At 45.7% G+C, this 915809-nt stretch overlaps 5 protein-coding genes and 1 long non-coding RNA gene across 36 annotated transcripts in view; 2 read left to right on the forward strand and 4 right to left on the reverse strand.

Moving 5' to 3' along the window:
- LOC119973445 (reelin-like) overlaps nt 1-98056 on the reverse strand; it is a 415628-nt gene extending 317572 nt beyond the window's left edge. Inside the window, 3 exon segments of the mRNA XM_038811578.1 lie at nt 9929-10064; nt 52428-52538; nt 97492-98056. Coding sequence (XP_038667506.1) covers nt 9929-10064; nt 52428-52538; nt 97492-97744 — 500 coding nt within the window. The 5' untranslated portion in view covers nt 97745-98056.
- A 19992-nt stretch (nt 98057-118048) lies between these two features.
- On the reverse strand, nt 118049-250829 carry orc5 (origin recognition complex, subunit 5). 10 transcript variants are annotated; one of them, XR_005462314.1, is made up of 18 exons: nt 250591-250829; nt 241979-242118; nt 237499-237591; nt 233385-233588; nt 232537-232611; nt 219653-219764; nt 215895-216025; nt 205487-205535; nt 202952-203042; nt 198687-198739; nt 197019-197131; nt 192006-192053; nt 184310-184420; nt 180986-181128; nt 157568-157750; nt 135131-135220; nt 132438-132550; nt 118049-118688 (listed from the first exon to the last, which is right to left on the reverse strand). XR_005462314.1 is itself a non-coding variant. In XM_038811592.1 (15 exons), the coding sequence occupies exons 2-15, from the start codon at nt 242087-242089 to the stop codon at nt 118643-118645; spliced, it is 1350 nt and encodes a 449-aa protein (XP_038667520.1). In that variant the 5' UTR covers nt 242090-242118; nt 250339-250566; the 3' UTR covers nt 118049-118642. The 10 variants fall into 10 exon arrangements, 5 of the variants coding, with proteins under 5 accessions (XP_038667520.1, XP_038667521.1, XP_038667519.1 ...); XR_005462316.1 differs by lacking the exon at nt 180986-181128; XR_005462315.1 differs by lacking the exon at nt 135131-135220.
- A 32471-nt stretch (nt 250830-283300) lies between these two features.
- lhfpl3 (LHFPL tetraspan subfamily member 3) lies at nt 283301-635507 on the forward strand. 3 transcript variants are annotated; one of them, XM_038811597.1, is made up of 4 exons: nt 283301-284146; nt 560190-560426; nt 620422-620448; nt 632613-635507. In XM_038811597.1, exons 1-3 carry the CDS (start codon nt 283744-283746, stop codon nt 620436-620438), a joined length of 657 nt encoding a protein of 218 aa, XP_038667525.1. In that variant the 5' UTR covers nt 283301-283743; the 3' UTR covers nt 620439-620448; nt 632613-635507. The 3 variants fall into 3 exon arrangements, 2 of the variants coding, with proteins under 2 accessions (XP_038667525.1, XP_038667526.1); XM_038811598.1 differs by having other exon boundaries at nt 632829-635507; XR_005462319.1 differs by lacking the exons at nt 283301-284146; nt 560190-560426 and adding an exon at nt 618485-618794.
- Nucleotides 633521-655508, reverse strand: LOC119973449. 2 transcript variants are annotated; one of them, XR_005462321.1, is made up of 5 exons: nt 655287-655491; nt 651379-652626; nt 641006-641125; nt 640773-640877; nt 633521-638765 (listed from the first exon to the last, which is right to left on the reverse strand). It is a non-coding gene; the product is annotated as an uncharacterized LOC119973449 (long non-coding RNA). The 2 variants fall into 2 exon arrangements; XR_005462320.1 differs by lacking the exons at nt 633521-638765; nt 640773-640877; nt 641006-641125 and having other exon boundaries at nt 650679-652626; nt 655287-655508.
- Nucleotides 655509-655529: 21 nt separating this feature from the next.
- On the forward strand, nt 655530-820194 carry kmt2e (lysine (K)-specific methyltransferase 2E). Of its 11 annotated transcripts, XR_005462313.1 has the most exons (28): nt 685370-685557; nt 712932-713136; nt 717425-717539; nt 726392-726621; nt 727713-727793; nt 727886-727944; nt 743339-743407; nt 744757-744929; nt 763464-763502; nt 765834-766073; nt 768154-768284; nt 769744-769861; nt 774372-774481; nt 777616-777880; nt 778031-778129; nt 781968-782129; nt 787031-787402; nt 787798-788043; nt 788635-788788; nt 790490-790743; nt 796290-796346; nt 803759-804322; nt 805264-805577; nt 814023-814111; nt 815185-815328; nt 815868-815952; nt 816763-816863; nt 817056-817119. XR_005462313.1 is itself a non-coding variant. In XM_038811581.1 (27 exons), exons 2-27 carry the CDS (start codon nt 685487-685489, stop codon nt 818871-818873), a joined length of 6075 nt encoding a protein of 2024 aa, XP_038667509.1. In that variant the 5' UTR covers nt 655530-655853; nt 685373-685486. The 11 variants fall into 11 exon arrangements, 10 of the variants coding, with proteins under 10 accessions (XP_038667509.1, XP_038667513.1, XP_038667517.1 ...); XM_038811581.1 differs by lacking the exons at nt 712932-713136; nt 815868-815952 and adding an exon at nt 655530-655853 and having other exon boundaries at nt 685373-685557; nt 817056-818873; XM_038811580.1 differs by lacking the exon at nt 815868-815952 and having other exon boundaries at nt 817056-820194.
- Nucleotides 820195-851541: 31347 nt separating this feature from the next.
- Nucleotides 851542-915809, reverse strand: part of srpk2 (SRSF protein kinase 2) — a 291904-nt gene continuing 227636 nt past the window's right edge. For 7 of the 9 annotated variants that reach the window (XM_038811602.1, XM_038811605.1, XM_038811603.1 and 4 more), the window contains 8 exons: nt 898086-898323; nt 895592-896077; nt 885952-886052; nt 883569-883676; nt 871452-871521; nt 867466-867558; nt 866777-866869; nt 851542-853368 (listed from right to left, as the gene is read on the reverse strand). In XM_038811602.1, the coding sequence (XP_038667530.1) occupies nt 853184-853368; nt 866777-866869; nt 867466-867558; nt 871452-871521; nt 883569-883676; nt 885952-886052; nt 895592-896077; nt 898086-898323 (1374 nt within the window). In that variant the 3' untranslated portion in view covers nt 851542-853183. The remainder of the gene's footprint in view (nt 853369-866776; nt 866870-867465; nt 867559-871451; nt 871522-883568; nt 883677-885951; nt 886053-895591; nt 896078-898085; nt 898324-915809) is intronic. The other 2 variants (XM_038811607.1, XM_038811608.1) reach the window with 2 other exon arrangements.

A 915809-nucleotide genomic window follows, 5' to 3' on the forward strand; every position in this document is an offset into this window, starting at 1 on the left:
GGTGACTGGTGGAGGGGTTGCTGATATCGGTGAGGCTGGGGGGGGTTGCTGATATCGGTGACTGGGGGGGGTTTGCTGTATGCGGGTAGCATGTGGGGGAGGGGTTGCTGATATCGGTGACTGGGGGGGGGGGGTTTGCTGATTATCGGGGGACTGGGGGGGGGTTGCTGAATATCGGTGACTGGGGAGAGGTTTGCTGATATCGGTGACTGGGGGGGGTTGCTGATATCGGTTGATTGGGGGGGGTTGCTGATATCGGTGGACTGGGGGGGGGTTGCTGATATCCCTGGTGACTTGGGGGGTGGCTGGATATCGGTGGACTCGGGGGGGGGTTGCTGATATCGGTGACTGGGGGGGGGGTTGCTGATATCGGTGCTGGGGGGGGGGGTTGCTGATATCGGTGACTGGGGGGGGTTGCTGCTATCGGTTGACTGGGGGGTTGTGATATCGGTGACTGGGGGTTGCTGATATCGGTGACTGGGGGGGGTTGCTGATATCGGTGACTGGGGGGGGTTGCTGATATCGGTGACTGGGGGGGTTGCTGATATCGGTGACTGGGGGTTGCTGATGATATCGGTGACTGGGGGGGGGTTGCTGATATCGGTGACTGGGGGGGTTGCTGATATCGGTGACTGGGGGGGGGTTGCTGATATCGGTGACGGGGGGGGGGTTGCTGATATCGGTGACTGGGGGGGGGTTTGCTGATATCGGTTTGGACTGGGGGGGTTGCTGATAATCGGTGCCTGGGGGGACGGGTTGCTGATATCGTGTTGGATCTGGGGAGGGGCGATTGCTGATTATTTCGGTTGACTGGTGGGGAGGGGTTGCTGATATCTGGTGACTGGGGGAGGGGTTGCTGATATCGGTTGCACTGGGGGAGGGGTGGCTGATATTCATGGTGACTGGGGGGCGGGGTTGCTGATATCCCGGTGACATGGGGGGGAGCGTGCTGATATCGGTGACTGGGGGGAGGGGGACTTGCTGATATCGGGACTGGGGGGGGGTTGCTGATATCGGTGCTGGGGGAGGGTGTTGCTGATATCGGGACTGGGGGGGGTTGCTGAATCGGTGACTGGGGGAGCTGCTGATGATACGGTGGACTGGGGTGGGGTTGTTGATTATCGGTGACTGGGCGGGTTGCTGATTCGGTGGATCTGGGGGGGTTGCTGATATCGGTGACTGGGGGAGGGGTTGTCTGATATCGGTGACTGGGGGGGGTTGCTGATATCGGTGATTGGGGGGGGTTGCTGATATCGGTGACTGGGGGGGGGGTTGCTGATATCGGTGACTGGGGGGGGGGGTTGCTGATATCGGTGACTGGGGGGGGGTTGCTGATATCGGTGACTGGGGGAGGGGTTGCTGATATCGGTGACTGGGGGGGGTTGCTGATATCGGTGACTGGGGGGGGTTGCTGATATCGGTGACTGGGGTGGGTTGCTGATATCGGTGACTGGGGGGGGGGGGTTGCTGATATCGGTGACTGGGGGGGGGGTTGCTGATATCGGTGACTGGGGGAGGGTTTGCTGATATCGGTGACTGGGGGGGGTGCTGATATCGGTGATTGGGGGGGGTTGCTGATATCGGTGACTGGGGGGGGGTTGCTGATATCGGTGACTGGGGGGGGTTGCTGATATCGGTGACTGGGGGGGGGGGTTGCTGATATCGGTGACTGGTGGGGGCTGCTGATATCGGTGACTGGGGGGGGTTGCTGATATCGGTGACTGGGGGGGGTTGCTGATACTAGCGAGACGGGGGCATCTGAAGGGAGACCCATTGGGAGGATCCGATGCCTATCAGTCTCGGGGTGGGGGTGTGCAGGCGGTTGATGCCAGAGGATGGTTGGGGGAGGGGGGCACTGAAGCCCTAATGCCGGCGATGTTATGGAGGGGTGTGGTGAATGTGATTCACACCGGATTATAATCTGTATATACATGTGTCTATATTGTAAGTGCAGTTACACTACCTATCCTCCAGGGGGGAGTAGCTCTGGGAATGCTCGAGTTGTACGGGGCTTCTCCCTTGGCTCTGCCCAGGACTCCCCCACGGAAGCTGCTGTATAAAGATCAGTACCACATGGTCAGCCCGGCCAGTTCACCGAAAGTTCAATGGCTAATAGGCTGGCTCTGTTGTGAGTATATTAAAACCGCTATTCTAATCCTACAAGCACGTGTCCGTAGAATTGTTGGTTCCAACAAGGGGGAGGCCTTTAATGTCACTTTGAGGTCATGGCACATTTTACAAATGGTACCCCAAGGCGAGATTCTCTCATGCCGCGGCAGAGTGTCCGCGACGGCGTTTTACGACGGCGTCAACAACCCGACCCGTCGACTAATTCTGGCCTGGAAAAGGGGCCAGCACGGGCACGACAAGAAGCGTGGGGGGCGTGGTGTCATACCGGCGTCATTCACGTGACGCCCCGATGATGCGGCACTGCATCGCATAAAATGTGCGCGAGCAACGCAAAGTCCTGAGATCGGCGAGATGGACGCCCTCCGCCGCGCCGCCCCGAGGTTCCGTGACCGTGACCTTGAGACCCCGCTGGACGCGATCGAAGAGAGGAGGGCGATCCTGTGCAGTAAGACGTGGCCACCGGCACCCTGCCAGTACAGTGCAGAGGAATTGGCGTGAGGTGGGCGTTGCGGTGAGCGCGGCGGGGCAAACCCCACGGACGGCCGAGCAGTGCCGCAAGAAGATGCACAAACTGACGAGGGCAGCCAGGGTGAGTACACCGAGACGCGCCCCTGGTACCACCCTACCCCTACCAGCTACACATGTGACAGTAACCCCCTCCCCCAGGAGGGGTGCCAACCCCCCACTTGACCCTCATGGTTGCCCACCCTGAGAGCCGCCGTGGCCTGGTGCCCAGTGCTCCCATGCCATCATATCGGCGGCACCTGCGCTGGATGCTGGTACCACTAACTCTGATCTTTCCTGCCCCCCGCCCCAGAGAAGACCACCCACACCACAGGGAGCGTGCGAGAACTGGAAGGGGGGGTCACCTGTACTGCACCGATTCACAGTACACCAGCAGAGGGCGCTGGACCTTGTTGGCAGTGGCGGGGACAGGGAGATTGCCCCTTGCCAGATCGGAGGCGCACCAGCAAGTGAGAGTCCCCTGCCTGCCTACACCCCCTCCCCATTCCCCCAGTACACCCCCTCACCCCATCCCCCCAGTACACCCCCTCACCCATTCCCCCCAGTACACACCCTCCCCCATCCCCCCAGTACACCCCTCCCCCCATCCCCCCAGTACACCCCCTCTCCCCATTCCCCCAGTACACACCCACACCCCACACCCCTAGTACACCTCCTCTCCCCATCCCCCAGTACACACTCTCCCCATCCCCCAGTACACCCCCTCACCCCATTCCCCCCCCAGTACACACCCTCACCCCATTCCCCCAGTACACACCCTCACCCCATTCCCCCCCAGTACACACCCTCACCCCATTCCCCCCAGTACACATCCTCCCCATCCCTCCAGTACACCCCTCCCCCATTCCCCAGTACACCCCCTCTCCCCATCCCCCAGTACACACCCTCGCCCCACCCCCCCCCCCCCAGTACACACCCTCGCCCCATCCCCCCTAGTACACACCCTCACCCCATTCCTCCCCAGTACACATCCTCCCCATCCCTCCCCCCGTACACACCCTCTCCCCATTCCCCCCCCAGTACACACCCTCGGCCCATTCCCCTGCCTGCCGACACCCCCTCACCCCAGTCCGCGTGTGTAACGATACATGCTGCGTTGTGTGTTGGAGGACCTGCCGCCGATCGTTCTGGATCATCTGCCGCTGCTTGGCCCCAACAAGTGCCACGTCCAGATGCCCCCAGGGACGCACGCCATGGCGGGGAGGGCAGACAGCAAGGACGGCCTTCCTCCGTCACTGTGACACAGGAATCGGACCCACAGAGGACTGAGACCCAGGACAGCGACAGCCCTGAGTGGGGACGATGGACACTGACGCACACGACAGTCAGGACAGTGACACACAGATGGGTGGGGTGACAGAAAGAACACCGGCCCCGGGCTCAACGCAGGAACCCCCAGACTTTGGGTCCGATGGTGACCCAGAGTTGGTGTCACTGCACTCACTCCCCACCCCCATCGCAGAGACTCTCACCTCGGTTGGGCAATTTAGTGATGAGGCTTCTGGGACACTAACTGGTGCGCACCACACAGCCGTACTGGTACAGCAGGTGGAGGTAGGAGCAGCCGAGGGGCCGGACAGCCAGAGGGCAGCCCAGCAACCAGCTGCCGCCCAGACGGTTACCGGGTTCCTGGACTTTCCAGTCCCACCCATAGACCCGATCCAGTTAGAAACCAGTAACTAGACAACGGGATGACGGCCAGCTTCCATCAACTGCAGACACGGGTGGAGGAGTTCATCCGCGTCCAGGAGCAGGGAGTGGTGCCGGTCATGGCTGTCACCCAGGCCGACACCGCACGGACGGCATCCGCAGTGTAGGCAATAGGGGCAACGGTGTCGGCCATGGGTCAGGTTATGCAAGGCATGGGGCTTCATGCGCATACGTCATCCATGGCCCAGGACAGGGCTGCCCTGTGCCAGAGCCAACTGGACATCTTAGCCGCGCTCCGCAGTCTGGCCGAGTCTCAGCAGGCCGTCGCTGAGAGCATCGGTGGCATTGCCCAGGCGATGGCTCAGTCTCAGCAGGCCATCGCTGAGAGCATCGGCGGCATTGCCCAGGCAATGGCTCAGTCTCAGCAGGCCATCGCTGAGAGCATCGGCGGCATTGCCCAGGCAATGGCTCAGTCTCAGCAGACCATCGCTGAGAGCATCGGTGGCATTGCCCAGGCAATGGCTCAGTCTCAGCAGGCCATCGCTGAGAGCATCGGCGGCATTGCCCAGGTGATGGCCCAGTCTCAGCAGGCCATCGCTGGGAGCATCGGCGGCATTGCCCAGATGATGGCTCAGTCTCAGCAGGCCATCGCTGACAGCATTGGTGGCATTGCCCAGGTGATGGCTCAGTCTCAGCAGGCCATCGCTGATGGCATCGGTGGCATTGCCCAGGCAATGGCTCAGTCTCAGCAGGCCATCGCTGAGAGCATCGGCGGCATTGCCCAGGTGATGGCTGAGTCTCAGCAGGCCATCGCTGAGAGCATCGGCGGCATTGCCCAGGCAATGGCTCAGTCTCAGCAGACCATCGCTGAGAGCATCGGTGGCATTGCCCAGGCGATGGCCCAGTCTCAGCAGGCCATCGCTGAGAGCATCGGCGGCATTGCCCAGGCAATGGCTCAGTCTCAGCAGGCCATCGCTGAGAGCATCGGCAGCATTGCCCAGGCAATGGCTCAGTCTCAGCAGGCCATCGCTGAGAGCATCGGTGGCCTCGCCCAGATGCTGGATGACAGTCCCAGACAGGGATGGCCCACTCCCTGAGCTCGGGTGGTGTGGGAGGTGAGGGTGCTGGTTGGTGCTGGTTGGTGAGGTGGGGCGGTACAGTGGTGCCAGTGCCCCTGCTCAGAGAGCCCCTACCACCCCTAATTGGTGAAACGTGCGGCTATTAACGCCTCACATTCTCGCTGGCCAAGCCGGTGGCGTTGTGCAGCCACCCATCCATATCCAGCCCCCATGGGCTGGTTTAGCTCACTGGGATAAATCGCTGGCTTTTAAAGCAGACCAAGCAGGCCAGCAGCACGTATCGATTCCCGTACCAGCCTCCCCGAACAGGCGCCGGAATATGGCGACTAGGGGCTTTTCACAGTAACTTCATTGAAGCCTACTCGTGACAATAAGCGATTTTCATTTCATTTAATTCATGTCGCGTCTGTTGCCCCCCCTCCTCCTCATCTGAAGAGGAGTCCCCTCCCACGGCCTCCCCCTCTGCCCACTCCTTCTCCTCCAGCACATCGCCCCTCTGCTGGGCAATATTGTGGTGGACGCAGCTGAAATCAATGATATGGCCGACCTCCGAATGGTACTGGAGGGCCCCTCCAGAGCGGTCCAGGCACCTGAAACGCATCTTCAACAGGCCGAAGCACCACTCAACAACACCCCTGGTTGCTGCATGGACCTCATTGTATCGGGTCTCCGCATTGGTCTGTGGCCTCCATATAGGCATCATCAGCCATGACCGCAATGGGTAATCCATGTCACCCAGCAACCAGCCCCGCAGGCAGGGGGTGGGGGGGCGTTCCTCGAACATGGCGGGGAAGAACGATTGTGCCAGGATAACCGCATTATGCACACTGCCCGGGTACTGTGCGCAGACATGCATTATCTTCATGCGGTGGTCACAGACCACCTGAATGTTCATGGAGTAGGACCCCTTCCTGTTCATGAAGACATCCCTGTTCTCCACTGGTGGCCGCACGGTGACGTGCACCCTAACAATCGCCCCGTGTACCATGGGTATCCTAGCAACGGCAGTGAAACCCGCTGCATCGGTATTCTGGTGGGCACAGCCCACTGGGAATTGTATGCAGCGATCCGCGATGTCATACAGGGCATCAGTCACTGCACGGAGGCACCTGTGCACCGATGGCTGGGAGATGCTGGAGTGGTCCCCACTCGAAGACTGGAACGACGCTGTCGCACAGACGTTAAGGGCCACCGTTACCTTGACGGCCACTGGGAGAGCATGCCCTCCCCTCGTCCCACGCGGTGCCAGGTGTGCCATCAGGTGGCAGATATGTGCGACCGTTTCCCGACTCATCCTGAGTCTCCTCCTGCCTGCCCTGTCCAGTAGGTCCTCGAAGGATATGCGGCGCCGGTAGACACGTGGCCTCAGTGGGCGCCTCTGGCGCCTTGGCACACCACCACCTGCTCCCCCTGCTCCTCATCCACATCGGTATCATCATCCTGTGCATCCCTCTCGTTGTTCTGGTCGTCATCTGCCTCGGCCTCCTCCTGCGCCCGTCGGGCAGGCGGTCCTGTAGCCTGAGCGGGTGCCACCTGGCCTGCTGCAGCCCGTCCCTCTGCTGCAGCCGCTGCTGCCGCAGCCGCTCTGGGCCGCATGCGCCAACGCTGCCACAGGGCCACATGCAGGGCAGCGGCTCCCACCACGGCAGCCAAGATTGCTAGCTGGCGCCCAAACATTATGATCTGCAGGGGATGAGGGTTATACAACATGTTTAATGATGGCGCATGGCCCCCTCTATAGCCATTTGCCCCGGGCTACATGTCTGCCCTGGTTTGCTGATTGCGCCACTGCCATGCCCTCCGTGCTCCACCCAGTACTGCCAGTCCCCCCTGATAGCACCATCGTTGGATGGCTATGCCCTCACTGGGGGCTGCCATGGGTGCGGACCCACCCCTTCCCGCCGATGGATGCCGGCTGCTGGAAGATCTGCCCCTGGGGGGTGCCGCACCCATGGGCAAGGCCCGAGGCCGTGCGGGCAGGCAGCGCCCGGGGCCAGTGCCCATCAGCCTGGCCGTCGTACTGGCGGCAGTGGCTCTGGCAACGTCCTGCCCTGGCATGGCGGCTGGCATGTCGTCCCAACGCCACCCCCCCTCCCGAATATGGAAGACCCGCCCCAGCAACATAGAGGCCCAGCCCTCCCCCACCCCCCCGAACATGAAGGCCCCGCCCTTGCCCCGTGCGTGTCCGTCCCGAGAGCGACTGGCTGACGATTTTATTTGCAGGTGTGAACGGCGGCAGCGTGACCTGGGATCATGCCGTCGGGACTTCAGCCCATCCGGGCCGCAGAATCCACGGGACACCGGAGAATCACAGGACTTGCCCCCATTCACGGGGCTGTTCACGCCAGGTGGGAGAATGGCGGAACGGCGTTGGACCGGCGGCGCGTAAGAAATCGGCGCGATCGCCGATTCTCTGAGCCGGCGTGGTCTGAGAGAATCCCGCTCCCAATCTCTGTGAAGCCAGTGACTTTAGGCCCCGCCTCTCTCAGTGCCAGTGCAAATCACACCCCCCCCTCCATGAAAATGACCAAGTGCCGGAAGATGGTGAGCAGATTGTGTCAGAGGAGCCACCACGATTCGCACTGATTTTCTCACCCAAAATTATACTTAGCCATGTTTTTGGGAGAATTCTGCCCTTTGTACCCATCCACTGTTACCCCCAACATCCGGTAGGCCCAAGTTCAGCCAAGCCTCACTTTGGCTGACAAGTCGTGCTTGCAGTTGCTTCCATCTCTCAGTGCAGGTTGCGACAGCAGCTACTCACAAATGTGAAAACCTGATTGAACTATTGTGGTTCTTCAGAAGCAGCCCAACTATAGTATGCCATACTTTCTATGTTACTACATGGAGGAAGGCATATCATCAGGTAACAAAACCTGATAGGCCGACATTGGCCAAAAATCCATCAACTTTTATTCCAGGTATTGTTGCCCTGGCACTGGCTCTGGAGATTATTTTCCAGTGTTTGGAGCAGTAGAGAGCCAGATTCAGAGTTTTGCCATCTGTTGAGGACACGTGCTGCTAGAATGCACCATAGGGCTGGCTGAGCAAATAACAGAATCAATCTGCTGCAGTCACAAGCCTGTACAACAGGCTTCTATTGCCCCCTTTTCTGACTGTCACATTTCTTACTCCTTTGCCTTTTTGTCTTGGCAAAGACTGTTAATGGGTTGAAATGTCTTTCGAACCTTTATAAAAGCTTTCAGAACTTCTCTCTTCCCATTATGATTCTCCCCTTTAATTGTCTTTGTCATTTTGAATTTCACATACTCAAGACACTCGGGGCAACAGGACATCTCTCCTGGCCCCCACCACGTCTATGAGCCTCCCCAGGTCTGCTTGCCCGAATCTTGGGGTCAGCCTCCTCGGCGCCATTGTTACGCGCTGACTGGGGTTGGCTGAGCAAGTGCTGCTCGACCATGTTAGCGGGGGACTGGCGAGCGCGGTGCCATCCAATTGGCTGGCAAGCCTTCATTTGCGGTGAGAAGCCCATGGGGCCTTATTAAGTGGTCGAATTAACATTGAATAGCGTGGCCAGCGTCACTGGGCCGAGGCTCGGGGAGCTCGCGGCAATTCCCGTTCGCTATCACACTTAGAAATCTTTCCGGAGAATCCTTAGTGATTGTTTAGGAGAATTTCACCCAGAGTGTCTAAACAGCAGTAAGAAGTGTTTTTGATATGTTAATGAACCCAGAGGAACTTTAATAATAATTTACATAAGGCAATGAAAGAAGTCATTTTGAAGTGGGTTGTTTCAGTTCAAAGAGGGACATTTACTAATAATATTTATCAAGGAGAAATGATTTCACTTTAGATTTGAACAAAAGTTTTGTTAAACTGGTTTGTATGTCCACGGATATTGAATTCACATCCAGGCCAATGCGTCTTATTGACTTATGCACCACAGCAGTTATTGGACGAACCAAATGTACATTACATGAATTTCTTTTAGGAGTTGTGAATGGCAGAATTCCATTGAAATATTTTGTTGAAGAAAGATAGAAATTGGTTGGTATGGAATCAAAACAGAATGAGTACATTTTGTAAAAAAAAAAGCACATCTTCAACTTTCAAAGTCTTAAAAGCGAATCAATAAGAGACAGTTTAGACAAAGTAGGCAGCGGCCGCACAAATTCATTTCGCTTTCTTTTGTATTGGAGGATTGGATGGGTTCAACTTCCAACTGTGTTCTTTTTAATCAATGTCTTTATGAACAGGGCTGGTTTAATGGGGGCTGGTTTAGCACAGGGCTAAATCGCTGGCTTTGACAGCAGCCCAAGGCAGGCCAGCAGCACGGTTCAATTCCCGGACCAGCCTCCCCGAACAGGCGCCAGAATGTGGCGACTAGGGGCTTTTCACAGTAACTTCATTTGAAGCCTACTTGTGACAATAAGCGATTTTCATTTTTCAGATTCTGAAATACAACTAACTAAATTCATGCCGATAACAAGAGTTTCAAATAAGGCCCCAATCTAATATCCAATTCAGTACATGGAGTGGCTGTCTACATTCACTGTCACTCCTCACAGTATATTTTTACTCACATAAAATTCACGCAGCCTGTTCCTGCAGGTGGAGCGATCCAGATAAAGCTGAGATTTGTCTGTGGAAGGTGACTTACATGAGATGCTACAACACTGCACATGAACTGGGATCCGAAAGGCTGATCTGACATGAATCCTGCAACAATACAAAGAAGAGCATCAGACACTGGAAGCCAATAGTAAGGCTCATTTGCATAATTGGTCTTTTGTGTGGTTGCTCTTTGGAACAGATTTGTGACTGCTGGAAGTCCTACACAAAGATCAACTTCAGTCGCAATAACCAGGTTGGGTTAAGAGACCATGGGACCACTCCATCACATATGTCTTTCATCTGAAATGAAGTCAACAGTTGGCAAAGTGTGACATTTATTACTTGAGGGGTTGATACAGACTGGTTCCAGGTGATTTTTGTACCATTGCATTAACCTCTCGATTTAATGTTTAGTCTGGCAGTGTCGATCAGGAAGGTAATTACATTTGTTAACACAGGAAAACTGACCCTAGTAATGTACAAGACGGTCTTTTGAAGCCAAGATGGAGGAGAAGGTACTGCGTGCAGTCTGGACTACACCTGCTTGATCCTAAGTAATGTCAAAAAACTGGTTAAAACATTCAACTGAGCTCAGCACTGACAACTCTCCAGTGACGAAGAGAGATGGACCGAAAATGGCGCTATTTAACGCTACTTGTCCAATGCTTCGTGTGGCACCTCACTCCGACACTTCAATCTGCCTGCCTCTGATACCAATCTCCAACAGAAAAGTTCTTGATGCAGATCTGTTGTCTCAATGCAGCCAAAAAATGTTTCCGTGCTCAACAGCATGCCACCATATGCTTTGGTGTCATTGTTGTTTGTGAATGAAGTGCAGCGCGAGGCTTCATGTTCCAAGAAAGTGTCTTAAGTAACACATTTTCAAATGAGCTGACTGACTTCTACAGTATGTCACCCATATGCTTAAGTGTTTCTGTGGATAATATATGCAGTGTAGTACGGGACGTTGAATCAGACAGTGTTTCTCGATATATCTACATGAAAACAAGAACTACAACAGGTGTGTAATCTGAAGAGTGAATTCTTTCCCTCACTCCCTCGCTATCACTCACACACTCACACACACTTGCAGATTTTCCTCCACCGCATGTCAGTTGCAGCCCACAGCCTTCTCGCATCACAAACCACATTCCATTCAAAAGAAAATAACGGTGGAGAAAGAGGCAAAACAAAAGTTCAGGGAGAAGAAACAGAAGGGAAGAGATAGAAACAGGAAAGTGCAGCAACACGAAGTTTGGAGGAATGTCTTTGTGCACAGTCTGTTGTGTGGCGTGGCTTGCCGTAGTTATGTACCTTCTGAGTCAGTGATCTCTGATGTAATTCCATTCTGAGTAAAAGATGTTCTAACTGGACAGGAAGATCTCAGAATGGAACCCTGGCTCAAAAGACCGTAACTTGTACTTTAAAAAAAAACACGGAGGAACAAAGTCACAGGACAGCTAATTCGTTTTAACAACAAGAAAAAAAACTTAATAAACATTAAAAAATTGGATTACGCCTTTACCCCCCTTACCTTAACAATTACACACAGGTTTTAGGATTAACATGGATTACAAAGTACATCTTAATCTATAATGGTCTCATTAACACAAAGTCCCTTTTAAGCACACAGGATGACTGTGGGTAGATACAATCTCCACCCTGAACCCTAAACGAATGTTTGTGGCTGTCTCCTCAGAAACCTCCCCCCCCCCTCCCCCGATGGTCTGATGACTGATGGTCATTCTGCTCTTTGCTCATTTGGTAAACTCAACTCTTCAGCTATCTGCTGTACAGAAGCAGCTTATGCTGGATCGACTTGATTTTGGGATGATCGCTTTGTCAATTTTTACCGCTACCTCAAAAGCTCCCCCGATTCTGCCACCCCCCCCCCCACCCCCCCCCCCCCCACCCCCCCCCCCCCCCCCACCCCCCCCACCACCACCCCCCATGGGGCAGCGGCAAAACTTGACAAAGCAATCATCCCAAAATCAAGTCGATCCAGCACAAATGTGTACAGGGTGATCTTCGAGTGGGGAAACAAATCTGAAGGCATGGAAAGTAGGTCAGTCGAGTGACTAATGTCATAGCACGCCCAGACTACCTTTCCAATAGCTAAAAAACTACAAAAGCCAGATGTAGTAACAGGAGTCAAATAATAGAAGGCAAATTTTACGATATTAAAGCAGCCAAATCATTGCCAGGTTTGGGAGATGGAGACCCATTCAGCATGTGAACATTGTTACCAAAGGCCAACAGAAGCCATTTGGCATCGTTGAACCCGTATAAAGCAACTGCCAACTCGTCTGTACATGGTGAAAGTGAACAACCGGATATATTGTTGCAACTGCAATGCGTGCATACGGGCAACTGGGGAAGCTGCTTCTGTACAGCAGATAGCTGAAGAGTTGAGTTTACTAAGTGAACAAAGAACAGAATAACCATCAGTCCCAGAGGTCAACTATTCCCCAACAAATGCACTCGATCAGCAGCAACAACATTCCCATGAGAGGCAAAGTCACCCCAGCCACCAGCAGACATCAGTTGAACAACATGTACCATTAGAAGACCTGAATGCTTTACAGATGTGGCTGCGATCTACCAGCCACTCTGTGCCTGAAACGCAGTGCGCCGTGGTGCAACGTGGTCGGTAAACCGCCCGAGATCCCGCTCCTGGGATCTACCCGGCTAGCCACGCCTCCAGAGATCTAACACAATCTCGTCAGTCGTCACGATGTGAAGCCCTCCCATTGTGGGCGGGATACTTTTTAGAAAATCTGCATATTAGAGTGAGACAGCTAGTCTCTAATGTGCATTACCGAGGTCTAACCAAGGTGTGGATCTATCCGCTTCCCCTGGAGGCCTTGAATGAGTACCGTTCAGTACTGCTCTCTACAAATAGGGACCAGACAAGGAGATCTCCCAGGGGATCAGAGACCCCCAGGTGCTTGTCCTCTTGGCAGGGTGGTACCCTGGCACTTCTGGTGCCACCTGGGCACCTTGGCAATGCCAGCCTGGCAGTGCCAATTGCGCCCTATGTGTGCAATGCATGTGTAGAGACAGAAGAAAATAAGAGAGATTAGGATGAAATATTTTCAGTTTGCTTGTGATGATTTTATTTATAAATGGTGTGTGTTGGTAACTTGCAACTATAGTGCATGCAATGTGTTTTTTCCTCTTTTTATGAAAAGGGGATGAATGTTTGAAAGAATGAGTTCGTGAATGGCCTGTTATGTACTGTAGCTTTGCCAAAGCCATGTGACCAGTCATGTGATCTCTGGGTCACTGTCCGTGTGGAGTTTACACATTCTCCCCATGTTTGCGTGGGTTTCACCCCCACAACCCAAAGATGTACAGGGTAGGTGGATTGAACACACTAAATTGCCCCTTAATTGGAAAAAATGAATTGGGTACTCTAAATTCATATTTAAAATGTTTTTAAAAAAAGAAACTTAGTACTGGTTTGTTACTGTAAAAATGTTTTTAAAAGTTTGTAAGATCAAAGCAAAATACTACGGATGTGGAAATCTGAAACAAAAACAAAGAATTCTGGAAAAACTCAACCCGTCTGGCAGCATCTGTAGGGAGAGAAAACAGAATTAACGTTTCAAGTCCGTTTGACTTTTCTTAAGAACTAAAGAGCGGGAAACGTGTGCTGGATTATACACTGTGTAAGAGGGGACGTAACAGCTGGAACAGTGATTAATGGGAGCTGGGAGAGATTGCAACAAAGATGTTGCAAAACTTAAGAACAAGTGTCAAATGGCCTGGTGGGGGAGGCGGAGGGAGGGTTTTTGCATAAGAACAAAACTCTTTGGCCTCTAAAAAGATGTTAAGATGAAGGAGAACAGTCACAGTCTAAAGATATTGAACTCAGTGTTGACTACCGAGGACTGTAAGGTGCCTAAACGGAAGATGAGATGCTGCTCCTCCAGTTTACTTTGGGCTTCACTACCTTTTGTAAGAGGTTGACTACTTTTTGTAAGAGGTTTTTGCCACTTTTGCCTTTTGTTCATTTGCAGTGCCCCTGAAACTGGATCCCATTGAAGGTTTGTTTCTTTGAGAAGAAAGAGGTTTGAGTTCATGTGACTTCCCAACGCTATTCACCATCAACTCCAGTTATTACGTTCACTTTATTGGAATATTAAGGCCAACAAACCCATTTACAATGGGTAAGAAAAACACTACAGTATTGATTTTTATTCTTCTTCTATAACTATGGCGGACAGTTTCCAGGAACTTATTTCGGATGAGACACTTACCAAAGTCTGCCTTCTCAGGTGGATTATGAAAAGTCCCACGGCACTATTTGAAGAACGAGGGAACTTTGGTGTTTTGACTTAAAGCTATCCCTCAACCAACGTTTGTAAAATTACAGATTACCCTGACATTATCTCACTGCTATTTATAGGAATTTGCAGTATGCTCTTACTTTACAAACATACGAGCAAGGAGTGGGAGTAGGCCATTCAGCCCCTTGAGGCTGCTCCACTATTCAATAAGATCATAGCTAATCTGGTAGGAACCTCAAATCTGCTCTCTGCTTACTCCTGGTAATTTATCGCCCCTTGCTTACCAAGAATCTATCCGCCTCTGCCTTAAAAATATTCAAAGACTCTGCTTGCACAACCTTATCAGGAAGACAACTTGAAAGGTTCATGATGCTCTGAGTGAAACACTTTTGCCTCATCTCTGTTTTAATTGGGTGACCCCTTATTTTTAAACAGTGACCCCCTAGTTCTAGATTCTCCCACAAGGGGAAACATCCTCTCCACATCTGCCCTGTCAAGACCCCCTCGGGATCTTGTATCTTTTAATCAAACCTTCTTCTAAACTCCAGCAGATACAAGCCTAGCCTATCCAAACTTTCCTCATGAGCCAACTCACCCATTCCTGGTATTAATCTGGTAAACTCCCTGAACTGCTTCCAAAGCATATACATCTTTCCTAAAATAAGGTGAGCAATACTATAGCCAGTACTCTGTGATCTCGCCAGTGCCCTGTGCAGCTGAAGCATAACCTCCCTACATTTACATTAAATCCCCCTTACAATAAATTATAAAATAAATTTCAGTAGATTTTCTAATTACTTGCTGTACTTGCTTACCAGCCTTTTGTAATTAATGCATTAGGACTCTCAGATCCCTCGGCACCTCAGAGCTCTTACAATCTCTCACCATCTAGATAATAAGCTTCTTTTTCATTCTTTCTGCCCAAATGGACAATTTCACATTTTCCCAGGTTATACTCCATTTGCTAGATCTTTGCCCACTCAAATAACCTATCTATATCTTTTGTAGCCCCCTTAAGTACTCTTCACAACATACTTTCCTACCTATAGTTGAGTCATCAGCAAATGTAGCAACTATTTCAGCCATCCCTTCATCCAAGTCATTAAATTGTGAGCAGTTATGGTCTCGGCACTGATCCCTGTGTCTACCTGAAAAAGACCCCTAATGTCTACTCTCTGCTTCCTGTTAACCAACCATTCTTCTGTCCATGTCAATGTTACCGCTCGATACCACAAGCTTTTATTTTCCACAATAATCTTTGATGTGACACTTTATCAAAAATCATTACAACAATGTCTACACTTCAAAAGTGGTGAATTGGGTGCCAAGTGCTTTGGGACGTCCTAAGGATATGAAAAGCACAGCAGAAATGCTGGTTCATTGTCTTTCTCATTGCTGCTTATTAATATAGGATAGAAATCTCACATTAATACGATTAACATCTAGTGTCCTGCATGCCAGAGCAATAGCAAGTCTTGCACAGGCCATCTTAACTCAAACTAATATTCCAATTCAAATGTTTGACTTCCTATGGTTGAATAAGGAGATTCGAGCAGCAAGTGGAAAAGGTGTGAAAGTGGAGATCCAACGTAAAAGGTCTCTGTCTCCGTTAGCAACATGAGGTTGGGCAGAAAATCCAGTCTTTGATATCCTGGTAGTTCCCACTCTGTATTCTGCTTATGCAACATGCAAAAACAAATATCAGAGAATAACAATTCCTGTCATCATTTGGTTTACACGGGATGTTGGAACTGGCAAGAACTAGACTCAGGAGACATGTAATGGATAATTCCAGTTGATAAGCATTTTGTGGTAATTAAATAACATTTGTATTTTGTGGTGTTGCAGTTCATAAGTACACTATAAATCATATCAATGTGCAGTTAAAAATAAGTGGAGGAAACATGCTTTACTAGAATTGGTTCTGACTTAACTTCAGCGACACCAGCACGCATGAGAGAGCCCTAAAAATGCAACCTGTGGAAATTCTCCGTTATTTATCTCATGCGCTGGCACAGTGATAACATATGCAGAACACTTCCCTATCCTTGTTGTAACCCCTAATTGGAATTTTAGAGTTTAATTACCAAGTTAACAAACTAAACATTTTTATCACTGCGTGCATAAACAATAAACATTTCAAAACTTTTGCTTCCCTATCTAAACAAGTTCTCTTTTAAAAATGCTTTGTCACGCCTCCACAATCAACAAAGATAGATTTGCCTGAACCTTGTGTTATAACAGGACTGGCTCTAAACTACTGATGTACCCTGAACTGTGGGAAAGAGCTGAAATACTCTGTAAATAATTAAACATATGGAATTTATCACTGGGGAGATCCTGTCAGCACTTGGGGAAGCACAACCATCATAAGATTTATCTGCTTGTGTGACTTTAACAGATTTAATATTATAGTTTATACAAATATGCAATTTCTAATAACTACCCCCTGTATATACCTTCCCATTACAAAGATCAGAAGAGAATTGGATTGTTCAGTATAAAACCAAGAGCAACAATCCGATTTAAACACACAATCTTCTCTACAATACAGGTGCAGATTACTTGCCTACTTATTAAAAACAAATTGTTTTTCCAATATTTTGCATTCCTCTCCTGAAGGTGGGAACTCATTTTACGATACATTCTTTTGGGCAGTGGTTGCCTCTGGTACTTCTGAAAGTAACCCTGGGTGAGATTCTTCAATAATGGGGCTATGTCCCCAGTCCTATGAAAAAACACGCGTGAATCACTCTGGACTTAACTGAAGTATGTCCAGGGTGATTCTGCGATTTGCAGGGGGCTTGCAGGGCCCCGGAGTGCTCCTCGCAGCTCGGGCTGCCGATACGCGGTCCTGCACTTCCAGTTGGGGGTCCGCGCATAGGCAAGACGCTGGCCTGTGTCGGCTGCCCCACTCAACATGGCCGACCCACTCCGCGGACCATCACCAAGAAGATAGGGCCCCCCCCCCAAGATCACGCGCACCCACAGATCGGTGGCCCCCAATCGGAACCCTGGCCGTCCTGGCCCCCCCCCCCCCCCCCCCCCCCCCCCCCCCCCCGCCCCGGTGACTGAGTCCGCAGCCGCCATGCCTATTGCCCGCCGGGTGGAAACCATGAGAGAACCATGCTGGCGGAAACTCGGCCAGCTGCAATTGGAAAATCGCCGTAGGGCCTCTTTCAATGGCCCCCAACCGGCGCCGCATTGACCGCGTGCGCCCGATTGGTGGCGACCCTCCGGGGACCGATCTCAGGTCTGACGCCCATTCTCCGTCCCCGCGCCGAGTGCGACTCCGCCGTGGATGCCGGAGAATCCCGTCCCCTATTTCAGATTTGAGCCGAAGAGTGCAGAGAAGCTGTTTGTCACATGTCACATCACATAAGGTACCTAATTATATCCGGGTTTGGATAAGTTCAATAGACATTGTTCTGGAGATGGTGGTGGTGGTGGTGCAGTACAGGTAGTTCAGGAAGTCTGGGTTGCTGTGGCAACATGCATTTTGGCATGCATATGGCAGTCTAGAATTATGGATAGTGATGGTAGAGGATTCAACTTTCTGTCCATCACATGGCTGATCAGGACTCGCCCCCGCTCTTACCCACTGCCATTGTGAGTGTTGGAAAGGTTTTCCAGTTAAAACTCAACCTGTTTGGCCACGTTATGAATGCACATTCCTTGGCCTGCAAGTCCCGGGGTGGGACTCAAACATGGATCTTCTGGCTCAGACGCTACTCCCTGTGGCAGATGGCCTACTCTCTGGAGAGGTAACCCTTCTTAATTTTACCCCAACTTGAGGACACCAAGCCCAATTATAACACACCCCCCCCCCATGTTATGATCAGCAAATGTCAGGAAGTGGATGTTCAAACATTTTGGGAGCTTTTGTCATGACACCCCAGGTTAGTCCGCGGCCAATTTCAGCCCCACTTGACCCGGAATCGCAACACAAGTGAAATTAGATGTTATTTAAAAATATCTGAGGACCTTGGCTGAGCCCAATTAACTGCAGTCACCCGGTTTGTAACTTAAATAACCTTTTATTATGTACACTATTATGATTAAACCGATAGAAAATATGCAACTGACTATCTAGTGCTCATTTCCTAACCCTTCCCCCCTTTCTAACTACACACACTCTCTATACACACACACACACAAAACACAAGAGGGGAAAGCGTGGTTGAGTGATAAATAAATTAATAAAAAATAATAGGATAAAGGATCTTTGATGTACTGGGATGACTTTTAGTTTGTGACTTTCTGAGGTTCCGTTTTCGTTTCAGTACTTCTTCTTTCTAGGCTTGAGACGTTCCTCTGGCAAGATTGCCTGCTTCCTCTGTAGATTCAAGTTTACAGCCAGGCATCACTGGTTTTAGAACAATAAGGTAGTTATTTACTTCAGCAGCGAGAGCGAGAGAGGGGGGGGGGGGGGGGGAGGAGAGAGACTGTTCCTTTCACTCCCATGGTCTAATCACTTCTACCCAGCTCCCTCAGAAAGCATCACACAGGAACCAATCACTGGCTGTTGTCAGGCAAAACACTGTTTCTGACCACCCCACAGGTTGTCAGCCAGTCAATCAAACCAACTTTCTCCAAAATTGGCTTCAAAGATTCACTCGGCGCCAACGGGTCTGTTTCTCATCTCCAAAATACAAAACCTAGGAACACAATGTCCTAACGAGCAAGCTGCTTCAGCTTGAGTCCTCTGCTTAAAGGCACGTTCCAAATATGGTTCCACGGACCAAAAATAATAAAAGCAAATGGAAACAAAGGAAATAAACAGGAAGGACTCTTATACTTTCAAAATGGCACTCGTGATGATGTGTCCGTCGACTGACACCTCCAGGTGGTGCTGCAATTTTCAACGTGGGAGATGGGGAGGAACCTGTATGTCTCCAATTAACGGCCCATTAAGCTTGTTGAAGAGCTTGCTGATGGAATGAGAGGGCCAGAAGGAAGTTTTCAAAGTGACAAATGTAAAAGGTGAACAGTCTGAGACATGTTAGTGCACATCTGTTTTTCGCCTGCCTCCCAAAGGTTTATTGCATTTTTATAAAAGTTAATACCTTGTTTCTGATGGTATTCATCTGGAAATCAGACATCTAAAGTCCAGAAATGTACGTATCGATTAAATGTGTTGTATGTAGTGCTGGTCCGGCTTTATACAAATGTTTCCAACACTGTGGTTAGCACTGTTGCTTCACAGCACCAGGGTCCCAGGTTCGATTCCCTCTTGGGTCACTGTCTGTGCGGAGTCTGCACGTTCTCCCCGTGTCTGCGTGGGTTTCCTCCGGGTGCTCCGGTTTCCTCCCACAGTCCAAAGACGTGCAGGTTAGGTGGATTGGCCATGCTAAAATTGTCCCTTAGTGACCAAAAAGGTTAGGTGGGGTTACTGGGTTATGGGGATAGGGTGCAGGTGTGGGCTTAGGTAGGGTGTCCTTTCCAAGGGCCGGAGCAGACTCGATGGGCCCAATGGCCTCCTTCTGCACTGTAAATGCTATGATTCTACAGAGCTGAAGTAATATCCTTGGTTGTCATCTAAACAGTTAAGCCACCTGAGAGGTACAACATTAACATTATTGCAGGTCAGGTTCCGTAGCTTGGGTTCTGACAATAAGCTAAATTAAGTCATTACGCTCCTCTATGTTGGCAAAATAAACAAGTAAAGACAAGATTAACAACTGTTTCATGAAGCAGAAAACATCTCTTTCTCCATTTCCTATCCCACAGCCTGCATCAGCACTGGTCCCAAAAAAATTATCGGCACTTGATGCACAAACAGTAATATTTTAAAACTCTACAGAAAAGGAGAGGAAAATAAATTGTAATTCTCAGAGCTCCGAAAGGATGGAAAGTACGGCTTGAATTATTGAACGTGCTTGGGCTAGAGGCAATTTACCTTCGGATTTGCTGCAGTAATTGACCATTGGCATTAAAGCCGGTTGTAAGCATCTCTGTTATGCTGCCCTAATCTCTCCCAGAACAACCATCCCAGTGTGTAGCTGCTGCGTATGATAAGTGTGCACAGATCCTCTTATCAATGGAATGCAGATTCAAAACAAGAACTGACTGGACCCATGCTGAAAATTATTCAAAACGTTAGTGCGAACAGGCACATTTGTAGAAAGATGAATTTACAGAGGAATGAGAGAAAGGGTTTGAGAGGACTGTGGTGCAGTGGTTAGCACTGCTGCCTCACGGCGCCAAGGACTTGGATTCGATCCTGGCCCCGGGCTACAGTCCGTGCGGAGTTTACGCATTCTCCCCGTGTCTGGGTGGGTCTCACCCCCGCAACCTAAAGATGTTCAGGGTAGGTGGATTGGCAATGCTAAATTGTCCCTTAATTAGAATTTTTAAAATTTTTTTAAAGGGTTTGCAGCCAAAAGGTGCGAATCGCTAAACAACCTTGCTTGGCATTTCAGTTGCATTCATTCCTTCTCTCATACCCACCCTGGTTCTTGCTCTATTTAGAAAATCGTTCACAAAGTCAGTTATCTTACGAGAAGGAATACAGGCGAAATAATCAGATGTTAAAGATGAGACTGTACTACATAATTATCTGGAACGGAAAAGGGAACAGATCTCTTACTGACAGGGTGCATGACTTGTAAGTAACAGTCAGGTCACACTGATTGCAAGATCCATACCAGACTCCCTGGCTTTTCTTGTGACAGACTCCCAAAACATTACAGAAAGGATTTTGCTGAATATCTCACGTTTCATTTGCCTGCATATATTGGCCGGAATTCTCCCGTCATTGTGATTCATTTTTCCTGCCGCCAGTGTACGTCCGCCCACAGGTTTCCCGGTGGGGTGGGATGGGTACAATGGGAAATCAGTGGCGGGAAGATAGAATCCCGCCTCCGTGAAAGCGCGCGGAAGAGAAATCCGCGGCTGGTTTATTTTGATTTCTAAACACTTTCATTGTTGGGAAAAGTTCAGAAGGCTGCTGCCTCAATGTTGTCATCAATTCAGACGTGTTGAATTTCCAGGACAGTGCACTCTGCCAATGTTTTAGAGAATAAGCTCCCATTGTAGAAAATATTCTCTATAATTAAAATCTGATCTTCTGCAACATTACCAAGATACCAAAGAGAAAGGCAAACCACAGCAGTTGAATTTATACAGCACCTTTCGCAAGTTTGCCCACACATACTTCAAGTCTTTATCTTCGAGGCTGAATTAGATTTTTGATAGAGAAGGGAGTCAACGGTTACGGGGAGCAGACAGCTGAGACCACAACGAGAACATAGGGCCATAAGATATAGGAGTAGAATTTGTCCCATCGCGTCTGCTCTCCATTTGTTTATGGCTGATATGATCCTCATCCCCATTCTCCTGCCTTCTCCCCATAACCCCTGATCTCCATATTAATGAAGAAATCTCCTTATTAATCAAGAACACCAGATTTGTGTTTGAGGTGCTGTTACCTACAGGGCTACAGACCAAGAGCTGGATGGTGAAATCAGACAGAATAGTTCTTTCTTAGAACATCAGAACTAGGAGCAGGAGCAGACAATTTAGCCTCTCGAGCCAGATCCACCGTTCAATACTATCATGGCTCATCTCACCCTGGCCTCAACTCCACTGACCTATCTGTCCTCCATAATCTTGGTAAGAAGTCTTACAACACCAGGTTAAAGTCCAACAGGTTTGTTTCAAACACGAGCTTTCGGAGCACGGCTCCTTCTGTTGTTGTAAGACTTCTTACTGTGCTCACCCCAGTCCAACGCCGGCATCTCCACATCATGGCTCCATAATCTTGTAACCCATTACCAATTAAAAATCTGTCTAGCTCCTCCTTAAATTTACTCACTGTCCCAGCATCCACCGCACTCTGGGGGATCAGCTGTGATCTTTTTGAATGGTGGAGCTGTCTTGAAGGGTCGCCTGGCCTACTTCTGCTCGTTCATCCTATGTTTCCGTACTTAAAAAATAATTGCCGTCCTAAAGAATATAGAAGAATATAGAATTGCTACAGTGCAGAAGGAAACCATTCAGACCGTCGAGTCCGCACCGACCCTCCGATAGAGCCCCATCTCCATAACCCCTTAACTCCACCCAACCTGCACAACCCTGGACACTCAGGGGCAATTGACCAATCCACCTAACCTGCACATTTTTGGACTGTGGGAGGAAGCCGGAGCATCCGGAAATAACACACACTGACACGGGGAAGTCAGTCACCCAAGTCACCCAGGGCTGTGGCGCTGTGAGGCAGCAGTGCTAACCAAATGAACTACTCCTTTGAACACAAATCACTGACTCTGACTAGAATGTACACGTGTGAATATTGGCTGAGGACAAGATTGGGTTTTAATCCTGTCCCACAGAAGAGTCTGGTGACATTGGCTTCCAATACAGGAAGCTGAATCAGCAGCTCTATGAATGATCGAAGGGGATAAAGGCCACTCACTGACTCTTCCTCTTCTGTAATAGTGACCTGGGTGGCTCGAGACATATGCTAGAGGTTTCCAGTGGTTAACATGAAAACAAAGACAGTTAAGTAGCAGGGACAGTACACTATACAACAGGTCTCAACACTTCAATTCCCTGTCCACACTGCCTGGAGTCCTACTCCAAGGGCCTCGCGCAACGCCCCATTGGCTGGGGTTTGGGTGCTCCTGCGCGATTACCCCATAGCCGGTCACATGGTCCGTGGAGCCCACCCCCTTAAAGAGGCCATGCTACCACATCCCTCCCCTCTTAACAATTACCCCAAAACCTATATACAGAAGTTACAATGTTAACAGAGACAATAGGGTCTCTGTCAGGGAGACAACAGACAACGGAGAGTCCATTAAAAGGTCATTAGTTCTGAAGACCTCTGGATCCTCCCAGGTCTCTGTAGCCCGACCACAGGTTCAGCATTCTGTTGGGCGATCGAGTGGCCAACTATCAGTGCCACCCCAGGAGGTACCACATCAATGACAGGTTAACAGGCCTCACTAGCCTCAACAAGCACAACTGGTTGACCGGAAATGGGGATCCCTGGATCCCCTCAGCTGGACAGGGTTACAGGAGTGTTCACAATGCCAGCTGGACTTGTTGACTCCAAGTTGGGGATCGCCACCCCTTAACTCCTCAAGTAGTCGACATGCTTTATGGTCTTCCCGTTAACCTTGGCCATACAAGACACCGGCCCTGACTGGACCACAGCCCATCCTTCGACCCCAAGGCAAACCTGAAGTGAAATTACAGACCAAAACCTGGTCTCCCATCCGGAACGACCTGTCACCCCTCAGCTCTGACCACTGACTCTTCTGGGAGGTCTGGCGTGCCTCCACCCTCATCGCCAAATTTGGAAACTCAGGCCAGTATTCTACGACTGTTCACTGGCAGCAGACATCTCCATTCGGCCGGCAGAGCACCCCTGCCCTTGGGTTTCCAGGCGGAGTGGGGCGGCTTCAATGTGAATTCCCATTGACAGTGGTGGGACCAGAGAATTCCGAAGCCAGTGAATGGCGTTCCGCCAGGAAACACGCAGCTGGGAGGCCAAAGAATCCCGCCCACAAGATCCAAACGGGTTCTCAACCGACGGCCTATGAGCAGCTCACTGATGCAAACTCCATGGTTGAATGAGGGGTTGAGTTGTACAACAAAAAATTAGTCAACCCTTGGCGAAGTAATTTATCAGATTGCGTTTTCATGGTATTCTTGAAAGTTTGAACGGCCCTCTCAGCCTCACCGCTCGATGCTGGATGATACGAGGCTGCCCTCGTGTGTTGCATGCCATTCGCTAGCACAAAATCCTGGAAATCATTGCCAGTGCAGGGTGTGCGCCATAGTCCAGAACAATTGGCTTTGGAAGCCCATGAATGGCAAACACTCGGTGCAAGGCATCTACTGTGGCCACCAGGGTAGTGGTCCCCATCTCTTGAACCGATAGCCACTTAGAGTGGGCCTCCACCAGCACCAAAAACATCTTACCTAAAAATAGGGCCGCATAATCATAGGACTTACAGTGTAGAAAGAGGCCATTCAGCCCATCTGGTCTGCACCGACCCTTTGACCCCACTTGCACCCGACTTAAGCCCACACTTCCACCCTATACCCGTAACCCCACCTAACCTTTTTTTTGGACACTAAGGGCAATTTAGCATGGCCAATCCACCTAATTTGCACATCTTTGGACTGTGGGTGGAAATCGGAACACCTGGAGGAAACCCACGCAGACACGGGGAGAACGTGCAGACTCCACACAGACAGTGACCCAAGCCAGGAATCGAACCTGAGACTCTGGAGCTGTGAATCAACAGTGCTATCCGCTGTGCTACTGTGCTACCCGGGTAATCACCGGGGACCCTGGTCCTTGGACGGCCTGGCCATTCCCAAGGGTGAAAAGTGGCGGAAGGCGGCAAAGATTGCTGCAGTTGACAAGGGTAGAACTGTTATACTAGTTCTTCAATGGCTTTATCTATGCCTGGCTACCAGACATAACTTCGCACCAACATCTTAATCTTTGTCTATCCTGAGTGATGCTATGTAACTCTTGAAGGAGGGGCCCCATGGCCTGAGGTGGAATTGTGATTCTCATAGAATAAGGCTGTCTTCACATGCCAACTTGTCCGGATGACTAAGTAGGGCTTCAGCTTTCCGACTTATCATATCGCCAGCCAGACAGGATGATTAATTTAACGTTTGAAAGAATAGGGTCTCTTAGGGTCCAGTTGCGAATGTGCCTCACAGAGACTAGCAGAGTGTTGGAGGAAGTTTAAAGCTAGAATCATCTCCTGAGGTACAGATGGTGGCGGAATGCTCTCAGGTAGGGGCAGGCAACTTAATACACCCGTATTAGTGATTCGCGCTCCTGACCGATGCTAAAAAGCATAGTTGTCAGCCGCCAACAGCAAGGCCCAACACTGCACCGCCGGGGCTATGGGCCGTATGGGCTTATCTCCCTTAAAAGACCCAGTAATGGCTTGTGGTCAATCACCATGTCCAACCGTCGACCGTACAAATGCTGGTGGTATTTCTCAACATAGTCGCTAATCCCTCCTCAACTGGGCATAGTTTTCTTCTGTTTCCGAAAGGGTACTTCAGGCAAAGGTGTTAGGGCGCTCTGAACTATCCCCCATGTTGTGGGATAAAACTGCTCCGATACCGTAAGGGCACACATCACATGCCAGCACGATTGGTTTTCCCAGGTCAACATGCATCAAGCGGTTTGAAGACTAAAATGTTGGCTTAGCAGCTCAGAAGATTTTCTCTTGTGGCTTTTTCCATTGCCACTACCGATTCTTCCTTCACAGCTGGTGTAATGGTGCCAATGTTGTAGCTAAATTCAAAATAAACCTTGCATAATAATTGACGATACCGAGGAAGGATTTAAGCTCACTGACATTTTTGGGTGCAGGGCCTTCTTGTATGGCTTTCCCTTTCCTTCCAAGAGGTGGAATCTTGTCACATCATGCAAAATCCTCGGTACGTCACTTCTGAGGTCAGAAAATTGCATTTTCTGCATTTTAGGCATTTCCCTGCATCACAAAACCTCTTTAATACATCCTCTAGGTGTAGTGACAGTCACTAGCCTGTCATCAAGGTAAACCATCACCAAGGGAATTCCATGGAGGATATTTTCCATTGTGCACTGTAAGATAGCTCTGGCTGAAGCAATTCCGAACAGCAGCTTATTCTCTTGGAAGAGGCCTTTGTGGGAATATTCATTGTAGCAAGTTTCTGAGACTTTTCAGCCAACTCTAGTTGCAGATAGGAGTGACAGAAGCCCGGATTTTGAATAGGTAAGGCCCCCCACCATCTTAGCTCGGCGGTCCTCTCTTCAGGGAATAAGATTCCGATCAATCTGGGCAGCCTGATTTATGGGCATCTTATAGTCCTCACAAGTCCTTATTGAACAGTCAAGTTTAAAGACAGGGACAATCGGTGCCGTCCACTCTGAAAACTAAACCAAAGGGCAGCACGGTGGCACAGTGATTAGCACTGCTGCCTCACAGCTCCAGGTACCTCGAGTGATTGTCTGTGTGGAGTTTGCACTTTCGCCCCGTGTCTACGTGGGTTTCCCCAGGGTGCTCCGGTTTCCTCCCACAGTCCAAAGACGTGCAGTTCAGGTGGTTTGCCTATGCTAAATTGCCCCTGCGTGTCCAATAGGTTCGGTGGACTTACGGGGGGATAGGTTGGAGGCGTGGGCTAAAGTAGGGTGCTCTGTCCCCACGGCCAGTGCAGACTTAATGAGCCGAATGGCCTCCTACTGCACAGTGATTCTATGATTCGAAACTGGTTTGATTAAACCCAGCTTTTACAATCTAGCTCAGCTTCAATCTTCTGATGTAATGTGTACGGTTCTGGTCTGGCTCTAAAGAGCTCGGGTGTCAAATCTAGATTGACATATATCTTAGTTTTTACATCCTTAAAGTGGCCCAGTTCCTTGTGGGAGACGTCTTCATATCTCCTTAAGATGTCTCGGAGGATGGCGTTAGATGTTTTGAAGATTTCCAGGCAGTTGAGCCTAATCTTTTGTAACCAGCCTCTTCCCAACAGACTGGGTCTATGTCCTTCCACAACAACCCAAGGCAGATTTGGCCTCCTGCCCTCTTTAGGCCACTGGGGAATTGGCTACTCCAAGGATCTTCAAAATTTCCCCGGTGCATGTTGATAGCTTGGCTGTAGTACACTTCAAGCTTAAAGACAGTTTTCCTACACGAAGATATTAGAAAGTCTGCTCACCCACGACCATCACCAAAGCCCCAGTGTCAACTTCCATTTTTAAGGGGTCCACCATTTATCCTTAAGACAATTTCAATTGGAGCTGTCTTATTCAATTGGACTGCTTACAACCGATGCGTTGCACGCTCTTCTTCAGAGCTGTTCTCCACTATGTTCAGTGGCATTGTGGACTGCTGCTGCTGCTGTTGTTTTGTTCACATTGGCACGGCAACATTTTTGAATATGCCCCCTTCAGTTGTATCGGAAGCACACAAACTCCCAAACATAGCAGATCTCCCGAGGATGGTGTCCCCAACAATGACAATAGTCCATTTCAGATTTGGGCTCACGCCCAGACTCCTTCCTGCTTCTTGGTCCCAGTCGTGTTCCGAGGACCGTGTCTGATTCTGCCTGCGCTGTGCCTGTTGATCCCGCCACAGACCTCACAGCCGTACCAGCCAATAGTTGGTTACCCTCCCCTCCAGTCACGCTTTCAAGCTCACTGGTGCCTTTTATGGTCCACTCTGTCGCCTGATCTATCTCTATCGCTTTTTCCAACATAATTCTCTGCCAGAAGCTTCTTCTGGATACTAAGGTCATGGATCCCACAAACCAGCTGATTGTGCAACATGTCACTAAGCACGGGTCCCAAACTCACAGTCACAGTGCTCAGCAATCTGACAAAGCCTGGCTATGAAGGCTGAGACAAACTCTTCATGGTCCCTCACTTATAACATTGGAGAATAATCAAGAGTATTAGGTTGAAATGTTCTTTAACCTATTTCACTATCAGGTCAGTGTTCGGATCAGCGTTCTTCGAGTCGGGTGCTTCCAGGGACTTGAGGTTCCCTTAAAGGGATCTCTCTACCACATGACCACACAGAAAGGCACACCCATTCTTTTAACTAGAGAGGAATATATAGTAGTACTATCTGCAAGAGAAATAAAACGGGGGGCATGGGCTACTTTACAGATCAATCAATAGCTATAGAGATGTAGACTACAGATATGCTGACAATTACACTGCACTTTTTTAAAGTAGAGAAATTAAGTTTAACTTGTCTGTCAGTGAAGCAAAGGATCAAATGATGAGTAAATTAAATTGAGTGTTTGTGTCCCAGTGGTATTTCTTTGCTAAGTAAGTGTTTGCAAACTCCAACAGTTCCCGGAGATGGGCAAATGATAAAAACACAGCTTACGTTTTACTTTCTTGTACTCTGAGTAACATATTTTTGTTGGTAAGTGTAATTACCACACACTGCGTGTTCCTGGAATATTTGCCTGTGTTCTGAGTTTGTAACAAATACATCAGCAATCCACATGAGTGTTGAAATCACAAGTGGCAGCGAAGTGTGATTTGCGGTGCAGAAATTGTAAACCTTTTGCAGAAAATAAATTGTGGCACCATTGATTGTAATCGGTTGGTTATCTGAGCTCCACAAAACACACCTTATGCTATAATCAGGTGTCATTGAATTTCAACACAGTCTACAAGGGAGAAACGGGATGTAGCAAAAAGGATAAATTGTCACTTAATGTCTACAAAAATGTGGAGTAAACTTAATATTTTTCAATGAAATGAATAGTAGTATCATAGATTAATTCTGTGGCAATATATTTAACTGGTAAGTAGCTGTGGTTTCCTTCAATGTTGTCCATCTTTGGTTCACATCATTGTCTTCGGTTTAACTTAATTTTAGTTATATGAAATACAATATTCCTACTGACTGAATATTACATATTAAATTTAATATAGTGGCTGGCCCTAAATCATCTCTCATCATGGGCTGCAACGCAAACTGCACGCCAATTGATAGAGTATACAATAGAGTGAAACTGAAATCGGCAGGTTTCAATGCATACTCAATCTAGCCTTTGAAAGATTGCTACGCAATTTAAAATGATAGGGATACAAGGTAAAACCTGGAAATGGACAGGAACTTGGGAGAGATAAGAAGCAGCTGGCACTGGCTAGAGATTAATGGGGACATTGGGATGGGGACAGGAGTACGAACTGGGATGATTAGCAATTAATGCTGTGTTTAAATAACTACATATGAATTTGAAACAGATTTTGGCGGGTGGATTTCATTCACTTGTTGCTATACATTTCCATTGAGTGCAAAGCAGCATATTGTAAAAAAAAAATTGAGGTTGAATTACATAACCAAAACTAGGATACAAGTAAAACTCCATGATGCCTCTGCTGAGTATATACCTTGCATAGAATCCCATTCGGCCCATCAACTCTGAAAGGGCACCTTACACAGGTCCACTCCACTGCTCTATCCCTGTAGCCCCACCTAACTAACACATGCTTGGACTGTTGGAGGAAACTGGAGCACCCAGAGAAAACCCACACAGACACGGGGAAAACGTGCAAACTCCACACGGAGTTACTCAAGGCTGGAATTGAACCCAGGTCCCTTGCACTGTGAGGTAGCAGTGCTAACCACTGTGCCACATATTGGGCTGGATTCTCTGCAGCACTGCGCCGAAATTTCATTTGGCGCGGGGGCGGAGAATCAATGTTCCTGACCCAAATGGCTCATCCGCGAAATGCGCCGTGCGTCCGATCCCGACCTGACGAGTTCCCAACAGCGTGGAACTAATGTGGTGTGGCCGGTCGGGATTCTCGCGCAACAGTGGCTGCGGACTCAGTCTGCAGCTGTCCTGTTGGGCGGGGGGGGGGGGGGGGGGGGGGGGGATCAAGCACTGGTAGGGGGCTTTATGGGCATCCAGGGCAGCGATCGGGCCAGTCTGATGCAGCATTGCGTGGCCGATTGGGAGGGCCTAGATTGTGCATGTTGGTCCGCAGTCCGAGTCCGCTATCGTGCTCGGCGCGGCTGCTGGAGGCCGCCTGCGCTGACTCAGAACCGGAAGTGCGGGGGCCCATATCCGCAGCCAAAGCTGCGTGAAGGCCCCAGAAGGTAAGTGAATCAACCTTTATTCTTTGCAGAAAACTGGGGAGTTAAACGCCAGCATTTTGACGCCTGCGTGGGGATATAACCCCATTTTTGGAGATTCCAGCCCCTTGTGGCCACTTCTGATCACTGAGTCACAATGGTTCTATTCAAGCACAGAAGGTGGTAAAAGCCCAAGGTATGGTCCCCAGAATCAGAATAAGAGAAAGGTTTGGCTTGTTGCCTTTTACTTGCACGGTCTTCTGGCTGGATGAGGTTTCTCTGAACTCTAAGTGACTAGGAGATAGTCAGTCTGAAGATTTTCTTGAAACTATTTATTTACAACTACTTACATTCAAGATCTCATTGTCAGTGCATTATTCTTTGGACTTATGGGTCTTATTCCCTTGGAGTCTCTTGGCCTTCTGACCTGCTGTCACACTTGTATCATCACTCATATCAATGTTGAATTAATATAACCATTAACTCTTTACTTTACAGGGAACACTTGCAATTTTCAATCTCAAAATGAGGCAATAATAAACAGTTTGGAAAGCGGAGCAAGATTTTCCATTGGTGTTACAGCAGATCCTGAGTGTACCTCTGGTGGAATATGAAGGAAACTTCTTCAGGATCCAGTCCAGCAGCCGCATACGTGCATTCACTATTTGGAAGTGATATCAGATATATAATACATCTGTCCAAATATATCACACAATGTATTCCTATCATTTGCCCTCATTGTCACTTCCGACACTTCTGACAATGTAATACTTCTCCGTACTGTCATCTAGATCATGTGCTCAAATGCTGGAGCGCAAGTTGAAACCACCATTTTGTCTCAAAGGTGCTTTGAAATAAGCCAAACTGACATATTGCATGATCGTGGTGTACATCTACAAGCTGCACTGCAGAAACTCACCAAGGTTCCTCAGGCAGCACCTTACAAACCCACAACCAATACCATCTAGAAGGACAAGAGCAGCTGATACCTGGAACCCCACCACCTGGAGGTTCCCCACCAAGTTCCCCGACTTGGAAATGTATCGGCTGCCGTTCACTGTCTCCAAGTCAAAATCCAGGAACTTCCTCCTTAGTGGGTGTGCCTATACCTCAGGGACTGCAGCAGTTATAGAAGGCAGCTCACCACCACCTTCAAGGGCAACTAGGGATGGGCAATAAATGCTGGCCTAACCAGCGACGCCCACATCCCGTAAATGAATGGGGGGAAAAAATCAGAACATTGAATGGAGTTCCAACTTTGATCCAATTGCAAACGGTTGGTGTGGGTGGGGTCTAACCTCTTTCTAGATGCATGAGGTGAAGCATGTCAACTGACCTCCTGCTCACTGTCCGATTTGTAATCTAGCTCTGTCCTTCAGTAATTCTTCTTTTCCTTAGTTCCCTGGTAGACTACATGCACTCATCCATTATTGCCTTAATGTGACAGTTATGAATTTAAACCAGGAGAGCTTTCAATCCTCTTCCCAGTTATTTTTTTTCCAACAATGATTAAGTATCATTAGTCTAAATCACTGGAGCATGAGCAACATTTTGTTAATGGTGACAACTTTAATGAGTACATTTGAGTAATGGCTGTACTACTGTTTCACGGAGGAACTGTTTTCTAAAGTTTTGAAGTTCTTTTGTGCCCTATTTCATATCAATCAAACCAACACAGCAAACTCCCCCAGATTAATAGTACCCATTCCGTTTCCATCTGATGAAGAAAACGCCTTGGGGATAGGAATTAGCCTGAAAAAAATCCTCTTGTCTCATTCAAACGTCTCACTCAAACATAATAACATAATTTTTCTTGACCATTAAGGACGTGCATTTAGGACAGGTAATGACGATAATAGCTTTACAAAACTGTGATATGCTGTTAATTCATCTGAAGTACCACTAATTTTATCATTTTTAGTGCTCCTGTGTTGGCCACTGATGGAGCATTTTAGTATCAAGTTGATGCCCTTTTTGCACTCTCTTTCCACATATATAATGTCGGCACTTTTTCTTGCACACCCATAAAATAATGTATCTGGCTGTCTATGGTACAGAAATGAATTCAGTAATCTTTAGTCAAAATCTGATCAAATAATTATTCACAAGATTCAATTCAGCATACTATCACCTATTAGACCCATTACTCTATTGTTCCTGAGTTACTGAGAGCACCCTTGATTGGATTTCAACAAGTAAGCTTGTGCTCAGATATGGTACTCAGATTTAGTCAGTTAAGAAGTAAATCTTCCATTAAAGCACAGAGCCCAATGCTGTCAATGTCTCAAATTCTAGGTCTTACTCCATCATTGCCCCAGGGCTGATCCCCTGGCTTGATGGTAATGGTGGAGTGGAGGCTATGCTGGGCCAGGAGGTTACAGATTGTTGTTGTATACAATTCTGCTGCCGCTGCTGACTGTCCACAGTGCCTCATGGATACCCAGTTTTCAGTTGCTAGAATTGTTTAAAATCTTTCTCATTTCTCATGATGGTAGTGCCACACAACATGATGAAGGGTATCCTCAATGTAAAGATGGGGCATTGTCTCTACAAGGACTGTGCGGTGGTCACTCCTACCAATACGGTCATGGACAGATGCATCCATGACAGGTAAACTGGTGGGAACGAAGTCAAGTAGGTTTTTCCCTCACCACCTGCCAAAGACTCAGCCCAACAGGGGGGGGGGGGGGGGGGGGGGGGGGCAATATTTGACTTGACCTGATGCCATCAGACATCATGTGGTCCAGAGTAGATGTTGATGACTTTCAGGGCAACTCCCTTCCAACTGTATATCACTCTGCTGCTACCTCTGGTGAATCTGCCCTATTGGTAGTGTAGGACATATCCAGGACTGTTGATGGTGGTGTCAGGGACATTGCCTGTAATGTATGATCCATGAGTATGCATATGTCACGCTCAACTGGTCTGTGGGACAGCTCCACCAATTTTGCCAGATGTTTGCAAGGAGGACTTTGACATTACCACTACACCACCCCTACCTTAGAATGTTGTCACATCTTTATCAGAAGCAGCAGTTCTAGGATTTCTTCATGACTAAGGTGATGGAGCAATGATTGCCAAATAAAGAGTATGATTTCATAAACTAATCTTTACGTCATTGGATATGCTTTACTCATTTTTGGCTGCAACACCAGTTAATACCGCAACCATGCAATTCAAGGGAAAGAAGTAATTGCTGGCACACCATCACAGGACAACATCATTTTGGAGCAGCACTGAGGGGTTATAGACACTGCCAGTGTTCAGAAGTTCCCAACCTTCTGGCCACAATGAAGGTGCAGAGGAGAAGGCCACTGGAAGGAACAGTACCTCAAAATTGGGAGAAGTGGGCTGAATTTATTTTCCCAAGACGGGTACCAAGTCAAACATCTCCTTATTACCAATGACAGCAGTGTGTGTTGATGCCTCAGCAGTTCATATTGCTGGACAGCACGGCAGCACAAATGGATAGCACTGTGGCTTCACAGCGCCAGGGTCACAGGTTCGATTTCCCACTGGGACACTGTCTGTGCTGAGTTTGCACGTTCACCCCGAGTCTGCGTGGGTTTCCTCCGGGTGCTCCGGTTTCCTCCACAGTCCAAAGATGTGCAGGTTAGGTGGATTGGCCATGATAAATTGCCCATAGTGTCCAAAAAGGATAGGAGGAGTTATTGGGTTACGGGGATAGGGTGGAAGTGAGGGCTTAAGTGGGTCGGTGCAGACTCAATGGGCCGAATGGCCTCCTTCTGCACTGTATGTTCTATGTTCTATACACAGTGGCATTTTTTATAATAAATCTGCCCAGTTAGTAAGAATTTTATATTGCAAACAATTGTTAAGCTCTGCAGCATTTTAGCTTCCTTCCAAATCTCCCTCTGACACGTACTATTTAAATATTTCAGTTGAATTGCTAATTTGGCCGGACAAACTTCATTATTTGAAGCTTAATTGAAGACATGCTCATGTTGTACTAACAAACCAATTACTACGCTTCCAAGTACTTTAAACCATTAATGCATTAGATCGTGACCTTCGGCCTAACTATTTATATTTCCCCCCTCGACAATTTCTAGCATATTTGAAGATACTGTACTGCATTATACAGCATTAATAATGCTAAAGCTGTGAGACTGACACACCTAAGATTTATTGGTACGATGAATCATTACATGAGGAGCTCTCAATTCAAGTCTAAATTATTGGAGGAGGATATAATTAGAGGGATGAAAATTCTGCTGAGCTCCTAATTATCCAAGTGGAATTATTAGCTATTTTTGTTGAGACTGAAGGGAAAGATCAAAATATTTTTCAAACCTGAAAATCAACTTGCACTTGAAAATTTGCAACTAAAGCTAATGAGCTGTGATAAGCCCACCATAGGCATGATTCACAGAGTTTCATCCAAACTTTCTGAATGTATGGAGAGATGTAAATCTGTAGAATTACACCACGATACCATTTGTATCTGGCAATTAAATGAATGTAGAAGAATCCCTTTTAGACATTGTGGTGAATGTAATATATGAATGTATATATACTAATTCACACTGTTATTGTAAGCGCAGTAGCGCCATCCTACCACTAGGGGGAGCAGCGCTGGGAGCACTTAGGAACTTGTACTGGGCTCCACCCTTGATTCCGCCCACGACTCCTCCCCCTAGTGCAGCTGTATAAGTATCCATGTCCAGAATCAGCCTGGGTCACTACGAGTTCATTGACAGGTAACAGGCTGGCTCTGAAGTAAGTCGATTAAAGCCTAGATTCACATCGGAAACACGTGTCTGGTGAATTGATGGTTCCATCAGACATGGTGGGTTTTAAAAAAGAGCAAAAATTTGGAGATAATTAATTTATTGTCAAGACACAATAATTCCACAGTAGTTGAGAAATATATTCACCAAAAGTGGCTTCCGATTTTCATCAACTGGGAAGCTGGCATCCTGTTGTATTTTTGTGTTGAATTGAATTTTTCTCTTTAAGTTCACAGTTTATAAATTGAAATTCAGAATTCCAGATCAGTGGACTCAGTATCTCAGTTGGAGAAATTGCAAAGCCACAAAGAACATGAATTTAAAATAGAAAAATGCAAAATATACTAAAAATAAGTTATTTCTGGTACATTAAAATTACTGTTATTTAATAGAATTTACAGTGCAGAAGGAGGCCATTCGACCCATCGAGTCTGCATCTGCTCTTGGAAAGAGCACCCCACCCAAGCCCACACCTCCCCGTAACCCCACCTATCCTTTTTTTGGGCACTCGGGGCAATTTATCATGGTCAATCCACCCAACCTGCACATCTTTGGACTGTGGGAGGAAACCGGAGCACCCGGAGGAAACCCACGCAGACACGGGGAGAATGTGCAGACTCCGCACAGACAGTGACCCAAGCTGGGAATCGAACCTGGGACCTTGGAGCTGTGAAGCAACAGTGCTAACCACTTTGCTACCATGGCACTCATATTTGGCAATGTACCAAGCAGCACGGTCTAGTTACCGGATTTTGTTTTTTTACTGGAGATGTTTCTCATCCCTGACACTAACATTTGTTGCTGAGTAGTTATGTTCACTGCTTTCCATCAGTCCCACTCTCACCCAACCACCAATAATTGTGGACATCATCGGTTGTTGTTATCCGCAGCCAACTCTCATTCTTGTCTCTTACCCTTACTGTTCTGCAGCACTGCGTTCCCTTGGCACTACTCACTCAATTTGTACGCTCATGCCCCTCTCAGCTCAACACTCAAAGCTGTCTGCTTGGATGAAAACACAGAACTCAAATTATATTTTAGTTAACCAACATTTTTGATTAACTGACACCTCCCATGCTTGGAGCATAGCCGATAACAGATATTTTTACTGTAGTAGGAATATTGGAAAAAATTCTATTAATCCCATCAATTGTTCAACTTCAAAACAATTCTGCTACATTTCTCTTTTGTTTCTCCTATTACTGTTAACTTGGCTATTCATTAAATGTATCCTTATTAAGAATTTGGGGAGTTTTCCAAGGCAGACATATTCAAAAGAGCTACTAATGCTGTAACTTAACGGAGTTGAGGGGCACAGAAAGGTCTTCCCTGCTTCCTGACGCTGACTAAACTAATTGTCTAAAAGAAACCTACCTTTAAACATAACTCAAGACTGGCCTGAAGGAAGGCTGGACTGAAGGAAGGAAGGCAGACAGGCAGCTGGGCAGGGAAGGATAGAACAAAGATGTACCAAAGTGTTTCACATTAACTCGAACGTGAAGTGTAGTCACTGCTGTAATGTAAACAAGCACAACAGCCAAGCAGAACACAGCAAGATTCCACAAATAGCATTTAATTAAATGGCCAATCTTTCTTTTTGAGGCTAATGCCAGTTGAAGGAAGGAGTGTGGCCAGCACATGAAGAGCTTCCTTAAGGTTTACATTAGGGAGGGGAGCAAGTGAGGCCTTGGATCAACATCTCATCCAAAAGATGACACTTCAACAATGCAGCACATTCCCAGCAACGCACTGAAGTGTCAACCTAGATTGTGAGCTCAAATGCCTGGAATGGGGATTGAACAGACTCAGTGAGCCAAGGCTAATACCTCAGTCAGAATTTCCTAGTCAGGAAGCCACATCTGCATTACAGGTGGTTAAAAGATCCCATGGAATTATTCAAAGAGCAGGGTGTTGATCCTTCAACCAATGTCCTTAATACAGATTACCTGACTATTTACAGTTTGTAGGGCCTAGCTGTGCACAAATTAGCTGCTGCATTTTCTTTAAAACAACAGTCTACACAATACAAGTAACTGATTAAATTTTAGAGGTGTGATAAGTGCTAAATAAATTAAAGTTCTCTTCCAGCATTGATGTATTTAGACCAATTAAAATCTAACAAACATTGCACTAAAATGATTTAACAATGTTAAAGAAGTGTTTGCCCTGCTGAGCGTTACCCTTGAATTTTGATGGCACTATTTCTATGATAATATTTTAAGAGCTGGATGTATAATCTTGAGCAAGGATATAAACTGAGAGGGGCAAATAAACCAAGCAAGTGTTTGAAGTCAGACCACATATACCAGATGTGGTAAGAATGTTTGAAATGTTAGCACACGGTCTTTTTACGTTATTTCAAGGCTATACAATTGGTAATCATTCAGTGTTTTTAATTCTGGCCAAGCTTTGCAGGAATCAATCATGAAGTCACATTTAATAGTTTCTCCCCAGTACGAGTCAAAATCTCATGTGGATGTATGTCTTTCTTCACAGGAAGTATTACTGATGTTTGTTTAAAATTCTTAAAAAGTATTTGCACAATTTCAAAAAGGCCATGAAAGTGAAAAGTATACTCTGAACTACTGTCAAAGAGTGATTGTGTGACAAGAATGAGAAATCAGAAAATATTCAGAGGACCAGATAAGAATTTAATGATAATCATAAGATTCCGGGTCATTTTAATACTGCATCAAAAGAGGTCATCTTCTGTAAAGATTCTATAAAGGAAACATCTGTACTTTGGCAATATTTGTACACACCAAAGGTTACCCAAACACTATTGACCTATGCCATCAAGTCCAGAGTTCACCTGCGCTACTACAAACCTGATTCTCCGCTCCCCACGCCGGGTGGGAGAATTGCGGGAGGGCCGGGCGACTTATTTCACGCCCCCCCTGGCGCCCCCGCAATTCTCTCAGCCCCCACTCAGAAGAATCGCCGCTCGCGTTTTTCACGGCGACCGGCGATTCTCCGACCCGGATGGGCCAAGCGGCCTGCCGTTCGCGACCGTTTCACGACGGCGGCAACCACACCTGGTCGCTGCCGTCGTGAACATGGGCGCCAAAGGCCCGTTTGAAGCTTGTGGGGGGGGGGCGGAGAGGGGAGTGAGCACCACGGCCATGCTCGGGAGGGGACTGGCCCGCGATCGGTGCCCACCGATCGTCGGGCCGGCGTCTCAAAGCGGCGCACTCTTTCCCCTCCGCCGCCCCGCAAGATCAAGCCGCCACGTCTTGCGGGGCAGCGGAGGGGAAGACGGCCACCGCGCATGCGCGGGTTTGAGCCGTCAGCCATCATGACGTCAGCCGCGCATGTCACATAGGCGCCGCCGTCGCGTCATTCTCGGCGCGCCGCCTTGATACAAGCGTTAAGGCCCGGCCGCCGAGAATAACGGAGCGCCACTCCTAGCCCCCCGGGTGGGAGTGAATACGGTGAGAGGAACGGCCTCCGAGGCCGTCGTGAAACCCGGCCGAGTTCACGATGGCCTTCCCGATTTTTCCCGGGAGCGGAGAATTCCGCCCCAGGTGTTTGTCACGCACAACTAGCTTCTTATGACCCAAAAAAATAATTTTAAGATCTGTGCCCAAACATTCACATTTCTCCATCGCATTTTGCACATTAATTTTGTGGTCAACTTCAACGTACATCCCTATATACACCTGCTATTCATTTGGTTTGTTAGGAAATCACGATAAAATTGAAAGCATGGAAATCCAGTAATTGGGAATGTGTTCTATGATTGTATGTTTAAAAAAACAAACTATTTAAAAACGGAAACCGTAATAGAGACAGATTAGCTGAGTTGGTAGAATGATTGTTTTGATATGTTGATATGCCTAGCAACACTGTAAACAGATATTTAGGGAAGGCAAGTTGGTAACAATGGAGGATAGAATGTCAAAGGTGTAAGTAAAGATGTTTGACATTCAAAGGGAAGTGATGAGGTACGAATTTCACAATTACATTCTAAAAGGTGAACTCGTGAAATGAGGTAATTCAGGGTTAATTCAGATAAAGGAAGATCAAAAGGGAAAAACAATATATCAAGGGCATGTTCACCCTATGCAAGCTAGCTGTTTTTGAGAACACAGCCCACAGCAGAAAGCGGTGTCAACTCCCAACATGTTGTGCTTGGAGAAAAACCAGAATGAGAAAACAGTTATTCTATCCCAAGTCAGAAGCAACCCAAAATATATCGGTGCCTGGTGTGGTAACCATTGCAGGATTTTGTCGAACGTTTTTGAAACCCATGAGATATTCTTTGGGGAGGTTTAACTCTGACATCAGGAAAATAGAGGGATTTAGAACTGAGTAAATTTAAGGATACTGGGTGGGATTTTCTACACCCCCTGCAGTGTGTTTTGCGATGGCAGAGGAGGTCTGCCATTGGCCAACCGTGGGATCTTCCGGTCCCTCTGCTGTCAATGGGGTTTCCCATTGTTCGCACCTGTTGACGGGGAGGCTGACCTTTAGAGGCAGGGGAAGATCCTGCCAGTGGGAACTGCCAAAAACTTATGGCCACTGTGTATAGCCATTAAAATACTTAAATGTATTTCCAATTGACTATCTTGTTGTGTGTTTTGTTCAAAAACATCACAAAAACATCTGGGGCATCCTTTACTGGTCTTCACATCGTTCCTCCCATTATACAAAATTGCGAAATAAGTTGAGAGCAGACATTCCAAGTTTCCCTTCTGGGATTTGGAATGTCCTAGCATTTAACATCAGCTGTGCTCGCAACCAGTTGGTCTTCAGCCATTACAACGTTGTCTTGTGTAGCCCCTTCAGTCTCATCAACTCCCTTTCTTTTTTCAAAAGTCATTGAAAAATCCATCCTTTTTGACTCTGCTTGTAGCTCTGCCACTTAACCATTTTCTGATACCATTCTACTCAACATCCAGTTATCCCTCTGCTTGGTAAAATGAACTAAGGTGCCCTTCAGTATGTGAGGAATTCTGGAGGAATGCTAGTTGCGGTATTCTTTGTGACATTATCACTTCTAGCGGGAATGGGGATGAATTTCCTTGTTGGCTGAATTTGTAACAAATAAATCAGGTTACAATTTTGCAACACTACAGCTCTCAGCAAAAACCTGGAGGCTGATCAAGAGCTGCAAACTGGACCTTTCTCCCTACAATTTGTATATTTTGTAAACTGTGTATCTGTGGGGTTAACAAGCAATCCCTCCAGTGCAGAAGGAGGTCATTCGGCCGATCGAGTCTGCACTGACCCTCTGAAAGAGCTTCCTACCTAGGCCCACTCCCCTGCCCTATCCCTGTAACCCTTCCTAACCGGGACACAAAGGGATAATCTTATGGCCAATCCACCTTATCTGCACATCTGGACTGTGGGAGGAAACCGGAGCACCTGGAGGAAACCCATGCAGACACGGGAAGAAAGTGCAAACTCCACACAGTCACCCGAGGTCAGAATTGAACCTGGGTCCCTGGCGCTGTGAGACAGCAGTGCTAACCACTGTGCCACAGTGCCCGCATAATCTACTTACTGAATGCAATATTGTGTTTCACTATCCTTCTTATCAATGCAAATCACACAAATGAAAGGTTAACAGGCTGAAGTGACTAATATATTTAATTAGAATTAAGAACCAACAAGAAGCACAAAAATCAGCAAATACTAGAGGGCTACAGGACATTGAAAGCACAAGGTGCAATATTCTTCCTCTTCAAAAATAACTCAGGCATAAGCAGTAAATAATGCCTATGGATGCTACCATGCGAATGCACCAAACTGGCTCAATTAATGTGTTTAGATAACAAGGCAGAAGTGGAAATTCTGGCTACAGATAGGGAGGCCCAGCTAAAATTGGATACTAATTGCCAGCTTTTTAATCTTTTGTATTCCTTTCTCAGAGTTGCAAAGCTAATGTGCAGAATGGATCGGGCAAGTCCCTCATCCATCACCTTGCTCGCTCCAAAAACCAATTCAAATTCGACATGAATCCAAATCATGGTCCCCTCAAAAGAGACACACGACATTCAAGCTGACATGAACAGACATTACAGCTGACCTCATGCTTGATCCTACACTTGGGGCGAGATTCTCCGCAAATGCGGAGAATCGTAAAGGCTGCCGTGGGACAGGCCGTGACCCACGGCAGCCTTCACGCCCACTTCCAGGGCCGATTCTCACTCCCGGGCAGGGCTAGGAGCGCGGCCCCGTGCGTCACAGCAGCGCGGCCTTGATGACGGTCGTCAAGGCCGCACTTCAAGCGATGACATCGGCCGCGCATGCGCAGGTTGGACAATGCCAACCCGCGCATGCGCAGTTGGCGTTGTCCAACCTGCGCATGCGCGGCCGATGTCATCGCTTGAAGTGCGGCCTTGACGACCATCATCAAGGCCGCGCTGCTGTGATGCACGGGGCCGCACTCCTAGACCCACGCATGCGCAGTTGGCGTCTTTTCCCTCAGCCGCCCCGCAAGGGAAAAGAGTGCATCCACCGATCGCGGGCCTATGCCCCCTTGGCACGGCCATGGTACAGCCGTGCCAATCGGGCCCCCAGACGCCCCAAACGGGCATCTGCCGCCCGTTTCACGACAGCAGCAAGCAGGTGTGTTTGCTGCCGTGTTGAAACGGGCTTGAAGGCCCGGCTGCTCGGCCCATCGGCCTCGGAGAATCGCGAGTGGCGATTCGTGGCGTGGGTCGGGCGTGGGGGCGGGGGGGAGAATAGCGGGAGGGCGTGAAAAATGTCGGGAGGCCCTCCCGCTATTCTCCCACCCGGCTTGGAGAATCGCGCCCTTGATCTTGTGGTGATATTCAGTTATCAATATACATGATCAATGTATGTAAATGTAGTACAGTCATTTCAACTCTAGGGGCAGCACTCGCTAACCACCTGCCGGGCGGAGAATCGCCAGGGGGCAGCGTGAGTCCCGCCCCCGCCGGCTGCTGAATTCTCTGCCGATTCTCCGGCCAGCAATGGGCCGAGCCGCCGTCCGTTTTCGGTGGGTCCTGGCTCCGCGAGTGGACTCCGGAGTCCTCGGGGGCGGGCGGGGGGACCTGGCCCCCGGGGGGGGGCGGGGGGTGCGGGGAGACCGGGCCCCGGGGGGTGCCCCATGGTGGCCTGGCCCGTGATCGGAGCCCACCGATCCATGGGCGGGCCTGTGCTGTGGGAGCACGCTATTCCTCTGTGCCGACTGGTGTAACAGTCCACGATGGCCTGCGCGGAGATGAACCCCCCATGCGCATGTGCTGGGATGACGCCAGCACACGCTGGCGCTCCCGCGCATGCGCCAACTCGCACCGGCTGGCAGAGGCCTTTCGCCGCCGGTTGGCGTGGCGCCAAACCCTTCCGCGCCGGCCGGTGCAGCGCAAACCACTCTGGCACCAGCCTAGCCCCTGAAGGTGCGGAGGATTCCGGGGCGGCCCAACATCGGAGTGGTTCACGTCACTCCTTCGCGCCAGACTTGCCCACTCCACCGGTTTCCGAAGAATCCCACCCTAGATGTCTCTAAGTCAGGTACCATAAGAACCGGATTCCCGCTCTTTTTAGTTAGTTAGAGAGTGTGATCCAGAACAGTGAACAAGCGAGACATAGAATAGCTAGAGTGAGAGAAGTTAGAACTAGTTTGTTATAATAGTGTATCGTTACATAGTTATCTGTATTGTACTTTATTTCTTTATAGTTAGTTTAGTATTGAGTAAAAGGACTCACAGTTTATTATTTTATTACTCATTAAATAGTTCATCTTTCAACAAGAAGTCTATTGGTCATTCTATCATCCTGGTGGTTTCAAGAGTAATATATATATTTTAGATAAGTCATTATTTCAAATATAACAGATCTTAGCCAAAAAGGTGAGAAGCAAAATCAGTTGCCATCAACTGAAAGGGAGGAAGCTTCCACTGCACAGAGTGCCACTGATTTGTGTGGGATCTGCACATCACAATTTAGCAGCACTACATTAATGTAAAAAGTGCCTCCATTTGGAATAAGCAACACATTTCAGAGGAACTGTTATCGTGTTTCAAACTCCTGTTTTTAACTTCTCAAGTGTCAAAACCAACACTTCTATTAAATCCTGCAATGTAGAAATTCTCAGAGAAACTCAAAAATATTTTATTCGGAGAAGCAATTAACAAGAAAACAGGCGTTTATGATTTCTGCTCGGGAAAATATGAAATGCTGTCGGTCATAGAATGAAATAAAACCAGAGCCCTGTCATCAGAGGAACAATCAATGAAATGGATCACTTTGATAGTACAATAAAAACAGCCAATGCGGCAAGAGACTGGAGGAAAGGGCAGCACGGTGGCACAGTGGTTAGCATTGCTGCCTACGGCGCAGAGGACCCGGGTTCGAATCCCGGCCCTGGGTCACTGTTCGTGTGGAGTTTGCACATTCTCCCCATGTCTGGGTGGGTTTCGCCCCCACAACCCAAAGATGTGCAGGGTAGGTGAATTGGCTACGCTAAATTGCCCCTTAATTGGAAAAAATTATTGGGTACTCTAAATTTTAAAAAAAAAGAGACTGGAGGAAACCTGCAGAAATGTATAGACTCCTCCCCTTCAGGAGAGAGAACAAATAGATGAGAGGCATTACATCAGAATTTATCGCGTCTCCAAATGTTTATTATTGGTAATCTGAAATGAACATAAAGTATAAATCCCATGTTAACTGATGCAATTTGCCAGACAAAAGAAAAATGTTAAAATATCTCGAACCAACCAAATTAATGGAGGTGAGGTATTAGAGAGAAAATTCCAAACATTTTGGTGCATTATCTTCCTTTACATGTGATAAGAGTTTGTGTTTTAAGTTCAATTACTTACACTGAACCCCGAAGAGAATAAACTATCAGTACTGTCAAGCAGATCTGTCTCATGTTTCTAAAAGCAACAGCAGTTTAAAGTGTACTAATTACTAGTGCAAGATACATCATCGCCTGGGTGAATTCTGCATGATAATTCATTTTTAAATATACATGCTGGTTGCTGACTTGCAAAATAATGCATTGGTTCAAAGGGTATTTGATACAGACAAGGCAGAGAAAGGCCTATTAAAAACACACCAACTGTTATAATGAGGATGTAGAGAGCTAGGCCTTGATAGACAACCATCTGTTTGTTTTCAGGCATGAATGTCTTGTGGGAATCTCAGATACACCTCCCCCGACCGCACCCCACCGTCATCACCGCCACATCATCACCATCACTATCTAAAAATGTCTCACAGCAATTTTGAGCAAATCGTGTGTGTGCAGAAACCATGAACTTAGTCAGGAAATGTTAATGTAATGCAGTATTACAATTAAAGTCAGGAAGGGACAAATTTACCTCAGATGGTTGGTTCTGAGAGTGAATTACCAATTTTATTTCTGTAATAGCGCATAGCATGAAGCAATGTGGTTTCATTAATTTTGCGTACAACCTTCGAAGAATGTGTTATAATGTAACGCACATAAAGAAATGTAGATCAGGTTCCTGCCACAAAGCCTTGCCTCAAGTCCAGAACATTGGGGGGAGCATTCCCAAACAAAGGCAGGTTTGAGTGTGTCCATGATGTGGGGAGTTAAATCCTTCAAGGTGACGTTGGGTCGGGATCCTGACATCATTCTGCCAATTCTGGGTTTACTGGGCGGGTTGAGGGGATGTTGAAGGAGAACCGGGAAGCTCATTGGATCTGTTGAGAGGCCAGGTTAGGAACTTAAAAAGTCCGTTTTAAATCCTCAGTTCTGGATATCCCAGACAAGGTATCCATCTCTCAGCAGCACTAGCTGCCTGCTGCTCCATCGGGCAGAGAGGATGGACACCATGATCCAGCCAGAAGGCGGTGAGGGGAGCAAGCGGATACGGTTTATTTGAACTTTCAGAAGGCCTTTGATTAAGTCCCACATAGGAGATTAGTGTGTAAAATTAAAGCACATGGGGTAATGTATTGAGGGATAGCGAACTGGTCGGCAGACAGGAAACAAAGAGAAGGTATAAATGGGTATTTTCCCAAATGGCAGACAGTGCCGAGTGCGGTACCTTCGGGATTGGTCCTGACTCCCCAGCTATTCACAATCTATATTAATGATTTAGATGAGGGAACTAAATGCAATATCTCCAGATTTGCAGATGACACAAAGCTTGGTGGGTGAGCTGTGAGGAGGCTGCAGAGATATTTCAGTTTGATTTGGACAAGCTCAGTGAGCAAATGCATGCAAGATGTAGTATAACATGGATAAATGTGAGGTTATCCATTTTGTAGCAAAAACAGGAAAAATTGAATTAAAAGAGAAGGATATTGATCGTCTCACCTTCCTAATTTGCTGTCTGTGAGAATACTTCAGTGTGATTGGCTGCTTAGAAACATAGACATTGAAAATAAGAGCAGGAGTAGGCATTTGGCTCTTTGAGCCTGCTCCACCATTCATCATGATCATGGCTGATCATCCAACTCCGTAACCTGTTCCTAATAATCTGATTATTATCTGAATGGCTATAGATTGAGAGAGAGGAATGTGCAATGAGACTTGGGTGTCCTTGTACACCAATTGCTGGATGCAGGTGCAGCAGGTGGTAAAGAAGGCAAATGTATGTGGTCTTCATAGCAAGAGGATTCAAGCACTGGAGCAGGGATGTTATGCTGCAATTATACAGGGCCTTGGTGAGGCCACAGCTGGAATATTGTGTGCAGTTTTGGTCTCTTTATCTGAGAAAGGATGTTCTTGCTAATGAGGGAGTGCAGCAAAGGTTTCCCAGACTGGTTTCTGGGTTGGTGGGGCTGACCTATGAGGAGAAATTGAGTCGGTTAGGATTATAGTTGCTGGAGTTTTGAAGAATTAGGGGGATCTCATAGAAATCTATAAAATTCTAACAAGACTAGATAAGGTAGATGAAGGAAGGATGTTCCCCATGGTGGGGGAGTCCAGAACCAGCGGTCATAGTCTTAGGATATGGAGTAATCATTTAGGACTGAGATGAGGAGAATTGTCTTCAACCAGAGAGTGGTGAGCCTGTGGAATTCGTTACCATAGAAAGCAGTTGAGGCAAAAACATGTTTTCAGGGAGGTGTTAGATATAGCTCTTGGGGCTAGGGGAATCAAAGGATGTGGGGGGAAACTAGGAACAGGTTACGGAGTTGGATGATCAGCCATGATCATGATGAATGGTGGAGCAGGCTCAAAGAGCCAAATGCCTACTCCAGCTCCTATTTTCAATGTCCATGTTTCTAAGCAGCCAATCACACTGAAGTATTCTCACAGACAGCAAATTAGGAAGTAGAGACGACCAATATCCTTCACTTTTAATTCAATTTTACAGAAAGAAAAATAAACATTTGAGCTATATACATGGTATTAAGATAGAAACTGAAATATCAAATAAATGCCACAATTATCAGGAAATTTGACATCTCACAAGTATAAAATTAGTTTTCTAAGGCAGAGAAGGTGTTTAACAATGATACTCCTCATTCAACAAGGTGTAACATTTTCAAGGGCTTTTACAACAAGACTAATAATGTAAAAGGGCAAACTCTCATCAGTTCTGGATTCTAAAATTGATTGCAGTCTGGAAGTCCTTTAAAAGAGTGCCAAGGATTTCTATATTCAACTGGACATGTATGGACTCAGACATTGTTATCGGTTTCAGAGGAGTAAAGATGGCGAACACGGACAGTTTTGCCATCAGAGCTATGCCAAAATCAAATCACTGAAAATGCGTTTATGCTTTGGAACGATAAAATAAAACTTTTTTTAAAAGATCGACATGAAAGTTAATGAACTCAATTATTAAATCTTCAAGTGTTAAATATTCTCTATCAATTTCAATATTAGACTCTGGTACCTGCAAAAATTATTTTGACACTACATAAGTTGTTAGTAGTAAATATTTAATTAAGTCGGAGAATGTGTGGAGCCAGTGAGAAATCCTTTTAAAAGCAGAATTCTCAAGAAGAAAAAAAAATGTTTTATTTAGGTACTCTGGTGTAAAATTCTCCAATAGTTTTTAAAGTGTTTTTGTAAAGCGAGAGTGCTGCATATATTAACATTTAACAATCTGTTTGACAAATACTCTGAGCATAAACCAAAAACCCCCCAGGAATAATAAGTAAAGGATGGAGTGAAATAGATGTATCCATCTCTGCAGGCAAGATCAACTGTGCTATCACTCTTAGAACTGGATTTGGGGTTTTAAAAGTGTTCTACTCTTACTTTGCATTTCTGATTTAATATTGAGTGAGAAGTGACATCTGAACTGCATCAAACCAGTTCATTATATAGTATACTACTGGGGAAAAAATTCTGAAATTTTAGGTCACTTAAACAATCTGGATGACATTAACCAAAGGTAACTAATATACAACATGGTGCAGACCGCATGCAGTATGTACTCTGTTCACATATGGGGCTGGATTCTCCCCTACCCGGCGTGACAGAGGGACCCGGCGTAGGGGAGTGGCGCCAACCACTCAGGGGTCGGGCCTCCCCAAAGGTGGGGAATTCTCCCCACCTTTGGGTGCCAGCCCCGCGCCGGAGTGGTTGGCACCAGAATACTGGCGCAAAAAACTGGCGCCCCCGGCAGCGGGGCTGGCCGAAAGGCTTTCGCCGGTCGGCGCATGCGCCAGCAGTGACATTAGCGGCAGCTGGCCGCTGATGTCACTGCCGGTGCATGCGCGATGTGGGGTTCTCTTCCGCTTCTGCCATGGCGGAGGCTGTGGCGGCCGTGGAGGAGAAATAGTACACCCAGGGCACTGGCCCGGAGTCTGAGCGGGGGGCCCCGATCGCGGGCCAGGCCACCATGGGGGCACACACCGGGGTTCGATCGCCCCCCACCCCCCCCACCCCCAGGACCCCGGGGCCCGCTCGCGCCGCTGATCCCGCCGTTACAGAGGTGGTTCAAACCTCGGCGGCGGGAGAGGCCTCCCAGCGGCGGGACTTCGGCCCATCCGACCGGAGAATCACCGCAGGGGCCTCGCCGATCGGAGTGGCGAGATTCCCGCCACCGCCACTTCCCGGGTGGCGGAGAATCTCTGCCACGGCGGGGGCGGGATTTTCGGCGGCCCCAGGCGATTCTCCGACCCTGCTGGGGGTCGGAGAATTTTGCCCATGATCTGCGACCATCCACAGTCCATTTCATCAGTTACGGGTATGTTTAACCCTCCTTAAAAATCCAGCCCTCTGTAATTTATTGGTGATGCTGGTTACAATTTATTACATTTCAATCATTTCTACAATGTCCTTAAAGTGCATTTGAGATGTGTAGTGTGGAATTATTTGAATTAAATACACATTATTTACATTCGGTTCTGTTGGAGATTGGCTACTAATGCTGAGAGGGTTTCATTCCCGTAAAGATATCATTTCCATCACCTCAGTTTATGTCCTTGGACATTGGCCGTTGTTAGTCTGTTGACAGGAAATATGTTATGTAGTGCTCACAAATACTAACAGCCAAATTAAGTAAAGCAGGTTTGCGGTGTATTTCAGTCATACAGTTTCACTTTTTAAAAAAAAAACACTGGATTTCTGAAACGAAAGAGAAAATGCTGGAAAATCTCAGCAGGTCTGGCAGCATCTGTAAGGAGAGAAAAGAGCTAACGTTTCGAGTCCGATGGCTCTTTGTCAAATCCATTCGCACCAACTTGCTATTAACACTGGATTTCTTCCACGTGTGATGATTTAAATTGGACTTTGACTAATTAAGGACATTAAAGTATAAATATTCCTGTAATGTTCATGTTCCTGTACTTAGTTATTGCTTCTGTCTTTAATCAGCTTTGTCCTCAATTCCAGCATATAACAGATGGAGATTACTTTATCACCATTGTATATACAAGATAAGGTTCTCACAGGAATAAAGTGCATCTGTGGCACCAGTTTTATAAACAATACAACTAATTGCATCACATAGGCTTGTAGTCTTTCACTCCGGACATTCATTCACAAACATCTCAGGTAGCTCTTCTTACTCTTAGTTCTGAATTTGCAACTCCTGCAAATAGCTTCAGAAGTTTGTTTTTCTCCAGTGCACGTAAATAGACACCAACATTCAATTAAGTGCAAGGATATTTTTTATTAACACACCTAAGAGCTATAATTCATTTTGGCTGAACTTTGTTTTGGCAGATTACCGCTCCTGTGACGTACCTCACAATGTTCTTCTATGTTAGAGGTGCTAAATAAGAGCAAATTGTTGACGTACACGACTAACCTCCTTAAACCAATCAGTTTTAAGTAAATAAAGCATTATAGTATTTCTCTTTATACGGATTAACAACTGCCGCAAAGTAATTTCAAAGTATGGATGTCAAAAAATGTTGTCAGCACAAACCGGTTGAGTTTGACAGAGTAAGTTAAAGATTAAATTATGGAAGGATCAAGCTTGCTGGATTTAATTCCCCTTTTTGTGTGATTTAATTTCCAAGGTTTGGGAAGTGCAGGAAATCAAATGAACAATGTGCATATTGATGCAGTCCAGATGTTACAGTTTCCTATGCCATTAGTGGAGACAAATTAACAAAAAGAAAAAATCCATTACAAACAATAAAACCAAAATCGCAGATATTTTGCAGCTAATCAACACTATCTTCCTGGAAGATTTCGCCAGCACATGCTCGGGATATTTTCCATTCCTTTTTATGAAAGTAATAGAGTCATGTTAATCAGTCGTTCTGCACTGCAGTGTTAGTAACATGCAGAAAAATGTTGCAATTGAACATTGAGCAGTGGTAATATTAGTTGTGAAGACCTGAGACTTTTCTGGAATCAATAACCACAGTTCAGTACTTGGGTAACCAAATAGACATCTTTGAAGTGCACACTTAATTAAAAGGGGGCTGTCAGCTATGATTGATTTTAGTGCAGGAATGAATTGTGGTTCCCAAGCACATTTGCCTGAATGAATGATTGGGATGTACAGCAAGCACATAATTACGGAAATACTAATGCGTACAACCAAATTCAATCATCTTTGAAAGGGGACTGATTTTTATAGTGTATATATAACCATTTATTTCCTGAAAAGCTTGGCAATACTTAATACAAAAAAGCAGGTCGAGCACAATATATGTTAGCAGCTAGGACTTTTTTTTTATGGGTCACAGATTAAAGAACTAAAGTAATTATGATGCTTCCATGCAGTGCAGGAATAGCAAACCTGCATCGCTGTTGTACCACATACAGACACTACATGCCAAATCGTTTCAAGTGTCACACTTGCATGCTCTGTAAAGATAATTTTTTTAATGAACCAACTACCTTCCTTGCACAGAAATTGGCCAGTTGTCTCTATGTATTCATTCGCAGCTATCCTAGCCCTTGGCTAGTAAATTTCTCGCTGAGAGAAGGAAGCTGGCAGCATGAGACACATACTCCCTGTGGCAAGGTGTTTTCAAACATATTAACTATGAAAATGAGTTACTGTAAATAAACAATCATTGGCATTCAGATGGGAATACCAGGCAGCCAGTATTTTGTCTTTGCAATTTTTCTTTTACCTTGCCCTCTCACTGGCCCCAAGATGGTAATCTACACTAAATCTAATTCCTTATTTCAAAGACGTATGTATTGAATTGCTTACCTTGTGTCATGCCTGGAATTGTTGTCCATCCCTGCTTCCCTCCACCCCCGACCCCAACATTATGCCACATTAAGATTTAAACAATTTTAACTCAGCCCTCCTGAAGCACTTGACTTACAGGCACCTTTCATCACTGTAATGCAAGGAAGAAATTTCATTTCTCCGGTCATCATTAGATGTGTTATGACAAAGTGTTAGGCAAAGTAAGGATTATGAATTTCATACTTTTAAATGAAACATCAAAACTACGTAAATCAACCATTGTTCGAGGGGGGCGACACACCACGCGCCCATGTTCTGGTTGTGCTTAAAGCGTGTGGGCTTCTGGAGGTCATTTTTTGAGACCATATCGGCAATTCTGAACATTGGGTTGGAGCCTTGCCTACTGGTCGCAATTTTGGGGGTTTTGGATGTGCCGGAGCGCCGGACGGGGACAGGGGCAGGCGTTCTGGCCTTTACCTCACTTGCGGCAAGGAGGCGGATCCCCTTAGGCTGGAGGTGATGACACCGCTAAGCATCTTGGCGTGATTAGGTGGCCTGATGGAGTTTTTGCACCTCGAGAAGGTCAGGTTCACTGTGACTCGGTCGGTGGAAGGGTGTTACCCTAGATGGCGGCCATTTATAATGTACTTTAAAGAGTTGGTCCTTGTTAGTTGTTGGGGGGGTGGGATAGGGTGGGTGGGGGTTTTAGTTTATATTATTGTGGGGGAGGGGGTATTACTGTTAGTATGTGTTATTATTTGGTTTTTGTAAACTTTGTATAAAAATTGACAAAATTTCAATTAAAATATTTTTTTAAAAAACAAACAAAAGAAAAGATTTAAAATATTGCACACTTGATACTTGACAATAAAAAATAAAAATTAATCCATTCTGCTGTCATGTATAGATCTGATTGGCTTAATCTTTCCAAAGGGAAGATTTAAAAATGTTTTCCCTCCCACTTGCCCATCTGCAGTCTCCCTACATTAGCTGGTTTAGCTCAGTGGGCTAGACAGCTGGTTTGTGATGCTGGACAAGACCAGCAGCGCGGGTTCAATTCCCATACCGGCTGAGAATTCTGAATTCTCCCTCAGTGTACCCGAACAGGCGCCGGAATGTGGCGACTAGGGGCTTTTCACAGTAACTTCATTGTAGTCTTAATGTAAGCCTACTTGTGACAATAAAATATTATTTATTTATTTATTGTACACCACCTCCAATAGAAAAAGGTCACATGAAAGCACCCTCCAAACCAACCTCTTCCCGTCCTCTGCCCCCGCCCCATTAGGAAGTTCTCCATTTTTATTGTATCATTTCTGAGATCAATAACTCCATCCATGGAAGGTCACTGTTCCCCATTGGTGATTTACATCTATTTTTCTACCACAAGACTGGCAACTTTAAAAGCAATTTGCGTAATTAATACATTTTCATTGGATATGAAAATTTTAAAGTTAGATGCTTGGACTTAGAAAGGCGAATCAGTGTGCCTCCCATAGAAAAGTGGAATACTGCAGGTGCGGGTAAGTGGATAGGAACAGAAAATGCTGAAAATGCTCAGCAATTAAAGCAGCATCTGTGGAGACAGAAACTGGTTGGTGACCTCTTGATCAGGACAATTCTAGTTTTAGCATTTTCTGTTTTTGTTCCACACATCCATGTTATTCATTCCAGTCAGAGAAAAGTGGGACAATGCAGACTATGGATAACTCAACAAACATAGTCAATGTCTCTAGCTGGCTGAAATTTGACAAGGTAGAGCAAAGCCCTGCTTTCCCTCTCGTATGTATACAGCTGACTGTGGCAAGAGTCACCAATGAAGAATCCAGAGAGTGAATAACAGATGAAACTTCACCTTCTAATCAACAGTCCCAATTTTTAACATTATAACAATTGGGCAGCATTGAGAGCAAAGTAGTATTACTGGTTTATTTAAAGCTATGATACTCATTTCCATATATGAGCTGATCTGTGCCTAGGTTACATAATGTCATATATTATCAATACCCCCAATATTGAAATAGGATTTCAGCAAGGAGCTTGCCATTGTGGAACCAGGTTGTAATTTTGACCTGAGGAGTAAGGCAGCCAGTTCTTTATTATAGCTCAGTGCTCTTCTGTGCAAAAGAAATTAGCAAATTGCTCTCTCTTGTACTTTGAGGTTGAATTGTATTGGGAAATAATTACTGTGATATCCAGTTGCAAACACAGCTACAGGGTGCAAACCATTTTGCACCAGATTCCAAATCTTTGAATTGCCTCCTCATTTATGAAAATTTTAATTAAAGTTTATTTTTGATATTTAATGAGAGATTATTTTTGTTTAATGGGTGTAAGGACTTACCAAGACCAAATGAGCCAGGACCACTGACACTTTGTGGGGCTTGAATGCTTGTTGATGTGTAGAGGCCAGTCACCAGTAAGCCATCAAAGTATGTGCTGGTGGAAATAGTCACTGAAAAACATTAAAATAAAGGTTTGCTCTATTAATGATTGTGAAATCAGATAAGACGCACACAATGTAAATCATTCGTAGCGTATTTTGAGATGTCTCATCAGTCACAATAGTTGTTCAGTATAACAGCTGATTAGGTTCCAATTCAACAAGGTGTCAAGATATATGATTATCATGCGTTGTAACATCAGCTCCAAGTCACTATGTGCGCTGACCCAAGATTATCAGATTAGTTGGACAGTGATAAGTGATAAAAAATAATTCTGTTGAAGCTTTTCAAACAATGCTTGGCAGTTAACTGTCAGTGACCATCAACTGGTGTGTTCTCCATGGCAAATCCTCTACCAATCACTGGCCAACAATTACCATCTTCTTCTCATCCAGTATAAAATTGTTGTTTCCCCTGACATTGGTATTCTTGCAATTGTTCTGATGTGCAAGACAAAAAGCTTCAACAAAATGTATTTTTTCAGCAGTACTCAAGTTCTGTACGACCAAATGATTAACAATGAAATATTTATTAGATAGTACAATTTTTATGAGGAATAATATAAAACACAATTAAAGTCAGCAAAATAGGCTGATTAAAATAGTACCTGTTTGATCAACTATTTAGTCTGTAGAGCAATTTTGTTAGCCAACCAAGATCTGTTACATGATTTCATTGATACTTCTTTTGCTGTTTTTGTCTGTTTAAATTTTTTTCCCCCTTTCCCAACCCATTTTTCTGCCCCTAGCAATATGTTCAGTCTTTTAAAAAAATATTTTATCAGTTCTAAGAAATTGTTGACAATCCTTTTGCCACGTGTCAACTGATCCGTTTAGCCTTCTTTTTTCTTTTACTGTTTTTGTTTAAAACCCTTGGCATTTTCAATAGTTGCTTTTTAAATTCTTGAGCAGGTGTTCACACAGCATGTATGTTCCTGGAACTGGGAGTGGCAGCAGTTGGCGGCACGGTAGCACAGTGGTTACCACTGCTGCTTCACAACGCCAGGGTCCCAAGTTCAATTCCCAGTTTGGCTCACTGTCTGTGCGGAGTCTGCACGTTCTCTCTGCGTGGGTTTCCTCCGGCTGCTGCGGTTTCCTCCCACAAGTCCCGAAAGACGTGCTGTTAGGTGAATTGGACATTCTGAATTCTCCCTCTGTGTACCTGAACAGGCGCCAGAGTGTGGCGACTAGGGGATTGTCGCAGCAACTTCATTGCAGTTAATGTAAGCCTACTTGTGACAATAATAAAGATTATTATTATTATCATAGTGATGAACCTAGTAAGGCGTGCACCTTTATTTAGCTCACTGGGCTAAATCACTGGCTTTTAAAGCAGACCAAGCAGGCCAGCAGCATGGTTCGATTCCCGTAACAGCCTCCCTGAACAGGCGCCGGAATGTGGCGACTAGGGACTTTTCACAGTAACTTCATTTGAAGCCGACTCGTGACAATAAGCGATTTTCATTTTTTTCATGCTTTTTATGAATGAGCTATGGGGCTCATGGGAGAGATCTAACTGGGAAGGAGGAAACTCTTGTTTATATTTTGCTAACACATATTTCCTACTGAAATGACCCAAGTATTTGAGTTTCACCAAGGCTTCATTCCCTTGCTATGACTCTAACTTTATTGTATAAATGCTGTTCACGATGTAGAGATGCCGGCGTTGCACTGGGGTGGACACAGTAAGAAGTCTTACGACACCAGGTTAAAGTCCAACAGTTTGTTTTGGATCACCAGCTTTCGGAGCACTGCTCCTTCCTCAGGTGAGACTGCGCTCCGAAAGCTAGTGATTCGAAACAAACCTGCTGGACTTTAACCTGGTGTCGTAAGACTTCTTACTATAAATGCTGTTGACTGTGGAAGACTGGAGGGGATCATAGGAATAGAAAGATTGGGCAGCTGATGCAATTCAATATTGATAAATTGATATATCAGAAAATGGAGCAGGTGCAGGCCATTGACCCCTTGAGCTTTCCCACCATTCAATACGGCCATGGTTGATCTGATTTTGACCTTAACGCCACATTCCTGCTGGTCCCCCACCCACAACTCTTTTGTAGATCAAAAATCTGTCTGTGTTAGCCTTGAATTTATATAAAGCCCCAGCCTCCATTACTCTCTGGGATAGGGAGCTCCAAAGATTCACGGCCCTCAGTGAAGAAATTCCTCATCTCTGCCTTAATTGGAAGACATGTAATTTTGAAACTGCACCCCCCCCCCCCCCCCCCCCCCCCTCACTGTACTATAATATATATTGCAAATAAAATGAGAAGGAAGTAAAGTGGCCAGATTTTAAAGTAAATAGACAAACAGAAGGACTTAGGAGTACAGATACAAAAGGCATGAATTATAGCAACAAAGTTAGATAAGGCTATTAAAAAGCAAAATCCTTGGTTTTCTATCTAGACATATACAACTTAGCTGAATTTAGCTGAAGTTTGCTGAGTTGAACTTTACACTCCATCAACTTCAGCTCATCCAAAACTGCCCAAATCCTATCCAACAACAGTAACATTCACCTGTCACTAATCTCCAAATGGCTTTTTGTCCCTCAGATCTCAAATTCTAAATTCTCATCCTCATGTTTAAATCCCTTCTTTGTTCACTCCTTCTGTAGGTTCCTGGCAAGCGACCACAGGAAACGATATTAGATGTGGAACAAAAAGGTTTACCACACAATTACACAATTAAGTTTTTCTTTAAATCCACCCGGCTCCATGTATCTTTCATCTTTTGTACCTGGTGCTTCTCCCCTCACCCACTTCTGGCTATGCCTTAAGATGCCTCGGCACAATGGTCTGGAAATTCTGCCCTAAATACCTCCATCATGTCCTCCTCCTTACAACATAGCTCTTAGCCGAGGTATTCATTACTCCTCCATACATCTCCTTCTTTGCTTGATGCCCCTTTTTTGATAATGCCTCTGCAAAGTTCTCTGAGATGTTGTTCTATATTTAAGGTGCTGCATAAAATTGTATTTGTCGTCAGTGGCAAAGCAGGAAATATATTGAGGCTTTTGTGGATGAGAGCTGGAAAGATCTATTTTCCAATTCGGGATTTCATAATGAGATTCAAATAGAAAAAAGTGTTAGTTCTATGAATACAAATGCAGAAAAAGCAAAAGACAGTTCTTTCAGACTAAGTTATAAAACACAAAGACCCAAGTGCTAATTATGTATTGCTAGTTGATCAATAACATTGCTAATACTCAGTAGGGATGCAAGTCTCCTAATTGGTTTTCACTTGTCAAATTGAGGAACTGATTAGCTCCAGAAGAACATCTATTATTTGTGTTCTTTAAATTGATGTGAGGCATGTTCTTTCAGAAGAAAGAGTGATCCTCGAGTTTTGAGGGTTATCAGAACACCCAGAACATGCCCCAAACCTGCATCTGTAATTGGAGAAGATGTTTTACAATATTGCTGGGGATGAGGAGCTATAATTATGAAGATTGACATGAGAAATTAGCTCCTTTTTTCACTGATGGTAAGAAGAAGGTTAAGGTACAGACTCATAGAGATACCCCAGATTACGAGAAATACGAGTGATGTAAATAGCCAAAGATTGTTTCCATTAATTGACAAGACAATTTTAATAATTGCTTGAAAAAGCAGCGCATTAAAAGGTTTGGGGAGGAGAGGCACAATGGTTAGCTCTGGTGCCTACAGCGCCAGGGACCTGGGTTCAATTCCGGCCTTGGGTGACTGTGCGGAGTCTACACGTTCTCCCGTTGTCTGCGTGGGTTTCCTCTGGGTGTTCCGGTTTCCTCCCACAGTCCACAAATGTGCAGATTAGGTAGATTGGCCACACTAAATTGCCCCTTAAGTTAGGTGAATTGTACATTCTGAATTCTCCCTCAGTGTACCCGAACAGGCGCCATAGTGTGGGGACTAGGGGATTTTCACAGTTGAGGTTGTGAGGTTAGGGCTTGAGAGGGGGTCTAGGGAGGGTGATCTTTCACAGGATCTGTGCAGACTCGATGGACTGAATGGTCTCCTGCACTGTAGGGATTCTATGAGAAAGCAGAAGATTCACGCAGGTTTTAAGTGGAGAGAAACATCTGTGCAGGTTTGATGGGCAAAATGGCTCTTAAAATGCTGCAATATTGTTACAACACCTTGGGCAAGTGCATGGTCAATTCCAGCCCCACTCTTCCAGCAGTCACAATACAAGTGAATTAACAAATAATTCTTATAAAAATCTTTGGTCCTTGGCTGCCCAACACTTGAAGTCACCAGGTTTGTAAGTTTTTTTTATTTTATAAATTTAGAGTACCCAATTCATTTTTTCCAATTAAGGGGTAATTTAGCATGGCCAATCCACCTACCTTGCACATTTTTGGGTTGCGGGGATGAAACCCACGCAAACACGGGGAGTATGTGCAAACTCCATACGGACAGTGACCCAGAGCCGGGACCGAACCTGGGACCCTGGCGCTGTGAGGCAACAGAGCTAACCCACTGTGCCACTGTACCCCACTGGTTGGGGGCTGTTGGCAGTGGCCCTCCCCAGCGATTCTCCGGTCCCCGTTGGGTTGAGCAGCCGCCCGTTTTTGGCCAGTCCAGCCAACGTGGACTCAGCTCATACCTCAGCTCAAGGTATGCCTTCAGGCCTATATTTGTTTGGAGAGACACTTTATTTCACAACAAATCTTGCTTTCAGCTCATGGGTTGACTTCAGGCCTCTACAGTCTCAAGAGAATGGCACCCAAACTTACTGGAGAGTGAGCTTTCACAGTGGCCTTCTGGAGAGAGTTAGTTAGACCTCTTCACTCAGGCTGCCAGAATCAAAACTGAAACTGGAACCTCGGCACTCTGAAAACCCTTTCAGTGGAATAATATCCAATCACCGCCTGTTACCGGGCAGTACACAGCCTTTTGGGCCAATTCATTGACCACCAGCCAAATCAATCAAACCGAGTCATCACTGATGCTGGCCAGTCTGCAGTCATCAGCCTAAACTAACACAGCCTTCCGTGTCCTTCGGTTTGAATTCTTTCTGCTTGAATTAAAGATACAAGCTGCCTTAAAGACACATGTCCATGGATCAAAATGTAATGGCAAAAATGTTTTAAAAAGGGGAAATAAAGGAATAAACGGGAAGGACTCTTACAATATGCAATTGGAGTTTATAGTGACTACATGTGATTAATATCAATAGGAATAAAAATCAGAAAGGCATAAAACATATTGCCAACTTCTATCACCCATTTTACACTATTGCGCAAAGTCAAGATCTACCCCTGTATATCCACAAACACAGCAATTTAATTGCTCAGTGTCACTTAGTAGCTAACAGGAAGAGTGTGAATATAAAGTGAAAGATCGTTAATATTCCAGGTATGTGAGAAAGTGATACTTCAGAAGTGCAAGCAGCATGGTTTGAGATTAGCATAATTGCTGGAAATCTGTCTGCTGTTCTTCATGTATTATGCATTTGCTCACAGTAGAATGACAGAGCATTTTCAGATGTTTAGACTTTCACAATAACACATACTGACACTTGTTCCTGTGACCTGGGTGAGGCAGCAGAAAGTGTAGGAGTGCAGTCTTCTCGGCATCATGTTACCCAACTAAAGTTAACAAACTAGATTGGAATTCAATTTTACTATTAACTAGGCTGACTATTCAGGCAACAGGTTCTACCGTAGAGATTGATGAAATTGCGAATCAGACATTGGAAGAAGGCATATGAAATGAACCATGCATCATCAATTCAATAACCCTTAACATAACGTTTCTCAAAACTGGTGCTGTTTTTAAAAAATTAGTTCATGGGATGTGGGCGTCACAGGCTGTGCCAGCATTTATTGTCCATCCCCGATTACCCTTGAGGGGGCAATTAAGAGTCAACCACATTGCTGTGGGTCTGGAGTCACATGTAGGCCAGACCAAGTAAGGACATTCATGAACCAGGTGGGTTTTTAACGACAGTCCACAATGGTTTCATGGTCATCATTAGACTTTTAATTTCAGATTTTTATTGAATTCAAATTTCACCATCTGCCATGGTGGGATTTGAACCTGGGTCTCTGATTTACTAGTCCAGAGACAATGCCACCATGCCACTTCCCCACCTTTTATGCAAATTTATGGAAGTGACAATCAGGGATTATTCTTCATTTAATGAATTTGCCCTTCAATCAACTATGCTAATAGAATCATTTGTTATAACATAACTTCTGTTCCAATTATTGCACAAAATCAATCATTACACAGAATCAAAGGTTGCACAAATCCAGCCGAGATCACACTTGGCATGAGAGTGGTGTCGGACTGTTCCCTGCACGCTGTTAGTTGCATCACTCACTCATGCCAATACCAAGTATTGTTCAAACAGCTTTTATGTGGCCCCATTATTTGGTCTTTCTTTGAAAACCACAGCAATCCAACTTGTACTGGGATGTCAACTTTTGATTGACCTGTAGACAGGTGGGTAGGCAAGGTAGCTATTCCACTTGCCCAGCACCTGCAGCAGCAGGCCCGAGTCATTTTAGCAATTGAGCCCCATTAAATTTAAAGTGAGATGCCAGTAGGAGATGAGTGCCAAGAGGCAGTTTCCTGATTGGAGGACGTGGGAAATTATGGTAAATAAAGACTATATTATGTGATCAGTCAGGGAGGTGGGATTGGGGCCAGCGATTCAGTTTTTATGTGCCCAGTAATATCATGCTTACCTGAATTGGCCTCCTTAAAGGACCATTCGTTAAACTGGTTCCTGTCAAGTAGCAGTGAGTGGAGCATGCCTGACAAACGCGGTGTCCCTTGAAACTGCAAAATTAATTGCATTGAGTTCCTAGAGACATCATAAGGCTTTGAATTACATAAACAAATAAGGTGCCTCCCTATTTCCACCAGGCGCCTGGGCTGCCTCTTTCAAAATGGCACCAGATGAAGCAGCAGCAAGATCAAGGCCTTTATACCTTGCGCCGTTTTCATTGCATTCCCATCCTGTTTCTACCCACTGGTGAAGGCAAATATCAGCCCTCTGAAAATTAATTGAAAGTTAATTCACCACACTTTCAAACAATTTTCTTCTGCTTGCTTTCAGCATTCTTTCTGGAATGCTGGGGAAAAAACCTGAGCTTGCGCCAGGCATTCAAGTGCAGTTGTGAAATGAATCCTGGAGCAAAAGGCTTGTTTTGCCATTTGGCTTCAATCCAATCCCTAAGTGATGTTTCAAAAAGAAGTGTAGCCTATTGCAGTCTCAGAGTGGGATCTAGTTATTTGAGGGCATTCCATAGTCTCTTTGCTTGATTCTACTCTCTTGTTTGCTGAACAGTGTTAGTCAGATCTATTGCATATTTCCACAAAATGCTCCATCAAACATCTCGGTATAGATTATGCTCCACGGCAGCTCTGCGTATTAAGAGATGACACTTTGCACCTGCGACTAGAAACTGGCAAATGTTAAAAAAAATGACAATATTGGAATTAGATTGCCTAATCTACAATTCAACAACCAATACTTTTGATAATCATAAGCATTCTGAACTGCTAGTTTTTTCTCGATGTTAAAAGGAAAATAAAAAGAACCCCATTTAGTTATATTGGCAAATAGTTGAAACCAACATAACAAATGGAGATAATAACCTCGAGTACAAGATGGTGGGAGGGGTGGGCAGACGTCATGGTGCATTGGTGGTTTCACTGCCAGCAGTGGACTGCTTTTTGGGCCATGGAAAATCCATCAAGGAGGACCTTCCTTCAGGAACCCGCTGGGAGTACGCCAAGATTTACCCCAATGCAGCGAAGCCCACGAGGCAGGAAGTGGCCCATGATTTGCTACTTAAGTGGTTCAGTTAGCTACTTGCCAATGAGCCAGGAAATTTCAGCTCATAATGTCACCTGAACCCTGCTTGTTGCTATAGCTGGCTTTCTCTGCTATTTGTTAACCATCACTACTGGTTACCTGCACCTGCTATCCCCTTAATAATGTTTCTTTTTAATGTAAAACTACACAGTTGTGATCTTAAAAAAACAATCTCCCAAACAATTTCCAAGTATAACATAATAAAAATCTGGAAGCTCGGAGACTCTTTTTCTGAGATTAAGGTGCTGATGGACTGAACAAGATGATGAGTTTGAACAATCCAGTTTAAGTGTGTTACTGTGATCAAGGGAGGGATGGAGTCAGTGGCAAGGGCCCTGGTACAGCATGGTAGCATTGTGGATAGCACAATTGCTTCACCGCTCCAGGGTTCCAGGTTCGATTCCCGGCTTGGGTGACTGTGCGGAGTCTGCACATCCTCCCCGTGTCTGCGTGGGTTTCCTCCGGGTGCTCCACAGTCCAAAGATGTGCAGGTTAGGTAAATTGGCCATGATAAATTGCCCTTAGTGTCCAAAATTGACCTTAGTGTTGGGTGGGGTTACTGGGTCATGGGGATAGGGTGGAGGTGTTGACCTTGGGTGGGGTGCTCTTTCCAAGAGCCGGTGCAGACTCGATGGGCTGAATGACCTCCTTCTGAACTGTAAATTCTATGAAAGACGATAGTTTAAACAGATGGAGGAGGAATTTAAGAGGTGGGACATGGTACCGTTGTCGCTGGCGGGGAGGGTGCAGTCAATCAAAATGACGGTCCTCCCAAGGTTCTTGTTTTTATTTCAGTGCTTGCCCATCTTCCTCCCTAGGGCCTTCTTCAAAAAGGTGACGAGTAGCATCATGAGCTACGTGTGGGCGCATGGCACCCCAAGGGTGAGGAGGGTCTTTTTGGAGCGGAGTAGGGACAGTGGAGGGCTGGCACTGCCCAATCTCTCGGGGTACTACTGGGCGGCAAATGTGTCAATGGTGCGCAAGTGGATGATGGAAGGGGAGGGGGCAGCTTGGAAACGAATGGAGAGGGCGTCCTGTGGCAACACAAGCCTGGGGGCCCTAGTAACGGCACCATGGCCGCCCCCCCCACGAGGTACACCACGAGCCCGGTGGTGGCGGCCACCCTCAAGATATGGGGGCAGTGGAGGCGACATAGGGGGGAAATGGGAGGTCTGTTGGCGGCGCCAATAAGAGGGAACCATAGATTCATCCCGGGGAACATCGACGGGGGATTTCAGAGCTGGTACAGGGTGGGCATACGGCAGCTGAAGGACCTGTTTATAGAGGGGAGGTTTGCGAGCCTGGGAGGGCTGGAGGAGAAGTTTGAGCTCCCCCCGGGAAACATGTTCAGATATTTACAAGTGAAGGCATTTGCTAGGCGGCAGGTGGAGGGGTTTCCCCTGCTCCCCAGTAAGGGGGCGAGTGATAGGGTGCTCTCGGGGGTCTGGGTCGGAGGGGGGAAGATATCAGACATCTACAAGATAATGCAGGAGGCGGAAGCAGCATCAGGGGAGGAGCTGAAAGCCAAGTGGGAAGGGGAGCTGGGAGAGCAGATAGAAGACGGGACGTGGGCGGATGCACTGGAGAAGGTCAACTCTTCCTCCTCGTGTGCGAGACTGAGCCTCATTCAATTTAAGGTGCTGCATAGAGCTCACATGACGGGGACAAGGATGAGCCGGTTCTTTGGGGGTGAGGACAGGTGTGTCAGATGTCTGGGAAGCCCAGCGAACCATGTGCATATGTTCTGGGCATGTCCGGTGCTGGAAGGGTTCTGGAAGGGGGTGGCAAGGACGGTGTCGAAGGTGGTGGGGTCCAGGGTCAAACCAGGATGGGGGCTTGCGATCTTTGGGGTCGGGGTAGAACCGGGGGTACAGGAGGCTAGGGAGGCCGGAATACTGGCCTTTGCGTCCCTAGTGGCTCGACGAAGGATATTAATTCAATGGAAGGACGCGAGGCCTCCAAGCGTTGAAACTTGGATTAACGATATGGCTAGCTATATTCAGCTAGAAAGGATCAAATTTGCCCTGAGAGGGTCGGTACAGGGATTCGCCAGGCGGGTGGCAACCTTTCCTTGACTTTTTAGATCAGAGATAGACGTTCGGGGTCGTGGCAGCAGCAACCCGGGGGGGGGGGGAGGGGGGGGGGAGGGAGGGGGGGGGAGGGGGGGGGGGAGGGGGGGGGAGGGAGGGGGGGGGAGGGGGGGAGGGGGGGGGAGGGGAGGGGGGGCAGCAAGGGTCGTGGGGGGACATGCACGACTGTAACGCGGGCAAGTCTGCTCGATGCTCATGTCTGAAACTGTAGGCTGCCTTGTTTGTTAAGGTTGCCTGGGGGGGGGGGGGGGGGGGGGGGAGGACTGGTTGCGCGCGAGAGGGCGGGCGAGGAGGGACATTTGCCTAGAGGGATTGTGTTGTAAATAATTTAAAAATTAGTAGGGGTAAATGTTTGTATGGAAAAACTCTTTCAATAAAAATTATTTAAAAAAAAAAAAAAAGAAAGACGATAGTTTAGGTCTGATCTGCTGCTAGCTGGAGGAAGTTACACCTTATCCAAAACCGAATGTCAAATAGTCTCATAGTTCAGCGCAGTGGAAGTTTTAAGAGACAATTAAGAGGTAGAGCTGGGTGTCACAAAGTGCACAGGTGGAGGAGCTGGCATCATAGCTGGGGGTGATATTAACAAGGACTTGTTATTAGATGAGAAAGCAGAGGAATACTGATGTTCATTGGGTGGCCTCAGATGTAACCATGTGGAGGTTGGAATAGAAGCAATTACTAAAGATACCATGTGATCAGACTGGTAAGACTGGAACAGGGCGAGGAAAGTCCCATGAGATTGGACAATATAGGAGAATAGTGTAAGGATGCTGAGGAGGGTAGTCTCAGTTTAATACTGTTGACAGAGAGTTTATATCCAATGCTTACTCAATAAATGAACATCTTAGATTGTATTTTTAGCAAAACATTGTGGTTCCCATTGTTAACAATGCAAATTAGTTGCTTTGGGATTAAACTGTTACTCACAAAACTGAAAATAAAACACTATTCAAAAAGATTAAGAGTGAAAAGCAATTTATTCACTCTTCACTGGAATATTACAGATATAGGGCGAGGTCTACTGGCCATGTTGCAGCCAAAAGGCAGAGCGCTACAGCTGGTAGATGCTGAGAGATCTCACTTCCGGGATCTACCCAGCTCGCCACGCCTAACACGATCTTGCAAGACATTGTGATGTGAATCCTCCCCATTGTGGGTGGATCACATTCTGGAATATCTGCATATTAGAGTGAGACAGCTAGTCTCATATGGCTTGCTGAGAACTAACCAAGGAATGGCATCTAACCCCCTTGCCTTGGAGACATCAGGTGAGCACCATTCAATGCTGGTCTTCACAAATGGGGACCAGATGGAACGGCACTTGTGGGGGTCTCCCAGGCAATTTGAGGCACCCAGGTGCTTTCTGTTTGGGAATGGTGGAACCCTGGCACTGCAGGTGCAATCCAGGCACTGCCAGCCTGGCACTGCCACCTGGGTGCTAGACTAGCATTGCCAAGGTGCCCAGTGGTGCTACCAGGGTGCCAAGTTGCCACTGCCAAGGTAACAAGCTGGCATTTTTCAAGTGACAGGGATCGGGCCCTCGGGTGCCCTGCATTAGTGTGGACAGGGCCAAGGACCCCCTGATAGGCAGGTTTGGGCTTGGGGAGGGATTTGGGGGTCGCAAGATCAGGACGCAATCTCTCGTAGCACTGCGTTCCGGCGAGCGGATTTCCTCAGTGCAGAAAACAGGGCTAAGTGCTGCCTTGGCTGCGCATTCCCCATTGAGGCCCCTGATCTACCCAAATGGCTGTTCGATAGCGTGGTGTTTCTTGCCCTTCCAAGCGCCAGGAAACACTCGGCCAATTGTGCGCTAAAGGAATCTGCTCCCATTCTGATAGATAATGTCCATAATTGACATTTTGCAATTCTTTTTGCTTTTTGGGTACTGTTCATACAACTACAGTGCATACCTTGTGTAGTTTTTCAAACAGATGCAATAAGCTCCAAGGTAATAGATTCAGGATATGCTCTAGAATAACAGCAGCACTCAATCAGCTGAACAATATTAAACATTGCTGATTTTTGATTAAGTGAAATTGCCCCTGGCAGATCCTGTCAAAAGCTAATAAAACTCTTCACAGAAAAGTTGTTCTCAACACACTAATCATATCAAGTCCTGCAATTAGTATGGTAGACCTTGTCAATTTGATGAAACTCAAATTTTTGTGTGTCTTTAATAAATGTAATTTCTTGAAATTGTAAAGGTTAATTATTCTTGAGGGATTCTAACTTATTGGAATTCTTAAATAATAAAATGAATGAATTATGTTATGAACAAATTAAAATCAAACCAGCTTATTTTTAATTTAGATACGGTTATGCAGGCTCTTGCAATCGAGATATATAGAGTACCGACAAATTACTCGGCTGTCAGCTTATTGAGGGGCCTTTTAACTGGGCAGAAGTAAGTCATAAAAACGTAAGTGAAGACAGTGTAGCTGTGCTCACGTCCCCTTCTCCATGAAACGTTTTGGAAATCAAATCTACTGTCGCTATCCTACAATGGATCTGATTTTCAAAGGAGTTGCTCTTCAGCGTATCGAAGTAGAAATGGGCACTTTGTAAACTTCAAAGTAATATGGAGGACTGGTATGGTGTGGTAGGTTCATGTACCAGTTTGCCGAGCCACAGGACAGGATCCAGCACCCACCTGTGCTGGGATGGTCCGGGCCCGCCGAGAGTCAATGGTATTTTGGCTGAGCCACCGAATTTACCACAGTGGGTCCTGCCACGACGGGGCCGGAAAACCCCAGCCACACTTTGAACTCAGTCTGTCCATGCGCTCTGAGTAGCTATTTGCAAAATGGCGTTGGGCCTTGAGCGTCCTGTCCTGTCAGGGGCTATACACAGAAATGAGCTGAGCAAGCCTTTCTAATGCTAATATTATTTTAAAAAGGTTATTTGGTTGAAATATGGTCAACAGAATTCAACTGCAAACCTGTTAGAAATCAAATAAATCGATGATGACATTTTAAAAGAAAAGGCTGTCTGTCAAAGGGGAAATCTCACATGCCAGTGGACTGCTGGATCATCAAGGGCATGGAAACCTGCTTGTCATTCATCCCCTTTTCTTAGAAACAAACAATAGATAGAGGATGGTGGAGTATGCCACTGGGCTAGTATAGAGGATGGTGGAGTATGCCACTGGGCTAGTAATCATGGGACACAGGGTAATGCTCTGGGGACCTGGGTTCAAAACCCACCACGGCAGATGGTGAAATCGGAATTCAATAAAAATCTGGAATTAGAAGTCTCATGATTATCGTTAAAAACCCAGCTGGTTCACTAATTTCCTTTAGGAAAGGAAATCTGCCATCCTTACCTGATCTGACCTACATGTGACTCCAGACCCACAAGGGGTTGACTATTAAATACTCTCTGAAATGGTCTGACAAGCCACTCAGTTGTATCAAACCATTAAAAAGTCTAATAGAAATGAACCAGATGGACCACAAGGCATCGAACTAGGCACTGGAAATGACAACTGCAAACCCAACCCTGTCGGCCCCACAAAGTCCTCCTGGCAAACATTTCAGAGTCTGCGCCAAAACTGGGAGAGCCATCTCACAGACCAATCAAGCAACAGCCCAACATATTCATAGACACCAAATCACTACTTACAGACAATATCCCAGACACCACCATCCCTGGTAGGTCCTGACCCACCGGCAGGGCAGACCCAGCTGGGATAGTGGCGCAGTGGTATATAGTCAGGAGGGAGTTGTCCTGGGAGTCCCCAACATCGACTCTGGGCCCTATAAGGTCTCATGGCATCAGGTCAAACATGGGCAAGGAAACCTCCCGCTGATTACTGAGGATCGCTCCCCACGCAGCTGATGAATCAGTAATCGTCCATGTTGCAAATCACTTGGAGGAAACACTGAAGGTGACGAGAACGCAAGTTGTATTCTGGGTGGGGCACTTCAATGTCCATCACCAAGAATGGCTTTGTAGCAGCATATAGATCAAGCTGGCCAAGTCCTAAAGGACATAGCTGCTAGACTGAGTCTGTAGGTGGTAGTGAGGGAACCAACAGGAGGAAAAAACATACTTGACCTCATCCTCACAAACCTGCCTGCTGCAGATGCATCTGTCCAAGACAGAATTGGTGGAGTGACCACTGCACAGTCCTAGTGCAGACAAAGTCCTGTCTTCACATTGAGGATCCCCTCCATCGTGTTGTGTGTCACTACCACCATATTAGATTTTTGAACAGATCTAGCAATTCTAGACTGGGCATCTATGAGACACTGTGGGCGATCAGCAGCAGCAGAATTGTACTCAACCACAATCTATAACCTCATGACCCAGCATATCCCCCCCCCCCCCCCCCCCCCCCCCCCACTCTACCATTACCATCAAGCCAAGGAATCAATCCTCTTTCAATGAAGTGTGAAGAAGGGCATGCCAGGAGTAGCATCAGGCGTGCCTAAAAAGGAGGTGTCAACCCAGTGAAGCTACAACACAGGACTATCTGCATGCCAAACACATAAGCAGCAAGTGACAGAGTTAAGCGATCCATGACCAATGGATCAGAACTAAGCTCTGCAGTACATAAAAGCAGGACAAATTCGGCCTGGCCAATAACTGCCCCATCAGTCTAGTCTCGATCAACAGTAAAGTGATGGAAGGGGTAATTAGCAGTGATATCAAGTGACATTTACTCAGCAAAAAGCTACTCAGCTATAAGTTACTCACACTCAGTTTGAATTCCGCCAGGGTCATTCAGCTCCTGACCTCATTAACGCCTTAGTTCAAACACAGGCAAAAGAGCTGAACTTCAGAGGTGATGTGAGGGTGCCTGCCTTTGACATCAAGGCAGCATTTGACTGAGTATGGCATCAAGGAGCCCGAGTAAAACTGGAGTCAATGGGAATCAAAGGGGAAACTCTTAGCTGTTTGGAATCATACCTGGCACAAAGGAAGATGGTTGTAGTTGTTGTAGCCAGTCCTCTCAGTCCTGGGACATTACTGCGGGAATTCCTCAGATTAGTGTCGATTAAGAGGGAAGGCCCGCCCCCAATGACCGGGGGAGTTCATACTCGTTATGAGTTAGTTAACGGGAATCGGATGGTGCACGCTCCCTGAATTCCCAGGGGGTCATAACAACCACCACCTTCTCAAGGGCAATTAAGGATGGGCAACAAATACTGGCCTATCAAGTGATGCCCACATCCCGTAAATATGAATTTAAAAAAACAAAACAAAACCCTGCAATTGGGGACGTTTTCTTCATTACAGTCACAAAAATTTTTTTTTTTTTTTTACAGTGTTTGGAGGTAATTTGCTCTGTCGCCACTTGGGCAATAACCTTACTCACGATCGAATCCACCTGATTTACATGTGTGACAGGAACAAGGTCCTCGTTCAGGTGTTAGAATCTAACTTTTAGTTTGGGAATTAGATTTTTCAACCAATGTGAATAAAGAAAAGCTTCAATATGAAACTGGTAATAACCCGGATATAAATGCAAATCAAACAAGCTTGAGTTGATTACATCTAAAAGGTAACTTGTGTTTATTCAACAAGGACAGTAGTAGAGGTGTGAAAACAATAAACAATTGTGGGGTTTCTTTTAGTCTTGTAATGGAGCCAGATGGTCTATCCTTACTTCAAAGGAAGATTCAATTTATTTCTGTAGTTCCTAGATGAAGGAAGCTAAAAGCTAGAAATCCTGAGGGAAAGGGTCATATTCAATTGGGTCACAGAATCAAAGAGTTGCACTGAAGGTAAAATAATTAGTTCACATTTCTGTTTGAAACATCCCGAAGCATGCTATGTTGTCATGGAGATGGGCTGTGAGAGTTAGCAGGGTATTTCGGTTAGTTTATCTGGGTGTTTCCATCAGAAGGCAGTTGCAGTTTTGGTATTGTGTCGGCTGCAGCTCACCGAGTTGAGAATAATCAAGATGTCAGTCAGGCCTGCTTCTTGAGCAGAGAAAATATGATCTTTATCGTTCACCATGCGGAATGCAGATGAGGGGCTCAGTTCCGATTGGAATTTGTGAAGTCGGGGGGGGGGGGGGGGGGGGGGGGGAGGGAAAGAAGCTGGAAGTTAGAGGAAGAAATCAAGTGGTAATCACAGTGAAATGCAGTTAGCTTAGAAATGCAGTCAAGCCTAAGTTTGAGCTAAGAAGTGAAAGGTTGTGAGGTTCTGAAGAGATATTGGAGAAAAGCTAAAGGAGGGATCCCCTTGAAAGTTGATACCTCGGAGAAAGCTGCAATGCTGAGCAGAATTAAAGTGAATTTTGGAGGACCTTCGAGTTGCTCCCAGTAAAAGTGAACAAATCTTCAAGATTCTTGTAATTATCAGGAGACTCTTGGGAATTTGTTTATGTGAACATGCGGGATTAAGTCTGGGGTTAGGTGGGAGGATGGGATCGTTGTTATTGATATGGGGATTGACATTACATTCGTTACTGATTATTGTTTATCGTTGGGTGTAAATTTGGGAGAAAATGTGAAAAAGGAGGAGAATAAAAAATATATATTTTTTAAAGTTGCTGATTGCTTTGTTTAATTTCTATTTATATACAGTTATATTTGTTTATATATAAAAACGTGAAAACTTGTGGCAGAATTTCTTCAGTTAATTGCTGGATGTTTAGAATTCTCTTTAAATGTTAACAGTTTCAAACAGATCCATAACAATAATGGGGATATAAGGCTGATATAAATTTTCCCAGATAGGCTGGTGCAAGACCGTGGAAGGCTTTAAACATGGATTAGGCCTCTGAAATCAATTTGCTCGACACCATGAACCAGTGGAATTTGGCAAAGGATGGGGGTCGGGTGGGAGTGGATAAGATTGGCTTGCAAGAGTTTTTGAAGCCGAGGAACTGGCTGCAGAATTCGGGATTAGCTGAACCTTGTGAAGGAAAGGAGAGAGAGATTGGTGAGAGGAAAACAAAATTAAAAACCTGCAATTATATAGCTCTTTTATATACCTCATGATGTCCCAAAGTGCTTTACATTGAAGCGTAGTCGCTGTTATAATGCAGGAAACACAGCACCCAACTTGCACACGGCCACAAAGTCCGACAAACAGCAATCACGTGACCAAATCATTTGTTTTAGGTGGAGATTGTCATCATACTGGGTGGACTACCCTGGTATTTTTCAAATCGCGCCACAAGATCTTTCACACCCATTGGAAAGGGTAGACAGGGGCTCCATTTAACATTTCATCTGAAAGAATGGCCCCCCCAGACAATGCAGCAATCCCACAGCACTGCATTGAAATGCCAGCCTAGATTATGTGATCATGGCCGGGATTTTCTGACCCGCAGCCTGTGGAGCATGAACATCAACCAACAAATTCTGAGTTAGAAGCAAGAGAGATACCTCTGAGCCAAAGCCGACACCCTGAAGTTTGAGAATTTTATGTGATAAAGGTAAAGCTTCAGGGGCTGTCAGTTAAGGGAAGGGAGTAATTGGGCAATGCTCAGGTGTTTGAAGAAGGCAGTCTTCGTAAAGGGCTAGACTAAATGTACAGCTTAAGCTTGAATTTAAAATAAAACAAACCGTGCACCAACGGGCTTAACATGAGTGAAAAGCCAGGGAGGTTGACAGTCAAAACCAATGGTGACCAGGTAATGGTTGAATACAGGTTTGATGCTGTTGATATGGTGAGTTAATTTTTGTTTTCGTTATGTCCTACTTTCCCCCTCTTTAGCAACTGTGCTCTTTCCAAGGGCCGGTGCAGACTCGATGGGCCGAATGGCCTCCTTCTGAATTATAAATTCTATGATATTAAACTGTAGGAAATTTGATTTCACTCAAAGCTATTGGACAGGAAAGTGAATAGCGCTGGAACAATACTAAACAATGGTGATGGCAGGGAGGTAAAGGTTAGGTGTCATTGGCATTCAACTAGAATCTGCTTGCAGATGATGTCACCATGGGACAGCACAGAGATGATATGCAGGAGAGGAAGAGGGATGTTGCTTTGGGGCACACCAGGAGGTGGCCCTAAGCATAAAGATAGAAAAAGAGTCAAAGATAAAGTGAATACACTGGGACAAGTGAGAGTGAGGTTGAGAGGTATGGTAGCTGGAATTTCTACTTCTTTCAGTGGTGTCCAAGGATGCTATTCCAACAAAAATCTGGCCACAACCACATTTGTAGCCCCTGAAGAAAACTCTGATGGTAAGAGTCTGCTCTTGATCTACACGTTGCACCAAACCCGGTGCCATTCAGTAAAGAAGCTTCATCTGTCTCGTAACACAGATGGCTGCCAATTTACTGAGTGAGGGCAGTAAATGTGACATTTCTTAAAAGACTTGAAGGGGAGATTTGGAAAAAAAATTGTTGGCAAGAAGGTAGTTAGAATGTAACATTCTTGCAATAGAAAAGGGTATGGCAAGCAAGGAGGAGAGAGATTATACTCGGTGGCTCATGAGGAGGAAATCACTGGCACACACCTGAATTGTATGGCCTGTTTCTGGGCTGTACCATTCTATAATTTGAAGTCTGCATTACTATGCAATCAGAAGGCTCAAATCTTACAGTTGCATTTGTTCTCATAGCTGCATCACGGACCCTCTTGAAGATCAGCAGTTGTTGGCCTTGTGACCCATTATCCAGATTTAAAACATCTAACTCTGTCCCTGTTCATGTGTGTTCTCCTTGACTGTGTCCTTGACTGTGTCCCTATCGGCTCACAGTTGGTTCGGTAAGTATCTTAGCAACTGGACAGTTCGAATGCTCAGCTTCCCTCCCAGTTGAATGTCTTGCTGTTCCAATCAAAAAAAAAATAGTCTCAGATCATTTGCAACTGCTTCCAAAAACTTCAACATAAATTGGTGTGGTCCCTCAATATCAATTACCATTCCTCAACTAACCACAACTTCTGAATAGCCTGTAGCTCTCTGCCTAATTTTCTACAAGTCCCATTTGGAGTTTCTGTAGTTATTTAATTCTTCACCTCAGGCATTAAACCAGTAAGAGCAGCACATGTTACCATTTCTCTGGATTCACTTGTGAGAAACCCATGAGCCCTTTACTGCAAAGCAATAGTACAAGCCAGCCTGCCAAACCATTTATATTCCAGTTATAATGGCTTGCTAATAAATCAAACACCCATCATTTATTTTTTAACAACGATTTAAGTCATCTCCTTAAAAATGTATTGTGGGCTAGTTCGACTCTACCCCTGTATATCAGAATTGATGATGATATGCATTTCTCCACCAGCTCGACTGTGCATCAATGCATCTTCTCTTACATTCGGCCTCCAATTTGTACCAGCACCCTTCTCATCAGCCCTGAATTGAAGCCATCATTCTTCTCCTCGTACTTGCACGGTTTCCTTTCCCTCAAGCTTTTCCTTTCCAGTCCCCCACAATAGCATTTTTAGTAGGTACACTTTTACCTTGTTATTTACTTCCTCTGCACGCTATCCCAAGCTCTCTTTCCAAGTTGTTCTGAAGCATTGTATTCATTTTTTTAAAACCGCCATGTGCCACTGTTCAGTTAATTTTAAAATGAAATAAATTGAATAGACTTTTAGGTGTCAGAAACACTGAATCTCACAGCATTGGACATTCTCCTCAAGTTCTATCCCACTAGCTGCTCCCATACGTGGATCTCACGTCTCCTGTGAGTTCGCCTGCCCTACATTTAGATAAATGTGGCAAGGCAAAGCAGACAGAACCTTTACTCCTATTCTCTGGAATCTATCAGGCAATCTCCTTGACATCAGAAGATGGAATACGATCACACTGCAACCTAAGGCTTGAAAGCAAAGTTCATTTCACATTATGTATAGTTTATTGAACATTAAACAGGCTGTTCCAGCACAGCTCCAATACTGGCATCTACCTATCAATGTGGAAAATTGTCCAGGTGTGTCCTGTCCACTAAAAAGCAGGACAAATTCAATTACTGCCCTCTCGTCTACTCGATCATCAGCAAAGTGATTGAAGAGGCCATTGACAGCGCCATCAAGCAGCCCTTATTCAGAAACAATCTGTTCACTGATGCACAGTTTGGGTTCCACTTGGGGCACTCTCTCTTGACCTCATTACAGTCTTCATTCAAACGTGGACAACAGAGTTGAACTCAAGAGCAGAGGTGAGAGTGACTGCCCTCAACATCAAGGCAGCATTTGACCAAGTTTGGCATCAAGGAGTCCGAGGAAAACTGGAGTAAATGGGAATGGAGGGGTAACCCACTCGCTGGTTAGGGTCATACGTAGCACAAAGGGAGATGGCTGTTGTTGTTGGAGGTCAATTATCTCAGTCCCAGGATATCATTGCAGGGTGGGACTCTATCTAAGATTTGGAGGTCAGGCCGGATCCAATGGTGGCGATCTTTGGAGCATTGGAAATGCCGGGGCTGCTGGATGGGAAGGGAGCCGATGTTGTGGCCTTTGCCTCTCTGATTGCCTGGCGAAGGATCTTGCTAAATTCAAGGTGGGATATGTCACCGGGGGTGGTGGCCTGGCTGGGACTTGTACGACTTTCTCCGGTTGGAAAAGATTAAATTTGAGTTGAGGGGGTCAGCGGAGGGCTTCGAGATATGGTGGGGGCTGTTCATGACAATGTTTGAGGAACTGTTTGTTGCGGGGGAAAGGGAGGACAGGGAGGGGGTAAAAGGAGTAAAATTATCCAAACTGTGAACTTGTGTTTGTGGAATGTATTTTTGTATATGTTGTTGTTTCTTTACCCATGTTTGGAATGAAATCCATTTTGTATAAAAAGAATAATACTGCAGGAGTTCCTCAGTATAACATTTTAGGCCAGTGTTTTCAAACAGTTTTTCCCGGGATTCACTTTTGCCAACCAGCCGATATTCGTGATCCACGCTGGCCGGCCTTTGCGAGTCTGTTTGGTCCTCACAATCTCACTTGAATCAGGTTCAATGGAGGGGAGGGCAATGTGCATATCAGGTACAGACTTCAGCCAGTTCCTTTGTGCCATCTCCATCTTTAGGAAAACAGAAAAAAACAACCTCGCAGGTCGTCATGTGGGGCAATAGCATCGAAATGCTTGTTTTACTCAGCACTGGATACTCCTGGGAGATACTACTCCAGAATGCTAACAGTCTGATGTACTTTTGGTATGTTTTTAATGTGGTGTCACAGGTCAGCTACAGCAGTGTGGTCTTTTAATTTGGAGACAGCTGTAAGTTGATAACTGACTCTGGGGTCTCAACCTCCAAAGAAGTTTTTCACTGACCACTTCTCTTTCAAAATCTGAAACTGCTCCTCTCATTTGCCAGTACTTCCTTACATATTACACACATGGCTTTGAATCCATATTTGTGACGGCACAATTGACAAAACCGTACCTCAGGAAATTGTTTTTATACTGCTTTATTTCCGAGTTAAGTTTCTTCTTTGAAGGTTGCTAACCAGAGGCCCTGGAGGTGTGTATAGAGTGGACATGAGCACTGCACTGTGTCTTGTCCTGTACTCTCCTGGTCAGCTCTCTCCAGCAGATTCTGATGTGAGATCCTGTCCAGTAAGTACACTGCCTATGAGAGCCTCTGGCCATCTCATACTTTTAAGAAAACGATTCATCTACACAGTCCTCTTGCCAGCAATTGGAAATCAGTTTTGGTGATTTTTGGTGGCAGTAACACGCACAAGGCACTTGACTTACTTGCAGAGCGCATGACCTGCTCTCTGCTGGTGCTTCTGACGGAAGACTCCACACAACTTCATTTATTTTAATTTAAAGGGCGGCAACCATTCTCAATGTAAAAGCCGGTAGCGGTCATTGAGCGCTTCTCCCGCGATCGGGGCCATCCGATTGCTCCGCCACCCTCGCAACACCTGTCTGTGGGTCACAAACCACACTTTGAAAACCCCTGTCCTAGGTACAGCCATCTTCAACTGCTTCATCAATCACTTCCGCTCCATGAAAAGATCAGAATTGGGGATGTTCAGTGATGATTGCACAATGCCCAGCACCATTCGCGCCTCCTCAGATACTGAAGCAGTCTATTGCCATATGCAGCAAGACCTGGACAACATTCAGGCTTGAGCTGACAAGTGGGCAATGTAACATTCACACCACAAAAGCGCAAAGCAGTGACCAGCTCCAGTAGCAAAGAATCCAATCACATGCCTTTGACGTTCAATGGCATTGCCTTCACTGAATCCACCACTATCAACAACCGAGAGGTTACCATTGACCAGAAACTGAACTGGACTTTTCACTTCAATATTGTGGCTCGAAGAACAGGTCAGAGACTGGGGATTCTGCAGTGAGTAACTCACCTCCTGACTTGCCAAAGCCTGTCCATCATCCACAAGGCACAAGTCAGGATATAATGGAACACTCTCCACTTGCCTGGATGATTGCAGCCCATCAACACTCAAGAAGCTCAACAACATCCTGAACAAAGCAGCCTGCTTGATTGGCACCCCATCCACCACCTCCAATATCCCCTGCCTCCACCAGTGATACACTGAAGCAGCAGTGTGTATCAAAGGTGCAATGCAGCAAGTTGCCAACGTTCCTTCAACAGCACCTTCAAAACCCATGAATCTACTACCTAGAAGGACAATGACAGCAGATGCACGGGAACACTACAACCTGTCAGTTCCCCTCCAAGCCACACACCTTTCTGAATTGGAACTATATCAACTTCACTGTTGCTGGGTCAGAATCGTGGCACCCCCCCCCCCCACAAAAAGCATGGTGGATATACCTACACTACATGGAGTGCAGTGGTCCAAGAAGAGGGTTCACCAACACCCTCTCAAGGGCATTTAAGGATGGGCAGTTAAAAAAATGCTAGCCTCACCAGCGACGCCCATCTCCCAGGAAAGAATAGAAAATACAAGTAGCTGAACAATATTCAGTACGATCAGTCACGAGAAACGTTACTATTGCTCTTGATATATCAAAACACCAAAGGCGCTTCTTCTAAACTGTTTCTCAACATGAAATTGATCCTTGAACTGTTCCTGCTTCTTACGTGGTGAAACACAACCATGAAACCTTTCAGCAGCTTTCATGTAAAGAGGAATTTCGCACCCTCTTTTTTCAATTATATTAGATGATAGGTTGTCAAATAGATCAAATGTTGGAATTGATTGGAATGGCTTGGTCCATTAACCTCTGTCAAATAATGTGACTGGCCAGTCTAGTGGATTCCCATCAAGTATAATGGCAGCAATAAAACCATGGAGACTATAGTTTTTCTAGGCAAGCCATGTCTCTGCTTTTTCCTAAAGTACAGAAATTAACTAGACTGTAATATATATTTTGTCCAAATTGCAGAAATGCATAGCACTAATAGATCCTAACCTTTGCACTGTATGACCAACATAAAATTATCTAACAGTCAAAAATTCTTCAATTTTGTGGAACTCGAACACGTCCAAATTATTAGGTTGCTCTCCATGCTGGACAATGTGAGTACCAACAGAGTCATGAAGAGAAACCTTTTAAATTAGGACAGCTTTGACACAAGTGGACAATTGTGGTTAATTTGATTGAGCTGCTTGTTCAAGTAATGGCCGAGTTAAATTTAATTTTAGTTTGGAAGTGGAACCCATCATTTTTGTGAGGCGCCTCTCAACATCAATTACTGTGATACTGGCAGTTCCGAACCATTTCCAGGTACGCACTGCTTCTGTTCCCACTCTCCTGCCCAAGAGAAAATCAAGAGATTTGCTAAAATTAACAACCCATTGCAACATTATTAAAACAATCTCAAACTCCTATGGGCAAAAATGTTGCCACCGACTTTAGGGCTCAGATTCAGGATATTAATAAGTCCTGTTTGCTCATATGGTTTACGCTGGCACCTAAACTCTGACTGAATCCAACTTCCTCTCAGGAATGTGTGCTAAAGAATTTTTCATTGCAATGATAGTTCAGGCAAACCAATAAATAATATTTGACAAGAATATGTAGTTAGCATAATTTAGAAAATTACGTACAGCAATTCCTTAAAAAAGGGAAAAATATATGCAATGCCTTGCCCTGTGCAGAATTTGATTTGATTTCTTTTGCCATTCATATCTAAAGGCGCTTACTGACCACAAACTCAGCTCTTTGGACACTATACTGAAATGTTCTTTGTTATAAAATAAAATGGAAACTTGAAATAAAGCAGTGCTCGCTTGTTCATTGTGCTGTAGCAGCATTTTGAACATTCCTGTAAATGTTTCCTCGCAGTTTATAGAAGCCTTGTTATATGAAGCACTCCACTCTCCTGGAAGTCGCTTTGCATCTTTCTGACAAACTTGCTGGTATTGTCATTGATTCAGAGGGACAGGAGACTGAATATCTAGGACTCATGAAAACAACATCAGTTTGGTTCACACAGACTTCTGAGGTTTTACATTCACTAAAACAGTGAAACGAACTGACAAGCTTCGCAAATTGCTGAAGATGTGAACATTGATCGTGCTGACAGTCACTGTGCATGTACATCAGCATTTTAAAATTAAAAGGAGTTAATGTTGCTTCAGGGTCACCAATCTTCTGTTAATGACCAACTGGAATATTGTAATTGATGCATAAATGCACAAAACAAAGCACCACCAGAAAAAAGGATGGCAACGATGGATTGTTAAAACCAAATTCATGCAGACACCCACTTATTTAAAACATACATAGAAAATGCAGCAACGGAAAATCTTTGTTTCAAATTTCCAGTTTTAATTTGTTTTTCTATTTGTGCAGCAATGAAAAGAAATGCTGAATGCATTCTGTTATCCAAGTATTCTGCACCAAATTTCCAGTGTTTATCCATTTGAATGGAAGAGAAGATTAAATGTATGGTAACTCTGCGAGCTTCACATTAATTACAATCTATCTGAGCTATGATATATTAACATTTACAGAGTGGTTGTCAAAAATGAATTTCCAACAAAATTGCGGAGAAGGTAGAAGTGGAAACCTAAATCTGCCTCTACCTGCAAATATTGGTGAAGATTTATCTAACCGGAGCCTGATGAGCAATAAGTCAAATATCAATCTTAACTGAGTAATTAATTTTCAAAGAATATTATATTTTTAAAATGGTACAGAGAAAACTATTTCACGTAGTGATAGATAAGGGGCTGGTTTAGCACAGAGCTAAATCGCTGGCTTTTAAAGCAGACCAAGGCAGGTCAGCAGCACGGGTGCAATTCCCGTATCAGCCTCCCTGAACAGGCGCCGGAATATGGCGACTAGGGGCTTTTCACAGTAACTTAATTTGAAGCCTACTTGTGACAATAAGTGATTTTCATTTCATTTCATAAGAGCTAGAACATGAATTTGCAGATTTTCATCATTCTAATATTATGTTAAATGATAAGTCATAGAGGTTTACAGCATGGAAACAGGCCCTTCGGCCCAACTTGTCCATGCCGCCCAGTTTTTAAACCACTAATTGCCCACCTTTGGCCCCTATCCCTCTATACCCATCTTACCCATATAACTATGTAAATGCTTTTTAAAAAGACAAAAATTGTATCCGCCTCTACTACTGTCTCTGGCAGCTCGTTCCAGACGCTCCACCCTCGGTGTGAAATAATTGCCCCTCGGACCCTTTTGTGTCTCTCCACTCTCACCTATGCCCTCCAGTTATAGACTCCCCTACCTTTGGGAAAAGATGTCAACTATTTACCTTATCTATGCTCCTCATTATTTTATAGATCTCTATAAGGTCACCCTAAGCCTCCTACGCTCCAGGGAACAAAGCCTCAGTCTATCCAGCCTCTCCTTATAACTCAAACCATCAAGTTCCGGTGGCATCCTAGTAAATCTTGTCTGCACTCTTTCTAGTTTAATAATAGGGTGACCAGAACTGTACACAGTATTCCAAGTGTGGCCATCCTAATGCCTTGTACAACTTCACCAAGATGTCCCAACTCCTGTATTTAATGTACTGACCAATGAAACCAAGCATGCTGAATGCCTTCTTCACCACCCTGTCCACCTGTGACTCCACTTTCAAGGAGCTATGAACCTGTACTCCTAGATCTCTTTGTTCTGTAACTCTCCCCAACTCCCTACCATTAACTGAGTAGGTCCTGCCCTGATTCGAACTACCAAAATGCATAAGCTTGAAGTGGTTGATACTATTTCATTTCATTTTATTTTGTAAAGGAAAACAAACAATTTTTCAACACTCATGCAGAAGTACTATTTCTGGAACATAAACAAAGCAAGGAAGAACACCAATCATGTTCTTCCTCAGATTATGGTGGCACACAGCACAGTGGTTAGCACTGTTGCTTCACAGCGCCAGGGACCCGGGTTCGATTCCCGGCTTAGGTCATTGGCTGTGTGGAGTCTGCACGTTCTCCCCGTGTCTGCGTGGGTTTCCTCCGGGTCCTCTGGTTTCCTCCCGAAAGACGTGCCGTTTGGTGAATTGGGCATTCTGAATTCTCCCTCAGTGCACGCGAACAGGCGCCGGAGTGTGGCGACGAGGGGATTTTCACAGTAACTTCATTACTTATGACACTAATAATGATTATTATTATTAAAAGTCATTCTGTCAGTGACTCCATCCAATGTGTCAAATTTCCCAAACAACGATTCTCAAAAGCTTCACTCTGCCCCTCAGAAAAGGCAAATTCACTAACCTTGCAGAATATTGGTATCCATCAGTTCAGGAACCATTATATTCCACACTGCATTCAATTACTTCTTTCTAACATCTCAGGTGCAAATATGTTGAGCGGATAATTATAATTTTTTTTTCAAAGTGTTGCCTTGGGTGGGAAAAGTGAAGGGTGGCCCACTGGCTGCCTTGGGAGATTTTACCACCAGATTTTCAAGCACTTTGAATAGAAAATGGGACGCACAACAAGCCCATCCCGAAAGCAACCGCAGACCCTGACTGATTGGGGTGCCGATCTGAAAACAATATTACCTCAGGGAAATGGAGGGGGACCCCATTACATCATTGGCGGGGACAATGTCAACGGGAAATCCCACCAGTGCAAAAGCCATTTGGGGACTCCCGATGGAGTCACCGTCTCCACTGGCTTTCCTTTCCACCCAACGTAAATGGGGGTGGAAAGTTCAACCCTCTCACCCCCAGTTATCTTTCACACCCTTTATCTCACTTACATATTGAAATTGAATTTCCCTCCCGTTTAATTATCTGGTCTAAAAGGATTCATCCAACCTACCAAGCACAAGTTTTTGATGCTAAACGCACGCTCAATATTCCTCATGACTTCTGTGAGCAAACATTATTATCCCTAAAATTGTTCTCAAGTGATAGATTGGTCAATTTTGCTGCAAGTTACCAGCCCGTGGACTCTTCCAATACTCATTTTTCATCCAAATGACCCCAAATGTTTTTGCTCATACATTTTTAAAAGGGGCATCAGGTTACCTTTGACCTTTCAGCTATATTTGTGGCCACTGAAATTTCCCAGGTAACTAGAATTCTTTGTAAACCTCGCAATCCCATGAAGTATTAAAATTTCAAGCTCTGAGAAAAAAATGTAAAAGTCTTGTGTTCAACCTGAAAAGAGTACCAGCACAGTAAGAATGCAATCCAGTCATGTATCGTAAGAGTCTTTTCTCATTAACCCCCATTAATAAAATGCCATGTCTGCAATACTGTATGGTTAATGTAATTTTGATTGAGCTAGTAATGTTTCAAGTTAATCTATGTTACCATCTGACACCACAGAACAATCTGATCCCCAAAGAAACACTTCTCCTACATTTTAAAAATAATTTCTAACTTTCTTTGTGTTTGTTCTCCGCTGCACTATTCCCAGCTGCTCAGCCTTTCTGATTTTCCCAACCCAACCTCGTGTCTCAGCCAGACTCTGCTTCTTGCCAAGCCTTGTTCAATCTGTGTCACATTTGCATTTTCTGCTTGACTGAACTCCATTCAGGCCTCTTCTTGACCAAGCAACCAAACCTGGCCTGCCCAAAGTCATACTCACAGAAAGAGGCCCAAACCTGGCACCTGCCTGCCCAAAGTCATACTCACAGAAAGCGGCCCAAACCTGGCAACTGCCTGCCCAAAGTCATACTCACAGAAAGCGGCCCAAACCTGGCAACTGCCTGCCCAAAGTCATACTCACAGAAAGCGGCCCAAACCTGGCAACTGCCTGCCCAAAGTCATACTCACAGAAAGAGGCCCAAACCTGGCACCTGCCTGCCCAAAGTCATACTCACAGAAATAGGTCATTACAGAGTACAAAAAGAACCAGAATAGATTGAAAACAAAGACACAAGGTAAACAGAAAAGAAAACAAAATGCATTGAGTGACGCTGTTTTTTTTTACAACAATGGAGGCAGCTAAGGTAGAGAGGTCATCTTGTGCCTTTCTGGTACAGAAAGGAAAGGAATCCCCATGGAACCGGACAGGTTGAACAAAGAACAAAGAAAAGTACAGCACAGGAACAGGCCCTTCGGCCCTCAAAGTCTGCGCCGACCATGCTACCCGTCTAAACTAAAATCTTCTACACTTCCGAGGTCCATATCCCTATATTTCCTTTTGTGGTAAACCACTGTAGAATATAATATGTGTATTGTGGTAAACTGCTTCTGTATTACATGTAATGTGGTAAACCACTGCCTGATGGCTCCGCCTCCCCTCGGGCTCGGTATAAAGGTGGCTGGTCTCCGCCTCTGACCCAGTTCAGGTTCAGAGGCCAGGGGGCCTTCTTTTTAGCTTATTAAAGCCTCAGTTACGTTCACTACTCGTCTTGTGTTCATTGAAGGTACATCACCTTCCTATTCATGTATTTGTCAAGACGACCCTTAAACGTCACAATCGTCCCTGCTTCCACCACCTCCTCCGGCAGCAAGTTCCAGACACCCACTACCCTCTGTGCAAAAAACTTGCCTTGTACATCTCCTGTAAACCTTGCCCCTCGCACCTTAAACCTATGCCCCCTAGTAATTGATCCTTCTACCCTGGGAAAAAGCCTCTGACTATCCACTCTGTCTATGCCCCTCATAATTTTGTAGACCTCTATCAGGTCGCCCCTCAACCTCCTTTGTTCCAATGAGAACAAACCAAGTTTATTCAACTTCCCCTCATAGCTAATGCCCTCCATACCAGGCAGCATCCTGGTAAATCTCTTCTGCACCCTCTCTAAAACCTCCACATCCTTCTGGTAGTGTGGAGACCAGAATTGAACACTATACTCCAAGTGTGGCCTAACTAAGGTTCTATACAGCTGCAACATGACTTGCCAATTTTTAGACTCAATGCCCCGGCCAATGAGGGTAAGCATGCTGTATGCCTTCTTGACTACCTTCTCCACCTGTGTTGCCCCTTTCAGTGACCTGTGGACCTGTACACCTAGATCCCACTGGCTGTCAATACTCTTGAGGGTTCTACCATTCACTGTATAGTCCCTACCTGTATTAGACCTTCCAAAATGATTTACCTCACATTTGTCCGGATTAATCTCCATCTGCCATCTCTCGGCCCAAGTCTCCAAACAATCTAAATCCTGCTGTATCCTCTGACAGTCCTCATCGCTATCCACAATTTCACCAACTTTTGTGTTGTCCGCAAACTTACTAATCAGAGCAGTTATATTTTCCTCCAAATCATTTATATATACTACAAACAGCAAAGGTCCCAGCACTGATCCCTGTGAAACACCACCACAGCCCTCCAATCAGAAAAGCACCCTTCCATTGCTACCCTCTGCCTTCTGTGATGTAGCCAGTTCTGTATCCATCTTGCCAGCTCAGCTCTGATCCCATGTGACTTCACCTTTTGTACCAGTCAGCCATGAGGGACCTGGTCAAAGACCTTATTGAAGTCCATAGAGACAACATCCACTGCCCTACTTGTATCAATCACCTTTGTGACCTCCTCGAAAAACTCTATCAAGTTAGTGCGACACGACCACCCCTTCACAAAACCGTGCTGCCTCTCGCTGATACATCCACTTGCTTCCAAATGGGAGTAGATCCTGTCTCGAACAATTCTCCCCAGTAATTTCCCTACCACTGACTTAAGGCTCACTGGCCTGTAGTTCCCTGGATTATCCTTACTACCCTTTTAAACAAAGGAACAACATTGGCTATTCTCCAATCCTCCGGAACATCACCTGAAGACAGTGAGGATCCAAAGATTTCTGTCAAGGCCTCAGCAATTTCCTCTCTTGCCTCCTTTAGTATTCTAAGTATTGAGTTGAAGGGAAAAGGTTTAATGGAACAGAACAAGAGTACAGAGCAGTTACTCTGCAACAGGAGTCAACTCACAATTCATGGCCCTCCGGTTTTATGCAGGATGTAGAAGGGGCACCCCACCCTCAGTGAGGGGTCCTTTGGGAATATCAATCCCCTATCTCATGTGTCCCTTAAGGTTCCATTAGTGTTCCATGAACTGCTTAACCCCAGGTTATGACAGGAACTATTGAGATGGCGATTGGCTTTGAACAGTATATAAGTTAAATACATTGTCAGTGGTTATCGGATTTCCAGGAAACCTATTAATTACAATAAAGCATCAGCATTTTGCATCTAACATTTTTATTTGCACAAAAAGAAAACTAATTTTAGAGTACCAAACTGTAACCAACACCTGACAACACTGTCCAGTATTTGTTCTTGGATACTTTAACAGGGGCTATATAAATAATATTTAATTTTGCTAACTAAATTGCTAAGAATGTGCATTTTCATCCTTATTGTAAACTCAGTAATATTTGATGGGTTTGGTTTTACTTCTGGCACTAACTTTGAATCCAATCAGACAAATGAATTTAAAGTCTCCATACCATACCCTTATAACAGTTCATGTGAAATGTATCTGGGCAGTCTCAGGTCAGTTTCTATCAATTGCAGTTCGCACAGCACAAAATTTGGAATTTTACTCCGACAGGCTGCAAGGGTAGCCGATGGGGAAGAGCAAAGGCTCACATTTTCACAGTGAAGATACAAGCCAAGATTTTCCTAATAGTTAGCAGGCATGCAGTTGGAAGTAAGTGAAGAGATCATGCTCACCCATTATGCAACTTATTATTTTTCTTGGGAAAAGAAGCTCTCATCAAAAACTGGCAAAATGGTAATTGAAAGATAACAAGAATTAAATATTCTGTACGTTCATTAGCGCATGCATGACTCATGCAAGAAACGTGACTTGCTGATCTGCATATAAAATGGGCGTTCAAGGTTAAAGGTGGACAGAATGTCAACATTTAAAGGGCAACATTAATAGTTTGATGTGTTTGGAGAAAAGTATTGTAAATGTTTTTGAACTCACTTTATTTTCATAGTAGTTATTCGGTAGTACTGGTATTGCTGAAAAAATACATTTAGTCAAAGCTTTTTGTTGCGCACTCATCAGAACAAAAGAATACCAATGTCATGGGAAACAACAACATTATACCATATGAAAAGAGCTACTGATAACACTTCTGGTGATGGGGATGTGCTGAGCGGATGCAGAAAAGGTGGCTCTCTTCCTGGAAACTTGAAATTAGCCCAAATACCGACTGCTAAACCCAGGGGGAAAAAAACACCCTCGTCCAACACCACCACAATGAACGAGGCATGCCAAGCAACAATCTGAGAGCCCAAAGATCGGCAGAATCAGCAAAAGTCTGAAAAGGAAGATTGAGGCGATGATGGACACGCTGGGAGACAAGGATTTGGCTGCGCCCAAACAGGATATATGCCGGCTACCCCCCGATAATTGAATGGAGGGATCTCCTAACACAGGAGCTCCAATTGCTCAGAGACACCATCAAGCGAGATATGATGGCGATGGTGAAGGCGGCAGTAGCAGAGGCACTGGTCCCCTTTCAAGTGGTGCAAGAAAAGACAGAGTGGTGACTGGAGACACAGGAGGTGATGATCAGAGAGTTGGAGAAGGCTGCGACTGACGAGAGCAACTGAATCACCTCACTGGAGATAGAGATGGCGAGGTTGGTGGCGACACAAGGAACGCAAAGAGGAAGGTCGAAGACCAAGAGAACCGATCATGCCGTCAAAACCTCCGCATAAACAGGCAGCACGGTAGGACCGTAGTTAGCACTGTTGCTTCACAGCTCCAGGGTTCCAGGATCGATTTCCAGCTTGGGTCACTGTCTGTGTGGAGTCTGCATGTTCTCTCCGTGTCTGCGTGGGTTTCCTCCCGGTGCTCCGGTTTCCTCCCATAAGTTCCGAAAGATGTGCTGTTAAGTAATCTGGACATTCTGAATTCTCCCTCTGTGTACCTGAACAGGCGCCGGAATGTGGTGACTAGGGGCTTTTCACAGTAATTTCATTGCAGTGTTAATATAAGCCTACTCGTGACAATAAAAATTATTAATAATTGTGGGCCTACCGGAGAGTACCCAGGTGCAGGAACCTGACGGAGTAAATGGCTCAAAGACAGGAAGGAGAGGGCGGCTAGTCAACAGCTAGTTGACTCCATACCGGAGGTGGATTGGTGGCAATCGTCAACCCTGAGTATGGAACTACTAGCGGAGAGGAAAAAGCACCAGATGGACCTTGACCTAGTCTTCACTGGGAAAGCAATGCACCAGCTCTGTGTGACATGAGGGACCTTTTACGAACATGAGGACAAAGCCAGCTGATTCACCAGCTGAGAAAGCAGGCAGCCATGAAGGAAATAGCTCAGGTCAAAGATAGAAACGGGAAGTTAGTCGATATGCCAGAAAAGATCAACATAGCCTTCGCAACCTTTCACCAAGGACTGTACACCTCTGAGCTCCTGGAGAGGGCCTCAAAGATGAAGCAGTTCCTTGATGGACTAGACATGCCAATTGTGGGGAGAGATAAGAGATGGGGCCTGGCTGTACCATTAGAATTGGGGAGGTCACGGAGAGTATCAGTTCCCGGAGGACTTCTACTAAAAATTCACGCCAGTCTGTTCGCAGACTCGTTGGTAGGGGCACCCTGCCGCCAACACTGCACAAGCCTCAATATCACTGATATCCGAAAAGGACAAAGACCCGAATGAGGAGGGTGGGGGGGGGGGGTTTCTGCAGGCCCATCTCACTACTCAACGCAAACGCAAAGTTCCTGCGAAGGCCTTGGTGAGGTAGCTGGAGAGTTGTGTGCTGGAGGTAGTCGTGGTGGACCAGACGGGCTTTGTCAAGGGCAGGCAGCTAACATCGAACATCAGGCGCACTTCGTAGTGAGGGAGCAGAGAATCCAGCTAAGAAGGTTGTGCAGTGCTGGTCCGAGGAGACAGAAGAGCTCTTACGTGACTGCTTAGAGACAGTGGATTGGTTCATATTTAAGAACTCAGCGACTAACTTAAATGAGTATGCCACCACCGTCACAGACTTCATCAGCAAATGTGTGGACGACTGCGTGCCAAAGAAAGCAGTATGTACGTTCCCCAACCAGAAGCCATGGCTCAACCACGAGATTGACTCCCTACTGAAGGACAGATCTGAGGCGTTCAAGGCAGACGACCCTGTCCTATACAAGAAATCCAGGTACGACCTCCGCAAAGCCATCCGAGATGCCAAGAGAGAATATCAAACTAAACTAGAGTCACAGACAGACTCTCGGCGGTTGTGGCAAGGACTAAACAACATAACGGGCTACAAAGCGAAGCCGAGCAGTATCTCTGGCAGCAGCGCACCCCTCCCCGAAGAACTTAATGCATTCTATGCTCGGTTTGAGCAGGTAACCAACAATCCGCTGTCGAGTGCCCCAGCAGCCCATAATTCACCCATACCCACCATCACAGTTTCCGAAGTCAGATCGGCCTTCGTGAAAGTGAACCCACGGAAGGCGATGGGCTCGGATGGGATCCCTGGTCGTGCACTCAGAGCCTGCGCATACCAGCTGGCAGAGGTATTCACAGACATCTTTAACCTATTCCTACTCCACTCCGAGGTCCCTACCTGCTTCAAGAAGACCACCATCATACCGGTATCAAAGAAGAACCAGGCAACGTGCCTCAATGACTACCGCCCGGTGGCCCTGATGGCAGTTGTAATGAAGTGCTTCGAGAGGCTGATCATGAAGCGCATCACCTCCATACTCCCGGAACGCCTTGACCCACTTCAATTCGCATACCGTCGCAACCAGTCCACATCAGACGCCATTTCCCTGGCCCTACACTCATCCCTAGAGCATCTCGAAAACAAGGACTCCTGCATCAGACTCCTATTTATTGACTACAGCTCCGCCTTCAACACGATAATCCCAGCCAAGCTCATATCAAAGCTCCAAAACCTAGGACTTGGCTCTCCACTCTGCAACTGGATCCTTGACTTTCTGACCAACAGACCACAGTCAGTAAGAATGAACACCAACACCTCCTCCACAATAGTCCTCAATACCGGGGCCCCGCAAGGCTGCATACTTAGCCCCCTACTCTACTCCCTGTACACACACGACTGCGTGGCAAAACTTGGTTCCAACTCCATCTACAAGTTTGCTGACGATACGACCATAGTGGGCCGGATCTCGAATAACGACGAGTCCGAATTCAGGAGGGAGATAGAGAACCTAGTGGAGTGGTGTAACGACAACAATCTCTCCCGCAATGCCAGCAAAACTAAAGAGCTGGTCATCGACTTCAGGAAGCAAAGTACTGTACACACCCCTGTCAGCATCAACGGAGCCGAGGTGGAGATGGTTAGCAGTTTCAAATTCCTAGGGGTGCACATCACCAAAAATCTATCCTGGTCCACTCACGTCGACGCTATCACCAAGAAAGCACAACAGCGCCTATACTTCCTCAGGAAACTAAGGAAATTCGGCATGTCCACATTAACCCTTACCAACTTTTACAGATGCACTATAGAAAGCATCCTATCGGGCTGCATCACAGCCTGGTATGGCAACTGCTCGGCCCAGGACCGCAAGGAACTTCAGAGAGTCGTGAATACCGCCCAGTCCATCACACAAACCTGCCTCCCATCCATTGATTCCATCTACACCTCCCGCTGCCGGGGGAAAGCGGGCAGCATAATCAAGGATCCCTCCCACCCGGCTTACTCACTTTTCCAACTTCTTCCATCGGGCAGGAGATACAGAAGTCTGAGAACACGCACAAACAGACTCAAAAACAGCTTCTTCCCCACCGTCACCAGACTCCTAAATGACTCTCTTATTTACTGACCTCATTAACACTACACCCTGTATGCTTCAACCGATGCCAATGCTTATGTAGTTACATTGTATATCTTGTGTTGCCTATTATGTATTCTCATGTATTTTCTTGAATTTTGTTTAATTCCCTTTTCTAATGATCTGTTGAGCTGCGTGCAGAAAAATACTTTTCACTGTACCTCGGTACACGTGACAATAAACAAATCCAATCCAATCAAAATGAACATACTGCTCAGGTTCCTCTTCCTGTTTAGATCCTCTTGATCTACATCCCCAATGCCTTTTTCAACACTGTCGACAAACTAATCATGGATTTTTGTGAGGGGGGCGGGCGTGGGTGGAGAGCCTGAGGATCCAAAAGAAGGTCCTGAAAAGGAAAAGAACCATGGGTGGCCTGGCACTCCCAAACCTACAGTTCTACCCCTGGCCGGCCACCATAGAAAGAGTGAGGGGATGGGTGAAGGAACTGGGAGCAGAGTGGGTGAAGATGGAGGAAAGTTCCTGAATAGGGACATCCCTACGAGCCCTAGCCACAGCCGCTTTCCAGCCTCTGGCCAAATACTCAAGGAGCCGAGTGGTAGTAGCCACACTCTGGAATTGGTACTAAATGAGGCAACACTTTGCTTTAACCAAAATGTCTACCATGGCTGGACCCCATCTACAACAACCACAGGTTCACTCTCGCTATCATGGACACCACCTTCAAAGGGTGGAGACAGGACGAGGAACTCTGACGGTTAGGGATATGTACAAGGACGATAGAGTAGCGACCCTGGGGGAACTCACAGAGTGTTTCCAGCTGCCAGGAGGAAATGACCAGAGATACAATCAGGTTAAAAACTTTCTCCACAAGGAAACAACGATGTATCCCCAGACACTCATCAATAGGAGAACTGTTGGATGCGGACAACCTAGGGAAGGGAAACTGTACAGACTTGTATGGGCAACTGTTGGAGGAGGAACACTCCCCCCGAATGAGACAAGGAAAAAATGGAAGGAGGAACTGGGCATAGAGATAGGGGGAGGACTCTGGATCGAAGTACTACACAGGCGGACTTCACCTCCACGTGCGCAGGGCTGAGCATAATGTAGCTAAAGGTGGTGCACAGAGCGCACCTAACCAGAACCCAAATGAGGAAGTTATTTCCAGAAGTGGAGAACAAATGTGAACTGTGCCAGGGAGGCCCGGCGAACCACATCCACATGTTCTGGGCTTTACCACACTTGGTGGGTACTGGACGACCTTCTTTGAGGGAATGTTCAGGATTGTTGGAGTGAGATTGGAGCCTGCCCAAAAGATGCGGCCTTCGGGGTTTCAGATCAGTCCGAACTCTTCATGGGGAGGGAGGCCCGACGTCCTCGCCTTTGCCTCCCTGATCACCCGCCAGAGAATCCAGCTCAGCTGGCGATTGGCAGCACCACCCAAAGCTGCAGACTGGCTGACTGACCTGGCGGAACTTCCCACACTGGAGAAAATAAAATTTGCCGTCTGGGGGTCGGAAGACGGTTTCCACAGGATCTGGAAGCTGTTCACCAACTTGTTCCAAGACCTGTTGATAGCCAGCAACCAATAGAGTGGGTGGGTGGAGGGGTGGGGGTGGAGAGACACGAACGAGCCAGTGGACAAAGAGGAAATGGATAAAGGGTGGAGAAAGAGGGTAGCGAAGGCACGCAAAAAGAACAAGAGGGACGAAGCCACAGGGGACTGGTCCAAGGGCAAGCTGAAGCCCAAACCAAACTGTAAATAGACACTTGTGAATTTACAGTCCGGTGTGGACTCGATGGGCCGGGTGGCCTCCTTCTGCACTGTATGTTCTCTGTTCTATGTAATACGTGCTCTGGTCATACTGGGGATTGTAACATATTTATGCCGGCTAAAGGGGGTCATGGCCAAAGCATGAGGGAAGACAATTGCTTGTAAATATATGTGTTAATTTCTGTATTTCTTTTCCCTGTTGACGCAGTTTTGTAATATATAACTTATGAACTGTTAAATATAAGATGTGAAAATCCAATTAAAACAATTTTTCAAAAAGAGGATACTGATTGGTGGGAAAGTATACTGTGGTTGGTAGAGGCATTGCCATAGAGAATGCACCAGTGACTGACAGTTAACTGCCCAGCAATGCTTGAAATGTAAAGGCTTGATTAGGGCTCCTATTTCCTATGGTGTATCAGAACAATGAATGCTTTAGCACAAGAAGCTTTTAGGGTGCAGATTATAGCATCATTTAAAATTAAAGTGGATAATGATTTGAAAGGTAAAGGGAGATGGGAAAGGGCAGGAAATAAAGATAGAACGGTAGCTCAAGTTGAGGAGATGCATAGGGCTGCATGATCTCATTTTATGGTGCAATTTCTTCGAATAAGGTGTAGATTCAGACATGCTTAGGGAGCACACTAGTGGTTGGAGCAGAAAATTGCATCTAACGATAACAGGTTGAAGGGAGCGTCATTATAACCTTAACTGTCAAGATCTAGCCACCCTGGGCACAAAACCAGAAGGTAGTGAATAGTGTGCAGAATTGACCCATGACAAATTAGTATTTAAATATAGGACCAGCATGTTTGAGGTAGGTCCTTCTATCATAGCTGGACCTATCTACTGGAAAATGCATTGGAATACAAGCAGACTGATCCAATAGAAATAACGTCCCGCATACTTTCCAATACCAGCCTTCTTATGTGGTGTTTTGTTCCTGCTACCAAAGTATTTATGTTTCTTCCCTGAACAAGTTTGAAACCTGTTAACAACACTAGTAATCCAACATCAATCCAAGATTTACGAGGCCCAAACTATTTACAGGTATACAAAGCATAGTAAAGTTTTGGTAATGTGTGATTTCTGAACCCGCGTTGATCCAGTGAGGAGAACATAAGGCTCCCATCATCATGTTTCAAAGCAAATTTCAATTGTTAAATCTCATTCTGAAACCACCTGGTTGGTTTTATAATCTAACACTTTCATTACTGTACACATTTGAAATTAGAATAAAATCTGAACTTTTGCAATTCCAATAGAAGATGAGTCGTTATTTTAAACAATATGATATTGGGACACAGTCAGGTGTACAGTTTGCTTTAGGGAATTAAGAAGCCTTCTGCACAAAACTTTCACCATGTCACATCTGTCAGGCCAGTTCTAGAGGTGAAACACTTTGGGACATTATAGGACACATTAATTAATCATATGCGAGAAACTTCTTTTTTAAAAATATTTTTATTCGCCATAAATTTCATCATTTTCACCATACAAAGAAAGAAAACAAAACAGAACCCCAACAATATAAAACCTAAAACATGGGCAGCACGGTAGCATGGTGGTTAGCATAAATGCTTCACAGCTCCAGGGTCCCAGGTTCGATTCCCGGCTGGGTCACTGTCTGTGTGGAGTCTGCACGTCCTCCCCGTGTGTGTGGGTTTCCTCCGGGTGCTCCGGTTTCCTCCCACAGTCCAAAGATGTGCGGGTTAGGTGGATTGGCCATGATAAATTGCCCGTAGTGTCCTAATAGTAAGGTTAAGGGGAGGGGAGTTGTTGGGTTACGGGTATAGGGTGGATACGTGGGTTTGAGCAGGGTGATCATTGCTCGGCACAACATCGAGGGCCGAAGGGCCTGTTCTGTGCTGTACTGTTCTATCTATCTAAACTCATAAAACAGAAGTGAAACAAACCCCCCCTTCCCCGCCTTAGCATTCAACAGCAACCAACTCCCGAAAGTGCATAATAAACAATCCCCAAGAATTGTAGAACCCGTCCTTCACCCCCTGAACTCAAACTTCACCTTCTCCAGGGTCAAAATCTACAGCAGCCCCCCCCCCCCCCCCCCCCCCCCCCCCATGCCGAGTGCAGGGCAGAGAAGCTGACCACAAACTCAACAGGACCCGCCTATGAGCGATCAGCGAGGCAAAGGTTAAAATGTCTGCCCCGCGCCCGCCTGCAACTCGGGCCGGTCCGACACCCCGAATATGGCTTCTACAGGACCAGGCTCCACATCCATATGTAAAAACCCGTGAGATAATGCTAAATACCTTTCCAACTTTGGGCAGGACAAAACATATGCAGATGATTTGCGGGACCCCTCCCACATCACTTACAGACAGCCTCCACCCCCTCAAACAACTGGCTCAGCTTTGATTTTGTGAGATGTGCGCTATACACAACCTTCAATTGTATCAGCCCCAGCCTGTTCCAATGCCCCCCAGCTCTTCTCCCCACTTCAACTTAACCCCTTCCATGAGCACCTTGTCCTCCTCCAGGATCATCCTGTAGATTGCCGACACAATCCTCTTCTCCAACCTCCCCGCTGACAATACCAACTCCAGCAAGGTGGAAGCCAGCGCTATCGGGAAAATCGGGAAGACCTTTCTTGCAAAATCTCGAACCTGTAGGTATCTAAAACCCTGTGCCAACCGGTACTTGTCTGTCAACTCCCCAATCTCACGAATCATCCCCCAAGAAACAGATCCTTAATCTCCTTAATCCCCCTCTCAACCCATCTCCTCGCATCCATCTTGCCCGGCTCGAACACATGATTCCCCCTAATTGGCATCCTCCTGACCTGGCCCACAGCTTAAACTGTTGCCTGTACTGCCTCCAGATCTTCAAAGTGGCCATCACCACCAGACTCACCGAGTACTTACCCAGTGCCATCGGAAGTGGCGCCCTCAACCTCAATCTCTTACACGAGCCCTCCTCCATCTTAACCCATCAGGTCTCCCCTGCCTTAACCCAGCCCCGCACCTTCGCCGTCCAGTAATAGTACAGTAGGTTTGGGAGGCCTAGCCTGTCACCCTTTCTGCAAAACAACGCTCCTAATCATGGCCACCTTCATCCTCCCAAATAAACGAGGCGATCAATCTGTCCACCTCCTTGAAGAATTTTGGTAGGAAGACCGGCAGGCTCTGAAATAGGAACAGAAATCTCAGTAACACAATTCCAAGAACCAGAGTCTCGAGCAGGAGCCACCCAACGTGTGATTTCCACCTAAATGCCGCCACTGGAAGTCTTGAGAGAAGATTTTCTTTTGCAAATACATTTGACAAGACCTAAGTTTCCCATTTAATAAGCTTTTTCAGGCAGTGATGTTAAGAAGAACAGTATTTTTTCCATCAATTACAGATTTTCGATGAATATAAGCAGAAATAGCCAATTCATATCATAAGATACTGGTAGTCATAACATCAAGACTACATTAGAGGAAGTGTTTGAAATCTTTTGCTACACCATGCAATCTTTGCTTTTTCACTCTAATTGTTGCTTTTATTCAATAAACAAATAGTATTCATTTGACTTTATTGTAAGCTCATCATATATATTTTCATTGAGTAGGTACTGATTTGATAAAGTAAAGATAACAGCGTAAGTCAATGATAGTGAATGCGGGTCAGCAATAAGTTTCCATTCATTTCAGCTTTCATAATCTTTATTTCACAAGAAGGTTTACATTAACACTGCAATGAAGTTACTATGAAAAGCCCCTAGTCGCCATACTCAGGCGCATTTGCAGGTACACAGAGGCAGAATTCAGAATGTCCAATTCACCTAACAACACGTCTTTCACGACTTGTGGGAGGAAACGGAGCACCCAGAGGAAACCCACACAGAGAGAATGTGCAGACTCCGCACAGACAGTGACCCAAGCCAGGAATCGAAGCTGGAACCCTGGAGCTGTGAAGCAACAGTGTGAACCACTTCATGTTTCTTAACTGTGAAACATCAATCTTAAATTCCGTACCAAGTGTTCGCCCCGTGGTCAGCAAAGTTACTGATCACACTTGCAGAACAAAATATCCAACAATCAACTGTTTGGTTAAAAATGTTAAACAAGTGGCAGAGTGGTTAGCACTGCTACCTCTCAGTGCCAGGGACCTGGGTTCAATACCAGACTTGGGTGTCTGTGTGGAATTTGCACTTTTCCCCATGTCAGCATGGGTTTCCTCCAAGTGCTTTGGTTTCCAAGGTAGCCATCTCAGATGGCCACCTGCAAAGGACCATGGGAATTATGGCCAACCCAGGAGTCAGACACACTCAGAGCGTGTGTGTGTATTTGCAACTCAGATAGCTAGACGCGATCGAAACCCCTACTCGTTTGCATTCTAATGGCTCATTTCCCCAGAACAAAAGGACTGTACTCAGGTAACCGATACAGATGCAGACTAACCGGTGCCACTCCTTTGCTAAGAAAGCCCAAACAGCCAAGGTCAATGACCGCTCAGGACATGCCCCAGCCATCAAGGCACCCACCCCTTTATTGGCCAAAATCGAAGGCAGTGATAGAAGCCTGTCGAATTATTGGGTCCAAAGCTAAGGACTACCCCAAAGAGCGCGAAATTCCAGAGGGATAAAAAGAGACACAGTCATGTGTTCGGTCTCTCTTGGCCCCAGCCTATGCCTAAAACCAAGTGTAGCATTACGACCAGAAGACAAGTTCAAGACCAACGATCGCTACCAGATGGATGAGCCCAGCAGAAATGAAGCCACTTCTTCTACCCAGCCACGCAAGATCCAAACAAAGGCCTTGTTCATCTGCAAAGAGCCGGTTGCCCTGAAGTTAAGTATAGGTTATTGTAGTTGTTAGGTGTAGTTTAACTTGTAGTGTTTTATGTTGCATGTCAAAGTAATCCTTGCGTATAAATAAACTATCTTTGAACTTGAACTGACTAACTGGTTGTTTGGTCCTTTAATTGATATCCGGTAAAGCCTTGTGGTGGTATCATTTGATACCTGGCGACTCTGAAAAGCAATATTATCATTAATAACTGCCATATCTAGTTAATTTGGCAAATTATTGGTGACGCTGGTGGGATAGTATTCCACTCATTAAAAAGAGCATCATTATTAATTGACAACATTACTCCGGTGCCGAAAGAGTAACACCTCCCTCAGTCCAAAGATTTGAAGGTTAGGTGGGGTTAGGGGGATAGGGTCTAGATAAGGTGCTCTTTCAGAGGGTCGGTGCAGACTCAATGGGCCGAATGGGTTCCTTCTGCATTGTAGGAATTCTATGATACTATAAGTGACCTGACCTCATGGGCTCTGGGGAACTGATCACAAGATGATTATTTATCTACAACAGTGACCACACTTCAAAACTACGTCACTGGCTGGAAAGTGCATTGAAACATCTGGTGGTTGTGAACGATGAATTATAAATGCATGTCTTCCTTTATGATCTGTAATCATGTTTATACTGTTATATATAAAACAGCAGTTTATGTTCAGTTCTTATGACAGTTATCATGGATTTTTGCCAAGGCAGAGTGGTAAAGTCAGCCAGTGGAATGGAAGTTGTTAAGTACAATGGGTCCTATGATCATCAGCAGTAAAAACATTTTGATACTCTATGCGGCCAAACCCACGGAAAATAGTCAGGTCCAAACCAGTTGTCTGGCTTTGGTTTATTTAAGATCTGAGAACAGTATCGCTGCTTCCTACTCTCAAGTAGTTCATGCTGTAAGGATTGTATTACAGAATATGTAGAATTTGAACGCAATATCTTCCTCTGTTTTCAAATTTTTACTCTCCTTCAATGCCCACTCACATTCATCTGTGGCTGAGATACAGAGCTGAAAATACTGTGCTCCCAGACATTACAATTTCATTTCTAGTTGATTGTCATAGTTCCTTTATTAAGTGGCTTATGCATATACCTTCCCTCCTATGTCAGGCTTTCCCAACAAAGCAACACCTGACCGCCATTGCCATTCACTTTATATGACATAATTCAGAGCTGGAACTCGATGGATTGGCAACTCAAATATGCATTACACATTACGGTGTGTTAATATTAAAACAAGCTATTTTCTAAAACTGGTCAGAATTTTGGTTAAGAATATGCAGATGAAAAGTAGGCTGTTTGATTTATTTCCTTTGTGTGACATGTCATGCACAAATCATTATAAAATTGAGATTTTGAAAGAGCATTAGGATAAGACAATGTAAGGAGTACATTTCTGAACTATCTTGTTCTCCCTCCCATTTCCCAGATAGTTAGCTCTCTATCTCAGTCAGGATGAGGAAGATATTGAATGGAATTAATCTGCTTCTGGGGAAATATGGAAAACATTAGGAGATTCCAATTCGTACACATGTCCAACTCAAGCCATTGGTAAAGGTTTGCATTAGTAGATGATTAGTGTTTTTGGTTGAAGGACGCCATGTATGCAACTCCAACTTTTGCTGAAATTTTTGAATGCCAATATAGTTGGAGCATAACTACCGATCTAACGCGAGGAGAACAAATGAAAGTAATTCTCTTAAACATTTGTTAACTACGATGTTTGGAAATAACATTGTTGAATCTGCTTTATTTCTGAATTTCGCTGGCTTAATCCCAGAAGCACAAACGTTTCAAAGACAAAATGGTTTAATTATTAAGTTGATTCCTTAATCACATGGCACAGCAGAGACAATTATAGGCAGCAACATGTTAAATCTAATTATTGAATTCAAGTCTTATTGGCTGCCACCCCAGCATTGACAAAACAGTAGCTAACATGCCTATTATATGTTTAGATGAGCTTCGGTGTTAAGAAGTCAATTTGTTTCTATTGCTATATTTGCCCACTATGACTGCATAGGGTTGGTTGCCTTTTGCAGCGTCAAAGTAGACATCTGACTTGGCTCTATCTTGAAAAAGGACAGGTTTCCTTGCCCACATCAATATCATGAAATAATCCGGCGAAGGTGAACCAAAAGCTATAGCACTTATAACTTTCATTTAAAAAGTTTGCACCGAGCCAATCTCTCTTAACTTTACAGTAGCACATTTTGTGGATGTAAATCAACCTGAATCTGGGTTACTTTGGAATGAACTTCACTACGTAGCTATAGATTGGATGATTTGTAATAGCACATTTACCCTCATCAACTATATCCAACTAAAAGGCAATTCAGTTTATCATTATCATTTGTTCTCCAAGTGAAGATTCTACAATCATCCGTAATGCTGTCCATGCTTTGTTTATCTTTTCCTTGTACTGAAAAAGTAATAGAGTAAGGAACTAAACATGCCTGAAGTTATACAATAGTGCAACCTTCCAGGAAAATTGCACTCTATTCATCTTATAGTTGTTTCCCACTAATTAGTCCCAAAAGGTGAACAATTGCCAGTACTTGAACTGAATTGTTTAAATATCATGTTTAAATACAAATAGATCATCCATCATATCAGGGCAACCATTATGGAATGAAAGGGGCAGTTCTTTTGCAAGATTACACTTTGAAAATTGAAGCACTGTGATTTCCTCTTTCAGTAAAATTATTTCAAAGTGCTTCGTATAATTATTTATTTTTCCTTTTGGAGATTGCAGGAACCTCCTGTGCTGATACAAGATTGACACTTTTGCTTCCTACTGCTTAAGTCAAGCTGTTTTTTTCCATGTTAATTCAACCCCATGCACAGTTGACCTGAACTCTCACTTTTGGCTTACAGGGAACAGTCTGTTGCCATTCACACATGTACAGTGGAGATACTGCATCGGGCTTTACGCTATCTTCAGACCGATCATGAAGACAGTCTGCAGGATAGAAATGACCCGCAAGTGCATTGTATGGTCTCACATTGGAAATGTATCCACTTTATTTTAAAATTAGACTGGCTTGGGACTGACAGCTGTCCCAGCAAAAGGTTTTTACACTTGAGTTGAGCCCACACACAAAGCCCCCTCAGACCTGCCAGCATAGTTTAATACATCCAAGTACAGGCTCTTTGAAGGACAGAGATTTAGGAACAGAAAGGGAATGGTTCGCAACAAAGGAGGAAACCCCAAAGGATTAATTTGTCTTCATAACTCATATCAGCAAGCTTGCTGATGGTCAAATAAATCATGTTAATATGATTCCATTTTTAACCTTGCTCTTCTTATAACATAAACATTAAAATATTAAACACTCCAGTGGCTCTGAAAACAAAGAACTGCTTATTTTAAATATGCAGACATTAACCAGATGCACGCCAATGTTATTATACATTATGTGAAAAACCTTACTTGTATCACCCAGGAAATAGCTGTTATATTGTTATGTTAAACTGGACACTAAAACCCATGAGCAACATCCAGTTAATTATAAAAGTGACCTACCATGATATTCTTGACCAGGCACATAATATTCTGGGTTTCCCACAATATGAAGTGACATCAACACCTCTCCCTGTTCTCCATCGCCCTCCAGCTCTCCATGGTGGGTACAAAGGAAAAAGAATGGGGCAAACCTTGGATAAAACCCCACTGATCCATATACGAAATCTGGCAAGAATATTCCAACCAGAAATAGCAAAGTCCAAGATTTAAAGCGTTGCGGTTTATCCATATCTCTGTTCTCTTCGTATTCCATTCCGCTGGAAACCCGGTTCTTGCGAACGAAAGGTTTTCTTTTGCTGTATTAAAGAGATTTCAAGTTTAATATCAGGGAGCTTCTGTTGGGAAAGTCATAAGCCAGGAACTGTAGGAACTGCCAGCTGTCAGCTGTTTCTACTGCATTCTAATACATCAGCTTCATAAGCTGCAATACAGCTTTCCAACGCGTCCTCCTCAGAGCATATTGTATTCCACTTTCCAGCCCCCTCCCACGTGCCTCAAGGCGCGTTTTTTTGTCAACTTTGTTTTAGGAGAGCAAACGCCTTCCCTTCAGTTAGAACACCGACTAAAACTGGAAGCTGATCAGGCATAAAATGCAGTCACTGGAAATAATTTATTTCCCCTGCCGTTTTTACTGGAGTGCTGGAAAACTCCACCTTCTCAGATTAACATCAGACAGAGGAAGCCATTCCTCACTCATTCTCTCTGCCTGTCCAAAGCTGGAAATCTCTTATTTACTCCTTGTCTTGTTACTAAACAGACAAATGGTTAAATCCGAAGAGCAAACACCAAACATTGTTAGTCCAATGGCATACATTGAGAGGTAGCTTAAATGCTATTTCAGTTCTAAAGTGCTGACCACCAAAGACCTTCATTAATGTAATTAATGGTTTAATTTGACTTTTGTAAAAAGTCTGCAGTGTGCTTGACGCACAATGGTCAAAAAGCTCTTGAAAATCGGGTTTTGCACAGGGCACTTAAAACAGATTAAACTATTAACTGTGGTAGCAATTGCCGGCATATAAAAAAAACTACCTTCTTTTGTTCTTTGATCTTTTGTAGATTAAATACTAAATTGCCAAAATAATCATAAAATTATGCAAAGATTAACCCTTCCTGAACTATTACAAAAGCAGTACAATTATATAAAATTGTGATAATTAAGTTGTTTTATTACCTTTATAAAGACCTTGAATTCAACTCCTATTGTCTGTCTCAGCATCAACTCAGAAAATAGAACAAATCAATACACCGGGCATTTGGAAAGGAATTCTGATCGAGCCAGCACAATATTTTGGATAATATAAGGCCATGAATTAAAACATTCACGCTCTATGTAGACATATCCAGTGGATTACAAGCCCTATGGCAGCTCAAATTAAACTACTTAATATGTTTCTGATTTAAAAATTAGGTTCAGCTCTTATTTAGATTTGTCAGAGCTAGGTTTACTATAAGTACCTGCTGAGGAAAAGTTTACATTTTTGTAATGCGTGAGCTCAAAATAGCAGGCTGAAACAAAAGTTGACAAATGGATTTGAAGTTCAGCTACTCTGACACATTCCATGGGAGGGGGGGAGGGGGAGGGGGGCGGTGGTTAATGTTATAATTATTAATGCCATGTCAACAGAACTTTAACCTCAGCAAATAAGTTTACACAAGTATCAGTGACATTTGACAGTGACATTTCATAGTCAACTATTTAGAATAGTTGAATTACTCATAACAGCTTCCTTAAAAAAAGGTTTCTGTTAATTTCTGTCATAACTTTTAAACTGGACAGACAGCTCCTACATACATGGTAGTTAACTTCAGATTACCTTTCGAATAAATAGACAAAAGTACCTTTAAGGTTGTTTGCAAGAGTGTTCTTTGTTTGAATGTTTAATCCACGTAACTAATTCAAAGATATCTAACCATTTAATCGGTTCAACATTCCCATCCGCCTACACTGTGGAAGGTCCAAAATGAGGTTGATGCTGCAGAATGTGCTGACATTTAACCAGTGTAAGGCCAATTAACTGAATGTTTATATTAACTATTATCAACAGTAAAGGGGCAATAATTGCACTGGGTAAAATTAATTCTTAATTCAATTGTCTAATATAGGTGGTTTGTTTGTTTCTATTCATGTGTTCATGGTTACAAACCAGCTGACAACTCTTAGGCTATATTTTATAATTCTGTGTAATTTAAAGAAAAATTATTTTACTGAACTATTAGAAGTTACTTGAAAAAATAATTTTAACTTTTTTAGCGTATGCAGTAATCACCAAGCAAAGCAATAGCTTCTGCAGTGGCTAAATGAAGCTCTCTGTGCCCTCCGTTGAGTTAGATCAGGGGGCAGTATTTAATGATGTGAGTCACTGATTGAGGTGCACCATAGCTGCAGTCTGGGTTCCAGGCAAGGCCCCACTTGCGCCAATTTGCTGCACAAAGGCCTTGGCCAGTGCTGAAACGGTTGAGGAGTGCCCAATGTTGGTGTGGCAGGTTTAAGCTAGGTGACGCAGGCTGTGGGATCTGTGTTGAGGAAGTGGTTTATAATGTTGGCGCACTGGTTCTATTCGTGCTGCCATTGTGCCTCTGCTATTATTCCTTGGTAAGGTGGCCTTAGCCATACAGGCTGGCATGATGGGAGGCGAGCAGCAGGTGGATTGGTAAGGTTCTTACCAATGGGTTGATGTAAACCTTCTTGTTTTCTTGTTGCAATCTCCCTCCTAGTGTGAGGGGATGGGATATTGCTCAGGACTGGGAGGTTGGGAAGTTGAGTTGATCTGAAGGTACTCGAGATGATACGCATTGCTGAGTTGAGTATCTCTCCAAGACTGCTATGGGATGAGTTGTCCTCCAGGTCCTCCAGTAATAGTTCGGCGGCATCAGTAAGACACAAGGGAGATTTTTTAAAAAAAGTCTTTTTATTAGGATTTTCAAATTTTACAAAGAGGTCGCAACAAGTAAACAAAACGAAAGCAGAAAGATAGAAATGTACAACAGATACAGCGCAAAATAATAACTATTAACATAATTGGGAACAAATAAAACCGAGCGATTCAGGGACAGAATCCCCAAAGTTAGTTGCCTGGATAAATGACCTGCCTGCAGCCAACCAGGATACGACCAACGTTATAGACCTACATCTCACCCATAGCCACAAAACAAAATGACAGATTTAAAAAAGCAATATCCCAAGAATCCTAGTGGTAAGAGGAATTGACTAACTCCAAACAGAGGAGCTTAAACTCTTCCCCAGATCCAGATTGCAACAGGCAGCCATCCTACACCTTTGAGACGGTAAAATAACAAAAGCAGACAAAGAGAGGACCGAGCACAACCAAGCCTTAATACCCAGCCTGGGGTCTTCCAGAGAAGAAGTAAAAAAAGAGCAAGCACAGGAGCAAGAATCTGAACTCCCACAATGCCCTCTCCATCCTCAGATTAAAGGACAAAACAGATCACTGAACCACCATCACCAGTACCAATAGGAAAACAGGATATATCAGGACCAAGAACCAAAAGGAAAATAAACTGATCCCAATCGGAGGACAGGGGGAGACCCAAGCCATGATGGGAGTGCCATCAGAGTGACTCCCAAACTGGGGTGTGCACTGGAACAGAGGACCAACCCCCCCCCCCCCCCCCCCCATCCCACTGGTACCGCGTGACTCCCCACCACAATTAGGACCACTCCAAAAAAACAGGATTAGGCCCCCCCAAAGGAAAGCATAGATCAGTAACTGAATGTTACCAAGGTTTAACATCCAGCCCTCACAGGCACCACCACTACAAAGAGAGAAGTTGAAGCAATGCCCCCCAAAATTCTCAAAGTCAGAGGAAAAGTGAAGAAGAATCAGAATGGTCAGAACTAACCCCTCGAATCCGCAAACCGCCTCCTAAGATATCACTTCTAGGTGAGACCTTGAAATTAACTGCCCAGTGGTCCCCATCCAACTCCCTGTTTTGTTACCTGTGTGGTAGGTAACATGTGCTACTCAAACCTTGGTTAGTGATGAGGTCTTCTGAATCTCGATGAAGGAGACTCAAACTCATCCAGTAGTAACAAAAGGTTTATTGAGTAACTATAACAATAATTGCATGAGTTCTTCACTTTAACTTTGATACTAGTGATAAGGTTAACAAGATCTAACTATGGTAACTATACGTAACTCCACTAGCCATCTGAACTAGTCTGCCATTGCCCTGGTCACAGTGCACCCAAGAGAGACCCAGAGACCCAATGTGATTGCCTTTTATACCCCTGTTGGTCCGGCCCTCTAGTGATCATGTGGTGCTACTGATTACACATTAACCCCTTGTGTACATGCACATATGGAGATCACTACATCCCCCTTTTTTCATGTTTCATATTATCTGTATTTTGTAAAGAAAACTGAACAAACATAATGGATGCAGTTTGCAAATGCATTACATAAAATCAATGAGTTAGTCCGTCAAATGTGAATACATTTAGTCTCTAAGGTTTTGTCGCTTGCGTGAAATAGTTAGACAAATGATGTTATGTACAAGTTGTGATGATCTTGATGATTATACAAAAGCAATTAATATTTATGAGTCCAATCTTAATTTAAAAAATTTGTGAGTCCAAACTTTATGAATTTGTTCGGTTGAGTTGCTTTTGTCTTCTGTTGTTGAAGTGGTGATGCTGATGTTATTTCTTTGTGAACGTCGTCAGTGTTCTTGTGTTTAAGTGACCATCAAGTCATCATGAGGTGTTCGAAAGGTCGAATCATTTTGTTCTCTGATTTAGACTTTCTTTTTTTTCTGTACTTCTGGTAGCGATTCTGTGTTACACCTTTGTCTGACCTGGACTTTTTTCTGCGCTTGCGGTATTGATTCTGTATGTCATCTTTGTCATCTGACCTGGACTTTTTCCTGTGCTTGGAGTATTGATCTAATGTGTCTTCTACCTTGAAAGCTGGTGTGCTGGCTTATTCTGGAGCAGATGTGAATTCATGAGATTCTTTGTCATGCCTTGGCATGTTTGTAGTCTTGTCAATGTTTTGCAGTGTGCTGTGGCTTTGTCCTTCATGTGCAGAGTTGTACCATGTTGTACAGGTCATTGTTTCATTGTTATTGTTTCTGTCGTTTCTGTGTTTGTCGTTTTCGTTGTCGTTGTTTTTGTTGTGCTTGTTGTTTCTGTTTTTGTTGTTTGTGCTGTTGTGCTTGTTGTTTTTCTTGTCATACTTGTTGTTTCTATTTTTGTTGTTTTCGTCGCTGTTCTTGTCGTTTTTCTTGTCGTGCTTGTTGTTTCTGTTATGCTTCTTGTTGTCTTTGTTGTTCTTGTTGTGCTGCATGTTGTTTTTGTTGTTGCTGTTGTTGTTCTTGTTTCTGCTGTGCGTCTTGCAGTGTTTGTTGTTCTTGTTGTGCTCAATGAGTGTTCCGTGTGGATGATTTGAGTAATTGTCACAGTTATTGGTGTCAGTGTCCATTGTGGTATCTGTTACATTGAGCGTTTCCTCTTGAGAATTGTGAGAATGATCTGATGTTGCATTGATGTTGGTGACTTCAATCATTTGTGGTAGATTTTATTCCTCTTCTTTGCTTCCTTGGTACTCTTCTTCTAGTGTCATTTCTGGTTCGCTTGAAGCATCATTAATTTCTTTGCGCTCCTCTTCTGGAGTTATTTCTGGTTCATTTGAATCACCTTTGGTTTCTTGGTGCTCCTCTTCTGGAGTCAAAATCTTCAAGATTTCAATTGACGTAGTCTCTCTGGATTCATGGTGCCCCTCTTCTGGAGTCAAAATCTTCAAGGTTTCAATTGACGTGGTCTCCCTTGACTCATGAGTAGTCCTCCTCTGATTGTTGAGTGCTTCTGTGCAGATGAGCTGAGATCTGTCAGTCTCGCTGTGATCCTGCACATCCTGTATGGGAATGGTGATTTCTTTGTCACTTGTCTCACATACAGTGGGTAGAAATTCAGTGTCTTCTTGTTGGTTAAATGAGCTGGGTAGACTTTCATAGTCTTCTTCTGGTGGCTCAAATAAGCTGGGTAGATGTCTTCTTGTTGGTTAAATGAGCTGGGTTCTGGTGGCTCAAATAAGCTGGGTAGACTGTCATAGTCTTTTTGTTGTTCACATGAGCTTGGTAGACTTTCATAGTCTTGTTCATGCATGGCGTTCGCTATGGAGTGTTTGCTTGCTTCCATTTTTGAGCCTGTCACCGAGCTGTCTGTGGAGGCTTGTGTCGCTCTCTTTGTGGAGGCTTGTGTCGCTCTCTCTGTGGAGTCTTTCATCGCTCTCTCTGTGGAGTCTTTCATCACTCTCTCTGTGGAATCTTTCATCGCTCTCTCTGTGGAGTCCTTCATCGCCCTCTCTATGGAGTCTTTCATCGCTCTCTCAGTAGAGTCCGTCATCGCTCTCTATGGAGTCTTTCATCGCTCTCTCTGTGGAGTCTTTCATCGCTCTCTGTGTGGAGTCCTTCATCGCTCTCTGTGGAGTCTTTTATCGCTCTCTCTGTGGAGTCCTTCATCGCTCTCTCTGTGGAGTCATGCAGTGTTCTCGCTGTAGAGTCAATCTGTGCTCTCTATGTGGCGTCGTCTTCTTCTTGGGTATTGCTGTCATCCAATGTATCGACGATCTGCTATGACATCATGGTATTGATTAGCATATCCGAATAACTCAGCCATGTCTGAGTAGTATTGTGTGTATCGTTCGGTAGAGAAATCATCTCTTTTTGTTTCGGAGTTGTTATCGTTCTCTTCATGTTCAATGAACAAATCATCTTCTTGGGTTTCGAATTTGTCAATGTGCTCTTCACTTTGGGTGGTGCAGACTGCTTGTTCCAGGGTGTTGTAAAAGTTATTTTTAACTGCTGGTGGAAGTTCGGGCATTGTTCTGTCTTTTGAGGTAAGCAAATTGGGTTTTGCCACTTTACATTTCCTTTTGTTAATTTCCATGCATTTCCCTTTTAAGTGGGTCCGGGTCCTCTGACGTCATGACGCTTGTGACGCCATGCGTAGGAATCGATTACGCATGCACAATTTGAATTTCCTTTACTGTGCGCTCATTTTGCAACTGCGCATGCGCGGCTTCTCGAGTGTATTTTGCCGTTTTCCTTCTTTTTGAGAAGTGCGCATGTGCGTACTGACTGGAAGGCTCTCGCTCAAGATGGCTGCCAAAACAAAAGTGCTGTTGCATCGAGTGAGATCCTGTCTCTGCCTCGTGGTGAGTGTTTGTGCCATTTTTACCGACTTTGTTTTATAGATACTGATTCTGTGTTTGTAAAGACTCACGGTATTGATTTTGTTTTTGTTCATAAGCAAGGCATTTTTGTAGAGCAGTTTCTAGAGTTAGATACCTATCTTGTGAAAGTTCTTCCTTCAGCATAATTACAGCCTTGTAGTATTAACTTGAGATTTGTAATAAAATCAGTGATGGGCCCTCCATTTCTCTGGCATTTATGACAAGAGTTAAATCTTTCCAGCATTCACCAGACTGACTCTTACAGTGTTCATCAAATTTTTTTGAGTATTACTTCTAATTTGGTGTTGTCTTCACCTTCTAAGTAATTAAAGCAATTATAGATTTCTCTAGCTTCATGCCTTCCTATTCAGAGTAGTAGTACCATGTTCCTTTCGTCAGTTGTTTCAAGCAGCCCTAGAGGTCCAATGAGTCCCATAGTTAGTCGTCGAAGATCCATTTGCTGCGAAGTCTTCCACAGTTGAATATCCGCATGAGTTCTTCACTTTAACTTTGATACTAGTGATAAGGTTAACAAGATCTAACTACGGTAACTATACGTAACTCCACTAGCCATCTGAACTAGTCTGCTATTGCCCTGGTCACAGTGCACTCAAGAGAGACCCAGAGACCCAATGTGGTTGCCTTTTATATCCCTGTTGGTCCGGCCCTCTAGTGATCATGTCGTGCTACTGATTACACATTAACCCCTTGTGTACATGCACATACAGAGATCACTACACTCCCCAGACAAATAAGGATAATTACTGGGCACAACCTTCGGACCCTTCCCCAACCTTCACCTCTCTGGATATGAACCTATCCATACCGGGCTCCACCACTACACCCCAAAGGGAAGAACCCCCATCAAAGGAGCAACAGAATACTAACCATGATGCTGAGCCTGGTCTAGTCCAACACCGTCACAGAGAAAAAAAGATGGGAGTGTTGGCTCCAAGGTCCAATAGTTAGTCATCGACCAGAGACGGTGCTCTCTCTGCAATCAGAACCTTCTTGTACGCCATCACCACATCCATAAAGACATCTCGCAAATCCTGAATTGGGTTTTAACATCCTGCAAGACTATCAGCCAGATCACCTTCATCGCATGCAGCCCTAACCTGTCATTGTGAACCGTATTGTCAGGGCGGGAAATCTCTTGCGGCAGCTTCGCCAAAAGCTAGGCCCCACCACAACTACCTCTAGCTGCCATGAATCAACAAGCATTAAAGCATATCGTCTCGGCTCAAAAGTGCTGAAACACTGACCAACAAACCTTGGTACATAGGAAAAGCCATCTAAACCGAAAGAAGAAATTAAATGAAAATCGCTTATTGTCATGACTAGGCTTCAATTAAGTTACTGTGAAAAGCCCCTAGTCGCCACATTCCGGCGCCTGTCCGGGGAGGCTGGTACGGGAATCGAACCGTGCTGCTGGCCTGCTTTAAAAGCCAGCGATTTAGCCTGGTGAGCTAAACAAGACATACAAGAGATGTGTGCAAGGGGAAAAACAAGATTGAAAGACGAGAAGAGCCGGAGCTCCCGAAAATGCAACCGCCCTCACATGATGGGACCCCCACTCTTGAGATTTTGATAAGGGGACCAGTGTGCCAGACCATGCTGCAGTGAGATCTCCCATGAGAACACCTCGGAGAGCTCCGAGGATGCCACAATCGATGCATCACAGCTGTCATCCCCACTCTCCACGAGCGCTAGACACGCACCTTGGTGGTGGTGTTAGTGGACAGGCTTCTCGAGCACCACACAGTCGCGGATGTACATCAGCTGGAGGCAGGAACACCCAGTCGAAACAGCAGTCGGAGGCCTGCTGGATCCCAGGTCCAGCTGGGTCCCAGCCAAATGCTGAGCCTATGGATCATGCTATCCTGGAGCTGATGGAGACGTTAGGGAGCGGCCAGGACATTCAGAGGGAGATGTCAGCGATACAACAGGTCCATAGCCAATTGGAGGAGTCCCAGAGGCTTTGGGTGCAGGAAATGGTGCCAGTAATGTGGCACCGAGGCCAACACTGCTAGGGTAGCAACTGCAGTGGACAGCCTGGTGCACGACGTCAGTAGCATTAGTGGCGGTGACCAAATGTGGCACAGTGGGTGACGGCCATGATTGAGGTCCTCGGCAGAATGTCCGACTCAGTGGGGGCATGACCCAGTACCAGGTTGATCTCAGTGAGACGCTGAGGGACATCTCCCGCTCTCAGATGGAAATGGCTGAGGCAATGCGGAGCTTGTCCCAGGTCGCATTGCAGAGCATGGCCCAATCACTGAGGAGCATCGCCGACACCATGGTGTAGACAAGGGGGAGCCACCAGGCCTGGCAGAGCCAGATGACACAGGGGCAGCCAGTTTAGGGGCTGGTTTAGCTCACAAGGCTAAATCGCTGGCTTATAAAGCACACCAAGCAGGCCAGCAGCACGGTTCGATTCCCGTACCAGCCTCCCCGGACAGGCGCCGGAATGTGGCGACTAGGGGCTTTTCACAGTAACTTCATTGAAGCCTACTCGTGACAATAAGCGATTTTCATTTTCAGTGCTCAATCCAGTTGCCCCTCCGTCCTGAAATAAACCCCAGGGCACTGTGAGCACCGAGCGGGAGGTGGGGGCGCAGTGGCAACCCAGACCCATCCAATGGACAGGCGACGGTGGCCACCAGCTCCACCGTGTTTCATCTCTCTGCTGAGGCCGCGTCTTGCAGCCAGCACCTGGAACAGGGCGGCACGACTGTACATATGCTGCCAAGTGCGCCGGGCCTTCCACGTCGAGAATCACTGAGCGGGCACTGGGGTAGATGGGAGGGTAAGGAGTGGAGTGTTTGGTAGGGGGGGGGAAGGAAGAGGGTAGGGATAGTGGGGCAGTGGTGGACACTTGCACAAGGAACATTAAAATACACTCAACACAACCAATATTACTCCTCCGGCTCTTTGTTCCACGATGCAGACCGAAAACCAGTCCATTGCCCACCCCTCCAGACATGCCCCCCGCACCCAACACGCCCTGCCCATACACACCCAGCCACAGACATGTGCCCGAGAATGGGGCCCATCCCTTGGGTGATGGAAGGTTGGACACTGTGTCTGTGGTGCTGCCTCCTGCAAGCTTCAAGCAGTGTCCATGCATCAAGGTGTGATTGCGGCACCGGGCAATGAGCACCACATGCTACATGGCCCACCCACCCACGGGGAATTCACTTGGGATGTGTGAAGTGCTCACTTACCACATTTGCCAATTCCCATTCGCAATAGCCATCAGCCGCACGGCCCGTTATGGGTGATCGTTGGGCAAACAGGAAGGCACTAGGGTTACCTCCGGATCGGGAACACACGGTCCAGAGGTTGGCATGGATGAGCCGCGCAGCTGCCCCCCCCCCCCTCCCCATCGAGTGCCCCGTGCTCACTGCCTGTGAGCAAAGATGGCTGCTCATCTCCTCAGTTCCCTGCAGCAGCCCATCTGCCAAGTTCATGTTTTTCAAAAGAAATACTAATCGGCGCCAATGTGACCGCTTGCTGGGGAGGCCGCTGGATTACGGCAGGCTGTTGGATATGGGGTGGCTCTCGTTAAATTGTATGAAAATAGGGCTTAAGTAGTGACAATTGGTTTCTTGCCATGCTATGGTGGGATCCCAATTTCCTATGGTCGCAGGCTGGTTGCATCGCAAACAGTTTGGCGCCTGGCGTGGTTCTCATTTTTGGCCTCTCCCGCTACTCACCTGCCTCGTTGCACTCTCGCTCGAGTGAAACGAGGCCAGAGAATTACGTCCATTGGTTCAGCTACTATCAAAAATCAATCTTAACACTGCTTGGCTTTTCTAACTTTATCTTTGTCTGCTCCCCGGAGATCCTTTTCTGCACTACTTCTTCACCAGCTCACTGCCAAGAATAAAAAAGTTTTAAAATCTTTACAACTTTGTACACAAATCAACTACAGATGATGTAAAAATGGAGGTAAATGGTTAAAGCAATGGAAGAAATATTGGAGGCGGACATCCCATTTTAGTGAGGAATTTGCACGACAAGGCTTTGAGGAAAAGCAGCTCAGAATTTATGTTTCTCATAGCCCATTTGACATGCACATATTTTTCAAATAAACACAGGACAAATAGAAACTATTCTGTATTGCCAGTGTGATTTGTTCATTAAGCCAAGCATTGCCAGGACCAAAACAAAATTGGGAACTGCATTTATGCTTCTCACAAGCACTGTTCAAATTACAATCTTTCCAAAGCAAGAATGATCAACATTTATCACAAAATAGTTGTCAATTACAGGAATTCACATGTAAGATTTATGATGGTTTAAAACTTATTTTTAGGACCCACACTGGGTTCAGCACTGAAGGGTGCTCTGGCTCACAAGCATTGGGATCTACTGAATTTGGAGGGAAAAAAATAACTAATTCAACTGTTCCTCTCATGAGGCAGTGTTGACAACACACATTTTCTTATTAACTATTATATTGTATGACTTGAAATGACAGTCCCATTGCTGAGCATTTTTGACATGTTGAAAAATAATTAAATACCCAAAGAGCACTGATTAACTCACTTTAATTAAATTATTTGAATGGGCTATTATCTGGTATTGAGGCAAAGTGCCTACATATGCTGAAAATGATGCAAGTTTTAAACTGGACTATGATCTAGAATTGATGCTGCCATGTAAAAATAATCTGAATATACTAAATGCACTGAATATATTTAACATTTGCATTTAGTAAAGAGATATTACATTTTTAATGAACAAATATGTTGAGCAAATATGGATAATCCCTTACTTGCTTTTTTAACCAAATATTTGATATTAAATTTTTCTAACGGGCAGCCGACAATTCAAACAAGGTCGGGATATTTTTCAGCACCTACCTCTTCCCTAGGACACTATCAGAAATTTGAGATCAACCAAGTTACTTGCTAGGAACAGTTAAGAGTTCAATATTAGCAATATTAGTATATTTCCCCCCAAAATATACTTTATTAATAACATTTATAAAAGTACATTACATGACCATTAATTATGTAAGGTGCAAACCAAATCAGTTTCTTCCAATACTCACTACATTTATTACAAGATTCATTACATGTCAAACACACGGTCAGTTTCCAGCTCCTCAGTGTACTATGGCTCAAATGATGGTGGCCTTTTCCTATTGTGCCTTTGCTGCGATTGCTTCAAGCTCTAGTGCGTCCCTCAGCTAGTCTTGGGTCTTGACATGTGCCAAGTGCAACACTTGGTCGTGGACAAATCTGCACAAGAAGACAAGCAGGTTTTGGGCAGATCAAGTTGATTATCCTCCAGCAGCAATTGATGTCAATCTCATTGTGTATCCTGGCGAACAAGAGTCCTGTGTGATGGGACTGCTTGGAATGAACCATGACAAAAACCACTGCATCATTTTAGAGGCGATAAAGAAGGTAGACAAGGGAAGGATGCCATATTAACATAGGATGCCATATTTCCTTCCCTAAAGGACATTAGTGAACCAGTTGGGTTTTAATGACAATCTAACAGCTTCAAATTCATGATTATTGATGCCAGCATTTATTTCCCAATCAAAATTTGTAACCCATTTATGTCCAAAAACATTAACAATGATTCATTCAAATACTACTAATAAAAGGAATGTTGTACTTATTTTTAACAATGCTCAATTTTAAATTACTAATTAATGTAAATATTCACTTGCTACATAGTGCTGAGCATTAGCAGACTCTGTACTGAGAGCAGTTCAAAGACATGTAACTCAATCTCAGGTTGCACATAAGAACAAGCTGAAGTCCCAAAGGACATGTTGCTCAATTCAATCACAGCGGCTTTTTAATCTGCACAGTAGGCAGTCATACAACATGCATTTTGTTAAATTTTCATAGGCTATAAAACTAGCAGGCTGAATAAAAAACATTGTTACTGAGCTATGTTTCCAAATCATTAGCGTATAAGTTACATAGAAATGAATGCTCTGATCAGGTCACATATTGATTATTCTGAGCTTGGTCACCAAGATGCAAAATAAACACTGGAGTCCTGAATGTGGTGTACAAAGGACTATTAGTTTACCATCAGATAAAAGGGCTGAATGAAAAGGACAGACTAAAGAAACAGACTGGGGCAGCACGGTGGTTAGCACTCACAGCGCCAGGGATCCAGATTTTGATCCTGAACTTGGATGACTGTCTGTGTGGCGTTTGCACATTCTCCCCGTGTTTGCATGGGTTTCCTCCGGGTACTCCGGTTTCCTCCCAGTCACAAAGGTGTGCAGGTTAGGTGGATTGGCCACACCCTTTAGATTCTAAAGGCTAGGTAGGGTAGCAGGGATAAGGTGGGGGAGTGGGCCGAGGTAAGGTTCTCTTTCACAGCGTCGGTGCAGACTCGATGGGTCAAGTGGCCTTGTTCTGCACTGTAGGGATTCTATGAATACCACTACTATCCTTAAAGCACATGACAGAAGTACAAGCTGAAGAAGAATGGTAAGTTGGAGCAATATTTTAAATTAAGATACTGCCAACAGGACATAAATAAAAGCAAGTGCATGACTGACATCAGAAAGCCATCTCATAATGTGTAAGAGAGGTATTGCAAGAATGCACTGATGAAGCCGTTAAGGTTATAGGTGTAATCTACGACTATTTTAATAATTGTTCAATGCGAGTGAGCCTGCTAGTTCATTTATCACCTTCCCTTTCCCTGGTTTCAAATTGTTTTTGTAATGGAATCTGACTTAACAGGACATTGCTAGCTACGCAATGAAACAGGGTCATCATTGTATCAAAATGTGTATCAATGCTGGAGTATAGAAGCATATACCATACTAATAAGCCAACAAGTACAGGAGAAATGCAGACTTAAGACCGATCCAGAGAGCCCATTTTGACAACGTGGCCAAGAGTCTGTTTTGGGAACATCTGGTGATCTGTATGTAAAGTTCACTCATTCTGAAAAGTGTTTCTTTTCCTCTCAAGTATCTGTTCAAACAGATTTGCATAGCACTGACAAAAAAAATGAGTGATCAATGCCTGGAATGGTCAAGTAGGATTCAGGTAATGATGGTAAAAATGATGGAAACATCCAAGGAACAATTAGTTACTGCGATGGAGAGACTATAAATTTCTAAGAAAGGCATGGTAGATTGATTAAACTGCCTATCTTAACTGTCTGCCTATTTTTACAGGAGCAACAAAGATGAAGGTTAAAAGGTAAAATAGTCTTTTGTTGATAAACAGGAATAGTGAAAACCCAAGCCATCCATTAGCTTGCACCCCCCTCAACTCTGATCTGTAAGTTTAACCAGAGGAAGAAATGAAATAGACGTAAAAAGATACGTGCACTCTATTTGCGCTTTACAATAAGAAATGTGGTTCCCCATGTAAAGCATTAAACTTTTGAAGGCTTAAGTTCACTTAGCATCAGCATACAGTTTGATTCGTCTTGCGAATGATTCTTCACAGATGAGACATTTTATTGAAAATAATGACGTAGATTTCCAGCATCACTGTGTCACTTAAATTCCTTCATACTGATAGCAGCTTTTCTGTTGCATTCAAACTCAATAAGACACAAATGTGCTGGTGATAGCCAAAAACACAAGCCAAGAACACAGAAGAAACCTCAGCCACTGAACTGAAATACCAATGCTATGACCAGCACGGAGACATTTTCCTGACAGGACAGATTTATTTTTTAAAAATAATTTTATTGAAACATTTTGTATTTAAACAACAACATTGAACCATAATAAAATACCAACAATAACAATGCACCTTGGCATCCACATTAAGGAGAGATATGGGCCTGTATGAACCACACTGCTGGGGGTCCTTGTCCCTCTTTAAGATTAACGAAATCAGCGCCCGCGACATCATCGGGGGCAAAGTCCCCCCTTCCCACGCTTCATTAAGTGTCCGCACCAGCAAGGGGCCCACTAGGTCCACAAACTTTTTATAAAATTCCACCGGGAACCCATCCGGCCCCAGCGCCTACCCTGACTGCATCTGCCCGATCCCCTTAACTAGCTCCTCTAGCTCAATCGGCGCCCTCAACCCCTCCACCTGCACCCCCAACCCCTCCTGCACCTTCGGGAAAGATAGCCCGTCGAGAAACCTCTCCATTCCCCTCCTCTCCACCGTTGGCTCTGACCGGTACAGTTCCCTATAAAAGTCCTTGAAGACCTCATTCACCTCTACCCCCTTCCGCACCACATTCCCACTCTTGTCTCTCACTCCAGCAATTTCCTTAGCCGCATCCCGCTTGCGGAGCTGATGAGCCAGCATCCTACTCGCCTTTTCACCATGTTCGTACACTGCCCCCTGTGCCTTCCTCCACTGTGCCTCCGCCTTTCTAGTGATCAGCAAATCAAATTTAGCCTGTAGGCTGCGCCTCTCCCCCAACAGTGCCTCCTCTGGTGCCTCCACATACCTCCTATCTACCTCCAGCATCTTCCCCACCAGTCTATCCCTCTCACTCCTCTCCCTGTGTGCCTGGATGGATATCAGCTCCCCACGAATCACTGCCTTCAGGCCTTCCCAGACCACCCCCACCTGAACCTCCCTCATATCATTCACCTTGAGGTACCCCTCAATACTTGCCCGGACCCTCCTACACACCTCCTCCTCCGCCAACAACCCCACATCCAACCGCCACAACGGGCGCTGGTCCCGCACCTCCCCCATCTCCAACTCCATCCAATGCGGAGCGTGGTCGGAGATTGCAATAGCCGAATATTCTGCCTCCTCCACTCTCGGAATCAGTCCCCTACTCACCACAAAGAAGTCTATCAGGGAATAAACCCTATGTACGTGGGAGAAGAAAGAGTACTCCTGTGCCCTCGGCCTCACAAACCTCCATGGATCCACCCCTCCCATCTGGTCCCTAAACCCTCAGTATTTGACCGCCGCCGGCCTCCTACCCGTCCTTGAAATGGACCGATCCAGTGAAGGATCCAACACCGTATTGAAGTTCCCCCCCCATAATCAGACCTCCCGCCTCTAGATCCGGGACCCATCCCAGCATACGCCTCATAAAGCCCGCATCGTCCCAATTTGGGGCATACACACTAGCAAGTACCACCTTCTCTCCCTGTAGCCTGCCCCTAACCATAACATACCTACCCCCCTTATCCGCCACCACCTCAGATGCCTCAAACAACACATTTTTCCCCACCAGAATCGCCACTCCCCGGTTCTTCACATCCAACCCAGAGTGGAAAACCTGCCCCATCCACCCCTTCCTCAGACGGACCTGGTCCGCCACCTTCAGGTGGGTCTCCTGAAGCATTGCCACATCTGCCTTTAGCCCCCTCAGATGAGCAAGTACCCTCGACCGCTTCACCGGCCCATTCAATCCTCTCGCATTCCAGGTGACCAACCGGATCAGAGGGCGTCCCGCCCCCCTCGACTAGCCATAGCCCATCGGCTGCCCGCCCCAGGCCAGCACCTCCCGCCCGACCCAGTCCCCACAGCGACAACACCTCACCTCTGTCCCCTAGCCCACACCAGCTCCTTCCTGACCCTGCCAGCAGCAACCCGGTATTCCCCTTTCCCCCCCTCCCTCCCCCCCAGGCTAGGAACCCTCCTAGCCGCAAACCGTCCTCCATTGTACTTCCGTGGGTCAGCTAACTTCTGCTGACCCCGGAAACTCCTGCCAAAAACCTGACCCCTCCCAAAGTGGATCATCCCCCATCCTGTCCCTCCTCTAGGCACCGCTCCAGCGCGGGGAAGAACCAGTTAAGGCCCCGCCCCCCCCATCATCGTCTCCACCCCCAGCCCCGCAACGCGGGAAACCAGAGGAAAGCCCGCGCTTTCGCACTGCCCCACCACACCCTTCTGACTCAGCTCCCAAATACCAGCCCCACTCCATACCCCCAACCTGATATAGAATACAACAAACCCCCCCAACCCTCCCCGCAAGATACAAAACTCAAACATTGCCCAACAAAAAACAGAACACCCCAATAAATAACCATATCAAAATTACAAAAGTACAGAAAAAGAGAACACAGCAACAGCAGAAACCAACAATAAAGCATTACAACCGACCCCGCAACCCCTAGTTCGAGTCCAGTTTCTCCGTCCGCACGAAGGCCCACGCCTCCTCCGGGGAATCAAAATAATAATGCCGGTCCAAATAAGTTACCCACAGGCGCGCACAGGCTGCAACATTCCAAACTTTATCTTCTTCTTGTAGAGCACCTCTTTCGTCTGATTAAACCCGGACCACCGCTTAGCCACCTCCGCACTCCAATCCTGGTAGATCCGTACTACCCCATTCTCCCAATTGCTGCTCTTCACCTTCTTGGCCCAGCGCAGCACACACTCCCGATCACTGAACCGGTGGAACCTCACCAGCACCGCATGCGGGGATTCGTTCTCCTTAGGCCTCCTGGCCAGTACCCTGTGGGCTTCCTCCAGCTCCAGGGGCAGATGGAAAGACCCGGCCCCCACTAGCGAGTTCAGCATCGTGGCCATGTAGGTTGTCAGATCCGACCCCTCCACAAGGCCCAAGATCCTCAGATTTCTCCGCTTCATGCGGTGATCAAGCTCCTCAAAGCGGTCTTGCCACTTCTTGTGGAGTGCCTCGTGCCCCTCCACCTTACTCACGAGGACCACGGCCTCCTCCTCTCGTTCAGTGGCCTGCGCTTGCAACGCCTGGATGGCAGCACCCTGGGTCGTCTGATTCTCCGAGAGCCTTTTGTTCGTTTCCTGCAGAGAGCTCAGTACCTCAGCCTTGAAATCTGCAAAACAGCGCAGGAGAGCAGCTTGTTGCTCCAGGGCCCACTGCTTCCACTCCTCTGGAGCTCCGCCGGCCGCCATCTTGTAATCCTTCCCCCGTTTTTTATGGGGAGCTGCTGCCGCTTTTTCCCCCTTTCCACTCTGAGTTTGAGTCATGAAATGCGGAGAAAGTCGATCAGCACACCTTCTCCCACCGGGAGACGTCGAAAAAATTCCGTTTTGGGCTCTAAAAAGAGCCGAAAAGTCAGTTTGAATCGAGAGCTCCCAAATGTGCGGCTTCCTACGTCATCGCCGCCTGACAGGACAGATTTCTTAATGGACATTCTACCTGAATACTCATTAGAGTATAAGAAATAAGAGTAGAGCACAGCACATGGCCCCGAGTCTGTTTTGCCGACCAATGCGATCATGGTTGATCTTCTGCCACTTTCCAGCCTGCACCCCTATCGCTTGATTTTTTGAGATTAAAAGAAAATCGCAGCCTTGAATATATTCAATGATGGAGCATTCACAACCCTCTGGGCTAGGAGATTCTTATGATTCACAACCCTTTCAGTGAGGAAATTTATTCTCATCTCAGCCCTAAATGATAAACCTCTTATCCTGTGGCTATGTCCGTATTCTAGATTTTCGAGACAGAAAAATCAAGCACCTTCAGAATATTGTATATTTCAATGAGATAACGCCTCATTCTTCAAAACTCCAGAGAGTGAGCCCAATTTATTCATCCTCTCATCGTAGGACAACCCTTTCATCCCAGGAACCAATTAGTGCACATTTGCTGTGCCACCTCCAAGGGAAGTATATGCTTCTTTGGATATAGAGACTGAGGGATTATATTTTCCCATCGAAGCTGAATTGCTTCTGGTTTGCATTGGCACTAGGAGTGGCTCTCAGAAGCGATTCATTTTCCACAGCCATGCAAATTTATGCATGGCAGGGATCTCAAGGATTCAGTTGAGAATTCTGTTATTGGCTATTTTGAGCAGGCAGCCCAATAGCGAGGTACGGCAGCAGTCATCCCCCCTCCCCCCCGACAAATAGGGGCATCCTCTCTCCCCCCACATAAGAAACTCACGAGGGTGATCCAACACCCTCTACCAGAGACCCCCCCCCTCCAATAACAGAGGCTTTCTTGTACTCCAGTCCTCTTCCAACAAAAGCAAAGTCACTTTCCTTCCTAATTGCTTGCTGTGCCTGCAGATTGAGTTCCTCGTAAAAGAATCAACGGTGACAGGATATTTTTAATCGGTATGTTGTTAGGATCTGGAACGCACTGCCTGAAAGTGCGGTGGAGGCATATTTAATTGCGCCTTTCAAATGGGAATAAGCATCAGGAGAGAAACAATTTACAGGGTTGCAGGATAGAGCAAAGGAATGGAACTGGCCGAGTTGTTCTAGGAGAGAACCGGCACAGGCACGGTGGGCTGAATTGCCTCCTTCTGTATTGTGACCATTCTACAGCGTAATGAATCTACATGGTTCTTCTTAAGAGTTATGCTCAATCAGAATACCCAGATTCTGACCTGTTCCGGCAGCCACAGTACTTGTAAGAGTGGTCCATATATTTCTATTATTTTTTTAATTAAATTAAGTCTATGATCAATTGGTAATTCAGGATGTTAATGGAGGTGGACTCAGTAATTGTAATGCCAGCTAATGACAAGGGGAGTTGATTAGATTTTCTTGAAGATGGTTATTGCAATGCAGTTCAGAGACGCTCATGTTATTTGCCACTTATCAGTGCAAGGTTGAAGGTTGTTCAAGACTTGCTGCATTTGGGCACAGATTGCTCCAGTACCTGAGGAGTTGCAAGTTGAATTGAACACCTTTTTGCCACATCCCCTCTTCTGACCTTATGATGAAAGGCAACTCATTGAAGAAATAATTAAAAATATTTGAGCCTAAGTCACTACCCTGTCTGAACTCCAACAACAGTATCCTGGAGCTGAGGTGATTGGTCTCCAACCACCACAACCATTTTTCTTTTGTACTAAATATGACTGCAGCTGGTGGAGAGTCTGCCATTTGATTCACATTGATTTCAACTTCACTTGGACTCCTTAATGCCACAAATTGAGCAAATTCTGTTTTGATGTCAAGGGCAGCACGTCACCTCAAATAAAAGCAACATACGGTGTATGCTGGCAATCTGAAATAAAAATTGAAAGTGCTGGATAGACTCAGTCTGGCAGCATCTGTGGAGAGGAACAGAGATCATGTTTTGATCTCAATGATTGTCGATCCTTCTACAGTTGTGCAGAAGGATAATTTAGATCCAAAATGTTAACTATTTCTCTCTGCTACCAGACCTGCTCAGCTTATCCACCATTTTCATTTTTTATTTACCTCACCTCTGGGGCTCAACACTTTTGTCCAAGTTTGGTCTAGGGTTATAATGAAGTCTGGAGCCGAAAGATCCTGGTTACCCTAATCGTGTGAGGCTATTGCTATTAGCAGAGAGCATTTCCTGAGCAGTTTTCCCACACAGTTGGGTAGATGCTAGTGCTGCAGCTTTACTAGAAAAGTTTGGCCGTGTGCAGCCAGTGCTGGAGCATAAGCACAGCTGGGAAATTGTCAGCGCCCATAGCTTTACTCTATCCTCAACATGTATTTAAATGACTGAAACACAGATATGAATTCGTTTTACTGTCTCCAACAGATGCAAAAAGATACATCACGGATAAATATTTCTCTTCAAAGGCTTAATAAATTGAACAGCAACAATGATTGCATCACATTTGTGTATTTTACAGGCTAAATAGAAGATTTTTTTCCAGAATGAATAACCACAAAATCTCTCAAAGAAGCGATATTACAGCAGACAACTCAACAAAAAAAAAATGAAAGACCCATTACAAATAAATAGCTGCCACACCACATTCTGAGAAAAGGACACTTCACAAAGGAAAAGAATTGCAAGTAAATACATTTCAGGTGGCATTTGCACTAATACAATATTGTGTTGAACAGATTGTGCTGAATTCCTGCTGCTAATAATTAACACTTAGCTCCAAAATACTGAAGAGTCCCTGGTAAATAGTTCATTCTAAAGATCCATTCTGACCAATCAAGATATTTTCATCAGATCCCATACAGTGCTAACACCTGCTTGGACAAATCCAATGCAGTCAAAATGCCTCTGTCACTTATCAACGGAGTAGATGGATCGGTACAAAAGCATTGATCATTGCTTGCAGTATCCATATGGCTGTGCATCTGGTCTCACAAGAAATCATACAGGTATCTCACTATGTCAAAATTCACAGTCCTAGAAGAAAAAGAATGAAACAATAGGTTATTAATCACCTCACTGGGTTTGACCAGTTAATATTGAAATTAATTTAGATCTTACCTACATTAGAAATTCATCTTGTGCATGGTATAAACCTACCAGCTGTCACTTGTTCCAGTTACGTTGGCACGATTCAAGTAAATGGGAACAAAATCCCATACCGAGCGCATTTAGCCGCGTGTTTCCTGGCGCTCGTAGTGCCAAAAAACACAAACGCCACTCGCGTTAAATAAGGTTGAGCGGCTGCATATTGCCCCTTTTTCTACACCAAGGAGCTCCTCTCACCAGAACTCCTCAGTATAGCGAGAGATTGGGACACCATTTTTAAATGGCATCCTGATCTCCAAGGCTCCCGTTGTGACCCCCGACCCCTCAACGTACTATGGGAAGATTCCCGCACACCCCAACACCCACGCAGGGCACCCCCAGCCCAATCGCCAGCACATAAAATGCCAGCTTGGCATTACCAGGCTGGCATCCAGGTGGCACCACCAATGCACCAGCAATGCCAGGATACCACCCTGTCCACAGGGCATGCATCTGGGGGCCTCCGATACCCTGGAGACCCCCACGAGTGCCGTTCCCTCTGGTCCCCGTTTGTGGGGATGCTGAATGCTGCTCGCCTGAGGTTTCCAAGGTGAAGGGGACAGATCCCAAAGACTCGGGTACCTAGGGAAACTGCATATTAGAGTGAGACTAGCTGTCTCGCTCTAATATGCAGATTTGCTCAAAAGTGATCACAATGGGCGGGATTTACATCGCAACATCTTGCGAGATCACATTAGATCTCGCAAGGCGTTGTGAGCTAGGTAGATCCCGGCAGCGGGGTGTCCCGGCTTCTATCGGCCACGCTGCGCTGTTGTGAACTGCTTTTCGAGCGCAGCGTGGCTGTTGGAACGCACCCATGGCACCTTCTTCTGTAGTCTTAACAGTGAATGCATATTATTTGTTGGTCACATATATTAGTGGTTTTGATGAAGAAAAACAAAGCATTTAGAATTAAATATTTTAACCAGAGCCTGATCCACATGCCCCTGGTAACCCTCCTAACACAGAAAGACAGATTGAAGTTGGCCACCTCCTGACACCCAGGCCAAGTGTGCAGCTGATGTTCTGGTGATGAAGGAGTATCAAAGTAAAAAAAATCTGGGGAGTGCCAAGGTTGAATCCAGGACAAGAGGCCTAAATTTCCCTGTCAGGCCTGCCTGAAGAAGTACTTAGTTTGTACAAAGAATAGGTTGCCCTGGGCTAAATTCCTTTGCAGGTTCAGCATTTTGATGAACTGCATCATCCAACTGCCAACACAAGCCACTCTGATGTTCTGTTATTAAGGTCTGTTTGCGACCACAAGGATGTGATCTGTTTCAAATATTTCAGAATTCAGCAAGGCTGCCAGCTGAATTTGCTTCTGGTTGTCCAAATTCACCATGAAATCTCCACGATTTGAAACATTTTGGGATGGGTAATTCAGTTTGCCGCATCCAGAACCATTATCTCACGAATCAGATATCAGGCATGTTCATCCTTGTCCACCTTGGTTTAAAAAAATACTCAAATTGCTGAGGGCAGTGTGTTGCGTTCTGAGCATCTTGACTGAACTGATGAAAGTCCGTTCACAGAAAGCCATTTTACAATGAAACATTTTAACAGCTACAGTTCTGTCCCACGTTTTTTTTATTGCCCCCCCCCCCCCCCCCACCACTTCCATATGGGGAAGTGCTGAGCCACATTGAAAGCAGAGCATAGAACTGTAACAATAATAGTAAATGTTGTCTAATGTGAGATAATAGATCTGTCTTTGATTAATAGTAAATAATGTACTGGTATGGCCCATATACTGAATTTCTTGGGAGGCCATGTACTAAAAATGCTTCCCCTCTTGAGGTGATGTTATGGTTCATTGGAAAGTAGAGATTGAATGAATGAGGAAAAATGTAACATTTGATTAAATCACTAAATTAAAGACCTGTTCAAATGTAAGTTGCTTGCTTAAATATTTCCTCAAGAGTTAATACCTCAACGTCCAGAATTCCTCCACAGTTCAATTTGAAATTCAATTACAAGGGTTGACAGAATCACATTTTTTTAAAGCGATAAAACAAGAAGTTTAGCATATCTCTTCATGCCATGACTACCTAATGAGACTTAGCAGTATTATTACAGAAAATTTGAACTAAGCTCATAATTGGGTATTATGCAAATGCAATTTGCATTCCATCTGTTTGCAAGACAAGTCCAAGCAAATATTTAGAAGTTCTCTTGACTTCCGGTTGCGGCTATGACCAGCTAAGTCGCACATTTGGCAGCTCCTGCGACAAAGGTGTTTAAGGGCCGATTGGAGGGCCCCGACGGTACTGTAAGACGAATCCCGGTGGGGGAAGGCTCCCTGAGGAGAGTGAGACCAACTTTATGGTCGGTACTCGGAGTGGGGCGACAAAAAAAGCGGCAGCAGCTCCCCGAAAAAAGCGGGGGAAGAGGACCAAAATGGCGGCCGGTGGCGCACTAGAAGATTGGAGAAAATGGGCGGAGGAGCAGCAGGCCGCTCTCCTCCGGTGTTTTACGGAGCTGAAAGTGGAACTCTTAGAGTCTATGAACGCGACGACCACAAGGCTGATGGGGGCCCAGGCGACCCAAGAGGCGTCGATAAGAGAGCTGCAGCAGGAGATGACTGCAAGGGAGGAGGAGGCCACGGTCCTCGTGGGAAAGGTGGAGGTGCACGAGGCACTCCACCTGAAATGGCAGAGCCGCTTTGAGGAGCTGGACACTCGAATGAGGCGGAAGAACTTGAGGATCCTGGGCCTAGCAGAAGGCCTGGAGGGGCCTGATCTCCCGAAATATGTAGCGGAGATGCTGAGCTCCCTGATGGGAGAGGGGGCCGGTCCATCGCCCCTGGAGCTGGAAGAAGCATATCGGGTCATGGCTAGGCGGCCTAGGGCGAACGAGCCCCCGAGGGCGGTGCTGGTGCGATTCCAGCGTTTCTGTGATCGGGAGAAAGTGCTGAGGTGGGCCAAGAGGGAGAAAAGCAGCAAATGGGAGAATTCGACGGTGCGGATATATCAGGACTGGAGTGCGGAGGTGGCAAAGCGGCGGGCCCGGTTTAACCGGACGAAGGCGGTGCTGTACGCAAAGAGGATCAAGTTCGGAATGCTGCAGCCAGCGCGCTTGTGGGTCACCTACAAGGACCAGCACCATTACTTTGAGACCCCAGAGGAGGCATGGACTTTTGTTCGGGAGGAAAAGCTGGACCTGAACTAGAACTTGGGAACGCCGGCGGTCGAGGCCGCCCGAGTACCCTTGACTGATCAAGTGGCCCATGTCTTTCTTAGGCCAGGTCGGAACTTGGTTAAAGTTGATGGATCGTTTGGTTTCTTTGAAACTTGTGTTATGGGGGGTTTCTTTGTTCCTTTTTGTGTGTCTCTTCCCGTTGCCAACTTCCCTTAATTATTATTGTTGTTGTAGGGGGGGCTTTTTTACTGTTTTTTGATCTGTTCTTTAAGGGTTATGGTTACTGTTCTGTTCGATGGAGGGTGATGGTTAAATACGTTATTATTGGGTAGTTATTTAGTTATGCAGGCATAGTTATGTATTTATGTATTTATTTGAGATTTGTTATTTATATTGTTATATTGTTAAGTTGGGGAGGCGGGACGGAGGGGGTGCAAGTTGGTTATGCGTGTTTTCTTTTTCTCTTTTTTCTTCCTCTCGTTTTAAGGGGGCTTTTTTAGGGGCTTGGATGGGGACGGGGGTGGAATTGAAGATGGCGGGGTAGAGTGTGGCCGGGCGAAAGCGCGGGCTTTCCCCTGTTTCCCGCGCGCGGGACGGAGGAAGGGGGAGGAGAGAAGAGTGGGGTGTGGCCAGCAATGGCGGCTTTTCCCGCGCTGAAGCGGGGTCAGAGAGGGATGGCAAGGGGGGGGGGGGAGGCCCCTCCCCCCCCACATCGGGAGGAGTCGGAGTGTGGCAGGGGCAGCCGGGTCAGCGAAAACCAGCTGACTCTCGGGAGTACGATGGTGGATACACCGCGGCTAGGAGGGGTCCTAGCCAGGGGGGGGGGTGGGGGGAAGGGGGGTTAGGGGGGGATACCGGGTTGCTGCTGGAAAGGCCGAGGACGGGAAGGGAAGAACGGGAGGAGAGAGGGGGGGGGGGCCATCGCCATGGGGAACGGGTCAGAAGGGGAGGGTCGGCCCGGGGCGAACAGGGGACAGGACATGGCTAATAGACAGGGGAAAGGGACGGGTCGCTCCGCGACCCGGTTGATTACTTGGAACGTGAGGGGGCTGAATGGGCCGGTCAAGAGATCAAGGGTTTTTTCACACCTAAAGGGACTGCAGGCGGATGTGGCAATGTTGCAGGAGACTCACTTGAGAGTAGTAGACCAGGTACGCCTGAGAAGGGGGTGGGTGGGACAGGTGTTCCACTCAGGCTTGGACGTAAAGAACCGGGGGGTGGCGATTTTGGTGGGAAAGAGGGTGTCGTTCGTGGCGGCGCAGGTGGTAGCAGATAAGGAGGGTAGGTACGTGATGGTGAAGGGTAGGCTGCAGGGAGAGAATGTGGTGCTGGTGAATGTGTATGCCCCGAATTGGGATGACGCGGGTTTTATGAGGCGCCTGTTGGGCCTCATTCCGGGTCTGGAGGCAGGGGGCCTGATCATGGGGGGGAACTTCAATACAGTGCTCGACCCTGGGCTGGACAGATCGAGTTCCAGGACGAATAGGAGGCCGGCAGCGGCAGAGGTGCTAAGGGGGTTCATGGAGCAGATGGGGGGGGTAGACCCTTGGAGATTTGGCAGGCCAAGGGCGAGGGAGTATTCTTTTTTCTCCCACGTCCACAGGGTGTACTCCAGAATAGACTTTTTTGTACTGAGCAGGGGGCTGATTTCGAGAGTGCAGGACACGGAGTACTCGGCCATTGCGATTTCGGACCATGCACCACACTGGGTAGAGGTAGAACTGGGGGAAGCACGGGACCAGCGCCCGTTGTGGCGCCTGGATGTGGGGCTGCTGGCGGACGATGAGGTGTGCGGAAGGGTCCGGAAGGGCATTGAGAGATATCTGGGCACGAACGACACGGGCGAGGTGAAGGTGGGGGTAGTCTGGGAGGCCCTGAAAGCAGTGATCAGAGGAGAGCTGATCTCCATAAGGGCACACAGAGAAAGGAAGGAGAGGCAGGAGAGGGAGAGACTGGTGGGGGAACTTATAGAAGTGGACAGGAGATATGCGGAGACACCAGAGGAGGGGCTGTTGAGGGAGCGGCGCAGTTTACAGGCCCAGTTTGACCTACTGACCACTAGGAAGGCGGAGACGCAATGGAGAAGGGCACAGGGCGCGGTCTATGAGTACGGGGAAAAGGCGAGCAGGATGCTAGCACACCAGCTGCGCAAGCGAGATGCAGCCAGAGAGATTGGGGGAGTGAGAGAGAAGGGAGGGAACGTAGTGCAGAAGGGGCAAGAGGTGAACGGGGTCTTCAGGGATTTCTACAGGGAATTGTACCGGTCTGAGCCGCCCAGGAGGAGGGGGGGAATGGAGAACTTCCTCGATAGATTGAGGTTCCCAAAGGTCCAGGAGGAACGGGTGGAGGGGCTGGGGGCGCCGATAGAGCTGCAGGAGCTAGTTAAAGGGATAGGCCAGATGCAGGCGGGGAAGGCGCCGGGGCCGGATGGGTTCCCGGTGGAATTTTATAAGAAGTATGTGGACTTGGTGGGTCCAGTGCTGGTGCGAGCCTTCAATGAGGCGCGAGAGGGGGGGGTTCTGCCCCCGACAATGTCACAGGCCCTGATCTCCTTGATCCTGAAGCGGGACAAAGACCCTGTACAGTGCGGGTCCTACAGGCCCATCTCCCTCTTGAATGTAGATGCCAAACTGTTGGCAAAGGTCCTGGCAACCAGAATAGAGGATTGTGTGCCAGGGGTAATCCATGAGGACCAGACGGGGTTCGTAAAGGGACGACAACTTAACACAAATGTCCGGAGACTGTTGAATGTGATTATGATGCCAGCAGTGGAGGGGGAGGCTGAGATAGTGGTAGCACTGGATGCGGAGAAGGCATTCGATAGGGTGGAGTGGGAATACCTGTGGGAGACGCTGGAACGGTTTGGGTTTGGGGAGGGATTTATCAAGTGGGTGAAGCTGTTGTATTCGGCCCCGATGGCGAGTGTGGTTACAAACGGGAGGAGGTCAGAGTACTTTGGGCTCCATCGAGGTACCAGGCAGGGATGCCCCCTATCCCCCTTACTATTTGCATTAGCGATCGAACCGTTGGCGATGGCACTGAGGGGTTCAGGGGGGTGGAGAGGACTGACAAGGGGAGGGGAGGAACATCGGGTATCACTCTATGCGGATGATTTGTTGTTATATGTGGCGGACCCGGAAGGGGGAATGCCGGAGGTAATGGAAATACTAGCGGAGTTTGGGGACTTTTCGGGATATAAATTAAATGTGGGTAAAAGTGAGGTCTTTGTGATACACCCAGGAGATCAGGGGGAGGGAATTGGGCGGCTCCCCTTTAAGAGAGCAGTAAAGAGCTTCAGGTACTTGGGGGTGCAGGTGGCAAGGAACTGGGGGACCCTCCACAAGCTGAACTTTTCAAGGCTGGTGGAGCAGATGGAGGAGGAGTTCAAGAGGTGGGACATGGTACCGCTGTCGCTAGCAGGGAGGGTGCAGTCAGTCAAAATGACGGTCCTCCCGAGGTTCTTGTTTCTGTTCCAGTGCTTGCCCATCTTTCTCCCCAGGGCCTTCTTCAAGAAGGTAACTAGCAGCATTATGGGCTATGTGTGGGCACATGGCACCCCTAGAGTGAGAAGGATTTTCTTGGAACGGAGTAGGGACAGTGGAGGATTAGCGCTACCCAATCTTTCCGGATACTACTGGGCGGCGAACGCATCGATGGTGCGCAAGTGGGTGATGGAGGGGGAGGGGGCAGCTTGGAAACGTATGGAGAGGGCGTCCTGCGGCAATACAAGCCTGGGGGCGCTAGTAACGGCACCATGGCCGCTCCCCCCCACAAGGTATACCACGAGTCCGGTAGTGGCGGCCACCCTTAAAATCTGGGGGCAGTGGAGGCGACACAGGGGGGAAGTGGGGGGTCTGATGGCGGCGCCACTGAGAGGGAACCACAGATTTGTCCCGGGGAACACTGGCGGGGGATTCCAGAGCTGGCACAGGGCGGGCATCAGGCAACTGAGGGACATGTTCATAGAGGGGAGGTTTGCGAGCCTGGGGGAGCTGGAGGAGAAATTTGAGCTCCCCCCGGGGAACACGTTTAGATACCTGCAGGTGAAGGCATTTGCCAGACGACAGGTGGAAGGATTTCCCTTGCTTCCCGATAGAGGGGCGAGTGATAGGGTGCTGTCAGGGGCCTGGGTCGGAGAAGGGAAGGTCTCGGACATCTACAGAATAATGCAGGAGGTGGAGGAGGTACCGATAGAGGAGCTGAAAGACAAGTGGGAAGCGGAGCTGGGAGAGCAGATAGAGGATGGGACATGGGCGGATGCCCTAGAGAGGGTCAATTCGTCGTCGTCGTGCGCAAGGTTGGGCCTCATCCAATTTAAGGTGCTGCACAGAGCCCATATGACGGGGACTAGGATGAGTCGGTTCTTCGGGGGTGAGGACAGGTGTGTCAGGTGTTCGGGAAGCCCTGCGAACCATGCACATATGTTCTGGATGTGTCCGGCACTGGAGGAGTTCTGGGAGGGGGTGGCGGGGACGGTATCGAGAGTGGTGGGAACCAGGGTCAAACCAGGGTGGGGGCTAGCGATTTTTGGGGTTGGGGTGGAGCCAGGAGTACAGGAGGCAAGGGAGGCCGGAATATTGGCCTTTGCGTCCTTGGTAGCTCGGAGAAGGATCTTGATTCAGTGGAGGGACACAAGGCCACCAAGTGTTAACACCTGGTTAAACGACATGGCAAGCTTCATCCAATTGGAAAGAATCAAATTCGCCCTGAGAGGGTCGGTACAGGGGTTCTTCCGGCGGTGGCAGCCCTTCCTTGACTTTCTGGATCAGAGATAGGAACTGGAGGCCGAAACAGCAGCAACCCGGGGAGAAAGGGGGGGGGGGGGGAGAAGGGAGGGGGGGGGGGGGGGGATAGCAACGAAGGGAGCACGTCAGCGGGGGGGTCGCGGGCAATGGCTGCCCGAGGCCATCGGCAGAAAGGGAAAAACGGTTTGGTTGCTAGACTGGTAGCGCGGGGGGGGGGGGGGGGGGGGGGGGGGGGAGAGAGGGTGGGGGGGTGCGCGCGGGGGAGGGCGTGGGGAGGATTTTCCAGGGGGATTTGTTGTGTTATAATTTAAAATGTAGTAGGGGTAAATGTTTGTATCGAAAAATTTCAATAAAAATTATTTTAAAAAAAAAGAAGTTCTCTTGAGGCATGATCTGTACCTGGTATCAGCCAACCAGCTTCCTACTTAGCACTGAAATCTTTCACACAAGTTGGCATACCTAACATCAACGGGCCAGATTTCACGGTCAATGGAGAAATAATGCCACCTGGCGTACATTACACGTTCCCACAGACTTTGCATGGTATTTTCACTGGAATTTGTGATGAGAGTCGTTTCAGCACAGCATCCTCTACAGGAGGTTTATGACCTGTGAGAACAGAGCAAGCAGCTATCTCCTTACCCATTCAGATCAAAAGAAAAGTGTTATTTAGCAGCCAGATTCCAAATAGGAAGTATAAATTAGAATATTTAATTTGATATCAAATCATGCAGCATTGTAGCACAAGTAATGAGCACTGTGACTTTACAGCGCCAGGGTCCCAGGTTCAATTCCCCGCTGGGTCACTGTCTGTGCGGAGTCTGCACGTTCTCCCAGTGTCTGCGTGGGTTTCCTCCGGGTGCTCCGGTTTCCTCCCACATCCCAAAGACATGCAGGTAGGTGGACTGGCCACGATAAATTGCCCTCAGTGGCCAAAAAAGGTTAGAAGGGGTTATTGGGTTACGGGGATAGAATGGAAGTGAGGGCTTAAGTGGATCGGTGCAGACTCGATGGGCCGAGTGGCCTCCTTCTGCATTGTATGTTCTATGTTCTTGTACGGAAAACAAAACAGGTAAAAGAACAATGGTATTAAAGAGATAAAAGAGGAGTATTAAAAAAAACATCAACTGTTACTTTCTAAATTCTCTAACAATAATTAAACTCTGAAAGGAAGAGTTGTCATAATTGCTTTGTAGGAATTAAAACTTCTCATGCCATTGAACATTTATGTACACTGAAGTGCACATTATCTACATATTTAGTATTTACCTACCACCTGCATCCAATGACATCCCACCATTCCGGATGCTTCAATGCAGAATCGTTCAGCAAGATACTGCTGTAGGACAGTTTCTGGAGAAGCCCAGCAACTTGAACAGCAACTTCTGGTTAGCTGGTCAACAGTCGTGGAATGTTTTCTGTCTGATTTCGTCTTCAATAGCAATGAGCGCCAATAGTCTAACTGCTACTTAACTGCAAAATACAAGCTGCTTTTCCTGTTCGAACACTGAAATTCTTCCTTAACTTCTGGAAAAATCACAGAGGATTGGCAAACTGCTCATGTAACACCCTTATTCAGAAAGGGAGGAAGACAAAAACAGGTAACTATAGGCCAGTTAGCTTAACATCTGTCATTGGGGAAATGTTAAAGAGTCCATTATAGGGAATACAGTAGCAGAACTTTTAGAAATAGATAATGGGTGTGGTTTTTCATGCAACCCACCGAGGTGACCCACCATTGGCCGGCAGTGGGATGTTCTGCTCCTGCCATTGTCAACGGGGTTTCCCGTTAATGTACCCCTCGCTGTCAGGAAACCTGTGGCGGGGGTTGCGTCATCAGCGGGGCCTGAAGATCTCACTGGGGTGGACAGCTGGAAAATTCCGACCAATATAATCAAGCAGAATCAGCCTGGCTACATGGAGGGGAAAATCAGGCCTGACAAATTTATTAGAATTCTTTGAGTTGGTAACGAGTAGGATAGATTAAAGGGACCTAGTAGATGTAATATACTTGGATTTCCAAAAAGAGTTGGATAAGGTACCACACAAAAGGCTACTTAAAAGATAAGAGACCATGGTGTTTGGGACAGTACATTAGCATGGATAGAGGATTAGCAACTAAAAGATAACAGACAGTGGGATATTCTGGGCATTTTCAGAATGGCAACCTGTAACTATTGAAGTGCCACAGGGATCAATACTGGGATTGGAGGTAGTCCAGAGAAAGTTCATGATTATTTACAATATATATTAATGACTTGGACGAGGGAAGTGAATGCACAATTGTCAAGTTTGCAGATAACACAAAAATAAGTGGGAAGGCAAGTGGTGAGGATGACACAAAGAGTCTACAGAGGGATATAGGCAGGTTAGATGGATGAAAAAAAACTTGGAAGATGGAATGTAGTATAGGAAAATGTGAAATTATGCGCTTGTAGGAAGAATAAATGAAGACTGCAGAAAATTGCAGCAGAGATAAATTTAGGGGTCCTCACGCATAAATCAAAAAAAGCTCAGCAGGTAATGTACGGCAAGGTAGCACAGGGGTTAGCACAGCTGCTTCACAGCGACTGGGGTTCGATTCCAGGCTTGGTCACTATGCGGAGTCTGCACATTCTCCCCGCATCTGTGTGGGTTTTCTCTGTGTGCTCCAGTTTCCTCCCACAAGTCCTGAAAGACGTGCTTGTTAGGTGAATTGGATATTCTGAATTCTCCCTTAGTGTACCAAACAAGCGCTGGAGTGTGGTGACGAGGGGACTTTCACAGTAATTTCATTGCAGTGTTAATGTAAGCCTACTTGTGGCATAAAGATTAATAGGGAAGGAAAATAGAATGTTGTCCTTTATTACAAAGAGAATAGAGAACAAAAATGGGGACGTCTTGCTAAAACTATACAAAGCACTAGTTAGACCACACCTGGAATATTGTGACCAGTTTTGGTCCCTTTATCTGGGGAAAAATATACTGGGATTGGAGGCAGTCCAAAGAAGATTCACTAGATTGATTCCAGCTATGGAAGGATTTTTTTTTAATGAGGAAAGATCGAGTAGGTTGGACCTGTACTCTTTGGGGATGAGAAGAATGAGAGGGCAGCATGGTGGTTAGCACTGCTGCCTCACAGCTCCAGGGAACCGGGTTCAATTCCGGCCTCGGGTGACTGTCTGCGTGGAGTTTGCACTTCCTCCCCGTGTCTACGTGGGTTTCCTCTAGGGGCTCTGGTTTCCTCCCACAGTCCAGAGATGTGCAGGTTAGATAGATTGGCATTGGTAAATTGCCCTTTTGTGGCAAAAAGGTTAGGTGGGTTTACTGGGTTATGGGGATAGGGTAGAGGTGTGGGCTTAAGTAGGGTGCTCTTTCGAAGAGCCGCTGCACTCAATGGGCCGAATGGCCATCTTCTGCATGGTAAATTCTATAATATTATGACCATACTGAGACACATAGGATTCTTAGGGATTGACAGAGTACATGCTGAGCGGTTGTTTCCCCTTAGAACATAGAACAGTACAGCACAGAACAGGCCCTTCGGCCCTCGATGTTGTGCCGAGCAATGATCACCCTACTCAAACCCACGTATCCACCCTATACCCGTAACCCAACAACCCCCCCCCCCCCCCCCCCCCCCCCCCCCCCCCCAACCTTACTTTTTAGGACACTACGGGCAATTTAGCATGGCCAATCCACCTAACCCGCACATCTTTGGACTGTGGGAGGAAACCGGAGCACCCGGAGGAAACCCACGCACACACGGGGAGGACGTGCAGACTCCGCACAGACAGTGACCCAGCCGGGAACCGAACCTGGGACCCTGGAGCTGTGAAGCATTTATGCTAACCACCATGCTACAGTGCTGCCCTTGTGGAGGCTCTAGGACCAGAGGCATAACCTCAGAGTAAGGGGTCACCCACAGAGGTGAGGAGGAATTTTTTCTCTCAGAGTAGTGAATCTGTAGAATTCTTTACCGCAGAAAGCTGCAGAGGCTGGGCCATCAAGACAGATTTCTAATCAGTAAGGGAATCAAGGGTGATGGGGATAAGGCAGAGAAATTGATTTGATGATTACAAGTTCTGTATTCATCTTGCCCGTTCACCTCATGTCACAGAGGATCAGAGGTGAGCTGGCAAGATGGATACAGCACTGGCTCTGTCATAGAAGACAGAGGAGAGGGTAGCAGTGGAGGGGTGCTTTTCTGAATGGAGGGCTGTGATCAGAAATGTTCCGCAGGGATCAGTGCTGGGACCGTTACTGTTTGTAGTATATATAACTGATTTGGAGGAAAATGTAACTAGTCTGATTAGTAAGTTTGCGGACGACACGAAGGTTGGTGGAATTGCGGATAGCTATTGTCAGAGGATACAGCAGGATATAGATTCGTTGGAGACTTGGAGGAGAGACGGCAGATGGGAGTTTAATCCAATCAAATGTGAGGTAATGCATTTTGGATAGGTGGGAAGTATACAGTTAATTGCAGAACCTTAAAGAGTATCGACAGGCAGAGGAATTTGGATGTACAGGTCCACAGGTCACTGAAAGAGGCAATGCAGGTGGAGAAGGTAGTCAAGAAGGCATATGGCATGCTTGCCTTCATCAGCCGGGGCACTGAGCATACAAATTGGCAGCCGTAAAGAACCTTACTTAGACCATACTTGGAATAGAGTGTTCAATTCTGGTCGCCACACTACCAGAAGGATGTTTAGGCTTTGGAGCGGATACAGAAGAGGTTTAGAATAATAATAATAATCGCTTATTGTCACAAGTAGGCTTCAATGAAGTTACTGTGAAAAGCCCCTAGTCGCCACATTCCGGCACCTGTTTGGGGAGGCCAGTACGGGAATTGAACCGTGCTGCTGGTCTTGTTCAGCATGACAACCCAGCTCTTTAGCCCACTGTGCTAAACAGCCCCGTACCAGGGTGTTGCCTGGTATTGAGGGCATTAGCTATGTGAAAAGGTTGGATAAACTCAGTTTGTTCTCACTGGAATGATGGAGGTTGAGGGGAGACCTGATAGAGGTCTACAAAATTATGAGGGACATGGACAGAGTGGATAGTCAGAAGCTTTTTCCCAGGGTGGAAGAGTTAATTACTAGGGGACATAGGTTTAAGGTGCGAGGGGCAAAGTTTAGAGGGGATGTACGAGGGAAGTTTTTTTTTTCTTACACAGAGGGTAGAAGGTGTCTGGAACTCGCTGCCAGAGGTGGTGGTGGAAGCAGGTACGATAGTGACGTTTAAGGGCGTCTTGACAAATACATGCATAGGATGGGAATAGAGGGATACGGACCCCGGACGTGTAGAAGGCTTTAGGTTAGACGGGTAGCATGGTAGATACAGGCTTGGAGGGTCGAAGGGCCTGTTCCTGTGCTGTACTTTTCTTTTTATTTCAGATCAGCCGTGATCTTATTGAATGCCGATCAGGTTCGATGGGATGAATGGCCTACTTCTGCTCCTACGTCTTACGGCCCAGGGTTGTCCAGCTCAAGGACCGAACACTCAAAATCATGTGTCTGATTTCAGTTAAACCATTTTCAGAAATATTGGGCGCGATTCAGCAGATTTGTCAGGTGAATTTAGCAGGGTGTTTCTCTGTAGCTGCAGCGCTGCGAAACATCCACTATCCAATGCACTTTGCCATTTCTTTTGGCCTCAGGTAGTTTCTCTTCACAGACCTAGTGCCCCTATAGTCCAAAAGGATAACTTGATAATTTCACTCATACACCTCAGTTCAAATATTTACAATCCAGCAGAAAACATTGTTGTATACCTGGCAATTGCTCTGATGAAATCCAGATTTGCTGTGCATTTATACTTTGGCCCATCCAATTGATCATCATGGCCAACATGGGTTAATAGTTGAAGTGCCACCAGGGAAGTGATCTGAAGAGGTAAATAAAAATAAGGATAATATCATGATTGCATTCCATATTGTTCCATAAATATTAGTTCGATTGATAAACAAAAGGAAACTCACAAGAGCTTTGATCGTATGTGCAAAGTTTTGATTTATCTTAAACAGTGCCAGTCAGGAGCAGCAACGAGGGTGCTGAAATATACGCAGACAATCACAGCCTTGCATGATAGCAGTTGCAATTAAGAAATGGAAGACACACAAACAATATACAGGATCACCCACTCAAGAAATGAGGAAGGCCATTGTCACATGGTCTCAAAGCACATCAGTCCCCACTCCGTAAACCTGTTATGCAGAATACACACACACTTTACCATCTCTGAAAAGACAATGCCAAGTCTCTGCATTGCAATTACTGTACAGGAACACAATTAAATACAAATGATGGAGTCTTCCCACCAGAAGTGTCAGCAGAGTGCAGGTCACTCTCTGGTTTGTTTTGGGCACACAATCACAGAGGGGAAGTTCCTCCATTTTGTAGTTGAAGAACTAAAGATGGGCCATTTTGTAAGAAGGGAGTGCCAGAGACACAAACAGGCCAGGATCTCACAACTGAATCTGCTGGAGAGAGCTTAGCAGGAGAGTCCACGGCAGGAAAAAGCAGTGCTGTTGTGAGCTGTATGCAGAGCTCCAAGGCCTTTGGTGAACAGCCAAAGAAGAAACTGAAATTGGGAACAAAGCATGCATGGGTCGCGAAGGTTGGCCGGCGTGAGCTATGAAGGTTGGCCAGTTGGTAAAAGTGGATGCCGGGAAAAGAAGTTTGAAAAACACTGTCCTGGTTAATCCCGTTTCCTGCTCCTTTGATTCTCTGCAGTTTTTTTGCAAATCTTTGCTATGTTAATTAATCAGCTTTGAACAGACTAAAAGTTGTTTTTATAATTACCTTTCAAATAGGAATTCAAATATAAGGTTTTGCTCAATGCAAAACCTTTTAGAAGAACTTACATTGTCACCACCTCGCAACAAACAAATGATCATAAAGTACTTCATTGGCAACAATGCGCCACTCAGGGTTTTTCAAAGTGCAGGTTGCAACCCATGGGTGGGTCACAGAGCGTATCGGTCGCAGCTTTCCCACAGTGGTCCCGATCACGGGAGAAGCGGCCAGCCGCCATTACTGCCATATTTATTGAAAATGGCCTGAGCTGCACTGTTCAAGCCAGGGTCGGTCTTCAGTCTCATCACTCTCCTGATCACAAGCACAGGTTAATGTCTTGAAGCAATTACTGTTCTTTTACATTCTGAATTCAAAAGATGACGGTAGTGATGGAGGCTCAATTCAGCAAGTACCAGGGGAAGACAGTTTCCTGGCATCGCTAAAGCAAGGGACAGATGGGCCTCTGGACCATGCAGCATATTGTCAATGATCTGACAACGTTCTGCAGCATCAGGTAGAATTAGCCAATGGGGCTAAGCAAAGAATCAAAAGCTCGAGCAAGTGTTAATGAAAGGGCTAAACTTATCCGTCACTTTACGCTGGAGGCAGCTCACATAACACAACTGAAGAGCATGGCCCAGACTCTACAACGGATGATGGTGGAGAAAGGTTCTATGATACCCCAGAAGATCATGCAGGTGAACATAGGTCACAGGGGAACGGCCCAACTCCCAATAGAGATGATACGTCAAAGTCACAAGCATGCGTGTCAGGAGGTGGAGTTAGGATATTACAGTCAGCAGACCCTTGAATCAGCAGCATCACATGAGCAAATGGGACACAGTTAATGTGGTCTGTTTAGATTAGATGCAGAATCAAGCCAGACTGTTTTGGAACAAGGATGCTTGGATCTAATCCCTCAAAAGCTCCAACTAACTCTACACTTTGGAGATACTTGTGGAACCAAATGTTGATTCTGTAAATAGGACTGGGTTCTGTACCATTTTTGGGTCGGTTCAGCCGGTTACTGGTGAGTCCTGATTGCTGATTAATCCTGCTGGTGACCAGCGTATCCGGAACAGTTGATATAATTGCCTCCCCTTGTGTACGCGCACAATTGTCCAGAAAATTAAACTGACCTCCCTTACCACATCCCCAAAAACCAAATGTACAGAAATTCGGCACAAACTCAGTTTAGAGTTTGAAGAAATTGAGATGTATTTATTTCTATCCATTTGCTATGATAAATGCAATATTTCTGCCATAATTTTTATTTTTGTAATCTGCATTGAGCCGATTAACAAAGACCGAAATCTAGTCTGTAGTGATCTGCATATCTGTGTATATATACACAAGTGGTCAATGTAAATGCAATACAATTAAGCAATCACTAAAGGGAGCACGGGAGATGTATAATTACAGACAAACAGGAAGTCAGAGACTCTTCACAGGAACGGCAGCTGGTGAGCAGGACACAGACAGGCAGCTCAGATGTAACACAGTATAAACGCTGGAGAGAGAACAGCCTCAAAGTAAAACATCTACTTCAACTGTAAGACTACGAGCTTTATTCAGACACAAGGAATAACACAGGGGACTTCAGAATGTTTACTACAAGATTACACAAGATGCAGACAAAGAAAGAACGAAATTACAAGAAAACTCGTACCGGACATTCGATGTGGGAAGACTTCGCTGATTTAATGGAATTTGTTGGAACTCCACCGCAGCTGAACTCAACCGGTAATTTAAGTCATAGCTGGAAAAGTTTTAAACAAATGTTCGAAATATATATTATAGCTTATGATTTGAAAGCAGCCTCAGAAGAAATGAAAATAGCACTGCTCCTCGCAGGACATGAAGCTAGAGAAATATATAACGGCTTTAAATACTTGAAAGGTGAAGGCAACACCAAATTAGAAGTAATACTGAAAAAATTTGAAAGGTACTGTAACACCAGTAACAATGCTGCTTTAAGACATTCAATGCTTGGAGACAAATTGCACAGGGAATGAGTGATGCGAAACTCAACCAATCATTACCAGAACAGAAAGGTTTAGCGCTGGAAATCGCAATTGACAAGTGCAGATCACAAGAAAAAAGTTACTATAAGTGCTTACCTAGAAAAAAACGACGATAAAGTTCTTTTCCAAGGGTCTAAAGCAGTTAAAATGGCATCCGAGCACAATTTAACTGCCCGGGGAACAAAAGGCGCAAATCTGGGTCTGCGTATGCGCAGGCAACCGTAGCTGCGCATGTGCAGTTGAAATCGGCCATTTTGCGCGAAGACCGCTCTGCGTGCAGAACATCGAACACCGTTCACCGATCGATTCACGCATGCGCAGTTTATAAAAATGTGCACAGTAAAGGAAAATCGAATTGCGCATACGCAATCGATTCCTACGCTTTACGTAACGGGCGCATGACGTCATCGGACATAGACCATGCCCACTTAAAGGGGAAATGCCCAAAATCACAAACAAGACTTTTAAAGGCACAAAACCACCAAATTCAACCTCAAATGGCACAACATTGCCTGAACTTGTACCTGCAGTTGAAAATAACTTCTGCACCACCCAAAGTGTAGAGCGCAATGACAAATCGAAAACCAAAGAAGATGATTTCTTCATTGAACATGAAGAGAATGATAACAAATCCGATAGAAAAAAAGATGATTTGTTTATTGAACAATACTACTCAGACATGGCTGAGTTATTCGGATATGCTGATCACAGCATCAGCAACACGGTTGCAAAGCTCAACACGACTATACTCATGTAGATGAATCCAATACCATGATGCAATGGCAGATCGTCGATACATTGGATGACAGCAACCTGTCAAGGGGCTGGTTTAGCTCACAGGGCTAATCGCTGGCTTTTAAAGCAGACCAAGCAGGCCAGCAGCACGGTTCGATTCCCGTACCAGCCTCCCCGGACAGGCGCCGGAATGTGGCGACTAGGGGCTTTTCACAGTAACTTCATTGAAGCCTACTCGTGACAATAAGCGATTTTCATTTCATTTCAAATACCCAAGAAGAAAACGACGCCACACAGAGAGTACTGACCGACTCAGTTGAGAGAGCACAGATCGACTCCACAGAGAGAACACTGAAGACTCCACAGAGAGTGACGCAAGCCTCCACAGACAGCTCGTTGACAGACTCCAAAATGGAAGCAAACACTCCATAGCGAACACCATGCATGATCAAGACCACGAAGGTCTACCCACCATATCTGAGCAACCAGCAGAAGACAATGTACGTTTACCCACTGTATGTGAAAACAGTGACAATGTGATCACAATCGACAGACAGGATGTGCAGGATCACAGCGAGACTGACAGGTCTCAGCTCGCCTGTACAGAAGCACAGAGTAGAGCTACTCACGAGTCCAGAGAGACCACGCCAATTGAAACCTCATCCACTCTAAACTACCCACAAGAAAATGAAATCGTGAAGATTTTGACTCTAGGAGCACCAAGAAACCAAAGGTGATTCAAATGAACCAGAAATGACTCCAGAAGAGGAGCACCAAGGAAGCATAGAAGAGGAATCAAATCCGCCACAAATGACTGATTTCACCAAGACCAATGCAACATCAGATCATTCTCACAATCCTCAAGAAGAAACGCTCAATGAAACAGCAGATACCACAGAGGACACTGATGCCAATAACTTTCAGAATGACTCAAATTATCCACACGGAACAGTCATTGAACGCAACGAGAACAACAAAAATCACAAGAATCACAGCAGAAACAGGAATTACAGCAACAAAACCAACAAGAAGCACAACAAGAAAAACAAAAACCACAAGTACAGCAGAAACAAGAACAACAGCTGAACACCCACACCATATTGCGTCGGGGCAGGCGCGCGTAAGAAGTTCCCCGCGCATGTGCAGGATGGCATGGCCCAACTGTGCATGCGCAGGATTGAGCTGCCCCAACTGCGCATGTGCGGGTTGGCGCGGCGCCCATATTGGCCCCAATAGGCGGGATTTTCCGTTGCCCGACGCCAAACCACGATCGGCGATACAGAAATTGGAGCCGGCGCTGGTTTGATGCCGGTCAGCCATGCTCTGCCCCATCCGAAATGGCGTCATCGTGTCATGTGCCGTTGCAACAGCTTTGGTGAGTCATTGGCCGGCACTCCCGCGATACTCTGCTTGGATGGGCCGAGATCATACGGTGTGGGACACATGTGGTCTCAGACGTGCGGGAACCCGGCATGGTGGCTGCGGACTACGTCCAGCACTGCCACACTTGGCCGGCTTCCAATGATGCTGGCCGGGGGGGGGGGGGGGGGGGGGGGGGAATTAGTGGGGGGTGGGTTGTGGGGTCGCGGATGGCGGTTCGGGTCCACGCATGCCTGGCGCCAGGCTGTACGGCGCGACCCGGGACCCGGCCATTCTCAGCGCAGGAGGCGGGAGTTTCACCCGCCACAGGTGCCAGCCCCTCACCAGTCCCGGAATCAGTGAGGGGTCAGTTGTCACTGATTTTTTTGGTCTTAAAAGATCACACATGCTCCGCTGGTGCTGGCACTTAGCCTCTGAAACGGAGAATTCAGCCTATTATGTTACTTGAAAAATATACAGTTCTGTTTTGGGATCTGGGTTTTCAAGAAAGTTTCATTATAATGTTACAATATAATTAAGATTGTAGCAGTAAAATAAATGGCGACCACTGCCATCTTTTAAATAAAAAGGAAATGAGGCTGTGTGCAGTTTTCAGGCCAGAAGGGACAGCAGTGAGCAGGTCATAACCCTGCACGTTCACTTGGCGTCAAGCACCCTCTATGTATGTGCTTTTGGTGCCAAATTACTGTGGAGAGCTGCTCCCATTTTCTAGTTGCTGGGGAAGGGAAATCATTTTCTTCCAAATAAGAGACACAAATAGGCAATGTATCTTCTGGCCAGTATCTCACAACTGAATCTGCTGGAGACATTGCTCAGAAGAGTCCACAACAGGACAGAGTAGTGCTACGGTTAGCTCTGTACAGAGTTCCAAGGCCTCCGCGGAGTTAACAGCCTGCAAAGAAAATAACAACTTGGGAACAAAGCTGTTTAAAGAGGATTACTTGGGGTATGGTTTTGACAATTGTGCCAATGAAAATAAGGATGCAAAACCCATGTGTGTAATAAGCAGGAAAGTACTGGCAAATGAAAGAAGTTTCAGATTTTGAAAGAGAAGTGGTGGATGGAAAATTGCTTTTGAGGTTGGGACATCAGACTCAGTTATTAACAGGACAGAGAAGTGCTAGTTACCTCTGTACAGAGTTTCAGGGTCTCTGGTCAACAGTCTACAAAGAAGAAACTTGAATTGGGATCAAAACAGTATAAAGAGGATTTCTTGAGATACGGTTTTGTCAATTATGCCAATGCAAGTAAGGATGCAAAGCCCATGTGTGTTATAAGCAGGGAAGTACTTGCAAATAAGAGAAGTTTCAGATTTTGAAAGAGAAATGGTTGGGTGAAAAATTCCTTTTTCAGGTTGAGACCCACGAGTCAGTTGTTACCTTAACAGCTCACTCCAAATGAAAAGACTACACTGCTACACCTGACCTGTGATAGCACATTAAAAACATCAAAATCCCATGAGGCTGTCACCATTCTGGAGTGACATCTCCAGGAGTATCCAGTACTGAGTGAAACAAGCATTGTGTTGCTATTGCTTTCATGAAGACCTATATGCGCGAGGATGGATCGTCTGTTCTCAAAGACAAAGACGGCACAAAGTCTGTAACTGATATGCTCATTGCCCTCTCCTCCTCTGAACCTCATCAGAGTAAGATCATAAGGACAAGCAGGCTCCTCTTTCGCACTAAAGGTGAACAAATGCACCGTGTGTCGCAAAGGTCGACTGGTTGGTAAAAGTGGTTTCCGGGAAAAACGTTTGAAAAATGTTGCTTTAAGCGAGTAGTCTCTGTTGGGGAAATGCAATCGCCAATTTGGTCACAGGATGATACTGCAAACAATGCAATAACCAACAAGATAATCTGTTTTAGTGTTGCTGGGTTAAGGATAAATATTGATCGTGGGAAACCCCACACTCCTCTTCATTTAAGAGGGGAACACTGTTGAATGCGAGGGTTGGGAATTCCTGTGAGAGTGCCAAAACGTGATTTACGCCAGCAAGATTGTGTGCTCCAACTGTCCCTGCCGCCTGCCAATGTTGTTGAACATTGAGATCCCCATTTGAATATATTTATCAGGCCTTTATAGAATCATTGAATTTACAGTGCAGAATGAGGCCATTCAGCCCACCGAGTCTGCACCGGCCTTTGGAAAGAGCACCCTACCTAAGGCTACACCCCCCACCCTATCCACGTAACCCCACATTAATATTTGGACACTACTGGGCAATTTACCATGACCAATCAACCTAACCTACACATCTTTGGACTGTGGGAGGAAACTGGAGCACCTAGAGGAAACCCACATAGACATGGGGAGAACGTGCAGACTCCACACAGACAGTGAACCGAGGTGGAATTTGAACCCATGCTACTGTGCTGCTCCATAGTTTCGCTCTCACCCTACTCTCTGCTGCATGCTTTTTTTTTTCTATTATTAATTTTCTCTATCAGGGCACCCTTTCCCCCTGATCTTTGAGGCCGCCTCGCCAATATGGCATTGTGGGACCCAGACCTTGGAATTTATTTTTAATGTGCCCAACCATGCGGTGGTGCCAGCGGCTTCCACGCTGTTTTTCCCATATGCTGTCACACTCTGCAAAAATTAGAAAATTCCGCCCAGTGGATGTAGCTGAAGGCGAGTGACTAAGTACCTGGAGACTGAGCCGGAAAAACACAAATGGACTCTCTCACTTTAGATACACATTTTAAATGATGTAGTGCGGCTGATGATGTGTATATATAGACTTTCAAAAGATGAAGACAAACTGTTTGCAAAATTGAAACCATGGGACAAAAGGGAAAGTGGCAGTGGGGACATGAAATCAGCTAAGAGACAAAAACAGAGTTGTAGTGAACGGGTGCTTTAAAGATTGAATTAATTAGACTGCTTTTTTCAAGGGTCAGCATTAGAACCATTGCTCTTTTTAATATATCTTAGTGATTTTGAAATTAATTTCAAAGTTTTCAGATGACATGAAACCCAAATGTAGTAAAGGAAAGACATCTGGAGGACAGTCTGACTGATAAAACATAGAGACACAAGACAAATTCAAGTGCCAATAAGTGCCTAGTGATGCATTTTGAGGGAACAATGAGAGGATATATAAACTAATCAATGCACCCTTAAAAGCGATGCTGGATCAGAAAGGAGGGGTGCAGGAACAGATAGGCATAGGGACGCATACACACAAATGTGTGAAGCTGAAGGAGAAGTTGAGAAGGCCGTAAAAAAGCATGCAGGATTCTTGGCTTCATTTGTATAGGAATAGCATAAACAAAGCAAAATACTACATGCGCTGGAAATCGGAAATACACCCAGAAAATGCTAGTCTGGCAGAAAAATGAAGAGTTAATGTTTTAGGTTGATGACCTTTCATTGGACCGACTGGACTATTGTGCACTAAACTTTAGGAAAGATGTCAAGTCCTTAGGGTGTCGGAAATTTACTAGAATGGTAGCAAGAGTGAAGGGCTTTAGTATGTGGAATGATTAGAGTAGTTGGGACTTATTCTTCCTACAGGGGAGGGTAAGAGAACATTTGATGGAAAATTTCAAAATTATGAGCAGCTTTGATGGAATAAATAAGGAGAAACGGTTTCCAGTGGCGGATAATTAGTAACCAGAGGACACAGATTTAAGGTAATTGCAAAAAAAGGCGACATGAGGAAATGTTTATGGAGCAAGTTGCAATGATTTGAAATGTGCTACCTGATAGGGTGGTTGAAGCAAATTCAATAGTAACTTTTACAAAGAATTTGAGTAAATATTTGAAGGGAAAACTTAACAAGGCTATGGGAAAAATCCAGTGGATTAGCTGGATAACTCTTAACAAAGAGCTAGCACAGGCTCAACAGACCAAATGACCCCTGTTAGCACCGTATCATTCTAAAGACCAAAAGATGAAACAAAAGATTTTAAATGCCAAGGGCATGTGTTTACCAGTTGAGACCATAACTTTTAAAAGTCGCATCCTTAAATTTATCCTTTGCTTTTTTCCATTCTTTAGTGACGTGTATTCATCGGGTTAACACATTTTCCAGATGGTCTCGGTTTGCAAATACAACAGCGTGCAAACATTTTGCAGACATTTCATCACTACTATCCTCAATGGAAGGTAGATAAAGCTTCTTTTACAATGTTTCGACCAAGAGCACAAAACATCAAGCACTACAAACACTATGTTCTCATAACTATTTGAAATGCCTACAATTGAACACCAAGAAACAAAACTAACAATTGTCAGCAGACCCCAAAGTACACAGCATTCTTTCAAGTCTACATTCCAACGCGTTTCCATAAATTTGAAGTGTTTATTTATTTAAAAAGAGTACTGCAATGCAATACTCTGGCTCACTATATAAGATACAAGATTTGGATAACAGAAGAATAAAGTGCAATGTTTTAAATATGAAAAAATACAGGGAGTAAAAAAAAACTTGCATTGATATAGCAACTTTGCGCGTGCCCCAAGGCACATTAGTCAATTAATCACTTTTGAAGCATAGTGTTGTGACGTAGGCAAACATTGCAGTTAATTTTGCACACAGCAAGGTCACACAAACTGCAATGAGTGTGAGCAGATCATGTTTTTCTACAGTTATGTTAATTAGAGATAAACAATAGCTGCTCCTTTTATTGCATGAGAGAAGATATGCTGACTTTTTATGTACCATGGCAAATCATTGACTATCATCCCTTGCTACATGGCACTCGGGTTTGCCTTGGTGCAAACTTGCTCCAGAATGATGAGGAGTTGCATGGAATGGGAAATGAAAATGACCTGGGCCCATAGTGAGGACAGGACAGATGTTATGCACTGTGTCCCACCCAGAACCTGGTCAAAGGGAACACCTAAAAAATGGTGTTCATTTCCGAATTCTGTCAACTACAAATTCACTGTTAAATGACAATGAAATGAAATGCATAGTGTGTGGCTGATGAATGAAAATATTACCAAACATGATCATCACATTTAACTAAATAAATATGTTGCATAAGGAGCTTTGAACATAATGCAATTGTTGACTTTTCTCTCTCTGGTTTTGTTGGTCATATTGAAAGGTCAATACATATATACTTACACAGATATTAAACAATTTTCTTCACTAAAATTCTCCTCTTCCCTCTATGGGAGCTGGTATTTCTTAATTAGTATTTGAGTCCAGCCTCAACAGTGAGTGTCAGTTGGCTATTCTGGCGTGGAAAATCATGGTCTAGCCAGTAATAACACTTTCACTGCTGTTCTGGCTGAAATTACTTGGCACAGAATAGAAGCTGGGCCCTTCTTGGATCCATCAGGGGAATCCATAATGTCGCCATAAATCCAGAGAATTTCATGCCCTTTATACAAGCCTCTAATAATTATTATGCTACTTTACGGAGTCTTGATTGCAAAATAATAGAACACACTTTAATTTTTAAAAAGGCTATCAATGTCTCTAAAAATAGAGATTTATCATCCAACAAACCCACACTAGAGATTCTGATGTGTTCAAATGTTGAAACTGAAATAATTTCCCAAAAATTATATTCGAAATCACTATGAATCATCATCTTTGCAAAAACAGATATAACCCATCTCAGCTAAGTCACTGTACTGAAAAGTTTTTTTTTAAATGGATTTTATTCCAAACGTATTCAAATGGCATGGCGGCACAGTAGCACAGTGGTTAGCACTGTTGGTTCACAGCTCCAGGGTCCTAGGTTCGATTCCTGGCTTGGGTCACCGTCTGTGCAGTCTGCATGTTCTCGCCATGTCTGCGTGGGTTTCCTCCGGGTATTCCGGTTTCCTCCCACAGCCCAAAGATGTGCAGATTAGGTGGATTGGCAATGCTAAATTGCCCTTAGTGTCCAAAAAGGGTAGGTGGAGTTACTGGGTTACAGGGATAAGGTGGAGGTGTGGCCTTTAAGTAGGGTGCTCTGTACAAGGGCCAGCGCAGACTCGATGGGCCGAATGGCCTCCTGCATTGTAAAGTCTATGATTTTATGAAACACTTACAAAACATAAATTGTTTGGGAACACACTCCCCAACTCAGATTTACAGTCTGTACAAGTTTCCCCCCTCTTTTAACCCCCCCCCCCCCCCAGACAGCTTCTCAAACGTTACCATGAACAGTTCCCACTGTGCCTCAAAGCCCTCCGCTGAAGCCCTTAGTTCAAACTTAATTTTCTCCAACCGGAGGAATAATATAGATCCCCTAGCCAGGCTGCTACCCTCGGTGGCGCTGCCGACTGCCAATCCAGTAAAATTTTCTGCCAGGCAATGAGAGGAGAAGGCACGACATCAGCCTTCCTCTCCTCCATCAGCTCCGGCTTCTCCGATATCCCGAAAATCACCACCATAGAGTCTGGTCTGACCTCCACCCCCACAATCTTTGCTAGCGTCCTGAACAATCCTACCCAGTATCTCTCTAGCTTCTCACAGCCCCAGAACATATGCACATAGTTTGCTGGTCCCCGGCCACATTTCTCGCACTCGTCTGCCATTCCCTGGAAGAACCCACTCATCCTCTCCTGAGTCATGTGCACCATGTGTACCACCTTAAACTTGATCAAGCTCATCCTCACACACGAGGAGGTCAAATTCATCCTACGCAGTGAGTGCCTCACTCCACAACTTATCTCCCCCTCAACTCCTCCCCCATTTCACCTTGATCCTCACAACCTGCACACCCCCTTGCTCTCCCTGTCATCCATATATATCCCAATCCTACCCTCCCCTTCACATCCGGAAGCAACAACCGTTCCATACAGCATACCCTGACAGCCTGGGAAATCCTTTCCACATCTTCCGTGCAAAGTTCCTTACTTGTAAATACCTAAATTCACTTTCCCACGGGAGCTCTACCCTCTACCTCAGCTCCTCTCTGATTGCAAACCTCTCTTCCAGATACAAATCAATCATCCTCACCAGCCCCACCTCTTTCCACTTTCGGTTCTCACGTAACAGCATGAACACCAACATCCCTTTTCTCCCAAAAATGTCTCCTCAGCTGGTTCCACACCTTAATCGTGGACTGTACAACGGGAATCTCCTTGGTGCCAGCAGTAGCGCTGTCAACAGGGCCCTCAGGCTGGACCGCCTACAGGACTCCTCCTCCATCCGAACCCATTCTACACCTTCTACTTCCCACCACCGCCTCACCTTTTCCACATTCACCGTCCAATAGTAATGCAGCAAGTTTGGTAGCACCAGCCCCCCCCTTTCTGCTTCTGCAGTAGGTCCCTCTTCACTCTTGGCACCTTCCCCACCCATACAAATTCTGAAATGACTGTATCCAACTTCCGGAAAAAAGCCTTTGGAATAAAAATCAGAAGCTTCTGAGATATAAATAAGAACCTTGACAGGACATTCATTTTCACCACCTGAACCTCCGCTACCAGCGTCAGATGCAGTGTATCCCATTTCCTAAAGTCCTCCGTTATCTCCTCCATCAACTTTGTTAAGTCCCACTTATGCAGCATCACCCACTCTACCGTCACCTGGATCCCCAAATACCCAAACCTATCCCTGGCTAGCCTAAATGGTAGCCCCCCCCAAACTGGATCTCCGACTTGACTCGTTCACCGGAACACCTCACTTTTCCCCACATTCAATTTATAACCTGAGAAGGCCCCAAAACTCTCTAATAGGCCCATAATCCTCATGCTCTCCAGCGGGTCTGACACATATAATAGGTCATCTAACAGTGACACCCGGTGCTCCCCCTCATAATCCCTGCCACCCTGCTGATCTCCTAAGGACCATCGCCAAGGGCTCTGTAGCCAGCTAAAATAATAGCGGCGACAGGGGACACCTGTCATCCCTAATCCTACCCTCCCCATCCAAGTTTGGAAGCAACAACCGTTCCATACGGCATACTCTGACAGCCTGGGAAATCCTTTCCACATCCTCTGTGCAAAGTTCCTTACTTGTAAATACCTAAATTCACTTTCCCGCGTGAATTTCCTCATTTCCCTGTGCAACCCAAAATTCCATGAGTTCATCTCATTAGTCCGTAATCTCGCCATAACAGATGCACCCATGCCACAAACATTAGCCCAAACCTTCTCAGGACCTCGAACAGGTATCGCCACTCCATCCGATCATATGACTTCTCCGATTCCATGGACACCACTTCCTCTGGTACCCGATCACTCTACGGGGGTCATGATCACATTCAATAAACGACTTACATTGCTTGAGAGTTGCCTGCCCTTTACGAAGTCCATTTGATCCTATGCAACCACCCCTGGGACGCATCCTTCCATCCTCCCTGGCACTAACTTAGCCAGCACTTTTACGTCAGTGTTTAACATTGATATGGGCCTTTATGACCCACACTCTGGCAGGTCCTTCCCTTTCTTTGGCATAAGCGTAATCATCGCCTTTTTCATTGTCTTCGGCAGCACCCCTTCTCCAGTGCCTTGCCAAATGCTCCCAGTAGGTATGGTGCCAATTCTGCCGCAAACTCCTTATAGAATTTCGCCGGGTAACCATCCGGTCCTGGGGCCTCCCTGACTTCATCCCTTGTATACTCTCCATTATCTCCCCAGCCCTAAAGATTCCACTAGCGCCAGTCTCTGCTCATCCAGTCGTGGAAATTCCAGCCCTTCAAAGAACCATCCCATATCCCCCTTTTCACCCCCAGGTCTGCCCTATACAGTTCCTCGTAATATCCCCTGAACGCCTCGTTTATCTCCCTGGCTTCGGCACCACCTCCCCCATCCCTGTCCGTACCCTCAAGATTTTCCTGGAATGCTTGCCTCCATAGCTGATGAGCCGCCATTTGGATTGGATTTGTTTATTGTCACGTGTACAGTAAAAAGTATTGTTCTGCATATAGTCCAGACAGATCATTCCATACATGAAAAAAACATAGGACAAACATAAATACACAATGTAAATACATAGACACAGGCATTGGGTGAAGCATACAGGAGTATAGTACTACTCAATTGAGAAGATGTGTGCAGAGATCAGTTCAGTCCATAAGATGGTAATTTATGAATCTGGTAACAGTAGGGAAGAAGCTGTTTATGAATCCGTTAGTTCTCAGACTTTTGTATCTCCTGCCCGCTGGAAGAAGTTGGAAGAGTGAATAAGCAGGGTGGGAGGGTCTTGGATTATGCTGCCTGCTTTCCCAAGGCAGCGGGAGGTGTAGACAAGAGTCAACGGATGGAAGGCAGGTTCACGTGATGGATTGGGCTATGCTCACGATTCTCTTTAATTTCTTATGACCTTGGCCGAGCCGTTGCCATACCAGACTGTGATGCAGCCAGATAGGGTGCTTTCTATGGTGCACCTGTAAAAGTCGGTAAGAGTCAATATGAATAGACATGCTGAATTTCCTTAGTTTCCTGAGAATGTATAGGTGCTGTTGTGTTTTATTGATCGTAGTGTCAATGTGGGTGGACCAGGACATATTGTTGGTGATGTGCACACCTAGGAATTTGAAGCTGTCAACCATCGCCACCTCGGCACCATTAATGCAGACAGGGGCATGTACGATGCTATGCTTCAGTTTTGTGTGCCGTACCTTACAAAGGTCGTGAATATATTGCAGATAGTGCAGAAAAGATTCACAAAAAATGGTTTCAGGGACGAATAATTCAGTTATGAAGATAGATTGGAAAAGTTGGGGCTGTTTTCCTTGAGAAACAGCAGCAAAGAGGAGATTTGATGGAGAAATTCAAACACATGAGGGGTCAGGACAGAGTAGATGGGAGAAACCGTTCCCACTCGTCAAAGGATTGAGAATGAGAGAGCACATATTTAAAGTAAGTGGCAAAAGAAGCAAAAACAATAGGAGAAAATACATATCAAGTGGTTAAGCTCTATTTTGCATTATGATAAAAGTGCAATGGAGGGGGATTCAATCAAGGCATTTAAAAAGGAATCTGAAAAGGACATGCGTGCATGGTTATGCGGCGAAGGTGGGAGAATAGCACTAAGTAAACAGCTCGGGCGCGATTCTCCGCTCCCCAGGCCGGGTGGGAGAATCGCGGGAGGGCCGCTCTGGCACCCCCCGCGGTTCTCTTTCCCCCCCCCCCCCCCCCAAAATGCGACACGCCGCTCCGAGAATCGCGGCCAGGATGTTCACAGTTCTCCACTTACAGATATAGATTATTCATATGAGTCTCAGAATTAAAGGGTGCTTTGGAGGTAAAGATGATTTGTTTACATTTCTGTTTGAATATTCCAAGTGGCCACATTACTATGGAAATAGGCCATGCAGGGAAGTAGCCTCTTGTTTTGGGTTTTATCCACGTTTTTGTCACAGAAACAAGCAGTCAGTTTGGCTGCAGATAGGTTCACTGCAGAGAGAGATAGGAAGAGCACAAGATCACGAGTGCACGAATCTTGTGGTAGCTATGAAACAGCTGTTGAACCAGAGAAGAGGGCTATTAGAAACCAAAAGTGATTCTGTTTTGAAGCTACCAAGCACGAATGCAGTGAGGTCCATGCTTGAGCTGGAGAGTAGAGTACATAACTGTGAAGTATTGAAGGAGTGTTGGTGGATCAGTCAGCTGAATAGTAGTGGAAGAAGTTCAAGAGATCCAGTACCTCAGAAAATAGTTGGAACACTCAGGAAAACCCAAAATTAATTCCTGATAGTTATGGCATACCTTGGTTTGGTCCCAGAAGTGAATGAATCTTTGAGATCCTGTAAAGCATTGGGGAAATCTTGAGTGGAAGTACATTGAAACGGGTTAAAGGATCAGTATTTATGTTTTGTTTAGAAGTACTTACAAAACAGTGTTAATTTTGTGCTTTTGTGTTAATACAGAAGGAAAAGAAAAGAATTTGGATGATGCAAATGTTTAATTTCTTCAGTTAATAACTGCAAGTTTGAATTTTAAAAAAAATAATAGTCTCCACTGGAATCATAATATAAATCCAAAACATTTGCTTCTATTGAATTTAGAATTTTAAAATCATGTATATTCCTAAAAATGTAAAGCTAAAAACATTAATTAGGAAATGGAATGCATGATTAAGTTGTTTTCTCCTTCTTTTGACTCTTTTATAAATTAAATATGAAGTTACATGGTATATTTATCATGCCCCTGCATATTTTGAAGACATCCATATATGATGGTGACAGGATATTTTTTTCCGTGTCTTTTTTGAAGGCTCAATGCCAAGGATTATCCACACTCTTCCAATTCTGCATTTGATCATAGTTCACAGGCACAATGTGCCTGGCTATTGCACAGTGCCCTGGTGATCAAGTTATTAAAGCACTGCCAAAAAATTAATCAGATTATGCTAAATCTCAAGTCTATGAAAATCTAGTTTGATGAGTATTGGGAGGTTGTGGAGGAAAGCAAAAGAGTTGATATTTGAAAATTGTAGCAAAGGCATTATACTTAAAGACATTTTACTTCTAATTAGAATTAAAATGAAAGCCTGTATTACTGAATTTTGCTGACTGCAGCATAAGTGACATTTCCAGAAGTGTGCAAATGCTTTAATAACCATAAATCTCTGTTAAAGGCATAGACTTTGACCGTAATTGAAAATGGGATGTTTCAACAAAATGACTGCACCAATCCTTCAAATTATTCGTCTATGTGGCATTTGAGCGAGAATACAGGTGTAGTTGGATTCCCTAATACATACTTTGAAAGTACAGAGCTCTCCTTCAATGCAATTCCTGTCTTAAGTAACAAAGGGAAATAACATTGCACTGACGGCAGTGTAAAATATATAATATTGAGTAAAGAATAGCACTGCAGTAAAGGGACCACTGTACATGATATTCTTAAACCAGTCTAGGAATCATTTCCCGTTTCTTTAATCAGAACAGAAAAGTGAAAACAGACTGTAGTTTTTGTCAATTACCCAGAACTCAAAGAACAAGAACATTCTCTTTACCCGAATGTTTTCTCAAAATAAGCTGTGGTTATCTAGTATTACTGACACAGTAGGAATGATAGGCATTATTAGTAGCACCACTTCAGATGTAAAGTTTAGATAAAGATAGTTGAAGCTCCAGCAGCATATTTAAATATCAGGTAGCGACCAGTTCCCTCAAACTGTAGAATGTGAAACATCAATTATGGTCTGCTATTACATGCTGTCACTGAACACAAATTAGCATTAATTGTTTATGAACAATACAGTGGCACCAATAGTACTTTAAGGATGAATATCTGAATGTTTTGTTAAGTAGGATTAACTGCTGTTCAACTACAGGAACCAAACACAGTAAAAATATGTACTTGAATTTTGGCAACCAAATGAAAATAGTACCATATGAAAACATCTGTTGTGCCAAGAGATAGTATTCCGATCCCAGAACAGACCCCAACAGTGGCTGGGATCTGGACCAAAACCCCATATTTTAGTTTATTTTAAGACTGTGCGGAAGGAATGATTTGCTCCAGGAGTGATTGCATGAAAAACAATAGCGCGTTGGTATTTCTAAAACAAAACTTTCTCTTCTGTGTAACCATCATTGATAGCTTCTGCTTGATGAGGCTCCAATGCTAGCAGTTCTTCATTAACTCTGTCAAGGACTTTGGTTTATGTAAATCAGCCATCTCAGTTTGTACATGCTAACTTTAGTGGATTGAGCCTGTATGGATATTGTTCAATGGCAATAGCATTTCCTATATCTACATCATGCATAATTACGTTAGTACTTCCCAATTTATTCCCACATACAGTTCTATGTGACTATAATAACCCTTTTAGATCATTTGGAATTAAGGCATCTCAATAATTTATGCCAACTTTTTATCACTTCTTCATTATTCAATTTAATTTGAGGAATGTCAAATTCAGAATTGTCTGTATTTATCTCTTCTCCCTGAGTTACAACAACTAACGCTTACTCCTTCTTTCCTTCTCTATCAAAATACCTTATTAGCATAGTAACATGAAACTCTCAGTTTTCCTTCTGTCTGGCTTTCTTATCAAATAATTCACCTCACTTAATTTCCTTTCAATTTGATAAGGCCCACTAAATCTTGCTTTTAATGGTTCACGTATCATTGGTAACAATACTAGTACTTTCTCCCCACAAACAAAACTACGAATTTTTGATTTCTTATCCGCCTCTTTTTCATTATCTGTTGTGACAATTGTAAATGTTTCCTCGCCAACTCTCCAGCCCTAGTTGATTTCTCCCTAAAGTTTGACACATAGACCAACAATGTCGTCTCCGAACGCTGACTCACCAATTTCTCTGTGATCAATTTAAGTGGTCCTCTCATCTCAAGACCAAAAATCAATTTGAATGGTTTGAATTTAGTTGATTCAATATAATAATAATAGTAATCATTTGTTGTCACAAGTAGGCTTCAATGAAGTTACTGTGAAAAGCCCCTAGTCGCCACATTCCGACGCCTGTTCGGGGAAGCCGGTACGGGAATTGATACCACGCTGCTGCCTTGTTCTGCATTACAAGCCAGCAGTTTAGCCCACTATGCTAAACCAGCCCCTATGTGCATCCTTAATTGCAAATAGTACAAATGGAATTCCTTTGTATCCCAATTCTCTGGATAATCTGGACTATAGACCATAAGACATAGGAGCCGAATTAGGCCAGTTGGCCCATCGAGTCTGCTCCGCCACTCAATCATGGCTGATATTTTCTCATCCCCATTCTCCTGCCTTCTCCCCATAACCCCTGATCCCCTTATTAATCAAGAACCTATCTATCTCTGTCTTAAAGACACTCAATGATTTGGCCTCCACAGCCTTCTGCGGCAAAGAGTTCCGCAGATTCACCACCCTCTGGCTGAAGAAATTCGTCCTCATCTCTGTTTTAAAGGATCGTCCCTTTAATCTGAGATGGTGTTTTCTGATTCTAGTTTTTCCTACAAGTGGAAAAATCTTTGGAAAAGAAGTCCCATGTAGGGACTATAGGCCCTCAACATGTTTTTAGAGTTTGATGCCATCTCTTTAATGGCCCTTGTGATTCCGGATGGTATGCCGTTGAGTTAAATTGCTTTATTCCTAAGCTATTCATAACTTCAACATAAAATTGGATCCTTGATCTGATTTAATTTTTTTTCGTAGTCCATATCTAGTTTTAAAAATTGGTTCACTCCTCTACAAACCTCTTAGATGTAATGTTTCTTAATGGAATTACCTCAGGAAGTCTAGTAGCCACATCCCTTATGGTCAAGTGATTCCCACTATTCGTTTTAGGCAGGGGTCATACGCAATCAATTAAGACCCTAGTAAAAGGTTCTTCAAATGCTGGAATGGGTATTAAATGTGCTGGTTTGATTACCGATTGAGGTTTCCCTATTATCTGATATGTGTGACATGTACAGCAAGCAAGTAGTAAAGAAAATGGCATGTTGGCCTTTTTTGCAAGGGAACCGAGTACAAGAATAAGACGTCTTGCTACAATTGTACAGGGCTTTGCTGAGACCATTCCTGGAATAGTGTGTGCAGTTTGGTCTTCATATTTAAGGATGGTTATACTCACATTGCTGGACGTTCAAGAAAGTGTCAGTAGATTAGTCCCTGAGCTGAGGTTTATCCTATGATAAGAGGATAAGTAAATGAATTGAGTCTATATTCTCTGGAGTACAGAAGAAAGAGAGGTGACCGCATTGAAACATTCAAGATTATGAGGGGGCTTGATAGGGTAGACAGAGAGGTTGTTTTCACTGGCTGGGGAATCTAGAACACAGAGGAATAGTCTCAGAATAAGGGGCCAATCATTTAAAACGGAGATGAGGAAAACAATTATTCACTCAAAAGGGTTGTGAATCTTTGGAATGCTCTGTCCTAGAGGATTGTGGATGTATCATCATTGAATATATTTAAAACTGACATAGACAGAATTTTGGTCTCTGGAAATAAAGGGATCTGGGGAGCTAGCACAAAGTGCGATTGAGGCCAAAGAATAGTCAAAATCATATCAAATGGTGGGGCAAGCTTGACGGACTGGATGATACTCTCTTGCCCCTCCTATTTCTTACGCTCTTAAGAAATCAATTTTACTCCTTGTGGTAACACAAAATCAACCAGATGAAAATTGTGCAGATTCTAAAATGGGCAAGTGATCTATTCCGATGGATTTCACCCATGTAGTGAATTTGGAATTTCCTTCCACTGTGCTAGAGGCCCTGTGTTCATTTATTATAAATTATCCATGGATGCACTGCCAACAGTCTTTGTAATTTTAAACAGCCTTTCTATGAACCATTTTGGTTTTAAAATTTAGCAAATAATTTATGCACATAATTTAAAAGATTTTCAATAGAGTACATCATTGGGAAGCATAGATTCAGTTTGTGACTTGTACAGTATGCCAACATAGGTAATTTCAGGCAGTATCCTTTGCATTCCTTAAAAGCATCCATGTTCCATAACATTATTCTCCTTCATAGCTTCTGCAATATAATCTGACCAAGCTAACACATCCTATGTACAAGAATATTTCAATTTTTTTGAAGCTTGTGCATCAAATGCAGCCCTTTCATTGCAAATATGAGAAGTAAACTAGGCTCCAATCCTTTTCCATTTTCTTTCATCTCTGATAGCCGATTTATCCCAATTTTGTACAGAATACCCATCAGATAACTTTCTTATGCTGTATAGTCTTGCTTGGGGCTGTTTAGCACAGAGCTAAATCGCTGGCTTTGAAAGCAGACCAAGGCAGGCCAGCAGCACGGTTCAATTCCCGTAACAGCCTCCCCGAACAGGCGCCGGAATGTGGCGACTAGGGGCTTTTCATGGTTACTTCATTTGAAGCCTACTTGTGACAATAAGCGATTTTCATTTCATTTCTTAATTTCATTTCATTTTTGTTTGTCTTTATCTTTTGGTCGATCAACTGATAGCATTCCCAAAAATCAAGTAATCAGTATCAAAATAATTTAGTCCATGTAAAATAATGAAACTACACATGACTTTTATGCATTCTGATCACTATTTTAGTACTAATCTCTGTCCCTGACATTCAGTTTCCCTGAATTTGGTGTTCCACATTGAAGTTGATAAAAACTTAAAATAATTACTGCACCTGCCCCAGTAAACAAACAAAATCTGGTAAACCACACCATTTGAAATACATTTTCCTTGTTCTAATGCTGAAATCCAAAACAGAGCAGCTCAACTATTCTTCACTAGGTCACTGATTATTACATTCATCGCTTACCTCCCCTCCCATAACAATATTTTTCAAGTATAAACGGTGGTGGTAGTGGGGGAAGACAAGTGGTAGTGGGGGAAGACATCTTGGAAGACAGGTTACAGTATAACACATTTCTAAAATCTAACATTACTAACACATCCATGGTCAACGCAGATGCTCTCATCATTTTCTACAAGTATAATTATCTTGCACCCTCCTCCCTGTAGTTCAACTTGTACCCCCCCCCCCCCCCCCCCCTCCCCCCTTAACCTTTAACAACCAAATCTGTGGATGGGCAGAATCTAGAATCATTCTGCCATTTTACCTTAGCTACACTGCCAAAACATAACAATCTGTATTTGTAATAAAGGTCAAAAGTGGATATGTTCGTTGACGATTGCATAGCGTGCAGCAAGACCTTGACAATATTCACACTTGTGCGGTGAGTGACAGTTAACATTTGCACTACAAGTGCCAGGCAATGCCCATTTCCAACAAGAGAATCTAAACATCTCTTGACATCCAATGGCATTGACATCTCTGAATCCCTCAACATCAGCAATCTGAGAGTTACCACTGACCAGAAACTGAACGAGGCACACAAATACTGTGACTACAAGAGCAGATCAAAGATTGAGAATTCTGCAGTGAGTAACTCACTTCTTAAATCCCTATAACTTGTCCACCATCGATAAGACACATGACAGGAAAGACAATTGTTATCTAATGTGCGGTGCCTGTTGAATGTGGTGCTTTATTCGGCTGAAGGGAAGGAGGTAGTGGTATTGAATGCAGAGAAGGTATTTGACTGCGTGGAGCTATTTGTTTGCGGTATTGGATAGGTTTGGGATTGGGACGAGGTTTGTGGCGTGGGTGAGGTTGTTGTTCAAGGACCCGAGGGCGAATGTGCACACGAGCGAGATGAACTCAGGGTACTTTTCTTTCAATAGAGGAATGAGGCAGGGATGCCCAATGCCCCCACTTCTGTTTGCGCTGACTATAGAGCCCTTGGCCATAGTGCTGAGTTGCTCTGAGAAATGGAAAGGGATTTGGGGGAGGGGGGGGAGAAACAAAGGGTGTCTCTGTATGCGGATGATTTGCTGCTGTATATTTCCAATTTGGGTGCTTCAGTGGGGGACATAATGGGTTGCTTAAGAGATTCAAGGCTTTTTCAAGGTGCAAGCTAAATTTGCGGAAAGGTGAGCATTTTCAACTGTCTCCTCCAGGGGCGGGGGGTTGCCATTTCGGGTGGCACCAACCCACTTTAGGTATTTGGGAGTGCAGGTGACATGGGACTCGGCTTGGCTCCGCAGGCTGAACTTTATATGTTTAGTGAGCAGGTTTAAGGAGGATTTGCTGAGGTGGGATAGACTTCCCCTCTCGTTGGCTGGCTGGGTACAGGCAGTCAAGATGAACATTTTGCCATGGTCCTTATTCTTGTTCCAAAATCATTTATTACGGGGCTGGAAAGGCTGATTTTGTCATTTATGTGGGCGGATAAAGCGGCAAGGATTAGGGGGATGGTGCTCCAGAGAGGGCGACAGTCGAGAGGTTTAGCCTTTTTGAACTTGCTTTAATATTATTGGGCGGCAAATGCTGAGAAGGTGCGGGGTTGGAGTAGGGAGTCGAGACATTGTGGGTGAAGTTGGAGGCTGGTTTCTTGCAAGAGGTCAGGGTTGCGGGCACTGGCAACGACGCCACCCTCGTTTACCTCAAGGAGGTAAACAGGAAGCCCGGTGGTGGTGGCCACGTTGAGAATTTGGAGGCAGTTTCGGCAGCACTTTAAATTGTTGGCACTGGTTGAAAATGATGCCGATCCGATGAACCCATGCGTTTGATCCTGGGAGGATGGATGTGAGGTTCGGGGTTGGGAGGAACAAGGGCTGGCAGAAGTGAAGCATCTGTTTTTAGAAGGTCCTCCTTTGGAGTTGGAGACCAAGTAAAGGGTCCCCTCGGGGAGGGGTTTAGGTATATGCCGGTTGCAGGATTTTGTAAAAAAGGTCTGCCTGACCTTCTTAGTGGCACCACCCTCCTCATTGTTGTCTCGGCAATTTATGGGAGGATATTGGAGGACAGGATGCCTCTGGAGGAGGGTCAAAGCCAAGTGGGAGGAGTTGGGGATGGAGGGATTGTGGTATGAGGTGTTCGAGGGTGAATACCTCAACCTAGTGTGCGAGGTTGGGGTTGGTTCAGTTAAAAGTGGTACTTAGAGCGTACCTAACAAAGTCAAGGATGAGCCAATTGTTTGAAGGGGTGCAGGATGGGTGTGAGCTGTGCGGCAGGGGCCCAGCCAATCATGGGCATATCTTCGGATCCTGCCCGAAGTTGGGGATGTTTCAGCACCATGTTGATGATCTTACATGTAGGCTTGGAGCCCAATCCCCTGGGGGCCATATTCGGGGTGTCGGACTTGTAGATGGTTGTGGGGTCAGATGTGTTAGTCTTCGCCTCGTTGATCACTCGCAGATGGGTCCTATTGGGGTGGAGATCAGTTTCTCCACCCTCTGCCTAGGCGTAGCGGGGGGGTTTAATGGGAGTTCCGGTGTTTGGAGAAGGTGAAATTTGCCTTGAGGGCGACGAGTGAGGGATTCCACAAGAGATGGGGTCTGTTTATATCACATTTTGGAGAGCTAGTTGTCGAGGGGAGTGGGGTGGGGGGGAAAGTGTGGGGGGAGAGAGGGGGGAGAAGAGAGACGCATTGTGGGATTGCTTCATGGATTTTTCAGTTGGAAATGTGTTGTGTGATTGTTAAAATTTGAATTAAAATATTTTTAAAAAAGATATGTCAGGAGTGTGATAGAATATAGTTCAGTTACCTGGTTGAATGCAGTTCCAACAACACAAAGGAGACTCAGCATCAAAGTTCAAGGAGCCCACTTGATTGACATTTCACTCAACACCAACATTCATTCCCGCTACCATTAGCACACAATGGCAGCAGTGTGTGTACCAGCTACAAGACGAACTGCAGCAACTCAACAACACACCTTCAACAGTATATTCTAAACCTGCAACCTCTGCCACCTAGAAGAACAAGGGAATCAGATGCGAGTGAATGCCACCACCTGCAACTTCCCCTCCAAGTCACACACCATCCTGATTTGGAACTATAATCAATGTTCCTTCACTATTGCTGGATCAAAATCTTGCAATGCCCTCCTCAATAGAGCTGTGAATCCACTTACACATTTTGACTGTAGCAGTTCAAGATGGCTCGATTTTGGGTGGACATTAAATGCTGCGCTAGCCAGTGACACTCATGTTACAAGAGCAAGAATAAAGACGTTTTTGTGTACAGAAAATAAGGAGGATGAAAATTTGACCGAATATGAAGCAAGACACGGCAGTAAAATGAAACATGGAGATGCAAAGAAGGAAGAAGCTGCCAAACTAAGGAATTTAGAGTGAACAGATAAACAAGGAATCCATTGCATTACTGAGTGTATAGACTGCTAAATATCAGAAGGGAAATGGAGGGTGATGTTCACAAAAAGAGAGCCATGCATTCACATAAAAAGTTATAATTGTAGGAAATTTGAATTATACAAACATATAATGTGATAGAAAAATATTTGTGAAGTTTTTTTCTTGCATTGTGTTCAGGACTGTTTTCACAATCCATTTCTTTCTCTGTTTGCCATTCAAGAGTTTGGCAACAGCGGGGAGGAAGCCGCTTTTGAATCTATTGGTGCGTCTTCTCAAACTTTTATATCTTCTGCCCAATGGAAAGAGGTTGGAAGAGAGAATAAACCAAGTGGGAAGGGTCTTTGATTAGCAAGATTAGATTCTATGGGAATGCACAGCAACAACTTGCTCAGGTTTCTTTGACAGCACCATCTAGATGGATAAGGGCAGCAGATGCCTGGGAAAGCTGTCACTTACCAATCTGACTTGGATTTTGTTGTAGTCTTATTATGCATCTTCTTATTTAATTCCATTGCTGATGCCATCAGTAAGTGCTGCGACAACATTAACTGTTGTTGTTACCTGTGCATATTCATATTTAACTGCCACTTGTTCGGATTCTTTTCAGTTACTGTTATTTCGATGTTTAGCTAGCTGCTCCTGTTTTTCCAAGAAAATAGCATGATAAAATAAGGGCTTTTTGAGTCCATCCTGTATTTTGAACTTAGTTAATTTTATATGTTAAAGATGATTAACTTTCACAATGCACTTCGAATACCTTTTTGTGGTCAAGTTACCACATCTTTATGGCGACAAGGATGAGATAAAATATTAGAGTTTCAGCAAGTTCAACATGAAGTGTGTTCAACACAAAGTTTTGCTAAGTTTATCAATAGAGGACAAGTAAGCAGCACCATGACTATTCTTGGGTCTATCAGTGAGCTTTTGGAAGAGAACCGGTAATGGACTTAATGTATGGAAAGGTTGAAACATTTTCTTGGCAAATGGGAGGTTGGAACACTTCCCTGACAAATGGGATCACAGACGAGGCTAGAGTTACACTCGTTCAGAATCACCACAATCCTAAATTCATTGTCATTTTCGGAAGATGGGACAGTCTGTTGCCAACATTGTTGCTGAATTACATCAGCTCCCTGAACATTGAGAGTTTGTGGCTCTTTTGGAAGGCATGCTACAGGACAGACCAGTTTGTGGCATTAAGAAGGATAGTATTTAACTGTGTTTGCTGGGAGAAGGCACAATTACTTTTAAAGCTCTTGAAATTTCTCAGGGAATGGAAATGGCTGCCAGTAATGAAAAAGATATTCAGACGCAAGTGCACTGCATTAATTAGAAAAAGAAGCTGCAAGTAAAAAAGGTGAAGACGGTGGAGTGTTTTAGGTGTGGAGCATCACACTATGCGAATCATTGTAAGTTTATGGATGCTGTTTGTCACCAGTGGCACAAGAGGGGGCATTTAGTGAAGAAGTGCTGGGGTGCTAAGAGCAAGTCTAAGCAGAGAACTTCAAACACAAGGAAGCCCCAGTTGATTATGATACAGTGAAGGTCGATGGGACAGAAAATCAAGATGGAGGTGGACACAGAAGCCTCTGCATTGGTAATCAGTGAGGAGACCTTCAGGAAGAGTTTGGGCTCTAAGCAGGCACCAGCCCATACTCAGGCCAGAGTCCACCTTTGGACGTACACTGACGATACTATACAATTGTTTGGAGCGTTAGAGGTGAACATTGCATAGAAAAGCCAAGAAGCAAGAGCATGACCCCTGGTGGTAATTGGACATGGGCCTAGTCTACTCAGGCATGACTGGCTCAGGATAATTCAGTCGAACAGGGGTGAGATAAAGTACACAAAAGAGAGAGGATGTCATCAGAAATATCCTGGAGGTTTTCAAAAATAATCAGGGTTCATTGCTGGGCACAACAGTTAAATTGTTCATAGATCCTCAGGCTGCTCAATCCTTTTCAAACCAAGGACAGTGCCCCAAAGGCAAAGTGGAGGAAAAGTTGACGGAGTCTTACTACGCAGGACATGGTCGCAAATCTCCTGAAGAGTGACATATTAGTTTCAATGTATTTGTGCCTTTAAGAGGGATTAAAATTTAAGGCAGGGAAGAAGTGTTGTTTTTAATTTGTTCTTAAGACATGGGCGTCACAGGCTGTGCCAGCATTTATTGCTCTTGAGGGGGCAGTTAAGAGTCAACCAGTCTGGAGTCAACCAGTTAAGAGTCAACCAGACTCTTAAGAGTCTGGAGTCACACGTAGGCCAGACCAGGTAAGGATGACAGATTTCCTTCCCTCAAGGACATTAGGGAACCAGATGGGTTTTTACAACAATCGACAATGTTTTCATGGTCATTAGATTTTTAATTCCAGATTATTTTTAATGAATTCAAATTTTACCATCTGCAGTGGTGGGATTTGAACCTGGGTCCCCAGAGCATTACTCTGAGTCTCTGGTTTACCAGTCCAGTGACAATGCCACCACGTCACCCTCTCCACTGCTGATGTGATCATAAGTGATGTGGCATCATTAATTGTTGTTACCGTGTACATTTGTAATTAACTGCCGTTCTGATTTTTTCAGGTTAGTATTATTTCAATATTTAGCCAGTTGCTCCCATTTAAGTTCATATGGTATTTTAAACCTCATTATTTTACATTAAAATATATTAACTTTCACAACGCGTTTCGATTACTTTTTTGTGGTCAAGTTACCACAGAACATATATTCTCATTCTGACATTATCACAGGGTCAAAATCCTGAAATATTCACCTAACAGCAATGGAGGGGCACATTCACCACATTGACTGCAGCTGTCCACTCCATGTTCTCAGGAAAACAGAGTCGAGCAATAAATTCCAGTTTTCAAACAAATCTCACATTCCAATGAATAACATATTGGTAGGAAGAGGAGTGTCAAATAGGGGTAAGTCCCCGGTGAAAGGTTGCTGACCTTTGGTGGAGCAGATTGCAGATGGTCTTGTGGGACAATTATGAACAGCTTTTAACCTAGAAGGTCCAGGTCTGGACTGCATCATATCAACATGGGTGGCAGCAGTCTGGATAGGCTGGCTGACAGACAACAGCCCTAGTGGAGTGCAGGGGATGGGAGGATGAATGCAGCCATCTAGAGAGAGGCCAGCAGGTTCATGCTCCCTGTGGCACTCTTGAAGGATGGTGTCTCAGCAATCCTACTGAACTGTTTAAGGACAAACTACTGTTCCACCTGACAAGCCTTCTAATCACTAATACTTGATCATCATGACATCAGTCTGAACTTCCACTGGAGCACTCCGCTAGGGGCAGTTGATGTTTCTGTTACAATGGTAGTTGTGATGTCAGCCACGAAGATGCATTATGGTGGAGTTCACAAGTGTTAACACAATAAACTAGAAGGTAGTGGGTACCTGGAACAGGTTGCCAGAGAAGGTGGCGGAAACAGGTACGATAGTGATGTTTAAGGGGCGTCTTAACAAATATATGAATAGGATGGGAATAGAGGGTTATGGACCCCAAAAGTGTACAAGGTTTTAGGTTAGACAGGCAGCACGGTCGGCACAGGCTTAGAGGGCTGAAGGGCCTGTTTCTGTGCTGTACGTTTCTTTGTACATACTGGAAAGAATGGGTTCCAAGTTCTCCTCAAAGTGCTTTGCCAAATTGACGCTGGATTCCTCTTAGCTGCTTGACATTGAACCCAGGCTTTCTGGAAGCTTCCCAATGCGTATTCAACAACATCGTTCTATAGGCTGCATCATTGATGCCCTTGCCCGAGTCTTCTACTGTCATCTGCACTATTCTTCCGTGCTGCAGCAAACTCATTCCTAGTGTCTAACCACATGCACATTCCACCTCTAATTTATCTTCACAAAAATGTACAATGTTACTATCTGAGCTAGTGAGTACGAAATTGTGATGGCGCTGTGACTGCATAATCACTTTTTTTGGTGTTCTTCAACTGGCTAATCAAGTTGCTCCTTTTCAGATCTGAAATGAGAAAGGCACAAATACAAGGCTATGGTGAAAGGGACAGAAGTTGAACTGCATGCTGTGGTGGATTCAAGAAAGAATACGTGGACCTTGGAAGATTCAACAATAATGTAGAGCTTTATTGAGAAGATGGTAACACTACAGGCTACGAATTTAGACTGTCTGAGCATTGTTTGTGTTTTAAACCTGTTGCAGCTGGTTTCACATGCTAAACTGGACTTAAACTGGGTCTTTTGTGCCTGAAAATTAAGTGGTCAGTGGTGGGAAACCTTCCAGGAAATGTGGCTTAATGTCCAGTGGAAACAGCCTCTTCTTCAGTGAAGAGGGACTACGCACGTTAATGACCGTGGATATGGATTTGTCACATGCAAGGTATTTGGAACACATTGGGCCTTTCTTCTTCTCTTGATCACCAATCACTTTAAGCTTTTTGTAAAGGGACCTCTCCTTGTCCGGATGAGTGCAGCTCCAACAACACTGAAGAAGCTTGACACCATGCAGGACAAAGCAGCCCGCTTGATTGGCAAAAACCTCACTCCCCCTCAGGAGTTGGTACTTTTCCTTCAACCCTCCAGTCCTGCGTACCTATCCACCACAGATTCCTAATCCTGGTGTGTCTATCCCAGTGCAAATCTATGGTTTCCACAGACTGACGACAATATCGTCATGCCCAATCTGCAATGCCACCTAAGCTGATTCCAAATTTTAAGCGATGCCACCACGACCGGGCCCGTTGTATACGTGGCCGGGAAAAACGGGAAAGGGGCAGTGACCAATGCTTTAAACAAGCCCCAACACAGGAGGTCTCCTCCATTACCCACCACCCTATCCTCTGCTCCCCCCACCACCACACAGCTTGAACGGCAGAGTTCCCAAGTCTGCTCTCCTACCCAGGGAATTTACTGGAAATACTTCACTACTGGTCACTTGGCTTGTACCCGGGGAAGGATCCAAACTTCCTTAACAGCCCTATTGCCTTCCTCATACATGATAGAGAGCCCAGCAACAGGTTGTCCGTATAAAGGGATACCCAATGCTCCTTACCCCCACCCTCTCAATATCCCTCCATTCATGTCACGACCTAAGTGCGATGGTCAGGGGCTTAATAGCGAGCGCAAACGACAGGGATAAAGGACATCCATGCCTCGTGCACCTGTACAGCTAGAAATATCCTGAGCTCAACGCTCACGGACATGTTCAAAAGTCGGGATGGGGGGGGGGGGGGGTGGGGGGGCAGCCCAAGTGATGACGATTAAGTGTAAATGGGAGGGGATTGGGGTCTGTGGTGCGAGGCTATGCGCAGGGTGAATGCTACTTCTTCCTGCACGCGGATGAGTCTGATTCAGCTTAAGACTGTGCACAGAGTGCACATGACTCGGGCACGGATGAGCAGGTTCTTTCGTGGGGTGGCTGACACGCAAGAAGTGCGGGCGAGGGCCGGCAAACCACATGCACATGTTGTGGGGATGAGAGCAGCTGCTACCGTACTGGGAGGTGGTTTTTGGGATGTTATCCAAAATTATAGGGGTAGAGGGCAGGCCGGACCCACTGGTAGCGATCTTTGGGGTATTGGAAGTGCCGGAACTGATGGAGAGAAGCGAAGCCGAAGTTGTGGCCTTCACCTCTCTAATTGCCCGGCAGAGGATTGTTAAACTGGAGGGCTAATACGCCACTGGGGGTGGCAGCTTGGCTGGGGGACATGTATGACGTTCTATGATTGGAAAAGATCAAATCTGAGCCGAGGGGGTCGGAGGAGGAATTTGAGGCACGGTGGGATTCATGACAATGTTTGAGGAATTGTTCGTCGTCGGGGAGGATAATGGGTTAAACGGCATTATTGAATGTGTTGTTGTATTTGTTACTGTTCTTGTTTATACATGTTTGTAACAAAATACATTTTGAAAATAATACATCCCAATAAAATGTGGTGCTAGTGATGCTGCAAATTGCTTATAAAATTCCACTGGGAAACCATCTGGTCCCGGTGCCTTCCCAGATTGCATAGAACCAATCCACTCCAATATCTCCTCCAGTCTCAAAGGCACTTCCAACCACTGCCCCCTCCCCACCACCGGGAAAGTCCAGTCGCTCTAAAATTGTTCCATCTCCGAGGCCACTGCCGCGGGCTCGGACTATACAACCCCGATGAAATGCCTCAAATGCACCATTGATTTTGTCCGAAGCCGTCACCAGCTCTCCCTCCTCATCCCTAACTTGGGCTATCTCTTGAGCAGCTGCCAGTCTTTTCAACAGTCCGTGGCACCAGCAAAATGGCTGTCCCAGTGTCCACCTCCATCTTCACCAGCTGACTGCCCAGTAATGGAGTGACGCAATATCGGTTTGTTGCACAACAATAGCAAGTGCATTTAAAGATAGTTCATCTTCGAACTTATTCCAACTGCCTTTGACCATATGTCTGAAAAGGTATCAGTATCCTACTACTTTTCTATCTCGACAATTAAGACCTTGAGCAGAGCATCTGAAAACCTTGGCATCTGCTCTCTCATATTCTGTCATTCTTGACCATCTCCCAGGTCAAATTCATTAGGTTTGTGGAACTCCTGCTGTTGCATGCAGCCGATGAATGTGTGGCTATTACTGGCTGCATGTAAAAATCATTACGCACAAGCAGCATGAAGTACTGCCTGCGCTTCAATTGACGGGCATCAATTAATTGTGCATTGTCATTCCCATGCCTGTTCTCGGGCTCTCCAATTTAACAGCGAGACTTTTAAAGTCATGTTAATTATTGGGCCGAGTTATATTACAATTGGGAAATCTCCCAAGTATTTGAATTGACATAATTTGCAGCATCAACTCTTATTTTTGGTGGGATACTTACATTTCTTTGCAACATTAGTGAATATTTTTTATGGCCATACCGTCATTTTAAAGGCAGTTCAAGGACAGTATTTATTTGTCAATACAGACTGATCCAAAAGTAAGCTGTCTTTGGAATGCTGTGAGACAGGTAAGCCTGCCACGTGGCCATGTGGGGCTCTTTGGAAGAGCGTGTTATTCCGCAATTGGCTTTCAAAGATATAGCATATATCTCTTGAAATGCTCCAAATTTTGTTGAGAGTCCCAGTGTACACCACATGTTAAATAAAAGAGGCAGTCTTCTGCACAAAAGAGCTCATCAGATTCATCTGAAAACTTTACAACAAAACATTTGACAAATAAAAAAGCTTTGCTGTGGAACATGCTACTACTTTAAATCTTTCACAATATGCAAAATATTCTCTACGAGTAGAAACGCATTACTTTTCATGAAGGCTTGGGTTCTCCTGCACATTGGCAAAATCTGAAGCTGTACAAGTAAACACACACCGGCCAAAGCATAAGGGACTATTTAAGCTTTAATGCCAGAGGTTCTTACATTAAAAAAAACTATTTTCTCTGACAAAGGAGCATATGTTGTCTCAGACTAATTCCAAACTTGTACTGAAGGTACCATCAGCACAAGTTTGGAATAGGTTGGAGGCAACATATGCACCTTTGCCCCACAGGACTTTGAAACAGATGGCCTGCTTTTCCACAGATCACTGACCATGCATAGCCAATGCCCAATTCTACTGGCATATTAGGGAGGAGCTTAAGGTTGATTACCTATTCTTTCAGCCAAATATGGAGAGATTTGCATTAAACGGAAAAGAGAGACGCTCAGGAGAAATTATATATTTAGCCATTCCCTTCTTAACTAGAATTCCAGATGGTTATTTTGTAACCTCAAAAGAGAAAGCATTCTGAATAAGCATATGTTCACTGGGGCTGCCATGGAACAGTGGGTTCTTAGATACCAGATTATATGAGAGATTTAGGGCAGAGTGTAGAAAAACTTATTTTTAATATAAAGAGGATTGTGAAACTGTGGAACGCACTGCTGGAATTAGTGATTAAAGCCGAGATCATATCAATTTTTTAAAATAGTTTGGATAGCTGGTTGAAGAAAAGGCATTTGAAAAGGACACCGGGCAGGCACATTTGGGCGACTGGTGGATAAACATGCATCAAATGCTTCCATGTCATAATTTCTATCTACTTAATTTCAATCTCTCATTGTTAGTTAGCTGACAGTGCATTTCCACGTAAGATTAAGGTAAAAATAATAAATGCTGGTATAAATTTAAACTTAGAAGTTGAGATCCAACTTTAAAGTAATTAGCCTTTTTGAAATGGCATAAATCTGGTTTTACTGAAATTTCATGTCTGTACCAATGGTGGGATTTAGAATAATCATTCCAGATGGTACATTGTTTGTCACCAGAAAGCTGGATCTCATTCCAGCTCAAAGAGTTTATAAATTATAAGGTTTTAGATTTAGCAGAGTCTTTCATAAGTTAACAGCTTATTTTATTTGCAGAAAGTAAACTAGGAACAAAAGTTTCCTTCAGCAAGGAAAGAGTTTCAGTAAAAATGATGGATTTGATGGTCTGGGTTAAAAAGCCAAAATGTTTGTTTTAAAGTGTCCAATTTGAATAAATTTAAAAATTACACATCATTTGGTTATTGAGTGATATGCAAGGTAATGCCTTGATCATAGCGGTCAAATCTGGAAACCAGCTATCAAATCTACCGATGAAATCACACTTGACAATTAGAGAGCTATAATATAAATGGAAATTGATACCTATTCAAGCTTCGAGGCATTTTGCTAAATTGCTCAAAATCTTGGAATTCATTAAATTTATAACGCTGATGGAATTTATAGCACTAAAACCAGATTTTTATATATTTTTTACAGTGAGTGCAGCATGGAAGTGGAGGAAAAGTAGAAGAAACAAGCTTCCCATCAGTTGGTCTCATTTACAATAAAATGCCTCAAGAATTTGCAGTACACCGTGTCAATTTATGAGTGTCTCTGGTATTTTGGAAGCAGCCAATAATAATAAATATGAAACTGGTAATTTCACAACTGAAGGTGGTAATGTTTAGAAAATAAAATGGGGCAAGATAAAACGGGCTGGCACAGTGGTTAGCATGCTGCCTCTCCGCGCCAGGGACTCGAGGTAGATTCCGATCTCGATGACCGTGTGAAGTTTGCACCTTCTCCCTATGTAGGCATGGATTTTCTCCGGGTGCTTCGATTTCCTCCCACAGTCAAAGGTGTGCAGGTTAAGTGGATTGGCTATGCTAAATTGGCCCTCGGTGGAGTTATGGAGATAGTGTAGAGTTTGGATCTAGGTAGCTGTTTCAGAGGGCTGGTGCAGACTCGATGGGCCCAATGGCTCCCTTCTGCACTGTAGGGATTCTATTCTAGATAGGAAAACACATTTTAAAAATCTTAGTAATTTGTTTTTCTTCACAACTATCCTAGTAATGTATGTAAAACAATTTCCAAGATGCTAACAGGAAATCAGAAATATTTGTGTATCAGGCACCATGTCCAATTATCAATTTTATTTCAATAAACTAGAAGTAAATCAAAATTTTTAAAAACTTAATCTGCTAACCTTGCTGTCAAAATATATTCATTATCTCAAAATAAACTCTCAAAAAGGTTCAGTTCTGCAAAATGCAAATTTTGATTAACAAAACAAATTAGGCTTCAATGTGTTAACTGCATTTTAAACATGAAATTAATCTTTTAAATCTCTACCCTCGTGACTATCGTGATATTCTTGCATTAATGATCAACAGTAACAGGGCCATGTTTTTGGCTATTCAACCTACTTAACCATGGGAGAAGACTGGGGAGGTGATTGGTGAGCCGCAGGGGGCAATCAGTTCCCAAATAAATTTTAATGCCAATCTAAAACAGCACATATAAAGTAGAAGGGATTGGGGAGGTGAAGCGATTAGGGAAGCAATCAGTTCCCAATAAATGTTAATGCAAATCTAAAACAGCACAGAAAAAGTAGTAAACTCATTCTTAATAATTGTTTGAAAGATTCTTTTAACGTATCAAATGCACTGCAGTGGTTCAAGAATGCGGATCACCAACTCTTTCGATAATTAGGGATGGGCAATTGTCCAACTGAATTTGTTGAAAGGTTCAAGGTGCTTTTGCACCTGTGTGGATGAAGAGAAGAACTGCCAGGTGGATAAGTGGACTGGCCATTGCACCATTGTGATATATGCCATTCAAGTGGGTGCAGCAAAGAGGTATGTATGTGATAGTGATAGGAGACGTTGCAATCAAGGGAATAGATACTCTTCTCTGTAACCACAACAGCAAGTTCCGAAGGTTGCGTTGCCTGCCCAATGCCAGGGTTAAGGACATATGCTTATGACTGGAGAGAAACTTGCAATGGGAGGGATAGTATACAGTTGTTGTGGTCCTCGTGAGAACCAATGACATAGCAGAACATCAGTCCTGGTTCTACCCAAAAAAAATGAGGTAGTACAGCCCAATTAATAATGCAGATCAATAGTAATCATTGCTAGATTATTACCCGAGTCACATATCAATTGGCATGGGGTTAAACTGATTACAGAATTAAACTTGAGGCTCAAAACATGGGGCACCGCACCTGTACTCAGAAGAGCGAGTTATTTCATTGGAATGGGCTCCACTTGAACTACCTGGAACCAGTGACCTGGTCAATTGTACAACTAAGACTGTGGATAGCCCTTTAAACTACCAGCTGGGCTTTGCTGGTTCGGGTGAAGGAAAACTTAGAAATCCCAAAAGGTCGAGATATTGGAACAGTACAATGATGTGAGTAAAGACAAGCAGGACAGGAGGGGGACAGAGTTTAACCAAAGTTGTACATCAGCGAATAAGATCATTGCAGGGAATGGAAATAAAACAAAATTAAAGGTTCTTTAACTGAAATATCTGCAATAGATAAATGAATTAGTGGGACAAATAAAAGGTAAGTGATTAGATCTAATCGACATTACAGAAACATTGGTTGCAAGATGATCAAGTTTGGAAAATAAATATACCAGGGTACACATTTCAGACAGACAGAATAGCAAAGGAGGTGGGATAGCCTTTATAGTAAAGGATGACACAAATACATTAGAAAGAAAGGATCTGGCTTCTGAAGTTCATGAAGTAGAATCAGCCTGGAAGGAAAATTGGAAAAGCAAGAGTCAGAAAACTCTAGCGGGAGTATAAGCCCCTTAACAATAGTTATGATGTTGCGCAATGAATGAAACAAGAAATGATGGGAACCTGTCAGAAAGGAAATGTAATGTCAGGAACTTAATCTTCATATAGTCAGTGACTAGGGAGAAAGCTATCTTAGAGCTAGTGCTGTGTAATAAAGCATGGTTAACTAGAACATGGTTAACTAGAAATGTAAGAGATCCACTTCAAAAAAATTACCATAATACTATTCAATTCCATTTTAAGTTTGAAAGTGACTTATTCCGACTTCCAGTTGCGGTGATGCGGAGCTAAGCCACACGTTCGGCAGCTCCCGCTATCAAAGGACTTTCGGGCCTGTTTTAGGGCCCCAAACGGCACTGTTTCGACGATTCCCGGTGGGTGAAGGTGCTTGGAGGAACATTCCCCGAAATTTATGGTGCGCACCAGGAGTGGGACAAAGGAAAAGGCTGCAGCAGCACCCCAGAAAAAGCGGGGGAAGGAGGACAAAATGGCGGCCGGCGGAGCACCCGAGGATTGGTGAAAGTGGGCGCAGGAGCAGCAAGCTGCTCTTCTGCGCTGTTTTGCGGAGCTGAAGGCTGAGTTGCTGGACTCCTTGAATGCGACTACCAACAAGCTGCTTGAGACCCAGGCAGCCCAGGGGGCAGCCATTCAGGAGTTGCAACGGCAGGCCGCTGATCAGGAGGAGGAGGCCATGGTCCTCGTGGGGAAGGTGGAGATGGACGAGGCACTTCACAAAAAGTGGCAAGACCGCTTGGAGGAGCTGGGCTTTCGCACGAGACAAAAGAATTTGAGGATCCTGGGCCTGGCGGAGGGGCTGGAAGGGTCGGATCTTCCGTCCTATGTGGCCACGATGCTGAATTTGTTGATGGGGGCGGGGTCCTTCCATTTGCCCCTGGAGCTCAAGGGAGCCCACAGAGTGCTGGTCAGGAGGCCCAAGACGAATGAACCCCCGCGGGCAGTGCTGGTACGGTTCCATCGGTTCAGTGACCGGGAGTGTGTGCTGCGCTGGGCCAAGAAGGAGAGGAGCAGCAAGTGGGAGAACTCGGTAGTGCGAATCTACCAGGACTGGAGTGCGGAGGTGGCTAAGCGGCGGGCCGAGTTTAACCGGACGAAGGCGGTGCTGCATGCCAAGCAGGTCAAATTGGGAATACTGCAGCCTGCGCGTCTGTGGGTAACATACAAGGACCGATGTCGGGAAGGGCCAGGTTTTGGCGGGAGTTGCCGGGGTCAGCAGAAGTCAGCTGACTCACGGAAGTACCATGGAGGGTGCGTCGCAGCTAGGAGGGGGGGGGGGGGGGGGGGGGGGGGGGATACCGGGTTGCTGCTGGAATGGCCAGGAAGGAGCTGATGTGGGCCGTGGGGGTAGAGGAGAGGCGGTATCGTCATGGGGAACGGGTCGCGCGGGGTGTGCTGGCGTGGGGCGAGCAGTCGATGAGCTATGGCTAGTCGGCAGGGGAGGGGGGCGGGGTGCCCTCTGATCCGGCTGATCACCTGGAACGTGAGGGGGCTGAATGGGCCGGTTAAGCGGGCTTGGGTATTTTCTCATTTGAAGGGGCTGAAGGAGACCCACTTGAAGGTGGCGGACCAGGTTCGTCTGAGGAAGGGGTGGGTGGGGCAGGTTTTCCACTCAGGATTAGACGCGAAGAACCGGGGGGTGGCGATTTTGGTGGGGAAGAGGGTGGCGTTCGAGGCGTCTGAGGTGGTGGCGGACAAGGAGGGCAGGTTTGTTATGGTGAAGGGTAGGCTGCAGGGAGAGAAGGTGGTGCTGGTAAACGTGTATGCCCCGAATTGGGATGATGCTGGCTTTATGAGGCGTATGTTGGGCCGCATTCCGGACCTGGAGGCAGGGGGCCTGATCATGGGGGGAGACTTTAACATGGTGCTGGATCCCCCACTAGACCGGTCCAGTTCAAGGACGGGGAGGAGGCCGGCAGCGGCCAAGGTGCTGAGGGGGTTTATGGACCAGATGGGAGGGGTGGATCCCTGGAGGTTTGGGAGGCTGAGGGCGCGGGAGTACTCCTTTTTCTCCCATGTGCATAGGGTTTACTCCCAAATAGATTTTTTCGTCCTGAGCAGGGGATTGATCCCGAGGGTGCAGGATGCCGAGTATTCGGCCATAGCAATTTCAGACCATGCTCCACACTGGGTCGATCTGGAGACGCGGGACCAGCGCCCGCTGTGGCGTCTGGACATGGGGTTGCTGGCTGATGAGGTGTGTAGGAGGGTCCGGGGAAGTATTGAGGGGTATCTTGAGACTAACGACACGGGGGAGGTCCGGGTGAGGATGGTTTGGGAGACTCTGAAGGCAGTGATCCGGGGGGAGCTGATTTTCATCCGGGCCCATAGGGAAAGGAGGGAGAGGGAGAGACTGGTGGGGGAGCTCTTGGATGTGTATAGGAGGTACGCGGAGGAGGGATTGCTGGGGGAACGGCGTAGCTTGCAGGACAAGTTCGACTTGCTGACCACCAGAAAGGCGGAGACACAGTGGAGGAAGGCGCAAGGCGCAGTTTATGAGTATGGGGAGAAGGCGAGCAGGATGCTAGCGCATCAGCTCCGCAGGCGAGATGCGGCTAGGGAAATTGGTGGAGTGATGGATAAGGGTGGGAATGTGGTGCGGAAGGGGGCAGAGGTGAACGGGGTCTTTAGGGACTTTTACGAGGAACTGTACTGGTCGGAGCCACCGGTGGGAGGGGGATATGGAGAGCTTCACGAACAGGCTACGTTTCCCAAAGGTGCAGGAGGAGCTGGTGGAGGGGCTGGGGGCGCCGATCGAGTTGGAGGAGCTAGTCAAGGGGATTGGTCAAATGCAGTCAGGAAAGGTGCCGGGGCCGGATGGGTTCCCGGTGGAATTTTATACAAAGTATGCGGACCTGGTGGGCCCCCTGTTGGTGCGAGCCTTCAATGAGGCATGGGAGGGGGGGGGGGGGGGGGGGGGGGGGGGGGGCTTTGCCCCCGACGATGTCACGGGCGCTGATTTATTTGATCCTGAAGCGGGATAAGGACCCCTTGCAGTGTGGATCATACAGGCCAATCTCGCTCCTCAATGTGGATGCTAAGTTGCTGGCGAAGATCCTGGCCACCAGGATAGAGGACTCTGTGCCAGGGGTGATACACGAGGATCAGACAGGATTTGTCAAGGGAAGACAGCTTAACACGAATGTGCGGAGATTGTTAAATGTTATTATGATGCCGGCAGTGGAGGGGGAGGCGGAGATAGTGGTGGCGCTAAATGCAGAGAAGGCGTTTGATAGAGTTGAGTGGGGGTACCTGTGGGAGGTGCTGGAGCGGTTCGGATTTGGGGAGGGGTTCATCAAATGGGTGAGGTTGCTGTATGAGGCCCCGATGGCGAGTGTAGTTATTAATGGAAGGAGATCAGAGTACTTCGGGCTCTACCGTGGGACCAGGCAGGGGTGCCCCCTGTCCCCCTTGCTTTTTGCACTGGCGATTGAACCTCTGGCTTTGGCGTTGAGGGAGTCGGGGAGGTGGAGGAGTCTGGTGCGGGGTGGGGAGGAACATCGGGTATCACTGTATGCGGACGACCTGCTGCTGTATGTGGCGGACGCAGAGGGGGGAATGCCTGGGGTGTTGGAGCTGTCGGCTGAGTTTGGGAGCTTTTCGGGCTATAAGCTGAATCTGGGCAAGAGCGAGGTATTTGTAGTGCACCCGGGTGATCAGGAGGAGGGAATTGTGAGGCTCCCGTTTAAGAGGGCAGTAAAGAGTTTTAGGTACCTGGGGGTGCAGGTGGCCAGGAGTTGGGGGACTCTCCACAAGCTTAATTTTACCAGGCTTGTGGAGCAGATGGAGGAGGAATTTAAAAGGTGGGACATGGTGCCGCTATCGCTGGCGGGTAGAGTGCAGTCCGTCAAAATGACGGTACTCCCGAGGTTCTTGTTCCTTTTTCAGTGTTTGCCCATCTTTCTCCCTCGGGCCTTTTTTAGGAGGGTGACTAGCAGTATCATGAGCTTTGTTTGGGCGCATGGGACTCCGAGGGTGAAGAGGGTCTTCTTGGAGCGGAGTATAGATGGTGGGGGCTGGCGCTACCCAATCTCTCGGGGTATTATTGGGCGGCCAATGTATCGATGGTGCGCAAGTGGGTGGTGGAGGGGGAGGGGGCAGCTTGGAAACGGTTGGAGGTGGCGTCCTGTGGAGGCACAAGCCTGGGGGCCCTGGTAACGCCGCCGTTGCCGCTCTCTCCTACGAGGTATACCACGAGTCCGGTGATAGCGGCTACCCTCAAGATTTGGGGGCAGTGGAGGCGACATGGGGGGGGGGGGGGGGGGGGGGGGGGGAAGTGGGGGGCTCGATGGAGGTTCCGCTAAGGGGGAACCATCGGTTCGTCCCGGGGAATATTGATGGGGGGGTTCCATGGTTGGCACAGACCGGGCATCAGACAGCTGAGGGACCTGTTCATTGATGGGAGGTTTGCGAGCCTGGGGGAGTTGGATGAGAAATTTGAGCTCACCTCGGGGAACATGTTCAGGTACCTGCAGGTAAAGGCGTTTGCTAGGCGGCGGGTGGAGGGATTCCCTTTGCTTCCCGCGATGGGGGCGAGTGATAGGGTGCTTTCGGGGGTCTGGGTCGGGGATGGGAAGATATCTGATATCTACAAGGTAATGCAGGAGGTGGAGGAGGCGTCAGTAGAGGAGCTAAAGGCTAAGTGGGAGGGGGAACTGGGGGAACAGATCGAAGATGGGAAAGGGTTAACTCTTCCTCCTTATGTGCGCGGCTTAGCCTCATCCAATTCAAGGTGCTGCACCGGGCCCACATGTCCGGGTCTAGGATGAGTAGGTTCTTTGGGGGCGAAGACAGGTGTGTCAGGTGTTCGGGGAGTCCAGCGAACCATGCCCATATGTTCTGGGCATGCCCAGCACTGGAGGAGTTCTGGAAGGGGGTGGCGAGGACGGTGTCGAGGGTGGTAGGATCCAGGGTCAAGCCAGGCTGGGGACTCGCGATTTTTGGGGTTGCGGTGGAGCCGGGAGTGCAGCAGGCGAGAGAGGCCAGTATTTTGGCCTTTGCGTCCCTAGTAGCCCGGCGGAGGATCTTGCTGCAGTGGAAGGATGCGAGGCCCCCAAGCGTGGAGACCTGGATCAATGACATGGCGGGATTTATTAAGCTGGAGAAGGTCAAATTCGCCCTGAGAGGATCGGTACAAGGGTTCTTCAGGCGGTGGCAGCCTTTCCTTGACTTTCTGGCTCAGCGATAGGGTACTGGGTCAGCAGCAGCAGCAGCAACCCGGCGGGGAAAAGGGGGGGGGGGGGCGTTGACTGTTTATTTAATTTAAATTTATTTTTAAGTTATAGAACATAGAACATAGAACAGTACAGCACAGAACAGGCCCTTCGGCCCTCAATGTCTTGTTGTTTAATGGGTTTAGGGGGGTGGGGGTGTGTGATACATGCGTTGCTACGGTCTTGGGGGTGTTATACTTATTATGTTGTTTTATTGTTGCTTGCTATTGTTTGTTATATTTTCTGTAAAAAATTTCAATAAAAATTATTTTTTTTAAAAAGTGACTTATTCCAATCGCAAACAAAAATCTTAAACTTCAACAAAGCCAATTACCTAGGTTTTGAGGGGAGAATTGGCTACATGTAATTGGTCAAATAAACTGAAACATGTGGAGCTAAATGAACAGTGGGAAACGTTTAAAGAAACAATTGAAAATGTTCAACAAAAATACATTTGAAGAACAAAAACCCAGCAAGTAGCACTGTGGTGAATGTAGGAATTGCAGAGAAATGGGGCTGGATTCTCCAGCCCGCTGTGCCACATTTCTGCCCCGACCCCACCGGTGGGATTCTCTGTTATGCCAGCCAGTCTATGGGGTTTTCCATTGTGGCGCAGTCCCACGCCATATGGAAATCCCCGGGCGCCAGCAAAACGGAGAATCCCGCCCATGGATATGCAGTTGGTGCAGCATGTGACTGCTGCAGACATGTTTTTAAAAATCCTGGTTTGAAAGGCAACTAGACTTTTTGGAGTCAGATGCAATTAAAGGATCGTAAAAGATCATAATTCAGTCCAGGCAGGGATATTGTTTGCTGAAGTTGGGCTAATGGATATTAAGAGGGAGGAGATAATTAGAGACAGTGGGCGCGATTCTCCACCCCCCATGCCGTGTGGGAGAATAGCGGGAGGGCCTCCCAACATTTTTCACGCCCTCCCGCTATCCTCCCCCCCCATGCCCGACCCACGCCACGAATTGCCGCTCGCCTTTTTTACGGCGAGCGGCGATTCTCCGAGGCCGACGGGCCGAGCCTTCGCGCCCGTTCACCTGCTTGCTGCCGTCATGAAACGGGCGCCAGATGCCCGTTTGGGGCATCTGGGGGTCCGATTGGCACGGCAGTACCACGGCCGTGCCAAGGGGGGCATAGGCCCGCGATCGGTGGGCACCGATCGTGGGCCGTGCGTCCGTAACGGATGCACTTTTCCCTCCGCTGCCCCGCAAGATCAAGCCGCCACGTCTTGTGGGGCGGCTGAGGGAAAAGACGGCAACCGCGCAAGCGCGGGTTGGCGTTGTCCAACCTGCGCATGCATGGCTGATGTCATCAGCCGCGTCAGCCAGCGTGACGCTTGGCGTGCGGCCTTGACGACCGTTGTTAAGGCCGCGCCGCAGTGACGCATGGGGCCGCGCTCCTAGCCCCGACCGGGGGGGGGGGGGGGGGGGAAATCGGCCCCGGAAGTGGGCGTGAAGGCAGCCGTGGTCACGGCCTGTCCCACGGCAGCCTTTACGATTCTCCGCATTTGCGGAGAATCTCGCCCAGTGTGTTTAGTTTTAGTAAAATGATGTAGTTAATGGGAGGACCCAGGGGCTAAAACAGTCAGGGGGATTGGGATGCGAACAGACAAGAAAACAATTCAGTGAACATATTAAAAGCCTGTTCCAGAAAGCTGCCACAAAAGCCACAATAAAGGGGTTTTAAAGGATGATTTATGAAAATAAAACTTGGGAAGGTTGGGTGCCACATTGTGGTGTAAAGGAATATGGCATGTTTTGTCACATAAATAGAGAACTAATTTGAAAATTCACATTCACAGAGGATGCAAAAAGATATACACAGTTTAAGTGAATAATAACAATGCAGATGGAATATAATAAGATTATTCATTTTGGTGGTAAGAATAGAAAAATGTTTTTGTTCCCCCAAGCGCGAAACTTGTAAATGCTGATGTTGAGGGAAACTTTGTATTCCTTTTAGGAGTATTTGCAAGACTTGGCTCACAGAAACATCACAGCACAGGAGGTCATCTAGTCCATTGAGTTCCTGCCCGATGTACTCTTACAGGTAACAGAAAGTTAGCATGCAGGTATAGCAAGCAATTAGCAAGGTCAATGGCACATTGGCTTTCCAAGGGAATTTGAGTACAAGAATAAATAAGTCTTGCACCAATTATATAGGGCTTTTGGCAAGCTCACACCTGGAATATATACTGTACAATTTTTGTCTCCTGATCTAAGGATGCCATTGCTTGCCTTGAAGGCAGCACAGTGACAGTTTGCTTGAATAATTCCTGGGGTGCGAGGCTTGGCCTAGAATGAGAGGCTGGGTAAATTGGGTCTACATTCACTGCAGTTTAGAAAAATGAAGTGATCTCATTGAAACATACAAGATTCTGAAAGGGCTTGACAGGGTAGACAATTCCCTAGCTAGGGACTATTTTTTAAAAATCACTCACGAGGTGTGAGCGTTGCTGGCAAGGTCATTACTTCTTGGCTGCAATCCCTAAACCACATCCTTGGTCTAAGGGATTTAGAACCAAAATCAGAAGAAATTTAGACAATTGTGATTTTTTGGGAATTTTCGACTCCAGAGGATTGTAGATGGTCCATTGTTGACTATATTCAGTGTTAAGAGAGATTTTGATCTCTCTAGGATCAAGGAATAGGGGACTTCCGGTTGCGGCTATGCGGAGCTAAGCTGTACGTTCGGCAGCTCCCGCTACTTAAGGACTTTTGGGCCGATTTGAGGGCCCCAAACGGCGCTGTTTCGACGAATCCCGGTGGGGGAAGGTGTCTAGAGGAGCATTCCTCATAATTTATGGTGCTCACCCGGAGTGGGCCAAAGGAAAAAGCTGCAGCAGCTCCCCAAGAAAAGCGGGGGAAGAAGGAAAAAATGGCGGCCGAGGACTGGTGGAAGTGGGCGCAGGAGCAGCAGGCCTCTTTTCTGCGCTGTTTTGCAGAGCTGAAGGCTGAGTTGCTGGACTCCCTGAATGCGACTACCAACAAGCTGCTTGGGACCCAGGCGGCCCAGGAGGCGTCCATTCGGGAGTTGCAGCAGCAGGCCGCTGAGCAGGAGGAGGAGGCCGTGGTCCTTGTGGAGAAAGTGGAGTTGCACGAGGCACTTCACAAAAAGTGGCAAGACCGCTTGGAGGAGCTAGACGTTCGCACGAGGCGAAAGAATTTGAGGATCCTGGGCCTGGCGGAAGGGCTGGAGGGGTCGGATCTCCCGTCGTATGTGACCACGATGTTGAGCTCGTTGATGGGGGCGGGGTCCTTCCATTTGCCCCTGGAGCTTGAGGGAGCTCACAGAGTGCTGGCCAGGAGGCCTAAGGCAAATGAACCCCCGAGGGCGGTGCTGGTGCGGTTCCATCGGTTTAGTGACCGGGAGTGTGTGCTGCGCTGGGCCAAGAAAGAGAGGAGCAGCAAGTGGGAGAATTCGGTAGTGCGAATCTACCAGGACTGGAGTGCGGAGGTGGCTAAGCGGCGGGCCGGGTTCAACCGGACGAAGGCGGTGCTGCATGCCAAGCAGGTCAGATTTGGAATGCTGCAGCCTGCGCGCCTGTGGGTGACATACAAGGACCGGCACCACTACTTCGAGTCCCCGGAGGAGGCGTGGGCCTTTGTACAGGCGGAGAAGCTGGACTCGAACTAGGGTCTGGGGACACACTATGGCCGTTGCTGTTTTCGCTGTTGCTGTTCTTCAACTTTGACATGTGTGTTTTTTATGCTGGTTTTCTTTTTGCTCTGTTTCCGGGTGGGTCTGTCTATTGGGTATGGGTGTGGGGTATGTGGGGAATGTTGGGGGTTTGTGTTTTATATGTTCTCTTCTGTACGGGGCTGGGGGTTGGGGTGAAACTGGATTTTGAGGAGCTGCGTCAGAAGGGTGGGGTGTAGCAGTGTGAAAGCACGGGCTTTCCTCTGGTTTCCCGCGCTGCGGGGCAGGGGGGGCGGAGCTGGCGTGGCCTCTACTGGTTTTCTTTCCCGGGTTGAAGCGGTGCTAAGAAGGTGTGGTAAGAAGAGGATGACCCCATGCCGGAAGGGGATGGGTTCTGGCGGGAGCTGCCGGGGTCAGCAGAAGTCAGCTGACTTACGGAAGTACCATGGAGGGTGCGTCGCGTCTAGGAGGGGTCCTAGCCTTGGCGGCCAAAGTGCTGAGGGGATTCATGGACCAGATGGGAGGGGTGGGTCCCTGGAGGTTTGGGAGACCGAGCGCGGCAGTATTCCTTTTTCTCTCATGTCCATAGGGTTTATTCCCGAATAGATTTTTTCGTCCTGAGCAGGGGATTGATCCCGAGGGTGCAGGATGCCGAGTATTCGGCCATAGCGATTTCAGACCATGCTCCGCACTGGGTTGATCTGGAGATGGGGGAGGCACGGGACCAGCGCCCGCTCTGGCGCCTTGATGTGGGGATGCTGGCTGATGAGGAGGTGTGTAGGAGGGTCCGGGGAAGTATTGAGGGGTATCTTGATACCAATGACACGGGGGAGGTCCGGGTGGGGATGGTTTGGGAGGCTCTGAAAGCAGTGATCCAGGGGGAGCTGATCTCCATCCGGGCCCATAGGGAAAGGAGGGAGAGGAAGGAGAGGGAGAGACTGGTGGGGGAGCTCCTGGATGTGGACAGGAGATACGCTGAGGCACCGGAGGAGGGGTTGCTGGGGGAACGGCGTAGTTTGCAGGCCAAATTTGACTTGTTGACCACCAGAAAGGTGGAAACACAGTGGAGGAGGGCGCAGGGCGCGGTATATGAGTATGGGGAGAAGGCGAGCAGGATGTTGGCGCATCAGCTCCGAAGGCGAGATGCGGCTAGGGAAATTGGTGGAGTGACGGATAAGGGTGGGAATGTAGTGCAGAAGGGGACAGAAGTAAATGGGGTCTTTAGGGACTTCTACGAGGAACTGTACCGGTCGGAAACTCCGATGGGGAGAGGGGGGATGGAGAGCTTCATGAACAGGCTATGTTTCCCAAGGGTTCAAGAGGAGCTGGTAGAGGGGCTGGGGGCGCCGATAGAGTTGGAGGAGCTAGTCAAGGGGATTGGACAAATGCAGTCAGGTAAGGCCCCGGGGCCAGACGGGTTCCCGGTGGAATTTTATAAAAAGTATGCGGATCTGGTGGGCCCCCTGTTGGTGCGAGCCTTCAATGAGGCATGGGAGGGGGGGGCTTTGCCCCCGACGATGTCGCGGGCACTGATCTCTCTGATCCTGAAGCAGGATAAGGACCCCTTGCAGTGTGGATCATACAGGCCAATCTCGCTCCTCAATGTTGACGCTAAGTTGCTGGCGAAGATCCTTGCCACCAGGATGGAGGACTGTGTGCCAGGGGTGATACACGAAGACCAGACAGGATTTGTCAAGGGACGGCAGCTCAACACGAATGTGCGGAGACTGCTAAATGTTATCATGATGCCGGCAGTGGAGGGGAAGGCGGAGATAGTGGTGGCGCTGGATGCAGAGAAAGCGTTTGATAGAGTTGAGTGGGGGTACCTGTGGGAGGTGCTGGAGCGGTTCGGATTTGGGGAGGGATTCATCAAATGGGTGAGGCTGCTCTACGTGGCTCCGATGGCGAGTGTAGTTACCAATGGAAGGAGATCGGAGTACTTTAGGCTCTACCGTGGGACCAGGCAGGGGTGCCCCCTGTCCCCCTTGCTCTTTGCACTGGCGATTGAACCTTTGGCTATGGCGCTGAGAGAGTCAGGGAGATGGAGGGGTCTGGTGCGGGGTGGGGAGGAACATCGGGTATCGCTGTATGCGGACGACCTGCTGTTGTATGTGGCGGACCCAGAAGGGGGAATGCCGGGGGTGATGGAGCTGTTAGCGGAATTTGGGGGCTGCTCGGGCTATAAGTTAAATTTAGGCAAGAGCGAGGTATTTGTAGTACACCCGGGTGATCAGGAGGAGGGAATTGGGAGGCTCCCGTTTAAGAGGGCAGTGAAGAGTTTCAGATACCTGGGGGTGCAGGTGGCCAGGGGTTGGGGGACTCTCCATAAGCTTAATTTTACCAGGCTGGTGGAGCAGATGGAGGAGGAATTTAAAAGGTGGGACATGGTGCCGTTATCGTTGGCGGGTAGAGTGCAGTCATCAAAATGACGGTTCTCCCGAGGTGGGGGTGGAGCCGGGAGTGCAGGAGGCGAAAGAGGCCGGTGTGCTGGCCTTTGCGTCCCTAGTAGCCCGGAGAAGGATCTTGCTACAATGGAAGGATGCGAGGCCCCCAAGCGTGGAGACCTGGATCAATGACATGGCGGGTTTTATTCGGTACAAGGGTTCTTTAGGCGGTGGCAACCTTTCCTCGACTTTCTGGCTCAACGATAGGGTACGGGGACAGTAGCAGCAGCAACCCGGGGGGGGGGGACGGCCATGACTTTTGTTTATTTAATTTTAATTTATTCTTAAGTTCTCTTGTTGTTTATTGGGGTTGGGGTGGTGGGGTGGATATGATACATGCGTTGATACGATCTGGGGGGTATTACAGTTATTATGGGTTATTTTGTTGCATTTCAATGTTTGTCGTTATATTTTATATTTTCTGTAAAAAATTCCAATAAAAATTATTTTTTAAAAAAAGGATCAAGGAATATGGTGACACGTAGGATAGAGGTTTTACAGAATGATGAAGCGGGCTCAAAGGAACCAAATGCTCTATTACAAAGAACAAAAACAATACAGCAGAGGAACAGGCCTTTCGGCCCTCCAAGCCTGTACCGGTCATGATACCACCCTTGGCCCATCCCTCAGCACTTCCTAGTGCCTTATACCTCTATACTCATCCTACCCTGTATTTGTCGAGATGCCTTTTGAACGCCGTTAATGTATCTGCTCCCTCAACCTCCCCTGGCAACGTGTTCCAGGCACTCACCACCCTCTGTGTAGAAAACCTGCCTTGCACATCTCCTCTAAACTTTGCCCCATGGACCTTAAACCTATGCCCACTGGTGACTGACCCCTCCATCCTGGGACAGAATGCCTGCCCATCCACTCTATCCATGCCTCATAATCTTGTAGTCCTAGATCAGGTCACCCTCCAACCTCCGTCATTCTAATGAAAACAGTCCGAGTCTATTCAGTCTTTCCGCATAGCTAATACCCTCTAGGTCAGGCAACATCCTGGTAAACCTCCTCTGCACCTTCTCAAAAACCTGCACATCCTTCTTGTAGTACTCCTTATATTCTTCCAAGATCAGTTTTTTAAAATTCTTTACTTCAAGAGCTTTTGGCATAATTGACTTTCTGTTTGATGTCCTAACAGAGCCAATTTGAGTAAAACCTAGTTTGCCTAGTCCGGTGTGGATCAGATTAGGCTATTTGCTCGAATTGGTTAGGAAAACCAGAAGAAGGATGATAATATTGTGGTAGCGTTAAAGAACCATGCCAAAACCCGCTCCACAAAACCACTGCCGACTTTCCTTGCTTAATGAGTTTTCAGAAGTTAATATTCTGCTTCTTCACTGTATCTACAAACAGAGGAGCTGAGGAAGGGGGCGGGGAAGGAGAAGACAGTCATCACCTCTAATCCAAGCGCTTCTGCTGGGCTTTCTGGAGTATAATATATATGGCGGGTACCTTTGATGACAGGTTACCTAGAGAGCTACTAACTGATTTTGGAAAACTCACATGGATCAGTGGTGTAGGCTCCCAGTTGGCACAACTCCAAAATCATTGCCTGGATTGGTGGCCCATAAATTTCCTTTCCACATGTCATTTGGAGACTATTACTTTGCAAATCTCAGCACAATGCTGCCACCCAGTGTTGGTATCTGTTAAATGCACCAGTATAAAATGGAGAAAAAATGATCAAAAATAGGTCAACTCCAGGCCTGAATTCAGCCTGCTTTCCTATTTCTAAAAGATGAAAGAATTCATGATTTTAAAGAAAAGTTGCTTGTAGAAATAGCTTATTTTCCATTCACGAAAGAATGGACCAAGTCATTTAATTGAGTGTACAGGAAAATCACTCTTGGCTGAGACTTTCCCTCTATACTCATCCTACCCATGTATTTGTCGAGATGCCTTTTGAACGCCGTTAATGTATCTGCTCCCTCAACCTCCCCTGGCAACGCGTTCCACTCAACACTGCTGATTGCCTAGGAATGACTTCCAGAGAACAAGGCTCTATATAATAAGATAGTTCCACCACATGAAGGAAATCCATTATTGCAGAAAGATATATCTTGCATTGCTATATTTTTGCCCAAACCCTAAAGGACTAGATTCTGGTTTCTGCCAAACTGTTTCTCTGAGTTAGAGGGTGGTAACAGTGAGTGCTTTTCGTTCATTGTTGTCATCTCACTGTGGCAAGAAATGATGAGAAGCTCAGAGTAATCTTCAGAGTGATGGGTTTGTTGGCTTTGTATGGAATACTCTTCCACCGTATGCTTCTAGTCTTTCAAGTTCTACTGTGGCTCTTTCCCACCAGTGGTTACAAAGTGTTAAAACACAAGAATATGAAAGAGGAAGTGAAGTAGGGGGGGGGGGGAGCAATAAAGGCGTGGGTGCAAAGAAATATGCATATGGACGCTCACATAAAGAATGAATAAAGGCATTAAAATAAGGTATATACTTTACAAATAAAGTTAAACAGTTAAAACAGAAATAGACCAGACAACAAAAAGGGGAGACTGTGGGTATTTGAATTTAAAATTATTACAGTAATAAGACAATTCCTGACACCTGAAATGTTTTATGACTAATATTATTGTTTTTGTGACAGTACGTTGGCTGAAAATGTAAAAACTGGTAGCCAAGAGGGACCTGGAATTCCCTCAGGTTGCTAGCAGGTTTGTGTAGTGCAATCATTACAAGCTAATTGGGTTAGGATTAGATTACAAACTAATTGCACCAATAATCGTGATCTCAGTGTCCTCCTTACTGAACAGTTTTTTTTCTTTTTCCATAGGATACCGTGCTTGAAAACTTCTTTAATTTAAGCACTCCCTTTATTGAGTGTATGCACCCATGGCTTCCAATTAGTCTCGACAAACAAAGTTAAGAAAAGTATATACATTCAGGCAAAAGGGAGTAGTTTGTCCATTAATTTTGAAGCTAAAATGATCTTACTTTAAACACAATTTAATGATACAACTGGTCAGAAACTTGGGAGTAATCAGGTACATAAACTTATCAAAACATTAGATTTCCTGTCATGTGTATCATTAAGGATTACCCTCTTCAATCTGAAGTACATTAATTCACCATGTGCAATTTATGAAGCACAAAAAGATAATTGGGCCTGAACCTCCGCTCGGATTTCCACTCCCCTCCTACCTTGAAATCCAGGCAATCCTTTCTTGCCCATTCTTCCAACTCAGACTGAACGATAACTATGTAGGGGCAGCACAGCATGTTCCTGAGGCCTTCAGTCAAGGGCCGTGCAGTCAAAGATAGGGAGACCATGCCACTCCCTTTTTGCAGCCATAAATTAGGTTAAGTCGAATGGTTCAACTACTTTAAAGCCAGTGAGAAGGTAGGTTTGCAAGTTCATAGAATCAGTAGTGCAGAAGATTTGGCCCATCGAGTCTGCACCGACACTCTGAAAGTGTAGCCTCGCTGGGGTCAGACCTCCACCCTATCGCCTTAACCCAGTAATCCCACCTATCCTAACCTCTAACCTTTTGGACACTAAGGGGCAATTGATTGTGGCCAATCCATCTAACCTGCACATCTTTGGACTGTGGGAGGAAACCGGAGCACCCGGAAAAAACCCTGACGTGGGAGAAAGTACAAACTGCACACAGACCAGAATTAAACACAGGTCCTTGGAGCTGTGAGGCAGCAGTGCTAACCACTGTGCCACCCAAGTTAAGTGGATAGGATTTGGGATGGGGCAGGGGGTGGCTGTAGTGGGAATTAACCGAGTTAGAATCGGTTTTCATTCCAACTTCTCCTGGATAACTACTACTACTACTTCGGAACCATCCGAAGTTTGCAATTCAACTCATACTTTTGGTTGATTCACTGCAGGGCAATTGACCAACAGATGTTTGAATTTCCTGGCAATCATAGATTACATAGAATTTACAGTGCAGAAGGAGGCCATTCGGCCCATCGAGTCTGCATCGGCTCTTGGAAAGAACACCCTAATACTGAGTAACCCCACCCAACACTAAGGGCAATTTTGGACACTAAGGGCAATTTATCATGGCCAATCCACCTAACCCGCACATCTTTGGTCTTTGGACTGTGGGAGGAAACCGGAGCACCCGGAGGAAACCTACGCACACACGGGGAGGATGTGCAGACTCCGCACAGACAGTGACCCAAGCCGGAATCGAACCTGGGACCCTGGAGCTGTGAAGCGATTGTGCTATCCACAATGCTACCAAACTGCCCTTACCTGGGGACATCCAGGTGATTCCCCGAAGCAGCTTCCCCCCCCCCCCCCCCCCAATTACGTCTCCCAGAAGCTTGGGAGTTACAGGAATATGTTTCCATTTGTTATACTGATGCATGGCTGTATTATTGATACATTTTGGAAAGAGGAACATTGAATCCAGAAAATTGCCTCTATTTGTCAAACATCGATTCCATTAATATGCACCCAGACATCTTCAATATAAACTAGTACACTATATTGACATAACAACTCTACAGATTGCAAAGATATTTAGAGTTATAAGAGAGAGAAAGAATGTGCAATATAAGCACTACTTCTATGGATTCGACAGATATGGAGCCTGGAATAATGCAGACCGCAAGAAAAGTTTCATTATCAGATTCAAACAATAAATGTATTGCAATACATTTTCACAACATTAGCATTACAACTTTTTAATTCAGCATTCAAAGTGTTGTCAAGGATTATGAAAATGGATTACATAAACACCTTAGTCCAATTCATTTCACATTCCTGGAGTGGTGCAACCTTTTCATCTCTGAAACTGTAACCTTTTCAAGCTTTTCCTGGTGGAATCAGTTAACATTGATATATTCCAAACTCACCTGAGAGAAAATATTTGCAGTGGGAGTCACTCTGCTGTCAACAATGCTGTAGAAAATTGCCAACAATCTATCCAGTGGGAATGGTTTGGGGCCAAGGAGGTGATTGCTGGTCTGTAAGAAACAAGGTTAATTAGATTGATCTGTCTTAGTAATAGTGTATCAAGGCACATTAGATGCTGTTAAACCAATTAAGTGAACAACCACTTGTTTATGTAATTCATATTTTAAAGCTGCTGTGTATCATGTTTTCAAAAAATAACTTGCCATTAATTAATGAGATGGATGTTGCAATAGTTGGGAAGAGTGGCTGAAGGTTTGTAGTCAACAGTGACAACATGGTGACAGCATATTATCAATGTTCCGATCTGCACTGGTTTCATAAAGCAACCTAAAAATGTCAATGAAAACCCATGCATTAAAATAAAAACTCGATGGGGGGGGGGGGGGGTTGCCATTCCGTAGGTTAGGGACTCACATTAGATACCTGGGGGGTGCAGGTACAACATTTATAATTTGGGCGGGGGGGGGGGTGATCTGGCAAGGTTGGATGGTCTCCTTCCATCGCTGGCGGGTCGGGTACAGGCGGTTAAAATGAATGCGTTGCCGCGATTCTTGTTTATTTTCTAATGGCTGCCAATCTTCCTGCCAATGGCATTTTTTTTTTTTAAAAGAGAGAGTGAAGGGATGATTACCTCATTCATATGGGGAGGGAAGGTGGCCAGAATTAGAAAGGTACTACTACAGAGGTTTGGGTCTTCCGAACCTGATGTATAATTATGGGCGTCGAATGTGGAGAATGTACGGAGCTGGGTCAGAGGGGTTGATTCTCAGTGGGTCAGAATGCAGGAGAGTTTGTGTAGGGGGGGTCGGGATTGAAGGCGCTAGCAACAGCGCTGCTCCAGATAGCCCCTGGGAAATACTCAGGAGCCCGGTAGCAATAGCTTTGTTGAGAATTTGGAATCAGTTTCTCCAGCACTTCGGGTTGGAGGCAGGGTCAAGGGAAATGCTGATTCGGGGGATAGATTTGAGCAAGGGAAGTGGGATGGGATGGGAGGAGAAAGGAATTAGGACACTAAAAGATTTGTTTCTTGGGGGTCACTTTGCAGGATTTTTTTTTTTTTTTTTATAAATTTAGATTACCCAATTATTTTTTCCAATTAAGGGGCAATTTAGCGTGGCCAATCCACCTACCCTGCACATTTTTGGGTTGTGGGGGCGAAACCCACGCAGACACGGGGAGAATGTGCAAACTCCACACGGACAGTGACCCAGAGCCGGGATCGAACCTGGGACCTCAGCGCCGTGAGGCGGTTGTGCTAACCACTAGGCCACCGTGCTGCCCTAGTTTGCAGGATTGAAGGAGTTGGACGCAAAGTATGGGCTGGAGCAGGGGGAAATGTTTAGATACATGCAGGTTCAAGACTTTGCCAGAAAGAAGATACAGAGCTTCCCGGTAGAGCCGGCTTCCACATTACTGGAGAAGGGGGTAGCGTCAGCGGTTTCCAGGGCTATTTTGGAAGAGGAGAAGGCACCGCTAGAAGGGAACAAGGCAAAGTGGGCAGAAGAGTTGGGAGAGGGTATGGAGGAGAGGTTCTCGTGTGAAGTGCTCCGGAGGGTGAACGCCTTCACCTCATACGGGAGGTTGGGGTCTGATACAGCTGAAGGCGGTAGATAGAGCACACCTCACAAGGGCGAGGATGAGCCGGCTCTTTGAGGGGGTAGAAGATGTGTGTGAACGATGCGGGATGGGGGGCCCCGCAAAACACGTTCATATGTTTTGCGCTTGTCCAAAGCTGGAGGATTACTGGAAGGAGATTGTTAGGGTAATCTCTAAAGTGGTGCATGTGAAACTGGACCCGGGCCCACAGGAGGCCATATTCGGGGTGTCGGACCATCCGGGGTTGGAAACGGGCGCGGAGGCAGATGTTGTCGCCTTCGCCTCGTTGATCGCCCAAAGGCGGATCCTGTTGGGGGTGGGGATCAACCTCTCCACCCTCTGCCTTGGCGTGACGGGGGGGGACCTGCTGGAATTCTTCACTCTTAAGAAGGTCAAATTTGAACTGAGGGGAAGGATGGAGGGGTTCCACAATTCATGGGCGTTATTCATTGTGCACTTTCGAGAATTGGATTACATTGAACATGGAGGGGTGCGGGGAACTGTATGTGTTAATGGTGACTAGGGGTGATTCCTGATTCCTTTTTTTTTAATTTGTTTATGTTAACATGCGGGCTATTGTTTTGGGGTTTGGTGGGAGGATGGGATTGTTATTTTTGATATAGGGATTGACATTACAATTGTTACTGATTATTGTTTGGTGTAAATCTGGGAGAAAATGCGAAAAAGGAAAATAAAAATATATATTTTTTTTAAATTAAAAGAAAAAACTAGTCCCCTATTTTCCAGTGACTGCGTCCATCTTTTCCATTGTAATTGACAATTTAAATCTTTGGGCATCAAAGTTTGCTTACATTAATAACCAGATGTTGCAGAGCATTTTTACTTTTCTCAGCTCTGACTTGCAACCATAAAGGCTAGTTGCTAAGCTTAGCTTTTCATTGTGCATTTTAAAATTTCCAGTTATCCCAGAGTTTTAAAAAACCGCAGGACAACTCTCATCGTGCATCTTACCTGCTCCCCAACTAATATGAAATTCCTAACACTTATGGCTGAATTTTCTTACGAACCTCATGACAAACCAGAAATCCCGACAGCGTATTTGTCAACAATACAACAAGCTTGGTAATATTTCCAGAGGCCACCGAATAAGCTCATCGCCATAGGCAGCTTCCGGTGCTGTTGACCCAATCACAGGGCCAGCAAATCTGAAGCTTCAGCCTTGTCATTAGAAGGGAGCATTATTGAGGTAGGTCAAGAATGGAGAGGGTATCACAACATGGGGCCACCTCTTGTAGAGGCAAGTTTAAAATTTAAAGGCAAAGCAGGCACATCCCTCTTATGTGAAGATGACTCCGTTTCAGACCATTCTATTAATAATTGAACAAACCATGCATGCAAACAAATCTGTAATAATCTACGGGTTACGCATTAACACTTCTCACCAGGCTGGCGTGCAGCACACACATAACAAATCTGCACACTGGCAATTCTATCTGCCATTTCCTGAATAAACCAGAAAAACTAGTGAATTTTCCTCTCCTTGACAACCAGTCAGCTCTCACCATTGTCAGATTTTGAGCAGTATAAATTGAAAAAAATGAAATGAAAATCACGTATTGTCACAAGTAGGCTTCAAATTTACTGTGAAAAGCCCCTAGTCGCCACATTCTAGCCCCGGTACGAGAATTGAACCGTGCTGCTGGCCTGCCTGGGTCTGCTTTCAAAGCCAGCGATTTAGCCCTGTGCTAAACCAGCCCCGTGAGAGAGAGATTACAATGATTCTAGGTTTTTGCAGAAGGCTTATAAAAAAACGAGACTTATTGGTAATTTTACGACCCATCTGGTCTTACTCCAATTATAGGAACACAAATCATGCTGTGCATCTTTTGTCATCACTCATCATTTCTCAAGAATCCATAATGCAAACCTCACATTCTGCAGTGCAAATAATTTCTGTTTGGGAAACAGCCAAATATATCGCAATGAAGTTTGATTTATTCGTACAGAGTTAAAGACGACATCTACAAATACTATATTGGAAAACACCCACCACAAGTGCAGCTATCTTTAAAACTCTCGGCTTGGAGATATCCGGTGACGAAATGTTGGAGAGCAAGTCACACAAAAGGTAGTTCCTGCCAATATCCTTATATTTTGATACCTTTTGCCCGATTTTTCCAGATTTTGGGTTTATCCCAGTAATTTGATGTGGAGAACAGAAAGGGGACAGAGGAATATCAAATGCTGTGACGAAAAAGGCCATGGGAACCAAACCCCCGGCTGACAGCCCGACAACCGGATCTGGGCGAGAGAAGATGGCAGAGGTGGCCACACTCCTTAGAGATTCTGGCAGGGATGATGGCGCAGGAGTTGAAGAAATTTGACAGACAGATGGATGGTCAATTTGAGTGACAAGGAAAGGAGATTAGAGTCGTTCAAAGCCACCAGAGGTGGTTTTAGGCTCGATATGGGCAAGACGGTCAAAGGTATCAAAACATAAGGATACTGCAGGAGCTACCTTTGTGCGACTTGTTCTCTCACATGTCGTCACTGGATGTCTATGAAAGAACATGGGGAGACGCTGAAGGACGTGGAAGAGGCCTTGTCGAGGCATACAGATCAGCTTGCCTGGCGGACAGGAATAGAGCCTGAAGGCCAAAGTTGAAGATCTGGAGTAGGTCGAGGCACCTGAATTTCCTCCCAGAGGCCCGAGACCAACTGAATATTTTTCAGATATGTTCTCTCGATTGATGGGAGGGAATGAAGTGTTCTCCGTTCCGGAATTGGACAGGGCACATCGGGCTCTGTGGCAGAAGCCGTGGCTGAACCAGTAGCCAGGACGGTGATCGTCCAAGTTCACAGTTACCAGAGGAAGGAGCCAGTCCTGGAGTGTGCCAAGAAGAATCAACCATGGTATATAGTGCATGGGCAGCACGGTAGCATAGTGGTTAACACAATGGCTTCACAGCGCCAGGGTCCCATGTTCGATTCCCGGCTTGGGTCACTGTCTTTGCGGAGTCTGCACGTTCTCCCCGTGTCTGTGTGGGTTTCCTCCGGTTTCCTCCCACAGTCCAAAGATAGAACATAGAACGATACAGCGCAGTACAGGCCCTTCGGCCCTCGATGTTGCACCGACATGGAAAAAAACTAAAGGCCATCTAACCTACACTATGCCCTTATCATCCATATGCTTATCCAATAAACTTTTAAATGCCCTCAATGTTGGCGAGTTCACTACTGTTGCAGGTAGGGCATTCCACGGCCTCACCACTCTTTGCGTAAAAAAACCCACCTCTGACCTCTGTCCTATATCTATTACCCCTCAATTTAAGGCTATGTCCCCTCGTGCTAGCCACCTCCATCCGCGGGAGAAGGCTCTCGCTGTCCACCCTATCTAACCCTCTGATCATTTTGTATGCCTCTATTAGGTCACCTCTTAACCTTCTTCTCTCTAACGAAAACAATCTCAAGTCCATCAGCCTTTCCTCATAAGATTTTCCCTCCATACCAGGCAACATCCTGGTAAATCTCCTCTGCACCCCACCAGATGTGCAGGGTTAGGTGGATTGGCCATGATAAATTGCCCTTAGCGTCCAAACAAATAAGGTAAGGTGGGGTTACGGGGACAACAAGAAGTGTGGGGAGGGGTGTGGGTGGGGTGCTCTTTCCAGGAGCCGGTGCAGACTCGATGGGCCGAATGGCCTCCTTCTGCACTGTGAATTCTGTGAATATCAACCAGGATATTGGTACCAAACTGGTGAAGCGGCAGGCAGCCTTCAATAAGGCAATGTACTGTACAGGATGTGCAGTTCCAGGTGGTGTATCCAGCGATGTGAGAGTCATGCGGGACTCTAAGGATCACTATTTTGGCACGCCGGAGTAGTACAATATAGTTCCAAGTCAGGATGGCATGTGGGTTGGAGGGAAACATGCAAGTGATGGTCCTCCCATGTATCTGCTTGTTCTAGTCCTTCAAGCTGGTAGATGTCATGCATTTGGAAGCTGCTGTTGAAGGAGGCGCGATGAGCTGCTGCAGTGCATCTTGTAGGCGGTATGTATTACATCACTGTGCATTGCTGGTGGCGGGAGCGAATATTGAAGGTGATGGGATCGGGTGCCAATCAACTGGCCTGCCTTGCCCTGGATGGTGTTGAGTTTCGTACGTGTTGTTAGAGCTGGACTCATCCAGACAACTGGAGGGAATTCCATTATACTCCTAACTTGTGCCTTGTAACTGGTAGACCGGTTTTATGGAGTCAGGAGCCGAGTTACTCTCTGCAGAATTCCCAGACTCTGACCCACTCTTGTAGCCAATCTTAATATGGCTGGTCCAATCAGTTTAGAATTTTTGTCTATGTTTTGGAAACTAAATCCGTAATGGAAAGCCTTTGAATTTGACAAGCATGAAACACTTCAGTAACCCACACTTAAAAGATGGTCATTTAAATCAAATTCCAGCCCCATTAATCACTCGTGCAACTTAAAAAATAAAGTGGTCAAAAAATACAAAGCAACAAGGAAAATAGATCTGTTTGAATTTCGGCTGCACAGAAGAAAATAATTAAATTGCAAACATATGGGGCACCGAAAAATATTTGCTCTCATCTAATCAGTCTCAATTGTGTCTGGTCCGGTAATTTTCCAAAAAGTTTCAGAACTTTGAAGAGTCATACATACACTAACTTTGTTTCGCTCTCTCAATGCTGTCACAGCAGCTGAGATTTTCCCCAGTGCTTTTTGTTTGTATTTCAGATTTTCAGCACGGCAATATTTTTTTTTAATAAGGGTTGTACCTATTATATCATGCAGTAAATGTTACAAACAAACATAAGAGTTCATTAGGTAATGCACCATCTGGATTTGCATTGAACTACATAGACCAGTTCGTTACTATGCCTATTCTCAGCCAACCATGATAATGCAAGTTTTTTCGATCTCATTCTTTACAGGCCAACTAACAGTGTGGTTTAAAAGGTCCCGCCAATAAATATGTTGTTTTTTAAAAATATAAATTCAAAGTACCCAAATATTTGTTTTCCCCCAATTAAGGGGAAATTTAGCATGGCCAATTCACCTACCCTGCACATCCTTTTGATTTGTGGGGAAGAGACCCACACAGACAGGGGAGAATGTGCAAACTCCACATGGACAATGCCCCGGGGCTGAGATCGAACCCGGGTCCTCAGCGCTAACTATTGCAACAACATGCCGTCCTAATAAATATGTAATTAACAAATGCAGAACAGTGATGTGCACCATCCACTTCAAAGCTAGAAATGCACCAGCCAGGTCCCCTTCTCAGAAACTCACATGAAATTCACCCTCAAAAAACATCATGGGCTCAATTCTCCCAAAGGGAGACAAACAGCCGACGCTGGAGTGAAACCCAGAGTGTTCTCGCCCCCCTGCGGTGTGGCAGGCTGCTCGGCTCATCCGGGCCAGCGAATCGCCGGTCACCGTGAAAAACAGCGAGCGGCGATTCTCCGAGCGGCCTGTCGCAAAACGGGACATGCCATTTTGGGGAGGGGGGGGGAGAGGAGAGAATCGCGGCGTGGCGCGATTCTCCCACCCGGCGTGGGGGTGCGGAGAATCGCGCCCCATATCTCTCCCTGAAGGGGACACGTCACTATGAAAAGGGAAGAGAGACAAACAGCTCCTTATCACAAGCACTGAAAAGAATGGCACTGAAACAGAAAGTATGGAAGAATCCAACCATCCTTTTAATTCTACTGCAAATAATAAAGCTTGTTGATAAAACTCATAGCACTCTCTAAATAAAACCATGCTGTGGTCCAATGAATTTTCCAGCAGCAATTGTAAAACACGAAACAACTCGATCAGTAGAATAACCAATAACAGAGAAACAACTTGCAGTTTCATCATGGAAGAACTGATTAGCTTTCTTGAAAATGAAGCATGATTTCTCAGGATGTTATGATTCTGTAGACGTACTAAATTTGAATTAAGCCACATCAGATGATAAACTCCGGCACCTGTAAAACTGGTCATTTGAGTAATAAAAGTTGCAGCACAGGTGCTGGTCCAATCCAGTTTAAATATAACACTATTAATAATCACCTTTTCATGTTTCTTCAAAAATGAGGTTTTCTTAATTTTCCCATGATGCTGGATATGAAACAAAGGAGAAAGAAAAGTTAAACCCTTAAAGCAATTATATATCTACAGTAAAAATGGTTTACTGCTTCTCAAATTGCAAAACTATTTTACACTTGAACCCAAATAGGAGATTATAACGGCTCTGGAGTAAATCCAAAATAGTTGCTTAATACAACAGCTACGCTCAAGCTAAATAAAACGTCTAACAAGATTTTATTACTGAGTGTTAAGCACCAATGGTAACTCTATAATAAGAACTAGGAAGCAAGTGCCGACTTCTTCGACTCCAAATTTATTGTGGTCAGTAATCAATTCAACAACAAACCTGTGCCACCTGTATCTCCTTTAGAGATTGGTACACAATAAGTGCAATCTGTCAAACGATGAAAACCCCAATCTCAATTTAAGTACCAAGGAATATTAACTATGCTAACATTAAGTACTTGTTGGCCACCAGAACAATTGTTTTCCAGTAAACTGAAGGACTAATCCTGTAGACCAGTGTTTTTCCAAAGTGGGGGTTGTGACCTGCGTGTGGGTCAAGGGTGTTGAAAAAAAGGTCGGCAAAAATAATCTCCAAAGATTGACCAATCCTTTTTTCCATTTTCTCCCTGAATGAATTATTGCTGTCCTGATCTTGTTCAAAAACACACATTCAGAAGGTTAAATTTAATACCTAGCCAATACACAAACATAATGTTTCATTATGAAATTTAATATTTGGAACAGCTATGGGATCAACACTGGTGCAGTGTTACATATAGGTCTGGTTCTGTTCAGTTTATCACACCTATTTTGTTGAAGGCGGTATTACAATGAGAACCTCACCGAAAATGGCATAGCCAGTGTGAGAGTTTTGATGTGGGAGGGAAAGCATAGTATTGCCTCATACAATTCAAGTTACGTGCACTTTATGAAAAGAAAAGGGAGAGAGGTGTAATTTTAAAAGTACAGTGAACCCCGTTTAAATTGCGACAGTAGTAGCAGTACTGCAGCTTGTCTCGTCAGTGGCCTCTGCCTGTATCTCGAATTTCCCGCCATGAAGGCAGGCTATGGCTTCAGAGTTTGTCAAGTATTGTTATTATCTCACAATCCAACTCATTATTATACCCTGTGTGCACGGAAATATTTTGCTGCAGAATCAATTTCAAATGAGATGATGTCTGAAAAATGGGGATGGCTGAGTAAACGAGCATATTGTCTGATTTTGGACATTGATTTTGAATTTATAGGTTGACAAGAGGAATAAGATTTAACGTACTTCTTTAAAGCTAAATTCACGTATCTATGCTGATACAGAGCTACCAGATCAGCGAATGTGTTTGGGGGGAATGGTACTCACGGTGTTAAATCCTCAGATCGATTAAGCAGCCTTTTTGGAGTTCAGCTTTAAATCTCGGGTTCGAGTTGTAAATGTGCAGTTGGACAAAACCAGTGATTTTAGTGTCAGAGATGGAAAACAAATTGACAAAGATATAGACAAAATAAAAACTTGGCCCATCTATTCCCTGTTCCTAGTTGTCCTTTGACACACTGCTTACCGTTGCTCTGTCATTAACACATTCTGATCTCTTCATGTGCCACTATCAGCACCCTTCGTAGCCTTGATCATCACCATTTACATTCCCTTTGTGCTTCCACAACATCTTTGTCAATTACCACCTATCCCTGGCCCTGTATCCAGCCCTACTGCTCCATGCCACCCCTACAACTGTATTAATCTGATCCTATTTCCAGTTCTCTCCAGCTTTGACAAAGAGTCATCCAGACTCAAAACGTTAGCTCCCTTCTCTCTCCACAGACGCTGTCTGACCTGTCATGATTGGCAAGTATTTTCTGTTTTTTCAGCATCTGCAGCAATTTGCTTTTATCTTAATGTAAAACTGTTTGTTGGTAAGTGAAATTTGCAATATACAAGGTGGAATTATTTTGTTGCCATGCAACATCTTGGCTTTAAGTAGGCAGAACTGAATGCAATTTACCGCAAGGAAGATCAATTATATTAACTTTAAAGGCATAAAAGTGAGGACAGGTTCACCCAAGTAGTAAGTGAACATGGTGTGGGTTGCGAGGGCCAACCATTTGGTAAAAGTGGGTCACCAGAAAAAAGTTTGAAAAACACTAGTATAGACTACGTCATCCTTCACAAACAAACCATACTATTACTAGGTAGCATTGTGGTTAGCACAATTGCTTCACAGCTCCAGGGTCCCAGGTTCGATTCTGGCTTGGGTCACTGTCTGTGCGGAGTCTGCATGTTCTCCCCATGTGTGCGTGGGTTTCCTCCGGGTGCTCCGGTTTCCTCCCACAGTCCAAAGATGTGCAGGTTAGGTGGATTGGCCATGCTAAATTGCCCTTTGTGTCCAAAATTGCCCTTAGTGTTGGGTGGGGTTACTGGGTTATGGGGATAGGGTGGAGGTGTTGACCTTGGGTGGGGTGCTCTTTCCAAGAGCCGGTGCAGACTCGATGGGCCGAATGGCCTCCTTCTGCACTGTTAATTCTATGATAATCTATGATTAATCTTAGGACAAAGGTTCGGCACAACATCGTGGGCTGAAGGGCCTGTTCTGTGCTGTATTGTTCTATGTTGTAAAGAAATAAACGTTTTTTTTTAAATCAAGTTTTTACCTGACGGGACATTCTATTCCAACACTATTCTCATCTTAATAAGATACCGATGCTAATTCTGTCATTTACAACATGTAAACAGGAGACTAATTTTGTATTTACATTGGCTGGCTCCTCTTTAAGAAATATTTCAATTTGAGCTTCTCAATCTTGTTTTCAAATCCTTCCATGGCCTTGCACTGTCCATCTCTAGCCTCCTCCAGTGTTAAACGTCAAGATAACTGCCCTCTATTTATGGCCTCTTGAGCATCCATATTTTAAACATTCAGCAGTGGTAGCCATGCCTTAATTCACCAAGATCCTTCCTAAATCTATCTGTGTACATAGAAAATAGGAGTACGCCATTTGGCCCTTTGAGCCTGCTCTGCCATTCATTATGATCATGGTTGATCATAGAGTTCAATACCTTGATCCCGCCTTCCCCCCATATCCCTTGATCCCTTTAGCCCCAAGAGCCAGATCTAATTCCTTCTTGAAATTACATAATGTTTTCACCTCAATTACGTTTCGTGGTAATGAATTCTGCAGATTCACCACTCTCTGGATGCAGAAATTTCTCCTCATCTCCCCTTATCCTCAAACTATGACCCCTAGTTCCCACCATCGGGAACATTCTGTCTGAATCTACCCTATGTAATCCTGTTAGAATTTTATGTTTCTAGGAGATCTCCCCCTCACTCTTAAAACCTACATCCTTCTGGTCGTCTGCCCTAATTTTGCATGGTTCAGTGTCAAGTTTTGTTTTATCACAATCCCATGAAGTGCCTTGGGGCATTTTAATGTGGCGTGATGCGAATAGAAGCAGTTGTTGCCGGACACCATGATAGCCAACCTTGCATTCCTGGACAACCCATCCCCATCACAGGACAGGGGCTCATGGGAGAGTTGAGTTTCAGGATTGCTGTGGGTGGGTGAGAAAGAAGCAGTGCTATTCAAGACTTGGTTGGGTAATTTAGTGTTGTCTACTTTGAGTGTATAAAGTATTTCTAACAAATTCAGTGATTTATTTTGCAAGTTATTCCAGTTGGGGATGCATGGTGTTGCATATGTATAGTATTTCAACTTGCACATTCCTATGAGAACCCATGAATCACTTTAAGTCGATATTTTCAAGACCATAACCACAACTTTAGGTGATGACTGACTGTATGCAATATGATTTGTTTAAATGAAGATTTCTGAAAATACTTTAGCATCTCCAAAGGAGATTCCAGCAGTTACTCCTGATGTTTTGCTACCATGCTACAGTAATTAAAAATGAATGTTTCTGAAGTTAGAAACAATCAATAAATGCAATAAACAGGGCCATCAACTATGCTGTTACCAAAATATAATGCACTGTAACATGCATTTGGTAGGACACAATAGTAAAGAAGATACTTCCAACCAACAGCAAAATCTCAAATGCCAAAGCTGACATATTTCAGAATGTACAACTTGCAGAACAACTGAAGTCTCGAGAGCGACATTTAAGAGGCATCTTGACAAATACATGAACAGGATGGGAATAGAGGGATATGGACCCCAGAAGTGCAGAAGATTTTAGTTTAGTTTTAGTTTAAACAGGCATCATGATCGACACAGGCTTGGAGTGCCCAAAAGGGCCTGTTCCTGTGCTGTTCTTTCTTAAAACACTGTATTCCTGCTCCTTGCTACTATACTGCCCTCTCGATCACAGTTAATCACTCCATCACAACCTGTATATTTAATCATCCATAGCACGAAACATAACATTCAGATATTATTAATTTGATTCACTAGATTAATCACTGCAATAGCAGGATTGTTTTATAACAAGAGATTGGGGATACTGGGTCTGTATTCCTTAGAATTTTGAGGAATGAAAGATGATCACATTTAAATTTACACAATTCTTACAGGGCATGACTGGGTGGGTGTAGATAGTTCCCTTGGCTGGTGAGTCTAAACCAAAGGGTCATAATCTCAGGATAAGGGGTAGGTCATTTAAGACTGAGATGAGGAGAAATTTTTTCACCGAATCTTTGGAATTCTCTACCCCAGAGAGCTGTGGAAGCTCATGGAGCATGTTCCAAGCACGTGAAAAATTACATCAAGGGATATGGAAGTGGCATGGGAAAGTGGTACTGAGGTAGATGATCAGCCATGATCTAATTCAATGGCTGAGCAGACCCGACAGGTTGAATGGACTATTCGTGTTCTGTTCCTCTGTTCCCATGCTCCATTATACACAGGGATAAAAGGTCAAAGGCCTGAAACAGATGCTACCAGACCTGCTGACTGTTTTAAGCACTTTTTCTTTTTTTATTCCATTCTATGTGCATAAATTAAGGGTCAAGATTAAGAAAATATATGAAATGACTGCACCTTCATGAAAAACCGTTTGTCTGTTCTAGAAGGATTATATGACGAGAGGTAGGCAGCAATCAGCAGAAATTTGGAGTAATACGGAAGTTCAACATGTGCGTGAGCAGAAATTCCTGAGGATTCAAAAAAATAATAATTAAAAGTCTGCAAAGTTATTGGAATACAGAACTTGACTTCCTGAGCAACATGTAGAGCAGTCGCACAGGAGATGGCTCCTGCCAGAGCACTTTAATTTAAGCCCTTCTCACCTGGTTTTCGGAGGAGATTTGGGGAGGAATTTGGTCAGCTTGACGGGATGAGAATCACACGTCAAGATAATGAAGACCAGTTATCCACCCCAAATGAACTGTACACAAAGAAAAACCACTTTCCTCCTGCGCCAACCACCCTTTACCAATTTCTCAGATGTATCATAGAAAGCATCCTATCTGGCTGCATCACAACTTGGGCATGGCAACTGCTCAGCGCAAGATCGCAAGAAACTAGTCGTGAACACAGCTCAGTTTTTCATGCGAGCCCGGCTCCCAACCATTGATTCTGTCCACACCTCCCGCTGCCTTGGGAAAGCAGGCAGCATAATCAAAGACCCCTCCTACCCAGGTTATTTTCTCTCCCAATCTCTTCCATCGGGCAGAAAATGCAAATGTTTGAGAACATTGACCATAGATTCAAAAACAGCTTCTTCCCCGCTGTTACCAGAATCCTGAAATGACTTTCTTCAGGGTCTGAACTGATATTCCTACACAGTTGTACCACTATATACCATATACTTCACTCGCTGTCTGTGTTTATGTATCCTCATGTATTTATCATATGTTCTATGTTTTCATGTATGGAGCAATCTGCCTGCATTGTAAGCAGAACAATACTTTTCACTGTACCTTGGTACACATGACAATAAAAATAAATCTAAATCGAGTTTAAGGTGCAAAAACAGTTCGCCAAGAGATGCTGCAAAAGTAGGCCAAGTTAAGAGGGCAGTAAAGGAGTGGCGACTCTGTGGCCATGATGAAACAATGGGTTGAAATTCATTGTGCAAGTAAGAGAATTAGGATGAACCTTGGCATAACCATGCGATGACCGGAGTGTGGATCCACAAGAGTATGAACACTTAGTGGAAATCGATTTTGGTATTTGGGAAAAGGAGAACCCCCCCGCCTCAAGCCACTTGGAATAAAGCAACAGGCTGGAGCTTCAAGCATGCAAGAGAGAAACATACAGGCCAGATGAGCATTCATGCAGTCTAGCACATGCTCAAGGTGGGCACATAAATCAGTGCACAAAAATGATCTCAGATGGGAAGGAATTCTCCACAGTCCAGTCTGTTCCGACTTATCATTTTTGCTCTCTTGCCTCCTGTAGTTTCTGCCTCAAACTGTCTGCTCTCGCCACTTTCTGCTCAATCTGGGCTATGGAAACTTGGCAATTCTTTTATCCATTAGAATTGCTTAAGGATTGGATGCAAAATGGCAATGTGCCTCATTGCTCATTATAAGGAGCACAGAATGAGAGTGTATTAATGTTGTATAGTATCCTTAAAATAGTTAGGATTATAAATTTTAATTTAATTGTATGATTTAAGGTTGCAATCTACACTCATCTACAAAATATTGTAATCTGATCAAAGGACCAAGATTCTTACGGTCAACTAAATCAGAGATGGTTCACCTTTCACATGTCCATCTTCTTTATCATCTTGCTGCAGTCTCTCCCACTGAGAGCTGAAAGGTAAGATAACATAATTCACAAAATTATATTTTTGTGCACAGAAGTACGGAAATCAAGTCTATAGTTTTCCATTCTCTAAAAGAGCATTATATTTAAAACAAGTTCTACATCAATCTCAAAACAATTAAACAAATACTCCAACTTCTCAACTAATGGACTACTCCCCCCATTAAATAAACCATTTTAGTTACATAGAAAAACATTTTAGTTACAACGGAATAACATTTGCGCTTTGTAATGTTTACAATTTGTGGACCTGTAAGTTTGGAAAAGGTTGTTAGCGCTGTTGCTCTAATGAATAAATCCTAAATAAGAAAACTAAGATTGGTTTTATTTGCAGCTTGAGACCTATGAAAATAACAGGAAAAAAAAGTAAACTTTATATGTGGCCCACCTCTACTTTAAAGAGACAAGTCAAGTTACTAGCTAAACATCGACATCATGCTCCAGACTCCACATGTAAAGCCATGGTGATTAATCCTTTTCTCAGTTGGTTTAACAATTCCAAATCTGGCTCAGATGTCAAATCCAAGCCACATATTAAGAGTGCTGCCTCAATATAAAGGTGACCCTCTACTAGCACTGACTCGCTGCGTGATCTGCGTGGGGCCGACATTAAATCAAGGCTCCTTCGAAAAGTTTCAATAGTCAAGATGGACATAAGGATCTCGCAGCCTAAGCACAGGCTGTCTCCCAATGACTAAGCCAACATTACTTCATCAACTAATGTTAGGAAAGAATTTTTTGCCCCATCTGCATTACCTCCACAATAGCATCATGTGGCGTGCAAGGTGCTGCCTTATTTGCCTACTGAATTCACAGCGTTTAAAAGTTTATTTTGTTGGAGGAAGGGTTCTTGAACATTATTGAAGACGGCATAGTGCTATTAAAATACAAATCTTCACATTGTAGTGTGAGGAACTAAGATCTCGCCCTGCACATTTTTATAGTAATGGGCAGAGGTGAGGGGGGACTTTAAACCCCATTTTTGGCAGGCAGGCAAGTGTGTGGGGTGGGGGGGGGGATTTCGCATTGAGATTGTCCCCACCCCACCAATTACATAATAGAGTTCCCACCATGAAAGGTCAGGAGCCCCATTGGCATACATTTACATGACATTAGTGGACCTCCCCACTGTATCATCCCTCCAAGCAAGGATTTCACATGCTTCCGCAGACGTGACGCCATGTCAGCAGGATTTACAACAGGTGTTCACAAACGGGGACCTGGTGAACAGAACCTGCTGGGCCGCACAGTTAAGTACAGCCCTCAGAGGGAAGGGGGCCGTGGCTGGGCAGTATCAAGGGAGGGGTGCACCCTTTTGGTGTAAAGGTTTCTGAGGGGTGGGTTCTGACATCATGGGACTGCCCCTTCCATTTTATTTCTCTAAGTGTTCAAAAATATAGTGGGAAAACCCAGCAAGGTAACTGGCAGGCTGCCCTCCACTTTTCCCACCAGAAACACTTTGAAGAAAACAAGACGTGCCAGCCATGATTATTGCTATTTTTAAAAGTTTAAAACTGAAAAAAGACCTTTAAAGTGTCTGACGCTGTGTCGGTTTGTGACCCCAGAACAAAAGTCCAAAGATGTGCAATAATAATAATAGCTTATTGTCACGAGTAGGCTTCAATGAAGTTACTGTGTTAAGCCCCTAGTCGCCACATTCCGGCGCCTGTTCGGGGAGGCCAGTACAAGAATTGAACCCACGCTGCTGGCATTGTTCTGCATTGCAAGCCAGCTATTTAGCATACTGTGCTAAACCAGTCCCTGGTGCAGGTTAGGAATGTGCAGGTTAAGTTACAGGGATAGAGCCGGTGGGTGGGGGAGTGGCCCTGGGTAGAGTGCTCTTTTGGAGAGTCGGTGCAGACTCCTTGGGCCAAATGGCCTCCTTCTGCACTGTAGGGATTCTATGATTCTACGAAAAGAAGCCACAGCTCGTTCTCTCTAAGAAGCCACTAATGACGCTCCAAGGATTGTACAGCCCAACTTCAAAGAGAGCTATACAAAGGCCATCTGCATTTAATTACTGAGGTGGAGATGAATCTTCTGCTAGTACAAAGGCCCCACAACCTCCCTTTCAATTCCGATGGTTGAGACATTTTTTTTTTTTTTTTTAAATCACCTCTTTATTTATAAACTACAGCAATGAGATTAAAAACAATGCTGGAAACAGTTATTTCAATTTGAAGATTAAATCATATTTGTGGAATTTTTTAAAAAAAGTTTATCTTCTATGTACTTGTAAGGTAAACATACTGCATATCTAGGGATAGAACTGCAACCTAGGGATAGAACAATCTCAGGAGGTGGTGCAGACTCTTTTGCAGTCTCAAAACAACTCTGCTAACTTGGTTCTGCGTCGATCATAACTTTTACATTGAAAAAGTCAAATTCCTGACTAAATTATGAAGAGAATTATGGTATCATGGTAGAGTTGACGTCTGTAACTACAAAATTTAAATATTTGCTATGAGGATAGCAAATGTTGTCCCCTTGTTCAAGAAGGCGAGTAGAGACAACCCTGGTAATTATAGACCTGTGAGCCTTACTTCGGTTGTGGGTAAAATGTTGGAAAAGGTTTTGTGAAGGGTACGTCATGCCTCACAAACCTTATTGAGTTTTTTGAGAAGGTGACCAAACAGGTGGATCAGGGTAAAGTGGTTGATGTGGTGTATATGGATTTCAGTAAGGCGTTTGATAAGGTTCCCCACGGTAGGCTATTGCAGAAAATAAGGAAGTATGGGATTGAAGGTGATTTAGCGGTTTGGATCAGTAATTGGCTAGCTGAAAGAAGACAGAGGGTGGTGGTTGATGGCAAATGTTCATCCTGGAGTTCAGTTACTAGTGGTGTACCGCAAGGATCTGTTTTGGGGCCACTGCTGTTTGTCATTTTTATAAATGACCTGGAAGAGGGTGTAGAAGGATGGGTTAGTAAATGACACGAAGGTCGGTGGAGTTGTGAATAGTGCTGAAGGATGTTATAGGATACAGAGGGACATAGATAAGCTGCAGAGCTGGGCTGAGAGATGGCAGTTGAGTTTAATGCGGAAAAGTGTGAGGTGGTTCACTTTGGAAGGAGTAACAGGAATGCAGAATACTGGACTAATGGCAAGATTCTTGGTAGTGTAGATGAACAGAGAGATCTCGGCATCCAGGTACATAAATCCCTGAAAGTTGCCACCCAGGTTAATAGGGCTGTTAAGAAGGCATATGGTGTGCTAGCCTTTATCAGCAGGGGGATTGAGTTTCGGAGCCACAAGGTCATGCTGCAGCTGTACATAACTCTGGTGCGGCCGCACCTGGAGTACTGCGTGCAGTTCTGGTCACCACATTATAGGAAGGATGTGGAAGCTTTGGAAAGGGTTCAGAGGAGATTTACTAGGATGTTGCCTGGTATGGATGGAAGGTCTTACGAGGAAAGGCTCAGGGACTTGAGGTTGTTTTCGTTAGAGAGGAGAAGGCTGAGAGGTGACTTAATAGAGACATATAAGATAGTCAGAGGGTTAGATAGGGTGGACAGTGAGAGTCTTTTTCCTCGGATGGTGATGACCAACACGAGGGGACATAGCTTTAAATTGAGGGGTGATAGATATAGGACAGATGTCAGAGGCAGTTTCTTTACTCAGAGAGTAGTAGGGGTGTGGAACGCCCTGCCTGCAACAGTAGTAGACTCGCCAACTTTAAGGGCATTTAAGTGGTCACTGAATAGACATATGGATGAAAATGGAATAGTGTAGGTCAGATAGGCTTCAGATGGTTTCACAGGTCGGCGCAACATCGAGGGCCGAAGGGCCCGTACTGCGCTGTAGTGTTCTATGATCTATTTGTCTTAATATTCCAAAAATATTTTATTAAAGTAACTAGAACTGTATATATGTGCGATGCAAAATGAGCCAAGGTCTGTGACTGGGAGACAAACTATTTTGTAATTTGATGCTGAGTGAACTTTTTTACTCAACATTACAGTCACGAGCATTCTGCTCCTAGCAAGGTCGTGGAATCTTGGTAGTTGGTCTTCATCTTTGTTACCCTGGTCATGTCCGACTTGGACTGTGCTATGTAAAACCAACTGTAAAGTATTTTCCGTCTGTGAAAAATAATTAATTCCAGCTATGCTGTTCACAAATTCAAGAGCCATAACTTTTGACAATATTCTGGGATGCTGATATTCACTTTGGCTGTACTTTTATTCATTAGATGATTACCTTGAGATTTCTCGTAGATAAACTGTTTGCATTGCTTTTTTCAGGTGTGGTTCAATGTTTTTCCACAGCCGATGAGCATCCTCTTCTTTGGCTTGAAGAAAACATGAGTTTTTTTCAATCATTGTATCTGCATTTCCTTTCTGTTCTCTATATTATGCTAATTGCATTCCACAAAGTCAGCAATATTCCAATGACATTCAAGCAACAAGCAAAATCAAAAATATGGGGCTGGATTCTCCGCTGTCGGGATTCTCCATTGTGCTGGCAGCCCAGGGATTTCCCGTCAGCGTGGGGCTGCCCACAATGGGATACCCCATTGGCCGTCTGGCGAGGCGGTGAATCCGGGGGGGTGAATCCGGCGGTGAATCCGGGCACCAGAAATCTGGTCCGGTGGGACAGAGAATCCCGCCCAAGAAGTCTAACATGCTTCTTCATTCCTTCAGCACCCATATACAAATAGATTATGCCAAAACTGGAAACAAAGCTCAGGTTAAACAGAATTTCAAACAAGGTAAAAACAAATTATTTTTCAGACTGAAATGTTACTGTGCCATGTAGTTGCTTTGCTGTCATGCTGAGATACAATGTACACATGCAATGCTAAGGTATTCACTTGAAAGTCACAAACCTCAAGTAAATTGCTTCAGGATTGCTCTTATAAATACACTGAAAAGCAACTTAAGCAAGACTTTACTTATTTGCCTTATCTCATTCTTTTTTGGAGACTTTTCTTTAGATGCATGACTTGGAAAAAGTCCTGACTTCCAATTCCCATTTGGAAGAAAAAAAAACAGTAACCACATTATATTTGTGACCTAGCAACCAATCAACGTTGGGGAGCAGAGCTGCAAAATGAGCTCTAGATTTAGTACGTTTGGCATTCTTGAAGTTTCAAAAAATTTCCATGTTTGGCCTTGTGATTCAAACTCTAGTTTTCAGAGAAGACGACTTTAAAAGACAGAATAAGAAGCATTTTTACAAATAATGTAGTCATGGTGAGCAGAGCTTGATAATATAGCAAAATATGAGGTGGTCAAATGATGGCAATGAAGCAAATTCAATGTAGAAGATATCCAGCCTGACGCAATTTAAGCAAATCTTCTCTGAAGACTCATTTTTATAGTTCCAAAAAGCTGGACAATGCAGGAAAAAAATGTAAAACTAAGGAAAATTATTTAGCACTTCAACAAATTAAAATTTCTATCTATAGTTCACCTTTCTTTTATTTCACATTTGCACCTGTCGAACAATGTAGGCATTCATACATTTTTCACCATAATCAGAACTTAATTTCTCATTACCAACAACTGCGAATGGCAGAAACGAAAAAAGTACCTTAATACACCAAATCCATGACTGACCAGACAACATACACACATTAGTGTTATTGCTTAGATATACATCAAGGAGTTCATGGTGGGCCGAAGGGCCTCTTTTTGTGTTGTAAAACCACGTTACAGAGTTTGGTATCGAATTTTAGCATGTCAGATTCAGAAATAAATTTCTACGTGCTCAGAACAGTAACAAATTAAAATTGGAATGAACAGTCTAAAGTAGGGTAGAGAGACGGTAATCATTGCAACTGATATTTGTATGAGTGGTGCCAAAATATATTTGTACAAAGTTGAAATGGATCTATAGGTATAGTGCACTTCATTTTAAATGTGCCAATTTGCAGCAGCAGCAAAAAAAAAAAAGAGATATTCCACTGTGTTTACAATTGGATATCTCAGGTCTGGACATTAAGATACAAGGGCAGTATGGCCCCGAGGGGGTGCAAAGTTCAGCAGCTTTTAAGAGGGAAGACTGGAAAAGCTTTGAATGCTGGTGAATACAAGGTAGTGAACGGATACAAAAGGTAAATTCCAGACCATCACTTGAACAATCAGAGATAATTTGTAAATGTCAAATTTAGGATGGAGAGTGATCCAAATATATGGACACGAGTGCAGTAAAATACCAGGATTCATTAAATAAAACAGCTAGTTACCATGCTTTAGATGGGGGGGCCAGGAGGAAAGTTTTTTTTAAAAACTTCATTTGCGATGGATGACTGGTCTTCATTAAGTTTATCTTTTTTACAAATGTGTGACATTTTGAACGATTTTCTTCAGTTTGCTGTTATCGGAATTGTTATATGGCTCCCTGTGTAGCTGCAGATTGCTACACCAACTTTATTTTGCAAAGCAGCATTTCTTGTCAGCTAGTCATTAAATGGCAGCATCTGTAGTCTGTCATACCCCGCTAATTTTAGAGAAAACACACTGATTGATAGCAACCCAAAATTAATTTTAACTACCAATATTATTTTTTTAAATTAAGCTATTACAAGATATTAGTTACATTTTCTTTCAGCTCCTTTACGTTATTATAGCATCTCAGCATAACAGAGCAAGGTTTATATTTATATAGACTCTTTACCGTTTCAAATCAAATAATCTTACCATGGCAAGGACCAATTTAATAATTAAAACTTTTTTTTTAATGGAGGGTATTATTTTAAAAGAAAGTATGTCCCCCTTCTCCAAGGCTTACCATCTCCTCTTTGTACAGGCTCACAGAACTTGGGAAAATTTAGTGCAGCCTGAAAAAGAACAAATGAGAACGTCTGTAAAAATGTTAATTCAATTAATTGCCATTAATTGTTAAATCAAACCTCATTGTCTGCTAGAGTGCGCAAGAAAAGTAGACGTTTTTAGTTTTAAATGAATCACGTTCGGGCAGCCACTCCAATTCATTGATAACTTAACAATGTGATTCCAAGTGATCAGAGGAAAATTGGTGGAAGAAATGCACAACAGTGCAGGAGAGATTGCTCTAAGATTTGAGAACAAGGCATGCTACTGTAGGAGGGCATTGGTGCCAAAATACATAAAAACATGATATGTATCTCCTGGTGCTGCTTGATGCTACCAATTAGGCACATCATTTCAAAAAATGGATAATATTCCATTCCCCAATATTAACAATCAATTGTAATAAATTGAAAATAACCTTAAAATGAATACGTTAATCACATTGCCACGGTGCCAAAGAAGAACCAGGCAACATGCCTCAATCTATCATTAAGAAGTGCTTTGAGAGGTTGGTCATGAGGCAGATCAACTCCATACTCCCAGAATGCCTTGATCCACTGCAATTCGCATATCGCCACAACCGGTCCACAGCAGATGCCATCTCCCCTGCCTTACACTCATCGCTGGAGCATCTCGACACCAAGGACTCCCACGTCAGACTCCACTTCATTGACTACAGCTCCGCCTTCAATACCAGAACCCCAGCCAAGCTCATATCAAAACTCCAAAAGCTAGGATGTGGCTCCTCTCTCTGCAACCGAATCCCTAACCTCCTGACCTATGGATAAACAACAACACCTCCTCCACGATACTCCTCAATATTGGGGCCACACAAGGCTGTGTACTTAGCCCCCTACTATACTCCCTATACACACACATGACAGTGTGATAAAATTTGTCTCCAACAAGTTTGCTGATGACATGACTGTAGTTGGCCAGATCTCGAACAACGATGGGTCAGAGTTCAGGAGGAAGTTGACAATCTCTCCCTCAACATCAGCAAAATTAAGGAGCTGATCATTGACTTCAGGAAGCAAAGTATCATACACATCGTTGTCTGCATCAATGGAGCTGAGGTAGAGACGGTTGACAGCTTCAAATTCCTAGGTGTGCACATCACCAACAATCTATTCTGGTCCACCCATGTCGACACTATGACCAAGAAAGCACAACAGCTTCCTCAGAAAACTAAGGAAATTCGGCAATGTCCACATTGACTCTTACCAATTTTTGCAGATGCACTATAAAAAGCATCCCATCTAGCTGCATCACAGCCTGGTATGGCAGCTGCTCGGCCCAAGACCGTAAGAAACTAGGGAGAGTTGTGAACACAGCCCCGTCCATCACGCAAAACCGCCTCCCAGCCATTAACTCTATCGGCAACTCCCACTGCCTTGGGAAAGCAGGCAGCATAATCATATCCCTGCCCGTCCAGTTATTCCCTCTTCCAAATTCTTCCATCGGCAAGAGATACAAAGGTTTGAGAAGAAGCACTAATTGGTTAAAAACAGCATTTTCCTCTGCTGCCATACTCCTGAATGACCCTCGGAACTGATTTCTTCACACATCTTCTTTACTGAGTAGTTCTACGCTCCCATATGCTCACCCGATGCCTGTGCCTTTGTATTTACATTGTGTATTTATGCATGTCCATGTCTTTTTTCATGTATGGAATGATTTGCCCGATCTGCACGCAGAACAATACTTTTCACTGTACCTCAGTACACGTGACAATAAATCAAATCCAATCCAATCAAAACCATTGGTGATTCAATGAAACCTACCGATGCTGGAGACATCAAGGCATATATAAATGATTAAGTGGTTCATTATTAAAAGCACTATAATTTAATCTTAAAATAATCTAAATGCTGACACAAAGAAGTTTTACATATTGCCAATACATATGACCAACGTAGTCCAATTGTGTCATTTGTGGACTCCTGTACCTCAGACACTGGCTGCACCAAATTCCATGGAGATTATCATAGATTATCATAGAATTTACAGTGCAGAAGGAGGCCATTTGGCCCATCGAGTCTGCACCAGCTCCTGGAAAGAGCACCCTACCCAAGGGCAACACCTCCACCTTATCCCCATAACCCAGTAACCCCACCCAACACTATGGGCAATTTATCATGACCAATCCACCTAACCTGCACATCTTTGGACTGTGGGAGGAAACCGGAGCACCCGGAGGAAACCCACGCACACATGGGGAAGATGTGCAGACTCCGCACAGACAGTGACCCAAGCTGGAATCGAACCTGGGAACCTGGAGCTGTGAAGCAATTGTGCTATCCACAATGTTACCGTGCTGCCCTACCCAAGATGACTTTATTGTTCTGATAAAAGGCAACAGATTTTTTCTTGAGTTCATAGAAAATTTATGTGTCAAACCATTTTCTAGTCCCAATCCTGCACCAGTCTGCTATGCGTCCTCTGGTATGATCTTATTGGGAAGCAGCTTCCTAATTGGTCACCTCCATCATCTGAGTTCTGTCTTGTTGCCTCAGAATACAGCTGGAGTTTGGTGAAAGATGGAGTTAGGTAAAAGAGGGAAATGATCAGACCCGTCTTTTCTCTGACTGGCGAGTAAAATTAGTGAGTACTTCTGCTCTTTCAAATAACGGGAAAGAGGGACTTTAAGTAACTCTTGCAATACAGAACACTGGAGGTCAGAGAGAGAGCTAATCTTGGGCGCAGCAGCTGAGCTGCGCAGCGGGAAAATTTAGGAGCAGCCCAGCATACCTTCACTCAATCCAGAGGCAGAGCTCCTGAAGTGAAGTCAGGATTAGAAAGTGGAAGCTGCTGATGGGGGGGAGTGCCAACGGTGAATATTTATACTATTATAATCGCTTGTAGTTTGTAAAGTCTTGATTTTGTGGTTTATAGTTTGTACAGGCTATATTCTGTATAACGAGGTCAAGGGGAGAAGGGCCCTAAAGTACTTGATATTATATGATTTCAGTCCTTAATCTAAGGTTTAATCTAACAGGGTAAATCATGGCAGGACAGCTCAAAGCCATAGTTTGCTCTCCTACTCCATGTGGGAAGCCGGGCACATTTCCAGTGACCGGGGCCAGCATGTGTGTGCAGTAAGTGTCTCCAGCTCCCGGAAGCCCTGGCTTCAGAGCTGGAGTGGCAGCTGGGGACACTGGAGCATCCACAAAGTGGATAGTATCATGGATAGCATGTATAGAGGGGTGGTCAAACCAAAGGCTAAGAGTCCACAGGCAGGAAGGGAATGGGTGAATACCAGGGAGAGCAAGAGGATGAGGCAGGCAGTGCAGGAAACCCCTCTGATTATTTCCGTGCAAAACAGATATACCACTTTGAGGGAATGGCCTCTCAGTGATAAGCAGTGACAGCCAATTGGCTTTGCTAAAGAGGGGAGGAACCAAAGTGTTGCAATGCAATAGTTGTAAGGGATTCAATTGCACGGAGAATGAGACTCATTTGGCCACAAATGAGACTCCAGGTTGCTTTTTGCTTCCCGGGTGCTAGGGTCAAGGATGTCTCAGAGCGGCTACAGGACATTCTGAAAGGTGAACAGCCAGTGGTCGTGGTGCACATCGGTACCAATAACATAGATTCTAAAAAAGGGACAAGGTCCTAATATAGGGAGTCAAGAAGTTGAAAGGTAGGACCTCAAAGGTAGTGGTCTCAGGATTACTACCAGAGCCACATGCAAGTCAGAGTAGAAACAGCAGGATATATTGGATGAATACGTGGCTGGAAAGATGGTGCAAGGGGAAAGGTTTTAGATTCCTGGGACATTGGGACAGGTTCTAGGGGAGGTGGGATCAGTACAAACTGGGCGGGTTACACCTGGGCAGAATCAAAACTGATGTCCTGGGGCGGGTGTTTGCCAGCATGGTTGGGGAAGGTTTAAACGAGAATGACAGGGTGATGGGAAACTAAACAAGGTGACAAAGGGAAGAGAAACAAGAACAGTAATAAAAGAACAGTAAAATGCAAAAAAAGGACAGGATAATCAAGGGTGAGACACAAATAGAGCCACAGTACAAAGAAAAGTTAGAATGATTAAAAATGGTAAAAAGGCAAGCCTAAAAGCATTGTATCTTAATGCATGAAGCTTTCAGAATAAGGTATACGCACTGACAATACAAATCGAAGTAAATGAATTTGATCTCATAGCCATTACAGAAACAGGTTACAAGATCATCAAAACTGGGAACTCCATATTATTTCAGGGATATTTGACCTTGTGAAAAGACAGGAGAGAAGGACAAGGTGGTGGGGTAGCACTTTTAAGAGATGAATCGAGAACATTTGTGAGGCATGATCTAGACTCGAATGATGTAGAATCCATTTGGGTGGAGGTAAAAATAGCAAGGGAAAGAAGACATTGGTATAAGTAGTGTATAGACCCCCAAATAGTAGCCACTGTAGGAAAGGGTACAAATCGACAAATATTAGGAGCATGTAAAAATAATGGAGCAATAATTATGGGTGACTTTAATCTTCATGTTGATTGGGTTAATCAAGTTGGAACAGGCAACTACAAGCAATATGTCATGGAGCCAACCAGGGAACAGGCTATCTTGAATCTGGGTAGTAGGGCAGGTTTAATAAATTACCTCAGATGAAAGGAAGTAGTGATACTGTAATAACATGATAGAATTTAATATTCAGTTTGAAAGAGAAACTTATGTTGGAAAACAACTGTGTTTAACTTGAACAAAGGGAAATACAATGAAACAAGGATAGAGTTAGATAAAGTGGACTTGGCGGATAGATGAGCAGGATAGACAGTAAACACATGCAGTAACAGATATTTAAGGAGGTAATTCATGACCCTCAGCAAAAGCTTATCCCGGTAAGGAGGAAAGAGAGGGACCAACCAACCACGGTAAACAAGAAGTTAAGGAAAGTATTAAGTTGAAAGAAAAAGCATATATAGAGGCAAAAGTCAGTGATACTCCCCAGCAAAGGAGGACTAAAAAGATAATCAAGAGAAAGAAAATAAACGATTGCAAACTAGCGAGGAATATAAAAACTGACAATAAGTGCTTCTTTAAATATATAAAAAGGAAGAGAGAAGTCAAAGTGAGCACAGGCCCTTGACGAGCCAGGTATGAAACAAATGAAAATCACTTGCCACAAGTAGGCTTCAAATGAAGTTACTGTGAGAAGCCTCTCGTCGCCACATTGCGGCGCCTGTTCGGGGAGGCTGGTACGGGAATTGAACCTGCGCTGCTGGCCTTGGTCTGCTTTACAAGCCAGCTATTTAGCCCACTGTGCTAAACCAGACCCTAATATCAGCCACCAAGGGACCTCCAATCACCTGGGGAGAGCCACCCCCCCCCCCCCCCCCCCCCCCCCCCAAAATTCCACTCAATTGTGGGGACCAGTGCTGAACAACACCCGGCCAGGATCTCCTCAGCGGCATCGATAGATTCCTGGAGCCAGCTCCATCTGGCATCGGCAGTGTTAAGTGAATTTTGAAACTCACTTAACACCAAATCTGGGTCCCGCCCATTGTGGGCAGGGACCAGATCACAATGCCTCGCAAGATCTCGTGAGGCATAATGACTGTCAGGAATCTCCCGGGATCTACCAGCCACATTCCTCTCAGATACCGGCGGGACGCAGCCGGGAAATCGCACCCATAAGATTCTTATGGGGCTTGATAGGGTAAATGCTGGGAGGATGTTTCCCCTCATGGGAGTGTCTAGGATCAGAGGGCGGCACGGTAGAACAGCGGTTAGCACTGTTGCTTCACAGCTTCAGGGTCCCAGGTTCGATTCCCGGCTTGGGTCACCGTGTGCGGAGTCTGTACGTTCTCCCCATGTCTGCATTGGTTTCCCCAGGTGCTCTGGCTTCCTTCCACAGTCCAAAGATGTGCAGGTTAGGTGGATTGGTCATGCTAAATTGCCATAAGTGTCCAAAAAGGTTAGGTGTTTTCACTGTACTTCGGTACATGTGACAATAGATCAATCAATCAATCAATCAATCAAGGTGGGGTTACTGGGTTACGGGGACAGGGTGGAGGTGTGGGCTGAAGTGAGATGCTCTTTCCAGGGGCCAATGCAAACTCGATGGCCTCCTTCTACATTGTAAATTCTATGAATTGTCTCAGAACAAAGGGTGCCAATTTAAGACTGAGATAAGGAGGAATTTCTTCTCTCAGAGGGTTGAAATTCCTTGCCACAGAGGGTTATGGGGCAGAGATCTTGCGTATATTTCACGATGAGACAGATAGCTTCTTGATCAGTAAGGAAATCAAGAGTTACAGGGAAAGGGCCGAAAGTGGATGTGAGGAATGTTAGATCAGCTATGATCTGATTGAATGGCGGAGCAGGCTCAAGGGGTTAAATGGCCTACTCCATTCCTATTTCCAAAAAAATCTAATTAAGGATAGTCAGGGATTCCAGAGAGCCCCCAGCTTCGGGCGGCTGGCAGTCCCAATGGGAGTGTATATACAATTTCAAAAATAAAGAAGTCCCAAGCCAGGAGGGTCATCAGACTAAAGAGAAACCCCACTCGGGGATTCATTTGGGCAGCAGATGCGGCCTTTCATACCCATGGCCCCATCATTGAGGGATGGAGGCCACAGCTCCACTGGTCATCTGGCCTACTGCCAAGAGGTCATTTTCATGGAACTACCTGGTTCCACACAGTAGGAATCTATCACCAGCAGGATTCTGATGAACACTGCCCACCCCCTCATCAATGCCTTAATTGATACATATACATAGATACATAGAAGATAGCAGCAGGAGGAAGCCTTTTGGCCCTTCGAGCCTGCTCCGCCATTCATCACGATCATGGCTGATCATCCAACTCAATAGTCTAATCCTGCTTTCTCCCCATAGCCTTTGATCCCATTCTCCCCAAATGCTATATCCAGCTGCCTCTTGAATATATTCAAAGTTTTAGCATCAACTACTTCCTGTGGCAATGAATTCCACAGGCTCACCACTCTTTGGGTGAAGAAATGTTTCCTTATCTCTGTCCAAAATGGTTTACCCTGAATCCTCAGACTGTGACCCCTGGTTCTGGATACACCTATCATTGGTAACATCTTCCCTGTCTAGTCCTGTTAGAATGTTACAAGTCTCTATGAGATTCCCCCCTCATTCTTCTGAACTCCAGTGAGAACAATTCCAACCTAGTCAATCTCTCCTCATATGACAGTCCCGCCATCCCTGGAATCAGCCTGGTAAACCTTCACTGCACTCCCTCGAGAGCAAGAACATTCTTCCTCAGAGAAGGAGATCAAAACTGCACACAATATTCCAGATGTGGCCTCACCAAGACCCTGTACAATTGCAGCAACACATCCCTGCTTCTGTACTCAAAACCTCTCACAATGAAGGCCAACATACCTTTAGCCTTTTTTACCGCCTGCTGCACCTGCATGCTTACCTTCAGCGAATGGTGCACAAACACACCCAGGTCCACGCTGCACACTCCCCTCTCCCAATTTACGACCATTCCAGTAGTAATCTGCCTTCCTGTTTTTGCTTCCAAAGAGAATAACCTCACACTTTTCCAAATGATACTGCATCTGCCATTGATTTGCCCACTCGCCTAACCTGTTGGATCCGTGCATCCTCATCACAATTCACCCCTCCACCTAACTTGGTGTCATCTGCAAACTTTGAGATGTTACATTTCGTTCCCTCATTCAAATCATCAATGTATATTGTGAATAGCTGGGGTCCCAGCACCGATCCCTGGTGTACCCCACTAGTTACTGCCTGCCAATTTGAAAAGGACCCATTAATCCCTACTCTTTGTTTCCTCTCTGCCACCCAGTTTTCTATCCATCTCAATACATTTCTCCCAATCCCATGCGCTTTAATTTTGCACAATAATCTTATGCGGGACTTTATCAAACGCCTTCTGAAAGTCCAAATATACCACATCAACTGGCTCCCCCTTGTCGACTGTATTGGTTACATCTCCAAAGAATTCCATCTTGACTTCTTGCTGCTGCTACGTTGGTAGTTACTCCTGATATTCATCTGCCTCTGCCAAGATTGCTAGAAGGAGGAATGATGCCCTATTTCCAAACTTACTCCCAAATGCCTTCAAACTAACCTCTGCAGGGCCTTCACAGATGCTGCCTAACCTGCTTTCCAGCATTTTCTACTTTTATTTCAGTATTTTGCTTTTGGTTTGAGAAAATAACGCAAGGTCAACTCATTGAAACATTATTGTGGTATTCTTGGCACTTCAGGCATTCCTAGCACTTCAGCAAAATCTGCTCACCATTTATTTATGAAAATAAATATATGTGACCTTGCATGAGACATGATACAAAGATCACGGAATATAAAACACCTTATCTAAACACTAATGGAACCTCGAGCAGTAGACTACATTTACCTGTCTCTGTCATCAAGACGAAATAAACTGTTCTGGCATAACTTTGATTTAGCATTCAGAAGCCTGCCAGGCCCATATACCGGTGATGAGGGTGGTAAACACTATGAGACATAACCCATTAATATCAAACTCCTCTTTGCTTTTAATGCCAGATTGCTTAATGTTTGCTGACACCATCCTTCGATTTATGCCAGGTTTTATTTCAGAGATGAATAATGTCCACAATGCAGTAATCTTTGCATATTCCTATGGTTTCAACTAGTTGTCTCTTTTTACGCATACCTTTTTTTTTTTAAAAACAGCTGGTGAAGTATGAGCTAGCTAATTGAGGAGTACAACCTGCAGTTTCAACAGCAATGATTGCAGTTCGACCATTAAACATTGCTCCTAGTGTAGAAACAGTTATGGTGATGCAACTACTCAACCCAAGATAAAAATAATATGCTCATACACTTCTAAACTACAAAATCTTACTTGCTGTAGTCAGGCTTTTGTCATACTGGGTCAACTTTATCTGTATAATGTTGTGCACTTCCTGTCCACAAACCCTTTGTCTACCAAAGCTTTTGTAAATGTAAACCTGCAGGTCTTACCAAATATATATATTGGACCCAAATCTTCCATTCAGAATTGGAACCTCTATTTCCAACCTGATCAGACAAAATAATACTTAGCTTTTTCTGATTTTTCAGGGTAATCTTCATTTGGAGGATCCTACAGAACTTAGTGCAGGAAACCTCGGAGGGAGCAGAGGTGAGAACCCATTCGGAAACCATGCCCCTTTTTATGGCACTAGGTTCCATATTCTGGTAGGTTTAAATTTCCCAAAGTTTCCCTGAAAAACTACAGAGAGATGACGAGTTAGGGGAGGGTAGGGTGGCAGGTGGTTTGGGTGAGAGGTCAGAGGATGGGTAAAGGGGTAGGGTAGTGTGTTGGTGGTCAGGAAGTGTGATTTGAGTGGGGGGGGGGGGTGAGTTCTGTAGTTACCCAGGTGTTAGACTAGGTTTTAATCCGTCTTTCCTGGGTAACTATCCAGGTAAGTAATCAGAACTGCCACAAAATAAAAAAAGTGTCCCAGAGAAATTGCTCTTCTGAAGTTAAAACTTCACCAGCAATTCCCACGGAGCAATTCTGTTGGGACTTCAGAGGGGATCCATAGCATATGTTGGGAGATACATCCGGTCTCCGACTATCCAGAGACTGGAAGATTTGGGCCAATTTACGAATATTTTCTTTGGAATTTCAATGTCACTTATCTGTAACAATTAACTGTCATAACATTGTTGACTTTGTACAGCTTCCTCAGTTACTTGCACAACTACAGTACCTCTACTTCCGAAGCCCACATTTACTTTGCACTTGTGTATGTTGAAAATAAAATATTTGTTGCATATAGACCCAAAATTAAATTTATTTTTATTTCTGACCACTCCAAGCTGTTGCCACACAGCCATTCCAGGCCAGTCAAGAATCCTGTCCCAGGAATTTTCTTTAAATAACCTTTGGCGCCCTCCACCTTGGTTCCCCGCTCTTTGGTCGCGTGTCCCACTCACTGATTTGTTGTTTTTTTTAAGTCACAGCTCCACTTTTCCCCCTCAGCTTCTTCCCAACCCAATACTTCAGCTTCTTAGAAAGGTCCCACAGCCACCAAATATAGAACAGTACAGCACAGAACAGGCCCTTCGGCCCTCGATGTTGTGCCGAGCCATGATCACCCTACTCAAACCCACCTATCCACCCTATACCCGTAACCCAACAACCTCCCCCCCCCTTAACCTTACTTTTTAGGACACTACGGGCAATTTAGCATGGCCAATTCACCTAACCCGCACATCTTTGGACTGTGGGAGGAAACCGGAGCACCCGGAGGAAACCCACGCACACACGGGGAGGACGTGCAGACTCCGCACAGACAGTGACCCAGCCGGGAATCGAACCTGGGACCCTGGAGCTTGGGGGGGGGGGGGGGGGGGGGGGGAGGAGGACAGAAAGTAGTAAAAACTTACCAGATGTCGCAGCTCTTTTAAATCTCGACAGACAGTGTAGAACACTCCAAGTAGAATGTTAATATAAGAGGCATAAAACTCTGCAGAGAATTCTGAAGGATGATCATTTGAAAGAATTCTTTGGAGGTCAGCTGAAGTTAAAAATATATAATAATAATCTTTATTAGTGTCACAAGTAGGCATACATTAAGACTGCAATGAACTTACTGTGACAATCTAGTCGCCACACTACAATGCCTGTTCAGGTACACCAAGGGAGAATTCAGAACGTCCAATTTACCTAACAAGCACGTCTTTCAGGGCTTGTGGGGGGAAACCGAAGCACCCAGAGGAAACCCACGCAGACACAGGGAGACCAGTAATGATAATTGTCATTACATATATTAATTTACTTCAGGCATTATTCTACATATTCCCATCATCATGAGGTCAAAGGTGGGGATGCTCACTGATGATTGCACAATGTTCAGTACACTTTACGACATTGAAGAAGACAGTGCCCACATGCAGCGAGACCCGGACAGCATTCAGATTTGGGCTGACAAGTGGCAAGTAACATTCACTTCACACAAGTGCCAGGCAATGACCATCTCCAACAAAAGAAAATCCAACCATCTTCCCTGACATTACCATTGCTGAATCCCCCATCAACATACTGGGAGTTATCATTAACCAGAAACTGAACCGGACCAGCCATATAAATACTGATGCTACAAGTGCAGGTCAGAGACTGGGAATTCAGCAGAGAGCAACTCACCTCTTGACTCTCCAAAGCCTGTCCATCTTCAAGGCACAAGTAAAGAGCATAATGGGATACTTTCCACATATCTGGATGAGTGCAGTTCAGGCAACACTCAAAACGCTCCAGATCATCCAGGATAAAACAGCCCACCCACAGCTTTCAACATCCAATCCCGCCACCACCGGAGGTACTGTGGCAGCATCGTGTACTATTTACGACAGTGTTTTTCAAATGTTTCCCTCCGGGATCCACTAACCCACGGGTGCCTTCTTGGTACACACAAACTTACTCCAATCAGGTTTACAGGAAGAAAGAGCAATGCGGATATCAGGAGCAGACTTCAGCCAGTTCTTTTGTGCCATCTTCTTCATTGTGAAAATGGAAAATCTAAGTTCGCACAAGTAGATCATTGTGAAGGGCAATAGCAACAAAATGCTCATTTTACTCAACACTGGATACTCCTGGGAGATGCTGTTCTAGAAGGCCGACAGCCTCATGGGCTTTTGGTTTGTTTTTAATGTGGTGTCACAATTCAGGTACAGCAGTGTAGTCTTTTCATTTGGAGTGAGCTGTTAAGGTAACAACTGACTTGTGGGTCTCAACCTGAAAAAGGAATTTTTCACCCAACCATTTCAAAATCTGAAACTTCTCTTATTTGCCAGTACTTCCCTGCTTATAACACACATGGGCTTTGCATCCTTACTTGCATTGGCACAATTGACAAAACCGTATCTCAAGAAATCCTCTTTATACTGTTTTGATCCCAATTCAAGTTTCTTCTTTGTAGACCGTTGACCAGAGACCCTGAAGCTCTGTACAGAGGTAACTAGCACTGCTCTGTCCTGCCCTGGACTCTGCAGCAGATTCAGTTGCGAGTTCCTGTCCAGTATGTACACTGCCCATGTGTGTCTCTGGCCGTCTCTTATTTGTAAGAAAATTATTCATTGTCACAGTCCTCTTGCCTTGCTTGGTAGCGGCTAGAAAACGGAAGAAGCTCTCCTCCATGATTTGGTGCCAAAATCACGTACGTACAGGGCGCTTGACATCATGTGTACATGCCGGGTGCGTGACCTGCTCACTGCTGTCACTTCTGGCCAAAAGACTGCACACAGCCTTGTTTCTTCTCATTTAAAAAGGTGGTAGTGGGCCATTCTCAATAAAAATGCTTGTAGCGGCCTTTGGACGCTTCTCCTGAAATCGGGATCACCGCAGGAATATCACAACCCATCGCTCTACGACCCTCCCCACACCCGCCTGCGGCCCACCTGCAGATCACGACCTGCACTTTGAAAAACCCTGATCTACCAAAGCTCCTTCAACAGCACCTTCCAAACCTGTGACCTCTACCATTTAGAAGGACAAGGAACACCAGGAATTGCAAGTTCCCCACCAAGTCACATGCCATCCTGATCTGGAAGTATATCACTGTTCCTTCACTGTTGCTGGGTCAAAATCCTGGAACTCCCTTTTTAACAGCACAGCAGGTGTAACTACACCACATGGACTGCAGGTGTTCAAGGAGGCAATTCACTACCACTTTTTAAAGGGCAATTAAAAATGAGAAATAAAATTGCTGGTCTAGCCAGCAATGTCACTATTCCGTGAAAGAATAAAAATATAGGCCATAGAGTCCCACCAGTGCAGATGGAGGCCATTCGGCCCATTGAGTCTGCACTGCCCCCCCCTCCCCGAAAAGAGCACCCTACCTAGTCCCACTCCTCCACCCTATTCCTGTAACCCTACCTAACCTGCACATCTTCGAACACCAACGGGCAATTTAGCTTGGCCAATCCACCTAAACTGCACATCATATGCCTAGATCATTGTTCTGCTCGTTATTTTAGGCATGTAACCAAAGGTTTCAGCTGGAAGCTGATTGTGTCCTTATCAAAGGGCACAGGAAGAAATCAAACAATGTGGCCAAAAACACATATACAGAAATATATGCAAGTTGGAAACAAGCCAGATTCTGCCCAATCAGTTGATACTCCCCATGAATGAACAGCCCTAATCACATTTACCACTTTGCTCCCATTACTTCAACAACGTATAATTGTCTGCCTACATTTGCAGCATTGAAAGTTTCTTGCTCTAAGGAGCTTCTCTACTCTACTGTAAATGGATACACTTTGGGAAACATCTGCCACACCCTGCATAATTGGCGATCCCTCATTGCTCAAAAAGGCAATGATTTTGGCATTAACAACCCTTTGAAACCTACAATAACTGGTCCAAGATCCATGGTTGCGTGCTATTTCTAAAGTGCTGCTACAATGTCCATTCAAGGTATTCTGAAGACTAAACATCCCACCTGCTTAGACGGGTGCTAATGTGAAAGATCAATTCCTACCCATTCACTCATCACATTTTAATATGTGGACCAAAATAACTGCTGCTATTCACTAAGGCTAAGAACAAAAGAAATATTAGAGTAAAAAAGATAACCGGGACTCAACAGTGTCAGTTTGGGGAAAAACATCTATGTAGAATTTCAATTCATTAAACTGCAGTGATTGACAGCAAACAATTAAACTTTGATTTTTAAAAAATAAAATATGTAAACATGTGTTAATGTGCATCAGCTGTGGTTCTATTGGTTGCAGACTCAAACTCAACTCTCTGACATTGATGCAGATTCCACTCCAGAGACTTTATTAGGGAAATCTAGGCCGAGACTCCAGTGCCGTTCTGACGAGTGTCACACTTAGAGGTATCATCTTCCAGGTGACCCATTGACCCAAAACCCCGTTAGCCTTTGCAGGGGGACATAAAAGATCCTATGGTACTATGAAGTTATCCCTAGTGTCCTGGTCATTATTTATCCCTCAGTGTCGCAAAAAAAAAAACCTGATTTATCTAGTCATTAACATTGTTATTTGTGGGGGTTTTCTGTGTGCATAATAGCTCCCCTGTTTCCAATACATTTCAAAAGTATATCAAGTCTTTTTTATATTTTCAATAATGTTACCGTATATTACTAATCAAATAATGAAAGTTATCAATATTGTTGTTTTACCTTTGCTGTAGTCAGGAAAATGCAAGATCAAAGGCTCAAAACAGCCTGTATTTGGTCGGAATTTTTCCCAAACAATCTCACTGAGGAAGATAACCGTTGCTTTTACTTCAGCCTGTGAATGAGGCAAATTAAAATCCACATTTAGTTTTGAAAATCTAGGCATAGCACAGCTTGTTCCTAAAGAGGAACAAGTAGGAAAAAACATGTAGGAAACATTTTGTCCCATTATCATGCCAAGTTCTTTATATTAATTCTAACATCAACCTGCAGATGTTACAAGAAGGTGTCACAAAAGAACTAGATGTTGGACTATAGACAACCTGGAGGGCTACTGTGAGGTAATTTGACTCCCAGAAAAGAAAACTAGGATTAAGGAAGCCGTGGCTGATTCTGGAAAACATTACAAAGACCTGAGGAGTGTTCTAAACTGATCTGCAGCCTTAACCACGTTTTTCCATGGGATATATGTGGTTCCTCAATTTTGATCACCAGAGCATCCTAGAAGGGAGAGATGACCTACTTAAGCATGTTCATATCAGTGCCACAATTGAAGTTCTTTTTAATATAAAAGTGTTGTCTAAAAGACCACACCTTGAAAAAAAATCATTAGTTTCCTTCCGCCTCGTCATAAATATCGTGATACATATAGTAATTAAAGTAAATGCGACAAACCAGTTAAACTCTTAATAGTTGATATAGAAGCTACTGGAGTGGAAATATAGTCTCATAGCATTTAACTTCATGTTTATTGGGTTAGTTGGGTTCCTTGACCTACCCAGAATCAATACAGTACAACAGAAACCCCTAAATGGTATGGTAGTACATATTTAAAGACTCTATCCTACCCGCACCCCCCCCCCCCCCCCAAATCCTTTTAGACGTTTTGTCTACCTTGTTTTTCTTTGATCTGTCTATGTTGCAGACCTCCTCTGGGTGAGAAGGCGAAGAAACAAATTACTCTCATCAACCAGACATTAGGTTTGAAAAAAAGCTAAAATCTGCAGATGCTGGATATTGGAAACAATAAGACAGTGCTGGAAACACAACAGCGCAGTTAGCACCTGGAGACTACAGATAACTTCTCTTCTGCAGGCTTATCAGAACTTTAGAAATTACAGAAAATTTCAAGGATCAAAAGGGGAAAAGCGAAAATTGCAAAAAAAATAAATACAAAGAAGCAAAATTGAAATGAAATGAAAACCATAAGACCATAAGACATAGGAGCGGAAGTAAGGCCATTCGGCCCATCGAGTCCACTCCACCATTCAATCATGGTTGATTTCAACTCCATTTACCCGCTCTCTCCCCATAGCCCTTAATTCCTCGAGAAATCAAGAATTTATCCATTTCTGTCTTAAAGACACTCAACAACCCGGCCTCCACCGCCCTCTGTGGCAATGAATTCCACAGACCTACCACTCTCTGGCTGAAGAAATTTATCCTCATCTCTGTTCTAAAGTGACTCCCTTTTATTCTAAGGCTGTGCCCCCGCGTCCTAGTCTCCCCTGCTAATGGAAACAACTTCCCTACGTCCATCCTATCCAAGCCATTCATTATCTTGTAAGTTTCTATTAGATCTCCCCTCAACCTCCTAAACTCCAATGAATATAATCCCACGATCCTCAGACGTTCATCGTACGTTAGGCCTACCATTCCTGGGATCATCCGTGTGAATCTCCGCTGGACCCGCTCCAGTGCCAGTATGTCCTTCCTGAGGTGTGGGGCCCAAAATTGCTCACAGTATTCTAAATGGGGCCTAACTAGTGCTTTATAAAGCCTCAGAAGTACATCCCTGCTTTTATATTCCAAGCCTCTTGAGATAAATGACAACATTACATTTGCTTTCTTAATTACGGACTCAACCTGCAAGTTTACCTTTAGAGAATCCTGGACTAGGACTCCCAAGTCCCTTTGCACTTTAGCATTATGAATTTTGTCACCGTTTAGAAAATAGTCCATGCCTCTATTCTTTTTTCCAAAGTGCAAGACCTCGCACTTGCCCACGTTGAATTTCATCAGCCACTTCTTGGACCATTCTCCTAAACTGTCTAAATCTTTCTGCAGCCTCCCCACCTCCTCAATACTACCTGCCCCTCCACCTATCTTTGTATCATCGGCAAACTTGGCCAGAATGCCCCCAGTCCCGTCATCTAGATCGTTAATATATAAAGAGAACAGCTGTGGCCCCAACACTGAACCCTGCGGGACACCACTTGTCACCGGTTGCCATTCCGAAAAAGAACCTTTTATCCCAACTCTCTGCCTTCTGTCTGACAGCCAATCGTCAATCCATGTTAGTACCTTGTAAAAACCACTTATTGTTACAAGTAGGCTCCAAATGAAGTTATTGTGAAAAGCCCCTAGTCGCCACATTCCGGCGCCTGTTCAGGGAGGATGGTACGGGAATTGAACCGTGCTGCTGGCCTGCCTTGGTCTGGTTTAAAAGCCAGCTGTTTAGCCCAGTGTGCTAAACCAGCTGTCAAAACTCTTAATCTAAAAGTTTTACTGTAAAATTCAATCAATAAGTCCATAAAACCCATTGGTATTGTCCAGTACATTCTTGTCATCTCCAATTCAAACCATTGCATGCTAAAAAAAAACATTTTTTAAAAATGCTATGGTAAATTTTGATTACCTAGTAACAATTAGGGGCAGCACGGTAGCATGGTGGTTAGCATAAATGCTTCACAGCTCCAGGGTCCCAGGTTCGATTCCCGGCTGGGTCACTGTCTGTGTGGAGTCTGCACGTCCTCCCCGTGTGTGCATGGGTTTCCTCCGGGTGCTCCAGTTTCCTCCCACAGTCCAAAGATGTGCGGGTTAGGTGGATTGGCCATGCTAAATTGCCCGTAGTGTAAGGTTAATGGGGGGATTGTTGGGTTACGGGTATAGTGTGGATACGTGGGTTTGAGTAGGGTGATCATTGCTCGGCACAACATAGAGGGCCGAAGGGCCTGTTCTGTGCTGTTTCTATGTTCTATGTTCTAATTCCTTTATTTTAAAAGTCACATTGCTTTGAGATGGTTGGAAAATTAATCTTATTGGACCATGTAATCTATCAAGCTTTTAAAAAGGCGCTGGCTGCTATACAGTTTATGTAGATTAGTATTCCACTTTCACCATACATGTTGACTGATAACAGCAAACAGAAATGAGAGGGGCCATATATCATAAGCTGCACAATGGTATCATCAATGTCCAGTGAAATGAAAAATATTCAGCTGCTTTTCAAAAGTCATCAAAAATTAGTTAAATCACATCAGTGATAAAAACTTCAGAATATTAAGAAATTATATCAAGTTATTTTTCAAGCTATTTGAAGAGCCTAACCATTAGCACATGTAATTGATAATATGGAAAGATGTGTCATTTGAAACATGGAGGTCTGGCAATATCTGGTCTGAGAGAAACATGAGAGGATACAGGGAAAGATCCCACGAAGGGTTAACAGCAGCTGCAAAGAGCAAGATTGTAAAATGCAGATAGCCTTAGTCAAGCAGGCATAGCAAACACACAGGATTTTTGTATGAAGCTAAAAACAATGGTTCACATTTTCATTGAAATTAACTATCTTAGTAAGCATCTGGAAAAGCATGGATGAGGGTTTCAGTTGAGCTAGGTGATAAATGTAAACCTTTCAAGTTAGAACCAAGTAGAATTTTAGCATTACGCTAAAAGCAATGATTCACCCTTCATTGAAGTAAAATCAGCAGATAGAAAAGAATGACTAGGGGGGCAAATATATAGGTGTGAAATTCTGCTAACATCAGGTAAATTAAAAGAAAATTGGAGACTATCAGTCTACGAGAAACATAATTTAAAGCTAAAATCAAAGTCAAAATTATGAGCTGGAGACACAATTGGAAAATAAAACTATAGAAATGACAGGAACCAAGATTCACACCCCTTTTGAAATCAAAGCATTCTGAACATCACAAAGGACAATGTAATCAGATGAGGGCTGAGGCCATGCCCAAAATGAATACTTAGTCGTGTTAGAAACATTTAGATTAAAGGTACCTTTTTCAATCCAAGTGAAATAAAAGTTACTTTACAATAAAGTCATAAAAACTTAATAACTGTTAGAAAGATAATATAAACCCAGAGACCAGAGCTACCAGAACTCAGAGAGGCAGAGAAGGAACAAACAGCTCAGAGTCAGCTTACAGTCAGCTCGGTCATGGGAAAGGGACAGAGCCAAGTAGCCGAGCTAAAACATACATCTTAGTAAGACCAGAATTTAAAGAGAAGGCAGAGTCAGCTCAGAGACAGCCAGCAGAGCCAGCTCTCATAGCTCAGTACATGGGATCGACAAGACATAGCAACCGAGCTAACTAGCGAATACATCTAAAGAAGACCAGACTTTAAAGAAGATTGATTGTCAAGGTGGGCCTGAAGGTCCCTTCAACCAACCAGAAGGATCCAGAAGCAAGATCTTTTTACCTTTCTGTAAAGACAGTATTTAAAAGAAAAAATATATACTAACAAAATAACTTAAAAGTTTTAACCTGAAACAGGAGTTATTCCTAAGTCTACTTTACTTACTTAGCAATGTGGGACCCAGGATCGATGCTACTAAGTGGTAAGTAGATGAAATCTTCTGTGAAGGTATGGGTTATACCGGGGGATAACTTGAAAACATAGTTTGACCTGAATAGCACCCACCGAAGCCTACATAGGAGTATGGGAGTGAGAATCCCTGTTCACCATTTCGAATGTCGGCCCTTTTTGGTATAGGGGGACTTCTAAGAATAGTGGTGAGTTTTCAACAACACACAAAGGACAATTATGAAGTCCTAAATAACAATGCACGATGCTGCGTTTACTCACTTAAATGGAAAACTGACAGCCGATTACTGGGATCATTGACAACAGTTAGTTATATTTTACACGCAGGATCAGGTACCGATAAAAGCAAAGTTTCCCGGTGAATGAGCTGGGACGGCAGGCAAATTTAGGGGGTTGCGAAGGATAGGTTTAGGTATTTGGGGATTCAGTTAGCGAGCGAATGGACGGGGCTCCATAGGTGGAATTTAACAAAGCTGGTGGAGGAAGCCAGGGAGGATCTTAAGAGGTGGGATACACCGCAGTGGACGTTGGTGGGGAGGGTCCAAGTGATGAAAGTGAATGTTCTGCCGAGGTTCTTGTTTATTTTACAGGCTCTCCCGATCTTTTTTCTCGGAAAGTGCCATTTAGGACTTTGTATGGGCTGGAAAGGTGCTGGGGGTTGGGAGGACCCGCTACAGAGGCTTGGGGGGGGGGGGGGGGGGGGGGGGGGGTGTAGTATAATTAGGAAGTGGAGGGAAGTGGGGTTGCCGAAGGTGAGGGATCTGTATTTGGAGGAAGGGTCCGCCAGTCAGGAGGAGCTAAGGGAGAGGGTAGAGCTGCCGAGGGGATGTGAGATTAGGTATCTGCAGGTTAGGGAGTTGCGCGAAAGGTCTGGAGCAGGTTCCCTAGGTTGCCGGGGTGCACCCTCCTGGAGCGACTCCTGCTTCTCGATGTGGAAGGGGAGGGAAGAATTGGGGATACATACACAAGTGGCTGGGGGAGCAGGCAGGCGAGTGGGTGGTGAAGGTCAAGGAGAAATGGGAAGGGGAGATCAATTGGGGAATATGGAGTGAGGCGCATAGGGTAAACGGGACTTCCTCCTGTGTAAGGATGAGCCTTATACAGTTTAAGGTGGAGCACAGGTGCATATGACTCGGGTGAGAATGAGTGGGTTCTTTCAGGGGGTAGCAGATCAGTGTGAGAGATGTGGGCGGGGGTCAGCGAATTACTCACAAATGTTTTGGGGTTGTGAAAAATTGGGAAGATTGGGAAAGATTGTGGGCGGGAGTGCTCGCTGTCTTAGCCAGGATAGTGGAGGAGGAGGTGGACCCGACGAACCCTTTGGTGGCGCGATTTGGGGTTTCAGAGAAGCTGGAGCTCATAGAGAGGAGGAAGGCCCAAGTCGTGGCCTTCACCTCTCTGATTGCACAGCGGCGAATTTTACTGAAGTGGCGGTCGGCATCGCCACCAGAGGTAGCGGCTTGGTTGGGCGACCTATACAACTTCCTGTGGTTGGAGAAGAAAATTTGTACAGACTGTACAGTTGATTGCTGGGAATTTTATTTCCCAGAGTGTTTATGTGTTGTAACCTGTTTGGATACATATTGGTAATAAAATAATATTTTTTTAAAAGGATCAGATACCAATTAAGTATAAAATTAAGCAATTTATCAATACTACGCCATACATTTCTTATCCACCGTGCAGCAAGTACTCGCCTTTTGTTAACACCTCTGAAATTCAAGAGCTGAAACTGAGAAACAAACTTAAAAGGAAAGCACATACCATAAAAACATCGTCAAGAGCACTTAGTTATTACAGATAAGGGTATGGTATATCTTGATTGCCTGCAATAGATTCACCACCTCAGTATTAGTGTGGCAGACTAAATGCTTGACCGTACACAAAAAAGCTACTTGTTGCTCCTCCTGTGACCCTAGTCTTCCTCATATAATTTAATCATTTTCTGCAAATATATTAGATCACCCCTTAGATGTCTCCTTTCATGGTTGAGAAGTCCAAATTTATTCAATCTTTCTTCATAATCCAGGCCTTGACAGAATCAGTCTGGTGATTTTGCAATGCATTCCTCCAATGCATGAATGTCTCCCTTGTTTCTCAAATGCCAGTACTAAACACAGTCAGATTATATAGTCTCATCAGAGCACTGTACAGTTTGATTATGATGTCCTCACTTGCATTACATTTTTTGGGATAATTCAATGTTTTTATTGATCGTTTCTCTGTATTAGTAGAACGTGATAAAACTACTAAGTCTCTTACTCAAGATTAAAATTGAAAGATCCCAACTTGAACAAAATCCAGGGAGTCTCGTCCATTTTTCTGCATGTGGTATCGCACATCGCTCTGCACAAAATGTCACATGACAATGTCCTATTTACATATTTTATCTAACTTTACAGAGTCATAGAATGGTACAGCACAGGAAGAGGCCACTTGATCCACTGTGCCTGTGGTAGCTGCTCGACAAACCTTCTTGTAGGTTCTTTCCCCATGGCCTTGTAAACTTTTCCCTGCAGCAATTGGCGAAAGAAGCAACAGTGACAGGAGGAAAAACTTATTTCTGCAGCGAGTCATTAGGGTCTGGAATGCACTGCCCCAGTGTGTGATGGAGGAAGGTTCAATCCTAGCTTTCAAGGGAGATACAGATCATTATCTGAAGACAAAAAATTTGAAGGGCTCAGGTGAAAGGTAAGGTATTGGCATTAGGTGCACTGTTGCTGCAAGTTGAATGCCCACTTTCTGTGCTGTCACCATTCTATGCCTCTAATTATTTACCTAATTCTCTTTTGAAGTTACCAAATCTGTTTCCACTACCCTTTTCAGGCAGTATAATTCAAATCATAACTCTAGCCATCACAGAAACAGTTTCATCGTATTTACTCTCATCAAAACACTTCATGATTTTGACACCCGTAGTGGCGTGGGGTCACATTTTAAGACAAAAAAATTTGACCAACCCAAGACATAGTGGTCTGCTGGACTGCTTCTTCATAAATGCCTTGAATGTTTGCACAGCTCTCTCCACTAACCTGTTTGAGGCAGGGTGATAAGGGGCTGTTCTGATATGGTGAATACCATTCGCTCTGACAAAACGCCGAAAGTCCTCACCAGTGATAAGTACCGTTGCCAGACACCATTACCTGGGGGAGGTCATGCGTGGCAAACGTCCGCCGCAAGACCTCTGCTGTGGCCGCTGAGGTCTATGTTCCCATTTCCGAGTGGGCCAAAACCAGGAACATCTTGCCAGGAAGGGACCAGCAAAGTCCACATGTCCCCTCATGCATGGGCATCCAGGCCACTCCCAAGGATGGAGGTTGGCTGATGGGGACAGTCTCTGCTGAGTCTGGCAAGGGTGCACAGACACACCATATTTTCAATGTCCTTGTCTTTGCCAGGCCCCCAAATGTAATTATGAGTGGGCATTTGCATTTTTGTCTGGCCCAGATGGGCACTATTATATTTTTGCAACAATGTCGCTCGGTCTGGGGTGCCACTACCACTCGGGATCCCCAGAGTGTGACTCCATCCTCACAACTGAGTTCATCCTTACAAGTAAGATACACAGTCTTAATTGGTCAAATTTATCGTGGTGCCACCCGGTTAAGATCATACGTTTCACTTTGGACAGGGCTGAGTCCAATTATTTATGTGGCCGGCTGAAACTGACAGGGTGTCCAAGCAGTTAAAGATGATTTTTTTTGGGAGGTACCGGCGTGGGTGCCAGGTTCTTTGAAAGTGGGCGCAAACTCAAATGCATCAGCATTCAAAATCGGTGTACCTGCCCAACACTGAAAGACGTACTTTTATGCGGCCAGCAACAAGTTGTACTCCGGCAAAGGTGATTGGTGGTATCGGCTTAGCTTCACGAAGGAGCTCCAACAGGGGCCTGTGGATCAATATTATTGTGAAACGCTACCCGCAAACATCCTGCCAAATTTCTTGACACTGCAGATTACGGCAAGGCCTTTCTCCTAATTTTGCACGTATTTACGCTCAGATAGGATGGAGGTGTGGGCTTAAGTAGAGTGCTCTTTTCAAGGGCTGGTGCTTGATGGGCTGAATGGCCTCCTTCTGCACTGTAAATTCTATGATTCTAATCCCATAGGCGATGAATCGCATGGGTTTTCTCGGGTCAAAATGAACCAGTAGACTCGATGACTAAGAACTGCTTAACGTTTTGGAAGGCTTGCTCCTGTGGTTCCTTTTAATGCCAACGCTGGGGTTTTCTCAAGAGCATGCGCAGTGGCATCAATGCCATTGCTAGGTTGGGAATAAAACAAACATAATAGTTTACCGTCCTTAAGGACGTTCATTCTGCCATGTTATTAGGTGTCGGGACTTTTCTTATGGCTATCACCTGGTCTTCAAGTTGGTGCAGGCCTTTTTGAGTCTATTTTGAACCGTAGTAAGTGACTTCACAAGCTCAAAGTGCACATTTTGCATTTGCGTTGGACTCCTACATTTCTGAATCTTCTCAACACCTCTTCTAAGTTTGTCAGGAGTTCATGTGATGTCATCCAGGTAGTCGACAACCTTTGGAATTGTTTTTTTATTCATTTTTACAAGATGTGAGCTTCGCTGACTAAGCCATCATTTGTTGCCCACCCCTAATTGCCATTTACAAAAGTGGTGATGAGCTGCCTTCTTGAACCGCTGTAGTCCATGTGGTATAGGTACACCCACTATGCTATTAGGGAGGAAGTTCCAGGGTTTTGACCCAGCGACACTGAAGGAACGGTGATATATTTCCATGTCAGGCTTGGAAGCAATTCTCCATTGTGCACTGGAATATCTCAGGCCGAGGAGAAGCAAAAAGGTAAATTGGGTGTATTGAAACAGGCGTTTAGGAGTGTTAATCCCGCAAATCTTCAGGAATCTTCATTTAGCTCTAGCTGCAAGTAAACATGCCAGAGGTCGGGTTTGGTGTATGTGAACCCTCCCCCGCCCATCCTGCCAACTTTGCATAAACGGGTATTTATCTACTTGGGCTGCCTGGTTGATTGCAAACGTGTCGTCCCCGCATATCCTAACGGAATGATCCAGCTTTAATACAGGGACTATGGGGGCTACCCATTCTGAAAACTGCTGGGGCCTGATAATTCCCAGTTCTTCCAGAATATGTTCGACTTCCACTTTTTGGTGCAAAGTGCAAATCTTGCTCTGAAAAACCTTGGTGTTGTCCAAAGATGTGCAGGTTAGGTGGATTGGCCATGATAAATTGCCCTTAGTGTCCAAAATTGCCCTTAGTGTTGGGTGGGGTTACTGAGTTATGGGGATAGGGTGGAGGTGTTAACCTTGGATAGGGTGCTCTTTCCAGGAGCTGGTGCAGACTCGATGGGCCGAATGGCCTCCTTCTGCACTGTAAATTCTATGTAAAAAGTTGAGTCTGGATGGACATAAATATTGGCTTTTACTCGCTTTATTCAACCCAACTCATTCTGGAACAGATCCTTGTAGATGTAGAAGGCATCCTGAAAGACGCTGAAATTTAAACATTTTTCAACTATTTCAACTTGATTTGGCGCAACTAAACCCACCCCATCATTTAGTCAATGTCCCTCGACAATGATCATGGGTAACTGGGCATCTTGTTGCTGATACGTCATGGTTGTTCAAAGTTTTTAAGAGTCACCCCCGTATATGTCACCAACTTGGCTGTTGTCTCACTCAAGTCTAAAGGCTATGTGGTATAGGTACACCCACTGTGCTATTAGGGAGGAAAATCCAGGGTTTGACTCAGCGACACTGAAGGGACGGTGACATATTTCCAAGTCAGGCTCTAAGATAGTTAAACATTTGTTTACCCACAACTATGGCCGAAGCCCCAGTGTCGACCACCATCTTGAGTGGTCTTCCATTTACTGTGAGGACTATGTCAATTGGGGCTGTTTGGCTCAGTCATGTATGTTTCAGGTTCTTCATCTGAATTCCTCGCCACTTTGTTCACTGGAGCTAGTTTGCTGCTTTTTTTGAATTGGCACGTTCTGATGGGTGCAGCAATGTATCTGAATATGGCCCTCCCCATTGCACCCAAAACAAATAAACTCTCGGAAGTGGCATGATTCCTGGGAGTGATCTCCCCTTAACTGGTAACAGTCATCTTGATTCCTGGGCTCAAATTTTTTTAAAATAAAAGCAAATTACTGCGGATGCTGGAATCTGAAACCAAAGAGAAAATGCTGGAAAATCTCAGCAGATCTGTCAGCACCTGTAGGGAGCGAAAAGAGCTAATGTTTCGAGTCCAGATGACCCTTTGTCAAACCCCAAGTTTTTTTCCTGCCCACTGACTTCAGCCCTGTTCCTGGGATCGTGGCTAAACTTCCTCTGTGCTTGTTGACCTGTCTGCACACCTTGCAGCCATACCACCCTACAAGTGGTTCAGCTCACTCTCTTGCATGCTTTGAAGCTCTGATGCACCCCTCTCAGTACATTTGGTTGCCTGGGCGATCTCAATCGCCCTGTCCAGGTTAATCTAGGTTTCAGCCAGAAACTTTCTTTGCACTTATTTGTTAATACCGCATACTAAAACGATCACACAGAATGCCACCAAGTGCTGCACTGATCTCACATTGTTCGCCATTTACCAGTCTGGCAATGAAGGTGGAGATAATTTCTCCTGGATCCCTGACAACCGTAATTGAACAGATGATTGAGGGTCATGGGTGGAAATGCTCCCTGACCAGCTTCCCTGACCAGCTTCACCAACTGGTTAAATAACTTCATGTCAGTAGTCTCCAGATACGTCAAATTTCATATAAGGTTGTAGGTTATTGACCCACAAACTGTTAATAGGATAACTTTGTTTATCCTCCCGTTATCTCATTTGCCGTGAAGTAGTAATGGAGCCGCTCAATATATGCCCAAATGGGCATTAGCGAGCCCAATTTCACACACAAGAAGTTTAGAATGCCTTTCCTAAACGTCACGGCGTAGACAAGTGAAGGCACAGACACTAGCACTGAAGTGAAGAAAACTGGAGTTGTGTAAAGGCTGGAACTGGAAGAGCGCAGAGATCAGAGTTCTAGGGCTGAAAAGGATTGCAGGGATAGGACGGATGTAGCCATAGAAAGAGTTGAAAACAAGGATAAGAACATTAATATAGACACCTTGCTGGACTAGGGATTAATGTAGGTCAGTAAGCACAAGGACAAAGTATGAACTGGAACAGGTGCCAGTTAAGTGAGGTGCTGAATGAGTTCATGTTCATGCAAGAAGGTGGGAAACCAGTAAGAAAAACAATGAAATAGTCAAACGTAGGAGGTAAAAGGCATGGATGAGGATTTCAGCGGCATACACCTTGAGACAGCGCAAAGACAGCTGATGTTGTGCTAGCAGCCGTCTTGTTGATGGGAGAGGATTTGCGATTGTAAGTGCAACGCAGGCTCAAACTGGCGGGTGTGAACAATCTGAATCAGCCTTGGACAACGACCAGGGGAAGAGAAAACACAAAAGTAATTGGCTAAGGAACGGAATTTATGGTGAAGATCAAAGACAATGGTTTCAATCTTCCCAAAAGACTTTAATATAACCTAACCAATTGTGGATTCAACGCTATCAACACAGCGTCTTATGAAAAATATTCAGTCCATTTCTCAAAAGTAATTAAGTAAATTTCCAGAATATCTAGCAATCCTCCCTAATCCTCTTAGCACCGCTGCAATTATTCTCCAAAGTTGCAGTAACTCTGAAGCAATTATTCTTCATGGCAGTTGCTGTTTCATGGTCCCAACTGCACAAATCTTTTCTTACTTGAACAAATAGGACGAGGATATAATTCTGTAGTTTGTAGAAATATACTGTTTAGAAAAGTGCCAAAGGTGCCAGGATTTGCAAGAAAGAACTTATGTTGCCAAGCTAGCACTGTATTAATGGATGCACGTCAACTGTGCAGTTAGGGCGGCATGTGGCACAGTGGTTAGCACTGCTGTCTTCGACGATGAGGGCTCGGGTTTGAATCCTGGCCCTGGGTCACTGTCCGCGTGGGGTTTGCACATTCTCCCCGTTTCTGCGTCTCTTTCACCCCCACAACCCAAAGATGTGCAAATTAGGTGGATTTACCATGTTAAATTGCTCTTTAATTGGAACAGTCAGCTATTGATGTGAAGTTTTCTCAACGCAAGGGAATGTACTTCGCTCAGCAGCAGCAACCTTCCATCTAACATAGCCAGTTCAAACCAGTCACTTTTTTTTTTAAACTGTACCGTTAGTTTCACTAAGGATATTTTAAGACTTTGAAATAATACTTTAAGAAATTAAAATAGTAGTGGTGCATGTTTAAGAAAGTTACAATAACTATTAAGCGGCTAGCTACATACCAGTTCTTGGAACCTCAGGAATCCCGGCAGCAGGTTTGAATCCATTTCCCTCAACTCTTCTGCTTTATCCAATACCTTGAATTAAAGATATTTAATTATTTCATATAGCACTTACAAAAGACAGTTCTCTTCATCACTAATAATCCCCTAAATGCATCTTCCACCCTGCCAAAGTATGCAGTTGCCTGCAGGCCCGTTTCCTCTCACTCGAGTTTTGGTGGAGCTGCCAGTTCAGGAATGCCTTGCGTCTGCAGTCATGAGATATGAAAGCAAGGGACACCCAAAGGAAGACAGCAATTATGAAACTCCTCAATGATTTAGTAATTAGCTGAGCCATACAAATGAGGAAAGTTCCCAATTCAGTTTCTCGTATCTGTACTGAGTTAGCTCTCTCAGATAGTAGCAGTACCTTCATTGGCTTAGGCAAGAATGATTAGGCGGGAAGAAAAAGTAAATCCAAAGCTTTTACTCATCATTCATATTTCAGATCCGTCTTATAATTAAATGCGTGGACATTGAGCGAGATAAAATTTAAACCTGGCTGCGATTAACTCCACGATATAAATCACCAGCAATATTAGGAAAACACAAGAAATGTACACAGACCATGCTGATAGAGGGGGGAAATGGGTGGAAAAGGAACACTTTTTTTCATGATTTAGTAGGTTTAATTCACAACCAAACCAACCTCAGAACAGTACAGTGCAGAAGCAGGTCATTCAGTCCAATGTGCCTGTGCCAATTCTTTGGAAGAGTTTCCAATTAATCCCACTCTATTGCTCTTTCCCCACAAACCCGAGATGCCAATTTCCAAAAAAGCCAGTATAAAATCATAATCATTTACTTACAATGTTGACAGTTTGATTGTTCAAATTCTGCTCATGGACCACTTGTTTAAACAGTAGAACAAACTCATTGAATGTGTGACACTGTAAATAGGAAGAATATTCATTCTCGGCAGACAGCGAATGGCCCTGCAGCTGATTAAGTATTTGTTCAAAAAGCATCCTCGAGGAAAAGCATTCCACACAGTTCACAATTACATGAGGAAACTGCAAAGAGACAAAGACTGTATATTAATCACAATACCAGCAGAACATATAAAACTACATGCATCATCCTATATATCATCATGATACAGCAGAATGTACCACACTTCAGCTACGAATAGACTAATAATACTGCTTTCAACTCTTTGCTCGGATTTCCCTTTACTTGCCGTTACAAGTTCACCCTTAGCCCTAACTGAACTTCCTGGGTCAGGGGTCATTATGGCACCACTGCATTTAGTAAGTAAGCAATCTGGGCATAAGGAAGGGAAAGGGCTGATATGAAGCCCTTTCCTCCATTTACAATATTTGGGTCCACTGTCATTGCTAATCCAAGTCTAACACCACCTTTCAACTGGCAGACCCAGGTGAGGTTGGTGAAATGGTAATAGGCTGGGAAACTAGGCATCATGCTCCCCACCCTATCACCTGCATTAGCAATGCAGTAGCCAGCAGCTATTCTGGGCAACTATCTGTTGGTTCAGACAAAGAGTATGAGCCTTTCTACTGAGTTTATCCACTGACACACTCATTTAAGAGCAGAATAGTGAAGGAAATTCCAATCTTGTGTATAATGCTTAATGATCCGTCCCTCTTGATTTCCAGAAGTAAAACATCTGCAGCTAGACCACCAACCAGTCACTGTGATGTTCTCTGTTGGGTCTATCAGGATGCTTTGAGAACATAATGTTAACAAAGAACATCAAGCCGAGTTATTGAACAAAGCTGATTTATTTACACCATTAAATTAAAGATTCTAACCAGTCAACAAGGAATACGTTATTAAATAAAACAGTATGATATCTCTTACAACAAAACTGTGCTAGAACAGGCGCCGTAGTGTGGTGACTAGGGGATTTTCACAATAACACCATTGCAGTGTTAATGTAAGCCTACTTGTGACACTATAATAAAGATGATTAGTATTAATTGGTTCTATTCAAATGGATTGATTGTTGTGGATTGCCCAGATGAAGCCAGACCTCCTGGCACCTAGATTTTTCGCCACTACCAAATTGGATATACGGTTACGTACGGACAATGCACCCCTGGGGGTAGGTTCCAGGTCCTACAGAGTTGCAATTGGCGACTCCATTGGGTGTTATGACCCCTGCCCCGAGACTTCATTGGCCAAGGGCCAGAGAAGCTTCTGGAAGCGTACGAAGAGGAAGAGGCATCCAGAGACCCTCCCCAGCGAAGACTTGATGGATCGGTAGACTCGATGCAGAGGCACGGAGAAGACTCAATGGTGGACCAGAGGACAGAAGGAAGCAGCATGCGAGACCCACCTTCGCAGATGAAGGTCCTGAAACGATCGAGGCTCAAGGGGATTGGACCCACAGCTCAATCCATCAATCCAGTTCATCGGCACGGGTAGTTATTAAGAATCTTAGGCAGATTCTAGTTGGGATAATTTGGGGGGAATAACTGTTTTATTGTGTTTGAAAATAAACTTGGATTGAATTGTCAACTTGTATCTATCCTTTGTTCATCTTCAAATGGTATGTTGGCCTTCATTGCGAGAGGATTCGAGTACAGACGCAGGGATGTCTTGCTGCAATTATACAGGACCTTGGTGATGAATACTCACCTGGAATATTGTGTGCAGTTCTGGTCTTCTTATCCGAGGAAGGATGTTCTAGCTATAGAGGGAGTGCAGAGAAGGTTTACCAGATTCCTGGGATGGCAGGACTGACAAAAGATTGTATTCGCTGGAGTTCAGAAGAATGAGGGGGATCTCATAGAAACCTATAAAATTCTAACAGGCCTGGATAGGGTAGATGCAGGAAGGATGTTTCCGATGGTGGGTGTGTCCAGAACTAGGGGCACAGTCTGAGGATACAGGGTGAGGATAAATTTCTTCACCCAGAGAGTGGTGAACCTGTGGAATTCGTTACCACAGGAAGTAATCGAGTCCAAAACATTGTATGATTTCAAGAAGCAGTTAGATATAGAACTTAAGGCGGAGGGGATCAAAGGATATTGGGGGGAAAGTGGGATTAAGCTATTGAGTTGGATGACCAGCCATGATCATAGTGAATGGCGTAGCAGGCTTGAAGGGCCGAATGGCCCCCTCCTGCTCCTATTTTTTTATGTTTCTATCTCGTAAATAAGGGCACCTGGGTAAAATGTTTGAATAATAATCTGGTCGAAGAGTCTGAATTTTACAGACAAACATCTGTGACTCTATTACGATTTTGGCTTTTAAAAAGCAGTTAGATGGGCAGGGTCGGTATAGAGGGATATGGGCCAAATGTGGGCAAGTGGGACTAGCTTAGTGATAGAAACTGAGCAGCATGGACAAGCTGGGCTGTAGGGCCTGTTTCCATGCTGTAAACAACTGTGACTCTAACAGCATATTTGGAAATTTGCCATCTGCTTTGGATTTGTGGTTAATTAACTAAATAAAATTGGCAGAATAATACAAATCTTTTAGGGGTAAATGCTTAAATTATTAAACTTTTAATTATGCACTTGTCTCCCTTGGGTATTCTTGCAAGGCCCACTTAAAAGAAATGTCCGGTTTTCGGATAGCTGGATTTCAGATACTGTACCTGTACTACCAAAATGGCCAATGGTCAGATGTCTGCTCCAGGAAAGCAGTAACTTTATTTTAACTACCACATTTCGAAAACTACTTGAAATCTGTAGCCATATCAAAAATTCCTCATGGTAATTCTTATTTATCAGAAAACTTATATCTTTCTGACCTTAGATTGCAGAGTATAAAAATTGACTTGACCATTTTGCAGTAAATTTCAAAAATCAAATCACATGATATGGTGATGCTCATTTTCCAAATATCTTACATTAACTTTCCTTTACCAGATGAATTACAATTGATGTTGTGATTTCAATAAGTACAACATATTCCAACCTTTAAAGGTAAAAAAAAAGATCAAACTGACTCCAACATCACATTTCCACACTAAAATAGTGGCAGAAGTTTGCAATTGAAGAAAAAATGCTAAATAGGTTATAAAGAAAGATCAAGCAAGCATGCACCACTGGATGTAGCCCAATCTCATTCAATTATTTAGTTTAGTAGTCATCTGTACAGGGTACACAATCATTTTTTATTTCCTGGAAAATACACTTTGAACTCACAACAAATGTCATTTTTAACCTCAACTACTCAATAAATCCCACATATACCTAAGACTTTAATGCTGTTTTGGGCTGGCAGGCTTTGTCGCTCTCTTGCACCAGTTAACAAGAGTCCTAAGGAAATCTGACAAGTGATACTTCTATCATTTCCAACTTCCAACCTTTCTCTAGCCATTGCAATCTTTTGTATCTCTATTTGTCTTGCTCATTCCTCCCAAACTCACAATTACATTATTACTGCGTGCAAATAGAGATTTGATATACTGCCTCATATTCAATTAATTTTTGAGGACCTGGAAAATACTCATGAAAAGCCTTGTCCATGTCATACGTCTTTAGCATTAAGTAATTGCACGTTGTTGGAAATCCCCGATACCTATCTAATAATCTTTATTGTCACAATGAATGAAATGAAAATCGCTTATTGTCACAAGTAGGCTTCAAATGAAGTTATTGTGAAAAGCCCCTAGTCGCCACATTCCAGCGCCTGCTCGGGGCGGCTGGTACAGGAATTAAACCGTGCTGCTGGCCTGCCTTCAAAGCCAGCAATTTAGCCCTGTGCTAAACCAGCCCCAGTAGGCTTACATTAACAGTGCAATGAAGTTACTGTGAAAAGCCCCTAGTCGGCACGTTCCGGCGCCTGTTCGGGTACACTGAGGGAGAATTCAAAATGTTCAAATTACCTAACAGCACATCTTTCGGGACGTGTGGGAGGAAACCGGAGCACCCGGAGGAAACCCACACAGACACGGAGAGAATGTGCAGACTCGCCTGTTTGAGAAATGGAGTTCTCTTTTCATCTTACCTTCAATGTCTTCAACAGTGTTTGTACCACATACGTTTTTCCTGTGGCAGTATGTCCATACACGAAAATAGATGGGTAACTATAATGATGAGACTGGAAGGACAAGAAATATTGCCAAAATTAATAAAACATCGAGAGGTAGAGGTATGTTTTTCTCAAAGTATCTCCAGGTGTTAGCAGTTCAGGAGAGACAGGGAGACAACTGTGACTGTGTGCACCAGCGGAACGTTGATGGCACATGGTCCTCCAGTCGAAAAGTAGAAACTGACAAGAATTCAAGAACTCTGAAAGACTGGTCTTGGCATGACCGGGGGACGGGGGGGGGACTTTAGATTACAGCACAAACTAGAGGACTCTCCACAGAATTGAAATGTGTGGCAATCAGTTGCATTAAGACAATCGTAAGGCATATCCTTTTGGTGCTTACTTAGTAAGAATCAAGACTCTAATGTTTAGACCATGCTACTTTTCTTAAAAACAGTAAAAGTCTTAAAGTTTGAAATCTTGTGCAATTCCCAAATACCATAGAATCTCTACAGCGGAGGCGGCCATTTGGCCCCATCAAGTCCCTGCTAACTAGGGAGTTACTTAATGGGAGTGGTGTACTGCAGCTCAGTAAAAGTCGTTTTTTAGAAAATAAGCTTAGAGTCTGTTTGATTTTGTTAAATGTAAGTTTTAGTATGTCTTGGATTGCCTCGCTTTTATTTGCTTTTGGGTGTGGTCACATTCAATGAAGATGGCGTTTTTGGGAGGGGGAGGGAGGTAGTTTGCTGGTTTTCCTTTGTCCAGTCTTCGGACTTGGCTTGGTGGCCATCTTGGGTGGATCTTTCTGCTTTACCTTTTCACTGTCCCTTGGTTGATCTCTCTTGGTTGTGTTCTTATTGCCTTCGATTAGATTGGAGGTTCTCTGCTACAGATTTAAGAGGTGATGGAAGACCTTCAATTAATTTGGTCACCTGGAACGTTAAAGGTTTGAAGGACCTAGCGAAGCGGTCGAGGGCATTTGCCCATCTCAAGAAACTCTGATGTTGCATTATTGTTGGAGATCCATTTGCATGTCAAGGATCAGATGAGGCTGCGCATAGGATAGGTTGGGCAGGTTTTTCATTCCAGTTAAGATAGTAGGGCCAGGGGTACAACGATTCAATTTTCCCCCTCGCAGATTGTATCTGACCTCAATGGTCGATGTGTTATTGTTTGTGGCTCCCTGTTGAACACCTTGGTTGTCATGGTCAACATTTATGCCCCCAACTGGAATGATACTAATTTTAGTAACTCCCTGCTGGCCTCCCTCCACAACCTCGACACACTTCAGCTTATTTTAGATGGGGACATGAACTGTGTTTTTGGCCAGATTGGATCGTTCCAAACCTAAATCTCTTTTTCCATCTTGGATGGCCAAGGGCGGGGAGATCCTTAGTACTCGTTGCACCTGAACGGTAGAGCCTTTGATTCCCTCCCCCACCGTGCCCCCCGCCTCCCCGCTGGCGTTGCCCAACCTCTGTGGGTACTATTGGGCTGCCAACGCAGCGATGGTGCGTAAGTGGGTAATGGACGAGGAGGGGGCAGCATGGAAGAGGATGGAGGCGGCGTCTTGTGTGGGCACGAGCTTGGAGGCGCTAGTAACGGCGCCGTTGCCGCTCCCTTCAAAGAGGTATACCACGAGCCCGGTGGTGGCGGCTACCCTCAAAATTTGGGGGCAATGGAGACGGCACAGGGGAGAAATGGGGGGCTCGATGGAGGCCCCGATACGGGGGAACCACCGGTTTGTCCCAGGGAGCATTGATGGCGGATTTCTGGGCTGGCACAGGGCAGGGGTTAGGAGGTTGAGGGACCTGTTTGTGGAGGGGAGGTTCGCGAGCTTGGGGGAGTTAGAGGGGAAGTTTGGGCTCCCCCCGGGGAACATGTTTCGGTACATGAAGGTTAGGGCGTTTGCCAGGCGGCAGATGGAGGGGTTCCCCTTGTTGCCCCCACGTGGGGTACGGGACAGGGTGCTCTCGGGGGTGCGGGTTGGAGGAGGGAGGATTTCGGACATATACCGGGTAATGCAGGAGGTAGACGAGGCCTCAGTGGAGGAACTGAAGGGTAAATGGGAAGAGCGGCTGGGTGAGGAGATTGAGGAGGGGACGTGGGCGGATGCCCTGGAGAGAGTGAATTCCTCCTTTTACTGTGCCAGGATTAGCCTCATACAATTCAAGGTGCTGCATAGGGCCCACATGACTGGGTCGAGGATGAGTAGGTTTTTCGGGGGCGAGGACAGGTGTGCTAGGTGCTCGGGGAGCCCAGCGAACCACACCCATATGTTTTGGGCGTGCCCAGCGTTGGCGGAGTTTTGGAAGGGGGTAGCAACGACGGTGTCGAGGGTGGTGGGATCCAGGGTCGAGCCAGGCTGGGGACTCGCAATTTTTGGGGTTGCAGTGGAGCCGGGAGTGCAGGAGGCGATAAGAGGCCGGTGTTCTGGCCTTTGCGTCCCTAGTAGCCCGGCGGAGGATCTTGCTCCAATGGAAGGATGCGAGGCCCCCAAGCGTGGAGGCCTGGATCAATGATATGGCGGGGTTCATTAAATTGGAGAGGGTGAAATTTGCCCTGAGAGGATCAGTACAAGGGTTTTTCAGGCGGTGGCAGCCTTTCCTGGATTTCCTGGCGGAACGGTAGGGAAATAGGCCAACAGCAGCAGCGGGGGGGGGGGGGGGGGGGGGTTTGGATTGGGGGGAGGGAGAACTGTGTACATGGGTCTGTGGGATGTGGCGGGTGCTATCTCTTTCCCTTTTGTTGTTTGGGTGCTCTTTTGTTTTTTTTCTTTTTCCTTTTGTTTGAAGTTGCTCTTGAAGTTGGGGGGGTATTGTTCTTGGGGTGTTACCGCGGTTGTTTGTTAATAGAGTTGAGATGTTTATATTTTGTAAAAATTTCAATAAAAATTTTTTTTTTTTTTTTAAATGTTGATGATCGATGTGATTGCTGTTCTCTTTGACTGGCTAGCCACACTCATGTGTTCTGATCCTGCACCAACTTATGTTGCCTTCTGGGCTTCATTCTTTAATACCATGTCAAAGATACTCCATGTGAATTTATACCTATGTTCGCTGGTGGCATATTTTGGGTGTCGGATTCGCTGGTGATTCAGTCTGGGGTAGAAGCCTTTGCCTCGCTGATAGTCCAGAGGCAAATATTGCATGGTTGGGTGTCTCCCACTCCGTCCAGTACCTCTGCTTGGTTGTGTGTCTTAATGTCATTCATACACTTGGCAAAAGTCAAATTCAAATTCACCATCAGTGGATCGATGGAGAGGTTCTACCCAAGATGGCAACCATTTATTTCCTTTTTTAAGGATTTAGTCACCGTCAATTGTTAGGGGGTATAGGTTAGTCGTTAGTTTTAGTACTTAAGTTAATTAATTATATGTAGTTTTTTTATTATTTGCTTGTGCTATTTATTTGCATTTTTTGTTCTGGTTTGTGTTGATTATGAAAAGAATTCTAAAAAACATACTAACATTAATTTTTTTTAAACTTCTACATGCCAGCAAACGAGACTATAACCAAGGTCGGTGAAAATAAACACCCTCGTAAAGACGACTAACCACGAGAAGATGTAGTTCATCGTGGTTCCATCACATTGGCCGGATGGCACAAAAATAAAACTGATGGTGATATTTAAGCGCAGAGCTCAATCACAAAGAGAAACTTCAGAAGCCAGTGTCACCAGTGTTCAGGGGATGAAGCTGCTTCCAAAAAATGGTTCAAAGAAGCGGTGAATTTGAGACCAGGAAGAATACACAAAGAAAATATCTGGGATAGGTTCAAATCCCATTTTGTTAGTGATATATCCCATCTTGTGACATCAACATGCAGTTATTCTCGGCGGTCATGCAAGTGCTGTTCAGCTTTTTGGATACTTATATAAATAACCCTCAAGGGCAGTAATCAATAGGATGTTGGAATGTGAAAAAACATTGGGTAACTGCAGAAATATGTATGTAAATGGGTCACAGATGTGTGGAATTACCTTGATCACAACATCATCAAAATATAATTTCCAAAACGTGGAACATCAAACACTGAACAGTTCTGAGGGTGATTACTTGTTGAATGATGAGTGAAGTTACTGGAAAGAACAATGATCATGATGATGAAGGTGAGGAAGATCCATGTAATGCAACCAGGCTATTGGGATAAATTGCTTGGTAATTCAGATAGTTGAACAGAGTGATTTTGAAGGATTTCAATGAGAAGTGTTGTAGATAATTCATTGCAGTTTATAATATCGTGTTTGCATAAAATGTTTATAGTTTGTAATGTTCAAATGTTCAGCGAATTAGTGTTGTTCGTTTTTACTTTCTTCCATTGCAACAGTCTTTGTGCCCAAATCACACATGCATGCCAGCCCTGCAAAAACATTATCTCTAATAGTCAACCTCATGATTATTGGTCTAAAAATTTGCTTTAAAAAATTCAACAAATTATTTTAAAATAAAAATTACCTCTCCTAGTATTGATAGCAGAGTAAAAACCTGAGTTTCCCGACAAATCAGTTTCTCTTTCAGGCAAAGGATTCTGTCTTCTGGATATCTGCAGTAATCAGGGACAGACATCTTTACACACCTTCCGTAACAAAGATCTCCTGCAGGCCAAAAAATAAAAGCCAAGAGTGAAACCTGATTATCTTATGATACATATTTTGTATATGTATCAACTAACTTTAGCAATGAATAATCTTTTGAAAACGGTGATATTGTGTTCACTTACACAACATATATTACAAATAATTTCTCAATTATAGGAAATAGTCCTACCACATTTGGAAGAAATGGATAATGGAGCCTCCATTATCTAGCATAATGGAAGGCTTCCCTTATTGGATTTAAAAATTATGTTGCAGGACATGGCAGGAATAATTGACACTCCAAATTTTGGTCTTATACATACGGTACAAAAATACCTCAATGACTGAAAGGAAGTCAAACATATTACCAATTACATAAATATACGTGACTCTTTCCAGAGCTATAATGCCCAGTCAGGAGATAGGTGTCTACGAATGTAAGTGAGAACATCGATATTCTTAAATTAATCATGCTGCCTAGTTTCATATGGCACCATTTAATTTCTAGATTTTTGGGGGATCTGCAGTCCAGTTACTCTCTGCTGCATAATTACAACTATTTGCATTCATAGATTACCTTGAACATAGGAAAACAACCTAAGGTGCTCCCAGAGAAGCATAATCAGTAAAAATAAATCAATACTCGGTCAATATAGAGAGCTGCATGAAAGGTAATGTGGAAGGTTTAAGATGTATCCCAAAAAGAGGGCTGAGGTTAAAGGAGGGATTTCCAGAGCTTGGAACTGAAGGCCAAATAGTTTGGCTGAGGGAAGTGACTGCACAAGCATCCGTAGTGGGAAAAACACAGAAGGTGGAGCAAGGGCATTAAGGGATTCAAACACAAAAAATGAGAATTTTTAATTGGAAGCACTAGGAGCCAATTTAATTCAGCCATGGGTGATTGGGGCATAGCGCACTTGTAGTTTACCTTTGTGTTAGAGAGGATACAGGATCAAAAGCTTAGCCAAACTCACATTTCAACAATATTCAATTACTGGGGAGTACGATGGAATTGAAATTGAAAATTGAAATTGAAAATCGCTTATTGTCACGAGTAGGCTTCAATGAAGTTACTGTGAAAAGCCCCTAGTCGCCACATTCCGGCGCCTGTTCGGGTATAAAGTTTGTGGAAGAAATTGAAGACAGCGGTCTTCCCTATGTTTAACTGGAAAAAACACTAGACGAATTGGATGTCAGATAAGCAATCTGACAACACAGTAGCAGTGGATAGGTCAAAATAGAGGTATACAATGATTTCCGGTGGCGGCGATGAGTGAGTAAGCCGCGAATTCGGTGGCTCTCACTCCGACGGGAGTTGTGGACCTGGTTCCCCGGTTTTTTCGGGACTGCTGAGCACTGGAAAGACGGCCACAGAGGGGCTGAGTAACGGGCAGAGCTGCATGGAACCACTGGAGAGCAGGAAGCAGCGAAAACGGGAGAGAAAAGGACAAAGGCAAAGTGCAGTGAAAGCTGACCCAGGAGCAAAGATAGCGGACCTACGGGCCTCGGACTCGGCGATCCAGCAAGTGCTGGAAAACATGCTGCAGGTGATTAAGAGCAGTTTTGAAGAGTTGAAGCGGGATAACTTGGACCCACTTCAGAAGGCAGTGGATCAATTGAACCAGAGATTGGATGCCCAGGACAAAAAAGTTAAGGAGCTGGGGGAAGCGGTGGAGGAGCAGGCCGACACGCGGATGGTTGCGGCACTAGAAGTCAATGGGTTGGAGAGGCAGAGGAAACTGCTGGACAGAGTAGAGGAGCTGGAAAACAGAGGCCGCAGACAAAATTTGAGGATCATTGGCCTCCCGGAGGGAGCTGAGGGTGATAATGCCACAGCGTTTGTGGCTGACCTGCTGCTGCAGCTGATGGGGACTGACGGCTTTCCGCGACCGCTGGAGCTGGAGGGGGCACATAGAGTACAGGCGAGGTAGATGCATCCAGGGATCCCCCCCCGTCCAATGGTGATCAGGTTCCACAAGTTCACGGATAAGGAGCGGGTGTTGCAATGGGCAAAGAGCGCTAGGAGCATCTATCAGGACCTAAGCCAGGAGGTGGCCAGGCGTCGAGCAGCCTTTAAACAAGTTAAGGAGGCTTTGTTTAAAAAGCATGTGAAGTTTGGTCTGCTCTTCGCGGCTCGTCTTTGGGTCACGCATCAGGGTCAACACCACTACTTCTCCGATCCCGAAGAAGCGATGGACTTCGCAAGGGATCGGGGCTGGTCCCGCAAAATGGACCCACGGGCTCAAGCTAGAGTCCGAGAGTTATTGTCTGGGGGGATGCCTACTGTGCCTGGACTGACGGTCGACTGTTTACTGCTTTAAAGGTGCCTTGTGGTGTATTTTTGGCAGCTTTTGCCTACGGGGTGTGGAGGAGATCCCCCTCTTGCTTTCTTTTACCTTTTGTCGTGCTCTTTTTGTTTGTTGGAGCCTTTACTGTAACATAAAGGTGGCCGGTAAGCAATGGGGATTAAAGTTTTTGGTTGTGGGTTTTTATTTTGTTTTGGGTGGGTGTTATACAGGTACTATGTTGTTACTTTATTAATGCTCAGAAAAGGACGTGTGTTAACACTCATCTGTTTACACAAGTGGAACTGTATTACACCTGGAGCAGCTTCACTTTGCTGTTTGATGTCCCCCATCTCGTTTGATCTTTCCCATTTTAGTGTGACTGCTCCAGTAGGTCAGAACGGGGGGTGGTGTGTTGATGAGTGGGGGGATGAGTCGGGGAAACAATGAGAGTGAGACAAGTGAGCGCCGGAAGGATGAGTCATCGGGCTGGCAGATTGGCTAGTCAAGGGAGTCAGGTGGGGGGTGTCTATACAGCCAGTATTTGGCAGGGGTGGCGTTATCGGGAGATGTTGCTGGGGAGGGGGGGTTATTCTGCTGATGTGGGAGGGGTCTGAAGTAGGTATTGGAGAGGAGGTTGGGGGTGGAAACTGCCAAGAGGCGAACCAAGAGAGGCGCGGCACTTGGGCCGGGAGCGGGCCCAAGAAGGGTTATGATTGACCAGCGCGGGGGGGGGGAACCAGGCTGATCACCTGGAATGTCAGAGGACTACACGGGCCAGTCAAAAGGGCACGTGTGTTCGCACACTTGCGGGCTCTAAAGGCGGACGTAATTATGTTGCAGGAGACACATTTGAAAGTGTCTGACCAGATTAGACTAAGGAAGAGCTGGATCAGCCAGGTCTTCCACTCGGGCTTGGACTTGTATCATAGCAATTATGATCAATAAGCGGGTTAAATTTGAGGTGGAGGGCGTAGTCGCAGACGGCGGGGACAGATTCCTTATGGTCAGGGGCAAGCTGGAGGAGAGGAGAGTGGTGCTGGTGAATATATATGCTCCGAATTGGGACGACGCTGACTTTATTAAAGGAGTGCTGGGGAAAATCCCAGACCTAGACTCACGCAAGTTGATAATGTGGGGGGGGGGGGGGGGGGGGGGGGGACTTCAATACGGTCCTCAACCCGGGTCTAGACCAGTCATGTCCCAGAACGGGTAGGCTCCCAGCAATGGCAAGGGAGCTGAAAGGGTTCATGGAGCAAATGGGGGCAGTAGACCCATGGAGAGCCAGACGGCCGACGGGAAGGGGATATTCGTTTTACTCGCATGTTCACATGTTTACTCGAGGATCAATTTTTTTATCATGAACAGGGACTGTTTAGGGGAGGTAAAAAAATACGGAATACTCGGCGATCACTATTTCGGACCATGCCCCACATTGGGTGGACCTGCAGGGAGAATTATCAACGTCTGCAATGGAGGTTAGACGTAGGATTGCTGTCGGAGGAGGGGCTAGGTGAGAGATTGCAGAAGTGTATGCAAAATGACCTGCATGTGAACGATACGGGGAGGTTTCAGCAGCGACCCAGTGGGAGGTGCTGAAGGCAGTAGTGAGGGGGGAGCTGATCTTAATTCAGGCTCAGAGATAGGACGGACAGAGCAGAAATGGATAGATTGGTTAAGGAGATCCACCGGATAGACGAGGAGCATGCGGGGTCCCCGGGGGAGCACCTACTCAGGGAGAGACGGAGACTGCAGGCAGAAATGGGAGTGCTATCTACGAGTAGAGCCGTGGGACAACTTAGGAAGGCAAGGGGAGTGGTGTATGAGCCTGGGGAGAAGGCTAGCAGATTGCTGGCGCAGCGACTCAGGAGGAGGGAGGCGGCCAGGGAAATAAGTAGGGTGGTGGACGGGAAGGGGAGCAGAGTGGAGGACCCGCCAGGACTGAATAAGGTATTTCGGGACTTTTATAGTAAGCTCTACACTTCAGAACCCCCGGAGGAGATGAAACAGTTCCTGGACGGACTAACCTTCCCAAAAAGTGGGCAGGGGACTAGTGGATGGGCTGGGGGCCCCGATTAGAGCGAAGGAGGTACTGGGGGGCCTAAAGGCCATGCAGTCTGGTAAAGTCCCGGGACCGGATGGATACCCGGTAGAGTTCTACAAAAAGTTCTTGGAGATAGTGGGGCTGGTGCTGACCAGGATTTTTAATGAGGCGAGGGACAGAGGGACCCTACCTCCGATGATGTCGCAGGCCACCATCTCGCTGATATTAAAGCGGGACAAGGACCCGGAATCCTGCGGGTCATACAGGCCAATCTCCCTGATTAATGTGGAAGCCAAGCTCCTGCCGATTAGAATTGAGGACTGTGTACCGTAGGTGATTGGGGACAACCAAACAGGGTTTGTTAAAGGCAGACAGCTGACAGCCAACTTGAGAAGATTGCTCAATGTGATTATGATGCCCCCAACGGGCAAGGAGGTGGAGGTAGTGGTGGCAATAGACGCTGAGAAGGTCTTTGACCGGGTGGAGTGGGACTATTTGTGGGAGGTACTCGGACGGTTTGGGTTCGGGGAGGGACTGGTTAATTGGGTCAGACTATTGTAGCAGACCCCAAAAGCTAGTGTAAGGACAAACAGGACGACGTCAGATTATTTCAGACTACATCACGGGACCAGACAGGGATGCCCACTTGCTCCGTTGCTGTTCGCGCTGGCCATAGAACCATTGGCGATTGCGCCGAGAGCTGCAAAGGGGTGGAAGGGAATGACTACGGGGGGCAGGGGGGGCCACAAGGTCTCTCTCTATGCGGATTACCTGCTCCTGTACGTATCGGACCCACTGGCCAGGATGGACAATATACTGGAAACACTGAGAAAGTTTGGCCAGTTCTCAGGGTACAAATTAAATATGACCAAGAGTGAGATATTTGTAGTGCAGGCAAGGGGCCAGGAGAATAGGCTGAAGGAGCTGCCATTTAGGCTGGTTTAGACTGGGAAAGTTTCCGATACTTGGGGATACAGGTGGCACGAGACTGGGGCAGGTTACACAAGTTAAATTTGACTAGAGTTGTGGAACAAATGAAGAGGGAGTTTCAGAGATGGGATGCACTCCCGTTATCACTTGTGGGGAGGGTGCAGACGGTAAAGATGACAATCCTCCTAAGATTTCTGTTCATTTTTCAGTGCCTCCTGATCTTTATCCCACGGTCCTTCTTCAAAAGGACCAGCAAAATCAGTATGAGCTTTGTCTGGGCGGGAAAATCCCCGCGGGTGAGGAAGGCGATGCTGGAAAGGAACCGCAGCGAAGGGGGACTGGTGTTGCCGAATCTGATCGACTATTACTGGGCGGCTAACATAGCCATGATAAGGAAATGGATGGTGGGTACGGGTCTATTTGAGAGCGGGTGGAGGTGGCTTCGTGCAGGGGCACCAGCTTGGCAGTCCCGGTCACGGCTCCCCTACTGCTTTTGCCGGCCAGGTACTCCCACCAAGCCGGTAGTGGGGGGCGGCCCTGCGGATATGGGGCCAGTGGAGGACACATGTAGGGGACGTGGGTGCATCGGTCTGGGCTCCAATATGTGATAACCATCGATTCGCCCCCGGGAACATGGAGGGTGGGTTTCGAACATGGCGGTGGCCGGGGTGAGGAGGGTGGGCGATATGTTCCTGGAGGGGAGCTTTGCGAGCTTGAGGGCGTTGGAGAAATTTGGGCTGGTATGGGGAAATGGCTTTAGGTACTTACAAGTGTGGGACTTTATACGCAGACAAGTCCCATCCTTCCCACGCCTCCCGCCAATAGGGATCCAGGACAGAATAGTCTCTCGAGAAGAAGGAGGCAAGTGTAGAGTCTCGGATATCTACAAAGTGCTCATGAAGGGGGAAAGAGTCCCAGATGGAGGAACTGAAACTCAAATGGGAGGAGGAACACGGTGGGGAGATGGAGGACTGGGTATGGACGGAAGCCCTGGGTAGGGTAAACTCAACCGCAACAAGTGCCAGGCTCAGCCTGATTCAGTTTAAGGTCGTACACGGGGCCCACATGACGGTGGCTCGGATGAGCAAATTATTTGGGGTTGAGGACAAGTGCGCTAGATGCGCGGGAGGACCAGCGAACCACGTACACATGTTTTGGGCATGCCCTAAGCTTAGGTAGGGGGTACTGGGAAGGATTTGCGGGTGTCATGTCCCGGGTACTGAAAACAAGGGTGGTGATGAGTCCAGAGGTGGCAATTTTCAGGGTTTCAGGAGACCCGGGAGTCCAGGAGGAGAAAGAGGCCAATGTTCTGGCCTTTGCTTCCCTGATAGCCCGGCGACGAACACTGCTGGCATGGAGGGACTCAAAGCCCCCAAAGACCGAACTATGGCTTTCGGACATGTCGAGTTTTTTGGGTATGGAAAAAATCAAGTTCGCCTTGAGGGGATCTGTACTAGGGTTCGCCCGAAGGTGGCAACCATTCATCGCCTTCTTCGCGGGAGATTGAACGTCAGCAGGGTGGTGGGGGGGTTAGAGTACAGTAGGAGGGATAATTAGGCAGGTAGTGTTTATTGGAGAGGAGCGGTTATGTGCACTATGGTTTGGTTGAAGTGTTGGTTTTCCGTTGTTGTTTGCATATTTCTGTAATCTGTAACGGTTTACAATGCCAAAAAATACCTCAATAAAATTGTTTGTTTAAAAAAAATAGAGGTATACAGCTGGGTGTCATCAGGATACATAAGACACTTAGGGATAATTGCTGGGGGAATCCGGAGGTAAAAACACATGCAAAACTAGTGGAACAATTATGTTAGGAATCATTTATTCTAACAATATAATAAATTTGAAATGGATGCAACTGTTGGCTACGTGGTTCTGTGATCGAACAGGTAGGTCGTGTTTATGTCACAGGGTACGGTGTGTTTCTGCAACATGGTTATTCAAGAGCAGAATTCAGAACACAAGTAGGCAACTGGCACGTATCAGTGCCTTGGGCATGCAACTAATCAGGCATCAAGAATGGTAAATATACAACATTTTATTTAACTATTTTATCTGCCAAAATTTCCATTGTAATTTAAACCACAACATGGCTCATCATCTGTAGAAGTGGGGTTGGTGGATCAAATTACTATTTTCATTCAAGCAAAATAATAGGGGCTGGTTTAGCACAGTGGGCTAATGCAGAACAAGGCAGCAGCGCGGGTTCAATTCCCGTACCAGCCTCCCCGAACAAGTGCCGGAACGTGGCAACTAGGGGCTTTTCACAGTAACTTCATTGAAGCCTACTTGTGACAATAAGCAATTATTATTGTTACAGATGCCAGAAAAATAAATAAAAACAGAAAATGGTGGTAATATTCAGGTCTGACTGTATCTGTGGAGAAAGAAAAAGAGTTAACATTTCAGGGCTGTGACCGCTCATGAGGAGAGGAGAAAAGTTTGAAATTTAATGAGTTTTGGGTAAGCGAAAGATGGGAAGGTCTGTGGTAAGGTGGAGGGCAGGAGACACAATGTGGGGGGGGGGGGGGGGGGGGTGGAATAGTAAGCCATGAACAAGGTAGAGGAGACAAATGGGAATTGCGTTCGGGAGAAAGGCAAAACATCTTCAAGGTGGGCATTCCTGGAAGAACACAAAGTTTTCTCAATTCCGATGAAAGATCACAGGTCCAAAAAAGTTAGCAGTTTATCCCTCCACAAATCCTGCACGCCTGCTGAGCATTTCCAACGTTTTCTGTTTTTTTTAATGTGTCCATGCATCGAAATCACTATTCGAGACACCCAGAGTCCATTCCCAGAAACTGAAATGAAGTTTTGTTTGAGAACCCAGGTTTTGCTGAAAGCTTCCTTTAAAAGGTCGAACAGGTGACAGGAAACACATCAGTGATGCCTGCCCCATCAATGCAGCCTTTACTTGCTCGTTTACCTCACTTGCACAAGGCATCTTTAGTTCAAATGTCATCTTATTAAAAAACGCACCTCGCACTCTTAAAACCGAGCCACAGCCGAATCATTCGGGCGCTTTTTAAACCTTAAAAAAGTCGGTCGGCCGCCGGATTCAATAAGTGGATGAAACAAAAACTTCGCTTCAGTTTGCACACATTTTTTTGTTTTGGGGATTTGTTCCAAAAACCACATGCCTTCTGTCCCTCGCTCACTAGGGGGAAAGCCGTCAAACACCCGACTAACTCAATGTCTCCGGCTCCGCCGCCCTAATCCCATTGTTTTTACCGTTGATCTCTCCCAGGCCGCCGGGCACCGTTACCACGTTCACCCTTTCCGGTCCACTCGCTCGCGCGCCAAATCCTCCTTGGGTGAACTTCAACCCCGCGGCGGGGCGCGGTGCACGGCGGGGGTTGTAGTTCCCACATTGAAGAACTTGCCCTGAGAGGACACGCTGAAAAAAAAGAGCAGAAACAAGAAAATGCTGGAAATATTCGGCAGGTCTGGCAGCATCTGTGGAGAGAGGAGCAGAGTTAATGTTTCAGGTCAATGACCTTTCATCAGAGCTGGGGAAAGTTGGAAATGTAATAGGTTTTGAGCAAGGTGTGCGTTTGAGAAGAGGGATAAAAGGAAGGTTTGTGATGGGGGAAGGCAAGAGAGATTGAATGACAGAAGAACTACAACTCTATGTATACATAGATATAGGGGCTGGTTTAGCTCACTGAGCTAAATCGCTGGCTTTTAAAGCAGGCCAGCAGCACGGTTCGATTCCCATACCAGCCTCCCCGAACAGGCGCCGGAATGTGGCGACTAGGGGCTTTTCACAGTAACTTCATTGAAGCCTACTCGTGACAATAAGCGATTTTCATATATATATATATCAAGAGTATTGAAAGTCAGAGAGATCTAAGTGTACAGGTCCACAGGTCACTGAAAGGGGCAACACAGGTGGAGAAGGTAGTCAAGAAGGCATACGGCATGCTTGCCTCCATTGGCCGGGGCATTGTGTATAAGAATTGGCAAGTCATGTTGCAGCTGTATAGAACCTTAGTTAGGCCACATTTGGAGTATAGTGTTCAATTCTGATCGCCATACTACAAGAAGGATGTGGAGGTTTTAGAGAGGGTGCAGAAGAGATTTACCAGGATGTTGCCTGGTATGGAGGGCATTAGCTATGAGGAGTGGTTTAATAAACTCAGTTTGTTCTCACTGGAACAATGGAGGTTGAGGGGCGACCTGATAGAGGTCTACAAAATTATGAGGGGCATAGACAGAGTGGATAGTCAGAGGCTTTTCCCCAGGGTAGAGGGTTAATTACTAGGGGGCATAAGTTTAAGGTGTGAGGGGCAAGGTTTAGAGGAGATGTATGAGGCGAGTTTTTTTACACAGAGGGTAGTGGGTGCCTGGAACTCGCTGCCGGAGGAGGTGGTGGAAGCAGGGACGATAGTGACATTTAAGGGGCATCTTGACAAATACATGAATAGGATGGGAATAGAGGGATACGGACCCAGGAAGTGTAGAAGATTTTAGTTTAGACGGGCAGCATGATCGGCACGGGCTTGGAGGGCCGAAGGGCCTGTTCGTGTGCTGTACTTTTCTTTGTTCTTTGTTCACATGACTTCCTTGAGACAATCTTTAGAAATGTCTAAATTAATCAGTTTTAAATACATCCCACTGGTGTTTGACTTTTCTAACGATGTGTACTTTTTAAACCCCTATGCTTTAATGTTATTCTTCCTTTTATTATGCTTTTTAGGCAGTTCCTTGGGGTCAAGGATCACGTGCTTCCATTCCAGCTTGATGGGTTCTGAAATGGCTGCTAAGTCCACTGTATGATCTGCAGACTCTGACACATATGGGGCAGGTTGTGGAGGATCAGGTAGATAGATTGTTGGGAGGTGTGTGCGCCTCAATGTTGCCTATGTTTGTTCCCAAAAAAGTCTCTCAATGAGCTCAGTGCCTTCCTGAATGAACCTTCTCCATTTTGGTAGGTCACAAACCAGGGACTCCCATAAGTTGACAGGGATGTTCAGCCTCTATAGGGCTGCTTTGAGGACATGCCCAAAATGTCTCTTGTCCTTGATGTGTTATCTGTGTTGGATTAACATGGACTGCAACAGTATCACTTGAAAACAGGCTTCCAACGCTGTAGATGGTTCAGCACTGCTTTATTGAACTTGCCGAGTAATGTACATAGTTCGCTGTGAGTCCACACTCTATTAATCTAAGCTTGATAACCTTGGTCTAGCTTGCCCAGACTTGCCCTGTGCCATGTGTAGTAGGTGCTGACTGTACACTGCACCCTGACTGCTGCTACAGCTATCACCATTACGAAGATGCCGAGCCTTCCTGCCTCGTGTGTTTTATACAGGTAATGTACCCTGTAGTGTCCTGCCTGGTGATTGGTTGTTCTGTATTCTATGTGGTGATTGGTTCCTGTGTGTGTCCATCACAGCCTGTCTGTATCTCATTATGAACATGAGTGCATATTATGACATCTCCCCTTTTTAAATAAAGTTTGGATGCTTGTGGCTGTGTGCTTATATTTACATGTGTGACTGTGAAAAATGGTGAGTGAGTGAACATATATACATGGGAAGGTGTCTATCGTGCATAGACAGAACAAGGTGAACAAAATTTACACAGTTAAAGTCTATAAGTCCAGTCTTTGTGGTGGACGGCGGATTTGTGTCAACTGCCTCAGAGGTGGCAGGGGTACGCCGGCGTCTCGACAGGCGGGATTACTGCCAGATTGGCGGGCTCGTAGTTTGAAATGTCCGGAGGAGGCGCCTCGACATACGGAGGGGTGTGGTCAGGTGGTGGTGGGCAGGCAACTTTGCGCAGTGCCCTTCTGTTGCGCCTGAGAATGGAGCCATCAGCCATGCGAACAACGAAAGACCTGGGGGCAGCGTCTCCTAGAACAACAGCTGGGGCTGACCAACCTCCCTCAGGCAGCTTGATGCGAACAACATCTTCTGGAGCCAGCACAGGCAAATCAGTGGCATGAGCATCATACGTGCTCTTCTGCTGGTCCCTGAGTCGCTGCACTTTTCTTAGCACCGGGAGGTGATCAAGGTCTGGAACGTGGATGGCTGGAACAGTTGTCCACAGGTTGCGATTCACGAGTAGTTGAGCCAGAGACAGACCCGTCGACAGAGGGGGTTGCCCTTTATGCCAAAAGTGCAAGGTGGAAATCAGATGCAGAGTCTGCAGCCTTGTGGAGCAGCTGCTTGACAATGTGGACCCCTTTTTCCACCTTCCCGTTTGACTGCGGGTAGTGGGGACTGGATGTGACATGTTTGAAGTGGTAGGATTGTGCAAAGTTGGACCACTCTTGGCTGTGGAAACATGGACCGTTATCGCTCATCACTGTGAGTGGTATACGTCTCCTCGCAGGCCTTGATGACAGATTTTGACGTGAGGTCCGACAGCGTCACAACTTCTGGGTAGTTTGAAAAATAATCGATCAGAAGTACATAGTTACGCCCATTTGTGTGAAAGAGGCCTATTCCCACCTTGGACCACGGAGAGGTCACAAGCTCATGTTGTTGGAGCATCTCCTTGGGCTGAGATGGTTGGAATCTCTGGCATGTGGTGCAATGAAGGACCATATTGGAGATGTCCTGGCTGATCCCAGGGCAGTAATCTGCCTGCCGAGCTCTGCGTCAGCATTTCTCGACTCCAAGGTGACCCTCATGGATCTACTTTTTAAAAATAAATTTAGAGTATCCAATTCATTTTTTTCCAATTAAGGGGCAATTTAGTGTGGCCAATTTACCTAGCCTGCACATTTTTTGGGTTGTGGGGGCGAAACCCACGCAAACACGGGGAGAATGTGCAAACTCCACACAGACAGTGACCCAGAGCCAGGATCGAAGCTGGGACCTCGGCGCCGTGAGGCTGCAGGGCTAACCCACTGCGCCACCGTGCTGCCCCTCATGGATCTACTTGAGCACCATGGCCTGCATGCTGCGGAGGATAACAATTCAATCCAGTTTCAGAATGATCCCTTCAACAACCGTCAAATCATCCTTGACATAAAAAAACTGGGGCATTGCTCCTTACACCACCCATTAGCGAGGTGATGCATTACCCTTTGCAGCAGAGGGTCTCTGGCAGTTTCTGCTCGTATCTGGACGACACGTTCATCAGTGGCCGGGAAGTTGCTGGCGCACATCTGCACCTGTGCCTCGATTTGGCGAATTAAGTCTACATGTTCGCAGGGCGTGGTGATGGATCTAGATAGGGCATCCACGATTATCAGCTCCTTGCCCAGTGTGTAGACGAGGTCGAAATCATATCGGCGGAGTCGCAGAAGAATGTGCTGTAGTCATGTCGTTTAAGTCCTTTTGGATAATGTGGACTAAGGGTCAGTGGTCTGTTTCCACCGTGAACTTTGGCAGATCGTATACGTAATCGTGGAATTTAATGATTCCTGGTAGGAGACCCAGGCACTCCTTCTCAATCTGTGCGTACCTTTGCTCGGTCGGAGTCATGGCCCTGGATGAATATGCCACTGGAGCCCAGGACGAGGAGTCATCTTTCTGGAGGAGCACCGGACCAATGCCATCCTGGCTTGCGTCCATAGATATTTTCCTTTCCTTGGTCGGGTCAAAGAACGCCAGGACTGGGGCCGTGGTGAGCTTTGCCTTGAGCTCCATCCACTCCGCTTGATGTGTTGGTGTCCACTGGAATACTGTACTGGAATACTTTTTTACTTGATGCCGGAGGGCTGTGGTGTGGGATGCCATGTTAGGAATGAGTTTTCCCAGAAAATTCACCATCCCCAGGAAGCGTAGTACCGCCTTTTTGTCCTCTGGGGTCTTCATCGCATTGATTGCCGTTACTTTGTCGGAATCAGGTTGCACACCCTGTTGGGATATTTGGTTGCCCAAGAATTTGATTGAAGACAGACCAAATGAGCATTTGGCCCTGTTTAGCTGAGGCCATTCTCGTGGACCCTTTTAAAGACCTGTTTGAGCCGATCTATGTGCTCCTCAGGGGTCGTGGACCAGATTTTCACATCATCCACATAGACTCGCACACCCTCGATGCCCGCCATCATTTGCTTCATTATGCGGTGAAAGACCTCGGAGGCTGAAATGATACCGAAAGTCATGCGGTTGTAACAGTACCTGCCGAATGGAGTGTTAAACGTGCAGAGATTCCTGCTGGAGTCGTCCAGTTGTATCTGCCAGAATCCACGTGAGGCGTCCAGCTTGGTAAAGAATTTGGCGTGTGCCATCTCAGAGGTTAATTTTTCCCGCTTCAGGATCGGGTAGTGCTCCCTCATGATGTTGCGATTGAGGTCATTGGGATCGATACAGATTCGTATTTCGCCTGAGGGCTTCTTCACGCAGACCATGGAGCTGACCTAGTCTGTTGGTTCCGTGACCCTTGAGATTATACCCTGGCTTTGGAGCTCTTGCAGCTGAGCTTTTAAGTGATCCTTTAGAGGAGCCGGCACCCGGCGTGGTGCATGAATGACTGGGGTGGCATCTGTCTTGAGTAGTATTTTGTAGCAATACGAGAGCGTGCCTATCCCATCGAACACATCGGGATATTGCGTGAGGATGTCATCTATGTCAGCCTGTAGATTCACATGAGATGAGGCAGTCGGAGGTGCAGAGGACATGGCATGGATTCGCTGTACCAGATTAAGGAGTTTACATGCACGGGCACCGAGCAGGGATGCCTTGTCAGACCTGACAATCTCGAATCTCAACGTTGCCGTGATTGCCTTGTGGAATACAACTAGATGACATAGTCCACTAGCAGCTATGGCATTGCCATTGTAATCAAGGAGCTGGCAGGCTGGTGGAAGAATTTTGGGTTGGTCTCGGATGCTGCTGAGGTCTGCCCGGGATATGAGGTTTGCAGACACGCCAGTGTCCAGTTTGAATTGGATTATGCACTAATTCACTTTAACGACAGCGCGCCATTTGTCATCAGAATCCACACTTAGGATTGGGAGGAGACATTCTCATGTGTGGTGATAATGCCCACCTGATATGGAGACTCGAGGCAGTCACCATTTGGGTCCGTTGGGCTTTTGGGATCAGAGTCCTGCATGCCTTGCTTTATCCAGTGGACAGGTCTGCGTTGCTGCTGGCATTGCTGGCTTTTGACCAGAGGAGCAGACCTACATAAGGCCGCATAATGGTCAGGCTTTCCACATTGGAGACATTGCCTTCCTTTGGCTGGGCATTGCCGCTTTAAGTGGGTGGAGCCACAACTTCGGCACGTCATGACGCTGATGTCAGTGCATTCCGTGCGCCTTCATGCATGCGCAGTGCGGTCGGCCGACGTTTGGACATGCGCAGTAGGGTTTTCGGCCGCATTGTCCTCCCAGTCGCGGTGCGCCTGCGCGGGGCCCTGTGGAAAGCCTGCGAAACGGCCACTGAATCCCACGAAACGGCCACTCTCTTCAATGTTCAGGCCCTGCAGCCTAGCGATGGCCTGTACAGTTACTGCCTCGTGGGAGGCTAGTTTTGCCGTTTCTACTGCCTTGATTTGGGAGTAGCAATTTCTGGCATGTTCATGAGCAACGCACGTTTCAATGGCGATTGGAAGGGTAATACGTTTTATTTTAAGGAGCTGCTCCCGCAGGGAGTCGGAATGGACCCTGAAAACGATCTGATCCCAGATCATGGAGTCAACAGTCGAGTCATAGTTACTTGACTGCGCTAAGATGCGGAGATGGGTCAAAAAGGAGTGAAAAGGTTCGTCCTTACCCTGAAGCCTCTGTTGGAAGATGTACCGTTCAAAGCTCTCATTCACCTCAACTTCACATGTCGCTGTTGAATTTTTGCAGAATGGTCTGGAACTTTGCTTTATCTTCTCCTTGGGCAAATGTGAGCGAGTTAAAGATCTGGATGGCATGATACCCCACCGTCGCCAGGAGCAGCGAGATTTTCCTGGCATCTGATGCTTCCTCAAGGTCAGATGCTGTGAGGTGTAGGAGGAACTTCTGTCTGAAGACCTAAGGTTGCCGGAAATCCGGAGCTGCATCTTTTCCATACCGCTGGCTGTTTGCTACTTGCTTTTCCGGGTGTTTCATATTTACATAGAACATAGAACATTACAGCGCAGTACAGGCCCTTCGGTCCTCGATGTTGTGAAACCCCTCTAAAGTCCCTCTACACTATTCCCTTATCGTCCATATGCCTATCCAATGACGTTTAGTGTTGGCGAGTCCACTACTGTTGCAGGCAGGGCATTCCACACCATTACTACTCTCTGAGTAAAGAACCTACCTCTGACATCTGTCCTATATCAATCTCCCCTCAATTTAAAGCTATGTCCCCTCGGACTGGACATCACCATCCAAGGTAAAAGGCTCTCACTGTCCACCCTATCTAATCCTCTGATCATCTTGTATGCCTCAATTAAGTCACCTCTTAACCTTCTTCTCTCTAACGAAAACAGCCTCAAGTCCTTCAGCCTTTCCTCATAAGATCTTCCCTCCATACCAGGCAACATCCTTGTAAATCTCCTCTGTACCCTTCCCAATGCGTCCACATCCTTCCTATAATGTGGCGACCAGAACTGCACGCAATACTCCAAATGCGGCCGCACCAGAGTTTTGTACAACAGCAACATGACCTCATGGCTCCGAAACTCAATTCCTCTACCAATAAAAGCTAACACACCGTACGCCTTCTTAACAACCCTCTCAACCTGGGTGGCAACTTTCAGGGATCTATGGGCATGGACACCGAGATCTCTCTGCTCGTCCACACTACCAAGAATCTTACCATTAGCCCAGTACTCTGTCTTCCTGTTATTCCTTCCAAAATGAATCACCTCACACTTTTCTGCATTAAACTCCATTTGCCACCTGTCAGCCCAGCTCTGCAGCTTATGTCCTTCTGTAACTTGTAACATCCTTCTGCACTGTCCACAACTCCACCGACTTTAGTGTCATCTGCAAATTTACTCACCCATCCTTCTACGCCCTCCTCCAGGTCATTTATAAAAATGACAAACAGCAGCAGCCCCAAAACAGATCCTTGTGGTACACCACTAGTAACTGGACACCAGTCAGAACATTTCCCATCAACCACCACCCGTTGTCTTCTATCAGCTAGCCAATTTCTGATCCAAACTGCTAAATCACCCTGAATCCCATGCCTCCATATTTTCTGCAATAGCCTACCGTGGGAACCTTATCAAACGCTTTACTGAAATCCATATACACCACATCAACTGCTTTACCCTCATCCACCTTGTAGTGATTGTATATCTGTGTAGATGCAATACAACTGAGCAAGCACTAGAGGGAGCACGGGAGAGATATAAATACAGACAAACAGGAAGTCAGGGGACACTTCACAGAACGGGAACTGGTAGCAAGACATAGACAAGCAGCATCGATGTAACTTTAAGTTAAGCACTGAAGAGAGAACGAACTTCAATAAAGCATCTACTTCAACTTTATGTCTACGAGCTTTATTAAGACACAAGGAACAACACATGGTACCAAGAGTGGCTTCAGACGCTTACTACAAGATTACACAAGCTGCAGACACAGAAAGACCAAAATGGCAAGGAAAACTCCTATCGGACATTCGACTTGGGAAGACTTCGCTAATTCGATGATATTGGTTGGAACCCCACCTCAGCTGAACATAATCGGTAATTTAAGTAATGCCTGGAGAAGATTTAAACAAATGTTCGATTTATATATCATAGCTAATGATTTAGAAGCAGCCTCAGACGAAATGAAAATAGCACTGCTCATCGCAGGACATGAAGCTAGAGAAACATATAATTGCTTTAAATACTTGAAAGATGAAGAGAGCACCAAATTAGAAATAATACTAAAAAAAAATTTGAAGAGCACTGTATGAAATTTGAACAGTACCCTATGCTCAAAGACCAAACTGCACAGGGACTGAGTTATGCAAAACTCAAACAATCACTATCAGAATAGAAAGGGTTCAGTCTAGAAATCGTGAGTGAAAAGTCCAGATCGAAAGGAAAAAGTAACTTGAACTTCTCACAAAGACAAAACGCTGAAATCCAGTCCAGATCGAAAGGAAAAAGTAACTTGAACTTTTTAGAAAGAAAAAACGCTGAAACCACTGTAAAATGGCATCTGAGCACATTTCACAGTCTCTGGGGAACAAAGGACGAAAATCTGCGTCTGCGCATGCGCAGGAAACAGAAGCCGCGCATGCGCAGTTAAAATCAGCCGCTTTGCGTTCTGCGCATGCGCAAGCCGATTTGCGCATGCGCAATCGATTCCTAAGCATGACGTCACAAGCGTCATTACCTCTGAGGACCCAGACCACGCCTACTTAAAAGGGAAATGCCCGAAAATTAAAAACAAGAAACTTAAAGCTGTAAAACCCAATTTTCTTACCTCAAAAGACAGAAAAACGCCTGAACTTACACCAGCAGTTGCAAATAACTCTCACAACACCCTGGAACAAACAGTTTGCACCACCCAAAGTGAAGAGAGCAAAAACAATTCCGAAACAAAAACTGACAATGTGATCACACTCAACATACAGGAGGTGCAGGATCACAGCGAGACTGACAGATCTCAGCTCATCTGTACAGAAGCACAGAGTATGGCCACTCATGAGTCCAGAGAGACCACGTCAATTGAAATCTTGAAGATTTTGACTCCAGAAGCGGAGCACCAAGAGTCCAGAGAGACCACGTCAATAGAAATCATGAAGATTTTGACTCCAGAAGAGGAGCACCAAGACCAACAAGAAAATGAAATCGTGAAGAATTTGACTCCAGAAGAGGAGCACCAAGAAAGCAAAGAAGAGGAATCAAATCCTCCACAAATGACTGATGTCACCAGCATCAATGCAACATCAGATCATTCTCACCATTCTCTAGACGAAACGTTCAATGTAACAGATACCACAAAGGACACTCGCACCAGTAACTGTGACAATGACTCAAATTATCCAAATTATCCTTGACTAACAATGCCACCCCTCCCCCTCTCTTACCACCTTCCCTGAGCTTACTGAAATATCTAAACCGCGGCACCTGCAACAACCATTCCTCGCCCTGCTCTATCCATGTCTCCGAAATGGCCACAACATCGAAGTCCCAGGTACCAACCCATGCCACAAGCTCACCCACCTTATTCTGGATGCTCCTGGCATTGAAGTAGACGCACTTTACACCACCTTCCTTCCTGCCGGTACACTCCTGCAACTTTGAAACCTTACTCATGACCTCACTACTCTCAGCTTCTTGTGTTCTGGAGCTACAATTCAGGTTCCCAATCCCCTGCTGAACTAGTTTAAACCCTCCCGAAGAGCATTAGCAAACCTCCCCCCCAGGATATTAGTACCCCTCTGGTCTAGGTGTAGACCATCCCGTTTGTAGAGGTCCCACCTACCCCAGAATGAGCTCCAATTGTCCAGGAATCTGGAACCCTCCCTCCTGCACCATCCCTGCAGCCACGTGTTCAATTGCTCTCTCTCCCTATTCCTCGATTCGCTAGCACGTGGTACGGGTAACAACCCAGAGATAATAACTCTGTTTGTCCTGGATCTAAATTTCCACCCTAGCTCCCTGAATTCCTGCCTTACATCCCTATCCCTTTTCCTACCTATGTCGTTGGTACCTATGTGGACCACGACTTGGGGCTGCTCCCCCTCCCAAGATATTTATTCAAGATAGGTCCGTTAGAGTTGATAGTTTCCTGGTACCATGATGTGTTATCTGTGTTGGATTAACATGGACTGCAACTCGATGCAGTATCACTTGAAAACAGGCTTCCAACGCTGTAGATGATTCAACACTGCTTTATTGAACTTGTCGAGTAATGTACATAGTTCGCTGTGAGTCCACACTCTATCAACTTAAGCTTTCTAACCTTGGTCTGGCTTGCCCAGACTTGCCCTGTGTCATGTGTAGTAGGTGCTGATTGTACATTGCACCCTGACTGCTGCTACAGCTATCACGAGGCCGAGCCTTCCTGCCTCGTCTGTTTTAACTGGTAATGTACCCTGTAGTGTCCTGCCTGGTGATTGGTTGTTCTGTATTCTGTGTTGTGATTGGTTCCTGTGTGTGTCCATCACTGCCCGTCTGTATCTCATTATGAATATGAGTGCATATTATGACAATCCTGAGAGACTCCTATCACTAGTGGGTTCCGAGTAGAATAGCGCCTCAGGAGTCTGGTGTCCGACATATGAAAGACATGTTCTGCCCAACTCAGCTAGTTATGAATGATTGGTGCCTCGATACTGGACATGTTGGCTTGGGAGAGACTGCTGCAGTCGAACCTTTCATATCATTGGATTTGGAGGATATTGTAAAGGCACCGTGGGTAGTACTGCTTCAGTGCCTCCTGCGGTGGTTTCCACAGCAGTGCGAGGGTCACTGCTGTCTAGTAAACCATGACCTTGGTCACATGTTTGCCACCCTAGTTCTCAAAATATCTTTTCCTCAGTGGAAATATTGAAGGCGATAATACATTTCATTGTCTATATGTCTGCATTTGTCAAGAGGAAACTCCCAAGATATGTAAAATGATCCACATTTTCCAGGATCTCACTGTTGATCTTAATCTTATGCCATGGCAGCTGGATGGAAGGAGACCTTAGTTTTCTGGGTGTTGAGTGTTAGAATATTTAGTGTGAAAATGTTAGAGTTACAATTTCAGTCAGTTGCAGCATTTGTGCTCATTTTCCTTAGCTACATCCAACCTTTGGTTCATCATCAAGGATCAGCACTACATACTTCATCCAACTTTACATTATCCCGACATTGCATAAGCACTGGATGTGTTTGCCGCGTAATAATACAAGAACACGGCCAGAATTTTCCGACTGTTCGCTGGCAGTGGGATTTTCTGGTCGGCGGCTTAAATGGGAAGTCTCATTGACAGAAGCAGAGAATCCTACTGCCAGCAAACGACAAGCAAAGAAACACGTGGCTGGTGACCCAAACCCCCCCCCCCCCCCCCCCCACAGACTCACCAGCATCGGGACAGTCCCCCTCATCACTAGCCCCCTTCCTCATCACAGGCACCAAGCTGCCCCTCTATCCCCCTTCAGGCTTGATCCCAAACTGCTCCCCCCACAAGCAGTGGAGAGAGCCCCCTCCCTCCAGGATCAGAGCACCGCCCCCTTCACAGGCACCAGGCCACCCCCACCCCAATGCAGAGGCACCATGTCCCCCGTCATCAGGCTCTCACCCATATATAAGGGGAATCCCAACCCCAATGGGGCTCCCCAGAGGACACATCCTCGGCACTTCCAGGTTGGCACTGCCTAGCCATGCCCTGCACCACCCAGGGGCTATACCTCACCTTGCCCTCCTGACATGGTCACAACTGATTTTGAAAGCCTGTAGTCATTTGCGCTGGCCTGATGTCACGCCAGATAGGTGGGAACATACAGTGAGGGCAGTAGTTACGACGTTAAGCCTGCTAATCAAATTTTAATTTATTATTAAATATGGTCATCAGGTTCACTTTCTTCATGGGTGTGAACCTGATCGCATCATTGGTTGGGGGGGGGGGGGGGAGATCACACTAGGGATTCACGCCAGTGAAAATCCCATTTTTGGCCTCTCGTGAGATTTATTGGCCATTATAAGATTTGCGAATGGGGCTAGTGCTACTGCTAAATTGTGGCCTAATATCTTCTTTTAACTTGGGAGAAATCATTTTTGATTTTACCGTCCTTCGTTTTTTCATCTTAGTAACTCTTATTTTTGTATTGCTTTTCATTTTCACATTGATTTTATTTCCACTTTCACCAACTTAAATTCTCCCTGGGAAGTTGCAATAATCGCTGTAGTGGCAGATTGTTGCCACTGAATGGCAGCGTAGCCAAGCTTCTATGTTATGCAGCAGAGTATGTCGAGTTCTTAGTATTTCCATAACACCATACGGTGGTTACAGTGTCACGGTAATACAAAATAATCTTTCCTTTTCAGTTAATGTGTAGGATTGCTGATGTTTTGGACTAAAATAGGAAATAACAGATCTAGCACCCGAATGGAATTCTTTAACATAGTATGTTTTACTTTTAATTTCCATAATCAAAATTGCTTTATATATTCTGATTAGATCCTAAGTGGAATCATTTATTTAACAGGACAAGCATTTTAATTTTGACCTCAAATTATGACAAAATACAGATATTAAATTATTGGCCTTTAAGTACTGTGGATGTACCTACACCACATGGACTGTAGCAGTTCAAGATGGCAAATTATTACACCCACCTTCCCAAGGGTAATTGGGCTGTAAATGATGGCCTTGCCAGTGAAGCACACATCCCAAAAACATTTTTTGTGAAAAACGTCGGACCTATATAGCTGCACCCAGATGAAATGAAATGAAAATCGCTTATTGTCACAAGTAGGCTTCAATGAAGTTACTGTGAAAAGCCCCTAGTCGCCACATTCCGGCTCCTGTCCGGGGAGGCTGGTACGGGAATCGAACCGTGCTGCTGGCCTGCTTGGTCTGCTTTAAAAGCCAGCGATTTAGCCCAGTGAGATTACTACCTTTTCCATTCCCCGCTTTTTTCTTTCCCCCTCGTGCTTCACAATCTCCATATCCCTTTTCTTCTTATTGTGGAATATTTCCCTCTACGTCATTTTTACTAGGTCAATTCTGGATGCTGGCTGCCAGGCAGCACCCAACAGTTTAATAAGATCATTAAATCGATCTGTGCTGCTAAGTTTTTCTCCTTTGCTCAGAATTAAGTTGCAGATCTTGGTGGTGTAGCTTTCTATGACTCTGATGAAGAGCGATGCTTTCCAATTTTCCTCAATGCATTTGTTTTTCATTATTTATAATCTGCACTGCATCAAAAACAGGAACATTGATAATTGTATGATGCTGGGTAATATGTGACAATGATCCTTTTATTATTATACATAAATAGGAAAGGATGAGCTCCTGGGCAATCACTGAATCAAGAATTCAAGTTAACAACATAAATTCTAAAAGTGAGGCTTAGTTCATAGCATGGTTGAAATTACAGCAATTTTTGAAATTAACCTTATTTTATGAAATCTGAAAATGATAACACCAGACAGCAACGGTTGGACCACAGCAGCTAGGGCACTAGGCCACCAAGCAACGCAGAGACATCTTTACTCAATTGCAAGGGACTGAACACAGCCACAAGATTGTGCAAAATATCAACCTGCCAAAGTCTAGACCAGCTAAAATCAGCTGTCATTATCAGGGATTAAAATAGATAACTGAGAATTTCATACTGCTCACTGGACTGATAGGCCGGGAACCTTCGGGTCCGCTCGCCAGATGCAGGATTTGTGATGTCCCGCAGAATCCCACATCAGGCCAAAATCAGGATTAGTGTCGGGCAGCATCAGCCATTGTCTCAGGGGAGCAGGTGTACCTAGGAAGTGCAGGGACAGCCCCCACAGCTAAACTTTCTGGGGCGCACTTGAGAACAAAGACTAATAAAAAAAGCTGCCGTTAGGAAAACACCTGCTCCGCTGGATCCCTGCAGAACACCAAAAATAAAGAGTCTGATTCTCCCCTTTGAAACTGCTGACCTGTCAAGAAGCTTTCAGCAGACAATTGAGTGTGAAATTGAATGTAAACAATTCAGTTCAACCTTTCCGCGTTCTAGTCATACACACAGACTTCTATACTTTAAAGGGCAATGAAATTGACTGTGAAAACCACTTCCAAGGTTTCTTCCACTTAAAAGGGGATGACTTTTGCCTTCATCTCACAGAGCTTTAAACTTGGCATAGTGGCAGACTTTTTAAAGGGTCGAGGGGTACAAATGAGAACGTTTTCACTTTATTATAAGAAAACTTGAACTTTTACATTCTGACTGACTGATTAATTGATTTAAAGGCTGCTGTTAGAGAGAGCAGTTCAATGACTCCCATCCCAGGGTGGACCCCAGACCTGAGCCCCTCCAACCCACGCCCGTCTTCCATGAAGGACCCCCACCCCCGTACCACCCTGGCAGGAATTGTTAGGAGGGTACTTACACTTTGCCATCCCTTAGATGGCAAGGTACCAGGTTGGCACTGCCAAGAGGTAGGGGATACAGGCGGGGATTGAGGAGGGGCGCTGAAGGGTGGGGTTTGGAAGCGGGCTGAAGGGGAGGACTGGGTGGGTAAGGAGGGGTGCTGAAGAGGGGTTCGGGGGGGGGGGGGGTGTTTCCAGAGATAAGGGTGGCAGGATGTGCCCTTCCAGTGATTGGGGGGGGGGGTGTTGCAGCAGCTATTTGAGATCGCAGTGTCCTTTAAAAAAGGCCTTTTGATCTCAGAGGTGCAGGACCGCTCAGAGAGATTAGGTCCCTCCCCTGTCAATTGCAGCACAGATCCAGTTGTGCCATGGAATGACACGGAAACGCTGATTCTGCAAAGAACAAATTGGCAAGTGCCATAGCATGGCATGTCAGGGTCGCCCCTCGCACCAGCGAGAATCACTCTGGTTTTCCCACTAATGGGAGCATTTAGTTGCACCTCGGGAGAATCGCGCCCTTAGTTTTTTTTAAGTTTCCAAGCAGACTGACAGAACCTTTGGATCAAGTGATTCAATGAGTTAGACCATCATGTTGAAATAGTGCCCTATAAATTGCCCAAAATATGCAGGTGGAAGACGTTACATAAACGTGTCTTGAATGGAGATTTAACTAGAAAGCTGACCACGCACAATCAAGTTCAGATATTCAATTCAATGCTGAGAAAATAAATTTCATCTTGCGCAAATTAAGGTAACCATAATCTAGGCTTTAGACAATGGTTCTTCCTAAATGGCCAGATCCTCTTTTTACACATCTTATAATCATACAAAGAACAAAGAAAAGTACAGCACAGGAACAGGCCCCTTTGGCCCTCCAATTCTCCGCCGACCATGCTGCCCGTCTAAACTAAAATCTTCTACACTTCCGGGGTCCGTATCCCTCTATTCTCATCCTATTCATGTATTGTCAAGATGCCCCTTAAATGTCACTATCGTCCCTGCTTCCACCACCTCCTCCGGCAGTGAGTTCCAGGCACCCACTACCCTCTGTGTAAAAAACTTGCCTCGTACATCTACTCTAAACCTTGCCCCTCACACCTTAAACCTATGCCCCCTAATAATTGACCCCTGTACCTTGGGAAAAAGTCTCTGACTATCCACTCTGACTATGCCCCTCATAGTTTTGTAGACCTCTATTAGGTCGCCCCTCAACCTTGTTCGCTCCAGTGAGAACAAACCAAGTTTATTCAACCTCTCTAAAGGAGGGGTTCAGCGATGATACCTCTTAAAACTAAATAGTTAGCATGCCACTAGAGTAGTTTTACACAAGTTACTTTATTAAGGATTGAGATGAATTATAGGAAGAGTACTGAGTAATCATTATTAACTATTAAACATGTATTTTTAGAACATAGCTGTAATAAGTAATCAATAGTGAAACAATCCAGGGTGCTGGTTCTGGTGTTCTGTTTCTCACAAACAAACAGCACAGGATGTTGAGATTGTACATAGCTGTCAGGATGAGGTTCCTGGCATCAATCATGGATTGCTTGCGATTCCATTGGATGAAGTTTAAACATTGCTTGCAATTCTATTGAGTGAAGTTTAAACATTGCTTGTGATTCTATTGGTTAAGTTTAAACATAGCAGCTTCAGGGATTGGATCACATCCAACTGGGGAGGGCTATTGATTTCTGAATGTTGTATATGTGCTGTGTTTGTGTCATTGATCTGTAGAAGGACCTTGGCAGCTTTCCAGGTCTTATCTCTCATGTACATGAAAGCAAGCTTGTAGAATATTAAACCGTCTTCAGATTGTTGATGTGTCTGCTGTTCTTTGTACTGAGTTGAGCCACAGGAGAAAAGCTCACGTGGAAGCCAATTCAATACACAGGCCTTGAAACCGCTCCTGCACACTCCTCGTAGCTAATCCCCTCCATACCAGGCAACATCCTGATAAATCTCTTCTGCACCCTCTCTAAAGCCTCCACATCCTTCTGGTAGTGTGGCGACCAGAATTGAACACTATACTCCAAGTGTGGTCTAACTAAGGTTCTATACAGCTGCAACATGATTTGCCAATTTTTATACTCAATGCCCTAGCCAATGAAGGCAAGCATGCCATATGCCTTTTTGACTATCTTCTCCACTGGGTTGCCCCTTTCAGTGACCTGTGGACCTGTACACCTAGATCTCTCCGAGTGTCAATACTCTTGAGGGTTCTACCATTCACTGTATGTTCCCTACCTGTATTAGACCTTCCAAAATGCATTACCTCACATTTGTCGGGATTAAACTCCATCTGCCATCTCTCCGCCCAAGTCTCCAAACGATCTAAATCCTGCTGTATCCTCTGACAGTCGTCATCGCTATCTGCAATTCCACCAACCTTTGTGTCGTCCGCAAACTTACGATTAAGACCAGTTACATTTTCATCCAAATCATTTATATATACTACGAACAGCAAAGGTCCTAGCACTGAACCCTGCGGAACACCACTAGTCACAGCCCTCCAATCAGAAAAGCACCCTTCCATTGCTACTAACTGCCTTCTATGACGTAGCAGTTCTGTATCCATCTTGCCTCCTTCGGTATTCTGGGGTAGATCCCATCAGGCCCTGGGGACTTATCCACCTTAATATTTTTCAAGATGCCCAACACCTCGTCTTTTTGGATCTCAATGTGACCCAGGCTAACTACACACCCTTCTTCAGACTCAACATCCACTAATTCCTTCTCTTTGGTGAATATTGATGCAAAATATTCATTTAGGAGCTCCACATCCTTCTGGTAGTGTGGCGACCAGAATTTCCTCTGGCTCCACACATAGATTCCCTCCGTTGTCCTTCAGTGGGCCAACCCTTTCCCTGGCTACCCTCTTGCTTTTATGTACGTGTAAAAAGCCTTGGGATTTTCCTTAACCCTATTTGCCAATTACTTTTCCTGACCCCTTTTAGCCCTCCTGACTCCTTGCTTAAGTTCCTTCCTACTTTCCTTATATTCCACACAGGCTTCATCTTTTCCCAGCCTTCTAGCCCTGACAAATGCCTCCTTTTTCTTTTTGACGAGGCCTACAATATCTTTCGTTATCCAAGATTCCTGAAATTTGTCATATTTCTCCTTCTTCCTCATAGGAACATGCCGGTCCTGAATTCCTTTCAACTGACTTTTGAAAGCCTCCCAGATGTCAGATGTTGATTTATCCTCAAACATCCGCCCCCAATCTAGATTCTTTAGTTCGTACCTAATATTGTTATAATTTGCCTTCCCCCAATTTAGCACATTCACCCGAGGACCACTCTTATCTTTGTCCACCAGCACTTTAAAACTTACTGAATTGTGGTCACTGTTCCTGAAATGCTGGACTATCTACATATTGTTTTAAGAAGCCCTTCTGGATGCTCCTTACAAACTCTGCCCCATCCAAACTCCTAGCACTAAGTGAGTCCCAGTCAATATTGGGGAAGTTAAAGTCTCCCATCAGAACAACCCTGTTGCTTTTACTCCTTTCCAAAATCTGTCTACCTATCTGTTCCTCTATCTCCCGCAGGCTGTTGGGAGGCCTGTAGAAACCCCCAACATTGTGACTGCACCCTTCTTATTCCTGATCTCTACCCATATAGCCTCGCTACCCTCTGAGGTGTCCTGCCGCAGTGCAGCTGTGATATTCTCCCTAACCAGTAGCGCAACTCCTCCACCCCTTTTACATCTCCCTCTATTCCTCCTGAAACATCTAAATCCTGGTACGTTTAGCTACCAATCCTGTCCTTCCCTCAACCAGGACTCTGTAATGGCAACAACATCATAGTTCCAAGTATTAATCCAGCTCTAAATTCATCGCCGTTACCTGTTATACTTCTTGCATTAAAACATATGGGGCGCGATTCTCCGCTGCCCACGACGGGTCAGAGAATAGCGGGAGGGCCTTCCCGACATTTTTCCCGACCTCCCGCTATTCTCCACCCCCCCCCCCCCCCCCACGGCTGCCCCACGACACGAATCGCTGCTCGCCGTTTTTTTGTGGCGAACAGCGATTCTCCCCTAGCTGATGGGGCCGAGTTCCCAGGCCTTTACGGCCGTTTTCACGAACGCAAACACACCTGCTCTCACCGTTCGTGAAAACGGCCTCAAAGTGCCGTTCCCGACAACCATAGCACCGATTGGCACGGCCGTGCCAAGGGTGGCATGGGCCACCGATCGTGGTGGGCACCGATCGCGGGCAGCGGGTCCGAAACCCGCGCACTCTTTGTTTCTCTGCTGCCCCGCAGGATCAGTCCGCGGGGCGGCTGAGGGGCATGACGGTCCGCGCATGCGTGGGTTTGACGCATATGCGTGATGACGTCATCTGCGCATGCGCGGGTTGGAGCCGTCCAATCCGCGCATGCGCGGCTGACGTCATCGTGCGCGTCAGCCGCCGTGACCCTTGGCGCGCGGGCTTAGCGACGGTTGCTAAGCCCGCGATCCTGTGCTTCGCGGGGCTGCGCTGCTAGCCCCGACCGGGGGGGGAGAATCGGGTCCCGGAAGGGGGCACGGAGGCTGCCGTGAAACACGGCCAGTTTCACGGCAGCCTTTACGACTCTCCGCATTTGCGGAGAATCGCGCCCATGGACTTCAGGCCAAGTCCCGCTGTTTTCAGCAACATCTCCCTGTCTGCTCTTCCTCAGAGCCATACTGGCCCTATTTCCTAGTTCTCCCTCAATCTTTTCACCTTCTGACCTATTGCTCCAGTACTAATCTTTTAAAATTTAATTCTAAGACTAACATTATTACTAACCTTTCTCTTTTATCTGTGTAGTTACATTGTGTACCTTGTGTTGCCCTATTATGTATTTTCTTTTCTTTTCATGTACTTAATGATCTGTTGAGCTGCTCACAGAAAAATACTTTCCACTGTACCTCGGTACATGTGACAATAAACAAATCCATTAAAACAAACATATAAGCTAATGGGCAAAAAAGAATTACGGTCATTAAAGGATTTAGATAATTATCCCAGAAAGGATCATGTTTCTACTAGAGGGATTCATTACTGTTATGAGACTTCATTATTGCTAACACAAACCACTGAGTTAATACTTAGTGGAATATAAATATATCATCTTTCCACATTTGTATGAAAAAGCTCAAGAAATGCAAAGGGTGGGAACTCTAAAAAACAAACGTCTAAGATAAAAACCATGGGCGGGATTCTCCGATCCTCCGCGCCAAAATCGCGCTCAGCGCGGGGGCGGCGAATTACCCAAAATAGGCTCCCACGCCGGCATGCGATTCTCCGGCGACCAGAGAATCGCCGCCATCCGTTCGCGCGCAATCGACGCAGCGCCAGCCGGGGCCATTGGAAAAGCCCCCCCCCCCCCCCGGGCGATTCTCCATGCTCGAAGGGCCGAATCCTACTGGTGTGGTTCTAATGTGGTTCCACCTGGCAGGAACTCAGAGACGCGGCTGATGTGGGCTTTATGGTGGGGGAGGCGTGGGGATCGGACACCGGGGGGGGGGGGGGGGGGGGGGGCTTGACGACAGGCAGGCCTGCGATTGGGGGCCACCGATCAGCGGGCTAACGTGATCTGGGAGCGACCTATCTTCCTCCGTGCTGGCCCGCTTTGTGGCTCTGCCATGTCAGCGGCGCCCGCGCCGAGGTTGGCCGCCATGCACATGCCCGGCCGAGCGTCTGTACAGCAGGGCCCCGCTGGCAACCAGAGCTGTGGGACGCATGCCGGGGTCCTCCTAGCTCCCTGGAAAACGGGGAATCACCCCGAACTTTCGAGGAAAAAGTCCGGAGTGATTCTCGTCCGTTTTCCGGCGGGCGTGGGGTCTTAGTTCCCCCATAGGGAGAATCCCGCCGATTCAATGTCATTTATAGGATCCACGTTTGTTACATCTTATTGGAGAAGTAGTGTGGAGGGGTGGGAGCGGCATGAAGTTCTGGTATAAGTGTTCCCTGATTGTTTAAGTGTATTTGGGGTGGTCTCACTTTAAAATAAAGTTATAGAAATAAAAGGTTTGCAACCTTCCGGTTCATTAGTAGACAATCTGTAGTAATATTTTTTCAAAATGACAAGCTTTTGTCTTTGTAGCTGTCTCTCTGTTAGTTTGCATGAGTTTTATTTCGCCTGTTCCAGCAAATGCAAGCTTCTTAACGTGATGGTGAGTGAAATACTAAGCCAATTTGTTAGGCTCCACAGTCATTTGTAGAAGAAACAGGTATCCATTAAGAATTCAAGATCAGAGCAAGGTGAGAGTGAAGCCAGTTCACTTATCGTCGCTTTGACCCCATTACAAATGGGTTCATCAACTCAACATTACTAACAGTTGTATCCCAGAAAATAAAAAAAATGGCACCATGCCGCTCATGAGGATTCAGCCATATACTTTCTTGACGTTGTCAATAAATGTGGTCCTGAGCTATTTGGTTGACAATCAAAAGCTGTCAGCTATTTAAGGAATTACCTTGGTAACCGTACCAAGTTATAACATCAGATTCTGGTCATTGCTACAGTTATGTTCAGTGCCCATTAGTGCTGACTTACATAAACAGATCAACCATGATCTCAATAATAATCTTTATTAGTGTCACAAGTAGGCTTACATTAACACTGCAATGAAGTTACTGTGCTAAGGTCACTGTCTGTGCAGAGTCTGCACGTTCTCCGTGTGTATGCGTGGCTTTCCTCTGGGCGCTCTGGTTTCCTCTCACAAGTCCCGAAAGATGTGGGGTGGGATTCGCCGACCCCCCCCCCCCCCCCCCCCCCCCCCCCCCCCCCCGCCGGCCAGAGAATTGCCGAGGGGGCGGCGTGAATCCTGCCCCGACGCCGGCTGCCGAATTCTCCTGCGCCGGCTTTTTGGCGGGGGCGGGAATTGCGCCGCGCCGGTCGGGGGCCATTGGCAGCGGCCCCCTGGTGATTCACCGCTCCGCGATGGGCTGAGCGGCTACCCGTTTTTGGCCAGTCTCGCCGGCCAAAATTACACAAGATTTGTACCCCACTGGACTTGGCTCTGTGGGCGGCCTGCAGAGTCCTCGGGGGGGGGGGGGGGGGAGGGGGGGGATCTGGCCCCGGGGTGAGCCCCCACGGTGGCCTGGCCCGCGAACGGGGCCCACTGAACTGCGGGCTGGCCTGGGCCGTGATGGCACTCTTTCCCTCCGCGCCGGCCATGACCGGCGCGGAGAAGAAACCCCCTGCGCATGCGCAGGAATCACGGCAGCGGTTCTGGGAACCCGCTGGCGCTCCTGCGTATGCGCCAACTAGCGCCGGCCAGCGGAGGCCCTTCGGCGCCGGTTAGCACAGCGCCAATCACTCCAGCGCCGGCCTAGCCCCCGAAGGTGCGGAGAACTCCGCACCTTCCGGGCGGCCTGGCACCAGAGTGGTTCACGCCACTCTTTGACGCTGGTACTGCCTGCCCGCCGGATACCGGAGAATCCCGCCTGTGCTGTTCAGTAATTTGGACATTCTGAATTCTCCCACCGTGTACCCGAACAGGTGCCGGAATGTGCCGATTTGGGACTTCTCACAGTAACTTCATTGCAGTGTTAATGTAAGCCTACTTATGACAATAAAGATTATTATTGTTAAAATCCCCTCGTCGCCACACTATGACGCCTATTCGGGTACATTGAGGGAGAATTCAGAATGTCCAATTCACCTAACAAGCACGTCTTTCAGGATTTGGGGGAAGAAACCACAGCACCCGGAGGAAACCCACACAGACGAAGAGAGAACATGCAGACTCTGCACAGACAGTGACCCAAGCTGGGAATCGAACCTGGGACCCTAGTGCTGTGAAGCAACCATGCTAACCACTGTGCTTATTGAATGACGGAGCTGGGCCGAATGGCCTACTTCTGCTTCTAGTTTGTACATACGTAGTACAAGGAATTTCTGTGTAACATTTGCTACCTGGTTTCAATAACTATGTCCATTACTGATTTTCTATTCAATTGTTGGATAGCTCTGGTTGCATTTATGCACATCTATTAGACGTTCAAATACCCTAAGCTGCAATTTGAAACCAATATTGTTTCGTGCTTGACTTATGGGTTGACTTCTTGCTGATTTGGCAAGAAATAGTTTATTCACTCACTCAGCAGCTTCAGAGAGGTAAGACAATTATGATTCAAATTGGGTTAAATGTATGAGTTCAATGAGTGGCACTGAGGCATCATTTATCTTGAGATCTCCACTGGAAGATAAAACCCCAAATGGTTTCTTGGCAAATTAAAGAAGGGAATTAAAGATTTGTCTGGTTCCCCAGTACGTATTTATCCTCACTGTGTCTACATTTGCATGTTGCTGCATAAATGCAAAACTATTGTTGCACAATGAAGTGGTATAACTACAGGTGTAACTGAAGACAACTCTGATAAAAACAGATGTCCCGTGAAATTGAGCATAGCAGTTAACATGAGCACAAAATGCTTGAAAGTTTGTGCCAGGATGTTAATAGACAAACCAAAGCACTTTTGTTGCTTATTGCATGCTCAAAGACTGATTCAGTGGATAATAGTCTAATTTTGCAGTTGAACTCCTGCTTGAACTCTGGATGGACTACACCCCAGGGTCCTAAAAGAGATAGCTAAGGAAATTGTGGAGGCATTATGATGATCTTTCAGGAATCACTGGAGGCAGGAAGAGTCCAAATGGACTGGAAGGTGGCTAATGTAACACCACTGTTTAAGAAGGGAGGGAGGCAGAAGGCAGGAAATTATAAGCCGGTGATGCTGACTTCGGTCATTGGTAAGATTTTAGAGTCCGTTATTAAAGCTGAGATCGCGAAGCACTTGGAAGTGCATGGTAAAATCGGACTGAGTCAGCACGGCTTTGTCAGGGAGGTCGGGTCTGACAAATCTGTTATAGTTCTTTGAGGAGGTAACGAGCAAGTTAGACAAAGGAGAACCAGTGGACGTGATTTATTTAGATTTTCAGAAGGCCTTTGATAAGGTGCCGCATAGGAGACTGTTAAATAAGTTCAGAGCTCATGGTATTCAGGGTAATATCCTGGTATGGATAGGGGATTGGCTGAATAGCAGAAGGGAGAGAATGGGGATAAAGGGGTCTTTTTCAGGATGGCAGTCGGTGGACTAGTGGTGTGCCTCAGGGGTCTGTGCTGGGACCACAACTTTTTACAATATACATTAATAATTTGGAAGAAGGTACTGAAGGCACCGTTGCTAAGTTTGCAGATGATACAAAGATCTGTAGAGGGACAGGTGGTATTGAGGAAGCAAGGGGGCTGCAGAAGGACTTGGAGAAGCTAGGAGAGTGGGCAATGAAGTGGCAAATGAAATACAATGTGGAAAAGTGTGAGGTTATGCACTTTGGAAGGAGGAATTTAGGCATAGACTATTTTCTAAATGGGGAAATGCTTCGGAAAGCATAAGCACAAAGGGACATGGGAGTCCGTGTTCACGATTCTCTTAAGGTTACTGTGCAGATTCAGTCGGCAGTTAAGAAGGCAAATACAATGTTAGCATCCGTGTCGAGAGGGCTAGAATACAAGACCAGGGATGTACTTCTGAGGCTGTAAAAGGCTTTGGTCAGACCCCATTTGGATCATTGTGAGCAGTTTTGGACCCCATATCTAAGGAAGGATGTGCTGGCCTTGGAAAGTGTCCAGAGGAGGTTCACAAGAATGATCCTTGGAATGAAGAACTTGTCGTATGAGGAACATTTGAGGACTCTGGGTCTGTACTCGTTGGAGTTTAGAAGGATGAAAGGGGATCTTATTGAAACTTACAAGATACTGCAAGGCCTGGATAGAGTGGATGTGGAGAGGATGTTTCCACTTGTAGGAAAAACTAGAACCAGAGGACACCATCTCAGACTAAAGGGACGATCCTTTGGAACAGAGGTGAGGAGGAATTTCTTCAGCCAGAGGGTGGTGAATCTGTGGAACTCTTTGCCGCAGAAGGCTGTGGAGGCCAATTCACTGAGTGTCTTTAAGACAGAGATACATATGTTCTTGATTAATAAGGGGATCAGGGGTTATGGGGAGAAGGCAGGAGAATGGGGATGAGAAAATATCAGCCATGATTGAATGGCGGAACAGACTCGATGGGCCAAGTGGCCTAATTCTGCACCTATGTCTGATGGTCTTAGGTCTTCGTGTAACAGGATGTTTGGCGATCTGTAGTTATTCATTCTAACTTTGATTCCATCTTGTAGAGACTTGCTGTTTCATTCTTAAAGTGATTCAAGGCTTGACAGTTAACATAGATGAACCTAGAGAACAGTCATTTCTTACTTAAGAACATAAGAAATAGGAGCAGGAATAAGATATTCAGCCCATCAAGCCTATGATCAACATCTCTCCACTACATTCATGTCTGGAACTACTCCCTTCTTCAACCTGCTCTAGTGTCTCTGCTTTAACATCCAGTATTTTAAGTCAAAATGTTCTCTCTCCTTTTCTCTTTCTGCCATTGCTAACTTCTCGATTTCCAACTCCCTCTGAAAAGCTGGCTCTTTGTCCCTTTCCTCTTTTTCCCTTTCTTTTCGTTTTTACTGTGTCTCTAGTTCAAGTTATTTCCTTTCTATTTATTTTTCCTTTTCTTTATTCTGCATTCCTAATTGTTTCAACTGGGCAGCACGGTAGCATTGTGGATAGCACAATTGCTTCACAGCTCCAGGGTCCCGGGTTCTATTCCGGCTTGGGTCACTGTCTGTGCGGAGTCTGCACATCCTCCCCGTGTGTGCGTGGGTTTCCTCCGGGTGCTCCGGTTTCCTCCCACAGTCCAAAGATGTGCAGGTTAGGTGGATTGGCCATGATAAATTGCCCTTAGTGTCCAAAATTGCCCTTAGTGTTGGGTGGGGGTACTGGGTTTTGGGGATAGGGTGGAGGTGTTGACCTTGGGTAGGGTGCTCTTTCCAAGAGCCGGTGCAGACTCGATGGGCCGAATGGCCTCCTTCTGCACTGTAAATCCTATGAATTTGTAATTTAACCTTAGCTAATTCAATTGCCTCGCTTTTTAGATAGCTTGATCTATCTGACATAGAATCATAGGACCCCTACAGTGCAGAAGGAAGCCATTCCACCCATTGGATCTGCACCAACCCTTTGAAAGACCACGATACCTCGGCCCAATTCCATGCCCTATTCCTGCAACCCCACCTTAAGGAGTAATTTAGAATGGCTAATCCACCTAACCTGCACATCTTTGGACTGTGGGAAGAAATTGGAGCACCCAGAGGAAACCCACGCAGACACGGGGAGAGTGCAAACTCCACACAGTCACCCGAGATCGGAATGGAACCCGGGTCCCTGGGGCTGTGAGGCAGTAGTGCTAACCACTGTGCCACCATGCCACCCCAATCACTTATACATTTAAATGCTTTACTATTCTTTCCACTCCAACAACTTTCTTAGCCCCTGTAGATAATCTTAATTGTAACATATTCACCAATTCCATCAATTTAGCTTGAGGTACACTTTTCAAACTTTCCAAGGTCTACTCCTAAACAAGCCTTAGCCATTGAAGAGTCATGTTCCAGTGACCTTATTATAAATCATAAACCTCTTCACTCGTTTCCACACTTTCCTCCCTCGTGTTACATCTAAAAGTCACAAATTCCCCTATGCGTAAGGAATTATCTTTTTCAAAATCCAGCCAAAAGAGCCATCAATTTTGTTAAGAAACCCGCTGATGCTAAATGCAAGGCTAACCCAAAACCCAGAAGGCAAACTTGGAATACCAGTTCTTAGTGGTGTGTATTTTCAATTTGGTATATTGTAAGAAAAGATATGCAATCCAGGGAGGAATAGAACATAGAACAGTACAGCACAGAACAGGCCCTTCGGCCCTCGATGTTGTGCCGAGCAATGATCACCCTACTCAATCCCACGTATCCACCCTATACCCAACAACCCCCCCCCCTTAACCTTACTTTTAGGACACTACGGGCAATTTAGCATGGCCAATCCACCTAACCCGCACATCTTTGGACTGTGGGAGGAAACCGGAGCACCCGGAGGAAACCCACGCACACACGGGGAGGACGTGCAGACTCCGCACAAACAGTGACCCAGCCGGGAACCGAACGTTTGTGTGGTATCTGCTGGATTTAGTTCATAGAGTTATATAATATTGGATGTTGTTTGGGAAAAGGGGTATCTCAGAGTTCAGGACATGTAGGTACTTGAGAACAAAAGGGTAATTTCATTGAGATACACTGTGTATAACAGTATAGTCCAGTCACTTGTGATAAATTAATAAAGAATTTTTATTAACTTAACAGAAAAACTCAATAATAATAATCTTTATTAGTGTCACAGGTAGGCCTTACATTAACATTTCAATGAAGCAACTGTGAAAATCCCCTATTTGCCACAACACAATGCCTGTTCGGGAGAATTCAGAATGTCCAATTTACCTAACAATCACGTCTTTCGGGACTTGTCGGAGAAAACCAGAGCACCCAGAGGAAACCTATGCAGACATGGGGAAAACGTCCAGACTCCGCACAGACAGTAACCCAAGCCGGGAATCAAACCTGGGTCCCTGGCGTTGTGAAGCAACAGCGCTAACTACTGTGCTACCGTGACAAGAAGGACTATAATACACTATGACAGTACACTTAACTGTACTTTTTGTTTTGTAAATTTAGAGTACCCAATTCCATTTTTCCAATTAAGGGGCAATTTAGCATGGCCAATCCACCTACCCTGCACATTTTTGGGTTGTGGGGGCGAAACCCACGCAAACACGGGGAGAATGTGCAAACTCCACATGGACAGTGACCCAGAGCCGGGATCGAACCTGGGACCTCGGCGCCATGAGGCACCACTGCGCCACCATGTTGCCCACACTTAACTATACTGTTATACACAGTGTATCTCAATGAAATTACCCTTTTGTTCTCAAGTACCTATATGTCCTGAACTCTGAGATACCCCTTTTCCCAAACAACATCCAATATTATATAACTCTATGAACTAAATCCAGCAGATACCACACAAAGGTTATTTGTCCACGTTCGGAAAATTTCAGTTTTAGCGATGGCATAATCTTCTTAGTTCGAGTTTTGGATTTTAACCAGTCACCCTTTTAGCATTGACTTGTTTTCAGGGGAGACTGTTGTCTGCAGCTGGATGTGGCTGTGATGGTCGCTGCTGCTATTGTGTGCCTTTCTCCAGTTATTATGCTACGCATATACCATTCTTCTCCTTTGATGTTACCCGTCCTATGGACCCAGCTTTTAACAGATAAATACCGATTTCCCCATCTCTCCACTTTGAAGTCCCTTCTTCCACACTCCATTGTTTTCCCCTCATCACATAGTAAACACTTGATCTTCTCACTGGTATGCTAATTTGCATATCAAAACATCCCTTCAGACAGTTGCGATTATCAATTCCGCTTTTTATTTTATCCCAATTTCATTTTTTAATCTTAATTTTCCCCAATTCTTAACAGAGTACAATCGCCTCAGCCTAGAAATCAATTTAGTTTACCTTTCATTGCACTCCACCTAATGCAAATATATATTTTCTTAAGTATAAAATCAAAACTGTACATAGTATTGCTAGTGTGGAACTCCAGCACTCCTCTGAGAACCCAGGAGCTATGTTGTTACTGACGCCATGAAAAATCTTAGCCTGAAAACACTCTTTGAACTATAGATGGTACATATTTCAGGAGCTTATCTTTTTTTTACCTATTGGGACTTACTTTACTGAACTTATTTTCTACTGACAAGCATGTACAAAAACACTCCCTCCAGACATTTATTTTTTGCTGCTATCCAGCAGAACATGGTAATGCAGCTTTTCTGCTAAGACTGCCGTAATTTTTTGCCAAAACAATTAATGCTAAAGTTGTAATGTTATTGACAACATATTCACAGAGAAGCTTCTGCAAGGTTCCCCCCGCCCCACACCTTCAATCTCATTGCTTCAGTAGATGGTAGGCTCTGTGTGCACTCTGCTGCCGAATGCTTCTCTGCCTCATGGTCCTGCAGCTGCCACATAAAGATTATGGACATGTCGCTAAATGGCACCATGAGAACACTATCAGTGATGTCCACATCCATTCCAACTGATTGCCTCCCGGTGCCATTCAATATTGCCCCATATGCCAGTCGCTGCAATGCTATCATGCTCCATGAGATGGGAATAGCCACAAATAGCACAGACCTTCCCATTCACAAATCTGGAAAACCCATTTGTAAATCACAACCTTTCTTTTTGTAAGTTAAAACCAAAATGGTTGGCAAAAGGACATGTACATCGTGTTTCCCACACTTTTATATTGGCCAATCAGGATCATGTAGGGAACTTATCCAACTTTTCTTTAGCTCATTAAGTGTCTGATTATTAGCTTAACACACAGCTCTGTATTGAATGCCCATCCTACTGGCTTCTCAGTTGTGTTTTTACTGGGATGGATCCGATTTACAGAGCTTGTAATGAATAAAGCAGTGCACATCTATTGGGGTGCTACAAATAATGGTAAAAATAATTCTTTTTAAAAAAAAATCATTTTAGTGATGTGGACGGCGCTGTTAGGCCAGCATTTATTGCCCATACTAATTTCCCTTGTGAGATGGTGGTGAGCTATCTTCTTGAACTGCTGCCATCCCTGTGGTGTTAGGAATGACATTCCAGGATTTTGACCCAGTGACAGCCATGTATTTCCAAGTTAGGAGAGGCTTGAAGAGGAACTTACCATGTGTCTTCTGCCCTTGTCCTTCTAGATGGTAGCAGTTGTGGGTTTGGAAAGTGCCTTGGTGATTTCTTGCAATGCATCTTGTAGATGGTACACATTGCTGCCACTGTGTGCTGGTAGTGGAGGGTGTGAATGTTCAAGGATAGGATGGTAATCAAGCAGGCTGCTTTGTAATGGATGGTGTTGAGTTTCTTCAGTGTTGTTGGATTTGCACTCATCCAGGTAAGTGAAGAATATTCCTGACTTGTGCCTTATAGATGGTGGAAATGTGAATTACTCCCCACAGGATTCCTAGTCTCTGACCTGTTCTTATAGCCACAGTATTTATATGGTTGATGCAGTTCAGTTTCTGGCCAATGGTAACGCCAGGATGTTGATAGTAGGGGACTCAGTGATGATAATGCCACTGAATGTCAAGGGGAGATGGATAGACTCATTCTTAGTGGTGATGGTCATTGTCTGCCACTTGTGTGGTGCAAATGTTCTTTGCCACTTGTCAGCCCAAGCCTGGATATTGATTTGCTTCATTTGGACATGGACTGCTTCAGTATCTGAGGAGTTGCAAATGGTGCTGAACATTGTACAATCACCAGTGGACGTCCCCACTTCTTACGATGGAAGGAAGCTCATTGGTGAAGCAACGGAAGATGGTTAGGCCCCGGATACCACATTTTGTGTCTTTAATTTTTATACCATGACCTTGACATTTTGACCTTGACTGTTCCCTTAATTCAACTTCACCCCTTCTCGTAGCACAAGCCATCTCTGAACTATATAACAATGAAAATTCTTTAGAACCACTTAAATTCATTGTCTTTCTTTTTAAATAGCCTTCATTTGTGAGAACTCCAGCAAACTAAAAACATTTTTAGATCTGAGATTAGAAAAATTGTCCAGCTGCAAATTATCTGGCAGAAGCCATAAAGGCCTTTATCTTGCACTAGCTAATGGTACCACAACTCTTTGAAGATGCAGGATGAATGTCTGCTATACAACCAAGAATATCCCTTGCTGCCATGGTTATTGCTACTATCCTGCAATTGCTATTTCAACATGGAAAGAGATAGTTTGAAGCTCATACCACCACTTGAATGCTCACAGCACATATTATCAACTTGTTGTAGCTTCTAATGTCTGGACAGATCAGATAGGATCCCAGAAAGAATTAAAGATCATTTGCATAATTTTACCATTAGAAGAGGGAACCTATGCAACCATAAAGAGTGGAAATCTGGACTACATATCACTCAGAGAGACTAGGGTTAATAAGATGAATAAGCGGTGAGTTGGGCTGATGCATGTCCAGGAAGACTATTGTGACAAACATTGATTGACCATATTTTAGTTAAAAACAGCCTTGTCGGTCCAACATAAAGAGCAATTTTGTACTCCGCTTGTTGGGTCAAATCCTCTATTCACTGCCAACCCTATTCTAACCATCGTGTATTTCTCTGGTCAACAAATCACCAGTAAACATTCTAAAGAAGGGACAATTAATCAATATTTCCATTCCCTGTCCCTCCTCCTGAGATGTTTGCATCCTCTGGGTTTTTCTTGTTGGAAGTGTTGTGTTATTTACTTCCTGAACTGATATTTTAAGTGTTATTTCAGTTGGAAGATCGAGTGCTTCTGCTTCTCAGTGGGAATCCATGACTCATCTACAAAAATGATTGGGTGCTTATGTGATGAGGATGCTCCATGCTTCTCCCATGGTGTCAGCTTCCTGTGGTGAGATCTTCACAGATCAAGAAAGGGAATTGTTAGGATGGGTTTTGCAGCCAATGGTTATGCACACAACAACTTGTGCGTATATATATATAGCACTTTTAACATGGTAAAATACCCCAAGGCACTTCACAGGAACATAGCTAACAAAATTTGACACTGAGTCACAAAAAGAGATATTGGTGATGATGACCAAAAGTCAAAGAGGTAGGTTTAAAAGGAGGGAAGAGAGGAAGAGATCTGAGATATTTAGGGAGGGAATACCAGTGCTTAGAGCCTTGGCATCAATGATTGAATGATTAAAATCAGGGCTGCACAAGAGACCACATGAGGAGATGAGCAGATATCTCAGAGGCTTGTCAAGTTGGAGGGGATTAGAGACATATGGAGGGGTGAGGCCACAGAATGATTTGAAAAAAAATGAGAATTGTAAGATTAAGGCATTGTTTAACTCGGCAAAAATATGACCAGTGACCACAAGGCTGAATTAGAATATTAAAGACTCATTTTGAAGATGTTTTATCAATGCAAGTTGTTGTTGAGGCAGTTGCATTTATCTTTATTATACATCATTATACTGTGATCCATACTGCTGTTTGATAGCATTACTTCCAGCATTGACTATTTTAATGCTGTCTTGGTCAATCTCATACATTTCACTCTCCATATGTTTGAGCTAATCAAAAGTTCCCATGCCCATATCCTAACTTGTACCAAGTCCAATTCACTCCTCACCCTGTGCTCGTTGATTTACATTTGCTATTAGACAGCCTTGCTCTCACCGATCACTGTAGCCGTTTCGGGCCCTACAACTTTGAGTTCTACATATTTTTCTAATTCTAGGCCCTCTGGAACTTTGATTTTCTTTGGTTCACCTTCAGCCCTAGAATTTCCTCCCTAAACCATTTTGCCCCTCCACTTTCAATCATTCCTTAAAATTGAGCTCTTTTGTCTAAACGTTTTGTCACCAGTCCTTAACTTGGTGAGATATTTTGCAGGATAGAACAACTTGCATTTGTTCCCTGCCTTTTGCACAGTAATACTCCCAAGACACTTCACCAGAGGGTTATCAAACAACACCTCTGTGAACTGCCTTAGGACATTCTTTTTACTATGTTAAAGGTGCTGAATAAATGCAAGTTGTACCACTTTCCAGTGAAATACAGCCATGTGGCCTCTTGAAGCAGCTGATTAAGAGTATGTTATTCCAATACTAGATTAGGTCAAGTCGCCATAGTCCCAGATGACGCTTGAGGGGGAAAGCTGACAGGTGGTGATTTAACCTGTGAATCACCACACCTCAGGCGAGGGGAAAGGTTGAGAAGGTGGGCCTTCATGAATAACCTCAGTACCATGCCAATACTATGGCCCCTGTAGGTGTCAATATACATGGTAAAGAGCCTTGCATTTACACAATAGGTAAAGGCAAGTATATTCTGCATATTCAGAATTAATAAATTAACATTTAGAAATTGAATTGGATAGAACGGTTACTGTTCATTTTTGAAGTATATTTGTACATATTCGTTTGCAGTGACTTCCAGTGATCGCATTATTTTAGTTTGGCAAGAACTACACGCCCCGACATACCGTGCGCTTGGCAGTTCGTGTCTGTGGGCTGTGCTGTGTTCGAGGTGTCGTCTTCAGACCGTCCTTGGTGGAAGGAAGGGGCTTTGCAGCTCACAAGCCAGCCGCTGCTCTGCCATCCTCCAATAATTCTTCAGCACCAGAGCCTGGAGTCGGGAGCTGCCCAGCGTGAGCTCTGCGTCGCTGATCAACGCACTTTGCACAAGAGACGACAGATACCTTGTGAGGTGGGGGGGCCCCGGGAGGGGGTGAAGAAAATCCTTCAGATGAAAGGAGGTAAGAGTCACAGCTCGGAATCCTTAACTCCAGCCATAAAGGCATAATGTCAAATTGGCAACGCGGCCAGGCGATTTGTTTATTTTTTTTGCACCAGAAGGTAACCTTCTTTGGGGAAGACTGAAGATCATCTGTGGCGAGTTGGCGGGCTGTTTATCGCCAGGTCCAGTGTGACCCAGAAAATCAAACATCTGCCGGCACCACAAAGTGTCTCCCGCGGATCGGGGAAGGTTTGCAAACACCGGCGATGTTGCCAGCTCAGGAGGCGGCCAAAATTTATCACACCAATTACGTGAGGAACTCGAGGGCGATCGGTGTACTCTGGGCGATTTTCACCATTTGTTTCGCGATCGTGAACGTGGTGTGCTTCATCCAGCCTTACTGGATCGGCGATGGGGTGGACACCCCGCAAGCCGGCTACTTCGGGCTCTTCCACTACTGCATCGGCAACGGCCTCTCCCGGGAGCTGACCTGTCGCGGCAGCTTCACCGACTTCTCCAGCATCGCGTCCGGGGCTTTCAAAGCCGCCTCTTTCTTCATCGCCATGTCCATGGCGCTCATCATGGGCTGCATCGCCTGCTTCGTCCTCTTCTTCTTCTGTAACACGGCCACCGTCTACAAAATCTGCGGCTGGGTGCAACTTTCATCTGGTGAGTCAACAGTGGGGGGGGGGGGGGGGGGATCAGCACTCTCTCTCTCCATCACTGCCCACCCCTTTAACAAAAAATAGCCTTCGACTCAATGCATTTATTAAGGTCAACTTTTTTCCAGGGACTACGAGTTTCTGCAGGGATAAGAGAGCAATCCCCTCGAATGTCTGAGAGGTTCGAGTTAATCTCAGCAGGTCTTTTGACGGTGTGGTCAAACTTTGATGGTGTCTGTTTCCCAGATAGGTGGGGAAGAGAGAGAGAGAGGAAAGTGATACCTTCAACAAAACAACACGTTTAAAAGTGTTCATAGAGCAGGGACTCATTTCAGGGATCACAGTAATACATCCGAGTATATCAACTGCCAAACGTATTGACCTGTGAGATTCTGAAATGAAGCTGAGTTTATTATGGTTAGTGTACATCTGGCCAGCTGCGGCTCTGCGCCTCCATCACCTCGGTAACCATCCAGCGGGCATCGCTGAAGCAACCAGTTGGAGACTGTCGAAGCCCCCCCCCCCCCACCACCGCCGCATTATTCATTTTGGGTTACTGTACATTAACAACAGAAATAATGGAACTCCTTTCTGTGATAATGTACCGGACAGAATGGACAGTTTTGATCAATTGAGTGATTGCCCATTTGTAAATCTTTCTGGATCAAATTTGGACCATTTCATGTGACTTGTGCCACGAATGGCACTCTTTTTCTGAGAACTATGTTTTTTAATACAGCTAAAGTTCGGGCAGCTTTAACAACGCGGGTCCCATGTACTGATGTGTGGAGAGGGTTTTAAGCAGCCATGTAACCCGACCAGGTGTCGGCTACAGCTCAAGCCTTTGCAGGGGTAGATCTAACTGTGTTAGGAGTGGGAAATGGCTCGAATTCAAACCACAGTTTTCAACCCTTTCATCATGACTTTCTTGAACATGGGTCCATTCGTATTACCTAAGTATAACTATGTAAAGTAACGTAACCCTAAGGGAAAACAACATTTATATTACGTGGCAGCTATTGCTACTTTCAATGAAACGATTGGTACTTTAATTTAAACTTGATTGTGTTCTGATTCACTGCTCTATATTTGGAATTTGTTTTTGTGTCAGATATTAAAAATAAATAATCCACTTTCAGGCTTCATTTAATTTACACGTTTTACTGTAATGGGAGTGCAGTCTAGCACATGGAAAGACATGAGCTGCTGCTGCTCCAACACCATCTCAAGTGGCGGCTCTTGTGAAATAAAAACAGAAAATGCTGGGAATACTCAGCAAGTCTGGCAGCATCAATGGGAGAGAAACAGGAGGTCCATTATTTCTTGGTCATGGTGTCAAAAAGTCTGAGGAAAGGTCATCAACCTGAAACGTTTGTTTCTCCCTCCACAGATGCTTCTAGACCTAGTGAGTATTTGCATAAATTTTCATTTTTATTTCAGATTTCCAACATCCACGGCATTTTACTTTTGCTATTGGTGGCTCTTATCTGTTGATTACTGAATAATAATGACGAGACTGCATTTAGTTCATAATCCCAAATGCACAATGGGATGCTGTAGTCTGGAATTTGCACAAACCCTTTTGAAAAGTAACTCATTTAACGCTGGAGAATACAGAGACTCAGCTCATAATTTTTGAGGAAAATAATAATTAGTAGATAGTAACTATTACTGTGTTACGATGTCTCCATTGTGGCTGTTCCATGGTGGTGTGTCTGTAATAGTATTTAAAAGTTAAAACAGTAAAGATTAAACGATTACAGAGAAAGGGTGTCTTGTAAATAATTTAATAACTTTGGGCAGCACGCTAGCATTGGGGATAGCACAATTGCTTCACAGCTCCAAGGTCCCTGGTTCGATTCCGGCTTGGGTCACTGTCTGTGCGGAGTCTGCACATCCTCCCCGTGTGTGCGTGGGTTTCCTCCGGGTGCTCCGGTTTCCTCCCACAGTCCAAAGATGTGCAGGTTAGGTGGATTGGCCATGATAAATTGTCCTTAGTGTCCAAAATTGCCCTTAGTGTTGGGTGGGGTTACTGGGTTATGGGGATAGGGTGGAGGTGTTGACCTTGGGTAGGGTGCTTTTTCCAGGAGCCGGTGCAGACTCAGTGGGCCGCATTGCCTCCTTCTGCACTGTAAATTCTATGATAATAAGAAGTTATTAAAATTCTGGGGTATATACTGATCTAATCAAAATATACCATAGTGCAATGTTGAGTATTGGTCTATTTATTACGATAACATTTATCCAGCATGAGTGCTTAAGTAATAGCTGTACTTTATTCCAATATATTATTCTTTAGTATCCCAGAATATTTAATGAATGCTTGACAAAGCTATGATCATCAGCATTCTGGTGACCAGTGAAATTATAATTGTTATCATGTGAACAAAAGATTAAGGCAGCACAGTGGCGCAGTGGTTAGCACTGCTGCCTCATGGCACCGAGGTCCCAGGTTCGATCCCGACCCTGAGTCACTGTCCGTGTGGAGTTTGCACATTCGCCCCATGTTTGCGTGAGTTGCAACCCCACAATCCAAAGATGTGCAGAATAGGTCGATTGGCCACGCTAAATTGCCCCTTAATTGGAAAAATGTATTGGGTACTCTAAATTTTAAAAAAATGTGGACAAAAGATTAAAGTAAAATATATATGCTATTGAAGGCCATTTCTGTGTTTGTCATCTTTGAGGAAGATAGTTTTTAACCTAATTTGACTTCAGACTTCTGTCTCATTCTAATTTTATTGTCATTAGTTTTGCCCACATGAAATAGTTGCATTTAGAAAAAAGTACCCCACAAGAAAAGATATAAAAGGATTACATTGCATAACAAATGAAAAGCAAGGATCAATTGCTCTTGCTTCTGAAACCAAAGGTAAAATGCTGGAAAATCTCAGCAAGTCTGGCAGCATCTGTAGAGAGAGAAAAGAGCTAACGTTTTGAATCCTGATGACCCTTTGTCTCTAGCTTCTGTGTCACTGTTTACTTGAAAGGGCATTGTTTTATAAATACAAACTGAAAATGAAACCGTGCATGTCTCTTCAGAATAGTGTGAAATAATGTGATCAGTTTGCATCATCGATATATCATATGCCAAGCAGTATTATATTGTGTATAGGAGGCATCATATGAATGAGACAAAAACTTAATTGATTCCCTCCATTTCAACTATGCTGTCTCCTTTGGTTGATCCTCCTTACAGAGTGCTATATCAACGACTTTTGTTAAATATCTAAAGAGATTGATGATGACAGCTGGGTCCGATTATCGCCGAAGGGAATGAGATCACTTTAGCAGCATTCAGTAACTCATAGGAAAATCTTGCAACATAATATCTTGCTGAAAATTAAAATTAAGTTGCCATTTGGCAAGTTAATATTTGCCATTTGAAATTTGGTAACACCAGTTTATTTTATTGATTAATATAAACCTTACACTCTTTTGGAGCACAAATATTTAGACAAATGATCCGTTTAGGTAAAAATAGAAGGCATTGGGCTTGGATGTCTAGGATTTTCAGAAGGCTGACATCATTTTTGAAAAATATTTTTATTGGGATTTTAACATTTAGTAAAAAGATTTATATATATAACAAAACAAAAAAGCGCCATTGGCAAATACATAAATGAAGAAACTAGGTGACGATAATTGCATAAACATCTGTACAAATGTTGGCTGTGAAAAAGGTTCCCGTGCTTGCATTCTGTTATTTGCATTCATATGTACAGTCCTGCCAGACCTCTTGACTTTCTATATATGTGCACTCGTTCTTAGCAATGTTTTAGCAATGAACAAGAGGGAGTTGCAAATAGGAAAGGGAGACAGAAAGGGAGAGAAGGGTAGGAAGGGAGGGGAGGGAGCAGGAGCATGCCAGGCAGAAGCATGCTCGTGTGCAACAGATGAGAGATGGGGAAGGACACCATTAGCTTGAGGGGGGGGGGGGGGCTAAGCTAATGGTGTCCTTCCCCATATTTCATCTGTTGCACACGAGCTTGCTTCTGCCCTGGCATGCTCCCTCCCCTCCCTTCCTACCCCCCTCTCCCTTTCTGCCCCCCTTTCCTGTTTGCAACTCCCTCTTGTTCATTACTAGTTGTGAATAGGTCCTCAGAGAGAATTGTGACTTCTTCTAAGTTGCGAAATTTCCCCTCGGACCCCCTAATTTCAGGAACTGGGCCAGGTCTGAGAGCCACTCCGAGGCCCAGGTGGCGCTGCCAACGTCCAGTCTGGCAGCACCGTTAGGAAATCTGCGGGGTCGACCCTCGCCGGTTCTGTGCCTCAATGTGTGCTTCCCTGTTCCGAGGCTGAAGTGTCCTTCCCCTCGTCTCTGCTAGCCTTTCAGCTAGGCAGCTGGTTAATTCCCATTTTAGATATGATGTGGAGATGCCGGCGTTGGACTGGGGTGAGCACAGTAGGAAGTCTTACAACACCAGGTTAAAGTCCAACAGGTTTGTTTCAAACACGAGCTTTCGGAGCACGGCTCCTTCTTCAGAAGAAGGAGCCGTGCTCCGAAAGCTCGTGTTTGAAACAAACCTGTTGGACTTTAACCTGGTGTTGTAAGACTTCTTACTGTGCCCATTTTAGATGGCAGTGCAGTCGATGGAAGTTAATGGGGGGATTTTCTATACTTTTGGTACGCGTTTGTTAGGGTTAATAGGCCTTAGTCAATATTCTTAGATGAGAGCCATTTTTCACATGACTGCTCAACGCATAGTCGCCAGCAGAACAAGTCCTCCTCTTTCATCAGGTGGCTGACATTTTGCAAGCTTCCATATAGGTCCTTCCATCAAGCTGAAGGCAGATGTCCTTCATGCAGCTTACATATAAAATTAGAGGAGGGGATGATATCTGCTGAAAGGGTATATGAATACTCAGCCATACATCTGGAATTATTGTGAGTCAAAAGATAGGTTTGCCCCTTCAAGTGTCAGCAATAGCCAGGCTGATTAGTTAATCACCTGAAAAGCCCTGGATGATTGTGAACCTGTCTGACTGACAGGGTTTTCACTGAGTGAGTTCTAATCGCCCGCCAAGTGTTCGAGATCTCAAAAATGTCTGTCACATAATTTATGAGCGTAAGTTCATCTGTGTTTGTTCCCTTCATTCTTTGAGCTCTCTTGCAGATGACCCTGAAGGTACCACTTATTGCTGTTGGGCTCTGCATTTGATTTAAATCATTCATGCATGACTGCATAGAGGTGCTCTATCAGCTGCTGTAGGCTATTTATAGTAACCTCAAATGATAACATAAAGGTCTTCAGCTCTTCTGTTAACTCTTGTCTGAAGGTAGGTCTAATAGCAAACTAATAACCAGTAAGCAGATATACAACACAAAATATAATAGATATATGAAATAAACACATGGACTTACATGAATTTATTGCTGCCTGATATGACAGGCTGGGTTGAAAATAGCAGTGATGATGTGGGAGATACCATGAAGATTGTTCTTGTACAGATCACTCATCATCCAGCTGTGTTTCGCAGCAACATTGGTTTTATATCAGTTTGTTGCCTTCCAAGACTTCTAAACAAATTATATAGTTAGGTTCAAGGGATAATAATATGTACTGCTCGCGAAAGAAGAAATCGAGGTCTATGAGAATCTTGGTATATGATGAAGAACATCATTTGTTGTGAGGACAACAAAGTCTCTCAGCTTAAGGAGACTGAATTTTGAGGAGACGAGGAGAAAAATAAGAGAGCCAGCCTGTAAAGGAATGTTTTTAATGGCTACATTACCGAGATCACAAAATTACCATATTCCACTGGGGAAAAAGTAGAAGCAGGAAACTGACATGAGCAACAAATGAAGTTATGTGGCAAATAATGGGGTTAAAAAAAGACTTTCTCAAATTGAAATTTCCGGGCAGATTATAGTACACAGACAAATCTAATGATAAAGTGGAGGAATTAGCAAACTGGTCAGAAGTGAAAAAATAGAAAACAATACTAATTGTTAGGGACAGGAGGAGGACAGTTCAAGCAGTACAGATTTTCCTCTTACTGCCTACTCATAAACAGAAGGTGTTTTGAATTTGTTTCTGTTAAAGAATAAGCGGTGGTGTATTTTTTTCCCCAACTGCTCAGTTTTTGTGTTAAACAAGTTTTACTAATAATCCACAGCAAACTTGAGTTAGGATTAACTCAAATGGGTAGTTCGTACCACTAATTCAAAGTTTGCAAAAGGAGTGTCAACAACATCCCACTTCGCATTCACAGAGTAAAGGGGAGGATAGAGAAACGGAGGTTTGCAGTACAAGGACCACGGAAAAACTGAATATGGGTTCACGTGAGTTCCAAAGTCCCAAAGGCAGGCTCCAATGAGGAATTCTTTCATACAGATGTTTCAAGTCTGGCTGGTTGGTGCTATTGATGTTGCAAGGTGAGGAAGGCATGCAGAGATTGAGTTGGTTCCGTAGGAAATGATACAAAATCTTCCAACAGAGTCAGGTTAGATGGACCAGTTGTCCTGCATGGACAGAGTCAGCTTCTTTGTTGCTTGCTAGTCGGATGTAAGACAGCAAACTAGGAGTTTATCCAGCATTTTCTATTTTTATTATCTGTTACTTGCTCCTTGGACATAATGAGGTGTGACATTCCTGAAACGGAGAGAATTATTTTGTTCAGGAAACTACTGGGGAATAACTCCAAGACAGAGGGTTAACCATCTTAATTGTCTTTGTTCAACAGAAAAGTCCAGTTTGAAAATAAGAAAGTGCACTAAGGGGAAAGTTTTAAATATATACAACTTTGGATTTTTGTTCCATGTTGGTGGAAACCAACACAGGATTGTGCGAAATATAAAGTCACAATTTTAAGCCTGAAGAATTTTATAAATATATTTTAATTTGTAATAGGTAGTAAAGCAGTTAGTTAGAGTCCCGAAGCTTTGCATGGATGGTTGCCTGCCCAGGATGGGTGTTTTTACTTTTCCACAGGTGTCTGTCCCATTCATAGTGCCAATGGAGAAACTGCCTTAGCTGTGGGTGGAAATTTACTATGACACCTTGTCACAGTTTAAGTGAGGGAAGTGCCAAGAAGGAGCTAAATTTAAAAATGTTAAATCTTTCACTGGAAGCCAGTTTAACCACAGCTTTTGGGGAAATTAGCCTTAAAAATTTTAAATGCTTCCAAAACAATTCGCATCGCTGAATTCCAGGCTGCACTGGCTTCCCTCGCATCTAAATACAAATATCTTGAGCCCCTGGTTAAGGACAGGACCAAACATTTTGATATAACATCACATTCGGATTAGTTCACAAGATTACCAGGTACAGAATAGACAAGAACCTTCTTTAGTGAGCAGAAATTGGCTCAAATCAGCAGAAGCAAAATAATGCTGCACCAGAATGGAAGAGCGAGTGGTGTCTCAGAGGTTAATAAAAAATAGGAGCCGGAGGAGGCCATTCAGCCCTTTGAGCTTTGTCCACCATTCATTATGATCATGGCTGATCATCCAACTCAGTAGCCTGTTCCTGCTTTCCCCTCATATCCTTGGATTCCTGTAGCCCCAAGAGCTATATCTAATGATGAAAACATACAGTGTTTTGTCCTCAACTGTTTTCTGTGGCAGTGAATTTTACAGACTCACCACGCTCTGAGTAAATAGATTTCTCCTTATTTTAGTCCTCGTATCCTTACCCCATATCCTTTGACTGTGACCTCTGATTCTTCACTCCCCTGTCATCGGGAACATCCTTCCTGCGTCTACCTAATCAATCAATTTTTTGATACAAGCTGAAGGATAAACAACAGCTTTTTTAAAGCTTTGACACAAGACAGATGGACTGCAATGGACTTCCTAACCTTGGACATTCTTATAGTGAGAAAATGAGCTTGTGGTTGGCCCGGTGAGGCATGATTCTTGGTCTTATCCTAGGTGTTCCATGTTTTTAATAAGTACAATTTTATCAGTGTAATGATAAATGATTGCTGTAATTAAAGGAGAAATCCTGGAAATAGATAGCATCTTACAAATGGTTAATGTTTTGGATTTAAACCCTCATCTGAACAGTGCTCACAAAGGACCGATACTGAAACAGTACCATTTTAGATGCTGGCTCGCCTGTGTACTTCCACGTTTTCTGTTTTTATGCCAGACTTCCAGCATTTGTCAGGAGCATAAAGAGTCTGCCATACATCAGTTTTATTTAAGACAAGATCAAGATCAAAGGCTGCTTCTGAGGATGCCTGTTCACTATAAGCTGCGCTGAATATGTGTGCTTCTATGAGTCTATTCCCAACATGATGAAGTGTCTTTGCAACCTGCTTAAGCAGCAAAATATTCTATAACATAAATAATCATGCTATTTAAAATGCATATTGTAATTCATTCTCCCAGAGCTTCTGTCATAAAATGCAAGTTAGTCTTCCTCTGCCTTAAAAAGGTTTACACTTCAAAAAATAAACAAACTAGTCATTATCTCTTTCCATTATAACCAATGCTTGAGATCTGTGAGAAGTATTAAATATAGTTGTACTAGACTAATTAGGTCTATGCAACAATATGAGTGAAGTGTGCTATCTGAAACTTAAAAAAGGGGAACAAGATCTTTATTGTCACTTTTTATTACAGGATAAAGTAATCCTTTTCTCATGAGAAAACCAAGTGGAGAAATCACATCAATCTGCTGGTTTTATTTGAGCTCGCACATGGTTGTTATTTTAGAATGTGAAGGTTGACTCCCACTAGAAGTTCATCTGTTTAAAATATTAGTACTGCTGTGACCCCATAGCCTGGACAATTTGTCAAATTACTTGCTTACAAGCACTTGGAAGAGCTCAGGCAGAAAGCCCTTGGCTGCTGTCTGAAGTTGGTGTAGATTACTCACAGAGTTGGCATCTATTGAAATAGGCCACTAAATAGAACAGATACAACAATGACATACCTGTGGTTTATGGTGGCTCTAGTGTAAGTGTTTACATATAAGATGGCATTGTTTATCAAATTTATTATTCAATCAGAAGCAACCTCCGTATGGTATGAATGATCATAAGTGTAACATTTAAGACTGGCACGCGTCCTGGAATATGAGGGTTATATTTCAGGAATGAGATATTTATACGGTACCCATTTTAAACAAAAAAATACTTCTTTTTGTTTCCAGAGTATTAAAAAAAATGGGATATTAGAAAAAGAGAGTCAAGCATAATATAATTGAGGAATAAATTGCCAGAGAAGGCAATTGAAGCAGAGAATATAAATGGGTTCAAGAGACAGGAGCAATTCTGAAGAGAACAGAGCTGGAAGGGTTTTATGAAAAAGTATGGAAGTAGAGATGAGACCTATCAAAATTGGAGAGGCTGGTTCAGTCAAAAGTCATTTTCTGATTTTTGATGAATGTTAATATCTATGCTCTGGTTCTTTTATGTCTGAGGAGAAAGATGTGTTTGCTATAACATGAAAGTGATTAAAGGAGGAACAGAAGTTTCTTTGAAGCGGCACAATAAAAGACCAAACTTTGCACTGAATTTTGAAGTCAGGAATAATTTTCATCTTCATCCCCCACCTCCCCTCCCCTCCCTATAACCAAACAAAGAACCAATCTATTCCCCTCTCCCCCACACCCTCCTCCTGACAATCCCCCAGTTTACACCCGTTAACTAGCTGCCCCCAAACAACAAACATACAAGGAAAAATGAGATACACTCACCCTCCACTCCCATCACCATAGCCTTTGCCAATCCACCCATCCAGGGTGTTCCCACATTTTATACATAGCACAACTCTTAAATGCAGTGTCCTCCCAGTCCTTAGTCTCTCATAAAGTCCTTCACCTTCTCCGGCGAGTCAAAATAAAGCTCTTGGTTCTGGTGCGAGACCCACAGACGAACGGGGTGCAGAACATAGAACACAGAACATACAGTGCAGAAGAAGGCCATTTGGACCATCGAGTCTGCACCAACCCACTTAAGCCCTCACTTCCACCCTATCCCCGTAACCCAATAACTCATTCTAACCTTTTTGGACACTAAGCGCAATTTATCATGGCCAAACCACCTAACCTGCACATCTTTGGACTGTGGGAGGAAACCGGAGCACCCAGAGGAAACACACGCAGACACGGGGAGAATGTGCAGACTCTGCACAGACAGTGACCCAGCGGGGAATCAAACCTGGGACTCTGGCGCTGTGAAGCCACAGTGCTTTCCACTTGTGCTATCGTGCTGCCCTAAACGCCAACCTTCATCCTCTACTTGTAGAGGGCAGCCTTGATCCGATTGTACCCTGCCCTCGACCTGGCCAGCTCCGCTCCCAGGTCCTGATAAATAAACAACTTGTTCTCCTCCCAGGTGCATTTCTTTGAATGCCACACCCACCTCATAATCTTCTTGTCGAGGCAACGATGCAGGGTCGCCATCAGCTTCCTCGACGGTTCCCCTGCTTGCAGCCTCCTCAGTGCCCTGTGCACTCAATTCATCTCGAGAGCACAGTCAAAAAGCCCATCCCCCATCAGATTCTCCAACATGTTTGCTACATACGCAGCAGCCTATGCTCCTTCAATACCCTCTGGCATCCCCACGATCTGGACATTTTGCCTCCAGGAGCAGTTCTCAAGATCCTCCAACTTCTCCCACAGCCTATTTTAGCTGCTCACCACCACCCCGATCTCCTCCTCCAGCGAGGTCAACCAATCCTCGAGCTCCCCCATTGACTCCTCATCTTCTGGATTACCAGGCCCTGTGTCTTCTGCATCTGCTCAATAGCTGCCCTAAACGGCTCCACCACCTTAGCTAGGTCCTCTGAGGCCTCCTTCACTTGCTGCTGGAACTTGTTGTTGAGAAAGTTCACCAGCTGCTCTGTAGATCACTGGGCGGGCAGCGCTGCCCCCCACACTCTCTAAAATCTTTTCCTATGTCGCATCTCATTAATGTCTCGGTCAGGTTGCTTGCCCCTTGCTCGTCACACTCCTCGTCCGATAAGCCATAAACCGATTCCACCAGAGGAGTGTTACATTCCCTCAGCACTCATGCACCTTTTGCCATCAAACACCCCTTGGATTGGGTGGGGAAGGACTAAAAACTTCCACCTTGAGCGGGAGCCACCAAATGTGCGGCCACTCGCTCCGTGGGCACCACCGGAAACCCGGCTCTGATTCTTCACTGGTGGGGGCACTTAGTCTGCAAATGGGATAATTGCATCCTAGATATTTGTAACAACTGTGGGAGTAACTTCGATACATGGACTGTGATGGTTTGAGAAGGCAGCTCACCACCACCTTCTCGAGGGCAATACATTTAGTCTGCCAGTGACGCTCGCATCTCCGAATGAAGACATTCTGTTCAGAATCTTTCAATTAAAATATTCTGCGACTTTAATTACTCTACAGATGGAAGAATAAGTTCCTGGTTTTCTGTGTGCAAATGCAACCTGTTTTTTTTGACCATTCTGCTATGAACTTCCTTTATCTGCACATTTTTCAGATTGATCATCTAATTCAGACATGTCTTTGTACAAATATTTTCAGATTGTTTCAGATATCTGCTTTTAACCTTTTAGGTGTTTCTCGTTATTTTCTCAAAGCAAATAAGAAAATGCAACATCCTAATTCGTCTTACTATGCAGCTTTTCGAACAAAGAATAATTTCTGCTTAAATTTAATTAAATATACGAGAGCAATCGACATACAAAACATTTGCTGAGTATTTGAGATTTTCACAATGAAAGAACAAGTTATTTTAATCGATAAGAGTATCTGTAGTTTAAGTCTACAAAACGTTATTGGCGATTGAAGCCTTAATTTAACACTAAAAGCAAGGAGATGGAGCAATTTGATCTCCTGATCAATAGATACAATTTATTCTCCAATCAGGTGCCTTACCCCCAACCTTAAAAGAGCAACCATTACTTCACCAGTGAGAATTTTCCATTTCCCGTGGCTGCTATTATTGAAGTGCCAGTTCATGGCCAAATTACAGAACCAGGTTCAGACTGAACAAATAATGTCTCCTGCAATTTTCTGATTAATCACAGGAGATTGCTGGCAAATGCTTTCTCAAGCAGCAAGACGGGCCATTCACAGAGTGGATAGGGTAAAGCTCATTTCACTTAAGGGCCTGATAGCGTGTGGAATGACTTTCATTCTTTCAGCCTTGGTGGAATTGAAATTCGGGTTTCAGAGGTTAGGAAATGCAGTTAACCCACTATATCATACTGCTTCTTTGACATTAAGTATAAGAGAAATTAATTAACTCAAATGAAGATAGGTTTATTTTGAATGAATGTGCTTTTACTGAACAATTCTGTCGCAGTAATATGCGATAATAGCTTATGACTCCACTTTGAAACACATTTTATTCTTCAGCTGAGGGCCACACTGACTGAACACCTTTTAATGCTGTTACTGAAAAACGCAACATAATAAAAAAAAGCTGCACCATGTTCCAGCGAAAAGTACCACGTTCGAAGTATAAAGGCTAAATGTGGGGTGCCATTTTCCCACTGCGTTGCATCCAGCATCGACCCCGGTGCGCTGGGAGAATCGCAGGAGAAGTCCAAAACGGTCTTCGCGCTGGGCGCCGAATCGTACACAAGTCACCTGACCCATGGCACCCGCTGCCATCAGGCCCACACTGGCCATGATCCAGGTAATCATATTTAGGCTAGTTTAAATATCCATGGCCTATTTGAGACAGCATTATCCCGGGGGGGGGGGTTGCTCAGAGGCCATTGGAGCCATCTGGGTGATCGGGCACATGGCAGGCACCCAGACACCCTGGAAGTTCTAACTTGGCACCCTGACAGTGCCTGGTTGGTGACAGGTACTCATGCTAACTTTTATTGATGGGCGGGAGGTTTCTCCTTGGTGGTCAACATTTGGGGGTGTTGCCCATTTCTGCAGGAGGTCACATTGTCCAATAGTGGGGGGTGCAGGTGACCCTCAGGCTCACTCTGAGATTTGGGCACCATTTCAAAATGGCCCCCGATCACTGAGGAGCCAGTTTGGCCGGCGAGGTTAGTTTCGCACTGCAGGAAGATTTCTAAGTATGAGATTGACCGATGAGAAACTCCCCAAGCCTCAAAAAAATGACTAAGTATGCATGAATAAGGTCAGGATCTCACCCAAAAGGCCTGCAGGAAACACCTTGCCAAATCCGCCAAAAATGACACGTAGGGCTCGATTCCCCGGAAAGATTTCTAAGTGTGGAAGTGAGCGGGAACTCACGTGAACTTCCCAGCGCGAGGCCGGTAATGTTGCTAAATGTTAATTGGTCCACTTAACGAAGCCCCCTGGGCTTCACACCGCTAATGAAGGCTTCTCGCTGATTCGCACCCCCCCCCCCCCACTAACGAGGTCGAGTAGCACTTAAAACAGCACTTGCACAGCCACCCTCAGCTCGCAGCCATGGTGCCGAGACGCCGGCCCCACGATTCAGGAATGCCGACCTGTGGAGGCTCCTAGATGCATTGGAGGGCAGGAGTGATGTCCTGTTCCCCTGAGGGACCCGGAAGGTGCCCACAGGGCAGCCAGTTCCGCATGGAATGAAGTGGCAGCAGTCGTAAATCAGGCAGCGTGGAGATCTGGCCTCCAGTGCCACAAGAAAATCAACGACAGCAGTGACACATCAACCTCAACCGGACAGCACGAGTGAATTGACATCACCAACACCCCTACACCTCCCTCACGGAACCTTCCAACCCCCCCCAACGCGACCAGCAACCCCCCCAACCCTCCATCTGCCCCTCCTCCCAACCCACCCTTCACACCCCCTCCCTTCACCTCAGCCGACCCTTCACACCCCCCTCCCTTCACCTCAGCCCACCCTTCACACACCCTCGGCACTGTTGAACAACGCGTGCGGTTAATGATGCCCTCTCTGTGTCTCCATAGGAAAAGCACTCCCACAATTGTCGGGAGTGGGCCCAGATTGGCAGAGGGATACCGGACATTAGAATCCTCACCTCCTTCAAGGAACGGGCCCTGGAGGTGATGAGGGTGGCCTAGGCAGAGCGGTCACAAATGTAGAGGTTGGCACACTCTGCAGAGGTGAGGATCCACTGGGCTCCACCCGAATGGACTGTCGCATGTGAGTTCTGGACATGATGGAGATGTCAGGGTGCGCCTGGGACATTCAGAAGGAGATGTCAGTGACACTCCAGCAGATCCATATCTGATTGAAGAAGTCCCAGAGGCAACGGGTGCAGGAGGAGTCGCCAGCAATGTGTGGCACCAAGGCCAATACATGGTGGTGACCCCAATGGAGAGCCTGGTGCACGACATCGGCAGCATTAGTGAAGGTGTCCAAGGCATTGCGCAGTCAGTGTTGGCCATGGCTGAGAGCCAGACTGCCTGACTCGATGGGGGATGCCACCCAGTCCCAGGCTGTCCTTGATGACGTGCTGCGGGACATGTCCCGTTCTCAGGTGGGAATGGCTGAGGCACTGCAGATGGGCATTGCCGGGTTACTGCAGAGCATGTCCCAATCACTGAGGAACATCGCCAAGTTGTCAACATGATGGTGCAGACATTTGGGAGCTGCCAGGGCTGGTAGAGAGAGATGATGGACCAGCTGCCCCTCCATCCTGAGGTGGTCCCCGGGGCCCTATGGGCACCGACTGGGAGCAGGGGTTGCTCGGTGGCAACCCGGACCCATCCTACGGACAGGCGACAGTGGCCACCAGCTTCCACCCCTCCCCCCCCCTCTGATGAGGCTGCATCTCGCAGCCAGCACCCAGAACAGGGCAGCACGACAATTGCACCATGCCCCCAGAGGATTCCCGGCAGGGGCATTGAAGGCCACGGGACATAGTAAGCAGCTGGCTGCCTCCACCTCTGATGTACATTGTGGAGATAAACCGAGATGTAACATTGAACAAGGAAGACCAAGCACGTTGAAGGTCACAGAGGGCATTGGGGAGGGGGATGGGAGAGGGATGCACCGGGGGGGGGGGGGGGGGGGGAGGGGGATGGTAGGTGAAGGATAAGGAGTTGAGTGTACATGGGAGGGGGCTTTGTGGGGGGAGGGAGGGGATAGTGGGGCGGCACCATCGGGATAGTGGGGCACTGGTGTACACTTGTACGAGGACCATTAACATACCCTCTTCGCAACCAATATGAAACCTCTGGCTCTTTGTTTCGCGATGCAGGCCGACCACCTATCCCATGCCCACACCCCCAAGCATTCCACCCACCACCCCCCATGCACACTCGGCCGCAGACATGGGTCCTGGGCTGGGCCCCACCCCTGGGTGTTCGGAGGTTAGCCTCCAGCAGTGTTCAAACACGGTGTCCATGCATCAAGGTGTGATTTAGATACAAGCAATGAGGCCCATATGCTAATGGCCCACCCACTTACGGGGATCCCCTTGAGATGTGTGAAGCGCTTACTTAGCTATGATTGCCAATTCCCTATTAGCAATAGCCTTCAACCCCACGGCCAGAGGCCTCCGCGGTCACTGGAAGTTATGGGTGGTTAGTGGAGCAGACAGTCAGGGGCTAGGGTTGTCCCCAGTACGGGAACATGCGGTACAGTAATTGGCATGGTGGACCCGCGCACATCCCCCCTCCCCCCCACCCTAGCCCACCGCCCTTCAGGGTGCCCTCCAGCCCCGACACACCCAGCCCCCCATGACAGCTCACCCCCAACCGGGGCACCCCCCTGTTTCCCTCCCCAAGTAGGGGGGCAACATGCCCAGTGCCCCCGAGCTCACTGCCTGTGGGCGAAGATGGCCACTCACCTCCCCGCAGCAGCCCATCCGCCAGGTTCACATTTTTCAAAAGGAGTCCTAACTAACGCCAGTGTGACCACTTGCTGGGGAGGCCGCTGAATCATGGGAGGCCGTTGGATATTGGGTAGCTCACTTTAATTGTATGGAAATAGGGCTTAAGTAGTGCTAATTGGCGTCTCACCAAGCAACGGTGAGATCCCGAGTTTGCCTAAGGGAGCGGGCCGGTTGCATCGCAAACGGTTTGGCACCCGTTGAGGTTCTTGTTTTTTGCCATTCCGGCTATTCACCGGCCTCATCTCGTTCAAGCGAGAGGGCAGCGAGGCCGGAGAATCGCTCCCTTAGTCATTTTTGGGTGAATTGAGCCCCTGATTTATTAACATGGGTGAGGTTTGTATTCAGAAGCCTTTCGGCCAGCCCCGACGCCGGGCTGCGAGCGACAAAGGACGTTGGCGCTGGTTTTGGCGCCAGTCGGCATGGCAGCAATCACTCTGGCGCGGGCCTAGCCCCCTTCTCAGCACCTTTGGGGAGGCCCAACGTCGGAGTGGTTGACGCCACTCCGCTACGCCGGGACCCCCGCCCCACCGGGTAGGGGAGAATCCTGGCCCTGGTTCTAAATACAGCGGTCAATATGGTCGCCTTCCTTAATCCTAATTATGTTTGCTCTAGAGTCGTCAGGTATCTTTCGATACCGCCACAAGGTTCAAACCCGAATACTGATCAAAGAACCAATGCACCAGTTAGTTAGTTCAAAGCCAATACCATTTATTTACACACACAGTAATATCTACTCATGCGCAAAATACCACAAACTAAACTACCTCTAACGATAACGCCTATACTTAACTTCGGGTGCCCACTCAGTCAGAGGAACAATGACCGTTGTTCGGATTTGAGGCTGTTGGGTTCGAAGATGTAACAGGAGAACAGCTAAGGCCGTCCGTCTGATGGCGTGCGTTGACCTTGGACTTACCTGCGTCTGGTGCAGCTGGTGGACGGGTGTCTCCGCTTCGAGAGCCGAATCCAAGAGAGCGATTCTCTCTCGGGGCCTTCTTCTTATACCCAAAGGGGCTTTGCGCGCTTTTGGGCGGGCCTTGAACTTGGCCCCAATTAATTGGGCCGTGTCTTGATCACTCGTATTGATCTTCACCAATAAAGGGGTGGGTGCCCTGAGGGCTGGGCGTGTCTTTGGTGGCCATTGGCCTTGCTTTGTTTGTGTCTTTCTGGCGCCAGGGTGTCTGCTATAGTATCAGTTACTTGAATGTCATTCCTTTGTTCCCGGAGATGGGCCATCAATATGCTAATCGCCTTACAGTTTCAGTCTAGTCTGGGAGTTGCCTTCTCAATACACATCCAGGCTCTGTGCCTGCCTGTTTTCTTAGCATTGTCCATAGTTCCCTATAGTCTTTGCAAACATCCATTTTGTATTCTGGAAGTGGCCATCCCAGATGGCTACACGGTGAAGATGTGCATTACCTTTTTTTTGTTTCTGCTTCAATTCCTGAAGGCAAGATGTGAGTGTACAGATCATCACTTTTATCCACAGAGAATAGGTGACAAAAACAACCACGTCAGCATCTTGACAAAAGCAAAAATCCATCAATAAACTATTCCTGTCAAAACTACAGCAGTGTCAGGTTGCAGCTTTAGACACATTCTCATCTTTTATTTCCTGTTGAGAGTTCAATATTATGTCAACAAGTCAAGCACCGTTTCTCTTTTGTGACATTGTTAAACAATAATTTTGAAAGGTCAGAGAGACCCTTATCTGTAATCCCCTGCCTAGCAATTGTAATTATTTAATCTAAAGAAATATTACTTCAGTTCTGAATGTAAACTCTCAAATGCTGCATTGCAGACGATGGATTACACTCCACTGTTCCAACAATGCATGTTGTTAGTTTGCTTTTAAATGAAATATTGCAATAATTTTCAAGTAGGGCACTAGTCGTAAATCATGAGGGAGTTCGAATTGGATATTAAAGGTGAACTTTTAAGGATGTCTAATTAGCTTCTAATTTTATGTTCTGCTCTCATCAGTTTATTTATTCAGAGTGAATATTGACACCATTGTGTCAGCCAACGAGCTGGAGTCAGGGTGGGACATGTAATTTTTATTTACTGAGTTGCTGAACTCATGATCAGAATTACAGCAGCACTGTCACATCAGTGACAGAATTATTTCTTCAGGAAAATGCAGTGATGGAAGATATACCTGACAATAACATGCATCTATTCTAGATAGTGCCTTTACACAGTAAAATGTCCCAGGAGGCTTCACAGAGCATTATCAGGCAGAATTTGACAGGAAATATTGGAACAAAGATATAGGTTTAAGGAGCATCTTAAAGGAGATGAGAGAACAGAGAGGTTTAGGGGGAATTACGAAGCTTAGGGACTAGGTAGTCAATGGCATGAAGCAATTGTGGAGCAATTCAAATCGACAGAGTAAACGCCCAGAATTGCAGGAGTGCGGAGATCTCAGGGGGTTGGAGGAGATTAGAGTGATAAAAAGGGAAAATGGCAAGATTTGAAAACAAGGGGCACAATTCTTCTTTAAAAATGACTGAGTGGGAAACGCGGTCGGTGGGTTGGCGTGGTCCCGATCACAATCCACCCCCATGTAGCCATTTTTTGGAGAGGAGTGTGTTTTGCACCGGCTTTAAGAGGAGCGGAGCCTAAAGACGGCAGCAGGTCAGACATAAAGAGACCCCAACCTCTTTTTTTATTAAGGGGCAATTTAGCGTGGCCAATTCACCTACCCTGCACATCTTTGGGTTGTGGGGGTGAGACCCACGCAGACACAGGGAGAATGTGCAAACTCCACACAGACAGTGACCTGGGGCCAGGATCGAACCCGGGTCCTCAGCCCAGTGAGGCAGCAATGCTAACCACTGCGCCACCGTGCCACCCAATCTCAAAGTAAAATGGCAGCCCCTCTACCCCCCCCCCCATGGACATTGTGACCCCCCCCCCCCCCCCCGGCGCAGACCAGGGAACACCTTCCCAACCCTTGATTGCAAAGGGATAACCTCCCCCCCCCCCCCATCACTAAATGCTTGGGTCATTCCCCCAACACCATGCAGGCACAGGTATACCCTCCCACAGCATTCTCACAGGCATCTGTCCCCCCAACCTCCACATCCTCACCCCAAGTGAGCGGCACTCCGCTATGGGATCGGCAAAGGACCTGTCCCATTCAGGCCCATCTTCTGGCCCTGACAGCTCCAACCTGGCAGTGCCAACCTGACAGTGTCTAGCGGCAGGGCCAGGGCATTGTCCAGCCATGTCCCTGAACACCTGAGGGTTACAAGGCCTTTGAATCGCCTGGCGTTGTCATCAAGTCTATCCAAAGAATGCAGCGTTGGCTGCGAGAAGGTCCTTCTTGAGGAACCCTTGGACTTTAATGTCTGAGTCGCGCCAGCTGCTTCTATGGCGGGAAACTACCTCCAGTACAGGCATGCTGTTCAGGCATAAAAGGTTGAAAGAATACAGTTTGGCACACACTTGCTCTTTCTAGGAAGCACTTCAGGCTTGGAAAAAAAACCTCCATGAGAAAGATGCAGTCAGACAGAGCACCTTCTCAAAAGAGGAAACACTTCAGAGTTAATGGACGGTGAAGTGTTATGAAAACAAGCAAAGCCATCCCTCCTTTGAAAGAGCCGTCTGAGACAAGACTACCAGAGTCTTATAAAAAAATGAGAAAATGCTGGAAAATCTCAGCAGGTCCGTCAGCATCAGTCTTATAAAAGCCAGTGGGCTGTAAAATGGAATATAAACAAGCAAGTGCAAAGGGATAAAAGCAGGCACACTACAACAGTGAAACTGCAGAGGCTTGTAAAAGTCAATGGATCGTCAAATGGAATATAAAGAAACAAGTAAAAAGGAAAAAACAGACATACTGCAACAGGGAAATCGCAGAGCCCATTGAAATTTCAAGGAGAGTGAAATACTGAAGACATCACCGTAGTGCGTCGGATATCGAACAACGATGAGTCAGAATACAGGAGGGAGATAGAGAACCTAGTGGAGTGGTGTAACTACAACAATCTCTCCCTCAACGTCAGCAAAACTAAGGAGCTAGTCATTGACTTCAGGAAGTGATTTACCGTACACACCCCTGTCAGCATCAACAAGGCTGAGGTGGAGATGGTTGACAGCTTCAAAATGCTAGGTGTGCACATCACCAACAATCTGTCCTGGTATACCCACATCGACGCTACAACCAAGAAAACAATTGCGCCTATACTTTCGCAGGAAACTAATGAATTTCGGCTTGTCCACATTAACTCTTACCAACTTTTAAAGATGCACGATAGAAAGCATCCCATCTGGCTGCAACACAGCTTGGTATGGCAACTGCTCTGCCCAAGGCTGTAAGAAACTACAGAGAATCGTGAACACCGCGAGTCCATCACACGAACCTGCCTCCCATCCACTGACTCCATCTACAACTCCCGCTGCCTTGTGAAAGCGGGCAGCATAATCAAAGACTTTCCCACCCGGCTTATTCACTCTTCCAACTTCTTCCATCAGGCAGGAGATACAGAAGTCTGAGAACACGCATGAACAGACTCAAAAACAGCTTCTTCCTCGTTGTTACCAGACTCTTAAATGACCTTCTTCTGGACTGATCTGACCTCTTCACAAATCTTCTCTACTGAGCAGTACTACACTCCGTATGCTCCACCCGATGCCTGTGTCGATGTATTTGCATTGTGTATTTTATGTTTGCCCTATGTATTTTTTTTCATGTACGGAATGATCTGTCTGAACTGTATGCAGGACAATACTTTCATTGTACTTAGGTACACATGACAATAAACAAATCCAATCCAATGCTTCTCCAGGAGACAAGCATGGCTCTGTCCTAGGAGAGGATTTTAGGACAAACTGGTTGCAGTTGTGCTTTGCCCTCCCTGTTGTGGGATGTTAAACATGAAAGTAAATAGTTTCCAAGGCTTCACAGACCCAAAGTGAACCCTATCCCAGGGGAGACCCCCAACCTGGTCCCCTCCAACCCAGCTTTGGCTCCCCAACCCTCATTTCCCTTGAAGGACATCCCACAGCATCTGGCCATCGCATGCTGTGCCCTTGTACTTCCTGAAGGTAAGTGGACGGGGGCACTCACATCCATGCTTCTCCTCGGAGTCTGTGGGTCGACCTGCTTTTAAGATCCTGAAGTGATTTGCGCCCGAGTGACTTCCTGTTTGGGAGGGGGGGGGGGGGGGGGGGGTGGAGAAGAATGCTGGGAGGTTGCTGCATTCGACTTTACTCTCACAAATGATATTAAAGTGAATGCAAAAAAGCTCTGCAAGAGCCAGATAGAGTGGGCTGAGAGCAACATAAATGCTTGCCGCAAATTCAATTTCGGGCTTCTTCCAGAATTCTCCTGACATAGGGGGATTTGCACTGGGCGTAACGCAATCGGAGAATCACTCCCAAGGATGGCAATTTCAAAATCAAAGCTTTGTCAGACTGGGAGTCAATATAGGGAGGAGAGCAGGTAATTGTAGTTTTTTTTCATTCTTTCATAGGTCGTGAGCATTGCTGGCAAGGCCAGCAATTGTTCCTCACCCCTAATTACCCCATGAGAAATGAATCTCAGTTAATTACAGCAGGGAGATCCCCAGAGCTGATTAATGTGGCAAATACCCAATCATTTCCATTTCAGCCGGGAGTTGATCAATTCGGGATCAAGAACTGAATATGGGGCTAGTTCCAGGTTCCAAGACACCAACTGCGAAGTTAAATAGTTCAGTCAATGAAAGACCAAGGGGAGGCTCACCATCCAATCAGGAATGGTGGGTGGTCTCCCGACATTGGTAGTCAGTGGGAGGACCTCCGGCACTCGCCGATTGACAGACCCTCCAGCTGAGGAAGGAGCTGCTGATGTATGGATGGAGACAGTGAGGAACAAAGGCAGGTACAATTATTTTTTTTTTTTTAAATGCCACAGCTGCCTGGCTATGATCCAGGAGGAGGAGCCCCTCCAGGAGGATGGCCAGCAGCTGCAACCTGTTGGCCATAATGGCTGGGGAGGAAGGTGATGAAGAGTTTCCCTCACTTGAATCATTATGCCCGCCTCTTCTCCCTTCCTGTTCTGAGTGTGCTACATTGGCCTGGAAATGTGTCAGGCCAAGGCGGACTGCTGGCAAGGCTGGCGCTGCTGACTGGAAATCCCATTTGGTGTGGCAATGTGATCTTTACAGGCCCTTTAATTAAATGTCATGAATCCTCCATCGTGCCCTCCTTAATCACAGCTGTGATATCATCTCTGACGAGTAATGCAACTTCTCCACCCCTTCTACCTCCCTCTCTATCCCTCCTGAAGCATCTATACCCAGGGATATTCAGTTGCCAGTCCTGCCCTTTCCTCAACCAAGTCTCAGTAATACCAATAACATCATATTCCCAGGTACTGATCCAAGCCCTAAGTTAATCTGCCTTAGCTGCTACACTTCTCGCATTAAAACAAATGCACCTCAGACCACCTTTGCGTTCATCATCTCTTCCCTGTCTACTCTTCCCCTTAGTCACATTGAGTTTATTGTCTTGTACCTTACTGGCTTTAGTTGCTGCTTCTTTACTGACCTCTAACTTCCTAATCTGGTTCCCATCCCCCTGCCACATTAGTTTAAAACCTCCCCAACAGTGTTAGCAAAAGCACCCCCTAGGACATTGGTTCCAGTCCTGCCCAGGTGTAGTTTGTAATGGTCTCACCGCCCCCAGAACCGGTTCCAATGTCCCAAAAATCTGAACCCCTCCCTCCTGCACCATCTCTCAAGCCACGTATTCATTCTGACTATTCTTGAATTTCTACTCTGACTGTCCCGTGGCACTGGTAGCAATCCTGAGATTACTACCTTTGAGGTCCTACTTTTTAACTTATCTCCTAACTCCCTAAATTCTGATTGTTTGACCTCATCCCTTTTTTTACCTATATCGTTGGTGCCTATATGCACCACGACAACTGGCTGTTCACCCTCCCCCTTCAGTATGTCCTGCAGCCGATCGGAGACATCCCTGACCCGAGCACCCGGGAGGCAACATACCATTCGGGAGTCTCGTTTTCGACCACAGAAACGCCTGTCTACTCCCCTTACAATTGAATCCCCTATGACTATAGCCCTGCCAGTCTTTTTCCCGCTCTTCTGTGCAGAAGAGCTAGCCACGATGCCATGAGCCTGGCTACTACTGCCTTCCCCTGGTGAGTCATCTCCCCCAACAGTATCCAAAACGGTATACCTGTTTTGGAGGGAGATGACCGCAGGGGACACCTGCACTGCCCTCCTGCTCTTTCTCTGCCTTTTGGTCACCCATTCGCTGTCTCCGTCACCAATCCTAATCTGCGGTGTGACCAACTCACTGAACGTGCTATCCACGACCTCCTCAGCATCACGGATGCTCCAATGTGAGTCCATCCGCAGCTCCAGAGCCGTCATGCGGTCTAACAGGAGCTGCAGCTGGACACACTTCCCGCACATGAAGGAGTCAGGGGCATCGACCACGTCCCTGAACTCCCAAAATTGCACACGAGGAGCATAACACGGGTCTGGGATCTCCTGCCATTTTTACCCTTTACCTTAACTGATTACAAATATAGTATCAAATAATTATTAAGTGAAATGAATAAAGATTTTACTTACCAATCACAATACTCACCAACACACAAAGAGTTAAATTTCTCCCAGCAACTGCTAATTGGAGCACTTTCCTTGCCAGCCAATCAGGTCACTGCTTTGTTGTGATGTCACCCTTCAAGGTAAGTTTTTAAAGAGATAAACTTACCTTCCCGACAACCACGGTTGTTTTTTTTGGTTAGAGGAGAGGGTAGGGAGGGAAACACTGAGGAAGTGTTTCAGGTTTAATTATCACTTGACAACAGCCCTTTCACAAACCACCTTCAAATTAGGCTGACCGCACTGCACGTATGCAAATCTCGCCGGAACAGCCATTCAGTAGCTCTGCTCTGCTGCCCTCTGCGGTCCGGGTCAGGCCCCAGGACCCCATTTTCCACGGCGTAGCCGAGGATGGCTAGCCTGGTTGTGCATTTCTCCTTGTTGTATGTGAGGTTGAGTTTTTGGGCGGTTTGGAGAAATCGGTGTAGGTTGGCGTCGTGGTCCTGCTGGTCATGGCCGCAGATGGTGACGTTATCCAAGTACGGAAACGTGGCCCGGAGCCCGTACTGGTCCACCATTCAGTCCATTGCTCATTGGAACACCGAGACCCCATTCGTGACACCAAAGGGGACCCGGAGGAAATGGAAGAGGCGGCCATCTGCCTCGAACGCCGTGTAGTGGCGGTCCTCCGGGCGGTTTGGGAGCTGGTGGTATGCAGATTTCAGATCCACCGTGGAGAGGATGCGGTACTGGCCGATCTTGTTGACCATGTCTGCAATCCGGGGGAGGGGGTACGCATCGAGGGGCGTGAACCGGTTAATGGTCTGGCAGTAATCAACCACCATCCGGAACGTTTCCCCGTTCTTGACGACCACCACCTGAGCTCTCCAGGGGCTATTACTGGCCTCTATGACTCCCTCACGTAGGAGCCACTGGACTTCGGCTCTAATAAATACCCTGTCCTGCAGGCTATACCTCCTGCTGCGAGTGGCTACGGGTTTGCAGTTAGCGGTGAGATTAGCGAAGAGTGGAGGGGGTTCGATTTTTAGAGTCGCTAAGCTGCATATAGTGAGGGGGGGGCAGGGGTCTGCCGAAGCTGAGTGTTAGGCTTCTAAGATTGCATTGAAAATCGAGCCTGAGTAGGAGAGGGGCGCAGAGGTCTGGGAGTACATACAACTGGAAGTTGGAGTAGTTGGCGCCCTGTATCGTTAATGTCGCAATGGTGCGCCCTTGTATTTGGACCGAGTGCAGCCCCGAGGCGAGGGAGATAGTTTGCCGTGCTGGGAAGATAGGGAGCGAACAGCGTCTTACCAGGTCTGGTTGAACGAAGCTCTTGGTGCTCCCGGAGTTGAAGAGGCGTCGGTGTCTTGTATCCGTTGACCTGAACGGACATCATTGAGCTTTTGAGGTGCTTTCGCCGCCACTGGTCCAAAGTGACTGCGTTGAGTTGCGGGTAGTCGGTGGCTTGATCAGCGGTGCTGGTGCGGCCCCGTGATGACCGTCCGCGGAGGTCGTAGTCGTCGATGTGCACATCGGGTGATGGCCAAGATGGTGGCCCCCGTTGCTCGCACGTGGCGGGCGATGAGGACGATGGCGTCCAAGATGGCCACCCCCGTGGATCGCACGTGGTGGGCGGCGAGGAAGATGGCGCCCAAGATGGCAGCCCCCATGACTCGCACATGGCTGGCCGCGTGGGGGAGGATTGCCAAGATGGCGGCCCCCAGGAGTCGCACATGTCGTGCGGAGTCGGCAGACACGCAGCAACATTGTGGGGTCTGCGGGCCTGCGAGTTGGAGGGGCGATTGCTCTTGATAGCGGTAGAGTTTGAGGGTTTAATTTTAGACAGGCATACCTTTGCAAAATGTCCTTTTCGACTGCAGCTGCTGCAGGTCGCGTTGCGGGCCGGACAGTGCTGCCGTGGGTGTTGTGTCTGACCGCAGAAATGTCACGATGGTGCTCCGTGGTGGGCGGGCGGCTGCGCAGCGCACACCTGGGGCAGTCTCTGGTCGGGGTTCCACGATGGGGTTGCGTGGTCGGCTGGGAACGAGTTCAAACTTTGGAACGTGAACTCCAGCGAGGTTGCTAGCGTTACTGTGTCCTCCAGGTTCTGCGTCCCTTTTTCGAGGAGACGCTGGCGCACGTAGTTGGACCGGACCCCTGCAACATACACATCATGGACAGCGCGTTCCATATGCTGGGAGGCAGTTACAGCCTGAAAGTTACATCCCGTGCAAGAGCTTTTAGATCGCGCAGGTAGTCCTCTAGCGACTCTGCGAGGCACAGGCGGCGGGTAGTGAAAATGTGCCGCGCGTAAACTTCATTTACAGGCCGCATGTATAGGCGGTCGAGTATAGCGAGGGCTTCGGTCTACGAGCCGGTACTATCGAGTTGAATAGAAATGCGATGGCTCACCCGTGCGTGTAGGAGACTGAGTTTCTGCTCTTCAGTAACAGCGGATGTAGTCGACGCAGCCTGGTAGGCCTTGAAGCACCGAAGCCAATGTAGAAAGATTTCGTGGCCTGCGGGTCGAGTTCCAGTCGATCAAGTTTGAGGGCTGATTCCATGGTGGTTTTTTAAGTCGATTAAATTGATGCGACTATCAATTCACTCAAGACACGAGTGGAAGTAAACTGTGGCTTTAATCGATTTACAACTGAGCCTGCCTGCGACCAGAAGAACTGAGGGCAGATTCACAAGACCGCAGCACATTATACTTCCGGTAGTGGGAGGAGCCATGGGCGGAGCCAAGGGTGGAGCCCTGTACAAGCTCCTCATCTCCCCCTGTGGGCAGAGCCGCGCAACGGCTCACAGATGGAGCCCACAGGGACACAGTGATACACAGTGTGAATTATATGCATTATACATTCACCACAGAACTTAAATTGGCCACTTGCTGGCTGGCAGCCGATTCAGCCCCAAACCTGCCCTTTTCAAAATGTCATGGAATCGAGATTGTGGTGGAGACTGGCACAGAGGCCGGTCGCACTAAATTGTGGACCCCCCCCCACCTCTGATCCCAACCCCAATGTGTAAAATCCAAGCTATGAAGTCATAATATACAACTTTATTCTTTGTGAATCTCTATTTGGATGCTGTTGATCAAACTGTGATTATTTGCTTTCTGCGTCCTCGCAAATTAACTCTCAACCTTCTTTAGGATGGCCGACTACTGCATACTTACCGGATAATCAGAGATTAGCGTTGATAATTGCCAGCAGCATAAGCAGATTTTGTTAATAGCATTCTTTCCTGCTTGGCTAATGATTTAAGGCTAGTCCGAGAAGCCCAAGACGAGAGTAGCCTCTAAAACAAAATTAATCAATGTGTATTTGCTTAAATTTACACGGGTGCCAAATTGCAGCCACGGGGAACGAACAAAAACTGGTTCATCCACACCAAAGAAATACAATTTGCCGTCTTGAAAAGTGATGTAGATATTTTATACTGTGTGAGGGTTGTCTAACCTAGAACTATTTGCTTTTTACTGAGAGTAACAGGGAAGCAAAATAATGGATACCTGGAAGGATTTGACCCACTGTGTTGCGGTGTATTATTTGTCTTGTTTTAGATGGACACTGAATAGTAATTGTTATTGGAATTTAGTAAGGGACCTCACCTGAATAATTAATCCATGCTTGTCAAGAATGCAATCCGCTTTTGCCCACCACGTAGATTAATGCAAAGCAACTTTGCATAGAAATAATCAGTTCATAGAATCATTACTTGATTATATTAACTGTGCAAGTGAATACAACAACTTTTGTCATCATTGCCTTGTTTTAAAGATTCACTGGCATAATAGCCAATTTTTATATCCTGTGTTCTGAATAGCTTTGATGAATAAAGTAGTGATCCTGAAATTTCTGAAGAATTGCTTGGGAATCGGGCAGACACATGGCAAATGGTATTCACTGTATAGAAATGCAAATTACTTCATCTGAAGCCAAAAACATCCGGGAAGAGACTATTACTTTAATGGAAAGCAAATAATGTCCATGAGAAATGAAAGAGGTCTGGGAACCCTGGTTGAGAATAAATTGAAGCAATCACAACAATACTTGGTGGTTGTGAGCAAAGTAAATTAGATGTTGGGATGTATTAGGTGGTCCATATTGAACTGAAATAGTGAGGTAGTCTTCGATAACTTTATTGTGTGACTGCACTTAGAATACTGTGCACAGTTCTGACTATGACTGTACCAAAAGGACATTGCAGCTATTGAAAGAATACTGGGTGTTTGAAGAGATGGAGGAATTGGATTTTAAGGAGTTAAATAGATTGTATTGTTTTCGTGCTTTCTTTAGAATTAAAAATACTTGTAATTGTTGAAATACTTAATGAAATAAAAATACAGTCTTAGGAACTTCTTTTAAACAACACCCAGTAGAATTTTTTCCTCTTTGCTTGTGTATTTTTTATTGTTTTATTGCAATAGTACATCGTATTTTGAAGGTTTATCATTTATTTTTCGGGAAACCTATTAACTGCAGTCAAATATGTGTCAATTTGGTTTGTGGGTGTGCGATAATCTCACCTTCCTTTCCACTGCCACATTAATTAATCAATTATTTAAATGTAAACAATGTAAAAATGGACAAAATATAGATGGTTTTTGTGTTGGAGGATAGATTCCAAAGAGTCTGAAGTTGAACTTCAGTCTCCATTAGTCATTTGAACCTTCTCTACCATCCTTGAGATAGTGACATGAGTAATGAGCCTCTATCAGTCAAACTACCTCCTGAATTCTCGCCTCTTGTTTAAATTCACCTTTCATGCGGGTAACTGTCACTGGACTGGCTCACTTAGTTAGCACATCCCTCAACCTCAATGGATAAATCTGCTTACCTATGCATAGGTTAGCATAGTTTGCCTACCTATATAATCTTAATTTCTAAGCCTTTCTTATTTTCCAGAGATACCCTTCAACATGTACTGGAACTAGAACTAAACTAAGAACAAAGGTTTGAAGACTGAGAACTGAGCCTGAACATTAGTATCAAAAACAGAGCAAAACGTTCACTTCAACTGCCCAGGTGGTAAACTGTAGCAACTCACCACATTGTAAGACCACCTGATTATCATCACATTGAAGTCAACAAGATAAAAGTGGTAAATTACACAAATTGGATGATTCATTCTGCCAGACTACTGCCCAAGAGTTAAAGGTTCAAATCTTGGGATGAATTCTCTGTCTCGGGATGCCCGAAGTGCGTTTCTCGATGGGATAGAGAATCGAAAAATTGGGATCGCGCCGGGCGTCAGTCTGAATACGATGCTCTGACCTCCCACTGGCGGTGGGATCAAGGTTCACACCCGCGCACCAGCGGCAGGATGCAAATTATTGCAAATTGGTCTTAATGAGCAATTTGCATCCATTTAGCAGTCCCGGCACCCTAAACTCTGGCCTTCCGATTCGCCAGTCCCCTCATACTACAACACGAATTGCCCCAGCGGAACTGCTAATGGTCTGGCGGCTTCGTACAATATTAAGCCTACTATTCTGAACCTGGCGGGGAGGGTGGAGTCTCCACAGGAGAACCAGAAAATAAATTTAGTCTGAGATATCCGAAAGAATGTTCAAGACCGGTGACCTGGTCTATGTGAGGAACTTCAGAGATGGCTCCAGCTGGGTTTCTGGAGCCATATTGGAGAAAGCCGGACCTGTATCCTACAAAGTGAAGGTCAATGTGAACATAAGTGAGGAAAACACCTGGATCAGCTCAGAAGTAAGATGTCCATCCCCATACAAGCCTCACTACCGGTCACAGAGTTGGCCGCTGCTGGTACAGGGCAACAGCCCAAAGAGAACCCTGTGTAGAGACTGGTATCTCTACGTCCCTGGGCTTGGTCTTGAGTGTTGTAAGCCTTGGAAGGGGTTCTTTTCATTACTGCAATAAAGGGATTTGTTAATGGAAGACTGGCCTTGGCGAAGTTATTACAGGCATAGAAGCGTGCTGCATTGTGAAAGTGCTGTAAAGGTTCTTCTTAATAACCTTATTACATGCACAGTCGACTGTGACATTATTCCCCACTTAAAAGAATAGTACTGAAGTAAGTATGTGCTTTGCAAAAGCTTTAAAAGAGAAAAAAAACAGTAATTACAAAATACAGTAGCTGTGGTAAAATGGATGAGCAATTATATTAAGAAGATGCTGGCAGGATGTAATTTATTTCAATTTCCATATAAATGTCAGTGGGAAAGAGTTTTCAAGCAATTCTTTTGCGAGTATTTCATTGAGCATGTTCAAATTGTGTGTTTTCAAATGGAAATTGAGTAACTTGTAAATTACTGGGTAAATAAAAAAAAACAGCATTGTACAGAAATTCTGAAATGTTACCTGTTAAACGCATACATGACTTTTAATACAATTTTAATCTATTGTTTGCTTGAAAAAGCAGTTAGAGCTGATGCCATTTGCTTCCCTCAATAATTCACATCTAGTTAATAATAAACTATTCTTTCATCATTAATTTGGTTTGAAAAAGATAAATTGGATTTGTCCAATACAGATTCACTGAACTATATAAAGCAGCAGCTTCAGAATTTTCGTACTATAATTTTATAAACAAAAGAAGGAATGATGATTAATCAGCGATCCAGCCAACTGTCTGCAAATCAATAAATCAGGATTTGGCCCTTTTTCAAAAGTAAATTGTAATTACTCAATCAGCTAGGTAACAACCCTTACATATAAAGTAGAGATATCTTAATGCGTGGAAGAGACAGCCAGGATAAGTGGGAACAAACTTCATTCGGATTGATTAATAAACCAATAATGTTGAAAGGTCCAAAGTAGGGCATTGTGGTGGCTTCAGATATTGGATTGTGTGTATAGCACAAATGTACTTTTAAAAAATATTTATTTCTTGAGCATTGCTGGTGAAGCCAGCATTTATTGCCCATCCTTATCTGGCCTTGATCAGGTGGTGGCAAGCTGCCTTTTTTAGCCACTGAAATCCCCGTGGTGTCGGTACACCCATAGAGCTATTAGGGAGGCATTCCCAGGATCATGGCTCAATATCAGCGAAGGATTGATGCTGTATTTCCAAGTCAGAATGGTGCGTGATTAAGAGGATAACTTGTAGGTGGTGGTGTTCCCATGCGACTGCTGTCCTTGTTCTGGAAACAAATGTTTCTAACCTAAAACCACAATCAAACCGCTTACTTAACAGGCATCCCGCTGTGTTGGTGTTAGGTTGTAAAATCAATTATGCAGAACAAACCCAACAATGATAACCCTCACCAGAGCGTCAACAAAAAAAATTTAAAGCCCAAATTTAAATCTTAGACAACATTGACGGTTCCAATGAGCCTTGATAATTCCAATGAGTTTTAACAGTTCTTTGACAGCTTCAACAGTTCCAATGCATTTGTGGACTTTTTAAACATAATAATGTCTACTTTTAACAATCTCAAAGGGCACTTAACTGAATTCAAGGGAACCTTACCTCTGCCAAAAGGTACTTACCTCCTCAAATGAGCACCTGACCTCTCCCAAAGGTGTCCCAGGACCATATCCAAAAGGGTACTTTACTTCTCTAAAGCGGAGAGTAGCTATACAAACAAATCTCCCACCAGGTCTAATCTGCAGGGTTATTGGCTGGACGGGCATGTTCCTGACCTGGAAGACCATTAAATTGCGCACGATGACTTTGGGCACGCATCCTAATGCCATCGCACACTATCACAATATTTTGGTCAGTGGGTTCAGGTGCTGATTGGCAGCATGCCCACCAACAATAATGGAGGTAGTTAAGCGGATTAAAAGCCCAATTGACCACAATTTAATGTTGTCCGTGCGATTTAAACTTGACACATGGGCAACACAAACTGGCAGACCAGTCGAATTTTGATCATTTTTCATGCAAGGGCTGGAGAAGAGGGCCTTGCTGCAAACACTGGCTGAGGAGTTGGCCATTTCCAGGAGTGAGGTGAGGTGGTTTTTCGGAGTGTTGATAGCGTGTTTTCTGTCTTTGGGTTCACCACTGTGTGGAGTTCACAGGACAATTCTGGCCACCGGCACTGGAGGTTTGAGTCCCTCTGTCACCCTTTGTGCATGGGTAAGCCCCATTTGCAAACTTGCAGAGGGGTATTGCTTGCTCAGCAGGGAGCAACTCCTCCTCCTCTGAGGTGGCTTGGTAGTCGCAGGCATCCGCCTCAAGCAGAGGTGCAGGCACAGGTTGATCAGGACCAGCAGAGAGGGCAACTTGACTGCCCCTGCAAAAGGCGCCACTACGTACAAGCAGTGATCAAACTACTGGGGGGTTGGAGAAACAAGTGCAATTCCACCCAGGTTTCAGGAGCCAACCGTACCAAAATCACATGAGTGGAGGCAGCTGCTGATTGATAAGGGAAGTTGCTCCATGATGTGATGGGTGATTTATAATGCCAACCCCCCCCCCCCCCCCCCCCCCCCATGAAAATGGCAGAGGCCAAGTTCGGGGTTGGAATTCCATATATGGGCCCGTGCCATTGTTGGAATTACCACAGTTTATTTATAAACCATAATTTGTACCTTATCTATAATCTTAATTCAAAAGCCTTGATTTCTTGAGGCTATCTGCAACCCAGACTAACTTTCAGCAGACCAACAAATATTACAAATAATTGAAGAGATTGGGTAATAATTGAGGATCGTGAACATGCTCTGGTCAGAAAGTTTAGCTTTATTCCCAAAAGGACTTGATAGCATTACTTTGATCTTTATTCTACTGATCCCACAATGCATGGTTTTGACAATAGGTTTTACACTACATCTGTGTAAACTTCTGATTGATACCTGAAATAAAAATTATTGACTACAATTTCAATTTCCCCCTTGGCACAGGGGGCCATGATACATTTTTGTATTGTATCTGGGAATACATTCTTGCTGGTTCTGTGTCATATGAGGTGTAGTGATGTCAGCAGAGTGTCTGTGTGGGCTTTGAGCAGATCAGGATCTTGGTTGCATGAGGAACACCCTTAATAAACCTCTCATCGTGTTGTATAAGAATCCAGAGTGTGGGCACCTCCATACCTTTTCTCTTCACAGCAACAAAGAAATATAACAGCAGCGAAAACTAGTGACGAGTATAGAGGCCGACAAATTGCGAGAAAAAAGATTTTGTTGACTAATTGTAGGAAAGCATTGGGAACCACGGAAGATTTACAGGGCCTGACTCACACACAGATGTAGGGCAAAGCACTGCTGCCAATGTGAAGGTTCAACAAAACCTTTCGACTGCAACTGTGAGTAAGACCCACAGTCATGATTATCAAGAGAAGGAAAAGGAGCCTTCCGGTGGCGGCTATGAGTTGAGTGGTTGCACGAAAGGTGGCTGTCTCTTGGGAATATCAGCTTAGGCCCTTTTGACCCATCAATTGGGTAGCACAGTGGTTAGTACTGTTGCTTCACAGCGGCAGGGTCCCAAGTTCGATTCCCGATTTGGGTCACTGTCTGTGTGGAGTCTGGGTTTCCTCCGGGTGCTCCGGTTTTCTCCCACAAGTCCTAAAAGGCGAACTGTTAGGTAATTTGGACATTCTGAATTCTCCCTCTGTGTACCCGAACAGGCGTCGGAATGTGGTGACTAGGGGCTTTTCACAGTAACTTCATTGCAGTGTTATAAGCCTACTTATGAGAATAAAGATTAATATTATAAAAATGTTTCAAAACACCCTCACCCCAAATTAACAACCAACCAAGAAATGCTGTTAAACCAGCCACAGGACAGGAAAAGTAGTAAATGTCAGGAGAGAAGGACCCCAACCTTGGTATAGACATGGGTACAGTACTGGTATAGAGAAATACAGCACAGAACAGGCCCTTCGGCCCACGATGTTGTGTCAAACTTTTGTCCTAGGTTAATCATAGATCATAGAATTTTGGACACTAAGGGCAATTTATCATGGCCAATCCACCCAACCTGCACATCTTTGGACTGTGGGAAGAAACCGGAGCACCCGGAGGAAATCCACACACACACGGGGAGGATGTGCAGACTCCACACAGACAGTGACCCAAGCCGAAATCAAACCTGGGACCCTGGAGCTGTGAAGCGATTGTGCTATCCACAATGCTACCGTGCTGCCCTTAAGAACAAATTAATCTATACTCCATTATTCTGCCATAATCCATGTACCTATCCAATAGCCACTTGAATGTCCCTAACGTTTCGGACTCAACTACTTCCACAGGCAGTGCATTCCATGCCCCCACTACTCTCTGGGTAAAGAACTTACCTATGACATCCCCCCTATATCTTCCACCATTTACCTTAAATTTATGTCCCCTTGTAATGGTTTGTTCCACCCGGGGAAAAAGTCTCTGACTGTCTACTCTATCTATTCCTCTGATCATCTTATAAACCTATATCAAGTCGCCCCTCATCCTTCTCCGTTCTAATGAGAAAAGGCCTAGCACCCTCAGCCTTTCCTCGTAAGACCTACTCTCCATTCCAGGCAACATCGTGGTAAATCTCCTTTGAACCTTTTCCAAAGTTTCCATATCCTTCCTAAAATGAGGTGACCAGAACTGCACACAGTACTCCAAATGTGACCTTACCAAGGTTTTGTACAGCTGCATCATCACCTCACGGCTCTTAAATTCAATCCCTCTGCTAATGAATGATAGCACACCATAGGCCTTTTTCACAGCTCTATCCACTTGAGTGGCAACTTTCAAAGATCTATGAACATAGACCCCAAGATCACTCTGCTCCTCTACATTGCCAAGAACCCTACCGTTAATCCTGTATTCCGCATTCATATTTGTCCTTCCAAAATGGACAACCTCACACTTGTCAGGGTTAAACTCCATCTGCCACTTCTCAGCCCAGCTCTGCATCCTATCTATGTCTCTTTGCAGCCAACAGCAGCCCTCCTCACTATCCACAACTCCACCAATCTTCGTATCATCTGCAAATTTACTGATCCACCCTTCAACTCCCTCATCCAAGTCATTAATGAAAATCACAAACAGCAGAGGACCCAGAACGGAATATTTGCCATCCACCACCACTCTCTGACTTCTATCGGTTAGCCAGTTCGTTATCCAACTGGCCAAATTTCCCACTATCCCATGCCTCCTTACTTTCTGCATAAGCCTACCATGGGGAACCTTATCAAATGCCTTACTAAAATCCATTTACACTACATCCACTGCTTTACCTTCATCCACATGCTTGATCACCTCCTCAAAGAAGTCAATAAGACTTGTAAGGCAAGACCTACCCCTCACAAGTCCGTGCTGACTATCCCTAATCAAGCAGTGTCTTTCCAGATGCTCAGAAATCCTATCCCTCAGTACCCTTTCCATTACTTTGCCTACCACCGAAGTAAGACTAACTGGCCTGTAATTCCTAGGGTTATCCCTATTCCCTTTTTTGAACAGGGGCACGACATTCGCCACTCTCCAATCCCCTGGTACCACCCCTGTTGACAGTGAGGACGAAAAGATCATTGCCAACGGCTCTGCAATTTCAATTCTTGCTTCCCATAGAATCCTTGGATATATCCCGTCAGGCCCGGGGGACTTGTCTATCCTCAAGTTTTTAAAAACGCCCAACACATCTTCCTTCCTAACAAGTATCTCCTCGAGCTTACCAGTCTGTTTCACACTGTCCTCTCCAACAATATGGCCCCTCTCGTTTGTAAATACTGAAGAAAAGTACTCGTTCAAGACCTCTCCTATCTCTTCAGACTCAATACACAATCTCCCGCTACTGTCCTTGATCGGACCCACCCTTGCTCTAGTCATTCTCATATTTCTCACATAGTGTAAAAGGCCTTGGGGTTTTCCCTGATCCTACCCACCAAAGATTTTTCATGCCCTCTCTTAGCTCTCCTAATCCCTTTCTTCAGTTCCCTCCTGGCTATCTTGTATCCCTCCAGCGCCCTGTCTGAACCTTGTTTCCTCAGCCTTACATAAGTCTCCTTCTTCCTCTTAACAAGACATTCAACCTCTCTTGTCAACCATAGTTCCCTCACTCGACCATCTCTTCCCTGCCTGACAGGGGCAGGGATACGCGGAGCGAGGTGGAGCGGAGCATGGCAGACCGAGCATGTTGTACCCGACGAGACTTTGGGTAGCTTACGACAACATGAGAACTGGGGGAAGTCATGGAGAGCATTAACTCCATCCAGCACTGGCCCTGCACCTGCAGGAGATGTTCAAATAACTCCCTGTCGATAGGGACCCTGGCACAGGTCTTGATATCGCTGACCCCTTAAAATGACAAAGACCGACAAAGTGCGGGTCATACAGAACAATCTCACTCCTGAACACCAACATCCAAGTCCTGGCGCAGGCCCTGGTGAGGCGACTGGAGAGCTACGTGCCGGAGGTAGTTGCGGAAGATCAGACAGGCATTGTCAAGGGCAGACAGCTAACGATGAACATCAGATGCCTGCTGAGTGTGATTATGACCCCACCTGGGGAGGGGACACCAGAAGTGATGATCCCCCTAGACACAGAAGGCCTTTGATAGAGTTTTTTTAAATAAATTTTTAAGAGTACCCAATTCATCTTTTTCAATTAAGGGGCAATTTAGCGTGGCCAATCCACCTACCCTGCACATCTATGGATTGTGGGGGCGAAACCCACGCAGACATGAGGAGAATGTGCAAAATCCACACGGACAGTGACCCAGAGCCAGGATCGGACCTGGGACCTCGGCCCCATGAGGCAACAATGCTAACCACTGCGCCACCGTGCTGCCCTTGCCTTTGATAGAGTTGAATGGAGATACCTCATTGAGGTACTGGAATGGTTTGGATCTGGGCCAGGGTTCACCTCATGGGTACAGCACACCCATGCGAGCATGGACAAACATCACCAGCTCTAAATACTTCCGGTTACACTGAGGCACGAGGAAGGGATCCCCTTTATTCTGACTGCTTTTGCCCTGGCAATCAAGCCACTGGCTATCATGCCAGATCTGGGGAAACGGCTCGTTCAAGTTGTCCTCAACCAAATTCCGACACCTGGGGATCCAAACAGCCCACAACTGGGCATAGATCCATAAGTGGAACCCATCAAGTTCGGTAGAAGAAGTAAAGGGAGACCTGCAGAAGTGGGGCTAGCTCCAGCTTTCCCTGGCAGGGAGAGTGCAGACAATCAAAATGAATGTACTGCTAAGATTCCTCTTCCGGTACAGATCCCTCCTGATCTTCATCCCCAAGGGCCTCTTCACCAAAGTAGACAAATTAATAATGATGTTTGTGTGTGTATGTGTTGGAAGAACCTTAGGATCCGTAAAAGCGTATTACAAAGAAGGAGGAATATGGGAGGCCTGGCTTTTATGAACCTCCTATTCTACAACTGGGCAGCGAATGCAGAAAGGTACGGGGTGGATCAAAGATCTGGAGGCGGAACGGGTGAGAATGGAGGAGGCCTATAGCACAGGGTCATCCCTCTGAGCACTGACCATGGCTCACTCTCATTCCCCACAAATAAGTGGTGGTGGCCACGCTAAGGACGTGGAATCAACTCAGGCACCACTTCAATCTGGGTGCAATGTCCACTATGGCCCTCATAAATTCACCCCTGCAACAATGGACACTTCCTTTAAAAGGTGGACACAGGACGAGGGGGCACTGACGGTAGGTGATCTGTACCTAGATGCAGAGTCGTGACCCTGGGGGAACTAACGGACAAGCTCCAGCTCCCAAAAGGGAACAAACTCCAGAATATGCAATGAAGGAACTTCCTCCACAAGGAGACTGTAACGTTCTTCCCGGACACACCCTACCAGATAGACTTCTAACATCGGATGAACTAGGGAACGGTAACTGCGCAGGCATGTAGGAATGACTGCTGGAGGAGGTAAGGGCCCCGCTGGACGAGACGGAAAAATGGGAGGAGGAGCTGCGCATAGCGATAGGGGGAGGACTCTGGATCAAAGCACTGCATAGGGTGAACTCCACTTCTTCATGTGAGTAAACGTAGTGCACAGGGCGCACTTGACCAGAACACGCATGAGCGAGTTCTTCCTGGAGGTGGAGGACAAATGTGAACGGTGTCACGGAGGCCCAGCCAACCACACCTATGGGCTGTGGTCCTGTCCCCGACTTGACGGGTACTGGACCACCTTTTTCAAAGCCATACGGGGTGAGGCTGGAGCCATGCCCACTAGTGGTGGTCTTCGGGGTTTTGGAACGGCCAGAGTTCTTTCCAGGGAGAGGGGCAGACACCCTCGCCTTTGTCTCCCTGATCGCCTGCCAGAGATTCCTACTCGCCTACTCGGTTGGAGATCAGCAGTGCCACCCAAGGCACCCCGCCCCGTGCCCCCCCCCCCCCCCCCCCCCCCCCAAACAGCTAACAGTGACCAGTTCTTTAGAATACATAACAAATGGTTGGCACCTTATATAGAACCTCCCAATCGACTCCCTCAACGTGTTTCGCTTTCTCCAAATACAAAAATTACAGGAGGTCCCCAGCCACACCGAGGCACTGGTATGGAGAAGCTGACCTCTACTCCAGCAGAGCTCACCTCGAGCAATCAGCGAGGCGAAGGCTAAAACACCTACCCCCGTTCCTGCCTGAAACTCCGGCAGCTCGGACACCCTGGATATGGCCTCTAGGGGGCACGGCTCCAGCTCCCTGCCTAAGAAGGCCGTCACGGTGCTGAAGAAAGAGCCCCAAAGGTTTGCTAGCTTAGGACATGCCCAGAACATATGTATGTGATTTGCTGGGCACTCCCACATTGCTCGCACTTATCTTCTGCCCCCTCAAACAGCCAACGCATCCTTGCCCTTGTTAAGTGTGCCGGATACACCACCTTCATTTGTATGTGCCCACGCCTCGCACACGACGGTGTGGCATTTACCCTCCGTAAGGCCTCACACCACATCCCATCCTCCTCTTCGCCCCATAGCTTTTCCCCACATTGTGCCTTAATCCCCTCCAACAAAGCCCCGGCCTCCCCAGCAGCCTTCCATAGATACCTGAAGTTTAATCCTCCTCCAACCCAGCCAGCGACAGTACCCTCTCCACCAACGACATGGGCGGTACAACTGGAAAACTCAAATAAACCTTCCTGCCAAATTCCGATCTTGCAAATACCTGAATGCCTCAGACTGCACGCGGTGTACTTCTCGACTAACTCCCCAAACTTGCATTTACCTCCATTACTGCCACCCCCTTATCCTCCCACCCCCTAAACCTGACGTCCACCCGAGCGGCTCAAACATGTGGTTGTCCCTGATTGATGTCATCCTCGACCCTGCCCCTGCTTTAAAGTGCTGCTGTAATTGCCTCCACATTTTTATCGTAGCTGCCACCACTGGGTTCCACAAAAACATCCTCTGGGAGAGCACGAGCGGAGCCATTACCAGTGCCCACAATCCCATCCCCTGATATGACCTAGCCCCCATCTTTACCTGAACTGACTCCTGATTCCCCCCAACATTGGCGCCAATGGTGATTCCCACCCCAGGTATCTATATATATGTTTCCTATGTATTCATGCCTGTTTATTTCGTCCCTTTTAACATTTTTTCTGACAATGTGGTTATTAATGAATGCAAAACCAATACAAATATTTACAAAAAAAGATGACCGACTGTCCCAGAAGTCTTGCTGGTGTTGAAGTGAGTGGGGTCTTGGCTCGATTCCGGTCACTATCCATGTGGAGTTTGTACATTCTCCCCCTATCTGTGTGGGTCTCACCCCACAACCTAAAAAAAATGTGCAGGGTAGGTTGGTTAATCAAGCTAAATTGTCTCTTAATTGGGAAAGAAAATAATTGGGTACTCTAAATTGTACAAAAAAAAAATTATTACAGAAAGGTTTAGGTTCCACTGCCATAGTCAGGAAGAAGATGAAAGTTTATAGGACTTTCAGAAGATTATCTAGATATTGTGAATTTGATACACCACTTGATGATGCTCTTTGAGGCAGGGTGGTTTGTGGATTAGGCAGTGAAGCTATTCCGTGGAAGCTGAAGTGATTTAACTCTAAACACTGCTGTTAAAGTTGGCATATCTATGGAGCTTGTAACAAGAGACATTTCACAGATAGGGGCTGGAGCGAAGATCCACAAAATAGATACCTCAAGGAACAGGACTGCAAAGGTGCTTAGTGGGAGAATGCTGGAGTAAATCAAATGTATGCAAGAACTGTGGCAAGCTGGGTCACATTGCCAAGATGTGTTGGGCTCAGAGAACCTCTACCCCAAGAAAGTGCAAGAAAAAAATATAAGTAGCCAATCTAATTGTGTCTACAAATTAGTGGACCAAGGTCAAGATCATTCAAGATAAAGTGAAACCGAACTACTTCAAGATCTAAAGCTAGGTATTTTGTCAATGCATGGCAATCAACAATGTTTTTGGGCGTATCCAAAACTTGATGGTCAAGAAATTAAAATGGAAGAGGATATAGGCGTTGCAGTATCGCTAATACCGGAGGCAACTTCTCATCAAAAGCTGAAGCATTTGCCTTTAAAACTGTCAAATGTGATCCAAAGGATGTTCACTGAAGAGGTCGTACCATCAAAAGATGCAGTATGGTGAAAGTAGAAGCAAATGGCAGTCAGCGAAGTTGCCTCTTCATGTTGTTTGTGGAAATTTTTCTGTTCTATTTGGCAGAGCATAGTTGGCCAAGATTAGGCTTATTTGGGAAACAGGCAATCAATTAGTGGATTCAAAGAGCAATTTGCAATAACTTCTGAAGAAGTATGAGAATGTGTTTGAAGATTCACTAGGATCTATGATTTGAGTTGAACTGCATCTAAAAATTAATCCAGTCAGCACACCCAAATGTCTCAAAGCTAGAACTGTACCATGCGCCATCACCTAGGTTGAAGAAGAACTAGAGAGATTAGTAAGGACAGGACTCATCGAACCTGTTGCTACAAGTGACAGGGTAACACTCATCGTTCCTGAATTAAAACAGGATGGTTCAGTGAGAATTTATGGAGATTTTAAAACTACTATTGACCCAGTTTTGTGCGTAGATCATTATCCACTGCCGTTGATTGAAGACGGTTTTGCTGGACTTTCTGGAGAATAGAAATTTAGCATTTGCCTCATGCACTCTTACTGGCACAGAAATTAATTACGCTCAGCTAGAAAAAGAAGCTTTGAGCATCAGTTTTAGTTTTAAGAAGTTTCCACCATTACCTTTACAGGTCTCATTTTACCCTTTTTATGGATCATTGACCCTTGACCGCAATCTTTGGGCCATATAAAGTTATACCTTCTTTGACAGCTTGTAGATTACAAAGATAGTCATTGATGTTGTCAGCACACGCCTATGTCACGACATCCTGGGGTCACACCAGGATGTACTTCATGCAGTTGGTCAAGGACTCTTCCATGTAGCTGTTACAAGTCAAGCATGACCCAGAAGAAAATTTTGTCACTATTTTGCATTTGTCACTTGTGGATAGTGTACCTGTGACTTTATCTCAGGTTCAAATATATACAAGGACTGATCCAGTGATGGCGAAGGTGATGAAGATGGTCCAAAAACGAACGCTGTCAGATGTTCATAGGAAAAATCAAGCCCGACATCATACAACGACTTGAGTTGACAGTACAGAATACAGAGAGCTGTACTTTGGGATGGAGATCAGAGACAGTGACGAGTTCAGTTTCTGTTTCTGAGGACTTTTCAATGCCTCTAGTGACAGACACTGAAACAACTACTCAAAAAGTTACCATCTACAGAAAGGAACGAGGACACTCCTGAGGTCATAAGTTGCCAAGTTGAAGAACGCTGAATTCTACCAAGGAGGAATTATCGTCCACCACACAGACTGTTATATTGAATTGTATATATGTATAGAAATAACATGTCAGGGTATCTGTTGTTTAAATGTTATTGTTGTCAGTGCACTAATGAAGTAAAGAGGGAAGGGTGTTGTATCTGGGATTACATTCTTGTTAGTTCTGCGCCACGTGATCTGTAATGATGTCAGCAGAGCGTATGCGTGGGCTTTGGGCTGATCACGATCTTGATTGTACGAGCAACACCCTTAATAAACCTCTCATTGTGTTTTACAAGAATCCAGAGCTTTCACACCTCCATATCTTTTCTCTTTGCAGCAACAAAGAAATGCAACAATATTATACTCACACCCATTCAGATTAAAGTGGGTAAGATATAAAATTGGTCTACCCACTTCATCTGCATTATATCAGCAGCGTTTAGCCTCTGCTGCTTGCCTCCTCTTCTCAATGTTACCAACAAGTGCGGCACTCAGCATGGGGCAATGGCAGTTTTGTTTGCCAATCACGTGGTACAGGCTGGCTTCTTTTTCTTAAAGTTAGGCTTCTTCTTAAAGGAAAGGTGGGAAGAATTACTGAAATGAATGTTCTTGCCACGTGAACGCAAGCGCACACAGACTGATGGATGTGTGCTGGACACATTAGTGCTGCAGGTGAGCAGGAGGAAATATGTGTGTGGCCAAGAAACTCTCAAGGCCCATCCCCAGAAAGGAGTGGGAGCATGTACCCAGTTAAGACAACTCCTGAGGCTGAATTTCCATTTTGAACATGGGAAACAGGAGTTGGGACTTCTTCCAGATCCTGAATCCAAAACTTTAAGCGAGAAACAGTGGTGTTGGGATTTTGACTGGGGCGCCCTCTTAACTGAGATGGAGACAGGTTCCCTGTCCAATTAAGGTTGATGGGCCGGCTGTCAAAACTGGAGAGGCCTTTCATCTTCATGGAAGCACCCAACTGCAGTAAAGGTCAACAGGAAGGTGCCCTCTTGCAACTTTTTAAAAAATTGACCACCACCATGGGGTGTATAAATTCATGTACATGGCTACCTTTGACTGCATCCACACCCAGGAATGTAGGGAGGGTTTGTAGGCGCGCCTGAATAGCTGGATCTCTGGGCCTGCTGCTGGTGTCCACCTCCAGGCCATTGATCTGTCCCATAGAAGCGCCAGAAAGGTGGAGACAGTCTGGGAAATCCCAGCTGAATTGACCTGATTGCCGTAATGAGCCTAAATGGCTGCTCACCTTTGTGTATGTGTGTGGAGAGGTGGTGTGGGGAGAGGGGGGGGGGGGGGGGGGGGGGGGGTGCAGCCTGGTCATACCCTAAACCTGTCTCCCCTAAAATGTCTGGCTCGGGAAATGATGTTGGGAAACTGGAACATCAGCTGGTGCCACGATTTTCAGGCTTCATCCTGACCTCGGGGGCCTGAATATCCTGCCCCTGGAATCATGACCCTGGGACCTGGCAGTAGTGCCAGAAGAAGTCTAATGATCTAATGCAGATGGCCACGGTCAGTGAATGCATCTTCACATTAGAACTTCTACCCACCACAACATCACTTCTGATGATGCTCTTCACTCAACCAGCAGCACTCCTCGACACTCTGGACTCAGGCCTACGTCCAGATATTCCACCTCACCCTCACACCTTACAAAGCTGTCAGCCTCACACTCAGCTCTCGCTGTCTCCACATACATCCAGCTATGTAGTTTTGCCAAGCATCCAAGCACAGTGCTGTGCACCCAATGATATTCTGCCCTCTCTGGTAGGACAAAGTGGCAGAGGTGGAAGGAAGCAGAGCTGAGCTGGTGGGGGGTAGGGACACTGTCATGTGAGGGTACCTTTTAAGAAATGGGGGTTTATCAAATAGCTGTAATGGGTGTTCAAGAAATGGGTGTTTATTAGAGAGCTGCAGTGATTCAGAGAGTGGGTGGAGCTGGGCTGTCTGTCTGCTTTACTTTTGTTTCAGGCTATTTGCTACAGGGTGCAGTTAGTTTCGTTTTTGAGTGTTGGAGCTACAGCCAGCCAAATGTTGGAACCAACAATTCTACGGACACGTGCTTGTAGGATTAGAATAGCGGTTTTAATATACTCACAACAGAGCCAGCCGGTTAGCCATTGAACTTTCGGTGAACTGGCCGGCTGACCATGTGGCACTGAGCTTTTATACAGGAGCTTCCGGGGGAGGAGTCCTGGGCAGAGCCAAGGGAGAAGCCCCATACAACTCGAGCATTCCCAGAGCTACTCCCCCTGGAGGACAGGTAGTGCAACTGCACTTACAATACAGACACATGTATATACAGATTACAATCCGGTGTGAATCACATTCACCACACCAAAGAAGGTGTAATTTGGATCTCTCTGCAAACTAAAGACTGTCTTCAAATTAATTGGGTGATTTCAAAGTGCTGACTGCTCTCAATAGTGAATTTAAACCTGATCTCTCTGTTAAAAAGGGTCTTTTATCTTCCGGATGATGGGCGGAATTCTCCGCTCCCGGGAAAAATCGGGAGGGCCGTCGTGAACTCGGCCGAGTTCACGACGGCCTCAGAGGCCGCTCCTCGCCCCCTATTCTCTCCTCCTGGCGGGGCTAGGAGTGGCGCTCCGTAAATCTTGGCTGCGGGGGCGTTGTGCCGAGAATGACGTGGCCAGTGCGCCTAATGACGTCAGCTGCGCATGCGCAGGTTGGCCGGCTACAAACCGCGCATGCGCGGCTAACGTCACGACGCTGACATCGCGAACCCACACATGCGCGGTGGCCGTCATTCCCCTCAGCCGCCCCGCAAGACCTGGCGGCTTGATCTTGCGGGGCGGCGGAGGGGAAATAGTGCGTCCGATTGAGACGCCGGCCCGACGATCAGTGGGCACCGCTCGCGGGCCTGTCCCCTCCCGAGCACAGTCGTGGTGCTCTTTCCCCTGTACTCCCCCCACAAGCCCCAAACGGGCATATCTCACCCGTTTCACAATGGCAGTGACCAGGTGTGGTTGCCGCCGTCGTGAAACGGTCGCGAACGGCAGGCCGCTCGGCCCATCCGGGTCGGAGAATCGCGCCCGATGTTTGGGACTTTATTAAGGGTTATCTTTATTAAGGGTTATCTATCGAGTATTGTATTCTTTGGGGATTTTTTGGTGTTGATAGTTGTTAAGATGTTTACTGTGGGTTTATAAAGTGTTAACTGGTTTCATAAATAAACATTGTTTTAATTTAAAATTATTGTAACGCTCTGTAGCACCACACCTGTAGAGTGGACCGAGTGCTCCCCATACCACAATCTAGTAAAAGTTGTGGGTCAGGTGAACTCCATGATACACTTTGGGGTTCTCTAAACCCTGGCCCATAACAACACCTAAATCTGCTGAGCCATCGGGGGAACATTGTACTCTGCAACATGGTGCGGGCTGCCAAGGGGCCCAGCGTATGCACCTTATCTGAGGAAATAGAGGAGGATAGTGTCTTCCAGTCTGATGCTCCTTCTCAACCCCAAGCTCATCCTGTTATCTGATAAGCTGCTGATGGCATAAATATTGACCTTTTGCGTCCCATGCCAACCCTACTCCCTCATACCAACCTTCTCCTACTGAGCTCCTTGTTTCAGACCCAAGAAGTGCTGCTTGCCCAGTCATTGGCGCCTTGGAGGAAGAGGGAAACCGCACACCAATCAATGAAGCTAATCTGAAACTTACAGCCAACAGCTGAGACGGTTGTAATGCATTTATCTTGGAGGTTGGCTTTGAGTTGGGATCAGCACATGGTGAGTTCTCGGCACAGGTGAGCTGGAAACTGGCCAGAGTGAAAGCATGATTCATTCGCCAGCGCAACAATGTATGAGGTGGAAGGTAAGTACTGCAACACAGGATTCAGATGAGGAATTAGATGGGATGGCATGCAGAAGACCGTTGAATGGGATGCATACCAAAATTCTGGGTGCAATGGCTGGCCTGCCAGACAGCCACCTGTCACTGGTAAAAAGCATGGAGGAGCGAAGCTTGGCAGAGGTCATGGTGCAGAGATTATCCTCACTGTATCCTCCGCCCAATCTGTCTGCCATGCTGGTAATTCAGAGACGTTGTCACTGCTATCCCCGACCTACTGCAAGCGTTATGTACACACATCACCTATTCTCCTGCCATCCCCATGGGGATGTGGCCACGTTCTCTGGGGAATGCACCAAAACACTTCAGCAAATACTCCCGAGAACTTTCAGGCACTTTCCAATGTAAAATCAGGGTTCCTGCAATCAGGGTTCCTGGCCCCATAAAGAAAACACTGCAGGGCCCACTAGGTTATTTCATCTTTCTTCTTTTAAGTGTGGACAGCGCAGGCATTGCAGGACCCTCATTGACTATTTTTGATGTCCGAGCTTCAAATCAGCCATTTGGTCTATGTGACATCAGGATGTTGCCATTTCCTTGTGTTTGGGAACACATTGGGGACATAGCTGCATGCACCCACATCAAAGATGAAGATTGTTGGGGATGCAGAGGTAATAGACCATGTGTCCTGGGGCCACGTGAAAAGCCTGCATAACTACACAAATATATTTGTGACCGATAAACTCAACAGTTATTGTTTTATTCTAACACGCAGTCGCAGAGGGCGTGATTCAGCGGCTTCATCACCCCCGATTTGGTGTCAGAATGCGTGAGAGGCCTCTTGCGAGATTTGCAACGCTTGACATGCCCCGCGAGCATTAATGGGTGCCCAGGTGCCATGTTGCACTGCCAGGGATCGGGCCCGGGGGTGGGGATGGACTTACCAGGGGGAAGAGGTGAGGGGGTGTTTCCCGGGGGGGCCTGCCCGAGGTTAGAGGGGTGGTCAAAGCATAGGGGGGGGGGACGAGGGATTGAAAGGGTGGAGGGGGGTGGAAGATCAAGGCAGCCAGTCAAAATGGTGCCCTGTTCTGTTCGGAACCTTTTCTGCTGGGCTCGCCAGTAAAAAATGATACAGTTGTGGCCTCGGCAGAGAGAAACTCCTTGTGGCCCAAAAAAACCGGCAAAATGCCGTTGAATAGTGGGTTGTTTCTCAGCTCTGCAGCTGCATACAAACACCCCACCAAATGTGCCCAAAACCAGATGTAGATTTTTTTTCCATTGAATCCCTCCCAAAATGTGTATATATATATAGAAAACCCAAAACAATATGAAGGAAAGTGTGTTTCTTACTGATGGTGTAAATTTTACACCTTTTTTCATTCGTGAGATTGGAACTTTATTGCCACCATCAAGATTATGCCAAACGACAATTTAGAAAAATTGCTGCTTTAACCCTCTTTCCTAAGTTTGCTAATGTTGTTCAATGCCCATTCTTGTGACATTCAACTATGTTAAAGGTGCTTTATAAGTAGATGGCGTTGTTGTTTCTGTGGTTATTTGGCTGTGGAGGAAAGAGTGACTGAGTGAGAAGGAGAAACCTGATTCTGGATTCTCCGTACGCCATCGTGAAAACTTGTCTTTTCCGCCAGGAAAACTGCCGTCAAAACGCCACGGATTCCCCGTTTTGCTGGGGGCTAACAGGGGACCATCGTAGAGCTCGCAGCTCCAGCTGCCGATACGGCCCCCTGCACCTCCGGGTCAGAGCCCACACAAGCGCACGGCGGCAGCCTGCGGCAGCCACACCGTACTCCATGGCAGACTCAGCCCGTGGACCTGGACCGCCAAAGTAGTGCCCCGCATCGGACGCTTGCGCACCCCGGACCACCGGCCCACATTGCCCCCAGCATTGAATGAAGCTCCCCCTGCTCGCCGATTGGCCCTCTCCCGCCTGTGGCGGCCCCGGACTGAGTCTGCAGCTGCCAAGCGAGGATCCTGGACAGTGTCAGCACACGTAAGCCACGCCGTCGGGAATTCGGCCGGTCGGCAACAGATCATCACGGGGCGGGCCTCAGGCAATGGCCTGAGGCGGTGGATACTCAGCGCGGCATATTCTCAGGGGGCAAAGAATTGAAAAACCGGCGCCCTCCCGATTTCACCGCCAAAACGGATTCTCCGCCCGTCACCGAACGCAATTTCGGCGTCGGGGAGCGGAGAATCCAGCCCCATAAGTGGCTTCACCTTCCCCTAATACCTCCTTTATTATCCGTTGGAATATTCATGATGGCCACCTTCGAGAGAATCAAAGCTTGTGATTATTAAGTTTCCCTTCAGTTCAAGTAGGTTTCCTGTATATATGCTTTTATTGTGTAATTAGTATAATCTTGAAGTATAGATATATAGTAAAAGTGCCCAACCTACGCCATCAGTAACCGCCCATGCAACGTGCAGCTATACCGTGTTACACTGATTTAAAGTTTGAAGCGCTTTGAAGCTGTCAGTGAGCGCAAAGGCTTTTAGTTTGTCGCAGTGTGAAAGTTCCCAGAACCAGCAGATAGGATACACAACCTGGATCCTGGTTGCTTTCTCCTGCCAGGCATGTTGCTCTGTTGACCTCTGGAGAAGGTGCTCTGAAGTACCAAACAGAATGACTTGCCTCGAACCTGTCTCATGCAGTGCTATCACCGTGTTGCCACACATAGACTAGGGACTTTGGATGCTGTGAAACTCTATCAGCTGTCGATGGACTTTGTTTCTTGCCTCCATGTTTGATTTGTTACAAGTTTGCATTAACTACATCTATGGTCCATTAATTGTTAATACACATGACAACTCAAAAGATAATTCTGACCTCCGATCCATGTGGCCCTGATGGTGTGCCTCATTTCCTTCATTTCTCCGTTCAGCATGTTCTCTACAATAGGATCAATCCAGGCCAGGAGCCCACTGTGCTAAGATCACAGAATCAGAACTGTTCTCTGTGCCATGGATCAGTGAAGGAGGAAAGAATTGAAGAGGAAAGAGAATAATATTATTCAGATGATTTACCAGGCATTAAATACACAAATCAACAGTTGATGCACGCAGCATATTGTGCCAGTGGCGCCCTCATTGACCTGTGCTACATGCTCATTGAATACAATCGCCATCCCTAATTGCTAATGCCTCACCAATTAGAGTCAAGATTACAGATGTAATCAGCTTTAATGCCTGATATTTTGCTGTCAACAGGAATGGATTTTGTGGTATAGCTCATTATGTCAACATTTTTACACCATCATTGGATTTTATAATGTCCTTGGAGTGATAGACTGCATGCAGATGAAAGTCAAGGCCTAAGACACAATTCTTCAGCCTACACTATCTGTAAAGGACAATTCTCTCAATATCCAGTTTGTCAGCATTGTAAGATCTAACTTACAGACATTTGCTAATGCTTTGTCCCAAATCATGACACTATTTTTTTGAATAATTTCATTTTGCAGAAGGCCTTTTAATAAGGAGACTGAATAACTCATTTTAGAAACAGCAGCTGTGGTTTGAAATCAAGGTTTGTAATACCTCCTCATCACCTCAAAGCCGCAAAAGAACTTCATGCCGCAAAAGAAGTGTACATCTTACCGCACTAAATGTAATTGAAATAAATTTTGGTAACTTTAAACAAAGGTAGTGTTCAGAATACTCCAGACATACCCTCACAACATATTTTTTGCATGCTTCATGCTTTCACAGTCTCACTGCGTAGCGGGGCAGAAAAATCAAAGTCTCTGAGGAAAGGATGTACTTTTGATGTAAACTTGGAAATTCAGCAACTACAGATACGAGGTGATGATCTGGAAGCAACAAGGGAAACAAAGATCTTCGAAATACACTGGAAAAGAACGCTTTTTAATCCCTTCTGGACTTATTGTATCTTTATAGTTTAACACAGTATAGTTTTAGCTTCTTGCTTGTCTAGCTGCTTTGTTATAATACTTAACTTGCAAATAAATCGCACTATCATTTTTAGCTCAGGCACATCATCACTTTAATAGGTAGGAACCACAGTGGCCCAAGCCAGGAATCGAACCTGGGACCCTGGAGCTGTGAAGCAACTGTGCTAACCACAGTTCTACTGCCTATCCTGGGCACTATGATGATCATAACTTCATCAGCAAAAGTTTTGGGGGAAACTAAATGATAGCACTAATTATTGGTATTCTTTTCAGCATCCTGCCCATTGGCTGCAGCTTCCAACTGGGTTGCGTTAGTCAGTGAGAATTTTAGATAAATCAATGGAAATATATTCTGTTTCGTTTCCTTAATTTACCATGCAGGAATGTGAATAATAATGTTTTTATGGGACAATAGTTTAAAAAGTCAATGTACAAGATGAATGATATTAAATTTAACAAAAACGATGAAAATGCCTATAAAAATGAATTTATGATCATCATATGTGTGTTGCAGTCTTTCAGCTGAGTTATTTAGTTCATTCATTGCATAGTTAACAGGAAATCAAGTCAGTTTTGTCTTTTTATAAAACATTCTTGATTAGTTTATTGTATCCATCAGGTTTGGAATAATAATTGATTTATTATGAGGTTAAAAAAAAATCTTGCATCAGTATACTGCTTTATTATTTCTCATAAATAGAATCATAGAATCCATACAGGGCAGAAGGAGGCCATTCAGCCCATCGAGTCTGCACCAACCCTCTGAAAGAGCACCCTACCTAGGCTCACGCCCTGTCCCTACAACCTCACCTGACCGTTGGACACTAAGGGGCAATTCAGCATGGCCAATCCACCTAACCTGCACATCTTTGGACCGTGGGAGGAAACCAGAGCACCCGGAGGAAACCCACGCAGACATGGGGAGAAAATGCAAACTCCACACAGTCACTGCAATACGATTTCTGAAATACTGTGACTATCTTTATTTAGGAACATGTATAAACATACAAATTAGGAACAAGAGTAGGCCACTCAGCCTCTCAAGCCCGTTCTGCCATTTGATAAGATCATGGCTGATCTGAATGCAGTCTCAACTCTATTTACGTGTCTGCCTTCCATGATAGTTGACTCTCGTGAAAGTCAAGAATCTGTAGACGTCAGCCTTGAATATATTCAATGATCCAGCTTCTACTGCTTTCTGAGGAAACAAATTCCACAGATTAATGACCTTCATTCTCCTAACAAATTCTTAAATGAAAACATGTTGGCCCCTTACTTTTAAACTGCATGCCCACGTTCTAGTCTCATCCCCAAGTGGAAACGTTCTCCCAGCATTCATCTTATAAAGTTCCTTCAGAATCTGATATGTTTCAATAAGATCACCTCTCATGTGGTCACAGAAGTATCAGTGAGCAGAATGACCAGTTTATCAGTTATTTTGATGTTATTTAAGTGCTAACTTTGGTTTGAAGAATGGAAGAACTTCGTTTTCTTGGATTTACACCATGAGCAGGGTAGATGCTGGGGTTTTCTTCCCCACCATCTGAATTGACAGCGAGGAATGCAACCCTGCCGATACCGACTGCCTCACAGCCATTTAATGCTGCAAGGAAAGTTAAGAAAGTTAATTGGCTGGAGGTGGGACTTCTGCCCCACACTTGGGAGGAAATCCCACCTCAGGGAGCGGCCGGCCAATCAGATTGACATGCTCTGTGGTCCCAGCAGTGCCAGTAGAAGCAGTGGCCAGGACAGGGACTGCAAGCAGTCCCCAGATTCAATGTTCAGCAGTCCAGGACCAGGCAAGTACTGGTGGAATCATGGCGAGGTGGGAGATGAGGCCTGGGGAGGGAGGACTGGGGATCATGGTGGAGAGGGAGCACCCATGGGTGGCAGACCTTGTGGGTGGGGGAGCCTGATATGGAAAGGAGGCACCTGTAAGATTTTGATAATCCTTCTAATTTTTAATATTTCATGTTGGTTTGAAGTTACATTTTAGGATTTTACCGTACTCATTTTTTAAATGAGCTTTGACAAAGAGTCATTGGACTCGGAGCATTAGCTCTTTTCTCTCCCTACAGATGCTGCCAGACCTGCTGAGAATTTCCAGCATTTTCTCTTTCATTTTTTAAATAGTTCAGTTTAAATTCCTGTCTACAACGATTAAACAGTTACAAGCAAGCTATGAAGAATCTGCTCTTCCTGATAATCTAATGACTCTAAAAGGAAACCTCAAATCTTAAAGAGATAGAACATAGAACAGTACAGCACAGAACAGGCCCTTCGGCCCTCGATGTTGTGCCGAGCATTGTCCGAAACGAAGATCAAGCAATCCCACTTCCTGTCATTCTGGTATGCTCCCTGTGCCTATCCAATAACCGCTTGAAAGTTCCTAAAGTGTCCGACTCCACTATCACAGCAGGCAGTCTATTCCACACCCTAACCACTCTCCGAGTAAAGAACCTACCTCGGACATCTCTCCTATATCTCCCAACCTGAACCTTATAGTTATGCTCCCTTGTAACAGCTACATCCACCCGAGGAAATAGTCTCTGAACGTCCACTCTATCTATCCCCCTCATCATCTTATAAACCTCTATTAAGTCGCCTCTCATCCTTTTCCGCTCCAAAGAGAAAAGCCCTAGCTCCCTCAACCTTTCCTCATAAGATCTAACCTGCAAACCAGGCAGCATCCTGGTAAATCTCCCTTGCACCCTTTCCAATGCTTCCACATTCTTCCTATAGTGAGGTGACCAAAACTGCACACAATACTCCAAATGTGGTCTCACCAGGGTCATGTACAGTTGCAGCATAACCCCGCGGCTCTTAAACTCAAGCCCCCTGTTAATAAACGCTAACACACTATAGGCCTTCTTCACGGCTCTATCCACTTGAGTAGCAACCTTCAGAGCTCTGTGGACATGAACCCCAAGACCTCTCTGTTCCTCCACATTCTTCAGAACCCTGCCGTTGACCCTGTAATCGCATTCAAATCTTTTCTACCAAAATTAATCACCTCGCACTTATCAGGGTTAAACTCCATCTGCCATTTTTCTGCCCAGCTCTGCATCCTATCAATGTCTCTTTGCAGCCAACAACAGCCCTCATCCACTACTCCACCAATCTTGGTGTCATCAGCAAATTTACTGACCCAGCCTTCAGCCCCCTCCTCCAAGTCATTGATAAAAGTCACAAATAGCAGAGGACCCAGCACTGATCCCTGTGGTACACTGCTGGTAACTGGTCTCCAGTCTGAAAATTTTCCATCCACCACCACCCTCTGCCTTCTATGTGATAGCCAGTTACTTATCCAATTGGCCAAATTTCCCTCTATCCCACACCTCCTTACTTTCTTCATAAACCATCCATGGGGAACTAAAATCCATGTATACAACATCAACTGCTCTACCTTCATCTACACACTTAGTTAACTCCTCAAAGAATTCAATCAAATTTGTGAGGCAAGAATTACCCTTCACGAATCCGTGTTGACTATCCCGGATTAAGCTGCATCTTTCCAAATCATCATAAATCCTATCCTTCTGGACCTTTTCCATTAACTTACCGACCACTGAAGTAAGACTAACCGGTCTATAATTACCAGGGTCATTCCTATTCCCTTTCTTGAATAGAGGAACAACATTCACCACTCTCCAGTCCTCTGGCACTATCCCTGTGGACAGTGAGGACCCAAAGATCAAAGCCAAAGGCTCTGCAATCTCATCACTTGCCTCCCAAAGAATCCTTGGATATATCCCATCTGGCCCAGGGGACTTGTCGACCGTCAGGTTTTTCAAAATTGCTAATACGCTAATACATCCTCAGAACATCTACCTCCTCCAGCCTACCCACCTGTATCACACTCTCATCCTCAAAACCAAGGTCCCTCTCCTTGGTGAACACTGAAGAAAAGTATTCATTCAATGCCTCCTATTTCTTCTGACTCCATGCACAGGTTCCCGCTACTGTCCTTGACCGGCCCGAATCTCACCCTGGTCATTCTTTTATTTCCCACATAAGAGTAAAAAGGTTTTCCTTGATCCGACCCGCCAACGACTTCTCAGGCCCTCTCCTAGCTCTCCTAAGCCCTTTTTTTTAAGCTCATTCCTTGCTGCCTTGTAACCTCAAGCGACCCAACTGAACCTTGTTTTCTCATCCTTACATACGCTTCCTTTTTCCTCTTGACAAGACATTCAACCTCTTTTGTGAACCATGGTTCTCTCACATGGCCATTTCCTTCCTGCCTGACAGGGACATACCTATCAAGGACACGCAGTATTTGTTTCTTGAACAAGCTCCACTTTTCATTTGTGCCTTTCCCTGACAGTTTCTGTTCCCATCTTATGCTCCCTAATTCTTGTCTAATCGCATCATAATTACCCCTCCCCCAATTATAAACCTTGCCCTGCCGTATGGACCTATCCCTCTCCATTGCAATAGTGAAAGACACCGAATTGTGGTCACTATCTCCAAAGTGCTGTCCCACAAACAAATCTAACACTTGGCCCAGTTCATTACCCAGTACCAAATCCAATGTGGCCCCCCCTCTTGTCGGCCTATCCACATATTGTGTCAGGAAACCCTCCTGCACACACTGTACCAAAACTGCCCCATCCGAACTGTTCGACCTACAGAGGAGCACGTATTGGTCAATAGATGGAACTCAACGTGGCATTTTTCATCTTGATATTTGTTAAACAAGAACCAATATCTTTGAATTAGGCTTAGGTTTGCTAATGCCTTCTGTTAATTGTATAGCATAAGCGGGAAGTCTTGTGGCGTACTGGTGGCATCCCTACCTCTGGGCCAGAAGTTCCTGATGCTGTGGAAGGTGCTTTCATAATGTGGCCAAAGAGGTTGATTATCTGCCTGTAGATCCTTCCAATATGCCTGGTGGCAGGTGGTAAGAGTTGGGGAGTTTCATAGTCAGCCATGTTGCAGAAGGCAGCAGCAAGCCACTGTAATACTTTGCCAATTGTAATCATGGACCAATCCATTGGGAGTTCATGGTTGCCCAGGCCCTCTTGGGCATGATACCTGGAAGAAATTAGCATAAAAACTCCAATGTGAATTGTCAACAACAGTTTCTATTATTCATAAGATGATGCAGCATTTTTATTACAACTGCAATCTACCTAAAGGATGCAACATTTGTTCACAATATAACCTAACCTCCTGGAGCCCAGGGATAAGAGATGCACATTTATCTCAACCTAGTGACTCTAATTACAGATAGGTGGGGTAACACTGGATGACCCTCACCCATAGCCAATTAACCCACAGTTAATTTGGACTATGAACATAGAACAGGGCAGATGGAGGCCATTCGGCCCATCGAGTCTGCATCAACCCACTTAAAAACCCACTTAAACCCTCATTTCCACCCTATCCCCGTAACCCAATAACCCCTCCTAACCTTTTTAGTCACCAAGTGCAATATATCATGGCCAATCCACCTAACCTGCACGTCTTTGGACTGTGGGAGGAAACCGGAACACCCGGAGGAAACCCACGCAGACACGGGGAGAACGTGCAGACTCCGCACAAACAGTGACCCAGCGGGGAATCGAACCTGGGACACTGGCGCTATGAAGCCTCAGTCCTATCCACTTGTGCTACCTTACTGTCCTAATAAGGGAATCAGAGATAGTCAGATTTAAGGGGAAAAGTTGAAAACTCTCAGCTTTCCTTGGCACAGCTCCACCATTGCGTCGGTGGTGTAATTCATCTGTTCCACACCACTTCAGATAGAAGAATAAATACTTGGGCTGTGCTGTCAGTACTCATCAAACCTAAGCCTCGAGGGATAAGACATTTCCATGTTGTCTTACCATGAAACCATTGCCGATTGTCATGAAAACCCATCTGGTTTTAGGGAAGGAGATCTGCCTTCCTCACCTGGTCTGGCCTACATGTGACTCCAGATCCATAGCAAAGTGGTTGACTCTTAAATGCCCTCAGGCATAGGAAACAAATGCTAGCCCAGCCAGCAACGCCCACATCCCATATACGAAGAAAGGGGGAAAAAAAGGTTGAATGGGTTACTTTTACAGGTCCCTCTCCACCTGCAAATCTGCCAGTGAAGGACCATGAATTTCTGTGGCATGTATTTTTAACACCTTCATGTGCAGAAGGAAGAATCTTTATCTCAGAACAGCACTTCTCACAAGGCTGCGTTCCTTCCATACTCAGAATTCAAAGTGTTTCTATTCCGATTTCTTGCATTTAGTCTATGGGCAAAGCCAACATTTACACAACCTCCTTTGATGAAGCAAAATTTCTCAGACAATCTTATCAATATTTCAAGTATATGTAGAGTTGTTTGTGGCAAACAGATGTCAGGAATAAAGTGAATCATACTCCAGGTAGAAATTTCCACTTTGTAGATCTGCGTTGAGAATTCAAAACTGACACATTGGGTGGGATTTTCCTCAAAAATGGCAACCTGTCAGATTCTGACTGAAAACCAGTGGGATTTAACAATAATCGCTTATTGTCACAAGTAGGCTTCAATGAAGTTACTATGAAAAGCCCCTAGTTGCCACATTCCGGTACCTGTTCGGGGAGGCTGGTACAGGAATGGCTGCTGGCCTTGTGCTGCATTACAAGCCAGATCTTCAGCCCACTGTGCTACAGATGTTCTGACACTTCACCAAAATAAGTGTGGGGGCAGGACAGGAACTCGTAGAGCTTGCAGACCCAGCTCCACAGAGGTCAGGCATCATTTTTAAAGGGTGCCCCAATCTCAAAATGCAAGTAATTGCCCTCACAACACAATTCCTGACATTGGGGCTTAGTGGGAACCCACCCATCACCGACATCTGGGCTTAGTAGGAATACTCCCTCTCCCACATGGGGTTCCATGGAGCCCCTGGCTCCTCCTCCTGATCCCATCCCTGTCACTGCCTACCTGGCACTGTCAGGTTGGCATAGCCAGGGCCACATATTCCTGGTCATCTGAGGGATACACTGGCTCCATGCCCTGGTGTAGGAAGATGCAATGTCATTTAAATGTATTCAAATCGATAGTAATCTGATTCCGCATTGCCTGGGGGGTGGGGGCAGGAATCATTCTGAGATCTCTCCCAGCGCAAATCCCATTATGGCCCTCTCGCGAGTGTTAAAGCCGCCCCAATCCATCCCAACTCCCTTCCTTCCTCCAAATGAATAACCAATAACAGTCCAATTTTAATATAGTTCCAAAGCAATACCTTGATTTAACTCAGGCTGCAACAACAGATGGGATGTGTGTTGCAGGTCAGATTTTCAATTCAACTGGATATCAAAAAGGACAAATGATGCCTGCATTTAGAAAACCAGAAAATAGATTATTAGTTTATTCACAGATACATGAGCTGTTTCTGTGTGATCATTTGGTGCAGCAATTTTAGAATATAGTATTTACAGAACTCTGTCAATTGCCACATTCATATATTAAATGAAATACAAGGTTTCGTGATTTTGTAATAAACCATGTTTTTTTGATAAATACACGTTTAGCACAGCGGGCTGCTAAAGCTGTTACAATGTGATGTAAGCATCATATCTGTAGAAACATAGGTCTTTACCAGTAGCAAAACTGTCATGTGGGGTGAGATTATCAGCCCTGCCTGTGATGGACATGATCTCCCTCCAAATTTCCCCACACTGCCCAGGATGATGCCCGCCACTGGTGGGAGTGGAAAATCCCACCCATTTGCTTTTTGTTTTACTGATCAGATAGATTATTGTTTGATGCCCATTAATTAATGATGTTGAATTGGCCACATGTCATTTGTCTTGGAGATAAAAGGGGCAAAGAAACTGTAAATGCTGGAAATGAAAAGCTAAAAGCCACTGGACATCACAGCCTGTACCCCAGACACCTTTCAATGTTATATGAACTGTGCACTGGTCCCCTCCCGGTACACTCACCCACCCTCCAGCTACCGAAATGCCCCCTGTGCTGGGGCCCAGCCCCTGGGTCTTCGGTTGTTGCCATGCGTCCGTGGTGTTGCTTGCTGCAGTGTTCAGGCATCATAAGACTAGGCAATAGCCCTCACATGCTACATGGCAACCAACCCACGGGAATCTACTTGGAATGTGTGAAGTTCTCACTGAACTATGATTCCCAGTTAGCAATTCGCAATAGCCTTCAGTCACACAGCCAGAGGCTCCACGGTCAGTGGAGTTACGGGTAGTCAGTTGGGCAGGCAGGCTGGGGTTGCTCCTGGAATGGGACCATGCAATCCAGGGATTGGCAAGGTGGACCTGTGGGTGCTGAGACACCCAGCCACCCCCCCCCCCCCGCCTTTAGTCGAGGCCATGGGCAGCACCCTCCTGCTCCGTCCCCCACAACCCGATGGCTGATCCACCCCAACCGACGTGACCCCCCACCCCCTGACCCTGGGGCAGCAAATCCATTGCCCCTGCAGACTTTGCCTGTGAGTGAAGATGGCTACTCACCTCGGGTACACGCAGTAGCCCTTCCGCCAGCTTCATGTTTTTAAAAAGGAGTACTAATTTCCACCCATGTGACCACTTGCTGTGGAAGCCGTTGGATCACGGGGGGCGGGGGGGGGGGGGGGGGGGGGGGGTTCTCTCCCGTTAATTGTATGGAGTTTGGGCTTAAGTAGTGATTATTGGTTTCTCACCATGCCACGGGATCCTGATTTTGCCCACGGGAGCCGGACGGTTAGATCGCAAACAGATCAGCGCCCGGCTCAGTTCTTGTTTTTGGCCTCCCATGATTTAATGGTCGCGTTGTGCTCTTGCTTAAGTGCGACGTGGCCATTTTATTGCACCCCATATCATCTAGGAAACTATAGACCTGCCCTGAAAGAGACTGAAATAATCCCACGTTGTAACTCTTGTTTTTTCTTCAACTATACCTAAACTTTGTGCCAATGTTAGCACCTGAGGCATTGAATTTTTAAACCTCCAGGGTAAGTGTGAGATGATAAACTTAGAAAAAGGCTTGCTGCTGGAATTATTTAAAGTGGGACAACCACTCTGAGGGTTGGAAAGCACGTGCACCTCACAGACAACACACTTTGGTCATTGATAATACTAAAACACACAATCTAACAAATGTTGAACTGGAAAAGAGGGACAGAGTTTACAAAGAGCAAGGCCTAGTATATTTTGCGTTTATTCATCTATAGGCAGTGGGCCTCACTGCCATTTATTGCCCATCCACAGTTGCCGTTCAGAAGGGTAGTTTTACTATTAATCACAACATAAATCTTGAATTTGTAGGTTCTGATTGTTTTAGAGAGTGGCTTTACATCGCCACTGTAATAAGTCCATGGAGGCAGAGGTCCCTTCACCAGAATTCCTTTTATTTACAAAACCAACAGCAGAACAACCGTGCCCATTCAGTCTGCTGTCTCCACTGGGAGTGCAGAGGATCTGACTATACAGAGAAAGGGATTTCCTGATTGGGCCACTAATCAGGGAGCTAGTATTCTAATTGGCCAATCTCAAAGGCCTGGCCTGTCAATACACCCCCCCCCCCTAAATTACGAGGAGCACCCGTGGTCCTCGTGAATCAACGGGTCTCCTGCTTCGTTTCTGCGCTGGGTCCGGATCCTCCATTTCGGCCTCCGACGTAGGGGGGGTATAATGGCTAGGCGCCCGTCTTTTCTAATGAGAGCGCCTGAGGAGAGGTTCGCCCCCTTTTTCCGGCGGCAGTGGTAGCGCTGCGGCGTCATCCACGGTGACCATATCCGAGTCAGATGTCCTCACCAGTAGTGCCGGAGGGGCGTGAATAGTTTGTTGGGGAGAACTCTCCACGGTCCTTGGTATGCTGGTCTGAGTCAACTCCAGGGGAGGAAATGAATCTGAGGCCAGCACCTGGTCCAGGTGCTCTTTTAATAAGTGTTGTCCCACACGTATCTGATATGACACAGGTCCTGTCCTGGCCTTGACCGTTCCTGCTACCATGTGGGGCCATTGGCATAAATTTTGACCCATACCTTTTCACCCGCGTTGAACTGCCTTTCTCGGCGAGTGTTGTCGTGGCCCCTACATTGGGCCTCTTGGTGTCATTCTACTCTTCCGCCTAAATTTGGGAATAGTAGACTCAGCCTGGTTCAGAGTCGTTTGCCCACGAGTAGCTCTGCTATTCCAGGTGCTAACAGGTGCTATTCCTGCTGTGGCGAGTGGGGTTTTCCAATGGTCAGCGTGACAGTTTTTCAACCTGACTTTTAGGGTCCGGACGGCTCTCTCCGCCAACCCATTTGATGCTGGGTGGTATGGTGCCGTCCTGATGTGCCGAATGCCATTTGACTTCTGAATTTCGTGAACTCTTGGCTGGTGAAAACCGAATCATTATCTGAAGCTAACACCTCCGGGATACCATGTGTTGCAAACGAGGGGCAAAGTTTTTCAACGGTTGCTGTTGTATTTGCCGAGTTCATTTTGTAGACACCCAGCCAATTGGAATGGGCGTCTACTATCAGAAAAAGCATTGAACCCATAAACGGGCCTGCAAAATCGACATGAAGTCGTGACCATGGTCTATCCGACCATTCCCATGGGTGCAGATGGGGCTACCGGTGGCATCTTCTGCCCTGGTTGGCATTCTTGGCACCGACCGACCAATGCCGCTATGTCTGTGTCAGGTCCGGCCACCAGACATAGCTTCTGGCCAGCATCTTCATTTCTGAGACTCCAGGATGCCCACGATGTAGTCCAGACAGTATGGCTCAACGTCCTTGACTTGGAACTATTACTTGAGCCCCCCCATAGCAGTATCCCATCTTCCACAGTGATCTGCTCTCTTCTGCTCCAGTAGGGATGAAATTCCGCCTGGACCGGTCTTTCCATCTCCCCCCGTTAGCACCATGTGTTTTATTTTTGCTAAAACCGGGCCCCTTTAGTGTCCACAAACAAATGTTCTGTGCGGCTACTGGAAGGGTGTCCAGGAAATGTAGTGTCATCACCTTTTCTTCTATTCTGGATACCAATGGTGGGGTGTCCGATAATGGCAGCCTACTTAGTGCATCGGCGTTTGCTACATGGGTTCCTGGCCGATTGATGAGATCTATCATGCGGAATTAGTGATGCCTCGCAACACTAAAACTCAGTAGAATTTGGAGTTAAACTTCTCGGATGCAAACAAGAATCTTTATTGCCTCTATTTGATTATAATTGAGATAATCTTAAATCTGTTCTCAATAAAGTCCGGCTAGCAAAAGGACTTAAAGAGAAGCAACTTATAAAGAATTTAACTTTCAAAATAATAGGAAACGGTTTCTTGCTTACGGCAAAACAGCTTGCATTTACTTCAAGAGTTAGAAAAGTGAAAATATGAAAATAAGGATAGCAAGTAGTTAGATCAAAGTATAGAATGATCCCGGAATAAAGATGGCCATACGGACCATCATGTTTAAGGAGAATCTTATCAGACTTTAGTCATCTATCTACACCTCTATGTCGTCCTAATTGGTTTGGGTTAGAATCAAATACATTTGATTTGATGGTTAACTGTCAATCCTTAATGTGCAACATAAGTTCTGAATGTTACATGTTTGAATATTTGTGTATGTTATGGAATGCGATTCTGTGCTTTTATCAATTCTGGTTTCTACTGGTTTTCTGCTGACTTTGCTTTATCCACATTATGAACAACGGTGCCTTCATGTTGCTATGGTGCTTGCTTCGACCTTGATCTAGATTACTGGTACAGCTCATTTCTTAATGTCAAACTGACTTTGAAAATATGTTTATCAGAACAATAGCTTTTTCATCTTGCTTAGTGAAAATGTTGATTTATCGCCAATGAGTTTATGGATGTGTCAGGCTTTTTGTGTCTCTGTTGAAGCTGTGTGTTTTGTCATGACCTGAGATTATGAGTGCTGAAATCCTTATTTTAAAATGGGTATTAAAACTGGGTCTTAATATTTACATTAAAATGGCCTTTTTACCTATCAGATCAATCAGGAAATAGTTGACTCTATCACCGATGATCCAGTTGATATTGGTATGCTGTCAGTAGCAGGGCCCAGCGTTGGATCCGGGCAGAAGACATTGATGGCACCGCTTTGTCTTCTTTAAGCAAACCCAGCAATGGTTTGTGGTCTGTTATATTGTGATTTTCCGCCCGAACAAGTATTGGTGAAATTTCTTCACCGCGAAGACCACAGCCAGTTCTTTTTTAATTTGGGTATAGTTTCGCTCTGCTGCTGCTAACGTCCAGGAAGGAAACGCGATAGGCCGTTTGTTGTTTTGCCCTCTGTGTGCCAGAACTGCCCCAACGCCATATGGAGGCGTGTGGCAAGTGAGCACCAATTCTTTCCTGGGGTCTTAGTGTGCCAAGACGTTCTCGGAGGAGAGCTGTTGTTTTATCTTCTTGGAAGCTCTGTCTTGGCGGGCGGACCACTCCCAGGATCGCCCCTTTTTTTAGTAATTGATGTAGGGGGTCCAGGATGGAAGCCCTGTTCTGTATGAACTTTCCATAATATGTCACCAGTCCTAAAAAAGACCTTAATTCCTGGCTTGTGGTGGGGGCCGGGGCATCTTTAATCGCCTTCACCCGATCCTGCAAAGGGTGTAGCCCTGACTTGTCAACCCTGTACCCCAGATAAGTTACTTGAGGTGCTAGAAAAACATATTTCTCCCTCTTTAGGCGCACACATAAGAACATAAGAACTAGGAGCAGGAGTAGGCCATCTGACCCCTCGAGCCTGCTCCGCCATTCAATTAGATCATGGCTGATCTTTTGTGGACTCAGCTCCACTTTCCGGCCCGAACACCATATCCCTTAATCCCTTTATTTTTCAAAAAACTATCTATCTTTACCTTAAAAACATGTAATGAAGGAGCCTCAACTGCTTCACTGGGCAAGGAATTCCATAGATCCACAACCCTTTGGGTGAAGAAGTTCCTCCTAAACTCAGTCCTAAATCTACTTCCCCTTATTTTGAGGCTATGTCCCCTAGTTCTGCTGTCACCCGCCAGTGGAAACAACCTGCCCGCATCTATCCTATCTATTCCCTTCATAATTTTAAATGTTTCTATAAGATCCCCCCTCATCCTTCTAAATTCCAATGAGTACAGTCCCAGTCTACTCAACCTCTCCTCATAATCCAACCCCTTCAGCTCTGGGATTAACCTAGTGAATCTCCTCTGCACACCCTCCAGCGCCAGTACGTCCTTTCTCAAGTAAGGAGACCAAAACTGAACACAATACTCCAGGTGTGGCCGCACTAACACCTTATACAATTGCAACATAACCTCCCTAGTCTTAAACTCCATCCCTCTAGCAATGAAGGACAAAATTCCATTTGCCTTCTTAATCACCTGTTGCACTTGTAAACCAACCTTCTGTGACTCATACACTAGCACACCCAAGTCTCTCTGAACAGCGGCATGCTTTAATATTTTATCGTTTAAATAATAATCCCGTTTGCTGTTATTCCTACCAAAATGGATAACCTCACATTTGTCAACATTGTATTCCATCTGCCAGACCCGAGCCCATTCACTTAACCTATCCAAATCCCTCTGCAGACTTCCAGTATCCTCTGCACTTTTTGCTTTACCACTCACCTTAGTGTCAACTGCAAACTTGGACACATTGCCCTTGGTCCCCAATTCCAAATCATCTATGTAAATTGTGAACAATTGTGGGCCCAACACGGATCCCTGAGGGACACCACTAGCTACTGATTGCCAACCAGAGAAACACCCATTTATCCCAACTCTTTGCTTTCTATTAATTAACCAATCCTCTATCCATGCTACTACTTTACCCTTAATGCCATGCATCTTTATCTTATGCAGCAACCTTTTGTGTGGCACCTTGTCAAAGGCTTTCTGGAAATCCAGATATACCACATCCATCGGCTCCCCGTTATCCCCGTTATCTACTGCACTGGTAATGTCCTCAAAAAATTCCACTAAATTAGTTAGGCAGCACCTGCCTTTTACAAACCCATGCTGCGTCTGCCCAATGGGACAATTTCTATCCAGATGCCTCGCAATTTCTTCCTTGAACAATAAAGGCAGCAAAGGCGATATTGCATGTAGATCCAGAGGCAGTCACCTGCTGCTGAAAACCTCTGAAGGACTTCCTCCAGGTTTTGCAGGTGTTCTGCCCTTGTTTTTCCCTTAATGAGGACGTTGTCTAGGTAAATGACGACCTATGGTAACCCTTGTAATATATTCTCCATTGTATTCTGGAATATCGCACAGGCTGATGATACCCCGAAGGGTAATCTTGTGCACTGAAAAAGGCCCTTCTGGGTGTTTATCGTTGAGAATTTTTGCGACTCTTTGTCCAGCTTCAGCTGTAGATATGCGTGGTTCATATCCAGCTTTGAGAATAAGAATCCTCCAGCCAGCTTTGTGTACAAATCCTCAATCAGGGGAATTGGGTATTTGTCCAGTTGTGAGTAACGATTAATCGTTTGTTTGAAATCGGCACAAAGGCAGACCGAGCCGTTCAGCTTAAGGATAGGCACCACGGGTGCCGCCCACTCTGCAAACTGGACTGGTTTTATTATTCCCTCACGCTCTAATCGTTTTATTTCTATATCGACTTTCTGCCTTAATGCGAAGGGTACTGGACGGGCCTTGTAGAATTTTGGGGCTGCCTCTGGATCTACATGCAATGTCACCTTTGCTGCCTTTATTGTTCCGGGCCCTTCTCGGAAAACCTCTGGGTATTTGCACAGGACTTCGCTCAGGCGACCATTTTCCAGCTAGAAAATGTTTACCCAATCCAGCTGGATCTCTATTAGCCAGTTTCATCCCACTACCATTAAAGGCAGCCTAACCAGTTTTTCACCATAAGCCACAGGTACATGTGCCCACCACTCTCAGTGGTTCCCCTGTGTATGTCCTCAGTTTTTCCAAGGTCCTGGTTAGGGATAAGCGTTGGAGTCCAGTGCTAATTTTTATTAAATACTGTTTCCCCTATCATTGATACGGCTGCTCCTGTGTCGACTTCCATTAATGTGGGACGTCCATTCAACTTTATGGTTAATTTAATGGGTTTTGATTTCACCATCGTTACACAATTAGGTTGTTCCTCGTCGGAGATAGGTGGGGCTTCTAGGATGTGCATTCTCCTGTACCCCGGCCTACGTGTCCTTCTCCAAGATGTTGGGTGTGGGCTTCTATTTCTCCTCTCTGGCAACAACTACGATATCCTGCCGTGCAAAAGGCTGCAGGGGCTGCCGTCTGTCTGGTCCTAATTTTTCCTTGCTTGGGAGCGGTTCTGTGAGTGGGCCTGGAATCCTTCGTATTCCAGTCGTTCCTGAGGTTTTCTATCCCCCAGTGGTAGTCCCTTAATTCAGTTGCACTGGTGTGGGCGTCTACCTCCATCAGAATTCCCTGTAACCCATGTGCTCCACTCGCCGCTTTTTCTAAGGACAAAGCCAGCTGCAATGCTTGTTTGCAATCCAGCTCGGCCTCTGCTAACAGACGTTTCTGTATTGCTAAATTATTTATTCCACACACCAACCGGTCTCGGAGCATCTCATTTAGTGTCAGGCCAAATTTGCAAGCTTCTGCTAATCGCTGTTATCTTGTTAAAAAGTTTGTGACTGACTCCTCAGTGTCTCGGAATGCTGAGTAAAACTAGTACTTTCGCAGGATCAGAGGTGGCTTCGGGTCAGAGTACTCTTTTACTAAGTCCGTCAATTCCTGGAAAATGTTCATGTCTGGTGTCTCCAGAAAAGTGAGACTGTGCATAATGGCAAAAGCTGCTGGCCCACACGCGGTCAGCAGAATGACCCATTGCTTTTCATCCGGATCTAACTCATTTGCTCTAAAGAAGTACTTCATCCGCTCTACATATTGGGCCCAGTCTTCTACTGCAGGGTCAAAAGAATCCAACTTCCCAAATAAAGGCATTTTGCCTGTCAGTGGCTTACCCTTAATATGTGGCGGTTGCTAATGAGCAGGTTCCTGCGGGTCGTTCCATTTTCCTCGTCGCCACTGTAATAAGTCCACAGAGGCAGAAGTCCCTTCACCAGAATTCTTTTTATTTACAAAACCAACAGCAGAACAACCAGGTGCATTCAGTCTGCTGTCTACACTGGGAGTGCAGAGGATCTGACACTCCCTGTTATCTACAGAAAAAGGGGTTTCCTGATTGGGACACTGTTTAGCACAGGGCTAAATCGCTGGCTTTGAAAGCAGACCAAGGCAGGCCAGCAGCACAGTTCAATTCCCGTAACAGCCTCCCCGAACAGGCGCCGGAATGTGGCGACTAGGGGCTTTTCACAGTTTGAAGCCTACTTGTGACAATAAGCGATTTTCGTTTCATAATCAGGGAACTCGTCTTCTAATTGGCCAATCTCAAAGGCCTGGCCTAAGTCATTACAGCAAGTTTTCAGAATTGATCACAGTGCATACACAAAGTGAGAATACTGCATTCTGGAAGTTATCTGACAAGTTGTTGAGCTGCTTCATTGAGCTGAAAAAGTGATAGCTATTGAATGCCCCAGGCAAGCACAGGTCTCCTACGGCAAATCTTTGTCGAAAATTTTCAAATGCATAAAATATGCGTTTTTAGTATCCTTAGATGGTACAAAATGTTACTTTCCCCAATACTAATTTGCTCAGCATGTTGAGAAACCACCGAGGCAACTGGCCTGTGTATTTCCAGCATTTTCAGATTCAAGTTTATTTCAGGTTTCCGCATCTTCTGCTTTTTGCTTTCGGCAGCTGAAAAGCCTTTCAGAGAGTATGTGGAGCATTTTCTTTGGAACTCATTTGCTTCTTGCATGCTCAACAACATATTCCGGAGTCTCTCCTTCAACATATATGGGAGGTAGAATATTTGTTTGAGTGGGTGTTAGTTGATGTATGAGTTTTGTTTTGGTGACAGGTAGAATTGTATTCAGAATTGAAGAGAATGGCTTACAAATCCAGTGAAAAGTGGACAAATGATATTCCAGTCATCTGCAAACTATAGTTTGTGACATCTATGAAGTCAGTTTAATTTTAGCACAAAGGCAACTAAGGGTAAAGTGTTTTTCATTTGCGTGATATTTAATACTGTCACCAGAGGGCAGTTGATCTTTGGTGAAGCGATTAGGCACCGTTGGGTAGATTGTATAATCCCAGTTTGGATTTTTAAGGCGTTTCTTTTCGATCTTCCACTCAATACTGTTGTAGGCGTATCATCATGAAGTAATTGCAGGATTGTGTTAAAGCCTCATGGACATCCAAAGCTTTCGAGCATAACCCACAGGGCCTTAAGATTTACAAAGTCAAATACTTTGACTTCTTGAATAGCTAAGGTGGCAGCTGTTATGCCCAGTTTACATGCCTTATTTGCAACCAAAACTAAAGCTACGCAAACTAGCAAAGTAAATATAACATGAAGAGGCATTTGAGTCCAGCAAAGTAGCAAATAAGAGAAAGAGTAAGAGTGTCACGTTCCACACAGCAAGTGGAAGCCAAGCACCCTGAAGAATTCTCAGTAATGTCGCAGATGTCTGAGATTATTTAGATTCTTTTGATCATCAAGATCAAAGCTTCTTTAAATTTGTAATTTTTTAATAATGAAGTTCTTTGATTCATTCCTTAAAATAATTTGGGATAGATTTTGTTGCATGTTTGGCTTTGATCCTGCACCTCCATTCCTGGTATTTGATATTATGACCTGCGGCTCCAACCAAACAGGGTTTGTTACACTCTTCTACTCTCTCATGTTAAGGGATGACAGTTGGAATTTGTTCTGTGCGATTTCTAGGGCAGTGAGGAAAATTCCACAGGGGTTCCATACTTCTCCATGCATTCATGTTCTTAATAATAAGGTTAATTTACTTCTGTAAGCTTTATCATTTGTCATAGCTTTTTGCCCAGTAGATACTGCTGTTGTCCACTGCATGTTCTTGTTACATTACCTTACAAACGTTTCCTGTGACAGTGACAGATTTGTTTAAATTTGTCAGCATTTAACAAAGTGAAACATTGTTTGATAAGCAGTGTAGTAACCAAGGATGATCAGAAGAGATCAGAAGAGAAAGCACTTGCATTGAGGATCTAAGTTTTAGATATCGGGCGGGATTTACCGCCCAACCCACCACACTTTTTTCAGCGGTGGAGGCGGCCAGCCTGCGGGATTGTCTGGTCCCGCCGTTGTCAACGGGAATTCTCCCTGACTGCATGCCGGGAAACCTGTGAGCCGTCGGTGGGACCGGAATATCCCGCCGACGTGGAGAGCCGGTAAATCCCACCCATCTCCTTTAGTTCCTCAGATGCTTTTCACAGTAACTTCATTTGAAGCCTACTTGTGACAATAAGCGATTTTCATTTCATTCTCATTTTCAGATGAGTAAACCTCTGATTTAAGTTAAACTATTTCTCAGTAACTTGCACAGCAGTTTTTCAGATTCACATGCTTTGATAATATGGTTCCGCACTCTCTCTGTAATATTGTCAACGACAAAGCAACGCATACGATTTTCTACAATTTACACTGAAGAAAGATGCTGGGTATGATTCTCTGATGCTGAAGTTAAGTGTTGACGCCTTCGTAAACTCCGCCACGTTTCTGGACGTCGTCGACATGGCCTCAGGAGCAGTGATTCTGACCTCTACAGGGGGCCAGCACGGCACTGGAGCGACCCACGCCGCTCCAGCTGCCGATCCCGGCGTCAGGTGGGCGCTACGGGTTTGCTCATGCGCAATGGGACCGGTGCCAATGCGCAGTGGCTCCGACGCAACCGGGGCCGACGCGGAACTAAAGAGGCCCCCAACCCAAGAGGCCGACCCACCGATCGGTAGGCCCCGATCACGGGCCAGGCCACAGCAGAGGCCCCCCTGGGGTCAGACCCCCCCTCCCCACCCACCAGGCCGTCCCCGGATGCATACACGCCGTGGTCCCGCCGGGTAAGAGCAGGCGTGAACGGCGCCGGCGCATGGCCGCTCGGCCCATCCTGGACGGAGAATCGCGCCCATCCTGGTGATTCCCCGGCCCGGCCTGGGCTGAGAGAATCCCGCCCCCTGTTCTTTAATGTAATTTATGTGCAAGCACATTGTAAAGTTCTAAACTTTATCTAAGACAGGATCCAAGACTAAACAAAAAGTAATAACTTCAAGATTTAATAACTTGTGGCTTGAATTACTACTGTGTTTTCCTGATCTGTTGTAACTGCAGTTACACCAGGGCAAAATGGTGGCACAGTAGTTAGCATTGCTGCCTCACAGCGCCATGGATCCCGGTTCAATTCCGGCCTTGGTTGACTGTGCAGAGGTTGCACATTCTCCCCGTGTCTGCATGGGTTTCCGCCTGGTGCTGCCGTTTCTTCCCAAAGTTCAAAGATGTGCAGGTTAGGTGGAGCGGCCATGATCGATGCGCAGGGTTACGGGGATAGGGCTGGAAGTAGACCTAGGTAGAGTGCTCTTTCAGAGGGTTGGTGCAGACTTGATGGACCGAATGGCCTCCATCTGCACTGTAGGAATTCTATGAATATTGACAAAACCTCACCGCCCTTGGAGAAATGGTAATTTATTATCTTTCCCCAGGGTTCTGCTGATCTACTGGAGGATCCCGGTGGATAAATAGCTGTTCAATCCCTTCTCACAGAACTTAAACTTCAATCCTGCTTGGAGTGTGCCAGCAGGCTGATCAGTTGGCATATATATTTAGATATTGATTGTTAAGAGGCTGTCCCCAAATTGCATAATCTTAAATAAAATGAAACTGGAGTAAAAGGACATTCATAACTACTCATATGATTGCAAAGCTGTTGAAAACCCTACAAACGTAGCAAAAAAAAAATGCCGACGCCCATTTGCATTAAAATTAATGCAGTTTGAAGTGGTTCAGTCAGTCCCTGATGGCCAGTTTTCAGCCCTGTTTTGAGATGGCTGCTTGATCCCATGCAAAGCCGCCTGTCGGCCTTTAAAACAGAATGATAATCAAAAAGAATAAAAATGAGTTTAAGATTAAAACTGAAACCAGGATAAATGAAACATGTTCTTTCAAAGAGCAGACTCTGTAGATTTTTTTTGACTTTGCTAAATCCACCGCCATGAGCCCCAACCTCAATCATCCAGACCTCTGTTCTGATCAATACTCTATTATCAAACTTCTGCCCCAGTGGCTTTTCTATAACCAGTAGCCGAGCTCCAAACTGAACACACATTCTGACAGTTTGCAAACAATGTGTTAAAAATACATTCTTGCCACCGTCAAGAATAACTGCAGAAACGATGAGATTATGACCTGCAAAATGACACCATTGCTGTAATGTTTTGCAAACATATTTTATCGAGCGGTTGAATGTTATTCACCTCGGTCAAATACTTATGTTTAATTTTTCACAGAGATTATTCTCTGAAATATTAGAAATCCAAAGGAAGAAATAGTTTAAGGGAATCTTCATGTAGTCACACGCAGACACAGGGAGAATGTGCAAACTCCCCACGCACAGTGACCCGGGGCCGGGATCGAACCTGGGTCCTCGGCGCAGTGAGGCATCTGCGCCACCGGGCCGCCCAAGAGGTAACAGAATTTCAGAAACAACTCAAGAATGTTTTAATATCGTGTGGAAGACTTTCCTGCTCAGACATGTGATAGAAAGAAAACTGGAGCTTCCACCATTACTATTCATAACTCAGGGACTATAACATGCATGCAAAGGTGTATGTTGCCACAACAACTCGGACTCCTTGGGGGTTGGTTGGCTCAGTTGGCTGGATGGCCGGTGTGGGTCAGATTGGTGTCAGCACGGGATTCGAACTTCATTCCAGTTGTGGTGGATTCAGGATCTGCCTCCTTGTTCTACTTGTGGGTGAAGGTCTTGATTCTGTAGGTCAGATCTGTCTTTGGGCAGAGAACTTAAGAAGAAGTTGGTAGAGAAAGGAACATGAAAAAATATAGTAAATTATAAATAAACTTGTAGAAGGGCATATAAATAGCAAATTAACTTCAATATAGATGAGCGTGAAGAGTGTATTGTCGTGGAAAGAATAAGCAATTTACATACGCCTTGAAACATGTTATAACCTGCCTGCTTACCACTGGCTGGAGACTAATGGCAATCCCACAATCCTTTGGGAGTATGAGCGTCCCCAATGAGGGGGGCGGAGAAATCATTAGCAGACTCCTTGCATAAATAAAGCTGGCCAGTTTGGAACCAGCTAGAGAGGAGTGAGCAGCAAAGGAGTTCCTGCTGCTGTTGTATATATATATATATATTATATATATGTTGTAAATAAATGTTATTTCTTTCTATCCTTCAACTCATGCTGGATTCTTTGTGGCCCTCACAAAACTGGCGACGAGGATTAAAGTGGATAGCTGTCTACGCTGCTGAAGCCACCTCCCTGGATTTTTGTTGGATACAGGTTGGAAGTTGTTTTTCTGTTACACCATGCCTCTGTATGGACGTTTGGATGTTTTTGATGCTGCGCTGGAAAGTTGGAACCAGTACGCGCAACGGATGCATTACTATTTCCGGGCAAACAACATCACCGAAAACGAGCGCCAGGTGGTCATTTTGCTCACTGCCTGCGGCCCACATACGTTTGGGGTGACCAAGCTGCGCCTGACGTTTGATGAACTTGTGAACTTAGTGGGGCAACATTTTAACCCAACCCCGTCCACGATAGTCCAGCGTTACTGGTTTAATACCGCTGGGAGGACCCCAGGAGAATCCCTTGTAGAGTTTCTATCCAGGCTACGCAGGATTGCGGAGTACTGTGACTATGGTGAGACCTTGTCAGAAATGTTACGCGACCGTTTGGTTTGCGGTATTAACAATGCGGCCACCCAGAGAAAGTTGTTAGCTGAGCCAACATTTCAACAGGTCATGCAAATAGTATTGCCCCGAGAGAGCGCAGAATGGGGAGTGCAGGAGCTATATGGAATGGAGCTGCACACCTTGGGTCGCAACCCCTTTGGTCCAAAACTCTCTCCCCGTACCCCTGCGGTACCTTGGGCAAAGCGATGTCTGGATCGACGCCAGTGGCCGTCTGACGTTCCTCCCCGAAGGGAGCCTTCTCCAGAACCAATGGATAAGGAGCCATGTCCGTGTCGGACTTGTGGGCGCCGACCCCGTCGTGGACGCTTCCCGGCTCGACTGATATCCAATGCCTCGCATAGAGGACCTCTACGCGAAGCTTGCAGGCTGACTCTCATTCACGAAATTAGATATGAGTCACATCTACCTACAGTTGGAGCTGGACCCTGCCTCCCGGCCATATGTAACTATTAATACACACCGGGGCCTGTTTGAATATACACACGGTTGCCCTTTGGGGTATCCTCAGCCTGCGCTATTTTTCAACGCGTCATGTAGGGCATCTTGAGAGCTTTACCGCGTGTCGCTGTCTACTTAGACAACGTTTTGATTACAGGGACGTCGGAGCAGGAACACTTGGAGGCTATCCTTAGATGCCTTGCAGAGGCTGGAGTCCATTTATGTCGTACAAAGTGTGTCTTTCAGGCGAAGGAAGTAGTCTAACTGGATTATCGGGTGGACCACGAAGGTTTGCACCCCGTCGCAGAGAAGGTGCGCGCAATTCAACAGGCCCCCGCCCCGACTGACACTTTGCGTCTTCGTTCTTTTCTCGGCCTCGTAAACTATTACGGGAAGTTCCTCCCCAATCTGGCAACAACGCTGGCCCCGTTGCACCTTCTGCTAAAGAAGAAACACACCTGGGTTTGGGGTCAGCCGCAAGAAACCACTTTCCGGAGGGCAACAATGAAATGAAATTAAAATGAAAATGAAATGAAAAATGCTTATTGTCACAAGTAGGCTTCAAATGAAGTTACTGTGAAAAGCCCCTAGTCACCACATTCCGGCGCCTGTTCGGGGAGGCTGGTACAGGAATTGAACTGTGCTGCTGGCCTGCCTTGTTCTGCTTTCAAAGCCAGCGATTTAGCCCTGTGCTAAACAGCCCCAGTCTGGTACCCCGACAATTGTCGTTGTCTGGGTTACTAACTCACTATGATCCTGGAAAGCCTTTGCTCATCACGTGTGATGCATCCCCATATGGTATTGGGGCCGTCCTGTCCCACAAGATGGAGAACGGGGCCGAGCGGCCGATAGCTTTCGCTTCCCGCACATTGACTGCAGTGGAAAAGAAGTACGCGCAGATCGAGAAGGAGGGCCTGGCGGTGGTCTTTGCGGTGAGACGCTTCCACCAGTATGTGTATAGCCGCCACTTCACTATCGTGACTGACCATAAGCCTCTGCTGGGACTTTTGCGAGAGGATAAGCCAATGCCGCCCATTGCTTCCGCACGGATCCAGCGCTGGGCTTTGTTGCTCGCTGCATACGAGCATTCTCTGGAGCACAAACCAGGAACCCAGATAGCGAATGCCGACGCACTGAGCTGATTGCCTTTGTCGACCGGCCTCATGTCGGCCCCCACGACCGTTGAGGTGGTTGCAACCCTAAATTTTCTGGACTCCTTGCCTGTCACGGAATCACAGATCCGCGAGTGGACCCAGATGGAGTAAGGCCTGTCAAAGGTTCGGCACAGAGTCCTTTATGGTGGGCAGCATAGACAGCTCCCAGGCGAGTTGCCGGCATTTCCCTCCAAGCTGTCAGAATTTAGCGTGGAAGACGGTATCCTCTTTTGGAGACAATCCTCGTGTGATTGTCCTGGAAAAAGGGCAGGAGCCGACACTGAGAGACTTGCACAATGGGCATCCAGGTGTGAGCAAAATGAAAATGTTGGCCCGGAGTTATGTCTGGTGGCCAGGCCTCGACACCAACATTGAGAAGGTGGCCCAAAACTGCTCCATTTGCCAGGAGCATCAGAAGCTTCCGCCGGCCGCACCCCTACATCATTGGGAATGGCCTTGGGTGCGCTTGGGATTTTGACGGCCCTTTTCAAGGATCCATGTTCCTTCTATTAATCGGTGCCCAGTCTAAATGGTTAGAGGTGCATAAGATGGTAGGCACAACGTTCTGCGCAACAATCGAGAAGATGCGTTTGTCTATCAGTACGCATGGCCTCCCCGAGGCGCTGGTCACGGACAACGGCACTCCGTTCACAAGTGAGGAGTTTGCGAGGCTCATGAAGATGAACGGCATATGCCATACCCGCACCGCTCCATACCACCCGGCTTCAAATGGATTGGCGGTGCGCGCAGTGCAGACATTCAAACGAGGCCTAAAAAAGCAGTCTTCTGTACCTATGGACACGAGACTGGCTCATTTTTTGTTTTCATATAGGACCACTCCACATGCAGTGACTGGGGTAGCTCCCGCGGAACTCCTAATGGGCCGGAGACTTAGCACCCGCCTTAGCACGGTTTTCCCGGATATTGGCGCAAAAGTACACCGCATTCAAGAACGGCATGGTCGATTTGGATTTTCTCGGCATCGGTCGATTCGGAAGTTTGCGCCCGGTGCCCCAATGTTCGTTCGGAATTTTGCTTGTGGTGCCCAGTGGGTCCCTGGCATTATCTTTTGCTGAACGGGCCTTATCCCTATCCAGGTGCAAGCCCAGGGTCGTCTCCAGTGCAAACATGTAGACCACGTTCGGTCCAGAAGACCATTTCTTCCAAAGATTCCCCACCCCTGGAGCTCATTCCTACAGCCACAGAGACCAGACACAGTGGAGAGTATTCCTCACAATCTTCCTCTGGTGCCGCACTCAAAGCCTGCGCAGGTTGTTGCAGAACCGCGTGGAGATAAAGACGCCGAGATGACAGAGGTAACGGACTCCGACTCCGAGATGGAGACACAGGACACCTCAGAGGGGGAATCCTCGGGCCTATGGGCCGCGGATGTACAACCGTTACGCCATTCACCATGGAAGTGCCGTTCTCCGTCTCGTTACATGCTGCCCGATCCAGCGCCTTGTGCAAATGTTGTTCAGTCTGAGGCAAACCGACTCCGACGCCCTCGTTCACCAGGGTCTTCGGTGGATTCCTTGGAATGGGGGTGGCGGGGAGATGTTATAACCTGCCTGCTTACCATTGGCTGGAGACTAATGGAAATCCCACAATCCTTTGGGAGTATGAGCTTCTCCAATGAGGGGGGTGTGGGGGGGAGCGGAGCAATCATTAGTAGATTCCCTGTATAAATAGAGCTGGCCAGTTTGAAACCAGCTAGAGAGGAGTGAGCAGCAAGGGAGTTGCTGCTGTTGCTGCTGTTGTATGTGTGTGTACATATATATATATTATATATATATATGTATGTTATTGTAAATAAATGTTATTTCTTTCTATCCTTCAACTCATGCTGGATTCTTCGTGGCCCTCACAAAAAAACTTAAGTGCCTAACTGGGGTCAGATGAAAGAGGGATCTGGGATACACATATACGGATCACAAGAACTAGGGGCACAGTTCAATAAGGCCTTAAAAAGCAAATAAAGTACTGAGGTTCTTTTCTAGAGCAATACATCTGAAATGCAGGGAGGTTGTATTAACCTGTACAGTATCATGGTTAGACCACAGTTGGAGTACAGTGAACAATCTTGTTTCCATATTATAATAAAAGATATAGAGGCAGTAGACAAGGTACAAAAAAGATTTACTGTAATGATAGCTGAACTGAGAGGTGATAAAGACAGGAGAAAGTAACTGAAATCGCCAATTCCCTTACCTTACTGTCTGCAATCAGTGTGGTATTTTGGAAAGGTAGATGTGCGTGTTTCTAAATCGCCTTTAGCATGCAGTCAGTTTAAACAAGCAGCTGCACTGCCAGAGTGAACAGTTGGCACTGCCAGGTGCCACGGACATTGCCAAGCCGGCAGTGCCCGGGTGGCAGGTTGGAACTGCCAAGGGTTGGGGGGGCGATGCTCATGAAAGGGGGAGATCAGGACAGCCTTTCGAAATGGTGCCCCGATCTGTGAGGAGCCGGTTCTGATAGCGAGCTCAGCTCCCCAGTGCAGGAAGAAGTCCTGCGTGGCAACACGGTAGCACAAGTGATTAGCACTGTGGCTTCACAGCGCCAGGGTCCCAGGTTCGATTCCCTGCTGGGTCACTGTCTGTGCGGAATCTGCACGCTCTCCCCGTGTCTGCGTGGGTTTCCTCCGGGTGCTCTGTTCCCTCCCACAGTCCAAAGACGTGCAGGTTAGGTGGATTGGCCATGATCAAATGTCCTTAGTGACCAAAAAAGGTAAGGAGGGGTTATTGGGTTACAGGGATAGGGTAGAAGTGAGGGTTTAGGTGGGTCGGTGCAGACTTGATGGGCTGAATGGCCTCCTTCTGCACTGTATGTTCTATGGCCTCAATGGGGAGAAGCTCCCCGAGGCCCCAAAAAATGGCTATGTGTCGTTGAATTGTGATGTAAATCTCGGCGCTGCAGCCCTCGAGGAACGCGCCCAAAGCCGGGCATGGAAATTTTGCTGGTGAATTGTGCCCTACAGCAGTCACAACCCACAAACACAAGGATACAATTAAAGAAGATTCTGCTCTTCTACAAGTTTTAAACCAAAAGATTAGATGACAGTTCACACATTTGGCTCGTTGTCAGAGATGAGTCATTGCAGGCCCAAAAGAACTCTTGAATTGTAGTTTGGGTGAATTCAAATACCTGAAGTCAGATATACAGATTGTTGCAGGATTTCCTCAAAGAAGTGAAAGGTCAGCAGGTTTCAAAACCTTGTGGGTTTTCATACCAGGAGGTCAAATTTCTTTTCAGATGGACTTAGAGGGTTCGATCTTCCGGCCACGCTGCGTCGGAAAGCAGCTTGCTGCGGTACAGCGTGGCTGGTGAAAGTCGGGAGACCCCGCTCCCAGTATCTACCCAGCTCGCTAGGTCTCGTTAGATTCAACGCAATCTGTATATTAGAGCGACGCAGTAAGCCAAAGAACCTGAGGCTTTGCGATACAATCCCTTTGCCTCGGGGACCTCGGACGAGCGCTGTTTGGTACTGGTCCCCATAAACGGGGACTAGACGGAATGGCACTTGTGGGCATGTCCAACGGGATCGGAGGACCACAGCTGCATGCCCTTTGGGCAAGGTGGTGCCACCTGGGAACCCTGGCAGTGCCACCTGGGTGCCAGCCTGGCATTGCCCAGGTGGCTGGGGCACTTACAAGGTGCCAAGCTGGCATTTCTTTGCATGCGTGCGATCGGGCTGGGGTTGCCAGATGTGGGTGTTGGTGGGTGTGGGTGACCCACTCATGTTGCGTTCGGGCTTGTGGTGGGGGAAGGTCCGGGTTTTCTTTGTGGGCCTCGGATATCAGGACGCCATTTAAAAATAGTGTCCCGATCTCCCACTACAATGGGGATTTCTGGCGAGCGGAGCGCCCCATTGTCAAAAAACAGGGCTATGTGCAGCCTCAGCCACGTGTTCCCTGTTTAGGTCCCTTAGTCAAAGCGAGTCGTGTTGAATAGCCATGTGTTTCTAAGCACTGTGGGTGCTGGGAAATACGTGGCTAAACACGCTCGCATGGGGACTTTCTTTTCGGAAGATCGCGCCCAGAGTTTTGGAATCAAGCTAAGATACCTGCTGGTTCTTAACAAGAAGACATTGACTTTTCTGCAACTGCCATGACTTGAGGTGGTTTTCTGCAGACTGGATTTTGAGATAATGAAGGATTTTAGCACCTGAGACCAGTTTCAGTCACATTGTTATGATCCTGTTGATGTTTTACCTGGATATGAAAATTCTAGAATGGAATCCTGACTCAAAAGAAAGTAAGTTTCTTCATTTCTATTTATTTTTTCTTTTCTTTATCCTGCATTTCTAGTTACTTCATTTGTAATTGAATTTTAATTGTAATTTAATTGCCTCATTTTTCAGATTACTTGGTTCCTCAGATTTTATATTTGGTTACTGCAACTGTCTCTTTAAATCAGAACAAATCTTTTATTTTTCCCTTTGAATTCTCCTGAATAAAACCTTGGTCTCTTAACGTTATGTCCCAATTCCCTGATTATCTAGACATTATCTGGTTCTTCGGTAAGCCTGCCTCTTTGCAGCTTCCTTCACATATCCAGTCTTCCTTCTGGCAGAGTTGAGAGATGTCCTCTCCCATGTCCTGTCTCCAAATACAGCAAAAAACTAAAACTTAAAAGCCTTTCTACTTTAAAGGCCCCAGTTGCTAAGCAACCACTGCTACTTTTATCTACTCTTCATGCCGTAACCTAAGCACAATAGAAACATAGTTGGAATTGAAACTAAGCTTGAAACTTGTTTGTTGTACAAACAACGTTGTCCAGCATGAATCTAACTAAAGGTTTTACCCTACCAGCCACAGAAACATTAAATTACACACCCTTAGGGCAGCACGGTGGCCTAGTGGTTAGCACAACCGCCTCACGGTGCTGAGGTCCCAGGTTCGATCCCGGCTCTGGGTCACTGTCCGTGTGGAGTTTGCATGTTCTCCCCGTGTCTGCGTGGGTTTCGCCCCCACAACCCAAAAATGTGCAGAGTAGATGGATTGGCCACGCTAAAATTGCCCCTTAATTGGAAAAAATAATTGGCTAATCTAAATTTATTTTTAAAAATTTTGTTTTAAATTACACACCCTTAAAATTATTCCTTATGTCTAACGTTTACCAATACAAGTATAAATCCCTTAAACCTACTTTTGTTTTCCTTGGAAAATGATCAATGGTGATTGCCCACCCATAATGACTGAAAGCTCTACAATAGGAGATAGACAATGGTTATTCAGGCTTATTTTATGGATATCCAGCCTCTTCAACTCTTTTGTGCAGCATTGGTCGTGGAAACAAGCGCTCTATTCACTTTAAGTTCTGTATAAGTCACAGACAACAGCTCATGTAAATCCCACACATAATTTGTTCATCCGGGGAAGCACGGTGGCAGTGTTTAGCACTGCTGCCTCACGCCGCCGAGGTCCCAGGTTCAATCCCGGCCCTGGGTCACCGTCTGTGTGGAGTTTGCACATTCTCCCTGTGTCTGCGTGGGTCTCAGCCCACAATCCAAAGATGTGCAGGGTAGGTCGATTGGACATGCTAAATTGCCCTTTAATTAAATAAATAATTTGACCATCCATCTCCGCCTCACCCCAACCTTCACCCAGGGTGATTCAATTAAAACTTTCCGGAAGCTTGATCTAGTCTGTGTGGAATAAGCAAAAGTCACCTGACTTTTGGCAGCAGCCTTAGCCACCTTGTGCATGTTCATTTTCAAATGTAAAAGAAAATTCTTTAAAAATGTACACAAACATAGTCTTTGTTTGAAGTTATGAATAGGCATACTCTTACTGGACATAACAGAGATTATATCTATCAGGAAGATTAGAACAGACTGGGGCTTTTTCTTGACAAAAAAGACTGGGAGGCAGCCTAAGAGAGATTTTTAAGATTGTGAAATGATTTGACAGGGTAGATGTGGAGAAGATGTTTTCACTTGCAAAGGGGACCAGAACGAGGGACTATAAGTATAAGGTTGTCACTAATGAATCCAACGGGGAATTCAAGACAAACATTTTTACCCAGAGATTGGTTCGATAGTGGAACACCACAAGGAGTCAACGAGCTATTTGCACACAGAAGATGTGTTATTCCAATACAAATTCTAGCAATTGACTGAGTTTTCAATTGCCTACATATAAAAGCTCAGGAGATCGGAGAAGGTGATTCAAACAGAGCTTTATTAAGAACCAAAAGGAAAGACTGCAATGTGGCATACAGTTCCCAACCGGGACTACCGATCATGCCGGTCCTAACCCGGGCAGGCTTTTAAGGGTTGATTCTATGAGCCCCAGCTGATGGGGGTCTCGTGAGGGTCATTACACTGCATAAATTAATCTTGTATTATTAATGCTTCTATTTACCTATAAAGGCTATTTGTTACAAACGGATTTGACACTTGCAAACTGCAGACAGAAATCAAAATTGCAAAGAACAGTCTGCCATTTATTGCTTGGGATACAGAAGCAGGGTTTCTTTGATTTATTAAATTCCTGAGCAAATGTGGAGCAAGGAAAAGGTAAATCAATGGAAAGAACAGCAGTTAAGTCCTTTGTTTCGTTGATGAGAAAATGTGATTGATTCCATTAGTAACATTAATAATTGAGACAATAGGGCAGATAATTGTAGTGATAACAGTGGAGTTCATTTCGATAGTGGACGCTTTGGAGAGCTATGGTTTACAATTTAACAGAAATTGGAACAACCAATTTGAAACACTGATTTGGCCTCAGCATGAGTATTGGACTGGATTTAATGCAGTCTGTTGCAGCAGGAGCCATGGCGGCCAAGTCCACTTAATGGCTAGTCTCCTGTCAGTGGCAAAAACCTCCTCCAATTAAGTCAGAAGGCAGCGGAAGGGGCTGATGCAGATTTCCTGATGCCACCAGCAGAATGTCAATTAAGCTCATTAGCCCAAAACCCACCACAATTCATCATTGGCTCAGGGATTAAATGGAGCTGCATGGTTTTCCCACACCCTTGGAAAGCCGCCCAGCAAGGTCTGTTGGATTTGCCACTGGTGTGGGGGGGGGGCTTCAATAAAGTTACTGTGAAATGCCCCTAGTCGCCACATTCCGGTGCCTGTCCAGGGAGGCTGGTACGGGAATTGAACCGTGCTGCTGGCCTGCTTGGTCTGCTTTAAAAGCCAGCGATTTAGCTTGCCTTTAACTCGCATTCGGTGACCACATCCCACCCTCACTAACCTTTAGCCTGGAGTCCCATGATGATCCTCTGTGTTCGCACTGATGCTGGTAACATGAGGCCTCTCCCACCAGGGACCTCCAATGTTGGGGAGGCACGCCGGTGGTCACAAAAGGCCCCTTGATTCCGTCGGGCCTCCTCCATGGAACTGGCGGGTCTTCTCCACCAATTCTCCGACCAGTGGTCGAAACACCCGCTGGCCTGAGAAAATCCCGGCCACTGTGTCCAATATTGGGCAGATCAGGAAGTATGTGAAGGCTTTAGAGCAGGTGCCAAAAATATTGATGGGAATGGTTTCAGGGATGAGGGACATCAGTTTTGTAGATCGATTGGAAAAAAGTAGGATTGCTCTTTTTAGAGAAGAGAAGGTTGAGAGGAGACTAGGTCGAGAGAAACTGCACCCAGATTCAAAAGCATCAAGACCCAGAGGACACAGGTTTGAAACTATTGGCAAAAGAATAAAAGCAACAGGAGCAAAAATATTTTTACGCAGTGTGTGGTGACAATCTGAAATGCACTCAGAACAGAATAATGGAGGCAGATTTAACCATGGCTTTCAAATGGCTACTGGATAAGCAGCTGAAGAGAAAAAGAATTGCAGGGCTCTGAGGGCAGGGCAGGCAGGGCAGGGTAGTGGGACTAGCTAAATTGCTCTTGCAGAGAGTCAGCATTGGCTCGAGAGGCTGAATGGCCTCTTTCTTTGTTGTCGTCATTCTATAATTCCATAATTGTCAGGTTCAAAGCTCGATGAGCAAGACTATGCTGAGAAGGGAACATTTCTCTGCAGCATAAAAAGAGGTCACAAGAGACAACACAGCCTCATTAAAAGCAAGTGCAGTGCACAACATTTGTTGCCAAGCCTATCTATTACAATGGTGCTGATTTAATTAAAATAAGCCGTTTTATTCACTGAAATATTGTTGTTGACAATAAATAGAGCACTGCAAATAATACAAGCAAGGTTTGGCGTGAGCAATTCAGGACTACAAAACAGTTCAGCAGCTCCAATAAATTTCTTCATAAGTGCAGATGCGATTAGCTCAACATATCTGGGAGGCTATTGACCTGCTACCTTGCCTGTGCTTTATATTTATAAGATTTCTGTTATAACTCAAATGTTTATTCCAACTTCTTTCCCTTTGATGACAATTTCTGTACAATTACCATCTTCCACGATTTCAATATTAAATTACATGGCTGAATAAATTCTTACCCATCTGTGCCTACAGCCATAGCAATCAATAAGCTCAATTAAACTTTGCAGTGACGTGGTTTGTGGCTGTCTTTCCTGTTTTTTGGTAGCATTAAAAAGGCTGGATGGCGCACAAATTAAGACAATTTAGATTCATCATTAATTGAACTTATGCCATACATGATTGTGTTTCAATTCAGTTGCAACAAAAGTTGGGGGGAAAAAAACAGAATTTGGATCTTTATTATTGAATTAATTAGATATTAATGAAGATTTAAAAATGGATGCTGATGAAACCTTAAGCCAAGAGAGCCAGATGACTTTTTCCAAATTCAACAAACCAAACAAGCTTCCAAAGAGTTCAAAATTGTAATATAATGGTGGGGGTCTCCCCCCTTGAATAGACCAACTGCTCTTTTGGATTGGATTTGTTAATTGTCTCGTGTACCGAGGTACAGTGAAAAGTATTTTTCTGCAAGCAGCTCAACAGATCATTAAGTACATTAAAAGGAAATACATAATAGGGCAACACAAGGTACACAATGTAACTACATAAACATCGGCATCGGGTGAAGTATACAGGGGTGCAGTATTAATGAGGTCAGTCCATATGAGGGTCATTTAGGAGTCTGGTGACAGTGGGGAAGAAGCTGTTTTTGAGTCTGTTCGTGCGTGTTCTCAGACTTCTGTATCTCCTGCCCGATGGAAAATTTGGAAGAGTGAATAAGCCCCGCGGTAGGGGCTTTGATTATGCTGCCCGCTTTCCCCAGGCAGCGGGAGGTGTACATGGAGTCAATGGATGGGAGGCAGGTTTGTGTGATGGACTGGGTTGTGTTCAGGACTTTCTGAAGTTTCTTGCGGTCTTGCGCTAAGCGCTTGCCATACCAGGCTGTGATGCAGCCAGATAGGATGCTTTCTATGGGGCATCTGTAAAAGTTGGTAAAAGTTAATGTGGACATGCCAAATTTCCTTAATTTCCTGAGGAAATATAGGCGCTGTTGCGCTTTCTTGGTGGTAGCGTCGCCGTGGGTGGACCAGGACAGATTTTTGGTGATGTGCACCCCTAGGAATTTGAAACTGCTAACCATCTCCACCTTGGCCCCGTTGACGCTGACAGGGGTGTGTACAGTACTTTGCTTCCTGAAGTCAATGACCAGCTCTTTAGTTTTGCTGGCATTGAGGGATAGATTGTTGTCGCTGCACCACTCCACTAGGTTCGCTATCTCCCTCCTGTATTCTGACTCGTCGTTATTCTCTCAGTGTTCTATAAGTCTTAATAAAATACTCCCCTCATCCTTCTAAACTCCATCGAGTACAAACCCGGAGTCCTTAAACACTCCTCATATGACAAGCCCTTCATTGCCGTGATCATTCTTGTGAACCTCCTCTGGACCCTTTCCAAGACTAGCCATCCTTCCTTAGATACGGGGCCCCAAACTGCTCACAGTATTCCAAATATGGTCTGACCAGAGTGTATATTCCTGCTCTTGTCCTCTAGCCCTCTTGACATGAATGCTAACACTGCATTTGCCTTCCTAACTGCCAACTGAACCTGTATGTTAACCTTAAGAAAATCCTGAACTAGGACTCCTAGTTCCACACTGAGGCCCCGTATTTAATGCGAGTGGCGTTGTATAGCCATGTGTGTCTCAACGCTGCGAACACGGGGAAACACACGGCTGAACATGCTAGCTAAGGGATTTTGTTCCCATTTAGTTGAATCGCGCTCAAAGTCAGTGCCCAGTATGTCAGAAGCATGTTCACCCTGTGCAAGAAGGCCATTCCCAAGGATGCACTGGCGCAGCAGGTGGGGACTTCTGGTTCTCCGGACAAGGGCCGCAGCGCTGGGCCAACGTCTAAATGTACGAGTCTATCCTGGGCCACCAAACATAGCTGCGGGCAAGCATATTCATCTTGGATACCCTGGGGTGTCCATAGTGGAGGTCTTGTAGTAAGAGCGCACGACCGCGTTCCAGGACGACCACCTGTGTCCCCCACAATAAGACGTAGTCCTCCACATAGGACCATGTTTGCCCCCACATAGGACCATGTGTTGGACCTGAGATAGCAGCGGGTCTGTCTGGGTCCCCTCTTTTATGCGAGCCGGCAATTAATCCATGACGTAGAGGGCTGCTACGACTTCTGCAGCCGAGGTGGGTGGCGGCGGTCTCGTGGAGAGGGGTAGGCAGCTCATTAAGTCGGCATGTGGGATCGGCGTGCCTGGGCGGTGCTCCAGTGTGTATTCGTGTGCTGCTGGGAATAACGCTCATTGCTGGACCGTGACGATCGGGGGAATCACTCGATCCGCTTTGAATAGCCCAAGTAAAGGTTTGTGGTCGGTATAAATGCGAGTCTGTATACATACTAGTGGAATTTCCTCACAACAAATTCAACAACCAGGCCCACCTCAGTTTGGGCATAGTTGCGCTTGGTGTTGGCTAGTGTGCATAGCACAAAAGCAATCGTTCACTCTAACCCGTCAGGCATCCGGTGAGCGAGAACGGCTCCTACACCATAAGGGGAAGCATCGCACGTCAGGAAAAGTGTTTTCTCCGGGTCAAAGTGTGTCAATAGCTTCTCGGATGACAACTGCTTGACCTCTTGGAAAGCCATCTGGTGTTGGGGGTTCCATTCCCACTGCTGGTGGAGCGGGCTAAGCAGCATGGCCAAGTTGGGGATAAACTTCCTGTAGTAGTTGATGAGTCCTAAAAAAGGAGTTGGGTTTGGTCAAGCCTGGAGGGAAGGGAGCCTGCACTTTGTCTTCCACCAGGTGAAGCCCCGTCCTGTCTACTCAGTACCCTAAATAGGTGACTTTGGGGGGCGTTTAAAATGCACTTCTCTCTGCGGAGGCGGCTGCTGGCCTGTTCAAATCGCCGGAGGAATTCGGCCAGGTTCTCCAAATATTCTTTGTCTGAGGTTCCGCTGATGACTACATCATGTAGGGATACTGCCATCCTGGGTAGGCCTCACAGGATGTTTTCCATCGCGCGTTGGAAAGTCGCACAGGCCAATGAAACCCCAAAAGGCAGTCAGGTGTATTCTCTAACTCTCTGTGGGTGTTGACTGTAACTTATCGCCGAGAGTCAGGATCTAGGACCAGCTGTAGGTATGTGTGGCTCGTGTCGAACTTTGTGAACGTTGGTCCATTGCTGAGTTTGGCGTACAGGTCCTCGATCCGCAGGACTAGGTAACGGTCAAGGCGAGACACCCAGTTCACTGTCATCTTGTAGTCCCCGCACAGGGTTGTTTCCTTCAGGTAAAATTCTGACTGATGTCTTATCCACTAGAACAGCAGGAAATGGCGAGCAGGATGGACACAGTCCAACTCACACTTAAATGAAGTGTCTATCTGTTTGATGGGATTATTTCTATTGCTGTAAGATTTGTATTCCAGGGTACAGAGTCAGTGAAATTGCAACACCATTAAACTCCTGCCCATTTTTTGTTATAGACTGCCTGATTCATATTACTACATCAATGGCTGCCATTGGAAAATACAGACTAAACTGACTATTGTTCAATCACCGTTTTAAAAAATGATTCTGTTCGTAAATTCCTGCTATTTTATTGAATCAGTATGTTAATTTTGTTTCATGGCTGTTGCAAATATGCATGTAATTTACCCTCTTTGCCAGTCCTATTTCTGTTGCTTTAATATTTCCAAAGACCGTATCGTATAATTGCATTAAAATGAAAACTGTGCTTTCATCAATCACTCATGAAAAAGCACAACCTTTGTAGAGATTCTCCAGTCACCTTTCAGTGATGTTTGGTGGCAAATTACATCTCTAAATTGCATCCCACTCACTCTTGAGAAATAGCATATTAATCAGAGCATATCCATCTCTCTGAGATACATATTACTAGCACTGTGTATCTGTCATTATGCTTAACTACGGTTAAACCTACAGGACAAATCTTTGGATAGAATGAAGAGATAATTTAATCCCTATGCAAACTACTAAATTTGTATTACTGCTCTTAGTAGTGCAGTTAATTTGTATATATACAGATCTGTACTAAGCTTATGTTTCCAAGATATCAGTTGTTAATTTAGTTATATATTCTATACAGAACAATTCAAAGAATACAATTAAAAAAATAAAAATGATAGCATTAATAAAGCACTTTTCATTCCAGCCGGACATGTCAAAGTGCTTCACTGGCAATGAAGTACTTTCGCAGGCAGCCAATTTTGCACCCAGCAAGCCCCCACAAGCAGCAATGGGTTAATGACCAGATAATCTCTTTCAGTGATGATGGGCCTAAATAGAACACAGGACAAAGACCAATACACCACAGGATCAGGGCCTTTGGCCCTCCAAGCCTGTACAGGTCATGGCCAAAACCCTCAGCATTTCCTAGTGCCGTAGCTCTCTATCCCCCATCCTGTCCATGTATTTGTCGAGATGCCTTTTGAACGGTGTTAATGTATTTGCTTCCACAACCTCCCCTGGCAATGCGTTCCAGGCACTCACCACCCTCTGTGTAAAAAAAACCTGCCTCGCACATCTCCTCTAAACTTTGCCCCACAACCTTAAACCTATGCCCCCTGGTGACTGACCCCTCCACCCTGGGAAAGAGTGTCTGCCCATCCACTCTATCCATGCCCCTCATAATCTTGCCATGTCACCCCTCAACCTCCGTCATTTTAATGAAAATAGTCCGAGTCTATTCAGCCTCATCACATAGCTAACCCCTTCAGACCAGGCAAAATTCAGGTAAACCTCCCCTGCACCCTCTCCAAAGCCTCCAGGTCATTCTGGTAGTGTGGCGACTTGAAATGTGTGCAAAATGGAAGTGGATTGGTTGTGCCCAATTTGGCAATATCAACTCATTAACATAGCTACAAGTAACTGATACGGATAGGTGCAGACAACACAGTGTCATTACCAGCAGAAATATATGCACAAGTGAATAATGTATTTGGAATTTTTGAACTTTTTGACAAGAGAAGGATTCTGATATAATTCATGCAGGAGTGTTATGTTTAAATTTAAGGAAGATCACAAAGGTTTAAATCCAGTTTGCAACTAGAGCTGGAAGGGGTTGAGTGAAGAGACTTTGAGCCAGATAATAATAATAATCTTTTTATTGTCACAAGTAGGCTTACATTAACACTGCAGTGAAGATACTGCGAAAATCCCCTAGTCGCCACATTCCGGCGCCTGTTCGGGTACATAGAGGGAGAATTCCGAATTCTCAGCTGGTACGGGAATTGAACCCGCGCTGCTGGCCTTGTACTGCATTACAAACCAGTTGTCTAGCCCACTGAGCTCAGCTAGTAGAATATTGCCTGCCTCCTTATCATACGAAGGAAGTAACGGGAGATTGGAGGTGGTTAAGCCTTTACCTTGAACCACCCAGACTCATGTTGAGAGAATGCAATGCATTTTGAAATGGCACAAAGCACTGTTCCAAGGAGGATTGGATAGAGGACTAGTAGCTGGATTATTCAGAAGTTCTCCTGAACCTCCTATCCATGGACATAACAAAATACTAGTGTAATGGTCAAGGTTACAAGATAAGGGGTGCGATTCTCCGCTCCCCAGGCCGGGTGGGAGAATCGCGGGTCGTCGTTTTTCACGGCGACCCGCGATTCTCCAGCCCGGATGGGCCGAGCGGCCTGACGTTCCCGACCTGTTCACGCCGGCGGCAACCACACCTGGTCGCTGCCGGCGTGAACATAGCGCGAAAGGTAAGTTTGGGGCCTGTGGGGGGTGGAGAGGGGATCGAGCACCACGGCCGTGTTCGGGAGGGGACTGGCCCGCGATCGGTGCCCACCGATCGTCGGGCCGGCGTCTCTAAGAGACGCACTCTTTCCCCTCCGCCGCCCCGCAAGATCAAGCCGCCACGTCTTGCGGGGCAGCGGAGGGGAAGGCGGCAACCTGCGCATGCGCGGCGGACGTCACTAAGGCGCCGCCGGCCGCATCATTATCGGCGCGCCGCCTTGACGCCAGCGTCAAGGCCCAGCGGCCAAGTTCCCCGCAACACAGCTCCTAGCCCCCCGGGGGGGGATAGGGGGCGAGGAGCGGCCTCGACACCGTCGTGAAACACTCCAGGTTTCACGCCGGCGTCGGCCGTTGCGGAGAATCACGCCCAAGGTATGGGGATTTGGATTTGATTTGCTGTCATGCATACCGAGGTACAGTGAAAAGTATTGTTCTGCGTACAGTCCAGTGAGAAAAGTGAGAAAGGCAGAGACCTCCCTACCTAATGAAAGTCAACCAGGCTCCAAGGAAACTGGTCTGATTTAGTTACAGGGCTGACCATAAGAAAGTGTTACTGAATCTTGTAACTGGAGGAGTGTGACGTTGTTTATTGTTTTTCATGTGTATAAAGAGAGTCGGAAATAAGGTAAAATTTGTTGTTACTGCCACTCTGCAAACTCATTTACGGGCTGTAAAATTGTTCAATGATCCTAGCAAGAAAGCACGAAAGAATTAATCAGCTCAATTATCAGAATATTAAAAGAACACGCTTTTCAACTAATCCCATCAACATATTCTTCTATTACTTTGTCACCCGTGCGTTTATCTTAGTCAATTTACAATAGTTGAGCCGAGAGGATTCCTCACACAACCTTACGTGTTTTATTGGTTTTCTCCTTTTAAACACCCCAAGAAAGGAGGTTTTTATTCGGAAATCATTCATACAATCACGGAATCTTGTAGCACAGAAGGAGGCAATTCAGTCTAATTAGCCTCTGCTGTCTCTTTGAAAGAGCCATCCAGTTAGGCCCAAATTTAAGTGAGACAACCATCTGTTTGACTTGGGTCCATCCATCACTGGTGTTCCCTGCCCTTAGGGAAGTCAATAAACTTAATAATTGTAGTGAAAAATTAGGAGAGGTATAACAGATGAGCTGCTGATTTGCCATCATTCGTTCCATACAATTGCAAAGTCAAAATTCTACCTCATTACACCAATGCTATTATTAACTGAAAGTACACAAAGCCAGTAGACAACTTAAAGATGGAGAAAAATTAGAGAAGATTGTGTAATGAAGTAAATCCTCTTTGGGTTAAATAGATTATAGGCAGAGGTCAAACTCGGATCCATTTTGAATCACTTCAGCCTCTCGGGGGTTGCATGTCATGTCATGCTTGGGAAGTGGTGATGGATGGTCTGAGATTGGTCCAGAGAATACAATAAGGAACAGTTCTAAATTCAAAGGATAGGAAGCATTCAGAATTTTCACATGATGGCAGTCAAATTACTTATCAAAGTTCTAATTAATTCTAAATGTAATTATAACCCATTGAGCAGAATTACATCTCACCCATTAGACTAAAATATAGTGCAAATCTGTAACCGGACTCGGTGTACAGGAGGTTAAAGTGGCAACATCTAATAAAGCTCAGAATTTTCAGTACAGTATTTGGCACTATTATTTGATTTGATTTGGTAATGTAAAACTCTCAAAATGATTCTGTGCTAAACAATCCTTCTATAAAACTACAGGAAAATGGTTTGACTGAAAAAATATACATTGTCCTATTCATCACCGTTACCTAATTTAAATTTGCAGGATTTTATGTCTTGCTGGAGTTAGCTAGTCTTAGCCAGGGCAGGAATTGGTGCCTACAATTATTTCAGGTACTCTGGTTTTGGAAAGCTCAACTATGATGTCCCTCCTCGGTGGAATCACTTGCCAACAATCACTACCTAGGCTTGGAGACAGAGAATGATGAGCTGGATTCAAGAGTTCATGGCATGGTACATCTACACAACGTACTGCTATACATCTTTCAGAATGACATGAATACAGTACAGGCTGTTCAGCAAATTCATTGGCATTCTTAAATTGTGGCCCAGGAATTCAGCCATGTGCTTTTTGGGCACATTCCCTGGATCTAAATGGTGAGATCTGAGGCTCTCCAAATATTGGCCCTGTGCCTTGTATGGTTTTTTATAAGAATTAGGAGCAGGAGTAGGCCACTGGGCCCCTCCAACCTTCTGCGCTATTCAGTAAATCATGGCTGATCTGATTCCTGCCTACCCCGATAACCTTTCAACTCCTTGCTAATCAAGAATCTATCTAGTCGGATCAATGACATGGCGGGCTTTATTAAGCTTGAGAAGGTTAAATTCGCCCTGAGAGGATCGGTGCAAGGGTTCTTTAAACGGTGGCAACCTTTCCTCGACTTTCTGGCTCAACGATAGGGTACTGGGACAGTAGCAGCAGCAACCCGGGGGGGGGGGGGGGGGGGGGGGGGGGTGGGGGTGGGTGGGGGGGGGGGGGGGCGTTGATTATGTTAGCTTATTTTATTTAAATTTGATTTATCTAATTTTTATTTATGGTTAAGTTCTCTTGTTTGGGGGGGGGGGTGGGGGAATGTGATACATGTGATGTTACGGTATGGGGGGAATTGTGGGTGTTATGGGGCTGTTAGTTGCATATTACTGCTTTTTGCTATACTTTCTGTTATATTTTCTGCAAAAAATTCCAATTAAAAAAAAATTAAAAAAAAAAAAAAAAGAATCTATCTAGTCCTGCCTTAAAAATAGCCAAAGACGCGGGTGAAATCTCCCCCTACCCAGCCGCATGTTTCTCATCTGCGCCCCATCCCTGGCAGCAGGATTCTCCATTCCCGCCGCTCGCCAATGGATTACCCACTGTAGCCAACCCACGCCGGCGGGAAACCCCAAGGCAGAGGTGCGCTGCCGGTGGAATGGAAAATCCTGCCGGAGGAGAATTCACTCCTCTGTTTTCACCAACCTTTGAGGAAGAGGGTTCCAAAGACTCATGTCCCTGCGAGAAAAAAATTGCTCCCCATCTCTGTCCTAAGTGGGCAACCCTTTATTTCTAAACAGTGGCCATTCGTTCTATTTCTCGAAGAGGAAACAACCTCTCCACATCCACCCTCCACATCAAGACCACTCAGGATCTCAGTGTGCAGAGTGTTATATGGGTTCTTGTGGATCCTTAATGTATCTAAGGGCAGCATATTTTTACTCAGTTATAAAATTGCGGCGCAGGATCGTGGTGTATAAGAAACAAGTAATAAACTCCACAGTATCAGAGACTATGAGGAGCCTCTGCATTGTATTCTCCACTATTTGACCACTCAAGGCAATTGTGGACAGTTTGAGACACAGGGATAATATAAGTCAAGAAGAAAAACAGAAAATGCTGGAATATCCCAGCAGGTCTGACGTGTCTGTGGAGAGAACAGAGCTAACTGACGCAATTTTGCCACCCTGCTGCACCCAGCGCCATTCCTGCTGTGCCTGCAGTAATGCAGCAGAGGCCCAAATGGGGCTTTCCGCCAGCGCAAAACAGCACACAGGTCACCGGACCCACGGTCCGGGCGCGAACTGGTTCGCACCCTCGGGCGTGATCCCAATAAATCATGTCTAAACGATCAAGATGTAATGGTCATTCCATGGGTCCCAGAGGCCATTGGAGTCCCCTGGGTGGGCGTGGACAATGCAGGGCAGTACCCTGGCACTCCCAAGGCACCTAGCCACCTTGGCACAGCCAACCTGGTACTGCCAGGTGCCATGGGCACTGCCCAGATGCCAGAGTAGCAGTTTGGCACTGCCAAGGGTCAATCCCTGAGGGGGGGGGGGGGGGCCGTGGCCATGAAAGGAGGGGTGAAGGGGTGTCATAAAGGTTGGGGAGGCAATGGGCGGGCCCTCAGAGATCCCTTAAAGGATAGGTAATGCCCATGTCTGCGAGTGGATGGGAGGTATGAGGGACCCTGAAGTTCACTCAGAGATTGGGGCACCCTTTGAAAAGGACGCCCTGATCTCTGAGGAGCCGATCTCCGGAATGAAGAGCTTGTCATATGAGGAGCAGTTGAGGACTCTGGGTCTGTACTCATTGGAGTTTAGAAGGTGAGGGGGGATCTTATTGAAACTTACAGGACACTGCAAGCCTAGATAGAGTGGACGTGGAGAGGATGTTTCCACTTGTAGTAAAAACTAGGACCCGGGGGCACAGCCTCAAGCTGAAGGGATGATCCGTGAAAACTGTGATGAGGAGGAATTTCTTCAGCCAGAGGATGGCAAATCTGTGGAACTCATTCCCGCAGAAGGCTGTGGAGGCCAAATCACTGAGTATCTTTAAGACAGAGATAGATAGGTTCTTGATTAATAAGGGGATCAGTGGTTTTGGGGAGAAGGCAGGGGAATGGGGATGGGAAACATATCAGCAATTACTGAATGGTGGAACAGACTTTATGGGCCGAATGTCCTAATTCTACTCCTACGTCTTATGGTCTTACCATTACCATCAAGCTACTAGAACAACCCTGGTTAATGAAGAATGCAGGAGGGCATGCCAGGAACAGCCACCTAACAATGAGGTGTCAGAGTATTGAAGCAACAACACAGGACCACTTACATGCCAAACAGCATAAGCCACAAGCAATAAACAGAGCCAAGCCTCGACTGAATCCTAGGGGGTCTCCAAACGTTCTGGTGGCACCATCTTCCTTGTTGCTGGGGGAGGAGCTGTCGGTTTGGGGGGGACTGGAGGGTGGGGTCATTTTGGCGATCTACAGGATTATGGAGGAGGACAAGGAGTCCATGGAAGGGATTAAGCCAAGTGGTTAAGAGTTGGGGATGGTGTTGGAGGAAGGACTATGGTGCGAAGTGCTGCGAAGGGTTACCGCCTCGACCTTGTGCGCGAGAATGGGGTTGATTCAATTAAAAGTGTTGAACAAGGCGCACTTAACAAAGGCGAGGGTGAGCTGGCTGTTTGAAGGAATGGAGGATAGCTGCGAGCAGTGTGGGAGGGGCCCAGCCAATCATGTCCATATGGTCTGGTCCTGCCTGAAGTTGGAGAAATATTGGGGGTCGTTTTTCAGCACCATGTCCGAGGTTCTGCATATGGAATTGGAGCTGGGTCCCCTGGAGGCCATATTCGGGGTGTCAGACCTGCCGGAGTTGCAGACGGGTGCGAGGACAGATGTTTTAACCTTCACCTCATTGATTGTGCACAGGTGGGTACTGTTGGAGTAGAGGTCAGCTTCTCCCCCCAGTGCCTCGACATGTATTTGGAGAAGATGAAATTTGCGCAGAGAGGGGTGGATAAGGGATTCCACCAGAGATGGGGCTTGTTTGTTTTACATTCTGGAGACCTGGTTGCTGTCAAGGGGTTGGGGGTGGGTGCGGTGGTGGTGTTGTGGGGGGGGGGGGGGGGTGTATTGTCGTAAAAATGTTGAAAATTTGAATAAAAATATATATTTTAAGTATAATGAAAAAGGGCTATTTAATAATCTATCTGTAAAAGAACCGGGACGAGTGACCACAATATAATAGAATTTTACATTGTCCAATTTTAACAGAAGAATTTAACGGAAGAATTTCTGAGTGTCGTTTTGGGCATGATTGGTGGCTTGTTTCTCGAAGCCACAATGTTGAGATCGCAACCCGTATTTAACAGCACTTCGTACTGAAATGAGCCCCCTCGAGTTTCTTGCCATTACTGGCTGTCTTGCCGTCTGATTTGCCAGATTCGCGCTTCTGCGTCTCGTCGCTAACAAGAAGACAGGCAGCACACAGACCTGCTCCTCACTTTGGCGATGCCGACCTGGCTAGGCTTCTCAAAGCTGTCGATGAGTGACGGGGCATCCTGTTCCCCTACTGGAGTCGGAGGAGCAGCAGCAGGGCCACCAACATGGCCTTGGAGTAGCGGCTGTCAGTGTGGGCAACATGACCAGGAGAACCGCCTTGCAATGTAGGAAGAAGACCAACGACCTGCACTGAGCCGCAACGGTAAGTTACCGCCTCTCTCTCCTGCCATCAGATCCGCCTGCCACCCCTCAGATTCTCAACCCCCCCCGCAAATTACTGGCTGACACCTCGCACCCTCCACACATCCAATCTTTGTGCTTGTACCTCAGCATCCCCTGGCACCCAGTGCAGTTAGATATTCATAAAAAGGCCAACAGCATTTTGGTTTGCTAACTATAGCACTAAAGTTAAAAGGACAGAATCGAGAATCTGGAACTATTTCCACTTCAGCAGTGAAGGTTGAAAAGGAATGGAATTAAAGTCTTAAAAAATTATGGAGTGTTTTGATAGAGTGAATCAGGAAAGGGAGAGGATGGACAACCAACATGGAGAAAAGAGAGAGAACTGGGGAACTGAAACCATAAAATCAAAGAATAAGTTTTCAAGAAGATTTTGAAAGTGGAGAGATGGATAGCTGAACAGAGGGAATAGCATTGTAATAGTGGGATGTAGAGTGCTCTATCTAGGCACAGTGGTGGAAAAGATGGAGCCAGAGACGAGGGACTGGATTTAAAAAATGCAGAGAGTGAATTATTTTCTTATTTGCTCATCAGATGTTGGTTCCATTGTCAAGACCAGCATTTATTGCCTATCCTTAATTGTCCTAAAGAAGACAGAGCGATGTAAATCAGTTGGAAATTACTAAGGCATGGTGGAGTAAAATCATGGAGTGATTTGAAAGCAAGAACAAGAATTTTGAAATTGACATGATGGAGAAGGGGAGGGGAAGGGAAGTCAATGTGGACATTGAAGAGAATAAGGGTGATGGGGATTTAAGGTCTAATGCAGACAAGCACTTAGACAGCAATGCAAATGAAATTGTTTGGGTAGTTTGCATTTTTGAAAGTCTTCTGGTACAGGGGGTAGCGTCTGAGCCAGAAGCCCGAGGCTTAAGTCCCAGTCCAGGACTTGATAGCCCTGGAAAGTACATTAATAACGTGGCTAAATAGGTTGAGTATCAACTAGAAAATCCTTCCAATGTACGCCAATGGCAGGCAGTAAGAATGGGAGAGAGTCAGCCATGTGATGGGGGCTACAGCATGCATGAAAAAAATGCATGTCGCCATCACAATTCTGACTCCTTGGGGGGGCGGGGGGCTGGATGGCTGGTGCAGATCAGATTGATGCCAGCAGCATGGAGTTCAATTCCCATTCCGACTGGGGTGGATTTGGGACCTGCCTCCTTAACCTACCTGTGGTGCAGATGGTGGTGCTGTTTATTGGACTTGCCTTCAGGCAGAGAGATGAAAAGTACGTTGTACTAAAAGAAAGCAATAGGCCGTAAAAATAATTCCCATGCATTGGAATTGCTGCCCTCCTTTTGTGAGAAACTACCTGATGTCAGAAATTCTATTAGAATTGTCAACATAAAGCAAATAGGCCTTGGTTTATGAGATAATTAAAGGAGAAATTCTACATTGGTTATATTGTGCACTCTATACGTCCAGCAATCAACCTATTCCTTTCTGATTTGAAGATAATCTGCTGGTTAATCAATCAGTTGTCCTTTTGGAAATGTCTTTTGCTGCAGTTTACTATATGTCTTCCTTATAGAACACTTCTGTACCAGCATTTTATACCCAATGTTTTACCAGTTATTATGTGTCTGCTTCTAAGTTGGCTGCATCAATTCAGAAATGATCAGAATTTGCTGTTTGAAATCTAAGCAGGTTCAGTACATACTTGTGGACAACACAGACACCGCTGATTCCTCACTAAGGTCACAAATTTGTCTGAGCGGCAGTACAATGCGAGTATAAAATTAAACTTTTTTTATTCTGCTGGCAAATCTAAATGTTTACCACCAAATTTCTTACATTTTAAAATTACCATTAAAGGTGATTCGCTCACTTCATATTGATTCTGTACTTCAAAATAAAAACTTAGCAATTTTAAAGCCCTTAATTGTGGTGGAGATGGGTTTCCTGCACATTTTTAGCCAATGGAGCAGATGAAGTCTGGAGCTCATTTACACACCCATGGCAGCCATCAGTGAAGCAGCTGGTTAGCCTATGGACAAGAGCTACGGCTTGTGCCAAAGCACCGGAATTACATCTTCAGAAGTCCAATAGCCTGCTCGTCTCACTGGGCAGGTGGAATTGGCTGCATTACCTCTGTGCCTATGACTGGGGTTCCTGTAGAAACCTCAGTAGCCAGCTCACCAAGGGGTGCCCTTGTCCCTTAGGATCCATCATATACTTGAGGATTGGAGTGAAGATCTTTGGCAGTCTGGACTGGTGGTGGATGAAAGAGTCTTGAAAGCTGCTGGGAAAGTGAGCACACACATGGTGGAAGCTCTCCTTGTGGTAGTAGACCATTTGGATACTGAAGGAATAATAACCCTTCTTGTTGATGAATCCCACATGGGTACAGTCGATGATACCCTGAACCTGGTGGAATTCAGCACTGGAGCCCAAACCCAGTGTCCTCTATCTGTGAAAACCTTGTCATTTGTCAAATGTATGTGCTGTCCAGCTCTGGCTAAGAGGGCATCATCGACCAGTGAGATGCAACATAGTGTTCAGACATCCGTGAGATGCCACCAAGCAGCTGATCTTGAAAGGAACCAGGTGAAAAAGTTCACGGCCACATTGACTTTGATAGCTACTGGCATGGCATGGTGATCAGTGGTGCAAGGTGTATGAAGGCACAGATGCCATTGACTAACTGCCTGGAGAGTGACAGTCTCCTGAGGCACTAGGTTTCAGTCATCTCCAGGTTGCACCAGCTTCGATGGTGTATCCTGTCGTGAGACTATGGCCTCTATCACCCTCCTGCCCCACTTTCCTCTCTCGTGCCTTCCTAATGCCTGGTGTTCCACCCTTCCTGTGGAGGTGTTGGCCCTCATTGCCAGTGAATCTAAAATGCTGCCTTCCTTTTTGAAGGCGGCTGTCCTATTTTGATTGGGAACTTTTCCCCCTGCTCTTTTAGCCCGATGATATCGAGGAGGCGGTTGATGACCCCATTCAATGCCTGAGTGCTGTGCCAACCTCCCCTGCCGCCTGTGCAGTGCAAAGTTCACCTCCTCACCAAGTGTTGAGTCCCATTTTGACATACTGACCCACTTATCGGTTGGAGAAAATGTGCCCCGGGGCAACCTTGACTTTCTCCAGGCTGTGTACCTGCCTCCCCTCTACTGTTCAAAAACTGGCAGCTTCTGAAACCTGTGCACGCCTTGAAATATTCCAATTTCCCCTTTTAACAACCTCTTAATGAAATTTGAAATTAGTTTAATTGACCTCAGCATGAAGGAGAGCAGGATTCCTGTACCATGTGCCCCTCGCCCTTTTGATTATTGCTGGTGCCGGAATCGGTGACGTGCCATCCAACACTCATATTTTTGGGGCACTCCCACCTCGGTTCCTGCCTCTGGGGGTCCCAGAACCTCAGTCCACGATTCCTGGCTCAAGGGGAGCAAGACAAAATAAAAGAATAGGTGAAGGATCAGAGCAAAGGTCCAAGAAACACTGTATTTTATAATTTGCTGCTTGTAATCTTTCTGACAAATACATTTGTGAACTAATTATTTTTAGGAATTTTGCGATATTTGACAGGAAGTGCAAAGTAACAGCGTTAGTGAGGACATTTACTGTTTTCAGTGGCCTGAATGATCAATGGAAATCAACCATGATATGAGGCTTCTTCCAGACCGGGTTTAACAGAAAATCCATTTTCAGTCATATCCCCCACTGAAAGAACTCAGCATGACACTCAAAGCCGCAGTGTTTCAGAACCCCTATATGTGAGTTCCTGTAAATTGCAGATTATTATGAATTTTATTGAATAACATATCTCTACAGTAAGCAAAGGGGAACCATGTCCCCACATTTTTAAAAGTATAAATAGCTCTGCCACCAAATTATGTTTGAATTTTGTAGGCTCTGTGAATCAGATTTTCTTCCTCTCTTAATGGAGATAGATCAGTTCTGCCTAATTTCTTGAACTGACAAGAAAAAATTGTAATAGGGCCACATTTTGGGATCGAAATGTGGAAATCGAACAGTGACTTCTGTGATCCCATATGCACAGCTGTGCATGGAAATCAGGAAGTTGCTGTTAGAGGTTCCATTACGAGTGGGTGACCATTCACCTGGACAGTGACTTTGATGGGGGCAATGTGCGGCGATACAGTTTAACTGTATGCACTTGACTTCGCTGGGCTACTCTTGATGGAAGGTCCTGGCTCTAGGCGGGCACTTACCTTGACCAGGGTGATGCGCTTGTTGGCTGATCTGGCATCTGCGGTTTCTCTGGCCACAGGTGCCCCACCTCTGTGAGTCCTCCTCTAGTGGTTCAGGGAAGAAGTCTCCGCCAAGCTGCAGCGGCCCTCAGCCAACGGGCCTGACCCCGCCGGTGTCTGGGAAAGGTCTGGATTCCAGAGGTTCTGTTCCTAGGGGGCGCTGCTTGTCTGAATGGGTGGTGCCCTACATTATTCACCTCCACCTCTCACATATCCTAGAGCTCCTGGACTCCCTTCTCCGCACTCTCCCCTGAGAGGGAGATCACGATGGCCCTTTTTAGGTCCAAAGACATTTCAGCCAGCAATTCCCACTGGATCACCATGTTAACTCCACACCAAAGGCGGTCTCATAGCAACTCCGCTAGGGATGGCCTAGTAGTCGCAGTGCTCTGCCAGTTTGCGTATGTGTGCCAAAAACTCAGTAGCAGACCCTCCAGGGTCTTCTCGGCCGTATTAAATTGGACAATGACCGACGGCTTGGGGTTATAGTGATTCATTACAAGCGCCACCAATTCATCAAATGTCTTGGAGTCTGGGGCCGCAGAGTAGGTTAGGCTCTTTATGTCGCCCACAGGCGGTCTGGCAAACCTCCCCAGTAATAGCGTTCGTCTGAAATAATAGCGCATATGCATCGCGTACTGAGCCCTCTCTTCCACATTTGCGTCAAAAGTGTCAAGTCTACTGAAGAGCGCCATTTGTGAACAGTGCTAACCTTGCTGCTCTGTGTTGGGCTGCAACCGTGGTCTGAGTGTCCAGCAGCACCGCTAGTAGCTCCATTTTATCCTCGTTGCCATTATTGTAATCAATTAGAAGCCCCAAAAAGGTAAGTCAAAACTAGTTTATTTCCGAGTCACAGCTAGGAAATACAGTATCTAAGCAAACTCCAAGTCCCAGCCGGGACTATCCTGAGATTCTGACTCCCTCTTGTGCCGGCTTTAACTTGGGAAATTGACGAGCTCCGTCCCTCCGCGGGGGACATCGATCGGGTCGGCCTCGTCGGTCTTTTGGGGGTTAGAACAGAATTGTGCAATCAAATTTCATAAGAACTGGACCCCTTTTACTTAACACTGATGTTTCTAATGGTATTGTGTATAATGAGTGTAATTTGTAATATAAATAGATATACTATTTAACTTATTAAAACAAAGACTAATTAAAATGAATACAACAAAATTTCTAAGTTCTGATTTCCCATGCTAAATTGAAGAATTAATTAGTATATTACTGTAGTAAAAAGCAGATGTGCAACAATCAAGTGCTTGCTCTTAAGTAGGGCTAAAACATGTGTGGGATGAGGTTATGAACCCAGAGGCAGTGTACTACTTGAGCAAAGAAAGTTGTAGGTTGTAGTTATGTAACATCATATTGTGTATTTCAGAAACGAGCCAATGTGCTTCTCATTAAATTAATTCCTTAGTTTTCCTTATCCTCCTTAGAGCCTGAAGTGCAGGCAAAGTGGCAGCCATTTTGGTGCAAAGCAAGATCCCATAAGTAACGCAACGGAACGCCACTTGATTAAATTGGGTGGTGCTATTTGTGGGAAAATTCCATGAATGGAGCTACTAGATATTATATTGTTCATCTGAATAAATAGGAGCTATGGCATTAGTTTTACATCTGGCCTCAGGAACAGGACCTCCGGCAATACATCTCTTCTCCAGCACTAGTAGGCCAAGGGCTGGAATGGAGCTTGAACCCACAATATTGCAACTCGGAAGATTAGAGAATTACCAACTCAGCTAAACTGACCCAAAGTAACACAAAGCTAATGATAGCAGGCAGTAGTCTCGGAATTGATGTAATAATTAACTGGGTGGAATACCAGGATACAATCACACTGAATAATAACAGCATACAAGAGCGGGCAAAGCTCAGCGATGGTGGTAATTAATACCTCAGAACTGCCTACTTATGCAGGTGATGATGATACAATCAGAGAGAAATCTGAAATGAAAGAACAGGCTATTTGAGAGTAATGTTCGGTTGACAGTGGAATGGAGGAAGGGTGCAACAGAAATTCATACTTTAAGAACAAGGCCTTAGTACTGCAGGAAAGGTTTTCTACAAAGGTGGGAGGAATGGAATGTGGTGTGAGAGAGAGATGGAATTGATTTGGAAATCGTTTGAATCAAAGAAAACAAGGGTGAATTGTACATGCAGCTGCCTTGACATGCAAGGAGTGGTCTAGCAGACATCTGAGTGATCTTTGTAAACAACAAGGGGCGAGCAATACATGTCTGTCGGAAGTCGGAATAAAATCAAATTTACAAGAAACTAGCACCAGCTACAGAAACTGGGGCACTGAGTAGATGTTACTAAAGTAGTGTAGTCAAAAAAAGAGCTATGGGCCTGAATTTTTAGGATGATGAGAACTGGACCCACCCGCCATCCAGAGAGACAGGCCCACTGCCATTTCATACTCTGATGAACAGAAGGGCTTTTGTTCTCACTTGGGCAGAAGTCCCTCCTTGGAGAGCCGTCAGCCAATCAGGCACAGAGCTGCAGTGGCCAGAAAACACTCTGTAGCAATGTGCCGGAATGGTAAGTGCAGGGAGCCGGATTGATCGTATGTAGCAGGCGGTTCCTGGTGAGGGCAGGGGCCATCCCCGCGGGGGTTTGCAAGGGGGGCATGTTTGGAGTCCCAGGGACAGGCGGAGAAAGATGAAGTTATAATTCTGATTTAATGATTTTACACAGAGAATGGTGAACGTGAAGGATTGACTGCTAAGAATTAGCGGGCCCTAATTAAGCGGGCCGTGTAATTTGCCAGAAAGTTGGCAATTTTACTGAGAAGATCGTTGGGTGGCTGGTATGGACGCATTAGGGCAATAGGAATGCTTCTTTTAGATTAAGTCAGAAAATGGGCTATGTACTGGCAGAAAGAGAAGACCATAAGAACCTTAAAATAGCAGCAAATTAATGGGAACATACGTTTATACTCAGAATGCAACTCGCAGAGACAAAATCTTGGAAGCACTAATATTGTCCTTAATATTCTTCTTAAATGTCATTTTTGTTAATGCTATTTATGATGTTACAAACGTTATTTACAATAATACCTTCTTTAGTTTGGCTCGGTTTCAGCTCAGTGGCTACTTCACTAACGATCAGCCAGGTGGTTACAAGTTCATGGTTACCTAACCACGGGCACTGGTCAGCGTCTTGCTGTTGATTTTTCTCATTGAAGCATACACAATTCTTACAGGGCTTGACAGATGCTAAAAGGATGTTTGTGTCAAAGTATCAGCAATTGCATCCTGTGGCAATTACATTGTTAAGCCAAACACATTGTTAAATACATGTGATGAGCATTGGCTCACCCATAAATTGCACACAGCTGGAACAGTTGGGATTAAAGGGAACTCTCTGCTAAATTGTTTGGAGAATAAACCTACTTAAGACATGCTTCAGACTTATTAATTCACCATATACAATTGTTGGGAATTAACATGGCAGTAGAGGATGAGCATTAAGCCTTGGTGATTGCTTGCTGTAAAATCAGATTTTGTCTCCATCCTCTGAGAAAAAAAGATGCTGCTGCTGATAAATTTAAGTTACAGAATGGCAGAAGTATGATGCAAAGGGTGCGATTCTCTGGCCTCGTTGCGCTCGAGAGAGAACACGACAAGGCTGGTAAATAGTAGAAGAAGCCAAAAACTAGAACGGTGCCAGCCGCCAAACAGTTTGAATGGAACCGGCCCGCTCCCATCGGCGAGATCGGGATCCCGCCATAGTGTGACAAGAAGTCAATAATCACCACTTATGCCCTATTTCCATACAATTAATATGAGTCACCCCATATCCAATGGGCTCCTGTGATTTCAGTGGCCTTCGCATCAAGTGCTCACAATGGCGCCGATTAGTACTCCTTTTTAAAAACATGAATCTGGAGGAAGGGCTTCTGCGGTGAGCTGAGGAGGTGATTAGCCATCTTTGCTCACAGGCAAAGAGCCCGGGGGCACTGGGCTTGTTGCCCCAGTGCTTGGCAGTAGGGTGGGGAGGCACCCTCGACTGGGGTGGGCTGCCATGGCAGGTGGGACCGCTGGGGGGGTAATTGCACGCGTCTCCACCATGCCAACCCCTAGATCATGTGTACCCGTTCCAAGGCTACCCTTGTCCCCGCCTGTCTGCCCCACCGATCATCCATAACCCCCAAAGAGACCTCCGGCCGCACAGCTGAAGGCTATTGCTGAATTGGCAATCATGGTTAAGTGGGCACTTCACTCATTCCAAATGGATTCCCGTGGGTGGGCGGGCCACGTAACATGTGTGAGTTCTTGATTAACATCCCAATCAGACCGCGATGCCTGGACACTGTACCTGAACACTGAGGGAGGCCACACTAGGGACGGCAGACAACATCTCAACACCCAGAGCATGAGACACCGCTCCGGGGACTTGTCCATGGGCGGAGGGTGGGTGAGTGCAACGGGGTGGGGATCATCACCGGTCCAGGTAATGTTATGTGTGGGTGTCAGGGGTACAGGGTCTGGGGTCCATTGAGGGGGGCCGCCCATGGCCGGGAGTGCGTGAGCAGAGCGTGCCGGGTGTGGGGGATGGAGATCAATGGAGGATCCCAGGGTGGGAGCCACCTCTGTCTAACACCCTCTCCCCATTCCTTACAGATATTGAACAGTATGGACAGTATTTTGGACCATGCCGGACAAACCCTAGTTGTGCTGTATGTAGGCCGGGCGGCCAGAAGCTAGAGATGGCGGAGGCAGCAGTGTCTGCAGAGGCTCGAGGCAGCGGCCCATGTGCCAGAGCCTTACACACACCCCGACGACCCGGCACCCATCAGGCCAGGGAGGGACCCTGGGGGGGGGGGGCCCGCGATGGCCCAGAGTGTACAGGTGTCGCTGGTCGTTTGAACAAATGCCGCAGGAGGCTCCCCCTCAACAAGGAGTCAGTGCGGCATCCGTGTCTTGTCCTCGCAGCAGTTCCTGCTTGCTACAGCACTTTGAATTCTTCCCTGAGAATCGGGCCCAAAATATCAGGCTTTGATTATCCACCAGTTTTCTCAGAAGTGGAACTATATGAGCAGTGGAGAATTAAAGTTCAGATAGATCATAGATCATAGAATTTACAGTGCAGAAGGAGGCCATTTGGCCCATCGAGTCCGCACCGGCCCCTGGTGAGAGCTCCCTACCCAGGCCCACACCATCACTCTATCCCTGCAACCCAGCAACCCCACATAACCTTTTTGGACACTAAGGGCAATTTAGCATAGCCAATCCACCTAACCTTCACATCTTTGGACTGTGGGAGGAAACCGGAGCACCCGGAGGAAACCCACGTACACACGGGGAGAACGTGCAGACTCCGCACAGACTGTGGCCCAAGCCGGGAATCGAACCTGGGACCCTGGAGCTGTGAAGCAACTGTGCTAACCACTGTGCTACCATGCTGCCCATGATGTGGACTTCATTAGCCAAAACGAAGCCACATATGACTCTGGCTTTATCATTACCAGCAAAAAGTAAAATTGAGAGTGAATGATTTGGGTGATGAAGAAGGATTGGGCCTTCTGTTACAGTTTTTGGATCAATTCTATAAAAAGGGTGGAACGGTAGTAATTATATAACACAAGAATCAAACTGTTAGGGTTCATTCTCCAAGACTAATTGGCACTGACTATAGCATTACAGGTATGGAACAAGATCCGTGTGGAGTTTGCACATTCTCCCCGTGTCTGCGTGGGTCTCACCTCCACAACCCTAAAAGATGTGCAGGGTAGGTGAGTTGGCCAGGCCAAATTGCCCCTTAATTGGACAAAACGAATTGGGTACTCTAAATTTTTAAAAAAGGCTTGGAACAAGACATAAAGTGTGAAGAGGTGCTGTGCACTTCACAGATGCACATAACGGGCAATTATATGGAGCCGTCTATGACAAATAAGGAATTGATTGATAATGAACAAAGTAACATTGATGTGCAGGATACGGTTATTTACTCAAAAGGACAACTACACAAAGTAGGAACAAAGTTAACATACATGCCAGAAGGTGCCAATGTGTGGAGGGAGGCAACCATTATATGAAGAGCAGGAAAGGCCACTGAGAAATATAAAGATTGGTTAAACATGTAGGATGAAGGTCAAGAGATAGGATTTATGGATTCAAAAAATGATGTAAAAACGTGGAAGGCCAGAGAGCACAGTGTAAGCTTTGGTAGTGAACTGGAAAAGGATTGTGATCCTAGAAAAAGATTGCAAACTTGCAAACTGGACTCTGATTTCATGTGGGAAAGATCATGGGGCTGGATTCTCCAGTCGCCGATGCCAAAATCGCGTTCAGCGACCGGCCGGAGATCCGAGTTCCCGACCAAATTGGGGGCGGTGCTGCTTTCGCAATGCTCCGCCCCCAAAGCAGCGTAGCCACATATCGCTGGCCTCAGGCCCCCGAGGCTCGGTCCCCGACTGGCCGAGTTTCCGATGGCGTGGGACACGTGTGGTCTCACCTGTTGGGAACTCGCCCTGGCGGCTGCGGACTCAGTCCAGCTCCGCCACAGTTGGGGGAGGGTCAATCCGCGGGCAGGGGGGGACACTATTCGGGGCTGGGGGCACTGTGGGGGTGGGGGGGGGGGGGTGGTCCGGGGCGCACGGGCTGGCCGAAGGTGGGTCTATTTTGCGGGCTGGGTGAGCGAGCGACCGGTGCCACGGTGCCATGTAGCCACAGCATGGCCGCTGCAGGCTGCCGCTGTGCACATGCTCAGCCACGGACCTGGCAATTCTCCGGGGCATTTCGACAGCTAGAGCTGGGTGCTCTACGCTGCCATCCTGCTAGCCCCCCAGCAAAATAGGGAATCGGTGGCTGTTTTGCGCCATTATGTCTGGCATAAAATGTCACCATTCCCACGCTGGCGTGGGGACATAGCTCCAGAATCGGAGAATCCAGCCCCCTGTAGCAGTGGTTCAGGAAGAGAGAGAGGACGGAGCTTGATAAGAAAGGGAACTACAGGGCAAGCTGGGAAAATCATTAGAAGCAGGAACCCTCATGATAGGGAGGTTTTAGTAGCTGCTAATAAATTGGAAGATTACTCTTCGAGTCCAGTGGTGGTGGCTACCCTCAAAATCTGGGGGCAGTGGAGGCGGCATAGGGGGCATTGCGAAGGCTTCAGTGTGTCCCCGATACGGGGGAACCATCGGTTTGTACCAGGGAGGATAGATGGAGGGTTTCTGAGTTGGCACAGGGCAGGTATCAGGCGGATGGGGGACCTCTTCCCAGACGGGAAGTTTGCGACCTTAGGGGAGTTGGAGGGGAAGTGGGGTCTCCCCCCAGGGAATTCCTTTAGGTACATGCAGATTAGGGCGTTTGTTAGGCGGCAGCTGGCGGAGTTTCCGCTATTGCCGCCAAGGGGGGTTCAAGATAGGGTGCTCTCGGGGACGTGGGTCGGCGAGGGTAGGATCTCTGCAATTTATCAGGTGATACAGGAGGGGAGGAGGCCTCGGTGGAGGAGCTGAAAGCGAAGTGGGAGGAGGAGTTGGGGGAGGAGATTGAGGAGGGGACGTGGGCAGACGCCCTGGGGAGGGTGAATTCCTCTTCTTCTTGTGCACGGCTTAGTCTAATCCAACTAAAGGTGCTGCATATGGCGCATATGACTGGGACCAGGCTGAACCGGTTCTTTGGGGGAGAGGACAGGTGTGGCAGGTGTTCGGGGAGCCCAGCAAATCACACCCACATGTTCTGGGCGTGTCCGGTGTTGGAGGGTTTCTGGAAGGGGGTGGCGGGGACCTTGTCCAAGGTGGTCGGCTCCAGGGTGGAACCGGGCTGGGGGCTCGCCATTTTTGGGGTAGCATCGGAGCCGGGAGTGCAAGAGGCGGAAGAGGCCGGTATTCTGGCCTTTGCGTCCCTAGTAGCCCGGCGAAGGATTCTTTTACAGTGGAAGGACGCGAAGCCCCCGAGTCCGGAATCCTGGGTTAACAACATGGCCGGGTTCATTAAACTGGAGAAGGTCAAGTTTGCCCTGAGAGGGTCGGTGCAAGGGTTCTTCCGGCGGTGGCAGCCTTTTCTTGATTTCCTGGCGGAGCATTAGAGGGTGGTCAACTTCAGCAGCAACCCTGGGGGGGTTACGGGTCTGTTATGGGGGTTTGTTCTCATGGTTTTACACTTATTTATTTTTCTTGTTGTCAATTTGTTGTTTTTGTTTGGGGGGAGGGGTTACCGTTTTTCTTTGTCGTGATAAAATTTGTTGTTGGAAAATTTGAATAAAAATTATTTTAAAAAAATAAATAAATTGGAAGATATGCCAATAAAGGAGCTAAAACAAAAAAACATTGGAAAGAATTTGGACTACTGAAATACCAGACAAAAGATGACCATGTTTGTCTTGCAGTTGGATATGCACAGAAAAGGGGCTCCCTGACGACACATACAAGGCTAAAACTAGACTAGTAGCTCTGGGTATCGAGTAGAGACTTGGGGATCAAGATGTTAGCATGGACTCTCCGAAGGGAAAGTAAAGAAGATTTATTTTCGCCATTTTAGCAACATGGATAGATTTTACGCAATGCCTCACATGCCAATCTCCCAGCTGGAATAGCTAGCACAGCGGGATTTATCAGGTTCTTCATGGAAAAGAATGATAAATGTAGCACTTTCGCTTCTGAAGCACCAACATAAGTAGAAGCAATGGATATGGAGTCTAGTCATCCAATGTGTTGACAGACATACCAGACAAAGGGAAAAGCAGAAAAGTGCTATGTTGATAACAGATCCCTGTGGAACAATATCCACTCAATGAAAAGTGTCAATGAAAAATGGCTAAGAATAACCTAGCTAGTATAAAAGAAATGTTAGAAAGAAGGGAGATCTCGAAAGATATGATGGATTGACACAAGTCGTCAATTATCTGACTCTTTTACGAAAAGAGATGCCTGCTCCAAGAAATTGTCAAGAGGAGCGTCTTATATTATAACAAATGGAAAACTTTCTTTTGCTTGGTAGTTAGGTGTATATATACATATGGTAAAGGGAATGTGGGATCTATAATGTTAAAACACATTACTTTGTTTCCATTTGTTGGACAAAAGGAGCTCTGGAATTTCTTTCGAAAATAATACTTAATTTAGTATTAAGGAAAGGAATCAGTCAATGTATTGGCAATTGCAGATATTTTGAGTTCATTAACAACTTCATAATACAAAAGAACAGAGCTGAATACAAGACAATCAGCAATATGCTAAAAACATCCACAATGCACCAAAAACAAGCTTTCAAGCCACCACGTGTGGTGTACCTCTGCATCTTCCTTAAATCAGCCTCAACTGGGACCTTGGATTCATGTCGCATTACATTCACCCCCACCATCTGACCTGGGCTTGCAAAATCCTATCCACTGTCCTGGCTTGAGACAATTCTCACCTCTTTAACCTGTGATTATCCCTCTCTCCAGTCGCTCCGTCTGGACCCGCAAAGACTTAATTACGTGCAAAGATTTGCATTCAAAGTATCGTCTTGGATCATTGACTTTGTCTATATATGTGTTTCTGGAACCCACCTCTTCATTCACCTGAAGAAGGAGCTGCACTCCGAAAGCTAGTGATTCAAAACAAACCTGTTGGACTTTAACCTGATGTTATAAGACTTCTTAATATGCCCACCCCAGTCCAACGGCGGCATCTCCACATCGTGTTCCTGAAATGTTTGTAACCACTGGCTAGCTCAGATGGTTAGATTGTGACGCTAATAGTGTCAAGGTTCCAATTTAAAGCCTGCAACAGCCAGAGAGCTTTCTCATGCAGTGGTCCTTTCCTTCAGATATTGATACATTCCAAGGTTTTTCTGTCCTTTTAGAGGTGGTTCCATAGTGCCTGTGCCATCAATCCAGCAATCTGAGTTTGGATGCTGGAGCCTTGTTTTCGTTAACCAAAATGGTATAAACTGGGCACAGCTGGAACATTTGGGGTGAAAGAGAACATTGTCTCTGCTGAGGTGTTTGGTGAATAAACCTTCTTAAGGCTTAAGCTTCAGACTCATTCTTTAAGCATATACTATTATAGGGATGGTGGTGTGTCTAGAAACAGGGATGCAGTCTCTGAATAAGAGGTAGGCCATTTGGGACTGAAATGAGCAGGCATTTCTTCACTCAGATGATGATGAATCTTTGGAATTCTCTACCCCAGAGGGATGTTGTGGCACAGTAATGGAACATATTCAAGACAGTGGTTAATATAATTCTGGATATTCAAGATATCAAGGGACATGAGGATAGTTTAGGAAAATGGTGGGGAGGTAGAAGATAAGACGAGGATTCTCCCGTTCTTCCGGCAGCTCAACCCTGTCCATGGCTAGCTTCAATGGGTATTCCCGTTGACAGCTGTGGGAACAGAGAATCCCGCCACCAGCAAGCGGCATGTTGCCTCCCACTGCAGAGATATGCGCGGCGGGGGGGGGGGGGGGGGGGGCATAGAATCCAACCCATAATCTAGCTGAATGATGGAGCAGCCTCGAGAGACCAAATACCTACTCCTATTTCCGATGTTCAGCTTAGTGAGATCAGGAAGGAGCTGTGAAATGTTTTTTTTTGTAAATCCAGATGCCCAAAACCAACAGGACTTTGCACATCCACCAACAAACGATCGACAATGTTCTGATGTTTCAAAGAAAACAAATAAGGCAAAGTTTAATCAGTAAGTGAATATGTCTACAGTAGAGTGGAGACTTGTAGGAGAGAAACAAAGGACAAGAGAGCTTTACAGTAAGAAGGAAAGAGCTGTCGCATCTCCAAGTTTATGGTTACTTCTCTGGGGCAATAATGCTGAAGATTGATTTTGTCTATGGTCCAATTTTAGTGTTTTCATGTCGAATTATTGCAGCTTTCTCTGGGCTGAAGTGAGAACCGATCAGTTTCAACTTTATAGATCAAAATGCTGAAATATTCGATATTTGATTTTATAATTAAGGGTGTGAATTATAGATCCCAGTTGTGACATTGTGGTAATAATTCTAATTTTAATGCTTGAAGCCCTAGTTTCTACCGGTGAAATCACAGTAATGCAGATAAATAAATCATGATTGTCAAAAGGCCATGGCATCACTGCAGCATTATTAAAATGTCTAAATTATTTTTACCGTAATATTTTTAAAGATAACTGTACGGAACTATCGTATTGGAAGTTCATTCAAACGTTAAGAATTAATCAAAGTAAAATAAATGAACATTGAAGTAATGAGCAGCCAGCTGTATATTGGTTACCTGATCATGTTTCTGAGTAAAATAAATTCGGAGCTGCAAGACCTTCAAATCCTTTCAATAATGGGGACAGGCAGTGGTCATTGGTTGACTTTATCTATTGTGGAAATCAGAGTGGAATCAATTTTACAACTTCTCAAATTTAGGATCCTTGAAGCCGAATGTGAAATTGCATGAAATTTCCACCATTAATTTAAACATTGTACTGCTTCGATAAACTTATGAAAGATGATCCAAAAATAGTGACAGTCGAGGACAGAAGAACACATTCGCACAGGCGACGGCAGAGTAATAAACGGCGGGTTAAAAACATCTCTAGCAACAGCACCTGCATCGTTCAACTTCGCAATCACAAATCATTGGTCGAAGCTGATAAACTGAGAAGTATGGATTGTAAATCTTCATAAATTATTTGCCACCACTTCTTCCCATGCAGCCCAATTCTATAATAACTGACATTGCAGATTATGATGAAGAGGATTGTTAATCTAGTTAAGTGCATGTTTCTTCAGGATCACATTTAAGTGATTACAAAGACTGGACAATACATTTTCTTACACCTTTAAAGCGAAGACTTTATTTACGTGGTGTGACTCCTGTTTTCATCCGAAGGCACGTTATGCAAGTTCAACCAAGACAATAGCCTCCCATCTTTGTAAGGGGTGAAGGTTGTGAATGAAATGAGCCTGGACAATGTTCGTCCCAATTCCCAGTGAGCACCAGTCTGCACTACAAAACTAACCCCAGGTCAGCAGAAAGGGACAAAAAAACGATGGTGTAAGCGAAAAAGTGACTCACTGGCTCTGCCGAGATTCCTCTTTGTTTAGCAGAACTCTACATCGCATCTTACCAGAAAGAATCCTTGAGGCTATTTGGGATATATGAGATTTTCTCTCCCTTCAGGAGCAAACGCACATCAATAAGGGTAATAAGCTCATATTTTAAAACTGATGATATTATGCTGTAAGACCAAAACGTATTTTTCTTCCTGTAGAGGCAGCTGGCCAAGGTCGTCAAGGCTAGCAGTAGATCTCCATAATTAATGCTACTTAAAAAAATTACCACCAAGCTTATTAATTTCACTCCGCTCAATTATTTTTGGTTATGTTTTTGGTAGAGATTTTATGCTCACCAGGTTAGGATTGTTGGTGTTGAAGAGTAGGATGCTTGGTTTGGGTATCACATAGCCAGTCTGCTTCTAGAATGGCCCCCAACCCAATCCTCAGTGTAAGCATAATTGCAAACATTTCTTCTTCACACATTGGCCAAGTTTCGTTGCAATTTCTGGTCATTTTTGCACCTCAATGGGTTGGGGAATGCGACATGGATTAAAATGATGTTTCGCTTATTTGAACTCCTAATACTCTGAGCTACATTTGATATTTAGGCCTCATGGATGAAAGGATATCCACGGTATCATCTCTGCCTAGCCTCTTGCTCACCCTATTTTTCATATATTTACTGTTCCCCAGCTGTTTCTCTGTCTCAGTTCAGAGCCTCTTGCTCTATTATTTAGACCGCCTGACATAAATTGGCCTTTGAGAAACTGCAGGGAAGTGATGGTCCTGCAGGCTTAAAAGAATCATGGTGGTTGCTAGGAAAGCAGACACAGGGCTGAATGATGGTGAATGAACACTCACCGTGCATAAATGGAGGGAAGCAGTTGTGATTCCGGAGTCTCATCAAGGGTTGCCAAACCTCCAGGGTCGCCCTGGAGTCTCTTGTGAATTGAAGATTAGCCTTAAGGACATTGGGCAGAATTCTCTGGTTCCCCAACCACGTTTCTTGGCGGCACGCCGGTTCGCCGGCAGCAGGATTCTATACTCCTGTGACTTGTCGATGGATTTGCCATTGAAGCCATCCACACCGCCAGGAAACCCGCAGGCAGGGGTGCGCTGCTGGTGGGCAAAGAAAATCGCAAGGGCCAGCGAATTCTGGCCATTTGTTTGGGAGAAACCCAAGAGATACATCTGAGAGTAATGTTTGAATAAAACTTTCGTAATCACTTGTTAATTATTTATAGCAATGTTGGTTATATAACACAAAAGGCTTTTTGACTGACTCTCAAGAGTCATCTAATTGGGCTGTGAAGAGTCTTCACTTTTTCCAACTGAAAAATGGGGTTATGCCTTGAGAATGAACGTGCTGGGTGACCAAAAGAGGGCGCATGGGGGGGTTGCAAGGGCAGATGGAGAGTGAAAATCATGTAATGAAGCTGTAGACCGACTGTGGTGATGCGGCTACAAAAGAGATCACGTGCTGGGAGTGAGAGCAGAGCACACATGTTGTAGACAGCTGTTGAGCTCAGGGATAAAGTACCATTTTTGTTGGAAGTCCTTGTTGTTGTTGATTTGGAGAACCCACACCTTTCCACAGAAACCTCCATGGATACATCCAGTCTGTGCTGACAAACCTCAAAGGGATCATCTGAAGAAACCCACAGGTCAGATGGGAGAAACCACTGATGCTTTGGTCTAGACTGCAAAGTCTTGCAATCTGTGAAAACCCCAGTTTGCTGATTCTAGTTGCCCAGAGGAAAGGCAATATAAGTGTGAAACGAGAGCAGTCACCTGTTTAATACAGACATGAACTGCAGACTGACTTGATGATACTGTTGGTGCCTGTGTAAGACCTGATAGACCTAGAGGGAAAGGAGTTGAGGACTGCACTGAACTTGACTTAGGTAGGCAATGCTGTATTACCTGTGGAAGCTGGTTTCTTGTTTCGGGAATCACAGACATTCGAGAGAAGTGAAACCTCCTTATGGACTGTTCTAAGTATACTCTTCTAGGCTTATAAACCTTGTTTGGAGGGTGAAATTCCTGTGAGCACATCTTCTATTTGGTTTCTCTGCAGCTCCTGGTCAGTTTGCTCCTTCCTGTTGCTACTGCAACTGCTCCTCCACCTTTTAGCAGAACCCTTATGAATAAACAATACACTGTCAGAATGTTTCAGATCTTCAGACAGCACATGTAAGTACTTTAAATTTCCTAAACAGTAGGAAAACGCTAGCCTAGAAATTTAGGCCTTCCAATTTGAGGATCCTGGAAGTGCATGGTCCAATACCTGCATGTTAATGGTGAGGTCCAGGACATTCTCAATAATGGGTACTTGGGCATCATGCTCAAGAAGGTTGGGGAGTTTGTAAAAAGCTCTGATTGGACCCCATTCAGTACCAGACACCACAGGAAGTAACAATATATATATTAACCTTTAAAATGCAGCGCAGATTCATCAGTACTAATGAGGTGTCAAGGGTTAAATTATGAGGACAGGTTGCACATAGAACATAGAACATTACAGCGCAGTACAGGCCCTTCAGCCCACGATGTTGCGCCGTCCTGTGAAACCCCTCTAAAGTCCCTCTACACTATTCCCTTATCGTCCATATGCCTATCCAATGACCATTTGAATGCATTTAGTGTTGGCGAGTCCACGCCCTTACTACTCTCTGAGTAAAGAACCTACCCCTGACATCTGTCCTATATCTATCTCCCCTCAATTTAAAGCTATGTCCCCTCGTGCTGGACATCACCATCCGAGGAAAAAGGCTCTCACTGTCCACCCTATCTAATCCTCTGCTCATCTTGTATGCCTCAATTAAGTCACCTCTTAACCTTCTTCTCTCTAACGAAAACAGCCTCAAGTCCTTCAGCCTTTCCTCATATGTTCTTCCCTCCATACCAGGCAACATTCTTGTAAATCTCCTCTGTACCCTTTCCAATGCTTCCACATCCTTCCTATAATGTGGCGACCAGAACTGCACACCATACTCCAAATGCGGCCGCACCAGAGTTTTGTACAACTGTAACATGACCTCATGGCTCCGAAACTCAATTCCTCTACCAATAAAAGCTAACACACCGTACGCCTTCTTAATAACCCTCTCAACCTGGGTGGCAACTTTCAGGGATCTATGGACATGGACACCGAGATCTCTCTGCTCGTCCACACTACCAAGAATCTTACCATTAGCCCAGTACTCTGCCTTTCTGTTATTCCTTCCAAAATGAATCACCTCACACTTTTCTGCATTAAACTCCATTTGCCACCTGTCAGCCCAACTCTGCACCTTATCTATGTCCCTCTGTAACTTGTAACATCCTTCTGCACTGTCCACAACTCCACCGACTTTAGTGTCATCCGCAAATTTACTCACCCATCCTTCTACGCCCTCCTCCAGGTCATTTATAAAAATGACAAACAGCAACGGCCCCAAAACAGATCCTTGTGGCACACCACTAGTAACTGGACACCAGTCAGAGCATTTCCCATCAACCACCACTCTTTGTCTTCTATCAGCTAGCCAATTTCTGATCCAAACTGCTAAATCACGCTGAATCCCATGCCTCTGTATTTTCTGCAATAGCCTACCGTGGGGAACCTTATCAAACGCTTTACTGAAATCCATATATGCCACATCAACTGCTTTACCCTCATCCACCTGTTTGGTCACCTTCTCGAAGAACTCAATGAGGTTTGTGAGGCACGACCTACCCTTCACATAACCATGTTGACTATCGCTAATCAAATTATTCCTTTGCAGATGATTATACATCCTATCTCATGTAAACCTTTCCAAGACTTTTCCCACAACAGAAGTAAGGCTCACTGGCCTATAGTTACCGGGGTTATCTCTACTCCCCTTCTTGTACAAGGGGACAACATTTGCTATCCTCCAGTCCTCTGGCACTATTCCTGTAGACAAAGATGACTTAAAGATCAAAGCCAAAGGCTCAGCAATCTCCTCCCTAGCTTCCCAGAGAATCCTAGGATAAATCCCATCCGGCCCAGGGGACTTATCTATTTTCACACTTTCCAGAATCACTAACACCTCCTCCTTATGAACCTTAAGCCCGTCTAGTCTAGTAGCCTGTATCTCAGTATTCTCCTCGACAACTTTGTCTTTTTCCTGTGTGAATACTGACGAAAAATACTCACTTAGCACCTCTCCTATCTCCTCGGACTCTACGCACAACTTCCCACTACTGTCCTTGACTGGCCCTACTCTTACCTTAGTCATTCTTTTATTCCTGATGTACCTATAGAAAGCTTTAGGGTTATCCTTGATCCCACCTGCCAAAGACTTCTCATGTCCTCGCTTGGCTCTTCTTAGCTCTCTCTTTAGAGCCTTCCTAGCTAACTTGTAACTCTCAAGCGACCCAACTGAACCATCACGTCTCATCTTCACATAAGCCTCCTTCTTCCTCTTGACAAGTGATTCAACTGCTTTAGTAACCCACTGTTCCCTCACTCGACCACTTCCTCCCTGCCTAACAGGTACATACTTATCAAGGACACGCAGTAGCTGTTCCTTGAACATGCTCCACATTTCCATTGTGTCCATCCCCTGCAGTTTTCCTCTCCAGGCGATGCATCCTAAGTCTTGCCTCATCGCATCATAATTGCCTTTCCCCCAGCAATAACTCTTGCCCTGCGGTTTATACCTATCCCTTTCCATCGCTAAAGTAAACGTAATCGAATTGTGGTCACTATCACCAAAATGCTCACCTACCTCCAAATCTAACACCTGTCCTGGTTCATTACCCAGTACCAAATCCAATATGGCCTCGCCTCTTGTTGGCCTATCTACATACTGCATCAGGAAACCTTCCTGCACACATTGGACAAAAACGGATCCATCTAAAGTACTCGAACTATAGTGTTTCCAGTCAATATTTGGAAAGTTAAAGTCCCCCATAACAACTACCCTGTTACTCTCGCTCCCATCCAGAATCATCTTTGCAATCCTTTCCTTTACATCTCTGGAACTTTTCGGAGGCCTATAGAAAAGCCCTAACAGGGTGACCTCTCCTTTCCTGTTTCTTAACTCAGCCCATACTACCTCAGTATTCGAGTCCTCATCAAATGTCCTCTCAGCCACCGTATTACTGTCCTTGACTAATAATGCCACCCCTCCCCCTCTCTTACCACCTTCCCTGAACTTACTGAAATATCTAAACCCCGGCACCTGCAACAACCATTCCTCGCCCTGCTCTATCCATGTCTCCGAAATGGCCACAACATCGAAGTCCCAGGTACTAACCCATGTCGCAAGCTCACCCACCTTATTCCGGATACTCCTGGCATTGAAGTAGACACACTTTAGACCACCTTCCTTCCTGCCGGTACACTCCTGCAACTTTGAAACCTTACTCATGACCTCAGTACTCTCAACTTCTTGTGTACTGGAGCTACAATTCAGGTTCCCAATCCCCTGCTGAACTAGTTTAAACCCTCCCGAAGAGCATTAGCAAACCTCCCCCCAAGGATATTAGTACCCCTCTGGTTCAGGTGTAGACCATCCCGTTTGTAGAGGTCCCACCTACCCCAGAATGAGCCCCAATTGTCCAGGAATCTGAAACCCTCCCTCCTACACCGTCCCTGCAGCCACGTGTTCAACTGCTCTCTCTCCCTATTCCTCGACTCGCCAGCACGTGGCACGGGTAACAACCCAGAGATAATAACTCTGTTCTAGCTCTAAGTTTCCACCCTAGCTCCCTGAATTCCTGCCTTACATCCCTATCCATTTTCCTACCTATGTCGTTGGTACCTATGTGGACCACGACTTGGAGCTGCTCCCCCTCCCCCTTAAGGATCCCGATAACACGATCTGAGACATCGCGGACCCTGGCACCTGGGAGGCAACACACCAACCGCGAGTCTCTCTCGTTCCCACAGAATCTCCTATCTATCCCCCTAACTATGGAGTCCCCAATGACTAATGTTATACTCCTTTCCCCCCTTCCCTTCTGAGCAACAGGGACAGACTCTATGCCAGAGACCTGTACCCCATGGCTGACCCCTGGTAAGCCCCCCCCCAAGGAGTATCCAAAGCGGTATACCTGTTACTAAGGGGAACGACCACAGGGGATCCCCGTACTGATTGCTTACCCCCAGCCCCTCTCACCATCACCCATCTATCTTTATTCTTTGGCGTAAATACCTCCCTGAAGCTTCTATCTATGACCCCCTCTGCCTCCCGAATGATCCGAAGTTCATCCAGCTCCAGCTCCAGTTCCCTAACACAGTTATTGAGGAGCTGGAGTTGGGTGCACTTCCCACAGATGAAATCAGCAGGGACACTGACGGCGTCCCTCACCTCAAACATTCTGCAGGAGTAGCATTGTACTGCCTTCCCTGACATCACCTCTAGATTTTAAAAAGACAAGAAAAAGAAAGGAAGAGCTTGCCTGATATTCCCTCAAACCCTGCTTCCGCTGAAAGGTAAGCAAATTCAAAGGCACTCACTCACCTTCACGACAAGCCCCTGCTCTCGCTTCCCAACGACCGTGGGTTTTTTTTGGTTAGAGGAGGAGGTATGGGGGGGAAACACTGACGAAGTGTTTCGGGTTTAACTGTCATTTGACAACAGCCCCTCCACAAACCACCTTCAAATTAGGCTGACCACACTGCACGTATTCAAATTTCCCCCGAACAGCCAATCAGTAGCTCTGCTCTGCTGCCCTCTGCTGGATGCTTGCCTTCACTCAAACTCCTCGGGTCTCCTTCGCAGGTACACCTTCAAATTAGGCTGACTGCACTGCACGTATGCAAATTTCCCCAGAACAGCCAATCAGTAGCTCTGCTCTGTTGGCCTCTGCTGGATGCTTGCCTTCACTCAAACGCCTCGGGTCTCCTTCGCAGGTAAACCTTCAAATTAGGCTGACCGCACTGCACGTATGCAAATTTCCCCGGAACAGCCAATCAGTAGCTCTGCTCTGCTGCCCTCTGCTGGATCATAGGTTTCTATTCCTTTAAATATAGGAATTAAATGTGATCTATTGAGGTATCTATTTCCTCTAATGGAAGACTCCAGAACGAGTCCATTCAGGGCTTAATTAGGAACTAGTGCTTCACACAAAAATCCTTTTGTGGCTGGGTCGATTGAAACTTTCAAAAATAAGACTTTTAGAAATTTAACTAGTCAAGGGTATGGAGGAAATGGAAGCCAAGCTGTGTAAATGGAGTTGAAGTGCAGATCCGATCTGATCTTATTGAATTGCACAACTGGATCGAGGGGATGACTGGGCTGTACCTGTTTGGATAGTCTTTTGTAGGTTAACTGTACTCCTTTAGCTACTAGACGTATTTACACATGTACATATGCAAGTGAAGAACTGTCTCCATGCTTAGGTCTATACACATCTCTGCTCAACACTACACTAACCCTGGGTCTAGGCCATATGCCTTCTTGTATCACCATGTGGTTGGTACTGTACTCTGTCATGTTCTGTAGACTGGCCGGTATAAATAATGCACTACAGAACATCTAGTTCTTGACTAGTTCAAATAATTTATCATAAAACAAATGTGTGATAAAGATAACTGGGATAAATATAATACAAACTACTGACACTAACTAACTATTCTAGAGCTACTGCAAAATACACCTATCCACCAACACAACTTACTCCCAACTCTCCAGGCACAGAGTCATGTGGTAGGTTTACGCTGCCACCTGCTGGTCGGAGGTTGTGTACATTATTATGTACAAGATTGCTTATGTAAATCATCACATTTCCTTTCCATTGGAATGCAGTTATTTGCGTTCATTACTTAATTTTTACAATTCAATACGATATGCATAAATCATTATAATATTCAACTATATACAGTCCTTCACCAATTCAGTCTCTCAGGTTTGCGTCATTGCCTTGTAGATCTTCTGAGTGGCTGCTGAACTTGTGAAGTTACTTCATCTTCCTTTGTAGTTGTGGATGCTGCTTGTGATTCTTCTTGCATTGTTGTGTCGTTATCTTGGTGTTGTGGTTCTGTCTGCTACATTATGTCGTCTTCAGCTGTCTTGGGGTTGCTACCTACTTCTTGCGGTTGCATTACAAACGGTTCTTGAACTTTCAGCAGAGCTTTTCTGTTCCTTCTTAAGACTATGCAGTCATCCGTGACGATGAGATACGAATTTGGAACTGCTTGTGGCAGTACCTTTGCATACTTTGACCATCCATTCCCTTTGGAATCTTACCGACTGTCTGTGTCATCAGGCAGCAGTGGTTGGAGTCTTCTCGCAGATTTATCATCAAATCTCTTTTTGGACTTGTCATTAAAGCTCTTTCTGGATTTGTCATCAAGTCTCCTTTGCCTCCCTTTTTGAAAGGTCGGCTTCCTCTCGCCTGGAGTAACAGACTCTTTCGGCTGTTTGAACTGAAGCTTCCTACACTCTGCAGTTTTTTAACTTCCTGCACTGTGTGCAGTTGTTTACCGTTGCATCAATATCTTGGATGATGCCCGGCCAATAGACTGTGTCTTTGGCTTTTTTCGTGCACTTTTTTCTTCACATGTGCCCTTCGTGGATTTTACTAAGATTCACTGACCTTAATGACTGCAGAATTACAATTCTTTGTTTTCGCATCAAAAATCCATTAGCCTCACTTAACTCTGCTCTGACATTGCAGAAACTTGAGCAGGAACCTTTGGGCCAACCCTCGTGGAGATATATTCTCACCTTTGGTGGTTTCCTCCTTTTATTTTGACACAAACCATAGTGTTGACCCAGTCTGTAGATTCTTTTATGCGTTTAATTATGCCTAAAGCTGTCAATCTCTTTAGCTTAGCCTTCAATTTGTCTCTCAATGGAGCTGGTCCACGTCTTGCTGCGTGTATTACAGGCTCCGTGTTCTCCTTTAATTGGATTTTATACATGTACGGTAAAGTGGCAAAGCCTTGAAACATCTCAGGAAAATCCTTCAGTATGGCATCTACTGAGGTGTATGGGCTGGTTGCAGAGCTGTCTGTAATGTAAACCCACTTAAATAGCTGAAGTTCCTCACTCGTTTCCACTCTGAGCAGAGATTTGCGTTCCGCCGCTACAATGGAAAATGAACTCTGTTTTTTCACATTTACATCGAGCTTGCATGTTTCTAACTTCATATTTTCATTTCCGTTGTCGTCTCTTAACAATCCTGCCTTGCGGGCGGCATGTGGCGCAGTGGTTAGCACTGGTACTGCGGCGCTGAGGACCCGGGTTCGAATCCCAGCCCTGGGTCACTGTCCGTGGGGAGTTTGCACATTCTCCCCATGTCAGCGTGGGTTTCATCCCTACAACCCAAAGATTAGGTGGATTGGCCACACTAAATTGCCCCTAATTGGAAAAAACAAATAATTGGGGACTCTAAATTTATTTTTAAAAAACAATCCTGCTTTGTTTACTACTTGTGGTTTAATTCTCAGCTCTTTTAAATCTGACAAACTGATAAGGTTGGCCTTCGCACCTGTGTCGAGTTTGAAGTTTATCATTGTGTGCCATTAATTATTAATGAACTATCCATTTGTCCTTTGTAGTAGTAGTTGCATTTAATTCACGAGTGCTATAAATTGTCAAGAAAGCATTGTCATTTTGCACGACTCGACTACCCTTGTCTTCGAGGCACACTTCATCGATCGAGTTGAAAACTTTTGTTTGTTCCACTTTTTTCCTGGAAAAGTATTGTGTCGCAAAATGATTTTTGCTGCTACAGTTCGAGCATACCTTCCCAAACCCTGGATATTGTTGTGGCAAATGTCGTCTGCCGCATCGCGGGCGTGAAATGAAGGATTGGGTCGGCTACTCAAAATGGCCACCTGCACTGGGACCATTTTGTTCGAGTGCGTCACTAAACTAATGGCCTCTTTCACCTTTGCGCCGAAATGCTGTAGATTCAATGTGCTAATCTGCTTTGCTGCAAGCTCGTTAGCGTGACATGCTTTCATAGCATCATCAAAGTGAAGCTCATTCTCTCTTAGAAGCCTCTCAAGTACGTTATTGTTAGAGATCCCGAACATGATCTGACTGTGGATCATCGACGACTGGAGGATACTAAAATTATATGACTGTGCCTTCAACCGCAAGTCCGTTAGAAAACTATCAAGTGCCTCGCCCGATTTCTGGGTGCAGGTGTGAAATATATAGCGCTCGAAGGTTTAATTTTTTTAGGAGAGCAGTGCTGATTAAAGTGCTTGAGAACTTTGTCGAAGTTCTTGCTACCTGACTCGTTATCAGAGACAAACGTGTTATAAATTTCAATTGCTTGGTGACCTGCTACAGTGAGCAGCAACGCAATCGCTTCTCGTCAGGCTGTTCCTGCAGGGCAAGGGCTGCAACATTGGGTTTGAACTGCAGCTTGAAGCATTCCTGAGCTCGGTCAATCCCAGGAGTGGGGTCTCCTGGCTTCTATCGGCCATGTTGTATTGTGGCGCGCTGCCTTTCAGGTGCAACATGGGCATTTGATCGGGTGCAAGGTTTTGTGTTTACAGAGTGTAGAGGATAGGAGACTGGACAGAAGAACTTTGAATCCAGTCGGGAGGGGGGTGGTGACAAATGCATGGATGGGAGTTTCACCAACTGATGGGGCTGAGCAGAGATGGAGGTGAGGGAATGTCAATGGGGTGGAAACCTTTGTAATGGACAGTGATGTGGGTTAACCTTGCCAGCTATTTGTAGCACCTCCTGTCTTATTACGATCCCAGACCAGACCCCAACAGTGGCTGGGATATTGGACGGAACCCCCAATATTTTATTTTAATTTTGTAAGACTATGAGGAAAGGATACCTCGCTGCAGGGATGTTTATGCAAAGAAATGGGGATATGGTATATTAAAACAAGCTTTATTACTAGCACAGTATTAAAATATTTAATATCGAGCTGGGTGGGCTGGCTCACGGAAGAGCAGTGGGGGGCGAGCAGGTGGTCAGTTTGTTGAGGGGGGTTGGGATTGTTATTTTGTTATGGAGGATGAGGGGAGGGGGGTATTGATCTGCTGACAGGGGAGGGACTGGTGCTTGGAGACAAATTGGAGGTCGGTGACGGTGGACACCCGAGGGCGGGCGGGTTGTGGGCCGGAGGCTGGCCTAAGAAGGGTGGTGGCTGATTGACTGGGGGAGGGGGGTGGTGCCCCCAACCAGGCTGATCACATGGAACTTGAGAGGGCTGAATGGGCCGGTCAAGAGGGCTCGCATGATCGCGCATTTGAAGAGTTTGAAGGCTGACGTGGCAATACTACAGGAGACACACCTGAGGGCAGTGGATCAGACTAGGCTGAGGAAGGGGTGGGTTGGGCAGGTATTTGTTTCGGGGATGGACTCTAAAACACGGGGGGTAGCGATCTTGATCAATAAGCGGGTGTCATTTGAAGTAGGGAGCACAGTAGCGGATTTGGGGGGTAGGTACGATATGGTGAGTGGAAAGCGGGAGGGGATGTCGGTGGTCTTAGTGAATATTTGTGCACCAAACTGGGACGACGTGGAGTTTATGAGGCGGGTTCTGGGGAAGATCATGGACCTGGACTCACATAGGCTGATCATGAGGGGGGGGGGGTGCAAGGAGGGGGCCAGCGCCTGCAATGGAGATTGGATGTCGGACTGCTAGCAGATGAGGTGGTGCGCGGGCAGGTGAGGGAGGCCATCCAAAATTATTTGGAGATAAATGACACAGGGCAGGTTTCGGCGGCAGTGGTATGGGAGGTGCTGAAGGCAGTTGTTAGGGGGGAGCTGATTTTGATACGTGCTCATAGGGAGAAGGTGGAGGCAGAGATGGATAGGCTGGTTAGGGAGATTCTCCAGGTGGAAAGAAGTTACTCGGAAGCCCCGGAGGCAGGACTGTTGTAGGAACGGCAGAAGCTGCAGATGGACTTTGGCCTGATATCTACAGGGAAGGCGGTGGGACAGTTGAGGAAGGTGAGGGGGCTGGATATGAGCATGGGGAGAAGGCCAGTAGGATGCTAGCACACCAGCTCAGGAAAAGGGAGGTCTCCAGGGAGATAGGAAGAGTGAAGGATAAAGGGGGGACCATGGTCTTGGGCCCAGCGGGGTGAATGGGGTGTTCAAGGAATTTTACAGTCGGTTGTATGAGTCGGAGCCCCCTGCTTGGGTGGAGGGGATGAGGCAATTCTTAGAGGGTTTAGAGTTTCTGAAGGTGGACAAAAGGTTGGTGGAGGGGCAGGGTACCCCGATTGGGATTGTGGAAGTAATAGAGGGATTGGAGGCCATGCAGTCGGGCAAGGCCCCGGGACCGGACGGTTACGCAATGGAATTTTATAAGACGTTTTCTGGGATGCTGGGTTCACTGCTGGTGGGGGCATTTAATGAGGTAAGGGAGCGCGGTGTTCCTTCCCCGACAATGTCACAGGCCTCGATCTCATTGATCTTGAAGCGGGAGAAGGACCCAGAACAATGCGGGTCATACAGACCAATCTCCCTACTAAATGTTGACGACAAATTGCTGGCCAAAATTCTGGCCTCGAGGATAGAGCTCTGTGTTCCGGGGGTGACAGGGGAAGACCAGACGGGTTTGTCAAAGGCAGGTAGTTAACGGCCAATGTCAGGAGGCTCTTGAAAGTCATCAGGATGCCCTCCAAGGGAAGGGAGGTGGAGGTAGTGGTCGCGATGGACGTGGATAAGGCCTTCGACCGGGTGGAGTGGGCGTACAGGAGCAGGTCGAATTCACGCTACACATCACCTCACACCACAGTCCCCAGCCTATCTTCCCCGCCCCCAACTCATCCCATTTGTTCTTGTCCTCACCACATGTGCCCCCTCCCCGCTCCCCCAACCACCCGTATATATCCCCAATCTTATCATCTCCCAACTCATCCGGGAGCAGCAATTGCTCCATAAGGTGTACTCTGGCAACCTGCTAATCGTCCTCCACTCCCTTCATGCAAAGTCCTTCATCTGCATATATCTAAATTCACTCCCCGTCAGCAACTCAAACCTCTCCCTCAACTATTCACCTGCAAACTTCCTTTCCAAGTAAAAGTTCCTCAGCAGCCTCGCTTTCCTCCACTTCCCATATGTCTCATCCATCTCTCCCGGCTTAAACCTGTAGTTCCTGCACAGCGGTGTCAACACCGACATCCCCTTGGTAGCTGATCGGCACCCTGACCGTCGACTGTACCACTGGGCTCATTTCCGGAAGGAGGCCTTGGGGAGAAAAACTGGCAGGGTATGGAAAACAAACTGAAACCTTGGCAGCATATTTATCTTTACCACCTGCACCCTGCCTGCCAGTGTCAGGTGTAATATATCCCATCTCTTAAAATGCCCTCTAATCTCCTCCACCAACCCAGTCTTGGGTTGCTAGAGCTGTTCGAAGTCTATCCCATTTAGCACGGTGGTAGTGCCACACAACACGATGGAGGGTATCCTCAATGTGAAGACGGGACTTTGTCTCCACAAGGACTGTGTGGTGGTCACTTCTACCGATATTGTCATGGACAGATCCATCTGCAGCAAGCAGATTGGTGAGGATGAGGTCAAGTATGTTTTTCCCTCTTGTTGGTTCGCTCACCACCTGCTGCAGTCCTGGTTTAGCAGTTAAGTCCTTTAGGATCCGACCAGCTCTGTCTGTGGTGGTACTACCAAGCCACTCTTGGTGATGGACATTGAAGTCCCCCACCCAGAGCATATTCTGCACCCTTGCCACCCTCAGTGCTTCCTCCAAGTGGTGTTCAACATGGAGCAGTACTGATTCATCAGCTGATGGTGGCTGTTATGTGGTAAACAGCAGGAGGTTTCCTTGCTCGTGTTTAACCTGAAGCCATGAGACCTCTTAGAGTCAATGTCGAGTATTCCCAGGGCAACTCCCTCCCGTCTGTATACCACTGTGCTGCCACCTCTGCTGGGTCTGTCCTACTGGTGAGTCAGGACATCCCCACGAATGGTGACATTGGTGTCTGGGACATAGTCAGACATACTCAGAATCATACCTTACAAACAATGTCAGGCTTTTACTTGACTAGTCTGTGAGATAGTTCTCCCAACTTTGGCACAAGCCCCAGATGTTAGTAAGGAGGAATTTGCAGGGTCAGCACAGCTGGATTTGCCGTTGTCATTTCCAGTGCCTAGGCCGATGGCGGGTGGTCTGTCTAGTTTCATTTCTTTTTCGTGTTTTCGTAGTGGCTGAATACAACTGAGTGGCCTGCTCAGCCATTTCAGAGGGCATTTAAGAGCCAACCACATTGCTGTGAGTCTGGAGTCACATGTAGGCCAGACCAGGTAAGGATGGAAGATTTCCTTCCCTAAAAGACATTCATGAATCAGATGCGTTTTTACAACAATCGACAGTGGTTCCATAGAAATCAATAGACTTTTAATTTCAAATATTTTGTTGAGTTTAAATTCCACCAGCTGCCATGGTGGGATTTGAACCCGGTATCCTGGGTCTCTGGATTACCAGTCCAGTGGCAATATTATTACGCTACCGCCTCCCTTTTGGCATGCTCTGCAACATTCATGATGCAGTTGATCCCCATGATCCTTCATGGTAATGGTAGAGTGAGGGATATGCTGGATCAGGAGATTATAGATTGAGGCGGAGGGCAATTTTGCTACAGCAGATGGCTCACATTGCCTCACGGATGCCCAGCTTTGAGCTGCTGGATCAGTTCTGAATCTGTCCTATAACACGGTGGTAATACCACACAACAGTTGGATGGTGTCCTCAGTGTGAAGATAGAATTTTGCCTCCAAGACTGTGTGGTGGTCACTCCTATCAATACTGTTATGGGCAGATGTCTCTGCGACAAGTAGAGTGTGAAGGTCAAGGAGGTTATAATATAATAATAATCTGTATTGTCACAAGTAGGCTTACATTAACACTGCAATGGAGCTACTGTGAAAAGCCCCTAGTCGCCACATTCTGGCGCCTGTTCGGGTACACAGAGGGAGAATTCGCTGGCGCTGTGAAGCCATAGTGCTAACCACTATGCTACCATGCTGCCCCTGTTATACATGAGGTTATTCCCTCAGGTAGGTTCCCTCACCATTCGCTACAAGCCCAGCCTGGCAGACAAGTCCTTTAAGACTAGGCAGCTCAGTCAGTGCTACTGAGCCACTCTCGATGATGGACATTGAAGTTCCTCATCCTGACTACATTCTGTGCCCCTGCTTCTTTCGAGTGGTGTTCACTCTGGAGGAGTACTGATACATCAGCCCATGTTTGACTTGATGTTGTGAGACTAGGTTAATCCCGATTGGTCCATCCATTTACTCCATTGTTTTTGTGGCTGTTTGATACAACTGAATGGCTTGCTCGGTCATTTTAGAGGGCAGTTAAGGGTCAACAACATTGTTGTGAGTTCGGAGTTGCATATAAACCAGATTGTATGAATCCCCTTCCCTAAAAAGGATTGGTGAACGATATGGGTTTTTTCAATAAATTAGTGGTTTCATGGTCACCATTACGGATACTAGCATTTACTTCCAAATTTATTTAACCATCTGAATTGAAATTCCCCAGATGCCATGGTGGAGATTTAACTCCTGTCTCCTGATTATTACTCCAGACTATAACCGCTATGCTACCATAGCCACAATTGCATACTGTGGCAATGTCTGCAGTGTATTGCACTCAAAAGATAGATGTCCTATGAATGTGAATGAGCTGAAACCGTCATTGGAATCTCTGGAGGTTGTAAAGTGCAGAACAACCTGCTGATGTAGTCAGTCAGCACAGACTTTCAAATAAAACCAATATGGCTTTACAGGGAAACACATGTTATACATGGACAAACAAATGTGCTGTTTTTCCTGTTTCATTATGTGCATGGTCCATCATCTTCAAGTATTACAATTACGCAGAATTGTATGCCGGGCTAATTTGCATGGCATCATTAGGCTTCCTTCTTAGTTACTCCGTGACGTTGCTGCATGAAGCTTGGTGTACAGATTATGATTAATTGATTTGCTCACTTGTAGACTCCTTTCATATTTGCTTAAGCCTTCGTGCTTATCAGTGAAAGCATTAGGTTTGTAGGCTTGAAGCTATATAACTGCCTGCAAAAGCCATTCACTGTGGAAAATGTCAGAATATTATTCACCTTGAGGGAAGGTTACATTGGCCTCTGTACCCTCACTGCAAGTTGAATGATGTGTTTTGTAAAAGGTGCTAGATTTGCAGTAAAGGTTATTGTCATTGGAAATCAAATCAATGATTCCACACGTAAATATTAAATGAGATTTTGATTCTCCTGCAAAGCAGTAGAAACATTTCATGATATTTAAGTTCAATAGTGGGGTTATTTTTGGACTTGAGGATAACAAATGGAAAGTAATAGGCATTGCCCCTGTGATTTTCAGATTTCTTGTGACTGGAGACCTTATCCAGTGTGCCACCTTGGAAATTTAATCCAAGTGTATTTTCTTAACGTTAAATACTACGGGCAGGATTTCCCCCCAAAGAGTGTCATTTCGGGTGTGAAAATAGGTGTGAATCATGCTGGGTGTTCCGGCGTGAATCCGGCGCGATCTTCCCACACATAGACATTTTGTGGAGGGGGTCTCCCCGACACCAGCAGACATCACAACCACCAACCTCCCACCCCCAACCACTAAATGTTCTGGTCCCCCCCCCCCTGAAGTCACCAAAGTTGTTGCATCCTTCAGGCCCCCGCCCCTTGGCAGCGCCAACCTAGTAGTGCCAGGGGCAGTATCAGGGCCCTGCCCCCTACCGTGTCCCCGACCACCCAGGGGCTACAATGGCCCCAGAGCCCCCCGGTGTGGTCATCACGTCTTGCAGGGCGTGACCCTGATTATTTCTGCTGGGAGGGCCCGGGAATTTCGCAAACTGTTTAGTGCCCGGAACAAATTCCATTTCAGGGCTCTCCTGATATTTCCCGACAGAGCAGGCTTTGTGCCCCTCTGTGTTAAAAATTAATATTTTCTCCAACTCCCTTTGAAAATCAACATCAGTCACAGAATTTTAGCTGTACGGCTTTGTTGTGTAAATATTTAGACACTAACTTCTTCATTCAAATTGCAACTGGTGAGAGAAAACTTTCCCTTTGAGAAGATCTTTATTGTTTCTTGTCCTCTTCCCATCCCAACATTACCCTGTTCTCACAAAACATCCAACTTCTATTGCGGGAGGCTACCAAACGTGTCATCAAATAGAGGAAACTTAAATCCAAGAGCAAAATACTTCGAATGCTGAAAAATCAAAAATATAAAAAGGCTGATGACCTTTCATTGAAACCGGGAAAGAGATGTGGCTCTGAAACAAGTTTTGGAGGAAAATAGAAAGAAAATAGGCGCGCAAGGTAAAAAAGACAAACCAAATCCCCGTCAGAGAAAAAGAACAGAACTTTTTCATGATGACCGTTCCTGGTGGAAAAATGGGAATTAATTAAACACTAATTCAAATGCAAAATACTGCAGCTGCTGGAAATCTGAAATAAAACAGAAAATGAGACCATTACCTGTCTGGCAGTGAATGTAGTATAGAGGGTTAATAGCTAATAGACATGGTCATGTGTTACGAGAACTCCAAGAGATGGATGGGGGAAATTGTTTGAAAAAAGAAATTCTGAGAGACAGTATTAATCTCCATTTGGAGAGGCAAGGATAATCATAATGGCTTTGGCAGGGGAGATCATGTCTAACAAATTTGATTGAATTTTTCAAGATGACGAAGTACGTAGATGAGGACAGTGCAGTTAATGTAAGTGACATGGACTTTAGTAAGGCTTTGACAAGGTCCCGCATGGGAGACTGATCAATTTAAGAATCCAGGTCAATTTGGGAAATTAGACCCTAAATTGGCTTAGCGGCAGGGGGCAGGGGGTGATGTGTGAATGTTGTTTTTGTGAGTGGAAGCCTGTGTTCAGTGCTGTGCTCCAGGAATCGGTGCTGGATCCCTTGCTGTTTATAGTGTACGTTAATGATTTTGAGGTGAATGTGATCAGTAAGTTCGCAAATCTCACAAAACTTGATGGTGTGGTAAATAGCGAGGAGGAAATCTTTAGATTACAGGATGATCTAGACGGGCTGGTCAGATGAGCAGAACAGTAGCAAATGGAATTTAACTCTGAAAAGTGTGAGGTGATGCATTTTAAGGGAATTAACACGGCAAGGGAATACACAATGAGCGGTAGGATGCTAAGAAGCACAGAGGGCCAGAGGGACCTTTGGTTGCATGCCCCAATATCCCTGACAGCAGCAGGACAGTTAGATGAGGTGGTTAAGAAGGCATATGGAATAATTATGGGCCCCTACGTCATTGACTACAGCTCCACCTTCAACGCCATAATTCCAGCCAAGCTCATATCAAAGTTCTAAAACCCAGGACTTGGCTCCTCCCTCTGATACTGGATCTTTGACTTCCTGACCAGTAGACCACAATCAGTAAGGATAAACAACAACTCCTCCTCCAGGATAGTCCTCAATACAGGGGTCCCGCAAGGCTGCATACTTAGCCCCCTACTATACTCCCAATACACACATGACCATGTTGCAAAATTTGGCTCCAATTTCATTTAGATGTTTGCTGATGACATGACCATATTGGGTCGGATCTCGAACAACGATGAGTCAGAGTACAGGATAGAGATAGGGAACCTAGTGATGTGGTGGAACGACAACAATCTATCCCTCAACGCCAACAAAACTAAGGAACAGGTCATTGATTTCAGGAAGCGAAGTATCGCACAAGCCCCTGTCAGCATCAATGGTGCCGAGGTGGCGATGGTTGACAACTTCAAATTCCTAGGTGTGCACAGCACCAACAATCTGTCCTGGTCCACCCAAGTCAACCTTACCACCAAGAAAGCACAAAAGCACCTATACTTCCTCAGGAAACTAAGGAAATTTGGCATGCCCACATTGACTCTTACCAATTTTTACAGAAGCACCATAGAAAGCATCCTATCTGGTTGCATCTGGCTGGTATGGCCCCAGACCATAAGAAAGTACAGAGTCATGAACACAGCCCAGTACATCAGGTGCACCTGCCTGTCATCCATTGACTCTATCTACACCTCCCGCTGTCTTGGGAAAGTGGGCAAAATAATCAAAGACCCCTCCCACCCGGGTTATTCTCTCTTCCAGCCTCTTCCATCGGGCAGGAGATACAAAAGTCTGAGAACACAAGCTAATAGAGAAGCTAACAAACAGCTTCTTCCCCGCTGTTACCAGACTCCTGAATGACCCTCTTATGGACTGAACTGATCTCTCCACATATCTTCTCTACTGAGTACTACACTCCGTTTGCTTCACCCGATGTCTGTGTCTATGTAGTTACATCGTATGTCCCATGCTTTTTCATGTATGGAACGATCTGCCTATACTGTACGCAGAACAATACTTTTCACTGTACCTCGGTACACGTGACAATAAATCAAATCCAAATCCAAAATTGCCTTCATCAGCTGAGGCACAGAATATAAGAGTAGGGAGTTTATAATGGAGTTGTATAAAATGCTTGTTACGCCACAGCTAGAGTACTGTGTGCAATTCTGGTCACCATACTATAGGAAGGATGATTCACTAGAGGAGATCCACCAGGATGTTGCCTGGGCTGGAGCGTTTCAGCCCAGAGAGGCTGCAGAGGCTGGGGTAGTTTTCCTTAGAATAGAGAAGGCTATGAGGGGTGTTGCTGGAAATTTCCAGCAAGCTCTGTCGGCGAGTTCCCCGCCACTATCTAACCATACCGTCGCTTTTTTGGGTCCTGGGAGTGTCTCCCTGGTAAAGCCTATTATTTTGATCACTGGGGAGCTGAACCAAGGTGCCTGTGTTCTGGGGAGCGGGTCAGGAAACCACTCAGCCCTGTCCCTGATCACCCAGGGGCCTCTAATGGCCTAGGCGATCCCTCTGGTGCCGGACCGTGTGGTCCACGTTTGTGTGGATCAGTACTGAACGGCGCCCGGCTGGGGATTCCCTGGGAAGGTGGTCAGATGCTGAGAGGCCGGTAGATCCTAGGTGAGTACACCCATCGTGGGTGGGGTCCTGATTACACCGCCTTGCGAGGTCTGGTTAGATCTCACGAGGCGCACCGGCTGCCGGGAAGCCTGCAGAAGGCTTCTCCTGGCATCTACCAGCGCGTGTCGCGCTCCCAGCCTTGCGCAACACAGCCAGTCGATTGCGCCGAATAGTTCTGCAGGAAGCCTTGTGCTTATCTATCCCTGTATATAATTGTACAGTTAACAACGTTTGGAAGTTTCTTGATGCCTTATCTCCACTGGTCTCTGTTAACACCCGCTGGGACCGTTGCTGATGATACTTTTGGGTGACAGCAGTAAACTTGCTGAATAGCAAGAATTCCTGCCGGTGGGAGGAAAGTGAAAGCCATCAAGAATAAAGCAGTGAGAGAATGACTGTGGCAAAGAATTTGAAGGAAAGGTGCTAACGGAATCTCAAGTCAGTCAGCTAAAGTAACAGACAGTCATGGAAAAAATGTCCTACTTTTATCCAACTTCTCTGACCATGTAGAAGGCCCTGTTCGAATTCCCATCAGGTCTGACTGTGGTCATAACAGTGGTTTAATTTAAAATGTCCAAATATTAATTTAAAGTGTCCAATTTTGTGTCGGGCCTAATATTCAGTCTGTTGGTCATTTTACTAAACAGGCTATTCACGATCAGAAAGGACTACGAGTCCTTGAATGTTTAACTGGAGTGCAAGCACAGGCAGCAAGCAGATTGTTCATATCTGTGCCCAATTTCCTGATGGAAATCCTGATACATGTATCCTGCACCAATTCTCTAGCTTCATTGTCTTTTATCCAGACTAATCAGGTGTCAGAAAAGTTGTCAGATGTGTTTCTGGACGTTTCATCACATGACTCCACCCCGCAGTAGAACATAGAACATAGAACAGTACAGCACAGAACAGGCCCTTCGGCCCTCGATGTTGTGCCGAGCAATGATCACCCTACTCAAACCCACGTATCCACCCTATACCCGTAACCCAACAACACCCCCCTTAACCTTACTTTTTAGTACACTATGGGCAATTTAGCATGGCCAATCCACCTAACCCGCACATCTTTGGACTGTGGGAGGAAACCGGAGCACCCGGAGGAAACCCACGCACACACGGGGAGGACGTGCAGACTCCGCACAGACAGTGACCCAGCCGGGAATCGAACCAGCTATTAGTTGGCCAACACATCCATCCTCGTGACGCACTGCCTTCCTTCCCAATTGGAAAGCAAATAGACTCATTGACCCAATTGGCTGTCAGCCGAACATGCCTTTCACCCAATTTTCAATAGTTCCCTGGAAATTAATCTTCAATTCGTGGAGATCCCAGCCAGTCCGGTATGGTTGGCAGCCCTAGGTGTCAGGCAAAAGTGTCCCCTGACCTCATTGCTCAAGACTCTTGTCAGAAACCCACGCACTGACAACAAAGTACTGCAATCAATACCATGCCCTAAACTGAACTCTGATAGAATAAATTATTGCCATTCCACAACAGAGATTCAAACGACCCATGGGTTTCTGTCAGCAAGGTTCAGAGAAGATCTCTGGATTCATTGTGTAATGCTGCACATTCTCAACTTTTCCTTTAAAGGAAACAATCCCTGAAAGCAGGGGGGTGGGGGAGAAATGGAAGTGCGAGACAATTGAAGGAGGATAGCCAGGAAACAGAGGATAAACGGAAAGAACATCAAAACTTAAAGATGGGGTGGAGCTCTACAGCAGTAAATTACAACCCCTACACTCACCCCTTTATTCTATCATTAGTCCTTCCCATTATCTCACAATCCTTCCAGCTGATACATTCCCTCCATATTCAACACCACTACATTGAATCTGTTTATTCCAACATCCAGTACTTGAGTCAGAAAATGTTTCAAAATCTCGATTTTTAAAAAAAATTTCAACACAGAAAATGCGGCTTTGTGGGTTTGTTTACTCAGTTCTTGAAAATCTTCCAGCCTTTTTGTACTTAATTATTCCTTTCCAAAAAAGGTCTTTATTTACCAAAAGAAAGGTGCATGTGTTTCGAGGATGGACCAAGTTTTTTCTAAAACTTGTTACAAACCTCATTTCAAGTCGGAAGTCCTCAGTTTAGTAATGTGGTGAATGTATTGCCTTAACCATTCACCATGTATGTAACTGTACCACGCTGTTGCCCATGAGGGCTCCACCTATGGACCATTGTAAGGTATTGCATGTCATGTATCATGTTGGTGCACTTGTGGGCTCCGCCCCTGGCTTCTCCCCTTGAGGGGAGGTATAAAGAGCAGTAGCTCTGTAGGCAGCTCTCAGTAGCAGAGCAGTCGCAGGCAGGCACTGTTCTAGTCGATTAAAGCCACAGTTTAATTCAACTCCTTGTTTCGCGTGAATTGATGGTCGCATCAAGTAGAAAAGTTCATGGCTGAAAACATTTCAAAAACTAACTAGAACAGTTGGATGGATTCCTCCTGACCTTTTTTAAAAAATTGATTAAGGGTATCAAGGGATCGGAAGAATAGCAGGTAATGAAGTTCAGGTACAGATCAGCCATGTCCTAATATGATTGGTGGAACAGGCTCGGGCAATGAATAGCCTCTTGGTGTGCCCAGATTAACAGCCTGGTTTTGGATTGGTTTAATGAGATGTTAGAAGGGAGAAGAACTAGTTTTGTACAGGTTTTCAACTTCCATTAGATGAGCTGGATAATCTTGTGTCATATCGAGACGCAGATCACATTCTGGACCCTGTGAACCCCTCAATACCTGTGAAAAGGTTTTATTCCACAAATGACTTTCTGTACAACAAGATAATCCCTTCTTCTGCCCTAAAACAGTCTCGCAGCATGCCTGTCAGAATGTTTTGGGCACCAATGTACTCCGGACAGACTATTTGCCTCTGGTACACCATTTGAAACCTCCTATGTACCCTGCCAGCCAGGCATACATGGTGCCAAATTGAATGTATCAGACAAACCTAAAATGAAAGAGCTAGTCTCCATAAAACATTCACAGTTGCTTTACACCAGGATTCAGTCCTACCCATTTTTATTGTTGAAATAATTCATATCAAAATGCCTTTCTTCATGGCTCCTGGAAATGCGTGCACTTGAAAGATTCACGTCAACCAAATTGAAGTATCGCTTTGTACCTTTGGCAGTATAGATCTGGTGCCAACAATGCCAAAAATAACAGTGCTTTAAGTGAAGATAGTAATTAAGAGAAAGATGGTTTCAATATGAGTCACATCAATGGATTCTGATATGTGAGATTGTCCTGTAAATCACCTCCGAGCATTTAAAGCATGACTGGGAGTGTTAACATTCCCTGAAAATAAGTGTAATTTTTCAATTTAATATTCCTGAAAGCTAGGCAAATGCCATTTGTCTCTGACAGTAATATTAACTGAAGTGACTTAACCAGGACTAGTTTCTTTGGATTTTAAGGTACATTTTCATGGAGCCTTTGGGGATAACGTTACAGAAGCAGAATAACGTGGGAGCAATATTTAATTGGTGCTTGCCAGTTTCTCACTGAAAAAGATGGTTCTGTATGAACTACAACTACTGCTTGAAGGCTAGAATCTCCACTGCAACCACTGCAACCTAAGTGGACCAATTAGGAAGCCTTTCTTTGGTTTGCTAAATTGGCCATCTATACTTATGGTTAGTTGTGTAGACTGAGCCAGTTTATTTAAGGCATGTTCTAAATTGGTGTCTATTAGATTGTCGGTCCTGTTGTAATTGATTACTGGTGGTTACCAGATTTACAGATGTATATAATTTTATTCTGCTTATACTTTTTTTCCAATTAAGGGACAATTTAGCAAGTGGGGTGTGGGTCTCACTCGTGCCCGACACTGTGTCGCCCCTCACCCCCTCCTGAGGGACTCCCGGAACCTGGCACATCATAATTGAAGATTCTTTTATTTTTCTGCCTCCGTAGATAGTTCAGGCAGTGGCCTATTGGGCCCTCCCCACCACCCTCCTTTCCCCTCTCACCCCGCCCCTCTTCCTTTCCCTTCTGTTGGTATAGAGGCGAGGGTATCTGGTCTCTCCAACGCAAAGTTTAGTGCTTGTACCATTTGTATTGCACATTAATATATCCTTCACAACCCCACTGATCCCTTCTTTCTCCCCCCACCCCCCACTCACAACTAACCACAGACTAATACCCCCTCCCCAACAGGTGACGGTGACCAATTCTTTGAAAAAGGGAATGAATGGTTGCCATCTCGAGTAGAACTCTTCTACCGACCCTCTAATAGTGTACTTCATCTTCTCCAGGTGCCGCCACTGGTGGTAATGCTGGTGAACGGAAGCGAGGTAGGGGAGATGGCCGCACAGGTTGGCCATGGGGGGAGGGGAGTGGGGGAGCGGGAGACGGAGATGCGACATGGCAGAGTCAGAGAAGAAGCGTGGTCAGAGGCGGAGAAGGTGGCCATCTTGGATGAGCCAGTACAGGGTGAAATTAAAGGGATGGATGCTCCAGGGTGAAATTAAAGGGATGGATGCTCCAGGTGAAATTAAAGGGATGGATGCGCCGGTATAGGACGAAATTAAAGGGGATAGAGCCGATAGAGGAGGATGGTGGAAGGTAGAGGGGAATTGAGGCATAAGCCTCCGGTAAGGCTCATAACATGGAACGTGCGTGGGTGCAATGGGCCTGTGAAGAAATCTCGGGCCTTTGCGCACCTAAGGAGTCTGAAGGTGGAGATGGTCTTTCTGCAGGAGACGCACCTTTGCGTGAGGGACCAGGTCAGGCTGAGAATGGGATGGGTGGGTCAGGTATTTCACTCAGGGTTTGAGTCGAAGACGCGGGAAGTGACCATTTTGCTGAGTAAAAAGATGGGGTTTCTGAGTGCCAAGAAAGTGAGGGACCCGGGTGGAATATATGTGATGGTGAACGGGTTGTTGGAGGGGACACCGGTGATGCTAGTGAATGGATGCGCACTGAACTGGGACAATGTGGAGTTTGTGAAGGGGTTGCTGGGAGCAATTCCGGACTTGGCCACACATTAGTTAACTATGGGAGGGGACATTATTTGTGTGCTGGAGCCGAGAGCGGACAGGTCGAGCCCCAGGTCAATGGGAAGGCTGCGGATGGCAAAGGAGCTGGGAGGGTTTATGGAAAGGATGGGTATGGTGGACCAGTGGAGATTTAAGAACCTGGTGGGGAGGTAGTACTCCTTCTTTCCGCTCGTGTGGTGAGACGAGAAGTGTTGGTGGGGGTGGAATACGTGGTGATAGTAATCTTGGACCATGCGCCTCACAGGCTGGAGATTCAATTTACTTTGGGATGGAAGCAGACGCCGGGATGGAGGTTAGGCCCGGGCTATTAGCAGACAGAGGGCTTTGTGATAAGGTGCGGTTGGTGATTAAGGACAATGTGGAGTGGAACCAAAATGAGGAGGTATCAGAGGCCACATTCTGGGAGACATTGAAGGTGGTGGTTCGGGGGGAGATTATCTCATTCAAGGTGCATGAGGATAGGAAAAGGAGAGAGGAGTATGAACGATTATTGGGCGAGCTAGTCGAGCTAGATAGGGTGTACTCGAGGGGCCCCCACCATGGAGTGATTGTCGAAAAGGAAAAAGCTACAGGGACAGTTTGACACGTGGGTGAGTGGAGCTCAAATTGAGCCTGCAGTGTTTTCCTACTCGCCAACAATTCTGGTATAGGGACAAGTGAGTACTGACATCCACCTCTAGGATGGAATCCAACAGCCTCTGCCACTCCTTCCCCTCGGTCTTGTCCTTGTGTGACTTGTAGGAAATGATGTCACCCCTAATGACCACCTTAAGTGCCTCCCACACATGGAAGGAAAGGTAGACTCACTTTTGTTAAAGTAACGTACTCCCCAATGGCAAAGGATATACATTTGCAAAAACCTTTATCCACCAACAACACCATATCCAGTCTCCATGGCAGGTGTTGTGAAGGACCTGGCTTCACCACCACATCCACAAAGTGTGGGGCATGATCTTAGATAACAATTGCCGAGTACCCTGCACTCAACACCCCAGGAATACCCACCACAAAAAAGTCAAACTGAGAGTACACCTGATGGGCACAGGAGAAAAGTCCCGATCACTTGACTGAAAAAACCGCCATGGGTCAGATGCCCCACATCTGCTCCATAAAAGCCAACAATGCTTTTGCTACCCCTGATGGAATCAGAGATCTAGGCCTGGATCAGTCTATTTGAGGGTCTAAAACACAATTTAAGTCCCCCCTCCACCCAAATTAGCTGGTGTGAGTCCAAGTCAGGAACAGAGACCAGTAGTTTGTTAATTAAAGCCTTAATTTCCTAATTTGAAGCATACACATTAACGAGGATCATCGAGGAACCCGCCAATGACCCACTGGCCATCATGTGTCTCCTGCTCAGGTCTGCCATAATCTTAGCCAAGAAAAAACCCTCTTATTAACCAGAATTGGTTAACCCTCTGCCCACATCCAACTTTAACAACCAGCCCTCCGCCCACATCCAAATTTAACAACCAGCCCCCGCCCAATCCAATTTTAACAACCAGCCCCCGCCCAATCCAACTTTACCAACCAGCCCCCCTCCCAATCCAACTTTACCAACCAGCCCCCGCCCAATCCAACTTTAACAACCAGCCCTCGCCCAATCCAACTTTAACAACCAGCCCCCGCCCAATCCAACTTTAACAACCAGCCCTCGCCCAATCCAACTTTAACAACCAGCCCCGCCCAATCCAACTTTAACAACCAGCCCCCGCCCAATCCAACTTTAACAACCAGCCCCCGCCCAATCCAACTTACCAACCAGCCCCCCTCCCAATCCAAGTTTACCAACCAGCCCTCGCCCAATCCAACTTTAATAACCATAGAAAAGGTAACACACCAATCCTACACAAGAACAGTAAAAAAATTAACAAACTAATACAAGAAGCCCAAGTCCACATAACTTATGTCCTCACCAATAATAAGACCCCATACAAATAACAGGTAACTCGTCCCCAGTCCACGCTTCCTCACAAAAGCTTCAGCCTCCTCCAGCATATCAAAATATTAGTCTTTCAATTCAAACGTTACTTGGAGGCAGGCAGGGTATACCACTCCAAATTGAATTTTAATCCTGTGCAACAGGGCCTTGGTCATATCAAATGCTGGTTGCCTTTTAGCCAGCCCCGCTCCCACATCCCAATGGCATCACCCTCCCATTTGCAGTCCCGATGATCCTTCGCCCACCTCAGGACTCGTTCCTTCTCCTGGTAGCTGTGGAACCTGGCAATGATTTCCCGTGGTGGTTCGCCTGAACGGCTTCCGCTGGAGTGACCGGTGGGCCCGATCCAACCCGGGAGGGGTAATGATCAACCCTCCTCCATCATCTTCCCAAGCATCTTCGACACATAATCAGCCAGATTTGGGCCCTCTAGTCTCGCCAGCAGCCCCATGATTCTGAGGTTCGCCCCCCTGGAGCGATTCTCCAATTCATTCACTTTGGCACACAGTGTTTTGTGATCACTGGCCAACATTGCAATCTCAGCCTCCAACGAGACAATACGAGCACTCTGGTTCGAAAGAGCCACATCCAACCCATGTAACACTGCGTCATATGCCTTTATCGTTCATCTGCCTTCACTAGCACCGAACAAATTGGAGATAGGACCACCTCGATTGAACTGTGTATATGCTCAGAGATAGCCTGTCGCTGTTTCTTAAATTCTGCTGTGAAGATGCCTGTCCGCATCTCGGTCATCGATGAGGTGACCTGAGCCACCGCCTCTGCCTGTTTCTTCTCGACTGACAAGCCACGAGAGGCTTCTAAATTGGACGAGAATTCTTTATTCATTGGCTTCTTGGACATGGATCTTCTCGTGTGTCACCCCAAACACTCCCCAGAAAACTGGCGAAAAGGGCCTCAAACCAAATACCTGGGCAGGAGCCACCTTGTGTGCAGCTATTTCCTTATGCCACCACCGGACGTCCCGCCCATCGTTGAGCAGTTCTTAAAAGCATTAAAAGCATTAGCAGAAAGGCCTTTGTTAAAATCACTTAGGACAATCTAACTCACTATTTATTCTGATCACAGTTGAGGTCTTGACTCTCTCTGTTTTCATTTTACTCTGCTAAGTTTGAGTATGAACATGAATCAATGAATCAGTTTGTTCCCAACTTTATCTGTACTCTTCTGCATTAGTAAATGTTTTCCAAAAACAACCCATAGATTTTAATCATGTTACGATAAGGAGATGTTAGGAATTTGGATTGAAGATGCAGTGGGCATTTAGGGGTTAACAGACTGAGGGCAAAACTGCCAGCACTGGGTCAGAGATGTACGCCCACACCTGGCCTGAGTTACAATGTCCCATTCAGACTTAAACGCGTTAATGGGAATAAATAATATATCACTTTCAGCCGGGGTGATTCACTCAAAATCCATTGTCTTCTGGAACATTCTGATCTGACTAGAGGGATACGGACCCTGGAAGTGTAGAAGATTATAGTTTAGACGGGCAGCATGGTCGGCGCAGGCTTGGAGGGCTGAAGGGCCTGTTCCTGTGCTGTACTTTTCTTTGTTCTTTGACTACAGCCACCTGATCAGTAAATTTGAGGTTAATTGCATATTCATAGCATGGCCCTGTTCTTTTGTGTAAATGGGAGAGGGCAATCAAAAGTTACAGATAGCGATGATGAGTTCAAGTCCAGACACCCCAGGACAGAACCATTGTTTGAGGGACTGGACGGAGTTCAGGGAGCAAAAAAGAATCCTGTTCAAACAGGTGGGGGCAGAAGGATTTGGAATGTCCCCGGGAGAGGTCGTGAAAAGCTGGCACAGGAGACGGAAAGGGGTCTGAAGGAGTGTAATAACAGCAGGAATATGTTCTGTAAATGCAAGGATCAATTTTTCCTGCCAGCATTAGTGGAGTTAAGAGCAGTGTGTTCATTTTACGGACTGGTTACTGGGAATTTATGTGTTAAGTTTCAAAGATACATGTAAGCTATTCATGTTAGATTTGAAGTTTTAAAAGTTTAAACATTATTTTTCTTTTGTTTTAATAAAGTTTTGTTTGTAAAAATAACCAAGCCCTATTTCGTACGCAATCACTCCTGGAGCGAATAAATCCGCATGGTAGTAAAAGTAAAAAACAAATTGCGGTATCTTAGCCACTGTTGGGATCTGACCAGGCATACATAACAATAACAAATACCTGAAGTATTCACATTACAGAATGATTATTATTGCAGCTCTGAATTCAGAGAAAATTTGTTTCATTTGAGATCTGATTGAGATATAACTTCACCAGTATCATGGTAGGGTGGCTTTTTTGGAATTCCTTTAAGAAACAGTGCATTGCAATGCTTGATTTACTGATGGTTTCTTTTAATGAATTCTAAAAGGTTACCATTATTGCAGTAAAAAAAACCTCACTCATGCAATAGACAATAATTGTGTGTCGCCATTTTTCGAGAATTCAGCAGAGCTAATGTTTTAACTTTACAGCAGGGGAGATATCTGGAATCAGCACTTTTAAAGCCTCCATCATGAATGGTACAATAGAGGCCAATTGGCAGCTAACGCAATGCTATATACTTAATAGATTTTTCACAGTCAATTCGCTTCAGGTTTCCTAGTTCTACCATAGGCCTAGTTGGTATTGTGATTTTTATTTTCATTATAGTAGATAGGTTCATAAGTAAATTTATTTTGTCAATAACACAGTGTATTGAAATATCTGCCTGGGGTAAACTGGTCTACTGTTTTATTATTAAGAGGAAAATGAGAGCCTGCTTTGCAGGTTTTTGGGGTTTAATATTGTTTTGTTTGGTGAAAAATCTTTTAGAGAATGTAATTTTTATATTATGACTACACAGGCAGAATAGGTGGAGAAATCTGGGACAGAACCTGGGTCCCAACGGAATTCTTGTTCGTGCACTCAGATCTTGAGCGGACCAACTGGCAGGTGTGATTGCGATCATCTTCAACCTCTTCCGACTCCGTTCCGGAGTACAAAAATTGAGAACACAGTAACAGGTTCAAAAACCGCTTCTTTCCCGCTGTTACCAGACTCCTCAAGAACCCTCATGGATGGAATTAATCTCTCCACACATCTTCTCTACTGAGTAGTACTACACACCAAATGCTTCACCCGATGTTTGTGTCTATGGGCGCAATTCTCCCAAAATATTAATTTGTGGTGGAATTTTAAGGGAGTTTCCGGCGAGTTCTTGGTCATTTTTTTGAGCCCTGGGGAGTTTCCCACCGCTTTATGCCACTCAGATTTATTTTTTAGCGCTGGGGAGCTGAACTCTGAGATCGGGCAGCCATTTTGAAAGGGTGCCCCGATCTCTAAGTGAGCTGATGGGACCCCACAACCCCCACCCATGGGCAATGTCACCCCCCCCCCCCCCCACACACATGGACACTACCCCACGCTCCTCAAGTGAGAATACTCGACTATGGGGACCCTGGGGGTCCCCCTCTTCAGGCCCAAACCTCCTTACAGCACTCCCTCCCTTCTACGATCCCCACTCATCATCTCTCCAACCTTGCAGAGGCCCCGACTTACATGCCCGGCACACCCCCACCCTTCAATCGCTCCCGCCACCCTCAGTTCATCGGCATGGTCCCCCTCGCCCCTTGATCCTTGGCAGTGCCGCCCTGGCACTCGGGCACCCTTGCGCTGCCAACCTGGCACCCAGGCAGTGCTCCTGCTGGTTTGGCAGTGCCATCCGGGTACCTTGGCCACTCCAGGGTGGCAGTGTCAAGTTGCCCGTGTTCCAGAGGGAGGACCAGGGAGCGACCCTGCACTTACCCTGACCACCCAGTGGTCTCCAATGGCCCAGGAGAACACAACGTGGCTGGAAAATCACGCCCTATTTATTCGCATTGTGTATTTATCGTATGCCCTATGCCTTTTCATGTATGGAATGATCTGTCTGGACTGTACGCAAAACAATACTTTTCACTGTACCTCGGTACACGTGACAATAAATCAAACCCAATAAATCAAATCCAGAAGCAAACTGGAGAAATGTAATTGAAGCCACATAACCACGCTCTCTGAGCACACCCTGATACCATTTTTGTTATGAAGTTCGTGTGGAGTGATGCCCATTTCAAAGCAGACTCTCATTTGGAGCATTGTAAATCTCACAAGAGGCCTTTTGAGCTTCAATGGCCTGGCCCCCCCGTCCCCAGTCGGGAGCAACAAAGTTGCTGAATCGCGCCCTTTATGTTCTGTCAAATAAATCCTTCGGCATTCCTACCACTAACTTCCTGATCATTAAAAGTTCGACTTGGTCATATTTACTTCAAGTACCTTCACACCTCCACTCCTTTGATGTCCTAAATCCTGCTTTTAAACCAGTTGGCTTTTATATGGGTAATACTTTTGAGGGATTTCGGATTTTGTTTATTGTCACGTGTACCGAGATACAGTGAAAAGTATTTTTCTGCGAGCCACTCTATAGATCATTAAGTACATGAAAAGAAAAGAAAAGAAAATACATAATAGGGCAACACATGGTGCACAATGTATCTACATAAACACCGGCATCGGGTGAAGCATACAGGGGTGTAGTGTTAATCAGGTCAGTCCATAAGAGGGTCGTATAGGAGTCTGGTAAGAGCGGGGAAGAAGCTGTTTTTGAGTCCGAGTTTTTGACTCACTTACTTTCAAGTGCCGATGCTCACACAGCCAACAGAGATCCTTCCTGGGTTTTCACTGTCTCACTTTCAGATTTTCACGGTGTGCAAGGAAGTGGATTGGAGCAAGAAGGGAAAATGTTTCCAATAATCCCCTTTCTTTTCCTATGGGGCCATAAGATGTTTCATGACAGTTCAATGAGCTGAGCTACATTTCAGTACACTGGCTCACACATACTGGGTGGGATATTCCCCGACCCCTCTGGCATGTTCTGTAGCGGTGGCGGCCCCCCCATTGTCTGGCGGTGGTATATTCCAGTCCCGTTGCTATCAAAGGGGTGTCCCATTAATCACACCCTCTGCCGTCGGAGAGCCCACGACAGGGGACTGCTGCCCGCTAGACCAGAAGATCCCAACAGCGGGAATGGCTGGAAAACCCCGCCCACTAACTTAGTAGTTTGCTCCAATCGTTACCTTGGTCATTTCAAAGTTCGCCAATGTCACAGTGGGCAAATGGCACTCTGTGATCAAGCATCCATGCAGAAAGATCAGAAAACTCCTGTGTTAGTCAAATGGACAGAGTAGGCAGTGAGCTGAATGAGAGTGGAATGCCCTCGGGAAGTCATGATGTCGACTTTTACATGAGATATATGAAAAAGTAAAGATTTTCTGGCCAAAGGTTAGGGTCAACCTTTGCACGAAATTAACTGCTACTCAAAGTATATTCGGTATTTATTTCCTGCACAGTCAGTGAACCAAAAATGACCGCATTTTTCAAAAAGCAATATTTCAAATGTTTAAGAACAGGGGATATCTGTAACCATTTCTCTCCAGCCAACTGGACCATACAAAGCAATGTGACATTTGCTACAGTTCTTTAGAATCAGCTTTTATCTCAGTGTGCAAATCAATCCATGTGGCATCTTCACTAAGGAACTCAACTAATGTTTTAATTGAAAGGGCACATTGGAATACCATGTTGTTCATTCCCTCTAATGTTCAATGGTTTAGTTGACCATTTGTGCCTCTCATGACTAGAAGGTGCCTGTGATTTAAATTGAATAAAATAATTAGACGGCAGCCTGTTGTTCTAATGTAATTGCAGATTCTGAGACATAAACGGCAAGGTACAAATCATGCAGTATTCAAAACTAAACTTCATTCCAGGTAATGGTTGTCTTTATCAGTCGCATTCACCAGGACACCTTTTATATTAAAACAAAAAGTTCTCCAAGGCAAACCATAAATGGGTGCAGAGAAACAGAAGGAAATGTCAAAGGGTGGTGACATTCTTGTTTCAAAGAATTGAAATTTACTTCACAACTAGAGTGGGAAAGGAGGTGAAAATGTTTAGGTAAGAAATCGCAGAGTGTACTGTTGAGACGGCTGGTGGAGCAAAGAAAGAGAGGGATGCACACCTTTTTACAATCCCAGACCAGGCCCCAACAGTGACTAGGATACTGGACCAAACCCCAATATTTTAGTTTATTTGTAAGACTATGTAGAAAGAATGATTCGCTCCAGGGGTGATTGCGTGAAGAAGTAGGGCTTTGGTATTTTTAAAACAAAACTTTATTATGAATACAATATTAAACTTCTGACTTCACACCCGAAAAGAACATAGAACATAGAACAGTGCAGCACAGAACAGGCCCTTTGGCCCTCGATGTTGTGCCGAGCCTTGTCCGAAACCAAGATCAAGCTATCCCACTCCCTGTCATTCTGGTGTGCTCTATGTGCCTATCCATCTTACAATTACCCCTTAAACACTGCTACTCAATTTTCCATTAAACAACAAGAAAATAAAAAATGCAGCTCTCAATCTATCTTACTGTGGGAGAATTGTGGTCTCGGTGTCAGGCAGATCGGAATTCAACTCCTCCCTCCAAAGTTTCTCAAAAAAACTGACTCTCGAGGACTTTTCAAAATGTATCCTTGCATTCCTTGGCTCCACCCACCAATGACTTCATCTCCCCAAGCTAAAAAAAAAACAAATGATCTGTGCAGGCTGCAAAGCACATTAACTCCCAGTGACTTTCAAAGTCAAACCACAGTCCATTAGCCCAGACTGAAAAACACATTCCTTTGTCAATTTAATTTTCCGGCTGTTAAAACCACCCAGGCCCTGCAAAGCAGAATTATTTTTAAACAAACATGACCACTGCAGTCAAACACACTCTAACCCCAGACTTTTAACCCTTAAAGTGCCCAATACTTAGAATCCAATATTTCTAAAGTCTTCCAATCAACACAACAATAAGACACAGTCAACGGAATTGGGGGGGGGGGGGGGGGGGGGGGGGGGGAGACTTGTTTGTCTTTCCTGGTTTAATTTTGGCCTAATCTATTCTGGTATAGCTTTAACTTTAGTTTGCAGCAATGTTCCCATGGTACTGGTGTTAATGTTGTCACTAACTATGTATACATCCAATTCCAGTATGTATCCCAATTCCAGTAACTTAATCCTAACAGTCTTTGCAGTAGTAGAAAAAAACATTTTGTATTATTCAATACTGCTATCCTTTATTTGAGCCCCTTATTATATTCTAATTCGTCCCTTTATACTCTAAAACACAGTAATAACCTGGGGAATACCTGACTTCCAAATATCAGTCAGTTATGGGTGCAAAGCTCCTCCCCTCACACTAATGCATCCTATTACTTCCACTCCCACTAATTTTGTTGAATATATCAGGCATGTTTTGAGTGTAAGGAAGTTAATGCTGCTCTGATCATGAATACATTGGAGATCTTATATAATGCACACCTAAAAATATAAACTATAGAAATAGAAACATTGGACATTGTTTTAGAAGTTAAGGAACAGTACGGTAATAATTTTTTATATCTGTAGGCTAAGTGAGCTTGGGTGCAGGATTCTGTTTGCCTTAAAATCTTATATTTTAACCCAGAATCTATATAATTTAAATTCACATTATATATTCTGTTCAGGTGATAGTAAACCTATTGGTATCACTTAGCCCTCGCAGGTAGAATTCACAATGCACAAGTCAGCATCCAATTTACTGGTTGACTGGCAAAGGGTTGTGTTTGTATAGATACAAATCCTGAAGTGATTGCTGTTCACAGCCCAGCACTGGTTCTTTATCCAAGAAATAATTTAAGCTTTCATCTCCTCGTGTCCTGAGTATTTTACTAATGAGGCTTTGGAGTTCAATTTATTTTCCTACATCACAAGGCAAACAGTACAAAAATAGTGCACATATCTGTACCAATGAAATGACCGTAGTACAGCCCTAAAATATATTACTGAGGGAGTCAAGCTATTTATGAGAATATATTTACATGTATCCTCAATATTCTTCCTAAAGATGCCAAGTTGCTCTCTCCTACTCGTCCACCTAATGTATGAGCTTGCTGCTGACCTCCTGTAAATGCACAAGGTTGATCTCAACTTTTGGGAGGCTGGAGTCCCGCGGCCTCACATTATACAGATAGCGATGGTGTTTCACCCATATGGAGCTTGCTCAGCAATTTAAGGAATTGACGGAACCACATAATAGTTTAAGATTTATCACAAGGCCCTGCTATTTGCGCACTTGTGTTTTGACATAAACCTTTATTTATTTTTTCTCGTAAGCAGCCCTCTGGGATCAAGGATCACTAGCATAAACTCTGGTTCAATTTATTTAATAAGCTACCTCAGAACCCAATATGCATTCTGCAGACTCATGCCCTGTAGGGCATGCTGTGCTTGGTGTTGGGTAGATGAGGTGTTGGAAGGTTTCTGTGCCTGCTTTAGTGGCTAAACTTTGCCGTTGCACATCCCCAATGAAGTCTCAATGTGTTTGGTGCCTTCCCAATTGAATCTTCTCCGTTTTGGTTGGTCGCAAACAGGTATTCCCATGAGTTGGTGGTTTGACTTCTTTATGGATGCTTTGAGAACATCCCTAAAGCATATCTGCTGTCCCCGTTGGAGTTTTCTGCCTTGACAGTGTTCTGAATAGAGAAGTTGCTTCTAGAATCTGGGGCGAAATTCTCCGCGGACCGACGTGACGCCCATTTCCGGCGGGAAAAAGCGGTGCGGATGACTCCGGTGTCGGGGCCTTCTTTTAAGCCGTTAATCTCTGTTCCCGAAAGGGCCAGCAGCGGACTGACGTGATACGCGTCAGTTTCACCCACTGCGGAAGTGGCGAGTCCCGGCGTTTGTGTGGTGGGGAGAGAGAGACCCGGCGTTTGGGAATATTGCCTGGTTAGAATGCAGAGGGAAATGCTGGGATCCCGGGGTGGGAGATGTGTCTGGATTTGTCTATTTCAGCTTCAGCCTCTGCGATTTCAGGTCAGTTTCACAACGACAGGAAAAACGCGCGGAGAGAGAGGGGAAAACTTTTGGCAAAGTTTCTGGGTTCTGCCTTTATAATTCACAGCGCAGAAAGGGTTCTGCGCTGTGAATTATCAAGGCACCTTTTCTAATCCTGGGGAGAAACAACCTTTTGAAGAGTCTGAGGAAATAAGCAGGAATTTGGATTAATTCTGCCTCCCCACCCCCTGGGCCTCTTTCTCCTTTCTCCTCCCTCCCCCTTTCTCCTCCTTTCTCCTCCCTCCCCCTTTCTCCTCCCTCCTCCTTTCTCCTCCCTCCCCCTTTCTCCTCCCTCCCCCTTTCTCCTCCCTCCCCCTTTCTCCTCCCTCCCTCTTTCTCCTCCTTTCTCCTCCCTCCTCCTTTCTCCTCCCTCCTCCATTCTCCTCCCTCCCCCTTTCTCCTCTCTCCCCCTTTCTCCTCTCTCCCACATTCTCTTCATCCTGCCCTTTGTTCCAGAGCTATTTGATCCCCCTGTGCACTGGCACAGATTTACAGTGCGGTTTAGGTTCTGCGTTTACCCCAGGTGTGGGGGCGGGGAAAAAAGGGAGGGTTCGGCATTCCTCAGGAGCACTGCATTGAACCACCCCCCACCCCCCTCCCAAATCATCCTCCATCTAACCTCATCCATCCCACAAACGCCGGGTCTCTCTCTCTCCCCCCCCCCCCACAAACGCCGGGTCTCTCTCTCTCCCCCCCCCAAACACCAGGTCTCTCTCTCTTCCCCCCCCAACAAACGCCGGGTCTCTCTCTTCTCCCCCCTCCCCAACACCGGGTCTCTCTCTCCCCCCCCCCCCCAAATGCCGGGTCTCTCTCTCTCCTCTCCCCCCCCAAACGCCGGGTCTCTCTCTCCCCCCCCCCCCCCAAACGCCAGGTCTCTCTCTCTCTCCCCCCCCCCAACAAACGCCGGGTCTCTCTCTCTCTCCCCCCCCCCAACAAACGCCGGGTCTCTATCTCTCCCCCCCCTCCAAATGCCGGGTCTCTATCTCTCCCCCCCCCCCCCCAACGCCGGGTCTCCTCTCTCTCTCCCCCCCCCCCCCAAACGCCGGGTCTCTATCTCTTTCCCCCGCCCCCAACAAACGCCGGGTCTCTCTCTCTCTCCCCCCCCCCCCCAACAAACGCCGGGTCTCTCTCTCTCTCCCCCCCCCCCAACAAACGCCAGGTCTCTCTCTCTTTCCCCCCCCCCCAACAAACGCCGGGTCTCTCTCTCTCTCTCCCCCCCCCCCAACAAACGCCGGGTCTCTATCTCTCCCCCCCTCCAAACGCCCGGGTCTCTATCTCTCCCCCCCCCCCCCAAACGCCGGGTCTCTCTCTCTCCCCCCCCCCCAAACGCCAGGTCTCTCTCTCTTTCCCCCCCCCCAACAAACGGCGGGTCTCTCTCTCTCTCCCCCCCCCCCCAACAAACGCCGGGTCTCTATCTCTCCCCCCCCCCAAACGCCGGGTCTCTATCTCTCCCCCCCCCCCCCAAACGCCGGGTCTCTCTCTCTCCCCCCCCCCCAACAACGCCGGGTCTCTCTCTCTCCCCCCCCCCCCCACAAACGCCGGTACTCTCTCTCCCCCCCCCAAAACGCCGGGTCTCTCTCTCTCTCCCCCCCCCCCCCAACAAACGCCGGGTCTCTATCTCTCCCCCCCCCCCAAACGCCGGGTCTCTCTCTCTCTCCCCCCCAACAAACGCCGGGACTCTCCCCCCCCACCACCCCACAAACGCCGGGTCTCTCTCTCTCTCCCCCCCCACACAAACGCCGGGACCCTCTCCTCTCGCCCCCCCCATCAAACGCCGGGTCTCTCTCTCTCCCCCCCCACACAAATGCCGGGTCTCTCTCTCTCCCCCCCCCCCCCCCCCAAACGCCGGGACTCTCTCTCTCTCCCCACACAAATGCCGGGTCTCTCTCTCTCCCCCCCCCCCCCCCCAAACGCCGGGACTCTCTCTCTCCCCCCAACAAACGCCGGGTCTCTCTCTCTCCCCCCCCCCCAACAAACGCCAGGTCTCTCTCTCTCTCCCCCCCCCCAACAAACGGCAGGTCTCTCTCCCCCCCCCCAACAAACGCCGGGTCTCTCTCTCTCTCTCCCCCCCCCCAAACGCCGGGTCTCTCTCTCTCCCCCCCCCCCAAACGCCAGGTCTCTCTCTCTCCCCCCCCCAAACGCCAGGTCTCTCTCTCTTCCCCCCCCCCCAACAAACGGCGGGTCTCTCTCTCTCTCTCCCCCCCCCCCAACAAACGCCGGGTCTCTATCTCTCTCCCCCCCCCCAAACGCCGGGTCTCTCTCTCATCCCCCCCCCAACAAACGGCGGGTCTCTCTCTCTCTCTCCCCCCCCCCCACCCCAACAAACGCCGGGTCTCTATCTCTCCCCCCCCCCAAAACCGCCGGGTCTCTATCTCTCCCCCCCCCCCCCCAAACGCCGGGTCTCTCTCTCTCCCCCCCCCAACAAACGGCGGGTCTCTCCCTCCCCCCCCCCCCCCCCACAAACGCCGGTACTCTCTCTCCCCCCCAAACGCCGGGTCTCTCTCTCTCCCCCCCCCAACAAACGCCGGGTCTCTATCTCTCCCCCCCCCCCCAAACGCCGGGGTCTCTCTCTCTCCCCCCCCCCCCCCCCAAACGCCGGGTCCTCTCTCTCCCCCCCCCCCCCCCAACAAACGCCGGGTCTCTCTCTCTCCCCCCCCCACAACGCCGGTACTCTCTCCCCCCCCCACCACCCCACAAACGCCGGGACTCTCTCTCCCCCCCAACAAACGCCGGGACTCTCCCCCCCCACCACCACCCCACAAAACGCCGGGTCTCTCTCTCTCTCTCTCCCACCCCCACACAAACGCCGGGACTCTCTCCTCTCTCCCCCCCCATCAAACGCCGGGTCTCTCTCTCTCCCCCCCCCCCACACAAATGCTGGTCTCTCTCTCTCCCTCCCCCCCCCAAAACGCCGGGACTCTCTCTCTCCCCCCTCCAAACGCCGGCTCTCTCATCTCCCTCTCAGCCCCCCCAAACGCCGGCTCTCTCCTCTCTTCCCCCCCCCCCAAACGCCGGGTCTCTCTCTCCCCCCCCCCCCACAAAACGCCGGGTCTCTCTCTCTTCCCCCCCCCCAACAAACGCCCTCCCCCTGACCCCACCCTCCCCCTGACCCCCCCCTCCCCCTGACCCCCCCTCCCCCTGACCCGCCCCCCCCCTCCCCCTGACTCCCCCTGACCCCCCCCCTCCCCTCCCCCTGACCCCCCCTCCCCCTGACCCCCCCCTCCCCTCCCCCTGACCCCCCCCTCCCCTCCCCCTGACCCCCCCCCTCCCCTCCCCCTGACCCCCCCTCCTCCCCCTGACCACCCCCCCCCCCCCCCCCCCCCCCCACCCCGCACTCAATATTGGTAACTGAACGGAGTCAACCATCAGCAACGGTTGACGCCGTTTTAAAGCTACTCTGTTTTTCGCCATCCGGCATGGAGAATGTCTGTCTGTTAAAAATCAATGACATCCCGCCGGCGCCAGCTGTTTTCAGAGGCTGCCGGCGGGATTTGCACAACGCCGGTTTTTGGCCGCTCGGAGAATTAAAAACCCGGCGGGAGCGGGAAAAACGCCGCCGCCGGCCGATTCTCCGACCCTGCATGGGGTCGGAGAATTTCGCCCCTGGTGTCATGCATTGAACTACATACCCCTTCATACCTTTAGCAACTACTTTCTGGCCCCTCATTCCACCAATCCTCACATCCCCAGAGTGCAAATGTGGAGTGGAGGGAAGGAAGCTGCGTGGAATGTATAAAACTGTTTCTTGTGTATGGTATAGAAGGTTTGATTATTCAGAAAATTATTAATTCACTTTTGCAAAAATTTCTACGTACTTTATAAAACATTTGAAAATGGCCACTACAGAAATTACACTGTTATTCAGATTTTCTACATCGATCATGATTCAAATTTTCTATGTCGATCATGTTGCATAATTTCTTTATATGGTAGGATGCAAAAATATACTTTATTCATAAAATATTTGAAAGAACATTACAAACATTTCAACGTGACCAAAGTGCAAAGTGCAATAATATTCAGTGTCCTGCATATATGTTGCACTCTAAGGTGCTTTAATGCAGCCAAAGACCATTACAGACATTTCAAAACAGTCATTACAAATGGTGCAAAAATAGCAAAATACTGGAATGGCACACTCCAGCCAGAATCCCTAGAAGGATAAGAAAATACCAGTGTACTGCTGTTTAAAATTTTGGTGTACATAAGTCATTGATGTATTATCCAAATATTTGAATCAAATATTCGGAATCTACCTTGCAGGATGTTGTCCTGGTATTAATAGGCTTCACTTAATTAGACTGTAATGGAAGAAAAATACCTTTACAAACTAACTGATTAGCAAACTAACAGCCACCTCCATCTGTGCGTGGGTTTAAGGGTGATGTGTAATTATAAGTTCTAAATATAAGAACTATGATAAAGAAACATCTTATCCTGAATGCTACACGTTTGTGAGTGTCCATTTGGATTGATTCTAGAACCTGTATTAAAATGTAAATGGATTTGGGTTTGCTGGCCGCTTATTTTGTGAGTAACTTAATTTAATTGTTAATGCCTTGTGAAATGTAATCACACATTTTGAGCCAAACTTTAGTTTCAGAGTGATTTAACGGCACGGCAGCAGGATAGCACAATGGTTAGCACTGCTGCCTCACAGCTTCAGGGTCTCAGTTCGAGTCCGGCTTCGGGTGACTGTCTGTGGAGTTTGCACTTTCTCTCCGTGTCTGCGTGGGTTTCCTCCGGGTGCTCCGGTTTCTTCCCACAGTCCAAAGATGAGCAGATTAGGTGGATTGGCGCTAAATTGCCCCTTAGTGTCCAAAAGGTTAGGTGGGGTTACTGGGTTATGGGGATGGGGTGGAGGTGTGGACTTAAGTTGGGTGCTTATTCCAAAAGCAGGTGCAGACTCGATGGGCCAAATGGCTTCCTTCGGCACTGTAAATTCTATGATCCATTATATCAAGACTCAAGGATGGGAAGATTAATTCATTGAAAGGCTACCAAAAAACATTTATTAGGTGGTTGGGGCAACACAAACTGATTTAATTTGTGCTAAATTATGTTTATAAATATGCCACTATGCCTTATAGTCAGGCAACCCCACTCCATGGCTGTGCCACCCAGAGGCATCCCACAGTCATTTCCCTTCTGTCCCACCAGAGAGATCAGATAAATAGCAGCTTAGAGTTGAGGGAATGTTTTTATTCCATGGAGAATTTTTGGAGATAGACCCATAATTCATGAGTGCTTGGAGTTTTATTCAAACCGATTCCACATTTGGACAAATGCTGGAATCCGACTGTAAATCCTCTGTGGTTAATCCCAATTTTGGTTTCCATTGGAGGGGATTATCACATCAAAGAGCAGTTAAATTGTCATCTGGTGTAACTTTATCACTTGAGAGAATGATTACCTTCCCTCCACTTTACCTGTATGATGTGTCCTTTCATCAATATTGATGGAACATCCTGAGATCACCCCACATTATTGTGGTGTTCCCATTTCCCATATGAGTCATAGGGTAGGTCATGCCTCACAAGGGTAGGTCATGCCTCACAAACCTTATCGAGTTCTTTGAGAAGGTGACTGAACAGGTAGACGAGGGTAGAGCAGTTGATGTGGTGTATATGGATTTCAGTAAAGCGTTTGATAAGGTTCCCCACGGTCGGCTATTGCAGAAAATACGGAGGCTGGGGATTGAGGGTGATTTAGAGATGTGGTTCAGAAATTGGCTAGTTGAAAGAAGACAGAGAGTGGTAGTTGATGGGAAATGTTCAGAATGGAGTTCAGTTACGAGTGGCGTACCACAAGGATCTGTTCTGGGGCCGTTGCTGTTTGTCATTTTTATAAATGACCTAGAGGAGGGCGCAGAAGGATGGGTGAGTAAATTTGCAGACGACACTAAAGTCGGTGGAGTTGTAGACAGTGCGGAAGGATGTTGCAGGTTACAGAGGGACATAGATAAGATGCAGAGCTGGGCTGAGAGGTGGCAAATGGAGTTTAATGTGGAGAAGTGTGTGGTGATTCACTTTGGAAAGAATAACAGGAATGCGGAATATTTGGCTAATGATAAAATTCGTGGTAGTGTGGATGAGCAGAGGGATCTCGGTGTCCATGTACATAGATCCCTGAAAGTTGCCACCCAGGTTGATAGGGTTGTGAAGAAGGCCTATGGTGTGTTGGCCTTTATTGGTAGAGGGATTGAGTTCCGGAGCCATGAGGTCATGTTGCAGTTGTACAAAACTCTAGTACGGCCGCATTTGGAGTATTGCGTACAGTTCTGGTCGCCTCATTATAGGAAGGACGTGGAAGCTTTGGAACGGGTGCAGAGGAGATTTACCAGGATGTTGCCTGGTATGGAGGGAAAATCTTATGAGGAAAGGCTGATGGACTTGAGGTTGTTTTCGTTAGAGAGAAGAAGGTTAAGAGGTGACTTAATAGAGGCATACAAAATGATCAGAGGGTTAGATAGGGTGGACGGCGAGAGCCTTCTCCCGCGGATGGAGGTGGCTAGCACGAGGGGACATAGCCGTAAATTGAGGGGTAATAGATATAGGACAGAAGTCAGAGGTGGGTTTTTTACGCAAAGAGTGGTGAGGCCGTGGAATGCTCTACCTGCAACAGTAGTTAACTCGCCAACATTGAGGGCATTTAAAAGTTTATTGGATAAGCATATGGATGATAAGGGCATAGTGTAGGTTAGATGGCCTTTAGTTTTTTTTCCATGTCGGTGCAACATCGAGGGCTGCGCTGTATTGTTCTATGTTCTATGTCTGTGATGTGAACTCATGCAATAGGAGTTTGATTAAAACTGACAACCCTCTTGCTGATCAAAAGGGGAAGCACAGAACCCACTCAGCTGGACCCAAGTTAGGTTTCAGAGGGAGAAGGGCAGAGTGGCAAAACCTCATCCACATGGTGATACGGAGTATTCTAGATGTTTTAATTTATTAATGAGCTGGCCGAGGGGCAGCACGGTGGCACAGTGGTTAGCATTGCTGCCTCATGGCACCAAGGTCCCAGGTTCAATCCCAGCCCCAGGTCACTGCCCGTGTGGAGTTGCACATTCCCCCTGTGTTTGTTTGGGTTTCGCCCCCACAACCCAAAGATGTGCAGAGTAGGTGAATTGGCCACGTTAAATTGCCCCTTAATTGGAAAACATTAATTGGGTACTCTAAATTTAAAAAAAATTAATGAGCTGGATTCTAGATTACCGGTGATGATAATCCATCCATTGAGTAGTTAGTTAGAGCCTATATGTTCCAATCAGAAGACAACTGTAGATTGCACTCTTACCTTTACATTCTCTTCTTCTGCCAAGTGGTTATTCTATTTTACACAAGATAACACAGTACAATCACATAGCATAGCACTTTGCAAGTATAGGTACAGCAGCCTTCATTAAATGTGTCCCTCTGACATGCCTTTTATTGAACTGACCTTAAGACATCAAAGGTGTTAATTAGACTGATTATATTTCAAAACCTAAACATCCCTTCCCTTCATATTGAATTAAATATGCAAACAAGCATAAGCTCCACTCATTTGCAATTGAATTTCACATTCAGAGTCATACATTGACATAGGACCTGAATTTGCACTGTTGAAGTGTCTCATGCCTGGGTCAAGTGTGGTGTTTGTCCCCTTTATGTGGCTATCAGCTGAGAGGGTCAGGTAACCAATTCAGGACCAGGGTGGGGGATCACCCTGGCAAGCGTTGGTTTCTGTATCAGTTTGGTCCTGGAAACCGATTTGCAGCCACGAAGCTGCACGCCTTTGCATTACAGTTGTATGTAAATAAAAGTTGCTTTTGTTATTTCCCTAACGGGTGAACGGGAAATGTTAAAGTCAGGCAGGCACTTTGAACAATTAAAGGTCACTCGATCCAACATGGCAAACAGCACTGGAATTCTAACGTCTAGTAGCCATTTGAAAGACATAAATGGGTGGCCGTAAGTTGAATTGTCTCTATTTCTGAGTCACAAACTTCTACAAAATAGAAAACTGAGAAACCCGAAACCCTTTTAAATGAATGTGTGCCCAACTATATTTGTACAATATGTTCAAATAGATGCAATAAAATAATATTTGTCCATGTCGGCACTAACAGTTGAGAATCCTGTCTATCAGCAGCATATAACATATTGCAGGCAAGGTTTCCCAGAAAATTATCCTCTGAATGGCTGAGAGTCGGGCTCAGTCGGCCACTTGTGCGCTTTCCCACTCTCCGGTTCAGGGAAAGATCAGAGGGATTTAAATCGCCAACCGGAGCTGGAGCTGAGGGGGGATTTCCTGTGGACCATCCACGATGCTGAGCAAGTCATGGACAGCACGTTCAGTGAGGTGGTCACACCGCAGGTGAGGATTGAACAGGCACAAAAGGCATGGGTGACCACCAGGAAGAGGAAAGGAAGGCAGGTAGTGCGGAAGTCCCCTGTAGCCACCAAACTTTCTAACAGATATACTGTTTTGGATACTGTTGGGGGAGATGACTGTGAGGGGAAAGTAGTGACAGGCAACTTCATGGTACCATGGGTGGGTCTGCTGCAGAAGAGGGGAGGTGGAAGAACATCAGGGCTATAGCAGTAGGGGATTCAATTGTAAGGGGAACAGACAAGCGTTTCTGTGGACACAAGAGAGACTCCAGGATGATATGTTGCCTCCCTAGTGCCAGGGTCAGGGATGTCACTGAACGCCTGCAGGGTATAATGAAAGGGGAGGGCAAACAGATAGATACTGTCATAACATTGGTACCACTGATATAGGCAGAAAAAGGGATGAGGTCCTGCAAGCAGAATTTAGGGAGCTAGGAAGTAGATGAAAAACATCTACCAGAGGTAGTAATCTCTGGATTACTTCTGGTGCCACGTGCTAATGAGTATAGAAATAGGAGGATAGTCCAGATGAATGGGTGGCTGGAGAAATGGTGCAGCAGGGAGGGTTTTAAATTTCTGAGACCTTGGGACCGTTTTTGGGGACAGTGGGACCTGTACAAGGCGGACAGTTTGCACCTGAACTGAAATGGGAGCAGTGTCCTGGCAGGGAGGTTTGTTAGTGCTGTTGGGGAGGGTTTAAACAAACTTGACAGGGGCTAAAATCCTGGTTGGGCCCAGCTTAACCTCTGAAATCCACATTATAAGAGGGATGTGATAACACTTGAAAGGGTGCAGAGGAGATTTACCAGGATGTTGCCTGGGCTCGAGAGTTTTAGCTTTTAAAAAAAATGTTTTTTATCAGTTTTTCATCTCATAAATTATAAAATTAACAAATCTGTACAAACCAACTACAATTTACAGAAAAAGACATCAATAACATAACCACACACCGCCCCCCGCCCCGCCCCCCGCCCCGCCCCATCACCACCTCCGGCAGAATCTCTTGAACAAACCCCTCACAGTGTACTTGCTTTCTCTAGATATAAAAACTCTATCAAGTCTCCCAACCGTACTGATGCGCTGGGTGGAGATGCAGATTTTCACCTCAGCAGAACCCGCCTCCAGGGAATCAACGAGATTAAGGCAAGAACACCCACCCTTGCAGCCACCTGCAACCCCAGCCAGTCTGACACCCCAAATATGGCAACTAATGGACAGGGCCCCAATTCAGTATTCAAAATCATCGACATGGTGCTAAAGAAGGAGACCCAAAAGCTCGCGAGATTGGGACAAGATGAAAACATACGCGCGGGTTTGGCTGGACCTCCGGGCCAGCGCTCACTCCTGTCATCCATCTCCGAGAAGAAACGACTCATTCTGGACTTGGTCAGGTGCACCCTAAACACCACTTTAAGCTGGATCAAACCCAGCCTCGCACATGATGTTCACACTGCAAAGGGCCTCACTGCACACCTCATTATCTACTGTGGGCCTCAATCCTCCTCCCACCGAGCATTTACCCCATCCACCAAAACCGAATCTCCTGCTGAAATCCACCCATAAATGCCGGATGTGCTACCCTCCCGCATGAGCAAAAGGACCCTCTGCATCAGAGATACTGATGGTACCACGGGGAATGTCAGGAAGGTCCTGATTGGTTTGCTATCTAACTGGCCCGCCCCCATTGGCGAGAACCGAATCCCACCGTGGCGTGGCAAGAAACCAACAATAACTAGGTAAAGCTTATCTCCATAGAAGTAATGGGAATGACGCACTATCTAACAGCCTCCCATGATCTAACCGCCTCCTCAGCAAGTGGTCATGCGGGCACCGATTAGTACACCGTGCTAAAAACGTGAAGCTAGCAGAATGGCTGCTGTCGGGATCCGAGGAGGTAAGTAGCCACCTTCGCTCCCAGACATTGAGCCCAGCACTGGGGTTGCTGCACCAGTGCTTGTGGGGGAGCACAATTGGTGGAGGGGTGCCACCCCTGGGCTGGGGACGACGGGGGGTTGATTGCTGTAGCACCTGTGGGCCCGCCATGCCACCCTCTGAATCTTGCCCATAACAGGGGCAACCCCAGCTTCTGCCTGTCCATCTCACCGACCACCATGACTCACAGTGACCATGGAGGCCTCTGGCCGCCTGGCTGCAGGCTATTGGGAATTAGCAATCGTAGTTAAGTGAGGACTTCACAGCTCCCAAGTGGATTCCCGTGGGTAGGTGTGGCATGTGGGAGTATTGCCTATACTGTGAGGCCTGGACACTGTGTCTGAACATGGCAGGAAGCAACACCATGGACACGGCAACCAACATCCAAACAAGCAGGGGCTGGGCCCCAGCACTGGAGACATTTACAAGACCAGAGGGGGGACATGGGCATGGTGTGGTGGATGGCACCCTGAGGGACGTCAGGGGATGTGTGTGTGTGGGGGGGGGTGGCTTGGGGGACTGTGGGGTCATGGGGTGGAAGTCTCGCACCCTCTCCACTTCCTTACAGATATTACACAAGATGGATATCTTGGGTTCTGTGGAAGCTGCCCTCACTGTTCTGGTAGCAGCCCAGGTGGCCAGACACCAGAGAAGGTAGTGGCAACTGCGACGACAGAGGCTTGGGGCGGCGGCCCATGTACAGTGCCCCTCCCCACACCCTGAGGACCTGTCCGCCCATCAGGCCAGGGTGTGACCCAGAGTGGGAGGCATCGCTGGCCTTTCGAAAAGATGACAGGCTGTGTGAGCCGCAGGAGGCTCCACCTCAACAAGGGAACGGTGTGGCACCTGTGCCATGTCCTTGCGGACTTGGCACGACGTGGAGGAGGAGGATATCCACTCTTGGTATCCATCCAGGTCACCCCAGCCCTGAACGTCTACACCTCAGGATCATTCCCGGGCTCAGCAGAGACTTGTGCAGCATTTCACAAGCTACAGCCCACAAATGTAACCGTGAGGTCGCAAATGCCCTGTTTGCCTGGGGAGCAAACTATATAGACTTTGGCCTGGAACAGGCCCAACAAGATGCCCGGGCAACAGGATTATCTGCCATTGATGGGATGCCCCAGGTCCAGGGGGTAATAGTTGGCATGCATGTCGCCTTGCACGCACCGGGCCAACAGTGAGTGCCCTACATCAAGAGGAAGGTGTTCCACCCCCTGAGCGTCCAACCTGTGTGAGACCGCCACATGAAGGTCATGTCCATAAGAACATAAGAACTAGGAGAAGGATGTTATCCACCATCTGGCCTCGAGTCTGCTCCGCCATTCAATAAGATAATGGCTGATTTTTTTTGTGGACTCAGCTCCACTTACCCACCCGCCCACCATAACCTTTTATTCCTTTACTGTTCAAAAATCTATCTACTTTCGCCTTAAAAACATCCAACGAGGTAGCCTCAACTGCTTCATTGAGCAGAGAATTCCACAGATTCATGACCCTTTGGGTGAAGAAGTTCCTCCTCAACTCAGTCCTAAATCTGCTCCCCCTTATTTTGAGACTATGCCCCCTAGGTTTAGTTTCACCCGCCAGTGGAAACAACCTCCCTGTTTCTATCCTATCTATTCCCTTCATAATGTTATATGTTTCTATAAGATCCCCCCTCATTATTCTAAATTCCAATGAGTATAGTCCCAGTCTACTTAGTATCTCCTCATAAGCCAATCCTCTCAACACCGGAATCAACCTAGTGAATCTCCTCTGCACACCCTCCAGTGCCAGCACATCCTTTCTCAAGTAAGGAGACCAAAATTGTACACAGTACTCCAGGTGTGGCCTCACTAAAACCTTATACAGCTGCAACATAACCTCCCTGTTTTTAAACTCCATCCCTCCAGCAACGAAGGACACAATTCCATTTGCCTTATTAATTACCTGCTGCACCTGCAAACCAACCTTTTGCAATTCATGCACAAGGACACCCAGGTCCCTCTGCACAGCAGCATGCTGCAATTTTTTACCATTTAAATAATAGTCCATTTTGCTGTTATTCCTACCAAAATGGATGACCTCACATTTACCAACATTGTACTCCATTTTCCAGACCCTTGCCCATTCATTTAAACTATTATTTTCTCCTCGACAGATTTTCAGTGTCTTCTGCACACTTGGCTCTACCTCTCGTCCTAGTGTCATCTGCAACCTTTGGCACATTACACTTGGTCCCCAACTCCAGATCATCTATATAAATTGCAAACAGTTGCAGAGCCAAAACTGATCCCTGAGGCACACCACGAGCCACTGATTGCCAACCAGAAAATCACCCATTTATCCCCACTCTTTGCTTTCTGTCAGTTAACCAATCTTCTATCCATGCTAATACATTACTTGTAACGCCATGCACCTTTATCTTATGTAGCAGCCTTTTGTGCGGCACCTTGTCATGGCCTCCTTGCCAACAATTATTGGCATGTTATTTGTACCTTCCACTGTGAAGACCGACACAAAATACCTGTTCAATGCCTCAGCCATTTCCTCATTTCCCATTATTAAATCCCCCTTCTCATCCTCTAAAGGACCAATGTTTACCTTGGCCACTCTTTTTCATTTTATATATTTGTAGAAACTTTTGCTATCTGTTTTTATATTCTGAGCTAGTTTAATCTCATAATCTATGTTATTTTTCTTCATAGCTTTATGTTGACCTTTAAAGATTTCCCAATCCTTTATGTTCCCACTAATCTTTACCACTTTGTAATGCATTTTCTTTCAATTTGATACCCTCCATTATTTCCTCAGATATCCATGGCTGATTGTCCCTTTTCTTACAGTCCTTCCTTTTCACTGGTATATACTTTTTCTGAGTACTATGAAAAATCACTTTGAAAGACCTCCACTATTCCTCAATTCTCCCACCACAAAGTCTTTGCTCCCAATCTACCCTAGCCAACTCCTCCCTCATCCCATTTTAGTCTCCTTTGTTTAAGCATAAGATACTGGTATTGGATTTTACCTTCTCACCCTCCATCTGTATTTTTAATTCAACCATACTGCGATCGCTCCTTCCGAGGGGATCCCTAACTATGAGATCATTAATTATTCTTGCCTCATTACACAGGACTAGATCTAGGATAGCTTGCTCCCTCGTGGGTTCCATTACTTATTGTTCGAGGAACCTATCGCGGATACGTTCTATGAACTCCTCCTCAAGGCTGCCGTGACTGACCTGGTTTGACCAATCGACATCCCCTATGATTTTTCACCCCACCATGATGTTATTATTTGGTGGCCTATAGACTACATCTATCAGCGATCTTTTCTCCTTACTATTTCTAATTTTCACCCAAATGTATTCAGTCTTTTTCTCCACAGAACCTATATCATCTCTCACTACCGCCCTGATGTCATCCTTAAATATCAGAGCTACACCACCTCTCTTATCCTCCTGTCTGCCCTTCCCAATAGTCTGATACCCCATGACATTTAACTCCCAGTCGTGACCATCTCGCAACCATGTCTCTGTAATGATATGTATATATGTAGACAAGTAAGAGGTTAATTATTACATCTCAGGGTAACACAACCACCAGAGGGCACCACTAGTTCCCACTATAAATATGAGAACTCAGAGGATCTTGGGTACTTCTAACCAAGACTTTCTAGACAGTAGAGTGTAAGAGAGGTAGATCACAGCGTAGTTAAGATTAAATAGAAGCAGCACATGTAGTTTAAATTAGTTATTACTTTAATTACTTAGTAATTATTACTTGATTACTAGTTATAGTCCTGTGGAGTGTGGAAACTCAATATTAATCAATCGTTATTCAATAAATCAGTTTTGCTTTAAGTTAAAGATTGGTGATATTAACGATATATTACCAAAGAGTAATATAACATGGTACCAGGTGTTTGGCTACAGAAATTAGCTAGCATATTCTAGTAAGAAAAAACGAAGAAACTTTTCGAATTGCCAACCTCAGACTGCAGAACTTCGACGAATCCAGGATCAATGGATAAAGCTTAAAGACCTCGAAATCTGAGGATCACCCGTAACCCAAATGTAACCTGGCATTTGTTCAAGCAGCAATTCCAAATTTATTAAGAAGCTTCCGATTTGAATAATGTTACCGATGCTCGTAAAATTGCTCTGCTACTAACTATGGCTGGTCCACATGCAATAGAGATCTATAATTCCTTCCAGTACACAGCGGATCAAGGTAAAACAAAGTTTGATGTAATTCTTGCAAAATTTGATAACCGTTTTAAAATCTTTCCAGACTTCCAGACTTACAACTTAATGAGACAATCTTTCATGATACTTTAACCAACACTCAAAGTTGTGATGACACAGGGCAGCACGGTGGCGCAGTGGGTTAGCCCTGCAGCCTCACGGTGCCGAGGTCCCAGGTTCCATCCCGGCTCTGGGTCACTGTCCGCGTGGAGTTTTGCACATTCTTCCCGTGTTTACATGGGTTGTGCCCCCACAACCCAAAGATGTGCAGGTTAGGTGGATTGGCTACGGTAAATTGCCCTTAATTGGAAAGATGAATTGGGTACTCTAATTTTTTTTTTTAAGTTGTGATGATGCTTCACATAGGGCATGGCTTCGTCCTTCTCCTCACCCTCCACCTCCACCCCATTCCCCCCCCCCCCCCCCCCCAACCACCCTGTTGCACCCTCCCAGGGCAATATAACTCCAGGGTGAGAACATTTACGAAGTATTTAGATGCAATGTCAAGGCATACAAGGCTACGGGTGAAGTGCTGGAAAATGGGATTAAAATGGGTGGTTGTTTTTGACCAGTGTGGACGAAATGGGGCAAAGGGCCTTTTTTCTGCTGTAGACCTCTATGTACTCTAGAGTCTAGAGTACAATCCACCTACCCTCCACTCCCACCGCCCTACGTCTCACAACAAACAAGCCCCTCTTTGGCACCGAGACAACTCTTGATTTATAAAATCGCTTTAGCGCCAAAAAATATTTTAAATGATGCTAATCTGTAAATGTGTGCAAAATCCTACACCTGAACAAGACAATTATACAAAACATTTCCACTTATTTCTAATTGCTGGCTTAAGCTGAAGTATCTGAGGTGTTCATTGAAAGATAACAGTCCAGACCAAGGGCAGTTCCTAACTAGCAGAACGGAGCAAAAAAAAGTCTGATCAAGTAAAATAAAACGATAATTAGGCTGAGCTGATTACCTTTCGAGTAAAAAAAAAGTTTGAAAAATCTAAAAAAGTCGATGGTCAGCAATAATACCAGAAATAATCGTTTCCTCGTATCAGAATTGGCCATTGATTAGATGAAGAAATAACACATCTGGAATTCCAGACTGCGCACAGATTGAAGGTGGGAGACCATAGAAGCGATCAAAGCAAACTTTGATTATAAATCAGAATCCAAAATAGTTGGTGTAACGTTTTTGCAAATACTTTGCATATTCACACGCGTCATTGATTTCAAACACTAGAGGTTTCGAGGCAATTTCTGTTAGCTCATTCTTACTGAGAGAAAATAGAGCTTTGATCTCAAAAATAAATCATCTGTAAGCAATACTGTTACCACTGGGAATTTCTGCAGCATATCGAACTCAGCTCCACCTACTAAACCAATAACCTAGTTCAGAAGTTTGTGATATTTCTTTATTATTTTGGTAAAATATACTTTATTAAATAACACCACACCAATAGCACTTTGGATGGGGGGAGAATGTAGCTTTAATCCTTTTAATCATTAAAAGTTTCTACAGTACTACAATACTACACCAGGAATCTCTTTCTGCTGCCCTGTCGCGATTGCAATAATTGTGGTGTGAGGGGCTTATGCCATCTGTAAAAATAATTGGCTGACAGTCTCAGAATAAAATGTGTAGTACAGAACAACTGCAGTGCCTTAATGGTGAGTGCATCATCAGGTGTTACCTGCTTGCTTACACAAAGCAGTGTAGTATGTTCTATATGTACAAGTAGTAGTCACACCCTAATATCAGTGTTCCATGATGTAATATTAGGTAGGTGTTGAACAACTTTGCATTGTAAAAACTTAAAAATACTAAAATGTGAAAGTACTACTGTGTAAGAATTGTGTGATTTTGCAGTAACTCCCCACTTAACTGTAAGCTGGTTTCTGTGTACCATGTGCTATGTATAATACTTTACTATTATGATGCCTTCTGTATTGAACTGCTATGTAACAGCATATTCTATGGAGTGTCATCGAATCTCTACAGTGCAGAAGGAGGCCATTTGGCCCATTGAGTCTGCACCAGCCCTTGGAAAGAGCACCCTAACTCGGTCCATGCCCCACCCTATCCCCATAACCCAGTAACCCCACCTAAGCTTTTGGATACTAAAGGCCAATTTAGCATGGCCAATCCACCTAACCTGCTCATCTTTGGACTGTGGGAGGAAACCGTAGCAGTCAGAGGAAACCCACACAAACACGGGGAGAAAGTGCAAACCCCACACAGATAGTCACCCGAGGGCAGAATTGAACCCGGGTCCCTGGCATTGTGAGACAGTAGTGCTAACCACTGTGGCCCCGTGCGGGGTGGCTTGTACAATATCCACGGCCCAATGACAAACTGCATAGCTAGATATTGTTGAGGTACCATGTTGTGTCTTACCAGCCCAAACAAATGTAGATATCAGGGTTTTTAAATAAATTTAGAGTACCCAATTATAAATTTATTTTCCAGTTAAGGGGTAATTTAGCGTGGCCAATCCGCCTAACCAGCACATCTTTGCATTGTGGGGCTGAAACCCACGCAGACACGGGGAGAATGTGCAAACTCCACATGGACAGTGTAGATATCAGTTTATTGACCCTGCAAAAGAAAGCCTTGGGAAGAAATACTGGGAGACACTACAACATAAACCTTGGGAGAGTATTCAATCTTCCCTGTCTGTAACCTTCCTGCTAAGGTTAGAGGGATGGCATCCCACATTTTCAAGTTGCCCTTCACCGCACCAACCAGGCTAGCTTAGGTTTATGGAGCGAGGCCCAGTCATGGGCCACCAGGATTCCCAGGTAAAAGAAGCTATTCCTGGTTGGGCAAAACAGCAATCTCCCCAGATCAGCTTCCCTTTCGAAAATGTTCAGTTTTGCCCAGATTCAGCTTGTATCCCAAGCATTATCTGCTCCAAATTGGAGAGTGGGTCCGTGATACCTAGTTGCAAATCATCTGCATATAAGGACACTATAATAATAGTAATAATCTTTGTTGTCACAAGTAGGCATGCATTAACACTGCAATGAAGTTACTGTGAAAACCTCTAGTCGCCACATTCCGGCGCCTGTTCGGGTACACAGAGGGAGAATTCACAATATTCAATTCATCTAACAGCACGTCTTTCGGGACTGTGGGAGGAAACCGGGGAACCCGGAGGAAACCCACGCAGACACGGGGAGAAGGTGCAAACTCCGCACAGACAGTGATCCAAGCCGAGAATCGAATTTGGGACCCTGGAGCTGTGAAGCAACAGTGCTACCCACTGTGCTCCCAACCTGCACACTGTATCTCCCTCCATCAGGTGGATGACTACAACGCAATGGCCATCAGCTCAATTGTTGAGGCAAACAAAAGCGGGGACAACAGACACCCCTGCCTTGTACCCCTGTTCAGTTAAAATAATCTGAACTCAGGGCATTAGTTCACACTTGTACAAGCCTTGTACAAAAGCCTAATCCATGATATAAATTTTGGCCCAAAGCCAAACCTTCCAAGGATTTCACTCGATCCTATCGAACGCTTTCTTCTCGTCCATCAAATAATCACCTCTGACTTGGGGCGTCAGGAGGGTGACAACACAATGTTCAACAATCTTCTAATGTTGGCCGATAACTGCCGGCCCTTAACAAAACCAGTCTTCCCCTCCGACATCACCCCAGGAAGGCAGGACTCCAAACACATTGTCAACACCTTAGCCAACAACTTAGCATCAGCATTTAACACCAAAATAGGTTGATGCAATCCACATTCCGTGGGATCCCTCTTCAGGAACTAGGAAATTGATGCCTGCGCCAACGTGGCCAGCAACACCTCCTAGGACACAGAATTATTAAACATTCCTAATTATTAAACGTTCAGCCGAAGTGGGACCAACTGACCTGCAACTTATTTATAAAATTCGATAGGGAACACTTCCGGATCCGGTGCTTTGCCTGTCTGCATTAACCTAACACAGTTCCTGATCTCCTCCGGCCTATTAATTGCCTCCATTTCCTGCCTTCTCTCGTGCTCCACCTCCGAAAAGGTCAACTCATCCAAAAACTGCATCATTGATGATCGCTCCTCTGGGGGCTCTGACTTACACAGCTCTCAGTAGAACACCTCGAAGGCTTAATATACCTTTTCTGGGGCAGGAACCAAACTGCCGCCCGCAGTTTTTTCTATTCAGCAATAACTCCGGTGTCGGGGCTGTCCACCTCAAGAATAGAATCCACCAGCCTCTGCTTCTTCACCCTTCCAGATTTATTCCTATGTATCTTGTTAGAGATTGTTTCCCCCTAATGACCGCCTTCAGGGCTTCCCGGAACCTGGCAGGTGAGACCGACCGCCTCACTCCAATTAAACTGAACATACTCCCCAATGGCGAATGATATAAAATCCCTTATCCACGAGCCGTGTACAATATCCACGGAGGATCGCTGAGAGCAGCCCGGCTCCAATGTCAGGTCCACAAAATGCAGAGACTGATCCGAGATAATACCCCGAGAGAGTACCCTGTGCCCTCACACTCCAGGGCGATGAGATTTACCCACCATAAAGGAGTCAATCCGGGAATAGACCCGATGGACATGGGGAAAAAAAAGAAAACTCCTTATCTCTTGGATACCTAAATCTCCATGGGTCTGCTTCCCCCACCTGTTCCACGAAGGACTCAGAGGCTTGGATATCTACCTATCTGACCTAGGTTCCAGAACGCAATTGAAGTCCCCCCATAATTAGCTGATGTGAATCCATCTCTGATAGAAGCCAGCACCTTATTAATGAATGCCATGTCATCCTAGTTCTGTGCATACACATTGACCAACACCACTGACATACCTGTCAATGACCCACCTGGGTCTGTTAATATATTAACTGCAGAAAAATACACCCTCTTAATATTAAACACAGATGCCCCCCCCCCCCCCCCCCCCTACAATCAAAACCCGAATGATATATCTGCCCCATCCAGCCCTTCTGCAACCTTGTTTGATTCACTATTTTCAAATGGGTCTCTTGTAGAAAAAAACACATCAACCTTCAAACGTCTCAGTACAGAAACAACACCAGGGACCTTTTTACTGATCCCCTTACATTCCAAGTCATTAACAGAACACTGACATCACAACACCCCCCCCCCCCCCCCCGCCCCCCCCCGCCAACCCAGCATCAGCCATAGCCACCCTGTGAAACAATCCAGCAGTGCCTCAGCGTACACCAGCTCCAGGCCCACCCAAGATGGCCACCATACCCTCTATAAAAACAGCACAAAAACAAAGAAACTGTCATCGTCAGCAGTCTATCACTACCCCCTACCCCCTCCTCCCCCTCCACCTCCCAACCCCACCCCACACTGAAAACCAAACAACCACCAGACAAACAAAAGCACCCCCTCCCCGTCCCCAATCTCAAACAAAACAGAAACAAAAAGCCTGAGCTCATTACCTTAAAAATAAACCACCCCAAAGGTACAAGCTGCGGATATTCCCCCTTTTCCACTCCTGTTAGCTAGCTATATTGCTAAACAGGGTGACCCCCGCACAGGGTCAAAATCAAGGACAACTAAATAATATATCAGTAATCAGCCCCCTGCCCAAACCAAACTTTAATATTGAACAGTAGAGGAAAATAAACCCCTAACCCTAGTACATTATACAAACCCTAACTTCGCCCAGAAAAAAAACCACCCACCAACAAAGCCCCATAACAGCCCCATGCCCTCTCTCACAGTACAAAAATCCCGTAATAAATACAGATACAATGAACCGAACAGTGAACAAACATCTAACTTCTCACTCCTTAAGCAGTTTAGTTCGCCCCCAATCCATGCTTCTTGACAAACTAATTTACATTTTTGGCCGTATTGAAATAATAATCTCCCTCCTTGAAAATCACCCGAAGACGAGGCGGATACACCACACCAAATATCACATTACTCTTGTACAGCTTGGCCTTATTGAACGCCGCATGCCTTCTCGCCAGCTTCCTGGTATATTCTGACGGCATGGCCCTCCATCTACAAGGCTCAGTGGTCCTTTGCCCACCTTAGGACCGTTCCTTGTCAAGGTATCTATAAACCTGTCGATGATCACTCGTGGTGACTCCCCAGATCTAGGATTCTGCCTCAGCTACCGATGGGCACGGTCCAATTCAGGAGGGGATGGCAAAACCCCCTTCCCCATTAACTTTCCAAACATCTTAGACATTTAGTCCATAATGTTTTAGCCCTCCAGACCCTTGATTCTTAAGTTTTTCCATCTGGAGTGGTTCTCCAGACCATTAGCCTTGGCCTTCAACGCTTTACACTCTTCAGCCAGCATTGCTATCTCTGCTTCCAGGAAGACAATCTGATCACTCTGGTCTGACAGCGCCACTTTCACCTTTCTATTGCTTTACGATCTATCCACTGATCCATCTTTTCCAAGGCTGCTCAAATAGCGACCAAAGTCCACTCCATTGCTTTCTCCAGGTCCTCAGCATCCGCCTGCCGCTGATTCTTAAATTTGTCCGTCAAGAAGCTTGCCAACATCTCGGTCGACCTCAGAGAGGCCAACGACGCAGCAGAAGCCTCCGCCATGTTCCCTTCCACTGGGGCCTCAAGGAACTTCTGCATCTGATGACGTTTCCTTGCCTGATTCCTGCCTTGTACTGTACTTGCCAGACATTACTTTTATCAGGGGGCCCTAACCCATCAAACAAAACAAATTTCTGCCTCAAAAACCACACATAACTGGGTACAAAGGGCCAAATTCAAATTTCCCTGGCGGGAGATACAGCGTATGCGACTGCTCACCTCATAGCCGCCACCGGAAGACCCTGGTTTTGAAAATTAACTTTTATACAGGATAAAGTATCATTCCTTCAGATTTTAATTGATTGTTGGAGATATTTAGAAATGAAAAACATAAAGTAGAACTGATGTTTTTATTTTATTTGTTGTGCCTTTTATCTTTCTCACTCTTGATTTAATCCCATCTTCCTTTATTTTGCTCTCTGTCCCTGATTTGACATTGAATTAAATATTCTAACCAATTCATATTCCACTCTGCTTATTAAGGATTCCTCAGACTGATTGATTAAGGAGATATACAGTTGCTTGCCTTGTTCACATAGGTCCCAGAGCCCCTTCAGAGGGCGCAATGCCTTTTTTGCTTTCTAATTTACAGTATATCCAGTGTCTGTGGGCAAGTGCAAGGGTAATGAATAGCTGACAACATTAATCTCTGACAGCAAAATCCGGCCAATTAAATCTATGCAATATTTTGCAGCATACAAAGAATTTTGCGCCTAATACTGTAATTATAATTAAGTAGTCAGGTGGTATCAGTTTTCTCAAAATAACCTTAGGTTACATATATATCATTGTGCTGCTTAGAAAGGAGCCCTGTTCTGTTCAAGTGATTTTATCAGCAGTAACCTGTGATGAGTGATTTTATTGAAGGATCTGGCTGAGAGGAGTTAGTGAGTTGAAGAGTATGAGACAGACAACTTGGCAATTACAAATGATGCTACAGATTCAACTGTGCGTGTTAATTCAGATTCTTCATGCTGTCAGGTTCAATTTTCCATCCAATCAGAATTTTCCCAATTAATGCCATTTGGAGATTACCAATTATAACAGTGATGTCATCAAGATTCACCACAATATGTAGAGGAGACCTTAGAAAGACATTCCACATGGTGTCGATAAATGTTTCCTGCACAAGAAACATGGGTACCTATACGACCGGTTTCTAATCCATAGTTTGAATATAATAATAATCGCTTATTGTCACAAGTAGGGTTCAATGACGTTACTGTGAAAAGCCCCTAGTCACCACATTCCGGCGCCTGTTCGGGGAGGCCAGTACGGGAATTGAATCCACGCTGCTGGCCTTGTTCTGCATTACAAGCCAGCTGTTTAGCCCACTGTGCTAAACCAGCCCAGAATATACCCCCTTCACTGCTTCCTGTGCAATGGTGTAATCCAGGCACGGCCACACAGGATCATTTTGATCAGTTGGAGTAATATATGTAAATTTTACAGTGGAATAACATATCAATCTGAATGAACTTCTAAAAGCAATTCTAAAACTTGGAAGATTTACAGATCTCTATTTGGTCCCAATATCTGTAATCTTCTTTAAGAGGCAGCTTTATCAATGTTGCTCTTTTTCACAAATCAAATAGTAACGAAGAAATAGGATTATCCTGTCATTTTATCTCTGTTTACACATAAATGTATTTATAAACAGTGAATTTTGATGACATAATTATTATAATTGATCATCTACAACAAATGACATTAATTTGGGGACATCTGCTCGAATGGATAATTGATCCTGGCCATTGTTCATTCCATTTACTGGAAAAACAGCACAATTATGTGGACTTACCTCCAAGCTATCCTGAATGTGGCCTCATGCCAAGAGTGCTAACGTATCAATCTTTATCAATACAGTATTGAAAGAAGTGAAAAAGGCAGTAATTCTGCTGGCCCTTCTCAAATCGTCCTATTCTGCCCCCAGTGACTCTAGCTTGTTAGCATAATGATAGTCCTGATTTTGGCATAACGTGGCCAGTGGCTACTTCAAATAGCCATATTAATTGCTGGAATTCCAACGGCAGGGTGACAGAAGGGTCCTAATTAAAAGTCTCAAACAATTATGTCACCAGCACCAAGACGCAATTTTACTCAACCTGCCATAAGCTGGTTTAGCTCACCAGGCTAAATCGCTGGCTTTTAAAGCAGACCAAGCAGGCCAGCAGCACGGTTCGATTCCCGTACCAGCCTCCCCGGACAGGCGCCGGAATGTGGCGACTAGGGGCTTTTCACAGTAACTTCATTGAAGCCTACTCGTGACAATAAGCGATTTTCATTTTCATAAACCCGATGAATCAAAGCTGCCTGCAATATGCATCACGCCAGAGGAGACCTAGTTGTTAAGTTGCTTCTTCCGCATTTTTTGTTTGAAGGTTCCTTACATCTGAGGAGGAACAAGCATTATCCTCCTGGTCCAGCAAGGAACCTTGGGTCTCTCGTGCCCGGGCTGGTTTTGTGGAAGTATTTCAATATTATACATCAATAACTCAAAATAAACGTCTCAAGATATTTCCACTAGTTTTGAAAACTATTGTTGTTGTAAGTAAAGTAATAGAGCATCCTCCAAACTTGGCTTGAATAGGAATCACCGTTTCTTTTACAGTCGCGAGCTTTTAAAGGGCTACATTAAGAATGTTTGGAATAAATCTTCCTTGTATTCTGTTTGGTCCAAAGAAGGCATAGAGGAAACATGGGCAGAGAGAATTACATGCCTGCCCAATTTTCCATCCAGAAATGGAAATGGGCAAAAACTGGATTTACAATCTGTTCCACCGAATGTTCCTGTAAATGCTGAGCCCAGGCGCAAGCACACTAAGAAATTATGCTCCAGTATTTTTGTTATTTACATGTTACAGACATTAAAACATTTGCTGCCTCTTTGAGCTTTTGTTTTGCTGTGTTTAGTATGCCAGTACTGGATAATGGTGCGCGTTTAATAAGTGTTGTTAATCACTAAGCTTGTACGAAGTTCAACAAATTGATCGCACACTCAGTCCTGTGTGTTTAGGAACTGGCACACTGCTTTATCTTTTAGTTAATTTGTCACGTGTGCTATTGTAGCCTAGCAACAGAGCACTGTCTATGGGAACCACACAATCTCTTTCACTTTCATTTTGCTTTCAACACGGAAAAAAAACATCTGAAGAAATGAAAATCGCTTATTGTCACAAGTTGGCTTCAATGAAGTTACTGTGAAAAGCCCCTAGTCGCCACATTCCGGCGCCTGTTCGGGGAGGCTGGTACGGGAATTGAACCGTGCTGCTGGCCTGCCTTGGTCTGCTTTAAAAGCCAGCGATTTAGCCCAGTGTGCTAAACCAGCCCCTATGCTGGTTGAAATGCTGGTTGCAGGTAATAACAAGGGCCTGAATTTTACCATCCCTTTTGGTAGAAGCTGGCATGCAGGAAGGCTGGCAAAATGGCAGGGGAAGGGACCAGATGGCAGTGGATGGTGCCGCGATGCCATTTTGTCAGTGATGGGAAAGGTGGTCAATGGATTACCCACCTGGTGCCCAGTTGAGGTATTTTGGGTGACCATTAATGGGTCGCCTCCCGCCTCCACTGGCATTTTGCCAGCTACAGATGGGGTCAGGGTGGGTATGGCCTCTGTAATGTGCATGTTGAGCAGTTAAAGCAGCTCCAATGTTTTAGTAAATTCAAAACCGTTTCTATTTGAGTGAGTGACGTTGAGTGCCTTTATAGAATTAGGAGATTCCATGAGTTTGATGGCAACATTTGGATCCCCAGAAGCTTCATACTGTTGGAGGAATTCTTCAATGGGGTTGGAGACGACAACCTCCCCCCACCCCCGTCCACCGTGTTTAACCAATCTCATCACTTCGACATATGTTGTTATGCACCCGTAATGTAACACACAAGCAATTAAATCACAAATGGGTTAATTCAGGGGTGGGCAAACTTTTCCGTGCAAGGGCCACATTCAAAAATTCACAATTTTAGAGGGCCGCATAGTATATTAATGAATAGTCCCGGTTGTAACCAATTAGCGTGCGGCATATACCTCAGCGCTTCCCCCGGCGGCATCCTGCCTTTAGCCCTCTTTATCTCTACTTTTCAAAAATGGCGCTTCACCCGGTTATGATTCTGGGCGCCTCATATAGAACATAGAACAGTACAGCACAGAACAGGCCCTTCGGCCCTCGATGTTGTGCCGAGCAATGATCACCCTACTCAAGTCAACGTATCCACCCTATACCAGTAACCCAACAGCCCCCCACATTAACCTTATTAAAAAAAAATGTTTTTTAAAAAAAAATTTTTTTTAATTTTTTTTTAAATGACTTGATCTTGGTGGGCCGCATAAAGACCTTTGGTGGGCCGCATGCGGCCCGCGGGCCGTAGTTTGCCCACCCCTGGGTTAATTCCAGTGGAACCCACTCACCAAAGAAATGTCACTTCATGCCAGGATCTATTCTTACACTAACTAATATGTTGAATTAGTACACCCGATGCACATTTCAGAAGTATGAGAACTCCTTTACTCTTGGCCTCTCAAACCACCACGGCTCCACCACTCTCATGCGATCCATGAACCTCCTCAACTCCCTAGCCACGGCCAACACCCTCGCGACGTAGGACACGACCGGTCCAACCTCGGATCACGGACCGTATTGAAATTGACCCCCCATATCAGCCTATGCGTGTAAGGTCCGGTATCCTCCGTAACACCCGCCTCATAAAGCCCACGTCGTCCCAATTCGGGGCATAAACATTCACCAGGACCACCGCCATCCCCTCCAATTTCCCACTGATTTACACATATCTAGCCCCCGTATGCTACAAGGCTCCCCACCTCAAACACCACTTACTTATTAATCAACACCACCAACCCCCTCGTCTTCATGTCTATCCCTGAGTGGAACTCCTGCCCCACCCATTCCTTCCTCAGCCTCGTCTGATCCCCAACTTCAGGTGTGTCTCCTGCAGGAACATAATGTCCGCCTTCAAACTCCGCAGATGCTCGAAAACACGTGACTGCTTAACTGAGCCATTTGGCCTCGCATGTTCCACGTCACCAGCCTAGTTGGGGCTCCCCATCTCCCTCTCCTGCCGATCAGCCATACCCCTTTTTAAGCCAGCTTGCGTCACGCATCCCTCCCGGCACGCTCCCAAATGTCCGCTGCCATCTCTCTCTTCCCTACTGCGCCACACCAACCACACCCATGTCAGCAACCTCCCACCTCCACCCCAGATATACACACCCAAACCAAGAACCAACCCATTCCCCTCTCCCACACATCTTCCTCAGGCAACCCCCCACTTCACTCCCGTTAACTAGCCCGTCCAGCTAGCATGGTGGCCCTGCCCAGGGCTGCTGGCTTCCTCTCACCCGCACAACCCACCCCTCCCCCAACCCTCCCAAAAACCAACAAAGAAAAACAAAAGGCACACTCATCATCACTGCTCCCCCGTTGTACCCTGCCCCAATCCCCACCCAATATGCCCCACAATTTACGCAGAACTCCTCTCCAAAGTTCGATGTCCTCACACTCCTCCCAGTCCAAGGTTTCTCATAAAGTCCATCGCTCCTCCAGCGAGTCAAAATAAAATTCCTGCTTTTGATGTGTCACCCACAAATGGGCAGGGTACAACCCCTCAAACTTCACCCCCTTCTTGTAGAGGACAGCCTTTATCCGATTATACCCAGCCCTTCGCTTGGCTATCTCTGTACCCATGTCTTGGTAAATCCGCAGCTCACTCCCGTCCCAGGTGCACTTCTTGGTCTGCCTTGCCCACCTCAAGATCTTCTCTTCATCCAGGAACCGATATTCCTCACCACCGTTGTACTCCGCGGCTTCCCCACCTCCATCCTCCTCCTCAGCCCGATCCACCTTGAGGCACCGGTCAAGGCCCCCTCCCCCATCAGCTTCTCCAACATGCTCGCCACAAATATGGTGGCCTCTGCGCCTTCAATACCTTCGGACATCCCCACTATCCTCAGATTCTGCCTCCGAAGTGCTTGTCAAGATCCTCCAGCTTCTTTCTCAGTCTTTTCTGGTTTCTCATTACCATCCCCATCACCGCCTCCAGCGAGGTCAGCCGATCCTCAAGCTCCACCACCGACTCCTCCACTTTCTGGATTGCCAGGCCCTGAGCCTCCAGCCTCTGCTCCACCCACTTGATCGCTGCCCTAAGCGGCTCCACCACCTTGGCCAAATCCTCTAAGGCATCCTTCCTCTGCTGCTGGGATTTGCCATTTAGGAACACCACCAGCTCCCCGTCGACAAACTGGGAGGGCAGCGCTGTCCCCTTGCTATCCGCCATTTCACCTGTGCTGTACCACGAAAACCTTCCTGCTCCAGCTGCTCTCGCTTCGTCGTGGCACTCCTTATCTGATGAGCCATACACTAGCCCCACCAGAGGAGTATTACATTCTCTGGACACTCATGCACCTTTTGTCCTCATACACCACACAATTCAGGTGGGGAAGGACCGAAAAATCCACTTCGAGCGGGAGCCACCAAATATGCGACCACTCACTCCTAGACCGCCTCCGGAAGTCCCTAATTCTGATGGTTCCTGACGGAAAATCGAAGTGTCTCTTTTTCAAGTTTGATGATATTGGACTTAGGGCCAATATCTGTGATATTGGACAAATACTGCAGACACGCTCTCTTCTTCTAATCTTGACAGAAACCTGACAATTTTATTTTCCTGGGATCAGCATCTTTTGGTTGGATCCTCCAGAGCGTTAACATCGGACTTTCGTAGTTATCTCTTCTGTTCGATCTGCCGTTTTGGAGTCAGCTTGATGAACATAATTGAACAAATAAGTTGGTGACTGGTTAAAGTCACCAACCCTTGTCATTGCTCCGGTGGTGTGGACATCTTTGCAATTCCTGGGATGGGCAATGGTATAATCGATAAGGTGCCAGTGCTTGGACCATCGGTGCCGCCATGACATTTTTCTCTTGTTCTTCTGACAGAAGAAGGTATTAATGATAAGCACATGTTCTGTGCAATGAGTAAGGAGAAGAATGCTGTTGGAGTTGACATTCTTACCCTGCCATTAGTTTCATTCCTGTGATTGGAATCTCTTTTAACTCTGGAATTGAAGTATCCAAGGTGAATAAGCCTATCCTCCTTTGAAATCCCACAGAACTTGGTGAGGTTTTGCATCAAAATCTTCCTTGGCTACATTGGTGTCCACAATTTGATCATATGCCCAGATAATGGTAACAAATTGGTTCCCTGCCAGTTTGCGATGAATCATGAGACGTTCATTTCTTTGAAGAAGGTATTCGGCAAGCTGCATCGCAAATTCATTCTTGATGATAAATGCAACTCCATGAACTCTGTGTCCTTCTTCTGATCGCTCTTTCCAGTAGAAAGTACAGCTGCCTTGTTTGTGTCGCCTCGCTCTAGCTTGCCGAGTTTTGCTCAACAGTAATATCAATGCTTTATCACTGGAGCTCTCCACTGACAAACACAATACAATTCTTTGTGGGTATGTGCATAAGAATCCTGATGTTCCATGTCCTAAACTTTACAACCATCTTTCGTGATTTTCTACATGGTGATCCAACTGGACGTGGCTATCCAATTAGACGAGGTGAGACAGCCTATGTTTTTAGGGTATTGCTACAACACCCTGTGATAGTGCATGGTCCTGGGCTAGTCCACAATACAATTGCAATTAGCAAATTATTCTTAGAAAATAACCAAAGTCTTTGGTCAAATAACTACAGTCACCAGGTTTGTAAATTAAAACAATAACTATAATTAAATATGCAGCAAATCCAACTGGTTAACTGTTATCCAATTCCTAAATTGCCCTTAACTCACCCCACCCTCTATACACACACAAGTATTTCTGGAGAGAGAGAGAGATCGACACTCACAACTTCTTCACTATGTGCCCAGGACTGATTCTCCTTTCCTTGGTTCTCTGAAAACCATCCCACGTGAGTAGGACCCATTCACTGCCTGTTGCCGGGCAGATTACAGCCCTTGGTCAATTCATTGGCCATTAGCCAACCAATCAAACTGAATCCCTATGATCACTCAGGTGCCAAAAAATCTGAGTTGTGCTGTTCAAAAGCTAGCATAGTGTACTATATTGCAACGTTTGAGTTCCTCACTTCCTCTGCTCGACTTAAAGGTATATGTCCATTCAATGTCCATGCATCAAAATAATAACCACAAAGTGGTTTCCTCCGGGTGCTCCGGTTTCCTCCCACAGTCCAAAGATGTGCGGGTTAGGTGGATTGGCCATGCTAAATTGCCCGTAGTGTAAGGTTAATGGGGGGGATTGTTGGGTTACGGGTATACAGGTTACGTGGGTTTAAGTAGGGTGATCATTGCTCGGCACAACATCGAAGGCCGAAGGGCCTGTTCTGTGCTGTACTGTTCTATGTTCTATGTTCTAAGTAAAAGAAATGGGAAATAAGGGAATCAAGAGGATGAGCCCTTACAGTATGTTTTCTAGCTTTCCCCCATTAAGGGGTGAGCAAAGTGGATCCTAAACAGGGCTACACAGTCGCATTTACAGCCGCTGAAAGGCACATGTGCCTCGTCCGATTGCTGAGCTATCATCTTGTGAAAATGTACCCCCACCGGATTCTCAACATTATTGGCTCCTTCATAGTCTGATTCGTCCAACTTGCTAACAAGGAGGAGCTGCTTTTAAATATCCCCTCATCACTCACTCCCAGTCAATACACAAGCATGGCAACACACAGACCTGCCCCTCGCTTTGGGAATGCCGACCTCACAAGACTTCTCGACACTGTGCATGAGAGTTGGGACACCCTGTTCCCCCGAGGGGGTTGGAGGGCTAGCAACAGGGTGAGCAATGCTGCTTGGAGGCAGTGGCTGTCAGTGCGGGCAGCATGACAAGAAACACCAGACCCTGGACAACCGTCCAAGTCGGAAGAAGACAAATGACCTCCAATGAACTGCAAGGGTAAGTTACTACATTTCTCCTGGCATCAGTTCCGCCTGCCACCCTTCAAATCCCCCCCCCCCCCCCCCCCAATCTCCTGGCTGACCAGGGGCTTCAGTCATGTAGAAAGCCCTGGCACCCACCAGCACAACCCTTTCATGTCCAGGTGCAGTGCTCACACATGCCACCTGCTATAGACCCCTCCCTGACTCATCAAGCGTACGGCTCACAATGCCCTCTCTTTGTTCCCACAGGACAAGATAGCCCGCAATAAATGGGAAGGGCCAAGGCGGGGAGGGGGGAGGAATTCAGAGATTCGAGTTCTCACCTCCATGAGGAACTGGCGCTGGAAATTGCGCTGTTGCCCGAGGAGAGAACAGTCACCGACAGCCAGGTTGGCCTGCGCCAGAGAGGTGAGTGTCCACTGCCCCTTCATCCAAATGATCTGTCTCAATGCAAGTTGTTCATGTCAGGCAAAATGTTTGTTCCCTCTCACTGACCGCATTTCCATTATCTTGCAGGATCTCCATCTGATGAGGATGGGCCATCCAGAGTCGTATCCCCCTGCCACCCAAGAGACCCACCATCTCCGAGGAAAGCTCTGAGGGGACCACCAGCGAGGCATCACAGCTGTCACCCCCACCTTCCACCAGGGCAGAGCCACAAACCTGAGTGGGTGACATTCGTAGACACGTTTCTGGGGCACAATCTGGTGAGCACCACACAGCTGCTGATGCACATCAGGTGGAGGCAGGAACACCCAGGCGAGACAGCAGTCGGAGATCTGCTGGATCCCTGGACCCAGCTGGGAGGCAGGGACACCCAGGCGAGACAGCAGTCGGAGATCTGCTGGATCCCTGGACCCAGCTGGGAGGCAGGGACACCCAGGCGAGACAGCAGTCGGAGATCTGCTGGATCCCTGGACCCAGCTGGGAGGCAGGAACACCCAGGCGAGACAGCAGTCGGAGATCTGCTGGATCCCTGGACCCAGCTGGGAGGCAGGAACACCCAGGCGAGACAGCAGTCGGAGATCTGCTGGATCCCTGGACCCAGCTGGGAGGCAGGAACACCCAGGCGAGACAGCAGTCGGAGATCTGCTGGATCCCTGGACCCAGCTGGGAGGCAGGGACACCCAGGCGAGACAGCAGTCGGAGATCTGCTGGATCCCTGGACCCAGCTGGGAGGCAGGAACACCCAGGCGAGACAGCAGTCGGAGATCTGCTGGATCCCTGGACCCAGCTGGGAGGCAGGGACACCCAGGCGAGACAGCAGTCGGAGATCTGCTGGATCCCTGGACCCAGCTGGGAGGCAGGGACACCCAGGCGAGACAGCAGTCGGAGGTCTGCTGGATCCCTGGACCCAGCTGGGAGGCAGGGACACCCAGGCTAGACAGCAGTCGGAGGTCGGTTGGATCCCTGGACCCAGCTGGGAGGCAGGGACACCAGGCGAGACAGCAGTCGGAGGTCTGCTGGATCCCTGGACCCAGCTGGGTCCAAGCTGGACGCCGAACCTCTGGAAGAAGTTCTCCCAGAGCTGATGCAGATGATAGGACATGGCCGTGAGATTCAGGACATTCCAGTGACTGCAAGAGATGATGCTGGAGATGATGCCGACAATGTGTGGCACTGAGGCCAACATTGCTGGTGGTGATCGCTGGCAAACCTGGAGCATGACATTCAAGACTTCAGTGGTGGTGTCCAAGACATGGCTCAGTCTGTGACGACCATGGCTGAGGGCCTCGACATAACATTTATATCACTGAGGGACATGTCCAAGACACAGGTGGGCATTGCTGAGGAACTGCAGAGCATGGCCCAGTCACTGGGGACTATTGCTTGATGGTCACCGCACCCTCAACGTCTATGCTACCAGGTCATTCCAGGGCCCAAGCGGGGACTTGTGTGGCATATCTCAATCATCTGTCCACGGGTGCATCCAGGAGGTGACGGGTGCTCTGCATGCCCGGGCATCAGACTATATCAACTTCGACCTGGACATGGCCCACCACGATACTCGGGATGCAGGATTTGCCGCCATCACCGTGATGCCCAGGTCCAGGTGGCGATCGTTGGCATTGGGAGTGGCCAGGATGAATCGAAAAAGGGTTCAGCGCGAACTTCTATTTCTGTCCCCTCCTGCTATTCACCCGGCAAACCCCGAACTGCGCCGGTCGCCAGGCAGTTGCTCAATCGCAACCACTGTCTATTGGATGTGTGTGGAAAATGTTTTAGGTTCACAGGGAAGGGGTGCTGAAATTCAACAATAGGGGTCAGAGGATTTTTTTCTTGGCTGTCAGTAGAAAGCCTGCTTCAGTAATGGATCAGTAGTTGCTGCTTCTCTCTTGAGCTGCTGTTTGACTTGCAGGTGGAGCAGAGGCAGGCGAGAGGGGAAGCTGTGTGCAGGCGGAGGAGGAGAAGAGCTTTTAATTGATGGCCTTACCCAGAGCAGTTCTCCTACTTTCACCTCAGCCAGGAACAGTTTCTGAGGCACCGACATTTCACCAAGTGCTGTCTGAACTGTGCCACCTCCTAAAACAGGATCTGCATCTGCACAACAGGGTGAGAATGACACCGCAAGTGGCTTTTAATTTCAATACCAATGGATTCTAACAGGCAGTAACAAATGACATTTCCAATTCTTCACAGTTTTCTATGCAACACGGCATCAGGAAGGTGAAGTTCGTCTTGTAAAAGAGAAGAGGAGCCTTCAATGTCTCCTCTCTTTCTGAGGAGAAGCAGAAGAAGTGGGCAAGTGACTGTGCCAACCCAATGGTACAGAGCTATCAATTCACATACTTGGCACTGCAGGCCCCACATATCAATGGGGAGATGTACCACAACCGCAGGACGTACGACTCCATCAGTGTGCAGGTGGTGTATGTAGCCATACCCAGAACATTTGTAGGTGAATGCCCTCTATCCTGGCAGCAGCTACAATGCATTCATCCTGTTACTCCATGAAGAACCTGATGCTGGGTGACAACGAATGCCCACTCCACATCTGGCACATGACTCCCACTGACCACGTATGGACAGTGTGCTTACAAAGAGACCCATGTTGCCATCAAGATAGTAAGGAATAAACCAATACATTCCACAAAACAATGATTCCACTGCCTGGACCACTCTGGCGTGTCTCCTGGCTTCGTGATGGTCTGCTACATGCTCCACAATATTGCCATCATGAGGATGCTGCCATGCCGCTGGTCCTTCAGAGCTAGGGATGATGAAAAAGAGGAAGGGAGGAAAACTATTGAAATGGGAGCAAAGCAGATTGTATGACCTGTCAAGCATTCTCTGCAATTCAATACAATCATGGCTGATCTACAGCATCAACTCCACTTCCCTGCCCGCTCCCCATAACCCTTGATTCCCTGAGAGACCAAAAATCTATCTACTTTAGCCTCTAATATATTCAATTATGGAGCATGCACAATCCTCTAGGGTAGTGAATTTCATATATTCACAACCCTTCGAGTGAAGAAGTTTCTTCTCATCTCAGTCCTAAATGATCACCCCTTATCCTGAGATGTGCTTCTGTGTTCTGGATTCCCCAGCCAGGGGGCGCAATTTACTGGTGTCTACCCTGTCAATCCACTTCAGGAGGAATCCAGGACTCCTTTGCTCTGGATGGACTGTCGGTGACCAGCTACTCCAGTTCTGTGAAATTGCATACCCACATCACTGTTCCTTCATAGTTTCCACCTTTCAATCCTTGTGCTCTGTACCATCACAGTCTTCTTGGCCAAAATCCAGAAATAAAAGCCATCACCGAAAATCTATTCCATAATAACCTTAGCCAACAACACTTCCCACAAGACATACAAAACAGAACTATTCACCCTTGTGCATTCCCTTAGGGCAACTGCAGCACAGGCACTTGCATCGTGCTCCTACACGGTGGCGGCAGCATGTCTGGTAAAGGGCTGCTGACTTTCAGTGAGAGAGAGACTGCAGATGGCCTTGCAGGACAATCCCCAGCAACCAGGGCCGGCTCAAGGTACAGGCAACTCGGGCAGTCGCCCGGGGCGCCATGTGCTAGGGGGCGCCATCAAGGAGTGCGGGTCCCGCGCATGCGCAGTTGGGCCAGTGCCAACCAGCGCATGCGCGGTGGCCGCCCTCCCTCAGGCCGCCCCGCACAAACATGGCGGATGGATCCAGGCTCGCCGGTGGTCACTCCGGCCCCCCTCGGGCTCCCCCCCTCCGGCCCCCCCCCCCCGCCTCCCCCCCCCCCCTCCGGGCCCCCCCCCCGCCTCCCCCCCTCCGGGCCCCCCCCCCCGGCCTGCCCCCCCCACCGCCTCCCCCCTCCGCCCCCCCCCCCCCGTTTCCCCCCCTCCGGCCCCCTGCCCCCCTCCGGCCCCGCCCCCGCCCCCCCAAAGGGCGCTAAAGTTCAGCTTGCCCGGGGCGCCAGCAACCCTAGGGCCGGCACTGCCAGCAACCCCTCAGTGTTAAGGATTTGGTTTTTGGTCAGCACGACCTCAGCATTCGGGGCAGTAGTCTGAGCTCTCTGACCAAAAAGGGCACCATCAGATTGGCATTGCTGGGAGAACAAATGTTGACATCCTGAGAGAGGGCGCCTGGTTCAAATACCACAGAGCCACTGCTATTCCCATGAGACAGAGTCTCAGAAATCCTAATAATCTGCTATAACAGATTTCCAACTGCAGTCCGAGAATGCCTACCTACTTTGAGCACTGAAATCTACCTCCGTGATGCCAGCAGACTGAACCTGCTGGGCTTGCAAGGTAACTGGTATTGCTCGCATCAGCTCAAGCTGAGTTTCTACTGCTGTTACTAAGACATTGGGTGGCTTCTGCCTGTGTTGTAATGGAAGCTGGGAGATCAGACACCAAATGCTACACTGTGGCTGAGTGCATAGTGCTGCCAAAGAGTTGACCACCGCTTCCACGATGAAAAGAATGAGCTCCAAGCTTTATGCATGTCCCTGTGCCGAGTTGGAGCTAGATTTCTGCATGCTCCGTGACAGGGACAAGATGCTCTGCCGCAGGCCTATCATTGGAACAAGCATCTCTGTGTACATCGCCTATTTGTATTCTTCTGTACACAGCCTCGGCAGCGTCCTCGTATGAGTTGCCTGAAGCAGAACTGTGACCTTGTCCTCTGGAAGCTGGCACCCACAATCGCCAAGCTTTGCTGCAGCCCACCTGTGCCCAAAGACTTGCCACATGCTGATGTTGACAGTTATTCCTCCACTCGCCTTTTGGCTGCCAACATATTACCGTTCCATACCTACTCTCGTATTTTTAAAAAATCATGAATGGAATGTGGGTGTCACTAGCTAGGCCAGCATTTATTGCCCATCCCTAATTGCACTTGAGAAGGTGGTGTTGAACTGCCTTGTTGCAGTCCCAGCGGTGTAGGTAGACCCACAGTGCTTTTGGCAGGGGGCGGGGTAGGGGGAAGTGGAGTTCCAGGGTTTTGACTCAGCAACAGTGAGGAATGGCAATTATATTTCCAAGTCAGGATAGTGATTGGCTTGGAGAAGAACCTCCAGGTGGTGATGTTCCCATGTATCTTCTGGTCGCTGCTGCCCTTGTCCTTCTAGAATCTAGATGGTAAGAGCCGTGGGCTTGGAAGTTGCTGCCTAAGGTGCCTTGGTGAGTTCTTGCAGTGCATCTTGTAGATTGTACACATTGTTGCCACTGTGTGTGGTTGTGGTGAAAGGAGTGAATATTTATGGTGGGGGTGCCAATCAAGCAGACTGCTTTGTCCTGGATGGTGTTGTTGGAGTTTCACTCATCCAGGCAAATGGAGAGTATTCCATCATACCTTTGACTTTTGCCTTGTAGGTAATGGACAGGCTTTGGGGAGTCAGGAGGTGAGTTACTCGCTGCAGGATTCCCAGTCTCTGACCTTCTCTAGTACCCACAGTATTTTACATGTTAGTTCAGTTCAGTTTCTGGTCAATGGTAAACCCCAAGATGCTGATATTGTACGCAATTTAACTAGAATATTCAAAATCCCCCTGGTGTGCACATAAAAAACATTTTCCAGCTAGAACCACAGGATGGTGATTCGCAGCCAGAACTCGTGCTGATTTTGATTGCTCTTACATTGTAATGCTTAGAAACAAATTCCACTGTCCTTAATGTTGTACCTGTAAAACCGCAGATACTTTCCAACAGTTCACTTCCTTAAATGTTTTACCCAGGTGCCCGCATTTGTGAGATGAACAAAGGATAACATGGTAGCACAAGTGGCTAGCATTGTCGCTTCACAGTGCCAGGGTCCGAGGTTCGATTCCCCGCTGGGTCACTGCTGAGTCTATACGTTCTCCCCGTATCTGCGTGGGTTTCCTCCGGGTGCTCCGGTTTCCTCCCACAGTCCAAAGACGTGCAGGTTAGGTGGATTGGCTATGCTAAATTGCCCTTAGTGTCCAAAAGGTTAGATGGGGTTATAGGGTTATGGGGTTAGGGTGGAAGTGAGGGCTTAAATTGGTCAGTGCAGACTCAATGGGCCGAATGGCCTCCTTCTGCACTGGATGTTCTATGCTCTATGTTCTAAAACAGGTTCACGGTTTGACGCAATTTTATCCACAATTCTCTTACTCAACAAAATCTGACTCAGGCTTACAGCTGAGCTTTGGGTTTTACCCACACTAAGAGAAGGAGACTGGCAGGTGATGTGGATCTCTTCTCTGGGTTCAAAGCCTGGGTCCTTTCTTCTTGCGATAGTTGTGCCTGGGGGTCTCCCAGGTTATCGCTGAGGATCTGTTCGATGTTCCTTCCTTTATATTGTTCATCTCCACATTATTTATACTGTTGAGCTAGCATTGAGTCATAGGTATACACCCATAACTGGTCATTGTCCCATCCAGATCCCAACTTGTTAATGGGAAAGACAGGATACTCCTGTTTATCAAGGGTGATTCCATCAAGACCCATTGTCCTCTGAAACACCCTCGTCTGACCAGCCATCAGCTCATTATGGAGTCTGATGGCTTCTTTTGTCTGTTCTTTGTCATGCAGCAAAGTTGATCACCTGTGTCTGGAAGTTTGATACATATTCACAGCATGGTCTTGTTCTTTGGAGTGGGTAATCACAAAGTCCCTATAGCGTTAACAAGTTTATGCATTGACTTGAGTGCTTTTGCAGATGGCCAGTATCGATTCCACCCAGGACAGTTTCTGTTCCTGGGCTCTGTGTATCTTCGCAGCCTGTTTTCAGTACCACATTGGCAAATGGGCCATCGATGGGGTGCTGGAGTTACTTCCGATTGCCATCCATAAACTGAGACTATCCCCTTTCCGTTTTCCCCGCTGAAATGGACTGCCAACCCGGTGGTTGTGGCTATCTTGAGAGTATGGGGACAGTTTAGGCGACATTTTAAACTGGGTGCTCTGTCGGTGTTGGTCCCAATTTTTGAAAACCATTGTTTTGTGCCAGTGGTTGGTCACTGCCAGATTTGGGGAGGGGGGGGGGGGGGGGGGGGGGGGGGGGGGGGGGGTGATGATTTTCAGTAATTTTATAGTGAACCCTACAGGATGCTTTTATTCATTTGTCAGGACATCGGACCAGACCCCCATCATTTGTTAGAATACCAAACAAGAACCCCAAACCATTTTTTAAATTTGTATAACTGTGAAGGAAGGATTCTTCAAAGATGCGCATGTTTGGTGGATTGGCCATGATAAATTGCTTCTTAGTGGCCAAAGATGTCCAGGTTAGATGGGGATAGACTGGGGGGAATCGGTGCAGACTCAATGGGCTGAATGACCTCCTTCTGCAAAGTCAGGATTTTATGATTCACCCCAGGAGTGACGATGCTGAGAAAATAGGTATCTTTTATCTTAAAACAACTTTAATTTTGGCGCTGCACTGTGGCGCAGTGGTTAGCGCTGCTGCCTCGCGGCGCTAAGGTCCCAGGTTCGATCCCAGCCCCGGGTCACTGTCCGTGTGGAGTTTGCACATTCTCCCCGTGTCTGCGTGGGTCTCATACCCAGAACCAAACAGATGTGCAGGGTAGGTGGATTGGCCACGCTAAATTGCAAAAATTGGAAAACGCTTAATTGGAAAAAAAATTGTATACTCTAAATTTATTTATTTTTAATTTAATTTAAACACAGAATTAACCACATTAACATCAAAGAGAATAGCTTTACAATTATCAGTTAAATAGTTCTTAAACACAAGGAAAAACTTTAAATTATTATCTATACCTGCTACTAACTCCAACTAAGCAATGCAATACAGTTCAAATGCCACTTTTAAATAAGGTTAACAAACAGATTACTTGCTTACTTGTGTAGAGACTTTGGGAGAGAGAGACCCTTTCAGGAGCAGAACCAGTACACATCTGCTCAACCTAGCACCATTTGGCAAAACTGCTGTTCAATTTCAAATCCTTCTGTCTTGTCAGACTCAAACCCAATGGCAAAACTACAAACAGACCTGGTTCCTCCCATTAATTACATCATCTGTATACCAGTAAGATATCACATGACCTGCTTAGCTAGAACTAAATGCAAACCCTCATGAATTATTTATTCTTTCCAGGGACTTTCCCAGCAATCATAATAGGGGCTGGTTTAGCTCACTGGGCTAAATCGCTGGCTTTTAAAGCAGACCAAGCAGGCCAGCAGCACGGTTCGATTCCCGTACCAGCCTCCCCGGACAGGCGCCGGAATGTGGTGACTAGGGGCTTTTCACAGTAACTTAATTGAAGCCTACTCGTGACAATAAGCGATTTTCATTTCATTTCATTTTCATTTCATAATGTCCCATTCGCCATCTATATTTAAAGAAGTAAATGATTAGAATCAATCGCAAACTCACATTTTATGACTCCTTAATTACAGCTTTAACAGACACGATCTGGGTACCTTAGCCTAGGTTCTTTAATAATACACTGCAACAAATATGTATTTTAATCCATGCTTTTAAAAACCTGACTGCAACAGATGTAAAATACAATATATATCGATTTCTACATTCATCACACAATCATCTGATGCTTGTGGCAGCATCATGTCTGGAGAATCAGTGACTGCGATGCAACAACTGTATTTTTTTTTCCCTGAAACAATTTTCTGTGAATTTTACGGTCAAATTGATTAAAAACTGTCATCACAGCCAACCCAAGCTGTTTTCCATGCTTTCTGCAGGCTGTCCTTCCTAAAATGCCAACATTTTGTTTGCAATTATACTGATCTGTTGCACACTGGTTTGATTCTCCCTGTAATGTTTGCAAAAATTCACACTTTGCAAATGTGATAATGAAAGTATCAGGCTCCTGTGAATACATTCTCATATGCATTAAAACTGATGGCAAAAGCTGTGGTTTCCCTCAGGACAGAACAGCAGAGGATCGAAGTTGACATGATTCAAAGCCGCTTGTACAAAGAGCTTTTCTTGTCTTGCTCATTAACACTTAGTAAGATGTATATTCTCATAAGAATCATGCCAGCTTGTTATTTATAAGATTTTAACGCTTTGTATTGAATTGTAGTAATGCTAATTTAACTTTCACTTGATAAAGTAGTTGCATATTGTCCTATGGTGTACAGTGAGTGACAGCATGGCTTGATTCATTTTGATATCTGGACCAGACCCCAACAGTTGCTAGGATACCAGACAGAAACCCCAATATTTTATTTAATTTGTTAGACTGTGAATAAAGGCTGAGGGAAGAATACTTTGCTCCAGGGGTGATTCCATGCATAAATAGGGATATGGGATATTAAAACAAACTTTATTACTACCACTGGATAAAAATAACTTCAACATCATACAGGAAAACAGCTTACAATTAATTGTCAATTAAACCATGCTTGACAATAAAATGAAACACAAAATTTTGATTGCTAGCTTTTATCGCCACTCAAGCAAAACCTATCTCAGTTCAAAATCCACTTTTAAATACAATTAGCCAACCCAGGAATACTTGCTGAAAAAGATGTCTTGGGATAAACTACTTTAAGAGAGAGAGAGAGATCCTTCAGGAACCAGCTTGCATATTCTTGCCTGTGTCAAACCACTGTTTAACATTCCAGCATCTGGCAAAAAACTGCATGTCTGTTTAGATCCCCAATCTAAACTGCTTAGTTCCAGAAACTGAAACTTAACACTTGACTGCTTAAGCCCCTGGCTCCTCCCAATAACTACTATATCATCTTACTAGAGCCAAACACTATGTCTCTAATTATCTACTCTGCATGGGACCTTCTTTATATAAACAAAATTCCATTAGCCCGCCTCAGGTAAACAATATAAATTGTCGTAATTTATTATGATTTTTTTTTACAATACTTTAATTGCACCCATGTAGCCCAAGTGGCCTTTGTCTTGTAAACCAGGATTTTAATGAAAAAAACATTACTGCAGCAGTCAGATACACACTATCCCAGGCTTTTATCCCTCACTGCACCAAGTACACAAAATAAAATGTGCTGGATTTTCCGTTTTTGGGACGTTGTCAACACACCGTCGGGGAAACTGTCTTTTACACCCGGAAAAGTGGCATCAAAATGCCACAGAATCCCTGTTTTGCTGGGGGCTAGCAGGGAGCCGTCGTAGAGTTTGCAGCTCCAGTTGCCGATACGGCCCCCACACTTACGGGTCAGAGGCCGCGCATGCCTAGGACGGCGGCCTCCAGTGGCTATGCCTTGATCCATGGCGGACTCAGCCCGCGGACCTTGACCGGCGAAATAGTGCCCCGCAATGGCTGCTTGGACGTCCCGGACCACACGCACACATTTCCCTAACCCCACCGCCCGCCGATCGGCCCACCCCCGACTGTGGCGGCCCCGGACTGAGTCCGCAGCCGCCACGCGAGGATCACGGATGGTGGGACCATGTTAGAACTACGCCCTCGGGAATGTGGCCAGTCGGGGACGGCGCATCGTGGGGCGAGCCTCAGGCAATGGCCTGCGGTGGTGGATACTCGGCGCGGCGTACTGATTTTCGGGCAGGTGAAGGATTGCAAAACCGCCACCGGTGCCGATTCGTGAACCAAAATAGATTCCTCGCCCCATCGCCGAACGCGATTTCAGCCTAGTATATCTGAAATTCCAACACATCAAAAATATAATATAATCCTTCTTACTGTAACACATACAGCATCCTGAAAAACACTTCACGGTTTACAATTTGGGCCGCGATTCAGTGACCGCGGGCACAACGAGTGGATCGTTCGCGATCCCTAAATCGAGGTCCGTGCCGGGCACAGGACAATCGTGAGTCACCTGCCGTAATCTGAATCTTGCCCTCGCTGGTCGAGATTCAGATCTGCATGTTTAAATGAGCCATTAGGCTCATATAAATACCCGAACGGCGGATTCACCCAATGCCCGGGGGGGTCAGCGGCTGTGCATGTGAGATCTTGCGAGGGTGCCGTTTGGTACCGGTCTACACAACAGTGGACCAGGCATAACGGCACCTCTGGGGGGAGGGGGTCTCGCGGGCCACTGAATGGGCAGGGTAGTACCCTGGCACTCCCCCGGCATTACCACCTGGGCACCGGGGGGGGGGGGGGATGTGTCCATTGGATGGGGGTTGGGGGGGGTGGAGGTGACAGGGAGGTTCCCAGGGGCTTCGACAACGTTGGGGAGTGATGGGCAGTCAATTACAGGGCAGAGAGAGAGATGGCATTCAAAGTGACGCCCCGATCTGCGAGTAGCCGTTCCTGCTGGTGAGATCAGTATGCCAGCAGGAAATCTGAGTGTGGCCTTGGTGGCAAGAAACTCCCCAAAGTCAAAGAAAACAGCAAAGTGTCATTGAATAGTGGGGTGATTCTCGACACTGCAGCCGCCAAGAAACACCCTGCCAAACCCGCCCAGAAATGGACTTAAATGTTTGTATGCTGAATCGTGCCCCTGTTTTATTACACTAAGGACATTATTTTACTTCAATATGTTTGTCATCTATCACTGTATTTGGCAGTTATAAATTTCACCTTGATGTATGGCATAGACTTTCCACCAAGCATGGCTTTCTGATTATATCCTCTGACCAATTACTAATGGACTATATTTATGGCATAGGAGTCAAAGAAGATAATTTAAGAAAATGTGAAAATAAGAAAGGGGGAAAGTGTATTTGACAGACAATCCAGTACCAACCCTGCATACTGAAGCACAATTTCTAACTATCATAAAATACCCAAACTCACATGGGGACGGAAAAGGAAGGGAAAAGCAGAACAAAGAGCGGATGACAGACCGCAAACAAGGACAATGGACGCATGAACGGTGCACATGTGTGTTACGCCGTGCGCGGGACTGTGCTGTCTTGTTTCAGAGCTTGTCTCCTCTCTCAATGCAATGGGGGGGGGGGGGGGGTGGAGCGAGGGAAATGAGGCTGAGGAAAGCAAACAGGAGGGCGAGACAAGGGCCAGTAGGAGAAAGGTTAAACAGGGCCAGAACTGGGCGAATACTGGGATGAAGGCCACCGTACTAGCGGGGAGGGCCAGCACGGGAGGGCAGGAAGGAAGGAGGGCCGCGGAGCCCCTCTCAGGGGATGGGGAGCACCTGGCACAACGAGGGGAGGGGGGGCAGAATGAGAGGAGAACGTGGGGGGGGGGGGGACAAAGGGACAGGGGCTGGGGGGGGGGGGGGGGAGAGGAGTCTGGGGGAGAACGCAGAACAAAAGAGAAGCAAAGAGAAGGGTGAGATAGTGAAGCAATACAGACACAGGCCTCGGCGGGAATGGAGCAGGGCAAGGAACCAAGAGGGTGCTGCAAACAGCCACTCGAGAGGGCATCATGGTGGAGGGAGACCCCAGAGCGCAGGGGCGCACCTGTGTGGCATACACACAGCTGGTGGCCGCATTGAGTGCTCCCTGGGCAAAGGGAAACCCCTGAGCGCTGGGGCCTGACCCCATGGTGAGAGCGGTGACCCTGGCCATTTTGGACGGCCCCCTAGTAAAGGGAAACTCCGGAGTGCAGGGGCGCGTCCACCAGGTACGTATGGGCGATCCCACAGGACCGGGGGGTCAGAAACCCTCCCACCAGGATTGTTACCTGGAATGTAAGGGGACTCAACGGGCCAGTGAAAGGATCCAGAGTGTTCGCCCACCTAAGAAGCCTAAAAGCCGACATAATCTACTGACAAGAGACACACCTGAGGGAGAAGGACCGACTGCTGGTAAGGAAGGGCTAGGTGGGACAGATGTAATTAGCAAAGGGACGAGGTTTACGGGAACCAAGACAGTTACGGACCCAGGGGGAAGGTACGTCATGGTCAGCGGGGTCCTGGAAGGGGCACCTGTCGTACTGGTAAATGTGTACACTCCCAACTGGGACGACTCAGAATTCAGAAAGAAGACCATGGCGGAAATCCCCGACCTTGATACACACCGACTGATTATGGGGGGGTGGGCGACTTTAACTGTACTGGACCCACTGACCGACCAATCAAACGTCTGGCATGGCTAGGGAGCTAGGGGCCTTCATGGAACAGATGCGGGCGGTGGACCCATGGAGGTTCCTGCACCCGGGAGAGAAGCAGTTCTCGTTCTTTTCGCACGTGCACAAGGTATACACCCGTATCGACTTCTTTGCAGTGGGGAAATCGGTGCTTCCAGGGATCACGGGAACGGACTACTCCGCGATCGTTATCTCCGACCACGCTCCACATGATATGGATGTGGGGTTGGAGACAGGCCGGGCCCAGCGCCCCACGTGGAGGCTGGACACGAACCTCCTGGCCGACAAGGCTTTCTGCCAAAAAATATCACAGGCCATAGGCGATTACGTTTTGGGAGGCACTGAAAACCATGATCAGAGGAGAGATGATAGCCGACAAGGCAAGTAGAGATAGGGAAGAGAGGGTGGCCAGGCAACAGCTAGTGGACTCCATTCTGGAAGTCGATAGAAAGTACTCCGAGGCCCCGACCAACGAGCTGCTGGCGGAGAGGAAAAAGCTGCAAATGGACATTAACCTGTTATCCACTAGGAAAGCAGTGTACCAACTCCGCCAGACATGGGGAACCTTCTCCGAACACGGAGACAAGGCTGGTCGCCTATTGTCTCACCAGCTGAGAAAGCAGGCAGCCACAAGGGAAATAGCGCAGGTTAAGGATAGCAAAGGCAGACTGGTAACAGAGCCAGAGGAGGTCAATCGGGCATTAGAGACCTTCCACCAGGGACTGTACACCTCCGAGCTCCCCGACAGGGATGCAGCAGAATGAAACAGTTCCTAGACAGACTGAAACTACCAGTTGTGGGGGAAGACAGACGGAGGGGGCTGGAAGCACCAATAGACCTGGGAGAAATCATGGACAACATCAGCTCCATGCAGGCGGGGAAGGACAGAGTCGAATGGAGCAACCTCCTCGAGGTACTGGAATGGTTTGGGCTGGGAGAGGAATTGACCGCCTGGGTGAGGCTCCTGTACAACGCTCCCAAAGTGAGAGTCCAAACTTACACCACCAGTTCTGAATACTTCCAGCTACAGAGAGGAACAAGACAGGCTGCCCCCTGTCCCCACTCTGGTTCGCACTCCCGATCGAGCCCCTTGTGATAGCCCTGCGGGATGCAAAAGGCTGGAAGGAAATCCGAAGAGGAGACAGAGAGTACAGAGTCTCACTCTATGCAGATGAACTGCTCCTCTATGTCTCAAAGCCACAGGAGGGACTGAAGACAATACTGCAAATGCTGAAAGAGTTTGGCACCTTCTCGGGCTACAAACGTAACCTGGGCAAAAGCGAGACATTCCCAGTGAACCCAAAAGAGGGAGGGACAGAGCTGAAGGGGCTCCCATTCAAAACAACCCAGAACAGATTCCGTGACCTGGGGATCCAAATAGCCAAAGACTGGACACAAGTCCACAAGTTGGACCTGACCAGCCTGCTGGAGGAAGTAAGAAGAGACCTTCAACGGTGGGGCTCACTCCCACTCCCCCTGGCGGGAAGAGTGCAGACGATCAAGATGAATGTACTGCCAAGGTTCCTTTTCCTGTTTAGATCCATCCCGATCTTCATCCCGAAGGCCTTTTTCTAAAACAGAGACAGGCTAATCATGGTGTTTGTGTGGGTGGGCAAGAATCCGAGAATTCCCAAACCGCAAAGAGGGAAAGTCCGAGGGGGCCTCGCTCTACCGAACCTACAATACTACCACTGGGCAGCAACGGCAGAAACAGTGAGGGGATGTGTACAAGAACCCGACACAGATTGGGTACAAATGGAGGAGGCATCCTGTAAAGGAACAACTCTCTGGGCCCTGGCCACATCAGCACTCCCATCCCCCTCAACAAGGTAGACAACGAGCCCAGTGGTAGCGGCCACGCTGAGAACGTAGACCCAGTTGAGACAGCACTTCGGGATAACCAAAATATCACTTATGGCCCCCATCTGCAGCAATCACTGATTCCCCCCAGCCATGCTAGATACCACCTTCAAAAGATGGAGGCGGGACGGAGAACACTGACGGTCGGGGACTTCTAGGTAGGGCGCAGACTGGCGACACTGGACGAACTGATGAGGAAGTGGAAAGTAGCAAGAGGACAGGATTTGAGACACCTTCAAATAAAGCACTTCCTCCGCAAAGAGACAGTAGGGTACCCGGAGCCCCAGAAAGCACACTACTAGAGGACCTGACAGGCACAAGCAGCGAGAAGGGGGGGCTACGTGGGAAAATATACAGACAGCTACTGGAAAGAGCCCGAACACCACTGGATGGGACCAGCAAAAATGGGAGGACAAACTAGGGACAGAGGTAGGATGGGGACTCTGGAGTGAAGCACTGAGCAGGGTGAGCTCCACCTCCTCCTACGCAAGGCTAAGCCTAATGCAGCTCAAAGTGATGCACAGAGCGCGCCTGACCAGAACCCGAATGAGCAGGTTCTTCCCGGAGGTGGAGGACAAATGTGAACGGTGCCAGAAGGGCCCGGCCAACCACACCCACATGTTTTGGGCTTGCCCCAAGCTTGCTGGGTTCTGGGCAGCCTTCTCCGAGGCAATGTCCAAGGTTGTGGGGGTGAGGGTGAAGCCATGCCCAATAGTGGCAATCTTCGGGGTATCGGAGCAGCCAGAGCTACACATGGGGAAGGGGGCCAACGCCCTTGCTTTCGCTTCCCTAATCGCACACCGGAGAATCCTGCTTGGCTGGCGATTGGCAGCACCACCCAAAACTGCTGATTGGCTCGCTGACTTCTCGGAATTTCTCCACCTGGAGAAGATTAAGTACGCCATCCGAGGGTCCGAAGAAGGCTTCCTGGATACTTGGAGGCAGTTCGTCGGCCTATTCCAAAACCTCTTCGAGGTGGGGGGGGGGAAGGAATGGGAAACCCACAAGAGAAGAGGAAGGCTGCTGAAACTAATAGGGGGGGGGGGGGGAGGAAGGGGGATATCATAGACCGATCCAGAGGGCAGCAAAATGTACGTACAGTTAGTCAAATGAAGGACAAAACAAACCTCTCTGTAAAATAAAGCAAATTAGCGCGGGCAAGAAAAATGTAATGTATGTAAGTAACAACTGTTTATAATTATGAGAAAAGACAATAAAAAGATTTTTTTTTTAAATAAAATAAAATACCCAAATTCCATTCAACCTCCCAAAGGGCAGGTATACTCCTAAAATAATAAAACATCATGATTTTTTTCCCGCAACACTTGGAGTAATGAAGCAAAACTAGAGATATTAATCTTACTCACATGGATTCATATTCATTCATCATTCCAGTAGCACAGGAACTATCATGGTCCATAGAGTGTTTGATCATCTGCGCCTATTTCATCCTGTTCTTGAACATTAATTCAACTTTCTTACAGCATTCAACCAACTCAAAATTAATTGCTTTTGCAGATGGTATTATCCAGCTATTCGCTAATACGGTGGATTGTTTTTTCCATTCTCTTGCCTCACTTTAAGTTTGTTACTCATGTGCTATTTGATCTATTTCTGCGCAAGCAAGGTTTATATCTTTAACCATCTCCGCATTTTGAAGATTTCAATCGATCTCCCTCTGACTTGCATTCTTCATTAATACAAGTTGAATTCAACAATTCCCCAACAGAAATGTGCTTAATTAGAATTTTTGTAACACCATATGCTTCATTGTAGTTACTTTGCCCTTTTTAGATGATTTTGAATGGAGAGATTAACCATATTTGTTATCTCTGACCATTGGCCAGCTGATTGAAGGTCTCTGAATGAATATCCCTGGGATACTGGACTGATGAAGCACAAAGGCATTGTAGCAGTTTCCTATGAAGAATAACATAGCTATTATAATGCACCAGCCGGACGTTTATTGATTCAAACCCTATTCTCTTGATATGGTTGTTTGGATGTTTATAGGGAGCTGTTATTACTGTATGGGTCCCACTTATATGCCCCTACAAATGAGGAAATCAAACCAATCGGTAAAACTGCTATAACACCTTCCTGAAAAGAACATCTGTCACTGGTCTTGGTATCTCACTTAAAGATTCAGTTGTTTCTATAATGCTGAATTAGCTCAATCCTCATCCCCTCTTCATGAATCACCCTACTGGGAGCAGAAATGGTGCAAGTTAGTTATTCTATATAAAATCTTCAGGAGACCCGAAAAGGTGATTCAAATATAGGTTCCTTTTTCAGTCAAAAGAAAAGGCGGCACCACGGAATTCGGCACATAGGTCCCAACCAGGACTACCGATCATGCAGGCCGGATCCGGGTCGGCTTTTAAGGATTGGTTTCACGAGCCCCAGCTGCTAGGCCCCCGCCCATCCATGGGGGAACTAGTATTCCACGATCGACTGGTTGTCCCAATGGGTCCTGTGAGGGTATTGCATTCTACATCTCCAATAATTAAAATTTTGCTCCAGCATATTGGTTTAATTTGCAGGAAAAGTGTTTTATTCCTCGGACACACGGTTATAAAAAAAATACAAAATTTACTTGAATTGCTTGAAGATACTACAGTTCTGAATTCTAAAATCTGCTCCTACAGCCAGGAGAAGCAGTACAATTGGCAATCCCCCTTCATAGAGTCTGGAAAGTGACAGTCCTGAAAGGAAATTCAGTAGCACAGAAAGGCCCACCCACTCATTGGAAGCAGTGCAGGCAGTTACCATCTGCACACGGGCAAAATCCTGGCAGACCTTTTTTTGGGGAATAATGTTTTTTCAGATAGTTGTCTTCTTGCCCCATTTATCTGAGGATACTGGGTGGTGATTGGAGGAATATTGCACCCCCCCTCCTCCTCTCCCCCCCCCCCCCCCCCCCATCCCTGACAATTTAATATGCGGGTAATTTTGAAAGCCAGATCATCAAATTCTGATCGTATGTCAGGATCTTGCAGAAAGATTGGGAGCTGATTGTGACCTGTGAAGAGCTATGAGGCAGCGTACCACAGATCTCTGCACTCTATGGGTGGGAGCGTTTTGAGTATTCCCGATTTTAGTCATTCCAATCACAGTCGTGCCTTCAGCTGCCTGGGTTTAATTTCTGGAATGCCCTCCCTATATCTCTACCCCTCTCTTCTTTGCTCTCCTTGTTTTAAAATGCACCTTTAAAACTTACCTCGTTCACCAGATGTCTTAACTAATTTCTCATGGAGTGGCTTGGTCAAATTCCGTCCACAATGCTCCTGTGATGCCTTATTACATTCAAGGTGCTAACTGATTGCAAGTGGTGTCGAAGGGAAGAAATTGCACCGAGGCAGCTGTTGAGGGTGAATGCAAGCAGGAGGAGGTGTAGGAAAGTGAACCATTGTAGTTGAGTTAAACACTTGTGCAGCAAGGAAAAGAAGGATTGGTATTGATCAGGGTAAGTGTGATGAGGGGCTGCATTCAGAGCGAGGGAGATGTCAAGGGAAGTTTTGGGGCGGCCATTCTTTTTTGCTGGCACAGACGGAGCCTGCAAATAATGCTGTTGGCACTGAATTGTGCAGTCATTTTTTTCCCCATTCATTCTAAATCCTTTGTAAATTTTCCATAAAATTTCTATTAGGCACCAATTTCTCTTTCCCAGTAAATTTAGAAGGTGTGAATTATTACATCTGCTTCTGCTATTCTTTATAGACCTTCAGCTGGATTCTCCTTTGCACCTCCTCCTCCTCGGTCTGTTGGTCGGTTGGCTCGCCATCCTGGGCGGCTGCCTCCTGTGTCTCTGGGTTACGTTCCACTGCTGCACACTCCACCATTGCAGCTTCCTCCTTCTCGAGCAGCCCTACCCCGTGCAGCCATAGGGCATCCCGCAGGGCTATGGCGATTAGGAAGAAGGCCTCCATTGTTGGTTGAGTTCCAATGTCCGTTGACTGCAGGGGGTGAAAGGCCGACATGCAAGCATGGTGCGTACCCCTGTGCTCAATCAGGTTCAACGGGCTACATGTTGCCCCCAGTTGGCAGTGTGGACTTTGCCCCGCAAGTCCACCCCCCCCCCCCCCCATTTCCGCAACCCTGGTCTCGTCGCTGCCCGGCATTGTGGGGACGCTGGCCCTGGTGCACGTCCCTGCTGCCAGTGATACCATCATCTGTCGCTGCCCTTGTCAGTGGTATGGTCCACGTCTGCCTACTGTCTACCCTTGAGTGGGCCGTGTGATGCCCTCCGGGGGGGGGGGGGGGGGGGGGGGGGGCTTGGCAGAGAGAGTATGGCAGCGGGTGGAGTGCGGGGCTAGTGTGGTGAGGGTGGGGGCACCCATATGGTTGGTGTCATTCTGCAGAACCAGGGGCCAAGGTGGGTGGTCAGTGGGGTGCGCAGCATGATGGCTGCCGTGTAGGCTGCGGCAAAGGCGGTTCATGCCTGGACCCCGGCCACATGGCTTGTTCCCTATCACCCATCCCCCAGCCAGCCCGGCCAGTGTATGTCCCGACAGCCCACAGTCACGCATCTCCGTGTCTTTTTAAAAGCACAAGTGAACCTCGCCATCAGGAATTCGGCCCATTGGAGGAGAATACCGGGTCTAGCCTGCTAATGATATGTAAATGTGTTTATTGTAAGTATGTTCTGGTTGATGCCGTTGTCAAGAGGACAGAATTGCAATTTGCCGTGAAATCATCGCCCACTGCAATTTCTGCGTTAGAATCGATTCTCTGCCAAATTGCATTTTCCAATTTTGCCGTTGGCCAATGGAGAATCCCGTCCCTTAGCTTTGAGTGACCATTAGTATCCGAAAAAATGTTTTTCAGCACTTTATTTATTAGGATGATAATTCATTTGACCATGCTTTAACAACTCTTCAATATGGGTTCAGATTAGCATTTTCCTTGGGTTTCAGACTGAAGCCACAGGTGATATTGGGCCATATTGAAAATAACAAGTTGGTGATATTGGATTGGATTTGTTTATTGTCACGTGTACCGAGGTACAGTGAAAAGTATTTTTCTGCAAGCAGCTCAACAGATCATTCAGTACAAGGAAGAAAAGGGAATTAAACAAAATTCAAGAAAATACATGAGAATACATAATAGGGCAACACAAGATATACAATGTAACTACATAAGCATTGGCATCGGTTGAAGCATACAGGGTGTAGTGTTAATGAGGTCAGTCAATAAGAGGGTCATTTAGGAGGTCAATGAATGAATCGGTTCTGATCCCTAAGGAAGTCAATTTTTCTGTATCAGATACTTATTTATCTATTATGCATTTCCATCATTTTCTGTACTCTCTCACTTTTAAGGAATCCAGCCTGTTGTTGATAACAGTAAAGTTTTTAATCTTTGTTTGCCCACATCAAAATTAGTGCTAGAGGCTTCACAATGAGTGCTTGGTGTATCTTTTGGCTTAAATTTTGGCAAACGGAGGTGATGTACCATCAATTGTACGCGAGGCGAGTGATTTACCAAAGTCTGGCTTTAATTGACTAGAACACAGCTCTGCGATCGTCTACAATGGAAAGGGACGATCGTCAGTCGCCTGACCATTTATACCTCGTTAATAGAGGCGTGGTTAACTCAGCCTCTAGGCCAATCGGTCGAGAGGCACATGACCGACCAGGGCCAATGGTAAGCCGACGTTCTGGCCCAATGGCAGACGAGTATGCAGATCATATCACCACAGGAGGATACCATTTGTATCTGGCACTGAGGAAGTTTACACTATTATCAGTGACACTCCTCAGGAAGCAGTCGTGTGACTGGAGATAGTGTTCCATTTGGTAATCTGAATAACACAACTGTCAGCAAAGTATAAGTGTAATCTGGTTAAGTTTTACATCAGAAACTGGGAAAGGTCAATTTTAAACTGCAATGCCTGAGCTATCAGGTGGAATTTCTGAATTGCTACAGTTAGCACAAACCCCAATCTTCATAATAATACCATTTACAGACAATTTGGATTCAAATATTCTGCTATCAGCCTTTGTATTTAAAATTTATAATGGCAGCAAACCGGCCCCCAATTGCAAAGTAGTAAAATGTGGTTTTAACATATTATGCTGACAGCACATAAAGACTTTTTTTTTCATAGTTCAAATATCAGTTTATGACTTCAAAAGATTAGCTAATTTTAAGTTGTCAAAAAGATAAAACTTAAAGAACAGAAACATCTGAAAACTTCCCTGTCCTTGTATGGAATTGTGTGTGTGTGTGTGGTGACACATGATCAAGAGATAATGATGGAAGAGGAGAACCGTTGGCCCATATTATTTCAACCATCTCGAAGCACCTACAATTCCCTGTTCCGATATCCTATTGTGTCCTAAATGGATCCACGGTGCTGTTATCCAGCACTCTGTGGGGAAGTCCATTCCAAGTGTTGCTCACCCTTTACATAAAGCCCTTCCTACATCAGTGCTAAAGATATCTAACTTTTTTTGAAAATATTGGCGATAATTCAAGTTCCTGGTTTTCTCTAGCTGGGTGGTATTAGGGTTTTAGCTCTAAAACTGCTTGTCTGTCTCGATTAGTTTTCTACTCTACTGGTAATCTGGTAGTTTATTAATGTTACGGAAACACTTAAGGGCAGGAATGTTAAGTCGATGGATAAGTGGGGGCCAGGCTGCAATAAATTAACTAGTTTTATGGTGTTGCATGTGGAAGAGCTGCCAGAGTCTTACCCTACTGAGAACAAGATCAAGCTTTCGTATAAACCATTCAGAGAACAAAATACTAGTGCACAGTTGGTCCTGTGCCACTGGTATATACAGTAGTACAAACTGATAATTCCAACAGCATCTCTCATTTCCCATTATGACCCTCATTAATGCCAACAAAGTCAATTTGATGCGTCTGCAGGTCAAAGACTTGAAAATAAATTGCAGCTTTACCGTCAAACGAATGGCTTAAATAATTAGATTTCAAACTTTGAACTAATATGCCTAGGCACCAATAACCTTGATAAGTTTATTGATTTCCTGTTCATGGCTGAGATGCATTGTACACTGTGTGTTACAGTGTGACAATGCATTTGTGATGCTGTTCTACATAATGACCAAAACAGTTCTTTCTCCATTTTCTAGACAACGCTGAGAGAGCATTACTCTCTCTGTGTCAACGTCTGATTAAAGAATGCTTGATCTGACTTTGGATGCCCAAAATAAATATTCCTCACCCTGATTAACACAAACAATTTAGCACTGAAAGTATTTGCTTCTATAAGTCAAACACTGAATGTATATGTATTTTAATTCATTTATGGGATGTGGGCGTCACTGGTTTAGCATTTATGAACCATCCCAAATTGTCCTTGAGAAGGTGGTGGTGAGCTGCCTTCATGTACTGCTGCAGTCCAAGTAGGTACACCCACAATGCTGTTAGGGAGGGAGTTCCAGGATTCTGACCAGGCGACAGTGAAGGAATATATTTCCACGTCCGCATGCTAAGTGATTTGAAGGGTAACTTGTAGGTGGGCGATGTTCCTGTTAGCTGCCCTTGTTCTTAAAGAGCATTTGGTAAGGAGAATTATTGCAAAAATGTAGACATCTTGGTACAAAAGGCGGAGCATTTAATTATTTTCCAATTTTTTTTGGATAAATTTAGTCTACCCAATTTATTTTTTCCAAATAAGGGACAATTTAGCGTGGCCAATCCACCCACCCTGCACATCTTTGGGTTGTGGGGGCGAAACCCACGCAGACACAGGGAGAATGTGCAAACTCCACACGGACAGTGACCCAGAGCTGGGATCGAGCCTGGGACCTCGGCGCCGTGAGGCTGCAGGGCTAACCCACTGCGTCACTGTGCTGTCCATTATTTTCCAATCTTGAGTCCAGTTTCGTACTGACATTTATTTGGTTTGGACTTTGTAAGAATTCTCCTGTTAATCCCCGTCTGTCCCTTGTTTTTCCTTTTAATTTCTGTTATTCTGCTATTTCCATTTTTGTACCTGGAATATTAATGGAACTGATGCCTTTAGATGGACTTCGCCTTCAATTTTTACAAAACAACCGCTGTTTGGTCTGACATCAGTGATCTCCCATCTTGATGGACTTAGCCGGAGGCCAATGAGCTGTGTCAGAATGTTGGGGCATTAGCTGATAATTTATTCTGATTGGTGCTGACCGTTTTGGAATGTTCCTTCCTCTGTGACACTGTTCCAGGTTTTTAGTTTTGTTTTGAACTCAGAGCTGAAAGAGGATCATTGAGTTTCTCTCGCCCTGAAAAGGTAAATCTCTCTTAGACACCTGATTGGAGCATCTGTTTTCTCCTCAGCACAGCTGGAGGACATTCTAGTGAGACGGGAAACCAAGTAAGAGTAAAACTCAGGCTGAGAACTGAGTTTGAGGAGAGACAAGGAAAATCTTAAAGAAATGCAGACAAGCCACCAGCTGAGAGCAGTGTCAGTTGTTTAAAAACCCTGTTTGAAATCTTGTGTGGGGAACTCTGTTCTTATCTCAGAAAGGCTGTTGGTCATTCTGGTGGAATTGGAAACAAATAAGAACTACGCAGCTGTGAGGGAATCCTACAGCTGGGAGTTCTGACTGAATGCACTGCCAGAAGATCCTCGTTAGCAATTCAACTGGTGGTTCCAGTCAATCCGCACCCGGGGAGGACAGCCTGCTGCTGCAACAACTTCAAAGCAAGGACACTCATTTTCCATTTCATATTAATTCTCATTTTACCTCTCCCCCTCCCTCTGTGTGTATCTTTCTTGTGTATGTTTGGGTAGAGGGTTAGCAAAACTTCAAAAATTGTTAAGTGTAGCCACAGCTGCTGGACCATCAGTGTGGGGGCAATCTCCTTCACAGGATGTCCTGCAACTGGGGCTGTGTCATGATGACCATTGCAGTCCTGGGACAGGGGGATTTATAGAAAGTGTCGATGGAACCCTGCCATGCTCCTGGGGCTGCACCTCACAAGAGCTGGCAGGCTCCCCACATGACAGGGGCTCCGCTCCAACAGTGGGAAGATCCCATCGCCACCAGAAAATGGACCGTTAAATTACATCATTTGCCGCTTACCTCATTGGAGTGGGCTTCTCTCATCCCTCCTCTCCCAGGAAGTTTCCCATGAGGCAGAAACTGTTCCGGTGCCATCCCAATGCATCCCCCTATCCTGCCTGCAGAGGCCCAGGAAAACTGAGCTCATGACTTTCTCAAGGGTAAGATGTGTCAAACTAATCTAGTTACTTTTTTTTTAAGAGATCACTAATACAAAGGACAAAGCCATGATAAATGTTATCTACATGGATTCCCCACCCCAGTTGGTGAACCTGAAGGTTGATCAGAGCGTCCCATGCGCGTTGGCCCTGGTGCACACTTTGTGTGGCCTTCCGGGCCTAATGTCCTGCCCATCTTTGCCCTCCACTGCATCCTCCTCGTCGGATGAGGACTGTTCTTCTTCCTCCTTCAGCACATCGCCCCTCTGCTGCGCGATGTTGTGAAGGATGCAGCAGGTCAACACAATGCGGGCGACCCTCTCAGCATCATACTGGAACGTCCCTCCAGAACTGTCCAGGCACCTGAATCACGTCTTCAGAATGCCGAACCACCACTCGGTCACACCCCTGGTCGCGGCATGGCCATCATTGCAGCGGATCCACCTCGAAGAGGCCAGGAACCATCGAGTGTAGGCAGGATGATGGCGTCATGCACACTGCCCTGATATCGGGCACTGACGTGCATGATGCGGATCAAATGGTCACACACCAGCTGCATGTTCACCGAGTGGAACCCCCTTTTGGTTTGTGAAGAGCGGCCTGTCATAACCAAGTGCTCGTAGGGCGACATGCATCCTGTTGATGACCCCCTGGACCTGGGGCACGTCGGCAATGGCGGCGAACCCCGCTGCCCTGGTGGGCTCGGTCCACATTGAAATTGATACATTGTGCCGACTGGGCATACAGGGCCTCTGATGGTGTGGATGCACCTGTGCACCGAGGTCTACAAGATCCCAGACAGGTCCCCACTCAGCGCCTGGAATAACCATGTGGCATGGAAGTTCAGTTCAACTGTCACCTTGACGGCCACCAGGAGTGGGTGTCCTCCCCATTCCCCCTGGTGCCAGGAGCGGATCTGGAAAATATGTCTCACTGTCTCCTTGCTCAGCCGGAGTCTTTGACGTCATGCCCGGTCCGTCAGGTCCTTGAAAGACATGTGCTGCCGGTACACACAAGGCCTTATACGGTGCCTCCTTTGCAACTCCTCCTTGGCCTGTTGGGTGCCTGCTCTCCATTCTCAGCGGCTGCCTCATATTCCTCTGGGGCAGGCTCCGCTGCTGCAGCTTTCTCCTCCTCGAGCAGCTCCAGCTCGTACAGCCGCAGTTTATCCCCCATGGCTGCGGTGACTAGGAGGAAGGCCACTATCACTGTTTGAATTCCAATATCCATTGTCTGCAGGGGTGAAAGGCCGACATGTTAACATGGTGTTTACTGCCGTGCCCGACCAAGTCTGCCGGGCTACACGGTGGCTCGGGTTGGCACTGCGGACTCTGCCCCTGCTTGTCCCCTTCCCTCCCACATCCCCGCACTCCTGGCCCCGTCGGTCCTTGGCCCTGTAGGGGCTACTGTGGGCATTACCTTGGGCGGGCTACATGATGCCCCGCCGGCAGGTGATGGCTGGAATGGGTGGGGTGGTATGGCAGGGTGTCGGGTACAGGGGTGATGGAGTGGGGGCACCCATATGGCTGGTGTCATTCTGCAGAACCAGGGTCCAAGGTGGGTGGTCAGTGGGGTGCCGAGCAAAATGGCTGCCCTAGACACAATGGAAATGGCTGTCAATGCCTGGGCATCCACCAGTCCGTGGGAGGTCACACAGCCCACGCCCGTTTCCCGTCAACCCTGACCCCCGGCCCTGGCAAAGATCCCCCCCACCCCAGCCAGTCCAGCCAGTGTCAGAGCTGGCCGCACACGGTCAGGCCTCTGCATGTCCGACCTCCTCTCTCTTCCTCAGCCATGGCGCCTGTTTCACGATCTTTAAAAGCACAAGTGAACATCGCCGTCGGGAGCTCCCCCCAGTGGAGGCAGAGAATCGCAGTGGCCCCGGATCAGGCCTGGATCAGGCCCGCTAATGATATGCAAATGGCGTTTACTGTTCGTGCAGAATTGATTGCATTGACCATGCTGTTCAGAGACCGGAGAATTACGATTTACCGTGAACCTGGCATCCACCACGATTTCGGCATCAAAACCGATTCTCCACCCAATTGCCATTCACGATTTCGGTGTCAACCGGCAGAGAATCCCACCCCAGGAATTGATTTCCGCTGTTCGCGCCATCAAGAACAAGGGGACATAATCTTAAAATTGGAGCCAAGACTTTTAAGAGGGAAGTTTGTAGTAGTAGTAATCTTGAATTGCCCTAAAAGCTGTGGATGCAGTCCAGTGGCTCCTTGCCCTAAGAGGGTGTTGGCGATTATAGACTTTCATTAGATTGATCCAATCAGTATGTATGGCAATGTACCACAGCGCTACAGTGACTTACCACTGCTTTCTGCAGGATGGCTGACCAACAAACTCTCGCTTTTACCTCCTGCCATCAGATGTATTGGAAGGAATTACAGGCTGATAATCACCCTGTTTGGCCACATTTTGAACACATATTCTGTGGCTATCATGTTCCACAGTGAGACTTGAATCTGGAGTTCCTTGCCTAGAGGTAGGGATTGCAACACAGGACCTGCCTGATCAAGGAATATACAGTTAAATAGAGTGAATTGAGTGGAGATGCAAAAAGCCATGAGCTAATTGAATGATGGAACAGATTAAAGGGGGTATATGGCATGAGAAATTCATAAAATATATTCAAAGCATGATCTTAGCTCTGTCCCTGGTGTTAAATGTATTTTTGAATATGTAGAGGACAGCGTTTACATAATGGGAATAGTTGGTGGTGTGACAAAAGGAGAAAGACAGGCTTATGGCAGGTGATTAATTATATCCCGCAGTTAAAGTGTCGAGCCTTTGTAAGGTTCCTTTGGATCGTAGAATGTTACAATAGATAGGCCTTGAGGGATTTGGTATCTGTCAGACCAGGAAGAGTGTTTCTCATCTCCGTTTGTGAGGGGAAGGATTTTAGATTGGGAAGGGTGGAGCACTGGCTTCATACTGTTGCTCAGAATGTTACTGACAAGGAAATTGTAGCAGGACTACAGTTAGAATTATATGATGGAACAGCAGAAACGGCAGCACAGTGGAACAGTGGTTAGCACTGCTGCCTCACGATGGCAGGGACCCAGGTTCGATTCTGGCCTCAGGTGATTATCTGTGGAGTTTGCACATTCTCCACGTGTCTGCGCGGGTTTTCTCCCACAGTCCAAAGATGTGCAAGCGAGGTAGACTAGGTATTGTCCCTAGGTGGGTTTGTGGCGGGGTTGGGCCAAGGTATGGTGCTCCTTCAGAGGGTCGGTACAGACATGATGGGCCGAATGTCCTCCTTCTCATCAATGAAAGGCGGATGGTATTTGTGTCAAAGGGTCCAGTTGAGAAGAATGTGGAGACGTAGTTTATCATGGGCACAGAATGCCATTTGTGATTTTGACAAGGGGCAGTTTCAGTGCTATGATGGACGGAAACCAGATTTGAGGGGTTCAAGAATGGAGATCTGGGAAAGATGGGCATGGATTTGGGAGGGGGATGGGACTAATGACAATACATTCAAAAACTAGGAGTTCGAGTTTTGAGTTGGGCTGGTAATTTGCAAGGGCAGAGGTCAAGGTGTGTTTGAATATGGGGCGACGATGGGAGAGATGAATAGGTGGGGAGATAATAGTACCTGTGATGGGGGGACTGTTAACAATATCAGCTCACCTGGAGGTGAGGAAGGAGAGTTCAGTGGCCAGCAGTTTGGTGGGAATAGTGTCAAGGGAGCAGGAGGTGAGTCACGTCGACAAGATAAGTTCGAGGAGGATGAGGGGAGAAACTAGTGGTTGCGAAAAATTGGGAAGATTCTGGGTGGGAGTGTTCACGGTCTTAGCCAGTGGAGGAGGAGGTGGATCCGGACCCTTTGGTGGCGATATTTGGAATTTCAGAGAAGCCGGAGTTCATGGAGAGGAGGAAGGCCGATGTCTTGGCAGTAAATTTTGCTGGAGTGGCGGTCGGCATCATGACCAGGGGTAGCGGCTTGGTTGGGTGACCTGTACGACTTCCTGCAATTAGAGAAGATAAAGTATGAGTTAAGGGGCTCAGCAGGGGGGGTTTGAGGAAAGGTGGGGGATGTTTGTGACTGTGTTTGAGGGGCTGTTCGTTGTGGGGGGGTGGGGGGGGCATGAAAAAGGGGAAAAATCTGTACAGGCTATAGTTGATTGTTGGGAAGTATGTTTCCCAGGGTGTTTATTCGTTGTAACCTGTTTTGACACATGTTTGTAATAAAATGCATTTTAAACAAAGGAGAGAAACTAGAGAAAGGTGCAAATTCAAAGATATTGGCCGGGATTCTGCAATACGGCGGCTAAGTGTTGACGTGTTGGGTGTTTCACGCGCCGTCAGCGGGTCTCCTGGCCCAGTGATTCCATGGCCCACAGGGGGCCAGCAAGGCGCCGGAGTGTTCCACGCAGCACCGGCGCCGATACGGGGTCCTGCATGGCGGAGCCACACAGTGGGCCGGCGCGGAAGAAGGTACCCCCCCATCGCTCATGCGTGCCCGCCAATCGGTGCCCCTGATCGCGGGCTTGGCCGTCATGGAGACCCCCCCGGAGTCTGATCCCCCCACCAGGATGGCCATGGTGGCCGCAGGTTTGAACTCCCGCCGGGTGGAACCATGTTTGAACCACTCCGGCGGGAACGTGGCCGGTCGACCACAGAGAATCGCCACGGGGGCCTCTTTCAATGGCCCCCGACCAGCGCCACGTCGGTCGCACGCAGGTGCCGAGAATGACGTCCCTGCATCGCAGGCTGTCTCGGAATCAACCCCGATTCTCCGAGCCGACGCGGGCTCGGAGAATCCCAGCCAATGGCAGTGGGATGATAATAGGGGAAGTGGCAGAGGCAGTTGATTGGACAGCCTCAATCTTCGTGGCAAAGAATTCTATGAACTCTTTGCGCCAGTTGTTGGTTGGTGGTGAAGGAGAAAGGGGAGCGATCACAGAAGACGCTTTGTAGTGTAGAAGTGAAGCTGGGGCTTATCTTTCAATTCCAAAATGATACTAGTGGAGTAGTGAGCAAGACCTGATCATGCCGTGTGGTTCAGCCAGGACTGGCACTGAAGGCTATAATCAATTGTCATTAATATTCAAGTGTTGAGTCTCTTGGACTTCAGGAATTGGAAACCCTAGCTGTACTAAGAAAATGCTTTTCGATTGGGACTAGTGCATCAAAGATGGAGGTGAGGGTGTGATTGAGCAGTTTGGGTGGCAACACAAATTTTGTAATGAATGGAGAGCCAAAGGCTAGGCAGTTGGGAATTTGAACACGCGTATCTCTAAGCATAGAGCTCAGTCAGCCTTTTTATAATAATAATAATAATAGCTTATTATCACAGGTAGGCTTCAATTAAGTTACTGTGAAAGCCCCTAGTCGCCACATTCCGGCGCCTGTTCGGGGAGGCCGGTACGGGAATTGAACCCGCGCTGCTGGCCTTGTTCTGCATTACAAACCAGCTGTTTAGCCCACTGTGCTAAACGGCCTCCATTTTAAACTGCCTCCATTATAAAAACTAATGAACAGAAGTATTTTTCTAATGTCCCAACTAGTTTTCACCCAAGTTACTCAGTGTTGGACAGTTGCATAACTGTTTCGAGGAGGTTAGCGGAGGCGATGGCACAGTGGCATTGTCGCTGGGCAAGTAATTGGCTCGGAGAATGGCGGGGTCCGACGTGTTCAATGGGCCCCGGGGCTGGCCGAATTCTCCGGCCCGCGAGGGTAATACTCTGGGGAACCGGGTTCGAATCCCACCATGGCAGATGGGGGAATTTAAACTCTAAACATCTGGGGCGGGATTCTGCCATAATCAGCGGGGCGGGCAACTCCGGCGGGATGGAGTGGCGTGAACCACTCCGGCTTCGGGCTGCCCCAAAGGTGCGGAATCCTCTGCACCTTCAGGGGTTAGGCCCGCCCCGGAGTGGTTTGCGCCTCAACAGCCGGCGGGGAAGGGGCTCGGTGCCACGCCAACCGGCGGCAAAGGGCCTCTGCCGGCCGGCGCGAGTTGACGCATGCGCGGGAGCGGTGGCGTATGCTGCCGTTACCCACGCGCATGCGCAGAGGGCTTCCTTTCCACACCGGACTGCTAGAGCCGCCAGTGCGGAACAGTAGAGTGCCCCCACGGAACAGGCCCGCCCGCGGATCGGTGGGTCCCAATCATGGGCCAGGCCACCATGGCAGCACCTCCCGGGGCCAGATCCCCCCGCACCCCCCAAGAACCCCGGAGGCTGCCCGCACTGCCGGGTCCCGCCAGTAAGGACCTACTCCAATTTACGCCGGTGGGACTGGCAAATGACGGGCGGGACTTCGGCCCATCGCAGGCCAGAGAATTCGGGCAGCCCCGGGGCCCATTGAGTCGCGCCGGACCCCGCCATTCTCTGAGGCGAGCGGCGCGACTCGCACCGGGCCAATGTTTGGAGGGCCGGAGAATTTGGAGGACGGCGGGGGCGGGATTCATGCCGAACCCTGGCAATTCTCCCACCCAGGCGGGGGCCGGAGAATCCCGCCCCTGGAATTAAATCTTAACAATGACAATGAAACCATTATTGATTGTTGTCAAAACCCAACTGGTTCGTTAATGTACTTTAGGCAAGGAAATCTGCCATCCTTACCTGGTCTGGCCTACATGAGATTGCAGACCCACAGCAATAAGGGTGGCTATTACATGCCCTCTGAAATGGCCGAGCAAGCCACTCATTGTATTCAATCACTACAAAGGAAACAATGGAATGAAATCAGACAGACCACCAGACGTGAACCTAGGCACCGGAATGGCAATGACAAACCAAGCCCTTTCAACCCTGCAAAGTCCTCCTTACTAACATCTGTGTGTTTGTGCCGAAATTGAGAGCTATCTCACAAACTAGTGAAGCAACAGCCAGACTTAGTGATACTCATGGAACCACGCCGTCATTCTCGGCGGCGGCACAGACCCAGCAGAGCTGGCGGCACAGTGGTATACCATCTCGGAGGAATTGCCTGGGAATCCTCAACATCAACTCTGGACCACGTCAAGTCTCATGGCAAGGAAACCTCCTGCTGATCACCACTTGAGGAAGCACTGAGGATGGCAAGAGCACAGAATGTCCTCTGGCTGGAGGACTTCAATGCCCATCACCAAGAGTGGCTCGGTAATACCACCATAGTTGGCTGGGTCCAAGACTGTGGCGGCGGCAGATGGTGAGGGAACCAGCAAGAGAGAATAACTTGTACTCATCCTCAACAATCTGCCTACCGTAGATGAATCTGTCCATGACAGTATTGGTTGAAGTGACCCACTGCATTGTTGTTGTTGAGCCAAAGTCCTGTCTTCATTCTGTTGTGCACTATCGCTGTGCTAATCAGGATAGACCCCGAGCAGTTCTAGAAACTGAGCATTCCTGTGGCGCTGTGGGCCATCAGCAGCAGCAGAATTGTACTAAACCACAATCTGTTTACCTCATGGCCTGGCATAATCCACTATATCTTTGCGATCAAGCTAGGAGATTAACCTTGGATCAATAAAGAGTGCAGGAGGGCATGCCAGGAGCAACACCAGGTTTACTGAAAAATTAGGTGTCGACCTGGAGATGCTACAGTACAGGACTAGAGTGCCAGGCAGCATAAGCAGCAAGCAATAGACAGCTGAACAATTCCACAACCACTTGCCACTTCCAGCTGGAAATGGGGGTGGACAATTAAACAACTCACTGGCTGAGGAGGCTCCATAGATATCCCCATCCTCAATGATGGAGGAGCTCAGCACATCAATCCCAAAATTGAGGCTGAAGCATTTACAGCAATCTTCAACCAGAAGTGCCAAGTGGGCCTCCTTTGGAGATCCCCAGCGTTAGATGTGAGTCTTCAGCCAATTCGAGTCATTCCACGTGATATCAATAAACCGCCAAAGGCACTGGATAATACAAAGGCTCTGGGCCCTGACAATATTCAGGCAATAGTTCTGAAGTCTTGTGATCCAGAACGTTCTGCGTCCCTAGCCAAGCTGTTCCAGTACAGCTACCACACTAGCATCTACCCCTTAGCACAACTGTACAATTTCGTTATTTAATATAACAAGAAAAGAACATACAGCTCTTAACCAGCTTAAAATGAGCAGGACAGTGAGTAATAATTGCTTTATGAAACAGAGTTGGTTCTAGTTAGAGCTCCTTCAGACTCTGGCTGAATATATTCGAAACGCTGCTTCAACAAGGTTGTTTCAGCCTCTTCCTTGTCTTCTGACAACTCTGCTCCACTTTAAAATATTATTACCCTTTTCTTAAACTATCTTGCTGGGAAGGAAAACTGCCTTTACTGGCCGGGATTCTCAGAGCCTCCGCGCCGCAATCGCACTCAGCGTGGGGTCGGAGAATGAACGTTCGACCCGCGATCGGGTACGTCGCTGCCAATCGCGCGCGCGCGGTCGACGCGGCACTGGCCGGGAGCCATTGAAAGAGGTCCCACGGCGATACTCCGCCGACAAGTCGCCAAGTTCCTGCCGGCATGGTTCACTCAGTCCGCGGCCACCCTGGTGGGGGGGCGGGGAGAACCGTCAATGGGGGGGCCTCCAGGACGGCCAGGCTTACGATTGGGAGCCACCGATCGGCGGTGGCACGCAATCTCGGGGGGGGCCTATATTGTCGGGGCTGGCCCGCGGTGTGGGTCCGCCAGGTTGCGCAGGGCCGACACCGCAGGCCCGCGGCCGGAAGTGCAGGGTCCCATAGTGGCAGACGGAGCTGTGAAGAGCACTCTGGGCCATGCTAGCCCCATGTAAAACAGAGAATCACTCTAGACTTTCTCCAGGAAAGTCCAGAGTGATTTGCGCCCATTTTCCCGCGGGCATGGGTATATAGCCCCATTATCAGAAAATTCTACCCACTATTTCCCCAGGCTTTTAATTCCTAACTTGTCCCAATATTTAGAAACCAATATTCCTAAAATCTTCCAATCGTCACACCAACAAGAGGATCTAACCATCGTCCCTTGACATTCAATGGCATTACCATCATTGAATACTCTGCCGTCATGATCCTGGACTTACCATTGTCTAGGAACTGAACTGGACCAGCCATATAAATACTGTGGCTACAAGAGCAGGTCAAAGGCTAGGAATCCTGCAACGAGTAATTCACTTCCTGACCTCCCAAAGCTTGTTCACCAGCTACAAAGCACAAGTCAGTAGTGTAATAGAATACTCTCCACTTGCCTGGGTGAGTGCAGCTCCAACAACACTGAAGCTCAACACCATCCAGGATAAAGCTGTCCACTTGATTGGTACTTCTTCCACCATTGGCGAACAATGGCAGCTGTGTGTACCATCTATAAGAAGCACTGCAGGAACTCACCAAAGCTCCTTTGGCAGCATCTTCCAAACCCATGACCACTACCATCTAGGAGGACAAAAACAGCACATACCTAGGAACACCAGCACCTGAATGTCCCCCTCCATGTCACTGACCGTCCTGACTTGAAACTATATCGCCGTTCCTTCACGGTCTGGGGTCAACATTCTGTAACCCACTCCCCAACCCCCCCAATAGCACTGTGGGTGCACCGACGCCTCGTGGACTGCAGCGCTTCAAGAAGACAGCTCAGCACCACCTTCTGAAGGGCAACTAGGGATGGGCAATAAATGTTGGCCTAACCAGCAATACCCACATCCCGAAAATGAATTCAAGAGTAAATTCCTGAAGAATCCTGGAGAGTTGACGACATTTCATTGTTTGCTTAGTTGCCATCAGACTTTTCAACAGGAAAGGAGTTAATTCAGAAAAAAAGACTGGAGATGTGCAAGGCAGAAATAGATCTGAACATTTCAGCATGTGTAACATCTGTCCTTTTATTTTTTTATCTTTCTCACCTCTGACGGAAAGCTCGTGAGGAAACTCCCTCGAGGCTTTTCCGTTCAGATTGTTATTTAATTGAAATTTTAGCCTGTGTGAATTCTTTGTATCCTTCGCCATCCTGAGGAGACTTCATTCAATTTTTTTCCTTCAGATCACATGTTGGTTCTTCACTGTAGAATGTGACCAGCACCACACACAGTCCTGAAGGAATGAATATTAATATAATTAGTCATGAATTATAAATACCTGTAGGATTGTTAGATCTTGATACAAGTTCTGGCAGTGCAGGCTGCAGAATTATTTTGTGGCTGATGTAGACATTATTGGATCCAACCATACAGACGCGATTGTTCTCCAGTACAAATCAACCTTAAGTAAAAGATTCATAAATTATATAAATGTAAGTAAAATAGAAAAATTTTTAAGAGCAGTATTTAAACAGCTGCCAATGTCTGCTAAAGCAATAGCCCCAGGATTAAGGCCATGTTTTTCTATGTTGCTTAAACTTTGAGTTTGTATTCGGCTGCTTTTCTCTGCCTTTTTTTTCAGCAGCTCTTCACATCCTTGGGTCCACCACATAACAAACAAAAGTTAAGTATTGAGGCAGCTGAAGTGTGGAACAGCCTGAATATCAATGAAGTCTTACTCGCCCTGTTCATATTGAAGATGATGCTCTGAGCTAATTTTGAGTTCTCAGGCCGCAGCATGTCAATCGCATCCGTTGGGGACGGCATGGATAGATTGGTTGCAAACCTGAATGAACCTCTAAAAAGCAGAGCATCTAAATGACACTTTTCCCCTTCTCTCGGAGAAATCATGCACTCACCTGGAATTCCCAGCTGGGTTGATGAGATAGCAATTTTGTTTGTTTTAGTGGCGGCCCATGAGTTTCCAATTGCTGTAACAAAGGCGCCTCACCTGGGAGAGAAAAGCATTGGGCTGAGAAGAAGACAGAGGCTTTGAAAAGATAAGAGGTGTGAAAAGAAGCTGCCTGGAAAGTTAATTTCACAAGGGAATGTAAAAGAAATGTCTTCAGTGATATTGAAATATTCAATAGAAAATGTTATTAACTTTGTTAGGGTGCTTCAGTTTCGCTGCTACAGTCCAGAGTGTTTCATTTACATTCTGTTACGGTAAGTTAATTATTTGTAAGATAATAAAATAGCATCTTAAATCTCAATGGCCCCACTATCTAATTTTGAAGTGCTTCCTGAATGAGCTCATACTTTGGGGGGGGGGGGGGGGGGGGGGGGATCAATTTCCAATTACATTGAAATTACTAAACTGTAGCAAGGTAAACTGCCTCTAATATTTTCAAATGATTTGCTTATTAAGTACAACATCAGCTTGGATACTTTCCAAGGTGATGCACAACACCTTTTTGGAAATTCTGTCATTTGGTTAAAATAAATAATTGCAAGGGAAACAGCAGTGGTATGGTGTCAGTATCTACAGTATTGTGGCTTTATTTTATTCTTTCATGGGATGCGAGTGTCTCTGGTAAGGTCAGCATTTATTGCCCATTCCTAATTGCCCTTGAAGGTGGTGGTGAGCCATCTTCTTGAACGGCTGAAATCCATGAGGTGTAGGTACATCCACAGAATTTTGGCCCAGTGACAGTGAAGGGACAGTGATATAGTTCCAAGTCAGAATTGTGTGTGACTTGGTAGTTCCAAGTCAGAATTGTGTGTGACTTGGAGGTGTTCCCATTTTTCCCAAGGCATAGTACTTTCCCAGCCTGTTGTTTTCCACTGTCAGGCTGTATCTCAGGCTCGGAAAGAGTTAGCAAAGAAGGAGAGGCTGTACTACTTACCACATGGAGAAGATAAATGGAGCTCACAAACCTCAACAGATAACCATAAGGCCAGCCACCTTTTCATGCTGTCATTTAACTTGTGGGAGTGACTAGGACCATCGTATCCAGGCTGCACCAGCTGCCAGTTTTAAACTAACCCTAGAATATGAGCTCTGTTCTCTGAAAGCAAAAATGTTCGGGCACCTAGAGCCAGCCTGTCCAAACCACTTGTGTGAATAAACAGAGCCTCTCAATTGTTGTTCTTATTTGATGCAACTTTGCTGTGTGACCTTCAGGGAGCATCCATTAGGATGCAAACACAGTTCTACTTTTGTGTAATTTGGATGAAATCTTTACTCATATTTTCCTTACGCAATTGACTACAACATAAAAATAAGACCATGAAACCATCAGTCTTTAAATGGATTGACCCCACTGACCGGTTACAGGCGATGAGATCAAAAGAGACAACACCCAGACCGACAGCGTCTCGAATATGTCAACTTAAAGTGAAAGGAAAGTTATATGGTGCTTTGGAAAATAAAAATTTGAATGCTTGACGAAAAAAAAGCAGGCATTGGAAGTGTTCTATATTTACCAGGACTAATTAAAAGTATTGGAAAAATCAAGGACAAAAAGCCATTTGGTCTATCAACGTTCATCCCAATAATATCCCTGTTTTCTCATTTTAGAATACAAGGGTATTTTGAATATTCATTGTGCTTTTACATGTTTCAGCTATATCGATTAATTCAATTGCTTATCACTGATTATTGATAAATATGTTAGTTCTATTACATTCACATTTAATGTCCTTTAATTTATACTGTGCCTTCCTGGATGTACTGACTTGGATATACCCTCGCATTAGCATCCATAATAACATTTTAAAATATAATTTGCAGCACTCTGCCTCATTTATTTTGCAATGGATTGACTCTTAGGATAGCAGATTGGTTGAGCACATAGTTTGCCAACATAATGATAGGCAAAAAGCTTAAAAGTGATTTATCGTGTGAATTAGTGTGAAATACTGCAACTATTTGCACTGGAGCAGAGAAAGTTAAAAGATGATTTAATGGATAAAAATTATGAAGGGTGGTAATGGGATGAATAGGGGGAAAAAACAATTTATTCTGGTTGGGGAGTCAATTATGAGTGGCCATCAATTTAAAATTGTCACTAATGGAAGGAAGAGAGATATTAGGGGAATTTCCATTACGCAGTGGGTTGCAGGAGCGTGGAACGATGCTCCACTGTGCGTAGCTGAGGCAGAGTCCATCACATAATTAAAGGAAAAGTGAATGAACGTTTGAAGTGAACGATGATGTAGGACAATGGGGAGTAGGGGGATTAATTTTGGATTACTATGATAAAAAGCTGGCGTGAACATGATGGGCCGAATGGCCTCTTGTGCTGTTAATTTCTATGATTCTCTCAATTATTGCTATAGAATGGCATTCATACCACTCAGTCCTTGAAATGTAAATTAACATAGTCTGAAACGGGTAGCGAGTCTGCCAGTGGAAATAAGTCTTAAGTAGCTTCTTGTTTGTGCCTGTCGAGATCCCACATTAAGTTTGGTAGTGGGCGGCACGGGAGCACAGTATTTAACACTACTTCCTCACAGCTCCAGGGTCCCGGGTACAATTCTGACCTCGGGTGGCTGTCTGTGCAGAGTTAGCATGTTCTCCCCTTGTCTGCGTGGGTTTCCTCCGGCTGCTCCGGTTTCCTCCCACAGTCCAAACATGTGCAGGTTAGGTGGATTGGCCGTGATAAATTGCCCTTAATGTCCAAAAAGGTTAGGTCGGCTTACTGGGTTACGGGGATGGGGTGGAGGCATGGCCTTAAGTAAGGTGCTCTTTCCAAGGGCCGATGGGCTGAATGGCCTCCTTCTACACTGTAAATTCTATAAGAATTAAAGCAAATATCGCGGATGCTGGAAATCGGAACTAAAAACAGAATATGCTGGATAAACTCAGCAGGTCTGGCAGCATCTCCGGAGAGAGAAACAGAGCAAATGTATTGAGTCCTCAAAACTCCTCTTCAGAGCTGAAGAAGGACCCGTGTCATATGGACTAAATTTAGGGGTGGGAGTTTTGCCAAGGGTGGGGGGGGGGGGGGGGGGGGGGGGGCGTCGGTGAACAGCGGAAGGGAAAGAATAGTACGGGAGCTCAAAACTGCATTTGCTCCGGCGGAATTTGCCCGATCTGTTGCACCGATTCCCTCCCACACCACCAGTGACTTAACGGGAGCCAGGGAGCAGTGTCAGGGAAGAAAAAGTTCTGCAGTTGGGGGGTGGATTGTCTCTTTTTTCTTTGAAAGCCACCCCAATCTTTTAAAAAACCAAGTTGCCAACGTGGCACATTCATTCATTGCCCGCCACACTAGCATGACATCATGGGACCCACCACTTCACTTTCTGTCAGTGAGTTTAAAAATACGGCAAGAATACCCAGCAACACCGCCAGTGGGCGACACATCGGTTTTCCCACCCAAGATGGCACTTGGACATAAAATTGAAAATTCTGCCCATTAACAGGGCGGGATTCTCCGATCTCCCCGCCGGGTCGGATAATCGCCGGGGGGCGGCGTGAATCCCGCCCCGCATTTCCGACGCCGGCTGCCCAATTCTCCGGTGCCGGTTTTCGGGTGGGGGTGGGGATCGCGCCGCACCTGTTGGAGGCTGTCAGCAGCGCCCCCCCCCCGGCAATTCTCCGGGCCCTGATGAGGCCGAGCGGCCATCCGTTTACGGGCAGTCCCGCCGGCATGGATTAGACATGGTCCATACTGGTGGCACCTGGCTTGGAGGGCGGCTAGCGGAGCCCTCGGTGGGGGGGGGGGGAGGGGGGGTCGCGGGGGATCCGGCGCCGGGGGGGGGGGGGGGGTCCCACGGAGGCCTGGCCCGCGATCAGGGCCCACCAATCTGCGGGTGGGCTTGTGCCGGGGGGGCACTCTTTCCCTCCGCGCCGGCCTGTGTAAGGCTCCGTCATGGCCGGCGCAAAAAACACGCCAGTAGTTCTACGCATGCGTCAGAACACGCTGGCGGTCCTGCGCATGCGCCTGTGCGGAGGCCCTTCGGCACCAGTTGGTGTAGCGCCAACCCTTCCAGCGCCGGCCTTGCCCCCGGACGTGTGGAGGATTCCGCAATTTCCGGGTGTCCCGACGCCGGAGTGGTTCACGCCGCTCTTTGGCGCTGCTACGGGCCGCCTCGCCGATTCCAGGATAATTCTGGCCACACTGTTTCTCTCTCCACACATGCTGGCAGACCTGTTGCGTTTATCCAGCATTTTCTGTTTTTATTTATTAAGTCTAATAGACTAAGAGCTGAGAATTTGGATTTGTTTTATTGTCACGTGTACCAAGGTACAGTGAAAAGTATTATTCTACGTACAGTCCAGACAGATCATTCCATACATGAAAACAAAATAAGACATACATAAATACACAATGTAAAAACATAGACACAGGCAGCAAGTGAAGCATACGGAGTGCAGTACTGATCAGTAGAGAAGATGTGTGGAGAGGTCAGTCCATAAGAGGGTCATTCAGGAGTCTGGTAACAGCGGGGAAGAAGCTGTTTTTGAACCCGTTAGTGCGTGTTTTCGGACTTTTGTATCTCCTGCCCGATGGAAGAAATTGGATTTAACTAGTTGTTAAATGTTTTTTTAGCTGCACTCTTGATAATGTTGTGTTTTTGCCATGCTGAGATGATCCAGGGTTTGGTTTCAGTACTGTGGGATGATCGGATGGTTTGTTAGCTGGCGGATTTCTTTGCTCTTACTAATATCCTTTAGGGAAGGAAATCTGTTCTCCTCACCTGGTCTGGTCTCTATGTGACTCCAGACACACATAATATGGTTGACTCTCAACTCCTCTCAAAATGGCCAATCGAGCCACTCAGTTCAAGGGCAATTCATAGACATAGAATTTTCAGTGCAGAAGGAGGCCGTTTGGCCCATCAAGTCCCCATCAGGATGGGGACAAATGCTGGCCCAGTCAGTGGCAGCCACATCCCATGAAAGAATTTTTAAAAACTGCATTGAACGTGGAACCTCAGGTGAACCAGATTTTAGAACAAAACGCAAATGGACATTGGATAATTAGAGATTTGTGCTTGATTTCAAAAGTATTTTTATAAAGGATAATTCAAATTGCATAGAGAAAATAAACTCCCCCCCCCACCCTCAAAAAAAGTTACTCTCTTGCGTTCGGCCAGCCTTCCTGATTTCTTTTTCAAATAATCACTTTAAATTTTACCTGAATCAAATATTTGAAATTTATTCTCCAGCTTCAAATCATTTAGAAAAATATCCAAATCAATTTGTCGACACTGATTATCATTTGACTAACTTTGAAGCTATCTATGCAACCTGGGCTATTGTGCATTCTGCACATGCTTCGACTGCAGAAGCTGACTTCAGTTGATAGTCACCTGCTCTAGGCAAACAAAATCAAGCTCAACATTCTGCAGGAGGTTTGAGGCTTTTAAGTAACAAATCCAATGAAGGTATGAAAAGACATTAGAATAATTCAACTGATAAATATATTCATCCATTTTGATTTTAAAATATTTGGATGGAAATTTTTGAACATTTCAAATTTAAGTTACTGTTAATTCAAATAATGGGGATTTTCCGTGTGTGTCCACGAAGTGGCTTTACTAAGCATTCCTGTCACTATTCATGGAATTGGCATGGTTTGAGAAGGTGGAGTGATTTTTCCTGGAACAAGTTCATCTTAGACCCTTGTGTTTTAGCTATTTATACAGTGTAAGGCTGTGGTCTGGATTATTGACATGTTTGTAAAAGAATTAGTTTGTGATAACATTCTTTATTTCTGCTGTTCTTAGTTTAGACACATGGTTGAAACCCTTTAATGCCACATGGAAACCCAGGGAAGAGGTCACACCATGCATATTCCAACAATCAATGGTCAAGTAGAAAAAATAGAATTGATATTAATAATCAATAAGAGTATAATAGCCTCCCCAGATGAGAGGCAATCAATTAGGTGTGTCAGAGAGCATAAAATTCAGCTGTCCGTTCCTGGAAGCAACATTATTGTTCATTTTTATTTTATTTTAATGATTGTCTATTATTGTTTCAGGTCTTAGTTTAGGTTGTCCTTGGTTAAGATCAATAGAGACTACTGGAGACAAGGCTGTTGGTAAATTTGTCTATTAAATATCCTTCTACCTATGTATTGGACGAGGCTGAGCACAAGGCTTCTTAAAGAATTATCCCTCAGCAGGCTCTGCTGTTATGTGATTTTGCATCCCAGATAATGTAACCGCTGGGTGCGATTTAACCATTGCACTGCGCCCGGTGTTGATCAAGGTGCACCGGTTAAATAGCGCGAAAGGCCAAAATTGAGATTCACACCGGGCGCAAATCAGTTTGACAACTAACCAGCCCGTGACAACACCAACACCAGACCCATTTGAGTATTGACCTTTGTAATTGTTTCTCCGGCACCCAAATGTATATCTACCTCCCCAGTCTCCCCCCCCCCCCCCCCCCCACCCCTCCCATCCCCCCAACAAAACATTTATTAAACTAAAAAAAAACTAACCAGCTCGTTCCCGATGGCAAGTTCCAAATCTCGCCCAGATATGGCGAGCATATCATTGACTCCAAGTTCCATTACTTTCCATCTCATCAGCGAGATTGAAGTCGAATATAACGGCCTCCCATGAATTAATCGGCTCCCCACCGAGAAATCATGCGGGCATCGTTTAGTACTACTGTTTCAAATGTGAAGCTGGTGCAATGGCTGCTGAGGGGAATTGAGGCAGTGAGTAGCCATTTCTATTTTTGGGCATGCAGCTCAAGGGCACTAGAGCTGGCGCCCCAGTGCTCGGGAGGGGCGGAGCGGAGGCTTTTCATCTGTGAGGTCTTCAAGCCATCTTTAACTATTGTGGATACTCAGAACAGGGGCATCTACAGGGTCTACCTGTCTATCCTACCAAACACCTCCAGGACAGAGCCCTGTATGTGGTGATATGCTGACAGTCACTTTAACTCCCTTTGACTGTGAGCAGCCTCTAGCTTTACAGCTGATGGCTATTGCTAAGAAGGAATTGGACTTGTTAGTTGTGTTAGCAATTCACAGCTCTCAAGTGGTGCTGTAGGTTGTGTTTTCCGCTTGCTGTTTGTTACTTGTGACTAAAAATGCCTGGAAGCTGCTCATGCTGTTTCCTTTTATGCGGCCTGGAGTAAGGAAAGGGAGGATAGGAAGATGACCTGCTGCGGTGTCTTCTCGGCGCCATTGTTGCGAGCTGGCTGGGGTTGGCTGAGCAAGTGGAGCTTAAGCGCTGCTCGGCCATGTTAGTGGGGGGGCTAGCTAGTGCGGTCACAGCGAATCAGTGGGGCGGGAAACTCATGAGGCCTCATTAAGTGGACCAATTAATGTTGAATAGTGTTGCCGGCCTCGCTTGGCCGAGTGACGGGAAACTCGCGGCAATTCCCTCTCGCTACATCATCTGGAAATTTTTCCGGAGAATCGAACCCTCAGAGATCGGGGCACCCTTTCAAAATGGTGGCACGAAATCTGAGTTCAGCACCCCAGTGCTAAGCAAAATTCTACGTGCGGGCTAAAACAGTGAGAGACTCCCAAGGGCCTGGGGGGCACAGTGGCACAGTGGTTAGCACTATTCCTTCACAGCGCCAGGGACCCAGGTTCGATTCGCGGCTTGAGTCACTGTCTGTGTGGATTCTGCACATTTTCCCCGTGGCTGCGTGGGTTTCCTCCGGGTGCTCTGGTTTCCTCCCACAAGTCCCAAAAGACGTGCTGTTAGGTGAATTGGACATTCTGAATTCTCTTTCTGTGTACCCGAACAGGCGCCAAAATGTGGCGACAAATGTCAGCCCACTTGTGACACTAATAAAGATAATTATTATTATTATAAAAAGTGACTAAGTGTCATTGAATAGCAGTGGAGAACTCGCCAGCAGAGCCGACGGCAAACTCCTTGAAAAACCCACCACCACACCCCCAATTAACTTAGATATTTTTATGGAGAATCGCGCCCTATGTCAAAGGGACATCCTCATCGATTTCCACAATTCTGGTCACTGGTCATGGGCGGGTTTCTCCGACCCCCTGCCAGGTCGGAGAATCTGCGAGGGACAGCGTGAATCCCGCCGCCGCCGGCTGCCGAATTCTTTGGCGCTGGGAATTTGCCAGGGGCGGGAATCCCGCCATGCCGGTCGGGGGCCGTTGGCAACGGCCCCCCCGGTGATTCTCCGGCCCGCGATGGGCTGAGTGGCCACCCCTTTTTGGTCGGTCCCGCCGGCGTAAATTACAACAGGTACTTACCGGCGGGACCTGGCTCCACGGGTGGCCTCCGGGGTCCTCGGAGGGGATTTGGCCCCGGGGGGTGCCCCCATGGTGGCCTGGCCCGCGATTGGGGCCCACCGATTCGCGGGTGGGCCTGTGCCATGGGGGCACTCTATTCCTCCGCGTCGGCCGCTGTAACAGTCTGCGATGGCCGACGCAGAGATGAACCCCTCTGCGCATGCGCTGGGATGACGCCAGCACACGCTGGCACTCCCGCGTATGCGCCAACTCACGCCAGCTGGCAGAGGCCCTTCGGCACCGGTTGGCGTGGTGCCAAGCCGTTTCTACTACGGCCGGCGCGGCACAAACCACTCCGGGGCCGGCCTAGCACCTGAATGTGCGGAGGATCCTGCACCTTCAGGGCAGCCCGACGCCGCAGTGGTTCACGCCACTCCTTCGCGCCGGAGTTGCCCGCCCCACCGGTTTTCGCAGAATCTCGCCCATGTGTTAATAGTGTCCATATAAACTGGATTTCATAGTTACTAGGCTACCTCTGAAATCAACGTTGTCAGTAAAAGAACAGATACCATTCAAGTGGGAAACTGACGTCAGTGACATTAGGTTACAGAATGTGCCCTGGGCCTCATTCTGTCCATTAAGGGGAGTAAAAATATCCACAGTTTTTAGTTTCCACCATTTATCTTTGCACAATGAGTATCCTACTCTCAATGCCATTGTGTAGGAGGACACGTAGCCCAATCCAGGACAAGCACAGTGCTGCCAGTAGCAAAGAAATTGCCAGCCATTTATATACAGTATAATTGTTTCTGTTTCTGGCTCTTCCCAAAGGGGGCATCAGGAGGAATCAGAGTGAGCAAGCTTGCAGTTACCACCAATCAGCTCAACAATAGTCATGCTCAGAAGACATCCTTCTGTTTAGCTGGGCCCAAAACATTTGGATTCCGTTCTGGATAACCCACCGACCAGGTGCCTCCTGCTCCTTCTGGACCACTTTCACTTGCTCATTTGTGCTTTGTGGTTCTCCCAATGAGCTGCCCTCTAACGTGCCAGTAAACTTCCCACGGTGAATGAATTTATGCTGCTTTTGTTTTCAGTGAAACTTTTATAATGCAGGGGGATGCATGGGTGACCAAAGAGAAAATGCTGGAAAATCTCAGCAGGTCTGGCAGCATCTGTAGGGAGAGAAAAGAGCTAACGTTTCGAGTCCAGATGACCCTTTGTCAAAGCCCTGCATGGGTGAATTCGGTTGAGAAGATTCGCAAACAAAGTGAAAAGAATGAGCACCAAATCCTCATAACTTGCGCAAACAGCCTTCACAATTGTTTGCATAATGCCACTGGGTAATGAAAGCTTCTGTTTCAGCGCTTGTGTGACTTATTTTGTTCGTTCAAGGGAGGCTAGCGTTTGCTTCCCATCCCTAATTGGCCTTGACAATGTGATAATAGCCACCTTCTTAAGCTGCTGCAGTTTAGGTGCACCCACAGTGGTGTTAGAAGAGTTCCAGGATTTTGATCCGTGAAAGAACAGTGACAGTGAGTAGGATTTTGCGCGCAACCCACTGCGTGTTTCCCGGCGACAGAGGCAGCCTGCCATTGGCCAGCAGCAAGATCTTCTGGTCCTGCCGCTGTTAATGAGGGTTTCTGTAAAACGCACCACTTCTCAGGAAACCCCTGGCGAGGGGGTGCACAAGCGACAGGGTCAGGAGATCACACCGGCATGAACGGCCAGAAAATCCCGGACCTAGATTCAAGCAAAGATGGTTTTGCGACTTGGAGGCAAAAGTCTTCTGCTCTTATTCTTCTAGCTGATAGTGGTTGTGGGTTTAGAAGGTGCTGTCGAAGGAGCCTTGATGAGTTTCTGCACTGCATCTTATTGCTCTTTTATAATCACGGTGTGTTTAACCCATATACGGTGGACAAATGATCACACAAGTAGTTTGGTACAATAATAGTTTATTTGACCCACACACAAGATTGTTTACTTAATTAATCTCGGCGCAACATTGAGGGCCGAAGGGCCTGTTCTGTGCTGTACTGTTCTATGTTCTACTTAAACGACCTTAACTTAATTTTCAGGTGACCAGCAGATACAGAGTAGATAAGGCCTTATCTGGTCCAGCAGTCTGGCAGCACTGAAGTTCTGTAGGTGGTCCGTGTTCTGCTGTCATCCTCTGTGGATGGCGTGGGCTCTGCTTGGCTGGTGGATTCACCGTTGTTGATGCAGCAGTCGAGAGAGAGCAAGTGAAGGCCTGCGCTGCCTATTAACCGGCTTGGGATTCCCTGCCCCTTTTGTGGGCAGTCTCTGGGTCACTGTCAATCAATCGGACATGTCCAATCAGAGGCTGCCACATCGATTTTGAAGTGGGTACTCAGCGGCCAGTCCTGGGAGTGTTCCGAGCAGGGGCTGATGCCGCTGTGTCTGGGAGGCGATGTAATGGACAGGATAGTTCTATTGTTCCTTTAATTACCTTTTAATGGCCTTTTGCGGGTTTCGGCATAAAGTCTGGGCTGCAGTTTGCATATTTGCAGGCTGCAGCCTGTCTGTGTTCAAGCTTGGCCGAATTTCCCATCATTCTTTGTGCGAGGCCATTTTAGACGGCCACAATCTTGTATTTGGTGTACCTAGCTGCCACTCAGCACAGGTGGTGGAAGGAATGAATGTTTAAGTTGACGAATGCAGTGTTAATCACGCAGGCTGCTTTGTTCTGGAAAATGTCTAACTTCTTGCGTGTTGTTGGAACGGCATTCATCCAGGCAAACGGGGAGAGTTTTATCACACTCCTTTAGATGCTATCAGGCTTTGCAGGAGTCAGGAAGTGCGTGACCACAAAATTCCCAGCCTCTGACTTGCCACAGTATTTATATGGCTGGTCCAGTTAAGTTTCTGGTCAATGGTAACCCCTATGATGTTAATGGGGTTTCAGTGATGGCAATGCTGTTGAATACAGGGGAGATGATAGATTCTTGTTGGAAATTATTATTGCCTGGAATTTCAGCCACTTTTTACCCCAAGCCTTGATGTTGTTCAGTCTTGCTGCAGGTGGGAATTAATTGTTTCCTTATCCGAGGACTTGCAAATGATACTGAACACTGCAATCATCAGCAAACACCCAATACTGACTTAATGATGGCGGGACGGTCATCGAAATAGCGATCAAAGATAGTTGGACTTCGGACACTATATCTTGGCGAACCACTACAGTAATGTTCTGGGGCTGAGATGTTTCATAGAATTATAGAATTTAGAGTGCAGAAGGAGGCCATTTGGCCCATTGGGTCTGCACTGGCCCTTGGAAAGAGCACCCTACTTAAGCCGATATCTCCACCCTATCTCTGTAACCCAGTCACCCCACCTAACCTTTTTGGACATAAGGGGTAATTTAGCACGGCCAATCCACCTAACCTGCACATCTTTGGACTGTGGGAGGAAACCCGCGTAGACACGGGGAGAACATGCTGACTCCGCACAGACAGTGACCCGAGGTCGGAATCGAACCCGGGTCCCTGGAGCTGTGAAGCAGCAGTGCTAACCACTGTGACACCGTGCCGTCAACAGCCACAATCATTATTACTGAGCAGGATTCCAGCTAGTGGTTAATTTTCCTGTTGATTCTCATTGTAGGAAGTGCAGGGTATTGTGAAAACATAAACATACAAAGAAACAGCTTAACCAGTAATGCCTGGACACAATTGGGTGAATTCCTTGTATCTGCTGTTAGTGATAGTAGATCCCTTGGGTATCTTTCCGTGTGTTCTTTTGATTAAATGTCTAGCAACACAACATTAATCAGCTTTTAGCCATAAGCTCATGTGCCTTTTGAATCTAATTTGGAATTTCTTTCTCTAGTGCATGTTGATCCCCAAATCTGACCAATGCCGAGTCTGTCATGTCATGCTAGAGCTGTGTGACAGATAACATTTAAGTAGCATCAAGACCAGGAATGAGATAAATGTGAATTTGTCTCAGCCGGTGCAGGGGGAGCTCCATATAATACCATCCTCATCTATCTGCAGGCCCACTGCAACTATACTCTGTGATGTAACACAATGCAGTGTAATACACACCATGTCACTCAGATCAATGCAAATGAAACTGAGACTCCGCAGTGAGGACTGTTGTTATTTGCTAAATTTTCACTTTGCAAGCTTGTGCGATATTGGCACGGAATTATTGTTAAACAGCTGACCAAACCAGCAAGAAAGCAGTCATGACATTGTTGGTGTGAATCAATTAAACATTGTCGAATACAGTTGACCAGGATGCCCCGATGGCTCAGTGCTTGCTGTGATATTAGAGCCGATTTCTTGTGGAGATATTGTTGGCACAAAGCCCGCAATTATCCATTCCTGGGGCTAAAATCACAATTCCCTGCAATACCTCCTGGATTGCCCCAGAGTCTCCAGCAATTGAATATCAATCTCCAGGGCACAGTTCTGCGCAATGCTGGAGAAAAATCATTGGGACATTCAAAAGATTGTTTTTGTCTGCTATTGAAAATGGGGAACGAATAGGCTGTTTGGCCAACAGATACATCCCAAGAGTTTGTGGGGGGAGTCATATGATAAGACCTCCAGGGATACATTTAATCATAGTTGGCCACCCTATCCTGGTGCAGGATCATGGATTCAGCAGGGCTATAGAACAGTAAGGTTTCAGTATTGGTCTGTACTCAATCAATCTGTATGACTGTGAGATATAAATTTTGTCAGCATCTGCCAGCTATGCAGAGGAACACTAACAAGATTTCACCACATCTGATTGTTATCCAATGACCCCACTCAATGTGCAAGGAGGTCAGGTGATAACAGGATCACCGTGGGAATATAGACTAACACCTGAAGAATACCCACTTGAGTTGTCGTGCCAGGAATACGATAGACTTGGCAGCAGCTAACCTGTCATTTTATTTTAAGGACCAGTTGTGGGGAGAAAAATGACAGTGCTAGAGGGATCTTCCCGATTTATGGAAAGGTCTGACATGTCAGCGATCAATGCATCCTCTATATCAGGGTTTTTAAAATGTGGATCATGAAGAAATCGGTTGCGGCATTCCCACAGTGGTCCCAATAATAGAACATATGGTGCAGAAGGAGGCCATTCGGCCCATCGAGTCTGCACCGACCCACTTAAGCCCTCACCTCCACCCTATCCCCGTAACCCAATAACCCCTCCTAATCCTTTTGGACACTAAGGGCAATTTATCATGGCCAATCCACCTGACCTAATCTTGGAAGAAGTTCCCAAAGGCCGCTACCGGCATTTAAATTTGGAATGGGGGCCACTACCGGCTTTTAAATGAAAACGGAATGAGGCTGTGCGTAGTCTTACCGTAAGCGACAGGAGTAAGCAGCTCACATGTCCTGCATGCACACTTGACATCAGGTGCCCCCTCTTGGCACCAAATCATAGAGGAGAGCTTCTTCCATTTTCAAGCTGCCAGAAAACAAGGCAAGAGGACTGTGAAGGTGGATCATTTTGTTACAAGGAAGAGATGGCCAGAGACACAATAAGCAGTGTGCATACTGGACAGGATCTCACAACTGAATCTGCTGGAGAGAGCTGCATAGGAGAATCCACAGCAGGACAGAGCAGTTGCTTGTGTTAGCTCTGTGCAGAGCTCCTGGGCCGCTGGTTAACAGCCTGCAAAGAAGAAACGTAACTGCGGAACAAAGATTATTTTTTGAGGTCGAGTTTGCCAATTGTGCCAGTGCAACTAAGGATGCAAAGCCCATGTGTGTAATATGCAGGGAAGCACTGGCAAATGGGAGGAAAAGTTTCAGATTTTGAAAAGAGAAGTGGTGGGTGAAAAATTCCTTTTGAGGTTGAGACCCCAGAGTTAGTTATTAACTTACTGCTGATCCCAAATGAAAAGACTACACTGCTGTACCTGACCTGTGACAGCACATTAACAGGTCAAGTCAATAAGGCTGTCAGCATTCTGGAGTCGCATCTCCCAGGAGTATCCGGTGGTGACTAAAACAAGCCTTTTGTTGCTATTGCCATTCACGACGACCTACATGTACGAGTTTGGATTTTCTGTTCTCATAATGGTGAAATTGGCACAAAGGAACTGGCTGAACTCTGCACCTGATATTTGCATCTCCCTCTCCTCCTGTGAACCTGATTGGAGTGAGATCGTGAGGAGCAAGCAGGCTCCTCTTTCTCATCGGTGAGATTAAGCCAGGCAGCGTTACATCACAGTACTGCACATTGAGTGAGGGTATAAAACAATGAGTGAAAATCAATTTCACTCCGTTCAACTTGACGTTGCAAATAATATAAAATAATGAACATTTGATGCTTCTCTGTCCTACTTGACTCAAACTGAACAACTTCTATTTTCCTGTATTCCAACTTAATCACATCCTTTGCTGCCTGACTGCCTTGCTGAAATCCAGACCGATCTCTGTCCCAACCTCTGTTTATCTTTGTGTTCACGGCCAGTAAAGGATCAATGATTTCCCATGTGTGTGAGGTGTTTATTGATGACCAGATACAATTGACAATCCTCCAGGATTGTCCAAGAGTCTAGAAGCTGGAAGCAAAATGATAGACTAGTTATGTTTTTAAATATGCACTTTTTGTGAATTGACCATGTTCAGTAATTTGTTATAAAAACTGAAGATGGGGGAATAAAGGCTGTTTGCCTGGGTGGGGATGCCAAAATATGATTTTTTTAGGATAATATATCCAAATGCAAAGCTATTAGAAGGACAGGTTAACTAATTGCTTATTGCTAATAGCCTGTATTAAAACAACACATAAACAACTTTTTTAATAAAGATGCGTTTTTTAAATTTTAAACTTTAATGCACATATTCTGATTTAAAATACATGAAAATAGTGCTTTCTCAATCCTTTCTGTGGAAAAATGGCAAAAAAAGCAAATAATTGAAATGTGACTTCACCTGCTTTTAGACAGGCCCACAATCCTAGAAGTCTTATTTGTTTTACCAAATGTATTTGTTGCAGTGAACGGCTTTTGGGCAACTCATGCTATTATCCCCAGACAGTAAAAGTGCGATGGACTAAAGGGTTGCATTGAAAATGAATTTTATTGCATTTAAGTGTTTTTCTTTGCTTTTTTTGCTGCTGGGCTCGCCCCATGTGACTCCTGCTGTGAATGTTCCTTCTCCTCATTGTTCCTCGAGCTGTGGAAATTGTGCTGGTGGTCAGCTGCAGTCTATTGGCAAGCCAGGTAACCCTGATCATAATAGAATCAAACTTCCTTTTGCTGGAGGCCTGTGGGCTGATTTGCTTTTGATGGTCATGCCTCTAGCAACTGGTGCAGGACTAATTGATAGCATAGAATTCCACTGAGGCAAGTTGGGGTCAACTACTTTTGTGTTCCTTTGCACGTGCGGCAGTGAGTGGGTGTCTGCTCACAGTGCTCACTGATCTGTGGAAGCATATGGTAGAACCAGTTCCATATTGGTATTGAGACCAGTTCTCAGCACCACACTTTTGGAAGGAAGCGAAGGCATTAAAGAGAGTTTGGAAAAGATTCGCGAGAACGATTCTAGGGATGAGCGGGTTCAGTTGGAGGAGTTGGGACTGTTTTTATTGAGGAAGAGAAACGTGAGTGAAGATTTGAAAAGGAGTGTTTGGAATCATAAGGAGCCTGATCAGAGTAGCTCGGTAAAAACTCTTCCCATTGGTGGAGGGATCGGGAACGAGAGGGCACAGATCTGAAGTTATTGGAAAAAGAAGCAATGGCGACATGCGGGGAAGCATTTTGATGCAGCAAGTGGCTAGGATGGGGAATGCACTGCCTGAGAGTGTGGCAGAGGCATTCAAGAGGGATTTGGATTATTATTTGTAAAGGAAGAATGCAGAGGACTATGGGGAGAAGGCAGTGGAGCGGCACGGAGTAAATCGGTCCTTTGGAGAGCTTGCACAAATATGACAGACCAAATGGCCTCCTGTTCTGTAATCATTTCATGATTCTGTGAAGAAGCGTTCCCCCCAAGGCATAAAATAGTTCCATCCTAAATTTCCCCTGACCCCTCATCCAGCTTGTATGATATCCATGCCAAAATGGGCTACAATTTCTAGGTCAAGAATGGTGTTAATTGAGACAGGGTAATTTGGGTCATTGAAATTCCTTCATATTGATGAATATTCTCCTTGCCAGCATGAGATAGATAATGCAACTTGCAAAAACCTGCTATTTTTACTTCTCCATTTCTTGTTACATTCTTGCCAAAATTTCCATGTGTGAGCGCAACACTTTTGACAGTGCTGACACTTGTCTACCTCCATATGTGTCCTGTGTTGCAACTTTACATTGATATTCTTTCCTTATCATTAACTTTTTAAACAGTTGTAAAGCTCTATCTCTTACCAGTTCTGCAGAATGGTGGGCCTGGAGTTCACATTGTCTCTGATGGATCGCTATACTTGTTACCTCCATGCCTGAGACTCATTCTTTCACTGTCCATCTCTTTCTCTTTGATATAGTTCAGGAGCAAATTAAGAATCCATTGGTTCAGTGGGCATTTTCAAACCACAGCTCAACAATTTTTGCCCAAGTACTCTCGCTCCACAGCTGGAATGCACAACATTTTATCATTTATTCTGGTTATGTATTGTCGTATTGCAGCTGGACAGAACTGGTTATGACCGTACAGGCAGAAACAATGGGCCAGAAATGTGGTCGGGTGCATGACCGTACTGTTCTGGCACTCTGCCTCCCAGCTCAGCTTATCCAAATAGATTTCTGTTACAGTGGGTGGGTTGATCAGAATACACAGATAATCGAGGTGGAGGTTGATAGCCGGCAGGCCTCAAATCTTGGGCTGGGTTCTCCAAAAATGGGACTATCTCCCTTACGCTGGCGTTTCAGGCCAGACTTTCCTTAAAAAATTTAAGACCTATTCACCTACCTGCAGGGGGCTGGCAGGGCCCTGGAGTGCTTCTCGCAGCTTTAGCTGCGGATATGGGCCCCCGCACTTCCAGTACCGAGCCCGCGCCGCTCCATCTAACCTGGCCGCCCATCAGGCCCCCCCGGTACTTGATCCCGCCGCCAGGACGGCCGCAGACTGAGTCCCGACCGGCCAGATGTGGTTAGAACCACACCGTCGGCAATTCGGCCGGTCAGGAACGGAGCATCGCTGGGAGTGCCTCTGGCATTGGTCACCCCAGCTGGGCCGCGTAAATCGCGCGCGGAGGCCGGAGAATCGCGGGAGCAGTGCCAGGTCCGATTCGGGCGTAAAAGTGGATTCTCCACCCCCCGCGGAAAACGCGATTTTGGCACGGGGCTGCGGAGAATCCAGCCCCTTGAGAGTCAGCAGCACGACCAGCGAAGGGCTGTTGGCTGTTCATGAGAGCTGACAATTTCTCCAGCCAGAGGAAGAGTAAGGGGTTTGATAGGGAAGCATCTTTGGTTGGGGTGGGGGGAATAGCAAAGGAGAGATAGGGGGATCATGTAAGAAGGGGAGAAATAGGTTATTTTTATTGCAATCCTACCCTTAAAACTTTCCAGATTACAATTTAATAATTTTCCGGTCTTGATGAGCCTTGTCCACACAGCAGCATTGGTCATCCAAGTAGGATGTGCTGGTGTTTTAAATATATTGTAGGCCTCAAGCCTGCATGCCAATTCTCCAAGGATGGACATTCTTTCTGCCTAGTCCATTGGATGTCCGCCACATTATCAGGCCCAGCGATTTGGTATCTGAGCGTGTCAGTCACCCTCATCCCTATTTCATCGAACACATCTAAATTTTGTTTTTTATATTTAAATTTTCTGCAGACTAACTGCTGCTGAGATACAGTTCTGTCAGCACCAGCAACCTTCCTGTAACTTGCCCAATTTCTCATGGGAGAGTCTAGAACGTCTCAGGAGGCTGCTTCGCAGGTAAGGGGAGAGTAAGAGTGAAGGGATTTTGCATTCTTCCAAACATGTACATCCTGATCACTGGATTGGATTGGATTGGATTGGATTTGTTTATTGTCACGTGTACCGAGGTACAGTGAAAAGTATTTTTCTGCAAATCCTAACAGGAATCCTAACAGGAATGAGAACCCTGGCTGACTTTACATGTTTAGTCTCCCGCATCATAATTTTTAGGAGTAAGAACAGTCCATTGGTCTCAACAAACCTGCCTGTTTAAGATGGATTTTAACCCTGTGGAGACACCTGGAGACAACTCAGCCGCACTGCTTCTTAGACTTCTGTGATTGGCCAATTTGGCCATGATCAGATCTAGGATTTTCCTGTTCTGCGTGGCCCAGGATAATGCTTCAAGGTCCATTCAACCAACAAATTAAACACATCTGTAAAAGGTGGCATTGTATTATGGGCTGGATTCTCTGTTTCGGAGACAAGGGTGAAATCCAATAGCCACGCTGGGTTGGAAATGTGGCTCGCCGCTGTGCAGCAAGGCCAATAAAAGCTGGGAAACCCTCCTCCCAGGATATACCCGGCTCGCAACGCTGCGATGTAAATCTCGCCTATTGTGGGCAGGATCACTTTTTGTTAATCTGCATATTAGAGTGAGACAATAAGATTCACTCTAATGTGCAGATTTCCGAGGTGAGGCTTTGGAATTCATCCCCTTCGCCTTGGAGACCTCAGGTGAGCACCGTTCAGCACTGCTCCCCACAAACGGGGACCAAATGGAACGGGCACTCAGGGGGGTCGGAGGCCCTCAGCTGCATGCCCTTTGGGCAGGGTGGTGCCCTGGCACTGCTGGTGCCACCTGGGCACCCTGGCAGTGCCAGCCTGGTTCCTGCCAGGTTGGTCAAGGTGCTAAGCTGGCATTTTCTGCGCCTGCGTGATTGGGCTGAGGGTGCCCTGCATGGGTTTCACGGGGGTGTGGGGGGTGGCCAGAGACCCTCCCAAGGTGTGTTTAGGCTGGGGAGAGGTCAGGATCGCTTTGAGGGTCTCGGAGGTCAGGGCGGCATTTAAAAAGTGTCCCGATCTCTCGCTACACTGGGGAGTTCCGGTGACTGGATCTCACCACTGTACAAAATGGGGCCATGTGCAGCCTCGGTCGCACATTCTCTGTTGAGGCCCCTTATACAACGTGAGTCACGTTAAATAATCATGTGTTACTCTGCACTGCGAGCGCCAGGAAACAAGAGGCTAAACACCCTCACTATGTTCCCATTTGGTTTAATCAAGCCCTTCATGTTACTGCTGGAATCGGGTGATCCACCTGGGGGCGCTGTTTGAAAAAAATTCAGGGGATGCAAATAGACCAGCACTCAGCCCACATGGATGGCCAGTAATTCCCAGCTCCGCTGGCGTCTGATTCGCTGGGGGTGGAATTTGCGTTAAAGTGCCTGACAAGCTGGAATTGCTAATAAACAATTGTCCACTCACCACACACTCTGTTATTTGAGCCAAGAAGATGCTCACAGAAGCCCCCCAATTCTGTGAGTGTGAAGTTGACTGAGTGCTTGATGCCATTGGGAAGAGGAGGGTCATCCTCTTGTCAGGCGTGGAACGCAGACTGAAGCCTGCTCTTCTGAACAGCGCCTGGGATGAGACGGTCAGTGCTGCCAGCACTCAATGCCAGAATAAGATGAAATACCTCTTTGGCATCACTCCCATCCCTCACTCCTCACATCAGCACCCAATCCCCTGGAGGCCAACAACAGCTCTGCCTGCATTTCCCTTTCAATCCAGGGGCTGATGGGAAATGGAAGTAGCACCAGGGGGCAGCACGGGGACATATCAGAGTGACGCCAAAGGCCCGCCCTCGCTCACTTTGGCTGGAGAGGCGGTGGAGCAGGACAGGGACGGAAGTTGAGCTCAGGGCTGCGAGTGTGGTCAGGCCTAGTTGCAGAGCATAGAAAATCTGTATCTTTAAAAGTGCTATTCTGTAAGTAAAAAGCTAACAAAGTCATTTATTGTGGAGCACAATAAACCATCCTTCAACTGCTGAACGACTTCTAGCATTCATTTTAGAAACATAACATGGTTTTTCTATGCTCTGCAACTAGGCCTGACCACACTTGCAGCCCTGAGCTCAACTTCCGTCCCTGTCCTACTCCACCGTCTCTCCAGCCAAAGTGAGCGAGGGCGGGCCTTCAGCGTCACTCTTATATGTCCCCGTACTGCCCCCTGGTGGTACTTCCATTTCCCATCAGCCCCTTCTGTACATACTCAGGCGAGGATCGCTACACCACCAAACCACAACACACATATTGTCCTCTTTGGCCAGGAACTTTCACACACATGCCAACAACTACAGACCCACCCGTAGGAGCCTCCTCCTAGCATCTCATTCTATGTCCACTAGGATAAGGTGTCCTATAATAGGGATGAGTGCCAAAAAGACCAGAGGGGCATACCATATTTTGGGTCCACACCCCAGCTGAGATGGGGCTATGCAACTACTGGATGAGGCAGAGGAGAGGGTAGTGGATAAGATGCAGGCTAGCATGCGCCAAATAGTTGGAAGTCCAGTGCCAAGCTTGTGTCCCTATAGCAAGTCAGTCACCCTTCTCCCAGGGCCACGTCCTTCCCAAGATCTCACCCCATGTCTTTGGACTTTCTGGACCACCATCAGATAAGGCAGGGCCGTTTGAGGTCGCTGCCCCCAAGCCACATCCTCAGCACACCCCAGAGAACCAGACTGGGGGAGACACCGACGTCTCGACACTGCTGTCACCTGCACCCTCCACCATCACAGAGACTATCAGCGCGGTGGGACATTTTAGCGACGAAGTTCCTGGGTAACCTTCTGATGCGCCCTACAGACATGCTGCAGCACATCAAGTGGAGGCCGGGTCTCCTGAAGGAGCGGATGATCGGCTGGCTGCCCAATCCCAGGAAACAGCTATCATCCGACAGGTGTCGTGCTTCTGGAAGGTATGGTCCCATCACTGGAACAGATGCAGACGAGAGCCAGAATCTACAGGAGAGGGTGTCAGCAACTTTCCAGTGCCTGCAGGTACAGCTGGAGGAGTCCACCCACCTTCAGGCACAGGAGATGTTGCCAACAATGGCTGGTACCCAGGCCAGCACTGAAAGGGTGGCATCCACAGTGGAACACCTGGGGCAAGAAGTTAGAGCCATATATCAGGATATCCAAGGCATGGGGCACACTGTGCTGTCAATAGCTGAGGCACAGGACAAGGGGAGCCCAGTCACAGGCGGACGTGTCCCAGGGGCGGATGGACATTGCTGTGGTGCTCCAGAGCTTGGCCCATTCACAAAGGGTCATGGCTGAGGGCATTGAGAGCATTGGCTGGGCACTGACTGACATACAACCATCAGACAGGATCAGAACATGTGCATGTGTTCAGCGGGCCCCCTCGAACAGCGCTCGGAATTAACCGAGAATTAGCAAAGAACAACTCATTCTGGCTTCAGTAAGGCACGTCCTCAACACTACCTTGAGCTGGATCAGGCTCAGCCTTGCACACAATGGCATGGCGTTCACCTGACTAAGGGCCTCACTCCATACCTCCCACTCCAATATAGACCCCAGCTCCCCCTCTTATTTGGCCTTCACCCCCCCCACTGAGCGTGGATTCTCCCCAAAATCCGTCCATATATGCCAGACGTATTACCCTCTTCCGACCCTGAACAGGAAAGGATCCTCTCCAGCAAGGATGATAGCAGCGCCACCAGGAATGTCGGAGACATCCGTCTAAAAAACTTTTAAACCTGTAGGTACCTAAACAAGCCCGAGCCCAAAAGCCCAAATCCCTCTTTCAATTCCTATGGCAAGTCACACCTCCAGGAATAAACCACTCACTCTCTCCGGGCCCTTCTCCTTCCCCGCCCCAAATATAGCATCCAACCTTACCGGCTCAAATTGGGGCACAAATGGGGGCTGGAGTTGACACTGCGCCCAGCTTTAAATGCTGACGGAGTTGCTTCCATATCTTTAAACAACAACCGAGTTTGATGAGAAGTTTGCTGGAGCAAACGGCAGGGGCACCGTCACCAGTGTCCCCAAACTGGACCCTCTACACGACCCAGACTCCCATCTGCACCCAGATAGACCCCAGTCCTCACACCACCCCAACACCTTCTCCGCATTGGTAGCCTAGTAATAAAATATTAGATTTGGTAGCGAAGACCCCTCCCCGACTATTTATCTCTCTGTAGGACACCCCTCCGAATTCTCTGAGTTTGTCTAGCCTACATGAAGCCGCTCAACCCCCCAGTAAAACGCCTTGGGTAGAAATACCGGAAGACATTGAAATGGGAACAGGAATCTTGGCACGATTTCATCTTGATTGATAGAACCCAGCCCGCCAAGGCCAATGGAAGGCCTTCCCACCTTTGCAGGTCAGCCTTGACCCTACTTACTAGACTGGTGTGATTCAATTTACAGTGCCGTGCCCAATCCTGAGCTATCAGAACCCCCAGATATCAGATTGATATTGTCTTCCTTGAGAGTTTGACCTTTTAATTGCAGAAAGGGAAAATTCCATAAACATTTTTATTACACTGCAGCATGCAGAGATGGGAAGCATTTGGAAGCTTTTACTTTCACAAGTAGCAAGTTCTGATCTCAGCCATGCCATTGTACATGGGCACCCTCCTACCAGTGACCAATTGTGGAGATGTATGGTCACTGTATGGATCTGGTTACCCAAGTGGGACTTCCTTTTCAAAGTAAATTTTGATCTATTTAATGTTAGCAAAGGGCCAAAGGAAGTGGGACTTTCTGCTCACATTGAAAGTAAATGAATATTCAGATACCAGTGAGTAAAGCAGCATTGTTCTTGGCTAGAGACTGAATCATATCTACTCGGGGTCATTTGCTCCTGATTATAATACAGAAGCATTCTTGGTGGATTGATGCCAGACTGCATTTATTTATTATTACTGTATGGGAAATAACAGTACTGCAGATTCTTTCCTGTTTCTCATTATGAAATTTAGTAGATGATTTTTTTCAGTACTATTCTTGAAATAAAATTACTTGGTAACTTTAATTCGTTGCAATTTTTTTAACCAATAAACTTACCCCAGCTACTTTTCAAAACACTTGGCAGAAGTCTGATGGTTGTATGTTTTGATCATATTTGTCAATCTTCTGTGGGGTCATCATGAGCTAATGTGGTCTTCAAGGTAAGTTGTTGAGGGATAATTGGATCCGGTGCACAGGTGTAATTCAGTCTCCTTTCAAAGTCATAAAATAGGAATATGGGACAAGGACAATGCCCCTTTATTTCTTTGACTCTGTTCCGCCATTCGATGAGATCATGGCCGATCTGCAACTCAAATCCATACACCATTTTTTCCTTCGCTTTCTTCAGCCAAAGATATCAGTCAATCTTAGTTTTAAAACTAACATCTTGCCTAGCATCAACTGTTGTTGTATCTGTAGACTTCCAAATTTTAATTACCTGTTGCATGAAGTGTTCCCTAATTTCAATCGTGAAAGGTCTGGCTGTAATTTTTAGACTATGCCCCCTGGACCCATACTCCCCAAACAGTGGAAATACTTTCTCCCAAGCTCCCACATCCGCTCCCCTTAATACCTTGTAAACTTAACCCTTAACCGTTGAAATTTCAGGAAATGTAACCTGAATGTGGTCAAGCCCTTTTGCAATTTAACTCTAATTGGAGTACGCTATCATTCTGGTAAATCAATGCTGCACTCTCACCAAGGACAATATATCCTTCTGAGAACTGTTCACAGTACTCTCTCCAGGTATGATCTCATTTATAAAGCTGAAGCATGACCTCTATTCACTTGTATGCTCTTCCTCTAGATACAAAGGACAGCACTTAATTCATCTTTTTGATTACCTTGAAGAGGTACAGAAAAAACTTTGATTTGTGAACCTTGTCCTGCAAGTCTCTTTCGATCTCCGTTCTCTCTCGCTTTTCACCATTCAGGTCCAAAGTGGATGGTCTCACGTTTGCCTACGTTAAAATCAGTTTGCCACAGTTTTCGTAGAATTATAGAATAGGTAGCACAATGGCCAGCACTGTGGCCTCACAGTGTCAGGGTCCCAGGTTTGATTCCCGGCTTTGGTCGCTGTGCGTGCGGAATCTGCACATTCTCCCCGTGTCTGCGCGGGTTTCCGGCGGGTGCTCCGGTTTCCTCCCACAGTCCAAAGACGTGCAGGTTAGGTGGATTGGCCATTCTAAATTGCCCATAGTGTGCAAAGAAAAAAGGTTAAGAGGGGTTATTGGGTTACGGGCATAGGGTGGAAGTGAGGGTTTAAGTGGGTCGTTGCGGACACAATGGGCCGAATGGCCTCCTTCTGCACTGTATGTTCTATATTCTACAGTACAGAAGGAGGCCATTTGGCCTATCAAGTCTGCACAGGTCTCTGGAAGAGCACCCAACCCAAAACCACTCCCTTGCCCCATCGCTGTAACCCTACCTAATCTTTGGACACTAAAGGGCAATTTAGCATGGCCAATCCACCTAACCAGCATATATTTGGACTGTGGGAGGAAACCACAACACCATGGGGAAACCCATACAGACACAGGGAGAACGTGCAGACTCCACACAGTCACCCAAGGGCAGAATTGAACCTGGGTCCCTGGTGCTGTGAGGCAGCAGTGCTAACCATTGTGCCAAATTTTGCCCATTCACTGAACCTACCAAATGTTTGCTTCCACCTCGTCTGCTTTTACAATTCTCCCTATCTTTGTCCATCAGCAACTTTGGATATTTGACTTTCGTTCGTTCAACTTATTAATAAAAACAATGAATAGTTCAGGCATCAACATAAATCCCCCTACAGGGGCCGTGGAGTATACCGCTGACGAGGGCAGTGCCAGCTAACGGTGCCTCTGGCGTCAGGGACAGGGGTGAGGGTCAGAGGTCACCATGGTGCCGGCCACCAGCGGGGCTAGAGGTGTGAGGACGGAGAGCGGGGGTGGGGGGAGGAAACGCGTGGGGGCACAGCCTGCGGTGCCAATCAGGAACACCATGTAACCCGTTGGGCATGGAGGTACGCACCATGCTAACATGTCGGCCTTTCAGCCCCTGCAGACAATTGATATTGGAATTCAACCGGCAATGGTGGTCTTCCTGCTAGTTGCCGCTGCCCTGGGGGATGCCTTGCGGCTGTACGAGCTGGAAGAGTTCGAGGAGGAGGAGCAAGCTGCAGCAGCAGAGACTACCCCAGGGGAACAGGTGGCAGCCGCCCAGGATGGAGAGCCGGCCACCCAACAGGCCGAGGAGGAGGAGGTGCCAAGGAGGTGTCACATTAGGCCTCGTGAGTACTGACACCTGTCATTGGAGGACCTGCTGGGCCGGGCATGCCATCGAAAACTCCGGCTGACCACAGAGATTGTGCAACATATCTGCCAGATGATGGCACACATGGCACCGCGGGGGTATGGGGGAGGATGCCCGCAGCCAGTGGCCGTCAAGGTAACGATTTCCTTAAACATTTATGCGACGGGGTCCTTCCAGGCAACGAGTGGGGACCTGTCCAGGATCTCACAGACCTCGGTCCACAGGTGCATCCGCGCCATCATGGCAACCCTATATGCCCAGATGGCTCAATATATCCACTTCAATGTGGACCCAGCCCACCAGGCTGCCCATGCAGCAGGGTTCGCTGACATTGCCATGGGGTGATCGACCGGATTCATGTCCCTCAGGTTCGCAGAATAGGCGGAGGGGGGGAGAGGAGCACTGGCCAGGGGCATGGACACAGAATCCCAACCCCACAGCCCCCCTCACTCCCCGGCCACCACCCACCTGCAACTCCCTCCGTGCCACATACCTGGCGCACTATGGGGTGTGGGCTCTGGGTTGGCTGTAGCACCAGGTTTGGTCCATTGGATGGAGGATGATGACAACCCACTCTGCAATCAGCTCTGGTCCTCCGTACTATCTGACAATGTCAGACTCCAGCCGATGATAGCACTTTCCACCATACACCTGGGTGATCGCTGCATGCGAGCTGCCCATTCCTTCACACGGTGCTATCGCATCCCATGGTGGGAATGATCATGGAGGAGGGGGGGGGGGGGGTGGAGCCCCAGCCAACCCCACCCACAACGTCAACCCATTTCCCCCACCCCCCGCACCATCTCTCTGGCAGCCCAGAGCAGTCCACCCCTCACACCCATCAGACAGAGAGCATCGAGGTAGGTTGTATCAGTGGTAACAGGTGTTTAATGTGAACAAATATGTGCAGGTCTGTGCCCTAGCCCCTATAGCTAATCTGTGCCCTAGCCCCTATAGCTAATCTGTGCCCTAGCCCCTATAGCTAATCTGTGCCCTAGCCCCTATAGCTAATCTGTGCCCTAGCCCCTATAGCTAATCTGTGCCCTAGCCCCTATAGCTAATCTGTGCCCTAGCCCCTATAGCTAATCTGTGCCCTACGCCCCTATAGCTAATCTGTGCCCTAGCCCCTATAGCTAATCTGTGCCCTAGCCCCTATAGCTAATCTGTGCCCTAGCCCCTATAGCTAATCTGTGCCCTAGCCCCTATAGCTAATCTGTGCCCTAGCCCCTATAGCTAATCTGTGCCCTAGCCCCTATAGCTAATCTGTGCCCTACGCCCCTATAGCTAATCTATGCCCTACGCCCATACCAACTTAACGGGTGTCAAACTTTCTGGCCTTATGGGCCCTAACATTACATTAGGTGGTTCCCCAGACAGTACAGCAGGAGTGGAGGCGGCCTGCTGTGATTACTGCCCTGCAACCTGGGTCCCCGTTGGCAGGGTCTTGTGGGTGACCAGGCCTGGATGGGTCCGGCTGCTGCTCTGGTGTCCAGGGTGGCGTAGTGCTGCCCCCGTTCTGCCCGCTGCCCACCAGATGCACCAGGGACAGGAGCGGGGAAGGAGCCCGAGATGATGCGGTGTGCCAGCACCTCCCCTCCAGGAGTCACTGGCAGGGGCCCCATCAACTCCTCCTCCCACGGGGTGCCCAATGGCCTCCGGGCTGCTCCATGGGGCAGGGGTGCAAGTGGAGCTTTCCTCCGAGGCTCCCTGCCACTGGCATTGTCGGTCCTGGAGGCTTGCTCGGGTCTCGACCAGGATCCGCATGCTCGCAGTCATGGAGCACAGGGAGTGGACCATCTCCAAATGGGACTGCGCCACATCACCCTGTGATTGTGCCACCACCGTTTGTGTCACATCAGCCAGTGACTGGGGCATTTCCCTCTGTGTCTGCGCCACGTCGGCCAGCGCCTGGGCAGTGCCGCCGATCTTCCCAGCCGTGGCCCGCTGTGACTGGGCCAAGCTGAGGAGTGCCGTTGTGAAGTCCAGGCGGCTCTGGCACGGGCTGAGGGCAGGGGCGGCATCTCCAGCAGGTCCAGCAAGACACAAGATAAGGGGCATGATTATCCCGCAGTCCGAGGGGTGGTGGGGTGGTTGGGGTTGGGGGGTGGTGGGATGGGGGTGGTGTGGGGGTGAGGCTGGTGTGGGAGTGAGGATGGTGTGGAGCAGGTGTAGAGTGGGGGTGTTGTGGAAGTGGTGTGGGGGTGAGGGTGTTGTGGCGGTGGTATGGGGGTGAGGGTGGTGTGGGATGGTGTGGGGGTGGTGTAGGGTGAGGATGGCGTGGGGGTGGGGATGCTGTAGGGTGAGAGTGTTGAGGGGGTGGTGTGAGGGTGAGGGTGTTGTGAGGGTGGTGTGAGGGTGGTGTGTTATGGTGTGGGGGTGGTGTAGGGTGAGGGTGGCGTGGGCGTGGTGTGGGAGTGGTGGTGGTGTGGGATGGTGTGGGGGTGAGGGTGGTGCGGGATGGTGTGTGGGTGCTATAGGGTGGGGGTGGTGTAGGGGTGAGGGTTGTGTGGGATGGTGTGGGGGTGAGGGTGGTGTGGGGGTGGTGTAGGGTGAGGGTGGTGTGGGATGGTGTGGGCGTGAGGGTGGTGTGGGATGGTGTGGGGGTGGTGTAGGGTGAGGGTGGTGTGGGATTGTGTGGGGTGAGGGTGGTGGGGGTGAGGGTGGTGCGGGATGGTGTGGGGGTGAGGGTAGTGTGAGGGTGGTGTGGGGTGAGGGTGGTGTGGGATGGTGTGGGGGTGAGGGTGGTGTGGGATGGTGTGGGGGTGAGGGTGGTGTGGGGGTGGTGTAGGGAGAGGGTGGTGTGGGATGGTGTGGGGGTGAGGGTGGTGTGGGATGGTGTGGGGGTGAGGGTGGTGTGGGATGGTGTGGGGGTGGTGTAGGGTGAGGGTGGTGTGAGATTGTGTGGGGTGAGGGTGGTGTGGGATGGTGTGGGGGTGAGGGCGGTGTGGGGGTGAGGATGGTGTGGGATGGTGTGGGGGTGATGTAGGGTGTGGGATGGTGTGTGGGATGGTGTGGGGGTGGTGTGGGGGTGAGGGTGGCGTGGGGGTGGTATGGGGGTGAGGGTGGCGTGGGGGTGGTATGGGGGTGAGGGTGTTGGGGTGGTGTGGGGGTGAGGATGGTGTGGGGGTGAGGGTGGTGTGGGATGGTGTGTGGGTGGTGTATGGTGTGGGATGGTGTGGGGGTGAGGGTGGTGTGGGGGTGAGGGTGGTGTGGGGTTGAGGGTGGTGTGGGATGGTGTGAGGGTGAGGGTGGTGTGGGATTGTGTGGGGGTGAGGGTGTTGTGGGGGTGGTGTGGGGCTGAGGATGGTGTGGGGGTGAGGGTGGTGTGGGGATGAGGGTGGTGTGGGGGTGTTGTGGAAGTGGTGTGAGGGTGAGGGTGTTGTGGGGGTGGTATGGGGGTGAGGGTGTTGTGGGGGTGGTGTGGGGGTGAGGGTGTTGTGGGGGTGGTGTGGGGGTGGTGTGGGATAGTGTGGGGGTGAGGGTGGTGTGGGATGGTGTGGGGGTGAGGGTGGTGTGGGATGGTGTGGGGGTGAGGGTGGTGTGGGGGTGGTGTGGTGGTGAGGATGGTGTGGGGGTGAGAGTGGTGTGGGATGGTGTGGGGGTGAGGATGGTGTGGGATGGTGTGGGGGTGAGGGTGGTGTGTGGGTGGTGTAGGGTGTGGGATGGTGTGGGGGTGAGGGTGGTGTGGGATGGTGTGGGGGTGAGGGTGGTGTGGGGGTGAGGGTGGTGTGGGATGGTGTGGGGGTGGTGTAGGGTGTGGGATGGTGTGGGGGTGAGGGTGATGTGGGATGGTGTGGGGGTGGTGTAGGGTGTGGGATGGTGTGGGGGTGAGGGTGATGTGGGGGTGAGGGTGGTGTGGGGGTGGTGTAGGGTGTGGGATGGTGTGGGGGTGAGGGTGGTGTGGGATGGTGTGGGGGTGGTGTAGGGTGTGGGATGGTGTGGGGGTGGTGTAGGGTGAGGGTGTTGTCGGGTTGGTGGAGGGGTGAGGGTGGTGCTGGGGAGGGGGTGGGTTGACAAGTGTCTTAGGGAACCACAAGAGGTCTCACTTCTTCACCCGTGGCCAAACATCCACCTCAGTGACCTCCCTTTCCTCCGGTCTGCCGACCACGTCCAAGGCCCTCAGCTCAGAGGGGCCACAGTTCCAGCGCTTCACCTCCTGTCTTCTCCCATTCCCGGCGGTTGTGTGCGGTCTTCTCCTGGGGGGTGGTGGCAAACAGAAAACAACAGTGTTAGACAGTCCGCCGCCTGCAGCACAGGGAGGGGGAGGGGGGTCTCAGTGGCCAGGGCACCTGGCCATGGCGGCCGGTATGGGTGCCGACATGTGGTGCAGGGTGGGCGTTCGGCTGCGCTCCGGGTAGAGGGGTAGCAGGTTACGGGTGTGTGGGACGGGGGTTAGTGCCAGGGGCACAATGTTGTTTACTCACCCTGGCAATCCTTAGGGGGTTGTGCAGTTTTTTACGGCACTGCTGGCCTGTTAGGATGGTGTTGCCCACTGCGCTGACGGCCCCTGCCACCTGCGCCCAGGCACAGCGAACGGCAGCAGCTGGCAGTCTCCTTCCCGGGCCGGGCTACAAGGTCAACAGCCTCTCCTCCACTGTGTCGAAGAGAGTCTCCAGCTCGGCATCGGTAAACCTCGGGACTGCTCTGCTCGCTGCCATCTTGTTGGCTGGAATGGTGTGTGGGGGGGTGCAGTTACAGTGCACAAGAGGACATTCAGCCCATCGAGTTTGCACCGACCCTTGGAAAGGGCACCCCAATTAAACCCACACCTCCACCCAATCCCCATAACCCAGCAACCCCACCGAAGCTTTTTGTTTGGGCACTAAGGGCAATTTAGCATGGCCAATTCACCTAACCTGCACGCCTTTGGACTGTGGGAGGAAACCGGAGCACCCGGCAGAAACCCACGCGGACACGGGGAGAACGTGCAGACATCGCACAGGCAGCGACCCAAGCCAGGAATTGAACCTGGGACCCTGGCGCTGTGAAGCAACTGCGCTACCGCGCTGCCCATTGTACTACTGTGACTGCAGCTTGTCCGCCTCCCGAGTGTCAATCACGGAACCGGCGAATCCGGCACCGTTTCTCATTGGAATCGAGTGTGTCCTGCGTGGCATCGGTGCTAGCCCCTTAAAAGTAGCAGAATCGGTCCAGGTGCAGCGCCAGTTTTTCTGTCATGGAAGTCCACAAATTCTGCATTGGCGACAACACTAGTCTCAGAAACGGAGAATCCTGTCTCTGATTTCCTCCTCCTTACCTTTGTCCTGATTTATTGGCTGAAGGAAGTAATTACAGCATGATAAATGTACAGAGGCTGTTTTCATTATACACGTGGGCATAGGGTTATAATGGAAAACATGGCAGGAAATGCAGGCAGATATAACTTTAGTAATATGTTCATCATTCATTCATACTGTTGTACATTTTTGCACCATATTTATAATCAAAAATGCCTGTGTTTTACATGTTGTTCTATGCAGTAATGTTAAAAAAATATGATAAATGAGTTTGATAACATGCTGACAGATCGTCTGTTTTCCACTTTGCCGTTAATATTGGCATAAATACTTCAGTATGTTCTACAAGAAGAAGAGGCAGTGATGTTTTCATGACGTTAATCTATCTTGAAATATCCTGCAGGATTGATGTCAGCAAGATAATTAATCAAATTATTATAATCTCCCAACTTGCCACCTTTGAAGCAAATAGAATTTGATGAATATCAGAAAAGGGCAAGATACATCAACAACAGACAAAAGAAGGAAAAACTTAAAATACTGACTTCTGAAATGATTGATGATTTAGAGGTGGCTATCGCTTGAAGCTAATGGAGAAAAAACTTTGCATTTGGAACACGTTGCTATCTTGCATCTATTGGCAACATCGGGTATGGCACAAATTCAATGTAATGCAGAGCGCCAAATAAAAAGTCTCAATCCACAAACTCTGGAGAATTTCCCCTGTCAAATTAACCCAACAGTTCTATCAGTTGGCCCCCTATTGTCCTGACGTCTCTGAACAAGATTGCCAAATTAGTGATATTAGTTATGTTTGAATTTTCAGGGACATTTAAGGGGCATCTTGATAAATACATGAATAGGATGGGAATAGAGGGATATGGACCCCGGAAGTGTAGAAGATTTTAGTTTAGATGGGCAGCATGGTCGGTGCAGGCTTGGCAGGACGAAGGGCCTGTTCCTGTGCGGTACTTTTCTTTGTTCTTTGTTCTTGTTCCTTTGCTTTATTGATTTCTGTAGTCTGGGAAGTGGGTAGTGGGGAGAGAACGATGAGTGGGATTCTCTCAGCCCGGGGTCGGGCCAGAGAATCCCTGCGACCAGCGCGAACCGCGCCACGCCGCCCCGACGCCGGCACATGATTCTCCGCAGAGTGGCTCTACGTGGCCAGCCCGCCGATTCTCGGGCGGCGTAAAACGCCGAGTCCCGCCGGCACCGTCCACACCTGCTCTCAGCCGGCGGGAACTCAGTGTGGAAGGGCTGGGGGGGGGGGGGGGGGGAGGGCCTGTTGGGAGGGGGGGGGTCCGACCCCGGGGAGGGGCCTCCGATGTGGCCTGGCCTGCGATCGAGGCCCACCGATCGGCGGGCCGGCCTCTCTGGCTGGTGGCCTCCTTTCTTCCGCACCGGCCTCTGTTGTCCTGTGCCATGTTGCGTCGGGGTGGCGCGTTGAAGGAAGCCGGTACCACTGCGCATTTGCGCGTTGGCACCGGTGCCACTGCGCATGCGTGGATCCCGCGGCATCCATTTGACACCGGGATCAGCAGCTGGAGCGGCGTGGGCCGTTCCAGGGTCGTGCTGGCCCCCTGTAGGGGCCAGAATTGCTGATCCTGAGGCCGTGTTGACGCCGTCGCGTTTCTCGACGGTGTCAACACTGAGCCTCAAGATCACAGAATCCCGCCCTCTGTTTCAGTTCTGACCCTATCTGGCTGTCAGAGAGACGAGCTCATCGGCCAGTGTCTTAGCTGGATTTGTCTCCACACCCAGAGACAGACAGACACTTCTCTCATGCAATGTGCCATTTATTGCATTATTTATTTTCATACTTGGTAGATATTGCTTTGGCTGCGTTTTCTCTACCACAGAAAGAGCATTTGTATTTTCTATTGAAGAGTCCTGATCAAGACATGCCCCAATCACTGTTCGCCAGCTTAAGGACAAATGTGCATATTTGAGGAGCTGAACATCTTATTTAGGCATCTGTCTGTCCACAAATTTAACAGTGGGACCAACACTTATGCAGATTGGCTGCAGGCTGTCTTGCCGGTACATTGGTGTGTTTTGCCTCTGTTTTATGCCCAAAATACGGACGCAATTGACATCAATGTCGACACTTTCCTTACTGAACTGTCAAAACGATTTCTATATCAATTTTGTTAGCTGCTCTTTTTATGCAAATGTATTTGATTTACTTCCATACAGATCACATAAAAATGATCTCAATATTTATAACAATTGCAAGATATAAATAAATACTTACGAATTGCCCTTATGTTTGTATGGGAGGGGGAGGTCGTAAGCAATATTAGATATTTTATCAGTAATATTTTTGCTGACCTTTAAAGCGAAAAGGGAGCCTACTTGCTCCTCATGATCATACTCCAATCAGGTTCACAGGAGGAGAGGGCAGTGCACATATTGGGGGCGATTCTCCGAGCCCCACGCCGGGCCGGAGAATTGCTGCAACCGCACCATAATGCCCCGACGCCGACGCGCAATTCTCCGAGGTGCAGAGAATTGCCGCCATTTGCACCGGCGCAGTTGGTGCGGCACCGGCCGTGGGCCGCTGAAATCAACGGGGCCGCCGATTCTCCGGCCCGGATGGGCCGAGCGGCCGCACGGATACGACAGAGTCCTGGCAGCGCCGTTCACCCCTGGCCGCTGCTGGCAGGAACTCTACGCGAACGGGCGGGGGCCTGTGGGTGGGGGAGGGGAGCTCCATCCCCAGGTGGGGCCTTCGGTGGGGTCTGGCCCGCGATCGGGGCCCACCGATCGGCGGGCCTGCCTCTCCCCCCCCCCCCCCCCCCCCCCCCCCCCAGGGCCTACTTTCCTGTGCGGCCGGCCCCTGAACACCGACGCTATGTTGAGTCAGGGCCGGCGCGCTGAAGAAGTCCCCTGCGCATGCGCAGGTTGGCGCGGCACAACTGCGCATGCGCGGGTTGGCGTGGAGTCTATTTGGTGCCGGGAAGGGTGGCTAGAGCGGCGTGAACCGCTCCAGCGCCATGCTGGCCCCCTGTGGGGGCCAGAATCGGTCGTCCTTGTGCCCATTTGACGCCGTCGTGAAACTCCCCCATTAGGTGCAGAATTCCGCCAGTTCCTTTGTGTTGTCTTCACCTTGTGAAAATGGAAAATCCAACCTTGCACATGTAGGTCGAAGTGAAGGGCAATAGCAACAAAAATGTTTGTTTTATTCAGCACTGGATAGTCCTGGGAGAGCTACACAAGAATTCTGAAAGCCTCATGGGCTTTTGTCGTGTTTTTAATGTGGTATCAAAGTTCAGGTACAGCAGTGTAGTCTTTTCATTTGGAGTCAGCTGTAAGTTAATCACTGAATCTGGTGTCTCAACCTCCAAAACGCATTTTTTACACACCACTTTTGGTTTAAAATCATAAACTTCCCTCTAATTTGCCAGTACTTCCCTCCATATAACACATATGGGCTTTGCATCTGTATTTGCACTGGCACCATTGACAAAACCATGATCAAGAAATCTTTATATTGCTTTGTTCCTGAGTTAAGTTTTTTCTTAGTGGGCTGTTAATCAGAGACCCTGGAGTTCAGTACAGAGATGACACTAACACTGCTCTGTCCCACCCTGGACTCTCCTTGCAGTTCTGTCCAGCAGATTCAGTTGGGATATTCTGGCTGGTAGGTACACTGCCTACTTGTAACTCTGGCCGTCTCTTACTTGTAAGAACATGGTTCATCTTCATAGTCCTCATGCCTTGCTTGCTAGCAGCTAGAAAATGGAAGAAGCTCACCTCCGTGATTTGGTGCCAAAAGCACATACGTAGAGGGCACTTGGCATCAAGTGTACGTACCGGGCGCGTAACCTGCTCACTGCTGCCGCTTCTGGCTGGAAGACTGCACACAGCCTAATTTCTTCTCATTTAAAAGGTGGCAGGAGTCACCATTCTCAATAAAAATGCCAATAGCAGCCATCGGCAACTTCTCCCGTGATCGCGACCACCACGGGAATGCGATCCTCCCAACACCTGCCTGCAACCAACCCACAGGTCATGACCCGCACTTTGAAAAACCCTGCTTTACAGGATGTGGGTGTCGCTAGCTGGTCCAGCATTTAGTGCCCATCCCTAGTTAGCCTTGACAAAGTGGTGATGAGCTGCCTTCTTGAGTTTCTGCAGTGCCAGAGGTGTAGGTACACCCACAGTGTGTTGGAGAGTTCCAGGATTTTGACTCAGCGACAGTGAAGGAACGGCGATATATTTCCAAGTCAGGGGGGTGAGTGACTGGGAGCGGAACCTCCAGGTGGTGGTGTCCACAGGTATCTGCTGCGCTGGTCCTTCTAGATGACCATAGTCGTGGCTTTGGAAGGTGCTGCCTGCGGAACCTTGGTGAGTTGCTGCAGTGCATCTGGGAGATGGTATACACGGCTGCCGCTGTTCGTCAGTGGTGGAGGGTTTGAATGTTTGTGGAAGGGGGGAGCAATCAAACTGCCTGCTTTGTCCTGGATGATGTTGAGTTTCTTGAGTGCTGTTGGAGCTACACTCATCGAGGCAAGTGGAGAGTGTTCCATCAAACTCTTGACTTGTGAATTGTAGATGGGGGTCAGCCTTGCAGTTTGATTTCCTTTTGAAATCTGCTATTCAAAAAAAAGTTCTTTAGCTTCTGAAATTTAAAAAAAAGCTCTTAAATAAATTGATCATATTCAGCTCTCATCTGCAGCTATGCCAGCTTTCTCATTTCTTTTTGTAAATTAATGCTGGGAAAGATAGTGATATTTTGTTCTTTGTATCATACTGTTGGAACCAACAATTCTACGGACACGTGCTTGTAGGATTAGAATAGCGGTTTTAATATACTTACAACAGAGCCGGCCTGTTAGCCGTTGAACTTTCGGTGAACTGGTCGGCTGACCCTGTGGCACTGATCTTTATGCAGCAGCTCCCGGAGGAGGAGTCCTGGGCGGAGCCAAGGGAGAAGCCCAGTACAACTCTCGAGTATTCCCAGAGCTACTCCCCCTGGTGGTCAGGTAGTGCAACGGCACTTACAGTATAGACACATATATATACAGATTATAATACCGTGTGAATCACATTCACCACACATACGTTGTTATTGCAGTAACTTTTCCTTGGAAAGTCCCAGAACAGTTGTAGGCAGTCATTATTTATCTTCCGTTTATTTCACCCCTTCTATTGCTGAAATATTTTATTTTATTTGTCTGAGTTACTAATCAAAGCACTCTTCTACTTGTACCTTGGCTAGAATTTGAATTTATATCGATGTAATTATACTGTCTTTAATGCGTTTCCGTCAGGCTTCATTTTAGTGACAGAGTATTGCAATTATAATTTGTTCATTTACCTAAAACCTCAGAAAGAACTGTGGCAGTTATACCAACTCTTAAATTATCATTCTAAATTCAATGATACATAATGTGTAATTATTCAATAACTACTGAAAAAGTTCAATGCCTTCATCGTGAATATTGATTTTTATAAAGAAAAATTGCATTCAGACAGATACATTTTCAGGACTAAAATGGATAGGTTTTTATTAGTGTGACATATGATTCAAGCACATGGACTGGACAAATGTTTTAAAACTGAGATTATTCCACTGACATCAAATCTTTATAAACATTAATAATAATATTTATGAGTGTCACAAGTAGGCTTGCATTAACACTGCAATGAAGGTACTGTGAAAATCCCCTAGTCGCCCCATTCCGGCGCCTGTTCGGGTACACAGAGGGAGAATTCAGAATGTCCAATTCACCTAACAAGCACGTCTTTCGGGACTTGTGGGAGGTAACTGGAGCACCCGGGGAGAACTTGCAGACTCCACACAGAGTGAAAATTGAAAGGTTTAACTGAGGAATATACTATTTACAATGGATATTCATGACTGACACTCCATATCCGGAGCGGCACGGTAGCACAGTACTGAGCACCATTGCGTCATAGCACCAGGGTTCGATTCCCAGCTTGGGTCACTGTCTGTGTGGAGTCTGCACGTTCTCCCCGACCCCCCCCCCCCCTTCAAAATGCTGACACACAACCGGGTCCCCCTAGCATCCTCTCCGATGCCCTCTCTCCATTTTACACCCTGCGGGCCGTTAATGATATTGTAACTTATTTAAACAAAGTTCCTAAATTCCCTGGGCAGGAACCTTGGGTGTGGAAAATCGGGGAATACGGTATCCCCGCCGAGAATCGCATTTTCCAACTCTCGAGAGACTTTGTGCCCGCGTTCCCGTTCTCACTGACAGCTAACAGAAGCTGGAAATTCCACCCTTCAGTATACCATGGGCGGGATTCTCCCGCAACTGGCCGGATGGCCCGACGCCAGCGCCAAGAGCGGCGCGATCCACTCCGGGGTCGGGCTGATGGGAAGGTGCGGAATCCTCTGCACTTTTGGGGGTTAGGCCGGTGCCTAAGGGCCGGCGCGAGTTGGTGCATGCGCAGAACTGCCAGCGTGGTTCCGCGCGTGCGCAGACCGGCCGCTGTGTTTCCTGCGCATGTGCAGGGGGGGTTCTTCTCCACGCCGGCCATGGCAGAGCCCTACAGAGGCCGGCGCAGAAGGAAAGAGTGCCCCCACGGCACAAGCCCGTCCGCAGATCGGTGGGCCCCGATCACGGGCCAGGCCACGGCGGAGGCCCTCCGCGGGGCTGGATCCCCCCGCGCCCCCCTGAGGACTCACCGAGCCGGCCTACAAGTCAGGTCCTGCCATGATGGACCATGTCCATTTCACGCCGGTGGGACTGGCAAGGAAATGACGGCCGCTGGGCCTTTCGAGGCCCGGTGAATTGCCAGGGAGACCGCTGCCAGCGGGGGGGTGGGAGAATCCAGCCCATATTCGTGGCCTTGGCTCATACCACGTTGCAACTCAACTGGACTTCTGTTCCCAGAGTGACCAACCATCTCTTATTTTACAGGATTGTCCTGAGGAGCCACTAAAAAGTGAACAAGTACGGATGCTGGAAATCTGAAAGACAACCAGAAACTGCTGGATAAATGCAGCAGGTCTGGCAACATCTGTGGAGCAAAACAGAGTTAACGTTTCAGATCTAAATGATAGCCACTGTCCCCTGTCCCCTGGTTGAATGATTTCCTGTAATTTGGATCTTTAAATCTCAGGCGGACACAGGGCCTGCTCTTCACCAGTTTATGTCCTCTGACAGTTCTGCTAGTCCGCAACTCCCCCTTCCACTGTCACAATTCTGACAGCACGTACCCTCACTCATCTTCCCCTCTCATTCTTACTGCTCTAATGTCCCCCCCCCCCATGCCAGAGGTTCCATTAATTCTCTCCACCCTGTCCGCTCTTGCCGCTCTATTCCTCATCTCCTGGCACCTGTCTACACTCCTCGGCCTGACAGTGAGCCTGCTAACCCCACCAGGGGCCAAGTGGTACCTCAGCCTGACAGTGAGCCTGCTAACCCCACCAGGGGCCAAGTGGTACCTCAGCTTGCTGCTCTCCCCAACAATTGCCATCTGATGGCAGAAGCTCTAGTTCATTAGGTAAGGATATCAAGGGGTACACAAAGGCAAGTAAATGGGTTTGAGGGATTGATTCCCCCATCATCTAAGTGGATGGCTGATTGACCAGCTCTTCATCCTGCGTTCCAAAATATGCATATCACAAATTCTTCCAATCAATAAATGAAAGAACGAGCAGATAAATTTGCTTTTAATGATGCTGGTTCAAGAATAAAGTGAGACCTCCCTGTTCTTTTATAAATGATTCCTTGGAATGCTTACCTCCACCTGATTCAGCAGACAAATATTTAATCTGAAAGATGGCATCTCAGTAAATGGGGCTTGAATCCAAAATCTACTGACTTTCAACAAAGAGTAACTGCCAACTGAGGCAAACTTGGCAAAGGCATTGTTGGCTTTCATGGAGCAGATGGGGAGCAGATCTGTGGTGTTACTTTGCGCCCGGGGGATAAAGAGTTTTCTTTCTTCTCCCATGTCTAACCTTTTTGTGGCGAGTAGGTTTCTCCTCCCTTGTGAAGGGGGTGGGGTCTTCGGCAATTGTGATTTCGGACCATGCCCCACATTTTGTGGATTTGATACTCGAGTCAGGTCCCTCCCAACACCCACCCTGGAGATTAGATTGGCATTGTTGGCGGACAAAAGATTTTGCGAACATTGGGAATTATATTAAATTTTATAAATGAGTCTATCACACCTATTAGAACATAGAACAGTACAGCACAGAACAGGCCCTTCGGCCCTCAATGTTGTGCCGAGCCATGATCCCCCTACTCAAACCCACATATCCACCCTATACCCATAACCCAACAACCCCCCCCTTAACCTTACTTTTATTAGGACACTACGGGCAATTTATCATGGCCAATCCACCTAACCCGCACATCTTTGGACTGTGGGAGGAAACCGGAGCACCCGGAGGAAACCCACGCACACAGGGGGAGGACGTGCAGACTCCACACAGACAGTGACCCAGCCGGGAATCGAAACTGGGACCCTGGAGCTGTGAAGCATTTATGCTAACCACCATGCTACCCTGCTGCCCCGTAACACAACCTATGTTGTGGGAAGGCCTTAAGGTGGTCATCAGGGGGGAGATAATTTCCTACAAAGCACACACGGCGAGGACTGCGAGGGTGTAGTGGCAGAGGCTGGTGGACTCTATCCTTGAGGTAGACCAGGAGTACTCGCTTGCCCCTACCCCGGACTTGCTTGCAAGTAGCAAAAAGCTGCAGACGCAATTTGAAATACTATTAAAAAGTAGGCAGTGAACCAGCTGCGACGTTGGAGGGGGGCATTTTATAAACACGGGGAGAAAGCCAGTCGCCTTTTGCTCATCAGCTGAGGTGGCAGGCTGCTTCCGGGAGATTGTGCATATTGGAGACTCAGGTGGCAGACTGGTTTCCGCCCCGCCAAAGGTCAACGCAGCTTTTGAAACATTCTATCGGGATCTCTATAGATCGGAGCCCGCGGAGGATGACAGAGATTTTGGATGTGTTATCCTTGCCATTGGTGGAGACGGAGGGATGGGAAGAATTGGAAGGCCCTGAGGAAATTATGAAATGCATTAGGTTAATGCAGACGGGTAAAGCTCCCACCCTGATGGATTGCCCATTGAATTTTCTTTTTTTTTTTTAAAACATTTTATTGAGGTATTTGTGGTTTTATAACAACAACAGAATAAACAATGTACATGAAAATATAAACATAGTGCAAAAGCTGTCCTCCTCCCCCCATTGAGTTTTCTAAGAGGTTTGCAGGACAGTTAATCCCTTTGATATTAGATATGTTTAATGACTCCTTGTCTCGGGATTCATTGCCCATTACACTTGTGAAGGCCTGATCCTGAAGAAGGATAAAGACCCTGTCTTTTTATGCTCTTGGCGTAGCATAAGTAGCTTCCTTGATGTTCATTCTGACAAAGGAAGGTTCAGACATGGAGATAACTTCAACACGTTTATTGAACTATTTACAATTCTCCTACTCGGATTCGCCACTACTGTTAATCCCTCTATAGCTACTCAGACTGACGAACCAGTCTGCTACAATCCACGTGGTGGGTGTGATGTTGAACCAACCCTGTGTCTGTACTCACTCAGTGTCTCCACTGGAAAGAGGAAGATCATGTGTGCTGTGTCCTTTATATATGGGTTGGTGTAATACCCCCCTGTGGTAGTGTCACCTCTGTGTGGATCGTGAATGCTCATTGGTCGTGTCCTATCTTACTGACCTATTGGTTGAGTGTCTGTGTGTCATGTCTCTGGTGCTCCCTCTAGTGTCTAGCTAATCTACGTGTACTTACATTAACCCCTTGTGTATCTACAGTGATGCATATCACCACAGACCCTACGGAGTGTGAATTGTTTCGACTCATTTCACTTTTGAATGCAGATGTTAATTTACTCTCAAAAATACTGGCACTGCAGTTGGAGCCCTGCCTCACAGAGGTGATCATGGAAGATTAGACAGACCTTGTCAAGGGTCGCCGATTGTCGGCCAATATACGTTGGCTATTAAATATTGTCCTTTTTCCCTCTCTAGTGCCTGACCTGGAGATGATTGTCTCCATGGACACTGAAAAAGCATTTGATAGGGTGGAGTGGGGTATCCCTTGGGAGGCATGGTTTTGGGCAAAAGTTCATTTCCTGGATTTGTTTACTGTATAGGGCCCCCACTGTTAGTGCTCATACAAATGCCTTGAGTTTGGAATATGTTCCACTGAATAATGGAATGAGGTAGGGATGTCCCTTGTCTCCGCTTCTATTTTCTTTAGTAATTGAACCGCTGGCCATAGTGTTAAGATCTTCTTGCAAGTGGAAGGGGACAAATTGGGGAGGGAGGGAGCACAGGGTGTCCTTGTAAGCAGATGCTCTGCTTCTTTGTATTTTGGACCCTGTTTCCACTATGGATGGGATAATGAAGCTACTTTGGAGTTCTGACGCCTTCTCTGGATATGTTGAATTTGGACAAGAGCAAATACTTTCTGGTTAACACCCAGGAAGGAGAGCCTATCTGGGGATGTTGCCTTTTTACCTTGCGAGATCTAGCATTCATTATCGAGGAATCTGGGTGGTCCACGATTGGGCCTTGCTCCATAAATTAAACTATGCTAGTTTGGTGAATGAGGTCAAATCTGACTTGCAGAGTTGGATAACCTCCCCCTGTCCTTGGCGGGCAGCGTTCAGACTGTTAAAATTAATGTCCTCTGGAGGTTTTTGTTTATTTTTCAGTGTCTCCCCACTTTTCTCCCCAAATCCTTCTTTGTTAGAGCTGACGCCTAAGTTTAAGCTTGACCATTTCTATGCACGCTGTGGCTTCAATTTCATTTGCAATGCTTGGATGTTATGTCAATGTATCTTCAGCGGGTAGCTCTTGTCCCCCCTAGCAACCATCCTGTCACTTTCTTCACATCATACCAGTGCATGAAATGTTTGAAGTATCAAAATCCCCTAATGGGGTACAGTTTGATGTGGGTCAGCTTGCAGTTTGGTGATTTTCTTTTAGGCTGCCCAAAATGCATATTAACTGCATCAGCGAGACAATTGCTGATTAGTATCTGGTAAGAGTTCTGTGCTATAGAATCACATACATTCTGAACTGGGTTCTGATTATAGGTTATTTCACTTCTAAAGTAGTCTGCCTGGTGAAGTGAGACATTTATTCTGTCAGTCTCTGCTTCATTTGGTTTCCATTTACCTGTCAGCAGTCATTCACTGCTTCTGGGGTGATCATTAGCAACGTTTTGTCATTGGGATACCTGCTGCGTTTTGAAGTACAGGGAACTGTACTTTCAAACCTGTGCTCCTGAATGGGCTGCCAGATGATAATTACAAAGAACTTCTGTTGTGTTTGATGAGGTGACTGAGCAATGGCATCCCTGATTGTGGTAATAACCCCGAGGCCATCTCCTTATCCCTTTAAACTAGAAGATCAGATTGACGTTTTACCTTTTTTGAAAATCCAGGCTCTATTCCGCCCCCCCCCCCCCCCCCCCCCCCCCCCAAATAGCAATTACAATGATTAGCAATTGATTGTTCTGAAATACCTCATATTTATTCTCTTTAAAACTGACTGTATTTTCGGCCTCAACAAAGTGGCCTGTGAGGCTGTACATCAGCATTCTCAACATTGGCTGCTAATCCTTTTTACAAGGTGCTAAAAGTAAATCTAATTGGGTGTTCATCTCGGAAAACAGATTTTCGTTGTTTCTAACTCAGCTCCATTTAGATCGAAATTCCACAACGCCTGTGAAACTTTGGTTATTGGTTGCTGCTACTGTGGGAATTCACTGGACCTTCCACCTATGTTTCCTGCATGCTAAAGCATGCATCCTGAAATTTAAGCGACAACTTGCATTTGTACAGCGCCTTTTAATGTAGTGTAAAAATGCCTAAGGTTCTTCACGGAAGCATAACCAGACAAGCAGACACTAAAGAACAGGAAAATCTATCTTTCATAGACTGTTCAATGCTGCGTTAGCCTGCCCCAACTGGAATAACAATGGAATGTAATTGCATTCTCTCCTAGCCTAGTGAGGGAGAAATTCAAAGTGAAAAGTCAATTACCAGGAGTACATTTCAATCCATGCACCAAATGAAAAATTGCAAATTGTGTATGAGATAAAATTGTGATTCTACACAAGTATTAAAGTTTCAAGCAATATCACCTAACTTGTGAGAACTTTGTGCTCATGGTCACAATGGGAAAAGTTGGATTGGATCGTGTCTGTCTGAGGAAGCCCAGAACATTGGATATTAGAGTCGATAGAAAGTTGATTTCTCTCTCTGGGAACCCTACAGAACCAATTATTGTTGAAGATTGTTTCATGGTTGAAATTAATTAGACTGTCACATGTTTTTAGGGATACATGGCCTGAAAGCTAAGCTATTCGGTTACAAAGGAGCATGTGCATATGCTTTTCAACAGGAATAATTGGGGAAGATTGGATATTTACGCATTGACAAAATTAAAGGAGTTATTTTATAATCAGTATAAACATTGAAAATCTGTAATCTTGTGATCTTTTAGCTTTTTTTGAGTATCCCATTAAAATTGCCTTGTGGTGTATGTGGACCATTGCTATGTGTAATGATGAATTATAGTCTTCAGGTCCAATGATTACACCACTAGTTTCCCCAACAAATGATTACAGATTTGAGATAAGACGCAACGTTAGCCATCTATGCAACACAGCTGCTGTTTGGATTACACTATTGGTGGCAGTAGTGAAGATATCTGCAGCTGGAACTCTCCCAGGTGAATGAGATTGAACAAAACAACAAAATTGGTAGAGATAACCAGCATTTGAAAAGAAAAAATATCTTACATAGACTTATAGACAATTAAAGTGAGTTAAATGCATCAATACTTAATAATGTTAGTTAGTGAGTTTTGTAGTGTATTGCTCAGCCATACGGATCAGGAAGAGGCCATGCTCGGTATTAGGGGTGTGATCTACTGGCCGCATTGCCCCCGAAAGGCTGGTAGATGTCGGGAGATCCCTCTTCCGGGATCTACACAGCTCGCCACGCTTTCAAAATTTAGCGCGATCTCGCAAGACGGCGTGTTCTGGATACCGCCCATTATAAGCTGGGATCACTATCTGGTAAATCTGCACATTCAAGCGAGACGTGTAGTCTCACTCTAATGTGCGCTTTCCTGATCTACTGAGGCCCTGGGATCCTTCACCACCTTGGAGACCTTGGGCGAACGCCATTCAGTGTTGGTCCCCGCAAATGGGGACTAAACGGAATGGCACTTGTGGGGGTCTCTCAGGGGACCAGAGGCTATGATGTGCTTGCCATCTGGGTAGGGTAACACCCTAGCATGGCCAGCCTGGTGCCCTGGCACTGCCGATATGCCCAGGTGGCACTGGTAGGCACAAGGTGAGAGGTTTGCATTTTTCCTGCAGTGGGCATCACGCCTGGGCGTGCCCTTTGCTTGTGAGGGGGGTGCGGTAGGTATGGGGTCTCCTTTATAGGTGAATTGGAGGTTTGGGGGTCATGTCGGGCCGGTTGAAAGATCAGGGCACCATTTTAACTTGGTGTACCGATCTCTTCCTGCACTGCGGAGTTCCAGCGAGCAGAGATCCTCAGTGCAGGAAACGGGGCTAAGTGCGCCCATGGCCAGGCGTTCCTGCTGAGGCCCCAAATTGAAACAGAATCCCGATAGATATAGTGGTGTTTCTCGGTGCTGCGAGCACCAGGAAAAGCCGGCTAAGCATGTTTGTTACGGGCCTCTGTTCCAATTAGATTGGAACACACCCTAGGTTTACACTGAGTTATGAATGACCTCTGTTCAGCATCTTTTCAGACCAGAACAGCTAAGCGAAACTATCCAGTAGCATGGGTGGAAGTAAACTATTATCCTATAATTATGACATTCATTCCATGCACTTCATCATTACAACACACGTAATGTTATTGTAAGTGCAGTGTGGGGAGGGTAGGGAACTGTCAGTATTAGTTGTGGCTTTGCAATATCTTTAACACAAATTTGAAAAACAATTATCTATTATTGTTCAGGTACGGGCCAGTTGAGTTCAAATTTAAGACATTGTATCAAATCTACTTGTCAACCAATCAGTACCCTTTTCTCCTGTAGTCTAAATTGTTGTGATACTTTGAAATTTGGCGGGTGGGATTCTCTGGGCGGGATTCTCTCAGTCCACGCCGATTCGGGCGCGATTCGCACAACGACATCCCGTTGTCTTTTCAGCAGTGTTCAAGTTCTGTACTACCAAGCAATTGTATGAACCTTGGCATTTGTCTTCTGTCAGTTATGCTTCTTGTTTAACTGTATATCATGTTTAAATATGTGCATTATTAGCAAGTAATTCAAGATTAAAGGGAGGCAATGGTGCAGTGGAATTGTCACTGGGCTAGTAATCCAGAGACCCAGGATAATGCTCTGGGAACCCGGGTTCGAATCCTACCATGGCAAATAGTGAGATTTGAATTCAATAAAAATCTGCAATTAAACGTCTAACGATGACCATGAAACCATTGTCGATTGTTGTAAAAACCCATCTAATTCACTAATGTCCTTTTTAGGGAAGGAAATCTGCCATCCTTACCTGGTATGGCCGACAAATGACTCCAATATGTGGTTGGCTCTGAACTGCCTTCTGAAATGGCCTAGCAAGCCAATAGGCAATTAGGGATGAGCAATAAATGCTGGCCCAACCAGCGACGCCCATATCCAAGTTGGGTGGCCCAGTGGCCGGCACTGCTGCCTCACAGCGCCAGGGACCCCGTTTCAATTCTGACCTTGGGTGATTGGGTGGAGTTTGTACTTTCTCCCCGTGTCTGTGTGGGTTTCCTCCGCGTGTTCTTGTTCCTCCCACAGTCCAAAGATGTGAAGGTTAGGTGGATTGGCCACGCTAAATTGCCCCTTGGTGTCCGAAGGTTAGGTGTGATAGGGCGGTGAGTGGGCCTAGGTAGGCTGCTCCTTCGGGTGGTCTGTGCAGACTCGATTCTATGAATTTTTTTTTAAATGTAGTTGGCATAAATTTTAACATTCTAAACCATGCCTTTCTGGCTTGGTGTTTCTAAAACTCCCAAGAAATAGAGCGGAGAGCTAAGTCAAAAGGTTGTAGAAACTGAATCAGGGGATCTATAGGGATCTATTAGCGAAGTTACTATCCATGTTCAGCAGGAAGACAGTATTGAAAATTGTGCCATTGCTGGGTAATGGCACAATAGGGATGCATAATGCTTCAACTATGGTTGTCTATTTGAAATCAATATTCATGTTTCTCTAAAACTACAGCTCTATTCCTGCTGCAGACCTTGTTCAACATATCTTGGACATCATACTTACAGCCAGTCAATTGTTTCGACGTACTTTTCTCTTTGGTTTAGACCACCTGTGCATTCAAATGAGTGAAGTTTTTGAATTGTGGAGTCTCTTCTGTTGTTTAGTTTTGGCCTTAATAGGTGAAAGTAATTTAAGAATTCCGGTGGCTGGTCTGCGTATGTGCGGAACCATGCCGGCGGTTCCGCACATGCGCGAGATCATGCCGGCCCTTCGGCGCATGTGCAAACTCGCGCAGTCCCTTCGGCGCTGGCTGGACCGCCACCAACACCTCCACCGTCCACCTAGCCCCCGGAAGTGCGGAGAATTCCGCACTATCGGGAGCTGTTGACGGGGAAGTGGTTGGCGCCGGTTCTCCCGCTGGCGTGGGGATTTAGTCCCCAGAAGGGAGAGTCCCGCTGCTGATCTGTAAGTGGCCAGATAACCCCTTGGGCAATATTACAGACACCCTGTGGCTTCTTGAAATAAGCCTGTGGTTGATAAGTTTTTTTTTTATAAATGTTTTTATTCAGTTTTCATATTTTATATTGAACAAATTACAAATTGTTAGGAGAGAAAAAAAAAACAAACACGCAAAAATTAACATACATATTTACAGGTAAGCATCTTCGTAGTAGTAACTGCGCCCCCCCCCCCCCCCCCCCTCAACATGTTTATTTAGTTTGGTTTTGGGCCTTAGCTAGCCATCGAACCCCCGTACCGAACCTGTAGCCCCCCCCCCTCCCGCTACCTTCCCCCGACTATTCTTCCTCTTGTACATTGGCCACAAATAGGTCCCGGAACAGTTGCATGAATGGCTCCCACGTTCTGTGGAAGCCGTCGTCTGACCCTCGGATGGCAAATTTGATTTTCTCCTTTTGGAGAGATTCCGAGAGATCGGACAGCCAGTCCGCAGCTCTGGGCGGTGCTGCTGACCGCCAGCCAAACAGGATTCTACGGCGGGCGATCAGGGAGGCAAAGGCAAGGGCGTCCGCCCTCCTCCCCAGGAATAGATCTGGCTGTTCTGAAACCCCGAAGACCGCCACTATCGGGCATGGCTCCACCCTCACTCCCACCACTTTGGACATAACCTCGAAGAAGGCTGTCCAGTACTCCACGAGTCTGGGGCAAGACCAGAACATGTGGGCGTGGTTGGCCGGGCCTCTTTGGCACCGTTCACATCTGTCTTCCACCTCCGGGAAGAACCTACTCATACGGGTTCTTGTTAAGTGGGCTCTATGTACCACTTTTAGTTGCGTCAGGCTGAGCCTTGCGCACGTGGAGGTGGAGTTGACCCTATGCAGTGCTTCGCTCCAGAGTCCCCACCCTATCTCCATCCCCAGGTCGTCCTCCCATTTCCTTCTTGTTGCGTCCAGTACGGTGTCGTCCCTATCTACCAGTCGGTCATACATGTCACTACAGTTCCCTTTCTCTAGGATACTTGCGTCCAGTAGGTCTTCCAGTAGTGTCTGTCGTGGCGGTTGTGGGTACGTCCTTGTCTCCTTTCGTAGGAAGTTTTTGAGCTGCAGGTACCGTAGCTCGTTCCCCCCAGCTAGCTGAAATTTCCCTGTCGGTTCGTCCAGTGTTGCGATCCTGTCGTCCGTGTATAGGTCCCTGACTGTCAGTGTCCCCCCGTCCTGCCTCCACCTTTTGAAGGTGACGTCAGTCAGTGCTGGTGTGAACCTATGGTTGTTGCAGATGGGAGCCCTGTTCGACATTTTGGTCAGGCCAAGTTGCTGCCGCAGTTGGTTCCAGGATTGGAGGGTGGCTGTCACCACTGGGCTGCTGGAGTGTTTTTTGGGTGGGGATGGGAGTGCTGCCGTGGCGAGGGCCCGGAGGGAGGTTCCCATGCAGGAGGCCTCCTCCGCACGCACCCACTCAGCTTCTGGCTCCTGGATCCATCCCCTTACTCGCTCGGCTGTTGCCGCCCAGTGGTAGAATTGTAGATTCGGGAGGGCTAGCCCTCCCCGGTTTTTGTTTTTTGTAAGACCTTCTTTGGGATCCTAGCATTTTTACCCCCCCATACGAACGCCATGATGAGTTTGTCCAGCGCTTTGAAAAAGGCCTTGGGGATGTAGATCGGAATGGATCTAAACAGGAAGAGGAACCTGGGCAGTACGTTCATTTTGATCGTCTGAACTCTCCCCGCGAGGGAGAGCGGGAGTGTGTTCCATCTTTGCAGGTCCTTTTTAACTTCCTCCGTCAGGCTGGTGAGGTTCCATTTGTGGATCCCTTTCCAGTCATGGGCTATTTGGATCCCCAGGTAGCGGAATTTATGTCGGGCTTGTTTGAACGGCAGCCCCTTTAGTGCTGCCCCCCCCCCCTTGCGGGTGTACTGGGAAGATCTCACTTTTGCTCATGTTGAGTTTGTAGCCCGAGAAGGCTCCAAACTCTTTCAGGAGCGCGATGATTCCGTCCATGCTGCTTTGTGGGTCCGAGATATAGAGGAGCAGATCATCCGCATAGAGTGAGACTCTGTGCTCTCTACCTCCCCTTCGGATCCCCCTCCAATTTTTTGCTGCCCTGAGCGCGATTGCTAGCGGTTCAATTGCTAGTGCGAACAGCAGCGGGGACAGTGGGCATCCTTGTCTGGTGCCCCTGTGCAGCTGGAAGTATTGGGAGTTGGTATTGTTGGTCTGTACACTCGCCATGGGAGCGTTGTACAGGAGCTTTACCCAAGCGGTGAACCCTGTTCCAAGCCCGAACCGCTCCAGTACCTCTATGAGGTATTTCCACTCGACTCTGTCGAAGGCCTTTTCTGCGTCCAGGGAGACGATCACCTCTTGTGTTCTCTCCCCGGAGGGGGTCATTATCTGTGGTTGATAAGTTGAGGGCAGTTGCCATTTTCATAGGCATAGGCAGATGACCTTGGCTATAGATCTTAATATAGTAGTATTGTCTCCATGGTGATTATCTCTTCTAATGGAGAGCTCCTTACTAAGGCATCCATAGGATCTGCATTTTTTGGAGAAGATAATGGATGGAATTTACTGCTCGGAAGACTAAGTGCCCTTCCTATTGGAGGATAGTGGCAAGTTTCGCTGCCACTGTGAGCTGTGCCCAGGTGCGAGTCTCACACCTTAACCATATAACTTTATGCATGGTGGAGAGCTTGCCAGAATCCAGGTTTTGGGCCGCCATTTTGAGCGGGAGGCCCAATTGCAAAGTCCACCAGCTGAGCAAAGAGAACGTGAAACCACTTAGTTCTTTTGATGTGGTGAGGAGCTGTCAATCATAGCAAGAGTGTTTATAAACAGTGTGATTAGCATTAAAGCACAGTACTTGAGATGCATTCAAGCATGAAGAAAATCTAAATGAATAATCCACTATGTGGATTGAACTACTAAATTGCCTGAACCATTAAATTGTCAATCACAGGCTAGTGAAAGGTATTTCTCTGTGAAAGTGAGTGTAAGTTTTGCATTTCAATGGGTGCCAGGGGATTTGAAGCTTTTTCAAGTGTCACGGGCTTCCAAAGAAAATCTAATACTTGTAATAGCTCTTGTTTTGAAGGGATTTGTCTGAGGGAGCAGATGTTAGGTTAGGGAAAGTGTTTCTGCTTTGATTCTTCACTGGACTTCACTTCAGCTGTCAGGCAGAGCACATCAGGCTGAGACGGTCACATCAAAATTAAAATGCTCCAACCAGGAGTGCGCTGTTCAGCAGAGGGCTGCCAGAGATCACCGTGCCCAGCGTGATCTTCAGCTTTCCCAAGGTTGGAAGGGGCAGATCACAAATGGGAGCACCGTCCCAGGCATGGGGAAGGAGGAGGGGAGCTCCTCAGGGCCTCCGGGGGTCAACCCCTTACCCATAGCTCTCACCCACCCAAACCCCAGGATCCTTGGGGGACCCCCTCCCCATCCTGCAGCCTGGCAGTAGCAAGGGAGCTCATTACTGGTGCCTTGACCCCCTTGAATCCCCCCCCCCCTCCCCCCCAGGGTCCACCGTGCCAGGCTGTGCTTGACCAGCCTTGCATGAAAGCCGCTCAGTTTATTTCCCGCTCTGGGGGTTGAAGCATCATGGTTGGGGTGGGGGGGGGGGGGGGGTGGGGGGGGGGGGGGGGGGAGAAATGTGGCTTCCAGCCCATTAATTGTATGCTTATACTAAATTTACATTTTCACACCAGCTTGGGGTAGGTAAGGCTCTACGGCCGCTAGCTGGGGAGTGGGAATGGCAACGGATTTGACATCTGGCACTGAACCTGTTTTCCGGGAGACCCTCCATTCTCCGCCCGATTGGGTGCCCCAATCGCAGCGGCCGGGAATGGAGACTCCCAGCCAATACCTGCCTCTTCAATAGCTGCAAAATATTTAATAAAAGCGGAAATTGCTGGAAATGCTCAGCAGATCTGGCAGCATCTGGGAAGAGAAACAGATTTAATGATTAAGGTTGACGCTTCATCGGAATCTTTTCTGTCTCTCCAGTAATTTCTCTTGAAAGGTTCTTTGGGCTGTAGACTCTAATGTAAAGCACCTCTCTTATTTATTCCTAAATCGCCCTGTGCAATGGAACAGGGTTGGGGATTTTGCTGCTGCTGCTGATGATTGTATAAAAATAAATTTAGAGTACCCAATTATTTTTTTCCAATTAAGGGGCAATTTAGCGTGGCCAATCCACCTACCCTGCACATCTTTGGGTTGTGGGGGCAAAACCCACGCAGACACGGGTAGAATGTGCAAACTCCACATGGACAGTGACCCAGGGCCTGGATTGAACCCGGGTCCTTGGCGCCGTGAGGCAGCAGTGCTAACCACGGCATCACCGTGCTGCCCGCTGTGTAGTGAATCACAATCCTAGTAATTCACACTGTGTTATATTGTATGTGTTGTGTCTCTGTAAGCTCGGTATATGAGCAGTTGCGCGGCTCTACCGATAGGGGGAGATGTGGAGTTTGTACTGGGCTCCACCCTTGGCTCCGCCCATGGTTCTGCCCATGGCTCCCCCCACTAACTGGAAGTGTAAAGATCTGCAGTTGTGAGCCTGCTGCCAGTTCATTTCGTCTCAGGCAGGCTCATTTGTAAAACTATTAAAACCACTGTTCACTTCCAACCACGTGCCTTGTGCATTGATGGTCACATCAATTTAATAGTCTTAGGAAACTTGAAGGAAACAACTATGGAATCAGCCCTCAAACCTGATCGACTAGAACTCGACCCGCAGGCTGCAGAGGCGAAATAAATCTTTCAACACTGGCTCCGATGTTTCAAGGCCTACCTGGCTGAATCAAGCCCATCAGAAACTACAGAGGAGCAGAAACTCAGTCTACTGCACGCAAGGGTGAGCCACTGTATCTCTACTCAATTTAACAGTATTACCTCATATACGGGGGCCTTAGCCATGCTAGATCGAATGAACGTGGGGCCCATCAACGAGGTCTACGCGCGCCACATTTTTACGACCCGCCGCCAGCGCCCCGCGGAGTCGTTGGATGAATTCCTGCGGGATTTAAAAGCTTTAGCTCGGGACTGTAATTACCAAGGTGTATCAGCCGAACAGCATATGGAGCGCGCTGTCAGAGATGTGTACGTGGCAGGGCTCAGGTCAAACTATGTGCGCCAGCGGTTGCTTGAAAAAGGGGCCCAGAACTTGGAGGACACTGTAGAATTGGGTACTACCATGGGGGTCTCGTTCCGCAGCCTCACCTCGTTCCCCGCGGACCAAGCGACCCCATCCTGGGCCCCGGACCAGCGACTGCCCCAGGCCTGCGCCGCGTGGCCACCCACCCACTACGCAGCCCCAGTGCGCCATTTTTGTGGACAGCCCCAGCACCCACGGCTGCACTGCCCGGCCCGCAACGCGACCTGCAGCAGCTGCGGTCGCAAAGGACACTATGCCCGGGTATGCCTAGCTAAGAAATCCCCCTCTGCAAAATCTCCCGCAGCCCAGAGCACTCGTTTCCAAAACTCACAGGCCCGCAGGCCCCGAAATGCTGCGGCCTGTACTCCGACTCCGCCCCCACCCAACATGTGCGACTCATGGGGGCCGCCATCTTGGCAACCCCCCTCCACGCGGCCGGCCACGTGCGACTCATGGGGGCCGCCATCTTGGGCGCCATCTTCCTCGCCGCCCGCCACGTGCGATCCACGGGGCCGGCCATCTTGGGATCCATCCTCTTCAAACTCTGAAACTCACCTCGAAGACTACGAACTCAGAGGGCAGTCATCACGGGGCCACTCCAGCACAGCTGATCGAGCCGCCGACTACCCGCAACTCAGCGCGGTCACGTTGTCCCAGTCGCGTCCGAAACACCTCCGCAACTCAATGATGACCGTTAAAATCAACGGGTACAGAACACTGTGCCTCTCCGACTCCGGGTGCACCGAGAGCTTCGTACACCCAGATCTGGTAAGATGCTGTTCGCTCCCTATTTTCCCTGCACGGCAAACGATCTCCCTCGCTTCGGGCTCTCACTTTGTTCACCTCCAAGGGCGCACCGTACCGACCCTAATGATTGAGGGCACTAGCTACTCGAACCTCCAGCTATACGTACTCCCCGAACTCTGCGCTCCACTCTTACTGGGACTCGACTTCCAGTGCAACCTCAAAAGCCTCACACTCAGCTTCGGCGGGCCCTTGCCCCCACTCACTATCTACAGCCTCGCTACGCTAAAGATCGACCCCCCCTCCACTCTTTGCCAATCTCACGCCGGACTGCAAACCCGTAGCCACTCGCAGCAGGCGATACAGCCTGCAGGACAGGGTGTTTATCCGAACCGAGGTCCATAGGCTTCTACGTGAGGGGATCATAGAGGCCAGTAACAGCCCCTGGAGAGCTCAGGTGGTGGTCGTCAAGACCGGGGAAAAATTCCGAATGGTAGTGGACTATAGCCAAACCATTAATCGGTTCACGCTCCTCGATGCGCACCCCCTCCTCAGGATTGCAGACATGGTGAATCAGATCGCCCATTATAAAGTCTTCTCCACGGTGGATCTGAAGTCTGCATACCACCAGCTCCCATTCCGCCCAGAGGACCGCCACTACACGTCGTTCGAGGCCAACGGCCGCCTCTTCCACTTCCTCTGGGTTCCCTTTGGCGTCACGAATGGGGTCTCGGTGTTCCAACGAGTAATGGACCGAATGGTGGACCAGTACGGGCTGCGGGCCACGTTTCCGTACTTGGACAACGTCACCATCTGCGGCCATGATCAGCAGGACCACGATGCTAACCTCCATCGATTTCTCCAGACTGCCCAGAAACTCAACCTCACGTATAACACGAAGAAATGCATTTTCCGCACGACCAGGCTGGCCATCCTTGGCTATGTCGTGGAAAACGGAGTCCTGGGCCCCGACCCCGACCGTATGCAACCGGACTCTTACAACTCCCTCTCCCTCATTGTCCCAGGGCCCTCAAAGGTGCCTGGGGTTTTTCTCATATTATGCCCAGTGGGTCCCTCAGTATGCGGACAAAGCCCGCCCACTATTTAAGGTCACACTCTTTCCTCTATCAGATGAGGCTCGCCAAGCCTTCACCTGCATCAAGGAGGACATCGCCAAAGCGGCCATGCGGGCGGTGGATGAATCCGTCCCTTTCCAGGTAGAGAGCGATACCTCAGAGGTCGCTCTCGCAGCCACACTAAATCAGGCAGGGAGACCAGTCGTCTTTTTCTCCCGAACCCTCTCCACTTTGGAACTTCGACACTCCTCGGTCAAAAAGGAAGCACAAGCCATCGTGGAAGCTATACGTCACTGGAGGCACTATCTCGCAGGTAGGAGGTTCACCCTCATCACCGACCAAAGATGGGTTGCCTTTATGTTTGACAACTCATAAAGGGGCAAAATTAAAAACGATAAGATCCTACGGTGGAGGATCGAACTCTCCACCAACAAGTACGATATCATGTACCGACCGGGGAAGCTCAACGAGCCCCCAGATGCCCTGTCCCACGGCACGTGTGCCAGCGCGCAAGACGACCGCCTGAAAGCTATCCACAATGACCTCTGCCACCCGGGAGTCACCCGGCTCGCCCACTACGTCAAAGCCCGAAATCTGCCTTTCTCCACCGAGGAGGTAAAAGCCATCACCAGGGATTGCCCGATCTGTGCGGAGTGCAAACCGCACTTTTATAGACCAGACAGGGCCCACCTGATAAAGGCCTCCCGGCCCTTTGAACGCCTGAGCATCGATTTCAAAGGGCCACTCCCGTCGACCAATCGGAATGTGTACTTCCTAAACGTCATAGACGAGTTCTCCCGCTTCCCCTTTGCTATCCCGTGCCCCGACATGACCTCCCACACAGTCATTAGGGCCCTGCACAGCATCTTCACCCTGTTTGGTTTCCCCAGCTATGTACACAGCGACAGGGGTTCGTCCTTTATGAGCGACGAGCTGCGTCAGTACCTGCTCGACAAGGGCATCGCCTCGAGCAGGACTACCAGCTACAACCCCAGGGGGAACGGGCAGGTGGAGAGGGAGAACGCGACGGTCTGGAAGGCCGTCCTACTGACTCTCCGATCCAGGAATCTCCCGACCTCCCATTGGCAGGAGGTCCTCCCCAACACGCTCCATGCTATTAGGTCCCTCTTATGTACTGCCACCAATCAGACCCCTCACGAGCGGCTATTTGCTTTTTCCAGGGGCACTACCATGGGGGATTCGCTCCCAGCATGGTTGAAGACACCGGGCCCGGTTCTCCTCCGGAAGCACGTCCGGACCCACAATACTGACCCACTCGTGGAGAGAGTGCTCCTACTCCACTCAAACCCCCAATACGCGTTCATAGAATACCCTGACGGCTGTCAGGACACTGTTTCCCTCCGGGACCTGGCGCCTGCAGGATCCAATTCTGACATCACTACCGCCGAGGCGCCCCTCACACTATACCCCACCCAACCCCCCGTGCCCGGCGCCCCCACGCCTGCAGGTTCACTGCCCGTGCTCCGTGCCCCGCGCCTATGGGTTTCCGCCGCTCCCCGTCACGTCGAACCAGTCGGGTACGAAGCTCGGACTGAATCACCCCCGGAGTCCGCCATGGTACCCTCGCCGACCGCCACCACCCAGCCACCAGAAGAGGCTACAACCCGGTGCTTCGTAGATCTCAGAGGACGACTCGACCGCCGGACCGACTCAATTTGTAGACCCATCACCCCCGCTGGACTTGATTTTTTTACATGGGTTGAATGTGGTGAATCACAATCCTAGTAATTCACACTGTGTTATATTGTATGTGTTGTGTCTCTGTAAGCTCGGTATACGAGCAGTTGCGCGGCTCTGCCCATAGGGGGAGATGAGGAGTTTGTACTGGGCTCCACCCTTGGCTCCGCCCATGGTTCCGCCCATGGCTCCTCCCACTAACTGGAAGTATAAACATCTGCAGTTGTGAGCCTGCTGCCAGTTCATCTCATCGCAGGCAGGCTCAGTTGTAAGACTATTAAAACCACTGTTCACTTCCAACCACGTGTCTTGTGAATTGCTGGTCATATCACGCTGCTGATGATTTTAATGCGTTCACGTCTTCCTGGCAACATCAGCAAGCTGACCTGGGGAAAGCCTGAGAATGTACCCAAAGCTAAGGTAGAATAGAAACCCAGTGAGAAATGGTCACACCCGAAACCTACCACAGAATTGCCAGTACACTCAATTAATGACCAAAACCCAGCAAAAACAGTGAGAAAAGTCCAGCCCTGTGAAAATAGGCTCAATATCCTTCTTACACAGAACAAGGTACCATCATAACAGCGAACTGATTAACAGAGACCTGAATGAAGCTCAACCTCCTGACATCACAATTAAATATGGTGCATGACCTGAAGACGCCCAAAGATGAAATAAAGAAACATGTCATGAAAGTACATAAAACAGTGCAGCTACATGATAATGTAGAAGTATAATATGACTATTCCTAAATTCAACACAGCATAAATTTAAACTAGTTTTTATCAATGTAATGGCTCACCGCATGTTATTGTTGTGTTGTGCTATTACAGCCCGAAATGGCCTCAGCCATCAGTGATAAATTTTGATGGATGGAAAAGTGCACCATAATAATTCATTTCAAGCTTCTCTAAAATGAAGGGTGATTTGATAAATATTGTGACTGAGAATGAATATGAAAAAGTAGAGGGTCTCTCACCAGCGACACTGCAGTATGACAATTGATATGAAGGATTGATGATACAGCAAGTGATCCGATTATCTTGCAGAGAAATGAAAGAATGCAGGAGAATCACTATCACTGGTGTGATAATGACCGAATTCTCCTTTCCAGATTCTAACTGCTCCCGCCAGCGGAGAATCAGGACAGCATCCCACTTGCGGTAGGAATGTCGCCAGAGTGGGATTCTCATGGCTTGGTCCATGCAATAATATACATGGCGCTGGACAAGCCGATTTCCTTGCAGTCACTGGGGTTGGCACACCATTCCCAACGGGTGCCCGATCGCAGTGTCCAGGGGGACTCTCTTCCCCCACAAACGCAAATGTTGAGCCCACGCTAACAAGGGGAGTTCCCCCAACCCATCATCAGGAAGGGCAGCCTTCCTCCCCCACCACGGAAAAAAACAGGTCAACCCCCCCACCCCTCCACACCTTGCACACGCGAGAGTAACCCGACCCCCTCAGCCCCCACCCTTTCTGCGAGGGAGTGAACCTATTTAGCTGCTTTGAAGTGGTCAGCAGCTGTCAATCATAACAAGAATGTTTATAAACATTGTGATTAGAATCAATGGAGGGTAGTTCAGAGGTATTCCAGCAGGTAGGGAAAGATAAATAAACAAACCTCCTGGCAGCTGTGTTTAAACCATTAAACTGTCAACTGTAGCCAAGTTATAGTTACCGCACTGTAAAATTGCATTTCAAAGGATTTCAGGGGATTTGGTGCCTTTTCAAGTGTTGTGGGCTTTCTAGGAATGCTCTGACACTTCAAAAAGCAGCAGTTTCAAAAGCATAGGACTGAGGGAAGGGAAAGTGTTCCTGGCTTGATTCTTCACTGCACTGTCTGGTCTGCTCATTAGCTTTCAGGCAAAGCAGTTCAGAGTGAGAAGGCTACTTCAGAGTTCAAACAGGTCAGACTAGGATGAAGATCTTGAACAGCGGGCTGTCCACGATCACTAAGCCAAGACTGATCTTCCAGTTGCCCAGGGCTGGAAGGGCAGTCCAGACATGAGACCTCCATCCCGGGGAAGGGTCCCACGGTCAACCACGTGCCTGACCCGACCCAAGCCTCAGGGCCCTTTGGGGACCCTCCTTGTGCAGCCTGGCAGCAGCAGAGGAGCACATGAGCAATGGGCCCAACTCTTGACTCCCCACGATGTGCCCATATCACCAGGACTGCGCTTGGCAATACTTGCCCCAAAGCCAGCCTGGAAGAGCTCCCACTGTGGGGGGGCGGGGGGGGGGGGGGGGGGAGCATAATGAGGGTGGGTCTTCCAGCTTGTTTCCTGCATTTTAATGAATGCAAATCAGTTTTTGCAACGCGAGCAGGAAGCCCACTATGGCTGGTGGGAGGGGACTGGAGCCTGAGGACAGGTCTGCCGCCTGGCACTGAACAGGTTTTTGGCTTGGCACAGGACTCTCCGCCCATTCGGGGTTCCCAATTTTAGAGGTGGGGAATGGAGATACCCGGCCACTCTGTTTACTGTGTCAGCAGCAAAAATGCACATGTCCTTTGACAAAGGTTTGACAAAGAGACATCTGGACTCAAAACATTAGCTCTTTTCTCTCCCTACAGATGCTGCCAGACCTGAGATTTTCCTGCATTTTCTCTTTGGTTTCAGATTCCAGCATCCGCAGTAATTTGCTTTGATCCAGTCTATAACTGTTAGTATAGTATTTGGTAAATGATCTGGTAATTCATTGATCTGGATTTTGTTTTAATGATGGTGAAACCGTTAGCTTCTGTTCTTGTGCAGTTAAACCTCTTTGCCCAAAGAGTGGTGAGGATGTGGAGCTCACTGCCATGGGGAGTGCTTGAAGCTAATAGTGTAGATGCATTTAAGAGGAAGCAAGGTAAGCATTTGAGAGAGAAGGGATTAGAGGGTTACAATGAGGGATTTAGGTAGGGAAAGCTGGGAGGAGGATCAAGTGGAACATATAAACACCTGGATAGACTGGTTGGGCTGAAGGGCTATCCTATGTAAATTAAGAAGTTGCTGCCAGTGATCCTCTGCTCCATCTCAGGATATGCTGTTGATGTACTCACTGATTTCCATCTTTAAAAGCCATTAAATTGATGAGAACTTACATTTTATATTGCAATTTCACTGCTTGAAATCCCTTAAAAAAATATGCTCTCTAAAATTTAATTAAAAATTAAGGGAATCAGTCCCTTTTACTTCTTGGTTTGCTGCTTGTGAGAATTCTTCAATGTGATTGGCTGCTTACCCTGTTTGATGATATTACATTTCTTTGACTTGGGGTTCGATTCAAATTAACATTGAGGAAGATGGAATCTGCACCACTGGGATCATTAGATCTTTGTGGGTGGTTTTCTCTGAGGTCAGAGGTGAACATCATTCCTTCATTGCTGTATAGAGAATCTGAGCCATTATGTATTACCTTAGGAGGTCTGATGAAATACAAATATGAAATTGTGTTCAGCCGGCTGCTTCATTCATAAATATGTTTCAGTATGAGATGCAACTAACAAATAATTGTTCTATTTCTTACTGAGAGAACTTGTGCATTGGGCTCACATAATCTTGAAAACATAAATGTTTAACATAAAAATAATAGGGGAGACTTGCTTGGTAACTCTACTCCCCGTAAAGCTGTCAGAAAAAGAGACATAAAAGTTTAAATAAAGTTTTTGAGGACAATGAGATCAAAGAAACATCGGCTGGGAGTTTCCATATGGGAGACAGTTCTCCGCCAGAGCTGAATCACACCTGATTTGCGTTCTTGCTGGGAACCATGCAGATTTATCAATGGTGAGGATTGCGCGGGATTCCCCAGTGAATCCCGCTATCTGGCCACCATTTTGAGCGGGCGGCCCAATAGCGAGGCCCAGCAGTTGGCCCCCCTCCCCTGAAACGCAACTCAGCTGCCACCTCCCCCCAGAATTTTCAAGGTGAGCCCCCCTCAGAACAGGGGTGATCCGCCCCACACAAGACACCCCAATTAGAAAGACCCCCACCAGGGACCCCCCGATTTAAAGAAACCCCCCCACCAGAGATCCCCCCCCCCTGATTAGACACCCTACCAGACACCGCCAATTACAGAAACCCCACCTGAGACCCCCACAAATACAGAGAATCCCACCGGAGATCCCCTAATTAGAGACAGCTCACCAGAGACTCCCAATTACAGAGAACCCCACCAGAGACCCCCAATAAGAGCAACGTGTGCCTGAGAGCTCCCGTAAAAGAGACCCCTGCCTGGAAGCTAGAGAGCAGGCCAGACAGAAGCCATGCTTGCTTAGGCATAGGAAGCAGCATCTATCAATTCCTAGAAAGAGAAAACCAGTCAGCTGGGTTTAGACCCCCTCAGATTTTAATCTGCAAAACTTTCATTCATATCTGTGTGAAATTCCTTTCACTAGGCTGTGACCAACAGCATCCACACACCAGCTAACTGCACTGTTTTCTCCCTTCAGGTTTTAGTGGCTTTTAAGTACCCAGATGTGAAACATCTAACTGTGATTGACAGCTCCTACACCACATCAAAGACAATTAAGTGCTCTCACTTATTCTTTTTCTCTGCAGAAAGTACTTAACTGTCTTTGATGTACAGTAAGAAGTCTTACAACACCAGGTTAAAGTCCAACAGGTTTGTTTCAAACACTAAACCTGTTGGACTTTAACCTGATGTCGTAAGACTTCTTACTGTGCTCACCCCTGTCCAACGCTGGCATTTCCACATCATGTGTTTGATGTGGTCTAGGAGCTGTCAGTCACAGTTAGATGTTCAGAAACATTGAGGTTAGTTTCACAGCTGGGTGCTTCAAAGTCCATGGCCGGGATTCTTCGAAATCACGGCCAAGTGTTGACACCGGCGTCAAAACCAGCGTGAGCGACGCCGGCGTCAACGGGCCTCAGGCCCAGTCATTCACCGCTTCCTTGGGGGCTAGAATGGCGCCGGAGAACTGTGCGCTGCTCCAGCACCGAAAGCCGGCCCTACACGACCAGCGCGGGTTCGCGCATGCGCGCTATGGCCGGCGCGGTTCCGCGCATGCGTGCCATGCCCGTCTCTGCGCCAGTCCCCGGGCAACATGGCGAAGCCCTACAGGGGCCGGTACGGAGGAACATAGCCCCCCCTCCCCCTCAGAATGAGCACGCTGACCGATGGGTAGCCCTCTATCGCGAGGTTCCCCCCCCCGAGTCGGATCCCCCCTCCCCCAACCAGGACGGCCCCCACAGCCAGAACGGCAAGGTCCCGCCGGGTGGGACCACATGTGAATCACGGCAGCGGGACTCGGCGGGCACTCGGCCTGTCTAGCGCGGCGAATCACCGCCGCGTCGACTGCGCACGCGCAACTGGTGGGTCCACGGAGAATCGCGGAAGTACCGGATTTCCGGCATGAACGGCTATTCTCCACCCCCGAGCCGGGCGTGATTCCGGCGCGGACGGTCGGAGAATCCCACCCAAAGTTCCTACATTTTGTGGCCATCTGAACAGGCAAAAATGTATACCCAAAAAAATCTGAACGCTGGGTGACACAAATTGATGTGATTGAGCTTCAGTCTTGGTCCTTAAAATTTATTTCTGGCGGTTGGTGATTTTTTTATTTGAATTTTCTCGGTGAGAGCCATAATGCATTTTATGCATCTCTGAATGCTTAATAATGGCATCAGAATCTCTGACATTTAAAAGAGGAAAGAATCTTTAACTCAATTCAAATTCACTTTATTGTTGATACATTTTTTAAAAATTACATAAAAATGAATAATAATAATAAAAAGACCCTATCACAGATCTCTAAATTCAATTAAATATGCATATAAAACTATTCCAATATATTGAAATAATCAGTCAGTGAATCCCACGCTGAGTGCATATCTTTATCCATATATCAAATCCCTGTTAAACGTTCTTACAGAGAAGGGCCCAAATGTATTCAGGAGTTGATTTGCCCTGCCTCTGAGGGGTTGTCACCTTTTCTCTGAATGCAACCAGCAGTAATCCTGAAACAAGGGGGTGATTCTCATTGTTTATGACACTCTTTCGTCAAAATTCTTCAGCAGAATTCATTGAGAAAGATCTGCTCATCAAACACCCTCTCTGCCTGGTTCACTAGTGTCTATACCCTTTGGTCAGGGTTATCTGTTCCTCAATCTAAGTGCTCCCACCAGCGGAGAATCGAATGGTCCCCGCTGAGCACTTGGTAAAGTTTTTTTTGGAAATCAGATTTTGCATGCCATTCCATGGCGCTGGGATCTGCTTTGCCACTGAGAGTGGCAGGAGCTAATCACTCAGATAGGTCCCGCACCGCTGAGATTAGAACACCCTTTTTAAAGGGCGCACCAGTCTCAATTAGGTGCTGCAGCATCCCCCCCCCCCCCTCCCCCACCACGCATCACTGGCAGAACACCACCCCACACTAATCTCTGACAAGGCACCCCCTCATTTCCCCCCTTCATACCCCTCCCTTTGGCAGTGCCAGCCTGGCACCTTGTAGTCCAAGGGGTGGCAAGGTGGTACGTACTTTCCCACCATAGCTGCCAGGGTACCAAGGGGGCTCCTTTCTGGGAAGTGAGGATCAGGGGGGCTTGTGCTGGGCTGGAGAGGCTCAAGCTGGGGGTCTTCACTAGGATGGGCCGCCTTTAGCTGCTCTCCCCATCTGCAGCCTTTAAACCCATTAACAGTTAGTATGTAAAAGTTAAAGTTTGCCCACAATAAAGTGAAAATGTTCTCATCTGCACTCATAAATCCCTTATGCAGTATGTAAGTAATAAAGTTTTCTCATACTAAGGTGAAAGTGATCCCATCCACGCCCCTAAACCATTTAAAAATTCTGTCAGCGTGTCAATTTTAAAGGTCTGTAAATTGAAGGTAAAAGTTGTGCCTTTAAAGTGGTGGAGGCCTTTGAAGTGGTTTTCACACAGTTAATTTAAGTGCCTTCGGAAGTATTGAAGGCAGTGCGTATGGTTAGGAGACTGAATGCTTTGAACTGAATCATTTATATTGATATTCACACTTCATTACCTGCTAAAAGCAACGTGATTGACAGCTCCCTGGAACTTCAAAGCACAGATTCAGATTGTTTATTTTTATACCTTTGCAGGGGTCTATTCAGGGTAGCAGCTGTTTCTCAAACCACATATTGTTTTGAGTCTGCCTTTATGTTGCCGAGGAAAGAGCAGCTGTAGTGGCTGCCCCTTACGTTCCCGTGTTTAGGGGTGCAGATAAGGGGCGGGATTCTCCGATCCCCCCCCCAGCTGGTCAGAGAATCGCCCGGAGCCGGCGTCAATCCCGCCCCCGCTGTGTCCCGAATTTTCCGCCACCGGAGATTCGGCGGCGATTCTCTGGCCCGCAATGGGCCGAAGTCCCGCTGCTGTCAAGCCTCTCCTGCCGGCGGGAATCAAAACACCCACCTGACCGACGGGATTGGCGGCGCGGGCGGGCGCCGGGGTCCTCGCGGGGGGCGTGGGCCGATCTGACCCCGGGGGGGTGCCCCCACGGTGGCCTGGCCTGCGATCGGGTACCACCGATCGGCGGGTGGGCCTGTGCCATGGGGGCATTCTTTTTCTTCCGCCCCTCCCCCTGCGCATGCGCTGACGTTAGCAGCCGCTGACGCTCCGGCGCATGCGCGGACTTACGCCTGCCGGCGAAGCCCTTTCGGCCCCGGCTGGCGTGGCGCCAAAGGCCATTCACGCCAGCCGGCGGAGCGCCAACCACTCCGGCGCGGGCCTATCCCCTCAAATGATCCCCCGCCGGGTAGTGGAGAATCCCGGCCCTTTCACTTTATTATTGGAGAAGTGTATTTATGAGATAATGATGACTGTCTAACTTGTATAGGGGGGGGGGGGGGGGGGGGGGGGGGGGGGGGGCGGCAGCAGTAGTTAGCCTCACGGCGCCGAGGTTCCAAGTCCGATCCTGACTCTGAGTCACTGTCCGTGTGGAGTTTGCACATTCTCCCCGTGTTTGCATGGGTTTCGCCCCCACAACCCAAAATGATGTGTAGAGTAGGTGGATTGGCCACACTAAATTGTCCCTTAATTGGAAAAAATGAATTGGGTACTCTAAATATATAGAAAAAAAGAAAAATAATTAAATTGTATAGGGTTCAGATGAGCACATTTTCACTTTATTGTGGGGAAATTTGGACATACTGACTAACTGTTTAATGGGTTTAATTTCTGCAGATGGGGAGAGCAGCCAAAGGAGCCCCATCCCAAGGAAAACCCCCGACCCGAGCCCCTCCAGCCCAGCACCAGCCCCCCTGTCCTCCATCTCGCATGAAGGATCACCCTCAGCACTCTGACAGTAATTGTTGGGAGTGTACTTACAACCTTGCCACCCCTCGGACCGCAAGCAGCCAGGTCCACGCTCCTCTATACTTGCCCCAATTCACACCAGCGGTACTCTCGGCTGGGGGAGCATCTCACCTGGCTTCTGAATGGTGCGTCCTGCCCACCAATGACATGCAAAATGGCTCTAGTGAGCTTGTTTTACACCAGTTGTAATGCTCAGGTACATGCCAATTATATCTGCAGGAAAGTTACCAATGGCAAGATCAGCATAGATTTTGGTGATTCTTCAGTGTTTTTCAGATCAGGGGTATTCTTGCCCTATACTGAAACTGGGCTGGATTCTCCCAAAATGGGACTATGTGCCCACGCCGGCGAAAAAAGCGCTGGAATTTTACTCTGGAGTTTGCAATGAAGAGCAGCCAATAAAATGCCCTGCAGGGGGCTAGCAGGGACCCAGAATAATTCATGCAGCTTTAGCTGCAGACATGGCTCCCCGTACTTCCGGCTTTGAGTCCGCGCATACGCAGGGCGACGGCCTCCAGCGACCGCAACGAGCACCATGGCGGACTCGGATCGCGGAGGCAGATTGAAAACATAGACCCCCCCCCTCCCGATCAGCTGCACGCCCGAGGGTCTGACCGAGCAGATATTAACCCTGGCTGCCTATAAGCCCCCCCCCCTGCGTCTAATCCACCCACCCCCCACCAGGGTGGCCGCGGACTGGGTCCGTAGCCGCCACGCGAGCAATAGCAGGTTAGTTCCAACCAGCAATAGCAGGTTAGTTCCAACCAGTAATAGCAGGTTAGTTCCAACCAGCAATAGCAGGTTAGTTCCAACCAGCAATAGCAGGTTAGTTCCAACCAGTAATAGCAGGTTAGTTCTGACCAGCAGTAGCAGGTTAGTTCCGACCAGCAATAGCAGGTTAGTTCTGACCAGCAATAGCAGGTTAGTTCCGACCAGCAATAGCAGGTTAGTTCTGACCAGCAATAGCAGGTTAGTTCCAACCAGCAGTAGCAGGTTAGTTCTGACCAGCAATAGCAGGTTAGTTCTGACCAGCAATAGCAGGTTAGTTCCAACCAGCAATAGTAGGTTAGTTCCGACCAGCAATAGTAGGTTAGTTCCGACCAGCAATAGCAGGTTAGTTCCAACCAGCAATAGCAGGTTAGTTCCAACCAGCAATAGTAGGTTAGTTCCAACCAGCAATAGCAGGTTAGTTCCAACCAGCAATAGTAGGTTAGTTCCAACCAGCAATAGCAGGTTAGTTCTGACCAGCATTAGCAGGTTAGTTCTGACCAGCATTAGCAGGTTAGTTCCAACCAGCAGTAGCAGGTTAGTTCTGACCAGCATTAGCAGGTTAGTTCTGACCAGCATTAGCAGGTTAGTTCCAACCAGCAATAGCAGGTTAGTTCTGACCAGCATTAGCAGGTTAGTTCTGACCAGCATTAGCAGGTTAGTTCTGACCAGCAATAGCAGGTTAGTTCTGACCAGCAATAGCAGGTTAGTTCTGACCAGCATTAGCAGGTTAGTTCCAACCAGCAGTAGCAGGTTAGTTCCGACCAGCAATAGCAGGTTAGTTCTGACCAGCAATAGCAGGTTAGTTCCGACCAGCAATAGCAGGTTAGTTCCAACCAGCAGTAGCAGGTTAGTTCCAACCAGCAATAGCAGGTTAGTTCCGACCAGCAATAGCAGGTTAGTTCTGACCAGCAGTAGCAGGTTAGTTCTGACCAGCAATAGCAGGTTAGTTCTGACCAGCAATAGCAGGTTAGTTCTGACCAGCAGTAGCAGGTTAGTTCTGACCAGCAATAGCAGGTTAGTTCTGACCAGCAGTAGTAGGTTAGTTCTGACCAGCAATAGCAGGTTAGTTCCGACCAGCAATAGCAGGTTAGTTCCGACCAGCAATAGCAGGTTAGTTCTGACCAGCAGTAGCAGGTTAGTTCTGACCAGCAATAGCAGGTTAGTTCCGACCAGCAATAGCAGGTTAGTTCTGACCAGCAGTAGTAGGTTAGTTCTGACCAGCAATAGCAGGTTAGTTCCGACCAGCAATAGCAGGTTAGTTCCGACCAGCAATAGCAGGTTAGTTCTGACCAGCAATAGCAGGTTAGTTCTGACCAGCAATAGCAGGTTAGTTCTGACCAGCAGTAGCAGGTTAGTTCCGACCAGCAATAGCAGGTTAGTTCTGACCAGCAGTAGTAGGTTAGTTCTGACCAGCAATAGCAGGTTAGTTCCGACCAGCAATAGCAGGTTAGTTCCGACCAGCAATAGCAGGTTAGTTCTGACCAGCAATAGCAGGTTAGTTCTGACCAGCAATAGCAGGTTAGTTCTGACCAGCAATAGCAGGTTAGTTCTGACCAGCAATAGCAGGTTAGTTCTGACCAGCAGTAGCAGGTTAGTTCTGACCAGCAATAGCAGGTTAGTTCTGACCAGCAATAGCAGGTTAGTTCTGACCAGCAATAGCAGGTTAGTTCTGACCAGCAGTAGCAGGTTAGTTCCGACCAGCAATAGCAGGTTAGTTCTGACCAGCAATAGCAGGTTAGTTCTGACCAGCAGTAGCAGGTTAGTTCTGACCAGCAGTAGCAGGTTAGTTCCACGCCGTCGGGAACTTGGCCAGTCGGGAGCGGAGGATCGCTGGGCTGGCCTCTATCAATGGGCCCCCCAGCCGCGCGGAGTACTCCGCGATCACACTGATTCTCTTGTCCCAGAGAATCACCGGACCGGCGCCGGGCCCAATTTCGGCGTGAAATTGGATTCTCCGCCACCACGCTGAACCTGATTTTGGATCGAGGTTGTAGAGAATTCAGCCGTCTACCTTTCTCAGCTGTATTTAACCACATTTCTATTTGACAAGAGTGTCTGATATTGAATGAAAGAATGGCAAAACATCATCCACATTGGTAAAGACATAGCTATTCCCTCACTTGTGTACTTAATGTCATCCATCACATTCCATTTTATTTCTTATGATAAGACAAATGACCTACTAATCAGCAAATCCTGAAAGAAATGCCAATGTGACTGGCAGGTCAAAGTACAAATGCTCAGGCATGGAAAGTTGGTGGCAGGTGGGAATCAGGCAATGGTTGAGATTTTCACCCCACAATTGAATAATTTGATCACTGACAAGGTTACATTAAATTTTATGAAAGAACCAGGAATTAATTAGAACTAACCTTTGAAAAATATACACTAACACTAAATCAATACATTATATCCACTTCTGGAGACCACTGATTTGGGATGGGTTTATCGCTGCAAAGCTAAATTTTATGATGTGCATGGCAAAAATCATCCAAAATTCAAATATCCCATGGTGGAATTAAGAAGGTGGAACATAGTCAATATAAGTAAACCAAATTAAAAGAAAGTAAACCAATCAAGAATTTGTACCTGATTGACATTTGCGTCCATTGTGTGGTCATCTCTATCTAAAGTTTGTGTTGCATACTTTGTGGCAGGCTTTGTATCTTGTTTTGTCACTTTTTGATTTCTTTTTTCAGCTGCCTGCTTGATCCTGGGCTGCATGATCTTCCCAGATGGCTGGGATTCAGATGAAGTAAAGCGCATGTGTGGTGAAAAAACAGACAAGTACACACTTGGTGCCTGCTCTGTTCGCTGGGCCTACATTCTGGCTATTATCGGAATCCTAGATGCACTCATCCTTTCGTTTCTGGCATTTGTCCTAGGCAACAGGCAAGATGGCTTACTGCCTGAGGACTTCAAAGTGGATACCAAAGGTATGATTTCTTTTCGCAGTCATATTAAACCACTAAGAATTATAAAGATTATTTTATGCCATTGACCCGAATAGATATGTTAAGCATGATTTGTATCCTCATGAAAGAAAATCTCAAATCTACAAATACCCATTCGCTCAATTCTGAAAATTAATTGATTCTTCACTGAAAATATTTTTTACATTTTGTTTTAAAGGTCCAGAATATATATCCATTAATTTTATTAACGTATTTAATAATATTAACAAAGGAATAAAATTGTAGTTCAGAGCCTAGAACCTCTGAGCATTAGATTTTAGTAAGGATTTGGAAGTAATATATGCTTTGATGCGAGCTAATTGCATTCATTATAACATGTATTTCCACACTTTCAGAGATTTCTTCAAAAGGATGTTTTGTTATTTTCATGTCTTTTTGGAAGACGAATTTGATTTCTGAATAATCTAGATCAAACCCATGTGGTTGCACTGTGCGGTTGGAATGTTGGTTGTGGTGTCATTCTCCTACGCTGATCACTGATTTATGATGAATTTACCAATTTTTGTTTTAATCCATTGACAAAGTCTTCCTATCACTTGGGCTGATTGATCTGTTTGGAATCAATACCTAGTATTATGTTCTGAATGGCAGGTTTAATTCATATGGGAGGTGCCTATAAAGTAGACTAAGCAATGTGAAAACACTGCCTTCTAAATGTGTGGATGGGCCCAGTCGGTTTTCAAATCTGTATATTTATGCAAAATATTGATTGCAGATAAAAACTGCCAAAATGGTCTAAACACATATCCTGGAAGTGCAAAGTATGTAGTAAACATGATAAATATTCGGGTCCCACTTCGGAAAGTAATAAATTAAAATGCAGACTAAAGATATAGGGCTGGATTCTCCCAAAATGGGACTATGTCCCGACGCCGGCCTAAAAACGCTGGAGTTTTACTCTGGAGATTCCTGGGAAAAAGTGAAGTTGATTCAGTGACCTACAGGGGGCTAGCAGGGTCCCAGAGTAATTCACGCAGCTTTATCTGCGGATACGGGCCCCCGCACTTCTGATTTTGAGTCCGCACATGCGCACAGTGGCGGCCTCCAGTGGCCGTGCCGAGCGGCATGTCAGACTTGGACCGCAGAAGCAGACATAGAAATTAGAGTCCCCCAATCGGCCGCGCGCCCGAGGATCTGACCATGCGAATATTATCCGCGGTCGCCTTTAAGACCCCCACCCCTGTGCCCGATCCCCCTGTCCCCCACCAGGGCGGCCGTGGACTGAGTCCACATCCGCCTCGTGAGCATCCAAACTGGTAATAGCAGGTTAGTTCCAGGAATTCAGCCGGTCGGGAGCGGGGGATTGTTGGGCTGGCCACTGTCAATGGGCCCCCAGCCGCGTGGCGTACTCCGCGTTCCCACCGATTCTCTGGTCCCGGAGAATCGCTGGATCGGCGCCAGGCCCAATTTCGGCGTGTAATTGAATTCTCCGTCCCCACATCAAACGCAATTTCGCCGTGGGCTGCGGAGAAACCCAACCTATAGAACTTCTTTCTTCAAAATGTACAGAAATTTTCTTCCAGTATCATTAAAATTATAAAAACATGGGGCGGGATTCTCCGTTGCCCGTTGCTGATATTGTAATCAATGATCGGGCGGAGAATCGACTCCGACGGCCAAATCGGTCAGCCATGCTCAGCCCCCTCGGAAATGGCGTAATCGCGCCATTGCAACAGCGTTGGCGCGTCATTGGCCAGCCCTCCCACGATGCCCCACCCCCGATGGGCCGAGTTCCCGACTGTGCGGGATCGTGTGGTCTCAGTGGTCAGGAACCCAGCATGGTGGCTGCGGACTGTGTAAACAGCCGCCATACTCGGCCGGGATCCATGCCGCTGGCAGGGGTGGGCTTCCGTGAGGGCTGGGGGACTGGTGGGGGGTGGCCAGGAGGTAACTTGTGGGGTCGTGGATAGCTGGTCGGGTCCACGCACAGCCGGCGCCATGTTGCATGGCGCGACCACTGCAGGTCGTCAGCCGCGCGCATGCGCAGCCCGGGACTTGGCCATTTTCCGGCCATTTTCGGGTTGGGAGCCGGGAGTTTCACCCAGCACGATTGTTTCATCGCAAACCTCCCGCGAATTCTCTGTTTGAGCCAGACCTTAGCCGCTGAAACAGAGAAACCAGCCCATGAACTGAGGAAAGACCATTCAGCCCATCGACTCAAGTCAATGCCTTTTCTATAACCAACTTTAGCAGTGATTTCAACCAATTCATTTAATCTTCTGAAGCAAGGTTTTGCAATTTTTAAAATGTGTTCATTAATGATCAGACTTTGGAATGCAGATCTAACTTTTCATCCTGTCTCCCAAGCCATTTTAAAATAAAATTATATTTCTTATTTATATTGATTGTGTAGAGCCTGTGGTCCACAACAATATTTTGCTTTCCTTCAGTTGCAATCAAACTCACCTCTCCCAAGGTGATGAGCTTCTATAACTAATTAATTCCCGAAGGTGTACCTGCATTCAGCCTTTCAAGCCTGAGGGTTTAGGAGAAGTACTATAACCAATCACTTGATTTAATTAAATTCTATCTGTCTCTGGTATGATGTCCGGCTTGTGCATAAAGAACATACAATAAACCAAATTGTTTCTAATCAATTCAATAATGATTCAAGGGCTCTGATAATATTTTGATTACATACTTCTTTCACAGAAAGCATAGCAATTAGAAATTATGTTATTTCTGAGTAATATAGAAAAATACATTTGTACTGATGCCAAACTAAAGTTATCAAAGAGGATTTTTAAATCCATTAATGTGTGTGATTACTTTAGTCCTTGCTTATTTGCTGAAATTTTTAGTAGCATTTTAAGTCCAGCGATTGAAACTCTGAATTGCTGACATGAAACGTGAGTAAAGGATATATTGAAAACTAGAGTAGATTATGATAAGTGGCACCTTCTTACCTCTATTTTTGGCCATAGGAGAAGAACAGTAACGAAAGATTAGTTTAATACTTCAGTTTAGTTGTCGGCTCTGATAGGCCTTTTGAGGGTAAACTTTCTGATCAATAACACAAGATTTTAGGGTGCAATGTGGGCGTTAGTGATCCACTGGCTGGATCTGTAGTGATCCTTTGAGTGTTTGTGGGTAAGACCAAAAATGAAGTTATGATGTTATGCACCATGGTTTACATCAGTTTAGCACAGTTCCATTCTGTCCAGGCAGTCCTTTTGCCCAGGGACGTAAGGAACTGAGATGTTTACATTGTGAGTTTTAGAAGCCCATTAAGGAGATTGCCAGGCCACACTTGCACCATTTTGTGTAGGGGGTTTTTTTGTTTTGATTTTTCCCTGTTGTCACTTTAGTTTTTCTGGTGTCCTGGTGTCTGTTGTGCTGCAGTTTCTTACTGTACAAATGTCCAATATTGCTGCAATTATTTTCCCAATGGGAATTATCCTGCAGCTGGGTTTTGAAGGAAAAAAGAGGGTGAAGGGAGCCATGTCAGTCTGCACCAGAAGTGCTTTGCGCCCATCTGATATATTCCACATCAGGGCCTTTGGACAGAGGGTCACAAACCTCCATTAGTTACAGAAATAGTGTCTGCAGCGACTACAATTTCTAAAGTATTCTGTGCTGTCTGAACTAAACTCCAGCCCTGTCATAGGAATAGCATTGCTGGCTGCTGCTGAGGTCACAACGAACCTTAGTTCTGATGCTTTAGGCTGGTTAGGCTTCCACTGGGGACTTTGTCAACAGCTACTCAGTTATCCATAGATGTGTTAAGCAAGTGACCCATGTGGAACAATTTCATTTATCTTCCTTATAGAGAGCCAACAACAATATGGAAAGAATTCAATTCTATGAACTGGCAGGACTTCTGAATATCCAGGGGGTTATAGATTGTGGATATACATGCTCCCTTACACAAAGCTGTTATTCATGGAAATAAGATGGTTTTATTCTCTCAGTGTTGAATTCATCTGCAATCCAGACTAGTTTATGCAAATTAATACTTGCTTGTCAGTCATACATTATAATGCCTTCATTTTAAAAGAATCCAGCATATCAACAATATTTCACTTATCAGAGCAACTCTCAGGGCGGCTCATTAGCATTTGAGGCTTTTTCTGGAGTCATTTATGACAGGGGGTTTGACAGTCCCGGATTCCATCTGAGCAGAGGAATAATGCTTTGCTGAATTCACAAGAATTATCATTGAGCCTATCGTTGAAACAGAGCTTTGAGAACTTTTTGTTTGACCTGGGGGAGTCCTGCAAGGAAAGGACAAGCAAGGTTTCATGGATTATTTCTGCATGCTGCACTCTAGACACCTTTGCTCTGCAATGATGCATCTTCATGGGGGGTCCTGGAGGAGCAAGGCCCACAAAAACATAAAGTGGGCAGCCAGGAGGAGCATGCAGGGGCAGCAAAGCAAAATCCAACAGCACTTCAGGGTAATTGGGCAAACACTCCACAGAAGATCATCCGATAGCTTGGAAATGTGACCACTGTGTTAACAGTCTTGTTTACAGTTTTCCATGTCTTCAGAAAATATATATGAATCTGCACTTCTTTAAATCATCAATCCAACTAACAAATATCGCATTAATGCCCTCCACTGAACCAGGTTCACAAACTATTTCAAGAATGCTCAAATGCACTGTTTTAGTGCACCAGAATTTTATTTTCAGACATAAAATTACACAAATCACAAAACAGGCCATTTTGCTTCGAAGTCCACGGTGGCGTTTAACCTCCATGCGCAGTTTAGTACCTATATCTCTTTATTCCTCCATTTCGTAAAACGGTCTGGCACATATAGGGTTAATGTGGGATTGAGTACAATACTGCCCATAGAGAGATGTGTGAGAGGCACATGACCTGCACCCAGGGTCAGTTGTGTGTTGGACAGAGTTGTGTGTACCAGCAAGCATGGACCCAGTTCTTGGCTTGTATCATTTACTGTATATTTGTAAATAGTTCCAATATTTCTAAATAGTTCCACAAACTAATAAAGACTTAGGGTGGGGGCAGCACGGTGGCTCAGTGGGTTAGCCCAGCTGCCTCACGGCGCTGAGGTCCCAGGTTCGATCCCGGCTCTGGGTCACTGTCCGTGTGGAGTTTGCAAATTCTCCCCATGTTTGCGTGGGTTTCACCCCCACAACCCAAAGAAGTGCAGGGTAGGTGGATTGGCCACGCTAAATTGCCCCTTAATTGGAAAAAATTAATTGGGTACTCTAAATTAAAAAAAAAGAAAAAAAAAAGACTACGTGCATGATTCTCCGGCCTTGTAACGCTCTCGCTCAAGTGAAACGAGGCCGGTGAATAGCGGGAGAGGCAGAAAACGAGAAACAGGCCAGGCACCAAACAGTTTGCGATGCAACTGCCCCCTCTCGTGGGCGAAATTGGGTACTCACCGTAACATGGCGAGAAACCAATTATCACCACTTCGGCCTCATTTCCATACAATGAACGAGGGCGACCCCATATCTAGCGGTCTCCTGTCGTTCAGTGGCCTCCCCAGCAAGTGGTCACACTGGCCCCAATTGGTACTCCTTTTTACAAATGTGAACCTGACGGAACAGCTTCTGTGGTGAGCCAAGGAGGTGAGTCGCCATCTTTGCTTACAGGCAAAGAACCCAGGGCTGCTTTGGGTGGGGGACCCTTGGCTGGGGTGAGACATCATAGGAGAGGGGGAAGTGCTGCGGGGGTAACCAGGGGGGGAACCACTTGCGGCAACACCACCATGCCAACCCCTGGATCGTTTCTCTGTTCCAGGGGCAACCCTGTCCCTGCCCATCAGCCTCAAGCCCCAACGGACACCCATAACCCTCGCTGATGGCCGAGGCGTCTGGCCATGTGGCTGAAGGCTATTATAATAGGGAATTGGCAATCTTGGGAAAGTGAGCACGTCACACATCCCAAGTTGATTCCCGTAAGTGGGTTGGCCATATAGCATGTTGGGAGTCATTGCCTAGCATCCCAATCACACCTTGATGCCTGGACACTGTGCCTGAATATTGAGGGAGGCAACACCACACACGCAGCGGCCATCATCCGCACACCCAGGGGATGGGATACAGCTCCGGGGACATGTCCATGGCCAGAGGGTGCCACAGGGTGTGGGAGATGCCTGGAGAGATGGGCCAAGGATTTGGAGGTCAGCCCGCATTGCGGAAGAAAGTGACAGAGGCATCACAATGGTGGTGCACAAGGGTGTTTAATGTGTTTTACAATTGCCCACTCCCCCAGTGGTGCTGCCATCTGCACCCTTCCCCTCACCCTCAGTGCCCTATGTGATCCTCAACGTGCTTGGCCCTCCGAGCTCTACCACTATGTCTAAGTGTCTCCCCAGGACGAACATCGGAGGTGGAGGCAGCCGGCTGCTTACCACGTCCCGTGACCTTCGATGTCCCTGGCGGGTGTCCTGTGGAGGCTCTGGGGCCGAGGATGCCAGTGGCACATGCACAGCGGTGCTACCGTGTCCCGTGTGCTGATTTCGAGATGCAGCCTCATCAGAGGGGTGGAACTCAGGGAGCTGGTGGCCACTGTCGCCACTCCATGGGATCGGGTCCGAGTTAGCACCCCCGCCACCTGATCAGTTCCCATAAGGCCCTAGGGTTCAGCTTGGGATGGATGGGCAGCTGGTTGGATCCCCGGCTGGCCCTGCATCATCTGGCTCTGCCAGCCCAGGCAGTTCCCCATAGTCTGCACCATCATGTCGATGCCCTCGTCGATGTACAACAGGCTCAACATCAGGCTGGGATTCAACTGGGTCCTGGGATCCAGCAGCCCTCCGACTGCTGTCCCCCCTGAGGCTTCCTGCTTCCACCTAATGTGCAGCAGTGTGGTGCTCACCAGATTGTGTCCCAGAAGCCTGTCCACTAACATGTCCCACCGAGGTGTGTGTACCTGCGCTGGTGGAGGGTGGGATGACAGCTGTGCCGTGACTAACGGTTCGATCCTTGGAGTTCTCCTCCGAGGTGGTCTCCTGGGAAGCAGGAGAGGGTGCCCGGAATGGGTTGTTGCGTCGGCTGGAGGATCTACGATAGAATGGACATGTGGTCAGTGAGAGGGATGGGTCAGTCAGTAAGCAACAACAACTCACGTTTTTTTAAGAAATAATTTTTATTCAAATTTTTACAAAATATCAATAACAAAATAAATACCAAGAAAAGAAAGAACAACCCCTCCCCCATGTATACAAAAAAGAAAAATAAATTAACGCCCGTCATTAGCAATGAACAAATATACACGTCCCTTCAGCCCAAAACAAAGAAACGAACCCCCTCGCATCCTTCCACTGAAGAAGAATCCTCCGCCATGCTACTAGGGACGCAAAGGCCAGAATGCCGGCCTCTTTCGCCTCCTGCACTCCCGGCTCCTCTGCAACCCCAAATATTGCGAGCCCCCAGCCCGGTTTGACCCTGGATCCTACCACCCTCGACACCGTCCTTGCTACGCCCTTCCAAAATTCCCCCAGCGCTGGGCATGCCCAGAACATATGGGCATGGTTTGCTGAGCTCCCTGAGCACCTAATACACCTGTCCTCGCTCCCAAAGAACCGGCTCATCCTAGTCCCGGTCATGTGAGCCCTATGCAGCACCTTAAACTGTATGAGGCTAAGCCTCGCACAAGAAGAGGAGGAGTTCACCCTTTCTATGGCGTCCGCTCACGTCCCCTCCTCAATCTCCTCACCCAGCTCCTCCTCCCATTTACCCTTCAGCTTCTCCACCGAGGCCTCGTCTACCTCCTGCATCACTTGGTACGTTGCCGAGATCCTCCCCTCTCCAACCCACACCCCCAAGAGCACCCTGTCCTGGACCCCCCGCGGCGGCAACAGAGGAATCTCTGCCACCTGCCGCCTGACAAATGCCCTTACTTGCATGTACCTAAAGGTGCTCCCCGGGGGGAGCCCGAACTTCCCTTCCAGCTCACCCAGGCTCGCAAACTTCCCGTCTACAAACAGGTCCCCCAACCTCCTAATAGCTGCCCTGTGCCAACTCAGGAACCCGCCGTCAATTCTCCCCGGGACAAACCGGTGGTTCCCCCATATCGGGGCCTCCATCGAGGCCCCCACATCCCCCCTGTGCCGTCTCCATTGCCCCCAAATTTTGAGGGTAGCCGCCACCACCGGGCTCGTGGTATACCTCGTTGGAAGGAGCGGCAGTGGCGCCGTTACCAGCGCCTCCAGGCTCGTGCCCACACAGGATGCCATCTCCATCCTCTTCCATGCTGCCCCTTCCCTGTCCATCACCCACTTACGCACCATCGCTGCGTTGGCAGCCCAATAATACCCACAGAGGTTGGGCAGTGCCAGCCCCCCCCTATCCCTACCCCACTCCAGGAACACCCGTCTCACCCTCGGGGTCCCGTGCGCCCACACAAACCCTGTAATGCTCCTGTTAACCCGCCTGAAGAAGGCCTTCGGGATAAGGATGGGGAGGCACTGGAACAGGAACAGAAATCTCGGGAGCACCGTCATCTTGACTGACTGTACCCTACCCGCCAGAGACAGCGGCAGCATGTCCCACCTCTTAAACTCCTCCTCCATTTGCTCCACCAGCCTTGTGGGGTTAAGCTTATGCAAGGCCCCCCAGCTCCTGGCCACCTGGACCCCCAAGTACCTGAAGCTCCTCTCCGCCCTCTTTAGCGGGAGCCTGCCAATCCCCCCCCCCCCCCCCCCCCCTTCCTGGTCCCCGGGTGTACAACGAACAGCTCGCTCTTCCCCAAGTTGAGCTTGTACTCTGAGAAATCCCCAAATTCCCTGAGAATCCTCATCACCTCCGACATTCCTCCCACCGGGCCCGCCACATACAACAATAGGTCATTCGCATAGAGCGACACTCGGTGTTCCTCCCCACCTTGCACCAGCCCCCTCCAGTTCCTCGACTCCCTCAGCGCCATGGCCAGGGGTTCAATTGCCAGCGCAAAAAGCAGGGGGGACAAGGGACACCCCTGCCTCGTCCCTCGGTATAACCGGAAATACTCCGACCTCCTCCTATTCGTGGCCACGCTCGCCATCGGGGCCTCATATAACAGCCTCACCCACCTGACAAACCCTTCCCCAAACCCGAACCTTTCCAGCACCTCCCACAAGTACCCCCACTCAACCCTATCAAAGGCCTTCTCCGCGTCCAACGCCACCACTATCTCCGCCTCTCCGTCTATCGCCGGCATCATTATAACATTCAAGAGCCTCCGTATATTAGTGTTCAGCTGCCTCCCCTTCACGAACCCCATTTGATCCTCATGGATAACCTGCGGAACACAGTTCTCTATCCCCGTGGCTAAAATCTTCGCCAACAGCTTGGCGTCTACATTTAAGAGTGAGATCGGCCTGTATGACCCACACTGCAGGGGATCCTTGTCCCGCTTAAGGATCAAGGAAATCAGCGCCCGAGACATCGTCGGAACCCCCTTCCCTTGCCTCGTTGAAGGTCCTAACCAACAGGGGGCCCAACAGGTCTGCATACATCTTATAGAATTCGACCGGGAACCCATCCGGCCCCGGATGGATGCTTCCTATCCCTTTGACCAGCTCCTCCAGCTCAACCGGCGCCCCCAGTCCCTCCACCTGTCCCTCCTCCACCCTCAGGAATCTCAACCAGTCCAAGAAGCGCCCCATCCCCCCCTCTTCCGCTGGGGGTTCGGATCGATACAGTTCCAGATAAAAGTCCCTGAAGACCCCATTAAGACCCCCCTTCGCACCACATTCCCTCCCCTATCCTTAACTCCACCAATCTCCCTGGCCGCATCCCGCTTACGGAGCTGGTGCGCCAGCATCCTGCTCGCCTTCTCCCCATATTCATGCACCGTTCCCTGTGCCTTCCTCCACTGAGCTTCCGCCTTTCTGGTGGTCAACAAGTCGAACTCAGCCTGGAGACTACGCCGCTCCCTCAGCAATCCCTCCTCTGGAGCCTCCGCGTATCTCCTGCCCACCCTCACCATCTCCCCCACCAGTCTCTCCCTCTCTCTCTGCTCTCTCCTCTCCCTGTGGGCTCGAATGGAGATCAACTCCCCCCTAACCACCGCCTTCAGCGCCTCCCAGACCGTCCCCACTCGGACCTCCCCATTGTCATTGGCCTCCAGGTACCTCTCGATACATCCTCGAACCCGCCCCCTCACCACCTCGTCTGCCAGCAGCCCCACCTCCAAGCTCCAAAGCGGGCACTGGTTTCTCTCCTCCCCCAGCTCGAGGTCCACCCAGTGTGGGGCATGGTCAGAAATGGCTATCGCTGAATACTCAGCATCCTCCACTCTCGCAATCAGCGCCCAACTCATAACGAAAAAATCAATCCGGAAATAGGCCTTATGCACACGGGCGAAGTATGAAAATCCCCTGTCTCTCGGCCTCGCAAACCTCCATGGATCCACCCCTCCCATCTGGTCCATAAACCCCCTCAGCACCTTAGCCGCCGCTGGCCTCCTCCCTGTCCTGGATCTGGATCGATCCAGTGGCGGATCCAGCACCGTGTTAAATTCCCCCCCCCCATTATCAGGCCCCCCGCCTCTAAGTCTGGAATCCGGCCCAACATCCGGCCCGATTTTTTGCATCCAGCCCCGAATGAAACACCTGGCCTACCCATCCCTTCCTGAATCTAACCTGATCCGCGACCGTCAGGTGCATCTCCTGAAGCATGGCCACATCCGCCTTCAGCCCCTTCTGGTGCACAAACACGCAGGGCCCGTTTGACCGGCCCGTTCAGTCCCCTCACATTCCAGGTTATCAGCCGGATCAGGGGGCTACCTGCCCCTCCTCCCCCACCGACTAGCCATTACCCTTCCTCAGCCCGCCACGTGCCCGCGCCCCCCGCTCAGCCCATTCCCCATGGCAGCAGACCCCCATCCCGACCCCCTCTACATACTCCAGCTCCTTCTTGGCCATTCCAGCAGCAACCCGGTACACCCCCCCCCCCCCCCCCCCCCCAAGCTAGGACCCCCCCTAGCTGCGTTGCTCCCTCCATTGCACTCCTGCAGGTCTGCTGACCCCGGCTGCTCCCGCCACTCCAGCGTGGGGCGTCCCCTCCTCCCCAGTGTCCACCAACAGGCTTTCCTCCTCCCCCTCCCGCTCTCAAGCGGGAAAAAGCTCCGCTTCCCAGCTCCGGCCCTGCCCCCTTCAACCCTTACCTGCCCGACCCCACCTCCTCTACAGCAGCTCCCTTTACCGGCCGGTCCCTTCGCGGGGCCCCCACCCCCCTTCACACCATCAGCCCCCACACTGCAGGTCTGCCCCCCTCCTCGAGCCCATCCAACAAACCCAAGCAGAAAACAGTGCCCCACCCGCCCTGAAAACAACAAAGAACCAACATAGAACCAACATTAAACAGAGAACCCCCCCTCAAATATAACAGTTACATGCAGGCCCCCGCACCCAGCCCTCAGTTTGAGTCCAACTTCTCGGCCTGCACAAAGGCCCACGCCTCCTCCGGGGACTCGAAGTAGAAGTGCCGGTCCTTGTAGGTGACCCACAAACGCGCCGGCTGCAGCATGCTGAACTTCACTCCCTGTGCAGCACCGCCTTCGTCCGATTGTACCCGGCCCTCTTCTTTGCCACCTCCGCACTCCAGTCCTGGTAGATCCGCACCACCGCATTCTCCCACCTGCTGCTCCTCTCCTTCTTGGCCCACCTGAGCACACACGCCCGGTCAGCAAACCGGTGGAACCGCACCTGCACCGCCCGTGGCGGCTCATTCGGCTTGGGTCTTCTTGCCAATATTCTATGGGCCCCTTCCAGCTCCAGGGGCCCCTGAAAGGACCCACCTTCCATCAGCGAATTTAACATGGTGGCCACATAGGCCCCCATGTCTGACCCCTCCAGCCCTTCCGGAAGGCCCAGGATCCGCAGATTTCCCCGCCTCGGCCGGTTCTCCATCTCATCGAACCTCTCCTGCCATTTTTTATGGAGCACCTCGTGCATCTCCACCTTCACCGCGAGGCCTCGTCCTCTCTTTCAGAGGCCTTTTGTCGGATCTCTCGGATCGCCACCCCCTGGCCGTCTGGGTCTCCAGCAGCTTGTCAATTGAAGCCTTCAGCGGCTCCAGCAGTTCCGCTTTAAGCTCCCTGAAGCAGCGCTGGAGAGTCTCCTGCTGTTCCTGCGCCCACTGTCTCCATGCCTCCTGGTCTCCGCCCGCCGCCATCTTGTGCTTCTTCCCTTGCTTCTGTTTTGGCGCTGCAACCACTTTCTTACTCGCCCCACTCCTGGTCCAGGCCATATACTGCTGGGGAAATGTTGCTGGCTCCTTCCCACGTCGGGAAACGTCGAACAAGTACCGCTGGGGACCCTAGAAAGAGCCCAAAAGTCCGTTCCTGGCGGGAGCTGCCGAACGTGCGGCTTAGCTCCGCATAACCGCAACCGGAAGTCAACAACACACGTTTGACAGGTTCTACAGGTGGTTCCTCACCTCTGCGGTGTCTGCCAGCCTCCGCGTGGGTGACCGCCCTGTCCTCGCCCACAACAGTCACCTCAAAGGGCACGCTCCTCAAAGAAGGTGAAGATTCTTAAGTATGGCACCTCTCCGCCAGTATGGGCCCTCTCCTGACGATTATGGGAGAACCTTTCCTCAGGAGTCACAGAGAGGGCATCGTTAGCTACACACGTGGTTCAAAGTGGTGGGAAGGGGTTGTGAAGGGAGGGTTGCAGTGGAGGGATTGAAGGGGGGCGGGGTGGAGGAAGGTTTGGGAGCCGCATGGGAAGTTGGGGGCTGAATGCTCCCTTGGGAGGGTGGGGACATTGTTGTCTAATCTCACATGCTGCCCGGTGTAGGTCGTTGACCTTTTTTCGGCACTGGAGGCCAGTCCTCCTGGTCACACTCCCCGAGCTCACAGTTGCCGCCACCTCGTCCCAGGTAGCACTAGCTGCCCTATGGCTCATCCTCTGGGAACCTCAAGGGAACAGGACATCCCTCCTGGCCTCCACCGGGTCTAGGAGCCGCCCCAGGTTCACATGGCTGAATCTTGGGGCTGGTCTCTTGGGCGTCAGTGTTGTGAGCTGGCTGGGGTTGGCTGAACAAGTGCAGCTTAATTACTGCTCGGACGTTTTAGTGGGGGACTGGCAAGCGCGGTCCCAGCAAACCAGCTGATGAGCCTTCATTTGCGGCGAGAAGCCCGTGAGGCCTCATTAAGTCGACCAATGAAAGTTGAATAGTGTTGTCAGCCTCGCTGGCCCGAGCGCTGGGAAGCTCACAGCAATTCCCACTCGTTCCCACACTTAGAATTTTTTCCGGAGAATTGCACTCACCATTATACTATGTATGACTACAAAGACTTCTTCTGACCTACCAAACTGTAGCCAACACCCTACAACATGTCAGCAGCTTGTGGTAAAATTCAAAATCTCAAAGGAAATGCAGAGAGAAAAACTAAAATGCTGGAACAGTGAGACAAAATTTATCAAAGTATTCTGACCTGAAAAGAAAACTCTAGAAGTGGAGGAGCAGAGGAAAGATCTCCAGGAAAAAGCTTCAAAGAAAGGCTTGGAAGCTGAAGGCAGACATTTAAAATCCCTTGCTGCAGCAGAAGATGCCATTGTATTTCATTTAGAAGTCTAGCTTCACATTCCAAAGCATAGGGTCAGCAGACCTAACAAGGGTGAGCTGAATCTTTTAAAATTACTGGCTACAGAAAGTCCTGAGAAATCTTTCGAAATTTCAAAGTCAGGAAGAGCAGTTTGAAAAAAGCCATCCCCAAAAATCCAATCCCCGAGTCAGTGCCCAACTCACTCCAAGAATATATAAAAATAACTGTTGGGTGTCATTTTTGCATATAGAGTGTTCTTAGGAGCCTTTCTTCTATGTTATGGTTTTACTGGCATCAGTTGAGGGTTCTCAGCATGGGTGGGCTTTTTCAGTCTGCAAGGTGACCTGTAAGCAAGGCCTGTTTTACTGCTGCTCCTGTTTTCAGAGTTATTACTGGCACTATTCTGCTGAGTTACTGTTATTGCTAAACTCCGTTATTTATTTCTGTATAGTTTGTAAGTTACCACAATAATTAATTAAATTCTCTCGGACATTAGCAACTTTAAAAAACCCAACTAAAGGCAAGCAAAAGCCAAGATTCGCTGAATTTGCAACCTTAAGCATAAAGAGAACTCTGCAGGCAGCCAGTTTTTCTTTACAAGCTGAGTGCACTCACTGTAATAGCCGAGACAGCCAAAACTGGCCAGTCCGGGAAATCCCTTTGTCTTCAAATGGACAGTGTCACTATCTTTAAATTTAAAAACTGCAGCAACAGGTCCAGCCGGCACCATAACACGTGGTGGCCAAGCTCAACTGAATTAAACAAAAAATTTCAAAACTGAAGGCAGAGCTTTAAAATTGCCTTCCAAAATATTTTCTATGATTTAAAAAATCCACTAGATGGCCCAGGCATCTTGTTTTAAAGGTATCCTGCAAAGTGAATACATTTTAAAATGTCTTATTCAAAGCAATGGGAGCCTGCCAAAATCTGACCAGCATGGCAAACATAAAGAGCAGATAAAAACAATGGTTAATGCGGTCCACTTCAAAAACTATAAGAGCAATTTGGACTTATCCAAGGGCAAAACGTAATGGGAAACTTGAGAATATAATGGCTAAACTACTGGAGTACATCAAGTCCAAGTAGAAAGGTTGAAAAAGTCCAGATTAATACCTTTTTATACTGGTTTGATGAATTTATTAAATAAATAATCCTAATGCAAGGCATTGATGAAGCCTTAAACAGCTTTGATTAAATATTTAAAGCACGGTTGGAAAACATTCACATCAAAATTGAATTGGAAGATTTGAAACACGACATTCAACCTGAGTATATACCTTTGAAAATGCCAGACAAACTAAAGTCTTCAGTGAACCAAACTGTTTGAGATCTGAACAAATCAATTTCTGAAGCATCACAAAGGTGCCAGGAAGAAATAGCATATCTAAATTCCACTGTTGACAAATCGAAGCAGGAGTTCGGAAAACGTAACCAAAAGTACAGCCAAACAGAACAGCAGGCAGAAAATGCCCTCAAGAGAGTTGTGGCCTTGAATGACTCTTTCTTCGTCCTTGGGAAAATGAGAGTTAGAAAGGAAGTTGAATACGTCAGAAAAGGCTGTGTTCGGACTACCAGTAGTCACAAAGCAATACACTGAAGCACAAAGTAAGAAGATAAGAGCCTGACAGGAAAATAAACAGTTGAAAGAACAGCTAACTGCCCTTCATGATCAAATAGTACATACTCCTTTATCAGCATGAAGAAAAACTACCTTGAACAGCAGAATGGAAGAACAGCAGAACAAACCTGGTGAGACTGTTAAATTACAAGGAATCTCAAGATGTCGTAATTGTGCTTTGCACTGAAAAGGAAAATCTGCTGAAGGGCCTTTGCATGCTACAAGGATCCCACAGGTCAAAGTTTGTTTCTCTGGAAAATTACAAAATGAAGCAAAATGAATTTAATGTCACTCCGAAGGAACTGAAGAACTAGTTGGCTGAGTAGACACAGGAATGTTCTATACTCCTGGAGGAAGCCAAGAACAAGAAATAGACCACAGAGCTGAGGAAAATGTTTGGATATTGGAAGAAAACTATGGAAAACATTGCATTTCCAAAGAGATATACGAAGAGATGAAAATTAAGGAGCTAGAATGGCAAGCATAAGTAGAACTTCTCACAAAAGAGCATGAAGTGTCTCTGAATCAATTGTCAGAAATGCAGTTACAGAATGTGAGCTTGAAGGATAATGCAGTATGCTCTGCTGAAGAAGAATTGATCGGCGTAGAGAACCAAATTTCACGTACGAAAGATGAGCTTGTAAAGGAAAAACGAGAACTGCTGGAACACTGGAATGTCGCTCACGGGAAGTAGAAAACTTGAAAGAGTACTGGAAATTGTTAAATGCCAAACTCGTAGAAGCACATTCTTCTAAAATAGATCTTCAATTAAAATTTGATGAATTTCAACCATCAGGAGTCTTCAGTGAGCATCGTGCAAAATTCCTGAAACAGGAAAAAGTTGCTGATGCATCAGAACAGTTGCTTGAAAGCAGAACTAACAACCAAAACTGATTAAATTCTTGACCTCAGTCCAATCTGAACAATGTGAAGGTTGAGATACACAAAATAAAACAGCAATTTGTCATGTGAGAGTACCTTTAAGAAATGGGTGTTTATAAATGGGCGTGCATATAACTATCTGTAGTGAGAATACCTTTAAGAAATGGGTGTTTATTACTGCAGTGATGTCAGAGAGTGGGTGGAGCTGGGCTGTCTGTCAGCTTTTTATTTTTGTTTTTGAGCAGGCTGCAGGATGTGTTTTAGTTTTGTTTTCAGAGCTGGATAGCTGCAGTCACAACCAGAAGGTGTATGAATCTCTCTCTCTGTAATCTAAAGACTGTAAATCGATCCTGGTGATTTAAAACTAATAACAGTAGTGACTTTAACCTGATTTGCTTCTGGTAAAAGGTGTTTTAAGTTGTATAGATGTTAAAAGGAAATTTTAAAGGATTACTTAGTGTTGTATTCTTTGGGGGTTGTGTTTGAATTGATGGTTGCTAAGATGTTCACTGTATGTTTTAAAAAGGTTAACTTGAGTTCATAGAATAAACATTGTTTTGCTTTAAAAAATAATTTTCGATTTCTGCTGTACCACACCTGTAGAGTGGGCCATGTGCTCCCCATACCACAATCTAGTAAAAGTTGTGGTCAGGTGAACTCCATGATACACTTTGGGGTTCTCTAAACCGTGGTCCATAACAAATTCCAGACTTTGAAAGCACATGAGAGAAATTCTACGAAACAGGTTGATGATATAACCAATGAATTGAAAGAGGCCAATGAGCTTTCAGTGATCATGGAAGAAACATGAAACAGAACAGAATGGCCAGGTGTCACACTTTTATAGAAGGGTTCCACAGGCAACTGAAACAAAGCTAACTCAACTTACCAGAATAGTTGCTGAGTTGAAATTAAAAGATTAATAAGCTCAAAAGACAACAGCAAAAAGAAGAAAGTACTCATTTGGGTAAAATTGTGAAACAAGTGGGAATGAGGGTTCCAGTTTTGAAAGATAAACATCCATATTGTGACGACGCACACCACATCCACCTGCAAGAAACAAGTCAGGGCGGGAGGGGAGGGATTTCCTACATTGACAGTAATCAAAGACCTTTTGGTATTGTATTTGCCCATTTTCATTATGTAATGGATCCTCTCAGCTTTGCTTCATGGTAGCATAGTGGTTAGCACTATGACTTCACAGCGTCAGGGTCCCGGGTTCGAATCCCGGCTTGGGCCACTGTCTATGCGGAGTCTGCACGTTCTCTCCGTTGATGTGTGGGTTTCCTCCTGGTGCTCCGGTTTCCTCCCACAAGCCCCAAAAGACATGCTATTAGGTAATTTGGACACACAGAATTCTTCCTCGGTGTACCCAAGCAGGTGCTGGAATGTGGCGACTAGGGGCCTTTCACAGTAACTTCATTGCAGTGTTAATGTAAGCCTACTTGTGACAATAAAGATTATTATTATTATTCTTTTCCATTCAATTTACTGACCCTTTGATTAAAGTCTTCCTAAACATATACTTGGTCAGGCAGTTAGGGGTGGTATTGGGGTCTCAATCAGATTAGTCACATGGAATGTTAGGGTGTTAAGTGGCCCACTAAAACATTCCAAAGTTTTTTCACACCTCAAAAGCCTAAGCACTGATGTTGCAATCTTTTAAGAAACACGTCTTCATGTTGCAGATCACGTCAGATTATCTTTTAAGAAACACGTCTTCATGTTGGAGATTACGTCAGATTGCGTAAAGCATGGGCTGGCCAGGTGTTTCACACCAGCTTTGACAGCAGAGCTAGGAAGTAGCAATTTTGATCAACGAAAGAATACAGTTTTCCCCCTTAAAACATAGTCTCTGACCTTGGTGGACATTATACACTGAGTGGTACACTTTTTCAAAACCCTGTAGTTTTGGTGAACATCTGCACCGCTAACTGGGACGCAACAAAATTGATGACATCGCTTCTATTTTCCTTTGCTAATCTAGATAACCATCATCTTATTTTCAGAGGAGATCTAAACTAATATGCATAGATCCAAAACTGGGTCGCTCAAGTCCAAAGACTTTCGCCCTCTCTGGCATTTCCAACGTTTTTTCCACCTTTATGCCTCAAGTAGGTTGCGTGGACCCTTGGTAGTTCCTCCACCCGGTCACAAGGGACTATCCCTACTTCTCTCATGTCCACCATGCTTACTCACACATGGACTATCATTTTTGGACAGAGCAGAGGTAAAGCTGTTAGCTAAGGTTCTGGTGTGCCACTTGGAGCCATATCTCCCTGATGTAATATCTGATGACCAAACTGGCTTTGTTAATGGATGGTAATTATCTTCAAATGTACGTCATCTTATTGACATTAAACTTTCCCCAACTGCCTCGACTGTCCCTGAAGTTGTTGTCTCTCTGGATGCGGAGAAGGCTTTTGACCAGGCGGAGTAGGGTTATCTGTTTGCAATTTTGGGTAAGAGCCCCAGTTACAGCTATGGTGGCTATGGTGACAGCGAGGGGCTCAAGGCTGGTTGTTCTGACCTATGTACAGTTTTCCTTTTGGTCGTTTTATAATACTCTATGTGAGAAACCCAACTCTTTTTCTTTTCTATTCTGTAATTGGTACTTGAAACACCAGTAATTTTCTGTTAAAATTTGAGTTTGGTCCAAAATGTACTTCATGGATTTGCCTTGTTTATACCTCCCCTATCACAAGTGTGCATACTAACCATCTCGGTACACAACCATCAAAGAGTGTCCTGTGCCCCACTATTCTATGCCCTGGCAAAAGAACCCCTGACAATAGCCTTAAATGTGTCCATAGTTCTAAAGGGTATCTTTTCTAATTATCTGACTGTCTAACAAGAAAAGGAGCAGGCTTGAAGAAGTTATTAGAAATTGTGAAAGAGAGGAATGGTTTTGTGTAAGGAAAAGAATGTGAGGGTGGATATTATTTTTCTTAAAGGAGGAATATTTATTGCATTTATTGCATAATGGAAAATATATACATTTGCGTTATGGTAATTTATGTCAAAGATATCTTTTCTTAAGAGGGGGAAATCTGTTAGGAAAGAGTTAATGTTCCCTAGTGATTTCGAAACTGAACATACAACACTGTGTAGCTCAGTTACTTGATCATAACGTATTATGCAAGTGTTGATCTTGTTTCTGCTTCAATCACTAACTCTGATTGTGTATTCTGCTACCTCTCAATCTTCTCTGTAAAGCATTCTATGCTCTGTCTTCAATTTTTAAAAAATGCGGTAGCCTTCTGTCTCTGAAGATGCTGGTTCGTGCTGTAGTAGTTACCTCTGTTTCCTGCTGTGACTGGGAAATCCTACCCTGGCAATCCAGTCTCTGCCACATTTTCTGCAGAGGAAGACAGTGGGTGGAGAAGTGCACACTTCACTGGCCTTTGGTTTCTCTGGGTCCTCATCTCGGTCAGCTGAGCTTTTCATTTCAGTTTGCTTCTTCTAATGCCTTTCCATAGAGTCATCCTTCAGAGGTCAGTGTCAGTGTGTGCCATTTGCAGATCTCACTTGCAGATATCCTTGTAGCAGAGGTATGGACACCCAGGAGGTCATGGTCCAGTGGCCAAATCGCCATATAGAAAGCCTTTGGGTTTAGGATTGTCATCCAACCAGTCAATGTGGCTGAACCAGCGCTGGTGTTGTTGGCTTAGCAATGAGTGTATGCTGATTGTAGTAGGTTGCTTCAGGACCTCTGAGTTGGTCACCTTATCTTGCCAAGAGATGCATCTGAGACAGCGAAGGTGGAAACTATTCAGCGTTTTCTCTTGTCTGGCCTATGTTGTCCAGCTCTCACAACTCTAGAGGATTGTGTTGAAGACGCGCCTTAGTAGACTCGCAGTTTGGTGCACTCAGTCAGGTTGCTGCTGTTCCAACCTCTCTTACTAAGCTTGGACGTAACAGCTACAGCTTTTGCTATGCGTGTGATCATTTCAGCATCAAGTGACAGATTGCTGGTAAATCTATCCACAACTTCTAGCGTCACATTGCCATTGCCAATCGACAGTGATATGGCAACATGCTTGACAATGGCATTTGTCTTCCTGATGCTGGTGGTTAGACCAAGCTCTACAGTTGTGGCAGAGTCTGTTCATTTTATTGGTGAAGGTGTTCCTCAGTATGGAATGTTAGTGCAACATAGTCAACATAGAGGAATTATCTAAGGACTTGGTGCACCTTTGTCTTGGATCTCAGGTGAGCATAGCTGTATAGCTTTCTGTCAGTTCTGGTATGTAAGTAAACAGCATCTTGAGATGACCTGTAGGCATAAATGTAAATAGATTACCTCTGCTCACATGGTTGAATGTCAATGAGGGCAATGTATCGGGTCTCATTTAGTCATGGCAATTCTCTTGCAGCTGTAGGACTGAGAAGATCATGTCAAATGTAGATTGTCAGTCCTGAAACTACAATGCAATTCAGCCAGTTTGTGCAGTCTGACAAAGGCAACATGGGTAATTACTTTTCCCATGATTCTCAGCATTGACCCAATGTCAATGTTCACCCTTGTTCTTGTGCAGGGTCACAGTCTTTGATTATGTATAGCCTGGGCAGTTCCCCTTTTCTCCAGCAGAGACAGAGAAATTGGTGCAGATGCTCCAGAAGTGCCAGGTTCCGATGCTAGATGAGTTCAGGCGTTACAGCATCAGCACCAGGAGCTTTGCCCATGACATGTAAGTCAATAGCTTTGCTAAGCTCCTCCACTGTGGGTTTGATACCTATCGCTGTCATGGCAGGCAGGTTTTCTATGGTGCCCTATGCTTCCTCAGTTACAGTGTTCTCCCTCCACTCTTTGCCTCCACATGTTTAACGTAGTCGGTTTCCACTGCCTTTGTTTTTAATAGAGCCGGTTTCTTTGCTGTTAGACCTGTTGAATTTTGATCCCTTCATATATTTTCATCCCTACATTGTGTGACCTCCAGGTATTCTGGCAGAGTTGTAGCCAGTATCACTGACGCATTGTGAAGCGCTCATTGTGCATTCATAATCTTCTCACTTAGATTTTTCTTGTAATTAAAGAGAATGGACCACATGACTTAAATAACAGGTTCCATCACAGTGATGTTAGCCTCAAACCAGTCAGCCTTTTTCTGCTCTTGCTTCCCATGTGTTGAGACTGTAGTATTATCACAAAGTATGTTCCATTTTGCTGCTGGAATGGAAGAACTGTTAGTTTTTTATTTGGATAGGTATTGTGGCTGGTGTTATTACAAGGATGCACTTTTGCTTTGAATGAAAAAGATTTGTATCTTTACCCTGGTGTACAGCAGTCTGTAACACAGTCAGCACTGCGGTAGCTGCACGTGTTGAGAGAGTCACATCTGGATTAGATCCAGCTGGTGCCAATGCCCTGACCGTAGATATTTCCAGGACACCCTGAGGCATGGTTTGTTCCGAAAGAAAGTGTTAGTTACATAAAGCTCAAGATAGCAGCAAAGCTCAAGTAGTCTCTGTCCACTCTCATTTATCTTTCCTAGGCCATGATGTCTGAGGTAGGAGTGTCATGCCTCCTGGTCTGCACCCACTCTTGTGTTGAAGTACTGTAGTCGGTAAAGATGTTACAACTTAGTGATTCTGCTGACAGCAGTGACAAATTATTCATAGAACTGGGGCTGGATTCTCCAATTCTGGGGCTATGTTCCAATGTCGGCGTGGGAACGGTGGCGTTTTGAGCCAGATAAAATGGCTCAAAATAGCCACCGATTCCCTGTTTTGCTGGGGTAGCATGCCGGCAGTGTAGAGCACCCGGCTCTAGCTGCCGATACGGCCTGGAGAATTGCCGGGTCTGTGGCCGCGCATGTGCACGGCGGCGGCCTGCACCCCACAATGCCCCCAGCCCCGAATAATGTCCCCCCACTCCCGCCCCTGCCCGCAGATCGGCCGTCCCACGACTGGCGGTGCTGGACTGAGTCCGCAGCCACCACGCCGAGTTCCCGACTGGTGAGACCATAAGAGACCCACGCCGTCGGGAATACGGCCGTTCGGGGGCGGAATATCGGGGGGGCGGACCTCAAGCAATGTCCTGAGGCTGTTGATACATGGCACAGCGTACTTCTAGAGTACACTGCTTTGGAGGAGGTGGCGCATGCAAAAGCGTCGTAAATTTGGATTCTCCGGCCGAACGCGATTTCATGGTCTGCGACCGGAGAATCCAGCCCAAGGTCTTTTGCCCTCGAGTAGACCTTGGATACTCATGAGGACTGTTTGAGTTGAAAGGCAGCTGGAGTAAATATGTTCTGAACCTTTTGTTAGAGGTTTTAGAATCGAGTGTAGCGAGTTCCCTACAGTGAAGCCTACACATTACTCACCTGTTTCCTCTGCCAGATGAATGTGTAAGATTTATATTTCAGTAATCCATTGTCAGCAAGCCTGGTTTCTTGTAGGGAAGCTATGGTGATGTTCAACTTATCAAGTTCCATGTCGATCATGGCAGTCCTGTGCACGTTGTCAACCAGCTGCAAGTCATCAGTCTTAAATACCTTACATTTAATCTTCTGACCTTCTGTTCTAGGTCACACTATCGCTGGAATCGGTAAGTTCTATCTCTCCCCCCCCCCCCCCCCCCCCCCCCCCCCCCCCCCCCCCCCGTAGTTTCCTCTGTTCAATTGATGTTCAAATTGCCTTTTTGGTGTTTCTATCATATGTCTCCTCGCGAGAGCATATGAACTATCTGCATGATCGCACAGTGGTTAGCACTGCTGCTTCACAGCTCTAGGGATCTGGGTTCGATTCCCGGCTTGGGTCACTGTCTATGCAGAGTCTGCACATTCTATCCATGTCTGCGTGGGTTTCCTCCGGGTGCTCCGATTTCCTCCCACAAGTCCTGAAAGGCGTGCTTGTTAAGTGAATTGGGCATTCTGAATTCTCCCTCTGTGTACCTACCAGGCGCCGGAGTGTGGCGACTGGGGGATTTTCACGGTAACTTAATTGCAGCGTCAATGTAAGCCTACTTGTGACACTCATAAAAATTATTATTATTTTAGAGATTCCTATTGTACAAAAATCTCAGTACCTCTCAGCGGCCTAGTCATTTCAACATATGTATATTGAAGCTTTATGTTTCCAAATTTCAAAAATCATAATCCTGCTCCTTTAAATCCAGCAAGTGTGTATGATTTCCCACGCAATAATTGTGGAAGACCCAAAGAAAAGTGCTATTCATGCTTCAACTCATCCAGGATATCAAAATTAAGCTTTGCCCAAAAATTCACTATGAGTCAAGCAGATGTCCAATCAGAATGCCTTTGTTGAATTTCTTCCCGCGCCTACTGGTACACTGGGCAGACTTCCATCTATTCCATTGTCAGTTATGTTATTGTCTTGGAACAGGTTGCCAACCTGTCATCCTAATAGGTTGAGGGGCCCCACTCGCATCAAGCATAGCTGGCCAGGAGTCCCCCGTCCCCGTCCCCCAACTCTTACCGCCCGCCATTGATGTGTGTTGGAAGGATTTTGCATGTCAATGCTCAATCTGTTAACCATGTTATGAACACAACTGTGGTGGGACTTGAAGCTGGAGCTTCTGGCTCCGAGGCAGGGTCGCTGCTCACTGCACTACAAGGACTCTGAGGAATGCCTTTGCTTATCTGTAAAACTATGTGTAACTGGCACTTTGGTGCACATCACTCTTGGCTATGTAGGTAGCATATTGAGACAGCATTGTAGGCCAAACGTTTCTGGCAGTGAAGAGGCTGGCGCACCTCACTTCACAGTGTATATGAGCCCTCCAAACGTATGGCAGGTCTCACTGAGTCAAGGAGCCATATTTGAAGTGGATGGAGCTTCTGCTTGAGGCAGGTCCCTCTAAAAGAAACCCAGCAAAGGCTGGATCTTGATGTAGTTGGGTTCCAGACTATTTCCTGGACCTTGTGCTAAGTTCTAGCTGGATTTACAAGATTAGCGTATTTTCAATATATCATCTCATGACTTTTCCCTGTTTTCCAGCTAGCTCTTATGAGATTGATGTTTATTATAGACTGCCGTGTATTCATAGTCTGCACATCGACCGAACGTCAGCAAATCTAAATCAAAACTACAATATATTTTATATCCAAACTGATTATTCTGCTGTAGCTGAAATAAAATTTCTATGCTTTATTAAATTGCTTCCTGAGAACTGGATCTCTGGGATTTGAATTCACTGAGCTGTAACATCGTTGGACTTTGGCAGCCAAGCAGCTATTAATTTTACTTTCTTGCCTATCTTACAAATATTCATCGATTTAAGCAGAGCTGACCCAATTAAGTTAACTCAAGTACAGATTCTTAAAAACTTGGTGACTGTCGACTAGGATTGTAAAATATAGAGAAATATCTTATTAATTGCTATTTTCAGTCAATTTAAAGGCATCCAGTGATTAGGTCTGTTGAGACATTGTCTCAGAAAATCACAGGCGTAGTTTGGAGAAAGCTGGAAGCCACAGTGCCAGTATCATATGACAACAATATACCTTTCCCCAGAGTGATAGGCACCATATGTGAGCTGTGGGATACCTCATTTATAAAATGAGAAGCAGAACTCCCTGGGTAACAAACTTGGCCTCCTGCCTTGGAGGAACAGTGCTTCAAGCATGTGTGCCGGTCTCCAGCAGATCAATACGCTATTTAAGAGCAATATTGCATTTTTAAAGAACATGCTGCCAAGATGGTTATATTGCAACGAAGTAGAAAAAGGTTGAAGATTTATTGTGGCTTTTTGTTGGTTATCAAAGAAATTAAACCTAACATAACTAATGGAAAGAATTAAAGAGAGACTCAATTTAAATTTGAGGAACCAACATGAAGATCCATGACCCATCATGAAGGCAACAGCAAGATCGAGGGTGCGATTTAATGGGGTGCGATTTAACTGGGGGGAAAAGCGGCTCATTTTGGGTGCGTTTTGCCCATCAAACGGGACTTTTCTTTTACCTTGGCAAGGAACATCCCATCAAGGTCACACTTATTTCACTTCCTGCACTGACGAGCTGAGGAAGAGATCGAGACGCCATTTTAAAATCCGCCCCGATCTCTCAACCCCCTTTCGACTCCGCACAGCAGCCTCGGGACCCCCCCAACACACATGTTAGGGCGTCCTTGAACCCCCCCTAACCCCACCTCATAAGGACAGGGCACCCACAGATCCCTGGCATGGGCAACCTGTGCACCTTGACACTGCCAGCCTGGCAGTGGGAACGCCAAGGTGTCAGGGTAGCAGAGGAGTACTAGTATACTACATTGCCCAGAGCCCGACCACTCATGGGTCTCCGATGGCCTGGGAGAACCCCCACTTTTTTGAGGCGCCGTTACGAGATTTCCCAGCGCATGCGTTTGTTTCGAGGCCTCGGGAGCATCAGGCGTTGACATATTTAAATGAGCCTAACTGCACTCTTAAATATGTAAATCTGGATCTCGCCCAGCAATGGTGAGATCCAGATCGTGGTGTCTCGCAAGATCTTGTTAGATCTCGCGAGGCGTTCCGAGAGTCGCAGATCTCGCAAGGTTTAACCGCCTCGTCGCTTCACCGAATCGAGCCTGACTGATGAGGCTGTTCAATCGCAGCCAAAGTGTCAAAGAACAAATTGGCATCAATTAACTTTTTTTCCCCTTTTTCTTCAATCATGGCATGTCCTTCAGCACTCGGTCAACTGTCAGTAGACTACCGATCGACTCTTAGTGATAGACATTGGAGGCCCCCATCTTGTGTCCTTTCTCCTTCGTCCAAGTGATGTTGAGCGTGGAGGAATACCAATTCATCAGCTGAGCGAGGGCAGTGGGTGGGAATCAACAGGAGATTTCTTTGCCCATATTTGGCTGCATGAGAGATTCTTGGGATTCAGCATCAAAGTTGAGGGCTCCCAGGGTCATTCCCTCCTTGCTGTGCAACATTCTGCCACCATCTCCGGTTTTATTCCTATTCTGTTTGTGTCTTGCTGGGCCATTTTGAGGGCAGTTAAGGATTTGCCTCCATGGGTCTGGAGTCCCCTGTAGTCCAGATTAGATAAAGATGGCAGATTCCTTTCCCTCAGGGACATTCAGCTGGATTTTTATTTACAAACAAACCAGTAGTTTCACAGATATTTAGTGAACTGAATTTAAATTCATCAGCTGTCATGGTGGGATTTGAACTCTCGCCTTCTGGTTATGAGTCCATGTCTAGATTACTATTTCAATAACAACTGCTGTGTGACTGTACCCTTTCAGGAAACAGATGATTTAAAGTAGTTTCTGTCCAGATCAGCTTTAGGCGTAGAGAAAGAAAATGCATATTCATTTTAATTCGGACAACTGCTCCTTTAAAAGAAGTGGTTACCGTTATTCAAAGGTTGTGGAGGTTTGCATGATGTAGCAGTTAGTCTGAAATGGTTACTTTGCAGGATTCTCATTGTTTCTTGCAGTGCCTCAAAGGAAAAACAACTTTCTTGCTGGCTTTACGTTAACAGTGAATAGTTTATCGTCCTTTCCAAGACAGCTGGAAAGAATTTCTGACTCAGCAATTGATACCTAAGTAGAGCTAAAGGGCTTGTTGTAACGGAAAGGTTTCGAAATGTCATTTGTGGCGGGATCAAGTTTCACCCCAGCAGCACGGTTCAATTCCCGTACCAGCCTCCCTGAACAGGTGCCGGAATGTGTCAACTACGGGCTTTTCACAGTAACTTCATTTGAAGCGTACTTGTGACAATAAGCAATTTTCATTTAATTTCATTTAATCTTTGGACAGGTTGATAATGGACCGCGATCTCTCTCCACAGATCCTGTCAGACCATCCGAGTTATTCCAGCAGTTATTGAGAATATTATTATCCTGAAATACATTCTCAGTGTTTTACACCTTTAACAGGTTCTGTACAGGAAGAAATGTACATTACAATGTGTAATCTGGCTCACATTATGTAATACTATGGCCTGGTTTAGGTACCCAGGGAAGCATCGTGTTAAAAAAAGAGTAGGTTGATGACGTGCATTTTGGAACTCACTGTAATAAAAATAGAATGTGCACTGATGTGATGCTTTGTTATTGATGGAGCCTACAATATATAGCTATTAATACACATGCATAGGGAGGACCGCAGAGCCTAAGGAGGAGGTGGGGGCCTATGTTTTGGAGAGAAAGTGGTGATGGGGGGGGGGGGGGGCAATGACATCTTTGGGGGTGCCCCCGAAATGAACAGGGGGTGCCTTCCCTTCATTCCTGCCTTTTCAAAGAAGCTCTTACTAAACAGTCTTTACACAATGGCCCTCCTGCTACTGCCCAGGTCTATGGCAGTGGAACTTTGATGCACTATCAATTACGACGAGACGAGAGTAGAATGTAATCGAGGCTTTATTACACAGAGATGTGTGGCCTCCTACAGCAGCTGACAAAATGGCTGCTGTACGGGGAGCACACATATTTATACTCCGCCTAATGGGCGGAGCCAGCGGGCAGGGATCTACCCCCGTACCTGTAGTACAGGGGTCTTACCGTAAAACCCATATATATATAGTATATACATCAGTGGTGACAACCACAAACTTGATTGAAGACCTTAATGGCCAATTAATTGGTCAGTTCAGGACATCAATTGGCCTCAGGACATGTAGCCCAGTGGGCAACTTCCCCATAATATGCGGGCTGAGTAACTGGTCAGGGGTGGGCAGGGAATGTGGCTCATCTGCTGAAGATACGCCCACTTGGGAAGGCATAAAATCCAGCCCTATGTTCACCATCTTTACTGTGCAGCCACCTGCCCGTCCAGCCCCTTGACTGTCCATACATAAAGCAAACCTTCCCTCAATAATCTGAAATCACCAGTGATGGAGCCGCAAATTATAAAGAGGGATCCTACAATTGTAGAGTGTTTTTTTAAGAAAGGTAACTGACATCTCACTGGCCTTGTTGGTTGCCTTGGTTTTCAGCTCACACACTGACACTGAAAACTGCACTAATATTATAGTAATATATACTATTAGGTACAGTTTTATTACTGAAGTAATAAAAATGATTTAAAGCATTAGTAAATTAGCAAATATAATCACTTTAAATTTTTCCTCCAAATCTTGCCCGTTTACATTAGGATAAATTTCAGTATTTTCGATCTGACAATCCATCTGTCCTGTTCCAACAACAAACACACTTCAAAATGTTTTGTTTCATCCTGGCATCCATTTCAAGAAGAGAACAAATTCTAAACTATTTGTTTTGACTGAGTTAAAACAAAATTTGTACAGTTGGCTTCTAAACAATCCTATTCATCGTGACTACAAATATGCCTAAATTATAGCTGGTGTAAAGAGATTCCACAGGGATAGCTGTCCTGGAACATGTGACAAGGGTACAGCTGAATGTGATCTGAGATTGCTACCAATTGGATGGAGTACTGAAAACTTCAGTTTATATATTTACCTAATCGGGAACAACTTCCTGCTGTTAATTTGGGTGAAATGAACAAACTTCATTTATATAAATCCTTTCACAACAACACATTTCAGAGTGTTCACAGCCAGGTGGCTGAATTGAGAAAATATTCCATTACCTAAATCTTTCACCCTGTCAGCACAAATAAAAATACAACTTTTATTTGATTTTAATCTTGTTCTTTTAATCCCGTGTGCTTGATTCCCTCTGTCTACCACAATATCAAGGTGGAAAAGATAAAACTAAATGCATACACTACTCTAAAGGCCACAGTTTTCTAAGGAGCTAAAATCCATCCTCTTTCATACTCACAATGTGCAGGATTCTCTGTTCGGGAGACTAAGTTCTCCCGCCAGAGTAGAATTGCTCCTGGTCTGCGATGGTGCGAGGAGTGGCACCCAGGAGTGATTCCCTCTCCTTTGCCATGCAAATGTATCCATGGCGTGGAGCTTGCAGCATTCCGATCGGAATCCCGCTATCAGGACGCCATTTTGAGCAGACAGCCCAATACTGAGGTCTGGCGGCTGGCGCCGTTCCCCACACAATGTAAATCCTGCCCCCCTCCTCTAACAAGTAGGGGCTTTTGATGTGGTGAGGACCTGTCAATCATAGCTAGGTGTTTATAAACATCGTGGTTAGCTTCACAGCAGGATACTTGAGTTACATTCAGATGGGAAGCGAAATGAAAATAAACAATCTAGACATCAGGTTGTCTAAGCTAATACCTGGTAAATTATAACCTATTAAAAGCTATTTCTCTTTAGGGCAGCACGGTGGCGCAGTGGGTTAGCCCTGCTGCCTCACGGCACGAGGTCCCAGGTACGATCCCGGCTCTGGGTCACCGTGTGGAGTTTTCACATTCTCCCCGTGTTTGCGTGGGTTTCGCACCCACAACCCAAAAGATGTGCAGGGTAGGTGGATTGGCCACGCTAAATTGCCCCTTAATTGGAAAAAATGAATTGGGTACTCTGAATTTTTTTTAAAAAGCTATTCTCTTTGAAAATGAATAGAAGCTTCACAGATCGAAGAACCTGAGGAGGTTGAAAGCTTTGTGATGTATTTTGGTTTCCTATGAAGTAACAGCTGCTGCTTGCAACACTTAAAATTATTATTAATAATAATAATAATAATAATAATCTTTATTGTCACAAGTAGCCTTACATTAACACTGCAGTGAAGTTACTGTGAAAACCCCCTGTCTGAGGCAGCAGGTGTAAGGGGCTGGTGGGTGAAAAATAAGTGATTTTTCACTGTTTCTGCCTGAACTGTTCTTTAGCTTCCAGGCAGGGGTGACCAATGGGGGGGGGGGGGGGGAGTCTCTGATCTAGGGGTCTCTTATATGGGGTCTCTGATATGGGGCAGTGCCAAGGTGCCAGACTGGAAATGCCATGGAGCCCGGTTGCCAGCAGAAGTGCCAGAGTACCACCCTGCACAGAGTTGTGCTTGGTAATGTTCACCTGTACTATATGCCCATTTTCGATCATGGTCATACGCTTGACATTTGCTGGGAATCAGCTGGGAAGGGGGCCTGTGGCAAACCAAAGGTTTTAACTCCTGGACCTCATCTGTATCCTCTGGCCAGTTTTGAGTGAGAAAGTGGCAGAAAGCAGCAACGGGCTGGCAGGCAGAAGTGTAATTTTGGCTTCATCCTGCACCAGACCTGGCATGGGAAAGAGAGTTAATGTTTCAAGACCTTTAGAGCGCTGAAGAAGAGTCATACGGACTCGAATCGTTGGGCGCGATAATGAAAGGAATACTGAATCGACTCTGGATTCCCGTTCCCAGCACGAGTGCAAATCAGAGGCGATTCATCTCTGGTGGGAGAATATAAGTCTCCCAAACAAAATCCTGCCCACTAAATCCAAGCTGACAAGAACAGCAATTACACCTGACCTCACACTTGATCTCAGCCACAAAGCCCCAGAGTTTCTCTTTATTCTGAATCTCAGAAGGAGTTGGCTACTATCTGCAACCTCTGATTTAGTATAACAGCTTCATTTTTATACTTCCTTATGGTTCCTCTTAACATTAATCAGCATATTTTAGTCAACTAGAATACAAATAAATAGTTATGAACACAATCATGCAAATAGTGAAGATGCATGCAAATTGAAGTTTTATATGAATAATCCATTAACAAACTTGTATGTCAGTGTTGTAACCTTACAGTTTTTTTTGCTAGTTCTCTTTTCTAGCTCATTCTTTAGCGTTGCACTTTTCCTCGCTCTTCCCCATCTGCAACGTTCATGATCCCCTCTCTCTGTCCATGCATGCATCTTGTTCTGTGCTTGGTCCTTTGCAGTGGCAATTTGCAGGATTAAGCCAAAATTACACTTCTGCCAGCCAGCACGTTGCTGCTTTCAGCCACTTTCTCACTCAAAACTGGCCAGAGGATACAGATGAGACCCAGGAGTTAAAATCTTTGGTTTGCCACATGATCCCTTCCCAGCTGATTCCTGGCAAACGTTAAAGTCAAGCTTATGACCATTATCTAAAGTAGACATACAGTACAGGTGAACATCACCAAAAACAATAATAACAATACATAGTATTATGTATATATATATATATATATATAGATATATAAACTATCTGCTATTCATAGTTCATTCTGAAAGAAGTGAGATATTTTAATTTATTTGAATTATTTGGAAATTTGGTACAGAAATGCTACAGAAATCTTTAGTTGGTGAATCTGAAAGACTAGAATAAATGTTACAGGCATTGGCTATTTAAGTTGATGGGAACTGAACTGTGGAGTGATATTCACGACAAAGTTAGGGCCTCTGGTGTACAAAAAGCATCAAACAACCATAGTCTTGGTACATTACGGAATGCTAAGCAGATCTGAGACAATTTCCCCAGAAATCCAATGAATAATAAATGCAAAGTGCTTTGTTGCATAGCATCTGCGTGAAACCTAGAGGAGCATTAAGTAGAAGACAGGCTTGGAATACATTAAACATGAAACAATTCATACATAGCGTAACACTTCGGCTTTTAAGCCAGGGTGCGTTTTTGTTAAATGATCATTCTTATTCCGAACATGGACGTGGCAAAGCACAGTTTTAATTTCAAAACCACCAGGCATCCAATTATTGTCCAATCACAGGAGCTATGAAATTTGTTTCTCAATGCAGATTTCTAGCTTCTGTTGCTTTGCTGTTCGGTATCATTCTCAATATGTTGAGGGGGAAAAAAAGGTCAGAAGTTTGGAATGCTTGATCAATGTGTAATTAAAATGTCCGTCAATGAATGCAGTTCAATCTCATTTTACAAATTACTTATTAAATTTCAATAGAAACGGCATTTGGAATTAATGGTGAGCCATTCTGCCAGTGCAGCCTGCAGCAAGTGGCGTGTAAACGGAATATATTAGTCTCAGCTGAGTTACATTTTCAGCTTAAAAAGTGTAGAATCAACTGAAAAACAAAAAATGGTCCTTCTAATGGTACAGTGGGTTTATTCAGTAAACTGCTGACCCATGTAAACTACAAGATTTAAATTACTATTCAGTGACAATTTTAGTCTGGGCAGAGTGGTACCCTGGCACCCCTGATGTCACCCAGGCATAAGGATGCCAGAGTGCCAGTCTGGCAGTGCCAAGGTGCCCAGGTGACATTATGCCCATGCAGGGTATCGGGCCCGGAGATGCCCTGCCCTTATGAGGTGGGATACAGAGAGAGAGGGGGGGGGGGGGGCTGCTCGATAACCCCCTCATTGGTGAGTTGGGGCATTGGGAGGGTCCGGAGGCCACGGTGGGTCCTCAATTTCTTCCTGCACTGGTGAATGAAGCTCATTAGTACAGGAAATGGGACTAAGTGTGGCTTTGGCAGCACATTCCTTGCTGAGGCCCAGAAAGGACACAGAGTCCCATTTAATAGCGGGGTCGTTCTCGGTGCTGTCAGCGCCGGGAAACACCCTGTTAAACGCACTCGACACATACTGTTTCCATTAAATCGAGCCCTATAGCTCTAACCTCTCCTGTCACAGGGTGCTTGTGCAACTTGTCCTTCCTGTTATATCAGTTGCCTCCCGGCACCTGGGAGATATCATTCACTTTCATATTAACTTCACTGATTACAAAATTAAAAGATAAAAAACGACAAATGCTCAAAATCGGAGATTAAATCAGTAAAGAGAGAAGAGAGGAGTTGTAATCTTTTGAGCATGTTCGCAATCATTGTGAAGGGTAATAAAGTCCACAGCATTGAGGTGTGACTGACCTGCTGTGTATGACCAGCATTTTCTGATGTTAATCTTACTCCAGGGGGTAATGACGCACAATGGCCAAGTAAGGCAGGCCACTGTGGGGGCTGGTGTGTTCCAAACACAACTTAGGATTTCAGTGCTTGCAGAGAATTATCTAGCTATAACTAGATGGATCCAAGTAAAGAATGAGCTATTTGTATGTTCCTGCCGGGTCCGGGCCGTAACCTCATCAGGGCTTCATGGGTGGGTGATGGGGCGGAGTGGGGGTTTGGGGGGTGGGGGGGGGGGGGGGGTTGCATGGAGGGAGTGGGGCAAGTGGGCATGTGGGGGTGAGCATTGTTGGAAGAGGTATGTAAGGAGGTGGGTGAGCATGGTTGGGGGTGCGGGAGGTATACCTTATCAAGAGCGGTGCTGAGGAGGTGAGCATTGTTGGGATGCAGGGGGTGAGCAGTGTCAGGGAGGCGACGAGGTGAGCATTGTTGGAGGAGGTTCTGGGGACGCTGAGCAGTGTTGGGGGTCTGGGGTGTGAGTATTGTCAGAGGGGATATCAGGGTAGGGTGAGCAGAGTTGGGGCGTAGGTATTTCTGATACAGCTCACATTGTTAGTCACTGTCCTATTTATGAGATTAACACTGAGAGAAGGATGGAGTACATATCTGGGTATGTTTGGACATTAAGCCCAAGTCTCTGATATGGGGAGGCAGTGACACAGTGCTATTGTCACTGGACTAGTAATCCAGAGGCCCAGGTAAATAAAGGGAATCTGAGTTTGAATCCCACCAGAGCAGATGACGAAATTTAAATTCAATAAAATATCTGAAATTAAAAATGAAACAATGACCATTGTCGATTGTCGTAAAAACCCATCTGGTTCACGATGTCCTTTAGGAAAGGAAATCTGTCATCCTTACCTGGTCTGGCCTACATGCGACTCCAGATCGACAGCAATGTGGTTCACTCATAAACACCCTCTAAAATGGTCTAGCAAACCACTCAGTTGTATCCAACCACTACAAGGAAAAGGAATGGGACCTAGGCAACGGAAGGGACAATCCTCAATGTTGATGCTGGACCCCGTAAAGTTTCAATGCACCAAGTCAAACCTGGGCAAGAAAATCTTCTGCTGATTACCATGTATCATTATCCCCATAGCTGATAAATCAGTACGTCTCCATGTTCAACACCAATTGAAGGAAGCACTGAGGGTGGCAAGGGCGCATCCTTGGGTAGGTTACTTCAATATCAGTTGGCAATAGTGGCTCAGTAGTACTAGGTCCTAGGCACTAGACCAGGTCAAAATATGTAGCTGCTAGACTGGGACTGAGGCAGATGGTGAGGGAACCAACTACAGGGAAAAACAGACTTGACTTCATCTTCACCACCTGTCAGACACAGATGGGACTGCCCTAGACAGCATTGGTAGGGATGACCACTGCACAGTCCTTGTGGAGACAAATTCCATCTTCACATTGAGGATACCCTCCATTGGGTTGTGTGGCACTACCACTGTGCTCAGTGGGATAGACTTCGAACAGATCAAGCAAATCAAGTCTGGTCAACAGAGGGGGCAGCACGGTAGCATAGTGGTTAGCTCAATTGCTTCACAGCTCCAGGGTCCCAGGCTCGATTCCCGACTTGGGCCACCGTCTATACGTTCTCCCCGTGTGTGCGTGGGTTTCCTCTGGGTGTTCCGGTTTCCTCCCATAGTCCAAAGATGTGCGGGTTAGGTGGACTGGCCATGCTAAATTGTCCTTAGTGTCCAAAATTGCCCTTAGTGTTGGGTGGAGTTACTGGGTTATGGGGATAGGCTGGAGGGGTGGGCTTGGATAGGGTGCTCTTTCCAAGAGCCGGTGCAGACTCGATGGGCCGAATGGCCTCCTTCTGCACTGTAAATTCTATGATCCTACGAGGCACTGTGGGCCATCAGCAGCAAAAGAATTGTACTCAACCCCAATCTGTAACATCATGGCCCGCATATCCCTCACTCTACCATTACCACCAAACCAGGGGATCATCTCTTTACATGATTTGTGGTGTTTTTCTTTTCAAATGCTTGTACATTTTAACATAGCCTCAGGATAATTCAAGCATGTATAGGTCCTGAAATTTCACAATATCTTGCAGAGGATTTATACTGGTGAGTTTGTTTTGTATCTTCATGCACACATTTTTTCCCTTTTGGGAATAATAGGGAATTGTTGGAAAGATAAACAGCCCAATTATCAACTTGTTGAACCAGATCATGAATGCTCATTCCATGGTCAACAAGTCCGAGAACGGACTTGAACCCAGAACTTCTGGATCAGAGGCAGGAGCATTACCTAATGAGCCGCAAGACAATCTACGTGTACTGGTGTTTGAATAATTGCATTGAAACACCTTCCTTGCCCAGAAGAGGCGAATCAAAGCTTGTGCTTAGGGTATTTCCAATTGGCTTAATCATCTCCCATAATCTTTGACAAGCAATAAATTTATGGAGAATAAAGGATCCCTTAATAGTAAATAATAATAATGATATGAAGTGCCAGAGTTTTCATGGTCTGCATTAAATTATCTGTCACTTTAAAGGTTAATAAGGCCACTAAAATATACCACAACACAAAATAATATATTAGCTCTGACATTCCTCATGGTAGCATGTGCTGTATTTGCACTAATAAGGCATGAGTTGCCTCCAACAATGATCTACAGAGTTTGCATTTTCTAGACTTTCATGGGTGGGCATGTTCACAAACCAGTTGAAGGATTGAATGGGGCAACTCCTGTGTAAAACGGGAGTATTGTGCTGGGGCGTTTGGATATTCGAGTGCAGTCTTTAAAAAAAGCAATTTTGGCTCAAGTTTGCAATTGCTGACTTATGGAGCAGCAAGGAAGCAGCAAAGTGTTTAGATCACCCAGTTCCCTGTCAGTGAGCTGCGCTGTTAGGGTTGCCAACCTTTTACTATTAGCCCATTAATCTCCTAGTCACCCCTGCAAGAAACCCAAGAGGAAGATGAAATTTTGCAATAACTTCGCTGTTTAAAAGGAAATGACTAAATTCACCTCAGCAGAAATCATCTCCTTTTGTGTAGAACATGGAACATAGAACAGTACAGCACAGAACAGGCCCTTCGGCCCTCGATGTTGTGCCGAGCAATGATCACCCTACTCAAACCCACGTATCCGCCCTATACCAGTAACCCAACAGCCCCCCCCCCCCCTTAACCTTACTTTTTAGGACACTAAGGGCAATTTATTATGGCCAATCCACCTAACCCGCACATCTTTGGACTGTGGGAGGAAACCGGAGCACCCGGAGGAAACCCACGCACACACGAGGAGGACGTGCAGACTCTTCAGGGCTACTCCTATCCTCTTGAGAAATAAATTCTGTCATCACGTTGCACTAACAACCATGCCATTTCTCAAAAACTTAAGCTCCCTTAGCATAGCAGAACCAATGGAACAACAAAATTCACCTTGCTCTGAATGCCAAGTTTATATTCAATATAAGACTCTTCTCGTCTCCGTGCATGGATGCACTTTCCAATATTCCATGGTAGTACTTCTTTTAGAATCCACAGGGACAGCGTCAGAAGAGGCGGCTACCTCCGCACTTAAATGTAAGAGCCTCTTGAAACTGCGGCAATGACCTTTGTCGCCGGGAGTGACCCAGCCGGGAACTGAACCTGGGACCCTGGAGCTGTGAAGCATTTATGCTAACCACCATGCTACCGTGCTGCCCATGTACTTCAGGTTTTTTCAAAACAGGGCATATTCAAAACAGTGACAGCTTAAGTCAAGACTAGTTCATATCCGACTGTACTCCCACCGTGGCTAGGTTTCATACATAAATTGTGGGGCCATTGGGTTTCAGCCTTCACAGAAAAAGAAATGGAATTGTAAAATGTGATTGAGACAATTATCAGAATCATGAAATGGAATGTAGGTAATAAAAAGAAATGCAATATTCGAATGCCTTGAAGCAATGGCTGTAATTCAGGACTGTCTTTCAGCAGGTGATACATTGCTTCTCAGCTGTCAGCTTCTTCAAAGTTGCTAATTAACCTATCCCAGTAGTTTTGTAGCTTAGCATGTGTACTTCTAAGAGCACGAAGGCGAGAAGAGGAGTGTTGGCTAAGGGATGGCACACAAGATAAAGCCCTTAGAGGGTCCTTCTTTGGATTTGGCTATGGCGCGACAAAGTTCATTGCCGCAGTTTCAAGAGGCTCTTACATTTAAGTGCGGAGGTAGCCGCCTCTTCTGACGCTGTCCCTGTGGATTCTAAAAGAAGTACTACCATGGAATATTGGAAAGTGCATCCATGCACGGAGACGAGAAGAGTCTTATATTGAATATAAACTTGGCATTCAGAGCAAGGTGAATTTTGTTGTTCCATTGGTTCTGCTATGCTAAGGGAGCTTAAGTTTTTGAGAAATGGCATGGTTGTTAGTGCAACGTGATGACAGAATTTATTTCTCAAGAGGATAGGAGTAGCCCTGAAGACAGCATAGGTGTTGGGATGTGTAGTGAGTGAGTGTTGCTAATCTGTTGAGAAGATATAACCTTCAATCTAATTTCCCTGGCAACTAGGATGGTTGTGTTCTCCAAGGTCACGATCCTTCTAATGCTGAGACACAGGTGCTTGTACCTCTATCCAGTTGGGCCATCCTTCTCCATGGAGCCTGTTTCCATTCTGAGTGTAATTATTGTTGGATCTGTTTTAACCAATGCACAATTTCACACACAGAATTTAATCCATCATCTTTTAGCCAATTCCCCCATTTTATTAATATCCCTTTATTGCTTCCTTTGGTTATCTGAAGAATGAACTCCCATTGACATCAAGCTTGTAGGACAAGTCGTCTTGACACTACTGTTCTCTACCGAGAAGTTTGGAGCTAACTTCGTCATTGCAGGGCTTCAGTACTTTTGCAAGAAAAAAAATCCAGCCCAATCTTAACAGCAAAGCAATCAATCCCAGTGAACAGTTATGTTGCACAATGATTCTGCTCACAGCAACCTGAGTTCATTTCACTTTCTACTGGATAAAATGTCAGCGTCCTGCATCTTATGAAGAATTATTTTGAAATGGTGGAGATTTATTAGATATGAAATCTTTGAAATATATACAATGCAATTTAGCTGTAGCAAAATGAATGAGTTTTCTTTAAATGAAGTACAAGAGTTATTGCCATGAAGCACATTATTGGAATCCATCAGAGAAATAGAGGTACCATTCAATGTTATACATTGATTTTATGACGCAGAGGATACTGGCTACAAAATGAGTCCCCCGTACAGGCCCCTCTATTATTTGGAAAAATGAGAGAAGATCCAGTGTGAGAGATCGTCACTCAAAATGTTACCAAATTAATATGTTCTTGACATTTGGAAGACATGACAGGAAGAGAAGGAAAATTATAGGTCACGTCATTAATACCAAGGCAAGTCAAAGGCTAGGAATCCTACGGCAAATAACTCATCTCCTGACCCCCCAAAACCTGTCAGGAGTGTAATGGAATACTCTCTACTTGCCTGGATGAGTACAGCTCCAACGATACTCAAGAAGCTCGACACCATCCAGGACAAAGCAGCCCACCTGATTGTTCCCCCTTCAACAAACATTCAAATCCTCCACCACTGATGAACAGCGGCAGCCTTGTATACCATCTACAAGGTGCACTGCAGTTACTCACCAAGGTTCCTTCAACAGCACAGTCCAAACCCATGACTGGTACCATCTAGAAGGACAAGAGCGGCAGATACCTGGGAACCCCACCACCTGGAGGTTCCCCTCCAAGCCACTCACCATCCTGACTTGGAAATATATTGCCTTCCTTCACTGTCATTGGGGTAAAATCCTGGAACTCCTTCCCTTAGGTACTGCAGCGATTCCAGAAGACAACTCACCACCACCTTCTGAAGGACAATTAGGGATGGGCAATAAATGCTGGCCTAATCAGGGCTGTCCACATTCCGTAAATGAATTTAAAAAAAATACACATACAGGTTTCTGATTACAGATTATCAAGAAGGCCCGATGAAAGACTACCCTAATATCCCTTTTGGTGGAAAAAGCTAACTAGCAAAGGAAAAACTGGAGGATAATGCGGAGGGCAGGGCAGTGCAGGATGTGAGTGTTCCATTACACTGTGCCATAGGGATACAAGCCTGTGTTCCACAGTTAATGACAGATCATCATTAACAAATGTTGGTTGGAAGTTGGTGCTCCTTTAGACATGTAGTGACAGATTAATGATTATTCTCCATACATCACCTCTTATTGTTCAGCTGCATGTGGGCAGTGAATGTAGTGAGGCAGCTGATCTAACCACTGCACCACCGTGCTGCCCTAGAGGCCGTAATCATGACCATCTTCAAGAACGGTGACAAGTCCGAATGCAGTAACTATAGAGAAATGTCCCTGCTGCCGGTCACAGTGGAGGTCATCGCAAGAATAGGGTTGCAGCGGTGTAGTGGGATTGTCAGTGGACTAATAATCCAGAGATCCTAGGTATTGCTCTGGGGACCCCTGTTCAAATCCCATCATGGCGGATGGTGAAATTTAAATTCAACTAAAATCTGGAACTAAAAGTCCAATGAAACCATTGTCATAAAAACTGTCTTTTAGGAAAGGAAATCTGTCATTCTCATCTGGTCTGGCCTACATATGATTTGAGACCCACAGCAATGTGGTTGACTCTTAACTACATTCTGAAATGGCGTAGCAATCCACTCAGTTCAAGGGTAATTAGGACTCAGTTCAAGGTTAATTAGGGATGAGCAATAAATATTGGTCCAGTCATCTAAGGCCGGCATCCCATGAATGAACTTTAAAAATCCCTCACGATGGACAATGTTGAAGGTCAAAGAAGGCCATAGACAATGTTCCCTGCATTTCTCTTGTATTTGCCATGTTGTTGGGCCCCTCAGTGGGCAGAATCTGCATTGGGATTCTGGGAGGAGTTCTTCAGCTACAGGCAGAAGGCGATTAAGGGGGACTCTTGCAAGATTATGGAGTGTCCTTCTCCATTTTGCCTGCCCCCAAAAGTTTGCCACCATTCTCCACTTTCTCCATGATGACATGCAAGCCGTGATCCTGACAAACTAATTCACCACAGACCCAATCCTGGTATATGGACTAGGATTTACAAGGTTGTGTCATCGTGTTGACTCTCTTCTTGATCTTCCTTGCTACAATGCTCCATCTTGTCCTTAGCAAGCTCCCTGTTGGACTGGACCTAAACTACAGTACAAACGGAAATTTGTTTAATCTCTGCTGCCTACAGGCCAGATCCAAGGTTATCTTATCCTCTGTCATTGAACTACAGTATGCAGATGATGTTTGCAACTCCACACACTGGGAGGCCGAGCTCCAAGTCATTGCCAAAACCTTCACCAAAGCGTCCAAGGGTATGGGCCCTACACTAAACATCCATCAGACAAAGGTCCTCTACCGATCTGACCCCCCCCCCCCCCCCCCCCCCCCCCCCCCCTCACCTCACAGTACAGCCACCCTCCTGGTTATCAAAATGCACAGCGAGGCCTTGGACAATGTGGACCGTTTTTCATACAATGGGAGTCTACTGTCAAAGACAAGGTGCATCGTGGTTTTCAGTGTGCCAGCACGGCCTTTGGTCACCTGAGGAAGAGAGCCTTTGAAGACCAGGACCTCTGACCTGGCGCCAAGCTCATGGCCTAAAGAGCAGTAGTGATAACTGCTCTCTTATGGCTCAGAGACATAGACTATGTACAATTGGAATTTCAAAGACCGAGACAATACCACCAGCACAGCCTCCACAAGATCCTGCAAATCAGGGCAGCATGGTGGCCTAGTGGTTAGCACAACCGCCTCACGGCACTGAGGTCCCAGGTTCGATCCCGGCTCTGGGTCACTGTCCGTGTGGAGTTTGCACATTCTCCCCATGTCTGCGTGGGTTTCGCCCCCACAACCCAAAAAAAAATGTGCAGAGTAGGTGGATTGGCCACGCTAAATTGCCCCTTAATTAGAAAAAATAATTGGCTAATCTAAATTTATTAAAAAAAAAAAAAAAAAAAAAGATCCTGCAAATCCATTGGCAGGATAGGCGCACCAACATCAGTGTTCTTGCTCAGGCCAACATCCCCAGCATCAAAGCATTGAGAATGCATGCTCAGTTCTGCTCCGTGAGCCACTTCGTCTGCATGCCTGACACTAGACCCCCAAAATAAACTCTCTACTTGAAGCTTTGACATGGCCAGCGAATCCCAGGAAGGCAGATGAAATACTCAAAGCCTCCTTGAAAAAGTGCAACATTCCCACCAACACCTGGGAAACTGTGACCCAAGACTACCCATAGTGGAGGAAAAGCATCTGGGAAGGAGCTGAACACGTCAAGTTTCATCGCCAACAGCAAGCTGAAGTCAAGCGTCGACAGTGATAGCAGCGCATGGCAACCAGGGGGCAGCGCATGGCAACCAGGGGGCCCCACCCTCCCACTCCTCCAACCACCGTCTGCGCTATCTGTGATAGAGACTATAGGTCACACATTGGGTACCTCAGAACTCATTTTTAGCGTGGAAGCTTGTCATCCTTGACTCCGAGGGTCTGCCTAAGAAGGAGAAGAAGAGAAGGGCAATAAATCCTGCCCTAGCCTGCAGCATTCACATCCCATGAAATAATTTTTCTTAAAGTTACAACTAAGCAAACTTACATATTTTGATTTGATGGAAAGGATCTCCTTACCATACTGTAATGAATTTATAATTCATAGCAGCATAATTTGGTCTTGTGCTATATATCTAAATTATTAAACTGTGGAGCAAGTTACATGTTTAATAGGGCAAATATCAACGGGGATACCAGAAAGAGCACTTGGGTTAAATTTCTCCATCTATTCAAACTCAATTTAAAGAGGGATAATGTTGAGCTCACTGTATGCAGTACATTCGTTTTACCTGTCTCTGCATATTTTCTGTTGCTAATTGAGATAGTCGTATTGTCAGACTGTAAGGGCAGCACGGTAGCATTGTGGATAGCACAATCGCTTCACAGCTCCAGGGTCCCAGGTTCGATTCCGGCTTGGGTCACTGTCTGTGCGGAGTCTGCACATCCTCCCCGTGTGTGCGTGGGTTTCCTCCGGGTGCTCCGGTTTCCTCCCACAGTCACAAAGATGTGCAGGTTAGGTGGATTGGCCATGATAAATTGCCCTTAGTGTCCAAAATTGCCCTTAGTGTTGGGTTGGGTTATGGGGATAGGGTGGAGGTGTTGACCTTGGGTAGGGTGCTCTTTGCAAGAGCCGGTGTAGACTCGATGGGCCGAATGGCCTCTTTCTGCACTGTAAATTCTATGATATCGGTTGAGTAGTTCAACCCATCAGCAGCCAGAAACAAGATTTGATGGTCTTCGTCTCTTCAAATTGCCAGTGGGGGCAATGGCAGCAGGAAAATGTACCTTGCTTCCCGTACAACATTGACATCAAGGCTGTGAGGAGTGGCAGCTCTATGATGTAAACATAGGGGAATATTGATCCTCTGTGCAGCCAGTCTAGATATATTTCAAATACTTCAACAAACTGAAGGCAAATCCTACACATTTCCATAACAGATGATGTGTTCCTAACACAGTTAACAGCTTTCATTTTATTTAATACTCTGTTGAATAAGTGTATTGAAATCGACTTAAGATGACAATGTATGGGTTGACGAACTTGGAACCAACTCACTTAAAATCATTCATAGCTTTTCAGAATTATTGTTTGAAAGTATATATCTGTATAATTTGTGCATTTTCCTGTAGAGCCTCCTGCTACATTTGACTGGATTATGTCATCATTCACTTTCACACTGCATCCAAAGTGCAAACTTAAATTAATTAGGGATGAAGCCATCAGATGGTATCCTCTACAGATGCTGGAACAGACTACTTATTGTTTCAGAATCCAGTGATCCCAGATATATTTGTTCTTATTAATGAGTTTGATTGAAGATTTGACCCTTTAAATGAAGTGAGGATAGTCAAGGTGAGGAATTAGTGAGAACGCTGGTTACAATAGGAACTGTGGATTCGAACTGGCTGCTTGATTTGGAATTTCCTACTGGTCTCCTGGAGGTCAACTGCTACCTGCTTGCCATGTGATGTCCTGACATGTCATTTCTGCCTGTAGCTCTGAATTGAATATGCTTCTTGCCACAGGTTTGCGACAAAATATATTTATTATATGTCTAACTGTTCTGGTCAGCCACTCACCTGCATTTTAAAATACGCAAGTATTGAATAAACTAACTTCCTCTTTGCTAGACTGCCCTGGTTAAGGTAACCAGAATCTGCTAAAGCTGTAATTAAGAGATCATAAACGGTCAGGCCATGATTAATATTAACCATTTACTTGTTTACAAAGAGATGCCTAATGGAACTTTGTTATGATTGCTGGTGATTCCCTGATGAGTAGATCATTTGAGACATTGGGCAGGATTCTCCGTTAGCCACCGCCAAAACTGGGAAAGGCAATTAGAATCAATTCCGATGTTGAAATCGCGGCAGGTGTCAATTTGACGCCAAATCGCAATGCTCCAGCACCTCGACAGCGGCATCAATGCGTTCTGGAACACACGTACAGTAGACATCATTTGCATATCATAAGCAGGCCCCACCCAGTATTCTCCAGGGCTTCCGCGATTCTCTGCCTCCGATGGGCCGAATTGTGCTTTTAAAAATGGTGAAACCGGCAGAGACTGCTGAGGGAGCGAGGGGACATGGAAGGTGTCCAACATCGCCATAGTTTGCTGACAGTTGTGTCGCTGACCCCGGAGCTTCAGCCAGGACCAGAGGGAGTAGTGGGGGTAGCCAGGAGGTAGGCTGTAGGGTCGGGGTGGATGGGAATGGAAAACCATTGCTACAGCCGGCAAGGCAGTTATGCAGCTGCACACACCGCTAACAGCCCATTTTGAACCTAGTGTCATGGGTCATATAGGTGACCCCTCAAGGCACCCCACTGGGTGCCCTCTGGCCCCAGCCAACCCATCAGCTGTGTGGGTGCACTCCAGCACAACCAGTGCCATCTTTTTGGCTGGGATAAATGTGTGTGGGGAGTGTAACGTGTATGTGCAGTTGCAGCTTGTCAGCCTCCCGAGTGTCGATCATGGACCCGGCAAATTCCGCACCATTTTTCATTGAAATCGATTGTGTTCCACGCGGCACTGGTGCGAGCCAACATTTACAGATGCACCGGAGAAAGCATCCTATTTGGCTGCATCACAGCCGGGTATGGCAACTGCTTGGCTGAAGACTTCAAGAAACTTCAGAGTGTCGTGAACACAGCCCAGTCCATCACACAAACCTTTCTCCCATCCATTGACTCCATCTACACCTCCCGGTGCCTGGGGAAAGCGGGCAGCATAATCAAAGACCCCTCCCACTCGGCTTACTCACTCTTCCAACTTCTTCCATCGGGCAGGCGATACAAAAGTCTGAGAACACGCAGGAACAGATTCAAAAACAGCTTCTTCCCCGCTGTTACCAGACTCCTAAACAACCCTCTTATGGACTGACCTCATTAACACTACACCCTGTATGCTTCACCCGATGCCGGTGTTATGTAGTTACATTGTGTACCTGTGTTGCCCTATTTTGTATTTTCCTTCATTTTCTTTTCTTTTGATGTACTTAATGATCTGTTGAGCTGCTCACAGAAAATCCTTTTCACTGTACCTCGGCACACGTGACAATAAACAAACAAATCCAACGGTAGCGGAATCAGTCCAGGTGCCGTGCTGGTTTTTCTGTTGTAAAAGCCCATGAGTTCTGTTTCTGGTGTCAACACTTAGTCTCAGAAACGGAAAATCCTTGTGTTTAGGCTTAGGTAAGCTAGTCATGGGACATCTGAGTGGGATTGGGATGATGGGTGCACTCTAACCAAAATACATCAGAGTCCGTTTTGGGCGGTATTAGCAGGGTCATTCCCAGCGCTTGTAGCATCGGGAATGACACCACTATCTAACAGCACTCTGTTGCTATTTCGTGCTCCGACAGGGAACAGGCAGAGCTCCACAGTGCAGGATGAGATTGGGACACCATTTTTAAATGGCACCCTGATTTCTCGACCCCTCAATACCCACCTCGCCTATGAGGGGGTGATAAACAGTTGAAGGCTTCCAGTTGATGACAAATTATTTATTGAGTAACAAAATAATATACTTGTGAGTTATTTATTTTAACACTTTGACTAGTAGCAGAATTAACTAAGATTGAATTAAATTATCAATGAATATAATACACTACACTGTGAGCTGGTCACACTTCTATTCTCTAGCTACAATACACATGAAGAGAAGAGGAAGGAGAAGAAGAGCGGGAAAACTGCTTGAGCTTGCTTATATAGTCCCTGTTAGTGTTGCCATCTAGTGATCGTCTGACTGTACTGACTGCACATTAACTAATCATGTATTTATTTATACAGAGATCATTCTCCCCTTCCTCGGGGGGGGGGGCTAGCACGGCACTGGAATGCTGTGCGCTGCCCTGGCGCCGAAAGCCAGCCCGCCATGGCCGGCGCGGTTCCTTGGTAATTGTTTATATGGATCAAATTTCCAATTATAACATTTGATTCGTTGACTGCTAGACTATAATACGGTGATGTGCTTTTCTTCTTGCAACAATTGGAAAATGTCTCCCTAACTTCCTTGATTATGTTAGACAACTGACTTCAAATAAATACAGTACAGGACCATAAAATGTAACTGAAGATCTGTATTTGATGTAGCTTTTGGAGCATGATTTCAAATCAGTTCTCACTCTAGATCAAGTCTGACATTTTAGTCTTGTTCCCAAATAAACGGATGATCTGTGGAGGGAGATGAGCTTTAGCTAATTTCTCAATTTAGGACAATGAATGACTCCGTTATGTAACTTGGTTTCCCAATATTTAAAGTCAATGGGAATCAGAGGGAGAACTCTCCATTGATAATTTCAAAACCAAAATTCCAATGAAGGAGCAATTTAGCGTGGCCAATCCACCTACCCTGCACATCTTTTGGGTTGTGGGGGTGAGACCCACGCGCAGACGAGGAGAATGTGCAAACTCCACAAGGACAGTGACCCGGACAGGGATCGAACCCGGCTCTTTGGTGCCATGAGGCAGCATTGGCAACCACTGTCACACCGTGCCACTCGAGAACTTTCCATTAATGACAGCATTAATAGCACAAAGGAAGCTGGTTGTACTTGGCGGCGGCCAATCATCTCAACCCAGGACATCATTTCAAGGATTCAGTTTTGCATCTATTTTCAACTGCTTCATTAATGACCTTCCATCCATTCCATCCGCTGCTTCATTAATGACCTTCCATCCATTCCATCCACTGCTTCATTAATGACCTTCCATCCATTCCATCCACTGCTTCATTAATGACCTTCAGAAGTGGGAACTTTTGTGCAGCAAGAATGGGACAATATTCAAGCTTGGGCTGCACGGCGGCAAGTAACATTTGTGTAACACAAGTGCCAGGAAATCACATCCCCAACAAGAGAAAATCTAACCATTTCCACTTGATATTCAATAGCATTATTCTCACTTAATTCCCAACATCAATATTCTGGGGATTACCATCGTACTGGCTACATGAATTTTTTATTAATTTTTCCAATTATGGTGCAATTTAGCGTGGCCAATCCACCTACCCTCCACATCTTTGAGTTGTGGGGGTGAGACCCACGCAACACATCATCCAAGACAAAGCAACATGCTTGATTGGCACCCCGTCCACCACCTTAAATACATTCCCTCCAACACTGGCTCGCAGTGGCAGCAGTGAGTATCATCTGCAAGATGCTCTGCAGCAACTCGGCAAGCCTCTGCCAACTGCACCTTTCAAATCTACAACCTCTACTGCCACCTGCAGGCTCCCTTCGCAAGTCCCACACCATCCTGACTTGGAAATACATTGCATTGGGCCAAAATCCTGGAACGGTCCCTCCTCACAAGCACTGTGGGTGTACCAACACCATTGCGGCGATTCAAAGTAGGCAACTCGCCATCACCTTCTCAAGGGGATATTTAGGGATAAATGTTGGCCTTGCCATCAATTTCTACCCATGAAGCAAATAAAAAATATATGTCCTTTGATTAAAATCTACACCAAGGATTAATTCTTACCCCTACCTAAGAAAATAAAAAGTTGCTGCACCCATGATTTAGCAATTAATGACAAACTGAGCCAGACAAGCTCACAATGTTTTAGCATCAATCTTGATGTGTGTAGAAGTGGCGGAACTGAAGCAATTGAAGCTGTAAAGGTAATTACAATTGCCTCAGTGCTCCTGGAAGCAAGGGGATATTAGTCAGTCGTATTACGCAGTAACACAATCATATCAAATGGATCAGCATATCATTTGCATGAGATATTGTGGTGAAAGTCATATATGGTTATCCTGGCTATTGTGACTGTGCTGCTTTAAGACTTTCACATTGTTCCTGAGCATGCCATTGCAGTGCAGTTGCAATGGAATTTAAATCAGTAATCCACTTCACCTTGGCCTCAATCCTGCAGGCTCACCTCTCGGATTATCAGGCCCATGAAATAAACCCTCTTGCTGCTGCTATTGTGGTGTGTTCGCAGCCACTGAACCTCCTCTTGCTCCGTATTTATAGTTGAGCGTGCGCTTTTCACTCTGGGTGAACTGGTGTGGCCACCTGCTGGTATACAAGTGTTGGCTTTGACAGGAAATTACGCAGCACTTGAGTTTTGGTGTGCTGTCGGTATGAGGACATAAAAAAAATAGGGGCAGGAGTAGATCAGCAGGCCCGTCGTGTCTACTCCACCATTCAATATTGTCAATCAAGGCTGGAGCAGTTCAATACTAATGTTCTTCTTGCTGGTAGCAAAACAGTTAAAAGAAAAAATTGTTGAACTGCCTCTCATATCCATTTTGTGGTTACAGTGACTGGTACGTTCGATTGTGGTCTGGTTGTTTATGTTTTAATGTGCTGCCAAACAGAATTAGATCATCCAGATAATTAAAAAAAAAATTTTTTTAGAGTACCCAATTCATTTTTTCCAATTAAGGGGCAATTTAGCGTGGCCAATCCACCCACCCTGCACATCTTTGGGTTGTGGGGGCGAAACCCACACAAACACGGGGAGAATGTGCGAACTCCACACGGACAGTGACCCAGAGCCGGGATCGTCCTGGGACCTCAGCGCCGTGAGGCATCAGGGCTAACCCACTGCGCCACCGTGCTGCCCATCTTCCAGATAATTTAACCCTTTCAGTATTTTATACTCGTGTTCTTCTGAGTAATACGTCTCAAACATTGTCTATATTTTTCTTAGACGACAGCAGTATATGGGGAAGTCACCCACGTTCACTTCAATTGTGATATTTTTGCTTCCGTCACATCGTCAAAAGACTTAAGACACGGATCTAAAATGCAAGGATTTCTATGTTATCGGTTCTCTGTATTTGAGGATTTTTATTTGTTTCATCTTTCGCAGTTCTCCACAGACCACAAGAAGATAGTCGGATGTTTTGCTCCCAGCTGCCTGTCAGTCACTCGGAGACGCAGTGCAGCCATCAAGGGCTAACACACTCTCTGATTTTCCCAGGGAACACCTGGCCTCTACATGGAGACTCATTCATGTGACAAAGGTGACACGGGGAATTTGGCATAGGGCAATGTGAATACTCACTAATATCAGACCACTTCATGGCACAAAGGGCTGCTGTGACAAATAATCGGAGTAACCTTCCTTGCTATTTTAATATATTCGGCTGATAAAACTGGAGCTTTTCTTAGTACACCCAAAACCTTCCTTGCTGTTTTAATATATTAAAAATAATTTTAATAGTTTCAAGAACAGGAAGCTCATAAGTTATGTTTCTTGAATATTCTTTTTTTAAATATAAATTTAGAGTACCCAATTCATTTTTTCCAAATGAAGGGGCAATTTAGTGTGGCCAATCCACCTACCCTGCACATCTTTGGGTTGTGGGGGCGATACCCACGCAAACGCAGGGAGAATGTGCAAACTCCACACAGACAGTGACCCAGAGCCGGGATCGAACCTGGGACCTCGGCGTCGTGAGGCAGCAGTGTTACCCACTGCGCCACCGTGCTGCCCGTTTCTTGAATATTCTGACAGGTGATCAAAGGTTTGATCAAAATGGTAGGTTTTAGAGAGCATCTTAAAGGAGGAGAGAGATGGAGAGAGGCGGGGCATTGCAGGGCTTAGGGCCAATAGTGATGCAATTGAAATTAGGGATGTACAACATGCCAGAAATGGAAGAGTATAGAGATCACAGAGAGTTGAAAGAACTACAGGAAATTATAGAGATGGGGGTGGGAGGGTAGGATTAGTGATGCCACAAAGGGATTTAAAATAAGGATGCAAATTTTAAAATCAAGGGTTTAAATTTTCCAGTCCTGCCTGTTGTGGGAAACAACGGGCAGGAGGGATCATTTGGCAGACCAGCAAATGGTCAGTTGACTTTGGACGGGATCAGAGAATACTGTCCAAGGTGTTGCAAGACTGGGAGCCATGGTAGGCCAAGGATGAAAGATGAGAAGTTGTCCAAGAGAAAATTAGAATAGTTAAATCTAGAGGTAACAAAGGCATTGATCCATGGATGCTTGATGGACATATGTCTTTAGGTTGAACAGGGGAAGTGCAGAATTCCAAAGTTTTTTTTAAATTTCTAATTAAGGGGCAATTTTAGCGTGTCCAATCCATCTACCCTGCACATCTTTGGTTTGTAGGGTGAGATCCATGCAGACACGGGGAGAATGGGCAAACTCCACACGGACAGTGACCTGGGACCATGATCGAGCCCAGACCTTGGAGCTGTGAGGCAGCAGTGCTAACCACTGTGCCACCATGCCGCCAGAGAAATTAAAATGTTACAAAGGAGAACACTCTGCTAGCTTTCGGACAGCAGAACCCAGGCTTTTCGGCTCCCAAGAGATCAGTGGAACTGAGTTTGATTGGCTGGTGTCCACTGGATTGGCCAAAAGGCCGTATTCTGCCCGGTAATAGGTGGTGATTGGATCCTGCCCGAGTGGGATGATTTTCATAGAGCCAGAGGAAGTCAGTTGGAGTCCTGAACACACAAATGAAATGACTCTCTCTCTCTCCTTTCCTCCTTTCTCTCTCTGTCGCGCTCCCTCTCTCTCTCTGGACTCCCGCGATTCTCTGGTCCCTGTGGCAGGGAGAAATGTGGGCACGGATCACTTGTGGTTTTTAACCAGCGTGGCCCTGTCGTGTTGGACCTCGAACTAGCGGTGGGCCAAAAGTGTAACCGCTGGTCCCACCGCAAGGTCCACCACATCAAGGCCATGCTGGTAGAGACCCTCCGGGCCCTTCCGAAAGCCATAACCCCTGATGATGTACTGCCTGCCCACGCCTCCTCTACCAGACCTGCCACTCCCATTCCCCCACCCCCTGACAGGGACCCCTGAAATAGGGAGATCTCCATCAGTGTATTCCAAGTATCAAGTGCATTTCAAGCACACAAGCATGTCATTTCAGTGAACTTACCTCTCTTTGATATTGTCAATGTTTACAAACATTGGGTTTCACCACTTGGGCGACTGAATCGTGAAGGTTCAAATGGATCAAAGCTGAAAATGGTTTGTAGGAGCTGTCAATCACTGACCACTACTCAAAAGCTATGAATGGCCGGCAGATAATAGATCTGTGGGAACCAGACGCAGGCACAGCTGCTCTCCTTCGAGGAATGGACATGTGGAGCTGCAAGGTAAATATTACAGCTGTAATGCTTCCCACTGCCCCTGTCTGGACTGTTCTCCAGCTTCCTGACAGGGGTCCCTTTTCTGGGGGGGACGGGCTGTGTTTAGGGGGGGGCCTGGGGAGGGGGTTTCTTTAGGCAGGGGGTCTCTGTGGGATGTACCCCTATTTTAGGGGTGCCGGTGGGGGGGTCTCCCTATTACAAGGTTCCCGGGGGGAGTGTTTCGGGTTACCCCCGCACTTGGGGGTGCGGGGTGGCTGCTGTGCAGTGGGGAAGGGGGAGTCACGGCCTATTTGTGGTGGGTGGGTGCGGGGCCTATTTGCGGTGTGGAGGGAGGGGGCGGCCGCGGGTCCATGCTATTGGGCCTCCTGCTCAAGACAGCAGCCCGATTGCAGGATTCCAAGGGGATCGTAAAACTGGAGCAATTCAGCTCCGGCGGGAGAACATTGTCTCCTAAACTGAGAATTATGCCCCTTATCTTTAAGAATCAAAATGGATCCCAGGAAAGAAGGGAGACAGAAAGCAGGAAATCATTGACCAGTCAGCCTAACGTCATTGGGGAAATTGCTGGAATTTTAAAGAGAGAGCAGCAGCACATATATAATAATAATAATCATTATTATTGTCATAAGTAGGTTTATATTAACACTGCAATGAAGTTACTGTGATAATCCCCTTATCGCCACACTCCATTGCCTGCTCGGGCAATTGAGGGAAAATTTAGAATGTCCAAAATTACCTAACCGTACATCTTTTGGGAATTGTGGCAGGAAACCGGAGCACTTGGAGGAAACCAACACAGGCACAGAGAGAATGTGCAGACTCCGCACAGACAGAGATACAAGCCGGGAATCGAACCTGAGACCCTGGCGTTGTGAAGCAACAGTGTGGAAATTCATAATACTATAAGGCAAAGTCAACATGGTTTTGTTAAAGGGAAGTCATGTTTGACAAATTTAGTAGAGTCTGTTGAGGATGTAACAAGCATGGTGGATCAAGGGGAATTAATAGATGTAAAAGGCAAGATTCTCTGTTGGTTGATGCCGGAATTGGGAAACGCAGTTGGGTGCAGAATTGTATTTGATGCCGAAATCGTGGCGAGTGCCGGTTTCACGCCAAATCACAATTCTCCAGTGCCTCGAGAGTGGCGTCAATGCATTCCACTCCGCCCATACAGTAAACACCGTTTGCATATCATTACTGGTATTCTCTGCGGCCTGCACGATTCTCTGCCTCCACTAGGGGAATTTCTGACGATGAGGTTCATTGCTTTTAAAAATCATGAAACAGGTGCCATGGCTGCTGAGGGCGAGAGAGTGGGTACGGAAAGTGTCTAACATCGCCATAGTTTGCTAATAGTTGTGCCGCTGGCCAGGGGGCTCCAGCCAGGGCCGGGGGCAATAGCGGGGGTGGCCAGGAGGTGGGCTGTGGGGTCAGGGTGGACGGGCATTGAGCACCATTGCCGCAGCCTGCAAGGCAGCTATGCAGTTGTGCATGCCGCTGACAGCCCACTGTGAACTTAGGCCCATGGATCATATGGGTGTCCCCCCAGGCCTCCCCCCTAGGTGCCCTCTGGCCCCAGTCAACCTATAAGTGGGATGAATGCACTCCAGCACAACCAGTGCCATCCTGTTGGCTGGGATAAGTGTGAGTGGGGAATGAAGTGTGTATATGCGGCTGCAGTTTGTCAGCCTCCTGAGTGTCAATCACGGACCTGGCGAATCCATCACCGTTTCTCATTGGAATAGATTGTGTTCCATGTGGCACTGGTGCTAGCCCCTCAACTGAATCGCTGAATCGGTCCAGGTGCAGCACCAGTTTTGCAGTCATGGAAGTCCATGAATCCTGCTCTGGCATCAACACTTAGTCTCAGGAACAGAGAATTCCGCCAAAATTATTGGATTTCAAAAAGGCATTTGATAGGGTGTCACATAAAAGGATACTGTACAAGATTTGAAAAAATATGGGGCAAGATATGGATAGAGAACAGGCTGAATATCAAGTAAAAGAGTAAAGATAAATGGGTCATTTTCAGGATGGCCAGCTGTAACTAGTAGAGTGCCACAGGAATCAGTGCTGAGGCCTCACCAATATGATTCAACGAAATGGAACAGAGTCCCATAGCGAGTGTATTTAGCGGCTCACTGGACCGAAAAGCACATAGCTATACAACACGGCTTGTGGTGTATAATGGGCCTCAGCAGGGAATGCGTGGCTGAGGTTGCACATAGCACCATTTTACGTGGCCATTATTTAACCGGCTCACACCGCCTCGCGAGATTCAACGCAAAATCGTGAGTCATTGCAAGATGAATACTTTTTGATAAATTTGCATATTAGAGTGAGGCAGTAAGCCTTACTCTAATATGCAAATTCCCGAGGTACCTGAGGCTTCAGGATTCAATCTCATCACCTCGGGTTCTCGGGTGAGCGCCGTTTGGTACTGGTCCCTAGAAACGGGGAACCAGATGGAACAGCACTCGTGGAGATCTCCAAAGGGATTGGAGGATCCCAGCTACATGCCCTTTGGGCAGAGTGGTGCCCTGGGTACCCTGGTGGTGCCACATGTGTGCCAGCCTGGTAGGGGCACTGCCAAGGTGGCATTCTTTGTAGCGCGATTGGGCTGGGGTTGCCCAGTGTGGGCCAGGGGACAATCCCACATTGTGTTCGGGCTGAGGAGAGGTCAGGGATTCTTTTGGGGGCCTCTGCGATCGGGACACCAGTTTTAAATGGTGTCCCGACCTTTCGCTACAACGGGGAGTTCCGGAGAGCGGAGCTCTTCATCGTAAAAAAATGGGGCCATGTGCAGCCCCGGCTGCACGTTTCCCGTTCAAGGCCCCTTATTCAAAGCGAGTCGCAGTGAATAATCACGTGTTTCTCGGCACTGCGGGTGCCGGGAGAAATGCAGCTAAACACGCACGTTCGGGGACTTTGTTCCGTTTTGGGAAGATTGGGCCCCAATTGTGGGCTAAACCCGTGAGAAACTCCCCACAATCCAAAAAAGCGTTGAAGTGTTATTGAATAGCGGGGGGGGGGGGGGGGGGGGGGGGGGGGCGGGGGGGACCTGCCAGAAACTCCCGCCCAAGTAAACTTAGGAATTACTGGGGAGAATCGTGCCCTTTATGTTTTCCAGAAGCACTTCGATATAGCACTTGGGGCGAAGGGCATCAAAGGATATGGGGGAAGGTGGATTAGGCTATTGAGTTGAATGATTGGCCATGATCATAATGAATGGAAGAGCAGGCTCAAAGGCCAGAATGGCCTCCTCCTGCTCCTGTTTTCTATGTTTCTAATCACTGCTCACACAACCATTCCAGCTGTTGATCAACCACTGTGTGAAGACATCTTCATAAAATTTACAGTGCTGAAGGAGGCCACCTGGCCCATCGAGTCCGCACCGGCCCCTGGAAAGAGCATTCAACCCAAGCCAACACCCCCACCCCATGCCCGCAACCCCACTCAACCTTTTTGGACACTAAAGCTAATTTATCACGGCCAATCCACCTAACCCACACATCTTTAGACTGTGTGAGGAAACCGGAACACCCGGAGGAAACCCACGCAGACACGGAAAGAACATGCAGACTCTGCACAGACAGTAACCCAAGCCGGGAATCGAACCTGGGACCCTGGAGCTGTGAAGCAACTGTGCTAACCACTATGCTACCATGCTGTCCTTTCCTGATGCATGTCTGGACTGCATCATCCGGAATCTGCGTTCCTTTTGTATTTCAGCCCCGGTTCATCTGAAAGTGTTCTTTTAGTTTATTTGATTAAGTATCTCTCTTAAAGGTCCCTACTGAAGACATCTCTTTTCAAGATCAGGAAACCGAGCTGGATGGGATGTAAAATATGATGTTAAAAAATTAGTTCATATGGGATGCATGTTGGTGCAGTGGTTAACACTGCTGCCTTGCGGCGCCGAGGACCCAGGTTCGGTCCTGGCCCCAGGTCACTTCCCGTGTGGAGTTTTCACATTCTCCTCGTGTCTGTGTGCATCTCACCCCAAAACCCAAAAGATGTGCAGGGAAGATGGATTGACCATGCTAAATTGCCCCTTAATTGGAAAAAAAAAGAATTGGGTATTTTAATTTTTTTTTAAATTAGTTAATTAAGTCTTATATGTTTTTCCTTTTACATATATGTGATGTTTCAGAATTACAAGAACAAATAGAAAACAGCTTACAGCTTGTGCGCCTACACTTCACAAAGGGATCTCTATAGTTGAGAGATTTAGCCTGTGGACATGCTGCCAACAAGAAACTGCTTTTCTGACTGTAGATTGCCTTCATGTGATCCATATGTATTCACTCATAAATGATAGATGACTTCTGCTGTCACTCAGTGATGCAGTTTCCTCCCTCAGTAATTCCCTCCACTCCGACATCCATCCAAAAAGACTTAAAACATATTTCATATCTTCAGGATTGTATGAAGCATTTCACACCAAATGTACTTGCTGTTGTCATGTAGACAGATGCAACAGCCAATTTACACACAGAAACAGTGGTGAAATAAATTGTGATGTCGGTTGTAGGATAAATAATTGACTGGGAGCCCAGCAGAACTTCATAATCTTCTTTATACCTGGGCCTCAGTTTAACATCAGACGAAAAATATTTTTCTAACGCGCTGAAGACCACTGGCAGCTAGATTTGTAGGAGTCTTGACTGTGAGTAGGCTGACCACTCAGCATACTCCTAAAGGCCAATGATGCACATGTGGCAATTGGCAAAGCCCCAGTCATAATCTCATCATACACAGTTGCTTTAAACGTTGCATTTACTATTCCAGGGTAACTGGGAACAGGTGAAACTTGCACGTGTAGGGTCATCCACAATTGCCAACTGCGCCTAGTTGTTGAAATAGGATGAAATCAGTTGCAAGGCTAGTATTTACAGCATAACTTCCGAATATAAATGGGGTTGTGGAGTTCTTCAGCTCTCCCTGCTTTGTTGTGATCAGAAAGATATTTCTTCTTCCGGGATTTCAGTTGTTTTTGAAGCTTTACAATTTGTCACTTTAATGCTGTTGAATGTATTTCACCTTGATGATTCATGTGGTGGTTCTCCACATCTTTTATCATGTTAGCTGTTCCTGTCTACTAGCTAAGGTTTGATCTTGACCACAAGTTACGTGGACTTCACTTTTACATAGAATCACAGGGACATAGAATGTACACAACAGTCCAAGTGGTCAATGCCAGTGTTCATGCTCTGCTCGAGCTTCCTTCCACTCCTATTTTTTTCACAAGGATTCCAATTAATAATGTGCCTCATAGCCACTTGTGCACTGTAGTTGCTGTTGTAATGCCAATTTCTGCACAGAAAGATCTCACAAATCATATTCTTCATCATTTGTGTTAGAAGCAACAGTGTTTGTCTGTTTTAATTATAATTCAAACCATCTTCTCACCAATTAGTTTAACTTCTGAAATCAACTCAGATAATTTTCCAAACTAAACTTCACTTTCAGGATGGTACGGTGGTGCAGTGGTTAGCACTGTTGCCTTACGACGCCAAGGTCCCAGGTTCGATCCCGGTCCCAGGGTCACTGTCCGTGTGGAGTTTACACATTCTCCTCGTGTCTCCGTGGGTCTCACTCCCACAACCCAAAGATGTGAAGGGTAGGTGGATTGGCTATGCTAAATTATCCTTAATTGGAAAAAATTATTGGGTACTCTAAATTTAGGATAAAAAATAAACTTCACTTTCATCTCCCCATATATGCCTCCAGTAGCATTTTCCATTTCTTTCCTAATTCTGTTCAACAGACTCACAAAGTTATAGCTTGTTTATTAAAAGCAAAAGCAGAATCAAAATGTAATTTCTGTTTATATAGAGGGACTCATTGGCAACACGTTAAAAATGGAAATCATACTCTGGTTGTCTTTATTTTGTTGCATGTGGAATATAGTCATGAATGACTTATTCAGATTCTTCTGTTTAAATAGTTTACTTAAATTTTTCTGTGCAGAGTTATTGAATTCCATGGTTACTAGAATTATTTCACTTTTGCTCAATGTTTCTACTTTTAACATTGTAAAGGAAGGCACGGTAGCACAGTGGTTAGCATTGTTGCTTCACAGCACCAGGGTTCAAGCCCCGTTTGGGTCACTGTCTGTGAGGAGTCCGCACGTTCTCCGGGTGCTCCGGATTTCCTCCCACAAATCCCGAAAGACATGCTTGTTAGGTGAATTGGGCTTCTGAATTCTCCCTCAGTGTATCCGAACAGGCGCTGGAGCGTGGCGACTAAGGGATTCTCACAGTAACTTCATTGCAGTGTTAATGTAAGCCTACTTGTGACAATAATAAAGATTATTATTAAGGAAGATTATAAAACAGAAGACTCTGCCACCTTGTGGCAATTATCTGGAATTGCACTTCAATTGAAATCCGTTTGCGTGTCAAAAAACCCCGCCATTTATATAGCACTTTTCAGGACCACAGGATAACCTAAAGGCTTTACAGCCAATTAAATACTTTTAAAGTTTAGTCACTGATGTAGAGAAATGTCAGTCTTGAGGTTGGGAAACGTGATTTATTAATGGGTGTCCTTGGACAAAATCAAGAGGAATGGGGGACGGGGGGGGGGGGACGAGTGTGGAGGATTAACTCTGGCAGAGACTAATGGGTCTATAATACTCTTTATTATCATCACAAGTAGGCTTACATTAACGCTGTACTGCTGTGCTGCCCAGGTCTAAGGGTGTGAGGTGGAAAAAGGGGACAAAAATAAGTGGAATATAGCACTTTCCGTGTCCTCAGTCTACCCAAAAAGCGTTTCTACAGAAGCAAAATACTATGGATACTGGAAGCACAGTGCCAGGGTCCCGGGTTCGATTCCTGCTTGGGTCAGTGAGCTGAGTCTGCATGTCCGTCACCCCCCCCCCCCCCCCCCAATGTCTGCATGTCCGTCACCCCCCCCCCCCCCCAATGTCTGCATGTCCGTCACCCCCCCCCCCCAATGTCTGCATGTCCGTCCCCCCCCCCCCCCCCAATGTCTGCGTGGGTACCTCCGGGTACTCCGGTTTCGTCCCACAAGTCCCGAAAGACATGCTATTAGGTAATTTGGACATTCTGAATTCTCCCTCTATGTACCCAAACAGGCGGAAGAATGTGGTGACTAGGGGCTTTTCACAGTAACCTAATTGTAGTGTTAATGTAAGCATACTTGTGACACTAAGAAAGATTATTATTAAATCTGTAATTAAAATGTGCTGTGTATTTCCCGCATTCATTTTTGTCCCAAAGTAACTCAGCCAATTAAATACTTTTGAAATATAATCATTTTTGGCATATAAGGCAGTTTGCACACAAGAACATCCTATGTGAAAGTGCTCAGGTTAAATGCATTCAAATGTGGGCATGGCACATCATGGAAAGGAAAATGCAGGTTCACGTCCACAATCCAAAGACATGCTTGTGGTTCTAGCGAGAATGGAAAGGGGGTAGCAGAGGGCAAGTCCCTTCGCATTTCCTTCATAGATCTCCTAACAGTTTGTGGGCAAAGAAAAATGGCAGACGCCCGGATCTACCGGGTGTGTTAACTACTTGCTTGGCTGTAAACTGAGCAATGATGGATGAAACTATTCCAATTTGCAATGAAACAGGTGGAAATGATTGACTTGAGCTTGGCAATAAATCATACAAGGTATTTGTAATGGAGACGACCACAACACAGAAGCATAACAAAAGTATAGTCAGTTTTGGGAATTGTCTCCTTAGATGAGCGGAATTGTGTAACAATATTGCCAATGGCTGCTGTTCCGTGAGGGCACCTTTTTTATGCGATTAACACTCTTAGGAGGTCGGGGTGTTATTCTTCCCAGCCGGCTTCTGCACCGTGCACTCTTGACTAGCTCTAATTCCCATTCATTTCCGGCATCACTGCAACATTTCCGCTCACTCCCTGGACTGTGGAACATTGGGAATCTTTCTAAGCAACAAATCCAACATGTCGAATCTCTTCGAGAGTGAAGACTGATATTAGTGTTTGAATATTGTACCGCTCCAGTGTTTGGGACTCGTTCTATGTGGCTGTTTAATTTTCATTGGAGGTAAATGAGGGGAGAGGCTAGGACCTTGTAGAAGGGCTGTCTGTGCTTTCACTCTTTCCGTTGTCGTTGCAGAGGACTTTGGCGAGCCGATCCCGTTTAATTTATGTCACTCCCCTGTGGAATAAATCTTTTACACTTTAACCATTTCCCGCAGTTGGGACGTTTCTTTTGTGGGAGGGGGCAGCGGTTGTCGGCCTGTCTGCAGTGAGAGTGTCGCTGTTGGTGGTGCCTGGGACAAAGTGGGACGACCGGAGGTAACAGCAACACGGCGCCGTCCAGAGACTGGAACGCCTCTGTCTGCACAGGACTTCAGGCATCGCCCATCTCCATCCCAAAGCAGATTTAATGCGTTTGCCATGGCGCTTCTTGGTCCCTGAAAAGAGCATGCGAGGTGGCTAACAATTCATTAACTAGAGAAGCTGTGCCTCTGAGACAATCCCTCCATTGTGTCGAGATGATTTAGATAGCAACGATTTCAATGTCCCAAGATTCTTGTCACGTATCACCATCCTTAATCATTTTGCCAAGAATCCATGGATTATCTCTTTAAAATGAGCTCTTAAGTTAAACCTTGCTTAAAGGCGTGAAGTGCACAAACCAGGACGGATAGTGTGTAATAGGCTTCTGACAGGATATCTTCAGCTCACGTTCTGAATAGTGAAAAATCATTTGACATTTCTTATCCATGTAAACTCCAAGCATTATTGCCACGTTCTTTTTTTTTGGGTGGGGGGGGGGGGGGGGGTGGAATGGTAGTAGCCACTTCTGTCCAAAGGCTGCTGCTGAGATTAAGCTTTGTTTTAGAAAAATAGATGCAAAGAGCCAGGGGAAGTCCAGCTTTTGGGTAAAGAGGCCGCACAATTAAACCAATGGGAGCGATTGATGTCACTGAACCTGGGAAAGTGCCTAAAACAGACCGGAATTTGTGCTAGTATTTTCCATTCGGGAGAATGGTGAGGTTGTGTGAAATCCTTCAGATTTTAATTATGACTAGAGATTTTTAAAAATCTTTTAATTTGTCTCTTTAAACCCATCTTTAAATCGCCCTCTATTTTGCTTGCTGTATATGGTTTTACATTGAATTCATTATTCTAACTTGCACGACCTGGTTTAGACTGTGCGTGCCTCAGGCTGATTTGTTCAAGATATATGCGGTTGCTTTCCCTGTTGATTTGATTTGTCACGTGGCTGAGGTAGAGTGAAAAGTATTGTTCTGCATACTGTCCAAGCATGAAAAAATATAGGACATACCATATACAATGTAAATACATAAGACATAGGTTGAAATACACAGGGTGTAGTGTTACTCAGTAGAGAAGATGCCTGGAGATCAGTCGATCAACATGAGGGTCATTCAGGAAGGAGTCTGGTAACAGCAGGGAAGAAGCGGTTTTTGAATCTGTTAGTCCATGTTCTCAGACTTTTTGCATCTCCTGCCCGATGGAAGAGAGAATAACCCGATGGGAGGGGTCTTTGATGATGAAGACTGCTGCAATGTTTCAGGATTTAACATGCAGAAGCCCACAAATGTCTGTGGGGAGGTGTAAGTAATGAACGTGAGCACAAAATACAAGCCAACAACATTATGGTTTGAAAATAATTAATCTTTTTATATCTTGTTTTACAGATGATGGAAATGCTTAACATAGAGGAGGTATGTATCTTATAAATATGATTTTTCAGACTGAGGAGCTTGGCAGTCTTTTGCTATCCTTATGTTTGCACCAGTCTGATGACAACACCAAAACAGAATGTGTGCATGGTTAATCTGGAAGATATTATTTGCCAGTGCAGAGGTCTTCTCAACCTGTTTACGTACAGTACAAGCAAAATCAGCAATTTGCTGGACAATTTGTTCCATCAGTGAAATTGCTAATGATAAATGATTGGCATCATGTTTGCAGTACCAAGGAAGTGTTACACTATCAGAGGTGCCTTCTTTCATTCGAGATATTAAACCAAAGACCCATTAACTCGAAGGTGGACGTAAAAGATCTTGCACACTATTGAAGAGAAGCTGGTATCCTGACCAATATTTCTCTCTCAATCGACATCATAAAAACAGATTATCTGGTCACTATCACACTTGTTGCTTGCTGTGGACATATTGGTGCCAAATTTCCTTCATCAGTGATTACATTTCAGTAGAACCTAGTTGGTTGTCAAGTGCTTTGGGATGTCCTAAGATAGTGAAAGCAGTTATAAAAATTTAAATCTTTGTTGACTCAATTGAAAATGCATGGCACATGGATTTATGACATTGTATCACTTATAATTGGCATTTTCTGGACAAGGATAATTTACATATCCAGAAGATTTGCCAAACATTTTAAAATGGACAGTGCCCCATTAAGTATTTTGCATTTAATTCTCCCTATATTAGAAATACATCAGCAGCAGGGCCTCTGGAGGCCTCAGGCTTTGAAGGGACTTCTTGAGTCATAAAACAGTGACAACAAACATAGTTCGATGCTGTTATCTGTCCTTTTAGCTTCTCACCTCTTCCATGGCTCGGAGTAGGATGGGATATGTACATACGTGAGTGTGCCATACGTACTTCTATATCTTAAAAAATAGATTGTAAAACTGCTTCAAGCAGCGGTTGTGCAATACTGCCTGAGGCTTTGCTGCTGTGAGGGTTCATCACGTTTGCATTCTAGGATAGATTCTGTAGCAACTGACCAAGATAAAAACAACTGCATGCACAAAGTTTCTCAGTGATGTTCCCTGATTTTGTGCTTGGCCAGAGTAGGTACAGATAGTAGTATACATTTTTTAAAAAAACATTGCAAGTTCCTGCTCGTGGCCAGATAAAATGATTGCAGCTGGATGCAGAGGTTGTCTTCATATTGGTACCTGGGATGGTCTTGATTTTGGAGTCATGGCAGAAACCCACATTTTGAGGATGATGAAGAGGCAAAACAGGATGGGTACTGTGCCAAAAAGACAAGCCTGTTTGAACATCTGGTTTTGGCATGCAATGTTGGTTCAATTAGCTGTAACTTGAACTTGCATGGAGACACACAAACCCGCAGGTTTAGTACGCTGAGTACATGCATGGAACAGTAGGTGCGGGCTCCTTGTGCTCACTTCCAATGTGGGAGAAATTTTACTTCCACTAAAGTTGGAGAGTGTGCTGGCTGACACACAGCAGCACATTTCAGGATGGCTCAGGAACCAAGGGAACAGACACTCACATTCTTGCAACTGAGGTTCTGGTGGAGGTTCAGCGTAGGAGTGGGTGAGGAATCTGCCTCACCTTCCTGCAGCAGCTGATGCTGCTCTGTCTGGGCTTACTAGATTGGTTTCTTCTGATGATTCCTGTAAGGTGTCTAATAAGTAAAATCCTCACAGAATTTCCAGAATAAAGGAGTGTTGAAGACTTAAATTATCCCAGAATTGTGTTTCAGATGTTCTATTCAAATCTCTGCCAGCAAGCAAACAGTATAGATAGGTGCTTGGTAGTACAGAACTTGAGAATTGCTGAAGAGAGACATGTTGCCAAATTTCTTTGTCTGGTACTCAAGACAAATGCCAAATTTCAAACTATTACAATTTATTGTACAGGAGAAAGGGATGGTGATTGGTTGACAAGTCGAGTGATTGGCCAAGGCTTTGCCATGGAGAAAGCAACCTGCAAGCTCCCTAGGAATTAAAAAAGGCCCAAAGCTTGAACACATTCTTTTTGTTTGCAGAGAATTAGCCTTTTGTGTATGAATGTATGGACCTAGCAAGTGTAAACTTTACAAGCTGAACTGATTCGGAAATTGGTTGTTTGTGTAGGTATTAATGCACTTGGGAGGTCTTACTTTTACATAAAAGGTGACACTACTTAGTTCTCAAAATCCTCTGTAATTACACATTTACTCCGAGAAGACATTATTGAGCAGTGACAAGTAATTTAATTGGCAATCACCTGTTTAACAGTTCTCCAGGTGGCTGTTCCTGGTGCAAGTATCTACTCTTAACAAGATGCCTTTGTACTAAACCACAAACTGGTATTTCAGATTAAGAACCCATTTGGAAGCTTTTTGTAACTAAAATTCCAAGGAAAATCACCCTCTTCCATTTATATACGACTGTCAATTACATCAGTGTATCCCAAAGTGCTTCACAGCTAATGAAGTATTGTTATATCAGTAAATACCACAGACAGTTTGCATACATCAAAATCCTACAACAGCAGCAAGATAGAGGAAAGTTTGGGGAAGCTGAATGAAGAGGATAAATGGGGGAGGCAGTGGAGTAGTGGCATCGTCACTGGACTAGCAATCCAGAGTAATGTTCTGGGTACCAGGGTTCGAATCCTGCATGGTGAAATTTGAATTCAACAAATATCTGGAATTAGTCTGAAGGTGACCATGAAACCAGTGTCGATTGTCATAACCCATCTGGTTCACAAATGTCTTTTCGGGAAGTATATCTGTTGTCCTGACCTGGTCTGGCCTACTTGCAACTCCAGATCCACAGCAATGTAGTTGACTCAGCTGGTCCAGCCAGCGACCCCCCCCATTCCATGAATAAATACATTTTAAAATACTGACCAGGACACCTCCCTGCTCTTCAAATTATGCTGGAGGATATTTTATATATGCTGGTGATGGCAAGAGGATTTCAATTTGATGTCTGACCCGATTGTGTTCAAGATTCTGGAGAACCTCTTCTAACTCAAGAGTCTAGATGTTTTTTTAAAAATGTATTCATTCATGAAATGTGGGCAATGCTGACTAGGCCTTTTATTGCCCATCCTTAATTGCCCTTAAAACAGTATTGCTGTGGAGCCTTCTTGGAACCACTGCACCCATCATGCTATTAGGGAATTCCAGGATTCTGATAGAGCTTAAAGGAACAGCAATATAGTTCCAAGTCAGGATCATGTCTGAGACTTGGGAGGGTGGCGGTGCTCCTCTGCTGCTCTTGTAGGTTTTGGAAGGTGCTGTTAAAGGAGGCTTGGTGAATTGCTGCTGTGGATAGTGCAGATAGTACGCATTCTGCCACTGTATCTGTGGTGGAGGGTGTGAATGTTTAATGATTGCTACCCCTCTGGTCAAGACTGGTAATGACATTGTAGGACAATAACTTTCCTCTCCCAAAGGGTTGTTACCAGAAAATTGCCAATGCAGAAAATCTCAACTAGAACACCAGTAGCCAGCAAACATTCTTGATACAGGTTAAATACCCCAAATGATCAAAAAGATCACTGTTGGGAGTTCACAGTACAATTGAAGTAAAATATAATGAAATGATAAATTCAAGTGGGGAAAAAGACAGCTGTACTGGCAAATTGGCAAGTGGATTGGCTGTAAGTGCGCAGTGTAAGGGGCAGTGTGCGAACGTGTGGAAGAGGAGAAAGTTAGGATCTACATTGTGATTAATGTAAGAATTCCAGATGTATTGTATTATATGTATTTGGTGCAGTTAAAATGCTGGTGCTAGTGTGCGAGACTGCTGCAGTCCTGCTATAAAATAGATCCTAGTTTGAAAGGCAGATATATTTTGGGAGCAGGGGTGCAATTAACACATCATAAAAAGTTTAAGCTAATGGAATGTGGTTTTGATTAAGGAGATTCTCTGTGGAGTTAATCAGATTTCAGCTTGGTGAGATGTCAGTGCTGGGGGGAGCAACAGCATCAGGCATTTTGCAGAAAGCAGTTCAGTTGTGAACTGAATGAAGCTGTCACCAGAGCGAAGCAGTTTGCTCTCATGGCGGTTCAGTTAAAAAAGTTTTTAAAAGTTAAAAAAGATCAGTGCAGACTTGTCTGAGAACAAGGGGAGCTGAAACAGCTTCTGAAGATATACAGCCAGTTTCTGCATGGTTCTGTCAAGAGTCAGATCTGGTCTTTAAAGCAGTGTCAAAAGATCTCTTTTTCTCAAACACAATCTCTTTAAAGCAGGTATTCCCATGTGCTAATGGTAGTTTAACAGTGGATTGAGAGCTGAGATGGTTTCCTTGTTTGAGTGGGAATAAAGATAGCAGCTAAGGGTACTGTATTGAACAGCATTGTTTAAGGGGCAACTACAAGTTATTTTCTGGTGTGATGTTAAAGATATTTCACAAAGGGTTATTAATAAAGTTTGTTTTAAGATACCATATCCATAATTATTTGTGTAATCACTCCTGGAGAGGGGTATCTTTTCCTCAGTTTTATAAAATTAAAATACAATATTGGGGTTTCTGTGCAGAATCCAAGCCATTGTTGAGGTCAGGCTAGGATTGTAATAACATAGTAAGGTAATACAATTCATGTAATCCAAATAAATGGTAGAGCTTCAGTCAAATGGAATGCCCCTATAATATGGGCGAAGCCATGGACAACTACTAGTGTCCTAGATAACCATATGTGCAGTAAGTATTGCCAACTGCAGAGACTTGAGCTCCAGGTTTCAAAGCTCAGGTGGCACCTGGAGTCACTGCGGTGCATTCACAAGGCTGACAGCTATGTAGGTAGCACGTTGAAAGAGGTGGTCACACTGCAGCTTAAGGGTCTAGAGGCAGAGGGTAATGGGTGACCACCAGGCAATCCAAGAGAACTAGGCAGGTAGTGCAGAAGTCCCCACGGCTCCTGCTCAGAAATCAGCTTTCTATTTTGAAAGCTGGAGAGAGTACTGGTACTTCAGAGTGCATGAACGGCTCGGCTGTACAAGAGGGGAGGAAGGAGGGAAGAACAACAGTGAAAGGGGATTAATTTGTTAGGGGACCAGACAGGCGTTTCGGTGGCCGTAGATGTGACTCCAGGAGGGTTATGTTGCCTCCCTGGTACCAGGGTCAAGGATGCCAGAAAGTGGCTGCAGGAATTATTTTGGGGGGTGGGTGAACAGCCAGAGGATATAGTCCACATTGGTACCAATGACTTAGGTAGGAAGTGTGATGGGGTCCAGCCACCAATATTTAGGGAGCTAGGCAAAACATTAGCAAGCAGGACCTCAAAAGGTAGTAATCTCTGGATTACTCCCAGTTCCACACAAACACGACAACAGAAATAGAAAGAAAATGCAGATATGAATATGTGGCTCAAAAGGTGGTGCAGGAGGGAGATCCCTGAGACAGGCTCTGGAGGAGGTGGCACTGTACAAGCCAGACGGGTTGCACCTGATGACAGCTGGGACAGAGTGTTTTGCTAGTATCGTCAGGGGAACTAACTCAACAGGGGGTGTGGGAACCAAGAGGAAATATGAGAGGAATACCAGGATGCACAAAATATTTGGGGGTTGTGGGGAAAGTGGGGGGGGTGGAAAAGGGAGAGAGAGAGAACAGAAAGTACTAGTATAGAAAATAGCAGGTTTAAGTCAAAATTATATCTAAATCAGAGTTACAGTGCATCAATGTGAAAGAACGAAAGAAAGCAAATAAGATTGGGAAGTTAAAAACATAGATTGCATTGTGAAAATAGGATTTGTGGTGATGAGAGAAACCTGGCTCAAGGAAGGCCATGATTGAGAGTTAAATATTCCTGGGTGCGAGGTGTTCAGGAAGGAAAGGGGGCCATAGTTGATTAGGGAGAGCATTGCAGTGCTGGAGAAAGAGGATGTCAGAGGATTCAAGGACATAATCAATTCGGCTATAGCGAATTCAAAAAAAAAGGGTGCAATTACAATGTTTGGTGTAGTCTATAGACTGCCTAGTGACAAGGATGTAGAAGAAAACAATTATAGAGATGCAAACATTAGAGTAGTTTCGATTGGGGGACTTGAATTGAATTAACCCGAATGTAGACTTGGGACAGTTGTAGTGTAAAGGGCAAAGAGGGGCAAAAAAAATTAACTAGAGCTTCCTGGATGAAAAAGGAGATAGAAATTAAGATAAGGAAGAAAAAGTGTGTTTATGACAGGTGTCAGGTAGAACATACAGTTGAGAACCAAGAGGATTATACAACGTTTTGAGGGGAGGTGCAAAAGCACATTGGAGAAGTGAAGTGGGATTGAGAAAAAAGTCTGGCAGCCATGATAAAGAGGAATCCCAAAGTCTTCTATAGACATATAAATAGTTTTTTAAAAAAAGGTAGAGTGATTAGGGATCGAAAAGCAGATTTATACATGGATGCAGGGGCAAAGCTGAGATATTAAATTGATACTTCCCTTTACTTAGATAGATGCTAACCAGGATATGGTGAGTTGAGGAAATTCTGTGCCTGGAAGTGTTGAATAGACAGCTGGTACTGCAAGCTGACAAGGCACCGGGACCAGATGAGATGCATCCAAGGACTTTGAAGGAAGCGAGTGGAAATTATGGGGATGCTGGTCATAATCTTCCAGTCTTAGAGACTCTGGGGAGCTGCCCGAGGACTGGAGAGATGCAAATGTTATGGCTTTGTTCAAAAAAGGTTCTAAGGTAGCTCTATCAATTACAGACCAGTCAGTTTATCATCAGCAGTGGACAAGTAAGAGCCAACATGGATTTCTAAAAGGGAAATAATGTTTAACTTGGAAGAGGTAACAGAAAGGGTCAATGAGGAATATGCTGTTGATGTGGTGTACTTGGACTTTGAGAAGGCATTCAATACAATGCTACACAATAGACTTGAGGAATAGCTCATGGAATTAGAAGGACAGTGGCAACATGGACACAAAATTGGCTGAATAATAGGAAGCAGAGTGTAAAGTGGTCAGTGGATATTTTTCAGGCTGTCAGAAAGTTTGTAGTGGTGTTCCCCAGGAATCTGTTTGGGACCCTTTCTTTTCCTGATATACACAAAGGATCTAGATCTTGGTGTACAGGAGACTATTTCAAAATTTGCATATTATACAAGACTTGGAAGTATTGTAAACTGTGAAGAGGACAGTGTAGGACTTCAGAAGGACATGGTCAAGTTAGGGGAGTGGCCAGATAGGCAAATGAGGTTCAATGCGGAAAAGTGCAAGATGACGCATTTTGGCAGGATTTATCATGGAGAGACAATATAAATAAAGGGTAAAATTCCTAAAGGGGTGCAGGAGCAGAGGTGCCTGGGTGACGTACATATATCATTGAAGATGGAGAGAACGTAAAATAGTATTCCGGTCCTTTTTAATAGGGACATAGAGCACAAGAGAAAGGTGATTATGCTGAACTTATACAAGACACTACTTAGACCTCAGCTGGATTATTGTGTACAGCACTAAACATCACACTATAGGAAGAATGTGAATGCACGGAGAGTGCAGATGTTTACAAGAATGGTTTCAGGAATGAGAAACTTCAGTTATGAGGATAGATCGGAGGTTGGTACTGTTCTCCATGGAGAGAATGCGGCTGAGGAGATGATGAAGATATTCAAAATTGTGAGGGGGCTGGAGAGTAGGTAGGGAGAAACTGTTCCTGCTTGTGAATGGACCAAGAGCAAGAGGGCACAGACTTACGGTGATTTACAAAAGCAGATGTGATGTGAGAATAACTTTTTCACATGGGTGGTTTGTATCTGGATTGCAATGTCTGGAAGGGTGGTGGTGGCGGGTCCAATTGAGGCATTCAAGAGGGCATTAGATGATTACTTGTACAGAAACAGTATGCACGTGTACAGGGTAAAGCCATAATGCTGGTTTGGAGAACCAGTGGGCCTCTTTCTGTGACATAACAATTCTGTGATAATATAAGCTTGGCTCCTTCTTCTGCATATGGCTCGGCACCCACTGCCTATACTGCGTGCTCAGAGAATGGCGAAGACCCCAAAGAAAACTGAAGCTTAAACCCATATTTGTGCACTGCATCAATTATAAATAGATCTCAGATATGCAAGTGTTTAGAACGATAGGTTGTTAGTCACACTATCTGTGTGGATGACATTTCCAGGCATTTTGTTAACCATACAAATATGTGGCATTACAGAAATAAAACAATGCAGTTTGTTTGAATAGTATTGGCCGTCAGGAAAACCCTGAATTATGTGTGAGGTCTAGGCAGCTAATTTTGTTCCAAGACAACAAAAAAGTAAAAGCATTGATAGTTTGCACATTTTGGTCAAAGCATGATAATTTGTCATTGATGTAGCTGAATTGATAGCTGTTCAAATTAAAACATCATAAATAGAATCGATTAGCTTGTAAATTGTTCCTTATTAAACAATTCGCCATAAATAAGCATCACAATTATAGAAAGATTAAGTGTCGTCTTTTTTTCTCCCACATTCCATCGAAAGTGGTCACACAAGGAAGTTTTATTATTCTGAATTATCCATTTCTCTGTTGAGAAACAGCATCAAGTGTTCACATTCATTATGGCACAGGTTCAATGCACAGTAAAGTTGACTCTACTCCACCCTATTAAAGTGCCTCAATTCCAACCTCTGAAGAATGGAAATCTCTGGACTAATGTCACCATTGTGCACCACCAATTGCTCTAGCCTGAGTGAGGTTGTTAATTTAGTACCAAGTTGATTAACAGGCATTTTTGCACTGCAGTCCCATATCCAACCTGTTCAAACTAATTTCATAGAATTAAGACAATAGCACAAAAATAGGCCATCTGACCCAACAATGTTGGCATTTATGCTGCACTGAGTCTTTGTGTCCTTAGTCACTCAGTACAACCCTCTGTTCCCTTCTGATCTAGCCTCTGCTTATATTGCATTTATACCATTCATCTCAATTACTTCCCATCAAGTTCCACATTCTCACCACTCTACGGGTAAAAGGTTTCTTCTTTCCCGATTTGATTTCTTGGTACCTTATATTGATGGCCTTCAGTTTTGCTATTCTATACAAATGAGCAAGTAGTGTTTCCATCAGAACCATCCATAATTGATTCAGTATAAAGACTGTACATCTATTAGGTCCCCCATCTCCTCTTTTCAAAGGAAAAGAAACCCAGCCTGTTCATCTCTGCTCAATGGGTATAACCTCAGTCCACATCCAAATGCAGATGACCTGGACAATATCCAGGCTTGGGCTAAAAAGCGGGAAGTAACATTAACAGATACACACACACAAATGCCAGACAATGACCATCTCCAAGAGAGGATCAAACTATTGCCCTTTGACATTCAGTGGCACTACCATCACAGAGTTCCCCACCATCAACATCCATATCATTGACTAGAAGCTGAAGTAGCATATAAATAAAAACGGTGGCTTCAAGAGCAGGTCAAAGGTTAGGAATACTACAGCGAGTAACTCGCTTCCTGACTCCCCCAAGACTGTCCACCATCTACAAGGCACAAGTTAGGAGTGTGATAGAATACTCTTCATTTGCCTGGATGAGTGAAGCTCAGACAACAGGACAAATCAGCCCACTTGATTGGTACCCCTTCTACAAACATTCAATCCCTATACCACGGCCGAATAGTGGCAGCAGTATGTACATTCTACCAGATGCAGGAACTCACCAAAGTTCCTCAGACAACAGGCTCTTGCGCACACCACCCTCTGGATGATCCCCTCCAAGTCACTCACCATTCTGACTTGGAGAAATATCACCGTTCATTCACTGTCACTGGGTCAACATCCTGGAACTCCCTCCCTAACAGCACTGTAGATGTACCTACACTTCAGGAACTGTAGCGGTTCAAGGCAGCACCCTCCCATGGGCAACAAATGCTGGCCTAGCCAGCGATACACCCACAACCCGTAGATGATTTAAAAATGAACAATGCCTGTATCCTCTTCAGTATCTTTAGCGGAAATAGTACCCTAGGCCCAATCATCTCCAGCTGCTTCATCAATAACCTACATTCCATCATAAAGGTCAGAAGTGGGGATCTTTGCAGATGATGGCACAATGTTCAGCATCATTTGTGACTCCTCAAATAACGAAGCAGTCCACGTACAAATGCAGCAAGACCTGGACAATATACAGGCTTGGGCTGTCAAGTACCAAGTTCCATTCACGCCATACAAGTGCCAGGCAATGACTATCTCCTACAAAAGAGGATCTAACCATCGCCCCATGACATTCAATTTGCATTACCATTGCTGAATCCCCCACAATCAACATCCTGGGGGGTTACCATTGATCAGAATCTGAAGCAGCCATATTAATATTGTGGCTACCAAGGCAGGTCAAAGGCAACGAATCCTACAGCGAGTAACGCATCTCCTGACCCCCCCCAAAGCCTGTCCACCATCTAGGCACAAGTCGGAGTAATGGAATACTCTCCACTCGCCTGGATGAGTGCAGGTCCAACAACACAAGAAGCTTGACACCATCCAGGGCAAAGCATCCCACTCGATTGCTCCCCCTTCCACATTCAAATCCTCTACCACCGACGAACAGTGGCAGCCGTGTACCAACTACAAGATGCACTGCAGTAACTCGCCAAGGTTCCTTAGACAGCACCTTCCAAACCACAACCACTACCATCTAGGACGATGGCAGCAGATATCTGGGAACCCCACACCCAGAGGTTCCCTTCCAAGTTACTCACCACCCTGATTTGGATATATAATCGGCATTCCTTCGCTATGGTTGGGGCAAAATCCTGGAACTCTCCCTAACAGCACAGTGGGTGTACCTACACCACAGGGATTGCGGCGGTTCAAGAAGGCAACTCCCCACCACCTTCTGAAGGGCAACTCGGGATGGCAATACATGCTGGCTTAACCTAAAAAAAAAATTATAATATAGCAGCCAGAACTGTACACAGTACTAAGTATGGTCCAAGAATATCTCTAGAAATTCCGTGTCTGCGGGGTCTCGCCCCATCCCAACCCCCACCCCTCCAACCCAAAAATGTGCAGGGCAGGTGGATTGGCCACACTAAATTGCCTCAATTGGAAAAAAACACTTAAAAATACTTCAGTATATCTCTATAGAAATAAGCCAATTAATCCAATTTAACATTGATTTTTCTAATTTTTTTGATCAAAAATATGACTTGTGCAAAATCTTTAATGTCATCTTCTAATTTGTTGCATCCTCAGTATTTATATTGTTATAAAAAATAACACCAAAATGTTCATATCATTTTATTAATTATGTTACACATTTTACAGAAGAATTACATTTTCCAATATAAATTAAGATCAAAATTTTTTTTTTCCAATTAAGGGGCAATTTAGCATGGCCAATTCACATAACCTGCACTTTTTGGGTTGTGGGGGTGAGACCCATGCAGACACGGGGAAGAATATGTAAACTCCACACGGACAGTGACCTGGGACCTCAGTGCCGTGAGGCCACAGTGCGAACTACCATGCCGTCCCTACAGAAGAATGAACTCTGACAAAGTTTGAATGAGAAGTCTTTAATTTCTGAGGTATTTGACTACAAAAGGGACTGATGAGCATCACCCCTTTGCTTAAACCTCACCTAGTTACACAAACTCATTGATGGTAGTCTTCTAGTGCATCAAAATGAATGAACTGAATTGATTCAATGAATTGCCACTAAAAACACAGATCCGAAATGCCCATTCCACATAATACTTTTAAATGCATCTAACCTGATCCCAATTGACACAATGCAATTAGTATTTATCTTAGTCCGTACCATATGCATTTTATAACTTGATTCCAATAAATCCTCCATCGAAACAGATGATGGTTGATTAAAGCCTACCCTAGAAAAATAAAATGAAGACAAAGCTTTATGAAACATTAGCAAATAACCTGCACTCTGTGGGTGGGTTTAAACAGCATTTTTTAATTCCATTATTGGAATGCAGGATATTAAGAATTGTGCAGATTTCTACATAAAGACATAAAAAATAAAACAAACTGCAGGTTTGCCGTTTGACAATTTTTCATTTTAGTTCTATGCCCAACATATCTTGTTGATCCTCAAATCCAATAATAATTGCAAACTTTGCAAATTACATGATCAACTGACAAGTGTATATCTTAACTGAATTTAATGTGTTGTTGACATGCGTTGATAAATCTTTGTTTTTCTTGTGCTAACCAATGGAGGTACTTGAAGGTAACTGCTCATTTTACCCATACCAAATTAAAAAAGGAAGCTCTACAGGAGATTTGTGAGCTCTTCCTGTAAAATGACAAACTACTGTATGAAGAACAAGATATGAACTGTGAATTTGCAAGAGTACCATCAACTTGTGTACCACAGGAGGTCACATTTGCTTTCCATTGAGTTACAGAGTCACAAGCAAGATTTTTTTTTTGTAGAAAAACTTTCTTCCAGAAGGAAAGAGAATGCATTTCCAGCTTCCTGAAGTTGCTTCTCGTAGATGAACTGCTGAGCTGTACTGTGAACATTTTGTAAATGTGTACAACAAGAAATACAGAAGCTGAAAGCTTGAAACAGATTTTTGCTCTCCTTTGCAGTGACTGTAATATGTATTCATACTGAATATAAACTGGAATTTTGTATAGTTGTAACATCTCCATTTGTCACAAGATTAATTTTATGGTGTCATTATGTAAGCTATTAACTAATATCTTAAAATGTACATATTAGAACACAAACAGATGGCAAATTATAGAGGTAACTGCATATCATAGTTCATCTGTCATTCATGATCAATACTTATGTAACTATCTTCAACTGGCATTGGTGTTTTTTTTTATTTTGTCTATTATTTATTCTTAAACGGTTTTCTAAAATGTACCAACTTACTTGAAAAGATTAGCCTACTTCAGTTATTTGTAATCATAATTCTGATATGTTACCAGAATTGTGATGCAGTTTGACAAATAGCACATATTACAATTTGCGTAAGTAGTAAAGATTAAAATAGCTGTTTGTTCAAGTAAGTTATTCACTATATTGTAATATGTATTCATTTAATGTATTTTGACAGGTTGAAGCTATGTGAAGCTTTCATTAGTACAGAACATCATTTGCAATGATCCATGCATTTTTAAAGTATTTCTAACATTAAAATTAAACATTTTCTTAATGCCAGCTATATTGGTCATAATCCAACCCCACTAAAACCTCATCTAACCTATGTAAAAAAAATTCAATACGAGATTCAACCCTAAGAAACAGCAAAACACCGATGTACAGATGTGTAAAAGGGGGTTGTGTTAATATAGGCTATATCTTAGTGAAGAACAAACATCTGAGGGAACAATTACTTGTGACCAGCACTGTAAATATGTTCCAACTTCTTCCAGTCAAGCTGTAAAGATTTGTGTTCAAAAATCAAAGTTAAGAGCTGGATTGTTCCAACAGAAAACTAATCCACATTATTAAATACAGAAATTGTATTAAGTGAGAAAGTTAGAAACAATGTGGACTACATCAGAGAATGAAGGTGTAAAATAGTTTAACAGGCAGGAACTGTGTGTACTCAAGATTAGAATTAAAATATACAATATAGAGGGGAAATAATACACCATGCACAAATATCACAAGCAGCTAAAAACTTATAACCTTACTTCAACTTGTTTTGGTTGGCTGATAGTTAACTCTGTTTACAAAATGTAGCAAAGGTACGTCAGCAGGCAGGGGGCAAATGGGAGGAGCAAAATTATGAGGGAATTCACATTTTGTGCCACCTGATCAATCCACATTTAAGAGAAACTTGCCAACCTGGCCATGTGATTGTAAGCAAAATGCAAGAAAACATGAGTGAATGAAGATGATTTTTGATAATTCTCCCACTATTGTTCAGCAATACAAAATGTGCATCTCTATGAAGATGCACAATGCTGCATTGACGTTTTCCAAAAGGGTTAATATATCTGTTGCATACTTCAACCATGAGCTTTAGATGGTATCTTAAGACTTTGCCTTTTAAGAGCTGCATTCACAACCAACCTTTTGTGCCCTTTTTTTTTAAGAACCTGCTTCACAATAGAGCTTTCAAGTGTGTTTACCTGTATGCCTTTGCAGTGGCATAACTAGGATTTGCTGCTGTTTTGTGCCTGTGATGTGTTGTGCCAAAATGCTTATACATGGTTACATGCTGTGCAATTATGTTTTCCGTCAGGTTTTTTGTTTAAAAATGCCTGATTTTCTGCTAGTGCTCTATCCACTGACAGATGCCTAGAAGGTGGCAAAAGCACGGAAGATCTATCCAATAAAGTGTAAATCAGTGGTCTTCAAACTTGTATTGTAGCCCAGCAAAAATTGATACATTTCTTTGATCAGACCTTGTGTAAAACGTATGAAAGGATTTGAAAGCCTTATAGGGCAGCCTCAAATATTGTAAAAAACACTATTTACTAATGGTTTAACATTTGTAAAATCAAAACTTCTATTGTCTTTCATCGTGCCTATCTCTCATTCTAACACCTGCCAATTGTGTTCCCACTCAGCTCTACCAAGTGCTTCCCCAGAAGGGCTTGTGTACACATTTGAAAAAAAAGCCCAAATCAAATGTCAAAAGCTTTTGAATTGAGGCAGTGATAGAAAATTCCAAAACCATAGGTGGGGTGGTGAGTCGGGTAAATCTTCAATCCTCCTTCAGTAACACTGACATACAAACTTCCAAGCATACAATAACTAGAAGTATTTTTAAAATGACTTTCCGGTAGGTCCATTTTTGTTCCCATACTGATTTAGCTGCAAGTCAGGTGAACAATTCATACGACAGAACATAGAATCTTTTCTTCCCCCCTCGCAATTGATTTAGTAATGCCAAAGACAGCAATTGTTACCTGGAGACATTTTTGTCATGTATTTGGATATGGAATTCAAAGTCTTATCCCAATTGGTAGATTCATTTAATAGAAAGGCTGATAAATTACAGGCAGTAGAAAGTTGTGCATGTTTTTAAAAAGCAGAAAGTATCTCCTGTTAAATTGAATCATGTGTACTGTGCACTATACTGTTCTTTGCTGAATGTCTGTTTTTCAATGTTTTATGCTGTAAGTAAAGTAACCTTGTGAATGAAATCCTGGCTTCCCTATTGCTTGATAACAACATGCCATTTTACAGCATTTCATTTTTTTTTGCTGGGGTGAGGGTTTTGGAGGAAGAGGAAAAGGAAAAGTTGATTGTACAAAATGTTTTCTTGTTCCTCCCTCTTGAGGTTTAAAGAAGTGGAACCAAATGATTTAGAGACTAGATTTTCCCAAGTTATAAGAGTTCAGGGATTCTGTCTCTCCATATACTCGCAAATATCCGATCAGAGTTCAGTCTGATGACTAGTGATTCCAATTTTTAAATCATCTTATCTCCATTTCTGACAGCATTAAATCATTGAAAGTTCTGAGGTACTCAAGTACCCCATATCCAATTCCCAAGAGTGTGGGGGGAAAAAATGGGCCTGAAAGAATCACAGCCATAGTGAATTATATCCTCAGCTCACATATGTACATTGCAACAGCATTAATTTTTCTCCTCTCCACCCAGAGCATATCCACATGTCCCTATTCAGCCACAAGCAAAGATTCCAACGTCATACCTCCCCAGCAAAAAAAAAGCACTCAATGAAAAATGAATGAAAATCACTTATTGTCACGAGTAGGCTTCAAGGAAGTTACTGTGAAAAGCCCCTAGTCGCCACATTCCAGCACCTGTTCGAGGAGGCTGGTACGGGAATTGAATCGTGCTGCTGGCCTGCCCGGGTCTGCTTTAAAAGCCAGCGATTTAGCCCAGTGTGCTAAACCAGACCCTTCCGTCAGCAGCATTAAGTATTTACATCTCCAGTACTACAAACATTCAATTATACCCCTGGCCAGCTTTCACCGTTTAAATTACAAGGTGACCCAAAATTACTTTTTTTTTCATTTATGTCAACTCAGATAGCTTCCCAATACCTCAAATTTGAAATAATCATCTTTTAAATAGTCCCAAGTAATTCCCCCTTTCTCAAAACTCCCCAAACTTAATACTGCTTCAGCCTTTCTCCCCCCACCGCCTCAGTACTATAAACCAATGTACTTTTGCCATCTAGACTGCAAACTCGGGATTTAATTCCCCAAATCTTTCCCCAATCTGTTTACTCCTTCAAAATCCTCTTTATAACTTGATTAAAGTCATCCCTCCCAGTCTATCCTCCCTTGACATGCAGCTCAGTTTCTAAAGTGTTTTGGGCCTCAAGGAATCACAGCCAAAGTGAATTATATCCTCAGCTCACCTATGTACATTTCAAACTGCTGTCAATATTCTTCTCCCAATCCAGAACAGATCCACATGTTACTACACGAATCAAAATTTCCAACCTTATGCCTCCTTTGTAGAAATGAATCGGTGTCCACCATGCTGTTTGTCTGCACTAAAATACTGTGTAAATTAAACTGGTGGCATTTCATAAAAGGGAGCACTGGGTTGGAGCTCAAATATTTGCACACAACACATCTCTGGGTTGAAGTTAGTAAGTTATAGACTCTTGAAATTAGTGCAGTTTTACTCACATTTTCAAAGATCAGGAAATACTTTGTAAATTTCCTTAGATGTTTAATATGAATGTCTTTGGTCAAAGAAAGCTCAGCTTCAAAAACTGATTCAACATTTAGTAAATGAACAGTACATGAGCTTGTATCAACTTACTACTGTAATAGAGGCACAGTAGTTTTAAGAGGAAAAGTTGTATACATGAAAGTTATGTTGTTAATGGTGTGACTTGTCCATTATCAATAGATAAATCATTTTGAACTAAACCCTTTGCCATGGCTAGCACTGCTGCCCGAGTGCCAGGGACCTGGGTTCAATTCCGGTTGACTGTCTGTATGGAGTTTGCACATTCTCCCTGTGTGCGCGTGGGTTTCCTCCGGGAGCTCCGGTTCACTCCCACAGTCCAAATATGTGCAAGTTAGATGGATTGGCTATGCTTAATTGCTCTTTAGTGTCCAAATGGTTAAGTGGGGTTATGGAGATAAGAGGGTCAATGCAGACTCAATGGGCCAAATGGCCTCCTGCACTGTAGGGATTCCATGATATAAAAATCAAACTGGACTGAAGATGGAATTCAGGATGCTTATTAAACTTCAAATTGCATTCAGCCATACTACAAGTGTTGGCATAACTCTGAGCTCAATAGAAATTTAGAAGAAAAAACGATGACAATATACTCTTCCTAGCCAACATTAAACAAATTTAACCTTAAAAACATTTTGAATGAGATACATGGTGTTGTGGACAGAGGATGTAAATAGGAAAAAAGCATATGCTTTTGGTGTACAAGAATTGAAAATGTCAATTTTGTTTTATTAAACATCGATTTTAACAGTAATGCAGTTAACATGTTGCTACTTTACTTGCTATTCTTGTACATTTCCTGGATTCAGAATCCAGTTCTACTATACTTAAGGTCCATAAATGAAAAGATAATGCTAGCATAAATTTGGAGTCTTGCCATTTAAAAAAAATTTAGAGTACCCAATTCATTTTTTCCAATTAAGGGGCAATTTAATGTGGCCAATCCACCTAGCTTGCATATTTTTGGGTTGTGGGGGCGATACCCACGCAAACACGGAGAATGTGCAAACTCCACATGGACAGTGACCCAGAGCCGTGATCGAACCTGGGACCTCGGCGCCATGAGGCCGCAATGCTAACCCACTGCGCCATCGTGCTGCCTGGAGTCTTGCCATTTTTAAACGGATCGTCTCATGGAATTGAACCCAAAACATTCCCCAGTTTTCAATAAGTGTAGATTGCATTTTTGTAAAAGTGAAAGGGACTACTCAATTTTGATTAAATGCAAAGATTGTTGCTTCCAACTTATTTCCCTCAGGTTACAGGAAATAATTTTGTTGAAATATGAAATGCTGCTGCAACCCAAGGACCAGAAAATAAATATATTTTCACTCGAGGAACCAGGGCAAAAGGTTTGATACAGCACTAGATTTGTATGCCAAGTATAACAATTGTGATTCTAAAATGTCTAATTAAAGAGGCAGGTTTGTATGGCTTTGACTTAGAAGCAACTGCTCAAGCAATAATCACTGCAAATATCCAGGAAATAACCCAATTAACTTGGCATAACAGATTGACAATTGGTAATCACTTGGTGCAGAAAAAAAATCGGTTGCACATTTGAATTTGACTCAATTTTGTTGCACTGAATCCTTTAGATCTACATAACCAGAGGTAGAAATGGGCTTCACGACAGCAGCATTTCACATTTCAGTCGAGATTTCTTCCACAATAAATTCTCAGATATGAACTGTGTATGTTGATGCAGTCTATTTCTGCAAAATTCATACCTAAAAAGCAATTAGTAAAGTTAGTCCGTTGATTTTGATTGGGCAAAATAGAATAATCCAAAAATAATGGGTAGAATTAACTGAGAATGGTCAATTGCTTCAAACATCATTACAGGATAAAAGTAAGGCTAAATAATTGCTGTCCATTTAAAAATAAATAGCTCCAGGGTGGCACAGTGGTTAGCACTGCTGCCTCAGGGCGCAGAGATCTCTGGTTCGATCCCAGCCCCAGTCACCGTCTTGTGGAGTTTGCACATTCACCCCGTGTTTGTATGGGTCTCATCCCACAAGCCAAAAAGATGTGCAGGGTAGATGGATTGGCCATACTAAATTGCCTCATAATTGAGAAAAGAAGAGAAATGGGTACTTTAAATTTTAAAAAATGAACATTTTTCAAACTTCAGTTTTTTCTGCTGGCTACATTAGTTATGTATCTTTCTACTTGTTCTGGCAATTACCATTGGACAGCCTAAAGTGAACAAGAAGGCTGCCCTATAGAAATCACCGCTGAAAGGGAAGATGCAGAACCAAAATCAAATAGCCAAAAAAAAAACACGATTCTGTTTATGAATATAAAAACACTAAAATTGAAGAAAACTGGTGGCCTTTTAAGCTGTGCGGGGCATAAGATCAAAAAGGTTTAGACATTGTCCAGTAGCTATGAAGATCGAGGTTAGGTCGACACAACTGTTAATATTGTAGATGTGTCAGGAAAATCACATTTAAGTTAGCCATAGCAACCAAATCCAAAAGAAAACGAGTCTGATGGTTTAGATTTGCAATAGGATTTGAGCTATAGCAATCAATGTTTACCCCTCATCCCAGATATTCTGGCATATACACAATTTCACATTTAAATCAGTAGTTTTATTATGCTTACTGAAGCATTTCTAAGTAGCATCACAGTAACTCTAGGTTTGAGGGGGATTGTATCGCAAATTTAGTTTTAAAGTACATCCAACTCAAAAGTATTTGGTTTATACAAGTGAAATAATTACAAAAATATGTACTTCCAAAGCAGCTGCTGATAAACAAAAGTCCACCAGTTAAATAAAGCAGTGATCTATTGTTTCAACAAAGAGGAAATGTTGCAGGTATTCAATTTAAAGTTATTAGTATTTCTGCAATTATTTAACTGCATCTTTTACAGTTGCAATTTCTATTTGACCAGCAAGTTGCCACAGCTTATCATAGAACAGTACAGCACAGAACAGGCCCTTCGGCCCTCAATGTTGTGCCGAACAATGATCACCCTACTCAAACCCACGTATCCACCCTATACCCGTAACCCAACAACCCCCCCCCCTTTACTTTTTAGGACACTACGGGCAATTTAGCATAGCCAATCCACCTAACCCGCACATCTTTGGACTGTGGGAGGAAACCGGAGCACCCGGAGGAAACCCACGCACACACGGGGAGGACGTGCAGACTCCGCACAGACAGTGACCCAGCCGGGAATCGAACCTGGGACCCTGGAGCTGTGAAGCATTTATGCTAACCACCATGCTACTGTGTTGCTTCTGCAAAGTAGAATAGTTCCAAAACTGTCTACAATCAACCTATGCCGACTTATGTTGAAAGCTGCAAATTGCAGATCATCTTTCCAGCAGGTGGTGCTCATGTACTCTCCAAGTCATTTTTAGTGTTCCATCCAGGCACTTGTAATTCTGGAGGTTTGTGGAAAAAATGCCAATAATTAGCAATACTGTCAACGGCAGTTCCTGCTGGCCAATTATTCAGTTGTTAAAATATCCACTGGTTGTTTCAATGTTTGAGGTTGCAAAAATCAATTGATTTTTTGGACAGATCAGGAAGTTTATTGATATGAAGGTTTATCCTACATGCTACCACCAGGAAATAATTTACGTACATAAAAAATACTGACTGTTTTTGCACAACCAAGTTTCAGTTATTAGCAATGCATTTTCCACTAATATTGAATGTACACAAAAAAGTGACTTTGCAATGCTCCATAAAAGTGATGAGAATGCACAAGAGTTTTACCTGTAGTAATAATCAATTAGGCCATCAAATGCAGCCAAGAAAATGCATCCCCAGTGTATAGACTTCAGTTATTTACACAATGGTTGAGGATCCACAAAGTTACCACTGTGAACAAATGATGGAGAATTTGCTTAACACATCATCTGGACCCATGATAAAGGTCTTTTGCATCCTGCTTCTCGTCTCTACATGACCTCTGCTGTGGCAATCAGCTGAAAATTACTAGCACATACCTTGTGCAGTGCATTTATCTTAAAAGGTCAGGTTCAGGTAGCAAATTTTCAAATCCTACCCCTGCTCTTCAAGTGCACAGATGACAAGTGGTCATGATGCTGACAAAAAAACAATTTTCCCTGTAATTAAATCACATAAAACCGTAATGTTACACATAGTCAATTGAATCTGTACCATACTGAATATTTGATTACAGGGGTTATTTTAAAAAATTCTTCTGGTGAGAGAAGATCAATTCAATTTGACAAGAATTATCGCATTACGTTAACTGAATGTTTAATACTGCCAAAGTATTTTGAGGTAAACAACGATTCAAAGTCAAGTCAATTGCTAGATACTCAAAAGAGATTCCAAAGAATAACTATTTTTTGAGATTCTTCAATCAATGAACAAGACGACAAGGAAATTGAACAATCCAATCTTTATTTAAAAACTCCATGATCAATTTTATTTCATCATTACAGTGGTGTTGGTGACAGCTCACTTCAAACAAAATTTTGTATTGGTGATCAAATTTATTACTTACAAGTAAAAACTGCAACATGATGTAACAAGTACAAAATACCCAGAGGCAAAAAGATCTTGTTTCCAAAACCCAGAACTTTGGATGTGAGCTCATTTTGTAGGAGTTTGCGGTTTTGTTTCACCAAACGAAGCTACTCTTTAAAATGTAATTTGAAGTCAGGTAAACTGTAGGCACACTATTTACTGAACTTAATTGCAACAAATTAAAAATGAAGCAATTCTATAGGCATTCTTTTTTTTTATAAATTTAGATTAGCCAATTATTTTTTCCAATTAAGGGGCAATTTAGTGTGGCCAATCCACCTACTCTGCACATCTTTGGGTTGTGGGGGCGAAACCCACGCAGACACGGGGAGAACGTGCAAACTCCACACGGACAGTGACCCAGAGCCGGGATCGAACCTGGGACCTCAGCGCCGTGAGGCGGTTGTGCTAACCACTAGGCCACCGTGCTGCCCTTTCTATAGGCATTCTAACCTGTATGTGAAGGTAGAGACTAGTTGTTTCAAATTGTAAACATATTTTGCAAAAGTTAAAATTTGTAGTTCCTCGTTGAAATCAACTTAGTTTGCAGATGTATGCCAAACTCAGTGCAGAAGAGATATGCCATTTCATATTTCCTGATGCAGCTTTTAAACCAGCAGGGAGGGAATTAAGTACATATTGAAATGCAACATGAATTGCCAGTTAAAGGCAGATTCAAAAAACCCAAGAATGATTCACTACATATAAGAATGTGAACTTCAAGACCTGCATTTAAAAAAAAATTCAGACACAGCATTGTCACAGCACGGAGGCAGCCATTCGGCCCAGTGTCTCCACAGCTTTCCGTAGGAGATATTTACCTGGTGCCACTCCTCTCCCTTCTCCCCATGGCTCTGTACTTTGCCTTTTCTTTTTTGTTTTAATAATTTTTAATGAAAAATTTTGAATTTATACAACGAACCATAATAAAATACCAAAAATAACAATAATAGCAATCATAAACATTCGCCCCACCTCCATGAACAACACAGCATATTAACAACGCAAATTAACACAATATTAAGTTACATAATAGAAACTACAATAAGGAACAGCCCCCTCCCCCTGGGTTGCTGCTGCTATTGACCAAGATACCCATCTTTGAGCCAGGAAGTCCAGAAAAGGCTGCCATCGTTTATAGAACCCTTGTATTGATCCTCTCAGGGCAAATTTGACACTTTCCAATTTTATAAATCCCGCCATGTCACTGATCCAGGTCTCCACACTTGGGGGCCTCGCATCCTTCCACTGCAGCAAGATCCTTCGTCGGGCGACTAGGGACGCAAAGGCCAGGACACCGGCCTCTTTCGCCTCCTGCACTCCCGGCTCTACCGCAACTCCAAAAATCGCGAGTCCCCACCCCGGTTTGACCCTGGATCCAACCACCTTCGACACCGTCCCCGCCACCCCCTTCCAGAATTCTTCCAGTGCTGGGCATGCCCAGAACATATGGGCGTGGTTCGCTGGACTCCCCGAACATCTGGTGCACCTGTCCTCACCCCCAAAGAACCTACTCATCCTAGTCCCGGACATGTGGGCCCGGTGCAACACCTTAAATTGGATGAGACTAAGCCTCGCACATGAGGAGGAAGAGTTGACTCTCTCCAAGGCATCCGCCCAAGTCCCGTCCTCTATCTGCTCCCCGGGTTCCTCCTCCCGTTTAGCCTTCAGCTCCTCCACTGACGACTCCTCCACCTCCTGCATTACCTTATAGATGTCAGACACCTTCCCCTCTCCGACCCACACCCCCGAAAGCACTCTGTCCATCATCCCCTGCGAGGGCAGCAAAGGGAATCCCTCTACCTGTCGCCTAGCAAACGCCTTTACCTGTAAGTATCTGAACATGTTCCCTTGGGAAGCCCAAATTTATCTTCCAGTTCCCCCAGGCCCGCAAACCTCCCGCCAATAAACAGGTCCCTCAATTTACTGATGCCCACCCTTTGCCACCACCTAAATCCCCCATCCCTGTTCCCTGGGATGAACCGATGATTGCCACCCAATGGAGCCTCCATCGAGCCCCGTTTCCCCCCTATGCCGTCTCCACTGTCCCCAGATTCTTAGGGTCGCCGCCACCACCGGGCTCGTGGTAAACCTCTTAGGGGAGAGCGGCAACGGCGCCGTTACCATGGCACCCAGGCTCGTACCTCTACATGACGCCATCTCCATTCTTTTCCACGCCGCCCCTCCATCACCCATTGACACATTGGCCGCCCAATAGTACCCAAAAAGGTTGGGCAGCACCAGCCCGCCTCTATCCCTCCCTCGCACCAGGAACACCCTCTTCACTCTCGGAGTCCCATGTGCCCACACAAAGCTCAAGATACTGCTAGTCACTCTCCTAAAGAAGGCCCTGAGGATGAAGATGGGCAGGCACTGAAAGAGGAACAAGAACCTCGGAAGCACCGTCATTTTGACGGACTGCACCCTTCGCGCCAACGACAATGGCAGCATGTCCCACCTCTTGAACTCCTCCTCCATCTGATCTACAAGTCTGGTGAAATTATGTTTGTGAAGAGTCCCCCAGTCCCTGGCCACCTGCACCCCCAGGTACCTAAAGCTCTCCCCTGGCCGCCTAAGCGGGAACCTACCAATTCCTTCCTCCTGGTCTCCAAGGTGCACCACAAACACCTCACTCTTGCCTAAATTTAATTTATAACCTGAAAAGGTCCCAAACTCAGCTAGCAGCTCCATCACCCCCGGCATCCCTCCCACCGGGTCCGCCACATACAGTAACAGGTCATCGGCATACAACGACACCCTATGTTCCTCCCCACCTCGCACCAAACCTCTCCACCTCTCTGAATCCCTCAACGCCATCGCCAGCGGCTCGATTGCCAGTGCAAACAAGGGGGACAGGGGGCAACCCTGCCTGGTCCCTCGGTAAAGCCGATAGTACTCCGACCTCCTCCCATTCGTGGCCACGCACGCCATCGGGGCCTCATATAGCAGCCTCACCCATCTAATAAACCCTTCACCAAATCCAAACCTCCCCAACACCTCCCATAAGTACCCCCACTCCACTCTATCGAAGGCCTTCTCCGCATCAAGCGCCACCACTATCTCTGCCTCCCCCTCAATCGCCGGCATCATGATGACAATCAACAATCTCCACACATTCGTATTCAGCTGCCTTCCCTTCACAAACCCTGTCTGGTCCTCGTGTACAACCCCTGGCATACAGTCCTCTATCCTGGTGGCCAGGATTTTTGCCAGCACCGTGGCATCTACGTTGAGGAGAGATGTGGGCCTGTATGAACCACACTGCTGGGGGTCCTTGTCCCTCTTTAAAATTAACGAGATCAGCGCCCGCGACATCGTCGGGGGCAAAGCCTCCCCATCCCACGCTTCATTAAGTGTCCGCACCAGCAAGGGGCCCACTAGGTCCACAAACGGTTTATAAAATTCCACCGGGAACCCATCCGGCCCCAGTGCCTTCCCTGACTGCATCTGCCCGATCCCCTTAACTAGCTCCTCCAGCTCAATCGGCGCACCCAACCCCCTCCACCAGCTCCTCCTGGAAAGAAAGCCCGTCGAGGAACCTCTCCATTCCCCTCCAATTCCCCCGTTGGCTCCGACCGGTACAGTTCCCCGTAAAAGTCCCTGAAGACCGTATTCACCTCTACCCCCTTCCGCACCACATTCCCACTCTTGTCTCTCACTCCAGCAATTTCCTTAGCCGCATTTCGCTTGCGGAGCTGATGAGCCAGCATCCTACTCGCCTTTTCACCATGTTAGTACACTGCCCCATGTGCCTTCCTCCACTGTGCCTCCGCCTTTCTAGTGGTCAGCAAATCAAATTTAGCCTGCAGGCTGCGCCTCTCCCCAAACAGTCCCTCCTCTGGTGCCTCTGCGTACCTCCAGCATCTTTCCCACCAGTCTATCCCTCTCACTCCTTACCCTGTGTGCCCGGATGGATATCAGCTCCCCACGAATCACTGCCTTTAGGGCTTCCCAGACCACCCCCACCTGAACCTCCTCCGTATCATTCACCTCGAGGTACCCCTCAATACTTGCCCGGACCCTCCTACACACCTCCTCCTCCGCCAACAACCCCACATCCAACCGCCACAACGGGCGCTGGTCCCGCACCTCTCCCATCTCCAACTCTATCCAATGCGGAGCGTGGTCGGAGATTGCAATGGCCGAATACTCGGCATCCTCTACTCTCGGAATCAGTCCCCTACTCACCACGAAGAAGTCTATCCGGGAGTAGACCCTATGTACGTTGGAGAAGAAAGAGTACTCCAGTGTCCTCGGCCTCACAAACCTCCATGGATCCACCCCACCCATCTGGTCCATAAACCCTCTCAGTACCTTGGCTGCCGCCGGCCTCCTACCCGTCCTAGAGCTGGACCGATCCAGTGAAGGATCCAACACCGTATTAAAGTCCGTCCCCCCCCCCCCCCCCCCCCCCCCCATGATCAGACCTCCCGCCTCCAGATCTGGGACCCGTCCCAACATACACCTCATAAAGCCCGCATCGTCCCAATTTGGGGCATACACACTAGCAAGTACCACCTTCTCTCCTTGTAGCCTGCCCCTAACCATAACATACCTACCCCCCTTATCCACCACCACCGCCGATGCCTCAAACGACACATTTTGCACTTTGCCTTTTCAAGTAACAACCCAATTCTCTCTGGAATACCCCAATTGAACCTGCCTCTTCACAATCTCAGGCAGTACATCCTTGATCCTCATCACTTGCTACATGAAAAAGCTTTCCCTCATATCACCATTACTTATTTTGCCTGTTATGTTAAATCTGTGCCCTTTTGTTCTTGATCCTTCCACCAATCTACTCTGTCCAGGCCTCCCATGATTTTGAATACTTCTACCAAATCTCTCAACCATCCCTTCTTCAAAGAAAATAGTCCTGACCTCTAATCTATCTAGGAAGATCTCATTCTCCTGGGACCATTGTCATTAATATTTGCTGTACCGGAATGCCTTCACATTTTTTCCTGCAGTGTGACACCCAGAACTGGACTCAATGCTCCAGCTGAAGCTCAGCCAGTGTTCTATACAGGTTTAACATAACTTATTTGCTATTATACTCAAGATGCCCTTATTAATAAAGCCTATTAAATACTCTTCCAACCTGTTCTATGCATATAATACCCACTTCCCCGGTCTCTCTGCTCCTGCACCCGCTTCAGAATTGTATCCTTTCATTCATATCATCTTTCTGCATTCTTCCTCCCAAAATGCACCACTTTCACATTTCTCTGCATTAAATTTCATTTGCCACTTGTCCAGCCATTGCACCCTGTCTATGTCCTTTTAAATTCTACACTATCCTCCCCACAGTTCACAATGCTTCCAAGTTTCATGTCATCCATACATTTTGAAATTCCCTCCTGTATACCAAGGTCTAGATCATTAACAGCAAGGATCGCAACACCGGCCCCGGCAAACTCCACTACAGATATTTCTTCCAGTCGAAAAACTTGAAGTCAGAAGGGTGATCTTACACCTACAACGGATGTCGATGGGAATAAAAGGAGCATGGAATATGCATTTTGTCTTCCAAAGTAACACGGTAGCACAGTGATCAGCACTGCTACCTCTCAGCACCAGGGACCCAGACTGATTCTAACCTAGGGTGATTGTGGAGTTTGCACATTCTCCCAGTGTCTGTGAGAGTTTCCTCTGGGTGCTCCAGTTGCCTCCCACAGTCCAAGATGTGCAGGTTCGGTGAGTTGACCATGCTAAATTGCTCCTTGGTGTCCCAGGTTAGCTCGGGTTATGGAGATAGGGTGCGGGATTTGGACTAGGTAGGGCGCTCTTTCAGAGGGTCAGTGCAGACTCAATGGGCTGAATGACCTCCTGCACTGTAGGGATTAAGCTACGTTAGACAGAAGTGTGTTCACTATAAGATTCAGAAGATGAGAAAGTTTAGATTATGCAAATACGCATTGAATTATTTTGCTTCTGGATAATTATCTTGCTCTACCGAATAGTACAAGAGCATGAGATTTTCGGACTACAACATCACAAACATCCAGCACAAAATCTCAAATGCTACTTAAATCAATCTAGCAAATAGCATGGCTACAAACATTATATACTATAAGAAATATAACTGAGGACTTGCTTTCAACAGAACCCAATTTTATATAAAGTCCCTGACTTTATCCAATTGGTACAAGGTGCTTGCTATCTGCATCGATAAGAAAATGTAGTGGATTGTAGATTAGCAGACTGACCAGGGTACAATGATGAAGGGTGCCATACAAGTTTGGGGGGGGTGGGGGGAGGAAGGGGGAGAGAGGGGAGGCAGCGAAGAGGAATGTGGTGGTGATAGGCAGTATTGGGGGGGGGGGGGGGGGGGGGTAGATACTGTTCTCTACAGTTGAGGACACAAGTCCAGATGACTGTTCCCTCCCAGGTTCAGGATATCTGAAGAGGAACTTGCAGTGGGATGGGGAGGACCCAGTGGTCGTGCTCAATGTAGATACCAATTACATAGGTGAGACTAGGAAATCAATTTGGCACTGAGGGATGAAGAGCTAGGCACCAAATTAAAAAGCAGAACCTCAAAAGATAATCATCTCTGGATTATTGCATAGGCCATGTGCAAATTGGCATTGACTAAATAAGATTAGAGACAGGAACACATGGCTCAAAGATTGCTGTGGGGAAATGCGTTTTGGTTTGTGAGGAAAGTGGGAGCTGTGCTGCTGGTACTGGGGCTCATATTATAGTGAGTTGTACAGCTAAGGAAGTAGATCGGGCTTTAAACTAACTAGAGGGGGAAAGGAATCATTTAGAAGACTGAGCAAATTGAAGTGGCATACGAAGGCAACAAGTCACGGTAGCAATTAAGCTAATGATAAGAGAATGGCAGGAAGGCAAACTTCAGAGGATGTGAGCAGATTGAGCCAAAGTTTACAAAAAAATGGCAAAGAACAGATATCTGAATGCCCACAGCATTCACAACAAAGCAGATGAATTGTCTGCTCAAATAGAAATTCATATATATGACCCAATAGCTGTTGCAGAGACATGGCTACAAGGCAACCAAAGTTGGGATCTGAATATCAAGGGTTATGTGACATTCAGGAAGTACAGGAAACTTGGAAAAGGTGGTGGGAAGGATCTGTTAATTAATGAGTATTAGTAATGTAGTGAGAGATTACCTTAGTTTTAAAGGTTAACATTAGTATCAATTTGGGTGGAAGAAAGAAACAGCAAGGGGCAGAAAACATTGATTGGAATTTATAAGCCGGCAGTGGTAATGCAAATTACAATATAAATTAGAGGTACATGTAACAAGAGTAATACAGTAATCATTGGGGATTTCAATCACAGACCGGGTAAACCTAATTAGTACAAATGTTATGGAGGGCAAATTCTTGGAATGTATTCAAGATGATTTTCTACAGTAGTATGTTGAAGAGCCAACTAGGGAAACTAGATCTAGAATTGTGCATGTAAAGGAGTTAATTAATGATCTTGTTATAAAGGAACCTTGAGGAAACAGTGACCATAACACAATAGAATTTTAAAAGATGCTTGAAAGTGATGCCTTTCAATCAAAGATTAGGGTATTAAAATCTAAATAAAAGTAACATTGAAAGTACGAGGGGCAAATTGGCTATGGTAGATTGGGAAACTATGTTAAAAAGAATGACAGTAGGGGGCAACACGTAACATTTTAAGAACAAATACATAGTTTACAAGAAAAATAAATTACTTTAATGCACAGAAACTCAGCAAGATAAGTGTTCTAACTGCGGATACTGAAAGAAATAGAGGATTGCATTAGGTCAAAGGAAGAGGCATATAAAAGTTGCAAATAAAAGTTAAGCCCGAGAATGGAGAACATTTTAGAATTCTGCAAAGGAGGACCAAGATTAAGGGAAAATAGAATACAAGAGTAAACTAGCAAGAATCAAAGGACTGTAAAAGCTTCCATAGGCATTCAAAAAGGAGATTAGCAAAAACAAATGTGGGTCCAAAACAAAATCAGGAGAATTTATATAATAGAGAATAAGGAAATGACTGAAACTAAAATACTTTTGTCTGTCTTCATGGATGAAAATACTAAAAGCCACCCAAAAATAATGGAGAATCAAGGGACTTACGTAAACAAGGTACTGCAAGATATTAGTAAAAAAAAGTACTAAAGAAATTAATATGTGACCTACATCCCACGAAAGAGGTGGCTGCAGACACTACATGCATTGATGGTCATCTTTCAAAATTCTAGACACTCTGGAATGATTCCTACAGATTGAAGGTGGCAAATGTAATAATAATAATCTTTATTAGTGTCGCAAGTAGGCTTACATTAATACTGCAATGAAGTTACTGTGAAAATCCCTCAGTCGCCACACTGTGGTACCTGTTCAGGCACACTGAGGGAGAATTCAGAATGCCCAATTCACTTAACAAGCACATCTTTCAGGACGTGGGAGGAAACCTATGCACACACTGGGCGAACATAGAGACTCTGTACAGTGACCGGAAATCAAACCCAGGTCCCTGGCGCTGTGAAACAACAGTGCTAGTCACTGTGCTACCATGCCACCCAACCGTACTGTAAGAAAGGAGGGAGACAGAGCATAGGAAACTACAAAGCCTGGCATCAGTAGGGAAAATGCTAGAATCTAAGCAATAACAGGACACTTTTTTTAAAAAATGGTTGGATTGGGCAGTCAGCATGGATTTATCAAAGGGAAATCATGACAGTAACAAACCTGTTGGGAGGCTTTTTTGAGGATGTAACTAGCAGAATAGATCAGGAGAAACAGGTGGATGTGGTTAATTTAGATTTTCAGAAAGCTTTCGATAAGCCCCACAAGATATTAGTAAACAAAATTAGAGTACATGGGGCTGGTGGTAATATACTGGTATGGATTGGGAACAAGTTAACACAGAAAACAGTAGGAATAAATGGGTCGTTTTCAGGTTGGGGCTAGTGGGGTTCTGCAAGGGTCAATGGGTCCCAGCTATTCACAATATATTAATTATTTGGATTAAATGTAATATTTCCAAGTTTACAGATAATAAACTAGGTGAAAACATTGATTGTGTAGAGGATGCTTCGAAGGGATTTGGAGAGGCTAAGCAAGTGGGCAAAAATTTGGCAGGTGGAATACAATGTGGAGAAATGTGTGATTATCCATTTTGGTAGAAAAAAAAGTGTATTTTGTAATAGTGAGAGGCTAGGAGGACTTGGGTGTCCTTGTTCATGAATCAGTGAAGCCAACATGCAGGGATAGTAATTAAGGTGGCAAATGGTATGTTGGCTTTTATTACGAGAATTTGAGTACATGAATAAAAAGAGTCTTACTGAAATTATAGAGCCTTGGTGAGACCACACCTGGAGTGTTGCATGCAGTTTTGGTCTCATTATCCAAGAAAATATATACTTGCCAGAGGGAATGGAATGATGGCTCTTAAAATTATTTTCTAGGATGGAGGGATAGCCTTACGAGGGAACATCAAATAGACTGGACCATTATCTGGAGTTTAGAAGAATGGGAAGTGATCGCATTCAAACATATAATGCTTCCCTTGGCCCGGAGGTCTAGAACCAGGGGATATGGACTCAGAATAAGGGCTATGCCATTTAGGACTTAGATGAGACGACATTTCTTTTTAACTCATAACATGGTAAATCTTTAGAATTCTCGACACCAGAAGACTGTGGAGGCTCAGTCATCTAGTATGTTGAAGACAGACAGATTGATAAGACTTCCAGACAGTAAAGACATCAACCGTTAGAGGGATAGTGCAGAAAAATTACATAAGTAGGAGATCAATCACAACGCCATTAAAAGGCAGAGCAGGTTCCTATTCATTATGTTCTTACTTTGAATTCATGTATGGGATGTGGGTGTTGCTGGCTAGGCCAGCATTTATTGCCTTCCCCAATTTTCCTCGAGAAGATGGCAGTGAGCTGCTCCAGTCCCTTGTGGTGCAGGTACACCCGCAGTGCACTTGTATTCTAAAATGGTAGGGCACATCATAACTGAACTATAAATGACATGAAATTCATTAGACTTGATGAGCACCAACTTCATAAATAAAATCGGAACTAAAATAGTTAAGGGGTTAGTCTAGAAGTAAAAATATCACCATGTTTGCAATATTTTGAGAAGCACAACTCAGTCTCAAATATCCTATTTTCTTAAAATACAAAACAGACGTGCATTCCCACACAGCATGTGGAGATACGATGAAGATCGACAGCTATGAGCTAATTATGGAGAAACATTTGATTTATCCATCAAGAGATCATAACACTGCACCTCCCACTCCAACCGTTGTAGCACCCAACTATTTACTAAATGAATCTTGGGTTGGCTCTACTATGAGGAAGAAATTCATATCTATTCTAAATCTACCCATCTTAGGTTTGCACTTTTATCCTAGTTTAAGAAAGATTTTAGGTTTGCCTTCAATATCTCCTTTCCAGGCTGAAAATTCAATGTTTATTCACTTGTTCCTCAGAGGGAGATCAGCCTTGTGGTTTGTTCCTCATAGAGAGAGTAGCCTTGTGGTTTCTAAGTACTACCTCCAGTATTTTCCTCCTTTCTTGAGAACCAAAGGTGGACAGTTATTCTAGGTGCTGCCTGGTTAAGAGTCCCACACAGGGGACTCATTACTTATTGACTTGTTTTCCACTGGATATACATATGAATGTCTATGGCCGAATCCGTTGCCATTTCAAAACCTCACTGCAGGGGGTTCCCTGAGACAGCATTCTAGGTCCAGCTATAGTCAGCTGCTTCAGTGCATTCATGACTGTCCCTCTAAAGGGCATAAATGGGCTGTTATCGAATTATTGCAGTGCTCAGCAATTCATTGCCACAAGCAAGACCTCCATGACATGGTGGCCCAATGACGAGCTCCAACAGGAACCTAACAATCTATCTTTTGACAGTTAACACCATTACCGCTGGATCCTTCACCATCAACATTTGGGAGGGGAGGTGGTCACGACCACTGCCCTGAAACAGAATTGGATGAGTAACAAATGCCATGGCAACGTGGGCAGTTCAGAAGCTGGGTATTCTGCAGCAAATGGTTCACCTGTCTTCCAATCAAAACGTAACACCTAAAGGGCACAAGTCAGGAGAGTCATTAATTCTCTCACTTCTACACTACATTTGCCTAGCTGAGTGCAGTTCTAACAACATTCAAGCGCAACATTATCTGGGACAAAGCAATCCGCTTCATCAGCCCCCCTTCCACTGACTTAAACACCCACAAAAGTACCATGGCTGCAGAAGCACTATTTACAGAATATACTACCACCTTGTCATGGCTTCTTCAGAACATCCCAAACCCATAACCTCCACAACTTGGCTAGAAACATTAATCACATTGGAGTCATACACCATCCTGAATTGGGACATTTTTTCATTGTTGCTGGAGAAAAAAAACTTGGAATTCTCTACATTTACAGCATTGTGGCAGGCACTTTCCCAATAGATGGGAACATTTCAAGGTGATCCACCAGAAAGATGTGAAAGTAGAAGGTATGGTTCATTAAGTTCACAGATGGCAAAAATTGGTGGTGGTAAATAGCAAAGCGATATAACAGCAGTTAGGTTGTGATGGAGCTTTATAAGACCAAGATGTGTGGGTTAGGTGGATTGGCCATGATAAATTGCCCTTAAGTGTCCAAAATTGCCCTTAAGTGTTGGGTGGGGTAGCTAGGCTGTGGGGATGGGGTGGAGGTGTTGATCTTGGGTGGGGTGCTCTTTCCAGGAGCCGGTGCGGACTCGATGGGCCGGGTGGTCTCCTTCTGCACTGTAAATTCTATGATAATCTATGAAGACGCTGGTTGGGCAACAGCTGGAATGCTGGAAGCAGTTCTGGTTGCCACAATGTAAGAAGGATGTGACTGCACTAGAAAGGGTGCAGAGGAGATTCACCAGGATGTTGCCTGGGCTGGAGCATTCCAGCTAGAGGCTGGTTAGGCTGGGTTGAACTCTCTGCCTGAAAGGGTGTTAGAGGCACAAACCCTCAACATTTAAGAAGCATTTATACGAGTACTTGATAGTCCAGGCTACGGACTAAATGCTGGAAAATAGGATTAGAATAGATGTGTTTGATCGCTGGCGTAGACACAATGGGCCGGAGTGCCTGCTTTTGTGTTGTAAAACGCCATGACTATAACAACTAGAAATGGACGAATGCTATCCTTGCCACACCACCCAAAAAGTATGAGTGCCATGTATTTATTCTGGCAAAACATTAATTCTATTGTTCTAAATGACACTGTTTTCCAATGATCCTCCTAGCTTGGCATCATCTACAACTTTGAGCACATTATTTAGGATTCCTGATTATATCTGCAGGCTGGAAGCAGTCTTGGCCCCAAGCATGGAAATGAGAGATGACCAATTCAGTATCTCTCTGCTCTTGACAGTTGTTTTAATAAGTCATGACTGTTTTCTGCTCTTCAACAGTTCAACATTCCTAGAGTTTACCCCAGATCACTGCAGCTTTTGATTTTAATTACTGGCTTTTCACGTGCACTTAAAATCCAGCCAGTTTTTGCATTTAGTTCTTCTAATCACAGATGTCAAAATTATGACAAAAACAGGTCAGCAATGCTTGCCTCAAAAATCACAGAAAGACTTAGTTGACTACAAATTACTTTCCCACCTATGTGAACTTACATAGAAATTACAAAATGGAAACCACTCATTTAGTCCAAGCATTCGCTGGTGATGACCATCAACACATGGGAGTTTTTTTAAAGTTGGAAAACCTACAATTATCAGTCTTGAAAATATGGGGATCGTACATCATCAAAAGCGTGGTGCAGGAAGTGTTATGTCCAAGTATGAGGGTCTCAGACTAAAAATCACAAAATTCAGAGTTTATTAATAACGTTTTAGATACTATTCATAATTTGAGTAGAGGCAATGGATCACTTAACTACACAGTAGCCAATTAAATAAATCTTGGGTAGTAATTTAAAACCATGGACTCGCAAAAAAGGGGGAAGTCACTAATCGAGGGAAAAAAATCTAAGTCAGAAGGTCGCAAAAAAAAAAAAAAAATCCCAATTCTCACCACTGACTAAATTGATGAAATTAATACAGAGCACGTATGAACAACACTGTTTCGCGATAACAACAGAAGCAGAGTTTAAAAACAATTGTTTCCTGTCGATAAACGGTACCCCAGTACAAGAAATGTCATGGAAACTGGCTGCTTGGACGTCAGCCGCCCCCCCACCCACTGACTTCCTTTTGCAGCACAGGAATGTACCCTGGCCACGTGATGTGTAACTCGAGAACAGTCCACCTGCGACAAACAAGATTACCCGGCCGCCGCCATCTTGTTTTGACGCATCTTTAAAATGACGGGAGTTCAAAAATAAAACACCCATTTCCAATCGACGTTTCTCTCGGTGGCTTAAAACAACCGGCGGCGGGAGACGCGGCTTCCTCGATATCCGCAAATCAAATTCGCCGGGCAGGCGTTCCTGGCCGTGTATCACACAGCCCTCTCCCTATAATGGCGTCCACATTAACAACTTTCCTCGGGCGAATTGATTTCGTGGGCTAGGCTCCACCTGCCTGCAGCAAGATAGCGTCATTAATAGCCAATCTGCGCGGGCAGGGAACCACACCGCAACCAATGGTTAGCCGAGAGGGACGTCACTCACAGCAACACATCAAACACCAAGACAATGTTCGTCTTTTCCGACTGAAACCTGCGCCATTTTATAAAATTTTATCTCTTACAGTAACATACCTCACATTACCTTTAAAAAAAAACTTAAAAACACTCGCGAATTAGGTCAAAACTAACATACTGTTTTTCACCTCTAACCAAAAAGAAGCACCGACTTTTACGTTAAATCTAGTTGATATTTTCTTCAACCCGCTCACACCGCAGCCAAAACCGAACTGCCAATGCTAGCGAAGTCCTTCACGGGTTTCTCTGTACGCATGCGTGCTAAGCTCCCCGCCCTTGTCCACTACCCCGTCAGCCCCGTAGAACGACGTTCCGTAGCCGCCATTTTCCAAAGAAGGGGAGTAAATGGTACACAGATAGCAACAGATTCCACAGAGACTGTTCAAAAAAGCTAAAAGAAATCTTCTCAGCGTGGGATTAAACATTTTCTCAGGTTTAACCCCCTACTTTGTTCGGCTGGAGGAAGGCTATCGAGGTTAAAATTGTAGAGCTAGTGCTGTGGGGGTGATCAAAATATATAGGGCTATTTGTATATTTACGTTGTGGTGGAGATTATATTGCATTGTTTTGGTTTGGCAAAACGAGTTAAACGGGGTCTTTCTGTCGGCTCGGTGGATTATTCAGGTAAGATAATGTTACATGGCATCTGTCAAAAGTATTTTGTGAGGAAATGTACAATTGAAGGAAAATATGCGTTGATTCCCTCCCCCTCTCCTCCCCTCTGTTGCGACCGAGGTGGTAGGTTTGGTTACAGACTGACAACGCGAAATATGGCGGGTTTAGTGAACCGTTTTTTTTAATTTAAGGGATTATAGTCCATAACAACACTTACTCGTTTTAAGCATCCGTGTAATTGATTTAATAGTATGTTTGATGTTTTAAAATGCATTAATGTCAAATTTTGAATCCCAGTGTTCTTCAACTTTGGTCTGACTTGGACTTTTATAAATAAACATTTCCGTTTTACTCCATTTTAGTTCTCAAAGTGAAAAGAAATGTGCCTGCGATATATTCTCTGTTTAGCACGTACTGTCATCTCTCTAATCATGATAGAATACCTAGCAACGGGTATGTTTAGATATATAATGTGACGTTAATGCTCAAGTATTTCTTAAATTTTAGCCCTCTTCCTGAAAGATTCTTCAGTAAATATGTCCACATTTTAGTCAGTCAATTATTTTAAAAATGTAGTTCGACTTTTGTCATTACGATTTACGTAAAATAATTAAGTTTGAAAGCTTTGTACCACAGATAACGTACTTCGAATTCGAGGAGAGGGGAAGGTGGACCACTGCAAACGTGGAACCAAAACATCTTGAGGGAGGGTGGACTTGTTTATCTTTGGAATTTATTGGGATTGGAAACTTTCCCTTGTACAACTGATTTTAATTAATATTCATAGTTTCTAAGTAGATACTTTTAGTTCTGAATAGGCTCCTGTGTGCGGTCCCAAAATATCATTCCTCCTTTTTGGGGGTAGACAAGGGGAGATTTATAAAATTTTACGTTAAGCAACTATGGTAAAATAAAGAATACATTACTTTCAAACTTCCCGTATGATTTATGAGAATTATATTCCTGACAAGTGACAGGACTGATCAGTTAAAGAAAAAACGATTTGGTTTTCGTTTCATTCCTCCTTGAAACGATTTATGTTCAAAATATAGGTAAAATTTGTAAATCGTCACGAAAAGTGCGTGGGGAAATTGGCTGTAACAAGCGTATACCTTTAAAGTGTGTGAAGCTACTCTTTTGTCCTTTGCTCTGTCAGGAAAAATGGCGGACATTTGGTATTATAGTAAATCTAATCCACTTGGGTTCTCCACACCCCATGCGGCGCTCGTTTTGTCTATCTCAAGTTATTGCAGTATTGGAAGCCGATCGCAAATAAAGAGCCAATCTTTTAGATTTATTATATGTCACTTTAGATTAGCATTCATTTCTAAGATATATATCAATCTTTTGAAGAAAGTTATTAACGTTTAGAGAAATATATTCCACAATGCCATTAGGAAGCTGAATTCTCCGTTTGTTGATGTCAATTGTTGGTCTATAATATATTCTGATTAGTCTTGAGTGATTTATTAAAGATGAATATTCACTGGTTACTTGAATGCTGAAAGCAAGGAGGCCTAATGTTTACAGGTACTGGGGTGGCCTAATAGGTTGAATAATAGAGGAAATTGCAATACCCAGTTCTATTGTCATATAATGTTTCATGTTTAGGAACTCTAGTGTATGGCTGATGGTTATGTTGATTTCCTGTACACATAAAACGTACAGGGACCAAGATCATCATTTACCAGCAGGCAGACTAATATTTTAAATCATGACAGCACTAAGGCATGCTCTGCTATTTTCACCAGCATATATGCTTGTTAAGTTTTGTTTTGCAATTTTATTCATATCTTTAATTTTAATGGAAATTAAACTATATACAAACTATAAAGATGTCTCAGGATCTCATCATCAAAACACTTCTCATTATTTAACTGTAGATGCCAAAGTATGACTAAAATTGTCATAGCATGATTGGATTGTGGGCCACACATGGGTCAAAGACCAGTTGACACCCAAAAATAGTAAACCTATTTCACGATCATCTTAGATGGAACATAAATAATGTAAATTCCATGGAAGCAAGAAAGTTGTAAATGCTATAAATATTAATATATAGCAATAGTGTGTACAATAAGTGTTTAATACTGGTTAAGAATTGAAACTCTTAACTGTTTACATTATATGTGTATATATACAGTATGACTTTCTGACTGATTAAATGGTTGCTATTGTAGTTCAGTCAGATTCTTGTGTCTGTCAAAATTTCCAGATGTGTACTACACAGTTGAATTGGTGTTCCTGAAATTCTACCTTCAGAAGTGAGTTTTAAAATCCTTGCTCAATGTGGCGTGTGCCCCCAAGCCCAGAGTTTATTTCCCATCCCTTCTTGAGAAGGTGGTGGTGGAATGCCAAGTTGAACTGCTCGACCACCCTTGTAGTGAAGCTGCTCCCACAGTGCTGTAAGGGAGAGGGTGCCAGAATTTTGATCCAGTGAGCTTTGAAGGAACAGCAAGATTGCGTGTGATTTAGAGGGGAGCTTTGGAGTTACTGTTCTACACATGACTGCTGCCCTGTTGTAAGTGCTTGAGATCTCCATTTGGGCAATGCTGTCAAAGAAACCTTGGTGATTTGTTGCAGTGCATCTTATATTTAGTATACACATTGCAGCCACGGTGCACCAATGGTGGAGAAAGTGAATGTTTAAGGTGCTGAGTTTCTTGTGTTGTGCAATCCATGCTCAACCTAGCAAGTGGAGAGTATTGCACCACAATCCTGATTTATGCCTTGCCCTTTTTATTATCTGTTTTATTATTACTATAATAAGACCAATATGACACAAATGGGTACTCTTGTATCTGTTTAGTGCAAGAGTTTGACTATATAAAGATTTAAGAGGGATGCATTAACCCTGTCCAGTATCTAGATCTATGGCATTTCTCACTGGTCACTGAACAGCAGTTGGTGAGAGTTCTGGCTGATTTTCCTCCTTGCTGATCTATGATGCTGATGTCAATTGTAGCATTCTAACTTAACAGTGGCTACAAGGGCTGGGAATTCTGGAGCAAGTAACCTGCCTCCTGAAATTCCAAAGCCTCTCCACCATCTACAAGGCAAAGACCAGGAGTGTGATGAAATACTCACTATTTTCCAGGATGAGTGCGGTTTCATTAGCACTCCAGCCTAACGCCATCCAAGAGAATGTCGTCTGCTTGGTTGGCATCCCACTTTAAGCATGCACTCCCTCTGTGGCTTTTGACAAAGGGAATCAAGGTCAACTGAGTCTTCAGGAGTTGGAGGGTAGGTCGAATTGGACTTGGACATCTAAAAGCCATATTTTGTGCTTATTTAATATAATCCTTTGGTTTAATATTGATAGTTAAATAGAAAAAAATTACAACAATTTAGGAAACAGAGAAGTAGATTTGTTTGGAGCATGGTGTTTGCAATTCAGGCTGAGGGGCAGGATATGTAAAACAGTGTTGCCACTGATGGGAATGTCCATAAGACAAAGGAGCAGAATATTCGGCCCATTGAGTCTGCTCTGCCATTCAATCGTGGCTGATTTGTTTCTCATCCCCATTCTCCTGCCTTCTTTGCATAGCCCCTGATCCCCTTATTAATCAAGAACCTATCTGACTCTTGAAGACACTCAGTGACTTGGCCTTCACAGCCTTCTGCAGCAATGAGTTTCACAGATTTACCAACCTCCTGGCTGAAGAAATTCCTCCTTATCTCTGTTTTAAAGGATCGTCCCTTCAGTCTGAGGCTGTGCACTAAGGTTCTAGTTTCTCCTACTAGTGGAAATGTCCTCTCCACATTCACTATCTAGGCCTCAGTATTCTGTAAGTTTCAGTGAGTCCTCAACCGCTTCTTGCCGGGCCCAAAACTGCTCACAATATTCCAAATAGAGTCTGACAAGAGCATATACAGCCTCAGCAGTACATCCCTACTCTTATATTCTAGCCCTCTCGACATGAATGCTAACATTTCATTTGCCAACTGAACCTGCGTGTTAACCTTAAGAGAATCCTGAACTGGGACTTCTAAGTCCCTTTGTGATTCTGATTTCCGAATACGGTTTGCACTTATATGGCAGTTTGCATTATAAATGTGAGTTTGGAAATTCACAAATGGAAAAGACTGGCAGGAACTGTGTGAAAGTATCAGATTTTTAATATGCACAGGTAGCTTCCCTAAGCTGTCAAAATGTATATGATAAATAACTAAGTACAGCAAGATAAATATGCTCAGATAGTTAATACATTCATAATTGTAGTATATTTTAGATATCCAGGTTCCAATAAAATACGTGGTTCAAGAAATCAAACCGACCATTAATAATTTGATAAAACTGATAGAATAGGCACTCAAGTTAATTTTTGCTTATAATGCAAATACTAAGTGTTTCTTGTACAATCTGCCCGAGCAACTATTGAATTTTCAACTCGGGTGTGTAGGTGATGCACTTCCATCATGATGAATGTCTAGATAAACGGCACTTAACCTCCAGAACTGACGGAGGCAGATATGCTGTACTTAGAATCACTTATTCTGAAAGAATGGATTTTGCAAGTCAGGGTTTGTCACTTGGGGTAAGTCAACACAAAAATAAAAGTTATATGCTATATACATTATAAAATATAATTCAATTAACTGTTTATTATTGATGTCACAGCAGCACTCTTAATCAGGTAATATTTTTGATCAAGCTTTATAAGAAAAGCTTACATACATATTACATAGGATATATGGCACAGAAACATTCGGCCCAACCAGTCCATGTGACATTTATACTCCACTTAAGCTTGCTTGCATCATTCCTCATCTAAATCTATCATTGGAACTCTCTTATGTGCTTCACTCTGAAATGCGCCTATACTATTCACCTCAACCAGTACCTGTGATAGCGAGTTCCACATTCTCACCATTTTTTGGGTAAAGGTGTTTCTTCTGAATTCCCTGTTGGATCTCTTGGTCACTATCTTATATTTATGGTCTCCAGATAGATGCTTCCCTAGAAGTAGGAACCATGTTCCTGCATCTACTCCATCAAAATCTTTCATAATTTTAAATGCCTCTATCAGTTCACCCCTCCGATTTCTTTTTTCAGAAAAAATATATTATTGGATACTATTCTCAGATATTGAAATCTATGAAGATAATGGATATAGCTTTGTGTATCACTGCATAATAATTCATCTGAGAGATGTGGGTTATCTTCCAAACCACAAGAACAAATTGCTATGTTGCTCACCTAAATTACTTTATTGAAATTCTGTGTTGTTGATCCAAACCACCAAAACTGCCAGTGTTGGTCAGAGCCATCACACTTATTTCAGTTAAACCACCAGAGTGTTGTTTCATAAGTTTGAAATGTAAGCAGTTCCACCTTTGCTCTGGCAGATTTGAAATACCTTCCAAGTAACACAATTGTCTAGAATTCTGCACTTTATATGTAAAAGTTCAAATATTTCATGAGCTATTGAGGGAGGCACAGTTTTGGTGCAGGAATTAAATAAGCAGAAAATGCTGGAAATACACAGCAGGTCATGACCAGTGAGGAGAAAAGACAAGTTGAGATCTTGGACGTGCATTCTTAATGAGAATACTTCTGGTGAAGGATATATATAGTGCCAGTCTTTTCTTTTCATAAATGCTACTTTGCATGTAATATATTTCCAGTTCTGCTTTTTAAGGCCAGTAATAAATATGGCCGAAGCCGTGGGAACTCAGCATTAGTTCTCCAAGTGTTTTGTAGTTTTACCAGTTATCTGCTCGTCTGTACTCATTAGTTACCTCATGACATATTTTGTTACCTTATTTCTTATCAAATTTATTGACTAGTAAATAAAACAATGTTGTTGCACTGAGTTTTTCTTCTAAATTGTTTACTGCTGGGGCTGTGTTGTCTTGAGATAAAAGTAGGGTGTACTTCTGGTGGTTGTACTTTTACAATAAATTATATTTGGAAAACAATTATGTTAATTATTGTGATTTTTATGAACTTTATGAACATGTGACAGAGGAAGTAAGAACAATAAAAAACTGGCAGGTTGTATGTAACAATTTTCTGCAATTTCAATATATCTTAAATAGTGATAGTAATAGTTCTGCAATTTTAATAAATTTTCACCATTTGAACAAAAAATCCACACTGACACTTCAGTACAGTGCTGAAGAAGTACATTGTTTTTTTAAATAAACATTTTATTGAGGTATTTTTGGTATAGTAACAACAAAATAAACTATGCACATGAAACCGTAAACATAGTGCTACTCACCCCCCCCCCCCCCCGACTGCTGACGATTAATTTCCCGCAAAGAAGTTGACGAACGGTTGCCACCTCCGGGCGAACCCTAACAGTGACCCTCTCAAGGCAAACTTGATTTTCTCCAAACAGAGAAAGCTAGCCACGTCCGATAGCCAGGTCTACGACTTCAGGGGCTTTGAGTCCCTCCATGCTAATAGTATCCGTCTCCGGGCTACCAGGGAAGCAAAGGCCAGAATGTCTGCCTCTCCTCCTGGATTCCCGGGTCTTCTGACACCCCGCAAAGCACCACCTCTGGACTCAGCGCCACCCTAGTTTTTAACACCATGGACATAACTTCCGAAAACCCCTGCCAAAATCCCCTAAGCTTTGGACATGTCCAAAACATATGGACGTGGTTTGCCGGTCCTCCTGCACATTTTGCACACCTGTCCTCCACCCCAAAGAACCTGGTCATCCGGGCCACTGTCATGTGAGCCTGGTGAACAACCTTAAATTGTATCAGGCTGAGCCCGGCACATGTTGCGGACATGTTGACTCTACTCAATGCATCTGCTCATAGACCATCCTCTATCTCCCCTCCCAGCTCCTCCTCCCACTTGCGCTTCAGCTCCTCGGTCTGCGCCTCCTCCGACTCCATAGACGCTCACTTCTCCTACCCACCCTCTGGAAACTACCCTTTCCTGAATCCCCCTTAGCGGTAGGTGCGGGAAGTTTGACACCTGTTTACGAAGGGCGTCCCTCACCTGCAGATACCTGAATTCATTTCCCCTCGCCAACTTAGACTTTTCCTCCAACGCCCTCATACTCAGAAAGCTCCCTCTATGAACATATCCCCCATCCTCTCAATCCCCGCTCTCCGCCGTAACTGGAACTCCCCGTCCATTCTCCCCGGGGTAAACCAGTGATTATCACAGATTGGGGCCCACTCCGAAGCTCCCACATGCCATCTCCACTGGCCCCAAACTCTTGGGGCAGCCACCACCACTGGACTGGTGGAGTACCGTGCCGGCGGGAACGGCAGAGGCACAGTTACCAACGCCCCCAAACTGCTGCCCTTACATGAAGCCGCCTCCATAGGCACCCATGCCGACCCCTCCCCCACCACCCACTTCCTGCTCATGGCTATATCAGCTGCCCAGTAATAGTTGCTAAAATTTGGCAGTGCCAGCCCGCCCTCTCCCTGACTCCGCTCGAGCATTACCTTCCTTACTCGCAGAGTCTTGTCCGCCCAGACGAAGCCCGTGATCACTCTGTTGACCCGCTTAAAAAAGGACTGCAGAATAAAGATGGGGAGACACTGAAATACAAATAGGAATCTCGGGAGGACCGTCATCTTCACCATTTGCACCTTCCCAGCCAGAGACAACAGAAGCGCGTCCCATCTCCGAAAATCGAAAATGGTGGACCTACATTTGGTCCACCAGCCGGGCCAGATTCAACTTATGCAGCGGTCCTATTCCTGCGCCACTTGGATGCCTAGGTACCTAAAGCTTCCCTCTATTAACCTAAACGGCAGCTCTCCCAGTCGCCTCTCCTGTCCCCTCGCCTGGACCACAAACATCTCACTCTTTCCCATATTAAGCTTCTACCCCAAAAACCGGCCAAATTCCCCTACAGAAGGAGTATGTTGTTGACAATGTCATCCTTTGAGACATTAACATGAGATCTTTCCGATGTAAAGGTCCTGTGACACTATTCAAAGAAGGGCTGGGTAATATTGTGTCTCTGCCAAAAACAGGTCAACCAGTTATTCAGCACATTTTTTATGGCTTTCTGCTTTACAAGAAGTGTTTAACCATGCTGTCTGCATAACAATTTTTCATCAGTTGCATGTGATTTGTGCAATGTTTCTTAAGAAGTGATGCATTTTTAGGTGGCGCAGTGGTTAGTACTGCTGCCTCACGGCGCCGAGGACCTGGTTTGATCCTGGCCCCAGGCCACTATCCGTGTGGAGTTTGCATGCTCTCCCCGCGTCTGCGTGGGTCTCAACCCCACAACCCAGAGATGTGCAGGTTCGGTGGATTGGCCATACTTAATTGGAAACATTAAAAAAAAAAGAAGTGATGTATTTTTGGGAAAGTACAAATGGATCAATTTCCATCGATCCCTTCCACCCCCATCTGTCCATTTCTCCAGTGTATTTTTCTGAATGCACCTATCCTATCTAATTTTCAGTGTTGACGGGTAACTTCCTCCACACTATTGAAGTGAATTGCATATCCTCACAACTTTGTGTAAAACAAGTCTTTCCTGCTCTGTTTTTTAATTTAAAGTACCCAATTAATTTTTTACCCAATTAAGGGGCAATTTTGCGTGGCCAATCCACCTACTCTGCATATCTTTGGGTTGTGGGGGTGAGACCCACGCAGACACGGGGAGAATGTGCAAACTCCACATGGACAGTGACCGGGTGCCAGGATCGAACCTGGGCCCTCGGTGGCATGAGGCAGCAATGTTAACCACTGCATCACCTTGCCATCCCGCTACATATTTTAAATGGCGTTAAATTTAATATTCTATCCATGATTCCTTTACCTTTCGGTTATTAGAAATATATTCTACTTCTATGTAGACTGCCCCATCCTTTTCATAATTTGAAGTACATCTGTCGTACAGTACAACCTGTCTTGCAGCCTCTTGATGCAGCATCATGTCTGTTTCAGCAGGCATCAGAAAAGGGTAGGTTGGATGTGCAGTTGTTCCATTATTTCTGAGTAAACAGGATGGTTTTCTGCAGCAATATGTCCTAGATCTACCAAGAGGGCTTGCCATTATTAGATTTTTCTAATTACCAAGGAGCCATATTTAGTTAGCCCAATGATGAATGGTAATATGATTGGCCCACTAAGGTTCTAGGTATGGGTAAGACTAACTTCAGTGGGATATTAGAGGTTGTATACATTGAACTGGACAAATCTGTTAGTGCGTAAATGACAGAAAATTAGTGGGAGGTAATAAAAATAAGTTTAACATGATACAGAATTAGTTTATAATCCTCAAGAGGCAAGAGCTCTGCTTTCCAAATAACAAAAGTGCAAAAAATAGCACACAGATCGTGGTGAAGAGGAAAAATGCATAGGATGACTAAAGCAGAGTTATTAAAAGAGAGTATGCAAAACCTTTTTATCTTTGTTCAAGGGATGTGGGTGTTGCTGACTAGAGCTGCAATTATTTTCTGTCCCAAATTGCCCTTGAGAACATGGGAGGTGAGCCACCGTCTTGAACCGCTGCAGTCCATATGTTGTAGGAATACCCATAATATTGTTTGGAAGGGAGTTCCAGGATTTTGATCCAGTGATGTTGGAGGAAATGTGATGTCAGGATGGAAGTGTGACATTGGAGATTAACTTGCAGGTGATGTCCCCATGCACCTGCTGTTTTTTTCCTTCTTGGTGGTCAGAAGGTGCTGTCCAAGGAGCCTTGATGAGTTGCTGCAGGGAACCTTTGTAGATGGTACACACTGCTGTCACTGTGCATTATTGGTGAAGGGAGTGAATATTTAATGCGGTGGATGAGGTGCCAATCCAGCAGGCTGCTTTGTAGAGCTTTTTGTTAAATTTGGAGTACCAAATTCTTTTTTTTTCCCCAATTAAGGGACAATTTAGCATGGCCAATTCACCTACCCTGCACATCTTTGGGTTGTGGGGTGAGACCATCGCACATACGGGGAGAATGTGCGCATGGACAGTGACCCAAGGCCGGGATCGAACCCAGGTCCTCGGTGCCGTGGGGCAACAGTGCTAATCGCTGCGCCACCATGCCGCCCTAACTCTTGTAGAGCCTCTTGAATGTTGTCTGAGCTGCACTCATCAGGCGAGTGGAGAACTTACACAGATATTAAAATCAAGGCACCATTTTTACCGTTACATTAGGAAAAAGAATAGCAATATGGGTCCCTCAAACTAATAACTGCGTTGTCAATGAAAGCAAGGAAATAGCGGATGTTGTGAGGAGGATGTAAGGGGACTTGGACAGGCTACGTCAGTGGACAAGAACATGAAAGATGAAATATAATGTGAATAAGTGTGAAGTTATCCGCTTTGGTAGGAAAAACGGATAGGCAAAGTATATCTTAAACGGTGAGAGGTTGGAATGTCCAAAGGGGGTGCCTTTGTTCCTGAGTCACCAAAAGCCAGCATGTAAGAGCAGCAATCAATTCGGAAGGCAAATGGTATGTTGGTCTTCATTGCAAGAGTATTTTGTTAGAGGAGTAAACATGTCTTGCTGAAACTGTATGGAGCCTTGGTGAGGCCGCACCTGTAGTATTGTGTACAGTTTTGCTCTCCTTATCTAAGGAAGGGTATACTTGCCATAGAGGGAGTCCAATGGAGGTTCAGCAGACTGATCCTTGGGATGGCAGGACTGTCGGACGGAGTGAGGAAACTGGGTCTTAATTCTCTAGAAGTTTGAAGAATGAGAGATTATCTCATTGAAGCATAGAACATTCTTACAAGGCATGAAAGGGTAGATGTGGATAGGATGCGTCTGCAACCAAGCAACACAGTCTCTGAATAAGGGGTAAACCATTTTAAGACTAAGATGAGGAAGAAGATGAATCTTTAGAATTCTGTACCCTAGGTAGCTGTGAAAGCTCAATCACTGAACATGCTCAAGACAGAAATTTATAGATCTCTGGATACTATTGGCATTAAGGCATTTGGGGACGCCTTATAAAATAGCACAGAGGTAAATCTGAATGAGAGTGGACTAGATAGGCCAAATAGGCTACTCCTGTTCCTATGTGCTGAATGATTACTTTGCGTCAGTACTTAGTGAGGGAAGCGGTCAGCTTGCTAGACCTCCCGAGGAAACCAATACTGAATCTGAGATTTGATTCAGGAACCATTCCTTTAAATTAGAAAACTGCACATGTCACTCTTATTTAACAAAAGTGTGGGGAAGCCAGGGAGTTATAGAACAGTCAGCCTAACATCTGTTGGGAAATTGCTCGGAAGGCTAGGGTGACTGAGCACCTTTAAAAATGTTCTCCTGATCAGAGAAGCCACCATGGATTTGTAAAGGGTGGATGAAAACTGATGAGTGAGATTGAATTTTTTGAAAAGGCGACTAAAGTCTGTCGATGCCTCTTACAGACTTGGAGAAGCATTTGATGAAATCCTTCATAACTGTTGGTTAAAGTTGAAATCCATGGAATTGAAGACAAATGAATCACCATGATAGGGAATTGGCTGAATAGAAGAATCAGTCTTAGGATTTCAACTAACAATGGCTTGTATGAAGGAATAGAAATATATATTAATTTCCTTAGGATAATTTAAAACAGAGTTGAGGAGAAACTACCTCTCCCAAAGGGTTGCGCCAAAGGCGCCGGAATGTGACGACTAAGGGCTTTTCACAGTAACTTCATTGAAGCCTACTCGTGACAATAACCGATTTTCATTTCATTTCATTTGGGGAATCCGCTAGCCTAGAGTGTGTTGGATGCTGGGGCAGTGAGTAAATTTAAGGAGGAGTTAGACATTTTTAATTGGTAATAGGTTGAAAGGTTATGGAGAACAGGCAGGATGGTGAAGTTAAGGCTAGGATGCGATCAGCCATGACCGAATGGTGGAGCAGACACGATGGGCCAAATAGCCTAATTCTGCTCCTATACCTTATGAATGTATAGATGGATTAGGTATATGGGCAAAGTTGTGGCAAATTGATTTCAATGTCGGCAAATATGAGATCCATGTACCTTGGACCTAAAAGGATAGAATGGGGTACTTTTTAAATTGTTTAAAACCAGAATCAATGGATGTCAAAGGGACTCCTGGTCTCCGGATATATAAACCATTAAGAATTTCATGAACAGGAATGGAAAAATAATCAAAATGGCTAATTGAATCATGGCCCTTATAATCTAGAGGACTGCAATACAATGGAGTAGAAGTTTGCTTCAGTGTTTGGGCACCACACCTCAGGAAGGATTTAGTGACCTTTACCACAGTGCTACCTTGGCTCCAAGGGTTAAGTTGCATGCAGCTTAGAAGGTTAAGCGGTGATCTGATTAATGTTACATAGGAATGTACAAATTAGGAGTAGGCCACTCGGCCTTGTCAAGCCAAGGGGAATAGATGGGGTAGAGTGGGAGAGAAGCTATTCCCCTGGTTGTGGAGTCTAGCACTGGGTAAAATTGAGATTAATGAGATTTTCATTATCCAAATGTGTTACGGGATATGGGACAAAGGTGGGGATCTAGAGTGAGGTCGCAGATTAGCCAATATTTCCTTGAATGATGGCACAGGCTTGAGGCATTCAATGGTCGACTCCTGTTCCCATGTTCATATGCGCACTAATGCTTTCCCTTGAATCAAATTTTCCTTGATTGGTGTGGGGCACCTTTAAAGATATAGCTGTTAATGTTTTGTGAATATGTTTGCTACATCAGAAATAGCTCGGGGACTGATATTCCAAACAGCCAGAACAAGTTATCTGCGTTTTAAAATGAAGCATATTAAGTTATTTAAAAAAAAATTTAGAGTACCCAATTAACTTTTCCCAATTTAGGGGCAATTTAGCATGGCCAATCCACCTAACTTGCACATCTTTGGGTTGTGGGGGTGAAACCTACACAAACACGAGGAGAATGTGCAAACTCCACACGGACAGTGACCCAGAGCCGGGATTGAACCTGGGACCTCGGCGCCGTGGGGCAGCAATGCTAACCATTGTGCCACCATGCTGCCCCTAGCATATTATGTTATAACAAGATATGGTCCCGCTGTACATCTCTTATTCTTATTACTAGGACATCTTTAACATAAATTATATTTTACGCTCTGCCCAGCAGTATGAGTACTAGTTAAGTATCGTTGCATTTTCTCTATGTCTGACTATTTGGTTGTATATTTGTCTGTAGTATTGATATTTGATGCATGGAAAATATTCTTTGCAGTTGTAGAACTAGATTTAGAGTTGTACTTTCCGAAGCAAGAACATAGAACAGTACAGCACAGAACAGGCCCTTCGGCCCTCAATGTTGTGCCGAGCCATGATCACCCTACTCAAACCCACGTATCCACCCTATACCCGTAACCCAACAATCCCCCCCCCCCAACCTTACTTTTATTAGGACACTACGGGCAATTTAGCATGGCCAATCCACCTAACCCGCACATCTTTGGACTGTGGGAGGAAACCGGAGCACCCGGAGGAAACCCACGCACACAGGGGGAGGACGTGCAGACTCCACACAGACAGTGACCCAGCCGGGAATCGAACCTGGGACCCTGGAGCTGTGAAGCATTTATGCTAACCACCATGCTACCCTGCTGCCACTGTAGTATAACATATCAAGATATTTAGACAATTGTGTCTGCGTGGGTCTCACCCCCCATAAACCCAAAAATATGTGCAGGGTTGGTGAATTGGCCTCCATACTAAATTGCCCCTTGATTGGAAAAAAAAATGAATTGGGTACTCTTAAATTGAAAAAAAAATGTATTTAGACAATACATATTGGTCTACAACCTCTAGTTTGTTACAGGTAATTATTTTCTTAACGCGCATTTTAAGAGTGAATAATAAAAGTTTGTAAATAAACATTTGGATATCGGAGGTAATGGATCAAACTGATCACTGATAGTTGAAAAATGTGGTTAGTTAAAATATGTCCAGATAAACATGTTATGTTAAATATAGTGGAGACTGGTGTAGTGATATTGCATGTCTGGCCATGATGTTACAAAGTCAGAGAAAGAGCATTTGATTTCTTCTCAAATGTTTGGGGTTGGGTGTGGTGGCAAAGGAATAAATGGTTTGACTATCAGTTGAGTAATTCTCCTGTATCTCCCCTTGTTAGTGGGAGATCGGGTCTTTGTAGTAAAGTCCTTTTTAAAAAGGTGCGATTTTCAAAAGTTGCAGATGTTGTGAGAATCTTTTGGCAAAAGTTTATACTTTCATGTGATAGATGCAGGAAATTTGATACTGGGTTATGCAGCATGTTAACACAGTGTCCTTTCAACTCACAAATAAATTAAAACCTGGCTGAGATTGATGGGATAGTGTCTCTCATTGCAATCCAGCTCCATATAACAGGCAGAACTTCTCATTGTTTTGTATTGATTAATAAGCTACCTCTGGCACCACTGGATGATTATGTGGGAAGTGGTGATGTGCTGCTAGTGCAGTACTATGACCTTTTTGGAGATTGGATTATGATGTTTCTTAGACAGGTGTAAAGGGAAGCTTTATCTTGTACCTGATCTAAACTACCTGTGACCTGGGAGTACTTCAATTAATTCTCAAAGCATTGACACCTAAAACAATGAGCAAATCCACAAGGAGAGGAGATAATAAAGGTTACCTGAAATCTGAATGAGTTAAAAATAACCGTTTCTAACTATTAGCTAATATATTATTAATGATTTATACTTCACACAACCCTCCTCCCACCTTCATTTTACTCCACCAACATGCCCTAATCCTTTCTCCACCACCTACGTAACTAACATTTCCATACGTTTCTGCTATTCTCCTCAAACGTCTCGTGGTTGCAAGATCCACATTCTTACCATTGAGTCAAATCTAGAAGTTTTAGATAGTAACTTTAACACAGAAAATGTCTTCAGACACCTCACAAAAACACAATCAGGTAAAAAAAATGATTGTTCAGTCAAAGAAAGAAATACCAAAAATGATAAAGAAGGGCATAGTAGAAGGAATAAACGCAAGTTTGATAAAAAAAAGACGTGGATTTTAAGGTGGGTTAATATGAAGAGGTAGGCCAATTCCAGAGTGGGTGGCCTAGACCCATGTTTTTTAAAAGAGTGCGTCGTGGGTGGGTGTTGGGAGGGTCCTGGAGCGATTGGGTGTGCCGTTCCCACGGTGGTCCTGATCGCAGGAGAAGCGCTCAATAGCTGCTACCAGCTTTTAAATTGTGAATGGCGGCCGCTTCCGCCTTTTAAATAAAAATAAATGAGGCTGTGTGCCTCAGCGGCAGCAATGAGAAGGTCACACACCCTACATGTATACTTGAAGTTAAACGCTCTGTATGTGCTTTCGGCGCCAAATCATGGAGGAGAGTTGCTTCCATTTTCTAGCTGTCGGCAAGCAAGACAAGAGGACTCTGAAGATGAATCGTTTTCTTAAAAGTAAGCGATGGCCAGCAACACAAATGGCCTGGATCTCACAACTGAATCTGCTGGAGAGAGCTGATCAGAAGAGTCCAGGGCTGGAGAGAGCTGTGCCTGTATTAGCTCTGTACAGAGCACCAGGGACTCTGGTTAATAGCCGACAAAGAAGAAACTTAACTTGGAAGCAAAGCAAAATAAAGATGATTTCTTGAGGATGCAAAGCCATGTGTGTGATATGCAGGGAAGTGCAGGCAAATGAGAGAAGTTTCAGATTTGAAAGAGAAGTGGTGGGTGAAAAATTGCTTTTAGAGGTTGAGACCCCAGAGTCAGTTATTAACAGTTATCCCAAATAGAAGACTACTCTGCTGTACCTGACCTGTGATACCACATTAAAAACAAACCAAACACCCATGAGGCTGTCAGCATTCTGGAACAGCATGTCCCAGGAGGACCCAGTGCTGAGTAAAATGACCATTTTTGTTGCCATTGCCCTACATGACGACCTACATGTGCGAGGTTGGATTTTCCACTTTCACAAAGATGAAGAGGGCACAAAGCAATTGGCTGTCGTCTGCACCCGAGTACATTGCCCTATCCTCCTTTTGAACCTGACTTAAGTGAAATCGTAAGGACTAAGCAGGCTCCCTTTTCACATTAAAGGTAAATGAAGGTCGGCTGTCATAGGCCGGTTGGAAAAAGTGGGCCCTGAGGAAAAACAGTTTGAAAAATACTGGCCTAGACATTTGGAGGTGTGGTCGCAAATAGGCTGGCGAGGGACCAGTACATAAATCAAAGGTCACTATCAAGAGCCTGGGGTTTACCATTGACCAGAATTGGAACAACCATATAAATACTGTGGTTACAAGAGCAGGTCAAAGGTTGGGAAATTCTGTGGAGAGTAACTCGCCTCCTGATCCCCAAAAGTCTGTCCACCAGCTACAAGACACATGACAGGAATGTGATGAAATACTGTCTACTTGCCTGGATGAGAGCAGCTCCCAACAGCACTCGAGGCTCAACATCATCCACTATAAAGCCATCTGCTTAATTAGCATCCTATCCACCGCCTTCAACATTCACTCCCTCCACCACCGACACAGTGGCAGCAGTGTGTTCCATCTACCAGATGCACTGCAGCAACTCACCAAAGCTCATTTGACAGCACCTTTGAAACCTATGACCTCTACCACCTAGAAGGACAAGGGCAGCAGACCCATGGGAACACCTGCATGGCAAATTCCCATCTAAGCCACACCATCCTGACTTGGAACTATTGACTGACTTTCCTTCACTGTCACTGGGTCAAAATTTGGAAATCCCTTCCAACAGAAATGTGGGTGTACCTACGCAACCTATTCTGCAGCGATTCAAGAAGGCAGCTCACCACCACCTTCAAAAGGGGAATTAGGGATGGGCCGAGCCAGCAACGCCCACATCCATGAACAAACAAATGATCCATGTATATTTGTAGTTTGCCATTGGCATCTTGAAGCTCAATTGTCAACTGTCAATATAAATACAATATTTGTCAGATACAGTTAACACCACCAAAGTGTCTCCAACCAGTGTTTGCTTTGGCTGTGGTCAAAAACAAGGAGTTGAGTAATTACGGACTTCTGCCCGTACTGAGTCAGTGAAGCAATTTCAATTTGTCTACATTGCTCTGAAACCTTCCTAGTCACTGGACAAAGAATTTCTACTGAATTAGTTGGTGCTTATGATATTAAAACAACCATGTTGATCCTGGTGCTGTAAAAAATGCTATGCAACATGTACAGTAGTGGGGCAAATGAGTGGATAGAATCAGCAGTGTTATTTGGTGATGATAAGTCCAGGCATTGGTTTTGTCATGCAAAGATCATTAACTATTCAATGACACCTGTGTTATGTCATTCTGCATTCATAGATATTTTTGCCTATTTTACCAACAGAGTTACTTATTTGCAAGCAGATTGGCTTTTCAATAAAATCGAAGATAAATTGTAATATTAAATGTTGAGGTGATTAGAAGATCATTCCATGTGTGCTAGTGTAGCGGTGCGATTATGCATGTGTGCCAGTGGAGCAGTGTTAAACATCCAAGAAGATCCAATGATGTAAAGTCTGAAATTAAAAATTGAGTAATTTATATTGGATATTCCAATTCATTTTGATTTCTTCTTTATAAATCTGAACGTATCTGTGTAAGCTGTGAGTTTTAAAATATTACTGTTTGCGATTTTCTGACACGGCATGGTGGTACAATGGTTAGCACTGATGCTAACAGCGCCAGGGACCCAGGTTCAATCCCGGTCTTGGTTGATTGTGTAGAGTTTGCACGTTCTCCTTGTGTTTGCATGGATTTCCTCCGGGTGCTCTGATTTCTTCCCACAATCCAAAGATGTGCAGGTTAGGTGGGGTTACGGGGATAGGGCGGGAGAGTGGGCCAAGGTAGGCTGCTCTTTCAGAGGGTTGATGCAGGCCTGATGGGCCGAATGGCCTTCTGCGCTGTAGGAATTTTATGGTTCTACATAGTAATAGCAATGCTGTTTGTTTCATAATATATCTGAAAATAGTCTGTGTGTAGTTTTTACTTGCAGATCTTGAAGACACCAATCTGATGCATATATTCAAAGGCATTTAAAATCATTACAGCAATTTGAGATTTTACCCCTCGTTCCGAGTTACAGTTAATCAGACTTGGAGCGAAAAAGGGTTTTGGAAAATAATTTTGAAAAAAGCAGTACACTTTAAAGCATGACCATTTTAGGTGTAGTGTATTGACTCTCGACTATAGTTATTTTTATTTATTCCTTGGATATGAGCATTGCTGGCAAGGCCAGCATTTGCTGCCCATCTTTAATTGTCCTTGAGAAGGTGGTGGTGAGCTGCCCTCTTGAACTTCTGCAGGTCACATGATATGGGTATGCTAGAGTGCTGTCCAGAAGATTGCCATGTTTTTGACTCTGCAACAGTGAAGGAATGGTGATATGGTTCCAATTCAGGATTGTGACTCTGTAAAAGTTTCTCATTAATGCATTCTGCAACATTTTGACATGTCGGGCTCAAAATTAGTGCTTTCAAGCTGTTAAGTTTGTGTTGGTGTTACATCTTTATCCTCACAAAATAAGCAACCAAAGAAGGCATGTTTTTGGACAGGGTTGTATTTATGTGGAACACAGTATCATAACTAAAGAGTCTTCCAGTGAAACTGCTAAGAAATCTACTTAAGATAGAAGTTTCCCGTACCAGCCTCCCCGGACAGGTGCCAAAATGTGGCAACTAGGGGCTTTTCACAGTAACTTCATTGAAGCCTACTCGTGACAATAAGCGATTTTCATTTCAAGTTTCCATTTGCCCGACTTTAAAGTCCAGACACTCTTAAAAGGACATTCCCTATTTACCAAGCTCAGATGACTTGAGGCCAGACCTAATGGCCCTGAATGTTAGAGTTGGGATTTTTAACAGGACAAAAAAACTGTCGTTTACCGATGTCAAGCACTGCTAATTCTTTTCTACTGTTTTTCCAATGATCTGTTATGGCATTGGTTTGAAGTATTATCTAGAGATGTGGGTGAGTCAAGTTTTGACTTGTTAAGTGTAATCTATACTCTAATGTTAACTATCAATTGTGTTGTGGAGTATTTGCCCTGCTTGGCTTTGATTGTGGATTGGATTATACACCATAATGATGGATGCTTCTGACATTAGGTTATATTGGAGTGACTGGCGACAGAAATTCTGTTTGCCTTTTCTTCCAAGGAAGATGATCACTAGAAAACTGATGAGTGCTATAGGCAGACAGTGGATCCAGGTCATGATGAACACTAAAACTGACCAGTTTGGTCATACTCATCAAAGTGACTGCACAAGTTGGAGGTGCAGAACCTCACTAACATCTGCTTGCCTCTTTGCAATCAAAAAAGGATATGTGATCACATGTTTACTTATTAATCAATGTGTTCCATCAGCTTTTTTCCCATCACCTATTTTGACATCTTTCTTTGTGATTGAAGGAGTGTGTAGGACAGTTTGCTGTCCTACTTGGGTATTATAGATATCCAGATCCATTGCTGTGTACTTGGTTTATTTGCCACCAACTGTTTAATCCATGCTCCTTTCAGATGCTTTCCAAAGAAGTGTGCCAACTGCAAGACTAATTTCCTCCTCCAGGTGCAGAATGGCAAGGCCGAACTTCCCACTTTTTTTTAACTGGTGCCCCTTTATCACAAATATGTCTTAGACCTGCAAGGTCTGCAATCTCTTGGATTAGAAGGAAGATTGTGTGTTACATGCCTAGACACTATGGATGGAGACTGATAACTCAGTTCAAAAGAAGATTAAATTCAGTATAGGCATACATAAAGAAAATTACTTGTGAGAATTCCATTTTCAATCTTCAATAGTTGAAATGTTTTCTAAAATAGGATATTTTATACTAATAGTCAGCTTTCTATACTGAATGGAATGAATTTAGGCAAAAATTCTGAAGTATGCAAAATATCTTTGTGGTTTTGGACATCAAGGCAGTTTTTATTAAATATTTTTATGATGCCTGAAGGTTGACACACATTGCTGAGTTCTTCCTTGGAAAAATCAGTGATCTGGTAGGAGTTGAATATAATATTTTGCACTTGTAGACCTGGTAATTTATGTTGTTAGGATTGGAGACTTCATGAGATCTACAGTTTTCAGAATGTTTCATCCTATTCACATCTTAAAGCTTCTATCTTAAAGATCTTGAGAAATCGATTTCAGACAGGAAGACCAATTCCTTGTGGCATCTCAAACTTAACAAGACCTTCTGTGTGACTTGATATAATGAGCACTCTGTGTTATCCACTGATTTCTGTTCGATTACTTCATTTTATGATAGATTTGAAATTTGTTATCCAGCAGTCATGTGCCTATTTTTCTGTTTTTAATAAGGAGAAGGCAATCGTGTAGTGGCAGTGTCACTGGATTAGTAATCCAGCCGCCCAAATAAAGCTCTAGGGACATGGGTTCAAATCCCACCACAGCAGCTGGGGGAATTTAATTTAATAAAATCTGGAATTGAAAGCTAGGTGACTGTGGAACTATCACCAATTGTTATAAAAACCCATCTGATTCACTAATGTCCTTTAGGGAAGAAAATCTTCTGTCCTTACCTGCTTTGTCCTACATAACACGCAGATCCACAGTGATATGGCTGACTCTTAACTGACCCTGAAATGGCTTCGCAAGCCACTCAGTTCAAAGGCAATTAGGGATGGATAGCAAATGCTGACCTAGGCACCAATGTCCGCATTCCATAAAAGAATAAATCAATAAGGAACTTAATTGCAAAATTTAGTAGCTGTATTGGGTATTATGGGGAATAATTATAACAATGTTTTGCTTTGCATTCCAAACAATTTTAACTTGATTATGGATACCCTGGATTCAGATACGTTCTCTATCCCAATATCACTAATCCTTTCTCACCTGCTGTCTATTTCTCTCTGCCTACATATGTCTACTTTATTACCTGTATCTTTAATCATTTTTAGACTCTTCCTTCTTATAGTTTTTCCTTCCTCCATCTCTTCCATATGTCTTCCACTTTCTGTGAATACATCTTGCGAGTTCTTTGATTTGCTCAACTTGTAACTTCAATTTTTTAAAAATCTAGGGCATGCAACAAGATGTACCTCTTTAATTGTTGGGTCTGAAGAGGGTACTGGATCTGAGCAGAAAGATACTGCAGCATGAGAGAAATAAGGGGCTAGGAGGGTAGATCGTCGAGAGAGAGAACACTCACTCCTCCACTCCCCCAATCTCTAATCCTAGACTTGCGCCTGACGGATTTAGCAGGCCACCGAGGGGGGGGTTGTATAGAAGCTACAAACAACTCCTGTAGGTAGTGCTGTTTTGGCAACAATTTCTGCTGGCTCCTGGGTCAAATGATTGACTTTTTAAAAAAAAAATTGCTCAAAGATACATGAAGTATAAAGAACAGGTAGTGTGTGCTGGGATGTTTCATTTCTTTAACGGGCAATTTAGTGTGGCCAATCCACCTACGCTGCACATCTTTGGGTTGTGGGACTGAGACCCACGCAGATACTGGGAGAACTTGCAAACTCTACATGGGTGACCCAAGCCGGGATCAAACCCGGGATCAAACCCGGGTCCTCGGCATGGTGAGGCAGCAATGCTAACCACTGTGCCACCGTGCCGCCCATTTATTAGTTTTGTGAGGAACTGTGGAGGTACTGGTGATTTACCTAACCTTTATTGGACCTCTTCAACTACTAAGCAATCTCAAGATGCTGCAAAATTCACCTGGATTAAAGTAGTGATAGACCACTAATTGCTGTTCTCTTAGAAACTTACAAGAAATGTTTCCGTAGTTTTTTTCCTCGAAAGGGCATATAAGAGGTGGAAAGGACCAGTGTAGAAGTTCACAGAATAATATAGTTCGGCCCATCGAGTCTGCACCAACGCATGAAAAACACCTGACCTGTCCACCTAATCCCATTTGCCAGCACTTGGCCCATAGCCTTGAATGTTATGACATGTCAAGAGCTCATCCATGTACTTTTTAAAGGATGTGAGGCAACCCACCTCTGCTACCATCCCAGGCAGTGCAATCCAGACCGTCACCGCCTTAGAACATAGAACAGTACAGCACAGAACAGGCCCTTCGGCCCTCGATGTTGTGCCGAGCAATGATCACCCTACCCAAACCCATGCATCCACCCTATACCTGTAACCCAACAACTCCCCCCTTAACCTTACTATTAGGACACTACGGGCAATTTAGCATGGCCAATCCACCTAACCCGCACATCTTTGGACTGTGGGAGGAAACCGGAGCACCCGGAGGAAACCCACGCACACACGGGGAGGACGTGCAGACTCCACACAGACAGTGACCCGCCTTCTGGGTAAAAAAGTTTTCTTCAAATCTCCCTTAAATCTCCGTCCCTCACCTTGAACTTGTGTCCCCCCCCCGTAACTGACCCTTCAACTAAGGGGAAGAGCTGCTCCCTATCCACCCTATCCATGCCCCTCATCATCTTGTACACCTCAATCAGGTCGCCCCTCCGTCTTCTCTGTTCCAGTAAAAACAACCCAAGCCTATCCAGCCTCTTTTCATAAGTAAGTTAAATGTTCCATCCCAGTCAACATCCTGGTGAATCGCCTCTGCACTCCCTCCAGTGCAATCACATCCTTCCTATGATGTAGCAACCAGAATTGCACACATTTCTCCAGCTGTAACCTCACCAAAGTTCAATACAACTCCAACATCACCTCCCTGCCTTTGTAATCTATGCCTCGATTGATAACGGCAAGTGTCCCATATACCTTTTTCACCACCCTATTAACCTGGCCTTCTGTCTTCAGAGATCTATGGCAAACACTCCAAGATCCCTTTGTTCCTCAGAACTCCCCAGTGTCAGGTCATTCATTGAATACTTCCTTGTTGCATTACTCCTTCCAAAGTGTATCACCTCACACTTTTCAGGGTTAAGTTCCATCTGCCACTTTTCTGCCCATTTGTCCATCCCATCTATATCTTCCTGTAACCCAAGACACTCAACCTCACTGTTAACCACCCAGTCAATCTTTGTGTCATCTGCAAACTTACTGATCCTACCCCCACATAGTCATCCATATTGTTTATATAAATAACAAACATTAGGGAATCCAGCACAGATTCCTGTGGTACACCCCTGGACACTGGCTTCCAGTCACTAAAGCAGCCGTCTGTCATCACCCTCTCTCCTACAGCTAAGCTAATTTTGAATCCACCTTCGCAAGTTATCCTGTATCCTATGTGCATTGCCTTCTTTATAAGTCTCCCATGTGGGACCTTGTCAAAGGCTTTACTGAAATCCATGTAAACTACATCAACTGCACGACTGTCATTTACATCCCATGTCACATGTTCAAAAAATTCAAATTTGTTAGACATGACCTCCCTCTGACAAAGCCTTGCTGACTATTCCTGATCAAACCTTGCCTCTCCAAGTGGAGATAGATTCTCTAATTCAGAACATTCTCCAATAATTTCCCTACCACTCACATGAGACTCACTAGTCTGGAGTTCCCTATTAATCTGGAGTTCCCTGGCTTAACTCTACAATCTGGTCAAATTTTGGTCAAAGCAACTGCAATCACCTCCCAAGGCATCCTGGGACACAATTTATCTGGACCTGTCCACTTTTAAGCCTGCCAACACCTCCAATACCATGTCACTCCCTATGACAATTTGCTCAAAAGCCTCACAGTTAATCTCCCTGAGTTCCATATTTACCACCTCATTCCCTTGGGTGAAGAAAGATGTAAAGTATTTGTTCCATGTCCTCTGGCTCCTCTCACAGATTTTCCCCGTGGTCCCTAATGTGCCTTACTCTTTCTCTGGTTATCCTCTTCCCATTGATATACTTACAGAATATTTATAACTTATATCTGAACCAAGGGGACACCAATATCCTGGGAGGGAAATTTGCTACCAGCTCTTTGGGGAGGTTTAAACTAATTTGGCAGAGTGATGGGAAACTGATTTGTAGTCCACGGGATAGTGTTGCTGGAGTTCAGGAAGTTGAGGGTAGTGCAGTACTGAGGAAGGTACCAAGGTCACAAGAGTAGGCCTGCAGGTGGTTTGAAGTGTGTCTACTTCAATGCGAGGAGCATCAGGAATAAGGTTGGTGAGCTGGAAGCATGGATTGGTACCTGGGACTACGATGTTGTGGCCATTCCGGAGATGTGGATAGAACAGGGGCAGGAATAGTTGTTGGAGGTTCCGGGGTTCAGATGTTTCAGTAAGATTAGGGAAGGTCGTAAAAGAGGTGGAGGAGTAGCATTGTTAATCAAGGACAGTACGTTGGCTGCAGAAAGGCAGTTTGAGGAGGATCTGTCTACTGAGGTAGTGTGGGCTAAAGTTAGAAATAGGAACAGTAAGGAGCAATCACTTTGTTAGGAGTTTTCTATAGGCCCCCAAACAGTAACAGAGATGTGGGGGAAAAGATTGCAATGCAGATTTTGGATCGGTGCGGTAGTCACAGGGTAGTTGTCAGGGGTGACTTTAACTTTCCAAGTATTGATTGGAACCACTATAATTCGAATATTTTGGATGGGGCTGTTTTTATTCAGTGTGTGCAGGAGGGTTTCCTCACACAATATGTGGATAGACCGACAAGAGGCGGGGCACATTGGATTTGGTACTGGGTAATGAACTGGGCAAAGTGTTAGATTTGGTTGTGGGAGAGCACTTTGGAGATAATGACCACAATTCGATGACTTTCACTATGGCAATGGAGAGGGATAGGAACATACGGCAGGGCAAGGTTTATAACTGGGGGAAGGGTAATTACGATGCGATTAGGCAAGAATTGGGGAGCATAAGATGGAAACAGGAACTGTCAGGAATAGAACATAGAACAGTACAGCACAGAACAGGCCCTTCGGCCCTCGATGTTGTGCCGAGCAATGATCACCCTACTCAAACCCACGTATCCACCCTATACCCGTAACCCAACAATCCCCCCATTAACCTTACACTACGGGCAATTTAGCATGGCCAATCCACCTAACCTGCACATCTTTGGACTGTGGGAGGTAACCGGAGCACCCGGAGGAAACCCACGCACACACTGGGAGGACGTGCAGACTCCACACAGACAGTGACCCAGCCGGGAATCAAACCTGGGACCCTGGAGCTGTGAAGCATTTATGCTAACCACCATGCTACCGTGCTGCCCCTAATAGGAACAATTGAGATGTGGAGCTTCTTCAAGGAGCAAATACTGCGTGTCCTTGATATGTATGTCCCTGTCAAGCAGGGAGGAAATGGTCGAGTGAGGGAACCATGGTCTACAAAAGAGGTTGAATGTCTTGTTAAGAGGAATAAGGGGGCTTATGTAAGGATGAGAAAACACGGTTCAGTTAGGGCACTTGAGGGATACAAGATAGCTAGGAAGGAGCTCAAGAAAGGGCTTAGGAGAGCTAGTAGGGGGCATGAGAAGTCCTTGGCGGGTAGGATCAAGGAAAACCCCAAGGCTTTTTCCACTTATGTGAGGAATAAAAGAATGACCAAGGTGAAGTTAGGGCCAGTCAAGGACAGTAGTGGGAACGTGTGCATGGAGTCTGAAGATATGGGAGAGGCCCTAAATGAATACTTTTCTTCAGTGTTCACAAAGGAGAGGGACCATGTTGTTGAGGAGGATAGTGCAATACAGGCTGGAGGAGGTAGATATTTGGAAGGAAGATGTGTTCGAAATTTTGAGAAGCCCGAGGATAGATAAGTCCCCTGGGCCTGATGGGATATATCCTAGGATTCTTTAGGAGGCGAGGGATGAGATTGCAGAGCCTTTGGCTTTGATCTTTATGTCCTCACTGTCTACAGGAATAGTGCCAGAAGACGAGAGAGGCGAATGTTGTCCCCTTGTTCAAGAAAGGGAATAGGTATAACCCTGGGAATTATAGGCTGGTTAGTCTCACTTCGGTCATGGGTAAATTATTGGAAAGGGTCCTGAGGGATAGGATTCATGATCATTTGGAAAGATGCAGCTTAATCCAGGATAGTCAGCACAGAGTTGTGAGGGGTAAGTCTTGCCTCACAAGTTTGATTGTTTTCTTTGAGGAGGTAACTAAGTACATAGATGAAGGTAGAGCAGTTGCTGTTGTATACATGGATTTTAGTAAGGCGTTTGATAAGGTGCCCCATGGTCGGCTCATGCAGAAAGTAAGGAGGTATGGCATAGAGGGAAATTTGGCCGATTGGATCAGTAACTGGCTATCACATAGAAGACAGAGGGTGGTGGTAGATAGTAAATTTTCATCCTGGAGCCCAGTCACCAGCGGTGTACCACAGGGGTCAGTGCAGGGTCCTCTGCTATTTGTGATTTTTATCAATGACTTGGACGATGGAGTTGAAGGTTGGGTCAGTAAATTTGCTGATGACACCAAGATTGGTGGAGTAGTGGATAATTTGGAGGGCTGTTGTAGGCTGCAAAGAGACATTGATAGGATGCATAGCTGGGCTGAAAAGTGTCAATTGGAGTTTAACCCTGATAAGTATGAGGTGATTCATTTTTGTTAGGACAGATTTGAATGCAGATTACGGGGTTAACGGCAGGGTTCTGAAGAATGTGGAGGAGCAGAGAGATCATAGAACAGTACAGCACAGAACAGGCCCTTTGGCCCTCAATGTTGGGCCGAACAATGATCACCCTACTCAAACCCACGTATCCACCCTCTTGGAGTTCATGTCCATAGATTTCTGAAAATTGCCACCCAAATGGATAGAGCCGTGAAGAAAGCCTATAGTGTGTTAGCATTTATTAACAGGGGGATTGAGTTTAAGAGCCGTGAGGTTATGCTGCAACTGTACAAGACCTTGGTTAGACCACATTTGCAGTTCTGGTCACCTCATTATAGGAAGGATGTGGAAGCATTGGAAAGGGTGCAAAGGAGATTTATCAGGATCCTGCCTGGATTGGAGGGTAGGTCTTATGAGGAAAGGTTGAGGGAGCTAGGGCTTTTCTCATTGTAGCGAAGGAGGATGAGAGGTGACTTAATAGAGGTTCCAAAGATGTGCAGGTTAGGTGGATTGGCCATGCTAAATTGCCCTTAGTGTCCAAAATTGCCCTTAGTGTTGGGTGGGGTTACTGGGTTATTGGGATAGGGTGGATGTGTTGAACTTGGGTAGGGTGCTCTTTCCAAGTGCCTGTGCAGACTTGATGGGCTGAATGGCCTCCTTCTGCACTGTAAATTCTATGATAAGATGATGAGAGGGATGGATAGAGTGGACGTTCAGCGACTTTTTCCTTGGGTGGATGCCGCTGTTACAAGGGGGCATAACTATAAGGTTCATGGTGGAAGATACAGGAGGGATGTCAGAGGTAGGTTCTTTACTCACAGAGTGGTTGGGGTGTGGAACGCACTTCCAGCTATGGTAGTGGAGTCGGACACTTGAGGAACTTTCAAGCGGTTATTGGATAGGCATATGGAGTGCGCTAGAATGATTGGGAGTAGGTTGATTTGATCTTAGTTTCAGACTAGTTTGGCACAACATCGTGGGCTGAAGGGCCTGTACTGTGCTGTATAGTTCTATGTTCTATCTAGGGATTTTCCCTACTTTCCCAGCCAGAGCTTTCTTGGATCCCCTCTTTGCTCTCCTAATTGATTTATTAAGTTCCATGCTGCACTTTCTGTACTCCACTGATGCCTCAGTTGCTCTTTGCTCCCCTTGTACTTACCAAAAGCCTCTCTTTTCCATCTCATCATAGCCTGAATTTGTCTGGTCATCCATGGTTCTCTGGGGCTTGTTACTCCTTTCTATAACGCTAGAGGGAACATGTTGGGTCTGTACCCTCTTCATTTCCTTTTTAAACCCCCCCCCCCCAATACTCTTCTCTTGATTTCCCCACAAGTGACTCTTTCCAGTCTACCTTGGGCAAATCCTGCCTTACTTTACGAACCCCCCCGACCCAAAACCTTTTTTTTTTACAACTTGTCTATTTCATTGTCCTTTACAAGTTTAAATTGTACCACGTTGTGGTCATTATCACCAAGATGCACCCCCACCAACACATCAACCACCTGTCCGGCTTCATTCCCCAGAATACGGTCCAGTGTGTGATGTCCCTTGTTGGTTTCTCTACATATTGAGCGAAAAACATCTCCTATATACATTTTAAGACCTTCACTCCATCTAAGCCCTTAACACGATGACTATCCCAATTAATTTTGGGAATGTTGAAATCACCTAATATAATTACCCTATTGTTTTTAAACACCTTTGCGAATTGCGTACATATTTGCTCCTCAATTTCCCGCTGACTATCTGGCGGTCTATAATAAACACCTAGCAACGTGGCTGTCCCCTTTTTATTGCTAAGCGCCACCCACAAAGCTTTATTTTATATCCCCATCCAAGATAAATGCTAACTATTTAAAAACTTTTGGGAAACCTTTTTTCATGTTTCAGCAAATTTGAATACAGGAGATTGTGATTTCAAAAAAGGACTTCCTATATACTGCCAAGCACATCATTAGAAAGTATAATTTCTCAAGAATAATTCAGATATGAGCCTTGGAAAATGGTCTGCACTTTTCATAGATCTGCATGGAAAATGGCGTGCTATGTCCATAGATCTGCATCAAAAATCCTATGACAGTATTTTGAAGAACCTAACATGCTCTCTTGATTCCAAAATATGTTTATACTGTGTACTGTTGTTTCAGTCTGTATTGCAACTAGATTTTATCCTGCAAAAGCAGGGAAATTTGTTAGAAACAATTGCGTGGGATTGGAATATTCCACCATTTTATTATCGTATAAGTTTAACTCCTTTCTTAGTGGCATGGTCAATTTGTGTTGAATTGTGGACAGTTTTAAGATGTTAATTGCGTCAAGTAGGATCATCCATCCAATGGGGGTCCTAAATTATATAATGATTGATGGAAAAAGGAAATTTCACATTTTGTGTCGAACCATATGCTCCCAAGTCTGGGAATTAGGCACACTTTTTGGTAAAGAGTACAAACAACTTTGCTCTACATTTACCTGTGCTGTCTGGGCAGCACGGTAGCATTGTGGATAGCACAATCGCTTCACAGCTCCAGGGTCCCAGGTTCGATTCCGGCTTGGATCACTGTGTGGAGTCTGCACCTCCTCCCCGTGTGTGCGTGGGTTTCCTCCGGGTGCTCCGGTTTCCTCCCACGGTCCAAAGATGTGCAGGTTAGGTGGATTGGCCGGGATAAATTGCCCTTGGGGTCCAAATTGCCCTTAGTGTTAGGTGGGGTTACTGGGTTATTGGGATAGGGGGGGGAGGTATGGGCTTGGGTAGGGTGCTCTTTCCAAGAGCCGGTGCAGACTCGATGGGCCGAATGGCCTCCTTCTTCACTGTAAATTCTATGAATCTATGTACTTTTCCCAGGAAAAGATACTGTGTCTAAACTGGGGACTCATTTTATTGCTACAAGGACCTTTAAGTATAACTGCAACCCCAGTTAACTTTGTAAAGTCAGACATATCATTTCAGAAAGGACCATTAAATTGGGAAAGATTTTCATACCATTGGCTGGAACTGGGTTGATCCTAGGCCCCAGGAACGAAGGGACAATATATTGGCTCCTTTTTTTAACTATATTATGTATTTAAGGCGATTTTATCATAATAGGTGGTGCAATAATGAATTATTTGTCTTATGATCTGTGTACAAGTTTTTAAACGTAATGAAAATGCTATCTAGTTTTAATATCTTTTGTGGTTATTTTGCAGGTTTTGTGGATGCACTTAGATGTTTGCAATGAGCACTGTGGCTGGCATGCCCCAGTGTTTTGGATGCCAATGTATAGGACTCCGTAGAAGTCGGTTTTATCAACAGCGAACGTCATGAGCATAGTGTTCCCAATAGGGTTTGACACAACGGAGACCTCCTATTTGGAAATGGCTGCTGGCTCAGAGTAAGAGATGTTATGGTTGATACATATACTTTTTTATTTTTGAGAATGCTACATTCCCACAATCAAGTTAGCATTATTAACCCACAGTTTATGTTTGTTTAACTGGCCTGTAGAAAATACATCGTGTTGTACTGTGAAAAGCAGGTTTTGTTTTTTTTTAAGAAAGGTTCTTTGTTTTAAGTTTCTGCAACAAATCAATTTTAATTATTTATTCGGTGTGTCAGTTTTTATGCCAGATATTTTCTGTGTCGCTGGTGACTCCTGTCAGATGCTCTCACATTTGCTATGGAGATGGGAAATTGATGAGGCTGAGTAGCCACAAAGTCCTTGTGGATCATAAGGGAAGCATTTCTGCTTCTCATGGCACTTGAGTTGTGAGAAAATTAAATATTAAACTATGGCCTCTTTTGGCTAGTCAATTTCTAGCACCATGGTTCTGCTGTCAGGCTGCAGACATTTTGTTCAGGTGCCCTTGTGGTCTAATATTGTAATCAGATCATGGGAGGAGCTTGACCGTCTTGAAAATCGGCAACGGTTCAATGGTATCCTTCAGGAATGGAGTGGCCTCGACGGCAAGTTGACACGATCTAATGTAAACCCTTCTAATGCATCATTCTTGCTGGTGAAGGGTGTTAAAATTGAGGTCTTCATGCCTGTGATATAAAGTTTGGTCAAGAGGACTCTGACCAATCAAGAAACTTGCCTTCTTTCCAAGTATCTATCAATTGAAATTCCTACCATTGAGTTCTGCACCTATTCTTTGGAGCTTTACAAGGAGCTGTCTATTCTTTGGGATTTAAACCATATTCACCAAATGTTTCATCAAGCATCAACTCTCCCCTACTAGTTATCATTGAGTTCTGGATATGATTAATAACCGCAGAATGGGACCAGTGCAATCACGTGAACTTACTGAGATCACTTTCAGCACACGTTGAGGGTGGTGGGGGGTCATGTTTTAGAGGCCTGGATGATTGTGCGGTCCATGGGTTCTCAACCATTTAGCTTCTGAGACACACATCTGCACCAACACTAACACACACACCACCCTGTTGTAGTTGAGTGGTCTGTTCTGTAGACTGAAACAGCCAGGTCTGTGAGAGAATGTGATCTCACAACACCAAAACATTTTTGATGTTAGGATGGTAAATTATGTTTTTCCACACCCTCAGGTACAGAACAGGGGTCTATCAATGGATCCTACATTTATGGATTTAGAAAAAACATTTGATAAAGTCCCTCATAATTGTTAGCTAAAGTTAAAGCCCATGGAATTGAAGGCAAGTTATTGACCTAGTTAGGAAATTTGCTGTGGGACAGGAGACAGGAAGAATAATGGGCAGATTCTAATTGACAGGATGTGATTAGTGGTGTCCCTTAAGTTTATCTGTTGCAGTTTTATCTAATTTTATCTATGTACTATATTTATTAATGATCCAGATGAAGACATTAAAAAAACACATATCCAAATTTGCAAACAAACACAAAAATAATCAGGATTGTAAGCAGTGTAAATGGAAGGGTAAAATAACTTTGATTGATTAAGGAATTATGACAGTGTGACATATGGATTATATTATGGGGCAAATGTGAGGTTATCCATTTTGGACCTAAATCACAGTACGTTCTAAATGGATAGAAGAGCTACGTTCTAAATGGGTAGAAGAGCTAGAACTAATGGGAAGAGATCTCTGGGTCCAGGTATATACATGTCATGATCATGTATAAAAAATAATCAAAAAGGCTAATAGTTCGATGGCCTTTATATCTAGAGGACTAAAATACAATGGGTAGAAGTCATGTTTCAACTATATAAAGTCCTGACCAGACCTCAGTATTGTGAGCAGCTCTGGGCATCACATCTTAGGAAGAATATACTGACCTGGGAGGACGTGCAGCAAATAAAGCATCATTTGCCGGGTAGATGTATAAGTGTCATACTGTTGTATTCTGCAGTCGTGAATAGTACTATGCAGAAGAACTACACAATCAATTAGTGAGTATAGATTTTATGGAGGAATAATCTATTTTGTTTGTTTATCCTCCTAAATTTTAAAATATTTTCTAATTCTTGTACTGCATTCCAAATTAAAGTATGACACTGTTTAGATGCAGAGTAAAATTTAATTTTGCCTGCCACCGAGTCAATTCTACCATACGAGATTCATGTTGTATTTATATTTGCATGTATATCATGTGACAGGAAGGCAAGTAGTTCAATCGCATATTACTGCCAACAAAGGGAAGAAATGATCAATGTAGTTATACTTTTTTCCGTTCCAACATTTCCTAATGCAGCGATTTTTAAAAAATGTATAACCGTATCATTCCAATCAGTATTACTCTACCTTTTATTGCATAAAGCTGATAGAAAAGTTTGCAGTGGTTTCCTCATGACTTGATGTTTGTGTGGGCTGGCTTGCCAGTTGTTTCATGATCAGTTGAAGTTATTTGAAATGTAATCTTTGGTTTATAAATTTGATCAGCCGTTGTGTGTCCCTTAAATATTTGAATGATAATGCTATTCCAAATGGGAAGCAATTTCCTCTGTCATGGGTGTATCAAAGTTATTAAGCTATTTTCAAATGTGTGGGATGCTACCATATCCTCATCCATGTGGGAAATCTATTGTTCTGAAGTTGTTTACAAAAATAATTTGCGATAATTTTTTAAAAATTTAATGGTGTCATAAGCCGATGTAAACTAAAATACAAATGGTTCCTTCTTGAAATATTGTGGAAACTGTTTATCCTTATTTCTCAAAATACATCATAATTTTCAATACTATTCAATATTCCTGTAGCCACTCTGTTGTAAGGGGAAAAATTCCAGTTTCCCAAGTAGTTGCACACATTCCGGCTATTCTCGTGAAGATTTTCCGCACCCTCTCTGAGGCATTGACATTCTTCCTAATATTTGAGGCTCAGAATTGGGCACAGTACTCCAGCTGATGCCTAACTTCTGATCTGTAAAGATTTAGCATAACTTCTATGCAATTGTAGCCTATATGCTTCTATATATAAACCAAGCGTCATGTATGCTTCTTAATAGATTTATCAATTTCTCCTACCACCTTCAAAGAGTTTTCTGTGTGAAGCCCTGGAGATATATATGTTCCTGAACCCATTGTATCATTTAATTTATGCTGCTACTTGCATTCTTCTTCCCAAAGCATCACTTCAGGCTTCTCTGCATTAGCTTTATCTGCTACATATCTATGCACCAGTCTATGTGCTCCTGAAGTTTTGCAGTATCCTTCTCACTGTTTACCACATTTCTATATATAAGTTTTATGCCATCTACAAACTATGACATTTTCTGTCCTGTATTGATTTGTATCAAGACGAGCAATGGACCAAATGCAGACCCCTGGGGAAGTCACCATCCGGCTAGTCTGAAAAACGTGTGCAACCACTATCCTCTGTTTTCTGTCTCTTCATCAGTTTTGCAACCATGCTGTTATTATTCTTTTAAATTTTGCTAACAAATCCATTTTGTTAAATTTTATGAAACATCTTTTGAAAATACATATACATTCCTGCAATACCTTCATTAACTAGAACCAGAATCTTTAATCTCATGACCTGTATATCTTTGCTCTACTGTTAACATGAAGCCAGGTGATCAGCCCTCATTCAATGAGTGCAAGTGAGCACGCCAGGAGCAGCAACACCAGGTGTACCTCAAAATGAAGTGCAAATCTGGTGAAGCTGCAACACAGGATTTCATGTGTGCTAAATAAGTAACATGTCATCCAACAACAAATGGATCAGATCAAAGCTTTGCTGCCCTGCCACATGCCATCCTGAATGTTGGTGAACAGTTAAAACAACTGAAAGGAGGAGGAGGCCCCACAAAGATTCCCATCCTTCATGATGGTGGAAGGCAGCACATTATTGCAAAATACAAGACTGAAACATTTGTAGGCATCTTCAGCCTGAAGGCGAAGTGGATGGTCCATCTCAGCCTCATCTCGAGCTCTCCAGCATCACAAATGCCAGTCTTTGGTCAATTCGATTTACTCCAGGTGATTTCAAGAAATGGCTGAAGGCACTGGGTACAACAAAAGATTATGGGCCTTGACGAAGTCCCAGCTGGAGTACTGAACACTTGGGCTCCAGAACCAACCACACCCCAAGCCATGCTGTTCTAGTATAGCTACAAATTGGCATCTACCCAATAATGTGGGCAGTTGTCCAGGTATGCCCAATCCACAAAAGAAGGACAAACCCAATCCAGCGAATTACCACTCCCATCAGTCTATTTTCAGTCATCAGCAAAGTGATGGAAGGTGTCATTGAAAGTACTATCTACCAAGCAGACTTATTCAACAATAACCTGCTCACCAGTACACAATTTGTGTCCCTTCCGTACACTCCGCCCTAAATCTCATTACACCTTGTTCCAGACATGAACAAAGAAGCTAAATTCCAAAGATGAAGTGAGCATTACTGCCCTTGGTATCAAGGCAACTTTTGACCAAGTATGGCATTAAAGGAGCCTAGCGAAGCTGAACTCAATAGTAATAAAATGGCAAACTCTCCATAGAGTCATAGTAGCACAAAGGAAGATGTTGTGGGTTATGGAGGCCAATCATCTTAGATCAGAGCAGGAGTTACTCGGAGAAGTATTCAAAGCTCAACCAGCGTGAGCTGCTTCATCACTTTCCTGCCATTTTCTTTTTATTTTTCACATTTTCCAATTAAGGGGCAATTTAGTTCGGCCAATCCACCTATCCTGCACATCTTTGTGGTGGGGTGAGATCCACGCAGACACGGGGATAACGACCTTCCTTCCACCATAAAGTCAGTAGTGGGTATTTTGATGATGATTGCAGTATGAAACATTCCATGCCTGCAAGATCTGGACAATATGCAGGCCTGTGCTGATAAATGGCAAATAACATTTGTACAATGGCCATCTCCAACAAGAGAGAATCTAACCATCTCCCCAAAACAGTCTGGTTAATTGGCACCACCTTCACGGTGGCACCCATCAAATCTCCTTCATCAGCATCTAAACCTTGCACCTGCCATCTAGAGGGTCAAAGGAAGCTGATGCATGGGAACACCTTCACCGTCAAGCCACAGAATATCTTGACTTAGAACCATATCATCATTCCTCCACTGTTGCTGGGTCAAAAAACTGGAACTCTCTTCCTAATAGGATCAAGGGTGTGTATGCCTCACATGGACTGCAATGGTTCAAGAAGATAGCCACCTGCCAGCGTAAGTGCAGTTAGGGTTGGACAGCAAAAGCTGGCCTGATCAATGATTTGCGCAATCAATTAAAAAGGTTTATTGATATTGTCGCTGGACTAGTACTCCAGAGACCCAGGGTAATGCTCTGGGGACATGAGTTTCAATCACCACAGAAGATGGTGGAATTTGAATTTAATTTGTTTTAAATCCAAAATTAAAAGCCTAATGGTGACCACAAAACCATTGTTGATTGTCGTTAAAACCCATCTGGTTCACCAATGCTCTTTGGCGAACAAAATCTGCCATCCTTACCTGGACTGGCCTACATGTGACTTCAGATTCACAACAATGTGGTTGACTCTTAAACACCCTCTGAAATAGCCTGGCAAGCCACTTAGTTGTATCAAACCACTAAAAGGACTCAAAGGAATGAAACCAGCCAGACCATCCGGCACTGACCTAAGCACTGCAAATGACAACGGCAGACTCAGTCCTGTCGACCCTGCAAAGTCCTCCATACTAACATCTGGGGACTTGTGCAAAAATTGGGAGAGCTGTCTCAGACTAGTTGGGAGGCGTTTCTTTGGAAGTCCTCAACATCAACTCTGGACCCACCAGGTCTCATGGCATGTGGTCAATATGGACAAGGAAACCTCCTGATTGCAACATACCTCCCCAGCTGGTGAGTCAATGCTCCCCCATGTTGAACACCACTTGGAGGAAGCATTGAGGGTGCGAGGGGCTCAGAATGTACTCTGGGTGGGGGGGATTTCAATGTCCATTACCAAGAATAGCTTGCTAGTACTACCACTGACCAAGCTGGTTGAGTACTAAAGGACACAGCTGCTAGACTGGGTTTGTGGTGAGGGAACCAATAAGGGAAAACATACTTGACCTCATCTCACCAACCTACCTGCTGCATATGCATCTGTCCATGACAGTATCGGTAGGAATGACCACCATGCAGTTAAATAACGAGTTCAGTAGGGCATGCCAGGTGCAGCACTAGCAGTGAGCTAAGCAATTCCACAGCCAATGTATCATCTAAATTTTGCAGTTCTACCACATCCAGCTGTGAATGGTGTGGACAATTAAACAACTCACTGGAGGAGGTGGCTTCACAAATATCTCCACCTTCAATGATGGGGGAAGCCCAGTATATCAGTGCAAAAGATAAGGCTGAAGCATTTTCTACAATCTTCAGACCGAAGTGCCAAGTGGATGATCCATCTCTGCCTCCTCCAAAGGTCCCCATCATCACAGACACATCTTCAGCCAATTCGATTTACTCCCATTTGATATCAAGAAACAGCTGAAGGCACTGGGTACTGCAAATGCTAAGGACTCTGAGAATATTCCGGCAATAACACTTGTGCTCCAGAACTTGCCGCACCCCGAGCCAAGCCATTCCTATCAACACTGGCATCTACCCAGCAATGTGGAAGTTTTACCCAGTATGTCCTGTACACAAGCAGGACAAGACCACTTGGCCAATTACTGGCCTTTAGTCTATCCTTAATCATCAGTAAAGTGATGGAAGGGGTCATCAACAATGCTATCAAGCAGCATTTGGTGAGCAATAGCCTGCTCACTTATGCTCAGTTTGGGTACCGCCAGGACCACTCAGCTCCTGACTTCATTACATCCTTGGTTCAAACAAACTGTGATGTGGAGATGCCGGCGTTGGACTGGGGTGAGCACAGTAAGAAGTCTTACAACACCAGGTTAAAGTCCAACAGGTTTGTTTCAAACACGAGCTTTCGGAGCACGGCTGAAAGAAGGAGCCGTGCTCCGAAAGCTCGTGTTTGAAACAAACCTGTTGGACTTTAACCTGGTGTTGTAAGACTTCTTACCAAACAAACTGTGACTGCCCTTGAATTCAAGGCTGCATTTGACCGAGTGTGGCATCAAGGAGCCTTAGCAAAATTGGAGTCAATGAAAATTTAAAGGCAAACTTTCTGCTGGTCACACCTAGCACAAAGGAAGATGGTTGTGGTTATTGTAGGTCAGTCTTCTCAGTCCCTAGTGTTTTGTTTTGAATAACATATTGAAACATTTTCAAATATAAATGTCACAAAGAAGAATCAACACAAAGGCCAACCGCGGCAACAGCAGACAACGTAAACCTCCATACACACACCCTGACACCCCCCCCCCCCCCCCCCCCCCCCCCCTTAAACTCAACCTGAACTAGAAAAAAAGATCCCACCCCCTGCCTGGCGCCCATCCAGCCCAACAAAATCTGACTCTGGGCTATCGGGGATGCAAAGGCCAATACAACGGCCTCTCGCCCCTCTCCCTACATGCACTCCTGGATCCTCTGACATTCCAAATATTGCCACCTCTGGACTCAGAGCTACGTTACCTCCAAAATATTTGACATCATATCCGCAAATCCCTTCCAAAACCTCCTCAACCTCTGACATGCCCAAAACATATGGACGTGGTTTGTGCCCCCTCACACCTCCCAAACCTATCCTCTACCCGGGGGCTCTCTCTCTTCAGCAGCTCCCCATATATATCCGAGACCTTGCCCTCTCCTATTTTCTCCTCACACTGGAGTTTGACCTACGTCACCGGGGGTGGCAGCATCGAAAACAAAGGCACTTCATTTCTCAAAGTCCCTCATCTGCAGATACCTGAGCCCATTCCTCTTTGGCAACTGCTTCTCCAGTTCTGCAACTTTCCCTCCAGCAAATAAATCCCTAAAGTATCCTACCCCACCTGCCACGACCCCCGGAACCTCGCACCCAAACCCGCTGAAGCAAGCCTATGATTGTTGCAGATCGGCGCCCACAGAGATGCCTTCCATTCAAAACTGCCGCCGGCACTGGTTCCACGCCCTCGTCGCTGTTAACCACCACTGCGCTCCTCTGGATATTTTTGTAATTTCAATCATCTTCCGCTGCTTCATCAATGACCTTCATAAGGTCAAGAAGTGGGATGTTTGCTGATGATTGAACAATGTTCAGCACCATTCGCCATTCTTCAGATACTAAAGCTGTCCATGTCCAAATGTAACAAAGCCCAAGACAATGTCCAGGCTTGGGCTGACAAGTGGCAAGTAACATTCCTGCCATTCGGACGGGAAATTGGAGCTTGGTCCACAAAAGATCAGCCATGATCTCATTGAATGTAGAGCAGGCTCGAAGGGCCAGATGGCCTACTCCTGCTCCTAGTTCCTATGCTATGTTCATACAAGTGTCAGGCAATGACCATCTAATGACCATCATTAGAGAGAATCTAATAATTGCCCTTTGACAATCAGTGGGATTACCATAGATGAATCCAACACTATCAACATCCTGAGGGTTACCATTGACCACAAACAGAACTCGACTAGCCATATAACTACTGTGGCTACAAGAGCAGGTCAGAGGCGAGGAATCTTGTGGCCAGTCACTCAGCTCCTAACTCCCCAAAGACTGTCCACCATTTGCAAGGCACAGGTCAGGAATGTGTTGGGATACTTGCCTCTTGCTTGAATAAGAGCAGCTCCAACAATATTCAAAGCTTGACCATCCAGGACAAAGTAGCCCACTTGATTGGTTCCCCTTCCACAAACATACACTTGCTCCACCACTGCACATAGTAGCAGCATTATGTATCATCGACAAGGAACTCAGACAGCATTACTTAGGCAGCACGTTCCAAATCCATGACCACTACCATCTAGATGGACAGGCGGAGCAAATATATGGGATCATCACCATTTGGAGGTTCCCCTCCAAGTCACTCATCATCTTGACTTGATTGTCAAAGGCACATTTCTTTTAACAAATCCATTTTGGCTGTTATTTATTCGCCCAAATTTCTCCAAGTGAAAATTAATTTTATCCTAGATTGGGCCTCTGGAACTTTTCCCACCACTGAGGATGTGTTGACAAGTCTGTAATTACTGTGATCAAAGCAAATTACTATGGATTCTGGAATCTGAAACAAAAACAGAAAATACTGGTCAGCAGGTCTGACAGCATCTGTGGAGAGAGAATGGAGCTAATGTTTCAACTCTCGATGACACTTTGTCAAAGACTAGTTGACTTGGTGTAGATGAGATTAAACCTGCAATTTCTCTGGCAATGAATTTACTCAACTGAGACCTCAAGGTAGTGCTTAGCCAGCTTATGTTCGTCTCCTGATATCAAACATTCAAAAAATCCCTTTCTTGATCTTTCCACACTCTCCCAGACTTGTACACTAATATTTATTGGAGTGTGATTTCCAGGCGACATTTGGTGGGATGGCAGGGGTGAAGTTCTGGCCGGGAAACTGGTTTTCCTGAAAAGTTTTTAAAACGTTTTGAGTACCCAATTCATTTTCTTCGAATTAAGGGGCAATTTAGCGTGACCAATCCACCTAGCCTGCACATCTTTGGATGTGAGACTCCACACGGATAGTGACCCAGGGCCGGGATCGAACCCGGGTCCACAGTGCCATGAGGCAGCAGTGCTAGCCACTGTGCCACCGTGCTGCCCTTGGGTTTCCCTAAAAGATGTGGAGTTTTAGCTCGATTGGGTGCGTTCATTTTAAATGAGTTCCCTGCTAGAAGCCAGCATGACTGATGGACTTAACACCTTTTTGGGTGGACAATGCTCCGGAAGGGGCCACAGCTCCTTGTAATAGAGAATGCGAATGGAAGGGTGGGATGGGGTGGGGCGATAGGGGTACTTGTGGATACACTATGGCTTGGAAGTTTGCAGATTATCATGCGGGATAAGAGAGTGGTTGCGGCAGAGATGGGAATTTGGTGACTGTTATGGCCTGTAGAGTGCTAATTGATCATGGAGGTTGGGATCCGATTGTGTGGAGTGGAAAACAGGTTTTCTTGTCGGTGTCAGGAGGAAGCTCTCCTGGTACAGAAGCAGGCCCAAAAAAGTACTTTCTGCAACAGTCCTTACCCCTTTTAACTGTTGGATTTCCTGGGAGTTGGAAAACCAGGTGCCACAGTTAAAAGAAAAAAGATCATATTGTCGGCACAAAGTCTTATTAAAATATTTAAACCAGTGACGTGCATCTTGGGAGAGTGTTGGCAGGAATTATCCACCTGCTTCCTCCATTTAGCGAATGGGTTGGGTGAGGGTTGAGATTCATAACGTTTCAATCTCCCACCTGACTCAAACCCATCTGTTCTTGGCTTAAAATTACCTCCAACTTTCAAAACTGAGACTGACCATGGGTAGTTCTTTGAATGGCGTTCTTGTGTGTTACACCTGATATCTGCTGCGAAGAGTGAGGTGTAAAACTGCAATTGCCATCCTGATAGAGTCATAGAATTATAGAGTCATAGAATTTACAGTGCAGAAGGAGGCCATTTGGCCCATCGAGTCTGCACCGGCCCTTGGAAAGAGCACCCTACAAGCCACGCCTCCACCCTATCCCCGTAACCCAGTAACCCCACTTAACCTTTTTTGGACATTAAGGGCACTTTAGCATGGCCAATCCACCTAACCTGCACATCTTTGGATTGTGGGAGGAAACTGGAGCACCCAGAGGAAACCCACGCAAACACGGGGAGAACGTGCAGACTCCTCCCAGACAGTGACCCAAGCCGAGAATCGAACCTGGGACCCTGGAGCTGTGAAGCAACTGTGCTAACCACTGTGCTACCGCGCTGCCCAGAATTACTGTTCAGAATTAAGTGGCGGTGATCTATTGGTTTGGGTGCACATTACAGCTTTGAATAGAAAACTGTTTTATCTCATTCTCGTGCAATGTCCACTTTTTACGCACTGTAATATATTTTAAAATAAGTGTATGGGTAGATGGGCATAATCAAAGCAAGCCTAAACACAAATGTATGCATAATTTCCTTTCTGAAGAGTGAAAATATTGCTTTATCGGGTAATTCTAGAGTTATGTTATTGAGCCATTCAAGTGCTATTGAAGTAACCTAATTCTTGCAATATTACAACTCAAACATTTAAATCCAGTAGCTGTTTTTCAGACCCAGTCTTTACAAGTTTACAGCTAACAGATTCTGAAATTGAACTCTTTTTTTCTGTAATTTTAGAGTTAATGTCAGAGTTAACTGAATAATAGTGTTACTTACCCTTTTACAAGATTATTTATTTATTCAGTTGAACTTTTTTTTGTCTTAAAATTTGTAATTCAGAGATTGAATACCTATAGGGCAGAAGTAAGTGGTCAATGTAATTTTAGTCCATGCATTGTGGCAGACTTACTGTTGTCATCTTCTCAGTAGATAAGATACTGTTTCCCCAGTCCATTGTCCAGTTCTGCCTGGGTGCCTGCTTGTATTGATTTGCTGAGAATCTTTCAGGTCAGAAGAAAATCACTGTGGCACATGACATGTCAGCATAAAAAATAGGACTACTATTCGATGACATCCACTAGGTGATTGATATGGTCTTTTGATCTGATGTTGATACTTTCTTGTGAATGACCATGGTATTGCTGCTGAATGGAACACCAGCAGTTTATAGGCCTAATTGAGCGAGGAAAGCAGCTGGTTCCTTCCACGGGTCTTTAAAAACAAAACTGATGTTTCTTGATAATGTGTTAAGAAATAGAATTTTAGGAAGAGCATTTTAACTTTCTGTGTTTCAATGTTGATAATAGGGTTACCACATTTGACTGAATGTTTGATACTTTGAATTTTTATCATTCTATTAAATATAGCCTCACCTGAAGATGTAAGTAACTTCATAAGGGGAGAGCAGTGAGTATTAGCTTGTTGCTAAAATCCTTAGAACTATTTGAAAGTCATACAGTTTAGAGACTTGTACTTGATAGGCTGGAGAGATTTTACATTGCGACTTAATGAAAATTAAACAACCAAAGGAAAATAAATAATTTCTATATGAGCAAAACAGTGCTTAAGCTGCAGTGCAATGTTTTTTTAAAAACTTTGTGGACAGGATGTTGTGATAAATCTGAGCTCTGTAACAAACCAACTTGCATTAATGAATGCAATAAACTGTTCTGAGGAAACTCACAAGATGTGGGCGTTTATTGTACATCCCTAATTATAGAGGCCATTAAGATCTGGAGTGACATGTAGACCAGACCAGAAAGGGATGTCCTTCCCTAAAGGACATTAGTAAACCAGCTGGGTTTTTACAACAATCAACAGTGGTTTCATGGTCATTGTTTAAACTTTCGATTCCTGATTTTTAAAATTTAATTCAAATTTGGCATCTGTCATGGTGAGATTTGAACCCGGGTCGCTTCATCTTGCCCTGAGTCTCTGGATTACTTGTCCAGTGATAATGCCACTGCCCCCCAGGGATCCACCGGGCGCTCCAGTTTCCTTCTGCAGTCCAAAGATGTGCAGGTTAGGTGGATTGGCCATGCTAAATTGCCCGTTAGTTTCCAAAAGGTTAGATGGGATTACTGGCTTGCGGGGATAGAGTGGAGGCGTAAGGTGCTCCTTCAAGGGCTGGTGCCAATGCCATGGGCCGAATGGCCTCCTTCTGTACTATAAATTCTATGATTCTATGATAAGGCAGATGTCGTAGGTTTTAAGGAGCGATTTAAGAAAAGAGGTAGAGAGATTTAGAGAGGAAATTCCACAGCTAAAGGCTGTCAGCTGGCACACCTACCTGAGGTAGTAACTTCATGTTTGGGATCATTTCAAATTAGACTTGTCATACGGCCAAACTTTAAATGGTGCTTACGAAGGAACAATATGGTCAAGAGTGCCAAATGCTGTTTTAACAATATGTCATATAATGGGTAAGATAGTGAAAGTAGGAAACCTAAGCTGCTTCTGCACTCACATTTTGCTTAAAAACATTTTGCTTAAAAACATCCTACTCTTGTTTACTGTGGTTATAGTTTTTTAAATTTAGAGTACCCAATTCTTTTTTTTCCAATTAAGGGCCAATTTAGTGTGGCCAATTCACCTGCTACACATCTTTTTGCCTTGTCGGGGTGAGACCTACGCAGAATTGGGGAGAATGTGCAAACACCACACAGACTGACCCAGGGCCAGGATCGAGCCTGGGACCTCGGCACCGTGAAGCTGCGGTGCTAACCACTGTGCCGCCGTGCTGACCTGGGTTATAGTTCTAGAAATTAAACATTTGTTTAATAGAGGCTTTTTAAGCCAAGTTTGGTGTTGGTGAAATGCTTTTTGGAATCCTATAGTCCACGCCTTTTTTTTTTAATAAATGTTTTTATTCAGTTTTCATATTTTATATTGAACAAATTACAAATTGTTAGGAGAGAAAAAGAACAAAAAAAAAACAACAAACAAACACGCAAAAATTAACATACATATTTACAGGTAAGCATCTTCGTAGTAGTAACTGCGCCCGCCCCCCCCCCCCCCCCCCCCCCCCCCCCCCCCAACATGTTTATTTAGTTTGGTTTTGGGCCTTAGCTAGCCATCGAACCCCCGTACCGAACCTGTAGCCCCCCCCCCTCCCGCTACCTTCCCCCGACTATTCTTCCTCTTGTACATTGGCCACAAATAGGTCCCGGAACAGTTGCATGAATGGCTCCCACGTTCTGTGGAAGCCGTCGTCCGACCCTCGGATGGCAAATTTGATTTTCTCCATTTGGAGAGATTCCGAGAGGTCGGACAGCCAGTCCGCAGCTCTGGGCGGTGCTGCTGACCGCCAGCCAAACAGGATTCTACGGCGGGCGATCAGGGAGGCAAAGGCAAGGGCGTCCGCCCTCCTCCCCAGGAATAGATCTGGCTGTTCTGAAACCCCGAAGACCGCCACTATCGGGCATGGCTCCACCCTCACTCCCACCACTTTGGACATAACCTCGAAGAAGGCTGTCCAGTACTCCACGAGTCTGGGGCAAGACCAGAACATGTGGGCGTGGTTGGCCGGGCCTCTTTGGCACCGTTCACATCTGTCTTCCACCTCCGGGAAGAACCTACTCATACGGGTTCTTGTTAAGTGGGCTCTATGTACCACTTTTAGTTGCGTCAGGCTGAGCCTTGCGCACGTGGAGGTGGAGTTGACCCTATGCAGTGCTTCGCTCCAGAGTCCCCACCCTATCTCCATCCCCAGGTCGTCCTCCCATTTCCTTCTTGTTGCGTCCAGTACGGTGTCGTCCCTATCTACCAGTCGGTCATACATGTCACTACAGTTCCCTTTCTCTAGGATACTTGCGTCCAGTAGGTCTTCCAGTAGTGTCTGTCGTGGCGGTTGTGGGTACGTCCTTGTCTCCTTTCGTAGGAAGTTTTTGAGCTGCAGGTACCGTAGCTCGTTCCCCCCAGCTAGCTGAAACTTCTCTGTCAGTTCGTCCAGTGTTGCGATCCTGTCGTCCGTGTATAGGTCCCTGACTGTCAGTGTCCCCCCGTCCTGCCTCCACCTTTTGAAGGTGGCGTCAGTCAGTGCTGGTGTGAACCTATGGTTGTTGCAGATGGGAGCCCTGTTCGACATTTTGGTCAGGCCAAGTTGCTGCCGCAGTTGGTTCCAGGATTGGAGGGTGGCTGTCACCACTGGGCTGCTGGAGTGTTTTTTGGGTGGGGATGGGAGTGCTGCCGTGGCGAGGGCCCGGAGGGAGGTTCCCATGCAGGAGGCCTCCTCCGCACACACCCACTCAGCCTCTGGCTCCTGGATCCATCCCCTTACTCGCTCGGCTGTTGCTGCCCAGTGGTAGAATTGTAGATTCGGGAGGGCTAGCCCTCCCCTGGTTTTTGTTTTTTGTAAGACCTTCTTTGGGATCCTAGCATTTTTACCCCCCCATACGAACGCCATGATGAGTTTGTCCAGCGCTTTGAAAAAGGCCTTGGGGATGTAGATCGGAATGGATCTAAACAGGAAGAGGAACCTGGGCAGTACGTTCATTTTGATCGTCTGAACTCTCCCCGCGAGGGAGAGCGGGAGTGTGTTCCATCTTTGCAGGTCCTTTTTAACTTCCTCCGTCAGGCTGGTGAGGTTCCATTTGTGGATCCCTTTCCAGTCATGGGCTATTTGGATCCCCAGGTAGGGGAATTTTTGTCGGGCTTGATTGAACGGCAGCCCCTTTTGTGCTGCCCCCCCCCCCCCCCCCCTTGCGGGTGTACTGGGAAGATCTCACTTTTGCTCATGTTGAGTTTGTAGCCCGAGAAGGCTCCAAACTCTTTCAGGAGCGCGATGATTCCGTCCATGCTGCTTTGTGGGTCCGAGATATAGAGGAGCAGATCATCCGCATAGAGTGAGACTCTGTGCTCTCTACCTCCCCTTCGGATCCCCCTCCAATTTTTTGCTGCCCTGAGCGCGATTGCTAGCGGTTCAATTGCTAGTGCGAACAGCAGCGGGGACAGTGGGCATCCTTGTCTGGTGCCCCTGTGCAGCTGGAAGTATTGGGAGTTGGTATTGTTGGTCTGTACACTCGCCATGGGTGCGTTGTACAGGAGCTTTACCCAAGCGGTGAACCCTGTTCCAAGCCCGAACCGCTCCAGTACCTCTATGAGGTATTTCCACTCGACTCTGTCGAAGGCCTTTTCTGCGTCCAGGGAGACGATCACCTCTTGTGTTCTCTCCCCGGAGGGGGTCATTATCACGTTCAGCAGGCGCCTGATGTTCGCGGTAAGCTGTCTACCTTTGACAAAGCCCGTCTGGTCCTCTGTGACCACCTCAGGTACACAGTCTTCTAGCCTCTTGGCTAGGATTTTGGCCAGTATTTTGGCGTCTGCATTCAGCAGAGATATGGGTCTGTATGACCCACATTCCGTTGGGTCTTTGTCTTTCTTAGGTATCAGCGAGATTGAGGCCTGTGCTAACGTGGGTGGCAATGTGCCCCTAGCTAGCGAGTCTGTGAACATCTCCCGCAGGTGCGGGGCCAGCGCTGTCGCAAATTTTTTGTAGAAGTCCGCCGGGAATCCGTCCGGTCCCGGCGCCTTCCCCGCCTGCATGGAGCTAATGCTGTCCATGATCTCTCCCAGTGCTAGTGGTGCTTCCAGATCCCGTTTTCTGCCCTCTCCCACAACTGGTATGTCCAGTCCGTCAAGAAACCGGTTCATCCCAGCCTTCCCCGTTGGGGGCTCTGAGGTGTACAGCTCTTGGTAGAAGGCCTTGAAGGTTTTGTTAATCCTCTCTGGTTCTGTTTCCAACGTGCCTCTGGTATCTCTGATTTGCGCAATTTCTCTGCTGGCTGCCTGCTTTCTCAGCTGGTGGGCCAACAGGCGGCTGGCTTTGTCTCCGTGTTCGTATAGGGCCCCGCGTGCCTGGCGGAGTTGGTGTACTGCTTTCCTGGTGGAGAGCAGGTCAAAGTTCCTTTGTAATTCTTTCCTCTCCGCCAGGAGTTCTACGGTCGGGGCCTCGGAGTATTTATGGTCTACCTCCAGTATGGAGTCGACCAGCTTCTGCCTAGCCACCCTTTCCTCCCTATCTCTTTGCGCTTTGTAGGCTATGATTTCCCCTCTTAGTACGGCCTTAAGCGCTTCCCAGAACGTGGAGGGTGAGACCTCCCCGTTTTGGTTGATCTCAGTGTACTCCGCTATGGCCCGCGCTATCCTTTCGCTGAAGGCCTTGTCAGCTAGTAAGGCACCGTCCAACCTCCATTTGGGGCGCTGGGCCCTTCCCGTCTCTAGCCGCACATCCATGTAGTGTGGGGCGTGGTCTGATATCACAATTGCGGAGTATTCCACCTTGTCTATCTCTGGAAGCACCGTTTTCCCCACCACAAAGAAGTCAATTCTGGTGTACACGTTGTGTACTGGGGAGAAGAAAGAGAATTCTTTCTCCCCCGGGTGGGCGAATCTCCAGGGGTCTACTGCTCCCATCTGCTCCATATAGTGACTGAGTTCCCTTGCCATGTTTGAGGTTTTCCCCGTTCTGGGGTTTGATCTGTCCGTCGTTGGGTCCTGTACACAGTTGAAGTCCCCCCCCATGATTAGTCGGTGCGTCGCTATGTCCGGGATTTCTGCCATGGTCTTTTGGATGAAGCTCGTGTCGTCCCAGTTGGGCGCATACACGTTAACTAGGACTACCGGCGCCCCATCCAGGGCCCCGCTGACCATGACATACCGTCCCCCTGGGTCCGTAACCGTCTTTGTCGCCCTAAACATTGTCCTCTTGCCAATCAGGATCGCCACCCCCCTGGCCCTTGCCCCATAACAGGAATGATAGGTTTGTCCCACCCAGCCCTTTCTTACCCGCAGTTGGTCCTGCTCCCTCAAGTGCGTCTCTTGGAGGAAGACTATGTCGGCCCTCATGTTTCTAAGGTGGGTGAGGACTCTAGATCTCTTCACTGGGCCATTAAGTCCCCTTACGTTCCAGGTGACTATTCTGGTGGGGGGCTTCTGCCCCCTTGCTCCTGTGGGGTTAACCATATTTGTCCGGTGGACGCGCCCCTGCCCTCTGGGGTTTCCCTTTGTTAGGGGGCCGTCCAGGATGTCCACTATCACTGCTCTCCCCATGCGGTCGGGTCCCTGCGCTCCGGGGTTCCCCCTTGTCCCGGGGACACCCGCCATGGCCGTCCACTGTGTGTCCGCCACGCGGGTAGCCCCCTGCACTCCGGGGGGCCCCTTCACCCACAGACCGTACTGGGTGGGTGTTTGCAGCAGTTCCCTGTTTCGAGCCCTTGTCTGTGGCACTTTGTGGCCCTATTCCCTTTCTGGCCTCTTTTGTCCCTTCGTCCCTGCATTTCCCCTCCCTGGTCTCTCGCCCCCCGAGTGCCCCCCCCCCCCCGCTCTATCCCTTTCGGGGATACCCCTGTGTACCCCTCCATTGCCCCTCTCTCCCCCATTCCTGTCCCCATTTGCACTCCCACCTTTGATGGGTGATCCCCCCCCTCCCCTGCCTGGCGCCTTCCCCCCTGTTGGGGGTGCGCTGCGGCCCTGCTCTGTTGCGCGCCCCCTTCGCTAGCTTTCCTGCTAGCACGGTGGCTCCCCGCTCGGAGGTTGCTGTCCCCCTTCCCCTCTCCCCTCTCCAGTACTCCCGTTCCCTCGTGCCGGGGCCTGGCCTCCCACCTGGAGCGGGCCCTTGGGCATTGGGTTGTTTTTCCTGGGTGCTCCTGCCAGGGGGGAGGGGGCTGGCTTTGCCTCGCCCCTCCCCACCCCCCCGTCGGCATGACGTATCTCCTTGCCATGGGCCCCTCGTCCCTACTTCCCATGGCGTTTTTCCAGCCCGTGCTCCTCAACGAATCTATTCGCCTCGGCAGGGGCTGTAAAGAAATATTCCTTGTGTTGGTATGTGACCCAGAGTTTTGCTGGGTACAGCATACCAAAACGTACTTTGTTCTTATAGAGAGCTGCTTTCGCTCTGTTGAACTCCGCCCGTCTCTTAGCTATGTCCGCTCCAAAATCCTCGTAGATTCTGATGGCGTGCCCGTCCCAATTGCAGGCTCTATTCTCCTTGGCCCAGCGCAGGATTGTCTCCCTATCCCGGTACCGGTGCAGTCTGGCTATAACTGCTCTCGGTTTTTCCCCTTCCTTGGGCTTCGGGCGCAGTGACCGATGAGCTCTGTCCATTTCCGGTGGGGTGGGAAAAGTTTCCCGCCCCACTAAGGAGCCCAGCATCGCAGCCACGAATGTTGTGGGATTTCTACCCTCTATCCCCTCTGGCAGGCCCACTATCTTAATGTTTTGCCTTCTCGAGTTGATCTCCTGGTCGTCTACCCTGCCCTTCAGGCTCCCCTGTGTTGCACTCAGTTTCGCCATTTCCCTCTCCAGGGACATGACCCGGTCGCTCACGTCAGTCGCTGCCTTCTCCAGCTCTTTAATGGTTGCCCCTTGGGCTTCCAGTATCTTCCCTTGGGCTTCCAGTATCTTCCCTTGGGCATCCACTTTCTCCTCCATTCTGGTCAGAGCCTGCTGCACCCCTGACATGGCCCTGGTCACTGCTGCCTGTGCTGCGGCCTCTGTGTCTGCTTTTAACTCTGCCTTGATTGCCTGCAGCTGCTCCCTCACCACCTCGGCAATGGCTTCCTTCCAATTCACGCCCCCCTCTAACCCCAGGGGAGAGGTTGCCCGCCCGTCCAGCTCTTTTGGATGCGGCGATACATTCTTCCCGCTGCTTCGCGTGTTGACTCGTTCGCCCAAGCTGGTTTGCCCTTTGCCCCGTCCACCTCCGGTGCCCCCTTTCTCTTGGGTCCCTTCTGGCATTTTTTTCTCCCCCTTCCCCTTCATCGTTTCTTCTCTCCTTGTTCTTCTTTTCCCCCTTTTCCGCACCCTATTTTAATTTTATTAATATATATATATATATATATATATATAAAAATATATGTATATATTTTTTTTTAAATGAAAAATGTATTTCCCCCCTTCTTTCCTTTACCCCTTTATTTCACCCCTTTTCTCTTTACCAGTTTTCTTTTGGGTTTTTATTTTAAAAAAAGAACAGAAATATAAGTCTCTTTTTTCTTTTGTTTTCTCTCTCCACTCGCCCAGGAGAGAGAGAGAGAGTCCCCCTTTGTCCTTGCCACGTGGTGGTCACTGCAGTTGGGGGGAGGGGGAGGGGCGAGTGGGGCTGCTGGTTGGGGGGGGGGGGGGGGGTGGTGTCCCCGCTGCTGGTTGGGGGGGGGGGGTTGGTGTCCCCGCTGCTGGTTGGGGGGGGGGGGTTGGTGTCCCCGCTGCTGGTTGGGGGGGGGGGTTGGTGTCCCCGCTGCTGGTTGGGGGGGGGGGGGGGGGGGGGGGGGGGGGTTGGTGTCCCCGCTGCTGGTTGGGGGGGGGGTTGGTGTCCCCGCTGCTGGTTGGGGGGGGGGGGTTGGTGTCCCCGCTGCTGGTTGGGGGGGGGGGGGGTTGGTGTCCCCGCTGCTGGTTGGGGGGGGGGGTGGTGTCCCGCTGCTGGTTTGGGGGGGGGGGGGAAGAGGGCCCGCCGCTGCCGCACCGTTCCCGGCCCGCGTGGGGGGGGGGGGGGGGGGGGGAGAGAGGGGTTGGACCTGCCGCTGCTGGGCCTCCCTGTCGCCGTCGCTCCTCGCCTCCGCCTTCCGCCGCCGCCCGCTCCTCCTCAGCTGCCGCCCGCTCCTCCTCCGCTTCTCCTCCGCTGCCGCCCGCCGCTGCCGCCCGCTGCTCCTCCGTTGTCGCCCGCTCCTCCGCCGTTGCCGCCCGCTCCTCCTCCGCCGTTGCCGCCCGCTCCTCCTCCGCCGTCCGGCCTGTCGGGGGGGTTCCTTCCTGGCGCTTGCGGGAGCCCCTCTCCCTGCGACCTCCTCGCTCGCCGCCCGGAAGTCGAGTCAGTCCACGCCTTTTGAGGAAAGTGGTAACATAATTCTAGTCAAAATGGGAGCATGGGTGGGTTGTGATGGCAGCTGAAGCTAATGGTACAAGTCAAAACTGGTCTTTTATTGGTGAACTGTGATGCCGATTTTCTATTGAGCAAAAGAGTTCGACCGCCCCCTCCCTGACTTTAGATTGAAAGGACTTTCCTCGAGGTGGAAGGCCTATTAGGTTTAAAGTTAGTTCTCAGCTTTTAGCAGAGTTTTCTGGGAATCTTACCCCACAGCAAACAGTGCTTGTGGTCACAGTCAGGAATGTGTTCTTTATAACTTCTTGGATGCAGACGCAAGATGGCAATGAGCAGTTTGTCTTCTGTGGATATGATTGTAAATTGGAGGTTGTGGTGTCTCATGGTTATGTCATTTTATTTTGCTATGTCTTTTATCTTCTACTTCCTTTTTTTAAGCTTGTTTTCTTAAATCTGTGTTTCTTTTTCTTGCTACACTTATCACTGTCACTGCCAGTTGTAATCCCTCTCCCAATCAGCATGGCCATTATTATGAATTACTCCTTCCCATTCTCTCCATCCTTATTCCTTTTCTTTGTCTAGCATGCTTGCAATTAGCACTTTAAAAATAATGTAGTGTTATAAAAGTGGGGCCAGCAAGCAGCAACACTTAGCAGGAGCGGAGACTGAGATTTTCCAGCATTTTCAAGAAAGTCTTGGAACAGAGCACTGAAGTTTCAAGCAAAGTTTCTAATTGACAGTTAAAAAGTAGGAGACGATAGCAGGCCACATAGAGGATGTGGACAGAGGATGTTGGCAGGAACTACGAATGAGATAGAGATGGCACCTGCTGGTTGGGGACCAATGAAAAAACAGCCAACAAGATTGGAGAGGTGGTAGGAATCGGACTGTAGGAAGAGAAAGTAATCTTACCAAGATTAAAATGGAAACAGATTGTATTACATAAGATTGGGGAAAAACTTTTAAAAAGCTGATTTAGAATGAGACAACTTGTAGACCAGCATAACCTACATCAGAGCACCACCTTGTGGAAGCAGATCTGTATTGCAATTTCTTATGACAACACTGCCTTGTGATCAAGGGTCTGCAACTTTAGGATATGAGTAAATGTTGACCTAAAAGCATTACTTAAGAATTATAACATAAGTAAGGGCAAAGTGAATAGGAAATGCAAAAGTTTTAATATATACATAGATATCAATAGATTGTATGTAGATATAAAATAAAGACTTTAGGAGCCGTCAAACATTTAAAAAAGGCAATTATGATTAATTTCAGTTAAAGTTTTCAATCTGCTCCTCTTTTTAAAAATATATTTTTATTCCAAACACTGCGAAAATCTCACATACACATGAAAAACACCCAAATATAATTCAAACACTTTATCATTTTTTGTTTTAACAAACAGTAATAACTTCAAGATCCCTACGCGACCTCCGCCCCCTTCCAACCTGCTGACCACAAATTGGTCCTTGAAGAAGGCAATGAACAGCTTCCAGCAGGAATAAAGCCCTTCCTCTGACCCGCTGGTGGCATACTTAATCATTTCCAATCTCAGAAATTCTGCCAACCATACCAAGGCCCTAGGTGGCACTGCCGACCTCCATCTGAGCAGGACTCATCACTGGGCTATTTATTTTTTATTCATTCATGGGACGTGGGCGTCGCAGGCTGTGCCAGCATTTATAGCCAATCCTTAATTTCCCTTGACGGGGCAGTTAAGAGTCAACACATTGTTGTGGATCTGGAGTCACATGGGAAATATACAGTAAATGGCGGAAGCCTCCAACAGTATTGATAGGCAGAGGGATTTGGGTGTGCGGGTACACAGGTCACTGAAAGTGGCTACTCAGGTGGAGAAGGTAGTCAAGAGGCATATGGCATGCTTACATTCATTGGCCTTTGCACTGAGTTTAAAAATTGGCATGTCATGTTGCAGTTTTATAGAAACCTAGTTAAGCCGCACTTGGAATATAGTGTTCAATTCTGGTCGCGACACTCCCAGAAGGATGTGGAAGCTTTGGAGAGGGTACAGAAAAGATTTACCAGGATGTTGCCTGGTATGAACGGCATTAGCTATGAGGAGAGGTTGGAAAAACTTGGTTTGTTCTCACTGGAACGATGGAAGTTCAGGGGTGACCTGACAGAAGTCTACAAGATTATGAGGGACATGGACAGAGTGGATAGTCAGAAGCTTTTTCCCAATTACTAGGGGCATAGGTTTAAGTGGGAGGGCCAAGGTTTAAAGGAGATGTACGAGGCAAATTTTGTGTACAGGGAGGTGGGAGCTTGGAACTCGATGCCGGGAGAGGACGTGGAAGCAGATACGATAGTGACTTTTAAGGGGCGTCTTGACAAATACATGAACAGGTTGGACCTAGAGGGATAAAAGCAAAATACTGCGGCTGTTGGAATCTGAAATGAAAGAGAAAATGCTGGAAAATCTCAGCAGGTCTGGCAGCATCTGTAGGGAGAGAAATGACGCGACCCAAGTTAAAGCCCCCCCCCCGGATCAACTGCGAGTCAAGGTTGGGGATGGCTGCCAATACCATAATGAAGTCTACATCATTTCAACTCGGGCATATTGGTTTGCTAAAACCATCAGCGCGCGCGCCAAAACCCCACCCACCATCACATATGACAACCCCAGGGTCTGTCAAAATACTGGCTGCTGTAAAATCCACCCTCTTGTTAAACAAGATTGACACCCCTCCCGACCCCTCATCAAAATTTGAGTGGAATGCCTGCCCCACCCATCCCTTCCTTAGCCTTGTCTGATCCCTAACCCTCAAATGTATTCCTGCAAGATTACATCAGCTTTCAAGCTCTTCAAATGAGAAAACACCAGGGAGCTTTTGACAGCACCATTTAACCACCCTCACATTTCATGTGACCATCCTGACAGGGGGACTCAATCCCCCACCCGTCTCTATTAGGATCCAACATATCCACCTCATGCGAAGATCCAGCCGGACTTAGGTCTGCCTCGGTACCACCTTGGGGGATGGGGGGGGGGGGCCCGGATGAATTTCATGAAGGCCCCCTCCCAGACCAATTTCCCGAGCGTCTTCACCACGTACTCGGTAGCGTCGTACCTTCAATTCCCTCCGGTAACTCAACTGTCCACGGGTTCTGATGCCTGCGCTGATTCTCCTGGTCATCCACCCTGGCTATCAAGACTTTGTGTGCTTCCGTCAACATTGTCTCTTGAGAGGCACAAGTATCAATCAAGTCATCGTGGTCATTGACTACATTCCCAAATCGTCGCGCCCTGTGACTCCAATCGCTGTTCCGCCCTTTCCCTCGGCATGCGAAGGGGAGCTACTGCCACCTCAATCGTCTTAGACAGGTCTTCCCGCATCGTCTGTCTATGTTTCGCAAATTAATAATAATCTTTATTATTGTCACAAGTAGGCTTACATTAACACTGCAATGACGTTACAGTGAAAATCCCTAGTCGCCACATTACGGAGCCAAACGATACGGCGAGGTCCACCATGTTCTCTTTCACTCAGCCACAAAGGGTCCTCTAAATCTGGAGTGTGGGGTTTTATTCAATTTTTGCCTCGTAATATCCCTCAAACATCACACACTGGAGGAGAAACCTATGAGCTTAAATTATTCCAGCTTTCTACCCGCCTGTTTACTGGGTAAAAAGAGCCAAAAACCAAGTCCAAGCAGGAGTCACCCCATGGGGGAACAGCTCACCTCGTGGCCACCACCAGAAGTCCGGCTAATCTTTTAAAATTATGCATTTAATTGATGCAATTACTACATCCATCTTGTGGAAGTAATTGTGGAAGTAATCTTGTGATGCAATTACTGCATCCACCATGGGCAGCACGGTGGCAAAGTGTTTAATACCGCTGCCTCTCAGTGCCAGGGACCCGGGTTCAATTCCAACCTTGGGTGACAGTGCAGTTTGCACATTATCCCCATGTCTGCGTGGGTTTCCTCTGGGTGCGCTAGTTTCCTCCCACAGTACAAAGATTTGCAGGCTAGGTGGATTGGCCATGTTAAATTGTCCCTTGTGTCCAAAAGGTTGGGTGGGGTGGGGGTTATGGGGATAGGGCAGGTGTCTGGTGTAGGGTAGGGTGCTCTTTCAGAGGATCAGTGTTGACTCGATGGGCCAAATGACTTCCGCCTGTACTGTAGGGATTCTATGACCTCTTATAAATTTGTTGTATGCATATTTTTGAATTGGATCAAAAACCTTTTAAATTTATGCAGTGTTACTGTACACCCTAGTACACTAAACTCTAGTACCAACTGTTGGTAAATGAAAAAAATAGTTGGGAAAAGGACCGCGTTTTAAACAATGAAAAATAAATAACTGGCTTTGCTAAATTGAGGATATCCTTGGCCCAAAATGTTGAACTGAGCAATTAAGCAAAGAGAATATCAGAAATTCTGGTGCTTACTATTAGATGCATCACAAATAAACAAGTTTCACATTTTTTTAATTAAAAGTTAATCTTTGCATTCAGAAGTTGTGTAACCCAAGCGCCATAGGTTCAAACCATCTTTATTTACTATAAGCATAATCTTGAAGTTCTAGAACAAAACCTGTCCTGGGTTCCAATTTTCTATAGCTGGCAATTTTACTGCATGCATTTCCTTTTACTGCATGTATTTTCTTTGTATATCCTTTTGCTCATCAGCATGAACAGGAATTGATGCCACACATCAAAGTGACTCACTTTGAATGGAGTAAAAATTGCATGTTTATTCAATGATGCCAGCAGCAGAAAGAAAAAGCACACATGATCAGCAAAATCTTATTTTGAATTTAGTATTTTCCACTTAAATTATGTGCTAATGTAAAGTTAGCACATAGGTGATTAAGAAGGCAAATGGAATTTTGTCCTTCATTGCTGGAGGGATGGAGTTTAAGACTAGGGAGGTTATGCTGCAATTGTATAAGGTGTTAGTGCGGCCACACCTGGAGTATTGTGTTCAGTTTTGGTCTCCTTACTTGAGAAAGGACGTACTGGCGCTGGAGGGTGTGCAGAGGAGATTCACTAGGTTAATCCCAGAGCTGAAGGGGTTGGATTATGAGGAGAGGTTGAGTAGACTGCGACTGTACTCGTTGGAATTTAGAAGGATGAGGGGGGATCTTATAGAAACATTTAAAATTATGAAGGGAATAGATAGGATAGATGCGGGCAGGTTGTTTCCACTGGCGGGTGACAGCAGAACTAGGGGACATAGCCTCAAAATAAGGGGAAAGTAGATTTAGGACTGAGTTTAGGAGGAACTTCTTCACCCAAAGGGTTGTGAATCTATGGAATTCCTTGCCCAGTGAAGCAGTTGAGGCTCCTTCATTACATGTTTTTAAGGTAAAGATAGATAGTTTTTTGAAGAATAAAGGGATTAAGGGTTATGGTGTTCGGGCCGGAAAGTGGAGCTGAGTCCACAAAAGATCAGCCATGATCTAATTGAATGGCGGAGCAGGCTCGAGGGGCCAGATGGCCTACTCCTGCTCCTAGTTCTTATGTTCTTAATCTACATCTGGAATGGGAGGGTTGTCTTGTGAGGAAAGGATGGACAGGCTAGGCTGTATCCACTGTAGTTTAGGGGCGACTTGATTGAAACATTGAAAGATCCCGAGGGGTCTTGACAGGGTGGATGAGGAAAGGCTGTTTCTTCTTGCAGGAAAATCCAGAATGACGGGTCACTGTTCAAAAATAAGGGAGTGCCCATTTAAGACATGAGGAAAAAAACATTTCTCTGAAGATAGTGAGTCTTTGGAACTCTGCTTCCACTGCCTTTTGAGGATGAGCATTTTTTCTCTCTTTTGTTTAATAAATTTAGAGTGCCCAATTAATTTTTCCAATTAAGGGGCAATTTAGCGTGGCCAATCCACCTAGCCTGCACATCTTTGGGTTGTGGGGGTGAAACCCACGCAAACACGGGGAGAACGTGCAAACTCCACATGAATAGTGACCTAGAGCTGGGATCGAACCTGGGACCTCGGCGCCATGAGGCAGCAATGCTTGCCACTGTGCTGCGCAGGGAAGAGCATATTTTAAAGGAAATGCTAGATAGATTCTTGATAAGCAAATGGGTGGGTGTGGCACAGTGGTTAGCACTGCTACCTCAGCGCTTAGGACCCTGGTTCAATCCCGGCCCAGGGTCGCTGTCCGTGTTGAGTTTGCACATTCTCCCTGTGTCTGCGTGGGTCTCGTCCCCACAACCCAAAGATGTGCATGGTAGATGGATTGGCCACTCTAAATTGTCCCCTAATAGGGCAAAACAAAATTGAGTACTCTAAATTTATTTTTTAAAAACATTTAAAAAAAGATAGCAAACTGGTGAAAGGTTATGGGGGTAGATAGGAATGTGGAGTTGAGATTACAGTCAGATCAGCCATAATTGTATTGAATGGTGGAGCAGGCTCGAGGGGCCAAGTGGCCTACTCCTGCTCCTAATTTGTATGTTCATACGTAAACAATGTATTAAACAGATCACAAACTAATTATGAAGAATTAACAATCATAATTGACTGACTTATTCTGCTGAAATGAGCCTTCTGATATAAACTTGCAAATAAATGATTACATTAACGTCTCGGCTCTAACTCCCCTGCCACCTTACTGTGGATATAGTTACCACTAAATTGGATATAGTTACCACTAAATATTTCTGTTGTATCTAGACAAAGAAATCTTGTTTTAAGTAGTGCCCTCTTTAAATGGTTGACAAGCGGAGCGCACATTGACTATCAGAACAGGTAGTCATTGTAATAGCTGTAAATTTTCTCCATGTCAGGCAGACAAGAGGAAGCAAACAGTTTTTACTTGGGCAGATAGAAAGGGTCGAAGAGCCAGCATGTGTATCTTCCTGATAATAAAATTTCATGAAAATTCTGCACAATTTTGGTTATGAAAATAATTTGCCATAGACTATGGACATATAGATAAAAGATTTGCAACTGCAACTTGAAATGTTTGTAGCTGAACTATTTCACTTTTGATTTCTGCACTAAACAAGAGTTTGTTGATTAAATGTTTATTGAGCTATATTTACTTTGTTCTGTTCCCATTTCTCTCTTCCTCCCCCAACTCTCATACCACTGGAATAGCATTTCTTCTGGATTTTGTTCAGTGTCTGTGTAAACTATAAGGCAGTGAAAGAGGAACCCTCGTGCAGCTACTATAACCCAGATGACTCAATGACCACAGTGCTCACTTCATACCAAACAAGAAAGAAATGTATATTAAACCACATACCTTAAATGGGAAGGTCATCAATGTGTGTTGCAATTCAGCTTTCCAGTGTTGCACAAGGTGAGGCTTGTTACAATAGAAAGTTATTCGTTTTATACATTGATCACTACATATCATTCAACTAAGAATTGATCTGAAAACAAAAAAAGAATGAAGGGTGTGGTTTACATTTTGCAATTCTTGAGAATGGAGGAGTAGCCCAAGTCTTAAAAACATCAGGAAATATATTCATGAATGTGTTGTACTTACCAAGCTTTAAAGTTTAAGCTATCTTACGCACACCGGCAACAGCATGGAAGCATAGAAATCCAGGATCTTAATTCTGGACTGTTTCCAGTAAAGTGTTAAGGACATTTTTTCAGTCAGTGCATAACTAGTAAGAATAAGCATTAATCTACTGATATCTGTGCTAATTAGCACATTCATTTATGAAGCGTTTGTTGGTACGCTCTTAAGAATTCAGTATTATGTTGCAATATTTGTTTCTTTCAGCAGCAGTTGAGTAGTATTTATTTTGGGCGGAATGATTTAGCTGTGTAAAAGGATGTGATCTCACTCACGTTGGTGACCACAACGAGGTATTGTGCTTTTCGGCAGTTGGATATAAGCAAAACATGTGCTACAGTAATTTTCTGCTGCTTCCGTGTTGGTTGATTGCTATTCTGCTGCTGATCTATTGATTTAGACCGTCTCAAACTCAAAATTCTTCGTGGTTTTTGGGGCAAGTCTGATTTTATCTGTTCTTAACTCCATTTTTCATATCTTTAACCATAGTTGCGTAAATTATAGTTGTTGATGTTCATTTACCGAGCATATGGCTAACGATAATTGTAAAACAACGTGCCAATTGTTGAAGGAACAGTATTGACAGTAAAAGTAACTGCACTTTGCTAATTACTTGTATTTATTTGTAAATCATTCTTTACTTGAATGTACATGCTATCATTGTTGGAGTAAAATTGAATTTTATCATTCACATTGAGAATTGGTTTTACAAAATTTCCTTTTCCGTTAACTTCTGGGTACTATTGAGTCAGTTTTTTAACTTTTTGTTCTTTTCGGCAAGCACTCTTCTGTTAAAATTTTAAGGAACAAAGTTCTTGATGTAATTAACATTTTCCACCCATCACCAATCTTTGTTTGCTGGTACAAATAAATACTCCAATAAGATTGTTTGGAAACTATAATGAAAATAAATTTCAGAATGTATATACCTCACGGAATATATTAATACATTTCAGTATCATTCAATGAACTGCTTAGTTGTATGATCTTAATGGCAGCACTAATTTTCAAAAACGGATTTGTAAAAATTCTCCTAATTGCTTGGTGAGTAGTTGAGTAAAACAGACAGTCACAATCCTAGGTTTAGCCTAAATTGGTTCCTAAAATGGAGTATGGGGCATTACAGTTTGCCTAGGTGTTTCTGATTTGGGGAGGAACACATTTGCTAGAATTCCCATTCCTAATCTTGCTGTCCATGATACTTCTATCATGGACATATATGCAAGAGCAGAGGACTATGGCTTCGGTGGGATTGTGGGATGAAGTTGTTGCTTTCAAAGGGAGATAAGAGAAAATTGGCTGTGATGAAATCTCTCAAACTGGCAAATTTAATTTCGTGACTTTTGAATGAGTAAATGGAGAAAAACAGAACTTTTCGATAATCTTTTTGTGTATGTAATTAAAATACTGTAGAGTATGCAATATTAATTTGAAAAAAAGAAATTATCCAATTTGTAATAAGTGATTTTAATGAAACAGTGGAGGGCATCAACCAGGAGGCCATTGAGCCCTTTGCGTCTACTTTTCCATTTGGCTGATCATGACTGAACACTCAATCTTTTATAGTACCATAAAACACTAAAGCAACTCTTGAATGCACACGATGAAAACCTGATCCCTGTATGAACTGCACATTGGAAAGTTCAGTAATTTCATTCTGAATCATATTCTGTCATTAGCATGATAATCCACAAAGTAGGGAAGAATTCCATCAGGATGTCTAGGTTTGTTGAGCACTAATTATTTAGCTCAAAAAACATACATCAAGACACCTGGATTCAGTGTTACCACAGAATTGGATTCCGTGATCTTGGTGAGGCTTGGTACTTTTGACACCATTTTCTCTAGATCCAGATAGGTCTCTTTGGCCCTTGTGCTTCTATTAGAAGCACCATGTTTCCACACAGCAACATCAATTTTCATATCATTCAACAACCAGAACGTCAAGACTTTCTTATGAACATTTAAAGTGAATTCAAATCTTGTTTGAGTAATCACATCCAAAAACCCGTATTAAGAAGGAACTCTCTCTCTCTCTCTCTCCCCCCCCACCCTTGTGGGTCAACTATTGTTACCTGTGTGTGATCTCAGTTCATGTTGGCTGCAGATGCTGCTTCTGCTGATAAAATGAATTAGTGCTGTAAGCATTTAGCAATAAATTCTAGTCTTAGGTACTTGTTAATAGCCCTAGTTGTCAACGATGAAAGAGAATTTTCTGCCAGTCAAGGTGACGCAACCGTTCATTGAAAAGAGCTCTGGTCAGCCACACAGCAGTGCTTGAGAAAATAAAAGAATGCACATTAAAAGGCAAAATAATAATGACACCATATCGAGGTCTTTCAAATTTTTAATCTCTAGCAACTTTCTTTTTTACCTCGTCATGCTGGTGCAAATAATTTGCTGCTTAGCTTTTTCCACTCAGAGCATTTTTGTCGATGGAAGCTAGCATTCTGCCTGAAAACAGTTTAATGAAAATGTCAGTTTCATCAGCATTAAAGATGTCTTGAGTATATTTCATAAACGTTATCCAGTTGCCAACGCTTAATGTGACTCATCATCCTGACGTGGGAATATATCGGCGTTAGTGTAGCTGGGTCAAAATCCTGGAACTCTCCCTAACAGCACAGTGGGTGTACCTACACTATAGGGAGTTCAGCAGTTCACGGAGGCAGCTCCCCACCACCTTGTGGGCAATGAGGGATGGGTAATAAATGCCAACGATGCCCACATCCCTTAAATTATTATTTTTTTTTAATCTCTTGCTTTCCTTTATGTGGACCTGCACTGATTGCACAGAAGTTTTGAAACAGTTGATCCACAGTAAATACAACAGCCTTAGTTTTGTATTCTTTCGCCATTTCCAATAAACCAAGTGCTGATAATCTACAAAATTTAGCAGCAATCTTCATGCACTCTTTTTTTCCCTTTGGGTAATAGTGAGGAAATAGTGGAACAATTTCTGGGCTGATTATCAGCCTGTTGAACTGCATCATGAACACCTTTTAAAAAAAGTTCATTCATGGGATGTGGGCATTGCTGGCTCTGGGCATTTATTGTCCATCCCTAATTCCTTGTTCTCGGAGGACATTTAAAAGTCAACCATAAAGCTGTGTGTCTGGAGTCACATGTAGCCCAGACCAGGGAAGGACAGCAGATTTCCTTCTCTAAAGGAAATTTGTGAACCAGATGGGTTTTTACAACAATCAACAATGGTTTTGTAGTTATTAGACTTTTTAATTCCAGATTTTTATTTTATTCAAATTTCACTATCTGCTGTGGTGGGATTCGTTCCTGGGGCCCCAGGGCATTACCCTGGTACTCTAGAATATTAGTCCAGTGACAGTACCACTATGCCCCACCTTCTGTGGCCAACAAGTCCTGATGGGGACCTGAACCTGAGTCTGGAGTGTCTGGGCCAGAGGCCAGACCACTGCGCCACAAGATCTCCTAGTTCTCTGCAATGAAATGGAGTACGTGTTAAATAATATCTTAAACAGGTGAAATAACGCATTTTGTGTTATTTATCATATACAGTAGTAATTCAGATTTTTCTTCGCTGGTTTTTCATCATTGCACTTGAGCTCATTAAACTGTCCCAAAAGAAGTTTGCTGTATTCTGCTAACTGTCCTGCATTAAAAACAGTGTAGTAATCTACTTTTTGTTTTGCCAAAACGTGGTTTGGGTTTGTAGAAAGTGTCCACGTGCATATGTATATTCTCATGCACATAATTTGACACTCTTTTCTTCTATTTATTATGTTAAACAAGAACTAAATCATGCTTATGCTGTATTCTGCCGGAAGTTGCAATGCTTCTAACTTTAACTTTGTAAGGGTGCCCCAGTGACAGTGAATGTCTCTGCAGCATAGTAATTCATAACAGGATAATAAGAGAAAATGACTTTGAGATACAATAATCTAATTCTAATATAAAGCTTGTTTGTGTATTGTCTTTTTAAAATGGAGATGTAACATGAACTAATTACTTGCAGTTCAACAGATTATGTCCTTTGTAATAAATCTAGAACGGAGTGAATAATTCAATGTATTTTCTCTTTTTCCAGACCAGAATCTGTAGAAGCAAGCCCTGTGGTCGTAGAGAAGTCAAACAGTTATCCGCACCAGTTATATACCAGCAGTTCTCATCATTCACACAGTTACATTGGTTTGCCTTATGCAGTAAGTTTGGGAATTAATAAAATGGCTACCTGTTTTGCTTTTTGGGTCAGATCTGAATCAATACTTTTTAAAATATTAACTGTCACAGTGCAAGTTATACTACTGTTTCGTAAAATATCTTTATGGGCTAACCAAATGCTGTGTTCTTTCTTCACGTACAAAAGTTCTGGTGTTTTCTACGCCTGTTACTAATACTTAGCAAGTGTTCATGTACTTAATAAATTGGTACGTTCTGGCTCAACATCTGTTTTATTGAAATATAGCAAAGTGACTGCTTGCTTTTAGTGATTTTGTGACAGAATGGGCCGCGCGGTATCTCCAGCAGCAGCGCAACCCTCCCCGATGAACTCAATGCATTCTATGCTCGGTTCGAGGAGGAAACCAACCATCTGCTGTCGAGTGCCCCAGCAGCCAATAACACACCCATGCCCACCATCACAGCTTCCGAAGTCAGATCGGCCTTCCTGAAAGTGAACTCTCGGAAGGCGACGGGATCCCTGGTCGTGCACTCCGAGCCTGCGCGGACCAGCTGGCAGATGTGTTTGCGGACATCTTTAACCTGTCCCTACTCCGCTCCGAGGTTCCCACTTGCTTCAAGAAGACGACCATCATACCAGTGCCAAAGAAGAACCAGGCAACGTGCCTCAATGACTACCGCCCGGTGGCCCTGACTTCAGTCGTAATGAAATGCTTCGGGGGGTTGGTTATGAAGCGCATCACCTCCATACTCCCAGAACGCCTTGATCCACTGCAATTCACATACCGTTGCAACCGGTCCACAGCAGATACCATCTCCCTGGCCTTACACTCATCCCTAGAGCATCTCGACAACAAGGACTCCTACATCAGACTTCTATTTATTGACTACAGCTCCGCCTTCAACACCATAATCCCACCAAGCTCATATCAAAGCTCCAAAACCTAGAACTTGGCTCCTCCCTCTGAAACTGGATCCTCGACTTTCTGACCCACAGACCACAATCAGTAAGAATAAACAACACCTCCTCCACAATAGTCCTCAATACCGGGGCCTCGCAAGGCTGCATACTTAGCTTCCTACTATACTCCCTGAACACACATGACTGTGGCAAAATTTGTTTCCAACTCCATGAACAAATTGCTGATGATACGACAAAAGTGGGCGGATCTCGAATAACGACGAGTCAGAATACTGGAGGGAGATAGAGAACCTAGTGGAGTGGTGTAGCGAAAACAATCTATCCCTCAATGCCAGCAAAACTAAGGAGCTGGTCATTGACTTCAGGAAGCAAAGTACTGTACACACCCCTGTCAGCGTCAACGGGGCTAAGGTGGAGATGGTTAGCAGTTTCAAATTCCATGGGGTACACATCTCCAAAAATCTGTCCTGGTCCACCCACGTCGATGCTATCACCAAGAAAGCACAACAGCACCTACACTTCCTCAGGAAACTATGGAAATTCGACATGTCCGCATTAACTCTTACCAACTTTTATAGATGCACCATACAAAGCTTCCTATCTGGCTGCATCACAGCCTGATATAGCAACTGCTTGGCCCAAGACCGCAAGAAACTTCAGAGAGTCGTGAACACAGCTTAGTCCATCTCACAAACCTGCCTCCCATCCATTGACTCCATCTATATCTCCCACTGTCTAGGGAAAGCGGGCAGCATAATCAAAGACCCCTCCCACCTGGCTTACTCACTCTTCCAACTGACCTCATTAACACTACACCCCTGTATGCTTCACCCGATGCCGGTATTTATGTAGTTACATTGTGTACCTTGTGTTGCCTATTATGCATTTTCTTTTCTTTTCTCCTCATGTATTTGATGATCTGTTGAGCAGTACCTTGATACACGTAACAAGAAACAAATCCAATCCAATTTTTTTTTGTGATTTTGTAATGTTTCTCAGCTGTACAAACCCTTTGAAAGGAGTGATTGGTCATTTTAATGGCTAACATTATTTCTTAGCTATGTGTGACATCCAGCTTCATTGGTAATGAGTAAGAGGAGGGTAATGCAGTAATTGATAGATGAATGAGGGGATTGCCTGTGAAGTTAAATGTACCTGCTCCAAATCAGCTCCTGCATGGCAACATGCTTCTTGTTGAAGCAGGTTATGTACCCCAGAAACCATTGCTGCTGCAGGCCGGAGGGGTGGGGGGGTATGATATGCTGAGCAATGATAAAGCGATGTCATAGCAATAAATTAAGTTTTAAAACAAGTGTAATTAATAAAAGTGACCATGACCAGAGTGTGAGAGACTCAGTGTGTGCCAAGCTCACTCCCAGTCTCAGGGTGCTCACTCATTCACTTCATCCACTGTGAGTGAATATATGGGTGTGTGGGTCATGTGAGTAAATGAGAAACCTGAAACTGGGAATAAGACACACAGTCTCGCTCTCGTACTCACTCGGCCCTTCACTCATTCATTCACTCTCCCTTTGTCACTCAACCCCTCACTCACTCAATTACCCTCTTAACCACACAATCACTCACTCACATTCTCAATCACTGTTTCTCACATTCTCAATCACTCACTCAGTCTCTCATTCACTCACTCATTCCTTCACTATTGTTTGTGCTGTCTCTCCCTCGTTTGCGCCGTCTCCCTCGTTTGCGCCGTCTCCCTCGTTTGCGCCGTCTCCCTCGTTTGCGCCGTCTCCCTCGTTTGCGCCGTCTCCCTCGTTTGCGCCGTCTCTCCCCCGTGTGCGGCGCCTCACCCCTGCGTGTACTGCTTCTCCCTGTGTGTGGCGCCTCACCCGTGTGTGTGCTGCCTCTCCCCGTGGGCGGTGCCTCTTCTCCCGTGGGCGGTGCCTCTTCTCCCGTGGGCGGTGCCTCTTCTCCCGTGGGCGGTGCCTCTTCTCCCGCGGGCGGTGCCTCTTCTCCCGTGGGCGGTGCCTCTTCTCCCGTGGGCGGTGCCTCTTCTCCCGTGGGCGGTGCCTCTTCTCCCGTGGGCGGTGCCTCTTCTCCCGTGGGCGGTGCCTCTTCTCCCGTGGGCGGTGCCTCTTCTCCCGTGGGCGGTGCCTCTTCTCCCGTGGGCGGTGCCTCTTCTCCCGTGGGCGGTGCCTCTTCTTCCGTGGACGGTGCCTCTTCTCCCGTGGGCGGTGCCTCTTCTCCCGTGGGCGGTGCCTCTTCTCCAGTGGGCGGTGCCTCTTCTCCAGTGGGCGGCGCCTCTTCTCCCGTGGGCGGCGCCTCTTCTCCCGTGGGCGCGCCTCTTCCCCCGTGGGCGGCACCTCTTCCCCCGTGGGCGGCACCTCTTCCCCCGTGGGCGCGCCTCTTCCCCCGTGGGCGCGCCTCTTCCCCCGTGGGCGGCACCTCTTCCCCCGTGGGCGGCATCTCTTTCCCCCGTGGGCGCCGCCTCTTCTTCCGTGGACGGCGCCTCTTCCCCCCCCGTGGGCGGCGCCTCTTTTCCCCCGTAGGCGCCGCCTCTTTTCCCCCGTGGGCGCCGCCTCTTTTCCCCCATGGGCACCGCCTCTTTTCCCCCGTGGATGCTGCCTCTTTTCCCCCGTGGACGCCGCCTCTTTTTTCCCCGTGGACGCCACCTCTTTCCCCCGTGGGTGCTGCCTCTTCCCCCATGGGCGCTGCCCCACTCGCATCCATACTGCTCTTCGCCACCCCAAAACACATGCCAGTTTGCCTCTTCCCCATGTCTCCACAGCCCACCTCAGGCTCCGGCACTCTGTGATCACTCCAGCACTGATCGCACACTCGCTCTTACACACACACACCCCCCCCCAAACCACCTTCCTCTTTTTCACCAGCAAACTCACCAATGCTAGTGTTTGCTGCTCCTCCAACCACAAACTGTTCCTGAGAGGAACGGCCTGTAATTGGAGGAGCAGCTGCTTGCAGAATCGTCCTTTTTGCTTGCCTGTGTTTCCAGCAATTTGAGAACTGGCTCCGACTGCCTCAATCTGGCTCCAGGGCTGCCAGTTCCACATGCCTGCCCTAAAAGATTAGCCATAAAATTGCTACAGAACCTGGTTCTTTCAATAGTCTACGTAACTCAAGTTATTCTTACTGCTATAACTAATTTAGCCATCATTTAAAAGAAGGTAGTTCAGCAGAAAACCAGTCTATGGCTTTCCGATTGAGTTATCTGTTTAAGACAAGTAACAAAACTGCGCAGGCAGCAAAATCACACATTTTATTCTTAGTTATGGTATTTTAGTATCTGTGTAGAGGTGACAGAAGGGTTTCTACTTTTGGCCTCAGTGCTTTTGTGTTGAGTAAGGAACAACAACTATTGCTATCTGTTGATGCTGCTGAACGTTTGCGTTCCTGGCCATCAGATAAGGACAAGATTGTGACCTGTTGTGACTTGGATAATTTTCTCTCCCAGCCCTAGCTGGTCTCAATTTGTTCATCATGCACAAACTCCATTCAGTCTTGTTAGATTCAAAATGAATTTGAGTTTAAATGCATTTACACCTGCCTTAACTGAATATTATTCCTGCCAATCTCAGAGAATACAGTTATGTTCTCCAAAACAGGAAGTGAGCATCACAATGGCCTGAATATGGCAATAGTATTTGTTTTAAGTTGAATCGGAGTTTAATTGAACTGATGGTTAAAAGTAAAAGTTAGGCATTAAAACATATTTTCTTTTCATTATAGACACTGCTGAGATAGTACTTAATAGGACCATATTTAAGTTTGGGTAAACAAGACAATATTTGGGATTGTGAACAGCTGTGTCTGTTTTACAGATCAAATTTAAATTTTGTGTTGGAAACTTAATTGTTGGAAAATTGGTTGTGTGTTAGATTAGCACAGGGTTTCCCATACTTGGACTTGTGGACCCCTGGGGATCCATGAAGGATCTCCAGGGAATCCAAGAAATTGGCGGTCAGCAAGTGACTAGCAAACAGTGACTCGAATGCGCAAAATTTAAAAAGAATTCGAGAAATCAAATGGGCCGATCAGAGCTGATAGATTTCAGAGCTCAGAGGCCATGATTGGCCCATTTGATTTATTTGATTTCGATATTGCTGAGCAGAAAAGCTCCCAGAAAATTGCAGCATGGAGCAACGGTGCGTGGCTGGCAGGCTATGGCGGGGCCCCAGGAAAGGAGAGGTGAGGTTTGGACCTCGGGAATTGAGTAGGAGGGGTTTGGCCCTTGTGGAAAGAAGCTAAATGGGGGGGCCTCGGAACAGGATAGGTCAGGTTTGCTACTTGGGGAAGGAGTGTTGAGAGGACGGAGTATGTGCCTGAGAAGGGCGAGTGTGTATGTGAGAGTGGCGAGCGTGTGCCTGAGAGGTACACGTGCACGATTGTGTGTGAGTGAAGGGCGTGTGCATGTGTGTGAGGGCTTGTACACGTGTGTGTGTGTGTGTGTGTGTGTGTGTGTGTGTGTGTGGAGAGAGTGTGTGTGTGAGGGGTGTGTGCATGTGTGTGAGAGGTGTGTGGAGCATGCGTGTGTGTTTGTGGAGCGAGTCCACGTGTGGAGCGAGTGTGCGCACGTGGAGTATGTGGCCGAGTGGAACATGTGTGTGCGCGTGTGGAGTGAGCATGTGGCACGAGTGGAACATGTGTGTGGAGTGTGAGTGTTTGTGTGTGTGGAACGAGTATGTGAGAGGTACGAGTGTGTGTGTGTGTGTAGCAAGTATGTGTGTGTGTGGAGCGAGTATGTGTGAGTGTGTGGAGTGAGTATGTGTGTGAGTGTGCGGAGCAAGTATGTGTGTGAGTGTGCGGAGCAAGCACGTGTGAGTGTGCGGAACGAGTTTGTGTGTGTGTGAGGAGCGACTGTGCATGTGTGCGTGTGGAGCAAGTACGTTTTGTGTAAGGGGTGAGGGAGAGATATGCATGTGTCAGAAAAGCGAATCTGCTTTCCAACATCGTTCCTCCTATTAAAAATGACAACGGCCAGCAAGGAGATACATAGCTTACCAGTAGAGCCGGGTTCCATATTGCTGGAGTAGGTGCTGACGACAAGGGGGATGGAGAAGGGAGTAGTATCGACGGTTTACAGGGCTACTTTGGAGGAGGACAACGCTCTGCTAGACGGGATCAAAGCAAAGTGGGAGGAAGAGTTGGGAGACGAAATGGAGGAGGGACTGAGTGTGCATGTGTGTGAGGGGAGTGTGCATATGTGTGTGCGAGGGGTGTGTGTATGTGGAGGGTGTGTGTATGGGGCGTGTGTGTATGGGGCGTGTGTGTGTGGAGCGTGTGTGTGGAACGGGAGAGTGTGTGCCCGTGTGGAACGAGTGTGCGCATGTGGAGTATGTGGCCGAGTGGAACATGTGTGTGTGCGCGTGTGGAGTGAGCATGTGGCGCGAGCAGAACGTGTGTGGAGCGAGTATGTGAGAGGAGCGAGTGTGTGTGCGTGGAGCGAGTATGTGTGGAATGTCTGTGTGTACGGAGCGCGTACCTGTGTGTGTAGTGTGCGTGTGGGGAGCGAGTACATATGCTTGTGTGGGGAATGTGTGTGTGTGAGTGGGGAGCGAGTATGTGTTTGTGTGGAGCGAGTACGTGTGTGTGCGGAGCGAGTACGTGTGTGAGTGTGCGGAGCGAGTACGTGTGTGAGTGTGCGGAGCGAGTACGGGTGGGAGGGTGTGGAGTGAGTACGTGTGGGAGGGTGTGGAGTGAGTTTATGTGTGTGCGAGTGTGGAGCGAGTATGTGTGTGTGAGTGTGGAGCGAGTACGTGTGTGAGTGCGGAGCGAGTACGTGTGTGAGTGCGGAGCGAGTACGTGTGTGAGTGCGGAGCGAGTACGTGTGTGAGTGTGCGGAGCGAGTACGTGTGTGAGTGTGCGGAGCGAGTACGGGTGGGAGGGTGTGGAGTGAGTACGTGTGGGAGGGTGTGGAGTGAGTTTATGTGTGTGCGAGTGTGGAGCGAGTATGTGTGTGTGAGTGTGGAGCGAGTACGTGTGTGAGTGCGGAGCGAGTACGTGTGTGAGTGCGGAGCGAGTACGTGTGTGAGTGCGGAGCGAGTACGTGTGTGAGTGTGCGGAGCGAGTACGTGTGTGAGTGCGGAGCGAGTACGTGTGTGAGTGCGGAGCGAGTACGTGTGTGAATGCGGAGCGAATACGTGTGTGAGTGTGCGGAGCGAGTACGTGTGGAAGGGTGTGGAGCGAGTTTATGTGTGTGTGGAGCAACTGTGTGCATGTGTGTGTGTGTAGCGAGAGCGTGTGTGTGGAGCACACGTATGTGCATGTGGAGCAAGTAAGTTTTGTGTAAGGGGTGAGGGAGAGAGATATGCATGTGTCCGAAAAGCGAATCTGCTTTCCAACATCGTTTCTCCTATTAAAAATGACAAAAGCCAGAAAGGAGATTGCCAAAAGCCACATTGCTGGAGGAGGTGCTGACGACAAGGGGGGTGGAGAAAGGGGGTAGTATCGACGGTTTACGGGGCTATTTTGGAGGAGGAGATGGCGCTGCTAGAAGGGATCAAGGCAAAGTGGGAGGAAGAGTTGCGAGAGCAAATGGAGGAGGGGGTTTTGGTATGAGGTGCTCCGGAGGGTGAACACCCCCACCTCGTGTGCAAGGTTGGGGCTGATACAGCTGAAGGTGGTGTATAGAGCACACATTACAAGGCAGAGGATGAGTCGGCTCTTTGAGGGGGTAGAAGGTGTGTGAGAACATTGTGGGGGAGGCCCCGCAAACCACGTTCATATGTTTTGGTCCTGTCCAAAGCTGGAGGATTACTGGAAGGAGGTGTTTAGGGTAATCTCTAAAGTGGTGCACATGAAACTGGACCCGGGCCTTCTGGAGGCCATATTCGGGGTGTAGGACCAGCCGGGGTTGGAAACGGGCATGGAGGGAGATGTTGTAGCCTTTGCCTCATTGATCGCCCAAAGGCGGATCCTGTTAGGGTGGAGATCAACCTCTCCGCCCTGTGCCCTGGCGTAGCGGGGGGGACCTGCTCGAATTCTTGACGCTTGAAAAGGTCAAATTTGAACCGAGGGGAAGGATGGAAGGATTCTACAATTCATGGGGGTTATTTATTATGCACTTTTGAGAATTGGATCACATCGAACATCAGGGGGGTTGGGGGCTGGGAAGGTTGGAGGAGGGGGGACTGTATGTGTTAATGGTGACTATGAGTGATTCATGAATCCTTTTTATCATTTGTTTATGTTAACATGCAGGCTAATATTTGAGCGTTTGGTGGGAGGATGGGATCGTTGTTATTGATATGGGGATTGACATTACATTCGTTACTGATTATTTATTGTGTGTAAATTTGGGAGAAAATGTGGAAAAAGGAGGAGAATAAAAAAATATTTTTTAAAAAATGACAAAGGCTCTGACATAGGTATTTTTTAATGAGAACCTTTTAATTATTATGACCACTCTGCTAAAGTGCGTACTACTTCCCGGGATTAATGTTAAGGGGCCTTGGGAGGGTCGCTTGGCCTGGAGTTACCATGAGGGGTACCTATACCTGTCAGATTTATTTGTGACTGTGTGCCTCTTCTGAATTGTGACAGATGCATAGATATAATTGTAAAAGACTTGTTTATATTTGATTTCTGTATTCGCACCTATTTTGAAGCAAAACAATGTGCATCGATTATGAAAATGCTTGGGGTTCCCGATTCTCTTGGCAGGTCACTCGGGGTTCCGTGGCCCTCAAGGTTTGGGAAACTCTGGATTTGCACAATGCCTTTTCAACTTTGGAACAAACCAGTGTTAAATCTATGCAAGCTAATTAAATACATTTTCTATTTGATGATTTTAAGGATCTTTCTAATTGCAGAATAATTAACTGTCTCGTCTCAACTTATAAGAGTGATTAGTTGAACACCAGGTTCATTCTTCAACAATAACATCCTTTTGAGCATAAATAATTCACCAAAACAATTTAGAGAGAAAATAGCATCGTGTACATTGAAATCTTATTCATTTTTCAACATTTACAGGACCATAATTATGGTGCTCGTCCTCCGCCAACACCCCCAGCTTCCCCCCCTCCAACAGTGGTGATAGGCAAAAATGAGGTGAGCATATTCACCACAGCTAATTTTGATGAGACTTCCAGTGCCACGACGATCAGCACTTCTGAGGATGGGAGCTATGGCACAGATGTTACCAGGTGCATCTGTGGGTTCACCCATGATGATGGATACATGATCTGTTGTGACAAATGCAGGTAGGAACGCAACCTATTTACCTTGCCTTTCACCTATCTGGATATTCACATTACAGTATACTTTTATTTTTGAAAGCTTGCTAAAGAGATTCCCCAAGGAAGAGTTCATCCATCTTAGCCATACAAGATTGGATCAGTTTATGCTATATTGCAGCCTTCAAAAAGGGAACCTATGAGGATGCTATTGGCCGCAAATAACTTTGGTTAGGGTGTGACAGATTAGCCAGTGTTACAGATCCAAATCACCATCTGGCCTCTCCTGTTGAAATTGCTGCAGTAAGGACAGCATAGCTTTAACACTCCCAGCATTTGAATAATTTAGGGATACCGTGTGCATGTTCTCACAGGAATAAATGTGCCCAAGGAACTATATCATTGAAGAGGAGGGGAAATTGTTCAGAAAAATCAAACTGCCTATCTGCTCCATACTGATATTTTTTTAAAGGGATACATATCCTATAATCTTACATTACTGGATTGCCCAAAGATTGCACACAGTATTTGGGGATATTCTAGTTTGAAACCTTTCTTTTATTTTTCTTGTACACTTCCTTGATCTTTAGAACATTTTCTCTAAGATTTCTGTTCAAAATAAATGATAAATACCTCATAAACTCTTTAGATTAAGTTAAATGTGGTTTTCCATAATTTTGTCATGAGAACCCATGTGAACTCACCTTCCTTTAGCTGATTCTTGTGATTTATGCATGAATAGTCCCCAGGAATAATTAGGGAAAATATGAACATTGCAAAGAATGATAGGTGACTCTTTTAGGACTTTGGGCTCCATCTTAAACACTGAATTATTAGAGTGAAAGACGTTGATTTTTCTTTTGTTAGGAAAAATATTTTACATGGTTATGCTGTCTTTATCTCAAATATAATAAATGTGTAAAATTATCCTTGATTTTTTAAAGTAAGAACAAGTAGTAGTATAAGCCAATTGGTTGCATTGCAACACCTAAATAATCAAAGACAGAAGCAGTGGTTTGGAATAAAATGCTGACATAAGCAATTTACAAATAATGCCTTCAGTTTCAACAATTTAGGTTTTCAACTTGATCCGTTGCTTTGATTTTTATCTTTCTTAGTGTTTGGCAGCATATAGATTGCATGGGTATCGATAGACAGCATATTCCAGAAACGTACCTGTGTGATCGTTGTCAGCCTCGGTAAGTACAGTATATTCCAGTGAAACACTTCTAAAATAAATGTTAATGTTTTGTTCATAATTCTCAAGACAACTGTAATGCTGTACTTCCAGGTGTTTGGATAGAAACAGAGCTGTGTTGCTACAAACAAAGAAAAGGGAAAATATGTCAGGTATGTGTGAATCTATGACCAAGAAAGATGTTGTAATAGGACTTTATTATGGAAGTCTTGAGAACCACTTGCACTCACGTCAGAAACAAATCACTAATCTAAGAGCTAATTTCAGCCTGAAAACCAAACAACCAACTTGCATACGATGAGATGCTTTTATATTGCTAACCAAGTGGGTTTGTTGCTGGGCTAGTAATCCAGAGATTTGGAATTGATCTGGATGCACCAGGATTCCACCATTGTAGGTGGGTAATTTAAATTCAGCAAATTAAATAAATCTGAAATTTAAAAAAAGGTGACCATGAAACTACTGATTGTTGCAAAAAATCATTCCGTTCACTCTTACCCTTTAGGGAAGGATATCTTCCATTCTTACCTGGATTGGCCTATAATGTGACTCTCAACCCACAGCAGTGTGGTTAACTCTTAGTTAAGGGGGCAGTGATCAAGCAACTTACATAGATTGTTCACAATTTACATAGATGATTTGGAGTTGGGGACCAAGGGCAATGTGTCCAAGTTTGCAGATGACACTAAGATGAGTGGTAAAGCGAAAAGTGCAGAGGATGCTGGAAGTCTGCAGAGGGATTTGGATAGGTTACGTGAATGGGCTAGGGTCTGGCAAATGGAATACAATGTTGACAAATGTGAGGTTATCCATTTTGGTAGGAATAACAGCAAACGGGATTATTATTTAAATGATAAAAATATGATAGAAAGTTGGTTTACAGGTGCAACAGGTGATTAAGAAGGCAAATGGAATTTTGTCCTTCATTGCTGGAGGGATGGAGTTTAAGACTAGGGAGGTTATGCTGCAATTGTATAAGGTGTTAGTGAGGCCACACCTGGAGTATTGTGTTCAGTTTTGGTCTCCTTACTCGAGAAAGGACGTACTGGCACTGGAGGGTGTGCAGAGGAGATTCACTAGGTTAATCCCAGAGCTGAAAGGGTTGGATTACGAGGAGCGGTTGAGTAGACTGGGACTGTACTCGTTGGATGAGGGGAGGGATCTTATAGAAACATATAAAATTATGAAGGGAATAGATAGGATAGATGTGGGCAGGTTGTTTCCACTGGCGGGTGAAAGCAGAACTAGGGGACATAGCCTCAAAATAAGGGGAAGTAGATTTAGGACTGAGTTTAGGAGGAACGTCTTCACCCAAAGGGTTGTGAATCTATGGAATTCCTTGCCCAGTGAAGCAGTTAAGGCTCCTTCATTAAATGTTTTTAAGGTAAAGATAGATAGTTTTTTGAAGAATAAAGGGATTAAGGGTTATGGTGTTCGGGCCGGAAAGTGGAGCTGAGTCCACAAAAGATCAGTCATGATCTCATTGAATGGTGGAGCAGGCTCGAGGGGCCAGATGGCCTACTCCTGCTCCTAGTTCTTATGTTCTTATGTAACTCCATGACACCCACATCCTGTGAACAAAAAAAAAATTCACATGCACCAACATGCAAAATATATTTTGCCATATACAGTAGTGACTTGTTTCTCCACTGTGCATGATTTGGATCTTGGGACAAAATTCTTGTTTTCTGTTCAGGGTTCCAAATTGATATCAAATTAAGAAGTAAGCTGGATCTGGGGTAGTTTGGAAGTTTGCAGAAATTCGAACTTCGGACTTTGGATTGGCACTCTGTTTGCCGACAAACATAAATCAATGAATCCCACTAGCAAAAACCTCTTCCTGCACCTGTAACCTTCAGAGTATTTGCTGCATTAATTGTGTTAGGTCTTGCTGTAAAATAACAGCGTGTTAATGATGCACTTTAGAATTAATGTCCAAGTCGGCCAGAAATAAACTGCGATCTACAAATTTCCAGAATTTGCTGGGCAATTTACGCTGCTGCAAGTGTTATTTTTTTAAACTTGTTGCATTTGTACATTAATTGTCCACTCATCACTGAAAATTAGAGCTGGAGTTCAATATAATTATATTTGTTTCAGAATCTGATCAATTTTAATGTAAAGCCAAAAAAAAACAGTGACCTATAAAGGGAGCAGTTTAAACCGTTCATATAATGGAGATTTTTAAAATGTAAATTTTATGTATTTTTCAACTTTTCCTGTCTTCAGTCTTGTCTCCTTTTTTCATTACTCTTTCTGTACCAGGTCCCATTAATTCAGCCACCCTCTTTGTCAATCATTCTTGTTTCTTTCTCTGTTCAATAATTTTGATGGTTAAGATAACCCATCAATCTCGCCATTCACTAACGTCCAAAATTTACCTCTACCGTTGTCATATAATTATCAGCTTGCACTTCCAGCAGGGTGGATACAAACATTTTTTGAGCTGAATGATGAAGAAAAATATCAATCTAGTGGCACGTGACGTGAGATGGCCCATTCCATCAAGATACAGCCTATTGTAATTTTCTTTTCCCTGAGTGAGCTCAGTCATTCCTCCCCACTCAATTTAATTTTAATTGTTTCTACCATTTGTAACAGTTGTAAGTTCACTTGTTGAGTACAAAAAGTTTCCTGAATACTACATAGGTTTTAACCAATGTTAATTTTATTTTGCACTTTGATCAAATGTTCTTTTGCTCTTTGGCTTCCACCTACAAACAAGTAATAGCTAATCTTATTGATAAGGCACGTTACAATTTTAACTTTCTTGCAATATTGTGTCAGAAATCTTTATTGGTTTTCAGTACCTTCCTTCGCTACCTCACATGAATATGGGACATCTCCTGGCAAGAGTGCCAAATAAGGAAGTGCAATAGCATGCAGGGATCCCCAATATGTAAACTCTCAAATGAATGTTGGCTGCATCCCCAAAGACGTGCTCTGTGGCGAGCTTGATATTGGCACGAGACCAACAAGTCGCTCATGTCTGCTATACAAGTATTTTTTTAAATATAAATTTAGAGTATCTGATTCTTTTTTTCCAATTAAGAAGCAATTTAGCATGGCCAATTCATCAACCTGGCACATCTTTGGGTTGTGGGGGGTGAGACCCTCGCAGACACGGAGAGGATGTGCAAATTCCACATAGACAATGGCCCGGATCCAACCCGGATCCTCAGCGCCATGAGGCAGCAGAACTAACCACTGTGCCGCCCATCTGTTATATAAGTATGTCTGCAAATGAGCCTTCAAGTTAACTGGGATTGCAGCCGATATATGGGAAGTCCTTGCTGCTGACCAGTGCCTGGAGACAAGCAGTTGGGAAGGACATGGATAAAGCAGACAACAAAATAAATTACCAGACGGCAAAAAAGAGAGCCTGCTGGAAAAAATGGCATCAGTTGGCCTTGAGCCAAAGCCATTCATCTGTGTCATTTGTGGAAGCGATTGCCAATCGCGAATCGTCCTCTTCAGTTACAACAGATGATGCTCATTACAGAAATGACATAAACCCTGGGTGCAGTCAATTGTCTCCTGAGATGGGCGGATGTCCCCTATATGGATAGTTTTCTCTCCTTGTGCCCTAGCTAGGTTAATCTAGCATCCAAAGTCCACTTCCAATTCTCATGTATCCAGCCCCATGAAATTGACCTCCCAACTTCCCATTGAAGTTAACATTGTAAGTGGTTTCCTGCCCTCAAGTAATATCTCCTCCCTCAACAACATTTTTAAAAATCCACCATTTTGGATGGATTTGCTGACTGTCCAAACTATCTCCCCTATTTCCAACCTCTCTGTCTGTCCCTTCAAAGCCTTTGAACGTTTTGTTATCTCCCAAATTTTTGTTTATCTCTCCTGTAGCTTTGTTTGTCCATTCAGGCTTCTGCTCCATTCACGGCACCAGAACAACTTTAAAAGTCAACACCACCCTCCGTGATTGTGGCCTTATCCTAATTGACCTCTATGTATTCCATGGTTGATCATCCTCTTCCAATTGCTCTTCACCATTGTTTAGCTTGGTGGGACTGCACGTGCTTGGTTCCACTCTTACCTATACAATTTTAGCCAGTGTATCTCTAGTAATGGCTCATCTTCTACAAACTGCTATGTTATTTCCAGAGTACTTCCCAGGGACTATGTTGCCCCTTGGTGATACTATCCACAGACTTGTGGATCATATTTCATTTATATGCTGACAGTGTGAAGCTCTATTTGAAAATTATAGATGTCATTGCATTATTTAAAACGGGAGGGAGAAACCAGGAAACTACAAATCAGTCACTTTGGGAGCTGTGAGCGGGAGAAATTCGGAGAGCAGCCTGGGAAGGTAAGTGACTTACTGAGTGTCCCGACTGGGTGGGTTGGGGGGGGGTAATGAAAAGTGACATCACAGGAGGGCTGTGATTTGATTGGCTAATAGGGAAACTGCGCTAAATTTGAAAATCCATTTCATTACTGGCTATAAATTGCTTTCAGATTGAGGTAATAAGGAGAAATATTTTTACAAGTTTTAAAAAAATATATAAAACCAAATTCGAAACTAATTAAATAAAATAATTAGGCAGCACGGTGGCGCAGTGGTTAGCACTGCTGCCTCATGGCGCCGAGGTCCCAGGTTCGATCCCAGCCCTGGGTGACTGTCCATGTGGAGTTTGCACACTCTCCCCGTGTTTGCGTAGGTTTCACCCCCACGACCCAAAGATGTGCAGAGTAGATGGATTGGCCACGCTAAATTGCCCCTTAATTGGCCAGAATGAATTGGGTACTCTAAATTTAAAATAAAACAATTAAATAAAATAGAGATCGGGAGGTCAAGTGATGTGTTGTTCCTGCACGATGCGGGAGCTGGTGGACCCCATTGTGGCTCCTAGTGACCACGTTGGTAGTAAGTGCTGGTTGCTCAAGGAACTCAGGCTCAGAGATGATGGGCTTGATTCTGAGCTTCGGACCCTGCGACACATCAAGGAGGGAGAGAGGTACCTGGACATGTGTACCACGAGTTAGTCACACCCCTAGGAGATAAATTAAAAAGCAGAACCAAAAATGTAATAATCTCTGGAATTCTACCTGAGCCATGAGCTAAGTGGCATAGATCAATAAGATTAAGGAGATTGGTGTGGGAGGAATGGGTTTGAATTCATGGGACATTGGCACCAGTACTGGGGAAGAGGGGACCTGTTCCGATGGGACGGTCTTCGTCTGAATCATGCTGGGACCAGAGTCCTGGTGAACCACCTAACTAGGGCTGTAGATAGGGCTCTAAACTAAATAGTGGGGGGGGGGTTCAGTTGTATGGAGAATTAGAAAATCAAAGTTAAAGAAGAAGGTAGAAGTGCAGGTTAACAACAAGGACTTTAAACTAGTTAAAGGAGCCGAGGGCTCAGGCGAGGTTAGTAAACTTTCCAGACCACGTAATAGAACAGAGAATATGGAGGGTGGCAGGAATCTAACTTAATGGAGAGGAAAAAAAGGTGCCAGATATGAGAAGGGAGGTGGTCAATGCAGAACTGGGGGTGTTGTACCTAAATGAGGTAAATGAGCTTGTTGCACACAATGAAATTGGCCAGTACGATGTTGTGGGCATCACAGAGATGTGCCTGCAAGGGGATCAGGATTGGGATCTAAATATCCAAGGATATGTGTCCTATCGAAAGGACAGGCAAATGGGCAAAGGGGGCCGGGTTGCATTGTCAGTAAGGAATGAAATTAAATTGCAAGATGCGATATATGATCAGAAGGCATAGAACCTGTGTGGGTAGAGTTGAGGAATCTCAAAGATAAAAATACCCTGATGGGAGTTATGTACTGGTCCCGAGCAGTAGGCAGGATGTGGGGTAGAAAATAAATCAGAAGATAGGAAAGGCATATAAGATATGCCGGTGGACTGGGAAAGTCAAGTTGTTAGTGGATCCCAAGAAAAGGAGTTTGTAGAATACACCGCTGTTTAAGAAAGGGAAGCAGAAGACGGGAAATTATAGGCCGGTTAGCCTGACTTCGGTCATTGGCAAGATTTTAGAGTCCATTATTAATGAGATTGCGGAGTACTTGGAAGTACATGATAAAATAGGACTGAGTCAGCACGGGTTCATCAAGGGGAAGTCATGTCTGACAAATCTGTTAGAATTCTTTGATCAGATAACAAGGAAGTTAAACAAAGGAGAACCAGTGGATGTAATCTATTTAGATTTCCAGAAGGCCTTTGACAAGGTACCATATTGGAGGCTGTTAAATAAGTTAAGAACACATGATATTAAGGGTAAGATCCTGCGATGGATAGAGGATTGGCTGACTGGCAGAAAGCAGAGAGTGGGGATAAAGAGGTATTTTTCAGGATGGCAGCTGGTAACTAGTGGTGTACCTCAGGAGTCAGTGAGACCACAACATTTCCCAATATACATTAACGATCTGGAAGAACGAACTGAGGGCACTGTTGCTAAGTTTTCAGATGATACAAAGATATACAGAGGGACAGGTAGTATTGAGGAAGAGGGGGGCAGCAGAAGGACTTGGACTGGATAAGAGAGTTGACAAAGAAGTGGCAGATGGAATACAATGTGGAAAAGTGTGAGGTTTTGCACTTTGGAAGGAAGAATGGAGGCATAGACTATTTTCAAAATGGGAAAATACTTAGGAAATCTGAAGCACAAAGGGACATAGGAGTCCTAGTTCAAGATACTCTTAAAGTTAATGTGCAGGTTCAGTCGACAGTTAGGAAGGCAAAATGCAATGTTAGCATTCATGTCGAGAGTTCTAGAATACAAGAACTCAGCTCCGGTCAGATCCCATTTGGAGTATTGTGAGCAGTTGTGGGCCCCTTTTCTAAGGAAGGATGTGCTGACGGAAAGAATCCAGAGGAGGTTCACAAGAATGATCTCTGGAATGAAGAGCTTGTCATATGAGGAGCAGTTTAGAACTCTGGGTCTGTACTATTTGGCGTTTACAAGGATGAGGGGGGATCTTACTGAAACTTAGAGGATACTGCGAGGCCTGGATAGAGTGAACATGGAGAGGATGTTTCCACTAGAAGGAAAAAATAGAACCTGAGGGCACAACCTCCGACAGAAGGGATGATCATTTAAAACAGAGATGAGGAGCAATTTCTTCAGCCAAAGGGTGGTGAATCTGTGGAACACTTTGCTGGTGAAGGCTGTGGAGGCCGAATTACTGAGTGTCTTTAAGACAAATAAGTTCTTCATTAATAAGGGGATCAAGAGTTATGGGGAGAAGGCAGGAGAATGGGGATGAGAAAAATATTAGCCATCATGGAATGGCGGAGCAGGCCCAATGGGCTGAGCGGCCTAATTCTGCTCCTATGTCTGATGGTCTTATAGTTTAATTTTGTGGGAAGGTACTGGAATCTACTGTCATGGATACCGTGACTATGCATTTGAAGAAATATGTGCCGATCAGAGAACCTGCACCAATTTGTGAGGGGTAGGCCTGACTAATACAGTGCAATTCTTTTTAAAAGGCACTAATAAGGTGAATATGGAAGTGTCTGAGGATATTACTTACATGGATTCCCATATGGGTTGGGATTCTAAGTCCCCACATCGGCGGGAGAACTGGCACCAACGGCTCTGGCGTCAACGGCTAGGTAGACGGCGGAGGGATTGGCGGCGCTCCAGCTGGCGGCGAAGGGACGGCGCGAGTTTGCGTATGCGCCGAAGGGATGGTGTGATCTTGCGCATGCGCCGAAGGGACGGTGTGATCTTGCGCATGCACAGAACCGCCGGCGTGGTTCCGTGCATGCGCAGACCGTCGCCGTATTTTGCGGGGGTTCTCTTCTCCGCGCCGCCATAGCGGAGCCCTAGAGAGGCCGGCGCGGAAAGAAGTGGTGCCCCCAAGGAACAAGCCCACCCGTAGATCGGTGGGCCCCAATTGCGGGCCAGGCCACTGTGGCCCGCCCCGGGTTGGTTCCCCCTGCGCCCCCCCCCCCCTCCCTGGAGAACTGCCCCCACCGACTTACCTGCCACGTCCTGCCATGCGTGAGGTGAGTAATTCACGCCGACGGGACTGGCCAAAAATGGACGGCCGCTCAGCCCATCGGGTCCCGGAGAATCGCTGGGGGGGGGGGGGGGCACTGCCAATGTCCCCCGACTGGCGTGGCGGGAATCCCACTCCTGCCCGGAAAACAGTGCCGGAGAATGTGCAGCCAGCGGCGGGGCGGGATTCGCGCTGCCCCCCGGGGATTCTCCAACCCAGCAGGGTGTCAGAGAATCCCGCTCATGATATTTAATGATATTCGACACAAGTGATTATTGGCAAAAATAAGAGCACATGGAATTAGTGATAATTTTGGTGACATGGATTGTTAATTGTTTGAGACAGGAGTCAGAGAGTGGGGTAATCTCGACGGGTGATATCCCTTGGGGGTGAGATCTACACTGTGATTAAGCTTTTCACCATAAATATGAACTATTTGGACGAAAGAATAAAGAATTGTATATCCACGTTTGAAGGTTACATAAAATTAGGAAACTCAATAAATTTTGTTGTTGGCAGCAGTAAGTTACAAAGACACATAGACACAGTAAGTGAAAGGCCAAAACTGGCAGATAAGTTCACGCTGGGAAGTATGAGATAGTCCAATTTGGATCCAAGAAAGGAAATCCAGAATGAGAGACCAGAAACATGAAGAACAAAGGAAGTTGGATGTTCACATACACAAGTCATTAAAAGCTAGTGCACAGGTACAAAAATTAAACAAAATTACTAATGGAATGTTGTCCTTTATCTCCAGGGGATTGGATTATTAAAGTTTTACAGAGGCTTGGATAGATCCTACTTTGTACTGGGGACAGTAGTTTTGAATATTTTTGCCATGGAGGATGGAGGAGAGGCTGAAAAGCTGTTTCCCTTGAAGGTGGGAGGTACCCAGAACCAGAGGGCACAACCTGGAAGAGGGGTTGGCCGTTGAGTCACTCGGACCTGCTGTAGCATTCACACTAGATTGTTGCTGACCTGCAACTCTAAACTATTTCCCCAACTTTTCTCCATATCCCTTGATGCTCTTATCTAACAAATAGACTGATAAATAGATTTTTAGCATAAAGCTCCGATTGTCTTACCATCTACAACTTTTTGGGGAGAACGTTTTAGTTCTTACTATCATTTATGTAAAGGAAAAAGTGCCTCCTGAGTTCTGCTCCTGAATGGCCTAATCTTCATAGATTCATAGAATTTACAGTGCAGAAGGAGGCCATTCAGCCCATCGAGTCTGCACCGGCTCTTGGAAAGAACACCCTACCCAAGGTCAACACCTCCACCCTATCCCCATAACCCAATAACCCTACCCAACACTAAGGGCCATTTTGGACACTAAGGGCAATTTATCATGGCCAATCCACCTAACCTGCACATCTTTGGACTGTGGGAGGAAACCGGAGCACCCGGAGGAAACCCACTCACACACGGGGAGGATGTGCGGACTCCGCACAGACAGTGACCCAAGCCGCAATTGAACCTGGGACCCTGGAGCTGTGAAGCGATTGTGCTATCCACAATGCTACCGTGCTGCCCAAATCTTGAATTGAGTAACAAATTAGTCATGATCAAATTGAATGGTGGAACAGAATCAAGGAGTTAAAAACTTACTTATGTTCCTATCTGACAAACACACCGTGGCTTTTCCACTGTCTCTGTCCCTTCAGTCTGCTTGCCTGAGATCCAGATTTCGAGGAGTTGAAATTTCCTCCAGCTCGACAGTGGGAAGATCAAGACCACCATTACTGCCTTCAGTAAAAACCTGACTCTCACCACTGATTCTGTCCCCATTCCTTTTTTAAAAAAATTTAGAGTACCCAATTATTTTTTCCAATTAAGGGGCAATTTAGAGTGGCCAATCTACCTATCCTGCACACCTTTGGGTTGTGGGGGTGAAACCCACGCAGGCACGGGGAGAATGTGCAAACTCCACACGGACAGTGACCCTAGGGCCGGGATTCGAACCCGGGTCCTCAGCGCCATAGGCAGCAATGCTAACCACTGTGCCACCATGCTGCTCCCTGTCCCCATTCCTGGCTGCTGTATTGACCTGACCTAGACTGCTCATACGTCAACGTTGATGCAGAGCTAAATCTCTGACCACCATGTCCTCTCCATCACAAAGTCTGCCTATTTCAACTTCCATAATGATGCTTCTTTTCCTCATTCTGCCACCAAAACTCTTATGTCACCTCCAGTGTCAACTATTGCAATTGCTTGAGATTGGTATCTCAACCATGCCTGATTGGCACCTTGGCCTTTCACTCAAACTCCGATGCCCCACGTCAAGTCCCAATCACCCACCATCCCATCCTACCTGAACTACAGCGGCTTTAGATTCTTAATGCACTTACTATTCTTTTTTTTTGAAAATATCTTTATTCGGTTTTTAACATTTCATACATGAAACAAAACAACATGAAACAAAAAGAAGAACAGAAGAACATAGTTGGCCTGACCTCTCCCACACCACTCTCAAGTATCCTCCACCCCCTCAAACAACTGCCTCATCCCTGACCTCGTCAAATGTACATTGTGCACCACCTTTAACTGTATTAACCCCAGTATCACACTAGGTTGAGGCTTTCACCCTCCGGAACACCTCACACCACAACCCCTCCCCAAGCTCCTCCTCCCACTTGGCCTTAACCCCTCCAATAACACCGTATCCTCCTCCAGAACCCTCCCATAAATCACCGAGATGACACACCCTGCCTCAACCCATTACCGACAACAACACTCCCTCCAGCAACGAGGAGGGCGGTGCCACCAGAAACGTTGGGAAAACCTTCCTTGCAAAATCGTGCACTTGCATAAAGGCATCCCCTCGTGGCATCCCAGACTTCTCCGTCAACTCCTTCAAACCACCCTTCCAAGAATAAATCCTTCATTTGCACCACCCCACTCCTCCCATCCCTGAAACCTAGCATCCAATCTCGCCGGCTCAAACTCATGATTGTCTCGGATCGGCATCAGCCCTTAACTTAAAATGTTTTTAAAAAACATTTAGAGTACCCAATTAATTTTTTCCAATTAAGGGGCAATTTAGCGTGTTCAATCCACCTAGCCTGCACATTTTTGGGTTGTGGGGGCGAACCCACGCAAACACGGGGAGAATGTGCAAACTCCACACGGACCGTGACCCAGAGCCGGGATCGAACCTGGGACCTCAGTGCCATGAGGCAACAGGGCTAACCCACTGCGCCACCATGCTGCCCCCTTAACTTAAAACGTTGCCAAAATTACCTCCATGTCTTCAGCATGGCAACCACCACTGGACTACCCGAATATTTCCCTGAGGCATTGCCAGCGCCCACTTCCCTGATCCCCCTAGAAGAGCCTGCCTCCATCTTCACCCATATTGTCTTCGGCACCTTTACGGCATTCGCCACCCAATAATAATACATCAAATTCGGCAGAGCCAACCCCTTGACTGTCGCCATCTTTGAAGCACCTTCGTCCGAATCTTCGCTATCTTACCTGTCCAAGCATAAAAAAAGCTTTTGAAAAGAAGATCTGTACACACTGGGATAAAAATAAGAACCGCGGCAGAACATTAATCTTTACCGCCCGCACTTGGCCTGTCAATGATAGGGGGAGGCTTTCCCACGTCAACAAATCAGCCTTGACCCTGCCCACCAGACTCGTAAAATTCAGTTTATGGAGCCGAGCCCAATCCAGAGCCACCTGCATCCCCAGATACCTGAAGTGAGTAGTCGCCACACGAAATGGCAATCTCCCTAACCCAGCTTCCATCCCTGGCGGGGAGACCAAAAAGCACTCGCTCTTTTCCAAATTCAATTTGTATCCCAAAAACGTCCCAAATAACATAAGCAGCCTCTCTTCCCAACTCTGGTTTCTTGTGTCCTACCTTCCTTCAGCTCCACATGTTTTAATTGGTCTAAGTCTTCTGCTCAAAATTCCTCCCTCTCTTTGAAATCCACATCTTTAACCAGGTTTTTGGCCACCGTCCTTGATATCGAGAACTTTGGATTGTGCTTTGCTGAAAGCCTTTGGTTTGCTTTACATCATTAACAATGCTACAGAAATGCAAGTGTACAAATGGATTTGTTTCTCATGTTAGTTTTTTTGTATCATTGAAAATTTTGCTGTGCCAAACCAGCAAAAAAGGATTTTTAAGTTTCCTATTTAATCAGTAATTCTTGATGCTTATTTAATATCCTATTGGTATACCAGATTTTTTAAACTAGTTGTTATAGGTTTTGCGTAATCCTCCAACCATGGCATTTTTGTAATCTGGTTTGCTTTGTGCATTGGTGAGATGTGCATTGAGTAGGCCCAGATCAAAGTTCTGTCCTGTCCTTCTCATCAGTGGATTAAAAAATTGCACATCTGGGATACTTTTGCAGTGATGAATGCCTACCATAGTAATGTGTTGTTTTCCCACATTGCACATCATTTTACAGTATATACTGGGTTTGAATTTTCAAAGGAGCTTCTAAATGCCTGTAATGGAACGTAAGTTAGGATGGTTTCACTTGACCTATCTCACACTTATAGTGAGACTACAGATCATAGTTAGCATACAAAACAAATGAAATACCATAGCTCCATACCAGAGGTAAACCTGGCAGACTTATTCTTTTGTTTATCTCCATTGCTTTGATATGGTGATGGCACTGCAAGTCTTGTATATGAATTATAATTGCAAACAATAATTAATCAATTACTAAGGAAGAAATGGCAAGCTATCAGTTGTTGCACATATTTATGGTTTCACCGGACCAAACTGATGGTTTAGTCAGTTTTGACTGGTTTAAAACTTTTCAGCAGTGAAACGAACTGTATAGTTGAACAGTTTGGGTAAATTTCTGAGTACTGAGTGTTCCTTGGAAGTATAAAGACCAGGATTGTTATACATTCCATTTTCCATTTGGTTTAATCTATTAGTTCAAATAAATCTTCTGAGTTGTATGAATTTTGCTAGCTCTGTCAGAGCAGTCCGCTGAAGATTTTGCTCTGGTAAAATGTTGAAGTAAACTGTTAATTGCTTTTCTGTCTCTTCACTCATTTCTTCCTCCTTCCCATCAGGCTGAACCAGACTGTGCATAACCGTGGCATCCTAATAGACCTAGGCCTGAGTTCCCAGCCCCTATATCCTCTCCATCGACAAGGATCCATTTAGATTGAAAGTTGAGGTGTGCTTGACACGACCGTTGATTTTGTAGTTGCGAATATCTTGACATGACCTTTGCTTTCCAGTTGCAGGGTTCATGTCCCTGGGAATCTTTGGACTACTATCGCCAGTTATCTGCCGAACAAGGATAGTTGTCAGCTTTCTTGGGCAAGATACTGGCCGTGTAACAAAAAGAACTGTCACATTAGAGTAGCTGAAGTCCCCTGTGTTATGAATCATCTCGCTAATTCACTGGTAGTGATGGAGCCTAGGTCCAGTCTGTATGATTACCTATGGCACAAACCTGTTTACAAATGATATAGCCAGTGATTTCTTTGTCTCTGTCGGTGAAGAGATAGACTGAAATGAGCCGATTTTCCCCTCTTTCTGCATTGGTAGGAATACCCACTTAAATTGCATTGTGCAATTTTCAAATACCTCATATGATGAATTTATGGAAATAGATGGTTAAATATTGGAATTGGATTTGAGATAACACTGCCAGAAGGCATTACTTGACAGTCAGGAGAATGTGTGCCCAAACAGGGATTCGCGATATAGCTGTTTCAAAAGTTCAGTTTTGATTCAATTCTGCATGTTGATGGATTTCTGAACAAGACTGACCAGAACCAAAACCAGCTTCTTTGTTCTCACCGAATGTTATTTTGGATCTGGATTTATGATAATATGAAATATGCTGTGTTGCGGAGAAATCATTTTGGAGGAAGAAATTATTTTTACATATTAACTCTGAAATCTGATATGCGAATGTAGAAGAAAGCTTTTGTTGATGTTGGCTCTCCTGGAACTAGCTGTTGATATTCAATTTGTCTATTCACTTCCTGTGCTCTTAATTATTTTAAGTGCTTACCTAGTTCAAGATTAGATATTGTGATTGACTTAAAATAAAGTATTTATTTTCCTTATAACCTTTTAGATTCAAAAAAATCCAACAGCTCCCCTTTTATGTTTATATTATTCTGAAATATGTTCCTTTGTTACTGATTCAAAAGGAATTGGAACCTTCCAACGTTTACTCTCAGCCCCTTTATAATTTTTAGCATTTCTTGATTTCAAAAATTATCATCCTTATTTTCGACACATTTGATGGCCTCAGCTTCTCCCTCTGTCTCATTTCTTCCAGCCAAACAGTCTTCCTAGATATCCAAGATTACCTAATTCTGACCTCTCAAACATCTCCAATTATATTTACTCTCCCACTGGTGACCAGGACTTCAGCTACCCAGGCCCTAAGCTCTGGAATTCCCTCCATAAAACCTCTCTGATTCTCTGCCTCACTTTCTTGCTTTAAGATGCTCTTTAATATCCTATCTTTTTGATCAAGCTTTTTGGCCATAAGCCCCACTGTAGCCTTATGGAGCTGAGTGTCTAATTTTGCTTTATAATGCTCCTATGAAGCACCTTGGGTTAAAGGTGCCGTAAAAAATATGTTGTCCTGTTAGTCCCGCCTTTAACATCCTCTATTTCATGAGTTTTTCAACACACTTGTGACTATAACCATTCATTCCTAACACCCCAGCACACACATAGTGAATCAGCATTGTACCTTGTCTATCATGCCTTTCTATGGTGCAGTATACAAAACTCAAAATACTCTAGCTACGCCTAACAAATATGTTACACAAATTAATCATTAGCTCCTTTCTTGAATATTTAACGTCCTTCATATTCAACCTAGAATCCATTGTCCTTTTCAAACTTTTTTCTACTTGTAATACCACACTCAAGGTATGTATATCTCGATCTATTGCGCAAAGCATTTAATTGTTGGGCATAATTCTCACTAATTTCTCTCAAAATATATTGTTTTATATTTATTGATGCTGAATTGTATTTGCTAAATTTCTACTCACTCGCTTAACCTATTAATTTCTTCCTGTGGACTTACATTTTCAGTTTGTCGTGCCCATTATTTGTCATTAACAATGAAGTTTGGTATCACTTCCTCTGTGCCCATGTCCCATATCATTTATGTATATGAAGAGAGGTCCTACCATTTATCCGTCTAGTAGATACATCTTGCTAAACTGAGAAATATCATAACCCCTATCTGCTTCCTGTCCTTTAGCTATCCTTCTATCCAGGTCTCCACATATATCTTTAATACATGGACCTTAATCTTCACAGTAAATATTGAAGTTCTCTTTTCAATTATTTTTAAGTTCCCAAAATATCTTGCTTACTTAAACTCCCTTTGTCCATATACTCGGCAATTTCTTTTAGAATGAAATAAATTTACTCGAGCACGACATATCCCTTAAAATCCTATGTCAGCTATCCCTTTTAAGTGTTCACTAATGTTATCCCTTATTATGGTCTCTAACAGTTTACCTACAACTGATGTGAGGATAACTGGTCCATCGTTATCTGGCTTATCCCTTTTCCCCTTTTTTGAACAGGAGTTAACATTCGCTACCCTCCAGTCCTTTGGTACAATTCCTGTTTCCAACGAATTTTGGAAAGTTATGGTTAGTACATCTGCTATTTCATCACTTACTTCCCTCCGTATTCTGGGATCTAGACCATTTGGGCCTGGTGACTTGTTAATTATAATTCCTATTAACCCATCTATTCAACAACGATTATAACTGTTGATTTTTCACATTGTCCTCTGGTACTCCTGTACTTCCTCTAGCCTCTTAATGAGTCAAAATGCTTTTTGAGTATCTTTACTATTCTTTCATCTTTTATATATTGTTGATGAATATTCTAAGAAGTGGAGCAGATATAAAATATAGGAACAAAACTTTCTAAAGTGATAACCTGACACAGTTCCCTGAAGCATTGTGACTTCAACCCCGATTCTTAAAATATAGCATATAATAACCTTAACTGTTTTGCTTGCTGGATCCCTGACAAAAGCAATGAAGGCTTATCTTGTAACCTAATTGTTTTGTGAGGTAATGTTTTATCTTACATATTTCTATCAAATAATCATTTTCTGTGTGAACCATTTGTTTTAATCTGATTTTACACAGTAGATACTAAATAAAGCTACATTATGAATAGTGAAATAATTGACTTATTTTTTCTTTTGTTTAACCTTGCTCCCATTTGTCACTGTGTCAGGTCAATAATGTTTGTATTTGCCTCCGTATTACAATGCCAGATCCATAGTTCTTTTTCAGAAAAGTATAACTTAGATTATCCAGCATAATGGAAGCAGCCCCTTCTTGCGACCCCTCCACAAATAATATCAGCTGGTGGATGATTAAGACCCCAAATTACTATACACTTGTTGATTGCTTTACTTTAGTCTTCTCCAGTGATATATATACCGCAAATACTAAGTTTCCATTGCAGCATTCAACTAATCAGCTGATCTGCTAACTCACAGTTCTCTCCCAGCCTTGCTCGTGACTTCATCAGACAGATCTACAGCAGACCAATGACGCTCTCAGATCCTCAGCATCAATGGTGAGCACTGATTCAACCATGCAATTGGTAACCACCAGAGCAGTTAAATCACTGACTTTAAAATCAATACAGAACTTTTATAAATGTGCTCTTATATGGAGGAACTGTGAGTTGACAGATCAGTTGATTTAAACAGTTGTTGCAGCAATAACAGCTCTGAAACAAAAAAGTCTGTTGATACCCTTGACTTCTGCTGGCCTCCCATCTCCTGAGAAAATTCTTACTGATACGGGACAATGCACATAATTGACATGTGGATAGTTAAGGTTCTATTCTATATTGTATATATTTTTATCTATTATATATATATATATATCCTTATGCAAATTATTAGGTGTAACTTTTTAAAGAAGCGATGACAGTGTTGTATAAGGTTTTGATTTCTTTTTTTATTAAATAGATGGAGACACCAGTGCAACTGAAAGTGGAGATGAGGTACCTGTGGAACTATATACTGCCTTTCAACAGACTCCTACGACTATCACGTTGACTGCCACTAGGGTAACAAAGGTAAATGAGAAAAAGCGAAAGAAAAGTGGAGAAAAGGAGCAGTTTGCTGCAAAATCTAGAAAGGCAAGTAGAATTTGTCTAATCACAATCTGCTTGTTTTGCTTGGTACCACAGCTAGAGAGTCCTGCACTATTTGACTTGAAAGAAATATTTATAGAACAGTTTGAGTTCAATAGCTAGCTCATTTTTTACTGGAAGTCTTGGGTCTTTGAAATACATTGCATTAACAATAAAAATCCTATAAGGAGATTATTGTATATTGTGAATGTCTTGGATTCTATAAATTATTTTGTGTACTAAACTCAGAGTAAAAAATAGTAAGAAATTTCAGCTTTCATGGGCCAACTGCCGCATTAATATGGACATATTTATTAAAATTGCTCACATATCAGAAGGGTAAAATTAAACTTGATACCAAAAATTAAACCAGGTTGCATACACTTGGTTTGTATTCCTTTTGAATTTAGATAGTTGAGGAGTGGCCTAGTTGAGATGTTTAAAATTAAATAATAATTCAATAGTGTGGATACACAGAAGTCCTCCTCTCTGATGAGGGAATCTAGTCAAGGGGGAACAATTTTAAAATTAGAGTTAGGCCATTTAGAAATTAAAACAGGAAGCATTTACTTCACAAGAAGAGTAGCAAACATATGAAATTCTCTTCCCAAAAGTCTGTGGATGCTGAGTTATTTAAAATGTTCAAGGTTGAGATTAACATTTTTATTAGGGATCCGTGTCTTCATGGGTTTCACCCCCACAACCCAAAGATGTGCAGGTTAGGTGGATTGGCCACACTAAATTGCCTCTTAATTAGAAAAAAATAATTGGGTACCATAAATTTAGTTTTAAAAAAGGGGAGAGGGAAGGTATCAAGGGATTCCGATCAAAATTGGATAATTGGAGTTGAGCAACTGATATAACTGTAATCTAATGTTTCTAATGTAAATTTCCTCGTTTTCTCTAGTTTGCTTTTCTCTCTGCTTTCAATTTTTATTTGAACTTTTCCAATATTTTTAATGTTAATATTTGGCACTTACTTTATTTGCTGTGTTTCTCAGCTCCCTCTGACAGCTTTGTAAGTGGGAACAACTTAGCAATTATCATCATCGAGCTGAAATCTACACAGGCTATTTTGTACAGGTGAACCAGTGCCAGGAAAGCTCGAAAAGTGCAATTTCTGCAAAGTTAATGTGCAATGTGGTTACACCTAGATAACTCATCCACATGCAGAAAGAGTTTTCCGTTAAAATTAAATACCAATGCTTTGAATATAAATGAAATCTTTTCCAATCCCTAAAATATAAATACATACAGCAGTTAGTTGTCAGCTCTCTTGGTTTATTTCAAGGTACAAAACGTGGCCTTTATGTACCTAAAAGGAGGAATAGACCACTGTAAATTTCAAAGAGATTTCTGATGGGTACAGAATGGTTTCACAGTTCTTTGAATTTCTATGGACATTTTTTAGATGCTCTTGAGTTCCACACTGCATGAGCACTTAGCAACAACTGAGATTTGTAATAATACTCTAAGTGGTATTGAAGGAGTGAGAGGTAAACTCTTCATAATCATTAAGTAATGTTAATGAGCCATTGCTTGTTAGAAAATAATTCATGCAAGTATATGTACTCTACTTTGGCCACACTGACTGGAGATTACAGAAAGAGACAGTGCCGAAAGGGAAATAAGACAGACTTAATTTCTTGTATAGTTCGTGGGACGTGAGCATCATTGGCCTGGCCAGCATCTGTTGCCCATTCCTAATTGCCCATCAGAAGCTAGTGGTGAGCTGCCATCTTGAACCGCTGCAGTCCTCTGTGTAGATACACCCAGAGTGCCGATATTTTGCTTTCCAGATAATGTCAAAAAGTGGATATGGTTGCAACATTTTCCTTCCTACCATAGTTTTACATTGGAATGCAAAGTGCCACATAAGTCATTTTCTGTCATTGTCGCTGGGTTCATTTCTTTATTAGGTCCAGTATTTATTACGCTGAAGACCTGAAAAAACCTTTGGGTTTCCTTGCTGCAGAATCTGATACGGCAACTATATGAACGCCTGTATTAAATTGCTTCCTTTTGCTATATCTAATTTTAGACACTTGATGTCTGAGCCCAAACAAAGCCAATATAGGTATTGTTAAAACCTGTAGTTATGTTATTTTTGGAAAATCATCAGTCATGGAGTAAAATATTAGGATCTTGAGATATGAAATCCTTCTAATTAAAATCTGTAAGTTCCAAATGCTTCATTTTTAACAATAAGGTCCTCGTTTGTGACATTGCACCAACCCTCTTCTCTATTTTTCTCATTGCGATACTGGTAAATTACCCACAGCGTGAAGATAAGCTTCATAACAGATGGGAAACTGTTCAACCTATGTCATCTTCAATCCAAAACCACTCTAACCTCAGTCATAGAGCTTCAATATGCAGATGATGCTTGTGTATGCATCTACTCAAACTGAATTCCAGGTCATTGTCCACTTCTCCTCTGAAGCATATGGATGTGTATTGTTATTGCATGGTTTTCATTGTGACATGAAACAATGTTCCCCACTTGGATTTACAAGACCATGCTACTTCCCCTCTAGCCTAATTCATGCTGGCTGTCTTCACTCTCTGAACCTGAATTCACAATGTTACTCCTCTACCTTTCCATTTCATTATTTTCCAGCTGTCTTTCAGTTACCACTAAGTTTTCTTCTCCTTTTTCTCCTTTCCCTGTTCCCTGTCACCCATTTTCCTCTTAGTTTGTGTTTGCACTCTTTTCTCTTCAATCACTGCTAATTCATGCTGGCCTGTGACTCCCTCTACCCTTGATTCTAACTTGCACCTTTCTCTCCTCTTTTCCCCAGTTCATGCCAGCAGTTCCTTCTCTAATGGCATGAGGGCTCTTCCTGGTTTCTCTGACCTATCCCACATACATGTTGGTACTCATCTCTCCCTCCACACCACTGCAATTTAAGGTAGCACCCATCTCCCCTCCCATCTCAGGGTAGTTACTGACTCATACCAAGTACTGCCCTTTATTCTTTCACACCTTATTTGTTCATGCCAATTCTTCTCCCTCCTATTTGATTTTTGGCCCTTGTTTAAAAATCTTGCTTAAAAATATAAAATGAATGCCCCAGACTTTCCCACATCACTATATTATCTCACTTGAGCAAGATGTCTTCCAGCTGCTTCTCCAGAATTTCTTGACTGTGAGCTTGTCCAAAACATTGGCTAAATGTGTGTGGATCTTGTTCACTTCTTTCCTGCTCATCTCCACTAACCCCCACCAGGAATCGCATGCTTGGTTCCAGTCTCTGCCCCATGTTGGCCAGGAGTGCTGCTGTTCAAACCATTTATCATGCCTCTTCCCTTTGTACCTAGCTTCATGCAAAGCCAAACAAGACAGCATGCTCTGAATTCCGACTGTATGAAGATTTTCTGGGGTCAAACAATGATTCCATTGTTCCTGATCATCTTGCTTAATGGTAGCCATATCTGGCTTTAATTCGTGAGGCGAAAGGGAGGAACTTTATCACCATCACCAGGGAAAAGGTACTGGGAAAACTATTGGACCTAATGGCCGACAGTTTGCAGGACTTAATGGTCTGCATCCTGGTGTCCTAAAATAAGTAGCTGTAGCGATAGTAGAAGCATTGGGATAACCTTACAAAGGTCATCCATGATTATTGTAGTACCTTTCTTACATGTCCCATTTATTTATTCCTGTAAACTCTGTCATGCAGTTTATCTAATGTTAGGGGGCCTATAAACTTAAGTGTCACCTCAGTCTCAGAGGACCATAGGCTGCTTTCCCCTTTTGAGAAAGCTAACTGGTGGTGATTTAATCTGAGGGTCACTACACCTCGGGCGAGGGGCAAGGTTGAGAAGGCGGAACCCTCATGAATAACCTCAGCTGGTACAGGAATTTAACCCGCGCTGTTTGCATCGCTCTGTATCGCAAACTAGCCGCACAGCCAACTGAGATAACAAACCCCATAAACTACACCCACAAATGACCTCTAACTCTTCCTATTTCTTATCTCTACCAAAACTGATTTGATATGTTGCTGCGAAGAGCTACGGTCATCTCTCACAACTGTACTTTTGTCATCCTTACTTAACAACCTACCCCAACACCTTCTCCTAGATTCCCATTTTTCCATACCCTTCAATGTTCAGGTCCCAGCCTTGCTCACCTTGCAACAATGTCTCCATAATGCCTATCGGGTCATTCTATATTTTATTTTACCTTAAATGTGCCATATTTGTGTCCCTAAGAGTGTGTCTCTTTTTCTCTCATTACCTTCTTCCCTCTTTCAGAACAAAATCATTTATCATCTCTTTATGGCCAATTGTATCAACATACCTGTCTTCTGCTTGGGGACATTGTGGAGATTTCTTCCGTCTCTGTCTTGTCCTGTCTGTTCCACCTGTTTGATGCTTCTACCCTATCGTCTCTTATTGCTTTAATGGTTCTCTTGTACATTCTTGTGCTTTACTTTACCCCTTTCCCTGATTGCTTAAACCATTTGTGTTCCCTTTGTTCTCATTCTCTCCTGTTAACCTATCTCACTGCTACTCTCCTTGCTTCCCTCTCTTATTATCCACCCCCTCACCCATCATTTTCTCTTCCCTCCCCCTTTTCTCCATTTACCTTCCTTTCCCATTGTTTCCATGCCAGTGGCCTAATCCCAAACCTCCCTGGCCTTTCCCATCTTGATATTCCATTGCTCTTTTCCATGCCATTTCTGTTTATAACTTCCCATTTGACCTTTCATTCCCATTTTCTTTGCACCAGAAGTCTGACCAAGCCTTTCTATCCCCAACCCCTTCTCCTGCAGCTCTTTTTAAAAATAAATTTAGAGTACCCAATTCATTTTTTCCAATTAAGGGACAATTTAGCGAGTTCAATCCACCTACCTTGCACATCTTTGGGTTGTGGGGGTGAAACCCACGCAAAACGGGGAGAATGTGCAAACTCCTCCCGAACAGTGACCCAGAGCCGGGATCGAACCTGGGACCTCGGCACCGTGAGGCAACAGGGCTAACCCACTGCGCCACAGTGCTGCCCTCTCCTGCAGCTCTTTACCATTTCCCCAACACTGAGCTGGGAAAACCAGCATGTGATGATTAAAATGTATTTCAAAACTTTAACACATTTGCACTTTAAACAGTGGAATGTTCTATTTCATAATGCAATGTAGAAACGAGCAAACAGTTACTGAGAAAGCAGGCAATGATGACTGGTGGGAACAGCTGGGTAGGCCAGCTACCAGTGGGATAGGGAGGCAGCTCTCTGAAGCAGTGAACTCTGTCAGTAGGGATGGGGAGAGAGAAATGAGAAGAAAGCTTTAGAAAAAAGAACAGTGGAGGAAAACAAATAACCTGAGAGAAAAGGAGCAAGGATACCGAGAATCAGGAAGTGGGCATAGGAGATGAGGAATGAAAGCACGGCATTGCCACTTATTGGCAGAAGAACTGAAAGTAAGTAGTGATAAACAACCATACATTACATTTGAAAATAATATGCAAAATTGTGTGCAAGAACTAAATGTTACGACAGGAAGGAAGGGGTGGCGCTGTTTTAGCTGTCTGCATTAACTTTAATAGAAAATTCCGACACACAATATAAGTAACTACTTCTATATTTACTAATAAATATCTGCCACCATCAGTGCAAACCTCTTCAGCCTTACCTTTTCACCATAGAGTCATTGATTTCTAAAGCCCAGAAAGACGCCCTTTAGTGCATCGTGTCTGTACTGGCCATCAAATACTTATGTATTGTAACCAAATTTTCCAGCACTTGGTCTGTAGCCTTGTATGCTATGGCATTTCAAGTGTTCATCTAAATAATTCTTCAATGTTATGAGGGTTCCCGCCTTTGAGGCAGTGAGTTCCAGATTCCCACCACCCTCTGGGTGAAAAAGTATTTCTTCAAATCCCCTCTAAATCTCCTGATCCTTACCTTCAATCTATGTCCCCTAGGTATTGATCCCTCTTCTAAGGGGAACAGTTTCTTCCTGTCTACCAGATTTATATTTTGTACACCTCGATGAGATTCCCCCCTCAGCCTTCTCTGCTCGAAGGGAAACAACTCCAGTCTAGACAGCCTCTCTTCATAGCTGAAACGCTCCAGCCCAGGCAACATCCTAGTGAATCTCCTCTGCACCCTTTCTAGTGCAATTACATCCTTCCTACAGTGTGAAGACCAGAACTGCACAAGGTACTGTAGCTGTGGCCTAATGAGTGTTTTATACAGCTCCATCTTAACCTTCCTGTTCTTCTATTCTATGCCTCGGCTAATAAAGGCAAAGTGTCCCACATGCCACCTTAACCACCTTATTTACCTGTCCTGCTGCCTTCAGGGGCCTATGGACATGCACCCCAAGGTCCCTCTGGTCCTCTGTACTTCCTAGCATCCTATCTTCCATTGTGCATTCCCTTGCCTTGTTAGTCCTCTGAAAATGTATCACCTCACATTTTTCAGTGTTAAATTCCCAGCATATTGAGCTGCCAGTCCTGCCCCTCCCTTAACATGTCTCTGTGATAGCAATAATATCATATTCCCGTGTGTTAATCAATACCCTCAGTTCATCAGCCTTACCTGCAAAACTCCTCGCATTAAAATAAATGCCATCCAGCCTTGTCTTTATTCCCTTGTGCCTTAACAATCAGTCTGACTTGTACAGGTTCCACCTTCGCCAGAAACGGATCCAGGGATTCAGGAAACAAAAGCCCTCCCTTCTGCACCATCTCTTCAACCACGCATTAATCTGCTCTATCCTATTGTTCCTATTCTCGCTAGCATTTGGCATTGGTAATAACCCAGAGATTACAACCTTTTGAGGTCCTGCTTTTCAATTCCCTACCTAGTTCCCTAAATTCTTGCTATCAACCTCATCCCTCTTTCTATCTATGTCATTGGTACCACTGTGAACCGTGACCTCTGACTGTTCACCCTCCCCCTTTAGAATGTCCTGCAGCCGTTCAGTGACGTCCTTGGCACCAGAGAGGCAACACACCATCCTGGAGTCTCGTCTGCGGCCACAGAAATGCCGGCCTTCATCCCTCACTATCAAATCTTATACCATTATTACTTTTCCACTTCCCTCCTTATGCAGCTGCCCCACCCATAGTACTGTGAACTTGGCTCTGGCTGAACTCCCAGAAGAACCATCTCCATTTTTCAACATACCAAAACGGTTTTTGAGTGAGATCCACTCTGGGGCTTTCCTGACTACCTGCCTGTCCCTCCTCCTTCTGACTGGTGGGCACTCATTCCCTCTCTGATTGCACTTCTTTAAGCTGCAAGGTGACTACGTCTATAAACGTGCTGTCAACAAATCGCTCAGCCATGCGGATGCACCGCTGGGCCTCCAGCCAAGAGTCAACCTCCAAAACTCTGCTCTAAAGCTGGTCAAACCAGTTGCACTTACCGCAAATGTGGTCATCCAGACTGCTAGGAATTCTCACATTAAAGGACGTGTAAAACACGTGACTGAGTTACCCAGTCATACTTTCAGTTAAAAGACACTTACATTAAATTTATGCCATTTAGAAAATTATTTGGTTTTTTTTTAACGAGAACTCTCACCTGTCCTTAATGTAGCTTTAAATTCGAGAAAGTTAACTTAACCACTACTTACCAATCAGCCCTTTCCCTTGTAGCCTCTACTCCTGCAGCAGGGCAAGATCACTCTGAAGATTAAAAAATTAGATAGCAAAAGAGCACCTCCTTCCCCTCTCCATCGAATTCCCACTGAGCTCCAAATTCCCAAAATACACACCCTCACTCTGGCTGTACCGCACTCAGGATGTGCTCTCTCATTACTGCCCACGCGTGAATCTTACTGATTCTTCACTGCAATGCTGACTGCAGGACACACTCCCCAGACTGCTTTTCTACAATGCCGACTGCAGGATATGCTTCCCAGACTGCTTCACTATGATGCTGACTGCAGGATATGCTTCCCAGACTGCTTCACTATGATGCTGACTGCAGGACACGCTTCCCATACAATTTGGAATTCTGGGTCAAATGTGCCAGAACAACATATTTTAGTATAGCTTCAGGTTTTGTTCTGAACTTGTGAATGAAACTTGGACTTCATGAGAAAGATTCCTCAAAATATTGACCTGCTCTCCAGAACACATTGGAGCTACTTGCTGCCTTGTCCTGACCTGGTTATTCTAATTGGTCGAGTTGACCACAATTACGATTCCTCTCTCCATACAATGTTGGTGTTTGTATGAAGCTGGATTATGGAGTTGCCACCATATTACTTGCCATTTTCGCAGCGAACCAATAAGCGGTAATCAAGGAAGTATAGTTCACAATGTGTTGGGCAATGCTGATATAAATATGTATTGTTCATAAAGATTTTTCTGTGCAAGCTTCCATCTCATTGTATGCAAATCCTTTGCCTGCCCTCCCCATGATGCTGAGAAGTTTATTATGCTATACACTTCTCCGTTGCCATCAGTGTTCCTCAAGCCAGTTGCAAAGGTGTTTCAGGGATTAGCGGGGATGAGTTCAGTTTCACATAATATAGCATTAATTAGGAAGTAGTGTTTATAGTATTGAATTGTAAAGCCATTCTGATTTATTTTTTAAATTTTGGTTGGGTCTTAGTGTTTAATATAACTGCCATTTAGAGACTGTGAACAATGAATTGAATTTACTGTGATTATCACATCAGAAGGATCTCAATAAAAATATGCATATATGAAGTCTGCTGACAAGTAGTGTGTTGTATCATGTTTAAACATAAATTTTGTTTTTAAAAATGGAATACTGCACAAATCCTGAGATTGTTAAGCTGTCTTAAGGCTGTTTTTTAAAAAGTAAAAAAGATTTTTGGTTTTAGAAATAGGAGCATAGAGCAGAAAAGCAAGGAGGTTCTGCTGAGAAATCACTGGTTAGGCTTCAGCCAAGAGTATCATCTCCAATTCTGGCATCAGATTTTTAGAAGGCTGTCAAGACCTTGCACAGCATGCAGAAGAGATTTACTAGAATGAAGTCCAGGAATGGAGGATTTCAGTTAGGTGGAGAAGCTGGGGTTGTTGTCTTTCAAACAGAGAAGAAGCGGTGTTCCAAATGGGTTTTGAAAGAATAAGTATAGACGTAATTGCTTCCAGTGACAGAGGGTCCGTAACCAGGGGAACCAGATTTAAGATCATTTGCAAAAGAACCAGAGTGATAATGAGGGGAGTTTTGTTTTTTTTACCGCGCAAGCTTTTATCATATGTATAAATAGTAGCTAGAAAGCAAATAAGAGCAACTTTGGTTGCTGACCTATTTTTCTCTGCTGTGGGCCGCTGTTTGAAATGAAATGAAACGAAAATCGCTTATTGTCACAAGTAGGCTTCAAATGAAGTTACTGTGAAAAGCCCCTAGTCGCCACATTCTGGCGCCTGTTTAGGGAGGCTGGTACGGGAATTGAACCGCGCTACTGGCCTGCCTTGGTCTGTTTTAAAAGCCAGCTATTTAGCCCAGTGTGCTAAACCAGCCCCAGTGTTTAGTACTACTTTGATCATGAGACTGGGATGCTACTCTGTAACTGCTTCCAAAATTTGCGGTAATGATTGTAGCTGCTTTAGTGTTGTTCTGCTGAATATCTAGGTCCTTATAATCTCACGGCTTATGTTTTAATGACCTTTTAATACCTTCATTTTAACTAATTAGTGTAAAATTCGCATACCTTTGATCATCCTGATTCCCACCGTTTCAATCTTTGCAGCCTACCTCTCATTTCACTTTGGCTTGGCAGCGCATAATATTTTTGCTAGGTGTCACTGATTTTGCTATTAAGTGGTGTTTCAATGGTGATTCCATACAACATGTAACTAAAGATGTATTTAAAATGGGTTGCAGACTGGTGTTGTGATAGGTTCATCTGGATATCGAGGTTACAAATTTCTGAAAGGGATAGTATGGTTGGTTAATTTTCTTGCTTCTTCCCTTGCCCCCAACAAGGCCTTACAACAAGATTTTCGTTGTAGACATTGAATTTCTGTCAAATAGCACTGGGGAAGGCCCTTCTTATTTTGTACAAGTGATTGGAGCCAGATGATAGCATTCATTCTGCTCATGAGTAAGATTGTAGGTCTGAGCCCCATACTAGGGTTTGTTCAATTCAGGCTCACATTCCACTGCAGTACTTTGCAGACTCTTCCTTTACTGGAGGTGTAATGCTTCTGAGGAGATATTAAATAAAGGTTCCACCAGCCTCTTTAGAACAAAGAAAAGTAAAGCACAGGAACAGGGTCTTCGGCCCTCCAAGCCCATGCCAACCATGCTGCCCGTCTAAACTAATATTTTCTACACTTCCTGGGTCCACATCCCTCTATTCCCATCCTATTCATGTATTTGTCAAGGTGCCCCTTAAATGTCACTATCGTCCCTGCTTCCACCACCTCCTCCAGCAGCGAGTTCCAGGCACCCACAACCCTCTGTGTAAAAAAACTTGCCTCATACATCTCCTCTAAACCTTGCCCCTCGCACCTTAAACCTATGCCCCCTAGTAATTGACCCCTCTACCCTGGGGAAAGCCTCTGACTATCCACTCTGTCTATGCCCCTCACAATTTTGTAGACCTCTATCAGGTCGCCCGTCAACCTCCATCGTTCCAGCGAGAACAAACCGAGTTTATTCAACCGCTCCTCATAGCTAATGCCCTCCATACCAGGCAACATCCTGGTAAATCTCTTCTGCACCCTCTCTAAAGCCTCCACACCCTTCTGGGTGTGGCGACCAGAATTGAACACTATACTCCAAGTGTGGCCTAACTCAGTGTTCTTCAAAGTCGGGGGCGCGACCTGCGGGCGGGTGTTGGGAGGGTCGCGGAGCCGTCGTCCGCGGCGCTCACATTCGCACAAATCCCCGTGCAGCAGCTGGCTTTTCATAACGCCGGCTGCAAGCGTCCACGAACACGTTAAAAGAAAATCGGGCACGCATGCACAGTGCGGCCGCTATTTTTCTAATCGGTTGCAGCTTTTTGTTTTACAAGTTCTGTAGTGGTTTTTATTCATTTATTTTATTAATTTAATTATTATTTTTTTCATTTATTTTATTCATTTTATTTATTTTTTACAAGTTCGGGGGGAGTTTTATTAATTTTTTTCATTTATTTTACTCATTTTATTTTTTTCACAAGTTCGGGGGGCGGGGTTTATTTGATAAAATTTTGTAGGATGGAGACTCCATACTTTCCGACACCAGAAGGCTTCACCTTCATCCAACAGGTTCCATTGGAGGAGCGTGTACGAGGGCCAAAGGGACCCAAAACTATTTCCTTCATTTTTGTCAGCAGCAAACAAGGTAAGAGAAAATGGTGGGTCGCGCAGGTCGGCTGGCGTAGGTCGCGAAGGTCGGCCGGCTGGTAAAGATGGGTCCCCGGGAAAAAAGTTTGAAGAACACTGGCCTAACTAAGGTTCTGTACAGCTGCAACATGACTTGCAAATTCTTATACTCAATGCCCCGGCCAATGAAGGCAAGCATGCAGTATGCCTTTAGTGGGTCACTTTTTGAAAAAAGTTTACTCCTGTTGTCCTGATCATATTTTCCCCGGGCCAATACAATCAAAGTGCATCAAAGATGAATGTGCTGGATGCTGCTGCTGGTAACCCAGGACAAAAGCTGTCCCTCTCCCCGTTTTGTTTGCACACTTTTGTTTGAGTTATAAATGGAGATGCAAGTGGAGGGGATGGGAGGGTGTGTGAGGGGATTCTTTTTGACTGGGTGTTGTGCTGATTGAATGGAGGCATTAGATCAGGTGATGAAATGTCCAGGAATAAGTCCAACCAGAGTTGGCAAACCTATTCGGTATTATTGTAAGTGTTATTTACTGATATACACAAGATCTCAAATAACAAATAGGTAAATAACACTGAACAAAATAGTAAATTCCATGCGTAGAGGAAGTGGTAACACTTATTGTCAGATGGTTTTAACTCATATTTGTTATTGCTGAAAAAAGGCATTGTGTCAACTTTTCATCTTGCATTCATCAGGTTAATTGCAAGAATGCCAATGTCAGAGGAAACAACAAATCTATACTGTATGAGAAGAGACTGCTGATTGGCTGGCAAGTGGTCTCGAATAGCGCTGTTACTATAGAATCCACTTGTTAATGGCGACAGTTAACTGCCAAGCATTGTTTGAAAATCAATCTGTCGAGTTTAAAATTTCAAATATTTCTTGGCAGTTAACTGTCAGTCACCATTAACTGGTGCATTTTCCATAGCAATGTCCCTACCAGAGTCCATTTTACAACCAATCAGCATTCTTTTCACATACTGTATGAAGTTTTTGTTTCGCCAGATATTTTTATTGTTGTGATTGTCCTGATGAGTGCAAGACAAAAAGTTTTGACAAAATGTCTTTTTCCAGCAATATTCAAGTTCTAATGACTAATCATATTTGTTACTTATTAATGGCATTTCAATTAAATACTATGAAATTAACAAACCAAGAAGTAAATCAAGGTGTTAATCTAAATAAAAACAGAAAACACTGGACAATCTCAGCTGGTCTGACGGCATTGTGGAGAACGATGGGAACTTACATTTTGAGTCCGGATGACAAACAAAGAAAAGTACAGCACTGGAACAGGTCCTTTGGCCCTCCAAGCCTGCGCCGACCATGCTGACCGTCTAAACTAAAATCTTCTCCGCTTCTGGAGTCCGTATCCCATTAGAACGGAGAAGGATGAGGGGCGACTTGATAGAGGTTTATAAGATGATCAGGGGAATAGATCATCAGAGACTTTTTCCCCGGGTGGAACAAACCATTACAAGGGTACATAAATTTAAGGTGAATGGTGGAAGATATAGGGGGGATGTCAGAGGTAGGTTCTTTACCCAGAGAGTAGTGGGGGCATGGAATGCACTGCCTGTGGAAGTAGTTGAGTCGGCAACATTAGGGACCTTCAAGCGGCTATTGGATAGGTACATGGATTATGGTAGAATAATGGAGTGTAGATTAATTTGTTCTTAAGGGCAGCACGGTAGCATTGTGGATAGCACAATTGCTTCACAGCTCCAGGGTCCCAGGTTCGATTCCGCCCTGTCGCTGTCTGTGCAGAGTCTGCACATCCTCCCCTTGTGTGTGTGGGTTTCCTCCGGGTGCTCCGGTTTCCTCCCACAGTCCAAAGATGTGCAGGTTAGTTGGATTGGCCATGATAAATTGCCCTCAGTGTCCAAAATTGCCGTCAGTGTTGGGTGGGGTTACTGGGTTATGGGAATAGGTTGGAGGTGTTGACCTCGGGTAGGGTGCTCTTTCCAAGAGCCGGTGCAGACTCGATGGGCTGAGTGGCCTACTTCTGCACTGTAAATTCCATGATAATCTATGATTAATCTCGGACAAAGGTTCAGCACAACATCGTGGGCCGAAGGGCCTGTTCTGTGCTGTATTTTTCTATGTTCTATTCCCATCCTATTCATGTATTTGTCAAGCTGCCCTCCACCACCTCCTCCGGCAGCAGTTTCCAGGCACCCATTACCCTCTGTGTAAAAATGTTTACCTTGTACATCACTTCTAGACCTTGCCCCTCGCACCTTAAACCTATGGCCCCTAGTAATTTACTCCTCTACCCTGGGAAAAAGTCTCTGACTATCCACCCTGCCTATGCCCCTTACCATTTTGTAGACCTCTTATCAGGTCGCCTGGTGATGGATAAACAGAGCAATGGAAGAAATGAAAATAAATTGATAGAAATAAAATTGGGGTGAAGGTGGAGGAGAGAGTTCACAGTCGGAAGTTGTTCAACTTCGTGTTAAGTCGTGGCTAATCAGAAGTTGAGGTGCTGTTCTTCTGGTTTTCGTGGGCTTCACTGGAACATTGCAGCAGGCCAGCGATGGGCATACGGACATGAGAGCAGAACGTTTAGTTGAAATGACAAGCGACAAGGAGGTCTGCTTGAGGCTCGACCGAAAATGTTCTGCAAAGTGGTCACCCAGTCTAAACATCTGTCAACAGCTATTGTTCAAGTAATGATGCTTTTCAAAAGCATTTCACAGAGTAACAATCATGCATCAAGACAATCTTCTTTGGGTTTACTTTTATTTTGAACACTGCTTGCTTATTTTCTTGCAGTTTTGCACTATGTGCATGATTTGAGTTTGTTTCCTATTTTTCATATTGATGATCTCACCTGTGTGGTAAGCCAACCATCATAGGAAGGTGCAAGTTTCTTGATGAATGGAACAAAAGGAATTTATTTTGTGCTGGAATACTGGGTTTGAGAAAAGAGTCATGTTGGACTCAAGACTTTAACTCTGTTTCTCTCCCCACAGATGCTGTCAGACCTGCTGATTTTTTCCAGAAGTTACTGTGTTTTATTTCTCCAGCATCTGCAGTATTTTGCTTTGATTTTTGATTTATTTTCCCATTTTTTGGGGACTTTATCTGAATTGTTGCATTTGTGTGACATTTATTCTCTACATTAAACTAATGTGGCTGCTGCAATGAATATGTACAATTCAAGGCGATCGTATTAACTTATTTCTTAATGTATGTAAAATTGTCTACAGAATGGGCATTTATTTTTCTTTTGCTAGATTAGTTTTGTGGTTTTTGTTGAGTCCTGCAGTATTGCTTTCTGCGTAAGATTTGAGGAAATAAGTTTATTCCATCTGCTGGTGGTAAAAATAGCCTCTTTAAGGATTTGTTCTATTTGGTGTACTTAATTAGTGGTTTAGCTTTATAATTTTAAGACTTAATATTGTTAGGAAAACAAAGGTAGTTTTAAGGAATTTATATTTGTATTGATAAACATTAGAAATGAGGCATAGTTTTAAATGGGTCTAATTAAATGTTTCTGTGCCTGGAAGGGGAATATCTATAGTTAGACTCATGCTGAACATAGATGTTTGTATGTGTGGGGGTTGGTTTCAATTGCAACTGTGATTCTATTGTGCTTAGAGAAGGTTACGGCATGAGGAATAAATAGAAGTAAGTCTTTGCGTAGCTACGGGATGCCATTTTCCAGTGGTAAGGGCACCCCTTTAGTATTTTTAACTGGAAGGCAGAACAGTTGGAGAAAGAACACTGGGGAGTGAACAGCTCTCAATTCTGCTCAGAGAAACTGGACAGGTCAAGGGAGTATCAAAGATGTAAGCTTCCAAGGAACAAGACACAATCCAGATAGCAAGGGAATTGGGACAGAAAGAATTTTGAAGATAACGAGTTGAGAGAACAGAGACCAAGGTATTTAACAAGAATTCAAGAGACAATTGCAGTAACTAGATTTGAAGTGGGACAGCTGAGTTCAGGGGTAGATGAAACATTTGATGTTTTAATACAGTCTGGGAATTGAGAGTTTAAGCAATTGCGAATAGTTTGTACAGCCGTCAAGATGAGGAAATTCTAAAAGGGGTTGGTGTAACATTCAGGACAGGATTCGCTGTTATAAGTGCAGCAGAAGCTTTGTTTTAAAGTGTCATTTGGAAAACCTGGACCGGAATGCAAACCGCTAAGGGAAAGCATTATTAATATGAGAGATGAGAGGCACGGTAGCACAGCAGTTAGCACTGCCACCTACGACGCTGATGACCCGGGTTTGATCCCGGCCCAGGTCATTGTCTGTGTGGAGTTTGCACGTTCTCCTCATGTCTGCGTGGGTTGCATACCCAAAACCCAAAGATGTGCAGACTGATTAGTTGGTTGGCCACACTAAATTGGCCCTTATGAGAGAAGATTTTAAAATGTATTTTGGGAGTAGAGTTTACAAAATTCTCATATGACAAACATCTGGGGGGATTCTGAGGAGAAAACCACAGACACTAGCTTGTATGTGTATTTGACCACAGCCAATCAATGTGCTGAAAAAGAACTTTGCATTAATGGGACCATGAAGATGCACTTTGTAATCGTGTTAATCTTAAAATTAGAGTGTCTTTGTTCAGCTAAGAGGGGAGTAAAGGAGTATTGTACAGTAATCCCAACTTTTTATGTTTAAGAAATGTTTTTCTTTGTTGTTAAAACTAATTAGCGGACCTGAGACTCTGTTCCTCCACATTTTTTAAAAGAAGAAAAAGTCATGGCCTTTTGAGCCAGGGTTCCATTCTGGATTCTTCCATCCAGTGATTTATTTTTTGAAAATATTTTTATTAGGTTTTTAACATTTTATACAAAACATACGAAATATAAATCAAAACAACAAACCATGTATCAACACCGTCAAGAAACCCCAACTGACCATAAACAGAACCCCCCCCCCCAACCCTTACAATACCCCTCCCCAATAGAACCACCCCCCCAACTAAGAACTGTTACCAGATCCTGAAAATGCGATATAAATAGACGCCATTTCTGATTGAATACATCAATCGCTCCCCTCACCGTGAACATAACCTTCTTGAGATGCAAGAACTCCATTAAATCACCCAGCCATGCTGCGGCAATAGGTAGTGTCGCTTGCCTCCAACTCAGCAGGATATGTTGCCGAGCCAGCAATGAAACCAAAGCCAACACATCCGCCATCACCTCCATTCAGCTGGTCTAACATCCAAAATGTCGTTACTAATGAGCAGTGCTCCAAATCCACATTTAAAATTGCCAGTATGGTGTTTTTTTTTAAAAGGCCCCCAAAAACTCAGCAACTTTGGGCAAGACCAGAACATGTGCTTATGGTTCACAGGCCCTCTCAAGCACTGCTCATATCTGTCTTCAACCCCCTCAAAAAAGTGATTCATTCTGGCCTTGGTGAGATGCACTCTGAACACCACCTTAAGTTGTATCAAACTTAACCTTGCACAGAAAGATATAGCATTCACCCACGGAAATCCTCACCCCACACCTTTTGTTCCAAAATGGGACCCAGCACCACCTCCCACCTAGCCTTCAGCTTTTCCACCGATGCCTGCTCTTCCTACATGATCCGCCCATCTATCCCGGGCATGTTGCCCTCCTCTGACCCCACGCATGAAACAATTCTCCAGCAATTCTCTCCCGGCGCCACCGGGAATGTTGGGAATGCTTGCCACATCCAAACAAGCACCTGAAAGTATCTGAACATATCCACCTCACCAAGGCCTACCTTCTCCCTCAGCTGCTCCCTATCAGCAAACCGACCGTCCAAAAATAAGTCTTTTACCTGCTCCAGTCCCTTAACTTTCCACCCCCAAACGTGATATCATTTTTCTCTCCCCCCACCACCCCTACCCCCAAGCTTGAAGTGCTTACCCTTCCAGTTAGAACATCAACTGGGATTGTAACAGAATTCACACAAAGCGTATTTAAAAGCAGAAAATGTAATTGAATAAATAAATTATTATTTCTATCTAGTTAGAAATTATACTTTTCACTGTAGGTACTCTTAAGGAATGAAGGACAAGAAAGAGGGAAGGGTAAATATAAAGTAAAAATGTAATGTTTAACTTCAAAAATGTATAATTGGTAAGACGGTGATAAAATTGGAATATGGAAACTAGATTAAAAAGACAGACAAATCAAGAATATTTTGCTTTTACAAAGCTGTTTGCTTTCATGATCTTGAGATTGCTTAGAATTTTGCTAAAATCCATTGAAGCTGTGACAATCTGTGGATTAACTTGGAAATTGAGGTCTCAAAAGCACTGTCAATACAAAAATAGCAGACGAATGGTCAAACTTTTACATGGCCCAGTGGTGTTTCCACATCTGGCCACCGATGATTGTATGTGATATAAATGGAATGAATGAGAACCCAGACAAAACAACATGCAAAATAGCAAATAAAAACATCAATGGGCAACCATGTACCAATGGTGTTCACAGTATGGCTTTTAAAAATTTGCCAATTTTGACAGTATTGCTGAAGAGACATTTTGTCAAAGCTTTTCACCTTGCACTCATCAGGACAATCGCAAGAATGCCAATGTCAGGGGAATCAACAACTTTATACTGTATCAGAAGAGAGTGCTGATTGGTTGGCATGTGGACTCTGATAGAGGCGTTACCATGGAGAATGCACCAGGTAATGGTGACTGACGGTTAACTGGCACACATTGCCCTGAGGAATGTACGAGCGAATGGTTACCACTTATTTTGCTGAAACGGGTGCAATGTGTGTGCATGTTCTTTCTGCCTGCAAAAAGCAGGATTCTGTACGTTAATATATATAGCTTCCACAACATACAAATGTGCACACACAAGTAATAAACATTTGCTTGTTCATTCCTCAGGGCAATGCCTTGACCAATGGGTCACACTGCCTGATTCAAATGTTCAAACAATGCTTGGCAGTTAACTGTCAATCACCATTAACTGGTGCATTCTCCAACCAATTCTCCACTTGCCAACCAGTCAGCAGTCTCTTCTCATGCAGCATAAAGTTGTTGTTTCCCATGACATTGGCATTCTTGTGATTGTTCTGATGACTGCAAGATGGAAAGCTTCAACAAAGTGCCTTTTCTCGGCAATGTGCAGGTTCTGTACTACCTAACGGCAATTGTAATGGAATTAAGGTGCTAGAATTAAGGTTGCACATTTTGAAGCTTAGAGAAGATTTAGTGGAAATTTGCAAAACTAAACATCAAGGATTTCCAATCCAAGCAGTTTACATATTCTGATGCATTACTTCAGTTAAGTAAATAGATATATTTTATATCTTTCAGCCTTTCCGGGAAGGATCTCGAAAATCTTCAAGAGTAAAGGTAAGAAGAATTTGCACTAATACAGTGATCTTGTGTATTGAATATTATGAAAAGAATGTGCACCTCCATATGTACTCACAAGTAAACATAAATGGTCTATTTCATATATGCTTTGGGTTGGGAGTTATAATTTTTGGTGTTTCCAATAATAATTGAAATAATAATTGTTGAAATGTGTTCCATTATTAAATATGTTTCCAATTCTGTTCACATTCCCTTGGGTTGTTGGGTGCTGTGGTTAGGCAATTGAATTAGAGTTGTCACAGTCCACTTTTGGACTAGACTATCAGATACTTGAGTGGTTTCTCTGGAAATGAGCAGCTTTTGTTTCTTTGAAGTCAAAAGCTTTTCCCTTTTTTGTGTTTTGTGATGTGGAGGCATTACTAGCTCGGCTTTTCAATTGATTTTTACCAACGAAGCATATATCAGGAATTAAACCATTATTTCTGTTGCTGTCTGATTTTGGGTTTGGCAAAATCAATAGCTCTAACTGGACTATCTTTTCAAGTAACATTGTTACTTACAGCATTGTTCATAAAAAGAGGTTAAAAGGGTAAAATATTGGGGACATGGTGGCATAGTAGTACTGTCACTGGACTAGTAATCCAGATGCTCTGGGGCATGGGTTCAAATCTGGTGGAACTTGAATTCAGTTAATAAATCTGAAATGTAAAGCTAGCCTCAATAATGGTGACCATGATTATCATGAATTGTTGTAAAAACCCATCTGGTTCACTAATGGCCTTTAGGGAGGGAAATCTGCCACCCTTACTTGGTCTGGCCTACATCTGACTCCAGATCCACAGTGATGTGGTTGACTTTTTAGCACCCTCTGAAATGGCCTAGCAAGCCATTCTGTTCGAGGGCAATTAGGGATGGGGAACAAACACTGGCCTTGCTAGTTTGGCCTAGTCATACGATAGAACTAACCAGATCCCACTATTACGTTAAAAGTGGAGTGACATTCAGAATTTTGAACTGGCCCAAGTGACAAAGACGATGGTGGGCATGATCAAATGGCCACACTGCACTCAAAAAGCAGCTCACAGCGTGGCCGATCAAAACCTGGAAAACTGGCTCCGGGGATCTACCCGGCTCGCAACGCCTCTCGAGATCTAATACGATTTCAGCAGACGATACGCTGTGAATCCTGCCCATTAGGCAAATCTGCATATTTAAGTGAGACAGCGAGTCTCACTTTTAAGTGCAGATTCTCGAGGTACCCGAGGCGTTGGGATCTATCCCCGTCACCTCCGGGCGAGCGCCGTTCAGTACTGGTCTCTACAAATGAGGACCAGATAGAATGGCACTCGTGGGGGTCTCCCGGGGATCGGAGCCCCCAGCTGCATGCCCTCTGGGAAGGGTGGCATCCTGGCAATGCCAAGGTGCCCAGGTGGCGCTGGCAGGGGAACTGCCAGGATATCAGTTTGGCACTGCCTCCCATTGTAAGTTTGGGGGAGGAGAGGTGGGGATCGCTTTGGGGGTTCCAGAGTTCGGGACACCGTTTTTAAGTGGCATCCCAATCTCTCACTACACTGAGGAATTCCAACGAACAGAGCTCCTTGGTGCACAAAACGGGGCCATGTGCGAACTCGGCCACATGTTCCTCACTAAGGCCCCGTATCTAACACGAGTGCTGATTTATAGCACTCACGCGGCTTGGGACTTGTTCCTATTTAGTTCATTGCTGCCCGATAACTCCTCAATGGTGCAGACAGTACAGAGCTACTTAAGTAAGTTCTCATCAGTGCCAATCTATGATTCCATGACTCGTTTCTGTTTGGAAGTTCCGGATTATTTGTTCTGTAATGCTCATATATGTATTTTTGATTGACGTATATTTTTGATTACATCTGTTTGGAAATCCATCTGTTTCATTCACAATGATCGTGCCTATTTAGTTCAAGCTGTATGACTACTATACTACTCCTTGAAACTTACTTGAGAGGACATTGTTAAAATGGTGAATTCTTGCAAAATTTTAATGCATGCAATTCTCAAGTTTAAAATGTTCTTATTGTGAATTGATATAATTGAACCATTATTTTATTAGTTACTCCTGAATATATATATTTGTGCACATGAGGTGGGAAGAGTAGGGAGAGAAAGCAGAATTAAAACCGTATAATATTGTTAAATTATTAATTTAGAGTACCAAATTCTTTTCTTTCCAATTAAGGGGTGATTTAGCATGGCCAATTCACCTAGCCTGCACATCTTTTTGGGTTGTGGAGGTGAGACTCACGCGGACACGAGGAGAATGTGCAATAAAGCCCTATAATTTAAAGCAATTAATATGCATTGATTGTGCTGATGCTTTCTTGTCCTCAGCAAAGTTCAGTGTCAGAAGCCGATGTTGTTGATAACGCAAGTTTTATGTGGGAGAACAAAATCAAAACATGGATGGATCGCTATGAGGAAGCAGATGGGAATCAATATAGTGAGGATATCCAAAATATTCTCGAGGCACACCGGCTAGCATTAGAGATAACGGATGGATGTGAGAAAATGGAAGTGGTCAGTAGATCAGACCTAAACACCAACCTTACAGCCTTTAAACCTCCAGTAGAGGTAAGGAATTGCCTTCACATTATACAAGTAGTTTTATTTTAAGAACACATCATCCAGAAATTATTTTTTTCATTCCAAGCAGCACTTCCTACCACTTTCATTTACCCTTCATAATTTTTTTCATTCTCTCCATATTTTCCATTCTTCTCTGTTCCTTTCAATCCTCACCTAAAATGTTGTGACACACTGTCCCCCAGGTAGCCTTCTATTTCCTCCGTTAACAACCTCTCCCACTCACCTTGGTTCTCCAAGTCAACCAGCATAGCTCAAATTACATATTCGCTTCCATAACTGAGCCATTATGTAACCCTCGAGATCCAGCCTCTTATTCTACAATTTGATCAAAATCAATCTGCGTGTTTATCCATCAGAACTTGCCACAAACGTGAAACAGTTATACTCTTACCTCACAATCTGGCCATACAAAAAAAACCTGGGCACTAAATGGCATCCATTATGATTAACCGAGTTAGAAATTCATCATTTGTCATATTGATAAAGGCCAAAAAGTCAGTGTGCAGCTCCTACACCTGGAACAAACGTTAGGCCCCATTTTACTTTATGTATAGGGCCTAACACCGGTTTGAGGCCTCCACTGCAAGAGTGGGGCTGGCTGAACCTAGGAAAACTGGGTCTACAGGCAGCCCACGAACCAACAAGTTAAGTTGTGAAAATATATTTAATTGAATGTTGAACCAGGAGAAGTAGATGCTCCTCTCAGCCTACACTCAAAGAAGTGATTTGATTTTTCTTAAGAATTAACTGTTTCCTATTTTGGTAAGATGTGCAAATGTCACCAGTTCTTCTCTTACAGATATATATATCTAAACCATTGACAGGTATTGTGAATTAAAGTGTCCCCAGAATTGAACACCGTGAGACATAACTTACTATCAAGCACTCTGAAAGACTGCCTTTAATTTTGACACTGATTTTTTTTTCAACTATGTTTTGTCCCGGTCTGCTAGTCTTCATTTCTTAATCCTCCCTAGTGATCTCCCAAGCAGTACCTTGTCAAGATTTGCTAAGGTACCTGCACACCACCCCCACAACATTTCCCTCATCTTCTGGGATGAATTTTATGGGGCGTTGCAGTTCCAACCACCCCACTCTGTGAAGGAGGGTGAATGGAGGGGTTGGGGACAGATTCAAGAGGCCATGGCAGAGCGTTAAGGAGGGGTGGGATGAAGGTGGAGGATGCCACCAATGGGCCCAGGGCACATTTCGTGAGCGTGCGCAGTTAAACCTGCCCTGATTCCTGTATGGCATCTCCGGTCGCCATGAGTACAATACTAGCAGGGCAGGACAATGCCTTAAGTGGCCATTAATTGACCACGTAAAGGGGCTCAATAGGTCCAAAGAGCAGGCCGGAAGGCCACTCAACGCCTTCTCCACTCCTATAAAATTCTACATCAGTTGTAAAATCCAACCCCATTATTTTCTGTTAACTTCTCAAGGAATTTGTATGAGGATTGTCAGACGCAATCATTCCTTTTGAAAGCTGTGCTAGCTGCAACTAAATTTATTACATCCTCAATTTCATGTGTTCGGCCACCTTGAGAAACAATTTCTAAAATTGGCATGCAGCACAACGTCGCACTCCAAAGATAAAACAGAAAGACTAAATAAAGGAGTTTTAAAAAGTTTATATTGGAGAATACTGCATCTTTTCTACACTTCAGTGACATATTTTGATATTTATTTGCCATGTTCACCTGCCTCTTGAATTGCCCCCCAATGGTTCTCTGTGAAGTATTTCTCATTGATTTTTCTGCCACCTGAAGTGTTTTATCTATTGTACTTTTAAACAATTTTAAACAACTCCTTTAAAATTGCAGTGGATAGCTGCCTGTCAATTTCATATTTTTACCCTTCTTTATGTAGAGAGTAGTGAGAATGTTAAACTCTCTGCCATGGGGAACGGTTGAAGCGAATATTAGGGAAGAAGTAATTAAACTGGAGACTGCTCATAAACACCAACATAGAAAATTGCCTGTTTCCATGCTGTAGATCCTGTGTTTCTATAATTGTCGGCATAAGCAATAATAAATTATAAAGTTTACTTTTTATTTCCTTTTAGAGTCAAGTGCAGAAAAATAAAAGAATATTGAAAGCTGCCAAAGATTTGCTTCCTGATACTTTTATTATTGAATATCGAGGAAAGTTCATGCTACGGGAACAGTTTGAAGCAAATGGACATTTTTTCAAAAGGCAAGTTTAAGAAATTGAGTTCACTGTTATTTTTAGAACCATAAAGTAATATCTGCCCTTAGTTTGAACTCTCCTCAAGCCCTGTTGCTGAAGTTCATTTGTGGAGTAATGTGTTTGAGTTCTTCCCATTCAAAAACATAAGAATGCATGAAAGGAACGACAACCAATTAGCCTATTGAGCAAGCCTGCACCTTTCTCTTTATCCATGCAATCAACGTTATAATATTCTCTGCTTCATCCGTTTAATCTCCGGAAGCAAAAATCTGCTAAGTACACCTTGGTTCCCAAAATTACTCTAGCAGAGGTCAGAATATTGTTCCATGTTCTAGGCCGTGACATTATATATTATATAGGCACAGCATCATTCTGTAGAACTTTGATGAATAGTCGGACAAATATTGAAAACATTTGCATGTGAAAATGTTCATTCTGGGAGTTCTAGAGGGAAAAAATCTATGAATAATGGCTCTAAGACGCATTATATAAATGAGAAAAGGAGGAGACCTCATTCAAACTGATAAGTAAAGGAGATACTTGGTTGCTTGTCCTGTTCAATCCACTCCCATTTCCCTTGCCAGTGCACATTTCCTGCAATATGCCACATCATAAATTTAAACCTGCTAAGGCAAATGTAACCACGGGTAGATGCCATTAGATTCAAGTGTGGCTCAAGTAATGTACTCAAAAATGACTTTATTTATTGAGGTGGAAGTATTTCCATGAGAGTGAAGAAAACTATTTCAAGCATCGGCATTAATTTGACAATTTGCAAGACTCTGCTAAATGGCCAAGTGCAGAAGTTTAGTATCTTGAATCAACAACATTTATGTAGCACTTTTGGGGCAGCACGGTGGCCTAGTGGTTAGCACAACCGCCTCACGGCGCTGAGGTCCCAGGTTCGATCCCGGCTCTGGGTCACTGTCCGTGTGGAGTTTGCACATTCTCCCCGTGTCTGCGTGGGTTTCGCCCCCACAACCCAAAAATGTGCAGAGTAGGTGGATTGGCCATACTAAATTGCCCCATAATAGAAAAAATAATTGGGTAATCTAAATTTAAAAAAAAAAAAAAAAAATTTATGTAGCACTTTTAATGTAGTAAATGTTTAAAAATGCTTTGCAGAAGCATAATAAGACAAAAACTGAGCCAAAGAAGAAAATATTAGGACTGATGACCTGAAGTTTATTTTATAGAGGAGACACATGGAAAGATTTAGGGAGGAAATTCCAGAACTTGGGGCCCAGGCAGCTAAAAGTGTGATTGCCTATTGTGTAACAAAGAAATTGAGGGATGTCCAAAAAAGCTATTACACAGCAAAATAGCAAAATAATTGAGAAAATAGTGTTTTGTAGCCACTTATGGGAAGAGTTAATGAGAGAACTTGCTAAACTATTGAAAGTAACAAGTCTCTAGTAAAATTCTCAGCATTATGTGACTTAATATTTACTATCTTCCCTCCTAGACCTTATCCCTTTGTATTATTTTATTCAAACTTTCGGGGATTGGAAATGTGTGTTGATGCAAGAACATTTGGAAGTGAAGCACGATTCATCAGACGATCTTGCATACCAAATTCGGAGGTGAGTTGTTTCTTGATGAAACATTTGTCATTAACTATGGTTGTATTTTGGAGTCAGCTGTGAACATAAGACACCCGTCATTCATTACACTTCCAGTTGTGCACAAGTTTTGGGTGATTTTACAGTGGAATGTGCTGTGATTTGCGAGCGACTTCAGCACAGCACCTATAAGGGTTCAGTGACCTGTTGGAACAGGGTTAGCAACTCTGTGGCCGCGGTCTACCCGAATGACAACAGAGTCCCATAGAGTGCATGATTAATCGGGTGTCTCCTGGTGCTCAGAGCGCTGAGAAACACCACGCTATCGAATGGCCATTTGGGTAGATCGGGGATCTCAGCAGGGACGTGCAGCCGAGGCCACATTTAGCCTTTTTTTTCTGCACTGAGGAGCTCTGCCTACCGGAACCCCTCAATGCAGGGAGAGATTGCATCCCGGTCCCGCGTCCCCGAGCCCCAGCTTGCCTGCAAGTTGCCCCCACCTCCACCCCCATTGCGCTAAAGTTGCCCCCGATTCCCAAGATGTGAAAAATGCCAGCTTGGCACCTTGGCAGTGCCAAGCTGTCACCCAGTGGTACTAATAGTGCCAGGGTGCCCAGGTGGCACCAGGCTGTCATCCGGACCAGAGGCCAAGCACCTGGGAGCCTCCAATCCCCTGGGAGATCCCCAGGAGTGCCATTCCGTTTGTGAGACCAGCACTGAACAGCACTCGCCCGAGGTCCGGACGACAAGGGGGTTAGATCCCACGCCTTGGTTAGATTTCAGGAATGCATATTAGAGTGCGACTAAGTGTCACGCTCTAATATGCAGATTTGTCAGAAAGTGATCCCACCCACAATGGGCAGGATTCACATCGCAACGTCTTGCGAAATTGGCAACCCGGTTAGGTCTCGGGAGAGGAATCTCCTGGCAATTATCAGCCGTGCTGCTTTTCGGGCACAATGCAACCGGCAGATCTCACCCTGTATCTTCTTAGCTAATTAAATTGAAGTATTGTTAATGAGGAGTGCAGAGTCTGAACCTAAAAGTTAGTTAGAAAACTATGTTCAGAAAGCAACATAACTATAATATTGAATTAAGATAAAAGGAATAAATTTAAGTAATTTTTTAAAAAAACGTCTGTATTTTTGCCTAATTAAATCTCTAACAATAATTATTCTGAAGAAATCAGACTCAATTCTTACAAAAGTTGATTTCAGTGCAGAAGAGATTCATGATGACTTCCGGTGACGGCGGGGACTTCCGGCGATGGCGGGCGGGAGGCAGCCGCACGTTGGAGGGCTCCTGCTCAGGAATAGAAATTTTGGAGTTTTAACACCCGGTCCCGAGGGCAATGGAGGCTGAAAAAGCTGTAAGAAGGCACAGGGAGGAGAAATGTCCAAGTTTGGGGGGAAAAAGCCGTGAAAAAGGGGGTGCATGAAAGTCCGCTGTTGAGTGGAAAAGTCAGTGCAGGAACTGTAAGGAAAGCAGAGGCTGGAGCACCAGGGGAGGCCGCATTGCTCACAGCAGAAGAAATGACCACAGTGATGGCTGTGGAACTTGAAAAACAGTTCACAAAGCACATGGAAGCGATGAAAAAGCAGATGGGGGCGGTATTGAAAGTGCTGGTGGAGGTGACGATTGCCCCGGTGAGGGCGGCGGATTAGGCACAGCGGCAGAGGTGCGTGAGCAAGGTGAGATGCTGAAGGAAGTGGAAGAGGCATTATCGCAGCACATTGATCAATTCACCTCAATGGAGATGGAGTTGCGGAAGGTGATAGAGACCAACAAGGGTCTGCGAGCCACAATGGAAGACCTGGAAAACAGATCCACGCGGCAGAATCTGAGGATTGTGGGTCTGCCCGAAGGGGTGGAAGGCCTGAGGCCGATGGAGTATTTTGCCACGATGTTAGCGAAGCTATTGGGGGAGGGGGACGATCCCTCTCGATGTGAACTGGATCGGGCTCATCGGTCGTGGAGGCCTATACCAAAGGCGAGTGAGCCGCCAAGAGTAGTAACCGTGTGTTTCCGTAGGTATAGCATGAAGCAGAAAGTCCTGTGTGGGCAAAGCAGAAGCGGGTGGTGCAGTGGGCTGGAGCTGGTACACGCATATACCAGGACTTTATGGTGGAGCTGGCGAGGAGGTGGGCTGCCTTCAGCCGGGTGAAGAAGGCACTGTAGATCAGCACGGTGCAGTGCGGCATGGTATATCCAGCTAAGTTGAGGGTGACCTACAAATCCAAGGACTTTTAGTTTGGGGTGGCGGAGGAGTTTGCGAAGGTAGAAGGACTGTGGCAGAATTGAGAAATGGGGCTGAGAGCGGGTCGTGTGCCGATGTAGCCTCATGTAACTTTATTTTTTCACCGTGTTGGTGTATGTACTAAATGAGTCGACGCTGTATATATTTGGACAAGGGAAGAGTTTGGACTTTCATTTGCAATGATGGTTCTTTGGGGCTTGGGTGTGTATGCTGGGGTTGTGTGCTACAGGGGATGGGCGGGATTCTCTCAACGGGAGACGAACTGCCGACACCGGTGTAAAAAACGGTTTTACTCCGGCGTTGGCGCCCGTTCCCAGACCCCTATTTTTCCCCCTTCGTGGGGCTAGCAGGAGCGTTGCGCGATTTACGAGGGCGGGGCCTTGGCATGGCATCAAAGACATGGCGCCTTGGGTCCCACGCATGCGCAGTTGGGCCGGCGCCAACTGGCGCATGCGCGGTAACATCGCGGAGCGCTCCGGCCCCTCACCAACATGGCGCTGGGGTTCTGGGGCCGGACGCAGAAGGAAGTAGGCCCGGGGGGAGGGAGAGGCCGGCCCGACGATCGGTGAGCCCCGATCGCAGGCCAGACACCATCGGAGGACCCCCCCCTCCCCACAGGCCGTCCCCCCAAGCCTTCGCGACGAGTGCCCACCGGCAGCGACCAGGTGTGGATGGCGCCGGCGGGACTCGGCTGTTTGTGCTCGGCCCATCCGGGCCGGACAATCGCCGCTCGCCGGGGGTGGGAGGGGGGGGGGGGGGGGGAGAATCGCGTGCGGGTGTCGGGGCGGCATGGCGCGACTTGCGCGGCGCCACAGCGATTCTCCCACCCGGTGGGGGGGTGGGGTGGATACCGCCCGATTTCTTGGTTTTCCAGTGACCGGGCAAGGGGGAAGGAGACCCAGGCGGGGGCCTCCACACTGGCCGGTTTAAGCCGGCCAGTGAACGGGAGTCAGGTGGGGGGAGAGGCTGCGGCCATCGGAGCCTGGTAGAACAGGTTTTGGAGAGTCTAGCCAGGGTGAAAAGTTGGGGGAAGGTACCAAAGTTGGGGGGAGGGGTTTACAAGAGGAAGTGGAGTGGAGGAATCTGGGACAGGGGGTGTCTACAATTCATGGGTGTCATTCACGGTACTCTTTCAAGGATTGGATGGCGTTGAATATTAGTGGGGGGGGGGTTGGAGTGGTGGACTATATATGTCAATGGTGACCATAGGCAATTCCTGATTCCTTTTTCTTTTTTTGATTTTTTTCCACCTTGGGAGGGTTTGTTTTATTTGATATTTATATTGTCTGGTGGGCTGTTGTTTGGGGTGGTGGGAGGATGGAATCATTGTTGTTAATAAGGGGATTGACATTGTATTCGTTACCGTTTACTGTTTGTTGGTGGGGTGTAAATTCTAAAGAAAATGTGAAAATGGGGAATAAATATATATTTTTTTTAAAAAGAAGAGGTTATTGAGGTTTAACAAGGGTGGCACGGTGGCACAGTGGTTAGCACTGCTGTCTCACGGCACAAGTACCCAAATTCGATCCCAGCCCTGGATGACTGTCCGTGTGGAGTTTGCGCATTCTCCTCTGTCTGCGTGGTTCTCACCCTCACAACCCACAAAGATGTGCAGGGTATGGTAGGTGAATTGGCTACGCTAAATTGCCCCTTGATTGGGGAAAAAAGAAATTGGGTATTCTAAATTTTAAAATGTTTTCTTTTAAATTAGAACTTAACACCATTAACATTTTGCTTACATTGGAATGACAAAACCATATATGTTTCTGATGAGTTTACTGTGTCTATCATGTAAGCAGCACAAATTTGCACTATTTCATCTATTTCAGTGCCGGGTCTCTGGCAAGATATTGGTAGAGTACAGCTGCAGGAAGAACAGCAAAACTTGGACAGAGGAGGGCAGCATGTGGCGCAGTAGTTGGCACTGAGACTGCGACGCTTAGGACCCAGGTCCGAATCCCGGCCCTGGGTCACTGTCCATGTGGAGTTTGCACATTCTCCCCATGTCTGCATGGGTTTCACCCCCACAACCTAAAGATGTGCAGGTTAGGTGGATTGGCCACGCTAAATTGCCCTTAATTGGAGAAAAAATAATTGGGTAGTCTAAATTTATTTTTAAAATCTGGACACAGAACTTCCTTTTGCTCGAACATGATTGCAAGAAAGTTTTGTCTGATTTATACTTCAATATTTTAAACACGGATCGCCTCAGCATTATTTTTATTTCAATATTCAGGCCAATTATTTTTTTGTGTTGATTTTTTGCAATTGTAGGTTCGGCATGTTATTGAAGATGGTATGATTCACCTTCATATCTGTTCGATCAGAAGCATTCCAAAGGGAGCTGAAATTACCATTGGATTTGATTTTGATTATGGAAACTGGTAGGTATATGCTCTACATTTAGGTACTGTATACATAAAGCTAATCTTTGCTGTTAACTTGTAGAAGAATAAAGTAGTTTTCATCAGGTTCAATTTAAAAATGTTTTCTAACCCTAACAAAGATTTCACTGCAGCAGCTTGAAAAGTTATAACCAGACACTTGACCTGCAGTGGCATCAACATGAGCACATAGTTTCACAATTATAACATTTCTTTCCAAAATTGTCTTCCGTGTTGGAAGACTATGCTACTTGACAATGCTGCTAAGCAATTACTAGTTGCAATTTGATGATGTACAATTTACTAATTTAAATGGCCCATGGAATGTTGATCTTCATCTCCAGGGGGATTGGATTACATGTAGGGGGTTGGCTGCACAGAGCCTTGGTCAGAACCAATCTAGTACTACATTCAGTTTTAGGCAATGTACCTCAAGAAGGATATGTTTGGCTTGGCTAGTGTATAGAGTATTCATCAGAATTATATATGGGCTTTAAAGAGCTAACCTATACGGGCAAAATTTATACACATGGCTATATTCCCTTGAAGGGTGATTTATTTGTTTAAAATGATAAAATTTAAAATGATAAAATTTGGTAGAGTAAGGTACAAGTAGGTGCAAACTTAAATTTAGAGCTAGGCCATTTAGGATTCAGATCAAAAACCTATGTTTTATACAAAGGGTAGAGGAAATGGAATCCTCTTCCCCCCCCCCCCCCCAAAAAAAAGGCTGTGGTGCTGAGTAATTAAGATTTTCAAGACTGAGATTGAAAGATTTTTTTTATTAGGTCAGGGCTATCTTGGGATAAGGAGTAAAGGCAGATAAATGGAGTTGAGCTACAAGTTAACTATGCTCTAATTGAATGCTAGAATAACCTCGGGGCGGAGGGGAGGGTGTTTGCTGGAGGTGCTAAAATGTCAACTGATAGCAGTGCCAAAAGCAAAATACGCACTAATTACTATTTGGAGAGTAGATCAAGGCACTTGAATAAAGGGACAGCACGATTACTATACTTGTTACATATAAGTCGACGTTTGAAACCTCCAAAAACGAGATTGACTTGTGTGTCAAGTACAAAAGTGAACCGCTAGTGTGGTTCTGCATACATGCTATTTATAAATGTCCTAGACTCTCTACGATGCAGAAAGAAGCCATTCAGCCCATCGAGTCTGCACCAACACTTTGAAAGACCACCCTGCCTAGGCCCAATCCCCTGCCCTGTAACCCCACCCTAAGGGGCAATTTGGCATGGCCAATCCACCTAACCTGCATATCTTTGGACTGTGTGAGGAAACCAGAGTACCCGGAGGAAACCCACACAGACACGGGAAGAATGTGCAAACTCCATACAGACAGTATGTTTTTAATTTAGATGGGATGTCGATGTCAACCTATCCACTGAGGAACATGACCTTTGGGATCAGAAAAATTGGGTTATTTTAAACATCGGGTCAACTTATTATATGCCATGATTTATGGTTTTTTAAAAAAACGTAGGTCTTCGAGAGAAAAAGTAGTCAGAGACGGGAACTCTTGAGGAAAGGTTGAAATATACTCCTGGGGTTTCCCAATTCATTACACCAATCTTTAATTTGTCTCACAGCAACTTCTCAGAAGGGCATTTGGAAATATTTGCTATTCAGCAAATGTGACAGCACCTCAAGTCATTGTCATAGCAGCTTTTTCTTAAAATGATTTCAGGAAAGATAATATTTCAATGGAATTATGTGGTTTAGATTGCAAAGAGATTGGGAATGTATGTGAATGGTGGAGCACATATCCTTTTGTTGGACAGATTGAGTGAAATGCCTTCCTTATATGTGTAACCCTTGAAATCAATGAGGATCTTTTTATTTCTTCTTCACATAAACCTACTGCTCCAGCATTCCTGGTACTAAACCCCAATAGCCACTAATTCTACTTACAGTTTAGTTGCCCACATGAATACTGATCTTAGGGGGAGGCGGTGACACAGTGGTATCAGCTCTGACTAGTAATCCAGGGTAATTCTCTGGGGATCGGGGTTTGAATCCCGCCACCAGATGGTGAAATTTGAACTCAATTAAATTCTGAAATTAAAAGTCTAACGATGACCATGAAACCATTGTCATTGTCAACTAGTTCACTAATGTCCTTTAGGGAAGGAAATATGTCGCCCTTACCTGGTCTGGACTACAGACCCACAGCAATATTGTTGACTCTTAAATGCCCTCAGATATCAGCAATAAAAGTTGGCCTAGCCAGCGATACCCATATCTCATGAACAAATTTTTAAAAACTGTCTAACCCGCTTGCATCCCAATGCTTGCCGCCCCTTTTTGTTTGAAAATTGCAGATGTAAATGAAAGGAGAAGGTTCTTTTAAAAAAAAATAAAGGATGGAAAAAGCGCATTAAAAGTGAGAGAAACAAGTTTTGGGGAGTAAGAAATAAAGGGTGATGAGTGTGAAGGGATTGAGAGAGAAAAATGTCAATGAACGTGACACGGGAGATGCAGGTGAAGAAAGCGAGAAAGCATTAGGGTCAGAAGGATGTGTGAGAGTAAGGTACAGAGATGGATACAGAAGCAAAGGAGCCGAGATAAGGACAGAAACACACACAATCCTAGAGGGGGATAGAGTTAAGTGGGAGAGAGAGAGGGAAGAGAGTGACAGACGTGAAAGAGGGAGACAGAAGCAAAGTTGATAAGAGAGAGCCAGGAAAGAAAGGCAAGGGAGGGATATTGAAACAAGGGAGGTCCATAGTATACCTGCAGTGCAGAAGGAGGCCATTTGGCCCATCAAGTCGGCACCGACCCTTCAAGATTTTACCTGCTCCCACTCTCCCTGTTATCCCACACATTGATCATGGCCAATCCACCTAGCCTGCACATCTTTGAACATAGTCCGAGAGAAAAGCTTCAATGCACATCTGCAAACAGCATTGACCAGAATGTTAACCACATAGTTGTGCGATCAGAAGTTGGGAGATCTCTTCTAACCTTTTCCCAGTCATCATATTGGTTGCACTGTGGAAAGTTGCCAAGTAGATTTGATATTTGTTTGTTAATGCCAGCCTCTGATTTCAATAAGAACAGCTTAAAAGTGTTTTTTTCTTAAGGCAGATGAGATTACGATCTTTTGTTCCTCCACACAGCAAATACAAAGTGGATTGTGCATGCCTAAATGGGAATCCAGATTGTCCTGTTCTCAAACAAAACTTGGAGCCAACTGAGAACATCAGCACTGGTTATGAAACCAGAAGGAAAAAAGGAAAGAAGGAAAAAGACAGCTTGAAAGATAAGGATGCTCAAAATCAAAATGTATCTTCTGATACTGAAGGAGCGGCCACCAAAACTAAAGCATTGGATAGTAAACAGAGAAAACTGTCTCCTCTAAGGGTGTCCCTTTCTAACAACCAGGTAAAAACGTAGTAGCATTTGATACAGGAAGTAACCTTTACTTGATAGCCAGTTGTATACCCCTGTAGCGGCTGATCTAGCAAGAATATAGCTCCATCATCTGTAGAGAGAGTAGTGCAGATCATGTAAAGCAGTCATTTCCATTTGCAGGAGCCAGATATAATTGAGGAAATAGAAGAAAAACCTCCAGTTAGCAATGAAGTAGAGATGGAATCTGAGGAGCAGATTGCAGAGAGAAAAAGAAAGATGGTAAGTTGACAGGCAAATAGCTGCTTCATGCTGTCACTAGACTTCAAGCACAGTGATAACAGCTTTAAACGAATGCTAATCATTGCTGCTTTAGACATTAGGTCTCCATTTGTGTAGTTTTGTAAGTTATTTATTTTTCGTGATGAGATCGTTCTGAGAGTCATAGTCAGATTTTAGCACCTAAAAGTCCGTTTTTAGACCTTTGCTGTAGTTTTGCGTTATTGTAGTAATCCAATTTGCCTTGCTGTACTGCTTGTGAAAACTTTTTTTTTTTTTTTTTTTTTTTTTTTTTAAATTTTTTTATTGGAATTTTTTGCAGAAAATATAACAAAAAGTATAGCAAAAAGCAGTAATATGCAACTAACAGCCCCATAACACCCACAATTCCCCCCATACCGTAACATCACATGTATCACATTCCCCCACCCCCCCCCCCAAACAAGAGAACTTAACCATAAATTAAAATTAGATAAATCAAATTTAAATAAAATAAGCTAACATAATCAACGCCCCCCCCCCCCCCCCCCCCCCCCGGGTTGCTGCTGCTACTGTCCCAGTACCCTATCGTTGAGCCAGAAAGTCGAGGAAAGGTTGCCACCTTTTAAAGAACCCTTGCACCGATCCTCTCAGGGCGAATTTAACCTTCTCAAGCTTAATAAAGCCCGCCATGTCATTGATCCAGGTCTCCACGCTTGGGGGCCTCGCGTCCTTCCACTGTAGCAAAATCCTTCGCCGGGCTACTAGGGACGCAAAGGCCAGCACACCGGCCTCTTTCGCCTCCTGCACTCCCGGCTCTACCCCAACCCCAAAGATCGCGAGTCCCCATCCTGGCTTGACCCTGGATCCCACCACCCTTGACACCGTCCTCGCCACCCCCTTCCAGAACTCCTCCAATGCCGGGCATGCCCAGAACATATGGGCATGGTTCGCTGGACTCCCCGAGCACCTGGCACACCTATCTTCACCCCCAAAGAACCTATTCATCCTCGTCCCAGTCATGTGGGCCCTATGCAGCACCTTGAATTGGATGAGGCTAAGCCGCGCACACGAGGAGGAAGAATTTACCCTCTCCAGGGCATCAGCCCATGTCCCGTCTTCGATCTGTTCCCCCAGTTCCCCCTCCCACTTCGTTTTCAGCTCCTCTACTGACGCCTCTTCCTTCTCCTGCATAAGCTTGTAGATATCGGATATCTTCCCCTCCCCGACCCAGACCCCCGAGAGCACCCTGTCACTCACCCCCTTCGCGGGGAGCGCAGGGAATCCCTCCACCTGCCGTCTAGCAAATGCCTTTACCTGCAGATATCTAAACATGTTTCCCGGCGGGAGCCCAAATTTCTCTTCCAACTCCCCCAGGCTCGCAAACCTTCCGTCGATAAACAGGTCCTTCAGCTGTCTAATGCCCGCTCTATACCATCCCCGAAATCCCCCATCCATGTTCCCCGGGACGAACCTATGGTTCCCCCTTAACGGAGCCTCCATCGAGCCCCCCACTTCTCCCCTATGTCGCCTCCACTGCCCCCAAATCTTGAGGGTAGCCGCCACCACCGGACTCGTGGTATACCTCGTGGGAGGGAGCGGCCACGGCGCCGTTACCAGGGCCCCCACTGCTTGTGAAAACTTAAGTTCTGTCTTTTATTTGGATGTTTTGATTTTTTTAAATATGTGCTTTCAATAATTATCATTTCAAGTCAATAGATAACTAAAAAAAAGAGCAGTCAATCCTAATTGGCTGAGGATTTCAGCTCTTCATCAGCGTTTATCGCATTGCAGATTGTGGTAATTCATTCTATAACGCTCACCCACCTTCTCCATTCAATTTCTCCCTTTCCTCCTGCCTGACCATTGTAGTTGTCCATATTTTTGACAACATAATTCAATGTTGTTTCTTAACATTCCGCTGAAGAGAGATATGGGGACACTAATATGGTGAGAATGTTTCTTTATAGTGCAATGAGAAGAATGTATTTTCTAATGTAGCGAATGTAATCAAGTTCCAAGTAGCATTCTCCAGTATTATTTTAACTGGAGAGCAAGGAAAATTAATGTTGAATTTATTATCTGTTAAGTGGGAAGGGTGAAAATGGAAACAGATTGGGTGGTATTTTTTACCTGGTGATGTGGGTCTTCTGATGTGGTGTCCTCACTACAGCCACACAATGAGTGTAGTGTTGCAAAGCTGAAATGTTCTTAACCCAAGAGATAACTCAACTTATATTATTATGGGCAGCACAGTGGTGCAGTGGTTAGCGCCTATGCCTCACGGCGACGAGGTCCCAGATTTGATCCCGGCCCTGGTTCACTGTCCTGGGTCATTGTGGGCTTCGCCCCCACAACTCAAAAATGTGCAGGTTAGGTGGATTGGCCACGCTAAATTGCCCCTTAATTGGGAAAAATGAATTGGGTACTCTAAATTTTATTTTAAACTTGTACTATTATGTAAAGTTGGAACAACTTGGTTCTGCAGCACAGAAATTAATCTGAAAGCTGTTCTAATAAACAAGGAACAAGCAAAATATCTGTCAAAGTGGGGTTTTTTGGTATGAAACATGCTGGTGATTGGAATAGTTTCTGTGCTTTTGTACTTGTATAACCCAATAAGTATGGTTAGGAAGAGTGTCTTGCTGTCACATGATTACTTGATGCCTAGTTATATCACATGTGTTCACTACCCTTGTTCTCCGTTTTATTCTTTTTTACAAATGCAGATAAAATATGTACAGGTGAAAGATTATGTAAATTACTTTATTTTGACAATGTTCTATTCGCATATTTTTAACATATGTGCCCAATATAATTGTGACACACAAGCTTTGTACATGGGCCTGCTCAAATCAGGTTACCATCAGTTGGCAAACAATATTACAAATTTAGGGGACATGGAATTTGAGTCCCAAACGATGAACACTTAAAAGTGATTATACCATCAAAGTGTCACCAAAGCAGTACTTCAACACAAATTTTGATGGTGGAGTACAGTTGATTGCATGCTATATGTAGCCAAAGGTATGTTGGTATTAGCTAAAGTTACACTAAACTATTAGATTTTACTTGCTGCGTCTTTCAATACTATGACGCTCATGATTGAGGTGCGTTGAACATTTGGTAGTTGTCCTCATTATAGTTAATGTTAATCTGCCACTTGTATTGCCATTGGCATGGAATAATAATGGTTGCAGTCTTGTTGCATGTGAATGTGAACTCCTTCACCTCTAAAATGGTTAGAAAACTTGTTTGAATGAAACAGTTCTTTTGCAAGCATAAACTTGTTCTTCAATGTGTTAAAATATTCCTCAAAAATCCCACACGTGCATTTTTTCTCACCTGTGAAACATGGATTAAAATATAAAGAATGTGTTCGCAACATGCCGCAGATGTATCTGCCACCATTTATATAGCAGTGAATGCGAATAGGTGGGACACATTTTATATGTAATATACAAGCACAGAAGCTTAATTAGCATATTTAAATCAGGCTCTGGCAGTGCAATTGGGAGCCTGATTTAAAATTCACTACTGTGCAAGTTTTCCAGGGGTCAGGAAAGCTTTCTACATATGTTTACAGTACTTAGATTCGTCTTATAATTTAAGGCTCCTACTTATATCATTCGAAAATCTGAACTGACTGCCTATTCATATACTTCAATGTGAATTTGTGTTTTATGAGCCACTGAGGATGATGTTTTATAAATTGCTTCTTAAATTATATCCATAAAGGATTTTATGAATCACAATTCTAAGAAATTGCAGGTAAAGTAACATTTCAGTAAGTCATCTTAACTTGGTGCACTTTTATTGGAAAAGTGATGTTCATGCTACTTTACCGCATCTATTTTAACAGACCAGAGAAGAACGGAAAATGGAAGCCATTATGCAAGCATTTGCAAAGATGGAGAAGAGGGAGAAAAGAAGAGAACAGGCTTTAGAACGAATCAGCACAGCAAAAGATATCAAAGTGGAGAGCAAAGATACACAAGTAGTTCCTGTCACAGATTCCACACAAGTATGTATTACCATTATTTCCTCAAAGAAACTGAAAAAAACTTGATAAGGGAAATTTCCCACCTGTAAATTAATGCTTGACTTGACATCAGCTGTTCCATTATCCCTTCTTTAAGGCTGAGATCGATAGATTTCTACATATTAAAAACATTTGAGAAATACAGGGATAGTGCAGGATAATGGTGTTGAAGTAGATGATCAGCCATGATCTATTTGAATGGCGGAGTGGGTTTGAAGGGCTGAATGGCCTACTTCTGTTCTTATTTCTTATGTTCTTGTGATACCATATACTTCAGCCAGAAAATTGCTCCTAAGCTTGTAACCTTTGTCTGTATTATCCTATCAAAAGTTATTTTTATGTTGGTTACTTTATAATTTGGAGACTAATCGTATTCTAACGATTCCTTAAAGATAATGGCCTGAGCATGACGAATTTTGCTAACCACTCCTTTAGCATTTTAACCTGGTGCGTTGTTTTCCTTGGCCTATCGATGACCACCTTATTTTGGAATTTCTGTTTCTTTAATGTGGGAGAGAGTGGATGAGTGAGTGTGGGGGAGTGTGCATGTGGGAGTGAGTGAATGTATGTATATGTCTTTGGGAGACAGAGAATGGGTGAGTGTGTGTGGGAGAGTGCGTGTTCTTATTGGAGGAAAGTGCTGAGATGCGCAATTGCCACAGTAAAACTGTTGTGTTCTTTGGGACTAAAGAGGATATGATAAGTCATAATTGTCAACTTGAGATTTTTTAGCCTGCCTTCAATATCTTAGTGATTTTTTAAAAATTTAATTTAGAATACCCAATTCATTTTTCCAATTATGAGGCAATTTAGCGTGGCCAATCCACCAACACTGCACATCTTTGGGTTGTGGGGGCGAAACCCAAGCAAGCATGGGGAGAATGTGCAAACTCCACACGGACAGTGACCCAGAGCCGGGATCAAACCTGGGACCTCTGCGCTGTAGGCAGCAGGGCTAACCACTGTGCCACTGTGCTGCCCAAATATCTCAGTAATGGGCAGCACGGTGGCACAGTGGATAGCATTGCTGCCTATGGCGCTGAGGACCTGGGTTCGAATCCCGGCCCTGGGTCACTGTCTTTGTGGAGTTTGCACATTCTCCCCGTGTCTGCGTGGGTTTCGCCCCCACAATCCAAAGATGTGCAGGTTAGGTGGATTGGCCACGCTAAATTGCCCCTTAATTGGAAAATATAAAAATAATTGGGTACTCTAAAAAAATTTTTTAAATATCTCAGTAATTTTGATGAGCCTCTCAAAGTTATCAATATTGTGGCTCATGGAAGACCAACTTTTTAACACACCAAACCTATGATGATTTCATCACTATAATGGCAGGGCGACTCAAAAACCAATTCACTAATGAAGTAAAAGATGCCAAATACTATTCCATATTAGTTTATTCAACACCAGGTGTGAGTCATGTGGACCAATTAACATTAATTTTAAGATGTGTGACCAGTGACAGTGAAGTTGTAGAAAGATTTATTTGTTTTGGCCAGCTGCAATCCCACTTGAGAGTCTGGTGACAACTGTTTTGGAAATCATTGCAAATTTAGCACTGGACATCAAAAATTGTCATGGGCAGGCAAATATTCACGTCTACAAGTATGTACCTGAATTCACTTCACCTCGGCAGCTGGGACTTCCCATCAACTCTACCAGCCTGCTGGCGAATACAAACATACTCCCCACTCCAAAATGCCGCCTCAACTGATTCCGGACCTTGAGGGACGACACCACTTCCGGGCTGAAAATGTGTACCTAACCGGGGAAACGGGAGGGGGGTCGTCACCAGGGTCCCTCGGCACGCCCCCCACACAAGAGGCTTCCTCCACCTGTATCCATTCTGCTTCCCCCTCCCCCCACCACCTTGGGGAATTCCAGCACATTCAAAACGTACCCCATGTATTTGCTTCGTTTGGCCCATGTTGCGCACTGTTCACTATTTGTCAATGTACTTTGTCGATTTTCTTTTTGTCTACTGTGTATGTTCCCTTGGTCGCAGAAAAATACTTTTCACTGTACTTCGGTAAATGTGGCAATCAATTAATCTCTGCTCCCCCTTGGGCTTGGACCTATACAAGCCCCGGTAGAAAGCTTTGAATACCTCGCTAATTTTCTCCAGCGCTTTCACCAACATCCCTCATAGCCACCTGCTGCGTTAACTGAAAGGTAAAAAGTCTTACAACACCAGGTTAAAGTGCAACAGGTTTGTTTCGAATCACTAGCTTTCGGAGCACAGCTCCTTCCTCAAGTGAATCTGAGGAACTGTGCTCCCAAAGCTAGTGATTCGAAACAGACCTGTTGGACTTTAACCTGGTGTGGTAAGACTTCTTACTGTGCTCACCCCAGTCCAACGCCGGCATCTCCACATCTTAACTGATAGGCTAATAGGTGGCTGGCTTTCTTCCCATACTCATAAAACACTCCTGAGCGACAAGGCTGGCCCACTGCCTTCCCTGTCATGTTTAAATCAAGCTCCCTTGTAACTTCCTCCTTTCTCCAAACAATTCTCTGGTCAGGGCTTACTGTTGGTCACTTCCACAATGGCATCCACCAACCTTTGTCTTTTCACTCTCCCAACCGTGTCCCTGTGGGTCTTACAGGATATTATAGTATATATCACCAGAGTGATTCCTGGGGTGGCGGGACTGAAGTATGAGGAAAAATTGAATTGGTTAAAATTGTATTTACTGACATTCAAAAGAATGAGGAAGGATCTCATAGAAACCTATAAAATTCTAACAGGGCTAGACAGGGTAGATGCAGGAAGGATATTCCTAATGGTGGGTATGTCTATAACCGGGGTCACAGAATGAGGATACGGGGTACACCATTTAGGACAGAGATAAGGAGAAATCTTTTCACCCAGAGAGTGGTCGGTCTATGGAATTTGTTCCATGCGAAGTAGTTGAGGCCAAAACATTGTATGTTTTCAAGAAGCTGTTAGATATAGCACTTGGGGCAAAGGGGATCAAAGGATATGGGGGGGAAAGAGGAATTAAGATATTGAGTTAGATGATCAGCCATGACGGAGAGAGTCAAAGGGCCGAGTAGTCTCCTGCTCCTATTTTCTATGTTTCTATTACTTCTCCTCCCCCCTCTCCCAACTTCCAGACCACTGCCTTCAACACCTCCCAAAACGTGGAGGGAGACCTTCCTGTTTTGATCGAGCTCCACATAAGCATCTTATCACCGAGACCATCTTCGCACAGAACTTTGTGTCCGCCAAGAGTCTTACATCCATGGGGGTCTCTGAGCTCGGCCCGTTTCAAACCTCACGTCCACATAATGAGCCCCGTGATTGGATATCACAATCGCTGCATATTCTCCTCCCACAATCCTCGGGAGTATTGATTTCCCAACCACAAAAAAATCTATTCATAGAACATAGAACAGTACAGCACAGAACAGGCCCTTCGGCCCTCGATGTTGTGCCGAGCAATGATCACCCTACTTAAACCCACGTAACCCGTATACCCGTAACCCAACAATCCCCCCATTAACCTTACACTACGGGCAATTTAGCATGGCCAATCCACCTAACCCGCACATCTTTGGACTGTGGGAGGAAACCGGAGCACCCGGAGGAAACCCACGCACACACGGGGAGGACGTGCAGACTCCACACAGACAGTGACCCAGCCGGGAATCGAACCTGGGACCCTGGAGCCCTGGAGCTGTGAAGCATTGATGCTAACCACCATGCTACCGTGAGGCCCCTATTCATTAGTATACCCGATGCAAGTGGGAGAAGAAGGAAAACTCACTTTCGCCCTGATGCCTAAACCTCCATGGGTCCATCCCCCATCCCACCCCACAAAACCCCACTCACCATCATGTACCGCCCTCCCGGATCCCGCACTTCTCTCACCACCACAAATACCACCCTTTTACTAAACAAAATCGCAACCCCTCTTGAGTTGGAATCAAATCCCGAGTGGAACATCTACCCCACCCTCACCCTTTCTTAACCTCGTCTGATCTGTTACCTACAGATGTGTCTCCTGCACGAATACCACATCCAAGTGTGCAAATACCCGGAATCGTTTAACCGGGCCATTCAGCCCTGCACATTCCACATCACTATAAGTTTGCAGGTCTGTGACCTTTTATCAGAACACTGGAATAAGAGATAACTGAGTTGCGAACCTTTAGAATTTGTGATTTATGCCACTCTGCTGTTTGGCTCACACAAGCATCATCTTGCCCTTAGATTCCTTGTTATTTTTAAGGATTTTGATTTACGATTAATTTTCCATTAAGCTCACCACAAAAGGTTAAGTCTCATAATTGAGTGCATAATGCAATGCCAATCAACTTCAGAATGCAAACAATTTCAAACAAGTTCAATCTCATTCCCGTTCTCAAATCTCATGGTAAAGATTCGAGTCTCGTTTTTTTTTTCAGTTTTTATCCTTTTATTTTTCCTTTGTTTATCTTTTTTTCTGGTAATCAGTCTTCCCCTGTATATTTTTCTTTATGAGCCTGATTTGACTAATTCATCTTCCTTCTCTGTTCCTCTTCTTCTCTCGAAATCCTTAATTATCATTAGTTAAAGAGATATGTTGTTGCCCCTGTAATTAACTAAAGTCGCAGGCATCTTGTTGCCCTCACCACACTGTTTTCAGCTCGTACGTCAGCATGTGAGGGCGCAAACAAATTTGATCTGCAAATGGCAGGAAAGGTTTAACCTGATAGCATATGCTGCAGACTGCTGTTTCCAGCAAGATACAGCCCAGCATTATCTCAAATAAATGTTAATGAAAGCCATATGCTTTCATTGCTTCTTTGATTTCAGGAAACTTTACCCGCTTAACTGAATCAGAGATGCATGTACAAATGTAATTACTTTATCATCAAGATGTTCATGTTTCTTCTAGGAATCAGTAAAAGAAGAAGTTTTAAGCAAGCCAAATCCTGCCAGGATAAACAGAGCAAAACAGAGGAAAAGCTTTTCTCGCAGTAGGACTCACATAGGACAGCAACGTCGGAGACACAGAACTGTCAGTACCTGCTCCGATATTCCACCATCTTCTCCAGAAGTTGATGTCTCCAGTAACCAACAGAATGAAGTAGAAAATTCTTTTCCTGAAACAGCACCTAGGTCATGCGATGCTAACATGGTGGATGAGACAATCGAAGTAGAACCATCAGCAGCAGTAGAGACCACCACAGTAGCAGCAGAAGAATCAACAGGAACACCATCACCAACCTTCAACAAAACAGCAACTAAGTACCCAAAAACAAAAAAGGTGTGCATTTTTCTGATTGATGTATCTGTTTATCTTATTAAAATTTGTGTACTTACATTCCTTAGAAAACATCATATATTTGTAAAGTCTCCAGCTTTGGTAATGTGATCACATAGTTCATGACTCTCATTAATCAGCCATTTGTGAATGAATATACCAATATTTAATGAATATTTTACTCTACGTGCCTATTTTTGTAAACTTTACTTCCTATTTTGAACTTTCCAATTTGCAAAACAAACTTTAGTACCATTTTGTTGTTTCGATACACTTCGCTCTTGCTTGGCATGACTTGGAAAATGAGATGGAAATAAAATACAAAAGATTTAAATATAATATATTATGTGAATATAAAATTACTATTGGTTTACTACAGTTTTAACATTTTTTTTCAGCACTTGGTCAGTGAATGGTTGAATGAGAAGGCTAGTAAACCAACAGATAACCCTTTAGATAGACCTCTACGAATAACAACTGATCCTGAGGTTTTAGCTACGCAGTTGAATTCATTACCTGGCCTTACACACAGTCCTCATATTTATACAACCCCTAAGCACTATATTCGCTTCTGCTCTCCATTCTTGTCTGAGAGAAGAAGACGGAAAGAACCTTTGGAACCAAAAGCTGGATCCTGTAAAAAGGTAATCTAACTTTATCTCCACTTTTCATGGTCATGTAAATGTATTTTTACATAGAGATTTTATGAATTAGCTTGATGTCCATACATAGCCCACTTAAAGCATGGATCACTGTTATTTATTGAACAAATGCTGAATTAGTAAGGATCCTATAACTTTATAGCACAATGCTGTTTGATTCACACAAGCAGCATCTTGCCCTGAGCTTCCTTGTTATTTTTAAGAATTTTGGTTTGCAATGAATTTTCCATTAAACTCACCACAAAAGGTTAAGTCTAGTAAATTGCTTGTATAATACAATACCAATCAACCCCTCAGAATGCAAGCAATTTGAATTATTTGCATTTGAATTATTTAATTATAATCTATAGAAACTGAATTTCAAGTCTAAATAAAGTTTTTTTTGAGGATTAAGTCTGCATCATTTTATAATGGCAAGCATTTTTATTTTTAACCTTTTATAAATTTAACAGTTACCTGGATAGTAACAGAAACCTTGAGAAATTGAAAAATTTTGTGTTCGGCTTTAGATTTTTCCTGTTCTCTATAATTATACTGATTGATTAGCATCTAATTCTGTGTTTGTTTGTGAAGCGTTGGTTAAAGCAAGCCTTGGAGGATGAAACTTCATCAAATTTTGCTGACGCCTTTGACTCCACGTCGTATGATGGCTCTCTGAGTCCAGCAATGAGTGGAGAAACTAACAGCCCAGGCACTACTGCACTCAGTGGGAATTGCTGTTTAACAGGTATTGAAATGTACTAAAGTCATAATCTACTGAAATAATGGGCGTTGTAACAAACTGATGTGATTTGAATATATCAATTGTAATGGATACTGTTTCTCATTTGCTCAACCTCCACATATATAGGATCGTCACTTGGCCTGCTTGGTCTATCTTTTGGATAGATCCTTGGAAATTTTTGCATCAAACTCAGGTTACATATCTATAAACTCCCACCAAAGAGTGCCTTCAGTTTTTAGCAAAATGAAGATCGGCTTTTGATTTGACTTTTAAATGAAAATGAAAATTGCTTATTGTCACGAGTAGGCTTCAATGAAGTTACTGTGAAAAGCCCCTAGTCGCCACATTCCGGCGCCTGTTCGGGGAGGCTGGTACGGGAATTGAACCTACACTGCTGGCCTGCCTTGGTCTGCTTTAAAAGCCAGCGATTTAGCCCATTGTGCTAAACCAGCCCCTTGGGTTAGTTGAACCTTCTTTCAGAGTCTAAAGGATTTTCTATTGTAGTTTTGCCCTGGTTTTACCAGTGCATAACTTTTGTTCAAAATACCTTAAAACCATTTCACCATTCCCTGTTGCCACAATTATAACCTGTGCCAATTGAGCAGTTTACAGCGATCAACAAAGTCATGGAAAGATCCAGGTACTTTTTATTCAGATTTTGACATGTAGGGAGGGGTAGTTTAAAGTTTTTACATTTCTTATGTGCTACCTTGAGCATGTCAATCTGTTAATTCATACAAAAGAAAAACCAACAGACGCTGGAAATCTGAAATAAAAACAGAAAATGCTGGACATGCTCAACGGGCAGGTAGTGGCTGTGGAGAGAAACTGTCAACATTTTGAGCTGATAAACTTTTGTCAGAACTAGAGAAAATTACAGATGTAACAGTTTTTAAACAAGTGCAGAGGCAGGGAAAACGGGGAGGTGAAGAAAGCAAAGAGGATGGATGAAATGGTGAGAGATTAAATAGCAAAAGAGATCTTGGAGCAAGGCAAAATTAGATGATAATGGGACAAGAAACAAAAGATTACACCTGGATTAGGTATAAATGGGAATAACAGAATCACTACCAACAGATGACACAAGTTAATTCAACTAAAATCGTTCAACTAGTGTTCAGTCCAGAGGGTTGTACAATAATCAAAATACGAGATGCTGTTTCACATGCTTACGTTGAGCTTCATTGGAACAGTGCAAGAGGCTGAGGTCAGAATGAGAGTGGCATGGAGAATTAAATTGACAGACAGCTGGAGCTTGGAGTCGTGCATATAGACTCAGTGGATATGTTCCGCAAAACGGCCAGTCAACATCCATTTGGTCTCCGAAGTAAAGAAGAGTATATCGTGATCAGTAAATACATGTACTGAATTATAAGGTACAAGTAAATTGCTGTTTCCCCTGAAAAGAATGTTTGCGAGGAGATAAAAGGGCAGGTGTCGCACCTCGTACACTTGCATGAAAAAGTGCTTTGAGAAGGTGATGGGGTGTTGGGAATGATTGAGTATGTGTGAGTGTGCACATGTGGAGGGAGAGAGGTTCTGGACTTAAACTGCACTGTTTATAGGTCCTGATCAAAATGTGTGCGGTTTCTTTTTTTTTTCTATTTGTGAATGAATTGATCAAAATTTTATTCTGATGTTCCCTGACTCTGAACCATCCCAAAATGTTTTTCTCGTGTTCTCATCTTCCGCCTTGTTTTACAGAATTAATTACCCCTTTAAAGAAGAGAAGATTACGCCATCTAACAGATTCTGGTTTACCTGAGCCCTCCACTCCAAACCCTTCTCCACAAACAACTCCCCCATTCGTTGATATCACTGCCTCAGATCCTTCCATGTGTAGTACTCCAACAAAGGGAAAAATAGAGGATGAATCTTGTAGAAATGGCTACAAACCTGTGTATTCACCTGTGACACCTGGAACACCCAATCTTCAAGGAAATTCCCTGCAATTTGAGGTAAGTTCATTTTTTAAATAGGAAAGCAATGTATTACTGAAATACAGGAACCATAATATTATATTTGAGCCTGCTCTATTTTGCTTTTTGATAATACTAGGCGAGGAACAATTAATACAATAACTTGTATCTTGCATAATTAAACACTTGAACATTTTAACCGTAAAGAACAAATTAGTGGATTCTCTTTTAAAAGTGCAATTTAAAGAACAAATGGTTTAATTTGTGCTAATTATTTGTTTAAAAACGTTTTCTAGAACCATTAATAGTCTTCAGTAATGCTTGGATAATGCATTATAAGGTCTGCTGGTTAGCTCAGTTAGTTAGATGGCTAATGTGTGATTCAGAATAACAGCAACAGTGTAGGTTTGATTCCTGTATCGGCTGAGGTAGACCTGGCACAAGAGTGGAAGGCAGTGGCAAACCACCGCTGACAAAAACTGCCAGGAAAACAGCCGAGGATGAAGCATCAGCAGACTATGTGCCAAGGACCTGGCTCTGGGCAGAGCACACATGGTAGTGAAAAATTGAATGCATTATAGCTATAAAAGTTTGTATCTTCTGAGGATCCATTTTCCCATTTTAAGACCAATGGAAGGATTATCAGACTGGTTAGCAACCTCTTGGTGGCCTTGTTTCACAATGGGTAGCATCCCTGCCTCTGAGCCAGAAGCTCAGGGTTCAAGTCCCACCCCAGGACTTGGTGGAGATGTGTTCATAATGTGGCGAAATAGGTTGAGTGTCAACCTTTAAATCCTTCCAATACGTCAATGGCTGGCAGTAGGGGGCGGAGAAGGCTCCTGGTCAGCCATGGTGATGTGGAGTGGCACCTCTCAAGCCTCTGGTGACAGACGAGTGACCTGTTCCAGGAATAACTAGCTATGGAAACAAATAAAAGTACGCCTTAGTGGACCACTAAGTGCTCGAAGAGAATTGGAATTACCATCTAATAAGCATGCCTTTCACGACTTGTGAGAGGAAACTGGAGCTCCGGATGTAACCCATGCAGACACGGGGAGAATGTGCAGACTCCGCACAGACAGTGACCCAAACCGGGAATCAAACCCGGGTCCTTGGTGCTGCGAAGCAACAGTGTTAACCACTGTGCTACCGTGCTGCCCATGGATCAATCGAAACATTTAAGATATCAGCACAGTGGTTAGCACAGTTGCTTCACAGCACCAGGTTCAATTCCCGTCTTAGGTCACTGTCTGTGCGGAGTCTGCACGTTCTCCCCGTGTCTGTGTGGATTTCCTCCGGGTGTTCCAGTTTCTTCCCACAGTCCAAAGATGTGCAGGTTAGGTGGATTGGACATACTAAATTGCCCATAGTGTTCAAAAAGGGTAGGTGGGGTTACTGGGTTGTGGGGATAGGGTGGAGGAGTGGGCTTAGGTGGGTTGGTCTTTCCGGTGCAGACTCGATGGGCCAAATGACCTCCTTCTGTACTGTAAATCAGTGTTCGTCAAACTTTTTTTCCGGGAACCCATTTTTACCAGCCAGCTGACCTTCGCAACCCACCATTTTCTCTTACCTTGCTTGCTGCTGACAAAAATGGAGGAAATGGTTTTGGGTCCCTTTGGCCCTCGTACACGCTCCTCCAATGGAACCTAGTTGGATGAAGGTGAAGCCTTTTGGTGTCGGAAAGTATGGAGTCACCATCTGTCCAAAGTTCTGAATTTTTTCCGACAAAATTTTATCAAATAAACCCCAATAAAAACCAGTACAGAAGTTGTGAAACAAAAAGCTGCAACCGTTTAAAAAAAAATAGCGGCCGCACTGCACATGCGTGCCCGATTATCGGCGCGCATGCGCAATGCGGCGGAATTTTCTGTGTATGCGCGTTGATCATCGTGCGTGCATGCGCAGTGCGGCCAAATTTTTTTTTAAAACATGTTCACAGCCGCTTGCAGCCGGTGTTATGAAAAGTCGGCTGCTGCACGGGGATTTGCGCGAACGGGAGCGCCGCGGACGACGGCACCTCGACCCTCCCGACACCCGCCCATGACCCACCCGCAGGTCGCGCCCCCGACTTTGAAGACCACTGCTGTAAATTCTATGTCTATGTAAGACCAGAATCATAGAATCCCTGCGCTGCGCAAGAAGGCCATTTGGCTCATCAACAAAAAAAAAAGACCCTCTAAGCACCCCACCCAGGCCCACACCCCTGCCCTATCCCCGCAACCCTACAATCCCACCTAACCTGCACATCCCTTGACACTAAGGGGCAATTTAGTATGGCCAGTCCACCTAACTTGCACTTTGGACTGTGGGAGGAAGCCGGAGCACCCGAAGGAAACCCACGCAGTCATCTAAGGCTGGAAGTGAACCTGGGTCCCTGAAGCTGTGAGATAGCAGTGCAATCCATTGTGTCATCATGCCGCCCCAAAATTAACAGATTTGTTAGGTCAGGGTATCAAGGATTATGATGGGACAAGGTGGGAGAGGCCAATTAACTTAAAGTACAGATCAGCCGTGAGCAAATTTAATAGTGGAATACAATCAACATGGTCCATACTTTACTTATGGCTGAAGTTGGGTGTTGAAATGTAGAGAAAAATTATGAACCTTCTAGCTTCTTGTCATCTCAATTGTAATGTGTTAATGTCACTTTTTTTATTGTTGATGTGTATCACTAAATGTACACGGTAAAGTAATTATATTGCTGGGAAAATGCGAGACAATAACTTGAGGAATATCCTGGCTGAGGTAAAGTCACAGATCCAAATTATGTAATTCTTCCCAGTGGCAATTTGGGTTTATTCTGCTGATGTGTAAAAAAAAAATGCTTAAAACTTGAGATTGGGAGACTTCAGGTGGCAGCTATGAGGGAGTAGGTCGCACATTTGGTGGCTCCCGTTTTGGTCGGACTTTTGGACCTTTTCACCTGACTTTTTTGCACTTTTGAACGCGGAACTGGAAGGCAATAGTACTCAGGCACAGGACGGAGAGTAGGGAGGTAGAGATAGTGGTAGCCATGGATGCTGAAAAGGCTTTTGACTGGGTCGAGTGGGATTATCTGTGGGAGGTACTAGGACGGTTTGGGTTCGGGGCGGGGTTCATCGACTGGGTTAGGCTATTGTGTCAGGCCCCGGAGGCGAGTGTAAGGACGAACAGGATGACATCGGACTACTTTAGACTGCACCGTGGGTCAAGACAGGTCTGCCCTCATCTCCCCACTGCTGTTTGCGCTCGTCATAGAGCCGCTGGCAATTGCACTGAGCTTCTAGGGGCTGGAAAGGGCTGGTCCGGGGGGGAGTGGAACATAGAGTCTCGTTAAACGCAGATGATCTGCTGTTATATGTATCGGACCCAATGTTGGGGATGGACGGTATTATGGCAACCCTGAGGGAATTTGGCCGGTTCTCCAGATACAAACTGAACATGGCTAAGAGCGAGTTGTTTGTAATTCAGGCAAGGGGGCAGGAGAGTAGGTTGAAGGGGTTGCCGTTCAGGCTAGTGGGGGAGAATTTCCGATATTTGGGGATTCAGGTGGCACGGGACTGGGGCAGGTTGCATAAGCTCAACCTGTCCCGGCTGGTGGAACGAGTGAGGGAGGAGGTCCAGAGGTGGGATGCGCTCCCACTGTGATTGGCAGGGAGGATGCAGACTGTTAAGATGACAATTCTCCCACGGTTCTCGTTTGTTTTTCGGTATCTCCCCATCTTTATCCCACGGTCCTTCTTTAAGAGGCTGAATAAAATTATTCTGGGATTTGTATGGGCAGGGAAGTCCCCGCGGGTGAAGAGGGTGATGCTTGAAAGGAGCAGAGGCGAAGAGGGGCTGGCGTTGCCGAACTTCAGCAACTATTACTGGGCGGCCAACATAGCGAAGATAAGGAAATGGATGGTGGATGCGGGGTCGGTCTGGAAGCCGATGGAGGCTGCTTCGTGCAGGGGCACTAACTTAGCAACCCTGGCCACGGCGCCTCTGCCGTTTCCACCAGGACGGTACTCCGCCAGCCCGATGGTGGTGGCGGCTCTTCGCATCTGGGGCTAGTGGAGGAGGCATGTAGGGGAAGTAAGAGCATCGGTGTGGACCCCAATCTGCGGCAAGCACCGATTTTCCCCAGGGAACATGGACAGGGGGTATCGACTGTGGAGGAGGGCGGGGTTTGTGAGGATGGGGGATCTGTTCCTGGAAGGGAGCTTTCCGAGCATGAGGACGCTGGGGGAGAGGTTTTGGCTGGCAAGAGGGAACGACTTTAGATACTTGCGGGTGAGGGATTTTGTATGCAGACTGGTGCCATCCTTCCCACGTCTCCCGCCGAAGGGGAGGCAGGACAGGGTAGTTTCTAGGGGAGAGGTGGGAGAGAGTAGAGTTTCAGACGTCTACAAGGAGCTAATGAGAGCTGAGGATACGCAGACAGAGGACCTGAAGCTTAAGTGGGAGGAGGAGCTCGTGGGGGGGGGGGGGGGGGGGGGGGAGCTGGAGGAGGGTTTTTGGGCAGAAACCCTGAGCAGAGTAAACACGACCGCAATATGCGCCAGGCTCTGCCTGATCCAGTTTAAGATCGTGCACCGTGGTGGCCCACATGGCGGTGGCCCGGATGAGCAGATTCTTCGGGCTGGAGGACAAGTGTGCTTGATGCGCCGGAGGGCCGTCTAACCATGTACACATGTTCTGGTCGTGCCTTAAACTCAGGGGGTATTGGCAGTGATTCGCAGATGTCATGTCCCGGGTATTGAAAACTGGGGTGGTAATGAGCCCGGAGGTGGCAATCTTTGGGGTTTCGGAGGACCCGGGAATCCGGGAAGAGAGAGAGGCCAACGTTCTGGCCTTTGCTTCCCTGGTAGCCCGGCGACGAATACTGTTAGCATGGAGGGACTCAAAGCCCCCGAGGGCTGAGGTATGGCTATTGGACATGGCGAGCTTTCTTGGCCTAGAGAAAGTCAAGTTCGCCTTGAGAGGATCGCTACTAGGGTTCGCCCGAAAGTGGCAGCAATTTATTGACTTCTTCGCAGAGGAGTAAATGTCAGCAGGGGCGGGGGAGGGGGTTGCAAGAGTAGAGTAGAGTAGGGGGATATTGAGGCAGGTCCGTGCGTGAACAGAGCTGTGGTTTGCACTATGTTTATTTTGTAATTTGTGTCTTGACTTTTTTTTGTACTGTACAATGTCACTTTTTCTATATGCCAAAAATACCTCAATAAAATTGTTTGTTAAAAAAACTTGAGATTGAAGTCAACTTTAATAGGGAGTTATTTCTGTACAAGTATTGCTATTACAATAGAAGAGAAAGAAAGACTTGCTTTCAGATAGTTCTTTTCATCTGATGATTGAAAGCACTTTATTGCCAACAAAGCATTTTCCAAGTGTAGTTACTGTTGTAATGTAAGAAAGGGCAACCAATTTGTGCATGGCGAGCTCCTATAAAACAGCATGTGATAGCAATATAAATATCTTGTTTTGAGTTATGCTGGAAGTTATTCAATACATATCATTTGGTTTTATTTGCTGTAAGATACTATGAACTAATTAATCCAGTTCAGTTTTAAAATATCCATTGTTTACCTTTAATCTTTTTCTCCTTTCCTTTGGCCTGTCCAAAGAACATTTCATCACCTGAAAGTTCCCCAGAAGTTAAACGAAGAGCATACAATCATGAGGTAACTTTAGTGTTAATTTTATTGCACGCCAGATAGACTGTAGACTTATTGGAATTTAGAATCGGCAGAAGTATTCTTTCAGTCACAGAATCACAGAATACTACAGTGCAAATGTAACTTTTTAAATGTTTAACATTTAACTTTACAATTCATGATGTTTGGAATTGTGGATATATCCCTGTGGCTGATCAATGCATTGTGCAACCTACTTTTATACTTTGCCGATTTTCTTGCTCTCCTTGGGGAATTAGCTCTCCTTAAGGCATTAACTCTTTGCTAAATAGTTCTATGAGTGTTTATTACCTTCTAGTGACTTCATTAAGTAGCTATTATTAATGTTAAAGAAAGACATTAATTTATATGTGTTACAGTTTTGAATGCAGTGACTGGTGTTTAGCAAAATAAGATAGCTATTTTGAGTCCATACATTTCCAAACAAAGCAGTGAATTGAATGACCAGATCATCTATTTTACTTTTGTTGGTTCTGGAAGGAATATTTACTGGGAAACTGGGGAATCTGCCTCTTCAGAAGTTAACTAACTGATAGAGAATTGGGATAAGAGGGGCATTTTCAGGATGGCAAACTTTAACTAGTGGAGTGCCACAAGGTTCAGTGCTAGGCCACAATTATTTACAATATATATATATATTAATGACTAGGACAATGGAACTGAATGTACTATTGCCATGTTTTCGGATGACACAAAAAAGGTGGGAAGGCAAGTGGTAAGCATGACATAAAAAGTCTACAGAGGGACTAAGTGAGTGGGCAGATGAAATATAATGGACGAGATTCTCCGTTTTGGAGACTATGTTCTCCCGCCGGAGGTGAATGAAGTGCAAATCAGGGAGCGATTCCCAATCCTCAGTGGCTGGCCTACAGGGTTGAATTAACCCGCCCACTTCCCAGAGACCCTTATATAGGGGGACCCCAGGAATGAGATCCCTGTCAGGAAGCCCCCCTGGAAAAGATGCCCTTGTCAGGAAGTCCACTGGAAAAGAGAGTCCTATCAGGAAACCCAACCCCAGAAAAAGCAACCTGTCAGGAAGACCTCCAGAAAAAGAGACCCGTTTCTGGAAGCTAGTGAGCAGTCCAGACAGAGGCAGTAAAAAACAATTACTGTTGTAACAGTCCAAAGATGTGCTGGTTAGGTGGCTTGGCCATGCTAAATTGCCCTTTAGTATCCAAAAGGTTAGGTGGGGCTAGAGGATTAGGCTGGGAAGGGGGCCTGTTTAGAGTGCTCTTTGAGAGGTTCTGTGCAGACTCGATGGGCTGAATGGCCACCTGCACTGTAGGGTTTCTATGATTCTATAACTCCTCTGGGCATACATTTGCTGGCTCAGACAGAGGTAGTACCACATGTCAATTCCTGGAAAGAGAAAACAGTGACCTATGTTTAAACCCCTCAGATCCTTGAACTGCAAGCCATTCATTCATTTCCTTTAGTGGGCTGTAATTGACAGCTTCCACACACACACACAGCTGTGAGCCTTTCTTCATTCATCTTTTTCATGGTTCAGTAATTCTGAAGTGCTGTAACCACAATGTTTACAAACATCAATCACTTCAAAGTGAGTTAAGTGTCAATTTCCTGCTGAGCACTTCAGAATCATTCAAGCGTGAAAGGGGGTGATTGGAATGCACTTAACTCTCGGAGGGATTTGGGGTTCCTCATGGGTGAATCACAAAAATCTAGCTTTTAAGTTCAGTGGGTAATAGAATATTAATAGAATATATTGACTTTTATGTCAAAGGGAATGGAGTATAAAAATAGGCAAACCATGCTAAAACTACACGAGGCACTAGTTAGATCACACCTGGAATACAGTTTTAATCCCCTTATCTAAGGAAAGATATCCGGGCATTGGAGGCAGTCCAGAGATGATTCACTAGGTTGATCCTGGGTATGGAGGGATTTTCTTATGAGGAGTGGTTGAGTAGATTGGGCCTGGACTCATTGGAGTTTAGAAGAATGAAAGATAACCTTATTGAGACACACAAAATTCTCAGGGGGCTTGACAGGGTAGATGCTGAGCGGTTGTTTCCCCTTGTGGGCGAGTCTAGGACAAGAGAGTATAATCTCAGAGGAAGGGTCACCCATTTAAGTCTGAGATGTGAATCTGTGGAATTCTTTAATGTAGATGCTGGGTCATTCAGTGTGGTCAAGGTTGAGAGAGTAAGAGAATCCAGGGTTATGGGGAAAGCAGGAAAGTGGAGTTGAGGATTATCATATCCGAACAATCGTAATTTCATTGATTGGCGGAGCAGATTCAATGGGCTGAATGGTCTACATTTGCCCCTATGTCTTGTGCTGTGAGACCCCATCGGCCCATCGGGATTGCACCAAACCTCTGCTAAAGCACCTTACGTTGCCCTATTTTCCGTAACCTCACCTAACCTGCACATCTGTGGATACTAAGGGGCAACTTTAGCATGACCAATTCACCTACCCTTCCATATAGACAGAAAAAGCCCTCTATTTAAACACCCGTCTAACTCCTATCTTGTGGTGCCATTTTCTTAATCCATACATAACCATCTAACTCAGGCATGACCACCACTGACTAAAGCAAGCTGACAATATTAACTGAACAAAGTATAACCTTTGGCAACGGGAGTCAACAGTTTATTTAATTAAATGGAGCATTACAGCCATGTTTGCTGTTATCCTTGCAAAACTTTTAACATATGCAATGGAAATGCTGGTTGACTTGATATCCCCCCCCCCCCAGAAAAACTTGGCAATCAATTTGTTGTGAAACAATCACTACTAGTTGTTTGAATGTAGAAACTGGCATGAATGTCTTAAATATAATCAAGTTCAAAGATTCTTTTTGTTTATCACCCTCTGCAAACAAATTAGTAGGCTGAAATCTGAACCAAATAAATCAGTGGGCTTTTCATCTGTGAGAAGGATCCTTGCAAAGATACATCTCCAGCTAATCTAATTTATCCTTGTTCTAGTTTTACATTTCAATGCTCTCCCTTTGTCTTCAGCGGTTCTAAAGTTCCATTGCAGAAAATTGTTAAATTTGCTATTTTTTAATCTGTTATTTCAAAATGAATTAAAGACTGATGATAGGCATTTACTGGCTGAATCTTTTGAGTAAGTTTTATATTTATTTCTTTGTGACTTCTGTGCTGCAGTCTTTGTTAGTATTCAGACTGCCATTTATTTTCTTATAGTCAAGTCCTGTGTTGATATCCTGTCATTTAAATGTCCCCTTTTCAAAACTGTAACACAAGGGAACTTTTTAGCTCAACATGGGGAGGGTTGGTGCAGTGCTGGACCTAATTCTAGGGAATGAAGCCGGACAGGTGGTTGATGTGTTGGTGGGAGAGCATTTTGGTGATAGCGACCACACATGGTGCAATTTAAGTTTGTTATGGACAAGGAAATAGACAAATTGCAGAAAAGGTCTTGGATTGGGGAGAGCAGACTTTAGTAAAATAAGGCAGGATCTGACCAAGGTAGATTGAAACAATTACTAGTGGGGAGATCTATAGAAGAGCAATGGGGGGTGTTCAAAGAGGAAATGGAGAGGGTACAGGCCCAACGTGTTCCCTTTAGGGTAATAGGAAGGAGTAACAAGCCCAGAGAACCATGGATGACCAGAGATATTCAGGATACAATGAGAAGGAAGAGGGAGGCTTTTAATAAGTACAAGGGGAGCAAATCAACAGAGGTATTAGTGAAAATGAAATGAAAATCGCTTATTGTCACAAGATGGCTTCAAATGAAGTTACTGTGAAAAGCCCCTAGTCTCCTCATTCCGGCACCTGTTTGGGGAGGCTGGTACAGGAATTGAACCGTGCTGGCCTGCCTTGGTCTGCTTTCAAAGCCAGCGATTTAGCCCTGTGCTAAACCAGCAGAAAGAGCAGGATGGACCTGAAGAAAGCAATTAGGAGAGCAAAGAGGGGATATGAGAAATCTCTAGAAAATCCCATGATATTCTATAAGTACATCAGTCGGAAGAGGATAACTAGGGAAAAAGTGGGGCCCTTTAGGGGCCAAGGGAGGAATCTGGATGGTGCCAGAGAACATTGGTCGGGCGTTAAATTTATATTTCACATCTGTCTTCACCCAAGAGAATGAGGAGGCAGATTTGGAACTCGGGGATCGAGATTGAGAGGTTATTGAGCAAGTTGTCATAGGGAGAGATGAGGCTTAAAAGTGGAGAAATCTCCAGGTCTGGACAAATTGTGTCCCAGGATGCTGTGGGAGGCGAGGGAGGAGATTGCAGGAGCCATGATCCAAATTTTAAATTCTTCTCTGGCCATGGGAGAGGTGCTTGAGGACTGGAGAACCACGAATATGATCCCACTATTTAAGAAAGGCTGTAGGGATAAGCCAAGGAACTATAAATAAGCCAGTGAGTCTCACATCAGTGGTGGGGAAACTAGGAGAAAATTCTGAAGGAGAGAATCTATCTTCATTTGATGAGGCAAGGTTTGATCAGGAATAGTCAGCATGGATTTGTCAGAGAGAGGTCATGCCTAACAAATTTGATTGAATTTTTTGAGCACGTGACTAAGTGTGTAGATGAGGGTAGTGTAGTTGATGTAGTTTACATGGATTTCAGCAAAGCATTTGACAAGGTCCCACATGGGAGAAGGTAAATGCAAGGGCAGCATGGCGGCGCAGTGGTTAGCACTGCTGCCACACGACATCGATCCCAGGTTCGATCCGGCTCTGTGGCACTATCCGTGTGGAGTTTGCACATTCTCCGTGTGTTTGCGTGGGTTTTGCCGCCACAACCCAAAGATGTGCAGGGTGGGTGGATTAGCCACGTTAAATTGCCCCTTAATTGGAAAATATGAATTGGGTGCTCTAAATTTATTTTTTTAAAAGAAGGTAAATACATATGGGATACAGGGGAACTTGATAAAGTGGATTCAAAGCTGGCTGAGCTGTAGGAAACAGAGGGTGATGACAGTCAGCTGATTTAGTGACTGGAAGCCTGTGTCCAGTGGCGTACCACCGGGTTCTGTGCTGGGTCCCCTTTTATATAAATGACTTAGATGAATGACTATGTGGGAGGTAGAATCAATAAGTTTGCGGATGACACAAAGATAGGCCGGGTGGTTAACAGTGAGGTTGAGTGTCTTAGGTTACAGGAAGATATAGACAGGATGGTCAAATGGGCAGAAAAGAGGCAGTTGGAATTTAATCCTGAAAAGTGTGAGGTGTTACACTTTGGAAGGAGCAATTTGACAAGGAAATATTCAATGAATGGCACCACACTAGGAAGTCCTGAGGAACAAAGAGACCATGGCGTATTTGTAAATAGATCTCCGAAGGCAGAAGGGCAGGTTAATAGGATGCTGAAAAAGGCATATGGTACACTGCCTTTATCAATCATGGCATAGATTACAAAAGCAAGGAAATCATGTTGGAGTTATATAGAACATTGGTGAGGCCACAACTGTAGTACTGTGTGTAGTTCTGGTCACCACATTATAAGAAGGATGTGATTGCACTGGAGCGGGTGCTGAGGTGTTTCACCAGGATGTTGCCCGGGATAGAGCATTTAAGCTATGAAGAGAGGTTGGATAGGCTTGGGCTGTTTTCGCTGGAGCACAGAAGACTGAGGGGCGATCTGATCGAGGTGTACAAGACTGAGGGGCATGGACAGGGTGGATAGGGAACAGCTGCTCCCCTTAGTTGAAGGGTCGCTTACGAGGGGGCACAAATTTAAGGTGAGGGGCGGGAGGTTCAGGTGAGATTTGAGGAAAACCTTTTTTACTCAGAGGTCTGGAACGCACTGCTTGGGAGGGTGGTAGAGGCGCGTTGCCTCACATCCTTTAAAAAATACCTGGGTGAGCACTTGGCACGTCTTAACATTCAAGGCTATGGGCCAAGTGCTGGCAAATGGGATGAGGTTTGGCAGATCAGGTGCCTTTCATGCGGCGGTACAGACTCAATGGGCCAAAGGGCCTTTTCTGCACTGTATTTTTCTGTGATAAGATAAAGCTTGTTCAAGATTCTTGTGGCACAGTGGTTAGCACTGCTGCCTCATAGCGCCAAGGACCACGTTCAATTCCAACCTTGGGCGACTGTCTGTGTGGAGCTTGCACATTCTCCCCATGTTTGCGTGGTTTCCTCCGGATGCTCCAGTTTCCTCCCACAGTCCAAAGATGAGCTGGTTAGACGGATTGGCCATGCTAAATTTCCCCTTGGTGTCCAAAAAAAAAGGTTAGGTGGGGGTGCGGAGAAGTGGGCCTAGGCAGGGTGTTCTTTCAGACTGTCAGTGCACACTTGACAGGTCAAATGGCCTCCTTCTGCACTGTTGGAATTATATGATTCTATAACTTGGCGGTTTGTTGCATGACCTTTCCTTGAGAGACAAGACATTGATCCAGCAGCAGCTGAGAATGAATCATTATCATAGGTGGAAAAGCTCCAAGAAGAAGAGGATCCAAGAGAAACTGCAGAGTGACTGCACAGCAAGCAGCCAGGGTTATTAAGCAGCAGCTCATACACTAGTGCTTTCAGAAAAAAGCAGGACCGTCACACCATCTTTGCACACAATCTTTCAATACTGATCCATTTTAACATTCCACATTGCAAGAAAAGCTCAGATTTTGGCTTTGTTTGAACAGATGCCACCTGCTATTGATGCCCGGCTACCTCGATGTAGGCCATCAAATAATTTGGACCTTTCAGCTTGTATCACTTTTAATGCCTTCATGGAATGCAGCTCCATCTCCAACAACTGTTGGTGTATGCCAAGGTGTCTGAAGTTTGCTTCCTGATCTTCCATAGCAGTTTTAGAACACAGCCTTGTCCTCCGATAAGCCACATGCAGGGTTTCCCTTTCTACTTGCTCGTGCTCGCAAGTGCTATTCAAATCCTCTAGTGTATTCCCTTCCATCTATCTCCATCCCAACTGGGCTACTGAACTGTGATCTGGTGCGTGGAAGAGAGAGAAAAGTGGCATTATTTCTTCAGGAGGGTTCTCCCCCTACAAAGTTTCTGCTTTATCTTCCAAAGGATGAGCAGAACATAGAGAAAGGTAGAAAACACAGCCACGAGGAACTAAATTGCTGAATCAATCCGATCTAAAATCCAGGCAAACTGACTGCTTCTTCCTTACAAAGGGGATAAAGTTAACTTGCAACATTATGTAAGATCATAAGTACCATTGCAATGCATGACCATATAAGATGTATTCTAACTCTCTAAACAATGCAGATTAATACTTGTTTGTCAAGGAAAGAAAATCTGTTTTTCACATTTCTGATTAATGTAAAAAGATTTGTGTTGTTCAGTCCTTTTTTCCCAGTTCATTCCTTTTGACATGGTGAATTATACTACAGACTACAATTGTTTGATTCCGAGAAATGTCTTTCTTTAATATCATTGAATTTAGTACCATAAAATAAATCACCAATCATTTTTACTTGCAGGCGTCTGACAGAGTACCCTCCCTCTTGGCACTGAATTCTTTAAGGAGCTCTAACCTAACAGAACTGGGACTACATGATGCAAAGACTATTGAAGATGTTTGCCCAAGGAGCAGGACAGAAATTAGCCAGTGCATCAGTGGCGTTGAATCTGTAGCAGAACTGCAGACGGGACACGAAGTATGTGAACAACATGCACGGCACAAAGATTTAGAATGCCCTATTCACAATGATCGGACTGACACAAACAGCCAATCAGAACCTATTTACAGTGGAATGGGCACAATTTACTCTTCATGGATGAAGAGCCCAGAACCGCCCAGCTTAAATTTCTCATCCTTGAATTCCAACCTTCGGGATCTGACACCTTCACATCAGTTGGAAGTAGGAGGTGGCTTCAGGGCAAGTGAGTCAAAAATGCTTCAAGAGGACAACAGACTATCATTTCCAGAAGGAGTTGGTTATTACTGCTCTGAAGATGGCATAATCAACTTTGGAAAGGGGATTAATGGGGATGGTATGACAGATGGAAGCTGTACTCCACAAAATCCACCGCAGAAGAAGAAAGTAAGTGTTAACGATAAAAATTGACAGAATTGTTTTCAGGCTGCTAAAACAAAATGCTCAAGGCGCGATTCTCCGACCCCACGCTGGGTGGGAGAATCGCGGGAGTGCCGGGCAAATCATGCCACGCAGCCCTGGCACCCCAAAGCGATTCTCTCCTCCCCCCCCCCCCCCCCCGCCCCAACAACGGCGTGCCGCGTTTTGCGACAGGCCGCTCGGAGAATCGCCGTTTCTAACGGCGAGCGGCGATTCTCCGGCCAGTATGGGCCGAGCGGCCTGCCGAATCTGACCAGTTAACGCCGGCGCCAACCACACCTGGTCGCTGCCGGCGTGAACATCGCGCGTCCACTGCGTGTGGGGCCTGTGGGGGGCGGAGGGAGAATCGAGCACGAGGGGCGTGCTCAGGAGGGGTCTGGCCCGCAATCGGTGCCCACCGATCGTCGGGCCGGCGTCTCTGAAAGACACACTCTTTTCCCTCCGCCGCCTCACAAGATCAAGCCGCCATGTCTTGCGGGGCAGCGGAGGGGAAGACTGCAACCGCGCATGCGCGGGTTGGCACCGGCCAACCTGCGCATGCGCGGGTGACGTCATTTAGGCGCCGCCGGCCGCATTATTCAGGCGGCGCCGCTTTGACGCAAGCGTCAAGGCCCGGTGCGCGGGATTGACGCGCTGCCGCTCCTAGCCCCCCGGGCGGGGGAGAATAGGGGGCGAGGAGCGGCCTCCGACACCGGAGTGTAACACTCCGGGTTTCACTCAGGCGTCGGCACTTTATCTCCCTTTGGGAGAATTTCGCCCTCAGTATTAAAGAAACACATGGATTCATGGTAAGATGTGGATTGTAACTAAGACCAAAAGAAGAAATGTAATTTGTACCTTAAAGTGGAGCAATATTCAGCAACTGATGGAAAGTACACTTAAAGTTGCTTTTCAACTTTTTTTTCCAGGTGTCTTTATTGGAGTATCGTAAAAGGCAGCGGGAAGCAAGACAAAGTGGTTCCAAATCAGAGAGCTTCTCTCCAGTTGCTACATCGCCACATAGTGTTGTTGGTGTTGGTATCAGTGGGGCCAATAACAATGACAGTGGCATCAGTAACAGCAGTGTATGTGCTAGTGGAGAGCAAGGTGAAAGTACCTCTAGTCATTCATCATCTTTGCTTGCTACAGTGGAATCTGCAAATCCCATTGAAACTGGCAACAAATCTCCAATTAAGCAGACCCCTTCAACAGAAAAAAAATTAGATGATGCCGATGTCCAATGGTAAGTCTGTATGTCCATTTCTATTGGGCAATAAAATATGCATGTTCTATCTGGTATAAGCATAGAATTAATAGGCACCCAAATATGTTATTCACACACTATTTTCAACTTGGAGCATAACCGTTGAAAACAAAATAAGAATACATCTTTTGAAAGTTTGAGTACCAGAGCGGCACGGTGGTGTAGCAGTTAGCATTGCTGCCTCACGGTGCCGAGGACCCGGGTTTAATCCCGGCCCGGGTCACTGTCCGTGTGGAGTTTGCACTTTCTCCCCGTGTCTGCGTGGGTCTCACCCCACAACCCAAATATGTGCAGGATAGGTGGATTGGCCACGCTAAATTGCCCCTTGATTGGAAAAAAACTAATTGGGTATTCTAAATTTATATAAAAAAGAAAGTTTTTGATTACCATCAGTCTAATAATTTAAACTGGAAATAACAATACAATTTGTAAATAAAAATTCTTATGTGTAAATATATTTTGTAGTTGTTTATAATAACTTGCAATTACATAGCATCTTTAAGAGAAAGATGTAGCAGGGCACAAGAGCTTAACAAAGGAATTGCAAGAGGCAAACAGGCTGAAAATGTTGCCAATCTCAGTGGAATGGTGAGCGGACCAGAAGTGAAAGCTGGGACTTTGGGCTGGAGGAGGTTGCAGAGGTAGGATGAAGCAAGGCTGTAATGTTGGTTGAGAGCCGGTGGAGGAATGTGGGGATGATGTTTATAACTGGACTAAGATTTTTAAAGGTGTATTTTGAGGCAGCAATCAGTAGAGGTTGGTGAGGACATGGGTAATAGATGCGTAGGACTTAGTACATGATAGAATACACACACAAATCGTTTGTGTGGATAGTTCTCAGAATAAAACAATCCGCTTGATTGATACCCTATCTACTACTTTCAACATTCACTCCTTCCAACAGAGGCACACGCTGGAAGTAGTGTGTACCACCCATAAGATGCACTGTCAACTTGCCAAGGCTCCTTCAACGGCACCTTTCAAACCCACGACCTCTATCACCCAGAAGAAAAAGACAGCAGGCACATGGCAACAATTCCACCTGCAAGTTCCCCTCCAAGTTGGACACCCTCCTGACTTGGAATTATATCGCTGTTCTATTACTGTCGCTGGGACAAAGATCCTGGACGTTCCTCCCTCACAGCAATTTGTACCTAAACCACAAGGACCACAATTCAAGAAGGCAGATCACCACAATCTGCTTAAGGGCATTTAGATTGGGCGGTAAATGCTGGCCTTGCAAATGACTCCCACGTCCTATGAATGAATTTTTTTTTAAAAAGGTTGGTGAGGAGATGTTTGAGGTGTTTAAATTGAATAATCATTTGATGTAGACAGCAATATTTCTTAATTATTCTTTATCTTCTTCCCGACCATGGAAATAGCCTGGCCATGAAGTTGGACCCAGCAGGAGAAAATGACAAATATCAACATCCTTAATTTTAAAACTGGTATTATTTTAATCCTAGAATTATCATTCATGAAATAAATTATCGTAAAATCTAGATCTGCCTCCTTACATCATACTGACAGGTATGTTTTGTGCCATTACCCTACTCAGCCTTTCCACTCTTACCATGGTTCTGGAACTGATGTCTGTCGTTCCCTTTACAAATGTTCCGATCTCCATAGAGACCAATAACTTCCAAAAAGAGATGAATTTCCCAAATAATCAACAGAAATAACTGAAGAATAGGATTTCACGTTATAGATTTTTACTATAACAAACTAAAATCAACCTCATACGCTACTTAACAGGCAACCAATCCATCAAACTAAAGAAAAGGTGCTTTTGCATTAACTGACCATTGCAATTGAGATACGTCGCAGCCCCTTTTGCTTTGCACCAACTCCACTTCTGGCAGATGTATAACATTTCAAGAGCGAGTACAAAGTTACTCCCAACTCTGCCGCAGGCTTACTTTTCACTGCCCCGCTAAGTTGCAACTTCTAGTGTTCTTTGAAAGTCATTCCACTTCGCTGGAGACCCCCAGTTCCGACTACCACCAGCAGGGCCCACCTCGGTGATTCCTTGTTCCTTAAATCTCCAAAAATCCCATCTGTTCTGTTCCCTTCCTTTCAAACAGAAAATGAACTCTTAGAAGAATCCTGCTTTTCTACAACACTAACTGCTTTGTTCCTCCAGAGAGCCATAGTTGCTTTCTCTTTTTCTTTGTGTCACAAAAAAGAAAATGTCCATTTTCTGTAAATTATTGTGAAAAGGAGTGAAAACTATCACTTGATTTCATCAGGTTTCTGTTTGAGTTTCACTGCAATGGCAACATACCTCACCTCACAAACGTGTCTGAACTGGACTGCTTTCAGAATTCTCCAGCTCAAGTTAAAAGGAGAGATTTTAAAAACATAACTGCCTTATTAACTCTCTTATTAAAAAAAGCAGTGTAACTTTATGTTTTGCTATTCCTGCTGGTACAGTAGTCAGAATGCTCCTTTTTTTTTTCTTTCCCTAAATTTCCTATATTATTTTGATCCCTTAAGTTAAATGGTGGATTTTTAAAGATCTGGACCAAACCATCCCACCATTCTTCCTTTTTGCAAAGATTAATGTCCTAAGATAAATGACGTTTCCTCATAATTTTGTTCTTGTAAATTCAGAAATGAATTTTGCCATCCTCTGAATTCACCAAATCGTTCTGCATCTTTTTTGTAATAGAGACCAAAATAGAATGTAATAGATCAGGTACAACTTCAGCATCACCGTTTCTTCATCTTGGCTACATGTTTGATTATATACCCAAAGTTTAATGTGCTTTCTTCCATGCCTATGAACACTGAATCAATTATTTTAATAACTTGTCCATCAAAATATATTTTCCGTGTGTCTTATTTCATGCTTGTTTTCCAGATTCTTGCTTCTTTGTCATGAATTAGCACTTCTGTGCTGACCAATGCCACCCTCTGTCTATTAATTTAGATATCATAGAATTCCTACAGTGCAGAAGTGCCATTTGGCCCATTGAGTCTGCACCGACCCTTTGAAAGAACACTCTACCTAGGCCCACTCCCCTGCCTCATCCCCACAACCCCATCTAACCTGCACATCTTTGGGCAGTAAGGGGCAATCTAGCATGGCCAACTCACCCAACCTGCACATCTTTGGACATTAAGGAGGAATTTAACATGGCCAATCCACCTAACTGGCACATCATTGGACACTATTCAGAATATTTCCATTCAAAATATAGATACTCCGTACCATATCCTGTCCTCTAAGCCATATAAATTATGAACAGCAGCTGTTCCAAGATTAAACGCTGGACTTCCACTAGCACTGTATTGAGTGTGATGTGACCCCACCACCACTGCCCACCGCCCCACAACTCAGCTTTTTATCTTTGAGCTACATACATCAATTCAGTCTAATACTTTTACTTTGTAATCCGTTTGTTATGTTGAACGTCAGTGTTTTTTTTACTTCTTTCATGGGACATGCGTATCGCTGGCTAGGCCAGCAATTTATTGGCCATCTCAAATTGGCCTTGGGAAGGTGATGGTGAGCCATCTTCTTGAACCGCTGCAGTCCATGTGGTCTAGGTACGCCCATAGTGCTGTTTGGTAGGAAATTCCAGGATTTTGACCCAGTAACAGTGAAGAAACGCCAATGTAGTTCCAAGTCAGGATGGTGTATTCCTTGGAGGGGAACTTGTAGGTGTTTCCATGAATCTGCTGCCCGTGCCTTTCTAAACAGTTTGGAAGATGCTGTTGAAGGAACCTTTGTGAGATGTTGCAATGCATCTTGTAGATGGTACGCACTGCTGTCACTGTGCATCTGTGGTGGATGTTGGAAGTGATGGATGGGTTGCCAAACTAGCGGGGGTTTTTGTCCTTGATGGTGTCAAACTTGTCGTGTTGATGGAGCTGCACTCATCCAGGCAAGTAAGAGTATTCCATCACACTCTTTACTTGTAGATGGTGGATAGGCTTTGGGGTGTCCGGAATTAATTGCTGAAACATATCCAACCGCTGACCTGCTCTTGAAGTCATGATATTCCTATGGCTGGTCCAGCTCAGTTTCTGGCCAATCCCCAGGATATTGATAGTTGGAGATTCAGTGATAGTAATGCCATTGAATGTCAAGGGGAGATTTTTAGATTCTCTCTTGTTGGAGATAGTCATTGCCCGGCCTTGTGTGGTATGAATATTATTTGCCACTTATCAGTCCAAGCCTTAATGTTGTACAGGTCTTAACCACATATGGGTGCGGACTGCTTCAGTATCTGAAGAGGTGCGAATGATGCTGGATGTTATGCAATCATCAGCACACATCCCCACTTCTGACCATATGAGGGAGGGAAGGTCATTGATGAAGCAGCTGATGGTAATTGGGCCTAGGACATTACCCTGAGGAATTCCTGCAGTCATGTATTGGAACTGTGACGATTGACCTCCAACAACCATCACCATCTTCCTTTGTACTAGATATGGCTCCAACCAGTTGAGAGATTCCCTCCCTTATGCCCATTGGCTCCAGTGTTGCTAGAGCTTCTTAAGCCTCATTCTTGATTTCAAGGGCAGTCTCACTTCGCCTTTTGAGTTCAGTTCCTTTTCCATGTTTGGCACATGGCTGTAATGAGGTCAGGAGCTGAGTGGGCCTGGCGGAACCCAAACTGAGCATTTTATCTCTGAGTAAGTGCCGCTTGATAGCACTGTTGGTTGACCCACTTCCATCGCTGTGGATCAATATTAGATTGATGGTGTACTAATTGGCCTTGTTGGATTTGTCCCACTTTTTGTGAACAAGCATACCTGGGCAATTTTCCACATTTCCATTTTTTAAAAAGTCCAATTAAGGGACAATTTAGTGTGGCCAATCCACTTACCCTGCACATCATTGTGTTGTGGGGGTGAGACCCACGCAGACACAGGGCGAATGTGCAAACTCCACACGGACAGTGACCCGGGGTCGGGATCGAACATGGGTCCATGGTGCCGTGATGCAGCAATGCTAACTGCTGCGCCACCGTGCCATCCTATGCAATTTTCCACATTTTGAATAGGTCTGGCAAAATGGAATCCATGGGGTGCTGTGGGCCATCAGCAGCAAATTGTATAAAACCGCAATCTGTAACATCCAGAGAGGGGTTATCTATTTTTGGAGCCTCCAGTTTGTTGTTTAATTGGCAACCACCATTCATGACTGGATGTGGTAGGAATGCAGAGCTTAGATCTGATCCCTTGGTTGTGTGATCGCTTAGCTCTGTCTATTGCGAACTACTTTCACTGTCTAGGGTACAAGTTGTAGCTTCCCCATTTAGACACCTCGTTTTTAGGTATGCCTGGTGCTGCTCCTGGCATGCTCTCCTGCATTCTTCATTGAACCAGAGTAGATCCCCCCCGTTTGATGGTGGAGTGAGGGATATGCCAGGCCATGTGGTTACAGATGGGCGGCATGGTGCTTAGCACTGTTGCGTCACAGCACCAGGGACCCAGGTTTGATTCCCGGCTTGGGTCGCTGTCTGCGGAGTTAGCATGTTCTCCCCCGTGTGGGTTTCCTCCGGTTTGCTCCCACAAGTCCTGAAAGACGTGCTTGTTAGGTGAATTGGATATTCTGAATTCTCCCTCAGTGTACCCAAACAGGGTCTGGAGTGTGGTGACTAGGGGATTTTCACAGTAACTTCATTGCAGTGTTAATGTAAACCTACTTGTGTCATTAATAAAGATTATTATTAGATTGTGCTTGTATACAATTCGGTTGCTGATGGCCCACAGCACCTCATGGATTCCCAGTTTTGGGTTGCTGGATCTATTTGAAATCTGTTCCGTTTAGCACAATGGTGAAATCACACACCAAGGAGGGTATCCTGAATGTGAACGTTGGACTTCACCTCCATAAGGACTGTGCAGTGGCCACTCTACCAATACTGTCATGGATAGTTCATCTGCGACAGATAGATTGGTGAAGACAAGACCAAGTAGGTTTTTCCCCTCTTGTTGATTCCTTCACCACCTGCTGCAGACCAAGTTTAGTTTTGTACTTCAGTACTCGGCCAGTTCAGTCAGTAGTGGCGCTACCAAGCCACTCCTGGTGATGGGTGTTGAAATCTCCCACCCAGAGTACATTCTGTGCCCTAGCCACCCTCCATTCCTCTGTGCATTACTATTAGGCCACCATCCCCTAAATCAGACTGTAGAACTTAAATACCATAGGTTGAGACAAATCACTTAACTGCTCTAAAAAGGAAACTAAATGAGAGGAAGAGAGAAATATGCTGAGAGGCTGAGATGTGATGGGCTGAATGGCAGGAGACTCATAGAACATAGACACCAGTACAGATTGTTTGGGCCAAATGTCCTGTTTCTGTGTTGTATATTTTATATAATTCTAGAAGTTACTTGGGAACATTGTGAAAATCTTTAAGCCATCCAGGAAATGATGACCTTTTCATAGTAAAATCCAAAACTTTTTTTGACATATGTCTGAAACCTGAAACATGGAAATACTCAGAACCAACTTGTTGGGTTAACAACTCGGCACTTTGTTGACAAGGACGTCTGTACATCAATGCCGTATGTGCCTGTGCACATATTAATTAATTATACAGTTAATCATTTGCACATTGACAAACTCAAAATCTGCCGTGAACCAGAGCAATTGGGCATCATTTTAAAATATTTTTAGGAAAAAATGCTTCAAAGGTATGATACATTTGAGTAATCATTGAATCCCTATGGTGCAAAAGGAGGCCTTTTGGCCCATCAAGTCTGCACTGATCCTTCAAATGAGCACTCTACCCATGACCACTCCTCCTATCCCCATTACTTAACCTGCACATTCCTGGACACTCGGGGGCAATTTAACATGGCCAATCCACCTAACCTGTACATCTTTGGTCTGTGGGAGGAAACTGGAGCACCGGACGAAACCCACGCAAATATGGGGAGAACATACAAACTCCACACAGACCATGACCCAAGACCAGAATTGAACCCAGATCCCTGGCACTGTGAGGCAGCAGTGCTAACCACTGTGCCACCGTATTGCCGCTAATGGAGTCCATTCACAAAAAATATATTTAATCATTAAATTCTTCACCCCCAAGGAAACAGATTTTAAATTGTTTAAAAAAAAAGCTACACAGAACTAATTGTTAACGGGATACAGTGGTCAGTTTAATTAAGCATCCTTGGTTTGATCCCGGCCCCGGGCACATTCTCCCCTCATCTGCTTGGGTCCCACCCCCACAACCCAAAGATGTTCACGGTAGGTGGATTGGTCACGTTAAATTGCCCTTAATTGGAAAAAGTAAATTTTTTTTAAATAAAGCATACTTGCCCCCAAAAGAACCAGCTTATTATTTTTTTCTAACCTCCTCATAGGCCTGCAAACAAATGCAGTTAGTAGAAACACCCAATTGTGATTAATTCAGCCTGGGAGCATGACCAGTTTTGTGCACAGGACTGCTTCCTGCTCAAAGCTTTTTAAACCATCACAGAAGTTCACAGAAACTGCCCTGAATGTAATTTGCACTCAAAACTCCCAAGATACTTTGCAACAGATACATCTATTTCTCTCAAATATATCTTTTTTTTAAAAAAGAACAACCAGAGTTTGCACATTCTCCCCGTGTCTGCGTGGGTTTCACCCCCACAACCCAAAGGTGTGCAAGATAGGTAGATTGGCCAAGCTAAATTGCCCCTTAATTGGAAAAAAAAAATTGGGTACTCAAAAAAATTTTTAAAAGAACAATCTAGTGGAAACTACCCCATGCTGTGCTGAGAATGCCAGGGTTAGAATGCCTGAGTTTACACCATTCAGGCAGGCCCTGGACAGCAGCAACTGAAAACTTTTAAAATATCCTTTCCCCTGCACTACCCAGTGCATTACTCCGGCCCTCCAGCCACAATGTTTGGCTCCACTGAGCCTTGCTTAGCACTTGTCACTTGAATTGGAGTAAACTGTGTGTGCATTGTCAGCCGCCAGTCTTCATCTGATAACACAGAGTGAACACCATATATCAGAGTATATCATCATACCATTGACCCCATAGTCTTGCATTCTTATTTGCATGGTTCTAGAAATCAAGACTTTCTGCAGAATAAGGAAAAAGGGATGATCTAACCTGAGGAAACGGCTTTGAGGAAAATTGAGAGCGAGAAAGCACTGCAATAATGTAGTCATTCAAAGCAATACCATTCTCTGTTGATGGTAACTGTTGATAATGCAGTGCATATTGTTGAGATTGTAGCGCCTTAAAATTAATTCCCTCATTGAGTTAAAAAAAATCTCCAAAAGAATATAAACCAAAGTATGGAAGGGAAAAGTATTAAAGATAATTGTAATCCTTTCATTTTTTTGAAAGTGCTGTTAGCTATTGTTTTATTGGCTAATGAGATCACCTTTTAAAGTGTTTGCTATGCTGCATGGTACCAATTTCTTGATAACTTCCTACATTTTATTTTAAGGACTGCTTCAACCTCAGTGGAGAAAGTAAGAGAAAGAAGCTATCAGAGAGCATTGCTTTTGAGTGATCACAGAAAAGAAAAAGAAGGTGGTAAGTGTTGTTCATCTCTTCTTTAATTCGGATTGTATAATTTAAATTAATTATTGCATTCTCATGTCAAATCAGAATAATGTGATTTGCCTCTTAGCATGATACAAACTTATAAGAAAAGGATGGTCATATTTAGTTGCTAACTTGACAGCATGATTACAAACTTGACTGTAGCTGTTGATGCACCAATAGAGCAGGTTCAGGTGATTGGAATGATCAATCAGGACTGAAATTGAGACCTAATAAACTTGTCGGCTGCAAGGCTGATTATTCACTCTGCTTGATGTCATATTTTGATTCTTTACTGGAATTTACTTTTGGTGGTTTATGTTTTTTAAGTGCCTAGTGTCATGGAGTAGGAAAGGCAAAGGTTTAGCTCTTTCTGCATAGCCATATTGTGTATAATTCCTTACCTTAGGTGTGGGACATTGAATGTTCCACAAAATGGTCGGGAAAGTTGAGTTGGAATGATATGTCAGCCATTTTCTAGAGGCTGCACTGAGTGCGTGTGCAGAGATTTAGAGATAGAATGCCTTACCATTTTCTCCACAAGCATGTAACTGAGCTGGACATAAACAATTTGAGAAAACTGAAGGCACATGTCCTTCATTGGAAGATGAATACCTCAGCATTTTTAAAGAATTGCCATGGAGCTCTCGCAATGCTGAATTTGAGGTTGCAAAGTCTGTCAAGTGTTAATATACCATATGATTTAGATATTAAGAAACTTCTTAAAGGCACTTTTTAAAGTCAATTTTTAAAAAAAAACATTTGGAACACCTGTCATTTGGATTAACTCATCAGATTGACCAGAATGTCATTTTATTTACAAATATTATGTGATTCATATTATTGGTGCTTTCCAAAAGAAGTTATGAAGATATCGTCATCTACATTAGTATCCATTGGGATACTGTATTCTTAATACCATGTCTGTTTAGAGTGAAAGGGTTTTATGATAAGCAATAGTCAATGACAGCTTTGTTCATTTGAAAGGGTTTTTTCTGCAAATTATTCAATAAAATCAAGTTTATAATTTCTAATACTCTGTTATTGGGACTTCCCATCTGTAGGAATGATTTCACCCACCCATAGTCCAACATCAACTCATTGGCCACAGTCTCATCTCCAAACTCCATCTTCATCCCACTGTTCAAAACCCATTCCACGTCTTCAACTGAAGATCCCAGCTATCTCTCCCAGTGAACCTAACCTAGGTCAGTAGAGAAGACATTCCATAATCATTACGCCATTTTTGTGACCTGTAACTGTTATAAACCATATTTTCTAATGCCATACTAGACTGGAGTCCTCTTATTGTTCCTCCATATTGCCTGCACTAATAATTGACTGTTTATGTGAATACAGTTGAAGAAATGAACTGGTTTCATACCTGAAATGTAAAATTCATTTTAAAATTATACATCTTTGTACTTATAAATAAAATAATGTATGTGGCAAAATGTATATACTCTACAATAAAAATGTGTGCACCTTGTGCTTGTAATTTCTCTTGTATTTTGGAATTTATATTACTACTTACACTTCAGTACAACTGCTAGGTGTGTGAATATTGTAGGACAAATGTTTAGTAGTTTGTGCAATTCTGCTGGTATAAATTTAAAGGAATACTCCACAGTAAGGCTGTATAATGGTCTTATAAAGGCAAAGTTTTGGGATGAAAGAGTTCTTTGCCCTTCAAGTCTGCTCATTCCACCAAGCAATGTACAAGTTAAACATCATGCATCTTCCCCAGTTTATGTCTTACCTCCTGAGGAGGTGTCTGAACACAAGTGTAACTTCAAGAAGAGAACTGTGAAACTTCTACCCGTCTTCTAAAGGTAATTGATCAAAACACTTGGATATCTGTCTAACGTTGCAATCTCCATTATTCAGCCTGAGCAGTTTAGAACTTCATGTGGCTTTACCATGAATTCCAGTAGGAAAAATGATTAAGTATTCCTGAGGAATATTGGAAATATGTGACCAAGCACTGAGGTATTATGCATCAACTCTGCTAGCTAATCCAGTGCTGATCCGTGGGGAAAGATCTGGCTCTATATGAAACCATTAAAAGTATTTCTTTAAGGAATATTCTGGTATAGTAGATTATGATTGTAGAGTATTCCTTTAAAAGCACTGGCCACAATAGCCATTAGTTACGGCTCACAAAACATCCATGACTTTACAGTTTGAAGGATATATTTGTTGTACAGAGGAACACTGCTGTGAGTTTTGCCAAAACCTCATTTGTGCATAAAGGTTACTGAAAATAAGTTGCAACTCTAAAGCCCCTACGTTAATGGAACTCAATGTTCAATTGATATTCAATTTTTTCTAAAGAGTAGAAAAAGTTGCTTAAGTGTGCTAATTCAATCAGATTTTTGTATGTAACTAATGTCAGTCAGTTTTGTGCATGTAATTCGGGAGGGGAGAAAGTACTATGAAGTGCTTAATGAGTCAAGGCACTTTGGAGACAAGCAACATCTTATTTATATTGATTAGCGTTATATAATACTGTTTTATTAAATGCAAGATATTGGAAGAAGAAACAGCTGTTTTTAAGTTTAGGGTAGCAACTTTGTGTTGCTTTTAGATTGCATTTTCAAAATTAAGCGTATTTTGCCTCATTTTTCCTATTACTTCTGCAGAAATTTCAGATGCGGAAAACCCAGAACAAATTGTTGAAAAGGAGTGTCCATCTCCAGTGAGTTCTCAAAAGCAAAATATAAGCCCTTCAAAATCGAACAAGGTAGTTTCCCATTGATTACTTTAGAATGTTATTGCATTATGTATACTTCCATTATTAATACTGCACACAATATAGTAGCTTGCATAAAAATTATGACTCCGTATTGTTAATGGATAATGAAAGCATTGTACAGTTTATTTTTACTATGTTCAGTTTAAATGACCTGTTCAAACTTTTTTTTTAAATTAACAGCCAGCACAAATGCCTTCTCCAACGTCTCCTGCATTTTCATCCCAGTCCCAGATAAAGTTACAGGTGAAGCCTCAGACCCTGCTGCAATCTCAACCTTCCCAATTAGAAAGTACAAGTAATATAACTGAGACTTCTAATCAGAGTCAAACTAAATCTGAAACACAGCAAAAATTGCAATTTCAGTTTGATTCCCAACCAATATCAAAAACAGGTTTAAATGGCCAGTCTGGAAATCAACATTATTCACAGCATCCAGGTCCTTCACAGTCCCAGAGTTCAATAAAACTATCTAATCCTCAACCAGCTCAGCTGCCATTGAAGACTCAATGTCCTGTGCTCCCATCACATGCTGAGCATCCTCTTAAATCTCCAGCCCCTCATACGCCTGGACAGACCAACTATCTTCCATCAGGTTCTCAACCACCACCTCAGATGCACTTACATTCGCCAAAGTCTCAGACACAGCAGCTGGGATCACCATACAGGACAATTAATTCGCAATCGCCTCAAATGGGAACTGTACAGGCCACATCACACAGAGGATCTTTTTTAACCCCCGTTACTGTGGGGCAAGTGTACTATCAGACAGCACAGCCTGGGAATTTAGCACAACAGCAACAGACAAGTGCAACATTTTATCCTTCATCAACGGCACCATCAGGTCATCAGCCTGGCCTGAGTCAGTTCAACCAGCAACATTCAAGCAGCAGTGTGCCCCCACCACCGCCGCCACCACCACCTCCGCCGCCGCCACCACCTACCTATTATCAAAACCAGCAACCTTCTGGAAACTTTCAAAGTTTTAATCAGCCAAGAACAAATGTTCCCCAGCAGGGAACATTCTCTCCTGCACCAAGTCCGAATCAAACCTTGCCTGGAGCGTGTTTGCTTCAACCTTCTCCTGGATCAATTATACACCAAGGACCCCCAAAGTCTCCAAGTTCTACTTTATTGCACACTCCTGGGTCGCTACCAGCAGCAGCCGCCACTGTACATCATGCATCTTCTACGGCACAGTATCTGACACCTTCGAGTTCTGGTCTGCATCACTCTTCCTCTGCAGCTGCAATACAACCCCCTCCACCACCTCCAGTGTCTCAGTCACCTGGATCAGGACCACATCACCCTCCACCTCAAGGACAGGCCCCACACCCACTACCATTGCCACATGTAACAAGTCCAGTTCATCCCATACCACCAACTCAGGGGCCAGTGCTACATGCTCAATCTTCAGGACATCATCCACCACCACCACCACCACCACCTGGGCCAGCACCTGTTCATCCTCCTCCACCTTCTGCAACAGGACATCAATCTCTTTCAGCTTCTGGAACTACAGCATCGCATCAAATTGCACTTAATTCAGCACACCCCCCTCCTCCCCCTCCACCACCACCACCTCCACCCCCTCCACCACCAGCTCCAGTGCTTGGGTCAGGACATCATGTTGCTCCAGGACAAGGATCTCATCACCCAGTTCCTCAAGGACCACACCATCTTCCTTCAGGGGGCCATCAATCTTTGAGTCACCACCCTTCACATCATGCTCCTCTAGGATCTCAGCTTCCACCTGCAGGATCAGGATCTCACCATGCACTGCCAAGACCAGGCTCTCACCACCAGTCTCAAGGAGCAAATAGTATTGCATCGCTTGCAAGCCCAGGATTCCATCCACCATCTCCCGGTGTGGTCCCACTTGCACATGCAGGTCAGGGACTTAAACAGATGCCTGCATTACCCCCACAAATTTCTGTTCCCAGACCACAATTGCCACCGTCTTTCCAGCAAAACAATTTTCACAGCTCAGGATGGCACTAAAATGGGGCTGTGCTGACCCATTTTGAACATTGTTCTGTAAAATAAGATGTAAATATTTTATGTACTGTATCTTTTAAAGATACTTCTTAAGTCAGACATTGTAATAAACTTTTCACCAGTGCTCATCTTTATTTGTCTTTCACACAACTGTTTTATGATTCTTAAAAAAAAAAACATTTTACTCCTGTTGGAGCTGTATATATGTGTTCGTGAAGCCAGTGGGAAGAAAAACATTTTTCAAATTTTATTTTGTAAGTAGACATTCCAGCCATCCTAACTGACGTTGTAGTGCACAGGTTGGCTCAAAATTGTAATTTAGTATTTTATTGTTGCATTTAAAAATGCATTTATTGAATGTTTTGTATAAATTTTTTTATTCAAGTATGTTAAATATAACTGCACTTCTAAGGAGTGTTGGCACTCATGCAATTTACTTTTACCTTTTTTGTTCAATCCCTTTTCTGTAGTAAAACATTTTCTTTTCCTTTGTATACTTTTAAACAATAGGCAGAACAATGCAATATAGGTTTTGAAGCAGTTGCGGTGTGAAACATGGTTCTTTTACTTCATTGGTTCTTGTAGAAAATTAATTTAATGTATAGATTATTTCTAATTTCTTCTGGCAGATGTTATGTAAATAATTGTGCATTTACTTTTTTCCTTGCTTGTAAAACTTGCCAATGCTTCTATCCAATTTTTGAATACTGTTGTACATTCAAGTCCCTCTGCAAATATGTGTATGTTCTCTGTGAGCTTAGTATAAGAAATTTAATTTTTTAAGATACTGTCACACTGCAGCACTGGTTGGGCATTTTAATCCATGTTAATAAATCACAGTAAATTGCATTTTTTACAAATTATAAATACAGACTCCTAAGATTTTGTCTGGTCATATACATTTGTTAATGCTTTTTAAAATAATTGTGCGTAAACGATGAGCAGTGATTACTCTGCCGGTGAAGGAGGAAAGAATGATTAGGCTGCAAGCCAATCCAGCAATGTTGGGGTATTGTCCTAACATGCAAAGTTAAATTACATGATTGCAGAAACAGCAAATTAATTCATATTTACTATGTTATATTAACTCATGTTTGTTGAACTCTGTGACTCATGCATATTTATTTGTTCCTTTGATCTCATCAGCACGAGTGAACAAAATATACACATGCACCTACACACTATTTGTGACGATTGAAAAATTACAATGTCAGTTTAAGACCTTTTTGCTGTGGAAAATTATCAATTGGAGTGATGCCAATGAGAACATTGCAAGTTTATGTAAATTTGTAAACACCGTTTACTAAAAGTTTACTCATTTTAAGTTTCGATTCTCCTTTCTAATCTGTGGCTCAATATTATTGTGCCATGGGCATGTGAATAATGCTTAAATAGGCTGGATTGATGAAGCATCTAAAATCTCAATGTTACTGGCTGAGATTCTCCATTCTGCCAGCCACGTGTTTTTCGGCCGCGTGCTGTTCGCTGGTGACAGTATTCCCGCCGATTGTCAATGGGATTGCCCATTGTAGCCACCCCAAGTTGCCGCGAAACCCACTGACGGGTGTATGTTGCCGGCAGGAAAATTGAATTGCAACGATCCAAGAATTCCGGCCCCTGTTAATTAACGTTGTCTTCAACTAATTATCAGTTATTTTTAAAAATAAAAACAGGAAAAACATTCTGATTATAATCCTAATAAGTGTTCCAAAACTAAAAGGTCAGTTGATCTTCATTTTACAAGCTGATTGAAGCAAAGTTGTTCAATATCCACAGATAAATTATAATTGCTTTCACAAGAAGTGATGAAGCATTGTCCCAATGTAAGATCTTTTTCAGACCACATTTCATGATACAGATTCTTGCAGCCCCTTGCAACCAAATAGCAATGGATACTGATAAATCGATAAAGCTTATCTTACCATTATTTTCATTCATTTGTTTCTTTTACTCTAGCTCGCTATTCGTCAGTTTGTTTTATCTTATGCTATTTACTTGGATTGTGTAATTTTTTTTTGACAGACAATTTTATTGAGGTATTTTTGGCATTGTAAACAGTAACCATATGCATTAGTGTGCAGATACCAATTACAAAAAACATAGTGCAAATAACAGTACCACTCTCGCAGATCGACCCGCCTATTCTTCCCCCCTACTCTACACTATTTTACCCCCCCCCCCGGCTGATGATTAGTTCCCTGCGAAGAAGTCGATGAAAGATTGCCACTCCGGGCGAACCCCGATAGTGATCCCCGTAAGGTGAACTTGATTTTTTTTCCAAGCCGAGAAAGCTTGCCATGTCCGACAGCCTTACTTGGGTCTTTGGGGGCTTTGAGTCCCTCCAGGCCAACAGTATTCGTCTCCGGGCTATCAGGGAAGCAAAGGCCACAACATCGGCCTCTATCCCCTCCTGTACTCCCGGGTCTTCCAACACCCCAAAAAGCGCCACCTCTGGACTCATCGCCACCCTTGTTTTCAGTACCCGGGATAGTTTTGGACACGTCCAGAACATGTGGACATGGTTCGCTGGTCCTCCCCCACATCTAGCACACTTGCCTCCAGCCCAAGAATTTGCTCATCCGGGCCACCGTCATGTGGGCCCGGTGAACCACCTTGAACTGAATCAGGCCAAGCCTGGCACATGTTGCGGTTGCATTTACCCTCCACAGAACGTCTGCCCATACGTCTCCCTCCAACTCCCCACCAAGCTCCTCCTCCCACTTAAGTTTCAGTTCCTCGGTCCCTGTGTCCTCCGCTCCCATAAGTTCCTTATAAATATCTGAGACTCTCCCCTCTCCTACCTCACCCCTGGAAATTACCCTGTCCTGGATCCCCCTTGGTAGAAGGCGTGGAAAGGACGGGACCTGTCTACGTACGAAATCCCGCACCTGCAAGTACCGAAAGTCATTCCCCCTCGCCAGCCCGAACTTCTCCTCCAGCACCCTCATGTCCGCGAAGCTCCCTTCCAGGAACAAGTCGCCCATCCTTCCCACCTCCGCCATGCTCAAAACCCGCCATCCATCTTCCCCGGGACAAATCGGTGGTTATCACATATTGGGGACCACACCGACGCTCCCACTTCCCCGCATGTTTCCTCCATTAGCCGTAAAGCCTCCACCACTACAGGGCTGGTGGAGTATCTGGCCGGCGGGAACGGCAGGGGAGCCGTGACCGGGGCTGCCAAACTGGTGCCCCTGCACGAAGCAGCCTCCATCCGCTACCAAACCGACCCCGTACCCACCATCCATTTCCTTATCATGGCTATGTTAGCCGCCCAGTAGTAGTTGCTGAGGTTCGGCAACGCCAGCCCCCCCTCGCTACGGTTCCGTTCCAGCATCCCCCTCTTTACCCGCGGAGACTTCCCCGCCCAAACAAATCCCAGGATGATTTTATTGATTCTTTTAAAGAAGGACCGTGGAATGAAAATAGGGAGACACTGAAAAATAAACAGGAATCTCGGGAGGGTCGTCACCTTCACCGTCTGTATTCTCCCCGCTAGTGACAGTGGGAGTGCATCCCACCTCCGAAACACGCTCCTCATTTGCTCCACCAGCCTGGACAAGTTCAACTTATGCATCTTACCCCAATCACGCGCCACTTGTATCCCTAGATACCTAAAACTTTCCCCAACCAGCCTAAATGGTAGCTCCCTCAGCCTATTCTCCTGACCCCTCGCCTGCACCACAAACATCTCGCTTTTTGCCATGTTCAACTTGTAGCCCGAAAACCGACCAAACTCCCTTAGGATTTCCATAATCCCGTCCATCCCTGCCGCTGGGTCTGACACATACAAAAGCAGGTTGTCCACGTAGAGCGAGACCTTGTGTTCTATCCCCCCCCCCCCCCCCCCTGACCATTCCCTTCCATCCCCTTGCCGCTCTCGGCGCAATTGCCAGCGGTTCTTGTCCCGCGGTGTAGTCTAAAATACTCAGATCTTGTCCTGTTTGTCCTTACACTAGCCTCCGGGGCCTGATATAGCAGTTTAACCCAGTCCACAAAGCCCTCTCCAAACCCAAACCGTTTCAGCACCTCCCATAAATAGTCCCACTCCACCCCGTCAAAAGCCTTTTCGGCATCCATTGCCACCACTACCTCCACCTCTCTGCCCTCCGAGGCATCATAATCACATTGAGTAGCCTTCTTAGATTGGCTACTAGCTACCTGCCCTTAACAAACCCTGTTTGGTCCTCCACAATCATGTCCGGTACGCAATCTTCAATTCTGGACGCCAGGATCTTGGCCAGCAGTTTAGCGTCTACATTAATCAGGGAGATTGGAGATGGGACCCACAGACCTCCGGATCCTTATTCCGTTTTAATATCAGCGAGATGGTGGCTTGCGACATCGTTGGGGGTAACACTCCATTATCCCTCGCCTCGTTAAACACTCTAACCAGCATTCTAACCAACACTCGGCCCCAGTATACCCGCAAACTTTTTGTAGAACTCCACTGGATACCCATCCGGGCCCGGGGCTTTACCCGACTGCATGGCCTTCAGGCCCTCCATTACTTCTTCAGCTCTAATCGGGGCCCCCAGCCCCTCTACCATCCCCCGGCCCACCTTTGGGAAGGTCAGCCCATCTAAGAAGCGCCTCATCCCCTCCGGCCCCGTGGGGGGGTTCCGAGGTATACAGCTTACTGTAAAAGTCCCTGAATACCCTGTTCAGTCCTGCCGGGTCTCCAAGCCGGTTCCCTGCCCTGTCCACTACCGTCCCTATCTCCCTGGCCACCTCTTCCTAAGTTGCTGCGCAAGCATTCTGCTGGCTTTCTCCCCATACTCATACACCGCACCCCTGGCCTTTCTGAGTTACTCTACGGCCTTCCCAGTGGATAGCGCTCCCAGCTCCGCCTGCAGTCTCCGTCATTCCCTAAGTAGCTCTGCCCTCGGGGAGTCTGCATATTCCCTATCCATCCGTGTCATCTCCTGCACCAGTCTGTCCATCTCTGCCCTATCCGTTCTGTCACTAGGCTTGGATTGAGATCAGTTCCCCTCTCACCACCGCCTTCAGCGCCTCCCAGAGCACCGCTGCTGAGACTTCCCCTGTATCGGTGACCTGCAGGTAGTCCTGCATGCATTTCCCCACTCACTCACACACCCTCTCCTCTGCCAACAATCCCACCTCTAACCTCCATTGCGGACGCTGATAACTTTCTTTGCAGACGAGCAGGTCGACCCAATGTGGAGCATGATCCGAAATAGTGATCGCCGAGTATTCAGTATCCCTCACCCCCTCCAAAAAGTCCCTACTCATAATAAAGTCAATACGAGAATAAACCTTGTGAACATGTGAATAGAACGAGAGCTCCTTCCCCGTCGGCCGGCTGATTCTCCAGGGGTCTACCCACCCCCCCCACCCCATTTGTTCCATGAACCCTCTCAGTTCTCTTGCCATTGCCGGGACCCTGCCCGTTCTGGAGCACGACCAGTCGGGGACAACAACTGTATTGAAGTCCCCATCCATAATCAACTTGTGCGAATCCAAGTCGGGGATTTTCTCCAGCAGCCTTTTGATGAAATCTACATCATCCGAGTTTGGAGCGTAAACATTCACTAGGACCACCTTCACCCCCTCAAGCTTGCCCCGGACCATGAGAAATCTACCACCCCCATCCGCAACTGTGCTCTCCGCCTCAAATTTAACCCGTTCATCATGATCGCAACCCCTCTGGTCTTGGCGTCAAGCCCCGAATGGAAGACCTGGCTAACCCAGCCCTTCTGTAATCTAATCTGATCCGCCACTTTCAAATGTGTCCTGCAGTAACACATCCGCCTTCAGAGCCCGTAAGTGCACGAACACACGTGTCCTCTTGACCGGCCCGTTTAATCCTCTAACATTCCAGGTGATCAGCCTGGTTGGAGGGCACCCTGCCCCCCCCCCCCCTCCCCACGCCGATCAGCCATCCCCCTTCTTCGGCCCACCCCCTGCTCATGTGCCACACCTCCCCTGGTCCACCTCTTGGCAGCTCCCGACCCCTTCCCTGTAACCTGGCTCAGTTCCCGCCCTCCCCCCCCAGCAACAACCCCTTGTAACCTAACCACTGCCATATACTGGCTGTATACACATCCCCCACCTCAACTCCGGCGCCACCATGTCTCACACCTATTGTCTCTCTCCCCCCCCCCCCCCGCCCATCAACACCACCTCCCCAGAACAGCCCTGTTCGAGCAATCGCTCTGGGACCGAGACAGAGAGAAAACAAACAAAGAACAAAGCAACATTCCCAGAAGAGGAAAAAAAAATCAGAGAACCCGAACAGCCCCCCAGCACCTTAAACTTTAACTATCACTTTGGCTTTAACTTTCAAACAGACAAACACAAGAACACCCCCAATTTTAAATAAAAGCGCATGCCGAACGACATTGCTAACACGAAGGGCAATCTGTGAACAACTGCAGACATCCCTTAGTACACTCTAACTTGAGTCCATGGGTCCTCAGTTCGGCACCAGTCCATGCCCCTTAACGAAGTCCATCGCTTCCTCCGGGTCGTCAAAATAATGTTGCTGTTCCCAGTATGTGACGCGCCGGGAAAAGTAGCCCAAACTTGACCTTTTTAAACAGAATCTCTTTAATTTGTCTGTAGGCTGCCCTCCTTCTGGCCACCTCCTGGCTCAGATCCTGGTAGATGCGCAGGACACTTGTTCCATGAGCAGCTCCTCGTGCTCTTGGCCCACTGTAGAACCTGCTTCTTGTCCACGAACCTATGGAACCTGACCACCATCACCTGCCCCCCCTCCCTCCCTCCCCAACCTCGTGGCTGCCTCGCCTGCACTCTGTGTGCCCTGTCCAGCTCCAACGGACGTGGGAAGAAATCATCCCCCACCAACTTCTGCAGCATGTCTGCCACATATGCCGTGGCATCCACTCCCTCGGCCCCCTCCAGGGAGCCCAATGATTCTCAGATTCTGCCAGCGAGACCTGTTTTCCAGGTCCTTTTGGAAATCCGCCTGCTCTTCCACTGTCTTCTCCAGTGCCTGGACGTTTTTATCCTGAGCATCCAGCCTCTGGTCAAGTCTCTCCACCGCTTTCTGGAGCGGTTCCAAATTATCCTGCTTCAGTGCTGTGAAGCTCTCTTTCATGACCTGCAGCATGTTGTCCAGTGCTGTCTGGACCGTCCTTTCCATGGTCCGTTCATTGGCCATCTTTCCTCCCACTTGAGCTTCCACACCACCTTTGTTCAGTCTCTTCTTCACCTGTTTTTGCTCCCTTCTGCTCCTGAAGTCCATACAACTCCGAATAGATTCAGATCTAGAGTGCTATTGTTTCACTCCAGTGCTCAAAAGTTCAAAAAAGTCAGGGGAAAAAGGTCTTCAGGTCAGACCGGAGAGCCACCAAATGTGCGACTTACTCCCTCATAGCCGGCACCGGAAGTCCCAGATTGTGTAATCTTCTGTTTCATCCCCCTTCCTCCCTCCTTGATTTCCCTCACTTTCTTTTGTAACATTTCAGTTAGTAAATATTTTTTCCTAGGCACTTAACCATAATCGGGATAGGGTTCAAGGTGTGTTTACAACATTTACAACGATGCTGATTCGCCTTTACTGTAAGCACCGAAAAACAAGATGGACTTGTTATCACAGCATTTGGTGAGGAAGGGGTCAACTTTATATTTACCAGTGGTATCGAACGATCTTGGCAGTGCCTTTTTGCAAACCGTTTCAGCCCGCTTTGCTGTCTAGACTTCTAACCAGCTAAACAACAGGGAAGTCCAAAGCTGGTGCCTTCAGCTGACTCATCTGAATCATCCTGATCACAAACTGAGTTTTTGTCCCTACGTCCTGTTCATCACAAGACTGTCCACTTCCATGCATCTACAACTACCACTTTCATTCGTGCCATTGTCACAGTTATACTCAAATATCACCAAAACTCTGCCGGCTGCTCTTCACTGCCCATATCTTGTATTCCTCACCGAGTGGCTTTGGTTTAATTAGGCCTTATGTTAAAGTGCATTCATGACATTTCTCTGACACACAAATGTCCAATTTCTCCGGATCCCTGCCCTCATTGTGCTACAATTCCAGTCCATGTCAGCAATCCAGGTCCTGCTCTGAAGTTTCCTCGCATAATCCCATGTAAAAAGGCATTTAAGTTTTATTTCTCTTTTCTAATCTACCGTGGCTCAATAAATGTTTGTTCACATATTTATGAAACAACTTGAACCACTTTTTCTACAACAAGGATGTTATAATTGCAAGTTGATGAATCCATTATCAAAATAGCTGTTGAACTGAGCCAGTATAAATAGGGAACAAAAACAACTGACAAAGCAGCATAAAATTACAGTAGATAGTGCTTATTCAAGCCATCTTTTGTGCTGAAATTTCCAAGGTCGTACGCAATAAATAAAACGTCCACATGCTTCAAAAATGAAGAATGCCATATGGGATGAACATGTACATCCAGCTTGTGTTGCTTTTAGACAGGAGTTAAAAATTCCAAACCCAGTTGCCAGCGAAAGCTAGAACCTCAAGTCACTGCTATCTCTGTAACTGCTGAAAAATCCAGCACTTCAAAATTTGAAATATTGTTTCTTCAGATTCATTAGCGCGGTTGTATTCTACAAGTTCAGGCTATCTTCTCTCAAACATGCAGAATTTTTAGGTTAATAGCTGAAGGAGAGCAGTGGGGCTAGGTGCTTTTTATAAAAGTTTTTGTTAGTCATCACAAACATTAGCAGGCCTGAGAACACCAAGGCCTTTTTTCCTGTTACTTTGTTTAATCTGGTCCAAGTCTTGAACTCATTCATCCTGAAGATGGTTGAGGTAATAGATCCAATTGACTATTTAAAGAGTAGGAATTGCAGATTGACTCTCAGGTTTTAATCACATGGATATGTTACCAATGGAGAATTACGCAATAGGTATTCCAGTTTTGAATGAAAGGTGTTCACAACCAGTCGTACTGTTGCCATGTTACACTAATACCCACAGTAAACAGGTGTTTTCTCCCATGGTTCCAGCTGAGTGGGGTTTATATATTTTGCGATAAGTTATGCATCATATCTATGTGACAGGGTGGATGGGACAGTAACTGTTTTGTTCCTGTCTTCCATTTTCACATGTCTTTAAAGAGGCAGACTGATCCTCACTCAGGGTGGCACAGTGGTTAGCACTGCTGCCTTACAGCCACAGTCACCTGGGTTCAATTCTGACCTCGGGTGACTGTGGAGTTTGCACCTTCTCCCCGTGTCAGCGTGGCTTTCCTCCGGGTGCTTCGAACAAAGAACAATACAGCATAGGAACAGGCCCTTCAGCCCGCCAAGCCTGTACCGGTCATTATACCACCCTTGGCCAAAATCCTCAGCACTTCCTGTGGGGGGACATGGTAGCACAGTGGTTAGCACAGTTGCTTCACAGCTCCAGGGTCCTAGGTTCAATTCCCAACTTGGGTCACTGTCAGTGTGGAGTTTGCACTTTCTCCCCGTGTCTGCATGGGTTTCCTCCGGGTGCACCGGTTTCCTCCCACAGTCCAAAGATGTGCAGGTTAGGGGGATTGGCCATGCTAAATTGCCCTTAGTGTTCAAAAAGGCTGGGTGGGGATAGGGTGGAAGTGTGGGCTTAGGTAGGGTGCCCTTTTGAAGGGCCGGTGCAGACTCGATGAGCTGAATGGTCTCCACAACCCCCCCAGGCAATGCGTTCTAGGCACTCACCACCGTCTGTGTAAAAAAAACCTGCCACGCACATCTCCTCTAAACTTTGCCCTACGGACCTTAAACCTGGTGACTGACTCCTGCACCTTGGGAAAGAGTGCCTGCCCATCCACTCTATCCATGCCCCCATTATCTTGTAGACCTCTATCAGGTCAATCCTCAACTTCCGTCAATCTAATGGAAACAGTTGAGTCCAATCAGCCTCTCTGCATAGCTAACACCCTCCAGACCAGCCTGGTAAACCTCCTCTGCACCCTCTCCAAAGCTTCCACGTCCTTCTGCTAGTGTGGTGACCAGAATTGTGCGCATTATTCCAAGTGCAGCCTTACCACCAAGGTTCTATACAGCTGCAGCATGACTTGCCAGTTTTTATACTCAATGCTCTGTCCAATGAAGGCCAGCACTCCATATGCTTTCTTGACTACTTTGTCCACTTGTATTGCCACTTTCAAAGATCTGTCGACCTGTACGCCCAGATCTCTCTGACTTTCTTCCTAATAGTTTTGCCACTTACTGTATATTTCCCCTCCATGTTAGACCCACCTCACATTTGTCTGGATTAAATGCCATTTTCAATTTCTCTGCCCAAGTCTCCAACCTATCTATGTCCTTCTGTGTCCTCTGACAATCCTCAACACAAACTGCCACCCCGCCAACCTTGGTGTCAACCGTGAACTTACTAATCAGACCAGCTACATTTTCCTCCAAATCGTTTATGTATACTACAAACAACAGAGGTTCGAGCACTGATCCCTGTGGAACATCACTAGTCACAACCTTCCATTCTGAAAACCACCCTCCTACTGGTACTCTTTGCCTTCTGTGACTGAGCCAGTTCTGAATCCATCTTACCATCTCACCTCTGATGTGAGACTTCACCTTTTGTACCAGTCTGCCATGAGGCACTTTGCCAAAGGCTTTACTGAACTCCATGTAAACAACATCCACTGGCCTCCCCTCATCAGTCATCTTTGTCACCTCCTCAAAAAACCCGATCAAGTTATTGAGGCATGACGTCCCCTTCACAAAACCATGCTGTCTATCGCTAATAAGTCCCATTTGTTTCCAAATGGGTATAAATCTGCCCCTGAGAATTCTCGCCAATAAATCGCCTACTTCGATCGTGAGGCTCACCAGCCTATAGTTTCCTGGATCATCCCTGCTACCTTTCTTAAACAGCGGTACCATATTAGCTATTCTAATGTGCAGATTAGGTGGATTGGCTATGCTAAATTGCCCCTTAGTGTCCAAAGATGTGTAAATTAAGTGAGATTATGGGGTAATGGGTCTAGTTAGAGTGTTTTTTGAGAGGGCCGGTGCAGACTCGATGGGCTCCTGCACTTTAGAAATTCTATGATTCTGTCCTTCCAGATGGGAATTATAGAATTCTTTGAAATTAAACATTTAATGATCATCTTAGAACAGTTGACTTTAAGAAATTAAAGATCTAGAACTGCAAAATGTCAAAGAATTACATGACTTTTGAAAACCAATGCTCTTTATAACTTGCAGTTAAGTATTAACATTGGTTATTGTAGAATATTGCTGCCGTCACTTCTCCACAGGGGCCTATGACCAGCCTTCTTCAGCTACTTCATCAATGTCCTTTGTACCCTCATAAATTCAGAATGATGATTGTACAATATTCAGCAACATTCACAATTCCTCACAGTGAAGCAGTCCTTTTCCATGTGCACTATGACCTAGACAACAATTCAGGCTTGGGGTTGGTAAATGGTAAGTAACATTTTTGCCACACAAATACGAGCAATGACCAGCTATCTTTCACATTCAATGGCATAGCAACCACAGTCCCCCACCAGTAGCATCCCGCATTGAATATCATAGATTATCATAGAATTTACAGTGCAGAAGGAGGCCACTCGGCCCATCGAGTCTGCACCGGCTCTTGGAAAGAGCACCCTACCCGAGGTCAACACCTCCACCCTATCCCCATAACCCAGTAACCCCACCCAACATTAAGGGCAATTTATCATGGCCAATCCACCTAACCTGCACATCTTTGGACTGTGGGAGGAAACCGGAGCACCCGGAGGAAACCCACGCAGACACAGGGGAGGATGTGCAGACTCCACACAGACAGTGACCCAAGCCGGAATCGAACCTGGGACCCTGGAGCTGTGAAGCAATTATGCTATCTACAATGCTACCTAATTAAACTGGCAAAATTATTACTGACTAGAGGCTGGGAAGTCTGCAGTGATTAGCTCACCTCCCGACTCTTCTGGGGACTATTGGTCAACTACGACATACAAGTTGTGTGATGGAATATTGCACTTGCTGAATGAGTACAGCTCCAACAACACTTTAAGCTTGACACCATCCAGGACAAAGCAGCCTGCTCATCCATCATCTTAAACCTTCACGCTTTCTACCAGTGGCAGCAGTGTAGAAGTGGTTAGCATTGTTTCTTCAAAGTGCCAGGGTCCCAGGTTTAATTTTGGTTTGGGTCACTGTGAAGTCAGCACATTCTCCCCATATCTGCATGGGTTTCCTCCCACAAGTCCAGAAAGACATGCTGTTAGGTCATTTGGATATTCTGAATTCTCCCTCAGTGTACCCAAACAGGCGCCAGAGTGTGGCGACTAGGGGCTTTTCCCAGTAACTTAATTGCAGTGTTAATGTGAAGCCTATTTGTAACAATAAATATTATCGTTATTACTCATCTACAAGATTCACTGCTTCTTTGATGTTCATTCCAAAATATGAATCTCTACTACTTGGAATAACAAAGGCAGCTGACATGTGAATATCACCTGCAAACTCCCCTCTAAATCACATAACATCCTACCCACCACCGATATTGCTGTTTCTGAGTCAAAGTCCTGGAATTCCCACCCTAACAGCACTATATCCACTTATACTACATGGAATACAACAGTTGAGGGAGATGGTGTTGCTCATTCTGGGTGAGTGTGCTTAACACTCGATTTGGCTCTGTTTCATTACTTAGCTTTGGAGTCAGCAGGTATCGTTAAGATACCGCCACAAGTTTCAAGGTCAAGTTCAAAGCAATAAAACCATACACCAATTAGTAAGTTCAAACAAATGAGTTTATTATAATACAATTCTAAACTACTCATGCACACGCTAAGATGACTAAACTATTCCTACCACTAAATAGACCAATACTTATCTGAATAAGGAACTGCCGGATCAGGGGACAAGGACCTCTTGCTTGCACTGGGTCCGCAGACTTCAGGTTGGTACGGGTTAAAAAGGGGTCAGGAGTGTCTATCTCTGGTAGCAATCGTTGTGAGACACTTACTTGCTGGCGGCTGCTGTCTGAACCTCTCCTCTCTCTCGGTCAAGGTCTTCTTCGGTAAAGGCTAGTCGAGAGGGCTGGTCAAGAGAGGAGGGCTGGTCAAGAAGAACGAACTGAGTTTGGGACCTGTCTTTTATAGGTCCTAGGGCTTCGTGCCCTTTTGGGTGGACCCTCTATCTGCTGGGGATCGATTGGGTCTCTTCCCAATCGATTTGTTTGAATCCCCCCAATACTGAGGCTGTCCCTCGGCTACTGGGCGGGCCTTCAGATGCTTTGTCTTCGAACCCCGCTGGTGCCGGGGTGTCTGGCTTCCCATACAATGTTGCAATCACTTCCCTATTTGTGTCCTTTGTCCCTGGGATCGTTCCATTACTATGCTAACTGTCCCGGAGATTGCCTCATTAGTATGCGGAATGTTCGTTTCGGTGCTGTCTGCTCTCTTAGCAGACAGAGTACACAGTGGCTTGTTGCAGCCTGCTTGGGCAGAAAACTTTGTCCATTTTACCCTGCAAGCTTTGCGTTCCTCCATTTTGTATTGAGGGAATGGCCAACTTCGGTGGCTACAATGGCTCATCACAAGGGCAATTAGGGCTAGAATCCCATTAACATTTTAAAAATTGGCTTACTTCCTAATTTTGGAATAGACGGCAGTGGGAATCTGGAGCTCACTACCTGAAAGGATGGTAGAGATGGGAATCCTCATAATACTTTGAAAGGCATTTAAATGAACACTTGAAATGCCTTAACATACAAGGCTACAGACCAAGTGCTGGCAAATGGGATTTGATAGATGGTGCTTGATGGCCAGCACATCCATGAAAGGCCTCTTTTTGTGCTGTTAAGCTCTATGCCAATGTTTAAGAAACAGATGATTAAAAATGGTAGAAAGTCATGAGATATCATCACCAGGACCTTTTATTATATGTATGTAGAAGCATAGCAAAGTAATACAAGAGAAAGACTGACTTAACTGAGTTAAGATTGATTCATTAGAAGTAGATTGCTAATCATGCAACTTCCTTTAATTAATGTGCTTTTTAGTGTGTTGAGGGGTAAATAACCATAAAGTTCCTATGGTGCAGAATGAGGACATTCAGCCCATCAAGTCTACACCGATCCTCTGAAAGAGCACCCTACCTAGGCCTACTGCTACACCCTATTCCCGGATCCCCACATAACCTACACATCTTGTGACACGAACGTGGTGTTTAATGTGGCCAATCCACTTTACCTGTACTTATTTAGCCGGAGTAAACCCATGCAGACACTGGGAAAAAGGTGAAATGATCATCCAAGGCCAGAATTGAACCCGGATCTCTGTTCCTGTGAGGCATCAGAGCTACCCACCTTGCTGCCCGTTTTCTATCAAATCCCTTATCATTTAAAACATTTTGATTAGATCATCGCTACACTCTAGGTCAGGGGTGGGCAAACTACGGCCCGCGGGCCGCATGCGGCCCGCCAAAGGTATTTCTGCGGCCCTCCAAGTCATTAAAAAAAAAAAAAAAAAATTTTTAAAAAAAATTTTTTTTTTTTTTTTTTAAATTTTTTTTAAGGTTAATGGGGGGGGCTGTTAGGTTACTTACTGGTATAGGGTGGATACGTTGACTTGAGTAGGATGATCATTGCTCGGCACAACGTCGAGGGCCGAAGGGCCTGTTCTGTGCTGTACTGTTCTGTGTTCTATATGAGGCGCCCAGAATCATAACCGGGTGAAGTAATTATTTTACTTAATATACTATGCGGCCCTTTGTGAATTGTGAATTTCGGAATGTGGCCCTTGCACGGAAAAGTTTGCCCACCCCTGCTCTAGGTAAAAAAAAAAAACAAATTTGTGCAATTTGCCATCATAATTTAAACCCTAAAATCCTGCATCAAATTCATCACAGTTGCTAATGACACTGGTTCACTATTGGTCAAATTGATGATGACAGTCCTGAATTTGATGTGATACAGAGGGTAGTGGGTGCCTGGAACTCTCTGCCGGAGGAGGTGGTGGAAGCAGGGACGATAGTGACGTTTAAGGGGCATCTTGACAAGTACATGAATAGGATGGGAATAGAGGGATATGGACCCCGGAAGTGTAGACAATTTTAGTTTAGACGGGCAGCATGGTCGGCGCAGGCTTGGAGGGCTGAAGGGCCTGTTCCTGGGCTGTACTTTGTTTTTTAAGCCCAGGTATCATTCCAGTAAATCAGCATGACCTCCAGAACAAATATACATTTACTGAAATGCAGTGCCCAAAATGGAATGAACCAAACAGATGGAATCTGACTGAAAAATGGTAGAAAGATATGAGATCCACAATCTCAAACCACTTGCCCTTAAGAAAATATCTTTCTCAAATTCAAAATTGATGACTTTCACACTTTGAACTCCATCTCCCATACTTTTGTCCCCTCACTTTATGTTGTTTTGTAATATTCTGCCATCCACACAACTTACTGGTAGATTAGATGGGAAATTAATTCCCCTATGGGTTGAGGGAGTCCAAAACTAGTTGTCATAAATATATAAGCACTAATAAATGCTAATGGGAATTTAGGAACTCCTTTTCTTTTTACCCGAAGATTATCAAGGACATGAAACACGAGTACATTGAGTAAAATAGGTGTCTAAAGGCAAACTAGACAAACATATGATGGAGAAAAGACGGGAAGGATATGTTAATGAGATTAGATGAACAGCAGTATAAAACATAGTAGGGCTCAAAGGTTTTAAAGCTCAGAGACATCCCAATGTGTCACCTAACTTAATATAATCTTCAACTTGGATATACAATTAATTATTCCTTTAGCTGAGACATTGACGTGAACCTAAAAACCCTGGAGAACACCATTTGTCATTACAGCCGATTAGAGACCATTATCCCAATTTCTGTCTCCTTTCAGCCAATTACCAATCTCAAGTTTCGCACCAATATTTTGCAATAATCTTTGTGGAATCTTATTAAATGCATGGGAGTTGGGGAGAAATCCACTGCTTCTATTTTAATTGTGCTATCAGTTCTTCTACAAGCAGGCTGGATTAGTTTTAACAGCTCGCCCAGAATATAGCATCTGACTTTGCACTATTCCTTCAGTAGTACACAGCCTAGATTTATTGGGCTGGAGGCATTGTGATTAAGACAGTACAAATCACTGATCTAAGCTGAAAGCAGACAATGAAAACAAATCTTGATTAGTCTATGCACAGCCTTATTGCATGCTTAGTGTTGAAAACAGTATAATCTTTATTATTGTCACAAGTGGGCTTACATTAACATTGCAATGAAGCTCCTGTGAAAATCCTCTAGTTGCCACATTCCGGCCACTGTTCGGTTACACTGATGGAGAATTCAGAATGTCCAAATTACCTAACAGCACGTATTATGGGAGGAAACCGGAGCACCCGGCAGAAATCCACACAGACACGGGAGAACATGCAGACTCAGCACAGTGACCCAAGCCAGGAATCAAACCTGGGACCCTGGAGCTGTGAGGCAACTGTGCTACCATGCCGCCTATAAACATTTGTACGAAACAGAATTAAAACTGCATACTGGTATTGCAGAACATATTAACATTTGGGTGCGAAAATTGGTTATGGCTTGCTTTCATATCCATTAGCAATGCTGCACCAACAGATTGGGTGGCTTGGTGCGACCCGATATTTGTGCTCGGGCCTCAATATGTAAGAGCTGTCAGTGAATTGCAGCCTCCAAGCAGCTTGCACATTTTATTAAGGTGGAAGGGAAGTGGCCCAAACTAGAGAGGACTTGGAGCAGCAATAGGGGGCAGGGGGTAACAGTTGGAAAACCTGGGATAGGGGAAACAGTCCGCCTCTTGCTGGCACTGCAGGAACATTTATTAAATTGTAAATGTAATTATTGATGGCTAAGGATACTCATCATAGCAAGCTTGGCACCAATCCCGAAAAGAGGCATTTACACATTAATGTACTGTGATAATTTAAATGCAATTAATAAATCTGGAATACCGTGTTTGCATGGGTTTCGCCCCAACAACCCAAAGATGTGCAGGCTAGGTGGATTGGCCACGCTAAATTGCCCCTTAATTGGAAAAAAATGCATTGGGTACTCAATTTTTTTTAAATTTAAAAATAAATCTGGAATAAAGTACTAGGTAATGAAGATTGATGTTAAAACCCGATCAGGTTCACTAACGTCCTTCAGGGGAGGATGGCTACCATCCTTACCCAGTCTGCCCTATATGTGACTCCAGGCCCACGGCAATGTGGTTGACTCTTAATTTGCCTCTCAAATGCCCTGGCAAACCACTGAGTTGTACAACCACCACAGTAAAACTGAATAAGAATGAAACTGGATGGATCACCTGATACTAACCGAGGCACTGGAAAGGACAAAGTCAACTCTGTAAAGGGCAGCATGGTAGTACAGTGGTTAGCACTGTTGCCTCACAGTGCCAGGGTTCCGGGTTCGATGCCCACCTTTGGTCACTGTGCGGAGTCTGCATGTTCTCCCTGTGTATGTGTGGGTTTCCTCCGGGTGCTCTGGTTTCTTCCCACAAGTCCCGAAAGATGTGCTGTTACGTAATTTGGACATTCTGAATTCTCCTCTGTGAACCCAAACAGGCCGCCGGAATGTGGCGACTAGGAGTTTTTCACAGTATTGCAGTGTTAATGTAAGCCTACTTGTGACAATAAAGATTATTAAAATCTTGCACACTAATATCTAAAGAGTTGTGCCAAAATTGGAACAGCTGTCTCACAGACTAATCAAGCCTTCAGTTATGTTGACCAAATCATATCTTACAGCCAGTCCCAGGCTCCACCATCACCATTCCTGGATACAACCTTACTGGCAGGACAGACCCACCAAATAAAGTGGCACAGTTGGACACAGGAGCGAGTGGCCTTGGGGGTCCTTTACATTGACTCCAGATCCAATGAGCATTCATGGTGTCAGGTCAAACACAGGCAAGGATAGCTCCTGCTGACCTCACCTATCACCTGTCTTTCCACAGCTTCAGTGCTGCTCCATGGTGAACACCACTTGGAAAAATCACAAAGTGTGGCAAGGGCATAGAATATACTCTTGGGGCACTTCAATGTTCATCATTAAGAGTAGCTCAGTAGCACCACTGTTGGCTGAGCTGCCTGGTTTCTGAAGGGTGTGGTTGCCAGACTGCCTGTGGCAGGTGGAGAGAGAACGAACGAGAGGAAAACCTACTTGACCTTGTCCCCGCTGATCTACCTGTCACAGATGCAACTGTCCATGATAGTATTGATATGGTGACCATCGCACATTCCTTGTGAAGACAAAGCCTGTTTTGACATTGAGGATATCCTCCATGGTGTGTGGTATTATCACCATGTGAAGTGGGATAGACTCAACAGATCAAACAGCTTAAAACTGGGCATCCATGAGGTGCTTTTTGCCATCAGCAGCAGAAATATATTCAACACAATCTCATGGTCTATCATATCCCGCAGCCTACCATTACCAACGAACCGAGACCAACCCTGGTTCAATGAGGAGTGTAGCAGAGCATGCTAATAGCAGAACCATGCATATCTAAAAAGGTATAGTGCCAAACTGGAGAAGCTACAGCATGATGCATAATGAGCTAAGCAATCCCATAATCAACTAATTAGATCAATGCTCTGGACTCTCGCCACATCCAGTCATTTAGTGGTGATGACTTTAAACAACTAATGGAAGGAGGTGGCTCCACCAATATCTGCAACCTCACTATTGGGAAGCCCAGCACATTAGTGCAAAAGCTGAGGGCATTTGCAACTATCTTCAGACAGAAGTGTTGAGCAGGTGATCCATCAAAGCCTGTTCCTGACGTACCTACCTGTTCCTGACGTACCTACCTGTTCCTGACGTACCTACCTGTTCCTGACGTACCTACCTGTTCCTGACGTACCTACCTGTTCCTGATGTACCTAACACCACAGATATTGTCAGTCACTTTGATTCACACTATGTGATATCAAGAAACAGCTGAAGGCATTAGACACAGCAAAGTCCCTGACAAAATCTCAGCTGGGTTACTGAAGGTTTGTGTTCCAAATGTATTTTATTCCAAACATATTCAAAAAATACAAAAGCCTAAATAATCTGGGGAACATTCTCCTCAACTCACAATTTTACAGTCTGTAAAACTTTTTCCCCCCACTTCTTCACCCCTCCGCCCCAAGACAAACAATTCCACAAACACGGTCGTGAACAATCCTCACTGTGTCTCAAAGCCCTCCACTGTACCCCTCAATTCAAACTTAATCTTCTCCAAACAGAGCAAGTCATTCAGGTCCCCTAGCCAGGCCGCCTACCCGGCGGTGTTGCCAACCGCCATTCTAGCGAAATTCTTTGATGGGCGACCAGAGAGGTGAACGCCACATCGGCCTTCCTCCCCTCAATCAGCTCCGGCATTTCCGATACCCCAAAAATCGCCACCATGGAGTTTAGCCCGGACTATACCTCCACAATCTTTGCTAGCATCCCGAACACTCCCGCCAGTACCTCTCCAACTTAGGGGTGGCACAGTGGTTAGCACTGCTGCCTCACAGCTCCAGCGACCCGGGTTCAATTCCGGCCTTGGGTGACTGCGTGGGTTTCCTCCCACAGTCCAAAGACGTGCAGGTAGGTGGATTGGCCATGATAAAATTGCCCCTTCATGTCCAAAAAAGTTTAGTGGGGTTACGGAGTTAGGGTGGAGGCGTGGCTAGAGTAGGGTGCTCTTTCCAAGGGCTGGTGCAGACTTAATGGGCCGAATGCCCTCCTTCTGCACTGTAAATTCTATGATTCTCATACCCCCAAAACATATGCGCATGGTTTGCTGGTCCTGGCCCACACTTCTCACACTCGTTTGCTACCCTCTGGAAGAACCCACTCATCGTCGCCAGAGTCATGTGTACCACCATAAACTGCATCCATAAAGGTTCCATTTGTGCAACATCACCTACTCCCCCATCACCTGGATCGCCAGATACCTAAACCTATCCCTAGCTACCCTAAATGGTAACACCCTTAAATTAACACCCCGACCCGCATCGTTCACCAGAAACACCTCCCTTTTTCCCACGTTCAACTTATAAACCGAGAAAACACACCTCTCTCATAAACCCAGAATTCTCCCCATGCTCTCTGTCTGACACAAACAACAGCAGGTCATCCGCATACAGCAACACCTGGTGCTCCCTAATACCTCCTCATAATCCCGTCACTGCTGAATCCCTAAAGGCCATCGCCAAGGGCTCAATTGCTCGCGCAAACAACAGCGGCGACGGCGGACGCCATTGCCTCGTTCCCCTATGCAACCCGAAACTCAGTGAGCTCATCCCATTGGTCCATACAGACGCCACACGAGGCACGTACAGTAGACACACCTATGCCACAAACCGCGGCCGGAACCTCGAACAGGTATCGCCACTCCACTTGGTCAAAACTCTCTCCGACTCCATATACACCACTACCTCCGGTACCCGTCCTCTCGATGGGGGTCACGATCACTTTCAATAGCCGCCTTATATTGCTTGAGAATTGCCTGCCCTTCACGAAGCTCGTTTGATCTTCTGCAATCACCCCCGGGACGCATCATTCCATCCTCCCCACTATTAACTTAGCCAACACTTTCACGTCCGTATTCAACAGTGATATGGGCCTGTATGACACACACACTCTAGCGTGCCCTTCCCTTTCTTGGAATTAGTGTAATAGTCGCCTGTGTCATTGTCTCTGGCAGCTCCCCCCCCTCTCCAGTGCCTCACCAAACATCGCCAGTAAATGTGGTACCAACTCCACCACAACTCCTTATAAAACTCTGCCGGGAAACCGGGGCCTTCCCCAACTTCATCCCTCTTATGCTTTCTATCACCTCTCTCAACTTTATTGGCTCGTCTAGCACCTGCCTCCTCTCCTCATCCAGATATGGGAATTCCAACCCATCCAGAAACTGCCCCATATCCCCTTCCTCGCTCCCCCTGGATCGTCCCTATACAATTTCTCATACTCCCTGAATTTATCCTGTCCAGCTCTGACAGTACCTCCCTATTCCCTGTCCGTACTTTCAGGATTTATCTGGACACAACCCGCCTCCCTAGCTGAAGGGCTAGCATGCGGCTCGCCTTCTTTCCATACCCATACTGCACCCCCCTCCCCGCCCAATCGCTGTCCAACAGCCCTTCCTGTCGAAAGCCTATCGAACTGCCCTGTAACTTCTTTCTCTTCACCAATTCCTGCATGGTGGGGTCCCTCAAATATTCCCTATCCACCTCGACTATCTCATCCAATAATCGTCCATACTCCTCTCTCTTCCTCCTATCTCCGTGCACCTTGAACGCGATAATCTCTCCTTGAACCACCACCTTCAATGCCCCCCAGAATGTGGCCGCTGATACGTCCCCATTTTGGTTCCCAGGAGCCCCACTATGCCTCCCATGCCACCACCTGATCCTAGAACATAGAACATAGAACAGTACAGCACAGAACAGGCACTTCGGCCCTCGATGTTGTGCCGAGCATTGTCCAAAACCAAGATCAAGCTATCCCACTCCCTGTCATTCTGGTGTGCTCCATGTGCCTATCCAATAACCGCTCGAAAGTTCCTAAAGTGTCCGACTCCACTATCACAGCAGGCAGTCCATTCCACACCCTAACCACTCTCCGAGTAAAGAACCTACCTCGGACATCCCTCCTATATCTCCCACCCTGAATCTTATAGTTATGCCCCCTTGTAACAGCTACATCCACCCGAAGAAATAATTTCTGAACGTCCACTCTATCTATCCCCCTCATCAACTTATAAACCTCAATTAAGTCGCCTCTCATCCTCCTCCGCTCCAAAGAGAAAAGCCCTAGTTCCCTCAACCTTTCCTCATAGGACCTATCCTGCAAACCAGGCAGCATCCTGGTAAATCTCCTTTGCACCCTTTCCAATGCTTCCACATCCTTCCTATAATGAGGTGACCAGAACTGCACACAATACTCCAAATGTGGTCTCACCAGGGTCATGTATAGTTGCAGCATAACTCCGCGGCTCTTAAACTCAAGCCTTCTTCACGGCTCTATTCACTTGAGTGGCAACCTTCAGAGATCTGTCGACATGAACCCCAAGATCTCTCTGTTCCTCCACATTCCTCAGAACCCTGCCGTTGACCCTGTAATCCGCATTCAAATTTGTCCTACCAAAATGAATCATCTCGCACTTATCAGGGTTAAAATCCATCTGCCATTTTTCGGCCCAGCTCTGCATCCTATCAATGTCTCTTTGCAGCCTACAACAGCCCTCCACATTATCCACTACTCCACCAATCTTGGTGTCATCAGCAAATTTACTGACCCACCCTTCAGCCCCCTCCTCCAAGTCATTGATAAGAATCACAAATAGCAGAGGACCCAGCACTGATCCCTGTGGTACACCGCTGATAACTGGTCTCCAGTCTGAACATTTTCCATCCACCACCACCCTCTGTCTTCTATGTGATAGCCAGTTACTTATCCAATTGGCCAAATTTCCCTCTATCCCACACCTCCTTACTTTTCACGAGCCGACCATGGGGAACCCTATCAAACGCCTTACTAAAATCCATGTATACGACATCAACTTCTCTACCTTCATCTACACACTTAGTTACCTCCTCAAAGAATTCAATCAAATTTGTGAGGCAAGACTTGCCCTTCACGAATCCGTGTTGACTATCCCGGATTAAGCTGTATCTTTCCAAATGGTCATAAATCCTATCCTTCAGGACTTTTCCATTAACGTACCGACCATCGAAGTAAGACTAACTGGCCTATAATTACCAGAGTCATTCCTATTCCCTTTCTTGAACAGAGGAACAACATTCGCCACTCTCCAGTCCTCTGGCACTTTCCCCGTGGATAGTGAGGACCCAAAGATCAAAGCCAAAGGCTCTGCAATCTCATCCCTTGCCTCTCAAAGAATCCTTGGATATATCCCATTTGGCCCAGGGGACTTGTCAACCCTCAGGATTTTCAAAATTGCTAATACATCCTTCCTCAGAACATCTACCTCCTCCAGCCTACCCGCCTGTATCACACACTCATCCTCAAAAACATGGCTCCTCTCCTTGGTGAACACTGAAGAAAAGTATTCATTCAACACCTCTCTATTTCTTCTGACTCCATGCACACTTTCCCACTACTGTCCTTGACCGGCCCTACCCTCACCCTGGTCATTCTTTGATTTCTCACATAAGAGTAAAAAGCCTTGGGGTTTTCCTTGATCCGACCCGCCAAGGACTTCTCATGGCTCCTCCTAGCTCTCCTAAGACCTTTTTTTTAAGCTCATTCCTTGCTACCTTTTAACCCTCAAGCGACCCAACTGAACCTCGTTTTCACATCCGTTACATACTCTTCCTTTTTCCTCTTGACAAGACATTCAACCTCTTTTCTGAACCATGGTTCCCTCATGCGGCCATTTCCTCCCTGCCTGATAGGGACATACCTATCAAGGAAACACAGTATTTGTTCCTTGAACAAGCTCCACTTTTCATTTGTGCCTTTCCCTGACAGTTTCTGTTCCCATGTTATGCTCCCTAATCCTTGCCTAATCACATCATAGTTACCCCTCCCCCAATTATAAACCTTGCCCTGGCATATGGCCCAACCCCTCTCCATAGCAATAGTCATGATGTGGAGATGCCGGCGTTGGACTGGGGTGAGCACAGTAAGAAGTCTTACAACACCAGGTTAAAGTCCAACAGGTTTGTTTCAAACACGAGCTTTCGGAGCACGGCTCCTTCTTCAGGTGTTCTTCATAGCAATAGTGAAAGACACCTAATTGTGGTCATCATCTCCAAAGTGCTCTCCCACAAACAAATCTAAAACTTGGCCCGGTTCATTACCCAGTACCAAATCCAATGTAGCCCCCCTCTTTTCGGCCTATCCACATATTGTGTCAGGAAACCCTCCTGAACACAGTGTACAAAACCTGCCCCATCGACTGTTCGACATATAGAGGTTCCAATCAATATTTGGAAAGTTAAAGTCACCCATGACAACTACCTCGAGACCTCCACACCTATCCATAATCTGTTTTGCAATTTCTTCCTCCACATCTCTATTACTATTTGGGGGCCTATAGAAAACTCCTAACAATGTGACCGCTCCTTTCCTATTTCTAACTTTGGCCCATATTACCTCAGATCCCCTTTGAACTGCCTTTCTGCAGCTGTTAAACTATCCTTGATTAACAATGCTACTCCTCCACCTCTTTTACCACCTTCCCTACTCTTACTGAAACATCTATACCCCGGAACTTCCAACAACCATTCCTGTCCCTGTTCTAACCATGACTCCGTAATGGCCACAACATCGTACTCCCAAGTACCAATCCATGCTCCAAGTTCAACTACCTTATTCCGAATGCTCCTTGCATTGAAGTAGACACACTTCAAACCATCTTTCTGTCTGCCAGTACACTCCTGCGACCTTGATACCATCCTCAGTACCTCACTACTCTCAACACTGGCTTCTGGACGATAGCTCATTTTCCCAGCCCCCTGACAAATTAGTTTAGACCCCCCGGAGAGCCCTAGCAAATTTTCCTCCCAGGTGCAAACCGTCCTGTCTATACAGGTGCCACCTTCCCCAGAATGTGCTCCAATTATCCACGTACCTGAAACCCTCCCTCCTACACCTTCCCTGCAGTCACGAGTTGATCTGCACTCTCTCCCTGTTCCTCACTTCATTAGCACGTGGCACTGGCAACAAACCAGAGATGACAACATGGTTTGTCCTGGCTCTCAGCTTCCACCCTAGCTCCCTAAATTCCTGTTTTAAATCCCTGTCCCTTCTCTTACCTATGTCGTTGGTATCGATGTGTACCACAGCTTGTGACTGTTCCCCCTCCCCCTTAAGGATTCTGAAAACACGGTCCGAGACGTCACGGACCCTGGCACCCGGGAGGCAACATACCATCCGTGAGTCTCTTTCGCTGCCACAGAACCGTCTATCTCTCCCTCTATCGAGTCCCCAATAACTATTGCTCTCCTGCTCTCCTTCCTTCCCTTCTGAGCCACAGGGACGGACTCAGTGCTGGAGATCCATTCACCGTGGCTTACCCCTGGTAGGTCGTCCCCCTCAACAGTATCCAAAACTTGTTACTGAGTGGAACGGCCACAGAGGATCCCTGCACTGACTGCTTCCTCCCAGCCCCTCTCACCGTCACCCGTCTATCTTGATTCTTCGGAGTAACTACATCCCTGAAGCTACTATCTATGACCACCTCTGCCTCCCGAATGATCCGAAGTTCATCCAGCTCCAGTTCCCTAACGCGGTTTCTGAGGCGTTGGAGATGGGTGCACTTCCCACAGGTGAAATCAGCAGGGACACTGACGGCGTCCCTCACCTCAAACATTCTGCAGTAGGAACATTGCACTGCCTTCCCTACCATCCCCTCTAGATAAAAAAAAAAGAAAAAGAAAGAGCTTACCTGTTATTCACTCTACCCCTTAGGTTAAAGGAGGTGGAAGGGTGGGGGACACTACAAGTGTAGCGTCTAGGGTTTAGGAACCGCCCAACTTAAATACAGGTAAAAATAAAACACTTAACCAGCAACCACTGTGCCCCACACAAGAACAGCAATCAGCTGTTATGGGCCTGCGCAAACAATTTAAATCTTTACTACTTACCCAGTCAAACATCACCCTCTCCATCTCCCGGATCTGCAACCCTTGTGCCTCCAAGCACTTCTCGACTCTCTCTCTCTATTGAGACTTTCATGGGTGCAACCGCTCCTTCGATTGGTCTTCCTGCATCTCCTTTCGTTGCCGGAACTCCTCTCTGATAAACGGCATCAGCTGCTCCATCTGGGGTTTTCCAACATGTGACAACCCTTCCCCCTACGTCATCTTTCCATTACTGCAGTGCCACAGGTCTCTTCCAGCTCCTTGGCCAGGTCTTTCACCTTCTTCTGCCGGGTCTGATAACTAGCAGACATGCCACTCCTGGCGGGCAACTTCTCCTCCACACCAGCTACACCTACCCATCAAAATTCTCCTGTTCTTGGGCAGCACGGTGGCACAGTGGTTAGCATTGCTGCCTACTGTGCTGAGGACCTGGGTTCGAATCCCGCCCCGGGTCACTGTCCGTGTGGAGTTTGCACATTCTCCCCGTGTCTGTGTGGGTTTCACCCCCACAACCCAAAGATGTGCAGGGTAGGCAGATTGGCCATGCTAAACTGCCCCTTAATTGGAAAAAATAATTGAGTACTGTAAAAAAAAATTTTAAATTCTCCTGTTCTCGGGTAAAGAGCTCGAATCTACGCCTTCGAGCCGGAGCTGGCCTATGTGCGACCACTCACTCCATGACCGTCACCGGATGTTAGCCATGTGCATAGTCAAGCTGTTACAGAAGAGCTACAACATGGGTGGTTACCTGACAATGTGGAAAGTTGATCGTATGTCCTGTCCACTAAAAGCAGGACAAATCCAATCTGCACTATTAGGCCCCTTCAATCTACTGGCGAGAGCTCAGAAGGCAATGTTCCTGGGCTCTCCTTGCTTGCATAATGAAGTTCACGCTCAGTGAGGGCATGAACCTGAATATCATAAATTTATTACTTTTCTTTTAAATTTTAACTGCCCAATTCTTTTTTTCCCCAATTAAGTGGCATTTTAGCGTCTCCAATCCACCACCCTACACATCTTTGGGTTGTAGTGGTGAGACCCACGCAGACATGGGGAGAATGTGCAAACTCCACACAGACAGTGACTCAGGGCTGGGATCGAACCCGGGTCCTTGGCGGCACGAGGCAGTAGTGCTAAACACAGTGCCACCGTTCCGCCCGTGATTATCATAAATTTCAATTCATTTAAATATGCTTAAGCGGCTTAACACAATTGCTTCCGGGGACGTCAGATGTTCCAACCCCAGCAGGAATCACTACTGGTTTCCAAAAACAGAAATCAGTCATGATGACCATGCCGGGGGCTCGGAGGTGAGGGATATAGCCCTGGAACCATCAACTTGGGGGTGAGGTTTCCAGGGAACCCCATTAGGGGCAAGCACTGAAGCCTCAATGCTGGTGAAGATGTGGGGTACTGAAGCCTCAATGCTGGTGAAGATGTGGGGTACTGAAGCCTCAATGCTGGTGAAGATGTGGGGTACTGAAGCCTCAATGCTGGTGAAGATGTGGGGTACTGAAGCCTCAGTGCTGGTGAAGATGTGGGGTACTGAAGCCTCAATGCTGGTGAAGATGTGGGTTACTGAAGCCTCAATGCTGGTGAAGATGTGGGGTACTGAAGCCTCAATGCTGGTGAAGATGTGGGGTACTGAAGCCTCAATGCTGGTGAAGATGTGGGGTACTGAAGCCTCAATGCTGGTGAAGATGTGGGGTACTGAAGCCTCAGCGCTGGTGAAGATGTGGGGTACTGAAGCCTCAATGCTGGTGAAGATGTGGGGTACTGAAGCCTCAATGCTGGTGAAGATGTGGGGTACTGAAGCCTCAATGCTAGCGATGGTGGTGGTTGGGGCGGGGCCTTCACTTTATCATTGTGGGTCCTGCTCCCCAAGGATGGCAGTCCAAAACACGTTCCCTGCTTTTTGTTTTGACAAAGTGTCAGAACATCTATAGAGAAATGCTGGCCTTCTCCACCAGCTTTCAGTCAGAACCTGACACTGCCAGTGTTTTGGAAAATTCCATTCTTAATTTCTCCACTGTCACAGGACCAAAGTCTTGGAACACCTTTCCTAACAGCATTGAGTGCACGTACACCACATGGACTACACTGATTTAAAAGGCAATTTGTCATGGGCAATAAAGACTGGCTTTGCCAGCAATGTTGACATCCCAAGAAATAACAAAAAAATTACCTTTCGCCTGTAACAATTGCCTAGATGGTGAGGAATGGACTAAGCAGTAACTGCACGTGTAGATAGAGCACAGGTCATTCCACTGCAAAGCTCAGCATAACACTTGTTTCATACCTGAAAAATTGCAGCGATTTCTCTCTACACCCAATTCTGCAGGTACTTTTCATACACTGACAGCAGAGGGAGTCCTTCTCCGATTTGTTTTAAAAGCTGTAGAATTAATGAATTTTGCTGTGAATAGGTTTGAAGCTGAAGTGAGCATCACAAATAAGCTATGACCGAACAATCAAATCAAATTTATGGCTAGCGCATTATTCCAAAAGTATAGAACAAAGCTTTTTCTTACTTTTTGAGTGCAGGATCTTATGTACAATGTAAACACCATAACTAAAAGCTGAAAATCTTCACAGAGCAGCCTTCTATTAGGAAACACAAAGAGGTTGAAGAATAACAAATGATCCTCAACTCTGCGGAGGACAGGTCAGGAGTTGGTAATGTTACGATGATTCGTTTTGGGTATATTAGTGGTCTTTTCCACAAATGAGGCGTTTATCTGGTCCCAGGTTCAGTTCTAAAAGGAACATTTATATTTATATATATTCTAGATCAGGAAAAACCTGGAAGGAACACTGCTAGCTTTAAAATAAATTATATTGCTCATCAGAGGTATTGGAATACCATCTTTTATAAAGTATTAAGAATTCAGATTACTTTTCTCCCCACCATAGAATCACTTTCAATCATCTTTAGATCCAGTCTCAAAATAAACAGTATGAACTTCAAAATGCACTAAGAGTGCAGAAATCTTAAAGGATCAATATAATGAGAGCTGTAATCATCTTTGTGCCAGACAGAAATGGAGGTAGCTGGATTGTTGAGCTGTGTGTGAAGCCTGAACTTTGATCAAATAGGGAGGAAAACTTATAGCAAGATCTAAAAATTTGCACATCACTAATCCTAATTGCTCGTCTTCTTATGTGCCAACTCAGGATGCTTGGTGTGTACTGGTTCACCGTATAACTATTGTACACCTTTTGTACAATAAGTGGCTATTTCACATGTAGAATTAGTTTCATTTTCCCAGTAAGTCACATCCAATTATGGGTTAACAGAAGGACATGCCTCCCATTAGCCAAGTTTTTCTTTCACATAGGATTAGGTACAGAAACGTGCAATTTGGCCAAACTGGTCCATGCCAGTGTTTATGCCCACTTGAGCCTTCTCCCATCTTTTGTCATCTAAATCTACCACCGTAACCAAATATTCCCCTCACCCACAAATGCTTGTCTAGCGTCTCCTTAAAATATATCTATACTATTTGCCTCAACCACTTGCTGTGGTAACGCGTTCTATGTTTACTTCACACTTTCCATGAATTCCCCAATGGATTTCTTGGTGACTATCTTATACATCACAAGAGGAAATCTTCTCTCTGTATCCACTCTTATCAAAACATTTCAGAATTTTAAACACCTCTATTAGGTCACACCTCAGCCTTGTTTGAGAGAAAAGAGATCCAGCCTGTCAATCCTTTCCCAATAAATATATCTATGCATTTCTGGTATTCATAGAAGCCTTTTCAGCACCCTCTCCAATGCCTCCATATCCTCTTCATAATATTGCGACCAGAATTGCATGTGATACTCTTAAGTGCGGACTAACCAAGGTTTGATACAGGTTTAGCATAACCTTCCTACTTTTCAATTCGATCCCTCTTGAAATAAAGTCCAGTGCTTAGTTTGCTTTCTCATGGTCTTGCTAACCGGTGACGCACATTTAGTGATTGATAAATTTGCACTCCGAGATCCCTTTATTCCACTCTCCCACCTTTAGTTGCCTATATTTGCTACCAAAGTGTACTAAATGTAACCTCTACTTAGTAACCGTTCAACAAAGACCAGACAATTGCCTACATTGTTAAAAAGTTTTCAATCCCTTGATATAAAAATCTAATGTTCTATACAGATGTACATTGCAATTCAATCATTTCAGGGAAAGAAGCATGAGGCAGTAGCAAAAACTTCATCACCTTACAAAAGCAAATCAAACTCAAACCTTATTTATAAATGTGTGGTGGTTGGGGGGGGGGGGGGGGGGGGGGGGGCAAACCCTCTCATCAACCTGTAACATTAACCTTACCTCTGTCTTCTCCACAATATCTCTGTACCACATGTAGATAATGTATCACAAGTGTCTGTAACTTGCTAAACCCTTCAAGCTGGGACAAAGGTGTACAAAGAACAAAGAAAAGTACAGCACAGGAACAGGCCCTTCGGCCCTCCAAGCCTCCACCGACTATGCTGCCCGTCTAAACTAAAATCTTCTACACTTCCGGGGTCTGTATCCCTCTATTCCCATCCTATTCCTGTATTTGTCAAGATGCCCCTTAAACGTCACGATCGTCCATGCTTCCACCACCTCCTCCGGCAGCGAGTTCCAGGCACCCACTACCCTCTGTGTAAAAAAACTTAACTCGCACATCTCCTCTAAACCTTGCCCCTCGCACCTTAAACGTATGCCCCCTAGTAACTGACCCCTCTACCCTGGGGAAAAAGTTTCTGACTATCCACTCTGTCTATGCCGCTCATAATTTTCTAGACATGCAGAAATATAGAAAATAGGAGGCCATTTGGCCCTTTGAGCCTGCCCGCCATTCATTCTGATCATCCAACTCAATAACCTGTTCCTGATTTGCCTCCCATATCCTTTGATCCCTTGAGCCCCAAGAGCTATATCTAACTCCTTGAAAATATACAATGCTTTGGCCTCAACTATTTTCTGTGGTAGCAAATTCCACAGACTCACCACTCTCTGGGTGAAGATGTTTCTCTCATCTCAGTCCTAAATGGTTCATCTCATAACCCTGAGACTGTGACCCCACCCCTGGTTCTGGACTCCCCCACCATCAGGAACATCCTTTTTGCATCTCCCCTGACCATCCTCTTAGAATTTTACAGGTTTCTGAGACCCCCCTCATTCTTCTGAACTCCAGCAAATACAATCCTAACCGACTCAATCCCTTTTCATACCTCAGTACCGCCAACCCAAGAATCAGTCTGAGAAACCTTTGCTGCTCTCCCTCTATAGCAACATAATGCACATGAGGTAGTTACGAGAGGGAGGGAGACCGGAGAGAGATTAAAGATGAGAGAGATAATGTTAAATATGAGGTCTTTGAGAATCACACTGGTCAGAGTTTACTGGTGTGATGAGCAAGTAGCAATTATGCGAGATAGGATACAGGCAGTAGAGAAAGTGAAGAATGAAATGCCAGTCAGAAGAGAATAATCAAGTCTGGAAAAGATAAAGACATGATATGGATTTCAGTAGTAGATGAGCTGAGGGTAGGGCAGATATGGATGCTGTTATAGACTCAGATGTAGGCAGTCTTTGTGATGGGGAGTATGTGGCATTAAAAGGTCAGCTTGGAATTGAATAGGGTACCACGATTGCAAAGTTTGGTTCAGTTTGAGACACTGCCAGGAAAGGGGATGTAACCACTAACAGAACAAACACCTATTTGAGTTTGAGGCAGGGGTTAAAAGGGAATTTTTTAAAGTCTCAATGTTTACCTGGAGGAAACTGAGGTTCATCAAGCAGTTGGATTACAAAAACAAAGTGGTAAGTCATCAGCATTCACATGGATGTTTACTCCATGCTGTATATAACGTCACTAACGGTACAATGTATATGAAGAGGATAAGAAGAGCCTTTTGTACAATAAGTGGCTACTTCATACGTAGAATTAGTTTAATTTCCCCAGTAAGCCTCATCCAGGACTAGAGTTGTCAAGGGTGAAGATTGCATCATGCCAAAGTCAGTCACTCATGACTTTAGTTGGGGTTGTTTTGATGCTGTGGAAAAAGTGGAAACTTAATTGGAGAAGTTCAAAGAGGCATGTAAAAGATGGGCAAAACAGCAGCTCTACATCCTGAATGAATTATTTATTGGAGGTGAATCAAAAAATGGCCTCATAAAAAGGTGACCTTGACAACCAGGGATGTCAGATCTTCACTGTCCGAAAGGTTCAATGCATACACACAAACCCAAACTCAATGTCTGAACTCTCTGGGTACGCTTGAATTTCAAGGAACTTAACCAATTAAAACAGGAAAAAAATCCAACCTACCTCAACAGTTAACAGATATGGAATTCCTGTAAGAAACCTAACTTAACCACTCAAATGGATGTCAAACTTACAAGAGTGATTTGGACAACAGCCTCTTACTCAACTCAGAGCAGAGGAGTGGCCATACAGATCACTGAGCACCATTACCCCATCCTGATAAAGAGTCAAGTCTAACAATTCTGAATGGTTGCCAAGTGCATCTTCAGGGTCACATGACCAGCCAAGGAATCACAAGTACACCTCAAACACCTAGGAAGATGGAAGCAGGCTTCCCAATGTCAGGCATTACTCCTACGATGCCCAACTCTTCTGGATCTTGGTCTGAAATCTAGACCAGCTATACAATCCAAGTTGGGATTCTATGCCTGCCGTTTTCAGACCCAGAGAGCAGTTCAGAAATACAGTACTTCAAAATAATTAGTAAAAGCGAGCTGGCAAAGCGCTTATGCCGATAACTAAAATCAAATCAAAGGCAAGACTTAGAATAAGGCTGTAGTCATATGTCAAAGGAGTGGAAGATCACTTAACCTTCAAGAGGAAACAAATGTTCCCAAATGATTGTCCCTTGGTGAATGATGAGGCAATTGCTTATTGTATGTGGAAACTGACTGAATTAAGACAGTTAGAGTGGGTGAAGAGAAAAAGGCCATACATTTTCATTTACATTGCAATCATCATTTCTTAATTACATTTTCATATAAATAGAACATATAATGTTCTATACACAACTAAATGCTGTTGTGAAAATTATACTTATAAAATATCTCGTCATTGCCATTCCAATGAGCAGCACAACTTGTGGAAACAAAACAGTTTAATTAGACAGTTACAAGCACCTCAAACAATTGGCTATTGTTACAATACCAGAATTCTTTTGTCCACGATCTAGTTATTGCAAAGGCAGATGGAAAAACCAGCAATTGGTAGATTTAGGAATGGTGGCACCATAATTAATGTGGTAAATGGGAATAAAACTAGCCAGTTCACTTTAACATCATTGACTGTCTAGTGCACACTTGAAGATCTGACAAGTAGAAAACGCAATGAGATGGAACATGCCAGAATAGCATTTGACCACAACATTCTGTTACCTAATAAGTCTTTCATTATACACAGCAACTCAGGAAACATTTAAACTTACGTTTCAAGAACGCAATGCTTACATGGATGATTAAAAAAAATACTTCCTATTTACATTGTTAATCCCTGAAAAAGCTACAAAGACCAGTGCAATTTATTACGTCACTGTCTGATGCTGAGAAAGCAATGCTGTTAACTGACTAAGATCAACTTTCCTTTAATGCTAAAGTCTGTGGGGTCTGCTGTATTGTAGATTGTTTTGAACAAGTTTGATCAGGTCCACTTTTATTTTCACTTACATATCAATGACTATCATTTCTTAATTCTGACACAGCAAAATATTTTAACATATAAATTTTTGTGACAAAATAGTAAATCTGCACATAGAAAAGTCACTTTTTTTCTCTTTTACTCTCTTTTGCAGGCTTCAGTACAGAAAATCACAAATCTTTTTCTTGGATATACATCTTACAATGCTGAAGCACAGTGAGGACAGTTTCATAAAAAAGAAATATTTTTTGTAATGCAAAACTTGGTGCAGGGCCCATTCTTGTAGGTATGCTTTCATAAATAAAGAAAGGCGATTAAGGGACTTTTGCAATGAGTACAAAGCATACTTGGGGGCCAGGTAACTTGCCTCCTTTCAAGGGCTGTTTTAGACTAATCTGTTGCTTATGGGTATGGTTGGATTCAACAATACAGCATTAACTGAGGCAACAAATGTAAATTTTACACAGCCTCCTTTGTAAGTAGACAAGCTCCAGAACATGCATTCTCTTAGCCACATTACAGTTTAAGTCCCATTTCTGTATTTTATGGAAAGATATTTTACAGGAAAATCTACAGATTTTACAAGAATATCGCTTCTTTCCTACTGGATACAATTGTACAGCACTTTGCAATATCTCAGCTACTTCCTTACTTGATACAGTAGCCTCTTGCCTTTATCTTCTTGTCATTCAATATTAATACTCATCAGCTAAAACAATTTTCATAAATAGGTACAAAAAATATCCAAACACGTGAAAAAAAACTAACATTTTTCTCATTACTTTCAGTTAGGAAATTTAACATGAGAAGGTCAGGCAACACAAGAAACAAAGCATCAAGACATGTTAAGTGTTTTCAGCAGAGTCAGTTGGCCAACTACCTCTTGCCAAGGACAAAAACTACCGTTCCCAAAACACAGTGCACAAAAGCAAAATTTCAAACATTAACAGTACTTCAGAGTGAACAATGGTCTGATGTTGGAGCCATCTGATTTACACCCCTGATGTTTGAGAGTTTGCCACTTTGCTGGGTCCACGATGAAACACTGGAGTGATGGTTGGCTCCTTGAGGAAAGCTGGCAAATGCTGCTAGGAACCAAGCCAGGGGTGTCTGAGGCATTCTGCTGCAGAAGCACGTTTCTCAGGGACCATTTCTAACATGGGCAGCAAGAAGTCAGTGAACTGTACAGCTTCTTCATGAGGCCATCCATATTTCTCTATTAGCACATCAAATAAGCTCCAGGGTTTCAGTTTTGTAATGTGTCGTAGTTCACCTATGCACAAAGTACAAAGCAGTCAGTAAAATCCATATGAGTACACTCAAGGTTAATATTAGGGTTAGAAAAGATCCTGAAAGCAAAATTCTGGATTTCAGATTTTTGTGACTCTATTACATAACGTTTACACCAAAGATGCAATTTCCAACATCAGTTGGGTCTCTATAAACTGAAAACTGCAGCCTTTACCCATGAAGTGGGCAAATGGTTGTCATCGCAGCTAGAACTCTTCAACCGACCTCTTGACGGTGTACTTGACCTTCTCCCGATGCAAAAATTCCATGAGGTCACCGAGGCGCTAGGTGGAGTAGGAGATCTCCACCCCAGCAGAACTTGCCTCCAGGCTATCTATGATGCAAAGGCGAGGCTGTTGGGCTTCACCCCTGTTTGCAGCCCCGGCGAGTCCGACACCCTGAAAATGGCCACCAAAGGACAAGGCTCCAGGTCAATGTTAAGAATCTTGGACATAGTGCTATAAAGGAGGTGGCGCAAAAGCTTAGCAGCCTGGTACGTGACCAGACCATATGGGTGCGATTGGCCAACCCACAGGAACATCACTCACATTTGTTTTCTACCCCCAGAAAAAAACACATTTTAGCCTTAGTAAGGTGAGCCCTATGTACCACCTTTAGATGGATCAGGCCGAGTTGTGCACAGGAAGACGCGGAGTTTAGTCTGTGAAGGGCTTCACTCCACACTTCCTCATCCAAAATAGGTCCCAATTCCCCCTCCCCTCCCCTCATCCACCAGGGCCAACTCCATCGACGATACTGCCAGGAAATGACAGAATGGCCTTTCGTACAAAGTTACGAATCTGGAGGTATCTGAACAAATTTGTCCCAGAAAGTCCAAACTTTACCGACAGATCCTCCAGGCTAGCAAACCGTCCCTCCACAAATGAATCTCAAAGCTCTCACGCCACTTCCCACCCCAACGACCTAAGCAACTAATCTTGACGGCTCAAGTAGGTGGTTATCACAGAAAGGGGCCAACAATAACATGGATTCAAACTTAAAATGCTGCCTAAATTGCTTCCATATCTGTAGAGTGTACGTAACCATTGGTTCGAAGAATATCTCACCAGTGAGGACAGCAGCGAGGCCATTACCAATGCACGCAAGCTAGAGCTCATACACAAACTCACCTCCATCTGTCGCCATATGGAACCCAGATCGCTGAACCACCCCAGTAGCTTCTCAATGTTGGCTGCCCAGTAATAGAAAATAAAATTAGCCAATGCTACACCCTCCCAACTGTCTGTCCCTCTGAAGAACTGCCCTACAGATCCTTGGGGCACTACCCATCCATATGAAGGATATCTTATTTTTTTTAAATTTAGAGTTCCCATTTGAATCCCGGCCCTGGGTCACTGTCCGTGTGGAGTTTGCACGTTCTCCCCGTGTTTGCGTGGGTTTCACCCCCACAACCCAAAGATGTGCAGGCAAGGCGGATTGGCCACGCTAAATTGCCCCTTAATTGGAAAAAATAATTGAGTACTCTAAATTTATTTTAAAATTTAAAAAAAAAAAATTTAGAGTTCCCAATTATTTTTTTCCAATTCAGGGCAATTTTAGTGTGGCCATTCCACTTCCCTGCACATCTTTGGGTTGTGGGGGTGAGACTCACGCAGACACGGGGAGGATAAGCAAACTCCACATGAACAGTGACATGGGGCCGGGATCGAACCCGGGTCCTTGGCGCCATGAAGCAACAGTGCTAACCACTGTGCCGGCCCCAATATCATCTTATTAATCTCAACAAAAAAAGATTTAGGAAGAAAAGTGGGAGACACTGAAAAAGAAACAAAACTCTTGGCAGAATATTAATTTTAATAGACAGGACTCTATTGGCTAAAGTATCCACATTGTAGGAGGGATGTGACAGCCCTGGAAAGGCTGCAGAAGAGAATTACCCAGATGTTGCCTGTGCTGGAGAGTTTTAGCTATGAAGCGAGATTGGATTGACTTGGATTGTTTTCCTTGGGAGCAGAGAGACTGAGGAGGGGACATGATGGAGATGTATAAAATTATGAGGGGCATAGATAGAGTAGATAGGAACAAACTTTTCCCCTTGGTGGATTTAAGGTTAAGGGGCAGGAAGTTTAGAGGGGATGTGGGGGAAAACTTTTTAACCCAGACAGAGGGATGAGTTTGGAATTCGCTGCCTGAAAGGGTGGTGGAGGCAGAGAACCTCACAACATTTAAGAAGTATTCAGATGTGCACTTGCGATCCCAGGGCTTAAAAGGTCAAGTACTGGAAAATGGGATTAGAATGGTTAAATGTTTTTGATGAGATGGGCTGAAGAGCCCTTTCTGCGCTGTATGATTTTATGACTATGACAGGGGAAGGTTATCCCACTTTTGCACGTCGGACTTAACCTTGCTCGCCAGAGGAGCGTATTTCAATTTATGGAGCAGGGCCCAATTATGGGTCACCCGGAAACCCAAATAATGGAAGCTAGAACTGGTAAGACTCCTTACTTCCAGCCTTTCTTGGCATTCTCCAGATACAGTCTCCTTATCTTCGGGTGGATTTTTTTTGCACCCCAGAAACCAGGCAAAAAGGTGGGAGCTACCTAGTTCACAACCGCTCCCTACATGCCGCCGCTGGAAGTCTCGCATGCCACAGGTTAACAAATATCCCTCGGCTATGATAAAAAATGCCAAAAACAACATGGAATACTCACCAAACAATTCTCCCATCAATTCTGAAAGGAGATAAATAGCACATCATCAGCTCAGTTCTTGATGTGACTGAAAGGGGACTAACTGAAGTTGAACAGTTGAGCACCTTTATGCCAAATGAAGCATTCATATCACAGAATGCTGAAAGTGAACTAGTCATAGTTCACTGTTGCAGGCTAAATGCACAAACAAAGCATATCAAAGCTATCCTGCAGGACACTGATTATCCTGATCAGATAATTGTTCACTCTGTATCGCACAAACCCACAAATGGGCTAAAGACTACCACTTTAATATCTGAAAATTGCCTGGTCTACTTCAAATTATCCTGGAAAGGCAATGTATCCCAAATGTGAACAACAGGTTAAATAAGTCAGTTCAAGCTGCAAGTATGCAGTGCCAACTTGAGTGGTACTTTCCACTAACAGGATGCTGCCATCAGTCCAAAAAGACATTTTGCCTACTACACAATTGAGCAGTGTGGTGTATAAATTTCAGTGCTGGTGCGATGCCGGTAACGATTGGCTGATCAAAACAAACAACATATTCCTCTGGCTGCATGAAAAATCCAAAATAAATTTCCACTATTGGGTGTGATTCTGCGATTGGGCAGCACTTGCTAAACAATCCTGAGTGAGCAAATAGCTACATTAACAACCAATTTAAGATAATCAGTGGAGCTCACTTACAAGAAGCGACATATATTTAAACGCAGGGACCTTTTCCCTGCCAACAAAAGGAATATGTTGACGCCTCGAGTCTTTTTTGAATTACCCAAAAGCTTGGGGAGCCTATAGTTTCCCATTGCATTCTCTGGAAATCCCGCAGCCAGAGTCCTCTTGCCAATCAGCACCCCTTTCCTCCTGTGGTATAAATTGTTTAAAAATTGGCATTCTTGCATTTGACCTGATAAGCGCAAAATGAAAAGCTTTGGCATTTTTCTCTCTTTTTTAGCAATGTTGAACTTAAGAAACAGCTTTAAAAAAAATTGTATTTCAAAATCTTATTTTTTTTGAAGAGAATGAAAATATTCTACACTTCAGTTAAGCTTTATACCTGCAGGAACACAAATAATTTTTTTAAAAAATTATTATGAATCCAGCTGATTCATATTGAAGTTAGTAGCTGTGTGCCTGACAAACCAGTTTAATTTTTGATTGGAATAGCCAAATTAAATTCTGAATGCCAAGAAGAAGCTAGTAACACTCAGTTTTAATTTACTAAAATAGTTATCTGAAGGAATATATTAACAGATTATATGAGGGGATTTTTACAGTAACTTCATTGCAGTGTTAATGTAAACCTACTTTAATAATAATAATGATAATAATCTTTATTATTAGTCACAAGTAGGCTTACATTAACACTGCAATGAAAACATTATTATTCATTAAATTGTAACTTTTTAACCTAATCTGAACACCACCAATTAAAACTGGTTGATAATCGGTCAGAAAGCACATTGCTCTTTTAACTTTAGGATATAGGACTGAATGAAATCAGACTGCTGACCGTATTTCTACATGAAAAATATTTTTATTCAACATTTTTGATAAATATAAAACGATAAAATTGTGAAACAAACAAAAGTAACAGTATCCACACCCCTAGCCCCCCCGCCCCCCCAAAAAAAACCTTCCCCCCTCCCCAACAGCTGACGGTGACCAGCTCTTTAATTGGGTACTCTAAATTTATTTTTTTTAATGTACAAAATAAACAGCTGCCATCTTTTGTAGAACCTCTCAATAGTCCCCCTCACAATGTACTTGACTTTCTTGAGGTGCAAAAACTCTTATGAGATTCCCCCAGCCATACTGAGGTACTGGGTGGAGAAGTTGACCTCCACTCCAACAGAACCCGCCTACGAGCAATCAGCAAGACGAAGGCTGGAACATCAGTCACCATTGTCACCTGCAGCTCTGACATCCCAAATATGGTCCCTAAGGGACAGGGCTCTAATTCAATTTGCAGAATCGCCAGCATGGTGCTAAAGAAGGAGACACAGAATTTCACGAGCTCAGGACATGATCAGAACATGTGCACATGGTTGGTCTGGCCCCTCCCACAATGCTCACACTTACCTTCCACTCCCGTGAACAACCTGCTCAATCAAGACCTGGTTAGGTGCATCCTGTGCACCATCTTCAACTGTATTAGCCCAGTCTCGCACACAAAGAACTAGCATTCACCCTCCGCAGCGCCTCACACCACACCCCACCATCCAATTCTGCTCCCAACCCTTCCTCTCACTTTGTCTTAACCCCCTCCAGCGATACTATAGCCTCTGCCAGAATCTTCCCATAAATCCCCAAAGTACTCCCCTCCTCCATCCCCGCAAGTGACAACACCCTCTCCAACAACGATGATGCTTGCACTACCGGGAATGTCAGGAAATTCTTCCTCGTGAAATTACGAACCTGAAAATACTTAAAGGTTTCTGACTGCGGGAACCCAAATTTCTCCGACAACTCCTCCAAGCTCGCAAATTGCCCGTCCAAAAATAAATTCCTCATTCTTTCTATCTCCTTATTCTCCCACTCTCTAAATTTGGCATCTAACATTGATGGCTCAAATATATGGTTCGCACAAATCGGCTCTTCAAGACTGCCCTAATTTGAAGTGCTGCCGAAATGGTTTCCATTTCCTCAATGTGGAGACCATCACCCGGTTACTCAAATATTTGCCGGGGGGGGGGGAACGAAAGTGAGGCCGTCACCATTGCCCGTAGCCCCGATCCCCTACACCAGTGCTTCTCAAAGTGTGGTACGCGTACCGGCAGCCATCGTCTGCCGGTACTTGGAGTGTTTCCAGAAAAGAAAGAGACAGTAATCCTGGATTGGCTTGTTTCGCTTACCGGTCCCTGGCACATTGAAAAACAAAACTGCCGGTACACCACATCAGATAGTTTGAGATGCACTGCCCTACACGACCCTGATTCCATCTGCACCTAAACTGCCTCCTGATCCCCACACCAGCCAACACCTTCTCTGCATTCGCCGCCCAATAGTAATATATCAAATTCGGCAACACCAAATCCCCTGACTGTTGAAACCTCTGGGGAACCGTTTGCTGAATCCTTACTACCTTGCCCGCACAGATGAAGGATGAAATCAATCTCTCCACACCCACAAAGAACGCTTTCGGTTGGAAAAACTGGCAAACACTGGAATAGGAACAGAAACTTCAGTAAAATATTCACCTTCACCGATTGGACTCTGCCCGTCAAAGACAGAGGGAGGCTCTCCAACCTCTGTAAATTGGCCTTAACCCTACTCACCAAGCTCGTAAAGGTCAATCCCAAGCTATCTGCACCCCTAAATACCTGAAATGAGTGCCCATTAAGTGGAACAGCAACACCGCCAGATTGGCTCCCTTTACATGAAATGAACCTCAGCAGCCTTTGGTCCTAGTTGGCACAGGTCCACAGTATGGAATTAACAACATGGCACAAATTGTAAATCTGTTTATTGTTTTCTGATGCAGGATACGGAAACTAGGACAATTCTAAAGATAATGGCATACTACTACTGGAGGGGGATACCTATGTGAGTATGAGATCTACAGGGACCTTTACTTTGCTTAATTTCAGGAGTGTTTATATAGAAATTGAGAGTTTAAAATATAAAGGAGCCTAATTTCAAAGCAGTGATGCTTGTCATTAGAGCATATTGTTTGAAACTGGTAAAGGCCATTGAGCTACTAAGTTTGATTCTCCGTTTAATTTCTAGGGATTGCATACTGAACCTCCTCCAATCAAACCAACCAACCACAGGTAAATCTTCAATATCATGATCTGTGAAAAATACCATCCCCACTTCCTCAGCCTATTGAGCAATCTTAATGCGAATAAGTTCAACTTTACAACACAACCTTATTATCAGGCCATCTGAATTTTGCAGGTGACCCATCAATGTTTCAGAAGTACAAAAACTCCATGTTCGATAACCACTAGACAACTGTACCTATAATTGTCCCACTGTTCTTAAATACTTAACAAGTGATTTGATTTCTTTAAAAATGCATATAGCATTCACTGCTTTTGCTGAAGGTCTATTATTTCAGACACTTACCGTTAGTTGGAAAACAATTAATAGTCTGACTCAAGGCTGGTTAATTCGATACTCCTGTTCTATGATAATCTGCAAGTTAAATTATTTGTTTGCATCCATATTATCAATATTTCTCATTATTTTAAAAGGGAGTATCATTAAATTTTCCAAACATTTCTCCAACATACACATTTTCAGTTCTTGATCCCTTTATTGCTTACAGCCAAAAACAATATCATCCTGTTACTGAAGTCACACTAACATGTAAATGTGCCTTTGGAAGTAGGGGTACTCAAAAGAGTATTTTAAAAGTGATCTTGATAATAGCTATCCAGAGTTTTACATTAGCCTTCTTTGGCTAAGAATGAAATACCCTTGACTCACATCCTAACAATTGATACCTTATCAATAATTAATTCCTATTAGATAATAATAACAATAATCATACATTAATTTCATTTGCTGCCTTTGATAATGCCCTCAAATGGGACAAATCTGTCCACCAATTACCCCCAGGGACTAGGTGAAAAGGACCAGAAACCAAGGACTAGCTACCTTATGTGCAACCTCCTTCTACAGGTCGCAATTAAATTTATCGAAAACCTGAAAGCTATCACATAACCAGGTGGCAGTGGATCGGTAGTCACCTTTTTTCCACATACTCAGTTGTCCTTCTATTTTCTTACCATTCAGGAGTAATGTAAACAGAGAGAAAAGGAGGATCCTGCAGAACTCCAATCCAATTGTGCTTCTCACCAAAGCTTTTCCCCTTAGCATCATTTTCTATTACTAAGGTGTTTTCAATCCAACTAATTTCATAAGCCTTAACTTTCTTCCAAACCTTTACAAGCTCCAAAAATATTATTCACAACTATGCCTCATTTCTCACTTCAAGCAAAATAAACAACCACTTTCTTTGTATTCATGTTGTTAGGGCCCTGCCTATTAATTCCCTTATTCCCTATTTCTTTTACTTTATCGTTATCATTTTTGATCGATGGGCATTTAATGGACATATATTTTTAAGTCGAGCAGAGGAAGTGGGCAACTTATGCAAAGTTGCTTTTGGAGATTTAGATTTTTATCAGAAGAACTCAGACTTTCTGGAACCTTACAGATCAGAGGGATTCAGTTTGGTTGGTTAGGCTGTGGCCAATTGATTTGCCATAGACCGAATTCTGCCTGGCAACAGACAGTGATTTGCTTCAGTCGGGTGGGAGGTTTTCAGAGGTCCCAAGAAGAACACAGAACACTCCTGTGCGCTGAGAAGAGAGGCTGTGAGTTGCTCTCTCTTTTTCCAAAAAGATTTCCTGTCTGTTGGTTTCTGAATCTGCAGAGAAATATTGAGATCCTGATGAATCTACAGTGAAAATTATTACAGACTGAAAGTACAGATCTCATCCAACTGGAAGATATCCATCTGAAACAGAGACTTTTCACCTCTGTGTTTGTCTGTCTTGTGTGTGTCTGTATATATACACAGAGGATGGGGTGAGTTAAAGGCAGCGGCGGCCGGGGGGGGGGGGGGGGGGGGGGAGGAGGAGGAGGAGGAGGAGGAGGAGGAATTAGATGAAATAATGGTTCATTTCAATTGTGCTGCGACTGGGGGTCAAGTGGGTCCAGAATTGACCATGCACTAGCCCAGGGTATGGTAACAACGTTTTAAATCTAGGAAAACTGGGCAAGTCTACAAAACATTTAGGAAAGCTTTAAGCAGTAATGCTTGACCTAACTTCCTAACTTGGATTTATATTTCTTTCATGGCATAATACTGCCTTGGCTTTCCTTGGGGCCAACAGAAAAATGTATCAGAGTTAGCTTACTACAACATGGTAATTTGAGAATCACTTTCTTATTCTCTGAAATACCTGATACTTTTATAAATTCCCAGAGACTCTACACATTGAATGTTTGATCTTTTTGAAATGTCTTTCCAACGGCTACACCAATAAAACTTTACATCACATGCAACTAAAAGGATTTCCGAGAACCAACTCATGGTAAACAATGCAAAGTGCATTTTACGGTGGATACCTAAAGCACCAATTGACCTCCAAAAGTGCGCTACTCTTAAATACAGAGTTTAACAAAACAGCATTACGATTATTCCACAAACCACATTTTCTAAACATGCATAAAATGGTTATCAAGTGACTTGAATTTTGAAAAAGACTTGATAGCCCAAATCTTTGGATCCCGACAGTGGTAAATGCTGAGACGATCACTGCTATTGAGGGTTGCAACAGCGTTGGAAATTCTGGAGAGCTGATTTACCCCCAAACTTGCAACTTCCAGTATGCCACAAATGGCTCCACGGGAACCCTCACGGATGGTCCTGTCAGCACCTGACACCGCATAAACATGGGCTGTTTGCAACATACTTAATGTTGTTTATGTTACACGGCCCCTAGTTGACATAAAGCCTGCTCAAGAACGCAATAGTAAGTAAATCAGATGGGGTGTCTCAAAAGCACGCCAGCACCCATGACAAACCTGACACTGCTCATCCAGGCTCCATCCCCATTGACACTCCTCATCAACTGCGCCACACCACTGACCCTGCTCACCCCCTGCACACCACCCAACACTGTTCACTTTCTTCCCAACATGGCTCACCACCCTCACAATCCCCGAAATTGCTCATCTTCTCCACCCCGATACTGCTCAATACCCAACCCACATTCCTGACACTGGTCACTGCTCCTCGCAATGCTCACTCCAACCTCCTCCAGCTCACCATCTGGAAGCCTTGGCTCTTTAATCCGGTCGATGTCTGAGGCATGCAGATAAAGATTGTTGAGGGTTGAGAATTGTTGGTGGTGTATATGTTGGATGGAGGGGGGGTGGTGGTGAACTGAGCAGTGTCACAGGGGAAGTTGAGTAGTGTGAGGGGTGTGGAATTGAGGGGAATACAGCAACACTAGAAATATGAGAGAGTAGGCCAAACAGCCCATTGAGCTTGCTCCCTTATCCTTATACTGTGCTCCCTGTTTGAAATTTCCTGACCAATGGAAACAAATTCTTCGTGTCACCTCCCATTCTTTTCAACTATAGAGGGTATAAGCCCAATTTATTAAGCTTCTCATCATAGGACTACCGCCTCTTTGAAGGGACCAATTTAGTGAACCCTTGCTTTACCACCTTCAATCCAAGGATACCTTTCTTTAAATATGGGGACTAAAACTGCAAATAGTATTACAGATGTGATCATACCATAACCCTGTACAATTGTAGCAAGACATCTTTATTTTAGAATTCCAATCCCCTTTCAATAAAGGCCAATATGCCACTTGTTTTAATAATTGCTTGCTGTACCTACATGCTAACATTCTCCATTCCTTATGCAAGCATACCCAAGTCTCTCTGAACAACAACATTTGCAAGTTTCTCACCTTTTCTAAAACATTCTGCCTTGCTATTCTTACTACCAAAGTGAATAACCTCACACATCCTCACATCATACTCCATCTGCCATCATGTTACCCACTCATTTAAGCTGTATATATCTCTTTGCAGCCTTTCTCTGTTCTCCACGCAGCTTTCCTTTGCTCATAGCTTTGTATCATCATCAAACCTCGATACATTACTTCCCTGCATCTTCATCTAAGTCATTAATATGGATTGTAAATAGCTAAAGCCCCAGTATTGATCCTTGCAGCACTCCACTAATCACAGCCTACCAACTTGAAAATGCCTTAGTTAAGTCCACTCTTTGCCTTCTGTTCGTTAACCAATCCCCTATGCATGTTCAGATATTACCCACAACTCCTTGAGCCCTTATCTTGTGTAGCACTTTATCGAGTTCCTTCTGGAAATACAGGTACTGGACCTACTCGTTGCATCCTCAAAAAACCTAAAAATTTATAAAACAAGATTTCCCTTACGTAAAACCGTGTTGACTTTTTCTAACCATTTGATACTTTGCTAAGTACCTTGACAAGACTTCCTCAATAATAGATTTCAGCATTTTGCCAATTACTCATGTTAGGCCTATAATTCCATGTTGTCTCTCCTTCCTTTCTTGAAAAGTGGTGTTACATGTGCCAACTTCCAATCTAATGGCACCATTCCTGAATCTAAGGAAGTTTGGATGACGTTTGCTCAAGCATCCACTATCTCTGCACAGCTATCTCTTTTAAAACCATGGGACATCAGGTGCTAGGGATTTGTCAGACACACAAACTTCTTCAATACTTTTTTCTGTTGATACTAATTACCTTAATTTCTTCACTCTTTTTAGCCCTAGGTTACCCTTTATTTCTGATATGCAACTTTTGTTTTCTACAGTGACAAAGCATTTGTTCAATGCCGCTGATATTTCCTCATTCCAATGATAATTGCTCCTGTTTCTGCTTCTAAGGGACCAACGTTTACTGCCATACTTTTTCGCCTATATATACCGAATCAGCCTCAGCCAGTTCTCCCCAGATTCTTGTTTGAAATTGGAGTATGTCACTTTCAACATGGAATTCAATGGTATTATGATCACAATTCCCAATGGATCTTTTACTATGCCATTACTAATTAACCTTGCCTTATTACACAATACTACATCTAACATAACTTTATCTCTAGACGGTTCTACAATGGATTGCTCAGAATACTGTCATAAGAGCATTTTTACAAATTAATTTTCAAGACCACCCTTGCCAATTGTCCCAGTTTTTATGAAGGTTAAAGTTCTTCACAATTAGACAATTGGGGGAGAGAAAGAGCAAGAGGGGACAGGAAAAAAAAGAGAGGGGAGAGAGCGAGAGTGTGTGGGGGAGAGAGAGAGCAGGGAGAGAGAGTGCGGGAGTGCGGGTGGGAAAAGAGTGCGGGTGGGAGAAAGAGTGCGGGGGGGGGAAAGAGTGCGGGGGGGAAAGAGTGCGGTGGGGGGGAAGAGTGCGGGAGAAAAGAGTGCGGGGGGGGAAAGATTGCGGGGGGGAAAGAGTGCGGGGGGGAAAGAGTGCGGGGGGGAAAGAGTGCGGGGGGGAAAGAGTGCGGGGGGGAAAGAGTGCGGGGGGGGAAGAGTGCGGGGGGGAAAGAGTGCGGGGGGGAAAGAGTGCGGGGGGAAAGAGTGCGGGGGGGAAAGAGTGCGGGGGGGAAAGAGTGCGGGGGGGAAAGAGTGCGGGGGGGAAAGAGTGCGGGGGGGAAAGAGTGCGGGGGGGGGAAAGAGTGCGGGGGGGAAAGAGTGCGGGTGGGTAGGCGGGAGAGAGTGCGGGGTGGGCAGACAGTGGGGGGGGGGAGAGAGAGAGAGCGAGAAAAAAATTATCTGCAATTATTATATTGCCTGTGTTACAAGCACCAATAATTTGTTGCTTAATGCTCCATCCATTGGGAAAACTACTGTTACAGGGCTTATAACCTATTCCCACCAGTCTTTTCTGACTCTTGATCCCAACTTCCACCCATACTGATTCTACTTCATGATTATCTGAGGTCAGATCCTTTCTCACTCATGTCCTTGTGTCATCATTTGCTATCAGGGCTAACACTCGCCACCCCACCCTCCTTTGTCATTCACTCTGTCTTTTCAAAATACTGTGTACCCAGAAATACTTATTTCCCAATCTTGATCACCTTACAATCATGTCTCTGTAATGGTAAGTCAAAACAATTTTATTTGTGCTGTTTATCTTATTGTAAATGCTTCATGCATTCAGAGAGCATTTAATTTCATTTTTTAAAACTACTATTCCTTGCATTGAAGTTACTTGCTGATAAATAATTTTTGTAAAACTGTCTCTTCCTGTCCCACTCTGCTTCTATTTACCTACATTGCTACCCTGTTCTGATGTCTTGACCTTTCTGTTTAGATATCTAAATCTCCCACATGTATCCTCCTCCACCAATCACCCCTTGTTTATTTAAAGCCCTGTTGTACGATTTGCCAGGACACTGGTCCCAGCCGATTTGAATGGAGTTTTTCCTGACAAATAGCTCCCACTTTCCTTAAAACCGATACCAGTACCGCATGAATCAAGACCCCTTCTTCTCACATCACTCTTTGAGCCAGGAAGGGATCGCGAATTAATAACAAAGACATGTCTGTTTAAAAGCAGTGAAATTCAATGAACTGAAGTCAGGGCTCAAAGGGCGCATCATGATGAAAAAGGGATGCAGCTTCTCTGCAATCGTGCTTCGCCACTAGGCCTCCCAATTCACCTTATCAATGCATCCACGCGGAATCCAGAAGACGTTCATAAGTCTCCAGGGTTTAAAGGTAAGGCCGCAGTTTTAAACACAGTCAGCAGTGTGTGCTCCCTCTCTGCCACTGACTGTATCCACCAGAACTGTTTAAAAATAGTTTTGCACTAAAATAGCGTGCCAATGCACATATAAATTGTGCCTAAAATACTTGAGATAGCCATTTTCAGAGCCTATTTATTACTTATGCCTGATTTAAATTGTACACAAAGCCACTGATTCTGAAAAGTAGGACAATAACCAGTGTGCTTTCCAAACAACAAATCTCAAGGAAACGTAGAGACACTCAGCATTTCAATAACATCCATCGGCTTCTTGACAGACACTTCTGACTTCTCCAGATATCATCCACCCTTAAAAGTGCAGCGTTAGGTTATCTACTCAATCGTTACAAGTTGACAAGAACATTTTTTATACGCTCCCTAAGCAAATCACCTCTGAACATTTAATACACTTGAGTCAGTGCTTCACAACTATTGTTACCTTTTTTGGTGAAAAACTCCTTGGAATATTTCCCAGACATTGCGAACTTTCGAGGGATTTTCCCCAGCAGTTCAATGATCAAAGCTATGTGATCTGCATTGAAGAATATTGCCAGCAAAACAAAAACAGTTTAATCAGTACAATGCATGCATCATGTTATACTAGTCCTGGCACAGACAAGAGTGTCTCATCCTTGGCACCGAAACAGCCTCAGAATCTCTTGGGCTTCCATAAACTTTAAACCTTTATCATATTTCTGCTTTCAATCCTTTGGGATTATTTCAGCATTTTAAAAAAAGACTGATTTTAAAAAATTAAGTTCAAAAGAATATAGCAAGAATTTTCTCTGAAAAGTTAGGCTGGTGTTATTGGTTACTATACCAATGTCAGCAGGATACTTTTCTGGTTTAGCTGTGTCTGCTCATAGAATTGATAATTTCATGTATATCCTGCAATGTCACAATTTAAAAGTAGTTACAGTGCGGGAAATACACTTCCAGGAACAGATCTGCATTATATTAGTTTTCAATGGTAGACTACTTCGAAATTTCATCACTGATATTCCCACTGGTTGCATCGAACTAGCCTTAGCTACAGGTCTGGACAAAAATATTGTAATTCAGTTGCCATGGAAACCTCTATCCACTTCTGTCTGTGTTACAGGACCTTCCAAAGAGAAGAGGTACTACCTCTGCGATTGAAGAATTCCCGAGAATATTTCCCAGAAAGAGCAAAGTGTCTTGGGATATTGCCTAGCAGCTCTATGATGTGTGCTATGTGGTCTATGAGGGAGAGAAAAAAGGATACAGGAGTGGGTAAGGACAGGGAAGGAAACGGGTGGGACATAAAAAGAGGAAAAGAAACTGGAATTAGTAAAATTGGAAAACAGATTCAAACCACCCATGTTTGCAGCAATCCCAGGCAGAAGGTTTTAGGTTAAATCAGGTCTACGGCATTATAACCTGCTGCAAGACTTACAAGACATTGTGCCTACGGGTCTACTGCAAGGGGGTGCTACAAGCAAATAGACTTGGAAATGAAAAGGTTGGAACACAGATGAAAGCATGAATATCACCAGTGAAATTAATAATCAAACATTTAAAGTTTAACAGAAAATAGTGTTAAATTACTTCATCAACCAAACATCAAGAGACATTACAACACTAAAAATATGTACCAGAGGCAGTTAGGGCTGCCAATGTATTTTCAAAAGTCATGTGCAAATTCACCTTGCAAGAAATGAAAGTGTGTTTTAACAAACAGCATCATAATATGATGTTCAGACAAACGTGTGTTATGAGCTTTAGAATTTTTTTTGTGTACACTAGTTTGTCTTATTATTTTAAAGGAAACGTAAATCATTTCTATCTAAAGCACTTAAAAAGTCTTTAATCATGGTTGCAGCATTTACAAAATTGGGCCTGAACTTCCTCGGAGCGGCAATCAGAGTCGGATTGTTGGTCCGCTCCTAGTTTTTTTTTTTAAACCTTAAATTTTAAAAAATCCCATCTTGCCCAACTTTCCGTCTCAGGCCAGCCGAGATCTGGTCTCTGCACTGAACTTTGAGTCCGGTGCAAAGATGCCATGCTCCCTTTTTTATGGCACTCTCTGCCGTAAACCAGGTAAGTTTAAAGATCCTTGGCAAACCAGAGAGAAGGTGAATGAATGAGGTAAGAAGGTGGGATTTGAAGAAGGCAACTGGGCTATGTCAGTTGCTTTGGGGAGAGGTGAAATGAAAATCGCTTATTGTCACGAGTAGGCTTCAATGAAGTTACTGTGAAAAGCCCCTAGTCGCCACATTCCGGCGCCTGTCCGGGGAGGCTGGTACGGGAAGGTGGGGAGGGGCGTGAAGGGGAAAGGGGGAAAGAATCCCTGAGAGGGAATCCCGTGGGTTTGGGAGTTCCCGTCAGGGCGTGCACTCCCTTGGGGTGGGGTAAGTTCTGTGGGATGGTACTCAGGGGAGCCACCTGGGAGTTTGGGTGTGTGGGTGGGGGGAGTCGCTCTGGGTCTGTGCAATAGGTACCCAGAAATTAGGAGAGGTTTTAATTCTTCTACCGTTTCTTGTTAACTATTGATGTAACCCAGTCGGAAGCATCCAAAGTTTGCGATTTAAATCTAATTCCGGATGGTTCCCAATGAAGAGCAATCGCTCAGGGGAAGTTTATACTTCTGAGGAATTGCCATGCAAACCTTCCCTGGGAACTTCCAGGTGGGGTGGGGGGTCCATCATGCATGTTTAGGGTAGCCCCCAATACAACACCCTGGAGCTCGGAAGTTATGGCCCAAATGCACAGTATGTTTGATAATCACCAACTTTCCACTCCTTTCTCCTCTTGTGCTTATAGCTTTCCCTTAAATGTAACTATGCTATTCACCTCAACTACTACTTGTGGTATCAAGTTCCACATTCTAACCACTCTCTGGATCAAGTAGTTTCTCTTGTATTCCCTACTGGAGATTTTAATTACCTTAAACTGTGGCCCCAGTTTTGGTCTCTTCATATGAGGAAGCATTCTCTCTACTTCATAGAATTTACAGTGCAGAAGGAGGCCATTCGGCCCATCGAGTCTGCACCGGCCCTTGGAAACAGCACCCCACCCAAACTCACACCTCCACCCTATCCCCGTAACCCAGTAAAGCCACCTAACCTTTTTGGACAGGGAGGGCAATTTAGACTGGCCAATCCACCTAACCTGCACATCTGTGGACTGTGGGAGGAAACCAGAGCACCCGGAGGAAACCCACGCAGACACGAGGAGAACGTAGAGACTCCACACAGACAGTGACCCAAGCCAGAAATGATCCAGAGACCCTGGAGCTGTGAAACAACTGTGCTAACCACTGTGCTACCGTGTTGCCCCCTACTTCTACCTGATCAAAACTTTTCACGACCTTTAAGAGCTTTATGAAGTTCCCTTTCAATCTTTTCTTTTCTGGAGAAAAGAATCCTAGCCTGTTCAATATTTCCTAATAGGTGTAACCTGTCAGTTTGTACATCATCCTTGTGAATCAATTTGCACCTTCTTGAATACCTCTATATCCTTTTCTCACCAGTGACTAAGAGACTGAACCAGAGCCATAATCTTTTAAGTTTTAAGACAGTGTAGAAAGATCGATTCGTTCCAGGAGTGATAAGAAATAGGACTTTGTTATTTTATAAACAAAAAGAAAAGAAAACCAAACTTCAACTCTAACACTGACAGATTACATGTAGTTTCTTAACCTTAACACACTAATTCCCATTAAACAGCATTTTAAAATAAACATGCAGCTCTCTTTCTACTTACACAGCCAAGCAAAGGCAATACTTGCATTCAATAAAGCACTTTTCCTTCTGTTAGGAATATTCTGCTTCGGTGGCAACTTTCATGGCCTCTCTTGGTCGATTCCTAAAGCCTTCTCCTCTCTAACTGTTCAGAACAGCATTCTTTCTCTTTCTCGCTCTACGCTTCACCCAGCCCCTCAAACAAAGGTTATCTGCTGACATTTCCAGGCTTGAACTCATCAGCTTATCTTGGCTTGTTCACTCTATTTTGGTGTCAGCTGCAATTTTTGAAATTGTACTTCCGATTTAGTAAACAAGACTAGACTATCACCGATTCATGTGAAACACCAGTTCCCCTCTGCCAGCCTGAGTAACTACTGTTAACTGCTACCTTTGTTTTGATTTATAGCCAGCTTGCTGTTGATTCTACTATTTATTCCTTGATTCGATATGCTTTGATTACAGCTCATGAATGCAATGTGTGGTCCAATAGTCCTGATTAAATTATATTTTTGGTTTCTAGATGTTTTAAATTACACCGTTGACCAAAAATTCCAGTATTTTTCATTGATAGAACTTACTCCATCTGGCCTTAGAAACATTGCATGAAATTATCTCCCTTTTTAAATATAGATATCAAATTAGCTGTCGGCCAGTCTTTTGGCATAGAGCCTCTGCTAGCTCTTGCAGCGCAGCCTCTGCTATCTCTCTGTAGGCTTGGAATAAAGCCTTCTACGTAACTGGTTGGGGAAACTCACTAGGTGCAGATGGCAACTGCATGGCTCCAAATTATTAATAGACTACGTGCCTAAGAATTCTCCTCCCATACACACCTATCCATTGCATGACACTGCATTTATTTGTTTGTGAAAGTTGAATTTGAAAAATATGAAATGGTTTTAAAAATATTTCTTCTTGCTACACTGAAGAAATGTTGCTTCAATCAGTTTCCTTACCGTTTTATTCCTCCAATTGTGTGTGGCGTTTAATGCAAGTCAGATTTCTACCCGTTAAAAATTAATATCTATATCCAGATTAATAATTCAGAATAAACATTCATAGGAATAACCATTCACCTTGCATAGCTCTTCACCAATCATCCAAAATACGAATTTCAATCAGGATAAAAAGTAAAACTTCTAAAAAGTTATAGCGACTATCAAATTAGCGAGAATGTTACACAACAAAGTAATAGTTACTATCAGTTGCTATCAATGTCAGTTACTTTGGCATAATCCCTTAAATTAAGAATAAGCAGATGCAGTAACAAAAAGAAAATTGTGCTGACGGCATGAATCAAAAAAACATACAATTTCATTTGGTGTTGAAATGTTCTTTGGGATTAACTTTCATTATGAGGTTTTAAATTGAACTTTTGAAGTTAACTTTTCAAAATGCATATGTACTGACCTTCATCCCTGGAATAGTCTTCACCAGAATGAGGTTCAAATAAATAATCTCCAGTTGCAAGTTCAAAGGCCTTTTGGGAATATAAAATAAAGATTCAATAAAGCAACATCCCCCAACAATATTCAATCAAGAATTCATTTTTCTGCTTTGATTCAGTAGAAAGTGCTGTTAAGCTTTGAAATGCAAAATATGTATTAACAATGTCATGAGATGCTTAGTATATCCACCTACAAAGCCATATTGGTGTATTCCTGTTAAAAACACTCCTATGAAAGATTTGCAAAAATCTGTTTAATTAATCTGAAAGCTCATTTTAAGTGACCTTCCAAACAGAACTGCAACCTACATTACATTTCTGAGGCTGTGCAGAGATAAATGGTATCTTCTTCATCTAGCTTTGGTTTCAAGCACTTCCACGGTTTAATGTAAGAGGTGGGGAGGAGGAACGGAGGTAAAGGTATTGAATGGAACTCATGTTTCAACACAAGTGGGTGGCATGAAGGCGCAGTGGTTAGCACTGCTGCCTATGGCACTGAGGACCCAGTTTCGATCCCAGCCCCTGGTCACTGTCTGTGTGGAGTTTTCACATTCTCCCTGTGTCTGCTTGTATTTCACCCCCACAACCCAAACATGTGCAGGTTAGGTGGATTGGCCACGCTAAACTGCCCGTTAATTGGGAAAAAAAGATTGGGTGTAAGCAAGTTAGAATTGCAGAACCATAGGGCAGCACGGTGGCACAGTGGTTAGCACTGCAGCCTCACAGCGCCGAGGACCCAGTTCGATCCTGGCTCCGGGTCACTGTCCATGTGGAGTTTGCACATTCTCCCCGTATCTGCGTGGGTCTCAACCCCTACAATCCAAAAAGATGTGCAGGGTAGGTGGATTGGCCATGCTCAGTTGCCCCTTAATTGGAAAAAATAATTGGGCACTCTAAATTTAAAAAAGAAAAAAGGAAAAAATATTAATTGCATAACCAAAATAGGTTTGATTCAAATTAAAAAGTGAATTAAGCAGTGTTCGGAATGAATAGGAGAGCTGCATTTCAAGAGGCAGAATTAGCCCAATTACCAATGAATCCATTCAGTTACAGTTGCTGAAACCAAAAGTTGCAAAGGTTAGAACAAAGATGAGGCCAACGTGATGATACATCAATGCAGACTAAAGGTAGAGGAATAGTAATGACATCAGGCAGCAGAAAAAGCGTTTGAATTTGTGGAGAAATTTAGAGTACCCAGTTATTTTTTTCCAATTAAGGAGCAATTTAGCATGGTCAATCCACCTACCCTGCACATCTTTGGGTTGTGGGTGTGAGTCCCACAAAGACACGGGGAGCTTGTGCAAACTGCACAAGGACAGTGACCAAGGGGCTGGGATCGAACATGGATCCACAGCGCCATGAGTCTGTAGTGCTAACCACTGCATCACCATGCTGCCCAAGAAAGAGTTTGATGATTGATCTAACTCATAATTTACATATGGAGGAATTTGATTAAATTTTAACGAAAAAGGTCACTTTGAAATGTTCATGAATTTTGAACTGGATGCATGTTCATCATGACAAGCGACACAAAAAAGAGGTTAGGCCAAATGGTTGTCATTAGTTAATGATGAAGGAGCCATGGGATTGTCACGAGCAAATCTGATGCTTGATGCAGACTTTGAAAGTTTAAACGTTTAGGTAGTAGTATTCCAGAAGCTGGACTAATGATTTGGAGACATGAGTTCAAATCCTTGTATGGCAGCCGAGGTGTTTAAATTCAGTGAGTTTTAATTATTTAAGGCTGTCCTCGGGGGGGGGGGGGGGGGGATAAAGCTGTTTAATGTTATTAAAATATATTTTAAATCATGGAAATCAGGTTCACACCACCGGCTGGGGGGAGGGTCGCGTTCTGAAATCTCGTCCAGGATATAGCAGGCCATGGTGAACAGGCCTGCTATACCCGTCCATTATCTTAAAAAAAACACTTTGGGTATAAATACTGGTTAATTCAGAAAACTCCCCTGATCTTCTTTGAAAAGTGCCATGGGGTCACTTTCCATTGGAGAAGACACACGCCGCCTTGGTTAAAATGTCCAAATTTCCAATAGCACAGCCTCAGTACATCACTGGAGCATCAGTCTAGATTTTGTACTCGAGTCTCTGAGGTAGAGTTTAAACTCTGGACCTTTTTATTCAGAGGTGAGAACACAATCACTCACCGTTGTTACCCAAGGGTGTCAACACAAAGCAATTCAACCGTCAGTTGTTCAGGGGATCTATGGAGCGGAAGAGGCAGTACCTTTTGCATTTAGATTTTTTGGAGGCCACAACTGTTAACGTTGGCCAGTGAGTGGTTGTAGCATCCTATTTAAACTTAACAAAAGCGTGAGGTCACTGAAATTATGTGATTTGAGGTTTTATTGGAAACTACTGAACGGGTATTTTTAAAATTCATTGTCACGATGTGGATGCCAATGATTGCGTGTTTGAGCTGCCCATGAAGGCTGCACCTTCTTCTTAAATCATGGAAGTTCATGCAAGGAAGCTGCTGTCAAAATACTGTTAGGTAGGGAGTTCCAGGGTATTGACCCTGCAATGAATGAAACATGCAAGTATCAAGATGATACATAACATGGAGGGAAATTTGTTAGGGGATTGTGTTCCTAAGCAGTTGTTCTCAATTTTGTGGATGGTGGAGTTTCTAGGTTTGCAGGTTTGGGAGCAGCATGTAATTGCAAATTCCATATTTTTCAAGATATTGAACACTGGGACCTAGAACACCCAGCAGCTCATTTACTCTGCTGAATACCATCAGCACAATTCTCACGAGCTGTACTGAGACAACACATTGCCATGCTTCGATCAAAAAAGTATTCGAGTTGCGTTTGCATTTAAACACTTCATTTTAACGTAATTGACTCCTTGTAGAATAAGTCAAGTTCATGTGGTTTTACAATAAGGAAAGATCAAATGAACTTGCATTTTTTGCTCTTTGCTGGGCAATCAAAAGCTGTTCAGTCTGAATAAATGAATTAATGCAGTTATATAGACAGAAGTGACAGCCTGTATGCAAACAGCAAGGCCCCGATACATTTAAAAATTTTTTTTAGAGTACCAAATAAATTTTTTCCAATAAGGGGCAATTTAGCGTGGGGGTGAAACCCACGCAAACAGGGGGAAAATTTGCAAACTCCACATGGTCAGTGACCCAGAGCCGGATTCAAACCTGGGACCTCGGCGCCACAAGGCAGCAGTGCTAACCACTGCGCCACCATGCCACGTGCTGTCCATGAAGGCCCCAATGCATGAAATGAAATGAAATCAATGACATATGTCATGAGAATATCGCTTTAAGAAATGTTTGGCTGCTCATGTTACTGCAGTGATGTCGGAATGTGGGTGGAGCTGAGCTCTGGTTCTGCTTTTTAGTTTCACTTTTGAGAAAAGCTTGGGTGTGTCTGCGTCTTTTGGTTTTGTTTTTCGGTGTATTGCAGCTGAAGCCAGCCAAAGCAGCTGTATTGTTGATCTCTCTGCTATGAAGGACTATCTCTTGATCATTTGGTGAATTCAGAAGAATTATAAATGTTTTCAGTAGTGACTGTTAACTCTGATGTGCTTATGTTTAAAGGTTTGTTCAGTCTTCTGGGTGTTAAAAGAACAGCATACAGATTACTTAGTGTTGTATTTTTTTAAGGTAATTTTAGTAAGGTTTTGCAGAATATTTCATAATAAAACAGTAGTAACAATAACAAAACTAACTAGAGTGAATATTAACATAGTGTAAAAAGAGAATATACAATAACCATTAAATAGACATTACCCCACACGACCCAGTCTTCCTACACTATCCCAATGAAGCACTCAACCCCCACCCCCAACGGATTGCTGCTGCTGCTGACATTTCAATTTTCCCCGAGAAAGTCGACGAACGGCTGCCACCTCCCAGAGAACACTAGCGTAGACCCTCTTAAGGCAAACTTTATTTTATCGAGGCTGAGAAACTCAGCCATGACGTTAACCCGTCTCTACACTCGGAGGCTTCGGGTCCCTCCACATTAATAAAATCCGTCTCCAGGCTACTAGGGAGGCAAAGGCCAAGTCGTCGGCCTCTTTCGCCCCCTAAACTCCTGAGTCTTCTGACACTCCAAAGATCGCTATCTCTGGATTCGGCACCACCTGTGTGTTAAGCACCTTGGACATTGCCCTCGCGAACCCTTGCCAGAACTCTAAGTTCCGGGCATGCCCAAAACATGTGGACATGGTTTGCAGGGCTGCCCTTGCACCTCATACAACTGTCTTCTACCCCATAAAACTTGCTCATTCTCGCTGCCATCATGTGTGCCCGGTGGACCACCTTAAATTGAATTAGACTGAGCCTGGCACATGATGAGGAGGAATTCACCCTGCCCAGGACCTCTGCCCACAGACCCACTTCCAACTCCTCACCTAGCTCCTCATCCCACTTGCCCTTGAGCTCCTCCACCGGGGTTTCCTCTGCCTCCTGCAGTTCTTGGTAGATATCCGACACCTTCCCCTCCCCCACCCAGGTGCCAGAGACCACCCTGTCCTGTATCCTCAGTGGCGGCATTGTGGAAAGGCCACTACCTGTTTTTTCAGGAAGGCTCGTACTTGCAGAAATTTAAAGGCGTTTCCTGGCGGCAGATTAAATTTGTCCTCTAGTGCCTTCAAAATGGGAAAGCTTCCGTCTATGAACAGATCTCCCACCCTTCTGATGCCTGCCCCCTGCCAGCTCTGGAACCCACCATCCATCCTACCCGGGACAAACCTGTGGTTGTTGCATATCGGGGCCCAGACCGACGCTCCCTCCACTTTCTTGTACCTCCTCCACTGTCCCCAGATCCGCAGTGTCGCCACCACCACCGGACTTGTGGAGTAACGGGTCGGCGAGAACGGCAAAGGAGCCGTTATCAAAGCTCCCAGACTAGTACCTTTACATGACGCCGCCTCCAGCTGCTCCCACAACGCCCCGCCATCGCCCACCTCCTAATCATAACTATATTGGTCGCCCATTAGTGTGTTGTTACTCGTGTCTTAATAAAGCTCGTAGTCTCAAATGTGGAGAAGATGCTTTATTGTAAGTTCGTTCACTCTTCAGAGCTGTTTCCTAAGGTTACCTTCAGTGCTCCTAGCTGATGTGGGTGTATCTGTGTTGCTCCAAGTTCTGTCCTGTGTGAAGTGTCGCCTCACTTCCTGTCCCCGTCTATTTATATGGCTCTCCCGTGCCCCCTCTAGTGTTTGCTCAGTTGTATTGCATCTAGTTAACTTGTGATCACCACATCCCCCTTTTTGTCTTTACATATTTTCTGTACATCGTTAAAGAAAATTGTACATCCTGTCCCGGTGTATTTATAGCTCTCCCTCTGGTGTTTGCTCAGTTGTTTTTGTATCTAGTAAATCTAAGAATACCACATCCCCCTTTTTCTCTTTACATATTTGCTGTACATCGTTAAAGAAAATTATAGAAAACAGTTACTTATGATATGCGTATCTATACAGGTGATGGTGCTATTGCATATTGTACAAAGCCAATGTAGTTATATGTCCAATCTTAATAAAAACATTTATGAGTCCAAACTTGATGAATTTGTTCAGAGCTTTTTTTTCTTTTTTGTTGTTGATGACGTGGTGATATTGATATTGCAAGTCCGCTGTGAATATTGTTGGTGTTCCTTATTATTTTAAGTACCCACTGCATCATCCCGAGGTGTTTGCATGGTCACCTCACTGATGTTGACTGGCATGGACTTTTTTTTCTGTGCTTGTGGTGTTGATTTATTGTCTCATCCGCCTTGGATGCTGGTGTGCTTGCTCGTTCTGGAGCAGACGTGAGTTTGTGCGATTCGTTGTCATCCCATGACATGTTTGTAGTCTTGTCATCGTTTTTCAGTGAGCTGTGGCATTGTCCTTCATGTGCCGAGTAGTACCATTGTGTACAAGTCGTTGTGTCATTGCTGTTGTTTCTGTCGTTCCTGTTTTTGTTGTTTTCGTTGACGTACTTGTTGCTGTTTTTGTCGTTTCCGTCTTTGGTGTTGGCACTGTCGTTGTTCCTGACTTTGTTGTTTTCGTTGCCGTTCGTGTTGCTGTTTTTGTCGTTTCTGTCTTTGGTGTTGTCGCTATCTTTGTTCCTGACTTTGTTGTTTTCGTTGCCGTTCTTGTTGTCTCTGTCTCTGTCGTTGTCGCTATCTTTGTGCCTGACTTTGTTGTTTGTCTTGTCGCGCTTCATGTTGCTTTTGTTCTTTCTGTTGTCGTTCTCGTTTCTGCTGTGCTTCTTGCTATTGTTGTTGGTCTTGTCGCGCTTCATGTTGCTTTTGTTCTTGCTGTTGTTTGTCCCGTTTCTGCTGTGCTTCTTTTGACTGTTGTTTTTCTTGTTATACTCTATTCGTGTCCCGAGTGGATAATTTGAGTCATTGAGCATTTCGTCTCGAGAGTGGTGCGAATGATCTGATGTTGCATCGGTGCAGGTGACATCAATCATTTGTGGAGAATTGGATTCCTCATCTTTGCTTTCTTGGTGCTCCTCTTCCGGAGTCAAATTCTTCTCGATTCCATTTGACGCGGTGTCTCTGGATTCTTGGCGCTCCTCTTCTGGAGTCAAAACCTCCATGATTACAATTGACGTGGTGTCTGTGGACCTCTGGCGCTCCTCTTCTGGAGTCCAAATCTGCATGATTTCACTTGACGTGGTCTCTCTAGACTCTTGGTGCTCCGCTTCTGGAGTTGAAATCTTCATGATTTCTGTTGATGTTGTCTCACTGGACTCCAGGTGCTCCTCTTCTGGAGTCAAAATCTGCATGGTTTCTTTTTGCTTGGTCTCTCTGGACTCCAGGTGCTCCTCTTCTGGAGTCAGAATCTGCATGGTTTCTTTCGGCGTTGTCTCTCTGGACTCCAGGTGTTCCTCTTCTGGAGTCAAAATCTGCATGTTTTCTTTCGGCTTGGTCTCTCTGGACTCTTGGGTGGGCCGACTCTGTGCTTCTGTACAGACAAGCTGAGAACTGTCAGTCTCGCTGTGATCCTGTACGTCGAGTGCGATCACCTTGTTGCTGTTTTCGCTCTGTGCTTCGGTACAGACAAGCTGAGAACTGTCAGTCTCGCTGTGATCCTGTACGTCGAGTGTGATCACCTTGTCACTGTCTTCGCATGCAGTGGGTAGAGGTGCATTGTCTTCTTCTTGTTCATGTGAGCTTGTTAGACTTTCATAGTCTGCTTGTGGTTGCTCAGATATGGCAGGTTGACCTTCATGGTCTTGCGCATGCATGGTGTCAGTGGTTAGATGTACGTTGTCTTCTTCTTGTTCCTGTGAGCTTGGTAGACTTTCATAGTCTGCTTGCGGTTGCTCAGATACAGCGGGTTTACCTTCATGGTCTTGTTCATGCATGGTGTTCGCCAGGGAGTGTTTGCTTGCATCCCTTTTGGAGTCTTTCATCACTCGCACTGTGGAGCCTGTCATCGCTCGCTCTGTGGAGTCTTCCTGTGCTCTCTGTGTGGCGTCGTCTTCGTCTAGGGTATTGCTGTCATCCAATGTATCGACGAGCTGCCATGGCATCATGGTGTTGGATTCATCTACCATGAGTAGAGTCGTGTTGAGCTTTGCAACGGTGTCGCTGATGCTGTGATCAGCATGTCCAAATAACTCCTCCATGTCTGAGTAGTATTCTTTGATACCCATTTCATCTTCATTGGCTTCTTCTACCACGAGTTGATTCGTGTTGAACTTTGCGACCATGTCGCTGATGCTGTGATGAGCATATCCGACTGACTCAGCTGTGTCTGAGTAGTATTCTCCAAAAACCAAATCATCCTGGTTGGATTCTTCTACCACGAGTTGATTCGTGTTTAACTTTGCGACCATGTCGCTGATGCTGTGATAAGCATATCCGACTGACTCAGCCATGTCTGAGTAGTATTCTTTGAAAACCAAATCATCTTGGTTGGATTCATCTACCACGAGTTGGTTCGTGTTGTGCTTTGCGACCGTGTCGCTGATGCTGTGATAAGCATGTCCGACTGACTCAGCCATGTCTGAGAGGTAATCTTCGAAAAACAAATCATCTTTTGTTGTTTCGGAATTCTTTTTGTTCTCTTCACTTTGGGTGGTGCAGACTGCTTTTTTCAGGGTGTTGTGCAAGTTGTTTTTAACTGTTGGTTTAAGTTCAGGCGTTTTTCTGTGTTCTGAGGCAAGAACATTTGTGTTTACCACTTTAAGTGTCTTGTTTTCAATTTTCGGGCATTTCCCTTTTAAGTGGGCGTGGTCGGGATGCTCAGACGTCATGACGTCACGCGCAGGAATGCATTGCGCATGCGCAAATCGGCCTTCTTCCTTCACTGTGCGGTTTTGTTTCCATTGCGCATGCGCGGATTGCGCATGCGCATTACGATCCGCGACCGACACTTTTTTTGACTGCGCATGCGCGGCGTGCGCATGCGCATAACGATCGGCACCGCGATATTTTTTGAACTGCGCATGCGCGGCGTCCGGTTCCGGCGCATGCGCAGACGCAATTTGTAGTTCTTTGCTTACCGGAGACTGCAAAATGTGCTCCGACGCCATTTTTTCGCGGATTTCAGCGATTTTTCTGTCCCATCTGGACTGGATTTCTAAAAGTTGTAAGTTACCTTCTCTTCCCGATTTGGACTGGGTTTCAGCGTTTTGGCTTTGTGAGAAATTCGTGTTATTTCTTCTTTTTGATCTGTACTTTTCATTCGCGATTTCTTGTTCTTTTCGTGATTTTTTTAGTTTTGCATCACTCAGTCTCTGTGCAGTTTGGACTCTGAGTATGTCTTGCTGTTCAAATTTCTCACAGTACTCTTCAAATTTGTTTAGTAACGTTTGTAAGCTGTTTCTGTCTTCATCTTTTGAGTATTTAAATCCATTATACACTTTCCTATTTACAGGCCCTGCGGTGAGAATTGCTATTTTAATGTTGTCGGAGGCGTCTTGTACCTCATTAGCTACGAGATCCAAATCAAACATTTGTTTAAACCTTTTCCAGATACCTCTTACATTGCCAGTCAGGTCGAGCTGCTCTGGGTGTCCAAGCCACATCCTCGAATTAGCGATGTCTTCCCAAGTCAAATGTCCAGTAGGAGATTTCCATGCCATTTTGAGCTTTCTGTATCTGCCACTGAGTTGTCCTGTAGTAAGCGTCTGAAGCCACTCCTGGGTACCATGTGTTGTTACTCGTGTCTTAATAAAGCTCGTAGTCTCAAATGTGGAGAAGATGCTTTATTGTAAGTTTGTTCACTCTTCAGAGCTGTTTCCTAAGGTTACCTTCAGTGCTCCTAGCTGATGTGGGTGTATCTGTGTTGCTCCAAGTTCTGCCCTGTGTAAAGTGTCGCCTCACTTCCTGTCCCCGTCTATTTATATGGCTCTCCCGTGCCCCCTCTAGTGTTTGCTCAGTTGTATTGCATCTAGTTAACTTGTGATCACCACAATTAGTAGTTGCGAAAGTTCGGCAGCGCCAACCCACCCCACCCCCCGACTGCGCTCCAACAGCGATCTCCATACTCGCGGGGTCTTATTTTCCCACACAAAGACCGTAATGATCCTACTCACCCGCTTAAAAAAGGCCTTAGGGATGAAGATGGGGAGGCACTGAAAGACAAACAAAAATCTGGGGAGGACAGTCATTTTCATGGTCTGTACCCTCCCTGCCAGTGACAGCAGGAGCATACCCCACCTTTTAAAGTCGCCTTCCATTTGCTTCACCAACTGGGTCAGGTTGAGCCTGTGCAGGGCATCCCATTTCCTGGCCACCTGTATACCCAGGTAACGAAAACTTTTCTCTACCATCCTGAGCGGCAGCTCTTTCAGTCTCTCCTCCTGCCCCTTGGCCTGGATCACAAACAACTCGCTCTTTCCCATGTTCAGTTTGTACCCTGAAAAACTACCAAAATCCCTCAGAATCCGCAGAACCTCCCCCATCCCCTCCACAGGGTCCGAAATGTACAGGAGGAAATCATCCGCGTATAGCAAAATCCGATGTTCCATGTTCCTCCACTCCCCCCCCCCCCCCCCCCCACACCGAACCAGTCCCCGCCAGTTCCTCGAGGCTCTCAGCGCCCTGGCTAGTGGTTCTATAGCTTGGGCAAATAGTAACGGGGAGAGGGGACACCCCTTCCACGTTCCCCGGTGAAGCTCGAAGTACCCCGACCTCAGCCAGTTTGTACGTACACTTGTTACAGGTGCCTGGTACAGCAATTTCACCCAGCCAATAAAGCCCTCACCAAACCTGAACCTCCCCAGCGTTTCCCACAGGTACTCCCACTCCACCCGGTCAAAGGCTTTCTCTGCATCCATCGCTGTTACTACCTCTGCCTCCCCTCCCTCTGAGGGCATCATAATAATATTCAAAAGTCTCCAGACATTGGTATTGAGTGTCTGCCTTTAACAAACCCAGTCTGGTCTTCCTCTATCACCCCTGGGACACAATCCTCAATTCTTGTGGCCAGAACCTTAACTAACAATTTGGCATCCACGTTTAAAATCGAAATCGGCCTGTATGACCCGCAATGTTCAGGGTCCTTCCCTCATTTAAGAATGAGTGAGATCAAGGCCTGTGACATTGTTGGTGGAAGGGTTCCTTTCTCTCTAGCCTCATTGGAGGTCCTCATCAGGAGTGGGCTCAATATTTCCGAAAATTTCTTATAGAATTCTACCTGGTAACCATCCGGCCCCGGGGCTTTACTCGATTGCATGCCCTCTATACCCTTGACAATCTACTCCAATTCAATCGGGGCCCCCAGCCCCTCCAGCAGGTCCTCTTCCACCTTTGGAAACCTGAACTGGTCCAAAAATTGCCTCATCCCTTCCGCTCCCGTCAGGGCTCCGACTCATATAGCTTACTATAGAACTCCTTAAAGACTCCGTTCACCCCCCCCCCCCCCTCCAACCAAATGGATCCAAGACCGTGTTAGCCTCTTTATTCTTTACTCCCCCGATTTCCCTGGCCGCCTCCCTTTTTCGCAGTTGGTGTGCCAGCATTCTACTCGCTTTCTCCGCGTACTCATAGACTGCCCCCCTTGCCTTCCTCAGCTGTGCTACCGCTTTCCCTGTGGTCAGCAGTTCAAACTCCGCCTGAGTGTTGTATTCTTTGGGGGTTGTATTTGATTTACTGGTTGCTAAGATATTCACTGTTTGTTTTAAAAAGGTTAACTTGTGTTCATAGAATAAACATTATTTTGCTTTAAAAAAGAACTTTTCCATTTCTGAAGTACCACACTTATAGAGTGGGCGGTGTGCTTGCCATACCACAATCTATTAATAGTTGTGAGTCAGGTGAACTCCATGATACATTTTGGGGTTCTCTAAACCCTGACCCATAACACATGCTACTCTGTTTTTGTTTTGGCTCAGAGGAATGGTGACCAGGGTATGCCAGAAGTATTGAATAGGTTTTGTAAACCTACATTGTTACAGATGAACAATTTTTATTCATATACCTGTTCATCGGTTTACAGCCCAAACCACATTCAGATGAGGTATGCTTTTTACTACTTTTAAATCTTGGATATTGCAAGACTTGATAGAGCTATATAAGGGTAAAGACAGGGTAAAAAAAGTGAAAAACTGTTCCCATGCAAGAGAGCATCTAGAGCTAGACTACACAGATTCAAAATAACAAAGAGAAGCGACATGAGAAAAGATTTTTCTCACAGATAATGGTTGGAGTCTGGGATGAACTTCCTCAGAGGGTGATGGGGGCAGGTTTGATTGAGGTCCTCTAAAGGGAATTGGATTGCTTTCTGAAAACAAAGAGTGTGCACAGGTATGGGATTAAGGCAGGGAAGTGGGATACAGTAACAAAGGTTCCTGGTTTACCCCTACTCTTACTGCACTTCCATCTATTTTTATGCAAGAACGTATCTCTGATCAGGTCTCATTCCTCAGCATTGCACCACATCTAGATTTTGTATTCAACTACCTAAAGTAGGGCTTGAACCCACTGTTTAAAGACTTAAGTGAGTATATTTTCAGTGAACAGAGCCACTTCTTGAAAAATAAAATATTTAAGATTAAATATTTACAACTTGGAACACTAAAGTTCTAAGAATTCATTTAAACATATTGCTTATTGCCTCTTTGAAAATTTACTTAATTCACTTAATTCTTAGCTTACCATACAGGCTGTACTCCATATATCAGCAGGTGTGCTATACCCAGCACCAATTAGAACTTCTATTGACCGATACTGTCTTGTCTGGATATCTTCTGTGAAATGCTTATGCTGTAAGAAATGTTTTTTTGTAAAACAGAGATATAGCACAGATTGTTTGCTCAACATTACAAAACATATGATAGAAGCACAAAACATTGAAGGAATGGTTTTAATACATCACTAAACATTTGTGCCCATCATCGCACAAAAATTGGAGCTGACTTTCTTCAGAGTTTTAATTGAACTCTTAAAGGCCAATTTCATTATATAACAAGCAAACAATCTGCTTACAGGAGTAGGCCATTTGGCCCTGCGAGCCTGCTCCACCATTCAATAAGATCATGGCTGCTCTGGTTGCAGTCTCAACTCCACTTTCCTGTCTGCCCCTTACAACCCTCAACTCTCTTGTCTATCAAAAATCTAACTCAGCCTTAAATAAAAAATAATTTTAGTTTGCATCAAATAAGTTCAGTCTTTACAAATTTTCCAAAGCAAAACAAAATACAATTGTGGAGTTAACTAGATTGTAGTAAAAAATTCAGTTTACAAATGGACGTTGCAAGTTAACAAGGGAGTCGAAGGTTATTGGGCGTAGGCGGGAATGTGGAGTTGGGGGCGATGATAATACATGAGTTAAGCCTCATCTGGAGTACTCCGTCCAGTTCTGGGCAGCCTACATGAGGAATTACATGAAGGTATTGGTACAGTGGAGATTCACAAGAATGATTCCAAGGATAAAGAACTATAGTCATGATGATAGGTTGGAGAGGTTGGAACTGTTTTCCTTGGAGAAAAGACTGAGAGAAGACTTGATAGAGCTATATAAGGGTAAAGACAGGGTAAAAAAAGTGAAAAACTGTTCCCATGCAAGAGAGCATCTAGAGCTAGACTACACAGATTCAAAATAACAAAGAGAAGCGACATGAGAAAAGATTTTTCTCACAGATAATGGTTGGAGTCTGGGATGAACTTCCTCAGAGGGTGATGGGGGCAGGTTTGATTGAGGTCCTCTAAAGGGAATTGGATTGCTTTCTGAAAACAAAGAGTGTGCACAGGTATGGGATTAAGGCAGGGAAGTGGGATTAGGTAGAATGTTCTTTCAGAGAGTCAGTGTTGACTTGATGGACCGAATGGTCTCCTTCTCCACTGTAAAGGATTATGTGATTCTATGATCAGATCAGTCACGATTTACGTGAATGGCAGAAAATGCTCGAAATGCCGAATGGCCTATTCCTGCTCCTACTTCCTATGTTCTGTTAAAATAGATTAAACAGAAGTTCAGTTTATGCAATGCAGATCCATACAATTTTTTCACAAGTCATGAATATTTACCAATCTCCCTTTCAAAAATGTATTTTAAAATGTAAAAAGCTTGCATTTATATTCCACCAGACATCTCAAAGTGCTTTAAAGTCAATGAAGAATTTTGGAGTGTTATAATGCAGGAAATATGGGGGCAATTGGGAGATTGAACCCAGATGTTCTGAACCTTAATGTCATATTTCATCCTGGAATGGACTACTGACCACATCCCACATCATCACTAACGATGCCCATTTTCAACCTCAACCACATCACTCTGATGACTCTGCCCGCCTCAGTTCACCAGCTGCTGTAAACCTCATCCATGTCTTTGTTACCTCTAGGCTTGACTCCCTAAACACACCTGATTGGCATCCCATATTCTGCCCTCGAAAATTCTGCTGTCTCTCTCCTTACTTGCACCAAGTTCCATTCACCTACATGGACATCTGATTAAGCAATGCCCCAGTTTTAAAATTTTCTTCTATGACCTTGTCCTTCAACCTCTCCATAATCTCCACCGACCCCATATCCTCCAAGATATCTGACCTCTTGAGCATCTTCAATTTTAACTACTCCATCACTGGGGTCATTGCCTTTCAGTTTCCAATGCCCTGATTTCTGGAAATCTTTCTGAACCTCTGGTGTCTCTCAACTCTCTTCTTTAAGATGCTCCTTAAACCTGAACTCTTTGGCCAAGCATTTGGCCATCTGCCCTAATATGACTTTATGTGGTTTGGAGTCGAATTTTGCTTGATAATTCTCCTGTGAAATGCCTTGAAATGTTTTATTAAATACAAGTTGTTGTTTCAGGTCAATGTCAAGGTATGCCCAATCGCCCATTTTGGAGAGTTAGTCTCTTAATCAATACCAAGTTCAGATGATTTAAAAATAAGACTAGGTCTAGACTACATTTGTTTTTTAACACGTATGTTAAGAGCATTTAAATAAAAATCTGCATTCATTCAATCATACCTAATTTTAATTTTCAGAACAGTACATTAACAAGAGTTAAACATTTCAGAAAACATTATGTACTTACAACCCAGCAAGCATTTCCCAAGTCTGCTATTTTAACTCTGATTTTCTCTGCATTTCTTGGATCAAGTGGATTTACCAACAAATCAGCTGCCCGAACCTTTACTGTAAGATAGAAATAATCATAATATTCTGGTGTCACAATGGCAAAGTATTAATGTTGTTCTGGAAAAATAAGAGTGAGCACCACAAACAATATTTTTTGAACACACACAGACACACACACAAAAGATTTTGGTGCACAAATAACAGCGAAGCTGTCAGCACTTGCTGTTATTACAAGATAAAATCGACAGCAACTTCTGGCAGCTGCACGTGCGCAGTTAATCATGGAAATGTGGGAGTTAGAAGTCAGTAATACCCTGCTCTTATACAAACTGCTATTGATGTAATCTTGGCCAATGTAATCCGCAGAGAGATCACTAAATGGCCATTCATTTTCCACAAGACAGATGTAAAAATTAGGATTTATAAAGCGGGATTCTCCGCAATTGACGCGATGGCCCAACGCCGGCGTCAAAAATAGTGCTAACCACTCCGGCGTCCGGCCGACCGGAAGTAGCGGAATTCTCCGCACTTCCAGGGGCTAGGCGGACGGCGGAGGGGTTGGCGCCATGCCAGCGAGAGTCAAAGAGACTGCACGAGTCCACGCATGCGTCAAAGGACCGGCGTGATCCCGCGCATGTGCGGAACTGTCAGCATATTCTGGTGCATGCGCAGGGGTTTGTCTTCTTCGCTCTGGCCATGGCGGAGTCCTACAAGGGCTGGCGCGGAAGGAAGAAGTTCCCCCCACCGCACGCGCCTGCCCGCAGATCGGTGGGCCCCGATCGCGGGCCAAGCCCCCGCGCCCCCCGAGGACCACCCCAGCTGACTTACCTGCCAGCTCCTGCTGTGTGGGACCTTGTCTAATCCATGCCGGCGGGGCTGGCCAGAAACTGACGGCCGCTCGGCCCATCAGGGCCCGGGGAATTGTCGGGGAGCCGCTGCCAATTGCCCCCGACCGGCGTGGCATGAACCCCGCTCCCGCCCGAAAACCGTCGGGAGAGAATATGGCAGCCAGCGGTGGGGCGGAATTTGCGCCGCCCCTGGGGATTCTCCGACCCAGCCAGGGGGTCGGAGAATCCCGCCCATAGAGTCAGGAGTAACTGACGGTGCAACAAGTGATACTGCTGAATAACCTTCCTCGCCCTAAGAAATTAAGTGTGTGCGTGGCGATACATTCTCTCAAAAGAAAATCAGCATAAATTTTTAAAGAATAGGGATTACAGCTTTTTTTTAAAAGTCTTTCTGATTTTTCTCTTTTACGTTGGTTCCTTTTTAAAAATATTCAGACTGGAGACCAGTTACCAACGGTGTACCACAGGGATCAGTGCTGGGTCCTCTGCTATTTGTGATTTTTATCAATAACTTGAAGGAGGGGGCTGAAGCGTGGATCAGTAAATTTGCTGATGACACCAAGATTGGTGGAGTAGTGGATAATGTGGAGGGCTGTTGTGGGCTGCAAAGAGACATTGATAGGATGCAGAGCTGGGCCGAAAAATGGCAGATGGAGTTTAACCCTGATAAGTGCGAGGTGATTCATTTTGGTAGAAAATATTTGAATGCAAATTACAGGGTCAATGGCAGGGTTCTGAGGAATGTGGAGGAACAGAGAGATCTTGGGGTTTATGTCCACAGATCTCTGAAGGTAGCCACTCAAGTGGATAGAGCCGTGAAGAAGGCTTATAGTGTGTTAGCGTTTATTAACAGGGGGCTTGAGTTTAAGAGCTGCGGGGTTATGCTGCAACTATACATGACCCTGGTGAGACCACATTTGGAGTATTGTGTGCAGTTCTGGTCACCTCATTATAGGAAGGATGTGGAAGTATTGGAAAGGGTGCAAAGGAGATTTACCAGGATGCTGCCTGGTTTGCAGGATAGGTCTTATGAGGAAAGGTTGAGGGAACTAGGGCTTTTCTCTTTGGAGCAGAGGAGGATGAGAGGTGATTTAATAGAGGTTTGTAAGATGATGAGGGGATAGATAGAGTGGACGTTCAGAGACTATTTCCTCGGGTGGATGTAGCTGTTACAAGGGGGCATAACTATAAGGTTCAGGATGGGAGATATAGGAGGGATGTCCGAGGTAGGTTCTTTACTCAGAAAGTGATTAGGGTGTGGAATGGACTGCCTGCTGTGATAGTGGAGTCGGACACTTTAGGAACTTTCAAGCGGTTATTGGATAGGCATATGGAGCACACCAGAATGACAGGGAGTGGGATAGCTTGATCTTGGTTTCGGACAATGCTCGGCACAACATCAAGGGCTGAAGGGCCTGTTCTGTGCTGTTCTAGGTTCTATATATATTTTATTCCCGCTGAGGGAGTCGGGGGATTGGAGGGGGCTGGTCCGGGGTGGGAGGAATGCCAGTGGTGATGGGGATTCTCCAGGAATTTGGGGATTTCTCAGGCTATAAGCTTAACTTTGGGAAAAGCGAGCTGTTTGTGGTACACCCGGGGGATCAGGAGGGGGGGATTGGGAGGCTCCCACTGAAAAGGGCGGAGAGGAGCTTCAGGTACTTGGGGGTTCAAGTGGCCAGGAGCTGGGGGGCCTTGCATAAGCTAAACGTCACAAGGCTGGTGGAGCAAATGGAGGAGGAGTTTAAGAGGTGGGACATGCTGCCGCTGTCTTTGGCGGGTAGGGTGCAGTCAGTCAAGATGACGGTGCTCCCGAGGTTTCTGTTCCTGTTCTAGTGCCTCCCCATCCTTATCCCGAAGGCCTTTTTCAGGCGGGTTAACAGAAGCATTACGGGGTTTGTGTGGGCACACGGGGTATTCTTGGAGCGGGGCAGGGATGGGGGAGGGGAGGAGGAGTTCACCCTTTTTAGGGCATCCCCCCACGTCCCCTCCTCAATCTCCTCACCCAGCTCCTCCCATTTATCTTTCAGCTCCTCCACCGAGGCCTCGTCTACCTCCTGCATCACCTGGTACACTTCTGAGATCCTCCCCTCTCCAACCCATACCCCCGAGAGCACCCTGTCCTGGACCCCACGCGGCGGCAGCAGGGGGAACCCTGCCACCTGCCGCCTGACAAACGCCCTTACTTGCATGTACCTAAAGGTGTTCCCCGGGGGGAGCCTGAACTTCCCTTTCAGCTCACCCAGGCTCGCAAACTTCCCGTCTATGAACAGGTTTCCCAGCCCCCTGACACCTGCCCTGTGCCAACTCAGGAACCCGCCATCAATTCTCCCCGGAACAAACCGGTGGTTCCCCCGTATCGGGGACCCCGATTGGGCGTTGCCCAACCTCTGTGGGTATTATTGGGCTGCCAACGCAGCGATGGTGCGTAAGTGGGTAATGGACGGGGAGGGGGCGGCATGGAAGAGGCTGGAGATGGCATCCTGTGTGGGTACGAGCCTGGAAGCGCTGGCAATGGCGCCGCTGCCGCTCCCTCCAACGAGGTATACCACGGGCACGGTGGTGGCAGCTACCCTCAAGATTTGGGGCCAATGGAGGCAGCATAGGGGGGAGGTGGGGGCCTCGATGTGGTCCCCGATACGGGGGAACCACCGGTTTGTTCCGGGGAGAATTGATGGCGGGTTCCTGAGTTGGCACAGGGCAGGTGTCAGGGGGCTGGGAGACCTGTTCATAGACGGGAAGTTTGCGAGCCTGGGTGAGCTGGAAGGGAAGTTCAGGCTCCCCCCGGGGAACACCTTTAGGTACATGCAAGTAAGGGCGTTTGTCAGGCGGCAGGTGGCAGGGTTCCCCCTGCTGCCGCCGCGTGGGGTCCAGGACAAGGTGCTCTCGGGGGTATGGGTTGGAGAGGGGAGGATCTCGGAAGTGTACCAGGTGATGCAGGAGGTAGACGAGGCCTCGGTGGAGGAGCTGAAAGATAAATGGGAGGAGCTGGGTGAGGAGATTGAGGAGGGGACGTGGGGGGATGCCCTAAAAAGGGTGAACTCCTCCTCTTCGTGTGCGAGGCTTAGCCTCATACAGTTTAAGGTGCTGCATAGGGCTCATATGACCGGGACAAGGATGAGCCGGTTTTTTGGGACCGAGGACAGGTGTATTAGGTGCTCAGGGAGCCCAGCAAACCATGTCCACATGTTCTGGGCATGCCCAGCGCTGGGGGAATTTTCGGAAGGGTGTAGCAAGGACGGTATCGAGGGTGGTAGGATCTAGGGTCAATCTAGGCTGGGGGCTCGCAATATTTGGGGTTGCAGTGGAGCCGGGAGTGCAGGAGGCGAAAGAGGCCGGTGTTCTGGCCTTTGCAGCCCTAGTAGCCCGGCGGAGGATTCTTCTTCAGTGGAAGGAAGCGAGGCCCACCAAGCGTGGAGGCCTGGGTCAACGATATGGCAGGGTTTATTAAATTGGAGAGGGTGAAATTTGCCCTAAGGGGGTCAGTGCAGGGGTTTTTCAGGAGATGGCAACCATTCCTAGATCTCCTGGCAGAACGGTAAAAACAAAAGGTCAGCAGCAGCAACAACCCGGGGGGGGGGGGAAGGGGGGTTGTCTCTTTGTTTTTATTTTGGGTTGAATATCTGTTTTTTTGCCAATGACGGGCGTTAATTTATTGTTTCTCTTTTGTATTTACGGCCGGGGGGTCTGTTTTTTTTTGTCCTTAGAATTTTCTGTTATTGTTTTTCTTTTTTGTGAAAATTTGAATAAAAATTATTTTAAAAAAAATATATATATTTTATTCCAAACATTATCAAATTCTTACATACAAAGGCATACTATATGCTATAAAGTTTGTCATTTTTATTTGAACAAAGTAGCAGTAACGACCCTCACCCCACTATCTCCCCCTCAGCCCAGCCACTCCCTCTTTCTTTTTTCCCTCCCTCCCTCCCCCAAATGCTGGCCACGAACAGGACCTTAAAGAGAGTGAGGAACGGTCTCCACCATGAGTAGAAACTTTCCTCATACGCTCTCACGGCATACTTGATCTTTTCCAATCTCAGGAATTCCGCCAAATCTCCCGACCATTCTGAGGCCTTGGGTGAGACTGTCAACCTCCATCCAAGCAGCATTCATCTCCGGGCCACCAGAGAGACAAAGGCCATGACATCAGTCCTCCTCCCCCCAAGAAGCGCCTGCGAGTCTGACACCCCAAAGAAAGCCACCATGTGGGCACAGCTCCAGCTTGACTCCAACGACCTCTGACACGATCTCAAAAAACAAGACGCAGAACCAATTGGGTTTAGGACAGGACCAGAACATGAGCAAGTAGTTTGTTGGCCCGCTTAAACACTGCTCACACCTGTCCTCCACTCCGGGGTGGAACCCATGCATTCTCGCCCCTATGCACCACTTTAAACTTGAACAGCCAGGCATAGGAGAAAGTAAAAGTCACCCTAAGTAAGATTTCACTCCACACCCCTCCTCTAGCCCAGGGCCCAGTTCCTCTTCCCACTTTACCTTCACTTCCTCTAGTAATGGTTTCCCCATCTCCAGCAAACACCCATATATATCGGAGATCTTCCCTGCCCCTACCTCACCCCATCATAATATCCTGTCCAACAGTGTTGGGCAGCACGATAGCACAAGTGGATAGCACTGTGGCTTCACTGCGGCAGGGTCCCAGGTTCGATTCCCGCTGGGTCACTGTCTGTGCGGAGTCTGCACGTTCGCCCCGTGTCTGCGTGGGTTTCCTCCGGGTGCTCCGGTTTCCTCCCACAGTCCAAAGACATGCTGGTTAGGTGGATTGGCCATGATAAATTGCCCTTAGTGAACAAAAAAGGTCAGGAGGGTTTATTGGGTTATGGGGATAGGGTGGAAGTGAGGGCTTAAGTGGATCGGTGTAGACTTGATGGGCTGAATAGCCTCGTTCTGCAACCAGGGGAACGAAGCCAGCTCTTTATGAATAAGGTTCCTCACCTGCAAGTAGCTAAATGCACTCCTCCCCGGGAGTTGAAATTTCTCCTCGATCTCCTCAAGTCCCGCAAACCTACCTTCCACAAACAAGTCCCTAAACCTCTCGATCCTTTCTCTCCTCCAGATCTTACACTGCATCTATCCTGGACAGTGTGGACCAATGATTACCACAAATTGGCGACAGCAATGACATGCCCCCACAATCCACAATGTTGCCTAAATTGGTTCTAAATTTTTAAAGGTGCCACTACCACCAGGCATGTTGAGACCTTGGCCGGAGAAAACGGAAAAGGGGCTGTAACCAGTGTCCTTAGACATGATTCTACACAGAGGCCTCCTCCATCTGTCCCCACCCCGGCCCCAACTCCTTGAACTACCCTCGCACTTTCCCGATGTTGACCGCCCAGTCATCGAGCCTCAGGTTCGCTAGTGCCAACCCACCCGATTGTCGCCCTCTCTGCAGGAGGGTTCTTCAAATCCTGGGTGGCTTTCTCACCCAAACAAAGGCAGAGATTAACCTATCAAACCCTAGCGAAAAAAGATTTAGGGTGGCAGATTGGATGACATTGGAACACAAATAAAAATCTCAGCAGGTGTTTATTTTGACCGCCAAGGAAAGCTGGACGGCATCTGTGAGCAGGTCTAGCAGCAGACAAATCTTTGAAACAATCAGATTGAAGAATCCTTACTGAGAGAGACAGTCTTAAAGCAGAAAATACATAATAAGGGTTACAAATTGAATTTTATGCATTGTGTAGGAAGTGAAATAAAGGCCAGACACACCTGCAGTTTCATTGCTTACCAGATAGACAACAGCAGCCAGGTGCGTGCCGACCCTGAAGTACACAAACTCTCGCGAGATGATGTTGGGACTGTTTCCTGATGTCATCACGCATTTGTGCAATTTTGAGGTCAGCAGGTATGTACACAAAATAGGTGTGCACCCGCTGACAATTAAAGACTGCAGCTCTTCGGCAGGCGCCCTGATGGCCATGTATGCAGTCTATAGCACCCTGGATTCATGAAAACCCAGTCATCGCTGCAAACCCTCGTGCTCTCTCCACCTGGCTGCACTTGTCTGTCTGGCAATCGATGAAAGTGCAGGTATGTCTGAAGACTGCATCAGACACCAACTTGACTGATGTCTGGGGCTGATTGAGTGATGCCGCGCAGATCCCCCAATGAGCCCTGAAATAAACCAGAGGCATAGAAGTCGAGGGCCACTACATCCTTTAAGGTCACCAACATGGTGACCACTCACATAGTTGTTGGCCATTTTGGGACATGTCATGTCACAAATTGAGGTCACTGTATTCCAGGAGGGCGGATTCCTGCAGAACCTGGCCTGGGAGTTGTTGCGTTGCCTGTATACACTAGCTGTTGGGTAGAGGTGTCTTCGGTATCCCTTCTTCCCTGCTGGCCCTGCACCAACCGAACCCACGACTCTCCTCTTATGTCTTTGTGCTCACGTTGCTTCCTCTCTCCCTTGTACCCATCTGTTGTTCTTCAGAGGAGATTCTACCAGCAGAGCACACTAATGCCATTGGATCAGATGCAGAGGACCAGTGCCTTGCAAACGATGGAACACTGTCCTAAAATCCGTGGGAAAACCTTCCAGGGAAGTTCTGAAAGGGGCTGGTTTAGCACACTGGGCTAAATCGCTGGCTTTTAAAGCAGACCAAGGCAGGCCAGCAGCACAGTTCAATTCCCGCACCAGTCTCCCCGAACAGGCGCCGGAATGTGGCGACTAGGGGCTTTTCACAGCAACTTCACAGAAGTCTACTCGTGACAATAAGCGATTTTCATTTCATTTCATGTTGGATGGAGGTTTTCAGTGTCATCTCAGGGGCAGTGCTTGTGAACTTCGAACCAGGGCCCCTAGAAGCCATTTTCAGGGGGTCGGACCGGCTCAGGCGGCAGGCAGATGCGGGGGAAGATGTTTTTAGCCTTCGCCTCGCTGATTGGCTGGAAGCAGGTCCTGTTGGGGTGGAGATCAGCTTCTCCATCCTGTGACAGCTTGGCGGGGGGGGGACCCACTTGGAGTTCTTTGACTCTCGGGAAGGTGAAGTCTCAGCGGAAGGGGATGAAGGAAGGATTTCACAATTCATGGGTGCTGTTTATTATGCACTTCCGAAAACTAGCTGCCATTGAACATGAGGGTGGGGTTGGGGGGCTTGGTGGTATTGTGGTCTTTGGTTACACTGTTTACGGATTGATTGTTCATTTTTGTTTTTTACCTGGAATGTATGGGTGGATATTTTGGTCTGTATATTGAGCGGGATGCAGTTTGTGCACGTTATTGTATTTTTTTTTGTTTGTTTTTCTTTGGTTGTTTATTGATGAAAATGCTAAAAATGAGAATAAAAAGATTAATAAAAAAGAAATGATGGAGGAGTGGACGAGGGTGTCACAGAGGGAGCGGTCCCTATGGAATGCTGATTGGGGTGAATGGAACAATGAGGTGTTTCGTGGTAGCATCATGATTGGGCTGGTGGAGGGTCTTGGGGCAATGCAGGAGGGGAAGGCCCCGGGCTCGGATGGGTTCCCTGTGGAATTCTTCATAAGGTTTTTGGGGGACCTGGGGCCTCTGCTGGTGAAGGCGTTTAATGAAGCGAGGGAGCAGAAGGTGCTTCTCCCAGCGTTATCGCAGGCCTCGATCTTCTTAATTTTAAAGAAAGGCAAGGATCCGGAGCAGTGTGGGTCTTACAGGCCAATTTTGTTGTTAAATGTGGACGCCAAGTTGCTGGCCAAGATTTTGGCCTCAAGGATCGAGGACTGTGTGCCCGGGTGATAGAGGAGGACCAGACAGGGTTCGTTAAATGGAGGCATCTGTCGGCCAACATCAGGTGGTTTCTGAATGTTATAATTGTGCCCCCGGAGGGACGAAGTGTGGAGGTGGTGGTCGCCATGGATGCAGAGAAGGCCTCCAGGTACCCTATTATCAACTTGTACTTCCAAGTAATAGAATTTACAGTGCAGAAGAAAGCCATTCGGCCCATCGAGTCAGCACCGGCTCTTGGAAAGAGCACCCTACACAAGGTCAACACCTCCACCCTATCCCCATAACCCAGTAACCCCACCTAATACTAAGGGCAATTTTGGACACTAAGGGCAATTTATCATGGCCAATGCACCTAACCTGCACATCTTTGGACTGTGGGAGGAAACCGGAGCACTCGGAAGAAACCCACGCACACATGGGGAGGATGTGAAGACTCCGCACAGTGACCCAAGCTGGAATCGAACCTGGGACCCTGGAGCTGTGAAGCAATTATGCTATCCACAATGCTACTTGCAGCACAAAAATAAATGGAGCTGAAGGGCAAGGAAGAAATTGCAATGTCCTAGAGCACACGATAAGGGCACGCTCCAGCAAATTCTGGGCCATTAAAACAATAATTAACTGAGTATGGACAATGCCACAGGCAATTCGTCAATAGATTTAGATTTCTTTCAATTCAGCATGAAAGTGCTCCTAATATCTTGGCTAAATTGTTTGGTTGATAAATCTACACTCAGAAAATTCTTAAATTGTTATCATGTGACAAAATCCTGATATAGACCAAATACATAAACTCATTCATCCAGAACACTCATTCAACACCGTTTATTGAGTGCTTTTTATTTTTTTACAATTTATGCTTTTGTATTAAAAAACCAATGAAAAATATATTCATTCATTTTGAGACCTATAGCAAATTTCAAGGCGACAAGCAACATGAATTAAGAATATATTGTTTTAACAACCTCTTTAGCATTTCAAAATGAAAAGGCAAATATATGTAGACTCACTTTTTGGCATGTCTCCAGTGCTGGAAGCAGACACAGTTCTACTCCTGTCTTGTGATGGACTACTGTCTTCTCGCTCAGTCACTGTCGACCCATCTGATCCACAAGCTGCAGATTCTAAAAGCTTAGAAAACACAGATTCAGACATTTCAGAGAACTCTGACTCAGGACTTTTATTCTGTCCATTTTGCAACTCTCCATTAAACTGTCCATAAGGGTTACTAAAGGTTAGATTTTCAGCAATTGGTCCATCAACAGGACTGTCTTCTGCATTTGGACATTCCTCGTCATCATCCTCCTCCTCCTCCTCCTCTTCTTCCTCGTCCTCACAAAGCTGGTCAGGTAAAAATGGACCATTTTCAACATGTCCATTTGTTTTTGGTGACTCATCGCATTCTGGTTCTGTCCTGGTAACCACATTTTCTACTTCACCTTTTCCCACATTTCCTTTTTCAGTGTTTTCCTTTTCTTCCTGATTATCAATTTTATCTAGCAAATTAATAAAATAGAAAATTACTCGAATGAAATCAAACGAATAGAATGAAGCAAATAAAACCAGAAATTATGAAAAGCAGGAAAAAGAGGATATATAAAGCTGTACAAAATGGATAAATATAAAACTGAATTAAATCTTGGAAGATAAAACATTGTTCTTTTAAGGTTGGGTTTCACCGGTGCAGATACGACAGGCCGAATAGCCTTCCTCTGTGTTGTAACCATTCTGTGATTCTGTGATTCACAAATCTTTATTGAATTTATTTGTTCACAAGATGTGGCCATTTCTGGCTCGGCCAGCATTTATTGCCCATCCTTAATTGCCCCTGATTTTAAAAAAAATTCAGATTACCCAATTTTTTAATGCAATTAACGGGCAATTTAGCATGGCCAATTCACCTACCATGAACATCTTTTTGGGTTGTGGGGATGATACCCATTCAGACACGGGGAGAATTTGCAAACTCTACACGGACAGTGACTGGGAGTGAACCCGGGTCCTCGGTGCTGTGATGTAGCAGTGCTAACCACAACTGTCCCTAATTGCCCTTGGTGACGGTGAGCTGCCTTCTTGAAAGGCTGTCCACGTGGTGTTGGTATACCCCAAATGCTATTCCTGGGCTTTACCATTGATCAGAAACTGAACTGGATTAGCCATATTAATACAGTAGCTATCAAGGCAAGTCAAAAGCTAGGAATCCTACGGCAAGTAACTCACCCCTTACCCCCTCAAAGCATGTCCACCATCTACAAAGCACAAGTCAGGAGTGTAATGGAATACTCTCCACTTGCCTGGATGAGTGCAGCTCCCACAATACTCGAGGAGTATGACACCATACAGGACAAAGCAGGCCGCTTGATTGCTACCCCTTCCACAAACATTCAATCCCTCCACCACCGACGAACAATGGCAGCCGTGTGCACCATCTACAAGATGCACTGCAGCAACTCGTCAAGGTTCTTTAGGCAGTATCTTGCAAACCCTTGACCACTATCATCTATAAGAACAAGTGCAGCAGATACCTGGAAACCCCACCTCCTGGAGGTTCCCCTCCAAGTCACTCAACACCCCGACTTGGAAATGTATCGTCGTTCCTTCACTGTCGCTGGGTCAAAATGCTAGAACTCCCTCCCTAACAGCACCATGGGAGTACCTACACCTCATGAACTGCAACAGTTCAAGGAGGCAGCTCACCACCACTTTCTGATGGGCAACTAGGGATGGGTAATAAATGCTAGTCTAACCAGCGATGCCCACATCCCAAAAATGAATTTTAAAAAAGGAAGGGAGTTTCAGGATTTTGACTGAATGACAGCGAATGAACGCAATACAATTCAGAATGGTGTGCAGCTTGGAGGGGAACTTGCAGATGGTGATGTTCTCATGCATCTGCTGACCGTTGCTTCTAGGTGGGAGAGGTTGCATGTTTGGGTGGTGCTAACAAGCCTTGGTGAGTTGCGGCAGTGCATCTTGCAGGTGGTACACACGCTGCAATTGTGTCAGTGGTGGGGGGAGTGAAAGTCTAAGCTGGTGGATGGGCAACCAATCAGGCAGGCTGCTTTGTTTTTCATGGCGTTGAGCTTCTAAAGTGCTGTTGTCGCTGCATGCAAGTGGAGAGTATTCCATCACACTCTTGACTTGTGTCTTGTAGATGGTAGATAGGCCGTGGCAACTTAGGTGTTAAGTTATTTGCTGCACAATACCCTGTGTCTGACCAGCTCTGGTAGCCAAAGTATCTATGTGGTTGCTGCAGCTCCAGTTCAGTTTCCGATCATGGGTCAACCCCAGAATACATTATAAGTCAGTATGTGCATTTGAAATGTCAATCAGTCCTGAAATGTTATACAAAATATTCTCTTATGATACAAATGGGGTTAAAAATAAATTTTAAACCAACATGTTAAATTTGGCAATTCCTAGAAATGCTCATACATACTTATTCAAGATTGCTATGTTTAGGAATACTATTAATGGAGCAAAGTAGTTTTTCAGAATACTTACAGCATTCATTATGTTGTTCCTCATCTACCACATGATCTATCACTGTTTCTTTCAACTCATCTATTTTCGCTCCTTCCTGGACATTTGATGCAACAGCTGTTAAAATGTCTTCCAGCTTCTTCCTCTCTGCCTCTCTCTCCAACTCTTCTATCTCTTGCATACGTTTCTCCAGCAGCTCCGCCTGTCTCTTTTGTTTCTTTTTCAGCTTCTTCTTTTTGTTTTTAGACATTTTGCCTCCCTGAAACATTAAAATATAATTTGCTAATGCACAATACTCTTAAAGTAAGAAGTCTTACAACACCAGGTTACAGTCCACCAGGTTTATTTGGAATCACTAGCTTTCGGAACGTAGTGAAGGAGCTATGCTCCTTCTTATTGTGCCCACTCCAGTCCAACGACAGCATCTCCATTTCAATACTCTTAAAATTATTGCACAAATAATCAATAATAATTGCAAGGCATTGTGAAATATAAATTTTAGAGAAAAATACAGGGCGGGATTCTCTGTTCCCCTAGCTGTGGGTTTCTCGGTGGCGCGCCATTCGCTGGCAGCGGGATTCTCTACTCCTGCTGCTTGTCAATGGGAATTCCCATGAAAGCCAATCTACACCGCCGGGAAGCCTGTGGCAGGAACAGAGAATCCCAACAGCCGGAGAGTTGCGGTCACAATCTTTAGTTTACTTAATGTAACAATTGCAAAAGGAAATCTACATAAATGCTCACTTGCTTACTCTTCCTCTTTCATGACAAAATACAGTGTGGTTTACTCTCGAAAAGTCTACAAGTCAACACAAGTGAGAAAAATCTGAATAGAGGATTATTTACTTTCAATATTTTTCTTAAAGGAAACTGCGAGTGGTAAATCTACATAGTTACTGAGTAGGACACACGAGGTGGCTTCAACAGTACAATTAAATTAATTGGTTTACAAACATTACAGCAATGATTTACTGATCTCACATGTGGCGCTGAAAAGAATTTGGATTTACACAGCGCTTTTTATAATCTCAGGAAATCCCACAGCCATGGAAAAATAATTGATATGTAGTCACTGTGCTGAGGTAGGAAACATGACAGCTAATTTGCGCACATGACAGCAAAGTCCATAAACAGCAATTTGAAAATGAGAGCCCAGATAGCTCAGTCGGTAGAGCAATGTGGAAATGCCCAAACATTTTATTTTAATGTTGACAAAGGACGGTGAGACAACTCCGCTGCTCTTCCTTGGATAGTACCATGGAACCATTTTTTATTTTGGAAAAACATTTTATTGAAGGCATTTTAAATATATACATCACAAAAATACAAAAGCCAACCGTGGCAACAGGTATCAAACTCCACCCTTCCTGCACCTCCCTCGGCCAACAGCCCTCTGCCCCGGCCACCCAACTCAGCCCGCTACCACCCCGGCTCCTGCCTCCCCTTTTCAACATTTCGACCCAGATGACGTCCAAGAAGATGGGGACCCAGGTCATCGGGCGGGAATCACAGCAGGCCACCTCAACTCCTGCTGTACCGTCTGGGGACCCACCTTGATGCAGCGTTAGGGCCCATAAAGCCAGAAAGGTAGACACCAGTTAAGTTGGCGGGGGTGCAGGGCAGTTTAGTTATAGAGGCTAGGGCACATATATGCGAGGATGCATCAGGCCGCCACAATTCGGTATCATACTGGAGGACTCCTCTGCACTGTAAATTCTGTGATTCTATGATTCAATCATGCTCCTGGTTGCTGTACGATTTTTAAAAGCACAAGTGAACCACACCGTAGGGAACTCGGCCCATCAGATGAGAAAAATCACAGAGGCCCAGGAGAATACCGGTCGGGCCTGCTAATGACATGCAAGTAGTGTTTACTGTACATGCATTCGCGAACCAACTCGCCGTCCAATCTCGTTTCAGCCAACTGAGAATCCCGCCCCAGATATCTGTCAGGAAGCTAAACAAGCCTACCGCCTGGATATAAATACATGTAATTTTACCCACAAGGTAGAAAAGTCCATGCTTAACCATATTAATAGTTTCAGTTTAGTTATGTACAATTATCAAGGAATTAAAGTGTATAATCAATGAACTCAACATATAAGGCACTACTTAAAGGCGACTAGGGATGGGTAATAAATGCTGGCCTAGCTAGCAATGCCCACATCCTGTAAACAGCACATTAGACGGCCTCGGCCATCTTCCACTGCCTGTGAGCCCCCCTATCCACCACTGGTGGATAAAAATCGTGTCAACTTTAAATTTCATGGACATTCTGCCAGTAACATCTGCACAGGTTCGCACATGGACTCAGAGATCCCATATTGGCGAAAGTTGGCCACATTATATTGCTTGGCGGATTACAGAGGAACCACCCCCTCCCAACAGCCCTGCGTTATGAAACAGCAGGAGCCGTGTAGAAAACGGCATCCACCAATGGGGAGCTTGTGCGATCATCCTGCGACCAGGCCAGGAGTCGATCCTGCAGGAGCTGAACAGTGGGCAACCCAGGGATTTCAAATATAAAGATGTTGGCAAGAAGCTGTCTGGTGGACAGGAACCAATGGCGACATTGCTTGAGTAGTGAAAGGATGCCTGGCGTGTCAAGAGCATCAGAAACTCACTCTTTCGGCCTAGTTTCTCCCCTGGGAATGGCCAGGGTGCCCCTGGTGCAGTAATATGTTGACTTCGTCGGATCTTTCATGGGATCCACGTTTTTGATCTTTGTGGACATCCATTCTAAGTGGCTAGATGTAAACAGGGTGACCTCCACCACCTTGAGAACCACTATTGAGAAATTAAGGTGCTCATTTAGTACCTATGGGATACCACATAACAGGACTCCGTTTAGAAGCGAGGAGACCTTAGCATTGGTGCGCACAAACAGGCAAGACACATCTGACCACCCTGTAACGTCCGTTATCAAACAGCATAGCAGAGCAGGTGATATAAACATTGAGGCAAGGCATGTGGTAGCAAACCACAGGCTCCCTGAATACATGAAAGGTTTACCCATGTCATGACATGGATAGCACCGGCAGAACTGTTGATGGGCCGGTGCCTCCCAATCACTTAAGTCCCACTTTCCCAAGATTGACAAACTACAAAGTGCGGAGAAGCAGAGGTTGGTGGATGCCAACCTTGAGGTGAATCGCCAATACTTGCTTATCCCGAATCTGGAGTTGTTAGCAAGCAGGAGAAAATTGCGGTGGGAATTTGGGCTGCATTTGAAGGGCAGGACGTGTGCCAGCTGCGACATTTGAGGGGTGCTTTTTATGAGCATGGGAAGAAGACCCCAGCTGAAGCAGTAGGCGGCCTCTCAGAAAATAGAGCAGATGGTGGACTTGAGTGACAGTTTGGTCTCCGCCTCAGGTAAAGTCAATGAGGCCTTCAAGGCCTTCATAAGTCGGAGCCCCTGGAAGATGGGAGGTCTATGATGGAATTTTTGGATGGCTGGTCTATCCCAGTTGTAGAACGAGAGAAGGCAGGAGTTGGAGACCTCGTTCAGCCTGAAGGATGTCATGAAATGTATGTGCAGCCGGGTAAGGTGCTGGGCCTGTTTGGATTCGCGATCGAATTTTATAAGAAATTTGCGATTCAGCTGGTCCCATTGTTGTTAGAGATATTTAACAATTCCATGTCCTAGGGGATATTGCCAGTCACATTGGTGCAGTCATCGATTTCCTTGATTTTAAAGAAGGATAAGGATCCAACAGAGTGTGGGTTGTATAGCCATATTTCATTATTGAATGCAGATGAGAAGTTGTTGCCGAAGGTTTTGGCAATGGTTTTGTGAAGGGGAGGTCGTGTCTCGCTAACTTGATAGAGTTTTTCGAAGAGGTCACAAAGATGATTGATGCAGGTAGGGCAGTGGATGTTGTCTATATGGACTTCAGTAAGGCCTTTGACAAGGTCCCTCATGGTAGACTGGTACAAAAGGTGAAGTCACACGGGATCAGGGGTGAGCTGGCAAGGTGGATACAGAACTGGCTAGGTCATAGAAGGCAGAGAGTAGCTATGGAAGGGTACTTTTATAATTGGAGGGCTGTGACTAGTGGTGTTCCGCAGGGATCAGTGCTGGGACCGTTGCTGTTTGTAGTATATATAAATATGATTTGGAGGAAAATGTAACTGGTCTGATTAGTAAGTTTGCAGACGACACAAAGGTTGGTGGAATTGCAGATAGCGATGAGGACTGTCAGAGGATACAGCAGGATTTACATCGTTTGGAGACTTGGGCGGAGAGATGGCAGATGGAGTTTAATCCGGACAAATGTGAGGTAATGCATTTTGGAAGGTCTAATGCAGGTAGGGAATATACGGTGAATGGTAGAACCCTCAAGAGTATTGAAAGTCAGAGAGATCTAGGTGTACAGGTCCACAGGTCACTGAAAGAGGCAACACAGGTGGAGAAGGTAGTCAAGAAAGCATACGGCATATTTGCCTTCATTGGCCGGGGCATTGAGTATAAGAATTGGCAAGTCATGTTGCAGCTGTATAGAACCTTAGTTAGGTCACACTTGGAGTATAGTGTTCAATTCTGGTCGCCACACTACCAGAAGGATGTGGAGGCTTTAGAGAGGGTGCAGAAGAGATTTACCAGGATGTTGCCTGGTATGGAGGGCATTAGCTATGAGGAGCGGTTGAATAAACTCGGTTTGTTCTCACTGGAATGACGGAGATTAAGGGGCGACCTGATAGAGGTCTACAAAATTATGAGGGACATTGCCAGAGTGGATAGTAAGAGGCTTTCCCCCAGGGTAGAGTGGTCAATTACTAGGGGGCATAGGTTTAAGGTGCGAGGGGCAAGGTTTAGAGTAGATGTACGAGGCAAGCTTTTTTTACACAGAGGGTAGTGGGTGCCTGGAACTCGCTGCCGGAGGAGGTGGTGGAAGCAGGGACGATAGTGACATTTAAGGGGCATCTTGACAAATATATGAATAGGATGGGAATAGAGGGATACGGACCCAGGAAGTGTAGAAGATTGTAGTTTCCGGGCAACATGATTGGAGGGCCGAAGGGCCTGTTCCAGTGCTGCCCTTTTCTTTGTTCTTTGTTCAATGTGCTTGGAGCCTTGCCTTTCAGTGGTTATATCAGATAAACAGACTGGGTTTGTTAAGGACAGGCCGCTGTCGGCCAACATTCGGCGCTAGCTCAATGTTATTCTGTCATCTTCTCTAGTCCCTGTGCCAGAGGTAATTATTTCAATGGATGTTGAAAAAGTGTTCGATAAGGTGGAGTGGAGGTATCTGTTTGAAATCCTTGGAAGGTTTGGTTTTGGACCTACATTTATATCTTGGATCCAGCTTTTATATAGAATCCCCACCGCGAGCGTTCAACTTGAGCTCGAAATATTTCCAGTTGAAGAGAAGTATGAGGCAGGGTTGTCCATTGTCCCCACTATTGTTTGCCTTGGCAACTGAGTCTCTGGCTATAGCATTGAGGTCATCTATGAGGTGGAGGCGAATAGAAGGGGGGAAGGGAGCATAGGGTGTCTTAGCGCACAGATGATTTGCTGGTGTATCAAACAGATCCTCAGTCCAGTGTAGAGGAGATAATGAAACTGCTTAGGCGTTTCGGCTCCATCTCGGGATATAAACTGAACTTCGGCAAAAGCAAATATTTTCTGGTGAATCCCCCCTGGGAGGGAAGCTGATCTGGGGAGGTTGTCATTTCATCTGGCTAGGTCCAGCTTCCGTTTTCTGAGAATCCGGGTGGTCCATGATTGGGCCTCACTCAAATTTTGTGGGTCTGGTAAATGGGGTCAAGTCTGACTTGAAGAGGGCGGCACAGTGGCGCAGTGGTTACCATTGCTGTCTACGGCGCTGAGGACCTGGGTTCAATCCCGCAAATGGGTCACTGGCTGTGTGGAGTTTGCACATTCTCCCCGTGTCTGCATGGGTTTCATCCCCACAACCCAAAGATGTGCAGGTTAGGTGGATCAGTCATGCTAAATTGCCCCTTAATTGGAAAAAAATAATTGGGTCCTCTAAATTAAAAAAAAAGTCTGACTTGAAGAAGTGAATAAACAGCCCTCCGTGGCTGCCGGGCAGGCTTCAATCAGTTTCAGTGTCTCCCAGTTTTCCTTCCCAAATCTTTCTTTGTGAAAGCTAATAACATATCTTCTTTTATTTGGGTGGTCAAAACCCACGGATTTGCAAAGAGAAAGGCAGTCGGGGGCCGAGATTGCCCAATCTGTTATTTTATTACTGGGCAGTGAACATTGAGAAGATATGTGGGTGGTTTAAATGTACGGAGTACATCTGGGGGCAGAGTGGACTTCAGGTCCGATGGTGGTGGCCACTCAGAATATGGAGACAGTTTAGGCAACATTTCAAATTTTGTCCATGTCTTTGTTAGCCCTAATCTGTGGAAACCTTTGCTTTGTTCCAGCGGTTTTGGACTCGTCATTTGGGGCAAAGGGGGCGGAGGGGTTCGGGGACATGTTTATAGAAGGGAAGTTTGCTGGTTTTGAGGCGTGATTGGGTAAATTCCAGCTTCTGAGAACTAATCTGTGTAGGTGTTATTAGTTCGGAAGTTGAATTGGGGGTGGGGCGGGGGTAGATATCAGATATTTATAGGCGGCTTGTGTCGATGGAGCAAGCTTCATTGGATGAGGTTGAAAGGAAGTAGGAATGGGAGCTGGGTCAGGTTTTTGATGGGGGGGAGGGGGTGTGGAGTGAAGCTCTACACAGGGTCAACTCTACCTCCTCATGTGCTAAGCTCAGCTTGATTCAGTTCAAGATTATGTATAGGGCACATCTGATCAGGGCAAGGAAGGGCAGGTTTTTTCTGGATAGACGCGAGCGTTGTTCACGGGGTTCAGAGAATCATACGCATATGCTCTGGTCTTGCCCTAAACATCTGAATTTTGGGTCTCCTTCTTCAGCACCATGTCAGTGATTTTTGGGATTGAGTTGAAGCCTTGCCCATTGGTGGCTATCTTTGGGGTCTCAGACTCGCCGGAGCTGCAGGCGGGGGCCTTCGCCTCGCTAATAGTCCAAAGGCGAGTTCCGCTTGGGTGGAGGACTCCACTTCTGCCCAGTGCTTTGGTTTGGTTAAGTGACCTTATGGAGACTTGCACTTAGAAAAAGTCAAGTAGATCATGAGGGGATCGACAGAAGAGTTCTAATCGAGATGGCAGCCCTTCATTTCCTAATACAGGAAGTTGGTCACCATCAGGTGCTCGGGGGGGGAGGGGGGGGTTTCTGGTTTTGTTTCGGGTTTTGTCTCAGTTGATTTTTTTGATGTGGGGGAGACAGGGGGAGTGGACTCTGGAATTCTGTTTGTTCCATAGTATGGTTTTACCCTGTTATATTGAAAATATTTTCTGAATAAAAATATTTTTTAAAAAAGGTCGATCTACAAGAGGATATTCAGAAGTAACATCATGACCACAGGACGCCTGGGAAAAGTTTCCATCCGGGGAACACAGTTTATGTCCGGAATTTCGGAGACTGGGCTCATGGTTCCTGGGGATCATATTGGAGAATACAAGGCCAATATCTTACAGGGTCAGGAGGGAAAACCTCCCTTAAAAGCAGAGAGCCCGGCTCAGAAAGCTGAGCTGCTGGAACCATTAAAGGCCTCACTTGACAAGCTTACGGCGACTCAGACGGCCCAGAAGGCAGTGATCTGCAAGGTCCGGCAAAAGGCCTCGGAGAATGAGGACGAAATCCTAGGCCTGGCAGTGAAGGTGGAGTCGCACGAGGCGCTCCACAGGAATTGGCAGGCGAGGCTGTAGGAAATGGAGAACCGCTCGCGGCGGAAGAATTTGTGGATCCTGGGCCTCCCGGAGGGGCTGGAGGGATCGGACTTGGGGGCCTACGTGGTCACGATGCTGAACTCGCTAATGGGAGCGGGGTCCTTCCAAGGGCCCTTGGATCTGGAGGGGGCCCATCGAGTGTTGGTGAGGAGGCCTAAGCCGAACGAGCCGACAAGGGCGGTGCTGGTGCAGTTTCACCGGTTCGTCGACTGAGAATGTGTGCTGAGGTGGGCCAAGAAGGAGAGGAGCAGCAGGTGGGAGAATGCAGAGGTCCGAATTTTCCAGGACTGGAGTGCGAAGGTGGCGAAAAAGAGGGCTGGTTATAACCGGTCGAAAGCAGTGCTGCACAAGAGAGGGGTGAAGTTTGGCCTGTTACAGCCGGCGCGCCTCTGGGTCACTTATAAAGACACCAGTACTACTTTGACTCCCCGGAAGAGGCCTGTGCCTTGGTCCAGGCAGAGAAGCTGGACTCGGACTGAGGATTGAGGGGGGGTTGGGGACTGATGTGTAGTGTTCGGATGCTCTGTTCTCCCTTGCTCTTTTCTGTTGGTTTTTGTTTTTTTTTCTTGTGGGAAAGCTTGGGGGATGTTTTGTAGGCCCATTGTGGCGCGTGCCTTCTCTTCCCGTGTTTTGGTTCGAGGGGCGGGGTTTGAGCTGGAGGCACGGGCTTTTTCCCCCGCTGGAGTCGGAATGGGAGGGGACTGTGCCGGCCGGGGGGAATGGTGGTTGTGTTACATCGGCGGGGGGGGGACCTTGGGGTGGCGGGAGCAGCCGGGGTCAGCAGGAGTCGGCTGACTTACGGAAGTACAACAAGAGGGGCAACGCAGCTAGGGGGGGCCCCAGCTGGGGGGGGGCCTCGGTGGCGATTTTGGTGGGGAAGAGTATGTCGTTTGTGGCATCGAGTGTGGTGGCGGATAGTTGTGGCAAATATATGATGGTGAGCGGTAGGCTCCAGGGGGAGCGGGTGGTGCTGGTTAATGTGTATGCCCCAAATTGGGACGATGCAGGCTTTATGCGACGTATGCTGGGCCGGATTCCAGACCTTGAGACGGGGGGCTTGATAATGGGAGGAGATTTCAATACAGTGCTGGACCCAGCACTGGAGCGCTCCAGGTCCAGGACGGGTAAGAGGCCGGCGGCGGCCACAGTGCTGAGGGGGTTCATGGACCAGATGGGAGGGGTGGACCCTTGGAGGTTTATAAGGCCGGGGGGTAGCGAATTCTCGTTCTTCTCCCATGTCCACAACGCTTACTCCCGGATCGACTTTTTTGTCTTCAGCAGGGCTTTGATTCCGAGGGTGGTAGGGGCGGAGTATTCGGCGATAGCCATCTCGGATCACGGCCCGCATTGGGTGGATCTAGAGCTGGGGGAGGGGAGGGACCAACGCCTGCTGTGGAGGTTAGAGGTGGGGCTGCTGTCGGACGAGGAGGTATGCGTGCGGGTCCAGAGGTGCATAGAGAGGTATTTAGAAACAAATGATAATGGGGAGGTGCAGGTGGAGGTGGTCTGGGAGGCACTGAAGGCGGTGGTTAGGGGGAAGCTGATTTCCATCAGGGCACATAGGGAGAGGGGCAAAAAAAGGGAGAGGGAGAGGTTGGTGGAAGAGATGGTGAGGGTGGACAGGAGGCACGCGGAGGTCCCGGAAGAAGGGCTATTGAGGGAGCGTCATAGTCGCCAAGCGGAGTTTGATATATTGACCACCAGGAAGGCAGAGGCGCAGTGGAGGAGGGCGCAAGGGGCGGTATACGAATACGAATATGGGGAGAAGGCGAGTCGGATGCTGGTGCACCAGCTCCGAAAGCGGGAGGCGGCGAGGGACATAGGGGGAGATAGGGATGGAGGAGTGAGTCTGGTGCGGTGTGCGAGGGGCATTAACGGAGTGTTTAGGACCGTCTATGACAGGGGTGGGCAAACTACGGCCCGCATGCGGCCCGCCAAAGGTCTTTATGCGGCCCACCAAGATCAAGTCATAAAAAAAATTAAAAAACATTTGTTTTTTAAAAATTTTTATTATTTTTTTAATTTTAAGGTTAATGGGGGGGGCTGTTGGGTTACTGGTATAAGGTGGATACGTTGACTTGAGTAGGGTGATCATTGCTCGGCACAACATGTGTTTCATATGAAGTTTCTACTTTAAAATATTAATTAATAAAAATTAATTGCTTTTTTTTTAAAAAACCTTTTATTTTGGCTATTTTAAATATTAATTACTTTACTTAATATACTATGCGGCCCTTTAAAATTGTGAATTTCTGAATGTGGCCCTTGCACGGAAAAGTTTGCCCACCCGTCTATGAGGAGCTGTACCGGTCAGTGCCCCCTGGGGAAGAGGGAGGAATGGACCGCTTTTTGGGCAAACTGGAGTTCCAGAGAGTAGGGGAGGAGCAGGTGGAGGGTCTGGGGGCGCCAGTTGAGCTGGAGGAGCTGGTCAATGCGATGGGGAGTATGCAGTCAGGGAAGGCACCGGGGCCTGATGGGTTCCCGGTGGAATTTTATAAGAAGTTCTCAGACCTGCTGGGCCCGCTGCTAGTGAGGACCTTGAATGAGGCAAGGGAGGGGGGGGCGTTGAACCCGACGATGTCCAGGGTGTTAATCTCATTGATTCTGAAGCGAGATAAGGACCCCCTCCAGTGCGGGTCATACAGGTCGATTTCGCTTCTCAACGTGGATGCGAAACTGCTGGCCAAGATATTGGCCAGGAGGGTGGAGGATGTGGTGCCGCAGGTTATTCACGAGGATCAAACGGGTTTTGTGAAGGGGAGGCAGTTGAATGTTAATGTGCGGCGGCTTCTCAATGTCATAATGATGCCGGCGGTGGACGGGGAGGCGGAGATAGTGACTGTGGAAGGTGTTGAGGAGATTTGGGTTTGGTGAGGGATTCATTAGGTGGGTGAGGCTGTTGTATAATGCTCCGGTGGCGAGCGTCGTGACGAATGGGAGGAGATCGGAGAACTTTCGGTTGTACCGGGGAACAAGGCAGGGGTGCTCCCTGTCTCCCCTGCTGTTTGCGTTGGCGATCGAACCCCTGGCCATGGCGCTGAGGGAATCGAGGAACTGGAGGGGGATAGTGTGTGGGTGGGGGGGCATCGGCTGCCGTTGTACGCGGGCGATTTATTGTTGTATGTTGCAGATCGGCGGGGGGGGGGGGGGGGGGGGGGGGGGGGGGGAAGAGGGAGGAGATGCCGGAGGTGATGAGGATTCTTGGGGAGCTTGGGGACTTCTCTGGGTATAAGCTCAACGTGGGGAAGAGTAAGCTGTTCGTGGTGCATTTGGGGGACCAGGAGAGAGAGATAGGGGAGCTTCTGCTGAAAAGGGCAGAGAGGTGCTTCAGGTACCTGGGGGTCCAGATAGCCAGGAGCTGGGGGGCCCTGCATAGGCTCAACTTTACAAAGCTGGTGGAGCAGATGGAGGAGGAGTTTAGGAGGTGGGATGTGTTGCCACTCTCCCTAGTGGGCAGGGTCCAGTCGGTCAAAATGACGGTGCTCCCGAGGTTTCTGTTCCTCTTCCAGTGTCTACCCATCATGATCCTGAAGGCTATTTTCAGGAGGGTCAGTAGGAGTATTATGGGGTTTGTGTGGGCGCAGAAGACCCCGAGGGTGAGGAGTGTATTCTTGAAGCGGGGCAGGGAAGTGGGCGGGTTGGCGCTGCCCAACCTTTGTGGGTACTACTGGGCTGCGAACGTGGCAATGATACGTAGGTGGGTGATGGGGTGGAGCGGGCGGCATGGAAGAGGTTGGAGGCGGCGTCCTGTGTGGGCACGAGCTTAGAGGCACTGCTGACGGCCCCGTTGCCGCTCCCCCCGGCAAGGTATTCTACGAGTCCGGTAGTGGTGGCTACCCTCAAAATCTGGGGGCAGTGGAGGCGGCATAGGGGGGAGGTGAAGGCTTCAGTTTGGTCCCCGATACGGGGGAACCACCGGTTCGTACCAGGGAGGATGGACGGAGGGTTTTTGAGCTGGCACAGGACAGGTTTCAGGCGGATGGTGACCTCTTTCTCGATGGGAAGTTTGCGACCTTAGAGGAGTTGGAGGGGAGGTGGGGTCTCCCCCAGGGAATACTTTCGGGTATATGCAGATTAGGGCGTTTGTTAGACGGCAGGTGGTGGAGTTTCCACTGTTGCCGCCAAGGGGGGTTCAGGACAGAGTGCTCTCGGGGACGTGGGTCGGTGAGGGGAGGATCTCGGCAATCTATCAAGCGATGCAGGAGGGTGAGGAGGCCTCGGTGGAAGAGATGAAAGCGAAGTGGGAGGAGGGGTGGGTGGGTAAGGAGATTGATGAGGGGACATGGGCGGATGCTCTGGGGAGGGTGAATTCCTCCTCCTCTTGCACACGGCTTAGTTTAATCCAACTAAAGGTGCTGCATAGGGCGCATATGACTGGAGCAGGCTGAGCCGGTTCTTTGGTGGAAGCGGACAGGTGTGGCAAGTGTTCGGGGAGCCCAGCAAATCACACCCACATGTTCTGGGCGTGTGCTGCTTTTGGAGGGGTGTTGCTGGGACATTGACACGGGTGGTTGGCTCCAGGGTGGAGCCGGGCTGGGGGCTCGCAATTTTCGGGGTAGCATTGGAGCCGGGAGTGCAGGAGGCGAAAGAGGCCGGCATTCTGGCCTTTGCGTCCCTAGTAGCCCGACGCAGGATTCTCTTACAGTGGAAGGATGCGAAGCCCCCGAGCGCGGAATCCTATATCAACGACATGGCTGGGTTCATTAAACTGGAGAGGGTCAAGTTTGCCCTAAGGGGGTCGGTACAAGGGTTCTTCCGGCGGTGGCCGCCGTTTCTAGACTTCCTGGCAGAGCATTAGGGGGCGGTCAACTTCAGCAGCAACTTGGGGGGAGGTGGGGCTACTTGTTTGATATGGGGGTATGGTTTCATGGTTTTATGCTCATTCTTTTTGTTAATTTAATGCTTTTGTATTTGGGGGGGGGGGGTTATTGTTTTTCTTTGTTTTGTTGGTTAAAATTTGTTGAAAATTTGAATTAAAATTATTGTTTTAAAAAAAGGGATGCATCACATGATTCTACCCGATTTAGCCCTTTTGGACTGAAATTAATCCAAGAAACTTTATTAAGTAAGAAGTCAGACTGCCCCAAACTTGCTGGGTTCTGGACAGCCTTCTCCAAGGCAATGTCCAAGGTTGTGGGGGTGAGGGTGAAGCCATGCTCAATAGTGGCAATCTCAGGGTATCAGAGCAACCAGAGCTACACATGGGGAAGGGGGCTAACGCCCTTGCTTTCGCTTCCCCAATCGCACGCCGGAGAATCCTGCTCAGCTGGCGATCGGCAGCACCACCCAAAGCTGCTGATTGGCTCGCTGACCTCTCGGAATTTCTCCACCTGGACGCCATCCGAGGAAGGCTTCCTAGAAACTTGGGGGCAGTTTGTCGGCCTGTTCCAAAACCTGCTCGAGGCCAGCAATGAGGAATAAGTTAAGAATAAAAAAACAAGTTAGATGAGGAACCAAAGGACTGCAGGGGGGAAAGGAAGGTGGAGAAACCACAAAAAAAAGAGGAGGGGGTAACCCCCCCCCCCCCCCCCCCCCCCCCGAAAATAAAAGCAAAGCACAGCAGAAGGCAACGGGAGGAGGGGGAAGGCACAGGGGGAGTACGCAAGGGTGGGGGGCCAGGGGCGATACCATAAAGCGACCCAGAGGTCGGCGAAATGTATAAGGACCAATTTAAAAAAAGACAAAATAAATCTTTCTGTACAATCAAGTAAATTAACGTGGGTAAGAAAAATGTGATGTAAATTGTTTATAAATATGAGAAATGCCAATAAAAAGATTATTTTAAAAAGTAAGTCAAGACTACATTTCTGGACTACATATCAAATTTTAGAGAAAGACTGAATGGGGCCTTGTGAGGTGGCAAGGAAGCATTTAAAAATAAAATAGCAGGGACTGAAGGCAACAGCTGATAAGAAAGCAAAGTTGTGTAGTTTTGCAGCAATGGAGACAGTGCGAGAGCTATTACCTGTGTCGGGCAAACCACAAAAGGCTAAATTTAGTGGACCATATTAAATTGAAAGAAAACCGATGAAGTAAATTATCTGGTACGCACCCCAGATAGATGTAAATCTTACAGAGTGTGCCATATTAACATGCTTATGAGATATTGGGATAGAGGAGGTGAGGACAAGCACGAGGTTTTAATAGTATTGAAGCCGGGAGAAGAAGAAGGGTTAAATTCTGACAGTGACTTCCCTCTAATTCATTTGGGTAATGAGAAAGTACTGAAAACTTTACCCAACTGGTTAAGTTATCTTCCAGAAAAGAGCTGATACGAATTGGAAGAGTTATTGTAGTCTTGTAAATCTATTTGTGGCAATAAATTAGGTAGAATGGGATATAGTGATGCATGATGTAGATGTGGGGAAACAGTTCCAACAAAGCAAAACCCATACACAGATACAGAAGGAAATTATACATATGCTCCGAAATGACATGATTGAATTGAGTTCCAATGATTGAAATTCACCTATCATAATGGTGCCAAAGCCAGATGGAATGCAAAGATTTTGTGTGGACTAAAGGGAAGTGAATGCCATCACCAGGAGGGATTTGTTTTCTGTACCACAGTTGGATAATTGCATTGAAAGAGTTGGACAATCAGAGGGCAAAGGAAATCTGTGACACCAAATGGACTTTATCAATCTAAAGTTACGCCTTTCAGGATAAAGAACATTTCAGAGATGAAAGAAAAAAGTTATTCAAGGACTAAGTTACTGTGCAGTGTACATTGATGATTTAGTGGTGTTTACTTATAGTTGGGAGGAACATTAGCAACACTTAAAAGAACATTAGCGTGGTTCGTAACAGTAATTGGCAAGTATTATAATTGAGATTAGCGTGCACCTCAGATCTCACAACAGTTTGATTTTGATGTGCTGATAAACCCATTGATTTTCAGCAATGCTTCCCTCACCTTTATCATGGAACCTTCCCTACCTGGACATTTTTCTCATTGGGCTTTCCACAGAAATTACAAGCTCATGGAATCGACAACTCGATTCCAGATTTCCTCAGTTGGTCATATTCATTCCTTGGAGTCAGACTGCTTTGGCTTCAAACTTCACTACAGATTTAAGCACATGCTTTCGGATGACACTTTAATGCGATCTGTGGAATATGCAGCATTGTAGGAGGCGCTGTCTTTCAGACAAAATGTTAAACTGCGGCAGAACTTCTTGATGAAGCAATTATAAAAGGTTCCATGGCCCTATTCAAAAATGCACAAGAGAGTTCTCCCGAGAAACTAAAAACAGGCATTCATCTTCTATTTCCCGAATCTTGCAGTGCTAAGTATGGATGAAAGAATTGCTGTCTAATTTAATCCATGCAATAAAAGTAAGCACATTATGATAAGCAATTTATGAGCGATCAAACATTTGAAACACAGCAAAAAAAAAGGGAGTGGGGGGAGGGAACAAGGAGGGGGCACGAGAGCGGGTGCTCGACGGGGTGGCATGGTGGAGCGAGAGGGGGTGGGGTGGTGGAGCTGGGATGGAGGAGCTAGAGGGGGATGGAGGAGCAAGGGGGTCGAAGTGGCAGCAGGAGGGGGAGCGAGAGCGATATAGGGAGAGCGCAAGCATTAGCGGGGTAGGGAGAGTGAGAGTGGGGTAGGGAGAATGAGAGCGGGGTACGGAGAGTGAGAGCGGGGTAGGGAGCACGAGAGTGGGGCAGCGAGACAGTACTGTCAATCCTCTGCTCACCAGTATTTGATGAGATGGATGGGGAGGGTGAGACGGACAGGAGGGTTTAGAAGGGGGACATTTTGGAGCGAGGGAGGTTGGGTGCAAGAGGAAGTGAGAGCAAGAGGGGGGAGGGAGAGCGCGAGGTGGGAGGGAAAGCAAGCGGGGGGAAGGGAGACCGATGGGGGGAAGGGAGAGCGGGAGAGCGGAAAGGGAGAGCGAGAGGGGGGAAGGGGAGCGAGAGAGGGGGGAGGGAGAGCAAGTGTGGGGAAGGGAGAGCGAGAGGGGGGGGAAGGGATAGCGTGAGGGGGGAGGGAGAGCAAGTGGGGGGAAGGAGAGCGAGAGGGGGAAGGAGAGCGAGAGGGGGAAGGAGAGCGAGAGGGGGAAGGAGAGCGAGAGGGGGAAGGAGAGCGAGAGGGGGAAGGAGAGCGAGAGGGGGAAGGAGAGCGAGAGGGGGAAGGAGAGCGAGAGGGGGAAGGAGAGCGAGAGGGGGAAGGAGAGCGAGAGGGGGAAGGAGAGCTAGAGGGAGAAGGAGAGCTAGAGGGAGAAGGAGAGCGAGAAGGGGGAAGGAGAGCGAGAGGGGGGGAAGGAGAGTGAGAGGGGGGGGAAGGCAGAGCGAGAGGGGGAAGGGAAAGCGCGGGCGAGAGAAGGGAGAGCGAGAGAGGGGGAAGGGAGATAGCGAAAGGGGGGAAGGGAGAGCGAGAGGGGGAAGGCAGAGGGGGTAGGGTGAGAACGAGAGCGGGAAGGAGAGAGTGAAAGGGGGAAGGGAGAGCGAGAGGGTGAAGGGAGAGCGAGAGGGGAAGGGAGAGAGTGAAAGGGGGAAGGGAGCGCGAGGGGTAAGTGAGAGTGAGAGAGGGTGGAGGGAGAGTGAGAAGGGGAAGGGAGAATGAGAGGGGGAAGGAGAGCGAGAGGGGGAGAGCGAGAGGGGAAAGGGAGCGTGAGAGGGGGAAGGGAGAGCGCGGGGGAAGGGAGAGTGAGAGAGTGAAGGGAAAGCGAGAGGGGAAGGGAGAATGAGAGGGGAAAGGGAGAGCGTGAGAGGGGGAATGGAGAGCGAGAGGGGGAAGGGAGAGCGTGAGGGGGAGAGGAAGGGGGAAGGGGGGAAGGGAGAGAGAGGGGGAAGGGAGAGCGAGAGGGGAAGGAGAGCGAGAGGGGGGTAGGAGAGCGAGAGAGGGAAGGAGAGCGAGAGGAGGAAGGAGAGCGAGAGGGTGAGAAGGTGAGCGAGAGGGGGAAGGAGAACGAGAGAGGGGAGAGCGAGAGAGGGGAGAGAGCGAGGGGGGGAAGGGTGAGAGGGGGAAGGAGAGCGAGAGGGGGAAGGAGAGCGAGAGGGGGGAAGGGAGAGCGAGAGGGGGGAAGGGAGAGCGCGAGGGGGGAAGGAAGAGACCGAGAGGGGGGAAAGGAGACAGCGAGGGGGGAAGGGAGAGTGAGGGGGGAAGGGAGAGCGAGGGGGGGAAGGGAGAGCGAGGGGAGGAAGGGAGAGCGACGGGGGGAAGGAGAGCGAGAGGGGAAGTGAGAGCAAGAGGGGGGAAGGGAGAGCAAGAGGGGGAAGCCAGAGGGGAAGGAGAGCCAGAGAGGGAAGGAGAGCCAGAGCGGGAAGGAGAGCCAGAGCGGGAAGGAGAGCCAGAGCGGGAAGGAGAGCCAGAGCAGGAAGGAGAGCGAGAGCGAGAGGGGGGAAGGACAGCGAGAGGGGTGAAGGGAGAGCGAGAGGGGGAAGGGAGTCAGAGGGGGGAAGGGAGAGAGACAGGGGGGAAGGGAGAGCGAGAGGGGGAAGGGAGAGCGAGAGGGGAAGGGAGAGCGAGAGGGGGGAAGGGAGAGCAAGAGGGGGTGGGAAGGGAGAGCGAGAGGGGGAAAGGAGAGCGAGGAGGAAGGGAGAGCGAGAGGGGGAAGAGAGAGCGAGAGCGGGAAGTGAGAGAGTGAGAGGGGTGAAGGGGAGCGAGAGGGGGAAGGGAGAACGACAGGGGGAAGGAGAGCGAGAGGGGGGGAGAGCGAGAGAGTGGGAAGGGAGAGCGAGAGGGGGGAAGGGAGAGCGAGAGGGGGGAAGGGAGAGCGAGAGAAGGGCGAGTGAGAGAGGGGAAGGGAGAGCGAGGGGGGAAGGGAGATAGCGAGAGGGGGGGGAAGGGAGAGCGAGAGGGGAAGGGAGGGCGAGAGAGGGGAAGAGAGAGTGAGAGGGTGAAGGGAGAGCGAGAGGGGGAAGGGAGAATGAGAGGGGAAGGGACAGCGAGGGGGGGAAGGGAGAATGAGGGGGGAAGGGGACAGCGAGGGGGGAAGGGAGAGCGAGGGGGGGAAGGGAGAGCGAGGGGG

This window comes from Scyliorhinus canicula, chromosome 11 (assembly GCF_902713615.1).
Source record: "Scyliorhinus canicula chromosome 11, sScyCan1.1, whole genome shotgun sequence".
Classification (NCBI taxonomy): domain Eukaryota; kingdom Metazoa; phylum Chordata; class Chondrichthyes; order Carcharhiniformes; family Scyliorhinidae; genus Scyliorhinus; species Scyliorhinus canicula.

Coding starts and splice junctions, on each gene's coding strand:
- orc5 (XM_038811592.1), bottom strand. CDS start 242,089: ATGTCTGTCCCTGATTACTGCAGATATCCAGAAGACAGAATCCTTTGC. Junction 232,612..233,384: donor ACAATCAAACTGTCAACATT/GTAAGTAAATGA, acceptor CTTTAATTCAAG/GTATTGGATAAAGCAGAAGA. Junction 132,551..184,309: donor CTGCAAATATTTTCTCTCAG/GTGAGTTTGGAA, acceptor TTACCTCTTCAG/ATCACTTCCCTGGTGGCACT.
- kmt2e (XM_038811580.1), top strand. CDS start 713,060: ATGTATATTAAACCACATACCTTAAATGGGAAGGTCATCAATGTGTGT. Junction 763,503..765,833: donor GAAAATCTTCAAGAGTAAAG/GTAAGAAGAATT, acceptor TCTTGTCCTCAG/CAAAGTTCAGTGTCAGAAGC. Junction 787,403..787,797: donor AGTACCCAAAAACAAAAAAG/GTGTGCATTTTT, acceptor ATTTTTTTTCAG/CACTTGGTCAGTGAATGGTT.
- lhfpl3 (XM_038811597.1), top strand. CDS start 283,744: ATGTTGCCAGCTCAGGAGGCGGCCAAAATTTATCACACCAATTACGTG. Junction 284,147..560,189: donor CTGGGTGCAACTTTCATCTG/GTGAGTCAACAG, acceptor TTCTTTTTTCAG/CTGCCTGCTTGATCCTGGGC.